The 988,389-nt window shown below is 45.8% G+C and overlaps 1 protein-coding gene and 1 pseudogene across 1 annotated transcript; both read right to left on the bottom strand.

The window, feature by feature from the left end:
- Window positions 1–329,090: 329,090 nt before the first annotated feature.
- On the bottom strand, window positions 329,091–329,320 carry LOC139260586 (U2 spliceosomal RNA; annotated as a pseudogene).
- A 142,088-nt stretch (window positions 329,321–471,408) lies between these two features.
- dntt (deoxynucleotidyltransferase, terminal) lies at window positions 471,409–963,851 on the bottom strand. The gene is given in 13 exon segments (XM_070875033.1): window positions 471,409–471,495; window positions 681,153–681,236; window positions 707,021–707,320; window positions 715,032–715,134; window positions 829,267–829,399; window positions 835,817–835,940; window positions 837,208–837,279; window positions 846,477–846,647; window positions 876,637–876,713; window positions 917,999–918,011; window positions 925,194–925,214; window positions 933,140–933,314; window positions 963,640–963,851. Coding segments are annotated over 13 exon segments (1,572 nt in total).
- Between the last annotated feature and the right edge of the window lie 24,538 nt (window positions 963,852–988,389).

A 988,389-nucleotide genomic window follows, 5' to 3' on the forward strand; every position in this document is an offset into this window, starting at 1 on the left:
ATTTACACTGTAGACTAGGTGTAGCAAAATTATAAATGTGTTCTTTATTAAGGGATTTATAATTTCGATTTACACAGTGGTACTCCTATAGTTTTGCTCCATATCACACACCATCCTGGCTTGGACAAAAACTGCTGTTCCTTCATTGTTACTAGGTCGATATCTTGGAATTCCCTACCTAACACCATTATGAGAATATTATCACCACACGGACTACAAGAAGGTGGCCCACTACCTTATCAAGGCAACTAGGGGCAAGCACAGATCCTGAGAGAAAATATTTTTTTAAATGGATCCATCATACATACAGTATTCAGCCCAGGGCTATTACCATCCACAGATCACGTTTCACCATTCACTCACCTCAGTGACAGAAGATCACCAGGGAGAATTTTAACTAGGGTGAGCGCATGGGTTTGGGTGCAGGTGGGGGGTGAAATCCAGGAAAAATGAAAGAGCATCAGAAAGCAGGCTCGAACCCGCCAACTTCCGCATTTCACTCCAGCACATTGGGCTGCGTGCGAGCAACCCCGTCAGGCGAGGTAGGCTCAATTAGGAGCAATATTAACGTGGGTTTTGCAGTTTAACTTTGACTCCAGTGGTTTCCCAGGCTTCCTGGAACTCGCCAGTACAAGCAAGGTGAGAAAACAACAGCAATTGAGGGGGATGAAGCCATGATGGGGAAATATGCTTCATAGCTGCTTTCTTACCTACTTGTTTTAAAGTGTTCGTTCACAGCACAGGGGCTGAGAGATTACTTTACACACTTTGGAGGTGTCATCTACACTTGAGGTTTGATCAGCATGATGGAGCTCGGATCTCAGATCAGCATGGGAGCTGCTTGTGCTGAGTTACTTTGGACCTCAGAAGAGGACCAAGATTACCAACAGCAGCAGCAGGACCTGCACAGGCAACAGCCGGCTGCTCAGAGATCTGCAGCTCCACAGGAGAGAGGGGATTAGCAAAGGGGTGCAGCTCCCAGGAGTCCACACCCGACACACAGGGTCCACAGGCAGAGGCTAAGCCTCCTTGACATGTCGGAACACCAATGCCTCAGGAGGCTCAGGATGTCACATCAGGTGATAACAGCAATTTGCAGCCTGCTGGAACAAAACTGCTGCCAACTGGACCTGGTGGTCATGCTTTACCAGTGTCTGTCAAAGGCGGCACCACCACCCTCAACTTTTTTATCTCTGGATTCTTCCAGGACTCATCTGGAGACATAGGGGCCAAAATTGTCCCTCCTGATAAGGCCTCTGGCCGCCTGATTGCGGCAGCCACGGGGCGGCGCGGAATGGCCGCCAACTCTCCGTGGCGGTGCCGCCATTTTGGCCGGAGCAGTATAGGGGACCCCTCTGCCTGTTTTCCTGCTGCGATGTGCACGCGCCAACCCTTTACTGACTAGCAGCAACTGCTTCTTGAAATTGCCCCGTGGGAAATATCCCTTTTGCGGAATTGCCCCGTTGGAGCGGCGGCTCCGTTGGCCCATAGAATCATCGAAATTTACAGCATGGAAGGAAACCATTTCGGACTATTGTGTCCATGCTGGCTGACAAAGAGCTAGCCAGCCTAATCCCACTTTCCAGCACTTGGTCCGGCGGTTACAGCACTTCAAGTGCACATCCACGTACTTTTTAAAATGTGATGAGAGTTTCTAACTCTACCACCCTTTCAGGCAGTGAGTTCCAGAACCCAACCACTCTCTGGGTGAAAAAAAATCCCCTCTAAACCTCCTACCAATTATTTTAAATCTATACCCCCTGGTTGTTGGCCTCTCTGCTAAGGGAACTAGGTCCTTCTTATCCACTCTATCTAGACCCCTCACAATTTTACACACCTCAATAAGGTTTCCCCTCAGCCTCCTCTGTTCCAAAGAAAACAACCCAAGCCTATCCAATCTTTCCTCATAGCTAAATTTCTCCAGTCCAGGCAACATCCTCTGTACCCTCTCTAGTGCAATCACATATTTCCTGTAATGTGGTGACCAGAATTGCATGCAGTACTCCACCTGTGCCCTAACTAGTGTTTTATGCAGTTCCAGCATAACCTCTCTGCTCTTGTATTCTATGCCTCGCCTAATAAAGGTAAGTATTCCGTATGCCTTCTTAACCACCTTATCTTGCTACCTTCAAGGATCTGTGGATATGCACTCCAAGGTCCCTTTGTTCCTCTACACTTCTCAGTGTCCTACCATTCAATGTGCATTCCCTTGCCTTGTTAGCCCTCCCCAAATGCATTATATCACACTTCTCCAGATTGAATTCCATTTGCCATTGTTCTGTCCATCTGACCAGTTCATTGATATCTTCCTGCAGTCTACCGCTTTCTTCTTCATTATCAACTATTCAGCCAATTTTTGCACCATCTGCAAACTTCTTAATCAATACCCCTTACATTCAAGTCTCAATCATTGCTATATACCACAAAAGCAAGGTACCTAGTATTGAGCCCTACGGAACAGCCTTCCAGTCACAAAAGCACCCATCAACCATTACCCTTTGCTTCCTGCCTCTGAGCTAAGTTTGGATCTAACTTGCCACTTTCCCTTGGATCCCATGGGCTTTTACTTTCGTGACCAGTCTGCCATGTGGGATCTTATCAAAAGCCTTGCTAAAATTCATATACACTACATCAAAGGCATTACCCTCGTCGACCCTCCTTGCTACCTCCCCAAAAAATTCAAACAAGTTAGTCAGACACGACCTTCCCTTAACAAATCCATGCTGACTGTCCTTGATTAATCCATGTCTTTCTAAGTGAAGATTTATCCAGTCCCTCAGACTTTACTCCAATAATTTTCCCACCACTGTTATGCTGACTGGCCTGTAATTACTCGGTCTATCCCTTTCTTCCTTTTTAAACAAAGGTACAACGTTAGCTGTCCTCCAGACCTCTGGCACCACACCTGAAGCCAGAGAAGATGGAAAATGATGGTCAGAGTCTCTGCTATTTCCTCTTTTGCTTCTCTTAACAGCCTGGGATACATTTCATCAGGGCCCTGGGGCTTTATCCACTTTCAAAGCTGCTAAACCCCTTAATACTTCCTCTCTCACTATGTTTATTTCAATCTAATATTTCACACTCCTCCTCTCTGATTGCAATGTCTGCATTGCCCCTCTCTTTTGTGAAAACAGATGCAAAAAATTAATTAAGAACCATACCCAAGTCTTTCTGCCTCCACACACAAATTATCTTCATGGTCTCTAATAGGCCCTACTCTTTCTTTAGTTATCCTCTTGCTCTTAATGTATTTATAAAACATCTTTGGGTTTCCTTGATTTTGCTTACCAAAATGGTTTCATGTTCTCTCTTTGCTTTCCTAATTTCCTTTATTATTTCATCCTTGCAATTTCTATACTCCTCTAGAGTTTCTGCATTTTGAGCCCTTGGTATCTGTCATAAGCCTCCCTTTTTTTCTTTATCCTACTCTGTATGCTCCTTGATATCCAGGGGGCTCTAAATTTGTTAGTCCCACCCTTTTTCTTTCAGGGAACATACTTGATCTGAATGCTCAGGATCTCCTCCTTGAAAGCCTCCCACTGCTCCACTGATTGACCTTCAAAGTAACTGTTTCCAGTCCACTTTGGCTAAAGTACATCTCAGCTTAGAAAAATTGGCTTTTCCCCCCAATTGAGAACTTTTATTCCTGATCTACCTTTGTCTTTTTCCATAACTGCCCTAAATCTAACTGAATTATGATCACTAGCACCAAAATGCTCTCCCACTGATACCCCTTCTACCTGCCCAGCTTCATTCCCTAAAACGAAGTCCAGAAATTGCAGGATCTCAGTCAGCAGCACACAAATGCATAAAACAGGTGACTGCTTCTTTGCCTGGGTCGGCAATTATGTCAACTTTGCCTACGATGGCATAGTCGGAATGAGCGGGCACTCGGGTTTGCGGCTCTGGCTGGCTTCCCATAGCTGCAGGGCGTCATCGACTGCACATGTGGCAATTAAGCCACCCATAGATCACCCAGGATTGTTCATGAACTGCAAGGGCTTCCACTCCATCAATGGGCAGCTGGTGTGCAACCCCAAAAAGATCTGTGTGCGCAAGATTCCAGGGCAGCTGCCATGGTGCTTTCATCCTGTGGCAGGGTGGCAGTTCACCCTCCCTGATGTCTTCACATCTCAAAGCAGAGTTACCGATGGGATGCTCGGAGACAACGGGTAACCACTTAAAACATGGCTGTTGACTGCTCTCGAAACCCGAGGAATGAGGCACAGGAACAATACAATGAATGAGATATGACCATCAGGTGCCTGGATAGATATTGAGATGCTCTTCAGAACGCACCAGCCAGGGTCTCCAGAATGGTCGTGGTGTGCTGTCCTCTACACAACATTGCACAGCAGTGAGGTTCGGACCTGCAGGAGGAGATTTTGAGATCAAAGGCATACCTACATAGTATACCACTGGTATCTGAATAGAAAACACACTTACTTGATGGGCACCCTCCTTCGCAACTGTTCTGTTTGACGCTGTGTACTGGAGGGCAGTGTAATGGCCCTCGGATCCTAGGGGCGCAGCATGTGTGGAAGCACACTTGGGGTCACGTGGGCCCGGTGCTCCAATCATCATAGATCACCACCCTCACTCATGACTCAACTTCATTAATTAAACATACATTCATTTAAACCCTCATTACTAGAGTTTTCCAGGATTTAAATGTGCATAAACATCTATACAATACATTTTTGTAACAATTATTTTGTGTATGTTTAATTAACGAAGTTGAGTTATGAATTGGGATGAAGATCTATGGATCAATTCAAACATCTCGAACGATACACTCGAACCACAGAAAATTAAACAGACTGGCTGCTGAGAATATATTCACGTATGGCCCTGACACCTCTTATTTAATCATGGTCCCTTTCAGTAGCCATAGATTTCCGTACAAAATCTTCAACATTTTATGGAATGCAATTGGGGAAAAAATATAATTTCACTAGTTTCCTCCTAGATAACCAAACGATCCAAGAAGAAAATGATGTTAAAACATGCTGAACAAAGCTTTGGATCATTTGAGGTATCCCCTCATGTAATTGCTGGGCAATTAGTCCAACTCTGCGCCAGCAATGAGGATTTCAATGGGTGAGAAGTGGAAGCTATTTGAGCCAACTCCCCACTTTCATGTCCCCTTTCATCATCATCCCTCTCATGGTCCAGTCACACTTACCTGCCAGCAATGTGCTGGAGAACACTTTGCTGCAGATCAGTGGGACGATGAATGGCCAAAGCTAGAATATCAGTCATCCTATTTAAGGTTGCATTCATTGTGTGCAAGCCATTGGTGAAGACCTGCATGCACTTGTGTGATTGCCACGTTTGATGCTCCATGCAGATGGCCACTCTTTCCATGGACAAAGACATCATCGCAAAGGCCCGTGACATTGTGTCACTCATGCTTGAGACGGACTCCTCCAATCTCTCTGCGAGCGTGCACAGTGCGGCTGGAACACCTGCCGGTACATCGTGCATTCTCTGCTGCTGTTCCAGAAATATCCGGTTCGTCGAGGTGCCTCGAGGTACAACAGCTACATCCAGCTGAGCAGAGGTTGGAGCGCCTTGTGCGCTCTGCACAGATTCTCCACTGCTGTCCCTGTGATGTGTGAATCACCAGCTGAAAACCCAACTATCTGCCTTACTGGTCCCACCAAGGTGTGAGTATCTGAGCTGGTGCATGGTCTGCATAATTCCTGTGACGGTGCACCCTCAGAGGGAATGATTGTTGTGTATGGAGAAAGAGTCAGACTGAACACTGAGCTTAAAGTAAAGTGTGACCGTAGTCTTTTATTGCAGGTCTCCAGAGAGCCTCTCCAACCTGTGAAGTCTTCTTAAATACCTGTGCTCCCAAGAGATTATGGGATCCCTTGGGACTCCGGAGAATGAGCCCTCTGGTGGCTGGACAGAGTAAATTCAAGTCCACATATATAATAGGGACCTCCTCTGAGGAGGTGGCAGTGGTGGCCAGCTGGACCACCTCCTGTGGGATGCGTGAAGGCCCCATGGGAGATAAAAGACATGAATGAGTTTTGTCAAGATAAGAATGTTAGATGTTATCATTATGCACGTGATCAAATTGCACTTGATTCAAGTCAATATGAGCGAGTGTTGTATGCCATGTGGCCTTCTAATAATTAATTCTGTCACCAGGTAACTGGTACGCCCCCAGCCAGGCATGCTGAGATTCCACTGATTTCCAGTGCCTGCTCCTCTGCACTTGTTAGCTGTGAAAAGGCTGGAGGGCCACCTCCATTTCTCTGCCCCTCCCTCGTGTTCTGTGCTCTCATCTCCTGCAAGTAGGGAAAGAAGAGACCTATGAGTGAGAGTACTGGCATGTGTTGAATGGATGGATGGAGAACATTTGTTGAGAGTGATTTTGAGGGAGAGGCATGACATTGCATCAGGACGAGAGCAAGTGCCAGTGGTGGATCAACAGATGGGGTGTGAGGAAATGCATAGGCAGAGAGGGATGGGTGCACCTGCAAGGTGAGTGGGTGTGACGAGTGATGTGCTAGAGTAGGCTTGAGAAGGAAGAGCGAGGGGTTAAGGTGATACACACATTAGGATGTAGGTGAATGTACCATTCCACTCCCCTTTCCTGCCCTGTCATTCAACCATTTCCTCCCTTGTATCCAGGAGCGTGACAACACGCTCCTACTGCTGATCTCCACCACCTTCTTGGTGTCCCCAGCCAGCTTCTTCCTCCTGCCACTAGGGAACAGTTTAGCCTTCCAGGTCCTCACAGCCACCAGCAGCACATCCAGGGAGGCGTCACAGAACCGAGTGCAGCCTTTGATTGTCTGGATTCCATTCTGGCTTTTCCTTCTTTCTGCTGCCCAACTCCAAACTCCTTCAAATTGCATGTTTGGAGTGGCTCTTTATATACTGGTGTTGAAATCAAGTCATTGAGGTTCTCACCATGCCCGCTTACACTAATTGGTTGGGATCATATAAATCATATAGTAATGCACTGGCTGGGGTAAAATTCACTGACAGGCACACCGCACTGACTTCCATGTTTCCCGCGCACTACTGCTCCCAGTGTGCCGCGATCTTAAATTCCAGCCCATTATGTCTGATGGAGTATTTTATCGTCTCAGTCTGCAACTATCCATATTCCAATTCCAATTCCATTCCAAGCCATCTTGGAATGTTAAACCAAGACCCTATCTCCCTGTTCAGGTGGATGTAAAAGACGCCATTGTCATGTTTGTAATTACAATGTAACACCACTGTATTACTGTATGCACTCAACTTAAATGTACACCTTGACCACAGGGGGTGAACTTGTGGGAGACACTCCTCACCTGATCACACAGGTATATAAAGGGAGGTCCCACGCAGGGTCATCACTTCTGGAGGCCTGTAATAAAGAGCTAAGGTCACAGAGTGGCCTTGTCCCTGGAATGTGCCTAGTGTGGTTTCATGCTGTAGAGTAAGGGCTTTACATTGGCGACGAGAAACAGGAATTCACGACCCACGAGAATGGCCACCGGTAGCACAGAGGAATGGTACTGTGTTGGGGAAGACTGGGACGATTTTGTTGAGAGGCTTTAGCAAAGCTTCATTACTAAAGACTGGCTGGGGGATGCAGCGGCCGACAAGCGACGAGCTCATCTCCTGACCAGCTGCGGGCCAAAGACTTATGCGCTCATGAAGGACTTACTGGCACCCGAAAAGCCGTCGGACAAACCTTTGAAGAGCTCAGCAAATTAATCGGGGAGCACCTCAAACTGGCGAGCAGCATACATATGGCTCGACACAGATTCTACACCCACTGACGTCGTGAAGGACAGAGCATACCAGACTTTGTAGCGGACCTCCGGCGTTTGGCCAACCTCTAAGTTTAGAGACGCCTGCAGGGGGGAGATGCTAAGGGACTTCTTCATCGAGGGTATCGGTCACGTGGGAATTTTTCACAAGTTAATTGAGACCAAGGACTTGACCTTGGAAGCGGCAACGTTGTTAGCTCAAACTTTCATGGCGAGGGAGGAAGAGACGAAAGTAATTTACGTGCGCAATTCTGCCTCTAACGTGGCGATGGATCAGGGAGTCAACATCATCAATGCTACTCAGAGCCCCGCAGGCAGGCAGGGGCAATCCAACATTTACCAGGCAGCAATAGATCCCAGAGCACGATCTCAACAGAGATAATGGCAGGGTGAACGGACGTTCACGTCATCACAGTAGACAATGCGGCCTGGGATGGGGCCATTGACACCCACTAATAGGGTACTTAAGAGCAGTCAAAGGGACAGTCGGCGCGGAATTCAATGGAAACTTTAACTCATGCTGGAGGTGTGGGGGAAAACACTAAGCCAGATCTTGCAGATTCCAACATTTTGTCTGCAGAAACTGCAATCTCAGTGGCCATTTAGCTCAAATGTGTAGAAAACCTGCAACCAGACTAATATATGAGACGGATGGACCAGAAGAGGGTCCTTTGAGGCAGGATGACTTTTGGGGCAAATCGATGGAAGCCGAGGTTCAGCGGGTCCACGCGGCGAATATTCACAGTTCATACACCAAAACGCCACCAATGATGATGAGGGTTTTGTTGAATGGAATCCCAGTACGGATGGAGCTGGACACTGGGGCCAGCCAGTCACTCATGGGTGTTCAGCAATTCGAGAAGCTATGGCCACTCAAAGCCAGTAGATCCAAATTAGAACGTATTGAGACACAATTACGGACTTACACCAAGGAAATCATTCCAATGCTAGGCAGTGCAATGATGGCTGTCACACACAATGGGTTAGTGAACCGGCTGCCACTCTGGATTGTCCCGGGCAATGGTCCCGCACTATTGGGGAGGAGTTGGTTAGCAGAGATGAACTGGAAATGGGGGGGATGTTCACGCAATGTCCTGGGTGGAGCGAAGTTCGTGCTCACAAGTCCGACAACAATTCGAGTCACTATTTCAACCAGGCATCGGGACTTTCAAACACTAAAGTAGTGATACACATCACCCAGGACGCCAGGCCAGTGCACCACAAAGCCAGAGCGGTGCCGTATGTGATGCGGGAAAAAATCGAGAGCGAATTGGACTGGCTGTTGAGAGAGGGCATCATCTCGCCTGTTGACTTCAGCGACTGGGCGAGCCCCATCGTCCCCATTCTAAAAGCGGATGGCTCTGTCAAGATCTGTGGTGACTACAAGGCCACCATCAATCGGGTGTCCATACAAGACCAATACCTACTCCCAAGAGCGGAGGACCTCCTCGCCACGCTGGCAGGCGGCAAGCTGTTCACCAAGTTGGACCTCACTTCAGCTTATATGACCCAGGAACTGGCCGACGAATCTAAACTACTGACCACCATCACCACGCACAAGGAACTGTTTGCGTATAACAGGTGCCCGTTCGGCATTCGATCAGCGGCTGCGATTTTTCAACGTAACATTGAAAGCCTACTTAAATCCATTCCGGGAACGATCGTATTCCAGGACGACATCCTCATCACGGGTCGTGATACCGAGGAACACCTCCACAACCTGGAGGTACTACGCTGACTGGACCGGGTAGGCCTGCGACTCAAGAAGCCCAAATGTGTGTTTTTAGCTCCTGAGGTTGAGTTTCTGGGTAGAGGATTGCTGCAGATGGGATTCGGCCCACTGAATCCAAAACAGAGGCAATTCGATGAGCAGCCAGGTCCTGCAACACATCGGAGCTGTGTTCATTCCTGGGACTGTTGAATTATTTCGGGAACTTTCTGCCGAACTTGAGCACGTTGTTGGAGCCGCTACACGTGCTCTTGCGTAAGGGTTGCGATTGGTTTTGGGGGGACTGTCAGGAACGGGCTTTTGATCGGGTGCGAAACGTACTTTGTTCAAACAAGTTGTTGACCCTGTACGATCCCTGTAAACGTTTAGTTCGGACTTGTGATGCATCGTCCTATGGGGTTGGGTGCGTGTTGCAGCAGGGTAATGCTGAGGGTCAGCTACAACCTGTGGCTTATGCCTTCAGGTCGCGCTCTCACAGCGCTTGCATGTGTCTATGGTGTAAAAAAAAAATGCATCAGTACCTATTTGGTAGGAAGTTTGAATTAGAGATGGACCACAAGCCACTCACATCCCTGTTGTCAGACAGCAAGACTGTCAATGCCAACGCATCAGCTCGCATACAGCAGTGTGCTCTCACGCTGCCTGCCTATGACTACTCCATCCGGCACCAGCCCGGCACTGAAAACTGCACTGACGCACTCAGCAGGCTCCCACTGGCCACCACCGAGGGGACAGCTGAGCAAAGCGCTGAGATGGTCATGGCTGTCGATGCCTTTGACAGTGCAGGCACCCCCATCACAGCCCGCCAGATCAAAATCTTGACAAACAGAGATTCTCTCCTATCCCTGATTAAGAAATGTGTCCTGACTGGGGATTGGGTGCCCGCACACGGAGCATGCCCTGAGGAGGTCCGACATTCCACAGACGGATGGATGAGCTCTCCATCCAAGCTGACTGCCTACTATGGGGCAGCCGTGTAGTTATGCCCCAGAAGGGCAGGGAGGCATTCATCAGGGAACTCCACAGCAAGCACCCAGGCATTGTGATGATGAAGGCCATTGCCCGGTCACACATTTGGTGGCCTGGAATGGATTCAGACCTGGAACACTGTGTTCGCAGGTGCACAACGTGTGCCCAGCTGGGTAATGCACCCAGGGAGGCCCCGCTCAGCCCGTGGCCCTGGCCCACCAAGTCATGGTCATGCATTCACGTTGACTACACAGGCCCGTTCATGGGGAAGATGTTCCTCATTGTAGTAGATGTGTACTCGAAATGGATCAAGTGCATCATCCTGAATTCATGCACGTCATCCACCACTATGGAAAGCCTACGTGTGATCTTTGCAACCCATGGCTTGCCGGACATCCTGGTTAGTGATAATGGCCCGTTTTTCATGAGCTATGAATTCCGGGAGTTTATGTCGGGCAATGGCATCAACCACGTCAGGACTGCGCCATTGAAGCCGGGCCAGGCGGAACGGGAAGTCCAAATCATTAAGCAAGGTATGTTCAGGATTCAAGGACACTCCCTACAATGCCGCCTATCGCGCCTTCTGCTGGCCTATAGATCCCGCCTGCAGAGCTACTCATGAAACGGACACTCAAAACTCGGTTGTCCTTCATCCACCCAGTCCTGACCGACATAGTTGAGGGCAAGCGCAAGTCACAAAATGAGAACCATGACCGTAATTCAAGGGGGAGATGTATAGAAATAAATGATCCTGTATTCGTCCTCAATCATGCCATGGGCCCCAAATGGCTTGAGGGTACTGTAATTGGCAAAGAGGGGAATAGGATCATTGTGGTAAAACTCAACAATGGCCAGATATGCCGTAAGCATCTGGACCAAGTAAAAAAAAGGTTCAGCATCGACACGGAGGAACCTGAAGAAGACCATGAGATGGAGCTCACACTACCGCCAGTGAATGTGCAACAAGAGCATTCGAAAGAATGCACAGTCCCTGAGGTCAGCCCGGACAGGCTGGAATCACCACAGGTGACAGACACTCACATCAGCATCCAACAACCAGAGCCCCAACTGTGGCACTCCACGAGTGAGCGTAGACCACCCGAAAGACTGAACCTATGATCCCAGTAAGACTTTTGGGGGGCGGGGGGGAGCGGGGGAAGGTGATGTCATGTTTGTAACTACAATGTAACACCACTGTATTACTGTATGCACTCAACTTAGATGCACACCTTGACCACAGGGGGTGAACTTGTGGGAGACACTCCTTACCTGATCACACAGGTATCTAAAGGGAGGTCCCACGCAGGGTCATCACTTCTGGAGTCCTGTAATAAAGAGCAAAGGTCACAGAGTGGCCTTGTCCCTGGAATGTGCCTCGTGTGGTTTCATGCTGTACAGTAAGGACTTTACAGCCATGACACTATTTGAAAAAGCGTTCTGGTATTTTGGGCAACATTCATTCTCAACAGCACCAACAAAGCAGATTATTTAGTCATTTATCTCATTTATTGTTTGTAGGACCTTGCTGTGTGCAAGCTAACTCATGCATTTACCAACTTAACAACAGCAGCTACACTTTAAAAGTAAGTCATTGGCGCTGAAGCGTTTTGGACATCCTGAGTATGTAAAAGGCGATATATAAATACAAGTTTTGTTTTTCAAACCAGATATTTGTCCAACTCTTGCTTTTGCTGAGAATTGATTTTAACTTTGTGAGGAAAACACTTGCTCTAATCTCTAGTCTCACTAATGTTTAAGAAGGAAGGCATATGTTAACAAAACTATTGCATCTATCAAAGGGTCTGGCCGTACAAATCAACATATTTCTATAGCATTGTTAAATAAATATTATAAATATATATAATATATATATATATACCACTAGTTAAATATATATACTGACGATACATTTTTAATTACTGTGTATGATGCTGTATTTAATACATACTTTGGTTAGAGGTAATAACTGTAATTTACATAATAATGGGATTAAATTATATATTCAGCTCACGTTCAGTTCTCCTGATGTGCACAGAATGTTAATATCCAGATTATCATTTCACTTCTGAATCTTCTTTTAAATTCATTCCAGGAAGTATATACATAAGTAGATTGGGAAACTTTTTCTACGCAGCGAGTGGTTAGGATCTGGAATGCACTGTCTGAGAGGGTGGTGGAGGCTGACTCAATTTTATAATTCAAAAGGGAGTTGAATAAGTTTCTGAAGGAAAAATATTTGCAGGGCTACGGAGAAAGGGTTGGGGAGCGGGACGAGCTGAGAGCCGGCATGTGCTCGACGGGCTGAATGGCCTTTTTTCATGCTGTAACCATTCTATGATTCTAAAGGTGAATCTTGTTTTCAGTATGGCATGAACCCACAATATGGAGATGAGAGAGGGAGTAAAATGTTGTTAAATGTGGGTACAAAGTGCAATGTGCTCTGTGTAATTCGTAGGCTAGCACCAGAAAATAATGAAAATGAAACCAGTTGTTAAAAACCCAACTGGTTCCTTCAGGGAAGAGGGCCTACCAACACTATCCAGTAAGATCTGCACAGGATTCCTGTCCCACAGTACGTGGCTGATTCTTAAAGCCGAGCAAGCCACTCTGTAGTCCACACAATCACTAAAAGGAAGGCCCAGTACCTCCACCTTCTCAGGATATCTAGGGATGGGCAAAAAATTTGTGGCCTTGCCAGTGTTGGCCATATCCCTGTGGCAACAATTTAAAAAAGTTAAGAAATGTTATCATTCAGTCTGGCACATGTACGAAACAAATTGTGCGAGTGCCCCATCTATTTCCCGATAAGTCACACAATGCAACCAAAACTCCTGTCTGTAAAAGGAAAATTTGCCAACAGATTTTCCAGCGTCTGACAGCACTGTAAAACGATCTTTCACAATGTGCTCCTTTGGGTGATAACAGTGTTTTGATACTGTTGCCATTAAAACATATCTGATGGCCCAGTCAATAAAAGTATTGTCCTCAGTCTGTCATCCGAGGCATGCTGAAATCTGACAGATGATTTCAAATGGTAGGCACTGTACAAGTCAACACAAGACATTCACTCAGAGTGACTATCAGAGGTCTGCAATTAGTTTGAGCTTGGATCGCAATAAAAGCAGAGAAAAAACAAATACAGCAAATGCATTTAGAAATACCAAAACAATTTACATTAATGAAGAACTGTGAAATGTTCCTTTTAACTGCAAGCTGCACAGTCTAATCCGGAGAAGGACATTCTGTACAAAATAAAACCAATCCTGCTCTAAGATAATAGGTTCCCAAATGTTACTTTATAATCATCATCATAGGCAGTCCCTCGGAATCGAGGAAGACTTGCTTCCACTACTAAAGTGCGTTCTTTGGTGGCTGAACAGTCCAATACGAGAGCCACAGACCCTGTCACAGGTGGGTCAGACATTCGTCGGGGGGAGGGGGGGGTGACACTGATTTGCCGCACGCTCCTTCCGCTGCCTGTGCCTGACCTCTTCACGCTCGCAGCGTTGAGATTCGGCGAGCTCAACGCTCTCCCGGATGCACTTTCACCACCTAGGGCGATCTTCAGCCAGGGTCTTCCAGGTGTCAGTGGTGATGTCACACTTCACCAGGGAGGCTTTGAGGGTGTCCTTGTAATGTTTCCGCTGCCCACCGTTGGCTCATTTGCTATGAAGGAGCTCCGTGTAGAGCAATTGCTGAGGGAGTCTCGTGTCTGGTACGCGAACTAAGTGGCCTGCCCAGCGAAACTGATCGATTGTGGTTAGTGCTTCAATGCTGGGAATGTTAGCCTGGGCGAGGACACTGATGTTGGTGCGTCTGTCCTCCCAGGGGATTTGCAGGATCTTGCAGAGACATCGTTGGTGATATATCTCCAGCGACTTGATGTGTCTTCTGTACATCGTCCATGCCTCTGATCCATACAGGAGGGTGGGTATTATTACAGCCCTGTAGACCATGAGCTTGGTGGTAGGTTTGAGGGCCTGGTCTTCAAACACTCTTTTCTTCAGGCGGCCGAAGGCTGCACTGGTGCACTGGAGGCGATGTTGAATCTCCGCATCAATGTCTGCCTTTGTTGACAAGAGCCTCCCGAGGTATGGGAAGTGGTCCACGTTCTCAAGGGCTGTGCTGTGAATCTTGATGATTGGGGGGCAGTGATGTGCAGCGAGGACAGGCTGGTGGAGGATCTTTGTCTTACGGATGTTAAGCATAAGGTCCATGCTTTCATATGCCTCGGTGAATACATCAACTATATCCTGGAGTTCAGCCTCAGAATGTGCGCAGACACAGGCATCGTCTGCGTACTGCAGCTCAACGACAGAGGTTGGGGTAATCTTGGACCTGGCCTGGAGGTGGTGTAGGTTAAACAGCTTCCCACTGGTTCTGTAATTTAGTTCCACTCCAGCGGGGAGCTTGTTGACAGTGAGGTGGAGCATGGCAGCGAGGAAAATTGAGAAGACGGTTAGAGCGATGATGCAGCTGTGTTTGACCCTGGTTCGGACATGGAATGGGTCTGTAATGTATCTGCTGGTAAGGATCATGGCCTGCATGTTGTCGTGGAGCAGGCGAAGGATGTTGACAAACTTTTGGGGGGTACCCAAAACGGAGGAGGATGCTCCACAAGCCCTCACGGTCAACAGTGTCAAAGGCCTTTGTAAGATTGAAAAAGGCCATGATTAAGGGCTGGCGCAGCTCCCTGCATTTTTCCTGCAGTTGTCGTGCTGCAAAGATCATGTCCGTTGTTCCCCGTAGGGGACGAAATCCACAATGCGACTCTGGGAGGAGCTCCTCGGCCACAGGGAGAAGACGGTTGAGGAGAACTCTAGCAACAACCTTCCCAGTGGTTGATAGCAGGGAGATTCCCCTGCAGTTGCCGCAGTCAGATTTGTTCCCTTTTAAAAATGGACAAGATCACTACATCCCTGAGATCTCCCGGCATGCTCTCTTCCCTCCAAATGAGCGATGAGGTCATGTATCCACGCCAACAGCGCCTCTCCGCCATATTTTAGCGTCTCAGCAGGAATTCCATCCGCACCCGTAGCCTTGTTATTCTTGAGCCTACCTCGTGCAGCGTTGGGATTTCACTGAGGTGGTGGTGTTACTTTATAATGAAATGGTACTTTATAATGAAATGGCATTCAAAGTCATCAGAAATCTTTGCAAGAAAAATACTTTTCTGTGCCTCCTACACAGCACTGCAGAATTGTATTTTAGAAAATAACAGAAAGAAACACCATACAAATACCACCAAATGCAACAATGAGCTTTGTTTCAGTTACTTGTCAACTATAAATTGTTTAGTGTGTCAAAGAATATAGAAATTAGTCCAAGAGAGAGTGCAGTGTGAGCTACTGCAGCACGTGATAATTGCAGGAGAAAAACTGTGAAATGCTAAACAACAACAACAGAAAATCAACGCTGCCTGATTGAGCTGGTTTATGGCAGATTTTGCATACAGTACTGGAGTATAGGTAAAGGGGTAGAGTTTCCACTGTATTGCACTGTTTTTTTCAACGTAATTCATCTGAAATCGGCGTAACCGGCTCAAAGGCTTGGGGAATTTTAGGCACAAATTGAGTTTCTGCGATCTTTTGCGCTAGTTTAAAAGACATTGCAATAGAAGCCAGTCACACCCACAAAACTGGCCAAGACACCAGGATGAATTAATCACCATAGAACTTTCTGCTAATTGTTTGCAAGCCTTTGAGGAGGATCTAAATATTAAGATGGTTCTTTTGGGTGCAACACTAGGCTTGTTTTAAAAGCTTTTGAAATTAATTTTTAAGAAACTGACTACTGTACTGTAACTACAAATGCTTCTACATATATTTTTAAGTCATTTTCAGTAAAATTGGGTTACTCACAGGTGATGGATTGTTACTGTAATTAAAAATGCTTATTTTTTTCTGATAAATTTATTTTCAGCTGTATTAATCAAATTCTATCCGCTTACTTAGAGCAAGAAATGATTTTTGAAGCAAAATTTTTATTTAAAAAAAATTACATTTTAGAACACTGCCCAATTGAGCTGGTTTATGGTAGATTTTGCATTTAGGTGATCTGCACATCAGTTTCAGCAGAAACCCAGAAAAAGAAGCACTTTTCAAAACGGGCGCAATTTTGGGCACAATTTGCACCCAGATTGACGATTTCGCTCAAAGCGGAAATTCTTGGCCAAAGTGCCTGGGGTTTCAGAAATAAACTGCAGGAGGAAACATGCTGGAACAGCAGCAAACGAAGCCAACACAATCAAACAATCAGGAAATGAGGCACTAACTTTATCAACGCCGCACTTTCTGGAATGAAGCTCCTCCTTACTCTCAGACCTGCTGCTAAGCTCCGAGGCAGGCTGGTCACTACCCCCAACAACTACTGATGCATGATCAGGAGAGCCCTTTTTGTAAGCTGGTTAAAAAGGGCAATAAACATGGGAGAGAAATTTGCGTCATTTGTGCCTCCCGTTAGCGTCCCCGGGAAGGGGGCTAATAGGGCGCAAATGATTTATCGCCCGGGGCACGGGGCCACTATTGCCTCCCGTGAAATTCCGTGGGAGTTATTGGAGGTACAGACCGGCAGTGCCCCGCTCCTGTCGGTATTGCTCCGGGCCGCTGTACCGGCGATGATGATGTCATCACCGTGCACAGCGACCCAGTTTTCACCCAGGAGTTAAAATTCAGTAGCGCTCCCGCTAGTCGCGAACCAGGCCACACTCCACTCACGGGGCAAAAATTAAAGGGGAGGTTCTGCACGCACTTTTAAAATAGCCAACTTACCGGTCACAGCCTTGCCTTGTCAAATTCACGGGGTCTGTGCTGGAATGTTGCAGCCCAGCACTTCGTCATGGTTGGCAGCGTGCCCCCTCCCCTTTAACAGAAGGGGAGGGCCCAGTGCACCCGCCAGCATGACGCTCCATTTGCATAGCGTTGGAAAATTCCCGCGACTAGCGCCCCAGTCCCGCCCCCAAGAGGAAGTGGAGCACGTGACATTGCACTCCACTTCCTCTCGGGGGCGGTGGTACATTTAAGTAGCCATTTATTCAAATTTGTCTCTTTACACCTAAACAGCTGTTCTGAGTAGAGCTCTATAATCAACAATATATGACTATTGACGTGAATCACATGAAGCGGCAACAGCCTTATTACAAGCTGTGCAATTACATTGTACAAATCTGAAAACCTGCTGCTTAATGCAACAACTGGGAATTATTGAGATACTGAAGGAAAAAAAATCCTTCTTGTTTTTTTAGCACACCAATTCTCTTGTAAAGGTGACACAAGTTCATTCTTGTCGATACTTGCTAGTGATGGTTGGCGAATGTACATTCTTCCTGATGATGTATTTCCTAATTAGCTGTGACACAAGTCTTTGAGGGCAGAAATGTTCAGTAACTAAGCTGCAGTAACAATTGCTCAAAAACAATTCTACACCCACTTAGTGAATTCACTCTTTAAGTAAACTAATACATTGAACATAATTTGATTTTGCAAATTGCTTAATGACAAGTATGATTGGAAATGTCTAATACTGCAATCATTATTGAACCGTGTGCATTAATGAATTTTTATTAAGTTTAATTATTCTTACTGATTCGCTTCAATCACTTCATAATTCAGACAAACTAGTTAAAGCATAGGGTTTAATACCTTAGTAAGAAGTCCTGGTAAGCTCAAAACATAGTGGGCTAAATTTTCAGGCGTCCCACCCAGCAGAAACAGGAACGTTCAGCCCGAAAAACAGCAGGGAAAGACTCACTGGCTCAGTTATATTGACTGGCTGCCAATGCCAATTTCCTGAGATCCTTACAACTCTTTTTAGTTGAAGACAATTAAGCAATTAAATCAAGGCATGGACACTCCAAACATTTTTCAAGGCCCTTTTTTGTTTTTTTCCTTTTTTTTTGTTTTTTTAAATTTTGGGGGGGAAGGCTGGGGTCCTTACAACTCTTTTTGGGGGCAAACATAAACATTAAATCAAGTGCCCCCCGATCTGGGGGACACTCCAAACATTCTTCAGGCCCTTTTTTGTGTTTTTTTGTATTTTCTTTGTATTTTTTGGTAGTTTTTTTGTGTTTTTTTGGGGCTTTAAAATCATAAATTTTACAAGTGCCCCCGATAAAAGGGGAGGGGGACACTAAAACCCAGCAATTAAAACAAATGAAACTTTAAAACATATAAAATCAAATTAAAATTTGTTTGCCGGGGGTGATGATGCACTCCAATCCCTCCGGCGCCCACCTCTCGCGGAAGGCCGCGTGTCTGGGGTACTTACAACTCTTTTGGGGAAAACATAATAAATTAAATCAAGTGCCCCCCGATCTGGGGGATACTCCAAACACTTTTCACGTGCCCTTTTTTTGGGTATTTTTGGGTTTTTTTGGTGATTTTTGTGGGGGGGTTTTTTTGTAGTTTTTTTGGTGGTTTTTTTTGTTTTTTTGGGCACTAAAATCATAATTTTTCAAGTGCCCCCTATAAAAGGGGAGGTGGGACACTAAAACCGGCATTTAAAATAAATTAGACTTTAGAACATATAAAATCAAATTAAAATTTGGTTGCCGGGGGTGATAATGCACTTAAGTCCCTCCGGCGCCCACCTCTCGCGGAAGGCCGCGTGCCTGGGGTCCTTACAACTCTTTTGGGGGGTACAAAATAAACATTAGATCGAGTGCCCCGCGATATGGGGGACACTCCAGGCACCTTTAACTGCCCTCTTTTTTCATATTTTTTGTTTTTTTGGGGTTTTTGTTTTGTGTTTTTAAAAATGTTTTGGGGGGCATTAAAATTATATATATTACAAGTGCCCCCTATAAAAGGGGAGGGGGGCACTAAAAACCTAGCAATTAAAACAAATTAAACTTTAAAACATGTAAAATCAAATTAAAATTTGGTTGCCAGGGGTGATAATGCACTCCAGTCCCTCCGGCGCCCATCTCTCGCGGAAGGCCGTGCCTGGGGTCCTTACAACTCTTTTGGAGGGTGTACAAAATAAACATTAGATTGCGTGCCCCCCGATCTGGGGTACACTCCAGACACTTATAACTGTCCTCTTTAAAAACATTTTTTTTTGTTGTTGTTTTTTTTGGTGTTTTTTTTTCTTTTGTGATTTTTTTTTGGGCATTAAAATCATATAATTTACAAGTGCACCCTATAAAAGGGGAGGGGGACACTAAAACCTGGCAATTAAAACAAATTAAACTTTAAAACAAAAAATCAAATTAAAATTTGGTTGCCGGGGGTGATGATGCACTCCAGTCCCTCTGGCGCCCACCTCTCGCGGAAGGCCACGAGCGTACTGGTGGACACCGCATGCTCCATCTCTAGGGACACCACCCAGGAACTGTTCTTTCTCACCTCCTCTCCCTCTGGATGGATGGATATGTAGCAAGCCCCTTCCTCCTCTTCCTGGGCTGGTCTCAGAGTTTTCCAGGCCTCAAGCAGTAGCTAAAGCAGGGAGCTACCCAGGAACTGTTTTTGGTTTTTTTGTGTTTTTTTTTCATTTTTTGGGGCATTAAAACCATATATTTTACAAGTTCCCCCTATAAAAGGGAGGGGGACACCAAAAATCTGGCAATTAAAGCAAATTAAACTTTAAAACATGTAAAATCAAATTAAAATTTGGTTGCCGGGGGTGATAATGCACTCCAGTCCCTCCGGCGCCCACCTCTCGCGGAAGGCCGCATGCCTGGGGTCCTTACAAACTCTTTTAGAGTCTACCTGCAAAAACATAAAACATTAAATCGTGCCACCCGACCTGGGTGGCACACCAGACATTTACAAGGCCCTTTTTTTTTGAGTTTTTCTTTTTTTTTTTGTTTTTTTTTGGGCACTAAAATCACAATTTTCCAGTGCCCCCTATAAAAGGGAAGGGGACACTAAAAGCACCGGCATTTAAAACAAATTAAACTTTAAAACGTAAAATCAAATTAAAATTTGGTTGCCGGGCGTGATGATGCACTCCAGTCCCTCCGGTGCCCACCTCTCGCGGAAGGCCGCGAGCGTACCGGTGGACACCGCGTGGGGTCCTTACATTAGGTGTCCTGGGTGTCCACCTGAACCCAACTGTAGCCTAATTATAGTCTGATAATTGGAGTCTAATTCAGATCCTGGTGTTATTTATAGCTGACAAAATGGAAGTAGCACTGAGGAGTCGTAATCCTTGGAATTCCTTCACGGTGAAGGCCATTCGGGGCATTATTTTTGCCGCTTTGATGCACACATGGTGGACACAGGTTCATTGGGTGGAATGGGAGAGAGGGCAGCATGTGCCAGTTCCATTGAACCAGTTCCTATGTGACTGCAGGGCCTCACTCCCAGAGATCTGCAGGAGAGAAGATTGTTGGAAAGAAATGGTTTGGATGTCCATAGCAATGTATTCCACTAGCCTTTCAAAGCTAGTGGAGACTGAGAACCCAGACCCCTTCTGGTACTAGACTGAGCTTCCATCAAAACTGTTAGAGCTGGTGACATAGACTTCTGTGCAGAGGTCCTTTCTGCAGAGGTAAATACACACTCCATGTTTTTTGGGGGGCTGTCAAGGGATATGGGAATAGTGCAGGAAAGTGGACTTGAGGTGGAAGATCAGCCACAATCTTATTGAATGGCAGAGCAGGCTAGAGTGGCCGAATGGCCTACACCTGCTCCTATTTCTTATGTTCTAATGTTCGTCTGGTAGACTGCAGATGGCACTGGCCAGCATGCTGCTCATGCTGGAATGAAACTTCTTACTCTCAGACATGCTGCAGAACTCCTAGACAGGCTGTTCATTACCCCCAACAACTGCTGGTGCATGACCAGGAGAGTCCTTTTGTGGGCTGGGCCTCTGAGGTCTGTATCTCGATCCTCTATAGCAGAGCTGGGACTCTGGGTTGCCTTCCAGCAAGCCAGATTCTGGGCTTCCCATTCCACTGCCCCCTGCTCTTGAGTGCTGTTTGAATCACGTTGTGCATCCGCCTCTAACTCATTCTCTATCCCAACCTGGGTGCCGATCTCTGAGCTGGTGCTGGGAAAAGATTGAGCGAGTGATAATGCTTCTTCAGGAGGCTTCCTCCTCCATCTGACTGAAGCACTGGATCCAGGCAGGCAACATCCAACCCCGCACCCCCCACAAACCCCCGACCCCCGGGTTCGGGTCCACTCCCTACTGTTGTGGGCCATCGTCACCCGCAGAATGTTAGTATTTCTTTATTATAAAATGCTGTTCAGCTGTGTGAGGCTTCTTCATCTAGAGAGCACACCAAAAGGAAAAATAGCAAGTTTATAGAGGGATGAGTTGGGGCTTTTGTGCACGAGAGTGGCCGAAGTAAAGGTGGAAGTAGTTAGCAGAAGAGTGAAAGGCCTTCCAGTCATGAACAATTGAACCCAGACTGCTGCTTGGCCCTGTTGTGAGGGCATCAGCAGCAAGTGAGTGCATGTTTGTAATGATGTGTGCTGCTGCAGTGACTTGCTGCCAGTGGAGAATGGCAGCTGGTCATTATTCCGCCATTTACACCCTATCTAGATTAACCTTTCTCTAACCCTGGCCATCACCACTTCAATTTGGGCCATCATCCCTTTTGTCTCTCTAATCTCTTCTGCCTTCCACCCTATCACAGACCTTCTCTTTTGTTCTTTCTTCCGCTCCCCTTCTCAGTGCATCTGAAGAATGTGTTCTTTTTGAACATTCGCCAGTTCTGACGAAGGTTCATCAACCCAAAACGTTAACTCTGTTTTTCTCTCTACAGATGCTGCCTGACCCGCTGAGATTTCCAGCATTTTCTGTTCTTATTATATATGGTAGCAATACGGTGGAGGAGGATTTCCTGGAGCGTATAAGGGATGGTTTTCTAGACCAATATGTTGAGGAACCAACGAGAGAGCTGGCCATTCTAGACTGGGTGTTGTGTAATGAGAGAGGATTAATTAGCAATCTTGTTATGCGAGGCCCCTTGGGGAAGAGTGACCATAATATGGTAGAATTTTTCATTAAGATAGAGAGTGACACAGTTAATTCAGAGACTAGCATCCTGAACTTAAAGAAAGGTAACTTCGATATTATGAGACGTGAATTGGCTAGGATAGACTGGCAAATGATACCAAGGAAGAGACATATAAATTGGCCAGAAAAAGCAGCAAACCTGAGGACTGGGAGAAATTTAGAATTCAGCAGAGGAGGACAAAGGGTTTAATTAGGAGGGGGAAAATAGAGTATGAGAATAAGTTTGCAGGGAACATAAAAACTGATTGCAAAAGCTTATATAGATATGTGAAGAGAAAAAGATTAGTGAAGACAAATGTAGGTCAGAATCAGGTGAATTTATAATGGGGAACAAAGAAATGGCAGACTAATTGAACAAATACTTTGGTTCTGTCTTCACTAAGGAAGGTACAAATAACCTTTCAGAAATACTAGGGGACCGAAGGTCAAGTGAGAAGGAGGAATTGAAGGAAATTCTTATTAGTCAGGAAATTGTGTTAGGGAAATTAATGGGATTGAAGTCCGATAAATCCCCAGGGCCTGATAGTCTGCATCCCAGAGTACTTAAGGAAGTGGCTCTAGAAATAGTGGATGCATTGGTGGTCATTTTCCAACATTCTTTTGACTCTGGATCAATTCCTATGGATTGGAGCGTAGCTAATGTGAACCCACTTTTTAAAAAAGGAGGGAGAGAAAAAACAGGGAATTATAGACCGGTTAGCCTGACATCGTTAGTGGGGAAAATGTTGGAATCAATTATTAAAGCTGTAATAGCAGCGCATTTGGAAAGCAGTGACAGGATCGGTCCAAGTCAGCATGGATTTATGAAAAGGAAATCATGCTTGACAAATCTTCTAGAATTTTTTGAGGATGTAACTAGTAGAGTGGACAAGGGAGAACCAGTGGATGTGGTGTATTTGGACTTTCAAAAGGCTTTTGACAAGGTCCCACACAAGAAATTAGTATGCAAAATTAAAGCACATGGTATTGGGGGTAATGTATTGATGTGGATAGAGAACTGGTTGGCAGACAGGAAGCAAAGAGTAGGAATAAACGGGTCCTTTTCAGAATGGCAGGCAGTGACTAATGGGGTACCGCAAAGTTCAGTGCTGGGACCCCAGTTATTTACAATATACATTAATGATTTGGACAAAGGAATTGAATGTAATATCTCCAAGTTTGCAGATGACAGTAAGCTGGGTGGCAGTGTGAGCTGTGAGGAGGATGCTAAGAAGCTGAAGGGTGACTTGGACAGGTCAGGTGAGTGGGCAAATGCATGGCAGATGCAGTATAATGTAGATAAATGTGAGGTTATCCACTTTGGTGGCAAAAACAGGGAAGCAGAATATTATCTGAATGGTGACAGATTAGGAAAAGGGGAGGTGCAACGAGACCTGGGTGTCATGATAAATCAGTCATTGAAAGTTGGCATGCAGGTACAGCAGGCGGTGAAGAAGGCAAATGGCATGTTGGCAAGAGGATTTGAGTACAGGAGCAGTTGTACAGGGCCTTGGTGAGGCCACACCTTGAATATTGTGTACAGTTTTGGTCTCCTAATCTGAGGAAGGACATTCTTGCTATTGAGGGAGTACAGCGAAAGTTCACCAGATTGATTCCCGGGATGGCAGGACTGACATATGAAGAAAGACAGGAGCGACTCAGCTTATATTCACTAGAAGAATGAGAGGGGATATCATCGAAACATATAAAATTCTAATAGGATTGGACAGGTTAGATGTAGGAAGAATGTTCCCGATGTTGGGGAAATCCAGAACCAGGGGTCACAGTCTAAGGATAAGGGGTAAGCCATTTAAGACCGAGATGAGGAGAACCTTTTTCACTCAGAGAATTGTGAACCTGTGGAATTCTCTAGCTGAGAAATTTGTTGAGGCCAGTTCGTTAGATATATTCAAATGGGAGTTAAATATGGCCCTTATGGCTAAAGGGATCAAGGGGTATGGAGAGAAAGCAGGAATGGGGTACTGAAGTTGCATGATCAGCCACGATCATATTGAATGGTGGTGCAGGCTCGAAGAGCCGATTGGCCTACTCCTGCACCTATTTTCTATGTTTCTATGTTTCTATGAGAAGAAGCATGTGGAGGGGAAGAAGAGTGAAGAGTATATAAGGGGGCGGTGTGCCAAAATGCAATAGAATGCTGTGACTCATATAAATGGAGACAAGAAGACCTGCATCTCAACTTTGCTGTACTGGTCAGGTCATTAAATCTCTTCCTGCATCGAACCTATGTTCTTGGGGTAATGCTGCAAGAGCTGTCCATCTCCTTCCAGGATTGATGTAGTGTGTGTTTTGGGACGCTGGTGCAACCTTTAGAGAAGAGGACCTGCCTCTGTTTCTGCCCCTGCTCCAGCAGGATCTCTACCGTAACGCCACGGAATCTTGGAGTTCTCGCCCTCGACATTTTGCCAATGCTGCACGGAAGTGGAGACACAGCAGAACTTTCTCTTCTCAGGGCCACTGACCTAATACCAACTGCACAGGAATCGATTCAAGTCAAAATTGGAGCGTTAGAATAATTTGACATCTCTCTTGTATGGGGTGATGTCAAATTTTGCATCAGGGAGTTCTGGATGGAGATAGAAGAAAAAAAGAGGTTCATTCTTCCTTAAAAAGTGCAGGTCTCAGGCAGAAATCCCACCTCCCGATTGAGCGGGCTGCCTGTCAGCAAGTCCCAACTTTCTGGAAGCCCATCAATGCCACAAAAATAAGATTCAGCCGTCAAATCAGCTGGTACTTCCTATCATGTGATCAGGCGGCTGGAACCATCACTTCACTAACAAAATGTCCACTAAATATCCAAACCCCACTTGGGGAGAGTCTGCCCCAGGCTTCTTAATTATTTTTTAATCATCCGTTTCCAAACAATTTAAAATGTCAAATAATTGTGTTAGGTTTACCTGTACTTTGCTGACTATCATCACAATATTGCAGGAGTCTATTATTAGAATGATGCCTCGGACAAGTATTTCTACATAAATCCATCTGTGGCTTTAAAATCACTTTGCTGCAAAACTGAAATGCTCAGAGGTATAATTAAGAGCCATGGATTCAAGTGTGACTCCAACTGAAATTTCCATTAGTCCCCAGAGGCATAGAAACTGCTAAATTATCCCTAAGTCAATAAAAGATAATCTCTGGAGCTAAAGCTTCTCAGCAGCGTAGTGTGTACCTTTGACACCTCTCCCTTCCTTTGCAAGTCAAATAAGCAGTGACAGGAGTGTTGTGGTGGATTAGGCAGATAACCAAGTGTAGGCAGCGTCGAAGATTCACAGTCTCAGCTTTAATCACTGTACAGAAGAAGACAGGCAACACACAGGATAAGCCTTTGTAACTAAAAGATAAAAGTATTTAGCCTAATTTATATGAGTAACTACACTGCGTCAACTCACATTGCTCGAGACACCAGCTAAAATAACATTCAGTTTTCCCATTTATGTTGCAGCATTCAAATGGAGGGCAGTGGAGTAAAACGCATCAATATTAAATGAATTCACACGTAAATACATCAGAAGAATAACAAATCTCTTCATTATTACCAAAAATTGTAGTTTGTATTATTCGACTAAAACATCCTAAATTGGAGGAGGAAATGGATGAGCTGCATCCAAAACCTCATTGGGGGGGTCATTTTCACTTTCCCTGCCTGGGTGTTGAAGCCAGTCAATGGGATGAAAATCAAGTTTGCTTTACAGCAGGAGCGGGGTGGAGCCAAGTTTTATATTAATGATTTAGACTTGGGAATCAAAAACACAATTTCTAAAGTTGCAGGCGACACCAAATTGGGAGAGATTTTCAACACCAAGGAGGACTGCAAAACACTACAAGATATTACAAGATATTAATAAACTTGCCGAATGGGCGAATTGGAAAATGAATTTCAATGTAGATAAGTGTGAGATATTTAAATTTTGGTTAGAAAACTAAGGAGGTCATATATTACTTGGAGAATAAGAATCTAAATGGGATAGAGGAGTACAAATATACAGATCACTGAAAGTTGTGATGCAGGTTAATAAGGCCATAACAAAAAGCAAACCAATCACTAGGGTTCATTTCTAGAGGGATAGAATTGAAAAGTAGAGAAGTTATGCTAAATTTGTATCGAACCTTGGTTAGACCACACTTGGAGTACAGTTCTGGTTGCCATATTATCAAAAGGATATAGAGGCACTGGAGAGGTTGCAGAGAAGATTTATAAGGATGATATCAGAACTGCGAGTATATACCTAACAGGAAAGGATGAACAGCCTGGGTCTCTTTTCTCTTGAAAAGAGAAGGCTAAGGGGTGATCTATTACAGGTCTTTAAAATTATGAAAGTTTTTGATAGAGTAGACACAGATAGAGACTTTCTACTTGTGGGGAAGGGCAAAACTAGAGGTGATCAATATAAGATAGTCACCAAGAAATCCAATCGGGAAATGAGGAGAAACTTCTTTACCCAGAGTGGGTAAAGTACAAAAATAAAGATTTGCCTTTATATAATATTCGATCACATTCTCAAAAAACACCTCAAAGCAATTAGCATACAATGAGTTACTTTTAAATGCAGCGACTGCTGCTATACAGGCAAATGCAACAACCATTTCTGCACAGTACGATCCCACTAACATTAGTGACATGGATAAGTAATTAACCTATTTTTGGTGGTATTGATTGAAAGAGGTACATTAGTGAGGACTAGTTGGCGACCTCCCTGTTCTTTTTTGAATAGTGCTGGGAACCGTTAATGTCCAACCAAAACTGAACAGGCAAACTTGTTTGAAAATTTAATCCAAAGGACAGCCACTCTGACAATGCATCACTTTGGCAGTATGGATACATTGATGTCAAATCTTCATTAGTTTCAAAGCACCAAAATACTTAAATATTGAGGCAAAAAAAATTGTTCATTTGTCACTAAATGCTACTTCAATAGATTTTTCTCACTAATTTGCTCCATCAAGTTTTCTCCCCTCTTCACTCCTCTCTTTACACTCTGTTTAGGATAGGTTCTGTCAGCACTGGATACCCCGCACTACCTGACTCACGAGGCATTATTCACGTGAGAGCTCTGGCAGTGAGTGTCGACAGACTATTTAATGGTTGGGGGATGGGGGAGGGAAGACATCACAGCTACCCTAACCCTTTACCCATCATTTACCCATCACCCTAGTGAACAGGAATGAGAACCTTGATTAATTTCTCCCCTCCCCCAATCCAAGCACACTGAGTCCAACTGTTTCATTCTTACCACCACCCTTAGCTAAGATCAGCTCCCCCAACACAGGCCATACCTAGAACTTTCCTGGTCTGTATAGCTCAGTTATTTATTGGCTACATTCACTGAGGTATTGGAGGGCTGCTGATAGGTCTGATTAACTGACTGTGGAATGTATTAAGCTCGCTTCAATTCTTTGAGTGATCTTAGGAATCTCAATGCATACAGCTGAAACTTCTAAGCCGGCATTTGAGGACGATGTATTGGTGGTGAGAATGCTCACCTGCTACCTGTGCGTGCTCTGCCCATGATGTTCCAATAAGAGCTGGGGCCAGAAGAGCTTCCACTCCACGTGAAAAAATACACTCCTGATGTAATAAAAGGAGCCAAAGAATGGGATCTTAATTGTTGGTAATGGGAAATATAAAACATTCATCTATTTTATTATACTCTATAATATGTTCCCAACTTTGCAGCTAATCTCTGTTTGAATCCTGCCCATCTGGATTCCACTTTGCTCATGGTACTGAGATCGTGCTGATCTCTTGGCAGAGAGTTGCGAGTCAGGCTACTGAATTGCCTATGTAAATAGGGTCTTTGTTATGGGTGTCAAATTTATTTGTTTTGTCTTATAACACTCCTGTGAAGTGCCTTGGCATGTTTTACTATGTTAAACGTGCTATATAAATACAAGTTGTTGTTGAAATGATCCGGAATGCTGGATGAAAAGCAGTGGAAGAAATAGATTACCTCATGTTCTGCTAGGCATGGAAGAGAAGATGAAGATACTTGCAATAAGTTCCATTAGATAGCAGTACAGTCCCCACTGCTTATAGTGGGTGTGGTCCTGTGAACACAAATTGCTTGCTATAAACGAGGGTTGGTAAATCCATCTGACTCCCTAATGACCCTGTAGCATAAGAACAAATATCACTGACAAGCATTTGCTTATCCTAGCTGTTATATATGTAAACCTGTAAATACCTTGTGTAGCCACCAGAGGGCTCAGCCCCTGGAGTCCCAAGGGATCCCACAATCCCTTGGGAGCACCTGTACTTAAGGAGGCCTCACAGGCTGGAGAGGCACTCTGGAAACCTGCAAAAAAAGACTAAGGTCACACTTTACTTTGAGCTCACAGTATCTGGTCAGACTCTTTATTTATACATAACAACTGGCGACGAGATACAGATGACGAACCCAACGATGCAGAGAATAGTGGGCATCCTGGAGAAAATTTCGGAGGGAAATGATTGGGAAATCTTGGTAGAACAACTCGACCAATACTTTGTGGCCAATGAGCTGGAAGGAGAAGCGAACGCTGCCAAACGAAGGGTGATTCTCCTCACCTTTTGCGGGGCACCAATGTATGGTCTCATGAAAAATCTGCTTGCTCCAGCAAAACCCACAGAGAAATTGTACGATGATTTGTGCACACTGGTCTGGGAGTATCTGCACCTGAAGGAAAGCGTTCTGATGGTGAGGTACTGGTTCTACATGTACAAAAGGTCTGAAGGCCAGGAAGTGGCGAGCTATGTCGCCGAGCTAAGATGCCTTGCACGACATTGCGAATTTGAAGGACATTTGGAGCACATGCTCAGGGACTTCTTTGTACTTGGCATTGGCCATGAAGTAATACTTCACAAACTTTTGATTGTAGAGACTCCAACCTCGAGTAAAGCCATAGCGATAGCCGAGGCGTTCATTGTCACCAGTGACAATACCAAGCAAATCTCTCAGCACACGAGTGCTGCTACAAGTACTGTGAACAAAGTAATGTTGTTTTCGAATCACAACGTACAGGGCAGGCCTCACATGCCTCCAGCTGCACGTCCGTAGATGTCTCAGAGTCCACCATCAAGGGTGATGAATGCTAGGCCATTAACACCTTGTTTGCGCTGCGGGGGTGATCATCATTTCCATTCATGCCGCTTCAAAGGATACGTTTGCAAGGGCTGTGGAACAATGGGACATCTCCAACGTATGTGCAGGTGAGCTGCAAACCCTGCTAATCTTGCAAAGCACCATGTTGCAGAGGAGGACAGATCCACGGAGGATCATGATGAACCAGAGCCTCAGACCGAGGAGGCAGAGGTATATGGGGTGTACACATTTACCACAAAGTTTCCCCTGATAAAGCTGAAGGTTGACTTAAATGGACTCCCGGTGTCAATGGAGCGGGACACGGGTGCGAGCCAGTCCATTATGAGCAAAAAGACTTTCGATAAATTGTGATGCAGCAAGGCCTCAACACCAGTCCTGACTCCCATTCGCACTAAGCTGAGAACTTACACAAAGGAACTGATTCCCATAATTGGCAGTGCTACTGTAAAGGTCTCCTATGATTGAGCGGTGCACAAGTTACCACTCTGGGTGGTAACGGGTGATGGTCCCACACTGCTCGGCAGGAGCTGGCTGGGAAAGATACGCTGGAACTGGGACGATGTTCGAGCGCTCTCGTCCATCGACAACACTTCATGTGCCCAGGTCTTAAAAAAGTTCACCTCGCTGTTCGAACCAGGCATCGGGAAGTTCCAAGGAGCAAAAGTGCAGATCCATCACAAGGCGAGAGCAGTACCATACATGATGAGAGAGAGAGAGTGGAGATTGAGCTAAACCGGCTGCAACGAGAGGGCATCATTTTGCCGATCGAATTCAACGACTAGGCTAGTCCGATTGTTCCAGTCCTCAAGGAGGCGGTACCATCAGAATCTGTGGTGATTACAAAGTAACTATCAATCGTTTCTCCCTGCAGGATCAATACCCACTACCAAAGGCAGACGACCTTTCTGCGACATTGGCGGGAGGAAAGACGTTCACAAAGCTGGACTTGACCTCGGCCTACATGACACAGGAACTGGAGGAATCATCGAAGGACCTCACCTGCATCAACACGCACAAAGGTCTCTTCATTTACAACAGATGCCCATTTGGGATTCGATCAGCCATGGCAATATTCCAGAGAAACATGGAAAGCTTACTGAGGTCGGTCCCGCGCACCTTGGTCTTTCAGGATGACATCTTGGTTACAGGTCGGGAAACAGTCGAGCATCTGCAGAACATGGAGGAGGTTCTTAGTCGGCTCAACCGCATGGGGCTCAGGTTAAAATGCTCGAAATACGTTTTACTGGCGCATGAAGTGGAGTTCCTGGGGAGATGAATCACGGCGGACGACATCAGGCCCACCGATTCGAAGACGGAGGCAATCGAGAACGCACCGAGACCACAGAACGTGACAGAGCTGCGGTCGTTTCTAGGACTCCTGAACTACTCTGGTAACTTCTTACCGGGTCTCAGCACATTGTTAGAACCACTTAATGCATAAAGGAGACGAATGGGTATGGGGTAAAAGCCAAGAAAATGCCTTTGTAAAAGCTAGAAAACTGTTATGCTCAAACAAATTGCTTGTGTTGTATAATCCATGTAAGCGTTTGGTACTAGCATGTGATGCGCCGTCATACGGTGTTGGGCATGTATTGCAACAAGCTAATGAATCTGGGAAATTGCAACCGATTGTTTATGCATCCAGAAGTCTGTCTAAGGCTGAGAGAGCCTACAGCATGATTAAAAAAGAAGCATTAGCATGTGTTTTAATGGGGTAAAGAAAATGCGTCAATATCTGTTTGGACTCAAATTTGAATTGGAAACTGACCATAAGCCACTTATATCCCTCTTTTCTGAAAGTAAGGGGATAAATACGAATGCATCGGCCCGCATCCAGAGATGGGCGCTCATGTTGTCCGCATACAACTATGCCATCCGCCACAGGCCAGGCACAGAAAACTGTGCCGATGCTCTCAGTAGGTTGCCATTGCCCACCACGGAGGTGGAAATGGCACAGCCCACAGATTTAGTCATGGTAATGGAAACATTCGAGAGTGAGCAATCACCCATTACTGCCCGACAGAACCTGGACGAGCCAAGACCCCTTACTGTCCTTAATAAAAAACTGTATGCTTCACGGGAGCTGGTCCAGTGCCCATTCGAAATGCAGGAAGAGATAAAGCCGTACCAGCGGCGCAAAGATGAAACGTCTATACAGGCAGACTGCCATCTGTGGGGTATCGGGTAGTGGTACCCAAAAAGGGCAGGGACACTTTCATTAGTGATCTCCACAGTACCCACCCAGACATTGTAATGATGAAAGCGATAGCCAGATCCCACGTGATGTGGCCCAATATCGATGCGGACTTAGAGTCCTGCGTGCACAAATGAAACACATGTTTACAGTTAAGCAATGCACCCAGGGAAGCGCCACTAAGTTTATGGTCTTGGCCCTCCAAACCGTGGTCTAGGGTCCATGACGACCATGCGGGCCCATTCTTGGGTAAAATGTTCCTAGTGGTTGTAGATGCGTACTCCAAATGGCTTGAATGTGAGATAATGTCGGCAAGCACGTTCGCTGCCATCACTGAAAGCCTGCGGGCCATGTTTGCCACGCATGGTCTGCCTGATGTCCCTGTGGGCGACATCGGGCCGTGTTTCACCAGTGCCGAGTTCAAAGAGTTCATGACCCGCAATGGGATCAAATATGTCACATCTGCCCCGTTCAAACCAGCATCCAACAGTCAGGCAGAGAGCAGTGCAAACAATCAAGCAGAGCTTGAAGAGCGTAACTGAAGGCTCACTGCAGACTTGCCTATCCCGAGTTCTGCTTAGTTACCGCACGAGACCCCACTCACTCACTGGGATTCCACCCGTTGAACTGCTCATGAAAAGGGCACTCAAAACAAAGCTCTCGTTAGTCCACACTGATCTACACGAACAGGTAGAGAACAGGTGGCTTCAACAAAGTACATATCATGATTGTGCAAATGTGTCACGCGAAATTGTAATTAATCAACCTGTATTTGTGTTGAACTATGGACAAGGTCCCAAGTGGCTTTCCGGCACTGTCACAGCCAAAGAGGGGAGTAGGATGTTTCGGGTCAAACTTTCAAATGGACTCATCTGCAGGAAACACTTGGACCAAACCAAACTCAGATTCATGGACTATCCAGAGCAACCCACATTAGACCCTACCTTTTTTGACCCTCCAACACACACACCAGTGGCAACCGACACAGCGGTTGACCACGAAGCAGAACCCATCACCCGCAGCAGCCCAGCAGGACTCACCAGACCAGGCAGCCCAGCAAGGCCAGCTGCGCAGCAACCCAGCGAGGGCCCAACAAACGACTCACCAAAACCAGCATTTGCACCGAGACAATTAACCAGGGAAAGAAAGGCCCCAGATCGACTCACCTTGTAATTAGTTACACTATTGACTTGCGGGGGAATGTTGTTATTTATGTAAACCGGTAAATACCTTGTGTAACCACCAGGGGGCGCATTCCCTGGAGTTCCAAGGATCTCACAATCCCTTGGGAGCACCTGTACTCACAGGCTGGAGAGGCACTCTGGAGACCTGCAATAAAAGACTACGGTCACACTTTACTTTGAGCTCACAGTATCTGGTCAGAATCTTTATTTATACATAACACTAGCCATCTGCAAATAATTTATTCCAACAGTGATGAGGGGGCCTTGTGCCAGCAGTCAGTGCACGGGTGAATCAGTCAACGTTGCTGAGGTTAAAGCAGTTGAACCATTTAAGAGGCAGTTAGACTGTGACAGGGTCTATGGCAGCAGACCCTGAATCTGTAACAAACGGTACCATGAGCAGTTATATTCTCCCAAACCTCCCATTTGAAATCATCTTTCAAGAACTCTTACATGTTGGATATCAATAGTTATTGGACGGGGAAACTGCCCGCAATAGCTGGCTTAACCTATGTCGTTGTAATTGACGACTATGGTAATGGGAACTTGTTAGTGCCATTTGCCCCATATAGGAATGTTGGGCCCAATTTTGGCCGTGACTTGCATCAATTTTTTTGGAGTAAGTTGTTTTTTCTGGCGTAAGTTTAAAAACTGCCATTTTCCCCCCAAAATTTGCTCCAGAGTAAGTCAGTTAGGTACGATTTTTTTAGTTCAGTTTTTTTTTTCAAAAGTGGGTGTTCCCAGACACTTACACCAGTTTTGGCCATTTATGCCACTTTGGCCAGCTAAAACTCACTCCAAATCGACTTATATCAGCGTGTGTGGCCAGCTCTGAAAAACATTGCGGGCAGTTAAGAATTCGGCGCAGGTTAGTACATTTATAGCACCAAGGCTTACAAAACACTAAACAACCACAAAAATAAGCATTCAATAACAAATAAAAAATACAAGGAAGCTGAGAGGACCTGCACCAAGACTTACAAAGCACTAAACAAACCACAAAAAGTAATAAGCAATCAATCAATAACAAATAAAAAATAGAAGCCCTACCTTTATGCCAGAATCAAGTTTTTTTTAAAGTCCCCCCTCCCAATCAAAACACTCTTTCTCCCCCACCCCCCGCACCCCCATCAAAACTCTCCTCCTCCCCCCCTCCCACCCCCACCCCCAATCAAAGCTCTCCTCACTAAACAAAGCACAACCATCAATAAATAAAAAATAAAACTGAAGTCCTACTTCGGCCCGGGAAGTCAGTGGGCCGGTGGCCGGTGCAAGAGGCCGCTAGGCCGCGGATAGGGTGCGGTGAGATCGGGGCATCCCTTCGGCCGGGGATAGGGGCTGCGAGCATCGGGTCCTGCTCACAGCCCGCAGGACATGCTGGGAGGGCAGGAGCATGCACGCAGACTTCACTGCGCATGCGCGCAGCTACCGGCACTGCTTTCTGCGCTGGGCTGTTGCTCCGCCCCCCACTTCACTATCTACGCCACACTGGGACACCGGAGACTCGGCAGAGCGGGCTGGATGGGACCACTTTTCTTCGGCGCCGTTTCCAGGACTCAAAGTCACCGCATTTAAGGTAAGTGCACCGAAAAAAGGGGTTGGGAAAAATTGGGCCCATAGGAACAGGAGTAAGCCATTCAGCCCTTAAGCCTGTTCTGATATAAACAGCTGTCCAGGATAAACAGGGATAATGTAGCTGGTGGGAACTGTACTTTAATAAGGTGATTTTAATAGATCTCTTTATCAAGAGGTTTGCTTATTGTTTTGGTAAATTATGATGTGTTAAAGATAAATTAGTCATAACATATTTAATATTGCTCAATAACCAGTGACTGTAGTGTACTCAATACCCAATTTTTTATGTGCCTGGAATTTGAAGCGTTTTGTTGGACGTTCATTGATGGCTGCACATAAGCTTTGTGTCAGGAGCTGCTACTGTGAGTTGAATAGGTATTTCATTGTTATTTTGCATACCAGGTATATTCCCAGAAGTGTTGCAGTGTCGAGAGGTACTGCATGGAGTTTCATGAATCAGTTACCAGAAAATTGCGGCCTCTGCGGGTGTGTACGGTGTACACGCACCCAAAGAGGCCTCGCAAATGCCGGTTCCCGCCGCACGATGCACATGCACCAAAACCAGCCTTTGCGATCTGACAGATCGCACGGATCCCTGGGAGAAGGGCCTTCGCGGGCAGAGATTTGGGCTATTTGCCCAACTCTTGCCCTGTGAATGTCCTTCAAACTCTTACGCCTGGTAAAAGCAGGTGTCTAGCCTACTTTTACAAGCATTAGAGTTTTAAAACATAGAAAAATGTAATTTCCTCATTCATTTTTATATTAAAAACCCTGTCCATTAAGGTAAGTTTATTTTTAATCCTATTAAAACATATTTAAAAAAAAAATTCTAAAGCATTTAATTAAATTCAACTTCAATTAATTTTAAATATGTAAAGTGTTTTTTAAAATTTATTATGTTGTGTTTCTGTGTTTTTGGATATATTCTCATTGATAGTAATGGCAGCTCATACAAACGGTGCATCGATTATTATCAATGAGAATATTACATTTTGATTGGTGGTCCAGGCCCACGTGGTCCCAGGTTGCGCTTATGTTCCTGGAATGCGTGAGCCCATATGCTGGGCTGTGCATCTAGGCCTCGGACCGCATGTCTAAGTTCCTCCGGGACCACCAGGTACTTTCGGAAACATTTTTCGGTCGGCGGCGTCTGCCCGTAGGAAGTTTCCGATTGCCATTTTCAGGCCAATGTTATGAATGCAATCTACACAAGAAATGTATGAGTTTTAACAGGATAGTTAGAAGGTTGTAAGTGACTTTGGGAATAATGACAGTTAGTAGACTAGGCAGTTAGATGTCAGACGAAATTTGTTGCAGAGAAATGAGAGGAAATACATTTTGGGAGGAGGAATAAGGAGAGAACAAATAGACTAAACATACAACTTTAAAAGTAGAAGAGCAGAGAGTCTTTTTGGGTTCAGGTACAGTCCTCACTGCAAATTGTCAGCAATCAGCAGTGGATGGTAAACCCATCGGACTCCTAGCGCAAAACAACACTGGTTATTGAGTCTTGCATGTTTGGATCTCTGTTAGTGTCAATGGCCATGCAGTTCATATCATTCTGAGCAAAATACAGGACAGAAACAGAATTCATTTAACATTCCCAGGCAGTCAGAATCAGGTGAATTTATAATGGGGAACAAAGAAATGGCAGACCAATTGAACAAATACTTTGGTTCTGTCTTCACTAAGGAAGACACAAATAACCTTCCGGAAATCCTTATTAGTCAGGAAATTGTGTTAAGGAAATTGATGGGATTGAAGGCTGATAAATCCCCAGGGCCTGATAGTCCGCACCCAGAGTACTTAAAGAAATGGCCCTACAAATAGTGGATGCATTGGTGGTCATTTTCCAACATTCTATCGACTCTGGATCAGTTCCTATGGATTGGAGGGTAGCTAATGTAACCCCACGTTTTAAAAAAGGAGGGAGAGAGAAAACAGGGAATTATAGATCGGTCAGCCTGATATCAGTGGGGGAGAAAATGTTGGAATCAATTAATAAAAATGTAATAGCAGCGCATTTGGAAAGCAGTGACAGGATCAGTCCAAGTCAGCATGGATTTATGAAAGGGAAATCATGCTTGACAAATCTTCTAGAATTTTTTGAGGATGTAACTAGTAGAGTGGACAAGGGAGAACCAATGGATGTGGTGGATTTGGACTTTCAAAAAGCCTTTGAAAATAGATTACTGTGCAAAATTAAAGCACATGGTATTGGGGGTAATGTATTGACGTGGATAGAGAACTGGTTGGCAGACAGGTAGCAAAGAGTAGGAATAAACGGGTCATTTTCGGAATGGCAGGCAGTGACCAGTGCAGTACCAGCTATTTACAATATACATTAATGATTTGGATGAAAGAATTGAATGTAATATCTCCAAGTTTGCAGATGACTCTAAGCTGAGTGGCAGTGTGAGCTGTGACGAGGATGCTAAGAGGCTGCAGGGTGACTTGGACAGTTTAGTGGAGTGGGCAAATGCATGGCAGATGCAGTATAATGTAGATAAATGTGAGGTTATTCACTTTGGTGGCAGAAACAGGGAGGTAGAATATTATCTGAATGGTTACAGATTAGGAAAAGGGGAGGTGCAACGAGACCTGGGTGTCATGGTACATCAGTCATTGAAAGTTGGCATGCAGGTACAGCGGGCGGTGAAGAAGGCAAATGGCATGCTGGCCTTCATAGCGAGAAGATTTGAGTATAGGAGCAGGGAGGTCTTGCTGCAGTTGTACAGGGCCTTGATGAGACCACACCTTGAGTATTGTGTGCAGTTTTGGTCTCCTAATCTGAGGAAGGACGTTCTTGCTATTGAGGGAGTGCAACGAAGGTTCACCAGACTGATTCCCGGGATGGCAGGACTGACATATGAAGAAAGACTGGATCAACTAGGCTTATATTCACTGAAATTTAGAAGAATGAGAGAGGATCTCATCGAAACATATAAAATTCTGACGTGATTGGATAGGTTAGATGCAGGAAGAATGTTCCCCATGTTTTGGAAGCCCAGAACCAGGGGTCACAGTCTAAGGATAAGGGGTAAGCCATTTAGGACCGAGATGAGGAGAAACTTCTTCACTCAGAGAATTGTGAACCTGTGGGATTCTCTACCACAGAAAGTTGTTGAGGCCAGTTCGTTAGATATATTGAAAAGGGAGTTCGATGTGGCCCTTACGGCTAAAGAGATCAAAGGGTATGGAGAGAAAACAGGAATGGGGTACTGAAGTTGCATGATCGGCCATGATCATATTGAATGGTGATGCAGGCTCGAAGGGCCGAATGGCCTACTCCTGCACCTATTTTCTATGTCTCTATGTTTTATGTTTCCCATAATCTAACTTTGTTTTACAGCTTATGCTTTATTTTGACGTGTGATTTTTGAATACAGTCTGTTGTATTTATGCAGTCTGACATTGCAGTTTATACATTTTGATCATAATGTTATCAACTTCAAAGGGTGACTGTTCAATCTGTAACAGAACAAGGCCGAGGATTCACTTCACCTTATATATAAAAATCAACCGTAATAACCCCATAGCATGGATCAGCCTGAATAGCAAGAAGGTCATGTTGGTTTGTGAAAGTAGAATCCTTCTGGTTATAGACAGGCGAATTATACATAATCTACTACCACATACTGATTGAGTATCCTTATTGTTAAAATGTACTGATTCTTCGGTCCCTCTCTCTCAGATAAGGATAATGATATATTTAACTGGAAACCAACAGATTGTCTATATTTAGCGAATGGCTGATTGAAGCTGCCTGATGTCTCCATCAGCTGTTCGTACTGTTAACAACTACAGGAGGCAGTCAGAGAGTGGAGGCTTCGGACAGCTTCAATAGCTGTTCCTGGGGCATTAACCACTGATAAAAGGGGTGGACAGCGCTTTCAATAGACAACATTTGTAACAAATGGATTTGTTTTTGCTAAACCATTTTGCATTACAGTGGCACTACGGTACTGAGGCACCCCATTCCTTAGGTGAATAGTTAACAGTATACAATCGCACTTCAACAGGGTGTGAAAAGCTTACTTAATTGCCCTATATAGGCGTCTGCCCGGGATAAGTGTGGACGATGTAAGTGGGGGAGTCTGTACTTACAGTTTTAAAATTGGGAGGATGAGTTAATATAGCTGTAAAATAACAACCACGGGATCCTTGCTGTATAAATAGGGGCAAAGAAGTAATGCTAAACCTACAGAAATAATTGGAAAGACTTCAGTTAAAATATTCTGTCCAGTTTTAGGCATTTAATTTAAGAAGCATGTCAAAGCCATCGAGAGGGTGCAGAAGAGATTCTTTAAAAAGGTACCAGGGATGAGAGACATTGGTTATCAAAACACATTGCATTAAGACAGCAGAATTTACAACATTAGTCAAATGTAGAAATATTTATTAAGATTAATTAGCCTGTTAGAGATTCATGTAGCTTCTTCAAAATTCTTACTCTGGCAGTATTGAGAATGTTCTCGAATTTCAAAAATACAGACACAACAGATCTCTTTGTACTTTGTGGATGACAGCTCCTCTAACTCCCATGGTGACTACACAGCAGTCAGTTCTTAATCTCAAATCTCCCATGATGTAGAATTTACTAATGTGCACAATACCCATTTATTTTGAGCCGGTCAACACTTTTGCCAAAAGTACAGACAGAGAAATGTCATCCAAACGCATTAGCCATTAATCTGCTATTATTATCACTGGCAATTTCTACTCTCAGTGAATACTAATATTGGTTTCTCAGGATCACAACAGCAAGAACACCCAATTGTATGCTCAGCTGCAACCCACAACACCATTCCAGCCAAATTCTATCAGTTGTATGTCACTATTAATATGCAATGATCACCAGTTAGTCTAAAAACCTGGATCCACTGTCTGTGGCATCAGATGCAGAAATATATCACCAACTGATTCTCGCACATATCAAAGAGGCAGCTCAGTGTTAATCTAAACAGGCTGGTGCCTGCTGCCATCTTGGATTTAAAAAGCGATAACAATATATATTTTGCTCAGTCACTATATGTTGTGGTATATTCTTTATGATATCACTAAGCACACTATACATCAGATTGGCTCTGCAGGAACTTGTCATGTGACCTTGTCACATGATCCTTTTATTTTATTTACATCAGCAGTTGCATTACCTCAGTAGTCCACTAGCTGGAGCAGTAGTCCACTAGGGGGAGCTCTATGGTACACTTCTTCCTCCTTAATGAAAAAGTAATCATAACAAAATAATCATTATACATAACATGCATGGTTATACACAACAAAAGATATGGATTCATTTTTCCATATTTACAAATCAAACTTAAACATTGGTTTTCTGTTTTGAAGAGGATATCTTTGCTCTTGAGCAGAAATTTTCAAACCTGGTGTCGAAATTAGACTCATTCTAGGCTGAGCCTGAGGAGAGTTTTTCTCCAAGGGATGCCCTTGATCTACATTTGAACTTGCTACAACTTCAGACTGTTTGTCTGCCTGACTCGGACTCAGACGTAAATTCTGACTTTCTCTTGGACTTGATTCTAGTACATCTGATGTAGGGTTTACTACTGGTACTCTACTTGTAACAAGAGTATCTGACTCATCAGAAATAATCAAATCATTCCAACTTTCAACTCCTTCCACATCTGTCGGTAAAATATAATCAATGTGAACAACGTTTCCATGATCAAACATCTTGACCAAATATGTGCAAAAGCCACATATCCACTATTCTTCCTGGTAACCACTTTAACTATTTATGGTGATGGTTCTTCACTCTCGCCTTCTGATTCAATTTCACAATTCTCTCTTTTACTCTACATCTATCATGATTCTCTTTCTGTCTTAATTGTTTCTCTTCTACTGACTGTGCCAAGTTTGGCTTTAACAACGGAAACCTGGTTCATGGTTGTCATTTGAGAAACAACTCTGCTGGTGTTTGACCAATAGAAATGACAACTGCTATTTCTTTGAATTTGGATGCAATATTTGCTTAATGAGGGCATGTTTTACAATTTGTACCATGCGCTTTGCTGCACCATTTGATGCAGGGTTGTATGGTGGAACTTTAGTATGTTTCATACCATTTCTCTTCGTGAACTGTGCAAATTTTTCTGAACAAAATTGGGTCCCATTATCAGACATAATTTCTTCTGAGAGACCATATGCAGAAAACAATCCTCGCAAATTGTCCAATGTTTTACTTGTTATTTTCTGCATCAGAAACATCTCTATCCACTTCGAATAGCTATCAATCTCAATGAACAATTGTTGTCTTTCTAGCTCAGCAAAACCTATATGTAACCTTTGCCATACCCTGGGAGGCCATTTCCAAGGTTGTAATGGTACTGATGGTGGTTTCTTGCTTAGCGATTGACATGTTGAACACTGACTTACGATGTACATTATATCTTTATCAAGACCTGGCCACCATAAGTAACTGCATGCAAAACTCTTGGTCAAGCAGATTCCCAGGTGCTGGTCATGAAGATCTCCTAACAATTTGAACCTAAACATTTGGAATAACCACTCTTGCACCCCACATGAAACAATCGTTATCCACTGATAATTCATTCCTACGAACGAAATATGGATGAGTATCTTTTTCCGATACCTGTTTTGGCCAGCCATTTGCTATGTAATCATATACCTTTGACATAACTGGGTCACATTTGGTTGCTCTACCACTCTCTTCAGCTGTGACTGGCAGTTCATCAATGTATGAAAAATAGAACACTTCTTCCCTATTGGGTGTAACTTGTGATGGGGATGGCAACTTGGACATAGCATAGCTATGATTAACATTACTTAGATCTATCTTAAAGATAATATTCTCAGTTTCTAGTCTTTTGAGTCTTGCTCAACTTTCTCCTTGAGTGTGTATGGTACGGGACATGGCTTGCTGTAAACTGGTCTAGAGTCCTTCTGTACTAAGACACTTGCCTTGTTGACACCATCCTTAAATGCATATCTCATTTCAACACGAAAAATCTCATTCCAATCTAGCTTCAGTGATCCCAAACAATTTCTACCTATTAAGACAGAATTGTCTCCTGCCACTACAAAGAGAGGCAAGTTCTGAAACTGATCCTTGTATTTCACCGGTACAATGTCAACAAGGGCAAACATCGATGACGAAGTCCAACACCACCTTCAGTGTGCCAGCACATCTGAGGAAGAGACTGAAGACCAGTACCTCAAACCCTGCACCAAGCTCATGGTCTACAGAGCAGTAGTGATACCCGTCCTCCTATATGCTTCAGAGACATAAGAACATAAGAAATAGGAGCAGGAGTAGGTCATTTGGCCCCTTGAGTCTGCGTCACCATTTAATAAGATCATGGCTGATCTGATAATGGACTCAGCTTCACTTCCCTGCCTGCTCCCTATAACCCTTTATTCCCTTATCACTCAAAAATTTGTCCATCTCCGCTTCAAGTGTATTCAATGATCCAGCCTCCACAGCTCTCGAGGGCAGGGAATTCCACAGATTTACAACCCGCTGCGAGAAGAAATTCCTCCTCATCTCAGTTTTGAATGGACGGCCCCTTATTCTGAGAGTATGTCCCCTAGTTTTAGTTTCACCTATGAGTGGAAATATCCTCTCTGCATCCACCTTGTCGAGCCCCCTCATTATCTTATATGTTTCGATAAGATCACCTCTCATTCTTCTGAATTCCAATGTATAGGCCCAATCTACTCAACCTACCTAAGTCAACCCCCTCATCTCCGGAACCTTCCCAATGCAAGTATATCCTTCCTTAAATATGGAGACCAAAACTTTATGAAGATCTCTAGGTGGCCTCACCAATACCCTATACAGTTGTAGCGGGACTTCTCTGCTTTTATACTCTATCCCCCTTGCAATAAAGGCCAACATTTCATTTGCTTCCTGATTACTTGCTGTACCTGCATACTAACTTTTTGTGTTTCATGCACAAGGACCCCCAGGTCCCTATGTACTGCAGCACTTTGCAATTTTTCTCCATTTAGATTATAATTTGCTTTTCTATTTTTTCTGCCAAAGTGGATAACCTCACATTTTCCCACATTGTACTCCATCCACCAATTTTTTGCCCACTCACTTAGCCTGTCTATATCCCTTTGCAGATTTTTGGCGTTCTCCTCACAATTTGTTTTCCCACCCATCTTTGCATCTTTAGCAAACTTGACTACATTACGCTCGGTCCCTTCATCCAAATCATTAATATAGATTGTAAGTAGTTGAGGACCCAGCACCAATCCCTGCGGCACCCCACTAGTTACTGTTTGCCAACCGGAAAATGACCCATTTATCCCGATTCTCTGTTTTTTGTTAGTTAGCCAATCCTCTATCCATGCTAATATATTACCCCCAACCCTGTGAACTTTCATCTTGTGCCATAACCTTTTATGTGGCACCTTATTGAATGCCTTCTGGAAATCCAAATACACCTCATCCACTGGTTCCCCCTTATCCACCCTGCTCGTTACATCCTCAAAGAACTCCAGTAAATTTGTCAAATGTGATTTCCCTTTCATAAAACCATGCTGACTCAGCTTGATTGAATTATGCTTTTCCAAATGTCCTGCTACTGCTTCCTTATTAATGGATTCCAGCATTTTCCCAACGACAGATGTTAGGCTAACTGGTCTATAGTTTCCTGTTTTCTGTCTGCCTCCTTTTTTAAACAGGGGCGTTACATTTGTCCTTTTCCAATCTGCTGAGACCTCCCCAGAATCCAGAGAATTTGGTAGATTGCAACCAATGCATCTACTATCTCTGTAGCCACTTCTTTTAAGACCCTAGGATGCAAGCCATCAGGTCCAGGAGACTTGTCCGCCTTTAGTCCCATTATTTTACCGAGTACTACTTCTTTAATGACATTGATTGTATTAACCTCCTCCCTCCCTATAGCCCCTTGATTATCCACTATTGGGATGTTTTTAGTGTCTTCTACCGTGAAGACCGATTCAAAATATTTGTTCAAAGTCTCTGCCATTTCCCTGTTCCCCATTATTAATTCTCCAGTCTCATCCTCTAAGGGACCAACATTTACTTTAGCCACTCTTTTCCATGTACCTAGAAACTCTTGTTATCTGTTTTGATATTTCGTGCTAGTTTACTTTCATAATCTATCTTCCCTCTCTTTATTTTTTTTTAGTCGTTCTTTGCTGGCTTTTAAAAGTTTCCCAATCCTCTGGCCTCCCACTAGTCTTGGCCATATTGTATGCCCATGTTTTCAATTTGATACCAGCCCTTATTATCTTAGTTAGCCAAGGATGGTTATCCCTTCTCTTACAGTCTTTGCTAATCATTGGGATATATTTTTGTTGAGAGTTATGAAATATCTCCTTAAATGTCTGTCATTGCTCATCAACCATCCCACACTTTAATCTATTTTCCTAGTCCACTTTAGCCAACTCTGCCTTCATACCTTTATAGTCTCCTTTATTTAAACTCAGGACGCTGGTTTGACATCCAACTTGCTCACACTCCAACTGAATTTGAAATTCAACCATGTTATGGTCACTCATTCCTAGAAGGTCCTTTACTAGGAGATTGTTTATTAATCCTGTCTCATTACACAGTACCAGATCTAAGATAGCCTGCTCCCTGGTTGGTTCCACAACGTACTGTTCAAGGAAACTGTCTCGGATACACTCTATGAATTCTTCCTCAAGGCTACCCTGGCTAATTTGCTTTGTCCAATCAATATGAAGGTTAAAATAGCCAATGATTATTGCCGTTCCTTTTTTACAAGCCTCCATTATTTCTTGATTTATACTCCGTCCAACAGTGTAGCTACTTTTAGGGAGCCTATAGACTACACCCACCAGTGACTTTTTCCCCTTATTATTTATCTCCACCCAAACTGATTCAGCATCTTGATCTTCTGAGCTAATATAGTTTCTCACGAATGCATTGATCTCATCCTTTATTTACAGAGCAACCCCACCTCCTTTTCCTTTCTGTCTATCCTTCCAAATTGTCAAATACCCCTGAATATGTATTTCCCAGCCTTGGTCACCATGCAACCAAGTCTCTGTTATGACTATCAGATCACACCTATTTTTATCTATTTATGCCACCAACTCATCTATTTGGATGACTTGATGGCACAATTCAGACATGGACCATGTACAGCAAGCACCTCAAAGCACTGGAGAAGTACCAACCACGCTGCCTCCGCAAGATCCTGCAAATCCATTGGCAGGATAGGTGCACCAATGCCAGTGTTCTTGCTCAGGCCAACATCCCCAGCATCGAAGCATTGACCACGCTAGATCAGCTTCGATGGACGGGCCATATTGTCCACATGCCCGATACTAGACTCCCAAAACATGCACTCTACTCGGACCTCTGACATGGCAAATGGGTCCCAAGTGGGCAGAAGAAACGCTTCAAGGACACCCGCAAAGCCTCCTTGAACAAGTGCAATATCCTCACCGACACCTGGGAATTCCTGGCCCAAGACCATTCAAAGTGGAGGAAAAGCATCCGCGAAGACGCCGAACACCTCGAGTGTCATCGCCAGGAGCAAACGGAAGCCAATCGCCAACAGCAGAAGGAGCACATGACAACCCAAGCACACCACCCACCTGTCCCTTCAACCACCATGTGCCCCACCTGTGACAGACACTGTAGGTCCTGCATTGGACTCGTCAGTCACCTGAGAACTCATACTAGTGTGGAGAGAGAGATATGTCCTAAAACAGGAATTTGCTCTCCTGAGTAGCCTTGCAGCTTTATCTTCGCCTTCTCCTTTAAAAAATCAAGTAACTTGTCAAGATATGGCAATTCCGGTATTACGCTCAAGGATGCACCAGTGTTGATTTCCATGGGTATCCTGGTTCCTGCAATGTCTACTTGGATGACGATACTTCGCGAATTGTTGTAGATTCCCTCGTGCTCCTGATGACGTGTATCTCCAGAACCTCCTCATCCTGTTGCTTCTCTTCAATGCTATGTAGTCTCTGGTGATTTCTACTTATAGCCTTGAAAGTCGCTTTACTCTTCAGTTGGCACGCCTTCACAAGATGCCCAGTTTTCTTGCATTGGGAACACTCTGCGTTCACATATGGACAGCTTTGAGCAATGTGTTGCCCCAGGCACCGATAGCATAACATTATTACCGTGGCCAGTTGCTGAGGCCTTGGGGCCCAACTGCCTTTTACTTTTAACCTGCAGGCAATTCACCTCGGTTGGCTGACAACTGGAAATGGTGCGAATTTCTCGGGAGTATTAGTCGGCCATATCCATCAACATAGCTGTCTGACAAGCTAAATCAAAAGTCAAGTTGGGGGATTGTCAACATCTTTCTGCTGATTGTTTCATCTTTCATCCCACAAACAAAGCGGTCAGAATGCTCGATCCTGAAAGTTTCCAAAATGACAGTGAATGGATAGCTTTTTTAAAGCTACAATGTACTCACTGATACTCTCGTCAGTTAATTAATTTCCTGTTCCAAACGATAACTTTCAGCAATTTCCAGGACTCAGGACTGTAGTGCTTTCTAACTTGTTTAGAGTCTTTGTCAGTGGTGTGTTCTTTGGCTTGACTGGAACAAGCACATTTTTCAGAGTTTCATGCACCTCGGGGTCTGGTTTAGTCAGCAAAATAGCCTGTTTTCTTTCGAACACCACCTGGTTATGGTTTTCATCATCTGGGACTTTGACGTTACAATTTGTGGTGAAAAACATTTCTAGCCACTCCACATACACTCCCAAAGTCTCTCAGCCATGATGGAACTCACCCAAGCAACCTATTATTCACATAGGCACAGCCATCTGGACTCTTCAGTTCAGCCAAGTGTGCTTGTAATTTACCTTGGATTTTTAGCTATTCTGCAAAACAAAGAATCTCTCCAAGTCTCTCTGTTGATTGGCTGGATTGATCACTAACAAAAGTTTCGGCTAGGGAATCCAGAAATCCCATCCCACAATGTTGAGAGGATTCCGATTTCTGTAGGTTCCTACTTTCAGTTCTAATGGCATATGCTCTCTGGCTGCACATATGTTGAAATCAAGGGGGCACATCTGGAATTTACCAACATTTCATGGAGGACTACAGCACAAACTTGGAAATTTACCCCCGAGAATTAGAAATTGGTGTTTGATTGAACCTTGTTTTTTTCAATGCGTTATCTTTTGGTGTTTCCTAATGGACCAGTCTCAGTTAGTGTGAGATCTGTGTGGGTTTATTAGTTGCATCTGGGTTTTGGGGAAGCTGTAGCCCATCTATCAAGGTTAGCACAAACAATGAGGGGTGGATTTATTTTTTACCTATCTTGAGCAACCCGTTGGCTCAGAAATTGCGTAGCACGTGTTTGGGGCGATAACTTTTGTGGGAGCACAAAAGTATCGCTGGGTGGTAAAGATTTAATTCTGCCGGGAACTTCTGCTTTAGTGCTCCAAGAGGGAAGTGAAGAGCTAAATCAAGCGCTATCACTTCCCGTAGAATGCTAAAGGGAGTGAGAGGGTCGGTATCGGCAGAGCGCTGAGCAATATTCGGGACAGCGCTGTGAGTTTTACAGGCTCCTTCCCTCCTGCAGCTGCTAATGTTGACGTTCGGTGATGCTGCAGAGGGCGGAAGCGAATATTGCCTCTGGGGCAATAACGAGGCGCAACGCACCGGATAACGTCGCCATCTCCGGGATGCAAGAGATTGAGGCGGTAGGCTTTAGCATCAGTACAAGTTCACGGGCGTCGATGATTTCACCGTGCCCACACAGTAAGCCCTTAGCGCCCTGTTACTGCCACCCCAGAGGCGCTAATGAGAGGCACAAACCAAGCCAATTTCTCCCCCTTTATGTTTGAGCGGTAAATGCGAATGATAGGTGCCCAACAACTATCTAGGGCAGAAATTCAGCCTCCTGAAAAGGCCTCTTACCATTGGAAAGCAGCGGCCAAGCGGCGGAGTCGAATGGCCGCTGCCAGCAAAATTTACCTAGTTCATTTTTCTGGTGGTCCCCACTTCCACCCCACTGCTGCCGACCCCTCTTACGTGCGTCATCAAAGAGCGCACCGCCGATCTCCTGCACATCCATAGAAATTCAGCTAAAAAATCCTCGGGCCGCCGAGTAATGCCCCTGACAGCTTTTTCTGTCGGTGCACTGTGTTTTCAGTGTGTGCGGCAGCCATTCAAGGGGAGGGCGCACTGCTGCGGCCGCCATTTAACATTTTTTTGTCAGCCGACTGCCAGGTCGCCCCGACAATCATACCCCCGGGTTCGGCCGGGCCGCCAACAGGCAGCCTTGCACCCCTCTTGGGTGTCAGGCCGCTGGCCCGGCCGAAACCCTCCCTGGTGGCCCAGTGGACCAAATTAAAATAATCGCAGAGCTCACAGCGGCTCTCCTCTTTAAGTCCCACCTTCACTTCCGCCCCTCCAGAGTGCTCACCGCCGCACTTCCGCCCTCATTATGACCGACTTCTGGACCGCTTCAAAAAAATGCCAAAGAGCTGAATTTCACGCAGGAGGCCACCTTATCCACAGCGGCTGTGAAAACACATCAGAAGCGGTTGGTGCGACCCGTTTCGGACAGCGCTGAATTTCTACCCCTCTGTCCTTTCTGCCAATGACAGGGAATATATGATCCCACCGTATGGAAATAGGCACCGAGGAAGCATCATTCCTTTTTGTACACATATCCTTTGAAATTGACAGAAATCATGGTATTTTTCTGTTAAGTGTACAAGAAAGGCCAAAGCGTCAGGTATCCCTCTAACGAGCAAGTTCAAACTGTTGTTGTGCCACTTATCTTTTCCTCTCTGTTTTTTGTTAGTGCTATTGGTATTGGGTCCTGGGGAGTGTTCACATCCATTGCTCGTGACAGGGGTGCTTTCCTTTTTGACTTTGGTGCCTCCTTTTCTTTTTTTCTATGGACACCATTTTCTGCATCATTATAATTTTGTTATGCTGGACATATATTATTATTAATTAGTATATCATGTGGCATTGGTATAACTCATGCTTCCTCTCACTCACACACAGAGATATGATCTTATGTACTTTCAGTTAGTCCATTACTGTTTATTTTGTAACTCAAAGGCTTGCTAGGGATCTTTTTCAATATGCTTTAAAACAAAATGGTGCATTTTGCAACTGAAAATTCTGTGTCTGTGGCAAAGGGAAAGGATTACCATAGAAATAAATCACAGAGAGGTGGTTTGCTCTGCATGAAGTATAATAATCGTTATTCTATCAACAAAGGTGACCTTCCATGTAGTTATCGTAAAATATGCAAAATCAGGGGGATTCCTGACCCTTCAAGGGTTTTCAAGCAGAAACAACATAATCTTCTTTATTTATATCTACTTGCTGAATCAGTCAATTACTTTAACCAGAGGAGGCAACTCAGCCTAAGGACCTGTGAAAAATCCACAAATCCTATTTCTTTTAAAAGGTTTAGTTCTGATCAGATGCTAACTGTTATTACATATTTATTTTGTATACTTTTCCCTCTTCATTATCATAGGCAGTCCCTTGGAATCAAGGAGGACTTGCTTCCACTCCCAAAGTGAGTTCTTTGATGGCTGAACAGTCCGATACGAGAGCCACAGACCCTGTTACAGGTCGGACAGACATTCGTCGAGGGAAGGGGTCGGTGGGGCTGGTTTGCCGCGCGCTCCTTCCGCTGCCTGCGCTTGGCCTCGTCATGCGTTGAGACTTGAAGAGCTCAACGCCCTCCCGGATTTCTCCACCTCGGGCGGTCTGCAGCCAGGGTCTCCCAGGTATCAGTGGTGATGTCGCACTTTACCAGGGAGGCTTTGAGGGTGTCCTTATAACGTGTCCGCTGTCCTCCTTTGGCTCGTTTACCATGAAGGAGCTCTGCATAAAGCATTTGCTTAGGGAGTCTTGTATCTGGCATGTAAACTATGTGGCCTGCCCAACGAAGTTGATCAAGTGTGGTCAGTGCTTCAATACTGGGGATGTTAGCCTGGTCGAGGACACCGATGTTGGTCTGCCTGTCTTCTCAGGGGATTTGCAGGATCTTGCGGAGACATCGTTGGTGATATATCTCCAGCGACTTGATGTGCCCTCTATACATCGTCCATGCCTCAGATCCATACAGGAGGGCGGGTATTACTACAGCCCTGTAGACAATGAGTTTGGTGGTAGATTTGAGGACCTGGTCTTCAAACACCCTTTTCCGCAGATGGCCGAAGGCTGCACTGGCGCACTGGAGGCGATGCTGAATCTCTGCATCAATGTCTGCCTTTGTTGATAAGAGGCTCCCGAGATATGGGAAATGGTCCACATTGTCCAGGGCTGTAGTAATTGGAGGGCAGTGCTGAGCAGCGATGACAGGCTGGTGGAGGACCTTTGTCTTACAGATGTTAAGCATAAGGCCCATGCCTTCATATACCTCAGTGAATACAATGGAGTTCAGCCTCTGAATGTGCACAGATGCAGGCGTCGTCCACATACTGCAGCTCAACGACAGAGGTTGGGGTGATCTTGGACCTGGCCTGGAGGCGGCGTAGGTTAAACAGCTTCCCACTGGTTCTGTAGTTTAATTCCACTCCGACGGGGAGCTTGCTGATTGTGAGATGGAGCATGGCAGCGAGGAAGATTGTGAAGAGGGTTGGAGCGATAACGCAGCCCTGTTTGACCCCGGTCCGGACGTGGATTGGGTCTGTAATGGATCCGTTGGTAAGGATCACGGCCTGTATGTTGTCGTGAAACAGGTGAAGGATGTTGACAAACTTTTGTGGGAATCCGAAATGGAGGAGGACGCTCCATAGACCCTCATGGTTGACAGTGTCAAAGCCTTTGTAAGATCAAAAAAGGCCATTTATAAGGGCTGGCGCTGCTCCCTGCATTTTTCCTGCAACTGTCGTGCTGCAAAGATCATGTCTGTTGTGCCCCATAGGGGACGAAATCCGCATAGTGATGCCGGGAGGAGCTCCTCGGCCACAGGGAGAAGATGATTGAGGAGAACTCGAGCGACAGCTTTCCCAGTGGCTGAAAGCAGGGAGATTCCCCTGTAGTTGCCACAGTGGACTTGTCCCCTTTTTAAAAAATGGTCACAATCACTGCATCTCTCAGATCTCCCGGCATGCTCTCCTCCCTCCAGATGAGAGAGATGAGGTCATGTATCCACGCCAACAGCGCCTCTCCGCCATATTTTAGCTCCACACCCATAGCCATATTATTCTTAAGCTGTTTTATGGCTTTGCCTACCTCGTACAACATTGGAGTTTCACTGAATTGGTGGCGGGTCGCATGCTATGGGATGGAGTCGAGAACTCACGAGTCAAAGGCAGAGTCTCGATTGAGGAGATCTTCAAAGTGCTCCTTCCATCAGGCCCTGACAGCCTCGGTGTCCTTGATGAGTTTCCCCTTTCTTGGCCAGGAGTGGGGTGGGGCCTTGGGAGTTTGGACCGTAGGTGGCCTTGACTGCAGCGAAGAATCCTCGCATATCGTGGCTGTCGGCCAGTTGTTGTATCTCCTGTGCTTTCTCCATCCACCACCTGTTCTTTAGGTCCCGGGTTTTTTGTTGGACCTGAGCCTTGAGCCATCTGTAATGTTGTTTTGCAGCTCCCGAGTTGGGTGGTTGCTTGAGGCTCAGAAATGCTTTGCGCTTGCCATCTATTAGTTCTTCGATCTCCTGATCATTTTCATCAAACCAGTCCTGATGTTTTCTGGTTGAGTGACCAAGTGTCTCTTCACAGGTTCTGGTTATAGAGGCCTGGAGGGCAGACCAAGCGCTATGGGGATTCAGCATCTCAGGGTCATCAAGGCACACCAGATTGGCTGTGAGGCTCTGGCTGTATAGGGCTCTCTTAGCTGGGTCTCTAAGTGCCCTGGCATTAACTTTTTGGTGGAATTGCTTCTGCTGTCCCTTCTGCTTTGGGGCAATGTTAATGTTGATGATGGATCGGATTAGGTAGTGGTCCGTCCAGCAGTTGTCAGCTTCTGTCATGGCGCGGGTGATGCGCACATCCTTGTGATCCCTGGCTCGGACGATGACATAGTCAAGCAGGTGCCAGTGTTTGAAACGAGGGTGTTGCCACGATGCCTTGTATTTGTCCCTCTGGCGGAACAGGGTGTTGGTGATGAGGAGTTCATGTTTTGACATTTTGTCAGGAGTATGAGTAGGGGGCTTTTCCTATCCCCTCTCTGCCAATCATGCCGACCCTGGCATTAAAATCACCCAGGAGGATCAATTTGTCTCCCGTGGGGACACGGAACAAGGATGTCTCGTGGTTGGAATAAAAACCCTCTTTAGCTTCAACCGTTGCATCGAGTGTAGGGGCATATGCACTGATGACTGTGGCACATTGGTTCCGAGATAGGCTAATATGAAGAGTCATGAGGCATTCATTAACCCCACAGGGGGAGTCTTTGAGGCGGTCAACCAACTCATTCTTGATGGCAAAGCCGACTCCATGAAGGCGGCGTTCTGCCTCTGGTTTCCCTTTCCAGAAGAAGGTGTATCCTCCACCATGTTCCTTCAACTGGCCTTTCCTTGCCCGCCAGGTCTCGCTTAGGGCAGCGATGTCAATGTTGAAATATCTGAGTTCCCGGTCAACTATGGCGGTGCGGCGTTCCGGCCTGTTGCTGTTGGGATTGTCCATAAGGGTCCTGACGTTCCAGGTCTTGAACTTCATACTGACGAAGTGGAAGATGCCTGTGCGCGAGTTCTTTTAACGTGGGGTGGCCGCTGCACACCGGCAACCACACGGGCTTCGCTGAACAAGGTCTTGGTCCAGTGGCAAGGGGTCCAAGACAACTGGAGACCAGGCGCAGCTCTATAAGCCTCATTGCCTACGGCGAAGTGTTGGCCACAAGCTCGGCGCCGAGTAGCACCATTGATGGTAGATGGCCCAAAGGTTGGTAGGGGGGCAGGTATTAGGACTTCCAAAGTTATTTTAAAAGTTAAACATTGATAAAAATTCCCAATTTATTACAAAAGTTTCTAAGAGTTGTTAAAAAGTCTAAGATGTAAACCAATAATAGGTTATAAAAGTTTCCCCAGTTTAAAAAGTTTCGAAAGATTGTTAAAAAGTCAAGGATGTAGATCAATAATAGATGTTTAAAAGTATTTCGATTAAAAGTATAAAATGTAAGTTTTAAAAGTTATCCCAACTTGTATAAAAAATTTAAAGGTTGATTAAAAGTTGAGAAATTAATTAAAAGTTGTTCAGGAGTTTAAGACGTTGGGTTGAACGCCGCCGCCGTGGTCACTTCGGCTAGTTCGACGTCCTCGGAGTCCCTTCGGCTGGTTCAACGTCCCCGGAGTCCCTTCGGCTGGTTCCACGTTCCCCCAATCTGTCAGCACAATGAACACCTGGTGTGCGACCACAGGAACAGGCGTGGGCAGGTGTGGAGTCCTTTCGGCCGGGATAGCCCGGGACCGGTGTGGTGTCCTGTCAGCCGGCGCGGGATTCCTTCGGTCCGGGACAGAAGCGGCCGGCGCAGGGTCCCTTCAGCAACTGCAAGGTAACGTTTGTTGTCCCGCAGGGGCTGTTCAGGGCCCGCTGTGTGTTGTCCCGCTGAGGCCGGAACCGATGTGGAGTCCTTTCGGCCCGGGACAGGGACCCCGCACCAGCCGCTTCAGACCCGGGCCGAAGGGACCCCGTGCCAGCCGCCTCTGTCCCGGGCCGAAAGGACTTTTCCTTCTTAACAGCAAGGAGAAAACCCATTCTGGAGCAAAATGAATGTACCAACATCAGGATTTTACATATATGCTCATCATTGATAAAGAAAAGGAAGTAAAACATGCATTTATCAAACAATCACGATCTTATCAGCCAATTAAGTACATTTTGAAGTGTAGTCACGATTCTAAGAAATATTTGATTCAGACATATTAATCAGATTATTGCAACAGAGTAAAATTTAGGGCTCAATTTTCCCCAAGCCCGTTTTCTGGCATATTGCCAGAGTTATGCCAGGTTTTCTAGGCCAGAAATGCGGCAGAAATATTTTGCCAAAGTTTCCCCGATGTATAATTCGAATTTGGTGCCACGCAGTGTGTCCAGTCGCCTCGGGGGGTGGAGCCAGCTATCTGCGTGAAAAAACATTCTGTGCATGCGCGGGAAAAAAAGCTTTGTTTTTGATGCCGTTCCAATGGACGTGCATGCTCAGTACAGCTCGGATTTGGCAATCCGACATTTTTAACAATCCAGTTGTGTGTGTGAGAATGACTACGATGAGAACATTGGAAAAATCACAGCTGGAGCAGTACAAGATGCAACGCGCAGCAAGGACCAAGAATTTCTTACAGGAAGAAGTGGAGAAACATAGAAACAAAGAAACATAGAAAACAGGTGCAGGAGTAGGCCATTCGGCCCTTTGAGCCTGCACCACCATTCAATAAGATCATGGCTGATCATTCCCTCAGTACACCTTTCCTACTTTATCACCATACCCCTTGATATCTTTAGCCGTAAGGGCCATATCTAACTCCCTCTTGAATATATCCAATGAACTGGCATCAACAACTCTCTGCAGTAGGGAATTCCACAGGTTAACAACTCTCTGAGTGAAGAAGTTTCTCCTCATCTCAGTCCGAAATGGCTTACCCCTTATCCTTAGACTGTGCCCCCTGGTTCTGGACTTCCCCAACATCGGGAACATTCTTCCTGCATCTAACCTGTCCCGTCGCGTCAGAATTTTATATGTTTCTATGAGATCCCCTCTCATCCTTCTAAACTCCAGTGAATAAAGGCCCAGTCGATCCAGTCTCTCCTTATATGTCAGTCCAGCTATCCCGGGAATCAGTCTGGTGAACCTTCGCTGCACTCCCTCAATAGCAAGAATGTCCTTCTTCAGATTAGGAGACCAAAACTGAACACAATATTCCAGGTCTCACCAAGGCCCTGTATGACTGCAATAAGACCTCCCTGCTCCGATACTCAAAACCCCTAGCTATGAAGGCCAACATGCCATTTGCCTTCGACACCGCCTGCTGTACCTGCATGCCAACTTTCAACGACTGATGTACCATGACACCCAGGTCTCGTTGCACCTCCCCTTTTCCTAGTCTGCCAACATTCAGAAAATATTCTGCCTTCTAGTTTTTGTCCCCAAAGTGGATAACCTCACATTTATCCACATTATACTGCATCTGCCATGCATTTGCCCACTCACCTAACCTGTCCAAGTCATCCTGCAGCCTCTTAGCATCCTCCTCACAGCTCACACCACCACCCAGTTTAGTGTCATCTGCAAACTTGGAGATATTATGCTCAATTCTTTCATCCAAATCATTAATGTATATTGTAAATAGCTGGGGTCCGAGCACTGAGCCCTGCGGCACCCCACTAGTCACTGCCTGCCAGTGCCACGTGCTAGTCAGAGTAGGAATCATGGATAGCTCAGATGAATATGTGGCTTGAGCAGTGGTGCAGCAGGGAGGGATTCAAATTCCTGGGGCATTGGAACCGGTTCTGGGGGAGGTGGGACCAGTACAAACCAGACGGTCTGCACCTGGGCAGGACCGGAACCAATCCCTAGGGGGAGTGTTTGCTAGTGCTGTTGGGGAGGAGTTAAACTAATATGGCAGGGGGATGGGAACCAGTGCAGGGAGACAGAGGGAAACAAAATGGAGACAGAAGCAAAAGACAGAAAGGAGATGAGTAAAAGTGGAGGGCAGAGAAACACAAGGCAAAAAACAAAAAGGGCCACTGTACAGCAAAATTCTAAAGAATCAAAGTGTAATAAAAAGGCAAGCATGAAAGCTTGGTGCCTCAATGCGAGAAGTATTCGGAACCCAGGAGAGGACTCTGAGCTAGTTAGAGTGGGTGAGAACTCAGATGAACAGGACCCCAAGAAAGAATGCAAAAGGCAGGAGGCAACAGAGCAGAGTAGCACTGGGGTTATTGAAAACCACAAGGTGATAGGAAGGGACAATATGTATGAATATAAGGGGGCTGCAGGAGGGGTCAAAACTAAAAATCATGGTTTAAAAACTAGTATTAAAACACTCTACCTAAACGCACGCAGCATTCGAAATAAAGTAAATGAGTTGATGGCACAAATCATTACAAATGGGTATGATTTGGTGGCCATTACAGAAACGTGGTCGCAGGGTGGCCAAGACTGGGAATTAAACATACAGGGGTATCTTACAATTCGGAAAGATAGTCAAGAAGGGAAAGGAGGTGGGGTAGCTCTGCTAATAAAGGATGATATCAGGGCAGTTGTGAGAGATGATATTGGCTCTAATGAACAAAATGTTGAATCATTGTGGGTGGAGATTAAAGATAGTAAGGGGAAAAAGTCACTGGTGGGCGTAGTATATAGGCCCCCAAATAGTAACTTCACGGTGGGGCTAATCGGACTCAAGGTAGACAAGTCCCCTGGTCCTGATGAAATGCATCCCAGGGTATTAAAAGAGATGGCGGAAATTATAGCAGATGCATTCATTATAATCTACCAAAATTCTCTGGACTCTGGGGAGGTACCAGCGGATTGGAAAACAGCTAATGTAACGCCTCTGTTTAAAAAAGGGGGCAGACAAAAGGCAGGTAACTATAGGCCGGTTAGTTTAACATCTGTAGTGGGGAAAATGCTTGAAGCTATCATTAAGGAAGAAATAGCGGGACATCTAGATAGGAATAGTGCAATTAAGCAGACGCAACATGGATTCATGAAGGTAAAATCATGTTTAACTAATTTACTGGAATTCATTGAGGATATAACGAGCATGGTGGATAGAGGTGTACCGATGGATGTGGTGTATTTAGATTTCCAAAAGGCATTCGATAAGGTGCCACACAAGAGGACACAGAGAGGCTGCAAAGAGATTTAGATAGGTTAAGCGAATGGGCTAAGGTTTGGTAGATGGATTACAATGTCGGAAAGTGTGAGGTCATCCACTTTGGAAAAAAAAACAGTAAAAGGGAATATTATTTGAATGGGGAGAAATTACAACATGCTGCGGTGCAGAGGGACCTGGGGGTCCTTGTGCATGAATCCCAAAAAGTTAGTTTGCAGGTGCAGCAGGTAATCAGGAAGGCGAATGGAATATTAGCCTTCATTGCGAGAGGGATAGAGTAAAAAGCAGGGAGGTCCTGCTGCAACTGTACAGGGTATTGGTGAGGCCGCACCTGGAGTACTGCGTGCAGTTTTGGTCACCTTACTTAAGGAAGGATATACTAGCTTTGGAGGGGGTACAGAGACGATTCACTAGACTGATTCCGGAGATGAGGGGGTTACCTTATGATGATAGATTGAGTAGACTGGGTCTTTACTCGTTGGAGTTCAGAAGGATGAGGGGTGATCTTAAAGAAACATTTAAAATAATGAAAGGGATAGGCAAGATAGAGGCAGAGAGGTTGTTTCCACTGGTTGGGGAGACTAGAACTCGGGGGCACAGCCTCAAAATACGGGGGAGCCAATTTAAAACCGAGTTGAGAAGGAATTTCTTCTCCCAGAGGGTTGTGAATCTGTGGAATTCTCTGCCCAAGGAAGCAGTTGAGGCTAGCTCATTGAATGTATTCAAATCACAGATAGATAGATTTTTAACCAAGAAGGGAATTAAGGGTTATGGGGAGCGGGCCGGTAAATGGAGCTGAGTCCACGGCCAGATCAGCCATGATCTTGTTGAATGGCGGAGCAGGCTCGAGGGGCTAGATGGCCTACTCCTGTCCTAATTCTTATGTTCTTATGTTCTTATGTTCTGAAAAGGACCCGTTTATCCCGACTCTCTGCTTCCTGTCTGCCAACCAGTTCTCTATCCACATCAGTACATTACCCCCAATACCATGTGCTTTAATTTTGCACAACAATCTCTTGTGTGGAACCTTGTCAAAAGCCTTTTGAAAGTCCAAATACACCACATCCACTGGTTCTCCCTTGTCCACTCTACTCGTTACATCCTTAAAAAATTCCAGAAGATTTGTCAAGCATGATTTCCCTTTCATAAATCCATGTTGACTTTGAACGATCCTGTCACTGCTTTCTAAATGCGCTATTATTTCATCTTTAATAATTGATTCCAACATTTTCCTCACTACTGATGTCAGGCTAACCGGTCTATAATTACCCGTTTTCTCTCTCCCTCCTTTTTTAAAAAGTGGTGTTACATTAGCTACCCTCCAGTCCATAGGAACTGATCCAGAGTCGACAGACTGTTGGAAAATGACCACCAATGCATCCACTATTTCTAGGGCCACTTTCTTAAGTACTCTGGGATGCAGACTATCAAGCTCCAGGGATTTATCGACCTTCAATCCCATCAATTTCCCTAACACAATTTTCCGCCTAATAAGGATATCCTTCAGTTTCTCCTTCTCACTTAACCGTCGGTCCCCTAGTACTGAGGCACTAGTTACTGTGATTGAGAACAGATGGCAGGAGCTGAATACCAGCAGAGATCACATAAAAGTTCCACCAAAAGAAATGAAGAAACGCTGGAACCAAGTTGCAGAAGATTACTGCGCAGTGGTGAACACCACGAGATCTGGAAGCCAGTGTAAAAAGAAATGGCAGGACCTTGGTCAAGTAGTTAGTGTAAGTAATATTTTCATTTATTCAATGCAATTGTTAATGTGACCAGCTGTATATGTACCACCCAGCAGAAAGACAGCCTCTCTAAAAAGCTGCATTTTCATCTTTGCAAAGGAAAGTGACACACAACAAAAGGGAAAGAACTCAAACATAAGGAGGCCCGGCAAATCTTCACCCACTGATACCCTTGGGCTGCTTTGATGGGTCCTGCCTGGAAAAAAGCAATCAGTACTGTACAAGCTGGGTCCACACTCGAGGAAAAGGGTAAGTCCTGCAAATTCATCGTGGCCCTTCAAATCAACCTGCTGCCTGGCCTGTGATGTGTGAGCCTACTCATGCCACCCATCCTGCCCCCTCCTTTTTTTGCTAACCATTTGACTGTTCTGTTATATTTTGCAGAACTTGAGGCCAACCCTGACAATGCAGAAGAAGATTCAGATGAGGATGAGCCTGAAGAGGAGAACATCTTCCAATCCCACCCTCCAGACCAAGAACATGGTGGGGGGGGAGTGGGAGGGGATGGAGCTGGATGAAGCTTCCACTGTTGTACTGAATATGAAGGAGGTGCTGCTCATGGAGGTGCCAGCCCCTTCCGTGACTAATGATTTTACTGTTGGTAGGACATTCCGTGGCTTCACACCTTCCGAGGCTGCGGGTCCCAGTGGTGTGGTGCAGCGAGGCACACCCAGGGCCACACCATCCCAGGCTGCAGGTTCCAGTGGTGTGGTGTGAGCCACACCCATGGGGAGGAGGGGAAGGAGAGCTCGACCACGCTCTCCTGAGATGCAGGATGTAACAGATGTGATTCAGATGATGTCATTGAGTGCGGAGAGCATTGACCTTACCCGATCACTCCTGGACACCATCAGTGGGGTGAGTGATGAGATAGCGGGACTGTCGGAAGGGGTAACAACACTCGCACGAGAAATGGGAACGATATCTGGGACCATAAGTAAGGGAAAATTGGCCATGAGGGAGGGAATGTTAGATGTAGTGCAAACCACGTCACTGGCCATAAGGGAGGGAATGTTGCAGGCCGCTGAGACACTGTCAGGGTGCATGAGGGACGGCATGTTGGAGTTAACTGCTGCAATAAGTGAACACGCACAGACCCTGCGCCCATTAACAGAATCAACTGCCACTCCCACTGCAATCCCCACACCAGCCTCTGAAGAGCCCAAAGCTGGGCCCTCTAACTTGCCGCCTGACACTGACGCCCCCCCCCGCACCACCCTCAAGAGTTGCGCAGTACCCGAGTTGTTGGAACGAATAAGCTTTGTACCAAGCCCAAAAACACTCCGCCACCGCCTGTGGGCAGGAGTGGTGGAGAGTCTAAGACCAAGCACAATGGGCGGTGTTAGAATAAGAGGGATGAGAGATGGGTGCAGCCTTTCTTTGCTGTTGTTGTTGTTATTATTGTTACTGTTGTAACTGTTCTCAAATTAAAAGTTTTTTGGAAGTTATGTAAATTTACTAGTTTATAAGTGATCTTAAAGTTTTTAAGTGATCTCAAAGTGAAGTTTGATACAAGAATAATTTTATTAAAGTTAAGATATTGTAGACGTTTGAATAAAATATATTTTACATTAAAACTGAACTATGTTCCATTCACACAGTACAATATTACGGAACAGTTCCAAACAGTAAACATGTCCATGTGGAATAGTTGTCGCTGAGCCCTCAGGGTCTCCTCTCTCCCCCACCCACCCACCTTGAGACTTGTGACCTCTCTCTCCCTCCCCTTCCCCGGGCTACAAGCCAAGGAAGTGGCATACAAATTGGCCAGAAATAGCAGCGAACCTGGGGACTGGGAGAAATTTAGAACTCAGCAGAGGAGGACAAAGGGTTTGATTAGGGCAGGGAAAATGGAGTATGAGAAGAAGCTTGCAGGGAACATTAAGACGGATTGCAAAAGTTTCTATAGATATGTAAAGAGAAAAAGGTTAGTTAAGACAAACGTAGGTCCCCTGCAGTCAGAATCAGGGGAAGTCATAACGGGGAACAAAGAAATGGCGGACCAATTGAACAAGTACTTTGGTTCGGTATTCACGAAGGAGGACACAAACAACCTTCCGGTTATAAAAGGGGTCGGGGGGTCTAGTAAGGAGGAGGAACTGAAGGAAATCCTTATTAGCCGGGAAATTGTGTTGGGGAAATTGATGGGATTGAAGGCCAATAAATCCCCAGGGCCTGAAGGACTGCATCCCAGAGTACTTAAGGAGGTGGCCTTGGAAATAGTGGATGCATTTACAGTCATTTTCCAACATTCCATTGACTCTGGATCAGTTCCTATAGAGTGGAGGGTAGCCAATGTAACCCCACTTTTTAAAAAAGGAGGGAGAGAGAAAACAGGGAATTATAGACCGGTCAGCCTGACATCGGTAGTGGGTAAAATGATGGAATCAATTATTAAGGATGTCATAGCAGTGCATTTGGAAAGAGTTGACATGATAGGTCCAAGTCAGCATGGATTTGTGAAAGGGAAATCATGCTTGACAAATCTTCTGGAATTTTTTGAGGATGTTTCCAGTAGAGTGGACAAGGGAGAACCAGTTGATGTGGTATATTTGGACTTTCAGAAGGCATTCGACAAGGTCCCACACAAGAGATTGATGTGCAAAGTTAGAGCATATGGGATTGGGGTAGTGTACTGACATGGATTGAGAACTGGTTGTCAGACAGGAAGCAAAGAGTAGGAGTAAATGGGTACTCTTCAGAATGGCAGGCAGTGACTAGTGGGGTGCCGCAAGGTTCTGTGCTGGGGCCCCAGCTGTTTACACTGTACATTAATGATTTAGATGAGGGGATTAAATGTAGTATCTCCAAATTTGCGGATGACACTAAGTTGGGTGGCAGTGTGAGCTGCGAGGAGGATGCTGTGAGGCTGCAGAGCGACTTGGATAGGTTAGGTGAGTGGGCAAATGCATGGCAGATGAAGTATAATGTGGATAAATGTGAGGTTATCCACTTTGGTGGTAAAAACAGAGAGACAGACTATTATCTGAATGGTGACAGATTAGGAAAAGGGGAGGTGTCATGGTACATCAGTCACTGAAGGTTGGCATGCAGGTGCAGCAGGCGGTTAAGAAAGCAAATGGCATATTGGCCATCATAGCAAGGGGATTTGAGTACAGGGGCAGGGAGGTGTTGCTACAGTTGTACAGGGCATTGGTGAGGCCACACCTGGAGTATTGTGTACAGTTTTGGTCTCCTAACCTGAGGAAGGACATTCTTGCTATTGAGGGAGTGCAGCGAAGGTTCACCAGACTGATTCCCGGGATGGTGGGACTGACCTATCAAGAAAGACTGGATCAACTGGGCTTGTATTCACTGGAGTTCAGAAGAATGAGAGGGGACCTCATAGAAACATTTAAAATTCTGACGGGGTTAGACAGGTTAGATGCAGGAAGAATGTTCCCAATGTTGGGGAAGTCCAGAACCAGAGGTCACAGTCTAAGGATAAGGGGTAAGCCATTTAGGACCGAGATGCGGAGGAACTTCTTCACCCAGAGAGTGGTGAACCTGTGGAATTCTCTACCACAGAAAGTTGTTGAGGCCAATTCACTAAATATATTCAAAAAGGAGTTAGATGAGGTCATTACTACTAGGGGGATCAAGGGGTATGGCGAGAAAGCAGGAATGGGGTACTGAAGTTGAATGTTCAGCCATGAACTCATTGAATGGCGGTGCAGGCTAGAAGGGCCGAATGGCCTACTCCTGCACCTATTTTCTATGTTTCTATGTTTCTATGTAAGATCAGCTCTCTCTCTCCCTCCCCTTCCCCGGGCTACAAGCCGTAAGATCGGCTCTCTCACTCCCTCCCCTTCCCCGGGCTACAAGCCGTAAGATCGGCTCTCTCTCCCCCTCCCCTTCCCCGGGCTGCAAGCCGTAAGATCGGCTCTCTCACCCTCCTCTCCTCGCTCCCTTCACCCGCCCCCCAACACTGCCCCCCGCCCCACAGCGCGAGCCACTGTGTCCAGACGCGAGGCCGATTCTGCCGGCCAAACCTACAACCCTCCAGGCCTTCTTCAAGACGTTCGCTGGTGGCGTGTGAGTGAGTAAAAAAATGAGAAAACTTGTGAAATCCAACAAATTTACACTTCTACGTTAATAGGTAAAATAAAGTTGAACTTTATTATTGATTTTGACAGTATTCTTGACTCCCTCCAAAATCTTTGATTTAAAAACAATAGCGTCTTTCAGCGCAGATTTGTGAATGTGCGCTGGTTTTCTTAACTCACCAGAAGGTTTTTCATGAGTGGCCAGATACGCCAACGTTGGCCAAAATGCAAACAATTGATAAAACCGGCGCAGACATGAGGGAACGTCAAAAAAACTGGCCTAGAAAAATTGGAATTGTCAGTTACGCCAGCGCAGATCACAGGGGGAAAGTTTGAAAAAAATAATACGCCAAAAACTTGACTCAATACCCCAAAAAAAGCAGCCTACTCCAAACAAATGGCGCAAATCTCTGGGCAAAATTGAGCCAATATGAGGAGGTTTGAAAAACAGAGACATGTCATCAATAATAACAGCATTAAATGAAGTAAGATGCATAAATAATACATATTAATACAGATCGATTCCTCTAAGAGTAAAGTACTTGTTAATATAAGCATGCCTGTAAATAAAATATATGGGGAAAGAAAATATGTGGGGGTGAGATTGGTTCTGGGCGATAAGGCAAAATGGGCACCAGCACTCGCTTTACACCCATTTGTTTTTTACATTGACTTCAATAGTTAAATAACTGGACAGCTTATACTACAACCATCAAAAGTTTAAGAAATAGGACCATGTCAAAAAAATTTCAAAAATTCCTGTGTATTACATGTGGCACTTCATGCATACTACACAGGCGTATAGATGTTAACTCAATTAGCTTGCATTTTATGAACTGTAATCAGATCACTTAATACCATTTCAAGTAAATATTAGATCCAAACAGCCCCAGCCCAAATAGTAAGTACGCTTTCATTAACATTTTCTCTATTAACATCACCAGGCTTTCATATATTCTTCTCCCCTGAGAAAAACATATTTCAAAAAATGATAATGATTTTTTAAAATATGTTTGAATTTGGGCAGAATACAAAATTTAGGGGTAGAAATTGCCCCCTTGACGAAAGCGGTGGTTTTTACTGCAGCTGCGGTGCAGGTCGCCTCTTGAGCGACATTTGGGCTCTTTGTTTTTTTTGCTTTGATACAGAAGTCACTCTTAATGGGGACGATGACTACACCTGAGGGGCAAAGAAGCAGCAGTGACAGCAGCTGAGGGGCAGCAGTTGGATGCGGAGTGGAGGCACCACTGCGATGACGTCTTCCCGACAGTGAGTCACCACAGCTCTCCCCTCCATTTAAAGGGGAGAGCCTTCACAATTTCAAAACTTTGGTCTACTGGGCCACCAGGGAGAGTTTCGGCCAGGCCAGCGGCCTGGCGCATAAGAGGGGGGGGGTCAGGCTGCCTGTTGGCAGCCCGGCCGAACCTGGAGGCATAATTGTCAGCCCGACATGGCAGTCGGCTGACCAAAAAAAAACATGGCGGCAGCGGCAGTGCATCCTCCCCATTAAGGCAAGTCGCATCGCCGCTGCAGAAGGCCAGAGCCTCCCGGGACCATCGGGGTAAAGCTTGTTTTGGCACTGGCGGGCGGGCCGAAGATTTTCCAAGGGCTATGTTGCCATAGCGGGGTTAGATCGGCGGTGCGCACGGTGATGACATGCTTAAGATGGATTGGCTGCAGCGGAGCGGTTGGTGGTGGGGCGGGACGGGTAGGATCGGGGCACCGCTGGGAAAACTCAGAAGGGCAATTGGATTAGCAGCAGCAATTCCTCCAAACGTCGCCGGCCACTCCACTCCGCAGCATGGCCGCGATTTGCGGTGGTAACAGGCCTTAAGGAAAGGGCCAATTTCAGCCCCTGGGTGTCTAATCAATGCACTCAGAATATCTCCATTCATATTAAAATAAAATTGAAGAGGAAGGAAAGTCTAGGATGATAAAGTGGGAATGTACTTTGAAAAAAAAATACTTCCCCCAGAATTTCCTTAGCCTTTGGAAACATAGAAACATAGAAAATAGGTGCAGGAGTAGACCATTCGGCCCTTCGAACTTGCACCACCATTCAATATCATCATGGCTGGTCATGCAACTTCAGTACCCCATTCCTGCTTTCTCTCCATACCCGCTGATCCCTTTAGCTGTAAGGGCCACATCTAACTCCTTTTTGAATATATCCAACGAACTGGCCTCAACAACTTTCTGTGGTAGAGAATTCCACAGGTTCACAATTCTCTGAGTGAAGAAGTTTCTCCTCATCTCGGTCCTAAATGGCTTACCCCTTATCCTTCGACTGTGACCCCTGGTTCTGGACTTCCCCAACATCGGGAACATTTTTCCTGCATCTAACCTATCCAATCCCGTGAGAATTTTATTTGTTTCTATGAGATCCCCTCTCATTCTTCTAAATTCCAGTGAATATAAGCCTAGTTGATCCAGTCTGTCTTCATATATCAGTCATGCCATTCCGGGAATCAGTCTGGTGAACCTTTGCTGCACTCCCTCAATAGCAAGAAAGTCCTTCCTCAGATTAGGAGACCAAAACTGTATACAATATTCAAGATGTGGCATCACCAAGGCCCTGTACAACTGCAGTTAAACCTCCCTGCTCCTATACTCAAATCCTCTCACTATGAAGGCCAACATGTCATTTGCCTTCTTCACCGCCTGCTGTACCTGCATGCCAACCTTCAATGACTGATATACCATGACACCCAGGTCTCGTTGCACCTCCCCTTTTCCTAATCTGTCACCATTCAGATAATATTCTGCCTCCCTGTTTTTGCCCCCAAAGTGGATAACCTCACATTTATTTACATTATACTGCATCTGTCATGCATTTGCCCACTCACCTAACCTATCCAAGTCACCCTGCAGCCTCTTAGCATCCTCCTCACAGCTCACGCCATTACCCAGCTTAGTGTCATCTGCAAACTTGGAGATATTACATTCAATTCCTTTGTCTAAATCATTAATGTATATTGTAAATAGCTGGGGTCCTAGCAATGAACCTTGTGGTACCCCACTAGTCACTGCCTGCCATTCTGAAAAGGACACATTTATTCCACTCTTTGCTTCCTGTCTGCCAACCAGTTCTCTATCCACGTCAATACACTACCCCCAATACCATGTGCTTTAATTTTGCACACTAATCTCTTGTGTGGGACCTTATCAAAAGCCGTTTGAAAGTCCAAATCCACCACATCCACTGGTTCTCCCTTGTCCACTCTATTAGTTACATCCTCAAACAATTCTAGAAGATTTGTCAAGCATGAGTTCCCTTTCATAAATCCATGCTGACTTGGACCGATCCTGTCACTGCTTTCCAAATGCGCTGCTATTACATCTTTAATAATTGATTCCAACATTTCCCTCCTTTTTTAAAAAGTGGGGTTTTATTAGCTACCCTCCAATCCATAGGAATTGATCCAGAGTCAATGACCACCAATGCATGCACTATTTCTAGGGCCACTTCCTTAAGTACTCTGGGATGCAGACTATCAGGCCCTGGGGATTTATCGGCCTTCATTCCCAATAAATTTCCCTAACACAATTTCCTGACTAATAAGGATTTCCTTCAGTTCCTCCTTCTCGCTAGACCCTCGGTCCCCTAGTATTTCCGGAAGGTTATTTGTGTCTTCCTTCGTGACGATAGAACCAAAGTATTTGTTCAATTGGTCTGCCATTTCTTTGACCCCTATTAGAAATTCACCTGATTCTGACTGTAAGGGGCCTACATTTGTCTTCACTAATCTTTTTCTCTTCACATATCTATAGAAGCTATTGCAGTCAGTTTTTATGTTCCCTGCAAGCTTACTCTCATACTCTATTTTCCCCTCATAATTAAACCCCTTGTCCTCCTCTGCTGAATTCTAAATTTCCCCCAGTCCTCAGGTTTGCTGCTTTTTCTGGCCAATTTATATGCCTCTTCCTTGGATTTAACACTATCGCTAATTTCCCTTGTTAGCCACGGTTGAGCCACCTTCCCCGTTTTATTTTTACGCCAGACAGGGATGTACAATTGTTAAAGTTCATTCATGTGATCTTTCGGTATTCAGTATCACCCAGTAAATTTGGGTTGTGCTCCCGGAAGGAAGCGATCGACTTCCTTCATGGGGCGGTAACGGGGTGCACGACTCAACAGCACTACGTAATTGGCCGTGTAGCGCTGCCGCTTCCGAGGGGCTCTTCCCTCAATTATAGGGAAAGGTTCACGCTGCATTCACTGCAAAAGAAGAAGGCACCTACCTGGACCACCGGGGAGCGGGGGTGCCACGTGATCAGTCCGGCACTCAAGCAGATTGCCAGGCTGAGCGGTCCCAGCTCCGACCCCGCGAAGAAACCGCATCAAGAGCGGCAACGAAAAGGTGAGGTTTTTTTCTGCAGCAGTCGGCAAACTCCCCTTTAATTTTCGCTCAGCAAGTGGCCAACCGCCCGATACACATTCCCTGAAGCTGTGACTGTTATCGCCCGGCGCAGCTGCAGAGGGGGCAAAACCCAATTTAGGGGCCGGGTCGCTAACGGGACGATGCGCACAGCAATAACATTACGATCTCCAGGCACAGAAGATTGGGGCGCAATGCCATAGCGCCGTGGTTAAACTCTCGCTGAATTTAGCGGGAGTCGCTAACAGTGGCACCCCGGTCGCAAACTTATTTGCGCCCCGTTAGTGCCCCCGGGGGCACTTACAGGAGTTGCAAATTAGCCCAATTGCCCCCCATAACTTTAATATGGATGAAAATTTTTTTTATTGATTATTTGTGCTCTTTAAATTTTACACTGTAAAAGCAGCTATTTAAAAATCACTACTTTCTCAAAGGACAAGAATATCTAAAAGTTTAGTCTCATTGGATATATAAACATCTTGGGCTGGACTTTCCACTTTCCACTTAGATTGCTAGGGCCCAAAAAATGGGCGATGTTCCAGCCTGAGCGATGTTTCAGCTCTCAGGATCGCTGGAAGATCGCCCATTTTTCAGATCGCAACTTTGGCTTTTTTTTCCCAGCGATAGCCCAGTGATAGCTCAGTGATGTGGATTGGGCCTTCGCGATGCGAAATGGGCACTAGTGATGTAGAAGGCAAGGTGTTCCTAGCAACGGCCTATCTGCGCACGCGTTTTTTTTTTGCAAAGAAGTTTTCCCGCGACTCGGAAGGTCAGGGGTCATCCAGGCATGCGTAGAAGGCAAAGCGGGAGAGAGAGAGAGAGAGAGAGAGAGAGAGTGGCGAGAGGGGAGAAGAGAGGAGAGTCAGAAAGAAAGAGAGAGAGAGAGAGAGAGAAAGAGATAATATTGCAGAAAATGTCAGCTCACAAGTCAGATCAGAGTGTGCAAGATGTGGAGGGGGGGAGGGAGGAGGGCAAAGCCCTTTTCAGATGAGGCGAACGAGGCCCTGGTCAGCGAGGTGCACTCAAGGTGCGCTCGAGGTGGGGCCAATTAACCTGGAGTGGGCGTGGGAAACCTCCACCCCGGACCTACCATAAGATTTGGGGCGAGATCGCCGACATGGTCCCATCAGCATCCCATGAGGCGAGGGGATCGAACCAGTGCCGCAAGTGCTGAAACATCCTGGTTGTTTCGGCAAGAGTAAGTATGAAATATATTTTAGATTGTAATGATCCACATAATATGTAAATCTCCCGGATTGAAATTATGCTGGTTATTCTTGTATATAATCCTTGCTAAGATCTGGGCAGAGCTCGGAACCTGAGCCCTTAAGTCTTTTTAAGTCTAATTTTGGCACGACTTCCTTTTGGGTTACGTTGGTGGATGGGGCATGACTGAGCAATGACAGGTCCGGTGACCTTTACCCAGACTGTATCAGTCTCTCCGGCCGCTGTCACTTACACAACGAGCCAGCCTGGACTGGGCGAGAGCTGTCCTGGCTCACTGTCTGCCCTGGGACACTTTCGGACATTAGCTCCTGTCATGTGCGAGCGTTCCTGATTAAGGGTTTTTATTCAAGCATACTCGGGAAGGGTTCCGATGAGCACTTCCCCGATTAGAGGTTTTACAATTACAACCCCCCCTGGGGACCCACATGGAGATTGTAGTCCAGCTGTTTTGTGTCCAGCATTAGATCCTAAACACAGTCTTATGAAGTATTTTATCCAAGTGTTGATGTTATAACCATGCATCAATTGTGGATACAAACCGTATGAGCATATAACGTTGAAACCTGTTGTCTTTCCATGATAGTACCGAATCAACTAGCTAATGCTATTCTCTTGTCACGTTTGCAGAGGAAGATATCTAACAATCACTCGCAGCAGAGGCGCACCGGAGGAGTCCCTGCTCATCTTATCCTGCTCACTGTCCTCGAGGAACATGTGGTGGCACTTGTGACAACCCACAGTCGCTCGGTCACCACCTGTGGTGTTGCGGAACCCTCCCTTGTGTCACGTGGGTAATTGTAAAGCAGTGTTGGGGTAGAAGGAAAACTTCTCTTCCTCAAGCTGGACTCCCTGATATAAGGAGTCGACACCCGTCCTCTCGTATAGCGATCACGGAATCACTCAGACGAAAACTTCAGTTCAATCGGTTTTTATTCAAACATGCTCGGGAAGGTTTCCGATGAACACTTCCCCAATCAGAGGTTTTACAATCAGAGGCACAAAGGGAGGCCACACCTGCACCTGCCCTGCACCTGGCAACTTGCAGGTGGTCATCACCACGGGTGCTGAGGAGGAGGAGGACACCACCGAGCCAGAGGAGGATGCTATGGAAATGAATGAAGATGCCCCTTGCATCCCTGTTGTAGTTGCACCTGCGGCCACTTTGTTGTCTTCAACGGAAGAAGTAGCGGGACCAGGCGGCTTGCAGCAGGTGACTCCCAGGCGTACAGTGCCCATGCCGACCCCACAGAGGTTGAGTCAGCGAGGTCGGCACACGCAGTGTCAGGCAGATCGAATTGAGGGCATGTACAGACTGTGCATGGAGAGCGTCGCGATAAGTTGCGAGCCCAGGCGTTTGATGGGTTTAGGGGGAACATTGCCCGGATGTCTGCTAGCATATCGGAGGATATGCAGCAGATGATCAGGGAGATGCATGAGCAGGCCACCGCCATCCTCGCCTTGCAGCATGCGAGACTGGTGGGATGTGGCACAGCACCCCAAAGTGCCGTTACACCAACCGCCAGCAAAGATGCGAGTCAGGTAGAAGCACGTCCTCCTGGCTCGGAAGTCGCATCTTCTCCTCCATCACCCCCTGAGAGGATCCTCCCCCACCCACCGCCCCCCCCCCCGCGCCCCCCCCCACCTCCCGCACAGCAGGAAGTCTTGATCTCACCTGCTTCAAGTCGTCCTCGCCCGCTACCCGGGGATTCAAACAGGGGGCTAAGACCTGGGGGGGTCGAGGATCTGGAGGGAAGCGTGGCTGCAGGTCGGGAGGGGGGTGTTATTGTTATTGTTGTTATATTATTGTGCTTAATGTTATTTTTTAAATTTATTTTTGGGGGATGGGGGAGCAGTGTTACAGTTCAAAAAAAGATAGTTACTATGTTAAATTATTAAAATTTTTTATTGAATTTTACAATTGTTGTGCATTGTCTTCTAATAACGTAAGGTAAGGTAAAACATGAGTACAATTGTTGGAAAAACACTGGCCAGGCCAGGACAGGCAAGGATGTAATGTAACGCAACTACAACTGTTGTCTTTCTGTAACTGTAACTGTAACCAATGTAAGTTCATGCAAAGTGTTCATATATGAGCTGCTGACGCAAGAGTTTTGCAGCTGCATAACTCCCACGAGGCTTTTCCAGTCTTGGGGGGGGGGGGGGGGGGAGGGGTGCGTGGGAGCATGGGTTCATCGCCAGGCTGATTGTCCTCCCCGAGGTCCTCATCATCATCCTCCTCCTCCTCGTCTGCCTCTTCCGCTTCCACACTCTCCTGAGGTGGACCGGCAGCCCCATCTGGCAATTGTTGTCCTCTCCTTATAGCTAGGTTATTCAACATGCAACACACTACAATAAACTCAGCGACCTGCTCAGGGTGGTACTGTAGGCTGCCTCCAGCGTGCTCCAGGCATCTGAAGCGCTGCTTTAGCACTCCAATTGTCTTTTCGACGATATTGCATGTAGATATATGGCTTTCATTGTAGCGCTTCTCAGCTTCCATCTGGGGATTACGCAGGGGGGTCAAGAGCCAGCTGGCAAGGCCATATCCTTTATCCCCCAGCTTCCAACCGTGACCTTGTGGCTGACCTTTAAACAGGTCAGAGACAGTGCTCTCATACAGGATGTGCGCATCATGGATGCTGCCTGGAAAATTAGCATTTACTGCCATGATTATTTGGTTGTGGTCGACAACGAGCTGCACATTCAGGGAATGGAATCCCTTTCAGTTATGAAACATCTCTGCATCCTGTAAAGGTGCTCTCAGGGCGATGTGCGTACAGTCTATTGCTCCCTGCACCTTGGTAAAGTTTTCTATTCTCGAGAAACCCAAAGCCCTCTCGGTCTGTGCCTCCCTGGTCATAGAGAAGCTTATAAAGTCCATCCTGTGGGCATAAAGGGCTTCAGTCACCTGTCGAATGGAGCAGTGTGTGGCGTGCTGAAGAGCTTGAAAGGAGCTTGATGCATAGAAGGAAAGTGCTGCAGTAACCTTTACCTCAACAGGCAGTGCAGTAGGCTGCAGATTTCCCTTAATTAGCTGGCATATCTCAGCGATGACCTCCTTTCGGAAGCGCAGCCTCCTAAGGCACGTGTTATCACACAAGTTCAGGTATGATCGCTTTTCCCTGTAAGTTCATCAGGTGTATGGTCTCCTCCTCCGCATCAGTCTGCCATCTCTTTGATTGGGCTCTTCATTAAACCCATCTTCAGTCTCCAGCATGTGATTATTCACCAATAATGGTAGCGAAGTTACAGACCCCATCACTGTTGCTATAAATGCCCTTTGTTCTCAATAAATAGAAATGTGAGCAGGTGAGTCAGTAAGGCCCTTAAAATAACTCACAAATGAATTATCCTGATAAGCCCCTTCTTCAAACAGCCTCTCACTTCTTCCGATGTTCAACATGGCATCTGTAGTGCCGAGTCCTGCTAAACAGTGCCCACTGGGAGCAGCTTTTCTCCAGCGATCTCCAGCGATCTTGTTGGTGAGTGATCAGCCCGGCGATGTGTGGGCGATGTGCTGAAAGTTGCGGTGGGCGATCACCTCAGTGATGTGAAATTCTTCTGTACCAAAAGTTGGGCCGGCGATCTTTGGGTGATGTTCAGCGCCAACTTTCCACTTTTTAAGTAAAATAGGCGATAGCCTGCCTATTTGGGCAATAGGTGAACAATAGCCCAGTGAAAATCAGTGGAAAGTCCAGCCCCTAGTCTTGTTGGATATATAAACGTCTAGTCTAGTCTTGCTGAAGAAGTTAAAAATAATATAATAAAGCAAGAGCATGTTCCTAATTTTTCTATGAATGACTGCAGGTGAGATTGAATACACATAGGACACACTGGGCGTTAGATCTCTGACAGCACTAGTGTCCTGACAAGGGTTAACTTCTAAAAAAATTAATTTCTGTTTTTATGACTATATTTCCTGAAGATTGCATACATCTCCCCGACACCTGTGTAGGTGTGCTCACTACCATAACTGACTATCTGAAACTAGTCACCTTGCTTTTCCATGTTCCACTGACAAAGTGGCATTTCATTGTAGTAGACCTCGCAGTATATATACTGTTACTCAGCCCCTGCTTCTGTCTGCAAACATTCCTCTAAATCAACAGTTGTTGTTGTTTGCTGAAGAAGTAGGCCTTCAACAGGTGGCACTGCGCCAGGACTGGGTAATGGCACACAGCAAATAGAACTCTACCAGCTTTGAGGAGCTCATTGTAGACATCATTAGCTGGGATGCTCCACCGGGTTTGGGAGAAAATGAAATTTGTGTAGAATACAATGCTTCTTGTTTGCTCAATGAGAATCAGTTTCAAAGCAGTGTTTGTGCTCGATCACAAACAGCACGTACATGCAACAACAATATGCTCTACTAAAATTGCTGAGGTCTTGAGATTAATAAGCAACAGAGGCTGCTTTGGGCATGTTTGGAAAGCACCAGTGATATCTATCAGACAGGAATTCAGAAACAACGCAGCAGTAAAACATCTGCAGTCAGGAGCTGGCCACCATTAGCATAAGCTCAGGAACAGGCAGCTGGCTCTCAAAATTGGCATTAGTCCCTTTCCAGCAACTACTTCTGAGCAAGATATTAAAAAAAGTGCCCCAAAGCGTGCAGGAATGGGCAGCTGCAGTATTACAACAGGTCCTCCGGGAACTACTCGGGAATTCTCTGCTCTTGCTCCTTCCAACAGGGCATTGGAAAAGGAGCATGGTACACCACTATCCATGAAGTACAAGGGGACAACATAATAGCAGAGCACATTAAGCACACAGTGCACATGCACACTTGCAACAACAATAGCAAGTATTCAAACAGTAAGTATTGCAGTCAGTACTTTTTTATACAAAATTGAGGGGAAAATTGGTTTGTAGATTACAAAGGAAAGGAAAAGAAATAAAAAGTGCCTAGTCTGGTGCCAAAAAACACAGCTGGCAACTTTAGCTTGCAGTACCTAACATCTAAATTGGCTTTATGAGGACAAATCAACCATGGCCTCCTATCACTTTCAGAATCAGTTTTTTACTGCTCACTGTTTGAAGCTAAAATGTGTTGCTATTTTAAATTCTAAATTCATACCCACTGGGTGCTTTAAAGTCTTTATAAATATTCAGACTATTCCGTGATTGATTCTCTGATTCATCTTGGAGAATAGTTATATTGTGTGACACTTTGAATAATATATGTGCTGTTTTTCAGCATGACAAGCAATAGGGCATCCCACACTTACCTAACTCTAAGGACTAGTAAAGCTCAGGCGACCCAAAGCGTGCTTGGAGATAGTCCTGGAGTTTAACTAGCTAACACTGTGGGCAGGAGCTTCCGCTCGGATGCGCTGTTTTGTTCAGCGCAATTTGCCCGAGATCGGCCAAACCAGCGCAAAAGATTGTGGAATTTTAAGCGCAAATTACGTTCAAATCAAATCAAGTTTCCGCAATCTTTTGCGCTAGTTTAAAAAACATCGTGTTAGAAGCTGGCCCTGCCCACAAAACTGGCCAGACCCTCAGATTGAATTATTCAGTTTCCACGAATTGCACTCATTTGCGCGCCTTCGAGGAGGCTCTAAAAATTAAGCTTTACTTAAGCACAAGAACATAAGAACATAAGAATTAGGAGCTAGAGTAGGTCATTTGGCCCTTCTAGCCTGCTCCGCCATTCAACAAGATCATGGCTGATCTTCTATCTCAAATCCACTTTCCCACATTATCCCCATATCCCTTAATTCCCTTCATTCCCTAGTCATCCACAGCTCTCTGGGGTAGAGAATTCCAAAGATTTACAATCCTTTGAGTGAAGAAATTTCTCCTGATCTCAGTACTAAATGGCCAATCACTTAATCTGAGACTGTGACCCCGTGTTCTAGATTCTCTAGATAGGGGAAACATTTTCTCAGCATTAACCCTGTCAAGCCTCTTAAGAGTTATGCATGTTTCAGTTAGATCACCTCTCATTCTTCTAAACTCGAGGGAATATAGACCTTGTCTACTCAATCCCTCCTCATAGGACAATCCTCTCATCCCAGCAACTTGTCTAGTGAGCCTTCGTTGCACTCCCTCTAAGGCAAGTATATTTTTCCTTAGGTAAGGAGACCAGAGGTCACTCATCGGCATGATTTAAAAGCTTTTGAATATAATTTGTTTTTAATTTACTAAAAAACTGATTACTGTACCATAATATAACTAGCAAATAGCTCTATATAGTTTTAAAAATCATTTTGAGCTATTTAAAAGCGGGTTACTTATAGGTGACTCATAGACACTGATTAAAAATGCTTATTTTTTTTGTGATAATCTCATTTTTAGCTGTGTTAATCAAACCGCACCAAGTTACCACTCTTCAATGTATCACCGAATATTTTCTGAAGCAAATTAAAAAAAAAATACATTCTAAATCCATGCGCCCAATTGCACTAGTGCATGGCACATTTTACCTTTGACAATATGCAAATGTGTTTGAGCGGAAACTTCAGGCAAAAAATTATTTTCAAAACTAGCGCAATTTTAGGTGTAATTTGCACCTGGTTCGCAATGTGCCCAAAGTGGAAACTCCAGCATTGGTGACTTTCTCATTGCTGTTCATCGAGGGCCAATCTGCCTGGAGGGCATTGCCCACTACAATTATCTTGATCTGAGGAGGAAGATTCTAGGTCCCAGTGACTGATCTGCCTCCTTCGGATCCATGAATGAACCAGACTAGCTGGTCACTCATCGTCAGTACCTTGGAGTACTGTCGACCTGTCTGTTTCAGTTCTTGGAATACAAACTCTGCCGGGGGGTGGGTGGTTCAATGATGCTTGGTTTCTGAAAATCCAGTGATTTATTTTAAAGAGTGGTGCTGACTATAGTACTACTGCTTATCTACCATTGACAGCACTCATCAAGATAAAACTGCCTTGCATTCCTAATCCCCCATGTTAGCCAATGCAAATGCATTAGTCACTCCTTAATACTAAATTCAATCTCTATGGATTTGAAGAGTATAATTATTCCATTCTGAGCGATAAATATAGACTTGGATCACAATAAATATATCTAATTTACTTAGGCAAGTCGGTTTACTTATTAATAGACTCTCCCCATAACTCAAAAGCATTTTTAAGAGTACCATCATATTAGATTTAATGGATTATGGGTGATAGTAGCCTCACTCATCGGGTGAGAATCAGCTGCCTGTTTTGCACCTGATCAATATTACTTTTTATTGACTTCAATGGAGAGTAAATTAGGGGGTGGGTGTTTACAAATAGGTTTGCGATTGGAGCCTATCAGTTTTCTGCCAGGGTGGGTTAGATTATAATTTCCCCCCATTAATTAAATTAGATTCTATTGACATATGTAAATTGGGCTAATTAAGAAATTAAGTTATTCTATAATTCATTGTGTGAAGCTGTTTGAGACATTTTGTGGTGATAACGTGTTATTTAATTGCAAGGCATTTTTGATGTACAGCAAAAAAAATCTTACATTTTGCAAAATTAGAACATTTAATTTTTAAATATATGAATGCTTGTCACAGCAAATGATCTGTTATTATGTGAATGGTATTACCAAGGCAACAAATCATGCTTAACACCACAAGTGTACAAGTAGGCAGAATTTGTCAACACTAAATCACTAGCCCCAGTTATTAGGGATAACATAATTCATAACTTGTTCAAGTTAAGCCTCCTTTATGTGTGTAAATTACAGAAATGCTACGCTCCTGCATGAAAACAAACACTTAAGTCCCTATTTTAACCCTGCCTGCCTAGGGAGAATGATGCGGGCAGGGATTAAAATGGTGGTCGGGTGCTACCCGATAAATTTTCACAGCTATTTTAACTCCAGGGTTTTACAGAGAATGAGGCGCCTGCTGCAGATAGGAGGGGGCTCATTATACTGTAATATCAAGGTCCGAAGTGAATCATACCCTGAAACAATCTTAACCGAATCTCGGCTGTGACATCCAGTCCTGAATCCGACAGGAAAGTTGGTGACAGACAGGATCTAAGGACAGATGTGGCCCAGGTAAGTTATTTTTAATTATTTTTTTCAAGGCTTAATTTTGATAAGGAGGAGAGGAGTGGGAGGAGTGCTCCTCCGGGTCCCACAAGGAATACACGGGCCTACCCTGCCCTGGGCTTCTCTTCGAGTTGCCATGACCATGACCACCTTGCCCCCCCCACTAATCACTTAACTTGCCAGGGACTGTTTCCTTGTGCACCTCTCGAAAGGTGATTTCCTGCTCACGACTCCAAGCCATCGCGTCGTTCCCGCAGGCTCGGGGGGAGGGGTGGTTGGGGTCAGTGTAGGTCGGGGCAGGGGGTAGGGGGGGTGGGCGGTGGGGGATTTGGGTGTCCATTTTCAGAAATGAAAATGAGGCCCAGGCGTTAAAAGGCTCGGACGTCAGTCTGGCGTCGTCAAGGACACATCCCTTCCGCCCCGGACCCCGCATGTGGCACTACCGCCCCAGAATAAAATTGAGCCTATATATATATATATTTTGTAGAGACAAAGCACAGGCATCGGGCTTTATTTTAGCCACCATTGGGTTCTGTTTCTTTGGCGTCCGCTGATTTTTTTTTGAGCAATCTTGATTTTGCAACTTTCCTCAAACTTTGTATGCCAGCGGCAACTGTCAGCACCGGATTTTAGTATGCCAGATTTGTTGGCGCAGTTCTGGTTGAAAACTGATTTCCGTGCCATTTTTGGCCCCTTTTGGACATATAACCGATTTTCGGCAAAACTAATTTTTTTCAGGATGGTGCACAGTGGCTTTAAGTACCGATCAGGAAAACCCTTCGTTAACGTAAGGAAATTGGCACTGAGTATATTTCTGAGTTTTTGGAGCGAGGGAAGAAGACAATTTAAAACACAAATTCATGATGATTGCTGCAGTGGGAACTCGGAAAATAACTCGGACAGTTAATTTTTCCCACAGATTGCTAGAAGTTTAATTTTTGCCATGTTATGCGAGAAGGCAAATTGTGACTCCACCCAACCACAGAATCTCTGATCACGGGGCTCCAGGCACGGGTTGGAGAGTGCCGGCCGGCCAGTGGCAGGATCGCTCCCTCGACTGGACACAAGCTCAGGAGCTCGGCGCTTGGATTCCACCCCCCCTCCCCACCCCCACTCCTCCCGAGCTCAGCTTATAAAGAAGCCCGGGGAGGGAAGGTGGAATACAAGTGCCGAGCTGATGTGTTTCTGTCCGGCCGAGGGAGCAATCCTGCTGGCATGCATTCTAAATTGTGAATCCAAGATGGCACAACACAGCAGCAAACATACGCATTTCGGCAAAAGCTCTTAGGGCTAGATTTTACACTTTTGTGCAGATCGCCCAAAAATGTGCGTTATTTCCGGTGTGGGCGGTAAAAATGGGTTTTCAGATCGCCGGCTTCTCGCCCATTCTCAAAGTCCCTAGTCTCTATTTTTGAAATTGGGCATTACCATGAGCGATATGAAATGGGCGTTAACGTTAAATCTCTCTGACCTTCTGCCACAAAGTGTCGCCGTCCTTAGCAATGGCATGGCAACGCTCGTTTCCCGCGATTCAGGAGGTTAGGGGTCATCATTACATGCGCAGAAGAGGAGACAGAGAGAGAGGGAGCAAAGAGGGTCTGAAAGCGTGGGTGTGGCGTGGTATGTGCTTGTTTGGCTGTTATGGGAGGAACGACGGAGATTCACCAGCAGCAAAAAGCCTACTAAGCACCCAGAACATAGTTGGCACCAAGTTTTTGTCCAACAAATAATATATAACGTGGAAGGGATGGTGGAGACCCTGCAGCTGGTAGCCAGCAACACTGGTGGCAGAGGGCTCCCAGTGGTCCCAAGGTGCCGCACCCCCATTGCCAACAACATATGAGAGCCAGGAGCAATATCTTGCTTCTGGCTCGGAGCACGTTCCCATCTCGGGACCATCCTCTCCCATATCCATCCAACCAGCGGTTCTGCCGTCACACCCCCCCTCTCCCACAATGAAGCAGCGCTTGCGGAGTTCCTCGGCCAGGCGGTTTGGAGTCAGGAGGGGAAGGGGGAAGGGGTAGAGTTGGGGATGAGAAGTGGGGGGAAGGGTTGTTTTTTTTACAGATAAACTTATGATTTCAGACAAATGTTCGGTTTAAATGTTTTTTATTTAACAAAACCTTGTTGCGCATTGGCTCAGATAGCTGCACCGTTACACACTGGTGATTCCTTAACATCAAAGGATATAATTACACTTAACTTGAATTAAATTAAACTTTAACTGTCACCAAGGTGATGCCCACCATTGATGTATGACCTGCACACCCAGCAGTGTGTTAGCCTTGTAAATAACACCAACGTTCTTTCAGGCAAAGCGATCATTGATGAGCTCCTGACATAAGAGGCTTGCAGCTATGATGCCACCACGGGCCCTTTCATGCGGTCTACAGCGGGGCGGGGGAATGGCTTCAGCTTCAGCCTGATTGTGTGGCCGAGGTCAGCGTCCGCCTCCTCGTCCTCCTCTCCCTCTCTCCTGAGGTGAACCGTCACACCTTTCTGGTAATTCTTGTCCCCTCCTGAAAGCCAAGTTGTGCAGCATGGAGCACGCTACCACGAATTGAGCTACCTGCTCAGGGTGATATTGGAGCTCGCCTCTTGAGTGGTCCAGGCATCTAAAGCATTGCTTAAGCATGCCAATGGTTTTCTCCACAATATTGTGAGTAGCTCTGTGGCTCTCGTTGTATCACTTCTCGGCTTTGGTGTGGGTGTCACGCTGGGGCAGTCATCAGCCAGGTGGCGAGGCCATATCTTTTGTCACTAAGCATCCAGCATTGACCTTATGGCTGATTGTTAAACAAGTCAGATACAATGTTCTCACGCAGGATGTGAGCATCATGGATGCTGCCCAGAAATTTAGCATTCACTGCCATAATAATTTGTTGGTGGTCGATAACGAGTTGCACATGCAGGAAATGGAATCTTTTGCGGTTCCTGAAAACCTCTGCATCCTGAAAAGATGCCCACATCATGATGTGCGTACAGTCTATTGCTCCCTGCACCTTGGGGAAGTTAGCAATTCGGTCGAATCCTAAAGCCCTCTCAGTCTGAGCCTCCCTGGTCATAGGGAAGCTGATCAAGTCCATCCTGCGTGTGTATAGGGCTTCAGTGACCTGTCTAATGCAACAATGTGTGGCATGCTGAGACATACTGCAAATGTCGCCAGCTGAGGCCTGAAAATAACTCGACGCATAGAACGACAGTGCTGCGGTGACTTTGATCTCAACAGACAGTGCAGTCCTGATGGTGCTGGCAGGCTGCTGATCTCCCCTTATAAGCTGATAACCTCCTTGTGGAAGCGCAGTCTCCAAAGGCAGGTGATGTCGGGCAAGTTGAGGTAAGAATGCTTCTCCCTGTACTTGTGGGTGGTGTAACGTCTGGTCCTCCTCATCAGTCTCACACATCTTACATTGGGCACATGATGCTGTCGGGTGTACCTTCTGCTATCTCGAGTCTGCAGCATGTAATTGGTCAAGAGAGGGTGAGAAAGGACAGGCCCCATTGCAATAGCTATCTGTTTACCACCGATTGGTCACAAAGAATGAATGTCCCGACGAAGACACCTATTAAATTCTAATCGTCCACATTATGGTAAAGATGTTTGTACAGATGTTCACATTACCTCCAAAGACCTCCAGAGCACATCTGAACTCCCCCGAAGTTGAAGCAGAGCAGCCTTTTAAATGATGCGACAAATGGCGTCCATACCGCCGTGAGTAGTTCTGGTTCGTTCCACTTTTTCCCAGCGGTTTTTTGGGCAAGTGATATTGTGGGCGAGATGTGTGTGAGGTGGTGAAAGTGACGCTGGGCGATCCCCTGGGCGTTAGTTTCGGCAAATATGATCTTTACGACAAAATAAAATGGGTGGTCGGTATATTGAATCTCGGCGTTAATTATTTGCTGAAAGTAATGCTGGGCGATATTATGGGTGTTGGTTTTACCCATTCTGATGATTCCACCCAAAAAAAGTGGACGGGTGGTATTAATTTTTCCCGGCGTTTTGTACATGGGGAAAGTAACGCTCAGCGGTAGGCTTCTGAAAAATGGTTTCCATTTTGTGGCTAAATGGGCGATATCTTGGCATTATACCTCATTTCAGCAGTAAAATGGATGTTAAGTGAGCGTTATGCATGCAAAAAAGTGTAAAATCTAACCCCTTAGAGCCATAAATCTTTGTGCATTGCGCCTCCATAGAGACAGAGCCTAGTGTTGCACTTGCACAGATCAGGGTGTGGTCCGTTCTGCTCGGGCATCACCCAGCAAAGGTGTGTGTGCTTCAGTAAGTATTGTCTCACAATAACAAGAATAACAAAATTAAGAATAATAATTATGGGTGCAAATATTACTATGCCTCATGTAGTAAGGTTGGTTTACATGCATGCCTTGAAGAGGCTACAGATAATATGATACCACCATCGCAGAAACCAGATTGCTCGGGCATTAATGAGGAGGGGGCCATACCCTGATCAAATCCACAGGGACAGGTGCTCATACCTACACCTGAGTGAGGCAGACTGCATTTGCAGGCTTTTATTTAGAAAGGAGGTCATCAGCGAGAACTGCCAGCTAGTCAGGTCAGACATACAACTAAGAAGTGACATGAGGACTGCTTTACCTTTGGAAGTGAAGGTCATTACAGCACTTGCCTTCTATGTTTCTGACTTATTTCAAGCAGCAACTGGGGATATGTGCTGCGACCACATTGCTACATTCGACAGGTTGCTGCACTGTATGCCAAAAGGGACCAGTTCATCAATTTCCCTGTGACTATGCAGCCAATGTGAGACAGGGCTGTGGAGTGCTCCAAAATTGCTGGCTTCCCAAAGCTATAGAGTGCTATTGACTGTACCCACATCGCCTTGAGAGCACCCTTGGACGACTCCAAGGTTTATCGCAACAGGAAAGGGTTCTAGCCCAGCTTGTCTGTGATGATCTGCATCGGATCATGGCAGTGGATGCCAAATATCCAGATAGCGTCCATGATGCTTTCATCCTACACGAGAGCGTTATATCTACCATGTTTCAGGAGCTGCCAGAAGGGCACAGCAGGTTGCTTGGGGACAAAGGGTACAGGCTCGCCACCTGGCTTATGAACCCCTACACAATTCCTGCACTGAGCCAGAGCGTTGGTACAACATGTCGCACATAATGTCATGGAGCATCATAGAGCGGACAATTGGCATACTGAAGCAGCGTTTCCAATGCCTGGACCACTCTGGAGGCTATCTGCAATACGCTCCTCACCACGTCGGTCAGTTCACTGTCGTTTGCTGCATGCTACACAACTTGATCATCATGAGGGGCCAGGCATTGGACATTGAAAATCCTCCTGAGGGAAGAAGGAAGGGGAGAAGTGGAGGACAAGGGGGCTGACAATGAGGACAAGGAGGAGGAGGAGCAGCAGCAAAAGCAGGAGGACGAGGAGGACCAGCAGCAGGAGGAGGACAACGACGAACCCATGCTATCACCTAACCCACAGGATGACGGCGGAGGAGGCAGCCTTATTGACCTATAGCCATAGCTAGAGACTTGCATCAGCAGCTAATCCATGCTCACTTTGGTGCCTGAAGGCTAAACGGCCCGACAGTGTTGACTCTTTGCACCTGTTAGTGTGAAAAAATAATGTACATCATTTGTACGTAATGTTGTGTTGGTTTATGTTGCTTTAATTCAAAAAGTAATGTGCAGGGTTCTGCTTCAATTTATAAAATAATTAGGTTTATTAAACATTTGTACAGTTTAACTTAACTTTAATTAAAAATTTTGTCTCCAACTTTAAACTTTTCAATGAAGAAAACATCAAGTAGCAGCAACAAACAAACCAACAAACCCTAGCTGCAGCTATCTCTCCTCCCTCTTATTCAAAGACCTTAGCGCTGAGTGCCCCTCTTGCCCCTCTTGCTGCCTCTACCCCTACCCATGTCCGTTGTTGCAGACTTCTGCTTCCTCACCCCGACCCCAAAGTTTTTTCTGCTTTCTGTGCTAAAGGTACGTTTGTTGTTGATGGTTTTGGCCAGGGACAGATCTAGCAGACAGTATTGTGGAAGGCCTGGGTTCCTCTTCAGACTCTTCTTCAGCCTGTGGATCAACCCTCGGCACACTACCTGAGGTTGGTCTGGGGATTGGAAAGTGAGTGTCAGCAGTTGATGCTGCCAATTGCTGTTGGGAAATGACAGCCTGGGTGTGTCCAGTTATTGTAGCAGCTATCTCCGACATTCCCTCCCTAATCTGTCCCGACATTGCATCAGCTGCCTCCGACATTCCCTCCCTAATCTCTGACATTCCCTCCCTAATCTCTGACATTCCCTTCCCCATCTGTCCCAACAATGCTCCCATTCCTCCAGACATTGTTGCTACTTCTACTGACAGTCGCGTTAATTCTACCCTCACCCCACCCATGGTGTCAATGCTCTCCCTACCCATTCCCATAATCTGCCCTGTGTCCCCTGCATCCTGCATTTCAGGTTGAGCTCTCCTTCTCACACTCCTCGGCCGTCTCCCAGGTGTGACTTGCTGCAACCCTTGGGACCCACAGCCTCAGACTGTACCCCATGAAATGTCACATCGGTTGTATCACTCAGGAAACGGCTTGGCATCCTCAGGGGGTTCACTGGCTCCAATTCCAATGTAACCATCTCATTATTGGGGTCTTCCTGCTGCCCTTCATTGTCCAGCTCATCCTCGTCCTGATGTTGATGAAGAATATCTGGACTGACGGCTTCCTGATCTTCTGCTTCAGCTTCTGTCTCTTCCTGATGTGCAATATCTGCAAAACATAACAGAGCAGATGTTTGGTTAGCAGCGGGGGAGGGGGCAGAGGGGGCAGGGTAACATGAGTATGCGGGTCACTCAGCGCAGGCGCTTTTCAAAGACCACGATGCCAACCCAGACTGTGCAATTTGCAGGGCTTACCCTCTTTCGGTAACCTGTGCCCAGAGTCCAAATTGGTGGTTGATCTTTTCTTGTGAGATTTAATCATATCAGCGATCCTCTGTTCCACGGCTGTTAGTTGCAGCGTACTTGGCGCACCTCCTCCAGTTTTTGACCTTTCTTGGTTGATCTGTGACACCTTCCTCTGCAAAGATGAAAATAAAACTTTTTAAGAGAGGGTCCTTCTGCTGTGGTGGCCGCACACACACACACACATATTAGTCACATTTACAACTATAATTACAGTGCATAAATAAAAATATTACTTACAGTAACTGCTTGGCCTAGGTCCTGCCACTGCTTTTTGATCTGCGTGCCGCTTCTCGGGGTCATGGCCACTGCATTGAACTCTTCTGCAACTTGGTCCCAAAGTTTTGCTAGTAGAGAGAGTTTCAGTTTCTTTTGTCGCATTCTTCCTTTGTTCTCAAACACATCTCATCTCCTTTCAATGATGTCTACCAGGGGCTCAATTTCTCCTGCTCGAAATCTCTTGGCTCTTCCCCCTTCCCCTTCCCCTTCTCCTTCTCCTTGTCCTTCTCCTTCCCACTTCCCTTGGATCCATCATTTGCAGCTAAAGTTTAAATGTCCAGATCCAGCTCCGATCCCAATGTGTTCTCACAAGCTCTTGATCCAGACCAGGAAGTTCACCGTGGATGCGCGGACACACCCGACACGTGGAAAAAAAATTTCACCGCACACTTGAAGCTCCATCCCCAGATTTATCTTCGGGTACCACAGCACCAAAATTAAATTTTACTTTGGCGAAAGTTGTATTTCTCGTTTCGGCGCAATCGGGCTCAAAAAATTCGGCCGTACTTTCTCCTAGGCACCAAAAATCGGCAAAGAGGAAAATAGAGCCCCATAGTATCACTGCATTGATGTAACTAAGTAAAGAAAACTGGGAAATGTTTACAGCAAAAAACACTCTAAGGGTAAACCCTCATTGAATAACCAATGCAGTCTGTTGTAATTTAATTAAACTTTTGTCTCAGCTAATTTATTTATCATTAGGTTCTAATGCAATATAATCAGTCTCCAATGTTCCAGAGAATCAGCACAGTAATTGGTATATCAAGCATTCATTTGATTGGAAAAGACAGATATAAACTCAAACCTCCATTTCCTGTTTTATACCGCCTATAATGTAATTAAAACCACCTGTATAAATCCAGCATGCAGAGTAGCTCTGAGTAAAAAAAACATACTCTGGGTATATCTATAAGGTCAGAGGAAAACAATGAATTTTCATGAAAGGAAACAGTGCAGCTTCCACAGATTTGGAAGTGATGGCTTGAGATAAATTGCTCTTTGACTTTAAAAAAAATCATTCTTGGGAAGTGCGAGTTGCTGCCAATTTGTTTATTGCCCATCTCGAGTTGGCCTGAGAAGGTGCTGGTGGGCCATTTTCTTGAACCACAGATAGTGATTTGATGCCACCAAGTGGCTTGCTCGATCACTTCAGAGGACAGTTAAGAGTCAACCACGTCGGTATGGGATTGGAGTCACATATAGGCCAGACCAAGTAAGGACAGCAGGATTCCTTCCCGAAAGGACATTAGTGAAACAGTTGGGTTTTCACGGCAAGCCAACAGCTTCATGGTCACTTTTACTGGTACCACCTTTTTATTTCCAGATTTACAGATTTCACTACTATTGTGTTCCTAACACAGATGAGACTGCACACAGGGACATTAAAGTAACAGTGACCTCAGTCTTTAATAAGACACTCCAGAGTGAGGAACAGGCCTTAGGGGCCGGCTTATACACAGTGCTCCCAAGGGATGCTGGGATCCCTTGGGACTTCAGGGAATGAGCTCCCTGGTGGTGGAACGTGGGAGTGTATGCTTTACAAATACACAACATCACTTCCCCCCAAAGTCAAAGTGAAAACTATTTACAAGGTGAGGCGGTCGGGAACCTTTCTTTCCCTGGTGGACCGCCTTGGTACAAATGTCTGTTCTGGTGTGTTGGCTGTGCCCTCGCTGGGCTGGTGTGTTGTTGGCCCTGCAGGGCTGCCAGGTGAGCCTGGCTATGCTGGGCTGTTGGGCGTGATGGGTTTGATTTCCTGGTCCGGCGTGGTGTCGTTGATCCTTTGGGTGTGTATTGTGGGCTCGAAAAAGGTGGTGTCTGCTGTGGGTTGTTCAGGGCAGTCTGTGAACCGCAGCATCGTTTGGTCGAGGTGCTTTCTGCAAATTTGTCCATTGTCTAGTTTGACTAAAAACACCCAATTCCCTTCTTTAGCTATCACCATGCCCGCGATCCACTTGGGACCATGTCCATAGTTAAGCACATACACAGGGTCATTCAGATCAATTTCCCATGGCACAGTGGCGCGAGCATCGTTTACATTTTGTTGCTGCCGCCTGCTCTCTACCTGATCATGCAGGTTGGGGTGAACCAGCGAGAGTCTGGTTTTAAGTGTCCTTTTCATGAGTAGCTCAGCTGGGGGCACCCCTGTGAGCGAGTGGGGTCTCGTGTGGTAGCTGAGCAGTACTCGGAACAGGCGGGTTTGGAGTGAGCCTTCTGTGACTCCTTTAAGGCTCTGTTTGATGGTTTGTACTGCCCGCTCTGCCTGCCCATTGGAGGCTGGTTTAAACGGGGCTGAGGTGACATGTTTGATCCCATTGTGGGTCATGAATTCTTTAAATTCGACACTGGTGAAACATGACCCGTTGTCACTGACCAGTATGTCAGGCAGGCCGTGGGTGGCAAACATGGCCCTCAGGCTTTCAATGGTGGCGGTGGTGGTGCTTCCTGACATTATTTCACATTCAATCCATTTTGAAAAAGCATCCACCACCACCAGGAACATTTTACCGAGAAACGGGCCCGCATAGTCGACATGGATCCTCGACCATGGTCTGGAGGACCAGGACCACAAACTTAGTGGTGCCTCTCTGGGCGTGTTGCTCAACTGAGCACATATGTTGCATTGCCGTACACAGGACTCGTGGGATCTGGCTATCACTTTCATCATTACTAGACCCGGCTGTGTGCTGTGGCGATCCGAGATGAACGTCTCCCTGCCCTTTTTTGGTAGCACTACGCGGTTACCCCACAACAGGCAGTCTGCCTGAATGGACAGCTCGTCCTTTCGACACTGGAGCGGCTTGATTGGTTCTTGCATTTCAACGGGGATGCTGGCCTAGCTCCCATGCAGTACACAGTTTTTTACGAGGGACAGCAGAGGATCTTGGCTGGTCCAAGTCCTAATCTGGTGATTTATCATTTTCAAACGCTTCTATGACCATCAACAAGTCTGCGGGCTGTGCCACCATCAACAAGTTTGCAGGCTGCGCCATTTCCACCCCCGTGGTGGGCAATGGTAGCCGACTGAGAGCATCCGCACAGTTCTCGGTGCCTGGCCAGTGGCGGATGGTATAGTTATACACTGATAGCGCGAGTGCCCACCTTTGTATGCAGACTGAAGCATTCGTATTTATCCCCTTGTTTTCAGCGAACAGGGATGTGAGGGGCTTGTGATCAGTTTCCAGCTCAAATTTGAGGCCAAACAGGTACTGATGCATTTTCTTTACCCCAAACACACACGCTAATGCCTCTTTCTCAATCATGCTGTCGGCCCCCTCGGCCTTAGACAAGCTCCTGGAAGCATAGGCGACAGGTTGCAACTTCCCAGTAACGTTAGCTTGTTGTAATGCACACCCGACTCCGTATGACGACGCGTCACATGCTAGCACAAGTCTTTTACATGGATTATACAATACAAGCATCTTGTTGGAGCATAAAATGTTTCTGGCTTTCTCAAAAGCAATTACTTGTTTTTTTCCACATACCCAGTTCTCAATTTTGCACAATAACACATGTAGGGACTCTAAGAGGGTGCTTAACCCCAGTAGGAAGTTACCACAATCCTTGAGGAGTCCCAGGAACGACCGCAGCTCCATGACGTTCTGTGGCCTGGACGCGTTCCTGATAGCCTCTGTCTTGGTATCTGTGGGCCGAATGCCGTCCGCCGCGATCTTTCTCTCCAAAAACTCCACTTCTGTTGCCATGCAGACACATTTCGACCTCTTCAGCCACAGCCCTATGCGATCCAGTCGCTGGAGGACCTCCTCCAGGTTTTGTAGGTGCTCGGCGGTGTTCCGACCCATGACCAATATGTCGTCCTGAAAGACCACCATGTGTGGGACCGACTTGAGTAGGCTCTCCATGTTTCTCTGGAAGATCGCTGCAGCTGACCGAATTTCAAATAGGCATCTGTTGTAGATGAACAGTCCCTTGTGCGTGTTGATGTAGGTGAGGCCCTTCGAAGACTCCTCCAGCTCCTGCGTCATGTAGGCCGAAGTCAGGTCAAGCTTGGTAAACGTCTTGCCTCCTGCCAGCGTCGCAAATAGGTTGGCTGCCTTAGGTAGTGGGTATTGGTCCTGTAGCGAGAAACGATTAATAGTTACTTTATAATCGGCGCAAATTCTGACCGTGCCTTCACTTTTGAGTACAAGAATAATCGGGCTGGCCCACTCGCTGAATTCCACTGGGGAGATGATGCCCTCGCATTGCAGCCTATCCAGCTCGATTTCCACTCTCTCCCTCATCATGTGAGGTACCGCTCGTGCCTTGTGGTGAATGGGTCGTGCCTCTGGGACCAAGTGAATCCGCACCTTCGCCCCGGAAATGTTTCCAATGCCTGGCTCAAAAAGGGAAGGAAATTTGTTTCGAGCCTAGGTACATGAAGTCTCATCGACATGTGATAGCGCCCAGATGTCCTCCCAGTTCCAGCGGATTTTGCCCAGCCAGCTCCTTCCAAGCAGTGTGGGGCCATCGCCCGGGACAATCCAGAGTGGCAGTTTGTACACCGTGCCCTCGTAGGTGACATTGACCATGGCGCTGACCAGGACAGTGATAAGCTCTTTGGTGTATGTTCTCAGTTTCATGTGGATGGAGCTCAGGGCTGGTCTGAATGCCTTGTTGCACCACAGTCTCTCAAACATCTTTTTACTCATGATGGATTGGCTAGCGCCAGTGTCCAGTTCCATGGCTATGGGTAAGCCATTCAATTTTATGTTTAGCATTATAGGTGGACATTTCGTCGAAAATGTGTGCACCCCGTGTACTTCAGCATCTGTCTCCTCTCTCTGTGGCTCAAAATTGCTTTGATCCACCATGGACCGATCTTCCTCTGCCACGTAGTGGTTAGCAGGTTTTGCAGAGCTTGCAGCTCGTTTGCAAGCTCGTTGGAGCTGCCCCATTGTTCTACAGCTCTTGCAAACATACCCTTTGAAGCGGCATGAATAGGCTGAATGGAAGCCTCCACAACGCCAACAAGATGTGAATTGCCTTGCATTCATCCTTTGTTGGGGACTCTGAGTCATCTGGGTCACCTGAGGCCTGCTGGCAGTTGCAGACTCGTGGGTCTGCCCTGTACATTTCTGCTCGCAAACACAGTTCCAGTTAATTTATGAACATTGCTAGCACTTGTGTGCTGAGATTTGTTTGGTGTTATCACTGGTGGACGTAAACGCCTGTGCTATCGCAATGGCTTTACTGAGGGTCGGTGTCTCTACAGTCAAAGGTTTTCGTAGGATGGTCTCGTGGCCAATGCCCAGTTCAAAAAAGTCTCTGAGCATTTGCTCCAGGTAGCCATCAAACTCACATTGTCCTGCAAGTCGCCTTAGCTCGGCGACGTAGCTCGCCACTTCCTGACCTTCAGATTGCTGGCACGTGTAGAACCGATACCTCGCCATCAGCACGCTCTCCCTCGGGTTAAGATGCTCCCGAACCAGTGTACACAGCTCCTCATATGACTTATCTGTGGTTTTCACTGGAGCCAGAAGATTCTTCATGAGGCTGTAGGTCGATGCCCCGCAGACTGTGAGGAGGACCGCTCTCCTTTTTGCAGCGGTTCCTTCTCCGTCCAGCTCGTTGGCTACAAAGTATTGGTCTAGCCGTTCGACATAGGCTTCCCAATCCTCACCCTCTGAGAACTTCTCCAGGATGCCCACAGTTTGCTGCATCTTTGCATTGGATTCGTATTCTCGTCGCCAGTTATTGTGTTCCTAACACAGATGAGACTGCACACAGGGAGGGTTAAGTAACAGTGACTTCAGTCTTTAATAAGACACTCCAGAGTGAGGAACAGGCCTTAGGGGCCGGCTTATATACAGTGCTCCCAAGAAATGCTGGGATCCCTTGGGACTTCAGGGGATGAGCTCCCTGGTGGCGGAACATGGGAGTGCATGCTTTACCGATTCACAACAACTAGCATACCCAGTTACATTTTATGCACATTATAAGTTAATAATAGAGATTTAGAAAGCTTAGTACAGATAAAGGACAGGAGCTTTTTAAATTTATTGTAAGCAACATCTTAGTCTTGTAAAAATTTGCATCTGATCTGGCCCCTTGTACCATCAAGACAGACTGGCTTTTAAGTCTTGCTAATATGATTTATATTGTTCTTTGAAACAGTGACCGCATACATACAAGTCTGAATGTTTTCTGTTTTATACACCTCTATTCATATCTGGCCCTCGGTGAAGAGATAGATATCTCTTAAGCATTTAGATCATAAATGCTTAACTGTTCTGACAACATTGCCAGTGGCAGTAAAGTCCATTCTAACTGTCTATGACTCATGCTGATATTCAATCTGGATATATGTTCGGAACATTGGAATGTACAGGACTAGAGGAAACCACTACAGGACATCTGGCCAGTCCAAATATTTGAAAATATCATATGCTATCCTATTCTCATATCATATCATATCCTACTCTTGCTTGCTTTCTTTTTGTCAAATATCAATACAGTATATATGGATTTAGAAATTGTCATGTAGGAGGCTTGGTGTAAACATTCAGGCATATGTATAAAAAGAAATGCAACAGAACAGAAAGTTGTCCAATGGACAGTAAAGGATTAAAGGCATGCCTCAGGTTGCAGGGGTCCATTTGTGTGCTCCATGCTGACAGATATTTGACATTCTATTAGGGCGCCCAAATGAAAATTTATCGACGATACAAATGTATGGGGTTTGGCAAATAGACCATGAAAGAGGACATAGGCAGGTTACCAGAATGGGCAGACAGATGATAGATGCAATTTAATGCAGAGAGGTGTGAGGTAATACATTTTGCGAAGAACAACAAAGACTGGGATCAAACACTCAATGGAACAATACTGTGTGGATGAATAGAGAGACCCAAAGATTCAAATACAAAATTCCCTGAAAATGCTGTCCTTGCTGGTCTTCCATTCTCCACCCTCCATAAACACATTGGGATGCAAATTCGTCAGCGCCCATTTTAGGAGCACAGGCGGAATGCAGCCGCAAAGCACGCTTGAATCTGAGGGTGGCCTGAAATTGGGATTTGGGCCTTGTCTAAGTATTGTAGGCGAGCTGTTGGCACCTTTCACACCCCCAAAGGCAGTTAACCCTTATGCTGGTTAAAATTTCAAACCACCCGTCTCCCCGACTGCTGCCCTAAGGTAAGTATGTTGGTGGGGGAACAAGTGTCGGAGTGGGGCTAATCGTGGGCTGGCAGTGACCTCAGGAGGGCTGTGGGGCCGAGCAGGCCTAACTCCTGACCCGCTCATCACAGTCTGATTTCGGAGAGAGGGCCAAAAAGAGGTGTTAGGCCCCTCATTTACATATGTAAGGGATCAAAGGTGTCCTCAGGGCACAGGACATTTGTCCCCAAAATTGTGCCTTGTGTATAAAGGACTAAATAAGGTTGAATTTCTTTCCTGTCATGTTTTAATCCCTTAATGGCCTCCCCCTTCCTATCTTTATAAACTCCTCCAGCCCTACAAACCTTCAAGACCACATTCCTCTGATTCTGGTCTCGTCTGCATCTCCCACTCCCTTCATGCCACCATCAGCCATCTAGGTGCTATGCTCTAGAATTGTCTCTTTAAACCTCTCTGCCTCTCTACCTCTTCTCCTCTAAGAGCATTCCTAAAACCCACTTCTTTGTTAAAGCTTTTAGTCATGCCTCCTAATATCTCCTTTGGCTTGGCATCCATTTTTGTCTCATTACGCTTGTTTGAAGCACCTTGGGATGTGTTTCTATGATAAAGGTGTTTATATAAATGCTAGTTGTTGTTTTTAATAGCATAATGACAGGTGTCACTTTTAGTGTTGTTTGAGTTCCCCAGCATTCCTTGTTTGTTGTAACTCATCTGCTTCAATGAAATCCAGTGAGAGGGGTGCACTGAAACCAATTACTATAGCAACAAAAAGAAAGGAGCAGTCTAGCTTAATAAAACCTTCCCAAAAGGTAACCACTTCACGACCCTTTACAAGCCATTTCAAATGGTCAAGACGAGTGCATTGCAGTTGTACTGCAATCATTCAGTAATTTTACTGGCTGGCTCTTTATACATTCATTTTAGATTGCTAATGAAGCTCTCACACATTCTCTGTATGAGACAGCAGTGCCAGATAGCAGATCAATTATTCTGTGTGCAGCGTGAAACTGGCGCATTTGTGAAGTCACAATTTACCAGCCCCTGCTCACTCAATTCCCCCAAGGAAAGCACTTTCTTCTCTATGGAGTACAATGGCAGTGATCCATGGCACTCAGAGAAAAATACAACGGGCCCAAGTTTATCCCCCTGATTAAAACGGTGTACCTCCGTGAGGTGCGGCGACTTTTTACACTAAAAACAGCGCCGAAAACTAACCTAGGTATTCTCCCCACTCTGCTGTGTGTCCCGGGTCCTGGAGTGGGGGGCAGAGCTACAGCCCTGCACCGAAAAAAGTGCCGGCAGCTGCGTGCATGCGCAGTAGAGCGGTCGTGCATGTTCCTCCCATGATTGTAATGATGATGACTGCAGAACACGTCCCGCCCCTATCCCAGGCCGAATGGCCTGCCACGCAGGCCAGCTGCTGAGGGCTGCAAGAAACAGGTTGGTGCAGGGAGACTGAGTTTTGATCTGGGGGGGAGGAGTATTGTGAATGGTAACTTTTATGTGTAGAAAGTGAAGGAGAAATCACATTAATTTCAAGTGATGAATCAGGAAATTTGAAGTTGCAAGCCTGTGTTTTATTTTAATGACTAAAATTCTAGATGCAATCATGTCAATATATGCTTGTATTTTAAAATGAATATTTTAATGATAAGGTAGTTAAAGCAGCTGTATATTAACACTTAAATAATTTGAACAACCTGTCGATTTTTCCCCCCGCTTTTCTCCTTTACCTTTCCCCCATCCCAAAGTGGGAAACCTTCAAACTCAGGCCCGGTAAAGCGGCCGAATCCGATCTCATCGGACTTCCAGAAATGGGGAATTTGACTCTCCCGGCTATGGCTGGCCTCAACCCGGCCTCAACCTTCAGCCCTGGTCGTCTGTCTCTCCAGTGACTTCTGGTTAATGATTTCTCCAGCCTGGCACTTAGTTTCTCCAGTGACGAAGTCTCGACTTTTGGTTAATGATTTGACCCGCCCCCAACCTCCCCCAACCTCCCCCAGGGCTGAACTTGAGCGTGTCGGCCGATCTCCAAACTCCTTTCGGGGCTAAATGGAGTGGTCTCTCACGCGAGGGAGCTGCAGCCCCATGCCGCTGCCAGGTTTCAGGCTGCCGTTTTTAAAGCCCGACCAAAAACCCGAAAAATGGGCAAAAAGGGAAAAAATTCCCTCCTGAAAAGGGTTGAAAGTGGGTGAGGCTGCAGCCCTGGTCGGACTCTGCAGACCGTAGTTTCTGCTGCTCTTTCGTAAGGAAAGAAGAGGGAACAATGTTTAAACTTATCGCTAACAAATCTCTCAATTGGTGCTTTAGGTGCAGGGTTCCTTCTATTTTTTATTTGTTAATTAATTGCTTATTACTTTTTCTGCTTTGTTTTGTGCTTTGTGAGTCTTGGTGCTTTAAATGTACTTACCTGCGCTGATTTCTTAGCTCACCACAAGGTTTTTCTGTGCGGCCACAAGTGGCCACATACGCTAGCCTAAGTTAGTTTGGAGTAACCTTTAGCTGTCTAAACTTGCTTAAATGGCCAAAACCGGCGTAAGTGGCTAGTAACGCCCCCTTTTGAAAAAAAAACTAAATGAAAAAAAACCTAACTAACTCACTTACACTGGAGCAAATTAAAAGGGTAGAATTGCGATTTTTAAGATATTCAAAAAAAATCTAATTGCTTCAAAAAAAACGGAGCAACTCCTGGGCAAACTTGGGCCCAATAAAACTAACCCATGAGCTCTGTGATATAATTTATTCATGTGGTTTATTGCACCTTCTTTGGCAGCACCTCCTAAACATGCAACCTCCACACCCAGAATGACAAGGGCAACAAGTGCGTGGGAACACCACCACCTCCAAGCTCCCCTGCAAATAACACACCATCCTGACTGGAACATATAGTACTGTTCCTTCATCGTCACTGGGTCAAAATCCTGGAACTCCCTCCCTACAGCTCTGTGGGAGCACCTTCACCACACGGACTGCAGCAGTTCAGGAAGGCGGCTCAACACCACCTTCTCAAGGGAATTTAGGGATGGGCAATAAATATCGGCCTTGCCAGCGACGCCCACATTCCAGGAATGAAATTTTTATAAATCATCCAAATTCCTTAATGAAATAAAGCTTTTGATGACCACCAAGTATCCATTCAACTTCATACAATTGATAAAAATATTTGATCTATGGTTAAATCTGGAGCTTGTCTTTTAACATTAATCTACATATGATTCATATCTAGTTAAGCAGCAGGGTTCTAAACACTGTAAGAGTGACCAGCACTAATAGTACAATATAAGCAGGTTAAAGCTGTCAGCTCTGAATGAATTGTGGTTTTGAATCCCACTCACTTTCACAACATAACATTCACAACATAACATTCAGTAATTATCTTCATGAGCTTTTTTAAGATGGGATATTCCAAAATAGATTGATACAAATGTTTGCCATTATATTAATGGGTTTATAGGGTATATTTTATGCTCTTCTAGGTGAAGGATGGTAGCACTCAGGAGTGGAACACTTTTGCCACCCAGTGTCAGCATCAAGCACAGCCAGTTACACTGCAAAGCTCCCTTTACTCTGTCTCAATCTTAAAAGAGCATCCTCAAGCTACAGCAATGTGAATTTTTCCACTTACCACAACAGTCATCCTTTTGGCCTCCCTAAGTGAAGCTACAAACTTTGTAGCGAATAGATTGAGACAGCTCAAACCCATCACATACAAGACCCAGTATACAGAGAGCATTTAATTCCATCAACTTGGGTAGCTTCAAACCCAGGCCGTAGATTTGGAAAGGCCAGTATCTAATCCATTGCACCAATTAAACCGCCAAGCATTATAGGGATCGATTTTATGATTTATGCTCCTATCCTGAAGTGTCACACACCAGGACCAGAAATTCATAACATCTACCGTTATGTTTGTTAAGTCATTGTAAGTTTTAGTTCATCATTAAATTGCTTTTCTTCTTCAGTAGCAAATTAATCCTGCAGTACTCAAACAACTAATACAAGCTCTTTCTAAATCATTGTGATAATTCCAAGCCCTTAACCTCATCAATGTCATTTGGAACTAGAATACATATTTGAGTGGTATATAAATGGAGTTTGATCTCCAGGAAAATGTATCTTCTTACCTCAGATTGCCTAGTCAAGAATGATGAAACTCAGCCTCTACAGAAGGCCTTTTAGGAAATAGTCTCCCTTCCTATATCAATCAAGTGGACATGGGCAGATCACAGATCAAGCACTGACTGGTGTTAATGGAGATGTCGGCAAGCTAAACCATTTCTCCCTTTGACTAAAAGGCCTGGCAGAAGAAATTGAGATTGGGGCAGGGATGGGAAGGTTTGAAAGAGTTCAAATAGAAAGAGTTCAAAGACTACATTTATTAGGATTTAAGATTTATTTTAATATATTGAAAAATGTTGCAATGTATTTGATCTGATTCACTGCACTGAACAAAATGGTGTCTAGTTGGAACAAATTTCTAACAGACCTGTTCATGGTAGGGACAGAAGCCCATCAACATGGGGTAGAATGATAAGAGGAATTCCTCCACTGTCATTATTGCAAACTGGGTTTGTTTTTGGAAAAAATGTTTTCGTAAACATGGGGGTGGAGGGGTGGGAAATTGTGGTCGGAGGCTTCCTTCGGGCGAACGCCTCCGACCGGAATCTTTTTAATGAAAATACCTGGTGGTCACAAAGGAACATAGGATTGTATTCGGAGGCCTAGGTTCGCAGACCAACATATAGGAACATGTCTTCCAGGCACGTATTCGTATCCTGGGACCACGTGGGCCTGGACCACCAATGAACATCTAGTATTTTCATTGATAATAATGGGAATTCCGTTTGTACGAGCTCCCATTACTATCAATCAGAATACACCCAGAAAACAAGAAACACAACACAATAAATAAAAATTACATATTTAAAATTTATTGAAATTGAATGTAATTAAATGTTTTTGAAAACAAAATGTTGAATTTTTTTTAATGTGATTTAATAGGGTTAAAAATAAATGTATCTTAATGGACAGGATTTTTAATATAAAATTATTGATTAAATTTAATTTTTTTTATGTTTTAAAACTCTTACGCTGGTAAAAGTAGGCGATACGCCTGCTTTTACTAGGCGTGAGTTTGAAGGACATTCGCTGGGCAAGAGTTGGGCAAATAGCCCAATTTTCCCCCGTGGATGTCCTTCATGCAGGGATGCATGCGATCTGTCAAAAGAAATTTTGACAGATCACAAAAAACGTTTTTTGGTGCACGTGCATTGCGCGCCGAGAACCGACATTTGCAAGGCCTCTTCGGGTGAGTGTGCACGTCGTATGGACCTGGAGAGGCCGCAATTTTCAGCCCATGAACTTTCAATTTGTGCAATTTCCAAGCAGAATTATGATTTGAATAAAATTGTTTCAAATTTTATGTTACAGTCCGAATCACTGATGCTGTGATATCCTGCATCAATTAGATCCATCCATGCAATGCTGATATATTTCAAAGCAAACTTAACTAATCTCATGAATTTTAAACTTACACTTATATTGCGCTCCTCAGAAAGTATGAAGCATTTAAAGGTAATAAAGGAATTGAGAGGGGGAGACCAAAAGGTTTTTTAGGAGGTAAGGCCAGATGAAGCAAAACATTGTGGTTTGGGAAGAGATCCTGATGTTATCGGAATAATGGTTGAAAGATCAGTCTCCAATAGTGGAGCAGGGGAAATGGAGGGAAAACAATAATCCAGAGTCAAAGAAATGAAGGTGAAGTTTGGGAAGCACGGTTGGAGAATATCCAAATATTGTGGGATGAAGTCTGGAGCAGTAGTCAATCAATGAGAAGGATCTTGAATTCAATTTGCTGAGACACAGAGGTCAGGAGTTGTATAGCTGGATGAGGAAAAACTGATCTTATGTTTAATAAATCATGAATTAAAAGGTTATGAGAAAAGATTTAACAAAAAAACATTTAAGTGACCCATGACTATATTCTATGTTTACCTTAAGCATATGTTTTATAAATGTATTTCACTATATACATACAATTTCTATTAATTTCTCCATAGATATCTCAGTAGTTTTACGTCTGTCTGGTGAGATGGATTACAGTAATCAAATGGAAAGCGAAACAGTGTTTTGTCTATTTTCACAATTAGTTTCAAAGAATGTGATCTCACCCACTGCAAACTCTCTATGATAATTAATAACATTCAAAAAAATTATTTTAAATACCTCAGATTTGCTTTAATGGTAATACTGGGGCTTAAGCCCAATATGTGTGGGATTGAGGGGTCTACTAAAAATACTTTCCTCCTCAATTTTTCAGTGTTCACTGTTGATCAGCAGTGTGAATAAAAAAAAACACAAGTTCAATTTGTTTCCTTTAGCCAGGCTGTAGAAAGCAGCACATAGTTAAAGACCCACAACAGATTCACAAGAATGACAGGTGGATACGTGCTGACTCAAATGGCAGCAGTTATCAGAAACAGACACAAAGAAATGAGAACATAAATATACAAGTGGGAGTGAAAAAGGCCATTAAACATATCCAGCTTGCTCCCTCATCCAAGCCCTGTTTTAGGATCTAATCGGACTGTTTTTCATCATTTTACAGCAGACTCTATGGGGGGATTTTAACTCCCAAATACGGTGGGTTTGGATCGGGTGGTATGTAAAAAATCTAAAACCCGACCTCAACCCGCCTCCAACTTGCCCACTTCCTGTTTTAACGGCAGCGGGAAGGGGGTGGGGGTGGGGGTGGGGCAGGTGGGCGATTTGCTCCCAGGAGGCTACAGTTCATTTAAATATTATAATGAGGCTGCGTGCCTCAGAATTAACCAGCATTTTAAATTTAACCCTGACAAGCTGGGATTCCCAGGCCTCGGGAAACCCGATAGCTAAAGAGAGGTGAAGACTGTTGGATCCAGTAGGTAAGTGCCTTTCCACTTACCTACTGGATCCAGTTTACCTGCTTCACCCACCTTACCCCCCCCCCCCACCACTCACCGCGATCGGACAGCCCCCCCCCCGACCCTTCTGATCTCCTCCCCACCACCCTTCCGATGTCCCCCACCCTTCCGATCTCCCCCCGACCTTTCCGATCTCCCCCCCAATCCTTCCGATCTCCCCCCGACCTTTCCGATCTTCCCCCAACGCTTCCGATCTCCCCTACAGACCTTTCTGATCTCCGCCACAGACCTTTCCGATATCCCCCACAGACCTTTCTGATCTCCCCCACAGACCTTTCCGATCTCCACAACAGACCTTTCCGATCTCCCCCCCCGACCTTTCCGATCTTCCCCCCGCCACCCTTCTGATCTCCTCCCGACCTTTCCGATCTCCCCCTGAACTTTTGATCTCCCCCCAACCCTTCCGATCACCCCCCCCGACCGTTCCGATCTCCCCCCCCCCCCAACCCTTCCGATCTCCCCCGACCGTTCCGATCTCCCCACCCCCAACCCTTCCGATCACCCCCCCGACCGTTCCGATCTCCCCCCTCCCAACCCTTCCGATCTCCCCCGACCGTTCCGATCTCCCCCCCCAACCCTTCCGATCTCCCCCGACCGTTCCGATCTCCCCCCCCCAACCCTTCCGATCTCCCCCGACCGTTCCGATCTCCCCCCCCAACCCTTCCGATCTCCCCCGACCGTTCCGATCTCCCCCCCCAACCCTTCCGATCTCCCCCGACCGTTCCGATCTCCCCCCCCAACCCTTCCGATCTCCCCCGACATTTCCGATCTCCCCCCGATCTTTCCGATCACCCCATCCCGACCGTTCCGATCCCCCCCCGACCCTTCCGATCTCCCCCCGATCTTTCCGATCACCCCCACCGACCGTTCCGATCTCCCCCCCCCCGATCTTTCCGATCTCCCCCCGATCTTTCCGATCACCCCCCCCCCGACCGTTCCGATCCCCCCCCGACCCTTCCGATCTCCCCCCGATCTTTCCGATCACCCCCCCCCGACCGTTCCGATCCCCCGCCCCGACCTTTCCGATCTCCCCCCGATCATTCCGATCCCCCCCCGACCTTTCCGATCTCCCCCCCCGACCCTTCCGATCTCCCCCCGACCCTTCAGATCTCACCCGACCCCGACCTTTCTGATCTCCCCCACGACCCTTCCGAGCTCCCTCCTGAGGGCCTTCCGATCACCCCTACGACCTTTCTGACCTGCCCCTAACCCTTCCGATCATCCCCCTCTGAAGCCCTTCCGATCATTTCCCTTCCAACTGAAGCCCTTCCAATTTCCCACCAATACCTACCCTTCCAATCTCCCCCCCGAGGTCCCCGATCTTGTACCCCCACCACATGGCTTCCGATCTCCTCCACTACCAACCTTCCTGCTCTCCCTCCCACACCCCCTCCCCCAGGCTTCCGATCTCCCCCCAACTCAGTCCCTTCCGATCTTCCACCAGCCTTCCCGATCTCCCGCTGACCTTTCTGATCACCCACCCCCCGAAGCCCTACTGATCTCCCTCTGACTGAGGCCCTTCCGATCTTTCCCCCTGATATCTACCCTTCCAATCACCCTTCCCCCACGGTCCTCAATCTCCCCCCACCCCACACGAAGCCTCCGATCACCCCAACCACCGAGGCCCTTCCGATCTTTCCCCCCGATACTTACTTTCCCGAACTTCCCACTGAGGTCCATGATCTCCCACCCCCCCCCCCAACCCACTAAACCTTCAATTTCCTTCACCACCAAGGCCCTTCTGATTTCCCTTCGAGTCTACCGATCCTTCCTTCCCTCCTCTCCGCTCCCCAGCTGCAGCCTGCTGCCCTAGGCCTACCCGCCCGACAGTCAGCCAGCCTTTCAATAAAGCTGTCTGCAGTCGCAAAATGCAGACAGAAAATGATAATCAGGTCCTGCCATTAAATTCGGTAGGTTCTGAGGGTAGCCCATTCTTCCGGATTTCCTGACCTCAAAATAGCATTCCCGCCTCTGAGGTAATATCGGGGCCTATCTCTTTACCCTTTGTTAAATCTCGAATTTATCCAGTTCCCCATTTTAATACATTTACAGAGTCAAAACTCGCTGTACTAATTGGCAGTGTATTCTGTAATTCAGCAATTCTAAATGTGAAAAAGTTACTTCTCAAGTTAAGGGGAAGGAAAGTCTGGGGAATTTTTTGTTCAAACTACTTCGTCATTTTATGAGGAAATATTAACCCAGGGGAATTTAGATTTTTTTTTGTATGCGAGGTGATACCGGTGATGAAGAACATCCCAGAGTGGTTGTATGGTAAATTATATTCAAACTAGTCTGAGGCATACTCTGAAGCCACCCAGTCCTTGGAAACCATGTTACAGACTGGGAATTCTGCAATCCTAGCCTGTCCTGGGGTTTTGTGGGGTTAGGGTGTTACAGAGTGGTTCTCGGGATTCCTTGAAGTTGTGCTCACACTGTTTCCCACAGCGGGTCTCTTGGTTGTTTGGGGGTGCTTCCCTTCATTGACACCACTGGAGTAGTCTAACAGGGAAGGTTGGAGAGGTGTCCTGACTCAAACATACTGATAAGAAAATGAACGGTTAAAAAAACATATATTGCCAAAATTTTCCATGAGATGGTTTTTATCTTCTATGGGAATAAGGGAAGTAGTTCAAACAAAATGTACTACCCCTGCATATCTTACTCCCTTTACATTTAGCTCGTGGCTGCTTTACTCTGTTGTATCTTCTGTCCTCGTTTTGCACAATATCCACATCCACATGATCAAATACTTTCATTAAATTAAAAACTTGGATTATGTCCACCTTTAATCTGTTTCATAATTAGAATACATTTAGCTTTTATGACCTCTCTTCATAGCTCAGTGATCGAAAGCTTGCAATGGTTTTTGATGCTTAACTCTAATTCCTTTCATTATATACTTTTGTAAATACAGTGACCATCATTTATACTCAGGATCTCACAAGTGCTTTGTAAAGTTACATTTTTTCCTTCTCCTGAAGCTAGTAATTCATGATTGGTTACTGGTCCCTAGACAATTGAGACCTCAGTACCTCACCGAATGGTTAATCTTTATCTTCAAACCTATACAAGGAGTGTCAACTGTCTTAATGATCATGGTTGGATCCTCTCTTCACCAAATCTATGCACGACTAGCAGTGGTCACTGGCTAGTAATCAAAAGTTGACTTTTTCCCATCATAGCCCAGCAAGACAGTTCAATTCTAGTGTTAGCCTGACAATTTAGCATACACCAGGATTGAGCTGCGAACCTTACTTACCCATTGAACCATCAATAAAGCAGATTGAAATAAATCTTGGTTCCGTTGCCCAACACTGGCAAGTGTACTTTGCAATGCATGAATTGGCCCACACAGGGCACAGAAACACATGAGTCCTTACTTATTAATTTATTTTTGTACTCATGTAGTTCATTTAATTTACAGGCGAAAGACCGGTTTTAGAATCCCTCTTCTAAATTGGATGCTGAGTGCAGCAGGTGCCAGGCTTGCTTTGGATCCACTCAGTGATCGCTGATGTCAAGTAATGGCCGCCAACAAAAAAGTAAATTTTTTTAAAGTTTCATATTGAGCCAGGAGGAGCATGAGGGTTGCAGGCCTGTGATCAGCCTCCCTCCCATTGTCCTCTAACTCTCTCCCTTAACCCCTAGAACTTTCCTACAGGCCTCTGCCTCTGAAAAAATGAGCCTGCAGCAATCATAGCCAAAGAAACCCATGTGATTGATATACATGCATTAGGATTAGTCACAGATAAGGAAGGCCAGGCTTTCTGTCTCTCCTACCATTTGTCAGTTGGCTATTCAGCCATCTACCAGTGTATACCCCCTCAACTATGGGAGCATTTATTTGTGGAGTACATAGAAAAACAAAACAACACAGAAGGGACAAAAATGGACACAAAACATGTACACCACAATAAAATGTAATAACATGACTATAATTCATCTTTAGTCTTGTAGTCTTTCATTTGTCAGTTGTTTAAAAGACAACGGGGTAGAAATTGTCCTCCTCCGGAAATGGGGCGCATCGACCGTTTTTGAAGTGTTATGGATGCGGCGGCCTATCCAGCGAAATTCAGCTCCTCGGGGTTTTTTTCCAGCGGGGCGGAAGTGGATCATCATGGGGGTGGAAGTGGGAGTGGAGCAGGATGGCTGTCACTAGCGGGGCGGAAGTGGGGACTGGACGACTGGCTGTAGCTGTCAGTCATCAGCACTGCGCTGATGACATCATCGCACTGGCACATCACAACGTCACTCCTCTTCAGTTAAAGGGGAGAGCCGTTGCGAACTCTGCGTTCATTTTAGTTCGGTCCACTGGGCCACCAGGGTTTCAGCCGGGCATCCAAGAGGGGGTGCCAGGCTGTCTGTTGGCGGCCCGGCCGAACCCAGGGGCATAATTGCCAGCCCAACCTGACAGTCGGTCGACAAAAAAAAAATAACATGGTGGCCGCGGCAGTGCACCCTCCCATTTAAGAGTGGCCGTGCTGCCATTTCACAGAGTGTGCACCGAAAGAAAAAGCTGTCGGGGGCACCAGCCGATGGCGGGGCCGTTCCCACAGGGCAATTTCAGGTAAGGGTAAAGCTTGGTAGGACAATTTCACAAGGGGGTCCCCGCCAGACAGTAAGGGGTCGCTGCATGCACGCCACGGCGGGAAAACAGGCGGAAAGGTCCTGGACACCACTCCGCTCCTGAGGAAGGCAATTTACAAAATAGCAGCTCCTCCACTGAGAGTCGGCGCCCCATGGCCACCGTTTTCTGGCAGTCAGAGGCCTTATCGAAATAGAAAAACATTAAACCAAGGCCCTGTCTGCCTGTTTATAAAGATCCTGTGAGATTTTTCAAAGAAGAGCAGAGTTCTCCTGATACCCTGGCCAATATTTCTCCCTCAACCAACACTATCAAAATTGCTTCTGTGCGCAACAATAGTTACTGCACTTCAAAAGAAGTAATTCATATGAAGCACTTGGAGGCATTTCTCAGTGACATGAGATGGAGCCCTGTAAATAGAGATCTGATAGGTGGACGATAGTGATCTTTTCCAATCCCATACACACCTACATAAATGTGAGTATTTCTTTGTTTCTTTCTTTTCCCTTTTAGTAAACTTGCTTAACCCAGGAATAAAATATAAACATTAACTGCAGCTGCAGAATGCAACATGAGTTAATCGTTTTGACTGTACAAAGCAAAAAAGGGATTTTGTCTCTCCTTTTTGACTAGTCTTTTTTGGAGAGGTGAAAATCCTCAGAGCAGTGATCAATAAATCTGATGGCATTTTCTTTTGACACATCCATTTTTACTCCGAACTACAGATTTCCCAAACTTAGCAACAATAGGAATGTTAAGCTGGTAATTAACAAAGGGTTGACTCAGTCCAGTTGCATGTCTACTTACTCTGTCAATCTATATTGGATTGGACTCTGATAGCACTCAACTCCTGTCTAGACAGAGCCTCATAGAACATTAAAAGCACTCGAGAAGGAGCCCTGAAACAATGGCTGGAAGATTCCTTGCTTCTTGACCAAATCAGAGAGAAGAATTTCAAACCTGCCCTTCCAGACGTTCGAGCAATGGGAAAGGAAAGGATCAGTCAATGTAGCTCAAAGATTTTGAAACAGTAGGAGATTCCTTTACCATAAATCTGCTGTTGAAGATTGTGCCATTTTTGAAATGTTCTTCCTGTGCTAAGAATGTTATGACATTAACATTTTTCCGTGCATTCCTAACGCCTCATTCACATACTTCTTATTTACATCATGTGTTTTTATTGGTACATACAAATTCCATCCTTTATACCAAACCAGAAGGTGAAGACAGGAATTAGAAATTTATGCCATGGCAGAAATTCAGTGAAAGCACTAATGGTTTGTATTTGCACCAAGGGAGGGGAACAAAATAAGTTCACTGTTTGCGGATTTGGTTAATATAATGCATAAAGATATGAAGTAAAATCATATTTTTGATGATGGCGATCCTTATATTTTTGAAATAGTGAACAAGTATTCAAAAATATTTCCTTTTTCGCATAAGTCACCAGTACATACATATTCTTTCACATTTGATAGAAACTAGTATGTTATATGAGATGAAAATAATTTTATGATTGTTATATCTTACAATCGGAATTGAACCACACAAAGAGTTTTGATTTAATCAGTGCCTTCATCTGGCATGTGATTGTCTACATTATAAATTATCTGTTAACCAAGACTCAGACCTTGGCAGAACAATAATCCGAGTTGCATCATGGAAGTGTACCTGACATTACTAAGGAACTGCAAAGAAAAGAAAGACTTGCATTTATACAGCACCTCTCACAACCTTAGGACCTCCCAAAGTGCTTTCTGCCAATGAAGTACTTTTGACATGCAGTCACGGTAATAAATGTAGGGAAGTTCTCTTCATTTTTGAGATAGAGTAACTGGATTTTATTTGCATGCTCAATTCAGCCTGAGCTAACTGAGACCGGAAGTGAACCAAATCTCTGTAATCTCAATGCTGTACATTGAAATAAAGAAAAAGACTTGTATTTATACAGCATCTTTTATGACCTCAGGATGTCCCAAAGCATTTTACACCCAATGAAGAACTTTAGAAGTGTGGCCACTGTTGTAATGTAGGAAACTCGGCAGCCAATTAGCACACAGCAAGGTCCTACAAATAGCAAGGTGATAATGGCCAAATAATCTGTTTTTGTAATGTTGTTTGAGGGATAAATATTGGCCAGAACACCAGGGACAACTCCCCTGCTCTTCTTCAAATTAGTGCCATGGAATCTCTTACATCTACCTGAGAAAGCCAACTTGAGGCCAACTTGATGCAGATGTTGTTGGCAGATGCACAGGAAACTATTTTTTTTCTCATGGCATGTCAGTACATTGCTCTAGGAGACCAAGGTAGGAACTAGCGATTAAATGGAAATTTTACACCATCAAAAACAATAGAGATCTAAAAATAATGGTTTAGTATAAACAATCATATTAAATGACTGTCAAAGTGTGACAAACAGTTCACACTTACAACTTTATTTTTCTTAAGTAGCCTTTTAAAAGGGTGGGACACTATTAACACAACGTAAAAAAATTACATGCTTCAAAAGAATTATTATTGACTTAACATTGTTTCATTTTTTTCAGTTAATTGCTCTTGATCTATTTTTAATAGTCCATCAAGGGAACAGGCTAGCCAATGTTAGTGAGTCAGAGAACGGGAAGGAGTTTATTACCATAGACAGCTGAAATGACAAAATCGCTGAATCACTCTGTTTTTAACTGATTTTAAATGTTTAACCATAGTAGCTTCTCCCAATGAGGTCCCAAGATGATCTCATCAGCGCTCACTGCTATTTTTTTATTAAAGAAAGATATAGATGAAAAAATGGAAGCAAGTTTAAACTAATAATAATTTTATTGGTTGCATTATTAACTGTACTCATCATGACAATTGTCCTTTAAATATAAGTCTGAAATATCTTGCAAATGGATTTTATTATGCAAGCTTTTTTTTACTGACTGAACAAAGCTGTATTTATATTTGTTTTGTGCGGGGAATTTAATTTTTTTCCTTAAGAATACATTGATATATTTGTGGAGTTGATATATAGTTTTGTCTTAGAGGAGAATGTATTGGCACTTTGAGGCAGTTGGCACAACTGCCATGTACATCCTGAGAATTTTATGCCATCAAAAACAATAGAGATCTAAAAATAATGGCTTAGTATAAACAATCATATTAAATGACTGTCAAAGTGTGACAAACAGTTCACACTTACAACTTTATTTTTCTTAAGTAGCCTTTTAAAAGGGTGGGACACTATTAAAACAACGTAAAAAAATTACATGCTTCAAAAGAATTATTATTGACTTAACATTGTTTCATTTTTTTCAATTAGTTGCTCTTGATCTATTTTTAGTCAGAGGTTGAGGTCACTTGATGATGATCCTGGGGTTTAGCTGGATGCGGAAGACATCAAAAGTGAGCGTAGGATCTTGCAGGATTGATTAATTACCCTTTGTGGGGCACTGGCAAGGATTTGCTAGATTTTGGCCCCATTCTGACCTGCGTGTATGTGAGATAAATCTGGGTTGTGCGACCTTGGAGAAGAGGCTCCAGATTGTCTGATTCCTCCCAGATACTCAGCTAAACCCCTACGTTATCTGTTCCAATTGACATATCTCCCATATGATTCACTCATATGTTTTGTGTGGGAAGGGTTACACTTCACCAGAGCAGGAGATAATGCATCTTCTTGCAGGTATCAGTGACAGTTGCACTAGCTTGTGTATTGAGGGTGGAGACTTGCATTGCAATGGATAGACCCACCATGCATTAGCTTGATCTACAGGGACTATAAAGTCAACAGAAAGAAAAATTGGACGAGGATGTTTAATGGGCAGCCAATCTGATATCGCTGTTTTACTCCATCACCGCAAGTTACAATTACCCCCACTGTCTATGCTGGTGTTAACTCTTCAGTGGGAGCTATCTACTATTATCCCATTTTCCTGCCTTTTTTTCATATCATATATTCTTCCTTTTCACGCACTTGTCCAGTGTGTATTTGGGTCTATTAAGGAAAGATTAAACGTCGTATTGTACATACTGTTGTTTTATTGGCTAAACCTGCTGCAATGCTACTCACAGACTGGAGAATATTTCACCGCAAAATTTGATTTTTATTTCCCATCTCCCTTTCTTCCAGCTTTCTTTTCCCTTAAAATGTACACATGCTAAAAGAATGCTAATGTTTATTCTCAGATTGTGTTGATCAGTACCTCGGATCAGCAGTGGATAGGACAGGTGTGGAATCGTATGGGGAAGTCAAACATTTATTTCAATGTAAGTGCAAAAAAGATCGAATGGATTTACCTTTTCTTTCTGTGCTCGACAAGCCTGACCCACATCCTGTGAAAATCGCTGTTACTGTGACCACAGGCATCTAGCTGGGTATCTGCTTGATTTGATCAATGCGTCATAATAGATATACAACAGTGATTCAAACCTTTTGCCTGCTCCCTATTTATAATGATGAGATATTTCTTGCTGCTACATTACATGACCTCATGCAAGCTGAATGTGCAAAGCAAATTCACGGGGCTTTGGATTTTGGTGCAGAAAGTCACACCAATTTTCTTTCACTTTTGTCTGTACTTGGTGAAGCAGGAAAGAAAGAAAAAAGACTTGTATTTTATATAATGCCTTTCACGCCCACCGGATACCACAAAGCACTTTACAGCCAATGAAGTACTTCTTGGAGTGTAGTCACTGTTATAATGCAGGAAACACCGCAGCCAATTTGCACACAAGCAAGCTCTCACAAACAGCAATGTGATAATGACCATATCATCTGTTTTTGTTATGTTGTTTGAGGAATAAATATTGGCATGGACAAAGGGGATAACTCCCCTGCTCGTCTTTGAAATAGTGCCATGAGATCTTTTACATCCACTTGAGGGAGTAGATGGGGCCTCAGTTTAAAATCTTATCCAAAAGACGGCACCTCTGACAGTGCAGCACTCCCTCAGTATTGCACTGGAATGTCAGCCTAGGTTTATGTGCTCAAGTCCCTGGAATGGAACTTGAACCCACAACCTTCTGACTCAGAGGCAAGGGTTCTATCCACTGCGCCACAGCTGATATGAAGATAGAGGAAATGACTTCTAGGACTCTCCCATACAATTACAATCTATGCAAATTAAAGTTTTGCATTTGGCACACTTTCAACATGTCCGATGTGTCTGTAGGGCACAAACCATGCTGCTAGTTGCTTTTTAGAGAATATTAAATTTGAGCCAATCAAGATAAATTAAACATTTATTCATTGCCTTTCATAAAAATCCCATTCACAAGAAAAGGACTAATCGTATCCCTGATGTCTTTTCAGCAGCTATGTTGACCACCTCGCCATTTCACTGCCTATCTTAAAAATTAAATTTCTAATATAATAAATACATAAAAGTCAACAACTCTGAAACAAAATGACAAAACATACCCATCCCAGCTCATAATGGGGATTATTGTGACTTTGTGCGATAGTGTAAAATGAGAGATAGCAAATCGACAGACCGTTTTGCATCCCTTCCACTGACTTCAATGAATATAACAATTAGGAGAGATGTTAAACAGCCTACCAATTTGCTATCTCCCATTTTACACTATTGCACAAAGTTAAAATTATTCTCAATAACTCCAAAAACATTCTCCCACACAGGACATGTAAATGTCATTTAGCAATGGCAATGCATCTATAACTTCAGCAGTGGAACATCCAATTCTCCTTCCCCCAAACCATAATCTCACTTATTTATCAACTTTTCCACGTCCTGTTTTTAAGATGCCCTTGGGTCCCAGACTTTCCTTCTTCCTGGACCTAGATTCTACTATTCTCTTCTGGATCCAGATTATATCACACCCAGGCCTGGACTTTGCCAGATCCTTCCAGACTCTGTTGGTCCCTCCTACTCACGAACGGGTGTCAGACACTAAGATCATCAACTTCCGCCCGAATTCGGCGTGAAATCAGCAGAGTGGTCACACTGCCCAACTAAAGCTCAAAATGTTAAATTTCCTTGACCGTTTTCTGAACAGCCTCCAGCGGTTCCTTTAAGAACTACATTAGGCTGCTCAATTCCTGGTAGAAATTGGCAGAATGTGTACCATGCAGCCTCCGCCCGTTTGTAACCCTAAAAATTGCAACCAGGGTTCTCCAACCAGTGTACGACCCAGATTTGCATACTGAATAAGCTTCCACCCAGAAACTAGCAGGTGTACTGCTCACGCATTTACTGGCCCATCTGAAAATGACATCAGGTGGGCCTTGGGCATCAATGGGGCGGCCAAGATGCCTTGCCCCCTCAGGCAAGAAATTAATGTCCGAGAATTGAAAATCACCCCTTAATCAGGAGATAACAAGGAGATAGAGAGGAGCAATTGGAATGTAGAGAAAGTAAGTGGAATGCAATGAGAAAGTAAAACAGTAAGAGAAACGGAGCAAGAGATCAAGAAAGCGATAATGAAAAGACTAAAAGAATCAGAGACAAACCAAATGCATTATTGGGTGAAATGGCAGGAAAGAAAGATGGAAAATTAATGGATGAGTCAAGGTGAAAGAAGCAGTGAGAAAATGAAGCAGACAAGTGGATGTGTGAGAGGCATACAAAGGGACAAAGAAGGAAGAGTGAAATATAAACAGAAAACAGAGAGAGGGAAACATATCGAATTACAGAGTGGGAGAGAGGCAGAGAAAGAATTACAGCAGAGAGAGACATACAGGAGTAGATTTTAACCAATAGAGCCGGTGGCTGGCCCGCTCCTTTTTAACCTCTGTAATATATATGTAGTGGGTCTGTGGGTGTCCCGAGGCAGCTTACTGGCTTGAGGTTGGCACAATATAGGGTGGTCCAGAGACTGATCCAACTAGGAAGGGGGCAGCTGGGTGGGGGATGCCATGATCATTGAGGGGGGGCGGGGGGGGGAATGGGAAGTCGAGGGTGGCAGCGGCCCACATTATTCTTTATGTAGCTCAGTCGAGCAGTCCTACTCCTGACCCCGCATAAATAATTTCAACACTTGCCTTTCTGGGCCTCTTCTGTTGTTCCACCGGTTTTACTGAGTGAAGCGCCCATGGCGGTCATACCGTGCAGTGGGCAGTTAAAATGGCATCGGGGTCCTCTGGGCAACACAGGACTCCAATTTGCAGAGATTAATGAGGCCGGCATCTCAGCCACACTAGCGGAAGGCCATGAGAAAAATGTTGGTGGAGTGGTATTTTTTATTTCTCTTTATAGGCAATGCCACAGGGATCAACTATATCACACAATGTTGCACTGACCGTGTTACTGAGCAGCAAACATAAAAAAATTCCAGCATCTAAGCCTATCCCTTTTCATGATGACACACTAAACATTGGCCACCAGCTGCAGTGGGCAGAGTTGAGCTATATAAATTCTTCAGCAACACCACCGAAATCCACTAGTGTAAATTGAAAATCAGCTCAAGCATCAGGTGGGTCATTTTATTCAAAGCCATAAATTGAGTCAGGACAGTTCTGACTGAAAACATGTGGGGGCAGTGATGATGTATACATTCAATCAGTTTCATGAACGTTCATAAGATTACACAGATGAGGAAGGCCATTTATCCGTGCTGGCTCTTTCGTTTAGGGAAAAAAATCTAGCCCACCATTTCAGCAGTTGAATAAGAATTTTGCCTCCACTGCTCTATCTGGAAATCCATTACAAGTGTTGATTACTCATTCTATGAAGAAATTCTTCCAAACATCAATCTCAAACTTGCCTTTCACCAGTTTGAACCTGTGCCCCTACCATCATATCTTAACTTCAAGTTGTATTCTAGATGAACTTTCCTATACTGTTTGTCATATATTATCTACTTTATCAGATTTTTCTCAGTTGCCATGTTTCAAAGACCACATTTGTCCAGTCTACCCTCATAACTCAATGATTTCATGTTGGGGAGCAAGATCGTGGCTCTTCTCTGTCCCAGGGCTAGTGTATTTCTCTTGCGATCAGGTGACCAATACCAGACACAGTACTGACCAAAGCATGGTACCGTTTCAATCTGTCAGGCTGTGACATATGCTCTACTGATTTCGCAATATGTAGTTCAGCATTCTGTTTTATTAATTCCTGCCCCAAAGTAGCTTGACACAGTAAATGCCAAATTAACTAACATGCCTGGACTGCTTTCCACCTCACCCTTAGCTAGTTCTACACCATTCAGATAGCATGTATGTCACTACATTTCTGTTCCACTGTGCAAGTAATTTACACTTACATCTGTATTGAATTTCATCAGTCACTGTTTTACCTATTTACAGATTTTATCTAATTCCTCATGTATGTCCTAACTGCTCTGTCCAATTTGACTTCCCCTTCGAGCTTGGTATCATCTACAAACTTGATGTGACCTCAAGGAGGCTTTAAAGTATCAAAGGTCATAACCCTGGGATGAGTAAAGCTTGAGTGTCTCACTGGTACATATTTAAATACAAACTATTAGAACCCCAATGCACAAACATTGAAAAATTCCCATATATATACTTGTACCTGTGTATATATAGCCTCCTGCACAATAACCTGTAATTTAACAGATAGTATTATTACAGATATGTAATAAAATCTGTATTATGAAAATGGTATAAAACATATAAAGTAGATTTGGAGAATTCTGAATTAATTTTCCTAATATAAATTGCCAACTTAAAGAATAGCTAATTAAAAAAATTCAAAAAGTGGTAAATTAGACCAAAGGTTACATCAATTAGCGAACAGTTCAACATTATGCTCAGTTTCTGTACTGAAATAATTGCTACAAGGAAGTATTGCTGACATCTCTCATAGGATTAAAATTAAAACTTGTTTCCTCTTCCTGCTTTAGGAGTTGTTGTCTATTTGCTTCGATGCATCTGCCTCATTAATGAAATATTATATTCCTTAAAGAATATAACAAAGGGTTTTCTAGAACTAGTCTCACTTACCAATTGAAAGAGCTAGCCAGATACGGTCACATGGCATGAATGAAATGACGGCTGTGGTCCAAAAATGTTCAGTTAAACTTCGATGAGATCGCTGACTGAATAAATGATCTCACAGGGCATTAATCAGGTCACAGTCTGTTTTCATCACCTGCTTAAATGGCTTATTAGATTTAATCAAGATATTTAACTTTAATTTTACATCATTTATCACAAAAGTCGAAGCAGTTCAGTCAGAGCAGTAGAGTATGAAAATAATGGGCTTTCTCTCACTTGATTCATTCTCCACTGCACATGTCAAATTTTGAATCTTTCAACTTCACAGGCACTCAGTTAAAGGAAGCTACATATGGAAGCAAAAGGCCTGATGATCCAATTTACATGAACTGAAAGGCTGGTTTCTAGTCAGGAAGTAGCAGCTAGTTAAACCCCTGTGATGTACATGGCTCCAAGTCTTGGTGTCCTATACATTTTAGACAACTAATCTATAAAAAACTGTTTGCTTTTCTCTGATGCATTTTGCTGAAAAAAAATAGGCATATCTTCAGTGTAAGCAAACAATTCTCCTGGGAATAGCAAAATATAATCCTATCAGCAATCCCATTCTGATGTGTAAAGTTGATGAAAAATCATGTATAAATCTCATTAATGCATGTACATGGTGCAAAATATTTATAGTGAATTTCTTCCAGATAACATACATTTATACATTCAGTTATCATTCAAGCTCCCAGTATGTTATTCATGAAATACCTGGATTAAAGATTAGTATACAAAGCTTAGTACAACTATGTATTTTATAAATACACTAATGTCTATAATACAGAATGCAGCGTAAAATTTAGATGTAGAATACTGCATGACTTCATTGAATACTTGCAAAACAAAAAGCTAATTGAAACCTTTAACTAGTAACCTTTAAGACCACGGGTTAGTCAATATTAAATTTCATTTTTATGTTCTAACATATCAAAGTAAACACTGTTCATATTTCAGTTTAGATTTAAGCCATTTATGGAATGCAAACATATAATTTAGAAACGCACATGCACACTGTTAAAACTTGAATCTTAAAGAACATAAGGATAATATTCTGATACCATGATACAACACAAAAGGAGAATACATAGATTACACCTGGATATTGAATGAAAACAACTGACTTTATTCTCCTTAATTCCGAACTCCGTCCCAATGCTCTGCACTCTAAGTTACAAGATATAACGTAGTTTTTTTGTCTTTTTACCTTGAAGTGAACAATTAGGTGTGTTGCAATTGGTCCTTCAGCATTCCCCCAAAAACAGAAAGGATTCAGGTGTAGTGCACTCCTCAGCTTTAATACCATTCACTTTCACTGCAAGCAGCAGCTTATGGCACTGTCTGTTCCAAACAAAAGCATCAATACGAACCACTTCATTATCAATTAATCATTTCCAGTGACCGTTCAGTGATCCAGCAAGAGATGCCTATTAAAGTGGAACTCGGTTAAGCTGTATAGCTTTCTGAGCTCAATGCAGCTTACATTTCCCCGTCTGCTTCCGAGGTGGAATGCTTGTCATTTCAGGAATAGCAAGCTAATAAAACCCTGGCAGAGGAACCACCAGCACAGGCTCAGCTTCACATTATGCACTGGGAGGAGTTTTGTCAGGTGACAACACCGATTCAAACACTGGCGTCTGTGTGAGAACATTCTGGGAGATGGTATTGGTTACTCATCCTGGTACCTTTCAGTAACACAGCGTTATTCTGTCTTTCTGTTAACAATTAATTTGTTTGAGTCTTGGTAGACAAGAATAGGTACCACAGAAAGCCTATGCATTACACTCCATATACAATATTTGAATACCTGTACTAGTTTCATTTTAAAATATAAATTGATATATGAACTCGATTATGAATTATACTTCAAAAGGAAAATATTGTTTTAAAAAGGCTTAAATACCCTGAGCTAGAGTTTCCACTTTGAGCGCAATCACAAATTGCGTTCAAAATTTCACTAGTTGTTCAAATTGAAGATTTTGCTCAAGTTTCCGCTCAAACTCATTTGCATATCGCCGAATGTACCATCTTCCATGAATCAGCATAATTGGGCAGAGATTTAGAACATAATTGTTTTTTTTTCTTGCATCAAAAAATATTCCTTGATATAATTAAGAGTGGTAACCTGGTGTGGTTTTATTAATACAGCTGAAAATGGATTTATCTAAAAAAAAAGCATGTCTAGTCCACTACCTGTGAGTAACCTGATTTTAAATAACTAAAAATGACGTTAATAACTATACAGAACCATTTAATAGTTTCATTTGTGTACAGTCGGCAGTTTCTTAGGGCTAGAATTTCCTAACCCACTAATGCCCGATTGCTGCCCAAAAGACCGCTAAAAATTCCCAAGATTATCGCCGGTGAGAACTCCCCCCCCACCTCCTGCAAAAAAAAATCCGCCCGGCGAAAAAAATGGGCATTGCACCCCGATTCTCGGTGAAAAAGTGGAGTTTAGGGTCGATTGGGCGGTTCTTAAAGAAAATGGGCGACAATTCACTAAAAATTTACCCCGAGGCTGCAGGTTGGGCCTACGAGGAGAAAAACACAAAAATATTTTTTCAAAAAACAGAACATAAAAAATCATAAAAACATTCTCAGGACCCTTTTAACTTAAATCACCACAACAGAATTTTAAAATAATGAGTGAAAAAACAATTACTAATCTTTTTCTTGCAGAGTTACTCACCTACTGCCCAGCTCCGCTGATTCTGGTGGGAGTTTTTTTTTATACTTACCTACGGGTCACCGCTGAGCCAAATATCACGCCATGGTGATCTGAGGACAGTGCACGCCGGTGGTCCGCTCCGCAGCGGTACCTCGAAACCGCCGGCGCGACTCAGCTGGGCAATTTCTCACTGACCCAGTTATCGCCCAAAATGGCAAATACCGCCGAGAAACCGGATGGTGAGCCACTGCAATTTCTAGCCCTTAGTAAATTAAATATTTTTTAATATTTAAAAGCTTTTAAAAAGTGCCTATTGGTGTCCTTGTGCCTAAAAAACCCAGCTTAATTTTAAGAGCCTCCATGAAGGCCTGCAAAGGGGTGCAATTAGTGAAAACTGGGGGCGTGGTGAGTTTTGTGGGCGGGGCTAGCTTATGCAATGTTTTTTAAACCAGCACAAAAGATTACGGAAACTTGATTTGCACAGGACATAGCTTGTGCTTGAAATTCCTCAATCTTTTGCACTGGTTTTGCCAATTTGGGGCAAATTGCCCTGAAAAAACATGCGCAACGTAGCAGAAACTCCAGGCCTCGTTTTTCATAGATTTGATGATCCTTCCAATAAAACTAAGGGATGGGAATGGCTTTGCTGCAGACAATATTGTTAAATAAGATTTCATCAGCGGGGATGCTCAAAAATTAATCACAATTACCCTGTAATAATGCATCTTTTAACATGTCTGAGGAAGGGGCATTTCCACTAAATAGCATTAAAAGCCAAAACGTTGAGTAACTGAGCTGTGGAATGTACAAAACTGGATAATCACTCCAAAAAAAATCTAGAAAATCCCAATCTATCCTCAATCATAAATCTTCTACAAAACATGGGTCTTTAATATTCTAAACAAAATGTTTTATTTAAATTTTAATTATACCATGATAATATCTGTGCATATTGTTACTTCATTCTTGAAACAGCTGATTGCAAACCACAATTTATTCAAATTAACTCCTTCTGAGTTGTTATAATGTTGGGTTGAATGCTTGATGTGTATGTCTTGAATTAGGACTTATCAGTGCCTCCCTTGATATCAAAGCCTTAAAGTTAAGTCAACTGCCTTATGAATCCAGGGTTAAAAGGGAGAGAGGAAAAAAAGTGTTTTTTTTGGTCCTTCTAAGCAATGATTTTTCCAGAAACATTGCATATACATAAAAGATGTAAAACATGAAAGCATTTCTGTTTCTATTCATTTTCTTTTCAACATCTTAGGGCTTGAGTTAAAAAAGTGATAAAATCTGCTGTCGTGGGGGAAATAGTTGTGCACAAATGCACATTTGAAAATGGTAAGGACATTTTTTTATTTTCTATTCACTAATAGTAACATAAGAACATGGGAATTGCTAGGTGAATACAGATCAAGGTCCATTTAGTTTGCTTTCGATCATCCTGGTAATCACATTGTACGGCAATAAGGAGTTGACTAATCACAGTCATCAATCTCTATGACTTAACTTACAACAGACACAGACATGAGGCGAGGAAAACCCCAGTGGTGGAAAACTTTGGGAACCATAGGTCCAAAGTCACGTTTTCCTCCCAAGCATGCTACACTTACCACATGATCTGTCTCAAATTACTCACGTAGCTTCTCCAATAGTTCAAAGATGCTTTTGATGAGCTCTGATTCCTGTGTATCGTTTTAAACTTTAAAAAAAAAATGAATTGCTTACAAGAACACTATGAAAAACATGTAGTGTAATAAGAGAGAGGCCCCGGGGGGGTGAGGGGGCTGGGTAAACCTTCACAAAAAACCACAAAAGCATTGCCAAAACATTGCCCAAGCCACCACAACACAAATCGCTAAAACAATTAGAAAACAAACACTCACACTTACCTTTACAGCACTCTATCTTCCTCACTGCCGCCGGCATGGCTAGACCGCTCTGATTTCCCAGGCGGTCATGGCGAGGCGCGATTCCGGTGTACGGGTTGGGTTCGAGTCAAAACTCGAACAGTGTCGCAAGGAGAGGTGTTGCACATCTGGTACAGTTTAGCAGCGCTGCTGCAAAAGCAGACCGAAAAATCTAAAAGAGGCACAGGAGAGCTGAACGCCGCCTTTCACACCGCTCCGGGGCGAAACCTGGAGCGCAAAGAACCGGAAAATTGGTCACTTATCTTTCCTCTGTCACAAACCATCACATTGTCCTTTTTCCCACAATGCAAAAATAAAAGCCAACCCAAAATACACATTCCAATCCAAATTTATAATTGAATTCATGCTATAGAGAATCTAAAATTAAACAAATCACCCTTGTGCATATCTTTAGTGCCTCTTCTGTGTGCCTTTGCCTGTCCCAGTGCCCCTACTTTGAGTGGAGAAAGCTGTAGATGGCTTTGGAGGGCAACTGCGAGCAACCTAGAAGTCCCGGCTGCAGACCACACCATATCGGCCTGGGCTGCAAAAGTCTGGGCTGGCTGGCTGAAAGGTAACATCAAGTGCACTGGCGGAGTGGCTTGGGTGGGAGCACGAATACTTTCATCCTGAGAAAGGAAAGCAGGTTGTACGCCATGAGCCACTGCCACGTTCCTGGGCGGTGCCTCAGCAATCCGAATATTCTATTGGAAAACAGATTGCTGGAGTTCTATGATGATCTGAAATCCCCTTTGCACACTGGTATCCAGAGCCATAGTGGTAGCAGTCTGAGCTTCCATGCTAACAAGCTGAGATTACATGACAGCAGTCTAAGATTCCATAGCAGCACTCAGATGTTGGGTGGATGCTGTGTGTGCTGCAATAGAAACATAGAAATTAGGTGCCGGAGTAGGCCATTCGGTCCTTCGAGCCTGCACCACCATTCAATAAGATCATGGCTGATCATTCCCTCAGTAACCCTTTCCTGCTTTCTCTCCATATCCCTTGATCCCTTTAGCCGCAAGGGCCACATCTAACTCCCTCTTGAATATATCCAATGAACTGGCAGCTGAGTAATCGACCATCAGACGCTGCATCATGGTTGGTTCCATAGGTGTGTTGATGGAGGTGGCCACCTGTTCCATGTTGGAAAGGATGGGCTCCAAGCTCTTCGTAAAGCCCTGTGACATGTTGGTGCTGGCTCCTCCATACTCCTTAACGTTGAACGCAGGATTTCCAGCAGGCTTCTCAGTGCACCAAGCATTCGGGTGTGTACAGCCATCACCCTTCTTCTGTAGCCTGGACCATCAAAGTTCTCTGCAGCAGGACGAGTGTGCAACCTCACCCTTCGGTGAGCTGCCACGTGTGCTATCCTTGCCTCCACCGCCAACTCCAGCGCACTTGTGCCCAGTGTCTCACTACGTGCAGATCCCGCCTCGATGTTATTCTCTAAATTACGTGCAGTCAGTATCTGAGCTGGTGGCTGCGAGTGTAAAATTGAGTGACTGTAAAATTGAGTGACTGTGTCCCAGCTTCTTCATTTTCTTCTGACTCTTCCTCCACTGCCCGGGCTGGTTCCAGTTCTTGAGTATCTGAAATGAAAAAGGGTCAGGGGTTGGGTTTTGGTGGGGGAGAGGAGAAGTAAGAAGTGCATGCTTATCTGCAGTTTGTAAGTCAGAACAAATTGAGAGATGAGGGGGAAGTGGGTTGAGAGAAGGAGGCTTAGGTATGCGGATACCCTTATCTGCTGTTGGGCACAGCCTCTGCAATGGCCCTTCCCATGATGGCCAGCACCGTCCCCTCCAAGAGGGTTAAAACATGCCCCTCTCCCCCTCCCATTAATTTCTGTTTTGCACCACCTTCTTCTGCAAGACAGTGGGAAGTGTGTCAGGGAGTGTTGTGCAATAGGTTTGGGTAATTTTGCTGCCATGGTTGAACAGTTGCCAGTGTGTGTAAGCCTTGAGATGGGGGTGCGAGGATTGCAATAGTGCTAAGTGTGTGAGGATGAGATAAAGCATATAAATGTTGGGTATGAGTCCTGCTTGCTAGAGATTGTAGGTAGGTCATTGATGGGCGTGTAGTGATTGAGAAGTGGATGAGGCTAGTGGTGCAGTTGGTAAGATATAGCATTCAAAATATATTTGCTGACCTTGACAACTCATGTGAGATCATTAAACTTCTTCTTGCACTCCTCCGTCACTATTTCTTGCCATTGCCTTCTGAGCATGTGTTTGGAGGACCTCGGGCCTCCCTGAGGTTACAGGACATCTCTCCTTCTTTCCATCTCTTCCACCAAGACCTCCAGTACAATGTCTGAAAACTTTGGTACAAGCTCTTTCCTTTGGTCAGCCATTGTTGATTTTTCCGCAGCACAATATTCAGGATGATCACAGCACCACCACCAGCGACAATGTACCTCCTCTTTAAAAGGTGCAAGCTAGCTTTAAGTAGGCGTTAACGATATGGAAATGAACGGGTAGCATGAAGTTGGCATCCTACCTACAGTGAATTCAATGGGCAGGGGTTAATTATGTATCGTGAACCTATGTCCGTTTTCAGGGGTTATCTAATTTAGCCCCCAGAATTTTCTGGGCTCCATGACCACTACCAGGCTGGCCACTACATTCTGCTCTGAATGTGTCCAGAACCAGTTGCCCAATTTTGAGTTGTACCACCTGGTCTGAGTACCTTCAGGGCTCAAGCCTACCTGCCCTGAATGCTCCCAGGCTTCAAGCTGACCCATCCAAATACTGCCAGGCCCAAGCATAAGTGACCTTGCATAGATCAAGTCCACACATGCTTTCCCTCAGTGATCCTAGGCTTGCCTCTTCTGTGTGATCCCAGAAATAACTATTTCCTGAATGCACCCAGGCCAGATATCATGTGCAAGATTAACAACAATAACTTATTTATATAGCACCTTTAACGTAGTGACAGGTCCCAAGGCTCTTCACAGGAGTATTATCAGATTAAAAAACTTGACACCGAGCTGCATAAGCAGAAATAGGAGGGGACCAAGGATAGATCCTTGGGGGACACCAGAGGGGTGGGAAGAGAAGCCGTTGCAGGTGATTCTCTGGCTGCGATTAGATAGATAAGAATGGAGCCAGGCAAGTGCAGTCCCACCCAGCTGGAGAGGCGTCAACCATGTCAAAGGCTGCAGACAAATCAAGAAGGACAAGGAGGGATAGCTTGCCTTTGTCACAGTCACAAAGGATGTCATTTGTGACTTTGATGAGAGCCGTTTCGGTACTGTGGCAGGGGCGGAAACCGGATTGGAGGGATTCAAACATGGAATTGCGGGAAAGATAGGCACGGATTTGGGAGGCGACAACACATTCAAGGACTTTGGAGAGGAAAGGGAGGTTGGAGATGGGGTGGTAGTTTATCAGGTTGGAGGGGTTGAGGGTTGTTTTTTTGAGGAGAGGGGTGATGATGGCAGAATTGAGGAGAGAGAACCGTTAACAATGTCAGCTAACATGGGAGCCAGAAAAGGAAGTTGGGTGGTCAGCATTTTGGTGGGAATAGGGTCAAGGGAGCAGGAGGTGGGTCTCATAGACTGGATGAGCTCGGAAAGGTCATGAGGGGAGATCGAAGAGAAACTGGAGAAAGATGTGATGTCAGGGCTAGGGTAGGGGGCTTCCATAGAGGAAGTTTGGCCTGGTGGGCTAGGGGAATAAAGGGAAGAGACAGAGGCGGCCTAATGGATGGTCTCAATTTTACAGAAGTCCATGAGCTCCTCACACTTATTGTCGGATGTGAGGGTGGAGACTGGGTAGAGGGGTTTTAAAAGACAGGTAGCAGTGGAGAATAGAAGTTGGGGTTTATCTTTACATTCAAAAATGATTCTGGAATAGTGAGCGATTTTGGCAGACAAGAGCAGGACCCAAAAATGCTTTATGCGGTCCAGCCAGATCGGGCAGTGAATGGCCAAACCAGTTATCCACCATATCCGTTCAAGTCTGCGTCCCTTGGACTTAAGGAGTGAAGATCAGGGCTGTACCAGGGGGAATGGCCAGGGTGAGAGAGAGTCATTGTTTTAACAGGGACTTGGGCATCAAATTTGGTGGCGAGGGTGTGATTGAGGAGATCGGTAGTTGCAGAATATCATGGTGAACGGAGGGCCAAAGGCTGGATCAGTTGGGAGTTCATAAGTGAAGTCGGGAGAGAGTTTTTCCAATGCTAGTACTCATTAAACTGGAACAGTATGTGACTTGTTAAAAATTAATACTAGAAATGTTCTTATATGAAATTTGCACATTTCTTCACATGGGTTTGACTGTATTAATACATTTCTATTTGTAAGAATTAGAGAGTGGCAGACTAGCAGACTGACGGTAATGGAGTAATATAATATAAATGCTGTATTTTTATCTGAAACAAGTCACTGGAGATAGCAATTAATATTGTAAAATATTACATAGCAACACCATTACTGTGTCAACACCATTTTCCTGCCTTTGCTCCAAATCCCTTGATACCATCACCTGACAAAATATATCTATCTCAGTCGTGACAGCTCCTCAAATTCAACCCTGATTCTTTCCCATTATTGATAGCACTGAGTCCAGAATGGCCTGGAATTCTGAACGTATTTTTCATTTATATCCCCACGCACACCCTGCTGCACAATTCTGCTCCAGTTTCTCAGAATTGGCATTTAAAGAGGCCTTAACAGTCCTGAGCAAACAAATTTCTGTCGACACATTTTAGGGTAGAAGCAAGACTCAATTCAGAGTAGAAGATTGTCTTAGTTAGTGTCACTCTTGTGTCTAAGTCAGGAGGTTTAACTTCCACTTCCAGACTTGAGCACATAATCTAGAATGCAGTATTTTGATGAGACATCAAACTAAGATCCCATATCCCTGTTGCCATGGTTTTCAGATGGACGTTAAAGATTTAATGAAAAACTTTAAAGAACAGCAGGGAGTTCTCATAGTGCCCTAGTCAAAATTCCTTCCTCATCCAACAGCACCAAAAAAAGAGAATGGGGCTAAAATTCTGGCCTCACCGGGACCATACGAAGTGGGGCCTTGCAAAAGTCTGCATCCCCGGAGAAAGGACATCCGCGTGGGAGATTTGCCCAACTCATGCCCAGTGAATGTCCTTCAAACTCTTACGCCTGGTAAGAGCAGGTGCATAGCTTACTTTCACTAGCGTAAGAGTTTGAAAACATATAAAAATTTAATTTAAAAACACATTTTTATATTAAAAACCCTGTCCGTTAAGGTAAGTTTATTTTAAATCGTATTAAAACACATTAAAAAATTTTTTTTTTTTCTTAAACATTTAATTAACTTTAATTTCAATTAATTTTAAATATGTGAGGCGTTTTATTTATTTATTATGTTGTGTTTCTTGTTTTAGGGGGTTATTCTCATTGATAATGATGGAAAGTTGGAGGAACGGAGTTCCCATTATTACCAATGAGAATACTGCAGAGTGATTGGTGGTCCAGGCCCATGTGACTCCAGCTTTTTCACACGTACGGGGAAGTCCTCTCCTCGTACGCTGCGCATGGAATGAAGGCTCCGACCGCAATCGAAGGCGCCTCCGGGGCCACCAGGTACTTTCGCAAAAACCTTTGGGTCGGAGGCGTTCGTCCGAAGGAAGCCTCCGACTGGAATTTTAGCCCCATTAACTACTCATTCATCCAGTTGCTATTTCTGGGATCTTGCTGTGCAAAATTTGGCTATCGTGTTTACTGCCATAATAACATTCACTCAACTTCAAAGTCATTTACTATCATTGAAGCACATTGTGAGTTTCTGAGAGGAATAATAAGGTGCTATATAAATGCAATTAATATTTTTTAGTGGTTATAAACAGATCTCCTACTGGTATTCCTCCACTGTTTATCGAAGTCTATTTTTTCATTAAGTTTAACACACAGATGAAAATATGACCCATAGTGCCACGGTACCAAAAATGGAAAGAACCGTTATTCCTGAGACAAGATTTCTATGTTATGTATAGTATATGCTCGTGTGTTATATAACGACTGTCTTTCCGGAGTGCTATCAGTATTCATGTACAGTATTAGGCTAATGCCCTAATATCACAATAGTTTATTATTTAAATGCTCAAAGTATTGTTGTTATCTTATTTTAATTGCTCTTGCTATTTTTGGCTGGAGTCCTACTATCCTGTGGGACTATAAACAGCTACAATTTCATAATGATGGTAGAATCACAACTATCTAGCCAAAATTAAACATTGTCATACTTATCTTGCATCTCCAACCAACACTTGTGCACATTATGTATTATAACCTTGTCTAACCCCTGTTCAATAGCCTTCACCTGGGCGCTCCCAATGCTATTAGTCACTGATACAGCCGTAGCTCTAGATGGCTCAACCCTGTTTGGGAATAAACAGCAATACCAATTACATGCTCAGCATGAGAACCATTACTTATAGCCATATTGTATTTTGCAGTGACATTTTATTATCATGTTATACAGTGAACTTCACAAACAAGTGAGGTATGTAGAGTCTAGTTTCTTTCTGTAAACCAGGCTGCGGTTGAATTGCATCAATACACAGCCACAATGTGCTCCTTTTCCTGTAATAAAATGCTTAATGGTGCGATGCTATATCACGGCATTAAATTCACATGGGGGAAGATTTCCTGTGTGCTACATATAATGAAATTGTAAACCTGCTTATAAGGAGCAGGTTGCAACACAGCTGAATTCTTCCCAAAATAGTCCAACTAACAGCAAGCATACTCACTGCACTCTCAAGTCTCACATGTAATTTATTGTTAATCTTCCCTTCCTTCTAGTGAAAGAAAAAATAATCTATGAATGGTATTGAGTCAGAGGTACACAAAGGAATGAACAGAGCTTCAGAAGAAAAGGTGATCAACTGTAATGCCATGTGACATTCAGAAACTGTCCTGTACAACTTGCCAGACAAAGAGTCCCATGGCACGCTGAAATGCTTTCAGTTACAGAATGGACTGTCGGGCTCCCCAGAGAACATGTCACATGAATTCTTCTTGTGCACTATTAATTTAAAGGCCCTCCTAGAGACAGCACAACTGACAAGTGGCAGAAAATCAAGGAGTAACTATGCAACAGGGACTTGTATAAAAAGGGCTGGCTGGCAGGACAATAATAACTGCAAAACTAGAGCTTCCTCGCAGAATAGAAAAGGGCAGCTTTTTCCAAAGCTGTAGCCTGAAAACTTCAGACTGATCATTTTACATTTATTGAAGACTTCAAAAACTATTTCTGCAGGCTGTTCGTTACCTGTTAGTTACTACAAGCATGATAGCTTCTAGACAACATTTTATGATTTTGAATTAATTCTGTGTGGATATCATTTGTCACAATATTTATTGCACTACAAACTGGAACCACTTGGTGGCTCAACTGGAATGATTATTTACATGAAAAGAATTTTGGGATGGCCATTCATAATTTGAGGAAATTATCCCAGGTATTCAAAATTATCAGCTAGAACCTGTTCAATATTTAATGAGCTTCTTTAAGCATCTAAGTCATAGTAAAGTAATAATAAAGTAATAAATAGTAATACTTGCTTAGGAAAGTATTGATGGAAATAAAATAATTACTCCTATAAGTAGGACATAATATGATAACAATGCAAAGCAGCTTCAACTGATCGCCCAGATCTATAAAATATTACATAAACACTTTTAAATTAATTTTTAATACAATTGATATCTCCTTTTATCTGGTTGTTGATCTTCAATGTCATTTACTCATGGACAAATAGTTACAAAAATAATTTAAAAATATTAATGTGTCGCCTATGACATTTATTTGATGAGTTTTATTTGAATTGTTCTTGTATCTGGCATGACTGGCAAACAATGCACTTCCATGAGGTGGAGCAGGTGGATTGTAAGCTTTTCTCTCATCTTGGAGCACCTCTATCTAGCAATCTGATTAAGATATTGGCAGACACATTGAAACATTAGCCTCTGTCAGTACTGGAATTTATTTCCCATTGACAACAACAACAACAACTTGTATTTATATAGCGACTTTAATGTAGTAAAACATCCCAAATCACTTCACAGGAGTGTTATAAGACAAAAATTTGACACCATGCCACATAAGAAGAAATTCGGGGAGATGACCAAAAGTTTGGTTAAAGAGGTAGGTTTTAAGAACCGTCTTAAAGGAGGAAAGAGAGGTAGAAAGGCGGAGAGCTTTAGGAAGGAAGTTCCAGAGCTTATGGTCTACGCAGCTGAAGGCATGGCCACAGATGGTTGAGCATTATAATCAGCGATGTCAAGAGGGCAGAATTTGAGGAGCACAGGAAGAGGTTGTGAGGCTGAAGGAGATTACAGAAATAGGGAGAGGTGAGGCCAGGGAGGGATGTGAAAACAAGGATGAGAATTTTGAAATCGAGGCATTGCTTAACCAGGAGCCAATGTAGGTTAGTGAGCACAGGGGTGATGGGTGAACGGGACTTGGTGAAAGTTAGGACACGGGCAGCTGAGTTTTGGATGACTTCACGTTTACATATGGTAGAATGTGGGAGGCCAGCCAGTAGCGCATTAGAATAGTCAAGTCTGGAAGTAACAAAGGTATAGATGAGGGTTTCAGCAGCAGATGAGCTGAGGCAGGGGCAGAGACGGGTGATGTTATGGAGGTGGAAATAGGTGGTCTTAGTTATGTCACGCATATGTTGTCGGAAGCTTATTTCATGGTCAAATAGGGTGAACAGTCTGGTTCAGCCTCAGACAGATGCTAGGGAGAGGGATGGAGATGATGGCTAGGGAATACAGTTTGTGATGTGGACCGAAGACAATGGCTTCGGACTTCCTGATATTTAATTGGAGAAAATTTCTGCTCATTCAGTACTGGATGTCGGACAACAAGTCTGATAATTTAAATACTGTGGAGGGGTCAAGAGAATTGGTGGTGAGGTAGAGCTGGGTGTTTTATTTGTTTCTCTTTGTCCAAGCTTCTCAAAAGAGCATTGATAAAAACATTTGTGCTAAGTTCAAGATATATAGCCATTTCTGATACATAACACTTCAAAAGTACTTTATTGGCTTTAAAGCTCTTTGGGACATCCTGAGGTTGTGAAAGGCACTATATAAATGCAAGTTTTTCTTTTTTTCTTAAATATATGCATTAAGCTGTGGACAGTCCAGTGTTTGGTTGTTTAATAGCACAGTTGAGATTTTCCAGGTTTATCTGTGCCTCCAGCAGCCAGCAAGAAATTGCAACAAAGACAAAAGTAACATCAATCTGAATGATTTAATCGATTTTCTGTAAATTCTGAGATTCACAGGGGGCAAAATTGCATCTTGTTTTGCCTGTTTGTCAGGCACGGATTGGGGCAAAAGATTCACTTTCAGGGGGCTGTGCCCCAAGGGCACCTGAAATATGCCATATTGGCTCGTGTGACAAGGGAAGAAGAGTGTGAAATATTAGATGAAATAAACATAGTGAGAGAGGAAGTATTAAGGGGCTTAGCAGCTTTGAAAGTGGATAAGTCCCCAGGCCCGGATGAAATGTATTCCAGGCTGTTAAGAGGTAATAGCAGAGGCTCTGACCATCATTTTCCAATCCTCTCTGGCTACAGTTGTGGTGCCAGAGGCCTGGAGGACTACTAACATTGTACCTTTGTTTAAAAAGGGAGAAAGGGATAGACCAAGTAATTACAAGCCAGTCAGCCTAGCCCTGGTGTTGGGAAAATTGTTGGAAAAAATTCTGAGGGACAGGATAACTCTTCATTTAGAAAGACATGGATTAATCAAGGACAGTCAGCACGGATTTGTAAGGGAAGGTCGTGTCTGACTAATTTAATTGAATTCTTTGAGGAGGTAACAAGGAGGGTCGATGAGGGTAATGCGTTTGATGTAGTATATATGGATTTTGGCAAGACTTTTGATAAGGTCTCACATGGCAGACTGGTCATGAAAGTAAAAACCCATGGGATCCAGGGCAAAGTGGCAAGTTGGATCCAAAATTGGCTCAGAGGCAGGAAGCAAAGGGTAATGGTTGATGGATGTTTTTGTGACTGGAAGGCTGTATCCAGTGGGGTTCCGCAGGACTCAGTACTATGTCCCTTGTTTTTTGTTGTATATGTCAATGATTTACACTTGAATGTAGGGGATATGATTAAGAAGTTTGCAGATGATACTACAATCGGCTGTGTGGTTGATAATGACAAAGAAAAATGTAGACTGCAGGAAGATATCAATGAACTGGTCAGGTGGGTAGAACATAATTTTATACACCTCAATAAGGCAAATGGAATTCAATCTGGAGAAATGTGAGGTAATGCATTTGGGGAGGGCTAACAAGGCAAGGGACTATACATTAAATGGTAAGACACAGAAGTGTAAAGGAATAAAGGGACCTTGGAGTGCAGGTTCACAGATCCCTGAAGGTAGCAGGCCAGGTTGATAAGGTGGTTAAGAAGGCATACGGAATACTTCCCTTTACTAGCCGAGGCATAGAATACAAGAGCAGGGACGTTATGCTTAAACTGTGTAAAACACTAGTTAGGCCACAGCTAGAGTACTATGTGCAGTTCTGGTCACCACATTACAGAAAAGATGTGTTTGCACTAGAGAGAGTGCAAAGGAGCTTTACGAGGATGTTGCCTGGACTGGGGAACTTTAGCTATGAGGAAGGATTGGATAGGCTGGGTTTGTTTTCTTTGGAACAGAGGAGGTTGAGGGGAGGCCTTATTGAGGTGTATAAAATTATGTGGGACCTAGATTGAATGGATAGAAAGGATCTACTTCCCTTTGCAGAGGGGTCAACAACCAGTTGGCATAGATTTAAAGTAATTGGTAGGAGGTTTAGAGGGGATTTGTGGGTAAATTTATTCATCTAGAGGTGGTGGTGGTCTGGAACTCACTGCCTAAAAGGGTGGTAGAGGCAGAAACCCTCATCACATTTAAAAAGTGCTGAGATGAGCACTTGAAGTGCCGTAACCTACAAGGCTACAGACCAAGAGCTGGAAATTGGGATTAGGCTGGATAGCTCTTTATCGGCCGGCGTAGACACGATGGGCCGAAATGGCCTCCTTCCGTGCTGTAAGTTTCTATTCTATGATTCTAATATCTTGGGCTATATTCAATCATCTCTGGCAACCACATTAAACAGATGTTAGGCCCCTTGCATATGCCAATGAAGGCCATGATGCCTCTTTAAGGAGTCAGCTCTGATACTGGTCAAACACTAGGCACTGCTTGCGCTTACCTTACCTTAAAGTGGAGCCAGGTAGAGCAGGAGTACTCCTATTGGCTCACAGCAATACTGCGGTCTGCTGCCAACTATTCCCCCCCAACCCGCCCCCACCCCCGCCAGCCCCCGTTCACCTAACTCACCAGCTGATCCAATCTCGCTCTGGATTTGTCAGTAAGCTATGTCGGAATCATGTGATTGGCACCTGCAACTCGCCATTTTCATATTAATGAGGCTTATTGACCAATTGCGGGCGATCCTTGGGCCAACCACTTCTGGCGTGCCTTGCAATCGCCCCGCCCTTTCCATGCTCGTAGTCAGGTGCTGACAAATTTCTCCCACCCCCAAGGTTTCTATATGAACCCTACAATTCACAGTTTGATAATCTCACACCCAACTCTTTTGCTCTTTTACCATAAGGGCAATCTCCTCAATATTGATGACACAGTGAAACTCTCATGTATATAATGGATCAGACTGGATAAGAAAATGTATACGACCAAGTGAGGGATAGACATACATTACTGAAAGGAGTCAGGCATGGGAAAACATTTCTATAACAGTGATTTGCATACATCAGTTATATACAGGTGGGCATCACTGTGTGTCCACATTAGCACTTTGCAATGAAGCTCATAATACATTTAGCTACAGGTTGACATTAAGCTATTGATCTTGCAAAAAAATTATGCAATCTGACAAGAACAATGGAACAACAAGTTTCAAGTACCCAGGGCCGGATTAAGGGCCTGATGGGTCTGGGGCAAACTGATCCAAATGGGCCTATAGTTATGTTTGTTCATGTCAATTACATTACGTATATAATTCTGATTCTGAGTATGAAAACATAGGCCAGTATATTCAACAATGAAAACATATATTTTGTATCAAGTAGGTATATATTCTGGTTCTGATAACATTGCAATACTAGATTCCTATACATATATGCAAATAACATGTGAAATAAAGCAGGCTAGTACATATTCTGTTCTGTATATAGGTACATTAGTGCGTATAAGTACTTCTGTATATAGGTATAAACAAGTGAGTCTATTTTTCTCGGTCTTGTTTTTCCTCTCTTATTGTCTATTCTATTCAGCCTATTTGGGAGGTAATTTCCACGTGAAAGTTTGTTTTCTGATCTCCAGTTGTTGTGTCCTTAGATGCTCTAACAATGATTCCATGAGGCAGTGTGTTGTACTTGAACTGTAGTGATCTTCGTCCTTTATTAGTTAACTCCAGAGTGAGGATCACACCTGGTGGCCTGCCTTTTATACTAGACCAGGCACACCTGAACAGGTAACATACGAGTCTCCCACTGCTGTGCCCTCTGGTGGCACACCTTGATATAGTACCAACAGTGGCCATGTAAGATACATGACACTTCCTACATTTATTTGGTGGCCCGGTGTTCTTTGGTGGGCCTGGGGCTGCAGCCCCATCCGCCCCATGGTTAATCCACCCTGCAACTACTTCTTCAACACCATTAGAAATGCCAGATATTCAGTGACGAGTTATCATTTCATCTTTCTGGATACAGAGTTGACAGAACTGTGGAATACATGGAACTCTAAAGTCAAGAAAGAATAGGAATGTCCACTGGCTCAAATGGTGTTCTCTGCACCATAGATAACAAAACCAGCCATGGGTTAAAATAGGGGCGGAGTAATTACCTCCCCGTTTGAGCGACACTCCCGCCCGTCACCATATTAACTCCCAGGTTTCGGGAAGCATGTGATGTGAGGGCCTCATAAATATTCGAAAGTTGTGGTCCGATGACCTAATTCGGACCCTGGCTCGATTTTAAATGCGCAGTCACATGACTCTCGCTGTGCTGGCCCCACCGAAGAAAGCTGGCGGCAGGCAGGACTGGGGAACAGAAGATGTACAGGTAACCTATGAGTAAGGTAAGCTTTTAAAAGGCCAGCATGAGCGCTGCTGTGTCTTTCAAGGGTATAAAGGGGGGGAATTTCCCAGGAAAATTTAGGAACTCCCACTGACATGCTCCCTTGATGTTGTGGAAGGGCAGGTGGAAAATCTGGATTGGCTGAATCACGGTTGTTCCCAGGCCTCCCACATCCCCACTGGGCCCTCTTCAGCCTCAGGAATTTGAGGGGCTTGGAATCTCCTTGAGCCAGACATTCAGATATAATCTAGGAATACTCTGCCAGTGGTAGTCACTGTGGCCACAGACTTGAACCTTTATGCTACTGGATCCTTTCAAGCAACAACTGGAGTTTTATACCAAGTTTCATAATTAGTAGTGTACCAATCCATAAAACAAGAGAAAGTTACCTTATTTGTCAATGTGAACTCCTTCATTATTTTCTTTTTGAAAAGCAGCAGCAACGTGAGAGAGCACTGCATTTTTTCTCAGTGGGAGGATTCCCCTAATGGCTGTACAGTATTGATAGCATGCATGCGATCATGCAGGTTAATATCACCATTCCTGTAGCTTCCATGAATGGATGAGGCTTTCACTCCATTAATGTGCAGCTGGCCTGTGACTAAAGGCACAAAATTAAACATATCAATAGCGGCTGTCCTGGTAGCAGTCATGACCAGCTCATTTCATGGAAATCGATGACACCACTATTTTAATATGCAGGAAGACTAAGCAGATAACTCCTTGAGGACCGAGGATAAACTCTTCAGCCCTGGTGGATGGTCCCCTTGAGACAGTTATGAACAGGAGTTGAGAAGCAACGTAACATGGCACTAGAGACACCAAGATCCTCGTCATAAATGCCAAGTGAATGTTGGCGCAAAGGTTCAAACCCTTGAACAGATGGCTGGGTACAAATACTTTGCTGGAGTTGGCTCTGTGCTCATCACCGTTTGACACTTGTGCTAGAAATTTGGGAAATAGTGTTATGACTGGTTTTTGGACGGTAATCGATGATTTAGATTTTTTTTACCGCTGGAATACCGCTATGGTTGAAGGCTGCAAAATTCACCAAACAGTAGCGGTGGTGGTAAAATCTGGCCTTGCACAATGCAATTTGTGCGCCAGAGCCGAATTCAGTGATCGGGGAAAAAATAGACAATCTGTACACACGCAATTTTTTGTTGCTGTTTTTTATCCCGATTAATTTTTTTTCCCTGCGATTCTGCTGGGGGTTGGAGGGGGTCGTGGGGGTGCTGGGAGTGGTGGGAGTAGTGGGGGTGGTGGGGGTGGAGGGAGTGGTGGGGGTGCTGGGGCTGGAGGGGGTGGTGAGGGTGCTGGGAGTGGTGGGAGTGGTGGGGGTGGTGGGGGTGGAGGGAGTGGTGGGGGTGCTGGGGGTGGTGGGAGTAGTGGGGGTGGTGGGGGTGGAGGGAGTGGTGGGGGTGCTGGGGCTGGAGGGGGTGGTGGGGGTGCTGGGAGTGGTGGGGGTGGTGGGGGTGGTGGGGGTGGAGGGAGTGGTGGGGGTGCTGGGGGTGGTGGGGGTGGTGGGAGTGCTGGGGCTGGAGGGGGTGCTGGGGGTGGTGGGGGTGGTGGGGGTTGTGGGGGTTGTGGTGTGGAGGGGGTGAAGGGGGTGCTGGGGGTTGTGGGGGTGCTGGGGGTAGAGAGGGTGTTGGGGGTGGTGCGGGTAGAGGGGGTGGAGGGGGTATAGGATGCAGTCATCACGTCTTTTAGCTGCAGCCAAAAGTTCCTCAGAGGAAGCCACATTTACAGGCTTTGTCCCATCCGAGGCAGTGGTTCCAAGTCGTGTGCAGCAATGCACGCAGGATGACGGTACCCCCAGGGTTGAACCCCGTATGCTGTCTCTTCAGAGGTTGAGTCGGCAAAGCAGGTCTGCTGAAAGACAGGCAAACGCACACCTGGATATGGTGGGGCTGTCAAGAGAGAGTGTCGAACTCAGTCGAGAGCTCCTCCACGCCCTGATGGCATTTCCGGCAACATCGCAGCACAATATGCGACACAATCTGTGGACATGTCGCAGATGGTTGCTGCGATCCGGGACAACGGCTGTCAATGCCCAGCAGCAATTGATGGCCTTGACTTTTGGCACTACAGTCCCCAGTGTCATACCACCCAAACCGACAGCATCCGTGAGTGGGGAGGCTGAGCAAGAGTACTCCGACTCAGAAGCCGGGCCTTTCATATCCCGAGCTTCTCCAGGGGGTCCAATGGGGTCTCCATTGTCTCTCCCCCAAGAACAGCACACCCTGCGTGCCTCGCTGCACACTGTCTTGGTCCCAACGCAGGTAGGGGCAAGAAGTGATGAGGAGGGGGGGGCGTTATAATGGGAGGCGGGGGGGAAGGTGGCCGCAGTTAAAAGACATTCGGTGCAGGGGTTGTTGTTGTTTTGTTGCTGTTTTGCAGCAGTTTTCATTTTTCCATTATTTTATTAACATTTTAAAAGTTTTACAAATTGTGTTCAAGTTAAACATTTATTTAAGTTTCAAAATTAAAGTTTACGAAGTTTCAACAATGTATAAATATTTCATAAATTTACAAATGTTTTATAAATTATTTTTTCACCTTAACCATTCTTGGGCAGTGTCTCATTTGTAGAATAATAGGGAAATAGTCAACATGGTGGGATGGAGTGGGCAGGCAACGGTGAAACATGCCGTTCACTGTTCAAGCAAAGTGTTGATTTATGAGCTGCTGATGTAAGACTTTTGCAGTGGCGAAAGCTCCACGATGCCTCCCCTGTGGTGGTGCTGGGGGTGGTGGCATGGGTTCAATGCCAGGCCCATCATCCATCTCCTCGTCCTCCTCATTGTCCTCCTCCTCCCACTCCTACTCCCCTCTCTCCTGAGGTGGTCCTGCAGTTGCCAGTGGCAAATCTCGTCCCCTCATGATGGTTAAGTTGTGTAGCATGCAGCACACCACAATGAATTCAGCGACCTGCTGAGGGGAGTATTGTAGGCAGCCTCCAGAGTGATTCAAGCATGGGATGAGCTGCTTGAGCTCTCCAATTGTCTTTTCGAAGATGTTGCATGTGGCTATATGGCTGCTTTGTAACGATGCTTGGCTTGTGTCTCAGGATTCCGGAGCCAGGTGGCGAGGCTGTAACCTTTGTCCCCCAGCATCCAGCTCTGGCCTTGCGCCTGATGCTCAAACAAGTCTGAGACAGTGCTCTCATGCAAGATGAAAACATCATGGATGCTCCCTTGAAACTGAGCATTGACGGCCATGATGCGCTGAGTATGGTCGCAGACCATCTGTATGTTCAGGGAGTGGAATCCCTTTCGGTTTCGGTAAAATTCTGGCTCCTCTAAAGGTGCTCGCTCACAGGGCAATGTATGTACAGTCAATGGCACCTTGAACCTTGGGGAAGCCAGAAATTCATGCCCTCTCATTCTGTGCCTCCCTGGTAATTGGGAACTTTATAAAGTCCACCCTTCGTGCGTACAATGCAGTCATCATCATCATAGGCAGTCCCTCGGAATTGAGGAAGACTTGCTTCCAGTCTTAACATGAGTTCTTAGGTGTCTGTACAGTCTAATACGAGAACCAAAGTCTCTGTCACAGGTTGGACAGATAGTTGTTGAGGAAAGGGGTGGATGGGACTGGTTTGCTGCACGCTCTTTCTGCTGCCTGCACTTGATTTCTGCATGCTCTCGGCGATGAGACTCGAGGTGCTCAGCGCCCTCTCGGGTGCACTTCCTCCACTTAGGGCGGCCTTTGGCCAGGGATTCCCAGGTGTCAGTGGAGCTGTTGCACTTTATCAGGGAGGCTTTGAGGGTGTCCTTGTAACATTTCCGCTGCCCACCTTTGGCTCGCTTGCCGTGAAGGAGTTCCGAGGAGGGTGCTTGCTTTGGGAGTCTCGTGTCAGGCATGCAAACTATGTGGCCTGCCCAATGGAGCTGATCAAGTGTGGTCAGTGCTTCAATGCTGGGGATGTTGGCCTGGTCGAGGACGCTGATGTTGGTGCATCTGTCCTCCCAGGGGATTTGTAGGATCTTGTGGAGACATCGTTGGTGGTATTTCTCCAGCGACTTGTGGTGTCTACTGTACATGGTCCATGTGTCTGAGCCATACAGGCAGGGTGGGTATTACTACAGCCCTGTAGACCATGAACTTGGTCCACCCTGCTGGAGTGGAACTAAACTACAGAACCAGTGGGATACCTGTTCAACCTTTGCCGTCTCCAGGCCAGGTCCAAGACCACCCCAACCTCTGTTGTCAATCTACAGTACGCGGACGAAGCCTGCGTCTGCGCACATACAGAGGTTGAACTCCAGGACATGGACGTCGTATTTAATGAGGTGTACGAAAGCATGGACCTTACACTAAGTGCCATGTATGCAAACTCTTTGTATTCATTATGTAACTATGTACGATGTACCAACTGAGGGCGCTGCTGTTGTTGTTGCTAAATTAAGTTAATCTAAGGGTTAACTCATGGCAGGAGAGCTTGGCCATGTGTCATGCTCCTCCTGCTCTATGTGGGAAGTCAGGGACGCTTCCAGTGTCTCTGACAACTACATGCGCGGGAAGTGTATCCTGCTGCAGATCCTGAAAAACCGCATTGCGACACTGGAGCTGCGGGTGGATTCACTCTGGAGCATGCGCGATGCTGAGGATGCCGTGAATAGCATGTATAGTGAGTTGATCATACCGCAGGTAAAGGGTACACAGATAGATAGGGAATGGATGATCAACAGGAAGAGCAGTGGAAGGGCCCCCTGCACTACCTTTGGGTACTGTTGCGGGGGATGACTCATCAGGGCTCTGCTACGCTTGAGGGCAGGAAAAAAGTGGGAGAGCTATAGTGGCAGGGGATTCTATTTTGAGGGGAATAGATAGACATTTCTACAGCCACAATCAAGACTCCAAGATGGTATGTTGCCTCCCTGGTGCAAGGGTCAAGGATGTCTTGGAGCGGTTGCAGGACATTTTGAAGGGGGAGAGTGAACAGCCAGTTGGTGCATATAGGTACCAACGATTATAGGTAAAAATTGGGATGAGGTCCTATGAGATGAATTTAGGGAGCTAGGAGTTAAATTAAAAAGTAAGACCTCAAAAGTAGTAATCTCAGGATTGCTAACAGTGCCACATGCTAGTCAGAGTAGGAATCGCAGGATAGCTCAGCTGAATACGTGGCTTGAGGAGTGGTGCAGAAGGGAGGGATTCAAATTCATGGGATATTGGACTGATTCTGGGCATGGTGGGACGACTACAAACCAGACGGTCTGCACCTGGGCAGGACAGGAATCAATGTCCGAGGGGGTGTGTTTAATGGTGCTTTTGGGGAGGGCTTAAACTAATATGGTAGGGGGATGGGAACCTATGCAGGGAGACAGAGGGAAGTAGAATGGGGGCAGAAGCAAAAGATAGAAAGAAGAAAAGTAAAAGTGAAAGGCAGAGAAACGCAAGGCAAAAATCAAAAAGGGCCATGTTGCAGTAAAATTCTAAAAGGACGAAGTATGTTAAAAAGACAAGCCTGAAGGCTCTGTGCATCAATGCGAGGAGTATTCGTAATAAGGTGGACGAATTAACTGCACAGGTAGCAATGAATGAATATGATATAATTGGCATCACGGAGACATGGCTCCAGGGTGACCAAGGCTGGGAACTCATCATCCAGGGGTATTCAACATTTAGGAAGGATAGACAGAAAGGAAAAGGAGGTGGGGTAGCGTTGCTGGTTAAAGAGGAAATTAACGCAATAGTAAGGAAGGACATTAGCTTGGATGATGTGGAATCTGTATAGGTGGAGCTGTGGAATGCCAAAGGGCAGAAAACGCTAGTGGGAGTTGTGTACAGTCCACCAAACAGTAGGAGTGAGATTGGGGACAGCATCAAACAAGAAATTAGGGATGCATGCATTAAAGGTACAGCAATCATCATGGGCGACTTTAATCTACATATAGATTGGGCTAACCAAACTGGGAGCAATACGGTGGAGGAGGATTTCCTGAAGTGTATTAGGGATGGCTTTCTAGACCAATATGTCGAGGAACCAACTAGAGGGCTGGCCATCCTAGACTGGGTGATGAGTAATGAGAAAGGATTAATTAGCAATCTTGTTGTGTGAGGCCCCTTGGGGAAGAGTGACCATAATATGGTAGAATTCTTTATTAAGATGAAGAGTGACACAGTTAATTCAGAGACAAGGGTCCTAAACTTTAGGAAAGCTAACTTCGATGGTATGAGATGTGAATTGGCTAGAATAAACTGGCAAGTGATACTTAAAGGGTAGACGGTGCATAGGCAATGGCAAACATTTAAAGATCACATGGATGAACTTCAACAATTGTACATCCCTGTCTGGAGTAAAAATAAAATGGGGAAGGTGGCTCAACCATGGCTAACAAGGGAAATTAAGGATAGTGCTAAATCCAAGGAAGAGGCATGTAAATTGGCCAGAAAAAGCAGCGGACCTGAGGACTGGGAGAAATTTAGAATTCAGCAGAGGAGGACAAAGGGTTTAATTAGGAGGGGGAAAATAGAGTATGAGAGGAAGCTTGCCGGGAACATAAAAACTGACTGCAAAAGCTTCTACAGAAACATAGAAACATAGAATATAGGTGCAGGAGTAGGGCATTTGGCCCTTCGTGCCTGCACCGCCATTAAGTAAGATCATGGCTGATCATTCCCCAGTACCCCTTTCCTGCTTTCTCTACATACCCCTTGATTCCCTTAACCATAAGGGCCATATCTAACTCCCTCTTGAATATATCCAATGAACTGGCATCAACAATTCTCTGCGGTAGGAAATTCCACAGGTTAACAACTCTCTGAGTGAAGAAGTTTCTCCTCATCTCAGTCCCAAATGGCCTACCCCTTATCCTAAGACTATGTCCCCTGGTTCTGGACTTCCCCAACATCGGGAACATTCTTCTCGCATCTAACCTGTCCAGTCCCGTCAGAATCTTATACGTTTCTATGAGAGTATAGCTATGTGAAGAGAAAAAGATTAGTGAAGACAAACGTAGGTCCCTTGCAGTCAGATTCAGGTGAATTTATAATGGGGAACAAAGAAATGGCGGACCAGTTAAACAAATACTTTGGTTCTGTCTTCATGAAGGAAGACACAAATAACCTACCAGAAATACTGGGGGACCAAGGGTTTTGTGAGAAGGAGGAACTGAAGGATATCCTTATTAGGTGGGAAATTGTGTTAGGGAAATTGATGGGATTGAAGGCTGATAAATTCCCAGGGCCTGATAGTCTGCATCCCAGAGTACTTTAGGAAGTAGCCTTAGAAATAGTGGATGCATTGGTGAACATTTTCCAACAGTCTATCGACACTGAATCAGTTTCTATGGACTGGAGGGTGGTTAAACACCACATTTTAAGATAGGAGGGAGAGAGAAAATGGGTAATTATAGACTGGTTAGCCTGACATCAGTAGTGCGGAAAATGTTGGAATCAATTATCAAAGATGAAATAGCAGGGCATTTGGAAAGCAGTGACAGGATTGGTCCAAGTCAGCATGGATTTATGAAAGGGAAATCATGCCTGACAAATCTTGTAGAATTTTTTGAGGTTGTAACTAGTAGAGTAATCAAGGGAGACCCAGTGGATATGGTGTATTTGGATTTTCAAAAGGCTTTTGACAAGGTCCCACACAAGAGATTAGTGTGCAAAATTAAAGCACATGGTATTGGGGGTAATGTATTGATGTGGATTGAGAACTGGTTGGCAGACAGGAAGCAAAGAGTAGGAATAAACGGGTCCTTTTCAGAATGGCAGGCAGTGACTAGTGGGGTGCCGCAGGGCTCAGTGCTGGGATCCCAGCTATTTATAATATACATTAACGATTTGGATGAAGGAATTGAGTGTAATATCTCCAAGTTTGCAGATGACACTAAGCTGGGTGGTAGTGTGAGCTGTGAGGAGGATGCTAAGAGGCTGCAGGGTGACTTGGACAGGTTAGATGAGTGGGCAAATGCATGGCAGATGCAGTATAATGTGGATAAATGTGAGGTTATCCACTTTGGTGGCAAAAACACGAAGGCAGAATATTATCTGAATGCCGGCAGATTAGGAAAAGGGCAGCTGCAATGAGACCTGGGTGTCATGGTACATCAGTCATTGAAAGTTGGCATTGCAGGTACAGCAGGTGGTGAAGAAGGCAAATGGTATGTTGGCCTTCATAGCTAGGGGATTTGAGTATTGGAGCAGGGAGGTCTTACTGCAGTTGTACAGGGCCTTAGTGAGGCCTCACCCAGAATATTGTGTTCAGTTTTGGTCTCCTAATCTGAGGAAGGCGTTCTTGCTATTCAGGGAGTGCAGCGAAGTTTCACCAGACTGATTCCAGGGATGTCTGGACTGACATATGAGGAGAGACTGGATCGATTGGGCCTGTATTCACTGGAGTTCAGAAGAATGAGACGGGATCTCATAGAAACATATAAAATTCTGATGGGACTGGACAGGTTAGGTGCAAGAAGAATGTTCCCGATGTTGGGGAAGTCCAGAACCAGGGGACATAGTCTAAGGATAAGGGGTACGCCATTTAGGACTGAGATGAGGAGAAACTTCTTCACTCAGAGAGTTGTTAACCTGTGGTATTCCCTACTGCAGAGAGTTGTTGATGCCAGTTCATTGGATATATTCAAGAGGGAGTTCGATGTGGCCCTTATGGCTAAAGGGATCAAGGGGTATGGAGAGAAAGCAGGAAAGGGGTACTGAGGTGAATGATCAGCCATGATCTTATTGAATGGTGGTGCAGGCTCGAAGGGCCCAATGGTCTACTCCTGCACCTATTTTCTATGTTTCTATGTTTATATGTTGGAGGCCCCAGGGGTTATTTGCCCAGGTGTGCAGGGGCATATAAAAGGCGGACAGCCATGCTGCCCTCACGTTACAGTCGTATTAAATTGAGTGAAGTCACACAGCTCTTATTCACAGTACAAGGCCTCGTGGAGTTATTCGATGGTAATTGCAGACATACCACAAAGCATTCGTAAGACAAAGGTCCTCCACCAGCCTGCCCTCGCCGCAAAACACTGCTCACCAGTCATCAAGGTCCACGGCGCGGCCCTGGCAACGTGGACCACTTGCCATATCTCGGGAGCCTCTTGTCAACAAGAGCAAGCATTGACGATGAGATCCAACATCGCCTCCAGTGCGCCAAGTGCAGCCTTTGGCCTCCTGAGGAAATGAGTGTTTGAAGACCAGGTCCTCAAAACTACCGTCAACAGTGCAGTAGTCACATGGTGAATGCAGCTATGTGTAACGAACTGCCAGATGCAGCATATGTCCCCCGCTGATGCCTGAAAGGAGCCGGAGGCATAGAAGGTAAGTGCCGCGCAGTCCAGTTGCCGTTGATAGGCTGTAGGTCTGCCTTAATGACCTGGCATATCTCTGTGACCACCTCTTTTCAGAAGCGCAGCCTTCGAATGCACTGTGCCTCAGAGAGCTGCAGGTATGAGCGCTGTACCCTGTAAATTTGTGGGGGGTAAGGTCTCCTCCCCATATGTCTCCGAGCTCTTTGATTATGCTCAAAATGCTCTTGAATAAGCCTTCTTCCAGCTCAATGCTGCATAGAAAAAGCAGCCAGCAATAATTCTTTTAAATATCCTCCAATGTCCTCAAATAGCCTTAAAAAGGAACTATAAAATCACAAAAACCTGACTTTGTGAAACGCAGCCTTTCCTCCAAATACTTTTATGAACTGAACTTCTGCTCTGTTTTTCAAGATGGCATCATTAGTGCTGGGTGCGTCATGAGTCCAATCAGGTAAAAGTTGAGTTTTCCCGGTGGGATTTTGGGTGGCCGGTAAAAATAGGGCATTGCACGCCGATTGACATCATAAAAATGGTGGAAAAAGTGGGTGGGCGGTATGTTTTATCGCTGCCGCAAAACTACAGGTGAATTTCCTACCTGGGCGCTAAATCTTGTGCGCCGTGTTTACCGCGCCTCCCAAAAGAAATCACTTTTTCCGCCCCCCCACAGCGGTAACGAGGCATTAATTAGGTGCAAAACTGCTGAATTTGTAGCCCTAATGTAGCAAATACTACCAGAACCTCTTCTATAAAAGAATTTGGGGCCGATTTTTATCAAGGCCTCTGCCCATCCAAAGTGCCGCCAATGACCGCTGAGGTACTTTGGGCGGGATATTCATCGCTGAGGTCACTCGAAGGTCAGCGGGTGGCAAATATACAACCTACGTCGCAAATCTGGACGGCAGCAGGCGGGAGGTCTCATTCCCGGCGACAGAGGCGCTTTCCACCCAAGTGCCACCGAGAATAGAGTCAGGCCCACGGAGGGTCGAAGACCTGAAAAAAAGTCAACAGTAAAAAATTAAAAAACTGTCGGAAGACCTTCAGGGAACCCCATCCAGGTAAATCGCTGTGGAATTTTTTTTTTTAAATGTTCACTTACATTTTTTTCAGGTTCTTCCTACTTATCGTCATGGACAGACTCCTCCTCGCAGTGGTCCACGCCCGTTCGCTACTGACTCCCGCCGACTCCTGCTTGCAGGAATATGGGAGCTCGGTGGGCAGGAGGTCAGTTGCGGCACTCGCCTCCCGCTGATGTCAGTGGACGGTTCCCGGCGGCTCTCCCCTCCCGCCCGCTCCAGGCCTCCTCCAAAGTGGCATTGGGCATGTTATGTCTCAAATAAAGCAATGTGACTGAGTACTGTAGACTTGAGTAAGTGTGACCTTAGTCTCTTTATTCTGACTCCAGACTGCTGACACAGCATGGGAGGCCTGCTTATATGCAGTGCTCCCAAGGGATGCTGGGATCCCTTGGGACTCCAACAGACATGCCCTCTGGTGGCGGTAGAATTCTGGTTACAAGGTGTTGCATACATAACATCACTCCCCCCCCAAAGTCAATAGTACACTTATTTACAGGGTGAGACGATCTGAGGCTTTTCACTCCCTAGCCGATCGTCTCGGTACAGATGCAGGTGTAGGTGAGTTGGTTGGGCCTTCGCTAGGCTGCTGCTCAGCTGGCCTTGCTGGGCTGCTGGGGATGATGAGTTCAGCTTCGTGGTCAACCGTGATGTCGGTTGCCACTTGTTTGTGTATCGGAGGGTAGAAGTTGGTGGTGTCCTCTTCAGGTTGCTCCTGGCTGTCTGTGAATCGCAGTTTGGTTTGGTCCAAATGCTTTCTGCAAGTTAGTCCATTTGCAAGTTTGACCTCAAACACCCTACTCCCTTCTTTGGCTCCAACAGTGCCAGCAAGCCATTCGGGGCCATGTCCATATTTGAGTATAAATACAGGGTCATTGACTTCAATATCGCGTGACAAATTTGCGCGATCATGGTACATGCTTTGTTGATGCCGCCTACCCTCGACATGATCATGGAGATCAGGGTGGACTAGAGAGAGTCTAGTTTTGAGTGCCCTTTTCATGAGCAGTTCAGCTGGGGGAACCCCAGTGAGCGAATGGGGTCTTGTGTGGTAGCTGAGCAGGACTCTGCAGGGAGCCTTCCGAAATGTGTTTCAAGCTTTGCTTGATGGTTTGGACTGCCCATTCTGCCTGGCCGTTAGATGCGGGCTTGAACGGGGCAGACGTGTCGTGCTTGATTCCATTGCGGGTCATGAATTCCATTGAAAAATAGCCGCGGCCGATTTAATCCCAAACGGATATCTATTGTAGATGAACAGACCTTTGTGCATGTTGATGCAGGTGAGGCCTTTCGAAGATTCCGCCAGCTCCTGCGTCATGTAGGCTGAGGTCAGGTCTAACTTGGTGAACGTCTTCCCTCCTGCCAGCATCGCAAATAGGTCGTCAGCCTTGGGTAGCGGGTACTGGTCCTGCAGCGAAAAACGGTTAATCATTACTTTATAGTCCCCACAAATTCTGACCGTGCCATCGCCCTTGAGAACCGGAATAATTGGACTGGCCCACTCGTTGAACTCAACCGGTACGATGATGCCCTGTTGTTGCAGCCTGTCCAGATCAATCTCCACTTTCGCTCGCATCATGTATGGCACCACACGTGCCTTGTGGTGGATGGGTTGTGTACCGGGAGCCAAGTGGATCTGCATCTTCGCCCCAGAGAAACTTCCGATGCCTGGCTCAAACAACGACGGGAACTTGCTCAAAACCTGGGCACATGAGGAGTCGTCGACGGACGAAAGCGCTCGGATATCGTCCCAGTTCCAGCGGATTTTTCCCAGCCAGCTTCTGCCGAACTGTGTGGGGCCATCTCCTGGTACAATCCATAGTGGTAGTTCGTGCACCGCTCCATCATAGGAGACTTTTACTGCTGCACTGCCAATTACAGGGATGAGCTCTTTAGTATAAGTTCTCAGCTTGGTTTGAATAGGGCTCAGCTTGGGCCTTTGTGCCTTGTTGCACCACAGCCTCTCGAAGGCCTTTTTGCTCATGATAGACTGACTCGCACCCGTGTCCAATTCCATGTATACTGGAATTCCGTTCAGTTCAACTTTTAACATGATCAGTGGACATTTCGTGGTGAAGGTGTGTAGTCCGTACACTTCTGCCTCCTTGGTTCAAATCTCTAGTTCAGCTTGATCCACCATGGATCGGTCTTCCTCTGCAACTTGGTGGTTTGCAGGGTTTGCAGCTCGTCTGCGCATTCACCGGAGGTGTCCCATTGTTCCAAAGCCTTTGCACGCATAGTGTTTGAAGTGGCATTGATGGGCTCGATGATCACTTCCGCAGTGCCAACAAGGTGTTAATTGCCTCACATTCACACTTGATGGCGGACTCTGAGTCATCTGAGGTCATGCAGCTGCAGGCGTGTACGTTCTGTCATATGCATTCCTGCCTGAATACGACGTTACTTTGTGTACAGTACTTGCCGATGCATCTTTATGCTGCAAATTTTGTTTGGTGTTATCGCAGGTGGACATAAATGCCTGGGCTATCGTTATGGCTTTGCTCAGGTTCCGTGTTTCAACAGTCAATAGTTTGCGAAGAATAACCTCATGGCCAATGCCAAGCACAAAAAATTTCTGAGCATTTGCTCCAGGAATCCACCGAATTCGCAATGTCCTGCAAAGCGCCTTAGTTCGGCAATGTAGCTCGTCATTTCCAGGCCTTTAGACCGTTGACATGTATAAAATCGATACCTTGCCATCAGAATGCTCTCCTTCAGATTTCGGTGCTCCCAGACCAGCGCACACAGTTCTTCATACGATTTAGTTGTTGGTTTCACCAGAGCAAGAAGATTCTTCATGAGGCCATAGGTTGTTGCCCGGCAGACAGTGAGGAGGATCGCTCTTCGTTTGGCAGCGTTCTCCTTCCCTTCCAGCCCGTTGGCCAAGAAGTATTGGTCAAGTCGCTCCTCGAAGGCTTCCCAATTGTCACGGGATATTGGTGTCGTTGGCAAGACCGGCATTTATTGCCCATCCCTACCTGCCCTCAAGAAGGTGGTGGTGAGCTGCGTTATACAACTGAGTGGCTTGCTAGGCCAGTTCAGAGGGAAGCTAATGGCCAACCACCTTAATGTGGGTCTGGAGTGACATATAGGCCAGACCGGGTATGACAATCCAGTAGTTTCATGATCACCATTACTGATACTAGCTTTTTATAACAGATTCATTTAATTAACTGAATTTTAATTCCCCTGCTGCCATGGTGACATTTGAACTCATGACTCTGGATCATTAGACCAGGCCTCTGGATTACTAGTCCAGTAATATAACCACTATGCTACCATTCCTCAAAATATTGGAAAGCCAGCAGTGACACACCAAAGGTAGTTAGCAGACCTTGAATGTGGAGTCATGGGTCAGATTTTGCGGGAGCGGGTATCAAAACTAAAGTGTGTCACATTAGTTAGACTTGTTCATGCATGTTTGGGTTTTAAAAAATTTAGCCCACAAAGTTGCTGGAAGTGCAAGCTGACAACAGCACAGTGAAAGCAACAGGGTATCTAGGAGCTTGGTGGGTGGGACAAATAGTTGTTGAGGGTAAGGGACAGATTTGCCACACTCGCTTTCCGCTGCCTGCGCTTGATTTCTGCATGCTCTCGGCGATGAGACTCGAGGTGCTCAGCGCCCTCCCAGATGCACTTCCTCCACTTCGGGTGGTCTTTGGCCAGGGACTCCCAGGTGTCAGTGGGGATGTTGCACTTTATCAGAGAGGCTTTGAGGGTGTCCTTGTAATGTTTCCTCTGCCCACCTTTGGCTTGTTTGCCGTGAAAGAGTTCCGAGTAGAACGCTTGCTTTGGGAGTCTTGTATCTGGCATGCGGACAATGTGGCCTGCCCAGCGGAGCTGATCAAGTGTGGTCAGTGCTTCAGTGCTGCTGATGTTGGTCTGATCGAGGACGCTAATGTTGGTACGTCTGTCCTCCCAGGGGATTTGTAGGATCTTGCGGAGACATCGTTGGTGGTATTTCCCCAGCGACTTGAAGTGTCTACTGCACATGGTCCATGTTTCTGAGCCATACAGGAGAGTGGGTATTACTACAGCCCTGTAGACCATGAGCTTGGTGACAGATTTGTGGGCCTGGTCTTCGAACACTTTTCCTCAGATGGCCGAAGGCTGCACTGGAGGCGGTGTTGAATATCGTCATCGATGTCTGCTCTTACATCCGTAAGACAAAGGTCCTCACCAGCCTGTCCACGTCGCACAGCACTGCCCGCCAGTCATCAAGATCCATGGTGCAGCCCTGGACAATGTGGACCATTTCACATACCTCGGGAGCCTCTTATCAACAAGAGCAGACATTGATGAAGAGATTCAACACCGCCTCCAACACCCTCAAAGCCTCCCTGATAAAGTGCAACATCCCCACTGACACCTGGGAGTCCCTGGGCAAAGACCACCCTAAGTAGAGAAAGTGCATCCGGGAGGGCGCTGAGCACCTCGAGTCTTTTCGCCGAGAGCATGCAGAAATCAACTGCAGGCAACAGAAAGAGCGTGTGGCAAACCTGTCCCACCCACCCCTTCCCTCAACGACTATCTGTCCCACCTGTGACAGGGACTGTGGTTCTCATATTGGACTGTTCAGTCACCTAACGCCTCATGCTAAGAGTGGAAGCAAGTCTTCCTCAATTCCAAGGGACTGCCTATGATGATGATGATGGGTGGGACAAATAGTTTGGGGCCAAAATTCAGGCCTACCGCCTTTCTCGCGCCATTACCGCCGCTATTTTTGTGGCGGCCACTCAATCCATATTCACTGGATTTTTGAAAAAATGGTTCCTGCCACAGGAGTTTGCAGTGGTGTGGGTGGGTTGATTGGAGCGGTATAACGATCGAGAAATTCAGCATGGAGCAAATGTGCAGATAATGAGCCAGCTGCTCCCTGGCCTTCTTAAAGGTCAGGGTTTGCAGCTAGACACTGAGGGGGGAAGTAGTTGAGTTACAGGATGGCTGGTGCTGGTGGACCAAGAAGGCCAAGCCGATTTTCTGAAGCAGAGCTGGAGACCCTGATGCAGGCTGTCGAGGGCAGGAGAGTCTTTTATGCAGACACGGGGAGACCTACTCGTGAAGTGTTGACGAATGTATGGAGGGAGATTGGTGTGGAGGTTTCAGGCATCTCCATTCATAACCAGACTGCGAAGCAGTGCAGAAAACGTTTGAATGACATCATCCACCTGATGAAAGTGAGTACCTGTTCCACCAACTGCTGACCTTGCATCTGCGAGCCTCTCCTTCATCCTTCTCTTTTTTCCCATTTTTACTGTTTAGTCACTGAAGCAGCATCTTAATGTTGATGCCGCTATGTGTGTTTTTGCAATGGAGGCTCCCTTTCATCTCACACTTATATCTGCATGTCAGAGACACACACTTGTGCTCTCATTTCTAATGCATCATCACAGTGTAACTCACCAACAATTCTTTGTTTTGCAGGTCAAACTGGCTCACAATAGAATGGAGCAGAGGAGGACTGGTGGTGGCGAGGCACATATACAGGTCCTCACACCCTTGGAGGTGAGGGTCGAGGCGCTCGTGGGCAATCATGGTGCTGTCCCTGTGGGCCAAGGTACTGCTGATGCCGATGTGGGTAAGTGAGGGCCCGCCTTTAATGCTCTCTCTCTCTGAATGCTCCAGCATACAGTGCCTTTCCGTCTGGAAGTCTGCTAGTTGCAGCCTCCATGTGTCAATTCCCCACCTCCCCCTGATGGCAGCCCTTCTCCCATTTATACTTGCAGATGAGATGCCCCTGTGGCCTGCTGTTTTGACGATGCCAATGTGGGCAGCACGGGTATGCGAGGCCGTCTTTTAATGCTCTCTCTCCCTGAATGTGCCAGCTCCTACAGTGCCTTTCCTTCTGGAAGTCTGCTAGTTGCAACCTCCATGTGTCAATCCCCTACCTCCCCCTCACAGCAGCCCTTATGCTTGCAGATGAGAGACCGAGTGGCAGCACAGGCAGCACTGGAGAGAGTGAGGCAACACCTGGCACACCAGTGCTAGGCCTCGACGAAATCAGCACAGAGATGTCTAATAAGAGCATTGAGGATATTGAGGGATCCAGACTTGCTGATACCTTGGAGCGCATTCCATCTTTTGGGGATCTCAGTGATGAGGAAGAGGAAGAGGAGGACACTGCCAGCAACACCGCTTCATTGCTTCCATCCACATGCACCAGCTCAGATACTGGGAGTGCGCGGTCTGATCTAGTTCAGATAGTACAGGGGCCTGCACTGGGTGTTATACCGGGGCCTAGCGGGCTGCAGCATGATGACGGGGCTAGGCAACCTCAGGTGCCATCTCTCCGGGGGAGGCGAGTCCGCACCGGAGTTCTGATGAAGAGGACTCAGACGAGACCATCGATGTTGCAGCTGACGAGAGAAGGGTGGAGGCCATGCACTCCCAGATGTTGGGGGCACTGGCAAGGGTGCCAGAGAGGCTGTTGGAAGTGGTCAGGAGTGTGGAAGAGTCTGCCTCGTGCATTGTCGACAGCTCTGCTCACTCCACGGAGCCAATCATTGCCAGTGTACAGGCGATGGTGGATCTCAGACTATCCGTGTGGATCCAGCTGTGATGCTGTAACCTGCAGGTGGTGTGGCAGCTGCCATTTCAGCACAGGCGCGAGGGAACGAGAGCAGCAGTGCTGGATTGGAGAGGATGGCTGCGGCCCTGGAAGCGCAGAATGTTCGTATGCACTCTGGGCAACAGGCCACGGAGTATCAAACTGCTGCCACAGAGTATCAAACTGCTGCCACTGAGCTTCTTACTGCTGCCACGGAATATCAAACTGCTGCCACGGAGCATCAAACTGCTGCCACGGAGCATCAAACTGCTGCCACGGAGCATCAAACTGCTGCCACAGAGCATCAAACTGCTGCCACGGAGCATCTTACTGCTGCCACAGAGCATCAAACTGCTGCCACGGAGCATCTTACTGCTGCCACGGAGCATCAAACTGCTGCCACGGAGCATCAAACTGCTGCCACGGAGCATCAAACTGCTGCCAATCGGAGCATCTTACTGCTGCCACGGAGTATCAAACTGCTGCCACGGAGCATCAAACTGCTGCCAATCGGAGCATCTTACTGCTGCCACGGAGTATCAAACTGCAGCCTCCTAGCATCCCCCTAACAACTCTCACCACCACCCAATTAGTGTCATCTGCAAACTTGGAGATATTACACTCAACTCCTTCATCTAAATCGTTAATGTATATTGTAAAGAGCTGGGGTTCCACCACTAAGCCTGCTGCACCCCACTAGTCACTGCCTGCCATTCTGAAAAGGACCCGTTTATCCCGACTCTCTGCTTCCTGTCTGCCAACCAGTTCTCTATCCACGCCAGTATATTACCCCCAAAACCATGTGCTTTGATTTTGCACACCAATCTCTTGTGTGGGACCTTGTCAAAAGCCTTTTGAAAGTCCAAATACACCACATCCACTGGTTCTCCTTTGTCCACTCTACTAGTTACATCCTCAAAAAATTCTAGAAGATTTGCCAAGCATGATTTCCCCTTCATAAATCCATGCTGATTTGGAACGATCCTATCACTGCTTTCCAAATGCGTTGCTATTTCATCCTTAATAATTGATTCCAACATTTTCCCCACTATTGATGTCAGGCTAACTGGTCTATAATTCCCTGTTTTCTCTCTCCCTCTCTTTTTAAAAAAGTGGTGTTACATTAGCTACCCTCCAGTCCATAGGAACTGATCCCGAGTCGATAGACTGTTGGAAAATGAGCACCAATGTATCCACTATTTCTAGGACCACTTCCTTAAGTACTCTGGGATGCAGACCATCAAGCCCTGGGGATTTATCGGCCTTCAATCCCATCAATTTCCCGAACACAATTTCCCGCCTAATAAGGATATCCTTCAGTTCCTCCTTCTCACGAGACCCTCGGTCCCCTAGTACTTCCAGAAGGTTATTTGTGTCTTCCTTCGTGAAGACAGAACCAAAGTATTTGTTCAATTGGCCTGCCATTTCTTTGTTCCCCATTATAAATTAATCTGAATCTGACTGCAAGGGACCTACGTTTGTCTTCACTAATCTTTTTCACTTCACATATCTATAGAAGCTTTTGCAGTCAATTTTTATGTTCCCAGCAAGCTTCCTCTCATAGTCTATTTTCCCCCTCTTAATTAAACCCTTTGTCCTCCTCTGCTGAATTCTAAATTTCTCCCAGTCCTCAGGTTTGTTGCTTTTTTTGGCCAATTTATATGCCTCTTCCTTGGATTTAACATGATCCTTAAGTTCCCTTGTTTGCCATGGTTGAGCCACCTTCCCCATTTTATTTTTACTCCAGAGAGGGATGCACAATTGCTGATTTTCATCCATGTGATCTTTAAATGTTTGCCATTGCCTATCCACCATCAACTCTTTTAAGTATCATTTTCCAGTCTATTCTAGCCAATTGACGCCTCAAACCATCAAAGTTACCTTTCCTTTAGTTCACTACCCTAGTTTCTGAATTAACTGTGTCACTCTCCATCTTAATAAAGAATTCTACCATGTTATGGTCACTCTTCCCCAAGGGGCCTCGCACAACAAGATTGCTAATTAGTCCTTTCTGATTGCACATCACCTAGTCTAGGATGGCCAGCCCTCTAGTTGGTTCCTCGACATATTGGTCTAGAAAACCATCCTTAATACACTCCAGGAAATCCTCCTCCACCGCATTGCTACCAGTTTGGTTAGCCCAATCAATATGTAGATTAAAGTCACCCATGATAACTGCTGTATCTTTATTGCATGCATCCCTAATTTCTTGTTTGATGCTGTGCCCAACCTCACTACTACTGTTTGGTGGTCTGTACACAACTCCCACTAGCGTTTTTTTGCCCCTTCGTATTCTGTAGCTCCACCCATATCGATTCCACATCATCCAAGCTAATGTCCTTTCTTACTATTGCATTAACTTCCTCTTTAACCAGCAATGCCACCCTGCCTTCTTTTCCTTTCTGTCTATTTTTCCTAAATGTTGAATATCCCTGGATGTTGAGTTCCCAGCTTTGGTCACCCTGTAGCCATGTCTCCGTGATGCCAATTACATCATACCCGTTAACTGCTCTCTGTGCAGTTAATTCATCCACCTTATTCCGAATACTCCTCGCATTGAGGCACAGAGCCTGCAGGCTTGTCTTTCTAACATACTTTGCCCCTTTAGAATTTTGCTGTAATGTGGCCCTTTTTGCTTTTTGCCTTAGGTTTCTCTGCCCTCCACTTTTACTTTTCTTCTTTCTATCTTTTGCTTCTGCCCCCATTCTACTTCCCCCTGTCTCCCTGCATAGCTTCCCATCCCCCTGCCATATTCTTTAACTCCTCCCCAACAGCACTAGCAAACACTCCCCCTCGGACATTGGTTCCGGTCCTGCCCAGGTGCTGACCGTCCGGTTTGTACTGGTCCCACCTCCCCCAGAACCGGTTCCAATGTCCCAGGAATTTGAATCCCTCCCTTCTGCACCACTCCTCAAGCCACGTATTCATCTGAGCTATCCTGCAATTCCTACTCTGACTTGCACGTGGCACTGGTAGCAATCCTGAGATTACTACTTTTGAGGTCCTACTTTTTAATTTAGCTCCTAGCTCCCTAAATTTGTCTTGTAGGACCTCATCCCGTTTTTTGCCTATATCGTTGGTACCTATATGCACCACGACAACTGGCTGTTCACCCTCCCTTTTCAGAATGCCCTGCACCCGCTCCGAGACATCCTTGACCCTTGCACCAGGGAGGCAACATACCAGCCTGGAGTCTCGGTTGCGGCCGCAGAAACGTCTATCTATTCCTCTTACAATTGAATCACTATAGCTCTCCCATTCTTTTTCCTGCCCTCCTGTGCAACAGAGCCACCCACAGTGCCATGAACTTGGCTGCTGCTGCCCTCCCATGATGAGTCACCCCCTCAACAGTACCCAAAGTGGTGTATCTGTTTTGCAGGGGAATGACCGCAGGGGACCCCTGCACTACCTTCCTTGCGCTGCTCTTCCTGTTGGTCATCCATTCCCTATCTGGCTGTGTACCCTTTACCTGCAGTAAGACCAACTCACTAAACGTGCTATTCCCGTCATTCTCAGCATCGTGGATGCTCCAGACTTTATCCACCCGCAGCTCCAGTGCCGCAACATGGTCCGTCAGGAGCTGCAGGCGGATGCGCTTCCCGCATGTATAGTCGTCAGGGACACCGGAAGCGTCCCTGACTTCCCACATAGTACAGGAGGAGCATAACACGTGTCCAAGCTGTCCTGCCATGACTTAACCCTCCGCTGGTGCTTTACTTAGCTGCATGCAAGAGTTGCACTGATGCACACATGATTCCAGATCAGAGTCAATTCCAGGCCACCATACATGAGACCTTGCAGTGGCTTTCATCATGACAATACCGGGATGAGTGCTATGTAGATCATGTAAAAATTTCTCTCTGCCTTTCTTAGGCATAACAACACGATTATCCCACAGTAACCAATCTGACTGAATGGATAGTTCATCTTTATGATGGTTTAAGGTTTGGTCTCATCACCCATTTGCTTGGGTATGGCAGACTAATCACCACTAAGGACACAACGTTTTGCAACCGATTATATTGGGTCCTGGCTAGTCCAGGTCTTGACTTGTTGAGCTGTGACAGGGGTTCCTTCACTTTCAAAAGCATCCATAACTAACAGTAGATCTGCAGGTTGTGGAATCTCCATCTCCGGTGTGGGCAATGGCAGATGGCTCAGTGCATTGGCACAATTCTTGGTGCCAGGTCTATGGCGAATGACATAATCATAGGCAGATAATGTCAGCGTCCACCTCTGGATGCGGAACGATGAATTGGTATTTATACCATTGTTTTCCGAAAACAATGAAATGAGTGGCTTGTGATCTGTTTCCCGTTCAAACCGAAGACCAAAAAGGTACTGATGCACCTTTTTAACCCCACTACACGCAGGCCAATGCTTATTTTATAACCATGCTGTAGGCTCTTTCCACCTTTGATAAACTTTTAGAAGCATACGCAACAGGTTGTAGTTTACCCAAATCATTAGCTTATTGGAGCACGCAACCAACTCCATATGACGAAGCATCACAGGCCAATACTAGACGCTTAAATGGATCATAACGCCAGCAGCTTGTTAGAGCAAAGCAGATTAGTAGCTTTCTCAAAAGCTCTATCTTGAGACCCACCCCAAACCCAGTTGTTGCCTTTTGTTAGCAGCATGTGCAGTGGCTCTAAAAAGGTGCTCAATCTAGGTAGGAAATTACCGAAGTAGTTGAGTAGACCAAGGAATGAACGCAGCTCCATCACATTCTGAGGCTTGGGTGCATTTTTGATGGCCTTGGTTTTCGAGTCCGTTGGCCTGATGCCGTAGGCAGCAATTTTCCTCCCCAGAAATTCGACTTCGAACGTTTCCAGACGATGTAGAACCTCTTCCAGGTTGTTCAGATGTTCGGCGGTGTCACGACCTGTGACCAGGATGTCATCTTGGAACATGACGGTTCTAGGGATGGACTTCAGTAGACTCTCCATGTTCCTCTGAAATATGGCTGCAGGCGAGAAAATTCCGAAAGGACACCTGTAGTAGATAAACAGTCCTTTATGAGTGTTGATGCACGTAAGTTTCTTCGACGTCTCAACCAGCTTCTGCAGGCCGACGTCAGATCCAGTTTAGTGAATGACTTCCCTCCAGCTAGCGTTGCAAATGGGTCATCAGTCTTTGGTAACAGGTATTGATCCTGTTTCGAAACTCGGTAACCTTGTAGTCTCCACAAATCCTGACAGTGCCATCACTCTTCAATACAGGAACAATGGTGCTGACCCATTCGTTAAATTCGACTGATGATATGACCCCTTCATGCTGGAGTCTGTCCCGTTCGATTTCGACTTTCTCTCTCATCATGTACGGAACCGCCCGAGCTTTATGATGGACAGGTCTTGCATCCGGGTTCACGTGGATCTGCACCTTGGCTCCCGTGAAATTGCCGATGCCTGGTTCAAACAGCGAGGGGAACTTGCTCAGCACTTGAACACATGGAGTATCATTCTCCGACGCTATCGTTCCAATTCCATTTGATTTTTTTCTGGACAATTCCTGCCAAACAGCGTTGGACCATTGCCTGGGACAATCCATAACGGTAAATCATGAACCACACCATCATACGACACCTTGACTACTGCACTGCCATTCACCGTTATGAGTTCTTTAGTGTATGTACGCAACTTGGCATTGACTGGACTTAGCTTAGGCCTCACAGCCTTAGTATCCCACAGCTTGTCGAATGTCCCCTGGCTCATTATTGATTGACTCGTACCCGTGTCCAATTCCATCGGCACCGGCACATCGTTAAGTTTCACATTAATCATTATCAGTTGGCTCTTTGTCCATACACTTCCTCCTCTGGTATCTCGGATTATATATCCAAATCCGTGCTATACTGGTCATCATCTTCCACGTGGTGTGTCGCAGCACACTTGCTCAGTTGCAGACACATGCACTGGAGATGCCCCAGTTTCGAACAGCCTTTACAAATATACCGTTTGAACCGACACTGATGAGGCCGATGATTGCCCCCACAGCGCCAACACGGTGAAATCGGATTCATTTCCGTTGACGGATTTTGGGCAGCCACAGGTTTTGCATTCGCAGTCGAATAGGCCCTTCCATATGCAGCTCTGCCAAACGACGATACAATCTTGTTTACAGTGTTTTAGATCGATAATAATAGACCCAGGTTCTGGATCTGGATGAATGTTTAATAAGAGACAAGACAAATGAAGTAAAGAATAAAACACTGTTTACTGAGAGAAAAGAAACCTAATAATACAATTTATGAAGAAAAGAGAAGTATGATAAGATGCAACAATGCTCACGGCCTTCAGCCCGTCGGGAACTCCACAACAACGGCTGGTCTGGAGCCTTGGGGGTCCAGGTACCACTCGCGAATCACGGTCCAAGGTAAGTTCAAAGAGCTATGGGACAGTGCCGCTACTTTATACTATTAAACAAACATACTATTGAACAAAACATGGGTGCATGTGGCTTATGGCCAACTCCTAATCTGTAAGGCCCCAGCTGCTTGTCCACAAAGCATGAGAGCTTGAGGCGCCGACTGTCTCATAAAGAGCTGGTATGTGGCCCAAGGTCGCTTCCCTCTCTCTATAGCAACAACATTCTATGGGACATGGGACAGAGACACACTGTAAATGTCTAAATATCATAATTAACAGTATGTGATTAACCCCATACAATACAATCCACTCTTGATAGTTAGATATTCTCAGTAATATAATCAAGTTGAAGGCGTAATGCATCAGTTACATGTTGAGTATGTGCAAGCAACGCCCGCAATCTACACCTAAGAATACATACAAGCAGTAATAACGTGACGAGTAAAACAGCGATAGGATGTATTAACAGCTTCAAAGCAGCGGATGTTTTTGGGGATCATCCGTAAAAGATGTCCCACCAATACAATCCACCCTTGATTGTCTTGCGTACGATCAGTGTTTGCTAACTGCCAACCTATACGGCCATTCCATGCTGTGTTTGAGGATGGAAGTAGCACAGTCACAGATAACGAGACACAGAGACTTGCCAGCTGTAGGAGGAAGCATAAGTATATTAATTTTAGCCTTGTTTAGTCAATTTACCCTTGTCAACACAGAGAGGAATATCTTGACCAGTCAGGAGCACCCAATAAGTGTTTCCTTCTCCTTTTGCTAAGATTTCCCCTGCTTGTAAGGGTTTCTGGGGGTACTGCACCCACACTCTTCCTCCTTCACAAACTGTGTCCTGAGTCTGATTTTCTTTTTCAATAGTAGGGACACTAACTTTGCCTAACATGTGGCTTATGGGAGATCCCCCCCGCAATGGTTGGTGAATCAGATTGTGCACTGCTTGTGGTAAGACCTTTAACCACCCTTGCAATGTGTTAGTGGGAGTTAATATTTGAATCTGTTGCTTAAGTAGTCCATTCATGCGTTCTATTAACCCTGTAGCTTGCGGATAGTAAGGCATGTGAAACATCCAATAGATCCCGTTGTCGACTGCCCACTGTTGCACTGTTTGACCTGTGAAGTGCGACTCATTATCGGACTGTACTTTTGCTGGCTCACCGTAGTATGTGATTCAATTCTCCAGTCCTTTAATCGTACTTTGTTGATTCGCTTTAGTCACTGGATAAGCTATCAAAAGTACAGAATAGGTATCAACAGCAGTGAGCAAATATTGGAACCATTGATGCAATAGTAAAGGTCCTACATAATCAACTTGCCATATTTGTGCTGGTTGAGTCCTTCTTAATATGGGCACCGGGTTGTCATTGTAGGGGAAAATGTTTCACCTTTTGACAAATTTCACAGGTGTTTATGATCTGTTTAACACCGTCCGTAGTCAAATGTAACCCCCTATTTCCTGCCCATTGTATCGTACCCTGAATGCCCAAATGTCCAGATTTGTGGTGGGCCCACTTGCCTATGCCATATTCTTCCTCTTCCGCCTCTTTGATAGCCCGTACCCGGGCTATATTATCAACGGTGTTATTATATTCAGAGGTCTTTGAAGTGTTTTTCATGTGAGCGTCCACATGATATACAGTTATTTTCATCTTCTGGGCTTTGGACCATATTTGTTCCCATAGGTGCTTTCCCCACAAGTCTTTCCCAGTTGTTTGCTAGTTATGTTCATGCCAGTTTTGCATCCAGATCAGTTTGTGTCCCCCAGGTATTCGGTACTGTTTCATAGTCACTATACGCAATGGCCATGGTATTACCACTGGTTCCCACTTTGCTTCCCCTGCAATCACAGTGATCGCCCGTATCCCAAATGAGAATCGCCCGAACGAGGTGTTGTGTGTGGTTCCCTTTAAAAGGTCCATCCCAATAATATGTTCCTTTACTGCCGATATTAAGACCATTATCCAGCACGGAGGCCCACTTCCCAACGCCATTCTGATAGTTGTTTGGACAGCGGGCGTTTCTGCCCCTCTGAACCCATTAATCATCATACGGGTCCCTGTGTGTTTCCTAGGATTTCCATGGATAATAGTAACTTCTGCCCCTGTGTCTAGTAAAGCCACATCTCTTTGTATGTTCCCCCCCAGCCAATGTATTGTAATTGGAATGTGTGGCCTCAGGTCCCCGGGAGCTTGGGTTGATGTGGTTCTAACGGGAGGTATTCCCGGATCCCGGCCACACCCCTAGTAGAGGGGATAACTAGCCTTCCGCAGCTCTTCTATGTTGGGGTATAGGCTAGCGGGAGGTGGTTTCTCCGCATCCGCAGACTTATCGCTATCCGACTTAGTCTCTCTTACCTCCCTCCTTTCACCCTTCTCTGCTCCCGGGATGCAGTGTTGCTTCCACATAGAATACATCGCTCCTGTTGGGATTCCATCAATTTTTCCCATGGGGACCCCTGGCTTCAGTAAAGCCGCGAACATGTCCCTCCGCGTAATTCTTTTTTTTGTCTTTCCTGACCCTGTACCTTTCCCAGAGGTCGAACCTTGTTGCTGGTCCCGATCCCCCCCTACATTAGCCATTCTCAACTCTCGCACACTATCTTCTGCATCCTATAACTGTCCTAACAATAGGCAAGCGTGCCCCACTCGCTGCCCTTGGGTTGGTTCCAATAATGCGAGTAGCGCACCCCTCATCATAGGAGGGCCACTCTTCATCAGCCTGCTCCGCATTCCAGCCGTAAAGAGCTCCTGATCTGGCCCCCCATATGATTGGTGATATATTCCTCCCTGTGTTGCCATATTGCGCAACTGTATCGCACCCTTCGCCATAGTATTCCAAGGTTTTACCTCCCCTTCCCAATCAACGGCAGAGGGATATTTTTGCCGGACCCCTATAGTAATCATGTCCCATAGTGAACTTGTGCCCTGGACATTCCATAGCACTGCTGTGATATGGTGGTCCGTAGTCATAGACCCCATTTTTGTTAACTCTTCAGGGCTAAGTATTACGCCTGATGCTCCCTGGTCCCAAATCCGGGTTAGCCATTCTGACAATGATTCCCCGGGTTTTTGATGAAATCGAGACCCTATTTCTTGTAACTCACTAGTGGTGAAGTCACGGACCCCTCTAGTGGTTACCGGCTGTTCCCCATCTTGCTGTTTCGTTTTATTTCTCATAAAGGGTCTAGCTTCCGTGCCCGAAGCGAATGGGGGAGGGTCTTTAGTTTCCTCCCGTTTCTCCCCCTCTCCATCTGTCCACTCATATTCTGAGTCAGCGGAGTACCAGATATTTTTGGTGCACCACCCACAATTTTTTCCAGCTTGTATACATTCCCCACATGGTTCTGCATTGGCTTTTAAACACTCACTGGGATCTGACTGAGCAAGTCTATACCACGTGCAGCAGCAAAGGATATATTTCAAATCCATCTGTAATTTCGTGGTCTGGCTTTCTTTTTATTTTGTACTGTCGCCAGACAGCATAGTAAAGTTTCTGATTGTTCATTGACTTTGTCTGCCTGTTCTTGTGCAGTGCGGACCACTTCAGTCAGGGTCGAGTTTTGACTTTCCAAAACCTTAACAGCTGTTTGTAACTGTAGGTTTTCTGCCTCACTTTCCTTAAGTTGTTTACACATCGCCCTTAAGGCTGTCAACAAAATCCATCCCATTTGTGGGGACTATTTTTCTCCTGTGGGAAGCCCACTTCCTCCAGGAGAGACAGTACCGCGTGGGGTACGGTTCTATCTTTGTTCTGTTCCAATAACTGCGTATCCCTATGTTGCGGGGGTCCAAACCGGGCTAGCACATTGGCAAGAGAGCCAAAACCCTCATCCCTCGTGCTCCACCCTGGTATTCTATACTTCTCTCCCGCAGGAGGAGACTGCTTCTTGTCTTTTCTCTTAAACATTTTACCAGATCCTGTTCGTGACGCCAAAATGTTTTGGATCGATAATAATAGATCCAGGTTCGGGATCTGGATGGATGTTAAATAAGAGACAAGACAAATGAAGTAAAGAATAAAACACTGTTTACTGAGAGAAAAGAAACCTAATAATACAATTTACGAAGAAAAGAGAAGTATGATAAGATGCAACAATGCTCACGGCATCAGCCCATCGGGAACTCCACAACAACGGCTGGTCTGGAGCCTTGGGGTTCCAGGCACCACTCGCGAATCACAGTCCAAGGCGAAGTTCAAAGAGCTACAGGACAGTGTGGTTCCTTTATACCATTAAACAAACATACTATTGAACAAAACATGGGTGCATGTGGCTTATGGCCAACTCCTAATCTGTAAGGCCCCAGCTGCTTGTCCACAAAGTATGAGATCTTGAAGCGCCAACCGTCTCATAACAAACTGGTGTGTGTCCCAAGGTCGCTTCCCTCTCTCTCTATAGCAACAACATTCTATGGGGCATGGGACAGTAAATGTCTAAATATCATAATTAACAGTATGTGATTAACCCCATACAATACATACAGTACTTGCCGAGTTCCGATTTTTCGATGATATCTGCTTTAAGTTTTTGTCCGTCGTCATGCATGCCTGGGCAATCGTGATGGCCTTGCTCAAATCTAGCGTCTCCACCACCAGTAGCTTACACAGGATCACCTCCTGGTTGATGCTGATTACAAAGAAGTTCCGCAGCATGTTTACCAACGTGTTTTCAAACTTACACGGTCCAGCTAGACGTCTTAGTTTGGCAACGAATTCCGAAACATCCTGGCCCTCAGAACGAATGTGCTTGTAGAATCGATATCGTGAGATGATGATGCCTTCTTCTGGTTTGAGATGGTCACGTACCAGAGCACACAATTCCTCATAGTCCTTGTCTGTTGGACTTACAGGTGAGAGAAGATTCTTTATGAGTCCTTAGATTTTCAGACCGCAAACCGTGAGGAAGACCGCCCTGCGCCTAACTGCATCAGTGGATTCCTCCATTTTGTTGGTCACGAAGTACTGGTCCAGGCGAGCTACAAAATCTGCCTCCACAAATCTCTCCAGAATTCCAATTGTGCTCATTTTTGCATGCGAAGGTTCTTAAGTTACCTTGTCGCCAAATGTTATGTATGTAATAACTCGATAGACTGAGTACTGTAAACTCACACAGGTACAAACCTGGCTCTGCTTTAGTAGGACCCAAAATGATTACATTACATGATGGCTTGCCTTTTATACCTGGGCCACACACACGTGCTTACAGCCCAATGACCTCCGACAGTGGTGCCACCTGGTGGCTAGTAACCCGAAGCATACATACATGACAGCCTTCATCCCCCAGGTCTGTGCTGGACACCTTTGATGCCCAGCTGATCACCTTCTTCCTGTTCCTCTTCATGTTCAGGAGCCTCTGCAAGCTGCTGTTGGCAGAGTGTACCTGACCCTCCTCCTCACGTCATCTCCCTCCTGGCCACCCTCTCCACGTTGAGGTCTGCGGCCTTCTGCAGGCCCATATCCATGTTGGGCAGCCTTGGCTGCTGCATCCCTTGCCCGCTGCCTTTATACCCATTGCTAATGGCTCCGCCTTCTCCTGCATGCCACCCTGACTCTCACAAGGTGCACAAGGTGTTCCCCTGCCAACACTGAGCCCTTTCTGTCTGAAGGTTGGACCCTCACAGGGCCTCTGTGGAGCAGAGAATGAGGCCTACAGGCCTTCACTAATCAATGAGAGTGAAAAAGTTTTCTACACGCATAAAAAGTTCTGAAAAATCCGCTGCAAGTGTAGCAAATCCCCACTGCGAAATCCAGAAAAAGTTTGGACAAATGTTACCCGATCACGTAAAACCTTCGTTCTCCTCCTCTAGCTGTTTAGAACAGCCCGGCAAAGTGCACCGACCCAAACAGCTGGCGGGGGCACTGTCAACAAAAAAGCCGTCATTTTTATACCAAATATAGGTGGCATGGCTGCATAGCAGCGGTGCGCACTCTAATGATGTCATGACGGCCGCAAGCACTGCACCGCAGTGGAAGTCGGTGATTTGGGGTGGAAGTCGACACCGCCCAAAAAACCTCCGTGCTGAAAATGGGTCACGACGGCCACTCGATTCCGCCGCATGGCCGCTGCAAACCCACGGTAATGGGCCTTATCAGGATCCTGAATTTTGGCCCCTTTATCTGCTTAACCAGTCAAGATTAAACAAAGGAAGGACTGAGAAGGAGCATGAATTAGAGTGGATGAATTCAATATCAAATCAGGTGCAGAAAGAGAAATAAAGAGAGGGAAAGAAAGATTGGATTGAAAGAGAAAGAGAAAAAAGAGACCGAAAGGAAAAGTAAGAAAAAAGGTAAAAATTTAAAAATTACATTTTTCAAATCTCCTAAAACAATTTGCAACCTGAAGAAATGAGACTGCACACTTATAATTGTTTATTCTATAAACAATTGGCAGTCATTAACAATGTTCACTTCATTAAAAGGGAACTTACACTATTAACTAATAAACCTTTCTGTGGTGAGTTTAATGGGCAATTAATGTGCAAACGCAGCAACTTGATGAAAATCACCGGAGGTTAAGGACGAGATGCCGTTTTTGCGAAACTAATGGGGCAGTGGCGCAAATTGGCCAGCAACTTGTGACGATTCGCAATTCATTGGCATTAATGAGTGGAGGGCATCATATGCTTGAACTGTATAAAAATCTGGTTTGGACACAGCTGGAGTACTGCATGCAGTTCTGGTCACCACATTACAGGAAAGTTGTGATTGCACTGGAAAAGGTGCAGAAGAGATTTACAAGAATGTTGCTTGGACTGGAGAATTTTGGCTATGAGAAAAGATTGGAGATGCTGAGTCTGTTTTCTTTGGAACAGAGGAGGCTGAGGGGAGAACTGATTGAGGTGTATAAAATTATGAGGAGCCTGGATAGAGTGGATAGAAAGCACCTGTTTCCCTTGGCAGAGGGATCAACAACCAGTGAACATAGATGTAAAGTAATTGGGGGAGGTTTAGAGGAGATATGAGGGGAAATTTCTTCACCCAGAGGATGGCGGGTGTTTGTAATTCACTGAAAGAGTGGTCGAGTCAGAAACCCTCACCACATTTAAAAAATACTTGGATGTGCATTTAAAGTGCTGTAACCTGCAGGGCTATGGACCAAGAGCTGGAAAGTGGGATTAGGCTGGATAGCTCTTGGTCGGCCGGCGTGGACATGATGGGCTGAAATTACCTCCTTCCGTGCTGTGAATTTCTATGATTCTATGATATCAAAGAAAAATGAAGCGACTTTGAAGGTGGAGTTTGTGAGAATAATGTAAGGTACCAAAAAAATGGAAGGTTGTCTCACAGAGTTCATCAACAGACTCCTTAAACTTGCCATAGGCGATTGAACTAGCATTTTCTTCCAGACCAGAAATCTCAGAATAAGCACTGGGGAATCCTGCCATCTGTAAAAAGAAATGCAGCGCCTACTCATTCTGCTACCGAGAGTCAACAGGGAAAGTGATGAAATTGTTTGCCGTGATTAACGATGCATCAGTCACCTGCTTGACATCTCTATGAATTGCAGATTAACCGAAGTTGCTGATGTCCCATGTGGCAGTTTGGAATAAGCCAGAAGCATAAAAGTAATCAGGCTGTGGTGACCTTGATAGCAACCGATTAAGTAAACATTGGAGATGCTAAAGCAAAGTTTCAGATGCTTGGACTAATCTTGGGTGGAGGCGGGGGCGCAGAGGGAGAGAGGCGAGGGGAAGGCCTCACATAATGCCCTAAACCAGAAAACTGCATACTGCATGAACTTGGGACTTGGATAGGGAAGTAGTAGCAAGGCAGGAAGATTAGGAAGGTAATGGAGCACAGCAGCCAGTCGGAGCAGACAGGCTACTGCAACCACCGAGATGAAGTTAGGAGACTCTCACTGCCCAGAGCTACCAATCAGCCCTGCAATTGGGAACTATTCCTTTCTATTCAACATATTTACAACCAGGGAACTGCCAGTTGCTTTCCTGGATTAATTTTGTTTATGTGCTATACACATCCCAATTGGTTTAATTCCACTGGGTCACCAGCGCAATTGCCCCGATTTATTCTACATTCTGGCATGGCATGCCATGGATCCACCAAGGTTATTTTGCATACTGCAAACAGTGCTCACATCACGCACTGCGAGCATGTAGGCTTGGGGAGGGGAGAAGAGACAGGTTTCCTGGTGGGGACCACAAATGTGCAGCTGCTGCTCCTTAAAGTGGCACCTACACTTCCTGTTTCTGTTAGTTGAAAGCTGCTGCTTCTGGTTATTTTGTGGAGGTGAGCTCAGGCTGTGCCAGTTCCCAGTAGGGAGAGACAACAGGTTCTTTGGTTGAGACAGCCTTGGAGGTCATGGAGGGAGTTGCTGACAAGGAGGATTGTAATTTTTGACGTGAAGAGAACAACAGTCGGGGCTGCCAGGCAGAAGATAGCAGAGCAGGTGAATGAAGTGTCTGCAATAATGATGACATCAAGGCAGAGACTGATAGATCTTTGGGAGCTGAAATTCAGGGTCTCCGAAAGACCCGTTACTGCCTGTTTGCGGCAGCCATGCAGTGGAATCCTGTGGCCGCTGCTTTATGGTCAACTGGCCGCCCCGACCCAAATTCAGGTCGGGGATTTTTCGGCCTGGCCCCGATTCCGCCCCAATGTTGATGACTGCCGCAAGCGTGTCATCAGAACACGCACCACCGCTCTCCCTCACATGAAAAAGATACCAACAGAAATTCAACTCACAAAATCGTAACCCCCCCGCGCGGTGCCCCCGACAGCTTTTTCTGTCAATGCACCTTCTCCTCACTGTTTGCGGCCTGGCAGCACAGCGGCCCTTCAAGGGGAGGGCCCACATGGCCGCCATGTATTTAGTTTTGCCAGCCGACTTCTTGATCGACAGACAAAATAATGCCCACGGGTTCAGCCAGGCCGCCAATGTGCAGCCTGGCACCCCCTCTTGGGTGCCAGGCCACTGGCCCAGCCAAAACCCTCCCTGGTGGCCCAGTAGCCGAAAATTTAAAATGACTGATTCTCTCCCCTTTAACGGAGGGGAGAGAGCATGGTGACGCACATGCGTTGTGCCGTCACCACCACTCCACCACTGAGTAACAGCGGTGATGTCCTGGTCCTGACCTAAATTCAACCCCTTGGCCTGCCTTTCTGTCAATCTCCCGCCCCCACTATGACTGACTTCCGGTCAGACTTTGCAAAGTCCTGAAAATCGATCGGAAGGTTGCCTCATGGATCCCAGGTGTAAAACCAAATAAAAAGTCATAGGTGCTCCAGCTTTCTGGCATACGTGTATTTCGGCCCCTTGGTCTCTAAGGTAATCAAGGCATATGGGGACCAAAGGGAAAGTGGAGTTGAATAGAAGATCAGTCATGATCTTATTGAATGGCAGAGCAGGCTCTAGAGGCTTAACGGCCTACTCTTGTTTCTATTTCTTATGTTCTTATCCACACAGATGAGGAAAACATTTGGAGGTAAGCGACTGTTGTGCTGGCCTGAGACCTGAGCCAAATTTGGCATCAGTCCTCATGTAAATAGAGATAGAGAGCTGGGACACCAATGGGCATCCCAATGCAGCTTGCTGGTTGGGGCCTGCCAAATCATATCTGGCTCCGAGGTGGAGATGTGCTACAGGCAGGTTCTGGGGGTGTGGTGGTGGGGGAGGTGAAGCCGAAGAGGACCCAGGCAGTCAGTAGGTGACAGTATTTTGGATCTGCGTGTGACCTACTTGCTAGCAAAGACATGAGAAGCTAGGGACTAAATGAGTAACCTGGAACATGTAGGTGGCACCACTGAATTCTACTGACATATGTGTCACTCAGTTGGGCAATGGAATTGAGCATATATGAGATGGTATTTTTGACACTATAGTTCAATTTTCAATTTATAGTCTCTGTCTGCAGTTATGCATCTTTTCAGAGAATGATACAGCACAGAATGAGGTCATTCAGCTCATCTAGCCTTTAGCTTTGGTAGAGCTATCCAATTAATAATAATACAGTCAAGCAGAGTCAGCATGGTTTTATGAAAGTGAAATCATGTTTGACAAATTTGCTAGAGTTCTTTGCGGATGTAACGAGAAAGGTGGATGAAGGGAAACCAGTAGATGTAATCTATTTGGAGTTCCAGAAGGCATTCGACAAGGTGCCACATAAAAGGTTACTGCACAAGATAAGAGGGTTGGGGGTAATATATTAGCATGGATAGAGGATTGGTTAACTAACAGGAAACAGAGAGTTGGGATAAATGGGTCATTTTGAGGTTGGCAAACTGTAACTAGTGGGGTGCCACAGGGATCAGTGCTGGGGCCTCAACTATTTACAATCTATATTAATGATTTAGATGAAGGGACCGTGTGCAAGGTGGGCAAATTGGCTGATGATAAAAAGATAGGTGGGAAAGCAAGTTGTGAAGAGGACACAAATAATCTGCAATGGGATATAGATAGGTTAAGTGAGTAGGTATAAAGTTTGCAGATGGACTATAATGTGGGCAAATGTGAAGTTATCTACTTTGGTAAGAAGAATAAAAAGCAAATTAATATTAAAATGGAGAGAGACTACAAAATACCGCAGTACGGAGGGACATTGGGATAGAAACATAGGGCCCAAGTTTCCACATGATTCGCGCCTGATTTTTAGGAGCAACTGGTGGAGAACGGACTATTTTAGAAATCGCAATTCTCCACATTTTTTTTTCTGCAGTTCTAGTCAGGTAGAACAGTTCTACTTTAGAACAGAATTTTTTCTTCAAAAGGGGGCGTGTCCGGCCACTGACTCCTGATTTGAAAGTTTCCACAGTGAAAATGTACTCCAAACTAAAGTAGAATGGAGCCAGTGAAGATTTTTGTAGAACTGAAAAAACCTGTTCTACACATTAAAAAATCAGGCGCAGGTTACAAATTAGGCGTCCAGAACGAGGTGGGAGGTCATTAAATTCGACAATAAATCCTTATTTATACTTCTACAAATATTATACAAATAAATCCAACCTGAATAAACATTTATAAGCCAAGAAAAGATTAAATAAACCATCTTCCTACCTGTGTGAAAGTGCTTCAGCCAGGGAGAATTCTGCAGCCGTTCGTGCCACTGAGCGGGAGGGGGGGAGAGAGAGAGAGAGAGAGGGAGGGAGGGGGAGAGAGAGAGAGAGAGGGAGGGAGGGGGAGAGAGAGAGAGAGAGAGAGAGAGAGGGGGAGGAAGGGAGAGAGAGAGGGGGAGGGAGGGAGAGAGAGAGGGAGAGGGAGGGAGAGAGAGGGAGGGGGAGGGAGAGAGAGAGAGGGGGAGGGAGAGAGAGAGAGGGGGAGGGAGAGAGGGGGGGGGGAGCGGGTGTCGGGTCTGGTCCGGAGGCAGGGGGGAGCGGGTTTCGGGCGCCTGGAGCTACTGCACTTGCGTGCCCACTGTGGCGCGCATGTTTTCAGCGCAGGGACCTGGCTCTGCCCCCTACAGCTCCTGCTGTGCTGCACCGAGCGCCAGAGGACCTGCAGGGAGGTGGAGAATACGGAGGTTTTTTTTAGGCACATTTTGTGGCGCGAGAAACAGGTGTCCAGGTCGGGACTGCGCCGTTCTAGGCGCGGCTCGAAACTTGGGCCCAATGCTTCCTGTCTGCCAACCAGTTCTCTATCCACGTCAATACATTACCCCCAATACCATGTGCTTTAATTTTGCACATTAATCTCTTGTGTGGGATCTTGTCAAAAGCCTTTTGAAAGTGGAAATACACCACATCCACTGGTTCTCCCTTGCCCACTCTACTAGATACATCCTCAAAAATTTTTAGAACATTTGTCAAGCATGATTTCCCTTTCATAAATCCATGCTGACTTGGATCGATCCTGTCACTGCTTTCCAAGTGCGCTGCTATTACATCTTTAATAATTGATTCCAACATTTTCCCCACTACCGATGTCAGGCTAACTGGTCTATAATTCCCTGTTTTCTCTCTTCCTCTTTTTTTAAAAAGTTGGATTACATTAGCTACTCTCCATATGAACTGATCCAGTGTCAATAGAATGTTGGAAAATGACCACCAATGCATCCACTATTTCTAGGGCCACTTCCTTAAGTACTCTGGGATGCAGACTATCAGGTCCTGGGGATTTATCAGCTTTCAATCCCATCAATTGCCCAAACACGATTTCCTGACTAATAAAGATTTCCTTCAGTTCCTCCTTCTCGCTAGACACTCGGTCCCCTCGTATATCCAGAAGGTTATTTGTGTCTTCCTTAGTGAGGAAAAAATGCAAATATTTGTTCAGTTGGTCTGCCATTTCTTTGTTCCCCATTATAAATTCACCTGATTCTGACTGCAAGGCACCTACATTTGTCTTCACTAATCTTTTTCTCGTCACATATCTATAGAAGTTTTTGCAGTTAGTTTTTATGTTCCCTGCAAGCTTACTCTCATAATCTATTTTCTCCCTCCTAATTATACCCTTTGTCCTCCTCTGTTGATTTGTAAATTTCTCCCAGTCCTCAGGTTTGCTGCTTTTTCTGGCCAATTTATATGCCTCTTCCTTGGATTTAACACTATCCCCAATTTCCCTTGTTAGCCACGGTTGAGCCGCCTTCCCCGTTTTATTTTTACGCCAGACAGGGATGTATAATTGTTGAAGTTCATCCATATGATCTTTAAATGTCTGCCATTGCCTATCCCCATCAACCCTTTAAGTATAATTCGCCAATCTATCCGAGCTAATTCATGAGAGGCGGGAGTCCAGAGAGGCAGCGGCCTATAAAAGGCTCAGCAGTCCGGGGAGCGTCGAGAGAGGCGGGAGTCCAGAGAGGCAGCGGCCTATAAAAGGCTCAGCAGTCCGGGGAGCGTCGAGAGAGGCGGGAGTCCAGAGAGGCAGCGGCCTATAAAAGGCTCAGCAGTCCGGGGAGCGTCGAGCGAGGCGGGAGTCCAGAGAGGCAGCGGCCTATAAAAGGCTCAGCAGTCCGGGGAGCGTCGAGAGAGGCGGGAGTCCAGAGAGGCAGCGGCCTATAAAAGGCTCAGCAGTCCGGGGAGCGTCGAGAGAGGCGGGAGTCCAGAGAGGCGTACTTGTGCAGCTCCAGCTGAGAGAAGTCAAAAAAGAAGTAGAAAGAAATCAAAAGGTGACGTCACAGTCAACGTGGTAAGTGATTGGCTGCTGATTGGTGAGTAGTTTTTCTTTTTCTTTATTAGTCAGTAACTTTTAACATTGTTGTCGGCAATTTAAGTGTATCTAAGGGTTAAGTCATGGCAGGACAGCTCGGTCACGTGATATGCTCCTCCTGTACCATGTGGGAACACGGGGACAACACCAGTGTCCCTGACGACTACATGTGCGGGAAGTGTGTCCACCTCCGGCTCCTGACGGTCCGCATTGCGGAGTTGGAGCTGAGGGTGGATTCACTCTGGAGCATCCACGATGCTGAGAATGACATGAGTATCACGTGTAGCGAGTTGGTCTTACCGCAGGAGAAGGGTCCACAGCCAGCGAGGGAATGGAAGACCAGCAGGAAGAGTAGTGCAAGGAAGGTAGTGCAGGGGTCCCCTGTGGTCATCCCACTGCAAAACAGATACACTGCTTTGAGTGCTGTTGAGGGGGATGACTCATCAGGGGAGGGCAGCAGCAGCCAAGTTCATGGCACCGTGGCTGGCTCTGTTGCACAGGAGGGCAGGAAAAAGAGTGGGCGAGCGATAGTGATAGGGGATTCAATTGTAAGGGGAATAGATAGACGTTTCTGCGGCCACAACCGAGACTCCAGGATGGTATGTTGCCTCCCTGGTGCAAGGGTCAAGGATGTCTCGGAGCGGGTGCAGGACATTTTAAAAAGGGAGGGAGAACAGCCAGTTGTCGTGGTGCACGTTGGTACCAATGACATAGGCAAAAAAAGGGATGAGGTCCTACGAAATGAATTTAAGGAGCTAGGAGCTAAATTAAAAAGTAGGACCTCAAAAGTAGTAATCTCGGGATTGCTACCAGTGCCACGTGCTAGTCAGAGTAGGAATCGCAGGATAGCTCAGATGAATACGTGGCTTGAGCAATGGTGCAGCAGGGAGGGATTCAAATTCCTGGGGCATTGGAACCGGTTCTGGGAGAGGTGGGACCAGTACAATCCGGACGGTCTGCACCTGGGCAGAATCGGAACCAATGTCCTCGGGGTGTGTTTGCTAGTGCTGTTGGGGAGGAGTTAAACTAATATGGCAGGGGGATGGGAACCAATGCAGGGAGATAGAGGGAAACAAAAAGGAGGCAAAAACAAAAGACAGAAAGGAGATGAGGAAAAGTGGAGGGCAGAGAAGCCCAAGGCAAAGAACAAAAAGGGCCATTGTACAGCAAAATTCTAAAAGGACAGAAGGTGTTAAAAAAACAAGCCTAAAGGCTTTGTGTCTTAATGCAAGGAGTATCCGCAATAAGGTGGATGAATTAACTGTGCAAATAGATGTTAACAAATATGATGTGATTGGGATTACGGAGACGTGGCTCCAGGATGATCAGGGCTGGGAACTCAACATCCAGGGGTATTCAACATTCAGGAAGGATAGAATAAAAGGAAAAGGAGGTGGGGTAGCATTGCTGGTTAAGGAGGAGATTAAGGCAATAGTTAGGAAGGACATTAGCTTGGATGATGTGGAATCTATATGGGTAAAGCTGCAGAACACCAAAGGGCAAAAAACGTTAGTGGGAGTTGTGTACAGACCTCCAAACAGTAGTAGTGATGTTGGGGAGGGCATCAAACATGAAATTAGGGGTGCGTGCAATAAAGGTGCAGCAGTTATAATGGGTGACTTTAATATGCACATAGATTGGGCTAACCAAACTGGAAGCAATACGGTGGAGGAGGATTTCCTGGAGTGCATAAGGGATGGTTTTTTAGACCAATATGTCGAGGAACCAACTAGGGGGGAGGCCATCTTAGACTGGGTGTTATGTAATGAGAGAGGATTAATTAGCAATCTCGTTGTGCGAGGCCCCTTGGGGAAGAGTGACCATAATATGGTGGAATTCTGCATTGGGATGGAGAATGAAACAGTTAATTCAGAGACCATGGTCCAGAACTTAAAGAAAGCTAACTTTGAAGGTATGAGGCGTGAATTGGCTGGGATGGATTGGCGAATGATACTTAAGGGGTTGACTGTGGATGGGCAATGGCAGACATTTAGAGACCGCATGGATGAACTACAACAATTGTACATTCCTGTCTGGCATAAAAATAAAAAAGGGAAGGTGGCTCAACCGTGGCTATCAAGGGAAATCAGGGATAGTATTAAAACCAAGGAAGTGGCATACAAATTGGCCAGAAATAGCAGCGAACCCGGGGACTGGGAGAAATTTAGAACTCAGCAGAGGAGGACAAAGGGTTTGATTAGGGCAGGGAAAATGGAGTATGAGAAGAAGCTTACAGGGAACATTAAGACGGATTGCAAAAGTTTCTATAGATATGTAAAGAGAAAAAGGTTAGTAAAGACAAACGTAGGTCCCCTGCAGTCAGAATCAGGGGAAGTCATAACGGGGAACAAAGAAATGGCGGACCAATTGAACAAGTACTTTGGTTCGGTATTCACTAAGGAGAACACGAACAACCTTCCGGTTATAAAAGGGGTCGGGGGGTCTAGTAAGGAGGAGGAACTGACGGAAATCCTTATTAGCCGGGAAATTGTGTTGGGGAAATTGATGGGATTGAAGGCCGATAAATCCCCAGGGCCTGATGGACTGCATCCCAGAGTACTTAAGGAGGTGTCCTTGGAAATAGTGGATGCGTTGACAGTCATTTTCCAACATTCCATTGACTCTGGATCAGTTCCTATGGAGTGGAGGGTAGCCAATGTAACCCCACTTTTTAAAAAAGGAGGGAGAGAGAAAACAGGGAATTATAGACCGGTCAGCCTGACATCGGTAGTGGGTAAAATGATGGAATCAATTATTAAGGATGTCATAGCAGTGCATTTGGAAAGAGGTGACATGATAGGTCCAAGTCAGCATGGATTTGTGAAAGGGAAATCATGCTTGACAAATCTTCTGGAATTTTTTGAGGATGTTTCCAGTAGAGTGGACAAGGGAGAACCAGTTGATGTGGTATATTTGGACTTTCAGAAGGCGTTCGACAAGGTCCCACACAAGAGATTGATGTGCAAAGTTAGAGCACATGGGATTGGGGGTAGTGTACTGACATGGATTGAGAACTGGTTGTCAGACAGGAAGCAAAGAGTAGGAGTAAATGGATACTTTTCAGAATGGCAGGCAGTGACTAGTGGGGTACCGCAAGGTTCTGTGCTGGGGCCCCAGCTGTTTACACTGTACATTAATGATTTAGATGAGGGGATTAAATGTAGTATCTCCAAATTTGCGGATGACACTAAGTTGGGTGGCAGTGTGAGCTGCGAGGAGGATGCTGTGAGGCTGCAGAACGACTTGGATAGGTTAGGTGAGTGGGCAAATGCATGGCAGATGAAGTATAATGTGGATAAATGTGAGGTTATCCACTTTGGTGGTAAAAACAGAGAGACAGACGATTATCTGAATGGTGACAGATTAGGAAAAGGGGAGGTGCAAAGAGACCTGGGTGTCATGGTACATCAGTCATTGAAGGTTGGCATGCAGGTGCAGCAGGTGGTTAAGAAAGCAAATGGCATGTTGGCCTTCATAGCGAGGGGATTTGAGTACAGGGGCAGGGAGGTGTTGCTACAGTTGTACAGGGCATTGGTGAGGCCACACCTGGAGTATTGTGTACAGTTTTGGTCTCCTAACCTGAGGAAGGACATTCTTGCTATTGAGGGAGTGCAGCGAAGGTTCACCAGACTGATTCCCGGGATGGCGGGACTGACCTATCAAGAAAGACTGGATCAACTGGGCTTGTATTCACTGGAGTTCAGAAGAATGAGAGGGGACCTCATAGAAATATTTAAAATTCTGACGGGGTTAGACAGGTTAGATGCAGGAAGAATGTTCCCAATGTTGGGGAAGTCCAGAACCAGAGGTCACAGTCTAAGGATAAGGGGTAAGCCATTTAGGACCGAGATGCGGAGGAACTTCTTCACCCAGAGAGTGGTGAACCTGTGGAATTCTCTACCACAGAAAGTTGTTGAGGCCAATTCACTAAATATATTCAAAAAGGAGTTAGATGAGGTCCTTACTACTAGGGGGATCAAGGGGTATGGCGAGAAAGCAGGAATGGGGTACTGAAGTTTAATGTTCAGCCATGAACTCATTGAATGGCGGTGCAGGCTAGAAGGGCCGAATGGCCTACTCCTGCACCTATTTTTCTATGTTTCTATGTTTCTATGTTTCTACGTCTCATACCATCGAAGTTACCTTTCTTTATGTTCAGGACCCAAGTCTCTGAATTAACTGAGTCACTCTACATCTAAATGGTTACTCTTTCCCAAGGGGCCTCACACAATAAGGTTGCTAATTAATCCTCTCTCATTACACAACACCCAGTTTAGGAAGGCCAGCTCTCTAGTTAGTTCCTCGACATATTGGTCTTCAAAACCATCCCTAATACACACCACGAAATCCTCCTCCACCGTATTGCTAACAGTTTGGTTAGCCCAATCTATATAGAGATTAAAGTCACCCATGATAACTTCTGTACCTTTATTGCACACATCCCTTGTCATGTATTCAACCAGCATTGTAACCCATGTATAATCTGACCTAAGTTGTACACTGTGAGAACACTGACCACTAGGTGGTGAATTTGTGGGAGACACTCCTAACCTAGACCTTCAGATACAAAAGGGGAAGCTCCACCCACTTCCATCACTTGAATGCTATGAAATAAAGGACAGGTCACAGACTGACCTTCTCTCAAGCATGGGCCTTGTGTGCATTTATACTGTATAGTAAGAACCTATCAATGGCGACGAGAAACTAGGATTTAAACCACGCGAGCATGGCCACTAGCAGAACAGACGAGAGGTACTGTGTTAAGGAATGGTTGGGACAGAGATTCAACATTGTTAAAGCAGCACACAATTCTCCAGGCAGACAAGGGCAGTCGGGCATGCCCCAACATGTAGTCGAACCCAAAGTAGGAGTTCGACAGAGACAATGGCAAGCTGAACGGCGATTCACGCATTGCAAGGGACAATGCGGCCAGTAATGGGGCCATCAACACCTGTTAATTGCGCACTCAAGGGCAATAACAGGGGTAGACAGGGACGATCAACTGGCAAGGGACCTTTTGTTTCAAACAGCAGCTCATGCTGGAGGCATGGAGGCACACACTCAGCCGGAGTTTGCAGAGGTGAGCAAAATACCTGCAGAAATTGCAGAAATTAACGCTAAGAGAAATCGCTGGAAGCTGAAGTTCAGCGAGTTCATGTGGATCACGTATATAATTCATACACCAGGACACCACCGATAATGATGAAAGTGCTCCTCAATGGCATCCCAGTATCAATGGAGCTAGACACGGGGGCCAGCCAGTCCCTGATGGGTATCTAACAGTTCGAAAAGTTGTGGGTGTCCAAGGCCAGGAGGCCAAAATTATCGCCGATTGACGCACAGCTACGGACTTACACAAAGCAGATCATTCCGATGCTAGGCAGTGCCACGGTAGTCGTGACCCACAAAGATTCGGAGAACAGACTGCCACTCTGGATTGTCCCAGGGGATGGTCCCGCACTACTGGGGAGGAGCTGGCTTGCTGTCGTGAACTGGAAATGGAGCGATCTCAATGCAATTTCCTCTGTGGAGCGAGTATCATGCTCACAGATCCTGGACAAACTTGACTCATTATTTCAACCCGGCATTGGCACTTTCATGGGGGCCAAGATAGTGATTCACATAAACCCGTACGCCACAAGGCCAGAGCGGTGCCGTAAGTGATGCGGGAAAAAATAGAAGGCGAATTGGACCGCCTGCTGAGGGAAGTCATCATCTCGCCAGTTGAATTCAGTGACTGGGCGAGCCCGATTGTGTCAGTGCTCAAGGCGGATGGGTCGGTCAGGATATGTGGCGATTACAAGGCCACCATCAATCGGGTGTCACTCCAAGACCAGTACCTGCTACCGAGAGCGGAGGACCTCTTTGCGACGCTATCCGGTGGAAAGTTTTTTTCAAAATTGGACCTGACCTCAGCTTACATGACCCAGGAACTGGCGAGTGAGTCGAAGAAGCTGACCACCATCACGACACACAAGGGGTTGTCTGAGTACAACAGATGTCTGTTCGGGATTCGCTCGGCCGCCGCGATCTTCCAACGAAATATGGAAAACCTGCTCAAGTCGATTCCAGGGACGGTGGTTTTTCAGGACGACATCCTCATTACGGGTTACGATACTGAAGAACACCTCCACAACCTGGAGGAGGTGCTACGCAGACTGGACCGGGTAGGGCTGCGACTGAAAAAGGCGACATGTGTCTTCCTAGCTCCAGAGGTAGAATTCCTGGGGATGAGGGTAGCAGCTGACGGGATCAGCTCCACTGCGTCCAAGATGGAAGCGATCCAGAGAGCACCCAGACCCCGTAACACGATGGAGCTGCATTCATTCCTGGGGCTCCTGAACTATTTCGGTAATTTTCTTCCCAAATTGAGCACGCTGCTAGAGCCGCTACACGTGCTCCTACGCAAAGGTCGCGAATGGGTCTGGGGGGACAGCCAGGAAAGGGCTTTTAATAAAGCACGCAATTTGTTATGTTCCAACAATCTGTTAACGCTATATGACCCATGTAAGGAACTTGTGTTAACGTGCGATGCGTCGTCCTATGGGGTCGGGTGTGTGTTGCAGCATGTCAATGCCAAGGGTCAGTTACAGCCGGTAGTTATGCCTCCAGAAGTCTGTCCCAGGCAGAAAGGGGCTACGAGATGGTAGAAAAGGAGGCGCTCGCATGTGTATATGCGGTAAAGAAAATGCACCAGTACCTGTTTGGCAGGAAATTTGAGCTGGAGACAGATCACAAACCCCTAACGTCCCTTTTGGCCGACAACAAGGCCATAAATGCAAACGCATCGGCCCGCATACAGCGGTGGGCACTCACATTAGCTGCCTATGACTACACAATTTGGCACAGACCGGGCACCGAAAACTGCACCGATGCACTCAGCAGGCTCCCACGAGCCACCACTGAGGGGGCTACCGAGCACGCTGCTGAGATGGTCATGGCTGTTGAAGCTTTCGGAAGCGAAGGCTCACCCGTGACAGCCCGTCAGATTAAAGTCTGGACAAATAGAGACCCGCTATTGTCTCTAGTCAAGAAATGTGTCCTGAATGGGGACTGGGCAGCCACATACGGGGCATGCCCTGAGGAATTTAAACCATTTCACAGGCGCAGGGACGAACTCTCGATTCAGGCCGATTGCCTACTGTGGGGAAACCGCGTAGTCATGCCCCAGATGGGCAGAGAGGTGTTAATCAGAGAACTCCACAATGAGCACCCGGGCATTTTCACGATGAAGGCAATTGCCAGGTCACACGTTTGGTGGCCAGGGATAGATGTAGATCTGGAACTTTGTGTTCGCAGGTGCAACACGTGTGCACAGCTGGGCAATGCGTCCAGGGAAGCCCCCCTTAGCCCCTGGCCATGGCCCGCCAAGCCTTGGTCACGCATCCATGTGGACTACACGGGTCCTTTCATGGGAAAAATGTTTTTGGTTGTAGTAGACGCCTACTCCAAATGGATCGAGTGTGACATTTTAAATTCAAGCACATCCTCTGCCACGGTAGAAAGTCTACGGGCAATGTTCGCCGCCCACGGTCTACCGGACATCTTGGTCAGCGACAATGGCCCGTGCTTCACAAGCACTGAATTCCAGGACTTCATGGCAGGCAATGGAATTAACCATGTTAGAACGGCACCGTTCAAGCCGGCCTCAAACGGCCAGGAATAACGAGCAGTGCAGATAATCAAACAGGGGATGCTCAGAATCCAAGGGGGTTCCCTACAATGCCACTTATCACACCTCCTGTTGGCCTACAGATCCCGACCACATTCGCTCACAGGGGTTCCACCCGCAGAGCTGCTAAAGAAAAGGATGCTCAAAACCAGGTTATCCCTTATACTCCCCACCATGAAAGAAATTGTCGAGAGCAGGCGCCAGTCACAATATGACTACCATGACAGGAATGCGAGGGCGCGATGTATTGATGTAAATTACCCTGTTTTTGTCCTCAATTGCGCTGCAGGGCCCAAATGGCTCACAGGCACTGTGGTTGCCAAAGAGGGAAATAGGATTCTGGTAGTTAAACTTACCAATGGACAAATCTGCCGCAAACATGTGGATCAAACAAAAAGGGAGGTTCAGCAACCCCATAGAAGAAGCAAAGGAAGAACACGATGTAGAGTTCACTCCACCACAGATGACCGAACACAGTAACCAAAGGGAGGAGAGCCCAGTCATTGTGGGCAGTCCGGACAGGCCTGAGGCACCGCAAACAGCAGACACTCAGGCCAGCGCCCAACAACCGGAGCCCCAACTCAGGCACTCTACAAGAGAGCGTAAACCACCAGAGAGACTCAACCTGTGATCCCAATAAGACTCTGGGGGGGGGGAGGTGATGTCATGTATTCAACCAGCATTGTAACCCATGTAAAATCTGACCTAAGTTGTACACTGTGAGAACACTGACCACTAGGTGGTGAACTTGTGGGAGACACTCCTATCCTAGACCTTCAGATATAAAAGGGGAAGCTCCACCCACTTCCACCACTTGAGTGCTATGAAATAAAGGACAGGTCACAGACTTACCTTCTCTCAAGCATGGGCCTCGTGTGCATTTATACTGTATAGTAAGGACGTATCATCCCTAATTTCCTGTTTGATGCCATCCCTAACCTCACTATTACTGTTTGGTGGTCTGTACACAACTCCCACCAGCGTTTTCTTCCCTTGGTGTTCCGCAGCTCTACCCATATAGATACCACATCATCCAAGCTTATGTCCTTCCTTACTATTGCATTAATCTCCACTTTAACCAGCAACGCTACCCTATCTCCTTTTCCTTTCTGTCTATCCTTCCTGAATATTGAATATCCCTGGATATTGTGTTCCCAGCCTTGGTCATCCTGGAGCCATGTCTCCGTAATCCTAATTACATCATATCCGTTAACAGCTATCTGCGCAGTTAATTCATCCATCTTAATACGAATGCTCCTCTCATTGAGACACAGAGCCTTCAGGCTTGTTTTTTTTAACACACTTTGTCCTTTTAGAATTATGTTGTACTGTGGCCATTTTTGATTTTTGCTTTTGATTTCTCTGCCCTCCACTTTTACTTATCTCCTTTCTACCTTTTGCTTCTGCCCCATTTTACTTCCCTCTGCCTCCCTGCATAGATTCCCTACCCCCTGTCATATTAGTTTAACCCCTCCCCAACAGCACTAGCAAACACTCCCCCTAGGACATCGGTTCCGGTCCTGCCCAGGTGTAGACCGTCCGGTTTACATAAGAACATAAGAATTAGGAACAGGTGTAGGCCATCTAGCCCCTCGAGCCTGCTCCGCCATTCAACAAGATCATGGCTGATCTGGCAGTGGACTCAGCTCCACTTATCCGCCCGCTCACCATAACCCTTAATTCCCTTCTTGGTTAAAAATCTATCTATCTATGACTTGAATACATTCAATGAGCTAGCTTCAACTGCTTCCTTGGGCAGAGAATTCCACAAATTCACAACCCTCTGGGAGAAGAAATTCCTTCTCAACTCGGTTTTAAATTGGCTCCCCCGTATTTTGAGGCTGTGCCCCCTAGTTCTAGTCTCCCCAGTGGAAACAACCTCTCTGCCTCTATCTTGTCTATCCCTTTCATTATTTTAAATGTTTCTATAAGATCACCCCTCATCCTTCTGAACTCCAACGAGTAAAGACCCAGTCTACTCAATCTATCATCATAAGGTAACCGCCTCATCTCCGGAATCAGCATAGTGAATCGTCTCTGTACCCCCTCCAAAGCTAGTATATCCTTCCTTAAGTAAGATGGCCAAAACTGCACGCAGTACTCCAGGTGCGGCCTTACCAATACTCTATACAGTTGCAGAAGGACCTCCCTGCTTTTGTACTCCATCCCTCTCGCAATGAAGGCCAACATTCCATTCGCCTTCCTGATTACCTGCTGCACCTGCAAACTAACTTTTTGGGATTCATGCACAAGGACCTCTAGGTCCCTCTGCACCTCAGCATGTTGTAATTTCTCCCCATTCAAATAATATTCCCTTTTATTGTTTTTTTTCCCAAGGTGGATGACCTCACACTTTCCGACATTGTATTCCATCTGCCAAACCTTAGCCCATTCGCTTAACCTATCTAAATCTCTTTGCAGCCTCTCTGTGTCCTCTACACAATCCGCTTTCCCACTAATCTTTGTGTCATCTGCAAATTTTGTTACACTACCCTCTGTCCCCTCTTCCAGGTCATCTATGTATATTGTAAACAGTTGTGGTCCCAGCACTGATCCCTGTGGCACACCAGTAACCACCGATTTCCATCTCAAAAAGGACCCATTTATCCCGACTCTCTGCTTTCTGTTCGCCAGCCAATTCTCGATCCATGCTAATACATTTCCACTGACTCCGCGTACCTTTATCTTCTGCAGTAACCTTTTGTGTGGCATCTTATCGAATGCCTTTTGAAAATCTAAATACACCACATCCATCGATACACCTCTATCCACCATGTTCGTTATATCCTCAAAGAATTCCAGTAAATTGGTTAAACATGATTTCCCCTTCATGAATCCATGCTGCATCTGCTTGATTGCACTATTCCTATCTAGATGTCCTGCTATTTCTTCCTTAATGATAGTTTCAAGCATTTTCCCCACTACAGATGTTAAATTAACCGGCCTATAGTTACCTGCCTTTTGTCTGCCCCCCTTTTTAAACAGAGGCGTTACATTAGCTGCTTTCCAATCCGCTGGTACCTCCCCAGAGTCCAGAGAATTTTGGTAGATTATAACGAATGCATCTGCTATAACTTCCGCCATCTCTTTTAATACCCTGGGATGCATTTCATCAGGACCAGGGGACTTGTCTACCTTGAGTCCCATTAGCCTGTCCAGCACTACCCCCCTAGTGATAGTGATTGTCTCAAGGTCCTCCCTTCCCACATTCATGTGACCAGCAATTTCTGGCATGGTTTCTGTGTCTTCCACTGTGAAGACCGAAGCAAAATAATTGTTTAATGTCTCAGCCATTTCCACATTTCCCATTATTAAATCCCCCTTCTCAACTTCTAAGGGACCAACATTTACTTTAGTCACTCTTTTTCGTTTTATATATCGGTATAAGCTTTTACTATCCGTTTTTATGTTTTGCGCAAGTTTACCTTCGTAATCTATCTTTCCTTTCTTTATTGCTTTCTTAGTCATTCTGTTTGTACTGGTCCCACCTCCCCCAGAACCAGTTCCAATGTCTCAAGAATTTGAATCCGTCCCTCTTGCACCATTCCTCAAGCCACGTATTCATAGAAACATAGAAAATAGGTGCAGGAGTAGGCCATTCGGCCCTTCGAGCCTGCACCGCCATTCAATAAGATCATGGCTGATCATTCCTTCAGGACCCCTTTCCTGCTTTCTCTCCATACCCCTTGATCCCCTTAACCATAAGGGCCATATCTAACTCCCTCTTGAATATATCCAATGAACTGGCATCAACAACACTCTGCGGCAGGGAATTCCACAGGTCAACAACTCTCTGATTGAAGAAATTTCTCCTCATCTCAGTCCTAAATGGTCTACCCCTTATCCTTCGACTATGTCCCCTTGTTCTGGACATCCCCAACATCGAGAACATTCTTCCCGCATCTAACCTGTCCAGTCCCGTCAGAATCTTATATGTTTCTATGAGAAACATATTAACTATCCTGCTATTTCTACTCTGAGTAGCACATGGCACTGGTAGCAATCCTGAGATTATTACCTTTGAGGTCCTAATTTTTAATTTAACTCCTAGCTCCCTAAATTCAGCTTGTCGAACCTCATCCTGTTATTTACCTATATTGTTGGTACCTATATGCACCATGACAACTGGTTGTTCACCCTCACCCTCCAAAATGCTCTGCAGCCACTCTGAGACATCCTTGACCCTTGCAGCAGGGAGGCAACATACATTCTAGAGTCTCGATTGCAGCCGCAGAAACGCCTATCTGTTCCCCTTACAATAGAATCCCCTACCACTATAGCTCTCTCACTCTTTTACCTGCCCTTCTGTGCAGCAGAGCCACCCATGGTGCCATGAACTTGGCTGCTGCAGCCTTCCCCTGATGAGCCATCTCCCCTAACAGTATCCAAAGTGGTATATCTGTTTTGGAGGGAGATGACTACAGGGGACTCCTGCACTACCTTCCTACTCCTGCTCTGCCTGATGGTCACCGATCCCCTATCTGCCTTTGTAACCTTTACCTGCGGTGTGACCAACTCACGAAACTTGCTATTCATGACATCCTCAGCATCGCAGATGCTCCAGAGTGAATCCATGCGCAGTTCCATTGTCGTCATGCAGTCTGACAGGGGCTGCAGCTGGATACACTTCCTGCCCACATAGTAGTCAAGGACGTGTCCCTGATTTCCCACATAGCACAGGAGGGGCATGACATGGGTCTGTGCTCTCCTGCCATGACTTAACCCTTAAATTAACTTAATTTGGCAACAATGCGAAAGGTTTCTTACTGATAAGACAAAGAAAAAAGATAAAGAAAAATGAAAAACTACTCACCAATCAACCAGCCAATCACTTACCCTCTTGGCTGTGGTGTCACACTTTGATTTCTTTTTACTTTTTAAATTAACTTTTGACCCTACTGCAGCCGCTGGCTGCTCCCCGACTGCCACTGCTCCTCGCTGCCACTGGGCCTTTTATAGGCCTCGCCACTCCTCCCCGACTGCCACTGCTCCTCGCTGCCACTGGGCCTGATATAGGCCTCGCCACTCCTCCCCGACTGCCACTGCTCCTCGCTGCCACTGGGCCTTTTATAGGCCTCGCCACTCCTCCCCGACTTCCACTGCTCCTCGCTGCCGCTGGGCCTGATATAGGCCTCGCCGCTCCTCCCTGATCCTTGTATATGAAACACAAAAAGTAAGCATGCAGGTTCAGAAAGTAAATAGGAAGGCAAATGGAATGTTGGCCTTTATTGCAAGGGGGATGGAATATAAAAGTAGGGAAGTCTTGCTACAACTATACACGGGGGTGAGACCACACCTGGAGTACTGCGTACAGTTTTGGTCTCCTTATCTAAGGTGGGATATACTTACATTGGAGGCAGTTCAGAGAAGCTTCACTAGGTTGATTCCTGAGATGAAGGGGTTGTCTTATGAAGAAAGGTTGAGCAGGCTGGGCTTATACTCATTGGACTTTAGAAGAATGAGAGGCGATCTTATTGAAATATATCAGATTCTGAGGGGTTTTGACAGGGTAGATGCAGAGAGGATGTTTCCCCTTGTGGGGGAATCTAGAACTCGAGGGAATAGATTCAGAATAAGGGGTTGCCGATTTAAAATGGAGATGAGGAGGAATTTCTTTTCTCAGAGGGTTGTGAGTTCTTGAAATTCTCCACCCCAAAGAGCTGTGCAGGCTGGGTCATTGAATATATTTAAGGTGGAGATAGACAGATTTTTGAATGACACGGGTGTCAAGGGTTATGGGGAGCGGGCAGGAAAGAGGAGTAAGGCCAAGACCAAATCAGCCATGATCTTACTGAATGGCAGAGCAGGTTCGAGGGGCCAAGTGAGCTAATCCTGCTCCTATTTCTTATGTTCTTACGTTATGTTCTAATCCCACTCCTTTGCCCTTTCCCCATAGCACTGCAAATGTTTTCCCTTCGGGTATTTATCCAATTCCCTTTTAAATGGTACTATTGAATCTGCTTCCACCACCCTTTCAGGCAGTGGATTCCAGATCACAACAACTCACTGTGTAAAAAACTGTTTTCTCATATCGTTTCTGAGTCTTCTGCCAATCACCATAAATCTGTGTCCTCTGGTTACCGACCTTTCTGCCACTGGATATGATTTCTGCTTATTTACTCTATCAAAACCCTTCATGATTTTGAACACCTCTATCAAATCTCCTCTCAACCTGCTCTGCTCTAAAGAGAACAACCCCAGCTTCTCCAGTCTATCCACGTAACTGAAGTCCCTCATCCCTGGAATCATTTTTTAAAATATTTTCTGCACCTTCCCCACGGCTTTCACATCCTTCCTATAGCCTGGTACCCAGAATTGAACACAGTATTCCAGATGAGGTTTATAAAAGTTTAGCACAACTTCCTTGCTTTTGTCCTTAGTTCTTAGTTGTGGTTCTTTTATTTATCTGTGTAGTAGAAGGTGTAGGAGTTTTGTGTCTAGTATATGTAGAAGGATGTCATTGTAAAATCAGAAAATTCATTTCTGACAGGAAGAGAGAAAGGTTATGAATGTTAAAATTGTATGGCCATACCAGCCAGACAGAGACAGACATAATGTCACTTTGATTCCCTGAGATCAAGGTAGCCTAAACATCCATGCTCAACTTGATTTTAATTTAGCTTTGAACTCTTTGATATCTGTATTAGTGGCCACACTGATGAATGTAACTAATATTTGAGACCACACTCCAGTATAGATGAGCCAGTCTTGGGCTTGCTCAGAAGTCACTTCAAATCTAAAAAATTGCTTTTACAGAACCGAGAGGTTTGTAAGCCTTTGGATAATGTTACTTGTCAATACAGTAAAATTAAGAGTTTGAGTTGTAGATCAAACCTATATGGAGATGGAAACTAATTGCTTCTGTAACACACAAAGCTAAATCAATAAGAAAAGCAGTGTAGAATTTGGAAAGTGAAATTAAACATCTGGAGAGACGGCCTAGCTCTAAATTTGACTTCACATTGGTAACGAGTTATAAAAAACAAGGAGTAAATGAAACTTAGTGGTAAGTGACACATTAGCCTCCACCGCATGAATCTGAAGAAAGGGTCACTAAGCTGTTAGCACGTACTCTAAAGACACAACAGACAGAAAGATTGATTGGTTACAAATTGAGTTACATTTGACTGGTGATGTAATTTACTCTATACACAAACAACCAAGTTACCCAATGACCTGTTTTTTTTAGATTGGTAGAGCAACTATTTAGGGCAATATTCAATACCTGTCTTCCCCTGGCTGAGTTGAAATATGGCTAGCAGCATTATTCTAAATAAAAGGGAAAGTTGTGAAGTGGGATGCGATGGTTAAAGGATTGCACTGAAAGCCTGGAAATTCCTGGGTCCCTGCCATGCAGGTGTAAGTACATGGAGTAGAACTAACCACTCCTCCTGTACCTCACCATACCCACATCCACCCTCGCCCAATGTCGGAGACCCCATCCCAAGTTCTTGTAGCAGGATCATTTGCATAGCAGGGCTGGGCCATGGTGGCTGTAAGGGTGCATCAACAGCAGCTGCCCTGACCTGAGCTGATCCACCCTTTTGGGGCTGAACTGACTTCTCCCGAAGCCCAACTGGGCTAAAAAGTTTTTTTTAAACTCGCATTGGAGCAATTCTGATTAGAAAAGATAATTATACTCTGAATGGGGGGAATATAGGAAGAGCACAAGGATTTGGAGATTCAGATTCAGGTAAAAGTAGCACCTCAAGCGGAGAAGTCCATAATAAAGCTAATGGAATACTGGTTGGGAGGTAATGGTGAAGAATATATAATCATAATAAGACCACACTTGGAGTAATGTGTGCAGTTTTGAGCTCCACATTATACGAAGGTTTTGAGGCAATAAGAGGGTATTAATTCACTAGGATGTTGCGTGGTATGAGGAAATACAAATACGAAGAAAACCTTGAATAATTTGGATTTTTGTTAAAACGGAGGAGATTATGGGGTGATTTGACAGAGGTGTTAGGAATAAATTGGACACAGTGGATAGAAACTAGACCGGCACAGAGACAATGGCATGAAAGATCTCCTTCTGTGCTCTATGATTCTTTAATACAGACTTATTCCAGTGGTTGAGGGGTCTACTACGAGGGAACATAGAAATAAGATTAAGTGTGAGAAATCTAAGAAAGAGAAGAGAAGAAACCTTTTTAACACGGGCGTTGTGAGGCTGTGGAATTGCCTGCCAGAGTTAGTGATTGAAGCAGAGACTATTCTGCTAATTTGTGCCTTCCTGAAGTCTTTTACACTTGCACTTTGCCAAGCCTCCTAATTTTGTGTTCTGATAAAGGGTCTTCGACCTGAAATGTTAACTCTGTTTCTCTCTCCTCAGATGCTGCCTGACCTGTTGAGTATTTGCAGCATTTACTTTTTCCATTTCAGATTCCAGCATCTGCAGTACTTTGCTTATATTTTGTTCTACTTTTGTGTCATCAGCAAATTTAGAGATTTAGGGGCTAAATTTGTTATGGCTTGTTTTTGGGCGCATAAATACAGGTGTGTTTCCGGGCGCGCACCTGAAATGGGAGGCCCAAGGACCATCCTTGTAATAGTCTCATTGTAATAGCCTCCAGAGAGCTGCCTGTGCCTGTCACACCTTCAGAGGCAGCTTGCTCCTGTGGCCCGATCCAATTTGGGTTCCTTGCCTCGCTGAGACTGGCTCTCTGGGAAGTGCTGGGAGGTGGGGAGGAGAATGGGAGGGTGGTCAAAGGGGCACCAGGCCCCAGTAGTGTTGTGGATCTGGAAAGAGCATTCCTGCTCCATCCAGCCACACACCAAGGTAAGTATGAGAGAAAAATAAATTTTTGCTGGTGGCCTCCAGCAGTCCCTTTAATGGCCGTTGGTTGGGCCACTTGTCGTCCAGGAGTTGCTGAGCGGTATAGGCTTGGTATTTAATCCCAAGCATTCACAATTATATTTTTGTTAAAATATGGGGTCTTCCAAGCTCTGGAGTTCTCATTGGTAAATGGAGATACATTAACACATCCGATTAGATGATAATTGATAATGCAAGACTAACAGAGAATAATATTTTCATTGAGATGCATATGTCCTCCAGCAGGTCACAGTGAAAAAAGTGCTCCCCTCACTGAATTGTTGGTGATGTAATGAAGATGAAAGGGCCCTTTTAGATATTGTTACCAGTGCCTCAGGACGATGCAGTGTTTGAGAGCATTGTTAAGCTGCCTATTGACAGTTTTGCATTTACAGATTCCCACTTTACCTGCACTTCACATGCAGAGTGAGTCCACCTGTATATATAGCTCAGATCAAAACTGTCCTTCTCCATCCTTGTCCTTTTTAACTGTTTGAAATCAATAATAAGAATGTGCTGTACTCAAATGAATAAATGGTTAACAGAATTCTAGCAGATTCGTTTTAGCAACTGCTCCCTAAATATAAAATTGGTTACCATGAGAACTTTTTATCTTGTACTTCATGGGTCAGAATCTATGGAAAGGTGAAGACAAAGTAATGAAGGTGCTGTATGAACTGATGCTGGCTCTTTCTCTGGGGCATTTGTATGTAGGTGGTTCTGATGGCACTACATTCGGGTTTCCTACTGTGAATCCACTTGTACTGATCTATGGTAGTATTAAGTGATTTAAGCACATCTGCATTTTTTACTGGTTCATATTGCAGCTTGCTTTTCTGTTAATAAAACAAATTTGGAGAAACTTTGCATTAGGAACTGAAACAACTTGTGTTAATGCTTAAAATGAGATTATAATTGCATCATATGCCTCCTAATGGAGACCGGAACATGCATAACTTAAACAGGGAAAAACCTTCTTGCAGTTGAAAATGTATTGAATTATCATAAGCAGTCCCTCGAAATCGAGGAAGACTTGCTTGCACTCTAAAAGTGAGTTCTTAGGTGACTGTACAGTTCAATACGGGAATTACAGTCTCTGTCACAGGTGGGGCAGACAGTCATTGAAGGAAAGGATGGGTAGGGAGTCTGGTTTGTCGCACGCTCCTTCCGCTGTCAGTACTTGTTTTCTGCATGCTCTCGGTGATGAGACTCAAGGTGCTCAGCGCAATCCCAGATGGTCTTCCTCCACTTAGGGCCAGGGACTCCCAGATGTCGGTGAGGATGTTGCACTTTATCAAGGAGGCTTTGAGAATGTCCTTGAAACGTTTCCTCTGCCCACGCGGGGCTCGCTTGCCATGTAGGAGTTCTGTGTAGAGTGCTTGCTTTGGGAGTCTTGTGTCGGGCATGCGGACAATGTGGTGCACCCAGCGGAGCTGTTCAAGTGTGGTCAGTGCTTCAATGCTGGGGTTGTTGGCCTGGTCGTAGACGCTAACGTTGGTGCATCTATCCTCCCAGGGGAGTTGCAGGATCTTGCAGAGACATCGTTGATGGTATTTCTCCAGTCATTTGAGGTGTCTACTGTGCATGGTCCACATTTCTGAGCCATACAGGAGGACAGGTATCACTACAGCCCTGTAGGCCATAAGCTTGGTGCCAGGTTTGAGGGCCTGATCTTCAAACACTCTCTTCTTCAGGCAGCCGAATACGCATGAACTGGGATCAGTTTTCGTCTTTGGTGCAGTTGGTGCAGAGCTTTGCATGCTGGGAATCTGTGGGGAATTGAGGCATGTCCTCAATTTGTGAGCCCACAATGGCATCGTAAATCTAAGCAGGGATCGTTCACAACAAAAATGTGATTTTTCAGGGTATTTCCTTTCAATAACTAGGGGAATCAAAGGAGATGGGGATAGGGCGAGAAAGTGGAGTTGATGTAGAAGTTCAGCCATGATCTTAGTGAATGGAGGAGCAGACTCAATGGGCCATATGGCCGACTCCTGTTCCTACTTTTTATGTTATTGTAACCACATGCAGATTCAATTGTGTCACTTTCTGTGTTGATTTCAATCACCTTTGTATGAGCGGAGAGAACATATAGCACATCCAACCAACTTGCTAATAATTGTCAAACCAGCACAAAACTCACCAAGAAGTTTCATTCATTCCGTGGACATCGCACTTCAGAAACAGGGCTCCCATATGGATTCTCATTTTGAACATTGAATTAGTGGAAATTTTAAATTATATTTTGTTTCATCCATTTTTTTTTCCAGTCTTTTTTAAAATAATTTATTTCAAATCATAATACTATATCCCATACAACAAATAATTTGGAATACTCCCATTAGATCTCCCTTAGTTTTCTCTGCTCCAGCAAATACAGCCATTATGTTGAAAGCCGCTTACCATAATGATTGGGTAGTGTTTCCACGATGTGCGTGGATGTGACTGGCACACGATAATGTGAGTTTTGTGCCCAGCGATATCTGAAAATAAGCCAGCGACACATGAGTTCAAAGTGGCGGTGACTTTGACATGGGCAGTGCTGCGGTGGAGATCATCAGGAATTCAGTGTGCAGCACTGATGTGAACCTCAGCCTGTGATGCCAGCTCTTTAGACATTCCCAGGTAGATTCGTATGGTTCTGTAAACACGGCTGGATGAGTAATGATGGGTACAGACAGTCCATCTCTGGCATTACTCACTCTCATGCCATCCATTCTTTCAGTTTTCCTCTTCCACCACCAAAAAAAATAATTGGAGTAGAGAGCACTCAATGCTATGCACATTTTCACAATTTTGGTTAAAGCAGTATTTCAATAATTCAACATTAAGGAACAACTTGCTGAAAGGCCAGCACACAACTGTCTTTGCCCATTTTATGAGTTGACAAATGGCACAGCGCGATCCATGCATAAAACCTGGGAAGTTGAACAACAGCTCATTATCATTAAATTGATTATAGAATAGAATCATTCATGAGAGAACATTTTACATCGGTCTGTAGGTCTGCTGTAAAATAATGCACTCTGCAAGACCAGTGGGTCCAGTGGGGAACCAGCAAAATTGTAATTTTCATCATTTCTCATCACCCATATGCCCAAATCATGCTACAGCAACAATCGTGCTGGTTTGAAAATTGGCCTTTATATTCTTTCATACCTAGTATATACTGAACCTATTTTGCAATCATTGCATGATAACCTTTCTATAATGATGTGCCCACAACTGCAATCAGTACGCGAACTGTGGCCCAACCAATGTTTTGTACAGATGCATCACCACTGGCTTGCTTTTGTTTGAAAGCCCAATTATGATCAAGGAGACCTAAGGTTCTATGATCCATAGTGAGAGCCGTTTTCTAACATTAGGTAAAAATCACACATATGTAATATAAATGCATACTTCAGCATCTCTGCAAAACAAAACAATTGATTTCAGAAATAAATATTCAAGAATTTTCATATCATAGTGGAACCTATGATATTTGTTGAGAACTGTAGACTAATTAATTGTCTACGCCTGGAGTGACATGCTCAGATTAAAACTCCCAGCATGCATAGCAGAGTCACGAAGCAATTAGAGGAGTACAGGAGCACATTAGTGCAATAACCCTGCAGTCACCTGCTGTTCATCCATAGTCGCCAAAAATACTATCTTATTAATGGGTAATAAAACTAAACTGCTGTAATATGAATGTTGTACATTGAAAAGGCTGTACCATAGGAGGTTTTAAAACCCTGTGATTTCTAAGCATGAGATGCCCTATTCTAAATGTAAGGCGGTAACACGTTATTTTTGTGAGACACAAACAGATACACAAAGTGGGTGCAATTGTCACAAACCTCTTCAGATGTGGCACTCAAGAAAAGAGTTTGATGAAAATATGGTTGAGCAACAAAAGGCTTCAGTCCACTGGATGAAAAAAAAATCTAATTAAAAATGACTAATCAAATCTACATGACATTTGTTGCACTATTCCAACTGCTTGAGTTCAACACTGTGATCAGGTTGAGGACCATTGAAAGGAATGGCTTTATGTTATCTTCAGTGCAGCATTTGTTCAAACCAAAGCAACATTTTATTTTAATTGACTTTTTTCTCTTTAATTCTCTTTCCAATAATTACTCTGCTCATGAACTGTGAGCATTGTGTGTGATAGCACTCACAGATTAATCACTACCACGGAGGTGACATCCTCATGCTCAAAGCCGATTTTAGTAGGATGTATTTAAATACATTAAGCCTCCGTGTTGGCTGTGGGAGGCCCTATTAGCAATATCAGCAAAACTCAAATGAATTGAAACTGAAAATTAATTTGGGGAGAAAATGAATAAAGAAATCTAGATCCAACAATTAAAGGGGTAAAGCAATTTCAAAGTTTATTTAGAGGAAAACAGATACTCGGGTGTGATTACAAGGCAATAATCTTATTTAAATAAACATACAACATTGTAAAAATGAAGTTTGAGTGCTTTCTTTTAATTGAAACTTGGATAAACATAGAAACATAGAAAATAGGTGCAGGAGTAGGCCATTTGGCCCTTCGAGCCTGCACCGCCATTCAATAAGATCATGGCTGATCATTCCCTCAGTACCCCTTTCCCGCTTTCTCTCCATACCCCTTGATCTCTTTAGCCGTAAGGGCCATATCAAACTCCCTCTTCAATATATCCAATGAACTGGCATCATCAATTCTCTGCGGCAGGGAATTCCACAGGTTAACAACTCTCTGAGTGAAGAAATTTTTCCTCATCTCAGTCCTAAATGGCCTACCCCTTATCCTAAGACTATGTCCCCTGGTTCTGGACTTTCCCAACATCGGGAACATTCTTATCGCATCTAACCTGTCCAGTCCCGTCAGAATCTTATACGTTTCTATGAGATCCCCTCTCATCCTTCTAAACTCAAGTGAATAAAGGTCCAGTTGATCCAGTCTCTCCTGATATGACAGTCCAGCCATCCCTAGAATCAGTCTGGTGAACCTTCGCTGCACTCCCTCAATAGCAAGAATGTCCTTCCTAGATTAGGAGACCAAAACTGAACACAATATTCCAGGTGAGGCCTCACTAAGACCCTGTGCAACTGCAGTAAGACCTCCCTGCTCCTATACTCAAATCCCCTAGCTATGAAGGCCAACATACCATTTGCCTTCTTCACCACCTGCTGTACCTGCATGCCAACTTTCAATGACTGATGAACCATGACACCCAGGTCTCGTTTGCACCTCCCTTTTCCTAATCTGCTGCCATTCAGATAATATTCTGCCTTCGTGTTTTTGCCCCCAAAATGGATAACCTCACATTTATCCACATTATACTGCATCTGCCATGCATTTGCCCACTCACTTAACCTGTCCAAGTCACCCTGCTGCCTCTTAGCATCCTCCTCACAGCTCACACCACCACCCAGTTTAGTGTCGTCTGCAAACTTGGAGATATTACACTCAATTTCTTCATCTAAATCGTTAATGTATATTGTAAAGAGCTGGGGTCCCAACACTGAGCCCTGCGGCACCCCACTAGTCACTGCCTGCCATTCTGAAAAGGACCCGTTTATCCTGACTCTCTGCTTCCTGTCTGCCAACCAATTCTCTATTCACGTCAGTACATTACCCCCAACACCATGCGCTTTGATTTTACACACCAATCTCTTGTGCGGGATAAATAATTGAAGCAGACGAACATACAGGGCTATGAGGAGGCAGAGAAAGCAAGGCAGGGGGCGGGGCAGATTAACCATGGGGTAGATTGGGCTGCAGCCCCAGGACCACCAAAGAACATAGGCCCACCAAATAAATTTAGTATAAAAAATATAAGGCCTCCCAAATAGGCTGAATAAAATAGACAATAAGAGAGGAAAAACAGGGTCGACGAAAATATTGTTTATTGGCCTAATGTGTACATACCTATTTTTGCAGAGACAAGGGGCTAGAAATTTGACAGGTTTGTGCCCGTTTTACTGCTAGGGCGAAGCAATTTCTTTTCCTTTTTGGCGATAAACGAGTTGCACAACATTTTGCACACAGCGGAAAATTCGGCAGTGGTTTTGCACTGGCGCTAAAAGTTATCGCCCGCCCGATTTTTAAAGCGTTTTTATGACATCAACCAGCGTGCAACGCAGCGCTCTTGTCGCGGATGGTAAATTCAGCGTATCGCCCGTTTTATCGCCTGCCCGAAAATCCGCCTGGAAAAAACAGTCAGACCAACATCAGACCCAGGGGGCACCCAGCGCTAACAGTGCCATTTTGAAATCACAGCACAAGTTCAGCGCAGAAAATGATTTGGCGAAGGAAGGCTGCGTTTTATACAGTGAAGTTTTATGTGAGTTAAGTTCATTTTAAAGGACATTTAAGGACATTTTAAAAAATGGGGGCTATACCATGTTAGCCATTATTCTTGGCTGCTTTTTGTATGCAGCGTCAAGCTGAAGAAGGCTTATTTATGAGCATTTTGAGCGTAATCGTATAGTTCACAGACGTATGGGAAGGAGGCCTTACCCCCCACGAGTTTACAGGGAATAGCGCTCATACCTGCAGCTGTCTGAGGTACAGTGCATTCGAAGGCTGCACTTCCGAAAAGAGGTGGTCACAGAGATATGCTAGCTCATAAAGGCAGACCTACAGCCTACCAGCAGCAACAGGACTGCACTGCCCGTCGAGGTGAAGGTGACTGTGGCACTTGCCTTCTATGCCTCTGGCTCCTTTCAGGCGTCAGCAGGGGACATATGCTCTATCTCGCAGCACGCTACACATTGCTGCATTCACCAGGTGACTACTGCACTGTATGCACACAGGATGGACTTCATAAAGTTCCCAATGACCAAGGAGGCCCAGAATGAGAGGGCTGTAGGTTTTGGACGATTTGCTGGCTTCCCCAAGGTTCAGGGTGCCCTTGACTGTAAGCACATTGTCCTGCGAACATCTTTCCTCAATCCAGAGGTTTACCAAAACCGAAAGGGATTCCACTCCATGAATGTACAAATCGTTTGCAGCCACACTCAGCGCATCATAGCAGTAAATGTCCAATTTGCATGACAGCAGTGTCTCATGCCTGTTCAAGCGTCAGCCACAAGGCCAGAGCTGGATGCTGCAGGACAAAGGTTACGGCCATGACTCCCCTCCAGAACCCTCAGGCAGAAGCCGAGCATCGCTATAATGACAGCCATATAGCCACACGCGACATCGTCGAAAAGACAATTGGAGTATTCAAGCAGCGCTTCCGATGCCTGGACCACTCTGGAGACTCCTGCAGTACGCTCCTTGGCAGGTCTCTGAGTTCATTGAGGTGTGCTGCATGCTACACAATGTAGCCATCATGAGGGAACAAGATTTGCCACTGTGGACTGCAGGACCACCTCAGGAGAGAGGGGAGGAGGGGAAGTAGAGGGAGGAGGAGGATGAGGAGGAGGAGGATGAGGAGGAGGAGGACAAGGAGGAGAATGAGGAGCCTGGCGATGAACGCTTGCCACCACCACCACCAGCACAGAGAAGGCCTTGTGGAGCTTTTGCCATTGCAAAAGCCTTATGCCAGCAGCTCATAACTCAATGCTTTGCTTGAAGAGTTTGACCATTGTCTGGCCACTCTATCCCACCATGTTGACTTTTCCCCCTCTTATTCTGCAAATGAGACGCTACACAGGAATGGTTAATGTGAACAGAAGAATTTATTAAACATACAGAAACTATTTACAATCTGGATGAATGACTTGGAAGAAGGGACTGAGTGTAACGTAACCAAGTTTGCTGACACTACAAAGATGGGAGGAAAAGCAATGTGTGAGGAGGACACAAAAAATCTGCAAAAGGACATAGACAGGCTAAGTGAGTGGGCAAAAATTTGGCAGATGGAGTATAATGTTGGAAAGTGTGAGGGCATGCACTTTGGCAGAAAAATCAAAGAGCAGGTGATTATTTAAATGGAGAGCGATTGAAAAGTGCTGCAGTACAGCAGGACCTGGGGGTACTTGTGCAAGGGGTAAGCCATTTAGGACCGAGATGAGGAGAAACTTCTTCACCCAGAGAGTGGTGAACCTGTGGAATTCTCTGCCACAGAAAGTTGTTGAGGCCAATTCACTAAATATATTGAAAAAGGCGTTAGGTGAAGTCCTTACTACTAGGGGGTTCAAGGGGTATGGCGAGAAAGCAGGAAAGGGGTACTGAAGTTGCATGTTCAGCCATGGCCTACTTCTGCACCTATTTTCTATGTTTCTATGTTTCGAAACACAAAAGATTAGTATGCAGATACAGCAAGTGATAGAAACATAAGAAATATAGAAACATAGAAAATAGGTGCAGGAGTAGGCCATTCGGCCCTTCAAGCCTGCACCACCATACAATAAGATCATGGCTGATCATTCCCTCAATACCCCTTTCCAGCTTTCTCTCCATAGCCCATGTTCCCTTTAGCCATAAGGGCCATATCTAACTCCGTCTTGAATATATCCAATGAACTGGCATCAACAACTCTCTGCGGTAGAGAATTCCACAGGTTAACAACTCTCTGAGTGGAAGTTTCACCTCATCTCAGTCCTAAATGGCCTACCCCTTAACCTAAGATTGTGTCCCCTGGTTCTGGATTTTCCCACATCGGGAACATTCTTCCCTGCATCTAACTTGTCCAGTCCCATCAGAATCTTATAAGTTTCTATGAGATCCCCTCTCATCCTTCTAAACTCCAGTTGATCCAGTCTCTCCTCATATGTCAGTCCCGCCATCCCAGGAATCAGTCTGGTGAACCTTCGCTGCACTCCCTCAAATATCAAGAACATCCTTCCTCAGATAAGGAGACCAAAACTAAACACAATATTCCAGGTGAGGCCTCACCAAGGCCCTGTACAACTGCAGTAAGACCTCCCTGTTCCTTTACTCAAATCCCCTAGCTATGAAGGCCAACATACCATTTATCTTCTTCACCGCCTGCTGTACCTGCATGCCAACTTTCAATGACTGATGAACCATGACACCCAGGTCTCGTTGCACCTCCCCCTTTCCTAATCTGCTGCCATTCAGATAATATTCTGCCTTTGTGTTTTTGCCCCCAAAGTGGATAACCTCACATTTATCCACATTATACTGCATCTGCCATGCATTTGCCCACTCACCTAACCTGTCCAAGTCACCCTGCTGTCTTTTAGCATCCTCCTCACAGCTCACACCGCCACCCAGCTTAGTGTCATCTCCAAACTTCGAGATATTACATTCAATTCCTTAATGTATATTGTAAAGAGCTGGGATCCCAGCACTGAGCCCTGCGGCACTCCACTAGTCACTGCCTGCCATTCTGAAAAGGACCCGTTTATCCCAACTCTCTGCTTCCTGTCTGCCAACCAGTTCTCTATCCACGTCAGTACATTACCCCCAATACCACGTGCTTTAATTTTGCACACCAATCTCTTGTGTGGAACCTAGTCAAAAGCCTTTTGAAAGTCCAAATACACCACATCCACTGGTTCTCCCTTGTCCACTCTACTAGTTACATCCTCAAAAAATTTCAGAAGATTTGTCAAGCATTATTTCACTTTCATAAATCCATGCTGACTTGGACCAATCCTGTCACTGTTTTCCAAAAGCGGTACTATTTCATCTTTAATAATTGATTCCAACTTTTCCCCCACTACTGATGACAGGCGAACCAGTCTATAATTACCCCTTTTCTCCCTCCCTCCTTTTTTAAACAGTGGTGTTACATTAACTATGCTCCAGTCCATAGGAACTGATCCAGAGTTGATAGACTATTGGAAAATGATCACCAATGCATCCACTATTTCTAGGGCCACTTCCTTAAGTACTCTGGGATGCAGACTACCAGACTGGGGATTTATTGGCCTTCAATCCCATCAATTTCCCTAAAACAATTTCCCGCTTTATAAGGATATCCTTCAGTTCCTCCTACTCACTAGACCCTCGGTCCCCTAGTATTTCCGGAAGGTTATTTGTGTCTTCCTTCGTGAAAACAGAACCAAAGTATTTGTTTAACTGGTCCTCCATTTCTTTGTTCTCCATTATAAATTCACCTGAATCCGACTGCAAGGGACTACGTTTGTCTTCACTAATCGTTTTCTCTTCCCATATCTGTAGAACCTTTTGCAGTCAGTTTTTATGTTCTCAGCAAGCTTCCTCTCATATTCTATTTTCCCCCTCCTAATTAAACCTTTTTTCCTCCAATTTATATGCGTCTTCCTTGGATTTAACACTATTCTTAATTTCCCTTGTTAGCAACGGTTGAGCCACCTTCCCCGTTTTGTTTTTACTCTGGACAGGGATGTACAATTGTTGAAGTTCATCCATATGATCTTTAAATGTTTGCCATTGCCTATCCACTGTCAACCCTTTAAGTATCACTTGCCAGTCTATTCTAGGCAATTCACATCTCATACCATCAAAGTTACCTTTCCTTAAGTTTCCTTAAGATTGTTAATTAGTCCTTTCTCATTACACATCACTCAGTCTAGGATGGCTAGCCCTCTAGTTGGTTCTTCGAAATATTGGTCTAGAAAACCATCCCTAATACACTGCAGGAAATCCTCCTCCACCACATTGCTACCAGTTTGGTTAGCCCAGTCAATATGTGGATTAAAGTCGCCCATGATAACTGCTGTAACTTTATTGCATGCATCCCTAATTTCTTGTTTGATGCTGTCCCCATCCTCACTACTACTGTTTGCTGGTCTGAACACAACTCCCACTAGCGTTTGCTGCCCTTTGGTATTCCGTAGCTCCACCCAGACAGATTCCACATCATCCAAGCTAATGTCCTTCCTTACTATTGCATTAATTTCCTCTTTAACCAGCAACACCACCCCACCTCCTTTCCCTTTCTGTCTATACTTCATGAATGTTGAATACCCCTGGATGTTGAGTTCCCAGCCTTGGTCACCCTGGAGTCATCTCTCCGTTATGCCAATTACATCATATCCGATAACTGCTATCTGCGCAGTTAATTTGTCCACCTTATTCCGAATACTCCTCACATTGAGGCACAGAGCCTTCAGGCTTGTCTATTTAACACCCTTTGCCCCTTCAGGATTTTACTCTAATGTGGCCCTTTTTGCTTTTTGCCTTGGGTTTCTCTGCCCTCCACTTTTACTTTTCTTCTTTCTATCTTTTGCTTCTGCCCCCATTCTACTTTCCTCTGTCTCCCTACATAGGTTCCCATCCCCCTGCCATATTAGTTTAACCCCTCCCCAACAGCACTAGCAAACACTCCCCCTCGGACATCAGTTCCGGTCCTGCCCAGGTGCAGACCATCTGGTTTGTCCTGGCCCTACCTCCCCCAGAACCGGTTCCAATGTCCCAGGAATTTGAATCCCTTCCTTCTGCATCACCTCTCAAACCATGTATTCATCTGAGCTATCCTGCGATTCCTACTCTGATTCACATGTGGCACTGATACCAATCCTGAGATTACTACTTTTGAGGTCCTACTTTTTAATTTAGCTCCTAGCTCCCTAAATTCGTCTTGTAGAACCTCATCCTGTTTTTTTTACCTATATTGTTGGTACCTATATGCACCACGACGACTGGCTGTTTACCCTCCCCCTTCAAAATGTCCTGCACCTGCTCCGAGACATCCTTGACCCTTGCACCAGGGAGGCAACATACCATCCTGGAGTCTCGGTTGCGGCCGCAGAAATGTCTATTTATTCCCCTTACAATAGAATCCCCTATCACTATAGCTCTCCCACTCTTTTTCCTGCCCTCCTGTGCAGCAGATCCAGCCACGTTGCCATGGAGTTGGCTGCTGCTGCCCTCCCCTGAAGAGTCATCCCCCCCAACAGTACCCAAAGCGGTGTATCTGTTTTGTAGGGGGATGACTACAGGGGGCCCCTGCACTACCTTTCTTCCACTGCTCTTCCTGTTGGTCACCCATCCCCTATCTGTCTGTAAACTTTACCTGTGGTAAGACCAACTTACTAAACGTGTATTCACATCATTCTCAGCATCGTGGATGCTCCAGAGTGAATCCACCTGCAACTCCAGTGCCGCAATGCGGTCCGTCAGGAGCTACAGCTGGATACACTTCCCGCAAATGTCGTCGTCAGGGACACCGGAAGCATCCCTGACTTCCCACATAGTTCAGGAGGAGCATAACACATGTCCGAGCTCTCCTGCCATGACTTAACCCCTAGATTAACTTAATTTGGCAACAATAATGCTAAAGGTTACTTACTGATAAAGAAAAGAAAAAGAAAAACTACTCACCAATCACTAGCCAATCACTTACCCCCTTGGATGTGACATCACCTTCCAATTTCTTTCTACTTTTTTGCCTTCTCTCCCTGCTGCAGCTGCACCAGCTGGCCTTTATAGGTCTCTCCGACATCCCCGAACCTCTTGCTGTGACGTCACACTTAGTTTTCTTTTCCTTCCAGGTCGGGTATTCAGCATTGTTGGTGAAAACAAGACAAAGCAACAGCTCCTACTCCCACTTGCCCGAACTCTCCCACATACCAAACTCTTACCTTTGCACTCCGACCTGCTGCCACACTCCCAGCAAGACTGCACCAAGCCCCCTCATTTTATACTGTTCCTAGCTGACTCACCACTGGCCTCATCAGGAAGGCCAATGGAATCTTGGCCTTTATCGCAAAGGGGATAGAGTATAAAAGCAGGGAAGTGTTGCTACACTTGTACAGGATATTGGTGAGGCCACACCTGGAATACTGCGTGCAGTTTTGGTTTCCATATTTATGAAAGGATATACTTGCTTTGGAGTCAGTTCAGAGAAGGTTCACAAGGTTGATTCTGGAGATGAGGGATTTGACTTTAGAGGAAAGGTTGAGTAGGTTGGGCCTCTGCTCATTGGAATTCAGAAGAATGAGAGGTGATCTTATCGAAACGTATAAGATTATGAGGGGGCTTCACAAGGTGGATGCAGAGAGAATGTTTCCACTGATAGGGAAGACTAGAACTAGAGGGCAAAATATTAAAACTGAGATGAGGAGAAATTTCTTCTCTCAGAGGGTTGTAAATCTGTCGAATTCGCTGCCTCAGAGAGCTGTGGAAGCTGGGACATTGAGTAAATTTAAGGCAGAAATAGACAGTTTCTTAAACGATAAGGGAATAAGGGGTTATGGGGAGCGGGCAGGGAGGTGGACCTGAATCCATGATCAGATCAGCCATGATCTTATTGAATGGTGGAGCAGGTTCGAGGGGCCGTATGGCCTACTCTTGCTCCTATTTCTTATGTTCTTATGTTCTTAGTAACTTGAATAAGATTTAGTAATCATTATAACTTGAATAAGATATGACTTGAATAAAATTTAAACATCTCAAAAGTGGAACAAAATTTATTAAACATTATTGTGAATTGACAAACTTTTATAAAATATCAACAAAACAGCAACAAAACGACTAAAGAACAACGAAAGCACAACCCCTGCACCGAACGTTTTTTACCTGCTCCCTCCCTTCCCCCCTCCCACCCCTCATCCTAACCCATATTCCCTCACGTCATGACCCGACCCAAGGTGGTACAAAGATATCGTGCAGAAGGGCGGCCAGAGTCCTGCTGTAAAAGGGGGAGACACCATTTGTGGATCCACTGGAGAAGCTCGGGGTATGGAAGGCTCGGCTTCTGAGTGGCAAGGTTGTTGCTCGGCCTCGCCACTCATAGGTGATGTGGGTCTGGGTGTGACACTGGGGATTGTAGTGTCAAAGATCGTGATCATCAATTGCGCATGGACAGTGACAGCCTCGGTGGTTTTGCGGTTCGCACCAACAATCTCTGACATGCTCTCCCTCATGTCCGCGGATAATGCCGCATTGCTTGCGAGAATACTACCCAAGACCTCCAGGAGCTGTCGGGTGAGCTGGACGCTCTCCCTGGACAGTCCCACCATGTCCAGTTGTGCGTCTGCCTGTCTGTCAGCAGACCGGCTTTGCCAACTCCCCGTCTGGAGAGATGGCATACGGAATTCAACCCCAATTGTGCAATGCTGCATGCTACTTGTACCCGGGGCCTCGGATGGCTCAAAGCCCGAGAATGTTTCTTCCTCGGACGAGCTAGTGGCCGCAGCAAGAAGAGGTGTCGAGTGCATTGGTCCCCCCCCCCTCACCCACACCCCCCCCCCCCTCCGGAATACGTTGCTCTGCTTGGTCCTCCCGTGGAGGTTCCTCATCATCGACGTCACCCTCATCCCCCTCCTCGACCCCCACATGACGGACTGAGGTGGAGGCTTCCATTCGAGGATGTGGCACATGCAACTCCTCATCTGGAAATAGAAAACAACAGACGAGTAGGTAGCAACAGGGGAGGGAGCAGGGTGACATGAATAAGGTCACATAGCACAGGCTCATTTGAAGGACCGCCCCTGCTGCATTATATGTAATCAAGAGACTCTGCATTACATTGCCTGAACCCTAGCCCATCATCATCATAGGCAGTTCCTCAGAGTCGAGGATGACTTCCACATTAAAAATGAGTTCTCAGATGACTGATAGGTCTGATGCAGGAACTACAGTCTCTGTCGCAGGTTGGACACACGATGGTTGAACGGATGTTGGCTGAAATGCCGGTTTGTTGAACCGCTTGGGTTGTCGTGCGCTCCTTCCGCTGTTTGCGCTTGGTGTCTGCTTGCTCCCGGCACAGAGACTCGAGGTGTTCGGCACCTTCCCGGATTATTCTCTTCCAATTTGAGCGATCTTGCGCCAAGGATTCCCAGGTGTCGGTGGGGATGTTGAACTTCTTCAAGGAGACCTTGAGGGTGTCCTTGAAGCATTTCCTCTGCCCACCTGGGGCTCGTTTGCCGTGTAGGAGCTCTGAGTAGAGCGCTTGCTTTGGGAGTCTCGTATCGGGCATACAGATGATGTGGGCTGTCCATCGGAGCTGATCAAACATTGTCAGTGCTTCGATGCTGGAGATGTTGGCCTGGGTGAGAACACTGACTGTCCTGCCAATGGATTTGCAGGATCTTCCAGAGGCAGCGTTGGTGGTACTTCTCCAGTGCTTTGATGTGCCTGCTGTAAATAGTCCATGTCTCAGAAGCATATATGAGGGCGGGTATCACTACAGCTCTGTAGACCATGAGCTTCGTGTCAGTTTTAAGGTTCTGGTCCTCAAACGCCCTCTTCCTTATGCGACCGAAGGCTGCACAGGTACATTGAAGGCAGTGTTGGATCTCATCATCGATGTCTGCCCTTGTTGACAATAGGCTCCCAAGGTATGGAAAATGGTTCACATTGTCCAAGGCCTTATCATGGATTTTGATAATCGGGGGACGGTGCTGTGTGGCGGGGGCAGGTTGATAGAGCACCTTTGTTTTACAGATGTTTAGTGTAAGGCACATGCTCTCGTACGCTACGGTGAATGTGTTAATGATGGTTTGGAGTTCTTCCTCAGAGTGAGCGCAGACGCAAGCATCATCTGCATATTGTAATTCGATGACAGAGCATGGCACGACCTTGGATCTGGTTTGAAGGCGACGGAGGTTGAACAGTTTCCCATTTGTTCTGTCAATTATCTCCACTCCAGCGGGAAGCTTACTGACGGTGAGATGTAGCATTGCAGCAAGGGAGATCGAGAAGAGCGTTGGTACAATGACATAGCCTTGCTTCACCTCAGTTCGTATATGAATTGTTCTGTGGTGGATCCATTGGTCAGGAGCACGGCTTGCATGTTATCATGAAGCAAGTGGAGGATGGTGCCAAATTTTTGAGGACAGCCAGATTTGAAGAGTACGCTCCATAATTCCTCACGGTTGACAGTGTCAAAGGCCTTTGTCAGGTCAAAGAGGGCCATGTACAGAGGTTGGTGTTGTTCCCTGCATTTCTCTGGAATTTGTCGCGTGGTGAAGATCATGTCCATTGTGCCCTTCAATGAGCAAAATCCGCATTGCGACTCTGGGAGGAGCTCTTCTGCCACAGGGAGAAGGCGGTTACGGAGGATTCTTGCGATGACTTTCCCTGTGGCAGCTAGCAGGGAAATTCCTCTGTAGTTACTGCAATCGGACTTATCCCCTTTCTTGAATATGATCACAATTACGTATCTCTGAGATCCCCTGGCATGCTCTCCTCCTTCCAAATAAGAGAAATGAGATCATGTATTCGCGCCAATAGTGCTTCTCCACTATGTTTTAGTGCTTCGGTGGGGATTCCATCTGCTCCTGATGCCTCTTTGTTCTTCAGTTGTCAGATGGCCTTTTCTACCTCATGCCAGGCTGGGGTTGTGCTGACATGGTGGCGGGTGTCATGCTTCGGGATGGAATTGAGAACACTTACATCAAAGACAAAGTCTCGGTGAAGGAGATCTTCAAAGTTCTCCTTCTAGCGAGCACTGACTGCCTCTCTGTCCTTGATGAGAACTTCTCCATTCTGCGACCACAGTGGGGTAGGACTTTAGGTGTTTGGGCCATAGGTGGTCTTTACTGCACTGAAGAATCCACAAACGTCGTGGTTGTCGGCTACTTGCTGGATCTCCTGCGCTTTCTCCACCCACCATCTGTTCTTTAGGTCGCGAGTTTTTTGTTGGACCTCGGCCTTCAGACGTCTGTAGAGCTGCTTTCTTGCACTCGAGTTGTCTTGCTGTTCCAATTCAAGAATGCCCTGCGCTTGCAGCTTATTAACTCCTGAATCTCCTGGTCAGTCTCGTCGAATCAATCTTGGTGCTTCCTGGTCGAGTGACCGAGCGTCTCCTCACGGGTCTTAATTATGGAGGCCTTGAGGGCAGACCAGGCACCATGAGCACCTTGCGTCTCTGGATCACTTTGAGTTGCCAGGTTGGTAGTGAGGCACTGGCTGGATAGAAGTTTCTTAGCATGGTCTCTGAGTGCTCCAGCATTGATTTTACTGCAGCATTGTTTCTGTTGCCGGCGTTGTTTTTGGGCAACATTGATGGACATCACCGAGCGGATTAGGCAGTGGTCCGTCCAGCAGTCGTCAGCTCCTGTTATGGCACAGGTGATGCGCACGTCCTTGCAGTCCCTCGCTCGGATGATGACGTAGTCGAGCAGCTGCCAGTGCTTGGAGCGAGGGTGTTGCCATGAAGACTTGTACTTGTCTTTCTGATGGAACAAGATGTTAGTTATGACAAAGCCATGTTCTAAGCATTTCGTCAGCAGGAGGTTACCGTTGGAGTTGGTTTTCCCTACCCGCTCTCTGCCGATCACATTTCCCCAGATGTCTGTGTCCTTTCTAACTGTGGCATTAAAGTCGCCCAGGAGGATCAGCTTGTCGCCCATTGGGACTTGGGACAAGGGATTGTTCGAGGCTGGAGTAGAATTTCTCTTTGATCTCGTCAGTAGCTTCCAGTGTTGGGGCGCACGCACTGATGACTGTAGCGCACTGGTTCCGGGCTAGGGTGAGCCAGAGTCATGAGGCATTTGTTTATCCTGCAAGGGGAGTCTCTGACACGGCCAACTAGCTCATTTTTTATGGTGAAGCCTACCCCATAGAGACATCACTCTTCTTCTAGTTTACCTCTCCAGAAGAACGTGTAACCACCACTTTGTTCCCTGAGCTGGCCTTCCCCTTCCCATCGAGTCTCGCTTAGGGCGGCAATATCTACGTCAAAGCATCTGAATTCCCGGGCAACGATGGAAATAAGACGTTCCAGTCTGTTGCTGTTGGGATTTTCCATGAGGGTTCTGACGTTCCAAGTCCAGAACTTCATTTTAAGCGGTGGAAGATGCTTGTGCGTGTATTCCTTTCATTTGGGATGCCCGTTGCACATGAGCTACCACAGTGGCAAGGGGATCCGAGACAACTGGAGACCAGGCTCCGCTGCATTAGCCTAGTGCATACATACAAACAGAAACAAAATACTACTGTCCACCGTCCTCTCTCCCCGGAATTCATAGGACACTCCTCGTTGGTCCCTTTCTCCGCCGCTCGCTGCTTCCAAACTCCGCCCCTCGCCGCTTCCGAACTCCGCTCTTCGCCGGTCCTGACCTCCACTCCTCGCTGCTTCCAACCTCCGCCTCTCCCGCTCCTGCTCCTGGGACCCGACCGCTCCACTGGGCGCCACCATCTTCCAAGATATGCAGCCATTCAGCTACTTGGTCCACAGACACTATATCACATTGCCCCAACCCAAGTCCACAGACACTGCATCACATTGCCCCAACCCAAGTCCACAGACACTGCATCACATTGCCCCAACCCAGTCCGAGTATTTAGCAGGGCTTACCCTCAGTTTCGAACGGGGGCTCAGCACCCCCATGGATAGTTGAGGCACCAATCAGACCTACCATGCACTCCTCCAGGTCTGTCAGAGGCATTGATCTGGGTGGACCGCCACCTGTCCGGTTGCTGCTCCCGGCAGTTGTGGGACATCTTTCCCTGCAAAGATGACAATGGAAATGGTTACTGTAATGTATGTACATAAGGTCTGCCCACCACCAGGAGCACTACCATCGGAGGTCCTAGGGTCATAGGTACACTCGTGCTGGGCCCGGTATATAATCTGAACTTCACCTTTGTATCTTCACTTCTGGAAGCCATTAAAGACTGACCAGGTTACATCTGGTCATTGGCTCACAGTACGGAGTTCATTGCATCATTTCATACACTATAACTGGCAACGAAGCAAATACGAACCCACGCAAAAGTATGGCGAGCACAGCACGATCGAGTACTGTTGGAATTCTCAAGAGATTCAATGAGAGAGAGGATTGGGGAGATTTCACAGATTGTCTAGACCATTATTTCGTGGCAAATGACCCAAACAAAGACAAGGATGCAGGGAAGCGCAGGGCAGTTCTTCTCACCGTCTGTGGCCCCATGATCTATGCACTCATCAAGAATCTGCTCTCACCCACGCTTCCTACAGAAAAGGATTGCAAAGAACTGTGTGTTCTAGTTTGGGAATACCTTAAACCCACGGAACGAATCCTCATATCCAGATATCGCTTCTAGACGCACGTTCGTCCAGAAGGCCAGGATGTAGCTGCATTTGTTGCTGACCTGAGACGTCTTGCAGGACCTTGCAAATTTGGGCCTGCATTCGAAGACATGCTGCTTGACTTTTTCATGATCGGGGTCAACCACGAGGCAATTTTAAGCAAGCTGCTGGCTGCTGAGACGCCGGACCTCAGCAAGGTCATCGCCATCGCCCAGGCTTGCATGTCCACGCAGAAGAGCATGAAGCAGATATCGTGATGAAACAGGAACTCCATGGCAAGTACTGTGCACAAAATTGTATCGACGACTGGCAGAGCTGTACATAGTAAGGCCTACTCGACTGCATCTTCAAGACTGGGAGCCGCTCAAAGTTCGCCATTGAGGGCCTACTCGACTGCATATGCGAGAACGGGAGCCGCTCAAAGACCGCCATCGGGCACAAATCCGAGCTTAACATGTTGGTGTTGCGGGAGCAATCATCTACCCCATCAGTGCCGCTTCAGGCAGAGGGTGTGCGAAGACGGGGCATCTTCAACGACCGTGTCTGCAGCAGAGCAAGCGAGCTGCGACACACCACGTGGATGATGATCAATTCAGTGTGGATCTGGCGATTCAGCCCAAGGCATTTGAGAGCTCCGAGGAGGAAATGTATAGCGTACGTGCGTTCCTAACAAAGAGCCAACCGATAATGATGGAGGTAAAATTAAACGGCATGCCGGTATCTATGGAATTAGACACGGGTGCGAGTCAATCGATAATGATCCAGAGGACTTTCGAGAAGTTGTGGGGTACCAAGGCAGAGAGATCCAAGCTGAGTTGCGTACCTACACCAAAGAGCTCATACCAGTGATCGCTAGTGCAGCAGTAAGTGTGTCGTACGAGGGAGCGGTTCATGATCTACCGTTATGGATTATCCCGGGCAACGGCCCATCGTTATTCGGCAGGAGTTGGTTCAAGAAAACAAAATGGAAATGGTACGATATCAAAGCTTTATCATCAGCGGATGATGATTTGTGTGCTCAAGTGCTGAGCAAATTTCCCTCACTGTTTGAACCGTGAATTGGCAGTTTCAAGGGAGCCAAGGTGTAGATTCATCTAGGCCCAGACGCAAGGCCCATCCATCACAAAGCCAGGGCGGTCCCGCACATGATGAGAGAAAAGGTCGAGCTCGAATTGGACAGGCTACAAATCGAGGGGGGGTCATCTCACCGGTCGAATTTAATGAATGGGCCAGCCCCATTGTTCCGGTATTAAAGAGCGATAGCACGGTCAGAATTTGTGGAGACTACAAGGTCACGATCAACCGAGTTTCGAAACAAGATCAGTACCCGCTACCAAAAGCTGATGACCTATTTGCAATGCTAGCCGAGGGAAAAGCGTTCACCAAATTGGATCTAATGTCGGCCTACACGACATAGGAACTGGTTGAATCATCAAAGAAACTTATGTGCATCAACACGCACAAAGGACTGTTTATTTACAACAATGCCTTTTGGCATTCATTCAGCGGCAGCCATATTTCAAAGAAACATGGAGACCCTATTGAAATCCGTCCCCAGGACCGTGGTAGTCCAAGATGACATCCTAGTCACAGGTCGTGACACCGCCGAGCACCTGCACAATCTGGAAGAGATTATGCGTCGTCTGGACAAAGTGGGACTCAAGCTGAAACGTTCGAAGTGCGTTTTCATGGCACAGAGGTCGAAGTCCTTGGACGAAAGATTGCTGCAGATGGAATCAGGCTTACAGACACGAAAACAGAGGCCATCAAAAATGCACCCAGGCCCCAGAATGTAACAGAGCTGCGTTCGTTCCTGGGTCTTCTCAACTACTACGGTAAATTCTTACCCAAATTGAGCACAGTATCAGAGCCTTTGCACAAGCTGTTCAGGAAAGGAGACGACTGGGTGTGGGGTGAACTTCAGTAAGAGTTAGAAACAGATTTCTAACCTTTGAGCAGGCTAGAAATCTGTTGTATTCCCACAAGCTACTGGTACTGTATGACCCATGCAAGCATCTAGTTTTGACCTGTGATGCATCGTCCAATGGGGTCAGCTGCGTACTCCAGCAAGCCAATGAGTCAGGCAAACTACAACCACTTGCATACACATCTCGAAGTCTGTCCAAGGCGGAAAGAGCCTACGGCATGGTAGAGAAAAAGGCTTTAGCATGTGTTTATGTGGTAAAAAATAATGCACAAGTACCTGTTTGGGCTTCGCTTTGAGCCGGAAACCGATCTCGGAACATAAAGGTATCAATACCAATGCGTTGTCCCGCATGCAGAGGCGGGCGCTGACATTATCTGCCTATGATTATGTCATTCGCCATAGACCAGGCACCGACAACTGTGCTGATGCATTGAGCCGGTTACCGTTGCCCACACTGGAGGTGGAAACACAATGCCTGCAGACCTATTCATGGTCATGGATGCCTTTGAGAGCGAAAGGTTGCCCAACACTGCTCAGCAAGTTAAGACCTGGACCAACCAGGGTCCGATCCGATCGGTTGTAAAATGTTGTGTTCTTAACGGGAACTGGTCGACCATCCCGAAGGAAATGTGCGATAAAACCAAACCGTACAGCCGTCGCAAAGATGAGCTTTCCATCCAGTCTGACTGTTTACTGTGGGGTAATTGCGTTGTAATGCCCAAGAAAGGCAGGGAGAGATTTGTATGGGAGTTACATAGTATGCACCCCGCTATTGTCATGATGAAGGCCATTGCCAGGTCCCATGTTTGGTGGCCTGGCATTGACTCAGAAATGCATCAGTGCAGCACTTGCATGCAGTTAAGCAATGCCCCAAAGGAAGCTCCGCTTAGTCTGTGGTCATGGCCATCCAAACCGTGGTCTAGAATCCACATCGACTTTGCGGGCCCCTTCCTCGGTAAAATGTTTTTTGTGGTGGTGGATGCATACTCCAAATGGATAGAATGTGTGCCACTTCCACTGCCACCATTGAGAACCTGAGAGCCATGTTTGCCACACATGTTCTGCCAGACATCGTTGTCAGCAACAACGGACCATATTTCACGAGCCTGGAGTTTCAAAAGTTCATGAAATGCAATGGCATAAAACACGTGAGGTCAGCCCCGTTCAAACTTGCGTCCAATGGTCAAGCGGAGCGGGCAGTTCAAACCATCAAGCAGAGCCTGAAACGCATAACTCACGGTTCCTTGCAGACATGCCTGTCATGCATAATGCTCAGTTACAGGACAAAGCCACACACGCCCACCAGGGTTCCTCCTGCGGAACTATTGATGAAGAGAGGCCTCAAAACCAGGCTCTCTCTAGTCCATCCTGACCTTAACGATCATGTCAAAATCCGACGTCAACGCTAGCAGTGGTATCACGACTGCACCACAGTATCACGCGACATATCTGTAAATGAACCAGTGTATGTATTTAGCCATGGTCAAAGACCCAAGTGGCTCCTGGACAATGTTACAGATAAGGAGGGTAACCGGATGTATATGGTTAAGCTCAAGAATGGGCAGATGTGCAGGAAACACATTGATCAAATCAAGCTAAGACACACTGATGAACCGGAACAGTTGGAAGAAGACACCGCGAGCTTAGACGATCAACCAACTCATGTCCAGCCATAAGAAGAACCCACTGTGGTCAACGCCCAGCCCCAAGACGTGAGAGATTCGGAAAGCACTGGGATTGTACTGAGACGGTCAACCAGGGAGCGAAGGCCTCCGAACTGTCTGAACTTCTAATATGGACTTGTGCCAAAAACAGGCAGGGAATGATATAATGTAGGTACATAAGGTCTGCCCACCACCAGAGGGCACTACCATCGGAGGTCCGAGGGTCATCAGTACAATCGTGCTGGACCCGGTATATAACCTGAACTTCACCTTTGTATCTTCACTTGTGGAAGCCATTAAAGACTGACCAGGTTTCACCTAGTCACTGGCTCACAGTACGGAGTTCATTGTATCATTTCATACACTGCAGTTACCAGAGGGCCCATCTGCTCTTGTGGCACACACAGATAGCCATACTTATACCATAATATGTGAATTTAATACTGTCCTCTATTAAATGGCCTGGAAGTTGCACGTGGTTCATGAGGAAGACATCGAAGTACAGAAATATCTCAGAAAACAGTCTTAATAATGTGCAACGATCATTCATGGCAAATAAGGTACAACACTAAGTCTACCTATACCAGCAGGTGTCAGATTTATAATTTAAGTAATGAAGGAGTGCATCAATAAATTACTTACTCTGACGATACGATCCTGCAATGGTCATTGAATCTCTTGCGGCACATAAGACAAGCCTAAAGGCTCTGTGCCTCAATGCAAGGAGTATTCATAATAAGGTGGACGAATTAACTGCACAGGCAGCAATTAATGACAATGATATAATTGGCATCACGGAGACATGGCTCCAGGGTGACCAAGGCTGGGAACTCAACATCCAGGGGTATTCAACATTCAGGAAGGATAGACAGAAAGGAAAATGAGGTGGAGTAGCATTGCTTGTTAAAGAGGAAATTAATGCAATAGTAAGGAAGGACATTAGCTTGGATGATGTGGAATCTGCATCGATGGAGCTGCGGAATACCAAAGGGCAGAAAACGCAAGTGGGAGTTGTGTACAGACCACCAAACAGTAGTAGTGAGGTTGGGGACAGCATCAAACAAGAAATTAGGGATGCGTGCAATAAAGGTACAGCAGTTATCATGGGCGACGTTAATCTACATATAGATTGGACTAACCAAACTGGTAGCAATACGGTGGTGGAGGATTTCTAGGAGTGTATTAGGGATGGTTTTCGAGACAAATATGTCGAGGAACCAACTAGAGGGCTGGCCATCCTAGACTGGGTGATGTGTAATGAGAAAGGACTAATTAGCATTCTTGTTGTGCGAGGCCCCTTGAGGAAGAGTGACCATAATATGGTAGAATTCTTTATTAAGATGGAGAGTGACACAGTTAATTCAGAGATTGGGGTCCTGAACTTAAGGAAAGGTAACTTCGATAGTATGAGACGTGAATTGGCTAGAATAGACTGGCAAATGATACTTAAAGGGTTGACGGTGGATAGGCAATGGCAAACATTTAAAGATCGCATGGATGAACTTCAACAATTGTACATCCCTGTCTGCAGTAAATATAAAATGGGGGAGGTGGCTCAACCGTGGCTAACAAGGGAAATTAAGGATCGTGTTAAATCCAAGGAAGAGGCATATAAATTCGCCCGAAAAAGTAGCAAACCTGAGGACTGGGAGAAATCTAGAATTCAGCAGAGGAGGACAAAGGGTTTAATTAGGAGGGGAAAAATAGAGTATGAGATGAAGCTTGCCGAGAACATAAAAACTGACTGCAAAAGCTTCTATAGATATGTGAAGAGAAAAAAGCTTAGTGAAGACAAATGTAGGTCCCTTGCAGTCAGATTCAGGTGAATTTATAATGGGGTACAAAGAAATGGCAGACCAGTTGAACAAATACTTTGATTCTGTCTTCACAAAGGAAAACACAAATAATCTTCTGGAAATACTAAGGGACCGAGGGTCTAGTGAGAAGGAGGAACTGAAGGAAATCATTATTAGGTGGGAAATTGTGTTGGGAAATTGATGGGATTTAAGGCCGATAAATGCCCGGGGCCTGATAGTCTGCATGCCAGAGTACTTAAGGAAGTGGCTCTAGAAATAGTGGATGCATTGGTGGTCATTTTCCAACAGCCTATCGACTCTGGATCTGTTCCTATGGACTGGAAGGTAGCTAATGTCACACCAGTTTTTAAAAAAGGAGGGAGAGAGAAAACGGATAATTATAGACTGGTTAGCCTGACCTTCAGCCTCATGAAGAATCTTCTGGCTCCGGTGAAACCCACAGATAAGTCATATGAGGAGCTGTGTACACTGGTTCGGGAGCATCTTAACCCGAGGGAAAGCATGCTGATGGCGAGGTATCGGTTCTACACGTGCCAGCGATTGGAAGGTCAGGAAGTGGCGAATTACGTCGCCGAGCTAAGGCGACTTGCAGGACAATGTGAGTTTGATGGCTACCTGGAGCAAATGTTCAGAGACTTTTTTGAACTGGGCATTGGCCACGAGACCATCCTATGAAAACTTTTGACTGTAGAGACACCGACCCTCAGTAAGGCCATTGCGATAACAAAGGCGTTTATGTCCACCAGTAATAGCGCCAAACAAATCTCTCAGCACACAAGTGCTACCAATGTTCATAAATTAACTATAACTGTGTTTGCGAGCAGAAATGTACAGGGCAGAACCCACGAGTCTGCAACTGCCAGCAGGCCTCAGGTGACTCAGAGTTCCCAATAAAGGATGAATGCAAGGCAATTCACACCTTGTTGGCGTTGTGGAGGCTTCCATTCAGCCAACTTATGCCGCTTTAAAGGGTATGTTTGCAAGAGCTGTAGAACAATGGGGCACGCCCAACGAGCGTGCAGATGAGCTGCAAGCTCTGCAAAACCTGCTACCCACCACGTGGCAGAGGAAGATCGGTCCATGTGGATCAAAGCAATTTCGAGCCTCAGAGAGAGGAGGCAGATGCTGAAGTACATGGGGTGCACACATTTTCGACGAAATGTCCACCTATAATGCTAAATGTAAAATCGAATGGCTTACCCGTAGCCATGGAACTGGACACTGGCGCTAGCCAATCCATCATGAGTAAAGAGATGTTTGAGAGACTGTGGTGCAACAAGGCACTCAGACCAGCCCTGAGCCCCATCCACACGAAACTGAGAACATACACCAAAGAGCTCATCACTGTCCTGGGCAGTGCCATGGTCAAGGTCACCTACGGGGGCACGGTTCACGAACTGCCACTCTGGATTGTCCCGGGCGATGGCCCCACACTGCTTGGAAGGAGCTGGCTGGGCAAAATCCGCTGGAACTGGAATGACATCCGAGCGCTATCACATGTCGATGAGGCCTCATGTACCCAGGTTCTGAACAAATTTCCTTCCCTTTGTGACTTTTCCGGGGCGAATGTGCGGACCCACTTGGTCCCAGAGGTATGACCCATTCACCACAAGGTGCGAGCGGTAGCTCACATGATGAGGGAGAGAGTGGAAATCGAGCTGGACAGGCTGCATGTGAGGGCATCACCTCCCCAGTGGAATTCAGCGAGTGGGCCAGCCCGATTGTTCCAGCACTCAAAAGTGATGGCACGGTCAGGATTTGCGGCGATTATAAAGTAACTATTAATCGTTTCTTGCTACAGGACCAATACCCACTACCACTACAAATAAGACATATTTGTGATGCTGGCAGGTAGCAAGACGTTCACCAAGCTCAACCTGACTTCGGCCTACATTACGCAGGAGCTGGAGGATTCTTCGAAGGGCCTCACCTGCATCAACACGCACAAGGGACTGTTCATCTGCAACAGATGCTTGTTTGGAATTCAGTCAGCTGCAGCAATCTTCCAGAGAAACATGGAGAGCCTATTCAAGTCGGTACCATGCACGGTGGTCTTTCAGGACGACATATTGGTCACGGGTCGGGACACTGCCGAGTACCTACAAAACCTGGAGGAGGTCCTCCAGCGACTGGATCGCGTAGGGCTGCGGCTGAAGAGGTCGAAATGCGTCTTCATGGCCACAGAAGTGGAGTTTTCGGGGAGAAAGATCACGGCAGACGTCATTTGGCCCACAGACGCCAAGACAGAGGCTATCAGCAACGCGCCCAGGCCACAGAACGTCACGGAGCTGCGGTCGTTCCTGGGACTCTTCAACTATTTTGGTAACTTCCTACAGGGGTTAAGCACCCTTTTAGAGCCCCTACATGTGTTATTGCGCAAAGGTGAGAACTGGAATGGGGAAAAAAACAAGTAATTGCTTTTGAGAAAGCCAGAAACATTTTACGCTCCAACAAGCTGCTTGTATTGTATAACCTGTGTAAAAGACTTGTGCTAGCATGTGACGCGTCGTTGTACAGAGTCGGGTGTGTATTACAACAAGCTAATGTTGCTGGGAAGTTGCAACCTGTTGCCTATGCTTCCAGGAGCTTGTCTAAAGCTGGGAGAGCCTACAGCATGATTGAGAAAGAGGCATTCGCGTGTGTGTTCGGGGGAAAGAAAATGCATCAGTAACTGTTTGGCCTCAAATTTGAGCTGGAAACCGATCTAAGCCCCTCACATCCCTGTTCGCTGAAAACAAAGAGATAAATACTAATGCCTCAGCCCTCATACAAAGGTGGGCACTCGCGTTATCAGCGTATAACTATACCATCCGCCAGGCACCAAGAACTGTGCAGATGCTCTCAGTCGGCTACCATTGCCCACCACGGGGGTGGAAATGGCGCAGCCTGCAAACTTGTTGATGGTGACACAGCCCGCAGACTTGTTGATGGTCATGGAAGGGTTTGAAAATGATAAATCACCTGTCACGGCCCACCAAAAACTGTGTACTGCATGGGAGCTGGGCCACCATCCCTGTTGAAATGCAAGAGCCAATCAAGCCATTCCAGCGGCGAAAAGACGAGCTGTCCATTCAGGCAGACTGCCTGTTGTGAGATAACCGCATAGTGCTACCAAAAAAAGGCAGGGAGAAGTTCATCTCGGATCTCCACAGCATACACCCGGGTATAGTAATGATGAAAGCGATAGCCAGATCCCATGTGTGGTGTAAGGGGTTTTCACAGGCTTGTTGTTGTGCCTTGGGTGTCTCTCTCTGGGCTTCTGCCCTCACAGCTTATGCCTGGCCTGTGAGGTACCCTGAGTGCTGCAAGAGCATCCCTGGAGAGACTGTGTCCACAGCTTATGAAGGGGGTTTTGAGACTCTTGCGCCCCCACAGCTTATGCCTAGCCTGTGAGGCACCTGTGAGTGTCAAACACTCCTAACCCCTTCTTCCCTAGCCTGTGACACACAGTTGAGCATTTTTGAGGCGCTCCTAGCTTCCCTTACACTGTTCTGACATAAGAGTCATGATCAGGAGATGTAATACAATAGAACTGAGACAAGGTGATTCCAAGAGGAACTTTAGGCTTCCAATTTATTTGACAAGGTGTAACTCAACAAACAGCAATACACCAACAAAACAATCCCCCTAAATCCCACTAAAATGGACCCAACGAAAATCTTTACACCAGTTTAGCAGTACAATGCCCAACCTCCCACCTTTCCTGGCCTAACTGAGTTGGGAGTTCTGGGGACCAGAGGTTATACTCACTACTGTGCCTTCCGCAGTCTGGTGGTTTGTTTCTTCTATCTTCGGTGTCTTCGGACACTGGTTTTCCTTCAGTGTCGAGAGGCTTGCTGGTTGTGGTTGTTGAATCACGAGGGCAGGGAAAATCATCACTTCTTTTTCACTACGTCAGAAACCCTTTTTTTTATAGCCAGATTATCCAGTCCGCCTCTCCTGCTGAAGTCGATTCTTCTCATTGATGGACTTTTTGATTTTGAAAAATGCAGCAGTTTTAGGTTTTTAGGTTTTTTTCCCACTGATCTTAACCTACTCAAGGTTTGAGTGGGTGTTGATTGCATTGGCCTCCTGTAGCCATTGTGCTAGTCTGGCCTGAGCCAGATATTTCTATGCCTGATAAAAAAGGTGTTGGAATATGTATGTGGCATTGTTTAAATGCTAATGTTTTCAAGGGGCGAGTTTCGAGGGTATACAGTTCCCAGACAATTTGATTAGTTCCAATGTCCAAACTGGCCCTTTTGATATTGACTCCACCCCTTTTCTTGCAGTCCTTTTAAAAAATCCCAAATTCGATTAAAGTTCGTAGTTTCTTCCATGTGCACTTTAGGATTTCAAACTTTCTGGTAGATAGTTGCAAATTAAATTCCCTTTCCTATGAGTCCAAACACTGGGGGGGGGGGGTCTCCATGAATGCACCCCCTTTTATCCCCTGCAGGCCTTGTCTGCTCTTTTAAAATTCATTTGTGTCCCAAAGTTTTCCTTCCATCGGTTTCAATTCACAGCACAGACTGATCCCACAGCCCTTTTCCTTCTGGTGGCCCGGTATCGACTCTGACTTGGAGTCCTGTGTACAGCAATGCAGTGTATGTGCTCAGTTGAGCAACGCGCCCAGAGAGGCACCACGAAGTTTGTAGTTCTGGCCCTCCAGACCATGGTCGAGGATCCATGTCGACTATGCGAGCCTGTTTCTCGGTAAAATGTTCCTGTGGTGGTGGATGCTTTTTCAAAATGGATTGAATGTGAAATAATGTCAGGAAGCACCGCCACCGCCGCCATTGAAAGCCTGAGGGCCATGTTTGCCACCCACGGCCTGCCTGACATACTGGTCAGTGACAACGGACCACGTTTCACCAGTGCCGAATTTAAAGAATTCAGGACCCGCAATGGGATCAAACATGTCACCTCAGCCCCGTTTAAACCAGCCTCCAATGGGCAGGCAGAGCGGGCAGTACAAACCATCAAACAGAGCCTTAAACGAGTCACAGAAAGCTCACACCAAACCCGCCTGTCCTGAGTACTGCTCAATTTCCGCACGAGACCCCACTCGCTCACAGGGGTGCCCCCAGCTGAGCTACTCATGAAAAAGTCACTTAAAACCAGACTCTCGCTGGTTCACCCCAACCTGCATGATCAGGTAGAGTGCAGGCGGCAGCCACAAAATGTAAACGATGGTCGCGCCACTGTGTCACAGGAAATTGTTCTGAATGACCCTGTGTATGTGCTAAACTATGGACATGGTCCCAAGTGGATCGCAGGCACGGTGATAGCTAAAGAAGGGAATAGGGTGTTTGTCGTCAAACTAGACAATGGACAAATTTGCAGAAAGCACCTGGACCAAACAAGGCTGCGGTTCACAGACGGCCCTTAACAACCCACAGCAGACACCACCTTTTTCGAGCCCACAACACACTCCCAAAGGATCAACGACACCACCCCGGACCAGGAAGTCAACCCCATCACGCCCAACAGTCCAGCAAGGCCAGGCTCAACTAGCAGCCCTGCAGGGCCAACAACACGCCAGCCCAGCGAGGGCACAGCCAACACACCAGAACAGACAATTGTACCGAGGCGGTCCACCAGGGAAAGAAAGGCTCCCGACCACCTCACCTTGTAAATAGTTTTTACTTTGACTTTGGGGGGGGAGTGATGTTGTGTATCTATAAAGCATGCACTCCTATGTTCTGCCACCAGGGAGCGCATCCCCTGAAGTCTCAAGGGATCCCAGCATCCCTTGGGAGCACTGTATATAAGCCGACCCCTTAGGCCTGTTCCTCACTCTGGAATGTCTTATTAAAGACTGAGGTCACTGTTACTTTAACCTCCCTGTGTGCAGCCTCATCTGTGTTAGGAACACAATAGCGTGTTTGGGCACTTTTGCCTCAGAAATGAAGGGAGGCGGTATCTGAGGCACTAATGGCCTCAGTGAGGCATTGCACGGGCACTATTACCAGAGCTGCTCCTAATTTCAGCTGACTTTCATTCAGCGATAATCAGCCTCCTACTCATTCCAGTTCTTAAAGGGATGTCGTTTCAGGCAGCACCTGGTCATTTTCCTCGTTGCTGGAGTTGACTGAGAGCTGGAAAGAAGGTCCCTGATGGCTACTCCAATACCTCCGAGAGGGGCTACTCAGTTCAAAGACCTGCCATTAGAGACATTGGTGGAGGCAGTGGAGAGAAGGAGGGATGCACTGTTCCCTCCATCTGGGGAGAAGGCCAACGTGGCAGGTTTTTAGGACCATGTGGGCAGAGGCGGCCACGGAGGTGTCGGTCAGTACCATGGCCGACAGAAGCCCAACTCAGTGCAGGAAGAAATTCAACGAGCTCAGTCGAGTGGTCTGAGCCTCTGTCTGTGCACTCTCTGCAAACCAGCATTTAACGGCAGGCAACGATCAACCATCTGTACCTACTCACAGTCACATCCTCATTTCACGCCTAGCCTACATTCACAGCTATTTACCCACCATATATAACTGGACTCTTACTCACACAGGTTCCTTTCTTTTGAAGACCAAGGCGGCACAGAACGAGGAAGCAGCAGTTGACTGGAGTGGGAGGAGCTGAACTGCGCCAGCTGACTGACTTGGAGAAGCGAGTGCTGCGGCTCATTGGCCCGCAGTTGGTGAGCGCTGTGGTCCTGAGTCATCAAGCCTGCTGGGGGCAACAATGGTATCTTCATCCTCTCTTCTCATTTCACTTCCCCGCTAAACTAGAAGGCCTTTTCACTTTCCAGCTCCTCAAATTGTATGTCTTCCTTGCTCCATTAATGCCTCCCTGCATTCACCTTAACACGGCTCTTGTGCCATTTATACTTTCAGATAACTAAGCAGCAGATGATCAGCCTGTGCATGAGCCACCCCTAACTGAGTCACGAGGGAGAAGAAGAGTGGGACAAGGATGAGGAGGGGCAGGAGGAGGAGGAGCTAAGCACTGCGTCACTGCTTCTCTGATCCGCAGGCACCAGCTCAGATACTGGCACTATAAAGTTAGCTTCGTACAGGGGTCTGAACAGGGTGATGCACTGGAGCCTAGCGGGCTGCAGCACAGTGAAGGGAAAGGAAAGCTTGGGAGCCATCTCCTCGGAGGGCGAGATCGCATGCGAGTTCTGCTGCACAGGACTCAGATGAGGACCGCGATGGGGAGGCGTTCACTTAAAGGGTGATGGCCATGCACTCCGACATGATAAGTGCAATGGCAAGGGTTCCCAAAAGCATGTTGGAAATGGTGCGGAGTGTGGAGAACATAAGAACATAAGAATTAGGAACAGGAGTAGGCCATCTAGCCCCTCGAGCCTGCTCCGCCATTTAACAAGATCATGGCTGATCTGGCCGTGGACTCAGCTCCACTTACCCGCCCGCTCCCCATAACCCTTAATTCCCTCATTGGTTAAAAATCTATCTATCTGTGATTTGAATACATTCAATGAGCTAGCCTCAACTGCTTCCTTGGGCAGAGAATTCCACAGATTCACAACCCTCTGGGAGAAGAAATTCCTTCTCAACTCGGTTTTAAATTGGCTCCCCCGTATTTTGAGGCTGTACCCCCTAGTTCTAGTCTCCCGACCAGTGGAAAGAACCTCTCTGCCTCTATCTTGTCTATCCCTTTCATTATTTTAAATGTTTCTATAAGATCACCCCTCATCCTTTTGAACTCCAACGAGTAAAGACCCAGTCTACTCAATCTATCATCATAAGGTAACCGCCTCATCTCCGGAATCAGCCTAGTGAATCGTCTCTGTACCCCCTCCAAAGCTAGTATATCCTTCCTTAAGTAAGGTGACCAAAACTGCACGCAGTACTCCAGGTGCGGCCTCACCAATACCCTGTACGGTTGCAGCAGGACCTCCCTGCTTTTGTACTCCATCCCTCTCGCATTCCATTCGCCTTCCTGATTACCTGCTGCAACTGCAAACTAACTTTTTGGGATTCATGCACAAGGACCCCCAGGTCCCTCTGCAGCGCAGCATGTTGTAATTTCTCCCCATTCAAATAATATTCCCTTTTCCTGTTTTTTTTTCCAAGGTGGATGACCTCACACTTTCTGACATTGTATTCCATCTGCCAAACCTTAGCCCATTCGCTTAACCTATCTAAATATCTTTGCAGCCTCTCTGTGTCCTCTACATAACCCACTTTCCCACTAATCTTTGTGTCATCTGCAAATTTTGTTACACTAAACTCTGTCCCCTCTTCCAGGTCATCTATGTATATTGTAAACAGTTGTGGTCCCAGCACCGATCCCTGTGGCACACCACTAACCACCGATTTCCAACCCAAAAAGGACCCATTTATCCCGACTCTCTGCTTTCTGTTAGCCAGCCAATTCTCTATCCATGTGAATACATTTCCTCTGACTTCGCGTACCTTTATCTTCTGCAGTAACCTTTTGTGTGGCACCTTATCGAATGCGTTTTGGAAATCTAAATACACCACATCCATCAGTGCACCTCTATCCACCATGCGAGTCCGCCTCCTGCATTGTACACAGCTCTGCGCACACAATGGAGCTCATCATTGCCAGTGAGCAGACAATGGTTCACCTCCAGAGAGACCATGCAGATCCAGACCATATGATGCGTGTAATGGGCGATGTGGCAGCTTCCATTGCGACACAGGCGAAAGTAACGGAATGTCTTAGTGCTGTAATGGAGTCAATGGTTGCTCTCATGCAATCTCAACTTGATGCCACGCAATGTCTTGGCGTTGTCATGCAGTCTCAGCCGCATGCCACACAAGCTCCGACAGCTGCCATCACTGCTGGGTCCACCACAGTCGACCAAGGATCTCATAGCATCGCAGCAGCCCAGCAATCTGTCCTGCAGCAGGTTGGAAGAGTTGCTGAGCTGCCACCCCAGGGGACTGGCAGTGGATCAGTGGAGCAGGAACCTGCTGTCCTCTCTCAGGACGACAGCATTCCTGATCCTACCATTGCCATTCCACCATTGCACTTGTCGCTTCCTGTCAGCCAGCCAGGCCAGACTGCCGCCGCCCAGCCTGAGGTGGTGCAGTCTACAGCTGGGCCTTCCAGACCCAGAGCTGGTCAAGGGCATCCTGCAAAGCCATCTGTAGTCTCTGTCCCTGACACACAGTAGGTTTCCACCACAGACAGGCGTTTCTGTGGCAGTAGACGTGACTCCCAAATAGTTTGGTGCCTCCCTGGTGTCAGGGTCAAGGATGGCACAGAGCGGACGCAGGGCATTCTGGGGGGGCGTGGGGGGAGGGTAAACAGCTCGAGGTCGTGGTCCATATCGGGACCGACCACATAGGTAAAATGAGGGATGAGGTCCTACAGGCAGAATTCAGGGAGCTAGGAAGAAAATTAAAGGGTAGGACCTCAAAGATAGTAATCTCCGGGTTACTACCGGTGCCACGTGCTAATGAGTTTCAGAACAGAGGGATAGAGAGGATGAACACGTGGCTGGAAAGTTGGTGTAGGAGGAAGGGCTTTAAATTCTTGAGGCATTGGGACCACTTCTGGGGGAGATGGGACCTGTATAAATCGGACGAGTTGCACCTCAACAGCGCCGGGACCAATAGCCTCGTGGGGAGTTTTGCTAGTGCTGTTGGGGAGAGCTTAAACTAGCTTGGCAGGGGGATGGGAACCCGAGAACAAATTGAAAAGGGAAGGAAGTAAAGCAGAAATTGGATAGCAAGAATCTAGAAAGCGAATCTGTAAGACAGAGGAAACAAGGCTTAGTAAGTAGTAAGCAAGGAGGTCTTCCTGTGCTAAATGGTATCTACTTTAATGCAAGGAGTATAGCGAATAAGACGGATGAGCTAAGAGAACAGGTAGACACTTGGGAGAATGACATTATAGCCATTACAGAAACATGGCTGAAAGAGGGGCAGGTTTGGCAGATCAATATTCCTGGCTACAGGATTTTTAGACAAGATAGAGAGGGGAGGGGGGAAAGGGGGCGGGGGTCGCGGTACTGATTAAAGAAACTATTACAGCAGTGAGGAAGGATGATATGTTAGAGAAATAATCAAATGAGGCTATATGGGTCAAATTGAAAAATAAAAAAGGGGCAATCACACTGCTGGGCATGGATTATAGTCCCCCAAACAGTGGGAGGGAGATAGAGGAGCAAATATATAGGCAAATTGCTGTGAAGTCCAAAAACCTTGGGGTAGTAATAGTAGGGGATTTTAACTATCCAAATATTGATTGGGACAAATTTAGTGTGAAGGGTACAGAGGGTGCAGAATTCTTGAAATGCAGCCAAGATTACTTTTTTAGTCTGTATGTATTGTACATTAATGATTTAGACGAGGGGATTAAATGTAGTATCTCCAAATTTGCGGATGACACTAAGTTGGGTGGCAGTGTGAGCTGCGAGGAGGATGCTATGAGGCTGCAGAGTGACTTGGATAGGTTAGGTGAGTGGGCAAATGCATGGCAGATGTGGATAAATGTGAGGTTATCCACTTTGGTGGTAAAAACAGAGAGACAGACTATTATCTGAATGGTGACAGATTAGGAAAAGGGGAGGTGCAACGAGACCTGGGTGTCATGGTACATCAGTCATTGAAGGTTGGCATGCAGGTACAGCAGGCAGTTAAGAAAGCAAATGGCATGTTGGCCTTCATAGCGAGGGGATTTGAGTACAGGAGCAGGGAGGTGTTGCCACAGTTGTACAGGGCCTTGGTGAGGCCACACCTGGAGTATTGTGTACAGTTTTGGTCTCCTAACTTGAGGAAGGACATTCTTGCTATTGAGGGAGTGCAGCGAAGATTCACCAGACTGATTCCCGGGATGGTGGGACTGACCTATCAAGAAAGACTGGATCAACTGGGCTTATATTCACTAGAGTTCAGAAGAATGAGAGGGGACCTCATAGAAACGTTTAAAATTCTGACGGGTTTAGACAGGTTTGATGCAGGAAGAATGTTCCCAATGTTGGGGAAGTCCAGAACCAGGGGTCACAGTCTGAGGATAAGGGGTAAGCCATTTAGGACCGAGATGAGGAGAAACCTCTTCACTCAGAGAGTGGTGAACCTGTGGAATTCTCTACCACAGAAAGTAGTTGAGGCCAATTCACTAAATATAAAAAAAAAGGGAGTTAGATGAAGTCCTTACTACTCGGGGGATCAAGGGGTATGGCGAGAAAGCAGGAAGGGGGTACTGAAGTTTAATGTTCAGCCATGAACTCATTGAATGGTGGTGCAGGCTAGAAGGGCTGAATGGCCTGCTCCTGCACCTATTTTCTATGTTTCTATGTTAAGAGAGGGGACGGTCTTGGATTTAGTTTTGGGGAATGTAGCTGGGCAGTTTGAAGAGCTATTAGTGGGAGAGCACTTGGTTGCCAGTGACCATAATTCAGTCAGATTTAAATTGGTTATGGATAAGGACAGGGATAGGCCTGGGATAAAAGTTCTGAATTGGGGAAAAGCTAATTTTGCTAAGGAAAGGAGTGATTTGGCCATAGTGGACTGGAAACAGCTACTTGTGGGTAAATCAGTATCGGAACAGTGGGAGGCATTCAAGGATGAGATCAGGAAGGCTCAGGCCAAACATGTGCCCTTAAAGAAAAAGGTTGGGAATAATAATTCTAAAACGCCCTGGATGTCTAGGGACTTACAGGGGAGGATAAAGAAAAAAAGGGATGCTTATGTCATATACCAACGGCTACTAACTGTAGAATCTTTAGAGGAATATAGAAAATTAATAAGGATATTAGGAATACTAAGAGAGAGCACGAGAAATTCTTGGCTAGTAAAATTAAGGAAAACCCTAAGATGTTCTATAAATATATTAAGAGTAAGAGGGTAACTAAAGAAAGGGTAGGGCCTATTAGAGACCATGAGGGTAATTTTTGTGTTGAGGCGGAAAATGTTGGTAAGGTTCTTAACGAATACTTTACATCTGTTTTCACAAAGGAAAGGGGCAATGCAGATTCTGCTATCGAGGAGGTGTGATATTCAGGATGAAATAAGCATAGTGAGAGAGGAAGTATTAGGGGGTTTGGCAGCTTTGAAAGTAGATAAGTCCCCAGGCCCGGATGAAATGCATTCCAGGCTGCTGAGCAAAGTAAAAGAGAAAATAGCAGAGGCCTTGACCATCATTTTCCAGTCCTCTTTGGATTTGGACATGGTGCTGGAGGATTGGAGGACTGCTAATGTAGTACCCTTGTTTAAGAAGGGAGAAAGGGATAGGCCGAGTAATTACAGGCCTGTCAGCCTAACCTCAGTGGTGGGAAAATTATTGGAAAAAATCCTGAAAGACAGGATAAATCTACATTTGGAAAGACAAGGAATAATTAGGGACAGTCAGCACAGATTTGTTAAGGGAAGATCGTGTTTGACTCACCTTTTTTTGAGGAGGTAACGAAGAGGGTCGATGAGGGTTGTGAGTATAATGTAGTGTTTATGGACTTTAGAAAAGCTTTTGATGAGGTCCCACATGGTAGACTGGTCATGAAGGTTAAAGCCCGTGGGATCCAGGGCAAAGTGGCAAGTTGGATCCAAAATTGGCTTGGAGATAGGAAGCAAAGAGTAATGATTGATGGATGTTTTTGTGACTGGAAGGATGTTTCCAGTGGGGTTCCGCAGGGCTCAGTACTGGGTCCCTTGCTTTTTGAGATAGATATCAATGATTTAGATTTGAATATAGGGAGTATGATTAAGAAGTTTGCAGACGACACTAAAATTGGTGTGGTTGATAATGAAGAGGAAAGTCATGGGCTGCAGAAGGATATCAATCTACTGGTCAGGTGGGCAGAGCAGTGGCAAATGGAATTTAATTCAGAGAAGTGTGAGGTGATGCACTTGGGAGGGCTAATAAGGAAAGGGTATACACATTAAGTGGTAGGCCACTTAATAGTGTAGATAAACAAAGGGACCTTGGAGTGTTTGTCCACAGATCCCTGAAAGTAGCAGGCCAGGTGGATAAGGTGGTTAAGAAGGCTTATGGAATGCTTGCCTTTATTGACCGAGGCATAGAATATAAGAGCAGGGAGGTTATGCTTAAATTGTATAATACTTTGGTTAGGCCACAGCTGGAGTATTGCGTGCAGTTCTGGTCGCCGTATTATAGGAAGGACGTGATTGCACTAGAGAGGGTGCAGAGGAAATTTACTAGACTGCTGCCTGGAATGGAGAATTCTAGTTATGAGGACAGATTGGATAGGCTGGGTTTGTTCTCATTGGAACAGAGGCGGTTGAGAGGAAACCTCATTGAGGTGTACAAAATATTGAGGGGCCTGGACATAGTGGATAGTAATGGCCTATTTCCATTGGTGGAGGGGTCTATTACGAGGGGGCATAGTGTTAAGGTGATTGGTGGAAGGTTTAGAGGGGATTTGACGGGAGGGGGCTTCTTTACGCAGAGGGTTGTGGGGATCTGGAACTCGCTGCCTGGACGAGTGGTGGATGCAGAAACCCTCACCACTTTTAAGAGATGGTTGGATGGGCACTTAAAGTACAGTAACCTGCAGGGTTACGGACCTAGAGCTGGTAATTGGGATTAGACTGGATGACCTTTTGTTGGACGGCGCAGATATAATGGTAAGTACTGCAGGGAATCGAATACGGCCAGGGTGGTCTCCTGGACTAGTTTTGATCGCCTGGATGGGTTGGAGAGGAATTTTCCCAGATATTTTCTCCCTAAATTGGCCTGGGTTTTTATCTGGTTTTTGCCTCTCCCAGGAGATCACATGGCTCCGGTTGGGGTGGACTGTAGAATGTTTCAGTATAAGGGGTGTCGCAGTTGTGTGAGGCGGACTGATTGGGCTGGATGCTTTTTGCCTTTCTGTCATTGTTCATAGTTTATATGTAACCTTTAGGACTACTGACCAAGGGCCGTGCAGCTCTTTGTCGGCCGGCGTGGACACGATGGGCCGAAATGGCCTCCTTCTGCGCTGTAAATTTCTATGTTTTATGTTTCTATGCTGCAGCCACAGAGGACACACTGTGGAGGAGCTCTAGAATAGGTCAAAGAAAAAGGGGATATAAGGAAATGCACAAGGGTGATGAATAATTACACATTTATACATTTTATTGTTGTTTGATAAATGTTGATTGGAATGGTTAATGTTTGCTGTTGTCTCTTATTTCAGTTTTGGGCCTTTGGTATGGAAGAGCAAATTGATGTGGTGATGGGGATGTCTAGAGGAATTAGGAAGTGGGATGGAAATCAGTGGAAACGAGTTCCAATGAGACGCTCGCGGGCCTCCCTTGCAGGATCGCGATGGAGTCGCTACCTCCTCCATCGTGGCTGTTGCTGCTCCTCTCCTCCTTGTCCTCCTGCTGTTGCTCCTCCTCCGAGTCCTCTTCCTGGTCATCCTCCTCTTCCTGAAGTGGTGCAGCTATGCCTGGTGGTAATAGCTGTGCCCTCCTGAAGGCCGGGTTGTGCAGCATGCAGCAGACGATGACGAATAGGGACACCCACTCTGGCGACTACTAGAGGACTCCTCCCTTGCAGTCAAGGCAGTGTAACTGTTGCTTCAGCACTCCGATGGTCTGCTCCATGATGTTCCTGGTGGCGGCATGGCTGTCATTGTATGAATGCTGGGCACGAGTGATGGGGTTGCGGAATGGAGTTAGGAGCAAGGTGATAGCGGATAGCCCTTGTCTCTGAGCAGCCAGCCGCCAGCTTCATTTGGTGGCTGGAACAGAGCTGGCACACCGGTCTGGCACAGAATGAAGACATCATGGCTGCTGCCAGAATAGTGGGCATTCACAGCGAATATTCTGCATGTATGGTTGCACACCAACTGGACATTCATTAAGTGGCAGCGTTTGCGTTTAAGGAAGACCACAGGATTGTGATGCGATGCCCTCAAAGCAACGTGGGTGCAGTCAATCGCATCCTGCACCATGGGGAATCCCGCTATCTTCATAAAGCCACATACATGCTCGTGCTGCTTCTCTCAGCTCACGGGGAAGGAGATGTAGTCCCTCCTCTTTCTGTACAGAGCATCTATGATCTCTTAGATGGAGCAATGGATGGCAAACTGGGAGATGTTGGAGTTGTCTCCTGTTTCTCCCTGGAAAGATCTATTGGTGTAGAACTTGAGTGCGATGGTGACCTTGACCTGCCACTGAGAGAGCCGTCCTCACCCTGGTCTAAGGCTCGAGGTCTGGTTGCAGCAGGTGGCAGAGCTCTGTGACCACATCCTTGCTGAAATGCAGCCTTCGAACACACTGCCTCTCAGTGAAATTGATGTCAGAGAACGGCTGCTAGAATACCTGGGGAGAGTAAGGCCTCCTGTTGCCAGCCCTGTGGTGGCTTCTTCCTCTGGCAACATGTTGTTGTTGTTCTTGTTGTCCTGCTGCCTCTGGTTCTCCCTGTGCTGTTGCCTCTGGTTCTCCATGTCCTGCTGCCTGTCTATGTCTGTGCCTCTCCCTTTGCCTCTCCCTGTGCCCTGCTCCATGGGCCTCTCCATGGGCCTCTCCCTGTGGTGCTCCTTCTTTTTGTCTTTGCCTTTCTCTCTCCCTCTATCTATGCCTTTCTCTCTATAATTGTCGCTGCCTTTGTCTTTGTCTATGTATCCATCAGAGCTGGGGATCAAGAACCAGCACAGCCCCCATGTGTAAGGTTACACATTTTCACAATCGAGGCACAGCAAGAGGCCATGAACCAAAATGGTTTAAAAGGAACCTTTGGGACTGTTGGGCAGGAGAAAAGAGTGCCAGCCTGGGGCAGGTGTGACTCATCACTGATTAATGCAATTTCTGCGGTCAGGAGCGAGACCTGATTAACCATCAAGACAAAGGGTTTGATACAATCAAGCAGAGGAGCCCCTCGATTAATTGGCTGGAAGGGGAAAACCAGTTCCCTATGGTGACTACAAGTCTGCGAAAACCCAGGACAACAAAGGATCCCACAAGACGTGCATTTTTGGATAATGGGGCACAAAAGATAAGGAGTTATCTTTTGCTCTGTCGATTCCGTGTGCAAATTGTGGCCATCCAAACAGATCCAGACCCATCATCACAGCCATCAAGATTCATCCAGATGCATTAACTGAAAAGCAACCCAGCAGGAGATGTATTCATCAAATGGATATATATGTAAGGGCTGAGAACAACAGCTCAGAACGAGAAGGAGAACATCGGAGAGAAACATCAGAGAGGAATAACCAGTTGAAGAAACACCTCAGTACAGTTGGTCAAAGGAACAACAACCATGAAACAGCAGTGGGAACCCAACACCTTCCCTAGCTCCACGAACTGACAATTGACGACAGCAGCAACTGGCTGGATGGGTGATTGTATGTTTTCGATCAATCTCTAAGAAGTCTTGTTCTGTAATATTTAGTTGGTTTTTGTGTAATAAACTAACAATTGGGATTAAGGCTAAACTTTGCATTACATGGAGTCCTTCCTGTAATTCCTGAGGTCTATGAATCAAAGTAGAGTGGGAAACGAACACCCTGCACATGAAGCGACATAAATGTTTTAACTTACAAACTGTCATGAATTATACAGGGGAAAAGTTAGGAGGCAGAAGACACTTTGAGGTAAAAATCATTGCTATCGGTCCACCAGTCACTCTGCCTATCTGTTGGAAGCAGAAAAAAGTAATGGCCGACAGAAAATAGTTTACAAGATGGCGCCTTTAAATAGCACTGCTCCATCCGGTTCCCGACTGCAACTTGACTGCTGAAGCTGTCATTGTTATCAACAAGCACTAAGGTTGGTTGCGCGGGGCAATTTACCTTCCTGGGCGCATGGTGGTGATGTTATCATTGTTGCGTGCAGCCCAGCAGTTTGCTCCCAGCAAGAGCGGGGTGCTACCTCGTAGCGCCTCTGCAAAACCCCTGCCCAATTCCGCATGGGATGATTTTTGCACCGCGCCATGGCGAAAACCATTTTGCGCCTGGCGCTAACTGCCATTGATAAAAGGGGCAATTTCATCCCCTTTATTTTTCGCTGGTAGTGCGTGTCACTGTAGATGCGGACAGTCAGTGGGTTCTGTCTAATTGATGTGCGAGTGTGCACACTAAAGCAGCAATATAATGTAATCACTGCAAACTTATTATACCAGTGATGCTAGAACTTATCATAATGCAACCCTTTTTTCTGTGGCTTGTGATCTCACTCCACAAAGGCCTTTTATGTACTACCAGTCTAATAACACAGGGCTGCAACAAAAGAAACACTCAGCACAGATATTTATGAAAGATCATTCTCTCAATGGACCACTGAAGTGGAACATTTGCAGTTTGCATTTGGCCAGCCAACTAGATATGAAAAGATTAATAATCCATTTTATTGCAAACCCCTTTGGTCTGGATACACAATTTGAACATGGAAGGTAAGTTTTGTATGATTATAGATGTATCATCATCTAGATTTGTGTTTACTTTCTAACAGCTACATAGAATTGGCGACACTTCATTAAACAATGACCTCTCCATATCAGTACAATTAACTCCAAAATGTTTCTGCAAAGTAAAGATTGAACTCTGCAGACAGGAAGTCAGATGACCCTCCATGAACTCAGTAAATTGAAGTTGAAAAGGGCTCAGCTCCTGGTGGTTTGTCATATGTGCTTCACAACACTTCCCAATTAAGAAGGAATAACAGCAAAATATATTTAGAGGGAGGCTCTGACAGTCGACTATTTGCAGTGCTATAACAGCAGATTTTGCTACCTTTTTCTGTGCTTGGGTTATGAGGTAATCATCAAAATATTATTTACTGTTTTTAAATATGATATTACATTAAACATTTACACTACACATAATGCTGTGTTGGAGATTGTTGGCTACAAGTCTAAATGTTTGTTTAGTTAAGGTGCTTCTAAATAATCTTCCCATGTTCTGCTTTGCTATCTCAGTGATCTGCTCTTTTCCATCTCCTGTCTCTGTTTTGTGATCTAGACGCATTACGTAGGATTACATAGCATTATATAGGATATACAGCACAGAAACAAGTCATTTGGCCCAACCAGTCCCTGCCGGCATTTATGCTACACTCGAGCCTCCTCCCGTCTTTCCTCATCTACCTCTATCAGCATAACCCTCTATTCTCTTCTCCCTCAAATGCTTATCTAGCCTCCCCTTAAATGCATCTGAACTATTTGTTTCAACCACTCCCTGTGGTAGCGAGTTCCACATTCTCAGCACTCTCTGGGTAAATAAGTTCCTTCTAAATTCCCTATTTGCTTTCTTGATAACTATCTTATATTGATGGCCTCAAGTTTTGCTTTTCCCCACAAGTGGAAACACTGTCTCTATATATACTCTATCGAAACCTTTCATAATGTTATTGACTTCCATTATGTCACCCCTCAGCCTTTTCTTTTCAGAGAAAAAAGAGACCCAGCCTGTTTATCCATTCCTGATAGGTATACCCTCGCATTTCTGTTATCATCCTTGTAAATCTTTTTTGCACTCTCTCCAATGCCTCTATATCCTTTTTTATAATATGGCAGTACTCCAAGTGTGATCTAACCAAGGTTCTGTACAAGTTTACTTCTCTACTTTTCAATGCAATCCTTCGAGAAATAAACCCTAGTTCTTGGTTTGCTTTTTTATGGTCTTGTTAACCTGTGTCGCTACTTTCAATGATTTGTGCATTTGTATTCCGAGGTCCCTCTCCTCTTTTACCCCATTTAGATTTGTATTTTCCAAGTAATATGTGACCTCCCTATTTTTCTTACCAAAATGTTATACCTCACATTTATCTATGTTGAATTTCATTTGACAATTATATGTCCATTCTTCAAGTTTATTAATGTCTTCTTGTAATTTGTTGCAGTCCTTCTCACTATCTCACCGCCCCTGACCCAAGCACAATTTGGTGTCATCTGGAAATTTAGAATTAGTGTTTTTGATTCCAAAGTCTAAATCGTTAATATAAATTGTGAACAACAGTGGTCCCAGCACTGATCCTTGTGGAACACACTCCCCACTTTCTGCTACTCTGAATAGCTACTCTTTACCTCTACTCTCTGCTTTCTGTCTTGAAGCCAGCTAGTTATCCATTCTGCTACTTGTCCCCTGACTCTGCATGCCCTATCCTTATTCATTATGGAATAGAAATATAGAAACATAGAAAATAGGTGCAGGAGTAGGCCATTCAGCCCTTTGAGCCTGTACCACCATTCAATATGACCATGGCATGATCATGCAACTTCAGTACCCCATTCCTGCTTTCTCTCCATATCCCTTGATCCCTTTAGCCATAAGGGCCACATCTAACTCCCTCTTGAATACATCCAATGAACTGGCCTCAATAACTTTCTGTGGTAGAGAATTCCACAGGTTCACAATTCTCTGAGTTTCTCCTCATTTCAGTCCTAAATGGCTTACCCCTTATCCTTAGACTGTGACCCCTGGTTCTGGACTTCTCCAACATCGGGAACATTCTTCCTGTATCTAACCTGTCCAGTCCTGTCAGAATTTTATATGTTTCGCTGAGATCCCCTTTCATTCTTCTAAATTCCAGTGAATCATCATAGGCAGTCCCTCGAACCGAGGATGACTTGTTTCCATGTCAAAAAGTTCACAGGTGTTTCAAAGATGTTCCAGGTCCGAATTAAATCTTGAAGTGTGGAAGATGCCTGTGCTTAGAGTTTACCAGTCACCACACCGGCTTGACAGAGCTAGGTCTTGGCCCAGTAGCAAGGATTAACCAAGACGACTGGAGACCTGCTCTGATGCATGGACCTAGTGCGCACACATATCGCAGTGTGGGCTGGCCCGTGCTGCCCTTGGGCCCTCATCTCTTCTAGGCCCCGAACTCGTGCCTCTCCTGGGCCCCGATCATGTCCCTCTACAATCTCTCGCCGCTCCTTCGCCCCGATCTCGCTGCTCCTGATGTACCTGTCCACGTTCCAATCACCGATCTGGACTTTGGTGACGTCCCTTTTCACTGCCGTTGCTCTCCTGCTCCAGCTCGTGCTGCTCCCTGGAGTGGTATGCTGCCATGCTGCTCCTTCCACTCCCCGGCCTGCTCCGATGGTGCTCACAGGCCGGGGGCCACACAGACTGCTGGGCTAGGCTGTCACGCTGCTCCATCCACTCCCCGGCCTGCTCCGATGGTGCTCACAGGCTGGGGGCCACACAGACTGCTGGGCTAGGCTGTCACGCTGCTCCATCCACTCCCCGGCCTGCCCAGCAGTCCGTGCGGCCCCCGGCCTGCGAGCACCATCAGAGGAGGCCGGGGAGCGGAAGGAGCAGCGTGGCAGCCTAGTCCAGTGAATATAAGCCTAGTTGATCCAGTCTTTCTTCATATGTCAGTCCTGCCATCCCGGGAACCAGTCTGGTGAACCTTCGCTGCACTCCCTCAACAGCAAGAATGTCCTTCCTCAGATTAGGAGACCAAAACTGTACACAATATTCAAGGTATGGCCTCACCAAGACCCTGTACAACTGCAGTAACACCTCCCTGCTCCTATATTCAAATCCTCTCGCTATGCAGACCAACATGCTATTTGCCTTCCTCACCACCTGCTGTACCTGCATGCCAACTTTCATGACTGATGTACCATGAATCCCAGGTCTCATTGCACCTCCCCTTTTCACAATTCAGATAATATTCCGCCTCCCTGTTTTTGCCACCAAAGTGAATAACCTCACACTTATCTACATTATACTGCATCTGCCATGCATTTGCCCACTCACCTAACCTGTCCAAGTCACCCTGCAGCCTCTTAGCATCCTCCTCACAGCTCACACTGCCACTCAGCTTAGTGTCAATCTGCAAACTTGGAGATATTACATTCAATTCCTTCACCTAAATCATTAATGTATATTGTAAATAGCTAGGATCCCAGCACTGAACCTTGCAGTACCCCATTAGTCACTGCCTGCCATTCTGAAAAGAACCCGTTTATTCCTACTCTTTGCTTCCTGTCTGCCAACCAGTTCTCAATCCACGTCAATACATTACCCCCAATACCATGTGATTTATTTTGCACACAAATCTCTTGTGTGGGACCTTGTCAAAAGCCTTTTGAAACTCCAAATACACCACATCCACTGGGTCTCCCTTGTCCACTCTACTAGTTACAACCTCAAAAAATTCTACAAGATTTGTCAAGCATGATTTCCCTTTCATAAATCCATGCTGACTTGGACCGATCCTGTCACTGCTTTCCAAATGTGCTGCTATTATGTCATTAATAATTAATTCCAACATTTTCCCCAATACCGATGTCAGGCTAACTGGTCTATAAACCCCTGTTTTTTCTCACCCTCCTTTTTTAAAAAGTGGTGTTACATTAGCTACCCTCCAATCCAGAGGAACTGATCCTGAATCTATAGAATGTTGGAAAATGACCACCACTGCGTCCACAATTTCGAGGGCCACTTCTTTAAGTCCTCTGGAATGCAGACTATCAAGCCCTGGGGATTTAGCGGTCTTCAATCCCTTCAATTTCCCTAACACAATTTCCTGACTAATAAGGATTTCCTTCAGTTCCTCCTTCTCACTAGACTCTCGGTCCCCTAGTATTTCCGGAAGGTTATTTGTGTCTTCCTTCGTGAAGACAGAACCAAAGTATTTGTTCAACTGGTCTGCCATTTCTTTATTCCCCATTATAAATTCACCTGATTCTGGCTGCAAGGGACCGACATTTGTCTTCACTAATCGTTTTCTCTTCACATATCTATAGAAGCTTTTGCAGTCAGTTTTTATGTTGCCAACAAGCTTACTCTCAAACGCTATTTTCTCTCTCCTAAATAAACCCTTTGTCCTCCTCTGTTGAATTCTAAATTTCTCCCAGTCCTCAGGTTTGCTGCTTTTTCTGGCCAATTTATATGCCTCTTCCTTGGATTTAACACTATCCCTAATTTTCCATGTTAGCCACGGTTGAGCCACCTTCCCCGTTTTATTTTTATGCCAGACAGGGATGTACAATTGTTGAAGTGCATCCATGTGATTTTTAAATGTCTGCCATTGCCTATCCACCATTAACCCTTTGAGTATCGTTCGCCAGTCTATTCTAGCCAATTCATGTCTCATATCATCGAAGTTACCTTTCTTTAAGTTCAGGACTCTAGTCTCTGAATTAACTGTGTCACTCTCCATCTTAATGAAGAATTCTACCATATTATGAGCACTTGCCCCCAAGGGACCTCACACAACAAGATTGCTAATTAATCCTCTCTCATTACACAAGACCCAGTCTAGGATGGCCAGCTCTCTAGTTGGTTCCTCGACATATTGGTCGAGAAAACCATCCTTTATACACTCCAGGAAATCCTCCTCCACCGTATTGCTACCAGTTTGGTTAGCCCAATCTATATGCAGATTAAAGTCACCCATGATAACTGCTGTACCTTTATTGCACGCATCCCTAATTTCCTGTTCGATGCCAGCCCCAACCTTACTACTACTGTTTGGTGGTCTGTACACAACTCCCACCAGCGTTTTCTGCCCTTTGGTGTTCCGCAGCTCTACCCATACAGATTCCACAGCATCCAAGCTAATGTCCTTCCTTACTATTGCGTTAATTTCCTCTTTAACCAGCAACGCCACCCCATCTTCTTTTCCTTTCTGTCTATCCTTCCTGAATATTGAATACCCCTGGATGTTGAGTTCCCAGCCTTGGTCACCCTGGAGTCATGTCTCTGTAATTCCAATTATATCATATCCGTTAACAGCTGTCTGCGCAGTTAATCCCCCATGATTACTGCCGTTCCTTTTTCACATGCCTCCATTATTCCCTTGATTATTGTCCGCCCCACCGTGAAGTTATTATTTGGGGGCCTATAAACTACGCCCACCATTGACTTTTTCCCCTTACTATCTCTAATCTCCACCCACAATGATTCAACATTTTGTTCATTGGAGCCAATATCGTCTCTCACAACTGCCCTGATATCATCCTTTATTAACAGAGCTACCCCACCTCCTTTCCCTTCTTGTCTATCTTTCCGAATTGTCAGATACCCCTGTATGTTTAATTCCCAGTCTTGGCCACCCTGCAACCACGTTTCAGTAATGGCCACCAAATCATACCCATTTGTAATGATTTGTGCCGTCAACTCATTTACTTTGTTTCGAACGCTGCGTGCATTTAGGTAAAGTGTTTTAATACCAGTTTTTAAACCATGATTTTTAGTTTTGGCCCCTCTTGCAGCCCCTTTATATTCATACATATTGTCCCTTCCTATCACCTTGTGGTTTACACTTACCCCAGTGCTACTTTGCTCTGTTGCCTCCTGCCTCTTGCAATGGTAGTGAACAGCTCTAAAGGGACAAATAAATTAAATTATTAAGGAACATCAAACAACATAGTAAAATATTTTACAGACACATAAAGAAAAAAAAGAAAGTCAAGATGGGAATGGGGCCACTAAGGGATGGACAAGATAATATCAGAGGCACGATTGAGAGATGGCAGAAATACTAAATAATTTGCTTCAGTATTTACCAGGGGGACAGAACAGGTGGACATGGCATCGAATGATGAGATTAGAAATGAGATAACTGCATTTAAAATAAAAAGAGAAGTAATATTAAATAAACTAATCAAACTCAGAAGATAAAACCCCTGTTATGGACGGATTACATCCGGGCATTTTTAAAATAATCTCGGGAAGCGACTACTGAAGCATTACTTCCCATAATTCATTCGAACAAGGTGTAGTGTGAGAGGACTGGTGGATAGCTAATGTAATACCTACATTAAAGAAGGGGATAGAACATGTCCAACTATAGACCAGTCAGCTTCACATTGGTGGCAGGAAAAGTAATGGAATCCCTACTAAATGAGAAAATAGAAGTCTAGAAACCAAAAATATAATCATGAACAGTCAGCATGGATTTCAAAAGGGAAAGTCTTGTGACCAATCTCATGAATTTCTCGAAGAGGTAACAGAGAGAAGACAAGGGTTAATGTAATAGATGTAATATATCTAGATTTTGAAAAGACCTTCGATAAGGTGCCACGTAATAGACTAATAAGAACATAAAAACATAAGAAATAGGAGCAAGAGTAGGTCATACGGTCCCTCGAGCCTGCTCCACCATTCAATAAGATCATGGCTGATCTGATCATGGACTCAGCTCCACTTCCCTGCCCGCTCCCCATAACCCCTTATCCCCGTTATCATTTAAGAAACTGTCTATTTCTGTCTTAAATTTATTCAATGTCCCAGCTTCCACAGCTCTCTGAGGCAGCGAATTCCACAGATTTACAACCCCCTGAGAGAAGAAGTTCCTCCTCATCTCAGTTTTAAATGGCCGGCCGCTTATTCTAAGATCATGCCCCCTAGTTCTAGTCTCCCCCATCAGTGGAAACATCCTCTCTGCATCCTTCTTGTCAAGCCCCCTCAGAATCTTATACGTTTCAATAAGATCATCTCTTATTCTTCTGAATTCCAATGAGTAGAGGCCCAACCTACACAACCTTTCCTCATAAGTCAACCATGTCATCTCTGGAATCAACCTAGTGAACCTTCTCTGAACTGCCTCCAAAGCAAGTATATCCTTTCATAAATATAGAAACCAAAACTGCATGTAGTATTGCAGGTTTGGGCTCACCAATACCCTGTATAGCTGTAGCAAGACTTCCTTGCTTTTATACTCCATCCCCTTTGCGATAAAGGCCAAGTTTCTCTCTAATTCACCCATGATCCTGGTCATATACAGTCGAGGAGGCCACCATTGCGAGAGGATTACAAAGGGCGTCGGCAGCGAGTGGGAGCGGCGGCAGTCGAGGAGGCTAGCATCGCGAGAGGAACGGGATCGGGACTACAAAGGGCGGCGGCAGCGAGTGGGAGCGACGGCAGTTCGGGAGGCCAGCTGGTATAGAGGCCGAAGGTAAAACCTACATATCGATTGGTCAAATCAAATCGTACGGGGTAGCCTTGAGGAAGAATTCATAGAATGCATACGGGATTGTTTCTTAGAACAGTATGTTACAGAACCTACAAGGGAGCAAGCTATCTTAGATTTGGTCCTGTGTAATGAGACAGGAATAGTAAACGATCTCCAAGTAAAAGATCCTCTCGGAATGAGTGATCACAGTATGGTTGAATTTGTAATACAGATTGAGGGTGAGGAAGTAGTGTCTCAAACGAGCATACTATGCTTAAACAAAGGGGACTACAGTGGGATGAGGGCAGAGTTGGCTAAAATAGACTGGGAACACAGACTAAATGGTGGCACAATTGAGGAACAGTGGAGGACTTTTAAGGAGCTCTTTCATAGTGCTTAACAAAAATATATTCCAGTGAAAAGGAAGGGCGGTAAGAGAAGGGATAACCAGCCGTGGATAACCAAGGAAATAAAGGAGAGTATCAAATTAAAAACCAATGCGTATAAGGTGGCCAAGGTTAGTGGGAATCTAGAAGATAGGGAAAATTTTAAACGACAGCAAAGAATGACGAAGAAAGCAATAAAGAAAGGAAAGATGGATTACGAAAGTAAACTTGCACAAAACATAAAAACAGATAGTAAAAGCTTATACCAATATATAAAACGAAAAAGAGTGACTAAAGTAAATGTTGGTCCCTTAGAAGATGAGAAGGGGATTTAATAATGGGAAATGTGGAAATGGCTGAGACCTTAAACAATTATTTTGCTTCGGTCTTCACAGTGGAAGACACAAAAACCATGCCAAAAATTGCTGGTCACGGGAATGTGGGAAGAGAGGACCTTGAGATAATCACTATCAGTAGAGGGGTAGTGCTGGACAGGCTAATGGGACTCAAGGTAGACAAGTCCGCTGGTCCTGATGAAATGCATCTCAGGGTATTAAAAGAGATGGCGGAAGTTATAGCAGATGCATTCGTTAAATTCTACCAAAATTCTCTGGACTCTGGGGAGGTACCATTGGATTGGAAAGCAGCTAATGTAACGCCTCTGTTTAAAAAAGGGGGCAGACAAAAGGCAGGTAACTATAGGCCGGTTAGTTTAACATCTATTGTGGGGAAAATGCTTGAAGCTATCATTAAGGAAGAAATAGCGGGACATCTAGAAATGAATAGTGCAATGAAATAGACGCAACATGGATTCATGAAGGGGAAATCATGTTTAACTAATTTACTGAAATTCTTTGAGGATATAACGAGCATGGTGGATAGAGGTGTACCGATGGATGTGGTGTATTTAGATTTCCAAAAGGCATTCGATAAGGTGCCACACAAAAGATTACTGCAGAAGATAAAGGTACGCGGAGTCAGAGGAAATGTATTAGCATGGATAGAGAATTGGCTGGCTGACAGAAAGCAGAGAGTCGGGATAAATGGGTCCTTTTCGGGTTGGAAATCGGTGGTTAGTGGTGTGCCACAGGGATTGGTGCTGGGACCACAACTGTTTACAATATACATAGATGACCTGGAAGAGGGGACAGAGTGTAGTGTAACAAAATTTGCAGATGACACAAAGATTAGTGGGAAAGCAGATTGCATAGAGGACACAGAGAGGCTGCAAAGAGATTTAGATAGGTTAAGCGAATGGGCTAAGATTTGGCAGATGGAATACAATGTCGGAAAGTATGAGGTCATCCACCTTGGAAAAAAAAAACAGTAAAAGGGAATATTATTTGAATGGGGAGAAATTACAACATGCTGCGCTACAGAGGGACCTGGGGGTCCTTGTGCATGAATCCCAAAAAGTTAGTTTGCAGGTGCAGCAGGTAATCAGGAAGGCGAATGAAATGTTGGCCTTCATTGCGAGAGGGATGGAGTACAAAAGCAGGGAGGTCCTGCTGTAACTGTACAGGGTATTGGTGAGGCCGCACCTGGAGTACTGCGTGCAGTTTTTGTCACCTTGTTTAAGGAAGGATATACTAGCTTTGGAGGGGGTACAGAGACGATTCACTAGGCTGATTCCGGAGATGAGGCGGTTACCTTATGCTGATAGATTGAGTAGACTGGGTCTTTACTCATTGGAGTTCAGAAGGATGAGGGGTGATCTTATAGAAACATTTAAAATAATGAAAGGGATAGATAAGATAGAGGCAGAGAGGTTGTTTCCACTGGTCGGGGAGACTAGACCTCGGGGGCACAGCCTCAAAATATGAGGGAGCCGATTTAAAACCGAGTTGAGAAGGAATTTCTTCTCCCAGAGGGTTGTGAATCTGTGGAAGTCTCTGCCCAGGGAAGCAGTTGAGGCTAGCTCATTGAATGTATTCAAATCACAGATAGATAGATTTTTAACCAATAAGGGAATTAAGGGTTACGGGGAAAGGGCGGGTAAGTGGAGCTGAGTCCACGGCCAGATCAGCCATGATCTTGTTGAGTGGCTGAGCAGACTTGAGGGGCTAGATGGCCTACTCCTGTTCCTAATTCTTATGTTCTTATGTTCTGTTCTCTTCTCCACAACTACCATACTATTGAATATAGAGTTTAAAATATATTTTTTTTAAATTACTGAAGCAATTCATGACATAGATCAAGTTCTGAGTGCAAGACCAGGTCAGGCAGCAGAGGACCAGGAACAAAGCACAAGGGTTACAGAGTTAATGGCAGAGGACGAGATATAGGAAAGATGCATTACAGAGAGGTCACATCTGACAAGAGAGATTGATTGAAGTGTGAGCATCACATCTTTTGGGAAGAGCTAGGGGTGGATACGTTTCATCCTGTTGCAGCAATATCCTACAGCTCTAAAGCAATTTTTTTTTCCAATTTTTTAAAGTTGCTGGTTGCTCATTCATACAACATCTCCATCTTTGACAATAAATATCACCAAAAACTATTTAGCTTACTAATTCTCAAACGTTTTTGGGTCAAGCACGACTAGAAAGCTCTCTGCTCTTGTCTCTTCTGACCTAAGGATATTGATATTAGTAAGTCTAAAGAAAGTCTCTCTTTTTCTCCTTTATTTATTTCCTTCTTTTCCTCCACTTCTGTCTTTCGCCCATAACATTTCTATCTGTCCTTCAATTTCCACTCTTCACCTTCAGTTCACGTTCTCCTGCTTCACCTCTCATTCACTTCTGTATTCTTCACTTCTCTCTCTCTTGTTCTTCCCCTTCAGTTCTCATACTTACTCTGCTCTTCACATTGCTGTGTCTCACTCTCCAAATCTGCTTCTCACCGCCCTGCTCTCTTCCATGCCTCTTACTTTCTTTCATTCTCACTTCTTCCCTTTTGCTCTGTTCCTTCACTTCTTGCTCTCCTCTTTAAACTATCATCGGACCAGGAAGCACTCAGGTAGATGGGCTGGGTAAATTTGCCAGAAAGCACTTGGAGTGGGTGGGCTCGGAATACTCAAGCCAGACAGGTTAATGAACAGGCAGACTGGCAAGAACTTAGGAAGGTGGTTGACCAGGTGACGAGAAAAGTAAGCAACTACATGGCCTGGGAAACACTTGGCACTGGGCAGGATGGAAAACTAACTGGCCAAGAAGCATCTGGGGGGATTAGACCGGCTGCTTGAGAATCGCTGCCGTGACTTATCCCTGCCCAGTCCTGTAACCACACTCAGCAAATACAGTTGAAGAACTCAATGGCTAAAGCCAGCTTCAGGCAGGAATGGGTTAGGATAGGCTGGGAATAGGCAGGATGAGTGAGGAACAGGCTGGATGGGTTGGGATAGGCTGGGAATAGGCAGGATGAGTGAGGAACAGGCTGGATGGATTTCACCTCTGATGGGAGAAAAGTTTTACAAGTGTCCTCATATATATCCGATATGGGCTGGCAGCAGGCAAAATTCCCTGCCAGCCCAAATTTGGAAAAGGACCCCTTTAATATGCAATCAAGCTACTCCCTGTGATTTTTACGGAACCATATTATTTCAACATGTTTTTCCTTGGCTCTTTAATATTGTAAGACCATTTGTGGCAAGCTTTCCAGGTGCTCTTTGTTTAATTGCTTGAGCTGCCAGGATATCTGACTTCATTGTCAGTGAAATATTCCTTCCTCAGCTGACCTTTAGTTCCCAACATGGATTCAGCATTTTCACTTTTACTCCGCATGGACAATGATGCAATTCTTTCACATGCCATACACATCCCCATTAGAATATTATTAACAACATTATGCCATGATTTGCAGTCTTTTTGATTGCTGTTTACAACAATGTCCCTGTGCAATTTGCCCACAAATGCATTGAAAAATAGCAATCCATTTCCCCACAGATTAGTGCTTCCACACAGTAAGAGGAAATGGAATTTATAAAGGTTTACTTTGAATTCAATTTGTAGTGTTGAAATGTAATTTTCCCCAAAGATTTTAGTCTGTGCATTTTCACATTTGAAACAACTGTGGTTGGACATGTGGTTATTTCTTTTTTGAATTTTCTGCTGATACAATATTGGCTGAATCTGGGGCAGCCAGATCATAACAACAATGCTGTTGGTCACGATAGCGGCAGTTCTTCGGCAGAGCGGGGCATTGGCCCACCTCTTATTGAGCTTCTGGTTCATTTCCCAGGGTCAGTGTGATTTGAATATGTTGGATGGGCCTCAGGACCAATTGCAATGCTCCTGCAGCACCCGATCCGATGGCTATGCCTGTAGCAGGGCCAGCGGGTGCCGGCTGAAGATAGTAAGCTTTTTTTCCAACTTGAATTTTGAATTTGTTGCTTTGACTAATGGAAGTTGATCACTCTGCAACACAGGACTCCTTGCACACAGTCCTCCAGCTGCAGTGTTGTTTCTGCCAATCTAAGATCTAACCATTCAGTTTTTTGGTTTGCCAATGCCCGTCATAGATGGGCTGAAATGGCCTCCTTCCGTGCTGTAAATTTCTATGTATGATTCTAAATTTCTATGAAGGTGTTCAGGCAGAGAGCAGAAACCATGCATGCTTGTGCCTCTGGCATCTAGCGCACATTCCGTTTAGACCCAGGAACCACATTGAACACCTACTTGGCCATATCCGAGGAGACCTGTCTTCACCATCTCTGCTTCAGTCTGTGGTCAAAGATCTCGCACGGTGACAGCATGCCCATTACCGTGAAAGTCACCAGATCATTGAACCTTTATGCCACTACATCTTTTCAAGCCACGAGTTGCATTTGTAACATTAGTCAGACTTTATTCCATTAATGCATCAAGCCTTGTTTACCAGAGGATGAATACAGAGCATGGAATCACTTTGAAGAGCCATCGTGACTTGTCAACAGCACATGCGGCAGTTATGTGAGCCAAACCTTTCTGTTTCGCATTCACCAAGTTTGCAGACAAGATTGTTAGGACCAAGGGAATACGAGTTTGCCTTGGCAAAGATTGGACCTGTGATCTGCTTGATGCAAGAGTGCATTGCAAATTGATTAACATAGCTTACATAAACATGTTGCAGCCTGGAAAATGTCTGAGGCATAGAAAATCACGGTCACCATCAGAACCACTAGCAATATGTAACCCAGGGGCGGATTAACCATGGGGAAGATGGGGCTGCAGCCCCAGGACCACTAAAGAACATAGGCCCACCAAATAAATAGTTCAGACCAGCTATCACAGTCATAACCAGCCCAAGACACATCGCACGATGAAACACCGGAATGGATGGGAAAACATAGAAATATAGAAACATAGAAAATATGTGCAGGAGTAGGCCATTCAGCCCTTCGAGCCTGCATTACCATTCAATAAGATCATGGCTGATGATTCAACTCAGTACCCCTTTCCTGCTTTCTCTCCATACCCCTTGATCCCTTTAGCTGTAAGAGCCATATCTAACTCCCTCTTGAATATATCCAACAACTCTCTGCTGTAGGGAATTCCACAGGTTAACAACTCTCTGAGTGAAGAAGTTTCTCCTCATCTCAGTTCTAAATGGCTTACCCCTTATCCTTAGACTATGTCCCCTGGTTCTGGACTTCCCCAACATCGGGAACATTCTTCCTGCATCTAACCTGCCCAGTCCCGTCAGAATTTTATATGTTTCTGTCGAGGAAATTTTACCTTAAATTAACTCAGGCGGAGACTTTCAGAGTCGCACTTCGAGAGAATTTTATTTTCTAACAAGATATCTTGGAGAGTCCGCTCAGTCCGCACTGAGGCAAAACTCTGAGTTTTGCAAGCAAACCCGCTCTATATTTATACAGTCAAAGCAGGAACTTTATCTAAAACACCACACATGAACATTAATCATACATCCTGTAAATACAAAGGTCACTCCAGGATGCACACTTTATCTGTTCTTGCATAGTTTCTCCCTGTCCGTATCCTGATAAGCAGGGTATCTGGAAACTCATACACATACCAGATAGTCATGTATTTACAACATTCTTTGTTTCAAAGCAGAGAAGTGTGGGTGTTTTTTCTAGCTCCACTAATTCTACAAAATCAGCAAAAAGTGAACGTAACCCTTTCCTTTAAAATAGGACATAGATCGTTTTCTTCCACAATTCCCTCCTTGTTGATCTTCTACTAGATCAACACAGTGTTTTATATTTTCCTTCTATGCGACTTAACCTTCCTTTCACGAACACACTTTTCCTTTCTACTTGGGATACCAGGCCCATTACTTGACTAATTAATTTTTTCAACTTTATCCACATTCCACAAATGATTATTAACAATATAAGCATAACCACACCTAAGATTACTATGGGGTGTATGACAAGCTTCAGTACTGCTGAAGCTTTTGGGGACCATCCAAAAAACACATCCCACCAGTGGTGTACTGTCAAAGAGGTGACTTCATCTGCGATTCTTACTAATTGCCCCTTCTTGTAACTCATTTCGACTCTAAATTGGTGGATGTCTCTGCCTCGTTTTGACAGAGCTTTCTCAATTTGCTTGTCATTCTGTATCAAATTATGCAGTCTGGTCAAATTAATTACAGGGGGTAGGGGTTCAATCTTGTGCATAGACAGATATTTTCTCCATTTTCCCATTGCCCAAAGGTATAAGTTATTTTTACTTCTGCGTCATACAGGGTGTAGACTTCTCTCACGCATTTATTAATGGGGGGCCTATACAAAATTCCATTCAGATAGACAGGTTTATTTCCTGTCACACAGACCTCATTCTGTCCTATTTCCGTAATATCAGTGTCACTTGTTGGCTTTAATTCCCATTTATATACTCCAATGGAGTGCTGTAGTGAGCATGGTTCGTATATGGCAGTCTGATAAGGACATACCATTCCGAATGGCCACCTAGCACATCCCCTATTCTTTTCTTGTTCACACAATGTTCCATTGGTCTCCCGACTCTCACCCTGGTCCGTGCTGGTCAGGCAAGTCATGTCCACCTTCCAGTTCAGGGATATATTAAATCCTTCCTCACTGGTCACTTTCACTTCTCCTGATCGCTGATCTATTCCTACTCTGCAAGCTTTACACATCACTGTGAAATTCCCTATCTTACAATTTTGGCCTGCTGGGCATGTGAAATTGTCTTGTTGGGTTATCTTACTACTTCTTTCCCACGTCATGTCTCCCTTCCATATTTTCTTTCCTTCAAGCAACTCTTCTTCCTGTCTAACTTGCCCTACTGCTAAAATGATCAGAATGCCCAATGTCTGCTTATAGTTTTTCCCAGAGTCCCGCCGCATCTTCCCTTTTCTGTTTATTTCTATAACACTCTTGAACTAATTCGTTACAATAACAACACGCAAGCACGATAGTAACAGTGACGCAAATAATAAAGGCCCAAACTGGCATACAAATGAGTTTTGACATTCGTCTCTGGACTTTTGGGTAACTATAGATACTTTTAAGTCCAAAATACACAAGGAGTGAACACAAAATAAGAGCAGGTACAGTTCTTCAGCGAGAAGATGGCTGTTTTCTTAGTCGGGCAACCGTAGCTCGTCCTGGTTCAATGCCTTTTCTTTCGGCTGTAATTCGTCGGGGAAATAATATTTACAGCAGGTTGCATGCACCCAGTTTGGATGCTTTTCCAACTTCAAAGCGGTTCGTGTTGTGAGAATTATCTGATACGGTCCTTTCCACCAAGGAGAAAAGGATTCTTTATTTAATGTTTTTACTAACACTTGATCTCCAGGCCTGAAAGGGTGCATATTTCCTTCCAACGGGGGCACCTGTGTCTGCTTTATTTGTTCGTGCAGACTCCTCGCTATTTCACACATGGCTTGAGCATACTTTAGTGATTTTTCATCATTCCAAATTAATACTATTTTTTCAGCCACCAGTGGTGGTTTTACACCGGTAGGCAATGGTCTTCCCAACAAGGCTTCATGTGGTGTCAAACCAGTGTTTCGGTTTTTTTGGTTTCTAATTGTATACAGTACCAATGGTAAGGCATCTGGCCACTTTAGTACTGTCTCCTGACATACCTTGGTGAGGGTAGATTTTATTATCCCATTTACTCTCTCTACCATTCCCGAGGACTGTGGTTGATATGGTATATGTAACTTCCACTGGAAACCTAATGCTTCTGCAAGATTTTGCACTATTTTTCCTGTGACGTGTGTTCCCCTGTCACTGTTGATTCCCATAGGTATCCCATATCTTGGTACTATTTCTTTAAATAGAATTTTTACTACTGTTCGGGCATCGTCTCTCCTAGTGGCGTACGCTTCTACCCACCTTGTGAACATATCTACTATGACTAATAGGTACTTAAGACCTAATACTGGAGGCATGTGGACAAAATCAATTTGCAAATTTTCAAAGGGCATACTTGGCTGGGATAGATGATCATATTCAGCAGGTGTATTACCTCTGTTATTTTGTTGACAAATTTGGCATGTTCTAGCAACTTTTTCAATTACTACTGTTATTCCTGGTGCATACCACTGTGCATTAATAGTATCATCCCTCCTTTGCCCATGTGAGCCTGATCGTGTGCTAGGTGAGACAGGGGCAAAAATAGAGGCCTCGGACAAACAGTTCGCCCATCAGGGTGACACCAAATGTCGTTTTTGAGAAAACAACCCTGGTTTTCCCAAGTTCTTTTTTCTTGTATAGTAACTTGTTGGGCTGTTTTAAGTTGTTGGATGTCTAGTATCTGTGGAGGGGAGACTGCGACTGCTTGAAGGCAGTCTACTTGCGCCGAAGCGGCCTGTTTGGCTGCCTCGTCAGCCCTCCTATTTCCTACTGATACCTCATCCTCACCAGTTGTGTGAGCTGCACATTTGATAACGGCTACCTTACTTGGCAACTGAATGGCTTCTAATAGATTAAGCACCAGTTGAGAGTGCTTAATATGCTTTCCACCAGAGGTGATAAAGCCTCTGTTTTTCCACAATTGCCCAAAATTAGCAGTTTGATCTTTAGCTATTATACAAGCTCTAGTGAGGGCAAACAATTCAGCAGCCTGAGCCGAGGTTCCGGGAGGCAGGGCAAATGCTTCAACAGTTTCGTGGGGGTTTACAATAGCATAGCCTGCCAAAAGCAAATCATCCGACGGCCTGTACGATGATCCATCCGTATAGAGAATAAGATCAGGATTGTCCATTGGCTCTGTGAGCAAATCTGGTCTTGGTAAGGTAGCTATTTCCACTGTTAAAGACAATCATGCTGGTCTGGATCCTCTACTTCTCTAGTAGGAAGAAAGGTGGCTGGGTTTACTACCGGTGCGCGTCGAAAGGTATAGTTAGGGTGTGACAGCAGTAATACTTCATAACCTGTTCTTCTAGACGCTGTAAAGTGTTGTGTGGCAGCTGAATTCAAAAGTAATAACACAGCATGGGCTGTAATGACAGTACATGGATAGTCCAAAACAATAGATACCGACTTCTCCACCATGACCGCAGTAGCAGCTACAGCACGTAGACATGCTGGCATTCCCCTTACTACTGGAGGCAGCAAAACCGAATAATAAGCAACTGGTCTATTTCCCCCACCATGTTCTTGGGTTAGTACTGCTGTTGCAAATCCTTCTTTCTCATTCACATACATCTGAAAAGGTTTACCATAATTCGGAAGTACCAATGCCGGAGCATTAGTAATGGCTTTCTTTAACTGTTTAAATGCCTCCTCTCTCTCTGGGGTCCACTCCACCTTGGGTGGGGCATCATTTAGGGCAGCTGATCTTAGGACTGCATCCCATTCTCGATAATTGTAACTTTTGTAACGACACTCGGTGCCCTCTTTCACATAGGTGCTGTAACAGTTTCAGGGAATCTTGCATGCACCTGTATCCGTGGCTGGAAGCCACAAGCAAATCGTCCGCATAATGCAACAGCACAGACTGGTCTGATAATGAACAGTCTTCGAGGTCTCTTTTTACTGCTGCTGCATATACTGCGGGGCTTTCGGTGTATCCTTGGGGCAACCTGGTCCATGTGTACTGCTACTTCTTGTGGGTGAAAGCAAACAGATACTGACTTTCTTGATTTAACGGGATGGAGAAAAAAGCTGAACACAGGTCTATCACAGTAAAGACAGTTGCTGTTGGTGGTATAGCAGATAGTATAATGTTGGTGTCCGGTACCATAGGGGTGATAGGGACTACTATCTTATTAATAGCTCTCAGATCTTGCACAAATCTCCACTCATTCAGCCTATTAACCTTTGGTATGGGCAGTATCGGAGTGTTACACGGGCTCTGTGTCTTTTCTAAAACTCCTTGTTCCAACAATGCAGAAATGACTGGCTCTATCCCATTTTCTGCCTCTGGAGGCAGTCTGTACTGCCTAATGCTTGGTAACACGGCGTTCTTTATCAATCGTACCCGATGGGGTACTGCAGAATGTACTTGCCCAACATGATTCTTATGCTTTGCCCAAAGTTCAGAAGATACTTGATTCAATGCCATTGGCAGCTTAGGGCTTGGTTGTTCCGGGGTTGCTGTTTTTCAAAAGTGGAGGCATGATTTTTACCTTTCCACTGGAGAATCCACCTGTTGTGGGTGATAAATTCTATCTGAGCATTTTGCAATTTTATTACTGCCCAAGGTTGATAGCCTTGTTGCTGTTTTTCTTTTTCTATTCCTACAATCATCGGACCCATATCTTTAGGTTTCGCTGGCGGTTTTACAGCCAATGTCAGATCCTTCTGGTCCAAAGTAAATGCGGGGCGTAGCTTCTACTATTTCTTCTTTTTTTTTTAAAAAGGATTGTACCAGACACTGGTAAGTTTCAGCTTTTTGTCGAGTGTACCAGGCTGTACAGTGAAGCTGAACTGCCTCAAAGCTTGTCAAAATTATATACATCCATTCTTCAGTATTAGGGTCGATTTTAGCTTTTAAATTTTGTATAACTTCATGTATCAAAGGGGAGTAGAAGTTACCATTCAATTGCCAACAATAGAGGGCAGCCTTTTCTTTGTTACCCTCCCTTTTCTCTTCTTCAATCCCATTAAAGAACTGATGGATTTTATTTGGAGGGAGCTCCATGAACATCCCTTCCTTTGTGCAATAAATTGTGGCTCCTAGTTTGCACAAAGTCTGTCTTCCTAATAAAGGGAGAGGTGTTGTTTTAGAGACTATCAAAGTCTCATTATTAACTTGTTGTCTTTATAGGTGAATAGTCCCTCCCTATCCGTATTGGCCAGTACTGTAATTGTCTCTTTCCAACCTTTTCCTTGCCAGTCCAAAACCTTTATCTTGTATGTTCTGGCTTGTTGTGGCAACATACAATTTATCAAGGTTTGTACTGCCAAAGGTTCATTTTGATCCATCGGTATTCCTGCATGTTCGTCCCAACTATTTTTCCATCTACCTGCAAAATCTATCATTGATTCTTCTGCTTTCTGCAAGCAGCGGGTGACTTCCCCTATATCCCCATGCTTTTTAGCCCCTTGCAGAATTGCGTTCTTTCCTCGGTGTTTCAGCCAATGGGTTAACCAGCAAGTCATCATTAACTCTCCAGTCTCCATTTTCCCCTAGTGGGATGGGGAACATATCTTTTACTCCCTGCCAGGAAGATCCATAGGCCACTTGCAATAATAATTTAACATCTCCTGGGAGTGGATTGTAAATTGTACACGTTTGCTCAAGCCAGTTGTGAAATGCTATCGGTTTCTTTACCGGATTTGGGGCGGCTGAGATCATATCTCTGGCTTTTCCAGGGGACCAGGGTTTCAGAACTGCCGTAGTTCCTATCATTACCCTAGGATTTTGGTGGACGGTAGAGTCGGCTGCTTCTCTTGCCGTTTGTTGCCTTGTTTGGTGAGGACCTCTCCTCCCTGTGTCCTGGTTTGCTACCCCTCCCTCTATTGCTTCGGCTTCCCCTGATCCTGATGCTCCCGGATCTCCTCCACCGGCTCCTCCATTAGGTTGCTGATCCGGAGGGGCTGCTAGTTCCCTCGGAACTTGATTTCTATTTCCTGCCAACTATCTTGTTTTAGGGGTTCTACACGGGGATAGAGTCCTACTGTTGGTGCTGAGGGGATAGGAAGGCCCGGAGGACTATCAAAGATAACTTAAAACTTCCTCCATATGGCCAATGCCCATCAGACCAACCGTACAAATCGCTACTAAATGTTACCGCGTATCTGTCGTCTCCTGTTTCTTTAATTACAGTGTCCGCCGGCGAGCCGGGCGGCACAATGGGATCTCCTACCTTCTCTCGTTGCTTTACTACCTTACGGATTCTTTTCTCAGTCTTAGGATGTACTTTCATTCTTTCAGTCAAGAGGTCGTCTTTCTTTCCTTTTCTAGGAGCTGGGCGCGAGCGCCCTGCTCGACTAGAGCCGTTTCCCATTCTTCCGGGTGCAACGTCTAGCGATCTTTTCTGAAATGAGAGTTAGGACAATCCTACAAAATATATGGTAATTTACAAAGCGCTCACCGGTGTTCTCTTTTCCGCTCAGCTCGGGGTCTCCTTTTGTCTTTTTGTTACTTTAGCTTCTTTGCGGTAGCTACCTTATGCCTCACCCCCTCCAGGGGATCTCGGCGGCTCGTCCCCCTTTCAGCTAGGATGGTCTAGGCACCTTCCTCCTTTCAGCTAGGAAGGTCCTTAAAATTCCTCTTTTCTCTTTAAAAGTTAAATTTAGTTCTTTTGGATCTCGTTTTTTAGAGATCCTGCCTGACTACGCCAGAATCTGTCGAGGAAATTTTAGCTTAAATTAACTCAGGCGGAGACTTTCAGAGTCTCACTTCGAGAGAATTTTATTTTCTAACAAGATATCTCGGAGAGTCCGCTCAGTCCGCACTGAGGCAAAACTCTGAGTTTTACAAGCAAACCCGCTCTATATTTATACAGTCAAAGCAGGAACTTTATCTAAAACACACCACACATGAACATTAATCATACATTCTGTAAATGCAATCAAAGCAGGAACTTTATCTAAAACACCGCACATGAACATTAATCATACATCCTGTAAATACAAAGGTCATTCCAGGATGCACACTTTATCTGTTCTTGCATAGTTTCTCCCTGTCCGTATCCTGATAAGCAGGGTATCTGGAAACTCATACACATACCAGATAGTCATGTATTTACAACATTCTTTGTTTCAAGGCAGAGAAGTGTGGGTGTTTTTTCTAGCTCCACTAATTCTACAAAATCAGCAAAAAGTGAACTTAACCCTTTCCTTTAAAATAGGACATAGATCGTTTTCTTCCACAGTTTCTATGAGATCCCCTCTCATCCTTCTAAACTCCAGTGAATACAGGCCCAGTCGATCCAGTCTCTCCTCATATGTCAGTCCTGTCATCCCGGGAATCAGTCTGGTGAACCTTCACTGCACTCCCTCAATAGCAAGAACGTCCTTCCTCAGACTAGGAGACCAAAACTGAACACAATATTCCAGGTGAGGCCTCACTAAGGCCCTGTACAACTGCAGTAAGACTTCCCTGCTCCTATATTCAAATCTCGGAGCTATGAAGGCCAACATACCATTTGCCTTCTTCACCGCCTGCTGTACCTGCATGCCAACTTTCAATGACTGATGTACATGACACCCAGGTCTCGTTGCACTTCCCCTTTTCCTAATCTGCCGCCATTCAGATAATATTCTGCCTGCATGTTTTTGCCACCAAAGTGGATAACCTCACATTTATCCACATTATACTGCATCTGTCACGTGTTTTCCCACTCACCTAACCTGTGCAAGTCACCCTGCAACCTTTTAGCATCCCACTCACAGCTCACACCGCCACCCAGCTTAGTGTCATCTGCAAACTTGGAGATATTACACTCAATTCCTTCATCTAAATCATTAATGTATATTACAAATAGCTGGGGTCCCAGCACTGAGCCCTGCGGCACCCCACTAGTCACTGTCTGCCATTCTGAAAAGGACCTGTTTATCCCAACTCTCTACTTCCTGTCTGCCAACCAGTTCGCTATCCACATCAGTACATTACCCCAGTACCATGTGCTATAAGTTTGCACACCAATCTCTTGTGTGGGACCTGCTCAAAGCCTTTTAAAAGTCCAAATACACCACATCCACTGGTTCTCCCTTGTCCACTCTACCAGTTACATCCTCAAAATATTCGAGAAGGTTTGTCAAGCAGGATTTCCCTTTCATAAATCCATGCTGACTTGGACTGATCTCATCACTGCTTTCCAAATGTGCTGCTATTTCATCTTTAATAATTGATTCCAACATTTTCCCCACTACTGATGTCAGGCTAACTGGTCTATAATTACCCGTTTTCTCTCTCCCTCCTTTCTTAAAAAGTGGTGTTACATTAGCTACCCTCCAGTCCATAGGAACTGACCCAGAGTCGATAGATTGTTGGAAAATGATCACCAATGCATCCACTATTTCTAGGGCCACTTCCTTAAGTACTCTGGGATGCAGACTATTAGGCCCCGGGGATTTATCGGCCTTCAATCCCTTCAATTTCCCTAACACAATTTCCCACCTAATAAGGATTTCCATCAGTTCCTCCTTCCCACTAGCCCTTCGGTCCCCTAGTATTTCCGAAAGGTTATTCGTGTCTTCCTTCGTGAAGACAGAACCAAAGTATTTGTTTAAGTGGTCCGCCATTTCTTTGTTCCCCATTAGAAATTCACCTGAATCTGACTGCAAGGGACCTATGTTTGTTTTCACTAATCTTTTTCTCTTCACATATCTATAGAAGTTTTTGCAGTCAGTTTTTATGTTGCCAGCAAGCTTCCTCTCATACTCTATTTTCCCCCTCCGAATTAAACCCTTAGTCCACCTCTGTATTACAAAATTCTCCCAGTCCTCAGGTTTGCTGCTTTTTCTGGCCAATTTATATGCCGCTTCCTTGGATTTAACACGATCCTTAATTTCCCTTGTTAGCCACGGTTGAACCACCTTCCCCATTTTATTTTTATTCCAGACAGGGATGTAAAATTGTTCAAGTTCATCCATGTGATCTTTAAATGTTTGCCATTGCCTATCCGCCGTCAACACTTTAAGTATCACATGCCAGTCTATTCTAGGCAATTCATATCTCATGCCATCAAAGTTCCCTTTCCTTAAGTTCAGGACCCTCGTCTCTGAATTAACTCTGTCACTCTCCATCTTTATAAAGAATTCTACCCTATTATGGTCACTCTTCCCCAAGGGGCCTCGCACAACAAGATTGTCAATTAGTACTTTCTCATTACACATCACCCAGTCTTGGATGGCCAGCCCTCTAGTTGGTTCCTCGACATATTGGTCTAGAAAACCATTCCTAATAAACTCCAGGAAATCCTCCTCCATCGCATTGCTACCAGTTTGGTTAGCCCAATCAATATGTAGATTAAAGTCGCCCATGATAACTGCTGTACCTTTATTGCATGTATCCCTAATTTCTTGTTTGATGCTGTCCCCAACCTCACTATTACTGTTTGGTGGTCTGTGCACAACTGCCACTAGCGTTTTCTGCCCCTTGGTATTCCGTAGCTCCACCCATACCGATTCCACATCATGCAAGCTAATGTCCTTCTTACTATTGCATTAATTTCCTTTTTAACCAGCAACGCCACCCCACTTCCCACTTCCTTTTCCTTTCTGTCTGTCCTTCCTAAATGTTGAATACCCCTGTATGTTGAGTTCCCAGCCTTGGAAACCCTGATGCCATGTCTCCGTGATGCCAATTACATCAAATCCGTTAACTGCTATCTGTGCAGTTAATTCGTCCACCTTATTCCGAATACTTCTCGCATTGAGGCACAGAGCCTTCAGGCTTGTCTTATTAACACCCTTTGCCCCCTTAGAATTTTGCTGTAATATGGCCCTTTTTGCTTTTTGCCTTGGGTTTCTCTGCCCTCCACTTTTAATTTTCTTCTTTCTATCTTTTGCTTCTGCCCCCATTCTACTTCTCTCTGTCTCCCTGCATAGGTTCCCATCCTTTTGCCATATTAGTTTAACCCCTCCCCGACAGGAGAAAGCAGAAAGCAAGAAAGAAAGATTAGGCAAAAAGACAGCAAGATGTAACTACCTCAAGAAAATTGACTGAGCTTTTCCAATGCAGGATCTATACTTGCTTATACAGGCTAGATTCACTTGTTTATATCTATATACAGAAGTACCTGTATATACAAATGTACCTATATACAAAACAGAATATGCACTAGCCTGTATTATTTCACGTTATTGAGAGAAGTTAGCATATATGTACAGGAATCTCATATTGCAATGTTACCAGAATCAGAATATATATCTACTTGATACAGAATATATGCTTTTATTGTTGAATATACTGGCCTATATGTTCATAATCTGAATCATATACGTAATGTAATGAATATGAGCAAACATAATTATCGGCCCATTTGGATCAGTTTGCCCCTGGCCCATCTGGCCCTGGTGTGACCTGGCCCAGGGCTGCAAGCCAACACAGCCAGAAACAGGCATAAAAGATCACCAGCGGTCTAAAATGAATAATCAGATATATATCTAAATGCAGCTGCAGATCCATTTAAACAATGCTAGGACAGCCTCGCTCCTGATTGTTCCCGCCCAGGAGTCCAGTGCTCAGGAAGTTGAATATGGCAGAAGGGTCCCATATTCATTCTGCCCCCCCACAGGTTTCAGGCAGATGCCCGAGATGACTAACGCACAACCAACTCAACATGGCATCAAGCGCAAGAGATCACCACATGAAATTCAGAAGCCTAACGTCCATTTTACGGGTACAAAACGGACGGTCGTTAGTTGAATTTCTCCACCTCTCACATCACAACAGTGAAGGTGGAATCAGATATCACTGATTTCTTTGCAGATTAATATTTTATTGATTTTCTCTCTTGCATAAATCCCAGCAGTCCAAGTGTATACAACCCGGCTCTGTCAAACGGAAATATTGTCTAAATATGTACAGATCATACATAAATCTAGTGGTTGCGTTAGGATAAAATGAAAGGCCTGCAGAAAGTGCGGCTTTTTATTTACAGTGACATTATGCAAATAAAGTATGCCATTACCCAACAGGTAGTGGGCTGGAATTTCCTATCAGCCTGCCAGCACCCGATCGCCGCCCAAAAGACCGCTAAGACTGCGAAGATTATCGCCGGCGAAAACTTCCCCCCAAAAAATAAAAGAATCCGCCAAGCGAAAAACATGGGCCTTGCAGCCCCCATTCTGGGCGAAAAAGTGAAATTTAGGGTCAATTGGGCAGTTCGTAAACAAAATGGGCAAAAATTTTTAAAAATCGATAAAAATTTACACCGAGGCTGCAGATTGGGCCTAACATCAGAAAAACAATAAAAATAATTTTTCAAAAAACATCAACTAAAAAATCAAAAATACATTCCCAAGACACTTTAAAACTAAATTACCACAACACATTTTTAAAATAATCAGTTAAAAAAACAATTACTAACCTTTTTCTTGCAGAGCTATTCACCTTCTGCCCAGCTCCACTGATCCTCGTGGGCGTTTAAAAAAAAAACTCAGCTACAGGTCACCGCTTAGCCAAAAATCGCGCCAGGGCGGTCTCAGGATGGTGCACATTAGTGGTCTGCTCTTTAGCGGTACCTCGAAACCGCCGACGTAACTCAGGTAAGGAATTTTTCGCTTACCCGATTACCACCCACAATGGCCAATACCGCCCAGAAACCAGGCGGTAAGTCATAGGAAATTCTAGCCCAGCATCTCATATATTATATTTCCGATTTATTTATGAGAGAATGTTGAAACAGTCAAAGATTAGGGGCTCAATTTTCCCCAATATTTGCTCTGTTTTTTTGGAGTAGGCTGCTTTTTCTGGCCTAACTTAAAAACCCCAGTTTCCCCAATCAGTTTGCACCAGCGTAACTAACTTAGTTACGTTTTTTTTAGGTACGTTTTTTTTTTCAAAAGGGTCGTTACCAGCCACCTACGCCAATTCTGGCCATTTAGGCAACTTTGGCCAGCTAATCGTTTCTCCAGTTCTACTTAGGCCAGCATATGTGGCCACTCAAGAAAACCCTTGCGGACAGTTAAAGAAATTGGCGCAGGTAAGGAAATCGGCGCAGGTAAGTGCAACAGATGCCCGGACAGCAGCAGCAGGAAAGGTAAGACAGAGGGAGAGAGAGAGGTGGGGGAGGAAGAGAGAGGTGGAGGGAGGGAGAGGGGATGGGGGGAAGCCTTTGCATGGGAGGGAGGAAGACCACTTAGCCTGGGCTAGGGGTGGAGAACTTACCGGCAAGGGGCGGGGGAGCAGACTGGGAGGCTGAAGACAGGGCAGGTAGGTGGGGGGGGTGGTGGGTCATTTCGGCCCGGGATAGGTGCGGGCCGGCCCAGTGCAATCCCGGGCCGAAAGGACCCCGCATCGGCCCGCTGCCTTCCCCCAAATCTCTTACTTGAAAGACATGCTTGTTCCCTCTGTTTCAGGTTCCCCACTCAACTGAGAACCGCTCGACTGAGGCAACTCCAGTCCCGGGAATGCTCCTTCAACATAACTGATCGGTGCCCCTGCGACGACTGAATTTATCGGGTCAGTAGCTCAGATTAAGATGGGGGCAGGGACAACTGCTGGTCTTTGCTGAGTTATCAATCGGAGTTGGGTTGGCCTCAGTGCCACTGGTTTAGGATAGGCCGGGGAACCGGAATGGCACTACTGTCTGAAAATTTGAGGCCTAATCACAAACCCCAGCCATTGAAGGTTGCTAGTTCGCTTGCTGAAATGTGCCATGGAGTTAGATTCAACGTCTGACTCCTGACACTTGGATTCAGCTTAGAGATTGAGCAATTGGACGAGTGACCCAGAGGTCAAGAGTTCAAATCGCGGGAAGGCAACGGGTCAGTGCGGGGTCCACTGGCAGCGGATCAGTGCGGGGTCCACTGGCAGCGGGCCAGTGCGGGGTCCACTGGCAGCGGACCAGTGCGGGGTTCACTGGCAGCGGACCAGTGCGGGGTCCACTGGCAGCGGACCAGTGCGGGGTCCACTGGCAGCGGACCAGTGCGGGGTCCACTGGCAGCGGGCCAGTGCGGGGTCCACTGGCAGCGGACCAGTGCGGGGTTCACTGGCAGCGGGCCAGTGCGGGGTCCACTGGCAGCGGACCAGTGCGGGGTCCACTGGCAGCGGGCCAGTGCGGGGTCCACTGGCAGCGGGCCAGTGCGGGGTTCACTGGCAGCGGACCAGTGCGGGGTCCACTGGCAGCGGACCAGTGCGGGGTCCACTGGCAGCGGACCAGTGCGGGGTCCACTGGCAGCGGGCCAGTGCGGGGTCCACTGGCAGCGGGCCAGTGCGGGGTCCCTTTTGGCCCGGGAAGGCAGCGGCTTCAGTTTCCAGCCCAGCCTCAGCCCTTTTTCAGTTTCTAATCTCAGCCCTTCTGAGCGTCCCTCGTTACCCTAGCAACATCAGTTTTTGGCGCAAGCCTTAAGCTCCACCCACAAAGCTTAAGGCCAATCTGCGATGCTCCAAATTCAAAGTTAATTCCGATGAAACTTGGATTTTTTTCTTGCGCATTTGGGCCACTAAAATATCGTACGTACCTCTTCAACTGTGCCAAAAATCACCCATGAGGAAAATTGAGCCCAATAGGTGGAAAGGATCAAAGTTCTCAGCATTTGAAAATCCACGTCGTGTTACACTGGAGCCTCACATCTGTTCAAAGAGTTAAGAATTTCTCAGCCATCTGTAAACAATCTCTTCACATTTGCAGTATCTATTTACCAGGGTAACCACTCCAATCTCTTCACATTAACAATATCTTACGCTCCTTTGATTTTATCTACATGTAATAGTATCAGCTGTGGTTCTGAGTCAGAAGGTTATGGGTTTAAATTCAAATTGAGCACAAAGTCTAGGCCGACTCCAATGCAGTGCTGAGGGAGTGCTGCACTGTCGGAAGCACTGTTTTTTGAATGCGACGTTAAACCGAGGCCCTGTTTTCTCTCTCAGGTGGATGTAAAAGATCCCATGGCACTCTTTTGAAGAAGATCAGGGGGGTTGTCCCGGTGTCCTGGCTGATATTTATCACTCAACCGACACCTAAAAACAGATTGGGTTGGATTTTCAGCTCATTTGTGCCCCGTTTAGCACCAGGGCGGGGCGCAAAAATTATTTTTTTTTGGTGTGAAACAAGGCGCACAAGATTTTGCACCCGGGCGTAACTTTCAGCAATGGTTTTGCGGAGGCGCTAAAACTTACCGTTGGGATGACATAAATTGACGTGCATCGCTGCGCCAGCGCCCCAGGCGGAACTTTCAAGCATTTCACCTGATTTAGCGTCCGCTCGGGAACCCGCCCAGAAAAACCAGATGGGCCCAGGGCGCACCAGGCACTAACGACGCCATCTTGGAAACGGTGGAGAAAGTCAGAGTTCTGTATGATTAAAAGCATTGGAAGAAGAACGCTGTGTTACTGCATAATTTTCATTGTGAAGTTTATGTGAGTTTATAGTTTGTTTTAAAGAACATTTAATGACATTTTAAAAAATGGGGGCTATACTATGTCAGCCATTAATCCTGGCTGCTATATTTATATGGCATTGAGCTAGAAGAAGGCTTATTGATGATCATTTGCAACGTAATCGAAGAGGTTGCTCATACCTGCAGCTCTCTGAGGCACAGTGCTTCAAAAGGCTGCGCTTCCGAAAAGAAGTGCTGACAGAGATAAGCCAGCTCATACAGGCAGATCTACAGCCTACCAGCAGCAACAGGACTGCGCTGCCCGTCGAGGTGAAGGTGATTGTGGTACTTGCCATCTATACCGCCGGCTCCTTTCAGGCATCAGCGGGGGACATATGCTCCATCTCACAGCACACTACACATTGCTGCATTCGCCAGGTGAATAATGCACTGTATGCACGCAGGATGGACTTCATAAACTTTCCAATGACCAAGGAAACCCAAATGAGAGGGTTGTAGGTTTTGGACGATTTGCTGGTTTCCCCAAGTTCAGGGTGCCCTTGACTACGTACATCACCCTGCGAGCACCTTTACTCAATCCAGAGGTTTACCAAAACCGAAAAGGATTCCACTCCATGAACGTACAGATCGTCTGTGACCATACTCAGAGCATCATGGAAGTCAATGCCTAATATCTAGGGAGCACCCATGATGCTTTCATCTTGCATGAAAGCACTGTCTCACGCATGTTCCAGCGTCAAGCACAAGGCCAGAGCTGGATGCTTGGGGACAAAGTTTACAGCCTCGCCACCTGACTCATGACCCCCTCCGGAACCCTCAGACAGAAGCCGAGCATCGCTATAATGACAGCCATGCAGCCACATGCAACATCATCGAACAGACAATTGGAGTGCTCAAGCAGTGCTGCCGATGCCTGGACCACTCTGGAAGCTGCCTACAATACTCCCCTCAGCAGGTCTCTGAGTTCATTGTGGTGTGCTGCATGCTACACAACTTAATCATCATGAGGGGACAGGATTTGCCAATGGGGATTTCAGGACCACCTCAGGAGAGAGGGGATGGGAGGAGGAGGAGGAGGAAGACGAGAAAGAGGAGCCTGGCAAGGAATCCATGCCACCACCACCCCCACCCTAACCACAGGGGAGGCCTCGTGGAGCTCTCGTCACTGCAAAAGCCTTACGTCAGCAACTCATAATTCAATGCTTTGATTGAAGCGTGAACGGCACGTTTGACCTTTGCCTAGCCACTCTATCTCACCATGTTGACTATTCCCCCTCTTATTCTGCAAATGAAACAATACACAGGAATGGTTAAGGTGATCAAAATAATTTATCAAACATTGTAAACTTTTATAACTTTGTTAACATAATTTTCAAACTTTTAAACTTTAATAAAATAACATAACTTATCTGCATCCAGCAGTGTGATTAAATGACAACATCAACAACAATATTATAACCAACAAAATGCAGAACATAATGCAGCAACCCCTGCCCACTGTCTTTTACCATCGGCTTTTCCCTCCTCCTTATCCTATCCCCCTCCCTTGCCTGTTGCTCCTACCCAAAGTGGCACCACGATGGCGTGATGCAAAGTTACCAGAGTGCTGCTGTGTTGGAGGGGAGAGACATAGAAACATAGAAACATAGAAAATAGGTGCAGGAGCAGGCCATTCGGCCCTTCTAGCCTGCACCGCCATTCAATGAGTTCATGGCTGAACATTCAACTTCAGTACCCCATTCCTGCTTTCTCGCCATACTCCTTGATCCCCCTAGCAGTAAGGACCTCATCTAACTCCTTTTTGAATATATTTAGTGAATTGGCCTCAACAACTTTCTGTGGTAGAGAATTCCACAGGTTCACCACTCTCTGGGTGAAGAAGTTCCTCCGCATCTCGGTCCTAAATGGCTTACCCCTTATCCTTAGACTGTGACCCCTGGTTCTGGACTTCCCCAACATTGGGAACATTCTTCCTGCATCTAACCTGTCTAACCCCGTCAGAATTTTATATGTTTCTATGAGGTCCCCTCTCATTCTTCTGAACTCCAGTGAATACAAGCCCAGTTGATCCAGTCTTTCTTGATAGGTCAGTCCCGCCATCCCGGGAATCAGTCTGGTGAACCTTCGCTGCACTCCCTCAATAGCAAGAATGTCCTTCCTCAGGTTAGGAGACCAAAACTGTACACAATACTCCAGGTGTGGCCTCACCAATGCCCTGTACAACTGTAGCAACACCTCCCTGCCCCTGTACTCAAATCCCCTTGCTATGAAGGCCAACATGCCATTTGCTTTCTTAACCGCCTGCTGCACCTGCATGCCAACCTTCAATGACTGATGTACCATGACACCCAGGTCTCTTTGCACCTCCCCTTTTCCTAATCTGTCACCATTCAGATAATAGTCTGTCTCTCTGTTTTTACCACCAAAGTGGATAACCTCACATTTATCCACATTATACTTCATCTGCCATGCATTTGCCCACTCACCTAACCTATCCAAGTCGCTCTGCAGCCTCACAGCATCCTCCTCGCAGCTCACACTGCCACCAACTTAGTGTCATCCGCAAATTTGGAGATACTACATTTAATCCCCTCATCTAAATCATTAATGTACAGTGTAAACAGCTGGGGCCCCAGCACAGAACCTTGCGGTACCCCACTAGTCACTGCCTGCCATTCTGAAAAGTACCCATTTACTCCTACTCTTTGCTTCCTGTCTGACAACCAGTTCTCAATCCATGTCAGTACACTACCCCCAATCCCATGTGCTCTAACTTTGCACATCAATCTCTTGTGTGGGACCTTGTCGAACGCCTTCTGAAAGTCCAAATATACCACATCAACTGGTTCTCCCTTATCCACTCTACTGGAAACATCCTCAAAAAATTCCAGAAGATTTGTCAAGCATGATTTCCCTTTCACAAATCCATGCTGACTTGGACCTATCATGTCACCTCTTTCCAAATGCACTGCTATGACATCCTTAATAATTGATTCCATCATTTTACCCACTACCGATGTCAGGCTGACCGGTCTATAATTCCCTGTTTTCTCTCTCCCTCCTTTTTTAAAAAGTGGGGTTACATTGGCTACCCTCCACTCCATAGGAACTGATCCAGAGTCAATGGAATGTTGGAAAATGACTGTCAACGCATCCACTATTTCCAAGGCCACCTCCTTAAGTACTCTGGGATGCAGTCCATCAGGCCCTGGGGATTTATCGGCCTTCAATCCCATCAATTTCCCCAACACAATTTCCCGGCTAATAAGGATTTCCCTCAGTTCCTCCTCCTTACTAGACCCCCCGACCCCTTTTATAACCGGAAGGTTGTTCGTGTCCTCCTTCGTGAATACCGAACCAAAGTACTTGTTCAATTGGTCCGCCATTTCTTTGTTCCCCGTTATGACTTCCCCTGATTCTGACTGCAGGGGACCTACGTTTGTCTTTACTAACCTTTTTCTCTTTACATATCTATAGAAACTTTTGCAATCCGTCTTAATGTTCCCTGCAAGCTTCTTCTCATACTCCATTTTCCCTGCCCTAATCAAACCCTTTGTCCTCCTCTGCTGAGTTCTAAATTTCTCCCAGTCCCCAGGTTCGCTGCTATTTCTGGCCAATTTGTATGCCACTTCCTTGGCTTTAATACTATCCCTGATTTCCCTTGATAGCCACGGTTGAGCCACCTTCCCTTTTTTATTTCTATGCCAGACAGGAATGTACAATTGTTGTAGTTCATCCATGCGGTCTCTAAATATCTGCCATTGCCCATCCACAGTCAACCCCTTAAATATCATTCGCCAATCCATCTCAGCCAATTCACGCCTCATACCTTCAAAGTTAGCCTTCTTTAAGTTCTGGACCATGGTCTCTGAATTAACTGTTTCATTCTCCATCCTAATGCATCCCCTCCCCCACCACCCCTCAGAGCCTGTTTCCTTTTTTTCTCCTTGTCTCTAATGGCAGTTGGTCATTATCCCACCATTCACACCCTATCGACTAATGTTTTTCTAACTCCTGGCATTACCATTTCAATTTGGGCCATCATCCCTTTTGTCTCTCTAATCTCTCCTGTTTTCCAACCTATCACAGACCGTCCCTTTTGTTCTTTCATCCCTCCCGCTTTCAGTGCTTGTTAAGAGTCTGTTCTCTCCGAACAATCTCCAAGTCTGACAAAGGGCCATCGACCCAAAACGCTAACTCTGCTTCCTCTCCACAGATGCTGCCTGACCTGCAGAAACTTCGCGCCACACTCTCCGGGACTCCAGCGTCACTGGTGGAGGCCACCAGCTTCACATGGGCACTGATGGCCTCGCAGGTTTCATGGCTCGCACCGACAATCTGCGACCCTACTTCCGGAAGGGTCGCAGTGAGATTCTCGATGGCCCTGGGAATCCTACCCAAGACATCAAGGAGCTGATGGGTGAGGTGGATGCTCTCCCTGGACAATCCCACCATGTCCAGTTTTGCGTCTGCCTGTCTGTCTCACCCTCCGGAGAGACGGCATACGGGATTCGACCCCAGAACTGCGTTGCTGCACGCCACTAGTTCCAGGAGCCTCGGAGGTGGCAAACCCCGAGAAAGTTACATCATCCTCAGATGAGGTGTTTGCCGGGGCAAATGAGGGGTAGATAGCATCTGCTCCAGAGTCGGCTAATCTCTGAATTCATCCTCTTCCTCTTCCTCCTCCTCCACATGATGGCTTGACATGGAGGGTTGATCTGAGGAATGATGCGGCTCTGACTCGTCATCTGGAAAAAGAAAGCAACAGACGTGTGGTTAGCAGCAGGGGAGGGGGCAGAGTGACCTGAGGAAGGTCACATAGCACAGGCTCATTTAAAGGACTGCCGCAACTCCATTATATCTAGTCCACAGACACTGCATCACATTACCCCAACCCGAGTCCACAGACACTGCATCATAGTACCCCAACCCTAGTACACAGACCCTGCATCATAGTACCCCATTCCTAGCCCACAGACCCTGCATCATAGTACCCCAACCCTAGTCCACAGACACGGCATCATAGTACCCCAACCCTAGTCCACAGACCCTGCATCATAGTACCCCAATCCTAGTCCACAGACCCTGCATCATAGTACCCCAACCCGAGTCCACAGACCCTGCATCATAGTCCCCATTCCTAGTCCACAGACACTGCATCACATTGCCCCAACCCTAGTCCACAGACACTGCATCACATTACCCCAATCCTAGTCCACAGACCCTGCATCATAGTACCCCAACCCTAGTCCACAGACCCAGCATCATAGTACCCCATTCCTAGTCCACAGACCCTGCATCATAGTACCCCAATCCTAGTCCACAGACCCTGCATCATAGTACCCCAACCCTAGTCCACAGACCCTGCATCATAGTCCCCCAACCCTAGTCCACAGACACTGCATCACATTGCCCCAACCCTAGTCCACAGACACTGCATCACATTACCCCATTCCGAGTCCACAGACCCTGCATCACATTGCCCCAACCCTAGTCCACAGACCCTGCATCATAGTACCCCAACCCTAGTCCACAGACACTGCATCACATTACCCCAACCCTAGTCCAGCGACACTACATCACATTGCCCCAACACTAGTCCACAGACCCTGCATCACATTACCCCAATCCTAGTCCACAGACCCTGCATCATAGTACCCCAACCCTAGTCCACAGACACTGCATCATAGTACCCCAACCCTAGTCCACAGACCCTGCATCACATTACCCCAATCCTAGTCCACAGACCCTGCATCATAGTACCCCAACCCTAGTCCACAGACACTGCATCACATTACCCCAACCCTAGTCCAGAGACATTACATCACATTGCCCCTACCCTAGTCCACAGACCCTGCATCACATTACCCCAATCCTAGTCCACAGACCCTGCATCATAGTACCCCAACCCTAGTCCACAGACACTGCATCATAGTACCCCAACCCTAGTCCACAGACACTGCATCACATTACCCCAACCCTAGTCCACAGACACTGCATCACATTACCCCAATCCTAGTCCACAGACACTGCATCACATTACCCCAATCCTAGTCCAGAAACACTGCATCATAGTACCCCAACCCTAGTCCACAAACACTGCATCACATTACCCCAACCCTAGTCCAGAAACACTGCATCACATTACCTCAACCTGAGTCCACAGACACTGCATCATAGTACCCCAACCCTAATCCACAGACACTGCATCATAGTACCCCAACCCTAGTCCACAGACACTGCATCATAGTACCCCAATTCTAGTCCACAGACATTGCATCACATTACCCCAACCCTAGTCCACAGACCCTGCATCATAGTACCCCAACCCTAGTCCACAGACATTGCATCACATTACCCCAACCCTAGTCCACAGACACTGCATCATAGTACCCCAATTCTAGTCCACAGACACGGCATCACATTACCCCAACCCTAGTCCACAGACATTGCATCACATTACCCCAACCCTAGTCCACAGACCCTGCATCATAGTACCCCAACCCTAGTCCACAGACATTGCATCACATTACCCCAAACCTAGTCCACAGATCTTGCATCACATTACTCCAACCCTAGTCCAGAGACACTGCATCACATTACTCCAACCCTAGTCCAGAGACACTGCATCACATTACTCCAACCCTAGTCCACAGACACTGCATCACATTACCCCAACCCTAGTCCACAGACACGGCATCATAGTACCCCAACCCGAGTCCACAGACACGGCATCATAGTACCCCAACCCTAGTCCACAGACATTGCATCACATTACCCCAACCCTAGTCCACAGACACTGCATCATAGTACCCCAACCCTAGTCCACAGACACTGCATCTTGTACCCCAACCCTAGTCCACAGACACTGCATCTTGTACCCCAATCCTAGTCCACAGACACTACATCACATTACCCCAACCCTAGTCCACAGACACTGCATCACATTACTCCAACCCTAGTCCACAGACATTGCATCACATTACCACAACCCTAGTCCACAGACATTGCATCACATCACCCCAACCCTAGTCCACAGACATTGCATCACATTACCACAACCCTAGTCCACAGACATTGCATCACATCACCCCAACCCTAGTCCACAGACATTGCATCACATTACCCCAACCCTAGTCCACAGACATTGCATCACATTACCCCAACCCTAGTCCACAGACATTGCATCACATTACCCCAACCCTAGTCCACAGACACTGCATCACATTGCTCCAACCCGAGTCCACAGACACTGCATCACATTACCCCAACCCTAGTCCACAGACACGGCATCATAGTACCCCAACCCGAGTACACAGACACGGCATCACATTACTCCAACCCTAGTCCACAGACACTACATCACATTACCCCAACCCTAGTCCACAGACACTGCATCACAGTACCCCAACCCTAGTCCACAGACATTGCATCACATCACCCCAACCCTAGTCCACAGACATTGCATCACATTACCACAACCCTAGTCCACAGACATTGCATCACATCACCCCAACCCTAGTCCACAGACATTGCATCACATTACCCCAACCCTAGTCCACAGACATTGCATCACATCACCCCAACCCTAGTCCACAGACATTGCATCACATCACCCCAACCCTAGTCCACAGACATTGCATCACATTACCCTAACCCTAGTCCACAGACACTGCATCACATTGCTCCAACCCGAGTCCACAGACACTGCATCACATTACCCCAACCCTAGTCCACAGACACGGCATCATAGTACCCCAACCCGAGTACACAGACACGGCATCATAGTACCCCAACCATAGTCCACAGACATTGCATCACATTACCCCAACCCTAGTCCACAGACACTGCATCATAGTACCCCAACCCTAGTCCACAGACACTGCATCATAGTACCCCAACCCGAGTCCACAGACACGGCATCATAGTACCCCAACCCTAGTCCACAGACATTGCATCACATTACCCCAACCCTAGTCCACAGACACTGCATCATAGTACTCCAACCCTAGTCCACAGACATTGCATCACATTACCCCAACCCTAGTCCACAGACACTGCATCATAGTACTCCAACCCTAGTCCACAGACATTGCATCACATCACCCCAACCCTAGTCCACAGACATTGCATCACATTACCCTAACCCTAGTCCACAGACACTGCATCATAGTACCCCAACCCTAGTCCACAGACACGGCATCATAGTACCTCAACCCGAATACACAGACACGGCATCATAGTACCCCAACCCTAGTCCACAGACATTGCATCATATTACCCCAACCCTAGTCCACAGACACTGCATCATAGTACCCCAACCCTAGTCCACAGACACGGCATCATAGTACCCCAACCCGAGTCCACAGACACGGCATCATAGTACCCCAACCCTAGTCCACAGACATTGCATCACATTATCCCAACCCTAGTCCACAGACACTGCATCATAGTACCCCAACCCTAGTCCACAGACATTGCATCACATTACCCCAACCCTAGTCCACAGACATTGCATCACATTACCCCAACCCTAGTCCACAGACATTGCATCACATTACCCCAACCCTAGTCCACAGACACTGCATCACATTACCCCAACCCTAGTCCACAGACACTGCATCACATTACCCCAACCCTAGTCCACAGACACTGCATCACATTACCCCAATCCTAGTCCACAGACACTGCATCATAGTACCCCAACCCTAGTCCACAGACACTGCATCACATTACCCCAATCCTAGTCCACAGACACTGCATCATAGTACCCCAACCCTAGTCTTCAGACACTGCATCACATTACCCCAACCCTAGTCCACAGACACTGCATCACATTACCCCAATCCTAGTCCACAGACACTGCATCACATTACTCCAACTCTAGTCCACAGACACTGCATCACATTACCCCAATCCTAGTCCACAGACACTGCATCACATTACCCCAATCCTAGTCCACAGACACTGCATCACATTACCCTAACCCTAGTCCACAGACACTGCATCACATTACCCCAATCCTTGTCCACAGACACTGCATCACATTACTCCAACCCTAGTCCACAGACACTGCATCACATTACCCCAATCCTAGTCCACAGACACTGCATCATAGTACCCCAACCCTAGTCCACAGACACTGCATCACATTACTCCAACCCTAGTCCACGGACACTGCATCACATTACTCCAACCCTAGTCCACAGACATGCATCACATTACTCCAACCCTAGTCCACAGACATTGCATCACATTGCCCCAACCCAGCCCAGTGAGTGTGCAGGACTTATCCTCAGTATCCAAGCGGGGGTCAGCACCCCTAGTGGTAATTCCCTGACCTAGGATGCCAAAGAGGCCCGCCACTCGCTCCTCGAGGTCAGTTAGTGGCAGGCTCTGAGGCGGACCGCCGCCTGCCCGCAGCTGTTCGTGGCGGTTATGGGAATTCTTTCCCTGCAAAGATGAAAATGGGAATGGTTCCATCTGCTCTTGTGCCACATACAGATAGCCACCAAAGCACTTATACCATACTGTCTGAATGTAATAGATTCCTCTATTTAATGGCCTTGAAAGTTGCACGTGGTTCATCAGGGGACATCGAAGTGCGGAAACATCTTGTGAGATCTCAGAAAGCAATCTTAATAAAGTGTAAAGATCATTCATGGCAAATAGGGTGCCAAACTAAGCCTACCTATATGTCATGCATTTTAGGAGGCAGCCCACAGAGTTCTGAGAGATAGCATCAGCATAAGAACAAATAGTGTGTCAGATTTATAATTGCAGTAATAAAGGAGTGCATCAATAAAAATTATATTCACTCTAACGACCCTCGAAAGATCATTCAACTTTTTTTGGCACTGTGTGCCACTCCTGACCACAATGTCTGAGGTCGAGACCTCCTCAGCGATTTCATAGAAACATAGAAACATAGAAAATAGGAGCAGTATTAGGCCATTCGGCCTTTCGAGTCTGCACCGCCATTCAATATGATCATGGTTGATCCTCTATCTGAACACTATATTCCTGTTTTTTCCCCATACTCCTTGATGTGTTTTGTTTCTAGAAATCTATCTATCTCCCTCTTAAATATATTCAGTGACTTGACCTCCACAGCCTTCTGTTGTAGAGAATTCCACAGGTTCACCACCCTCTGAGTGAAAAAATTTCTCCTCATCTCGGTCCTAAATTTCCTACCCCGTATCCTGAGACTGTGACTCCTTGTTCTAGACTTCCCAGCCAGGGGAAACATCCTCCCCGCTTCCAGTCTATCCAACCCAGTCAGAATTTCATACGTTTCAATTAGATCCTCTCTCATTCTCCTAAACTCTAGTGAATACAGGCCTAGTCGACCCAATCGATAACGATGACGATACAAAGATGGGAGGAAAAGCAATGTGTTAGGAGGACCAAAAAAACATTTGCAAAAGGACATAGACATGCTAAGTGAGTGGGCAAAAATTTGGCAGATGGAGTATAATGTCGGAAAATGTGAGGTCATGCACTTTGGCAGAAAAAAGTCAAACAGCAAGTTATTATTTAAATGGAGAAAGATTGCAAAGTGTGCAGCACAGCGGGACCTGGGGGTACTTGTGCATGAAACACAAAAGGATAGTATGCAGGTATAGCAAGTGATCAAGAAGGCCAATGGTATCTTGGCCTTTATTGCAAAGGAGATGGAGTATAAACGCAGGGAAGTCTTGCTATAGCTATACAAGGTACTGGTTTGGCCACACCTGGAATACTGCGTGCAGTTTTGGTTTCCATATTTATGAAAGGATATACTTGCTTTGGAAGCAGTTCAGAGAAGGTTCACTCGGTTGATTCCGGGGATGAGGGGGTTGACATATGAGGAAAGGTTGAGTAGTTTGGGCCTTTACTCATTGGAATTCAGAAGAATGAGAGGTGATCTTATCGAAATGTATAAGATTATGAGGGGGCTTGACAAGATGGATGCAGTGAGGATGTTTCCACTGAAGGGGGAGACTAGAACTAGAGGGCATGATCTTAGAATAAGGGGCCGCCGATTTAAAACAGAGATGAGGAGAAATTTCTTCTCTCAGGGTTGTAAATCTGTGGAATTCGCTGCCTCAGAGAGCTGTGGAAGCTGGGACATTGAATAAAGTTAAGACAGAAATAGACAGTTTCTTAAATGATAAGGGGATAAGGGGTTATGGGGAGTGGGCAGGGAAACATAGAAACATAGAAACATAGAAAATAGGTGCAGGAGTAGGCCATTCGGCCCTTCAAGCCTGCACCACCGTTCAATGAGTTCATGGCTGAACATGCAACTTCAGTACCTCATTCCTGCTTTCTCGCCATACCCCTTGATTCCCCCTAGTAATAAGGACTACATCTAACTCCTTTTTGAATATATTTAGTGAATTGGCCTCAACAACTTCCTGTGGTAGAGAATTCCACAGGTTCACCACTCTCTGGGTGAAGAAGTTTCTCCTCATCTCGGTCCTAAATGGCTTACCCCTTATCCTTAGACTGTGACCCCTGGTTCTGGACTTCCCCAACATTGGGAACATTCTTCCTGCATCTAACCTGTCTAAACCCATCAGAATTTTAAACGTTTCTGTGAGATCCCCTCTCATTCTTCTGAACTCCAGTGAATGCAAGCCCAGTTGATCCAGTCTTTCTTGATATGTCAGTCCCGCCATCCTGGGAATCAGTCTGCACTCTCTCAATAGCAAGAATGTTCTTCCTCAAGTTAGGAGACCAAAACTGTACATAATACTCCAGGTGTGGCCTCACCAAAGCCCTGTACAACTGTAGTAACACCTCCCTGCCCCTGTACTCAAATCCCCTCGCTATGAAGGCCAACATGCCATTTGCTTTCTTAACCGCCTGCTGTACCTGCATGCCAACCTTCAATGACTGATGCACCATGACACCCAGGTCTCATTGCACCTCCCCTTTTCCTAATCTGTCATCATTCAGATAATAGTCTGTCTCTCTGTTTTTACCACAAAAGTGGATAGCCTCACATTTATCCACATTATACTTCACCTGCCATGCATTTGCCCACTCACCTAACCTATCCAAGTCACTCTGCAGCCTCATAGCATCCTCCTCGCAGCTCACACTGCCACCCAACTTAGTGTCATCCGCAAATTTGGAGATACTAATTTAATCCCCTCGTCTAAATCATTAATGTACAATGTAAACAGCTGGGGCCCCAGCACAGAACCTTGCGGTACCCCACTAGTCACTGCCTGCCATTCTGAAAAGTAACCATTTACTCCTACTCTTTGCTTCCTATCTGCCAACCAGTGGAGTGGAGCTGAGTCTATGATCAGATCAGACATGATCTTATTGAATGGCGGAGCAGGCTCAAGGGGCCGCATGGCCTACTCCTGTTCCTATTTCTTATGTTCTTATGTAATCTCTCCTTATATGACAGTCCTGCCATCCATGGAATCAATCTGATGAACCTTTGCTGCACTCCCTCTATGGCAAGTATATCCTTTCTTAGCTAAGGAGACCAAAACTGCACACAATACTCCAGGTGCGGTCTCACCAAGACCGTGTATGACTGTAGTAAGACATCCTTGCTCCTATACTCAAATCCTCTTGCAATGAAGGCCAACATACCATTTGCCTTCCTAACTGCTTGCTGCACCTGCATGTTTGCTTTCAATGACTGGTGTACAAGGACACCCAGGTCCCTCTGTACATTGACACTTCCCAAGCTATCACTGTAGAGTTCTCAACTCTAGAACATATTCACACGAGGCTTATACTGCGGACAAGGTCACTCATGACCTGCACCTTTATTCCCCGGACCAAGGAGTGCTGAGCCTGCGTGGAACCTCCCTTTAAGTACCTGGCTGACCAGGTAAGGAGTGTCCCCCACAAGTTCACCCCCTGTGGTCAAGGTGTGTATTTCATAGTTGTATACAGTGTACAGTGTTGTTATATATTGGTTACAGTTATGTGAAGGTTACAAACATGACATCACCTCCCCCCAATGTCTTTGGGTCAAAGATTGAGTCTTTCAAGTGGTCGACGCTCTCTCGTGGAGCGCCGCAGTTGTGGCTCTGGTAGTTGAGCCGTGGTCTGCGTCTCTGTCGCCTGAGTTGGTTCCGGCCTGTCCGGGCTGGCCGCAGGGACTGTGCATGCTGTTTGACTGTCCTTGTTGCTCGTTCACTGGCAGTGGTGTGGTTGACATCCCATGGTCTATTTCAGGTTCCTCAGTGTCCATGCTGAACCTTATCTTTACCTGGTCCAGATGTTTGCGGCATATCTGCCCATTGTTTAGTCTGACCAGTATGACCTATTTCCCTCTTTACCAATTACGGTGCCCTCAAGCCACTTGGGTCCTAGTGCATGGTTAAGCACAAATACCGGGTCATCCATTTCTATACACCTCCCCCTTGAGTTTCGATCATGGCACTCGGTTTGGGACTGCCGCTTGCCCTCAACAATGTCTACCAGACTTGGGTGAATGAGGGACAGCCGCGTTTTGAGCGTGCGTTTCATGAGGAGTTCTGCTGGCGGGATTCCCATGAGCGAGTGCGGGCAGGACCTATAGGCCAGCAGGAGGCGCGATAGGCAGTACTGAAGAGAGGGTCCCTGGATACGGAGCATGCCTTGTTTTATGACTTGGACCGCACGTTCCGCCTGGCCATTGGAAGCCGGCTTGAACGGTGCCGTCTGGAAGTTTTTAATGCCATTACCCGACATAAACTCCTGGAATTCATGGCTGGTGAAACACGGGCCAGTTTCGCTGACCAGAATGCCTGGCAAGCCGTGGGTTGCGAAAACCGTGCGCAGACTCTCCACGGTGATGGATGTCATGCACGAGTTTAATATGATGCACTCGATCCATTTCGAGTATGCATCGACTATAATCAAGAACATTTTTCCCATGAACGGCCCCGCATAGTCCACGTGGCTGCATGACATGGCCTAGTGGGCCAGGGCCACGGGCTGAGCGGGGCCTCCCTGGGGGCATTTCCCAGCTGGGCACACGTCGTGCACCTGCGAACCCAGTGTTCTAGGTCTGAGTCAATCCCCGGCCACCATACATGTGACCGGGCAATGGCCTTCATTAGCACGATGCCTGGGTGCTCGCTGTGGAGTTCCCTGATGAATGCTTCCCTTCCTTTTTGGGGCATGACCACCCAGCTGCCCCATAGTAGGCAGTCAGCTTGGATGGAGAGCTCATCTATCCGTCTCTGAAACGGTCTGACCTCCTCGGGCCACGCTCTGTGTGCGGCCGCCAAATCCCCAGTCAGGACACATTTCTTTATCATGGATAGTAGGGGGTCTCTGTTGGTCCAGAGTTTGATCTGGCGGGCTGTGGTGGGGGAGCCTGCGGTGTCAAAAACCTCAACGGCCATGACCATCTCAGCGCTTTGCTCCGCTGCCCCCTTGGTGTTGGCCAGCAGAATCCTGCTGAGCGCGTCAGTGCAATTTTCAGTGTCTGGCCGGTGCCGTATGGTGTAGTCATATGCAGCCAGCGTGAGAGCCCATCGCTGTATGCAAGCTGACGCATTGGCATTGTCAGCCTTGCTGTCGGACAACAGGGATGTTAACGGCTTGTGATCCATTTCTAACTCGAACGGTCTGCCGAAAAGATACTGGTGCATCTTTTTCACACCATAAACGCAAGCGAGTGCTTCCTTTTTGACCATGCCGTACCCACGCTCTGCCTGGGAGGGCGACCTGGAGGCATAAGCCATCGGTTGTAGTCGGCCATCGTCATTTCCCTGCTGCAACACACACCCAACCCCGTATGATGATGCATCGCATGTTAAAACTAGTTTTTTACAGGGGTCATACAAAGTCAACAGTTTGTTAGAACAAAGCAGGTTCCGTGCCCTGTTGACAGTCCTCCCAGAATCAGTCACAACCCTTACGGAGGAACACATGTAACGGCTCCAACAACGTGCTTAAGTTAGGCAGGAAGTTCCCAAAATAGTTCAAAAGTCCCAGGAACGATCGCAACTCCGATGTGTTGCCGGGCCAGGGCGCACAACGGATCGCCTCCGTTTTGGATTCGGTAGGCCAGATCCCGTCTGCAGCAACCCTCCTGCCCAAAAACTCGAGCTCTGGGGCCAAAAACACACACTTGGCCTTTTTCAGCCGCAGGCCTACCCGGTCCAGTCGGTGTAGCAGTTCCTCCAGGTTGTGGAGGTGTTCCTCGGTGTCTCGACCCGTTATTAGGATGTCGTCTTGGAATACGATTGTGCCGGAAATGGATTTGAGCAAGCTTTCCATGTTCCTCTGGAAGATTGCGGCCGCTGAATGAATGCCAAACGGACACCTGTTGTAGATGAATAGTTCCTTGTGCGTCGTGATGGTCGTCAGAAGCTTAGACGCTTCAGCCAGTTCCTGAGTCATGTAGGCCAAAGTGAGGTCTAACTTAGTGAACAGCTTGCCACCTACCAATGTGGCAAAAAGGTCCTCCGCTCTCGGGAGCGGGTATTGGTCCTGCAGCGACACTCGGTTGATGGTGGCTTTGTAGTCGCCGCAGATCCTGACCGAGCCATCCGCTTTAAGGACAGGAATGATGGGACTTGCCCAGTCACTGAATTCAACGGGTGAAATTATGCCCTCTCTGAGCAGCCTGTCCAATTTGCTCTCAATTTTCTCACACATCACATACAGCACCGCTCTGGCTTTGTAGTGCACTGGTCTGGCGTCCGGAGTGATGCGTATCACTACTTTGGTGCCCTTGAACGTTCCGACAACGGGTTGAAACAGTGATCCGAATTTTTGTAGGACCTGCGAGCATGAACTTTGCTCCACAGACGAAATGGCGTGCACATCTCCCCATTTCCAGTTCATCTCGGCTAGCCAGCTCCTTCCCAAAAGCGCGGGGCCATTTCCCGGAACAATCCAGAGTGGCAGGCGTTTCTGTGATCCATTGTGTGTTACCACCAGGTTTGCACTGCCCAGCACTGGGATGATTTCTTTGGCGTACATGCATAGCTGCGTGTCAATGCGTTCCATTTTGGGCCTGCTAGCTCTGTGTGGCCGTAGTCTCTCAAATTGTTGGACGCTCATGAGGGACTGGCTGGCTCCCATATCCAGCTCCTTGTGCACCGGGATGCCATTCAATAAAACTTTCATCATCATGGGTGGCGTTTTAGTGTATGAGCTGCGGACGTCAGCCACATGAACTCTCTGAACCTCAGCATTCATGGCTTGGCCCCAGGCATCATCCTGCATTGCAGACCCCTCGTTTGATTCCTCTGTTTTATAGATTAGCCTCGCTGCAGCCTTTTTGCACATTCTAGCCAAATGTCCTCTGGCATTACAATTCCTGCAGGTGAACTGCTGGAACTTGCAGCTTTTAGCTGTATGTCTACCCCCGCATCTCCAGCATTGGCTGAGATTGTTGTTCACAAAGGGGCTATTACCAGGCATTCCTCTCTTATTGTCCCCTTGGTTATTTCTAAGCACTCTGGTGGTGGGTGTCAATTGTCCCATCACGGGACGCATTGTTCCTCTTGATGGCATGAACTGCCGATCCTCCTGCCTTTGTCTCTGTTGCTGTCCCACCCTAGAACCTGTTGCTGCCTGGGTGGTGTCGAATTGCCCTTGCCTGCCTGCCTGGGCGGTGTCAAATTGCCCTTGCCTGCCTGCAGGGTTCTGTATCACTTTTACAACATTAACTCCCTGGTTCATTGCAACGTTAAAACCAGGGCTGCTTGCGTAAATTATCTTGGTCTCCTCTTCCCCCGCCAAGAAGTTCTGAGCTATCAAAGTTGCCCTTTCCAAAGTCAAGTCCTTGTCCTCAATAAGCTTCCTGAAAATACCGGCATGACTAATGCCTTCAATGAAAAAATCCCTTAACATCTCCCCCCTGCAGGCATCTGTGAACTTACAGAAGTTGGCCAAGCGCCTCAGGTCTGCAACGAAGTCCGAGATGTTTTGCCCTTCCCAACGCCGGTGTGTGTAGAACCGGTGCTGGGCCATGTGTATGCTGCTTGCCGGTTTCAGATGTTTGCTGATCAGCTGGCTGAGCTCTTCGAAGGACTTGTTGGCTGGCTTGAGAGGTGCAAGCACGTCTTTCATCAGCGGGTACGTTTTTGTCCCGCAGCTTGTCAGTAGATGCGCCCTCCGCTTGTCAGCCACTTCCACTCCCAGCCAGTCCTTTGTGACAAAGGTCCGCTGGAGTCGCTCCACAAAATCGTCCCAGTCCTCACCCACACAGTAACGTTCCTCTGTGCTACCGGTGGCCATCCTTGTGGTTCAGTGATTCTCGTTTCTCGTCGCCAGATGTAGAGTTATCAACTCTAGAATATATTCACACGAGGCATATACTGCAGATAAGGTCACTCATGACCTGCATCTTTATTCCCCAGACCAAGGAGTGCTGAGCCTGCGTGGAACCTCCCTTTAAGTACCTGGCTGACCACAAGTTCACCCCTGTGGTCAAGGTGTGTATTTCATAGTTGTATACAGTGTACAGTGTTGTTACATATTGGTTACAGTTATGTGAAGGTTACAAACATGACAATCACCATTTAAATAATACTTTGTCCTTATGTTTTTCCTACCAAAGTGGATAACTTCACATTTATCCACGTTATACTGCATCTGCCATGCGTTTACCCACTCATTCAACCTATCTAAATCGCCTTGCAGCATCTTTACATCCTCCTCACAACTCACAATCCCACCTAGTTTTGTGTTGTCAGCAAACTTGAAAATATTACATTTGGTTCCCGCATCCAAATCATTTATATATATAGTGAATAGCTGGGGGCCAAGCACTGATCCCTCTGGTACCCCACTAGTCACTGCCCACCACCCCGAAAAAGACCTGTTTATTCCTACTCTCTGTTTCTTGTCAGTTAATCAATTTTCACTCCATGCCAATACATTACTCCCAATCCAATGTGCTTTCATTTTGCACACTAACCTCTTATGTGGGACTTTATCAAAGGCCTTCTGAAAATCCAAATATACTACATCCAGTGGTTCTCCCTTATCCATTCTATCAGTTACATCCTCAAAAAAGTCCAGTAGGTTTGTGAAACATGATTTTCCTTTCATAAATCCATGTTCACTTTGTTTAATCCCGTTGATATTATCTAAGTGTGCCGTTATCACATCCTTTATAATAGACTCCAGCATTTTTCCCACTACTGATGTTAGGCTAACTGGTCTATGGTTCCCTGTTTTCTCCCTCCCTCCTTTTTTAATTCGTGGGGTTATATTTTCCACCCTCCAATCTGCAGGAACTGGTCCATAATCTGTAGAATTTTGGAAGATGACAACCAATGCATCTACAATTTCCATGGCTACCTCTTTTAATACTCTGGGATGCAGATCATCAGGCCCTGGGGATTTATCGGCTTTCAGTCCCATTAGTTTCTCCAGTACTATTTTCTTACTAATAATCACTTCCTTTAATTCTTCTTGGTCACTAGACCCTTGGTTCCCGAGAATTTCTGGGACGTTATTTGTGTCCTCTTCCATGAAGACAGAACCGAAGTATTTATTTAATTGTTCTGCCATTTCCTTGTTCCCCATTACAAATTCTCCCCCTTTTCTCTGTAAAGGACCTACATTAGCCTCTTGAGTAAATCATCTGGCACGCTGTCTGCTATCCTCCTCCTCCATGATCAAGATCGAATTATAAAATGGCTGATTCAGCCCTTGGTGTACTGCGCATGCGCGTGGCTGTGCCCTGCATTAGCATTTGCGCTCGGACAGCAATCAGAAGCGTGGGAAGAAAAAAAAACTCGCACATGTGTAGAGCGGACACATTTTTTGGCGGCGGAACTTTCAGCTCTGACGCACAAATTGTGTGGTGCAACGCCAGAGATAGCACTAACGCTCATCGTGAACTTTCATTTGGCTAACGCTAACCCGGCACTAAAATTTTGATTTTGCCGTGATTTGCGCCCGAAAACGGGCGAAATTGCAAAAAGCCAAAAATTGCTGTTTGAGGGAGCTGGCTATAAACAAATTGGTTGCTGCGTTTCCTACCTTGCAACGATGACTAGAGTTCAAAGGTACTTCATTGGCTGTAAAGCGCTTTGGGACGTCCTGAGGTCATGAAAGAAAGATATAACAGCAAGTCTTTCTTTTATTCTTGATATGACACAGTTCTGAGAAATATTGATGAAGCCAATTTATAGTTTTACATACTTCAGCATTTGATATCATTCTTTTACAAAGGACACAACTGTTTCTTCAGTGATTTTACATTAGCTTTACCAATAAATTCAACAGGTATTAACTGTGAGTACTGATAGTTAGAAACATTCTGACTGCAGGTCAACTTAATTGCTTTTGCACATTACTTAAAGATGAAAAAAAATCTTGTCATAATATGATGAGAATCAGTATAGAAATTAAGCTTGTATGCCCAGATGCAGATCTGGCTTATTCAAATGGTCAGTGTTGTGCTTCAAATAGAATGAGTCCAGGTCATCTAATCAATCATCTAATACATCAACATCCTGCATTTATATAGCAATCTTCACTTAATGAGACATTCCAAGGTATCTTATAAATGGATTGGAGGACACTGAGCTGGAAGTAGAAGATACATTTACTGTGTACTGTATACAGTTCTAGTCTCCCTAGCAAAGGAAAGACATACTTGTTTTAGAGGAAGTGTAATTGAAGTTCACTAGACTGCTTCCTGGGATGAGGAGATTACCCTATGAGGAGAGATTGAGTAAACTAGGCCTATATTCCCTCGAGTTTAGAAGAATGAGAGGTGATCTAATTGAATCATATAAAATTCTTAAGGAGCTTGACAGGGTTAATGCTGAAAAAATGTTTTCCCTGGCTGGGGAATCGAAGAACACGGGGTCACAGTCTCAGAATAAGGGGTCAGCTATTTAGGATTGAGATGAGGAGAAATTTTTTCACTCTATGGGCCCAAGTTTCGGCCTCAGTTGCTCCTGATATTTTGGAGCAACTGGTGTAGAACGGAGTATCTTAGAAATTCAAATTCTCGTCATTTAGTTTGCTCCAGTTCTAGTCAGTTAGAACAGTTTCACTTTGGAACAGAATTTTTTTTCCAAAAGGGGGCGTGTCCGGCCACTTACGCCTGTTTTCAAAGTTTCGTCAGTGAAAACTTACTCCAAACTAACTTAGAATGGAGTAAGTGAAGATTTTTGTACGCTCGAAAAAAACCTTGTCTACATTTTAGAAAATCAGGCATAGGTTACAAATCAGGCGTAGGGAATGGGGGGAGGGGTTTAAAGGGAAGTTTACAAACATTAAACACTTCAGTTTTACAAATAAAGAGCCATCATCAATAATAAATGATAAAAACATCAATAAATCAACTAATAAATCAATCAAAAAAAATTACTAAGAAATAATTTTCTTAAAAAATCAATAAATAAAACATTTTCTACTTACCGACTGCAGCATCGGGAGCCCTCCAACAGCGTGCTGGGATGCCCCCCCCCACCCCCCAGTGTGTCTCTGTCAGTGTCTCTATCTTTCTGTCTGTCTGTGTGTGTGTCTCTCACTCTCTGTCTGTCAGTGTCTGTGTTTCTGACAGTGAGGGGAGGGGGAGGAGGGGGGTAGAGGGAGAGAGGGGGGGCAGGGGGAGGGGAGGGAGGGAAGGGGGAGGAATGGGGAGAAGGGGGAGGGAAGGGGAGGGGCGGAGAGAAGGGGGGGAAAGAAGGGGAAGGGGGGAAGGAGGAGAAGGGGAAGGGGGGAGGAGAAGGGGAAGGCGGGGGAAGAGGTGAAGGGGAAGGGGGGAGGAAAAGGGGAAGGGGGGAGGAGGAGAAGGGGAAAGAGAAGAGGGGAAAGAGAAGGGGGGAGAAGGGGTAGGAGAGGGGGGGAAGGAAAGGAGAAGGGGGGAGAAAGGAGAAGGGGGGAGAAAGGAGAAGGGGGAAAGGAGAAGGGGGAGGGGAAAGGAGAAGCGGGGGAAAGGAGAAATGGGGGGGAAGAAGAAGGGGGAGGGAAGGGGAGGTGCGGAGAGAAGGGGGGGAAGAAGGGGAAAGGGGGAAGGAGGAGAAGGGGAAGGGGGAGGAGAAGGGGAATGGGGGAAAGAGGTGAAGGGGAAGGGGGGAGGAAAAGGGGAAGGGGGGAGGAGGAGAAGGGGAAAGAGAAGAGGGGAAAGAGAAGGGGGGAGAAGGGGAAGGAGAGGGGGGGAAGGAAAGGAGAAGGGGGGGAGAAAGGAGAAGGGGGGAGAAAGGAGAAGGGGGGGGAAAGGAGAAGGGGAGGGGAAAGGAGAAGGGGGGAAAGGAGAAAGGGGGGGAAGGAGAAGGGGAGGGAGGCTGAATGGGCTGGGCCCGGCCGGGCCCAAGACTTTGGACAGGGCCCGTCCCCAGCATCAGATTTACAGGTAGGTGGCGTAGGGTCGGGTCGGGTCCGGGGTCCGGGGTCGGGAGCACGGGTCGGGTCAGGAGGGCGGAGGGAGGTCGGGTTGGGTCGGGTCGGGTCCGGTACGGGGTGGGGGGCGGTCGGGAGCACGGGTCGGGTCGGGCGGGAGAGGAAGGAGGTTGGGTTGGTTCGGGTAGTGTGGGGGTGAGCGCGGGTCAGGTCCAGTCCTTTCGCAAAACATAAAAACAGATAGCAAAAGCTTTTACAGATATATAAAATGGAAAAGAGTGACTAAAGTAAATGTTGGTCGGGTCTGGTCCGGGGGCGGGGGGGGAGGGGGGGGAGCGGGAGTTGGGTCGGTGTCGGGGTCGGGGTCGGGTCCGGTCCGGAGGCGGTGGGAGGGGCGGGGGAAGCGGGAGTTGGGTCGGTGTCGGGAGGAAGCAGGAGCTGGGCGTGGGAGGAGCCCCAGTGAGGCCATTCGGCCAGGGCTCAGGGCTGTGTGCTTCGGGCCCCTCCCACACAGTTTTGGGCGCCTGGAGCTACTGCACATGCGCGCCCACTGTAGCGCGCATGTGCAGAGATTCCGGCACTGTTTTCTGCGCAGGGATCTGGCTCCGCCCCCAACAGCTCGTGCTGTGCCGCGCCCGACTCCAGAGGACCAGCAGGGAGCCGGAGAATCAGTAAGTTTTTTTAGGCACACTTTGTGGCGCGAAAAACGGGCGTCCAGATCGGGGCTGCGCCGTTCTAGGCGCGGCCCGAAACTTGGGCCCAAAGAGTGGTGAATTTTTGGAATTCTCTCCCCCAGAGAGCTATGGATGCTCAGGCTTGAGTATATTCAAGACAGAGGTCAATAATATTTTGTGAACTAAGGGAATTAAGGGATATAGGGATAGTGAGGGAAGGTGGAGTGAGGTAAAAGATCAGCCATGTACTGACTAAACTAGAACAGGCAGGAATAGACCATTATAAGGCTATGCCTTGGAGATGGACTGCATAGAAGACGTAGTAGAGGTGGATGGAGTGATTGAGTGTGGTGAAAGGCATAGAATGGGCAAGGAGGGATCGCAGACTGTGGATACAGTCATACATATCATTGGTGACTTGAGTGGGGCAGAAATGGACCATGTTCAAGGACCTGCAGGAGCAAAAAAAGGTTAGAGATGAAGTAGTAGTAACATAGAAACATAGAAACATAGAAAATAGGTGCAGGAGTAGGCCATTCGGCCCTTCTAGCCTGCACCGCCATTCAATGAGTTCATGGCTGAACATTCAACTTCAGTACCCCATTCCTGCTTTCTCGCCATACCCCTTGATCCCCCTAGCAGTAAGGACCTCATCTAACTCCTTTTTGAATATATTTAGTGAATTGGCCTCAACAACTTTCTGTGGTAGAGAATTCCACAGGTTCACCACTCTCTGGGTGAAGAAGTTCCTCCGCATCTCGGTCCTAAATGGCTTACCCCTTATCCTTAGACTGTGACCCCTGGTTCTGGACTTCCCCAACATTGGGAACATTCTTCCTGCATCTAACCTGTCTAACCCCGTCAGAATTTTATATGTTTCTATGAGGTCCCCTCTCATTCTTCTGAACTCCAGTGAATACAAGCCCAGTTGATCCAGTCTTTCTTGATAGGTCAGTCCCGCCATCCCGGGAATCAGTCTGGTGAACCTTCGCTGCACTCCCTCAATAGCAAGAATGTCCTTCCTCAGGTTAGGAGACCAAAACTGTACACAATACTCCAGGTGTGGCCTCACCAATGCCCTGTACAACTGTAGCAACACCTCCCTGCCCCTGTACTCAAATCCCCTTGCTATGAAGGCCAACATGCCATTTGCTTTCTTAACCGCCTGCTGCACCTGCATGCCAACCTTCAATGACTGATGTACCATGACACCCAGGTCTCTTTGCACCTCCCCTTTTCCTAATCTGTCACCATTCAGATAATAGTCTGTCTCTCTGTTTTTACCACCAAAGTGGATAACCTCACATTTATCCACATTATACTTCATCTGCCATGCATTTGCCCACTCACCTAACCTATCCAAGTCGCTCTGCAGCCTCACAGCATCCTCCTCGCAGCTCACACTGCCACCCAACTTAGTGTCATCCGCAAATTTGGAGATACTACATTTAATCCCCTCATCTAAATCATTAATGTACAGTGTAAACAGCTGGGGCCCCAGCAGAGAACCTTGCGGTACCCCACTAGTCACTGCCTGCCATTCTGAAAAGTACCCATTTACTCCTACTCTTTGCTTCCTGTCTGACAACCAGTTCTCAATCCATGTCAGTACACTACCCCCAATCCCATGTGCTCTAACTTTGCACATCAATCTCTTGTGTGGGACCTTGTCGAACGCCTTCTGAAAGTCCAAATATACCACATCAACTGGTTCTCCCTTATCCACTCTACTGGAAACATCCTCAAAAAATTCCAGAAGATTTGTCAAGCATGATTTCCCTTTCACAAATCCATGCTGACTTGGACCTATCATGTCACCTCTTTCCAAATGCACTGCTATGACATCCTTAATAATTGATTCCATCATTTTACCCACTACCGATGTCAGGCTGACCGGTCTATAATTCCCTGTTTTCTCTCTCCCTCCTTTTTTAAAAAGTGGGGTTACATTGGCTACCCTCCACTCCATAGGAACTGATCCAGAGTCAATGGAATGTTGGAAAATGACTGTCAACGCATCCACTATTTCCAAGGCCACCTCCTTAAGTACTCTGGGATGCAGTCCATCAGACCCTGGGGATTTATCGGCCTTCAATCCCATCAATTTCCCCAACACAATTTCCCGGCTAATAAGGATTTCCCTCAGTTCCTCCTCCTTACTAGACCCCCCGACCCCTTTTATAACCGGAAGGTTGTTCGTGTCCTCCTTCGTGAATACCGAACCAAAGTACTTGTTCAATTGGTCCGCCATTTCTTTGTTCCCCGTTATGACTTCCCCTGATTCTGACTGCAGGGGACCTACGTTTGTCTTTACTAACCTTTTTCTCTTTACATATCTATAGAAACTTTTGCAATCCGTCTTAATGTTCCCTGCAAGCTTCTTCTCATACTCCATTTTCCCTGCCCTAATCAAACCCTTTGTCCTCCTCTGCTGAGTTCTAAATTTCTCCCAGTCCCCAGGTTCGCTGCTATTTCTGGCCAATTTGTATGCCACTTCCTTGGCTTTAATACTATCCCTGATTTCCCTTGATAGCCACGGTTGAGCCACCTTCCCTTTTTTATTTCTATGCCAGACAGGAATGTACAATTGTTGTAGTTCATCCACGCGGTCTCTAAATGTCTGCCATTGCCCATCCACAGTCAATCTCTTAAGTATCATTCGCCAATCCATCTCAGCCAATTCACGCCTCATACCTTCAAAGTTAGCCTTCTTTAAGTTCTGGACCATGGTCTCTGAATTAACTGTTTCATTCTCCATCCTAATGCAGAATTCCACCATATTATGGTCACTCTTCCCCAAGGGGCCTCGCACAACGAGATTGCTAATTAATCCTCTCTCATTACACAACACCCAGTCTAAGATGGCCTCCCCCCTAGTTGGTTCCTCGACATATTGGTCTAAAAAACCATCCCTTATGCACTCCAGAAAATCCTCCTCCACCGTATTGCTTCCAGTTTGGTTAGCCCAATCTATGTGCATATTAAAGTCACCCATTATAACTGCTGCACCTTTATTGCACGCACCCCTAATTTCCTGTTTGATGCCCTCCCCAACATCACTACTACTGTTTGGAGGTCTGTACACAACTCCCACTAACGTTTTTTGCCCTTTGGTGTTCTGCAGCTCTACCCATATAGATTCCACATCATCCAAGCTAATGTCCTTCCTAACTATTGCCTTAATCTCCTCCTTAACCAGCAATGCTACCCCACCTCCTTTTCCTTTTATTCTATCCTTCCTGAATGTTGAATACCCCTGGATGTTGAGTTCCCAGCCCTGCTCATCCTGGAGCCACGTCTCCGTAATCCCAATCACATCATATTTGTTAACATCTATTTGCACAGTTAATTCATCCACCTTATTGCAGATACTCCTTGCATTAAGACACAAAGCCTTTAGGCTTGTTTTTTTAACACCCTCTGTCCTTTTAGAATTTTGCTGTACAATGGCCCTTTTTGTTCTTTGCCTTGGGTTTCTCTGCCCTCCACTTTTCCTCATCTCCTTTCTGTCTTTTGTTTTTGCCTCCTTTTTGTTTCCCTCTATCTCCCTGCATTGGTTCCCATCCCCCTGCCATATTAGTTTAACTCCTCCCCAACAGCACTAGCAAACACTCCCCCGAGGACATTGGTTCCGATTCTGCCCAGGTGCAGACCGTCCGGATTGTACTGGTCCCACCTCCCCCAGAACCGGTTCCAATGCCCCAGGAATTTGAATCCCTCCCTGCTGCACCATTGCTCAAGCCACGTATTCATCTGAGCTATCCTGCGATTCCTACTCTGACTAGCACGTGGCACTGGTAGCAATCCCGAGATTACTACTTTTGAGGTCCTACTTTTTAATTTAGCTCCTAGCTCCTTAAATTCATTTCGTAGGAACTCATCCCTTTTTTTACCTATGTCATTGGTACCAACGTGCACCACGACAACTGGCTGTTCTCCCTCCCTTTTTAGAATGTCCTCCACCCGCTCCGAGACATCCTTGACCCTTGCACCAGGGAGGCAACATGCCATCCTGGAGTCTCGGTTGCGGCCGCAGAAACGCCTATCTATTCCCCTTACAATTGAATCCCCTATCACTATCGCTCTTCCACTCTTTTTCCTGCCCTCCTGTGCAACAGAGCCAGCCACGGTGCCATGAACTTGGCTGCTGCTGCCCTCCCCTGATGAGTCATCCCCCTCAACAGTACTCAAAGCGGTGTATCTGTTTTGCAGGGGGATGACCACAGGGGACCCCTGCACTACCTTCCTTGCACTACTCTTCCTGCTGGTCTTCCATTCCCTCGCTGGCTGTGGACCCTTCTCCTGCAGTAAGACCAACTCGCTACACGTGATACTCACGTCATTCTCAGCATCGTGGATGCTCCAGAGTGAATCCACCTTCAGCTCCAACTCCGCAACGCGGACCGTCAGTAGCCGGAGGTGGACACACTTCCCGCACATGTAGTCGTCAGGGACACTGGTGTTGTCCCTGTGTTCCCACATGGTACAGGAGGAGCATATCACGTGACCGAGCTGTCCTGCCATGACTTAACCCTTAGATACACTTAAATTGCCGACAACAATGTTAAAAGTTACTGACTAATAAAGAAAAAGAAAAACTACTCACCAATCAGCAGCCAATCACTTACCACGTTGGCTGTGACGTCACCTTTTGATTTCTTTCTACTTCTTTTTTGCCTTCTCTCCCAGCTGGAGCTGCACCGGTACCCGGACTGCTGAGCCTTTTATAGGCCGCTGCCTCTCTGGACTCCCGCCTCTCTCGACGCTCCCCGGACTGCTGAGCCTTTTATAGGCCGCTGCCTCTCTGGACTCCCGCCTCTCTCGACGCTCCCCGGACTGCTGAGCCTTTTATAGGCCGCTGTCTCTCTCGACTCCCGCCTCTCTCGACGCTCCCCGGACTGCTGAGCCTTTTATAGGCCGCTGCCTCTCTGGACTCCCGCCTCTCTCGACGCTCCCCGGACTGCTGAGCCTTTTATAGGCCGCTGCCTCTCTCGACTCCCGCCTCTCTCGACGCTCCCCGGACTGCTGAGCCTTTTATAGGCCGCTGCCTCTCTCGACTCCCGCCTTATGAGGATGGAGGGATTGAGATTCTTTTTTAAAAAACAATGCCTGGGGAATAGTAAAGGAGGGGCAACATTTTGATTTTTTTAATGGACTTAATTGAAATATTTGTTCCAAACAGGTGCTTAGCATCTGGAGTAGTGCTCAAGTGTTTCAGCTGTATTATGGGAGGGCCCCTAACCTTAGTAGAATCTGGGGTCTTGGTAAGCCTTGTGTACAGTTTGTGCATGATTGCTGCCCCAGTGTATAGCTTCTGCGCCTGATTTTCGTACCTGAAGTACTGCAGCATCACAGGCACTTAACATCGGATTATCAACCCAGATGCATAATATAAAAATGGTCTAATGTATTTTGTGTGGCAAATTTGATATCGAGTGGTTTCATCCACACTAAAAGGGTGCTTTGTGCATAAGTCAAAACCGAATATTATTTACACTAATGACATAAAATTTCATTCTGCAGTGGTGCTCAAAGTATAAAATTGTCCAAAATATTAATAGACAGAATTCACTGAATTCGATTAGACATATTGGTCCCTTATTTCAAGTGTTTATTGATCTACTTACCTACTCTCAAAATCCTTAATTTGCAGCCATTTAAATACAATGGAATGTGGCTACTCCACCATGTTTGTTAATATAGGTGAAGCTGCTCTGTGGACCTAATGGGACTTTTTACCTTCACAAAGAAGTGTGCGGCCTGTGCAAAGCAATGACACATATCCCCTATATTGGCAAAACCACTCTATCTTTCCGATGGAATGATTTTGCCTATGTTAAAGGTCAGTGATGAGAAAGACTGCCATTAGTGCAAGGGGGATGAAGGAAGATAAAGAGGCTGTGAAGATATTTCTTGTTTTATGCAGTTTCTCAAAATGATAGAAGCACAGACCTTGAAATGATGCTCTGGGATAATATATATGAATGTTTAATATATTTGTTTGAAACTCCTCTCTCCACTATGTGTTTGATATGCTGCTGCATGAAGTGAGTGAGGACACTTTCCACACAAGATGGTGGGATAATATGCCTGGCAGTAGGCTGTGGACAGGAAGATTGTTAGGTATAGTACCTGCAGGACCCAGGAATAGATGTGGGAGAGGGCGACATAATGTAAGAAACGTGGCAAGGCTACCTCATTAGTACCATGGGAGTAGTTTTGCCTGTTAACACGGATACTGGGGAGCCTTACCTTACCTTGAGATTTGGGCATGTACTGCCCTTGATTTTCTAACTGCTGGTATTGTGGACTCATAAAATGATTTGCATGTATGAAGTAGTTGGTGCAAGATTACTTGTCACAAAATGCCCCTTTTCCATCCACACCTCACAAAACCTTCCATCTCCCTTATTGCACTTCATGCATAAGTATACTTCTGCAGGGCACACAGTTTCAAGCTGCAAGTTTCACACATCAAGACATTACAGACACCCAGGATCAGCCTCAAGTTGGGTCGATGGCAGCCATCTTGTAATTTGGCAAGTGCAACAGGGAGAAAACATTGGGCAATTGGGTAGCTGTATCATGTTAATCAGTAAGATAGGAGATGAAACTGTAAGACATGCTAATGGATGCATCAGTGTGTTCTGTAAACAGCACATTAGATAATATTGCTGAACTAGCCGGCTATGAGCTATAAACATAACAGTTGACGGCAGTGCCATCTCTATGTTGTAATTTGCTTGCATGTGGCAAAGCTTTGCAACTGGCACACGTTATACGGAGGTGGTTGTTTTATCTAAATACAAGTTGTTGCTGTTGTTATTTTCTGTCATTGGCAAGTCACTGTGCCAAGGTCTGCAATTATGGTCTGGGCCTTGCTAATCACTTTGACATACTTATTTCATCTTTCACCACCTAAACTTTGAAAAATGCTGCATTTCAGATGCCTTATAAACAAACTTACCTAAAGGAGCTTAACAAAATAGGGTCCCCAACTTTTCTGAAATAAATTTTTTTAATTGTTCTGTCAGGAAAAAGGTTTCAAAAAAAATCTGTAATAACAGTAGGATTGTACTACAAATGCACTGTAAACATTGACTTAATAAAAGACTGTAAAGTTTTTGCCACTTTAACAAGCTTTGCACCCATGGAGCTTCTCTTTCCAAATGGGCGCTAAAGAAAAAAAGTATATAGCAGGCACAAATACCTCATTATATTGCTATCTGCTCTTTTAAATATTATTGCTAGAAATGTGGGACCTTAATGAGGCTTGCTCTGACTGGTGTGGCAGCACACCCCACTACAAAACACTTCCTCACTATATTATTCTGCTCTGTGGGTTACAGGAACAGAGTAGGCCTCAGGCTTCTGCCCCACATAATGTGGAGCGCCAGCACAGTGCTGGAGCAGTAGTAATGAAACATACAAGTATATTATTGGCCACAGAATTCCAATTGCAAACCCTAACTCCCCAGAGTTAAGAATTCCCACTGAGGGTGTTTAAAGTTAATAGCTTTGGATCTCTATTCCATTGTTTTTCATTTTAGGCATTTCATTACCATATTCTGGTGGCAGAGTGAAGGTAGCAATCTACACCAAGGCCACTCAGTACGGACCATTGTCAAACCAAGGCTCATTTATAATGTGCCCAGCCGCTAATGAATAATATATGTAATGCGATATGCCAATTCTGCATGTGCCAGAGAAAGCTAATAAGCTATAAATATCCCTGTTAAATAAATATACAATCGTACTAACAAATTTTAGCTGAGTTATCAATGAACTTTCATCCATTAAAAAAAATGGAAAGCAACTGGAGACATATAATGATGTGAGCCGGCTTCATGTTTTTACAGCAGTTGATTAGAATGGGTCAGCTATTATTAGTTTGGGCAGGCTCAGCTCATCTGCTGTTATCGAACATTCAGAAACACAGCAAAATATGCAATTCAAGTGAGCACAACTTTACCTAACTGTTTATATTCATAAGTGAAATGATTCAAATTAATTCATAAAATAACATTCCCCGAGAACAATAATAATTATAATGCATGAAACATGCAAGCACACCTATTCTGATTAGTTGAGTTAAATTTAGTTGCTGTTAATTAATTTTCAGTTTCTCCCTGCTCCTAATTGCTATTTAATGAAGACACCTGATTTTTCAGGTGCTTATAAGGACTCATTAAAATTGACCTCCGAGCATCATGACAGAGATGAAAGAAGCAAAGCTAAGTTCTGCAGTTGCTATGTTTGACTTCCTGTATGCTAGAAATTAAATAATTGGTAGCTGCATAAATCCCAAACCAAAGATTTCATACAGGCAACGCATAAATAAATTGTATCAAATCCCCCACAGAGGAAACCTGAACTGATATTTTAAACTTGCTATGCAATATTATGAAGAAAATGTAATAGAAAATTAGTCAATCATGAATTATGAATGACTACACTTTGCTCTTTTAACTGCAATAATGAGTCAGTGTGAGGATAAAGGTACAATCAAACTTGAATCTTACCATAACTCATTGTGCTCTATGACAGGACCCTGTCAAGACCAGATCAAAATTGCTCTAATGTAAAAGATAATGTTACAGATTATCAGTACTTTGACTCGGATAAAGCAAGGCAAAAAACGCAATTGCTTCTATTCATTTACAGGATGTAGGCATCGCTGGCAAAAGGCCAGCATTGATTGCCCATCCCTAATTGCACTTGAGTGAGATCATTTCAGAAGGCAGTTAAGAGTCAACCACATTGCTGTTGATCTGGAGTCACATATAGTCCAGACTAGGTAAGGGTTGCAGATTTCCTTCCCTAAAGGACACTAGTGAACCAAATGGGCTTTTACGACCATCCGGTAGTTTCATGGGGCCCAAGTTTCGGGCCGTGCCTAGAACGGCGCAGCCCCGACCTGGACGCCCGTTTTTCGCGCAACAAAGTGCGCCTAAAAAAACTTCCAGATTCTCCGGCTCCCTGCAGGTCGTTTGCAGCTCGGCGCGGTGCAGCACGAGCTATAGGGGGCGGAGCCAGGTCCCTGTGCTGAAAACAGTGCCGGGACCTCTGCACATGCGCGTTACAGTGGGCGCGCATGTGCAGTAGCTCCAGGCGCCCAAAACTGTGTGGGAGGGGCCCGAAGCACGCAGCCCCTAGCCCTGGCCCAATGGCCTCACACGCCCAGCTTCCTCCCGACCCGACCCGACTTGACTTCCGCTCTCACCTCCCTCCCCCTCCGTTCCCGACCGCTCTCCGACCGACCTCCGCTCCGACCTCTCCCACCCACCCCCAACCGACCTCCGCTTCCGACCGATCTCCGCCCCCCCCCACCCCCGACCGATCTCCCCCCCCCACCGATCTCCGACGAACCGACCTCCCTCCCCTCCGCCCCGACCCACGCTCCCCCCGAACCGCGCTCCCGACCCGACGCCACCTACCTGTCAATCCAGTAAGTCTAAGCTCGAAGTCTTGGGCCCGGCCCGGCCCGTTCAGCCTCCCTCTCCTTTCTTTCTTTCTCTCTCTCTCTCCCTCTCTCTCTCTCTCTCTCTTCCCCTCTTCTCTCCCCCCTTCCCCTCCCTCCCTTCTCTTCCACCCTCCCCTCCCTCTCTCCCTTCTCTACCCCCCCTCCCTTCCCCTCCCTCCCTTCTCTTCCCCCCCTCCCCTCCCTCCTTCTACCTCTCCTCCCCCCTTCCTTTCTCACCCCCCCTCCCCCTCCCTTCTCACCCCCCTCCCCTCCCTCCCTTCTCACCCCACTCCATCCCCTCCCTCCCTTCTCACCCCCTCCCCTCCCTCCCTTCTCACCCCCTCCCCTCCCTCCCTTCTCACCCCCTCCCCTCCCTCCCTTCTCACCCCCTCCCCTCCCTCCCTTCTCACCCCCTCCCCTCCCTCCCTTCTCACCCCCTCCCCTCCCTCCCTTCTCACCCCCTCCCCTCCCTCCCTTCTCACCCCCTCCCCTCCCTCCCTTCTCACCCCCTCCCCTCCCTCCCTTCTCACCGCCCCCTCCCCTCCCTCCCTTGTCATCGCCCCCTCCCCCCCACCCCCTCTCCCCCACTCCCTCTCCCCCACTCCTCCTCCCCCACCCCCTCTCCCCCACTCCTCCTTCCCCACACCTCCATCCCCCCCTCCCCATCCTCCTCCACCCCTTGCTGTCAGAAACACAGACACTGACAGACAGAGAGTGAGAGACACATACAGACAGACAGACAGAGTGATAGAGACACTGACAGAGACACACTGGGGGGGGGGCATCCCAGCACGCTGTTGGAGGGCTCCCGGTGCTGCAGTCGGTAAGTAGAAATTTTTTTATTTATTGATTTAAAAAAAAATGTATTTCTTATTAATTTTTTTTGATTGATTTATTGGTTGATTTATTGATGTTGTTATAATTTATTATTGATGATGGCTCTTTATTTGTAAAACTGAAGTGTTTAATGTTTGTAATCTTGCCTTTAAACCCCTCTCCCCCCATTCCCTGCCCCTGATTTGTAACCTACGCCTGATTTTCTAAAGTGTAGACAAGGTTTTTTCGAGCGTACAAAAATCTTCACTTACTCCATTCTAAGTTAGTTTGGAGTAAGTTTTCACTGCCGAAACTTTGAAAACAGGCGTAAGTGGCCGGACACGCCCTCTTTTGAAAAAAAAATTCTGTTCCAAAGTGAAACTGTTCTAACTGACTAGAACTGGAGCAAACTAAATGTCGAGAATTTGAATTTCTAAGATACTCCATTCTACACCAGTTGCTCCAAAAAAATCAGGAGCAACTGAGGTCGAAACTTGGGCCCATTATACGAGCCCTTTATCCCAGATTTATTTAATTAACTGAATTAACATTCCCCAGCTGCTGTGGTGGGATTTGAACTCTTGTCTCTGGACTACTAGTCCAGTAACATTACCACTAGTCTCTGAAAGAGAAAGAACATTTATTAAAGGGAGCAAATGAAAGAACAAAGTATTTGTATCCAATGGATTATCTTATTTACCGTGAAGATAATTCTATTATTGACCCCTCTCCAGATATTATAGCAAAGTGCTGTGGAACGGATCACAGTTGCGGAGAAAACAGATGTCACCAGTAAAATGAGCATTAAGAAGCTGCAGTACCTAAAGGTTTATTTTAAAAAACACATGGAATACACATAAAATAATTAAAAATGGGTATAAGTAAGAGATTCATTGGTGGAAAATATATTAAACTCATTGGACAAAGAGTGATATTGGAAGAATGAAAGATAGCAAATATAGCTCCAATCTTTAATGAACAATAGATGCATGATCCTTGGAATTATCAGTTGTTAGCTTAACATTTATATTAAGAAAATAAATGAAATCTACTCAAAGAGCATCTGGGAAACAATAATCTTATGCAGTAATTGTTTTTGTGAGGCAGATATGACATTTTCCTCTTTTGCTGAAAAGTATGATAAATTGAGCCAAAAATTGCAGTCGGAGGCTTTGATGAAAGTACCTGGTCATCCCGGAGGAACTAACATTTCGGCTCCGAGACCTAGCTGCGCAGTCCAGCACAGAGGCCCATGCATCCCAGGAACGTAAGCGCTTCCTGAGATCATGTGGGCCTGGACCACCAATCACAATGGGAGCTCTTTGCTCCCATTACTATCAATGAGAATACCCCTAAAAAGAAATAAAATATAAGCATAAATAAAAAGAACACTTCACTTTTTTAAAAGTAATGGAAATTAATTTAAATTCATTGGGCCAAAAATACCACTTTCACTCTGCTACCGCTACGAGGCATAAAATTCGGGCTTCAATTTGCGCAGCGGTAAAATCAGCATTGCATGAGGATTCATGGTGCAACTTTACTCCGAGGCCAATACCGCTATGAGAGAAGCCTTGGAGGGGTCGGGGGGGTGGGGGGGGGGGGTCGGGGGGTGGGGGGTCGGGGGGTGGGGGGTGGGAAACACCAAGATGAAAATTGCAAAATACAAAAAATAAAAAAATCACAAAACTTTCGCAAGACACATAACTAGCAAATCGCTGCAAAAGAATGAAAAAATAAAAACTTTAACTTACCTTTTTTGCAGGTCTTCATACTTATCACTGCTCCAAGGGCTGCAACACAGCTTTTTACCTGCCGTTTTTTTCATCCTAAATATGGGTGCACTGTGAGCCACATTTTTGGCGAGTGCACTATTTCGAGTCTTGCACAGTGGCGATCCGCTCCTCAGCAGTACTTAAAAACTGTCGCCTCAAGACTTCTCCAAATTTCATGGCTCACCGTTTTTCACCAAAAACGGCGAAATATCGATGAAAAACTGGGTGCAAGGTTGCCGAGTTTTTATTTAAAAAATTATTTAAAAAATGTTTTTAACAATGTTTTAATAATGTTAAACATAAACTTATCATCATGGACAGGGCTTTAATATAAAGTAAGTAATAAAAATGATTTTTTCTATCTTTTAAAATACTTGCGGTGGTAAAAGCAGGCCTTATGCTTGCTTTTCCTAGGCGTAAGAGTTTGAAGGACATTTGTTGGCAAGAGTTGGGCAAAGAGCCCAAATTTCTGCCCACGAAGGGCCTTCTCCTGGACAGGCATGCGATCTGTCAAAAGGAACTTGCGGGGCCTCTTTGGGCACATCGGAGAGGGAGCAGAGGAGATTTACTAGAATGGTACCAGAGATGAGGGACTTACATGTAGAGACTGGAGAAGTTAGGATTATTCTCCAAAGAGCAGAGACGTTTATGGGAAGATTTAATAAAGGCATTCAAAATCATGAAATGTTTTGATAGAGTAAATAAGAAGAAATTGTTTACACAGGCAGAAGTGTTGGTTACTAGAGTACACAGATTTAAGATAGGATTTAAGATGAGGAGAAATGTTTTGACACAGCTGTTATGTATGTATGTAAACCTCACCAATATGTAAGACTTGCCACTAGGGGGAACACCTGTGGGAGACCTAAGGGTCACCTGTGCACCCTGGGACAAGCAGGTATAAAAGGTGATCCACCATGCTGCTTCCCCACTCAGCAGTCTGAATAAAGAGACCAAGGTCACAACAGTTTGAGCTTACAATACAGTCTTGTGGATTTATTCTGAACGTAACAAATTAGCAACGAGTAACGGATCACAAACTTTCACGCGGTAATGGCTGCCGTTGGTATTCTTGAGAGATTTGTTGAGGGTGATGATTGGGAAGCCTTCGTTGAGCGCCTTGACCAATACTTTGTGGTCAACGAACTGGACAAGGCTGAGATGGCGAGCAAGCGCAGGGCGATTCTCCTCACCGTATGTGGGTCTTCGATATATGGCCTCCTCAAAAATCTGCTGGCACCGGTCAAACCAACGGACAAGACTTATTTAGAGATGTGCAAGCTGGTTCGGGAACACCTCAAACCGAAGGAGAGCATCTTAATGGTCAGGTTTCGCTTTTACACGCACGGTCGCTCCGAGGGCCAGAACGTGGCGAGTTTTGTCGCCGACCTAAGACGCCTTGCGGGACAGTGCAAATTTGCAAGATCTTTGGGAGAAATGTTGCGGGACATTTTTGTGCTTGGAATCGGCCACAAGGTCATTCTTCGCAAACTGCTGTCTGCCGAATCCCTAGGCCTGAGCAAGGCCATCACGATAGCCCAAGCCTTCATATCCACGAGCGATAACACGAAACAGATATTTTCACAGAATCGAAGCTCACTGGCAAGTACTGTGCATAAAATAATGTTTTCAGCAGGCAGAACTGTACAGGGCAGGGCCGACATGACCGCAGAGGCCAGACCTAGGCCTAGAGTGACTCAGAGTCCATGGGGTGTGAAAGTGTATCCATTAACACCATGTTGGCGCTGCGGGGACAGTCATAGACATCAATGTCCATTCAAGCCCTACGTGTGCAAGGGCTGTGGAACAATGGGGCACCTCCAGCGAATGTGCAAACGACTTGTGACTCACCACGTGGTAGAGTCAGGAGAGGACGACCGATCCAGCAAGGAACACACTGAATGAGCAGGAGAGTCAACTCAACCTGAGGATGACGAGGAAGTATGTGGGATACACACCTTCACCATCAAAAGTCCTCCGATAATGTTAAAAGTTAAACTCAACGGCACTCCAGAATTGGACACGGGGGCGAGTCAATCAGTAATGAGCCAGAAAGCATTCGAGAGGCTGTGGGGGTGACAGAGCACAATGATCCAAGCTGATCCCGATTCAGGCAAAGCTGCGCACCTACATCAAGGAACGGATACCAGTTATTGGTAGTGTGGACATAAAAGTATCCCATGAGGGAGTGGTGCAGGCTTTACCACTGTGGATTGTTTCAGGTGATGGGCCAACGCTACTTGGTAGAAGGTGGATGGGGAAGATTCGATGGAACTGGGAAACCTCTGCGTACCTTCTCCAGCGAACGATGTCTCCTTTACTCAAAGGCCGAGCAAACTCCCACCTTCAGCTGAACCAGACATCAAAGTGCAGATCCATTTGCAGATCCCCGAGGCACAGGCCGCTCATCACGACCACGAGGAGGTAAAGCTCAACCGAGCAGCGGTACAAGCACGGTACCCACCACCCAAAGCCGACGACCTCTTTGCGACGATGGAAGAGGCTCCATGTCGACCAAGCAGATTGGGACTCCGGCCAAAATGATCCGAATGCGTCTTCCTGACGCCAGAGGCAAAATCTCTGGGGAGGAAGATCGTGGCAGTTGACATCACAGACACGGACGAGAGTGCGTCCAGACCATGGGACGAAAGTGCATCCAGTCCACGGGACGGGAGAGCGTCCAGACCACGGGATGTCACTGCAACGAAACAGAGGCAGGTGTTGCTCAGCAAGGAAGACGACTGGGCTTGGGGCAAAGGTAAAGGGGCGGCCGCTGAGAAGGCCAGGAACCCACTACGTTCTAATAAGTCGTTTGCACTGTGTAACCCACGTGAGCATTCTTTCATGGCCAATGATGTACTATCATAAGGGGTCGGGGGTACCTTACAACAAGCCAAAATAGCGGGCGAACACCAACCAGTCGTATATGTATCTGACAAAGTACTTGTAGCTAGTGACGTGTTATCACACGGGTTCGGGCGTGTTGTGCAGCAAGCCAAAGTAGTGAGCGAGCCCCAACCAGTTGTACATGTATCCAATAAGTTAGCCAAGGCAGTAGCCTGGGTTCATAGGACAAAAGAGACGTACCAAAGAGTGTCCCAATATTTGCTCGAGTCAGAAAGCTGCCCATCCCACAGTTTTGGAGAGCCGAGGCACTATTATCGATGCTTTGTTTTGAGAATGTCTAACACTGTCTGTGCACTGTTACATGATCCGCCATGGGCCAGGCAGTAAGAATGGCACTAATGCCCTCAGTTGGCTACCGTTGCCCACCACCGAGGTGGAAACGGTGCAGCCTGCAGACCTGCTCGTTGTCGTGAAATTGCTAGAAAGCGAGAGGTCAACCGTAACGGCTCCCCCAGTTTAGGACCTGGACCAGCCGGGATCCCACGTTACCGCCTGCTAACGGCGAACCGCTAGACGGGATGTTGCAGCTTATCCGTCGCAAAGACGAAAGGCTCATCCCATCAGATTGCCCCCTATGGAGCAACCCTGCAACGTTGCAAAGAAAGGCAGGGAGGCTGCACAAAGTTGGTGATCCAGGGCCTCCATACCATGGCCCAGGATCCACGGGGACCACACGGCCTCCCGCCACTACTGAAAGTCTCAAGGCCATATCGACCATCCTGGGCTTGCCAGACCTTAGGGCCAGCGGCAATAGTTGGAGCGGGCAGCCCAAATCATAAAGCTAAGCACCACACGTGTCACGGTACACTCCCTACAGATCCGGCTATCCCGGGTGCTACGCAGTCACCAGCCAGAATCACTCAGAATCGAGCCTTCCGTATGCTATCAGCAGAGAATGTACCATGATCGCACGGCTCCTCCACGCGACATCAGAGTAAGTGATGTAGCCCATGTTCAGGGCCCCAGATGGGCTGCTAGCACTGTGTTCCAAAGAGGGGAATGGAGTGTTTGTGATGAAAATGGAGCGTTTGTTGTGAAACCATGTAATGGGCAAATGCAGAAAGCATTTGGACCAGACCAAACTGTGAACTACAGATAACCAGGAACTACTGTGAAAGGACCTGGCCCCCAGTGACCCACTAATACAATCAAACTCGCCGTCAACCACGAGGATGAACCCCCCATGCCCGTCAGTCCGATCAGACCAGCCACGCGGCAGGCAGCAATGATCCGACCAACTCACCCATGCCAGGACTTCAACTCAGGCGATTGACCCGGGGACGTAGGGCGCCAGATCGCCTCAACTTACAAATAATTTTGGGGGGGGGAGTGATGTTATGTATGTATGTAAACCTTAGCAAAATGTAAAACTTGCCACTAGGGGGAACACCTGTGGGAGACTTAAGGTCACCTGTGCACCCTGGGGCAACCAGGTATAAAAATAATCCACCATGCTGCTTCCTCACTCTGGAGACTGAATAAAGAGACCAAGGTCACAACAGTTTGAGCTTACAATAGTCTTGTGGATTTATTCTGAACATAATAAAAGCAAGTTATTACGATCTGGAATGGACTGCCTGAAAGGGTAGTGGAATTCAATAGTAACTTTCAATAGAGAAGTGGAGAAAATTGCAGGGACTGTAGGGAAAGAACAGAGGAATGGGACTAATTGGAAAACTCTTTCACAGAGCCAGCTCTACAACAATCGGCCAAAAGGCCTCCTTCAAGTGCTGTAAGATTCCATGGGCCCGAAATTTGTGGACTTACCGTCTGCTGCCGCCAAGTTTTCTCGGTGGTCTCCCTGGATTCTGGCCGCTCTCCCTTCTGAACGACTTTGGTGGAGTTCTCCCGCCGGCGGCGACAGAAGACTGCATGACGTCTGCTGGCATGTGCCGGCATGCTACGCCCACAAGAGTCCTCCCGCCGCTGCGTTGCCAGTTTGGTCCAGGCAGTCCCATTGGGTGCGGGGGGATTGTTCCCGGTGTTGGGTGGGTCTGGAGCCGAGGGGTGGCACGCTCTTGGGGTGGGGGGTGGTCTGTTTGGGGCTGGGATTGGGAGACTTCTTCACTCGGGGAGTTGTTGGCCTGTGGGGTTTCCTGCCGCGGAGAGTTGTTGATGCCAGTTCATTGGATGTGTTCGGGAGGGAGTTGGATGTAGTCCTTGCAGCTGGGGGGGTCGGGGATGTGTGGAGGGGGCGTGGGGGGGAGGTGCTGGGTTGGGTCATGATCTTGTTGAATGGCGGTGCAGGCTCGAAGGGCCGAATGGCCTACTCCTGCACCTATTTTCTATGTTTCTATGTTTCTATGTCCTTTGCTCCAGCAGGGGAAAAGCCCGCCATGTGGAGGCAGGTCTTATCGCAACGGTAAGAATGAAGATCTGCAAAAAAAAAGGTTGACCCACTTTATTTTTTTTGCAGGGATTTAGGTGGATGGGGTCCCCTGGAGGATTTCTGGTGGGTTTTTTTTGTTTTGAAAATTTGTTATTTTATCAGCTCCCCCCTTCCTGGGCCTGACTCAATCCTCAGCGGCACCTTGCCAAGGATTGCATTTGCCGCCCAGAATGGGAGCTTCCACCTGCTGCTGCCTAGAAACGATGTGCAAGGCCCATTTTTGCCGCCGGACGTTCTTTCCCATATTTTTCCATGAAACGTCCGCCCAAAATATCATCAGGATCTTAGCGGCCCTTTGGATGGTACTTGGGCGGATCTTAGCTTTCACCAATTCCGAGCCCTATGATTCTATGATTCTACTATGCAGAGAAGGCTCTTGGTGGGATCTCTGCTCCTAAAATGGAGCCTCCCACTGTTGGGAGAACAAGATGTGAAGTTGCTGCAGTGGAACTGTCACTCCAGCACCAGTAAAGGAGGCCAAATTTAAAACTGGCAAAAGAAGCCTAAGATCAGCCAGCAACTTCAATATTAGGACTCAGACTGGACAGAGACCTAACATAGGTGAGGTTTTGGGACTCGAAAAGGAGGAAGAGATACCCATTATGTGGCCCTCTGCCTCCAAATGGCAGCCCTCTGCTACAATTCAGGGGCTACGAACTCTGCTTTCCTGGCTAGTCCCTGGGGTGAACAGGACCAGTGATAGAAGGGAAGGAAATAGTGCAGGTCGTTAGGTCCTGCCTCCATGCATGCATTTGCATATGGCAGGGCCATGAGGTTGGAGCAGTTTAATGGAAGAAAATATAGGGCTAAATTTTCCGCTCTCTTGCACTTCTGGGGGTGCCCCAGAGGAGCGTTAAGGGGTGTTTCTAGGCGTTACGGTGGACGTCCAGTTTTTACCGCCCGGTTGGCAAATTTAGCTCAGGGTTTGCGGCGGCAACACAAAACTTACTGCCCCTCCCTTTAGTTTCACTGAGATCATGACGTCAATCATCGTGCAACACTCCGCTAGCGCCTCGGATGCAAAAGTAGGCCCTAACGCCGCATTATACGCCCGCCCCAGGAAACGCTTGTAATATCAGGTGTTCCAGGGTGCAGCTGCCAGTATTTGCGGCGTAATTAAATGGAGGGAGGAGGATCCTAAATCACAGGTCACATTGACTGTAACGGTTGCGCACAGCACGCTGCGTGTAGCTCTGATTTGAAAGCTGCAGTTTTATCTGCCATTACAGTGTCTTTCCAACTGCAGTTAGAGAATTTAATGAAGGCATTGCTAAGTCGCCAGCATATCATGGTCCCTGTTATTGCTAGGTGGCATCAAGATAGAAGAAGGGCTCTTGGCCATGTCAGGCCACGGATGAGGAGAGGCCAAAGACTTCTGGGAAAGATACCTTACCCACCACAGGTTTACAGGCACCAACGCTCATACCTCCAGCTCTCTGAAGAGCAGTGTGTGAGAAGGCCACGCTTCCGAAAGGAAGTGCTGACAGAGATATGCCATCTCCTACAGGCAGACCTACAGCCTTACAGCGCCAACAGCCCGTAGCATTGAAGGTGACTGTGGCGCTGGCCTTGTATGCATCTGGCTCCTTCCAGGCTGCAGTCGGGGACATAGGCAGCATCTCTCAATACTCCACATCACAAAGGCGCTGTACGCCTGAAAAATGGACTTCATAAAGTTCCCAATGAGCTGGGACAGCCAGAATAAGTGGGCATGTGGGTTTGGCAGAATTGCGGGTTTCCCGAGGCTTCAAGGAGCCATTAACTGCACACACGTGGCCTTGCGAGCACCATTATACAATGCAGAGATATTCAGAAATCGAAAGGGATACCACTCCCTAAACATGTAGCTGGTGTGTGACCATACACTGTGCATCCTCGCACTATCCAGGGAGTACACATGATGCTTTCATCTTGCATGAGAGCAGTGTCTCACGATTGTTTCAACGGCAAAGGGTAGGGCATGGCTGGCTGCTCAGGGATAAAGGATACGGCCTAGCCATCTGGCTCATGGCCGCCCTTCACAACCACACCACAGAAGCTGAGCAGCCACCCGCAACATCATTGATCAGACACTTGGAGTGCTCAAGCAGCGCTTCCGATGCCTGGACCGCTCTGGAGACAGCCTACAATATTTTCCTCAACAGATCTCTGAAGTCATCATGGTGTGCTGCATGCTGCACAACTTGGCCATCACGAGGGGCCAGGCATTGCCAGTGTGAATTGCAAGCCTACCTTAGGAGGAGGAGGAGGACGACAAAGAGGAGCCTGGCGAGTCCCCGATTGGACGGCCACCACACTCCCGGGGGCGGTCACGTGGAGATGCTGCTGAATGAAGAGCTGCACGCTGCTAGCTCATAATGGACCAGATTGCTTGAAGGGAGGAAGCTGAGGGATTCAGCTAATACTGGCCATGTTATGTGCCACCATAAAGGCACATCTCCGATGAACTTTGGAATGAGACACACAACACCAATGGCAATGGGTCAAAGTGACATTTTATTCCAACAAAATAACAAACAGTCCCCTCCCCACCAAAACAAAACCATATTATAAACAGTGTTCTGCTGCAAGACACTCAAGAACAATGAAGTGGATTAATTCAACTCAACTATTTACATGCATCATAACAGTACATCAGAGCATCTCCACAATATATATATATTTTTTTACATTTTTCGTAGCCAATCTTTCCAATTCTTTGTCAGATCACAAACGCCAGAGGTCACCTTGCACACATCAAGGATCACTCTGCGCCAATGCTCTTAGCCAAAAGGCCTAGAGCCACTGCACCATTCCTGGAAGTACTGCAATACCAGGTTCGTGCCATGGAGGTGGATGGGTCAGGCCCCCCACACACCTCCGTGGAGGTGGATGGGTCAAACCATCCCACCCACCTCCTATTTCACAATATTGTCCCACCCCTTAATGGGACTTGCCCTGAACTTTCCTCCTCCCTTTCCTTAATCCCCCTCCCATGCCTGCTACTCCTCAATAAGGCCTCAGTGCCTACAGCGAGGTTGCTTGAGGGCTGCTGTGTAGGCGGGCCAGACAGTGCAGATGCCCTAGGAAGACGCCCTGGACCTGCTCTGGGCCTGGAAGGACTGCTGCGCCTCAGCTTCAGTGGCAACAGTCTCTGATTGCTTGGGTGTGGACCGCGTAAGATGCATGGTGGGAGAGTCAGTGATGGGAGCGGAATGTTGTTATGTTGAGGAAGAACAGCACCTTCCATTTCCTGGGAACCAATGACACTCACACGGAGCTGGGCCTCAGTATCCAGAGCACGATGTGTCACCACAACTTGCTGGCCTACTTCGGCACCGTCACTTCCCCATTGGAAAGTGGGGAAGACGGAGAGGATGGCAACAGTCAGCGACCGCATGACATCACCAAACTGGAGCGTAGGTTGTGCCTGCGATGAGATCGCTGCTGCAACCTCACCCATGGAACGAGCCACACACTCTGGAACGCGACTGTCGCTGCTGGTGCCCATCTGCCTCTGTGAGCGGGCAATGATGGGCTCGCTGGTGTCCTCAGATGCACGTGCAATGCGTGAGGCAGCCTCCACCACACTCATAGCATGTGCGTCTATGCTCTGGGGGACCCTACCTAATGCACCCATGAGCTCGCGGTGCATTTCTGTTTTCTCCCTGGACATTGCCAACAAGTCCAGGTCCACGTCTGCCTGTTCCTGAGCAGGACTACTGTGCAGACTCACCCTCTGGGGAGCTGTCCTCTGAGCTTCCCCTCCCACTCGGCATTGCTGTAGGCCACTGGGACCAGGAGCCTCAGAGTCCTCAAACCTCTCGAGTTTGCCTTCGTCCCCCGATGTTGTATCCCCACATGGTGCGACTTGTGGGCTCTGATGCTCAGGCAGCAGACCATCATCCCCTCCGTCATCATCTCCCATGTGGCCAGATGTCGATGGCTCATGGGAAGGCTGGCGCGCTTCTAGCTGGTCATCGATAAGCACAAAACAACAGAGGTGTGGTTAGCAGCAAGAGAAGGGGCAGGGTGATAACAGGAAGGTGGCATTGGATATGTATATGTAAAGGGGCTAGGCCACTTGATATTAGGGGTCAAGGAAATCACAACAATCGCATGTACCATTCACATACCGTCACTACCCGAAGAGGGCTCGGGCGTTCACTGCGCGAACTGAGGTGCCCATGAAGGCCGACACTCGTTGCTCGACCTCGGTGAACTCCAGCAGCTCCGGTTGTCCATCTCTGGTATGACGTTGCTCCCTTCTATTATGGAAGAGCTTGGCATGCAATAAGAGCAAGAAGAAGGATTCAGTAAGGGTCCACCTCCTCTTGTGCCACATGTGCCTTCCATAGTGCAATAGTTGGCACTGTGTGCATGTGCAAATGTGTTCAGTTCAATCTGTGTGGCTGGTGACTGAGGTTTTTCAAAGGCTGGGGGGAGGTGAGAGGTTGGTGGCATAGAGGCTCAGGGTGATGTTTGGACAAAGCATATCAACGGTGGGAGTGGAGTGCGAGGAGGGTTGACAATGATTAGTCGACAAGAGGGTCCGTGCATCCTGAATGCAGAGGGAATGAATGGCTGGAGAAGTGAGCCTCCAGCTTTCTGCTGGATTCAACAACCCACACCATGGCCCGTAACACATTGAGAAGGGCCAGCTCCATCAAAGAAATTGGGCTAGATTTTCCACTCTTTTTGCATGCATAACGCCCACTTAACATCCATTTTGCCATTGAAATGAGGTATAACGCCCAGATAGCGCCCATTTAGCCACAAAATGGAAACTGACGCCCATTTTTCGGACATTTATCGGCAAGCGTCACCTTCCCCATGTGTGTAATGCCGGGAAAAAATAATACCGCCTGCCCACTTTTTTGGGGCGGAATCATCAGAATGGGCGAAACCAACGGCCATAATATACCCCGGCATTACTTTCCGCATGTAATTAACGCCGGGATTCAATAATACCAACCGCACACTTTATTTTGTCGTAAAGATCACAATTGCCAAAACTAACACCCAGGAGATCGCCCAGCATCACTTTCACCACCTCGCACATATCTCGCTCACAATATCGCTCGCCCAAAAATACACCGGGACAAAGTGGAACTAACTGCAACTACTCACAGTGTTATGGACGCCGTCTTCTAAATCACATGTCGCATCATTTAAAAGGCTGCTCTGCTTCAATCTCGGGGGAGTTCGGATGTACTCTGGAGGTCTTTGGAGGTGATGTGAACATCTGAACAAACATTTTTATCATACAGTGAACGATTGGAATTTAATAGGTATCTTCGTCAGGACATTCATTCTTTGTGACCAATCGATGGAAAACAGATAGCTATTGCAATGGGGTCTGTCCTTTCTCACCCTCTCTTGGGGTGCATGCAATAAAGGTGCAGCAGTTATCATGGGTGACTTTAATATGCATATAGATTGGGCTAACCAAACTGAAAGCAATACGGTGGAGGAGGATTTCCTGGAGTGCATAAGGGATGATTTTCTGGACCAATATGTCGAGCAACCAACTTGGGGGGAGGCCATCTTAGACTGGGTGTTGTGTAATGAGAGAGGATTAATTAGCAATCTCGTTATGCGAGGCCCCTTGGGGAAGAGTGACCATAATATGGTGGAATTCTACAGTAGGATGGAGAATGAAACAGTTAATTCAGAGACCATGGTCCAGAACTTAAAGAAGGGTAACTTTGAAGGTATGGGGCGTGAATTGGCTAGGATAGATTGGCGAATGATACTTTAGGGGTTGACAGTGGATGGGCAATGGCAGACATTTAGAGACCGCATGGATGAACGACAACAATTGTACATCCCTGTCTGGCGTAAAAATAAAAAAGGGAAGGTGGCTCAACCGTAGCTATCAAGGGAAATCAGGGATAGTATTAAAGCCAAGGAAATGGCATACAAATTGGCCAGAAATAGCAGCGAACCCGGGGACTGGGAGAAATTTAGAACTCAGCAGAGGAGGACAAAGGGTTTGATTAGGGCAGGGAAAATAGAGTACGAGAGGAAGCTTGCAGGGAACATTAAAATGGACTGCAAAAGCTTCTATAGATATATAAAGAGAAAAAGGTTAGCAAAGACAAACGTAGGTCCCCTGCAGTCAGAATCAGGGAAAGTCATAATGGGGAACAAAGAAATGGCAGACCAATTGAACAAGTACTTTGGTTCGGTATTCACTAAGGAGGACACAAACAACCTTCTGGATATAAAAGGGGTCAGTGGGTCTAGTAAGAAGGAGGAACTGAAGGAAATCCTTATTAGTCGGGAAATTGTGTTGGGGAAATTTATGGGATTGAAGGCTGATAAATCCCCAGGGCCTGATGGTCTGCATCCCAGAGTACTTAAGGAGATGGCCTTGGAAATAGCGAATACATTGATAGTCATTTTCCAACATTCCATAGACTCTGGATCAGTTCCTATGGAGTGGAGGGTAGCCAATGTAACCCCACTTTTTAAAAAAGGAGGGAGAGAGAAAACAGGAAATTATAGACCGGTCAGCCTGACATCGGCAGTGGGTAAAATGATGGAATCAATTATTAAGGATGTCATAGCAGCACATTTGGAAAGAGGTGACATGATAGGTCCAAGTCAGCATGGATTTGTGAAAGGGAAATCATGCTTGACAAATCTTCTGGAATTTTTTGAGGATGTTTCCAGTAGAGTGGACAAGGGAGAACCAGTTGATGTGGTGTATTTGGACTTTCAGAAGGCTTTCGACAAGGTCCCACACAAGCAATTAATGTGCAAAGTTAAAGCACATGGGATTGGGGGTAGTGTGCTGACGTGGATTGAGAACTGGTTGGCAGACAGGAAGCAAAGAGTCGGAGTAAATGGGTACTTTTAAGAATGGCAGGCAGTGACTAGTGGGGTACCGCAAGGTTCTGCGCTGGGGCCCCAGCTGTTTACATTGTACATTAATGATTTAGACGAGGGGATTAAATGTAGTATCTCCAAATTTACAGATGACACTAAGTTGGGTGGCAGTGTGAGCTGTGAGGAGGATGCTATGAGGCTGCAGAGTGACTTGGATAGGTTAGGTGAGTGGGCAAATGCTTGGCAGATGAAGTATAATGTGGATAAATGTGAGGTTATCCACTTTGGTGGTAAAAACAGAGAGACAGACTATTATCTGAATAGTGACAGATTAGGAAAAGGGGAGGTGCAATGAGACCTGGGTGTCATGGTACATCAGTCATTGAAGGTTGGCATGCAGGTACAGCAGGCGGTTAAAAAAGCAAATGTCATGTTGGCCTTCATAGCGAGAGGATTTGAGTACGGGGGCATGGAGGTGTTACTACAGTTGTACAGGGCCTTGGTGAGGCCACACCTGGAGTATTGTGTACAGTTTTGGTCTCCTACCTTGAGGAAGGACATTCTTGCTATTGAGGGAGTGCAGCGAAGGTTCACCAGACTGATTCTCGGGATGGCGGGACTGACATATCAAGAAAGATTGGATCAACTGGGCTTGTATTCACTGGAGTTCAGAAGAATGAGAGGGGATCTCATAGAAACGTTTAAAATTCTGACGGGTTTAGACAGGTTAGATGCAGGAAGAATTTTCCCGATGTTGGGCAAGTCCAGAACCAGGGGCCACAGTCTAAGGATAAGGGATAAGCCATTTAGGACCGAGATGAGGAGAAACTTCTTCACCCAGAGAGTGGTGAACCTGTGAAATTCTCTACCACAGAAAGTTGTTGAGGCCAATTCACTAAATATATTCAAAAAGGAGTTAGATGTAGTCCTTACTACTAGGGGGATCAAGGGGTATGGCGAGAAAGCAGGAATGGGGTACTGAAGTTACATGTTCAGCCATGAACTCATTGAATGGCGGTGCAGACTCGAAGGGCCGAATGGCCTACTCCTGCACCTATTTTCTATGTTTCTATGTTTCTATAACCAATTACATGCTGCAGACTCGAGATGGCCGAAGGTATGCTCCACAGCATTATGTGCCCAATGTAAGACGTGCCAGACTGATGAGGAGGACAAGATGTTACATCCCCCACAAGTACAGGGAGAAGCAATCTTACCTCAACTTATCTGATAATACCTGCCTTGGGAGACTGCGCTTCCACAAAGAGGTTATCACTGAGGTATGCCAGCTCATAACGGGAGATCTGCAGCCTACCAGCACCATCAGTACTACACTGTCCGTCGAGGTCAAAATCACTGCGTCACTGTCATTCTATGCATCGGGTCTTTTCAGGCCTCAGCTGGCGACATTTGCAGTATGTCTCAGCATGCCACACATTGTTGCATTAGACAGGTCACTGAAGCCCTGTACACATGCAGGATGGACTTGATCAGCTTCCGTATGACCAGGGAGGCTCAGACTGAGAAGGCTTTAGGATTCTATCGAATTGCTAACTTCCCCAAGGTGCAGGGAGCAATAGACTGTATACACATCACCATGCGGGCACCTTTTCAGGATGCAGAGGTTTTCAGGAACTGCAAGGGATTCCACTCGCTGAATATGCAACTTGTTGTCGACCACCAGCAAGTTATTATGGCAGTGAATGCTCAATTTCCGGGCAGCATCCATGATGCTCACATCCTGCATGAGAGCACTGTATCTGACTTGTTTAACACTCAGCCACAAGGTCAATGCTAGATGCTTCGTGACAAAGGATATGGCCTCGCCACCTGGCTGATGACCCCCCTGCATGACACCCACACCAAAGCCGAGAGGTGATACAACGAGAGCCACAGAGCCACTCGCAATATCGTGGAGAAAACCATTGGCGTGCTTAAGCAGCTCCAATACTACCTTGAGCAGGTAGCTCAATTCATGGTGGTGTGCTCCATGCTGCACAACTTGGCAATCAGGAGGGGACAAGAATTGGCAGAAGAGTCTGACAGTCCACCTCAGCAGAGAGAGGAAGAGGAGGACGAGGAGGTGGATGCTGACATCGGGCCAGACAATCAGGCTGATGCTGAAGCCATGCCCCCACACTCCTGTAGACCACATGAAAGGGCCCATGGTGGCATGATAGCTGCAAGAGCCTTATGTCAGGAGCTCATCAATGAGCGCTTTGCCTGAAAGAATGTTGGCATTATTTACAAGGCTGACACACTGCTGGGTGTGCAGGTCATACATCAATGGTGGGCATCACCTTGGTGACAGTTAAAGTTTAAGTTGATTGAAGTTAAGTGTCATTATACCCTTTGATATTAAGGAATCACCAGCGTGTAATGGTGCAGCTATCTGAGCCAATGCGCAACAAGGTTTTGTTAAATAAAAAACATTTAAATCAAACATTTGTCTGAAATCATAAGTATTTCTATAAAAATCAACACTCTCCCCCCACCCCCCCAGCTTCTCCTCCCCACCTCTACCCCTTCCCCTTCCCCTCCTGACTCAAGCCGCCTGTCCGAGGAGGCCCTCAAGCGATGCTTCATTGGGGGGTGGGATGGGGATGACGGCCGAACCGCTGCTTGGACGGATACGGGAGACGATGGGAATTTGCTCCGAGCCAGGAGCAAGATATTACTTCTGGCTCTCATGTGTGGTTGGCAATAGGGGTGCGGCACCTTGGGGTGCAGTGCCACACTCTGGGACCACTGGGAGCTCTCTGCCACCAGTGTTCCTGGCTACCAGTTGCAGGGCCTCCTCCATCCCTTCCATGTTATATATTATTTGTTGGACAAATAATCAGTGCCAGCTATGTTCTGGGTGCTTAGCAGGCTTTTCGCTGCTGGTGAATCTCCCTCATGCCTCCCACAACAGCCAGACAAGCACACACCACAGCCACACATGCTTTCAGTCCCTTTCTCTCCCTCTCTCTCTGTCTCCTCTTCTGCACATATAATGACGACCCCTGACCTCTTGAATCATGGGAAATGAGTATTGCCATGCCGTTGTTAAGGATGGCGACACTTTACAGCAGAAGGTCAGAGAGATTTAATGCTAACGCCCATTTTATATCGCTCGTGGTAACGGCCAATTTCAAAAATGGAGACTAGGGGCTTTGAGAATGGGCGACAAGCCGGCGATCTGAAAACCCATTATTACCACCCACGCCGGAAATAACACCCATTTTTGGGCGATCTGCACAAAAGTGTAAAATCTAGCCCATTGTGTGGGACAGTGATCTTGCTAGCATGGCAGGCCTACATATATGTGAAGGGTACTCACCCTGATGATTCTCGTGAGGTCACTGAACTTCTTGCGGCATTGCATGCCAGTTCTGGCCAGCGTGTCTGCCACTGACACATCCTGGGCAATCTCACTCCATATTTTTTTAAAGATGCTGGCAGTGTCCTCCTTCCACCAACCAGATGGAGTGCAGGCCATCTCCTCTCAATGACCTGCACTGACGCCTCAACAGCCACTGGAGAGAATTGGCGTGTACGCTGCCTGCCCTCTTGCTGCCCCCATCTCTCACACTGTGTCTAAGTGGCTGGGTCATCTGCACATGTGCGAATTAAACCGCCGCGCCCTTAAGTACCACCTGCGCCCGGGAAAATTTAAACACGTCTGCGCATGTGCAAAATGTAGAACTTTTTTAGCGCCATGATTTTTGACCAGGGCACAAAAAATTCCTTGTGTAACGCCTGATTTTGCATCCTCGATCATGGAACATTTTTTTTAAAGAATTTTGCAGACGAGGGTGCAAATTTTTCCCAGGCAGTATCAGGACCGCCCTGTCGCCATTAACGCCCCAAAATCACAAAGCTGAAAATTCAGCCCATAATATTGTGTTATTTGTTCTGTTCATAGAGCATGGAGAATCCAATGGTCCACAAAAAACATACCTAGCACCAAAGTAACCATCTACATTAAACTCAGGCATCAGTTTAGATACAGATACTTGGGAAGAAGTCAGATTAAGAAAGAGAACATGGAGAGCCACAGAGCATTAGCAAGGATGGTTGTCCCATGATGGGGCTTGATGAAGGGCCAGCCTGCACAGGGCTAAAGTCAAAGGTGAAGATTTCCCCTCTTGACTTGTCTGGACATTCACACCTTAGTGGTCCTGCTTTCCAGCAGAGGATGTTTGAACACATGGGCCATGTTGAATTATTCCTTGTCTCCATACACATGCAGAGGAAAATGGTATGGTTAGGTTGAATGAACAGTTGTATTCAATGCAGTCTGCCATTGAGGACATGGAAACCATGGTGGCATCTGCAGTAGTGGCTCAATGGCAATATCTCTCATAAATACTCCTGATCTTACTTTGGCTACTGGCATCCAAACTCCAATAAGCAGTCATTACTGCCTTCATCTTTTTTGAGGAGTGATTACAAGCTACAAAAATAGATGATCTCAACAAACAAGGGCACCATAACAACATCCACACCTTTCACATCCCCACATCAAGGAGGAAAATTGGTCAATTAGTCCCACAAACAGTGAATGATTTGTTATTTTTTTTGTGGTGTTGACCAGGACACTTTTTTTATTGAACCATACCATGAAATCTTTGACATTCGGCTGAACAGGCCAAGGAAGCACCATTGTCAGAGATACCATCATTCATCTCAGTTAAACACAGCAATCATCTAATAGTGCCAGCCTAGATTAGGAGCCCACGTCCTGGAGTAGGGCTTGAATGCACAACCTTCTGGCCCAGTAAGAAGAGATCTATCAAATGAGCCTAGCACACTGAAGCAAGGTATCCCAGGAAAAGAGAATGACTCCATCCAGATCAAGTAGCAGGGGAGCCAGTTACATGGTTGAAGTATCTAATTTCCAAATACAGATCCACAATTCCTGTTGCTGTATTCTTAACAATCCCCATCTCCTATTCCTGCCCCCCAGCACATAAATGGCATAGTGATAGCAGGAAAAGATCTGAACTGTGTCCTATTCATATGTCTCAACAGGCTCCTTGTTTCATTGCCGCTGGGTCAAAATCTTGGAACTCCCAACCTAACAGCATTGTGGGATTACCTTTACCACACAGACTGTAGAGGTTTAGGAAACCCTGACATCTCCCTGTGGAACAGCGCAGAGTATCCCTCAGAGGCCACATTGATTTTTGGAGAAAATTATCATGCAGAGAGAAATGTGGACCTTTTTTGGCCTCACAAGATTTATCAGTATTTGTTCTGAATGTAACACAATAGCTGAGGTTATGGTTGGGATGATTATATGATGTCTATTGACAAAACCATCATATTTTATCAATAGACATTGTAAAATCATTTGAATCATTTAGCAGTTTAGTCTGTCCAGATGTGGCTGTAAAGTTCCTGCCAATTTCTTTAGAGTTTTTAGTTGTTGCTGTGCTTGAAATCAAAGGTCACAGATATGTTACATTGGAAGCCGATAAATATGCTACAAAACATTAAATTATCTTGAGGTGCAGTGAATCACATCATCACAGTAACCTGTCATCTGATCGTCAATTTGGCTGCAGATAAACTGCTCAAATTGCGACGCTTTTAATCTCATAGTCTAGAGATAGAACAATTCTTTCAAAAATCATAGCAGCAAATCTCAGGAGAGGATGGAAATGCCAGGTGATGATAAATGAACATTAATCCCATTACAGTGCCAATGTCGAGATCTCTCAGGAGTTACATCTTGGCCTCACTTTTCCTTATCTTTCTCAGTGACACAATATAATCAAAAGTGTTCTTTTTTTGGTGATGACACCATATTCTATAGAAGATTGAATTCCTCACTTGAATGTATCTATCATCTGCAGTCTCGGAACGATGTGGTCAGCCGCTGTACAAGATTAAAACTGGAACAACACCACTGCGTTGCTTCGTTCAGGACTTCAGGTTTATGTCAGGAGCGTAAGACCTGCTGAAGCTTTAATGGGCAGAATGTCCATTTAGTTTCCTCGACATTGCTTATGTTTTTTATCCTTTTATTAGTAAAGATAGATAGATAGATTAGATCGACAGGCGTTTAGAGGTATTACAATTAGGGAACAAAGAAACATTGGGGCAGATTGTCATTACCAGCTGGACAGTAAGCATCGCCTGAGCAGAGCACAGAGAGGAAAATCACAGAAACAGTGATTTTCATTTGACAGATCACAGATTCATAATGGAGCCCATCCGATTTCCCTTTCATTTATTTGAATGGGAAGAAAATTGAGCAATTTTCTTCTTCAGGCTCTGGCCAGGTGATGATTAACACCCAGGCTGTAAAGGTAAAAATTGATCCCATTATTACAGAATGAAAGAACTTGCATTTATATAGCGCCTTTCACATCCTCAGGCAAACACAGAAGCCAATTATACACACAGCAAGATCACACAAACAGCATTAAGATAAATGACCAGTTCATCTGTTCTAATGGCATTGTTTGAGGGATAAATGTTGGTCAGTACTTTGGGAAAAATCCCCTGATCATCTTCAAATAGAGTATGGGAACATGAGCAGGAACATCTCATCCAAAAGATGGCACTTCTGACAGTACATCATTCGCCCAGTATAGCACTGAAGTGTCAGCCGAGATTAAATGCTCATTAGTCCAACAATTTTCTAATAATTTAAAATAACCTCTTTCATCATCTTTATAGTGTAATTCACACTATTTGCTCTGCTCAGCATATGGAGTTCCTGTGCAGTCAGTAGAGTAAGGGTTAAGATTGTGAATTTCATTTTAAATAACCTAGTACTATATTTTGCGATTGTTGCATTTTACGTGGTTTCTCTGTTAAACTCAAATAATATTTTGTCCTAATCTGATAATGATTTTTGAACTGAAAAACAAAACAGACAATAATATCTCCTTTCACAACCACAAAAGGATGCTTTTCTTTTGAATTATTATTATTGCTTAAATATCCTATAACACTTCTAATAAGTTTACGATAGTAAAAAAACTGAATATCGTTAGTGTTTTTATTTTACTATCAAATTATATATTGTAATATCATGACACTCCTCTCAAAATAATCAGATTTCTCCACTCTTTTATTGGTTTTATTTTGGAAGCAATGCTTTCTAGCGCTGAAACTGTGAATTCAATTGCTGAGAGGTCACATGCCACACAGGTTCTAAATTTCATATTTTAAGTTTCACTTTTTCTTGAAAGATGTTCAGAAAAAGACTCTTTAAGATATCTTGATTGGTGCTGTCCTAATTTAAGGGATTATTGATGGGTTTTCTAGAAGGTTTCATTGTTGATTATATGATTCCTCCAGTGTACATAGTATCAAGAATCTATGTAAGGCATATATAAATATATAACTATACATATGAGACTGAAATATGAAATATGAGCATGACCTTAGGTGGAAATACTTTTCTCTTCCTTCATGCTCATATTTCATGGTTAATTCTGATATGCAATGATTGTTTCAATGTATTGCAAATTTATAATTTTGAACAGAGACTGATCGCTTTCTCTTCAAATACTGATCTTAAATCACTGAAGACAGCAGCAGTTTGTTCAATCGTGTGGTTGAGCTCTCCACAGTAATGACATTTCCCAGATTGGCAAAATGCTCGGCAAATTCCAACTGACCTTAATCTCCTAAGTGTTATGTTGAGTCAAGTTGCATCTCATCTTATTTTCAAGTTTCCCAGACAAATTAGTTGGCGGCCAAAGCTATTGACCAAATATGCACAACTTACAGATAAACAAATCATGCCAATGGTTTTAAACACAAATTGTAAAATGTATTTTGAAACGGCAAAAACCTGTCTAACTTAATTGAATTTTTTGAGGAGGCAACAAGGAGGGTCGATGAGGGTAATGCATTTGATGAAGTGTATATGGATTTTAGCAAGACTTTTGATAAGGTCCCTCATGGCAGACTAGTCACAAAAGTAAAAGCCCACGGAATCCAGGGCAAAGTGGCAAGTTGGATCCAAAATTGGCTCAGAGGCAGGAAACAATGGGTGATAGTCGATGGGTATTTTTGTGACTGAAAGGTTGTCGAGTGGGGTTCTGCAGGGCTCAGTACTAGGTCCCTTGCTTTTTGTAGTATATATCAATGATTTAGACTTAAATGTAGGGGGTATGATTAAGAAGTTTGCAGATGTTACTAAAATTGGTTGTGTGATTGATAGTGAAGAAGAAAGCTGTAGACTGCAGGAAGATACAATCGATATTAACGACTTGGAAGAAGGGACTGAGTGTAATGTAGCCAAGTTTGCTGACGATACAAATATGAGAGGAAAAGCAATGTGTGAGGAGGACACAAAAAATCTGCAAAAGGACATAGACAGGCTAAGTGAGTGGGCAAAAATTTGGCAGATGGAGTAGAATGTTGGAAAGTGTGAGGTCATGAACTTTGGCAGAAAAAAAAAATCAAAGAGTAAGTTATTATTTAAATGGAGAAAGATTGCAAAGTGCCGCAGTACAGCGGGACCTGGGAGTACTTGTGCAGGAAACACAAAAAGTTAGTATGCAGGTACAGCAAGTGATCAGGAAGGACAATGAAATCTTGGCCTTTATTGCAAGGGGGATGGAGTATAAAAGCAGGGAAGTCTTGCTACAGTTATACAGGGTATTGGTGAGGCCACACCTGGAATACTGCGTGCATATTTACGAAAGGATTTACTTGCTTTGGAGGCAGTTCAGAGAAGGTTCACTAGGTTGATTCCGGGGATGAGGAGGTTGACTTAAGAGGAAAGGTTGAGTAGGTTGGGCCTCCATGCATTGGAATTCAGAAGAATGAGAGGTGATCTTATCGAAATGTATAAGATTATGAGGAGGCTTGACAGGGTGGATGCAGAGAGGATGTTTCCACTGATAGGGGTGATTAGAATTAGAGGGCATAATCTTAGAATAAGGGGCCACTCATTTAAAACTGAGATGAGGGGAAATGTCTTCTCTCAGAGGGTTGTAAATCTGTGGAATTCGCTGCCTCAGAGAGCTGTGGAAGCTGGGACATTGAATAAATTTAAGACAGAAATAGGCAGTTTCTTAAACAATAAGGGAATAAGGGGTTATGGAGAGTGAGTCGTGAAGTGGACCTGAGTCCATGATCGGATCAGCCATGATCGTGTTAAATGGCGGAGCAGGCTCGAGTTGCCGTATGGTTTACTCCTGCTCCTATTTCTTATGTTCTTATGTTCAATATCAATGAACTGGTCAGGTTGGCAGAACAGTGGTAAATGGCATTGAATCAGAGAAGTGTGAAATAATGCATTTGGGGAGGACTAATAAGGCAAGAGCATATACATTAAATGGTAGAACACTGAGTAGAGTAGAGGAACAAAGGGACCTTGGAGTGCATGTTTACAGATCCATGAAGTTAGCTGGCCAGGTAGATAAGCTAGTTAAGAAGGCATACAAAATACTTGCCTTTATTAGCCGAGGCATAGAATACAAGAGCAGGGAGGTTATGCTTGAACTATATAAAATATTGGTTAGGCCACAGCTAGAGTGCGGCGTGCAGTTCTGGTCACCACATTACAGGAAAGATGTGATTGCACTAGAGAGGAGATTTACAAGGATGTTGCCTGGACTGCAGAATTTTAGCTGAGAAAAGATTGGATAGGCTGGGTTTGTTTTCTTTGAAATAGAGGAGGCTGAAGGAGACCTTATTGAGGTGTATAAAATTATGAGGGGCCTAGATCGAGTGGATAGAAAGGACCTTTGCCTTAGCAGAAGGGCCAACAACCAGGGGGCATAGATTTAAAGTAATTTAAAGTAGAGGGGATTTGATGGGAAATTTCTTCACCCAGAGGATGTTGGGGGTCTGGAACTCACTGCCTGAAAGGGTGGCAGAGGCAGAAACCCTCACCACATTTAAACAATACTTGGATATGAACTTGAAGTGTCATAACCTACAGGGCTATGGACCAAAAGCTGGAAATTCAGATTAGGCTGGATAGCTCTTTGTTGGCTGGCGCGGACATGATGGGCCAAAATGGCCTCCTTCCGTGCTGTAAATTTCTATGATTCTATGAAAAAGGATCAAAATTTGTAGCTGCACTCAATATAGTCTCAGATTCAAAAACAAACACAACACTTATAATGTGGTTACTACTGTTGTTATTATCAACACTTGTGCTTGTGTGCCAACATGTGACGTGTGCAAATGTAAAAGGTTCATTCAGGTGTACTTTGGGTATGTTGGGTGTTAGAAGGTTATTCTCAGAATCAGTTGAGGGGTAAATATAACAACAACTTATATATAAAAAGCAGCTTTAATGTAGTAAAACGTCTCAAGGTGCTTCACAGGTCTATTACAAGACAAGAAAATTTGACACCGAGCCACGTAAGAAGAAATTAGGGCAGATGACCAAAGATTTATTCAAAGAGGTAGGTTTTAAGGATCATCTTAAAGGAGGAAAGAGAGGTAGGGAGGTGGCGAGGTTTAGGGAGGGATTTCCAGAGCTTAGGGCTTAGGCAACAGAAGGCACGGCCACCAATGGTTGAGCGATTAAAATCAGGGATGCTCAAGAAGGTAGAATTAGAGGAGCGCAGATATCTCAGGGGGTTGGGTTGTGGAGCTGGAACTCGGGCAGACGAGTTTTGGATGACCTCAAGTTTACATAGGAGGCCGTCCAGGAGTGCATTTTAATAGTCAAGTCTAGAGGTAACAAACGTATGGATGAGGAATTCAACAGCAGAGATAATGATATGGGGGCAGGAAGAAAAGCCATTGCACGTGATTCTCTAGCTACAATTAGATAAATAAGAATGGAACTAGGCAAGTGCAGTCCCACAATCTGGATGGTGGTGGTGAGGCATAGGAGGAAGATGGAGTGGTCAACCATGTCAAAGGCTGCAGACAGGTTTAGAAGGACGAAGAGGGATAGTTTACCTTTGTCACAGTGACAAAGAATGTCATTTGTGACTTTGATGAGAGACGTTTCGGTACTGCGGCAGGGGTGGAAACCTGATTGGAGGGATTCAAACATGGAGTTGCGGGAAAGATGGGCATGGATTTGGGAGGCGACAACACACTCAAGTACTTTTGAGAGGAAAGGGAGGTTGGGGATGGGGCAGTCGTTTGCAAGGACGGAAAGGTCATGGTTTCATCTATGCTCCTCTTCGTTACCAATCTAAGTCACAAGAATGGAGAGACAGTGCTACAGACAATGCTTATCTCTTCATTGAAGTGGGCTGCAGATCTTCAGTGACCAGCTTCCAGAATTCCCCTCTAGTCTTCAGGGAGAAATGTGGCTTTCTGATGTACTAATGGTTAGAGAATGGTAATTAAAACCTTCTAGGTTTGTTGAGTGGGTATCAAGGTATTGCTGTATTGCAAACAAACATCTTCTGTGATACCTCACTCAAACAGCCTTCGATCTAGCCTCTTCCATATCCGTATTGTCCATTTCATAACACAGGAAGACTCTATTCTAAAGTATAATTTCCTCCAGTATTTACTATAACTGGCAGACAAAGTCTTCAGAGAAGCTTCAGAGCAGCAATTGTTATTCAGGTAAAGTTTCATAAAGCTTCAAATATATCAACCAAGATGGCCTTCTTTATGTGATATCTACCTCATGTGCTGTTCATAAGAAATGCTCTTAGAGATTGGGTTTGGGGCAACAATTAAGGGAAAGTGTTTGGAGATCTTAGCCTCCCCCACCTGCCACAGGGTGGGTCTGGGTGAACGGCACTGCAAATTTTACCAAATATAATTTTGGTGGAATTTTTTGGGCCCTACCGCCCCATTTTACTGGTTTTAATGCCACAACACTGGCCAAAATCAGTAAACCGAGAGGAAAACTCAACCTTGATCCCTGCAGGTTTCCTCTTTAACAATTAACAAATACCCTTTTACTTCTTTCATTTCCTTTTGATGAAGTCATGGCTTACGTACCTGTAATGTGGTTCATTAGATTTCTGTCAAGCTGAAAAACTGAGAGTGATACCAGGTGATAACCTGCCACTATATCGGTCACGGCCCACAGAGACATATCACAGCAGTTCATTTACAGAGCGCCATTCATGATCAAAAAACCTGAGGAGGGATGGAGCCTGATAATCTGCTTGGGCACAACAAACTGCATGCAAGAAAGCAATGTGGGGAAAATTAATCAAATAAATAAGTTTGCTGTCAATCTCCTTCAATACTTGCACAAAATTACCCCGTAGAGGTGCCCAAAGCAAATGATTTCAAATTTTTCAAAATTCTACAGCATGTATTTTGGTAGATCACTGGAACACTATCATATATGTGATGCGGGCGAAGCTGGCAAAGCCCACATTCATTGCCCATCCCTAATTGCCTTTGAGAAGGTGGTGGTGAGTTGCCTTCTTGAACCGCTGCAGTCCTTGTGGTGAAGGTACTCCCACAGTGCTGTTCGGGAAGGAGGTCCAGAATTTTGACCCAGCAACAATGAAGAAACGGTGATATAGTTCCAAGTCAGGGTGGTGTGTAACTTGGAGGGGAACTTGGAGGTGGTGGTTTTCCCATGCGCCTGCTGCCCTGGTCTTTCTAGGTGGTCGAAGAAGACTAGTCTGATGGACAGCTCTTTCAATTTTGGCACATGACCCTCGATGTTTGGTGAGGAGGACTTTGCAGGGTCGACTTGGCTGGGTGTACCATTGTCACGTCCGTAGCCGGTGCAGAGGTCGATGCCGGGTGATCCGTCCAGTTTTATTCTTCTTATTGTTTCTCGTAGCGGCCTTCTAGGCCATTTCAAAGGGCAGTTAAGAATCAACCACATTGCTGTGGGTCTGAAGTCACATATAGCCCAGATCAGGTTTGGATGGCAGATTTCCTTCCCTAAAGCACATTATTGAATCAGATTGGTTTTTACGGCAATCCGTATCATGATCACCTTTACTGATTCTAGCTTTTTATTCCAGATTTATTTAATTAACTATATTTAAATTTCCCAGCCGTCATCATTGGCAGTCCCTCGAAATCAAGGAAGACTTGCTTCCACTCTAAAAGTGAGTTCTTCGGTGACTGAACAGTCCAATATGGGAATTACAGTCTCTGCCACAGGTGGGACAGACAGTCGTTGAATGAAAAGGTGGGTGGGAAGACTTGTTTGCCGCACGCTGCTTCCGTTGCCTGCGCTTGCTTTCTTCACCGCAGTCAAGGCCACCTACGGCCCAAGCACCCAAGGCCCCACCCCACTGCTGGCCAAGAATGGGGAGACACTCATCAAGGACACCGAGGCAGTCAGGACTCACTGGAAGGAGCACTTCGAAGATCTCTTTAACCGAGACTCTGCCTTTGACTCAAGTGTCCTCAACTCCATCCCGCAGCATGCTACCCACCACCATCTCAGCAAATCCCCAGCCATGCACAAGGTAGAAAAAACCATCCACCAGCTCATGAACAAAAAGGCAATGGGAGCGGATGGAATCACCGCTGAGGCACTAAAGTATGGCGGAGAGGCACTATTGGCACGAATGCATGACCTCATCTCTCTCATCTGGAGGGAGGAGAGCATGCCAGGAGATCTCAGAGATGCAGTAATCGTGGCCATCTTTAAAAAAGGGGACAAGTCCGACTGCGTCAATTACAGCGGAATCTCCCTGTTATTAGCCAATGGGAAAGTCATCGCTAGAATCCTCCTCAACCGTCTTTTCCCTGTGGCTGAGGAGCTCCTCCCGGAGTCACATAGCAGATTTTGTCCACTATGGGGTATAACAGATATGATCTTTACGGCGTGACAACTGCAAGAAACAGCACCAACTCTTGCATATGGCCTTTTTTGGCCTTACAAAAGCCTTTGACACTGTCAACCGCGAGGGACTATGGAGTGTCCTCCTCCGTTTCATCTGCCCCCAAAGGTTTGTCGCCATCCTCCGCCTGCTCCACAATGACATGCAAGCCCAGCTACCGTGGTTGGATTTGAACTCACGTCTCTGGATCATTAGTCCAAGCCTCTGGATTACTAGTCCAGTAACATAACCACTATGCTATTCTTTCTAGTATCTCACTGCATAAAGACTGTGTATTTTACACTTATTACCTTCATGACTTCAAATCATTTTATACATACCAAAAATGAGATTTAATTCAGTTTGTTTCCTTTATATAAAGACATGAATTTAACTTTCTTTATGGATTCAGATTAGCCTTTCATTGTTGAGTTTCTAATTTTTGAGCATCCATGAAGCTAAAGGCTTGAACCTAATCGCACTGGAAGGTCAAATGCCTTTCTATGAAACTGGCAAACAATTAAGTGAGTCATTAATACACTCTTTTATATATTGCCAAAGATCTGATGCAGCCATGTACTTCAGACCATTCATAGAATCATAGAATCATAGAAATTTTACAGCACGGAAGGAGGCCATTTCGGCCCATTGTGTTCGCAACGGCCGACCAAGAGCTATCCAGCCTAATCCCACTTTCCAGCTCTTGGTCCATAGCCCTGTAGGTTACTGCACTTTAAATGCACATCCAAGTATCTTTCAAATGTGATGAGGCTGTCTGCCTCTGCCATCCTTTCATGCAGTGAGTTCCAGGCCCCCACCACCCTCTGGGTAAAAACATTCCCCTTCACATTCCCTCTATACCACCCCACAATTACTTTAAATCTATGCCACCTAGTTGTTAACCCATCTGTCAAGGGAAATAGATCCTTCCTATCCACTCTATTCAAGACACTCATAATTTTATACACCTCAATCAGGTCTCCCCTCATCCTCCTCTGTTCCAAAGAAAACAGATCTAGAATCTCCAATCTTTCCTCATAGCCAAAATTCTCCAGTCCAGGCAACATTCTTGTAAATCTCCTCTGCACCCTTTCCAGTGCAATCACATTTTTCCTGTAATGTGGTGACCAGAACTGCACACAATACTCCAGCTGTGGCCTAACCAGTGTTTTATACAATTCAAGCATAACGTCCTTGCTCTTGTATTATATACCTCGACTAATAAAAGCAAGTATTCAATGTGCCTTCTTAACCACCTTATCTACCTGGCCTGCTACCTTCAGGGATCTGTGGACCTGCACTCCAAGGTCCCTTTGTTCCTCTACACTTTTCAGTGTCGTAGCATTTAATGTGTATTCCCTTGCCTTGTTAGACCTCCCCAAAGACCTTACCTCACACTTATCCAGATTGAATACCATTTGCCACTGTCCTGCCCACCTGACCAGTACATTGATATCTTTCAGTACATTGATATCTTCCTGCAGTCTACAACTTTCTTCTTCATTATCAACCACACAGCTTATTTTAGTGTCATCTGCAAATTTCTAAATCATACCCCCAACATTCCAGTCCAAGTCATTGATATATACCACAAAAAGCAATGGAGCCAGCACTGAGCCCTGTGGAACTCTACTGGATACAGCCTTCCAGTCACAAAAACATCCATAAACCATTACCTTTTGTTTCCTGCCAATTTTGGATCCAACTTGCTACTTTGCCCTGGATCACATAGGCTTTTACTTTCATTACCAGGCTGCCATGTGGGGCCTTATCAAAAGCTTTGCTAATATCCATATACACTACATCAAACGCACTGCCCTCATTGACCCTCCTGGTTACCGCCTCGAAAAATTCAAGTTAGTCAGACATGATCTTCCCTTAACAATCCATGCTGACTGTCCTGGATTAATCCATATCTTTCCAAATGAAGATTTATCCTGTCTTTCAGGATTTTTTCCAATAATTTTCCTACCACTGAGGTTCGGCTAACTGGCCTGTAAAGGTCTATCCCTTTCTCCTTTTTTAAACAAAGGTACAACATTAGCAGTCCTCCAGTCCTCTAGCACCACACCTGTAACCAGAGAGGACTGGAAAATGATGGTCAGAGCCTTTGCTATTTCCTCTTTTGCTTCTGGGATACATTCCATCCGGGCCTGAGGATTCATCCACTTTCAAAGCTGCTAAGCCCCTTAATACTTCCTCTCTCACTATGTTTATCTCATCAAATATTTCACACTCCTCCTCTCTCATTTGAAAGTCTGCATCGCCCCCCTCTTTTGTGAAAACAGATGCAAAGTATTCAGTAAGAATCATACCCACGACTTCTGCCTCCACACACAGATTTCCTCTATTATCTATAATAATCCTCATTCTTTCTCTAATTATCCTCTTGCTCTTAATGTATTTATAAAACATCTTTGGATTTTTCCTGATTTTACTTGCCAACATTCTTTCATGCTCTCTCTTTGCTTTCCTGATATCTTTTTTAATTGCACCCCTGCACTTTTTATACTCCTCTAGAGTTTCTGCAGTTTTGAGTTCTCGGTATCTGTCATAAGCTTCTCTTTTTTTCATTAGACTAACACTACCAGTGAACACAGATACCTACTCATTACCGGACTGCAGGGAATGGACTCTCCCACTGGACTGCAAGAAATTAGATACATGCAAACATACATACAGATGCACACACACACACAAGTATTCCAGGAGGTTTCATCACCTGACCGCCCCAGCCTACCCCCACGTTCCAGCCGTTGGTCACCTAACATGTCCACCTTTGAGGCGCATTGTCTTGCCATGGCAACTAGAAAATGAAGAGATCTTTGTTACCAATTAGTTGATTCTTGACTGTTAATCAAACAGCCTTTATCCCACATCCAATGTTTTTTTAACTAATAAATGAAAGTGATCAAAGAAAATGAAAAAAACATACAATTTTTTTTTACTGCCCCTCTATGGCTTTTCTCCTTGGTTACTTGCAGCAGTGTCCTGAAGACTCCTTTTTAATTTCTGGAGACTCCAGGAGAATGCTGGAGGATTGGCAGCCCAGACATACAGTAAGAAGGATACCTTGTCCTCGTGTATACTACCATCTTTTAACGGATTAGGTCCTTCAAAATGTTGTATAAGCCAAATTATGCAAAATGTAATTACTTGTGTATCAATTCCAAATTTTCAAGTTTAATTTGGTTCACATCCATAAACCCCAGTATGTTTATTGTACAGTACCTGCTTGAATGCATTTGAAACATATTAGGGATGGACTTTGCTACAGGCTCAGTCCGGGACTAGTAAATTAGGAAAGAACTGTTCCTCCAGCTTACTTGCTGCAGGTTATTTACTTGACAGAAGAAATAGGAACATAGGCCCAATGGGCCTGCACCAACGTTTTGGTAGCCATGATAATCTTTTTAATCCCAGTTCCCTGTTTTTTTTTCCAAATGGCTTAATACTTTTAGAAATTTCATTTCACTTTGCATTGGACAGTGCATTCACATTCTCAGAAATCTTTGTGTGCAGATTTTGCTGGATTCATTTTTAACCAGCTTAGTTCAAATGCTAAGATTATGTCCCCTTGTTCTGGATTTTCCGACTAGAGAGTAGAGTCCCTGTAAATTACTTCATTATTTTAAACCAATCAGATCACCTCTTACATCACTAAATAGTTGGGATCCCAGCAGGGATCAGTGCTGGGACCCCAACTATTTACAATCTATATTAACCACTTGGAAGAAGGGTCTGAGTGTAACGTAGCCAAGTTTGCTGATGATACAAAGATGGGAGGAAAAGCAATGTGTGAGGACACAAAAAATCTGCAAAGGGACATAGACAGGCTAAGTGAGTGGGCAAAGATTTGGCAGATTGAGTAGAATGTTGGAAAGTGTGAGGTCATGCACTTTGGCAGAAAAAAAATCAAAGAGTAAGTTTTTATTTAAATGGAGAAAGATTGCAAAGTGCCGTAGTACAGCTGGACCTGGGGGTGCTTGAGCAGGAAACACAAAAGGTTAGTATGTAGGTACAGCAAGTGATCAGGAAGGCCTATGGTATCTTGGCCTTTATTGCAAAGGGGATGGAGTATAAAAGCAGGGAAGTCTTGCTACAGTTATATAGGGTATTGATGAGGCCACACCTGGAATACTGCATGCAGTTTTGGTTTCTATATTTACGAAAGGATATACTTGCTTTGGAGGCAGTTCAGAAAAGGTTCACAAGGTTGATTCCAGAGATGAAGGGGTTAACTTATGAGGAAAGGTTGGTTAGGTTGGGGCTCTACTCATTGGAATTCAGAAGAATGAGAGGTGATCTTATCGAAACGTATAAGATTCTGAAGGGGGCTTGACAAGGTGGATGCAGAGAGGATGTTTCCACTGATGAGGAGAGACTAGAACTAGAGGGCATGATCTTAGAATAAGGGGCCGCCCATTTAAAACAGAGATGAGGAGAAATTTCTTCTCTCAGAGAGTTGTAAATCTGTGGAATTCGCTGCCTCAGAGAGCTGTGGAAGCTGGGACATTGAATAAATTTAAGACAGAAATAGACAGTTTCTTAAACGACAAGGGGATAAGGGGATAAGGGGTTATGGAGAGCGGGCAGGGAAGTGGAGCTGATTCCATGATCAGATCAGCCATGATCTTATTGAATGGCAGAGCAGGCTCGAGGGGCCATATGGCCTACTCCTGTTCCTATTTCTTATGTTCTTATCACTCATTTACAGGCCCCTAGTTTACCCTCTTATGATAGCTGAAATCCAATATATCATTCTGGTGAAGTAGCGCTGTGTTTTCTCCAAGTTCGGTATATTCCTTTCCAAAGGTGGGACATCTAAAACTGAACACAGTAGGGATCATTTTCGAAGTTTTAACTCTGCAACGTGCGTCCTTTGTCAGGTTCCCCGCCGAAAAGTCAGCCTGATTGAAAGGCTTGGCTTCCAGTCGGGTGGAGAGCACTCTGCAGGACCAGGTAGGTTTGATCCATGACCCCAGAGGGGTGGTCCGGCCCCCAACCATGGGGGTCTTTGTATTTGGGGGGATCTGATAGAGGGGGAGAGGGTGGTAGACCGTGGCGGCCATGGGAAGCGCTATTACTCCTTCTGGCCCACAGGCAGTGCTGTGAAGATACTTTCTCACTGAAGCTGTTCTCACCTCACCAGCTTCCCGAGGCCCAGGAAAGCTGACTGCCCACTGTAAAACCCGCAAAACATGTTAAATCAGAGGCTGCCAGCCTCATTAAAATATTTAAATTGCCAACCTGCCTCCTGGGAGCGAATTGCCTGCCCGTGCTTTGTCCCGCCTCCGTAAAACCCATAAGTGGGCAGGTTGAGGTTCAGATTTTTATAATTTCAATCCCCTCAACCACTCTCAACCCACCTGTTTTTGTATGCTAAAATTCCCCCTATGTTTCTTAGAGTCGCAATCAGAACTCATCGTTATCTTTGAGGTGGACAACAACACTGATAATGACAACAATGACACATCGGAAAGCTGGAGCACACCAGAGGCTCACAAGAAAGAAAATCATTGTCTAGGTCTTATATTGTGCTATCAAATAGCAGGAGTGGTGCATACCGATGGCAGTATCCTACACAGAGCCATCTCCGGATTCTGTCATTCAACTTACAGCCTATAAAAACTACCTTTGAAGACTGTGGGGCACATCAGTTGAGGGTGACAGATGCTGGTCCTTCAATGCTACTGCCACTTAACAAGCACGTACTGAAGGACGTCATTTACAGAAATGCATAATTCATATCAGACTAAGTAGCAGTGATGAAAAATAAACTGTATTGTTTTATGATCTATCCTAATGCAGCAGTGAGGTTTAAATAATCATTTTATATCAGAAATTCTGTCCAGGATATAATAAGCCATATCTTTAGCTCTATTAGCTGTAACAAAACCTTGTTCAAACCTGGTGAAGTAAAGGTTTTATAATATTGGAATATGCAGCACTATTTAGATTAATTAGGTCACCAATTGGCTGAATTGGTAATTTTAGTTCACTGGCAGCAATCGTTTAGTGCAATGTTAAACACATAATAGAATGTGCTGAGTGCTGTGAACAGCACTAAAAACACCCTTAATGCTTGAACTGCACTTTTTATATAGGGTAATTGGGAGATAAAATTACCAACAATGAACATCTTCCCACATCTCCTTTGAAGACTCGCCTCTGCATCCCACAGTTGAAGCTCCTCTTGTTTCTGTTGTAGTCCCCACTGTATGGCTAAGATGGGATCGCCTTAAACCCCCACCACTTTCTGTTACATACATCAGTGATCAGCAGCATCCATCAAGTAAAGACCACCTACTAATCAGATATCCATTACCGAACAATGGCCCTGACTTACACATCCATTTAGTCATTAAAACTAATGGAATGCTGATTAGTTTTAAATATACTGCTAAATTTCTCCTTACTTTAATTTAAGATTATGACAAATGTCCTTTTATCTGTTATAATAAGTACAGAAACTACATTCTTCAGCATGTGCCTGTATTGTGATATAGTTTGGGTACAAAAATGTGACTACATATCAAAAAGGAAAATTAAGCACCATTTCATAGGTTCATTACAGTCTGAGGAGCAAAAATACCACCAAATTGATATCAAATTTATAAGTGCAGGATATATGATTCTTTAATCATTAAGAGATGCATGAACTCTTTCTGTCAGCACTAATATTCCTCAAAAGGTATATATGCAGAACCTTACAGAAGCACATCATTTAATTATTTTTGTTGTGGATCGTGTGTGCCACTAAATGTGTCAGTTGCTGAATCTCACATCCTGCAGCTCCAGTTCAAAATCTCATTACTACATTCTCCAGAGAGGAAGTCGAGAGTTTCACACTGAGCCATCACTACTCCCTCTCGTACTCTTTACATGATCCGTTGCTGCACTTCAGACCAGTGCCTAATTAATTATGAATTGCTCAAAATTTGGCCTGAGGCGCAGGATGACCATAAAGATGGAGTTTTTAAGTTAAGTTAGTGATTTACTTGCAAACAATTAGCATAAAAATATAGTTTTATATTGTTATTGTACAAGTACTAAGATGTAACTACTGTAGAAATTGCTCTCTAAAATTGGTGCATTGTGTGCAATTAAAATATAAATTGTTGCTTGTAGGCTATATCCCTCACTTGGAGACATTATCCGCGTGCTTTGGCTTGGGGCTTTCTTAATTTACTTTGGCTATGGCAGCTGTTTGCACCATTGAATTAATAAACCTTGCCAACTGTAAAAATATAATTGCACATTTTGCCTTTTTACCACAATATATAATCAGTTTTGTTCATGCTGCATCTAAATGACAGTCATGCACATTTCTATAAAATTAAAAATTCAAGACAAAGGAAAATAGTTAAATGAACGGTATTGACTACATGCAATGTGAATGAGATTGAATAGACTTATGGCTGTATTTAAAACTTTGGATTGAATTTTAAGAATCTAATTAAAGTTATATGCAGCATTTATGTAGTTTTATCTGCTTCAGAAATAAAAGTAGTTTGTTACTGCAACATTATTGTAGTATACATTTTGAAATGTTTGTTAGATTAATGACATTGCAGATCTCTTTCACAACTATATGGTGTAGACCTAATTATTTTAATCTAAATTGATTTTGAACTGTAAATGGAGTCACAATTTCTTTTAGACAAGCTGATAACCTCACTGATTCCCCTTGTGTAGAATATTGGTATTACCCTACTCTTAAACTTGTTTTCTTTTGTCCTCAAACTATATCAGCTGACCTTCTTAAAATTAAAAGGCTAGCTGCTGAAATGTTTAATAATTATTGTATGTTTTACTGAAGCTCATTAACCACATGAATTTGGAATGGTTCTTGCTGCTGTGGACTCATGTTAGCTTACCGCATTACAGAAACTTCCATCAGTACATTGTCATGTTGGATCTAACAAAAATACACTCAAAGAAAGAAAAGAAAAAGAAAGACTTGCATTTATATAACGCCTTTCATGACCACCAGACATCTCAAACCACTTTATAGCCAATGAAATACTACTCAAGGCAATAATACCCAACTAAGACCAGTCCTCACATTGCTGCTTTACCTCGGAAGTAGTTTCGTAGTGGGCAGGGTAGCAGCATAAGTATCAATCTGTCATGGCATGCAAGTACAGTAGGCAGTAAAGAAAGCAAATGGCATGCTGGCCTTCATAGTGAGGGGATTTGAGTATAGGAGCAGGGAGGTCTTGCTGCAGTTGTACAGGGCCTTGGTGAGACCACACCTTGAGTATTGTGAGCAGTTTTGGTCTCCTAATCTGAGGAAGGATGTGTTTGCTTGAGGGAGTGCAGCGAAGGTTCACCAGATTGATTCCCGGGATGGCAGGACTGACATATGAGGAAAGACTGGATCAGCTAGGCTTATACTCACTGGAATTTAGAAGAATGAGAGAGGATCTCATTGAAACATATAAAATTCTGACTGGATTGGACAGGTTAGATGCAGGAAGAATGTTCCCGATGTTGGGGAAGTCCAGAACCAGGGGCCACAGTCTATGAATAAGGGATAAGCCATATAGGACCGAGATGAGGAGAAACTTTTTCACCCAGAGAGTTGTGAACCTGTGGAATTCTCTGCCACAAAAAGTTGTTGAGTCCAGTTCGTTGAACATATACAAGAGGGAGTTAGATGTGGCCCTTACGGCTAAAGGGATCAGGGGGTATGGAGAGAAGGCTGGGATGGGGTACTGAGGTTGAATGATCAGCCATGATCATATTGAATGGCGGTGCAGGCTCGAAGGGGCAAATGGCCTACTCCTGCACCTATTTTCCATGTTTCTATGGTTCAGTTGCTTCAGCAAATCCACAGTTTTAGAATTTTTGCAGATAAGGATGGTCTCACAGTATTCAGAAACACTTTTTTTGTATTCTTAAGTTGTACATAGCATGGCATTGGAAGTCTGAAGTGGATGATTATAAGCAATAATACTTTGTACCTGATTATTACAATTAAAATTGAACAAAAGTAAAATGTTGGCAGTTTCGCCACGCACATTACTGTCTGACTGAATACTGTAATCTGGATGTTGAAGATTTTTCCTCTTACATTCTTGATAGTCCCTCTGGCTTGTGCAGTGCTGTTCAGTGTTGGCCTTTTAGAAGATTTTGCCACAAGTGTGAAGTCCTAGGAGCACTCTTCAGCCTTTTCTGAGACAGCCATGAGATGTGAATGTGTCAGAATCATCTGTGGAGATATGAAATAAAATGACATTAACTGACTTTGACCTTTGCGTGAACCAGTTGGTTTTAGAATAAAATGCTTTCATTAGACAACGAAGCAATATATATAATTAAAAATTTTGCATGCAGCAAATGTTCAGCGTGAGAGAGAGTACATATCCAACTTCAAACTGTCAGACATAAAAAGGGAGCAATTTTAACCTTCAAAAAATGGTGGCTTTGGGCCGGGTAGGATGTTAAAATGTTAAAAATTTCAACCCCAACCCACTCACTTCCGGTTTTAGCGGAGGTAGGACGGAGATGGGCAACCAACCCACTCCCAGGAGGTGAGTCGCTCATTTAAATATTTTAATGAGGCTGCAGCCTCAAATTTTACCTCCATTTTAAATTTAACGCTGGCCGGATGGATTTCCTGGACCTCGGGAAACCCGACAGCTGAAGGGAGACAAGGACAACTGGATCCAGCAGGAAAGTGCCTTTCCAGCATTGCTCATGTGTATAGAGGAGCAGGAGTGGTTTCCTCGGCCCACCAAGCAAACCTGTTTCCCTTCCCCCATCCTCACCTGCGTAATCGACTGATCCCACATCATGGTCTGCCGACCTCCCCCCCACCAGCAATTGGACCCTCCCCCCCGAACTATGATGCCCTGCCACCACCACCAGGGTTTCAAATTCCTCTCATCCTCCTCTGCATACCCCGCCCGTGGCCTTGGATCTCCCCTGACCCTTCTGATCCCTACCCGACCCTTTCAATGCCCCCCCGAACCTTCCAATCAGCCCCCGACTCATCTGATTTCTCCACATCCCTACCGATTCCCCCGATCCTTACGAACAGCCCCTGACCCTTCCAATTCCCCCTGCCGATCCTTCTCATTTTGCTCTGACTCTCCGATCTATCCCTGATTCTTCCGATCAGCCCCCGATCCTTACGATCTCTGTCCCAATCCATATAATCGCTCACCCACATCTCCCTCACTGTCTCTGGCCTCTGATCACCCACCCGCCCCATCCCACCCTGGCTCTACTGCCCTCCTCCACTCTGGTCTCCAATCTTCCTCCACAACCATTCTGATTTCACTCCCTGCCAGTCTTTCCGATCACTCATTTTCTTCTCTGCACTCCATGGTTACAGCCTCCAATCTCCCCATCCCTTCCAATCTCTCCCCTCTCCAGCCTTTGATCTCACCCCCCCCAACCCCCAGCCCCCGATCTCCCCTGACACTGGCACCTAAACTTCCCCTCCCTCCGGCCTCCGATCTTCCCTGACACCGGCCTCCCATTTCCCCATCCCCTCCGACCTCTGATCTCCTTCCCCCCTGCAGTCTTCGAGCTTCCTCAGCACCGGCCTCATATCTCATCCCCCCACCCCTGGCATTGCCGATCATTCTCTCTCTGCTCTCCGCTCTTCAGCTGTGGCCTGGTGCTAAAGGCCTACATGTCCGACAGCCAGGCAGCCTCTCAATCTGACTGGATGCGGCCGGAAAACAGAGGAAAAATTGTTAATGAGGTCCTTCAGTTAAATTCGCTAGAAACTGAGGGAAACCTGTGCTTCCGGGTGTCTCGAACGCAAAACTGCAGCCCCCCCGCTCCCTCCCCACTTCCTTGTAAATATTGGGGCCAAAGTGTCTGTTATATTGGCTGAAGTATTGGTCCAAAAATCGTGGTCTCTATGGGCGCGTACGATGTGCGCATGCACCCATAGAGAGCCCGCAGGTGCCGGTACTTGGTACGCAATGTGCCTGCACTTCGAAATCCCGCACTTGCGATCTGTCAAAATTTCTTTTGACAGTTCCAACACATCCTCGGGAGAAGGGCCTTCGTGGGCAGAGATTTGGGCTATTTGCTCAACTCTTTCCAGCAAATGTCCTTCAAACTCTTACGCCTGGTAAAAGCTGGTGTAAGGACTGCTTTACTAGCAGAAGAGTTTTAAAAGATAGAAAAATAAAATGTTTTCAATAATTTTTATATTAAAAACCCTGTTCATTAAGGTAATTATATATTGTTACCCCTATTAAAACATATTGGGCTAGAATTTCCAGTGTTTTGCCGCCCGGTTTCTCGGCGGTATTGGCCGTTTTGGGCGAGAACCGGGCCAGCGAAAAATTCCCCAGCTGAGGCGCGCCAGCAGTTTCGAAGTATCGCTGGCGTGCACTGTCCACAGATCGCCCTGGCACAATCTTTGGCTGAGCGGGGACCTGTAGGTAAGTATAAAAACATTTTTTTTAACCATCCACAAGGATCAGCAGAGCTGGGCGGTAGGGAAGTAGGTCTGCAAGAAAAAGGTAAGTGATTGGTTTTTTACTATTTATTTTCAAAATCTGTCGGGAGATTTAATTTAAAAATGTCTTGAGAATGTTTTGGGGATATTTTAGTTAGGTTTTTTGAAAAATTATTTTTATTCTTTTTTTGGTGTTCGGCCCAACCCACGATGTAAATTTTTATAGATTTTTTATTGTTCGCCCATTTTCTTGAGGCATTGCCCAATCTGGATAAAATTGCACTTTTCAATCCAGATTGGGGGTGTAAGGCCCATATTTTTCGCTGGGCGGATTTTAATTTTTTTTTTCATGAAGTTTTCGCCAGTGATAATCTTCCCAGCCTTAGCAGATTTTTGGGCGGCAATTGGGCGCTGGCGGGCTGATAGGAAATTCTAGCCCATTAAAAAAATTCAAACAAAAAATTTTTATCTAGCATTTAATTACATTCAATTTCAATTAATATTAAATATGTGAAGTGTTTTTCTTATTTATTTTAAATGTTTATGTTTTTGGGGGTTATCCCCATTCATAGAAATGGTGATCTCTGGGTCATCATTACTGTGAATAGGAATACGCCATGTTCATTGATTGGTCCAGCCCATGTGATCCCAGGCTGCATAATCGTTCCTGGAATACGTGGGCCCCTGCGCTGGACTGCGCAACTAGGCTTCAGTATGCAAGTCTACGTTCCTCCGGGACAACCAGGTACATGAGTAAAACATTTTTCGGTTGGAGGCATCCGCCTGCAGGAAGCTTCCGACCGCAATTTCTTGGCCAATGACTATCTGTTAAGCAACTGATATGTAGGAAAAGCCATCAGTCCCACACAAACCCAATCAGCACAATTCTTTTTGCACCAAATGCCACAAAATAAACAAATCAAATTGCTCAATTTTTCAAATTGTTTTTCTTGCCTATTTGTTTCTGAGTCAGAAGGTTGTGGTTTCAAGCCCCCCTTCCAGAACTTGAGCACAATCTAAGCTGACACTTTAGACCAGAACTGCGGCAATGCTGCATTTCAGAGGTACTGTCTTTGATGAGACATTAAAATCGGGTCCTGCCTGCCTGTAAGCAGTAAAAGATACCATTGTATTATTTAAAGAAGAGCAAGGATTTCTCCTGGTATCCCGCCAAACATTCATCCCTTAACCAACACCACCAAAATTGATTAACTGATCACTCATGTCATTGCTGTTTGTGAAACTATTGGTTGCATACTTGTTGTTATGGTTGCCTGTAAAAGAACAGTGACTATATTTCAAAAATAATTCATTGGTTGTGAAGTACTTTGAGACATCCTGAGAATGTAAAAAGCCTTAATCAATGGAATGTCTTTCTTCTCTGAGTCCAGAGTAGAGCTGTATGAAAGGTAATAGCAGCTCAACGCCACAGAGAAAACTGGAGAATCTAAACAAATTCAGAATGTTTGGCAGCTTGCAAAAAGGAGAGAGCATGAAATCAAATGGACTTGCATGAAGAAATTATAGGGAAATGTGTTCTCCTGAGCAGGTGGGAGATGCAAGACTTTAAACTATATAGTTCGCTTCTTCGTCTTGAGGAACAGTTTTCTGCTTACGAACAGTTGGTCTATGCAAAGTTGAAAATCAGTTAATGTCATGTTATTTAAATGGATGCGTCTACCCGAACAGGCAGTTTAATATCTCATCCAAAATTCTGCTCCTTCCATAGTGCAGCACTCCCTCAGTAATGTACTGATAGCCTAGATTATAATGTGGAGTGGGGCTAAATTTGGGTGTAATCACAGTCAACATGAGATCTCAGGGGGGCAACCTAATCGCAGTGTCCTGTCCAGTCCTGTCCTGTCAGATCCAGAAATGGCTGTTGTTGCCAAAAACACTAAGCGCACCACCATCTGTTGAAAGTGGCATTGTGCCACTAACCTCCTTAATCCACAGTGCTACATGTCGCTTTGGTTTTGAGCATGAAATATAATGGTAGTATTTCAAACTAATCTAGAGCTACGCACAAAAAAGTAAACTCCCTCCTGCAATATGAAAATGGTGAATATAATTTTAAAGTGCTCCTGCTCCCAATCAATGAAGAACATATCCTATCAGCTGCAGTATATATGATGCAGGACAAAACAATACAGACACATTTTAGGCAAATAAATATCACTTCCTGAGCTGCTGGGAGAATCCCAGCTTTCAGAGGAATCAGGTTTTTAAAAATTCATTCACAGGATGTGGGCATCGCTGGTAAAGCCAGCATTTATTGCCCTTTCCTAATTGATCTTGAGAAAGTGGTAATGAGCTGCCTTCTTAAACCGCTGCAGTCCGTGTGGTGATGGTACTCCCACAGTGCTGTTAGGGAGGGATTTCAAGGATTTTCATCCAGCGACGATGAAGGAATGGCGAAATACTTCCAAGTCGGGATGGTGTGTGACTTGGAGGGGAAATTGGAGGTGGTGGTGTTCCTATGCGCCTGCTCCCCTTGTCCTTCTAGGGGCTAGAGGTCGCGGGTTTGGGAGGTGCTGTCGAAGAAGCCTTGGCAAGTTGCTGCAGTATATCTTATAGATGGTACACACTGCAGCCACGGTGCGCCAGTGGTGGACGGAGTGAATGCTTAAGGTGGTAGATGGAGTGCCAATTCAGTGAGCTTCTTTGTCCTGGATGGTGTCGAGCTTCTTGAGTGTTGTTGGAGCTGCACTCATCCAGGCAAGTGGAGAGTATTCCATCACACTCCTGACTTGTGCCTTGTAGATGATGGAAAGGGTTTGGGGAGTCAGCAGATGAGATACTCGCCACAGAATACCCTGCCTCTGACCTGCTCTTGTTGCCACAGTATTTATGTGGCTGGTCCAGTTAAGTTTCTGGTCAATGGTGATACCCAGGATTTGAAGTTGAGGGATTCGATGATGGTAATTGTTAGAAATGTAAACTTGTATTTACTCTGTACAGCCAACAGAGGGCTCACATAAGAACAGAAGAACATAAGAATTAGGAACAGGAGTAGGCCATCTAGCCCCTCGAGCCTGCTCCACCATTCAAAAAGATCATGGCTGATCTGGCCGTGGACTCAGCTCCACTTACCCACCCGCTCCCCATAACCCTTAATTACCTTATTGGTTAAAAATCTATCTATCTGTGATTTGAATACATTCAATGAGCTAGCCTCAACTGCCTCCTTGGGCAGAGAATTCCACAGATTCACAACCCTCTGGGAGAAGAAATTCCTTCTCAACTCGGTTTTAAATTGGCTCCCCCATATTTTGAGGCTGTGTCCCCTAGTTCTAGTCTCCCCGACCAGTGGAAACAACCTCTCTGCCTCTATCTTGTCTATCCCTTTCATTATTTTAAATGTTTCTATAAGATCACCCCTCATCCTTCTGAACTCCGAGTAAAGACCCAGTCTACTCAATCTATCATCATAAGGTAACCCCCTCATCTCCGGAATCAGCCTAGTGAATCGTCTCTGTACCCCCTCTAAAGCTAGTATATCCTTCCTTAAGTAAGGTGACCAAAACTGCACGCAGTACTCCAGGTGCGACCTCACCAATACCCTGTACAGTTGCAGCAGGACCTCCCTGCTTTTGTACTCCATCCCTCTCGCAATGAATGCCAACATTCCATTCACCTTCCTGATTACCTGCTACACCTGCAAACAAACTTTTTTGGATTCATGCACAAGGACCCCCAGGTCCCTCTGCACCGCAGCATGTTGTAATTTCTCCCCATTCAAATAATATTCCCTTTTACTGTTTTTATTCCCAAGGTGGATGACCTCACATTTTACAACATTGTATTCCATCTGCCAAACCTTAGCCCATTCGCTTAACCTATCTCTTTGCAGCCTCTCTGTGTCCTCTACACAACCTGCTTTCCCACTAATCTTTGTGTCATCTGCAAATTTTGTTACACTACACTCTGTCCCCTCTTCCAGGTCATCGATGTATATTGTAAACAGTCCCAGCACCGATCCCTGTGGCACACCACTAACCACCGATTTCCAACCCGAAAAGGACCCATTTATCCCGACTCTCTGCTTTCTGTTAGCCAGCCAATTCTCGATCCATGCTAATACATTTCCTCTGACTCCACGTACCTTTATCCTCTGCAGTAACCTTTTGTGTGGCACCTTATCGAATGCCTTTTGGAAATCTAAATACACCACATCCATCGGTACACCTCTATCTACCATGCTCGTTATATCCTCAAAGAATTCCAGTAAATTAGTTAAACATGATTTCCCCTTCATGAATCCATGTTGCGTCTGCTTGATTGTACTGTTCCATCTAGATGTCCCGCTATTTCTTCCTTAATGATAGCTTCAAGCATTTTCCTCACAACAGATGTTAAACTAACTGGCCTATAGTTACCTGCCTTTTGTCTGCCCTGTACAGGGCAGGTCACACATACCTGCAGCTACAGGTCCGCAGATGTCTCAGAGTCCACCATCAAGGGTGATGAATGCAAGGCCATTAATACCTTGTTGGCGCTGCAGGGGTGATCATCGTTTCCATTCATGCCGATTCAAGGAGAACGTTTGCAAGGGCGGTGGAACAATGGGACACCTCCAACAAGTGTGCAGGCGAGCTGCAAAGCCTGCTAAACCTGCAAACCACCATGTTGCAGAGGAGGACAGATCCACGGAGGATCATGACGAACCAGAGCCTCAGATCGAGAAGGCAGAGGTGCATGGGGTGCACACATTCACCACGAATTGTCCCCCGATAATGCTGAATGTTGAACTAAATGGATTCCCGGTGTCAATGGAGCTGGACACGGGCGCGAGCCAGTCCATCATGGGCAAAAAGACTTTCGAAAGGTTGTGGTGCAACAAGGCCTCAAGGCCAGTATTAACATCAGTTCGCATGAAACTAACAACTTACACAAAAGAACTGATTCCTGTAATCGGCAGTGCTACTGTAAAGGTCTCCTACGATGGAGCGGTGCACAAGCTACCACTCTGGGTGGTACCAGACGATGGTCCCATGCTGCTCGGCAGGGGTTGGCTGGGAAAGATACGCTGGAACAGGGACGACGTCCGAGTGCTATCGCCCGATGACGACACTTCATGTGACCAGCTCTTAAACAAATTTCGTTCGCTGTTCGAACCAGACGTCGTCCAAGGAGCAAAAGTGCCGATCCACCTAATTCGGGAGGCGCGACTCATCCATCACAAGGCCAGAACACTATCGTACATGATGAGAGAAAGGGTAGAGATCGAGCTAGACCGGCTGCAAAGCGAGGGCATCATTTCCCCGATCGAGTTCAGCGAGTGGGCCAGTCCTATCGTCCCAGTCCTCAAGGGATACGGCACCATCAGAATCTGTGGTGATTACAAAATAACTATCAATCGTTTCTCCCTGCAGGACCAATAAAAGCTGGTGGGAGGAATGACGTCCACGAAGCTGTATCTGACTTCAGCCTACATGACGCAGGATCTGGAGGAATCATCGAGGGCCCTCACCTGCATCAACATGCACAAAGGTCTTTTTGTTTTTAACAGATGCCGATTTGGAATCCGATCGGCGGAGGCGATATTCCAGAGAAACATGGAAAGCTTACTGAAGTCGGTCCCGCACACCGTGGTCTTCGAGGATGACATCTTGGTCACAGGTCGGAACACAGTCGAGCATCTGCAAAACCTGGAGGAGTTTCTTAGTTGACTCAACCGCGTGGGGCTCAGGTTGAAATGCTCGAAGTGCATTTTCCTGGTGCCTGAAGTGGAGTTTCTGAGAAGGAGGATTGTGGCGGATGGCAGCAGGCCCATCAACGTGAAGATGGAAGCAATCGAGAATGCACCAAGGCCACAGAACGTGACGGAGCTGCGGTCGTTTCTGCGACTTCTGAACTACTTTGGTAACTTCTTACCGGGTCTCAGCACACTGTTAGAACCACTGCATGTATTACTATGAAAAGGGGATGAATGGGTTTGGGGCAAAAGCCAAGAAAATGCCTTTGTAAAAGTGAGAAAATTGTTATGCTCAAACTAATTGCTTGTGTTGTATGATCCATGTAAGCGTTTGATGCTAGCATGTGATGCGTCGTCATATGGCGTCGGGTGTGTATTGCAACAAGCTAATGATTTCAGGAAACTGCAACTTGTTGCTTATGCATCCCGGTGTCTTTCTAAGGCTGAGAAAGCCCACAGCATGATTGAGAAAGAAGCATTAGCGTGTGTCTATGGGGTAACTGTTTGTGTTTGTGCACCTGTTTGTGCTAAAATTCGAATTGGAAACTGACTATAAGACACTTATATCCCTGTTCTCCGAGAGTAAAGGGATAAATACCAACGCATTGGCCCACATCCAGAGATGGGTGCTCACATTTTTTTTTTTTTTTGAAATTCTTGGCCAATCGTTCCAATTCTTTGTCAAATCACAAACGCCAGAGGTCACCTTGGGCCCATTCAAGGATCACTCTGCGCCAATGCTCTTAGCCAAAAGGCCTAGAGCCACTGCACCGTTCCTGGAAGTACTGCAATACCAGGTTCGTGCCATGGAGGTGGATGGGTCAGGTCCCCCACACACCTCCGTGGAGGTGGATGGGTCAAGCCACCCCACCCACCTCCTATTTCCAAAAATGCAAGCATATACCTTCCTGATCCAGGGAGAACCACCTTGGGGTTATGGTGGTTACTCCCCTGTCAGGTCAGTTACGCATGATCTTAGCCAAAAGGTGAGATGGGTGCTCACATTTTTTTTTTTTTTTTTTTTTTTAAATTCATGTCCAATCGTTATCCAATCGTTACAATTCTTTGTCAAACGCCAGAGGTCACCCTGCACCAGTCAAGGATCACTCTGCGCCAATGCTCTTAGCCAAAAGGCCTAGAGCCACTGCACCGTTCCTGGAAGTACTGCAATACCAGGTTCGTGCCATGGAGGTGGATGGGTCAGGTCCCCCACACACCTCCGTGGAGGTGGATGGGTCAAGCCACCCCACCCACCTCCTATTTCCAAAAATGCAAGCATATACCTTCCTGATCCAGGGAGAACCACCTTGGGGTTATGGTGGTTACTCCCCTGTCAGGTCAGTTACGCATGATCTTAGCCAAAAGGTGAGATGGGTGCTCACATATTTTTTTTTTTTTTTTTTTTTTTTTAAATTCATGTCCAATCGTTATCCAATCGTTACAATTCTTTGTCAAACGCCAGAGGTCACCCTGCACCAGTCAAGGATCACTCTGCGCCAATGCTCTTAGCCAAAAGGCCTAGAGCCACTGCACCGTTCCTGGAAGTACTGCAATACCAGGTTCGTGCCATGGAGGTGGATGGGTCAGGTCCCCCACACACCTCCATGGAGGTGGATGGGTCACCAATCCCACCCACCTCCTGTTTACAAAAATGTAAGCATATACCTTCCTGACCAGGGAGAAACCACCCGGAAGTCATGGTGGCTGGTCAGGTTAGTTATGCAGATCTTAGCCAAAAGGCCGAGAAGCGATTTGTCCACATACAACTACGCCATCGCCACAGGCCAGGCACAGAAAACTGCGCCGATGCTCTCATTAGGCTGCCATTGCCCACCACAGAGGTGGCAATGGTGCAGCCCGCAGATCTAGACATGGTTGTGGAAGCATTTGAGAGTGAGCAATCACCTGTCACTGCCCGACAGATCAAAACCTGGACAAGCCAGGACCCCTTATTATCTCTCGTCAAAAGCTGTGTGCTTCACGGGAGCTGGTCCAGTGTCCCAGTAGAAATGCAGGAAGAGATAAAGCCGTTCCAGCGGCGCAAAGATGAAATGTCTATACAGGCAGACTGCCTTCTGTGGGGCAATTGCGTAATGGTCCCCAAGAAGGGCAGAGACACCTTCATCAATGACCTCCACAGTACCCATGGTCTTGGCCCTCCAAACAGTGGTCTAGGGTACACATCGACTATGCAGGCTCGTTCTTGGGTACAATGTTCCTTGTGTTTGTATGCGCGTATTCCAAGTGGATTGAATGTGAGATAATGTCGGCTCGCACATCCGCTGCCACTACTGAAAGCCTGCAAACCATGTTTGCCACACACGGCCTACCCATTGTCCTGGTGAGCGACAATGGGCCATGTTTGACCAGTGCTGAGTTCAAAGAATTCATGACCCATAACGGGATCAAACATGTCACATCTGCCCCATTTAAACTAGCGTTCAATAGTCAGGCAGAGAGAGCAGTGCAAACCATCAAGCAAGGCTTGAAGAGGGTAACTGAAGGCTCACTGCACACTTGCCTATCCCGAGTCCCGCTCGGCTACCGCACGAGACCCCACTCACTCACTGGGATCTCACCTGGTGAACTGCTCGTGAAAAGAGCACTTAAGACAAGGCTCTCGTTAGTTCACCCTGATCTACATGAACAGGTAGAGAGCAGGCAGCTTCAACAAAGTGCATACCATGATAGCTCAAATGTGTCACATGAGATTGAAATCAATGATCCTGTATTTGTATTAAATTATGGACAAGGTCCCAAGTGGCTTCCCGGCACTGTAGTGGCCAAAGAGGGGAGCATGGTGTTTCAGGTCAAACTTTCAAATGGACTCATTCACCGGAAGCACTTGGACCAAATCAAACTCAGATTCACGGACTATCCTGAACAACCCACCTTGGACCCTACCTTTTTTGATCCCCCAACATACACACCAGTGGCAACCAGCACCACGGTTGACCACGAAGCAGAACCCATCATCCACAGCAGCCCAGCAGTGCTCAACACACCAGGCAGCCCAGCAAGGCCAGCTACACAGCAGCCCAGCGAGGGCCCCACAAGTGATTCAACAACACCAGTTTTCACACCATGACAATCAACCAGGGCAAGAAGGGCCCCAGATCGACTCACATTGTAAATAGTTACACTATTGACTTTGGAGGGGAGTGTTGTTATATATGTTATCTTGTATTTACTCTGTACAGCCACCAGAGGGCTCATCCCCTGGAGTCCCAAGGGATCCCATAATCCCCTGGGAGCACCGGTATTTAAGAAGGCTTCACAGGTTGGAGAGGCACTCTGGAGACCTGAAATAAAAGACTACGGTCACACTTTACTTTGAGCTCAGTGTTCAGTCTGACTCTTTCTCCATACACAACAGTAATAACATTGAATGTCAAGGGCCGGTGGTTAGACTCTCTCTTATTGGAGATCGTCATTGCCTGGCACTTGTGTGGTGAGAATGTTATTTGAAACGTATCAGCCCAATGCTGTTCAGGTCTTGCTGCATGTGGGCACGGATTGCTTCATTATCTGTGAAGTTGCAAATGAAACTGATCACTGTGCAATCATTGGTGAACAGCCCTCTTCTAACCTTATGATGGACGGAAGGTCATTGATGAAGCAGCTGAAGATGGTTGGGCCTAGGACACTGCCCTGAGGAACTCCGGCAGTAATGTCCTGGGGCTGTGATGATTGGCCTCCAACCATCTAATTTTGTTCTAGGTATGACTCCAGCCAGTGGAGAGCTTTCCCCCTGATTCCTATTGACTTAAATTTTACTAAGGCTCCTTGATGCCACACTCGGTCAAATACTGCCTTGATGTCAAGGGCAATCATTCTCACCTCACCTTTGGAATTTAGCTCTTTTGTCCATGTTTGCAGCAAGACTGTAATGAGGTCTGGATCCAAGTGGTCCTGGCAGAACCCAAACTGAGCATTGGTGAGCAGTTTATTGGTGAGTAAATGCCGTTTGATAGTACTGTCGATGACACCTTCCATCACTTTGCTGATGATTGATGATGGGGTGGTAATTAGCCAGATTGGATTTGTCCTGCTTTTTGTGGACAGGGCATACTTGGGTAATTCTCCACATTGTCAGGTAAATGCCGGTTTTGTAGCTGTATTGGAGTAGCTTGACTAGAAGCACAGCTAGTTCTGGAGCACATGTCTTTAGCACTACAGCCGGGATGTTGTCGGGCCCATAGCCTTTGGTGTAAGCAATGCACTCAGCCGTTTCTTGATATCACGTGGAGTGAGGATGGGGATATTCAAGAAGCCTTTTCCTCCCAGTACTTGTTTAATTGACCACCACCATTCACAACTGGTTGCGACAGGACTGCAGAGCTTTGATCTGATCTGTTGGTTGTGGGGTTGCTTAGCTCTATCTCATCATCATAGGCAGTCCCTCCACTCTTAGCATGAGTTCTTAGGTGGCTGAACAGTCCAATACGAGAGCTACAGTCACTGTCACAGGTGGGACAAATAGTCATTGAGGGAAGGGGTGGGTGGGACTAGTTTGCCGCATGCTCTTTTTGCTGCCTGCGCTTGATTTCTGCATGCTCTTGGCGATGAGACTCGAGGTGCTCAGCACCCTCCCGGATGTACTTCCTCGACTTCAGGCGGTCTTTGGCCAGGGACTCCCAGGTGTCAATGGGGATGTTGCACTTTATCAGGGAGGCTTTGATGGTGTCCTTGTAACGTTTCTGATGCCCACCTTTGGCTTGTTTGCCGTGAAGGAGTTCTGAGAAGAGCGCTTGCTTTGGGAGTCTCGTTTCTGGCATGCGGACAATGTGACCTGCCCAGCGAAGCTGATAAAGTGTGGTCAGTGCTGGGGATGTTGGCCTGGACGAGGACACCAACGTTGGTGTGTCTGCTCTATCTATAGTATGCTGCTCCATTGCTTAGCATGCATGTAGTCCTGTGTTGCAGCTTCACCAATTTGGTACTTTATTTGTTGGTATGCCTGGCACTGCTCTTGGCTTACTGTTCTGCATCCTTATTGAACCAAAGTTGGTCCCCTGGTTTGATAGTGATGGTAGAGTGAGAGATATGCTGGGCCATGAGGTTACAGATTGCGGTGGAAGACAATTCTGCTGCTGCTGATGGCCCACAGCACCTCATGGATGTCCACTTTTGAGCTGCTTGATCTGTTCTGAATCTAACCCATTTAGCACGTGGTAGTGCCAGAAAACAAGATGGAGAGTGTCCTCAGTGTGAAGATGGGACTTCGTCTCCACAATGACTGTGGAGGGTGATCACACCTACCAATATTGTCTTGGACAGATGTATCTGCAACAGGTAGATTGGTGAGGACAAGGTCAAGGAGGTTTTTCCCTCATGTAGGTTCTCTCACCTCCTGCCGCAGGCCCAGTCTGGCAGATATCTCCTTCAGGACTTGGCCAACTTGGTCAGTAGGTGATGGACATTGAAGTCAAGATCAAATTGAGATAAACTAAATTTAAAGAAACAGTTTTTTAAAAGCAACAGGATTAACAAAGCCTTATATCTCAAACAGCAAAAAGATGAAAGAACTGACAATTCACTGTGAAATAATCCCTAAAAACATACAACTCCTGTCCTGTGATCCCATTTAGCTTCAGGACATAGCATAAAGTTAATAAAGCTCTTATTCCTGTTAGATAACTATACTTTTACCATAAAAGAACAGCAGAAGATCACCATATCAAAGAAAGGATTACTGTGATGGCATCAAGAAAGACTGGATCAACTGGGCTTGTATTCACTGGAGTTCAGAAGAATGAGAGGGGACCTCATAGAAACGTTTAAAATTCTGATGGGTTTAGACAGGTTAGATGCAGGAAGAATGTTCCCAATGTTGGGGAAGTCCAGAACCAGGGGTCACAGTCTAAGGATAAGGGGTAAGCCATTTAGGACCGAGATGAGGAGAGACTTCTTCACCCAGAAAGTGGTGAACCTGTGGAATTCTCTGCCACAGAAAGTGGTTGGGGCCAATTCATTAAATATATTCAAAAGGGAGTTAGATGAAGTCCTTACTACTCGGGGGATCAAGGGGTATGGCGAGAAAGCAGGAAGGGGGTACTGAAGTTTCATGTTCAGCCATGAACTCATTGAATGGCGGTGCAGGCTAGAAGGGCTGAATGGCCTGCTCCTGCACCTATTTTCTATGTTTCTATGTTTCTAACACAATGGGCCGTAAATTGCAGCCTTTCCAGGAGTGTACAATTTGCGCATGCACCCGAAGAGGCCCCACAAGTTCCGAGTTTAGGCGTGCACTGCGCTTGTGCTTAAACCCAACATTTGCGATCTGTCAAAAGTTCTTTTGACAGATCGTATGAATGCAACCTCCGCGGACGGAAGGTTGGGCTATTTGCCCAACTCCTGCCCAGCGAATGTCCTTAAAAATCTTATGCCTGGCAAAAGTAGGCGTGCCTGCTATTACCACCATAAGAGTTTTAAAAGATAGAAAAAATAAATGTTATCACTAATTTTTAAATTAAAAACCCTGTCGATTAAGGTAAGTTTATTTTTAACACTATTAAAATGTATTGGGCCTGAAATTCGGGTCGGAGGCTTCCTTCGGACAAATGCCTCTGACCCGAGACATTTTTCCGAAAGTACCTGGTGGTCCCAGAGGTAGCTGCGATTGCAGTGGGAGGCCATCGCTTCCTGAGCTTCAGAGCATGCCCCCGTCCTTGAGGTTCACACGAAGAAGGTGGTTTCACGTGTGACTGGACAACCAATCACAGTATAGTATTCTCATTGATAGCAATGAGAATTCCGTATCCCCGAGTTCTTATTGCTATCAATGAGAATAAAAAACAAAACACAACATAAAAAATTTAAAAAACACCTCACATAATTAAAATTAATTGAAATGAAAGTTAATTAAATGTTTTAGAAAAAATATAGATTTTAAAGTGTTTGAATAGGGTTTAAAATAAACTTACCTTCGTGGTCAGGATTTTTAACATAAAAATACGTATTTAAATTTTATTTTTATATGTTTTAAAAGTCTTACGCTGGTAAAAGTAGGCTATGTGCCTGCTTTTACCAGGCGCAAGAGTTTTAAGGACATTTGCTGGGCAAGAGTTGGGCAAATAGCCCAATCTCGCCCGCACGGCTGTCCTGGCTGTGGGGATGTGGAGGATCTGCCAAGCCAAAACTTGATAGATCGGAAAAGCTGGTTTTCAGTGCATGCACATTGCACACTGAAAACCGGCTTTTGCAGGGCCTTGCCGGGTCCATACATATTCCATACAGACCCAGCAAGGCCGGAATTTTAGCCCCATTAAAGAAATTTCAAAAAATATTTTTTTTTCTAAAATATTTAATTTAATTCAATTTCTATTAATTTGAGTGAGTTTTTTTTTTATACAAAGTGTTTTCTTTGTTTCTGGGAGTATTCCCATTCATAGTAATGGCAGCTCCATACAACAAGATTGTGGAGTTAAACATATTAAAATTAACTTTTTTGACATGTCTTGTACTCGGTATTATTTTCCGAACGAAGGCACAGGTTTTGCGCGCGTAGTGTTTCTAGATAGAGTTGTCCAGGACTCTGCCGGTTCAAAACAGAATTCTCCATGTGCGCAGGGACTTCAGGTAGGTGCACATTGTAATCGGTGGTTGCAGTCTTGCGTCTGCAGGAAGCCTCTGACCGCTAGGGTGTTCAGGGATGTTGTCAGGAAATGTTTCTTCACACAAAGCGTAGTGCAATTCTGGAAATCTCCAATAAAGCTGGTCAATTGAAAATTTCAAAAGTAAGATTGCTAGATTTTTGTTAGGCAAGGGTATTAAGGGCTTCAGAACTGTGGCGGGTAGATGGAGTTAAGATACAGATCAGCCATGATCTAACTGAATGGTGGAACAGGCTTGAGGGGTTGTTCCTATGTTCCTATTAAGCTTTCTTTCCCAATACAGTCTTCTGGTCCCACTGGAAAATGAGATTAGGAAGGGATTACATCAAAATTGCATTTTAATATATTTTTATTCAAATAATTTGAAAAGAAATGACAGTTAACTGCTGGTTTCCACTGCAGCAATCCTTCTGTTTCTAAAGGCGCATTTATAGTGTATCTTTAGTGTCAGCAGGAAGGGCAAAAACCAAGCTTTGGAGCCGGGGGGGAAACTAGGCTTTGGAGCCAAGTTGAAACCTAACTTCAGAGTCCAATGGTGCGAGAGGATGTCTCATAGTGCTTGAGTATCAGAGGGGAGATGTCCTGGACCTGTGTACAGGTGCACTGGATTCCCTGGGAACAGCAAATACTGGAAGATTGGGGAGGTCGGAGTGTATGCCTGCAATGGAACCTATCCCAACTTTGCTTTCCTAATGGGAAAATCTCCCTTTGCATGTTAAACTGCAAAGTACTTTTTAAACTTACCTGAAATGATTTAACTATTTAGAGAGTGAGGATACTTCCTTGTATAAGTGATTGGAATTCTCCCTGACTGATACATGGAGCCTGGCATAGAGAGAACAGGGAATAGGAAAGGTGACAAATATCTAAGAAAATGGCATTTACCCACCACAACATAAATACAATGCCAATTTTGCATTGTGTACAAATCAATATATTGGGCATGACTTTGACTAAGTTGCACTCTTGGTTACAACAAAGCAAAGTAAAATTAGACCTTTTGTGCCATTGATTCCTGCAAACTCCAGCACAGAGCCCACTGTCAAGAATGTTGACAATTTTTATTCAATATATTTCAGACTAAAATGCAAATAAATAATGCTATATTAGAAAGTACTTCATTGGCTTTGAAGTAATTTGGGACCTCCTGAAGTCCAATGGGAGATTACACATATATGACTGCAAGTTATTTCTTTCTTTGACAATTCAGGATTTATTTGGTGCAATACCTATAAATGTCGGGCTCGATTTTCAGAAGTAAGTATTAAAAAGACATAATCAGGCCGATTTCAGTTTAGGTAGATATCAGGCGACTAGTGAGCAGATCTCACAAAAATAATTCAAAAACCTTACCCATTATGTTTTTGGAATGGCGTCCTGTGGTCCCTTTACAGGTACACTGCCACTGAGTGGAGCTTGGCTCACATGGAGGCCCTCACCAAAATGGTGGCTTCTCAGACTTTGGAGCGAGCGGGGCAGTAAGTGTTGTGCCACGATTTTTAGAACACTACTGGCCCATTTCTGCCAGGCAGAGGAGATGAAAATTGACCCCAGTGATACAACAGTTATGTTGGACAGGTCTTGCTCAATCATTGGCCTGACTACACATCCATAGGATAAAACCATTGACCTTAAGCCTCAGGACATTCAACAAGCTTTAGGTGTGTGGCAAGGTTTCAGCCAGATGCACAGTGACTTAACAATATTGCAGATTAACTGCGTGCAGCTTGCAGAGCAGATTGGCTCAGTTGTAAATTTGCTCCACCATTTTGGTCAGCGACCAGGAAGCCTCCCCCTTGCAGTTCCAAATTGTTGCCAATGAGTCCTCTGAAGGCTAGTGTGTGGGGGTTGTTGGGTTAGCACCAAGTTCCTGTGTTGCTGCTGTGTCACTTCTTCTGTGAAGGATCAATTGGCTAATGGATCTTTTACATTCTCAGTTACTTGCAGTAGACAAAGAGTAAAAATGTATTTCATTCTTTACAAATGCCCCTTTTACTGTTTAGTCTTTTAAAATTCAAATTTGAAACAAATGCAGTGAGGTTAACTACCCTTTATAAATGTTTTAAATAATTTGAAATTAAAAAATATTTATTTGCCTCCAATTTTGAATGGTCTTTTAACAAACCAGTTTATTTTAATCATTCATTTGTACAGTGCTGGTTTTGATCTCCTCTGCATCAATTGTCTCTTAGCATTTCAGATACAGGAATAGAAAGCCTGCATATGGTCCCTCTTGACCTCCTGTGTGCTTCTCTTACAGTTTGGTACAATATTGCAGAATTATCCATCACAGGGTGTGTTCTTTTATCCTCTAGCTCCTGCTGTCATTGTAGGAAATACCTTGGCTTGTGCTCGTGACAATGCCTAACTGCATACAAAGTAAGTAAATGTAAACCTGTGCCATTAACATTAATCTAGTGAACATTTTAAATAAATTATTTTGTTGCTAATGCAAGATTAGTAAAGAATACTCAAACTAATAACAAAAAAGTGGATTATTTTTGTGTTTATAGTCAAATTATGGTCAATAGACCAAAAAATACATGAACATATGTCAATAATTAATCAGTGTTATATAATTTGTGCTCTAATCGTACTCTAGTATTACCATGGTAAACACAATGACATTAAACTGGTAAGGTGGCACTATTGATAATGAAAATATGCTTACCTGGAAGTGTGTTCCAGGAGAGTAACACAATTAAATGCTTTAATTATTTCTCCAATCTGTTTATAAATGTCATCTAAACTTCGGAAACACACTCCAGTATATATATTTTTTTTCATACAAAAGATACTGAATAAATCACTGTCAAACTCTTCACATAAAGGTGTTTATTTCTGCATTATGAGTTACATGCAATTGTACTACTTAAGTAAGAATATCATAACATAGTGACAGCCAGTCCAACCCCAGGCTATCTTATTGCAGTGACTGTCAACTCGCACTGCCTCCTCAGCCAGATTCTCTGCCAATGACATTCAAAAAAAAAATCATCAGACTGCATTTCCAATATCTTGGATTATGTGGTGATACAATTATATTGTTACCACAACGAGAAATTGCAAAAGTGTATAACTGTGACTTGTGCAATGGTAAAACTCACTGTATTATCAGCTTGATACTATTCTGCACCCGATGATGCTGTTGCACGCACCTTATTTCTTAACAGGACAAGTTGAACACGACAACACATCACCTTTAAATGACCTATTCACAAAACACATGGGAATAATTGGTATTTTGAACCACTGAAGCTTCTGAAAAATCCTATGATTTGAAAGGAGATCTAATATTCTTTAGTTTGCCACAGTATTTTGGATCAGTCAATAATATCCATAATCTACCTATACTTTTAAATAAAACAGAATCCATGGTAGGATTCTGGCTTCATCAGTGCCGTTGTTTCAATGCATTCTATGTTGTAGATGGAAAAATAATTGGTTACACAGAATAAATTCACAGAAATAATAATAGTGCTCTCACAGGAGGTTGACAGAAAATTCCCGAAGGTACTTTGTCCATCAGCACTGAGAGCAGGCTCTGAAGGATTTTGTTTAAAGTCAGAGACATATTAATGACTGACATCATTGCTTTGAAGCCTGCTGCCTTCTAATAGCTATTTTCTGTCAAAACAACAGTAAGTGAGTTGATTGATTTAGTGGTACAACTAATTAGGGTCTATGCCTTAATCTCAATAGCAATGTTCTGCAATTAAATCTATCACAACAGGAAGTAATACTGAGGATACCATTGGAACTCCATAATTCAATTCCACAAATGTTAATAAAAACACATGGTGTGAAATCATACTGTGTGATATTAGTATACAACTGCATTAACATGTTTGTATGACATTTCTTTGTGCACCATTTAACCTATTTATTTTAGATGAGTTAACACCAACCTTGAAATAACACATAAAGGAATTTCATACAAACACATTAACACAAAGGAGAACTGCCTGTTTCTGTGGATGGCCTTTTGCTGTAGATCATTTTTGAAGCTGTCAATGTCACACCTGACAGGTCAGAGTGCTCAGCACTCAGTATCCAGAATGTCCATCGGCAATGACAAATCTGTGTGCTGTCATTATTTGTTACTATCACAAGTAACCAATAGTGATTTTTAGTAAACGTGAAGTCCTGCCTCAGGGAAGAGCAGGACAGGTCATCATAGAAAATTGATTGAGACATGCTTGCAGCACTACAAGGCTCCCGATGTGCCAGGTCCCCACCGTTTCTGGAATTTTCCAGGTGGTCTTGTAATGGGTGGGGACGGAGTTAGTGGTAGGGGTGTCTATACAATGGGAGTCTCCGTTTCCCTGGCCCAGTATGCTGAACGATGTGATGTATTTGCTTCCATATGGGTGCAAGTGGGCACAGAGAGGGGAAGGGGGAGTGGGGCAAGAGTGTCTTGGTCAAGGAATCCACCTGGATCCCAGAGCCTGTAATTTAACTTTAAAAGGAAACATTTGCAAGAGCCCTTTATACTGAGGGGCTACTCAATGGGTTTGTAGGGATAATGGGGGGGGATGGGGGCAGGGGGTGGGGGTAATGGTTAGGGGTGTACCTGGGTAACCTTCCTCAAAGGTGAACAGCACTGGAACTTTTATGCAATGAGATAATTCACGCAGACATTGAGAACATCAGACACACTAGCCAATGAGGTATGCACATATGCCGAAAGTCACAGGTGCATTGTTTGCTCAGACAAGGCAGTTCTTCCACTACCCTATTGAGAATCGGCACCTGTATGACAGGGCACTCCAATTTCACAATGTAGCAGTATTCTCTGTTGTCAAAGGAATCATGGATTCCATCCATATAGCTTTAAATATACCCTTGGTCAATCCCAATCTCTTGGTGTACAACTTGTTTGCAACCAGCAGCACACTGTCATGCAAGTGAATGCTCACTTTCCTGGCAGTTGTCATAGAATCTTCTTTTTAATGTAGTCCACCGTGCCACTACTCATAGGCCCCAAGTTTCCACATGATTTGCTCCTGATTTTTAGGAGCAACTGGTGTAGAACGGAGTATCTTAGAAATCGGAATTCTCGTCATTTAGTTTGCTCCAGTTCTCGTCAGTTAGAACAGTTTCACTTTGGAACAGAATTATTTTTTCAAAAGGGGGCGTGTCCAGCCACTTACGCCTATTTTCAAAGTTTCGTCAGTGAAAACTTACTCCAAACTAACTTAGAATGGAGTAAGTGAAGATTTTTGCACGCTCAAAAAAACCTTGTCTACACTTTAGAAAATCAGGCGTAGGTTACAAATCAGGCGTAGGGAATGGGGGAGGGGGGGTTTAAAGGGAAGTTTACAAACATTAAACACTTCAGTTTTACAAATAAAGAGCCATCATCAATAATAAATGATAAATACATCAATAAATCAACCAATAAATCAATCAAAAAAAATTAATAAGAAATAATTTATTTTTTAAATTAATAAGAATTTTTTTTTTTAAATCAATAAATAAAACATTTTCTACTTACCGACTGCAGCACCCGGAGCCCTCCAACAGCGTGCTGGGATGCCCCCGCCCCCAGTGTGTATCTGTCAGTGTCTCTATCTCTCTGTCTGTCTGTGTGTGTCTCTCATTCTCTGTCTGTCAGTGTCTGTGTTTCTGACAGCGAGGGGAGGGGGAGGAGGGGGGTAGAGGGAGAGAGGGGGGGAGCAGAGGGAGGGAAGGGGGAGGGATGGGGAGAAGGGGGAGGGGGGAGAAGGGAGGGAGAAGGGGGGGAGAAGGGGGAGGGAGAAGGGGGAGGGGGGAGAAGGGGATAAAGGGGAGAAGGGGGAGAAAGGAGATGGGGAGGAGGAAAGGAGATGGGGGAAAAGGAGATGGGGGGAAAGGAGATGGGGGGAAAGGAGGTGGGGGGGGAAAGGAGATGGGGAGGAAAGGGGGGGAGGAGATGGGGAGAAGGAGATGGGGGGGGGAAGGAGAAGGGGGGGGAAAGGAGAAGGGGGAGGGAGGCTGAACGGGCCGGGCCCGAGACTTCGGGCAGGGCCCGTCCCCAGCACCAGATTTACAGGTAGGTGGCGTTGGGTCGGGTCGGGGAGGTGGTGGGAGGGAGGTCGGTTCGGTTCGGGTCAGGGGGAGGGAGGGAGAGGGAGGTCAGGTCGGGGGGAGGGAGGTCAGGTCGGATCCAGTCCGGGGGGGGGGGGGGGGAAGCGGGAGTCGGGTCAGGTCCGGTCTGGGGGCGGGGGGGGAAAGCGGGAGTCGAGTCGGGTCTGGTCCGGGGGCGGGGGGGGGAAAGCGGGAGTCGAGTCGGGTCTGGTCCGGGGGCGGGGGGGGGGAAGTGGGAGTCGGGTCGGGAGGTGGGGGGGGGCGGGGGGGGGAAGTGGGAGTCGGGTCCGGTCGGGGGGGGGAAGCGGGAGTTGGGTCCGGTCCGGGGGCGGGGGGGGGGGGTGGGGAAGCGGGAGTCGGGTCGGGGTCGGATCCGGTCTGGAGGCAGGGGGCGGGAAGCGGGAGTCGGTGTCGGGTTGGGAGGAAGCAGGAGCTGGGCGTGGGAGGAGCCTTATTCATGCAGCCCCAGTGAGGCCATTCGGCCAGGGCTAGGGGCTGCGTGCTTCGGGCCCCTCCCACACAGTTTCGGGCGCCTGGAGCTACTGCACTTGCGCGCCCACTATAACGCGCATGTGCAGAGGTCCCGGCACTGTTTTCAGCGCAGGGACCTGGCTCCGCCCCCTACAGCTCCTGCTGCACTGCGCCGAGGGCCAGAGGACCTGCAGGGAGGTGGAGAATCTGGAGGGTTTTTTTAGGCGCGGCTCGAAACTTGGACCCTTAGATACAAAAATACAAATCTCTGGGTGGCTACTGGGAGATCATGGGCTACCCTCTATACACTCTATGGTTGATGACACTTTCTTACAACACCAACTAAGCACTGCTATAGTGAGGTCCATTTGTTCACTCGAATCGTTACACATTAAAATTGTGAAGGTGCACTTTGAGCACCTGGATCATTCTGGGTGTACTTTGCAATATAGAATTACAACCAGTTCATGTTTGTGTTTAACCTCCACAGTCCTCATCCCATGTGCCTGCCCGGTTCCCATATCCCTTTATCTTCCTTTCCTTCAAACTCTTATCTAACCTACTCTTAAATCTACTCATGATCTCTGTTTCAATCAATAACTCTGGTAGTGGATGCCACAGCTTCAAAGCCCTCTGTTAAAAAAAAAATCCTGCTCTGTCTTAAATCTCATGCATTCAAACTTATATCTATATCTCCTTGTTCTACCAATGGAAAAATATGTTGCTATTTATTCTGTTTAATTCCTTCATAATTTTAAATGCCACTATTAAATCACCCTCTTTTCTAACGAAAACTGTCTCAATTTTTCAAGTCTTTTTTCATATTTGTATTTACTCATTCCTGGAAGCATGTTAGTAAATCTGTGCTGTATCTTCTCTATTGCCTCAACATCCTTCCTATAGTGTGTCACCCAGTGAAATCGCCCCCACTCAAAGTACATGTATTTGTTTTTAACCAGCTAAGGTCTCAAGGACCTTTGCAATGTGCTGCTTGCTGCACAACCTTGTCTTACAAAGAGGCCTCATTATGGAGACGTGATGGGGAAGGCTCCAAAGGGCAGTGGTGGATTTGCCAGAGGAGCAACAACAGAAGGAAGAGCATGCACCGGACAATCCATCATCACTTACAAGGGACATTCATGCCATTTTGATAGAGGAGACCTTTGGAGTAATTTTCCTCAGGGCTTCTCCCTCTCTGCAGAGACCCCATTTAAGCTGAACTTCTCCTGAAATTACAGTGGTGGAGCAGATCAAGGCCTGAGGACATTTCTGGCCCTTGTTTTGACTATAACATCAGCAGCACCACGTTGATAGCAGGAAGCAGATTTTTTTTACTAAGTTCCAGTCTATACCTGTTTCTGGCTTCACAGGTATAGCAGAAGAAGCGGCAGCCTGGCATCCCAAAAGCAGGCTGTGGGAGTTATTGGGAGATTAGCCTGTGAACTTCCAGCAAGTGGTGACAACTATGGGGGAGGGGGGAGGTCTAGCAACCACACGTGAGGTGCTCGGACATGGAATGGAGAGCATTCATTCAGGCTTGGAGTGCATGAAAGCTCCAAGGACAGTGCAGACCCTCACAGCAGAGGCCCTTAAGAATGCTGTGATGGCATTGTGATATACTCATTGGCCAGGTTGCTGGTGAGCTTAGCTGCGTGAGGCAGAAGATAGGGACAGGCTTTGTGAAATTGTTGCAGTGATCGGGTCTGCTCACCCACAAACCAGCGAGCATAGAGACATGGAGGCCTGCAGAAGGGGCAGGCTGGACCTGGCCAAGGATGAGGGTGCTTCTGGATAGCAGCTAAGAGATCGCCATCCCGGAGATGTTTGTATACCTGTGAAAAATATTTATCTTTTTTTCCTGGCTCCATCGTCTTGCTGCTTGCCCCTCTTCAGATCTCCCGATTTGATTGAGGTTGGGCACTAGGTTGAAGGCTCAGTGATCCTCAGTGCCATTGGGAATGATGAGCATTCAGCATGGTGTGAGTAAAATGAAGCAGGAGGCATTATTAATGATATGTCCTTACTATACAGTATAAATCCACATGAGGCCCATGCTTGAGAGAAAGTCACTCTGTGACCAGTTACCTTTATTACCAAGAACTCAAGAGACAGACTTTCCCCTTTTATACCGGAAAAGTCCAGGTTAGGAGTGTCTCCCACAAGTTCGCCCTCTATGGTCAGTGTTCTCAAGGAGTACAACTTAGGTCAGCTTATACATGGGTTACAATGACAGTTGAATACATGACATCACCCCCCCCCCCCAAAGTCTTATTGAGATCACAGGTTAAGTCTCTCTGGTGATTTATGCTCCCTTGTAGAGCGTCTGAGTTGGGGCTCCAGTTGTTGGGCACTGGCCTGAGTGTCTGCTGTTTGCGGTGCCTCAGGCCTGTCCGGACTGCCCATAGTGACTGGGCTCTCCTCCACTTGGTTCCGGTGTTCGGTCACCTGTGGTGGAGTAAACTCTACGTCGTGTTCTTCCTCTGCTTCTTCTATGGAGTTGCTGAACCACCTTTTAGTTTGATCCACGTGTTTGTGGCAGATTTGTCCATTGGTAAGTTTAACTACCAAAACCCTATTCCCCTCTTTGGCAATCACAGTGCCTACAAGCCATTTGGGCCCTGCAGCGTAATTAAGGCCAAAAACAGGGTCATTGACATCAATACATCGCTCCCTTGCATTCCTGTCATGGTAGTCACATTGTGACTGATGCCTGCTCTCAACAATTTCTTTCATAGTAGGGTGTATAATGCATAACCTGGTTTTGAGCATCCTTTTCATTAGCAGCTCTGCGGGTGGAACCTCTGTGAGCGAGTGTGGTCGGGATCTATTGGCCAACAGGAGGTGTGATAAGCGGCATTGTAGGGAACCCCCTTGGATTCTAAGCATCTCCTGTTTGATTATCTGCACTGCTCGTTCTGCCTGGCCGTTTGAGGCCGGCTTGAACGGTGCCATTCTAACATGGTTAATTCCATTGCCTGCCATGAAGTCCTGGAATTCAGTGACCGCTGACGTTGCAGTTTCTGCAGGTATATTGCTGATACCTGCAAGCTCTGGCTGGGTGTTTGCCTCCACACCTCCAGCATGAGCTGAAGGCCCCATTGTTGGAAACAAATGGTCCATTATCAGTCGATCGTCTCTGACTGTCTCTGTAACTGTCCTTCAGCGCACCATTAACAGGTGTTGATGGCCCCATTATTGGCCGCATTGTCCATTGCGAAGGCATGAATTGCCATTCAGCTAGCCATTGTCTCTGTTGAATTCCCCCTTTGGGTTCGACTACGTGCTGGGGCATGTCCGATTGCCCTTGTCTGCCTAGAGAACTGTGTGCCGCGTTAACAATGTTGACTCCCTGGTCGTTTGCCGCTTTTGAGCCAAGATTTTTGCCATAAATCATTCTGGTCTCTTCCTCCCCTGAGATAATTGTCTGGGCTATCAGAGCCGCCACTTCCAAGGTCAAGTCTTTGGTCTCAATCAGTTTCCTGAAAACCCCAGCGTGCCCGATGCCCTCAATAAAAAAGTCTCGCAGCATCTCCACTCTGCATGCATCTGGGAACTTACATAGGCTCGACAGTCGCCGGAGATCTGCCACGAAGTCTGGAACGCTTTGCCCTTCTCGCCGCCGGTGCTTGTAAAACCGGTGTCTCGCCATATGCATGTTGCTCGCCAGTTTAAGGTGTTCCCCAATCAACTTACTGAGCTCTTCGAACGTCTTGTCTGCCAGCTTCTCTGGCACTAGAAGGTCCTTCATCAGGGAGTATGTTCTGGATCCACAAACCGTCAGGAGATGAGCCCTGCGTTTGTCGGCCGAATCCTGTTCCAACCATTCCGTAGTGACAAAACTTTGCTGTCGTCTCTCAATAAAGTCGTCCCAATCATCACCAACACAATACCTCTCTTCTGTGCTGCTAGTGGCCATGCTCGCATGGTTTAAATCCCAGTTTCTCGTCGTCAATGATATGTCCTTACTATACAGTATAAATGCACACGAGGCCCATACTTGAGAGAAAGTCACTCTGTGACCAGTTACCTTTATTACCAAGGCCTCAAGAGACAGATGGTGGATGGACCTTCCCCTTTTATACCGGAAAAGTCCAGGTTAGGAGTGTCTCCCACAAGTTCGCCCCCTATGGTCAGTGTTCTCAAGGTGTACAACTTAGGTCAGCTTATACATGGGTTACAATGACAATTGAATACATGACAATTAAGTCGCCTGCTTCATTTGCATAGAATTTCCATGGTTTTACCTGCTATAGGTGCAAACATTCCACCCCCGCCCCAGGAAACCCAGAAAATACCAGCACAATGTAAAGAGGGTGGTGACCTGCTGTCACACGTCTCTACCCTCCACTTTTCTTCTGCTTGTGCCTGTGACGAAAACCAGAAGTAAATGTTCACGGGTAACTCAGGAAAAGGTTAATCAAAAACCAACTCCAGATGGAATCCACTTAGGATAATTAAAAATTAGTATAAGTAAGAGAATTTATGAACTCATTGGACAAAAATGGTGCTATTAGAATAAAAAAAAGATAGCAAATATAGCTCCAATCGTCAGTTATTAGATTGACATTTATAGAAGGGAAATAAGTACTATTCACTCAAAGAGCATCTAGGAAGAATAACAGCACTAAATACAACCCAGCGATTGTTTATGAAAGGCAAATCACTGAATGGGCAAAGAATCTAGAGGAACAGCCTACACACTTCCTGTGGGCGAAGTAAATAAAAGATTAAAAAACATCTTCAAGGTCTGTCAGTTCAGTTAAGTCTGGGAAATGAGCCAAGTCTAGCGAGGGAAAAGATGCTTATCATAAGCTCAGAGTCAGAAGGCTGACCAAAAAAGTTAAGTTAGACCACTGATGTGACGTGGTTTATTAATTTTCTTATTCATGAGGAGAGGTCTGAAGTTAAGTGAAATACGTGGGGCTTTTGATTATGACTGTTACTCTATATTCATTTGCTACCGGTAAAATAAAGCAACTTAACAATTCATATCTGACCTCATCTCACTCAAGTGTTTTCAATCCACTTATTTGAAAGGCACAGAAAGTGAAATTGGTCTGGGTGGACACAAGTGCAAAATGGACAATAGCGAATCGGCAGCTCATTTTGTACCCCGGCCAAAGTCAATGGAAAAGAAAATCAGGTGGGGTATAAAACAGGCTACCCATTTGTGTTGGTCGTTTTGCACTGTATCCCAGTATCAATTTCATCCCAACATTTCAAATTACAAGGGGGTCCTATTGTTTTGCCCCCGAGTTATGGTGTCGTAAAATTAGATACTGATTACTCTTGAACATATGAATGGGGATCATTTGCAGGAATGACCAGCACTGCTGAAGCTGAAAAGATATCTAAGGCAGACCCAGAAATTGTAACAACCAACTACAAGAACCTGAGGGAAGAACCAAAACAGATTTACTGGGGAAATGATTTATTAACATTTCAGTCTAGGACAAAGGGTACACCTGCAGAGGCATAAAGAGGAACATGTAGAAAAAATATATCCCTGAGATTAGCAACTGTCAGCTCAAAACACTTGACACTAAATGGGTCATAAAGACAAGCAGAAGTAAAATCGGAAAGAAAAACGAGCTTGATAAAGCCCACAGAGAAAAGTGAGAAGGGATGGGCTGGAAAGGTTGCAAAAGCATGTCAAAAGCATGATCAGAAGGGCAAAAAGGGAACTGGAAAGATATATAAGGGCAGAAGCTAAATGCAACAGCAAGAAATTGTCACATTACCATAATAGCAAGAGTTGAATCAGAAAAGAGGTGAGGAGCATGAAGGATTCCAATGAGGATAAAACTGAGGATGAGCAGAGAATAGTTAATATACTTAATGAATACTATACTTTCTTGAAGTATTCATTGGACAAAACTACAGTCCTGTATCAGCAGAATTAATCCATGCAGACTTATGATTAGAGTATAAATAGCTAAAGGTGAAGTGGAAAGGGATCTGGGTGCACTCAACATGTCAACTCACTGTGGAGCAACAATGTGTAAAGTGAACCGAATGCAAAATTATATTTCTAGCTCAGTTTATTATAAGTTAAAAGATTTCATACTAAAAATGTCATGATCACCACAAAAACTGAGTCCGGTGTCCACTTTTAGACATAAGGGAAATATTCATGTTGAGGTTTGATCCCAGTGTCAAAGGATTGAATTAGAATGACAGACTGGAGAAGCCTGGAGCTCTTTCGCCTTCAAAGGAGATGCCCGATAAGGAATCTTGTCGAAGTATACAAGGTACTGAATTCATAGATAAGGTAATCTGCAGCACCACTTCCAGATGTGCCATAACACTAGAACAAAGGGGCACAGATTAAAACTGATGAAAGGGAAATTTAAGACGGATGTCAGGAAGAACCTCTTTATACAAATAGCGATCAGCACTTGCAGTGGTCTTCCAGGTAGGGCAGTGGAGGCGAAAACATGAGATTCATTTCATTTTCTGATCTTTTTGAATTACGATGGGCCAAATGGCTTCCATCACCTGAGTTCATCTTTTTGTGATGCACCAGCTAGCCTGGCTCATAAATGGGACCTGGTCAAGTTGACACGCAGATCTGTCACTGGCAATGGGCTAAGATTCTTCTCACTTGGTTCCAGATAATATTACAAGCTTATGCCCGAATGGGTGGATCCTTGCAAGATAAGCAGGAAGCTTATCAATGTTTCGTGTTGGTAAACTGTATGGTTTTAGCTGGTTAAGCTCCAGCAGTACCTTGTGCACATTGGCATGGGGAGGGGGTCCCTAAGTCTTCTTTGTTGCAAACCTTCATCCAACCCATTTGGGCTTATTACTGCGATGTAATCCTTTCGGAAGAAAGTGTAAAATCTGTATCAACCTGTATAGAGACTTGTAAGCACAGTGATGGAGTTTCTGCATGTATTCCACTTATTTTGGTCTTCTGTTAGTCCACGAGGTTCTTGAATGATGTTTGAGAATGCTTCTGCTGCTGAAGAAATTCCAAAGTTGCATCCTTTAAAACCTGGTGGACTGTTGTTATTACATCTGTATCTAGAGGCTAATTCTAATTGATGCTAACTTTCATTTTGAAAAGACCTTGTGGGTGGTTGAATAGCGCTGGCCTGTGCTTGAGGGTTTCTGGAGTTGCAGGGGAGGGAAAAGAGCCCACTGTTGGGAATGGATGCTTGCGTTTGGATAGGAAGGAATGGTATTTGTAACTGTTGTAATTGTTCTCAAATTAAAAGTTTTTTGTAAGTTATGTAAATTTGCAAGTTTAAAAGTTTGTAAGTGATCTTAAAGTTTGTAAGTGATCTTAACTGAAAACTTTAAAGTTTGATACAAGAATATTATATTTAAAATTATAACTGAATCATTTCCATTATTTGTTCCATTAACACAACACAACATTACGGAACAGGTCCAAACAGTAAACATGGCCCATTTGAAATATTTGCCGCTGAGCCTTCAGGCAGCAAAGGGTTCACAGATGAGCTGCTATCGCAAGGCTCGAGCAATCATTAAGGGGGCACGACGGCCCGCCCTCCTCCGCCATTGTGCTCTGAGTTCAGGTAATGCATGGCTTCCTTCTCCTCATCATCATCTGCATCTTCCTCCTCATCATTAGCCACTCTCACCTCAGGTGGGTCTTCTACTACCAGCTGCTGCTGCCTCATGATGGTTAAGTTATGCAGCATGCAGCACACAACAGTGAACTGATCAACAATCTCAGGGGAGTATTTCAAATAGCCTCCTGAATGGTCTGGGCAATAGAAATGCTGCTTCAAGATCCCAATGGTCCTCTCTATTATGCTGCGCGTCGTAGTGTGCGGCATGTTTTATTCCGGTCTGCTTCCGTCTGGGTTACGCATAGGGACTTCATGAGCCAGGAGGCGAGGCTGTACCCTTTGGCTCCCAGCAACCAGCTCTGCCCTTCTGGATGCTGCTGAAACATGGCAGATATAGCACTCTCACGTAGGATGAAGGCTTCATGGGTGTTCCCAGGGTATCTCGCATCAACTGACGTGATGCGATGCATGTCATCACAGACGAGTTGCATATTCACGGAGTGGAAGCCTTTTCTGTTCCTGTACATCTCGGAATCCTCCAAAGGTGCTCACAAGGCGATGTGGGTACAATCAATGCAGCCCTGTACCTTTGGGAAGCCAGCAATCCTGGAGAAGCCCACAGCCCTGTCACACATTGTCTGGGAGGTCATGGGGAACTTTATGTAGTAATTCCTCCTGGCATATAGTGCAGCAGTCATCTGCCAAATGCAGATATGTGTTGCATGTTGAGAAATGGAGCACACATCCCCAGTTGTGGTCTGGAATGATCCAGATGCATAAAATGTAGGTGCAGTTGTAACCTTTACTTCAACTGACAAAGCAGTCCTCCTGACACTTCTAGATTGCAGGTCTGCTTTTACTAAGTCACAGATCTCAGTTACAACTTCTTTGCAGAAACGCAGCCTTCTCACACAGTCTGCCTCACTCAGGTGCAGGTATTGTTATGTATGTAACTATGAAATACTTGCCACCAGAGGGCGCAACAGTTGGAGTCCTAATGATCACCTGCACACACGTGCAGGGCCAGTATAAAAGGTTGGTTGCCATGTTGTTTAGGCACTCTGGAGTTGTAATAAAGAAGACTAAGGGCACACTAAGTTTAGCTCACAGTACTCAGCTTCGTGGAGTTCTTCTATAAACAACAACATGTGACGAATAATAGAATACGAACATTCACGCAACCATGGCTGCTGTTGGAATATTAGAGAGATTCATAGAAGCTAATGATTGGGAAGCCTTCGTCGAGCATCTCGACCAGTACATCGTAGCCAACGAGCTGGAAGGAGACACTAACGCGGCCAAGCGCAGGGCGGTTCTCCTCACCGTCTGTGGGCCTAAAATATACGGCCTCATCAAGAATCTGCTCGCACTGACAAAACCAATGGAGAAGGAATATACAGAGTTGTGCACATTGGTTTGGGACCACCTCAAGCTGAAGGAGAGTATTCTCATGGCCAGATATCGTTTTTACACGCACCATCGCTTCAGGTCGTGGAAGATTAGGTCGATGACCTGAGACTCCTTGCGGGACCTTGTGATTTTGGAGCTGCATTGGGACAAATGCTGCGGGACCTTTTCATGTTGGACATCAGCCACGAGGTCATTCTTCGAAAGCTGCTGGCTGCCGAAACGCTAGACCTGAGCAAGGCCATCGCGATCGCCCAGGCATGCATGGCCACAGATTCAAAGATCGACGCCATCAAGAATGCACCCAGACCACAGAAGCTGCGTTCGTTCCTGGGACTCCTCAACTATTTCGGTAACTTTCTACCCGCGTTGAGCACGTTGTTAGTGCCTTTGCACGTGTTGCTCCATAAGATTGACAACTGGGTTTGGAGTAAATCTCAAAACACAGCCTTTGAGAAGGCCAGGAACCTGCTATGTTCAAATTAGTTACTTGTACACCATGACGGTTTGGTGGTAAAAACAGAGAGACAGACTATTATCTGAATGGTGACAGATTAGGAAAAGGGGAGGTGCAACGAGACCTGGGTGTCATGGTACATCAGTCATTGAAGGTTGGCATGCAGGTACAGCAGGCGGTTAAGAAAGCAAATGGCATGTTGGCCTTCATAGCGAGGGGATTTGAGTACAAGGGCAGGGAGGTATTACTACAGTTGTACAGGGCCTTGGTGAGGCCACACGTGGAGTATTGTGTACAATTTTGGTCTCCTAACTTGAGAAAGGACATTCTTGCTATTGAGGGAGTGCAGCGAAGGTTCACCACACTGATTCCCGGGATGGCGGGACTGACATATCAAGAAAGACTGGATCAACTGGGCTTGTATTCACTGGAGTTCAGAAGAATGAGAGGGGATCTCATAGAAACGTTTAAAATTCTGATGGGTTTAGACAGGTTAGATGCAGGAAGAATGTTCCCAATGTTGGGGAAGTCCAGAACCAGGGGTCACAGTCTAAGGATAAGGGGTAAGCCATTTAGGACCGAGATGAGGAGAAACTTCTTCACCCAGAGAGTGGTGAACCTGTGGAATTCTCTACCACAGAAAGTTGTTGAAGCCAATTCACTAAATATATTCAAAAAGGAGTTAGATGTAGTCCTTACTACTAGGGGGATCAAGGAGTATGGCGAGAAAGCAGGAATGGGATACTGAGGTTGCATGTTCAGCCATGAACTCATTGAATAGCAGTGCAGGCTCGAAGGGCCAAATGGCCTGCTCCTGCACCTATTTTCTATGTTTCTATGACCCATGTAAATGTTTAGTGCTAGCTTGTGTCACCTCATCGTACAGGGTCGGCTGTGTTTTACAGCAAGCTAATGTATCGGGCAACCTCTAACCGGTTGCATTTGCATCTAGAAGTCTGTCTAAGGCTGAGAGAGCCTACAGTATGATCGAGAAAGAGGCGTTAGCATGTGTATATTGGGTGAAGAAAATGCACCAAAAACTATTTGGACTTCGGTTTGAACTTGAAACTGACCACAAGCCACTCATTTTGCTGTTTTCAGAGAGCAAAAGTATAAATAACAATGCTTCGACCCGCATCTAAAGATGGGCACTGACATTATCCGCTTATGACTATGTTATCCGTCATAGACCAGGCACGATGCTCTCAACCGGCTACCATTGCCCACCACTGGGTTTGAAATGGCGCAGCCCGCAGACTTGCTACTGGTCATGGATATTTTTGAGAGCGAGGGGTCACCCGCCACAGCTCGCCAGATCAGGACCTGGACCACCCAGGATCATAGAAAATAGAAACACAGAAAATAGGTGCAGCAGTAGGCCATTTGGCCCTTCGAGCCTGCACCACCATTCAACATGATCATGGTTGATCATCCAACTTCAGTACCACATTCCTGCTTTCTCTCCATATGCCTTGATCCCTTTAGCATTAAGGGCCATATCTAACTCCCTTTTGAATATATCTAACAAACTGGCCTCAACAACTTTCTGTGGTAGAGAATTCCACAGGTTCACAATTCTCTGAGTGAAGAAGTTTCTCCTCATAAGAACATAACATCATAAGAACATAAGAATTAGGAACAGGAGTAGGCCATTTAGCCCCTCGAGCCTGCTCCGCCATTCAACAAGATCATGGCTGATCTGGCCGTGGACTCAGCTCCACTTACCCACCCGCTCCCCATAACCCTTAATTCCCTTATTGGTTAAAAATCTATCTATCTGTGACTTGAATACATTCAATGAGCTAGCCTCAACTGCTTCCTTGGGCAGAGAATTCCACAGATTCACAAGCCTCTGGAAGAAGAAATTCCTTCTCAACTCGGTTTTAAATTGTCTTCCCCGTATTTTGAGGCTGTGCCCCCTAGTTCTAGTCTCCCCGACCAGTGGAAACAACCTCTCTGCCTCTATCTTGTCTGTCCCTTTCATTATTTTAAATGTTTCTATAAGATCACCCCTCATCCTTCTGAACTCCAATGAGTAAAGACCCAGTCTACTCAATCTATCATTATAAGGTAACCCCCTCATCTCCGGAATCAGCCCAGTGAATCGTCTCTATACCACATCCAAAGCTAGTATATCCTTCCTTACGCAAGGTGACCAAAACTGTACGCAGTACTCCAGGTGCGGCCTCACCAATACCCTGTACAGTTGCAGCAGGATCTCCCTGCTTTTGTACTCCATCCCTCTCGCAATGAAGGCCAACATTCCATTCGCCTTCCTGATTACCTGCTACACCTGCAAACTAACTTTTTGGGATTCATGTACAAGGACCCCCAGGTCCCTCTGCACCGCAGCATGTTGTAATTTCTCCCCATTCAAATAATATTCCCTTTTACTGTTTTTTTTCCCAAGGTGGATGACCTCACATTTTCCGACATTGTATTCCATCTGCCAAACCTTAGCCCATTCGCTTAACCTATCTAAATCTCTTTGCAGCCTTTACACAACCCACTTTCCCACTAATCTTTGTGTCATCTGCAAATTTTGTTGCACTACACTCTGTCCCCTCTTCCAGATCATCTATGTATATTGTAAACAGTTGTGGTCCCAGCACCGATCCCTGTGGCACGCCACTAACCACTGATTTCCAACCCAAAAAGGACCCATTTATCCCGACTCTCTGCTTTCTGTGAGTCAGCCAATTCTCGATCCATGCTAATACATTTCCTCTGACTCCGCGTACCTTTATCTTCTGCAGTAACCTTTTGTGTGGCACCTTATCGAATGCCTTTTGGAAATCTAAATACACCACATCCATCGGTACACCTCTATCCACCATGCTCGTTATATCCTCAAAAAATTCCAGTAAATTAGTTAAACATGATTTCCCCTTCATGAATCTATGTTGCGTCTGCTTGATTGCACTATTCCTATCTAGATGTCCCGCTATTTCTTCCTTAATGATAGCTTCAAGCATTTTCCCCAATGCAGATGTTAAACTAACCGGCCTTTTGTCTGCCCCCTTTTTTAAACAGAGGCGTTACATTAGCTGCTTTCCAATCCGCTGGTACCTCCCCAGAGTCCAGAGAATTTTGGTAGATTATAACGAATGCATCTGCTATAACTTCCGCCATCTCTTTTAATACCCTGGGATGCATTTCATCAGGACTAGGGGACTTGTCTACCCATTAGCCTGTCCAGCACTACCCACCTATTGATAGTGATTATCTCAAGCTCCTCCCTTCCCACATTCCCGTGACCAGCAATTTTTGGCATGGTTTTTGTGTCTTCCAGTGTAAAGACCGAAGCAAAATAATTGTTTAAGGTCTCAGCCATTTCCACATTTCCCATCTTCTAAAGGACCAACATTTACTTTAGTCACTCTTTTCCGTTTTATATATCGGTAAAAGCTTTTACTATTTTTTTTAATGTTTGCGCAAGTTTACTTTCGTAATCTATCTTTCCTTTCTTTATTGCTTTCTTAGTCATTCTTTGCTGTCGTTTAAAATTTTCCCAATCTTCTAGTTTCCCACTAACCTTGGCCACCTTATTGGTTTTTAATTTGATACTCTCCTTTATTTCCTTGGTTATCCACGGCTGGTTATCCCTTCTCTTACCGCCCTTCTTTTTCACTGGAATATATTTTTGTTGAGCACTATGAAAGAGCTCCTGAAAAGTACTCCACTGTTCCTCAATTGTGCCACCATTTAGTCTGTGTTCTCAGTCTACTTTAGCCAACTCTGCCCTCATCCCACTGTAGTCCCCTTTTTTAAGCATAGTAAGCTTGTTTGAGACACTACTTCCTCACCCTCAATCTGTATTACAAATTCAACCATACTGTGATCACTCATTCCGAGAGGATCTTTTACTAGGAGATCATTTATTATTCCTGTCTCATTACACAGGACCAGATCTAAGATAGCTTGCTCACTTGTAGGTTCTGTAACATACTGTTCTAAGAAACAATCCCATTTGCATTCTATGAATTCCTCCTCAAGGCTACCCCGTGCGATTTGATTTGACCAATCGATATGTAGGTTAAAATCCCCCATGATTACTGCCGTTCCTTTTTCACATGCCTCCATTATTCCCTTGATTATTGCCTGCCCCACCGTGAAGTTAGTATTTGGGGGCCTATAAACTATGCCCACCAGTGACTTTTTACCCTTACTATCTCTGATCTCCACCCACAATGATTCAACATTTTGTTCATTAGAGCCAGTATCGTCTCTCACAATTGCCCTGATATCATCCTTTATTAACAGAGCTACCCTACCTCCTTTCCCTTCTTGTCTATCTTTCCGAATTGTCAGATACCTCTGTATGTTTAATTCCCAGTCTTGGCCACCCTGCAACCACGTTTCTGTAATGGCCACCAAATCATACCCATTTGTAATGATTTGTGCCGTCAACTCATTTACTTTATTTCGAATGCTGCGTGCGTTTAGGTATAGTGTTTTAATACTCATTTTTAAACCATGATTTTTAGTTTTGACCCCTCTTGCAGCCCCTTTATATTCATACATATTGTCCCTTCCTATCACCTTGTGGTTTACACTTACCCCAGTGCTACTCTGCTCTGTTGCCTCCTGCCTTTAGCATTCTTTCTTGGAGTCCTGTTCATCTGAGCTCTCACCCACTTGAACTAGCTCAGAGCCCTCTCCTGGGTTCCGAATACTCCTCGCATTGAGACACAGAGCTTTCAGGCTTGCCTTTTTATTACACTTTGACCCTTTAGAATTTTGCTGCACAGTGGCCCTTTTTGTTTTTGCCTTGGGTTTCTCTGTCCTCCACTTTTCCTCATCTTCTTTCTGTCTTTTGCTTCTGTCTCCATTTTGTTTCCCTCTGTCTCCCTGCAGTGGTTCCCATCCCCCTGCCATATTAGTTTAACTCCTCCCCAACAGCACTATCAAACACTCCACACAGGACAGTGGTTCCGGTCCTACATAGGTGCAGACCGTCCGGTTTGTACGGGTCCCACCTCCGCCAGAACGGTTCCAATGCCCCAACAATTTGAATCCCTCCATGCTGCACCACTGCTCAAGCCACGTATTCATTTGAGCTATCCTGCGATCCCTACTCTGACTAGCACGTGGCACTGGTAGCTATCCCGAGATTACTACTTTTGAGGGGTCCTACTTTTTAATTTAGCTCCTAGCTTCTTAAATTCGTCTCGTAGTACCTCATCCTTTTTTTTACCTATATCGTTGGTACCAATGTGCACCACGACAACTGGCTGTTCACCTTCCCTTTTCAGAATGTCCTGCACCCGCTCCGAGACATCCTTGACCCTTGCACCAGGGAGGCAACATACCATCCTGGAGTCTCGGTTGCGGCCGCAGAAACGCCTATCTATTCCTCTTACAATTGAATCCCCTATCACTATCGCTCCCCCACTCTTTTTCATGCCCTCCTGTGCAGCAGAGTCAGCTATGGTGCCATGAACTTGGCTGCTGCTGCCCTCCCCTGATGAGTCATCCCCCTCAACAGTACTCAAAGCGGTGTATCTGTTTTGCAGGGGGATGACCGCAGGGGACCCCTGCACTACCTTCCTTGCACTGCTCTTCCTGCTGGTCTTCCATTCCCTATCTGGCTGTGGACCCTTCACCTACGGTAAGATCAACTCGCTACACGTGCTATTCACGTCATTCTCAGCATCGTGGATTCTCCAGAGTGAATCCACCATCAGCTCCAATTCTGCAACGCGGTCTGTCAGGAGCTGGATACACTTCCTGCACACGTAGTCGTCAGGGACACCGGAAGTGTCACTGAGTTCCCACATGGTACAGGAGGAGCATATCATGTGACCGAGCTCTCCTGCCATGACTTAACTCTTAATTTGGTGACAACACTGTTAACAGGTTACTTACTGATATAAAAAAGAAAAAGAAAAGCTACTCACCAATCACCAGCCAATCACTTATCCCTTTGGCTGTGACATCACCTTTTGATTTCTTTCTACTTCTTTTTTGCTTTTTCTCCCAGCTGGAGCTGCACAAGCTGGGCATTTATAGGCCTCACCAATGCCACAAACTCCCGCCTCTGACTGCTGCCGCCTCTCGCTGCCGCTGGGGCTTTTGTAGGCCTCACCAACGCCACGAACTCCCGCCTCTGACTGCCTAAATGGCTTACCCCTTATCCTTAGACTGTGACCCCTGGTTCTGGACTTCCCCAACATTGAGAACATTTTTCCTGCGTCCAATCCTGTAAGAATTTTATATGTTTCTTTGAGATCCCCTTTCATTCTTCTAAATTTCAGTGGCTATAAGTCTAGCCGATCCAGTCTTTCGTCATATGTCAGTCCTGCCATCCCGGGAATCAGTCTGGTGAACCTTCGCTGTGCTCACTCAATAGCAATAATGTCCTTCCTCAGATTCAGAGACCAAAACTGGACACAATATTCAAGGTGTGGCCTCACTATGGCCCTGTACAACTGGAGTAAGACCTCCCTGCTCATCTACTCAAATCCTCTTGCTATGAAGGCCAACATGCCATTTGCCTTCTTCACCGCCTGCTGTATCTGCATGCCAACTTTCAATGAATGATGCACCATGACATCCAGATCTCGTTGCACCTCCCATTTTACTAATCTGTCACCATTCAGATAATATTCTGCCTTCCTGTTTTTGCCACTGAAGTGGATAACCTCACATTTATCCACATTATACTGCATCTGCCATGCATTTGCCCACTCATCTAACCTGTCCAAGTCACCCTGCAGCCTCTTAGCATCCTCCTCACAGCTCACACTGCCACCCAGCTTCGTGTCATATGCAAATTTGGAGATATTACACACAATTCCTTCGTCTAAATCATTAATATATATTGTAAATAGCTGCGGCCCCAGCACTGAAGCTTGCAGTACCCCATTAGTCCCTGCCTGCCATTCTGAAAAGAACACGTTTATTCTTAGCTTGGATGATGTGGAATCTATATGGGTAGAGCTGCAGAACACCAAAGGGCAAAAAACGTTAGTGGGAGTTGTGTACAGACCTCCAAACAGTAGTAGTGATGTTGGGAAGGGCATCAAACAGGAAATTAGGGGTGCATGCAATAAAGGTGCAGCAGTTATCATGGGTGACTTTAATATGCATATAGATTGGGCTAACCAAACTGGAAGCAATATGGTGGAGGAGGATTTCCTGGAGTGCACAAGGGATGGTTTTCTAGACCAATATGTCGAGGAACCAACTAGGGGGGAGGCCATCTTAGACTGGGTGTTGTGTAATGAGAGAGGATTAATTAGCAATCTCGTTGAGCGAGGCCCCTTGGGGAGGAGTGACCATAATATGGTGGAATTCTACATTAGGATGGAGAATGAAACAGTTAATTCAGAGACCATGGTCCAGAACTTAAAGAAGGGCAACTTTGAATTGAGGCGTGAATTGGCTAGGATAGATTGGCGAATGATACTTAAGGGGTTGACAGTGGATGGGCAATGGCAGACATTTAGAGACCGCATGGATGAACTACAACAATTGTACATCCCTCTCTGGCGTAAAAATAAAAAAGGGAAGGTGGCTCAACCGTGGCTATCAAGGGAAATCAGGGATAGTATTAAAGCCAAGGAAATGGCACACAAATTGGCCAGAAATAGCAGCGAACCTGGGGACTGGGAGAAATTTAGAACTCAGCAGAGGAGGACAAAGGCTTTGATTAGGGCAGGGAAAATAGAGTACGAGAGGAAGCTTGCAGGGAACATTAAGATGGATTGCAAAAGCTTCTACAGATATGTAAAGAGAAAAAGGTTAGTAAAGACAAACGTAGGTCCCCTGCAGTCAGAATCAGGGGAAGTCATAACGGGGAACAAAGAAATGGCAGACCAATTGAACAAGTACTTTGGTTCGGTATTCACTAAAGAGGACACAAACATCCTTCCAGATATAAAAGGGTTCAGAGGGTCTAGTAAGAAGGAGGAACTGAGGGAAATCCTTATTAGTCGGGAAATTGTGTTGGGGAAATTGATGGGATTGAAGGCCGATAAATCCCCAGGGCCTAATGGTCTGCATCCCAGAGTACTTAAGGAGGTGGCCTTGGAAATAGCGGATGCATTGACAGTCATTTTCCAACATTCCATAGACTCTGGATCAGTTCCTATGAAGTGGAGGGTAGCCAATGTAACCCCACTTTTTAAAAAAGGAGGGAGAGAGAAAACAGGGAATTATAGACCGGTCAGCCTGACATTGGTAGTGGGTAAAATGATGGAATCAATTATTAAGGATGTCATAGCAGCGCATTTGGAAAGAGGTGACATGATAGGTCCAAGTCAGCATGGATTTGTGAAAGGGAGATCATGCTTGACAAATCTTCTGGAATTTTTTGAGGATGTCTCCAGTAGAGAGGACAAGGGATAACCAATTGATGTGGTGTATTTGGACTTTCAGAAGGCTTTCGACAAGGTCCCACACAAGAGATTAATGTGCAAAGTTAAAGCACATGGGATTGGGGGTAGTGTGCTGACGTGGATTGAGAACTGGTTGGCAGACAGGAAGCAAAGAGTAGGAGTAAATGGGTACTTTCCAGAAAGGCAGGCAGTGACTAGTGGGGTACTGCAAGGTTCTGTGCTGGGGCCCCAGCTGTTTACATTGTACATTAATGATTTAGACGAGGGGATTAAATGTAGTATCTCCAAATTTGCAGATGACACTAAGTTGGGTGGCAGTGTGAGCTGCGAGGAGGATGCTATGAGGCTGCAGAGTGACTTGGATAGGTTAGGTGAGTGGGCATGGCAGATGAAGTATGATGTGGATAAATGTGAGGTTATCCACTTTGGTGGTAAAAACAGAGAGACAGACTATTATCTGAATGGTGACAGATTAGGAAAAGCAGAGGTGCAACGAGACCTGGGTGTCACGGTACATCAGTCATTGAAGGTAGGCATGCAGGTACAGCAGGCGGTTAAGAATGCAAATGGCATGTTGGCCTTCATAGCAAGGGGATTTGAGTACAGGGGCAGGGAGGTGTTACTACTGTTGTACAGGGCCTTGGTGAGGCCATACGTGGAGTATTGTGTACAGTTTGGTCTCCTAACTTGAGGAAGGACATTCTTGCTATTGAGGGAGTGCAGCGAAGATTCACCAGACTGATTCCCGGGATGGCGGGACTGACATATCAAGAAAGACTGGATCAACTGGGCTTGTATTCACTGGAGTTCAGAAGAATGAGAGGGGTCCTCATAGAAACGTTTAAAATTCTGATGGGTTTCGACAGGTTAGATGCAGGAAGAATGTTCCTAATGTTGGGGAAGTCTAGAACCAGGGGTCACAGTCTAAGGATAAGGGGTAAGCCATTTAGGACCGAGATTCGGAAAGATAGACAAGAAGGGAAAGGAAGTGGGGTAGCTCTGTTAATAAAGGATGATATCAGGGCAGTTGTGAGAGATGATATTGGCTCTAATGAACAAAATGTTGAATCATTGTGGGTGGAGATTAGAGATAGTCAGGGGAAAAAGTCAATGGTGGGCGTAATTTATAGGCCCCCAAATAATAACTTCACGGTGGGATGGGCAATAATCAAAGGAATAATGGAGGCATGTGAAAAAGGAACGGCAGTAATCATGGGGGATTTTAACCTACATATCGATTGGTCAAATGAAATCGCATGGGGTAGCCTGGAGGAGGAATTCATAGAATGCATACGGGATTGTTTCTTAGAACAGTATGTTGCAGAACCTACAAGGGAGCAAGCTATCTTTGATCTGGTCCTGTGTTATGAGACAGGAATAATAAACGATCTCCGAGTAAAAAATCTTCTCGGAATGAGTGATCACAGTATGGTTGAATTTGTAATACAGATTGAGGGTGAGGAAGTAGTGTCTCAAACGAGCGTACTATGCTTAAACAAAGGGGACTACAGTGGGATGAGGGCAGAGTTGGCTAAAGTAGACTGGAAACACAGACTAAACGGTGGCACAATTGAAGAACAGTGGAGGACTTTTAAGGAGCTCTTTCATAGTGCTCAACAAAAATATATTCCAGTGAAAAAGAAGGGCGGTAAGAGAAGGGATAACCAGCCGTGGATAACCAAGGAAATAAAGGAGAGTATTAAATTAAAAACCAATGCGTATAAGGTGGCCAAGGTTAGTGGGAAACTAGAAGATTGGGAAAATTTTAAACGACAGCAAAGAATGACTAAGAAAGCAATAAAGAAAGGAAAGATAGATTACGAAGGTAAACTTGCGCAAAACATAAAAACGGATAGTAAAAGCTTTTACAGAGATATAAAATGGAAAAGAGTGACTTAAGTAAATGTTGGTCCCTTGGAAGATGAGAAGGGGGATTTAATAATGGGAAATGTGGAAATGGCTGAGACCTTAAACAATTATTTTGCTTCGGTCTTCACAGTGGAAGACACAAAAAGCATGCCAAAAATTGCTGGTCACAGAAATGTGGGAAGGGAGGACCTTGAGACAATCACTATCACTAGGAGGGTAGTGCTGGACAGGCTAATGGGACTCAAGGTAGACAAGTCCCCTGGTCCTGATGAAATGCATCCCAGGGTATTAGAAGAGATGGCGGAAGTTATAGCAGATGCAGTCGTTATAATCTACCAAAATTCTCTGGACTCTGGGGAGGTACCAGCGGATTGGAAAGCAGCTAATGTAACGCCTCTGTTTAAAAACGGGGGCAGACAAAAGGCAGGTAACTATAGGCCGGTTAGTTTAACATCTGTAGTGGGGAAAATGCTTGAAACTATCATTAAGAAATAAATAGCGGGACATCTAGATAGGAATAGTGCAATCAAGCAGACGCAGCATGGATTCATGAAGGGGAAATCTTGTTTATCTAATTTACTGGAATTCTTTGAGGATATAACGAGCATGATGGATAGAGGTGTACCGATGGATGTGGTGTATTTAAATTTTCAAAATGCATTCAATAAGGTGCCACACAAAAGGTTACTGCAGAAGATAGAAGTACGCGGAGTCAGAGGAAATGTATTAGCATGGATCGAGAATTGGCTGGCTAACAGAAAGCAGAGAGTCGGGATAAATGGGTCCTTTTCAGGTTGGAAATCGGTGGTTACTGGTGTGCCACAAGGATCTGTGGACCACAACTGTTTACAATATACATAGATGACCCTGAAGAGGGGACAGAGTGTAGTGCAGCAAAATTTGCAGATGACACAAAGATTAGTGGGAAAGCAGGTTGTGTCGAGGACACAGAAAGGCTGCAAAGAGATTTAGATAGGTTAAGCGAATGGGCTTAGGTTTGGCAGATGTAATACAATGTCGGAAAGTGTGAGATTATCCACCTTGGGAAGAAAAACAGTAAAAGGGAATATTATTTGAATGGGGAGAAATTACAACATGCTGCGGTGCAGAGGGACCTGGGAGTCCTTGTGCATGAATTCCAAAAAGTTAGTTTGCAGGTGCAGCAGGAAGACGAATGGAATGTTGGCCTTCATTGCGAGAGGGATGGAGTACAAAAGCAGGGAGCTCCTTCTGCAACTGTATAGGGTATTGGTGAGGCCGCACCTGGAGTACTGCGTGCAGTTTTGGTCACCTTACTTAAGGAAGGATATACTGGCTTTGGAGGGGGTACAGAGACGATTCACTAGGCTGATTCCGGAGATGAGGGGGTTATCTGATGATGATAGATTGAGTAGACTGGGTCTTTACTCGTTGGAGTTCAGAAGGATGAGGGGTGATCTTATAGAAACATTTAAAATCATGAAAGGGATAGACAAGATAGAGGCAGAGAGGTTGTTTCCACTGGTCGTGGAGACTAGAATTAGGGGGCACAGCCTCAAAATACGGGGGAGCTAATTTAAAACCGAGTTGAGAAGGAATTTCTTCTCCCAGAGGGTTGTGAATCTGTGGAATTCTCTGCCCAAGGAAGCAGTTGAGGCTAGCTCATTGAATGTATTCAAGTCACAGATAGATAGATTTTTAACCAATAAGGGAATTAAGGGTTACGGGGAGCGGGTGGGTAAGTGGAGCTGAGTCCACGGCCAGATCAGCCATTATCTTGTTGAATGGCGGAGCAGGCTCGAGGGGCTAGATGGCCTACTCCTGTTCCTAATTCTTATGTTCTTATGTTCTATGTTCTTATGAGGAGAAACTTCTTCACCCAGAGAGTGGTGAACCTGTGGAATTCTCTACCACAGGAAGTTGTTGAGGCCAATTCACTAAATATATTCAAAAAGGAGTTCGATGTAGTCCTTATTACTAGGGGATCAAGGGGTATGGCGAGAAAGCAGGAATAGGGTACTGAAGTTGCATGTTCAGCCATGAACTCATTGAATGGCAGTGCAGGCTCGAAGGGCCGAATGGCCTACTCCTGCAACTATTTTTTATGTTTCTATGTTTCTATGTTACTCTTTGCTTCCTGTCTGCCAACCAGTTCTCTATCCATGTCACTATATTACCCCCAATACCATGTGCTTTAATTTAGCACACTAATCTCTTGTGTGGGACCTAGTCAAAAGTATTTTGAAAGTCCAAATACACCACATCCACTGGTTCTCCCTTGTCCACTCTACTAGTTACATCCTCAAAACATTCTAGAAGATTTGTCAATCATGATTTCCCTTTCATAAATCCATGCTGATTTGGACCGATCCTGTCACTGCTTTCCAAATGTACTGCTATTACATCTTTAATAATTGATTCCAACATTTTCCCCACTACCGATGTCAGGCTAACTGGTCTATAATCCCCTGTTTTCTCTCTCCCTCCGTTTTTAAAAAGTGAGGTTACATTAGCTACCCTCCAATCCATAGGAACTGATCCAAAGTCTATAGAATGTTGGAAAATGACCACCAATGTGTCCACTATTTCTAGGGCCACTTCCTTAAGTACTCTAGAATGCCGATTATCAGGCCCTGGGGATTTATCGGCCTTCAATCCCATCAATGTCCTAACACAATTTCCTGACTAATAAGGATTTCCTTTAGTTCCTCCTTCTCGCTAGACCCTTGGTCCCCTAGTATTTCCGGAAGGTTATCTGTGTCTTCGTTAGTGAAGACAGAACCAAAGTATTTGTTCAATTTGTCTGCCATTCCTTTGTTCCCCATTATAAATTCACCTGATTCTGACTGCAAGGGACCTACATTTGTCTTCACTAATCTTTTTCTCTTCACATATCTACGGAAGCTTTTGCAGTCAGTTTTTATGTTCCCTTCAAGCTTCCTCTCATACTCTATTTTCCCCCTCCTAATTAAACCCTTTGTCCGCCTCTGCTGAATTCTAAATTTCTCCCAGTGCTCAGGTTTGCTGCTTTTTCTGGCCAATTTATATGCCTCTTTCTTGGATTTAACACTATCCCTAATTTCCCTTTTTAGCCACTGTTGAGCCACCTTCCCCGTTTTATTTTTATGCCAGTCAGATCCTGTGCTATCATTAGTAAATGGGAACTGGTCCTAAATGGAAACTGGTCGGCTGTTCCCAGGGAAATGCAAAATGAAATTAAGCCGTTTCACCGACGCAAAGGTGAAATGTCCATCCATTCGGGTTGTCTCTTATGGGGTAATCGCGTGGTTTTGCCAAAAAAAGGCAGGGAAACATTTATACACGACCTACACAGTGCCCACCCAGGCATTGTCATGATGAAGGCAATTGCCAGGTCGCATGTTTGATGGCCCGGCATTGACTCAGATTTGGAGTCATGCGTGCATCTGTGCAACATTTGCTCGCAACTGAGCAATGCACCAAGGGAGGCTCCACTGAGTCTGTGGTCATGACTTTCCAAACCATAGTCCAGGATCCATGTAGATTTTGCCGGCCCCTTTCTAGGAAAGATGTTTTCAGTAGTCGTGGACGCTTACTCCAAATGGATTGAATGTGTAATCATGTCATCCAGAACTTCCACAAGCACCACTGAAAGCCTCCGGGCCATGTTCGCCACCCATGGCTTGCCCGGCGTCCTTGTCAGCGACAATGGACCGTGTTTCACCAGCTTGGAATTCAATGAGTTTATGATCAGCAATTGCATCAAGCATGTCAGGTCTGCTCCGTGTAAGCCCGTGTCTACGGTCAAGCGGAGTGGGCAGTCCAAACAATCAAGCAGAGCATGAAATGCGTGACGGACGGCTCCCTGCAGACCCACTTGTCTCGCATTCTGCTCAGTTACTGGACGCGACCCCACTCGCTTTCCGAACCCCGGCAGAATTGTTAATGAAGAGAGCCCTCAAAACCAGACTCTCCCTAGTCCACCCGGATCTTAATGATCACGTGGAAACCCAGCAACACCGGTAGAACATGTACCATGATCATGCGGCTGTTTCACATGACATTGATGTTAACGACCCTGCGTTTGTCCTGAATTACTGTCATGGTCCCAAGTGGGTTGCTGGCACTGTTTTGGCCAAGGAAGGGAATAAGGTGTTTATAATCAAACTGTTAAATAGCCAAACGTGCAGAAAGCATTTAGATCAGACCAAATTGCAATTTACTGACAACCAGGAATGACTTGAAGAGGACATCATCATCGACGATCCACCAACACACACCCAACCAGCAATCAACCTCGCTGTCAATCACGAGGATGAACCCACCATTCCTGACAGTCCGGTCAGACCAGCCGCGGTGCAGTGCAGCAATGGTCCGGCCAACTCACACACGCCAGGGTTTGAACTTAGACAATCTACCAGGGAGCGAAGGGCTCCAGATCACCTCAACTTGTAAATAACTTGTACCGAAGACTTTGGCGGGGGAATGATGTTATGTATGTAACTATGTAATACTTGCTACCAGAGGGCGCGACAGTTGGAGTCCTAATGATCACCTGCACACACGTGCAGGGCCAGTATAAAAGGTTGGCTGCCATGTTGTTTAGGCACTCTGGAGTAATAAAGAAGACTAAGGTTACACTAAGTTTAGCTCACAGTACTCAGTCTCATGGAATTCTTCTATATACAACAGGTATGAACGCCTGTCTCAATATATCTGATGTGTGTAAAGCTTCCTGCCCATCATCCTACGTGCTCTGAGGTTCCTCATGCGATGATGTCTAGTCAATCATCTTCTCCTCAGCACCATCATGCAGAAGGCTTGCATGAGGCATGGCATTGTCAATATTGTCCCCATAATTAAATTGTAGCTTTGCAAAAAGCTCAAAACAGCAGGACAAAGAACTCAAACCTTCTTTCCTCTCGCTCTCTCTCCGCAATATCAACGCCCTACTATGGATCACACCCTAGTCTGCGCATGCGCAATAGGCTTGCTTAGAACGGGAAGCTAAGCATTCAATGAGCACATTTGGGACAACAAAGTCGAATGCAATTCTTTAATTTTAGATTTTTTTCAAAGTACCACCCCACCATCGACTGAACGCCTCCTCACCGGGCTCAAGGGCTGGCAGGTAGAATCTTTCCCTTGCCCGGATACAGGGGCTCAGCCCATCACGCCCCCCCCGCCCCCCAGGCTTCTTTTGAAACTGCTGTATGTCTCAGGGTTCTCATCCCTTCAGTCCAGCTTCCACCTCCCACCAAACCCCCTGGGCTTCTTTTGAAACTGAGCCCCAAGCTGGGCACAGGAGCGATTCTGCCGACCGACGCTCCGACCCTCGAGACTGGTGAGGAGACGTTCAATGGCGTGGTACTTTGAAAAAAATAAAAAATTAAAGAATTGCATTTGACTTCCATTTTCTGCCTTTTGACTTTGAAAAAAATTAAGCTTCATGATGCATATTCTTCATCTTCTTGACTCCTTCCAAAACTTTGCCTAAAAACAATGGTGTCTTTCTGTGCCGATTTTTTTATGTGCCCTGGTTTTTCTGAAGTGGCCAGAAGGTTTTTTGGGAGTGGTCACATACGGCGTCCTAGGAGAAATGTAAGTTGGCCAAACTTGCTTAAATGTGAAAAACTGGCGCAGACATCAGGTTACGCCCCCTTGACGCAAAAAAATACTAACCTAAAAAAATCATACCTTACTGAGCTACGTTGGCGCAGAAACTTTGGGGAAATTTGGATATTTTAATGTACGCCAAAAAAAGCGACGCACGCCAAAAATACGGTGCAGATAACAGGGGAAAATTGACCCCAAAGATTCTGGCCATGGTGCCAGAGCATGAATAGCTCAGAGTAAATTCCAGGCTCTGTTGTCCTTGTGTTATTGCTCTCTTTGTCTTTTCTCCTCTGCTTCTGTCTATCGCGTTCACTTCTCTCTCCCTGACTCTTCCTTTTGGTTCCCTCTCTGTAATTTTCTTCTATGTTTCCAGCTGAGTGGCATAGCAGAGAAAGGAGCGAGCCATAACTGAAAAATACATTTGGGATCAGAGTTATTGCAAAATTGTGGCCATCAACAGCTGCCTTGAAAGAAAACAGTTTACCTTAATAAAGATTTTGAAATTTGTTCTCTAACGTTCCTTCAAAAAAAATTGCAAAATCTTTGAGCAGAAACTGCTAGAAAGTAAACCAAAATATTCCATCCGTTCATTTGACTCAGTGGTACTAAGGCATCCTAGGGATTTAGGTTCATTCTCAGACTGCGCAATCTACATTCACAATGCAAAATCATAGCTCTGGGCAAAAATATCAAGTCCAAGTCTAGGCTTTTGGGAACGGCTGAGGTCTTCAAGTAAAGCTTTTAATGAAGTAATTGCATGACCCAAAAAACAGTTCAATGGATACATTTTGTCATGTTATTGCAAAAATGTAATTTTAAAAAAATGTTTAAAACCCGATTTTGAACATAAAAAATTTCAATTGCTGAAAACAAATGGCAAATGAGTTTTCTTCAGAAAACATTTTGAGCGGTTTGTGGGGAAAAGATAGAAACGAGCACCCTGCAGAATACTGTGTGTGATATGACATGCAAGATGACAACTCAGCAGTTAATATTTGAAACTCCTATTACATTTTCTCTTCGTGCCATCACAGCCAAGGGTTCTCGCAATGTGCCATTACTAACAGGAAATGCTGACATTGGACTTTTGAAAAGAATGTGTGACACATTTAATTTAATATAATATATATTGGTACTAAGCAATTTTTTTCTATGTTTTTGCTTTCTAATCTGATTGCTGAATAACTATCTTCATTCAGTTCATGTTGTTAAATGTAGTATTTGTGTACGTAAGTCAACATTTAAATACGCTTTGGTGTTATAAGAAGCACGTAATTAAAATATTTTAATACATAACACGATTAATTTTGAAGCTTATTCAGAACTAAATAGTGTTTCTAAATTAGTTGCAGTAAAGGGTCAGCTGTTAATGTGGGTGTGAATTTTATATACTTTGAAAAAGAATCGTACAAAATCTACTGTAATATTAAGACATTTGCTTTGGTTTTTAAAATTTTAGCAGTGATTTTGGTTACATTTGTTTATTTATTTTATTTGAAATTATGTTTCACATTCTCTTATATCCTAACTCAATACAGCTAATATACAGATTTTCATTCTCATATCATCTCTTACATTTTCAAGATCATTTCTAAGATTTTATGCTCCAAAAATAGACGTGCTTCTTTGCTGTCCTCACTTTCCGCTGCATGCTCTGTCCTCATTTTACCTGATGTGCTCAGTCTCTGCTCTACCCAACTATCCTTGATCAGCTTCCTCACTATTTACAATATATTGTCTCTGGTTTTCTGTTGTTGGCCTCACCGATCTCCCCATTTGTAGATCCCTTGCTGCTCAATGCACTGCCCATGCTCTCACACGCTCTGATGTGCTGCTTCATTCTCCACAATGTGCTGTCCCCTCGCCATCACTGACATGATGCCTTCCCAATGTGCTGGCTCGACGCTCCCAGACCTGCTGCTCCTGTTCTCTCTCCACTGTGCCTGAAGTTCTGTGCCCATTGTGCAGTCCCTATTCTCCCAGACCTGCTGCTCTTGCTGTCTCTGCTATCCCTGAAGTTCTGTGCTCAGTGTTCTTTCCCCACTGTGCTGGTCATGCTGTCCCCATTATTGTTTCTGATATTTTGAATGTTTCTAAACTTGCCTTTTTGAATTTTGTGGGCAGGCGTTATGGAAAGATCAGTTCTGATTTGAGGAGCAGCAAGGACAACATACCTTGCCAAATCTCCAGTCACATGAATTTAACGAGGCAAATCCAGGTTGCAAAATATAAGCACTGCGACATCAGGGGCCAGATAGCTGAAGCGTTAGGGCAGCTTATAATCTGCAGCAGTTTAAACAGCCAAGCTTAGAAATCATGACTACCACACGGGCACAGTTTAGACAGATAAAATGATTGTACTCAAAATGTATTCAGTAAGATGTTGCTCCAATATAGCAAAGAGGAAAAGATACATCAGCGTGTGTCCATAGCATTAAATGTCCTTAATTTGACACTTAATTTCAACAGTTTGAAAAGGCTTACTGCTGAGTATCTGTAGAATGGTAATATCAGTGAGCTCTCCACTTGACTCAAGTGGCCTACTACTGTGGCTGCATGCAAAGCAGAAAAATAGTTCATCTTGCACTGGTGCTGTCAACTCACACTTTAATGAGCACCAGATAAATGCTACATCACTACAGCTTTGAATTTGCCACACAAATAGAATCCTTCAGTACAGAAAAGCAGCCATAGCGGAGCAGTGCTGAACAAAAAATAAAACGTCAACTAGATTACGTAAAGTTGTGCTGCTAATTAGAGGATTTGCTTCTAAAATTCTCAATGATTATATTAACCAATCTGATAGCTCAAGGTTCAAACTATGGTCACATTCAGATCATTTACCTTACTTTTACACAGCTCTGATATAAACATGAATTACAAGGCACCAAACCACCTCGATTCACTCTTGTCATCTAAAATTCCTGACCGGCTGAAAATATTTAAGTTTTCCTAGTAAAATAATCTTAATCCAATTTGGGGGATATTACATATTTGCAAACTAAAGGGACTAAATCACTAGCATATCAAAGACAATGGAAAAGAAAATCAGGTGGGATGTAAAGTTTTGCACCAACCCCCCCAAACCCCCAAGACCAATTTCACCCTTTGATTGAGAAGGCTCCACTTCATAAAGGAAGCCACATGCTTCAAACAGAATTACCTTCCAATTCCCCCCACAGTGCTCTGAAATTTATACTCTATGGCCATTCCAGTCTGCCACTAAGACATCAGTAAAATTAGCAAATCCACTATGCGCAGAGACATAAACCAAAGCACAGATGCATTGTTCACTGGAGCCAGCAGTTCATTCCTTTCCCATGGACAACTGGCAGCTGCATGACTGGGCACTACAATCCCCAGGGTGGTAGGGTTCCCCAAGTTCCAAGGAGTCATGGATTGCACCCAAGAGATCTTACGTGGTCCCTTCATCAATCTCATCACCTACATCAACAGAAAGGGATTTCACCTCTCAAAGTGCAGTTCATGAAGGAGAAGTCATGTTTGACAAATTTGCTGGAATTCTTTGAGGATGTAACGAACAGGGTGGATAAAGGGAAACCAGTGGATGTGGTGTATTTGGACTTCCAGAAGGCATTTGACAAGGTGCCACATTAAAGGTTACTGCACAAGATAAAAGTTCAGTATTGGGGGTAATATATTAGTATGGATAGAGGATTGGCTAACTAACAGAAAACAGAGAGTTGGGATAAATGGTTCATTCTCGGGTTGGCAATCAGTAACTAGTGGGGTGCCGCAAGGCTCAGTGCTGGGACCCCAAGTAGTTACAATCTATATCAACGACTTGGAAGAAGGGACTGAGTGTAACATAGCCAAGTTTGCTGATGATACAAAGATGGGAGGAAAAGCAATGTGTGAGGAGGACACAAAAAATCTGCAAAAGGACATAGACAGGCTAAGTGAGTGGGCAAAAATTTGGCAGATGGTGTATAATGTTGGAAAGTGTGAGTTATACACTTTGGCAGAAAAAAAGTCGAAGAGCAAGTTATTATTTAAATGGAGAAAAATTGCAAAGTGCTGCAGTACAGCAGGACTTGGGGATTCTGGTGCATGAAATATGCAGGTCCAGCAAGTGATCAGGAAGGCCAATGGAATCTCGGCCTTTATTGCAAAGGGGATGGAGTATAAAAGCAGGGAAGTCTTGCTACAGTTATACAGGGTATTGGTGAGGTCACACCTGGAATACTGCGTGCAGTTTTGGTTCCCATATTTAAGAAAGGATATACTTCCTTTGGAGGCAGTTCAGAGAAGATTCACTAGGTTGATTCCGGAGATGAGGGGGTTAACTTATGAGGAAAGGTTGAGAAGGTTGGGCCTCTACTCATTGGAATTCAGAAGAATGAGAGGTGATCTTATCGAAATGTATAAGATTATCAGGTAGCGTGACAAGGTGGACGCAGAGAGGATGTTTCCATTGATAGAGGAGACTAGAACTAGAGGGCATGATCTCAGAATAAGGGGCCGCCCATTTAAAACTGAGATGAGAAGGAATTTATTCTTCAGAGAATTGTAATCTGTAGAATTCGCTGCCTCAGAGAGCTGTGGAAGCTGGGACATCAAATAAATTTAAGACAGAGATAGATAGTTTCTTAACCAATAAGGGAATAGGGGGTTATGGGGAGCGGGCAGGGAAATGGACCTGAGTTCATGATCGGATCAGCCATGATCTTATTAAATGCGACTCAAGGGGCCGTATAGCCTACTCTTGCTTCTATTTCTTATGTTCTTATGTGACCAGCAGCACCAATGCATCAGGCAACGAAATGTTCACTTTCATGGTAGCTGCCCTCCAACTTCGCTATATCAGACTCCATATATGTTCTTCTTACCTTAGAAGTGCAAGGATTTCCTCCTTCATTATGGATTGGAGGGTGGAGATTCTGAGGCTTCTATCTGTAGCAGATAGATACCCTGCATATTCTGTTGGGGTCAGTGCTGGAGGGCAGGACATTGACTGATAATGCAGAGGATGCCTAACCTAGGCTGGAAGGCAGCAGCAAAAAATGTCATTGCATAGGCGACCTTGTCATCTACTGTCAACCCTATTGTGGGCAGCTTGGTACAGGTGTCTTTGTAGCAGTTGGCACAGCACACTATCTGGCTTCCTGCTGAGCCAGAGCCAGTAAAACTGGTTTTCGCTCAGTATTGAGGTCCCAGTCAGTGTTTCTAATGGAGACGGTGCACCCTAGCCCGAACTGTCATTCCCGACCCGATTCTCCTGAGTACAGTGTCTAATGCTGGATAGGAACCCTCCTCTTTATATACTTCCAGCTCTGTTAGGTTGTGATTCCTACCTCAGCATACTGGAGGTAGCAAGTATCATGTGAATGCACAAAGTGAAAGGGCAGGACTTGCCTAGGTCATTAACCACAGAAAACAATTAGGAGCAAATCAAGGAGAAGTGGCTACAACAGGAAGGGGTGAGAAAGTATAGCAAAAAAAGGGGCAGAATGAATGGCAAGGTGATGGAAATGGGGTGCAAGGCATGGGGAGGGGAGCAGAAAGCACGGCAAAGGGAGAGGAAGGAACAGGAAGCACGGCAATGGGAGGGAAGTGGGCAAGGTGAAGGGAGGGAAGGGGTAGATTGCTTGGCGAAGGAGAAATGAATGGGGTTAGGTAGCGAAAGGAGGGGCATAGTTGATAGCAGTGAAAAAGGACGAGGGTACTGGGCGAGAAAAGAGAGGGGAAGAAAATGAGAAATAGAAGTCAATGAAAGGGGAGGTAAATGGATGCAATAGAGAAAGGAGAAAATGGATGGTAATGAAGGGAAGGGGGCAGAAGCTGGGAATAGTTCTTTGGGGGAAAGAGGAGCACGTGTGAGCGATGTTTGAGTGGTGGAGGAAGGAACGTGTTAACGTGAACTGAGACAGCATGGAAAGGGAGAGTGTCAGCATGAACTGGGGCTGGGGAAAAAGTGCCAGCTTGAACTCTAGTGGGGAGAGGAGAGTACAGATTTGAAGAGTGGAAGAAGGATACCAGTTTAATTGGGTTGGAGGGTGAGGAGAGCATCAAGTGGAATTGATGAGGGGGGAGGGACAAGTGTGTCTCTGTGAAAGATTGGGGAGTTGAGCAGGTGTCATTGTAAACTGGATCCGGAATGGGAAGAGTGAATCAGGTGGATGTAGCTCAGTGACTGTTGAAGTAACTTTTGAGTAAGTGATGAGCTGGTTGGTCTATATAAAATATAAAATATAAAATTTTTTTCCTTTTAAAAAAAATTGGAGATCTATTTTAATTGTAAAAATCTTCACTCCGGACAACTAGTTTAACCATACACCGCCAGATCTGGCAGGACCACATAAAGCATTATCAGGTCCTGCTCTCATCAGCCAAAATCGCTCACTATTCCAGAATCATTCTGGAATGCAAAGATAAAGCCCGGCTACTATTCTCCACTGCTAACCATCTTTTTAAACCCTCTCCCTTGTCACCTCCGACAATAAGTGTGAAGAGCTCATGGACTTCTTTGTTTCTAAGATTGAGACCATTCCGTTCAGCTGCCTCTGCCACTTCCCATCTTTCCCCTAGCCCACCGGGCCAAACTTCCCCAAGGTTCCTCCCTGCCCTAGCCCTGAACTCCCATCTTTCTCCAGTTTCTGTCCATTCTCCTTTCTCCTCTCATGACCTCTCCACAAGGTGGTCATCTTGTGCATGAGACCCGCTTCCTGCTCCCTCGACTCTATTCCCACCAAACTACTAACCACCCAACTTCCTTTTCTGGCTCCCATGTTAGCTGACATTGGTAACGGTTCTCTCTCCTCAGGTACTGTCCCCCTCTCCCTCAAATTTGCTGTCATCACCCCTCTCCTCAAAAAAACAACCCTTGACCCCTCCATCCTTGTAAACTACCACTCAATCGCCAACCTCCCTTTCCTCTCCAAAATCCTTGAACGTGTTGTCGTCTCCCAAATCCGTGCCCATCTTTCCTGCAACTCCATGTTTGAATTCCTCCAATCAGGTTTCCATCCCTGCCACAGTACCGAAACGGCTCTCATCTGTAGGGCTTGAAAACAAAGTGTAAGACTCAGGAAATCGAACTCTGTGAATAACCTTTTTAAACATCCTGTATAAAATCCTTAATATAAAATATGAAAGCTGTAAATACTGACTTCCAGTAATATGTAAGAACTCCTGGAAACTTCTGTTTAAAATGCTTAATGTTAATCTGTGCTAATGAGGAGAAACCTCTGTCGCGAAACCTTTTGTTGAAATGTAAAACCACACAAACTGTAATCAGAAGAGAAACCCCAACACAATGGAGATGTTATTTCTGTAAGAAATCTTTTGTAGACATGTATACACCGATACTGACCAAACCTTTGTAGAAATGTAAACACCGATACTGAACACAGTGAGGTCCATGATAGTGCTAGACTTGACAATAGATCAGTTTCCGAAGTGCTAAATGCATGCTCAAAGAAGATAGGCCATTGATGGATCAAAGGAAGGATTCGATGGGTGGCAGGTAGCCATAGAAATAACAACTAAGAAAAGGTAGGGACAAATCTCACAGACGATAGAACAGCAGCCCGCAGTTGTCAGAGAGGGGTGATGTTGTCAGTCATCAGAAGTTCTGACGAACCCGTCAGATCATGAGTGTGCAGGGAAACTGAGGGAGAGACTCAGCAAAGACAAGTGGGAAAATGGATGCCATCAAGGAAGGGTGACCCGGTCAGTCATCAGAAGATGCACATCATGAAACGTCAGTGGACCACTGGGACGATCGTGAGCAGGCAGGAAACTGAGGAACTGGTAACTATAATGTAGCTTAGCAGCTCAAGGGACAGCCTGATAGGTGTAATGATTACAGGTTGATCAGTACTCAGTAAAGACGCCACGCACAGTGGGAAATATACTTATTGGTGTCTTGTCATTATTTTCCAGTGTGGAACTCTGAGAAGTAGCCAGTAGTGTTAAGTAATTGTTCTTGCCCGCTACAAATTAATCCGGGACGAAACCATCGTCTTACATATCAAAGTCACAAATGACATCCTCTGTGACTGTAACAAAGGCAAATTATCCCTCCTCTTTCTTCTTGACTTGTCTGCAGCTTTTGATAAGGTTGACTACTCTATCCTTTTCCAATTCCTCTCCACCATCGTCCAGCTGGGATGGACTGCACTCGCCTTGTTCCATTCTTATCTGTTTAATCATAGCCAGAGAATCACCTGCAATGGCTTCTCTTACTGCTCCCGCATCGTTATCTCTGCTCTCCCCCAAGGATCTATCCTTGCCCCCACTCCTATTTCTCATCTACATGTTAACCCTTGGTGACATCAGCCAAAAACACAGCATCAGTTTCCACATGTACACTGATGACACCCAGCTCTACCTCACTACCACTTCTCGCGTTCCTTCACAGTCTCTAAATTGTCAGACTACTTGTCCGACATCCAATTCTGGATAAGCAGAAAATTTTTCCAATTGAATATTGGGATGACCAAAGCCATTGTTTTCGGTCCCCGCCACAAACTGCTTTCCCAAGCGACTGACTCCATCCCTCTCTCCAACTTATGCCTGTCAACCTAGATGACATATTTCATAAATGAGCTTCTGACCACATATCCACGGCATAACTAAGACCACCTATTTCCACCTCCGTAACATCGCCCGTCTCTGCCCTTGCCTCAGTTTATCCGCTGCTGAATCTCTCTCATCCATATCTTTGTTACCTCTAGACTTGACGATTTCAATGCAGTCCTGGCTGGCCTCCCACGTTCTACCCTACATAAACTTGAGGTCATCCAAAACTCGGCTGCCCGTGTCCTAACTCGCACCAAGTCCCGTTCAACCTTCACCCCACTGCTCACTGACCTGCATTGGCTTCCGGTTAAGCAATGTCTCGATTTCAAAATTCTCATCCTTGTTTTGAAATCGCTCCATGATCTCGCCCCTCCTTATCTCTGTAATCTCCTCCAGCCCCATAATCCCCCGAGATATCTGCGCTCCTCTAATTCTGCTCTCTTGAGCATCGCTGATTATAATCGCTCATGCATTGGTGACTGTGCCTTCTGTTGCCTAGGCCTGAAGCTCTGGAATTTCCTGCCTAAACCTCTCCACCTCTCTACCTCTATTCCCTCCTTTAAGACGCTCCTTAAAACCTACCTCTTTGACCAAGGTTTTGGTCACCTGCCCTAGAGGCTTGGTGCCATATTTTTTGTCTTATATTACTCCTGTGAAGCACCTTGGGACGTTTTATTATGTGAAAGGCGCTATATAAATATCAGTTGTTGTTGAAGTAAAAAGTACTTTAAACAAACAAGAATGCATAACTTTAAAATATAAATTCACGATTTTCTGACCTGGACCCCCTTAGAAATGTGTCTTCATAATTTGGATTTCCATCAGGCTTTCATGTACTTATGTTTTTTCTCCCTCCAATACAGCTAAAGAAATATTCTGTTATCTACAGCTTAAAGTATAAAGCCCCTATAACTACTTGTTTTCCCACTTCAGGGACATTCTTGAGTTGTCAGCTTTGTTGACGCTGTTTCTCAGCTTTTGTCAGTTTTGTAGGTTGGCATGTATGATTGAGACAAGCTGATGTTATTACAGAAAATGGCATAGAATGTAGAGCACAGAAACAGGCCATTCAGCACAACTGGCCCATGCTGGTATTATGCTCCACATGAGCCACCTTCCACCCTTCTTCATCTAACCCAGCAGCATAACATTCTATTCCTTTCTCCCTCGTGTTTTTATCTTGATTCTCCTTGAATGCATTCTCTGCTCCCAGTGATTGGAAGTTTACCGCCATATATGCTATGTTTCTATAAGGAGCAGAAACATGGCAGAAACATTCCAAAGGGGATCTGCCAAATTATTTCACACTTCTGTCGTCAAGCAGCAATATGTATTACCACATAAGCAAGAACAAATAAAATATCTTATTTCGGTGCACAAGACGATGCAAGGAAGGATTTGCAGATTCTACCTGTCAGTTTGGTACTACAGTGCAGAAAGGACTTGTCTGGTTCGTGCACTACCATTAAGAAAACTAGACCATCAATGGCCGCAGAAAGTCAGGATAAGCACAGTAATTGTAACTTTCAGGCATGTGTTTACTGATGGAAGTTAGGTATTGACGTCCAAACGTCATGAAATAATAACTGCTAGCTTCAGCACATTTGAAGACTGAATATAAGGGATTCACAGATGTTACTGAAGTACATCAGCCTGTGCTTGGTTAGGGCAGTGCCAAACTGAAGAATTAACCTCCATATGGAGCATACATGAAAAAGCAGTGACAGGCCAATTGATCTGAAGCCACTGTCAATCCCAATGTCAGCACTTGCCTCTATGAAAATAATGGGAGAATATGAAGCAAGTAGAGAGTTTTCCCACAGCTGGAATAGGGCTGAAATGCAATGTTCCTAGCTCAGAGGCAGGGCTGTCTGGATTCACATCAAGGCAGGTAGGCAACAGAATTGCAAGGATGTCTTCAAGGATTTCAATGATGCTATAGCTAAGAATCACCCTTATTTGACAGCAAATTAAATAGGAGTATGGGAAACATAGGTAACATACGCCTCCTTTTGCAAAACAAAATCAGAAGACCTCAATGGAAAAAAAAATTGTTGATATTCTGTCTCACCAGCAACTTTTCACCAATTCCTGATCCTCTTCGGTGGGGTCAGTTTTTTCCTCATCCTCTTTCTGGGGCTTGTCTTGTTTTTGCTGTTTCCCATGTCTACCAAGCATCTGTATATCTTTTTCAGGTGCATTGGTGTTCAGCATCTAGCAAACCAGCTATGATTCTACATAATGTTCTGACTGTTACCGCAAGGTACATCCTGAGCCATCTGAATGTCAGAAACATTGCTTTAATAGTCCAAATATACACACAATTGGCACAGATGTTGCTGCCAAAATAACAGTGAGTTCAATGGTGCTTGTCGTTATTAATGCGTAAATCGTCAGCAACTTCTGGTGAGGAAGAGATATCGCACAAATTGCGAGTCGCTACAAGTTACTGGGCAATTTGTGCCACTCCACTGTTAGCCTCGCAAAAACAGCAGCTCGCCATCAATCTTCCGGTGAGTTTCAAGAAATTACTATATTTGCACATTAATTATCAATTAAACTCGCCACAAAGTTAGAGCTGGTACTTAACAACAAGTAATTAGGAAGGCAAATGGTATGTTAACCTTTATTGCAAGGGAGTTGAGTATAAGAGTCTGAAAGTCTTGCTGCAATTGTACAGGTCTTTGGTGAGACCACACCTGGAGTACTGTGCATAGTTTTGGTCTCCTTACCTAAGGAAGGATATACTTGGAAGGGGATCAACAAAGTTTCATTAGCTTGATTCCTTGGATAAGAGGGTTGTTCTATGAGGAGAGATTGCATAGAATGAGCTTATATTCTCTGGAGTTTATAAGCTCTGGAGATGTGATCTCATAGAAACATATAAAATTCTTAGAGGGCTTGATGGGGTGGATGCTGAGAGGTTGTTTCCCCTGGTTGGAGAATCTAGAACTAGGGGTCATAGTCTCAGGGTAAGGACTGAGATGAGGAGAAATTACGTCACTCAGAATGTTGTAAATCTTTGGAATTCTCTACCCCAAAGGGCTGTCGATGCTCAGTTGTTTAGTATATTCAATAGATTTTTGGCCGCTAAGGGAGAATCAAGGAATATGGGGATAGGGTGGGAAAGTGGAGTTGAGGTAGAAGATGATGGCCTACTCCTGCTCTTATTTCTTAAGTTCTTAATAAGTACCTGTTTAATGACAAGATTTATTTTCCTGCAATGACAATCAATCTCGGAGGCCCAGAAAGTGAACAATTGAAACTATGCAGTCTCATTCCTACAGGTAGTAAATTGTGCTTAGGGATTAAAAAAAATTTTAAATGTTAAATTTAAAATTTAATATCTAACTAACTGGGTACACCATGAGATGCCCTGCTCCAGCAAAATCTGGGCCATTACATTTCTTCTGTACAATGTGCCTTATTATAGGCACTTCTGAGGAGCATGGGGATCTGCAAAGGTGTCAGCAACATTGTTTTGAGCAAGTAACCCAAGTATCCTGGGAACCTATTTTGCAGCTTGTTTTTCCTCTATAATATTTGTGGAACCGTTGATGTGTGTGATCTTAAATGGGTTAGTGCCTCTTAAAATAGGACAAAGGAATTTGATATATTTGGAGCACTAATATTACACAAAGGGGCCGATTGTAAAACGAGCGGGTTGAGTGCATCCGTCTCCCGCCAATTGTTGATGCTGTGAGGCCTGAGCCATTTTGAATCATTTACACATTTGATGATATATGAATATCAAACATCTCTTTCCACATGAGCCACGTTAAGTGTGAAATGATTTTAACTAGAAATAAATACTTAAAGCAAAGTTCTCTATAGTATCAATTGTGGCTCAGTGGTAGCACTCTCGCCTCGTGTAGACTGTAAATCCTATGGTAAACGGCAAGTCTAAAAGAAAGAAGAAAGCGCGTCCAGCTTAGATGTTCAAGTTCCATGCTTGCTGCCCATTTCTGGCCCCAAAATGGGTCAAAATAAATTTCAAACCCCATTGTGTCTTGTGCTTTATAACTAAAGTCATCTCTCCATCACTGGCAGCATGCTGAAGGTTTTAGTAAGCTGGATATAGGAAAAAAAAAATAGGAACTGAAAACGAGTCTTCAGCAGCAAAGATTAACCGAGTAAACTATCCTAAGAAGGTAGCCTTTATTTTCTCCCATCTAATGCTGCTTCTTTTATACAGGTGCTACATTTTTGAGGCACGTTACTAGTGGGCAGGAGGAAAATCGAACATTGATATCAATACAATGGGCAAGATTACCTACCATACTCCCCCAATATAGGTGGATGAAAATCAGCGTGGGATCTTCTACTTAGCGGGAGTCTGTGCTCGCCTTCCCTGCTCCATTTTCTCCAGGGTTGACCACAAAATAGGCAGTAAACCAGAGGGAAATTTATGGGTGACTTTCCAGCAGAATTCTCCCATTGGTCTGTCGTAACTTCAGGGCAAGAATCACAGAATAGCCAGAAAAACGGTGCAAGTCGCGTCTGTGCCATTTTTCCGGAGTTTCCGCAGCTCTTCTGCTGAGGTTAAGGTGGACAAGCGGGACAGCCCCTTACGGGAACTCACCCTTATGTGTTCCAATTTTCCAAAGGTTTTTGAAAAACGATCTCGTAAGAATTGGAAATAAATCTGGAGACTGCATGTTTAGAATAGAAGTAGCAAATTAGATTGAATATTGGTTCAGCAGTAGGAAACAAATTGCTGACAAATGGATGTTATATACTTGGAATTTGAGGAAGCTTTTTACAATGTTTCACATTGATGATTGATAGCTAGAGATCTGGAGGAAATTGATATTCTGGGTAGAAAATTGAATTGAAAACAAAGAACAAAAGCCAGAGTGTAGCCACGAATGGAAACTTTTCAGCGATTGCATGCAGCATCTCTCAGGGTACATAATAGGACTCTTGTTATTAGTGAATATCCCATGGTATTGCTTACAAATGAGGACATACATTTTTATATCACAACAGGATTATTATACCATGTAAAGCCAATGTGTAATATATATATATTATATATATATGTAATATATATATATATGAGGGTTGCAGTGTTGTAGCCCTGTCTCTGACCTGTGCTCTAGCTGGGAATGTGAGACTGGTGAGTTTACCTGTGTATCTATATATTATTAAAAATTTTACCCCAGAAAGTCCACGGGGAATTCTTCCAGTAAGTCACTGGATCTCCAGCCCGAATCAGCGCAACTGACCTGAAAATAACCTTTTATCTTGTTTCACTGGTGTGGGGGTGGGGCGGGGGCGGGAGTTTCCAGCAATCAACCATCAGATTTATGGGGTGAGATTTGGAGAAGCCTGGTGGCATTTCAGGGCCCCTCTGTAAAATTGTCACACTGTAAATACACCTTCCTGCCAGTGGTGGTGCTGTAGGCTCTTCAATCATTCATCTCCCAGTTCCACATCCTGTACATCAGAGAAACACCTGTGATCCGACCAATTCTACTTTTCGACACAAATCTTGTAGCCATGGCGTTCCACATGTATGTTGAATGTGTGAGGTTGCAGCCCCTTTTCCAATATTTGAAGAGGCTGCTCCTCAAATTTTGGGGCACTTTAGTCCCACATTCCTGATCTTTGGACACCCTGTGCGGAAGGGAGAGGGCAGGTCGGAAGGCCTCCTTGTAGGACTGCTCCTGGGCATGGCCAAGGGGGCCATCACCTGGTCCAGGCAGCGGGCAGTCGAGGGAGTCGTTCAGCCTGACTGCCTGCCTCTCTTCTGCGGTTACATCCGAGCCAGGGTGTCTCTGGAGATGGAGCACGCGGTGTCCACCGGTACGCTCGCGGCCTTCTGCGCGAGGTGTGCGCCGGAGTGACTGGCGTGCATCATCACCCCCAGCAACCAAAATTTGATTTGAACCATATGTCTAAAGTTTAATTTGTTTAAGTTTGTCGGTTTTAATGCTACCCCGCCGCCTCCCCACCCTGCTTTTAGCCAAGGGGCACTTGTATAATTTGTGTTTTTGATGCTCTCAAAAAAAAACAAGGGGGCACTTGATTGAAAGTTTTTGGAGTGTGACCCCTCCCCTTTAACCAGGGGGCACTTGATTGTTGCTTCTACAAAAATAGTTGAAGCCATGGCATTGATACGGTGTTGGAGTATTCCTGCTCGTCCAGGCCCACAAGGAAACCTTCAAAAAAATGAGGAAATTGTTTTGGCCACAATCCTGCCTCCTGCCAGGAAATACTCCGCACTATCTCAAATCAATCGATTGCTCCTGAAAACACACACCATTATTTGTGGATGGTGCCCTTGAGGTGCTCAGGCATGCAGAGAGGCAAAAAAGAGGGGTCCTCACTGGCACTCCAAGGTACCCACATAGAGAAGACTCATCTAAAATATGTGGCAGGAGACAGCGAGCCAGGAGACCGGTCTCTGCAGCACCCTGTGGACCTGGCTGAAAATGTGAGTAAAGACATGAAATTTGGAACGATGACAAAGTAATTGATATAATTGCGTTGCGGTCTTGAATGATGTTTTTGGAACCTGACATTTAAATATTGATGAGGTCCTTGCCCACCAGCAGTGGACAGCCCTACTGTTGCTGGAAACCTGGCAGTTAAAAGATTGTCAGGCGTGAATGACATCAATGACATCAATCGGACTCCGATACAATCTGCTGCCTAGCAGATTCCCAAAGCGGTTTTCTGTCCCACTTATGAATGCCACCAAGTGTGTCCTCAGTACCTCCTACTCTTACCCTGCTCACCCATCCAAAGCAGCAAAAGAGTGTAAGGTACTGAGAACACAACGCTGGCTCTCCGGCAGCATGGCATGCATACAAAATTCAAGTTTGAAAGTGTTATCGCTCTGAACTCTTAAATGTGCATTACACTGCAAATCCTGACAACACATAGGCCGGGATTTTGCTCACCTCGGCAGGTCCGTGGCGGGTGACGTCGTGGTGGGTCCAGACTCCACTGCTGATTCCATCCTACTCTGTAACGTGATTTTCTCCTGATTGGCCTTGTTAAGTTCGCCCAGTGAGTTTCCAAGTCAATTAGAGGAAGCGGGTCTGGTGGCGTCTTTTTATGGCAGTTTCCTTAAAAGGACCATGGCCAACTTTATTTTGACATTTGTGCTGTCAGTGTTCTGTAGCATTGAAGTACTACAAACACTGACAATGACTACACAAAGGCACAGGGCTGCACCCAGGCTCTCCCATGACTCCCTCTATATGCTTATGGAGGGAGTCAGAGCACGCAGGGAGGTCCTCTTTTCTTCCAATGAGCAGAAGAGATCTCCCCAGGAGACCAAAAACAGCCTGGTTGTACATTTCAGAGGAGGGCACAAGCAGGGATATCGTTAGGAGGACCTGGGTGCCGTGATGCAAAGCTTTCAATAATCTCAGCAGATCTCGAAACATTACTGCAAAGCCACACTCACCTTCATCCTTCTGTGCCTCTCATTACACCCCCATCACTCTGCCTTCCCTACCCTACTCCTGCACATTCTTACTCACACCAACTTACTTTGGACCTCCACCCAGCCCTCTCTATCTATATTATCATGTCCTCATCTCACTAGCCACTCCTCATACTCATCCGTTGCAATCATAGCAACTAACAACACACAAGGTTAGCCACTTGGGTATTTTATCCAATGTTCATGTAAAGTTTCTGTTACTATGGTGTCAAACATTGAAAGCTTTATTTTCAACACTTTCCGTTCTTGGACAGATTTGCGTGCACCTTTGGAAGTGGCTTAGTGAGTTGCGGTGAATGGTGAGACATAACAGTACCCTACACAATGGTGATGAGTGTGAAAGGAATGACTTGGGCATTGTAGCGATACTTTATGGAGTTGGTGTGGGGTGGTGCCAACCTGGCACATCATGTGGCAGGCAGGGTATACAGTGAAGTAAATCTGGTCATGGTGAGGCCATCCCTGGCCTCCAGGCAGCAATATGGTCGGGTGCTGTTGCCCTGTGTCCTGTGTAGCATCAGTTGATTGTGGAGAAGGTTAGTGTTGTTGTTGGTGCTGCTGGTGTTGGGGCTGATCATGGTGGGATTCTGAGGACCAAGGTGAGAGAGTATAAAGGGCACCCATGTTGATGGAATAGATGGCAGGTGAAGTTGAGATGACAGAAGCATTCTGTCAATGGTGAGAGAGGTTGTTCCTGCATAAAGCTCAATCTGTGTTCCAAATGTAGTAAGCAGCAGCTTCTGAGCTTGGAAAGTGAAGAGCTGTGAGATGGGAGCTTTTATAGCACATTTCAAGCTGTCAAGTAATCAGCTGATTCAATGGCCATTCATCTCTCGCCGAGCAGTGAGGATCCAATAGGCAAGCAAGTAAAGTCAAAAGGTAAGATGAAATCTATACTTAATGATGTCTAAACAAGGTCATAATGAGCTTAATTGGGTCCCCCCACTGCTGCATGTCAGGCCTGCTCAGCGCTGAGATCCGACGTTGGGAAAGGTGTGTGGCGGTGGTTTCACACCGGGCCACTGATCCCGCCCACTGACACCCCCCAGACAATTCCGGCTATATTAGCTGAATGATACTTGTTCAGTTAATGAGCAGAATCGGTTGCAAGGTGGCCACACGGATGCCATCAATGATCCTCTTCACTTTGAGAAATGCAACACTGTGTGAATTTAGGCAGCCATGGCACGCTGCTGTTTGTATTGAGTTTGAACGTGGATGAAAGTGCTGACTTTGTATACACTGCATCAGTTACTCATTTGATACTTCTTTAGGACATCACTCACTTTATATGATAGCTCACCTTGGACTGGAGCAATTTGAACATTTTCTTTCTCCTAAACAAAGATTCTAAAAGCTGCCTTTCAGCAGTTTCAGGCAGGAAAATCTTTTTTCTGCAACCATTCTGGACTGAGCCCTCACCATGGGCCTCGTCATGGACAGTCCCATATATGTTCTTAGGATCGGGGGAGAATAGCAGCAGGATTTGGGGGAAATGAGAGAGGGATGCAGAAAAAGGCTGCATCAGACAGCCAATTAGGAGGTACCTTTCCACCAGAGTTTGTAGATCATGCTGCTGACTTGATGTCTCAGAAGAGGTCCGCTTATGGAAATAACAGTTCAGTGGAAGGAACGGTGACTCCCATTACAAACTGACCTCCAAACGTTCTATTAAACACAAACCTAAACATAGAACAGATGTACTTCAAAACACTGGGCTTAATTTCACAAAACGTTGCTACCATGCACCTGGATATCATCAACAAATGATTCTGTTTTAAATTTGCACATTAATATTAACAACTATTGTTTCCACTCTCACCATGCTTCCTCCTAGTATTGCTCGGTACAATTTTTAAACCAATCCTGGTGCTCATTCTGAGGGCCAGAGACATCAGAGGAGCTTGGCTGCACTGTGGCATCTCTTTTGGGTTTTGCCTTTTGTACCGAACATCTCCCTCCCTTTCTCCAGGGCTACAAAGAGCCACAACTCCACCTTTCCGCAGCTCAGTCCTTGAGGATCCTTACACAAGTAATGGAGCCTTAAATGACAAGGGACATGAGCAAGGAACCCTTCCACTTCTGCACATGCCGCCACATGGAGTTTCCTGCCATTAAAATGAATCATGGAGGTGGAGAGGGGATTGCAGGCTGGTGCCCACATCTGGGAAACCTGGTCCACTGGATGTAAATAATGTTTATTGTATACAATCACTCGCTCTTCAATTAATTTTTGCTCCAAATATTTACAGGGCAATTTTAACTCTTCCTGAATGATGGGAAAGGAAGGGGAGGCAGTTAAAATGGAGCGTCTCCATTTCCGCCCATCTGCGATTTTAACAGCACTGTTTTTGGCAGCAGATCGCAAATTGATGTGTGAGCAGTACCCCACCATTTTTCAATTCTTTTTAGGTAAAAAATAAAGGTAAACTTTGTCTGCATTCCATAATGTCTGCTCCACATATCATGATGATTACAACTATACAGTAGAATGGGGGCAGAAGCAAAAGATAGAAAGAAGAAAAGTAAAAGTGGAGGGCAGAGAAACCTAAGGCAAAAAGCAAAAAGGGCCACATTACAGCAAAATTCTAAAGGGTCAAAGTGTGTTAAAAAGAGAAGCCTGAAGGCTCTGTGCCTCAATGCGAGGAGTATTTGGAATAAGGTGGACAAATTAACTGCGCAGATAGCAGTTAACAGGTATGATGTAATTGGCATCACGGAGACATGTCTCCAGGGTGACCAAGGCTGGGAACTCAACATCCAGGGGTATTCAACATTTAGGAAGGATAGACAGAAATGAAAAGGAGGCGGGGTGTCATTGTTGGTTAAAGAGGAAATTAATGCAATTGTAAGGAAGGACATTAGCTTGGATGATGTGGGATCGGTATGGGTGGAGCTGTGGAATACCAAGGGGCAGAAAACGCTAGTGGGAGTTGTGTACAGACCACCAAACAGTAGTAGTAAATTTGGTGACAGCATCAAACAAGAAATTAGGGATGCATGCAATAAAGGTACAGCAGTTATCATGGGTGACTTTAATCTACACATTGATTGGGCTAACCAAACTGGTAGCAATGCAGTGAAGAAGGATTTCCTGGAGTGTATTAGAGATGGTTTTCGAGACCAATATGTCGAACCAACCAGGGAGCTGGCCATCATAGACTGAGTGATGTGTAATGAGAAAGGACTAATTAGTAATCTTGTTGTGCGAGACCCCTTGGGGAAGAATGACCATAACATGGTAGAATTCTTTATTAGGATGGAGAGTTAACACAGTTAATTCAGAAACTAGGGTCCTGAACTTAAGAAAAGGTAACTTCGATGGTTTGAGGCATGAATTGGCTCGAATAGAATGGCAAATGATACTTAAAGGGTTGACGGTGGATAGGCAATGGCAAACATTTAAAGATCACATGGATGAACTTCAGCAATTGTACATCCCTGTCTGGAGTAAAAATAAAACGGGGAAGGTGGCTCAACCGTGGCTAACAAAGGAAATTAAGGATAGTGTTAAATCCAAGGAAGAGGCATATAACTTGGCCAGAAAAAGCAGTAAACCTGAGGACTGGGAGAAATTTAGAATTCAGCAGAGGAGGACAAAGGATTTAATTAAGAGGGGAAAAATAGAGTACGAGAAGAAGCTTGCCGCGAACATAAAAACTGACTGCAAAAGCTTCTATAGATATGTGAAGAGAAAAAGATTAGTAAAGACAAATGTAGGTCCCTTGCAGTCAGATTCAGGTGAATCTAGAACGGTGCAGCCCCGACCTGGACACCCATTTTTCATGCCACAAAGTGCGCCTAAAAAATACTTATAGATTCTCCGGCTCCCTGCAGGTCGTTTGCAGCTCGGCGCAGTGCAGCACGAGCTGTGGGGGGCGGAGCTAGGTCCCTGCGCTGAAAACAGTGCCGGGACCTCTGCACATGCGCGCTACAGTAGCTCCAGGCGCTCAAAACTGTGTGGGAGGGACCCGAAGCATGCAGCCCCTAGCCCTGGCCAAATGGCCTCACTGGGGCTGTGTGCATAAGGCTCCTCCCACGCCCAGCTCCTGTTACCTCCCGACCCGACTCGACTCCCGCTCCCCCCCCCCCTCGCCCCCAGACTGGACCCGACCCGCGCTCCCGACCGCCCCCCCGCCCCCCGAACCCGGACCGGACCCAACCTGACCTCCCTCCCCCCTGCCCCCGACACAAACCGACCCGAACCGACCTCCCTCCTCCCCACCCCGACCCGACCCGTGCTCCCGACCGCCCCCGCCTCCCCGGACCGGACCCGACCCAATCCGATCCGACCCGTGCTCCTGACCCTGACCCGTGCTCCCCCCGACCCGACCCGCGCTCCCGACCCCGGACCCGACCCGACCCAACGCCACCTACCTGTAAATCTGGTGCTGGGGACGGGCCCTGCCCGAAGTCTTGGGCCGAGCCCGGCCTGTTCAGCCTCCCTCCCCCTTCTCCTTTCCCGCCACCCCCGCTTCTCCTTTCCCCCCCTTCTCCTTTCCCCACTTCTCCTTTCCCCCACTTCCCCTTATCCTCTCCCCCCTTCCCCTTCTCCTCCTCCCCCCTTCCCCTTCTCCTTTCCCCCACTTCCCCTTATCCTCTCCCCCTTCTCCTCCTCCCCCGCTTCCCCTTCTCCTTTCCCCCCCTTCTCCTCCTCCCCCCTTCCCCTTCTCCTCCTCCCCCCTTCCCCTTCTCCTCCTCCCCCCTTCCCCTTCTCCTCCTCCCCCCTTCCCCTTCTCCTCCTCCCCCCTTCCCCTTCTCCTCCTCCCCCCTTTCCCCTTCTCCTCCTCCCCCCTTTCCCCTTCTCCTCCTCCCCCCTTTCCCCTTCTCCTCCTCCCCCATTCCCCTTCTCCTCCTCCCCCCTTCCCCTTCTCCTCCTCCCCCCCTTCCCCTTCTCCTCCTCCCCCCCTTTCCCCTTCTCCTCCTCCCCCCTTTCCCCTTCTCCTCCTCCCCCCTTTCCCCTTCTCCTCCTCCCCCTTTTCCCCTTCTCCTCCTCCCCCCTTCCCCTTCTCCTCCTCCCCCCTTCCCCTTCTCCTCCTCCCCCTTTCCCCTTCTCCTCCTCCCCCCTTTCCCCTTCTCCTCCTCCCCCCTTCCCCTTCTCCTCCTCCCCCCTTCCCCTTCTCCTCCTCCCCCCTTCCCCTTCTCCTCCTCCCCCCCTTTCCCCTTCTCCTCCTCCCCCCTTCCCCTTCTCCTCCTCCCCCCTTCCCCTTCTCCTCCTCCCCCTTTTCCCCTTCTCCTCCTCCCCCCTTCCCCTTCTCCTCCTCCCCCCTTCCCCTTCTCCTCCTCCCCCCTTTCCCCTTCTCCTCCTCCCCCCTTTCCCCTTCTCCTCCTCCCCCTTTTCCCCTTCTCCTCCTCCCCCCTTCCCCTTCTCCTCCTCCCCCCTTCCCCTTCTCCTCCTCCCCCCTTTCCCCTTCTCCTCCTCCCCCCTTTCCCCTTCTCCTCCTCCCCCCTTTCCCCTTCTCCTCCTCCCCCCTTCCCCTTCTCCTCCTCCCCCCTTCCCTTTCTCCTCCTCCCCCCTTTCCCCTTCTCCTCCTCCCCTCTTTCCCTTCTCCTCCTCCCCCCCTTCCCTCCCCCCTCCCCTCCCCCCTCCCCCTCTGCCTCCCTCCCTCCCCTCCCACTGCCCCCCCCTCTCTCCCTCTACCCCCCTCCTCCCCCTCCCCTCACTGTCAGAAACACAGACACTGACAGACAGAGAGTGAGAGACACAGGCAGACAGAGATAGAGACACTGACAGAGACACATTGTAGGGGGGGGGCATCCCAGCACGGTGTTGGAGGGCTCCCGGTGCTGCAGTTGGGAAGTAGAAAATGTTTTATTTATTGATTTAAAAAAAATATATATTTCTTATTAATTTTTTTGGGTTGATTTATTGGTTGATTTATTGATGTTTTTATCATTTATTATTTATGATGGCTCTTTATTTGTAAAAGTGAAGTGTTTAATGTTTGTAAACTTCCCTTTAAACCTCCCTCCCCCCCGCCATTTCCTATCCCTGATTTGTAACCTACGCCTGATTTTCTAAAGTGTAGACAAGGTTTTTTCGAGCGTACAAAAATCTTCACTTACTCCATTCTAAGTTAGTTTGGAGTAAGTTTTCACTACCGAAACTTTGAAAACAGGCGTAAGTGGCCGGACACGCCCTCTTTTGAAAAAATAATTCTGTTCCAAAGTGAAACTGTTCTAACTGACTAGAACTGGAGCAAACTAAATGCCGAAAATTTGAATTTCTAAGATACTCCGTTCTACACCAGTTGCTCCAAAATATCAGGAGCAACTGAGGCCGAAACTTGGGCCCTTTAATGGGGAACCAAGAAATGGCAGACCAATTGAACAAATAATTTGATTCTGTCTTCACGAAGGAAGGCACAAATAACCTTCCGGAAGTACTAGGGGACCGAGGGTCTAGTGAGAAGGAGGAACTGAAGGAAATCCTTATTAGTCAGGAAATTGTGTTAGGGAAATTGATGGGATTGAAGGCCGATAAATCCCCATGGCGTGATACGCTGCATCCCAGAGTACTTAATTGCATCCCCGTTGAAATACAAAAGCTAATCAAGCCGTTCCTGCGGCGAAAGGACGAGCTGTCCATTCAGGCAGACTGCCTGTTGTAGGGTAACCACGTAGTGTTACCCAAAAAGGGCAGGGAGACGTTCATCTTGGATCTCCACAGCACACACCCGGGTATAGTAATGATGAAAGTGATAGCCAGATCCCATGTGTGGTGGCCCGGTAGCGACTTGGAATTGGAGTCCTGTGTACAGCAATGCAGCGTGTGTGCTCAGTTGAGCAATGTGCCCAGAGAGGCACCACTAAGTTTGTGATCCTGGCCCTCCAGACCATTGTCGAGGATCCATGTCGACTATGCGGGCCCGTTTCTCGGTAAAATGTTCCTGGTGGTGGTGGATGCTTTTTCAAAATGGATTGAATGTGAAATAATGTCGGGAAGCACCGTCACCGCCACCTGAGGGCCATGTTTGCCACCCACGGCCTGTCTGACATACTGGTCAGTGACAACGGGCCATGTTTCACCAGTGCCGAATTTAAAGAATTCATTACCCGCAATGGGATCAAACATGTCACCTTGGCCCCTTTTAAACCAGCCTCAATAGGCAGGCAGAGCGGGCAGTACAAGCAATCAAACAGAGCTTCGAATGAGTCACAGAAGGCTCACTCCAAACCCGCCTGTCCCGAGTACTGCTCAGCTACTGCACGAGACCCCACTTGCTCACAGGGCTGAGCTACTCATGAAAAGGACACTTAAAACCCGACTCTCGTTGGTTCACCCCAACCTGCATGATCAGGTAGAGAGCAGGCAGCAACAACAAAATGTAAACGATGGTCGTGCCACTGTTTCACGGGAAATTGATCTGAATGACCCTGTGTATGTGTTAAACTATGGACATGATTCCAAGTGGATCGCGGGCACGGTGATAGCTAAAGAAGGGAGTAGGGTGTTTGTAGTCAAACTAGACAATGGACAAATTTGCAGAAAGCACCTGGACCAAACGAGGTTGCAGTTCACAGACTGCCCTGAACAACCCACAGCAGACACCACCTTTTTCGAGCCCACAACACACACCCAAAGGATCAACGACACCACCCCGGACCACGAAATCGAACCCATCATGCCCAACAGCCCAGCAAGGTCAGGCTCACCCAGCAGCCCTGCAGGGCCAACAACATGCCAGCCCAGCTAGGGCACAGCCAACACACCAGAACAGACATTTGTACCGAGGCGATCCACTAGGGAAAGAAAGGCTCCCGACCACCTCACCTTGTAAATAGTTTTCACTTTGACTTTGGGGGGAGTGATGTTGTTTATCTGTAAAGCACGCACTCCAATGTTCCACCACCAGGGGGCTCATCCCCTGAAGTCCCAAGAGATCCCAGCATCCCTTGGGAGCACTGTATATAAGCAGGCCCCTAAGGCCTGTTCGTCACTCTGGAGTGTCTTAATAAAGACTGAGGTCAATGTTACTTTGACCTCCGTGTGCAGTCTCATCTATGTTAGGAACACAATAGTAATAATAATAGTTTTAAAGCTGGTGATTAAAAATGTGCAATATTCTTGGTTTTATCATGTTTTGCTGATGATTAGATATATTATGTATGCAAACCTGTAAATACCATGTCTAACCACCAGAGGGCTTAGCCCTGAAATCCCAAGGAATCCCACAATCCCTTGGGAGCACCTGTATATAAGGAGGCCTCACAGGCTGGAGAGGCACTCTGAAATCTGTAATAAAGGACTATGGTCACACCTTACTTTGCGCTTGCAGTATCTAGCCTGATTCTTTATTCAAGACACAACAACTGGCGATGAGATACAGATGATGAACCCCACCGCAACAATGCAGAGAATCGTGGGCATCCTCGAGAAATTTTCGGAGGGAGATGATTGGGAAGCCTTCGTGGAGCGACTCAACCAATACTTCGTGGCCAACGAGCTGGAAGGAGAAGCGAACGCTGCCAAACAAAGAACGATCCTCCTCACCGTTTGCGGGGCACCAACGTATGGCCTCTTGAAAAATCTGCTCGCTCCAGCAAAACCCACAGACAAGCCGTATGATGACTCGTGCACACTGGTCTGGGAGCATCTAAACCCGAAAGAAAGCGTTCTGATGGCGAGGAATCGGTTCTACACGTACAAGAGATCTGAAGGCCAGGAAGTGTCAAACTACATCGCCGAGCTAAGGCCCCTTGCAGGACATTGCGAATTTGAAGGACACTTGGAGCAGATGCTCAGGGACTTCTTTGTACTTGGCATTGACCATGAAGTAATACTTCGCAAACTTTTGTATGTAGAGACCACAACTTTGAGAAAAGCCATTGCAATAGCCCAGGCGTTTATCATCACCAGTGACAAAACGAAACAAATTTCTCAGCACACGAGTGCTGCTGCAAGCACTGTGAACAAAGTAACGTTGTTTTCGAATGGAAATGTACAGGGCAGGACTTACACGCCTGTAGCTGCACGTGCGCAGATGACTCAAGAGTCCACCATCAAGGGTAAAGAATACAAGGCCATTAACACCTTGTTGGCACTGCGGGGGTGATCATCATTTCCATTCATGCGCTTCAAAGGATACGTTTGCAACCGCTGTGTAACAATGGGACACCTCCAACAAATGTGCAGGCGAGCTGCAAACCCTGCTAATCCTGCAAACCACCATGTTGCAGAGGAGGACAGATCCACGGTGGATCATGACAAACCAGAGCCTCAGACTGAGGAGGCAGAGGTATATGGGGTGCACACATTTACCACAAAGTGCCCCCCGATAATGCTGAAGGTTGAATTAAATGGACTCCCGGTCCATGGAGCTGGACACGGGCGCAAGCCAGTCCATAATGAGCAAAAAGACTTTCGATACATTGTGGTGCAGCAAGGCCTCAAAGCCAGTCCTGACTCCCATTCGTACTAAACTGAAAACGTACACAAAGGAACTGATTCCCGTAATTGGCAGTGCTACCATAAAGGTCTCCTACGATGGAGCGGTGCACGAGTTACCATTCTGGCTAGTACCGGGCGATGGCCCCACGCTGTTCGGCAGGAGCTGGCTGGGAAAGATATGCTGGAACTGGGACGACGTCCGAGCGCTTTCATCCGTTGACCACACCTCATGTGCCCAGATCCTAAACAAGTTCTCCTCGTTGATCGATCCAGGCATCAGGAAGTTCCAAGGATCATTCCATCACAAGGCGAGAGCGGTACATTACATGATGAGAGAGAGGGTGGAGATCGAGCTGGACAGGCTGCAATGAGAGGGCATCATCTCGCCGATCGAATTCAATGAGTGGGCCAGTCCGATTGTTCCAGTCCTCAAGGGAGATGGCACCGTCAGAATCTGTGGTGATTACAAAGTAATTATCAATCGTTTCTCACTGTAGGATCAATACCCGCTACTGAAGACAGACGACCTATTTGCGACGCTGTCGGGAGGGAAAACGTTCACCAAGCTGGACTTGACCTCAGCCTACATGATGCAGGAGCTGGAGGAATCATCGAAAGGCCTCACCTGCATCAACACGCACAATGGTCTCTTCATTTACAACAGATGCATGTTTGGGATTCGATCGGCCGCGGCGATATTCCAGAGGAACATGGAAAGCTTGCTGAAGTCAGTCCCGCGCACCGTGGTCTTCCAGGATGACATCTTGGTTACAGGTCGGGACACTGCCGAGCATCTGCAGAACCTGGAGGAGGTTCTTAGTCGGCTTAATCGTGTGGGGCTCAGGATAAAATGCTCGAAGTGCATTTTCCTGGTGCCTGAAGTGAAGTTCCAGGGGAGAAAAATCGTGGCGGACGGCATCAGGCCCACCGATTCGAAGACGGAGGCAATCAAGAATGCACCGAGACAACAGAACGTGACGGAGCTATGGTCATTTCTTGGACACCTGAACTATTTTGGTAACTTCTTACCGGGTCTTAGAACATTGTTAGAACCCCTGCACTCTTTACTGCGTAAAGGAGATGAATGGGTATGGGGTAAAAGCCAAGAAAATGCCTTTGAGAAAGCTAGAAAGCTGTTATGTTCAAACAAATTTCTTGTGTTGGATGATTCATGTAAGCGTTTGGTACTAGCATGTGATGAGTCGTCGTACGGGGTCGGGTGTGTATTGGAGCAAGCAATGAATCTGGGAAATTGCAACCGGTTGCTTATGCATCCAGAAGTCTGTCTAAGGCTGAGAGAGCCTACAGCATGATCGAAAAAGAAGCGTTAGCGTGTGTTTATGGGGTAAAAAAAATGCATCAATATCTGTTTGGGCTCAAATTTGAATTGGAAACCGACCCTAAGCCGTTTATATCCCTTTTCTGAAAGCAAGGGGATAAATACGAATGCATTGGCCCACAACCAGAGATGGCGCTCACGTTGTCCGCATACAATTACGCCATCCGCCACAGGCCAGGCACAGAAAACTGTGCCGATGCTCTCAGTAAGCTGCCATTGCCCTCCACAGGGGTGGAGATGACACAGCCCTCAGATTTCGTTATGGTAATGGAAGCATTCAACAGTGAGCAATCACCTGTTACCGCCCGACAGATTAGAACCTGGACAATCCAGGACCCTTACTGTCCTTAGTAAAAAACTGTGCTCCACGGGAGTTGGTCTAGTGTCCCATTAGAGATGCAGGAAGAAATAAAGCCGTACCAGTGGCGCAGAGATGAAATGTCTATACAGGCAGACTGCCTCCTATGGGGTAATCGGGTAGTGGTGTCACAAAAGGGCAGGGACACCTTCATTAGTGATCTCCACAGTACCCACCCAGGCATCGTAATGATGAAAGCGATAGCCAGATCCCACGTGTGGTGGCCCGGTTTCGATGCAGACTTTGAGTCCTGCGTGCACAAATGTAATATATGTTCATAGTTAAGCAATGCACCCAGGGAGGTGCCACTAAGTTTATGGTCTTGGCCCTCCAAACCATGGTCCAGGGTCCATGTCGAATATGCAGGCCCATTCTTGGGAAAAATGTTCTTAGTGGTTGTAGATGCATACTCCAAATGGATTGAATGTGTGGTAATGTCGGCAAGCATGTCCGCTGACACCATTGAAAGCCTAAGGGCCATGTTTGCCACGCACGGTCTGCTGGATGTCCTTGTATGCGACAATGGACCGTGCTTTACCAGTGCCGAGTTTGAGGAGTTCATGACCCGCAATGGGATTAAACATGTCACATCTGCCCCGTTTAAACCAGTGTCCAATGGTCAGGCAGAATGAGCAGTTCAAACAACCAAGCAGAGCTTGAAAAGGGTCACTAAAGGCTTACTGCAGACTCGCTTATTCCGAGTCCTGCTTAGTTTCCCCACAGGACCCTACTTGCTCACTGGGGTCCCTCCCGCTGGACTGCTCATGAAAAGGGCACTTAAGATAAGGTTCTCGTTAGTCCACCCTGATCTACAAAACAGGTAGAGAGCAGGTGGCTTCAACAGAATACATAGCATGTTCGCACAAATGTCTCACGCGAAATTGAGATAAATGATCCTGTATTTGTGTTGAACTATGGACAAAGCCCCAAGTGACTTCCTGGCACTGTTGTTGCCAAAGATGGGAGTAGGGTGTTTGTGGTCAAATTCTCAAATGGACTCACCTGTAGGAAACACTTGGACCAAACCAAACTCAGATTTACGGACTATCCAGAACAACCCACAATAGACTCTACCTTTTTCGATCCCCCAACACACACACAAGTGGCAACCGAACCAGCGGTTGCCCACGAAGCAGAACCCATCACCCCCAGCAGCCCAGCAGGACTCACCACCCCCAGCAGGCCAGCTGTGCAGCAGCCCAGCAAAGGCCCAACAAATGACTCACCAAAACCAGCATTTGCACCGAGACAATCAACCAGGGAAAGGAAGGCCCCATATCAACTCACATTGTAAATAGTTACACTGTTGACTTTGGCGGGGGGGAGTGTTGTTATGTATGTAAACCTGTAAATACCATATCTAACCACCAGAGGGCTTATCCCCTGGAGTCCCAAGGTATCCCACAATCCCTTGGGCGCACCTGTATATAAGGAGGCCTCACAGGCTGGAGAGGCACTCTGAGATCTGTAATAAAGGACTACGGTCACACTTACTTTGAACTCTTTATTCAAGACACAATAAGATGCCTCTCTGCTTTTAATTGGTCCCAGATCAGCAGCTGGTCAGCTATCTCTGTTGATGAATGAATTGCTGTGAAATGTCAGAAATCCTCAAGTGATCTTCACTGAGTATTTTATAGTTGACAATTTCCATTTTGCCAATGTGTTGACACTGTTACAGTTGCATTTTTAAAGTAATTCTCCACCTTCTTATTAAATTAGAGATCAATATTAATTTATTTGTGATAAGTTCCAGACATTATTCTTCCCTAGGAGCTGCAAATGTGATGTTAGTTCCAAAACTCCCCTTTTCTACTTCAGAATTCTTCAATAAAAGTCCAACTCATGACCTTTGGAGTATTCTTTCCACAAGCTACGTGCCTGTGTGGGGTTTTCTCCGCACCACATTTGTTATTCACTTTAGCAAGGAGAGTGTGTGTCAGGTTTAACCCCTATCAGTCTAATTAATGCTCTATGGATCATGTAATTCATTTACATGGTTTGCACAAAACACTGCTGTTTAATATGTGCCAAATTGTGAGGTAAAATAGCTACTCCGTGAAATGATGGAAATCCAGTGTTAATGGGCTGAATTTTAATGGGGAAGGCGGGTGTGGGGTGCGGTGGGGGGCTCTGAAGTGGTTGGGAAACCCAGGAGAACGGATTTCCCATAGGCCCTGCCGACTTTAATGGTAGGGCCTGATTTGTATGAGAAGCCTCTGTTTCCCAATCAGAGCCGGCCAGATGGAGAGACTGGCTGGCTATGGGCGGGTAGGCTCGCAGCACTCGGCCGCAGAGGGAAGGGAGGGAAGGATCAGGTCGAGGCTGGGTCAGCTGGAGGAGGATCAGTGGGGAGGCAGGGAGAGAGGAGGGGAGAGGAAAAATGGATCAGGGCCAGACTCCTGAGCATTGGGTTGGGGCTGGTGGTGGGGAGCGAGGTGGTGAGAGATGATGGGGGCTGGAGGATCGGAGGGTGGGAGAGACGATTGGGGCTGAACTGCAGTTAATCACAAAATGGAAGTTAAAGAAGAGGCTTCCAGCCTCATTATAATATTTAAATAGACCACCTGCTTCCTGGCAGCGATTGGCTGCCCACCACCATCCTGCCTCCCGCCCTGCCTCCATTAAAACTGGAAGTGGGTGGATTTGAGGTATTCATATTTTTTACAAATCCCACCCTTTTTATTCAGTTAAAATTCCCCCCCAATGTTATTGTATTTGTGCTAAGATGAAAGAGAGGAGGAAAATCAAGCTCAATGTCTCTTAAACAACATGTACAGATGATGTCTTACAACTCTTCTAGTCATTTTCAGCACTAGAAAGTGGTAAATGGGAATGAATAGCAATGAGCCTCTTATTCTAGGCGTGTGATTTAACTCCTGCTGTGTCAATCCATTGGCTGTGAGATCAAAGCAACAATAGTGGCTTGAAACAGCGACTGCCAGGAGCTTTGCACATATGTAGAAATGTCACTTTCACTAGCAGCACCGTACGCACTATCTGCAAAGCAAGTCAATCATCAACAATGGACCCGCAGCACCGCAGAAGCTGCTCAGCATGTTTAGAACATTTTAGTCTGAATTAAATTAGCAATTATGATGAGATTTCTGGCAGCCATTTAAATGCTTCAGACATAAATTCGATTAAGATGAATTCTATTCAAGCAAGCAACTTTGGGGGTTTAGAAGTAATTTCCTTTCAGCTCATTGGTTGCAGGCTGACTTGAAAGCCCAGAGGCAGGACGTGCAGTGTTGCTCAAGTTTTTACAATCGTATGTGTGATCTTCTGGGAAAAGCAATTTGTAACATTTTTTTTGGTCTATACTGTTATAATGGCCCTGAAATTCCAGTCAGAGGCTTCCTTAGGATAATGCCTCCGACCCGAAATTTCTCTACGAATGTACCTGGTGGTCCCGGAGACGCCTTGGATTCCGGTCGGAGACCTTCTTTCCAAGCGCGTCCACGTCTTCTAGATAGGACTGAGAAGCTGGAGTCACGTGGGCCTGGACAACCAATCACTGTGCAGTATTCTCATTGATAGTAATGGGATTTTATGAGTTCCCATTACTATCAAAGAAAATAACCCCCAAAACACCCAAACACAACATAATAAATAAAAAAAGCACCACACATATTTAAAATTAATTGAAATTAAAGATAATTAAATATTTTAGAAAAAAAATATTTGGGGGATTTAAAAAAAATGTGCTTTAATAGGTTTAAAATAAACTTACTTTAATGGACAGGGATTTTAGTATAAAAATGTACATTTAAATTTTATTTTTATATGTTTTAAAACACTTACACTGTTAAAAGTAGGCTATGCGCCTGCTCTTACCAGGCGTAAGAGTTTGAAGGACATTCGCTGGGCAAGAGATGGGCCAATAGCCCAATCTCACCTGCGCAGATGTCCTTCTCCCGGGCATGCGTCGGATCTGTCAAGAGATATCGGAAAAGCCGGTTTTCGGCGCATGCGCATTGCGCGCCAACAACTGGCTTTTTGCGAGGCCTCGCCGGGTCTGTACGTATTCCGTGCGGACCCGGCAAGGCCGGAATTTCAGGGCCACTATCATGTCATAACTGTGGTGTTTTAAATGCTATCTAATGCGGTATAAATGAGCTAAAGCATTTAAATTTTCAGTTATATCTGAAGGCATTTTTGTTGCCATCTAATATTACTCACAATTCTATTAAAATCTATTCTTTAGAAGTGAATTGAATGTAGATTGTTTGCTGGTAAGTGCTTTGGCTTTCAATTGGTTTGAATGAACAAAAAGAGTTTAGGAAATTACAGCATTCCTTTATCAGCTTCACGATGGCCAAGAAAGGTTAGCTTTTAGAAATTGTCAACAAATCTGCAACAAATAAAGAAACCATTACCATGCTATTTTACTGAAGAAACAGAAATGCTGATGAAAAAAAATGTTATGTGCCATATGTTCATGATTGGAAAAATAGAATACATTATGCATCTTGAAGTTTAGTCCAAGTAAAATCATCGTGTCGCTCGTAATCATAAAAAATAAATTATAATAGTTGGTACTCACATAAAAGAGCAATGCTATTATGGAAACATGTCTTAAAAGGCACTCTGTCAGCTTTAAAAATGGAGCAAGGCACAACACAGCACATTGGTACTTTTATGTTGGCATCATGGTTTGTGTTACGATGTATTATTTTGAATCTTTGTTTTGTTTAACCCAAGATATAAATATGAAAACTCATTTGTAAAATGTTGCAGCTTTGGAATGTGTGCTGCAGCACAAAGCTGGTCCAGAATTCAGCAAAGTGCTTCAACAGAGAAACTTCCCCGAATTGGGTCTGTCTGGAAAGTCTCTAATACCCCAATCCTGCCACTTTGAGCTATTTTTCAAGAATAGTTCTTTTAACCTTCAGAGGACTCTAGAAGAATTTCTCCACCCCCACCCCAACAATAAAAACATAAGACCATTTTGTTTATTGAGAGAATGCTGTGTTATCATAATGCATATCAACGTTGGAAAAAACAGTCTTGACAGTTTTTCATGATTTAGTTTTGTAAACTTACTTAAGTGAACTTTTCATTCAACAAAAATTGTTATTTCAACTTCAGCTGGAGGAAAATGGCCCCAAAGACAAACCAGTAAGAAACTAGTGTCTCTTGTATTCAGCATTGCATTGGTGGTAATGACAGGAAATACGTTGAATGATATAATTGCTGCCACTGTGAATATATCCACCCATATGTGGATAGACGTATTCAGTGGTCATCTTCACTTCCAGTGGGAAATCCTAGCAGTGGCAGCGATTGGCAGAAAGTTAGAAAAATGGCTCCCAGGCAGAACTTATGTCTCAGATACACTCAAAATCAGAGAGACTTGAGTGGAAGATGAACCCTATGGTATCAGCCTCCTGCTTTCTACAGATGTGAGCTGTATCGTGGCTTATCTGGCGCATGCCCTTTTTGGTGGCTTGGAAGGATTCTCTTGCATAGAAGGTTAATGCTGGTGTGACTTTCGCAGCTGTGGGAAAAGCAGTCCCAGTCCTTGGGGTTGTCAGTAAGTCTTCCCACACCAGATTGTATAGCTCAGACAATACTCCTGTAGTGAGATGGCAGCAGGAAACACAGATATATTCTGACATAACCAGCTAGGAGCGTTGTGGTCTGTACACATACCTCCTGTGGTGTCAATGGACCTGTAGATGTTGTGCCCTTATCAATTGGTCCTTGTCATCCAATTCATGCACAACTGTGGGAACAACCTGTTCTCCCAATATTGTTAGGAGCATTTCAGACTGCAGCAGCAGTTAGGAGTGGCTTAGCAAACTGAAGGCTTCAGCAAAAATATAGAAAAGTATAAGTATGTAGGAATACAGAAGAAGAAAGATTCTCCTGGCCAAAAAGGTACACTTCAACAACAGCAACTTTGCTTTAAGAACTCCAAATATGACCAGGCCCATTATGCAGCCCATGTGCCTCACTCATAGCTGTGACGATTGATTTACACTCATTTTAATAATTATACACTGCTAATGAGGCTTGTACATAACTGCAGTGTGGTCTCAAAGCATAGCATTTATGGCTCATATTCGCTTCTTTGTGTCTGTTAGACTGCAAAACTAATAAACATGTAAAATTTTAAAAGAATCATTTGCAGTGATACTTGTATAAAGCACAAATAGGAGTGGATGACACCTTTAATCATTATGTTCTGTGTCGGTGCTGGAGGTTAAGAAGTCACCCCACATATTAATAAACTACACAACTGGATTGAACTATTTCTCAGAAACAGCTGAGGTAGAATGCTTTTTGTGAAGCAGAAATAAAGCAGTTGTCAATAGAAGCTACTGAGTAAGTTGTGTATAGGAGACATCATGGGGGCGATTTTTAACTGCCACTCGCCCAATTATTGCCTGAAAAATGAGAGACTGGCAGAGAAAAATCATGGACAACCTTTTGACGCTCAAGAACCGCTTGATTCAATTTTAGGACAGGCCTTTTAATGGACGCCCAGCTTTCTCGCCCAAAACAGGCGGGAAACTGTTTAAATATGCAGATTTGGTTCCTATATTGTTTTAGGGCCCTGATTTTCATTTCCGTGTATAAATGAGTAGAGGGAGCACCGTTCACGCTTGGCCCAGTTGTACCAGATGGGAAGTTTTGTGAGGTCCAGAGGAGAAAGAGTGCTCCTTCAGGCTCCACAAAACTGCAGCGGCCCGTGCTGGCTCATTCTTGTCCACTCACTAAAAGTCCTGACCTGCTGGCCGGCTCCATGTAGAAGATGTCCAATTTTGCAGACTCCCAGAACTGTCAAGCTGCAACACAGCGCCTATTTGGCAAATTCAAATGAGGCCTGAAACGGAAAATGAATCAGGCCTTCCGAGGTGACTTTGGGCGGGTACCATCGACAGTGCCAACTTCCTGCCCATTTTGGGCTGAAGTTAAAAATTACTCCCTATTACATGATTAGAGATGTGTCCAGAGTGCGTACAGTTTTAATATTCCACATCCAAGAGGTAGATATTTTACCAATGTCATGAGACAGTTTTTCCTGTAATTGATCATGCATATATTGGATCATCTGCATGCAGCACATACAGGAAAATCGGGCTGAGGCAACCCAAAGACAATCCAACACATCCAGGCACAATAGCAGGAAAATCTACCCCAAAAACTGTTAATAAATATGAACCATTTTGTGAGTAGTGCCAGTCAGTATTCATCGCCAATTATGTTAAAGATGTAAGATTTCAGAAAGACATAAATTGAGAGTGACCTAATTAGACTGAGGCATGGAGCAATTAGAATCTCATCATCTTCCAGGGTAACCTTCATTTTTGTGGAGCTTTCTAGGTCAGAAGATCACTGGTGTAAGAAAGTGAAAGTATTAGATTGATTAGCGTGTCAATGATACTGTAATCAGGTAATAGCAATTTCAAAACCCTTAGGGCCAGGATCTGTCAGGACTTGCTGTTTGTTTAAACTACTTGTACCATCTGCACTATCAGCAAATATAGGGTATGGTCTCACATGCACATCAAAAGTACCGAAGACAACAACAGTACGAAGGTGATTATTCCTGATTAATTCCCTTGGTACCTGAGCTAAAACTACAATTATTGAATGTGCTTAGGTAATTTACCTCTCTTAAATGCTGAGCTATGTTGGTACTGACAGAATTCCGATGCCTTCAGGGACATTAATGTTGCATCGTGTTATGCAATATCCTTTTCACAAGGTGCAGCACAACACTTAGTCTGTGTAATTGCTATATGACTTGTACTGTGTCTGAGACAGATACGGGTATAATTGACATATTTTGTAAACACTAATAGCCATTAGCCATTTCCTCATGAGGAAAACTGTTATGATGAATTGGTTCTGGCACTCTTTTCTACATCGTCGGAAATCTCTTGATAGAGATATTTATACCGGGAAGATCAGTGTTTAACCATCACTCATGGAACAAAAAAAGCAACTTTTTTGCAATAAGTGGAGGTTTTTGGACAGCACCCAATATGGCAAAGTCTTACTTTTCACAAAAATAGTTTGAAATGTAATTAGCATTGCTGCATAATGGAAATTAAAATATTATCAGGGCCAGCAGCTGGTAGGCAGGCTGATGTGCAGCATTAATCATGTGCAGTATTATGGTGCTCTGAGTAATTTCTCTTCCTCAGCGTTTAACTGAGTGGGTGCCAGTCTATGACCTGTATCAGTTCTGCTCAGGGTGATACCTGCTGTGGCACAGCATCATTTACATAGCAGCAGGAGTAGGCCATTCAGCACCGCGAGCTTGTTCTGCTATTCAATGAGATCATGTTCAATTTGTACCTCCCATTTACCCGCCTGTGACCCATAATCCCTCAATACCCTTACCTCATAAAAAAACTGTTGATCCAATTTACTTAGCCGTTTTCCTAGTTACACTAATTTAACAGAAGGATTGCAGAACCTATTGGTAAGGAAATGAATGTGCCTGAAGAAGTTTTTTACACCAAAAATCTTATCATATATATTACAGCATAGATGTTTGCACAACAGTGATGTAACAGAATGGTCCTGATATTTCTTCGACCTGCCCCTACCACAAAGCTGCATCCACTCGTCGGTCATGCAGAGAAAACCTGAATGTGGTCTACTTGACAAAACCGTCTTGGGTATCTGCCCCTTAATCCTTTCCTTTGCCTCTAGGAAATGCTGAGAGGAAATTCTGCCCGAATGTTTCCAGAGTATAGTCCTAAACTGTTCCTTTTGCTGTGTCATAAACTACAGGGGCGCCTTCCTGTATCTACAACACTGTTTTTATTGATATTTTGATATGAATTTCACACAGGTATTCCTAAATCGATAAGAATTCTAACAAGTCAGTTTTAAACCTAACTTGTAGGAGGAAAGAAAGGAATAAATTACTGAAAAATGGGGTAAATTTTTTAAAAACTTTTCATATATATGTAGACGAACTGTTTTTATCAATGTAACCTCAGAACAGAGCCAACTGAATCATGACAGTAAGTGTTGTTGGGTTGTTGGGTCAAAAACTGAGAGAAGCTAGCTATATTGCTTCTTATTTGTAGTCTATCAGGAAACAGCAGATGCTTATTAGCAGTTTAAGCACCTACCATCAGAGAACTTCATTCTCTTATACTTATAGGAATACACTAGGCTTTAAAACACAACATTTCAAATAACTCATTTTTTTCCAAAACCTTCCTGTAGAGAAATGGTCAAATGATCCGAATAGGTGCTGGAACTTCCTTGTTTCCTCTGACCGTGAAATATTTGTACAATTGACAGCCAACAGTTGTATACTAAGATGGCAGATGAATACAGAGCATGGGGTGAAAATAACCATAGCTCTTTGAGGGCTCTCCTGCCCTAATTCCTGCAGGAAGGTAACAGAAGGGCTAAGAATGAGATTAGAACCTGGATGCACCGGGTTCTGGTCTTCCATGGGAATTTATGTAGAGTGTCTGGCTGCTCCAAGGACAGCAGTGTTGGGGTGTGGCCAGGGGTTGGGTCTGCCAGGCATGGGATTCCCAGACCCCTGGTCTGGTGGAGCATGGGTGGGCTGGTATGCCGAGTGAAACCAGCCCATTGAATGGTGAGGTGGAGCCCATCTGAGATTCTAGATGGGGATTATGGCCTGGAACCTTGCAGTTGGCATATTAAAAAAAACTTCTCCCCCCCGCCCCTTAGAAGGGGATATTAGGGGGCATTTCTAGCTTCTTTCTATCAGGGATTGTGGACTGAGTCCATTCTGTTACATTTTGCGGCCTCCTTGGATGGTAAGACCCCATAATGCACACTCTAGTGGTGTGGGCACCTGGCTGGGATATTTAAATTCAATAGCCTCACCATGATCCTGCAAACTTTGCTGTGGTCAGCATCAGTAGGTCGCAGGTAGGCACATCCCGGCATTTATGCCACGATGGTGGGCCCATAGATTTTCAGCCCCACGTGTGTTGAAGACCTGCAGTCTTTCCTCATTTGTTATAAACTGAACACAACACCAAATGCCACAAGGTGTCAGAATGGAAGTAATTCAGTCTTAATCTACCAGAACATTTTAAAAGGAGACACAGAGGAACTCAGAAAAACAGCTTCCTACAGTAACTTGTGCTTTGAGCTATCTGTCCAACCTTATTCTAACCCAATTAAGACGCAGATCTGATATTATTTTGCTTGAATGTGCCCTGTTCTGTGTGACTGCATCAATGGAATAGTCATTTTAAAACAGAACATTAAAATGTTAAGCACTGTGAATACTGTTCAGTTCCAAGAGCCTATTATTCAAAATGCACCAATCCTCGCGAAACTAAAGTTGGCAGGTAATCTTAGCTAGCAATTGGAAAAGCTTTAAAAGAATGTGGGAAAATGAAAAGATTGCATCAGGTTTCATTAAGTAATCAAAAGATGTCAGAATCTCCACAGTAATTACCTTTATGGGCAGAGAGGCATTGAAAATACTTAATGGATTTCAGTTCGAGGCAGATAAAGATAAGAGGTTGTTCTCAGTAATAAGGAACAATTTTGTGGTCATAAGCCTAGAGAAACCTATAAACAATTCTGCAAAGTTCCTGTGGACGGTAAATGCAATGGGAAATACCATGGCAGAAAGAAGGAAGTGTGTCCAGCTTGGGTTCAGAAGTGCAATGCACTGATCACTAATGATAGAGGGTTCATCAAAGCTCACAAAGCAACTTGCAACAGTCAAGTACCAGGATATCTTCAAAGGAGAGGGGAAGGTGGAAGATACTCCGCCCTTTTAAATTGATCCCAATACCTCCACAGTTGCCACCCAAAGAACTAATTTTGCTGTAAAAGACTTTTAACCCCAAAATGCTACGGCAATTATGCTGGAATTGGTGCCCTCTAGTGCTGATGTCACTGGGGTGCCGGTCCCAGTAAAGGGGCATCTCTGGCGCATGACGGCCCCATTCAGCCAGAACGCACCTTCCAAAAAACCATTACTGCTACCACCAAGAATGACAAGGGCAGTAGGCACATGCGAACACCATTACCTCCGAGTTCCCCTCTAAGTTACAAACCATTTTAACTTGGAATGGTATGGGATGGAGTGGGGCTCTAGGAATATCAGGTCTGTACAGGTTTTGACGGTATGCAGTCTTTCCTAGTGTAATATAGAGCTCCACCTAGTGGACTACTGCTCCACCTAGTAAACTGTGTTAATGCAACTGCTGATATAAATACAATAAAAGCATTATGTTACAAAGTCACCTGACAAGTTCCTGTAGTAGAGCCATCTTGAGTATGTGTGTGTTTGTGATGTCGTAAAGAATCTCTCACATTTGGCGACATAGGATCAGACTTCTGGATTCCCTAGCTGAAATATTTGATGGTGGATGATTCAGCCAACCGAAAGAGATACTTTGAGAGGTTCTTTGTTTTGCAGAACAGCTAAAAATCCAAGGTAAATTACAAGCATACCTAGCTGCACTGTCAGAGTCCAAATGGCCACACATATGGGAATAATAGGGCACTTGGATGAGTTCCATCATGACCGAGAGACTTTCGGAGCATATGTGGAGTGGCTAGAAATGTTTTTCACAGAGAATAGATTCATCAAAGTCCCCGATGATGAAAACCGTAACCGGGTGGTGTTAGAAAGAAAATGGGTTATTTTCCTGACTGGTGCAGGTCCTGAGGTGTATAAAACCCTGAAAAATTAGCTTGTTCCCATCAAGCCGAAGGACACATCATTGACGGAGAGTCTAACCAAGTTGGAACAACACTACAGTCCTGAGCCCTTGGAAATTGCTGAAAGTTATCATTTTGGAATATAAGATCAATTAATTGACGAGAGTATCAGTAAGTACATTGCAGTATTAAAAAAGTTATCCATTCACTGTCATTTCGGAAACTTTCAGGACTGAACATTGCGTGACCGCTTTGTTTGTGGAATGAAAAATGAAGCAATCAGAAGAAAGTTGTTGAAAACTTGCCTTTTGATTCAGCTTGTCCGACTACCATGTCAATGGATATGGCCAACCAATACTCCCGAGAATTTCGCGCCTTTTCTAGTCATCAAACAAACGCGATGAATCACCTGCAAGTTAAATGTAAAAGGCAATTGGGCCCCAAGGCCTCAGCAACTGGCCAAGGTAATAGCACATTGAAGTCATGCTATCGGTACCTGGGACAACACATTGCTCACAGCTATCCATATGTGAAGACAGAGTGTTTCTTCTGCAGGAAAACTGGGCATCTTGCAAAGGCATGCCGACTAAAGAGTAAACCAACTATGCTATAAGTAGAAATCGCCAGAGACTACATAGCATTGAAGAGAAGCAACAGGATGAGGAAGTTCTGGAGATAATCATCATCAGGAGCACGAGGGTATCTCACAGCGATTCACGAAGTATCGTCATCCAAGTAGACATTGCAGGAACCAGGATACCCATGGAAATCGACACTGGTGCATCTGTGAGCGTAATACCAGAATCGCTATATCTCGACAAGTTGAGTGATTTTCCAATGGAGAAGTTGAAGATAGAGCTGCGAGGCTACTCAGGAGAGCAAATCCCTGTGGTAGGATGTATCACCATACCGCTGAAGTATAAGGATCAGTTTCAGAGCTTGCCTCTCTTAGTAGTGTTAGAAGACAAGCCTGCCTTAATAGGTAGAAATTTGTTGGGATCACTGAAGCTGGATTGGAATTAGATTTTTCGTGTGGAAACAAAATTTGCATCAAAAGATGATGTCATCAAGCAGTATCCGAAGGTGTTCCATGAAACAGGCAGTCTGATCCAAGGTTTCAAGGTGAATGTCAGGGTACAGAAGGATACTAGAACAGTTTACTGCAAGCCACATCCCGTACCATATGCATTCAAGGAGAAAGTTGAGCAAGAACTCTGGGAACATTGGGCTCACATTTCCCCAGGAGTTGCCCCGCTTTTTTTTGAGCAAGTAGCTTTTATTGGAGTAACTTAAAAATCGCAAATTTCCCCATTTAACTTGCTCCAGTGTAAATTAGTTAGTTTTTCTCCAAAAGGGGGCGTTACCAGCCACTTACACCTCTTTTGGCCATAGAAGCAAATTTGGCCAGCTAAAAGTTACTCCAAACTAACTTAGGCCAGTGTATGTGGCCACTTTTGTAGGCTTAGAAAAATCTTACCTACATTTAAGAAATCAGCGCAGTTAGCCAGAGGTGGGGGGTGGGGGGGATGGAGGTGAGGTGAGTTAGAGGATTCTAAAGCACTAAACACCTTCACAGCATCAGCACAACATCACAACATCTTCAGCACAACATCTTCACAACATCATCAAAAATAAAGGAAAGATAATTCAGCTACTGAAAATAGAGCAGTCCTGACTTGCAGACTGCAGAACTCACTGCTAGCCCTTCAGCTAGGGCTCGGGGCAGCAGGCACCCCATAACTGTAGGAGTGAGGGATGTTATTTTCCAGTTGTTCCGAAATGTTGTGTGGTGATAATGGAACATGATTCAGTTTAATGCAAAATATCTTTTATTGGAAAGTTTACAATGCACTTCAACAACAACAACAGCAACAACAGCAAAGAAAGGCTGCACCCATCCCTGACCCACATCTCGGGGAATGTGAAACTTCCTCATAGGGTCGGTGGTGGTGGTGGTGGGGGTTGGGGGCCCGGCTTGGGTCTCACCGGTGGTTGGTGCGTGGATTGAAGTGGGAGTGACTGGCTTTTGTGCCCTCATTGCAGCAGCTAGCTCCCTCATGTCATCTGCCATCATTTGCACACCCTCTGAAGTGCCCGCCCTCAGTTCCCTACTCAGTACTGATATTTCTCCCAACAGTGTCGCTTATCATGCACCCCACTGACAGTCGCCACGAGTGATCTTGTAAGGTGATTGGTCTCCTCACCCAATGACATAACCTGATTAACATCTGATGAAGGCTGCCTCTCAGGAAACACTGGTCGGCTTCTCCTTCCCCTCAGCGTGGGCCTGCCTAATGGTACCCCTCCAGTGCGAGGCGCAGGCTGGGACGGTGGGGCACTGGGTGTTCCAACATGCATTTCATCACCGCCACTGGGACCCGCAAACTCGGAAGGTGTGAAACCATGGAATGTCGCCACGAAGCTCATGGAGGTTTCTGGCAGTGTGATGCCCTGTACTATGGACTGATCGATATCACGATCAGCATTCTCCCGTGAACACATTTCCATGGACCCCTCCTCCCCCCACCCGCCTTGGTCTGGAGCACACACATCTGGATTTTCTGGTGGATCTTCAGAATGTTCAGGATTGTCTTCTTCTTCTGCAAAATACAACAGAACAGTCAAATGGTTAGCAGCACAGGAGGCAGCAGGATGGGTGGCATAAGTAGTCTTATGCGTAGCAGGCCAGTCAGCAGGTTGATTTAAAGGGCGACGATGCATTTTAATGACTCACCTTCACCCTCGAGTGTCGGTTCAGCTTGTGCAGAGCTGATTCTTTTTCTGCCGGTGCGACTCAGCAAGGCAGCAACCTTCTGTTCCAGGGGTGATAGTTGGTGCAGATTTGGTGGCCCTCCTCCTGTTCTAAGTCTTTCCCTTTTGTTGTGGGCCAATTTCTTCTGCAAAGATGAAAATATAACTTTTCACACATGGTGCGCTTCTGATGGGTGGGACACATACAGATGGTCACATTTACAATTGCAATTCCATTTAAAGATAAAGATATTACTTACACTCACTACTTGACCAACGTCCCGCCATTTCTTTTTGCACTGGCTTCCAGATCTTGCGGTATTCACCCCTGCGGAGTATTCTTCTGAAACTTGGTTCCATTGTCTTCTCATTTCTTTGGGTGGAACTTTTGTGGGACCACTCTTACTGATATTCAGCTCCAGCCATTTGTCCTCAATGACAGTGACTAGTTTCTCCACTTCCTTATGGAGGAAATTCTTTGTTCTTGTTGCACGCTCTTGCGTCATTGGTGTATTGGACTTACACTCAGGTTATCTTGAAAAATCACAGTTCTCACCTTTCTTCCATCTTTCCACTCCTCAGGCACCCAAAAATCACTATTCACACCTTACCTTTATATATGGTCCATTGCCAATGTTACTGAGGCCGTTCTCCCTTTAATTGGCCGATTGCCAAGCTTCCTGTTCCATTGCGCATGTGCACACGCTGAAACGCGCAGTGCGTGTGCTGAAACGGACATGCGTCCCCCTGTCGGCACTCGAGGAGATGCTGGGTGGCAGTGTGAGCTGTGAGGAGGATGCTAAGAGGCTGCAGGGTGACGTGGACAGTTTAGGTGAATGGGCAAATGCATGGCAGATGCAGTATAATGTGGATAAATGTGAGGTTATCCACTTTGGTGGCAAAAACACAAAGGCAGATTATGATCTGAATGGTGACAGATTAGTAAAAGGGGAGGTGCCAAGAGACCTGGGTGTCATGGCACATCAGTCACTGAAGGTAGGCATTCAGGTACAGCAGGCAGTAAAGAAAGCAAATGGCATGCTGGCCTTCATAGTTAGAGGATTTGAGTATAGGAGCAGGGAGGTCTTACTGCAGTTGTACAGGGCCTTGGTGAGACCACACCTTGAGTATTGTCTGCAGTTTTTGTCTCCTAATCTGAGGAAGGACGTGCTTGCTATTGAGGGAGTGCAGCGAAGGTTCACCAGACTAATTCCCAGGATGGCAGGACTGACATATGAAGAAAGACTGGATCAGCTAAGCTTATACTCACTGGAATTTAGAAAAATGAGAGGGGGCCTCATAGAAACATATAAAATTATGATGGGACTGGACAGGTTAGATGCAGGAAGAATGTTCCCGATGTTGGGGAAGTCAGAACCAGGGGTCACAGTCTAAGGATAAGGGGTAAGCCATATAGGACTGAGATGAGGAGAAACTTTGTCACCCAGAGAGTGGTGAACTTGTGGAATTCTCTGCCGCAGAAAGTTGTGGAGTCCAGTCCATTGGATATATTCAAGAGGGAGTTAGATGTGGCCTTTATGGCTAAGGGGATCAGAGGGTATGGAGAGAAAGCGGGAGTGGGGTACTGAAGTTGCATGATCAGCCATGATCAAATTGAATGGCGGTGCAGGCTTAAAGGGCCGAATGGCCTGCTTCTGCACCTATTTTCTATGTTTCTAAGTTTCTAAGCCCCGCCCCCTGCTGGCTGCACTGAGCGAGCGTGGCCGAAGCTCCGCCCCCCCCCCGCAGGCTCCGCAGCGCCATGCCACAGGACCAGAACGATGAAGGAGCAGCCAAAGTAGGAGGTAAATTTTCGGCAGGTTTTTTGCCCCACAAAGTTGGCGTACCACGGCTAACTACACCGCTCTCGGCGGCTGGGGAAATTTGGACCCATTATCTCTGAGGTAGATCTAAGTAATTGGGCTACACCCATTGTTGTTGTACCTAAGTCAGATGGTAAGGTCAGGTTGTGTGGTCATTATAAAATAACAGTAAACCAAGTTCTAGAGGTTAATCTCCCCAATACGTTGCCAAACGTAGAAGACTTGTTCACAATGCTGACAGGTGGCTAGATCTTCTCAAAGTTAGATCTTACAAATGCCTACTTACACTTGAGCTAGATGAGGAGTCCAAGTCATGCTTGACTATAAATATTCATTTAGGCCTATATCAATTTAATAGGCTGCCCCCGCCATATTCCAAGGGGCGATGAACCAGATTTTGCAAGGCATTAAAGAGATAGTATGTTATTTCGATGACATACTCATTTCAGCACCAAACAGGAAAATCCATTATAAAGTATTGAATGAAGTGCTCAAATGGCTGGAGAAGTACAGAGTACGAGTGATTGCTCAGAAGTGTGAGTTATTTCAAAGCTCAGCGCTTAGGGCACAGAATAGACAAAGATGGTTTACATCCAACCAAAGAAAAGCTGGATGCAATTAGAAATGCACCCATTCCCAAGAATGTCACTGAACTTTGATCATCTTTGGGTCTTTTGAACTATTATGGGAAGTTCCTTCCAAATTTGGCTACTGTGTTACAACCACTGAATGAGCTGTTGCAAAAACAGGTCCATTGGAAGTGGTCAGAAGATGCTATGCAGCATTCAAAGAGTGTAAAAGCTAATTGGTAGAGAGTACCATGTTAGTTCACTATGACGTATCTAAGAAAATCAAGCTAGCATGTGACGCCTCTCCATATGGAGTTGGAGCAGTGATCTCTCATGTACTACATAGTGGGGAGGAGAGACCAATTGCTTTTGCTTCATGCACTCTCAGTGCCAGTAAGCGTAATTATGAGCGGATTGATAGGGAAGCTTTCCCGTTGATTTTTGGGGTCAAGAAATTCCACAAGTACTTGTATGGTCATAAATTTACCATAATTATGGGCCATAAGCCTCTGACAGCAATCCTCCATCCACAGTTCCAACATTAGAATACAGAGATTGGCTCTGATTTTGTCAGCATATACATATGACATTGAGTACAGATGGTCAGCTGATCACAGCAATGCTGATGCTATGTCCAGGTTGCCATCCCCATCACAAGTTACACCTAATAGGGAAGAAGTGTTCTATTTTTCATACAACTCTTTTGCAGAGGCGGGGGGGAAACAAAATAAACATTAGATCAAGTGCCTCTGGGGGACACTCCAGACACTTTTAACTGCACTCTTTTTTTTATATTTTTTGTTTTTTGGGGGGTTTTTTGTGATTTTTTTGGGGGCATTAAAATTATATATTTTACAAGTGCCCCCTATAAAAGGGAAGGGGGATACTAAAAACCCAGCAATTAAAACAAATTCAACTTTAAAACATGTAAAATCAAATAAAAATTTGGTTGCCGGGGGTGATAATGCACTCCAGTCTCTATTTTTCATACAACTCTTTTGGGGGGGAACAAAATAAACATGAGGTCAAGTGCCCCCCCACTCTCCCCCGATCTGGGGGACACTCCAGATACTTTTATCTGCCCTCTTTTTTGATATTTTTTGTTTTTTTGTTTTTTTTATTTATTTTTATTTTTTGGGGGGCATTAAAATTATATATTTTACAAGTGCCCCCTATAAAAGGGGAGGGGGACACTAAAAACCCAGCAATTAAAACAAATTCAACTTTAAAACATGTAAAATCAAATTAAAATTTGGTTGCCGGGGGTGATAATGCACTCCAGTCTCTATTTTTCATACAACTCTTTTTGGGGGAGACAAAATAAACATTAGATCGAGTACCCCCCGATGTGGGGGACAATCCAGACACTTTTAAATGCCTTCTTTTTTTTTGTTTTTTTTGTTTTTTTGGGGTTTTTTGTGGGTTTTTTTGTGATTTTTTTTTGGGTATTAAAATCATATAATTTACAAGTGCCCCCTATAAAAGGGGAGGGGGACACTAAAAACCCGGCAATTAAAACAAATTAAACTTTAAAACATGTAAAATCAAATTAAAATTTGGTTGCCAGGGGTGATAATGCACTCCAGTCTCTGTGAATTGCCAGTCACAGCTGAAGAGATTAGTGGCGTAACCAAGCGTGACCCAGTGATGTTAAAGGTGTATGATTACATAGCAAATGGCAAACCAGGTATCAGAGGAATATATCACAGTTTGTTACTAACTGAACTTAATAACCTAAAACTTAATAACATTGATGATAAGAAAGTCCTATATGATCTGAAATATGTGTGCCTTAGTTGTTTTTAAGTTTTAAATCAAACACTGGGTATTATATTTATATTTTACTATCACTGTAATTTTTCCCAAGAGGAACGGTTTGTTGAAAATAACATTAAAGTTAATATTAAAGCCCCAGCATTTAAAAGTAATGGAGGCAAAAGTCCTCCTTCAAAGATGATTTCCTCTGTTTAAAGGGACATGGAGATATGTCTTGAGGGGCTAATAACAGGAAATTAGTTTGCTGGTGTCTGTATTTTTAATAAGCCTTTCTGTCTAAACTAGCAAATGAACAAAACTATTAAATTGGTCTTCATTTCATAGAGACAAATTTCTGGCTAGAACATTTTCTGATTATATGACATGTGGTCATTGAAACTATCTTTATCCCTAATGAACTATTAAGTAAATACAAAAAAACACAAGCACATCATATCTCTGTGCAGTATATGCAATACATATTCATAAAGCCTGTCACACAAAATAAGCTGTCCTCTCTCTTACCAGAAATTGAATTTCTGTGCAATTCTATGATTCTATAAATTATGCTGTGTGATATTAGCCAACTGTTACAGGTTAACGGCTGTGCCTTGGATATTCTTCTAGTACTGAGGTACTAGTCAATCCTGTAAGTGGTAGAGTATCTTATGTTTAGGGGTGTGCCCGTATATAACTATAGTGTAACACAGAAATATAACAATAGTACTCCCTTGTGATTTGAAAGGGATGCTTGTCTTTTTGTACATGTCCCCATATATGCCTCTCCAATATTTTCAACTGTGGACAGAGAAAATGTTTGGTAAGCTGAGGCCTGATAGGAATTGTTAAGCTGATTTATTTCACAATAATTGAACATACAATTGTGATCAAATTCACTTAAACAAAATAGCTTCGAACTTCCCCCAGCTCCGCCCCACGTTCTAACTTTCTGAGCTTGGCAAAAGCTTGCCCATGCAGATTTCTGTTTAAAGGCCTGGCTGTCAGTGAATGTTTCTGTCTCTCTTTTATGTCCAATTATTCACAACCAGAGAGGAGATCTATGTCAGATAACCTCTACCACGTGTGCAGGAAGAACAGGAAGCTCCCAACACAGTGGGTGAGAGGTGGTTATCAATTACCGAGACAAGTTAAAAATTGTCTTGGTAACTTCAATGCCTAGCCCATGAGCATTTTCACCATGTTACATCTGTTTTATTTTGAAACATGTGTAAACACAAATTGCTTTAAAAACACAATATAAATGATATTATTTAAATATAACACTTTTCCAAATCTTTTCTGTAGAAAAATGGTCAAAAAATCCCAAATGTGACACCTATCAACACTTAATATTTTTATAAGAATTTACTTTGTTGTTTTTTTAATACACCAACTGGAAGGTAATTTGGCCAAATTCTATTTATGTCCTAATATTGTGCAATGTAATTTCTAGTCTATGATATAGAATTCATTTATTTTCCTTATGTGTCACAAATAATCCCAAAACAAAAATTTATCTATATGAATTAGCTACTAGATTTATTTTAACAACATGTGCCTAATTCATAGTCATTTTGGAACTGACTCACTGTCAGGAGGCAAATAGCAGATATTTAAATATATCAGTTCACAAATTCCAACATAAATTTAACATGCTAATAAATCTTTTACACAGTGAAGTAAAAATATGAATCTAATTATTGGGGTGAGGAACTGATCTAACTAACGTAATTAAAGCTGCAAATGCTCAATAATAATGGTGTACGTTTCTAGAGTTATGAGTCACATTTGAACCAGGCCTTTAACAGTGTCTGTGGAGTCAGCACAGCTGCAATTATTTTTAATACCTTTCAGAATATATTAGTTAAAGTGAGTCCGCATGCCAATCTGATTATGTCGAGGCATCGAGAATTAAGACTGATGCATTGTCCCCATGCTGGTCCACACTGCAGTATGTGCAACAAACACCATTTCCGTCACATTGCGTTAGTGCATTATTCTGAAAGCACAATCTGAAATAGTGTAACATTTCTGTGGTGGAAAAAATAGTTTCCCTGCTGCTTCTGCCACAAGTCAAGACATCCTCCATATGAATATATTAATGATAACAGGAGTCTCAAGATAAAAGCGCATCGCATGTGACTGAACATTCCAGAAAGTTACATATCCACGTAGAAGTGTGAACATCCAACACAACAAAGGGTTCATCCTGAATGTAAAGTGGAATTGATGAACTGGCAAGGATGGGAAATTACAGTGGAGACATAGATGAGAAAAATAAAGATATTCTACTTCACTAACTGGAAAAATATGAATGTTTCCCCCTCACCACCACTACCTTCAGACAGAGGTGAACATACTTCATTTGGCAAATGAGTAGAAAATGTGGAGACTCCAAGGGGGAAAAATTCCTCAGCGCCCCATTTGGGATGATAACCGAGTAAGGGCGGGACTTCGCACATTCGGGAAGCAAAATTGGGGTTCCCTCACAGAAGGTAGAGTGCAATTTTGTGCACTGCATTTCCTGTTGAGGCGGTATCCGGGGTGCTACTCGAGCGGGATTGGCGTCAGCATTATGTGGCGCTGACACATTTCAACGCCCCTCCCCTTCCGTTAAAGAGGAGGGCCACTGTGCACTCTGCTGGGCCACCCGGGTGGCGTGATGCCATGGCCGCAGCCCGGTACCAAATAGAGTGCCGGGCTGCACGATGGTGGCCTGGACCATGCCACAGAGCAGGAAGATGGGCTGAGCGGTGAATCGGCCAAAATGGCGGCGTGCAGCGTAGTGCATCTCCCCTTTAACTTCCGCCCCAGGAGTGCTGATGCTGATGCCGCTCGCAGTAGCCTCGCGGGCTGCTGGCCAATTTCCAAGGGCGGAAAGGGGTCACCGCAGAACGTTAAGGGTTGCGTGATGGCCAGGGGCGCAATAGCCGGACGCAGTGCTACGGTGTTAGTGCTTCCGCTAAATCCCGTACAATTTTGTGGGAACCGGTAGCATTCCCCCCTCCCCCCACCCCCGACCCAGGGAAAAATAGGTTCGCACCCCGTCAGCATCCCCCGGAGGTGCTAACAGGAGGCATACAACCAGGGAATGTCGCCCCCCAATTCTTTAACTAAGTTGTGACAGTAGGTCTGATAGCATAAGTAAATTTAAAGTGTCTAACCAACTGTATGCTGTCAACAACTATGAGACAACTATGGAACAACCCAGATTCCAGGCCAGCAAAGAACCAGATGCAGAGCTGCACCATCTACTAAAGGACACCTGCTGCTAATATGCACCAAAGGGGGTCCTTTCCCTTCACATCACTTCTTAATCATCTTCTCATTCAGCTTTGACAATCTCTCTCTCTCTGTCTCTCTCTCTCTCTGTCTCTCTCTCTATGTGTATCTCTCCCTCTCTCTCTCTCTCTTTCTCTATGTGTGTGTATCTCTCTCTCTCTCTCTCTCTCTCCCTCTCTGTTCAGATATTTTTGAGCCTTTCTAAAGCCTTGCAGATATTTAGTCACCCTATTCTGATTCTTCCTTTTAATTGTTTTAATTTCTTTAAATTTCATTTATCTGTAATTTTCTGGTTCCGCCACTAGTTTGCTTCCTAATCCAGCCCAAATCTACACGAATCTGCGAATAACTATACAAATGGGCTGGCATAATTGAGATCTGTTAGTACATTACCATCATGCCGCAATTAGCAGCAGTTCTGAATCATTTAGAATTGACTTACAGCAATGGATTAAAATTGGCTCTGATGCCTTAATAAACTGCTATTATAGAATCATAGAATGGTTCCAACACAGAAAGAGGCCATTTGGTCCATCATGCCCGTGCCGGCTCTCTGCAAGAGCACTTCAGCTAGTCCCACTCCCCCACCCTTTCCCCGTAGCCGTGCAAATTTTTTTCCTTCAAACATTTATCTAATTCCCTTTAGAAAGCCACATTTGAATCTGCCTCCACCATCCTTTCAGGCAGTGCATTCCAGATCATAACCACTCACTGTGTGAAATTTTTTCCTCATTTTGCCTTTGGTTCTCTTGTCAATCACCTTAATTCTGTGTCCTCTGGTTCTCAACCCTACTGCCAATGGGAACAGTTTCTCTCTATCTACTCTGTCCAGACCCCTCATGATTTTGAACACCTCTATTAAATCTCCTCTCTAAAGAGAACAAATCCAACTTCTCCAGTCTATCCATGTAACTGAAGTCCCTCATCCCTGGAATCATTCTCGTAAATCTTTTCTGCACCATGTCTAAGACCGTCATATCCTTCCTAAAGTGTGGTGCACAGAATTGTACACAATACTCCAATTGAGGCTGAGCCAGTGTTTTATAAAGGTTCATCATAACTTCCTTGCTTTTGTACTGTATGCCTCTATTTATGAAGCCCAGGATCCCATACACTTTTTTAACGGCTTTCTCAACCTGCTCTGCCACCTTTAACAATTTGTAGATATATACCCGCAAGTCTCTCTGTTCCTGTCCCCCTTTAGTTTATATTGCCTCTCCTCGTTATTCCTACCAAAATGTATCATTTTACAAATTTCTGCGTTAAATTTCATCTGCCATGTGTCCGCCCATTCCACCAGCCTGTCTATGTCTTCTTGAAGTCTATCACTATGCTCTTCATTGTTCACTATACTTCCAAGTTTTGTGTCATCTGCAAATCTTGAAATTGTGTCCTGTACACCCAAGTCCAAGTCATAAATATTTATCTAGAATAACAGTGGTTCAAGGACCGACCCCTGGGGAACACTACTGTACACCTACCAAAGTCCAAAAAACAGTCGTTCATCACTACTCTCTGTTTCATGTTACTTAGCTAATTTCGTATCCATGCTGCCACTGTCCCTTTTATTCCATGGGCTTCAACTTTGCTGGCAAGCCTATTATGTGGCACTTTAATCAAAGGTATTTTGGAAGCCCATGTACATCACATCAACCCTTTCTGTTACCTCATCAAAAAACTTAATCAAGTTTATTAAGCATAATTTGCCTTTAACAAATCTGTACTGGCTTTCCTTAATTAATCCACACTTGTCGAAGTGACTACTAATTTTGTCCTTGATTATCGTTTCTAAAAGCTTACCCACTATCGAGGTTAAATTGACTGGTCTGTAGTTGCTGGGTTTACCCATACATACATTTTTGAACAATTTGCAATTCTACAGTCCTTTGGCACTACCACTGTATCTAAGGATGATTGAAAGATTATGGCCAGTGCCTCTGCAATTTCTACCCTTATCTCCCTCAGCATCCGAGGATGCATCCAATCCGGTCCTGGTGACTTATCTACTTTAAGTACAGCCAGTCTTTCTAGTACCTAATCTTCAGCAATTTTTATCCCATTAAGTATCTCAACTACCTCCTGTTTCGCTATGACTTTGGCAGCATCTTCTTCTTTCGTAAAGACAGATGCAAAGTATTTATTTAGTACCTCAGTCATACCCTCTGCCTCCATGGGTAGGTCTCCTTTTTGGTCCCTAATCAGCTCCACCCCTCCTCTTGCTACCCGTTTACTATTTATATGCCTATTGAAGATTTTTGGATTCCCTTTTATGTTAACTGCCAGTCTATTCTCATACTCTCTCTTTGCCTCTCTTATTTTGCTTCTCATTTCCCCTCTGAACTTTCTCTATTCAGCCTGGTTCTCACTTGTATTCTCAACCTGACATCTGTCATACGCCCCTTTTTCTGCTTCATCTTACTGTCTATCTCTTTCTTCATCCAAGGAGCTCAGGCTTTGGTTGCCCTACCTTTCCCCCTCATGGCAATGTACCTCGCCTGTACCTGAACCATCTCCTCTTGAAAGGCAGCCCATTGTTCGATTAGTGTTGCCTGACATCTTCAATTTACCCGAGCCAGATCCATTCTCAACCCATTGAAATTGGCCTTCCTCCAATTAAATATTTTTACTCTAGATTGCTCCATGTCCTTTTCTATAGCTAATCTAAACCTTGATACTATGATCACTGTTCCCTAAATGTTCCTCTACTGACAGTTGCTCCACTTGACCCACCTCATCAAAACCTTTCATAATTTTTAAAGACCTCTATTAGGTCACCCCTCAGCCTTCTTTTTTCAAGAGAAAAGAGACTCAGCCTGTTCATCCTTTCCTGATATGTATACATTCACATTTCTGGTATCATCCTTGTAAATCTTCTCTGCACCCTCTCCAGTACCTCTATATCCTTTTTATAATATGGCGACCAGAACTGTACTCTAAGTGTGGTCTTAGCCTCTAGAAATAAACCCTAGTGCTTGGTTTGCTTTTTTTATAGCCTTGCTAACCTGTGTCGCAACTTTTAGCGATTTGTGTATCTGAGATCCCTTTGTTCCTCTACCCCACCTAGACTCGCACACTCCGAGTAATAAGTGACCTCCCTATTCTTCCTACCAAATGTAATATCTGTGTTGAACTTCATTTGCCAATTATATACCCATCCTGCAAGTTTATTAATGTGCACCTGTAATTTGTTGCAGTCCTCCTCAGTATTGACTATTGCCCCCAATTTGATGTCATCCGCAAATTTAGAAATTGTGTTTTTGATTTCAAAGTCTTAAATCATTAATATAAATTGTGAACAACAGTGGTCCCAGCACTGATCCTTGTGGAACACCACCTTCTGCCACTGTTAATAGCTACCTTTTACCACTACTCTCTGCTTTCTGTCTTGAGGCCAGCTAACTATCCATTCTGCTACCTGTCCCCTGACTCCGCATTCTCTGACCTTGTTCATCAGTCTATTATGGGGTACCTTATCGCAGGCCTTTTGAAAATCTACATAAATTACATCGACTGCTTTATCATTGTCCACTCTCTCTGTTACCTCTTCAAAAAATTCAGTGAGGTTGGTCAAGCAAGTCTTTCCCTGCTGTCTATGTACTTAATGTATGTCCCTTTCCTTACCCTCACTTGTTCCCTTATGGCTTTATTCATCCATGGAGTCTCATTAGTGTCTCTGTAATTTCCCTGAAAATTTGCTTCTCTATATCCTTCCCACTGGTTGCTGGCCTGTAGAATACACCTTGTAGTGTAATGGAACCTCTATTGTTTCTTAACTCCTCTATTGTTTCTTAACTCTAACCAAATAGATTCTGCCCTTGACCCCTCCAGCACTGTAATATTCTCCTTAATCAATACTGCCACCTCACCTCCTCTCTTTCCTTCCCTATCTTTCCTGAACACCTTACAACCAGAAATATTTAGTACCCAATCCTGCCCTTTTTTGAGCCAGGTCTCCGTTATTGCCACACATCATATTCTCATGTGGCTATTTGAGCCTGCAGCTTGCCAACCTTATTCACCACGTTTCGTGCGTTTACACACATACACTGTAAACCTATCTTAGACTTTCTTGTATTCTCTCCTAGTCTAAACCCACCTAATACCATACTATTTCTTACTCTAGTGCTATTTGTCTCTCCAAATCTTCTGTGTACCTTGTTTCTCCTTCCTAATGCTACATTTTGGTGCCCACCCTGCTGCCAAATTAGTTTAAACTCTCCCAACAGCATTAGCAAATACCCCGGTGGAGGATATTGGTACCGGCTCTGTTGAGGTGCAACCCATCTGGCCTCTACAGGTCCCAGCTCCCCAGCACCGATCCCAATGTGCCAGGAATCTAAACCCCTCCTTCCTCCACCATCTCTGCAGCAATGAATTCATCTGCTCTATCTTCCTATTTTTATATTCACTAGCTCATGGCACTGGGAGTAATCCAGAGATTACATAGAAATATAGAAACATAGAAAATAGGTGCAGGAGTAGGCCATTCGGCTCTTCGAGCCTGCACCACCATTCAATGAGTTCATGGCTGAACATGCAACTTCAGTAACTCATTCCTGCTTTCTCGCCATACCCCTTGATCCCCCTAGTAGTAAGGACTACATCTAACTCCTTTTTGAATATATTTAGTGAATTGGCCTCAACAACTTTCTGTGGTAGAGAATTCCACAGGTTCACCACTCACTGGGTGAAGTAGTTTCTCCTCATCTCGGTCCTAAATGGCTTACCCCTTATCCTTAGACTGTGACCCCTGGTTCTGGACTTCCCCAACATCGGGAACATTCTTCCTGCATCTAACCTGTCTAAACCCGTCAGAATTTTAAACGTTTCTATGGGATCCCTCTCATTCTTCTGAACTCCTGTGATTACAAGCCCAGTTGATCCAGTCTATCTTGATAGGTCAGTCCTGCCATCCCGGGAATCAGTCTGGTGAACCTTCGCTGCACTCCCTCAATAGCAAGAATGCCCTTCCTCAAGTTAGGAGACCAAAACTGTACACAATACTCCACGTGTGGCCTCACCAAGGCCCTGTACAACTGTAGTAACACCTCCCTGCCCCTGTACTTAAATCCCCTCACTCTGAAGGCCAACATGCCATTTGCTTTCTTAACCGCCTGCTGCACCTGCATGCCAATCTTGACTGATGTACCGTGGCACCCAGGTCTCGTTGCATCTCCCCTTTTCCTAATCTGTCACCATTAAGATAATAGTCTGTCTCTTTGTTTTTACCACCAAAGTGGATAACCTCACATTTATCCACATCATACTTCATCTGCCATGCATTTGCCCACTCACCTAACCTATCCAAGTCACTCTGCAGCCTCATAACATCCTCCTCGCAGCTCACACAGCCACCCAACTTAGTGTCATCCGCAAATTTGGAGATACTATATTTAATCCCCTCATCTAAATCATTAATGTACAATGTAAACAGCTGGGGCCCCAGCACATAACCTTGCGGTAGCCCACTAGTCACTGCCTGTCATTTTGAAAAGTACCCATTTACTCCGACTCTTTGCTTCCTGTCTGCCAACCAGTTCTCAATCCACGTCAGCACACTACCTCCAATCCCATGTGCTTTAACTTTGCACATTAATCTCTTCTGTGGGACCTTGTCGAAAGCCTTCTGAAAGTTCAAATACACCACATCAACTGGTTCTCCCTTGTCCACTCGACTGGAAACATCCTCAAAAAATTCTAGAAGATTTGTCAAGCATGATTTCCCTTTCACAAATCCATGCTGACTTGGACCTATCATGTCACCTCTTTCCAAATGTGCTGCTATGACATCCTTAATAATTTATTCCATCATTTTACCCACTACCGATGTCAGGCTGACCGGTCTGTAATTCCCTTTGAGGTGTTGCTTTTTAATCTCTTTACTAGCTCCCGAAAATCTGCCTGTCGGACCTCATCCCTCTTTCTACCTATGTAATGGTACCATTATGAGCCACATCTCTGCTTGTTCGCTCTCCCCCCTCAGAACGTCCTGCAGCAGCTCAGTAAGATCCTTGACCCTGGCACCAGGGAGACAACATTCATTCCTGGATTCATGTCTGCGGCTGCAGAAACGCCAGTCTGTTCCCCTAAATATTGATTCTCCTATCACGATTGCTTTCCCGATTTTCCTCCTCGCCCCACCCTGTATAGCTGTGTGATAACGTGGACTTGGCTCTGACTACAGAATAAAACCGGAAAGACCATTGGGCATCGACCTCTGCACTGACTATGGACACAACAATGGCACACCCAGCCCAGTCAACCCTGCAAAGTCCTCCTCACCAACATCTGGGGACTTGTTCTAAAATTGGGAGAGCTGTCCCACAGACTAGTCAGTCAACAGCCTGACATATTCATACTCACAGAAGCATACCTTTCAGCCAATGTCCCAAACTCCACCATCACGATCCCTGGGTATGTCCTGTCCCACCAGCAGGATAGACCCACCAGAGGTGGTGGCTCAGAGGTATACAATTGGGAGGGAGTGGCCCTGGGAGAACTCAACATTGACTCCGGACCCCATGAAGTCTCATGGCTTCAGGTCAAGCATGGACAAGTAAACCGCCTGCTGATTACCACCTACTGCCCTCCTTCAGCTGTTGAATCAGTACTCCTCCATGTTGAACACTAGTTGGAAGAAGCACTGAGAATAGCAAGGGCACAGAATGTACTCTGGGTGGGGGATTCAATGTTCATCACCAAGAGTGGCTCGGTAGCACCACTACTGACCGAGCTGGCCGATTCCTGGAGGACATAGCTGCCAGACTGGGCCTGCAACAGGTGGTGAGAGAACCAACACGAGGGAGAAGCCTACTTGACCTCGTCCTCAACAATCTACCTGTCGCAGATGCATCTGTCCATGACAGTATTGATAGCAGTGACCACCACACAGTCATTCACACTGAGGACAGTCTCCATCATGTTGTGCGGCATCACAGTGCTAAATGGGATAGATTCAGAACAGATATAGCAGCTCAAAACTGAGCATCCATCAGGAGCTGTGGGCCATCAGCAGCAGAATTGTATTCTACTACAATATGTAACCTCATGGCCTGGCATATCACTCACTCTACCATTACCATCAAGCCAGGGGTCCAACCTTGGTTAAATGAAGAGTGCAGAAGAGTATGCCAATTCGATTCATAGAATCATAGAAATCATAGAAATTTACAACACAGAAGGAGGCCATTCAGCCCATTGTGTCCACGCCGGCCAACAAAGAGCTATCCAGCCGAATCCCATTTTACAGTTCTTGGTCTGCAGCCTTGTAGGTTATGGCACTTCAAATGTATATCCAAGTACATTTTAAATGCTATGAGGGTTTCTGCCTCTACCACACTTTCAGGCAGTGAATTCCAGACCCTCAACACCTGCTAGGTGAAAAAATATCTCCTCAAATCCCCTCGGAACTTCCTACCAATTACATTAAATCTATCCTCCCTGGTTATTGACCCCTCTGCTAAGGGGTCCCCTAAGCAGCGTGAGTCCATTGGAGAGGCCTATAAAAGGCCGCGAGGTCGGGAGGTGCGTCGCTGAGCCGGGAGCAGCGTGAGTCCATTGGAGAGGCCTATAAAAGGCCGCGAGGTCGGGAGGTGCATCGCTGAGCCGGGAGCAGTGTGAGTCCATTGGAGAGGCCTATAAAAGGCTATGAGGTCGGGAGGTGCATCGCTGAGCCGGGAGCAGCATGAGTCCTTTGGAGAGGCCTATAAAAGGCAGCGAGGTTGGGAGGTGCGTCGCTGAGTCGGGAGCAGCGTGAGTCCATTGGAGAGGCCTATAAAAGGCGTGGCTTGTGCAGCTACAGGGGGAAGGCAAAAAAGAAGTAGAAAGAAACAGAAAGATGACTTCACAGCCAAGGGGGTAAGTGATTGGCTGGTGATTGGTGAGTAGTTTTTCTTTTTTCTCTTCTATAACATTGAGTAAACTTTAGCATTATTGTTGCCAATTTAAGTGTATCTAAGGGTTAAGTCATGGCAGGAGAGCTCGGTCACGTGATATGCTCCTCCTGTACCATGTGGGAACTCAGGGACACTTTCGGTGTCCCTGACGACTATGTGTGCGGGAAGTGTATCCACCTCCAGCTTCTGACGGTCCACGATGCGGAATTGGAGCTGAGGGTGGATTCACTCTGGAGCATCCACGATGCTGAGAACGATGTGAGTAGCACGTGTAGCGAGTTGGTCTTACCGCAGGTGAAGGGTCCACAGCCAGCTAAGGAAAGGAAGACCAGCAGGAAGAGCAGTGCAAGGAAGGTAGTGCAGGGGTCCCCTGCGGTCATCCCCCTGCAAAACAGATACACGGTTTTGAGTACTGTTGAGGGGGATGACTCATCAGGGGAGGGCAGCAGCAGCCAAGTTCATGGCACCGTGGCTGGCTCTGCTGCACAGGAGGGCAGGAAAAAGAGTGGGAGAGCGATAGTGATAGGGGATTCGCTTGTAAGGAGAATAGATAGGCGTTTCTGCGGCCGCAACCGAGAATCCAGGGTGGTATGTTGCCTCCCTGGTGCAAGGGTCAAGTTTGTCTCGGAGCGGGTGCAGGACATCCTGAAAAGGTAGGGTGAACAGCCAGTTGTCGTGGTGCACATTGGTACCAACGATATAGGTAAAAAAAGGTATGAGGTCCTACGAGACGAATTTAAGGAGCTAGGAGCTAAATTAAAACGTAGGGCCTCAAAAGTAGTAATCTCGGGATTGCTACCAGTGTCACATGCTAGTTAGAGTAGGAATCGCAGGATAGCTCAGATGAATACGTGGCTTGAGCAGTGGTGCAGCAGGGAGGGATTCAAATTCCTGGGGCATTGGAACCGGTTCTGGGGGAGGTGGGACCAGTACAAACTGAACAGTCTGCACCTAGGCAGGACCGGAACCAATGTCCTCGGGGGAGTGTTTGTTAGTGCTGTTGGGGAGGAGTTAAACTAATATGGCAGGGGGATGGGAACCAATGCAAGGAGACAGAGGGAAACAAAAAGGAGACAAAAGCAAAGGACCGAAAGGAGATGAGTAAAAGTGGAGGGCAGAGAAACCCAAGGCAAAAAACAAAAAGGGCCACTGTACAGCAAAATTCTAAAGGGTCAAAGTGTCATAAAAAGGCAAGCATGAAAGCTCGGTGCCTCAATGCAAGGAGTATCCGGAACACAGGAGAGGGCTCTGAGCTAGTTAGAATGGGTGAGAGCTCAGATGAACAGGATCCCGAGAAAGAATACAAAAGGCAGGAGGCAACAGAGCAGAGTAGCACTGGGGTAAGTGTAAACCACAAGGTGATAGGAAGGGACAATATAAAGAGGCTGCAGGAGGCGTCAAAACTAAAAATCATGGTTTAAAAACTAGTATTAAAACACTCTACCTAAACGCACGCATCATTCGAAATAAAGTAAATGAGTTGACAGCACAAATCATTACAAATGGGTATGATTTGGTGCCCATTGCAGAAACGTGGTTGTAGGGTGGCCAAGACTGGGAATTAAACATACAGGGGTATCTGACAATTTGGAAAGATAGACAAGAAGGGAAAGGTGGTGGGGTAGCTCTATTAATAAAGGATGACATCAGGGCAGTTGTGAGAGACGATATTGGCTCTAATTGATAAAATGTTGAATCATTGTGGGTGGAGATTAGAGATAGTAAAGGGAAAAAGTCACTGGTGGGCGGAGTTTATCGGCCCCCAAATATTAACTTCACGGTGGGGCGGGCAATAATCAAGGGAATAATGGAGGCATGTGAAAAAGGAATGGCAGTAATCATGGGGGATTTTAACCTACATATCGATTGGTCAAATCAAATCGCACGGAGAAGCCTGGAGGAGGAATTCATAGAATGCATATGGGATTGTTTCTTAGAACAGTATGTTACAGAACCTACAAGGGAGCAAGCTATCTTAGATCTTGTCCTCTGTAATGAGACAGCAATAATAAACGATCTCCTAGTAAAAGATCCTCTCGGAATGAGTGATCACAGTATGGTTGAATTTGTAATACAGATTGAGGATGAGGAAGTAGTGTCTCAAACGAGTGTACTATGCTTAAACAAAGGGGACTACAGTGGGATGAGGGCAGAGTTGGCTAAAGTAGACTGGGAACGTAGACTAAACAGTGGCACAATTGAGGAACAGTGGAGGACTTATAAGGAGCTCTTTCATAGTGCTCAACAAAAATATATTCCAGTGAAAAAGAAGGGCGGTAAGAGAAGGGATAACCAGCCGTGGATAACCAAGGAAATAAAGGAGAGTATCAAATTAAAAACCAATGCGTATAAGGTGGCCAAGGTTAGTGGGAAACTAGAGGATTGGGAGAGTTTTAAACGACAGCAAAGAATGACTAAGAAAGCAACAAAGAAAGGAAAGATAGATTACGAAAGTAAACTTGCGCAAAACATAAAAACAGATAGTAAAAGCTTTTACAGATATATAAAACGGAAAAGAGTGACTAAAGTAAATGTTGGTCCCTTAGAAGATGAGAAGGGGGATTTAATAATGGAAAATGTGGAAATGGCTGAGACCTTAAACAATTATTTTGCTTCGGTCTTCACTGTGGAAGACACAAAAACCATGCCAAAAATTGATGGTCACAGGAATGTGGGAAGGGAGGAGCTTGAGACAATCACTATCACTAGGGGGGTAGTGCTGGACAGGCTAATGGGACTCAAGGTAGACAAGTCTCCTGGTCCTGATGAAATGCATCCCAGGGTATTAAAAGAGATGGCGGAAGTTATAGCAGATGCATTCGTTATAATCTACCAATATTCTCTGGACTCTGGGGATTGGAAAGCAGCTAATGTAACGTCGCTGTTTAAAAAAGAGGGCAGACAAAAAGCAGATAACTATAGGCCGGTTAGTTTAACATTTGTAGTGGGGAAAATGCTTGAAACTATCATTAAGGAAGAAATAGCGGGACATCTAGATAGGAATAGTGCAATCAAGCAGACGCAGCATGGATTCATGAAGGGGAAATCATGTTTAACTAATTTACTGGAATTCTTTGAGGATATAACGAGCATGGTGGATCGAGGTGTACCGATGGATGTGGTGTATTTAGATTTCCAAAAGGCATTCGATAAGATGCCACACAAAAGGTTACTGCAGAAGATAAAGGAAATGTATTAGCATGGATCGAGAATTGGCTGGCTAACAGAAAGCAGAGAGACGGGATAAATGGGTCCTTTTCGGTTTGGAAATCGGTGGTTAGTGGTGTGCCACAGGGATTGGTGCTGGGACCACAACTGTTTACAATATACATAGATGACCTGGAAGAGGGGACAGAGTGTAGTGTAACAAAATTTGCAGATGACACAAAGATTAGTGGGAAAGCAGGTTGTGTAGAGGACACAGAGAGGTCGCAAAGAGATTCAGATAGGTTAAGTGAATGGGCTAAGGTTTGGCAGATGGAATACAATGTCGGAAAGTGTGAGGTCATCCACCTTGGAAAAAAAAACAGTAAAAGGGAATATTATTTGAATGGGGAGAAATTACAACATACTGCGGTGCAGAGGGACCTGGGGGTCCTTGTGCATGAAACTCTTTTTGGAGTTTATCTGGAAAACATAAAACATTAATCGGTGCCACCTGACCTGGATGACACACCAGACATTTACAAGGCCCCTTTGTTTCTTCTGGTTTTTTTTCGTGTTTTTCTTTTTTTTTGGGCACTAAAATCAAATTTTTTCCTCCAGTGCCCCCTATAAAAGGGGAGGGGGACACTAAAAGCACCGGCAATTAAAACAAATTAAACTTTAAAACGTAAAATTAAATTAAAATTTGGTTGCTGGGCGTGATGATGCACTCCAGTTCCTTCGGTGCCCACCTCTCGCGGAAGGCCGCGAGCGTACCGGTGGACACCGCGTGCTCCATCTCCAAGGACACCCTGGACCGGATGTAAGAACGGAAGAGAGGCAGGCAGTCAGTTTGAACGACCCCCTCGACCGCCCGCTGCCTGGACCGGCTGATGGCACCCTTGGCCGTGCCCAGGAGGCCCTCGGACCTACCCGCTCCCCTCCGCACAGGGTGCCCAAAGATCAGGAGAGTGGGACTGAAGTGCAGCCAGAATTTCAGGAGCAGCCCCTTTAAATAATGGAACAGGGGCTGCAACCTTGTGCACTCAATAAAAACATGGAACACGGACTCCTCCAGACTCCTTGTGCATGAATCCCAAAAAAGTTAGTTTGCAGGTGCAGCAGGTAATCAGGAAGGCGAATGGAATGTTGGCCTTCATTGCGAGAGGGATGGAGTACAAAACCAGGGAGGTCCTGCTGCAACTGTATAGGGTATTGGTGAGGCCACACCTGGAGTACTGCGTGCAGTTTTGGTCACCTTACTTAAGGAAAGATATGGAGGGGGTACAGAGACGATTCACTCGGCTAATTCCGGAGATGAGGGGGTTACCTTATGATGATAGATTGAGTAGACTGGGTCTTTACTCGTTGGAGTTCAGAAGGATGAGGGGTGATCTTATAGAAACATTTAAAATAATGAAAGGGATAGACAAGATAGAGGCAGAGAGGTTGTTTCCACTGGTCGGGGAGACTAGAACTAAGAGGCACAGCCTCAAAATACGGTGGAGCCAATTTAAAACCGAGTTGAGAAGGAATTTCTTCTCCCAGAGGTTTGTGAATCTGTGGAATTCTCTGCCCAAGGAAGCAGTTGAGGCTAGCTCATTGAATGTATTCAAATCACAGGTAGATAGATTTTTAACCAATAAGGGAATTAAGGGTTACGGGGAGCGGGCGAGTAAGTGGAGCTGAGTCCACGGCCAGATCAGCCATGATCTAATTGAATGACGGAGCAGGCTCGAGGGGCTAGCTGGCCTACTCCTGTTCCTAATTCTTATGTTCTTATGTTCTTATGAAATGGGTCCTTCCTATTCACTCTATCTAGGCCCCTCATAATTTTACGCACCTCAATTAGGTCACTCCTCAGCCTCCTCTGTTCCAAAGAAAACAGCCCCAGCCTACCCTGATAGTCTGCATCCCAGAGTACTTAAGGAAGTTGCCCTAGAAATAGTAGATGCATTGGTGGTCATTTTCCAACATTCCATGGACTCCAGATCAGTTCCTATGGATTGGAGGGTAGCTAATGTGACCCCACTTTTTAAAAATGGAGGGAGAGAGAAAACAGGGAATTATAAAACGGTTAGCCTGGCATTGGTAGTGGGGAAAATGCTGGAATCAATGATTAAAGATGTAGTAGCAGTGCATTTGGAAAGCAGTGACAGGATCGGTCCAAGTCAGCATGGATTTATGAAAGGGAAATCATGCTTGACAAATCTTCTAGAATTTTTTGAGGATGTAACTAGTAGAGTGGATAAGGGAGAACCAGTGGATGTGGTGTATTTGGACTTTCAAAAGGTCTCACACAAGAGATTAGTGCGCAAAATTAAGGCACATGGTATTGGGGGTAATGTATTGACGTGGATAGAGAACTGGTTGGCAGACAGGAAGCAAAGAGTGGGAATAAATGGGTCCTTTTCAGAATGGCAGGCAGTGACTAGTGGGGTACCGCAAGGTTCAGTGCTGGGACCCCAGCTATTTACAATATATATTAATGATTTAGATGAAGGAATTGAATGTAATATCTCCAAATTTGCAGATGACACTAAGCTGGGTGGCAGTGTGAGCTGTGAGGAGGATGCTCAGAGGCTGCAGGGTGACTTGGATAGTTTAGGTGAGTGGGCAAATGCATGGCAGATGCAGTATAATGTGGATAAATGTGAGGTTATCCACTTTGGTGGCAAAAACAGGAAGGCAGATTATTATCTGAATGGTGACAGATTCGTAAAAGGGGAGGTGCAACGAGACCTGGGTGTCATGGTACATCAGTCATTGAAAGTTGGTATGCAGGTACAGCTGGCAGCAAAGAAAGCAAATGGCATGTTGGCCTTCATAGCGAGAGGATTTGAGTATAGGAGCAGGGAGGTCTTATTGCAGTTGTACAGGGCCTTGGTGAGACCACACCTTGAGTATTGTGTACAGTTTTGGTCTCCTAATCTGAGGAAGGACATTCTTGCTATTGAGGGAGTGCAGCGAAAGTTCACCAGACTGATTCCCGGGATGGCAGGACTGACATATGAAGAAAGATTGGATCGACTAGGCTTATATTTACCGGAATTTAGAAGAATGGGAGGGGATCTCATGGAATCATATAAAATTCTGCCGGGATTGGACAGGTTAGATGCAGGAAGAATGTTCCTGATGTTGGGGAAGTCCAGAACCAGGGGTCACAGTCTAAGGATAAGAGGTAAGCCATTTAGGACCGAGATGAGGAAAAACTTTTTCCACCCAGAGAATTGTGAACCTGTGGAATTCTCTACCACAGAAAGTTGTTGAGTCCAGTTCATTGGATATATTCAAAAGGGAGTTAGATGTGGCCCCTACGGCTAAAATGATCTGGGGGTATGGAGAGAAGGCAGGAGTGGGGTACTGAAGTTGCATGATCAGCCATGATCATGTTGAATGGTGGTGCAGGCTCAAAAGGCCGAATGGCCTGCTCCTGCACCTATTTTCTATTTTTCTATTTTTCTATCCAATCTTTCCTCAAAGCTAAAATTCTCCAGTCTTGGCAACATCCTCGTAAATCTCCTCTGTAACCCGTTCTAGTGCAATCGCATCTTTCCTGTAATGTGGTGACCAGAACTAACTGTGGCCTAACTAGTGTTTTATACAGTTCAAGCATAACCTTCCTGCACTTATAATCTTCACTCACACCTTCTGATTTAATTTCACACTTCTCTCTTTTACTCTACCTCTATCATGATTATCTTTCTGTCTTAATTGTATCTCTTCTACGGAATGTGCAAAATGTGGTTTTAACAACGAGAATCTGGTTTGTGGCTGTCGTTTGAGAAACAACTCTGCGTGTGTGGAGTATTACGATACATAATTAGAAAATTAGCCAATTTGTGATTCAATGAAACTGTCGTTTCTTTGGATTTGGATCTAACATTTGTTTTATGAGAGCACGTTTTACAATTTGTACATGCGCTCTGCTGTACCATTCAAAGCAGGGTGGTACAGTGGAACCTTGTATGTTTCACACCATTTTTGCTCGTGAACTGTGCAAATTCTTCTGAATGAAATTGTGGTCCATTATCCGAAACAATTTCTTCTGGGAGGCCAAATGAAGAACATAAACTCCACAACATGTCTAATGTTTTACTTGTTATTTTCCACATTGGAAACACCTCGACCCACTTTGAATGGCTATCAATCACAATGAACAATTGTTGTCCTTCCAGCTCAGCAAAATCAATATGTAGCCTTTGCCACGCCCTGGGAGGCCATTTCCATGGCTGTAATTGGTATGTATGTAAACCTGTAAATACCATGTCTAACCACCAGAGAGTTTAACCCCTGGAGTCCCAAGGGATCCCACAATCCCTTGGGAGGACCTGTATTTAAGAAGGCCTCACAGGCTGGAGAGGCACTCTGAGACCTGTAATAAAGGACTACGGTCACACCTTACTTTGAGCTTGCAGTATCTAGTCTGACTCTTTATTCAAGACATAACAGTAATGGTACTGATGGCGGTTGCTTGCTTACCGATTGACATGTCATACACTGACTCACAATGTATTCTATATCTTTATCAAGACCTGGCCAACATAAATAACTGCGTGCAAAACTCTTGGTCAAGCACATTCCCAGGTGCTGGTCATAGAGGTCCCCTAATAATTTGGACCTGACTTTATTTGGTATAACCACTCTTGCATGATACAATCTTTATTGACTGATTATTCATTCCTACGAATGAAGAATGGATGAATATCTTTGTCTGTTACATGGTTTGGCCATCCATTTGCAATATAACCATACACCTTGGACATCACTCGGTCACATTTGGTTGCTCTGCCAATCTCTTCAGCTGTTACTGGCAGTTCATCAATGTATGAAAAATAGAACACTTCTTCCCTATCGGGTGTAACTTATGATGGGGAAGGCAATCTAGACATTTCATCAGCATTAGTGATCAGCTGATCGTCTGTATTCAATATCATATGTATATGCTGATAAAATCAAAGCCCATCTCTGCATTCGGGCTGCAGCTAATGTTGGAACTGTGGACTTTGTATGGGGGATTGGTGTTAGGGGCTTATGGTCCGTAACAATGGTAAACTTAAACAGTAAAAGGGAATATTATTTGAATGGGGAGAAATTACAAAATGCTGCTGTGCAGAGGGACCTGGGGGTCCTTGTGCATGAAACTCTTTTGAGTTTACCGGAAAATAACCATAAACATTAAAACCATGCCACCCGCCTGGGTGACACAGCAGACATTTTCAAGGCCCCTTTTTTTTTTCCTTTTTTTTTTGGGGCGCTAAAATCAAATTTTTCTAGTGCCCCCTATAAAAGGGGAGGGGGACACTAAAAGCACCGGCAATGAAAACAAATTAAACTTTAAAACGTAAAATCAAATTAAAATTTGGTTGCCGGGCGTGATGATGCACTCCAGTCCCTCCGGTGCCCACCTCTCGCGGAAGGCCGCGAGCGTACCGGTGGGCACCGCGTGCTCCATCTCCAAGGACACCCTGGACCGGATGTAAGAGCGGAAGAGAGGCAGGCAGTCAGGTTGAACGACCCCCTCGACCGCCCGCTGCCTGGACCGGCTGATGGCACCCTTGGCCGTGCCCAGCAGCAGTCCTACGAGGAGGCCTTCGGACCTACCCGCTCCCCTCCGCACAGGGTGCCCAAAGATCAGGAGAGTGGGACTGAAGTGCAGCCAGAATTTCAGGAGCAGCCCCTTCAAATAATGGAACAGGGGCTGCAACCTCGTGCACTCGATAAAAACATGGAACACGGACTCCTCCAGACCGCAGAAATTGCAGGCGGCCTGGGAGTCCGTGAACCGGCTTAAAAATTTATTGCACGGCACTGCTCCGTGCACCACCCTCCAGGCCAAGTCCCCGATGAATAGTGGGAGGACCCCTGCGTAGAGTGCCCTCCATCGGGGACCCCCGCCTCCTCCGGACGGCAAGATGGTACGCCATGGCGTGTCCGGACGGCGGGCGAGGATGGCAAAGTTGAGGGTGTGCAGGAGCAGCCCGTACAGGAAACCCCTCCACGCAGAACTGAAAGGCACGGAGGGGATTTCCCCGAGGCGGCTCAAGTTGTGAGGCGCCGGCCCCCGAGGGAGGTTCCGGGGTTTGGCGCCGATTTGGAATTCCGTCCGGACGGGGGTCAGTTCGGACGGGATCTCCCCACGTGCTTGAGCCTCCTCGATGCACCTAACGGAGTCAGGGCCCAGAGCTGTTTTTAGCGACTCGATGGCATCGGCCGCGTGGCGGACGTTGGCAGAGTTTAGGCGCCGTGCCAGCGTGTCTGGCGCCATCCAGCCCGCTCCTCCGCCATCGAGCAGGTCCCTGACCCTGGTCACCTCACCAGCCACAGCCCTCTCTTCCGACCGCCACATGAAACCTCGGCCGTGGAGGTACGGATTCCCGAGCAGCGGCTCCTGCAGGACGGCCGCCACTCCAGCCGGCGGAGAGCTGCGCTTGGTGGAGACTTTGTTCCAGACCCTGATGAGTTCCCTGTAAAAGACAGGCAGCTCCCGGAGGGCGGTCCTGGCACCCCCCAAGTTCACAAACAGGAGCTGCGTGTCATAATTGAGGTCGCGCTGCTGGCGGAAGAAATACCTCGCCAGAGCACACCACCTAGGAGGGGGCTCGACGTAAAGGTATCTCTGCAGGGTCTGAAGACGGAAAGTCGCGAGCTGGGCGCTGACGCACACCAACGACTGACCGCCCTCCTCAAGCGGGAGACTCAGGACCGCAGCAGAGACCCAGTGCTTCCTGTTGTTCCAGAAGAAGTCCACCAGCTTCTTCTGTATCTTGGCGACAAACGCAGGGGGAGGGGTCAAAGTGACCAGCCGGTACCACAACATTGCGGCCACCAGCTGGTTTATGACTAGCGCTCGACCCCTGTAGGACAGCACTCGGAGCAGTCCTGTCCAGCGCCCTAGGCGAGCGGCGACCTTGGCCTCCAGCTCCTGCCAGTTCGCCGGCCAGGCTCCCTCGTCGGGGCTAAGGTAGACTCCCAGATAGAGGAGATGGGTCGTGCTCCAGGCAAAAGGCCTGAGCTCCTCCGGCAGGGAGTCCACCCGCCACTGACCCACCAGGAGTCCGGAACATTTCTCCCAGTTGATCCTGGCGGAGGACGCGGCCGAGTAAATCTCCTGGCACTCACGCATCCTCCGCAGGTCAGCGGGATCCTCTACCGCGAGGAGCACGTCATCGGCGTAAGCCGAGAGGACGACCTCCACGCCTGGCCCTTGCAGAGCCAGTCCCGTCAACCTCGTCCGCAAGAGGCGCAGGAACGGCTCCACGCAAACGGCGTATAACTGGCCGGACATGGGGCATCCCTGGCGCACCCCTCTCCTAAAGCGAAGGGGCGCCATCAAGGACCCGTTAACCTTAATCAGACACTCCGCGGCGGCGTACAAAAGTCGGATCCGGGCGACGAAATGCGTCCCGAACCCGAAAGCGCGCAGAGTTCCGAACAGATAGTCGTGATCCACCCTGTCGAACGCCTTCTCTTGGTCGAGGGATAGGAAGGCGACCGACAGACCAGCCTCCTGGGAACAATGGATGAGGTCCCGGACCAGATGGATGTTATCGTGGATTGTCCGGCCCGGGACCGTGTAGGACTGGTCGGGGTGGATCATGTGGTCCAGCACGGCACCAAGGCGAGCAGACATCGCCCTGGCGAAGATTTTGTAGTCCGTGCTGAGGAGGGAGACCGGGCGCCAGTTCTTAAGGAGGCGGAGATCGCCCTTCTTAGGCAGCAGGACGATGACTGCCCTGCGCCAAGAGAGGGGCATCTCCCCGGTCGCCAGACTTTCCCCCAGGACTCGCGCGTAGTCGCTCCCCAGGACGTCCCAGAACGCCCTGTGGAACTCCACGGTCAGCCCGTCCAGCCCCGGGGATTTTCCCCTCGAGAGCCGGTCGAGGGCACCGGTCAGCTCCGCCAGGCTTAGCGGAGCTTCCAGATTTTCGGCGCCCTCCGGGCTGACCTTCGGCAGGTCCTCCCACAAAACTCTACACACTTCCTCGCTGGACGGATCCGGAGAGAACAGAGCCCCGTAATATTCACGGGCCCTGTTGTTGACGCCCTCCGGATCCGAGACGAGACAGCCGTCATCGGCCAGCAGCGTCAAGAGCTGCTTACGGACACTCTGCCTTTTTTCCAGCGAGTAGAAGAAGGGGGAGCCGCGGTCCAGATCCCGCAGGAACCGGATCCGCGACCTCACGAACGCGCCTCGGGACCCGACGAGCTGCAGGTCCTTCTTCGCTTCGTACACCGTCCGCAGGGCCGGGTCCTGGACGACTTGACCGAGACGGGCTTCTAGGTCGAGCACCTCTTTTTCTAGGCGCCCGACTCTGGCCGCCCGCCTCTTGGTCGACCCCCTCGCGTACTCTTGACAGAAGACGCGGACGTGAGCCTTGCCCACGTCCCACCATAGCCTCAAGGAGGAGAAGCCCCCCTGCTTCCTTCTCCAGTCGGCCCAGAATCGACGGAACGAGTCCTGGAACCGCACGTCCTCCAGCAGCCGGTTGTTAAAGTGCCAGTACGCGGACCCCGTCCTCGCGCGGAGCGAAGCTCCGCCCACACCAGGTGGTGGTCCGAACACGGCACCGGCCGCATGGAGGCCGCCGGGACGCAGGAAACGTACGCCCGAGACACGTAAAGGCGGTCGACTCTAGACCATCCAACTCCAGGCCTCACCCAAGTAAAGGCGCTGGAGTCGGGGTGGAGATTTCGCCAGACGTCCACCAAGTCGAAGGACCCGACCAGGTCCCTCAACTTCTCCATCGCCGTCATGCACTGCGGGGCACCGGAGCGGACCCTCGCCTCGAGGGTGCAGTTAAAATCCCCCCCGAGGACAATGCAGTCGCCGACGTCGACAGAGCCAAGAAGGGCGGACACCTCTTCAAAGAAGCGCGTTTGCTGCGGGCCGGGCTGAGGGGCGTACATGTTCACGAGATGGAGCGGCACGTCCCCCAGGCGAACCGTTACGTGCAGCAAGCGGCCTGGCACGGGCTCCTCGACCCCCAAGATCTCCGGCTGAAAATGCGGGCCCAGCAAGATGGCCACCCCACTAGAAATGGCGGTGAGGTGGCTCATGCGGACCTCTCCTTGCCATTCCAGGAGCCACGTGGCTTCGTCTCCCGGAACGGTGTGGGTTTCTTGCAGGAAGCACACCGCATATTTCCCCTCCCGCAGGAGCGAAAAATTGTCAAATCTACGGCGTGCCCCTCTGCCGCCGTTGATGTTGAGGCTGGCTATGGTTATCTTCATGGCAAAAGCATAGTGCAACCTCTACCTTAACCTATTGTGGGGGGGGGAGCGGAGTCTTTTGTTGAACTCCGATCCCTCCGCAGCCCAGCGAGGAGTCCCTCGAGCTCGCGCAGCTCAAGGTGTTGCGCCTTTGTCAAGGGCCCGCCCGCGGCCAAGGTTTTAACGGCGGCGCGGACGGACCCCTTGATCAGCTCTGGCTTGGACCATTTTTCCAGGGCCAGTCGGGCTTGGTTGCAGTGACCCCGGCTCTGGGCCAAAAAGTCCCGGAGTTCCTTTGCAGGAATGAGGATGGTCTCGGCGACGGCCGCGAGCAGATCCACCGCCTCGCTGGCGGTGGTCTCTAGGTCTTCACCCGCGTCCCCCACCGAGTCCCCGTCCTCCTCCGGGAGGTGGCCGCCAGCAGCCGGCCCATCGACCGCACAAGGTACGGCAAATGAACCGGCCGCTCCAACCGGCCCTGGCTCTGCCCCGATCCCACCCCCAGGATCGTCGGCAGAGGAGTCCCCACTGGGCTCTTTTAAAAATGGTGCTGGGTCGGGAAATGACAGCGGAAGGGGTTCCCCCTCCGCCCCAGGAACCGGGGAACAAGGAGAGACCCGGCCATAGGAAATCCCCAGGCTCTCCAAGTGCTCCAGCTCCACAGCAAGAGGCGAGGGTGGGTGTTCCTCCCCCTCCCCGCTGCCACCCCCCGGCCCAGCATCTACAGTTTCATTAAAATCACTCATTTGTGTTTCTGCCGGGTCGAGCGACTCCCGGGGGCAGTTGATTAATAGCTGGGCGGGCTCAGGTTCGGCCTTTTCGGCCCCGCCCGCCTCAGTCCCCGGGACGCCCGGCCCGGCGGCAATGCATTCCTCCGCGATCCCCACACCCCCCGCGACAGGCAGATCTTCCACGCCATCCCCGGGAGGCAGAGGCTGGGCAGCCTCGACTGTCTCACCCTCCCCGGGGACAGACTCCTCTCGCCTACAGCGCAGCTTGGGGGCGCTGGTTGGGGACGCGGGACACGGAGCGGGCACCGACTTCTCCGCGGAGGGATGTTGTTCCCCCTCCGCCTCATCGGAGCCGTGCCTCCTTTTGTTCCTGGGGGCGCGCGGAGGCAGGGAGACCTCCATGTCTGCCGAGGCCTCCCGCTCCGCCCCCCCCTTTTCCTTTTCTTGCCCGCGCCCGGGCCCCTCTGCGGTGTTGTTCAAGGGCTCGGGCACGGGCTCGGGGCACCCCGCGCTCGCCGGTGACTGGGTTGGGCCGAGCGCGGTAAACAAATTGTCTGGCGCACCGAGGGGACCCGCCTCTAGATGTTTCTCCTTGTTCCGCGCCTTCTTTCCGCTCGGACGCTCTCCCTCCCCCCCGCCGGAGGCCCCGAAAACAAAGGCCTCCGATGATGCCCGCGCACCTATGGCTCCTGGCACGCGGACGCAACTAGGGGGAGGGGTGGCGGCGGCGCCAGCCTTGGCCGCCTTCGGTGGTTTGGCGGCCTTGGAGGCGGGGCAGTTCTTGCGAACGTGCCCCACCTCCCTGCAGGCATGGCACCGCACGCCGTCCGACGTCCAAAAGACGCGGTAGGCAGTCCCCTCGTGCACCACATTAAAGTTCCCCTCCGTCGTCTCCTCCCACGCCAGCCGGACAAAGAGCTGGCGGCGGAAGGAGAACACGTGGCGCAGGCTGTTCTCCCTGAGGCCGAGCGGTATGGGGTTGATCCCTGACCTTACCTCCCCCAGTTGGTGTAGGTGAGGGAGGAGGAGCTCAGCGGGAACAAAGGGCGGGACGTTTGAAACGATGACCCTCTGCGCGGTGGCCTCGAGAGGGTCCACCGGCAGGAACGTCCCGCCCACCGTGAGCCCCTTTTCGAGGGCCAGGGACACCGCCCGCTCCGACCCCAGGAAGAAAACAGCCTTCCCAGACATCTTGGAGGCTGCGACAATGGCCGAGGGGCCGACTACCCCAGCCATCGCCCGCACGCACTCCTCGATGCTCATTGTGGGGTGAGTGTAGCTCTTGACCCCGTGTTTCTTCGTAATGAGTCTGAATGGTGGCAGGGCAGCGGGTGGCGCAGGAGGTGCCGTGGAAGCGGTTGCTACCTGCGCATATGTCCTTGCTGACCCTGCCACCGGCGTGGATGGAGTCGCCATCACGGGGTCCCTTTAAGGGCTACACCCACCCCAAAGTCACAGGCCTTAATGGTCTTTATTAGCCTCGTTGGTGTTTGAACAGAGGGAGCTCTGAAAGAGGCACACCTCTCCCCTAGTTAATGATTGGGGAGGGGCCTTGTTCCCTCTGCTCAGTGTCTTAATTGTTTTTTTTTAAATTAGGAGGAAGGGCTCTCAGAGAGAGAGGGGAGAGACAGAGCGAGAGAGGTAGAGATAGAGAGAGGGGTATGGGAAAGAGGGAGGCTGCGAGGGCAGGTCTCCCCTCACAGCAATGGGTGGGTGCACTCCCCAGATGACAAAAAAAAAAAAAAAAAAACAAAGCACAGTCTTTGGGGTGGTCTTCAGGTGGGGGGAGAAGATGTCTTCACCTGGGGCAGCTAGAGCCACCCAGGCACACACTCCTAACAATGTTCAATAGGTGATTAAATATTCTTCAGCCAGGTAGCTCCAGCTATCCCAGGCTAGGCAATGGGGGGGGGAGGGGTGTTTCAATTGTGTGTGGGGCCTAGTTGTAAGCAAAGCCCCCACACACACTTCCACACACACACACCCCCCGCGATGTTCCGGCCCTCAAGTTATCTTCTTTCCTCCCCCCACCGATACAACAAAGTCTGTTGGGGAATGCACCAAAACACACCCACCGGTCGAAGATGTGGAAATGACTCTCCCTCCTTCCACACTGGATGGTGTTTCCTCAGGTTGTTCTTTCCCCCTCTCTCCAACTCTCTGTAGTTGTAATAAATGATAATTGTTCAGCTCTCCTCCTCTCCCTCCGGATGTTGAATGGGTAGCAAGCTAGCCCTTTCCTCCTATTCCTGGGCTGGTCTCAGGGCTCTCAAGGCCTTCCAAAACAGGAGCAAAAGTTGATAGCTCCTTCTCTCACTGCTCACTCAGCCAACTGAGCAGGACACGCCTCCACTGCTCCACGATTGGTTCCTTGTGCATGAAAAATTCTTTTTGGAGTTCACCTGCAAAACATAAAACATTAAACGGTGCCACCCGACCTGGATGACACTCCAGACATTTACAAGGCCCTTTTTTTTTTTCCCCCCTTTTTTTTTTGTGTTTTTCTTTTTTTTTTTGGGCACTAAAATCACAATTTTCCCCAGTGCCCCCTATAAAAGGGAAGGGGGACACTAAAAGCACCGGCAATTAAAACAAATTAAACTTAAAAACGTAAAATCAAATTAAAATTTGGTTGCCGGGCGTGATGATGCACTCCAGTCCCTCCGGTGCCCACCTCTCGCGGAAGGCCGCGAGCGTACCGGTGGACACCGCGTGCTCCATCTCCAAGGACACCCTGGACCGGATGTAAGAGCGGAAGAGAGGCAGGCAGTCAGGTTGAACGACCCCCTCGACCGCCCGCTGCCTGGACCGGCTGATGGCACCCTTGGCCGCGCCCAGGAGCAGTCCTACGAGGTCCTTGTGCATGAATCCCAAAAAAAAGTTAGTTTGCAGGTGCAGCAGGTAATCAGGAAGGCGAATGGAATGTTGGCCTTCATTGCGAGAGGGATGGAGTACAAAACCAGGGAGGTCCTGCTGCAACTGTCCAGGGTATTGATGAGGCCGCACCTGGAGTACTGCGTGCAGTTTTGATCCCCTTATTTAAGGAAGGATATACTAGCTTTGGAGAGGGTACAAAGACGATTCACTAGGCTGATTCCGGAGATGAGAGGGTTATCTTATGATGATAGATTGAGTAGACTGGGTCTTTACTCGTTGGAGTTCAGAAGGATGAGGGGTGATCTTATAGAAACATTTAAAATAATGAAAGGGATAGACAATAGAGGCAGAGAGGTTGTTTCCACTGGTTGGGGAGACTAGAACTAGGGGGCACAGCCTCAAAATACGGGGGAGCCAATTTAAAACCGAGTTGAGAAGGAATTTCTTCTCCCAGAGGGTTGTGAATCTGTGGAATTCTCTGCCCAAGGAAGCAGTTGAGGCTAGCTCATTGAATGTATTCAAATCACAGATAGATAGATTTTTAACCAATAAGGGAATTAAGGGTTATGGGGAGCGGGCGGGTAAGTGGAGCTGAGTCCACGGCCAGATCAGCCATGATCTTTTTGAATGGCGGAGCAGGCTCGAGGGGCTAGATGGCCTACTCCTGTTCCTAATTCTTATGTTCTTATGTTCTTATGTTCTTATTTGTGAAACTTCTTGACCCCAAAAATTAATGCCAAAGCTTCCCTTTCAATTTGTGCATAATTACTCTCACTGGCACTGAGAGTGCGTGAAGCAAAAGCAATTGGTCTCTCCTCCCCACTCCGTGATGCATGAGAGATTACTGCCCCAACTCCATACCGAGAGACATCACATGCTAGCTTAATCTCCTTAGGTATGCCATCGTGAACTAATATGGTCTCTCTACCAATTTGCTTTTACACTCTTTGAATGCTGCATCACATTCTTTTGACCACTTCCAATTGACCTGTTTTTTCAATAGTTCATTCAGTGGATGCAATACTGTAGCCAAATTTGGTAGGAACTTCCCATAATAGTTCAAAAGACCCAAGAATGAATGAAGTTCAGTGACATTCCTAGGAGTGGGTGTTTTCTCATGGTTGGATGTAAACCATCTTTGCCAACTCTGTACCCTAAGTACGCCAAAGACTGAGAAGCTTCCAAAGTCTCTCTGTTGGCTGGCTAAATCCTTCAACAAAATTTCAGCTTTAAATCATCTGAAAAATCCCATCTCGTCGCCAGATGTGATATATTTATAGAGCACAGCACACATAGGTCTTTCTAAAATGGATGCAGCTGCAGATGTCTCCGGAACTTCCTGGTTCTTGGAAGCTGGCTGTTTATTCCCTTTAGTTGCAGTAACACAATACATCCACATCCACAGTGTGGAGCTACAGACATTATACCCACTAATTCTATCCCAGTTAATATTAGGTTAGTTGAAATCCCCTACTATTACTGCCCTACTGTTTTGTACTTCTCAGAAATTTGCCTCCATATTTGCTCTTCTATCTCCCTCTATCTGTTTTCCGATCTAGAGTACACTCCCAGCAGTGTGATTGCCCCTTTTTGTTCTTCAGTACAATCCATATGGCCTCATTTCATAATCCTTCAAACATATCATTCCTTCTCACAGCTGTAATTGTTTCTTTAATCAATATTGTGACAACCCCCACCCCCCCCCCCCATCCTTTTTTTATATCCTTCTCTATCTCTTCGGAAAACCCTGTAACCAGGAATGCTGAGCTACCATTCCTGCCCCTCTTTCAGCCATGTCTCAGTAATATCATACTCCCACGTGCCTATTTGTGTCCTTAGCTCATCTGACTTATTCCCTAGACACCTTGCATTAAAGTATATACCATTTAGCACTGCCAAACACTTTTGTTTCCTTTGTTTCCTTTGCCTTCCAAACTCGCTTACAAATTTTCTGCATTTCATTTCTAGCTTTGCTTCTCTCCCTTCTGAATCTAATTTCAGGTTCCCATCCCCCTGCCAAGCTACTTTAAACCCTCCCGAGCAGTACTAGCAACCCCCACCCATGCCCCACCCCCCCAATCCCCCATGAGGATATTGGCCCTGGCCCTAGAACATAAGAACATCAGAAATAGGAGCAGGAGTAGGCCATTTGACCCTGAGCCTGCTCTGCCATTCAGTAAGATCATGGCTGAACTGATTTTGGCCTCAACTCAACTTTTCTGCCCGCTCCCCATAACCCTTGTCTCCCCTATAGTTAAAAAATCTGTCTATCTCCACCTTAAATATATTCAATGACCCAGCCTCCACAGCTCTCTAGGGTAGAGAAATACCAAAAAGATTCACAACCCTCTGAGAGAAGAAATTGCTCCTCATCTCCGTTTTAAATGGGGCACCCTTATTCTGAGACTTAGTTCTAGATTCCCCCATGAGGGGAAACATCTTCTCTGGATCTACCCTGTCAAGCCCCCTCAGAATCTTATAGGTTTCAATAAGATCACCTCTCATTCTTCTAAATTCTAATGAGTATAGGCCCAAAGTGCTCAACCTTTCTTCATAAGACAACCCCTTCATCTCAGGAATCAACCTAGTGAACCTTCTCTGAACTGTCACTGTTAGCGCGATTGTTTTCCTGGAAAAATCACTCGCCACTCTGGGTTGCTTCCAATTTCAAAATGGTCTTTATTATGCTGGCGGGGAGGAAGCCTTTGGGTTACTCCAGGCACTTCTCACCGCTGAACAAAGAAATTCATCGCTACTTATACGTTTTACAACACTTGGCTAAAATTACTCAACCCATCTCGGCTGGACACAATCCAATCACAATGATTATAGATTACATACAGGTTTCTTTTGGGCCAATGGAATTGATCTCTAAGCATCAAGGGGCTGCATGATCAGTTCATGTTTTTGCTAAGAGTTTCTCATAGTCTCGTGATGTGGTCAGGCCCACCCTTATCTCTATTGTCCTTGGGTTCTGCCTGAGCCTAGCTTTCTTATCTTAATACATTTACAGAGTTCCATTCTGTACCATTGGGCAGAGACATCTGGTTTGGGCTTCGGAATATGCTGATTTGGACTTAATTGTGTGTGCCTGTGTGAGAAACACAGTTGTATCAGTTACCTAGGAATGTGGTCAAATCAGCCAGTTGATTCCCCTGATGCTTTGCAAAATATCTGGCAGCCATTTTATATCTAGCAGCCATTTTATACACACATATAAACATATGCCCTGCCTTTGGAAGTGCCCTACAGCAATTCCCCCCTTTCGGTAAGAGAGCAGTCCTAGTCCCCTTTAACCGACACCATTGGTTATAATTTATTACCCCATTTATATCTTTACGTACCACCTGGTACTCCCTGCCTCAGCATGCTGGCCAGTCCTGACTCCCCAAAGCCTTTCCACTATCTACAAGGCACATGTCAGGAGTGTGATGGAATACTCTCCACTTGCCTAGGTGAGCGAAGCTCCAACAACACTCAAAAAGCTTGACACCATCCAGGACAAAGCAGCCCGTTTGATTGGCACCGCACTTTAAACATTCACTCCCTCCACCACCAGCATACTGTGGTTGCAGTGTGTACCATCTACAAGATGCACTGCAGCAACTTGCCAAGGCTTCTTCGGCAGCACCTCTCAAACCCACGACTGCTATCACCTAGAAGAACAATTGCAGCAGGCGCATGGGAATACCATCACCTCCAAGTTTCCCTCCAAGTCACACACCATCCTGACCTGGAAATATATCACCGTTCCTTCATCCCCGCTGGGTCAAAACCTTGGTTCTCCCTTCCTTACAGCACTGTGAGAGTACCTTCACCATGCGGACTGCAGTGGTTCAAGAAGGCGGCTCACTACCACCTTCTCAAGGGCAATTATGGATGGGCAATAAATGCTGGCCTTGCCAGCGATGCCCACATCCCATGAATGAATAAAAAGAAGAATTCCCCAGAGGAACCCTCGCCCTCACTTGTATTCAGTACTGAATACCAGATGAAGGTTGAAGTTATTAAAGGTACATTTAAGTGACATTAACTGTATGGGAAATGTTATTTTGAAGAAGAAACCAATGAATTTTATGCTCACTGGACTACTATGCCCTGGGGAACTACTTTATTTCTTCCTTGTGGAATAGCTGGAACTACTTGGCCAACAAAACTCAAGCTAATTAAATTCCTGTGATGGAATTCTGCTTATTGTAGTCTTTTTCACTGTTTGACGGTCATTAATCTAATTCCAGATACTCCTGTGGCATTTGTGAAATTTGGGAAACTGTTTATTTTATTTGTATGTTTTAAGTATAAGTTTTGGGTATATTTTTTAGCACAGCTTCCAATTTTAAATTCATTCCAAAGCATCCAGCTTTTCTAGCAGTCTTAGAGAGACCCGACTAGTAGTAAAATACTCTGCTGACAATCATTAAAATTAAGCCCTCTGCAGCATTTGCACAACACAGGGGGCTCAATTTTCCCCACTGACTTGTGCTGGTTTTTTTGAGCAGGCTGCTATGTTTGGCCTAAGTTAAAAAAACAGTTTCCCCGATCAATTTGCACCAACGTAACTCAGTTAGTTATGATTTTTTGGGGTAAGTTTTTTTTTCAGCCAAAGGGGGCGTAAACTGCCACCCGTACCAATTCTGGCCATTTAGGCAAGTTTGGCCAGCCAAGAGTTACTCCAGTTCTACTTAGCCCAGCGTATTTGGCCTCTGCAGAAAAACCTTCTGGAGAGTTAAGGAATACAGCGCAGGTAAGGAAATCGGCGCAGGTAAGTGCAGCAGATGCCCAGACTGTAGCATCAGGAGAGGTAAGAGAGAGGGGGAGAGAGGGGAGGGAAGCCTTTCGGTATAGTTAGGTGCAGGGACCGGAAGGGAGGAGGCCATTCGACCTGGGATAGGGGCGGGAGAGTGAACTGGGAGGCCACCGGGCCTGGGATAGATGCAGGGGAGCAGACTGGGAGGCCACTCGAGGTCAGGGTCGGGTAGGGGTGCGGACCGGCAAGCCCTTTGGTCATGGCTAGGGGTGGGGGAGCGGGACCAGCAAGGCACTCGGGGTTCGGGGCAGACTAGGGAAGCAGACCGGCAAGCCCTTCGGCCTGGGATAAGGGCAGGGATCGGCACCAGCATCAGGAGGGGTGGGGAGGAGACTTTAATAAATTGGAGGTAAGTTGCTGCAATGTGTTTTAATGTGTTGCGAGCTGGCTGTATGTTTCACTTTGCAGCCTCAGCCCGCATTGTGCCCCTGGTTAACGTGGCAACCCAATCTTTTTGGCGCAGATCAAGGCTCCACCCCTGAAACTAAAGGACAGGTTAGGCCACGCCAAAATGAAGAAATCCAACGGGGAAACTTAGAACATTTTTTGGGGCATACTTGGGCCCTAAAAAACAGGTGCAACTCTTCAAGTACGCCAAAAAACAGCTTTGGGGAAAATTGAGCCCCTGGTTCCTAATTACAATGTTTGATGAAATAGTTTGATTCTTCAGAAGCTGTATTTAATTAATTTAAATTTTTTGTGTCATTTGCATGTGATATCTTCACAGAGCACAAGCACACACAGCTTCCAACATGGCAGGCAGCTCTCTCGGAAGCCTCTGGAAATCTGCCTGATTCTGTTTATTGTTAACTATGCAATTGCAGTACACAATACGTCCACATCCATAGTGTGGCACTACAAACATTACAGGCATATAGAAATTACATTGCACATGATTATGGATGAGGAGAAAATATTCGTGCAGATTCTCCAATCAGCTATTCTTGGTGAGGAACAGAACTCACAAGGAAGTGCTGGTCAGGAAATCCACCTAAATTATTGGATGGCAAGTCACAGATGGAGGAGGGAGCAGGACTTCTGCAGCTGAGCTTGAGTGGATTATGTTGGCAGAATAATCAGTTTTTATTGCTGCAATTAATGCCTATCTCCGCAGCGATCAGGCATGAATATTTTTAGGTACTTGAGCCAGACAACTATTTTGTTGCAAACAATAATCAAGTGCCCCCTGATTAAAGAGGGGCACTAAAAGCTACAAATTAAACAAATCAACCTTTTAACAGTAAACTTGGATCAAATTAAAATTTGGTTGCCGGGGGTGATGATGCACTCCAGTCCCTCCGGTGCCCACCTCTCGCGGAAGGCCGTGAGCGTACCGGTGGACACCGCGTGCTCCATCTCTAAGGACACCCTGGCGCGGATGTACGCACAGAAGAGAGGCAGGCAATCAGGCTGAATTACCCCCTCGACCGCCCGTTGCCTGGACCGGCTGATGGCACCCTTGGCCGTGCCCAGGAGCAGTCCAACAAGGAGGCCTTCGGACCTACCCGCTCCCCTCCGCACATGGTGCCCAAAGATCAGGAGTGTGGGACTGAAGTGCAGCCAGAATTTCAGGAGCAGCCCCTTTAAATAGTGGAACAGGGGCTGCAACTTCGCACATTCCATAAAAACATGGAACACGGACTCTTCCAGACCGCAGAAATTGCAGGCGGCCTGGGAGCCCGTGAACCGGCTTAAAAATTTATTGCACGGGACTGCTCCGTGCACCACCCTCCAGGCCAAGTCCTCGATAAATAGTGGGAGGACTCTCGCGTAGAGTGCACTCCATCAGGGACCCCCGCCTCCTCCGGACGGCAAGATGGTACGCCATGGCATGTCCGGACGGCAGACGAGGATGGCAAGGTTGAGAGTGTGCAGGAGCAGCCCGTACAGGAAACCCCTCCGCGCAGAACTGAAAGACACGGAGGGAATATCCCCGAGGCAGCTCAAGCTGTGAGGCGCCGGCTCCCGAGGAAGGTTTCGAGGCTTGGCGCCGATGAGGAATTCCGTCCGGACGGGGGTCAGTTCGGACGGGATCTCCCCAGGTGCTTGAGCCTCCTCGATACACCTAACGGAGCCAGGGCCCAGAGCTGTTTTTAGCGACTCGATGGCATCAGCCGCGCGGCGGACATGGCCCAGTTTAGGCGCCATGTCAGCGTGTCTGGCACCATCCAACCCCCTTAAGCCAGACAACTCTTTTAAAGGAGACAAAATAAAACATTTAAATCAAGTGCCCCCGATCTGTGGGACACTCCAAACACTTTTCACATGCCCTTTTTTTTGTGTTTTTTGGTTTTTTTTTTGGTGCTTTTTGTGTTTGTTTTTGGGCAGTAAAACCATAAATTTTACAAGTACCCCCTATAAAATGGGAGGGGGACACTAAAACCGGTAATTAAAACAAATTAAACTTTAAAACATATAAAATCAAATTAAAATTTGGTTGCCGGGGGTAATAATGTACTCCAGTCCCTCCGGCGCCCACCTCTCTCAGAAGACCGCGAGCATTCCTCACATGGCGTGTCCGGACGGCAGACGAGGATGGCAAGGTTGAGAGTGTGCAGGAGCAGCCCATACAGGAAACCCCTCTGCGCAGAACTGAAAGGCATGGAGGGGATTTCCCCGAGGCGGCTCAAGTTGTGAGGCGCCGGCTCCCGAGGGAGGTTTCGGGGTTTGGCGCCGATGAGGAATTCCGTCCGGACGGGGGTCAGTTCTTATGAATTAGTTGCGACGGCACACAGCATCACTTAGAAGCGCACACATTACAGCAAGGCATCACCGTAGACAACTGAACACATAACAAATTCACACCAATGTGAATTAATAAGTAAAATGTGTTCACTTTTGAACCACTGGTAATTCTGCACTTCGGTAGTTGTCTACTGTGAGCAGCAAAACTTATAAAGTACCCATAATTGGAAGTTGAAATGTTGTTCAGGCCAATAAAACCACAGGTAACGGTGACGTTATTTTATAATTTGTACATAAATGTTTTATGAATTAGTTGTGACAAATGCCAAAGCTTCCTGGAAGAAATGGCAATGAAAATCATTAATTGTGAAGTTCAAAAAACTAAATCAAAAATGGGAAGTCAGCAATAGCCTTTTGAAAGATTGTTTCTTACCCTGACTCAACCTCCATCCCAACTTTGGTGTCATTGGCAAACTTGACCAATCTGTGTTGCCTTTCCAAGTCTAAATCATTGATGCCAATTACATAGAATTACATAGCATATATGGCACAGAAACAGGTCATTCGGTCTAACTAGTCTGTGCTAGTGTTTATATTACACACGCATCTCCTCCCATTCCATCTACCTCATTTCCGCCTTTCAGCATACCTTTCTATTCCCTTTTTTCTCAAATATTCATCTAATTTCCTTTTGAAAGCATCTAAGCTATTTGCCTGAACCACTTCCTGTGGTAGTGAGTTTCACATTCTAACCACTTTCTGAGTAAAGAGAGTTCTCCTTATTTCCCTATTGGATGTATTAGTAACTATCTTGTATTGATGGCCCCTAGTTTTGGATTCTCCCACAAGTGGAAACATTCTCTTCACATCTACCCTATCCAAAGCATTCATCATTTTAAAGAATCTCTATCAAATCTCCTCTCAGTCATCTCTTTTCTAAAGAAAACAACCCCAACCTGTTCAATTTTCCTGATAGCTGTAAACTCTCAATTCTGGTACCATCCTTGAAAATCTTTTTCGCACTTTCTCCAATGCTTCCATGTCCTTTTTATAGTATGGAGACCAGAACTATGTACAGTACTTGAAGTGTGGCCTGACCAGGGTCCTATACAAGTTTAACATGGGTTCACTACTTTGGAATTCTATACCCCTAGAAATAAAGCCCAAAGCTTTGTTAGCATTTTTAAATGTTTCGCTGACCCAGACACACTCCACTCATTTGTTTGCCCTGCACTCCACCATTACTCCCTTAACAAGTACTTACTGCTTTTTTCTCTTTCTCACAGCCAGTTTCACATCAATTTCCAAGTTTTTAACCTTTGCATTGAACTTATGAATCAGTTTTTTATGGTGACCGTCTGTGTCAATTCAGACTCTATGTGTGCAAAGACTGCGGCCAAAAGGGCCACCCACAACGAATGTGCAGAAGAACTGGACTCAAAATGTGGCAGAGGAGTCGGCAGGAGGTTTCCGATCCAGCAAGGATCATAAAGTACAAGCTAGAGAGGCGACTCAGCCCCAGGAAGCTTGTACTACCAAAAGTCCCCCCATGATGATGAAAGTCAAGATAAATAGTATTCCTGCTTCCATGGAGTTAGACACGGGGGCGAGTCAGTCACTTATTAGCCAGAAGGCATTTGAGAGGCTGTGGGGCGACAAAGAACAAAGACCCAAGCTGAGCCCGATTCAGACAAAGCTGCGCACTTACAGCAAGGAACTGATCTCAGTTATCGGCGGTGCGAACGTAAAGGTATCCTATGATGGAGATATACATGAATTGCCACTGTGGGTTGTACCAGGCGACGGGCCAACGCTGCTTGGCAGAAGCTGGATGGGGAAGATTCAGTGGAACTGGGAAGACGTCAAAGCACTATCTTCAGTGGACGATGCTTCCTGTGCTCAAGTGCTGAGCAAGTTCCCATCCCTATTTGAGCCAGGCATCAGCAACTTCACAGGCACCAAAGTGCAGATCCACTTGTCCCCAAGGCACGGCCTGTTCATCACAAGGCTCGAGTGGTCTCTTACATGATGAGGGAGAAAGTGGAGATCGAATTGGACAGACTTCAACGCGAGGGAATCATCATCAGTCAAATTCAACAAGTGGGCCGGCCCGATTGTTCCGGTATATAAGAGCGATGGCACGGTCAGAATCTGCGGCGACTACAAGGTAACGATAAACCAAGTTTCATTACAGGACCAGTACCCACTACCCAAAGCCGGTGATCTCTTTGCAACATTAGCAGGGGGAAAGGCATTCACCAAGCTGGATTTAACCTCCACTTACATGATCCAGGAGCTGGCTGAGTCGTCAAAAAAATTTAACGTGCAATAACATAAACAAGGCACTGTTTTTGTATCACAGGAGTCCATTCGGGATCCGTTTGGCTGCAGCCATCTTCCAAAGGAACATGGAGAGTCTGTTGAAATCGGTTCTGTTATATATGCAAACTTGTATTTACTCTGTACAGCCACCAGAGGGCTCATCCCCTGGAGTATCAAGCTGTCCCAAAATCCCTTGGGAGCACAAGTATTTAAGGAGGTCTCACAGATTGAAGAGGCACTCTTAAGACCTGCAATAAAAGATTGTCGAATTTTACTTTGAGCTCACAATGTTCAGTCTGACTCTTTCTCCATACATAACAACTGGCGACGAGATACAGATAGCGAACCCAAAGATGCCGAGAACAGTGGACATCCTGGAGAAATTCTTGGAGAGAGATGATTGGGAAACTTTTGTGGAGCGGCTCGACCAATTCTTCGTGGCCAATGAGCTAGATGAGAAAGAGAACGCTGCCAAATGAAGGGCGATCCTCCTCACCATCTGTGGGGTACCAACATATGGCCTCATGAAGAATCTGCTCACTCCAACGAAACCCACGGGGAAATCGTACTACGATTTGTGCACACTGGTCCGAGAGCATTTGAACCCAAAGGAAAGCATTCTGATGGCAAGGTACCGGTTCGACATCTACAAAAGGTCTGAAGACCAAGAAGTGCTGAGTTATGTCGCCGAGCTAAGACGCCTTGCAGGACATTGCGAATTTGAAGGACATTTGGAGCACATGCTCAGAGACTTTTTCATACTTGGCATTGGCCACAAAACTATACTTCGCAAACTTTTCACTGTAGAGACCCCAACCTTGAGTAAGGTCATAGCGATAGCCCAGGCATTCATTGCCACCAGTGACAATACGAAGCAAATCTTTCAGCACACAAGTGCTGCTACAAGGAATGTGAACAAAGTGATATTGTTTTCAAATCGTAACATACAGGGCAGGTCACACATACCTGCAGCTGCACGTCCACAGATGTCTGAGTCCACCATCAAGGGTGATGAATGCAACACCTTGTTGGCACTGCGGGGGTGATCATCGTTTCCATTCATGCCGATTCAAAGAGTACGCTTGCAAGGGCTGTGGAACAATGGGACACCTCCAATGAGTGTGCAGGCGAACTGCTAATCCTGTTAAACCTGCAAACCACCATGTTGCAGAGGAGGACAGATCCGTGGAGGATCACGATGAACCAGAGCCTCAGACCAAGGAGGCAGAGATACATGGGGTGCACACGCTCACCACGAATTGTACCCCGATAATGCTGAATGTTGAACTAAATGGACTCCAGGTGTCAATGGAGCTGGAAACGGGTGTGAGCCAGTCCATCATGGGCAAAAAGACTTTCGAAAGATTGTGGTGCAACAAGGCATCAAGGCCGGTCTTAACACCAGTTCGCATGAAACTAAGAACTTACACAAAAGAATTGATTCCTGTAATCGGCAGTGCTACCATAAAGGTCTCCTACGATGGAACGGTGCACAAGCTACCACTCTGGGTGATACTGGGCGATGGTCCTACGCTGCTCGGCAGGAGCTGGCTGGGAAAGATACGCTGGAACTGGGACGACGTCCGAGCGCTATCGCCTGCTGATGATACTTCATGTGCCCAGGTCTTAAACAAATTTCCTTCGCTGTTTGAACCAGGAATCAGGAAATTCCAAGGAGCAAAAGTGCAGATCCATCTAATTCCGGGGGCGCGACCCATCCATCACAAGGCGAGAGCAGTACCGTACATGATGAGAGAAAGGGTAGAGATCGAGTTAGACCGGCTGCAAAGAGAGGGCATCATTTCACCGATCGAGTTCAATGAGTGGGCCAGTCCTATCGTTCCAGTTATCAAGGGAGACGGCACCGTTAGAATCTGTGACGATTACAAAGTAACAATCAATCGCTTCTCCCTGCAGGACCAAAGGCCAACGACCTCTTTGCAACGCTGGCGGGAGGAAAAATGTTCACGAAGCTGGATCTGACTTCAGCCTACATGACACAGGAACTGCAGGAATCATCGAAGGCCCTCACCTGCATCAACATGCACAAAGATGCCCGTTTGGAATCCGATCAACGGCGGCAATATTCCAGAGAAACATGGAAAGTTTACTGAAGTCGGTCCCCCACACCGTGGTCTTCCAGGACGATATCAGGTCGGCACACAGTCGAGCATCTGCAGAACCTGGAGGAGGTTCTTAGTCGACTCAACCGCATGGGGCTCAGGTTAGAACGTTTGAAGTGCGTTTTCCTGGCGCCCGAGGTGGAGTTCTTGGGAAGTAGGATTGCAGCGGAAGGCATCAGGCCCACCAACGCGAAGATGGAGGTAATCGAGAACGCACCGAGGCCACAGAACGTGACGGAGCTGTGGTCATTTCTGGGACTCCTGAACTACTTTGATAACTTCTTACCAGGTCTCAGCACACTGTTAGAACCACTGCATGTCTTACTACGAAAAGCGGATGAATGGGTTTGGGGCAAAAGCCAAGAAAATGCCTTTGTAAAAGCGAGAAAATTGTTATGCTCAAACAAATTGCTTGTGTTGTATGATCCATGTAAGCGTTTGGTACTTGCATGTGATGCGTCATCATATGGCGTCGGGTGTGTATTGCAACAAGGTAATGATTTCTGGAAACTGCAACCAATTGCTTATACATCCAAGAGTCTGTATAAGGCTGAGAGAGCCTACAGCATGATTGAGAAAGAAGCGTTAGCGTGTGTCTATCAGGTAAAGAAAATGCATCAATACCTGTTTGGGTTAAAATTCGAATTGGAAACTGACCATAAGACACTTATATCCCTGTTACCCGAGAGTAAAAGGATAAATACCAACGCATCAGCCCGCATCCAGAGATGGACACTCACGTTGTCCGCATACAACTACGCCCTCTGCCACAGGCCATTGGGATGGAAATGGCGCAGCCCGCAGATCTAGCCATGGTTATGGAAGTATTTGAGAGTGAGCAATCACCCGTCACTGCCCGGCAGATCAAAACCTGGACAAGCCATGACCCCTTATTATCTCTAGTCAAAAGCTGTGTGCTTCACGGGAGCTGGTCCAGTGTCCCAGTGGAAATGCAGGAAGAGATAAAAGCTGTTCCAGCGGCACAAAGATGAAATGTCTATTCAGGCAGACTGCCTTCTGTGGGACAATCGAGTAGTGGTTCCCAAGAAGGTCAGAGATACCTTCATCAACGACCTCCACAGTACCCACCCAGGCATCGTAATGATGAAAGCGATAGCCAGATCCCACATGTGGTGGCCCGGTATCGATGCGGATTTAGAGTCCTGCATTCACAGATGTAATACATGCTCGCTGTTAAGCAATCTACCTAGGGAGGCGCCGCTAAGTTTATGGTCTTGGCCCTCCAAACTGTGGTCCAGGGTACACGTTGACTATGCAGGCCCGTTCTGGGGTAAAATGTTCCTTGTGGTTGTAGACGCGTACTCCAAGTGGATTGAATGTGAGATAATGTCAGCTAGCACGTCTGCTGCCACTACTGAAAGCCTTCGGGCCATGTTTGCCACTCATGGCTTACCTGATGTCCTGGTGAGCGACAATGGGCCATGTTTTACCAGTGCTGAGTTCAAAGAATTCATAACCCGCAATGGGATCAAACAAGTTACATCTGCCCCTTTTAAACCAGCGTCTAATAGTCAGGCAGAGAGAGCAGTGCAAACCATCAAGCAAGGCTTGAAGAGGGTAACTGAAGGCTCACTGCAGACTCGCCTATCCCAAATCCTGCTTAGCTACCGCACGAGACCACACTCGCTCACTGGGATCCAACCTGCTGAACTGCTCATGAAAAGAGCACTTAAGCCAAGGCTTTCGTTCGTTCACCCTGATCTACATGAACAGGTAGAGAGCGGGCGGCTTCAACAAAGTGCATACCATGATAGCGCAAATGTGTCACGCGAGATTGAAATCAATGATCCTGTATTTGTATTGAATTATGGATAAGGTCCCAAGTGGCTTCCCAGCACTGTCGTGGCCAAAGAGGGGAGCAGAGTGTTTCGGGTCAAACTTTCAAAATGACTCATTCACCGGAAACACTTGGACCAAATCAAACTCAGATTTATGGACTATCCTGAGCAACCCACCTTGGATCCTACCTTTTTTGATCCCCCAACATACACACCAGTGGCAACCGGCACCACGGAAGCAGAACCCATCATCTACAGCAGCCCAGCAGGGCGCAACACACCAGGCAGCCCAACAAGGCCAGCTGCACAGCAGCCCAGTGAGGGCTCAACAAATGATTCAACAACACCAGCTTTCACACCGAGACGATCAACCAGGGCAAGAAGGGCCCCAGATCGACTCACATTGTAAATAGTTACACTATTGACTTTGGGCGGGTGCGGGGGGGGGGGGGGAGTGTTGTTATATATGTAAACTTGTATTTACTTTGTACAGCCACCAGAGGGCTCATCCCCTGGAGTCCCAAGGGATCCCATAATCCCTTGGGAGCACAGGTATTTAAGGAGGCCTCACAGGTTGGAGAGGCACTCTGGAGACCTGCAATAAAAGCCGAAGGTCACACTTTACTTTGAGCTCACAGTGTTCAGATTGACTCTTTCTCCATACATAACAGGTTCCACACACCGTTGTATTTCAGGATGACACTGGTCGAGACACCACCAAACACCTGCACAACCTGCAAGAGGTTTTAGTCGACTAAACAGAGGTGGACTCTGGTTGAAATGATCCAAGTGTGTCTTCCTGGCGCCAGAGGTAGAATTCCTGGGGAGGAAGATTGCGGCAGATGGCATCAGGTCCATGGACTCGAAGACAGACGCCATCAAGAATGCACCCAGACCACTTAATGTAACGGAGCTGCGCTTGTTCCTGGGACTCCTCAATTATGTCGGTAACTTTCTTCCAGGGTTGAGCACCTTGCTTGAACCATTGCACAAGTTGCTACATAAGCCAGACAATTGGATTTGGGGTCAAAATCAAGAGGCCGCCTTCAAAAAGGCCAGAAACTTACTATGTTCGAACAAGTTGCTTCTATTGTATGACCCAAGCAAACATCTAGTTTTAGCATGTGACGCGTCGTCATACGGTGTCGGGTGTGTTTTACAGCAAGCAAATGTAGCGGGCAAACTTCAACCGATTGCATATGCATCTAGAAGTCTATCCAAGGCCAAAAGAGCCTACAGTATGGTCGAGAAGGAGGCTTTGGCCTGTGTCTATGGGGTAAATAAAATGCACCAGCATTTGTTTGGACTCAGGTTCGAGTTAGAAGCTGACCATAAGCACCTAATCTCACTCTTTTCAGAAAGCAAAGGCATAAACACCAAAGCTTCATCGCGAATCCAAAGATGGGCACTAACACTGTCGGCCTACGATTATACAGTCCGCTACAGGCCAGGCACTGAGAACTGAGCCGATGCCCTCAGCCGGATACCATTGCCCACCACCGGGGTGGAAATGGCACGGCCCGCAGACGTATGCCTGGTCATAGATGTCTTCGAAAGCAAAGGGTCACCCGTAACGGCCCACAAGATCAGGACCTGGACCAACCAGGACCCCGTGTTATCTCTTGTAAAAAGTTGTGTCCTCAATGGGGGCTGGTCAGCGGTCCCAAGAGAAATGCAAGACGAGATAAAGCCGTTTCACCGTCGTAAAGACAAAATGTCCATCCAATTGGATTGCCTCTTATGGGGCAACCACGGCATCCCGCCCAAAAAGGCAGGACAACCTTCATACGCGACCTATACAGTGCCCACCCAGGCATAGTCATAATGAAGGCTATGGCCCAGCATTGACTCGGACTTGGAGTCATACGTGCACCAGCGTAACACTTGCTCACAATTGAACAATGCCCCCAGGGAGGCTCCACTTAGTCTGTGGTCCTGGCCCTCAAAGCCATGGTCCAGGATCCATGTAGATTATGCGGGCCCCTTTCAAGGAAAAATGTTCTTCATTGTAGTGGAAGCCTACTCTAAGTTGATCGAATGTGTAATAATGGCATCCAGCACGTCCACCGCCACCATTGAAAGCCTCAGGGCCATGTTCTCCTCCATGGCTTGCCTGACATTCTGGTCAGCGACAATGGTCTGTGTTTCACCAGCTCGGAATTCAATGAATTCATGACGCGCAATGACATCAAGCATGTCAGGTCTGCCCCGTTCAAGCCCGCATCCAATGGCCAAGTGGAGCGGGCAGTCCAAACCATAAAGCAGAGCTTGAAACAGGTCATGGAAGGCTCCTTACAAACCCGCCTATCCCGGGTGCTGATCAATTACAGGACACGACCCCACTCGCTTACCGGGATCCCCCCTGTGGAGTTAATGATGAAATGTGCACTCAAAACCAGGCTCTCCTTAGTCCACCTTGACCTCAATGATCAGGTGGAAACCAGGCGTTATCGGCAAAACATGTACCATGATCGCGCAGCCGTTTCACGCGACATCACTGTAAACGACCCAGTGTTTGTGCTGAATCATGGTCATGGCCCCAAATGGGTCGCTGGCACATTTTTAGCCAAGGAGGGGAACTGAGTGTTTTTTGTCAAACTGCTTAACGGACAAACGTGCAGAAAGCATTTGGACCAGACCAACGTGCAATTTATAGGTAACAAGGAACTACCAAGAGAGGACCTTACCTTCAGCGATCCACCCAATCAGCAACAGACCTAGCTGCCAACCACGAGGATGATCCCACCATCTCCAACAGTCCAGTCAGACCAACAGTGCTACAAGACAGCAGTGGCCCGTGCCAGAAGTGACACTCAGACGATCAACCAGGGAGCGCAGAGTTTCGGATCGCCTCAACCTGTAACTAACTTGCATTAAAGACTTTGGGGGGGAATGTTGTCATATATGTATACTCTGTGTATATACTATGTTGGTACGACTAAAGGGTGCAATTGTGGGAGGCCCAGGCAGGAGCAGTATAAAAGGCTGGTCACCACATTGCTGCCTCACTCTGATTTACAATAAAGAGACTAAGGTCACAGCAGTTCAAGCACAGCACTAGGCCTCATAGAGTTATTCTACAGATAAGTAGAGACATATTAATGACTGCCAGCACTTTACAAAATACATGCCAAGTCTCTCTTAGCACTTGGGGATAAATGCCATCCATACCTGCAAAATTTTTCATTTTGTTTCTTTTAAGGAGCCTAGAACCTTGTTAATGTCAAAATCCCTAAGTATACCAGTTGAGGGTATTATATTATAGTCCTCTATAATGAATACTTCAAGGAAATAATCATTGCAAATGTAACTATTTGACCTTTGCCATTGTTTTCCCCTTTTGTAATCTACGTTTGCCCCAACAGTCCATTCGCTATTATAGTATTGAAATAATTTCTTGCTGTTCTGGTTAGTATCTTTGCATTTCCAGATCCTCCTTTTCCCTTCAGAGTGTTGCTGTATCCTCTCCGTGTAACTTTTAACCTGAGTCTTTACAGGTTTTGTAGTTAATTGTTGTTTCTTATTGAATTTCCGACGGTATTTGTTTTGGAGCTTCCTTGCAAAATTGGGTTATTTCAGTCATTTGAGAACCCACAACCTATATTAAATTGGAGATGATACATTGTCTGTCATGATTGACAATGATGGACAGACCATCATCATTGTTTAACCTACACTTACTGTTCTTGGTATAAATGGCGCTAAATTTCCACTATTTCTGAGAGCTTCCTTGTTGGCTTGCAACAGTTGAGTGGGTGGAGGCAAGAGTCCTGCAAATGTTTTCCTTACAACTAGCCTAATTTATTTGAGTTTATCTTTCCAAACATCAACAACATTAACATAGTAAAACTATTCACTGTTTCTGCAATCAATGTAATCAGACTAACACACAAAAGGACAATTAATTTACTGCAGAGTATCCTAACAGATTACTTTATTGGCATTTAAAGACTGAAAGTGTATCATAGTTTGATAGATAGGTATGGCAGATATCGTGGGATCTGATATTTTGTGATACTGGGATCAACCAGTTGGACCTGAAATATATTTACTGCTCCTGTAACCTTTCTACATTCTTATCTACTATTTTGGAGACCTGGCCACACGGTGAATAGATTTTCAACTTGCCACCCGGGCATAAAACTGGTTTGCGGATTGGTCATCCATGATAGAAATCTTCCAATTTTCAATTCCATTGATTACTGTTTTACATCCGAGTGGCACGTTGAAACTGTACCTGTACAACCTGTAGCAACAGAATTATAATTTCACACTGAATTATAACTTCTACCAGAGATCACGAGAATGTCTGATGTCAGGAATGGAAAGTGGATATCTTTATAGGAAGGAAAAGGGTTGAGATCCTGCAGTCAGAGTATCTGTAGTTTGGGATATCGGCACAGTCCTGGCCTGCAAGACCATCAGCAGGCCGGGGCCATTAGAGGGAGCAATGTGCAGTGGCATACCACTGCAGGGAGCAGCGCGTGCTGCTGCAGGAGGGTGATGGCTGTGAAGCCAGGTCACTGATTGCCGTGTGGGCAGGTACAGCAGGAGGGGTGAGGTCGGGGCGAAGGAACGGCAAAAGTTTGTAGAGGGAAGTGACCGGGGCCCAGGAGAGGCGTGAGTTTGGGGCTCAGAAGATGCGAGGGCCCAGGGGCAGCAGGGGCCAGCTCACACTGCAATATGTGTGCACACTAGGCCCGTGCAGCAGAGCTGATCGCCAGTCGTTTTGGGTAATCCTTGCCACTGGACCAAGCTCATGTGGTGGCTGGTGTGCATCTTCCACCCTTCAAGGTGTAGTTTGGGATCTGGAACATTAGGTCCTTCATTGAAACACCTGTGAACTCATCCCTTTTTGGCAAGGAAGCAAGTCATCCTCATCCTCAAGGGACTGCCTATGATGATGATGATGAGTTTGGGATGAAATTAAAGAGCAGGACCTCAAAGATCTTACTCCCAGTGCCATGAGCAAGTATGACCTTAGCTCCTTTATTAAGACTCCAGAGTGCAGCTACCTCGTTGGTGGCCTGCTTATATACTTGCTCCCAAGGAATGCTGGGATCCCTTGGGACTCCAACAAGTAGGCCCTCTGGTGGTCAGGTGTGATTACAAGAGGTTAAATAAATAACAATTCTCAGAGAGCAAAGGGATTAATACCAATGCCTCTGCCCGCATCCAAAGATGGGTGCTCACGCTGTCTGCATACAACTATGTACTCCACCACAGACCAGGCAGAGAGAACTGCGCTGATGCCCTCAGTTGGCTACCATTGCCCACCACCGGGGTGGAAATGGCACATCCTGCAAACTTGCTCTTGTTGATGGATACATTCGAAAACGAAAAGTCACCTGTTATGGCCCACCAGATCAGGACCTGGATCAGCCAGGATCCTGTACTGTCCCTGGTAAAAAAACAACGGTGTCCTCCATGGGAGCTGGTCCAGTGACCAAGCGGAGATGCAGGAAGAGATCAAGCCATTCCAGAGCCGCAAAGACAAAATGTCCATTCAGGCGGACTGTCTTTACTGAGGTAATCACGTGGTTTTGCCTAAGAAAGGCAGGGAAAAGTTGATACGCAACCTACACAGTATCCACCCAGGCATAGTAATGATAAAAGCCATAGCCAGATCCCATGGGTGGTGGCCCGGCATCGACTCAGACTTGGAGTCTTGCGTGCGCCAATGCAACACTTGCTCTCAACTGAGCAATTCACCCAGAGAGACACCGCTAAGTTTGTGGTCATGGCCCTCCAAACCGTGGTCTAGGATCCACGTTGACTTTGCGGGCCCATTCCTCGGCAAAATGTTCTTGGTTGTTGTGGATGCTTAATCAAAATGGATTGAATGTGTAATAATGTCTGTAAGCACGCCCACTGCCACCATCGAAAGCCTACGAGCCATGTTTGCGACACACAACCTGCCGGATGTCCTTGCCGGTGACAATGGGCCGTGCTTCACCAGTGCTGAATTCAAGGAATTCATGACTCGCAATGGGATCAAGCGCGTCACATCTGCCCCGTTCAAGCCCATATCTAATGGCCAGGCAGAACGGGCAGTCCAAAAGGAAAGCTTCAAACATGTGTCGGAAGGCTCCCTGCAGACCCGCCTGTCCCGTGTCCTGCTCAGCTACCGCACCAGACCCCACTCGCTCACCGGGGTTCCCCCAGCCAAACTGCTCATGAAAAGGCCGCTCAAAACAAGGCTCTCTCTTGTCCACCCTGATCTCCATGAGCACGTCAAGGGCAGGCGGCATCAACAAAGCATGTACCATGATCGCGCAAACTTGTCACGTGATATTGAAGTCAATGACCCTGTATTAGTACTCAACTATGGACATAGTCCCAAATGGCTTGCTGGCACGGTCATATCCAAAGAAGGGAATAGGGTGTTTCAGGTCAAATTGGCCAATGGACTAATGTGCAGAAAGCATTTGAATCAAACCAAATTGCGATTCACAAACAGCCACGAGCAACCCGAAGAGTACACCACCAACTTCGACCCTCCAACACACACAAATGTCAACCAACATCACGGTTGACCACGAAGCTGAACTCACCATCCCCAGCAGCCCAGCAAGCCAGCTGCCCAGCAGCCCAGCGAAGAACCAATCAACTCACCCACACCTACATTTGAACCAAGACGATCGACAAGGGAGCGAAAAGCCCCAGATCGTCTCACCCTGTAAATAAGTATACACTTGACTTTGGGAGGGAGTGATGTTATTTATGTAACCCTTGGCAACCTGTATCATACCACCACCAGAGGGCCTACCTGTTGAAGTCCCAAGGGATCCCAGCATCCCTTGGGAGCACTGTATATAAGCAGTCCTCCCATGCTGTACCAGCACTCTGGAGTTTAATTAAAGGAGCTAAGGTCACACTTACTCATTGCATACAGTACTCAGTTGCATCACTTTATTATGAGCATACCACAAGCCATTCAGCTTAACCACTCCATGTCGGCATTTATGCTCCTCAAACCTCCTCCCGTCTTTCTTCATTTAAATCTATCAGCATAACCTATTATTCCTTTCTCCCTCAAATGCTTCTCTTAACTGCATCTATACTATTCATTCAACCACTCCCTATGGTAGCAAGTTCCACATTCTCACCACTCTTTGGGTAAAGAAGTTTCTTCTGAATTCCCTATTAGATTTCTTGGTGACTATCTTATAGTAATTGCTTCTAGTTACTGGATATTTACTATATGTCACCAAGTATGGGAAAGCGATACAGTAACAACCTTGCAGGCAAATTATAGAAAAATGCAAGACTACAGTGTAGTGATATACACTGGGATAGTAACCATGTAAAGAGAGGGAGAAAAATTCCTGAAATGTATACAAGAGAGCTTTCTAGGTCAGTGTAAATCCAGTCCAATGGATCTAGTTCTGAGGAATGAATTGGGGCAAGTGGAGCATGTTTCAGTGGGGGAGCATTTGGGGAACAATGATCATAATATCATCAGGTTTAGAATAGTTAGGGAAAAGGACAAAGAATAATCAAGTATAAACATACTTAACTGGAGGAGGGCTAACTTCAGTGAGTTCAAATGGAATCTGACCTAGATGGATTGGAATCAAAAATTTGTAGGTAAAACAATAATTGAACAATGAGGGACATTCAAGGAGGAACTGGTTCGGAAACAGAATAGACACATTCCCACGAAGGGGAAAGGAAGGGCATCCAAAGCTAGAGCTCACTGGATGAAAAAAGATATAAAGATTAAAATGAGACAGAAAAAGGAGGCTTATGACAAATGTAAGGTTCATAATACAGCAGAGAACCAAGATGAATATAGAAAGAATGTAATAAAGGGAATAAGAGGGTCAAAGAGAGAATATGAAAATAGAATAGTGGCCAACATAAAAGCGAACCCAAAAGTCTTTTATAAACATATAAGTCGTAAAAGGGTAATTATAGGAAGGGTATGACTGATTACATTCCAAAAAGGAGATATTCTTTTGGAGGCAGAGGGTATGGCGAAGGTACTAAATTAACATTTTGCATCTGTCTTCACTAGAGAATGTAGCAGTAAAGGAGGAGGCAGAAAGCAATATTGTAGAGTATAAAAATAGATAAAGAGAAGGTACTTAAAAGGTTAGCAGTGCTCAAAGTAGAAAAGTCATCCAGACCAGATGGGATGCATCCTAGGTTGCTGAGGGAAGTAAGGGTGCAGATTGCAGAGGCTCTGGCCACAATCTTCCAATCGTCCTTGGATATGGGGGTGGTGCCAGAGGGTTGGAGGATTGCAAATGTTACACCTCTGTTTAAGAAAGGGGAGTGAGATAAACCCGGCAACTACTGGCACAATGGGCCGAATGGCCTTTTTCTGTGCTGTTTCTTTCTATGATGTATGATTCTATGGTTGAGTTTAAGTTACATTGCAGGGAGATTACCTCTGTGTGCATGTGCAACAAAAGCACAAGTCCGTTTACAAAGAATGTCTTTTTAATTTTGTTATCCACAGCACACAGAGGAAATCTTCTCCAGTCTTGGTGTAAAAAAGCTACACTCAACAACTGACCCACACAATATCGAACCGTGGCGTACTTGATGGTGATTTTTTGTACATCATCAAAGCACTAATTCCTGATTCATCTTGTATTGTCTTTTAATCTCCAACCATGATGATGCTTGTATTACAGGCTTTCCCCTTCACCATGGCTTCGTTGTATATAAAAAAATAGGAAAGTGCTCCTTTCCCCACCACTGACACTACTCCACTTCATCAACACAAAATGTCACCAAGGTGGCTGGCATAATAATTATCTACAAAAGGTTGAATCCAAATTGTGAGGTGCATTTGTGCTATTTTACCTTTTGTAAATGTTAGCTTTTTGAATACAAGACAGAAAATCAAACTGAAAGCTGACATTGGCAGTTGGTTAAAGCTGTTGTACGCAAGTATGGAATTTTAACTAAATACTTGCTTTTCATTACCTAATTTTTAAAAATTGCATTGCAGACATGCAGTTAATTAGGGCTCAATTTTGGCCAGGAGTTGCTCCGTTTTTTTTGGAGTAACTTAGTTTTTCTGGCGTAACTTAAAAATCCCCATTTTTCCCAATCAATTTGCACCAGTGTAACTGAATTAGTTATGATTTTTTTAATTAATTTTTTTTTTCTCAAGCCACTACGCCAGTTCTGCCCATTTAGGCAACTTTGGCCAGCTAATAGTTACTCCAAATCTACTTAGGCCAGCGTATGTGGCCACTTCACAAAACCCTTGTGGAGAGTTAAAGAAATTAGTGCAGGTAGGTATGTCGGAGGCCATTCTGCCTGGGATAGGGGTGGGAAGCGGAGAGGACCTGCCTGCACCTAAACCACCAAGCCTTACAAACCACCAAACCTTGCAAACAAAAAGTAATAAAAATTCAATAAGAAATAAAAAAGTGAAGTCCTACCTTCATCTTCAAACATGGCCTGGGAAGGCATCGGGCCAGCCGATGTGGGAGGCCACTCGGCTAGGGCTAGAGGCGGGCAGGCAGGAGAACTGATAGAAATCATCGGCAGGCAGGAGCACTATCAGTTCTGCTGTCCGCCCGCCCCTAGCCCTGGCTGAGTGGCCTCCCGGGGAGATTTATAAGAGATCGATCGCACTGGGAGGCCTCTCGGCCAGGGCTAGGGGTGGGCGTGCAGGAGAACTGATAGAAATCATCAGCAGGCAGGAGCTCTATCAGTTCTCCTGCACGCCCACCCCGAGCCCTGGCCGAGAGGCCTCCTGGTGCGATCGATCTCTTAGAAATTGTATCGGGAGGCCACCCAGCCAGGGCTAGGAGTGGGACGACAACTCACCGGGAGACCATTCGGCCTGGGCTAGGGCCGGGAGCGATTCAACTGACCGGCAACGGGGCCCACAGAGTGGCTGCAGCAAGCAAATCACCGAAGAGGCTGCAGCAAGCAAACTGAGAGGCTGGGGGCGAGGAGCTACTCTGTAAGCGCGGACACTCTACTGCACATGTGCAGACGTCCCGGTAGTTTTCGACGCAGAACGCAGGCTCCGCCCCCGACTCAACTGGCCACACTGCACGACTACAGGGAAGAGGCCGGCCAGCTACCAAAGTGGGAAGGAAATTTTTCGGCGCACTTCGGAAGGGAGAAAACCGGCGCAACTCCTGTAAGTGCGCCGAAAAACAGGCTGGGCCAAAATTGAGGCCATAGTTTTGATTTATATCTTGTGAGAGCAGCGAAGGTTCACCAGACTGATTCCTGGGATGGCTGGATTGACATATGAGGAGAGATTGGATCAACTGGGCCGTTATACATTGGAGTTTAGAAGTATGAGAAGGGATCTCATAGAAACATATAAGATTTTGACGGGATGGGCCAGGTTAGATGCGGGTACAATGTTCCCGATGTTGGGAAAGTCCAGAACCAAGGGACACAGTCTTAGGATAAGGGGTAGGCCATATAGGACTGAGTTGAGGAGAAACATCTTCATTCAGAGAGTTGTTAACCTGTGGAATTCCCTGCCGCAGAGAGTTGTTGATGCCAGTTCATTGGATATATTCAAGAGGGAGTTACATATAGCCCTTACGGCTAAGGGGATCAAGGGGTATGGAGAGAAAGCAGGAAAGGGGTACTGAGGGAATAATCAGCCATGATCTTATTGAATGGTGGTGCAGGCTCGAAGGGCCGAATGGCCTACTCCTGCACCTATTTTTTATGTTTCTATGTTTCTATGAATCTAAAAACAGCTGGTGCATTCAGCTGTCTGTGTGTGGCTTTAATTTTAATGCGAGTTGTGGAACAGCGATGTGAATGGCATGAGTGTATCCTTGCTGTCATTGTTACTCTCATCAGCGATTTTTTTTAGTTTGGCCTCAACACTGAAATCAAAAGTTAAGAATTGAAAAAATATGTATTGGATCTGATGGTTGGATAACTGAGGAGAAACAGCAGGGAATTGAATTAATTTTCCTACATTTGTATTAATTTCAAAAGTTGCTGTTATTTCATATGTGCTTTGTAACACTGGATGATAAATACAGGAAAGTGCTATATGACCACTAGGAAATATTCTTTTATTGTTCTGATTCTTCAAGTTCAGAACCATGTTCACCTGATAGGAAAAATAACAGAACTAAGTTAAAGGGAAATGTATAACTTGTGAGGAATCCCACCTCGTAGCTCAAGTAATACACCCCTCGCATCAGATTAAAAGAAGTGGCTCATTTTATTTGAAAGTGTTAACCAAGTTTTGACACAGTTTAAATTTTCTACCTTCGTCCTCTTAGCGTGAAACCACGCTTGTTAGGATTGGATATCAGGAAAGCCAATGTCAACAGCTCTTGATTTTCCATCCCTTAAAATGAATAGATGGAAGCGGAGAGGCTGCAAGTGCATGATTCATGATACGCATTCCGGTGGTTAAGGCCCCATGCTGGGAGCTCAAAAGTGGAAAATTCATGCTCATTTCATCATCCTCTGAGAAAATTATTTTTGGCAATTTTGAACAAAATCTCAAACAGTAATTCTGTTTACATCTTAGTCATGAAGTGCTACCCGATTCCAGCTCCTGGGTTAACTTTCTCCATGAATTTCCGTTCTCTAGTCTGTTTCCAACTGCTTTTTAATTTAAAAAGCCCTTTGACGTATTTGTACCTGGAAAAACATTTGCATATACTCCTTATAGACCTAAATTCTGAATAAGTCTTTCAAATAGTGCATAATGTCTCAACTAAAGAAACACAAAAGTATTTATTTTATCTTTTTTATTGAGTCAGCAATTTTTAAAAATCGGCAATATTTTTCAGATTACAGCAGTAAAAATATCTCTCAGCGCATTGCGACTGAAGCCTCTCTACAAGCATTTCCCACACAATAATGGTTTGTTACTTGATAAGACAGATAGCAAGATGCGAGATAGGTTCATTGAGCCTGACTCTTTCATAATGTACTTGGCTGAACAAAGAAGTTATGTAACATTTCTCAGGAGAGTTCAACAATTCAACCTAAAATTGCAAAGAATTAAATGTGGCCCTTCTATCGAATAGTTGATAAATCTAGTAACTCTCACAACCAAGCTGATGGTGTACCTGGGTCAAGTGGAAATCATTGAATAGCAACTCTAGCAGGCATCTTTGCAAGTATTCTTTCTACCTCCTTAGCTTGGAATCAACAAAACTAATTGTTATCTTCCCAACCACCAATTGTCATCGTAGAATCATAGCAGAAACGAGGAGGCCATTCGGCCCATCGTGCCCGTTTCCAACTGAGAACAGCACAGATCAAGAATCAAACCTGAAGAATTCTTGTTCTTTATTATTCACTGCAAATACTGACTGAGCTGGTGGAAGGGGCGGTGCTTCTTTTGAAAATGGAAATCAATAAAATTATTTTGAGTTAGATACTATTACTGTAACATTGGTGTTTTCAAAGAATATTTGTCCGAAAGAGATTCACTCAACATCAGAATGAATACAAAAACGTTTGCAACATTGTGGGCTGGACTTTCGGTCCATTGCCAGCTCTGTTTTCGCCCCAGAGGGGCGGTAATGGCAGCGGGAAGTATTTCTGGGTGGGCGGCCAGCTTCCAGCACCCCGCCAGGACATTCAATGCCTGGTTTGCGGGGGCGCGGAGCAGAACCACCCGGGAGAGGCGAGCCGATGTGCAATGCCCCTGGTTGCGACACCGGCTCAAAACTTGAAGCTCACCCGATCCGAAGCGCCCCGCAGCGCACCCTAGTGGGACCGCCTGTGAAAGCTGGGGGTTCCAGCTGTAGCGCCCGCAGTGAGGGAAGGAATGTCTACCTAAGGTAAGTGTGATTGTTTTTTATTTTTGCGATTCATGTGGATGTGGTGTCAGGAAAGTATTGGGAATGTTTGCGGTGGGATTTTTTTCACGGAAGCCTCTCTTAGGGCGCTCGGAGGCCGGCTGTTTATCTCGGGATTTTCATTTGCTCAGCCGGCCTAGTGCCCTAAAAGAAGTGTGGAATGCCTCCCTTAGCATGCGCTCCACACTCAGGGTCCAGCTGGTAAATTTTGTAGCTGGAGACGCAAACCATTTCCCGGTGCAAAATTTATCACTCCACCCAGGTTAACGCCACAACAGAGACGCAACCGAATTTCCACCCCTGAATGTTTTATTACCAAACATTTGTTCAAGAAATGCAACAGTTTGTTGTATCTGTCTTCACAAAAGAAGAGGATGCTGCCAATGTCACAATAAAGGAGGGTAAAAATAGATAAGGAAGAGGGACTTAAAAGGTTGTCAGTGCTCAATGTAGAAAAAACACCCGGTCCGGATGGGACGCCTCCTAGGTTACTGAATCCATTTGGATACGGCAGTGGCACCAGAGGACTGTAGGGTCACAAATGTTACACCCCTGTTCAAAAAAGAGGAGCGGGATAAACCCGTTAACTACAGGCCAGTCAGCCTAATGTGGACAAAGTACTATAGATCATAAGCTGGGACAAAATTAATTGTTATGGAAGAACATGGGTCAATAACTGACAGCCAACATAGATTTGTTAATTGTCAGGAGTCATTCATCAAGAGTAGGCACTTGTATGAGATATCAGAACGTATCAATACCTGTACAGATACGCCAGATTCTTAGCTGTGATGTTCTTGCCTATCCTTCTACAGAATATCAACATACTGTGCCAGGGAATGGTCAACAGGAATTTATAACCACAATATCTGACAAGCCTGACTGTGTTCTTCTATGAAATAACAGAGGTTGCGGTGGTGGTGGGGGATGGGATCAGGGCAGCGCAATTGATATATTGGGAGTCCCTGGCCAAAGACCGCCTAAGTGGAGGAAGTGTATCTGGGAGGGCGCTGAGCTTCTCAAGTCTCGTTGCCGAGAGCATGCAGAAATCAAGTGCAGGCAGCGGAAAGAGCGTGCGGCAAACCAGTCCCACCCACCTGACTTCAACCACTCTCTGTCCCACCTGCGACAGAGACTGTGGTTCTCGTATTGGACTGTACAGCCACCTAAGAACTCATGCTAAGAGTGGAAGCAAGTCTTCCTCGATTCTGAGGGACTGCCTATGTTGATGATTGGATATATATAGACTTTCAAAGGGTGTTTCATAAAGTTCCACATAATAGATGTTAGCAAAATTGAAACCCATGGGATTAAAGGGGCAGTGGCAGCATGCATACAAAATTGGCTAAGAGACAGAAAACAGAGAGTAGTGGTGAACGGTTGGTTATCAGACTGGAGGGGTCAGTATTGTGGCAACTGCTCTTTTTGAAGTATATTAATGAACTTTTGGAGACAGGGAACAATGTTGCAGTATCTTTCTTCAGGAGATTAAATGAGTTGTAGAATCTTGATGGGCCAAATTGCTGTTTGCGTTTAATTATACTGTTCTACTTAAAGGCTTTTCATTCACCACCCTCCTTCCTTAAAACTATTACAAAAACAGTTCATATTAATTATAGTTTGGATAATTTATGGGAACTGGAGATTGAGGTGTCCAAAATCTCTTCTGACTGACTTTGCTCCATAGATTTATTGTTACCAAGATGAGGCTACGTAGCGCATCTTGAATTAGGACTCTAACAGTAATCCAAATAAATAATTAATTGCCAACTGCGAATAAAGAATATTTCTCATCTAGTTTTAAAATTCTTAGATTACTTGATAAAAATCATACATGAAGTATTGTTACAGTCACAAACATTGTAACAATTGAAAAAAGTCATGCAAAAGTTAAATAATATGTAGATTTTGAAAATGTGAATAATGTTCCTTTGTGTCAGTCTGTATAGCTTTTCCACCATAAATTCATATCCTCTTAACTATTTGAAAGTTATACTGCTTATTTAGATTGTTATTTCAGTTATAGTATTCGGCACAGATATACAATGTATCCATCAAGAACTGACTTAATTTATGGAAATTATGGATATATATTCAAAAATATTAGTAGCTTTAAAATTCAGATTTTGGCCCATATCTTTACTTTCATAACCTGTTACACCATAATACTGAGAAAAGTAATTTAAAACAACATAAGAAACATTATTAAGAGATCTGCATGTTGTGTAGTTCCATAATATTTATGATATGTGGCAGATAATTATGGGGAGAAAAATCTAAATTTTGAATTGTATGTACCATTTCTAGAAGAACTAGAAGCAACTAGGAGAAAGCACTAAATTATTATTTACTGTGTAATTTGAGGCTTTCCATCAAGTCCCGTCCCCATAAAGTGTGGAACACACTCTCCCAAAAGGCTGTGGATGGTGGGTCAATTGAAATTTTCAAGCCTAAGATCGATAGATTTTTGTTAAGTAGGCGCGTCGAGGGATATGGATCAAAGGTGGATAAATGGAGATGATGTGCAGATCAGCCATGATCTAATTGAATGGTGGAATGGACTTGAGGGGCTGAACAGCCGACACCTATGTTCCTAAGTCTCAATCAGTTTCATGATCTATTGTTTAGGGGCTAAGTAAATTAAGGTCCCTTGCCACAAAATAGTATCATTTGCAGTTTATGTACTGTCATTTTTCTGCCGCTGAACTTCTGTATATACTTCACAATCTCAGTGGTCACAACAACTTGAATTTATATAACGCATTTAACGTAGTAAACTGTCCCAAGGCATTTCACAGGAGTGTTATAAGACAAAACATTTTTACACCAATCCGCATAAGAAGAAATTAAGGCAGATAACCAAAAACTTGGTCAAAGAGATATGTTTTAAGAAGCATCTTAAAGGAGGAAAGAGAGATAGAGAGGTGGATAGGTTTAGGGAGGAAATTCCAGAGCTTAGGGCCTAGGCAGCTGAAGGCACGGCCACTGATGGTTGAATGATTATAATCAGGAATGCTCAAGAGAGCAGAATTTGAGGAACGCAGATCTCTCGGGGGGTTGTGGGGCTGAAGGAGATAGAGAGGGGCGAGGCCATGGAGGGATTTGTAAACAAGGATGAGAATTTTGGAATCGAGACGTTGCTTAACCGGGAGCTAATGTAGGTCAGTGAGCACAGGGGTGATGGGTGAGCGGGACTTGATGCGAGTTAGGACATGGGCTGCCGAATTTATGTATTGTAGAATGTGGGAGGCCAGCCAGGTGTGCGTTGGAATAGTCAAGTCTAGAGGTAACAAAGGCATGAATGAGGGTTTCAGCAGCAGATAAGCTGAGGCAAGGGCGGAGACAGGCAATGTTATGGAGGTGGAAATAGGCGGTCTTAGTTATGCCACGGATATGTGGTTGGAGGCTCATTTCTGGGTCAAATATGACATCGAGCTTGCGAACAGTCTGGTTCAGCCTCAGACAGATGCTAGGGAAAGGGATGGAGTTGGTGGCTAGGGGATGGAGTTTGTGGCGGGGACCAAAGACAATGGCTTTGGTCTTCCCAATATTTAATTGGAGAAAATTTCTGCTCATCCAAAACTGGATGTCGGTCAAGCAGTCTGACAATTTAGAGATAGTGGAGGGGTCAAAAGAAATTGTGGTGAGGTTGAGCTGGGTGTCGTCAGCATACATGTGGAAACTGATGCTGTGTTTTCGGATGGTGTTGCCAAGGGGCAGCATATAGATGAGGAATATGAGGGGGCCAAAGATAGATCCTTGGGGGACACCAGAGGTAATGATGTGGGAGTGGGAAGAGAAGCCATTACAGGTGATTTTCTGTCTCCGATTAGATAGATAAGAATGCAATCATGCGAGTGTTGTCCCAACCACCATAGTGGAGAGGCATTGGAGAAGGATAAAGTGGTCTACCGTATCAAAGGCTGAAGACAGATCGAGGAGGATGAGGAGGGATGGTTTACCTTTGTTACAGTCACAAAGGATATCATTTGTAATTTTGATGAGAGCTGTTTCGGTTAATTTCCAGGGGTGGAAACCTGATTGGAGGGATTCAAACATGGAGTTCCAGAAAAGATGGGGAAGGATTTGGGAGACAACAACATGTTCAAGGACTTTGGAGAAGAAAGGGAGGTTGGAGATGGGGCGGTAGTTTTCAAGGACAGAGGGGTCAAGGGTTGTTTTTTTGAGGAGAGGGGTGATAACGGCAGATTTGAAGAAGAGTGGGACAGTACCTGAGGAGAGAGAACCGCGAACAATGTCAGCTAACATGGGAACCAGAAAAGGAAGTTGCATGGTCAGCAGCTTAGTGGGAATAGGTCGAGGGAGCAGGAAGTGAGTCTCATGGACAAGATGAGCATGGAGAGATCATGAGGGGAGAGCGGAGAGAAACTGGAGAAAGATGCGAGTTCAGCACTAGGGCAGGGGGGAACCTAGAGAAAGTTTGGCCCAGGGGATTTGGGGAAGGAAGATTAAGTGGCAGAGACAGCTGATCGGATGGTCTCAATCTTAGAGACAAAGAAGTCCATGAGCTCCTCACACTTATTGTTGAAGGTGAGGATATGGAGGAAACAGGGGGAGAAGGGTTTAAGAAGATGTTTAGCAGTAGAGAATAGTAGCCGGGGGTTATCTTTGCATTCCAGAATGATCCTAGAATAGTGAGCAGTTTTGGCAGACAAGAGTAGGACCTGATAATGCTTTATGCAGTCCAGCCAGATCTGGCAGTGAATGGCAAAATCAGTTGTCCGCCATATTCATTCACGTCTGCGTCCCTTGGACTTGGGAGTGCAAAGATGAGGGCTGTACCAGTGGGAATGGCCAGGGTGAGAGAGAGAGTAATGGTTTTAATAGGGATTGCAGCATCAAAGGTGGTGGTGAGGGTACAGTTGAGCAGATCGGTAGCTGCAGAAATGTTGTGGTGAACGGAGGGCCAAAGGCTGGACAGTTGGGAGTTCATAAGTGCAGTTGTAAGAGAGTCGGGAGAGAGTAGGGTTCGGTGGGGGAAGGGGCATGTGGGTGGAGAGCGATACAAGGAAGTGGTCAGAGATGGCCTTATCTGCGACTGACACGGTGGGAGTAGGGACAACTAAAGTTGCGCTAGCTTTTTTACAAACAATGTGCTTTAAAAAATGTTAAATTCTGCATGAAAAACATAAATTTGGCAGAGGAAAGTTAAGTGAATTCTATTGAATAAGCACTTTACACTTCCGTAGTTTATGCATTTCTTTCCCATGGCTGAATGTATTCCAAGTCCAGGTGAGCAAAGATTTCTTCCTCAGTCTTAGCTTTAAGAAATACCTTCTGTAAAAGAGAAAGCAGAAGAATTTAATCAATGCTATATGACATGCTGCATCAGCCATGCAGATTATGCTGTTTTTAATAATGGTTACCATGAAAAGCAAATCATTTCTGTTGCTAGTAAATACATGGAAAGAATGTGTCTGTTAATTCACGTTAAATTTTAGGGCCTCTATTGGCCATTTGATACAGAAATAATTGTGCTCTGTTTTGGTATAAATAATAAGAGTAATTTTGTGAATCCGTACCCCCTGTGTGGAGCCTTGTCCATCGGCAGAATATCTGGAAATTTATCTGTGCACTGCCCAAGGGTTTCTGACCATTAAATTCATGCTTGAACTTCTGATATGCGAGGCCGGCCATGAGGCTCCTTACCACCAGTGCAGACTTGTAAAATTATCTCCACTATGTTTATATTATTCCAACATCCTCGATTCAACATAGAAATACCACAACATGTATCTAGCACCTATAACGCAGCAAAATGTCCAAAGGTGTTTAACAGCTTATGTAACAGACTGAATAACCAAATATATCGCTGCAAACAACAGGCAACATCATTTAATGCATCATTTGATTATGTTGTAATACTAGTGGTATGTGGCAAGTAACATTCGCGCCACACAAGTGATAGGCAATGACTATCTCCAACAAGCGAGAGTCTAACCTCAGCCCCTTGCCATTCAGCGGCATTACCATCGCCGAATCCCCCACCATCAACATCCTGGGGTCACCATTGACTGAAATGACATCTGTAAACATTCGCAATGGATTTTCTACAGAGGATGTGAACAAACACTGAATATCAATGAATCTAAGGCTGTTCAATCGCCGGACAAAAAAAACTATAATTATAGAAAATAATTGGTACAATGTAATTAAAGACAGCGACATCATTTGTAATTCTTCAAACACAGTTTTTGATATCATTCCACCCATCAGTTATGTTGCTGTCAACATACCCATTTCTATATTACAGCAGTCACCTGACCAACAGGAGAATTGCATATAAAGTACAATATTATTACTATACTTAGACTATGTAGCAAACATTTCCTGTGTTTACAGATATTGGGGGAAGTTTTGAAACAGATTCAAAATGGAATGTTTGCAGGATAGACTCACAGATCAGATACGGTTTTAACTCCATGTCTCAATTAGAGACATGTAAGCATACCTTGTGTAATAAACTGCTGTGTTTTAATAGAATGTAATGAACAAGAGTTTGATTGCTGTGACTTTAATGATCATTTGCTTATAACGGCAGACTTTTACAAACTTTTTTTGTTTGTTTTCATAATCTAGTAATAAACTTCAGATCTCATCTAACCTTCACCAATGAATGTCCAACATGTTCCATTTTAGGGCTAGTTTTAAGTTCTTATCCACATTAAGGAATTTTCAAGAGGTCAGCCACTCAGAGGAATGTTTCTTGCTTTTAAAAATTGAAGGGTCTCCAACATTAACTTACATTATCTCTTTGCAAATGCTGCATATTTGGAGCCCTTTCGATTTCATTTCAAATTTTCAATATTTGCAACCACTATCTTTTTATTTGTGAGGTGTAATCAAACAAGAACGCAGTCTCAGCATGGCTCAGTAATAGCACTCTTACTTGTGAGTCATAATCTAGGCTAATGCTTTGCGTAGCATTGAGGGAATGCTGCAGTGTCAGAAGTGCAGTTTTTTGGATAAGAAGTTTAATCAAGGTGGATGTGCCCCCAGCTCTGAATTGCCCCTGTCATCTTCCCACTTCTTCCCCCCACTCCCCCCAGCACTGCTCTTTGCTGCAGCCATGAGCGCAACCCCTGCTCCCAATATGACCCTCTCTGCCGATACCACACACGTTCCTCCTGCCCCGCTAGCCCCAACTCCTGGTATGTTGACCCCTCCCACAGCTAACTCTTATAAATGTAAGTGGGAAATGTGTACATAACATTCACACAAACAAATCTTTGAAGGTGACAGGACAAGTCAAACGGGCTGTTAAAAAAGCATACGTGATCCTGGGGCATGGAGTACAAAAGCAAGGAAGTTACGCTAAACCTTTATAAATCACTGGTTAGGCCTCAGCTGGAGCACTTTAGCAAGAATGTCAAGATCTTAGAGAGGGTGCAGAGGAGGTTTACTAGAATGGTACCAGGGATGTGGGATTTCAGTTATGTGGAGAGACTGGAGAAATTGGGGTTATTCTTCTCAGAGCAGAGAAGCTTAAGGGGAGATTTAATAGAGGTGTTCAAAATCATAAGATGTTTTGAACAGTAAATAGGGAGAAAGTGTTTCCAGTGGCAGAAGTGTAGGGAACCAAAGGACACAGATTTAAGGTCATCGGCAAAAGAAACCAGGAGGAGATGAGTAGAGTTATTTTTTTAAACGCAGCCCCGAGTTGTTATAATCTGGAATACACTGCCTGAAAGGGTGGTGAAACAGAGTTAATAACTTTCAAAAGGGAATTGAATATATACTTGAAAATGAAAGATTTGAGCACTATTGGGAAAGAGTAGAGGCGTGGGACTTATTAGATAGTACTTTCAAAGAGCTGCCACAGGCACGATGGGCCAAATGACCTTCTTGTGTGCTGTAAGTGTCTATGGGCTAGAGTTTCTACTTTTTTTGCATGCTTAACGCCCACTTAACATCCGTTTTTCCGCTGAAATGATGTATAACGCCCAGATAGCGCCCATTTAGCCACAAAATGGAAACGGACGGGCATTTTTCAGAAACTTATCGGCAAGCGTTACTTTCCCCATGTGTGTAACGCCGGGAAAAAATAATACCGCCTGCCCACTTTTTTTAGGCAAAATCATCAGAATGGGCAAAATCAACGCCCATAATATCAGCCAGCGTTATTTTTCCGCACGGAATTAATGCCGAGATTCAATAATACCGCCCGCCCACTTTTTTTTGTTGTAAAGATCACAGTCACCGAAACTAACGGCCATGAGGTTGCCCAGCATCACTTTCACCATCTCGCACACATATCGCCCACAATATCACTCGCCCAAAAAAACGCCCAGAAAAAGTGGAACTAACCAGAACTAATCACGGCGTTATGGACACCACGTTCTACAGCACATGTCGCATCTTTTAAAAGGCTGCTGTGCTTCAACCTCGGGGGAGTTCGAATGTACTCTGGAGGTCATTGGAGTTGATGTGAACATCTGTACAAACATCTTGACCATACTGTGAATGATTGGAATTTAATAGGTGTCTTCGTCGGGACATTCATTGTTTGTGACCAATTGATGGAAAACAGAGAGCTACTGCAATGAGGCCTGTCCTTTCTCACCCTCGCTTGATGACCAATTACATGCTGCAGGCTCGAGATGGCCGAAGGTATGCTCCACAGCATTATGTGCTCAATGTAAAATGTGACAGACTGATGAGGAGGACCAAACGTTACACCCCTCACAAGTACAGGGTGAAGCAGTCTTACCTCAACTTGCCAGACATCACCTGCCTTCAGAGACTTTGCTTCCAAAAAGAGGTTTCACTGAGATATGCCAGCTGATAAAAGCAGATCTGCAGCCTGCCAGCACCATCACAACTGCACTGTCCGTCGAGGTCAAAGTCACTGCGGCACTGTTGTTCTACACGTCGGGTTCTTTTTAGGCATCAGCTGGTGACATTTGCGGTCTGTCTCAGCATGCCACACGTTGCTGCATTAGACAGGTCACTGAAGCCCTGTACACACGCAGGAGAGACTTGATCAGCTTCCCTATGACCAGGGAGGCACAGAGTGAGAGGGCTCCAGGATTCTCCAGAATTGAAAACTTCCCCAAGGTGTAAGGAGCAATAGACTGTACGCACATCGCGTTGCAGGCACCTTTTAAGGATGCAGAGGTTTTCAGGAACCATAAGGGATTCCACTCCCTGAATGTCCAACTCGTTGACCACCAGCAAATTATAACGGCCGTGTATGTTCAATTTCCGGGCAGCATCCATGATGCTCACATCCTACGTGAGAGCACTGTATCTGACTTGTTTAACAGTCAGCCACAAGGTCAATGCTGGACGCTTGGTGACAAAGGATATGGCCTTCATAGCGAGGGGATTTGAGTACAGGGGCAGGGAGGTGTTACTACAGTTCTACAGGGCCTTGGTGAGGCCACACTCGGAGTAATGTGTACAGTTTTGGTCTCCTAATTTGAGGAAGGACTTTCTTGCTATTGAGGGAGTGCAGTGAAGGTTCACCAGACTGATTCCCGGGATGGCGGGACTGACATATCAAGAAAGACTGGATCAACTGGGCTTGTATTCACTGGAGTTCAGAAGAATGAGAGGGGATCTCATAGAAACGTTAAAAATTCTGACGGGTTTAGACAGGTTAGATGCAGGAAGAATGTTCACAATGTTGGGGAAGTCCAGAACCAGGGGTCACAGTCTAAGGATAAGGGGTAAGCCATTTAGGACCGAGATGAGGAGAAACTTCTTCACCCAGAGAGTGGTGAACCTGTGAAATTCTCTACCATAGAAAGTTGTTGAGGCCAATTCACTAAATATATTCAAAAAGGAGTTAGATGTAGTCCTTACTACTAGGGGGACCAAGGGGTATGGTGAGAAAGCAGGAATGGGGTACTGAAGTTGCATGTTCAGCCATGAATTCATTGAATGACGGTGCAGGCTCGAAGGGCCGAATGGCCTACTCCTGCACCTATTTTCTATGTTTCTATGTTTCTATGTCTCACCACCTGGCTGATAACCTTCCTGCATGACACCCACACCGAAGCCGAGAGGCGATAGGAGAGCCACTCGCAATATCATGGAGAAAACCATTGGAGTGCTTAAGCAACACTTTAGATGCCTGGACCACTCAGAAGGCAAGCTCCAATATCACCTGAGCAGGTAGCTCAATTCGTGGTGTGCTCCATGCTGCACAACTTGGCTATCAGGAGGGAACAAGAATTGCCTGATGAGTCTGACAGTCCACCTCACCAGAGAGAGAAAGAGGAGGACGAAGAGGTGGACACTGACATCAGCCCAGACAATCAGGCAGACACTGAAGCCATGCCCCTGCCCCCCTGTAGACCACATGAAAGGGCCCATGGTGGCATGATAGCTGCAAAAGCCTGACATCAGGAGCTCATCAATGATCGCTTTGCCTGAAAGAACATTGGTGTTATTTACAAGGCTGACACACTGCTGGGTGTGCAGGTCATACATCAATGGTGGGCATCACCTTGATCACAGTTAAAGTTTAAGTTGATTGATGTTAAGTGTCATTATACCCTTTGATGTTAAGGAATCACAAGTGTGTAACAGTGCAGCTATCTGAGCCAATGCACAACAAGGTCTTGTTAAATAAAAAGCATTTAAACCGAACATTTGTCTGAAATCATCAATATTCCTGTAAAAATCAACCCTTCCATCCCCCTGCTTCTCCTCCCCACCTCTACCCCTTCCCCTTCCCCTCCTGACTCCAAGCTGCCTGGCCGAGGAGCTCCTCAGGTGATGCTTCATTGAGGGGAGGGGGGAATGACGGCTGAACCGCTGCTTGGATGAATACGGGAGAGGACGGTCCTGAGGTGGGAATGTGCTCGAACCAAAAGCAAGATGTTGCTCCTGGCTCTCATGTATGGTTGGCAATGGGGGTGCGGCACCTTGAGGTGCAATGCTGTGCTCCGGGACCACTGGGAGCCCTCTGCCACCAGTGTTCCTGGCTACCAGCTCCAGGGTCTCCACCATCCCTTCCATGTTATATATTATTTATTGGACAAAAACTCGGTGCCAACTACGTTCTTGGTGCTTAGTAGGCTTTTTGCTGCTGGTGAATCTCCCTTGTGCCTCCCACAACAGCCAAACAAGCACACACCACACCACACCCACGCTTTCAGACCCTCTCTGCTCCCTCTCTCTCTGTCTCTTCTTCTGCACATGTCATGATGCCCTTTAACCTCCTGAATTGCGGGAATTGAGCGTTGCCATGCCATTGCTAAAGGGTGGCGACACTTTATGGCAGAAAGTCAGCGAGATTTAACGCTACCGCCCATTTCATATCGCGCGCGGTAACGCCCAATTTCAAAAATGGAGACTAGGTGCTTTGAGAATGGGCAAGAAGCCGGCGATCTGAAAATCTATATTTACCACCCACGTCGGAAATAACGCCCATTTTTGGGCGATATGCACAAAAGTGTAAAATCTAGCCCTCTGATTCTATAAAATCCATATATTACATATAGAATTAATTTAAATAAATAAAATGTATATAACTGTTGTTACTTTTAATTATGTGGGTGACGTCCTTAACATCAGGAATTCCCCATCCAACCCTGCTCTACATTCCTCTCCCAGCCTTTTACCCTACTCTGCCCCAGCTCCACCCGATTCTGCCTTCCCTTACACCCCACACTGCTCTAACTTCCTCTTCTAACTTCTAGATTTCTGCATTACAGTCCTCTGTCACCACCAGTCCAACTATTCCCCACCCTGCTGGAATATCCCTTGTGCTTGCTCATACGTTTGGCAGAGAGGCGGCTAGCCGTAATTCTACCAGAAGCGGGAGGAAATTGGCAGTGCCTGCAGCAGCCGGTCTTGCTTGGCTTATTGCCATGAGCTGGCAGGAACAGGATGTCCCATACCTCGTGGAGGAACCAATTGATGAGGAGGGCATGGTCTCCAGATCTGAAGACAAGTTCAACAATGATGAATTTGCAAGAGAAGTATTAGATTCTCAGGTTACCAATACAACAGAATATGCATTGCCACCCTTAAGCTTCAAGTTAGCACCATCATACTCAGATCAGTTGTTTAAAATTATAGCCTTCAATGGTATTTATTGGCACTCTCAGCATAGCACAGATATCGCCATCAAGTAAATGCAATAACATTTGCAGACTGCAGTGCATGTCATGTGACCATATGTCATGTGACTGAACCTCCAGAATTGGCAACCTTACACTTAAGCAATTATTGTAAAAATTGTAGCCAAATCCTTGTTGAATAAATAATGAGCCAAAGAGTTTATCTGTTCTATTGTTGAATTAACTCCAGCTAATTTCAATCTGGTCATCTTAATTTCCCCTAGCAGCAAGCAACCACATTGTTCTCTAAAAGTTCATTAACAAAGCTTTAACAGCAGTATCAGGTTTTTTACAAAATCATTTCTTTATTGAGTGTGGGGTGGGGGGCTGATGAGGCAGAACATTGAGAGTAGTGTAGAAAAGACAAATAAAAGTTCCAGTTTTAGCATAGTTCCTGGTTTCTGCTAGTTTAATGTCCATCTTTGCCTTCCTTGCCATAAAATGATGGTCAAAACAGATCCTCGGTTATGAAGATACACACAAATTTACTGCTCGGAAGAAGGCCATTTTGGCTATTATGTATGCAACCCTATGTACCCAGTATTATACTGCCACTAGAGGGCGTATCTGTTGGAGTCCCAAGGGATTCCAGCATCCCTTGGAGCACTGTATATAAGCAGGCCTCCCATGCTGTACCAGCACTCTGGAGTTAGAATAAAGGAAATAAGGTCACACTTACTCACATCTATAGTATTCAATTATGTTAATTTATTATGGACGTAACAAGTGGCGACGAGATAATGAACCATCACGCGAAAATGCAGAGAACTGTTGGTATCCTGGAGAAATTCTCAGAAGGAGACGATTGGGAGGCCTTCATGGAGCGACTCGACCAATACTTCGTGGCCAATGAGCTGAAAGGGGACGAGAACGCTGCCAAACGAAGGGTGATCGTCCCCACCGTTTGCAGGGCAACAACCTACAGCCTCATGAAGAATCTTCTTGCTCCGGTGAAACCAACAACCAAATCGTATGAAGAACTGTGTACGCTGGCCCGGGAGCACCTAAATCCGAAGGAGAGCGTTCTGATGGCAAGGTATCAATTTTATACATGTCAACGGTCTGAAGGCCAGGAAGTGGCGAGCTATATCGTTGAACTATGGCGCCTTGCAGGACATTGCGAATTTGATGGATTCCTGGAGCAAATGCTCAGAGACATTTTTGTGCTTGGCATTGGTCATGGGGTTATCCTTCCCAAACTATTGACTGTTGAAACACCGAACCTGAGCAAAGCCATAACGATAACTCAGGCATTTATGTTCACCAGCGATAACACCAAACAAATTTCGCAGCATAAAGATGTTTCGGCAAGTACTGTACACAAAGTAACATTGTTTCCAGGCAGGAATGCATGTGGCAGAACGTACACGTCTGCAGCTGCATGACCTCAGATGACCCAGAGTCCGCCATCAAACGTTAATGTAAGGCAGTTAACACCTTGTTGGCCCTGCGGAGGTGATCATCGGGCCCATCAATGCTGCTTTAAACACTATGCGTGCAAAGGCTGTGGAACAATGGGACACCTCCAGCGAATGTGTAGATGAGCTGCAAACCCTGCAAACCACCACATTGCAGAGGAAGATCGATCCATGGTGGATCAGGCTGAACTAGAGACTCGAACCGAGGAGGCAGAAGTGTACGGGGTACACACCTTCACCACGAAATGTCCACCAATCATGTTAAAAGTCGAACTGAACGGAATTCCAGTATCCATGCAACTGGATACGGGTGCGAGTCAGTCCATCATAAGCAAAAAGGCCTTCGACAGGCTGTGGTGCAAAAAGGCACACAGGCCCAAGCTGAGCCCCATTCACACCAAGCTGAGAACTTACACCAAAGAGCTGATCCCTGTAATTGGCAGCGCAGCAGTAAAAGTCTCCTATAATGGAGCGATGCACGAACTCCCACTATGGATTGTACCAGGAGATGGCCCCACACTGTTCGGCAGAAGCTGGCTGGGGAAAATCTGCTGGAACTGGGACGACATCCGAGCGCTCTCGTCCGTCGACGACACCTCATGTGCCCAGGTTCTGAGCAAGTTTCCATCGTTGCTTTAGCAAGGCATCTGAAGTTTCTCGGGAGCGAAGGTGCAGATCAACTTGGTTCCCGGTACACGACCCATCCACCACAAGGCGCAGGCGGTGCCATATATGATGCGAGGGAAAGTGGAGATCGAGCTGGACAGGCTGCAGCGAGAAGGCATCATCATGCCGGAAGAGTTCAACGAGTGAGTCAGTCCAATTGTTCCGGTCCTCAAGGGCGATGGCACAATCAGAATTTGTGGGGACTATAAAGTAATGATTAACTGTTTTTCGCTGCAGGACCAGTGCCCTCTACCCAAGGCAGACGACCTATTTGCAACCCTGGCAAGAGGAAAGACGTTCACCAAGTTGGACTTGACTTCGGCCTACATGACGCAGGAGCTGGTGGAATCTTCGAAAGGCCTCACCTGCATCAACACGCACAAAGGTCTGTTCATCTACAATAGATACCTGTTTGGGATTCGATCGGCCGCGGCTATTTTTCGAAGGAACATGGAGAGTCTGCTAAAATCGGTTCCGCGCACCGTGGTTTTCCAGGACGACATATTGATCACAGGTCGGGACACCATCGAACACCACCATCGAACACTTGAAGAACCTGGAAGAGGTTCTAAGTTGGCTAGATCATGTGGGACTCAGGTTGAAATCCTCGAAGTGTGTTTTCCTGGTGCCCGAGGTCGAGTTCTTAGGGAGAAGAATCGCGGCAGACGGCATCAGACCCACCGATGCCAAGACAGAGGCCATCAATAACCCGCCGAGCCCACTGAACGTGATGGAGCTGCAGTCGTTCCTGGGACTCCTCAATTATTTTGGTAATTTTCTACCCGGGTTAAGAACCTTGCTAGAACCTCTACATGTGTTGCTACACAAGGGGGATGACTGGGTATGGGGGAAATCACAAGAGGCTGCTTTTGAGAAAGCCAGAAATCTGTTATGTTCCAACAAACTGCTTGTTCTGCATGACCCATGTAAACATTTAGTGCTAGCTTGCGATGTGTCTTTGTACGGAGTCGGGTATGTGTTACAACAAGCAAACAAATCGGGAACATTGCAACCGGTCGCGTATGTGTCCAGCAGTTTGTCCAAGGCCGAAAGGGCCTACAGCATTATTGAAAAAGAAGCTCTGGCATGCGTCTACAGGGTAAAAAAAATGCACCAGTATCTGTTTGGGCTTAAGGTCGATTTAGAAACTGACCACAAGCCGCTCATATCGCTATTCTCAGAGAGCAAAGGAATTAATACCAATGCCTCTGCTCGCATCCAAAGATGGGCGCTCACGCTATCTGCATATAACTATGTAATCCACCAGGCACAGAGAACTGCGCTGATGCTCTCAGTCGGTTACTATTGCCCACCACCGGGGTGGAAATGGCACAGCTGGGACTTGCTCTTGGTGATGGATGCATTTGAAAACGAAAAGTCACCTGTTACGGCCCGCCAGATCAGGACCTGGACCAGCCAGGATTCTTTACTGTCCCTTGTTAAAAACTGTGTCCTCCATGGGAGCTGGTCCTGCTTGAAGAGATCAAGCCATTCCAGCGGTACAAAGACAAAATGTCCATACAGGCGGACTGTCTTTTCTGGGGTAATCGTGTGGTTTTGCCTAAGAAAGGCAGGGAAACTTTCATACACGGCCTACACAGTACCCATCCAGGCATAGTAATGGTGAAAGCTATAGTCAGATCCCGTGTGTGGTGGCCCGGCATCAACTCAGATTTGGAGTCTTGCGTGTGCCAATGCAACACTTGCTCTCAACTGAGCAATGCACCTAAGGAGGCACTGCTAAGTTTGTGGTCATGGTGCTCCAAACCATGGTCTAAGATCCACGTTGACTTTGCTGGCCCGTTTCTAGGCAAAATGTTTTTGGTTGTTGTGAATGCTTATTCGAAATGGATTGAGTGTGTAATAATGTCTGTAAGCACGTCCACTGCCACCATCGAAAGCCTACGAGCCATGTTTGCCACGTACTGCCTGCCTGATGTCCTTGTCAGCGACAATGAGCCGTGCTTCACCAGCGCTGATTTCAAGAATTTCATGACCCGCAATGGCATCAAGCATGTCACATCTGCCCCATTCAAGCCCGTGTCCAATGGTCAGGCAGAATGGACAGTCCAAACCATCAAGCAAAGCTTGAAACGAGTGTCAGAAGGCTCCCTGCAGACCTGCCTGTCCCGAGTCCTGCTCAGTTACCACACCAGACCCCACTCGCTCACCGGGGTTCCCCCAGCCGAGCTGCTCATGAAAAGGGCACTCAAAACAAAGCTCTCTCTTGTCCACCCTGATCTCCATGATCAAGTCGAGGACAGGCAGCATCAACAAAGCATGTACCATGATCGCGCAAATTTGTCACACGATATTGAAGTCAATAACCTTGTATTTCTACTCAACTATGGACATGGGCATGATGCCAAATGGCTTGCTGGCACTGTCATAGCCAAAAACTCGCAAATGGACTAACTTGCAAAAAGCATTTGGACCAAACCAAACTGCGATTCACAGACAGCCACGAGCAACCCAAAGAGGATACCACCAACTTCGATTCTCCAACACACACACAAGTGGCAACCGACATCATGGTTGACCACAAAGCTGAACTCACCATCGCAGCAGCCCAGCAAGGCCAGCTGCCCAGCAGCCCAGCGAAGAACCAACCAACTCATCCACACCTGCATTTATACCGAGACGATCGACTAGGGAGCGAAAGGCCCCAGATTGTCTCACCCTGTAAATAAGTGTACTATTGACTTTGGGAGGGAGTGATGTTATGTGTGCAACCCTATGCCATCAGAGGGTGTACCTGTTGGAGTCTCAGGGATCCCAGCACTGTATATAAGCAAGCCTCCCATGCTGTAGTTAGAATAAAGGAACTAAGGTCACACTTACTCACGTCTACAGTACTCAGTTACATTACCTTTATTATGGATGTAACAGTGGCCGTGCCGGCCAACAAGAGGCTATCCGGCCTAATCGCACTTTCCAGCTCTCGGTTTGTAGCCCTGCAGGTTACAGCACTTCAAATACACATCCAAGTACTTTTTAAATGTGGTGCGGGTTTCTGCCTCTACCACCCTTTCAGGCAGTAAGTTCCAAACACCCACAACCTTCTGCACAAGAAATTTCCCCTCAAATCATCCACCAATTACTTTAAATTTATGCCCCTTGGTTGCTGACCCCTCTGCTGAAGGAAATAGGTCCTTTCTATCCATTATATCTCGACCCCTCATAATCTTATACACCTCAATGAGATCTCACCTCCGCCTCCTCTGTTCGAAGGAAAACAAACTCAGCCTATCCAATCTGTCCTCATAGCTAAGATGCTCCACTCCTGGCAACATCCTCGTAAATGTCCCACAGTACATGGCAGATGAAGTATAATGTGGATAAATGTGAGGTTATCCACTTTGGTGGTAAAAACAGAGAGACAGACTATTATCTGAATGGTGACAGATTAGGAAAAGGGGAGGTGCAAAGAGACCTGGGTGTCATGGTACATCAGTCATTGAAGGTTGGCATGCAGGTACAGCAGGCGGTTAAGAAAGCAAATGGCATGTTGGCCTTCATAGCGAGGGGATTTGAGTACAGGGGCAGGGAGGTGTTGCTACAATTGTACAGGGCCTTGGTGAGGCCACACCTGGAGTATTGTGTACAGTTTTGGTCTCCTAACCTGAGGAAGGACATTCTTGCTATTGAGGGAGTGCAGCGAAGGTTCACCAGACTGATTCCCGGGATGGCGGGACTGACCTATCAAGAAAGACTTGATCAACTGGGCTTGTATTCACTGGAGTTCAGAAGAATGAGAGGGGACCTCATAGAAACGTTTAAAATTCTGACGGGTTTAGACAGGTTAGATGCAGGAAGAATGTTCCCAATGTTGGGGAAGTCCAGAACCAGGGGACACAGTCTAAAGATAAGGGGGAAGCCATTTAGGACTGACATGAGGAGGAATATCTTCACCCAGAGAGTGATGAACCTGTGTTGAGGCCAATTCACTAAATATATTCAAAAAGGAGTTAGATGAAGTCCTTACTACTAGGGGAATCAAGGGGTATGGTGAGAAAGCAGGAATGGGGTACTGAAGTTGCATGTTCAGCCATGAACTCATTGAATGGCGGTGCAGGCTAGAAGGGCCGAATGGCCTACTCCTGCACCTATTTTCTATGTTTCTATGTTTCTATGTTTACCCTCTCCAGTCAATCACATCCTTCCTATAATCCGGTGACCAGAACTGCACACAGTACTCCAGCTGTGATCTAACCAGTGTTTTATACAGTTCAAGCATAACCCCCCCGCTCTTCTATTCTATGTCTCGTCTAATAAAGGTTAGTGTTCCATATGCTTTCTTAACCACCTTATCTATCTAGCCTGCTACCTTCAGGGAACTGTGGACAAGCACTCCAAGATCCCTTTGTTCCTCTACACTTCTCAGTGTCCTATCGTGTAATGTGTATTCCCTTTCCTGTTTAGACATTACCTCATATTTCCCCGGATTACCTCATACTTCTCTGGATTAAAGATAGGAAAGAGGCATTCCACATTATCTGCTCGCTCATGTATATCAAAGCACTTTCCATGGCTCAATGTTCTCATTGTAAATACATTTTAAAATTTAAATATTTAAATACACTTTGAAAACTAATTCTTACCCACTTTTGTTTCTCATACATCACATGCTACTCTGTGTCCAAGGACAGGTGGGCAGTTTGCTAGACCTCTGCTACTAATTAACTGGTTAACAGGAAGTGCAAGAGTTACCCAAGGTACCTTCTCATTTTTCCTCTATCCCTTGGGGGAGACCTTTGCCTCTGCTTGGCACATCCCAGATGGCACAGCTAACGTTCGGAACTTACCAAGTGATGAATTACAGAACAAAACTGCATTTCAATATTATGCGACACAGCACACCGACAAGCTAATATACTTTTCTACCTGTTCCTATTTAAAAATAAACCTGTTTTGCATATAAATAGAATACTCCGCGGTAAACTGTGGAATATAGAATGTATTCCAAAAGTCAATGCAATCTTAAAGATTCATAAATGTTGCCACACACAATCTAGGCGGTCTTCCTTATTGTGGAATAGTTCCCCAGTCAGTACCCTAAAAATTGCTGGAAATGTTAAACACCAGAATTTTTTAAACTAATATAGTGTGCAAACAAGCTCACATTCAGTATATCATCCAGATCCAAAAGATACCCTGGAAGCTTGTTTTTGCCTCGAGTCTAGTTTGCTGCTTTTTCCTCTGTACTGACGTAAATCATAATTCATTATGGTGCCACTTTTTCAGAACACACTAATGGAAAGGTTCAGACTTAACGATGGCACTCTGCAGGATTCTTTATTTCTTGCTCAAAGGAAGAGTGGATAATGAACAACCTGCCTTCTTTTTCACCTTGGCAGTCTTTATTTATTCTAGACTGGTGCACCCAGGATAGAAACACATTATCTGTCAATCAATTTTAATAAATGCTGCAAGGTCTGTCATGCTGTCATTGCAATCCAACAGTTAGTCACACCCCCATCTCAAAATCATAATTTTCTCTTGTTTTTCATGGCTCGAAATAATTACATTCGTGGCTTGAAACATGATCATTATCACTGCTTAGCAAAAAAACAGCTGAAAAATGTGATCCGTGACTTTTTGTGTGCATCCTTGTGTACATCTAGGTAAACTTTGTGTGGAGGCGGAAGATGTTGGTAGGGTTCTTAACAAATACTTTGCATCTGTTTTCACAAAGGAAAGGGGTAATGCAGATACTGGTATTGTGGAGGAGTGTGATATTCTGGATGAAATAAATATAGTGAGAGAGGAAGTATTAAGGGGTTTAGCAGCTTTGAAAGTAGATAAGTCCCCAGGCCCGGATGAAATGCATTCCAGGCTGTTGAGCGAAGTAAAGGAGGAAATAGCAGAGGCCTTGACCATCATTTTCCAGTCCTCTTTGGATCTGGGCATGGTGCCGGAGGATTGGAGGACTGCTAATGTGGTACCCTTGTTTAAGAAGGGAGAAAGGGATAGGCCGAGTAATTACAGGCCTGTCAGCCTAACCTCAGTGGTGGAAAAATTATTGGAAAAAATCCTGAAAGACAGGATAAATCTGCATTTGGAAAGGCAAGGATTAATTAGGGACAGTCAGCACGGATTTGTTAAGGGAAGGTCGTGTTTGACTAACCTGATTGAATTTTTTGAGGAGGTAACTAAGAGGGTCGATGAGGGTAGTGCGTACGATGTAATATATATGGACTTTAGCAAGGCTTTTCATAAGGTCCCACATGGTAGACTGGTCATGAAAGTTAAAGCCCATGGGATCCAGGGCAAAGTGGCAAGTTGGATCCAAAATTGGCTTAGAGGTAGGAAGCAAAGGGTAATGGTTGAAGGATGTTTTCAGGAGATTTACTAGGATGATGCCTGGAATGGAGAATCTTAGTTATGAGGACAGATTGGATAGGCTGGGTTTGTTCTCATTGGAACGGAGGAGGTTGAGAGGAGACCTCATCGATGTGTACAAACTATTGAGGGGCCTGGACATTGTGGATAGTAAGGGTCTATTTCCATTGGTGGAGGAGTCTATTACTAGGGGGCATAGTTTTAAGATGGTTGGAGGAAGGTTTAGAGGGTATTTGATGGGAGGGCTTCTTTACATAGAGGGTTGTGGGGATCTGGAACTCGCTGCCCTGAAGAGTGGTGGATGCAGAAAGCCTCAACACTTTTAAGAGATGGTTGGATGGGCACTTAAAGTGCAGTAACCTGCAGGGTTACGGACCTAGAGCTGGTAATTGGGATTAGACTGGATGACCTTTTGTTGGATGGCGCAGATATAATGGTAAGTACTGCAGGTATTTGAATACGGCCAGGGTGATCTCCTGGACTAGTTTTGATCGCCTGGATGGGTTGGAGAGGAATTTTCCCAGATTTTTTCTCCCTAAATTGGCTTGGGTTTTTATCTGGTTTTTGCCTCTCCCAGGAGATCACATGGCTCCGGTTGGGGTCGAGTGTAGATGTTTTCAGTATAAGGGGTGTCGCAGTTGTGGTTGGGTTGGGTGCTCTTTGCCTTTCTGTCATTGTTCATAAGTTTATATGTAACATGCAGGGTTGCTGACCGAGGGCCATGCGGCTCTTTGTCGGCCGGCGTGGACACGATGGGCCGAAATGGTCTCCTTCTGCGCTGTAAATTTCTATGTTTCTATCTTGTTTGTCAAATTGCCATTCATGATCAATAACTATAATAAAAGAGTAAAAGGTGCCAGTTGATGTTTTGCCAGTAAAAACATTAGCATTTTTCATGGTGGTAAATGAATCCATTATTGATGTCACCAATCTGCTATATTATCGCTTTGCAAATGCTGCAATCCCAAAGAAACGGCTTTTTAATCTCACATTTCATTGTCACCTTGATGTAATGAATTCCATGTACTGGTCTTTGTGCAGTACCATTTGCGTATCACTAGGTGTTCTAAAAAACATAATGTTGATCACCTGCAATCCCTGATTAAATATAATGGGGACAAAATTGGATCAGGCCCGAAAACAAGCGCTGGGATCGCGATGCGCAATCTGCTCACACCCGCTGAAAGTAGTGCAGTCACAACACAAAACTTGTGCTGCCTGCTCATTAGCATGATTACAGTGCTGTGCCCAGTGTTAAACACACTGCTGGTTGGCTCAGCACTCAACAGGGGGCCCAATATGGAGGACAATTTGCTCTCCAATTGAAGTTTACCTGCAGAGTGAAAGGCTGTCTGAAATTATTGAAGGGGAGGTGCTTCTTTGCAGAAGTTCCTCATTATCACTGTAGTCGCAACAATGGCACAACAGGGGAGAGAAAGGGCACCTCGTTTCTCTGATGCAGCAGTGGAGGCCGTGGTCCGGGGGTCTATAGAAGGAGAAATATCCTCTACACGCAAGGGTGGGGGCGGGGGGGGAGGGTTGCAGGTGCGGCGGTGCAGGAAGCCTTTGAGACACACCATTACAAAGCAGTGGGAGGAGATTGTGCAAGCCGTCAGTGCCACCAGTGTTGTTACCAGGACCTGGATCCAGTACCGGAAGACGGTTATTGACCTCACACGAGTGGTCACGGTGAGTGACGGCATCTTCAAATGCCATATCCCACCAACTGCACCATTAGCCTCACACATTGCTCAATGCACCACATCCCCATCACTCTACTACTGACAAACTCTAGCAATCACGACTCATACCTCACAATCATAGCTTCACCTTACCCTCACACATTTACCAATGCTGTAAGCCTTATACCCACATCTCACTCCTTACACACAATGTCAGCTATTTAAGACAGTTTCTTAACCAATAAGGGAATAAGGGGTTATGGGGAGCGGGCAGGGAAGTGGACCTGAGTCCATGATCGGATCAGCCGTGATCGTATTAAATGGCGGAGCAGGCTCGAGAGGCCGTATGGCTACTCATGCTCCTATTTCTTATGTTCTTATCTGATAGCCATTACAGAGACATGGTTGCAAGGTGACCAAGGCTGGGAACTGAATATTCAGGGGTATTTGACATTTTGGAAGGATAGGTAGAAAGGAAAAGGAGGTGGATAGCTCTGCTAATAAAGGATGAGATCAGTATAGTAGTGAGAAATGATCTTGGCTAGGAAGATCAAGATGTAGAACCACTTTGGGTGGAGATAAGAAACAGTAAGGGAAAAAGTCACTGGTGGGAGTAGTCTATAGGGCCCCTAACAATAGCTACACTGTAGGACAGAGTATAAATCAAGAAATAATGGGGGCTTGTAAGAAAGGTACTGGAATAATCATGGGCGATTTTAATTTTCGTATAGATTAGACAAATTACATTGGAAAGGGTAGCCTTGAGAACAAGTTCATAGAGTGTACTCAGGATGGTTTTTAGAACAATGTGTTACGGAACCAATCAGGGAGCAGGCTATTTTAGATCTGGTAATGTATAATGAGACAGGATTGATTAAGGATCTCATACTAAAGGATCCTCCAGAGAAGAATGATCATAACATGATAGAATTTCACATTCAGTTTGAGGGTGAGAAACTTGGGTCTGAAACTAGTGTCTTAAACTTAAATAAAGGAAATTACAACAGTATGAAGACAAAGTTGGCTAAAGTGGACTGGGAAAATAGATTAAAAGGTAAGATGATAGATAAACAATGGCAGACATTTAAGGAGATATTTCATAACTCGCAACAAAGATATATTCCAGTGAGAAAGAAAGAGTCTACTAGGATGAACCATCCGTGGCTAACAATGGAAGTTAAGCATGGTATCAAATTGAAAGAAAAGGCATACAATATTGCAAAGATTAGTGGTAGGCCAGAAGATTGAAATTTTTTTCAAAACCAGCAAAGGATGAAAAAAAAATTATAAAGAGGGATCAAATAGATTATGAGAGTAAACTAGCAAGAAATATAAAAACAGACAGTAAGAGCTTCCACATGTATATAACTAGGAAGAGAGTAACTTAAGTAAATGTTGATCCCTTAGAGGATGAGACTGAGGAACTAATAATGGAAAACAAGGAAATGGCAAAGACTTTGAACAAATATTTTGTATCTGTCTTCATGGTAGAAGACACTAAGAACATCCTAATAATAATTTAAATGGAGAGAGACTACAGAATGCTGCATACAAAGGGATCTTCGTATCCTTGTACATGAAACACAAAATGTTAATATGCAGGTACAGCAAGTAATCAGGAAGGCAAATGGAATGTTGGCCTTTATTGCAAGGGGAGGGGTGGAGTATAAAAGCAGAGAAGTCCTGCTACAACTGTACAGGGTATTGGTGAGACCACACCTAGAGTGCTGCATACAGTTTTGGTCTTCTTATTTAAGGAGGGATATACTTGCATTGGAGGTAGTTCAGAGAAGATTCATTAGGTTAATTCCTGAGATGACGGGGTTGTCTTATGAGGAAAGGTTGAGCAGGTTGGGCCGATACTCATTGGAGTTCAGAAGAATGTGAGGTGATCTTATTGAAACATGTAAGATTCTGAGGGGGCTTGACAGGGTAGATGCAGAGAGGATGTTTCCTCTAATGGGGGAATATAGAACTAGAGGGCATAGTTTCAGAAAAAAGGGTTGCCCATTTAAGAACATAAGAACATAAGAAATAGGAACAGGAGTAGGCCATACAGCCCCTCGAGCCTGCTCCGCCATTCAATAAGATCATGGCTGATCTGATCATGGACTCAGCTCCACTTCCCCGCCCGCTCCCCATAGCCCCTTATCCCCTTATCGTTTAAGAAACTGTCTATTTCTGTCTTAATTTGATTCAATGTCCCAGTTTCCACAGCTCTCTGAGGCAGCGAATTCCACAGATTTACAACCCTCTGAGAGAAGAAATTTCTCCTCATCTCTGTTTTAAATGGGCGGATCCTTATTCTAAGATCATGCCCTCTAGTTCTAGTCTCCCCTATCAGTGGAAACATCCTCTCTGCATCCACCTTGTCAAGCTCCCTCATAATCTTATACGTTTCAATAAGATCACCTCTCATTCTTCTGAATTCCAATGAGTAGAGGCCCAACCTCCTCAACCTTTCCTCATAAGTCAACCCCCTCATCCCCGGAATCAACCTAGTGAACCTTCTCTGAACTGCTTCCAAAGCAAGTATATCCTTTCGTAAATATGGAAACCAAAACTGCACGCAGTATTCCAGGTGTGGCCTCACCAATACCTTGTATAGCTGTAGCAAGACTTCCCTGCTTTTATACTCCATCCCCTTTGCAATAAAGGCCAATATACCATTGGCCTTCCTGATCACCTGCTGTACCTGCATACCATCCTTTCGTGTTTTATGCAAAAGTACCCCTAGGTCCTGCTGTACTGTGGCACTTTGCAATCTTTCTCCATTTAAATAATAACTTGCTCTTTGATTCTTTCTGCCAAAGTGCATGACCTCACACTTTCCAGCATTATACTCCAGCTGCCAAATTTTTGCCACTCACTTAGCCTGTCTATGTCCTTTTGCAGATTTTTTTGTGTCCTCCTCACACATTGCTTTTCCTCCCATCTTTGTATCGTCAGCAAACTTGGCTACATTACACTCAGTCCCTTCTTCCAAGTCGTTAATATCGATTGTAAATAGTTGGGGTCCCAGCACTGATCCCTGCGGCACCCCACTAGTTACTGGTTACAACCAGAGAAAGAACCATTTATCCTAACTCTCTGTTCTCTGTTAGTTAGCCAATCCTCTATCCATGCTAATATATTATCCCCAACCCCATGAACTTTTCTCTTGTGCAGTAACCTTTTGTGTGGCACCTTGTCAAATGCCTTCTGGAAATCCAAATACACCACATCCACTGGTTCCCCTTTATCCACCCTGTTCGTTACATTCTCAAAGAACGGCAGCAAATTTGTCAAATATGACTTCCTCTTTATAAATCCATGCTGACTCTGCCTGACCGAATTTTGCTTTTCCAAATGTTCTGCTACTGCTTCTTTAATAATAGATGCCAACACTTTCCCAAGCACAGATGTTTGGCTACCATTGGCCTTCCTGATGGAGATGAGGAGGAATTTCATTTCTCAGAGGGTCGTGAATTTTTGGAATTCTCTATCCCAGAAAGCTGTGGAGGCTGAGTCATTGAATATATTCAAGGTGGAGATAGACAGATTTTTAAACTATAGAGGAGTCAAGGGTTACATGGAGCGGGCAGGGAAGTGGCGTTGAGGCCAAGATCAGATCAGCCATGATCTTATTGAATGGCGGAGCAGGCTTGAGGGGCCTAATGGTCTACTCCTGCTCCTATTTCTTAAGTTCTTATGACAGACGCATCACCCAAATACATTGAACTATGCTCACTGACACACATCCCTTTCTCTTTCAAACCAATGTCACTTACAGCCGGAATGAACAGCCACAGACAGGTGGGGGGCGGGGGCAAACACGGCTGCTGAACCTGACTCAGCTGGAGGAGACTGCTGCAAATAATTGCAGGGGCCATCACCAAGGCTGTGGAGAGCAGTGAGGTTGAAAACATTGATGATGATGGTGTACTCAAACCTAATCCTTCTTCTCACATCCCACTTACCCCTCATGGCACAATCTCTTCTCACTTACAAGCTACTGATGGTGTAGGCATGCACATCTTGCTTTCCCCAGCTCCCCTCACCACAACCCGACCCTTGTGTCTTTCTCCTTTCAGATGCCGAAGAACTGCCAGCAGCTCAGCCAGTGCAGGAAGAAGTGAAGGAGGAGAGTAAAGGAGAAGAGGCACCGTCACTCAATCTGACACTCCCAGGCACCAACTCAGAAAATGGCATTACGCGAACTTTAGAGGGTAATATAGAGGCGGGATCTGCACGTGGTGAGTCACCGGGCACGAGTGGGCTGCAGCTAGGCTGGGGGGAAATGTTAGTGCAGGTGTCAGCTCCTCAGAAGGAGAGTTCGCACTAGGGTTCTGCTGCACAGGGATCAGATGAGGACTTCGATGGGACCACCTTCAGAAGAAGGGTGATGGACATACACACAGAATGGCTTGGTGCAATGGCAGGCCTGCCAGAGAGCCTCTTGTCACTGCCAATGAGCATGGAGGAGTCCGGCTCGAACATTGCATGGGGCTTTGTGTGGAGCTTAGAGCCCATGATTTCCAAGATAGAGAACTTGTGGGCCCGAACATGAAGCTGGGTGTGATGGGTGATGTTGCAGTGGAAGCTCAGATTTTGTCATTTAGGCTCAGCTTGCTGTCACACAGGCTCAGACTGCTGCCATTGTGGCTGGGTCTACAAATGTGGAAAGGGGCTTGCAGGGTCTCACAGCAGTCTAGCAATCTGTCCTCCAACAGACGGCTAAGATTGCTGAGGTGCCTCCCCGGGGGAGTGGCTATGGCTCCATGGAGCAAGAACCTCCAGTCCTCTCTCAGGATGAGAGTATTCGTACTCCCAGCCCTGCCATTCCGCCAGTGCCACTGCAGTTGCCTGTCAGCCAATCAGCCCAGATTGCTGCCACCCACGCCAAGGTGATGTAGTCTACAGCCGGGCCTTCTAGGCCTAGAGCTGCTCGAGGTCATCCTGCATGGCCATCTGCAATGCCCCTGCTGAAAGTCAACAGCCTTCTGCCAGTCATGGACGATGGATGGCAAACTGGGAGAGATGTTAGCTGTGCTGCCTGCTCCAGCCTTGAAGGATCCAGTGGTGAAAATATTCAGGCCCATGGTTACGTTGAGGGCCACTGGCAGTGCCGTCGTTACTCTGCTCTGAGGCTGCAGGTCTGGTGGTTTGTTTCCAAGAGGTTGCAGAGTTCTGTGACCACCTCTTTGGTGAAGCGGAGCCTCTGAATACACTGCTCCTGGCTTAAGTGCAGTTAGGAAAAGTGCTCCCTGAAGACCCGAGTTGGGTAAGGCTTCCGGCTGAGAGCCTTCCTGCCCCTCCTCCTCTTTCCTCTGCGAGCAGCTTGTCTTTGCTGCCTCTGCTCCATCTCCCTGTCAGGCTGCAGCGTGAGAATGACTCTAAGTAGATCCCCCATGACTGGAAGCAAGTGGCCTTCCTTCAAGAGCCAATGCCTGCCCAGCATCCAGCTGCACTCCTACGTTCTCTGCACATTTTCTCAACTTTTTAAATGTCTTACACCAAGGCACTACTCAAATAAACTGTACAGGAACCATTAGAGAACCACAAAGCAACTCCCTCATGCAGCTGGATGTATGTTCCACAGTGTATGTTTAGGAGAGGCCGTACACTGGAGCGGCGATGTTCAAAATGTGGCAGGCAATTTGCACACAGCAAGGCCCTACGCTGATTGATGTTGCGAACTGCCTCATTTGCATTCTTCCGCCACACGCAGGCAACAGCCGCGCTACTGACCTGCCCGAAATGCTGTCCGTCACGGTCCACGCTGGAAGTGGGCGGAAGCAATGCGGTCGCCATTTTATTTGCCAAAACTGACCTTAACTGCCAGCGCTAAGGTACCAAATTTCACGGGCAATTTCTTTCATGGCCAATTTCTTTCCTGATCCTAAATCAACAAAGTCGGATTCAGTATTAACTTTTACTTAAGTTTCTTCACTTTTCTCTGGAAAACACCTTGAATATTTATACGGTAAGTCTACTTTTATTACTTTTTCAAGCAATGGGAAGCTACACAACATTCATGCAATCATATGGACATGAAATTATTGCGGTTCATTGAAGACTTCAAATAATACAAAAAAGCAAACTTCAAACTTAGTTTCATGACAGGTTGGACCCCACGCTGTCAGAAGAAATTTATGATTTTAAAAAATAAACAAAATGTGCCAGGGAAGGGGTTATTTAAATGTAAAGGTTCTCAAGCACACTTGTTCAGGAAATAACTACAGTGAATTCAGTCTAAAGGGTGATGCGTTTGTGTAATTCTCTCAATGATGTTGTGGGTGGCTCGTAAAAGAACCGTTGTGTTTGGGGTTTGTTCTGTCAGGTCAGCGTGAAGTTTTACTTGGAGCTGGTGTAGAATATCTCCAAGGAGTAACTGATATCAAAAATGAACAAATGTTTAAATGTTGTCCTCAGATTCTGAGGGTCAATCTTTAAAACATCAGAATTGAAATCCAAAGGCTAAGAACTGGAGCCAAAGTACAGGTAAGAGAGCCTTGCAAGTCAGCCAGGGTTTTGCACATTCACTACACAGACACTGAACATTCCCCTGGACTACCAGTGATTCAAATACGTGTCAACCATGGCTTGGTCGGGATCAGCTTCTAACAGCTGCTGGACTACTGAGGATAGGAAGACATTTATCTACCTATCCCAATACACTGTCAAGACTTTTGACAGGCATACTGTGAAATTATCACGAAAAATGGACACAAATCATTCTAAAATAAAAAATGGAAGATCAGGGGCTGGCTGCCTGTGATTTTCTGACGTGTGTTGATATCAGTGAGATTTCCTGCCACCAGTTTGTACTCAGTAAGTTACGCCTCAGTCAGCACCACAAAATTCGGAGCTGACTTGTTGTGTACCAGTTAGTTATATTTTGAGATTCAATGCTCATCACTAATGGATAGAGTTACCTTTCCTCTCAACTTGTAAATTATTCTGATAGAGAATTCAAGCTCTGCAGCCCGGCTGCAGTTTTGAAAATACACAGACCACATTGCATTAAGTCATCAATCAATTTGACATTTTAGGACCTTGGGTAGCGAGCCAATTAAAGGTTAACAGACTATCAAATGAGCCAATAAGGTCAAAGAAGGCGAGTTCTTTTCTGTAAATTGAACCAGGTATAAGCACAGCCATTTTGGCCATGTGGTCTCAGAAGAACAAAGGCCTGGCTTAAAGCCAAGAGCTTGTTGCTGCTGCCAGAATAAAGTTACATTAAAACTACAATCGGAGTTCGTATTTCATTGGAAATTAAGAGATCTAACAGATTCTCTCAACACCTTTAAGTTCTGCAACTCATAAACCTGGGCAACCATTCTGTCCGGCAGTGGCAAACAGCTGTCAGATTTTTTGGTTGTATGGGGCAGGTGTGTGCTGAAGATATGCCCACAGTGATGCAAGAATCCACTTGCCAAATGCAAATTAGGCGTCCTCCCACTGACCTCGCAAAGTTTGACGGAGTGAGTGCTACAGGCCAGAATACCCGCTAGGATCATGGCCTCGTATTTTTCTATCCATTTCATTGTGCCGGGTGCACTCTGTATTGATCTTACAATGTTTTCCTCCATGGCTCAGTGGGTAGCACTCTTGCCTCTCAGTCAGAAAGTTTTGGGTTCAAGTCACACTCCAGAGACTTGAGCACAAATTCTAGGCTGACACTCCAGTGGAGTTCTGAAGGAGTGCTGCACTGTCTTTTAGAGGAGAGGTTAAACTGAAGCTCTGTCTGCCTTACTAGGTGGACATAAAAGATCCTCCGACACTATTTCAAAAAAATGCAGAGAAGTTCTCCCCAGTGTCCTGGCCAATATTTAGCTCTCAACCAACAATACTAAAACAGATGACCTGGTTATTGCTGTTTATGGCTGCCACATAACCTACATTACAACTGTGCCTGCAATTCAAATGTATTGGCTGTAAAGCACTTTGAGAGATCGTCGGAGGCGGAGCGGCAGTCAGGAGTTCGTTGCTGAGGCCTACAAAAGGCCCAGCAGGGAGTCCGGGGAGCAGCGTCGTCGGAGATGGAGCGGCAGTCGGGAGTTCGTTGCTGAGGCCTACCAGTGCAGCTGCAGCAGGGAGGCAAAAAAGAAGTAAAAAGAAATCGAAAGGTGACTTCACAGCCAAGGGGGTAAGTGATTGGCTGGTGATTGATAAGTAGTTTCTCTTTTCCTTGATCAGTAAGTAATATTTATCATTGTTCTTGCCAATTTAAGTGTATCTAAGAGTTAAGTCATGGCAGGAGAGCTCGGACACGTGTTATGCTCCTCCTGTACCATGTAGGAAATCAGGGTCGCCTCCGGTGTCCCTGACGAATACATATGCGGGAAGTGTATCCGCCTCCAGCTCCTGATGAACCGCGTTGCGGAACTGGTGCTGCGGATGGATTCACTCTGGAGCATGCACGATGCTGAGAATGATGTGAACAGCACATTTCGTGAGTTGGTCTTACCGCAGGTGAAGGGTCCACAGCCAGATAGGGAATGGAACACCAACAGGAAGAGCAGTGGAAGGAAGGTAGTGCAGGAGTCCACTGCGGTCATCCCCCTGCAAAACAGATACACCGCTTTGGGTATTGTTGAGGGGGATGACTCATCAGGGGAGAGCAGCAGCAGCCAGGTTCATGGCACCATGACTGGCTCTGCTGCATAGGAGGGCAGGAAAAAGAGTGGGAGAGCAATAGTGATAGGGGATTCGATTGTAAGTGGAATAGATAGGCATTTCTGCGGCCGCAACCGAGACTCCAGGATGGTATGTTGCCTCCCTGGTGCAAGAATCAAGGATGTCTCGGAGCGGGTGCAGGACATTCTGAAAAGGGAGGGTGAGCAGCCAGTTGTTGTGGTGCATATAGGTACCAACGATACAGATAAAACACGGGATGAGGTCCTACGAGACGAATTTAGGGAGCTAGGAGTTAAATTAAAAAGAAGGACCTCAAAAGGAGTAATCTCAGGATTGCTACCAGTGCCAATTGCTAGTCAGAGTAGGAATCGCAGGATAGCTCAGATAAATACGTGGCTTGAGCAGTGGTGCAGAAGGGAAGGAATCAAATTCCTGGGATATTGGAACCGGTTCTGGGGGTGGTGGGACCAGTACAAACCGGATGGTCTGCACCTGGGCAGGGCCGGAATCAATGTCCTAGGGGGTGTGTTTGCTAGTGCTGTTTGGGAGGAGTTAAACTAATATGGCAGGGGGATGGGAACCTATGCAGGGAGACAGAGGAGAATAAAATGGAGACAGAAGCAAAAGATAGAAAGGAGAATAGTAAAAGTGGAGGGCAGAGAAACTCAAGGCAAAAATCAAAAAGGGCCACTTTACAGCAGAATTCTAAAGGGGCAAAGTGTGTTAAAAAGACAAGCCTGAAGGCTCTGTGCCTCAATACAAGGAGTATCCAGAATAAGGTGGACGAATTAACTGCGCAGTTAGCAGTTAACGGGTATGATGTGATTGGCATCATGGAGACATGGCTCCAGGGTGACCAAGGCTGGGAACTCAACATCCAGGGATATTCAGCATTTAGGAAGGATAGACAGGAATGAAAGGGAGGCGGGGTGGCGTTGCTGGTTAAAGAGGAAATTAATGCAATTGTAAGGAAGGAAATTAGCTTGGGTGATGTGGAAATGGTATGGGTGGAGCTACGGAATACCAAAGGGCAGAAAACGCTAGTGGGAGTTGTGTACAGGCCACCAAATAGTAGTAGTGAGGTTGGGGACAGCATCAAAGAAGAAATAAGGGATGTGTGCAATAAAGGTGTACCAGTAATCATGGGCGACTTTAATCTACATATTGATTGGGCTAACCAAACTGGTAGCAATGCGGTGGAGGAGGATTTCCTGAAGTGTATTAGGGATGGTTTTCTAGACCAATATGTCGAGGAACCAACCAGAGAGCTGGGCATCCTAGACTGGGTGATGTGTAATGAGAAGGGACTGATTAGCAATCTTGTTGTACGAGGCCCCTTGGGGAAGAGTGACCATAATATGGTAGAATTCTTTATTAAGATGGAGAGTGACAAAGTTAATTCAGAAACTAGGGTCCTGAACTTAGGGAAAGGTAACTTTGATGGTATGAGGTGCGAATTGGCTAGAATAGACTGGCAAATGATACTTAAAGGGTTGACAGTGGATAGGCAATGGCAAACCTGTAAAGATCATATGGACGAACTTCAACAATTGTACATCCCTGTCTGGACTAAAAATAAAACGGGGAAGGTGGCTCAACTGTGGCTAACAAGCGAAATTAAACAAGGTGTTAAATCCAAGGAAGAGGCATACAAATTAGCCAGAAAAAGTAGCAAGCCGGAGGACTGGGAGAAATTTAAAATACAGCAGAGGAGGACAAAGGGATTAATTAAGAGGGGGAAAATAGAGTACGAGAGGAAGCTTGCCGGAAACATATAAAATGACTGCAAAAGCTTCTATAGATATGTGAAGAGAAAAAGATTAGTGAAGACAAACGTAGGTCCCTTGCAGTCGGATTCGGGTGAATTTATAATGGGGAACAAAGAAATGACAGACCAATTGAATAAGTACTTTGGTTCTGTCTTCACAAAGGAAGACACAAATAACTTTCCGGATGTACTTGGGGTCCGAAGGTCTAGTGAGAAGGAGGAACTGAAGGATATCCTTATTAGGCGGGAAATTGTGTTCGGGATATTGACAGGATTGAAGGCCGATAAATCCCCAGGGCCTGATAGTCTACATCCCAGAGTACTTAAGGAAGTGGCCCTAGAAATAGTGAATGCATTGGTGATAATTTTCCAACAGTCTATCGACTCTGGATCAGTTCCTATGGACTGGAGGGTTGCTAATGTAACACCACTTTTTAAAAAAGAAGGGAGAGAGAAAACAAGGAATTATGGACCAGTTAGCCTGACATCAGTAGTGGGGAAAATGTTGGAATCAATCATTAAGGATGAAATAGCAGCACATTTGGAAAGCTGTGATAGGATTAGTCCAAGTCAGCATGGATTTATGAAGGGTAAATCATGCTTGACAAATCTTCTGTAATTTTTTAAGGATGTAACTAGTAGAGTGGACAGGGGAGAACCAGTGGATGTGGTGTATTTGGACTTTCAAAAGCCTTTTGACAAGGTCCCACACAAGAGATTGTTGTGCAAAATCAAAGCACATGGTATTGGGGGTAATGTACTGACGTGGATAGAGAACTGGTTGGCAGAGGAAGCAGAGAGTCGGGATTAACGGGACCTTTTCAGAATGGCAGGCAGTGACTAGTGGAGTGCCGCAGAGCTCGGTGCTGGGACCCCAGCTCTTTACAATATATATTAATGATTTGGATGATGGAATTGAGTGTAATATCTCCAAGTTTACAGATGACATTAAACTGGGTGGCGGTGTGAGCTGCGACGAGGACGCTAAGAGGCTGCAGGATGATTTGGACAGGTTAGGTGAGTGGGCAAATGCATGGCAGATGCAGTATAATGTGGATAAATGTGAGGTTCTCCACTTTGGGGGCAAAAACACGAAGGCAGAATATTATCTGAATGGAGGCAGATTAGGAAAAGGGGAGGTGCAGCGAGACCTGGGTGTCATGATTCATCACCATTGAAGGTTGGCATGTAGGTACAGCAGGTGGTGAAGAAGGCAAATGGTATGTTGCCCTTCATAGCAAGGGGATTTGAGTATAGGAGCAGGGAAGTCTTACTGCAGTTGTACAAGGCCTTGGTGAGGCCCCACCTGGAATATTGTGTTCAGTTTTGGTCTCCTAATCGGAGGAAGGACGTTCTTGCTATTGAGGGAGTGCAGCGAAGGTTCACCAGACTGATTCCTGGGATGGCAGGACTGACATATGAGGAGAGACTGGATCGACTGGGCCTGTATTCACTGGAGTTTAGAAGGATGAGAGGGGATCTCATAGAAACATATAAAATTCTGACGGGACTGGACAGGTTAGATGCAGGAAGAATATTCCCGATGTTGGGGAAGTCCAGAACCAGGGGACATAGTCTTAGGATAAGGGGTAAGCCATTTAGGATTGAGATGAGGAGAAACTTCTTCACTCAGAGAGTTGTTAACCTGTGGAATTCCCTACCGCAGAGAGTTGTTGATGCCAGTTCATTAGATATATTCAAGAGGGAGTTAGATCTGGCCCTTGCGGCGAAAGGGATCAAGGGGTATGAAGAGAAAGCAGGAAAGGGGTACTGAAGGAATGATCAGCCATGATCTTATTGAATGGTGGTGCAGGCTCGAAGGGCCGGATGGCCTACTCCTGCACCTATTTTCTATGTTTCTATGATCCTGTGGTCATGAAAGGCGCCATATAAATGCAAGTTCCTTCTTACATTCTGTTATACTGTAGCTGACAAATTCTGCAGGCACCAATCTGAAACAAAATGTAGAATTTGGTTTAGCCCTTTATGTGTCGATTTCCCTTCAGCACTTCCAAACGCTGCAGGTTTTTCATTCGATGTCAAACTGATTTTGAAGCATCTTCAAAGCTCAGAACGTGAAAGTAGAATTGCACAAGTGTATGAACTACCTGTATAGTACTCTTTTATGTATTGTTTGATGAAGCTAGAAGAACTAATGCAATTATGTATTTTTTGAGCAAATTCTATATTTTTAACCATTTTCAGATCTTTGAGGGTAGAAGGCCTGAGGCTCCCCGAATATACAGGTGGGAAGGCATGCCTTTAAGTACAATTCTGGAAAGTGACACATCAAAATTTACATTTCCCCGCATCTTGCTCCAATCTTTTCTGAGCTTCAACGTCCTAGATTTGGTTGGCCCGATATTGTGAGAATGGTAAAATCAAGGTGGCAGCGACAGGCTCAGCGAGTTAAATTGTGAGGGGCATGCCCCAACCACTAATTTCAAGATTCTCCCTGCACATTAAAAACATGAACAGGCAAGCAGGCATGTAGCACAGTTGTCTGCGGTGCAAAATTGGGTAAGACAGCAGCTCTTGAAGGGCTACTGCTCATATGCAAGGGGAGTAGATTGGTTTTGTCAATTAAGTATTGAGAAAGTATCATCATTGTGAGGAGGTTTGCATATCCTGAGAAATTATGTGCGATGAAGATAGTGAAGTCACGTCTGGCAAATTGTTAAGAGGTGCTGATGCAGGAGATGCAGTTAAGGATGACATTCCACCTTGCAGCTGAAAGGGCAGCCAGCACATACAGTATGAAATGTCCATGTACAAGAGAAGGAGATGGATTGGACAAAGGATGTGTTTGAGGTAAACGGGAAGTTGCTAACATGTTCGTAAATTTTGAAGCAGCAGTCCCAATATGAGGAAATGGCCAAGTTATATCTGTGTCAGGAATGGCTGAAGTTGAGTTCCGAGGTAAGTATCTTCTTTTTATTGTTTAACCTTCCTGCACTGACTCAATTGCTTAATCATCACAGCAGGGACAAACATTGTTCAGCATATGTGCAATGCACAAAAGGGCTGATATTCAACCTCGCTGGGGGCATAAAATTGGCTGTAGTTGAACCCGTTTACACTGTGGCTCAGTGAGGGAATCTCAGGAGCATGTGTGGCATTCCTTATAGGCATAGCCATCGGAACAGAGTGAGTAAGTCCAGTTTTCTGCCAGGCCGGGGCAAGGTAAAATTGACCTCGCAGACTTTAACCTTCTCGGGAGGAGGCCAGCATTGTGAGAGCGGAGCGGGCACGGGATTACAAATGGCGACGGCAGCTTGGAGCAGCGGCAGTCGGGAGGAGACCAGCTGCAGCAGGGGAAGAAAGTAAACAAAGTAGTAAAAAGAAATCAAAGTGTGACATCACAGTCAAGCGGGTAAGTGATTGGCTGGTGGATTGGTGAATATTTTATCTTTTTCTTTTTCTTTTCTTATCAGTAGGTAACCTTTGGCATTGTTGCCAAATTAAGTTGATTTAAGGGTTAAGTCACGGCAGGAGAACCCAAACCTGTGTCATGCTCCTCCTGTGCTATGTGGGAAATCAGGGCCACTTCCAGTGTCTCTGACTACTACGTGTGCAGGAAGTGCATCCAGCTGCAGCTCCTGACAGACCACATTGTGGCACTGGAGCTGCGCATGGATTCACTTTGGAGCATCCGCGATGCTGAGGATGTCATGAATATCACATTTAATGAGCTGGCCACACCGCAGGTAAAGGTTACAAAGGCAGATGGGAAATGGGTGACCATTAGGCAGAGTAGGAGTAGGAAGGTAGTGCAGGGGTCCCCTGTGGTCATCTCTCTCCAAACCAGATATACCACTTTGGAAACTGATGGGGGAGATGGCTCATCAGGGGAAGGCAGCAGCAACCAAGTTCATGGCACCATGGATGGCTCTGCTGCACAGGAGGGCAGGAAAAAGAGTGGGAGAGCTATAATGGTAGGGGATTCTATTGTTCGGGGAATAGATAGGCGTTTCTGTGGCCACAATCGACACTCCAGGATGGTATGTTGCCTCCCTGGTGCAAGGGTCAAGGATGTCACGGAGCGGCTACAGGGCATTCTGGAGGGGGAGAATGAACAGCCAGTTGTCGTGGTGTATATAGGTACCAACGATATAGGTAAAAAACGGGATGAAGTCCTACAAGCTGAAATTAGGGAGCTAGGAGTTAAATTAAAAAGTAGGACCTCAAAGGTAGTAATCTCAGGATTGCTACCAGTGCCACATGCTAGTCAGAGTAGAAATAGCAAAATAGTTAAGATGAATACATGGCTGGAGGAATGGTGCAAAAGGGAAGGATTCAAATTCCTGGGACATTGGAAACGGTTCTGGGGGAGGTGTGACCAGTACAAACCGGACTGGTCTGCACCTGGGCCGGGCCGGAACTGATGTCCTAGAGAGAGTGTTTGCTCGTGTTGTTGGGGAGGGTTGAAACGAATATGGCAGGGGGATGGGAATCTATGCAGGGAGACAGAGAGAAGTAAAATGGGGACAGAAGCAAAAGGTAGAAAGGAGATAAGGAAAAGTGGAGGGCAGAGAAATCAAAGGCAAAAATCAAAAAGGGCCACAGTACAACATAATTCTAAAAGGACAAAGAGTGTTAAAAAAACAAGCCTGAAGGCTCTGTATCTCAATGCGAGGAACATTCGGAATAAGGTGGATGAATTAACTGCACAGATAGTTGTTAACAGATATGATATAATTGGGAGTATGGAGACATGGCTCCAGGGTGACCAAGGCTGGGAACTCAACATCCAGGGGTATTCAATATTCAGGAAGGATAGACAGAAAGAAAAAGGAGGTGAGGTAGCGTTGCTGGTTAAAGAGGAGATTAACACAATAGTAAGGAAGGACATTAGCTTGGATGATGTGGAATCTGTATGGGTAGAGCTGTGGATCAGCAAAGAGCAGAAAATGCTAGCGGGAGTTGTGTACAGACCACCAAACAGTAGTAGTGAGGTTGGGGATGGCATCAAACAGGAAATTAGGGATGCGTGCAATAAAGGTACAGCAGTTATCATGGGTGACTTTAATCTACATATAGATTGGGCTAACCAAACTGGTAGTTATACTGGTGGAGGAGGATTTCCTGGAGTGTGTATGGGATGGTTTTCTAAACCAATATGTTGAGGAACCAACTAGAGAGCTGGCCATCCTAGACTGGGTGTTGTGTGATGAGAGAGGATAAATTAGCAATTTTGTTGTGCGAGGACCCTTGGGGAAGAGTGACCATAATATGGTAGAATTCTTAATTAAGATGGAGAGTGACTCAGTTAACTCAGAGACTTGGGTCCTGAACTTAAAGAAAGGTAACTTCGATGGTACAAGACGTGAATGATAATTTAAAGAGTTGACGGTGAATAGGCAATGGCAGACATTTAAAGATCACATGGATGAACTTCAACAATTGTACATCCCTGTCTGGCATAAAAATAAAACGGGGAAGGTGGCCCAACCGTGGCTAACAAGGGAAATTAGGGATTGTGTGAAAACGAGGAAGAGGCACATAAATTGGCCAGAAAAAGCAGCAAACCTGAGGACTGGGAGAAATTTAGAATTCAGCAGAGGCAAAAGCTTCAATTAGGAACGGGAAAATAGAATATAAGAGGAAGCTTGCAGGGAACATAAAAACTGACTGCAAAAGCTTCTATAGATATGTGAAGATAAAAAGATTAGTGAAGACTTGCAGTCAGAATCAGGTGAATTTATAATGGGGAACAAAGAAATGGCAGACCAATTGAACAAATACTTTGGATCTGTCTTCACTAAGGAAGCACAAATAACCTTCCAGAAATACTAGGGGACTGAGGGTCTCGCGAGAAGGAGGAACTGAAGGAAATCCTTATTAGTCAGGCAATTGTATTAGGGAAATTGATGGGATTGAAGGCTGATAAATCCCCAGGGCCTGATAGTCTGCGTCCCAGAGTACTTAAGGAAGTGGCCCTCAAAATTGTGGATGCATTGGTGGTCATTTTCCAACATTCTATAGACTCTGGATCAGTTCCTATGGATTGGAGGGTAGCTAATGTAACCCCACTTCTTAATAAAAGAGGGAGAGAGAAAACAGGGAATTATAGATCGGTTAGCCTGACATCGGTAGTGGGGAAAATGTTGGAATCAATTATTAAAGATGTAATAGCAGCGCATTTGGAAAGCAGTGACAGGATTGGTCCAAGTCAGCATGGATTTATGAAAGGGAAATCATGCTTGACAAATCTTCTAGAATTTTGTGCAGATGTAACTAGTAGAGTGGACAAGGGAGAACCAGTGGATGTGGTGTATTTGGACTTTCAAAAGCCTTTTGACAAGGTCCCACACAAGAGATTAGTGTGCAAAATTAAAACACATGGTATTGGGGGTAATGTATTGATGTGGATAGAGAACTGGTTGGCAGACAGGAAGCAAAGAGTAGGAATAAACGGGTCCTTTTCAGAATGGCAGGCAGTGACTAGTGGGGTACCGCAAGGTTCAGTGCTGGGACCCCAGCTATTTACAATATACATTAATGATTTGGACGAAGGAATTGAATGTAATATCTCCAAGTTTGCAGATGACACTAAGCTGGGTGGCAGTGTGAGCTATGAGAAGGATGCTAAGAGACTGCAGGGTGACTTGGACAGGTTAGGTAAGTGGGCAAATGCATGGCAGATGCAGTGTAATGTAGATAAATGTGAGGCTATCCACTTTGGTGGCAAAAACAGGAAGGCATAATATTAGCTGAATGGTGACAGATTAGTAAAAGGGGAGGTGCAACGAGACTTGGGTGTCATGGTACATCAGTCATTGAAAGTTGGCATGCAGGAACAGCAGGCGGTGAAGAAGGCAAATGACATGTTGGCCTTCATAGCGAGAGAATTTGAGTATAGGAGCAGGGAGGTCTTACTGCAGCTGTACAGGGCCTTGGTGAGGCCACACCTTGAATATTGTTTACAATTTTGGTTTCCTAATCTGAGGAAGGACATTCTTGCTATTGAGGGTGTGCAGCAAGGATTTACCAGACTGATTCCTGGGATGGCAGGACTGACATATGAAGAAAGACTAGATCGACTAGGCTTATATTCACTGGAATTTAGAAAAATGAGAGGGGATCTCATAGAAACATATAAAATTCTGATGGGATTGGACAGGTTAGATGCAGGAAGAGTATTCCCGATGTTGGGGAAGTCCAGAACCAGGGCTCACAGTCTAAGGATAAGGGTTAAGCCATTTCGGACCGAGATGAGGAGAAACTTCTTCACTCAGAGAATTGTGAACCTGTGGAATTCTCGACCACAGAAAGTTGTTGAGGCCAGTTCGTTAGATATGTTCAAAAGGGAGTTAGATGTGGCCCTTACGGCTAAAGGGATCAAGGGGTATGGAGAGAAAGCAGGAATAGAGTACTGAAGTTGCATGATCAGGCACGATCTTATTGAATGGTGGTTCAGGCTCGAAGGGCCGAATGGCCTACTCCTGCACCTATTTTGTATGTTTCTATGTTTCTTCAGCTGTGGCACATCTGTAGGGACCTGGAAATCCTGAGACCTTTGATCCTGGCATAAGTGCTGGGACCTCTGATCCTGATCCCCAAGGTCATGGTAGGTTCCTTAATTTAATAATCTGGGCAGGTGCATGCAGCTCACTCAGGTGCCCACCTGAAGGGTAGGATAGTAAATCGATGCTCGGCAGTCACTTGCCAAGCTGATGGTGCTATTCTATAGTCCTTACTACTAGGGGGATCAAGGGGTATAGCGAGAAAGCAGGAAGGGGGTACTGAAGTTACATGTTCAGCCATGAACTCATTGAATGGCAGTGCAGGCTAGAAGGACTGAATGGTCTACTCCTGCACCTATTTTCTATGTTTCTATATTTCTATTCGCCCAAGAATTTTTTTTTTTGATGAGTCACCAGCCACCTTTACATGGAGGCCAATTTTCTGCAGATGATGGTCCAGGTCAGAACCTAGACCTGAGAGCTCCCATTCCCGAGTCAAAGTGTTGTCTGACATGGGTGATCTAGTTTGGGACATGTGAAAGTTCTCAAACAAGACCCTGTGGAAACTGGCAAAGAAGACTGGGACCTGGTGTATTTGGGTCCTGGCCCAATTAATGTGTGCACTGTCATTATCTTTCTGACACATGCAATACCCCATTCAATGCTCATTCCACCTGTCAGAAGTCCAAAGTTACAACCCAATCCAGTTATGCACTGAACCCTAGATATACGAGTCTGTATTCACACTCCAAAGCCTCCAGTTGATGCCTTCTAGCAATCGTCATCCTAAGCCTCAGTTTCTTCAGCTGCGTTCAGCATGTTGTAAGGATAGTCTAGACTCTAAGTCCAATGACAAGTACTAGAATTACCTGCCACGAGACTATCCAGTTATATATCATTATAGATAGGTAGATACAGAGGTGTAGGAATGCATATATAATAAATATCCAACATTTTACAGTACTGTAAAACTCAATATAGAAGTTATATTTATGACTCTTACTGTGAAACGTAGCAATATGTGCACCAGTGTATAAGTCACACTCATACTCCCAGGTCATGAAAACCTGTAAGAAGATGTGATTTATGCTCCAGGTTTTACAACACTTCAAAGTTTTGTTTTGCATGATGTCTCTCCCGGGTAGAATTCAAAAATCCAATTGTTTTTGCATGATACATATCTCTCAGGATGAAAACTTCAACATTTATTTGATATTTTTCACAATATCCATTGCTATTTTTGAAATTTCTCATGGTGCATATGGGTTGTGTTATGAATTCTTTGAAGTTTCTGATGGTGCATATGTGTTGTGCTGCGTTTTACACTGCCCTATGCTGTTTCTGAGCAGCTCGAGTTATTTTTTGTACTTTTTTGAATTTTTCGAAGTTTCTCACGGTGCATGTGGGTTGTGTTATGAGTTTTTCGAAGTTTTTCATGGTGCACATGGGTTGTGCTGCGTTTTACACTGCCCTACCCTCTTTTTGAGATTTCTGTTGTTTTTTGAGTTTATTTTTACTTTTTTGAGCATTTCGTAGTTTCTCATGGTGCATATGTGTTGTGCTGCGTTTTACCGTGCCCTGCGCTGTTTCTGAGCAGCTCGAGTTATTTTTTGTACTTTTTTGAGCATTTTGAAGTTTCTCATGGTGCAAGTGGTTTGTGTTATGAGTTTTTCGAAGTTTCTCATGCTGCATATGGGCTGTGATGTGTTTTACACTGCCCCACGCTGTTTCTGAAATGTTCATTGTTTTTCAAGTTATTCTTTTACTTTTTTGAGTTTTTCGAAGTTTCTCACGGTGCATATGGGTTGTGCTGCGTTTTATAATGCCCTACGTTGTTTCTGACGTTTCTTTGCTTAGCGTGCTTTTTATTACTTTTTTGATGTTGTTCACAGTTTATCGTGGTGCATATGGATTCTGCTGCACTTTACAGTGCCCTATGCTCTTTCTGAGGTTTCCGTTGTGTTTCGAGTTTTTAAAAAACGTTTTTGAGTATTTCGAAGTTTCTCATGGTGCGTTTAGATTGTGCTGCATTCTAGACTGCCCTACGCAGTTTCTGAGCATTTAGGGTTATTCTTGTACTTTAAAATTTTTTTTGTAGTTTCTTATGGTGCATCTGGGTTGTGCTGCGTTCTACCCTGCCCTAAGCTGTTTGAGCATTTCGGGTTATTCTTGTACTTTTTTGAATTTTTCCAAGTTTCTCATCGTGCATATCGGTTGTGTTATGAGTTTTTCGAAGTTTTTTATGGTGCATATGGGTTATGCTGCGTTTTACTCTGCCCTATGCTTTTTCTGAGATTTACGTTGTTTAAAACTTTTTTGAGTATTTCGAAGTTTCTTGTGGAGCATATGGGCTGTGTTATGAGTTTTGCGAAGTTTCTCATAGTGCATATGGGTTGTGCTGCATTTTACAATGCCCAACGCTGTTTCTGAGGTTTTGAAGTTATTTTTTTACTTTTTTGAGTTTTTCGAAGTTTCTCATGGTGCATATGGGTTGTGCTGCGTTTTACTCTGCCCTATGCTTTTTCTGAGATTTTTGTTGTTTAACAAGTTATTTTTGTACTTTGAGTTTTTCAAAGTTTCTCATGGTGCTGATGGATTGTGGGGTGTTTTTCACAGTCCTATGCTGTTTCTGAGGTTTGCGTTGTTTTTCGAGTTATTTTTTAACTTTTTGGGGTTTTTCATTGTTTCTCATGGTGCATATGCTCCCACATGTTAATTCGCGTCTGTGCAATTGTCAAAATCTTTTTTGGTATTTCAATTAAACTTGCCTACTGACCTACATTTCCATTCCCAGAACATAGCCCTTAGCCTCTGTCAGTCCATAATTTTAATTTCTTAAACTGACACATAACCTCGTAAGACAGGGGGAAAAATTTATGTTTGTCAGCAAAGTTGCTGGTGACAGTTAACGTCCATTGGAAATGGCCGCAACGCTAACCGAGTCTAATTGGAATTCAGTGCAAGGGTCAAAGTTCGCTTTGGTGACATTATGTCAGCGTTGCATGCCAATTGACGTCAGCATGCCGCCAATTTCATTCCAGGGCACTGCCAGTTACCGACAGCACAAAGGGGAAGAGGAATATGGCGGCTCTCATGGGAATCTCTACCAGCTGGTAAAAGAGCGGCAGCCACCATTTCATGGCACTACGGAGTATCGGTACGGAGATGAATTTCAAACCCGAGTACATTTTCTGCTCGTAGTGCTGAGGCACAGTGAGGTCCTGGCCTGAATTGCGCCTGGCACTGAGCTCACTCAAGGAGACACAGGAATTTCAGTGCACCATCAGCCCTTGAAAGGCTGCAAGGTAGATTTAAAGGGATGCAAACATTTAAAAGATAATTGACAACATGTGGGGATAATTTTCCCCTCAGCCTTTCTGGAAACTGCATGACAAAAGAAAAGTGGCTGGTAAAAGCCAATGGCTAGCAAAATTAATGTGGAAACATGGAATGGAGTTTGTGGGCAACTGATGGAATTTTGCAACAATCGAATCCCCTGTTTAATTCTGCCAAAGTAGAGGTATTACAGCACGAGGTAGTGTGAGGAGGATTGCTGTGTATGGCACACAAGGTACTCTCCCTGGAGGACTGCAATGCAGCATGCCTGGCAGGAGATGACAGACGGGGTCAATGCTTTGTGCACGACTTGCAGCATCTGGGAATAGATACAGAAGATGACACATCTTAAGGTACCCAACAGTACTACTTACCATGCTATTAGCTTAAGTATGCAACCACAAAGTATTGCCTGTCAATCTGTTGTACATTTAATGCTGCCCCATGGCAAGCGTTCATATAGCCTTTTGGCTCTTTTATTACTTATCATGCATATCTATACTCCAGCAGGACACACATACACACTGCAATTTAAAGCCTGGGCACAATGACATCTTCAAAGGTTTCAGATATAAATGGATTGCAGTATAATCAATCTAGATGCTCCACGATCACTACAGGTATACAAGGTTGGCTACAGATTGAGCAAATGTATGTCACTGTGTATGTGCTCCTTCAACTTCAGTTTCTTAAGACTATTTTCTTGGTTGCATGACAAGATGGAACATTAAAAAAGGAAGCACACAATAACTGAAGGTGGGCTCAGAATCTACAGGCCCTGACTTCTTTGCATGAGGCCACCTTGGACCATGTGCATATAAGAGCTTGGAAGGAGTAGCCTCCAACAAGCTAGTACCACCCTGCTCATGTCTCGTCTCCTTCCAAAGATTCTCAGTGCCAATTTGACATGATGGGTTGCCTAACTATTCATAAAAGAACAAGATCTCTTATCTAAATATACACAACCATAAAAGGTCAGGGTCAGGTAGAAAGAAAAAGTTAAGAAATGTGAAAAAAAAATACACTGGGGAAAGAATAGACAAAGGAGAATTAAAAAAAAAACAAATGGTTCTCCAGCAAAGAGATGGGGCAAGCAAAAAGATGAATGAGGAAAACAGAGACAGAGAACAAAAAAGCAGAGAGGCAGGTGGAACAGCAAGGAAAAAGGAGGGTAAAAAGAGATAGTTGTGAAACAGGGGTAAAAGGTAAAACAACTTTAAAAAGGGAAAAGATAAAAATGGAACAAAGATAGAGAGGAAAAAAGCAAAGAGCAAAAAAAGACCTAAATAGAGAAAAAAGTGTGATAGAGAAATAGAATGATGGCCCTGTTGGTTGGTAGCAGTCACAGATAGTGGTCACAGGTAGTGAACAAAGGTACTGGTCACAGGTAGTGGACACAGGTAGTGGTCACAGGTAGTGGACACAGGTAGTGGTCATTGGTAGTGGTCACAGGTAGTGGACACAGGTAGTGGACACAGGTAGTGGTCATAGGCAGTGGACACAGGTAGTGGTCACAGGTAGTGGTCACAGGTAGTGGACAAAGGTAGTGGACACAGGTAGTGGTCATAGGTAGTAGTCACATGTAGTGGTCACAGGTAGTGGTCACAGGTAATGGACACATGTAATGGTCATAGGTAGTGGTCACAGAGAGTGGTCACATGTAGTGGTCACAGGTAGTGGACACAGGTAGTGATCATAGGTAGTGGACACAGGTAGTGGTCACAGGTAGTGGACAGGTAGTGGTCACAGGTAGTGATCATAGGTAGTGGACACAAGTATTGGTCATAGATAGTGGCCACAGTTAGTGGTCACAGGTAGTGGACATAGGTAATGGACACAGATAGTGGACAAAGGTAGTGGTCACAGGTAGTGGTCACAGGTAGTGGTCATAGGTAGTGGACACAGGCAGTGGTCACAGGCAGTGGACACAGGTAGTGGACAAGGTAGTGGTGACAGGTAGCGGTGACAGGTAGGGGTGACAGATAGTGGTCACAGAGAGTGGACACAGAGAGTGGTCACAGAGAATGGACAAAGGTAGTGGTCACAGGTAGCAGTCACAGGTATCGGACACAGGTAATGGTCACAGAGAGTGGTCACAGGTAGTGAACAAAGGTAGTGGTCACAGGTAGTGGTCACAGATAGTGGTCACAGATAGTGGTGATAGGTGGTGGTCACAGGTAGTGGACAAAGGTCGTGGACACAGGTAGTGGTCACAGATAGTGGACACAGGTAGTGGACACAGGTAGTGGACACAGGTAGTGGACACAGGAAGTGGTCACAGGTAGTGTACACACAGGTAGTGGTCACAGGTAGTGGTCACAGGTAGTGGTCATATGTAATGGACACAGATAGTGGAAAAAGGTAGTGGACACAGTTAGTGGTCACAGGTAGTGGTCACAGGTAGTGGTCACAGGTAGTGGTCACCGAGAGTGGCCACAGGTAGTGGTCACAGGTAGTGGTCACAGGTAGTGGTCACAGGTAGTGGACACAGGTAGTGGACACAGGTAGTGGTCACAGATAGTGGTCACAGAGAGTGGACAAAAGTAGTGTTCCCAGGCAGTGGACACAGAGAGTGGTCACAGAGAGTGGTCACAGAGAGTGGACAAAGGTAGTGGTCACAGGTAGCGGTCATAGGTTGCGGTCACAGGTAGTGGTCACAGGTAGTGGTCACAGAGAGTGGTCACAGGTAATGGACACAGGTCGTGGACAGGCAGTGGTCACAGGTAGTGGTCATAGGTAGTGGACACAGGTAGTGGTCACAGGTAGTAGACACAGGTAGTGGTCGCAGGTAGTGGTCATAGGTACTGGACACAGGTAGTGGTCAAGGGTAATGGACACAGGTAGTGGTCATGGGTAATGGACACAAGTAGCTGTCATAGGTAGCGGACACAGGTAGTGGACACAGGTCGTGAACAGGCAGTGGTCACAGGTAGTGGTCATAGGTAGTGGACACAGGTAGTGGTCACAGGTAGTGGTCACAGATAGTGGTCATAGGTAGTGGACAAAGGTCGTGGACAGGCAGTGGTGACAGGTAGTGGTCATAGGTAGTGGACACAGGTAGTGGACACAGGTAGTGGTCACAGGTAGTGGACACAGGTAGTGGATACAGATAGTTGTCACAGGTAGTGGACACAGGTAGTGGTCACAGATAGTGGTCACAGGCAGTTGTCACAGGTAATGGACACAGGTAGTGGTCACAGGTAGTGGACACAGGTAGTGGACACAGGTAGTGGATACAGATAGTTGTCACAGGTAGTGGACACAGGTAGTGGTCACAGATAGTGGTCACAGGCAGTTGTCACAGGTAATGGACACAGGTAGTGGTCATAGGTAATGGACACAGGTAGTGGTCATAGGTCGTGGTCATAGGTAGTGGACACAGAGAGTGCTCACAGGGAGTGGACAGAGGTAGTGGTCACAGGTAATGGTCATAGGTAATGGACAAAGGTAGTTGTCATAGGTAATGGACACAGGTAGTGGTCATAGGTAATGGACACAGGTAGTTGTCATAGGTCGTGGACACAGGTAGTGGACACAGGTCATGGTCACAGGTACTGGTCACAGGTACTGGTCACAGTTAATGGACACAGGTAGTGGACACAGGTAGTGGACACAGGTAGTGATCATAGGTAGTGGACACAGGTAGTGGTCACAGGTAGTGGACAGGTAGTGGTCACAGGTAGTGGAAACAGGTAGTGATCATAGGTAGTGGACACAAGTATTGGTCATAGATAGTGGCCACAGTTAGTGGTCACAGGTAGTGGACATAGGTAATGGACACAGATAGTGGACAAAGGTAGTGGTCACAGGTAGTGGTCACAGGTAGTGGTCATAGGTAGTGGACACAGGCAGTGGTCACAGGCAGTGGACACAGGTAGTGGACAAGGTAGTGGTGACAGGTAGCGGTGACAGGTAGGGGTGACAGATAGTGGTCACAGAGAGTGGACACAGAGAGTGGTCACAGAGAATGGACAAAGGTAGTGGTCACAGGTAGCAGTCACAGGTAGCGGACACAGGTAATGGTCACAGAGAGTGGTCACAGGTAGTGAACAAAGGTAGTGGTCACAGGTAGTGGTCACAGATAGTGGTCACAGATAGTGGTGATAGGTGGTGGTCACAGGTAGTGGACAAAGGTCGTGGACACAGGTAGTGGTCACAGATAGTGGACACAGGTAGTGGACACAGGTAGTGGACACAGGTAGTGGACACAGGAAGTGGTCACAGGTAGTGTACACACAGGTAGTGGTCACAGGTAGTGGTCACAGGTAGTGGTCATATGTAATGGACACAGATAGTGGAAAAAGGTAGTGGACACAGTTAGTGGTCACAGGTAGTGGTCACAGGTAGTGGTCACCGAGAGTGGCCACAGGTAGTGGTCACAGGTAGTGGTCACAGGTAGTGGTCACAGGTAGTGGACACAGGTAGTGGTCACAGATAGTGGTCACAGAGAGTGGACAAAAGTAGTGTTCCCAGGCAGTGGACACAGAGAGTGGTCACAGAGAGTGGTCACAGAGAGTGGACAAAGGTAGTGGTCACAGGTAGCGGTCATAGGTTGCGGTCACAGGTAGTGGTCACAGGTAGTGGTCACAGAGAGTGGTCACAGGTAATGGACACAGGTCGTGGACAGGCAGTGGTCACAGGTAGTGGTCATAGGTAGTGGACACAGGTAGTGGTCACAGGTAGTAGACACAGGTAGTGGTCGCAGGTAGTGGTCATAGGTACTGGACACAGGTAGTGGTCAAGGGTAATGGACACAGGTAGTGGTCATGGGTAATGGACACAGGTAGCTGTCATAGGTAGCGGACACAGGTAGTGGACACAGGTCGTGAACAGGCAGTGGTCACAGGTAGTGGTCATAGGTAGTGGACACAGGTAGTGGTCACAGGTAGTGGTCACAGATAGTGGTCATAGGTAGTGGACAAAGGTCGTGGACAGGCAGTGGTGACAGGTAGTGGTCATAGGTAGTGGACACAGGTAGTGGACACAGGTAGTGGTCACAGGTAGTGGACACAGGTAGTGGATACAGATAGTTGTCACAGGTAGTGGACACAGGTAGTGGTCACAGATAGTGGTCACAGGCAGTTGTCACAGGTAATGGACACAGGTAGTGGTCACAGGTAGTGGTCACAGGTAGTGGACACAGAGAGTGGTCACAGAGAGTGGTCACAGGTAGTGGACACAGGTAGTTGTCATAGGTAATGGACACAGGTAGTGGTCACAGGTAGTGGACACAGGTAGTGGACACATGTAGTGGACACAGGTAGTGGTCACAGATAGTGGTCACAGGCAGTTGTCACAGGTAATGGACACAGGTAGTAGTCATAGGTAATGGACACAGGTAGTGGTCATAGGTAGTGGTCAAAGGTAGTGGTCATAGGTAATGGACACAGGTAGTGGTCATAGGTAATGGACACAGGTAGTTGTCATAGGTCGTGGACACAGGTAGTGGACACAGGTCATGGTCACAGGTACTGGTCACAGGTACTGGTCACAGTTAATGGACACAGGTAGTGGACACAGGTAGTGGACACAGGTAGTGATCATAGGTAGTGGACACAGGTAGTGGTCACAGGTAGTGGACAGGTAGTGGTCACAGGTAGTGGAAACAGGTAGTGATCATAGGTAGTGGACACAAGTATTGGTCATAGATAGTGGCCACAGTTAGTGGTCACAGGTAGTGGACATAGGTAATGGACACAGATAGTGGACAAAGGTAGTGGTCACAGGTAGTGGTCACAGGTAGTGGTCATAGGTAGTGGACACAGGCAGTGGTCACAGGCAGTGGACACAGGTAGTGGACAAGGTAGTGGTGACAGGTAGCGGTGACAGGTAGGGGTGACAGATAGTGGTCACAGAGAGTGGACACAGAGAGTGGTCACAGAGAATGGACAAAGGTAGTGGTCACAGGTAGCAGTCACAGGTAGCGGACACAGGTAATGGTCACAGAGAGTGGTCACATGTAGTGAACAAAGGTAGTGGTCACAGGTAGTGGTCACAGATAGTGGTCACAGATAGTGGTGATAGGTGGTGGTCACAGGTAGTGGACAAAGGTCGTGGACACAGGTAGTGGTCACAGATAGTGGACACAGGTAGTGGACACAGGTAGTGGACACAGGTAGTGGACACAGGAAGTGGTCACAGGTAGTGTACACACAGGTAGTGGTCACAGGTAGTGGTCACAGGTAGTGGTCATATGTAATGGACACAGATAGTGGAAAAAGGTAGTGGACACAGTTAGTGGTCACAGGTAGTGGTCACAGGTAGTGGTCACCGAGAGTGGCCACAGGTAGTGGTCACAGGTAGTGGTCACAGGTAGTGGTCACAGGTAGTGGACACAGGTAGTGGTCACAAATAGTGGTCACAGAGAGTGGACAAAAGTAGTGTTCCCAGGCAGTGGACACAGAGAGTGGTCACAGAGAGTGGTCACAGAGAGTGGACAAAGGTAGTGGTCACAGGTAGCGGTCATAGGTTGCGGTCACAGGTAGTGGTCACAGGTAGTGGTCACAGGTAGTGGTCACAGGTAATGGACACAGGTCGTGGACAGGCAGTGGTCACAGGTAGTGGTCATAGGTAGTGGACACAGGTAGTGGTCACAGGTAGTAGACACAGGTAGTGGTCGCAGGTAGTGGTCATAGGTACTGGACACAGGTAGTGGTCAAGGGTAATGGACACAGGTAGTGGTCATGGGTAATGGACACAGGTAGCTGTCATAGGTAGCGGACACAGGTAGTGGACACAGGTCGTGAACAGGCAGTGGTCACAGGTAGTGGTCATAGGTAGTGGACACAGGTAGTGGTCACAGGTAGTGGTCACAGATAGTGGTCATAGGTAGTGGACAAAGGTCGTGGACAGGCAGTGGTGACAGGTAGTGGTCATAGGTAGTGGACACAGGTAGTGGACACAGGTAGTGGTCACAGGTAGTGGACACAGGTAGTGGACACAGGTAGTGGATACAGATAGTTGTCACAGGTAGTGGACACAGGTAGTGGTCACAGATAGTGGTCACAGGCAGTTGTCACAGGTAATGGACACAGGTAGTGGTCACAGGTAGTGGACACAGGTAGTGGACACAGGTAGTGGACACAGGTAGTGGATACAGATAGTTGTCACAGGTAGTGGACACAGGTAGTGGTCACAGATAGTGGTCACAGGTAATGGACACAGGTAGTGGTCATAGGTAATGGACACAGGTAGTGGTCATAGGTCGTGGTCATAGGTAGTGGACACAGAGAGTGCTCACAGGGAGTGGACAGAGGTAGTGGTCACAGGTAATGGTCATAGGTAATGGACAAAGGTAGTTGTCATAGGTAATGGACACAGGTAGTGGTCATAGGTAATGGACACAGGTAGTTGTCATAGGTCGTGGACACAGGTAGTGGACACAGGTCATGGTCACAGGTACTGGTCACAGGTACTGGTCACAGTTAATGGACACAGGTAGTTGTCATAGGTAATGGACACAGGTCGTGGTCATAGGTAGTGGACGCAGGTAGTTGTCATAGATAGTAGTCATAGGTAGTAAATACAGGTAGTGGACAGAGGTAGTGGTCATAGATAGTGGACACAGGTCGTGGTCATGAGTAATGGACACAGGTAGTGGTCATTGGTAATGGACACAGGTAGTGGTCATGGGTAATGGACACAGGTAGTTGTCATAGGTAGTAGACATAGCAGTGGGCACAGGTAGTGGTCACAGGTAGTGGTCACAGGTAGTGGACACAGAGAGTGGTCACAGAGAGTGGTCACAGGTAGTGGACACAGGTAGTTGTCATAGGTAATGGACACAGGTAGTGGTCACAGGTAGTGGACACAGGTAGTGGACACATGTAGTGGACACAGGTAGTGGTCACAGATAGTGGTCACAGGCAGTTGTCACAGGTAATGGACACAGGTAGTAGTCATAGGTAATGGACACAGGTAGTGGTCATAGGTAGTGGTCAAAGGTAGTGGTCATAGGTAATGGACACAGGTAGTGGTCATAGGTAATGGACACAGGTAGTTGTCATAGGTCGTGGACACAGGTAGTGGACACAGGTCGTGGTCACAGGTACTGGTCATAGATAGTGGACACAGGTCGTGGTCATGGGTAATGGACACAGGTAGTGGTCATGGGTAATGGACACAGGTAGTTGTCATAGGTAGTAGACATAGCAGTGGGCACAGGTAGTGGTCACAGGTAGTGGTCACAGGTAGTGGACACAGAGAGTGGTCACAGATAGTGGACACAGGTAGTTGTCATGGGTACTGGACACAGGTAGTGGTCATGGGTAATGGACACAGGTAGTTGTCATAGATAATAGACATAGCAGTGGGCACAGGTAGTGGTCACAGGTAATGAACAGAGGTAGTAGTCATAGATAGTGGACACAGGTAGTGGACACAAGTAGTGGACACAGGTATTGGTCATAGATAATCGACACAGGTAGTTGTCATAGGTTATGGACACAGGTAGTGGTCATAGGTAATGGACACAGGTAGTGGTCATAGGTAGTGGTCATAGGTAGTGGACACAGTTAGTGGTCACAGGTCGTGGTCACAGGTCGTGGTCACAGGTAGTGGACACAGGTAGTTGTCATAGGTACAGGACACAAGTAGTGGTCATAAGTATTGGATACAAGTAGTGGTCATAGGTAATGGACACAGGTAGTTGTCATAGGTCGTGGACACAGGTAGTGGACACAGGTCATGGTCACAGGTACTGTTCACAGGTACTGGTCACAGGTAGTGGACACAGTTAGTGGACACAGGCAGTGGTCACAGGTAGTGGTCATAGATAATGGACACAGGTAGTTGTCATAGGTAGTGGACACAGGTAGTGGCCATAGGTAATGGACACAGGTAGTTGTCATAGGTAGTGGACACAGGTAGTGGTCATAGGTAATGGACACAGGTAGTTGTCATAGGTAGTGGTCACAGGTCGTGGTCACAGGTCGTGTTCACAGGTCGTGGTCACAGGTAATGGAGATGGATAGTGTTTATAGATAGTGGACACAGGTAGTGGACACAGGTCATGGTCTCAGGTATTGGTCATAGGTAGTGTTCACAGGGAGTGGTCACAGGTAATGGACAGAGGTAGTGGTCATAGATAGTGGACACAGGTAGTTGTCATAGGTACTGGACACAGGTAGTGGTCATGGATAATGGACACAGGTAGTTGTCATAGGTAGTGGTCACAGGTCGTGGTCACAGGTCGTGTTCACAGGTCGTGGTCACAGGTAATGGACACGGATAGTGTTCATAGATAGTGGACACAGGTAGTGGACACAGGTCATGGACAGAGGTAGTGGTCACAGTTAGCGGACACAGGTAGTGGACACAGGTAGTGGATACAGGTAGTGGAGGCAGGTAGTGGAGACAGGTAGTGGTCATAGATAGTGGGCACAGGTAGTGGTCACAGGTAGTGGTCACAGGTAGTGGCTATAGGTAGTGGACACAGGTAGTGGTCATAAGTAGTAGTCACAGGTAGTGGTCACAGGTAGTGGTCACAGGTGGTGGACACGGGCAGTGGTCACGGGGAGTGGTCATAGATATTGGTCTTAGGTAGTGGCCACATGTAGTGCTCACAGGTAGTGAAGACAGGTAGTGGTCATTGGAAGTGGACAGGTAGTGGACACAGGTAGTGGACACAGGTACTGAACACAGGTAGTGAATATAGGTAGTGGTCATAGATAGTGGACACAGGTCGTGGTCATAGGTAGTGGTCATAGGTAGTGGTCACAGATAGTGGTCATTGGTAGTGGACACAGGTAGTGGACACAGGTAGAGGTCACAGGTAGTGGTCATAGGTACTGGACATAGCAGTGGACACAGGTAGTGGTAACAGGTAGTGGTCAAAGGTTGTGGTTACAGGTAGTGGTCACAGGGAGTGGACACTGGCAATTGTCATAGATAGTGGACACAGGTAGTTGTCATAGATACTGGACACTGGTACTGGTCATAGTTAATGGACACAGGTAGTTGTCATAGGTAATGGACACAGGTAGTTGTCATAGGTAATGGACACAGGTAGTTGGCATCGGTAGTAGACATATCAGTGGGCACAGGTAGTGGTTACAGGTATTGGACACAGGTAGTGGTCACAGGTAATGGACAGAGGTAGTGGTCATAGATAGTGGACACAGGTAGTTGTCATAGGTACTGGACACAGGTAGTGGTCATGGTAATGGATACAGGTAGTTGTCATGGGTATTAGACATAGCAGTGGGGACAGGTAGTGATCACAGGTAGTGTTCATAGGTACTGGACACAGGTAGTGGTCATGGATAATGGACACAGGTAGTGGACACAGTTAGCGGACACAGGTAGTGGTACCAGGTAGTGGTCACAGGTAATGGACATGGTAGTTGCCATAGGTAGTGGTCACAGGGAGTGGACACAGGTAGTGGTCATAGGTAATGGACACAGGTAGTTGTCATAGGTCATGGACACAGGTCGTGGTCACACATGGACACAGGTCGTGGTCACAGGTCGTGGTCACAGGGAGTGGTCACAGGGAGTGGACACAGGGAGTGGGCACAGGGAGTGGGCACAAGGAGTGGTCATATGTAGTGGACACAGGTAGTGGTCATAGGTAATGGTCATAGGCAATGGTCACATGTAGTGGTCATAGATAGTGAACACAGGTAGTGGACACAGGTCGAGGTCACAGGCAGTTGTCACAGGTAATGGACACAGGTAGTGGTCACAGGTAATGGACACGGGTAGAGGTCATAGATAGTGCACACAGGTAGTGAACACAGGTAATGGTCATAGTTAATCTGCACAGGTAGTTGTCATAGGTTATGGACACAGGTAGTGGTCATAGGTAGTGGTCACAGGTAGTGGACACAGGTAGTGGTCATAGATAGTGAACACAGGTAGTGGACACAGGTAGTGGTCATAGGTAATGGACACAGATAGTTGTCATAGGCAATGGTCACAGGTAGTGGTCACAGGTAGTGGCCATAGGTCATGGACACAGGTAATGGTCATAGGTAATGGACACAGGTAGTTGTCATAGGTAGTAGACATAGCAGTGGGCACAGTTAGTGATCACAGGTAGTGGTCACAGGTCATGGACAGAGGTAGTGGTCATAGATAGTGGACACAGGTAGTTGTCATAGGTATTGGACACAGGTAGTGGTCATGGGTAATGTACACAGGTAGTGGTCATAGGCAATGGTCACAGGTAGTGGTCATAGATAGTGAACACAGGTAGTGGACACAGGTATTGGACACAGGTCGTGGTCACAGGTAGTGGTCACAGGCAGTTGTCACAGGTAATGGACACAGGTAGTGGTCACAGGTAATGGACACGAGTAGTGGTCATAGATAGTGGACACAGGTCGTGGTCACAGGTACTGTTCACAGGTAGTGTACACAGTTAGTGGACACAGGCAGTGGTCATAGGTAATGGACACATGTAGTTGTCAAAGGTAATGGACACAGGTAGTTGTCATAGGTAGTGGTCACAGTTCGTAGTCACAGGTCCTGTTCACAGGTAATGGACACGGATAGTGTTCATAGATAGTGACACAAGTAGTTGTCATAGGTGCTGGACACAGGTAGTGGTCATGGGTAATGGACACAGGTAGTGGTCATGGGTAATGGACACAGGTATTTGTCAGAGGTAGTGGTCACAATTAGCGGACACAGGTAGTGGACTCAAGTAGTGGAGACAGGTAGTGGTCATATATAGTGGGCAACGGTAGTGGTCACACGTAGTGGTCACAAGTAGTGGTCACAAGTAGTGGTCACAAGTAGTGGTCACAGGTCATGGACAGAGGTAGTGGTCATAGATAGTGGACACAGGTAGTTGTCATAGGTAATGACACAGGTAGTTGTCATAGGTAGTAGACATAGCAGTGGGCACAGGTAGTGGTCACAGGTAGTGGTCACAGGTCATGGACAGAGGTAGTGGTCATAGATAGTGGACACAAGTAGTTGTCATAGGTATTGGACACAGGTAGTGGTCATGGGTAATGGACACAGGTAGTTGTCATAGGTAGCGGACACAGTTAGCGGACACAGGTAGTGGTCACAGATAGTGGTCATAGGTATTGGACACAGGTCGTGGACAGGCAGTGGCCACAGGTAGTGGACACAGGTAGTGATCACAGGTAGTGGTCACAGGTCGTTGTCACAGGTAGTGGTCACAGGCAGTTGTCACAGGTAATGGGCACAGGTAATGGGCACAGGTAATGGGCACAGGTAGTGGTCATAGATAGTGAACACAGGTAGTGGACACAGGTCGAGGTCACAGGCAGTTGTCACAGGTAATGGACACAGGTAGTGGTCACAGGTAATGGACACGGGTAGAGGTCATAGATAGTGCACACAGGTAGTGAACACAGGTAATGGTCATAGTTAATCTGCACAGGTAGTTGTCATAGGTTATGGACACAGGTAGTGGTCATAGGTAGTGGTCACAGGTAGTGGACACAGGTAGTGGTCATAGATAGTGAACACAGGTAGTGGACACAGGTAGTGGTCATAGGTAATGGATACAGATAGTTGTCATAGGCAATGGTCACAGGTAGTGGTCACAGGTAGTGGCCATAGGTCATGGACACAGGTAATGGTCATAGGTAATGGACACAGGTAGTTGTCATAGGTAGTAGACATAGCAGTGGGCACAGTTAGTGATCACAGGTAGTGGTCACAGGTCATGGACAGAGGTAGTGGTCATAGATAGTGGACACAGGTAGTTGTCATAGGTATTGGACACAGGTAGTGGTCATGGGTAATGTACACAGGTAGTGGTCATAGGCAATGGTCACAGGTAGTGGTCATAGATAGTGAACACAGGTAGTGGACACAGGTATTGGACACAGGTAGTGGTCACAGGTAGTGGTCACAGGCAGTTGTCACAGGTAATGGACACAGGTAGTGGTCACAGGTAATGGACACGAGTAGTGGTCATAGATAGTGGACACAGGTCGTGGTCACAGGTACTGTTCACAGGTAGTGTACACAGTTAGTGGACACAGGCAGTGGTCATAGGTAATGGACACAGGTAGTTGTCAAAGGTAATGGACACAGGTAGTTGTCATAGGTAGTGGTCACAGTTCGTGGTCACAGGTCCTGTTCACAGGTAATGGACACGGATAGTGTTCATAGATAGTGACACAGGTAGTTGTCATAGGTGCTGGACACAGGTAGTGGTCATGGGTAATGGACACAGGTAGTGGTCATGGGTAATGGACACAGGTAATTGTCAGAGGTAGTGGTCACAATTAGCGGACACAGGTAGTGGACTCAGGTAGTGGAGACAGGTAGTGGTCATAGACAGTGGGCAACGGTAGTGGTCACACGTAGTGGTCACAAGTAGTGGTCACAAGTAGTGGTCACAAGTAGTGGTCACAGGTCATGGACAGAGGTAGTGGTCATAGATAGTGGACACAGGTAGTTGTCATAGGTAATGACACAGGTAGTTGTCATAGGTAGTAGACATAGCAGTGGGCACAGGTATTGGTCACAGGTAGTGGTCACAGGTCATGGACAGAGGTAGTGGTCATAGATAGTGGACACAAGTAGTTGTCATAGGTATTGGACACAGGTAGTGGTCATGGGTAATGGACACAGGTAGTTGTCATAGGTAGCGGACACAGTTAGCGGACACAGGTAGTGGTCACAGATAGTGGTCATAGGTAGTGGACACAGGTCGTGGACAGGCAGTGGCCACAGGTAGTGGTCATAGGTAGTGGACACAGGTAGTGATCACAGGTAGTGGTCACAGGTAGTTGTCACAGGTAGTGGTCACAGGTAGTGGTCACAGGCAGTTGTCACAGGTAATGGGCACAGGTAATGGGCACAGGTAGTGGTCATAGATAATGGACACAGGTAGTGGTCATAGGTAATGGGCACGGGTAGTGGTCATAGATAGTGGACACAGGTAGTGGACACAGGTACTGGACACAGATATTGGTCATAGGTAGTGGACACAGGTAGTTGTCATAGGTTATGGACACAGGTAATGGTCATAGTTAATGGACACAGGTAGTGGTCATAGGTAGTGGTCATAGGTAGTGGACACAGGTAGTGGTCATAGGTAGTGGTCACAGGTAGTGGACACAGGTAGTGGACACAGATAGTTGTCATAGATACAGGACACAGGTAGTGGTCATAAGTACTGGACACAGGTAGTGGTCATAGGTAATGGACACAGGTAGTTGTCATAGGTCGTGGACACAGGTAGTGGACACAGGTCGTGGTCACAGGTACTGTTCACAGGTACTGGTCACAGGTAGTGGACACAGTTAGTGGACACAGGCAGTGGTCACAGGTGGTGGTCATAGGTAATGGACACAGGTAGTTGTCATAGGTAGTGGACACAGGTAGTGGCCATAGGTAATGGACACAGGTAGTTGTCATAGGTAGTGGTCATAGGTAATGGACACAGGTAGTTGTCATAGGTAGTGGTCACAGGTCGTGGTCACAGGTCGTGTTCACAGGTCTTGGTCACAGGTAATGGACATGGATAGTGTTCATAGATAGCGGATACAGGTAGTGGACACAGGTCATGGACTCAGGTATTGGTCATAGGTAGTGTTCACAGGTAGTGGGCACAGGTAATGGACAGAGGTAGTGGTCATAGATAGTGGACACAGGTAGTTGTCATAGGTGCTGGACACAGGTAGTTGTCATAGGTGCTGGACACAGGTAATGGTCATGGGTAATGGACACAGGTAGTGGTCATGGGTAATGGACACAGGTAGTTGTCAGAGGTAGTGGTCACAGTTAGCGGACACAGGTAGTGGACACAGGTAGTGGATACAGGTAGTGGAGACAGGTAGTGGAGACATGTAGTGGTCATAGATAGTGGGCACCGGTAGTGGTCACAGGTAGTGGTCACAAGTAGTGGTCACAGGTAGTGGTCACAGGTAGTGGCTATAGGTAGTGGACACAGGTGGTGGACACAGGTAGTGGTCACAGGTAGTGGTCATAGATAGTGGACACAGGTAGTGGTCACAGGTAGTGGTCATAGTGGTCATAGGTAGTGGTCACATGTAGTGGTCACAGGTAGTGAAGACAGGTCGTGGTCATTGGAAGTGGACACAGGTAGTGGACACAGGTAGTGGTCACAGGTAGAGGTCACAGGTAGTGGTCATAGGTAGTGTACATAGCAGTGGACACAGGTAGTGGTCAAAGGTTGTGGTCACAGGTAGTGGTCACAGGTAGTGGCTATAGGTAGTGGACACAGGTGGTGGACACAGGTAGTGGTCACAGGTAGTGGCTATAGGTAGTGGACACAGGTAGTGGTCACAGGTAGTGGTCATAGATAGTGGACACAGGTAGTGGTCACAGGTAGTGGTCATAGTGGTCATAGGTAGTGGTCACATGTAGTGGTCACAGGTAGTGAAGACAGGTCGTGGTCATTGGAAGTGGACACAGGTAGTGGACACAAGTAGTGGACACAGGTAGTGGTCAGTGGTAGTGGTCAGTGGTAGTGGACACAGGTAGTGGACACAGGTAGAGGTCACAGGTAGTGGTCATAGGTAGTGGACATAGCAGTGGACACAGGTAGTGGTCACAGGTAGTGGTCAAAGGTTGTGGTCACAGGTAGTGGTCACAGGAAGTGAACACAGCCAGTTGTCATAGATAGTGGACACAGGTAGTTGTCATAGATACTGGACACAGGTAGTGGTCATAGTTAATGGACACAGGTAGTTGTCATAGGTAATGGTCACAGGTAGTTGGCATCGGTCGTAGACATAGCAGTGGGCACAGGTAGTGGTCACAGGTAGTGGTCACAGGTAATGGACAGAGGTAATGGTCAAATAGTGGGAACAGGTGGTTGTCATAGGTACTGGACACAGGTAGTGTTCATGGGTAATGGACACAGGTAGTTGTCATAGGTAGCGGACACAGTTAGCAGACACAGGTAGTCGTCACAGGTAGTGGTCACAGGTAGTGGTCACAGGTAGTGCTCACAGGTAGTGGTCACAGGTAGTGGTCACAGGTAATGGACACAGGTAATGGACACAGGTAATGGACACAGGTAATGGACACAGGTAGTGGTCACAGGGAGTGGACACAGGCAGTTGTCATAGATAGTGGGCACAGGTAGTGGTCACAGCTAGTGGTCACAGGTAGTGGTCATAGGTACTGGACACAGGTAGTGGTCATGGGTAATGGATACAGGTAGTTATCATGGGTATTAGACATAGCAGTGGGCACAGGTAGTGGTCACAGGTAGTGGTCATAGGTACTGGACACAGGTAGTGGTCATGGATAATGGACACAGGTAGTGGTCATTGGTAATGGACACAGGTAGTGGTCATAGGTAATGGACATGGTAGTTGCCATAGGTAGTGGTCACAGGGAGTGGACACAGGTAGTGGTCATAGGTAATGGACACAGGTACTGGTCATAGGTAGTGGTCACAGGTAGTGGACACAGGTAGTGGGCACAGGGAGTGGGCACAAGGAATGGTCATATGTAGTAGACACAGGTAATGGACACAGGTAGTGGTCATAGGTAATGGACACAGGTAGTGGTCATAGATAATGGACACAGGTAGTGGTCATAGATAGTGAACACAGGTAGTGGACTCAGGTAGTGGACACAGGTAGTGGTCATCGGTAATGGACACAGATAGTGGTCATAGGCAATGGTCACAGGTAGTGGTCATAGATAATGGACACAGGTAGTGGTCATAGATAGTGAACACAGGTAGTGGACACAGGTAGTGGACACAGGTAGTGGTCATAGGTAATGGACACAGGTAGTGGTCACAGGTAGTGGGCACAGGGAGTGGGCACAAGGAGTGGTCATATGTAGTGGACACAGGTAGTGGACACAGGTAGTGGTCATAGGTAATGGACACAGGTAGTGGTCATAGGTAATGGACACAGGTAGTGGTCATAGATAGTGAACACAGGTAGTGGACACAGGTAGTGGACACAGGTAGTGGTCACAAATAATGGACACAGGTAGTGGTCATAGGTAATGGACACGGGTAGTGGTCATAGATAGTGGACACAGGTAATGGACACAGGTAATGGACACAGGTAATGGACACAGGTAGTGGTCACAGGGAGTGGACACAGGCAGTTGTCATAGATAGTGGACACAGGTAGTTGTCATAGCTACTGGACACAGGTAGTGGTCATAGTTAATGGACACAGGTAGTTGTCATAGGTAATGGACACAGGTAATTGTCATAGGTAGTAGACATAGAGTGGGCACAGGTAGTGGTCACAGCTAGTGGTCACAGGTAGTGGTCATAGGTACTGGACACAGGTAGTGGCCATGGGTAATGGATACAGGTAGTTATCATGGGTATTAGTCATAGCAGTGGGCACAGGTAGTGGTCACAGGTAGTGGTCATAGGTACTGGACACAGGTAGTGGTCATGGATAATGGACACAGGTAGTGGTCATTGGTAATGGACACAGGTAGTGGTCATAGGTAATGGACATGGTAGTTGCCATAGGTAGTGGTCACAGGGAGTGGACACAGGTAGTGGTCATAGGTAATGGACACAGGTACTGGTCATAGGTAGTGGTCACAGGTAGTGGACACAGGTAGTGGGCACAGGGAGTGGGCACAAGGAGTGGTCATATGTAGTAGACACAGGTAATGGACACAGGTAGTGGTCATAGGTAATGGACACAGGTAGTGGTCATAGATAATGGACACAGGTAGTGGTCATAGATAGTGAACACAGGTAGTGGACTCAGGTAGTGGACACAGGTAGTGGTCATCGGTAATGGACACAGATAGTGGTCATAGGCAATGGTCACAGGTAGTGGTCATAGATAATGGACACAGGTAGTGGTCATAGATAGTGAACACAGGTAGTGGACACAGGTAGTGGACACAGGTAGTGGACACAGGTAGTGGTCATAGGTAATGGACACAGGTAGTGGTCACAGGTAGTGGTCACAGGTAGTGGGCACAGGGAGTGGGCACAAGGAGTGGTCATATGTAGTGGACACAGGTAGTGGACACAGGTAGTGGTCATAGGTAATGGACACAGGTAGTGGTCATAGGTAATGGACACAGGTAGTGGTCATAGATAGTGAACACAGGTAGTGGACACAGGTAGTGGACACAGGTAGTGGTCACAGATAATGGACACAGGTAGTGGTCATAGGTAATGGACACGGGTAGTGGTCATAGATAGTGGACACAGGTAGTGGACACAGGTATTGGTCATAGGTAGTGTTCACAGGTAATGGTCATTGTTAATCGACACAGGTAGTTGTCATAGGTTATGGACAAAGGTAGTGGTCATAGGTAGTGGTCATAGGTAGTGGTCATAGGTAGTGGACACAGGTAGTGGTCATAGATAGTGAACACAGGTAGTGGACTCAGGTAGTGGACACAGGTAGTGGTCATCGGTAATGGACACAGATAGTGGTCATAGGCAATGGTCACAGGTAGTGGTCACAGGTTGTGGCCATATGTAGTTGTCATAGGTAGCGGACACAGTTAGCGGACGCAGGTAGTGGTAACAGGTAGTGGTCATAGGTAGTGGACACAGGTAATGGTCACAGGTAGTGGACACAGGTAGTGGACACAGGTAGTAGTCACAGGTAGTGGACACAGCTACTGGTCACAGGTAGTGGACACAGGTAGTGGACACAGGCAGTGGTCGCAGGCAGTGGTCATAGATAATGGGCACAGATAGTGGTCACAGGTAGTGGATACAGGTAGTGGATACAGGTAGTGGTCACAGGTAGTGGTCACAGGTAGTGGTCACAGGTAATGGTCACAGGTAGTGGTCACAGGTAATGGACAGAGGTAGTGGTCATAGATAGTGGACACAGGTAGTTGTCATAGTTACTGGACACAGGTAGTGGTCATGGGTAATGGACACAGGTAGTTGTCATAGGTAGCGGACACAGTTAGCGGACACAGGTAGTGGTCACAGATAGCGGACACAGTCAGTGGTCACAGGTATTGGTCATAGGTAGTGGTCATAGGTAATGGACAAAGGTAGTGGACAAAGGTAGTGGTCACAGGTAATGGACATGGTAGTCGTCATAGGTAGTGGACACAGGTAGTTGTCATAGGTAGTAGACATAGCAGTGAGCACAGGTATTGGTCATAGGTAGTGTTCACAGGTAGTGCACACAGGTAGTGGTCACAGGTAATGGTCATAGTTAATCGACACAGGTAGTGGTCATAGGTAATGGACACAGGTAGTGGTCATAGGTAGTGGTCACAGGTAGTGGTCATTGCTAGTGGACACAGGTAGTGGACACAAGTTGTGGTCATAGATAGTGGACACAGGTAGTTGTCATAGGTATTGGACACAGGTAGGGGTCATAGATACTGGACACAGGTAGTGGTCATCGGTAATGGACACAGGTAATTGTCATAGGTCGTGGACACAGGTAGTGGACACAGGTCGTGGTCACAGGTAGTAGTCACAGGTAGTGGTCACAGGTAGTGGTCACAGGTACTGGTCACAGGTACTGGTCACAGCTACTGGTCATAGGTAGTGGACACAGGTAGTGGACACAGATAGTGGACACAGGCAGTGGTCACAGGCAGTCATCATTGGTAATGGACACAGGTAGTTGTCATAGGTAGTGGACACAGGTAGTGGTCATAGGTAATGGACGCAGGTAGTTGTAATAGGTAGCGGACACAGTTAGCGGACACAGATATTGGTAACAGGTAGTGGTCATAGGTAGTGGACACAGGTAGTGGACACAGGTAATAGACAGAGGTAGTAGTCACAGGTAATGGACATGGCAATTGTCATAGGTACTGGTCACAGAGAGTGGACACAGGTAGTGGTCACAGGTAGTGGTCACAAATAATGGACACAGGTAGTGGTCATAGGTAATGGACACGGGTAGTGGTCATAGATAGTGGACACAGGTAATGGACACAGGTAATGGACACAGGTAATGGACACAGGTAGTGGTCACAGGGAGTGGACACAGGCAGTTGTCATAGATAGTGGACACAGGTAGTTGTCATAGCTACTGGACACAGGTAGTGGTCATAGTTAATGGACACAGGTAGTTGTCATAGGTAATGGACACAGGTAATTGTCATAGGTAGTAGACATAGAGTGGGCACAGGTAGTGGTCACAGCTAGTGGTCACAGGTAGTGGTCATAGGTACTGGACACAGGTAGTGGCCATGGGTAATGGATACAGGTAGTTATCATGGGTATTAGTCATAGCAGTGGGCACAGGTAGTGGTCACAGGTAGTGGTCATAGGTACTGGACACAGGTAGTGGTCATGGATAATGGACACAGGTAGTGGTCATTGGTAATGGACACAGGTAGTGGTCATAGGTAATGGACATGGTAGTTGCCATAGGTAGTGGTCACAGGGAGTGGACACAGGTAGTGGTCATAGGTAATGGACACAGGTACTGGTCATAGGTAGTGGTCACAGGTAGTGGACACAGGTAGTGGGCACAGGGAGTGGGCACAAGGAGTGGTCATATGTAGTAGACACAGGTAATGGACACAGGTAGTGGTCATAGGTAATGGACACAGGTAGTGGTCATAGATAATGGACACAGGTAGTGGTCATAGATAGTGAACACAGGTAGTGGACTCAGGTAGTGGACACAGGTAGTGGTCATCGGTAATGGACACAGATAGTGGTCATAGGCAATGGTCACAGGTAGTGGTCATAGATAATGGACACAGGTAGTGGTCATAGATCGTGAACACAGGTAGTGGACACAGGTAGTGGACACAGGTAGTGGACACAGGTAGTGGTCATAGGTAATGGACACAGGTAGTGGTCACAGGTAGTGGTCACAGGTAGTGGGCACAAGGAGTGGTCATATGTAGTGGACACAGGTAGTGGACACAGGTAGTGGTCATAGGTAATGGACACAGGTAGTGGTCATAGGTAATGGACACAGGTAGTGGTCATAGATAGTGAACACAGGTAGTGGACACAGGTAGTGGACACAGGTAGTGGTCACAGATAATGGACACAGGTAGTGGTCATAGGTAATGGACACGGGTAGTGGTCATAGATAGTGGACACAGGTAGTGGACACAGGTATTGGTCATAGGTAGTGTTCACAGGTAATGGTCATTGTTAATCGACACAGGTAGTTGTCATAGGTTATGGACAAAGGTAGTGGTCATAGGTAGTGGTCATAGGTAGTGGTCATAGGTAGTGGACACAGGTAGTGGTCATAGATAGTGAACACAGGTAGTGGACTCAGGTAGTGGACACAGGTAGTGGTCATCGGTAATGGACACAGATAGTGGTCATAGGCAATGGTCACAGGTAGTGGTCACAGGTTGTGGCCATATGTAGTTGTCATAGGTAGCGGACACAGTTAGCGGACGCAGGTAGTGGTAACAGGTAGTGGTCATAGGTAGTGGACACAGGTAATGGTCACAGGTAGTGGACACAGGTAGTGGACACAGGTAGTAGTCACAGGTAGTGGACACAGCTACTGGTCACAGGTAGTGGACACAGGTAGTGGACACAGGCAGTGGTCGCAGGCAGTGGTCATAGATAATGGGCACAGATAGTGGTCACAGGTAGTGGATACAGGTAGTGGATACAGGTAGTGGTCACAGGTAGTGGTCACAGGTAATGGTCACAGGTAGTGGTCACAGGTAATGGACAGAGGTAGTGGTCATAGATAGTGGACACAGGTAGTTGTCATAGTTACTGGACACAGGTAGTGGTCATGGGTAATGGACACAGGTAGTTGTCATAGGTAGCGGACACAGTTAGCGGACACAGGTAGTGGTCACAGATAGCGGACACAGTCAGTGGTCACAGGTATTGGTCATAGGTAGTGGTCATAGGTAATGGACAAAGGTAGTGGACAAAGGTAGTGGTCACAGGTAATGGACATGGTAGTCGTCATAGGTAGTGGACACAGGTAGTTGTCATAGGTAGTAGACATAGCAGTGAGCACAGGTATTGGTCATAGGTAGTGTTCACAGGTAGTGCACACAGGTAGTGGTCACAGGTAATGGTCATAGTTAATCGACACAGGTAGTGGTCATAGGTAATGGACACAGGTAGTGGTCATAGGTAGTGGTCACAGGTAGTGGTCATTGCTAGTGGACACAGGTAGTGGACACAAGTTGTGGTCATAGATAGTGGACACAGGTAGTTGTCATAGGTATTGGACACAGGTAGGGGTCATAGATACTGGACACAGGTAGTGGTCATCGGTAATGGACACAGGTAATTGTCATAGGTCGTGGACACAGGTAGTGGACACAGGTCGTGGTCACAGGTAGTAGTCACAGGTAGTGGTCACAGGTAGTGGTCACAGGTAGTGGTCACAGGTACTGGTCACAGGTACTGGTCACAGCTACTGGTCATAGGTAGTGGACACAGGTAGTGGACACAGATAGTGGACACAGGCAGTGGTCACAGGCAGTCATCATTGGTAATGGACACAGGTAGTTGTCATAGGTAGTGGACACAGGTAGTGGTCATAGGTAATGGACGCAGGTAGTTGTAATAGGTAGCGGACACAGTTAGCGGACACAGATATTGGTAACAGGTAGTGGTCATAGGTAGTGGACACAGGTAGTGGACACAGGTAATAGACAGAGGTAGTAGTCACAGGTAATGGACATGGCAATTGTCATAGGTACTGGTCACAGAGAGTGGACACAGGTAGTGGTCACAGGTAGTGGACACAGAGTGGGCACAGGGAGTGGGCACAGGGAGTGGGCACAGGGAGTGGTCACAGGGAGTGGTCACAGGTAGTGGCCAGAGGACATGGACACAGTTAGTGGTCATAGGTAATTGACACAGGTAGCTGTCATAGGTAGTGGGCACTTGTAGTTGTCATAGGTAGTGGACACAGGTAGTGGACACAGGTAGTGTTCACAGGTAGTGCACACAGGTAGTGGACACAGGTCGTGCACATAGTTAATGGACATAGTTAATGGACACAGGTAGTTGTCATAGGTAATGGACACAGGTAGCGGTCATAGGTAATGGACACAGGTAGTGGTCATAGGTAATGGACACAGGTAGATGTCATAGGTAGTGGACACAGGTAGTGGTCATAGGTAATGAACACAGGTAGTTGTCATAGGTAGTGGTCACAGGTAGTGGACAGAGGTAGTGGTCACAGATAGTGGACACAGGTAATGGTCATAGGTAGTGGTCACAGGTAGTGGTCACAGGTAGTGGTCACAGGTAGTGGACAGAGGTAGTGGTCACAGATAGTGGACACAGGTAATGGTCATAGGTAGTGGTCATAGGTAGTGGTCATTGGTAGTGGTCATTGGTAGTGGACAAGGTAGTGGACACAAGTAGTAGTCATAGGTACTGGACACATGTAGTGGTCATAGGTAATGGACACAGGTAATTGTCATAGATCATGGACACAGGTAGTGGACACAGGTCATGGTCACAGGTAGTGGTCACAGGTAGTGGTCACAGGTACTGGTCACAGCTGCTGGTCATAGATAGTGGTCACAGGTCGGGGGATCAAGATTTATGTCGAGAAAGCAGGAAGGGGGTACTGAAGTTTCATGTTCAGCCATGAACTCATTGAATGGCGGTGCAGGCTAGAAGGGCTGAATGGCCTGCTCCTGCACCTATTTTCTATGTTTCTATGTTTCTATGTCGTGGTCACAGGTAGTAGTCATAGGTAATGGACACAGGTAATGGTCATAGGTAGTGGTCATAGGTAGTGGTCATAGGTAGTGGTCATAGGTAATGGACACTGACAGTGGACAAAGGTCGTGACACAGGTAGTGGTCATAGGTAGTGGTCATAGGTAATGGACACTGACAGTGGACAAAGATCGTGACACAGGTAGTGGTCATACATAGTGGACACAGGTAGTGGTCATAGGTAATGGACACTGACAGTGGACAAAGGTCGTGACACAGGTAGTGGACACACATAATGGTCATGGGTATTGGATACATGTAGAGGTCATACGTATTGAACACAGGTAGTGGTTATAGGTAGTGGTCACAGGTAGTGGACACAGGTAGTGGTAACAGGTAGCGGACACAGGCAGTGGTCACAGGTAGTGGTAACAGTTAGAGGTAACAGGTAGTGGACACAGGTAGTGGACACAGCTGGTGGTCATAGGTTGTGGACACATGTATTGGTCATAGGTAGTGGGCACAGGTAGTAGGCACAGATAGTGGTCATAGGTAGTGGAAAGAGGTAGTAGTCATAGGTAGTGGACAAAGGTAGTGTTCATAGGTAGTGGACACAGGTAGTAGTCATAGGTAGTGAACACAGGTAGTGGGCACAGGTAGTGGTCATAGGTAGTGGTCATAGGCAGTGGACACAAGTAGTGGACACAGGCAGTCGTCATAGGTAGTGGGCACAGGGAGTGGGCATAGGGAGTGGGCACAGGGAGTGGTCACAAGGAGTGGCCATAGGCAATGGTTACAGGTAGTGGTCATAGGCAATGGACACAGGTAGTGGTCATAGGTAATGGACACAGGTAGTTGTCATAGGTCGTGAACACAGGTAGTGGTCACAGGTAGTGGTCACAGGTAGTGGCCATAGGACATGGACACAGTTAGTGGTCATAGGTAATGGACACAGATAGTGCACACAGGTAGTGGACACAGGTAGTGGACATAGTTAATGGACACAGGTAGTTGTCATAGGTAATGGACACAGGTAGATGTCATAGGTAGTGGACACAGGTAGTGGTCATAGGTAATGGACACAGGTAGTTGTCATAGGTAGTGGTCACAGGTAGTGGACACAGGTAGTGGTCATAGGTAATGGACACAGGTAATTGTCATAGATCGTGGACACAGGTAGTGGACACAGGTCATGGTCACAGGTAGTGGTCACAGGTAGTGGTCACAGGTACTGGTCACAGATACTGGTCACAGCTACTGGTCACAGCTACTGGTCACAGTTAGTGGAAACAGGCAGTGGTCACAGGCAGTGGTCATTGGTAATGGACACAGGTAATTGTCATAGATAGTGGAGATAGGTAGTGGTCATAGGTAGTGGTCACAGGTCGTGGTCACAGGTAGTAGTCATAGGTTATGGACACAGGTAGTGGTCATAGGTAATGGACACAGGTAGTGGTCATAGGTAGTGGTCATAGGTAGTGGTCATAGGTAATGGACACTGACAATGGACAAAGGTCGTGTCACAGGTAGTGGTCATAGGTAGTGGACACAGGTAGTGGACATACGTAGTGGTCATAGGTCGTGGACACAGATCATGGACACAGGTCATGGACACAGGTAATGGACAGAGGTAGTGGTCAGAGATAGTGGACACAGGTAGTGCACACAGGTAGTGGACAGAAGTAGTGGTCATAGGTAGTTGTAAAAAATAATGGACACAGGTAGTGCTCATAGGTATTGGACACATGTAGAGGTCATACGTATTGAACACAGGTAGTTGTCATAGGTAGCGGACACAGTTAGCGGACACAGGTAGTGGTCACAGATAGTGGTCATAGGTAGTGGACACAGGCAGTGGTCACAGGTAGTGGTAACAGGTAGTGGACACAGGTAGTGGACACAGGTAGTGGACACAGGTAGTGGTCATAGGTTGTGGACACAGGTATTGGTCATAGGTAGTGGGCACAGGTAGTAGGCACAGGTAGTGGTCATAGGTAGTGGAAACGGGTAGTAGTCATAGGTAGTGGACAAAGGTAGTGTTCATAGGTAGTGGACACAGGTAGTCGTCATAGGTAGTGGACACAGGTAGTGGACACAGGTAGTGGGCACAGGTAGTGGTCATAGGTAGTGGTCATAGGCAATGGACACAGGAAGTGGACACAAGAAGTGGACACAGGTAGTGGTCATAGGTTGTGGACACAGGTATTGGTCATAGGTAGTGGGCACAGGTAGTGGGCACAGGTAGTGGACACAGGTAGTGGACACAGATAGTGGTCATGGGTAATGGGCACAGGTAGTTGTCATATGTAGTGGACACAGGTAGTGGTCACAGATCATGGTCGTAGGTAGTGGTCATAGGTCGTGGACACAGGTCGTGGACACAGGTAATGGACAGAGGTAGTGGTCATAGGTAATGGACACAGGTAGTAGTCATAGGTAATGGACACAGGTAGTGTTCATAGATAGTGGACACAGGTAGTGGACACAGGTCATGGACAGAGGTATTGGTCATAGGTAGTGTTCACAGGTAGTGCACACAGGTAGTGGACACAGTTAATGTACACATGTAGTGGTCATAGGTAGTGGTCATAGGTAGTGGTCATAGGTCATGGACACAGGTCATGGACACAGGTCATGGACACAGGTCATGGACAGAGGTAGTGGTCAGAGATAGTGGACACAGGTAGTGGACACAGGTAGTGGACATACGTAGTGGTCATAGGTCGTGGATACAGGTCATGGACACAGGTAATGGACAGAGGTAGTGGTCAGAGATAGTGGACACAGGTAGTGGACACAGGTAGTGCACACAGGTAGTGGACAGAAGTAGTGGTCATAGGTAGTTGTCACAGGTAGTGGTAAAAAATAATGGACACATTAGTGCTCATAGGTATTGGACACATGTAGAGGTCATACGTATTGAACACAGGTAGTTGTCATAGGTAGCGGACACAGTTAGCGGACACAGGTAGTGGTCACAGATAGTGGTCATAGGTAGTCGACACAGGCAGTGGTCACAGGTAGTTGTAACAGTTAGTGGTAACAGGTAGTGGACACAGGTAGTGGACACAGGTAGTGGTCATAGGTTGTGGACACAGGTATTGGTCATAGGTAGTGGGCACAGGTAGTAGGCACAGGTAGTGGTCATAGGTAGTGGAAACAGGTAGTAGTCATAGGTAGTGGACAAAGATAGTGTTCATAGGTAGTGGGCACAGGTAGTGGTCATAGGTAGTGGTCATAGGCAATGGACGCAGAAAGTGGACACAAGAAGTGGACACAGGTAGTGGTCATAGGTTGTGGACACAGGTATTGGTCATAGGTAGTGGGCACAGGTAGTGGGCACAGGTAGTGGGCACAGGTAGTGGGCACAGGTAGTGGACACAGGTAGTGGACACAGATAGTGGTCATGGGTAATGGGCACAGGTAGTTGTCATATGTAGCGGACACAGGTAGTGGTCACAGATCATGGTCGTAGGTAGTGGTCATAGGTCGTGGACACAGGTAGTAGTCATAGGTAATGGACACAGGTAGTGTTCATAGATAGTGGACACAGGTAGTGGACACAGGTCATGGACAGAGGTATTGGTCATAGGTAGTGTTCACAGGTAGTGCACACAGGTAGTGGACACAGTTAATGGACACAGGTAGTGGTCATAGGTAATGGACACAGGTAGTGGACACAGGTAGTGGACACAGGTAGTGGTCACAGGTAATGGACAGAGGTAGTGGTCACAGGTAATGGACACAGGTAATGGACACAGATGTTTGTCATAGGTACTGGACACAGGTAGTGGTCATGGGAAATGGACACAGGTAGTGGTCATGGGTAATGGACACAGGTTGTTGTCATAGGTAGTGGATACAGTTAGCGGACACAGGTAGTGGTCACAGGTAGTGGTCATAGATAGTGGACACAGGTACTTGTCATAGGTACCGGACACAGGTAGTGGACATAGGTACTGGACATAGGTAGTGGACATAGGTACTGGACATAGGTAGTGGAGACAGGTAGTAGGCACAGGTAGTGCACACAGGTAGTGGTCACAGGTAGTGGACACAGGTAGTGGTCATGGGTAGTGGACACAGGTAGTGGTCATAGGTAATTGACACAGGTAGTGGTCACAGGTAGTGGACACAGGTTGTGGTCATAGGTAATGGACACAGGTAGTGGTCACAGGTAGTGGATACAGGTAGTGGTCATAAGTAATGGACACAGGTAGTTGTCATAGGGAGTGGTCATATGTAGTGGTCACAGGTAGTGGCCATAGGTCATGGACACAGGTAGTGGCCATAGGTAATGGACACAGGTACTTGTCATAGGTAGTGGACACAGGTATTTGTCATAGGTAGTGGACACAGGGAGTGGGCACAGGGAGTGGTCATATGTAGTGGTCACAGGTAGTGGTCATAGGTAATGGACACAGGTAGTTGTCATAGGTAGTGGATGCAGTTATTTGTCATTGGTAGTGGACACAGGTAGTGGACACAGGTAGTGGTCATAGATAGTGGACACAGGTAGTGGACAGAGGTAGTGGTCATAGGTAATGGACACAGGTAGTGGTCATAGGTAATGGACACAGGTAGTTGTCATAGGTAGTGGACACAGGTATTTGTCATTGGTAGTGGACACAGGTAGTGGACACAGTTAGTGGTCATAGATAGTGGACACAGGTAGTGGACACAGGTAGTGGTCATAGGTAGTGGACACAGGTAATTGTCATAGATCGTGGACACAGGTAGTGGACACAGGTCATGGTCACAGGTAGTGGTCACAGGTAGTGGTCACAGGTACTGGTCACAGGTACTGGTCACAGGTAGTGGACACAGTTAGCGGACACAGGCAGTGATCACAGGCAGTGGTCACAGGTAATGTACACAGGTAGTGGACACAGGTAGTGGTTATAGGTAATGGACACAAGTAGTGGTTATAGGTAGTGGACACTGGTAGTGGACACTGGTAGTGGACACAGATAATGGACACAGATAGTGGTCATAGGTAATGGACACAGGTAGTGGTCATGGGTAATGAACACAGGTAGTTGTCATAGGTAGCGGACACAGTTAGCGGACACAGGTAGTGGTCACAGATCGTGGTCGTAGGTAGTGGTCATCAGTAGTGGACACAGGTCATGGTCACAGGTAATGGACAGAGGTAGTGGTCAGAGATAGTGGACACAAGTAGTTGTCATAGGTACTGGACACAGGTAGTTGTCATAGGTAGTCGTCATAGGTAATGGACACAGGTAGTTGTCATAGGTAGTGGTCATAGGTAATGGACACAGGTAGTTGTCATAGGTAGTGGTCACAGGTAGTGGTCATAGGTAGTGGACACAGGTAGTGGACATGAATTGGGCAGAGGGAGTGGTCATATGTAGTGGTCACAGGTAGTGGCCATAGGTCATGGACACAGGTAGTGGTCATAGGTAATGGACACAGGTAGTTGTCATTGGTAGTGGACACAGGTAGTGGACACATGTACTGGTCATAGATAGTGGACACAGGTAGTGGACACAGGTAGTGGTCATAGGTAATGGACACAGGTAGTGGTCACAGGTAATGGACACAGGTAGTTGTCATAGGTAGTGGACACAGGTATTTGTCATTGGTAGTGGACACGGGTAGTGGACACAGGTAGTGGTCATAGATAGTGGACACAGGTAGTGGTCATAGGTACTGGACACAAGTCGTGGTCATAGCTAATGGACACAGGTAATTGTCATAGATCGTGGACACAGGTAGTGGACACAGGTCATGGTCACAGGTAGTGGTCACAGGTACTGGTCACAGCTACTGGTCACAGGTAGTGGACACAGTTAGCGGACACAGGCAGCGGTCACAGGCAGTGGTCACAGGCAGTGGTCATAGATAATGGACACAGGTAGTGGTCATGGATAATGGACACAGGTAGTTGTCATAGGTAGCGGACAGAGTTAGCGGACACAGGTAGTGGTCACAGATCGTGGTCGTAGGTAGTGGTCATAGGTAGTGGACATAGGTAGTGGTCATAGGTTGTGGACACAGGTATTGGTCATAGGTAGTGGGCACAGGTAGTGGACACAGGTAGTGGTCACAGGTAGTGGATACAGGTAGTGGTCATAAGTAATGGACACAGGTAGTTGTCATAGGGAGTGGTCATACGTAGTGGTCACAGGTAGTGGCCATAGGTCATGGACACAGGTAGTGGCCATAGGTAATGGACACAGGTACTTGTCATAGGTAGTGGACACAGGTATTTGTCATAGGTAGTGGACACAGGGAGTGGGCACAGGGAGTGGTCATATGTAGTGGTCACAGGTAGTGGTCATAGGTAATCGACACAGGTAGTTGTCATAGGTAGTGGATGCAGTTATTTGTCATTGGTAGTGGACACAGGTAGTGGACACAGGTAGTGGTCATAGATAGTGGACACAGGTAGTGGACAGAGGTAGTGGTCATAGGTAATGGACACAGGTAGTGGTCATAGGTAATGGACACAGGTAGTTGTCATAGGTAGTGGACACAGGTATTTGTCATTGGTAGTGGACACAGGTAGTGGACACAGTTAGTGGTCATAGATAGTGGACACAGGTAGTGGACACAGGTAGTGGTCATAGGTAGTGGACACAGGTAATTGTCATAGATCGTGGACACAGGTAGTGGACACAGGTCATGGTCACAGGTAGTGGTCACAGGTACTGGTCACAGGTACTGGTCACAGGTAGTGGACACAGGCAGTGATCACAGGCAGTGGTCACAGGTAATGTACACAGGTAGTGGACACAGGTAGTGGTTATAGGTAATGGACACAAGTAGTGGTTATAGGTAGTGGACACTGGTAGTGGACACTGGTAGTGGACACAGATAATGGACACAGATAGTGGTCATAGGTAATGGACACAGGTAGTGGTCATGGGTAATGAACACAGGTAGTTGTCATAGGTAGCGGACACAGTTAGCGGACACAGGTAGTGGTCACAGATCGTGGTCGTAGGTAGTGGTCATCAGTAGTGGACACAGGTCATGGTCACAGGTAATGGACAGAGGTAGTGGTCAGAGATAGTGGACACAAGTAGTTGTCATAGGTACTGGACACAGGTAGTTGTCATAGGTAGTCGTCATAGGTAATGGACACAGGTAGTTGTCATAGGTAGTGGTCATAGGTAATGGACACAGGTAGTTGTCATAGGTAGTGGTCACAGGTAGTGGTCATAGGTAGTGGACACAGGTAGTGGACATGAATTGGGCAGAGGGAGTGGTCATATGTAGTGGTCACAGGTAGTGGCCATAGGTCATGGACACAGGTAGTGGTCATAGGTAATGGACACAGGTAGTTGTCATTGGTAGTGGACACAGGTAGTGGACACATGTACTGGTCATAGATAGTGGACACAGGTAGTGGACACAGGTAGTGGTCATAGGTAATGGACACAGGTAGTGGTCACAGGTAATGGACACAGGTAGTTGTCATAGGTAGTGGACACAGGTATTTGTCATTGGTAGTGGACACGGGTAGTGGACACAGGTAGTGGTCATAGATAGTGGACACAGGTAGTGGTCATAGGTACTGGACACAAGTCGTGGTCATAGCTAATGGACACAGGTAATTGTCATAGATCGTGGACACAGGTAGTGGACACAGGTCATGGTCACAGGTAGTGGTCACAGGTACTGGTCACAGCTACTGGTCACAGGTAGTGGACACAGTTAGCGGACACAGGCAGCGGTCACAGGCAGTGGTCACAGGCAGTGGTCATAGATAATGGACACAGGTAGTGGTCATGGATAATGGACACAGGTAGTTGTCATAGGTAGCGGACAGAGTTAGCGGACACAGGTAGTGGTCACAGATCGTGGTCGTAGGTAGTGGTCATAGGTAGTGGACATAGGTAGTGGTCATAGGTTGTGGACACAGGTATTGGTCATAGGTAGTGGGCACAGGTAGTGGGCACAGGTAGTGGTCATAGGTAGTGGAAAAAGGTAGTAGTCATAGGTAGTAGACACAGGTAGTGGTCATAGGTAGTGGACACAGGCAGTAGTCATAGGTAGTGGATACATGTAGTGGGCACAGGTAGTGGGCACAGGTAGTAGTCATAAATAGTGGACACAGGTAGTGGACACAGGTAGTGGTCATAGGTAGTGGACACAGGTAGTAGTCATAGGTAATGGACACAGGTAGTGAAAACAGGTAGTAGTCATAGGTATGGACACAAGTAGTGGACACAGGTAGTGGTCATAGGTTGTGGACACAGGTATTGGTCATAGGTAGTGGGCACAGGTAGTGGGTACAGGTAATGGGCACAGGTAGTGGAAATAGGTCGTGGTCATAGGTAATGGACACAGGTAGTGGTCATAGGTAATGGACACAGGTAGTTGTCATAGGTAGCGGACACAGGTAGTGGTCACAGAACATGGTCGTATGTAGTGGTCATAGGTAGTGGACATAGGTCGTGGACACAGGTCGTGGACACAAGTAATGGACAGAGGTAATGGACAGAGGTAGTGGTCAGAGATAGTGGACACAGGTAGTTGTCATAGGTACTGGACACAGGTAGTGGTCATGGGTCATGGACACATGTAGTTGTCATAGGTAGCGGACACAGTTAGCCGACACAGGTAGTGGACACAGCCAGTGGTCACAGGCAGTGGACACAGGTAGTGATCACAGGTAGTGGTCACAGGTAATGGGCATGGTAGTGGTCACAGGGAGTGGACACAGGTAGTGGTCATAGGTAATGGACACAGGTAGTGGTCATAGGTTGTGGACACAGGTATTGGTCATAAGTAGTGGGCACAGGTAGTGGGTACAGGTAATGGGCACAGGTAGTGGTCATAGGTAGTGGACACAGGTAGTGGACACAGGTAGTGGACACAGGTAGTGGTCATAGGTAATGGACACAGGTAGTGGTCACAGGTAGTGGACACAGGGAGTGGGCACAGGGAGTGGGCACAGAGAGTGGGCATAGGGAGTGGGCATAGGTAATGGACACAGGTAGTGGTCATAGATAGTAGACACAGGTAGTAGTCATAGGTAATGGACACAGGTAGTGTTCATAGATAGTGGACACAGGTAGTGGACACAGGTCATAGACAGAGATATTGGTCATAGGTAGTGTTCACAGATAGTGCACACAGGTCGTGGTCACAGGTAGTGGACACAGGTAGTGGACACAGTTAATGGACACAGGTAGTCATAGGTAATGGAGACAGGTAGTGGTCATAGGTAATGGACAAAGGTAGTGGTCACAGGTAGTGGTCACAGATAGTGGTCACAGGTAATGGACAGAGGTAGTGGTCACAGGTAGTTGTCATAGGTACTGGACACAGGTAGTGGTCATGAGTAATGGACACAGGTAGTGGTCATGGGTAATGGACACAGGTAGTTGTCATAGGTAATGGACACAGTTAGTGGACTCAGGTAGTGGTCACAGGTAGCGGACACAGGTAGTGGTCATAGATAGTGGACACATGTACTTGTCATAGGTACTGGACACAGGTAGTTGTCATAGGTAGTGGACATAGGTACTGGACATAGGTAGTGGAGACAGGTAGTGGTCACAGGTAGTGGTCAAAGGTAGTGGACACAGGTAGTGGACACAGGTAGTGGTCACAGGTAATGGACACAGGTAGTGGTCACAGGTAGTGGTCATAGGTAATGGACACAATAGTGGTCATAGGTAGTGGACACTGGTAGTGGACACAGGTAGTGGACACAGGTAGTTGTCATAAGTACTGGTCACAGGTAGTGGTCATGGGTACTGGACACAGGTAGTGGTCATAGGTAATGGACACAGGTAGATGTCTAGGTAGTGTACACAGGTAGTTGTCATAGGTAGTGGACACAGGTAGTGGACACAGGTAGTGGACACAGGTAGTGGACACAGGTAGTTGTCATAGGTACTGGACATAGGTAGTGGAGACAGGTAGTGGTCACAGGTAGTGGGCACAGGTAGCGATCATAGGTAATTGAGACAGGTAGTGGACACAGGTAGTGGACACAGGTTGTGGTCATAGGTAATGGACACAGGTAGTGGTCATAGGTAGTGGACAAATTATTGGTCACAGCTACTGGACACAGGTAGTGGACACAGGTAGTGGTCAGAGGTAGTGGTCACAGGTAGTGGTCATAGGGAGTGGGCACAGGGAGTGGGCACAGGGAGTGGGCATAAGGAGTGGGCATAGGGAGTGGGCATAGGTAATGGACACAGGTAGTGGTCATAGATAGTGGACACAGGTAGTAGTCATAGGTAATGGACACAGGTAGTGTTCATAGATAGTGGACACAGGTAGTGGACACAGGTCATAGACAGAGATATTGGTCATAGGTAGTGTTCACAGATAGTGCACACAGGTCGTGGTCACAGGTAGTGGACACAGGTAGTGGACACAGTTAATGGACACAGTTAATGGACACAGGTAGTCATAGGTAATGGAGACAGGTAGTGGTCATAGGTAATGGACACAGGTAGTGGTCACAGGTAGTGGTCACAGATAGTGGTCACAGGTAATGGACAGAGGTAGTGGTCACAGGTAGTTGTCATAGGTACTGGACACAGGTAGTGGTCATGAGTAATGGACACAGGTAGTGGTCATGGGTAATGGACACAGGTAGTTGTCATAGGTAATGGACACAGTTAGTGGACTCAGGTAGTGGTCACAGGTAGCGGACACAGGTAGTGGTCATAGATAGTGGACACATGTACTTGTCATAGGTACTGGACACAGGTAGTTGTCATAGGTAGTGGACATAGGTACTGGACATAGGTAGTGGAGACAGGTAGTGGTCACAGGTAGTGGTCAAAGGTAGTGGACACAGGTAGTGGACACAGGTAGTGGACACAGGTAGTGGTCATAGGTAATGGACACAATAGTGGTCTTAGGTAGTGGACACTGGTAGTGGACACAGGTAGTGGACACAGATAGTTGTCATAAGTACTGGTCACAGGTAGTGGTCATGGGTAATGGACACAGGTAGTGGTCATGGGTACTGGACACAGGTAGTGGTCATAGGTAATGGACACAGGTAGTTGTCATAGGTAGTGTACACAGGTAGTTGTCATAGGTCGTGGACACAGGTAGTGGACACAGGTAGTGGACACAGGTAGTTGTCATAGGTACTGGACATAGGTAGTGGAGACAGGTTGTGGTCACAGGTAGTGGGCACAGGTAGTGATCATAGGTAATTGAGACAGGTAGTGGACACAGGTAGTGGACACAGGTAGTGGACACAGGTTGTGGTCATAGGTAATGGACACAGATAGTGGTCATAGGTAGTGGACAAATTATTGGTCACAGGTACTGGACACAGGTAGTGGACACAGGTAGTGGTCACAGGTAGTGGTCACAGGTAGTGGACACAGTGGTCACAGGTAGTGGTCATAGGTAATTGACACAGGTAGTGGACACAGGTAGTGGACACAGGTAGTGGTCATAGGTAATGGACACAGGTAGTGGGCATAGGTAGTGGACACAGGTAGTGGTCATAGGCAATGGACACAGGTCGTGGTCACAGGTAATCTACACAGGTAGTGGACACATGTAGTGGTCATAGGTAACGTACACAAGTAGTGGTTATAGGTAGTGGACACTGGTAGTGGACACCAGTAGTGGACACAGATAGTGGACACAGATAGTGGACACAGATAGTGGTCATAGGTAATGGACACAGGTAATGGACACAGGTAGTTGTCATGGGTAATGAACACATGTCGTTGTCATAGGTACTGGACACAGGTAGTGGTCATGGGTCATGGCCACATGTAGTTGTCATAGGTAGTGGACACAGTTAGCCGACACAGGTAGTGGACACAGGCAATGGTCACAGGCAGTGGACACAGGTAGTGGTCACAGGTAGTGGTCACAGGGAGTGGACACAGGTAGTGGTCATAGGTAATGGACACAGGTAGTGGTCACAGGGAGTGGGCACAGGGAGTGGTCATAAGTAGTGGACACAGGTAGTGGTCATAGATAGTGGACACAGGTAGTAGTCATAGGTCATAGACAGAGATATTGGTCATAGGTAGTGTTCACAGATAGTGCACACAGGTCATGGTCACAGGTAGTGGACACAGATAGTGGACACAGTTAATGGACACAGGTTGTGGTCATAGGTAATGGACACAGGTAGTGGACACAGGCAGTGGTCACAGGAAGTGGACACAGGCTGTGGTCACAGGTAGTGGAGACAGGTAGTGCACACAGGTAGTGGTCACAGGTAATGGGCACAGGTAGTGGTCACAGGTAATGGACACAGGTAGTGGTCATAGGTAATGGACACAAGTAGTGGTCATAGGTAGTGGACACTGGTAGTAGACACAGGTAGTTGTCATAGGTACTGGTTACAGGTAGTAGTCATAGGTAATGGACACAGGTAGTTGTCATAGGTAGTGGACACAGGTAGTTGTCATAGGTGGTTGACACAGGTAGTGGACACAGGTAGTGGACACAGGTAGTTGTCATAGGTACTGGACATAGGTAGTGGTCACAGGTAGTGGGCACAGGTAGTGATCATAGGTAATTGACACAGGTAGTGGACACAGGTAGTGGACACAAGTTGTGGTCATAGGTAATGGACACAGGTAGTGGTCATAGGTAGTGGACAAATTATTGGTCACAGGTAGTGGACATAGGTAGTGGTCACAGGTAGTGGTCACAGGTTGTGGACAAAGGTAGTGGACAAAGGTAGTGGACACAGTGGTCACAGGTAGTGGTCATAGGTAATTGACACAGGTAGTGGACACAGTTAGTGGTCATAGGTAATGGACACAGGTAGTGGTCATAGGTAATGGACACAGGTAGTGGTCACAGGTTGTGGACACAGGTAGTGGTCATAGGTAGTGGACAAATTATTGGTCACAGGTAGTGGTCATAGGTAGTGGGCACAGGTAGTGGACACAGTTAATGGACACAGGTAGTCATAGGTAATGGAGACAGGTAGTGGTCATAGGTAATGGACACAGGTAGTGGCCACAGGTAGTGGTCACAGGTAATGGACAGAGGTAGTGGTCACAGGTAGTTGTCATAGGTACTGGACACAGGTAGTGGTCATGAGCAATGGACACAGGTAGTGGTCATGGGTAATGGACACAGGTAGTTGTCATAGGTAATGGACACAGTTAGCGGACACAGGTAGTGGTCACAGGTAGCGGACACAGGTAGTGGTCATAGATAGTGGACACATGTACTTGTCATAGGTACTGGACACAGGTAGTTGTCATAGGTAGTGGACATAGGTACTGCACATAGGTTGTGGAGACAGGTAGTGGTCACAGGTAGTGGTCAAAGGTAGTGGACACAGGTAGTGGACACAGGTAGTCGACACAGGTAATGGGCACAGGTAATGGGCACAGGTAGTGGTCACAGGTAGTGGTCATAGGTAATGGACACAATAGTGGTCATAGGTAGTGGACACTGGTAGTGGATACAGGTAGTGGACACAGGTAGTTGTCATAGGTACTGGTCACAGGTAGTGGTCATGGGTAATGGACACAGGTAGTGGTCATGGGTACTGGACACAGGTAGTGGTCATAGGCAATGGACACAGGTAGTTGTCATAGGTAGTGGACACAGGTAGTTGTCATAGGTAGTGGACACAGGTAATGGACACAGGTAGTGGACACAGGTAGTTGTCATAGGTACTGGACATAGGTAGTGGAGACAGGTAGTGGTCACAGGTAGTGGTCACAGGTAGTGGGCACAGGTAGTGATCATAGGTAATTGAGACAGGTAGTGGACACAGGTAGTGGACACAGGTTGTGGTCATAGGTAATGGACACAGGTAGTGGTCATAGGTAGTGGACAAATTATTGGTCACAGGTACTGGACACAGGTAGTGGACACAGGTAGTGGTCACAGGTAGTGGTCACAGGTAGTGGTCACAGGTAGTGGATACAGTGGTCACAGGTAGTGGTCATAGGTAAATGACACAGGTAGTGGACACAGGTAGTGGACACAGGTTGTGGTCATAGGTAATGGACACAGGTAGTGGTCACAGGTAGTGGTCATAGGTAATGGACACAGGTAGTGGACATAGGTAGTGGACAAATTATTGGTCACAGGTAGTGGTCATAGGTAGTGGACACAGGTAGTGGTCATAGGCAATGGACACAGGTCGTGGTCACAGGTAATCTACACAGGTAGTGGACACATGTAGTGGTCATAGGTAATGGACACAAGTAATGGCTATAGGTAGTGGACACTGGTAGTGGACACCAGTAGTGGACACAGATAGTGGACACAGATAGTGGACACAGATAGTGGTCATAGGTAATGGACACAGGTAATGGACACAGGTAGTTGTCATGGGTAATGAACACAGGTAGTTGTCATAGGTAGTGGACACAGTTAGCTGACACAGGTAGTGGACACAGGCAGTGGTCACAGGCAGTGGACACAGGTAGTGGTCACAGGTAGTGGTCACAGGGAGTGGTCACAGGTAGTGGTCATAGGTAATGGACACAGATAGTGGTCACAGGGAGTGGGCACAGGGAGTGGTCATAAGTAATGGACACAGGTAGTTGTCATAGGTAGTGGACACAGGTAGTTGTCATAGGTACTAGACACAGGTAATGGACACAGGTAGTGGACACAGGTAGTTGTCATAGGTACTGGACATAGGTAGTGGAGACAGGTAGTGGTCACAGGTAGTGGTCACAGGTAGTGGGCACAGGTAGTGATCATAGGTAATTGAGACAGGTAGTGGACACAGGTAGTGGACACAGGTTGTGGTCATAGGTAATGGACACAGGTAGTGGTCATAGGTAGTGGACAAATTATTGGTCACAGGTACTGGACACAGGTAGTGGACACAGGTAGTGGTCACAGGTAGTGGACAAAGGTAGTGGATACAGTGGTCACAGGTAGTGGTCATAGGTAAATGACACAGGTAGTGGACACAGGTAGTGGACACAGGTTGTGGTCATAGGTAATGGACACAGGTAGTGGTCACAGGTAGTGCACACAGGTCGTGGTCACAGGTAGTGGACACAGGTAGTGGACACAGTTAATGGACACAGGTAGTGGTCATAGGTAATGGACACAGGTAGTGGTCACAGGTAGTGGTCACAGGTAATGGACAGAGGTAGTGGTCACAGGTAATGGACACAGGTAGTTGTCATAGGTACTGGACACAGGTAGTGGTCATGGGTAATGGACACAGGTAGTGGTCATGGGTAATGGACACAGGTAGTTGTCATAGGTAATGGACACAGTTAATGGACACAGGTAGTGGTCACAGGTAGCGGAAACAGGTAGTGGTCATAGATAGTGGACATATGTACTTGTCATAGGTACTGGACGCAGGTAGTTGTCATAGGTAGTGGACATAGGTACGGGACATAGGTAGTGGAGACAGGTAGTGCACACAGGTAGTGGTCACAGGTAGTGGTCACAGGTAATGGATACAGATAATGGTCACAGGTATTGGACACAGGTAGTGGTCATAGGTAATGGACACAAGTAGTGGTCATAGGTAGTTGTCATAGGTACTGGTCACAGATAGTGGTCATGGGTAATGGACACAGGTAGTGGTCATGGGTACTGGACAGAGGTAGTAGTCATAGGTAGTGGACACAGGTAGTTGTCATAGGTAGTGGACACAGGTAGTGGACACAGGTAGTGGACACAGTAGTTGTCATAGGTACTGGACATAGGTAGTGGTCACAGGTAGTGGTCACAGGTAGTGGGCACAGGTAGTGATCATAGGTAATTGACACTGGTAGTGGACACAGGTAATGGACACAGGTATTGGTCATAGGTAGTGGACAAGTTATTGGTCACAGGTAGTGGACACAGGTAGTGGTCACAGGTAGTGGTCACAGGTAGTGGTCACAGGTAGTTGTCATAGGTACTGGACATAGGTAGTGGAGACAGGTAGTGGTCACAGGTAGTGGTCACAGGTAGTGGGCACAGGTAGTGGGCACAGGTAGTGATCATAGGTAATTGAGACAGGTAGTGGACACAGGTAGTGGACACAGGTTGTGGTCATAGGTAATGGACACAGGTAGTGGTCATAGGTAGTGGACAAATTATTGGTCACAGGTACTGGACACAGGTAGTGGACACAGGTAGTGGTCACAGGTAGTGGTCACAGGTAGTGGTCACAGGTAGTGGATACAGTGGTCACAGGTAGTGGTCATAGGTAAATGACACAGGTAGTGGACACAGGTAGTGGACACAGGTTGTGGTCATAGGTAATGGACACAGGTAGTGGTCACAGGTAGTGGTCATAGGTAATGGACACAGGTAGTGGACATAGGTAGTGGACAAATTATTGGTCACGGGTAGTGGTCATAGGTAGTGGACACAGGTAGTGGTCATAGGCAATGGACACAGGTCATGGTCACAGGTAATCTACACAGGTAGTGGACACATGTAGTGGTCATAGGTAATGGACACAAGTAGTGGCTATAGGTAGTGGACACTGGTAGTGGACACCAGTAGTGGACACAGATAGTGGACACAGATAGTGGACACAGATAGTGGTCATAGGTAATGGACACAGGTAATGGACACAGGTAGTTGTCATGGGTAATGAACACAGGTAGTTGTCATAGGTAGTGGACACAGTTAGCTGACACAGGTAGTGGACACAGGCAGTGGTCACAGGCAGTGGACACAGGTAGTGGTCACAGGTAGTGGTCACAGGGAGTGGACACAGGTAGTGGTCATAGGTAATGGACACAGATAGTGGTCACAGGGAGTGGGCACAGGGAGTGGTCATAAGTAATGGACACAGGTAGTTGTCATAGGTAGTGGACACAGGTAATGGACACAGGTAGTTGTCATAGGTACTGGACATAGGTAGTGGAGACAGATAGTGGTCACAGGTAGTGGTCACAGGTAGTGGGCACAGGTAGTGATCATAGGTAATTGAGACAGGTAGTGGACACAGGTAGTGGACACAGGTTGTGGTCATAGGTAATGGACACAGGTAGTGGTCATAGGTAGTGGACAAATTATTGGTCACAGGTACTGGACACAGGTAGTGGACACAGGTAGTGGTCACAGGTAGTGGTCACAGGTAGTGGACAAAGGTAGTGGATACAGTGGTCACAGGTAGTGGTCATAGGTAAATGACACAGGTAGTGGACACAGGTAGTGGACACAGGTTGTGGTCATAGGTAATGGACACAGGTAGTGGTCACAGGTAGTGCACACAGGTCGTGGTCACAGGTAGTGGACACAGGTAGTGGACACAGTTAATGGACACAGGTAGTGGTCATAGGTAATGGACACAGGTAGTGGTCACAGGTAGTGGTCACAGGTAATGGACAGAGGTAGTGGTCACAGGTAATGGACACAGGTAGTTGTCATAGGTACTGGACACAGGTAGTGGTCATGGGTAATGGACACAGGTAGTGGTCATGGGTAATGGACACAGGTAGTTGTCATAGGTAATGGACACAGTTAATGGACACAGGTAGTGGTCACAGGTAGCGGAAACAGGTAGTGGTCATAGATAGTGGACACATGTACTTGTCATAGGTACTGGACGCAGGTAGTTGTCATAGGTAGTGGACATAGGTACGGGACATAGGTAGTGGAGACAGGTAGTGCACACAGGTAGTGGTCACAGGTAGTGGTCACAGGTAATGGATACAGATAATGGTCACAGGTATTGGACACAGGTAGTGGTCATAGGTAATGGACACAAGTAGTGGTCATAGGTAGTTGTCATAGGTACTGGTCACAGATAGTGGTCATGGGTAATGGACACAGGTAGTGGTCATGGGTACTGGACAGAGGTAGTAGTCATAGGTAGTGGACACAGGTAGTTGTCATAGGTAGTGGACACAGGTAGTGGACACAGGTAGTGGACACGGTAGTTGTCATAGGTACTGGACATAGGTAGTGGTCACAGGTAGTGGTCACAGGTAGTGGGCACAGGTAGTGATCATAGGTAATTGACACTGGTAGTGGACACAGGTAGTGGACACAGGTTGTGGTCATAGGTAATGGACACAGGTATTGGTCATAGGTAGTGGACAAGTTATTGGTCACAGGTAGTGGACACAGGTAGTGGTCACAGGTAGTGGTCACAGGTTGTGGACAAAGGTAGTGGACAAAGGTAGTGGACACAGTGGTCACAGGTAGTGGTCATAGGTAATTGACACAGGTAGTGGACACAGGTAGTGGTCATAGGTAATGGACACAGGTAGTGGTCCTAGGTAATGGACACAGGTAGTGATCACAGGTTGTGGACACAGGTTGTGGTCATAGGTAATGATCACAGGTAGTGGTCATAGGCAATGGACACAGGTCATGGTCACAGGTAATCTACACATGTAGTGGACACAAGTAGTGGTTATAGGTGGTGGACACTGGTAGTGGACACTGGTAGTGGACACAGATAGTGGACACAGATAGTGATCATAGGTAATGGACACAGGTAGTGGTCATGGGTAATGAACACAGGTAGTTGTCATAGATAGCGGACACAGTTAGCGGACACAGGTAGTGGTCACAGATCGTGGTCATAGGTAGTGGTCATCGGTAGTGGACACAGGTAGTTGTCATAGGTAGTGGATACAGTGGTCACAGGTAGTGGTCATAGGTAAATGACACAGGTAGTGGACACAGGTAGTGGACACAGGTTGTGGTCATAGGTAATGGACACAGGTAGTGGTCACAGGTAGTGGTCATAGGTAATGGACACAGGTAGTGGACATAGGTAGTGGACAAATTATTGGTCACGGGTAGTGGTCATAGGTAGTGGACACAGGTAGTGGTCATAGGCAATGGACACAGGTCATGGTCACAGGTAATCTACACAGGTAGTGGACACATGTAGTGGTCATAGGTAATGGACACAAGTAGTGGCTATAGGTAGTGGACACTGGTAGTGGACACCAGTAGTGGACACAGATAGTGGACACAGATAGTGGACACAGATAGTGGTCATAGGTAATGGACACAGGTAATGGACACAGGTAGTTGTCATGGGTAATGAACACAGGTAGTTGTCATAGGTAGTGGACACAGTTAGCTGACACAGGTAGTGGACACAGGCAGTGGTCACAGGCAGTGGACACAGGTAGTGGTCACAGGTAGTGGTCACAGGGAGTGGACACAGGTAGTGGTCATAGGTAATGGACACAGATAGTGGTCACAGGGAGTGGGCACAGGGAGTGGTCATAAGTAATGGACACAGGTAGTTGTCATAGGTAGTGGACACAGGTAATGGACACAGGTAGTTGTCATAGGTACTGGACATAGGTAGTGGAGACAGATAGTGGTCACAGGTAGTGGTCACAGGTAGTGGGCACAGGTAGTGATCATAGGTAATTGAGACAGGTAGTGGACACAGGTAGTGGACACAGGTTGTGGTCATAGGTAATGGACACAGGTAGTGGTCATAGGTAGTGGACAAATTATTGGTCACAGGTACTGGACACAGGTAGTGGACACAGGTAGTGGTCACAGGTAGTGGTCACAGGTAGTGGACAAAGGTAGTGGATACAGTGGTCACAGGTAGTGGTCATAGGTAAATGACACAGGTAGTGGACACAGGTAGTGGACACAGGTTGTGGTCATAGGTAATGGACACAGGTAGTGGTCACAGGTAGTGCACACAGGTCGTGGTCACAGGTAGTGGACACAGGTAGTGGACACAGTTAATGGACACAGGTAGTGGTCATAGGTAATGGACACAGGTAGTGGTCACAGGTAGTGGTCACAGGTAATGGACAGAGGTAGTGGTCACAGGTAATGGACACAGGTAGTTGTCATAGGTACTGGACACAGGTAGTGGTCATGGGTAATGGACACAGGTAGTGGTCATGGGTAATGGACACAGGTAGTTGTCATAGGTAATGGACACAGTTAATGGACACAGGTAGTGGTCACAGGTAGCGGAAACAGGTAGTGGTCATAGATAGTGGACACATGTACTTGTCATAGGTACTGGACGCAGGTAGTTGTCATAGGTAGTGGACATAGGTACGGGACATAGGTAGTGGAGACAGGTAGTGCACACAGGTAGTGGTCACAGGTAGTGGTCACAGGTAATGGATACAGATAATGGTCACAGGTATTGGACACAGGTAGTGGTCATAGGTAATGGACACAAGTAGTGGTCATAGGTAGTTGTCATAGGTACTGGTCACAGATAGTGGTCATGGGTAATGGACACAGGTAGTGGTCATGGGTACTGGACAGAGGTAGTAGTCATAGGTAGTGGACACAGGTAGTTGTCATAGGTAGTGGACACAGGTAGTGGACACAGGTAGTGGACACGGTAGTTGTCATAGGTACTGGACATAGGTAGTGGTCACAGGTAGTGGTCACAGGTAGTGGGCACAGGTAGTGATCATAGGTAATTGACACTGGTAGTGGACACAGGTAGTGGACACAGGTTGTGGTCATAGGTAATGGACACAGGTATTGGTCATAGGTAGTGGACAAGTTATTGGTCACAGGTAGTGGACACAGGTAGTGGTCACAGGTAGTGGTCACAGGTTGTGGACAAAGGTAGTGGACAAAGGTAGTGGACACAGTGGTCACAGGTAGTGGTCATAGGTAATTGACACAGGTAGTGGACACAGGTAGTGGTCATAGGTAATGGACACAGGTAGTGGTCCTAGGTAATGGACACAGGTAGTGATCACAGGTTGTGGACACAGGTTGTGGTCATAGGTAATGATCACAGGTAGTGGTCATAGGCAATGGACACAGGTCATGGTCACAGGTAATCTACACATGTAGTGGACACAAGTAGTGGTTATAGGTGGTGGACACTGGTAGTGGACACTGGTAGTGGACACAGATAGTGGACACAGATAGTGATCATAGGTAATGGACACAGGTAGTGGTCATGGGTAATGAACACAGGTAGTTGTCATAGATAGCGGACACAGTTAGCGGACACAGGTAGTGGTCACAGATCGTGGTCATAGGTAGTGGTCATCGGTAGTGGACACAGGTAGTTGTCATAGGTAGTGGACATGGTATTTGTCATAGGTAGTGGTCACAGGGAGTGGACACAGGTAGTGGTCATAGTTAATGGACACAGGTAGTTGTCATAGGTAGTGGACACAGGTCGTGGTCATAGGTACTGGTCACAGGTAGTGGTCACATGTAGTGGTCATAGGTAGTGGACACAGGTAGTGGACACGGAGTGGGCACAGGGATTGGTTATATGTAGTGGTCACAGGTAGTGGCCATCGGTCATGGACACAGGTAGTGGTCATAGTTAATGGACACAGGTAATTGTCATAGGTAGTGGACACAGGTATTTGTCATAGGTAGTGGACACAGGTAATGGACACAGGTAGTTGTCATAGGTCGTGGACACAGGTATTTGTCAAAGGTAGTGGACACAGGGAGTGGGCACAGGGAGTGGTCATATGTTGTGGTCACAGGTAGTGGCCATAGGTCATGGACACAGGTAGTGGTCATAGGTAGTGGACAAATTATTGGTCACAGGTAGTGGACACAGGTAGTGGTCACAGGTTGTGGACAAAGGTAGTGGACAAAGGTAGTGGACACAGTGGTCACAGGTAGTCGTCATAGGTAATTGACACAGGTAGTGGACACAGGTAGTGGACACAAGTTGTGGTCATAGGTAATGGACACAGGTAGTGGTCATAGTTAATGGACACAGGTAGTGGTCACAGGTTGAGGTCACAGGTAATGGACACAGGTAGTGGTCATAGGTAGTGGACAAATTATTGGTCACAGGTAGTGGTCATAGGTAGTGGACACAAGTTGTGGTCATAGGTAATGGACACAGGTAGTTGTCAGAGGTACTGGACACAGGTAGTTGTCATGGGGAATGGACACAGGTAGTGGTCATGGGTAATGGACACAGGTAGTTGTCATAGGTAATGGACACAGTTAGCGGACACAGGTAGTGCTCACAGGTAGCGGACACAGGTAGTGGTCATAGATAGTGGACACATGTACTTGTCATAGGTACTGGACACAGGTAGTTGTCATAGGTAGTGGACATAGGTAGTGGACGTAGGTAGTGGAGACAGGTAGTGGTCACAGGTAGTGGACACAGGTAGTGGTCACAGGTAGTGGACACAGGTAGTGGACACAGGCCGTGGTCACAGGTAATCTACACAGGTAGTGGACACAGGTAGTGGTCATAGGTAATGGACACAAGTAGTGGTTGTAGGTAGTGGACACTGTAGTGGACACAGAAAGTGGACACAGATAGTGGACACAGATAGTGGTCATAGGTAATGGACACAGGTAGTGGTCATGGGTAATGAACACAGGTAGTTGTCATAGGTACTGGACACAGGTAGTGGTCATGGGTCATGGACACATGTAGTTGTCATTGGTAGCGGACACAGTTAGCCGACACAGGTAGTGGACATAGGCAGTGGTCACAGGCAGTGGACACAGGTAGTGGTCACAGGTAGTGGTCACAGGTAGTGGGCATGATAGTGGTCACAGGGAGTGGACACAGGTAGTGGACACAGGTAGTGGTCACAGGTAGTGGACACAGGGAGTGGGCACAGGCAGTGGGCACAGGGAATGGGCATAGGGAGTGGTCATAGGTAATGGACACAGGTAGTTGTCATAGGTAGTGGACAGAGGTAGTTGTCATAGGTAGTGGACACAGGTAGTGGACACAGGTAGTTGTCATAGGTACTGGACATAGGTAGTGGAGACAGGTAGTGGTCACAGGTAGTGGGCACAGGTAGTGATCATAGGTAATTGACACAGGTAGTGGACACAGGTAGTGGACACAGGTTGTGGTCAGAGGTAATGGACACAGGTAGTGGTCATAGGTAGTGGACAAATTATTGGTCACAGGTAGTGGACACAGGTAGTGGTCACAGGTAGTGGTCACAGGTTGTGGACAAAGGTAGTGGACACAGTGGTCACAGGTAGTGGTCATAGTTAATTGACACAGGTAGTGGACACAGGTTATGGTCATAGGTAATGGACACAGGTAGTGGTCATAGGTAATGGACACAGGTAGTGGTCACAGGTAGTGGACACAGGTAGTGGTCATAGGTAATGGACACAGGTAGTGGTCATAGGTAGTGGACAAATTATTGGTCACAGGTAGTGGTCATAGGTAGTGGACACAGGTAGTGGTCATAGGCAATGGACACAGGTCGTGGTCACAGGTAATCTACACAGGTAGTGGACACAGGTAGTGGTCATAGGTAATGGACACAAGTAGTGGTTATAGGTAGTGGACACTGGTAGTGGACACAGATAGTGGTCATAGGTAATGGACACAGGTAGTGGTCATGGGTAATGAACACAGGTAGTTGTCATAGGTAGAGGACACAGTTAGCGGACATAGGTTGTGGTCACAGATCGTGGTCATAGGTAGTGGACACAGGTAGTTGTCATAGGTACTGGACACAGGTAGTTGTCATAGGTAGTGTACATGGTATTTGTCATAGGTAGTGGTCATAGGGAGTGGACACAGGTAGTGGTCATAGTTAATGGACACAGGTAGTTGTCATAGGTGGTAGACACAGGTAGTGGTCATAGGTAATGGAGACAGGTAGTTGTCATAGGTAGTGGATACAGGTCGTGCTCATAGGTACTGGACATAGGTAGTGGTCACAGGTCGTGGTCATAGGTAGTGGACACGGAGTGGACACAGGGAGTGGTCATATGTAGTGGTCACAGGTAGTGGCCATCGGTCATGGACACAGGTCGTGGTCATAGCTGATGGACACAGGTAGTTGTCATAGGTAGTGGACACAGGTATTTGTCATAGGTAGTAGACACAGGTAGTGGACACAGGTAGTTGTCATAGGTAGTGGACACAGGTAGTGGAGACAGGTAGTGGTCACAGGTAGTGGTTACAGGTAGTGCACACAGGTAGTGCACACAGGTAGTGCACACAGGTAGTGGTCACAAGTAGTGGACACAGGTAGTGGTCACAGGTTGTGGACACACGTTGTGGACACAGGTAGTGGTCACATGTAGTAGACACAGGTAGTGGTCACATGTAGTGGTCACAGGTAGTGCACACAGGTAGTGCACACAGGTAGTGGTCACAAGTAGTGGACACAGGTTGTGGACACAGGTAGTGGTCACATGTAGTAGACACAGGTAGTGGTCACATGTAGTGGTCACCTGTAGTGGTCACAGGTAGTGAAGACAGGTAGTGGTCATTGGTAGTGGACACAGGTAGTGGAGACAGGTAGTGGTCACAGGTAGTGGTTACAGGTAGTGCACACAGGTAGTGCACACAGGTAGTGCACACAGGTAGTGCACACAGGTAGTGGACACAGGTAGTGGTCACAGGTTGTGGACACACGTTGTGGACACAGGTAGTGGTCACATGTAGTAGACACAGGTAGTGGTCACATGTAGTGGTCACATGTAGTGGTCACAGGTAGTGAAGACAGGTAGTGGTCATTGGTAGTGGACACAGGTAGTGGAGACAGGTAGTGGTCACAGGTAGTGGTTACAGGTAGTGCACACAGGTAGTGCACACAGGTAGTGCACACAGGTAGTGCACACAGGTAGTGGTCACATGTAGTAGACACAGGTAGTGGTCACATGTAGTGGTCACCTGTAGTGGTCACAGGTAGTGAAGACAGGTAGTGGTCATTGGTAGTGGACACAGGTAGTGGACACAGGTAGTGGTCATGGCTAGTGGTCACGGGTAATGGACAGAGGAAGTGGTCATAGGTAATAGACACAGGTAGTGCTCACAGGTAGTGGACACAGGTAGTGGTCATAGATAGTGGACACAGGTACTTGTCATAGGTACTGGACACAGGTAGTGGTCATAGATAGTGGATACAGGTAATGGACACAGGTTGTGGACACAAGAAATGGACAGAGGTAGTGGTCAGAGATAGTGGACACAGGTAGTTGTCATAGGTACTGGACACAGGTAGTGGTCATGGGTAATGGACACAGGTTGTGGTCATGGGTAATGGACACAGGTAGTTGTCATAGGTAGCGGACACAGTTAGCGGACACAGATAGCGGTCACAGGTAGTGGTCACAGGTAGTGGTCATAGATAGTGGACACAGGTACTTGTCATAGGTACTGGACACAGGTAGTGGTCTCAGGTAGTGGTCACGGATCATGGACACAGGTTGTGGACACAAGAAATGGTCAGAGATAGTGGACACAGGTAGTTGTCATAGGTACTGGACACAGGTAGTGGACACAGGTAGTGGGCACAGGTAGTGGGCACAGGTAGTGGTCAAAGGTAGTGGTCACAGGTAGTGGAGACAGGTAGTGGACACAGGTAGTGGCCATAGGTAGTGGTCACATGTAGTGGACACATGTAGTGGTCACAGGTAGTGAAGACAGGTAGTGGTCATTGGTAGTGGACACAAGCAGTGGACACAGGTAGTGGTCATAGGTGATGGACACAGGTAGTTGTCATAGGTAGTGGACACAGGTATTTGTCATAGGAAGTGGACACAGGTAGTGGACACAGGTTGTGGTCATAGGTAATGGACACAGGTAGCGGTCAAAGGTAGTGGACAAATTATTGGTCACAGGTAGTGGACACAGGTAGTGGTCACAGGTAGTGGTCACAGGTAGTGGTCACAGGTAGTGGACACAGGTAGTGGTCACAGGTAGTGGTCACAGGTAGTGGACAAAGATAGTGGACACAGTGGTCACAGGTAGTGGTCATAGGGAATTGACACAGGTAGTGGACACAAGTAGTGGACACAGGTTGTGGTCATAGGTAATGGACACAGGTAGTGGTCATAGGTAATGGACACAGGTAGTGGTCACAGGTAGTGGACACAGGTTGTGGTCATAGGTAATGGACACAGGTAGTGGTCATAGGTAGTGGACAAATTATTGGTCACAGGTAGTGGTCATAGGTAGTGGACACAGGTAGTGGACAAAGATAGTGGACACAGTGGTCACAGGTAGTGGTCATAGGGAATTGACACAGGTAGTGGACACAAGTAGTGGACACAAGTAGTGGACACAGGTTGTGGTCATAGGTAATGGACACAGGTAGTGGTCATAGGTAATGGACACAGGTAGTGGTCACAGGTAGTGGACACAGGTTGTGGTCATAGTTAATGGACACAGGTAGTGGTCATAGGTAGTGGACAAATTATTGGTCACAGGTAGTGGTCATAGGTAGTGGACACAGGTAGTGGTCATAGGCAATGGACACAGGTCGTGGTCACAGGTAATCTACACAGGTAGTGGACACAGGTAGTGGTCATAGGTAATGGACACAAGTAGTGGTTGTAGGTAGTGGACACTGGTAGTGGACACAGATAGTGGACACAGATAGTGGACACAGATAGTGGTCATAGGTAATGGACACAGGTAGTGGTCATGGGTAATGGACACAGGTAGTGGTCACAGGTAGTGGACACAGGGAGTGGGCACAGGGAGTGGGCACAGAGAGTGGGCATAGGGAGTGGGCATAGGGAGTGGGCATAGGTAATGGACACAGGTAGTGGTCATAGATAGTAGACACAGGTAGTAGTCATAGGTAATGGACACAGGTAGTGTTCATAGATAGTGGACACAGGTAGTGGACACAGGTCATAGACAGAGATATTGGTCATAGGTAGTGTTCACAGATAGTGCACACAGGTCGTGGTCACAGGTAGTGGACACAGGTAGTGGACACAGTTAATGGACACAGGTAGTCATAGGTAATGGAGACAGGTAGTGGTCATAGGTAATGGACAAAGGTAGTGGTCACAGGTAGTGGTCACAGATAGTGGTCACAGGTAATGGACAGAGGTAGTGGTCACAGGTAGTTGTCATAGGTACTGGACACAGGTAGTGGTCATGAGTAATGGACACAGGTAGTGGTCATGGGTAATGGACACAGGTAGTTGTCATAGGTAATGGACACAGTTAGTGGACTCAGGTAGTGGTCACAGGTAGCGGACACAGGTAGTGGTCATAGATAGTGGACACATGTACTTGTCATAGGTACTGGACACAGGTAGTTGTCATAGGTAGTGGACATAGGTACTTGACATAGGTAGTGGAGACAGGTAGTGGTCACAGGTAGTGGTCAAAGGTAGTGGACACAGGTAGTGGACACAGGTAGTGGTCACAGGTAATGGACACAGGTAGTGGTCATAGGTAATGGACACAATAGTGGTCATAGGTAGTGGACACTGGTAGTGGACACAGGTAGTGGACACAGGTAGTTGTCATAAGTACTGGTCACAGGTAGTGGTCATGGGTACTGGACACAGGTAGTGGTCATAGGTAATGGACACAGGTAGATGTCATAGGTAGTGTACACAGGTAGTTGTCATAGGTAGTGGACACAGGTAGTGGACACAGGTAGTGGACACAGGTAGTTGTCATAGGTACTGGACATAGGTAGTGGAGACAGGTAGTGGTCACAGGTAGTGGGCACAGGTAGCGATCATAGGTAATTGAGACAGGTAGTGGACACAGGTAGTGGACACAGGTTGTGGTCATAGGTAATGGACACAGGTAGTGGTCATAGGTAGTGGACAAATTATTGGTCACAGCTACTGGACACAGGTAGTGGACACAGGTAGTGGTCAGAGGTAGTGGTCACAGGTAGTGGTCATAGGGAGTGGGCACAGGGAGTGGGCACAGGGAGTGGGCATAAGGAGTGGGCATAGGGAGTGGGCATAGGTAATGGACACAGGTAGTGGTCATAGATAGTGGACACAGGTAGTAGTCATAGGTAATGGACACAGGTAGTGTTCATAGATAGTGGACACAGGTAGTGGACACAGGTCATAGACAGAGATATTGGTCATAGGTAGTGTTCACAGATAGTGCACACAGGTCGTGGTCACAGGTAGTGGACACAGGTAGTGGACACAGTTAATGGACACAGTTAATGGACACAGGTAGTCATAGGTAATGGAGACAGGTAGTGGTCATAGGTAATGGACACAGGTAGTGGTCACAGGTAGTGGTCACAGATAGTGGTCACAGGTAATGGACAGAGGTAGTGGTCACAGGTACTGGACACAGGTAGTGGTCATGAGTAATGGACACAGGTAGTGGTCATGGGTAATGGACACAGGTAGTTGTCATAGGTAATGGACACAGTTAGTGGACTCAGGTAGTGGTCACAGGTAGCGGACACAGGTAGTGGTCATAGATAGTGGACACATGTACTTGTCATAGGTACTGGACACAGGTAGTTGTCATAGGTAGTGGACATAGGTACTGGACATAGGTAGTGGAGACAGGTAGTGGTCACAGGTAGTGGTCAAAGGTAGTGGACACAGGTAGTGGACACAGGTAGTGGACACAGGTAGTGGTCATAGGTAATGGACACAATAGTGGTCTTAGGTAGTGGACACTGGTAGTGGACACAGGTAGTGGACACAGGTAGTTGTCATAAGTACTGGTCACAGGTAGTGGTCATGGGTAATGGACACAGGTAGTGGTCATGGGTACTGGACACAGGTAGTGGTCATAGGTAATGGACACAGGTAGTTGTCATAGGTAGTGTACACAGGTAGTTGTCATAGGTCGTGGACACAGGTAGTGGACACAGGTAGTGGACACAGGTAGTTGTCATAGGTACTGGACATAGGTAGTGGAGACAGGTTGTGGTCACAGGTAGTGGGCACAGGTAGTGATCATAGGTAATTGAGACAGGTAGTGGACACAGGTAGTGGACACAGGTAGTGGACACAGGTTGTGGTCATAGGTAATGGACACAGATAGTGGTCATAGGTAGTGGACAAATTATTGGTCACAGGTACTGGACACAGGTAGTGGACACAGGTAGTGGTCACAGGTAGTGGTCACAGGTAGTGGACACAGTGGTCACAGGTAGTGGTCATAGGTAATTGACACAGGTAGTGGACACAGGTAGTGGACACAGGTTGTGGTCATAGGTAATGGACACAGGTAGTGGGCATAGGTAGTGGACACAGGTAGTGGTCATAGGCAATGGACACAGGTCGTGGTCACAGGTAATCTACACAGGTAGTGGACACATGTAGTGGTCATAGGTAACGTACACAAGTAGTGGTTATAGGTAGTGGACACTGGTAGTGGACACCAGTAGTGGACACAGATAGTGGACACAGATAGTGGACACAGATAGTGGTCATAGGTAATGGACACAGGTAATGGACACAGGTAGTTGTCATGGGTAATGAACACATGTCGTTGTCATAGGTACTGGACACAGGTAGTGGTCATGGGTCATGGCCACATGTAGTTATCATAGGTAGTGGACACAGTTAGCCGACACAGGTAGTGGACACAGGCAATGGTCACAGGCAGTGGACACAGGTAGTGGTCACAGGTAGTGGTCACAGGGAGTGGACACAGGTAGTGGTCATAGGTAATGGACACAGGTAGTGGTCACAGGGAGTGGGCACAGGGAGTGGTCATAAGTAGTGGACACAGGTAGTGGTCATAGATAGTGGACACAGGTAGTAGTCATAGGTCATAGACAGAGATATTGGTCATAGGTAGTGTTCACAGATAGTGCACACAGGTCATGGTCACAGGTAGTGGACACAGAAAGTGGACACAGGCTGTGGTCACAGGTAGTGGAGACAGGTAGTGCACACAGGTAGTGGTCACAGGTAATGGGCACAGGTAGTGGTCACAGGTAGTGAAGACAGGTAGTGGTCATTGGTAGTGGACACAAGCAGTGGACACAGGTAGTGGTCATAGGTGATGGACACAGGTAGTTGTCATAGGTAGTGGACACAGGTATTTGTCATAGGAAGTGGACACAGGTAGTGGACACAGGTTGTGGTCATAGGTAATGGACACAGGTAGCGGTCAAAGGTAGTGGACAAATTATTGGTCACAGGTAGTGGACACAGGTAGTGGTCACAGGTAGTGGTCACAGGTAGTGGACACAGGTAGTGGACACAGGTAGTGGTCACAGGTAGTGGACAAAGATAGTGGACACAGTGGTCACAGGTAGTGGTCATAGGGAATTGACACAGGTAGTGGACACAAGTAGTGGACACAGGTTGTGGTCATAGGTAATGGACACAGGTAGTGGTCATAGGTAATGGACACAGGTAGTGGTCACAGGTAGTGGACACAGGTTGTGGTCATAGGTAATGGACACAGGTAGTGGTCATAGGTAGTGGACAAATTATTGGTCACAGGTAGTGGTCATAGGTAGTGGACACAGGTAGTGGACAAAGATAGTGGACACAGTGGTCACAGGTAGTGGTCATAGGGAATTGACACAGGTAGTGGACACAAGTAGTGGACACAAGTAGTGGACACAGGTTGTGGTCATAGGTAATGGACACAGGTAGTGGTCATAGGTAATGGACACAGGTAGTGGTCACAGGTAGTGGACACAGGTTGTGGTCATAGTTAATGGACACAGGTAGTGGTCATAGGTAGTGGACAAATTATTGGTCACAGGTAGTGGTCATAGGTAGTGGACACAGGTAGTGGTCATAGGCAATGGACACAGGTCGTGGTCACAGGTAATCTACACAGGTAGTGGACACAGGTAGTGGTCATAGGTAATGGACACAAGTAGTGGTTGTAGGTAGTGGACACTGGTAGTGGACACAGATAGTGGACACAGATAGTGGACACAGATAGTGGTCATAGGTAATGGACACAGGTAGTGGTCATGGGTAATGGACACAGGTAGTGGTCACAGGTAGTGGACACAGGGAGTGGGCACAGGGAGTGGGCACAGAGAGTGGGCATAGGGAGTGGGCATAGGTAATGGACACAGGTAGTGGTCATAGATAGTAGACACAGGTAGTAGTCATAGGTAATGGACACAGGTAGTGTTCATAGATAGTGGACACAGGTAGTGGACACAGGTCATAGACAGAGATATTGGTCATAGGTAGTGTTCACAGATAGTGCACACAGGTCGTGGTCACAGGTAGTGGACACAGGTAGTGGACACAGTTAATGGACACAGGTAGTCATAGGTAATGGAGACAGGTAGTGGTCATAGGTAATGGACAAAGGTAGTGGTCACAGGTAGTGGTCACAGATAGTGGTCACAGGTAATGGACAGAGGTAGTGGTCACAGGTAGTTGTCATAGGTACTGGACACAGGTAGTGGTCATGAGTAATGGACACAGGTAGTGGTCATGGGTAATGGACACAGGTAGTTGTCATAGGTAATGGACACAGTTAGTGGACTCAGGTAGTGGTCACAGGTAGCGGACACAGGTAGTGGTCATAGATAGTGGACACATGTACTTGTCATAGGTACTGGACACAGGTAGTTGTCATAGGTAGTGGACATAGGTACTTGACATAGGTAGTGGAGACAGGTAGTGGTCACAGGTAGTGGTCAAAGGTAGTGGACACAGGTAGTGGACACAGGTAGTGGTCACAGGTAATGGACACAGGTAGTGGTCATAGGTAATGGACACAATAGTGGTCATAGGTAGTGGACACTGGTAGTGGACACAGGTAGTGGACACAGGTAGTTGTCATAAGTACTGGTCACAGGTAGTGGTCATGGGTACTGGACACAGGTAGTGGTCATAGGTAATGGACACAGGTAGATGTCATAGGTAGTGTACACAGGTAGTTGTCATAGGTAGTGGACACAGGTAGTGGACACAGGTAGTGGACACAGGTAGTTGTCATAGGTACTGGACATAGGTAGTGGAGACAGGTAGTGGTCACAGGTAGTGGGCACAGGTAGCGATCATAGGTAATTGAGACAGGTAGTGGACACAGGTAGTGGACACAGGTTGTGGTCATAGGTAATGGACACAGGTAGTGGTCATAGGTAGTGGACAAATTATTGGTCACAGCTACTGGACACAGGTAGTGGACACAGGTAGTGGTCAGAGGTAGTGGTCACAGGTAGTGGTCATAGGGAGTGGGCACAGGGAGTGGGCACAGGGAGTGGGCATAAGGAGTGGGCATAGGGAGTGGGCATAGGTAATGGACACAGGTAGTGGTCATAGATAGTGGACACAGGTAGTAGTCATAGGTAATGGACACAGGTAGTGTTCATAGATAGTGGACACAGGTAGTGGACACAGGTCATAGACAGAGATATTGGTCATAGGTAGTGTTCACAGATAGTGCACACAGGTCGTGGTCACAGGTAGTGGACACAGGTAGTGGACACAGGTAGTGGACACAGTTAATGGACACAGGTAGTCATAGGTAATGGAGACAGGTAGTGGTCATAGGTAATGGACACAGGTAGTGGTCACAGGTAGTGGTCACAGATAGTGGTCACAGGTAATGGACAGAGGTAGTGGTCACAGGTAGTTGTCATAGGTACTGGACACAGGTAGTGGTCATGAGTAATGGACACAGGTAGTGGTCATGGGTAATGGACACAGGTAGTTGTCATAGGTAATGGACACAGTTAGTGGACTCAGGTAGTGGTCACAGGTAGCGGACACAGGTAGTGGTCATAGATAGTGGACACATGTACTTGTCATAGGTACTGGACACAGGTAGTTGTCATAGGTAGTGGACATAGGTACTTGACATAGGTAGTGGAGACAGGTAGTGGTCACAGGTAGTGGTCAAAGGTAGTGGACACAGGTAGTGGACACAGGTAGTGGACACAGGTAGTGGTCATAGGTAATGGACACAATAGTGGTCTTAGGTAGTGGACACTGGTAGTGGACACAGGTAGTGGACACAGGTAGTTGTCATAAGTACTGGTCACAGGTAGTGGTCATGGGTAATGGACACAGGTAGTGGTCATGGGTACTGGACACAGGTAGTGGTCATAGGTAATGGACACAGGTAGTTGTCATAGGTAGTGTACACAGGTAGTTGTCATAGGTCGTGGACACAGGTAGTGGACACAGGTAGTGGACACAGGTAGTTGTCATAGGTACTGGACATAGGTAGTGGAGACAGGTTGTGGTCACAGGTAGTGGGCACAGGTAGTGATCATAGGTAATTGAGACAGGTAGTGGACACAGGTAGTGGACACAGGTAGTGGACACAGGTTGTGGTCATAGGTAGTGGACAAATTATTGGTCACAGGTACTGGACACAGGTAGTGGACACAGGTAGTGGTCACAGGTAGTGGTCACAGGTAGTGGACACAGTGGTCACAGGTAGTGGTCATAGGTAATTGACACAGGTAGTGGACACAGGTAGTGGACACAGGTTGTGGTCATAGGTAATGGACACAGGTAGTGGGCATAGGTAGTGGACACAGGTAGTGGTCATAGGCAATGGACACAGGTCGTGGTCACAGGTAATCTACACAGGTAGTGGACACATGTAGTGGTCATAGGTAACGTACACAAGTAGTGGTTATAGGTAGTGGACACTGGTAGTGGACACCAGTAGTGGACACAGATAGTGGACACAGATAGTGGACACAGATAGTGGTCATAGGTAATGGACACAGGTAATGGACACAGGTAGTTGTCATGGGTAATGAACACATGTCGTTGTCATAGGTACTGGACACAGGTAGTGGTCATGGGTCATGGCCACATGTAGTTATCATAGGTAGTGGACACAGTTAGCCGACACAGGTAGTGGACACAGGCAATGGTCACAGGCAGTGGACACAGGTAGTGGTCACAGGTAGTGGTCACAGGGAGTGGACACAGGTAGTGGTCATAGGTAATGGACACAGGTAGTGGTCACAGGGAGTGGGCACAGGGAGTGGTCATAAGTAGTGGACACAGGTAGTGGTCATAGATAGTGGACACAGTTGGTAGTCATAGGTCATAGACAGAGATATTGGTCATAGGTAGTGTTCACAGATAGTGCACACAGGTCATGGTCACAGGTAGTGGACACAGAAAGTGGACACAGGCTGTGGTCACAGGTAGTGGAGACAGGTAGTGCACACAGGTAGTGGTCACAGGTAATGGGCACAGGTAGTGGTCACAGGTAATGGACACAGGTAGTGGTCATAGGTAATGGACACAAGTAGTGGTCATAGGTAGTGGACACTGGTAGTAGACACAGGTAGTTGTCATAGGTACTGGTTACAGGTAGTAGTCATAGGTAATGGACACAGGTAGTTGTCATAGGTAGTGGACACAGGTAGTTGTCATAGGTGGTTGACACAGGTAGTGGACACAGGTAGTTGTCATAGGTACTGGACATAGGTAGTGGTCACAGGTAGTGGTCACAGGTAGTGGGCACAGGTAGTGATCATAGGTAATTGACACAGGTAGTGGACACAGGTAGTGGACACAAGTTGTGGTCATAGGTAATGGACACAGGTAGTGGTCATAGGTAGTGGACAAATTATTGGTCACAGGTAGTGGACATAGGTAGTGGTCACAGGTAGTGGTCACAGGTTGTGGACAAAGGTAGTGGACAAAGGTAGTGGACACAGTGGTCACAGGTAGTGGTCATAGGTAATTGACACAGGTAGTGGACACAGTTAGTGGTCATAGGTAATGGACACAGGTAGTGGTCATAGGTAATGGACACAGGTAGTGGTCACAGGTTGTGGACACAGGTAGTGGTCATAGGTAGTGGACAAATTATTGGTCACAGGTAGTGGTCATAGGTAGTGGGCACAGGTAGTGGACACAGTTAATGGACACAGGTAGTCATAGGTAATGGAGACAGGTAGTGGTCATAGGTAATGGACACAGGTAGTGGCCACAGGTAGTGGTCACAGGTAATGGACAGAGGTAGTGGTCACAGGTAGTTGTCATAGGTACTGGACACAGGTAGTGGTCATGAGCAATGGACACAGGTAGTGGTCATGGGTAATGGACACAGGTAGTTGTCATAGGTAATGGACACAGTTAGCGGACACAGGTAGTGGTCACAGGTAGCGGACACAGGTAGTGGTCATAGATAGTGGACACATGTACTTGTCATAGGTACTGGACACAGGTAGTTGTCATAGGTAGTGGACATAGGTACTGCACATAGGTTGTGGAGACAGGTAGTGGTCACAGGTAGTGGTCAAAGGTAGTGGACACAGGTAGTGGACACAGGTAGTCGACACAGGTAATGGGCACAGGTAATGGGCACAGGTAGTGGTCACAGGTAGTGGTCATAGGTAATGGACACAATAGTGGTCATAGGTAGTGGACACTGGTAGTGGATACAGGTAGTGGACACAGGTAGTTGTCATAGGTACTGGTCACAGGTAGTGGTCATGGGTAATGGACACAGGTAGTGGTCATGGGTACTGGACACAGGTAGTGGTCATAGGCAATGGACACAGGTAGTTGTCATAGGTAGTGGACACAGGTAGTTGTCATAGGTAGTGGACACAGGTAATGGACACAGGTAGTGGACACAGGTAGTTGTCATAGGTACTGGACATAGGTAGTGGAGACAGGTAGTGGTCACAGGTAGTGGTCACAGGTAGTGGGCACAGGTAGTGATCGTAGGTAATTGAGACAGGTAGTGGACACAGGTAGTGGACACAGGTTGTGGTCATAGGTAATGGACACAGGTAGTGGTCATAGGTAGTGGACAAATTATTGGTCACAGGTACTGGACACAGGTAGTGGACACAGGTAGTGGTCACAGGTAGTGGTCACAGGTAGTGGACAAAGGTAGTGGATACAGTGGTCACAGGTAGTGGTCATAGGTAAATGACACAGGTAGTGGACACAGGTAGTGGACACAGGTTGTGGTCATAGGTAATGGACACAGGTAGTGGTCACAGGTAGTGGTCATAGGTAATGGACACAGGTAGTGGACATAGGTAGTGGACAAATTATTGGTCACAGGTAGTGGTCATAGGTAGTGGACACAGGTAGTGGTCATAGGCAATGGACACAGGTCGTGGTCACAGGTAATCTACACAGGTAGTGGACACATGTAGTGGTCATAGGTAATGGACACAAGTAGTGGCTATAGGTAGTGGACACTGGTAGTGGACACAGATAGTGGACACAGATAGTGGACACAGATAGTGGACACAGATAGTGGTCATAGGTAATGGACACAGGTAATGGACACAGGTAGTTGTCATGGGTAATGAACACAGGTAGTTGTCATAGGTAGTGGACACAGTTAGCTGACACAGGTAGTGGACACAGGCAGTGGTCACAGGCAGTGGACACAGGTAGTGGTCACAGGTAGTGGTCACAGGGAGTGGACACAGGTAGTGGTCATAGGTAATGGACACAGATAGTGGTCACAGGGAGTGGGCACAGGGAGTGGTCATAAGTAATGGACACAGGTAGTTGTCATAGGTAGTGGACACAGGTAGTTGTCATAGGTAGTGGACACAGGTAATGGACACAGGTAGTGGACACAGGTAGTTGTCATAGGTACTGGACATAGGTAGTGGAGACAGGTAGTGGTCACAGGTAGTGGTCACAGGTAGTGGGCACAGGTAGTGATCATAGGTAATTGAGACAGGTAGTGGACACAGGTAGTGGACACAGGTTGTGGTCATAGGTAATGGACACAGGTAGTGGTCATAGGTAGTGGACAAATTATTGGTCACAGGTACTGGACACAGGTAGTGGACACAGGTAGTGGTCACAGGTAGTGGTCACAGGTAGTGGACAAAGGTAGTGGATACAGTGGTCACAGGTAGTGGTCATAGGTAAATGACACAGGTAGTGGACACAGGTAGTGGACACAGGTTGTGGTCATAGGTAATGGACACAGGTAGTGGTCACAGGTAGTGCACACAGGTCGTGGTCACAGGTAGTGGACACAGGTAGTGGACACAGTTAATGGACACAGGTAGTGGTCATAGGTAATGGACACAGGTAGTGGTCACAGGTAGTGGTCACAGGTAATGGACAGAGGTAGTGGTCACAGGTAATGGACACAGGTAGTTGTCATAGGTACTGGACACAGGTAGTGGTCATGGGTAATGGACACAGGTAGTGGTCATGGGTAATGGACACAGGTAGTTGTCATAGGTAATGGACACAGTTAATGGACACAGGTAGTGGTCACAGGTAGCGGAAACAGGTAGTGGTCATAGATAGTGGACATATGTACTTGTCATAGGTACTGGACGCAGGTAGTTGTCATAGGTAGTGGACATAGGTACGGGACATAGGTAGTGGAGACAGGTAGTGCACACAGGTAGTGGTCACAGGTAGTGGTCACAGGTAATGGATACAGATAATGGTCACAGGTATTGGACACAGGTAGTGGTCATAGGTAATGGACACAAGTAGTGGTCATAGGTAGTTGTCATAGGTACTGGTCACAGATAGTGGTCATGGGTAATGGACACAGGTAGTGGTCATGGGTACTGGACAGAGGTAGTAGTCATAGGTAGTGGACACAGGTAGTTGTCATAGGTAGTGGACACAGGTAGTGGACACAGGTAGTGGACACAGTAGTTGTCATAGGTACTGGACATAGGTAGTGGTCACAGGTAGTGGTCACAGGTAGTGGGCACAGGTAGTGATCATAGGTAATTGACACTGGTAGTGGACACAGGTAATGGACACAGGTATTGGTCATAGGTAGTGGACAAGTTATTGGTCACAGGTAGTGGACACAGGTAGTGGTCACAGGTAGTGGTCACAGGTAGTGGTAACAGGTAGTTGTCATAGGTACTGGACATAGGTAGTGGAGACAGGTAGTGGTCACAGGTAGTGGTCACAGGTAGTGGGCACAGGTAGTGATCATAGGTAATTGAGACAGGTAGTGGACACAGGTAGTGGACACAGGTTGTGGTCATAGGTAATGGACACAGGTAGTGGTCATAGGTAGTGGACAAATTATTGGTCACAGGTACTGGACACAGGTAGTGGACACAGGTAGTGGTCACAGGTAGTGGTCACAGGTAGTGGTCACAGGTAGTGGATACAGTGGTCACAGGTAGTGGTCATAGGTAAATGACACAGGTAGTGGACACAGGTAGTGGACACAGGTTGTGGTCATAGGTAATGGACACAGGTAGTGGTCACAGGTAGTGGTCATAGGTAATGGACACAGGTAGTGGACATAGGTAGTGGACAAATTATTGGTCACGGGTAGTGGTCATAGGTAGTGGACACAGGTAGTGGTCATAGGCAATGGACACAAGTAGTGGCTATAGGTAGTGGACACTGGTAGTGGACACCAGTAGTGGACACAGATAGTGGACACAGATAGTGGACACAGATAGTGGTCATAGGTAATGGACACAGGTAATGGACACAGGTAGTTGTCATGGGTAATGAACACAGGTAGTTGTCATAGGTAGTGGACACAGTTAGCTGACACAGGTAGTGGACACAGGCAGTGGTCACAGGCAGTGGACACAGGTAGTGGTCACAGGGAGTGGACACAGGTAGTGGTCATAGGTAATGGACACAGATAGTGGTCACAGGGAGTGGGCACAGGGAGTGGTCATAAGTAATGGACACAGGTAGTTGTCATAGGTAGTGGACACAGGTAATGGACACAGGTAGTTGTCATAGGTACTGGACATAGGTAGTGGAGACAGGTAGTGGTCACAGGTAGTGGTCACAGGTAGTGGGCACAGGTAGTGATCATAGGTAATTGAGACAGGTAGTGGACACAGGTAGTGGACACAGGTAGTGGTCATAGGTAGTGGACAAATTATTGGTCACAGGTACTGGACACAGGTAGTGGACACAGGTAGTGGTCACAGGTAGTGGTCACAGGTAGTGGACAAAGGTAGTGGATACAGTGGTCACAGGTAGTGGTCATAGGTAAATGACACAGGTAGTGGACACAGGTAGTGGACACAGGTTGTGGTCATAGGTAATGGACACAGGTAGTGGTCACAGGTAGTGCACACAGGTCGTGGTCACAGGTAGTGGACACAGGTAGTGGACACAGTTAATGGACACAGGTAGTGGTCATAGGTAATGGACACAGGTAGTGGTCACAGGTAGTGGTCACAGGTAATGGACAGAGGTAGTGGTCACAGGTAATGGACACAGGTAGTTGTCATAGGTACTGGACACAGGTAGTGGTCATGGGTAATGGACACAGGTAGTGGTCATGGGTAATGGACACAGGTAGTTGTCATAGGTAATGGACACAGTTAATGGACACAGGTAGTGGTCACAGGTAGCGGAAACAGGTAGTGGTCATAGATAGTGGACACATGTACTTGTCATAGGTACTGGACGCAGGTAGTTGTCATAGGTAGTGGACATAGGTACGGGACATAGGTAGTGGAGACAGGTAGTGCACACAGGTAGTGGTCACAGGTAGTGGTCACAGGTAATGGATACAGATAATGGTCACAGGTATTGGACACAGGTAGTGGTCATAGGTAATGGACACAAGTAGTGGTCATAGGTAGTTGTCATAGGTACTGGTCACAGATAGTGGTCATGGGTAATGGACACAGGTAGTGGTCATGGGTACTGGACAGAGGTAGTAGTCATAGGTAGTGGACACAGGTAGTTGTCATAGGTAGTGGACACAGGTAGTGGACACAGGTAGTGGACACGGTAGTTGTCATAGGTACTGGACATAGGTAGTGGTCACAGGTAGTGGTCACAGGTAGTGGGCACAGGTAGTGATCATAGGTAATTGACACTGGTAGTGGACACAGGTAGTGGACACAGGTTGTGGTCATAGGTAATGGACACAGGTATTGGTCATAGGTAGTGGACAAGTTATTGGTCACAGGTAGTGGACACAGGTAGTGGTCACAGGTAGTGGTCACAGGTTGTGGACAAAGGTAGTGGACAAAGGTAGTGGACACAGTGGTCACAGGTAGTGGTCCTAGGTAATGGACACAGGTAGTGATCACAGGTTGTGGACACAGGTTGTGGTCATAGGTAATGATCACAGGTAGTGGTCATAGGCAATGGACACAGGTCATGGTCACAGGTAATCTACACATGTAGTGGACACAAGTAGTGGTTATAGGTGGTGGACACTGGTAGTGGACACTGGTAGTGGACACAGATAGTGGACACAGATAGTGATCATAGGTAATGGACACAGGTAGTGGTCATGGGTAATGAACACAGGTAGTTGTCATAGATAGCGGACACAGTTAGCGGACACAGGTAGTGGTCACAGATCGTGGTCATAGGTAGTGGTCATCGGTAGTGGACACAGGTAGTTGTCATAGGTAGTGGACATGGTATTTGTCATAGGTAGTGGTCACAGGGAGTGGACACAGGTAGTGGTCATAGTTAATGGACACAGGTAGTTGTCATAGGTAGTGGACACAGGTCGTGGTCATAGGTACTGGTCACAGGTAGTGGTCACATGTAGTGGTCATAGGTAGTGGACACAGGTAGTGGACACGGAGTGGGCACAGGGATTGGTTATATGTAGTGGTCACAGGTAGTGGCCATCGGTCATGGACACAGGTAGTGGTCATAGTTAATGGACACAGGTAATTGTCATAGGTAGTGGACACAGGTATTTGTCATAGGTAGTGGACACAGGTAATGGACACAGGTAGTTGTCATAGGTCGTGGACACAGGTATTTGTCAAAGGTAGTGGACACAGGGAGTGGGCACAGGGAGTGGTCATATGTTGTGGTCACAGGTAGTGGCCATAGGTCATGGACACAGGTAGTGGTCATAGGTAGTGGACAAATTATTGGTCACAGGTAGTGGACACAGGTAATGGTCACAGGTTGTGGACAAAGGTAGTGGACAAAGGTAGTGGACACAGTGGTCACAGGTAGTCGTCATAGGTAATTGACACAGGTAGTGGACACAGGTAGTGGACACAAGTTGTGGTCATAGGTAATGGACACAGGTAGTGGTCATAGTTAATGGACACAGGTAGTGGTCACAGGTTGAGGTCACAGGTAATGGACACAGGTAGTGGTCATAGGTAGTGGACAAATTATTGGTCACAGGTAGTGGTCATAGGTAGTGGACACAAGTTGTGGTCATAGGTAATGGACACAGGTAGTTGTCAGAGGTACTGGACACAGGTAGTTGTCATGGGGAATGGACACAGGTAGTGGTCATGGGTAATGGACACAGGTAGTTGTCATAGGTAATGGACACAGTTAGCGGACACAGGTAGTGCTCACAGGTAGCGGACACAGGTAGTGGTCATAGATAGTGGACACATGTACTTGTCATAGGTACTGGACACAGGTAGTTGTCATAGGTAGTGGACATAGGTAGTGGACGTAGGTAGTGGAGACAGGTAGTGGTCACAGGTAGTGGTCACAGGTAGTGGTCACAGGTAGTGGACACAGGTAGTGGACACAGGCCGTGGTCACAGGTAATCTACACAGGTAGTGGACACAGGTAGTGGTCATAGGTAATGGACACAAGTAGTGGTTGTAGGTAGTGGACACTGTAGTGGACACAGAAAGTGGACACAGATAGTGGACACAGATAGTGGTCATAGGTAATGGACACAGGTAGTGGTCATGGGTAATGAACACAGGTAGTTGTCATAGGTACTGGACACAGGTAGTGGTCATGGGTCATGGACACATGTAGTTGTCATTGGTAGCGGACACAGTTAGCCGACACAGGTAGTGGACATAGGCAGTGGTCACAGGCAGTGGACACAGGTAGTGGTCACAGGTAGTGGTCACAGGTAGTGGGCATGATAGTGGTCACAGGGAGTGGACACAGGTAGTGGACACAGGTAGTGGTCACAGGTAGTGGACACAGGGAGTGGGCACAGGCAGTGGGCACAGGGAATGGGCATAGGGAGTGGTCATAGGTAATGGACACAGGTAGTTGTCATAGGTAGTGGACAGAGGTAGTTGTCATAGGTAGTGGACACAGGTAGTGGACACAGGTAGTTGTCATAGGTACTGGACATAGGTAGTGGAGACAGGTAGTGGTCACAGGTAGTGGGCACAGGTAGTGATCATAGGTAATTGACACAGGTAGTGGACACAGGTAGTGGACACAGGTTGTGGTCAGAGGTAATGGACACAGGTAGTGGTCATAGGTAGTGGACAAATTATTGGTCACAGGTAGTGGTCATAGGTAGTGGACACAGGTAGTGGTCACAGGTAGTAGACAAAGATAGTGGACACAGTGGTCACAGGTAGTGGTCATAGGGAATTGACACAGGTAGTGGACACAAGTAGTGGACACAAGTAGTGGACACAGGTTGTGGTCATAGGTAATGGACACAGGTAGTGGTCATAGGTAATGGACAAAGGTAGTGGTCACAGGTAGTGGACACAGGTTGTGGTCATAGTTAATGGACACAGGTAGTGGTCATAGGTAGTGGACAAATTATTGGTCACAGGTAGTGGTCATAGGTAGTGGACACAGGTAGTGGTCATAGGCAATGGACACAGGTCGTGGTCACAGGTAATCTACACAGGTAGTGGACACAGGTAGTGGTCATAGGTAATGGACACAAGTAGTGGTTGTAGGTAGTGGACACTGGTAGTGGACACAGATAGTGGACACAGATAGTGGACACAGATAGTGGTCATAGGTAATGGACACAGGTAGTGGTCATGGGTAATGAACACAGGTAGTTGTCATAGGTACTGGACACAGATAGTGGTCATGGGTCATGGACACATGTAGTTGTCATAGGTAGCGGACACAGTTAGCCGACACAGGTAGTGGACACAGGCAGTGGTCACAGGCAATGGACACAGGTAGTGTTCACAGGTAATGGGCATGGTAGTGGTCACAGGGAGTGGACACAGGGAGTGGTCATAGGTAATGGACACAGGTAGTTGTCATAGGTAGTGGACACAGGTAGTTGTCATAGGTAGTGGACACAGGTAGTGGACACAGGTAGTTGTCATAGGTACTGGACATAGGTAGTGGAGACAGGTAGTGGTCACAGGTAGTGGGCACAGGTAGTGGGTACAGGTAGTGATCATAGGTAATTGACACAGGCAGTGGACACAGGTAGTGGACACAAGTTGTGGTCATAGGTAATGGACACAGGTAGTGGTCATAGGTAGTGGACACATTATTGGTCACAGGTAGTGGACACAGGTAGTGGTCACAGGTAGTGGTCACAGGTTGTGGACAAAGGTAGTGGACACAGTGGTCACAGGTAGTGGTCATAGGTAATTGACACAGGTAGTGGACACAGGTTGTGGACACAGGTTATGGTCATAGGTAATGGACACAGGTAGTGGTCATAGGTAATGGACACAGGTAGTGGTCACAGGTAGTGGACACAGGTAGTGGTCATAGGTAATGGACATAGGTAGTGTCATAGGTAGTGGACAAATTATTGGTCACAGGTAGTGGCCATAGGCAATGGACACAGGTCGTGGTCACAGGTAATCTACACAGGTAGTGGACACAGGTTATGGTCATAGGTAATGGACACAGGTAGTGGTCATAGGTAATTGACACAGGTAGTGGACACAGGTAGTGGACACAGGTAGTGGTCATAGGTAATGGACACAAGTAGTGGTTATAGATAGTGGACACTGGTAGTGGACACAGATAGTGGTCATAGGTAATGGACACAGGAAGTGGTCATGGGTAATGAACACAGGTAGTTGTCATAGGTAGAGGACACAGTTAGCGGACACAGGTTGTGGTCACAGATCGTGGTCATAGGTAGTGGACATAGGTAGTTGTCATAGGTACTGGACACAGGTAGTTGTCATAGGTAGTGGACATGGTATTTGTCATAGGTAGTGGTCATAGTTAATGGGCACAGGTAGTTGTCATAGGTAGCAGACACAGGTAGTGGTCATAGGTAATGGACACAGGTAGTTGTCATAGGTAGTGGACACAGGTCGTGGTCATAGGTAGTGGTCACTGGTAGTGGTCATAGGTAGTGGACACAGGTAGTGGACACAGGTAGTGGACACGGAGTGGGCACAGGGAGTGGTCATATGTAGTGGCCATCGGTCATGGACACAGGTAGTGGTTATAGGTGATGGACACAGGTAGTTGTCATAGGTAGTGGACACAGGTATTTGTCATAGGTAGTGGACACAGGTAGTGGACACAGGTAGTTGTCATAGGTAGTGGACACAGGTAGTGGAGACAGGTAGTGGTCACAGGTAGTGGTCACCTGTAGTGGTCACAGGTAGTGAAGACAGGTCGTGGTCATTGGTAGTGGACACAGGTAGTGGTCACAGATAGTGGTCGCAGGTAGTGGTCACATGTAGTGGTCACAGGTAGTGAAGACAGGTAGTGGTCATTGGTAGTGGACACAGGTAGTGGACACAGGTAGTGGTCATAGGTAGTGGTCACAGGTAGTGGTCACAGGTAATGGACAGAGGAAGTGGTCATAGGTAATAGACACAGGTAGTGCTCACAGGTAGTGGACACAGGTAGTGGTCATTGGTAGTGGACACAAGTAGTGGACACAGGTAGTGGTCATAGGTAGTGGACATAGCAATGGACACAGGTAGTGGTCACAGGTAGTGGTCACAGGTAGTGGTCACGGATCATGGACACAGGTTGTGGACACAAGAAATGGACAGAGGTAGTGGTCAGAGATAGTGGACACAGGTAGTTGTCATAGGTACTGGACACAGGTAGTGGTCATGGGTAATGGACACAGGTTGTGGTCATGGGTAATGGACACAGGTAGTTGTCATAGGTAGCGGACACAGTTAGCGGACACAGATAGCGGTCACAGGTAGTGGTCACAGGTAGTGGTCACAGGTAATGGACATGGTAGTTGTCATAGGTAGTGGTCACAGGTACTGGTCACGGGTAGTGGTCATATGTAATGAACACAGGTAGTGGACACAGGTAGTGGACACGGAGTGGGTACAGGGAGTGGTCATATGTAGTGGACACAGGGAGTGGACACATGTAGTGGTCAAAGGTAGTGGTCACAGGTAGTGGACACAGGTAGTGGCCATAGGTAGTGGTCACATGTAGTGGACACATGTAGTGGTCACAGGTAGTGAAGACAGGTAGTGGTCATTGGTAGTGGACACAAGTAGTGGACACAGGTAGTGGTCATAGATAGTGGACACAGATACTTGTCATAGGTACTGGACACAGGTAGTGGTCATAGATAGTGGACACAGGTAATGGACACAGGTAGTTGTCACAGGTAGTGGACATAGCAGTGGACACAGGTAGTGGTCACAGGTAGTGGTCACAGGTAGTGTTCACGGGTCATGGACACAGGTTGTGGACACAAGAAATGGACAGAGGTAGTGGTCAGAGATAGTGGACACAGGTAGTTGTCATAGGTACTGGACACAGGTAGTGGTCATGGGTAATGGACACAGGTTGTGGTCATGCGTAATGGACACAGGTAGTTGTCATAGGTAGCGGACACAGTTAGCGGACACAGATAGCGGTCACAGGTATTCGTCACAGGTAGTGGTCACAGGTAATGGACATGGTAGTTGTCATAGGTAGTGGTCACAGGTACTGGTCACGGGTAGTGGTCATATGTAGTGGACACAGGTAGTGGATACAGGTAGTGGACACAGGTAGTGGACACGGAGTGGACACAGGGAGTGATCATATGTAGTGGACACAGGGAGTGGACACAGGTAGTGGTCACAGGTAGTGGACACAGGTAGTGGACACAGGTAGTGGTCACAGGTAGTGGTCACATGTAGTGGTCACAGGTAGTGAAGACACGTAGTGGTCATTGGTAGTGGACACAGGTAGTGGTCATAGGTAGTGGTCATAGGTAGTGGTCACAGGTAGTGGTCACAGGTAATGGACAGAGGAAGTGGTCATAGGTAATAGACACAGGTAGTGCTCACAGGTAGTGGACACAGGTAGTGGACACAGGTAGTGGTCATAGATAGTGGACACAGGTAATGGACAGAGGTAGTTGTCATAGGTAGTGGACATAGCAGTGGACACAGGTAGTGGTCACAGGTAGTGGTCACAGGTAGTGGTCACGGGTCATGAACACAGGTTGTGGACACAAGAAATGGACAGAGGTAGTGGTCAGAGATAGTGGACACAGATAGTTGTCATAGGTACTGGACACAGGTAGTGGTCATGGGTAATGGACACAGGTTGTGGTCATGGGTAATGGGCACAGGTAGTTGTCATAGGTAGCGGACACGGTTAGCGGACACAGATAGTGGTCACAGGTAGTGGTCACAGGTAGTGGTCACAGGTAATGGACATGGTAGTTGTCATAGGTAGTGGTCACAGGTACTGGTCACGGGTAGTGGTCATATGTAGTGGACACAGGTAGTGGACACAGGTAGTGGACACAGGTAGTGGACACGGAGTGGACACAGGGAGTGGTCATATGTAGTGGACACAGGGAATGGACACAGGTAGTGGTCATAGGTAATGGACAGAGGTAGTGGTCATAGGCAATGGACACAAGTAGTGGACACAGGTAGTGGGCACAAGTAGTGGGCACAGGTAGTGGTCAAAGGTAGTGGTCACAGGTAGTGGACACAGGTAGTGGACACAGGTAGATGCCATAGGTAGTGGACACAGGTAGTGGTCACGGGTAGTGGTCACGGGTAGTGGTCATAGGTAGTGGTCATAGATAGTGGTCACAGGTAGTGGTCATAGGTAGTGGTCATAGATAGTGGACACAGGTAGTGGTCATAGGTAGTGGTCATAGGTAGTGGTCATAGGTAGTGGTCATAGATAGTGGACACAGGTAGTGGTCATAGGTAGTGGTCATAGGTAGTGGTCATAGGTAGTGGTCATAGATAGTGGACACTGGTAGTGAAGATAAGTAGTGGTCATTGGTAGTGGACACAGGTATTGGACACAGGAAGTGGACACAGGTAGTGGTCATAGGTCATGGTCATAGGTCGTGGTCACAGGTAGTGAACACAGGTAGTGGACATAGGTATTGGTCATAGGTAGTGTTCACAGGTAGTGCACACAGGTAGTGGTCACAGGTAGTGGACACAGGTAGTGGTCATAGGTTGTGGACACAGGTAGTGGTCATAGGTAGTGGACATAGCAGTGGACACAGGTAGTGGTCACAGGTCGTGGTCACAGGTAGTGGTCACAGGTAGTGGACAGAGGTAGTGGTCACAGGTAGTGGACAGAGGTAGTGGGCACAGATACTGGACACAGGTAGTGGTCACAGGTACTGGACACAGGTAGTGGTCACAGGTACTGGACACAGCTCGTGGTCATCTGTAGAGGTCACAGGTCGTGGTCATAGGTAATGGACACTGGTAGTGGACACAGCTAGTGGTCATAGGTAGAGGTCACAGGCAGTGGTCATAGGTAATGGACACAGGTAGTGGTCATAGGTAGTGGACACATGTAGTGGTCATAGGTAGTGGACACATGTAGTGAACACAGGCAGTGGTCACAGGTAGTGGTCACAGGTAGTGAACACATGTAGTGAACACAGGTAGTGGACTCAGGTAGTGGACACAGGTAGTGGACACAGGTAGTGGTCACAGGTAGTGGTCCCAGGTAGTTGTCATTGCTAGTGGTCACAGATGATTTGATGCACATCCATACTTGAAAATGGAAAAATTTTAGTTGGAAATAATGTTGGGAACATTGAAGGAATATCTTACATCTATTTTTAAAATCTTTCATTTACTTGCATCTGCTATCTAAAAAAAATTAACTGTGTTAAATGGTTTTTCGACACATATTTTATCAACTTTTTCCATTATAGATTTCTAACTCCACATTTATAATGGAAACTACGTAAACTTGTTGCACTAATTACACCCTCCTTCCAGTTTTGGCACTGAAGTGTCATAGTTTTGCTTCTCTCAGTATCTCAGACTGTACGGCAGAGAAATATAAGAAAATAAGAACATAAAAAATAGGAACAGGAGTAGGCCATTTGGCCCCTCAAGCCTGCTCCACCATTCAAGAAGATCATGGCTCATCTGATCTTGGCCTCAACTCCACTTCCCTGCCCGCTCCCCATAACCCTTGACTTCCTGATCATTCAAAAATCTGTTTATCTCCATCTTAAATATATTCAATGACATAGCCATCACAGGTCTCTGGGGCAGAGAATTCCAAAGATTCACAACCCTCTGAGAGAAGAAATTCCTCATCATTTCCGTTTTAAATTGGCGAACCCTTATTTTGAAACTTTGCCCCCTAGTTCTAGATCCCTCACGAGGGGAACCATTCTCTCAGCATCTACCCTGTCAAGCCCACTCAGAATCTTCCACGTTTCAGTAAGATCACCTCATTCTTCTAAACTCTAATGAGTATAGGCCCAACATGCTCAACCTTACTTTATAAGACAAACCCCTTCATCTCAGGAATCAACCTAGTGAACCTTCTCTAAACTGCCTCCAATGCAAGTATATCACTCCTTAAATGAGGAGACCAAAACTGTACGCAGTACTCCAGGTATGGTCTCACCAACACCCAGTTGTACCATCCCCCTTGCAATAAAGGCCAACATTCCATTTGCCTTCCTAATTGCTGTACCTGCATACTAACTTTTTGTGTTTTATGTGCAAGGACCCCCAGATCCCTCTGTACCTCAGCATTTTGTAATCTCTCCCCATTTAAATAATAATTTGCTTTTTTATTTTTCCTACCAAAGTGGATAACCTCACATTTTCCCACATTGTACTCCATCTGCCAATGTTTTGCCCTCTCACTTAGCCTATCTATATCCCTTTGCAGATTTTCCTCACAACTTGCTTTCCCACCTATCTTTGTATCATCAACAAATTTGGCTACTTTACACTCGGTCCCTTCATCCAAGTCATTAATATAGATTGTAAATAGTTGAGGCCCCAGCACTGATCCTTGTGGCACCCCACTAGTTACTGTTTGCCAACCTGAAACTTTCCCATTTACCCCAACTCTCTGTTTTCTGATAATTAGCCAATCCTCTCTCCATGCTAACTATATTACCTGCAAACCCGTGAGCTCTGATCTTGTGCAGTAACTTTTTATGTGGCATCTTATGCTGAACTTTATGCGGTTCCAATGGTCCAACTAATTCTACTTCTCTGTTTCCCAAATTGCATATGTTTTGCGCTTTAATCTATCATCAGAGACAGGTGGGGGAGAAATTCAGCTGCTTTATGCCTCCTGTTAGCACCTACGGGGGTGGTAATGGGTGGCTAAGGGGTTACCGACCAGATGTGGTGAATTCACCGACACCGCAAACTTCCCTAGCGGTTTTGTGCTGGTGCTAACACTTACCACCTCGGTTTCTTGCACCCCATAGATTGAGAAGTCATCAATTCTGCAGAGCCCTGTTACTGCCCTGTTACCGCCCCGGCTGTGATATTCGCTCCCGCCCCCTGCTACATTGCCGGACATCAACAACGGCAGCAACAGGAGGTGTTGTCACCTCGGCTGGCTGCTTGAGGAGCAGTAATTAAAGGCAGTGGTGGTCAGGTAGGGCAAACTTTATTCTTCCCATCATTCTGTTGCCTGCAGACTGATTCTGCTGGCTCATTGCTACGTGACGCCTCAGCCCTCCGCTCTCTAACAGTGACTGGGGCTGTAATGGAAGTTGCGCAGGTCCCCTGTTCCAACTGAAGTAAGAAGAATGTTGCAAAACATCATTGGCCCTTTCCTTTAAGGAGGGATGGAGCCTTTGATGCCAGCAACACTGCACTGAACATTATTCAGTGCTCTGTAGCTACCACCCCTCTCACACACTTTAGCGCTCTAAGAGATGTGGTAGCACTTAGCACCCCACTTCACTCTTGGAGCGCAAAAGCTGAACTTTTCAGGATGAAAAAAGGAGTATTGCCACTTTTCTCACTTTTCAAAAACATCGTCCCAAATGGGACACAACAGAATTTTTAGCCCAGGGTGACTGAGCATTTGGACAAGTGTCAGCTGATCAATAGGAGTCAGGAGGGATTAATGAAGGGTAGGTCATGTCTGACTAATCTAGTTGTATTTTTTGGTGGATAGGGGAGTGTCTATAGATGTTGTCTATATGGATTTCCAGAAGGCTTTTGATAAGGTTCAGCACAAGGAATTATTACATTAATGAGAACGCACAGAATTGGAGTAACCTTGTGACATGGGTCAGTAATTGGTTGGGAGGTAGTAGATAAGGATGAAGGAAAAAGGCTTTGTTCTTGTAACGAGATAATGTGTACCATCCTCCAGCTAGGAGGTATCGATATTGTTATATATGTAAACTTGTATTTACTCTGTACAGCCACCTGGAGTCCCAAGGGATCCCATAATCGCTTGGGCGCACAGGTATTTAAGGAAGCTTCACAGGTTGGAGAGGCACTCCGGAGACCTGCAATAAAAGACTAAGGTCACACTTTACTTTGAACTCACAACGTTCAGTCTGACTCTTTCTCCATACACAACAACTGGCGATGAGATACAGATAGCGAACCCAAAGATGCAGAGAACAGTGGGCATCCTGGAGAAATTGTCGGAGGGAGATGATTGGGAAACCTTTGTGGAGCGACTCGACCAATACTTTGTGACCAACGAGCTAGATGGAGAAGAGAGCGCTGCCAAACGAAGGGCGATCCTCCTCACCGTCTGCAGGACACCAACGTATGGCCTCATGAAGCATCTGCTCACTCCAGCGAAACCCACAGAGAAATCGTACGACAATTTGTGCATACTGGTCCAAGAGCATCTGAACCCGAAGGAAAGTGTTCTGATGGCGAGCTACCGGTTCTACACTTACAAAAGGTCTGAAGGCCAGGAAGTGCCGAGTTATATCACCGAGCTAAGATGCCTTGCAGGACATTGCGAATTTGAAGGACATTTCGAGCACATGCTCAGAGACTTTTTCGTACTTGGCATTGGCCACAAAACCATACCTTGTAAACTTATGACTGTAGAGACCCCAACCTTGAGTAAGGCCACAGCGAGAGCCCAGGCGTTCATTGCCACCAGTGACAATACGAAGCAAATCTCTCAGCACACAAGTGCTGCTACAAGTACTGTGAACAAAGTGATGTTGTTTTCGAATCATAACGTACAGGACAGATCACACATACCTGCAGCTACACGTCCGCAGATGTCTCAGAGTCCACCATCAAGGGTGATGAATGCTGGGCCATTAACACCTTGTTGGCGCTGCGGGGGTGATCATCGTTTCCATTCATGTTGATTCAAAGAGTACGTTTGCAAGGGCTGTGGAACAATGGGACACCACCAACGAGTGTGCAGGCAAGCTGCAAAGTCTGTTAAACCTGCAAACCGCCATGTTGCAGAGGAGGACAGATCCACGGAGGATCACGAACCAGAGCCTCAGATCAAGGAGGCAGAGGTACATGGGTGCACACATTCACCACGAGTTGTCCCCTGATAATGCTGAATGTTGAACTAAATGGACTCCCGGTGTCAATGGAGCTGGACACGGGCGCGAGCCAGTCCATCATGAGCAAAAAGACTTTTGAAAGGTTGTGGTGCAACAAGGCCAGTCTTAACTCCAGTTCACTCAAAACTAAAAACTTACACGAAAGGACTGATACTTGTAATCAGCAGTGCTACCGTAAAGGTCTCCTATGATGGAGCGGTGCACAAGCTACCACTCTGGGTGGTACCGGGCGATGGTCCCATGCTGCTCGGCAGGAGCTGGCTGGGAAACATATGCTGGAACAGGGACGACATCCAAGCGCCATCACCCGCTGACAACACTTCGTGTGCCCAGATCTTAAACAAATTTCCTTCGCTGTTCGAACCAGACATCGGGAAATTCCAAGGAGCAAAAGATCAGATCCATCTAATTCTGGGGGCGTGACCCATCCATCACAAGGCGAGAGCAGTACCGTACATGATGAGAAAAAGGGTAGAGATCAAGCTAGACTGGCTGCAAAGAGAGGGCATCATTTCCCCGATCAAGTTCAACGAGTGGGCCAGTCCTATCGTCCCAGGCCTCAAGGGAGACGGCACCGTCAGAATCTGTGGCGATTACAAAGTAAATATCAATCATTTCTCCCTGCAGGACCAATACCCACGACGAAAGCCCGACGACCTCTTAGCAATGCTGGCAGGAGGAAAGACGTTCACGAAGCTGGATCTGACTTCAGCCTACATGACACAGGAACAGGAGGAATCATCGAAGGCACTCACTTGCATCAACACGCACAGAGGTCTTTTTGGTTACAAAAGATGCCATTTGGAATCCGATCGGCGGTGGCGATATTCCAGAGAAACATGGAAAGCTTACTGAAGTTGGTCCCGCACACCGTGGTCTTCCAGGACGACATCTTGGTCACAGGTCGGAACACAGTCAAGCATCTGCAGAACCTGGAGGAGGTTCTTAGTCGACTCAACCGTAGGGGGCTCAGGTTAAAATGCTCGAAGTACATTTTCCTGGCGCCTGAAGTGGAGTTCCTGGGAAGGAGGATTGCGGCAGAGAGCATCAGGCCCACCAACGCGAAGACGAAGACAATCAAGAATGCACCGAGGCCACAGAACGTGACGGAGCTGCGGCCGTTTCTGGGACTCCTGAACTACTTTGGTAACTTCTTACCGGGTCTCAGCACACTGTTAGAACCACTGAATGTCTTACTACGAAAAGGGGACAAATGACTTTGTGGCAAAAGCCAAGAAAATGCCTTTGTGAAAGTGAGAAAATTGTTATGCTCAAACAAATTGCTTGTGTTGTATGATCCATGTAAGCATTTGGTACTAGCATGTGATGCGTCGTCATATGGCATCGTGTGTGTATTGCAACAAGCTAATGATTTCGGGAAACTGCAACCGGTTGCTTATGCATCCAGGAGTCTGTCTAAGGCTGAGAGAGCCTACAGAATGTTTGAGAAAGAAGCGTTAGCGTGTGTTTATGGGCTAAAGAAAATGCATTAATACCTGTTTGGGCTAAAATTTGAATTGGAAACTGACCATAAGCCACTTATATCCCTGTTCTCCGAGAGTAAAGGGATCAATACCAACGCATTAGCCCGCATCCAGAGATGGGCGCTCATGTTGTCCGCATACATCTACGCCATCCGCTACAGGCCAGACACAGAAAACTGCGCCGATGCTCTCGGTAGGCTGCCATTGCCCACCACGGGGGTGGAAATGGCACAGCCCGCAGATCTAGCCATGGTTATGGAAGCATTTGAGAGTGAGCAAACACCCATCACTGCCCGGCAGATCAAAACCTGGAGAAGCCAGGACCCATTATTATCTCCAGTCAAAAGCTGTGTGGTTCACGGGAGCTGGTCCAGTGTCCCACTGGAAATGCAGGAAGAGATAAAGCCGTTCCAACGGCACAAAGAGGGAATGCCTATACAGGCAGACTGCCTTCTGTGGGGCAATCGAGTAGTGGTCCCCAAGAAGGGCAGAGACACCTTCATCAATGAACTCCAAAGTACCCAACCAGGCATTGTAATGATGAAAGCGACAGCCAGATCCCATATGTGGTGGCCCGGTATCGATGCAGACTTAGAGTCCTGCTTTCACAGATGTAATACATGCTCGCAGTTAACCAATGTACCCAGGGAGGCATCGCTAACTTTATGGTCTTGGCCCGCCAAACCGTGGTCCAGGGTACACGTCGATTATGCAGGCCCGTTCTTGGGTAAAATGTTCCTCGTGGTTGTAGACGCGTACTCCAAGTGGATTGAATGTGAGATAATGTCAGCTAGCACGTCCGCTGCCATTACTGAAAGCCTGTGGACCATGTTTGCCTCACACGGCCTACCCGATGTCCTGGTGAGCGATAATGGGCCATGTTTTACCAGTGCTGTGTTCAAAGAATTCATGACCCGTAACGGGATCAAACATGTCACATCTGCCCAGTTTAAACCAGCGTCCAATGGTCAGGCAGAGAGAGCAATGCAAACCTTCAAGCAAGGCTTGAAGAGGGTAACTGAAGGCTCACTGCAGACTCGCCTATCCCGAGTCCTGCTTAGCTACCGCACGAGATCCCACTCACTCACTGGGATCTCACCTGCTGAACTGCTCATGAAAAGAGCACTTAAGACAAGGCTCTCGTTCGTTCCCCCTGATCTACATGAACAGGTAGAGAGCAGGCGGCTTCAACAAAGTGCATACCATGATAGCGCAAATGTGTCATGCGAGATTGAAACCAATGATCCTTTACTTGTATTAAATTATGGACAAGGTCCCAAGTGGTTTCCTGGCACTGTCATGGCCAAAGAGGGCAGCAGGGTGTTTCGGGTCAAACTTTCAAATGGACTCATTCACCCAAAACACTTGGGCCAAATCAAACTCAGACTCACGGACTATCCTAAGCAACACACCTTAGACCCTACCTTTTTTGATCCCCCAACATACACACCAGTGGCAACCGGCACCGCGATTGACCACGAAGCAGAACTCATCATCCACAGCAGCCCAGCAGGGCCCAACAAGTGATTCAATAACACCAGCCGAGACAATCAACCAAGTCAAGAAGGGCCCCAGATCGGCTCACCTTGTAAATAGTTACGCGATTGACTTTGGTGGGGAGTGTTGTTATGTCTGCAAACTTGTATTTACTCTGTACAGCCACAAGAGAGCTCATCCTCTGGAGTTCCAAGGGATCCCATAATCCCTTGGGAGCACAGGTATTTAAGGAGGCTTCACAGGTTGGAGAGGCACTCTGGAGACCTGCAATCAAAGACTAAGGTCACACTGTACTTTGAGCTTGCAGTGTTCAGTATGACTCTTTCTCCATACACAACAGATATAGCACCCTCTTGGTAGGAGGTATAGGGAACTGTATTGAGAGAGAGGGTCTGTGAAACTACACCATTTTAAAGCTCCATGTGGCTGACTGAGATCTCCCAAATAAATGGAGTTAAGTTGAACTAAGAGTGTTTAAAAGACTGTGGTATGTGACGTGGTTTTCCACAGCAATCTGTACTGGGGCCTCAGCTAATATATTTTAATGATCTGATGAAGGAATGGAGAGATTTGTATCCAAGTTTGCAGATGACATTAAGCTAGGAGGCACAGTAAGTTGTGTGGATGTGAGCAGGAAGTTATAAAGGAACACAGACAAATTAAGTGAGTGGGCAAAGCTATGACAGATGGAATTCAGTGTGGGAAAGTATGAGGTAATCCACTTTGGATATGAGAAAGAAAATGGGGGCGAAATTTCTCATTTTTATATCCCATTAGCACCCCCGGGGGGCAAAACAGTTACCATCTTCTGGGCAATTGTCCGGGAGATTGTGGAGGTGACAGCATGGCAATGTCGCACCCCGTGGTTAGTGCCCCGGGCTACCGCGCAACTGGCAGTGACATCATAGCTGTGCGCAGCGATCCCCTCACTTTCCCTTGCTGAACCCTTAACACCCCACGGGTCATGAGGCGGCGCGGGAGGATGTAAAAGCCAGCTTCGTGGGGCGGTGATTAAAGGGGAGGGCGCCAGCTTCCAGGGCTACCATCTGTTTTTTTCGGCCGACTGTTGGGTCAGCTCAACGATGGTCCGGGCCATCATCGTGCAGCCCGGCACTCTATTTTGGGTGCCAGGCTTCTGGCCTGGTTGCATGCTCCCCTGGTGGCCTAGTGGTGGCCATTAGGGGCCATGCAGAGTGCACAGCGGCCTCGAAGGTTATCCCCCCCCAACCAAGGCATGGGGCAATTTCGCCCTCAATATTTTCTTAATGGTGAGAGCCTAGGATCTGTGGAAGGGCAAAGGAATGGGCTAGAAATTCAATTTAACCAAGAAATGGGCAGTGTTTAGACTAAAAATGGTTAAGTAGCACCAGTTGAAAATTGTTTAGGCTGCCGCAAAATTCGTCCTCACTCCTCATTAAAATGATTGCAGTCATGATTCTAGTCCAAAAGCTCAAGCTCATTGGCATTACGCTGAAAGGATGGACCAATATCTGGGGCAGTCTATGCACAAGTAATGATTACCACAGTCTTTTTTCACTACTTACTACTAATTAGATTCATTAATGCTGCAGCACCTCATTCTCAGTGATAGGTCCTTACTACACAGTATAAATGCACACGAGGCCCATGCTTGAGAGAAGGTCAGTCTGTGACCTGTCCTTTATTCCTTAGCACTCAAGTGATGAAGGTGGGTGGAGCTTCCCCTTTTATACCTGAAGGTCCAGGTTCAGAGTGTCTCCCACCTAGTGGTCATTGTTCTCACAGTGTACAACTTAGGTCAGATTATACATGGGTTACAATGCTGGTTGAATACATGACACTCAGCATTGTTGGGTGTGCAGCTGCCTCAACAACCATAAGAAGAAGGACAAAGAGAAAGAGCACTTATTTACAAATCCTGATGACAGATCGCCACCCCAGGGTGAGAGCCTGGAGGTTTTCCCATGAAGCTTTTGAGTCATTGGTTTTAGTGGTGGAGAGAAGCCGGGCAGTTCAGTACCCTGCAACTGGCAGGATGCCCTCGCCACAAGTCTGCTAGATATGTGGAGGGAGGTGGCACACCACATCACGAGCAGCACTGTGGTCCCCAGGACCCACAGCCAGTGCAGGAGGAAGTTTAACGAGCACACACAGGTGGTCAAGGTGAGTGAAGGCTTCAAGAAATGTTACATACCACCATCTGTACCACAAGCTTCACAGACTGCTCAATGTACCACACCCCAGCACTCACCCACCAACAATCCCTACCTAGCAACACTCACACCCACATCTCACACCTTGACAGCTATTCAACTACAGCAGGCACAAAGGTCATTAGTTATTCGTGTTCATTAGAATTCATGTGATATGTGTGAAATATTTATAGATAAATTTATTGTGTGTTTGGAATATTTTGTAGTCTCTCATTTCACCTTTTTGCCCAGGACAACGCTGTGATATGAATGAGACAGGGATTGTATGATGGGGATATGGTGAGTTACGGAGATCTGGGGTTTCATTGATGCGTTTCCCACATTACAACAGTGACTACACTCCAAAAGTACTTCATTGACTGTAAAATGCTTTGAGACATTCGGTGGTCGTGAAAGCCGCTATATAAATGTAAATCTTTCTTTTTTTTCTTTTATGTGAATTGAAGTCTGACAAGCCAGTCACAGACATCCCGTCCAAAAGGCTGATCGTCTCGCTGCCTCTGCCCTCCCTCCTGTTCCTCCTCCTCCTCCTCCGCCTTGTCGTCTTTCTGAGGCAATCCCGCAATCCCGCAATCCTGCAATCCCGCAGCCCCCATGACTGTGAGGAAGTGTTGTGGGCAGAAGTCTTTAACAAATAACGAGTGACTTCTGCACTTGAATGAACAATCCCTGTCACCAAAAAAACTTGAAATAGCTAAAGAGAGCTGTTTCAGTTGCAGAACGTAGCAAACAGGCACTGAAACTGCAAAACGCTGTCAGGTACAACTGATTGGGGATGGTGTCTTTAAATATCGCTGCTGCAGCATGCTTTCTGCATGTAGATGTCAGCTCTCCCCGTCATTGTTCTGCGCTGCCGTTAAGGTAAGTGGCTAAATCCAATGTTGGAGATTGGGCGTCCAGTGAGCGTTGCACACTCACTGACATAACAATCTCCAGGATGGCGAGGTGCCTGGCGATTGAGGTTACCGCCAGCGCTACCGGCAACACCAATATGACATGCAGTGCCAGAACCGGTTTCAGCTGTTGTTACTGCTGTCAACTACATTTTAGCACCATCTCCTGCCGCTTGCACTACATGAATTGTCCATATACACAAATCACTAAAAGCTAAGGCATTGGTATAAAATATAAGCAATAAGGCTAATGGAATGTCTGAAGGGGTTGGAATTCAAAAGTGAGGTAGCTATGCTTCAGCTATACAGTTCCTTAGTCAGACTCCATCTGTTCAGTTTTAGCCACCAAAACTCAGGAAAGATATGTTAGCCTTGGAAAGGGTGCAGCACGGATGCATCAGAATAATACTAGGGCTTAAAACATTGAATTATGAGGACAGATTGCATAAACATGGTTGGGAGTGATCTAATCGAGGTATTTAAAATAATAAAGGTGATTCGGTAGGGTAGATACAGAGAAACTATTCCCTCTGGTGGGGAATCCAGAACAAAAGTACATAATCTTAAAATTCGAGCTAGGCCATTTAAGAGTGAAATCAGAAAGCGCTTCTTTCACACAAAAGGTGAATGAAATCTTGAACTTGCTCCCGAAGAGGCTGTGGATGCTGGGTCAATTGAAATTTTCAAGACTGAAATCAATAGATTTTTGTAAGGTAAGGGTATTAAGGGAAATGGAGCAAAAATGGGTAAATGGAGTTGGGGTACCAATCAGGCATGAACAAATTGAATGGTGGAACATGCTCAATGGAACTGAATGGCCTACCCCTGTTCCCATGTTGACTATAAATAATAATGTTTCAGATTTAGTGGTCAGTGGTAAAGAAATGGTGCTCACTGTTCATTACGCTTACAACAGCCCATATATTTTTCATGGGTTTTTGAGCGGCAACTTACGATTACTACAACAACAATAAATTGTATTTTTATAGCATCTTTTACATAGTAAAACATCCCAAGGCGCTTCACAAGAGTGTTATAAAACAAAAATTTGGTGCCAAGTGATATAAAAAGAAATTACAGCACATAACCAAAAGCTTGGTAAAAGAGGTAGATTTTAAACGGCATTTTAAAGGAGGACAGATAGGTAGAGAGGTGGAGAGGTTTAGGGAGGGCGTTCCAGAGCTTAGGGCCTAGGCAGCTGAAGGCATGGTCACCAATGATTGAGCAATTATAGTCAGGGATGCTCAAGAGGGCAGAATTCGAAGAGCAGATATCTCGGGAGATGTGAGGCTAAAGGAGACCACACTGATAGGGAGGGGCGAGGCCATGGAGGGATTTGTAAACAAGGATGAGAATTTTGAAATCGAGGCGTTGTTTAACCGGGAGCCAATGTAGGTCAGTGAGCATAGGGGTGATGGGTGAACGGGACTTGATGCGAGTTAGGACATGGGCTGCCGAATTTTGGATGACCTCAGGTTTACGTAGTGTAGAATGTGGGAGGCCAACCAAGAGTGCATTGGAGTAGTCAAGTCTAGAGGTACAAAGGCATGGATGAGGGTTTCAGCACCAGATGAGCTGAGGCAGGGGCGGAGATGGGCAATGTTACGGAGGTGGAAATAGGCGGTTTTAGTTATGTTGCGGATATGTGGTCGGAAGCTCAATTCAGGGTCAAATATGACACCAAGGTTGCAGTGACCAAAGACAATGACTTCGATCTTCTCAATATTTAATTGGAGAAAATTTCTACTAATCCAGTGCTGGATGTCAGACAAGTAGTCTGACAATTTAGAGACCGTGGAGGGGTCGACAGAAGGTGAGGTAGAGCTGGATGTTGTCAGTGTACATGTGGAAACTGACGCCTTATTTTTGGATGATGTTGCCAAGGGGCAGCATATAGATGAGAAACAGGAGGGGGCCAAGGATAGATCCTTGGGGGACACCAGAGGTAATGATGCAGGAGTGGGAAGAGAAGCCATTGCAGGAGATTTTCTGGCTACGATTAGATAGATAAGAATGGAACCAGGTGAGTGCAGTCCCACCCAGCTGGACATTGGTGGAGAGGCGTTGGAGGAGGATGGAGTGATCAACCGTGTCAAACACTGCAGACAAGCCAAGAAGGATAAGGAGGGATAGTTTACCTTTGTCACAATCACAAAGTATGTCATTTGTGCCTTTGATGAGAGCCATTTCAGTACTGTGGCAGGGGCGGAAACCGGATTGAAAGGAATCAAACACAGGGTTCCGGGAAAGGTGGGCATGGATTTGGGAGGTGACAACATGTTCAAGGATTTTGGAGAGGAAAGGGATGTTGGTGAGGGGCGGTCGCTTGCAAGCACAGTGGGGTCAAAGGTTGTTTTTTTTGAGGAGAGGGGTGTTGATGGCAGATTTAAAGGAGAGGGGGACAGTACCTGAGGAGAGAGAACCGTTGTAGAATTTACCAATATCTCGCAAAGATTCCAGGTACCTTTCCCCTACCGAGGAGAAGAATCCCTTTCTGGGCTTTTAAAATGAGTTTAAAAGGGCAGACGAAGCCTGCGGGGGATAAAAGGGGATGCATTCATGGAGATACCCCCCCCCCCCCCCAGTGTTTGGACTCATAGGAAAGGGAATTCAAAATGGACCTAAATTACAGAAGCTTGAGATCCCCTAAACATCTATGGGAAGGAGCATATCAATTTTAAGATTCTACAACATTTTGGCTGCGAAAAAGAGTTACCAAATACAGGAGGTGGGGCCAAATTTGTGTATTAAGGATCCCAGACTGTCTGGGGGAACTATTCACCCCCGAAGAGATAATCGAATTACCCAATCAAGCACAATGGAAATCATGGTCAGAAAAACTGGACAATCCTAAAACAATGCAAAACCAGTGATAGCACATTCTCACACCCTAATCGAGTTACTGCTGACAAAGGAGACATTTGAAAATCAATGGACAGACAGTTTAAACAGAGCCCAAGCGATTTGATGGGAGATAACGGAGCCTTTTTTTGGGGGATATATCTATCCCCCAGTTTCACAAGGAAAGAGTAGCAGAACACAGGAAAACTAGCAGAACTCAAAGCTAGCAGAACACAGAGACTGGAACTCACATAGACTTGAACACAGACAGAAACAAGTAGCTGGAGCTGGGGAGTGAAGAAATGGAGTAGTGAAGGAAACTACAAGAAATCGTCAAGGACTGACCGAGCACGAGGTGCACGAAATGGAAGGTTGTCAGGAACCAAATTGACAACCACTCTACAATCTACTTCTGAACGACCCAATGGGGGAGACATTACCAAAAAGGGCTAACTAAAACTATTCCTAACCAAAGAAAGTGGGTATTTACCCCATACATCCAAAACGCAACTTACCCCATCAATGGATGCACCCCAACCGAAGACTACGCAGTCCGAAGTCCTCTCCTCCATCCGGGGTATGGCTCGCCTAGAAGGCCAAGTGCAGCGAACCCCCGAAACCGTGATTCACCGGCAACTGTCTAAAGGGATTGGTGAGCATAGCCCCTGAACCCTCAGAGCTATAACTTAGTTAGTTAGGGGAATTGGGAGGGGGGAGGCTGGGATAACTTGTGTAAATGTATCTGCATTCGCCTCTTTACCCCATTTAGAGTTTAAGCTGTATTATTTTCCCCACAGACTGTAATTGGACAATTTATTCAATGTGTTGTACCCTTCAGTGTGTATTGGTCTGTGTGTGTTATTAAAGGTGTGCCTTTTATTTATTTTTAAACACAATAAAGCCATGCCTGCTTCCTACCTTGAAACCGATTGTCTGTCCAAGTCTGTCACAGTCCCTTTATAATTCCAGTGTCTAGAACCAAGGGTGTGGGAGCGATTCAGAACTGCTCATATTAGGTCAGAAGGGAAAGCTGACCCCTGAAAATCACCCCTTACACTGTTAACAATGTCAGCTAACATGGGATCCAGAAAAGGAAGTTGGGTGGTCAGCAGTTTAGTGGGAATGGGGTCAAGGGAGCAGGAAGCGGGTCTCATGAACAAGATGAGCGTGGAGAGATCAAGAGGGGTGATCAGAGAGAAACTGGAGAAAGATGAGTGTTCAGGGCTACGGCAGGGGGGAACTAGAGATCATTTCCAGCAGGGTGGCATCTACAGAGGATCTGTGGCGTATGTGAGAAGGGCAAGTAACAGCATGTTTCTTTAACCAACGCATGTGCAGACTCGGGAAGTTTCTGTCGGATTTATTCCAATTTAAAGGTGAGCTTGTTAGCCTCACCATTATTCTTAACACAAAATCCGGGCCAATAAAAAAATCAGATAAATATAAATATAAAGAAAGAAGAGAAAGACTTGAATTTATATAGCACCTTTCACGACCACCGGACATCTCAAGGCACTTTACAGTCAATTAAGTACTTTTTTTAGTGTAGTCACTGTTGTAATATGGGAAACATATGAAAACAGACATATATGAAAATAAGGACTTATAACTTTAAAATAAGGACTGAATTAGGTCTGTATACTGTGACCCAATTAATCCCCCGGCAGGAGATAGACTAGTGTTATATAATATTTAAAAATATTTTAAATAGTTGCATTTTTAATATTTTATTTAGTGTTTTCACAATTATCAAGGTGATGCAGAAAAAAATTATAATGTTCAAGTAAAAGTTAAGGCCTGATCTGAGAATGCTGAGGCAGGAGAAGCTGACTAATTTCTTTCAACAAGGACTGTTTCTAGAAGTATTTCCTCACATCCTCATGCAACCAACATAAGTGGACAACAAAAAAAACAAATAGTACTTTCGCCATAGTTTCTGCAGAAGGCTTTGGTTTTGTGCAAGAATCATGATTTTTTTTTGTGAACATGGGAAAAAGTTATAGGCTCCCTGTGGACAGGAGCCAAGTTGAAAACTACTGTTGAATATTAGCATAGATCTCAAAGAGACATCTTTTGTAGAATTGTCTATTCATTTTGAAGAACAGTTATACAGTGATATAGTATGTGACGTCATCATAGACCAGCCAAAAGAACCAATCATTGTGTGGCTAAGACTGGATAAGCGGACTATCATTCGCGCATTCCATGAGAGTTGTCAGAATATGTCCACCTTCAAAACTAATAAGGCTCCCTCATGGCTGTTCATTTTTATAAACTGCTACAATCATTACATCCTTACTGTCATAATGACTCATTATGGTTCTGGATTATTTATAGAATGGCAAGCTAAAATAAATACAACAACTACTTTATAATGAACACGTACAAAATAAATATTTTTATGGCTATTTTAATGATGCAAGAAATCTGGTCAAAGAAAACTGCATCTTATAAACTAGTAAAAGTACCTTACAGTGACTGGAATTGTGAACAGCAACTGTTTCAAAATGGCAATATTACAATCTTCTAAGAGCAATATTTAATTACTTTGTGAAATCATATGCACACAGTTTGCAACTTCCTCTTCAGCCTGCCTCAGCTTCTCAACAAAGCTTCCATTTCTCATAAATGATCAAGGAGATAACACTGATATTGCTACACACACAAAAAGCTTTAATAGTAGTGATTCAATATTATAGAAATTCAACACTCTATGAGAAGCAGACAATATGCAAAATGTTTAACCATTACCTCACCTTCGCTGTGTTTTAGTTTGCAGCACATTTTATTTTATTTTAGCAACTGTTCATCCTTTATCCACTAAACAAAATCAATAGAAATGTAAAGATCAAAAAGTTTCACAGCTAATGAATCTGTTAAAGATTACAGTCATATTTCTGTGCAAATAGAAAAATTCAAATGACGCTAAGCAGCCAACACTAAAGTCTCGTCACTTGTCTTCCCAGTCTAACTCACACTCCCTGTCCCTTACATGCATCCTCCGTCTCTCACACATAGAGGCTGGAATTTTCCCATAAAAGAAAGGCAATTAAATTGTTAAAAATGTGAATCCAGACCTGATCCTGCCTCCAACCGCGCACTTCTGATTTTCCCCAGAGGGGACGGGGGGTGGGGGATGGGCAGCCAATCCACTGTCAGGGGATGTTATCGTTGTAAAGTCCTGACCCTGCAGTACAAACTTACACGAGGCACATGCTGAAGTCAAGGTCACTCTGAACCTGCACCTTTATTTCACAGCTCTCGAGTGCCACACTTGCCTGAGACCTGCCTTTATATACCTGTGTGGAACAGGTATGCAGTGTCTCCTGCAAGTTCACCCCTGGTGGTAAAGTATGCTTGTGGTTACAGGTCATATCTAGTTACAGTCATGTACAGCATGGTAAGATACAGTTATATACAGTAGTGTGAGATACATGACATCACCCTCCCCCAAGGTCTTATTGTCTTTATAGATTCAGTCTCTCAGGTGGTCTACGCTCTCGCGTGGAGTGTCTTAGTTGTGGTTCAGTTGTTTGCCTTGGTGCCTGTTTTTCTTTCGGTGTGATTGCTGATATCTCGCCTGGGCTGTCTGTTGAGACTGCCCTTTCCTCAGGTTGTTCCCGCTGTCTGTCCACCAGGTGTGGTGTGAGTTCCACATTGTAGTCTGCCTCTGGTTCTGCAGTGTTGTTGGTGAATCTACTTTTTACTTGGTCTACATGCCTCCGGCAGGTTTGGCCATTGTCCATTTGTACAAGCAGTAGCCTGTTTCTTTCCTTGCCTGTTACTGTCCCTGCAAGCCATTTGGGACCCCTGCCATAGTTTAGCACAAACACTTTGTCCTCTATCTCATTCCACCTCCCCCTCAAATTTCGGTCATGGTACTCAGTTAGCTTCCGGCGCTTTGCCTCATCAATCTCATGCATGTCTGGGAGGATTAACGAGAGCCTAGTCTTTAAGGTCCGTTTCATCAATAGTTGCGCAGGGGGAACCCCAGTCAACGAATGCAGATGAGATCTGTATGCCAGCAGCAGTCACGACAGGCGGCTCTGCAGCGTGGGACCTTGGATAGCAGGGACGTGAGGGGTTTGTGGTCGGTTTCTAACGTGAACTTGGGTCCGAAAAGGTATCGGTGCATCTTTTTGACAGTGTACACGCATGCGAGCGCCTCCTTCTCAACCATACCGTACCCGCGCTTCGCCCGCGAAGGTGACCTGGAGACATAAGCTATGGGTTATAATTTACCCGCATCATTGACATGCTGTAAAATGCACCTGACCCCGTACGCTGACGCATCACATGTAAGAACTAGCTTTTTACCTGGGTCAAAAAAGACTAAAACACTGTTGGAACACAGAAGGTTGCATGCCTTATTGAAGGCGCGTTCTTGGGTGTCCCCCCAAAACCAATCGCACCCCTTTCTGAGTAACATGTGGAGAGGCTCCAGCAGCGTGCTCAAGTTCTGCATAAAGTTCCCAAAGTAATTGAGTAGCCCAAGAAAGGCGCGCAGTTCCGAGACATTCCGGGGCCTGGGTGCCAGACGAATTGCTTCGGTTTTGGATTCTGTTGGGCGGATTCCATCAGCAACAATCCTTCTGCCCAAAAATTCAACCTCGGGCGCGAGAAACAGACACTTGGATTTCTTAACTCTTCGGCCTACCCGATCCAATTGACTTAGTACTTCCTCCAAATTGCCGAAATGGGAGTCGGTGTCTCTGCCCGTTATGCGAATGTCATCTTGAAACACAACCGTCCCCGGGATGGACTTGAGCAGACTCTCCATGTTGCGCTGGAATATAGCAGCTGCTAACCTGATGCCAAATGGCATCGATTGTACATAAAAAGGCCTCGATGTGTGTTGATGGTGGTGAGTAGCTTAGACTCAGTCAGTTCTTGCGTCATATACGCAGATGTGAGATCTAGTTTCGAGAAAAGTTTTCCTCCAGCCAATGTGGCAAATAGGTCCTCCGCTCTGGGCAGCGGGTATTGGTCCTGTAGGAAGACTCTGTTTATGGTAGACTTGTAATCCCCACAGATTCGTACAGATCCATCAGGCTTCATGACGGGGATGATGGGACTGGCCCAGTCACTAAATTCCACGGGTAAGATAATGCCTTCCCGCAGAAGCCGGTCCAGTTCATATTCAATCTTTTCCTTCATCACATAAGGCACAGCTCTAGCCTTGTGATGGACCGGTCTGGCATCCTGTGTGATGTAGATTTTAACTTTAGCCCCTTTGAAGGTGCCCACACCTGGCTGAAAGAGATGTTCAAAACGACTTAGAACTGTTGAGCAGGAGGCCCGTTCCTCTGACGACATGGCGTGAACATCATCCCATTTCCAATTTAATTTTGCCAGCCAGCTTCTCCCCAACAGTGCTGGGAGATCTCCGGGGACAATCCACAGGGGAAGTCGGTTCACCGTCCCTTTGTGTGTGACTGACAGCATGGCGCTGCCAAGGACTGGGACGATTTCTTTGGTATAGGTCCTTAGTTTGGTGTTGATCTTTGTGAGTTTTGATCTGTTGCTTTTGTGCGGCCACAGCTGTTCAAATTGTTGGACGCTCATGAGAGATTGACTAGCTCCCGTGTCCAGTTTCATGTTGACGGTATCCCATTGAGTAGGACCCTCATCATTATTGGAGGCGTCTTGTTGTAAGAACAGTGGACATTGATCATGTTGACCCACTGTACCCCAGCGTCCCGGGCACTGTCCCTACTGTCTTCTGGTCCGCTTTCCGACCCTTCCGATTCGTATACCAGCCGAGCTGCTGTTTTTCTGCACATGCGAGCCAGATGCCCTGTATAGTTGCAGTTTCTGCAAACAGCATGCTGAAATCGACACACCTGGTTGAGTGCCTTCCCCCACATCTCCAGCACAGACCGCTTCCATTGTTTCCGAAGGATGAGCTGCGTCTGGCTGATCTCTCGAGCTTCTCTCAGTCTGTAGTCGATTGCTCGCATTGTGGGTTGATGAGGTGTGAACGGCCGTTCATGTGGCCCTTGATGGCTTCTGGCGCCACTGCCTGCTGTTGAAGGCCTGCTCTCCTGCCTTTGTCTGTGTGTGGAGGTAGCGGCTCGTTTCACGCTGTGAACCCCTTGTTCCGATGTTTCGTTAGTTGTCGTACCCGCAGTATAGATCAACCTCGTTTCTTCTTCTCCTGCCAAGAATTTCTGTGCGACCAGTGCTGCTGCCTCTAGGGTCAAGTTCTTGGTCTCTATAAGCTTTCGGAATATGCCTGCGTGGCCTATTCCTTCAATAAAAAAGTCTCTCAGTACTTCTCTCCTTAGTTCATCGGAGAACTCACATAAACTAGCCCACACAGCGTCTGTAGTCGTAGAACCTGTGTCTGACCATGTGTAGGCTGCTCGCTGGCTTCAGGTGGTCTCTCGCCAGTGTGCTCAACTCCTCAAACAACTTGCTTGCTGGTTTCTCGGGTGCCAGCAGGTCCTTCATTAAGGCGCATGTTTTCGAGCCACAGCTGGTCAAGAGATGGACTCTTCTCTTGTCTGCCTTATCGTCGCCTAACCAGTCTTTGGTTACAAAGCTTTGCTGGGGCCTTTCTATAAAGTCCTCCCAATTGTCTCCAGCATTGTATTTCTCATCTGAGCCGTTGGTCGCCATTCTGTGGATTTTGTGATCCCGTAATTCGTCACCACTGTAAAGTCCTGACCCTGCAGTACAGACTTACACAAGGCACATGCTGAAGTCAAGGTCACTCTCGACCTGCACCTTTATTTCACAGCTCTCGAGTGCCACACTTGCCTGAGACCTGCCTTTATATACCTGTGTGGAACAGGTATGCAGTGTTCCCTGCAAGTGCACCCCTGGTGGTAAAGTATGCTTGTGGTTACCGGTCATATCTAGTTACAGTCATGTATAGCATGGTAAGATACAGTTATATACAGTAGTGTGAGATACATGACAATCGTAATTTAAATATTGTAATGAAGCTGGAAGGCTATATTATCCCCTCCATTTTGTTTTTAACTGCCTTTGGATAGATTGCACACAATTCATGAAACACGGCAGTTGAGAGAGGCGGGGACTGCTGCATCCTGGAGGAAAGTGGCTACCTCCTGGAACTAGGGTCCCTAATAAAACCACCCTCCGCGATCTGAGAGCTGCCACGAGGCCTCCGATCATATTCCCAGGAAAATGCAGGAAACAGCATCAACCCTTATACATGGCATTCTTTGACCTTACAAAGCCTTTGACACCGTCAACCACGAGGGACTATGGAGCGTCCTCCTCTGTTTCGGCTGCCCGCAAAATTCGTCACCATCCTCCGCCTGCTCCACGACGACATGCAAGCCGTGATCCTGACCAATGGATCCACCACAGACCCAATCCAGGTCCAGACCGGGGTCAAGCAGGGCTGCGTCATCGCGGCAATCCTCTTCTCAATCTTCCTCGCACCCATGCTCCACCTCACACTCAACAAGTTCCCCGCTGGAGTGGAACTAAACTACAGAACCACTGGGAAGCTGTTTAACCAACACCGCCTGCAGGCCAGGTCCAAGATCACCCAAACCTCTGTCGTTAAACTGCGTCTGCTCACATTCTGAGGCTGAGCTCCAAGTCATAGTTAGCATCTTCAGTGAGGCGTATGAAAGCATGGGCCTTAAGCTAAACATCCATAAGACAAAGGTCCTCCACCAACCTGACTCCGCCACACAGCACTGCCCCCCAGTCATCAAGATCCACGGTGCGGCCCTGGACAACGTTGGCCACTTTCCATACCTCGGGAGCCTATTATCAGCAAGGGCAGACATCAAAGACAAGATTCAACACCGCCTCCAGTGCGCCAGCGCAGCCTTCGGCTGCCTGAGGTAAAGAGTGTTCGAAAATCAGGCCCTCAAATCTGCCACCAAGCTCATGTTCTACAGGGCTGTAGTGATACCCGCCCTCCTGTATGGCTCAGAGCCATGGACCATAGTAGACACCTCAAATCATGGAGAAATACCACCAATGATGTCTCCACAAGATCGTGCAAATCCTCTGGGAGGACAGATGCACCAACGTTAGTGTTATGTTCATAATAAAGTAATATAATGGAGTACTGTAAACATGAGTACGTGTGACCTTAGCTCCTTTATTCAAACTCGAGTGTTGGTACAGCATGGGAGGCCTGCTTATATACAGTGCTCCCAAGGGATGCTGGGATTTCTTGGGAGTCCAACAGGTATGCCCTCTGGTGGCGGTATGATACAGGTTGCATAGGATTGCATACATAACATCACTCCCTCCCAAAGTCAATAGTACACTTATTTACAGGGTGAGTGATCTGGGGCTTTTCGCTCCCTTGTCGATTGTCTCAGTACAAATGCAGGTGTGGGTGAGTTGGTTGGTTGTTTGCTGGGCTGCTGGGCAGCTGGTCTTGCCGGGCTGCTGGGGATGGTGAGTTCAGCTTTGTGGTCAACCATGATGTCGGTTGCCACTTGTGTGTGTGTTGGAGGATCGAAGTTGGTGGTGTCCTCTTCGGGTTGCTCGTGGCTATTTATGAATCACAGTTTGGTTTGGTCCAAATGCTTTCTGCAAGTTAGTCCATTGGCAAGTTTGACCTGAAACACCCTACTCCCTTCTTTGGCTATGACCATGCCAGCAAGCCATTTGGGACCATGTGCATAGTTTAGTACAAAAACAGGGTCATTGAGTTCAATATCGCATGACAAGTTTGCGCGATCATGGTACATGCTTTGTTGATGCCGCCTGTCCTCGACGGGATCATGGAGATCAGGATGGACAAGAGGGAGCCTTGTTTTGAGTGGCCTTTTCATGAGCAGCTCAGCCGAGGGAACCCTGGTGAGCAAATGGGGTCTGGTGCGGTAGCTGAGCAGGACTTGGGACAGGCGGATCTGCAAGGAGCCTTCCGACACACATTTCAAGCTTTGCTTGATGGTTTGGACTGCCTGTTCTGCCTGGCCATTGGGTGCGGGCTTGAACGGGGCAGATGTGACGTGCTTGATCCCATTGCGGGTCATGAATTCCTTGAATTCAGCACTGGTGAAGCATGGCCCATTGTTGCTGACAAGGGCATCAGGCAGGATGTGCGTGGCGAAAATGGCTATAGACTTTCAATGGTGTCAGTGGATGTGCTTACAGGCATTATTACACACTCAATCTATTTTGAATAAGTATCCACAACAACCAAAAACATTTTGCCTAGAAACAGGCCCACAAAGTCAACGTGGATCCTAGACCATGGCTTGGAGGGCCATGACTTCAAACTTAGCGGTGCCTCCCTGGGTGCATTGCTCAGTTGGGAGCAAGTGTTGCATTGGCGCACGAATGATTCCAAATCTGAGTCAATGCCGGGCCACCACACATGGGATCTGGCTATAGCTTTCATCATTACTATGCCTGGATGGGTACTGTGTAGGTCACGTATGAACGTTTCTATGTCTTTCTTAGGCAAAACCATGCGATTGCGCCACAAAAGACAGTATGGACATTTCGTCTTTGCGCCTTTGGAACGGCTTGATCTCTTCATGCATCTCCGCTGGGATGCTGGACCAGCTCCCATGGAGGACACAGTTTTTTTTTTTTTACAGGGGACAGTAAAGGATCCTGGCTGATCCAGGTCCTGATCTGGCGGGCTGTAACGGGTGACTTTTCGTTTTCAAATGCAACCATCACCAAGAGCAAGTCTGCAGGCTGTGCCATTTCCACCCCGGTGGTGGGCAATGGTAGCCGACTGAGAGCATCAGCACAGTTCTCTGTGCCTGGTCTATGGCGGATTACATAGTTATATGCAGACAGCGTAAGCGCCTATCTTTGGATGCGGGCAGAGGCATTGCTATTAATCTCTTTGCTCTCTGAGAATAGCGATGTGAGTGGCTTACGGTCAGTTTCTAACTCAAACTAGAGACCAAACAGAGAGTGGTGCATTTTTTTCACCTCGTAAACGCATGCCAGAGCTTCTTTTTCAATCATGCTGTAGGCCCTTTCGGACTTGGACAAACTCCTGGACGCATAGGCGACCGGTTGCAATGTTCCCAAATTGTTTCTTGTTGTAACACACAATGACCCCGTACAAAGACGCATCGCAAGCTAGCACTAAACATTTAAATGGGTTATACAGACCAAGCAGTTTGTTGGAACGTAACAGATTTCTGGCTTTCTCAAAAGCAGCCTCTTGTGATTTCCCCCATACCCAGTCATCTCCCTTGCATAGCAGCACATGTGGGGGTTCTAGCAAGGTGCTTAATCCGGGTAGGAAATTACCAATAGTTGAGGAATCCCAGGTATGATCGCAGCTCTGTCACATTCTGTGGTCTTGACGCGTTCTTGATGGCCTCTGTCTTGACGTCGGTGGGTCTGATTCCATCTGCTGTAATTCTTCTCCCTAAGAACTCGACCTCTGGCACCACCAAGAGCATTTCAACCTGAGTCCCCGCGACCTAGCTGACTTAGAACCACTTCCAAGTTCTTCAAGTGTTTGATGGTATCCCAACCTGTGACCAGTATGTCGTCCTGGAAAACCACGGTGCGCGGAAGCGACTTTAGCAGGATCTCCATGTTCCTTTGAAAGATTGCCGCGTCCGATCGAATCCCAAACAGGCTTCTATTGTAGATGAACAGACCTTTGTGTGTGTTGATGCAGGTGAGGCCTTGCGAAGATTCTTCCAGCTCCTGCATCATGTAGGCCGAGGTCAGGTCCAACTTGGTGAATGTCTTTCCTCCAGCCAGGGTCGCAAATAGGTCGTCTGCCTTGGGTGGCGGGTACTGGTCCTGTAGAGAAAAATGGTTAATTATTACTTTATAGTCCCCACAATTTCTCACCGTGCCATCGCCTTTGAGAACCAGAACAATCAGACTGGCCCACCAGCGCGATGATGCCTTCTCGCTGCAGCCTGTCCAGCTCAATTTCCATTTTCTCTCGCATCATATATGGCACCGTCCATGCCTTGTGGCGGATGGGTCTTGTACTGGGAACCAAGTGGATCTGCACCTTCACCGCCGAGATAATTCCGATGCCTGGCTCAAACATCAATGGGAACTTGCTCAGAACCTGGGCACATGAGACATCGTCGACGGACGAAAGCGCTCGGATGTCATCCCAGTTCCAGCGGATTTTTCCCAGCCAGCTTCTGCCGAACAGTGTGGGGCCATCTCCTGGTATAATCCATAGTGGGAGTTCGTGCACTGCTCCATCATAGGAGACTTTTACTGCTGTGCCACCAATTACAGGGATCAGCTCTTTAGTGTAAGTTCTTAGTTTGGTATGAATGGGGCTAAGCTTGGGCCTGTGTGCCTTGTTGCACCACAGCTTGTCGAAGGCCTTTTTTGCTCATGATAGACTGACTCGCACCAGTGTCCAGTTCCATGGATATTGGAGTTCCGTCCAGTTTGACTTTTAACGTGATCGGTGGACACTTCGTGGTGAAGGTGTGTACCCCGTACAATTCTGCCTCCTCGGTTCGAGTCTCTAGTTCAGCCTGATCCACCATGGATCAATCCTCCTCTGCAACATGGTGGTTTGCAGGATTTGCAGCTTGTCTGAGCATTTGCTAGATGTGTCCCATTGTCCCACATCCTTTGCACACATAGTGTTTGAAGCGGCATTGATGGGCTCGATGATCACCTCCGCAGCGCCAACAAGGTGTTAACTGCCTCGCATTAACGCTTGATGGCGGACTCTGGGTCATCTGAGGTCGTGCAGCTGCCGGCGTGTACGTTCTGCCAAATGCATTCCTGCCTGAAAACGACATTACTTTGTGTACAGTACTTGCCGAAACCTCTTTATGCTGCAAAATTGTTTGATGTTATCGTTGGTGGACATAAATGCCTGGGCTATCGTTATGGCTTTGCTCAGGTTCTGTGTTTCAATAGTCAATGGTTTGCAAAGGATAACGTCATGGCCAATGCCAAGCACAAAGAAGTCTCTTAGCATTTGCTCAATGAATCCATCGAATTTGCAATGTCCTGCAAGGTGCCTTAGTTCGGCGATGTAGCTCGCCACTTCCTGGCCTTCAGACATTGACATGTGTAAAATCGATACCTTGCCATCAGAATGCTTGCCTTCGGGTTTAGGTGCTCCCGAACCAGCGTACATAGTTCTTCATATGATTTGGTTGTTGGTTTCACCGGAGCTAGAAGATTCTTCATGAGGCCATAGGTCGTTGCCCCACAGACGGTGAGGAGGATCGCCACGAAGTTCCCTTTTGAGAACTTCTCCAGGACACCAACAGTTCTCTGCATTTTCGAGAGATTGTTTGTTATCTCGTAGCCAGCTGTTATGTTCATAATAAAGTAATGTAACGGAGTACTATAGGCATGAGTAAGTGTAACCTTAGCTCCTTTATTCAAACTCCAGAGTGTTGGTATAGCATGGGAGGCCTGCTTGTTAACAGTGCTCCCAAGGGATCCTGGGATCCCTTGGAACTCCGACAGGTATGCCCGCTGGTGGCGGTATGATACAGGTTACATAGGGTTGCATACATAACAGTAAGCGTCCTCGATCAGGCCAACATCCCCAGCATCGAAGCACTGACCAACTCGAACAGCTCCGCTGGATGGGCCACATTGTTCGCATGCCTGACACAAGACTCCCAAAGCAAGCGCTCTACTCGGAACTCCTACATGACAAGCAAGCCCAAGGTGGGCAGAGGAAATGTTTCAAGGACACCCTCAAAGTCTCCTTGATAAAATGCAACATCCCCACCGACACCTGGGAGTCCCTGGCCAAAGACCGCCCTAAGTGGAGGAAGTGCATCCGGGAGGGCACTGAGCACTTCGAGTGTCGTCGCTGAGAGCATGCAGAAACCAAGCGCAGGCAGCGGAAGGAGCGTGCAGCAAACCAGTCCCACCCACCCTCTCTTTCAATGACTGTCTGTCCCACCTGTGACAGAGACTGTAATTCCCGTATTGGACTGTTCAGTCACCTTAGAGTGGAAGCAAGTCTTCCTCGATTTCGAGGGACTGCCTATGATGATGATGTATTCTCAGGAAAAAATAATTGAAAATTTAATTTTTATTATAATGGACAAATTGCATACTACAGAAAATTAAAATTAGTTTTCCAGGCCCTAAACATTTGTTTATAAGTGATAACGCTGTTAAAACCCCAGTTACACCTCAGCTCTTTGGATCTAACTTTTAGTGGGGAATTTGACAGTGTACTTACTACAGAAGAGCTGAAGTTTTTGCCAGTTTTTATTTGGCTGATTACAAGGATTGTTGGCTCTGTGGGTGGGATGGGGTGAGGGAAACAGTGCAGCTTGTTTCAGAGTTATCAATGACTGACCACAACCTGGGAGATGTCCGCACACTCCTGCACAAGCGCCAAATCCCAAGGTTGCAGTCATTTTCAAAGACAAAATAACGGCGAACACTGCCAGTGTGTGTCATCCCTATTGTGCATCTGTAAAGCATGCACTCCCATGTTCCGCCACCAGGGAGCTCATCCCCTGAAGTCCCAAGGGATTCCAGTATCCCTTGGGAGCACTGTATATAATCCAGCCCCTAAGGCCTGTTCCTCACTCTGGAGTGACTTATTAAAGACTGAGGTCACTGTTACTTTAACCTCCCTGTGTGCAGCCTCATCTGTGTTAGGAACACAATAACCGGCGACGAGTATACGAATCCAACACAAAGATGCAGCAAACTTTGGGCATCCTGGCGAAGTTCTTGGAGGGTGAGGACTGGGAAGCCCTATGTCAAACGGCTAGACCAGTACTTTGTAGCCAACGAGCTGGACGGAGAAGGAAGCGCTGCAAAAAGGAGAGCGGTCCTCCTCACAGTCTGCGGGGCACCAACCTTCAGCCTCATGAAGAATCTTCTGGCTCCGGTGAAACCCACAGATAAGTCATATGAGGAGCTGTGTACACTGGTTTGGGAGCATCTTAACCCGAGGGAGAGCGTGCTGATGGCGAGGTGTCGGTTCTACAAGTGCCAGCGATCTGAAGATCAGGAAGTGGCGAACTATGTCACCGAGCTAAGGCGACTTGCAGGACAATGTGAGTTTGATAGCTACATGGAGCAAATGCTCAGAGACTTTTTTTGTACTGGGCATTGGCCATCTTACGAAAACTTTTGACTGTAGAGACATCGACCCTCAGTAAGGCGATTGCAATAGCACAGACGTTTATGCCCACCAGTGATAACACCAAACAAATCCCTCAGCACACAAGTGCGAGCAATGTTCATAAATTAACTGGAACTGTGTTTGCGAGCAGAAATGTACAGGGCAGAACCCATGAGTCTGCAACTGCCAGCAGGCCTCAGGTGACCCAGATGACTCAGAGTCCCCAACAAAGGATGAATGCAAGGCAATTCACACCTTGTTGGCATTGTGGAGGCTTCCATTCAGCCTATTCATGCCGCTTCAAAGGGTGTGTTTGCAAGAGCTGTGGAACAATGGGGCACCTCCAACGAGCTTGCAAATGAGCTGCAGGCTCTGCAAAACCTGCTAACCACCACGTGGCAGAGGAAGAACGGTCCATGGTAGATCAAAGCAATTTCAAACCTGAGAGAGAGGAGGCAGATGCTGAAGTACACGGGGTGCACACATTTTCGATGAAATGTCCACCTATAATGCTAAACGTAAAATTGAATGGTTTACCCATAGCCATGGAACTGGACACTGGCGCTAGCCAATCCATCATGAGTAAAAAGATGTTTGAGAGACTGTGGTGCAACAAGGCATTCAGACCAGCTCTGAGCCCCATCCACACGAAACTGAGAATGTACACCAAGGAGCTTATCACTGTCCTGGACAGCGCCATGGTCAAGGTCACCTCCGAGGGCACGGTGCACGAACTGCCACTCTGAATTGTCCCGGGCGATGGCCCCACACTGCTTGGAAGGAGCTGGCTGGGCAAAATCCGCTGGAACTGGGATGACATCCGAGCGCTATCACATGTCAATGAGGCTTCATGTACCCAGGTTCTTAACAAATTTCCTTCCCTTTTTGAGCCAGGCATTGGAAACTTTTCCGGGGCGAAGGTGCGGATCCACTTGGTCCCAGATGCACGACCCATTCACCACAAGGCACGAGCGGTACCTCACATGACGAGGGAGAGAGTGGAAATAGAGCTGGACAGGCTGCAATGCGAGGGCATCATCTCCCCAGTGGAATTCAGCGAGTGGGCCAGCCCGATTGTTCCAGTGCTCAAAAGTGATGGCAGTCAGGATTTGTGGCGATTATAAAGTAACTATTAATTGTTTCTCGCTACACAACCAATACCCGCTACTTAAGGCAGATGACCTATTTGCGACGCTGGCAGGAAGCAAGACTTTCGACCTGACTTCGGCCTACATGACGCAGGAGTTGGAGGAGTCTTCAAAGGGCCTCACCAGCATCAACATGCACAGGGGACTGTTCATCTACAACAGATGCCGGTTTGGAATTCGGTCGGCTGCAGTGATCTTCTAGAGAAACATGGAGAGCCTACTCAAGTCGGTACCACACATGGTGGTCTTTCAGGACGACATATTGGTCATGGGTCGGGACATCGCCAAGCACTTACAAAACCTGGAGGAGGTCCTCCAGCGACTGGCCCGCATAGGGCTGCGGCTGAAGAGGTTGAAATGCATCTTCATGGCAACAGAAGTGGAGTTTTTGGGGAGAAAGATCGCGACGGATGACATTTGGCCCACAGACGCCAAGACAGAGGCTATCAGGAATGCGCCCAGGCCATAGAACGTCACAGAGCTGCGGTCGTTCCTGGGACTCCTCAACTATTTTGGTAACTTTCTACCAGGGTTAAGCACCCTTTTAGAGCCCCTACATGTGTTATTGCGCAAAGGTGAGAACTGGGTATGTGGAAAAAAAACAAGTAATTGCTTTTGAGAAAGCCAGAAACATTTTATGGTCCACCAAGCTGCTTGTATTGTATAACCCGTGTAAAAGACTTGTGCTAGCATGTGACGCGTCGTCGTACGGAGTCGGGTGTGTATTACAACAAGCTAGCGTTGTGGGAAAGTTGCAACCTGTCACCTATGCTTCCAGGAGCTTGTCTAAAGCCGAGGGGGCCTACAGCATGATTGAGAAAGAGGCATTAGTGTGTGTATTCAAGGTAAAGAAAATGCATCGTGCCTGTTTGGCCTCAAATTTGAGCTGGAAACTGATCACAAGCCCCTCACATCCCTGTTCGCTGAAAACAAGGGGATAAATACTAATGCCTCAGCCCGCATACAAAGGTGGGCACTCGTGCTATCAGCGTATAACTATACCATCCGCCACAGGCCAGGCACCGAGAACTGTGCGGATGCTCTCAGTCGGCTACCATTGCCCACCACGGGGGTGGAAATGGCGCAGCCTGCAAACTTGTTGATGGTGGCGCAGCCCGCAGACTTGTTGATGGTCATGGAAGCGTTTGAAAATGATAAATCACTTGTCACGGCCCGCCAGATGAGGACTTGGACCAGCCAAGATGCCCTGCTGTCCCTAGTAACAAACTGTGTACTGCATGGGAGCTGGGCCAGCATCCTCGTTGAAAAGCAACAGCCAATCAAGCTGTTCCAGCAGCGAAAGGATGAGCTGTCCATTCAGGCAGACTGCTTGTTGTGGGGTAACTGCGTAGTGCTACCCAAAAAGGACAGGGAGAAGTTCATCTCGGATCTCCACAGCACGCACCCGGGTACAGTAATGATGAAAGCGATAGCCAGATCTGTGTGGTGGCCTGGTATCGACACTGACTTCGAGTCCCGTGTACTGCAATACAGCGTATGTGCTCAGTTGAGCAACGCGCCCAGAGAGGCACCACTAAGTTTGTGGTCCTGGCCCTCCGGACCATGGCCGAGGATCCATGTCGACTATGCGGGCCCGTTTCTCGGTAAAATGTTCCTGGTGGTGGTGCATGCTTTTTCAAAATGGATTGAATGTGAAATAATATCGGGAAGCACCGCCACCGCCACCATTGAAAGCCTGAGGGCCATGTTTGCCACCCACGGCCTGCCTGACATACTGGTCAGTGACAACGGGCCATGTTTCACCAGTGCCGAATTTAAAGAATTCATGACCCGCAATGGGATCAAACATGTCACCTCGGCCCCGTTTAAACCAGCCTCCAGTGGCAGGCAGAGCGAGCAGTACAAACCATCAAACAGAGCCTTAAACGAGTCACAGAAGGCTCACTCCAAACCCGCCTGACCCGAGTACTGCTCAGCTACCGCACGAGACCCCACTCGCTCACAGGGATGTCCCCAGCTGAGCTATTCATGAAAAGGGCACTTAAAACCAGACTCTTGCTGGTTCACCCCAATTTGCATGATCAGGTAGAGAGCAGGTGGCAGCAACAAAATGTAAACGCCACTGTGTCACGGGAAATTGATCTGAATGACCCTGTGTATGTGCTAAACTATGGACATTGTCCCAAGTGGATCGCGGGCACGGTGATAGCTAAAGAAGGGAGTAGGGTGTTTGTAGTCAAACTAGACAATGGACAAATTTCCAGAAAGCACCTGGACCAAACGAGGCTACGGTTCACAGACTGCCCTCAACAACCCACAGCAGACACCACCTTTTTCGAGCCCACAACACACACTCAAAGGATCAACAACACCACGCCGGACCAGGAAATCGAACCCATCACACCCAACAGCCCAGCAAGGCCAGGCTCACCTAGCAACCCTGCAGGGCCAACAACACGCCAGCCCAGCGAGGGCACAGCCAACACACCAGAACAGACATTTGTACCGAGGCGGTCCACCAGGGGAAGAAAGGCTCCCGACCGCCTCACCTTGTAAATAAATTTCTCTTTGACTTTGGTGGGGTAGTGATATTGTGTATCTGTAAAGCATGCACTCCCATGTTCCACCACCAGGGAGCTCATCCCCTGAAGTCCCAAGGGATCCCGGCATCCCTTGGGAGCACTGTATACAAGCCTAAGGTCTGTTCCTCACTCTGGAGTGTCTTATTAAAGACTGAGGTCACTGTTACTTTAACCTCATTGTGTGCAGCCTCATTTGTGTTAGGAACACAATAATCCCCACCGCAAAATCCGGGCCATTCTCTGTGCATCTTTTTCACAAATTATGGATGGGGAGTAAATAAATGCGCAAACACATCTACCACATAGTGCATTGCTAATGGATGCTGCAATGCCAAGGGAGATAACATAGTCAATAAGGAGAAGCATTACAAAATAAAGGTGAAAAAAAACATTAATTTGAAAAAAAATGAATACAAATCTTCAAACACCTTCCAGTTGGTGACTTGTAATGTAGCATATGATTATGCCCAAATTGCATTACAAAGCTCTGACACCAGGTAAAAAGCAGATGCATAAGCTGGACAGTTAAGACAAACATATGTTTTTTCTCTTTTTCTTTTTAATTGGATTTTAAACTAGATAAGTCTAACTAGAGGGATGGCAGGGCAGCTCAGTCCTGTGGAGTGCACATCCTGCGGCATGTGGGAAGTCTGGACGCTTCGCGCAGCCTAGACAACCATGTGTGCAGATGGTGTCTCCCGCTTCAACTACTCGAGCTCCGCGTTTCGGAGCTTATGCGGCAGCTGGAGTCAATCCGGTGCATCCGCCAGGCTGAGAGCTACGTGGATAGCACGTTTCAGGAGGTGGTCACCACGGAGTTTAAACGCATGCAGGCAGAGCGGAAGTGGGTGATTACCAGATGAAGTAAGAATGCTAGGCAGGTAGTGCAGGAGTCCCCCCATGAGTCCATCTCGCTTTCAAACTGATATTCACTTCTGAGTATCGGTGAGGGCGATGGTGCCTTTGGGGAGTGCAGCCAGAGCCAATTCCAAGGCACCACGGGTGGCTCAGCTGCACAGAGGGGAAGGCTGAAGAATAAAAGAGCTCTAGTGATAGGGAATTCTATAGTTAGTGGAACAGACAGGCATCTCTGCGGCCGTAGAATGGTATGGTGCCTCCCTGGTGCCAGGGTCAAGGATATCACAGAGCGGACGCAGGGCATTATACGGGGGGAAGGTAAACAGCTAGAGTTCGTGGTCCGTAGCGGAACCAACGACATAGGTAAAAAGAGGGATGAGGTCCTACAGGCAGAATTCAGGGAGGTAGGAAGAAAGTTAAAGGGTAGGACCTCAAAGGTAATAATCTTCGTGTTACTACCAGTGCCACGTGCTAATGAGTACAAGAATAGAAGGATAGAGAGGATGAATACATGGCTGAAGAATTGATGTGGGAGGGAGGGCTTTAAAGTTTTGAGGCATTGGGACCGTTTCTGGGGGAGATGGGACCTGTACAAACTGGACGGGTTGCACCACAACAGTGCCGGGACTAATATCCGCGTTGTTGGGGAGAGTTTAAACTAGCTTGGCAGCGGATTGGGAACCTGAGAACAAATTCAATAGGGAAGGAAGTAAAGCAGGAATTGGATAGCAAGAACTTAGAAAGCGAGTCTGTACGACAGAGGAAACAAGGATTAGTAAGTAGTAATCAAGGTGGCCTTCCTATGTTAAATTTTATATACTTTAACGCAAGGAGTATAGCGAATAAGGCGGATGAGCTAAGAGCACAGGTAGATACTTGGGTGTATGATATTATAGCCATTACAGAAACATGGCTGAAACAGGGGCAGGTTTGGCAGATCAATATTCCTGGTTACAGGATTTTTAGACAAGACATAGAGGGGGGTAAAAAGGGCGGCGGGGGGGGCGTCGCAGTACTGATTAAAGAAACTATGACAGCGGTGAGGAGGGATGATATAGAAACATAAAAAATAGATGCAGGAGTAGACCACTCGGCCCTTGAGCCCGCACCACCATTCAACATGATCATGGCTCATCATACAACTTTAGTACCCCATTCCTGCTTTCTCTCCATACCCCTTGATCCCTTTAGTCGTAAGGGCCACATCTAACTCCCTTTTGAATATATCTAACGGACTGGCCTCAACAACTTTCTGTGGTAGAGAATTCCACATGCTCACAACATTCTGAGTGAAGAAGTTTCTCCTTATCTTGATCATAAATGGCTTACCCCTTATCCTTAGACTGTGATCCCCGGTTCTGGACATCCCCAACATCTAACCTGTCCAATCCCGTCAGAATTTGATATGCTTCTATGAGATCCTCTCTCATTCTTCTAAATTTCATTAAATATAAGCCTAGTCGATCCAGTCTTTCTTCATATGTCAGTCCTGTCATCCCGGGTAGCAGTCTGGTGAACCTTCAATAGCAAAAATGTCCTTCCTCAGATTAGGAGACCAAAACTGTACACAATATTCAAGGTGTGGCCTCACCAAGGCCCTGTACAACTGCAGTAAGATCGTCCTGCTCCTATACTCAAATCCTCTCGCTATGAAGGCCCACATGCCATTTGCCTTCTCCACCGCCTGCTGTACCTGTATGCCAACTTTCAATGACTGATGTACCATGACACCCAGGTCTTGTTGGAACTTCCTATTTTGCTAATCAATCACCATTCAGATAATAATCTGCCTTCCTTTTTTTACCACCAAAGTGGATAACCTCACATTTATCTATATTATACCGCATCTGCCATGTATTTGCCCATGCACCTAACCTGTCCAAGTCACCCTGCAGCCTCTTAGCATCCTCCTCACAGCTCACACTGCCATCTGGCTTAGTGTCATCTGCAAACTTGGAGATATTACATTTAATTCCTTCATCTAAATCATTAATGTATATTGTAAATAGCTGGTGACCCAGCACTGAACCATGCGGTTGCCCAATAGTCACTGCCTGCCATTCTGAAAAGGACCCATTCATTCCTACTCTTTGCTTCCTGTCTGCCAACCAGTTCTCTATCCACGTCAATACGTTACTCCCAATACCATGTGTTTTAATTTTTCATAGTAATCTCTTGTGTGGGACCTTGTCAAAAGCCTTTTGAAAGTCTAAATACACCACATCCACTGGTTCTCCCTTGTCCACTCTAGTAGTTATATCCTCAAAAAATTCTACAAGATTTGTCAAGCATGATTTCCCTTTCATAAATCCATGCTGACTTGGACCGATCCTGTCACTGCTTTCCAAATGCGCTGCTATTACATCTTTAATAATTGATTCCAACATTTTCTCCCCCACCGATGTCAGGCTGACCGGTCTATAATTCCCTGTTTTCTCCCTCCCTCCTTTTTTAAAAAGTGGGATTACCTTATCTACTCTCCAGTCCATAGGAACTGATCCAGAGTCTATAGAATGTTGGAAAATGACCACCAATGCATCCACTATTTCTAGGGCCACTGCCTTACGTACTCTGGGATGCAGACTATCAGGCCCTGGAGATTTTCGGCCTTCAATCCCATCAATTTTCCTAATACAATTTGCTGCCGAATAAGGATTTCCTTTAGTTCCTCCTTCTCGCTAGACCCTCAGTCCCCTAGTATTTCCGAAAGGTTATTTGTGTCTTCCTTAGTGAAGACAGAACCAAAGTATTTGTTCAATTGGGATGCCATTTCTTTGTTCCCCATTATAAATTCACCTGATTCTGACTGTAAGGGACCTACATTTGTCTTCACTAATCTTTTTTTCTTCACGTATCTGTAGAAGCTTTTGCAGTCAGTTTTTATGTTCCCTGCAAGCTTACTCTCATATTCTATTTTTCCCCTCCTAATTAAACCCTTAGTCCTCCTCTGCTAAATTCTAAATTTCTCCTAGTCCTCAGGTTTGCTGCTTTTTTTGGCCAAATTATATGCATCTTCCTTGGATTTAACACTATCCCTAATTTCCCTTGCAAGCCACGGTTGAGCCACCTTCCCCGTTTTATTTTTTACGCCAGACAAGGATGTACAATTGTTGAAGTTCATCCATTTGATCTTTAAATGTCTGCCATTGCCTATCCGCCATCAACCCTTTAAATATCATTCGCCAGTCCATCCCAGCCAATTCACGTCTCATACCATCGAAGTTACCTTTCTTTAAGTTCAGGACTCTCGTCTCTGAATCAACTGTGTCACTCTCCATATTATAGTCACTCTTCCCCAAGGGGCCTCGCACAACAAGATTGCTAATTAATCCTCTCTCATTACACAATACCCAGTCTAGGATGGCCTGCTCTCTAGTTAGTTCCTCGACATATTGGTCAAGAAAACCATCCCTTATACACTCCAGGAAATCCTCCTCCACCGTATTATCAGTTTGGTTAGCCCAATCTCTATGTAGATTAAAGTCACTCATGATGACTACTGTACCTTTATTGCACGCATCCCTAATTTCCTTTTTGATGCCATCCCCAAACTCACTATGATTGTTTGGTGGTCTCTACACAACTCCCACTACCGTTTTCTGCCCTTTGGTGTTCCGCAGCTCTACCCATACAGATTCAACCTCATCCGCGCTAATGTTCTTCCTTACTATTGTATTAATCTCCTCTTTAACCAGCAATGCTACCCCACCTCATTTTCCTTTCAGTCTATCTTTCCTGAATATTGAATACCCTTGGATGTTGAGTTCCCAGCCTTGGTCACCCTGGAGCTGTGTCTCCATAATCCCAATTACATCATATCCATTAATAGCTATTGTGCAGTTAATTCATCCACCTTATTACGAATGCTCCTTGCATTGAGACACAGAGCCGTCAGGCTTGTTTTTTTAACACTCTTTGTCCTTTTAGAATTATGTTGTAATGTGGCCCTCTTTGATTTTTTCCTTTTTGATATGTTAGAGGGATCATCAAATGAGGCCATATGGATTGAATTGAAAAATAAAAAAGGAGCGTGTACTATAGATCCCCAAACAGTGGGAGGGAGATAGAGGGGCAAATATGAAGGCGAATTGCTGTGGTCCAAAAACCATAGGGTAGTAATGGTAAGGGGTTTTAACTATCCAAATATTGATTGGGACAAATATAGTGTGAAGGGTATGGAGGGTACGGAATTCTTAAAATGCATTCAAGAGAACTATTTTAGTCAGTATGTAACAACACAAGAGGGGGCAGTCTTGGATTTAGTTTTGTGGAATGAAGCTGGGCAGTTTGAAGGACTATTAGTGGGAGAGCACTTGGGTGCCAGTGACCATAATTCAGTCAGATTCAAGGTAGTTATGGATAAGGACAAGGATAGGCCTGGAATAAAAGTCCCAAATTGGGGAAAAGCTAATTTTTCTAAGTTAAGGAGTGATTTGGCCACAATGGACTGGAAACACCTACTTGTGGGTAAATCAGTGTCGGAACAGTGGGATGCAGTCAAGGAGGAGATCTGGAAGGCTCAGGCAAAACATGTGCCCTTCAAGAAAAAGGGTGGGAATAACAATTTTAGAGCCCTCTGGACGTCTAGGGACTTACAGGGGAGGATAAAAAGAAAAAGGGAAGCTTATGTCATATACCAATGGCTAAATACTATCGAATCTTTAGAGGAATATAGAATGGTAAAAAGGATATTAGGAATGCTAAGAGAGAGCATGAAAAATTCTTGGCTACTAAAATTAAGGAAAACCCAAATATGTTCTATTAATATATTAAGAGTAAGAGGGTAACTAAAAAAAGGGTAGGGCCTATTAGAGACCATGAGGGTAATCTTCGTATGGAGGCGGAAGATATTGGTAAGGTTCTTAATGAATACTTTGCATCTATTTTCACAAAGGAAAGGGGTAATGCAGATACTGCTATCGAGGAGGAGTGTGATATTGTGGATGAAATAAATATAGTGAGAGAGGAAGTATTAAGGGGTTTAGCAGCTTTGAAAGTAGATAAGTCTCCAGGTCTGGATGAAATGCATCCCAGGCTGTTGAGCAAAGTAAAAAAGAGTACATAGCAGAGGCCTTGACCATCATTTTCCAGTCCTCTTTGGATTTGGGCATGGTGCCAAAGGATTGGAGGACTGCTAATGTGGTACCCTTGTTTAAGAAGGGAGAAAGGGATAGGCCGAGTAATTACAAGCCTGTCAGCCTGACCTCAGTGATGGGAAAATTATTGGGAAAAATCCTGAAAGCAGGATAAATCTACATTTGGAAAGGCAAGGATTAATTAGGGACAGTCAGCACGGATTTGTTAAGGGAAGATCATGTTTGACTAACCTGATTGAATTTTTTGAGGAGGTAACCAGGAGGGTCTATGAGAGTAGTGTGTACGATGTAGCGTATATGGGCTTTAACAAAGCTTTTGATAAGGTCCCACATGGTAGACTGATCATGAAGGCTAAAGCCCATGGGATCCAGGGCAAAGTGGCAAGTTGGATCCAAAATTGGCTTAGAGGTAGGAAGCAAAGGGTAATGGTTGATGGATGTTTTCGTGACTGGAAGGATGTTTCCAGTGGGGTTCCGCAGGGCTCAGTACTGGATCCCTTGCTTTTAGTGGTATACATCAACAATTTAGATTTGAATATAGGGAATATGATTAAGAAGTTTGCAGACAACACTAAAATTGGCTGTGTGGTTGATAATGAAGAGGAAAGTTATGGGCTGCAGGAGGATAGCAATCTACTGGTCAGGTGGGCAGAGCAGTGGCAAATGGAATTTAATTCAGAGAAGTGTGAGGTAATGCACTTTGGGAGGGCTAATAAGGAAAGGGTATACACATTAAGCGGTAGGCCACTTAATAGTGTAGATGAACAAAGGGATCTTGGAGTGCTTGTCCACAGGTTCCTGAAAGTTGCAGGCCAGGTGGATAAGGTTGGTAAGAAGGCATATGGAATGCTTGCCTTTATTGACCAAGGCATAGAATATAAGAGCAGGGAGGTTATGCTTAAATTGTATAATACTTTGGTTAGGCCACAGCTGGAGTACTGCGTGCAGTTCTGGTCGCTGTATTATAGGAAGGGCGTGATTGCACTAGAGAGGGTGCAGAGGAGATTTACTAAGATGCTGCCTGGAATGGAGAATCTTAGTTATGAGGACAGATTGGATAGACTGGGTTTGTTCTCATTGGAACAGAGGAGTCTGAGGGAAGACCTCATTGAGATGTATAAAATTTTGAAAAGCCTGGATATAGTAGATAGCAAGGGCCTATTTCCATTGGCGGAGGAGTCTATTACAAGGGGGCATAGTTTTAAGGTGGTTGGTGGAAGGTTTAGAGGGGATTTGGGGGGGAGGATTTCTTTACGCAGAGGGTTGTGGGGACCAGGAACACTTTGACTGGAAGAGTGGTGCATGCAGAAACCCTCACCACATTTAAAAGATGATTGGATGGGCACTTAAAGTGCCGTAACCTGCAGGGTTACAGACCTAGAGCTGGTAATTGGGATTAGACTGGATAACCTCTTATTGGCCGGTACAGATATGATGGTAAGTATTGTAGGGAATTGAATGTGGCCAGGGTGATCGCCTGGACTAGTTTTGATTGCCTGGATGGGTGGAAGTGGAATTTTCCCAGATTTTTTTTCCTAAATTGGCCTGGGTTTTTATCTGGTTTTTGCCTCACCCGGGAGATCACATGGCCCCGATTGGGGTAGAGTGTAGACTGTTTCAGTGTAAGGGGTGTCGCAGTTCTGTGGGGTGGCCTGGTTGGGCTGGGTGCTCTTTACCTTTCCGCCATTGTTCATTGTTCATAGGTTTATATATAACCTTTAGGTATGCTGACCGAGGGCCGTGCGGCTCTTTGTCGGCTGGAACGGACACGATGGTCCAAAATGGCCTCATTCTGCGCTATAAATTTCTATGTTTCTACATATCTACTTTGAGATACATCACAATGAATTTGAAAGGCATCAAAGAATTAAAGTAGTTTGCTATCTTGTTGCGAATATTCTTATCATAAGTGAGTTTTGATTTTTTTTAAACTATATTGGTATAATTCAAGTTTAACAGTTCTTCACAGGTTGTCAGTTCCTGCAGATGTGCCTCTTATAAGCTAAGTAGTCACTGTGAATAAAATTTGCTCGGCACACTATTTCAGGCAGTAGGGCACCCCTCTGAAACAGACAGCGTGCCCCTTGTATATGCTAATGTGTAGGTCTAACACCTTTTTTTTACAAAAATTGGGTTGCTCTGAGTGTCAGACTTACATTAGTTTTTCAGGACGTGGATGTGGTATAATTTATAAACTTTAAAACGAGACCGAAGACTGAAAGGCAATTTAACTTTAAGCTGTAAACAGTGGACCATTTTTATAATGCTGTGTTTGGGAAAACACATTACAAATGGGGCATTTTGTAAATTGGGTGCTTTTATGGGTTAATGATTAGTGGTGAACTATAAACATAGGTCACGGTGCAGCAAAATTGCAGGGATCTCTTCTGCAATTCATGCCTAATCAACAAGCTATAAATCAGAATTTGGAGAGTTTAATTTCTCATTACCATTCAAAATAAATAGCCCAATTAGGAGATGCCCTGAGCAAAATAAAAGTCTTCTCTTACAAAAAATTAATTTGCTATTTTCTTCAATATGCAGGTTATTACTGAAAGTACCATATTATTGTGCAGGAAAATGGTGAATTTCCAATGAAGATAAAGATTTTCTATTAAATGTATCAAGGTTTCATAATTTGATATTAGTATAAAATGTATAATGGCAGACACATTGCCCAACTGTTGTAAAATACAATGAATTCATCTGTACCTAGTTACAGTTCCATAATAAATCATAGATAACATATTATATGCTATTTATAAGAGTACATGTCTCCCTGAAATGTCATTATTGCAGCATGTAATTTCAATGCCAAGTAATAGCAGAAGCATTATCCATTAAATCAATGCCCTGAGGCACAAAACGCATGTACAAGCATTACAAGAGAAGCTACAGATTGTGTAATGAAGCTCTCGATAATATTTCTAAGCATGAATACATCTGAGGTCTGTTAAATATCATAAATCACCTATTCTTAGATTCCTGAGCAGTTTTTAGATTGCACATTTTCAGAAGTCAAGAGTGTAATAAGTCAAAAACACTGTTTACATTTAGTAACAAAGAAAGTTATATAAAAAATACATTAAAGCATACTTAAGAAAAGAGTTTGCAGTGCAAGGTGTCTTTCTATTGCATACCTAATATGTTTGTAGAACTAGTAGTTGCAAATTCAATGTTAAAATTTGACTAGTAATGCGCACATTCTCTATAATCTGCTATTTATGATCTTTTTCTTAAAGGTGTTAACGAGACATGATGGGAGCAATTTTCCATGGTACTTTAGGTGCTAAGAGCCTCCGAGATGGTCAAGATGGTGTCTTGAACTGCAATGTCTTTAGCGCAAAAGGTCATCTTGGTAAAAGAATTGAAGCATGTGTTAGGAATGGCCGCCCCGAGGTTGATTAAGGCTCTGATGACCAAGTAAAGTGGCTTCTAACACTCATTGAAGAATCTGCATGCCATTTTGTTGACTTGCACTACAATTAATGACCTCTCCTAACAGCAACCAGAACAGGAGTAAAGAAATTATTGGTGAGGATTGCAAGCATTACTTAAAGCCATGCTTATTCTCACTGTTTACTTGCTGATTGAGATCGACTGATTTACACTGCATTTGAAGCGCAATTTTGATACACATTGGGTGACTTCTGAAGCACTTTGTCAAGACTTCACCAACACTTCATCAACATTTATTCTGGAAATTCTCTGAGGATCTCACCTAAAGAGAGCGAGTGCTGAGCTACTGTACGTTATCGGAGACCTTATTGGAGTCATCAGAAAGGGAGTGCTTATTCATGGGGATCTTGCTAGGGATCCCCCTTGTTCTGGAGGAGGAATGGGAGGAAGAGATGAGGCCAGGCAGAGCAGCATTAGCTGCTGGAGGACAGAGGGAAAGGATGGATAGGAGGATGAGCAGACTCATGGTGATTTGTTGCATGTTCCACGATCTGGCGTTCATGAGAGACCAGCCATTACCACCCATTGTGCCAGAGGCTCAAGCTCAAGAGCCACAAGAGGAGGATGAAGAGGAGAGGAGGAGAGGAGGAGGAGGATTAAGGGGACTAGGGAGAGCAGCCTAGGGTTCTAGGTAGCCAGCCTGCACCCGGGAGGGAAACTCGACACCATCTAAATTGAAAACCGCTTTTCAGAGACGTCCTCAACCGTAAAGCTTCAGAGCACTGTGGCCACATGCCTTACCTTCCACGACTGAGGTTCCATTAAGAAATCCACCATGTTCACTCAATCCTATCAATCCCTTCCCCATGAAGAACACAATAAAAAAGGCCATCAATTCCACCACTACCCAATTAGCATAATCACTCTTTATCTAGAGCAAAAACAAACAATAAAAATATGACACAATGAACAGCATTTACAAATATGAAACTATTTGCCCTGGTGCTTACCATGAGTGGCTATCTAAAAGTGCTCTTGCCTAATCTGGTGTTTCCACGAAGTGCAACTTGAGTGGCAGCGGCAGGTGAGGTGGATGGCTGCTGAGAATCTGAAGAGGGAAGTTCAGATGTCCTCCTATGACTCCCTCAAGAGGCTGTGGGCCATCATGTTCCCCCCTCAGACTGCACCATCTCAGCATTGCTTCAGCAGTCTGGGCCACCTGGCTGAAAGGCAACTGTAAGGGCAATGGTGGAGTGGCAGGGGAGGGAGCAGGAATGCTGCCATCCAGAGAGAGGCCAGTCGGTTCCTACTCCATGATTCCCACATCACTACCTAGGAATGTCAGCCCGGTGATCTGCTGGAGGACAGATCTCTGGGTAGCTGAGATATTCTGCAAGCCCCTTTCAACCAAGGAGCCCAGAGTGACCATGGCAGCTCGCTGAGCTTCCATTGCAGCACTTTGCCATTCTATGGAAGATGCTAGCACTGCAATGGAAGCTGTTAGGGCTTCCATTACAGCATTTTGTCGTTCCATGCAAGCTGTTTGTCGTTCCATGGAAGCTGCCATGACTGCAGGAGAAGCTACAACCAAGTGTCATCAGATGCTGCATGATGTTGGGCTCCACAGGTCACTGGATGGAATTGGCCAACTTCTCCATGCGAGAGAGAATGGGTTCCAGGCCCTGCGACAAGCCAGGGCCCAAGCTGGAGGTGGATTCCTCCATCACCCCAGCCACAACCCGTAAGCTTTCAGGCAAGCTGTCCATTGCACCAAGCATTTGGTTTGTCAGAACCATCAGCCTTCTTCTGAAGCTTGGCCCTGTGAGGTCCTCATCTGGCTACAGCAGAACGAGTATGCAATATTCCCCACTGGTAAGCTGGTACCTGTGGTGTCCCTTTCACCCAGTGTGACTGCTGCGCATGAGTGGTCAGTGCATGTGACTTTGAGGATTCATGTTCTACCCTAGCCTCCAAGTTACGCATGATACTTGTCTCTGAGCTGGTGCCTGCTATAGTGGTAGTGATTGATGCAGTGCCACCTTCTTCGCTCCCCTCCTCCTCTTCCTCTGAGGGGCCGAGGTGGTCTTCCTCCTCTTTCAGTTCCTTCGGGGTGGCAAGATGGTGAATGAAGTGTGTTGAGGTTGTGATGCTGGTGATGCTTGTTCAGAAGTGTGTTTGTGAGATGGGATCTTACCTTGACCATGCATGTCAAATCGTTAAACTTCTTGCAGCGCTGCCGCCGTGTCCTGTAGGCAGGGCTCCTGCCTGTGACCTCTTTGCTGATCTCCTCCCACATGTGTCACATTATTTGTCACTATGTCCTCTTACCCTCTGCGGGTACAGGATATTCCTCCTCCTCCGTACCTCCTCCATCAGGACCTTCAGTGCTGTGTCCGAGAACCTTTGACTGTCCATTGGTCCCTGAGCCACCCTGTCAGCCAGTGCACAGTACTCCACACCTTCAGTGGAAGTGCGTGCATGGAGGCTACAGATAATGCTCCATGAAAATTGCTCCTAATCAGTGCTTGAGAGCTAAATGTGCAGGTGTCCATTTTAACTCCTCCATGCTCAGTTAAACCATGGAATCATCAATTAGCCTCAAAATTGTAGGCTGAAACCAAACTTTTAAACATGTGTGTCTTATGAGCACAGAACCCATTTAGCGTCTGTTTTCACCCATCTCCATAATAACCCACGATGTAAAAATAGCAAAAATGAAAGATCTAAGGACAAAATTGCCCTGCGCTGGGTTTGTGTTGTAGGAGGTAGGCACCTTTAGAATATAGCAGAATACTAGGCATTAGGCACCTGCTAGATATATCAAACCTCACATAAGCTTAAAATGGACACACACATAAAATGGCTGCCCAGGCATGATGGGAAATCAGGTAGTCAAGCTGTGAACTGTTGAACGTTCAATGACCAAGCAATAACCCTGTGAGGCCCACTGTAGGAATGCCTGGGATGCGGGAAGACAGAGATAAGAAGGAAACCATCTCCTGTGAACAAGGTCATAAACCAATTAATTCCCCAGGAAGAAAGATAAGAGGGAAACCATCTCCTGTAAACAAGGTTATAAACCAATTATTTCTCCCAGATGAAAGAACTAGGGAGAGAACCTATAAAGTCATCGATCAGCCCAAGCTGACAATAACCGAACATATGGTTCCCTGGATACTAGGGGAATTCTTTAGGTTAAAAGAACCTATATGTAATCTATAATCATTGTGATTGGCTTGTGTCCAGCCGTGATGGGCTGTGTAGCTGTAGTAAACTGTTTTGTAACTGTTGTGAAACATATAAAGGTGCATGTAACCCTTTGTTCTGTGGAGAGAAACCTGGATACGGTCCTGAGTGTTTCCTCCCCGCTGAGCGTAATAAAAGCTGCATCAGCATTGGAACCGACTCTGAGTGTTGAGTGATTCTTCTAAGAAAACACTAACGCTAACAATGGCGTAGTCGACGGGATTTCCCGGAGTCGCTGGACGCCCTTGGAAAAAACCCGGGTGAGTATAAAAAACAATTTTTAAGTATAAAGGGTGCGGAAGGTGGAAGCTGGTTGATCGACATGAGGAGACGGTCTAATATCTCAAACGCCTAGCCTGAGCCTGAATTAAGAGGACTTTTGTCCCACGTGACGGCCAGGAACCAAGTAGGCGTAGGGAACACACTTAGACCGTGGGATCGTGATACCGAGAGACATCTTCCGGACCCAGTAGTGTAATTTGAAATACCCCGGGATAGAACCAAACGGTGTACAGCGGCTAACGGAATCCAAACCTGTGAACAGGATCGGACCAACGGGCTGAGCGGTGGTAGGTAGTCGTTAAGGATACGTAGAGCACTGCGGGAATTGCTTAAACGCGTTTTTAAGAATTGTATAAGTTTGTGTAACAGCAGAACTTGTGACCTGACAGTAGCCAAGAGACAGTTTACTACAAGTCGCGCTAGAAAGAAAGCGGACCTCTGAGAGTAGATTCCTAACGGTACTAGTCCTACCCAGGAATGGCCATGAAAACAAGTAAACTCGAGTGGGGACCAGAAGGGTCGCTTACCCGCCACCTGGCGGAAAAACAAAAGAAGCTAATTGAAAAAATGATTAAAGCAGGGTGGAATCCTCAAGAATTAGTTATGTGAGGAATTATTTAGATAAAACTACGAATTCCCTGAAAGGTCATGGATCCAAAAATAGAGCCGGCCAAAACAAGAAGAGAGACTGTTGTAAATGTCTGATCATTGAGTGAGAAGTGTCTGTGTGATTTTTGACTGCAGAATGAATTTTTTTATGTTTTCATGTTCCGAAAGCCTGGTTGGAAGAGGAATGCAAGTGTCTGTTTATTTTAGAAACAGAGTGAAAGTCTTTTTTTAACCCTTTGTAATGTTGTCCTGTATGTGGGAAGTTTTAAGAAATTTAAGTTAGAAACGCAGGTGTGGATTTATTCGGATGATAAGTTACGGAGCTAGGAAAATAAACAAATAAAGAATAGGTTTGTTGAGCAAAATATTTATTTGACATGCTCACTTACTTGCCGAAAGAAAACATGCAATGATTGATTGGGTTGAAAGACATAAATTTAGTCTCGGAATGAGATAAAGAATGCTTTAAAAAAAAAGAGCTTCTAAAAAAAAGTTTTAAATAAAGATTGAAATTACAAAGTTTGAATTGGGATTTTGAGATATTCAGAGAAGGCACAGGAAATACTGAGGTGGATTTAAAAAAAAAGAAAAAGATTAAATTAAATCTGATCAGGTCAAACTCCTGGGCAAGTGGCGAGCTATCTGCGAAGGTGTAAAAGGAACTTTTGGAAAATGTTAAAAAACAGCAAGCTTTAGTAACGACTTTGAAACTGGAGCATTTTGAGATAACGAAAGGCAGCACTCAAACTCTCAAAGCTGGACTCCATTCCAGTTATGGAGAAAAAGAAAAAGATAAAGACGCCACTTTGAAAGTAAACAAATGATTTTAAATTAACAACTTTATGGAGTTACGAACCCTCCGTGTAAAATACAAAACCTAATTTGAAGAAAGGAAAAAAAAGATGTAACGGACTAAATGGAAAAAGACATAACTTACTAAATACTAGTTGATGTTTGCTGTGAAAAAGATATTGGTTTAATTAGAAGAGAAAAAAAAAAAAATTGGAAGTAAAAAACACTACATGGATTCGAATTTTCAATTATGAAAAAGTTTCAATGCAGTTTGAAAAGATTTCCAAAATGGACAGTGTTTATCAAAAATGTCCCGAACAGTCTAAACAAGCAGGAGGGTTTTGAAGATAACGAGGAGAAAGAGAGAAATAAACAAAAACAGAATTGAATTTCAGTAAACAAAATTGCTATTGTATGTGTGGTCTTGTTTTAAAACAATTAAAAAAAAAATTCTTTGGCAAGTACTTGAATTAGAAGTTAAGAAAACATTGGAGTTTACTCTAATGATTTATGCTGTTTTTAACGGATTCCTAATTTCGAAGCCAGTTTTGAAAGCACAAAGACTTTTTTTTTCAGATGATTACGTGAAGTCACGTAATGACATCAGGTCTTCTTACAAACCTGGAAAGGAGTTAACCCTTTCCATTGACAGCCGTTTTATACTGAACATTATTAATTTGGATTTCTTAATAGGAAAAAAAAAGACTCACCTAACAGAGGAAACAAAAATAAAAACAGAACTAGCTTATGTAATAATACTTGCCTGATACAATAAAGAAATAGATATTCAATAAAACAAATTGAAGAGTTAAAAGCTAAGATAAACAGGCTGGAAGAGATAACAGGACTAGACGGATAGTGCAGTGCGCAGCCATAGCACCATCACCTCTGGCAATAGAGCCAATGTACCCCACGGTGGGTAGGTGTAGTCCACAAACCCAACCTAACGGTAAAGCAGACAGCGATGTTTGGAGGAATAGCTTTGGCCTTGGTCATAGGAGTTTGGGTAATATTTAAGTGGGTAAAGACACGGGCGCACGCCCTACAGATTCAGCTCGAAATGGTTCGATTATAACCTTGTCCTTCTGATTTTGCAGGGTGACAGGGACACTCGTAGAGCAAAAAACTTAACCCCTGGTGACGACCAGGCCGTCTGTTTAAAATTACAGATAATACTTACCGGAATGGGAATACGAACGGCGCTACTCGTAATATGGATAGCCCTGCGACATGCACGTACCCTGGGCAACACCGACGGACAGCAGAGCACGCTGGAAATAAACAACTATATGAACTATGGAGTCTTGTTTAATTTAACGGACGGAATGTGCATCCCAGCAGCCAAGGACTGGAGCAAGGACAGGACTTATTTTAATGCATGGTTACAAGTGAATCCTAATAAGAATCCTAATAAGAATAAGAGTATGTGTACAGTGCTCCACGGGTATAAGGAGCAGATGCATTAAACGGAGGGATGTCAAAGGGCCTGATGAATGTACTTTCGGCATAATTTGCGCGCCTCCGGGACAATCCCAGCAATCAGTCATCCGCAAGAAGGGAATGGGGCTGTGTGGGTATTACGAGGAGGCGGGGGCGGCTGAAATATCATTGTATGTATGTTTCTCACCCCCTCCGACACCGCGCCCCATAAGAATCACTACATTGCCCGAGGAACTGCCTTACCCCATAACTACGAAGGGACCAGAGAATGGGATTGTAATGTACAGCGAGGGGGAACTGTTGTATGATAATGTTAGACATGAAATTGTGCCTGTTCTGATCAATATTTCAGGCATCCAGATGCCGGAATACTGTACTGAACAGTCAAGGAAGATGTACAATGTATTAAGTAAAGTTGTAATGCAGCAGGCTGCCGATGCAATGGGTGCCAGTAGGTTCCGGGGACAGGGGTTAGCCCCCAGGATGAAGAGGGAAATAGTTAATGATGTTGCTACCGTTTTCAATACAGGGACCTCCGTAGTGAACTCGATAGACATACAAGGATTAAATGAGAGGGTGGAACAGCTTAGAGGGGTGATGAAGGGGTTATTGGAGAGGGTGGAGCAAAACCAGGAAGACCAAGCCAACCTAGGAAAGGAGGGTGCCAAAATTCAGCTGGATGGCATCTCAGTCCTGGAAGCTCACGCCAGAACCATCAATCACCTCATTGATAGAGAACAGGAAGATTTAGCTCAGTTGGCTAACCAAAGGGGGACACTGGATAATTGTACTCTGAAGGGACTGACCAGAGTCCACCCAGCAATTCCAGATTGCCAGACGGGTAGGACTACCGGGATAGGGACAGTCCTGATGATCCCTATAGTCATGCCGGACTCAGGGCAGTTCCCCCTATACCAATGAGAGAATATCGGAATAATACGGGAAAATGTCTCCATTGGCTACTACCTGACCACCACCTCTGCCGTTTGTCGAAACAACATACTTACCGGGATTTCCCTAGCAGATTGCAAGCAAAAGGGGGAAATCACAGTATGTCCTCACCCGGTGGGCAGAGGGGAGCGAGACGAGTGCGGGTTTAACCGAACCGACGGGTGTGTACTAGAAATAGTGCCCGCACACAAGCACTTCGCGAGGGCAGGCTACGGAGGGAGGGGAAGATACTGCGTCTCTACCACAGAGCGTTCATACCGGTATAATGACCTGCAGTGCCCTATACCGCAGCCAAACTTTTGCTTTACACAACTACGACCTGTCGCGATCGGGCAAGCGCATATCACCCAGGTTAGGCACCGGAAGTCCGAAGTTATCGAGGTAACCGATCAGCTCCATGATCATTTACAGGATTATGACGAGCCAGAGCAGGTCCCTATCCCACATCTAACCGAAGTATTACGAGAGTTGAGGCTCAGAGTGGGTCAATCTGTAAAACTATATCACCAACTGCAAACTAAAATCAAAGTACTGGAAGAAGATACCGAGGTAGACTTACAAAGTCAGAGTTGGTGGAGAAAGGTCTGGGACTGGGGAATAAATGTGAACATCCACCCATGGATTCGAATAATTTCACATATACTGGTCGGGATACAATTGATCTTAGCAATAACATGGGGCGGAATGGCCTGCCAGGCATGCAGACACCACGCACAACGAAGACGGACAAATCACCGTTCCCCGGATACTAAACAAGCCTGTTTTATAAGGGGGCAGGAGGATTTGGCCTTTGTCAATTCGATTTAAGCAACCGGGACTCCTGAAACCGCGTGACTGGCCAGCACGTTGAGGCAGGGAGTACCGGGCCGTGCACAAAATCTAATAAAGGTCGAATGGTCGGTTAAAAGGGGACTAGGACTAGTCCCTTTACCGAAAGGGGGAGTTGTTGTAGGAGGTAGGCACCTTTAGAATATAGCAGAATACTAGGCATTAGGCACCTGCTAGATATATCAAACCTCACATAAGCTTAAAATGGACACACACATAAAATGGCTGCCCAGGCATGATGGGAAATCAGGTAGTCAAGCTGTGAACTGTTGAACGTTCAATGACCAAGCAATAACCCTGTGAGGCCCACTGTAGGAATGCCTGGGATGCGGGAAGACAAAGATAAGAAGGAAACCATCTCCTGTGAACAAGGTCATAAACCAATTAATTCCCCAGGAAGAAAGATAAGAGGGAAACCATCTCCTGTAAACAAGGTTATAAACCAATTATTTCTCCCAGATGAAAGAACTAGGGAGAGAACCTATAAAGTCATCGATCAGCCCAAGCTGACAATAACCGAACATATGGTTCCCTGGATACTAGGGGAATTCTTTGGGTTAAAAGAACCTATATGTAATCTATAATCATTGTGATTGGCTTGTGTCCAGCCGTGATGGGCTGTGTAGCTGTAGTAAACTGTTTTGTAACTGTTGTGAAACATATAAAGGTGCATGTAACCCTTTGTTCTGTGGAGAGAAACCTGGATACGGTCCTGAGTGTTTCCTCCCCGCTGAGCGTAATAAAAGCTGCATCAGCATTGGAACCGACTCTGAGTGTTGAGTGATTCTTCTAAGAAAACACTAACGCTAACAGTTTGGGACAGACATTTTGCTAAAAAAGTGATTTTTTTTTTCCCCCCTGTGCAGGAACTGCCGACCCTATCACGTATTTGGGCTCATTGATAAAAAGAAAATGTTGCCTGCGGTAATGGAGCGTTCCCCCGACGCTCGCGGGGCATGCCACTCAGTGCCGTGCTCAATATATCAGCACCGCAGTGATGTGCCACATCATGCTGATGCCTCACAATGTTCCTTCCCTTCTTTTAAAGGGGAGGGCAGCTGCGAACTCTATACCCACTTTAGTGGTGCCCACTGGGCCATCAGGGAGGGTGTCGGCCGGGCCAGCGGCCTGGCACCCAAGAGGGGGTGCTGGTCTGCATGTTGGCGGCCTGGCTGCAGCAGTGGCCGACAGAAGAAAGATGGCAGCCGCCGCACTACCACATCCCATTTAAGGGAGGCTGGGGCGCCACAGCCACCATGACTTCTCGTAACCAAAAACTGCCGGTGGCATCGCCACTCGCCGACCTCGCGTCCCGAGGGGCGCAAAGGGGTCAGTGCGGGGCGATAAGGGGTCATGGCGCAAACTACTTTTTGCTGGCAGAGTCCCGGGGGCAATTCCGCACGGGTCGATGTGGCCGCACTGTCCGCACGCTAACTCATTAGCTCTCCGTTAGTGCCAGCCAGCTGCGCCATTTGTAAAAGGGGCAATTTCGGCCGCCAAGTAGCTAATGCATCACACACATGAGTATAATTTATTGCATGTTATCTCCTGTACATATGTTTTTTTACTGGTACTATTGGAAAAAATTGAGCCATTAATTCAATGAGGCTTTGGTGTCATTTCTAAGCCGTGTAGACTAATGCTAAATCCATTTTTTGAGCATATAAAAAAAGGAAATATTGGCTACAATTATAATGTTTAGTTTAGTGACATTTTGCTTAATTTAAAGTAGAAATTTAAAATTCTATAGGATAAACCTATGTTAAGTTTTAGTTAGTATGTTTCGTCCATTGACTTTATAAGGAGGACAGAAAGGATTTAGAAAGATATGTTTTTAGCAGCATTATATAAAATGTGACAGTATAATGATTATATTTCTGGTGTGTTTAGTACTATCAACATGGCTTAATAAAAAGAATCAATCCACACACATTAGTCTAGAAGCACTGATCAGACCATCGTACAAGTGGCCTAATGAAGGCACTATGTTAATGTGTCTCATGTTTGTTTTAACAAAAGAAAACACAAGGCACTGGTCCTCCAAGAGGCAGAAATTGAGCCAGACAGTTTTCTCATCTTTTAGAGGCTCGAAACTGTCCAATAAGAACGTTTAACAAACCTTTTCATTGGTGTTTGTACACGAGATGTAAATGACTTTATCCATGATGCAGTTACATAATTTGTATCGGAGCATGTCTCCACAATTTAAAACACATAAAAAATGGAACAAGTCCCAACAACAGCTGCATTGTGAAAGCTCACTCTGCCGTAGATAACCTATCTGCAAATGTTCATAGCAGTTCAGTACAGTGGCTCCAAAATATAATGGCCAGAACAATCTGGGGTCAATTTTAACCCCAAGAAGGAGACGGTCAGTGTAATAGTCTCGTCAGATGTCCTCGGCCCGAGGCCAGATCCATGTTGAAGGCTGGGCTTTGGCAACATTTGATCGCTAGGCAGCTTGCTGATCGAGGTGCTCAGGAAATTCAAAGGCTCCTCCACAGAGCTGAGCTGGTGTAATGAGTGAAGAGGGCTTGAGGGAGTCAATCATGGGGAGGGGATGCCAGGAGGAGCATTCATAGAGTGATTTATGCCTGGTACCAATGAGAGCCACACTCGCTCTGCCCATTCATACTTCAAAATTGCATTGGGGATCTATGTACAATATAGGACCCCAATTAGCATATCGAAAGTAGGCTTCCACCTGAAGCAATATGGTGTTGGTCCACCCATGTGAATACTCTAATGAAAATGACAGCAGCTATACTGGGAGTGGCAATGGCGCAATAGGTGGTGCACCGCAACTTTCAAAAATTTTTATAAAAGTGTTCTTCCAGTTATGTAATATACAATGGTCATATTGTCCATCCAAAGGTCCATTGTTTGGCTATGGGTCCATTCCTGAAAATAAACGTGCACCAGTCCTTGACTCAAGGTTCAACTTGATTATGTGCGATATGGCTTGTAATTTGTTCATTCTGGATTGGGTATATTATATTGAGAGAAGTGTAACTTAGATTTTGAGTGTGGCATCTGTTATCATGGGAAGAAAAGGTGATGGAGATATAATACATATTGGCCAGAACACGTGGCATCCAACATAACTGTTTTGAAGTATAGGTTTTACTCAGGGTAACCAGAGTCCTTTTCGCCAGAGACTTTGAAGCAAATGCCCTGACATTAAGAGGTGTTTTTAGCACATTCTGACGCTAAGATTTTACTTAAAAGGTTGGTGAAAGACTTCAGCTCACAGAAAAACCTGATAGTTTCATCTCAATTATATTGAAGGATGTAGCAAAATCATAAACCCATTCTTTATAACCAGCTTTACAACTTCACTCCAGCTAGCACACAGAGGAACTCTTCCCTTATTATTTAACTAAATTAGCCTCCCTGCTGACTGCAGCGCTCTCCTAAGCTCAGCTTAGTTCCTCGCAGTCCTGATGAATTTATATTCAACTGATTTTTACCTATATCCAATTAGGAAGGTCATATGCGGTAAGAGGAGACACATTGGATGAACACTTTAATTGTGCAAGGATTATTTTTTTAGTGCTTAAGCAGTGTTTGATGATTCTCGTTCAACAGGAAAGAAATCAAGAGACCATAATTGATTTCACTTGGCGGAAATGGAAAAAGCCAAGAAATTCCTCCAGAAAGCACGGCAAACTTACTGATGGTTAGAGGAGACATTGCCATAAAGGCAACAAAACTTGAAGGTACAAACCTATCTAACAATTGATTCAATTGATTAGAAAAAATCTGGAATAAGATGCTGCTGGCAATTATGGAACATAAAATCTGAAAAGTGATGAAAAGCTAAGATTATGTATAATATGGGAACAGGGAATATAATTTGGATCTTCTGAAGATACCTAGATTGAAGCAGGGATGATGCAGACATTGCAATTAGGGCAGAGGAGTGTAAAATATTAGATGAAATAAACATAGTGAGAGAGGAAGTATTAAGGGGTTTAGCATCGTTGAAAGTGGATAAATTCCCAGGCCCAGATGAAATGTATCCCAGGCTGTTCAGAGAAGCAAGAGAGGATATAGCAGAGGCTCTAGCCATCATTTTCCAATCCTCTCTCGCTACAGATGTGGTGCCAGAGGACTGGAGGACTGCTAAAGTTGTACCGTTGTTTAAAAAGGGAGGAAGAGATAGACCGAGTAATTACAGGCCAGTCAGGTGGTGGTAAATTATTGGAAAAAATTCAGAGGGAGGAAGCAAAGGTTAATGGTCGATTGATGTTTTTGTGACTGGAAGGCTGCTTCCAGTGGGGTTCCACAGGGGCTCAGTACTCGGTCCCTTGCTTTTTGTGGTATATATCAATGATTTGGACTTGAGTCGGGCAGCGTCGGTGAGAGGCGACAGTCCGGGGTGCGTGGAGGCCTACAAAAGGCCACGAGACAAGGAGTCGGGCAGCATCGGCGAGAGGCTTCTGCAGCTACAGGAAGAAGGCAAAAAAAGTAGAAAAAAATAGAAAAATGACATCATAGCCAAGGGGGTAAGTAATTGGCTGGTGACTGGTAAGTAGTTTTTCTTTTTCTCTTTTGGATCAGTGAGTAACTTTTAGCATTGTTGTTGCCAATTTAAGTTAATCTAAGGGTTAAGTCATGGCAGGAGAGCTCGGACACGTGTTATGCTCCTCCTGTACTATGAGGGAACTCAGGGACACTTCCGGTGTCCCTGACAACTACATCTGCGGGAAGTGTATACGCCTCCAACTCCTGACAGACCGCGTTGCAGAATTGGAGCGGAGGGTGGATTCACTCTGGAGCATCCATGATGCTGAGAATGACGTGAATAGCACGTTTAGTGAGTTGGTCTTACCGCAGGTAAAGGGTCCACAGCCAGATAGGGAATGGAAGACCAACAGGAAGAGCAGTGAAAGGAAGGTAGTGCAGGGATCCCCTGCAATCATCCCCCTACAAAACAGATACACCGCTTTGAGTACTGTTGAGGGGGATGACTCATCAGGGGGGAGCAGCAACAGCCAAGTTCATGGCACCGTGGCTGTCTCTGCTGCACAGGAGGGCAGGAAAAAGAGTGGGAGAGCGATAGTGATAGGGGATTCAATTGTAAGGGGAATAGATAGGTGTTTCTGCGGCCGCAACCGAGACTCCAGGATGGTATGTTGCCTCCCTGGTGCAAGGGTCAAGGATGTCTCAGAGCAGGTGCAGGAGATTCTGAAAAGGGAGGGCGAACAGCCAGTCACTGTGGTGCACATTGGTACTAACGATATAGGTAAAAAACGGGATGAGGTCCTACGAGACGAATTTAAGGAGCTAGGAGCTAAATTAAAAAGTAGGACCTCAAAAGTAGTAATCTCGGGATTGCTACCAGTGCCACATGCTAGTCAGAGTAGGAATCGCAGGATAGCTCAGATGAATACATGGCTTGAGCAGTGGTGCAGCAGGGAGGGATTCAAATTCCTGGGGCATTGGAACCGGTACTGGGGGAGGCGGGACCAGTACAAAATGGACGGTCTGCACCTAGGCAGGACTGGAACCAATGTCCGAGGAGAAGTGTTTGCTAGTGCTGTTGGGGAGGAGTTAAACTAATATGGCAGGGGGATGGGAACCAATGCAGGGAGACAAAGGGAAACAAAATGGAGACAGAAGCAAAAGACAGAAAGGAGATGAGTAAAAGTGGAGGACAGAGAAACCAAAGGCAAAAAACAAAAAGAGCCACTTTGCAGCAAAATTCTAAAAGGTCAAAGTGGGTTAAAAAGGCAAGCCTGAAGGTTCTGTACCTCAATGCGAGGAGTATTCGGAATAAGGTGGACGAATTAACTGTGCAGATAGCAGTTAATGGATACGATGTGGTTGGCATCACGGAGACATGGCTCCAGGGTGACCAAGGCTGGGAGTTCAACATCCAAGGGTATTCAACATTTAGGAAGGATAGACAGAAAGGAAAAGGAGACAGGGTGGCGTTGCTGGTTAAAGAGGAAATTAATGCAATTGTAAGGAAAGACATTAGCTTGGATGATGTGGAATCGGTGTGGGTGGAGCTACGGAATACCAAGGGGCAGAAAACGCTAGTGGGAGTTGTGTACAGACCTCCAAACAGTTGTTGTGTCGTTGGGGAGGGCATCAAACAGGAAATTAGGGGTGCATGCAATAAAGGTTCAGCAGTTACCATGGGTGACATTAATATGCATATAGATTGGGCTAACCAAACTGGAAACAATACGGTGGAGGAGGATTTCCTGGAGTGAATAAGGGATGGTTTTCTAGACCAATATGTCGAGGAACCAACTAGGGGGGAGACCATCTTAGACTGGGTGTTGTGTAATGAGAGAGGATTAATTAGCAATCTCGTTGTGCGAGACCCCATGGGGAACAGTGACCATAATATGGTGGAATTCTACATTAGGATGCAGAAGGAAACAGTTAATTCAGAGACCATGGTCCAGAACTTAAAGAAGGGTAACTTTGAAGGTATGAGGCGTGAATTGGCTAGGATAGATTGGCGAATGATACTTAAGGGGTTGACAGTGGATGGGCAATGGCAGACATTTGTACATCCCTGAATGGCGTAAAAATAAAAAAGGGAAGGTGGCTCAACCATGGCAATGAAGGGAAATCAGGGATAGTATTAAAGCCAACGAAGTGGCATATAAATTGGCCAGAAATAGCAGCGAACCCGGGGACTGGGAGAAATTTAGAACTCAGCAGAGGAGGACAAAGGATTTGATTGGGGCAGGGAAAATAGAGTACGAGAGGAAGCTTGCAGGGAACATTAAAATGGACTGCAAAAGCGTCTCTAGATATGTAAAGAGAAAAGGGTTAGTAAAGACAAACGTAGGTCCCCTGCAGTCAGAATCATGGGAAGTCATAACTGGGAACAAAGAAATGGCAGACCAAGTGAACAAGTACTTTGGTTCGGTATTCACTAAGGAGGACACAAACAACCTTCCGGATACAAAAGGGGTCAGAGGGTCGATTAAGAAGGAGGAACTGAGGGAAATCCTTATTAGTCGGGAAATTGTGTTGGGGAAATTGATGGGATTGAAGGCCGATAAATCCCCAGGGCCTGATGGTCTGCATCCCAGAGTACTTAAGGAGATGGCCTTGGAAATAACGGATGAATTGCCAGTCATTTTCCAACATTCCATAGACTCTGCATCAGTTCCTATGGAGTGGAAGGTAGCCAATGTAACCCCACTTTTTAAAAAAAGGAGAGAGAAAACGGAATTATAGACCGGTCAGCCTGACATCAGTAGTGGGGAAATTGATGGAATCAATTATTAAGGATGTCATAGCAGCGCATTTGGAAATAGGTGACATGATAGGTCCAAGTCAGCATGGATTTGTGAAAGGGAAATCATGTTTGACAAATCTTCTGGAATTTTTTGAGGATGTTTCCAGTAGAGTGGACAAGGGAGAACCAGTTGATGTGGTGTATTTGGACTTTTAGAAGGCTTTCGACAAAGTCCCACACAAGAGATTAATGTGCAAAGTTAAAGCACATGGAACTGGGGGTAGTGTGCTGATGTGGATTGAAAACTGGTTGGCAGACAGGAAGCAAAGAGTAGGAGTAAATGGGTACTTTTCAGAATGGCAGGCAGTGACTAGTGGGGTACTGCAAGGTTCTGTGCTGGGGCCCCAGCTGTTTACATTGTACATTAATGATTTAGACGAGGGGATTAAATGTAGTATCTCCAAATTTGTGGATGACACTAAGTTGGGTGGCAGTGTGAACTGCAAGGAGGATGCTGTGAGGCTGCAGAGTGACTTGGATATGTTAGGTGAGTGGGCAAATGCATGGCAGATGAAGTATACTGTGGATAAATGTGAGGTTATCCACTTTGGTGGTAAAAACAGAGAGACAGACTATTATCTGAATGGTGACAGATTAGGAAAAGGGGAGGTGCAACGAGACCTGGGTGTCATGGTACATCAATCATTGAAGGTTGGCATGCAGGTACAGCAGGCAGTTAAGAAAGCAAATGGCATGTTGGCCTTCATAGCGAGGGGATTTGAGTACAGGGGCAGGAAGGTGTTACTACAGTTGTACAGGGCCTTGGTGAGGCCACACCTGGAGTATTGTGTACAGTTTTGGTCTCCTGACTTGAGGAAGGACATTCTTGCTATTGAGGGAGTGCAGCGAAGGTTCACCAGACTGATTCCCGGGATGGCGGGACTGACATATCAAGAAAGGCTGGATCAACTGGGCTTGTATTCACTGGAGTTCAGAAGAATGAGAGGGGTTCTCATAGAAACGTTTAAAATTCTGACGGGTTTAGACAGGTTAGATGCAGGAAGAATTTTTCCAATGTTGGGGAAGTCCAGAACCAGGGACACAGTCTAAGGATAAGGGGTAAGCCATTTAGGACCGAGATGAGGAGAAACTTCTTCACCCAGAGAGTGGTGAACCTGTGGAATTCTCTACCACAGGAAGTTGTTGAAGTCAATTCACTAAATATATTCAAAATGGAGTTAGATGAAGTCCTTACTACTAGGGGGATCAAGGGGTATGGCGAGAAAGCAGGAATGGGGTACTGAAGTTGAATGTTCAGCCATGAACTCATTGAATGGCGGTGCAGGCTTGAAGGGCTGAATGGCCTACTCCTGCACCCATTTTCTATATTTCTATGTTTTTATGAATGTAGGGAGTATGATTAAGAAGTTTTCAGATGATACAGAAATTGGCTGTGTGGTTGATAATGAAGAATAAAGCTGAAGATCTCAAGAAGATATCAATGGACTGGTCAGATGGGCAGAACAGTGGCAAATGGAATTGAATCTGGAGAAGTGTCAGCTAAGGCATTTGGGGAGTGCCAACAAGGAAAGGGAATATACAATAACTGGTAGCACACTGAAAAGTGTAGAGGAACAGAGGGACCTTGAAGTGCATGTCCACAGATCCCTGTAGGTAGCAGGACAGGTCGATAAAGTAGTTAAGAAAGCATATTAAATACTTGCCTTTATTAGCCAAGGCATAGAATACAAGAGCAGGGAGGCTATGCTTGAACTGTATAAAACACTAGTTAAGCCACAGCTAGAGTACTGTATGCAGTTCTGGTCACCACATTACAGGAACGATGTGAATGCACTAGAGAGGGTACATAGGAGCTTTACGAGGATGTTGCCTGGATTGGAAAATTTTAGCTATGAGGAAAGATTGGATAGGCTGGGGTTGTTTTCTTTGGAACAGAGGAGGCTGAAGGGAGATTTAATTGAGGTGTATAACATTATGAGGGGCCTAGATAGATTGTATAGGACCTATTTCCCTTAGTAGAGGGGTCAATAACCAGGGAGCATAGACTTAAAGTAATTAGTCGGAGGTTTAGAGGAGATTTGAGGAGACATTTTTTCACCCAGAGGGTGGTTGGAGTCTGGAACTCACTGCCTGAAAGGATGGTAGAGGCAGAAATCCTCATAGCATTTAAAAAGTACTTGGATATGCACTTGAAGTGCCATAACCTACAAAACTATGGACCAAGAGCTGGAAAGTGGAATTAGGCTGAATAGCTCTTTGTCAGCCGGCAGGGACACAATGAGCCAAATGGCCTCCTTCTGTGCTGTAAATTTCTATGATTCTATGATTGTTAGGGAAATGATTGTTCCATGCTGGATAAAGTTGTCTCTTGATAAATGACGTGGATAAAATAAATAAGGTCAGTGTTGAAAAGGCAGACTTTACAATCCATAGCCCACAATTACAATCAGAAAGCCAAAAGATTTGATTTATTTATGTGATGACAGTATTCTTTCAAGATCAAACATTTTTTATCAATACACTTTCTATAAGTTACTTATCCAACATCACTTTTCAGTACAGCAGCATATTGCATCAGAGTGCTTGTTGTGCTGAATAATGAGATGAGACCGAATAGCTGTGTAACATTTAGGGAGTGAGTGCAAAATGAAAGACATTAAGCAAGACAAAATCTGGCAGTAGTGCTTTGGTTTCCTCTGTCATACTTCTAAGCCACAGTCTGTGGCTCACTTCACTCAGTGACACATACAATCTATTTACTAACACAAAGGAACTGACCACAGGACAGCTTGATGCACTTTGATTACTGGGATACAGCTGGCTTCAGCTGTTGTATGAAAACCAGCATTTGAACCAGATTTCTCAGTGAATGCAAAAATAATGACTGAAGAAGTGATTTGGCTGTTCTATACTGGATTTTGGAATGAAATTCATTGTGCTACCATTGTACGCTCAGTGTGAAAATCCTGGTGTATTAAAGCATAAATCCTAACATATTTTTCATAGTTTATAAATAATGGTGGAAGTGGCAAACAGCACAGAGTACCATAAAAGACTTCAGGAGCAAGAAAGAGGAATCTAATGGGCAGGCAGATGGCAGATGCAATTTGGTGTGAGGTGTCCGTTAACACTGCATAGAGGAAAAAAATAGGAATAGATTACACAATCAATGGAAAAATGCTATAAAGTGTGAATTCAGGTAGATAAAGCCATTAAAAAGGTAAATAGCATTTAGGTTTTATAAATGGAGCAGAGAGTACAAGAGCAAGGATAAGTGCAAATGATTTTGGAGAGGCATAGGGTACAACCAGAATTAATGTTTGAACCAATAACATAAGAAGGAATAGAACTGAATGCTTGCAAAGTGAATTTCACAAATGAAACAGCAGACACTTAAGAGTAACAATCTCAGGATTGCTCCCATTGCGATGCTCTAGTAGATACATGAATAATACAATGAGAGGTAAATGATTGGCGAGTGAACATTGGAACCAGTTGTAGAACAACAATGACCTGTACAGGGTGGATGGGCTTCACCTGAATATGGTTGAAGCCAAACCATCGGTAGGGGAGTAGCTAATGCAAGTGATTTAAACGAGAATGGCAGGAGACAGGAAAACACAAGAAGCAGCAGAAAGGAAAGCAAAATGTATAATGGGTGTAGGAATGGTAGAATAGAAAAATCTGAAAGTAATAAAAACAGATCAGAATGAAAAGGAATTAAGAAAAAGTAAGATTATCAAAATGATGGAGTCAGGATTAAGTGGTATGTATGTGCATTCAAAATAAAATTGGGCAATTAGAAGCATCAAGAACAAGTGATATGATATAGTAGCTAAATGGAGCCTTAGGTTTGGAAACGATGAGGGGTTCGAATTTGATGAAGGTCCCTGTCCGCCCAAGTGTTGCCCAAAGGACCGCCAATGGCCGCCGAGGTCCCTGATGGTTCTTTGTGCGGAGTTTTCATCACTTAGGTCCTTCGAAGGTCGGCGGACGGAAAATCTGTGATGTACGCCGCCTATCTGGACGGCAGCTGTCATTCTCGGCGGCAGAGGCGCTTGCCGCCCAAGTGCCGCCGAGGATGGAGTCGGGCCCACGGAGGGTCGAAGAGCTGGAAATGAAAATCATCAGAAAAAAAAAATCCATCGGAGGTCCTTCAGGGGACAAGATTGAGGTAAGTCGCTGTGAAAATGTTTTTTTAAGTTTACTCGCCTTTTTTTCAGGATCTTCATGCCTACTATCGGGGACAGACCAGCTTCCTCGCAGCAGTCTGCCGCCGACTCCCGCCCACATGAATACGGCATCTCGGCGGGCGGGAGTCCACTTTCGCCAATCGGTAGTCTGCTGACATCAGCGGATGGGTCCCGGTGGCTCTCCCCTCCCGCCCGCTCCAGCCCAAATGAAAAGTGGCACTGGGTGGAACCCAAAGAGAAATGTCGGCGGCGGTGAGTCCATCAAATTCAGGCCCTAGGAACTTATTTCCTGGTTATAACATTTTCAGAAGAAATAGGGTAAAAGGGAATGGGGTGGTAGAACTAATAAAGGATTCTAACAAAACACTGGAATGTAAAGATGTTCCAGAGAACAAAAGACAGAATCAAAGGCAGGGAGTTTATGACTGGGATGAGAAATGGTACAAATTGGAACATGTCTTATAGACCACCAAGCAGTGGAGATAAGATATAAAAAAGATTTGTAGGCAGCTCAGAGAAATATACAAGACCAGCAAGAAAACAATATGACATAAATATCTCAGAATATACTGATGAAAAGATAATGCATGTGGTTAAAGTGAGAAAAAACATTTTAAAATGCATCCACGATTGCCTCCTGGATTGGTAGGTTTCTAATCCAATGCAGTAAAAAGCATTGTTTAACTGGATGCGTCTCCATATTAGCTGCGGGAGGGGAACCAGAAAATTAGACGGAACCAAGTTCTACTTGTAGAGAGAAGTCTGAGAAATTCTGGTGAAGGACAAATATTTTGCCCACAACTGCCATCTTGCCTGTTGGGAAAATTCATAGTCTTCTGCAGGATATTTTGCCCTGTATGCCATTTGAGGGAATTAATTATCTTGGAGGGATGGCTCAATACCTCCTTTGGAAACTGAAGACTGAAGGAGCTTTTTTCCTGTTTGAACTTATCTTGGGCCTCCTCTGTTTCATTTGAGCATCCTTGCACTGCTCTGATATTGCAGTACTGTATCAGGTCAGGTGCCATTGCTTGCACCCCTACAGGCCCACAATTTGGGACAAGGTTAGTATCTCTCACAGTCAGTGGACTTCTGCCGGTGGAGTGGGCCCATTGGAATTTCAGCCCCAATGAAGAGACAAAGATAAGGATGCCGAACTGGAAAAAGGCAAAGTTCAGTGAAAGTGGGTGGGATCTGGCCCAACTTAACTGGGCAGAAAAATTAGCAAATAGGACAAAAGATCAGCAGTGGCAGAACTTCAAATATGAGATGGATGTCCACCGGTGCCATGCCATCCAATCCCATGGGTCAATCTCCTTGATGGCAATGCATCAAAAGCTATGCTGCGATCTAAATTAACAACATTCACGGAGTTCACCCTGCCCACAAGGTTTGTTATCTCCTCATTTGTTATCGCTGACATTTATCAGCATGATCTCCCTCCCATAAACCATGCTGGCTCTCTTAAAGGTCCATATTGCTGTAGGTGATTCATCATGGAAAAAGTACAGCATAGATGCAGCAGCCTGATGCCAACGATTGGAAATTACATAATGAGAGATTGAACGACTGGAACTATTTCTACTTGAGCAGAGAAGGCTATGAAGTGCTTTAATACAGGTTTTTAAATTATGAAAAGTCTTGTTAAAATAAATAGGGAAAGATATTTTCCCTGGTTGGGGATTAGTGATGAGAGATCCTCAATTTAAAATTATTAAGTCAGCGAGGAGGTAGGTCAGGAGAAATTTCTCAATGCTGGGGGTTGTTGCAGTATGGAATGCTTTGCTGCAGGGAGTAGTTGAGGAAGAAACTACTGCCGGGTGGATATTTCAGTCTTTTGTACTCCATTATTCGCCCCAGAGGGGCGGCAATGGCGGTGGTGAGGACATCTGGGCAGGCGGTCAGACTCCAGCGCCCCCCGGGGGGATTCGGGGTCGGTTTTGCGACACTGCGGAGAGTGTGCAACGCCCATCGAAATCATCAAAGCTGAAAATTCAGCCCGCAGCAGCACCTTTTAAGGGAAAGGTCGATAAATATTTGAAGCAGAGAAAGATACAGGGATATAAGGAGCGAGCTGGGTAGTCGGAATTGTTTAGGATTGCTCTAGCGAAGAATGGGCTGAAATATCTCTTTCTATGCAATACATTTTAGGGGTTGCAATTCCTGGGATGGGAGGAAGATGGAAAATGGGATTTTGCCTGGGAGAGACAAGCATTTGGAAAGGAAGCTGGGCTGGATTTTTGGTTCTGCTCATTTCGGGACGGTAATGGCAGCGAGGCGGTAACTTTTGCACCCGGGAACAGCTTGCGCCTCAGTCAACAAAATTCATCAGCTGGACTCCGAGTGTGGGGCGGGGCGCTCAGAGAGACGTTACACACCTCTCTTAGGGCGCTAGGCCAGCTGAACAAGTGAAAATCCTGAGCCAAACAGCTGGCCTTGGAGCGCTCCAAGAGAGGCCTGGGGGGTAAATAACTGGAAAAAAAGCATCAAACACACTCCCAATAAATAACTCATGCCACCACAACATAAATTGCAATAAACAATCACATTTACCCGAGGTCAACATGACTTACCTCACTGCGGCCGTTACAGCTCAGATCGCCCACTTTCACAGGCGGTCCCAACAGGGCATGCTAAGGAGCGCTAGAGATCGGACGACAGCCAAAAGTCGAGCCGGTGTCGCAACCAGGGGCGTTGCCCACCTGCTCGCCTCTTCCGGGCAGTAATACTCCGCGCCCCGTCGGAACCGGCACTGAATGTCCTGGCGGGGCACTGGAAGCCGCCCGTTTGCCTGGAAGTGCTTACCGCTGTCATTGCCACCCCTCCAGGGCACTAACAGGGGCAGCAGAAGACTGATAATCCAGCCCCAGTTTTTCCAGGATTCCACCCCAGCCGGGGCATTGCCTTAAATTCCAGTGGGGGCGGGGCAGGGAGAAAAGAAGTTCAGTCTTTAAAGTCTTTAACAGTTTGCCCCAATGTCAAGAAGACATGTCTAGGGGAGCTCCCAGGCTACTTGGGTAATTTTTCCCATTACATCATTAAATGGCTTCAAGGGAACTCTCGCGAGCTGAGAGCTGATGTGAGTCCACTAAGGCCTGAAAAAGCTCCAGGCCTTTCCCAGGCTTAGGTAATCGATCCTGTAGGGGATGGATGGTCTTTCCTTTAAATGCCGAATGGCTATCCTTATATTTTCTTTGTCCGTGGGCCTCTCTGCTTTCCATCGGCGGATTGGGGCAGGTGCCTCTGATATGCCATTACAGCATGGGCTGGCCATCTCAATCATAATAATGATCCGGTCCCCAAAATTTGAGAAGCGGTCAGGAGTCACTATCAAGGGTGGATGATAGTTCCATTCTGCTGCACTTGCGCTGGTGTACTGAGACTCCTGGATTTTCAAGCCCTGTGGTTCCATAATTAAACAATTAGCCTTTGGGGTAATTTGAAGTCAAGCTTTCGTATTTTATAATTGCAACCCAATGAATAGTGCATCTTTATGTAATACATGCCTGGCAGTGTACCCTGTACAGCAATTCCAATGAAAATGCGTTTTTACCCTCAATATGAACCCAAACCAACCGTGGCATCATATCCGGAATCCTTGATTCACTTTTACTAAACCATCAGTGCACTTTAGTCTCAACCTTGAAAGAAAGCTTTTCTTTCCTCAAGAGGATCTGAATGAAATTTCCATTCTCCAGTTAATTTTTTCTTTGACATCATAGAAACTGCCAAGTTAAATATTACATTTGTAGCAGTTTTGCAAAAATAGGTTTTGGCTGCTGGAATTCACTTCAATTGCAATTTTAAAAGACATATTCATCAGAGAAGAAACTGTCATCTCTTTCTTTGGGCTTTATTTACCAACAGATGAAAAGGCAGCCTTTAAAACACTTTTTAAGACTTAAAGAATTGAGTGGTGCAGTGTGTTAGAACACTGAGCTAGAAATTTACCTCAGATCACTGGAGTCGGATCCTTAGCAACATTCCGGCGGTTGCATCTTTTGAACCGCCAGAATACCACTGGTCTTTTCATCTCTGGGATCTGGGCTCAAACAGTGCCTAGCATGAATGGATGAAAATCTTCACTTTCTAACAGTTGTTAAGGCCCCCAAGATAAATGAGTTTGGGCAGTCTCAACTTACTCAGCTCCCAGTGGACCTTAGCCCAAAGCACAAGACTGACCATAATTCAGAACTAATTGGCATGATTTGAGCAATCTCACTCTGCGATGCGATAAGGACGACTGGTGTGGGAAATACAAACTGTGCAGTTAGGGATGGTTTTCTGACTGACTTCAAGATAAATTGTTTGGAGCAGTGTCGACAGATCTCTAAATTGTATCTAACACATACTGTACGTGGAGAATAATAGCCAGAAAGTTCCATTCCCAAACACACTCCTTCATCAACTTGAAAAGCACATAAATTTAAAAATACAGTAAATTTTAAGACTCTGGACTATCTAATCCCTTGTGCCAATATGCTTTTATATCTTATGCTTTCTTATGTCTTTAATTAAATGCAAAAAATCTGACACAATTGTGAAAACAATTGGTTTATAAAAAGGAAGCGAGTAGCTAAAGTAAACGTTGGTCCCTTAGAGAATAAGACTGGGGAATTAATAATTTGAACAAATATTTTGTATCGGTCTTCATGGTAGAATACACAAAGCATTGCAATAATTGATAAACAAGGGGCTATTGGGGAGCGGGGGGGACTTAAAACAATCACTATCACTAGAGAAAAAGTACTCAGCAAACTAATGGGACTAAAGGTGGACAAGTCCCCTTGACCTGATAACCTGCATCTTAGGGTCTTAAAAGAGGTGGCTGCAGAGATAGTGGATGCATTGGTTGTAATCACCAAAATTCCCTGCATTCTGGAGAGGTCCCAGCGGATTGAAAAACAGAAAATGTAACGCCCCTATTTAAGAAAGGATGGAGACAGAAAGCAGGAAACTATAAATCAGTTAGCCTATCATCTGTCATTGGGAAAATGCCTGAGACCATCATTAAGGAAGTAATAGCAGGACATTTAGAAAATTATAATGCAGTCAAGCAGAGTCAGCATGGTTTTATGAAAGGGAAATCATGTTTGACAAATTTGCTGAAGTTCTTTGAGGATGTAACGAGCAGGGTAGATAAAGGAGAACAGTAGATGTCGTGTATTTGGATTTCCAGAAAACATTTGATAAGGTACCACATAAAAGGTTACTGCACAAGATAAGAGCTCACGGCATTGTGGGTAATATATCAGTATGGATCGAGGCCTGGCTAACTAACAGAAAACAGAGAGTCGGGATAAATGTGTAATTTTCAGGTTGGCAAACAGTGACTAGTGGGGTGCCGCAGGGATCAGTGCTGGGGCCTCATATATATTTACAATTTATATTAATGACTTGGATGAAGGGACCAAATGTAATGTAGACAAATTTGCTGATGGTACAAAGATAGGTGGGAAAGCAAATTGTGAGGAGGATGCAAAGAATCTAAAAGGGATTTAGACAGGCTAAGTGAGTGGCAAAAATTTGGCAGATGGAGTATAATGTGGGAAAATGTGAGGTTATCCACTTTGGTAGGAAAAATAAAAAAGCAAATTATTATTGAAATGTGAGGAGATTACAAAATGCTGATGTACAGAGGGATCTGGGGTCCTTGTACATGAAACACAAAAAGTTAGCATGCAGGTACAACAAGTAATTAGGAAGGCAAATGCATTGTTGGCCTTTATTGCAAGGGGGATGGAGTATAAAAGTAGGGAAGTCCTGCTACAACTGTACAGGGTGTTGGTAAGACCACACCTGGAGCAATGTGTATAGTTTTGATCTCCTTATTTAAGGAAGGATATACTTGCATTGGAGGCAGTTCAGAGAAGGTTCATGAGGTTGATTCCTGAGATGAAGGGGTTGTCATATGAAGAAAGCTTGAGCAGGTTGGGCCTACACTCATTGGAGTTTAGAAGACTGAGAGATGATGCAAGGTAGATGCAAAGAGGATGTTTCCACTCGTGGGGGAATCGAGAACTAGGGGGCATAGTTTCAGAATAAAGGGTCGCACATTTAGAACTGAGATGAGGAGGAATTTCTTCTCTCAGAGGATTGTAAATCTGTGGAATTCTCTGCCCCTGAGAGCTGTGGAGGCTGGGTCATTGAATAAAATTAAGGTGGCGATAGATAGATTTTTTAGCCGTGAGGGACTGAAGGGTTATGGGGAGCGGGCAGGGAAGTGGAGCTGAGCCCAAGATCAGATCAACCATGATCTTATTAAATGGATGAGCAGGCTCGAGGGGCCAAATGGCCTACTCCCGCTCCTATTTATTAACTTCTTATGTTCATATGATCTTATTGAAATGTATAAGATTCTGAGGGGCCTTGACAGTGTAGATGCAGAGAGGATGTTTTCCCTCGAGGGGGAATCTAGAACTAGGGGGTATAGTTTCAGAATAAGGGGTCGCACATTTAAAATGGAAATGAGGAGGGATTTCTTCTCTCAGAAAGTTGTGAATCTTTGGAATACTCTGCCCCAGAGAGCTGTGGAAGCTGGGTCATCGAATATATTTAAGGTGGACGTAGACAGATTTTTGAACGATAAGGGAGTCAAGGGTTATGGGGAGCAGACAGGGAAATGGAATTGAGGCCAGGATCAGATCAGCCATGATCTTATTGAATGGCGGAGCAGGCTCGATGGTCCAAATGGCCTACACCTGCTCCTATTTCTTTTGTTCTTATGTTTACTTAGCAGTTCAACATAACAGGAAAGAAACAATAATTTATAGCTGGAAAAGTAATCACTCGTCATGGTACATCCCTCATTATTACTTAGAATGAAGCAATAAGGAACATCGGAACATGAGCAGGCCATTTAGCCGCACGAGCCTGTTCCGTCATACAATGAGATCATGGTTAACCTGTGACCTAACTCCATGGGCTAGAACCTCCACTTTTGTGGTTATTGCCCAAAAATGGGCGATATATCTGGCATGGCCATTAAAAAAGGGTTTTCAGATCGCTGGCTTCTCGCCCATTCGCAAACACCGAGTCACCACTTTCGAAAATGGGCGTTACCGCGAGCGATATAAAATGGGCGGTAGTGTTACATTTTTTTGACCTTCTGCCGTAAAGTGTGGCCATCCTTAGCAATGGTATGGCAACGCTCGATTCCCACGATTCTGGACGTCAAGGGTCATCATGACATGCGCAGAAGAGGAGACAGAGAGAGAGGGAGCTCAGAGGGACTGAAGGTGTGTCTGGGTGTGGTGTGGCTGCTTTGGGAGGAAGGAGGGAGACTTTAGAGCTTCACAGCAAGTAGGCACACAAAAAGTAGCTGTTACCAGCCACATATTTGCCCGAATTTGGCCTATAATGGAGAGAGAGGAAGAGGCATCAGAGCACGCTGTGGAGACTGACGCTGGAGAGAGCAGTGAGGTGGGAGAGGAGCACATTGGAGGACTCAAAAGAGCCAGGAGTTTCTCGGACGAGGCAAATGCCTCCCTCCTGCAGGAGGTCGAGTTAAGCTGGGGTGATTTAACACAGGGAGAGCGTGGAAAACCCATTCCAATGGTATACCAGAAGATATGGACCGAGATAGCAGAGGTGGGCCCGTCAGCGACCAACGAGGTGCTTGAGGGAAACCAATGCTGCAAATGATGGAACGACCTTGTGGGATCCGCAAGAGTAAGTATGACATTGATTTACATGTACTTATGTATTTATATAATTTGATTTGTAACAGTCATGAGTGACTATCATCAGACGTGAGGTCTTTCACTTTTACCGGAAATGTTTTACTCAAAGCCTGCGGTCACGGTGCACGTCCTTAGGTAAAGAAGAATAATTTTCATATTAATGATGATTACATCTGTCGATTACGTGTGATATCAGTGTCAGTGACAGTACGTAGCAATGATATCATGCAATGATCTCATGCCATGTCGTCCTGTCACCTTTTACAGAAGAAGCTATTGACAATGAGGTCCGTGCAGAGGCAAACGGGAGGGGGGCCACCAGTCCCCAGCGACATCACTGAGATGGAGGAGCGAGTGCTCGCACTCGTGGGGAAGCACCGCCGGACAGCCACAGACGCATCTGCAGACTCTGAAGTGATGCCACGTGAGTAAAGCTTACACCATTGCGTGATGTAAAGTCAATAGATGCCACACCCACTCATATCCGAACAATCCGATATGATCGATGATTTTTAAAATTGTCATAGAAATAATGATGGCCTAATGAAAATCATTGGAATGCAAATGTGTTGATGGTCATGAAATGTGATATCTGCGATGGTTTTGAGAGTGGTGGTGCTTTTGTCGTGCATATGCTGTGTGTAGAGCTGGACTCACCTTGTGACCCGAGCACCCACTTCTCCTCTAACAACCAAATTTGTGTTTTTCGGCTCAGCCTGCAGCGTGTCCCAAGGCAAGACCACAGAGGCCAGAAGGTGGGGGCGCGGGGCAGGAGTCGGCAAACGATCCTACATCTGCTGCTGAAGAGCTCCGATTCTCACCCGTCAATCCACTGGGTCTGTTCTCCACGGATGAGAGCGCGGATTTCGAGGAACCTGCATTGCCATGCTCCAGAAGCCATTTCACCCCAAGGCCAACTAGTGGTCCTCCAGTCATTCCCACCTCCACTCAGGAGGTACCGGCCCCAAGCACCTCGCCACAGGGCAGCCCATTTGTCCCCAGGACGGCGCCGACCCGCGGAGGTCCCGTGGACGCAGCAGGTCTGTTCCACAAACGCCACATGACAGCAGAGAGATGGTGCAGTTGTCCAGGAGGACTATAGACATGGGTGACCAGCTCATCGAAGCATTGGGGGGCATGTCCCGAAAGCTGGCCACCATGACCAAGTACATTCCGCCGATGGCGGAGGCCCTGGATGCAATAGCCAACAACACTGCTGGCACAGGCCTCCCAGTGGTCCCTGAACGCGGCACTCCACCCCTAGGTTCCGCACCACCACTGCGAATAACAGATGAGAGCAAGGACCAAGATCCTGTTCTGCATCAGAAAATGTTGCCCCCTCGACATCCCCCACTCCCATACCAGTGCAACAACTGCATCTACCTTCATCTCCCCCAATGAGGCACCGCCTGAGGAGCTCGGCCAGGCATCGAGGAGCGAGGGGGGTAAGGGGTAGAGGTGGGGAGAAGAAGGGGAGGGGGAAGGAAAGTGAGGTGCATGTCCGCAGCTGATGGCAGTGTTATATTCTAAAGGGTCAAAGTGTAATAAAAAGGCAAGCATGAAAGCTCTGTGCCTCAATGCAAGGAGTATTCGGAACCCAGGAGAGGGCTCTGAGCTAGTTAGTGGGTGAGAGCTCAGATGAACAGGACCCCAAGAAAGAATGCAAAAGGCAGGAGGCAACAGAGCAGAATAGCACTGGGGTAAGTGTAAACCACAAGGTGATAGGAAGAGACAATATGTATGAATATAAAGGGGCTGCAGGAGGGGTCAAAACTAAAAATCATGGTTTAAAAACTAGTATTAAAACACTATACCTAAACGCACGCAGCATTCGAAATAAAGTAAATGAGTTGATGGCACAAATCATTACAAATGGGTATGATTTGGTGGCCATTACAGAAACATGGTTGCAAGGTGGCCAAGACTGGGAATTAAACATACAGGGGTATCTGACAATTCGGAAAGATAGACAAGAAGCGAAAGGAGGTGGGGTAGCTCTGTTAATAAAGGATGATATCAGGGCAGTTGTGAGAGACGATATTGGCTCGAATGACCAAAATGTTGAATCATTGTGGGTGGAGGTTAGAGATAGTAAGGGGAAAAAGTCACTGGTGGGCGTAGTTTATAGGCCCCCAAATAATAACTTCATGGTGGGACGGGCAATAATCAAGGGGAATAATGGAGGCAAGTGAAAAAGGAACGGCAGTAATCATTGGGGATTTTATCCTACATATCGATTGGTCAAATCAAATCGCACAGGGTAGCCTTGAGGAGGAATTCATAGAATGCATACGGGATTGTTTCTTAGAACAGTATGTCACAGAACCTACAAGGGAGCAAGCTATCTTAGATCTGGTCCTGTGTAATGAGACAGGAATAATAACTAAGAAAGCAATAAAGAAAGGAAAGATAGATTATGAAAGTAAACTTGCGCAAAACATAAAAACAGATAGTAAAAGCTTTTACCGATATAGAAAACGGAAAAGAGTGACTAAAGTAAATGTTGGTCCCTTAGAAGATAAGAAGGGGGATTTAATAATGGGAAATGTGGAAATGGCTGAGACCTTAAACAATTATTTTGCTTCAGTCTTCACAGTGGAAGACACAAAAACCATGCCAAAAATTGCTGGTCACGGGAATGTGGGAAGGGAGGACCTTGAGGTAATCACTATCACTAGGGGGGTAGTGCTGGACAGGCTAATGGGACTCAAGGTAGACAAGTCCCCTGGTCCTGATGAAATGCATCCCAGGGTATTAAAAGAGATGGTGGAAGTTATAGCAGATGCATTCGTTATAATCTACCAAAATTCTCTGGACTCTGGGGAGGTACCAACGGATTGGACAGCAGCTAATGTAATGCCTCTGTTTAAAAAAGGGAGCAGACAAAAGGCAGGTAACTATAGGCCGGTTAGTTTAACATCTGTAGTGGGGAAAATGCTTGAAGCTATCATTTAAGGAAGAAATAGCGGGACATCTAGATAGGAATAGTGCAATCAAACAGACGCAAAATGGATTCATGAAGGGGAAATCATGTTTAACTAATTTACTGGAATTCTTTGAGGATATAACGAGCATGGTGGATAGAGGTGTACCGATGGATGTGGTGCATTTAGATTTCCAAAAGGCATTCGATAAGGTGCCACACAAAAGGTTACTGCAGAAGATAAAGGTATGCGGAGTCAGAGGAAATGTATTAGCATGGATCGAGAATTGGCTGGCTAACAGAAAGCAGAGAGTCGGGATAAATGGGTCCTTTTCGGGTTGGAAATCGATGGTTAGTGGTGTGCCACAGGGACCGGTGCTGGGACCACAACTGTTTACAATATACATACATGACCTGGAAGAGGGGACAGAGTGTAGTGTAACAAAATTTGCAGATGACACAAAGATTAGTGGGAAAGCGGGTTGTGTAGAGGACACAGAGAGGCTGCAAAGAGATTTAGATAGGTTAAGCGAATGGGCTAAGGTTTGGCAGATGGAATACAATGTCGGAAAATGTGAGGTCATCCACCTTGGAAAATAAAACAGTGAAAGGGAATATTATTTGAATGGGGAGAAATTACAACATGCTGAGGTGCAGAGGGACCTGGGGGTCCTTGTGCATGAATCCCAAAAAGTTAGTTTGCAGGTAATCAGGAAGGCGAATGGAATGTTGGCCTTCATTGCGAGAGGGATGGAGTACAAAAGCAGGGTGGTCCTGCTGCAACTGTACAGGGTATTTGTGAGGCCGCGCCTGGAGTACTGAGTGCAGTTTTGTTCACCTTTCTTAAGGAAGGATATACTGGCTTTGGAGGGGGTACAGAGACGATTCACTAGGGTGATTCCGGAGATGAGAGGGTTACCTTATGATGATAGATTGAGTAGACTGGGTCTTTACTCGTTGGAGTTCAGAAGGATGAGGGGTGATCTTATAGAAACATTTAAAATAATGAAAGGGATAGACAAGATAGAGGCGGAGAGGTTGTTTCCACTGGTCGGGGAGACTAGAACTAGAGGGCACAGCCTCAAAATACGGGGGAGCCAATTTAAAACCGAGTTGAGAAGGAATTTCTTCTCCCAGAGGGTTGTGAATCTGTGGAATTCTCTGCCCAAGGAAGCAGTTGAGGCTAGCTCATTGAATGTATTCAAATCACAGATAGATAGATTTTTAACCAATAAGGGAATTATGGGTTATGGGGAGCGAGCGGGTAAGTGGAGCTGAGTCTACGGCCAGATCAGCCATGATCTTGTTGAATGGCGGAGCAGGCTCGAGGGGTTAGATGGCCTACTCCTGTTCCTAATTCTTATGTTCTTATGTTCTTATATCTCCATCTGGGTGTATGCAATTTGTTGCAATGTATGGGGGCTGGGGACCATGCTCCTGCTTTGCCTTTGTATTCTATGTTGCTGGACATGTTGAACATGTGATTGATGTCAATGGTGGAAAAAGTGGGGTGTGGGTGGGGGTTGGGTGTTATTGCCTGTGATACTTATGATTTCAGACCAATGTTGGTATAAAATTTTTGTTCTTGAACATAACCTTGTTGCGCATTGTCTCAGATAGCTGAACTGTTAAACACTGTCGATTCTTAACATGAAAGGATTAAATACAACTTAACATCAATCAACATAAACTTTAAATGGGCACCATTGATGTCTGAGCTGCACACACAGTGTGTCAGCGTTGTCACTCACGTCAATGCTCTTTCAGGTAAATCATTCAGATTTCAGCTCCTCATGTAAGAGTGGGATTTGAAAAATGCCAGCCACACTGCTGCCGTTCATTCAGAACAGTTCCACTTTTTGTGGGTGAGCGTTTTTTTGGGTGAGCGATATTGTCAGTGCTATGTGTGCGAGGTGGGAAAAATGACGGTGGGTGATCTGCTGGGCGTTAGTTTCGCCAAATGTGCTCTTTACGACAAAAAAAAAGTGGCCGGGCGGTATTAAATTTCGTCATTAATTCCGTGCTTGTGATATTATGCACGTTGATTTCGCCCATTCTGATGATTCTGCCCAAAAAAGTGGGCGGGCGGTAATATTTTTTCCCGGCGTTAAAAATGCCCGTCAGTTTCCATTTTGTGCCAAAATGGGCGATTTTATGGGCGTTATACGTCATTTCAGCAGTTAAGTGGGCGTTAAGTGGGCGTTAAGCATGCAAAAAAAGTGGAGGTTCTAGCCCCATATCCCTTAATACCTTTGGTTAACAAAGAGTTATCAATCTGAGATTTAAAATTAACAATTGATCTAACATCAACTGCCACTTGCAGAAGAGAATTCCAACCTTCTACCACTCTGTTTGTAGAAGCGTTTCCTAACTTCATTCCTGAAAGACATTACTTTAATTTTTTAGGCTAGATTTATGAGAATGACTCCAGGGATGAGGGACTTCAGTTACAGAGATAGACTGGAGAAGCTGGGGGTGTTCTCCTTAGAACAGAGAAGGTTGAGAGGAGATTTGATAGAGGTTTCAATATCATGAGGGGTCTGGACAGAGTAGATAAGAGAAACTATTCCCATTGGCAGAACAGATTTAAGATGATTGGCAAAAGAACCAAAGCTGACTTAAGAAAAAACTGTTTTACACAGAGAGTAGTTAGGTTCTGGAACACAATGCCTGAAATGGTGGTGGAGACAGACTCAATCATGGCTTTCAAAAGGAAGTTGGATAAGTATCTGAAATTTAAAAAATTTGCAGGGCTACGGGGAAAGGGCGGGGAAGTGGGATTAGGTGAGCTGCTTTTGCAGAGAGCTGGCATGGGCTCGTCGGATGTCCTTCTTCCTTGCTGTAACCATTCTATGTCCCCTAGTCGTCGACTGCCCAACCAGCGGAAATAGTTTCTCCCTATCTACCCTATCAATTCCCCTTAATAGCTTGTAAACTTTGATCAAATCATCCCTTATCCTTCCAGTGTAAGTAATCTCTCCTCGTAATTTAATACATGAAGTCCAGGTATCATTCTAGTAATTCTATGCTGCAGTCCCTCCAAGGCTAATATATCCTTCTTACAGTATGGTGCCCAGAACTGAACATTGCACTCCAGGAGTGATCTAACTAGAGCTGTAGCATAACTTCTACCCCTTTGTATTCTAGGCCTCTAGATATAAAGGCCCGCATTCCATTAGCTTTTTCCATTATTTTCTGTACCGTGACATTTTAATTATCTATATAGATTGATCCCCAAGTCTCTTTGGACTTTCACTAGTTTTAGCTTTTCACCATTTAGAAAGTACTCTGATCTATCCTTTTTACATCCAAAGTGGATGACGTGCTCACTTGCCTACACTGAAATCCATTTGTCACAGTTTTGCCCATTCACTTAAGCTATTAATATCTCTGTAATTTTATGCTTCCATCTACACTGCTTACAATGCCGCTTATCTTTGTGTCATCGACAAATTTGGATATGTGGCTCACTATCCCATTATCTAAGTCATTAATAAATACGGTGAATAGTTGAGGCCCCAACACAGATCCCTCTGGGACACCACTAGTCATATCCAGCCAATTAGAGTACCTGCCCATGATCTCTACTCTCTGTCTCCTGCCGCTCAGCCAATCTCCTAACCAGGTCAATAATTTGCCTTCAATTCCATGGGGTGGAAATTCGGTCTTCTGCCGCCCCTCTTAGCATCACGGAGGGGTGGCAATGGCAATGGAAAGCACTTGTGCCCGGGCGGCCAGCGTCCACCGCCCCACCAGGAGATTCGCTGCCGGTATCAATGGGGCGTGGAGCATTACCACCCGGAAGTGCAACGCCCCTGGTTGCGACATCGGCTCGATGTTTGGTTGCCGCCCGACACTTAGCACTCCGTAGTGTGTCCTGGTGGGAATGCCTATGACAGCTGGTATTCCAAGCTGTAGCGGCCGCTATGAGGTAAGTAATGCTGACCTCACGTAAGTGTGATTGTTTAAAAATGTTTTTTGCGATTTATGTTGTGGTGGCATGAGCTATACAATGGGAATGTTTTTGGTGGATTTTTTTCAGGTTTTTTCTTTCCCTTCAGGCCTCTGTTATGGTGCTCCGAGGCCAGCTGTTTAGCTCGGGGTTTTCCCTTGCTCAGCCGGCCTAGTGCCCTAAAAGAAGTGTGCAATGTCTACCTTAGCACCCCGCTCCAAACTCTGGGCCCAGCTGATGCATTTTGCGGCAGCAGACGCAAACCATTTGCCGGCGCAAAATTTACCATTCCGCTCGGGACACCATCCCCATGAACTTCAACTTCAGCTAACAATCTCTTATGAGGGACTTTATTGACTGCCTTTTAGAAATCAATATAAATAATATCCAAAGCCATTCTCTGTCCACTACTTTAGTCCTTCTTCAAAAAATTCAATCAGGTTTGTCAGGTATCCTTTACAAATCCATACTGGCTCTCTGATTAGCTGAAAACCTTCAATCACTCCATCCTTAATTATAGACTCTAGGGGCACAATTTTCACTGAATACTTTAGGTGCTAAAGAGGTAAAGAGGTGGCTAAGATGGGGGTCTTAATCTGAAGCGCCAGTTTAGCCCGTGTTTAGCACAAGATGCCATCTTGTTTAAGGAGTTGAAGCACCGCTTGGAATAGTTGCCCGGATGCTAGTTAGACAGCTGATTGCCATTTAAAATGCCTGCTAGCATTCATTAAAGAGGCTGCATGGTAATTCTATGGTTAGCACTTCAACTAATGCCCTCTCCTAACAGTGACCAGCTGTTTCGGAGTAAACTCAAGGAAAAAATCCATAATTTCTCAAAACTAGCGCAATTTTGGACGAAGCTTGCACCCGGATCGTCGACTGTGCCCAAAGTAGAAACTCTACCCCCGGTCTAGGTTAGTTCATCTCAGTTCGGGAGCCGATGGGGCATGAAAGTTCAGTGTGCCTGGGCATGGAAAAGGAACAAAAATCAGTCTGATTTTCCACTCCTCATTGCTATCCTGCTGTAAAGCACACATGCGCAGACACAAGGTGAGGTTGGGATCAGCTATGATATCCTGCATGGCTGAATAATCAGCAGATACCTACTGTCTGGGCTGAAAAATGAAGGAATGCCACTTGGGTGATGTATAGGATATTTGATGGAAACCATAGGGCGACTGAAATCTAGGAGTGAACGCGTTGAGGAGAAAGTTAGCAAAAAAATAGCATGTTGGTGACAGGTGCACAATGTTGTTTACAATAACTTCACTAAAATAACTGCATCAGTATAAAAATAGCACAAGCCCCAAGAAAGATCTATAACTTTGTCTTTCTCCAAATTACTAGGTTTTACAGAACTGCCCAAATATTTTTCTACAGGTTTATTTTCAGTCCGTAACAGCCTGCTACAGGTTCATTCAAATGATCTAATCAAATTCCCTAAAGACGTTATTCCAAGGATTGTGTTTCTCACCTTTTATTACACATTGGAACAACATTAGTTGTCGTTCCTTAATTAACTAGTACTACCCTGTTGTTTAATAAGCTATGAAAAATTCCAATCACCACTTCCCATCTCTTGCTATCATTTCCTGAAGTGTTCTGGACTGTTTTTCCTTCTGGTTCTTTGATTTTCTCATTACAAGTTCTTATTTTCTTCATCTCATTCTCTGGCAGCATGAAAGGACCTTGCACAGTTTACAAGTGACAAGGTTCTGCAAAGTGCAGGAATCAGAAATGGTATAAATTATGCACGTGAATGCCCACTATGCTGGTGGAAGCCAATAATGTCTTCTGTTTACAGCAATCCACTATCCCTGCATTTTTTGAAGAAATAGGAAGATTGAACAGATGTCTCCTATGTGACCAAAGACCAGGACACTGAGTTTGATACACTTGTTAAATTTCTCCTCAGAGGAGGGTAGTACATCATGCCGGAAAAGAAGGGCTAGCTTGTCTCAATTCTGTCTACAGTCTCTTCAGGACATGGAACTGATTGGGAGAACATGGCACACTTTAAGGAATCTACAAACATATCCATGTACCAGGGAGATATCCCAAAATTCCATGCTACAAAAAGCTGCCAGTCAATCTGTTCCATATTTACTGCTTGACTATATCAAGCATTCACACAACTTTACAGCCCTGTCATTGCATCTCATGCATACTTATATCTCAGCAGGGCACACTTTTCATGATGCAACGTACAGTTGAAAGCCTCTTCCAAGTATTTCAAATGTGAAATCATTGTAACAAAATTGAAGTGCATGATGCACAGTCACTCACTGACGCTCAGCTTGACTTATAAGTCTTTCACTGTCAGCTTATAGCATTTGCTCTTTTTTCTGGCAGGACAAGTTAGCACAAAATTTGAAGGAACAGGTTCCAGCCACAAAAAGACTCAAGTCAAAAGTTCTTGACTCCTGGGAGAAACTACCCTGGATAACGTGGCTTATCATAGTATGGAGGAAGTAACAAAAAGGTGAAGCAACAGGTCTTCCCCGAGCTCAAACTTAGTACCATCCTGCTGTTATGAAATCATGCTTGACAAATCTTCTGGAATTTTTTGAGGATGTTTCCAGTAGAGTGGACAAGGGAGAACCAGTTGATGTGGTATATTTGGACTTTCAGAAGGCTTTCGACAAGGTCCCACACAAGAGATTAATGTGCAAAGTTAAAACACATGGGATTGGGGGTAGTGTGCTGACATGGATTGAAAACTGGTTGTCAGACAGGAAGCAAAGAGTAGGAGTAAATGGGTACTTTTCAGAATGGCAGGCATTGACTAGTGGGGTACTGCAAGGTACCCCAGCTGTTTACATAGTACATTAATGATTTCGACGAGGGGATTAAATGTAGTATCTCCAAATTTGCGGATGACACTAAGTTGGGTGACAGTGTGAGCTGCGAGGAGGATGCTATAAGACTGCAGAGTGACTTGGATAGGTTAGGTGATTGGGCAAATGCATGGCAGATGAAGTATAATGTGGATAAATGTGAGGTTATCCACTTTGGTGATAAAAACAGAGAGACAGACTATTATCTGAATGGTGATAGATTAGGAAAAGGGGAGGTGCAACGAGACCTGGGTGTCATGGTACATCAGTCATTGAAGGTTGGCATGCAAGTACAGCAGGCGGTTAAGAAAGCAAATGGCATGTTGGCCTTCATAGCGAGGGGATTTGAGTACAGGGGCAGGGAGGTGTTGCTACAGTTGTACAGGGCCTTGGTGAGGCCACACCTGGAGTATTGTGTACAGTTTTGGTCTCCTAACCTGAGGAAGGACATTCTTGCTATTGAGGGAGTGCAGCGAAGGTTCACCAGACTGATTCCCGGGATGGCGGGACTGACCTATCAAGAAAGACTGGATCAACTGGGCTTGTATTCACTGGAGTTCAGATGAATGAGAGGGGACCTCATAGAAACGTTTAAAATTCTGATGGGTTTAGACAGGTTGGATGCAGGAAGAATGTTCCCAATGTTGGGGAAGTCCAGAACCAGGGGTCACAGTCTAAGGATAAGGGGTAAGCCATTTAGGACCGAGATGAGGAGAAACTTCTTCACCCAGAAAGTGGTGAACCTGTGGAATTCTCTACCACAGAAAGTTGTTGAGGCCAATTCACTAAATATATTCAAAAAGGAGTTAGATGAAGTCCTTACTACTAGGGGGATCAAGAGGTATGGCGAGAAAGCAGGAATGGGGTACTGAAGTTGCATGTTCAGCCATGAACTCATTGAATGGCAGTGCAGGCTAGAAGGGCCGAATGGCCTACTCCTGCACCTATTTTCTATGTTTCTATGTTTCTATGTCTTGTCCCCATTCTCACTACTCCTCTACAGGCATACACACAACCACACAAACATCACACACAATATTGTGCAATTCAAACTCTGTTGGAAAGAGTGCTGGGGAGCCAGCTGTCTCATTTCATTGTAGGCCTGGAACAGCAGCTTGTTAACACTGTCAGTGAACCTGGAGCAAAGCAGAGACACAGAGCATTAACATCCTTCGCATCAAGGTTTGCGAGCACCAAGACAGCTACACAGATCCTGGAAGGTGCATTTAATGAACATGAGAAAGCCAGCACGGCTGAGGCAGATTGCATAGATGAGGAAAAGTAAGAGGTTATGCTAAAGGAGGAGCAGGAATCTATTGGCTGCATGGATGTTATCTATAATGTTGTAGAACTATAGAAATGTACAAAGTATAAGGAGTACATTTGGCTCCTAGTGGCTGTGCCAGCACTTTGCTAGAACAATCCATCTTCCCATTCATCAAACATTTATCCATCTGTGCCTTAAAAAGTGCTCTCTGCTTCAATTACTCCCTGTTCTGTGCTCCAACAGTGCTCTGTAATATGACACATTCCACATGTACGCTGGCGAAACCCAGTTGTACCTCACCACCACCTCTCGACTCCTCCACTGCCTTTGATTTGTCATGCTACTTGTCCGGCATCCAGTATTGGATGAGCAAAAGTTTTCTCCAATTATATACCGGGAATGCCGGGAATGGAGACTGAAGCCATTGCCTTCGGTCTCCATTCCTTAGCCACAGACTCCATCCCCTACCCTGACTACTGTCTGAGATTGAACCAGACTGGTTGCAACCTTGGGGCTGGAATTTCGGCTTACTTGCCCCCCATTTAGCGCTTCAGCGGGGCACAAGACTGATTTTTTGCGCATGAAATGAGGCGCACAAGATTTTGCGCCCAGGCAGAATTTTTGGCAATGGTTATGCAGCGGCGCTAAAACTTAGCGCCCCATCACTGTTTTGACCGTTTGAATGATGTAAATCGCCGTGCATCGCTGCTCTAGCGCCCCGGGTATAACTTTTGAGCATTTCACCCGATTTGGCGTCTGCCTGAGAACCCGCCAAGAAAAAACAGTCGGACCCAGGGCGCACCAGGCGTTAACGGTGCCATCTTGAAAACGGAGGTTAAAGTCGCGGTTGTGAGTGATTAAAAGGATTGGGAGAAGAACGCAGCGTTACCGTATACTTTAGATTGTGAAGTTTATATGAATTTTTAGTCTTTTTTTAAAGGACATTAAGAACATAAGAACATAAGAAATAGGAGCAGGAGTAGACCATATGGCCCCTTGAGCCTGCTTCGCCATTTAATACGATCATGGCTGATCCGATCATGGACTCACGTCCACTTCCCTGCCCACTCCCCATAACCCCTTATTCCTTTATCGGTTAAGAAGCTGTCCATCTCTGTCTTAAATTTATTCAATGTCCTGGCTTCCACTGCTCTCTGAGGCAGTGAATTCCACAGATTTATAACCGTCTGAGAGAAGAAATTCCTCCTCATCTCAGTTTTAAATAGATGGTCCCTTATTCTAAGATTATGCCCCAAGTTCTAATCTCCCCAATCAGTGGAAACATCCTCTCTGCATCCACCCTGTCAAGCCCCCTCATAATTTTATATGTTTTGATAAGATCACCTCTCATTCTTCTGAATTCCAGTGAGTAGAGGCCCAACCTCCTCAACCTTTCCTCATAAGTCAACCCCCTCATCTCCGAAATCAACCTTATGAACCTTCTCTGAACTGCCTCCAAAGCAAGTATATCCTTTCGTAAATATGGAAACCAAACTGTACACAATATTCCAGGTGTGGCCTCACCAATACCCTGTATAACTGCAGCAAGACTTCCCTGCTTTTATACTCCACCCCCTTTGCAATAAAGGCCAAGATTCCATTGGCCTTCCTGATCATTTGCTATACCTGCATACTAACCTTTTGTGTTTCATGCACAAGTACCCCCAGGTCCTGCTGTACTGCAGCACTTTGCAATCTTTCTCCATTTAAATAATAACTTGCTCTTTCATTTTTTTCTGCCAAAGAGCATGATCCCACACTTTCTAACATTATAGTCCATCTGCCAAATTTTTGCCACTCACTGAGCCTGTCTATGTCCTTTTGCAGATTTTTTGTGTTCTCCTCACACATTGCTTTTCCTCCCATCTTTGTATCGTCAGCAAACTTGGCTACGTTACACTCGGTCCCTTCCTCCAAGTCGTTAATATCAATTGTAAATAGTTGGGGTCCCAGCACGGATCCTTGCCACTGAGCCCACTAGTTATTGATTGCCAACCCGAGAATGAACCATTTATCCTGACTCTTTGTTTTCGGTTAGTAAGCCAATTCTCTATCCATGCTAATATATTAGCCCCAATCCCGTGAACTTTTATCTTGTTCAGTAATCTTTTATGTGGCACCTTGTCAAATGCCTTCTGGAAGTCCAAATACACTATATCCACTGGTTCCCCTTTATCCACTCTGTTCGTCACATCCTCAAATAATTCCAGCAAATCTGTCAAACATGACTTCCCCTTCATAAGTGAGGTTGGGGACAGCATCAAACAAGAAATAAGGGATACGGGCAATAAAGGTACAGCAGTTATCATGGATGACTTTAATCTCCATATTGATTGGGCCTAACTAAACTGGTAGCAATGCGGTGGAGGAAGATTTCTTGGAGTGTATTAGGGATAGTTTTCTAGACCAATATGTTGAGGAACCAACTAGAGAGCTGGCCATCCTAGACTGGTTAATGTGTAATGAGAAAGGACTAATTAGCAATCTTGTTGTGCGAGGCCCCTTGGGGAAGAGTGACCAGAATATGGTAGAATTCTTTATTATGATGGAGAGTGACACAGTTAATTCAGAGACTAGGGTCCTGGACTTAAGGAAAGATAACTTCGCTGGTTTGAGGCGTGAATTGGCTGGAATAGACTGGCAAATGATACTTAAAGGGTTGACGGTGGATAGGCAATGGCAAACATTTAAAGATTACATGGATGAACTTCAGCAATTGTACATCCCTGTCTGGAATAAAAATAAAACAAGGAAGGTGGCTTAACCTTGGCTAACAAGGGAAATTAAGGATAATGTTAAATCCAAGGAAGATGCATATAAATTGGCCAGAAAAAGCAGCAAACCTGAGGACTGGGAGAAATTTAGAATTCAGCAGAGAAGGACAAAGGGTTTAATTAAGAGGGGGGAAATAGAGTATGAGAAGAAGCTTGCCAGGAACATAAAAGCTGACTGCAAAAGCTTCTATAGATGTGTGAAGAGAAAAAGATTAGTGAAGACAAACATAGGTCCCTTGCAGTCGGATTCAGGTGAATTTATAATGGGGAACAAAGAAATGGCAGACCAATTGAACAAATACTTTGGTTCTGTCTTCACGAAGGAAGACACAAATAACCTTGCGGAAGTACTAGGGGACCGAGGGTCTAGTAAGGAGGAGGAACTGAAGGATATCCTTATTAGGCGGGAAATTGTGTTAGGGAAATTGATGAGATTGAAGGCAGATAAATCCCCGGGGCCTGATAGTCTGCATCCCAGAGTACTTAAGGAAGTGGCCCTAGAAATAGTGGATGCATTGGTGATCATTTTCCAACAATCTATCGACTCTGGATCAGTTCCTATGGACTGGAGGGTAGCTAATATAACACCACTTTTTAAAAAAGTAGGGAGAGAGAAAATGGGTAATTATAGACCAGTTAGCCTGACATCAGTAGTGGGGAAAATGTTGGAATCAATTATTAAGGATGAAATAGCAACACATTTGGAAAGCATTGGAAGAATCGGTCCAAGTCAGCATGGATTTATGAAAGGGAAATCATGCTTGACAAATCTTCTGGAATTTTTTGAGGATGCAACTAGTAGAGTGGACAAGGGAGAACCAGTGGATGTGGTGTATTTGGAATTTCAAAAGGCTTTTGACAAGGTCCCACACAAGAGATTGGTGTGCAAAATCAAAGCACATGGTATTGGGGGTAATGAACTGACGTGGATAGAGAACTGGTTGGCAGAGAGGAAGCAGAGAGTCGGGATAAACGGGTCCTTTTCAGAATGGCAGGCAGTGACTAGTGGAGTGTCGCAGGGCTCAGTGCTGGGACCCCAGCTCTTTACAATATACATTAATTATTTAGATGAAGGAATTGAGTGTAGTATCTCCAAGTTTGCAGATGACACTAAAGTGGGTGGCAGTGTGAACTGCAAGGAGGATGCTAAGAGGCTGCGGGGTGACTTGGACAGGTTAAGTGAGTGGGCAAATGCATGGCAGATGCAGTATAATGTGGATAAATGCGAGGTTATCCATTTTGGTGGCAAAAAGACAAAGGCAGAATATTATCTGAATGGCAGCAGACTAGGAAAAGGGAAGGTGCAATGGGACCTGGGTGTCATGGTTCATCTGTCATTGAAAAATGGCATGCAGGTACAGCAGGTGGTAAAGAAGGCAAATGGTATGTTGGCCTTCATAGCTAGGGGATTTGAATATAGGAGCAGGGAGGTCTTACTGCAGTTGTACAGGGTCTTGGTGAGGCCTCACCTGGAATATTATGTTCAGTTTTGGTCTCCTAATCTGAGGAAGGACATTCTTGCTATTGAGGGAGTGCAGCGAAGGTTCAACAGATTGATTCCCGGGATGGCTGGTCTGACATATGAGGAGAGACTGGATCAACTGAGTCTTTATACACTGGAGTTTCGAAGGATGAGAGGGGATCTCATAGAAACATGTAAGATTCTGACGTGACTGGACAGGTTAAATGCGGGAAGAATGTTCCCGATGTTGGGGAAGTCCAGAACCAGGAGATACAGTCTTCGGATAAGGGGTAGGCCATTTAGGACTGAGATGAGGAGAAACTTCTTCACTCAGAGTTGTTAACCTGTGGAATTCCCTGCCGCAGAGAGTTGTTGATGCCAGTTCATTGGATATATTCAAGAGGGAGTCAGATATGGCCCTTACGGTTAAAGGGATCAAGGGGTATGGAGAGAAAGCAGGAAAGGGGGACTGAGGGAATGATCAGCCATGATCTTATTGAATGGTGGTCCAGGCTCGAAGGCCCGAACGGCCTATTCCTGCAACTATTTTCTATGTTTCTATGTTTCTATGTAAATCCATGCTGACTCTGCCTGACCGAATTATGCTTTTCCAAATGTCCTGCTACTGCTTCTTTAATAATGGACTCCAACATTTTCCCAACCACAGATGTTACGCTAACTGGTCTATAGTTTCCTGCTTTTTGTCTGCCTCCTTTTTTAAATAGAGGTGTTACATTCCAATCTGCTGGTTCCTCCCCAGAATCCAGGAAATGTTAGTAAATTACAACCAATGCATCCACTATCCCTGCCGCTACTTTCTTAAAACCCTAAGATGCAAGCCATCAGGTTCACGGGATTTATCCGCCTTTAGTCCCATTATCTTACTGAGTACCACCTCCTTAGTGATTGTCATTGTGTTAATTTCCTCCCCCCCTATAGCCCCTTGACTATCCATTGTTGGGATATTGTTAGTGTCCTATACTGTAAAGACTAATACAAAATATTTGTTCAGACTTTCTGCCATCTCCATTGTTATGTATGTACGTAAACCTCACCAATATGTAAGACTTACCACTAGGGGGCACACCTGCAGGAGACCTAAGGGTCACTTGTGCACCCTGGGCTGCTTCCTCACTCTGGAGTCACATTAAAGAGACCAAAGATGTGTTGAGGGCAATGATTGGGAAGCCTTCGTTGAGCATCTCAATCAGTACTTCGGGACCAATGAACTGGACAAGGCTGAGACGGCGGTCAAGCGCAGGGCGATTCTCCTCACCGTATGTGGGTCTTCGATATATGGCCTCCTCAAAAATCTGCTGGCACCAGTCAAACCAACTGTCAAGTCTTACACAGAGCTGTGCATGCTGGTTCGGGAACACCTCAAGCCGAAGGAGAGCATCTTAATGGCCAGGTATCACTTTTACAGCTTTGTCGCCGACCTAAGACGCCTCGCGGGACAGTGCGAATTTGCTGGATCTTTGGGGGAAATGTTGCGAGACTTTTTCGTGCTTGGAATCAGCCACGAGGTCATTCCTCACAAACTGTCGTCTGCCGAATCCCTAGATCTGAGCAAGGCCATCACGATAGCCCAGGCTTTCATATCCATGAACGACAACACGAAACAGATATCTTCACAGAATTGAAGCTAACCGACAAGTACTGTGCATAAAATAATGCTTTCAGCAGGCAGAACTGTACATGCAGGACCTACACGACCACAGAGGCCAGACCTAGGGTGACTCAGAGTCCACCGTGGGGCATGAATGCGTATCTATTAACACTATGTTGGCGCTGCAGAGGCAGTCATAGAGCCCATCAATGTCAATTCAAGCACTACGTGTGCAAGGGCTGTGAAACAATGGGGCACCTCCAGCGAATGTATAAATGACCTGTGACTCACCACGTGGCCGAGTTAGGAGAAGCCGACCGATCCAGTGAGGATCACACTGAACGAGCAGGAGAGACAACTCAACCTGAGGATGAAGCGGAAGTATATGAGATACACACCTTCACCACCAAAAGTCCTCTGATAATGTTAAAAATTAAACTCAACGGCACTCCAGTCTCCATGGAATTGGACACGGGGGCGAGTAAATCAATAATGAGCCAGAAGGCATTCGAGAGGCTGTGGGGTGACAGAGCACAACGACCCAAGCTGATCCCGATTCAGGCAAAGCTGCGCACCTACACCAAGGAACTGATACCAGTTATTGGTAGTGCGGACATAAGAGTATCCCATGAGGGAGCGGTGCACGATTTACCACTGTGGATTGTTTCAGGTGATGGGCCAATGCTGCTTGGTAGAAGGTGGATGGGGAAGTTTCGATGCAACTGGGAAGACCTCTGTGTACCTTCTCCGGCGAATGAAGTCTTACTTGCTCAAAGGCTGAGCAAGCCCCGACCTTCAGCTGAACCAGGCATCGAAGTGCAGATCCATTTGCAGATCCCCGAGGCACAGGCTGCTCATCACGACCACGAGGAGGTAAAGATCAACCAAGCAGCAATACAGGCACGGTACTTACCACCCAAAGCCGATGACCTCTTCGCGACGATGGGAGAGGCTTCAGGTCAACCAGGCAGAATGGGACTCTGGCCGATCCGAATGCATCTTCCCGATGCCAGAGGCAAAATCCCTGGGGAGGAAGATCGCAGCAGTCGGCATCATGGTCACAGACGAGAGTGCGTCCGGACCACGGGCTGAGAGTGCGTCCGGACCACGGGCTGAGAGTGCGTCCGGACCACGGGCTGAGAGTGCGTCCGGACCACGGGCTGAGAGTGCGTCCGGACCACGGGCTGAGAGTGCGTCCGGACCACGGGCTGAGAGTGCGTCCGGACCACGGGCTGAGAGTGCGTCCAGACCACGGGCTGAGAGTGCGTCCAGACCACGGGCTGAGAGTGCGTCCAGACCACGGGCTGAGAGTGCGTCCAGACCACGGGCTGAGAGTGCGTCCAGACCACGGGCTGAGAGTGCGTCCAGACCACGGGATGAGAGTCCGTCCAGACCACTGAGCGAAAGTGCATCCAGACCACAGGATGAGAGAGCGTCCAGACCACGGGATGTCGCCACAATGAAACAGAGGCATGTATTGCCCAGCAAGGAAGACGACTGAGCTTGGGGCAAAAGTAAAGGGGCGGCCGCTGAGAAGGCCAGGAACCCACTACGTTCCAATAAGTTGTTTGCACTGTATAACCCATGTGAGCGTTCTTTCGCGGCTAATGATGTATTATCATATGGGGTCGGGGGTACCTTACAAAAAGTAGCGGGCGAACATCATATACGGTCGTATATGTATCTAACAAAATATTTGTAGCAAGTGATGTGTTATCACACTGGGTCGGGCATGTTGTGCAGCAAGCTAAAGAAGCGGGCGAGCCCCAACCGGTTGTACATGTATCCAATAAGTTAACCAAGGCATTAGCCTGGTTCATGGGACAAAAGAGACTTACCAAAGAGTGTCCCAATATTTGCTCGAGTCAGACAAGCTGCCCATCTCACAGTTTTTGGAGAGCAGAGGCACTATTATCAATGCTTTGTTTCGAATATGTCTAACACTGTCTGTGCACTGTAAGCATTTTGATGACATCACCCAGTCGTCCATCTCAAAAACGTCGCACACTTGGAGCAGCTCGCGCTGGAGGTTGAAGTGTTACGCTGCTCCAGCTCTTTTATAGCCCGACCTGCAGAGCTGTTATCTCGCAGGGCTGGGGGGCCACGACCATATTATTTACTATAAGGAAACTGTGATAGACAATGACAAACCTCAACATATGATTTAGGAACACAGGATGCCATTCAGCCCCTCAAACCTGTCCCTCCAGTCAACTGGACCATGGCTGATCCGTATCTGAACTCCATCTACCTGCCTTAGTTCCGTAACCCTTAATACACCTGCCTAACAAAAATCTATCACTCAGTTTTGAAATTTTAAATTTGACCTAGTCTCAGCTGCTTTTTGGGGGAGAGTTTTCCAGATTTCCAATAACCTTTGTGTGAAGAAGTTCTTTCTGTATTCATCCCTGAATGGCCAAGCTCTAACTTTAAGGATATGCCTCCGAGTTCTGGACTTCTGCTCCTCTACGGGAAATATTTTCTCTCTATCAACTCATTTGATTATCTTAAACACCTCAATTAGATCACCCCTTAATAATCAAGGGTTTATAAGTCTAGTCTATGCAGCCTGTCCTCATAATTTAGGTTAATCCTTGCCACTGGACCAAGACCTAGCTCTGCCAAGCCCATGTGATGACTGGTGTGCAACAGTCGTCACACGTTTAAAAAAGAAAATTCATGCACAGGCATCTTCCACCCCCTCAATTGGAGTTCAGGACTGGAACATCGGGTCCTTCATTGAAACATCTGTGAACTCTTGTGGAAGCAAGTCATCTTCGTTTGAGGGACCACCTATGATGACTGTAACATGATCCACTACGGGCCAGGCACTGAGAATGGCGCTGATGCCCTCAGTTGGTTACCGTTGCCCACCACTGGGGTGGAAACGGTGCAGCCCGCAGACCTGCTCATTGTTATGGAAGTGCTAGAAAGCGAGGGGCCAACCGTAACGACTCCTCAGTTTAGGACCTGGACCAGCCGGGATCCCACGTTACCGCCTGCTAACGGCGAACCGCTAGACGGGATGTTGCAGCTTATCGTCGCAAAGACGAAAGGCTCATCCCATCAGATTGCTCCCTATGGAGCAACCCTGCAACGTTGCAAAGAAAGGCAGGGAGGCTACACACAGTCGGTGGTCCGGGGCCTCCATACCATGGCCCAGGATCCACGGGGACCACACGGCCTCCCGCCACTACTGAAAGTCTCAAGGCCATATCGACCATCCTTGGCTTGCCAGACCTTAGGGTCAGCGACAACAGTCTGCAGCCCAAATCATAAGCCAAGCACCACACATGTCACGGTAGACTCCCTACAGATCCGGCTATCCCGGGTGCTATGCAGTCACCGGACAGAATCACTCAGAATCGAGCCTTCCTTATGCTATCAGCAGAGAATGTACCATGATTGCACGGCTCCTCCGCACGACATCAGAGTAAGTGATGTAGATGGGCTGCTAGCACTGTATTAGCCAAAGAGGGGAATGGAGTGTTTGTGATGAAAATGGAGTGTTTGTTGTGAAACCATGTAATGGGCAAATGCAGAAAGCATTTGGACCAGACCAAACTGCGAACTACAGATAACCAGGAACTACTGTGAAAGGACCTGGCCCTCAGCGACCCACTAACACAATCGACCTCGCTGTCAACCACGAGGATGAACCCATCATGCCCGTCAGTCCGATCAGACCAGCTGCGCGGCCGTGCAGCAATGATCCGACCAACTCACCCAGGCCAGGACTTCAACTCAGGCGATTGACCCGGGAACGCGGAGCGCCAGATCGCCTCAACCTGTAAATAACTTGTACATAAGACTTTGGGGGGGTGAGGGGGGAGTGGTGTTATGTATATATGTAAACCTCACCAATATGTAAGACTTGCCACCACGGGAGACCTAAGGATCACCTGTGCACCCTGGGCAAGCAGGTATAAAAGAGAATCTACCATGCTGCTTCCTCACTCTGGAGTCACATTAAAGAGACCAAGGTCACAACAGTTTGAGCTTACAATACAGTCTTGTGGAGTTATTCTGAACATAACATCCATGTTCCCCATTACTAATTTCCCAGTCTCGTCCTTTAAGGGACCAAAATTTACTTTAGCCACTCTTTTCCTTTTTATATACTTATAGAAACTCTTGCTATCTGTTTTATATTTCGTGCTAGTTTACTTTCATAGTCTATCTTCCCTTTCTTAATCATTTTTTTAGTCATTCTTTGCTAGCTTTTAAAAGCTTCCCAATCTTCTGTCCTCCAACTAATTTTGCCCACTTTGGACATTTAAAAAGATGGGGACCATGCTATGTCAGGAGTCAGTAATCCTGGCTGCTATATTCATATGGCGTCGAGCTGGAAGAAGGCTTCTTGATGATTATTTGCAACGTAATTGAAGAGGTCACAGACATATGGGGAGAAGGCCTTATCCCCCACGAGTTTACAGGGAACATTGCTCATACCTGCAGCTCTCTGAGGCACAATGCATTAGAAGGCTGCACTTCCGAAAAGAGGTTGGCATAGAGATAGGCCAGCTCATAAAGGCAGACCTACAGCCTACCAGCGGCAACAGGACTGTACTGCCCGTCGAGGTGAAGGTGACTGAGGCACTTGCCTTCTATGCCTCTGGGTCCTTTCAGGAATCAGCGGGGGACATATTCTCCATCTCGCAGCGCACTACACGTTGTTGCATTCGCCAGATGACTAATGCACTGTATACATGCAGGATGGACTTCATAAAATTTCCAAGGAGATCCAAAATGAGAGGGCTGCGGGTTTTGGATGATTTGCTGGCTTCCCCAAGGTTCAGGGTGCCCTTGACTGTACGCACATCACCCTGTGAGCACCTTTAGAGAATCTAGAGGTTTTCCAAAATGGAAAGGGATTCAATGCCATGAAATACAGATCGTCTGCAACCATACTCAGCACATCATGGCAGTCAATGCCCAATATCCAGGGAGCATCCATGATGCTTTCATCTTGCGTGAGAGCACTGTCTCACGCATGTTTCAGCATCAATCCCAAGGTCAGAGCTGGATGCTCAGCGACAAAGGTTATAGCCTCGCCACCTGGCTCATGAACCTCCCGCTCCGGAACCCTCAGACAGAAGCCGAGCATCGCTATAAAAACAGCCATGCAGCCACATGCAACATCATCGAACAGACAATTGGACTGCTCAAGCAGTACCTTCGATGCCTGGACCACTCTGGAGCTGCCTTCAATACTCCCCTCAGCAGGTCTCTGAGTTCATTGTGGTGTGCTGCATGCTACACAACTTAGCCATCATTAGGGGATAGGAATTGCCAATGGTGATTGCAGGACCACTTCAGGAGAGAGGGGTGGGAAGAGGAGGAGGAGGAGGAACACAAGGAAGAGGAGCCTGGCGAGGAACCCTTGCCACCACCACCACGTTGGCAGCTCATAATTCAATGTTTTGCTTGAAGAGTGAACGGCACGTTTGACCGTTGCCTGATCATTCTATCCCACCATGTTGACTATTCCCCCACTTATCCTGCAAATGAGACACCACACAGGAATGGTTAATGTGAACAAAAGAATGTATTAAACATTGTAAACTTTGTCAACTTTGTAAACTTAATTGTGAAACTTTAATAAAATAACATAAATTAGCTTCATCCAGCAGTGTGATCATTCAATAACAACATTATCAACAACATAATAATAATGCAACATTAAACATGGGATGCATCCAGCATCAACAACATAATGCAGCAACCCTGCCCTACTACTTTTTACCGCCAGCTTTTGCAGCCCTTCCTCTTATCACCTTCCCTTGCCTTGTTGCTCCTAACCAAAGTGGCACCAAGATGGCATGTAGCAAGGTTGCCAGAGCGCTGCTGTGTTGGGGGGAAAGACATTGGAGATGCTGTCTGAGGACGTACTGGACCAGCTCGTGGCATGGAAGGCCTGGCTTCTGACTGGCGAGCCTCTTCATTGGCATCGCCAGTCACAGGTGGTGTGGGTCTAGATGTGACACTGGGGAACACAGAGAGTATGGAAGAAGGGTTGATGGACTGCATCACCTGTCCAAGCTGAAGTAGAGCTTGTGCCTGTGATGCGCCATATTCCACAAGGCTTCATGCCACACTCTCCGGGACTCCACTGTCACTGCTGGAGGCCACCAGCCTCGTGTGGGCATTGATGGCCTTGCAGGTTTCATGGCTCGCACCGACAGTGAGACTGTCGATGCTCACGGGAATCCTACTCAAGACATCAAGGAGTTAGACGAGTGAGGTGGATGCTCTCCCTGGAAATTTCCTACCATGTCCAGTTCCATGTCTGCCTGTCTGTCAGCAGACCAACTTTGCCGACTCACCCAGAGATGGCATATGGGATTCGACCCCAGAACTGCGTTGCTGCACGCCACTAGTCCCAGGAGCCTCGGAGGTGGCAAACCCCGAGAAAGTTACATCATCCTCAGACAAGGTGTTTGCCGGGGTAAATAAGGGGTAGATAGCATCTGCTCCAGAGTCGGCTAATCTCTGAATTCATCCTCTTCCTCTTCCTCCTCCTCCACATGATGGCCTGACATGGAGGGTTGATCTGAGGAATGATGCGACTGTGACTGGTCATCTGGAAGTAGAAAGCAACAGACGTGTGGTTAGCAGCAGGGGAGGGGGCAGGGTGATATGAGAAAGGTCACATAGCACAGGCTCATTTGAAAGACTGCTGCTACTCCATTATACATAGTCCAGAGACACTGTATGATATTGCCCCAACCCAGCCCAGGGAGTGTACAGGACATTGCCCCAACCTTAGTCCACAAACACTGCATGACATTTCCCCAACCTAGCCCAGGGAGTGTGCAGGACATAACCTCAGTTTCCGAGCAGGAGTCAGTGCCCCCACTGGCAGCTGTCCAACCTTAGACGCTGATGAGGCCTGCCATCGTTTTTCAATGTTCGTGAGTGGCAGGGTCTGAGGCAGACCATGCTTCTCCACACCTGCTCGTGCCGATTATGTGACTTCTTAACCTGCAAAGATGAAAATGGGAATGGTTACAAGAGGGTCTATCTGCTCTTGTGGCACAGATAGCCACCAAAGCATTTATACCATACTGTCTGAATGTAATACTGTCCTCTGTTTAATGGCCTGGGAAGTTGCACGTAGTTCATCAGGAGGACATTGAAGTGCAGGGACATCTTCTGAGATCTCAGAAAGCAATCTCAATAATGTGTAAAGATCATTCATGGCAAATAGGGTGCCAAACTAAGCCTACCTATGTGTCATGCATTTTAGAAGGCAACCCACAGAGTGCTGAGAGACAGCAACAGCACGAGAACAAATAGTGTGTCAAATTTATAATTGAATTAATAAAGGAGTGCGTGAATTAAGATTGTACTCACTCTAAAGACCCTTGACAGATCATTGAACTTCTTTCAGCATTGTGTGCCAGTCCTGACCACAATGTCTGAGGCAGAGACCTCCTCAGCGATTTCCCTCCAAATCCGCTTGAAAATTGATGGCAGTGATCTAGATCCACCCCTTTGATGTAACTCCTGCCATCTTCTCTCCACAGCCCCCACTAGATCGTTAGGCTCCGGGCTGAATTGCCTGGCACGCTGTCTTGAATCGACGTCCTCCATCATGAAAATCCAAATTTAAAATGGCTGATTCAGCCCCGGGTGTACTGCGCATGCGTGCGACCGCGCCCTGCATTAACGTTTGCGATCGGACAGCAGACCAGAAGCGTGGGAAGAAAAAAATATTTACGCAAAACATTTTTTTTGCACCGGAACTTTTTGTTCCGGCCCACAAATTGTGTGGTACAATGCCGGAGTTAACACTAACGCTCCTCGTGAACTTTCATTTGGCAAAAGTTGCTCGTTCTGGCGCTAACATTAACCCGGCGCTAAATTTTTGAATCCGCCACGAATAGCGCCGAAAAACGGGCGAAAATACAAAAAGCCAAAAATTGGTATTCTATTAGATCTTGAGCTGAGCTTCCAACCCCATGTCCTCCCCATCACCAAGACTGTCTACTTCAAACTCTGTAAAATCGCTCGTCTCCACCCCTGCCTCAGCTCATCTGCTTCTGAAACCCTCATCCATGCCTTTGCTACCTCTAGACTTGATTGTACCAATGCTATCCTGTCCAGCCTCCCACTCTCTGTAAACTTGAGAACATCCAAAATTCTGTTACACATATCCTAAGTCGTACCAAGTCACGTTCACACATCACCCCTGGGCTCGCTGCTTGGCTCCTGGTCTGGCAACGCCTCGATTTAAAAATTCTCATCCTTCTTTTCAAATCATTCCATGGCCTCGGCCTCAGCCTCACTATCCCTGTAACCTGGTCCAGCCCTAAAACCCTCCGAAATCTCCGCTCCTCCAATTCTGGCCTCTTGTCCATCCCCAATTTACTTTGCTCCACCATTGGCGGCCATGCCTTCAACTGCCTAGGGCCTAAGCTCAGGAATTCACTTGCTAAACACTTCTGCCTCTCTACCTGTCTCTCCTCCCTTAATATGCTTCTTAAAACCTACCTCTTTGACCAAACATTTGGTCACCTATCCTAATATCTCCTTATTTTCTTTGATAATCATTCCTGTGAAGCGTTGGTACGTTTTACTGTGTTAAAGGTGCTATATAAATGCAAGTTGTTGTTGTTATAAAGAAATTGCTCCTGACCTCTCTCCTCAGTGATAATTTTAAGTTGATAACCCCTTGTTATTGGCTCCCAACCAGTTTTTCCCAATTTACTATCAAAACCCTTCATTATTGTAAAAACATCCATTAAATCTCATTTTAGACTTCTCTGCTCCATTCCAGGCTGGAAGTTCCTGATTAATTTGTAAATGGGTTGACCTCAGAAGATTGTAAAAGGCAGGTCCTTTCTAATCAGCGGCAAGTGCAACACTTGCCGTGATCCAGTGCTACCAGCTCAGCGAAAGGATTTGCTGAATTAGCTCAATCTATGAGGATAGTGAGATATGCAATTCTCTCACATCTCCACAAGTGACAACAGCTTGTCCACTTTTGTAAGAACTTCTTAGAATTTTATGTCTACTTGTCTTTAAACTACTGGGGGGAGAAATTCAACATTGTAGCGCTCGTTTTATGGTCATAAAATGGGTGCAACAATAATGAATTTAGCAATGAGACAACCCGATCTGCACATGTGTTCAGGCTACTAAATTTGCCAGGGTATTATTTTTAGGCAGCCCTGGTGGCCACCTGAAACAAATGCGAGCCTTATTTCAATATTGAAATGGGGGTTCTGCACCCATTTCAGGACCCACTTCTGAAATTCAGCAACACTAGATGGAGAATGCAGCCTGTGTGCTGAGACTAGCATTTATGGATCTACAGCGGCCAAACCAGCCTTCTTTAAAGGGACCAGAGGAGGGTGCAGAAATAAAGGTAAGTACAATTTTTTAACTTACCTTCATGTGGAACCGGGAAGTGGTGGTGGCAGGTGGGTTGCAGGAGGGGAACCGGCAAGGCAAGTGGCCCATATTTGATCCGGCCACACAGGTGAGCTGTCATTTGGAGATGCGATAGCCATTACAATCTGGCCCAAGGCCCACTTTCTGTCACATCTCGAGCCTCCCGATTCAGCTATGCTCAGCATCACACCATCAGTTATATGCCTCAACACAGCCCATAACACATTGTTGACACTCTTCTTTTTCCCAATCATTTTCAAAGCCTATCTGGAGTACTCTCACTACAATTTCCTTCCTCAAAAGTGAAACATCTTTGCCTGCCCTCTTATAGCAGCAAACCTGTTTGCAGTTACTCTTTTGGAGGTTTTATTGAACATTTTCGTATTGATTGTGGTTGGAGTAAATTGCCGACTATAAGTGCTAGATTCTTAGGGCTAGAAATTCTGTAGTGCCACTAACTTTTGAACAGTAGAAAAAGTAGCGGCAGGCGCTAATGATTCTTTCCTGCCGGGAAAGTCAGCTTTAACTCTCCAAGAGGGAAGACGAGCGCTAAATCAAGTGCTAACCACTTCTCTTTGGGTACTAAAGTCCGAGAGCGGGGAGGTAGTGGCAGAGCGCTGGACAATGTGGAGCGCATTGCTAACTGCACCAGAGGCTGCTTCTCTCGCTGTAAGGGAAGGGCAAATGATGGGGCATAACCTATTTCTCGGCAATTCTGTATTCCAAGGCGACCTGTGTGACGGCTGTGACAGCCCCAAGCACTCTCAGAAAGTGGAGAGCTTGGACCTCTTGCAGCAATGAAACAGCAAAAACTTTGAGCAGGCACCAGACTGGTGCAAACAGTAAAGGTTGGACTATCTGAAAACCAACCCCTTTAATTAGCACTACCCAAGCGACCAGCCGAGTTGACAATGCCTTCTCTTCCTGCCTTTGTTCACGTCTGGTGATATAGCAGGTGGCGGGAGGCAATTTCACATCTGGTAACAGAGCGCTGTGCACTTTATGACGTCAAGATCTGTGAGGCGCTAGAGGCCCAGCGGTAAGTGTTAGCACCAGCGCTAAACCAGCACTGAATTTCGCTGAATTTGCTGTGCCCAGTCATTGACCCCTTAGCGCCCTGTTAGGGCCAACGCCCCACCCCCAGGCGCTAACAGGAGGTGCTAAGCAGCCGAATTTCTCCCTCTCAGTTCTTAGTAGAGTCTGAGTTCTTCTGTGTATAAAGCTTTGTACTGGATTACTTTCCATTCCTGTGCAGGTGTCTTGCTATAGTCCAAGATTAGTTAGTCATTACCACAAACCACGAACAACTTAATTGTAACTTTTAACCTATCGGATAGTTTATGAGTTATCAATCTCTCCTCCTGCTAACTAGCTTCTATGGATAGACAGATCTCACATTTCTCAATTTGACTTTTCAAACTGCATTAATTCTTGAGCAACAGATTTGTATGGTCTTATCAAGCCACTTCTATTCAATCAATTCGCTCAAAGGTTGCTTCACGAGGAATTCAGATCTCACAGGGCCTGTGGCATCAGCATTTCATGAAGTCATTTGAGAATATGCCAAAAAGCTTGGAAAATTTATGGAGGCGGCCACATCTCACAACTGACCAGTGCTGCATGACTGTTTGATGGAGCTGTTCACCACCACAGAGAGACTGATCATTCCATGCACTGGAGACCCTTCCCCTCTCGCCTGAGGTCCTAAGCACAGGCATCATTTCCATAACAAGGGCTTCAATTTGTTTAAACTTTTGGACTGAGTCAGGGACCTTTCTTACAATTGTTCGATAAATGTAATACTCTTAGTTACATGTGTTATATTTACTAATGGCTTCTGACTATTCCTCCCCATGTGTGCTTTACTTCAGGCATAACTGAGCTTGTTTGGAGAAAATCTCATTCAGCATAGGAGATCACTCGTGCTTGGTTCAGTGTATCTTTATCATCATCATTATCACCATCAAGAATCAACCTTTCAAAATCTTGGGCAGACACGTACATATCCTTCGGCAAATATTTTGACTGAACACTTAGATTAGTGTTGCAGCTAGCGAATTGTTCTACTTTCATTTTTTTTAAATCAACAATCTGAGACATGCAAACCCCCATCATAAAGTCTCGTCCTCACTTATACTCCTCAAGATAGATTAAAGTATAGCTTTGGACAATGCACAATCACTCAAATCTTAACCAAGAATTTGTACCCTGAAGCTAAAATGCTCAATTTATCTGAGGAGCTCTTCAATGAACGTCAGATTGCTTCTACTCAATTAAATTATTTTTTCAAATGTCATCTATTTGTAGATCTATATGTTAAAGAAACATATGAACGGCTTACATCTGTCATGTATCTGTAGGGCAAAAACTGTCCCGAGGGCATGGGAAAATCTTTGATGTCCTTGTAGGGTGTGAATAACATTGTCGGCTTAAATCTCGCTGAAAACACGAGCTCCAAAATTCCTCAGGGGATTCTGCTGATTTCCCAGTGTAACTCCACAAAAATAGCAGATTCTCGTTTGAGCTGTGTCCCTGTTGTTTCCAAAAGATCACTACTTACCTTGTAAGAAGTATAATGCTGCGACCCACTCAATATTTTTAATGTATAACAGATATGGGATTTTAAAAGATATTCGGGTGTCACAAAGGTGAACAATGGGCTGTAAATTACGGCCTCTCCGGGTGCATACGATGTGCGCATGAAGAGGCCCCGCATGTTCCGGGTTTAGCTTTAAAGGCAGGAAGCAGAGGGTAATACTGGATGAGTGTTTTGTGACTGGAAGGCTGTTTCCAGTGGGGTTCCGCAGGGCTCAGTGCTCGGTCCCTTGCTTTTTGTGGTATACATCAATGATCTAGACTTGAATATAGGGGGTATGATTAAGAAATTTATAGATGATGCTAAAATTGGCCGTGTGGTTGATAATGAAGAAGAAATCTGTAGACTGCAGGAAGATATTAATTAACTAGTCAGATGGGCAGAACAGTGGCAAATAGAATTTAATCCGGTAATGCATTTGAGGAGGGTTAACAAGGAAAGGGAATACACATTAAGGGCTCAATTTTCCCCAAAGCTTTTTTTTGGCGTACTTTAAGAGTTACGCCCATTTTGTTGGGGCCTAAGTATGCCAAAAAAAAAGTTCTTAAGTTTCCCCATTGGATTTCTTCATTTTGGCACAGCCTAACCTGTACTTTAGTTTTGGGGGTGGATCTGCGCCAAAAAGATCAGACTGCCACGGTAACCAGGGACACAATGCGGGCTGAGGCTGCAAAGTGAAACATACAGCCAGCTCGCAATACATTAAAACATTAAAACACATTGCATCAATTTAAAAACACATTGAAATATATTGCAGCAACTTACCTACCGGTCCGCTCCCCCGCCCAACATCCCAAAAAATGGCTGCCCGGTCTCGGTCTCTCTCTCTCTCGCTCTCTTTCTCTCTCTCGTGTGTCCGGGCATCTGCTGCACTTACCTGCGCCGATTTCCTTGCCTACGCCAATTTCTTTAACTCTCCAAAAAGTTTTTCTGCAGAGGCCACATATGCTGGCTGGCCAAACTTGCCTAAATGGCCAGAATTGACACAGGTGGCAAGTTACGCCCCCTTTGGCTGAAAAAAAAACTTAACGAACAAAATCGTAACTAACTGAGTTACGCTGGTGCAAATTGATTGGGGAAACTGTGGTTTTTTTAACTTAAGCCAAAAAAAGCAGCCTGCTCCAAAAAAATGGTGCTAATCACTGGGGAAAATTAAGCCCTAAATGGTAGGACACTGAGAAGTGTAGAGGAACAAAGGGACTTTGGAGGGTATGTCCACAGATCCCTGAAGGTAGCAGGCCAGGTGGATAAGGTGGTTAAGAAGGCAAATGGAATGCTTGTCTTTATTAGCTGAGGCATAGAATACAAGAGCTGGGGGCTATGCTTGAACTGTATAAAACACTGGTTAGGCCACAGCTAGAGTACTGCGGCAGTTCTGGTCACCGCATTACAGGAAGGATGTGATTGCACTGGAGAGGGTACAGAGGAGAGTTACGAGGATGATGCTGGGAGTGGGGAATCTTAGCTATGAGGACAGATTGGATAGGCTGAGTTTGTTTTCCTTGGAACAGTGGAGGTGTTGAGACCTCATTGAGTTGTATAAAATTATGAGGGGCCTAGCTATAGTAGATAGAAAGAGCTTATTTCTCTTAGCAGAGGGGCCAACAACCAGGGGGCATAAATTTAAAGTAATTGGTAGAAGGTTTAGAGGGGATTTGAGGGGGAACTTCTTCACCAGAGGATTGTGGGGGTCTGGAACTCACTGCCTGAAATGATGGTACTGGCAGAAACCCTCACCACATTTAAAAAGTACTTGGATGTGCACTTGAAGTGCTACAACCTGCAGGGCTACGGACCTAGAACTGGAAACTGGGATTAGGCTGGATAGCCTCTTGTTGGCCGGCACGGACACGATGGGCCGAAATGGCCTCCTTTCGTGCTGTAAATTTCTATGATTCTATGATTCTATGAACTTGCAATCTGTCAAAATTTCAAAGGGCCTTCGCAGGCAGAGATTTGGGCTATTTGCCCAACTCTTGACCAGCGAATGTCCTTAAAAGGCCTGCTTTTACCAGCGTAAAAGTTTTAAAAGATTGAAAAAACACATTTTATGACTCATTTTTAGATTAAAACTCTGTCCATTAAGGTAAGTTTATTTTTTAACACTATTAAAACATATTAAAAAAAAATGTTTTTTCTAAAACATTTATTAAGGGCTGAAAATTCAGTTGAAGGTTTTTTAAGGTACTAATGACATACGGTCATTAAATTTAGCGCCGTAAAATCGTTTGCGATGGCAGCCAAAAATTCAGTGGTTGAGCTGTGAGAGTGAAGTGGAAGGCTAAGGGAAGCGTTTCACACCTCTCTTAGGGCACTAGGCCGGGTGAGCAACTGAATATCCGTTGCTAAAGAGCCGGCTTCATAGCACCCTGAGAGAGGCCTCCTGGGAAAAAAGAATCGGAACAAAAAAACACAGAAAACATTCCCTATACGTTACTCAGCACAAATAAAGTTAAATCGTAAAAAAAAAAATCACTCACACTTTCCTCATGGAGTCATTCCTTCCCTTAGCGCCCTGGGACAACTCTGAACGCCAGCTTTCTCTGGCGGTGTCACTACAGGACGCTAACTACAGGGAGCAGCACAAACCAAATTTTCCATCCGTGTCGATACCGGGGACGTTGCACATCAGCGCTACGGTCCTGGGCGATACTCCAGTGTGCCGGGACAGGCACACTGAATGCCGGCGCTCGTGGCTGCAAACACTTTAGCGTCCCTGTTCCGACCCTCGCGAGGGGCGCTATCCAAACAAATTTCTAGCCCTTAATTTAATTCGATTTCTATTCATTTTTAAAAAAGTGAGGTGTTTTTAAAATTTATTTGTTATGTTTCTGTGCTTTTGGGGGTATTCCCATTCATAGTAATGGGAGCTCCGTATAAATGGAACTCACCATTATTATCATTGGGAATATTTCATTTTCATTGGTGGTCCAGGCTCGCGTGATCCCAGGACACACTTACTCTCCTGGAATGCATGGGCCTCTGCGCTGGTCTGCGTATCTAGGCCTCGGAGTGGAAGTGTTGGTTCCTCCAGGACCACAAGGTATTTTCGTAATTTTTTGGGGGGTCGGAGGCAGCGCCCATGGGAAGCCTCTGACTGCAACTTTTGAACCATAGTTAAGGATGTTACAACAACAACAATTTGTATTTATATAGCGCCTTTAACATAGTAAAACATCCCAAGGCACTTCACAAGAGTATTAAAAGATAAAACAAAATTTGACACCGAGCCACATAAAGAAAGAAGAATGAATTGCATTTATATAGCGCCTTTCACAACTAATGGCCGTCTCAAAATGCTTTACAGCGAATTAAATTGGGCAGGTGACCAAAAGCTGGTCAAAGAGGTAGGTTTTAAAGAGCGTCTTAAAGGAGGACAGAGAGGTAGAGAGGTAGAGAGGCAGAGAGGTTTAGGCAGGGAATTCCAGAGTTTAGGGCCTAGGCAACAGAAGGCACGGCCACCAATGGTTGAGCAATTATAATCAGGGATGCTCAAGAGGGCAGAATTAGAGGGGCGCAGATATCTCAGGGGGGTGAGGCTGGAGGAGATTACAGAGATAGGAAGGGATGAGGCCATGGAGGGATTTGAAAACAAGGATGAGAATTTTGAAATCGAGGCATTGCTTAACCAGGAGCCAATGTAGGTCAGTGAGCACAGGGATGATGGGTGAAGGGGACTTGGTGCGAGTTAGGACATGGGCAGCAACATTTTAGATGAGCTCAAGTTTACATAGGGTAGACTGTGGGAGGCCAGCCAGGAGTGCGTTGGAATGTTAGCATGAAAATAAGGTATTTTTTCAATATCACAATAGAAACCATGTCTGAAGGAGACAGTTAGAACTATAAAGGATAAAAGTCAGGGGGTAATTGAAAATAACGGAAAATAGTGATGTTGCTAAGGGTGGAATTTTCAACTTTGGCAGGAACGTAAGATGGGCCATAGTGGATCGACTGCCCATTATGCGCCCCGCCCATTGACTTCAAATGGAAAGAAAAATCAGGTGTGGTGTATAATGGGCAGCGATCAGCTACCACTCATTTTACACCTCGGCCGAAGTTGATAGTTCCAAATTTAATGATTACCTTCCACAAGTATTCACTAGGAAGGAAAATATTAGTTTAATTTCCCATAATTATAGTACAATGAATATCAGAATTTTAAAATCAATGTGAAAGAATTACTTAATAGGTTAAATGGTCTGGTTTAACAAAACCCTTGACAAATGGTATATATCCTAGAGTGCTGAAGGGGACTAGGGAGGAAATGTGTGTGGCACTTGCTATAGTCATTGGAAAAACATTAGTTTCTGGAGAGATTCTGTGGAGTTATAGGTATAGAAATACAACGTTGATATTTATAAAGAGGGTCAAAACTGACTTCAGGAACTACAAGCCCATTAGTCTAACATCAATATCAGGGAATTTAATGGAAACATCACTTCGGACCAGGCTGCTGTACTACCAACTTAATAATAAACAGCCATCACCAAGTTACATAGGGAAGATCCTGTTTGACAAATATCCTCATTAAGTGTATTATAAGTGGAATTTCATAAGTTTACTTGGGCTTCCGGAATACCCTTGACAAGATAATACATGTCAGTTACTAATAAAACTAAAATCCATGGGTAGCCAAGTGGAACTGGATAAGAAACTGGACAAGAAAAATAGGGAGAAGAGAATACTCATGAGAGGTGTCGTGTCAGACTAGAGAGAAGCCGAGTGGAATGTATTTCTTATTTACATGCATGACCTAGTGGCAGAAAATAATTGATACTGAAATAGAGAGTGCAGAAAGGATAGATGATGCAGTTAACATTTTGCAGATAGATTCAGATCTGTTGCAATTGGGAAGACAAATGCAGAACTAGAATTCATCATAGAATTCATGGCAAAGTATTACTCCTTGGGAGGAATGAATGATGTAGGTTTACAATGAAGTTAATAGAATTACCACAGAGAGATTTACAAAGAGATAGTAGACTAATCAGTTTTAATATTCAGGCAATGTGAAGTATCAATTAAAGAAACATTTTGGGATACATAGCTCGAAAGTGGTAAATGTCCTTTAGCCTATCCACAATATAATGTAGCCAGAGTCTCCTTAAAACACATCTATTTAAACAAAAAATGTAATCTGCTGTGTTTCATTGTACCTTATTTTTGTCATATAGTCCATGGTTGTCCAGCATCATCTTTTTCTCATGGTTGGCATATCTTCTTAAGTCACGTTCAAACTGCTATATAAATAATAAATAATATAAATAATATAAATAATAAGACAGAAACAAAAGTTATTATAACACATTAATAATATGATACTAAAGCTTGTAATGTCATTGAGATAACGGAAGGGTTGATCTTATGAATATAATGGTTTCCCAGAGAAAATCTTAATAAGGCTTTTCTGGTGGTTCAGCAACAACTTGCTAACAAAGGATTGGCAGGATGTGGCATGATATGTGTCCAGAAATACCCACTGAATAACGGGAGGTCCTCTCCTCCACTACGGAGGGAGATAAAAGGAGAGGCAAGTCACACTGAACCTCTCATTTGCAACATATTGCATGATGTACAGGAGTAGGAAATGGTGAGTTACAAAATATGGGGAAGGGATGGGGGGGGGAGAAGATTTTCTGCATTACAATAGTTTTTAAAGAGGGTTATGAGCAATTATTGTGAAAACCTTTTTTATTTGCTGGAGAGATGATCGGTAATTTTGGTTTCAATATGATTTACATTATCCCAATGTGTCTTGTAAACAAACAAAAACTGATTTGCCAACCATGAAGTGCCCTTTAAATATATCAATACTGGTACCTTGATGATAATAACTGTTGTATATTCAACGGTTGACCCATATAATTTGGAGTTGGACCATCATGCTTAGACAAATAATCATTGTAAACCACACAGTAAAATACCATTCAGCACAGAGTAGTAATTATTATTACTCGCTGAAATCCCAAGTCTCCCAGAAGCCATTCATCGAGGGCTGTCAGTCTCTGAAACCCACTTAAACTAAATGGGTTAGTGTCTCCACAGAATAGTAGAGATGTTTCAAACACGTTAAGCATTCGGAGCAGGTATTCCATGGTGTAATTTCAGGGTTTGTTGTCTAATCGATAAAAGTAGCGCATTTAATACATTTAATGATATTTTGAGGATATCTTTGCAGTGCATCCATTATGAACTTAGTTGAAACTAGTTAATATTCCTAAAGAGCAATGTTACCGCATTGATTCATTTTTGGATGAAGTTCTTGGAACGGGCAGAATGAATGTGTTTCAAAAGCTCTGCTGCAATTATAAGTTCAAATTGCAGCAGATGTTTACAGATAAGGTAGCATAATAATGGTGTGCAACAAAACACAACTGGAACAAGAACAGATGTCTCATTAAATCAATGCTGCTGCATACTCGAAAAACAGGGAATCTGGGAAAATTTGGACTGGGCTACCAATGGGCAAATGACAGATTCCACATATGCAAAGGAATGCTCCATTAACCTGCTTCAGCAAATGATGATCAACTCTGCATCTGAACTTCCGAAAAAAAGGGACATAATAACAGGAGCAGCTTTGTATGGATGAGAGTTCATAGGTACGGAAACTTGTATGAAGTTTTGCTGCTGCTATGATCATTTGGACTGATGCCCAATGCGTTGTCAGGGAGGGGGGTGATTAGCGGTGATCGTGGGGGGATGAAGATCTCGGGGTTTTTGGGAGAGATCGGAGAGGAATTGGAGATTGGGACGCGAGTTGGGGAGGGGGGGGTTTGGGGGAAGAGTTGGAGATCATGGGGGAAATAAGGGTCAGTGAGGGATCAGTAATCGCACGTGGGTTCGCAGGGAGAAATTGGTATGGGGGCTGTTATGTATTTAACCCCTTGTAACCTGTATGACACCTAACCACCAGAGGACCCACCTGTTGGAGTCCCAAGGGATTCCAGCATCCCTTGGGAGCACGGTATATAAGCAGGCCACCCACGAGGTACCTGCACTCTGGAGTCTTATTAAAGGAGGTAAGGTCACACTTGCTCATTGTACACAGTGCTCAGTTTCATCCTTTATTGTGAGTGTACCAATTGGCGACGAGCAAATGAACAACCACACGAAAGTGCAAAGAACAGTCGGTATCCTGGAGAAGTTCTCAGAAAAGGACGATTGGGAGGCCTTCGTAGAGAGACTCAACCAACACTTCGTGGCCAACGAGCTGGAGGGATACGAGAATGCTACCAAACGAAGGGCGATCCTCCTAACTGTCTGTGGGGCAACAACCTATGGCCTCATGAAGAATCTCCTGACTCCGGCAAAACCAACAGAGAAATCCTACGAAGAATTCTGCATGCTGGTCCGGGAGTACATAAATCCTCAGGAAAGTGTTTTGATGGCGAGACATCGGTTCTACACGTGTCAACGATCGGAGGGCCAGGAAGTGGCGAGCTATGTCGCCCAACTAATGCGCCTTGCAGGACATTGTGAGCTTGAAGGAGTGTCTCATGTCCAATACTGGGCATTGGACATGAGACAATCCTTCGCAAACTGTTGACTGTAGAAACTCCGAATCTAAGCAAAGCCATAACGATAGCCCAGGCATTTATGTCCACCAGTGACAACACTAAACAGATTTCACAGAGTAAAGAAGTTTCGGCCAGTACTGTGCATAAAGTAACGTCGGTTGAGAGTAGAAATGTACATGGCAGAATGTACACGCCAGCTGCTGCTGCCCGACCTCAGTTGACCCAGAGTTCGCCATCAATCGTTAATGCGAGGCAGTTAATACCTTGTTGGCGTTGTGGAGGTGACCATCGGCCCCATCAATGCCGCTTCAAGCACTATGCATGTAATGGTTACAGAACAATGAGACACCTCCAGCGAATGTGCAGGCAAGCTGCAAACCCTGCAAACCACTACGTTGCAGAGGAAGATCAATCCACTGTGGATCAGGCTGAATTGGAGACTCGTACTGAGGAGGCAGAAGTGTACGGGGTACACACATTCACCACGAAATGTCCACCAATAATGTTGAAAGTTGAATTGAACGGTCTTCCAGTATCTATGGAACTGGATACGGGTGCAAGTCAGTTCATAATGAGTAAAAACACCTTCGACTGGCTGTGGGGCAAAAAGGCACACAGGCCCAAGCTCAGCCCCATTCACACCAAACTAAGGACTTACACCAAGGAATTAATCCCTGTAATTGGCAGTGCAGAAGTCAAAGTCTCCTATGACAGAGCAGTACACAAACTCCCGCTGTGGATTCTGCCAGGGGATGGCCCCACGTTGTTTGGCAGAAGCTGGCTGGGAAAAATCCGCTGGAACTGGGACGGCATCCGAGCGCTTTCGTCTGTCAATGACGCCTCATGTGCCCAGGTTCTAAGCAAGTTCCCATCGTTGTTCAAGCCAGGCATTGGAAGCTTCTTGGGGGCGAAAGTGCAGATCCATTTGGTTCCTGGTACGCGACCCATCCACCACAAGGCTCGGGCGGTACCGTACATGATGCGTGAAAAAGTGGAAATTGAGCTGGACAGGCTGCAGCGAGAAGGCATTATCGCGCTGGTGGAATTCAACGACTGGGCCAGTCCGGTTGTCCCGGTACTTAGTGAGGATGGCACGGTTAGAATTTTGGGGACTATAAAGTAACGATTAACCATTTTTCACTGCAGAACCAGTACCCGCTACCCAAGGTAGACAACCTATTTGCGACCCTGGCTAGAGGGAAGACGTTTACCAAGCTGGACCTGACCGCGGCCTACATGACGCAAGAGCTGGAGGAGTCTTCAAAAGGACTCACCTGTATCAACATGCAGAAAAGTCTGTTCATCTATAACCGGTATCCATTCGGGATTCGGTCAGCCACGGCTATCTTCCAGCAGAATGTGGAGAGCCTGCTAAAGTCGGTTCCTTGCACGGTGGTTTTCCAGGACGACATACTGGTTATAGGTCAGGACACCATTGAGCACTTGAAGAATCTGGAAGAGGTTCTTAGTCGGTTGGATCACGTGGGGCTCAGGTTGAAATGCTCGAAGTGTGTTTTCCTGGTGCAGGACATCGACTTCTTGGGAAGAAGAATCGCGGCAGACGGCATCAGACCCACCGACGCAAAGACGGAGGCCATCAGAACATGACGGAGCTGTGGTCGTTCCTGGGACTTCTTAACTATTTTGGTAATTTCCTACCTGGGTTAAGCACCCTGCTAGAACCCCTACATGCGCTACTGCGCAAGGGAGACGACTGGATATGGGGGAATTCACAAGAGGCTGCCTTTAAGAGAACCAGAAATCTTTTTTGTTCCAACAAACTGCTTGTCTTGTATAATCCTTGTAAACGATTAGTGCTAGCTTGCGATGCGTCGTCATACGGGGTCGGGTGTATGTTACAACAGGCTAACGAATTGGGGATTTTGCAACTCGTCGCTTATGCGTCCAGGAGTTTGTCCAAGACCAAAGGGCCTACAGCATGATTGAAAAAGAGGCTCTGGCGTGCATTTATGGGGTGAAAAATATACACCAGTACTTATTTGGCCTCAAGTTTGAGCTTGAAACTGACCACAAGCCGCTCATATCGCTGTTCTCTGAGAGCAAAGGGATTAATACCAATGCCTCTGCCCGCATCCAAAAACGGGCACTCACGCTGTCGGCATACAACTATGTAATCCGCCACAGACCAGGCACAGAGAACTGCACAGATGCGCTCAAGTCAGCTGCCATTGCCCACCACCGGGGTGGAAATGGCACAGCCAGCGGACTTGCTCATGGTCATGGAGGCATTCGAGAACAAGAAGTCCCCGTTATGGCCCGCCAGATCTTGACCTGGACCAGCCAGGATCCTTTACTATCCTTGGTAAAAAAAACTGTGTCCTCCATGGGAGCTGGTCCAGTGTCCCAGCGGAGATGCAGGAGGCGATTAAGCCGTTCCACAGTCGCAAAGACGAGTTGTCCCTGCAGGAGGACTGTCTATTGTGGGGCAATCACATGGTCTTGCCCAAGAAAGGCAGAGATACGTTCATATGTGAACTGCACAGCACCCACCCAGGCATAGTAATGATGAAAGCCATAGCCAGATCCCATGTGTGGTAGCCCAGATTTTCAGATTTTTAACATTTTTAACCTTCTATCTGCTTGAAAGCCATGAGGAATTGCAGGGCTTCAATGTTAAAAGGAAATAGCACTGCCAGGCGACAGATATGATCAATGACACAATAACCTCATCTTACTGCTGATTGTATAATCAGCTTTTTGTATTTATTAATCCAGTAAATCTCCCTGCAGAATACTTTATTAAAGGTTATTTTCCTTTAACAATTAGATGAATTTATTAGAACCCCTTCCGTTTTGATATGGAAAAATGCATCTGGTCGCATCATGATCTCTCAATGTTCACTCTTATGTCTTCTGATCGTTTACAAAATTGGCCTTTGGAGCAGGTTTTAGGCCAAACAAACTCCACTTTTCAAACTTACTCCCTTCATTAAAATGGACAATGGAGAACAACAGGAAAAAAAAAATAAGTAAAGGGATTTAAAATAAGTTTTCTAGAGAATTAAAAAGGCTAATTTTACAAGTGGGAATCTTGCCCAACAGCCACCCATATTGGGAATCCTGGGCACATTGCTTATGCTTTCCCTTTGAGTGAGGCTACCGACGAGACACCCTCATTCGTATAATCCACCATTAAGTATATATTAGGTACAGAAGAAGTAAAATTAAAGATAAAAATTGTACAGAGAGTGATAAAGGAAAGAAAATGGGAAAAGGGAAACATAATTAAAGTTATAATCAGGGATCCTCAAATTCTACCTTCTTGAGCATCCCTGATTATAATCGCTCAACCATTGGTGGCCGTGCCTTCAGTTGCCTGGGCCCCAAGCTCTGGAACTCCCTCCCTAAACCTCTCCGCCTCGCTACCTCTCTTTCCTCCTTTAAGACTCTCCTTAAAACCTACCCCTTTAAAAAGGCTTTTGGTCATCTGCCGTAATTTCTTATGTGATTCGGTGTCAAATTTATTTGTTTTGTCTTATAACACTCCTGTGAAGCTTCTTCGGACATTTTGCTACATTAAAGATGCTATATAAATACAAGTTGTGTTGTTATAGTTTTCTTTTTTGTTTTTATAAATATATTTCTAATGTAGGGTTAATATTAGAAAGAAAGAACTTGCACTTTTCGGGCGCCTTTCATGACCTCAGGGCGGCCCAATGCGCTTTACAGCCAATGAAGTACTTTAGAAGTGTAGTCCCTGTTGTAATGTAGGAAACATGGCAGCCAACTTGCACGCAGCACGCTCCCACAAACAGCAATGTGATAATGACCAGATTATATAGGGCTCAATTTTCTCCGTTCACTTGTGCTTTTTTTTTGGCGCGCGCGTGTTTTTTGGCGTATTTATTTTTTTCAAACTTTCCTCCTGCGATCTGCACCGATGTAACTGACTTAGTTACGATTGTTCTAGGCCAACTTTTTTCAATGTCATGGAGGCGTTCCCTCATGTCTGCTCCATTTTTTTCAATTGTTCGCAGTTTGGCTAACATTTTTTTCTCTGAGGTCAGCGTATCTGGCCACTCCTGAAAAGCCTTCTGGTGAGTTAAGAAAACCAGCGCACATTCACAATTTGGAGGGAGTCAAGAACACTGTAAACATCAATAATAAAGTTCAACTTTTTTTTACCTGTCAACATAGAAGTGTAAATTTGTTGGATTTCAGAAGTTCTCTCATTTTGTAACTCACTCACACGCCACCAGCCTTGAAGCAGGGCTGGAGGGTCGTAGGTTTAGCCGGCAGAATCGGCCTCACGCCCAGACACAGGGGCTCGGGGCTCGGCTATAAAACAAGCTGTGGGGGGAGGGGGGGGGGAAGGAGAGAGAGAGAGAGCGAGGTGCCGATCAGAAGGCTTGGAGCCAGTGGAGGGGCTGGGAGAGAGAGAAGTCACAAGGCTCCAATTAGTAAAGGCGCGGTGGGGGGTGGGGTGGAGAGGAAAGAGAGAGAGAGAGGTCCCGATTGGAAGGCTTGGAGCCCGGGGAGGGAGAGAGAGAAGTCACAAGACTACAATTAAGCAGGGTGGGGGGGGGAAGAGAGGAGAAGTCACAAGATCTTTGGGTGTGGTCCATCCATGCAGACCTGGAGAGATACAACTGTGAACCTGTGCTGCCTGCTTTCCTGCCATTTTGAGCTTCTTTCAAAGGTTAAATTTAAGTATGGGGGCAATACTGACAATGCCATACCTTGTGCGAGCCTTCTGCATCATGGTGCTACATAGGAGACAATTGATTTGATTTCATCGCTTCAGGAACATCAAAGCTCGTAGGGTGCTGGGCAGGAGGCCTTACCCACTTCAGGTATATCGAGACAGGCATTCATACTTCCACCTGAGTGATGAAGACTATGTCACAAAGCTGTGTTTCCGCAAATAAGTTGTAAGAGAGATCTGTGAGTTAGTCAAAGCAGACCTGCAACCTAGAAGCATCAGGAGGGCTGCTTTGTCAGTTGCAGTGATGGTTATAGATGCACTTTCATTCTATGCCTCCGCATCATTTCAAGCTACAACTGGAGATGTGTGTGCCATCTCTCAACATGCAACACATGCCTCCATTCGCCAGGTCACGGCTGCACTGTATGCGCGTAGGAATGACTTCATAAAGTTCCCCATGACCGCCTAAGCATTCCATGACAGGATTGCTAGCTTCCCAAAGGCACAGGACTGCATTGATTGTACCCACATTGCCTTGCAAGCACCTTTGAAGGATTCCAAGATGTACAGGAATAGAAATGGTTTCCACTCCATTAATGTGCAGCTCATGTGTGACGACATGCAACGCATCATGTCAGTCGATGCAAGATACCCTGGCAGCACCCATGATGCATTCATTCTACGCGACAGCATTATATCTGCCACGTTTCAGGAGCAGCCAGAAGGGCACAGCTGGCTACTGGGAGACAAAGGGTATAGCCTCGCCACCTGGCTCGTGACGCCCCTATGCGTTACCTGGACGGAAGCTGACCGTCAATACAACATGCCGCACATTGTGATGTGCAGCATCATTGAGAGGCCCATTGGCATATCGAAACAGCGTTTCCGATGCCTGCACCATTCTGGAGGCTATTTGCTATACTCCCCTGAGATTGTCGGTCAGTTCACTGTTGTGTGCTGCATGCTGCATAACTTAGCCATCATGAGGCAGCAGCACCTGCTAGTGGAAGACCCACCTGTGGTGAGAGTGGCTGAGGATAATGATGTGGAAGATGTAGGTGACAAGCAGGAGGAGGAGGAGGAGGAGGACGACGAGGATGAGGAAGCCATGCAAGTGCCTGAGGCCGGAGCACGATGGCGGAGGAGGGCGGGCCATCGTGCCCCTTTAACCATTGCTCGAGTCTTGCACCAGCAGCTCATCCGTGAACGCTTTACTAATGCCTGAGAGTTCAGCGACAACTATTCCACATGGACATGTTTACTGTTTGCAGCTGTTCCGTAATGTTGTGTTGTGTTAATGGAACATGATTCAATTTTAATGTAAAATATATTTTATTCAAAAGTTTACAATGTACTTAACTTAACTTTAATAAAATTATTCTAAAATCAAACTAAAATGAAAATGGGCGTGGGTTCTGGGCGTGTTCCTTATTGCAGCAGCTGACTCCAACATGCCGTCCCTCATGCGCCCTGACAGTGTCTCAACGACCTGCAACATTCCCTCCCTCATGTTGAGCAAAACTGTCTGAACTACCTGCAACATTCTTTTCCTCAAGGTCAGTGACATGGTTTGCACTACCTCTGACACTCCCTCCCTCATGGCCACTATTCCCTCACTGATGGTCCCGGATATCGTTCCCATTTCTCATGTTATTGCTGTTACTTCTCCCGACAGTCCCGCTAAATCATCACTCACCGCACTGTTGGTGTCCAGGAGTGATCGGGTATGGTCAATGACATCATCTGAACTACATTTGTTAAATCCTGCACCTCAAGAGAGCGCGGTCGAGCTCTCCTTCCCCTTCTCCCCAAGGGTGTGGCTCGCACCCCACCACTGGGACCCGCAACCTCGGAAGGTGGGAAACCATGGAATGTCCCACCAACACTCAAACCACTAGTCACGGAAGGGGCTGTCACCTCCATGAGCGGCACCTCCTCCAAAGTCAGTACAACAGTGCGAGCTTCATCCAGTTCCATCCCCTCCCCCTCACCCATGCTCTTGGTCTGGAGGGTTGGATTGGAAGATGTTCTCCTCTTTGGGCTCATCCTCATCTGAATCGTCTGCATCGTCAGGATTGGACTCAAGTTCTGCAAAATATAACAGAACAGTCAAATGGTTAGCAGCAGAGAAGGGGGCAGGGTGGGTGGCATGAGTAGGCTCACACAGCACAGGCCAGGCAGCAGGCTGATTTGAAGGACCGCAATGAATTTGCAGGACTTACCCTCTCCCTCGAGTGTGGGCCCAGCTTGTGCAGTGATGGTTGCTTTTCTCCAGGCAGGACCCATCAAAGCAGCGACCCTCAGATTTGCCGGGCCTTCTCTTATTTGAGTTTATTCCCTTTTATTATATGCCACCTTCCTCTGCAAAGATGAAAATGCAACTTTTTAGAGAGGGTATCTTTCTTTCTGCTGGGTGGGACATATACAGCTGGTCATATTTACAATTGCAATTGCAATTCCATTGAATAAATGAAAATATTACTTACACTAACTACTTGACCAAGGTCCTGCCATTTCTTTTTACACTGGCTTCCAGATCTCGTGGTGTTCACCACTGCGCAGTAATCTTCTGCAAGTTGGTTCCAGCGTTTCTTCATTTCTTTGGGTGGAACTTTTATGTGACCTCTGCTGGTGTCCAGCTCCTGCCATCTGTTCTCAATCACAGTAACTAGTGCCTCCACTTCTTCCTGTAAGAAATTCTTGGTCCTTGCACTGCGTTGCATCTTGTATTGCTGCAGCTGTGATTTTCCCAATGCTCTCACACAGCACTCAATGTTGTCACACACACACACACTCAACTGGCTCTTTAAAAATGATCGATTGCCAAATCCGAGCTGTACTGAGCATGCGCACCCGTTGGAACGGCGTCAAAAACGTAACTTTTTTTTCCTGCGCATGCGCAGACGGTGTGGCTTCATTTTTCGGCGCAGACAGCAGGCTCCACCCTCCGAGGCGAGTGGACACGCTGCGCGGCAACAAATTCAAGTTATACATCGGGGAAACTTTGGCAAAATATTTCTGGCACATTTCTGGCCTAGAAAAACGGGCGTAACTTTGGCAATACGCCAGAAAACGGGGTTGGGGAAAATTGAGCCCAATCTGCTTTCGCAAAGTTTATTGAGGGATACATTTTGGCTGGGACACCCTGCTCTTCTTCAAAATAGTGCATTAGGATATTATGCGTCCACCTGATAGGGCAGATGGGTCTCAGTTTAATATCTCATCCAAAAGACGCATCTCCGACAGTGTAGCACGTCCTAGGTACTTAATATTGCAACAATAAAGATACTCTAGCATCTGACTAGCTTTATTATGGAATAACAGTAGCCAGATAGTTCCTCGGAGGTGCTCCCACTTTGCCTTGCTGGTAGTGCGGCAGAATCCGTGTTTACACGAGTAGCACCAACGGGAGCAGTTCCAAAGAACTTCCTGGGCAATGTTTGCTTCAGCCAAAAGGTTAGAAACTGATCAACCTAGGGAGATAGCAATCTGAGCATTAACACAACTTGTAGATTTGATGTAGGGAAATGTGTCTTCACTGTTTTATCACCCGAGCTCAGCCAATATTCAGTGTTGCCTGACTAGTTCTTTTTAAGTATTCTCAAACAAGAAACCAACCAGGTTGTTTTACATAATAAGAACATAATAATTAGGAGCAGGAGTAGGTCATTCAGCCCCTCAAGCCTGCTCCATCATTCAATGAGATCATGGCTGATCTTCTACCTCAACTCCACTTTCCTGCACTATCCCCATGTCCCCTGATTCCCTTAATATCTAAAAATCTATCGATCTCTGTCTTGAATATACTCAAAGACTGAGTCCATGATCAGATCAGCCATGATCTTATTAAATGGCAGAGCAGGCTCGAGGGGCCATATGGCCTACTCCTGTTCCTATTTCTTATGTTCTTATGTTCTTATGTAAAGGCCGAGCCTCCACGGCATTCCGGGGTAGAGAATTCCAAAGATTGTCCCCCCTCTGAGTGAAGAAGTTTCTCCTCATCTCAATGGCCGACCCCTTAGTCTGAGTTTTGCCATCTGTGATGTGATTGCTACTTGGAACATGATGCGTGACATTCTGATAGTAGTACATATTTAGATCATGTATAGATTCATAATTTTATATATTCAGATTTATGTTTATGTTCTTTAAAATTAAATTTTAATTTTTTTTTTGCAGTTCTACATTTGTGACAATGTTTATACAAAGAGTTAATATTTATTGCCTAAATTACTCTGGCGTGTTAATCTGAAAGCAGAAGATTCTCTCACGTCCATCCAGCCAAGTTAAAGTCTGCATAATTAACGATCTACAGCTGCTTGTACCTCCTGCCATAGAAGCTTCATTGACACTCGAGAGGTGCCTGGAATGGTATATTGGGAATTTAACATTAAAATAAGCAGTTCCACAGCTCAGAATTTTCAAAAGCAGCATTTCACAATTTCACACTTACAGTATTGTAAAATGCAGCTACCTTAATTTCTGGCATTAATTTGCATAAGATTATCTAGGAATTTTTGGTGGGATTATTCTTTGCAACCTGAAAATGATAAAATATTGAAAATCGGTGCATTAAAAATAAGCCCCAATCTGTTTTAATCAAAAGATGATTCCCGATGTCTTGCTCATGGGGTTTACATCCCTCAACCCAGCACCTCCCCCTCCTCCACCCCACTCCGAGCACACACGCCCTGCTGAGTCAGGCATGTAGGTCCGAGTGCACTTGGTGCTGAACTCCCAGTTCCACAGGAGATGTTATTTTTTCAGACCATGCTTCAAGTCATGTCAGGTCACTACTGTTATATATGTAAACTTGTATTTACTCTGTACAGCCACCAGAGGGCTCATTCCCTGGAGACCCAAAGCATCCCATAATCCCTTGGGAGCACAGGTATTTAAGGAGGCCACACAGGTTGGAGAGGCACTCTGGAGACCTGCAATAAAAGACTAAGGTCACACTTTGCTTTGAGCTCACAATGTTCAGTCTGACTCTTTCTCCATACATAACAATTGGTGACGAGATACACATAGTAAACCCAAAGATGCAGAGAACAGTGGGTATTCTGGAGAAATTCTCGGTGGGAGATGATTGGGAAACTTTTGTGGAGTGACTCGACCAATACTTCGTGGCCAACGAGCTAGATGGGAAAGAGAATGTGGCCAAACAAAGGGCGATCCTCCTCACCGTCTGTGGAGCACCAACATATGACCTCATGAAGAATCTGCTCACTCCAGCGAAACCCACGAAGAAATCGTATGACGATTTGTGCACTGGTCCGAGAACATTTGATCCCGAACGAAAGCGTTCTGATAGAGAGGTATCTACATCTACAAAAAGTCTGAAGGTCAAGAAGTGGCGAGTTATGTCGCCGAGCTAAGACGCCTTGCAGGACATTGTGAATTTGAAGGACATTTAGAGCACATGCTCAGAGACATTTTCGTACTTGGCATTGGCCACGAAACCATACTTCGCAAACTTTTCACTGCAGAGACCCCAACCTTGAGTAAGGCCATAGCAATAGACCAGTGACAATATGAAGCAAATCTCTCAGCACCCAAGTGCTGCTTCAACATTCCATAGAATCTGGATCAGTTCCTATCGAGTGGAGGGTAACCAATGTAACCCCACTTTTTAAAAAAGGAGGGAGAGAGAAAACAGGGAATTATAGACTGGTCAGCCTGACCTCAGTAGTGGGTAAAATGATGGAATCAATTATTAAGGATGTCATAGCAGCGCATTTTGAAAGAGGTGACATGATATGTCCAAGTTAGCATGGATTTGTGAAAGGGAAATCATGCTTGACAAATCTTCTGGAATTTTTTGAGGATGTTTCCAGTAGAGTGGACAAGGGAGAACCAGTTGATGTGGTATATTTGGACTTTCAGAAGGCTTTCGACAAGGGCCCACACAAGAGATTAATGTGCAAAGTTAAAGCACATGGGATTGGGGGTAGTGTGCTGACATGGATTGAGAACTGGTTGTCAGACAGAAAGCAAAGAGTAGGAGTAAATGGGTACTTTTCAGAATGGCAGGCAGTGACTAGTGGGGTACCGCAAGGTTCTGTGCTGGGGCCCCAGCTGTTTACATTGTACATTAATGATTTAGACGGGGGGATTAAAAGTAGTATCTCCAAATTTGCGGATGACACTAAGTTGGGTGGCAGTGTGAGCTGCAAGGAGGATGCTATGAGGCTGCAGAGTGACTTGGATAGTTTAGGTGAGTGGGCAAATGCAAGGCAGATGAAGTATAATGTGGATAAATGTGAGGTTATCCACTTTGGTGGTAAAAACAGAGAGACAGACTATTATCTGAATGGTGACAGATTAGGAAAAGGGGAGGTGCAACGAGAGCTGGGTGTCATGGTACATCAGTCATTGAAGGTTAGCATGCAGGTACAGCAGGCGGTTAAGAAAGCAAATTGCATGTTGGCCTTCATAGCGAGGGGATTTGAGTACAGGGGCAGGGAGGTGTTACTACAGTTGTACAGGGCCTTGGTGAGGCCACACCTGGAGTATTGGTCTCCTAACTTGAGGAAGGAAATTCTTGCTATTGAGGAAGTGCAGTGGAGGTTCACCAGACTGATTTCCGGGATGGCGGGACTGACATATCAAGAAAGACTGGATCAACTGGAGTTCAGAAGAATGAGAGGGGATCTCATAGAAACGTTTAAAATTCTGATGGGTTTAGACAGGTTAGATGCAGGAAGAATGTTCCCAATGTTGGGGAAGTCCAGAACCAGGGGTCACAGTCTAAGGATAAGGGGTAAGCCATTTAGGACTGAGATGAGGAGAAACTTCTTCACCCAGAGAGTGGTGAACCTGTGGAATTCTCTACCGCAGAAAGTTGTTGAGGCCAATTCACTAAATATATTCAAAAAGGAGTTAGATGTAGTCCTTACTACTCGGGGGATCAAGGGGTATGGTGAGAAAGCAGGAATGGGGTACTGAAGTTGCATGTTCAGCCATGAACTCATTGAATGGCGGTGCAGGCTCGAAGGGCTGAATGGCCTACTCCTGCACCTATTTTCTATATTTCTATGTTTCTATGTTACGTACTGTGAACAAAGTGATGTTGTTTTCGAATCGTAACGTATGGGGGTGATTATCATTTCCATTCATGCCAATTCAAAAGGTACGTTTTCAAGGACTGTGGAACAATGGGGCACCTCAAACGAGTGTGCAGGCGAGCTGCTAATCCTGTTAAACCTGCAACCCACCATGTTGCAGAGGAGGACAGATCCACGGAGGATCACGACGAACCAGAGCCTCAGACCAAGGAGGCAGAGGTACATGGGATGCACACATTCATCACGAATTGTCGCCCGATAATGCTGAATGTTAAACTAAATGGACTCCTGCCACAAGCCAGTCCATCATGGGCAAAAAGACTTTTGAAAGACTGTGGTACAACAAGGCCTCAAGGCCAGTCTTAACTCCAGTTCGCATGAAACTAAGAACTTACATAAAAGAACTGATTCCTGTAATCGGCAGTGCTACCGTAAAGGTCACCTACGATGGAGCGGTGCACAAGCTACCACTCTAGGTGGCAGCGGGCGATAGTCCCACGCTGCTCGGCAGGAGCTGGCTGGAAAAGATACGCTGGAACTGGGACGATGTCCAAGTGTTATCGCCCGCTGACAACACCTCGTGTGCCCAGGTCTGAAACAAATTTCCTTCGCTGTTCGAACCAGGCATCAGGAAATTCCAAGGAGCAAAATTGCAGATCCACCTAATTCCAGGGGCGCGACCCATCCATCACAAGTCGAGAGCAGTACCATACATGATGAGAGAAAGGGTAGAGATCGAGCTAGACCGGCTGCAAAGAGAGGGCATCATCTCACCGATCGAGTTCAGCGAGTGGGCCAGTCATATTGTCCCAGTCCTCAAGGGAGACGGCACCGTCAGAATCTGTGGCGATTACAAAGTAACTATCAATCATTTATCCTTGCAGGACCACTACCCACCACCAAAGGCCGATGATCCCTTTGCAACGCTGGCGGGAGGAAAGACGTTCACGAAGCTGGATCTGACTTCAGCCTACATGACGCAGGAACTGGAGGAATCATCGAAGACCCTCACCTGCATCAACACGCACAAAGGTCTTTTTGTTTATAACAGATGCCCGTTTGGAATCCGATCAGCGGCGGCGATATTCCAGAGAAACATGGAAAGCTTACTGAAGTTGGTCCCGCAGGTATTTAAGGAGGCCAGGATGTTCTTCCAGGATGACATCTTCGTCACAGGTCAGGACACAGTCAAGCATCTGCAGCACCTGGAGGAGGTTCTGAATCGACTCAACCACGTGGGGCTCAGGTTAAAACGCTCAAAGTGCGTTTTCCTGGTGCCTGAAGTGGAGTTCCTGGGAAGGAGGATTGCGTCGGACGGCAACAGGCCCACCAACGCGAAGACGGACGCAATTGAGAACGCACCGAGGCCACAGAACGTGACAGAGCTGCGCTCATTTCTGGGACTCCTGAACTACTTTGCTAACTTCTTACTGGGTCTTAGTACACTGTTAGAACCACTGCATGTCTTACTACGAAAAGGGGACAAATGGGCATGAGGCAAAAGCCAGGAAAATGTCTTTGTAAAAGCGAGAAAATTGTTATGCTCAAACAAATTGCTTGTGTTGTATGATCCATGTAAGCGTTTGGTACTAGCATGTGATGCGTCGTCATATGGCGTCGGGTGTGTACTGCAACCAGCTAATGATTTCGGGAAACTGCAACTGGTTGCTTGTGCATCCAGGAGTCTGTCTAAGGCTGAGAGAGCTTACAATATGATTGAGAAAGAAGCGTTAGCGTGTGTCTATGGGGTAAAGAAAATGCATCAATACCTGCTTGGGCTAAAATTCGAATTGGAAACTGACCATAAGCCACTTATATCCCTGTTCTCCGAGAGTAAAGGGATGAATACCAATGCATCGGCCCGCATCCAGAGATGGGCGCTCACGTTGTCCGCATATAACTACGCCATCCATCACAGGCCAGGCACAGAAAACTGCGCTGATGCTCTCAGTAGGCTGCCATTGCCACCACGGGGGTGGAAATGGCGCAGCCCGCAGATCTAGCCATGGTTATGGAAGCATTTGAGAGTGAGCAATCACCCGTCACTGCCTGGCAGATCAAAACCTGGACAAGCCATGACCCCTTATTATCTCTAGTCAAAAGCTGTGTGCTTCACGGGAGCTGGTCCAGTGTCCCAGTGGAAATGCAGGAAGAGATAAAGCCGTTCCAGCGGTGCAAAGATGAAATGTCTTTACAAGCAGACTGCCTTCTGTGGAGCAATTGAGTAGTGGTCCCCAAGAAGGCCAGAAATACCTTCATCAATGACCTCCACAGTACCAACCCAGGCGTCGTAATGATGAAAGTGATAGCCAGATCCCACGTGTGGTGGCCCGGTATCGAAGTGGACTTAGAGTCCTGCGTTCATAGATGTAATACATGCTCGCAGTTAAGCAATATACCCAGGGAGGTGTCGCTAAGTTTATGGTCTTGGCCCTCCAAACCGTGGTCTAGGGTACACATCGACTATGCAGGCCCTTTCTTGGGAAAAATATTCCTTGTGGTTGTCGACGCGTATTCCAAGTGGATTGAATGTGAGATAATGTCGGCTAGCACGTCCGCTGCCACTACTGAAAGCCTGCGGGCCATGTTTGCCACTCACGGCTTACCCGATGTCCTGGTGAGCGACAACGGGCCATGTTTTACCAGTGCTGACTTCAAGGAATTCATGACTCGTAACGGGATCAAACATGTCACATCTGCCCCATTTAAACCAACGTCCAATGGTCAGGCAGAGAGAGCAGTGCAAACCATCAAGCAAGGCTTGAAGAGGGTAACTGAAGGCTCACTGCAGACTCGCCTATCCCGAGTCCTGCTTAGCTACCGCACGAGACACCACTCGCTCACTGGGATCCCACCTGCTGAACTGCTCATGAAAAGTGCACTTAAGACAAGGCTCTCGTTAGTTCACCCTGATCGATATGAACAGGTAGAGAGCAGGCGGCTTCAACAAAGTGCATACCATGATAGCGCAAATGTGTCATGCGAGATTGAAACCAAGATCCTGTATTTGTATTGAATTATGGACAAGGTCCCAAATGGCTTCCCGGCACTGTCATGGCCAAAGAGGGGAGCAGGGTGTTACGGGTCAAACTTTCAAATGGACTCATTCACCGGAAACACTTGGACCAAATCAAACTCAGATTTACAGACTATCCTGAGCAACCCACCTTGGACCTACCTTTTTTGATCCCCCATCATACACACCAGTGGCAACCGGCACCACGGTTGACCACAAAGCAGAACCCATCATCCACCGTAGCCCAGTAGGACCCAACTCACCAGGCAGCCCAGCAAGGCCAGCTGCACAGCAACCCAGCGAGGGCCCAACAAATGATTCAACAATACCAGCTTTCACACCGAGATGATCAACCAGGGCAAGAAGGGCCCAGATCGACTCACATTGTAAATAGTTACACTATTGACTTTGGTGGGGGGAAGTGTTGTTATATATGTAAACTTGTATTTACTCTGTACAGCCACCCATAATCCCATAATCCCTTGGGAGCACAGGTATTTAAGGAGGCCTCACAGGTTGGAGAGGCACTCTGGAGGCCTGCAATAAAAGACTACGGTCACACTTTACTTTGAGCTCACAGTGTTCAGTCTGACTCTTTCTCCATACATAACAATTACTGCCCCCAAAATGATTATAATTATGTAAATTGGTCCACCAATAATGTGTCTCCCTGTGGTCTTTTGCAGCACAGCTTTTCATTTGCTGAGTGTCCATTTAAAAGGGCAGTGGGAGGCTTCCATGCTGTTTCTTGCAGAACAATACTACTTAAAGCTAGGTTGTCTGATTGTGATACTTCAATTCTTCCTGCTATTTATGGCAAACTGAACTTTGTGCATTATAGCTGATACAATATTTTTTTCTGCTTGTTGCTGTTTTCTGTGTTTACCACTCCATTGTTTCACACCTCCAGCAACAGCATTTTTGTTGCCTCTAGTTGAAAGTCATGACTAGAAGCTCAGCATGGATATCCCCATAGGCTTCAAGTCCCTCAAAAGGAAAGGCACAATGACTTGGCTATGTCTGAAGCCACCTGTATTCATCATCTGTTTACCAGAGCCTGATCTGCAGGCTAGAACTAGACATCTAGAGACTAGAGATGGCCTTGCACATTGCAGTGAAAGTCACTACTGCATTAAACTTTTATGGCTCATTTCAAACGACTGCTGGTGACACTTGCCAAATCAGTCGCTCTTTGGTCCATTGATGCATCAAACAGTTCCTGAAGCCTCCATAGAAGGGTGGCAACAACTCGAGAGGTTGTAGCACTTCTACCAGGTGATTGGATTCTCTAAAGTGCAGGGCCTCATTGATGACACCCATGTAGCCATCTTTGCCTAACAACACCTCATGACATATATGAATCACAATGGTTACCATTTCTTTACAGACCAAATGGTCTTGAAATCTATGGAAATAAAAGTCAGGAGAGATGTAAAACAGGCTGCCGACTTGCTAACATCCATTTTACACTTTTGGACAAAGTCAAAATTTACCGCATATTGTTTTAATCAAGGGAGTTATCATAAACAGGCTTTATTCTTTTTATTTTAAAGTGTTAAAATTGCAGACAAAAGGCTGTCAATATGAACTCATTAAGCAACATTTCACCAAGAGTCATTTCTAGTTGTATTTATTTAACCTGTTATTAATCACCAATCTTTTTTAATTTTTATTGTTTGTTAGAAAATTGATTAAAAAATCTGTGTCCTAAAATGTATTATGATAATGTTATTCCAGCAGTTGGTATTTTGCTCACCATGATGGTCATTTAAGATTGCAACTGTTATTGCTTGTCTGATAGCTATGGTTTTTGTTGATCCTCCGTGGTTGAGGTCATAACAAATCTTTAGAATCTTTTTGACATGTTGCAGAATGCTTCTGGCATCGTTTTTTTTAAAAACTTAAATGAATCCCATTTTCCCTATTGTGTGAAATATCTGCTTTTGAAGCTGGCAATGATTTGTTTGCATCAGGTGGCAAAGATCAGAATTTCAAAGGAATTATGGCTATCTTTACCTTATATCAGTATTATGTGACGGAATGTGTTTTAATCTGGTTTAATGAGCTTTTTGGTGAGTTCTGAGCAAAAATAGGAGGTGGAGAGCTGATTAAAACTTAAGCCTAGCTAACTGCTTTAATATGCTCATGGGCATCCGGCCTAGCAAGACAGACTGCAACGTTCATTAGAAATGCCAGCAAAGAGATAGATCGGCTCTTAAATAAATTATAGTTTTATTAAATAGCTGTTGAATTTTGTCTTTTCATGCTCACCATTTATCTTATTGGTAATATAGAAAGTACCATTCTATAGATTAGAATAGCAAATAGGCTTAGTTGTTTCAGATGCAAACGTGATGAATTTGTCTTTTTTATACTTTCCTTTCTATTGTTCAATCCAGTCAACAAATTCAATCTATAATAATAACAGTCTGTTTTTGTCTGCCCTGGGGCAAGGGTAGGGCTGTGGGCTGGGAGTATGTGGTCCGGACTGAGTGACACTTGCACTGACCAATGAGCAATCAGGGCCGCTCCGGCCTCGCAACCAGGGTGGGGAGTGATGGCGCGAATTTTAAAAGTTTGATTGATGACACTGGGTCTGCTCCAATGAAGGGACAGCAGTGGATGCAGTGGGGCCAATGGGCCTGGGCAATGGGGGGGCCTCCCCAGGCATTGCTGCATAGCCAAGAGGAGCACGTGGCAGGAGTGGCGAGTGAGAGAAGGAGGGGGAGAGAGAGGAAGCGGGAGGGGGAGAGAGAGGGACAGGAAGAGAGGGAGAAGGGGAGAGAGGGAGGGGGTGAGAAAGAGATCGGAGAGAGAAAGAGAGAGAGGGAGGGGGAGAGAGAGAGCGAGAAGGGGAGAGAGAGGGAGGGGGAGAGAGCGAGAAGGGGAGAGCGAGGGGGCGGAGAGAGAGAGAGAGAGCGAGCGAGAGGGGGGAGGGGAGTGAGAGGAAGGGAGAAAGAGAGAGAGAGGGGGAGGGGGAGGGAGAGATGGAGGGGAGAGGGAGGGAGGGGGAGAGAGAGGGGGAAGGAAGGAGGGGGGAGAGAGAGAGGGATGGAGGGAGGCGAGAGAGAGGGAGGGATGGAAGGAGGGGAGAGAGAGGGAGAGGGAGGGAGGGGGAGAGAGACACAGGGAGGGGAGGAGAAAGCGAGAAGGAGGCTGAGAGAGAGAAAGGGAAGGGGAGAGATGGAGGGAGGTGGAGAGGGAGAGAGAGAGGGAGTGGGAGAGAGGGAGAGGCTAGGAGGTAGAGGGTGGGAGGGAGAAGGATGGTGGGAGGGAGGGGGAGAGACAATGGGAGGGAGGGAGAGGGAGGGTAGGGGGAGAGGGAGATTGAGAGACAGAGAAAGACAGAGGGTAGGGAAAGAGAGGGTAGGAGGGAGAAGTTGCGAGGGAGGGAGAGAGGGAGGGAGGGTGAGAGGGAGAGAGGGTAGAGAGGGAAGGGAGAATGAGAGAGAAAGGGCACAAGAAGGAGAGGCTGAGAGACTGGGGAGGCATAGAGGGAGAAAGGACCTCAGCATTGATTCTATAGATGAAGACGATGATAACAGTCTAAACAAGTACTGTTGCAATAAAGATACTAATTTGACAGCAAATGTTTTGCGGTTCTCTGCTAGTTGATGCTATTTCTCAGTTAGTAAATTCACAAGGATTCAGCATCCCAGCTACTAATGAAAAATAAACTCCATTTTAATGGATAATATGTTACCTTTTATAGATTATAGCTAGAATAAGGCTGAAAGGCGGATTACAGAAGTGTATACCATGTCATCACTCAAGGACTACAAGTCCCAAAGCAATCAAGGACCTGAACATGTCTGTACTTCATCCCTTGACCATCTGTTATGTCGTATAATAGGTACCTTCTCCTTTGTTGCCTTTGTAAAATAAAAGTGAGCCAAAAATAGGATGTCAAGGTGAGCTGACTGGACAATTTGTATAGCTGGCAAATGTCCCAATTTTCGCAGCAATCTCCCAATTTATTGAACTACCCCCTGAAGTCCTATGTGCTTTTAAAAAAAGACTCAGTTTAGCAAGTTCTAGAATGTCTGCTTGGAGGAACTTAAGCTGTTAATGGAGGCTGCATCTAACTGGCCACTGAGAGTTTCCTTAAATACCTCACGCATTCTCAGATTGCAGTGCAACATCATATGTAACCGTGACGTTTGTCATGCACTTAAACACAACTTGCATGTATTGGCCAACTGATTGAGAATGAAACATACAGAGAAGTAAGCAGAAATGGGAAAGCAAAGAGAAAGGGAAGAAATATTTATAAAGACTGCAACAACATGGAGAAAGAAAACTATAGACAGAATTAATGTAAAATCAATAGAGACATTTTGAGAAAAAGCCAACTGAGTAGATTGCAAACAGAAATAAATCTACCAAAAGGGAGTTTGAAGACAGAGATTGCAAAAACAATAGGAAGAGATCTAGAGAGAGAAAACAAGAACTGAGAGGGAGATTATTGAGAAGCAGTGCAATCAGAGAGTGAAAGATTGCAAACAAAGACTGCAAGGATAGCGTGGAGAGAGATAAGCATAGCTAAAGAATTGAATAGGACAACATTAGCAAGCAAAGTAAGAAAAATAAGCACGAAGATATAAATATTTGCCTTTACAAATTATATTTGAGATTTTTTTCTCAATCTGCCTTTTATTTGAATTCTCCACATCCTGCACATGCACCTGCCAAGTTTGTAAGCAGGTGACCCACTCCCAGGTCTTTTCTTGTTACTCCATATCTAGTCATTTGGACGTATTTGTGGGCAATCCTGCAGGTTTTGATTTTTACCAGGGTTGGTTTTAACCCTAGCCGCTCGGCGGAAACTGGGCAGGTGAACAAATAAAAACAAGCATGTTACATACCCGCTGAGACACTGACCATTTCCGACCATTTGCAAGGTTGACCTGCAGGGTTTTATGGACGGATTAGCCTAAAGCAGGCAGGTGCCTCAAAAATTTATGCAAATTACAGTCTTATTACATCAATAGGAGCTCGATGCAATTTGAACTGGAGCTGAGGCTTGCTTGGCTTCCCCACTAGGCAGAAGCAGGGCTGCAGTCAGTCTGAAGAGGCTCATCTGGTAAGTCGTAAATTCTCCATTGTGTGGCCAAGAGGAGCAGGATTGTCCTCGGAGTCCTACAAGGAAAGTCACAGCCACATCTGCCTCAAACTCTCCCTCTTCTCACACACGAAAACCCCTGAAACCCCCTCCCTGCTATTTACCTTGAAGCAGACAGCGGCTCTTTGCCTGCCGGTAGCCGCTCCGTGCCCTCTTCGGGCTGGAAGTGAACTAGCGGCACTTAAATGAGGCCCGGTGGTTAAAGTCCCCGTGGCCTCCCACTGCCACTGCTGGGTCAGAAGTCACTCACTGGAGCGGTTTCCTGCCCGAAATCAGCTCCGTCTTAAAGTCCATCACTCTGTCTCTGTGACCAAGTGCCTGTTGTCTGCTTGGCTTCTGCTCACAATGGTACAGATGAGATTAGTAACTCCCAACATGTAGAACTACAGCACAATCCTGTAACTTGGGGGGTATTTATTTGTCTATATAAAAGGTATTGAAAATCAATAAGTGTCTGATCTTAGATAAAGGAAAATCATAGAATCCTAGAATCATAGAAGTTTACAGCACGGAAGGAGGCCATTTCGGCCCATCGTGTCCATGCCGGCCAACAAGAGGCTATCCAGCCTAATCCCACTTTCCAGCTCTCGGTCCGTAGCCCTGCAGGTTATGGCACTTCAAGTGCATATCCAAGTACTTTTTAAATGTGGTGAGGGTTTCTGCCTCTACCACCCTTTCAGGCAGTGAGTTCCAGACCCTCACAACCCTCTGCGTGAAGAAATTTCCCCTCAAATCTCCTGTAAAGCTTCTACCAATTACTTTAAATTTATGCCGTTGGTTGTTGACCCCTCTGCTGAGGGAAATAGGTCCTTTCTATCCACTATATCTAGGCCCCTCATAATTTTATACACCTCAATGAGGTCTCTCATCAGCCTCCTCTGTTCCAAAGAGAACAAACCCAGCCTATCCAATCTGTCCTCATAGCTCCCGGCAATATCCTCGCAAATCTCCTCTGTACCCTCTTCAGTGCAATCACATCCTTCCTGTAATGCGGTGACCAGAACTTCAAGCAGTAGTCTAGCTGTGGCCGAACTAGTGTTTTATACAGTTCAAACATAACCCCCGCTGCTCTTTAATTCTATGCCTCGGCTAATAAAGGCAAGCATTCCGTATGCCTTCTGAACCACCTTATCTATCTGGCCTGCTACCTTCAGGGAACTGTGGACATGCACTCCAAGGTCTCTTTGTTCCTCTACACTTCTCAATGTCCTACCATTTAATGTGTATTCCCTTTCCTTGTTAGTCCTCCCCAAATGCATTACTTCACACTTCTCTGGATTATAATGTTGGAAAGTGTGAGGTCATGCACTTTGGCAGAAAAAAATCAAAAAGCAAGTTATTATTTAAATGCAGAAAGATTGCAAAGTGCCGCAGTACAGCGGGACCTGGGGGTACTTGAGCATGAAACACAAAAGGATAGTATGCAGGTACAGCAAGTAATCAGGAAGGCCAATGGTATCTTGGCCTTTATTGAAAAGGGGATGGAGTATAAAAGCAGGGAAGTCTTGCTACAGCTATATAAGGTATTGGTGAGGCCACACCTGGAATACTGCGTGCAGTTTTGGTTTCCATATTTAACGAAAGGATATACTTGCTTTGGAGGCAGTTCAGAGAAGGTTCACTAAGTTGATTCCGGAGATGAGGGGTTGACTTATGAGGAAAGGTTGAGTAGGTTGAGCCTCTACTCATTGGAATTCAGAAGAATGAGAGGTGATTCTTATCGAAACATATAAGATTATGAGGGGGCTTGACAAGGTGGATGCAGAGAGAATGTTTCCACTGATGGGGGAGACTAGAACTAGAGGGCATGATCTTAGAATAAGGGGTTGCCCATTTAAAACAGAGATGAGGAGAAATTTCTTCTCTCAGAGGGTTGTAAATCTGTGGAATTTGCTGCCTCAGAGAGCTGTGGAAGCTGAGACATTGAATAAATTTAAGACAGAAATAGACAGTTTCTTAAACGATAAGGGAATAAGGGGCTATGGGGAGTGGGCGGGGAAGTGGAGCTGAGTCCATGATCAGATCAGCCATGATCTTCTTGAATGGCGGAGCAGGCTCGAGGGGCCATATGGCCTACTCCTGTTCCTATTTCTTATGTTCTTATGTTCTTATGAATTCCATTTGCCACTGTTCTGCCCACCTGACCAGTTGATTGATATCTTCCTGCAGTCTACAGCTTTCTTCTTTATTATCAAGCACACAGCCGATTTTAGTATCATCTGCAAACTTCTTAATTATATCCCTATATTCAAGTCTAGTTCATTGATGTATAATTACAAAAAGCAAGGGACCTAGTACTGAGCCCTGTGGAACCCCACTGGAAACAGTCTTCCAGTCACAAAAACACCCATCAACCATTACCCTCTGCTTCCTGCCTTTGAGCCAATTTTGGATCCAACTTGCCACTTTGCCCTGAATCCCATGAGCTTTTACTTTCATGATCAGTCTGCCATGTGGGACCTTTAGCCTTGCTAAAATCCATATACACTACATCAAATGCACTACCCTCATCGACCCGCCTTGTTACCTCCTCAAAAAATTCATCAAGTTAGTCAAACACGACCTTCCCTTAACAAATCCGTGCTGACTGTCCTTGATTAATCCATGTCTTTCTAAATGAAGATTTATCCTGTCCTTCAGAATTCTTTCCAATAATTTTCCCACCACTGAGGTTAAGTTGACTGGCCTGTAATTACTCGGTCTATCCCTTTCTGCCTTCTTAAACAAAGGTGCCACATTAGCAGCCCTCCAGTCCTCTGGCACCACACCTGAAGCCAGAGAGGATTGGAAAATGATGGTCAGAGTCTCCGCTATTTCCTATTTTGCTTCACTTAACAGCCTGGGATATATTTCATCCAGGCCTGGGGACTTATCCACTTTCAAAGCTGCTAAACCCCTTAATACTTCCTCTCTCACAATGTTTATTTCATCTAATATTTCACACTCCTCTTCCCTGATAGCAATGTCTGCATCTTCCCCTCTTTTGTGAGAGCAGTGCATGATTGGAGCAGGAGTGCAACATTTCGAGAAACGTCATCTGCATATACTGAGGTTCTGTAATGCAGATTGCCATGACACTGTTCCTGATAATGTTAGCTGAATAAAATAGTGTCAGAAAAATAAGCTTTCTGTCTTTATTTTATATAATTTAAATTTGTTAGGACAGGACTATTAAAAAAGCCTGTCAGCCAGTTGTGCCTTTGTAAGATTTATTTTGGTCTGTGGCAAAATTAGCATATAGGTGTTCAATAGATGTGGCTGGCTGCATTGCAATTATTTGCATCAAATTATTCAATGTGACTGTCTATCCTAAATGGATTTTCACTGTTCTTTCAATCTATATCTAGCTGGCAAAAATACAAATTTACTTGGGATTGTTACTTTTGTAAATTCGTCGTGGTGTTGGCAGTCTGAAAATGTCATTTACTCTGGTGTCGGGAGAAAGAACCGGGTGAGCTGGAATGATGTAAACACTATCGAAAAGATATATATTTCCTGAGCCATTAGTGCATTTATTGACTGTGATGTGAGTCTGCTTGGGTCCTATTGGTTAAAGACAATTTCCAAAGAGAGAGATATATCTATTTCACTATTTACTGATTTTTAATACAATTTTAAAAGAAATTTACTCACTCTCGATCCGCTCCATCCTAAGAGTGCGTAGGCAAACTGCTGAGCAGGCGCAATAACGAGATCCACACGGATAGCCTTCCAGTCTTTAATCTTAGTCTTTTCTTCGGGTTCTGCTCCCTTGTCAGTTTGCCTCACCGCAGACACAGAGGACACACTGAGGTCTCTGTTGTTCACAAGTGTTTTGTTTAATTTTATAATTATAAAGCACTTCTGAAAATGATCCATGGCATCATATTTTTTGCTGGGTAATTTTCTCTTTTCCAAAGTGGCCTCCACAATATCGCAGTACAGGAGCAAACCCTGAGAAAAGGGGAAATCATCTGTGAATGAATCATTGACTGAACTCATAAGCAGAGTTGTCCAATGTAAAATTGTCAAATTTACAAAATAGTACATCACAAATACGAAGAAAGTTATACCTGTCCATGACCTTTAGTTCAACATTTTTATAGCATCTGTCAAGCCAGTAAAATTCATTTTTTTCCCTTCATACTTGTGACAGCTCACATATTATTTGACAAAATAGTAAAAAAAGAAATGGGTTTTGTAAGGGCATTCCATATGACAAATCTCATCCTCCACATAGAAGGCCAGAGCTGTAGTATCGGGCCACCCTAATTGCTAATGCTAAACCCTTTCAAGATGTTATTTCTTGTGACAAGGTTACAATGCAAAAGTCAACCTGTGCTTCCTTCACTTTATCATTGGTTTCCAGGGCTCCAGAGGACTGTCACACTCTGAGCTGGCTACAAAAGGCATTGTTTTTCAAGGCAATGCAGTTGTGCAAAGTGCACAGTGGTTAGAGTTCTGCAGATCAAATATAATATATATAAAATAAAATGCACTATTTTAACCTAACTTTATAATAATCTAACATAACGTAATGAGGGAATCGTATGGTGGACACTGGATTCTCTGTAATTAAATGCAAGTCATTTTTCAATAAACCTTCATGAATGATATCCACGTTATTAATACCTTGTGTATGGGGAGCGAGCGTGGAGTTGGGATTACAGTAGATTAGATTAGAGTTTGTTTTTCCTCATACCTCTGTAAAGCACTTTCGGTTGTTTTTCTACATCAAGGTGCATATAAACACAAATTGTTGTTGTAGACCTAGCACAGGCATAAGAATTAAGGGCCAAATGGATTTCTTCTGCGATATAAATTCTATGTTCTGGGATTCTCATATTCTTAGTTAGTATCACAAACAAGAATGACTTAGAGTGCACTGACAGTCAGAGTGAACATGGACAACTCCAGAGGGAAAAAAAATAAAAATTGAAAAAAATTCTGACATGCAATTTATAAAATATATACTGCTAAAAAAGAACACATAAAATGGTGTTCATGGCTTTAATTTGATGATAGTTATAAATGACCAGGTCTTTGTTTTCATAATCTATGGCCCGATTTTAACCCAACAGGAATGGGGCAGTAGGCCAATTTTACACAATTTTAACTGCTCATCCACCCCATTCCTGCCAGAAAGCCACTATCTGCCCTTTTTACTGTGGGGCTGACTCAGGTCACAAATGCAGTCGTCAGAAAGCAACATGTGCCTCATGAATAAATTCAAATAGGAGTCTGATGACATCATTTGGACTCCAGCATGATTTTTACTTAGCAGGTCAGAAGCCCTGCCCAGCGACAACCCCGTTAAGTAAAAGCTAGTGGCTTCACAAATGGACATGCCTGAAAGCTGAGTTTAAAAAGACCTGCTCATTAGCTCATTAGCTCTTTAGGACCTGTGTGCCATTGTGAGTAATGCATTTCCAAAGCAGTTCTGAGCTTCCAGTTTGCTTCTTTCTGATTCTTTTCCCCCTTATCTGCCCTCATTAAGCACTCATTGCTTAAGGTGGTTGCAGTTTCTGCTTCACTTTTTTGGATGGATGAACAGTCAGAAGAAGAGGAGCAGCAGCAGCCTCAACATTCAGCACAAGCAGCAGGCGGGCCTGTTCGAAGACAGCAGGCAAGGGGAGCTGCTCACAATCCTTACCCAGCCCGCAGGGTCTATAGGCCAAGAGTTTGTTTCTTGGATATTTCTGAGGAGCAGTGCTTCACGAGGCAAGCTGGCTGTTGCCGACCTATGTAGCCTGTCGCAGCAGGAGCTGCTGCCTACTGGACTAGGGGGCTGTGACAGTGGCTGTCAAAGTCACCACCGCCCTTAAGTTTTTCACAACCGGCTCCTTCCGGGCTGTTATGGGAGATATCACCTGTATCTCCCAGTCTATAGTGTACAACTGCACCCAGTAGGTCACCATTGCCCTCCTTGCCAGAGTAAAGCAGCACATTGCCTTGGCCATGGGTGCCAACAGCCAGAAGGGGACAGCTCTGGGATTTGCAGCAGTGTCTGGCTTCCCTCATGTCCAGGGCATAATAGATTGATGATAGTAATCATTAAGGCACCAGAAGATGAGCAAGCAGCTTATGTGAACAGGAAATATTTTCACTTCATCGGTGTTCAACTGATGAGTGATCTCCGCCAAAAGGGTAATGTAAGTCTGCTGCAGTTTCGCTGGCAATTGCCACAATGCCTTCATTCTGTGACATTCAACATCCCCCCACTTTTCTGCTGTCAGGAACATCAAAGGTTGGCTGTATCTCTACTTGATGGTGTTCACCATCTTTGAAACTAGTCATCCAGCCTCGATATCAATGATATTATGACAATGCAGACACACAAGCTGCAACAAAAAGAGACCACAGACCAAAGAGAAAATGTGCTAAAGATGAGAATTTTAATTCCAAACACAATATTGTGAAGAATTCTTTGTCACCAAGTGATCAACCTATAGGGCTAGATTTTACACTTTTTTTGCATGCATAACGCCCACTTAATGCCCATTTTACTGCTGAAATGAGGTATAACACCCAGATATCGCCCATTTAGCCACAAAATGGAAACTGAGGCCCATTTTTCGGCCACTTATCGCCGAGCGTCACTTTCCCCAAGTGCATAACGCCGGGAAAAACTAATACCGCATGCTCACTTTTTTGGGACGGAATCATCAGAACGGGTGAAAGCAACATCCATAATATCGCCCAGCGTTAGTTTCCGCATGGAATTAACGTCGAGATTTAATAATGCCGACCGCCCACTTTATTTTGTCATAAAGATCACATTTGCCAAAACTAATGTCCAGGAGATCGCCCAGCATCACTTTCACCACCTTACACACATATCACCCACAATATTGCTCGCCCAAAAAACCGCCCGGAAAAAGTGGAATTAACCTGAACTACTTATCGACGCCATGTTCTAAATCACATGTCCCATCATTTAAAAGGCTGCTCTGCTTCAATCTCAGGGCGTTCGGATGTACTCTGGAGGTCTTTGGAGGTGATGTGAACATCTGAACAAACATCTTTATCATACTGTGAATGATTGGAATTTAATAAGTGTCTTCGTCGGGACATTCATTCTTTGTGAGCAAGCGTTGGAAACCAGATAGCTATTGCAATGGGGCCTGTCCTTTCTCACCTTCTCTTGATGACCAATTACATGCTGCAGACTCGAGATGGCAGAAGGTATGCTCCACAACATTATGTGCCCAATATAAAACATGCCAGACTGATGAGGAGGACCAGATGGTACACCCACCCCCCGCAAGTACAGGGAGAAGCAGTCTTACCTCGACTTGCCCAACACCACCCGCTTTCGGAGACTGTGATTCCACAAAGAGGTTATCACTGAGGTTTGCCAGCTCATAAGGGGAGATCTGCAGCCTGCCAGCACCATAAGGACTGCACTGTCCATCGAGGTCACAGTCACCGCGGCACTGTCGTTCTACGCGTCGGGTTCTTTTCAGGCCTCAGCTGGCGACATTTGCGGTCTGTCTCAGCATGCCACACATTGCTGCATTATACAGGTCACTGAAGTCCTGTATGCACACAGGATGGACTTGATCAGCTTGACAAGGGAGGCTCAGACTGAAAGGGCTTTAAGATTCTACCGAATAGACTGTATGCATATCGCGATGAAGGTATCTTTTCAGGATGAAGAGGTTTTCAGAAACCACAAGGGATTCCACTCCCTGAATGTACAACTCATTGTCGACCATCAGCAAATTATTATGGCAGTGAATGTTAAATTTCCGAGCAGCATCCATGATGCTCACATCCTGCGTGAGAGCACTGTATCTGACTTGTTTAACAATCAGCCACAAGGTCAATGCTGGATGCTTGGTGACAAAGGATATAGCTTCACCACCTGGCTGATGACCCCCCTGCATGACACCCACACCGAAGCCGAGAGGCAATACAACAAGAGCCACAGTGCCACTCGCAATATCATGGAGAAAACCACTGGAGTGCTTAAACAGCGCTTTAGATGTCTGGACCACTAAGGAGGTGAGCTTCAATATCACTCTGAGCAGGTAGCTCAATTCATGGTGGTTTGCTCCATGCTGCACAACTTGGCTATCGGGAGGGGACAAGAATTGCCTGAAGAGTCTGACAGTCCACCTCACCAGAGAAAGGAGGAGGAGGATGAGGAAGGGGACGCTGACATCGGGCCAGACAATCAGGTTGATGCTGAAGCCATGCCCCTGCCCCCCTGTAGACCACATAAAAGGGCCCATGGTGGCATGATAGCTGCAAGACTCTTACATCAGGAGCTCATCAATGAGCGCTTTGCCTGAAAGAATGTTGGTGGTATTTACAAAGCTGACAGACTGCTGGGTGTGCAGGTCACATACTTCAATGGTGGGCATCACCTTGGTGACAGTTAAAGTTTAAGTTGATTGAAGTTAAGTGTAATTATACCTTTTGATGTTAAGGAATCACCAATGTGTAACGGTGCAGCTATCTGAGCCAATGCCCAACAAGGTTTTGTTAAATAAAAAACATTTAAACCGAACATTTGTCTGAAATCATAAGTATTTCTGTAAAAACCAACCCTTCCCCCCCCCCCCCCCCCACCCCCAGCTTCTCCTCCCCACCTCTACACCTTTCCCTTCCCCTCCTGACTCCAAGCTGCCTGGCCAAGGAGCTCCTCCGGCGATGCTTCAATGGCGGCGGGGTGGGGGGGGGGGGGATGACGGCCGAACTGCTTCTTGGACGGATATGGGAGAGGACGGTCCCGAGGTGGAACGTGCTCAGAACCAGAAGATGTTGCTCCTGACTCTCATGTGTCATTGGCAATAGGGATGCGGCACCTTGGGGTGCAGTGCCATGCTCCGGAACCACTGGGATCCCTCTGCCACCAGTGTTCCTGGCTACCAGCTCCAGGGTCTCCTCCATCCCTTCCATGTTATATATTATTTGTTGGATAAAAACTCGGTGACAACTATGTTCTTAATGCTTAGTAGGCTTTTTGCTGCTGGTGAATCTCCCTCGTGTCTCCCATAACAGCCAAACAAGCACACACCACAGCCACACACACTTTCAGCCCCTCTCAGCTCCCTCTCTCTCTGTCTCCTCTTCTGCGCATGTCATGATGACTCTTGACCTCCTGAATCACTGGAATCGAGCGTTGCCATGCCGTTGCGAATGATGGCGTCACTTTATGGCAGAAGGTCAGAGAGATTTAACGTTACTGCCCATTTCATATCGCTCGCAGTAATGCCCAATTTCAAAAATGGAGACTAAGGGTTTTGAGAATAGGCGACAAGCCGGCGATCTGAAAACCCATTTTTATCGCCTGTGCCGGAAATAACGCCCATTTTTGGGCGATCTGCACAAAAGTGTAAAATATAGCCCATAGTGTTTCTCATCAAAGAAAATTTACTAATTCTACTACAGCTACGAAATGTTCCCCCAGTGGCTATAGCAGAGATGGTGAAAGGCTGGGGCTGCTCATGTTGGGACCCTTGAGGTGTTTGTGGCTGGTGACTTCTGGGAAATCGAGCCTCAGAGGACCTGGGTGCAAATTGCATCACTTCAGCTTCTGCCAGGGCAGTCTGACAAAGTATTGACATTCTAAAATAATGGGCATAATGTGCTGCTCACTGCGCCACTGCCACACTGAGGCTCATCAGTTTTACTGATCCTGGGGAGAACCGACTGCAGAAGGTGAGTGACACCTTGAAAATTCCTAACTACTTGCTTTACCAATCTTGCCAAGGCAGATATCTACTTCTTCAATACCGAACATAGATGTGAGCCCGGAGTCTGCATGGCAGCTGTTGACATTCCACCAAAGCTGCAAAGGCTACAAAAATTGACTCGTGCCTTGAGGGCCTGACTGCAGCATCTTGGAGGTGTCCACATTCTCCAAGGTAGACACAGAGTATTAATGTCATGTGAGATCACACCACACAGGCTGGAAGTGGATTCCTCCATACTTTCAGCCATGGTGCTGAAACTCCTTGCCAGGCCTTCCAATACCTGGTATAACTGCTTGTGTGGAGCAAACAGTTTTCTTCTCTTTGCTGGGCCCCTGTAGTCCAGACCTCTGCCTCCTCAGCATGGCTGGGAGATGACCTTGTCCTTTGGCCAGCTTTCTCTTGGGTTGCCCTGTGATGGTGCTTCCTTCTTCTGAGACTGAAGCTGCCAGGATGGCCCTCGAGGAAAGAGAAAAGGGATAAAAGCTGGCATGACACTGAGAGGCTGGACAGAGGCTGACAGGCATTAAAATGCAGCTTGATGTAGTCAATTTACGTGATTATTCATTTTTCAGATGTTCATGAAGGTAATACCCAGTTGAAAAAAGCCCCCGGCCTCGAAATGTCCCATTCTGACAGCTCTCAAGAGGCCACTGATTGTCAGTGCTTGCTGCTTCAGTTTAGAAAGGTTCATGATGTTGACTGATCCTTCCCAGACTTACCCTTCTCCCTTGTGTTGCACGCTGTCTTGTCCTGCAGAGAGAGAGAGAGAAAGGCTGAGAGTCAGTGATTATCTCCTGAAAAGGAGACTGAAACTTTGTGGGGCTTTTACTTGTAGTGCAGATGTTAAGAGGGAGAAAAAGCAGGATGGGGAGGTGTTGGATGGACAGCAAGTGTGTGGAGTGTGAAGTGAGGAAGGAGCCTGAGAGAAGTTGGTGATTCTACAAAGGCTACCATAGGAGAAGAGAACGCTGCTCGTGACTGCCGTGAAGAGAGCAAGGAAGAGTAAGTATGTGTTTCTAATGAGAATGAGAGCCCTTGTGTGCCCTTGTGCTGGTGGTGAAGGATATGATGGAGGGGAAGGAATTGTTGAGAGTGCTGAGGGAGGGGGAAGGACTGTTGCCAGGTGTTAATGACAGACATGGAGAAAAGAAGAACTGTACTCACTTGTGCTACTTTTGAAAGATCATTGAAGTGCTTCCTGCATTGCATCCAGGTCATGGGAGTGATGCTCCTGCAGCTGGAAATCTCTGTAATGTCCCTCCATGCCTGGTAGTATTTTGGGATAGTCCTTCCATTGGCTGGAAAGAGAACTTCCCTCCTCACCCTAGCTTCTTCCAGCAGGACCCCGAGAGAGGCTTTAGAGAACCTGGGAACTGGGGAACTCATCTTGAAATTCTTTATTCCAGCAGCATTTCACAGCGACCTCGGGCAATAGCAATGTAACCTTGCTTTAAGAGGAAGATTGTTTTATTAACCATGCCTTTGGCTGTCCTGCCAGAAATTGCACTCTGAAAGTGAGCAGGTTTCCCACTGCATCAGCGAATTGGATGGGAAACCCGCCCAATGCAATTCTAATGAGGGCTGGGTGTTAAATAACGCAGGTGAGTTTTGAACTTACGCTGCTACCCACCCACCCAAAAACCAGCCCGGAGTTAAAATCAGGGCCTATATTATCATCAGCTCTTCTTCCCCTTTCCCAATTAGATTCCAGTCTTGAAACTCAGAACCAATGGTCTTTTATTCTTTATATAATTGTCTCATAAAGCCATTCTAACTGGAATCTGGTGAACAAAATTTCCAGACCAGGCACTACTCATTGGTTGATTCTTGGCTCATTTTTAACTTGTAGTGGTTCTTGCTTTTTCATAAATTGTTGCTATTTGCACAACTAAATGACATAGAGATAATAATATGAATGTATTTGTTTATTCTTAAGGCACGGTAACATAGATGACATCTACCTGACTGTTCAGCTTACTGACTGCTCTATGGAGAAGACCTTCTTCCTTTCCTTCCTCGAGGCAGGTTATCAAAAAGTCCACATCATGGCCAATCTCTTTACCTCTGTAATAACAAAAAGACCAAACTAAGAGCTGTGAGAAATTGAGTTATATCATTTTAACATAAATAATCTTAGATAATGAATGCATAATCTTCTTCTTATGCAGTCCCCCGGAGTCAAGGATGACTTGCTTCCACATTAAAATGAGTTTGAAGGTGACTGATGAGACCAATGCGTGATCTACAGTCTCTGTCACAGGTGGGACAGATGGTGTTTGGAGGGACGGGTGGATGGGGTGCTTCATTTGTCATATGCTCCTTGCACTTCTTATGCTTGGCTTCCGCATACTTCCAGCAAAGAGACTCGAAGTGCTCGGCGCCTTCTTGGATGCTGTGACGTAGCTCAGAGTAGAGTGCTTGTTTTTGCAGTCTAGCATCAGACATGCAGACAATATGGTCCGCCCACCAGAGCTTGTCGAGCGTGGTCAATGCCTCGATGCTGGGGATGTTGACCTGAGAGAGAACGTTGACGTTGGTGTACCTATCCTGCCAATGAATTTGTAAGATTTTGTGGAGGCAGAGTTGTTGGAACCTCTCCAGTGCTTTGAGATGCCGACTGTGCATAATTCATGTCTCTGAAGCATATTGGAGGGCGGGTATCACTACTGACTAGGCAGTAGTCCTCAGGAAGCTGAAGGCTGCGCTGGCATACTGAAAGCGGTGTTGGACTTCATCATCAATGTCTGCCGTTGCTGATAGTAGGCTCCCAAGGTATGGGAAGTGGTCCACATTGTCCAAGGTCTCATCGCGGATCGTGATAACCAGGTAGCATTACTGTGTGGCGGGGGCAGGTTGGTAGAGGACCTTTGTCTTATGGATGTTTAATGTGAGGCCCAGGCTCTCATACGCTTCAGTAATGGTGTCAACGATGGTTTGGAGTTCAGGCTCCGAGTGTGCACAAACGTAAGCGTCATCTGCATATTGTAATTCAATGAAAAGGTTGGAGCAACCTTGGATGTGGATTGGAGGCATCAGAGGTTGAACAATTTCCCACTTGTCCTGTAGATTAACTCCACTCCAGCGGGGAGCTTGTTTAAGGCGAGATGAAGCATTGCAGCGAGGAAGATTGAGAAGAGCATTGGTGCGATGACACAGCCTTGCTTGACCCTACTCTGCACTTGCATTGGGTCTATGGTGAATCCGTTGGTAAGGATCACGGCTTGCATGTCAGCGTGAAGCAGGCGTAGGAAGGTGACGAATTTTTGAGGACAGCCAAATTTGAGAAGGACTCTCTATAATCCCTTGCCGTTGACAGAGTCGAAGGCCTTAGTGAGGTCAAAGAAAGCCATGTTGCTGCTGCTCCCTACATGCATAATAAAATAGTCTTAAATAATCATGGATATTAATTCTGGTCCCTATTAGGCTGAAATTCTTCCTATTCAGGAGGCTGAAATGTAATTCCTTTCTGAAATGATAATCACATTTTATAACTATCCATGAGTGGGTCACTAAATGGAAAGCTTTATGGTACTGAAACACAGGAATGGGGAGAAGAATTAATTAGCATAAAGACCTATCCCACCCCATTAAATCTCCCTATGTTGGCCAACGCAGAGCTGCATTAACAATTATGGACAAGTTCTGAGATGTAACCATTCAATTTTCTTAGCTTTAGGACTCAATGGAGGACATACAAAGCAGAGTATTTATGTAGCACAACATTACTATTTGAACCCACGTTTTCTAATGCATAAACAACAAATGGAGCAACATTAAATTCACAACTCAGAAGAATGAAGGAAGAGATACTATGGCATTGCTGAAACAGTGAAAAATTGTGGAACAAAACTGCAAGGAAAGATTCAGTCTTTCATTGAAACTGAATGCAGTCTAAACATTACAGCTGATGTGAGATGAGTAATATTACTTGCCATGAATCTGATTCTGTTATCTCTTTAAACATCAGCAACATACCAAAGATTAACAAGCTGTGCTGCCTGCTTTTCCATAAGCTATGTCACAACTCTGAAATGATTAAATAATAGAATGCTGCACACTTCAATGTTTCGGACTACCCAAAATTGATAAGGACAGCATTATCAAAAGAGAAACAAAATCAATAACATCACATCCACAACATCGTGTCCCCAGCTCGGCAATATATTTACAACCAAATGGCAAGGCAGAGAATGCAGTTTCTCCGAATTGGTTGTAAATACATTGGCGAGTTGGGGACATGATTCACATTCTCTATTTTTCCAAGACTTTGAAATTAACTTAATTTATTTGGACTGTCGGTTGAATGGATGGGAATTGAAACCACCCATCTGCTATTATTTAACTCTTATTTTTCCAATTGATAAGCCTGTAAATGTATGCATTGAATTACAAAGTTACAAAGTATTATGAAGTATTTACAGCATAGAAACAGGATATTCACCCAACAGGTCCATGCGGGTGTTTATGCGCTACACCTTTTCCCACCCTTCTTCAGCTAACCGCATCAACATATCTTTCTATTCCTTTCTCCCTCATGTGTTTATCTAGCTTCCCCTTAAATGCATCTATGCTATTCACCTTAACTACTCCTACTTCCACATTCTTATATTGTACACTGACTAAAATCTCTTGAGTGAATGATTTTGACCATTGCAAGCGACTGGGACACCCAGCTCACCCAATTTCAAACTGGAATCATCGTTGTACGCCAGAGACCAAAAAATAAACTCAACAAGAACACAATATCCAGCCACCCTTACAAAATGAGTTTGCCTTCATGAAGTTTTTGAAAAAATAGACAAACATATATTGAAATCAAAAACTAATGGAAAACAATGGGGATAAAATTCTTCTTGGGTGGTAAATGAACTTTGCACCTCTTCATGCCAGTGAGGAAGAATGAGGTAGGATGCCAGATTCATGTGATTTTACTAGGACTGCCTCTGTAATTTTAACATTCTCTGCCACTTGATTGCGAGCTGGGGACATGATTCATACTGTTGTGCAAACTGTTAGAATCCCCTCTCGTTAAGTAGTAGAATACCACAGCATGCAAAATGAGCTTTCACATTAGCTATGACTCTGTCCCTTTTCAAAAAAAAATCAGACCAACTATTTCAAAGAATTCAGAGTAACAGTGAGTTTCTTTCATCCATTTCAAATAGTTAACACTTATTTTTCTCCCAGGGCCTTTCTGGTATTTGTTGGTTAATAAGTGGTTCCTTTTGCTGTTTGGCTTGAAACTGCTGGCATACATCATGTCTAAATGAATATGTCTGCATGTCCTTGTTCATCAGAAGCCAGTAAATCACATCTCCAGCTCTCCTTAGACAATCTTGCATTCCGATGTATCTCGAGTGAACTCAGTACTTCATTTCTTCCCTCACCCAGAGTGGTATATAATCACTCGATTGCCCTTGAGCATTAGTCCATCTTGTATGCCAAGTTCCTCTCCAATATTAAAATGCACAGCTATCTGGAGTGGCACATCTTCTCATGTCAGAGTATCATTTGCTAATTGTGATTTCAGATCTTCATATATTGCATTAGCTTGCTTACTCTAGGTCAATTCATCCTCAGATAGGTGTAAATATAAATATTGCAGCACTTTAATGGTCTTGATGTCAATCTCTGTATCAGTAGCCATGACTTTCTCATTGTCAACCTTTCTATCTTTTAAGATCAAACCACTCTGGTCAAACTATCAGTAGGAAACATTTCCTTGCCTCTCTTGCACATAACATAAAATTCATCCTTTTGACCTTTTGGGTGAACAACAAGGATTTTTTTTTCAAAATGGCTTCCAGTTTGTGATCGTGGTCCTATTCATCTGTACTGTAGTTTAAAATGTCATCTGTAAACCACCTGTATTTTCCAAATGGTGTTGGAAGAGCAGCCAGGAGACTTTCTTTATCTAATGCAACCTGCCAAAACCCATTATTTGCATTCACAGCTACGAATATTTTTGTTTTTGCTAGTTAAGCAGGACATCACTTATGGTTCACAAATTGTGTACTGATTATGTTTAAGGGTTTTGTTAGTGGGTTTGCATCAATACACAAGAGCACTTTATCAGCCCCCTTCACTACCAGTACCATTGGGACACTGATTGGTGCAAGAACTATCACCAAGCTTATTAATGTCTGTCCTGACAAGTTCTTTTACAGCTCAAAGTAGCTTTATGGCTGACAACTGCGGCTTAATTAGATTCCGGACATAACAGAAATTTCACAGAGCTTTATTTTTCTATAGGTTTTCTATGGTTCTTCAATTTCCTTAAGAGACTGAAAGGAAATTGGGCAGAGACTGTGATGCTTATTTGAAGGAGAGAGCTTGATGTGTGGAATATGTTTTGCTTGTTCCATACATTGTTACATATGCTGTTTTATTGAACAACATAAAGCACAACCAACTACCCTGTACATAATACACAATAACTATAGACTTAATAACACAGTGAAAATACACCATTATATTGCCTTATAAACATGAACTGAAAAAATGGACCAATCACACCAAATAATTATTAGCAAAATTTCTACTCAGAAATGTTATAAAACACAAAACAGACTGAAAAGCCAGCGAACACCTTATACAAGCACCCAATGACAAATCATACAGATATCAGGACACAGGAGTGCATAGAGCATAAGCAAAAAAAGACTTTGAAGTTATTATATTCGGCTCTTGATGTGGCAAAAGCACACTCAATGAAAAACAGCACAATCACAAATTAGAGATGCTAATTCATATCAAACCTAAAAACCCTACTTCTACTTTCCACCCACATGGAATACAAAAAAAAAATCAATAATAAATCAATGCATTAGCTTTACACCTGTTTTTTTTACCAATCTGCGGATTGCAACAGCAGCTATTTATAACTACAACACAAACCCAATAGTAACAAAGAAGGAAACAAATAATTTATATGATAAATAATTTCAGGGAAGATAATCCATAACCTGCCAGCACATTATAACTTATGAAAATAAATACATCACTAACTTTTCTTCCTTTAACAAAGAAACAAAAATAAACAGAAAAATTGTCCAAAAATCAGATCTTCCTTTTTGAAGAGGTATTCCACAGTATATCAAATACTTACAATTGCCAGCAACAGGACAGGGGAATTCTAAATTACAGCCTCAGGGTCTAGGCCTCTTCTGCTTGACAAACACCACACGTACCACAAGAACTTATTGCAAACTTATTAATAAAAATTCGATCTACCTGTGTCCACATTCATTCACACTATTTCAACTACTGTCAGTTATCCATTATATAAAACAGTTCATCATACAGTTCCTGGTGTGATAAGAAATGTATACAGCTAATGTTGTCTAATGGACAAACTTCTGCTGGTTATGTGGTTGATTTTATGCAAATAAAATGGGACATGGACTACATTTTTGTTCAATACATTGTTAATATTTTTCTTCTCCATTTATTTCATTCCTTCTCTCCAGGATATTAAAGACCCAACTGGGTCAATTCTGTTTGAATCAATGGCAGCTGGGAAGCCGATAGTCAAATTGAAATCCCAGAGAAGCATCCAGCTAGTTTAAAATCTACCTTACAGCCTTCATCGAGTTCAACAATTTCAGACCATAACCTCTGCCCGTAATTGGCTCTCTTCTCTCCTTTTTTTAAAGCAACCCCCCCTCCCCCCCACCTCCCTCCCGATCTTATGTAATTTTTTTCTCTCTGTTTCTCATGGCAGCTGGTAATTATTCTGCCATTCACACTCTATCTAAACTAATCTTTTTCTAACTTCTGCCATTCTGTCTTCCACTCATCTCAGACCTTCCCTTTTGTTCTTTCTTCCCCTCCTCCTTTCAGTGCTCCTTAAGAATCTGTTAATTTCAAAAATTTGCCGGTTCTAACGAAGGGTCATCGACCTGAAACGTTATCTCTGTTTTTCTCTCCACAGACGCTGCCTAACCCACTGAGATTTCCAGCATTTTCTGTTTTTATTATAGTTTAAAATCTCAATGAGGCAGCAAGACAGTTTGACGTTTCTGGAAGAAATGAGGAATACTGTATGTGTTGAAAAGTTATCTACAAAGGTTCATCTCAGTTCTCAGAGTTGCAATCTTTTTATTATTTTGTCTAGTAGAAGAGTTATTTGCAAGGTTGTCCACTGTAAATATATAACTGTATTACAGCACTGTTTCTTTTGTGCTTGTTCATCATTGTAAAATAAATTGATCATTTAAGCCCAAAACGGGGTCTGATGTTATGCTCTATTAACTTCAAGGACCAAAGTGGGATCTTATAAAGGCATAAATTCAATACTAAAAGCAATTACCAGACAAGTTTGCTGTCAGTATCCCAGGCACATCACTGAAAGCTGAACTAAATCTCACAGCAAGGTTAGACACTTCTGAATGTAAAGGGAGTTGGGACACCCATGAGAGCTGAATAAGCTAGGGTAAGGAGGGAAATGACTCAGATTTCATGGGTCCTGCTATGAGAAAAAGGATGTTTGATTAACATCACATCTGTGTGCAAGCTCTGAGGTCATTCTCCAAGATGTGACATGACAGAATCTTAGTTTGGTCCATTGGCCTCTATGCTGCAACATCAGAGAAGCTTTTTCCTCATTATGGGGATCAGTGGAGAATGTGGAGTTTCACTGGAGTCTGCGGTCATGTCCCTCTTCCTTGCAGTGGCATCCCATTATGTATTGGTGCCTCCTGCTTATCAGAAGCACAGACTGCAGTCCTGGAGGACAGGCTCGGGAGAGCCCTGTATTCCAGCTTTCTGACACCTGGGGCCCAGTTATAGTAGACACTGTCTCAGGGTTTTCAGGATCTGATGAGAGCCATTAGATTTGCTATCCCAGTGATCATTAGCATTCCGAAAGAGCCCAATGCCAGTGGTATGTCTGGCGGCTACTGAAAGAGCTCATAGGAGGTAGTGCCACGTTGCCCAGGCAGCACGCAAGAGATGAAGCCCACATATGTTCCTTCTAAGCTCTCCTGAGATGATGCCACCTCAGTCCCAAGAGGATCTTGTATCAGAGCAGCAGCCAATTACCTCTCATAACACTGGCCCTCAGATGACACCCAGAGGCAACACCAGAATAGATATTTGAAAAGCAAGTCTCAGCAGCTGGGGAAACACGGTGATATGAAATGGGTTAAATAACTATAATGCTGCATTTTGATTTGAATTAATTACTCAGTGAGATCATGAGCACCCATTAGTTGATCTGTCATTTTTGTTAATGGAGGCCAGAAAGACTGATGGTCATGTATGAAATGTTTGGAGTTGGCTGGAAAGTTGGGGAGATGTGCCGAATGTTGTTAAGTGTACCACTTTAATCTGAGGTCTAATTATAGTGTCAGTTGTGGTTCAGTGCGTAGCACAATCATCTCTGAGTCAGAAGGCTGTGGGTTCAAGACTCACTCCAGAGACTTAAGCACTCTCTGGTGGATGTAAAAGATACCATGCACTATTTTGCAGAAGAGCAGGGGAGTTATCCCTGGTGTCCTGGTCAATATTTATCCCTCAATCAATATAACAAAAACAGATTATTTGGTCATTATCACATTGCTGTTTGTGGAAGCTTGCTGTGCACAAATTAGCTGCTGCATTTCCCACATTACAGCAGTGATTACACTCCAAAAGTACTTCATTAGCTGTAAAGCACTTTGAAATGTCCAATGGTCATGAAAGGCGCTGTATAAATGTAAATCTTTCTTGCTTCCTTCTTTGTGAGGAAAATGTTCTAATAATGTTCTCTCTACAAAGGTCTCTGGTAGCTCACATGGAAGAATCCTCTGAGAACTGATCCACCTGACACCTCCAGGTTCCTCAGCAACCTCAGCATGGGGCCCACCTCCTCCTGCCATTCCATGTCCAGTCCTTTTTGAATCGTTAGGTTGTGAAGGGCACAACAAGCAATCACAATGAAAGAGACCCATTTAGAATCAGACTGCAGTGCCCCAGGTAATTTAGGCAGTGAAGTCTTGCCTTCAGATGCCTATAGTTCTCTTCATGACCAGTCTGATGGATGCATAGGGGTTGTTTTAGCAGTGTTCCGCTGGTGAATTTGGCAATCCAAATGGGATAATGAGGTATGGAAGCAAAAGTTACTCCTTGTCTTGCAGAAGCCATCCTGACTTCACTATCTTCCCTGAATAGAGCTGGGAGACTTGAGTTTCTCATGGCGAATATATTGGCTGGAAGTTTGGGTGCAGTGTCGCAAATGTTTCAATTATCTCATTAGATCAGGAAACGTGAGCACAAAACCACACCCAACTTATCCTGCTATGCCTCTCATCACATCCCCATCATTCTGCCTTCCCAACCTTATTCCTGCACATCCTTACTCATACCAACATACCTTGCACATCCAACCATCCCTCTCTCTCTCTCTACATTATCACATCACCATCTTATTAGCCACCCCTCACACTGAGCCTCATCCTAATGCAATCATACCAACTAACAGCAGGCAAGGAGGCCACTTGGCATTGTCACCCCACTCCATCATAGCCTCCCTCTGAAGATGTAACTCATCCATTCCTTACACTCATTGCATCACTCGTACTCAATCTTTCCCTCTTTGCAGGAAAAGAAATCCCACAATAAGAGGGAGAGAGAGAGAACTAGAGGTGGGCCTCCACCACTTGCAACCCTCACAACAGCAGAGAAGGCTGCGTTGGAAGTATCGGGAGTGTCCAATCAGCTGGAAGTGGGAGATGGAGAGAGGGGGACATCTCAGCAACCTGGTAACAGAATTACATATCATATAGCTACATGGCATACATCAGTCACTCATATAGGGACTGATGTCATCAGCCACTAAATGGTCATCATGTGCATAATGGTATCTATCCATTCTTCATATGGCATGCAAACTCATCTCTTTTCTCTCTGACAGGTTCATCAAGAGTCCTCCCCTCTACTGTCCAGGTGGAAGAACAAGACGAATCTTCAGAGGAGCTTCCAGCCTCAGAGGACGCATCGTCACCAGACATGTGCGCACCCAGCATCAATGCAGAGACGCATACCTCGGTGGGTCCAACATGAGATAGACTAGTGTTGTCACCGAGTTCATCACAAGTCACAAGTGAGCAAGAGCAGATAGTGGAGACCGGCACAGCAGTGGAGACTCCTCGCCAGAGGGCGCATGACACACCCTGCTCTGCTCAGCCTCATGCAGATGCTGAGCCTCAGGGGCCATCCAGAAAGAGGGCGACCCTGGAGGTGCAGCAAGAAGTGCAGGAGGCCCAGACAGGTTTTGAGTGCGATGTCTGCAAATATTCAGAGAATGAAGGAGTCCATCTCCAACATAAGCACCACCATGTCGCAGGTGATGGTGACTGTAGGCTTTTCCATGTATAGGATGGCCACCTACATGGAGCAGCTAATGCGCCACTCACAGTTGCACATGGTCTCTATAGAAAATAGATGGCTATCTATGGAGAGTAGATGGCAGAGGCTCATAAACCTCCTCTCTACAAGGGATGTCAGCGTGGACGAGGATCCTCATGGCCCCACTGATGTGCAGCAAGATGCTCTTCAGCCCATGAGAGGGATGGTGGTGAGAGGATGGAGGGAAGTGTGAGCTCCCACTTCTGTCTGTTGCCACCACCACCGCCCCCACCCTTAGTCAGAGCCCCAGATGCCTTCTCAGATCACGAAGGCTGAGCCTGCCCCTGTACAGTCGCAGGAAGAGCAGACTTTGGCGGGGCCATCACAGGCTCCAAAACCCCAAGGACATCCGTAAGAGTGTCTAAACAGTCGCAGCAGGGAAATGAGCAGGCTCCTGAAGCCATGCAGAAGAGAAAGATGACAAACAAGTGGATTCACAAGGGTAGCCACTTGGGAGTTTTAATCAATGTTAATGGCAAGTTTCCGTTAATGGATTGTCAACCATTAAAATCTTTATTTTCACCACTTTCCTGTCTTGAACACATTTGCGTGCACCTTTGGAAGTGGCTTAGTGAGTTGGAGTGAATGGTGAGACATAACGGTACCTCCAGCAATGGTGGTCAGTGTGAAAGGAATGGCTTGGTTATTGTCGGGGGGCTTTACGATATTGCTGTGGAGTGGTGCCAACATGGTGCAGCATGTGGCAACCGTATGCATGTACTGTGTAAAGTTTAGTAAATCTGGAAATGATGAGGCCACCCCTGGCCTCCCAGGCAGCAATGTGCTCGGGTGCTGATGCCATGTGTCCCGTGCAGCATCAGGTGGAGAAAAAATAAAAGGATGACTTGCAGTTATATATCGCCTTTCACAACCACTGAACGTCTCAAATTGCTGTATACCCAATAAAGTACTTTTTGAAGTGTAGTCACTGTTGTAATGTAGGAAACGTGGCAGCCAATTTGCGCACAGCATGCTCCCACAATGTGATAATGACTAGAAAATCTGTTTTTGTTATGTCGTATGAGGGATACATATTGGCCAGAACACCGGGGATAACTTCCCTGGTCTTCTTCGAAATAGTGCCATGGGATCTTTTACGTCCACTTGAGAGAGCAGACGGGGCCTTGGTTTAACGTCTCATCCAAAAGACGGCACCTCCGGCAGTGCAGCACTCCCTCAGCATTGCACTGGAGTGTCAGCCTAGATTGGTTGGTGGTGTTGTTGGTGCTGCTGGTGTGCCTGGTGCTGCTGGTGATGGGGCCCATCGTGGTCAGATTCTCAGGACCAAGGTGAGTATAAATGGCAACCATACTGATGGAATAGATCTTTGGTCAAGTAGAGTTGACAGAACCAATCTGTCAACAGTGAGAGAGGTTCTTTCAATGAGGTGACACTGGATGGAGACTTTGCTGGAAACACTTGCAGCCTGCAGAAAGTTAAGTCTGTGCTGGCACTGCAGTCAGCAACAGCCTCTGCCTCAGGAGAGTGATCTGTTGTAAGCTCGGGGCTTTTATAGGACCTTTCATGCTATCAAGTAATCAGCTGGATTAATGGCCACTCAACTCCCACCTTAGGCAAACATGGTTTCTGAGCTGCGTGAATCCTGCGGCCATGCAAGGAAATTTGAAAAGTCGGGGGAAAAAGGCTCTTAAGGGTCTGACAAAAAGCTGATAATGATTTGAATTAGGTCACCCTCCTCTGCCGGCCGAGTCACTGCCACACCTGCAAACGCACCTGAGGGAAAGGTGCATGGGGGCGGGATCCCGACCCACTCCAACATTTTTCAAATTTCTCACCCGATTGCGCCCACATGGAGCCCAGAAAATTCCAGCCATTGTGAAAACTCCCTGCAAATTTGGCATCGATACACACAATTTGTTGCAGCTGGTCCACATTATTTGAACATAAAGGGATTAGAAACCAAATTTTAATTTGATTTTACGTTTTAAAGTTTAATTTGTTTTCATTGCCAGTGCTTTTAGTGTCCCCCTCCCCTTTTATAGGGGGCACTGGAAAAATTTGATTTTAGCGGCCCAAAAAAAAACCAAAAAAAGGAAAAAAAGGAAAAAAAAAAAAAGGGGCCTTGAAAATGTCTGCTGTGTCACCCAGGCGGGTGGCATGGTTTTAATGTTTATGTTTATTTTCAGGTAAACTCAAAAGAGTTAAAGGGATTAGACCCTTTCTATTCAGGAAATTCAATGTATCCAAAGTAGGAGACCACAATCCAATGTGGTGTCTTCTGTTGCCTCCTGAACTTTGAGAAAACTTGCACCATCATCATCATCATAGGCAGTCCCTCGCACCGAGGATGACTTGCTGCCATGTCAAAAAGTTCACAGGTGTTTCAATGATCGACCTAAAATTCCAGGTCCGAACTAAATCTTGAAGGGTGGAATATGCCTGTGCTTGGATTTTTTTAACGTGTGATGACCGTTGCACACCAGCCACCACACGGGCTTGACAGAGCTAGGTCTTGGTCCAGTAGCAAGGATTAACCAAGACACCTAGTGCGCACACATATCGCAGTGTGAGATGGCCCATGCTGCCCCTGGGCCCTCACCTCTGCTGGGTCCCATACTCTCGCCTCTCCTGGGCCTCGATCACGTCCCTCTACAATCTCTCATTGCAACTTCGCCCGACCTCGCCGCTCCTTCAGTACCTGCCCACGCTCCAATCAGCGACCTGGATCTTGCTGACGTCACTCTTCACTGCCGTTGCTCTCCTGCTCCAGCACGTGCTGCTCCCTGGAGTGGTAGGCCGCCACACTGCTCCTTCCACTGCCCGGCCTGCTCCGATGGTGCTCGCAGGCCAGGGGCTGCTCAGACTGCTGGGCTAGGCCACCATGGTGCTCCTTCCGATGCCCGGCCTGCTCCAATGGTGCTCACAGGCCAGGGGCCGCTCAGACTGCTGGGCTAGGCCGCCACACTGCTCCTTCCACTGTCCGGCCTGCTCCGATGGTGCTCGCAGGCCAGGGGCTGCTCAGACTGCTGGGCTAGGCCACCATGGTGCTCCTTCCGCTGCCCGGCCTGCTCCGATGGTGCTCGCAGGCCAGGGGCCGCTCAGACTGCTGGGCTAGGCCGCCATGCTGCTCCCTGTGTGCACTGTAAAGGGCCGTTGAATTTTAAAGATAATAAAGCTGAATAAGCCTGTCATGCTGTTGCCAAGGAGTTGCCAACATGAAATACCCAGCTCCCTGAAAGATGCTATTGGTGACCTGGCGCATGCAGAGCTGGACAGCGGATGCTACATGGATTGCTCATTGTAGCTTGAAAGGTGCACGTGGTATGAATTTTGAGAGGTGCTGACTTTGACAGCCATTGACAGAGCTGTTGTGTTACTTGATTGGGGCTACGGGTAAAGTTCACGTTTAGCTGCGCGATCTGAATCTCCCGTTCAGGCCGCTTGCCGGTTTCTCAATGGAAAAACAATGCAAGCAGGGAAGTTTGAATGGGCTGCTCAGCACCTTAAAGGGGCCATGCACCCAAGAAAAATTACAGGGACCATTGACTGTGGATCAACATGAAGAAGGTGACATAGTTCATCCAGGGCTTCCCTCGTAAAACAAAGTCACCAAAGTCGGAGCTCCTCACTCAGTTCTTCATAAGATCTGCGGGGCCTGTATACTCATGGGAGAGTATAACAGGTTAGCCTAATTCTTCTTTGTGCACAGTGTACAATCCTGGTCTCCATATTTCAAAAGGATACAGAGGCACTGGAGAATGTGCAAAAAAGATTTACAAGGGCGATATCAGAAATGTGAGGTTATAGCTAGCAGAAAAAGATGAACATGATTTGGCTCATTTCTCTCGAAAAAGAAGGCTGAGGGTTGACCTAATAGAGATCTTTAAAGTTATGAAGGGGTTTGATAGGGTAGATGTAGAGAAGATATTACCACTTGTGGGGGAGTCAAAAACTAGGGGCCATAAATATAAGATAGTCACCACTATATCCAATAAGGAATTCAAGAGAAACCTCTTTACCCAGAGAGTGGTTATAATGTGGAACTCGCTACCACATGGAGTGGTTGAGGCGAATAGCATAGATGCATTTAAGGGGAAGCTAGATAAGTACATGAAGGAGAGGGGAGTACAAGATTATGCTGATAGATTTAGATGAAGTAGGATGGGGTGAGAGCCATGTAGAGCATAAATACATAGTTGGATGAGTTGGGCCAAATGGCCTGTTTCTGTACTGTAGATTCTATGTAATTCTTTGATGCTATCCAAATCTCCTTTGCTCCCTTTTGTTTACTTTCCTTCAAAATAACAAAAAGGTTTAAATGTGGCATCATCAGATCCAACCGTTTAATCCTTGACTCCTGTACACAAGTTGCTGATCTGTTAGAGTAGAAACCTGAACATTTATGAGCTTGATGAATCCTAGAATCAAGATTGCCTGTATCTGTTCTCTAAGGAAATTGAAGTTGCCAAAGAGTGCAACTCAGAGGTTAGGGGCCCGAAATTGATGCACTCACCGCCCACTGCTGCCAACATTCCTCCTCGGGTTCCGCCCAGTGCCCGTTTCGATTTGGTCTGGAGCGGGCGGGAGGGGAGAGCTGCCGGGAACCGCCTGCTGATATCAGCGGACAACCGAGTGGGGTAAGTGGACTCCCGAACACCGAGATGCCAGATTGGTGTGGGCGGGAGTCAATGGGAATCGGCGCCAGAACGGGGGTGGACCGCTGCGAGGAGGCTGGTCTGTCCTCGATGGGAGGTATGAGGAACTGAAAAAAAAGGTGAGTAAACATTGTTGTATTTTTTTCTTTACAGTGACTTACCTGGATGGGGGTCCCCTGAAGGTGTTCCAATGTGTTTTTAATGCTTTTTCTTTGCAAGTCTTCGACCCTCTGTGGGCCCGACTCCATCCTCGGCGGCACTTGGGCGGCAAGTGCCTTTGTCGCCGATATTGGGTGCTCCGCCGGCTGCCACCCAGATTGGCAGCATAAGTCCCTCATTTGCTACCCTTTGAAGGACCTTTTTGACGAAAACCCCGCCCAAAGTACCGTCAAATACTTCAACGGCCATCGGCGGTCCATTGGGCAGCACTTGGGTTGGCGGGGCCCTTCACCAAATTCGGGCCCTAGATCCCGAGGCCTCGAAAGCAGCAGTGTGAGTATCTATGAGAGGTACTTCTAAAGTCCCTATGTAAGAATAAAAGTGTTTATTAATGATAAAATTGATTCTATAAAATGTTAAAAGTGTAGATTATATTAAAAGTTTGAAGAGACAAAATGTCCATTACCCCTGATTAACTTTGAGACCCATCCTGTGCAGAAAAAGCCCATACAGGGTGCCCCAATGTCTACATCGATGGGTCCTCATATCACATTGAGGGATCCACCAGGTATGCTGTGGTATTGCCAGAAAGAACCATCCAGCAAAGATGCAACAGATAGTCTTCACAATATGCAGAAATTGCCACATTTCAAACCACTGTGAAGGAAAGCTCAGGTAGACCCGTGAATATTTTGTCAGATAGTGCCTATGCTACAAACACCATGCTCTGCTTTCCCCTATACCACAAAAATGACTATCGTATGGTAGACGGTAAGGCCCTAGTCCATGGGCCCTGGTTACACCTGCTCTGGTCATACCTTAAACAGTGATCTTAGCCCTGCTTCATAGGAAAGGTAGCAGCCAAAGGGGTCCACATAGTGAGGGAAATTCCAGAGTAGCCAAGGACGCTCTGATTGATGGGGAGATAGAGGATGTAGTAGTTGAGCCCTGCAGTGCTGTTAGCAAGGCCTCTCCAACAGATCACCTAGCTTTAAAATCCCTGCAGCAGCAATACTGGCCATATGCTGTTGTAAGCGCCTGGCACAAGGAAGACAGACCCCTTCCTCAACCAACAGCCTGGGCTCCCAATACCATACTAGCCATTGCAGCTGACTCAGATGAGCAGTTGCTGATGTTCAAAAGAAAGCTAAACGCCTGCCCGGTGGTGTGTATTCCACCAGAGGTGGGTCAGGAACTGCAGGAAATACCCACCTGCAGGAATTGTTGGGGATAAAACACAAATTACATATTGCTCACCACCCCCAGTCATCCGGAGGGGTCAAAAGGGGGAACAGGACTCTCAAATTAATGTTAAAAAAATTGCGCGAGGACCACCCCATTCAATGGGCTAACATGCTGCCAATGTGCTTAATGGCAATGAGGTCCACACCTCATAGAACAACAGGGGTCTCCCCATATCAGGCCATGACGGGGAGGCTCATGAGAACACCAGGCCAGCTAACACTAACAGGGATGAGTCTCCTGACAATGAAAACATATAGTTCCAAGTGGCTGGAACAAGTGGTAGATCACACTGATCAGATGACTCAATTTGTAGCCACGAAATTGGGGAAGTCAAAAAAACAAATTAAAAGGTACTTTGATAAGAAAGTACGTCCCTTTGAATATCAGTTGGGAGACTCAGTAATGATTCCAAACTTTAGGAAAAAGAAGCTGCCTCTGAGCCCAGGTGGTGGGGATCGCATAAGATTGAACACCGCGGTTTATTTGATTCAGTTACCGGGGAAAAAGGGCGTTAAGTACAAGAAATGGTTTCACATTTGATGTGTCCTTACTACACAGTATAAATGCACACGAGGCCCATGCTTGAGAGGTCAGTCTGTGACCTGTCCTTTATTCCTTAGCACTCAAGTGATGAAGGTGGGTGGAGCTTCCCCTTTTATACCTGAAGGCCCAGGTTAGGAGTGTCTCCCACCTAGTGGTCAGTGTTCTCACGGTGTACAAATTAGGTCAGTTTATACATGGGTTACAATGCTGGTTGAATACATGACATCACCTCCCCCCCCCCTCAAAGTCTTATTGGGATCACAGGTTGAGTCTCTCTGGTGGTTTACGCTCCCTTGTAGAGTGCCTGAGTTGGGGCTCCGGTTGTTGGGCGCTGGCCTGAGTGTCTGCTTTTTGCAGTTCCTCAGGCCTGTTCGGACTGCCCACAGTGACTGGGCTCTCCTCCACTTGGTTCCAGTGTTCGGTCACCTGTGGTGGAGTGAACTCTATATCGTGTTCTTCCTCTGCTTCTTCTATGGGGTTGCTGAACCTCCTTTTTGTTTGATCCACATGTTTGCGGCAGATTTGTCCATGGGTAAGTTTAACTACCAGAATCCTATTTCCCTCTTTGGCAACCACAGTGCCTGCGAGCCATTTGGGCCCTGCAGCGTAGTTGAGGACAAAAACAGGATAATTTACATCAATACATCGCGCCCTCGCATTCCTGTCATGGTAGTGATATTGTGACTGGCGCCTGCTCTCGACAATTTCTTTCATGGTGGGGTGTATAAGGGATAATCAGGTTTTAAGCGTCCTTTTCATTAGTAGCTCTGTGGGTGGAACCCCTGTGAGCGAGTGTGGTCGGGATCTATAGGCCAACAGGAGGTGTGATAAGCGGGTTTGTAGGGAACCCCCTTGGAATCTGAGCATCCCCTGTTTGATTATCTGCACTGTTCGTTCTGCCTGGCCGTTTGAGGCCGGCTTGAACGGTGCCGTTCTAACATGGTTAATTCCATTGCCTGCCATAAAGTCCTGGAATTCAGTGCTTGTGAAGCACGGGCCATTGTCGCTGACCAAGATGTCCGGTAGACCGTGGGCGGCGAACATTGCCCGTAGACTTTCTACCGTGGCAGAGGATGTGCTTGAATTTAAAATGTCACACTCGATCCATTTGGAGTAGGCATCTACTACAACCAAAAACATTTTCCCCATGAAAGGACCTGCATAGTCCACATGGATGCGTGACCAAGGCTTGGCGGGCCATGGCCAGGGGCTAAGGGGGGCTTCCTTGGGCGCATGGCCCAGCTGGGCACACGTGTTGCACCTGCGAACACAAAGTTCCAGATCTGCGTCTATCCCTGGCCACCAAACGTGTGACCTGGCAATTGCCTTCATCGTGACAATGCCCGGGTGCCCATTGTGGAGTTCTCTGATGAACACCTCTCTGCGCATCTGGGGCATGACTACGCGGTTTCCCCAGAGTAGGCAATCGGCCTGAATCGAGAGTTCATCCTTGCGCCTGTGAAATGGTTTAAATTTCTCAGGGCATGCCCTGCACGTGGCTGCCCAGTCCCCATTCAGGACACATTTCTTGACTAGAGACAATAGCGGGTCTCTATTTGTCCAGACTTTAATCTGACGGGCTGTCACGGGTGAGCCTTCGCTTCCGAAAGCTTCAACAGCCATGACCATCTCAGCACCATGCTCGGTAGCCCCCTCAGTGGTGGCTAGTGGGAGCCTGCTGAGTGCATCGGCGCAGTTTTCGGTGCCCGGTCTGTGCCGAATTGTGTAGTCATAGGCAGCTAACGTGAGTGCCCACCTCTGTATGCGGGCCGATGCATTTGCATTTATGGCCTTGGTGTCGGCCAAAAGGGACGTTAGGGATTTGTGATCTGTCTCCAGCTCAAATTTCCTGCCAAACAGGTACTGGTGCATTTTCTTTACCGCATATACACATGCGAGCGCCTCCTTTTCTACCATCCCGTAGCCCCTTTCTGCCTGGGACAGACTCCTGGAGCCATAAGCTACCGGCTGTAACTGACCCTTGGCATTGACATGCTGCAACACACACCCGACACCATAGGACGACGCATCGCACGTTAACACAAGTTTCTTACATGGGTCATATAGCATTAACAGATTGTTGGAACATAACAAATTGCGTGCTCTATTAAAAGCCCTTTCCTGGCTGTCCCCCCAGACCCATTCGCGACCTTTGCGTTGGAGCACGTGTAGCGGCTCTAGCAGCATGCTCAATTTGGGAAGAAAGTTACCAAAATAGTTCAGGAGCCCCAGGAACAAACGCAGCTCCGTCGTGTTACGGGGTCTGGGTGCTCTCTGGATCGCTTCCGTCTTAGATGCAGTAGGGCCGATCCCGTCTGCTGCTACCCTCATCCCCAGGAATTCTACCTCTGGAGCTAGGAAGACGCACTTCGCCTTTTTCAGTCGCAGACCTACCCAGTCCAGTCTGCGTAGCACCTCCTCCAGGTTGTGGAGGTGTTCTTCAGTATCGTAACCTGTAATGAGGATGTCGTCCTGAAAAACTACCGTCCCTGGAATCGACTTGAGGAGGCTTTCCATATTTCGTTGGAAGATCGCGGCGGCCGAGCGAATCCCGAACGGACATCTGTTGTACTCAAACAACCCCTTGTGTGTCGTGCTGGTGGTCAGCTTCTTCGACTCACTCGCCAGCTCCTGGGTCATGTAAGCTGAGGTCAGGTCCAATTTTGAAAAAAGTTTGCCACCGGATAGCGTCGCAAAGAGGTCCTCCGCTCTTGGTAGTGGGTACTAGTCTTGGAGTGACACCCGATTGATGGTGGCCTTGTAATCGCCACATATCCTGACCGACCCATCCACCTTGAGCACCGGCACAATCGGGCTCGCCCAGTCACTGAATTCGACTGGCGAGATGATGCCTTCCCTCAACAGGCGGTCCAATTCGCCTTCTATCTTTTCCCGCATCATGTACGGCACCGCTCTGGCCTTGTGGTGTACTGGTCTGGCGTCCGGGTTTATGTGAATCACTACCTTGGCCCCCATGAAAGTGCCAATGCCGGGTTGAAATAATGAGTCAAATTTGTCCAGGACCTGTGAGCATGATACTCGCTCCACAGAGGAAATTGCATTGACATCGCCCCATTTCCAGTTCATGACAGCAAGCCAACTCCTCCCCAGTAGTGCGGGACCGTCCCCTGGGACAATCCAGAGTGGCAACCTGTTCTCCGAATCTTTGTGGGTCACGACTACCATGGCGCTGCCTAGCACCGGAATGATCTGCTTTGTGTAAGTCCGTAGCTGTGCGTCAATCGGCGATAATTTTGGCCTCCTGGCCTTGGATGCCCAAAACTTTTCGAACTGTTTGATACCCATCAGGGACTGGCTGGCACCCGTGTCTAACTCCATTGATACTGGGATGCCATTGAGGAGCACTTTCATCATTATCGGTGGCGTCCTGGTGTACGAACTGTATACGTGCTCCACATGAACTCGCTGAACTTCAGCTTCCAGCGATTTCCCCCAGTATCCATTTCTGCAATTTCTGCAGGTATTTTGCTCATCTCTGCAAACTCCGGCTGAATGTATGCCTCCACGCCTCCAGCATGAGTTGCGGTTTGAAACAAAAGGTCCCTTGCCAGTCGATCGTCCCTGACTGCCCCTGTTATTGTCCTTGAGTGCACCATTAACAGGTGTTGATGGCCCCATTACTGGCCGCATTGTCCCTTGCAATGGCGTGAATTGCTGTTCAGCTTGCCATTGTCTCTGTCGAACTCCCCCTCTGGGTTCGACTACATGTTGGGGCATGCCTGACTGCCCTTGTCTGCCTGGAGAACTGTGTGCTGCTTTAACAATGTTGAATCTCTGTCCCAACCATTCCTTAACACAGTACCTCTCGTCTGTTCTGCTAGTGGCCATGCTCGCGTGGTTTAAATCCCAGTTTCTTGTCGCCATTGATACGTCCTTACTACACAGTATAAATGCACACGAGGCCCATGCTTGAGAGGTCAGTCTGTGACCTGTCCTTTATTCCTTAGCACTCAAGTGATGAAGGTGGGTGGAGCTTCCCCTTTTATACCTGAAGGTCCAGGTTAGGAGTGTCTCCCACCTAGTGGTCAGTGTTCTCACGGAGTGCAACTTAGGTCAGTTTATACATGGGTTACAATTCTGGTTGAATACATGACAACATTAATCAGTTAAAAACTGCCAAAGAGTAAATACTACACTGATCTTGTTTCCCACAGACCATGATATGGATCCTTATGATTATCGGGACAACACCAGCCACGACTGAAGCCGAAGGATGATGGAGAAGCGAGAGCTGCAGCATGACTTACGAACATCATCAATGTGCTTCGAGAAGCAATGGCACGCTGCAGATACGGGAAGGGGAGGGTCTCCGATGGAGATGTTATTTGTGACATTATTTGTGACGTATTCACAGAGCACAAGCGCACACAGCTTTCTAACATGGCAGGCAGCTCTCGGAAGTCTCCGAAGCCTGCTGCTTCTGTTTAATTATTAACTCTGCAGTTGCAGTACACAATACATCCATATCCATAGTGTAGAGCTACAAACATTACAAGCTTACAGACAGTACACTTCTCCCTCCTTAATGAAGAATTTATTATATCATACGTAACTTGCATGCTTATACATAACACAGGATATAGACTTATTTTTTCCATATTTACAAATTTAACTTAACCACTTGTTTTCTGTTTTGAAGAGGATACCTTCACTCTTGAACAGAACCTTCCAAACATGATGTCAAATTTACACTCATTCAAGGCTCATCCTGAGGAACGTTTTCCTCCACGGAATTTCCTTGATTTTCATTTGAACTCACTCTAACTTCAGACTGTTTGTTTTCCTGACTCGGACTCAGAGTTAAATTCTGCTTTTCTCTTGGATTTGTTTCCAGTATACTGAATGTAGGATTCGCTACTCGTGTATCAAAACTATCTAATGAGTCAGAAATAATTGAATCATTCCCAATTTCAACTCCTTTCATGTCCGTAGGTAAAATATGATCAATATGAACAAACCTAACCTGTCCATTATGAAATATGTGCGAGGACCACATATCTTCACCACTCTTCCTGGTAACCACTTTAACCATTTATGGTGATGGTTCTTCACTCTCACCTTCTGATTTAATTTCACACTTCTCTCTTTTACTTTACCTCTGTCATGATTCTCTTTGTCTTAATTGTGACTCTTCTACAGACTGTGCCAAATTTGGTTTAAACAACAAGAATCTGGTACGTTGCTGTCGTTTGAGAAACAACTCTGCTGGTATTCTACCAGTAGTTGTATGAGAAGTATTACGATACATTATTAGAAAATTAGCCAATTTGTGATCCAATGACAACTGGCGTTTCTTTGGATTTGGATCTAACATTTGTTTTATGAGGGCACATTTTACAATTTGTACAGTGCGCTCTGCTGCACCATTTGAAGCATGGTGGTACAATGGAACCTTGGTATGTTTCACCCCATTTTTGCTCGTGAACTGTGCAAATTCTTCATAAAAAAATTGTGGTCCATTATCCGAAACAATTTATTTTGGGAGGCCAAATGAAGAAAATAAACTTCGCAAAATGTCTAATGTTTTACTTGTTGTTATTTTCCACATTGGAAACACCTCAACCCACTTCGAATGGCTATCAATCACAATGAACAATTGTTGTCCTTCTAGCTCAGCAAAATCAATATTTGTCTTTGCCACACCCTGGGAGGCCATTTCCATGGCTGTAATGGTACTGATGATGGTTGCTTGCTCACCGATTGACATGTCGTACACTGACTCACAATATACTCCATATCTTCATCAAGACCTGGCCACCATAAGTAACTGCGTGCAAAACTCTTGGTCAATCACATTCCCAGGTGCTGGTCATGGAGGTCTCCTAATAATTTGAACCTGAATTTATTTGGTATAACCACTCTTGCACCTGACATGATACAATCTTTATCGACTGATAATTCATTCCTACAAATGAAGAATGGATCAGTTTCTTTGTCTGTTACCTGGTTTGGCCAGCCATTTGCAATATAATCATATACCTTTGACATCACTGGGTCACGTTCGGTTGCTCTACCAATCTTTTCAGCTGCGACTGGCAGTTCATCAATGTATGAAAAATAGAACACTTCTTCCCTATTGGGTGTAACGTGTGATGGGGCAGGCAATCTAGACATTGCATCAGCATTACTGTGATCAGCTGATCATCTGCATTCAATATCACATGTATATGCTGACAAAATCAAAGCCCATCTCTGCATTCGGGCTGCAGCTAATGTTGGAATTGGGGACTTCAGATGGAGGATTGCTGTTAGGGGCTTATGGTCCGTAACGATGGTAAACTTACGACTATACAAGTATTTGTGGAACTTCTTGACCCCAAAAATTAATACCAAAGCTTCCATTTCAATTTGCGCATAATTACTCTCACTGGCACTGAGTGCGTGAAGCAAAGGCAATTGGTCTCTCCTCCCCACTACGTGATATATGGGAGATCACTGCCCCAACTCCACATGGAGAGGCATCACATGCTAGCTTAATCTCCTTAGATATGTCATAGTGAACTAACATGGTGATCTCTACCAATTTGCTTTTACACTCTTTGACTGCTGTATCGCAATCTTTTGACCACTTCCAATGGACCTGTTTTTTCAATAGTTCATTCAATGGATGTAATACTGTAGCCAAATTTGGTAGGAACTTCCCATAATAGTTCAAAGGACCCAAGAATGAACGAAGTTCAGTGACATTCCTGGGAGTGGGTGCATTTCTGATTGCATCCAGCTTTCCCATGGTTGGATGTAAACCATCTTTGTCTACTCTGTACCCTAATTATTGCACTGAGTTTTGAAATAACTCACACTTATGAGCAGACACTCGTACTCTGTGCTTCTCTAGCCGTTTGAGAACTTAATTCAATATGTTATTATGAATTTGCCTATTTGGTGCTGAAATTAGTATATCATCCAAATTAGATACCACCCTCTTTAATACCTTGCAAAATCTGGTTCATCACCCCTTGGAATATGGCAGGGTCGGAAGACACTCCAAACGGTAGCCTATTAAATTGATTAAGGCCTAGATGAGTATTTGTAGTCAAGCATGACTAGGACTACTTATCTAGTTCAAGCTGTAAGTAGACATTCGTAAGATCCAGTTTTGAGAAAATCTGACCACCTGTCAGTGTTGTGAACAAATCTTCTATATTTGGCAATGTATTGGGGACATTACTCTCTAGAACCTGGTTTATGGTTACTTTATAATCTTACCTTACCATTGGATTTAGGTACAACAACAATGGGTGTAGCCCAATTACATCGATCTATCTTACAAGTAATGTTCTCAGTCTCTAGTCTTTTGTGTTCTGTCTCAACTTTCTCCTTGAATGCATATGGTACGGAACATGGCTTGCAGTAAGCCGATCTAGCATCCTTCTGTACCCTGACACTCACCTTGAAGCCTTGTATCGGACTGCCCGTTTCACAGAACACCTTCGGATAACTCTTGATAACATCATCCGTTGATGCAAATCTCGTTTCAACATGAAAAATCTCACTGAAATCTAGCTTCAGTGATCTCATCTTCTTAGTAAGACAGGCTTGTCTCCTTTCACTACTATTAGAGGCAAGTTCTGAAATTGATTCTTGTATTTCACCGGTACGGTGATACGACCTACCACAGGAATTTTCTCTCCTGAGTAGCCTCGCAGCTCCATCTTGGTTTTCTCCAATGGGAAATCACACAATTTGTCGAGGTATAGTGGCTTCAGTAGTACACTCACGGATGCACCCGTGTTGATTTCCATTGATATCTTGAATTCCGCAACATCTATGTGGATTTTGATACTTTTCGAATCGCTGTCCGTTAACTTCGGACTCCTGATGACGTGTAACTCTAACATCTCCTCGTCCTGTTGTTGTTCTTCCATGCTATGTAGTCTCTGGGGATTTCTACTCATAGCTTTGAATGCTGATTTACCCTTCAGTCGGCATGCCTTCGCAAGATACCCAGTCTTTCTGCAGAAGAAACACTTTGCCTTTACATATGGACAACTTTGAGCAATGTGTTGTCCCAGGCACCTATAGCACAACTTCGATTCTCTGTTAGAATTTCCAGTTTCTGAGACTTTGGGCCCCCACTTACTTTTACTTTGAACCTGCAGGCAATTTACCTCAGTTGACTGACGACTGTAATTATTATGAAATTCTCGGGAATATTGATCGGCCATGCCCATCGACCTTGTTGTCTGACAAGCAATCTCAAAAGTCAAGTCATCCGTCGTCAATAACTTTCTTCTGATCGCATCATTTTTCACCCCACAAACAAAACGGTCCCGCAATGCTCGGTTTTGAAAGTTTCCGAAATTACAGTGAATAGATAATGCTACAATGTAATCACTGATATAATCATCAGTCTTTAGATTTTGTATACCGAAACGATAGCTTTCAGTAATTTCTAACGGTTTGGGTTTATGATGCTGCTCCAGCTTCGTTAAAATCTCTTTAAGCATTGTGTCCTTTGGCTCATCAGGCACAAGCAGATTTATCAGTGTTTCATACAATTCAGGTCCAGCTGCAGATAAGAAGGTAGCTCACTTCCGTTCTAACACAGCCCGGTTCTGATCTGCATCTCTGGAACTTCGATTATGATATTTGCAGTGAAATACCTTTCTAGCCGGTCCACATACGCTTTAAAATGTTCCCGGTCGATTCTATATTCACCAAAATGTCCCATTACACCTGCGGGTGCTGCCATTTTGTCTCTGCAGACAGTGCTCGTTTTTTACCTCGGATTTTATAGCTTTTTCCAAAGACGGAGAAACTTCCAAAGTCTCTCTGTCAGCTGGCTGAATCCTTCACCAACAAAATTTCAGCTTTAAATCATCCGAAAAATCCCATCCTTGTCGTCAAATGCGATATATTCACAGAGCACAAGCATACACAGCTTTCTAACATGGCAGGCAGCTCTCGGAAGTTTCCGGAACCTGCTGCTTCTGTTTAATTATTAACTCTGTAGTTGCAGTACACAATATGTCCACATCCACAGTGTGGAGCTACAAACATTACAAGCTTACAGACATTACATTATTGTACTATAGTAAATCCCTTACGTGTGGGGACCGAGTCAGGCCATCCACTTTTCTCTCTCTCTCTCTCTAAGTTTAAAACCCATTGTACAGTGATCATCCACCTCACAGAAACATAAACAGCAGAGCTATCAGAACCCTCACAATGTTTATAATATGTTAACCCTGAGGAGATAAACTATATGAGGAGTCAATAAGGATATTTCCCCTTCAAGGTGGGGAGGCTGTAAGAATAAAAGTGTTTCGTAATAATAAAATTGATTCTGTATATATATATAAATGTTGAAAGTGTAAATTATACAAAAAGACAAGTTTGAAGAGACAAAATGGATACCTTCCCCAAGATCTTGTCTCCTGGCTGGGTAGAACTCAAGTTACAACAGAAGCATTGCTTTGAAATTCACCAAACTATAAAAGATGTTCATTGGAAAGCCATTAAACTAATCAAGGAATGGCACTGACCCTCCAGACAGACACATGTATGAGGAGAAGCCAATCTGGAACGGCCCTGGAAATAATACCCAAACCTGAGGCTTTCTGAGAAACTATGGCCTTAAGAGTAATAAAAACTCAAGCTAAAGATTGCTTTGTCTCTTTTTTAAGCACACAGCAAAAAGCAAGACCTTCCTTTACAGACAAAGGAGCAGGCCATGTGCTTTGCCAGTATATCTTTTAACCTTTTGTATTGTAACATCATTGTGTCTATTGTAATTAAGTGGAGTCCGCAGGAGCCTGTTGTGTTTGACAGGCTATTTGCATGTATGTGTTTAACAAACTTATTCCGAATTGTTTTAAAATAATTGGTCTTGCTATCAATTTAATGCCAGAGATTTAGAAATCTTACAACGGCCCTAGATCCCTAGGCCTCTATAGCAGCAGTATGAGTATGTATGAGAGGTACTTCTAAAGTCCCTATGACCTACATCCTTAAATCTTCCACTGCAGATGCCATTTGTGCTCCATGGCAGACTGCAGCATAAATTGCCTTTTTTCCATTACTGTGTAGACTGAGCTGGTAGACTTCTCCACACTTGGCCCCAGAGCTTAGATATTAAGTCAAATTTAGTTAACTTGGGATTTAAAATCCCCACAGCAGCCATGGGCTGGGGTATGTCATTTGAATCCAGATAAATCAATTTGTGAAATGATATGCCTTGCATGCCATTTCAACCTGAGAAAATGGAAGTCCATTGAGACATTGCAGTGAAAGTGTTTACCCATTATTTCAGGATGATACTGTTTACAAATCACATCAGGTTGAGACAATATGATTCAGTAACCCATCCTGGACAGGTGATTGGGTGATTACGCTGCTATGACTTCTTTACTTTGAGCTCAAGAAGGAATGTTGCAGGAGAAGTTCCTACCAGGAGGAGATGCAGTTACCAGTTTAATTTGCTGCTCTACTGACCAATCCCTAAAATTGGAAAGCTGGAAAAGAGCCAGGTGTCAAGTTACTAGCTTCTTGTCCAGCCAGGAACAAAGGACAAGTAAGCACATGGTCTTGTTCAGTTGAGAAGATCTGTTGATAGAGAAAGATATGGAGGGAGCAAATCCTTTTAACATACAGGTGGTCAAGGTTAGAGGAATAGTTGCCAGAAAAATTAATATTTAGCCTATTTGGCATATTTGTTCATTTCTGTTATTAGACAGGTTACTGAATTAAATTGAGGTAAGGTAAAATGTATTATAAATATTATTCTGTTCATTCACTTATGGCCTGTAAAATAAAGCAACTTGATGATAGTATCTGCCTTCACCTCACTAAAGTGTTAATCAGTCCATATTATAGTATTCAGTTCATATAATGAGAGATTTCATTGTTACGGTTCCTTGGGTCATACTATTGGGCAGTGAAGTAAAGTTCTGATTGTAAGGCACATGGTATCCACTTATGGGAAAGGCCAATAAGACTGAACCTGGGAGAATACCTAGCGCTGTAACAATAGGACAATGTCAAATGGCGTGAAGATTATGGTTCTAGCTGTGAGCTTGGGAATGCCTCCATCTCCACTATCCTCTATGTTTTCTCTATCAAGGATATTCAAATAAGTTAACGGATCAGTCCTGCAAATAGAAGAGCAGATTTTATAAATGGAAATTACATATAGCACTGAGAATTTAAGGCAGTGTAGCCTGTATGATGCACTGGATGTTTTCATTGAATTAGGATCACCTTGGTAGTTCCTTTCCTTGTAGACAGCACAAACTGTCTACGATGCCTTTTTCATTTCTTGTTGTACACGCGGTTTTCCAAGTGTTCAGCATTCTCGCATCCATTCAGGTATACCATTTATCCTCCAATCTTCCCTGGCAGCATTTTCCAAGTGGACTTCCTCATGCTGGATTTCATGAAGATGCACTTCAGGGTGATCATTTTGTTAGGGTTGATTTTCTTTCATATATATTTATGGTAGGTGAGTTTGATGCATTCACTTGCTGGCTGATTTCTTTCTATGGCTTGGGAACTTGGCACTTTAGGGCAAAGAGACTTCTGTCTTACAGATTCCTTCCATTCTCTAATTCCTTACAGCAGTGCACCAAGTACGTGGACATGGAAATGGGACTTTCTGTGCCCTTGATGCACCATTCCAATGAAATAGTTGTTCCAACAAACAGCTGCATTGTGGTGACATGTTTTATTGAAAGTCTTAAGTGGCTGCTTACCTTTTTAAACAAATACAAACAGGATTACTACAGCTAGCGTTTCATTGTCTGTCCTAGTGCCTGATGTTATAGTAGACACATACTCGTGCTGGATGAATAGAGCATTTTGAAGTATGTTGTATAACACTGAAAGAGCATAAGTAAGGCTGTGTTCACTCTTCATTACCACGAAACAAGTCATTTGTAATTTATAATTTCAGATCAGAAGTTAAGTTCAGTTACCATGTTCAGCAAATTGTAGCTTTTATCATAAATTTTACAAGTAAGCTAGTGTGGGACGTGTTCAGAAAGATGCCTATTTATGTTTGCAGTTGGGATTACTAATGGCATGGTGCACTAAACTGATTTTCAGGAAGACATGTAACCCGGCTGTACTGAGTGATAACCGACATATTCCTTATGTATTATCAACTACTTCTGCCAAACAATCCACTCAAATTGGACAAGAAAATTGGGTCAGGTTGTGCCCCATTGCTTATAAATTAAAATAAGCCCCAAAACTTTCCTGAGAGCATTTATTCTCTGCCGACGGGTAAAATGCTCCTAAACTAAAGAGCGCCTGCCTGGAAGCTGGTGCAGATGGAACTCTCTATCATTTATGTTTCTGAGATAGCCTATTAGCCAGTGACATTGATAAACACATGAAGACAGTCTAGCATTAAATTATTTAAAGAGTAATTCAAAGAACAGTTTGTCAACTTCACATAAAATACAAAGTAAAAATAATGAAAGAAGAAGGAAATAAAAGTTAGAGGGAACATTGAGAAAAGTGAAAACTCAGGTTCAAATTTGTTCACAATGAGAACTTCTCGACTAAGGCAGAAAATAGAACATAAACATAAACTAAAGAAAGTTAAAGAATTAAGTAAAATGAAACAATGTGATGCAGCTAAAAGGAACATAATTTAATGAAAAACAAGAGGGAGAGACTCAGACAGGAGAACAATTTAGCCATGAGCTTTTGAACTTTACAGGATAGAATACATCCTTTTTAGGCGAGTGTTTTTTTTTTAATACCTCCTGCCATGAGATGGAACAGAATATATTATGTACTAAGCCAAAAAGGATGCATGCCATCATGTAATCTCATTGCAGGAGGTGAGTATTAATGGAAAAGCCAACTCACCCTTTGGGCATCAACATATCCTGGTCAAGATGCTGTACTTGCATGCCATCATCATTCTATTTTTTTTAAGTCTTTTACTGCCATGCTTTCTTTTCTTTTTTCATACATTAGGCATAACAACAGGGTACACAGAGCTGCAAATGTTATAAAGATAGATGTGTCATGAATTTTAACCTGGTAGTTGAATGATGTAGGTTAATCATGTACTGCAAAAGACCTTGGAGAAAGTGGATTAGATTCAATTCATGTGCCAGGAACAGCAGTCCACAAGTTATTGGTTTTTCAAGCTTCTACGTACAGGGAACATAGTTTCTGGCAGTGTCTGCAAGAGAGTTTCATGGGCTGTTGTAGTGACGTATGAAATGTAATCATTGGTATTCTGTGCAGGCTCCTTCGACCTGTACAGAATGCTGTAAATGTAGCTGCTTTAACTCCTATTTTGTTTTTAACAAAAGTGGAGTTGTGACAAAAGGGCCAGTAACTCTCATGGGGGCTGAAATTGCCCCTCCCAACAAGGCTTCTGACTGCCAGAAAGCAGCGGCCACGGGGCAGCGCGGAATGGCCGCCGATCTCCAATTTTAGAAATTGCCTTTCCTCAGGAGTGGAGCAGTGCCTGGGACCGCTCCATCCGTTTTCCCACCACAGCGTGCACACGCCGGCCCCTTACCATCTGGCGGGGACTCCCTCGAGAAATTGCTCCTTACCCGAAATTGCCCCGCAGGAATGGCCCTGCCACCGACCTGCGCCCGACAGCTTTTGCTCTCAGTGCACTCTGTGTGAAATAGCGGCACGGCCGCCCTTAAAGGCGAAGGCGCACTGCCGCGGCCGCCATTTTTTTTGCCACGTCGGGCCGACAATTATGCCCCGGGTTCGGCCGGGCTACCAATAGGCAACCTGGCACTCCCTCTTGGCCCGGCCAAAATCCTCCCTGGTGGCCCAGTGGACCTAATTAAAATGACTGCAGAGTTCGCAGCTTCTCTCCCCTTTAACTGAAGGGGAGAGACGTGTGACGCGTCAGAGCAATGACGTCATCAGCGCGTCACTGGTGACTGACAGCTGCGGATACTCCGTCCCGCCCCCACTTCTGCCCCACTCCCACATCCGGCCCAATGATCCAATTCTGCCCCACTGGAAAAAAAGCCCCCAAGGAGCTGACTTTCGCCGGATAACACTTCAAAAACAGTAGGTGCGTCCCATTTCTGGTGGAGGACAATTTCTACCCCATGGACTCACTGCCTGGCCACATCTCGTAATGTCAAAGTGTGTAGGCTTTGGCATGGAGTTGCCCATTCTTATCTATCTTCACAGATTTCTACTGTTTTGGACTTTACTATTGCCATCAGCAATTGACAGGTTTTCTCAATATCTGCCAAACAGAACTACAGTACAAGCTTTGTGAACACTCAAGTTGCCAATATTGACAAGTTACAAATCCTCTACTAGCTTTTTCACCAATGTTACCAAGCCAAGGTGTCAAATGTTTGTAAATGAAGCAATTTTAATATCATTTTAGCACCATACTCAATTTTTTTTGACAAGTGGGCATAGAAATTGACTAACCCCCGAAAACGGGCATGGAGATCGCAGTACACAATTAACCTGCATCTGTTCATTGTGTTGCAAGCAGCATGGTCTATTCGTGCTGCCCGTTCCTTTAAGTCATTGCTGCATGCAGCCAACACTGCCTACACTGTTCATTGGCTGCACGCATCAGCAGGGGACGTGATATCGCAAGTGGCTAGTGCTAATTAAAGGCAGCCTGCACCTCTTAAAGGAGAGGTGCATTGTGGCAGCAAGAAATGATGGGAGTTTTTAGAAAACTGAATCTGGGCTCTGATACTTTGAGCAATGGCTGAACATGGGAGAGAGCGAGCACCATGGTTTTCAGACAATGCACTGGAGGTCTTGATGGAAGAAGTGGAAAGAAGGAGAGATGTCCTGTAACCACAGCGTGTAAGCTGGGGGGTTGCAGGAAGCCCTCCAGACAGATGCTGAGGGGCAGTGGGAAGAAGTAGCAATGGAGGTCAATGCCAGGAGTGTTGCTTTAAAAACATGGATACGGTGCAGGAAGAAGTTTAACAATCTCACATTAGTTGTCAATGTGAGTGAGTTCATCTTCAAATGTCATATCCTACTAACTGTACCACTAGCCTCATCCACTATTCAATTCACTACATCTCCATCGCGCATCTATCATAGAAACATAGAAACATAGAAAATAGGTGCAGGAATAGGCCATTCGGCCCTTCTAGCCTGCACCGCCATTCAATGAGTTCATGGCTGAACATGCAACTTCAGGACCCCATTCCTGCTTTCTCGCCATACCCCTTGATCCCCCTAGTAGTAAGGACTACATCTAACTCTTTTTTGAATATATTTAGTGAATTGGCCTCAACAACTTTCCGTGGTAGAAAATTCCACAGGTTCACCTCTCTCTGGGTGAAGAAGTTCCTCCTCATCTCGGTCCTAAATGGCTTACCCCTTATCCTTAGATTGTGACCCCTGGTTCTGGACTTCCCCAACATTGGGAACATTCTTCCTGCATCTAAACTGTCTAAACCCATCATAATTTTAAACGTTTCTATGAGGTCCCCTCTCATTCTTCTGAACGCCAGTGAATACAAGCCCAGTTGATCCAGTCTTTCTTGATAGGTCAGTCCCGCCATCCCGGGAATCAGTCTGGTGAACCTTCGCTGCACTCCCTCAATAGCAAGAATGTCCTTCCTCAGGTTAGGAGACCAAAACTGTACACAATACTCCAGGTGTGGCCTCACCAATGCCCTGTAGAACTGTAGCAACACCTCCCTCCCCCTGTACTCAAATCCCCTCGCTAAGAAGGCCAACATGCCATTTGCTTTCTTAACTGCCGACTGTACCTGCATGCCAACCTTCAATGACTGATGTACCATGACACCCAGGTCTCGTTGCACCTCCCCTTTTCCTCATCTGTCACCATTCAGATAATAGTCTGTCTCTCTGTTTTTACCACCAAAGTGGATAACCTCACATTTATCCACATTATACTTCATCTGCCATGCATTTGCCCACTCACCTAACCTATCCAAGTCGCTCTGCAGCCTCATAGCATCCTCCTCGCAGCTCACACTGCCACCTAACTTAGTGTCATCCGCAAATTTGGAGGTACTACATTTAATTCCCTCGTCTAAATCATTAATGTACAGTGTAAACAGCTGGGGCCCCAGCACAGAACCTTGCGGTACCCCACTAGTCACCGCCTGCCATTCTGAAAAGTACCCATTTACTCCTACTCTTTGCTTCCTGTCTGACAACCAGTTCTCAATCCATGTCAGCACACTACCCCCAATCCCATGTGCTTTAACTTTGCACATTAATCTTTTGTGTGGGACCTTGTCGAAAGCCTTCTGAAAGTCCAAATATACCACATCAACTGGTTCTCCCTTGTCCACTCTACTGGAAACATCCTCAAAAAATTCTAGAAGATTTGTCAAGCATGATTTCCCTTTCACAAATCCATGTTGACTTGGACCTATCATGTCACCTCTTTCCAAATGCGCTGCTATGACATCCTTAATAATTGATTCCATCATCTTACCCACTACCGATGTCAGGCTTACCAGTCTATAATTCCCTGTTTTCTCTCTCCCTCCTTTTTTAAAAAGTGGGGTTACATTGGCTACCCTCCACTCGATAGGAACTGATCCAGAGTCAATGGAATGTTGGAAAATGACTGTCAATGCATCCGCTATTTCCAAGGCCACCTCCTTCAGTACTCTGGGATGCAGTCCATCAGGCCCTGGGGATTTATCGGCCTTCAATTCCATTAATTTCCCCAACACAATTTCCCGGCTAATAAGGATTTCCCTCAGTTTCTCCTCCTTACTAGACCCTCTGACCCCTTTTATATCCGGAAGGTTGTTTGTGTCCTCCTTAGTGAATACCGAACCAAAGTACTTGTTCAATTGGTCCGCCATTTCTTTGTTCCCTGTTATGACTTCCCCTGATTCTGACTGCAGGGGACCTACGTTTGTCTTTACTAACCTTTTTCTCTTTACATATCTATAGAAACTTTTGCAATCCGTCTTAATGTTCCCTGCAAGCTTCTTCTCATACTCCATTTTCCCTGCCCTAATCAAACCCTTTGTCCTCCTCTGCTGAGTTCTAAATTTCTCCCAGTCTCCGGGTTCACTGTTATTTCTGGCCAATTTGTATGCCACTTCCTTGGCTTTAATACTATCCCTGATTTCCCTTGATAGCCACGGTTGATCCACCTTCCCTTTTTTATTTTTACGACAGACAGGAATGTACAATTGTTGTAGTTCATCCATGCGGTCTCTAAATGTCTGCCATTGCCCATCCACAGTCAACCCCTTAAGTATCATTCGCCAATCAATCCTAGCTAATTCACGCCTCATACCTTCAAAGTTACCCTTCTTTAAGTTCTGGACCATGGTCTCTGAATTAACTTTTTCATTCTCCATCCTAATGCAGAATTCCACCATATTATGGTCACTCTTCCCCAAGGGGCCTCACACAATGGTATTGCTAATTAATCCTCTCTCATTACACAACACCTAGTCTAAGATGGCCTCCCCCCTAGTTGGTTCCTCGATATATTGGTCTAGAAAACCATCCCTTATGCACTCCAGGAAATCCTCCTCCACCGTATTGCTTCCAGTTTGGTTAGCCCAATCTATGTGCATATTAAAGTCACCCATTATAACTGCTGCACCCTTATTGCATGCACCCCTAATTTCCTGTTTGATGCCCTCCCCAACATTACTACTACTGTTTGGAGGTCTGTACACAACTCCCACTAACGTTTTTTGCCCTTTGGTGTTCTGTAGTTCTACCCATATAGATTTCACATCATCCAAGCTAATGTCCATTCTAACTATTGCATTAATCTCTTCTTTAACCAGCAATGCTACCCCACCTCCTTTTCCTTTTATTCTATCCTTCCTGAATGCTGAATACCCCTGGATATTGAGTTCCCAGCCCTGATCATCCTGGAGCCACGTCTCCGTAATCCCAATCACATCATATTTGTTAACATCTATTTGCACAGTTAATTCATCCACCTTATTACGGATACTCCTTGCATTAAGACACAAAGCCTTCAGGCTTGTTTTTTTAACACCGTTTTCCTTTTAGAATTTTGCTGTACAGTGGCCCTTTTTGTTTTTTGTCTTGGGTTTCTCTGCCCTCCACTTTTCCTCATCTCCTTTCTGTCTTTTGCTTTTGTCTCCTTTTTGTTTCCCTCTGTCTCCCTGCATTGATTCCCATCCCCCTGCCATATTAGTTTAACTCCTCCCCAACAGCACTAGCAAATACTCCCCCTAGGACATTGGTTCCGGTCCTGCCCAGGTGCACACCGTCCGCTTTGTACTGGTCCTACCTCCCCCAGAACCGGTTCCAATGCCCCAGGAATTTGAATCCCTCCCTGCTGCACCACTGCTCAAGCCATTATTCATCTGCGCTGTCCTGCGATTCCTACTCTGACTAGCATGTGGCACTGGTAGCAATCCCGAGATTACTATTTTTGATGTCCTACTTTTTAATTTAGCTCCTAGCTCCTTAAATTCTTTTCGTAGGACCTCATCCCTTTTTTTACCTATGTCGTTGGTACCAATGTGCACCAGGATAACTGGCTGTTCTCCCTCTTTTTTTAAAATGTCCTGCACCCGCTCAGAGACATCCTTGACCCTTGCACCAGGGAGGCAACATACCATCCTGGAGTCTCGGTTGCGGCCGCAGAAACGCCTATCTATTCCCCTTACAATTGAATCCTCTATCACTATCGCTCTCCCGCTCTTTTTCCTCCCCTCCTGTTCAACAGAGCCAGCCACGGTGCCATGAACTTGGCTGCTGCTGCCCTCCCCTGATGAGTCATCCCCTCAACAGTACTCAAAGCAGTGCATCTGTTTTGCAGGGAGATGACCACAGGGGACCCTTGCATTACCTTCCTTGCACTGTTCTTCCTGCTGGTCTTCCATTCCCTATCTGGCTGTGGACCCTTCACCTGCGGTAAGACCAACTCGCTACACGTGCTACTCACGTCATTCTCAGCATCGTGGATGCTCCAGAGTGAATCCACCCTCAGCTCCAACTCCGCAACGCGGTCCGTTAGGAGCTGGAGGCGGATACACTTCCCGCACACGTAGTCATCAGGAACACTGGAGTCGTCCCTGAGTTCCCACATGGTACAGGAGGAGCATAACACGCGACCGAGCTGTCCTGTCATGACTTAACCCTTAGATAAGCAACAACAATCCTAAAGTTTACTCACTGTTATAGAAGAGAAAAAAGAAAAACTACTCACCAATCACCAGCCAATCACTTACCCCCTTGGCTGTGACGTCACCTTTCTGTTTCTTTCTACTTTCTATCAACAATCTCTATCAATCAGTACTCAACCTTCAATCCATATGCTTTACCTCAGCCTCACACATTTAGCACAGTTGCAAGCTTTGCACCCACAACTCACAACTCACACACACTGACTACTATCCATCCATGACAGCCACATCACCCAAACATATTGCAGGACACTCAGTGAGGCACGTCCTTTTTTCTTGCAGGAGCAGATGGCACATAACAGCAGGCAACAGCAAAGAACTGGAGGAGGACAAGCGCGCCTGCATGTTTTAGCTCCCATGGAGGACACAGTGCTGGCCATCTTGGGAAGGGACATCGCTGAGACCGTGGCCACTGACTGGGCTGAAGCAATCATTGATGAGGGCAGCTGCATACCTAATCATCCTTCTCTCATCCCATTTCTCCCTCATCCCTCAATCTCTTCTGACTTACAAGCTGCAGATGGTGCAAGCACGCACTTCTTACTTTCATCTCTCCCCTCACCACAACCCAACCCTTGTCTCTTTTACATTTCAGATACCAAAGAATTGGAGCCTTCCCGGTCAGAGGAGGAAAAGCAAACAGGCAGTGAAGAAACACCATCACACGATTTTATACTCACAGCCATCAGCTGAGAGCCTGACACTGTACATATTTTAGAAGCTAGGCTAGAGGAGGGATCTGCATGTGGTGAGACACTGGGTACGTGCGCAAGAGCCAGACTGGGGGGAAAGGATAGTGCAGGTGTCAGCTCGCCGGAGGGTGAAGTTGTACACTGGTTTTACTGCAGAGAACTCAGATGAGGACTTCGATGAGCCAAGCTGTAGAAAAAAGCTGATGTGTGTACATAACCAAATGCTTGCTGCACTGGATAGCCTGCCTGAAACCCTGAACTCAATGTCAAGGAGAATGGTGGTGACCAGCATCAACATGGCATAGGGCTTTGTGCAGAACATGGAACAGGTGGTCACCTCCATCAACACACCTGTGGAACCCACCATGATACAGCGTTTGATTGCCGATGTCACAGCTTCTATTGCAGCACAAACAGCTTCCATCAAAGTCTGAGTGCTGCAATGGAAGCTCAGACTGCTGCCACCATGGCTCTGGATACCACTGTTCAAAGAGGCTTCCAGGGCATCACAGCAGTCCATTAGTCTGTTCTCCAACTGATCAGGAGAATTACTGAGGAGCTACCCCAGGAGAGTGACAGAGACTCTATGGAGCACTAACCTGTTTTCCTTTCTCGGGATGACAGCATTCCTGCTCCCACCCCTGCCACTCCATCGGTGCACTTGCCATTGCTTGTCTGTCAGCCAGCCAGCCCAGACTGCTGCTGCCCAGACTGAAATGGTACAATTTGAAGCTGGGCTTGAAAGGCCCAAAGCTGCTTGAGGTCGCCCTCCAAGGCCATCTGCAGTCTCTTCAATTGGAGGTCAGCAGCCTTCCACCACCCATGCTGCAGCTACTAGGAAAGCACCTCAGCACCTCGTAGGGGTACTAGGGAAGGCAAAGACATGGAAGTCAGGCACTAAGAGAATTCACAAGGTTGATTAGTTGATTGTTGCATGCATTATGTCATGATTGAAGTTATAAAATTGGATTTGAGTGTGCTTTTTCTGGTGGTTTTTACTTTTGTGCTATTGGAAAGAGGACGATGCGATGCTCAGTGATAGAGGAAAGATAAGCGTTGGTAAATGGGGAGGTGTGTTTGAGGGTACAGGTATCACTCATTAATCATTTCATCACAGAGAACTCGGGCAGAAAGGAGCTATTTATGTTGTAGCCTCCCTTCCTCTTCCTGTTCTTCCATTTCCTGTTTCACTTCCTCTTCCTCCTCCTCCTTCTCCTCTTCTAGAAACATAGAAACATAGAAAGTAGGTGCAGGAGTAGGCCATTCGGCCCTTCGAGCCTGCACCACCATTCAATAAGATCATGGCTGATCATTCACCTTAGTACCCCTTTCCTGCTTTCTCTCCATACCCTTTGATCCCTTTAGCCGTAAGGGCCATATCTAACTCCCTCTTGAATATATCCAATGAACTGGCATCAACAACTCTCTGCGGGAGGGAATTCCACAAGTTAACAACTCTCTGAGTGAAGAAGTTTCTCCTCATCTCAATCCTAAATGGCTTACCCCTTATCCTTAGGCTGTGACCCCTGGTTCTGGACTCCCCCAACATCGGGAACATTCTTCCCGCATCTAACCTGTCCAGTCCCTTCACAACGTTATATGTTTCTGTGAGATCCCCTCTCATTCTTCTAAAGATGAAATAGCAGCGCATTTGGAAAGCAGTGACAGGATCGGTCCAAGTCATCATGGATTTATCAAAGGGAAATCATGCTTGACAAATCTTCTAGAATGTTTTGAGGATGTAACTAGTAGAGTGGACAAGGGAGAACCAGTGGATGTGGTGTATTGGACTTTCAAAAGGCTTTTGACAAGGTCCCACACAAGAGATTGGTGTGCAAAATTAAAGCACAAGATATTGGGGTAATGTATTGGCATGGATAGAGAACTAGTTTGCAGGCAGGAAGCAGAGAGTCGGAATAAACGGGTCCTTTTCACTGCTGGGACCCCAGCTATTTACAATATTCATCAATGACTAGTGATCCAGTCTGTCCTCATATGTCAGTCCTGCCATCCCGGAAATCAGTCTAGTGAAACTTTGCTGCACTCACTCAATGGCAAGAACATCCTTCCTCAGATTAGAAGACCAAAACTGAACACAATAATCCAGGTGAGGCCTCACCAAGGCCCTGTATAGCTGCAGCAAGACCTCCCTGCTCCTATACTCAAATCCTCTAGCTATGAAGGCCAACATGCCATTTGCCTTCTTCACCGCATGCCAAACTTCAATGACTGATGTACCATGACACCCAGGTCTCGATCCACTTCCCCTTTTCCTAATCTGTCGCCATTCAGATAATATTCTGCCTTCATGTTTTTGCCACCAAAGTGGATAACCTCACATTTATCCACATTATACTGCATCTGCCATGCATTTGCCCACACACCTAATCTGTCCAAATCATCCTGCAGCCTCTTAGCATCCTCCTCACAGTTCACACCGCCACCCAGCTTAGTGTCATCTGCAAACTTGGAGATATTACTCCCAATTCCTTCATCTAAATCATTGATGTATATTGTAAATAGCTGGGGTCCCAGCAGTGAGCCCTGCGACACCCCACTAGTCACTGCCTGCCATTCTGAAAAGGACCCGTTTATTCTGACATTTTCCCCACTACTATAATTACCCATTTTCTCTCTCCCTCCTTTTTTAAACAGTGGGTTCACATTAGCCACCCTCCAGTCCATAGGAACTGATCCAGAATCGATAGACTATTGGAAAATGATCACCAATGCATCCACTATTTCTCGGGCCACTTCCTTAAGTACTCTGGGATGCAGACTATCAGGCCCTGGGGATTTATCGGCCTTCAATCCCATCAATTGCCCTAACACAATTTCCTGATGAACAAGGATTTCCTTCAGTTCCTCCTTCTCGCTAGACGCTAGGTCCCCAAGTATTTCCGGAAGGTTATTTGTGTCTTCCTTCGTGAAGACAGAACCAAAGTATTTGTTCAATTGGTCTGCCAATTCACCTGATTCTGACTGTAAGGGACCTATGTTTGTCTTCATTACTCTTTTTCTCTTCACATATATACGGAAGCTTTTGCAGTCAGTTTTTATGTTCCCAGCAAGCTTCCTCTTATACTCTCTTTTCACCCTCCTAATTAAACCCTTTGTCCTCCTCTGCCGAATTCTAAATTTCTCCCAGTCCTCAGGTTTGCTGCTTTTTCTGGCCAATTTATATGCATCTTCCTTGGATTTCTATCCCTAATTTCCCTTTTTAGCCACGGTTGAGCCACCTTCCCCGTTTTATTTTTACTCCAGACAGGGATGTACAATTGCTGAAGTTCATCCATGTGATCTTTAAATGTTTGCCATTGCCTATCCACCGTCAACCCTTTAAATATCATTCGCCAGTCTATTCTAGCCAATTCACGTCTCATACCATCAAAGTTACCTTTCCTTAAGTTCAGGACCCCAGTCTCTGAATTAACTGTGTCACTCTTCATCTTAATAAAAAATTCTACCATATTATGGCCACTCTTCCCCAAGGGGCCTCGCACAACAAGAATGCTAATTAGTCCTTTCTCATTACACATCACCCAGTCTAGGATGGCCAGCCCTCTAGTTGGTTCCTCGACATATTGGTCTAGAAAACCATCCCTAATACACTCCAGGAAATCCTCCTCCACCGTACTGCTACCAGTTTGGTTAGCCCAATTTATATGTAGATGAAAGTCACCCATGATAACTGCTGTACCTTTATTGCACGCATCCCTAATTTCTTGTTTGATGCTGTCCCCAACCTCACTACTACTGTTTGGTGGTCTGTACACAACTCCCACTAGCGTTTTCTGCCCTTTGGTATTCCGCAGCTCTACCCATACAGTTTCCACATCATCCAAGCTAATATCCTTCTTTACTATTGCGTTAATTTCTTCTTTAACCAGCAACGCTACCCACCTCCTTTTCCTTTCTATCGTTCCTGAATGTTGAATACCCAGTCTTGGTCACCCTGGAGCCATGTCTCCGTAATCCCAATTATATCACATTCGTTAATAGCTGCCTGCGCAGTTAATTCGTCCACCTTATTACGAATATGCCTCGCATTGAGGCACACAGCCTTCAGGCTTGTCTTTTTAATACACTTTGTCCCTTTCGACTTTTGCTGTAATGTGGCCCTTTTTGATTTTTGCCTTGGGTTTCTCTGCCCTCCACTTTTACTTTTCTCCTTTCTATCTTTTGCTTCTGCCCCCACTTTACTTCCCTCTGTCTCCCTGCATAGCTTCCCATCCCCCTGCCATATTCGTTTAACCCCTCCCCAACAGCACTAGCAAACATTCCCCTTAGGACATTGGTTCCGGTCCTGCCCAGGTGCAGACCGTCCGGTTTGTACTGGTCCAACCTCCCCCAGAACCGGTTCCAATGTCCCAGGAATTTGAATCCCTCCTTCCTGCACCACTTCTCAAGCCATGTATTCATCTGAGCTATCCTGCGATTCCTACTCTGACTAGCACGCGGCATTGGTAGCAATCCTGAGATTACTACCTTTGAGGTCCTGCTTTTTAATTTAAATCCTAGCTCCCTAAATTCAGCTTGTAGGACCTCATCCCATTTTTTACCTATATCGTTGGTACCTATATGCATCACGACAACTGGCTGTTCACCCTCCCCCTCCAAAATGTCCTGCAGCCGTACCGAGACATCCTTGATCCTAGCACCAGGGAGGCAACATACCATCCTGGAGTCTCGATTGCGGCCACAGAAATGCCTACCTATTCCCCTTACAATAGAATCCCCTACCACTATAGCTCTCCCACTCTTCTTTCTGCCCGCCTGTGCAGCAGAGCCACCCATGGTGCCATAAACTTAGCTGCTGCTGCCTTCCCCTGATGAGTCATCTCCCCCAACAATACCCAAAGCGGTGTATCTGTTTTGGAGGGGGATGACCACAGGAGACCCCTGCACTACCTTCCTTCCACTGCTCTGCCTGATGGTCACCATTCCTTATCTGCCTGAGTAACGTTTGCCTGTGGTGTGACCAACTCACTAAACGTGCTATTCACGATATCCTCAGCATCGCGGATGTTCCGGAGTGAATCCATGCTCCTTCCTCTCAGCATCTCGCTGGATAGGTGGTGACAAGGACTGTTCCCTCATAATAGCCAGGTTATGCAGCATGCAGCAGACTACCATAAATCCTGATACCCGCTCATCTGAGTACTGGAGGGCTCCTCCACAGCAGTCAAGACAGTGGAAGCTTTGCTTGAGGACGCTGATAGTCCTTGTATTCTTTATAATATGATATAATATTCCTTGTGGCAACATGGCTCTCATGGCCTGCGTGGGTTCTGGACCGGAGTCATGAGCCATGTTATCAGTGAATAATCCTTGTCGCCCAGTAGCCAGCTTTTGAGTTAACATGGTGGTTCAAATACAGGTGGCATAGAAGACTGCGACAGAATGAAGGAATTGTGACTGCTGCCAGGATAATGGTCATCACCTGCATGATAGGCTGCCTGTGGTCACACACTAGCTGCACATTGAGGGAATGGAATTCCTTTCGGTTCATGAAAATGGCAGAGTTCATATGAGGCTCACGCAAGGGATTGTGCATCCATTCAATGGCACCTTGCACCATGCGGAAGCCTGCAATCTTGCAAACTCTTATGTTCGCTCCGCCTGCTTATCTCTGACAAGAGGAATGAGATGAAGCTGTCTCTCTGTTTATAGAGAACCTCAGTAACCTCCCTTATGCAGCAATGTATTATAACTGCGAGATGTTGCATATATCTCCAGCAGCATCCTCAAAGATGCCAAATGCATAGAAGTTAAGAGCATCAGTCACCTAGACAGCCACAAGCTACTTTCCTGCTTTGAGGTTGCCATTGTGGCTGCAGCATTTGGCAGATTTCAGTCACAACCCCTTTAGTGAAGCAAAGAAATCTCAAGCATTGGTCCTGGCTGAAGTTGAGGTACGAGAATTGCTCCCTAAAGGCCATCTGGAGATATGCCTTCCTGCTGAGAGTCCTCCTCCTCCCTCTTCTAGCAGTTTGTCCTGCTCTGTGTGGCCTCTCTTCATTCTCCCAGTCATGCTCAATACCCAGAGGAAGCCCTACCAGGTCACCCATATCTGGAAGCAATTTGTTTCAGCACAAGGCTTCAAATCAATATAAAAGTACTTCGGCACCAGCCAGACCACTCCCTGTATCCCATTCAAACTTTAGGCAACTATAGGAAAGCTCTAAAAATGCATACAATTGCACCAGCAACAAACCTGTAAGCAGTTCATGATCTCTTTAAATAACACTGGTGGGGGTCCTTCATTTCGCTTAACGTGTTCAGCCATGCAAGGTTAAGACAGGGTGTAGGCTGCAATATGGTATTTGAAAATGGCAGCACTAGCATCAAGTTAGTGTTGCACATGGATTGATATCACAATTTGCCTGCTCCACATGCTGCCGGGAGTCATTAGGTGCGCGAGGGACCGTATGGCCTACTCCTGCTTGCATTTCTTATGTTCTTATGTCACATGACAATCTGATAGAAAATTTATAAGTAACAGCAGACACAAATGGCAAAAAGCAGACTTATTTTTAGAGTTTTAAACTACGAAGCAAAAGTCTGAGCAAATGTTGTTGCTTGGGCTGAGGTTTTGTGTGTTATTTTACATCTGGTTTCAGGAGCTGCTCGTGAGGCACTTTGATGCTCAGGCAGTTGATTAGGCTCAGACCATGGCAATTAATCATGTTTGATGTACGGGTCATTGGAGACTCAAAGGTGGGGGTAAAAACCTGCCTCTGAAGCACTTACGCTACTGTAATAATAGAATAAAAGATTTGTCGGGGGAAGGAGGGAAAAATAAATAAATAAATAAAAGATCTTACATCTTAAGCAAATACTGCAAATTCAATATGTGAATTAGAATTGATGTATCATGCAAATAACTGAGAATAAGAGGCTTTGGAAGGGGAAGAACAAATACTGTAAAGTGGTAGGTAAATAGTGCTACAAGTATCGGTGTAGTCTGTCCTTCAGAATCTGTACGGTGTGTAATATGTTTACCTTGTGATTGTCATGTGATATATTGCTTCAGTGTAAGTTGCAGGACTGTGGTATGCCTGTGTGAAATGTTGTATGTCTAAATTTCACAAAGCATTATTTTTGAAGACATTATGAAAATGTATTTATATTGTAGAAAGTGAAATTGGAATTTCAGTACAGAAGGGGTTAAAAGAAAATATAAAACAACAAACTTCACTCTCTGCCCTTTCCAGACAGAATTTATTGTAGTAGGAGACAACTCATCTATAGTGTAGATTAATGACCTTGTTTACTTCCTTCCAAAGCACTATCAAAAGATTATTCAATTGAAAGTCCAAAGATAGAGTAGAAGCCATTGTAAGACAGATGTGTCTAGAAATATCTGCAGTAAAATGGACATTCCACTGCAATTTATAACAGGACCTGTAACACTTTTAATTCTGAAAGGAATATAGAGTTCATTCACCTTCAGAGCAAATGTTTAAAAATAAAGACTTCCATTTATATAGTGCTTCACCACATTTCTCAGAAACATCTCAAAGCACTTCACATACAGGTAATTAATTTTGAAGTGAAATCATTGCCATTCTTTATGTTTTTGATGATGTTGCTTGAGGAAGAAATGCTAGCCAGTACACAGGAAGAAATCCCTATTTGTTTTCAAGTAGTGCCATGGGATTTTAATGACCACCTGAACCACTGGAACAGGAACATAAGAATATAAGAAATAGGCCATACAGCCCCTCGAGCCTGCTCCGCTATTTAATACGATCATGGCTGATCTGATCATGGGCTCAGGTCCACTTCCCTGCCCCTTCCTCATAACCCCTTATTCCCTTATCGTTTAAGAAACCGTCTATTTCTGTTATAAATTTATTCAATGTCTCAGCTTCCACAGCTCTCTGAGGCAGCGAATTCTACAAATCCACAACCCTCTGAGAGAAGAAATTTCTCCTCATCTCAGTTTTAAATGGGCGGCCCCTTATTCTAAGATTATGCCCCCTAGTTTTAGTCTCCCCCACCAGCGGAAACTCCTGTTTCACCTGAAGAACAGAACTCCCAACAATCAGTACTCTCTGAGGGCCCAAGTTTGCCCAGGAGTTGCTGCGTTTTTTTTGGAGCAACTAGATTTTTTTGGAGTATCTTAAAAATTACAATTCTGCCCATTTAATTTGCTCCAGTGTAAGTGAGTTAGTTAGGTTTTTTATTATTTACTTTTTTTTTCAAAAGGGGGCGTTACCAGCCACTTCTGCCTGTTTTGGCCACTTAATTAAGTTTGGACAGCTAAAAGTTACTCCAAACTAACTTAGGCCAGCGTATGTGTCCACTTGTGGCCGCACAGAAAAACCTTGCGGTGAGCTAAGAAATCAGCGCAGGTAGCCAGAGATAGGGAGGGGGGAAGGGAAGTGAAACGACCTTGTAAAACACTAAACACCTTCATAACAACATTAAAGAAGCATAAAAACCATAATCAATAATAAATGAAAAATAAATAAATTACTAAAAAATAAAAAGTTCTACCTCGCCGACTGCAACATGCACCGGCAAGCCCTTCGGCCAGGGCTAGGGGCTGAATGCGCGAACGCTCCAACGCACATGCGCAACATTGGCGGCACTCACACACATGCTGGGCCCTAGCCCCGCACCCCCTGCCGGCTCTGTTTATCCAGCACGGCCCGAGCTCTGCTCCTCACTGCTTATGCTGCGCCACGCCAAGGCCTATGACGTTCCAAGGAGCGAGGAGAATACCGAGGTAAGTTTTCGGTGCCGGTTTTTGTGTACAAAGTCGGAGGACCTCAGGGAGGTGTGCCATTTTAACCGGAGGGGCAAACTTGGGCCCTAAGTGTGGCACTGGATCATCAATCCAGAGGATGTTGCCAATATCTACACTGCAAAGTAATTCACCAATAAAAGTGCTCAAAGAGAAAGCCTTTGTAAATTAATCTAAAGTCACTGTCATCTTAACATTTACCCAGACACATTTTAGAATTTATTTCTGAATTCCACTTACAGGGACGAGAAATTCTATTCACCCAGTCAGGGCAAGTTACTTTCCAGCTTTGGTGAACTGAGAAACAAAGTAACTTGCTAGTTTGGAAGTAACATTATCGTGTTTGTCCCTTAATTTTTTCCCTTCTTGCTCATTGATCTTCTATGAATCCTTGAAGCATTTCCTTACCCTACTAATAAGCTCGCTGCTTATGTCAAAGCTATATTTTATTCATTTCAAAGACTAATTAATCTCCTCTGGTCAAAGTTCAAAATGCATTATTCATAACTCAAAAGTTAAGTTGAACAAGTTCAAAAATCATCATCATCATAGGCAGTCTCTCGGAATCGAGGAAGACTTGCTTCCACTCTTAAAATGAGTCCTTAGGTGGCTGAACAGTCCAATACGAGAACCGCAGTCCCTGTCACAGGTGGGACAGATAGTCGTTGAGGGAAGGGGTGGGTGGGACAGGTTTGCCGCACACTCTTTCCGCTGCCTGCGCTTGATTTCTGCATACTCTCGGCGATGAGACTTGAGGTGCTCAGCGCCCTCCCAGATGCACTTCCTCCACTTAGGGAGGTCTTTGGCCAGGGACTTTACAGATAACGGGGCAAAAATTGTCCTTTCCTTTAAGTTCTGTTACTACCGCCACGCTGCAGAGTGCAATGGCCGCCGGAGACCCACTTCCCCCACTACCGCTCCATTGCTGCCAATCCATCCTTAGTGCGTCATCAGAGCGCGCACCACCAATGCTCCCCACCGATGGCGAAATTCCGGCGAAAAAAATCTTGCTCCCACCACACGGTGCCAAAAGCAGTTTTTTGTACCGGCGCACTGAGCTTGGAGTCCTTCTAAAATGGCGGTGCGGTTCCCATTAAACGGGAGGACCTACTGCCACTGCCGCCATGTTTTTTTTTGTCAGCCGACTGCCATGTCAGGCTGACAATTATGCCCCGGGTTCAGTCGGGCCGCCAACTTGGGTGCCAGGCCACTGGCCCGGCCGAAACCCTCACTGGTGGCCCAGTGGACCGAACTCAAAGAAATCACGCAGGCTCTCCCCTATAAGTGAAGGAGAGAGCCGTGGTGACATGGCGCTGTGATTACATCATCAGCGCTACGCTGATGACTGGCAGCGACAAACACTATACCCGCCCCCAAATTCCACTCCTCTAGACTGCGAACTTCCACTTACCACCGCACATCCGCCCCCATTATCACCAACTTTCGGTTCGCTGACAAAAAAAGCCAAAGAGCAGAATTTCACTCAAGAGGCCACCGCATCCACCACGCCGGTAAAAACAACAGAAACAGGGTAGGTGCGCCCCGTTTCCAGCGGTGGGTAATTTCGGCCCCAACAACTTTTAAAACATCTATTACTATCTGTCCGGTGAAAGGATGACATCATTGCACTAATACCCTGTGTAACTGTGTGGCATCGGACATTCTTCAGAGCTGACCATGATATAAATGTAGCAAAAACTATTCTTGTTTTATGCTCAACGAGGAATTTTTAAAGCTGATGTACGTCATTTCAGATGGACATTCTTTTCAATGTTATACATTAAAACATCAGTCACGATGGTTCTCTTTGAATGTGTATTAGCCAGAAGTACCAAACAATTAGCAGTTTCTAGACTTGAAGAGAGTGATTCTGGAATCTCACCCTCCGAGCAAACAAAGTAAATCAACCTCAGGTAATTTGTTTCTGGTTTGTTGACACTATAAATCTCGTGAATTTAGAAATCAATATGAACAAATTCAGTTTAACTTGGCTGCTTAAAAATAAGAGTTCCCACATCATAACATCTGGTATAAGACCAGAAAGGTGCCCTCCTTTTCTTATGATGCCTCACCTCCCTGGCATCCAAAAGTGCTCCTGCTTGTCCTCCTCTTCTCCCTCAAATAGGTCATGCGGAAAGCACCCACATAGTGCTGAGGACTTCCCATGCTCCTGCTGCAATATGGGCCTACAATGCACCACTAGTACAACAGCCAACTAATGGCAGGAACACAAACAATGGTGCTAAAACTCACTTTAAAATTTGAAGCTGGCAGTCCAAACTGTTTCTTGACCCATCATCATCATCATAGGCAATCGCTCGGAATCAAGGAAGACTTGCTTCCACTACTAAAGTGGCTGAACAGTCCAACACGAGAGCCACAGACCCTGTCACAGGTGGGACAGATATTCGTCGGGGGAAGGGGGTGGGTGGCACTGATTTACCACATGCTCCCTCTGCTGCCTGCGCCTGATCTCTTCACGCTCGCAGCGTTGAGATTCGAAGAGCTCAACGCCCTCCTGGATGAACTTTCTCCACCTAGGACGGTCTTCGGCCAGCGTCTCCCAGGCATCAGTGATGATGTCGCACTTCACCAGGGAGGCTTTGAGGTGTCCTTGTAACGCTTCCGCTGCCCACCTTTGGCTCGTTTGCCATGAAGGAGCTCCGCATAGAGCAATTGCTTAGAGAATCTTGTATCTGGCATGCGAACTAACTGGCCAGCCCAGCGAAGCTGATCGCGTGTGGTCAGTGCTTCAATGCTGGGAATGTTAGCCTGGGCTAGGACACTGATGTTGCTGCGTCTGTCCTCCCAGGGGATTTACAGGATCTTGCGGAGACATCGTTGGTGATATATCTCCAGCAACTTGATGTGTCAGTTGTGACTCAGTGCGTAGCACAATCATCTCTGAGTCAGAAGGCTGTGGGTTCAAGACTCACTCCAGAGACTTAAGCACTCTCCGGTGGATGTAAAAGATACCATGCACTATTTTGCAGAAGAGCAGGGGAGTTATCCCTGGTGTCCTGGTCAATATTTATCCCTCAATCAAAAAACATAACAAAAACAGATTATTTGGTCATTATCCGAAGGTTCACCAGACTGATTCCCGGGATGGCGGGACTGACCTATCAAGAAAGACTGGATCAACTGGGCTTGTATTCACTGGAGTTCAGAAGAATGAGAGGGGACCTCATAGAAATGTTTAAAATTCTGATGGGTTTAGACAGGTTAGATGCAGGAAGAATGTTCCCAATGTTGGGGAAGTCCAGAACCAGGGGTCACAGTCTAAGGATAAGGGGTAAGCCATTTAGGACCAAGATGAGGAGGAACTTCTTCACCCAGAGAGTGGTGAACCTGTGGAATTCTCTACCACAGAAAGTTGTTGAGGCCAATTCACTAAATATATTCAAAAAGGAGTTAGATGTAGTCCTTACTACTAGGGGGATCAAGGGGTATGGCGAGAAAGCAGGAATGGGGTACTGAAGTTGCATGTTCAGCCATGAACTCATTGAATGGCGGTGCAGGCTAGAAGGGCCGAATGGCCTACTCCTGCACCTATTTTCTATGTTTCTATGTTTCTATGTGTCTTCTGTAAGTCGTCCATGCCTCTGATCCATACAGAAGGGCGGGTATTACTACAGCCCTGTAGACCATGAGCTTGGTGGTAGGTTTGAGGGCCTGGTCTTTAAACACTCTTTGCCTCAGTCGGCCGAAGGCTGCACTGGCGCACTGGAGGCGATGTTGAATCTCCACATCGATGTCTGCCTTTGTTGACAAGAGGCTCCCGAGGTATGGGAAGTGGTCCACGTTGTCAAGGGCCGCGCCGTGAATCTTGATGACTGGGGGGCAGTGCTGTATGGCGAGGACAGGCTGGTGGAGGATCTTTGTCTTATGGATGTTAAGCATAAGTCCCATGTTTTCATATGCATCGGTGAATACATCGATTATATCCTGGAGTTCAGCCTCAGAATGTGCGCAGACGTAGGCGTCGTCAGCGTACTGCAGTTCAACGACAGAGGTTTGGGTGATCTTGGACCTGGCCTGGAGGTGGTGTAGGTTAAACAGCTTCCCACTGGTTCTGTAGTTTAGTTCCACTCCAGCGGGAAGCTTGTTGACAGTGAGGTGGAGCATGGCAGCGAGGAAGATTGAGAAGACGGTTGGAGCGATGATGCAGCTGTGTTTGACCCCGGTTCGGACATGGATTGGGTCTGTAATGGATCTGCTGGTAAGGATCATGGCCTGCATGTTGTCGTGGAGCAGGCGAAGGATGTTGACAAACTTTTGGGGGTACCCAAAACGGAGGAGGATGCTCCATAAGCCCTCACGGTCGACAGTGTCAAAGGCCTTTGTAAGATCGAAAAAGGCCATGTATAAGGGCTGGCGCTGCTCCCTGCATTTTTCCTGCAGTTGTCGTGCTGCAAAGATCATGTCCGTTGTTCCCAGTAGGGGACGAAATCCGCACTGTGACTCCGGGAGGAGCTCCTCGGCCACAGGGAGAAGACGGTTGAGGAGGACTCTATCGACAACCTTCCCAGTGGTTGATAGCAGGGAGATTCCCCTGTAGTTGCCGCAGTCGGAATTATTCCCCTTTTTAAAAATGGACATGATCACTGCATCTCTGAGATCTCCCGGCATGCTCTCCTCCCTCCAGATGAGAGAGGATGAGGTCATGTATCCGCACCAACAGCGCCTCTCTGCCATATTTTAGCGTCTCAGCAGGAATTCCATCCGCACCCCAACGCAGAATTTGAATACACTTGACCAGCAACCAGCAGAAATGGAGAAATGCTGCTCACAGGCACAAGTGACAACATTCGACATGCATCTAAATTCGATTTGCATAGCAGCGCCTCTTTCAGTTGCACGGAATCAAATGCCGCCCAAACCTCCAAGAGGCGGTCAATGAGCAGTGCGGTTGGGATGGAGATCTGGCGCATTGGGTTTCTCCACATTTTTAGTGAGGCTATTTTTGGAGCACAGTGCAGAGGTAAATTGGCTCTTTTATTTTCATGTTTAAAAAACAAAATGCGTATACTTACTTTTGGGTTAAATAACCACCTATCAATTGAAAAATGTCCATTGCTGTGTAGAATAGTTCTTTCGCCCCTGGGACCTGAGCTCCAATCTAGTCCAAACTCAGGCAATAAAATTCTCCTTTTTCTGACAACTATAAGGTCCCCAAGTGAAATAAGTTTGTCTATTCCTTAATGGGTATGAATTCACTGCAAAAGCTGCCCATATTTCAGCACTAATTGGTAAGGATGCCTGACATGCGAAATGGAATTGAAAATTGTTATCCTTTACCTTAATAAGCACAAAATTTTATCCAAAATTTAAAACCTAGAGAGCTGAAAAGTCTCTTCTGATGCATTTATATTGCAACTTCAGCATCACTGTGAAGTGGTCTGACAGTCATATGAAAGTTACAACAGAACATCAGGTTTGAGGCTCCCTTTAACTCCAGAGGAAAGGAATGAGAGATTTCTGGAGTGAGAAGTCTCACCCTGCTTGGGGTTGATACTACATGAAGTATAATTCCAATGCAGTGTCAAACCAGTTCCACAAAATACTCAGGGTACCCCTTGGAATTCTTGAATATTTTGCAAACTTACTCAAAGCTTATTGAAATATACAGATCGAGTATAATGTTGGAAAGTGTGAGGTTATACACTTTGGCAAAAAAAAATCAAAGAGCAAGTTGTTATTTAAATGGAGAAAAATTGCAAAGTGCTACAAGTACATCAAGTGATCAGGAAGGCCAATGGAATCTTGGCCTTTATTGCAAAGGGGATGGAGTATAAAAGCAGGGAAGTCTTGCTACAGTTATACAGGGTATTGATGAGGCCACGCCTGGAATACTGCAGCAGTTTTGGTTTCCATATTTAAGAAAGGATATATATAGAAGATTAAGAGTGGGCTTGACAAGGTGGATGCAGAGAGGATGTTGCCACTAATAGGGGAGACTAGAACTAGGGGGCAGTATCTTAGAATAAGGGGCCACCCATTTAAAACTGAGATGAGGAGGAATTTTTTCTCTCCGAGGGTTAAAAATCTGTGGAATTCGCTGCCTCAGAGAGCTGTGGAAGCTGGGTCATTGAATAACTTTAAGACAGAGATAGACAGTTTCTTAACCGATAAGGGGATAAGGAGTTATGGGGAGCGGGTGGGGAAGTGGAGCTGAGTCCATGATCAGATCAGCCATGAGCTTATTAAATGGTGGAGCAGGATCAAGGGGCCATATGGCCTACTCCTGCTCCTATTTCTTATTTTCTTCTTATTATGCTCATAATAAAGGATGAAACTGAATACTGTATGCAATAAGTAAGTGTGACCTTAGCTCCTTTAATTAGACTCCAGAGTGCAGGTATAGCGTGGGAGGCCTGCTTATATACAGTGCTCCCAAGGGATGCTGGGATCCTTTGGGACTCCAATAGGTAGGCCCTCTGGTGGTGGTGTGATACAGGTTGCCAAGGGTTAAATACATAACACTTATGTATTAGAGAGTGCAACTGCTTCTGCCCCTGCTCTCAAGACATATTAAAATAAATGACCTGAGGTTGGTTGCCACAGTATCCATTGCCTATTAATAGATACAAGAAATGTAGGGGCCAATTTTCTTCTCTTCTGTGCCCAGCTGCAGAACGCAAAGGACAAATGGGTGGGGACCAGAAATGAGTGCCCACCCTGACTGCGCTGCACCCCAAATTCCTCTCAAGTTTTAGGCAGGGTGCACTTCAGTGAGACAGAAGGAAGCACAGCAACAGTTAAAGTCAATGGGGGTCATTATGACTTTAACAATAGTGTTAAATGGGTGATATTAATTCAGCCGCCGGGGAATGGTAGCATACTGGTAATGTTACAGGACTAGTAATCCAGAGGCCTGCTTTAATAATCCAGTGACAAGACTTCAAATCCCACCATGACAGTTGGGGGATTTAAATTCAATTAATAAAATACATCTGGAATAAAAGGCTAGTATCAGTAATAATGACCATGAAACCAGCAGATGGTCGTAAAAATCCATTTGGTTCATTAATGTCCTTTAGAGAAGGAAATCTGCCATCTTACCCGGCCTGACCTATGTGTGACTCCAGATCTACAGCAATATGGTTGACTCTTAACTAGCCTCTGAAATTGGCTCGCAAGCCACTCAAGGGCAATTAGGGATGGGCAATAAATGCTGGCCTGCCAGCGACACCCACATCTCATGGACAAATTAAAATTAAAATACACATCTCCCAATTTCAATTGACTTCATTTGCAATCCATGATTGGAATAGCAGACTTTCCTGGAAAAAGTGCATCAACTTTAAAGCTGTGCAGAAGCATCACCATTGAAAACTTTTACACCGCTGGAGGCACTGCCAGAGCTAAAATTACAAGCAAAGCAACTAAAGCAAGTCTTTTTGTCTCAATGCACGATCCTGAATTTGTAATATATGTACATAAGGTCTGCCCACCAACAAGGGGCGCTACCATCGGAGGTCCGAGGGTCATAGGTACACTCATGCTGGGCCCGGTATATAACCTGAACTTCACCTTTGTATCTTCACTTCTGGAAGCCATTAAAGACTGACCAGGTTACATCTGGTCATTGGCTCACAGTACGGAGTTCATTGTATCATTTCATACACTATAACTGGCGACGAGGCAAATACGAACCCACGCAAAAGTATGGCGAGCACAGCACGATCGAGTATTGTTGGAATTCTCAAGAGATTCAATGAGGGAGAGGATTGGGGAGATTTCACGGATCGTTTTGACCAGTATTTTGTGGCAAACAACCTAAACAAAGACGAGGATGCAGGGAAGCGCAGGGCAGTTCTTCTCACCGTCTGTGGCCCCATGATCTATGCACTCATCAAGAATCTGCTCTCACCCACTCTTCCTACAGAAAAGGATTAAAAGAACTGTGTGCTCTACTTCTGGAATACCTTAAACCCACGGAAGGAATCCTCATATCCAGATATCGCTTCTATATGCATATTGGTCCAGAAGGCCAGGACATAGCGGCATTTGTTGCCGACCTGAGATCTGAGACATCTTGCAGGGCCTTGCAAATTTGGGCCTGCGTTGGAAGACATGCTGCGTGACTTTTTCATGATCGGGGTCAACCAGGAGGCGATCTTAAGTAAGCTGCTGGCTGCGGAGATGCCGGATCTCAGCAAGGTCATCACCATCGCCCGGGCTTGCATGTCCACGCAGAAAAGCACGAAGCAGATATCGTGACAAAGCAGGAACTCCACGGCAAGTACTGTGTGCAAAATTGTATCAACGGCCGGCAGAACTGCACATGGCAGGGCCTACTCAACTGCATCTGCAAGACCGGGAGCTGCTCAAAGTTCGTCATCAAGGCTTACTCGACTGCATATGCGAGAATGAGAGCCGCTCAAAGTTCGCCATCGAGGGCCTACTCGACTGCTTATGCAAGAACGGGAGCCGCTCAAAGCCCACCATCGGGCACAAATCCGAGCTCAACGTGTTGGCGTTGCGGGGGCAATCACCGACCTCACCAGTGCCGCTTCAGGCAGTATGTATGCAGAGGGTGTGCGAAGACGGGGCATTTTCAGGTGACGTGTCCACAGCAGAGCAATCGAACTGCGACACACCACATGGACGATGATCAATTCAGTGTGGATCTGGCGATGCAGCCCAAGGCATTTCAGAGCTCCGAGGAGGAAGTGTGTTGCGTACGTGCATTCCTAACAAAGAGCCAACCGATAATGATGGAGGTAAAATTAAATGGCATGCCGGTATCCATGGAATTAGACACGGGTGCGAGTCAATCGATAATGAGCCAGAGGACTTTCGAAAACCTGTGGAAGACCAAGGCAGAGAGACCCAAGCTGAGTCCGATAAATGCAAAATTGCGTACCTACACCTACACCAAAGAGCTCATACCAGTGATCGGTAGTGCAGTAGTAAGAGTGTTGTACGAGGGAGCACTTCATGATCTACCATTATGGATTGTCCCGGGCAACGGCCCATCGTTATTCGGCAGGAGTTGGCTCGAGAAAATAAAATGGAAATGGTGCAATATCAAAGCTTTGTCATCAGCAGATAATGATTTGTGTGCTCAAGTGCAGAGCAAATTTCCCTCACTGTTTGAACCAGGAATTGGCAGCTTCAAGGGAGCCAAGGTGCAGATTCACTTAGGCCCAGACGCAAGGCCCATCCATCACAAAGCCAGGATGGTCCCGCACATGATGAGAGAAAAGGTCGAGCTCGAATTGGACAGGCTACAACGCGAGGGGGTCATCTCACCGGTCGAATTTAATGAATGGGCCAGTCCCAGGTGTTAAAGAGCAACGACACGGTCAGGATTTGTGGAGACTAAAAGGTCATGATCAACCAAGTTTCGAAACAAGATCAGTACCCGCTACCGAAAGCTGATGACCTGTTTGCAACCTCAGCCAGGGGAAAATCATTCACCAAATTGGATTTAACGTCAGTCTACATGACACAGGAACTGGTTGAATCATCAAAGAAACTTACGTGCATCAACACGCACAAAGAACTGTTTATTTACAACAGGCGCCTTTTTGGCATTCGTTCGGCGGCAGCCATATTTCAGAGAAACATGGCGAGCCTATTGAAATCCGTCCCCAGGACTGTGGTATTCCAAGACGACATCCTAGTCACAGGCTGTGACACCGCCGAGTACCTGCACAATCTGGAAGAGGTTCTTCTGGACAAAGTGGGACTCAGGCTGAAACGTTCGAAGTGCGTTTACATGGCACCAGAGGTAGAATTCCTTGGACGAAAGATTGCTGCAGATGGAATCAGGCCGACGGACATGAAAACAGAGGCCATCAAAAATGTGCGCAGGCCCCAGAATGTGATGGAGCTGCATTCGTTCCTCAGTCTTCTCAACTACTTCGGTAACTTCTTAATCAAATTGAGCACAGTATTAGAGCCTTTGCACAAGCTGCTCAGGAAAGGAGACTGGGTGTGAGATGAACTTCAAGACAGAGCCTTTGAGAAAGCTAAAAATCTGTTGTGTTCCCACAAGCTACTGGTACTGTATGACCCATGCAAGCGTCTAGTTTTGACCTGTGATGTGTCGTCCTATGGGGTCGGCTGCGTACTCCGGCAAGCCGATGAGTCAGGTAAACTACAACCAGTTGCATTCTCATCTCGAAGCCTGTCCAAGGCGGAAAGAGCCTACGGCATGGTAGAGAAAGAGACTTTAGCATGTGTTTATGGGGTAAAAAAATGCACCAGTACCTGTTTGGGCTTCACTTTGAGCTGGAAACCGATCACAAGCCGCTTATATCGTTGTTCTCGGAACATAAAGGTATCAATATCAATGCGTCGATCCGCATCCAGAGATGGGCGCTGACATTATCTACCTATGATTATGTCATTTGCCATAGACCAGGCACCGACAACTGTGCTGATTCATTGAGCCGGTTACCGTTGTCCACACAGGAGGTGGAAATGCCAATGCCCGCTGTTATGCACGAAGAAAGAGTCAGACTGAATACTGTGAGCTCAAAGTAAAGTGTGACATTAGACTTTTAATGCAGGACTCCAGAGTGCCTCTCCAATCTGTGAAGCCTCCTTAAATACCTGTGCTCTCAAGGGATTATAGGATCCCTTGCGACTCCAGGGGATGAGCCCTCTGGTGGTTGTACAGAATATATACAAATCTACATATATAACAACACTTCCCCTAAATTCAACAGTGTAACTATATACAAGGTGAGTCAATCTGAGGCCCTTCTTGATTGTCTCGGGGCAAATGCTGGTATTGGTGAATCGTCTGTTGGGCCCTCGCTGGGCTGCTGTGCAGCTGGCCTTGCTGGACTGCCTGGTGTGGTGAGTCCTGCTGGGCTGCTGTGGATGATGGGTTCTGCTTCGTGGTCAACCGCTGTGTCAGTTGCCACTGGTGTGTGTGTTGGGGGTCAAAGAAGGTGGGGTCCAAAGTGGATTGCTCAGGATAGTCCGTGAATCTGAGTTTGATTTGGTCCAAGTGTTTCCGGCGAATGAGTCCATTTGAAAGTTTGACCCGAAACACCCTGCTCCCCTCTTTGGCCATGACAGTGCCGGGAAGCCACTTGGGACCTTGTCAATAATTCAATACAAATACAGGATCGTTGATTTCAATCTCGAGTGACACATTTGCGCTATCATGTATTGACTTTGTTGGCGCTGCCTGCTCTCTATCTGTATTCATGTAGATCAGGGTGAACTAACGAGAGCCTTGTCTTAAGTGCTCTTTTTATGAGCAGTTCAGCAGGTGGGATCCTGGTGAGCGAATGGGGTCATGTGCGTTAGCTCAGCAGGACTTGGGATAGGCGAGTCTGCAGTAAGCCTTCCGTGACCCACTTCAAGCCCTGCTTGATGGTTTGCACTGCTCTCTCTGCCTGACCATTGGATGCTAGTTTAAACGGGGCAGATGTAACATGTTTGATCCCGTTACGGGTCATGAATTCTTTGAACTCAGCATTGGTAAAACATGGCCCATTGCCGCTCACCAGGACATCGGGCAGGCCATGCGTGGCAAACATGGCCCGCAGGCTATCAGTGGTGGCAGCAGACATGCTTGCCGACATTATCTCACATTCAATCCATTTGGAGTAAGCATCTACAACCACAAGGAACATTTTACCCAAGAACGGGCCTTCATAGTCGACATGTACCCTAGACCACGGTTTGGTGGGCCAAGACCATAAACTTAGTGGCGCCTCCCTGGGTACATTGTTTAACTGCGAGCATGTATTACAGCTGTGAACGCAGGACTCTAAGTCCGCATCGATACTGGGCCATCACACATGGGATCTGGCTATCGCTTTCATCATTAGATGCCTGGGTGGGTACTGTGGAGGTCACTGATGAAGGTGTCTCTGCCCTTCTTGGGAACCACTACCCAATTACCCCACAGAAGGCAATCTGCCTGTATAGACATTTCATTTTTGCGCCGCTGGAAAGGCTTTATCTTTCCCTGCACTTCCACTGGGACACTGGACCAGCTCCCGTGAAGCACACAGCTTTTGACTAGAGATAATAAGGGGTCCTGGCTTGTCCAGGATTTGATCTGCCGGGGCAATGACGGGTGAGTGCTCACTCTCAAATGCTTCCATAACCATGACTAAATCTGTGGACTGCGCCATTTCCACCCCCGTGGTGGGCAATGGCAGCCTACTGAGAGCATCGGCGCAGTTTTCTGTGCCTGGCCTGTGGCGGATGGCGTAGTTGTATGCGGACAATATGAGCGCCCATCTCTGGATACGGGCCGATGCATTAGTATTTATCAACTTACTCTCAGAAAACAGGGATATAAGTGGCTTATGGTCAGTTTCCAATTCAAATTTTAGCCCAAACAGATATTGATGCATTTTCTTTAACCCATAGACACACGCAACGCTTCTTTTTCAATCATGCTGTATGCTCTCTCAGCCTTAGACAAACTCTTGGATGCATAAGCAACCAGTTGCAATTTCCCAAAATCAATAGCTTGTTGCAATGCACACCCGACACATATGACGATGCATCACATGCTAGTACCAAACGCTTACATGGATCATACAACACAAGCAATTTGTTTGATCACAACAATTTTCTAGCTTTTACAAAGGCATTTTCTTGGCTTTTGCCCCATGCCCATTCCCTTTACGCAGTAAGGTGTGCAGTGGTTCGAACAGTGTGCTGAGACCCAGTAAGAAGTTACCAAAGTAGTTCAGGAGTCCCAGAAATGACCACAGCTCCGTCACGTTCTGTGGCCTCGGTGCGTTCTCAATTGCCTTGGTCTTCGAATCGCTGAGCCTGATGCCGTCTGCCCGATCCTTCTCCCCAGGAACTCCACTTCAGGCGCCAGAAAAATGCAGTTTGAGCATTTTAACCTGACTGAATGCTGTGAGCTCAAAGTAATGTGTGATCTTAGTCTTTTATTGCAGGTCTCCAGAGTGCCTCTCCAACCTCCTTAAATACCTGTGCTCCCAAGGGATAATGGAATCCCTTGGGACTCCAGGGGATGAGCCCTCTGGTGGCTATACAGAGCATATACTAGTTTACATATATAACACCCGCAGAGCTACTCATGGTCATGGATGCCTTTGAGAGTGAAAGGTTGCCCGTCACTGCTCAACAAGTCCTGGACCTGGACCAACCAGGATCGACCCTATCAGTTGTAAAACGTTGTGTTCTTAATGTGGACTGGTTGACCATCCCCAAGGAAATGGGTGATGAAACCAAACCATACAGCCGTCGCAAAGATGAGCTTTCCATCTAGTCCGACTGTTTACTGTGGGGTAATCGTGTTATAATGCCCAAGAAAGGCAGGGAGAGATTTGTACGAGAGTTACATAGTACGCATCCCGGTATTGTCATGATGAAGGCCATCACCAGGTCCCATGTTTGGTGGCCTGGCATTGGCTCAGACTTAGAGTCATGCATGCATCAGTGGAGCACTTGCATGAATTTAAGCAATAAACCAAAGGAAGCTCCGCTCAGTCTGTGGTCATGGCCATCCAAACCGTGGTCTAGAATCCACATCGACTTTGCGGGCCCCTTACTTGGTAAAATGTTTTTTGTGGTGGTGGATGCATACTCCAAATGGATAGATATGTGATCATGTCATCCAGCACTTCTACTGCCACCATTGAGAACCTGAGAGCCATGTTTGCCACACATGGTCTGCCAGGCATCGTTGTCAGCGACAACGGACCGTGTTTCACGAGCCTGGAGTTTCAAGAGTTCATGAAATTCAACGGCATAAAACACGTGATGTCAGCCCCGTTCAAACCCACATCCAATGGTCAAGCAGAGCCTGAAATGCGCAACTCACGGTTCCTGCAGGCACGCCTGTCATGCATACTGCTCAGTTACAGGACAAGGTCACACACGCTCACCGGGGTCCCACCTACGGAACTATTGATGAAGAGAGGCCTCAAAACCAGGCTCTCTCTAATCCATCCTGACCTTAACGATCATGTCAAAATCCGACGTCAACGCCAGCAGTGGTATCAGAACTGTATCACAGTGTCACACGACATATCTGTAAATTACCCAGTGTATGTACTTAACCATGGTCAAGGGCCCAAGTGGCTCCTGGGTAATGTTATGGATAAGGAGGGTAACTGGGTATATATGGTTAAGCTCAAGAATGGGCAGATCTGCAGGAAACACATTGATCAAATCAAGCTAAGACACACTGACGAACCGGAACAGTTGGAAGAAAACACTGCAAGCTTAGGCGACCAACCAACTCACATCCAGCCATCAGAAGAATCCACTGTGGTCAACGCCCAGCCCCAAGTCATGAGAGACTCAGAAAGTACTGGGATTGTACTGAGATGGTCAACCAAGGAGCGAAAGGCTCCGGACCGTCTGAACTTGTAATATGGACTTGTACCAAGAACTGGGGGAGGAATGATGTAATGTATGTACATAAGGTCTGCCCACCAACAGGGGGCACTACCATCAGAGGTCTTAGGATCATCGGTACACTCGTGCTGGGCCCGGTATATAACCTGAACTTCGCCTTTGTATCTTCACTTCTGGAAGCCATTAAATACTGACCTTGTCCCTGGCTCACAGTGTGGAGTTCATTGCATCATTTCATACACTGCAGTTAATATTTGATAGTAACCGATCTTGGCACTGATTAATGTTTGACAACAAATACTGATATTCTGCAGACCACTGAAGCAAGAACTGAAGCTCTGCAGCATGTCCACAGCTTCTGTGTTAGAGGTCCAAAAATTAAAACGTGACAAGGATCTGTAAACATTAAGATGCTCTCTGTTCCTTATAATATTCAACTGTCAAAAGCCACAGCATATTAGTTTTGTTGCGTATGATAGAAGCTCAATGGTCTGGATTTTGCTCCCACTGGTGGGTTGGCGGTGGAGTGTAAACACCACCTACCCACGTGATTCTGCCATGAAACTGACACTTTCCTCCAGGGGCCTTCACTTGCTATGGAGCGGTAATACCACTCCGGATAGGTTTACCACTGCTGGGAGGGGGGAATAGTGTTCTGCAGCCAGCTGAAGGGGAGCATTGCTTTTCTGCAAGATTGCTGAAGGAGTAGCCTCGGGAGTGCCATCAGCTAGAAGGGCTCCCTGATTCTCGGCTGCATCCCTGGATTTACTTTTGGTTGAAACCAGGGACAGAGTAGCAAGATTGTTGGACACTGAAGGCAGAAATGCCCATCAAAGCATGGTGCAGGCTATCTGGAGGGAGGTGGCAGAGGCAGTCAATGCCAGAAGAGGTAACTCAGCTAGATAGCTTAAAACAAATCCAGGCACTCACACCAAAACACAGGCTCCACCACTCAAATGGCTCAACCACTCAACTCCTCACCTCCTGTACTCTTTCTCTCTCATCATCACGATTGCAGTGCACAGTCAGAAAATTTGGGCAGTGAGGCCTATTATTAGGTCCTCAGCGAATTTCTCTCCTTTCCGTTGCTGTTACTGCCACTTACCAGAGCTGCCATAAGGAAGCTGGCGGTAGGCATTGGAAAGCAATAATAAAGGTGCTGACTTCCTCCATTGTAGGGAGAGGGACTTCTAGCGGCCTCATCTCCTTCCCGTTAACCCCAGACGCTTACTTGTGAGGTTCAGTGGAAGCCTTCCATCTAATCTTTGGAGCACTTCTGCCCTTTTATGTCTCTTCTGGTGTTGCAGTACCATCCCCGAAGCAGCACCATCGGAATTTCCTCGTTCACACTGGTGGGCTCTCTGTTGACGTCACGAATCCCTCCAGGAGCACGCCCTATGTAGGCGATGGGAAAAATCACCTACAACCAGTGTCAATCAGAGTTGCTGATAACCTTGAGTGCACAGGAAGAGGAGGCGTATACAGTAAAACCTGTGGGAGAGTGCAAGGTTGGAGGAATAGTGGGAACAGAAGGTTGATAAAAGCTGGGAAAAGCTCATTTTCAGCTTTGTGTGCTTTCTCAAAACATTGTAATTCCCTTATACTCAGCATCTATTTCTTCAGGTGAGACAGTACTGTATGCACAGCTTTGTTTTCCATGTTTCACATCCATTGGGGTGCCTTGCAAGAAAAGGCTGACCACAATGATCACCACCAGGTACTTCCACCGGGCAAGTAGCTGCCAGAACCAGAGTCTCAACTGCTGTCACTTCCTTACCAGTTGTATTGTGCTAGCTTACCAGCTCAAGCACCAGTGCAGGGACACCCACTCGGAAGGAAGTAACTCGTGAATCAGAAGGCTTTCACTGGCTGAAGTACTGAGCACTGGTGAGTATGAGGGATTAGGAGTGTAAGAGAGAGAGAGAGAGATAGAATGCCATTGTTCCATGGAGGGTGGAGAAATTACCACACTTGGCTGAGGGGTCAAGACTTCAAAAGAACAATGATTAGGGAGCATTGACATGATTTGCACACATATGGTGGAGATGATAGACAAATGAAAGGAGTCCCATGATCTGAAGAACACCTTGGAGACAACAACAGCGCATAAGATCTCCGTGCCATCAACAGAACAGGAACAGCTTCTGAGGACATTGGCAGCTCGTGGAGTGGCAGCGAACACTGACGGAATAGACGTTTTGAACAGAAGACTTTCACAGGGCTAATCAGTCTGTACTGACACTGAGAAGTAGCTCTTCTGAGCCTATGCCAAGCACCAGAGGGCTGCAAGGAGTGGGCGCAGATATCACTGTCTCCCTGGAGAGTGGCCTGAAGGCCCCCTCCAATGCCTACACACGAGGAAGCTTCAGACATGGGTCTAGCACTTCTGCCACTGCAAGAGAAAGGCTGCCAGAAACCACATCCCTGAGACAAGAGTAACCTCTAAAACTGCAGGGGTACTATCTCAGCCACCCACCTCTCAACCTCATTGTACCCAGGGGGAACCTCAGAGGAGTCGGAGACTAGAAGTATGAGCGAGTAAGTTCGCTGACACCATGTTAAGAAGGGGTTGTGGATAGGGTGATTAAAATTAGAATCATAGAATCATAGAATGGTCACAGCATAGAAGGAAACTCAGGAGGAGGAGGCTCGGGAGATCGGAGGAGAGGCCTATAAAAGGCCCATCAGTCAATTGGGGAGCGGAAGCGTCGAGGAGGCCAGCCGGTGCAGTTGCAGCAGGGAGGCAAAAAAGAAGTAAAAAGAAATCGAAAGGTGATGTCACAGCCAAGGGGGTAAGTGATTGGCTGGTGATTGGTAAGTAGTTTTTCTTTTTCTTTTCTTTATCAGTAAGTAACCTTTTAGCATTGTTGTTGCCAAATTAAGTTTATCTAAGGGTTAAGATAGAGGTGTACCGATGGATGTGGTGTATTTAGATTTCCAAAAGGCATTCGATAAGGTGCCACACAAAAGGTTACTGCAGAAGATAAAGGTACGCGGAGTCAGAGAAAATGTATTAGAATGGATCGAGAATTGGCTGGCTAACAGAAAGCAGAGAGTCGGGATAAATGGGTCCTTTTCGGGTTGGAAATCGGTGGTTAGTGGTGTGCCACAGGGATCGGTGCTGGGACCATAACTGTTTACAATATACATAGATGACCTGAAAGAGGGGACAGAGTGTAGTGTAACAAAATTTGCAGGTGACACAAAGATTAGTGGGAAAGCGGGTTGTGTAGAGGACACAGAGAGGCTGCAAAGAGATTTAGATAGGTTAAGCGAATGGGCTAAGGTTTGGCAGATGGAATACAATGTTGGAAAGTGTGAGGTCATCCACCTTGGAAAAAAAAACAGTAAAAGGGAATATTATTTGAATGGGGAGAAATTACAACATGCTGCGGTGCAGAGGGACCTGGGGGTCCTTGTGCATGAATCCCAAAAAGTTAGTTTGCAGGTGCAGCAGGTAATCAGGAAGGCGAAAGGAATGTTGGCCTTCATTGCAAGAGGGATGGAGTACAAAAGCAGGGAGGTCCTGCTGCAATTGTAACTAATGTGAGGCCGCACCTGGAGTACCGCGTGCAGTTTTGGTCACCTCACTTAAGGAAGGATATACTAACTTTAGAGGGGGTACAGAGACGATTCACTAGGATGATTCCGGAGATGAGAGGGTTACCTTATGATGATAGATTGAGCAGACTGGGTCTTTACTCGTTGGAGTTCAAAAGGATGAGGGGTGATCTTATAGAAACATTTAAAATCATGAAAGGGATAGACAAGATAGAGGCAGAGAGGTTGTTTCCACTGGTCGGGGAGACTAGAACTAGGGGGCACAGCCTCAAAATACGGGGGAGCCAATTTAAAACCGAGTTGAGAAGGAATTTCTTCTCCCAGAGGGTTGTGAATCTGTGGAATTCTCTGCCCAAGGAAGCAGTTGAGGCTAGCTCATTGAATGTATTCAAATCACAGATAGATAGATTTTTAACCAATAAGGGAATTAAGGCTTACGGGGAGCAGGTGTGTAAGTGGAGCTGAGTCCACGGCCAGATCAGCCATGATCTTGTTGAATGGCAGAGCAGGCTCGAGGGGCTAGATGGCCTACTCCTGTTCCTAATTTTTATGTTATGTTCTTATGTAAGTCATGGCAGGAGAGCTCAGGTACATGTGATACTCCTCTTGTACTATGTGGGAAGTCAGGGACGCTTCCGGTGTCCCTGACGACTACGTGTGCGGGAAGTGCATCCACCCGTAGTTCCTGACGGACCGCATTGCGGCACTGGAGATTTGGGTGGATTTACTCTGGAGCATCCATGATGCTGAGAATAACGTGAATAGCACGTTTAGCGAGTTGCTCTTACCGCAGGTAAAGGGTACACAGCCAGATAGGGAATGGGTGAACAACAGAAAGAGCAGTGCAAGGAAGGTAGTGCAGGGGTTCCCTGAGGTCATCCCCCTGCAAAACAGATACACTGCTTTGGGTACTGTTGAGGGAGATGACTCATCACGGGAGGGCAGCAGCAGCGAAGTTCATGGCACCGTGGGTGGCTCTGCTGCACAGGAGGGCAGGAAAAAAAGTGGGAGAGCTACAGTGGTGGGGGAGTTAATTGTAAGGTCAAAAGATAAACGTTTCTGCGGCCGCAACCGAGACTCCAGGATTGTATGTTGCCTCCCTGTGCAAGGGTCAAGGATGTCTCGGAGCGGGTGCAAGGCATTCTGAAAAGCGAGGGTGAACAGCCAGTTGTCGTGGTGCATATAGATACCAACGATTTCGGTAAAAATGGGGATGAGGTCCTATGAGACGAATTTAGGGAGCTAGGAGCTAAATCAAAAAGTAGGACCTCAAAAGTAGTAATCTCAGGATTGCTAGCAGTGCCACGTGCTAGTCAGAGTAGGAAACGCAGGATAGCTCAGATGAATATGTGGCTTAAGGAGTGGTACAGAAGGGAGGGATTCAAATTCCTGGGACATTGGAACCGGTTCTAGGGGAGGTGGGACCAGTACAAACCGGACGGTCTGCACCTGGGCAGGACTGGAACAAATGTCCTAGGGGGAGTGTTTGCTAGTGCTGTTGGGGAGGAGTTAAACTAATATGGCAGGGGGATGGGAACCTATGCAGGGAGGCAGAGGGAAGTAGAATGGGGGCAGAAGCAAAAGAAAGAAAAAAGAAAAGTAAAAGTGGAGGGCAGAGAAACCTAAGGCAAAAGGCAAAAAGGGCCACATAACAGCAAAATTCTAAAGGGGCAAAGTGTGTAAGAAAGACAAGCCTAAAGGCTCTGTGCCTCAATGCGAGGAGTATTCGGAATAAGGTCGACGAATTAACTGCGTAGATAGCAGTTAACGGGTATGATGTAATTGGCATCACGGAGACATGACTCCAGGGTGACCAAGGCTGGGACCTCAACATCCAGAGGTATTCAACATTTAGGAAGGAGAGACAGAAAGGAAAAGAAGGTGGGGTGGCATTGTTGGTTAAAGAGGAAATTAATGCAATAGTAAGGAAGGACATTAGCTTGGATGATGTGGAATCGGTATGGGTGGAGCTACGGAATACCAAAGGGCAGAAAACCCTAGTGGGAGTTGTGTACAGACCACCAAACAGTAGTAGTGGGTTTACGGACAGCATCAAACAAGAAATTAGGGATGCATGCAATAAAGGTACAGCAGTTATCATGGGTGACTTTAATTTACATATTGATTGGACTAACCAAGCTGGTAGCAATGCGGTGGAGGAGGATTTCCTGGCGTGTATTATGGATGGTTTTCTAGACCAATATGTCGAGGAACCAACTAGGGAGCTGGCCATCCTAGACAGGGTGATGTGTAATGAGAAAGGAATAATTAGCAATCTTGTTGTGCGAGGCCCCTTGGGGAAGAGTGACCATAACATGGTAGAATTCTTTATTAAGATGGAGAGTGACACAGTTAATTCAGAAACTAGGGTCCTGAACTTAAGGAAAGGTAACTTTGATGGTTTGAGGCGTCAATTGGCTAGAATAGACTGACAAATGATACTTAAAGGGTTGATGGTGGATAGGCAATTGCAAACATTTAAAGATCACATGGATGAACTTCAGTAATTGTACATCCCTGTCTGGAGTAAAAATAAAATGGGGAAGGTGGCTCAACCGTGGCTAACAAGGGAAATTAAGGATAGTGTTAAATCCAAGGAAGAGGCATATAAATTGGCCAGAAAAAGCAGCAAACCTGAGGACTGCGAGAAATTTAGAATTCAGCACAGGAGGACAAAGGGTTTAATTAAGAGGGGGAAAATAGAGTACGAGAAGAAGCTTACCGGGAACATAAAAACTGACTGCAAAAGCTTCTATAGATATGTGAAGAGAAAAAGATTAGTGAAGACAAACATAGGTCCATTGCAGTCGGATTCAGGTGAATTTATAATGGGGAACAAAGAAATGGCAGACCAGTTGAACAAATACTTTGGTTCTGTCTTCACGAAGGAAGACACAAATAAACTTCCGGAAGTACTAGGGGAGCGATGGTCTAGTGAGAAGGAGGAACTGTCTAGTGAGAAGGAGGAACTGAAGGATATCCTTATTAGGCGGGAAATTGTGTTAGGGAAATTGATGGGATTGAAGGCCGCTAAATCCCCGGAGCCTGATAATCTGCATCCCAGAGAACTTAAGGAAGTGGCCCTAGAAATAGTGGATGTATTGGTGATCATTTTCCAACAGTCTATCGACTCTGGATCAGTTCCTATGGACTGGAGGGTAGCTAATGTAACACCACTTTTTAAAAAGGGAGGGAGAGAGAAACGGGTAATTATAGACCGATTAGCCTGACATCAGTAGTGGGGAAAATGGTGGATTCAATTATTAAGGACGAAATAGCAGCGCATTTGGAAAGCAGTAACAGGATTGGTCCAAGTCAGCATGGATTTATGAAAGGGAAATCATGCTTGACGAATCTTCTGGAATTTTTTGAGGATGTAACTCGTAGAGTGGACAAGGGAGAACCAGTGGATGTGGTGTATTTGGACTTTCAAAAGGCTTTTGACAAGGTCCCACACAAGAGATTGGTGTGCAAAATCAAAGCGCATGGTATTGGGGGTAATATACTGACATGGATAGAGAACTGGTTGGCAGACAGGAAGCAGAGATTCGGGATAAATAGTTCCTTTTCAGAATGGCAGTCAGTGACTAGTGGAGTGCCGCAGGGCTCAGTGCTGGGACCCCAGCTCTTTACAATATACATTAATGATTTAGATGAAGGAATTGAGTGTAATATCTCCACGTTTGCAGATGACACTAAACTGGGTGGTGGTGTGAGCTGTGAGGGGGATGCTAAGAGGCTGCTGGGTGACTTGGACAGGTTAGGAGAGTGGGCAAATGCATGGCAGATGCAGTATAATGTGGATAAATGTGAGGTTATCCATTTTGGGGGCAAAAAAGCGAAGACAGAATATTATCTGAATGGCAGCAGATTAGGAAAAGAGGAGGTGCAACGAGACCTGGGTGTCATGGCTCATCAGTCATTGAAAGTTGGCATACAGGTACAGCAGGCGGTGAAGAAGCCTTCATAGACAGGGGATTTGAGTATAGGAGCAGGGAGGTCTTACTGCAGTTGTTCAGGGCCTTGGTGAGGCCTCACCTGGAATATTGTGTTCAGTTTTGGTCTCCTAATCTGAGGAAGGACGCTCTTGCTATTGAGGAAGTGCAGCGAAGGTTCACCAGACTGATTCCCGGGATGGCAGGACTGACATATGAGGAGAGACTGGATCAACTGGACCTTTATACATTGGAGTTTAGAAGGATGAGAGGAGATCTCATAGAAACATATAAGATTCTGACGGGACTGGACAGGTTGGGGAAGTCCAGAACCAGGGAACATAGTCTTAGGATAAGGGAAAGGCCATTTAGGACTGAGACGAGGATAAACTTCTTCACTCAGAGAGTTGTTAACCTGTGGAATTCCCTGCTGCAGAGAGTTGTTGATGCCAGTTCATTGGATATTTTCAAGAGGGAGTTAGATATGGCCCTTACGGTTAAATAGATCAAGGGGTATGGAGAGAAAGCAGGAAAGGGGCACTGAGGGAATGATCAGCCATGATCTTATTGAACGGTGGTGCAGACTTGAAGGGCCGAATGGCCTACTCCTGCACCTATTTTCTATGTTTCTATGTTTCTATGAGACTATTCAGCCCGTTGAGCCCATGCTGGCTCTCTGCAAGAGCACTTCAGCTAGTCCCACTCCACCGCCCTTCCTCCATAGCCCGGCAGAAAAATTTCCTTCAGGTACTTATCCAATTACCTTTTGAAAGCCACGATTGAATGTGCCTCCACCAGCCTATCAGACAGTGCATTCCGGATCATAACCACTAGCTGCGTAAAAAAGTTTGTCCTCATGTCACCTTTGGTTCTTCTGCTAATCACCTTGAATCTGTGTCCTCTGGTTCTCGACCCTTCCGTCAATGAGAACAGTTTCTCTATCTACTCTGTCCAAGCCGCTCATGATGTTGAACACCTCTATCAAATCTCCTCTAAATCTTCTCTGCTCTGAGGAGAACAACCCCAGCTTCGCCAATCTACCCACATAATTGCACTGTGATATTATAGAGTGCCCTTGTACTGCCAGTGTGAGCTCGTACTGCCAGTGTGCCCATAGTAGTTTCTGAATCCCTGGAACCATTCTGGTAAATCTTTTCTGCAACCTCTCTAAAGCCTTCACCTCCTTCCTAAGGTGTGGTGCCCAGAATTGGACACAATACTCCAGTTGAGGCCGAACCAGTGTTTTATAAAGATTCATCATAACTTCCTTGCTTTTGTACTTTATGAAGCCTAGAAAGCTTTTTTAACCAATTGGTTAACTCAGCCTGCCTTGCCATCCTCAATGATTTGTGCACATTTCCGAGGTCCGTCTGTTGATGCACCCCCTTTAGAATTGTACCCTTCAGGTAATATTTCCTCTCCTCATTCTTCCTATCAAAATGTATCAATTTACACTTTTCTGCATTAAATTTCAACTGTCACATGTCTGCCCATTCCACCAGCGTGTCTAGGTCCTTTTGAAGTCTATCACTAACCTCTGCACTGTTCACTATACTTCCAAATTTTGTGACATCTGCAAATTTTGAAATTGTGCCTTGTACACCCACATCCACATCATTAATATATATCAAGAAAAGCAGGAGTCAGAGTACTAACCCCGTACTCTGTGTACATTCCTCCAGTCCAAAAAACAACCGTTCACCACTACTCTCTGTCTCCTGTCACTTAGCCAATTTCGTATCCATGCTGCCACTGTCCCTTTTATACCATGGGCTTCAACTTTGCTGGCAAGCCTATTATGTGGCACTTTATCAAACACCTGTCAGAAGTCCATATACACCACATCAACCGCAGCGTCCTCATCAACTCTCTCTGTAACCTCAAAAAACTCAATTAAGTTAGTTAAACACTATTTTCCTTTAACAAACCTGTGAAGGCTTCCCTTAGTCAATCCACTCTTCTCCAAGTGACTGTTAATTTTGTCCCGGATTATCGTTTTTTGGAACATTTTGAGAATATGTTGTTATGTGAACTAACACAGCTTGTGCACATAGAGTTCTGAGTTCCTTTCCATATATGCTTTCAGCTTTTGGATGATGGCAGGGGAAATGTAACCTTCTGTCTTATGAAAGACATTGGCAGGAGTATTTTGCAGTGAGAGACTATGTGACGACATGAGGGGAGAACAGGCAGGAATGAAATGCCTCTTTTTGGAGAGTGAAAGCTTTGACTATCAATTGCATCTCCTTTGTCTGCCTGTTGATTTTCCTGTCATCCACTTCATCCTTATCACCCTCCCTCTTCATCAGCATCGGCTTCAGCAAGACTTTCTGGGGCCGAAACTGCCCACCGCCCAAAATGAGGCGCACCGACTGTTGTTGATGTGTTTGGGCCGCCCATGCATTGGGGCGGCTGTTCTGTCGAAATTCAGCACTTCGGGGATTTTTTTTCAGTAGGGTGGAAGTTGCCTTATCATGGGGGCAGAAGTGGGGGTGGGGCGGAGAAGCCGAGGCTCTCAGTCACCGCACTGCCATATCATTCAAAGGGAAGAGCTACCTCAAACTCTGCGACCACTTCAGTGGCAAACACTAGGCCACCAGGGAGGGTTTCGGCCGGGCCAGCGGCCTGGCACCCAAGAGGGGGTACCAGGCTGCCTGTTGGCGGCCTGGCCGAACCCAGGGGCATAATTGTTGGCCCGACCTGGTATTCAGCCGACAAAAAAAAAATAACATGGCGGCCACAGCAGTGCGCCCTCCGCTTTAAGGGCGGCCGGGCCGCCTTGCTACAGAGAGTGCACCGACACAAAAAGCTGTTGGGGGCACCGATCAGTGGCGAAGCCGCTACCGCGGGGCAATAGCAGGAAAGGGCCCATTTCCTGAGGGGCAATTTCGTGAGGGGGTCCCTGCCAGTCGGTAAGGGGTCAGCACCTGCACACCGCGTCGGGAAAACGGGCAGAGCGGCCCTGGGAACCGCTCCAAAACTCATGAAAGTCAATTTACAAAATGGCGGCCCCTCCGCGGAGAGTCGGCAGCCATTCCGCACCGCCCCATGGCTGCTGCTTTCAGGCGGCCAGAGTCCTTATCAGGAGGGGCAATTTCAGCCCCTCTGCATTGTGATATTATAGTGTGCCCTTGTACTGCCGGTGTGAGCTGGTACTGCCAGTGTGCCCATAGTAGTTTCTGCCCCCGATTACATTACTCAGTCGATACGGTGCACAACATTGTCTTCAACTGACAGAATGAGATAAAACATTCATTAATTGCAAAATTCAATTGAATTTATTTTGTCAGCAGGTTAGAAGGCAATAGAAGCAGTTACATCGATCAGGACCACAGTCTGTGAAATCAAAGTGATTTCAGCCTAAAATAGATGAAAAATAAAATCACAATCCACATTTTGGTTGGTACAAAAAAATGTATCTTTGTTAAATTAAAGCCTTAGCTCGTTTGACAGAAGGCATGTGGACCTCCTGATAACACTATTAGCACTGCCGGTTACATAGTGGACTCCAGTTCAAGCTTTGCAGTCTGTGATTGATATTGTGAACGGCAAGAATGTGATTAGAAGGAATGGGAATCACTCCTATAAGGTCAGAACTGCTGGGCCTGCACTACTGAGAAGGGGCTGGGTGGAAAATAAAACAAATAGAAATACTGGAAATATTTTCAAAAATCACTCATCTGAAAACAAGGACAGATAGATGGTAAGAAAAAATAAAACGAAGAAGACCGCAAATGAAACAGACTGGAGCAGCTACGGAATTCTCAGTTAGAATTGAGAATATCAATACCAACAAGTATTGAGCTTATTTGCCCCTATTTTTATCCCAATTTTATTCCCTCCTCTACTGTAGGTTTTTGGGTATATTTGGGCTCAGTGGGGGGGCCGGGTTTTGCGCCTGGTGAATTTGTCCCTGATGTTGGGAACTCCCATTGAGCTGGTGGCGGGGGAAGAGTAGGGCACTTAAATGGTTGCTGACAAAGAATGATGGGAACATTCAAAGAAATGATTGCACATGGTAACAAAAATTGTGTTACTCTTCAAAACGACTAGGGTCTGGAAATTCCTGGGGTTGGAGAGGTCACTTCCAAAAGGAGTGGGAGTAATTGTCATAAATATATAACCCAGAGGAATAACTCTTCCCACAAATTCCTGATTGCCACTCACCCGAACCCTATCAGCGGCAATGATTTTCCTCAGCGCTAAATTCATCCTGATGACTCTCAGTGGTGTTTCACCAGTTGGTCATCAAAGCGATAGGTGGGAGTAAATTGGGAAGGAGTTGGGGAAGAGAACTGCAATGACGAATCCTAACCCACAAAATTGAGTAATAGGCATCACCATTGTGTCCTGAACTGCTCGCCAAAAGAAGTGTGGTGGGCAAATGTAATCGAAGATGAAATAAGGAAAAAAAATTTAAACGTATGGACAATCAAAACATTGATTGATTGAAGGAAATGTAAGTAAGCAGAAATATCATAGATTCAGTTATAAAGCACCGTGCGTAGAGATTGCACTTTGGGCACAATCGGCAATCTGGGCCCAAATTGCGCTTGATATTGCACAGGTTTTCCAAAGTGAAGTTAAGGTTCAAGTTTTCATCTAAACTTATTTGCATAAACACAAACGCAAAATCTTCCATGAACCAGTGCAACCAGGCAGCGTAATAGAATGTAATTGGGTTTGTTTTCCTTGCATTAAAATATATTCTTTGATATATTTAAGAGAGGCAACCTGGTGTGGTTTTAATATTACAGCTGAAAATGAGTTTATCACAAAAATACGCATGTTGTCCAGGTCTTGCCGTATGCGGGCTTGGACTGCTTCATTATCTGGGGTGTTGCGAATGGAACTGGACACTCGGCAATCATCAGCAAACATCGCCACTTCTGACCTTAAGATGGAGGGAAGGTCATTGATGAAGCAACTGAAGATGGTTGGGCCCAGGACACTGCCCTGAGAAACTTCTGCAGTGATGTCCTGGGGCTGTGATGATTGACCTCCAACCATCACAACCATCTTCCTTTGTGCTAGGTATGACTCGAGCCAGTGGAGAGTTTTTAACCCTGATTCCCATTGATTTCAATTTTACTAGGGCTCCTTGATGCCACACTCGGTCAATACTGCCTTGATGTCAAGGGCAGTCACTCTCACCTCACCTCTGGAATTCAGCTCTTTTGTTCATGTTTGGACCAAGGTTGTAATGAGGTCTGGAGCCAAGCGGTTCTGGTGGAACCCAAATTGGGCATCGGTGAGCAGATTATTGGTGAGTAAGTGCCGCTTGATAGCACTGTCGTCGATAATTCCATCACTTTGCTGATGATTGAGAGCAGACAGCTATGGCAGTAATTGGCTGGATTGAATTTGTCCTGCTTTTTGTGGACAGGACATACCTGGGCAGTTTCCCACATTGTCAGGTAGATGCTATACTATGCTGAACCATTTACTAGTTTCATTGGTGAACACAAAACGTTTAAAACGTGCCTACTAGTGCCTTTGGACCTAAAAAAACCAAATCTAATTTGAAGGGCCACCTCAAACGGTTAAAAATGGGCGCAATTGGTGGATACTTGGCAGGCTCATTATTTTGATCTGGGGACGAGGCCAGTTTAATTGGCGGGGCAGCTTCCAGTACAATGCTTTAATTCCCGTATTGGACTGTACAGCCACCCGAGGACTCACTTTTAAAGTGGAAGCAAGTCTTCCTCAACTTCATAGGACTGCCTATGATTTGATGATGATGTGATTTTAAACCAGCGTTAAAGATTGCGGAAACTCAATTTACACTTGATGCAATTTGCGCTTAAAATTCCTCGACCTTTTAGGCAAATTGCCGAAACTCTAAGGCCACATGTGTACACTATGTCTACATCAGTCCTTAAGTTAACAGTTGAAAACCGATATACATTTTGCATTCATATTTAAATTATCAACAATTTTTATGGGGCTGAATGCCACGAGAATCGGGTTTTTCTCCAAATTCCAGCCCCCATTGGATGAAGGGCATGTTCTCTGTCTGGTGTCCAATCGGAATTTTGGGCCCAATATTAATGTGCTACAAACCTGTCATTTAATTAATCATAATCTTTAATCAGGCACCACTTTTATTTTAACTTGAGGGAGAAAACTATAATAAATTCTTGTTAATCTGTGCTCTGCTAATGTTCAGGATATTCATAGTTTCAAGATAATTTGCAAACCAGTATGTTAATCGCTTCCGTTTTAACTTCCTAAAATTTTTGCACATGCAATAAATCTGAGATGGCCATGTCCTCCTTACTGCATCAGCACAGTTTAAACATAAACTTCCAATAATATAATTATTTATAATATAATTCACACTAATTAAAAACTTTGTGTGAGAGCAGATGGATCTGTTTGATAATACACCAATGAAAGAGCTCCATCTGCTACAGCAGACACCTGTACACAAGGAAGTGAATATGAAAGCAACAGTGCATTGACAATTATCTTACATAATGTGAAAAGGTCATTTTTGCCTGTTCCTATGAAGAACACCTTTTTGTGGCTAATACATCTGTTATGTATTGTCCATGTACATTAAATGTATAGTTACAATGGTGCGCCACAAGGGGCATTGTGGTGGGAAACCCGAAAGTACCTGCGAGACAGAGTATAAAAGGCTGCCCACCACACCTGAGGAGCCGAGCCCTCTGGTGTTACACAATAAAGGACTAGGTCACAGCGGTTACTACAACACCAGACTGTGTGGTGTCAGTGATTTGAGTGCTACATACATCACAAATTGGTGACGAGGACACGGACGAGCTCTTCACACAACCATGGCTACTTTGGGCACGCTAAAGGATTTCACAGAGGGTAATGACTGGGATGTCTTTACGGAAAGGCTCGAGTACTATTTCATAGCAAACGACCTGACAGGGAACTCGAACGCACTGATAGAGAAGCGTAAGGCGATATTGCTGTCCAGTTATGGCGATGAGGTTTACTGTCTCGTCAGGGATTTGCTGGCACCCACGAGCGCCAAGGACAAGTCATATGAGGAGCTGATTGAACTCATTCGTAACCAACTGAAACCGAAGGAGAGCATCCTCACAGTCAGGCACAAATTCTACCATCACTGCAGACCTGAGGGCCAGGATGTCACCAAATATGCTGCGGACATCAGGAGACTTGTGGCGCCGTGAGATTTTGGCACATACCTTGACGAGGCGTTGCGAGATGTCTTTGCTATGGGGATTGGCCATGAGGGTCTCCTTCACAAGCTGCTATCCACTGAACCTACAGTCAGCCTACAGCAAGCCATCACCATCAGCCGGGCATTTATGACCTCGACTTGCAGCACCAAGCAGATGATCCACACGGACTCGAACCCGGCAGGTACTATTCACAGGATAGCGCCCGTCACGGACAAAACTGCAGAACGTGGCTCTGCCCAGGGCAGAGAGCACGGACCTCAGGGTCCTGGAACTCAGAGTCTGCCGAGGGGGGCTAATCGAGTAGCACCATGCTGGCGCTGCGGAGGAAGCCATGGGGCTCACGGTTTGCGGAGTATACGTGCAATACCTGCCACACGAAAGGCCACCTTCAGCGTATGTGTAAAAGACACCTGACTCACCGTGTGGCTGAGGAGACAGTAGATGATCTGCTATCCAGCGAGGAACGTTGCGGTTTGGCTCGACGGGCATCCCAACCCCAGCTAGAAGAAGATGATGCGTTTGGACTGTACACGTGTACCGACGATTCGGCCCCAGTGATTATGGAAGTCAAGATTAACGGAGTCCCAGTGAGTATGGAAGTGGACACGGGGTCGGGTCAGTCACTGGTGAGTCAGGAAACTTTTGATAAACTGTGGATCAACCCAGCTGCACGACCCAAGCTGGTCCCGGTCACGGCGAAGCTGCGCACCTACACCAAGGAACTGATACCTGTTCTTGGCAGAGCGGATGTGCAGGTATCTCACGGGGGCGAGACACACGGTTTACCTTTCTGGATCATTGCAGGTGATGGGCCGACGCTACTCGGCAGGAGATGGATGGGGAAGGTCCTTGGGAGCTGGGAAGACTTCATTCCTCCACAGACCGCTGTCCCCCGTGTTCACAGGCAGAGCAGGCCTCCACCTTCTGATCGGATGGCAGCGAAGGAAGCGTGTGTGGGGTTGGGCAGAGCAGCGGCGGCCATTGACTCTTTCATGCAAAGTCTGAGAGTGAGAAAGAGGCGCTGGAACCAGCAGCAGCGGCGACCGAGGTGGAGAAGGGAGAAGGGCTTCGACGGGCTGCTCCAGCAGGCACCATCGGCCCGCAGGCAGAGGTGACCGTTCACGGGGCTTGCAGCAGGAGGATCGGTGAATCGGCAGTTCCGGGAGCGGGACTCGCTCGGCGACGTCGTGAGGGCCGGTGCTCCGAGGAGCGAGGCTCGTCCAGGATCGGCTGCGGCAGTGAGGAGGTCGGCTCCGGAGAACGTGTGTGTGTGTGGCGGCTCCCGGGGTGCTCCGGAGGATGCGGCGGTGCGGGGGCCGGTGTGTTGCGGCTCCCGAGTGCGTTCAGAGTGTGGCAGCTCTCGAGAAAGAGAGAGAGGGAGAGCAGGCAGCAGCACAGCGAGCTGAAGATGGCGGCGAGCCTCGTGGCAGCAGAGTTCTGCAGAGAGAGGCAGGCACCAGCAGAGCACCTAAAATGGCGCCCAGTAGAAACCATGTGGGAGAAAAAAAATGGTATCTTAAAAGGGAAATGTACCCGGGAGTCTTAAAGGGGCCTTACACCGTAGGCGGTCCCCACACAAAGAGACTTTTGTAAGGGCAAGAGTGAGTCAAATGATTACTGTGATTTGTATGATGACGTGATTTATGACAAGAGTTAATATTTTGATGCTAAAATGATTACTGTGATTAAAATGATTGAGATGATTGGTGAAAAGAGTTAATATCACAATGCGCAGTTAAAAGGGTTAATGGATCTGTGCCTAACATGACTAATGGATTAACGCGATTCCTGATTTTATGTGATTTATGCAATTGTTCAGCGGCTGCAGACAAACCGCAAAAGGCAACTATTTTCTGAGAACAGAGGCAACGCACCAGTTGCCATACCCTGTCTCAGCACAGCCCATTACCTCAGGCAAAAAGGGGCAGTATGTCGTCACCACACCTCACCCAGTGGAGCTGGGATTTAATAATTGTTCAGTGCACCTGCAACCTTTTGATATAACTCTTCAACGCATCTATATGTATCATACAAATGTACTGTCCATGTGTACCTGCTTTCTACTGGAGATTATGTTTGTGTACTTGTATCATCCATGTAAATACTGCAAATACCACATGCTTGCACCGGATCGCAAGCATAATCTCTACATGGGGGGGGAAGAGGGAAGTGGATGGTCATGGACTGACAGACACAAATCAACCGGGACGAACCAGGTCGAGGTTACCGGCAATTTGCTTTTGGAACTGGGGCGGGGGGAGTGAGATTTATGTATTGTTCATGTACATTAAATGTATAGTTACAATGGTGCACCTCAAGGGGCACTGTGGTGGGAGACCCAAAAGTACCTGCGAGACAGAGTATAAAAGGCTGCCCACCACACCTGAGGGGCACTCTGGAGCTACTCAATAAAGGACCAAGGTCACAGCAGTTACTACAACACCAGGCTGTGTGGAGTCAGTGATTTGAGTGCTACATACATCACAACATCAGTTGTACTTCCATACATATTTCCGATAACAAGTCTCGTGGGAAGAAAAACAAAACTAAAAATAGCAACCGAGTTCACAGAAAACAGAAGACAGTAAAACACTGGCAAGAAAATGATAAATGCAACATAAAATCAAAATAAATAGAAACATGATAGAGGTATAGCAGGGAGCTAAATAATGAGCAAAAATGGATGAGGTATACAGAGCAAAAAGATGGACGGGAACAATTGTCAAATGTACACATAGGGGCCGAATTTGGTGCAAATTGTGCCCACAGCCACCGGGGATCCACTGGAAATGTCTGTTTTTTGGGCGATTCCTCCGGAACCGCCTATCTACAGTCCAGGTTCCGCCTGGCGCGAGATTGGTCGCGGAGGGTGACGTCATGCCGCCTGCCCATGCCGAATGCTGAAAATCGGCCATTTTGGTGAGGGATGCTGGTCTCAGATCGACCTGCCGCCAGCCAGAAGGACTGCTCGCAAAAAGCCAGTCCGACCTAGCCGTGAGTCGGGCGGCAGGGAGAAGGGCTCCGAGTGCTGCAGCGCTGCATATCGCGGGTATCGTGCAGATGAGTGGGACTGTTGCTTTACTTTATTGATGATGGCCATGTTTAATTTGGATGTGATAAAAGCCACTGAAATGTGTCTCGGCTGATGGAAACTTTCATCTTTCACCTTGCTGAAAGACCTTCATTGAGAAGTCCAATGGCGAAGGCAAAATAATTATGAACAGGTGAAAAGTCACATTTTGTCCATCCAAGCTGATTAATTAATTCTGTGATACAGAAGTTCTCAGGGAAGCACTACAACTCACATAGAGAGTGAGATGGTTAGGGTTAGAATGATCTATTGTAAGCCTGAGACAGCTGCAGATTCTGACAACATTTGTATGGGAGAAAAAGGGTATAAAGTTACAACTATTCAACTTTAGGGGCAGCATGATTACAGACCAAACTGAGGAAGGACTACGGCCAATAGAACACAGCAAGAGACAAGCGCCGTGGTGACTCAGTGGCCTACTGTTGAGGTTTCAACGAGTAGACTGTCATTATCGCCTTGGTAATGTGTCTTTCTTTGTCCTGCAAGGAAACTACTTCATAAAATCTGCTCTGGTTAATCACAAAAGACCTGTACCCAGCGTGCCATGCTGTGGTGGCAGACATAAGTCTATTCTGAGAGACGTAACTAATCTGACACATCGAATAACCCTCACAGCACATAAAGCCTGTTGCGATGGCCTGTTGACCCTACCCAAATAGTGCAGTCATTTGTGGATGGGACAATATTCCTGCTAAAGCAGATGACCTGAGGGACAGATGTGTGTTTCTCACAAGGCACCACACATGACATTAAAATCAGACACTCACCAAGAGAGGGTCAACAATGTGAGTGTATTTACAAGTGTACAATAACAAAGGTCACATAACATTATTACATTTACATCACCAACACCCACCCCTCTACCCAGCACCACCACCTCTCTTCCCCCCCTTGAAGCCATGCCCAAGCTCCTCTTCCTCGCCCTGCCTACACCACGGCATCCCGTTCCCCTGCCCCTCACTGCCTCTGGTTGATGAGCTTGTGTAGAATGGCAGCAGGATGTCTGCAGACGTGTGCGTCTTGGTGAGAAGGCAGTGGGCATGACCGAAGGCACCGGGATCTCCTGCTCCTCTGGACCTGTCTGCCTTGAGGTTGTGGGCTCTGGGGCTTGCACTACGCATCCAGAAGCCATCTCTTGCCTCATTGCCTCAATGCTCTCGGTTGTGTGCTCCAACACAGTGATGAGCCAGTCCATCTTGTCATCGTGCTGCTGGGTGGCCATGATGCCAGCTACCCCAGTCATGGTCTGGAGCATATCGCGACCTATCTGGATGCTTGTTCGTGATAGCTGGACCATCTCTAGAATTGCAGAGAGCCATGGTGGATCCTTAGGTGCATGGTCGCTGCTGGTGGGTTCTGGCGCCTTGCTTGACTTCATGCCACGGCCTCTGTGCTTGGTTGAGCTTGCCAATGTGGAATCCATTCCAAACCCCAGGAACTCGGAGGTCGATGCCGAGGTTCTGCTGACACCTGGCTCACATGGCAGGAGGCTGCTGTCATCCTGTTCCTGCTCCTGGAGACCTCCTCTCTCTCCTCTTCTTCATGGCTCAGGGTGGCAGAGGTGGGAGCCGTGGAAATGGGTGATCTGTGTGGCAGAGGGCGCTGTGGGGGGGGGGGTTGGAGGAGGGAACCACTGACTTGAGTTGGGGGTGACATCGGCGTGGGAGACATTGGGGTCTGACGGCTTTTCTGAAGGCCAGAGGTAGATTGTGTGCCTTGATCCGTGCTGTCCGAGCCAACATCTGCAAGTAGAGGACAACATTTAAATCTGTAAGGGGGGGCGGGGGGAGGGGAGGTTAGTGGTGCTGGTCAAGCTGAGATGTGAGCCGGGAATCTCACATTCTGCCAGCAAGGAGTTCCATCTCTACATGTCCACACCAATACTCGGCAGCAAATTGTACAGTAAACCGTGAGTATCTTAACATTGCATGACCTTTCATGCCATGAGCGTGGCTCAGACCGCAGATTAGTATATCCTTACTCTGCGGTAGCACCAGATCTGCATCAACCGTTGCGGTCACCCACCAATACCAGCACACGCTCCTGCAGCCTGCTCAATTCGACCACCTCTGTTGGTCCCCCTCCCGTCCCATGCAGGCATGTGTTTTTCTTCTGCACAAAGAAACGTGCCAGTCTTTAACCCCTTTGCTGATGCCCCACACACACACTCCCACACACACACACAACCCTTTTGGTGTTGGACAGGAGGGGACGAATACATTTTTACTCACTCTGGCTGCAGTCACCAAATCGATCCAACGTTTCCGGCATTGGTCCCCACCCCACTCAATGTTTCCCATTGCGGACAGAATCTCAGTGATCTCCCTCCAAATGCGCGTATTGTGGTGGTGGAGGCTTGCCACGACCATCCCGGGCAAAGTCTATGTACCTGCCCACCTCCGATACTAGCTCCTCCAATTCCTGTTCATTAAACCATGGAGCTTTGGGCCTGGTTTGCCAGTCTTCATTGCTGATTTCTGGCCACTCATCATCAATGATGAAACGAATGGGCGCTCAACAGTTTGTCTCAATTTCTCCGACTGCCCCCTCTACATCCTCCAACTCTCTCCTCGCCAACCTCCAACTCTCTCCTCTACATCCTCCAACTCTCTCCTCGCCAACCTCCAACTCTCTCCTCTACAACCTCCAACTCTTTCCACTCAAATGCCAACTCTCTCCCCTCCCCTCTTACACTCACAGGTGGAATAAAGTGGTGCGCATGCGCAGTACAACAATCAGCCTCAAACAGCCCGAAATGACGGAACGTCCAAAGAGAAAAACTACCCCAAAAAATCGCGAAGTCTTGCGCATGCGCATTTGAGGCCCTCCGAAGATCCCCAAGTGGAGAGGCATCCAACTGCTGCACACTGATAATGCCAGCTGCTCACTCCCGCTCACTCCCGCTCCCGCCCAATGACTGGCGCTGCCTGCCGCTGATGCTGCCGCCCACTCAACGGAGCTGAAAGTGGCTCCTGTCAGGACCCAGCAGCAACGGGCGGCAAAAAGGTAGGTGTCGCCGAAAAATGGGCAGTGACCAAATTTGGCCTCATAGAGAGGTACACTTTCCAATGGTGAAGATATACCTATATTGCAAAAAATCTTACTGAAACATATTGGATTGTATTTTACTTGCAGTTGTCAAATTTTTTGTGTCAGCATTTTCAATTATAAATTCCTATGTCCACTTATAATGGAAATGCCCATGTAAACTCAACACACTTTTGCACAATCTGACCCAGGATTGCACGCTCTGGCTACTGGTTTCCCAATTTTCTCAAAATGCTTCCTGAAAATTGTATTCATCCATCACTTTTTCTCTTAGTAACTGAAATTTCCATGTCCAAAATAAGGATATAGCCAAACTCAAAAAATTACATATTTCAAAATAACATAATTAAATTTAGCCATTGAATTATCTTTTGTGTTCTTTAATGTCTGCATTAAAAATATTACTTGAAGGCCTCAGCTTCTCCTAAAAGCCTGGGCATGGAGTTGATGGTCCTGAATTTCTGCAGGGTTGTCAACGGGAAATGGGCAGAATTACTGAAAAATCTATAAGAAACAGAAGAAAAGGTAACTTCAGCCTATATTGCCATTTCTATAAGGGTTCCACCAACCTTCCATCGAAATTATGGCAGGAGATTGGAAAATCCCCTACAGAACTACAGCAACAATGTTGTTGCTCAGAGCTGTGAACTGAATGTGGATTGTGTGAGCTGTGCGTTGATCGTGCAGTTTCTAGAATGCATCACTTTAGTACAGTTAGCTATAATGAGAAACCCTTTTTCTTCAGCTTCAAAAAGTTTTCAAAATTGTTTGAAAAAACACTAACAGCCAAATTTCAAAAACCATTTCTGAGGTAGTATTCATAAGAAACAGAAGAAAAGGTAACTTCAGCCTATAATGTTTAAGAAAGAAACAGAGAGGCTATGCGTTTCTGTGTGAGACTGCGAGAGCAAGAGAGAAAAAAATGAGAGTCTTCTGATTCAGCATCTATTGTAACCTTTACTTTGTGTTCTATAAACTTTAGAAAATGAAAAAAAAAGACACTGTTGTCAAAGAAGAGAGGGAGAAGGGGTTAGGGTCAGAGAGAGGGAGATGTGTGTGGGAGAGAAAGATGTGGGAGAACGAGTGTACCTTTCTTCATGTAATGTTGCTCCAATTATTAAAAAAACAACTAAAATTTGAAGCCTGTTAATTATCTCACTTGCGTTTTATTGACAGTTAGAAAAGATCTATGCTAGTGAATTATACCTGTGAGACAAAGATTCTAATTTCTAACACCAAGAAGACACAAATCAAAAGACAAACAGGCAGATATTTCTTCATTCTAGTTTATATTTTGTTACACTGAATTTTGAAAGTAAACTAAAGTCTCTTTGAGGGAAGCAAATAGGAAGTGAGGTTGGAGTGGAATTGGGGGTGGGGGGGTGGGTAGGATTGAAGCTGAGGAGGTCTTCGCATTACCAAGGAGATTGTTACCTACAACTGCAGCTTGAAACCAGGGCTCGGACAGCATTGCTTGTGGCTGACAAGGTCACCATCATACTTACCGCAGGCTTCTTTAAGGTTGCATGTTCAGCAACATCTCACAGTTTGCAGTACACCAGTGTATCAGAGAGGCCACTAAGGCTGTCTACACCAAAAGAAGCACATGCATCTCGTTCTCTATTGACAGAGACAAGCAGGATGCGAGAGCACGCGGTTTCGCCCACATGGCAGACATCCCCATGGGGTAAGATGTCATTGACTGCTCGCACATTGTCTTGCGTGCTCCACATCAGCACGCTGGAATATTTATTAATCACCAGGGATTCCACTCCCTCACAGTACAACTGGTTTGTGACCACAGGCAGCATATCATGCAGGTCCTGGCAGAAATCACAATTCTTTCATTCTGCGCCAGTTCTCTGTGCTGCCTTTATTCAAACCAGATCTCCAAGTTACAGGCTGGCTATTGAGCAACAAGGAATATCCCCTCCGGGCATGGCTCATGATTCCAGTTAGGAATCCGAGGCCGACAATGAGAGCAAGGGTGCCACAAGGAACATCATCAAGCAAACAATCGGGGCACTCAAACAATGCTTCTGCTGCCTGGACCGTTCCAGAGGAGCTTTGCAATACACCACTCAGCGGGTTTCTAGATTTGTGGAAACTGATCACGCCACCAGCCTGGTGCTGATAAGTGGCCTCCGAGCCACTCAATTTTCCACCAATTCCTGCCCGATGGGATTTAAATGAGGCCAGGCCATTAAAATCCCAGCAGAAACCCACTGGCAATTAAAATGCAGTCCTGGGTTTTGCTCTGATCGGTTGTTTAGAATATAATTTTCCTCCGTATAAAGCATACCGATTTTGGTAATCATCATGCAGGTTATATATCTACAATATCTGAAAGCAGATTGATGGCATGAATCCCAAGGGCTTTATAATTCAACATTTAATACTTAAGACAGGACAAATATGTAACCCAACAGAAACACTTAAAAGTAATCCTGATTGTTTACTTCTACAATTGAAATCAAGAGTACAGTAAAACCTAACAATGGCACGCCCTCAAGAGGAGACTCCCTCAAAAAGCGTATGCTAATGAAAAGGATAGCATCGGTTCCAAGGCTCTCAGTAAAGATTCGTTAAAAGAGTGACTATAATAGAAGAAAGTACAGTGGTAAACTCAGGGCAAGCTTGTGGAATGGGAGCGAGCACAATGCAGACACAGAACACAGTGTGGAAAGAAAGCGCAGAAACAAAAATAGACAAAAAACACTGAGCCAGCCAGCAGAAAGGGAAGAAAGTATATCTGAAACTATAGCAATGATCAAACAGGAAATGGAAGTGGGAATTTCTCCACTAGAATTTATAAGGTATGATTTTTACAAACATGTTAAAGGGATTACATTGTATAATATACTTAATGCAATAGTAACAAATAATGCATAGATGTAAATTGGACTCCAAGGACTTTCCTTCCATTTATTGTCAGTTTTGTGGCAGATTCTGGGAGGACAGTAGAAGAAAATGGGGTAGAGAGGCCAAGTGCCAAAGCAAGTACATTGCCCCATTGCAACTTTGCTTTACCCCCGGTGGCGGCCACAGGAACTGCCACAATCAATGTTGCATGCAAATCAGATCAAATTTGGAGTTCCCTCCTCTACCATCTATGTACTAGCTCAAAAAAAAATCAAGCCTATAGAAGAGATACTACTGGTTGATTGGTAGCAGTAGGCAGGTGATAGTACTGTTAAAGTTTCATTGGCATAGTGTGCTTGGTCAAAGTTTATAATTAAAGATTCATTTGTGGGGTGACTTTTTCGAGCTGCCATTTCTACATTACTGTGGAGATTTTTTTGCATGTTTACCCATGAAGCACAGGAGAAAATTATGTTTCCATTAGGCAATTCCCTGTACTTGTGTTTTGAAGAGGGGGACGAGGGTAGTGAGGAAGAGCAGTGGAATCAGTAGGCAGCCAAGGGCCCATTTCAGGCCGAGGTTGCTGAGGAGAACCCATTACCGACAGTTTATAAAGGAACTCTTGGTCTAAATAAGAACGTTATTAATGCTCAAATCGGCCAGCAAGGTCAGGGGAGGAAGAGATACGTCATCAGTAGTGAATCTCCGGAATTTGCCGGTCGATTTACTGTCCTCGCACAGATGGCAGCTCACCATCAACCTCCCCGTTATTTTAAAGAACTTGCTGGATTTGCACATTAATTGCCCATTAACCTGGCTGCAGAAAGTTAGGGCCCATATGTAACAGGGTAAGTATGCTTTTAACAATTTGATCATTGTTAATGCAATGCCAATCAACCCCTCCATCCCAGAAATGGGAACAATTGAAACTGTGGAGTCTCGTTCCTGCAGGTAGCAAATTATTCTTAGAGATTTTTTAAATAGAAAATTGAACACTTTAATTGTTTTTCCTACTTTTCCTTTCTATCTCCTTTTTTTCTCTCCCAATCCAATCATCCTTTTTCTATTCTTCTCTATTTCTCTTTCTGTACCTGATTTGACTCGAATTCATCCTCCTTCTCCGTTATTCCTGTTACTTTCTCAATCCTAAAATCTCATTGGTTAAGGAAATACACTGTTGGTCCTGTCATTTACTAAGGTCCCAGATGCCCCGATGCACTCACTGTACTGTTTTATCAGATCGCATTCCAGCAAATTATGGTGCAAATTATATTCAAGCTGAAGGGTGCAGGAAAAAGTCTAACTAACAACGATGCCACATGATGCCCTGCTTCAGCATGATTTGGCCCATTAAGTTCGGCCATCATGGTCCTGCTTTGGCAATGGATCAACTCAAACATTTGCTGGCATGTAGCTCCTCTCTACAACTGTCAACATTTTCATTTAGAAAACATCTTGCTACTTTTTTTTGCAGACGTGCCCTCACCTTGCTCTGCACATGTCCCATCAGTGCTAAAAACATTACAAAACAAACAAATCTGTATGCCTTCTATTGTTTTTTTAACCACTGTGCCACACCTGAGGGTCCACATATGAATGGATAGGAAGGACCACTTTCACTTAGAAGAGGGGTCAATAACCAGGGGATATAGATTTAAAGTAATTGATAGAAGGTTTAGAGGTGATTTGAGAAGAAATGTTTTCACCCAGAGGGTGGTGAGGGTCTGGAACACACGGCCTGAAAGGGTGCTCGAGGCAGAAACCCTCATAGCATTTAAAAAGTATTTGGATATGCACTAGAAATGCCGTAACCTACAAGGCTACGGACCAAGAGCTAGAAAGTGGGATTAGGCTGGATAGCTCTTTGTTGGCCGGCACGGACACAATGGACTGAATGGTCTCCCTCTGTGCTGTAAATTTATATGAGTCTATGACCTTGGTGCCTACAATTGTGTGAAAATCTTAACCTCCTATTTCTCCTCGGCGTTCCCTCCAAGGCAGGAGATTCTGAGTAGTTGACCGATGCTTTTCAGCAGGACTCCTGAGAGGAATAAGGTGGCAGTTCCTTGTCATAGATTGTAGTCTGATTTCCTCTTTCACAAGAAGGTAAAGAGTGTGAAGGCAATCTGCTTGCCATTATATGGAATGCAACTCAGATCAAAAAGCATTCGTTAATGGAGCGATCACAGGTGTGAGAAATAAGATAATACATATCATGCAAGTCTTCCACTGTGACCCTATATGTTCACCTGGACTGAAGAAACAATTGCAGGGGAAGGAAGAGGGTATGAAGCAAGCAGTTAGGAAGGCAAATTGTATGTTGGCCTTCATTGCAAGAGGATTTGAGTACAAGAGCAAGGATGTCTTACTACAATTATACAGGGCCTTGGTGAGACCACACCTGGAGTATTGTGTACAGTTTTGGTCTACTTACCCAAGGATATACTTGCCATAGAGGGAGTGCAGCAAAGGTTCACCAGGGATGGCAGGACTGTCGTATGAGGAGAGATTGGGTGGACTAGACCTGTATTCACTAGAGTTTAGAAGAATGATAGGGGATCTCATTGAAACGTATAAAATTCTGACTGGGTTGGATAGACTGGATGCGGGGAGGATGTTTCCCCTGGCTGGGAAGTCTAGAACAAGGGATCACAGTCTCAGAATATGGTGTAGGAAATTTAGGACCGAGATGAGGAGAAACTTTTCACTCAGAAGGTGGTGAACCATGGAATTCTCTACCACAGAAGTCCGTGGAGGCCAAGTCACTGAATATATTTAAAAAAGGAGATAGATAGATTTCTAGACACAAAAGACATCAAGGGGTATAGGGAAAAAGCGGGAATATGGTGTTGGGATAGAGGATCAGCCATGATCATATTGATTGGCGGTGCAGGCTCGAAGGGCCAAATGGCCTACTACTGCTCCTATTTTCTATTCTGGTATCTCCTGCACAGTGCTGGTAAGTTGTAGATGGTGATCAATGGATTAAGGGGGAAGTGACTGGAAGAAGGAAACCTGCTTATTACAGTGTACTGTTATAGGGCATCTCTGCTCCAGTTTGCTTGGCATCCCTGGAGAAGTAATTGAACATCTTCCAACATGAAGTAGCTATGCAGGGGGTTGCAGAGGTGGTATTCACTGCCAAGGCCACTGTTATGTATGGAGAAAGAGTCAGACTGAACACTGCGAGCTCAAAGTAAAGTGTGACCATAGTCTTTTATTGCAGGTCTCCAGAGTGCTTCTCCAACCTGTGAGGTCTCCTTAAATATCTGTGCTCCCAAGGGATTATGGGATCCCTTGGGACTCCAGGGGATGAGCCCTCTGGTGGCTGTACAGAGTAAATACAAGTTTACATATATAACAACACCGCCCCGCACCTCCCCCCCCCCCCCCCCCCGCCCACCAAAGTCAATAGTGTAACTATTTACAATGTGAGTCGATCTGGGGCCCTTCTTGCCCTGATTGATTGTCTTGGTATGAAAGCTGGTATTGTTGGATCATTTGTTGGGCCCTCGCTGGGCTGCTGTGCAGCTGGCCTTGCTGGGCTGCCTGTTATGTTGGATCCTGCTGGGCTGCTGTGGATGATGGGTTCTGCTTCGTGGTCAACCGTGGTGTCAGTTGCCATTGGTGTGTATGTTGGTGGATCAAAAAGGTAGGGTCCAAGGTGGGTTGCTCAGGATAGTCTGTGAATCTGAGTTTGATTTGGTCCAAGTGTTTCCGGTGAAAGGGTCCATTTGAAAGTTTGACCCGAAACACCCTGCTCCCCTTTTTGGCCATTGACAGTGCCAGGAAGCCATAATTCCTTGTCCATAATTCAATACAAATACAGGATCATTGATTTCAATCTCGCGTGACACATTTGCGCTATCATGGTATGTATTTTGTTGAAACCGCCTGCTATCTACCTGTTCATGTAGATCAGGCTGAACTAAGGAGAGCCTTGTTTTAAGTGCTCTTATCTTGAGCAGTTCGGCAAGTGGGATCCCAGTGAGCGAGTGGGGTCTCGTGCGGTAGCTAAGCAGGACTCGGGATAGGCGAGTCTGCAGAGAGCCTTAAGTTACCCTCTTCAAGCCCTGCTTGATGGTTTGCACTGCTCTCTCTGCCTGACCATTGGATGCTGGTTTGAATGGGGCACATTTGATCCCGTTACGGGTCATGAATTCTTTGAACTCAGCATTGGTAAAGCATGGCCCGTTGTCGCTCACCAGGACATCGGGTAGGCCGTGTGTGACAAACATGGCCCGCAGGCTTTCAGTAGTGGCAGCGGATGTGCTAGCTGACATTATCACACATTCAATATACTTGGAGTACGCGTCTACAACCACAAGGAATATTTTACCCAAGAACGGGCCTGCATAGTCGACGTGTACGCTAGACCACGGTTTGGAGGGCCAAGACCATAAACTTAGCAGCGCCTACCTGAGTACATTGCTTAACTGTGAGCATGTATTACATCTGTGAACACAGGCCTCGAAGTCCGCATCGATATCGGGCCACCACATGTGAGATCTGGCTATCGCTTTCATCATTATGATACCTGGGTGGGTACTGTGGAGGTCATTGATGAAAGTTTCTCTGCCCTTCTTGGGAACTACTACACAATTGCCCCACAGAAGGCAGTCTGCCTGTATAGACATTTCATCTTTGGGCCGCTGGAACAGTTTTATCTCTTCCTGCATTTCCACTGGGACACTGGACCAGCTCCCGTGAAGCACACAGCTTTTTAGCAGAGATAATAAGGGGTCATGGCTTGTCCAGGTTTTGATCTGCCAGGCAGTGACGGGTGATTGCTCACTCTAAAATGCTTCCATAACCATGGTTAAATCTGCAGGCTGTGCCATTTCCACCCCCATGGTGGGCAATGGCAGCCTACTGAGAGCATCAGCGCAGTTTTCTGTGCCTGGCCTGTATGCGGACAACGTGAGCGCCCATCTCTGGATGCGGGTCGATGCGTTAATATTTTATCTCGTTACTCTCGGAAAATAGGGATATGAGTGTCTTATGGTCAGTTTCCAATTCAAATTTTACCCCAAACAGGTATTGATGCATTTTCTTTACACCACAGACACACGCTAACACTTCTTTCTTAATCATGCTGTATGCTCTCTCAGCCTTAGACAGACTCCCGGATGCATAAGCAACCAGTTGCAGTTTCCCGAGGTCACTAGCTTGTTGCAATACACACCCGACGACGCATCACATGCTAGTACCAAACGCTTACATGGATCATACAGCACAAGCAATTTGTTTGAGCATAATAATTTTCTCACTTTTACAGAGGCATTTTCTTGGTTTTTGCCCCAAACCCATTCATCCCCTTTTCATAGTAAGACATGCAGTGGCTCTAATAGTGTGCTGAGACCCAGTAAGAAGTTATGAGAAACGACCGCAGCTCCATCATGTTCTGTGGCCTCGGTGCGTTCTCGATTGCCTTCGTCTTCGCGTCGGTGGGCCTGATGCCGTCCGCCACAATCCTCCTTCCCAAGAACCCCACGTCAGGCGCCAGGAAAATGCACTTCGAGTGTTTTAACCTGAGCCCCATGCGGTTGAGTCGACTAAGAACCTCCTCCAGGTTCTGCAGGTGCTTGACTGTGTTCTGACCTTTGACCAAGATGTCGTCCTGGAAGACTACGGTGTGTGGGACTGTTTTCAGTAAGCTTTCCATGTTTCTCTGCAATATTGCCGCCACTGATCGAATTCCAAACGGGCATCTGTTATAAATAAAAAGACCTTTGTGCGTGTTGATGCAGGTGAGGCCCTTCGATGATTCTTTCAGTTCCTACGTCATGTAGGCTGAAGTCAGATCCAGCTTCGTGAATGTCTTTCCTCCCGCCAGCGTTGCGAAGAGGTTGTCGGCCTTTGTTAGTGGGTATTGGCCCTGCAGGGAGAAACAATTGATAGTTACTTTGTAATCGCTACAAATTCTGACGGTGCCATCTCCCTTGAGGATAGGAACGATCGGGCTGGCCCACTCGTTGAACTCGATCGGTGAAATGATGCCCTCTCGTTGCAGCCGGTCTAGCTCGATCTCTACCCTTTCTCTCATCATGTACAGTACTGCTCTCGCCTTGTGATGGATGGGTTGCACCCCCGGAATTAGGTGGATCTTTATTTTTGCTACTTGGAATTTCCCGATGCCTGGTTCGAACAGCGAAGGGAACTTGTTTAAGATTTGGACATACGAAGTATCTTTCCCAGCTAGCTCCTGCCGAGCAGCGTGGGACCATCGCCCGGTACCACTCCATTGTAGGAGACCTTTACGGTAGCACTGCCGATTACAGGAATCAGTTCTTTCATGTAAGTTCTTAGTTTCATACAAATTGGAGTTAAGACTGGCCTTGAGGCCTTGTTGCAGCACAATCTTTTGAAAGTCTTTTTGCCCATGATGGACTGGCTCGTGCCTGTGTCTAGTTCCATTGACATCGGGAGTCCATTTAGTTCAACATTCAGCATTATCGTGGGACAATTCGTGGTGAATGTGTGCACCCCATGTACCTCTGCCTCCTCGGTCTGAGGCTATGGTGCGTCGCGATCCTCCATGGATCTGTCCTCCTCTGCAACATGGTGGTTTGCAGGTTTAACAGGATTAGCAGCTCGCCTGCACACTCGTTGGAAGTGTCCCATTGTTCCACAGCCCTTGCAAACGTATCCTTTGAATTGGCATGAATGGAAACGATGATCACCCCCGCAGCGCCAACAAGGTGTTAATGGCCTTGCATTCATCACCCTTGATGGTGGACTCTGAGACATCTGCGGACGTGCAGCTGCAGGTATGTGTGACCTGCCCTGTACATTGCGATTCAAACAACATCACTTTGTTCACAGTACTTGTAGCATCACTTGTGTGCTGAGAGATTTGCTTAGTATTGTCACTGGTGGCAATGAATGCCTGGGCTATCACTATGGCCTTACTCAAGGTTGGGGTCTCTGCAGTCAATAGTTTGTGAAGTATGGTTTCGTGGCCAATGACAAGTACAAAAAAGTCTTTGGGCATGTGCTCCAAATGTCCTTCAAATTCGCAATATCCTGCAAGGCATCTTAGCTCATCGACATAACTCGCCACTTTCTGGCCTTCAAACCTTTTGTAGGTGTAGAACCAGTACCTCACCATCAGAACACTTTCCTTCGGGTTCAAATGCTCTCGGACCAGTGTGCACAAATCATCGTGCGATTACTCCGTGGGTTTCGCTGGAGTGAGCAGATTCTTCGTGAGGCCATACGTTGGTGCCCCGCAGACGGTGAGGTGGATCATAAGAACATAAGAACATAAGAATTAGGAACAGGAGGAGGCCATCTAGCCCCTCGAGCCTGCTCCGCCATTCAACAAGATCATGGCTGATCTGGCCGTGGACTCAGCTCCACTTACCCACCCGCTCCCCATAACCCTTAATTCCCTTATTGGTTAAAAATCTATCTATCTGTGACTTGAATACATTCAATGAGCTAGCCTCAACTGCTTCCTTGGGCAGAGAATTCCACAGATTCACAACCCTCTGGGAGAAGAAATTCCTTCTCAACTCAGTTTTAAATTGGTTCCCCCGTATTTTGAGGTTGTGCCCCCTAGTTCTAGTCTCCCCGACAGTGGAAACAGCCTCTCTGCCTCTATCTTGTCTATCCCTTTCATTATTTTAAATGTTTCTATAAGATCACCCCTCATCCTTCTGAACTCCAACGAGTAAAGACCCAGTCTACTCAATCTATCATCATAAGGTAACCCCCTCATCTCCGGAATCAGCCTAGTGAATCGTCTCTGTACCCCCTCCAAAGCTAGTATATCCTTCCTTAAGTAAGGTGACCAAAACTGCATGCAGTACTCCAGGTGCAGCCTCAGCAATACCCTATACAGTTGCAGAAGGACCTCCCTGCTTTTGTACTCCATCTCTCTCGCAATGAAGGCCAACATTCCATTCGCCTTCCTGATTACCTGCTGCACCTGCAAACTAACTTTTTGGGATTCATGCACAAGGACCCCCAGGTCCCTCTGCACCGCAGCATGTTGTAATTTCTCCCCTTTCAAATAATATTCCCTTTTACTGTTTTTTTTCCCAAGGTGGATGACCTCACACTTTCCGACATTGTATTCCATCTGCCAAACCTTAGCCCATTCGCTTAACCTATCTAAATCTCTTTGCAGCCTTTCTGTGTCCTCTACACAACCCGCTTTCCCACTAATCTTTGTGTCCTCTGCAAATTTTGTTACACTACACTCTGTCCCCTCTTTCAGGTCATCTATGTATATTGTAAACAGTTGTGGTCCCAGCACCGATCCCTATGGCATACCACTAACCACCAATTTCCAACCCGAAAAGGACCCATTTATCCCGACTCTCTGCTTTCTGTTCGCCAGCCAATTCTCTATCCATGCTAATACATTTCCTCTGACTCCGCGTACCTTTATCTTCTGCAGTAACCTTTTGTGTGGCACCTTATCGAATGCCTTTTGAAAATCTAAATACACCACATCCATCGGTACACCTCTATCCACCATGCTCTTTATACCCTCAAAGAATTCCAGTAAATTAGTTAAACATGATTTCCCCTTCATGAATCCATGCTGCGTCTGCTTGATTGCACTATTCCTATCTAGATGTCCCGCTATTTCTTCCTTAATGATAGTTTCAAGCATTTTTCCCACTACAGATGTTAAACTAACCGGCCTATAGTTACCTGCCTTTTGTCTGCCCCCTTTTTTAAACAGAGACATTACATTAGCTGCTTTCCAATCCGCTGGTACCTCCCCAGAGTCCAGAGACTTTTGGTAGATTATAACGAATGCATCTACTATAACTTCCACCATCTCTTTTAATACCCTGGGATGCATTTCATCAGGACCAGGGGACTTGTCTACCTTGAGTCCCATTAGCCTGTCCAGCACTACCCCCCTAATGATAGTGATTGTCTCAAGGTCCTCCCTTCCCACATTCCTATGACCAGCAATTTTTGGCATGGTTTTTGTGACTTCCATTGTGAAGACCGAAGCAAAATAATTGTTTAAGGTCTCAGCTATTTCCACATTTCCCATTATTAAATCCCCCTTCTCATCTTCTAAAGGACCAACATTGACTTTAGTCACTCTTTTCCGTTTTATATATCGGTATAAGCTTTTACTATCCGTTTTTATGTTTTGCGCAAGTTTACCTTCGTAATCTATCTTTCCTTTCTTTATTGCTTTCTTAGTCATTCTTTGCTGTCGTTTAAAATTTTCCCAATCTTCTATTTTCCCACTAACCTTGGCCACCTTATACGCATTGGTTTTTAATTTGATACTCTCCTTTATTTCCTTGGTTATCCACGGCTGGTTATCCCTTCTCTTACCGCCCTTCTTTTTCACTGGAATATATTTTTGTTGAGCACTATGAAAGAGCTCCTTAAAAGTCCTCCACTGTTCCTCAATTGTGTCACCGTTTAGTCTGTGTTTCCAGTCTACTTTAGCCAACTCTGCCCTCATCCCACTGTAGTCCCCTTTGTTTAAGCATAGTACGCTCGTTTGAGACACTACTTCCTCACCCTCAATCTGTATTACAAATTCAACCATACTGTGATCACTCATTCTGAGAGGATCTTTTACAAGGAGGTCATTTATTATTCCTGTCTCATTACACAGGACCAGATCTAAGATAGCTTGCTCCCTTGTAGGTTCTGTAACATATTGTTCTAAGAAACAATCCCGTATGCATTCTATGAATTCCTCCTCCAGGTTACCCCGTGCGATTTGATTTGACCAATCGATATGTAGGTTAAAATCCCCCATGATTACTGCCGTTCCTTTTTCACATGCCTCCATTATTCCCTTGATTATTGCCCGCCCCACCGTGAAGTTATTATTTGGGGGCCTATAAACTATACCCACCAGTGACTTTTTCCCCTTACTATCTCTAATCTCCACCCACAATGATTCAACATTTTGTTCATTAGAGCCAATATCGTCTCTCACAACTGCCCTGATATCATCCTTTATTAACAGAGCTACCCCACCTCCTTTCCCTTGTCTATCTTTCCGAATCGTCAGATACCCCTGTATGTTTAATTCCCAGTCTTGGCCACCCTACAACCACGTTTCTGTAATGGCCACCAAATCATACCCATTTGTAATGATTTGTGCCGTCAACTCGTTTACTTTATTTAGAATGCTGCGTGCGTTTCGGTAAAGTGTTTTAATACTAGTTTTTAAACCATGATTTTTAATTTTGACCCCTCCTGCAGCCCCTTTATATTCAGTGGCCCTTTTTGTTTTTTGCCTTGGGTTTCTCTGCCCTCCACTTTTACTCATCACCTTTCTGTCTTTTGCTTTTGTCTCCTTTTTGTTTGGCAGCGTTCTCTTCCCCATCTAGCTCGTTGGCCACGAAGTATTGGTCGAGTCACTCCACAAAAGTTTCCCAATCATCTCCCTCTGAGAATTTCTCCAGGATGCCCACTGTTCTCTGCATCTTTGGTTTCGCTTATCTGTATCTCGTCACCAGTTGTTTTGTATGGAGAAAGAGTCAAACTGAACGCTGTGAGCTCAAAGTAAAGTGTGACCTTGGTCTTTTATTGCAGGTCTCCAGAGTGCCTCTCCAACCTGTGAGGCCTCCTTAAGTACCTGTGCTCCCAAGGTATTATGAGATTCCCTTGGGACTCCAGGGGATGAGCCCTCTGGTGGCTGTACAGAGTAAATACAAGTTTACATATATAACAGCCACCACCTTCCATGGGTCATTGATCATGCCCTTTGAGGGCCTGGTTCACTCAGGGCCAAAAAGATGTGACTCCTTTGCTGGATTTCAGACAATATTTCAATTAAAGAGTTAAGTTAGGGCTCAGTGCCTTGAAGAACTATTGGTCTTCGACATTGCAGTAAGTCAAATTGTTTCTGATACGAAATAGCAGCCATTGTCCAGAGGTGGGTTCCCAATAGCAAGTGGGCCTACTCAGGTAAATCCAACTGGGTCAATGTGGGGTCACACTGGTGGGCAGAAGTGCAAGCAAGTGTATTTCTGGTGGGAAAACTCAGCAAGGAGGAAAATCTAGCCCTAAATATTTTGGTGGTGCAGTTCTATCCTTGTCCTTGCTTTGCAAAGTTTTATTGTGAGCTATCTTTACCTTTGTAAACCCTTGGAAGTCATTAAGCCACTTCCTTTTTGGCGGGAATTTATCACCAACAATTCCAATGCCTACTTTCAATGAACACAATTTTGAGCCACAAATTGCCTTTTTCCTACTAATAAATTATTTCATTGCAATGTTGAGTTTATGCTCCCTGAAATGGTGCTTACATCTTAGTGGGGTTTTTTGCATGTCATTTTGTTTCTGTTTTAATCAGTGGAAGTTAATTTTAACTTATTCGAGGTCAAATGGTTAATTTCTGATTGGTAACCCATTTAATTTGCATGATTCCAACTAATGTCCCATTGAATAGATTAATTTACTCCCAGCAGTAAATTAAAATGCAAAAAAACCCAGTAAATCAATCAACACTTGAATAGAGTGTGCATAATTGCCCTGCATTTACTTTCTAAATACCTTCACTAGCCAAATACATTACTTACCAGTTTCCTCATTTGTTGAATTAAATATTTAAAGTTGTAAGGGTGAAGTAAAAATTCATGTAATAATATGGAACAAAAACAAACTTCTGTAACATAATAGACTTTTAATAGTTTGATAATTAAATTTTGTGAGGGTAAAAAGTCATATTGTTTAGGCATTTCTCATCCTTTCTCCTTTCTAGACACAAGACTGCTTCCAGCTGAGACAAATGCTGTCAGGCTTCCATCAAAACTGTCTTCAAATTAGACTTACTTTCTTTCTCTGCTTGTGAAGTGACTGGCCTCTTCTTTAACCGCTATCTCTAGCAGCAATGCTGAGATCACAATCCCAGCGTGTGAGAGATTCATGGATGCAAACTTGAATTCTACCATCCTTCTGCTACAACACCGCACTGCTATGAGCTATTTTTAGATTTCATTAAGTGCTATTGTAATATGCAATTCAGGATATCTTTTCACAGAAAACACATTTTTAAAGAGAGAAAGGCTCTGTAGTTTACAGCAGCACTTACATCGTTGGCAGCACAGCATAACATATTATCTGCTGTCTCAATCATGAATCCAAGAAGATAACAATTTTTATTTGATACTGACGTCTCTGATGCTGTGCTTGCAAATCAAGCATATGTGTTTCTGGTCACGCTGTTTGAATATTATGACAACAGGCTGCATTCATTAGTTCTATTTTTTGCTGTCATGCAACACTTAAATAAAAGTTGAATCCATTTCTAGAAGTTGCATGGAAGAATAGAAAGCTATGACATTTTTTTTTTAAGATTGATGTTCTTGTTGATGATATTATATGCTGGCAAATAAATGGTTTCAATACACAATGCATTTTTACCACCTATAAGTAGATGCTGTGACAAAATGTCCAGAGTATCCTCAATGGCATCAAAAGTTTCCAAACTGTTGTGATTCACTTTGACAGCATTAGTTATTTTACACTATCCTGCATGAATATATTGATAAAAAATATGTCGAATTATCAATAAACTAGGAAACCAAATTTAAAATCTACCCAAGCTCCATGGATACTTAGTAGCATCAATGTGCAGAGTTGCAGTTATCGTTTTTGGTCTGCAGGCTTGCCAACATTATTCTTAAGTTGCTATTGATCTTTGAAGGGTAGTATGTCATTTTCCCCCATAGTATTCCAAATTTACAATGAAGTGTTTCGGTATGAACATTATTAAGCCTCAGGTAATCCGGAACTTTAAACCAAAAATAAAATGTTGGAAATCTGAAATCAAACCAGAAAATGCTGGGAAACGCTCAGCAGGTCAGACAGCACCTGTAGAAAGACAGAAACAGCTGATGTTTCAGGTCGATGACCTTTCATCAGAACTGAAAGATGTTCAAAGTACTTCTAAATCCTGAGACATCTTCCAGTTCTGATGAAACATCATCGACCTGAAACGTTAACTGTTTCTCTCGCGTGACCTGCTGAGTCTGTTCTAGTATTTTCTATCTTTATTCCAGAATTTTATTGCCCTTTGTATTCAAGCAGTAGAAATGAACACTTAACCTAAGCGCAAACATGAGGTAATGTGGATTTAAACCAGTTTAGATTTATGTGCCAATGTCCAAAATTTGCCTGTCCCTTAAGAAGATAGCAATGTGGATGCACAGGATCAAAATGTTCTTCTCTGCATATTTGTGATATTATTTTCTATATATATGTTCCTATCTGTGGGGACAGTTGTAAACATCTGTCAGCTATGGTTGAAACCAAACAATTGAAAAAAAATGTTTTATTTAAAAGAACAATCCAGTGACGACCCCTACCTCTGATTTATGATGGATGTTCATTCACACATTGCAGACAGTCCCTATTGCTCCAGTGTTGAGTAGTTATCTGCATTTGCTGACAATCTAAGGAATGGTGTCTGCGTTCCATGGTGATCTAACAAGACTTTCTTACCAGCAGTTATTGGAACTGTAATTGCATTTGGACTTCAGTAGTGAAGCCGCAAACTCTGAAATCCCTTAAAAGTCTTAAAGTTCCTTCATATCAGAAAGGTGATACAGCGTATTTTGAAAACTAAATTTCCCTTAAGCTGCATATTTCTGGGCTTTTCAACGTTAATTGTGCATAGGTCCATAATTTTATGATGTTGATTAATATTCGTTGAGGAAGTAATTCAAACTGACATGGCTCACTTATGATGATTAACAATTAGAGGGAGAAAGATAAATAGACCATATTTCCCCGCGTGTGTTAGCTTTGACAAAAAAAGTCACTGTGAATAAACAAGTGAGCAAGACCCATAGAAAGCAGTAATGAACTTTTCTTCTGATTGTGCCGCTAGTCTTCATTTTGTTGCCATAATAAAATGAGTTTACAACAATTAACAAGAAAAACATATTGATTGTCTTTCATTACTGTCTATAACTTGGAGTTAATACGATTCGTATAAAATACAGTTATCGAAATCTTGCCATTTCTTGATCTGGACAGGAAAATAGGCAGGTTTAATTAATGGCACGCACTTTGAGCTGCACTCTGACCTGCCTGGGCACAGACCAAGGGAAATCTCCCTTTAATTGTTCTTTTCCAGGTAGTGATTGCCATCTATTGGCACAATGTCATGTAGATCAGTCACTCTCTTTCTACTTAGTTGCAACATTTTAGTGTCAGCCGAGACTCAGTGGTACCATTCTTGCATCGAGTCAGAAGGTTGCGGGTTCACAGTCCCACAAGCGACTTAAGCACAAGATCTGAGGGAGTGTTGTACTGTTGGAGTGCTGCACTGTCGGAGGTGCCTTCTTTTGAATGAGATGTTAAACTGAGGCCTGTTAGCCCTCTCTGGTGGGCGTAAAAGATTCCACGGCATTACTTCGAAGAAGATGAGGGGAGTTCTCCCCAGTGACATGACCAATCTTATCCCTCAGGCAACATCACTATAAAAAAGATTACATAAGAACATAAGAACATAAGAAATAGGAGCAGGAGTAGGCCATACGGCCCCTTGAGCCTGCTCCGCCATTTAATATGATCATGGCTGATCTGATCATGGATTCAGGTCCACTTCCGCGCCTACTCCCCATAATCCCTTATTCCCTTATCGGTTAAGAAATTATCTATCTCTGTCTTAAATTTATTCAATGACCCAGCTTCCACAGCGCTCTGAGGCAGCGAATTCCACAGATTTACAACCCTCTGAGAGAAGAAATTCCTCCTCATCTCAGTTTTAAATAGATGGCCCCTTATTCTAAGATTATGCCCCCTAGTTCTAGTCTTCCCTATCAGTGGAAACATCCTCTCTGCATCCCCCTCATAATCTTATACATTTTGATAAGATCACCTCTCATTCTTCAGAATTCCAATGAGTAGAGGCCAAACCTACTCAACCTTTCCTCATAAGTCAACCCCCTCATCTCCGGAATTAACCTAGTGAACCTTCTCTGAACTGCCTTCAAAGTAAGTATATCTTTTCGTAAATATGGAAGCCAAAACTGCACGCAGTTTTCCAGGTATAGCCTCACCCATAACCTGCTTTTATACTCCATCCCCTTTGCAATAAAGGCCAAGATTCGATTGGCCTTCCTGATCACTTGCTGCACCTGGTAATTTATTACATTGCTGTGTATGGAGCTTGCTGTGTGAAAATTAGCTGCTGCATTTTCTACATTACAACAATAGCTACACTTCAATGGATGTAAAGTGTTTTGTGGTGTCCTGCTATTGTGAATGGTGCTATATAAATGTAAGTCTTTCTTTTTTTCTTTCTTTGTGCTCTTTACTTCTTGGAGGAGAAATTTAAGATTAAAGATCACATGGATGAACTTCAGCAATTGTACATCCCTGTCTGCAGTAAAAATAAAATGGGGAATGTGGCTCAACCATGGCTAACAAGGGAAATTAAGGATAGTGTTAAAACCAAGGAAGAGGCATATAAATTGGCCAGAAAAAGCAGCAAACCTGAGGACTGGGAGAAATTTAGAATTCAACAGAGGAGGACTAAGGGTTTAATTAAGAGGAGGAAAATAAAGTACGAGAGGAAGCTTGCAGGGAACATAAAAATTGACTGCAAAAACTTCTATAAATATGTGAAGAGAAAAAGATTAGTGAAGACAAACATAGGTCCCTTGCAGTCGGATTCAGGTGAATTTATAATGAGGAACAAAGAAATGGCGGACCAATTGAACAAATATTTTGGTTCTGTCTTCACGAAGGGAGACACAAATAACCTTCCGAATGTACTAGGGGATAGTGGGTCTAGTGAGAAGGATGAACTAAAGGATATCCTTATTAGGTGGGAAATTGTGTTAGGGAAATTGATGGGATTGAAGGCCGATAAATCCCCAGGGCCTGATAGTCTGCATCCCAGAGTACTTAAGGAAGTGGCCCTAGAAATAGTGGATGCATTGGTGATCATTTTCCAACAGCCTATCGACTCTGGATCAGTTCCTATGGACTGGAGGGTAGCTAATGTAACACCACTTTTTAAAAAAGGAGGCAGAGAGAAAACAGGTAATTATAGACCAGTTAGCCTGACATCAGTAGTGGGGAAAATGTTGGAATCAATCATGAAGGATGAAATAGCAGCGCATTTGGAAAGCAGTGACAGGATCGGTCCAAGTCAGCATGGATTTATGAAAGGGAAATCATGCTTGACGAATCTTCTGGAATTTTTTGAGGATGTAACTAGTAGAGTGGACAAGGGAGAACCAGTGAATGTGGTGTATTTGGACTTTCAAAATGCTTTTGACAAGGTCCCGCTCAAGACATTGTTGTGCAAAATCAAAGCACATGGTATTAGGGGTAATGTACTGACGTGGATAGAGAACTGGTTGCAGAGAGGAAGCAGAGAGTCGGGATAAACGGGTCCTTTTCAGAATGGCAGGCAGTGACTAGTGGAGTGCCGCAGGGCTCAGTGCTGGGACCGCAACTCTTTACAATATACATTAACGATTTAGATGAAGAAATTGAGTGTAATAAGTTTGCAGATGACACTAAACTGGGTGGCGTTGTGAGCTGTGAGGAGGACGCTAAGAGGCTACAGAGTGACTTGGACAGATTAGGTGAGTGGGCAAATGCATGCCAGATGCAGTATAATGTGGATAAATGTGAGGTTATCCATTTTGGGGGCAAAAACACGAAGACAGAATATTACCTGAATGGCGGAAGATTAGGAAAAGGGGAGGTGCTATGAGACCTGGGTGTCATGGATCATCAGTCATTGAAAGTTGGCATGCAGGTACAGCAGGCAGTGAAGAAGGCAAATGGTATGTTGGCCTTCATAGCTAGGGGATTTGAGTATAGGAGCAGGGAGGTCTTACTGCAGTTGTACAGGGCCTTGGTGAGGCCTCACCTGGAATATTGTGTTCAGTTTTGGTCTCCTAATCTGAGGAAGGACATTGTTGCTATTGAGGGAGTGCAGCGAAGGTTCACCAAACTGATTCCAGGGATGGCTGGACTGACATATAAGGAGATACTGGATTAACTGGGCCTTTATTCACTGGAGTTTAGAAGGATGAGAGGGGATCTCATAGAAACGAATAAAATTCTGACAGGACTGGACAGGTTAGATGCGGGAAGAATGTTCCCGATGTTGGGGAAGTCCAGAACCGGGGACATAGTCTTAGGATAAGGGGTAGGCCATTTAGGACTGAGATGAAGAGAAACTGCTTCACTCAGAGAGTTGTTAACCTGTGGAATTCCCTGCCGCAGAGAGTTGTTGATGCCAGTTCATTGGATGCATTCAAGAGGGAGTTAGATATGGCCCTTACGGCTAAAGAGATCAAGGGGTATGGAGAGAAAGCAGGAAAGGGGTACTGATAGAATGATCAGCCATGATCATATTGAATGGTGGTGCAGGTTCGAAGGGCCGAATGGCCTACTCCTGCACCTGTTTTCTATGTTTCTCTGTTTCTATGTTTTAGCGCATTTGTGCCTCCCATTAAAGGGGTACAAACAACTTTTCACCTGGGCGTGGCGCCGCTACCAAATCCCAGCAAAATTCCACAGGTGTTTAGCAGCGGTGGTAACCAGTAGCGTCCCGCTCCGCTGTGCCGGCGCTGACAACGTAATCAGTGTGCGCAGTGACCCATTTTTGCCCCGCAGCAAATTTCAGTAGCATCCCCTGAAACTGCCGTGAGCAATGCTGCAGGCTGCTCACAGGGCGATAATTAAAGGAGAGATCGGGAAGGCGAAAAAAAAATGGCCAACTTAGGGTCGTGACCTTCTTGGTATTGAATCCTGCGGTTTGAACTGCGATCTTGCTGCCACGGCACCCCGCTCCCTGGTGGTCCAGGGATGGTCCCATTTTCTGCCCGCGGAGTCGGTAGCTTGGTCCTCCTCTTCATGAAGAGGAGGACCCTGTCTACGTGCCAGCACTACGTGTCCCGCCGCATAACGCTGCGATCTTCACAGAGGCTTTGTGCCCCACTCTCGCCCCCAAGAGGAAGTGCAGCGCGATATTTTGACTGTAGATCCTCTCGGAGGCGGTAACCTGAATATAGGTCACAGGGCGGGACTTCCATTGGTGCTGAATTTTGCAGCCCAAGCATAAGCGTGAATTTTCTACTCGTTGTAGTTGATGAATAGGAAAGCATGGGCTGAGAGCATGTGAGTCCTTGATATACATTCCCAGCAAGCAGCCGGAATACACTATTAGTAGCCCAGTTTTAACTCGGGCAGCAGTTGTGCGGGTGGGGGCAGATGCAGGTGGCAAACCATCCTGATGTTGGCACCAGTTTTTAAGTATTTGGTACAATAAATCACAAAGTCTCAAAATGGTTCAGCGGACAATTTTAGCCCATGTACAATCAAAAGTGATAATTGACTTAAAGAAATCTATTCTCTATAAACAATTAGTTTTCCTTTCCAAACATCAACAAAGAAAAAGCTATGAGTAGCTGTTGTTATTCACAGTCATGTTTCTCATATGACAGCTTTTCTATATTTTTGTAAGGTGTTTATAATAGAAAATTGTAATATATTTATATCAATTCATCACTTGTCTGCAATAAAAGCTTTGAAAATTCAATCTCTGTTTCTTTCAAAGTATGTTGGAAAAAGCAAAGAAACTGTCACATCCTCACAGGATGAGAGGACACACAATTCTTGCCAATTCCTGTTGATGCACAGATTGCATGCTGCAAAATGCACAGGCTCACAGCACATAAATGGGATTGCACACTGAGGCCTTCAAGTAAAAACTATAATGTAGGCACAACTGCCAATTCAATGGATAAACTTAAATCATGTTATTGTGAAACTGATAATTTTTAGAATTTTTTGTTTTGTTTAATCACTTATTTTGGACTTTGAAAATTTAAGACTAAGTCAAAGTCAATACTAATATGATTGACATAAGCATAAAAATGACTAAAATTACCCATATAATTAGTTAATTAATGTTATAGCCTGGCCCCTTCTGTCTGAAGTGTGGGTCATGAGTTAAAACTTTCACTTGTCTCCGAGTGCTGGAAATGTTTTGCTGCTGTTGCCAGATTCAGTATGCATGTGGAACACTTCAGATGTTTTTTTTCTTGTGTTGCACCGATGTTTGCACCTCAATTAGAAGTGAATGTTTATGAGGCGATTTGATACTGATGGCACACATTACAGCCCGAATCAGTCAGACATTTAATAGGAGAGCGAGGACATGGTAGGTAAGGAGGTGAGTCATGCCTCTGTCATTCTTATTAGGTTGTGAATGGGGACTCGTGTCTTCATTAACTTTGGTCAACATTGTGAGGTCATTAAATCTGTGTGGTAATCTGTGGGGTACTGGAGGTTTCACTAATTGCCTCGGCAACCTGCCACCATAATGTCTGCACCACCCTCTTATGGGACTTCCTGTTCTCAGTCCCCCAGCAGTCCTTTCTCTATAGCTCTCACTTCTGGAAGTAAAACAGCCATGGATGCCAAAAGAAAGCCTGTGAGCATTACCTGCTGCTGATCCCTCCCCCTCTGAGACTACTGCTACTTCACACATTCTGGCTGACTTCCCTTTCTTCTATATATTTCCAGAATTCCCACAAGTGTTTGCTCCTTTATCCAGCTGCAGCATTTTTAATTACTTAATTTCCCTGCCTCCCAGTGGTGATAATCCAACGAGCAATGGTTTTACCACAGTAAACCCACCATGAATACTTAATGAGAGCCACTTCAGGTAAAAGAAGCAGTTCAGAAATTAGCACACAGAGGCACAGAGCCATTTGAATCGCAATTAGCTCCCACTTAAACCTTGAAGCGCGACAGCACACATATTCTTTTCATTGGCTACCCGCAGGTTAGAGATTACCCAGTGCACAACACGAAGAGAGAACACTGATGTCATCCAGACATGACACAAAGTAAGGGCATTATATTTGTCCAAAGAGTTTGCTTCAGATTGTGTAGAATAAGGTAACAGAACAGCAAATGGTAGATATTAGTGATAGTTAAGGAAGTGCAGTGGGCAATGTTGCAGAAGTTGTTTAAAGACACTTTCTGGGTTACACAGGGTCCCTTAAACAGAAGCTCAGGCTGAATGTATCTTGGATGAATACTTAGAGGAGCAGTATTCCTGGCTGCGCTGCTGTATTTGCAGCTGCATCCTCTTAGTCAGTATCTGTGTCCTGCTCTACCTTTGATTTCAGATCTCTGAATAGCAAATTTGTGTAGCATGTATCAAATAATGATGATCCTGGAAGGCTGTACTAGAAGGTGCTCCTGATGTGCTCACACATCTGAAATACTGCCCCAAGGTGCCAATGGCATACACAATAATGATCCTGGTAGTTCCATGGGCTTTGTTACATCTGACATCTGCCAGTGTCTGTAGCTTCTGCCAGGCATCATTAGCTAGGATTGGCTAGTTTTCTTTGGGTCCCACAAAATCATCAGCCATAAAACTGTGTAAACCCAGTATTTTGACATCAGCATCAGTAACCTCTTATTATCAAAAAGAGGAAAATATACCTATACATTTTTAAAAGAACATTTTCATCCAATTTAGCAAGATTTTTACCACAGGCTCAATTCCTCCAACAGCTAGGGGTGCAAACTTTGCAGTAACAGAATACTCAATTGTTGAGAATGTTATATCTGTGGAAGTTCACGCCTTTTTCAAACCAGTTCAGGAAATACATATTTGAATGTTAGTTGCTGTATTTTAAAGAACATGCAATCAGTGACAGGAATAGTGATGTAAATGCAAACGAGCAAAGTCATTGTACAGTGTTCACAACGTAGTCGTGTATCTTTTAAGCCATTTTACCAAAATTGTAATAGTAATAATGTAACAAACCTACTGATGTTGCACAAAGAGTTTATGAACTAAAAGTAAGCTGTTATTCTCTATTTGCTCCGCTCTTCCCCTAGAGGAAAAGATTACTTCTGGAATACAGTTTCACATTTCTTTAATACCTTGCCCATGTGGCCATCCTTCCCGTACGAGCCACATCGTCTGCACGCCCGACACGAGACTCCCTAACCAAGCACTCTACTCGGAACTCTGACATGGCAAGTGAGCCCCAGGTGAGCAGAGGAAATGTTTCAAGGACAACCTCAAAGCCTCCTTGATAAAGTGCATCATCCCCACCGACACCTGGGAGTCCCTGGCCAAAGACCGCCTTAAGTGGAGGAAGAGCATCCGGGAGGGCGCTGAGCACCTCGAGTCTCGTCGCCGAGAGCATGCAGAATGCAAGCGCAGGCAGTGGAAGGAGTGTGCGGCAAACCAGTTCCAACCCACCCTTTCCTTCAACCACTGTCTGCCCTACCTGTGACAGAGATTGTAGTTCCCGCATTGGACTGTTCAGCCATCTGAGAACTCACTTATAGAGTGGAAGCAAGTATACTCAGCCTGTCACGTTGGTTTTTGTAGCATTAACAATGTCACCAGCAAGAAAGCATAGTTTTATGAATGTTGTTGCACATATGTACATGACATAGGTCTTTTCTCCTCTCAAGAGAATGGTACAAGTAGGCTATTTAACTCAACGCTGCCAGCTCACAACTCCCTTTGATGAGGCACCAGTCCAGGCAGAGTATCTGGTATATTGGTCTGATATTTCAGCTGTTTCAATGTTTGCTCCCTCCACAGTATTCCTCATGAGTTATATAAATTTGGGGACAACAGTTGTATTATCTATGATTAATAATGAAAAATCCAATAAAATGCACAAAATTATAATGTCTTGGTCAGTTTACATAATGTCACTGTTGGATGCTGCATCCAAATGGTAGAGGTTGAAATAAAACTGCTAAATAATTTACAACATTATAAACTAGCAATAAAAGATTCAATATTGAGTGTTGCATTATTCACGTTGCAGGATTCAGCTTATCTGATTTCTCATATCTACAACCCTAACAAACTTTGCCCACTAAAAATTTGTGAAGTCCAAAAGATATTACAAAATATGAGCAAAATCCCTCAAAATATGCTCACTATTACACAAATAAACAATATTTATTGAATCAATTGTTAATAACTTGAATATTGATTTTTTTAAAAAGATTTTTAAAAGTTGTTTCAGGATGTGGGTGTCGCTGGCAAGGCCAGCATTTATTTTTTTTTTTAATTCGTTGCCAATCTTTCCAATTCTTTGTCAAATCACAAACGCCAGAGGTCACCTTGCACACATCAAGGATCACTCTGCGCCAATGCTCTAAGCCAAAAGGCCTAGAGCCACTGCACCGTTCCTGGAAGTACTGCAATACCAGGTTCGTGCCATGGAGGTGGATGGGTCAGGCCCCCCACACACCTCCATGGAGGTGGATGGGTCAAGCCACCCCACCCACCTCCATTTATTGCCCATCCCTAATTGCCCTTGAGAAAGTGGTCGTGAGCTGCCTTCTTGAACCGTTGCACAGTGTGGTGAAGGAACTCCCACCGTGCTGTTAGGGAGGGAGTTCCAGGATTTTGCCCCAGCGACAATGAAGGAATGCCAATATATTTTCAAGTCAGGATGAAAATGTTGAGAGAGAAACTTGCAGGTGATGGTGCTCCCATGCGTCTGCTGCCCTTGGCCTTCTAGGTGGTAGAGTTCACGGGTTTGGGAGGTGCTGCCGAAGAAGCTGTGGCAAGTTGCTGCAGTGCATCTTATAGATGGTACACACTGCAGCCACACTGCGCCAGTGGTGGTGGGAGTGAATGTTTAAGGTGGTGGATGGGGTGCCAATCAAGCGGGCTGCTTTGTTCTGGATGGTGTCAAGCCTCTTGAGTGTCGTTGGAGCTGCACTCAGACAAGCAAGTGAAGAGAATTCCATCATACTCCTAACTTGTGCCTTGTGGATGGTGGAAAGGCTTTGGGGAGTCAGGAGGTGAGACACTCACCACAGACTACCCCACTTCTGATCCACTCTTGTAACCACAGTATTTATGTGGCTGGTCCAGTTAAATTACTGGTCAATGGTGACCCCACGATGTTGATGGTGGGAGATTTGGCGATAGTAATGCCGTTGAATGTCAAGAGGAGGTGGTTAGACTCCTGCTTGTTGGAGATGGTCATTGCCTGGCACTTGCGTGGCGCAAATGTTACTTACCACTTATCAGCCCAAGTCTGAATGTCATCCAGGTCGTGTTGTATGTGGGCATGGACTGCTTCATTTTCTGAGGAGTTGCGAATGGAAGTGAACACTGCAATCATCAGCGAACATCTCCACTTCTGACCTTATAATGGAGTGAAGGTCATTGTGTCTTAATGCAAGGAGTATCCGCAATAAGGTGGATGAATTAATTGTGCAAATAGATGTTAACAAATATGATGTGATTGGGATTACGGAGACGTGGCTCCAGGATGATCAGGGCTGGGAACTCAACATTCAGGGGTATTCAACATTCAGGAAGGATAGAATAAAAGGAAAAGGAGGTGGGGTAGCATTGCTGGTTAAAGAGGAGATTAATGCAATAGTTAGGAAAGACATTAGCTTGGATGATGTGGAATCTATATGGGTAGAGCTGCAGAACACCAAAGGGCAAAAAACGTTAGTAGGAGTTGTGTACAGACCTCCAAACAGTAATAGGGATGTTGGGGAGGGCATCAAACAGGAAATTAGGGGTGCATGCAATAAAGGTGTAGCAGTTATAATGGGTGACTTTAATATGCACATAGATTGGGCTAGCCAAACTGGAAGCAATACGGTGGAGGAGGATTTCCTGGAGTGCATAAGGGATGGTTTTCTAGACCAATATGTTGAGGAGCCAACTAGGGGGGAGGCCATCTTAGACTGGTTGTTGTGTAATGAGAGAGGATTAATTAGCAATCTCATTGTGCGAGGCCCCTTGGGGAAGAGTGACCATAATATGGTGGAATTCTGCATTAGGATGGAGAATGAAACAGTAAATTCAGAGACCATGGTCCAGAACTTAAAGAAGGGTAACTTTGAAGGTATGAGGCGTGAATTGGCTAGGATAGATTGGCGAATGATACTTAGGGGGTTGACTGTGGATGGGCAATGGCAGACATTTAGAGACCGCATGGATGAATTACAACAATTGTACATTCCTGTCTGGCGTAAAAATAAAAAAGGGAAGGTGGCTCAACCGTGGCTATCTAGGGAAATCAGGGATAGTATTAAAGCCAAGGAAGTGGCATACAAATTGGCCAGAAATAGCAGCGAACCTGGGGACTGGGAGAAATTTAGAACTCAGCAGAGGAGGACAAAGGGTTTGATTAGGGCAGGGAAAATGGAGTACGAGAAGAAGCTTGCAGGGAACATTAAGGCGGATTGCAAAAGTTTCTATAGGTATGTAAAGAGAAAAAGGTTAGTAAAGACAAACGTAGGTCCCCTGCAGTCAGAATCAGGGGAAGTCATAACGGGGAACAAAGAAATGGCAGACCAATTGAACAAGTACTTTGGTTCGGTATTCACGAGGATACAAACAACCTTCCGGATATAAAAGGGGTCAGAGGGTCTAGTAAGGAGGGGGAACTGAGGGAAATCTTTATTAGTCGGGAAATTGTGTTGGGGAAATTGATGGAATTGAAGGCCGATAAATCCCCAGGGCCTGATGGACTGCATCCCAGAGTACTTAAGGAGGTGGTCTTGGAAATAGCGGATGCATTGACAGTCATTTTCCAACATTCCATTGACTCTGGATCAGTTCCTATGGAGTGGAGGGTAGCCAATGTAACCCCACTTTTTAAAAAAGGAGGGAGAGAGAAAACAGGGAATTATAGACCGATCAGCCTGACCTCAGTTGTGGGTAAAATGATGGAATCAATTATTAAGGATGTCATAGCAGTGCATCTGGAAAATGGTGACATGATAGGTCCAAGTCAGCATGGATTTGTGAAAGGGAAATCATGCTTGACAAATCTTCTGGAATTTTTTGAGGATGTTTCCAGTAAAGTGGACAAAGGAGAACCAGTTGATGTGGTATATTTGGACTTTCAGAAGGCTTTCGACAAGGTCCCACACAAGAGATTAATGTGCAAAGTTAAAGCACATGGGATTGGGGGTAGTGTGCTGACGTGGATTGAGAACTGGTTGTCAGACAGGAAGCAAAGAGTAGGAGTAAACGGGTACTTTTCAGAATGGCAGGCAGTGACTAGTGGGGTGCCGCAAGGTTCTGTGCTGGGGCCCCAGCTGTTTACATTGTACATTAATGATTTAGACGAGGGGATTAAATGCAGTATCTCCAAATTTGCGGATGACACTAAGTTGGGTGGCAGTGTGAGCTGCGAGGAGGATGCTATTAGGCTGCAGAGTGACTTGGATAGGTTAGGTGAGTGGGCAAATGCATGGCAGATGAAGTATAATGTGGATAAATGTGAGGTTATCCACTTTGGTGGTAAAAACAGAGAGACAGACTATTATCTGAATGGTGACAGATTAGGAAAAGGGAAGGTGCAACGAGACCTGGGTGACATGGTACATCAGTCATTGAAGGTTAGCATGCAGGTACAGCCGGCGGTTAAGAAAGCAAATGGAATGTTGGCCTTCATAGTGAGGGGATTTGAATACAGGGGCAGGGAGGTGTTGCTACAGTTGTACAGGGCCTTGGTGAGGCCACACCTGGAGTATTGTGTACAGTTTTGGTCTCCTAACTTGAGGAAGGACATTCTTGCTATTGAGGGAGTGCAGCGAAGATTCACCAGACTGATTCCCGGGATGGCGGGACTGACCTATCAAGAAAGACTGGATCAACTGGGCTTGTATTCACTGGAGTTCAGAAGAATGAGAGGGGACCTCATGGAAACGTTTAAAATTCTGACGGGTTTAGACAGGTTAGATGCAGGAAGAATGTTCCCAATGTTGGGGAAGTCCAGAACCAGGGGTCACAGTCTGAGGATAAGGGGTAAGCCATTTAGGACCGAGATGAGGAGAAACTTCTTCACCCAGAGAGTGGTGAACCTGTGGAATTCTCTACCACAGAAAGTAGTTGAGGCCAATTCACTAAATATATTCAAAAGGGAGTTAGATGAAGTCCTTACTACTCGGGGGATCAAGGGTTATGGCGAGAAAGCAGGAAGGGGGTACTGAAGTTTCATGTTCAGCCATGAACTCATTGAATGGCGGTGCAGGCTAGAAGGGCTGAATGGCCTGCTCCTGCACCTATTTTCTATGTTTCTATGTTTCTATGAAGCAGCTGAAGATGGTTGGGCCTAGGACACTGCCCTGAGGAACTCCTGCAGCGATGTCCTAGGGCTAGGATGATTGACCTTGAACAACCACAACCATCTTCCTTTGTGCTAGGTATGACTCCAGCCAGTGGAGAGTTCTCCCCCTGAATTCAATTTTACTAGGGTTCCTTGATGCCACACTCAGTCAAATGCTGCCTTGATGTCAAGGGCAGTCACTCTCACCTCACCTCTAGAATTCAGCTTTTCTGTCCATGTTTGGAACAAGGCTGTAATGAGGTCTGGAGCCAAATGGTCCTTGTGGAATCCAAACTGAGCATTTGTGAGCAGGTTATTGGTGAGTAAGTGCCACTTGATAGCACTGTCGACGACACCTTCCATTAATTTGCTGAGGATTGAGAGTAAAGTGATGGGGCGGTAATTGGCCGGATTGGATTTGTCTTGCTTTTTGTGGACAGGACATACCTGGGCAGTTTTCCACATTGTTGGGTAGATGCCAGTGTTGTAGCTGTACTGGAACAGCTTGGCTAAAGACGCGGCTAGTTCTAGAGCACAAGTCATCAGCACTACAGCCTGGATGTTGTCAGGGCCCAAAGCCTTTGCTGTACCCAGTGCGCTCAGCCATTTCTTGATATCACGTGGAGTGAATCGGATTGGCTGAGGACTGGATTTTGTGATGGTGGGAACCTCAGGAGGAGGCCGATATGGATCATCCACTCGGCACTTCTGGCTGAAGATGGTTGCAAATACTTCAGCCTTGTCTTTTGCACCCATATGCTGGGCTCCGCCATCATTGAGGATGGGAATATTCATGGAGCCTCCTCCTCCCATTAGTTGTTTAATTCACGACTGGATGTGGCAGGACTGCAGAGCTTTGATCTGATCCGTTGATTGTAGAATTGCTTAGCTCTGTTTATAGCATGCTGCTTCCGCTGTTTAACATGCATGCAGTCCTGTGTTGCAGCTTCCCCAGGTTGGTACCTCCTTTTTAGATACACCTGGTGCTGTATGTTTTAATTGGTGTGAGGGGCACACTATTAAAGTATGAATATATTTTCCTCTTACACCATGTAAAATATAATACTGTTATGTACTGAAAATTATACAAGAGACCATTGGGCTGGATTTTTGGTTGCCTAACGTCTCAGTTAGCAGGCGGAGGGGACGTTAATGTGAGTGTAAGAGGTTACTGACCAGGAGCGCGGCGTTTGGCATCCTGACAGAAAATTCATTGGAGGCTCATCGGGGGCGCAGATCAGTAGCACTTGGCTGCTGATAATCACTCCGATCTTGACGTGTTCCTGGTGTAACACCCATGCTTGCGTCCCGGTCGTAAAATTAGGTGCAGCCGCCTCATTTAGCGGCTGCCAAGTACAACGTCTGGGAAAACAGTCGGTCAGGCTTGCAGAGTCGTTAACAGGTGGCTAGTTAAGGGGATGAGGAGGCACTTTCCTCAGAGGGCACATTCAGTGCAACGTTTACACAGCACGGTGGTGAGCCTCCGCGTTTGCAGCAGTAGACAGACATACCAGTTCAGCTGGAGAGAAACTTCTTTGTGAAACTTTAATGGGGCATTACTTGTTCACAAGCGTCGCATTCTATATGCTCCAGCAAGGTATCGGCAACAGAGAAGGGCTGTTGGGCATGTTGGCAGCCGAAGGAGGAGAGCCCTTAGATGTTGGACCAGGAGGCCTTACTCACCTTCTAAGCCTTCGGGTCCTTCCAGGCTGCATCAAGGGACATATACAGCGTCTCACAATTGTCAGCACATCGCTTCATCTGTTCCATATCACACAGGCACTCTACACATGCAGAATGGACTTCATTACCTTCCCAATGACCAGGGAGAAAGAGAATGAGCACGCATGTGGGTTTGCCAGGAGCGCAGACTTCAAAAGGTGCAAGGAGCAATTAACTGCACGCACGTGGCCTTGCGAGCACCATTCAAGAATGCAGAGGTCTAAACGTGCAACTGGTGTGCGACCACACATAGCGCATCCTCGCACTGATTGCTTGCTATCCTGGAAGCGCACATGATGCCTTTATCCTGCGGGAGAGCACTGTTCCTCGACTGTTTCAGCCACCACAGCAAGGCCGAGGCTGGCTGCTCAGGAACAAGGGATATGGCCTGGCCGCCTGGCTAATGACCTTCCTCCGCAACCCCACCATAGAGCCAGAGGAACGCTACAATGAGAGCCATGCCGCCACCCACAACATCATAGAGCAGACAATAGGGGTGCTGAAGTAGCAATTCCGATGCCTGGACTGCTTCAGGCAGCCTTCAATACTCCCCTCACCAGGTCTTACTATTCATCGTGGTGTGCTGCATTCTGCACAATTTGGCCATCATTAGGGCCCAGGCCTTGCCAGTGGGGATCGCAGGCCCACCTCAGGAGGAGGAGGAGGAGGAGGAGGAAGAGCAACAGGAGCCTGGCGACGCCCTGAATCTGCAGCAACACGACGAGGAACAGCAGCAGCCACGGAGGAGGCAGCCTGCCAATGTTGGTGGTGCCATGACTCTTCGGCGGAGGCTCATAAGAGAGCACTTTGTTTAAATAGAGATAGCTGAGGGATGCAGCTCAAAATGACTGTGCTTTGTGCCACGATAATGCCACATCTCCATCACAACTGAACAGTCGCACACCAGACACTGAAGGAAACGGTTCAACCCCAAAAACCCCACACCCTCCAATAAAACAACATGGAGCTCCTGCCCCTTCAAAAAACATAACAGATGGTGAAAGTTCCCAACATATATACATAGGTCCCATAGGGACACATTTATTCAGTGTGTCTTCCACTGACATTTCCCACTCCTCTGCCTCATCTCTTCCATCACCTATTGCTTCTCCTCAATGGGTCCTCAGTGTCTGCAGCAAGGCTGCTTGAGGGCTGTTGTGTGTCTGAGGGAGGCAGGACAAATGACCTAGTATGACGCCCTGGACCAGCTGTGGGCCTAGACGGCCCGGCTGCTGACAGCACCACCTGAGAATGGGTGGCACCAGTCTTGAATTCCAGGGGTGCAGACCGAGCAGGTACAAAGGCAGAATGGCAGTGGTGGGAGCTGGAATGATGTGCTGCTGAGAGAGGACATCAGATTCAATCTTGTCCGACTGGCTGCTACAACCCCGGGGCACAGCCTCAACATCCGGAGCAATCTATTGGAGCGCAGATTGCTGGCCCGCTGTGGCACTGTTAGCTCCCTGTTGGACTGATGGGGACCCAGACTCCATGGCAGCAATCAGTGCTTGCCTGGCATCAATTTGATTCTGCATCAGAGCACACAGCGCATTGATGCCACCACACACTAACAACATGGCAGAATGTAGGTATAGCATGGTCTTGGCCTGCCCTTCAATGGCTACTGCCACATCAGCCATCATGTCTGGGACCCTTATCATCACTTCTGCCGTCCATCATCCATTAGAATCTACCAAGGATGGGCTCGACGGACTGCTGAGATGTAAATGCAAGCATTGAGGCATCCTCCACCACACTCCAAGCAAGAGCATCCATGCTCAGCGGGATCCTCGCCAATGCACCTATTAGCTCGCGGTGCATCTGCATTGACTCCCTGGACATAGTCTCCAAATCCAGGTCCTCATCTGCTTGCCTGTGAGCAGGACTTCATGGGCCGACTTACCCTCCGGAGAGCTGGCCCCCGAGCTTCCCCTCACGCTGGGCCAGTAGCCTCAGCTTCATGCAACCTCGGGAAGACGTCCTCTTCCACCAAGCTGCCTCCCCACTTGCTCCCAATGAGGATGTCTCACCCTGGGCTGGCACACTGCTCTCCACCAGCTCCTCATCTTGCTCATCGTCTACAGATATCTGCTCGTGGGCAGGCTGCCGCTCTTCCGGCTCATCATCTGTAAGCAAAAAGCAACAGAAGTGCAGTTATCAGCTGAGGAGGGAGCAGGAAGACAAGAAGTAGGGGTGTATGGTTATTTTGGTCGCAACATGTTGTAAGGCATGTGGCCTCAAGGCTAAGCGGACTCACACAAAACGCCCATTTCATTCACAAACCGTCACTGCCGAGTGGGGGCTCTGCCTCTCTGCCCTCCACTTTGCAATGCCTACCTCTTCTACATGTCTACCAGGCCACGACTGCGACACCTATGAGGGTGCATACTTGCTCCTCCATCTCGCTGATGTCCTGGAGTTGGAGCTGGCCCTCTCCCTGACAATGCAGCTCATGCAAATTGTGCGCGAATTTGACCTGCAATGACAAAAACAAAAACTTGTTAGTGGCTGTGTAGCTGCTGGTGTGGCACCTGTGTCTGCGGTAGGTACGCGTGAGCAATATAATGAAGTGTGCATTTCATCCTGCATGGCATCGCACAGTGGATGTGTGAACGGTAAGTCTGGGGCACAAGCAACTACCAGTAAGTATGACGCTTAGGCCTGTGACCGTATATAAAGAGTTAAAAGGTGCTGCTAGGTGGGCTCAGGCTGAGTAAGGAGCTAGAGGGTTAGAGAGCCTTGGATGGGCAGGGCATGTCTCGTGAGGTGATGGAGAGGTCTCAGACTGGCTTCAGCAAGGAGGAGCATGGCCTGGTAGACATAGGCACTGAAAAATATTTATATTGTGTGAGAAAGTGAGATTCACATGAGACATTGGAAGGTGAATGGAAGGGGTACTCACCCTGACGATCCTTTTGAATTTATCCCGACATTGCGTCGCTGTTGTGCCCACCATGTTCCAGGCTGAAACGTGGCATTCCACCTCCTTCCACAGCATCGTCAAAACCCTAGGCAGCGGCCTTTGTCCCCCTCCAGCAAATCTCCACTACCTACGGCAAGGCGTCAAGGGCGGTGGGCGAGAAGCGGGCACATAGCTGACATCCTCTTTCCCCCTCCATTTTGGCACACTGAAGACACTGTGGAGTTGGAGCTGCTCATGTGCTAATTTACCTTGCCACGCCTTTAAGACTCAGCTGTTCCCGGGATGGGAATCGGAGTTTGGCACATGCGTAATGGGTCCGCTAAATTTACCGACCAAACTTTCATTATGGCCCCCTCCCCAGCTCTGGTGTGCAATGGCTGATTTCTGTCAGCTCATCGCCCAATTCTGACGAATTTCTGGGCGGAGGGTGCAAACTTTTTTAAGGCGATAAAATTACCGCTCTGTTTGGGTTACCGCCCCAAATGAGGCGCGACCAAATTTCTCCGCCAATGATTTCGAATGCAACCTTGCAAATAGTCTGATTGTGTTTTGTATAGCTAGCAATTTGCCTTTGAAAAGCATCACACCTCATAAATGTCACACTTCAAAGCATCATACATCCGAAGGGTAAAAATTAGTGATTGGCGGGAAAATAAATTTAGCTCATAAGCCAACAATCAAATATCCATTCAAAAATAGATATGAACAAATCAAAAAGACAAGTACCAAACAACCCCAGCAGAAAACTGAGCATTCAAAGCCCTAGCTTTTTTCAAAGTTACCATTCACAAACTAACATGTACTAAACACCAGCCTATCAAATTGCTCAGATAACTTTACATTACTTTCAGCTGCCATGTTCCTTCTTCACTCAGGTCAGTCTCTACAGCTAGAAATAATATTTATAACTGAAACACATAAAAATAATATGTTTGGAGCATGTTATAATTTCTCCATTTTACTCACCTTCTAAAACCCCCGGTTAAGGTCACACTGGCATGAGGTGTGCATTTATGAACAATATCCTCTATTATTTGACCCACAGCATCTGCCTCTGCTTTCATTACGCCACGATTGATGTCTTCATAGTACAAAAACCCTAAAGAGAGAAAAGCTTCATTAAGCACTTTGATGTGTGGCTGCATCCTGATAGTTAAACTCTGGTTGCACACCAACCCTCACGTTTTACACCCTGAATAGCTATTTTTCGCATCACAACAGCAGAAAACACTCTTATACAAATTAAAATGCATAGCGAAGCAAGTCTGTAAGTTAAGTTTGAACGCATTGGTTTATAATAAGGACAGAGATCCCAAGAATTCCTAGTTGCTCCCACAAATCTAGAAATTCATGTCACGACATGTATTAAAATCACTGTAGTCTATCAGCCTTGGAGGAGATTGGGCTCATGCCAGTAATAGATTTAATGCATGACCGACTAGTTCCAATAAACCACACAGATCAGCTTGTTCAATTTCTTCCAAACTTCAAAGCATAATTGTAATCTGGCCTGCATGAGTAAAGCAGTGTTGTTTCATGCATTGCCCTTGTACTTCCAAGGAAACAGCGCCAAGGGCAAAAGACAAACAATACCCGACACATGTTGGCAAAGTTTGACCTCAAACTCTTAGGTTAAAGGGTGTTATTACATGTCTACTGGAATCATAGGCCCTGAGAATTCATAAGCCGGTGAGCCAGGTAATTACGCCAATTGGGAACTCCCCAGCTGATCCCAATGGATTATGTGGGGTCAGGGGGAGTCTCCCTACTTTTAATTGCATTAATTTGTGTCCATGCCACTAGGGGCACATCTAGGGTAACCGCGATATCAGGAAGGCTGGGAGGTTAGGCAGAGGAGTGCAGAGTCATGAGTGCCGGGTTCCCCCCAGAAAGAATTGTAGAACTTGTAGATGCCCCCTCTGCACATCCCCCTTTAAAGATTAAAATGGGCTAAATTTGGGGTGGGGTTCGCCTGGACCTCCAGCTGGTCCTCACATTCCGCCAGTCATCAGAGAGATTCGCCACATCGAACCGCTCATACTTCTGCCGACCATACATTGGGTCTCTCTGAGGGTTTGAATTATGGCAACTTGGACACAAAGCCAGGATCTGCCATATATTTACCAGGCATAAAGCACCTTTTGTTTTGCCATCACCATTCTGGTGTTTCCCTCCGGTGCCTACTCTTGCAGCATGCACGAGCAATCAAAATCCATGAAAATGAAGCAGACTACATCTCTAACCTCATTCTTTTGGGTCATTACTTGGCAGAAAGCCAAGTGTAGTGACATCTACAATTAATAGGCCTTAATATTTCCCCCTGCCTTCCTCAGAATGGAGGATTGAGAGGGGCTGGCAGCAAGGCCATGGATGACAAAGAAAATTAAATGCCACATTTGAGGACCAGCAGCAAGACTACTGGGGCTGGAGGTCTTCTGATGGCTGTCTGTTGATGGCAATCAGAAGGCCCCGAAGCTGGCAGATATTACTGTTGCTGCAACTGAAGCAGCTGTTGGTTTTCTACCCCCATTTCCAGATATAAGCCTCTGCCAAGGAGTAGGCCTGGTCCTGGGGCACATAAGGATGTTAAAATGACCTCAACCTGGAAATAAAGGGAGGTTCAGGCCAGGTTAGGTGGACTGTGCTTCAGGTCAATTGGCTTGTGCCCAGGCGGACTGAGGAGAGGAAATCAGAACTACAATTTCCGACTCAGGCTGATTTATTTACACATAAGCGTGCTGGAATACAGATTGAAGCAGTACCACGAAACAGGGTTACATTGGATCTTGTTTCAGTGTAGACCAATTACTCTAGTTCAGCTGTTTCATTTATTTCTGGATTCAAATTAATGGCGTACTGCACACATGCTGCTTCTTTAATACATCCCCAGCCCATGTGCCCTACATGACCATTCTGATTCCTGATATGTCCTTACTATATAGTATAAATGCACACGAGGCCCATACTTGAGAGAAGGTCACTCTGTGACCAGTTACCTTTATTACCAAGACCTCAAGTGATGAAGGTGGGTGGAGCTTCCCCTTTTATACCTGAAAGTCCAGGTTAGGAGTGTCTCCCACAAGTTCACCCCGTTGTGGTCAATGTTCTCAAGGTGTACAACTTAGGTCAGCTTATACATGGGTTACAATGATAGTTGAATACATGACATTACCTCCCCCCCCCAAAGTCTTATTGGGATCACAGGTTAAGTCTCTCTGGTGGTTTACATGCCCTTGTAGAGCGCCTGAGTTGGGGCTCCGGTTGTTGGACGCTGGCCTGAGTGTCTGCTGTTTGCGGTGCCTCAGGCCTGTCTGGAATGCCCACATTGACTGGACTCTCCCCCACTTGGTTCCGATGTTCGGTCACCTGTGGTGGAGTAAACTCTACGTCATGTTCTTCCTCCGCTTCTTCTATGGGGTTGCTGAACTTCCTTTTAGTTTGATCCACGTGTTTGCAGCAGATTTGTCCATTGGTAAGCTTAACTACCAAAACCCTATTCCCCTCTTTGGCAATCTCAGTGCCTGCAAGCCATTTGGGCCCTGCAGCATAATTAAGGACAAAAACAGGGTCATTGACATCAATACATCACGCCCTCGCATTCCTGTCATGGTGATCACATTGTGACTGATGCCTGCTCTCAACGATTTCTTTCATGGTGGGGTGTATAAGGGATAACCTGGTTTTAAGCGTCCTTTTCATTAGCAGCTCTGCGGGTGGAACCCCTGCAAGCGAGTGTGGTCAGAATCTATTGGCCAACAGAAGGCGTCATAAGCGGCTTTGTAGGGAACCCCCTTGGATTCTGAGCATCCCCTGTTTGATTATCTGCACTGCTCGTTCCGCCTGGCCGTTTGAGGTGGGTGGAGCTTCCCTTTTTATACCTGAAAGTCCAGGTTAGGAGTGTCTCCCATAAGTGCGCCCCTTGTGGTCAATGTTCTCAAGGTGTACAACTTAGGTCAGCTTATACATGGGTTACAATGATAGTTGAATACATGACAATTCCCAGCCAGTTTGTTAGATCCAGATTGTCTCCACCGATTACTGGATGGAACTCCTTTGTCCAAAAGCAATCATCTAGTTATTGACTTGTTCAGCTTTAATACAACATGAAGATGGCCATTTCTGTTCCTGTCTCCTTTTCCCTCTTGAATAGCTGGAACAAAGCTAGAACTTACCACTTCCTATCGTGGGCCATGACTTAGGTTAACATGTTCCACTCTGCTTTGCTTGTACCATGTCTCTCTGTTATAATCAAAGTCTACTTAGCCTTCGCAGTTCTAATGAAAGGTCCTGGACCTGAAACGTTAACTCTGTTTCTCTCTCCACAGGTGCTGCCTGACCTGTTGAGTATTTCCAGCATTTTCTGTTTCTATTTTAGCCTTCTCAGGTCCCTGTTACTGAGCCCACTAACGTTTAGAAGCAAAACTACTTCAGCTGCTATATATTCAGTCAATGCTGCAAATAATAAACATCAATGAGCAGACCCTAACCAATCATTTGACTCCCACTTGGCCCTTTAAGAGGTGACATCTTTGAAGGTTTTAAGAATGAAAGCATTTAGTAATGATAAAATTGATTTTGTATATATATATATAAATGTTAAAAGTGTAGATTATATGGAAAGGCTGCAGTGTTAAAAGAAACAAAATGGATGACTTCCCCAAGTTCATGTCAGCATGGCTTTGAAACTCACCAAACTAGAAAATACGTTAATTGGAAAGCCATTAACCTAATCAAGGAATGGCACCAGCCCTCCAGACATGTACGAGGAGAAGTCAATCAGGAACGGCCCTGAAAATAATACCCAATCCTAAGGCTTTCTGAGAAACAATGGCCGTAAGGGGTATAATAATCCAAGCAAAGATTGCTGAGTCTCTTCTCCTTAGCACACGGCAAAAGCAGGAACCTCCCTCCACAGCAGAAGCAAGGACAAACTTCATGTGCTTGTGCTTTGCCAGAGGGAAGTAAAGTATACCTTTTTATAAATCATCATTGTATCGGTTGCAACTAAGTAGATCCATAGGATAGCTGATGACTGCTGATGTGCATGTGTGTGTGTGTTTAATAAACTATTCCAAATTGTTTTAAAAGAATCGGTCTTGCTGTCAATTTAATGCCAGAGATTTAGAAATCTTACAAGGTGTAGGTAACTGCTAAAATTTCCGATATCATTAACTCTACACCTTACTATAATGATACCTCATCAGAATATCTGAGGAAATGTTTATAACCGTCGATGGTTTTCTTTTGATTCTGTCAGTAAGGGTTTCTGACATTGTGAGAGTATTGCTAATTTATGCATAAAATAATAGCCCTGAAATTCCGGCCTCCCCTGGTCCATACTGAGTTCCTACGGACCCGGGAAGGCATCGGAAATGTCGGTTTCCAGCGCACAATGCGCATGCGTTGGAAACCAGCATTTCCGATCTGTCAAATTTCTGGCCTGACAAATGGCCGCATCTCGGGAGCGAGGACATTTGTAAATGGAAATTTCTGATATTTACGCTTACAAATGTCCTCAAAAATCTTGTGCCTGAAAAAGCAGGTGTTTTAAAAAACACAAAAACATATAAAAAATAAAGTTATTAAAACATATTTTATCATTTAAAAACCCTCCCCACGACGGTAAGTTTATTTTTTAAACTTTTTAAAAAATTGGGAAATTATTTTTTTAAGACATTAATAACTTTAATTTAAATGAATGTAGTGTAATTATTTTCTATTTTTTATTAGTGTTTTGGGTGTTTGGGGCTGTGTTTTGGATATTTCGGGCTCTATCACAATCATAGTAATAGGAGTTTAGGACCCTGCGGAACTCCTATTATTATGATACTTTACCTGATTGGTTGCCCAGAGCCATGTGACTCCAGCTCGAAGCCTATGCACACATCGACATGCACATGCTACGAATCGCAGTTGAAGGAGGCCTCAGCATCGGAAAGTCAATCGTGGGCAGCAGCTTAGTTTTTTATGCGTATTTTTTCTCTAAAATGCCCGCAGAAAGGCCAAACCGGAATTTCAGGGTCATTACTTTTTTGTGATATTTTCATAGGTTTATTTTTCTTTGGAGGACCTCATGTGAAGAAGATAACTAATCAAAATATCAGAAAGCCATGTTATTTTAGTGAAATATATCAAATAACTACTAAGATCAAAAATAAAACATCAAAGGCTTTTTCCTGAAGGCCCTAATCAAATCTGAATGATATTCTTATCCTAAATAATGGAGTCGGTTGTAGTTTGGTAAGAACATGATTAACATGATTAGCAATATTTTAATCTATTATCATTCTACAAAATATGTCAAAATATATTTGGTATGCTACAAGATAAAAGAGAACTTCAGCAATTAGAAGATTCCTGATTATAATCACTTAACCATTGATGGGTATGCCTTCTATTGCCCCAAGCTCTGGAATTCCCTGCCTACACCTCTTCACGTCTCCACCTCACTTTAACACGCTCCTTAAAACCTATCTCTTTGACCAAACTTTTGGTCAGCTGCCCTAATTTCTCCTTATGTGGCTCTGTGTCAATTTTTTGTCTCATAATACTCCTGTGATGCGCCTTGGGTCGTTTTACTATGTTAAAGGCGCTATATAAATACACGTTGCTGTTGTTGTTTTACTACGTTAACGATGCTATATAAATACAAGTTGCTGTTGTTGTTGATTAAACCACCAAATTAATTCAGAGATAACAGACCGATTCTTCTCTTTGTGGCAATGTTCAAGTGACTTCTACTCACATCTCCTGTACCACCTCAACCCTGACCCAGTTTCCCATTTCAAAAACAGGATTTCAACCACTGAGAGGTAGCCCACCAATTTAACAAAGGTAAATCATGGCACCGCAGCATTGCGTACACCATTACATCATCCAAAGAGGCGCCAAAGGACCTTAAAGGGGCAGAAGCACCCACAAGACAAAATGGAACATTTATTTTTAGGCCTCTGTGGATGTCAGGGTCTGCACAGGTGAAGATTTGGGGCAGAAGTGGACAGAGCTGGGCTTCTACTAGACCCTCTTCTTTAATTTAAAGAATTTAGGGACCTTTTTGCCGCTGTGTTGGCCTAATGCCACCTTCCACCAGGCAATCGTGGCAAGCTATGGTAACTGGGGTGGCTGACAGGGAAATAGGCTTGGAGCTGAGGCACCCTAGCATTAATGGCCAGGAAGGAGTGGCCAGTGATGGTCCTGGCCAGGATAGGGGAAGGAAATCAAGGTCAAGTGATGGTAGGCCCCATGGCATGATTTTCTTCAATTATGGGCAAGATCATGGAGGAAAGTCCAGCCCAACCTGTCAACTAATGCCCCACAAAGCTCATCACATGAATGTATACCACGAACAGTTTTGAACAGAACTTTGCTTTTCCTTCACAATGTAATGTAGACCTATTGTGGAGCAGGGGGTAATGAAGAGAAAATAGAGATAAACAGAATTATAATAGTGCTTATTTTTGACCAGTATTTTATTACTGTACAGAATAATTGGACAACGCACAGTTCGAAACAATACCTGCTTTCTGCATTTTGGTAAATTTCAGATCCTTGGCTGCTTTTATTTCCTCTAATGTCCGAAACCCTTGTGCATACCACTTGTCCGCCGTCTTTACTCCCACGCCAAAGACACTGGTGAACAGCTACAGTAAAATAAATGACATTAACTGGCTACTGTTACTCTGTCAAGGGTCATTGCTGCACCATGCACTCATTGTTAACATTCTTGCGTTGTTTTCAACAAATGCATCAAGATTTTTAAGATTTTTAAAAATTCATTCCTGGGATGTGGCATCACTGGCAAGGCCAGCATTTATTGCCCATCCCTAATTGCCCTTGAGAAGGTGGTGGTGAGTTGCCTTCTTAAATCGCTGCAGTTCTTGTGGCGTAAGTGCTGTTAGGGAGGTAGTTCCAGAACTTTGACCCAGCGACGATGAAGGAACGTCCCTATTATAGGGAGACGAAGTGCTGTGGATATATACGCAGGGGCCCAAATTATATACCGCCCTGTTTGGGGGCTTTAACGGTCGAGAGGCGAGAGTTCCTGTGACAGGCATGGAAATCCCGCCCCGCGACCTACATTCAGCTTAACTCCCGAGATATCGTGCTCCACTTTCTCTGTGGGCCATGAGCAGGGCGGGAGCGGGGCAGAAGGACTCCGTGAAGTGCGCACCACGTAGAGAGGACCCTCCTTTTATTAAAGGGGAGGCCAAGCTGCCAACTCTGCGTGTGGGAAACGGGGCCATCCCTGGACCATCAGGGAGCAGGGTGCCATGGCAGCAGCCCTGCACACAAGCTGAGTGCCGGGCTGCAAGATCACGGCACAGACCCAGCGATCAAAGAGGAAGAAGGCCATGAACAGTAAGTCAGCCATTTTTTTTATTTTGAACTCGGCACCTCCCCTTTAACTTTCACCCCGGGAGTGGCCTACAGCCCGGTATGCGTCCCCTGAAGCTGTCGCGGGTGAAAACGGGTCACTGCGCACGGTGATTACATCATCGCCAGCGCAGCAGAGCGGGTTGCCACCTGTTGAAGAGGGGCGGGACCGGTTACCGCCACCACTAAACGCCTGCAGAATTTCGTACACACCGTCACACTTCGCATCACACACCCGTCACACACCCCCCTCGCTCCCATCTCACAGTCCCACATCACCCCCCCCCCCCAGTCACCCCCCCCATCACATACCCACGTCACAGCCCCCCCCACCTCCATCACTCCAGCTCACATCCCTGTCATAGCCTCTCGTCACACACCCCCAGCCTCGCACTCACCTCGTCCCCCACCCGCCTGATTTTCCTTCCCATTACCAGGTTGCTGATCTGCAATTTATCAAAGTTGAACATTTCCCCATAAAGTTTCTATAAGAACTGTATACCAGTTGTGCTGTCACCCAATGTATCTGCTTACCTTTCTTGCTTTGTATCTCTCATCACATAACAAACTCTCAATCTTAGAGCAAATACCATCTTCCAGAATTTCCTGTGTGAAAGTATGAAATAGATTTCAATGTACAGCAAGCTATAACACTTTTTCCCACATTTTAATACAATGTCCCATTTGGAAAATTGCTCCCAGAACTAATGCCTTGGAGAAAGGATGGATGTGACATGGGTGGTCAGTTGGGGCAAAGAAAGGTGGGACAGGATCGCTCAGCTGCTGGGGGAAGGTATATCTGTTCTTTATCTCCTCTTCCCCATCATCGTCATGGTCATATGGAATGAGCAACAATAACTCCCCAGCTCTTCCTCCTCAATCTCATCATCATCATCTTCCTCCTCCTATGACCCTCCACCATTGGAGTGGTGGATCTTCAGGAAAGGAGGATAGCCTAAGAATAGGCGAGCAATACCTCCTTGGGATTAAGGAGACAGATTAAGAAGGGGTGGAAGTTGCCCGTGTGGTGCTTTACATGGATTCCAAAGTAACAGTGCAGGTGCTCAGTCATGAACCTGGGTGCTGGCAAGATGCACCAACCTCACTGTCTTGCACAAGCAAAAACAAGTGCGTGCCCACTAGCTCCATGGTGTTCTCCAGGCGAGTGAGGGGTTTGAAGATGGGGATGTCCCCTCAGATGTCCTGTCTTTGATGGGCATTGGGTACTAACGTGTCCAACAAGAAAATAGAGTAAATGAGGGTAAAGCCAGCAGTGCTAAACGGTATGGGAGAGGTGGATTAAGAGATGTAGAGGTATAAGGCTGTTAAAGTGGAGCAAGGGTTTTTTCAGGTGTGCATGCAAGTAATTGATGTTAGGAGACCTGTATACTCACAGGGCAGGATATTGAGTTAGAGCTGCCCTTCTTCAGAGTACAGTGTGAAGGGTTAATGTGAAAGTGTTGCCTTATGAGGTTGAAGAGAATGCTGGTGCCCAAAGAAGAAAGGGAAAGCGTCCATGTGTGTTAACTTGTCAGACCTGGTGAGGTCATTAAAGTGGACTGCAGTCCTATGGGTGAGGGAGTTGGCACTCAGTGCCAGTGCTACCTCCCTCCAGGCAGCATGAGTTACATTTCTGATAGAATTGGTGGCACCCACATCCGGGACAGAATTCATCCTGCCATCAATGCCCTCCAGAAGGACTTGGAGGTCTGAATAAGTGGAAGTTGTGCGTCCTTTTTCTTTGGCTTGGTGCCATACCCTACAAAAGAGAGCAGAGAACTGGAGGTGGCCCGCCACAAATTGTGCAGCTTACAAATGCAGAGGAGGATGCCATGGAGATAATTGGCACACCTCCATCCCTGTCAATCGGAGATGGAAAGGCAGGGAGCCCACATTTAGCTGGTGTAAGGGGTTTTCTCAGGGAGTGTTGTTGTGCCTTAGGTGTCTCTCTCTGGGCTTCTGCCCTCACAGCTTATGCCTGGCCTGTGAGGTACCCTGAGTGCTGCAAGAGCACCCCTGGAGAGACTGTGTCCACAGCTTATGAAGGGGGTTTTGAGACTCGTGTGCCCCCACAGCTTATGCCTAGCCTGTGAGGCACCTGTGAGTGTCAAACACTCCTAACCCCTTTCTTCCCTAGCCTGTGACACACAGTTGAGCATTTTCGAGGCGCTCCTAGCTTCCCTTACAATGTTCTGACATAAGACTCACGATCAGGAGATGTAATACAATAGAATTGAGACAAGGTGATTCCAAGAGGAACTTTAGGCTTCCAATTTATTTGACAAGGTGTATCTCAACGAACAGCAATACACCAACAAAACAATCCCTCTAAATCCCACTAAACGGACACAACGAAAATCTTTACACAAGTTTAGCAGTACAATGCCCAACCTCCCACCTTTCCTGGCCTAACTGAGTTGGGAGTTCTGGGGACCAGAGGTTATACTCACTACTGTGCCTTCTGAAGTCTGGTGGTTTGTTTCTTCTATCTTCGGTGTCTTCGGACACTGGTTTTCCTTCAGTGTCGAGAATCTTGCTGGTTGTGGTTGTTGGATGACGAGGGAGGGAAAACCACCCACACTGCGTCAGAAACCCCTTTTTATAGCCAGATTATCCAGTCCGCCTCTCCTGCTGAATTCGATTCTTCTCATTGATGGACTTTGTGATTTTGAAAAATGCAGCAGTTTTAGATTATTGCGGGGTTTTTTCCACTGATGTTAACCTACTCAAGGTTTGAGTGGGTGTTGATTGCATTGGCCTCCTGTAGCCATTGTATAGGCCCTTGGGTTGTTTTGGGTTCCCTGGTTTCTAAGGTCTGCATAATTTTCCTCCAATTCAATTTTCTCTAACCTACTCAAGGTTTGAGTAGGGGTTGATTGTGTTGGCTTCCTGTAGCCATTGTGTAGGCTCTTGGTTTGTTTTGGGTTCCCTAGTTTTCTGAAGATCTGCATAATTTCCTTCCATAGTGTAAACATGGGGAAGACAATAGTCCGATAATGGCTGTGAGTCAGTCCCAGTTTTCGAGCAAGTGCTCTCCCATTGGCTTGAAAGCCCCATGCTTCGGGCTGACTCTGTCTCACCATTGGCCCTCCGGTGTCCTCCCCGTCCAATCACTGCTCTGTCAAGGTCAAACTGTTATCGGTTTCAATTCACAGCACAGACTGCTCCCACAGCCCTTTTCCTTCTGGGTAAAATGAGGGGGTTTTCGTCCTCCCCTACACTGGTGACAGAATCGAAAATATCTCTGACGCACATGCTCACTTTATTTCATTAATGACTGAACTATGAGAAGTCTGAGTATGGTGAGTGTCAAGATTGTTACTTTGCCATGACAGGTACTTCATGCCTAGAGCAAGAGTCGCAGGAGATGCATGAAGATAATTCCTCAGAAAACCTCATTCCTACTGAGGGTGCACCATCACAGAACAGACAGCCATGCACCAGCGCAGATACTCACACTTCGTTGGGTACACTTATACAGTTAGTTGGGGTTTCACCTGGTAATTCATGCCTCACAAGTGAGCACGTGCAGACAGTGGTGGCAGGGATAGATGTGGAGAGTCCATGTTGGGAGGTGTAGTCCTCTCCAAGCTCTGCTCTGCTGGACACAAATGCTGAACCATCATTGAGAAGGGGCATGCTAGAGGGTCATCAGCAAATTTGCAAGCTACTGACAGATATGCCACACACACACACACACACACACACACACACACACACACACACACTCTACAATAGCGGAGAATGGAGGTGATTGATGGCGCAGGTAATTGCGAGATTGTCTGCCATGGAAAGAGTGGCCGTCTCCATGAAACTTCAAGCCTGGCTCCCAAATGAATGCATGCAGGCCATGACCATGGCCAAGCAGACTTTGGCTGCAAACATGTCCGGCATCTTAAACAGGATGACAGATACCTTATCCTTATAATATGACATTAATCTTCAGCAAGCTGCTCTGCAGCAGAGTGGTAGGAGGGATGTGGCCCTGGATCATGAGAGGGATGGTAGTGAAAGGGGACATTAAGTAGGAACTCCACTTAAAGTGCTCCCACATGTTACCTGTTGCCCCCATCCCTCCCCCACCCAATCAGTAATCTACAAGCTTCCTTGTCTCCCGGTGGTCAAGCCTGCCCCTGCACAGGCAGGTACAACAATCTTTAGCGGGGCCCTCAGGGGCTCCAAGACCCTGAGGTCATAGGCCAAAAACATCTCAGCAGTCAGGATAAGGATCTGGGCAGTCTGCTGCTACTTTTACTGAAGCCACACGAGATGCACCATGTAGAAGCACTAGGAAGCGTAAGGTTAGGAAATTGTAATTTACCAAGAATATGCGCATGGGTGTTTGACACAATGTTATTTTGTTACTTTTTTTTCTAAGGCCACTTAAACTGTATTGATTAGCATCACTTGCACCCATTGCCCATTATTGTAGTCCAAGTGCCAACTCGCCCTTTCACTTGTTTCATGATGAATGTCAATACATGACAGGACCCACTGGGCAGATGTCCAATGTATGGATGAATGTTTAAAGGACTGATTTGTACAAAGTGAGGGGGTGGTGAGTTGGTCGTGGTGGGAACTTTCATTTGTTATTTATTCCAGTCGGAATAATTAACTGAACCTTCGAGCTATTAGGGCACCCCTGGCATTCGGGGCAGCAATGTATGCGGCTGGTCTGGCGATGGGTGCCCATTTACACATTCCTACTCCTCCTCCTCTTCAATATTCTCCTCATGGTGATGCCTGATGAGTGTTGTGTTCGACCTCCACCTGTAATCCTCTCTGCTGTGCAATATTCTGCAGAACCCAGCATGTCACTACAGTTATGGACACCTTCACTGATGAGCAATGATGATCCCCTCCAAACCTTTCCAGGCACCTGAAGCGCATCTTCAACTTGCCGCTGGCTTGCTCAATGACGTGCCTGCTGGTCATGTGGCTCTCGTTGCAGCGCTCCTGAGACTCATTTTTGGGATTCTTCACAGGTATCATGAGCCAAGTTTGAAGGAAGTATCCCTCATTTCCTACGAGCTAGCCCTTAAGTCTGATTCCTGGAACAAAAAGGTCTGGAATATTGGACTGCTCCAGTATGAAAGCATCATGCAGCTCCCAGGGAAACTGGCGCACACCTCTTCTTGTAGTTGCATACCAACTGTGCATTGATGGAATAAAATCCCTCGCAGTTGATAAAAACTCCTGGTTGAAGTGGTGGCCCTCAGATTGTGACATTTGTGCAATCGATGGCACCCTGTACCTGTGGGAAGCCAGCCGGAGAGGTGAATGCGATTGCCCACTCATTTTGACTATTGTCGTCACTGGGGAAATTGACATAAGTTAATGTCATGGCAAACAACCCATCCTTGAACTGCTTATACATTTATGGGTAGCCAACTAAGAAACCCCTGAGATGTCTCCAATAGCGCACTGAAAGGAGCCAGAGGTAAAGAAATTGAGGGCGGTGGTGACTTTGACAGAGGCGGGCAATCCATGGCCACTGGGTCCAGCAGGGAGCAGCTCTTCTTGAAGGAGGCTGCTGATGTCTGCGACCACCTACACTGTCAATCTGTGCATGTGGAACCACTTCAACACATTACGACCATGAATGCTGACTGTCTTCCTTGTTTGATGTAGTGTCGAAAACATCCATAGTACCTCCTATCCTGCTGGTGTCCATTTGAAAGCCTCCAAAATTCTCAAAAACCTACATGCTGACAAGAACTCTCTGCAAAATATTTGCCAGAGTGAACTGACAAAGCAGCTGAAAGGACTGAGCCTTTATGGAGGTCAGGCAATCTGAACTTTATAGACCTCCATGAAATACCCCTCAATCTCACCTCCTTTTCACTTCCGAGCTTCCTGAGCTCCAGGAAATCCATGCTGGAGGCATTAAATTCAAATGCCTCTTTAATTCAATTTAAAGTCCCCTTATTACCATGTGCCAATGATGTTAACGGCTGTGGTAAATACTGACCCGCCTGCCCTAATGGTCGGCGAACAGGTTACTCGCGCACAGCCAAATGTGCCGCCATTAATTTACGGAAGTGAGTGCGTTGGAGCCGGGTTGCAGTCGCACTTCAATTTTCTTCAATGTTTACTTCCCACCCGACCTCAACCCAACCGTTCTTGGGGGTTAAAATTCCCGCCAGTGTATCTCCCTCTAGAGGCCATCAGCAAATTAAACACATTTTATTTAAAAAGGTGAAGCAGCAGTGAAAATCACAACAAGGAAATTCCTCAGATTCTGTCATATTATGGACACCTAGCTAACAGTGACCATAATATGATAGAAATCGACATTAGGTTTGAGAGAGAGAAGGGCGAGTCACGCACCAAAGTTTTACATTTAGGGAAGGCTGACATTGGAGAGATGAGGCAGGAATTGACTACAATAGACTGGGCAGAATTATTAATGGATAAAACTACCAATGAACAGTGGGAAGTGTTCAAAAAGGTATTTCGGAGGATACAAGACCTGTACATACCCTTAAATGGCAAGTGTTCTACTTGTGTAATTAAACAACCTTGGTCAATAAGGGAAGTGAGAGATAGTATAAAACTTCAAGAAAGGGATTCTAAAAAGGCAAAGAACAGTAGCATCCCATGGTCTGGGAGAGATATAAGGAACAGTAAAGATATACAAAGAAGGTAGTTAGAACAGAAAAGAGGGAATACAAGAAAAAACTTGCAACGGATAGCAAGGACAACACGAAAGGTTTTAACAAATATATTAAAAGAAAGAGGGTGGCTAAGAGTAATGTGGGCCCCTTAATAACAGATGAAGGTTATATTGTAATTAGAAATCAGGAAATGGCAGACTTACTAAATAACTACTTTGTATCGTTCTTCATAGTAGAGGATGAAGCTAAAGTACCAAGGATACAAGAAAAATTAAAAATAAGTCAAACAAGGGGAGGAACTGACCAGATTCAATATAAGTAATACAAATAGTGATGGAGAAACTAATGAGATTAAAAATAGACACATTTCCAGGACCCGGTGGTTTCCATCCCAGGTTATTAAAAGAAATAGCTGAGGAAATTGTTGATGTGTTAGTTACGATCTTCCAAAACTCTCAATTCAGGTATTGTGCCCTTGGATTGGAAAACTGCCAATGTCACTCCATTATTTAAGAAGGTAGGAGAGATAAACTAGTAATTATAAGTCTATTAATCTAATGTCAGTTGTGGGTGAGTTACTAGAATTATTAGGGACAGGCATGTGGACAAATATGAGCTAATCAGAGAGAGCCGGTGTAGATTTGGATGGGCAAATAATGTTTAATGAACCGAGTTGAATGTTATTGAGGTGGTAGCAAATGTGGTAGATAAGGGAGTGTCTATAGATGTTCTTTATATGGACTTCCAGAATGCATTCGACAAGGTTTCACAAGAGACTTAACAAAATGGGAGAGCATGGAATTGGAGAAACCCATTGGCTTGGATAGGGAATTGGTTAGGAGGAAGGCGATAGAGAGTAGGGATAATGGGTATGTATTCAAATTGGCAGGATGTGACTAGTGGTGTTCCCCAGGGATCTGTATCAGGGTCACAGCTTTTCACTACATTTATAAATTAACTAGATGAAGAAATAGAGAGCCTTATATCTAAATTTGCTGACAACACTCGGTGGCACAATAAATAGTGTAGACGGGAGCAGAAAGTTGCCAAAGGACATTGATAGATTAAGTGAGTGGACAGAACTGTGGCAGATGGCGTTCAATGTGGGAAAGTGTGAGGTCATCCACCTTGGACCCAAAAAAGATAGATCCGACTATTTTTTAAATGTTGAAGTGTGCATGAGCAGAGAGATTTAGGGGTCCAAGTACAGAACTCACTAAAAGCTACTGAACAGGTATAAAAAATAACTAAAAAGGCAAATAGAACATTGGCCATTATTTCAAGAAGCTGGAATGCAAAGGGGTGGAATTATGTTACAAATGTACAGAACCCTGGTTACACCCCATTACTGTATCCAGTTCTGGGTATTGCAACTTAGGAAGGGGATGCAGTGCAGATCACCAGAATGATACCAGGGCTAAAAAGTTTAAATTATAAGGATAGAGTGAATAGCAATTCCAAAAGCAAAATACTGCGGATGCTGGAAATCTGAAATAAAAACATAAAATGTTGGAAATACTCAGCAGGTCAGGCAGTAGCTTTGGAGAGAAAAACAGGATTAATGTTTCAAGTCGACGGCCTTTTGTTAGAACTGCAAAAAGTTACTAATGTAACAGGTTTTAAGCAAGTACAAAGGCAGGGAAAGAGGGGAGGGGAGGAAAGAATAAAAAGTAAGTCTGTGACAAGATGGAAGGCAAGAGAGATTAAATGACAAAAGGATGATGATACAAGGCGAAAGGAGATGGTAATGAGACAAGTAACGAAACAAAAGAAGGGTCTAGAGAAGGCGTAAATGGGAATAGCAGAATCATCAGCAACAGGTACTGTCTGAAAAATGAGGTTATAATCTGAAATTGTTGAACACAATGTTGAGTCCAGAAGGCTGTAAAGTGCCTAATCGAAAGATAAGGCGCTGTTCTTCCAGTTTACGTTGAGCTTCATTGGAACAGTGTAGGAGGACAAGGACAGAGCGGCCAGACTGGGAGTGGGGCAGGGAATCAAAATAACAGGTGACCGGAAGCTCAGGGCTTGCGGACTGAACGGAAGTGCTCTGCAAAGCGATCACCCAATCTGTGTTTGGTCTCCCCAATGTAGCAGAGACCGCGTCGTGTGCAGTGAACATAGTACACTAAATTGAAAGAAGTATAAGTAAATCACTGTTTCAGCTGGAAGAAGCATTTGGGCCCCTGGACAGAGGGAAGCGAGGAGGTAAAAGGGCAGGTGTTGCATCTCCAGTGCTTGTACGGATAGGTGCCGTGGGAAGGGAAGTGCGTGTTGGGAGTGGACCAGGGTGTTGCAGAGGGAATGGTCCCTTTAGAATGCTGAAAGGGGAGCGGAGGGGAACATGTGTTTGGTGGTGGGATCATGTCGGAGGTGGCAGAAATGGTGGGATTGAAGGTGAGGACAAGGGAAACCCTATCGTGGTTCTGGGAGGGAGGGGGTGAGAGCAGAAGTGCGGGAATTGGAACAGACACAGTCGAGGGCCATGTCAACCATGGTGGAGGGGAATCCTCAGTTGAGGAAAAAGAAAGACATATCACTTGCATATAGAAGATGAAAGGGTGATCTATTTGAGGTGTTGAAAATGATCAAAGGAATTGATAGGTAGATAGAGATAAACTAGTTCCTCTGGTGGGGGAGGCCAGAATAAGGGGGAATAGCCTTAAAAATTAGAGCTGCTATTCCAGGGTTATGTCAGAAAGCACTTCTTCACACAAAGGGTAGTCGAAATCTGGACCTCTCTCCCCCAAAAAGCTGTTGAGGCTAGGTCAATTGAAAATTTCAAAACTGAGATTGATGGACTAGGCAGGGGTACCAAGGGTTAAAGAACCAAGGCGGTTAGTTGGTGTTAAGATACAGATCAGCCATTATCTAATTGAATGGTGGAACAGGCTCGAGGGGCTGAACGGCCTACTCCTGTTCCTACTTTCCGCTGTCATAACTTCAGCAGAAACCCTATTTACATGATTTCACTTAACCTCCAGCAGCAAAACCCCGAGGAAATTCCGACACTGGTTTTCGTGCTCAACCTTTTGCCCTATCTAGGTTTGCAGAGAGAAATGCATATTAACAAAGGAAATATAAGATGGGTTAAAAACCAGTCATCTCCATTTTATGCATTGACTTCAAGATATGTATAACATACAATAGTCATCATCTTGTAATATCTTTTTCATAATCTTGTACCTCAATTATGGCTCTTGTTTCGTCTCCAATACAGGGTAATCCCTCCAGGTCGTTCATCTGACTTATTGTGTAAGGAAGGGATTTTAGCAACGATGTTGCTCTTGAATATGCAACATAGGGGCCGTCGGTTTCATTGAACTCACAGTTCTCTGCCAAAATGTCCAATGCATCCTGCAGAAAAAATAGCTAGAACATTAGCAATGCTAATATGCAACATATGAAATCTCAGAGATTATAAGCAGTGTACTATGACCAGTAAATCACATTGAAGTTCGCTGACTTTGATTTCTGTGGTGATCTATCAAAGCCATTGATTGCAGTTCATTTTCCTCAAAAAATCCAGAGACTTGAGCTTTGGTCTTCAAACCATAAAAAACATAAGAATTTTTTGTGCTATGTAGAACCCACCCACGGGTAGATACATGCAGAATATCAATGTGAAATTTCAATTGCATATTAATAGCGGCAAAAATAGATTAAAGCACAGGACAGGATGAAATTGTCCTCTAAAGCAATTTGGAACCTGATCAATGTTATCATATTTCACCACCCCAATGCTGCTACTAGTATGAGTTGCCACAGTGTTAAATCTCAATCAATTTGGGAGCTAAATATTCCAGGCTATAAGATTTTTAGTAATTGCCTTTTGGGAAAACTATTATGTGCACTAGAAGTAGTTGCAAATGGTTAATTTGGATAATGGTTAATAGTAAATGTTAAAAGTACAAGTAGTTTGTATATTGACCCTAATAGATGTAATTTTCCAACTCCATGCTTCCAATTGTCAGTCCCGCTCACTGGCAGCACATATCAACAACAGCAACTTGCATTTATATACCGTCTTTAACATAGTAAAACATCCCAAGGCATTTCACGGGAGCGTTATCGAACAAAATTTGAGACAAATAAGGAACGATTAGGACAGGTGGTCAAAGACATAGATTTTAAGAAGCATCTTAAAGGAGAAGAGAGCGTGGGAGAGGAGGAGCAACAATTCCAGGGCCTAAGGCATGGCAGTTGAAGGTAAGGCCTGCAATGGTGGAACGATTGAAATCGGAGAAAAGAACATAAGAAATAGGAACCGGAGTTGGCCATACGGCCCCTCGAGCCTGCTCTGCCATTTAATACGATCATTGCTGATCCGATCATGGACTCAGCTCCTCTTCCCTGCCCGCTCCCCATAACCCCTTATCTCCTTATCGTTTAAGAAACTGTCTATTTCTGTCTTAAATTTATTCAATGTCCCAGCTTCCACAACTCTCTGAGGCAGCGAATTCCACAGATTTACAACCCTCTGAGGGAAGAAATTTCTCCTCATCTCTGTTTTAAATGGGTGGCCCCTTATTCTAAGATCATGCCCTCTAGTTCTAGTCTCCCCCATCAGTGGAAACATCCTCTCTGCATCCACCTTGTCAAGCCCCCTCATAATTTTACATGTTTCGATAAGATCACCTCTCATTCTTCTGAATTCCAATAAGTAAAGGCCCAACCTACTCAACCTTCCCTCATTAGTCAACCCCCTCATCCCCGGAATCAACCTAGTGAACCTTCTCTGAACTGCCTCCAAAGCAAGTATATCCTTTCGTAAATATGAAAACCAAAACTGCCGCAGTATTCCAGGTATTATATATGTATACTTGTATTTACTCGGTACAGCCACATAATCCCTTGGGAGCAGAGGTATTTAAGGAGGCTTCACAGGTTGAAGAGGCACTCTGGAGACCTGCAATAAAAGACCAAGGTCACACTTTACTTTGAGCTCACAGTGTTCAGTCTGACTCTTTCTCCATACACAACAACTGGCAACGAGCTATAGATAGCGAATCCAAAGATGCAGAGAACAGTGGGCATCCTGGAGAAATTCTCAGAGGGAGATGATTGGGAAACTTTTGTGGAGCGACTCGACCAATATACCATGGCCAACGAGCTAGATGGGGAAGAGAGCGCTGCCAAACGAAGAGTGATCCATCTCACTGTCTGTGGGGCACCAATGTGTGGCCTCATGAAGAATCTGCTCACTCCAGCTAAACCCACAGAGAAATCTTACGACGATTTGTGCACACTGGTCCGGGAGCATTTGAACCCGAAGGAAAGCATTCTGATGGCGAGGTATCGGTTCTCCACCTATAAAAGGTCTGAAGGCCAGGAAGTGGCGAGTTATGTCGCCGAGCTAAGACGCCTTGCAGGACATTGTGAATTTGAAGGATATTTGGAGCATATGCTCAGAGACTTTTTCGTACTTGGCATTGGCCACGAAACCATACCTTGCAAACTTTTGACTGTAGAGACCCCAACCTTGAGTAAGGCCATAGCGATAGCCCAGGCGTTCATTGCCACCAGTGACAATACTAAGCAAATCTCTCAGCACACAAGTGCTGCTACAAGTACTGTGAACAAAGTGATATTGTTTTTGAATCGTAATGTACAGGGCAGGTCACACATACCTGCAGCTACAAGTCCTCAGATTTCCCAGAGTCCACCATCAAAGGTGATGAATGCAAGGCCATTAACACCTTGTTAGCGCTGCGGGAGTGATCATCTTCTCCATTCATGCCCATACAAAGAGTACGTTTGCAAGGGCTGTGGAACAATGGGACACCTCCAACGAGTGTGTAGGCGAGCTGCAAAGCCTGTTAAAGCTGCAAACCACCATGTTGCAGAGGAGGACAGATCCACGGAGGATCACAATGAACCAGAGCCTCAGATCGAGGAGGCAGAGGTACATGGGGTGCAAACATTCACCACGAATTGTCCCCCGATAATGCTGAATGTTGAACTAAATGGACTCCTGGTGTCAATGGAGCTGGATATGGGCGCGAGCCAGTCCATCATGGGCAAAAAGACTTTCAAAAGGTTGTGGTGCAACAAGGCCTCAAGGCCAGTCTTAACTCCAGTTTGCACAAAACTAAGAACTTACACAAAAGAACTGATTCCTGTAATCGGCAGTGCTACCGTAAAGGTCTCCTACATTAGAGCGGTGCATAAGCTACCACTCTGGGTGGTACCGGGCGATGGTCCCACGCTGCTTGGCAGGAGCTGGCTGGGAAAGATACGCTGGACCTGGGACGACGTCCGAGCACCATCACCCGCTGACGAGACTTCGTGTGCCCAGGTCTTAAACAAATTTCCTTCGCTGTTCAGACCAGGCATCGGAAATTTCCAAGGAGCAAAATTGTAGATCCACCTAATTCCAGGGGCGCGACCCATCCATCACAAGGCGAGAGCAGTACCGTACATGATGAAAGAAAGGGTAGAGATCGAGCAAGACCAGCTGCAAAGAGAGGGCATCATTTCCCCGATCAAGTTCAACGAGTGGGCCAGTCCTATCGTCCCAGTCCTCAAGGGAGACGACACCATCAGAATCTGTGGTGATTACAAAGTAACTATCAATCGTTTCTCCCTGCAGGACCAATACCCACCACCAAAGACCCACGACCTTTTTTGCAACACTGGCGGGAGGAAAGACGTTCACGAAGCTGGATCTGACTTCAGCCTACATGACGCAGGAACTAGAGGAATCATCAAAGGTCCTCACCTGCATCAACATGCACAAAGATCTTTTTGTTTATAACAGATGCCCGTTTGGAATCCGATCAGCGGCAGTGATATTCCAGAGAAACATGGAAAGCTTACTGCAGTCGGTCCCACACACCGTGGTCTTCCAGGACGACATCTTGTTCACAGGTCGTAACACAGTTGAGCATCTGCAGAACCTGGAGGAGGTTCTTAGTCGACTCAACCGTGTGGGGCTCGAATTGCGCTCGAAGGGTGCCTGAAGTGGAGTTCCTGGAAAGGAGGATTGCGGTGGACGGCATCAGGCCCACCAATGCGAAGACGGAGGCAATCGAGAATACACCGAGGCCACAGAACGCGACGGAACTGCAGTCATTTCTGGGACTCCTGAACTACATTTGTAACTTCTTACCAGGTCTCAGCACACTGTTAGAACCACTGCATGTCTTACTATGAAAAGGGGATGAATGGGTTTGGGGCAAAAGCCAAGAAAATGCCTTTGTAAAAGCGAGAAAATTGTTATGCTCAAACAAATTGCTTGTGTTGTATGATCCATGTAAGCGTTTGGTACTAGCATGTGATGCGTCATCATATGGTGTCGGGTTGTATTGCAACAAGTTAATGATTTCGGGAAACTGCAACCGGTTGCTTATGCATCCAGGAGTATGCCTAAGACTGAGCGAGCCTACAGCATGATTGAGAAAGGCGCATTAGTGTGTGTCTATGGGGTAAAGAAAATGCATCAATACCTGTTTGGGCTAAAATTCGAATTGGAAACTGACTATAAGCCAATTATATCCCTGTTCTCCAAGAGTAAAGGGATAAATACCAACGCATCAGCCCACATCCAGAGATGGGCGCTCACGTTGTTCGCATACATCTACGCTATCCGCCAAAGGCCAGGCACAGAAAACTGCGCCAATGCTCTCAGTAGACTGCCACTGCCCACCACGGGGGTGGAAATGGTGCAGCCCGCAGATCTAGCCATGGTTATGGAAGCATTTGAGAGTGAGCAAATCACCCGTCACTGCCCAGCAGATCAAAACCTGGACAAGCCAGGACCTCTTATTATTCTAGTCAAAAGCTGTGTGCTTCACAGGAGATGGTCCAGTGTCCCAGTGGAAATGCAGGAAGAGATAAAGCCGTTCCAGTGGCGCAAAGATGAAATATCTATACAGGCAGACTGCCTTTTGTGGGGCAATCGAGTAGTGGTCCCCAAGAAGGGCAGAGACACCTTCATTCAATGACTTCCACAGTACCCACCCAGGCATCATAATGATGAAAGCGACAGCCAGATCCCATGTGTGGTGGCCCGGTATCGATGCAGACTTAGAGTCCTGCGTTCACAGATGTAATACATGCTCGCAATTAAGCAATGTACCCAGGGAGCCGCGCTGCTAAGTTTATGGTCTTGGCCCCCCAAACCGTGGTCTAGGGTACACGTCGACTATGCAGGCCCATTCTTGGGTAAAATTTTCCTTGTGGTTGTAGACGCATACTCCAAGTGGATTGAACGTGAGATAATGTCAGCTAGCACGTCCGCTGCCACTACTGAAAGCCTGCGGGCCATGTTTGCCACACACAGCATAGCTGATGTCCTGGTGAGCGACAACGGGCCACGTTTTACCAATGCTGAGTTCAAAGAATTCATGACCCGTAACGGGATCAAACATGTCACATCTGCCCCATTTAAACCAGCGTCCAAATGGTCAGGCAAAGAGAGCAGTGCAAACCATCAAGCAAGGCTTGAGAGGTAACTGAAGGCTCACTGCAGACTCGCCTATCCCGAGTCCTGCTTAGCTACCACACGAGACCCCACTCATTCACTGGGATCCCACCTGCTGAACTGCTCATGAAAAGAGCACTTAAGAGAAGGCTCTCGTTAGTTCACCCTGATCTACATGAACAGTGGCTTCAACAAAGTACAGACCATGATAGCGCAAATGTGTCACACGACATTGAAATCAATTATCCTGTATTTGTATTAAATTATGGACAAGGTCCCAAGTGGCTTCCCGGCACTGTTGTGGCCAAAGAGGGGAGCAGGGTGTTTTGGGTCAACCTTTCAAATGGACTCATTCACTGGAAACACTTGGACCAAATCAAACTCAGATGCACGGACTATCTTGAGCAACCCACCTTGGACCCTACCTTTTTTGATCCCCCAACACACACACCAGTGGCAACCAGCACCACGGTTGACCACGAAGCAGAACCCATCATCCACAGCAGCCCAGCAGGGCCCAACACACCAGGCAGCCAAGCAAGGCCAGCTGCACTGCAGCCCAGCGAGGGCCCAACAAGTGATTCAACAACATCAGCTTTCACACCGAGATGATCAACCAGGGCAAGAAGGGCCCCAGATCAACTCACATTGTAAATAGTTACACTATTGACATTGGGGGGGAGTGTTGTTGTATATGTAAACTTGTATCTACTCTGTATAGCCACTAGAGGGCTCATCCCCTGGAGTCCCAAGGGATCCCATAATCCCTTGGGAGCACAGGTATTTAAGGAGGCTTCACAGGTTGGAGAGGCACTCTGGAGACCTGCAATGAAAGACCAAGGTCACACTTTACTTTGAGCTCACAGTGTTCAGTCTGACTCTTTCTCCGTACACAACACCAGGTGTGGCCTCACCAATACCGTGTATAAATGTAGCAAGACTTCCTTGCTTTTATACTTCATCCCCTTTGCAGTAAAGACCAAGATTCCATTAGGTTGAAGGTTCACTAGGTTGATTCCAGAGATGAGGGAGTTGATTTATGAGGAAAGGTTGAGTAGGTTGGGCCTCTACTCATTGGAATTCAGAAGAATGAGAGGTGATCTTATCGAAACATATAAGATTATTAGGGGGCTTGACAAGATGGATGCAGAGAGGATGTTTCCACTGATAAGGGAGACTAGAACTCGAGGGCTTAATCTTAGAATAAGGGACCGCCCATTTAAAACTGAGATGAGGAGGAATTTCTTCTCTCAGAGGGTTGTAAATCTGTGGAATTCGCTCCCTCAGAGAGCTGTGGAAGCTGGGACATTGATTAAATTTAAGACAGAAATGGACAGTTTCTAAAACGATAAGGGAATAAGGGGTTATGGGGAGCAGCCAGGGAAGTGGATCTGAGTCCATGATCGGATCAACCATGATCGGATTAAATGGCAGAGCAGGCACAAATTCAGCTTGAAGGGTATCATAGAGAGACCTGGCTACAAGCTGGGCATGATTGAGAGCTAAATATTGGCCTACTCCTGCTCCTATTTCTTATGTTCTTATGTTCTTATGTTATTTTCCTCTGATGTGCTCGAATGCATGAATAAGAAATAAAATAAATGAGTTTGAAACACAAATTCAGCTTGAAGGGTATCATAGAGAGACCTGGCTACAAGCTGGGCATGATTGAGAGCTAAGTATTCTAGGCTATAGGATCATTAGAAAGGATGCAGAAATTGAGGAGAAGTAGCAATATTGATAAAATACACAATTACCACAGTAGAAAGAAGGGAATTCAGTGAAGGCTATGGAAACAGCATGGGTTGATTTAAAGTACAGCAAAAGATGCAAGACTCTTTTGAGAGTTATTGTAAGAATAAAAGTGTATATTAATGATAAAATTGATTCAGTGTGTATGTATCAATATTAAAAGTGAAGATTACACAGACAGGCTGCAGTTTGAACTCAAAAGCATAAAATGGACACATCAAGTTCAAGCCTCTTCTGGGCGGAGCTTAAGGAATAAAAGCAGCATGACTTTGAAACCCATCAAAACTAAAAGGTTTTAATTGGAAAACAATTAACCTAATCAAGGAATGGCACCAATTACTCCAGATGGTCACACGTGTGAGGAAAACCAATAAAGAACAGCCCTGAAACTAAAACCCAATCCTGGGGCTTTCTAAGAAACAATGGACTTAAGAGATATTAAAAGGCAAGCCTCTTTTTGGATGACCACGTGGCAAAGCAGGAAACCTCCCTCTCCACAAGACCAGACCAAGAAGCAAGGAAGAAGGCTGCATGCTTTGTTTGACTCCCAGGGAAGTATATGTCTGTGCATATCTGTAACTCATGACCTTACCTAATTAAGTAGAGTCAATAGGATACTAGTCGACTGCTGTTTGTCCGATAGGCTACGTGCATGTGTGTGTGTTTAATAAACTTATTCCAAATTGTTTTAAAATAATTGGTCTTGCTGTCAATTTAATGCCAGAAAGAGTCAGAAAACTTGCATTGTCTATAGACCTAGTGATGTATTGGATAAATACAGAGATTGGGAAAGCATGTCTCAGAAACAATGTGGTTATAATATGAGATTTTAATTTTCATGTCGACTGGGAGAAGCAGGACAGCTCAAGTAGTAAAGTCAATGAATTTCTAGAATTTCCCTGTTCTCTAGAACAATATTTTTTTGGAGCCAACAAGGGAACAAGGTCATATTAGCTTTAGTGATGAGTAACAAACCAGAATAAGTTAACAATCTGATGGTCATGGATCATATTGTGAATAGCATCCGTAATATGATTGAACTTGATAGTAGGTTTGAGAGGGAAAAGGGACAGTCACAGGCAAATTTTGAAGGGATGAGAAATAAATTGGCTACAGTAAAGTGGGCTAAACTGATAATGGGCACACCTACAGACAAACAGTGGGAAGTATTCAAAGAAGTATTTGGTGCAATACCAAAAGGCAATGCTCAACAAATGATATTGGAGACAGAACCAAGTTAAAAGAAAAGGCATACACAAATGCAAGGAAAAATGGGAATTGGTGGACTGGGAGAACTGTAGAAAATAACAAAGGCATACAAAGAAAGTAATAAGAGGTGCAAAAGGGAATATGAATAAACTTGCAAGCTAGAATTAAAATGTTTTATTATATTAAGAAAAAGAGGGGACAAGAACAAGAGGGAATGTGGACCCAGAAAAGAGTATAATGGAGAATTTGGAAATAATAGAATTGTTTCATGAATACTTTGTAACCGTTTTCACAGTTGAGGAAAAGGACAAAACACCAGCAGTCGAAACCAACCTAAAAGCAAGGGGAGGAAATTATTGGATTTAGTATCCGTTAAAAAAGTAGTAATAGATAAATCTCCAGGACCTGATGGTTTCCACCTCAGGGTAAAAGAAATAAATAAGGAAATTACAGCTGCATTAGTCATAATTTTCCACATTTCACACAAAGGGTAGTGGAAATCTGAAACTCTCTCCCTAATAGGCTGTGGATACTGGGTCGATTGGAATTATCAAGACTGAGATCGATAGATATTTGTTAAGTAAGGGTATCAAGGAATATGGTAAATGGAATTGAGGTATTGATGAGGCATGATCTAATTGAATGGTGCAACATGCTTGAGGGGCTGAATGGCCTACTCCTGTTCCTATTTTGTCTTTGAGTCAAACTGCCAAATGTTGGTTAGTTTTGTGTAGTAGACCGTATTTGAGATTTTACTTTGGGTCTTGCAGCCATCAGGCATAGGAAAGTTCTATCTCTTCAAATTGCCCATTTCTAGACCTGCGTTAAATGACACTTCAGCATTCCTCTTTAAATTTGAAATGCAAAGCAATTTTCAGGATAGATCTGATCTTACGATCTATTGACCCAGAATTTGCGGTCAGATGCTTCCTGCAGGGAAATGCCTCTGATATGCAAATAAAATGCCCACGTACGTGGTGGTCCAGAAGGTACGGAGATTTGTGATCCTGGGACTCTCCGGGTTAGAGGCCCACATTTCTCAGGGACGCATGCGGATTGCAAGCGCCCCTGAGATCATATGGGCCAGCCAAACAAAAGACAGAAGGGGGATCCCCATTCATATTTATGGCGATTCCATATGTACGGAAACCCCATAAGCATGACTGGGAATACCCCTAAAATACCTCTACACGCCAAATCGATTTTTTTTAAATCACATATTTTAAATGAATTAAAATGGCATTTAATTAAATATTTAAAACAAAAATTTAATTTTTTGATAAATTTACATGTTTTAAAGGGGCTAAAAATAACTTTATTTCACAGGTTTTTAAATGTATAACTAATTGATAACATATTTTATTTTTCTGTTTTTTAAAACTCTTGCCTAGGTAAAATCAGGCCTGCTTTTACCAGATGTAAGAATTTCACAGACATTCGCTGGGTAAATAGCCCAACTCTCTGCCCGTGAATGCCCTTTCCCCGGAAATGTGGATAATCTGTCAAGAAAATTCTTGGCAGATTGTAACTTCTGGTTTTAGGCATGCACAGCTCATGCCCCAAGGGCACATGCACACCTCGTACACACCCCTGGGGGCCGCAAATTATGGCCCAATTTTTTTAAATTTGGATTTCAACCACACATTTGAATTAAAATATAATATCAACATAGAAAATAGGTGCAGGAGTAGGCTATTTGGCCCTTCGAGCCTTCAGCGCCATTCAATAAGATCATGGCTGATCATTCCTTCAGTACCCCTTTCCTGCTTTCTCTCCATATCCCTTGATCCCCTTCACCGTAAGAGCCATATCTAACTCCCTCTTGAATATATCCAGTGAACTGGCATCAACAACTCTCTGCGGCAGGGAATTCCACAGGTTAACAACTCTGAGTGAAAATGTTTCTCCTCGTCTCAGTCCTAAATGGCCTACTCCTTATCCTCAGACTATGTCCCCTGGTTCTGGACTTCCCCAACATGGGGAACATTCTTCCTGCATCTAACCTGTCCAGTCCCGTCAGAATCTTATAGGTTTCTATGAGATCCCCTCTCATACTTCTAAACTCCAGTGAATAAAGGCCCAGTTGATCCAGTATCTCCTCATATGTCAGTCCAGCCATCCCTGGAATCAGTCTGGTGAACCTTCGCTGCACTCCCTCAATAGCAAGAATGTCCTTCCTCAGACTAGGAGACTAAAACTGAACACAATATTCCAGGTGAGGCCTCACGAAGGCCCTGTACAACTGCAGTAAGACCTCCGTGCTTCCAAATTCAAATCCCCTAGCTATGAAGGCCAACATACCATTTGCCTTCTTCACCGCCTGCTGTACCTGCGTGCCCACTTTCAGTGACTGATGAACCATGACATCCAGGTCTCGTTGCACCTCCCCTTTTCCTAATCTGCCGCCATTCAGATAATATTCTGCCTTTGTGTTTTTGCCCCCAAAATGGATAACCTCACATTTATCCACATTAAACTGCATCTGCCATGCATTTCCCCACTCACCTAACCTGTCCAAGTCACCCTTCAGCCTCTTAGCGTCCTCCTCACAGCTCACACCGCCACCCAGTTTAATGTCATCTGCAAACTTGGAGATATTACACTCTATTCCTTCATCCAAATCGTTAATGTATATTGTAAAGAGCTGGGCTCCCAGCACTGAGCCCTGCGGCACTCCACTAGTCACTGCCTGCCATTCTGAAAAGGACCCGTTTATCCCGACTCTCTGCTTCCTGTCTGCCTACCAGTTCCCTATCCACGTCAGTATATTACCCCCAATACCATGTGCTTTGACTTTGCACACCAATCTCTTGTGCGGGACCTTGTCAAAAGCCTTCTGAAAGTCCAAATACACCACATCCACTGGTTCTCCCTTGTCCACTCTGCTAGTTACATCCTCAAAAAATTCCAGAAGTTCGTCAAGTTGATTTCCAATTCATAAATCCATACTGACCTGTCACCGCTTTCCAAATGCGCTGCTATTTCGTCCTTCATGATCGATTCCAACACCTTCCCCCACCACCGATGTCAAGCTAACCGGTCTATAATTACCCATTTTCTCTCTCCCTCCTTTTTAAAAAAAAAAAAAAGTTATGTTACATTAGCTACCCTCCAGTCCATGGGAACCGATTAAGAGTCGATAGACTGTTGGAAAATGATCACCAATGCATCCACTATTTCTAGGGCCACTTCGTTGAGCATTCTGGAATGCAGACTATCAGGCCCCAGGGATTTATCGGCCTTCAATCCCATCAATTTCCCTAACTCAATTTCCTGCCTAATAAGGATATCCTTCAGTTCCTCCTTCTCACTAGACCCACTGTCCCCTAGTATCTTTGGAAGGTTATTTGTATCTTCCTTCGTGAAGACAGAACCGAAGTATTGGTTCAATTGGTCTGCCATTTCTTTGTTCCCCATTATAATTTCACCTGAATCCAACTTCAAGGGACCTACATTTGTCTTCACTATTATTTTTCTCTTCACATATTTATAGAAGCTTTTGCAGTCAGTTTTTACATTCCCTGCAAGCTTCCGCTCGTACTCTATTTTCCCCCTCTTAATTAAACCCTTAGTCCTTCTCTGTTGAATTCTAAATTTCTCCCAGTCCTCAGGTTTGTTGCTTTTTCTAGCCAATTTATATGCTTCTTCCTTGGCTTTAAAACTATCCTTTAATTTCCTTTGTTAGCCATGGTTGAGCCACCTTCCCAGTTTTATTTTTACTCCAGACGGGGATGTATATTTGCAGAAGTTCATCCATGTGATCTTTAAATGTTTGCCATTGCTTATCCACCGTCAACCCTTTTAGTATCGTTTGCCAGTCTATTCTAGCCAATTCACGCCTCATACCATCGAAGTTACCTTTCCCTAAGTTCAGGACCTTAGTCTCTGAATTAACTGTGTCACTCTCCATCTTAATAAAGAATCCTACCATATTATGGTCACTCTTCCCCAAGGGGCCTCGCACATCAAGATTGCTAATTAGTCCTTTCTCATTACACAATGCCCAGTCTAGGATGGCCAGCTCCCTGGTTGGTTCCTCGCTATATTGGTCTAGAAAACCATCCCTCATACACTCCAGGAAATTCTCCTCTACCGCATTGCTACCAGTTAGGTTAGCCCAATCAATGTGTAGATTAAAGTCGCCCATGTTTACTGCTGTACCTTTATTGCACACATCCCTTATTTCTTGCTTGATGCTGTCCCCAACCTCACTACTACTATTTAGCCATCTATACATAACACCCACTAGCGTTTTCAGCCCTTTGGTATTCTGCAGCTCCACCCATACCAATTCCACATCATCCAGGCTAATGTCCTTCCTTACAATTGCATTGATTTCATCTTTAAGTAGCAACGCCACCCCACCTCCTTTTTCTTTCTGTCTATCCTTCCTAAATGCTGAATATCCTTGGATGTTGAGTTCCCAGCCTTGGTCCCCCTGGAGCCATGTCTCCGTGATGCCAATCACATCGTATCCATTAACTGCTATCTGCTCAGTTTTTTAACACACTTTGCCCCTTTAGAATTTTGCTGTAATGTGGCCCTTTTTGTTTTTTGCCTTGGGTTTCTCTGCCCTCCACTTTTACTATTCTCCTTTCTATATTTTGCTTCTGCCTCCTTTTTATTTCCCTCTATCTCCCTGCATAGGTTCCCATCCCCCTGCCACATTAGTATTAGCAAACACTCCCCCTAGGACATTAGTTCCAGTCCTGCCCAGGTGGAGACCGTTCGGTTTGTACTGGTCCTACCTCCCCCAGAACCGGTTCCAATGTCACAGGAATTTGAATCGCTCCCTTCTGCACCACTCCTCAAGCCACGTATTCATCTGAGCTATCCTGTGATTCCTACTCTGACTAGCCCGTGGCACTGGTAGCAATCCTGAGATTATTACTTTTGAGGTCCTACTTTTTAATTTGGCTCCTAGCTCTCTAAATTTGCCTCGTAGGACCTCATCCCGTTTTTTACCTATGTCATTGGTACCTATATGCACCACAACAACTGGCTGTTCACCCTCCCTTTTCAGAATGTCCTGCACCCACTCCGTGACATCCTTGACCCTTGCACCAGGGAGGCAACATACCATCCTGGAGTCTCGGTTGCGGCCGCAGAAACGCCTATCTATTCCCCTTACAATTGAATCCCCTATCACTATCGCTCTCCCACTCTTTTTTTTTCCTGCCCTCCTGTGCAGCAGAGCCAGCCACGGTGCCATGAACTTGGCTGCTGCTGCTCCCCCCTGATGAGTCATCCCCCTCAACAGTACTCAAAGCGGTGTATCTGTTTTGTAGGGGGATGACCGCAGGGGATCCCTGCACTATCTTCCTTGCACTGCTCTTCCTGTTGGTCTTCCATTCCCTATCTGGCTGTGGACCCTTTACCTGCGGTAAGACCAACTCACTAAACGTGCTATTCACATCATTCTCAGCATCGTGGATGCTCCAGAGTGAATCCACCTTCAGCTCCAATTCCGCAATGCGGTCCATCAGGAGCTGGAGGCGGACACACTTCCCGCACACTTAGTCGTCAAGGACACCAGAGGGGCCCCTGATTTCCCACATAGTACAGAAGGAGCATAACACTTGTCCGAGCTCTCCTGCCATGACTTAACCCTTAGATACACTTAAATTGGCAACAACCGTGCTGAAAGTTACTGATATAGAAGAGAAAAAAGAAAAACTACTTGCCAATTACCAGCCAATCACTTACCCTCTTGGCTGTGACATCACCTTTCTATTTCTTTCTACTTCTTTTTTGCCTTCTCCCTATAGCTGCACAAGCTGGGCCTTTATAGGCCTCTGTTGATCCCCGGACTCACCCCTCAGCGACCACGAACTCCCGCTGCCTCTCGCGGCCTTTGTAGGCCACACCGATCCCTGGACTCACGCCTCAGCGCCCACGGACTCCCGCTGCCTCTCGCGGCCTTTGTAGGCCTCTGCTGATCCCCGGGCTCACCCCTCAGCGACCACAAACTCCTGCTGCCTCTCGCGGCCTTTATAGGCCTCTGCCGATCCCCGGACTCACGCCTCAGCGACCACGAACTCCCGCTGCCTCTCGCGGCCTTTATAGGCCTCTGCCGATAATGTTCCTGCTACAGGAAAATGCGTATCAAACTCCACTTTGTTCCTGATTTAATCAGTATCACTATGTCACAGCAATATGTGTCATGTGCATGTCTGGTTATATACAATGATTTTGTTTATCCCAAACTATTCAGGTGATGTATGTTTAAATGACAGTATGTTACATATTTTATGTTTAAGAAATGAATACATCCCTTCTGGGAATATTTTCTTTCAACTTATTCTCTATGAAAAGAAATACAATTTTTATAAATCAAAGATAATATGTTCTTATTCAAAATGGTCCTGCCAGCCTTCCTGCTTTCCTCAGGTAAGGTGCAGAAGTAGATTTAACAATGATGTTCTCATGTCAATCATTGTATAATACACTGTCTTGGAAATTGAGCCAGATTGGATGGAAACGAACAAATGCAGTTCTCTTCATCTGCCAAATTGAAAATGTTTTTCCTGCTGGAGTAATAAGAGCCTTCTCACTTCTTTATTCTCTTTTGATGAAACAAGCAGAGAATTGATTTTTACAAAAATGCATGTAATTTTATATGGCAGATAATGGTAGAGTAGGTTACAGGTAAATTATAGAAATAAGTAGTCTGTGTGAGACATACTGCTCTTTTAAGCACAAATGACTAGCATCTTGCTCTCTTGCTAAAGTAACACTTTGCTATTCTGATGATAAGATGGTTATTTTAATAATAATTTTTCTACTGCTACTAAAGCCTGACCTAGTGAACAGCACTAAATTAAAGAATAGGGAGAAAATGTTGATCTAACAGCAGGTGCAAATGATAAAGCACACATTTATTTTCAATCCAACCCTTTTGCCATAAAACCACAAGCTGGGGTCCTGGATTGTTGAGGTCATGACTCCAGCTGTGTCCAGAATGAAAATATTGTTCAAAAATATTTTCCAAATAATAAAATTAATTTCCCCTGGGATAGGTGCTCTTTGTTCACAAATGGATTTTGCATAGTTTAATGATTGGTGTGTTCCTTCCACTACAAATCCTTCATGGTGCACATTAGCCTGCTTTAAAATAGATAACCATGAATAACACCTAGGGTCTCCATCAGATCTATATCTATAGCAGTTGTTGCATATTGGAGATCGCCTTGTGATTCAATTCTCAGTAATCAATATGTAGCCTCAAGCTTCCATCCTTCTTTATGGAGAACTGCTACTGGACATAAACAATAACATCTGGGTTTAACCAATTGCCATGCCAATAACTCTTGTATATATCTACTTGTATAAGGCTTTGTTTTAGATATTTCTACTGTATAGGGATATCAGTTCCCAAGTTAATTCTCAGCCTTAAGCTTTAAATACAGTCTATGTCATCGTGAGAAAATGCTGCTGCTTCATTTTTGAAACCTGACCATTTCTTAGCAGCCCTATTTCTTCACCGGGTATCTGATTCATATAAAGTCTGTCACCAGCTTCCTTATTGTCTCTAACATTATCCAATGGCTACAATAAAAAGAAAAACTTGCATTTTTTTTAAGAGCATCATTCACAACTTCAGGACATCTCAAAGCACTGCACAGCCAATTAAGTACTTTAGAAGTGTAGTCACTGTTGTAATGTAGGAAACGCGGCAGTCAATTTGCATACAGCAAGTCCCCACAAACAACAACATGATAATGACCAGATAAACTGATTTTTAGTGATGTTGGTTGAAGGATAAACATTGGTCAGTACAACGGTGAGAATTCTTCTAAATAGTGCCATGGGATCTTTTACATCCACCTGAGAGGGCATGTCTGGTCTTGGTTTAATGTCTCATCCAAAAGACGATATCTTCGACAGTGCAGCACTCCCTCAGCACTGCACTGGAGTGTCAGCCCAGATTATGTGCTCAAGTCTCTGGAGTGGGACTCGAGTCCATAACCTTTTGAATCAAAGCAGAGATGCTGCCACTGAGCACTTAAAACTTTATTTTCCTCAGGAGAATTTTATGGGGCTTTCATAACTTGTCTTGTATGAAGGTTTATCATCTTCAATTCTGGTCTCAGCTACTTTTTTCAGATAAGGCAGCTGATCCTTAACTTCCACATCTGCAGAAAAATGTGACAATTAGGGCGTGCAAAGATTCCTCTTCCCAAAGGAAACTGGGACAGCCGACCCAGTGGTACCACTAAGGTATGTGAATGTCTGACTACCTAATACTGGATGCACCCCAATCACAGTGGGGGGGATTTCCATGTGCTTACTGCCCTGTCCACACTGAAAAATAAAGCAGTAGGCAGACAAAAATTACCAAAAATAAACCGACTGCATCCTGATTTTCAAGCCAGCCTCGAAATAGGCATCCAGCACTCCTGCCCATAAGAGGCAGGAGCCTTACTGAAATATATAAATCAGGATCTTATGCCAGTCATAGGACCCTGAAGTACTGGTATTGCATATAGAACATAAGAAATAGAAGCAGGAGTAGGCCATACGGCCCCTCGAGCCTGCACCACCATTTAATACGATCATGGCTGATCCGATCATGGATTCTGGTCCACTTCCCTGCCCGCTCCCCATAACTCCTTATTGGTCCACTTCCCTGCCCGCTCCCCATAACTCCTTATTCCCTTATCAGTTAAGAAACTGTCTATTTCTGTCTTAAATTTATTCAATGACCCAACTTCCACAGCTCTCTGAGGCAGCGAATTCTACAGATTTACAACCCTTTGAGAGAAGAAATTCCTCCTCATCTCAGTTTTAAATGGGCGGCCCCTTATTCTAAGATTATGCCCCCTTGTTCTAGTCTCCCCTATCAGTGGAAACATCCTCTCTGCATCCACCTTGTCAAACCCCCTCATAATCTTATACATTTCGATAGAATCACCTCTCATTCTTCTGAATTCCAATGAGTAGAGGCCCAACCTACTCAACCTTTCCTCATAAATCAACCCCCTCATCTCCAGAATCAATCTTGTGAACCTTCTCCGAACTGCCTTCAAAGCAAGTATATCCTTTCTTAAATATCGAAACCAAAACTGAACGCAGTATTCCAGGTGTGGCCTCACCAATACCCTGTATAACTGTAGCAAGACTTCCCTGCTTTTATACTTCATCCCCTTTGCAATAAAGGCCAAGATTGCATTGGCCTTCCTGATCACCTGCTGTACCTGCATACTAACCTTTTGTGTTTCATGCACCAGCACCCCCAGGTCCCGCTGAACTGCAGCACTTTGCAATTTTTCTCCATTTAAATAATAACTAGCTCCTCGATGTTTTTTTTTAATTCCAAAGTGCATAACCTCACACTTTCCAACATTGTACTCCATCTGCCAAATTTTTGCCCACTCACTGAAGAATTGGTGTAAATGGTTGTTTTACACCATTTTTTTTACAAAGTATTACAAAGTAATTACAGCACAGGAGCAGACCATTCGGCCCAACACTTCCATGCCACTGATAATGCTGCACATAAACCTCCTCCCACCCTTCTTGTAACCCCATGAACATATCCTTCTATTACTTTCTCCCTCATGTGTTTATCCAGCTTTCTCTTGAATGCATCTTTGCTACTTGCCTCAACCACTCCCTGTGGTAGCAAGTTCCACATTCTAACCACTCTCTGGGTAAAGAAGTTGCATTTGAATTTCTTATTGGATCTGTTAGTGATTGATGGCCCTTAGTTCTTTTCTCACCCGCAAGTGGAAACATCTTCTCTATGTCTATCCTATCAAACCCTTTCACAATCTTGAAGACCTCTTTCAGGTCACCATTCAGTCTTCTCTTTTCTACAGAAAAGAGCCCCAACCCTGCAGGCATAAACTCTCAGTTCTGGAATCATTCCAGTAAATATTTTTTGCACCACCTTCAGTGCCTCTATATCCTTTTTATAATATGGAGAACAGAACTGTACACAGTACTCCAAGTGTGGTCTAACCAAGGTTATATAGAAGTTGAACATAACTTCTCTGCTTTTCAATTCTATCTCTCTAGAAATGAACCCCAGTGCTTGTTTGCCTTTTTTCTGCCTTATTAACCTGTGTCACTACCTTTAGTGATCCGTGTATCTGTATGCCCAGATCCTTCTGCTTCTCTAACCAATGTAGACAGTTATTTTCTGTTGGAAATGCAGACTATGGATGTACTCTGTGTAGTCACTGTGTAGTTGCATATGATGGAAACTTGTTTACCTGATGTACTATCAATAAGTGTTAAACTGTGTATATACATGCTGACACCATAGAGGGTGCAACTGGTGGAGACTGGGGTTTCCTGCCCTGGTGGCAGGGCCCAGTATAAAAGGCTGCATACCATGTTTGTGCCTCACTCTGGAGTTTGGAATAAAGGACCAAGGTCACTACAGTTTGAGTACAACATATTGCCTCGTGGAGTCATTCATAAGTACATTGCAGACATAACAACTGGCGACAAGAATAATGGCTATCTTTGGTACACTAAAAGACTTTGCAGAGGGTGGTGATTGGGATGCCTTCATGGAAAGGCTCGAGCAAACGACCTGGCAGGGAGATGGACACATTGGCCGAGAAGCGCAAGGCTATACTGCTGACCAGTTGTGGGCCCGAGGTCTACCGCCTCGTCAGGGATTTTCTGGCACCCATGAAGGCCAAGCATAAGACATATGATGAGCTGACTGAACTAATTCGTGACTAACTAAAACCAAAAGAGAGCATCCTCACCGCCAGGTACAGATTCTACACTCACCGCAGACCTGAGGGCCAGGAGATTGCAAAATATGCTGCCGACCTCAGGAGACTTGCGGCACCATGTGATTTTGGCACGCATCTCAACGAAGCATTGCGAGACATCTTCATTATGGGAATCAGCCACAAGGGCCTCCTTCATAAATTATTATCTGCCGACACCACAGTCAACCTGCAGAAGGCCATCAGCATCAGTCAGGCGTTCATGACCTCGACCTGCAGCACCAAGCAAATCATTCATCCTGTAGACTCAAACCCGGCAAGTACTGTACACAGAATGTGCCTTTCACAGGCAGGACTGTAGAACGTGGCTCTGCCCAGGGCAGAGTGCACAGACCTCAGGGTTCCAGAATTCAAAGTCCGCCGAGGGGTGCTAATCGAGTAGCACCATGCTGGCATTGCGGAGGAAACCATAGGACTCACCAGTGTCGGTTTGCTGAGTACGTATGCAAAGCCTGTAACACGAAGGGCCACCTCCAGCGTATGTGTAAAAGAAATACGACTCACCATCTAGCGGAGGAGTCGGTAGATGACTTTGAATCCATGAATGATGATTTGGCAAGAGGGGCAGCTCAGCTCCAAGAAGAATTGTATGGAGTGTATACCTGCACTACCGATTGTCCTCCAGTGAAGATGGAAGTCGAGATAAACGGCGTTCCAGTCTTCATGGAAGTGGACATGGGAGTGAGCCAGGATGACTTAGAGAGGCTATGGAACGAAAAACGACCCGAGCTGGTTCCAGTACAGGAAAAGTTGAGCACCTACACCAAGGAGCTGATCCCAGTCCTTGGTAGTGCGGATGTAAGTGTAATCCATAATGGCGTGGTGCACAAGTTACCTCTGTGGATTGTTGCAGGTGATGGTCCAATGCGATTTGGAAGAAGGTGGATGGGGAAGATCCAGTGGAAATGGGAAGACCTCTTCACTCCAGCAATCGATGTCCCCCGTGCTCAGAGGCAGAGCAAAACCACACCTTCGCTTGGGCTAAGCACAAGAGAACAGACCAGCGCAGCACCTGAGGCACAGACCATCCATCACGACTGCGTGGCAATGATCCAACCAGAACGACCTAAAAGTACCTTCCTGGCTCCAGTGGCAGGACTCCTGGGGAGGAAGATCGAATTCACAGGCACTCTTCCAGCTTTTGTGGCAGAATTGTAGGAGAGAAAGATCAAGGCAGTCGACCTTGAGGACAGAGGCAAGATGGCGTCCCTGCTGCAGTGAGGGGCAGCGTGATTGGAAAAAAAAGATGGCCACAGCCATATCACATGCAATGCTGAGGGACCAACACGTGGTGTCTAACAAAGGAATTGACTGGGGTAAAGCCAGCAGGGTTCTCTTAAAGAAGACCGACAACCAACTGAACTTAAAGACATTGTATGCATGGCAATCAATGTAACGAACTGATTAAGATTGTGAACAAAATGTTGTTGCAAATTGTCGGTACTATTGCTAATGTAAAGAACAAAGTTTTTGCAAGATGTCAGGAATCGAGTGTCCCCAAAAGTAGCAAGCGAGCGACCTCAGGAGGGTGACGGCACTGATCCTGATACCCTGCCCCAGGTCTATCCCACGCTGCAGGCACCTGATGGCACTACTCGCCACGGACCGGGAAACAAAAATGATGCCAATACGCGCAGTCGGCCGCCATTGCCCACCACCCGGGTGGAGACGGTGCAGCTCCCAGACCCAGTCGCTACCTCGGCCATGTCCGGGAGCGAAAGGTCAGAACCAACGAGTTCCCCAAACGGGACCTGAAACAGCCAGGTTCCCAACACCGTGAGAGAGCAGGCAGAAGATTTTGCAGCCCTCAAAAGAGGACAGGGAGGCCACACATCTGTGGCTCTGCCCACCACTAGGCAATGGCAAAAGCCCCGAATACTGGCTAGGTGAGTGAACCAAGTCCACCCCGCTAGCAGGGGGCGCAGCGCCATCAGACGACTAGGACTCCGTCCGGTTGCTCTGGAACTAGCGTCCTCGCATACCTGTACTGCTACCTCAGTACTGACCATGAATGCAATCTACCCAATCCTGGCGCATGACCTTTAAAATGTAATGAATGTAAGTCACTGAACCAAGGTGTCACGATACAAACGGTTAAAAAAATGTTTTTTTTCTTCCTTTCTTTTACTTGCACTGTGTCCAATCCTGTATGTTAATGTAATGGGCCAGCTGCATGATCTCGCTTTTGGGGGAGGGGAGGTGGGGAATGGATGTATGTAGTCATGGACACACACATGGATCATACCCAGAACCCACTGGAACCTCCACTGCATCATCGAACCATCCAATCTGGTAACCACTATCCAACGTTGTGGCAAAAGGACTTGGGGCTTAACAGGGAGAGAGCCAAGCCAAAGCACAGCCAAGGTCCAAGGGCTATTGGCACTTAAGTCTGGGGAGAGCTAAGCCAGAGCACATAGTGCAAAGGTAATTGGCACAAAGGACTTTGGGGAGAGTGATGTTGTATATGCAGACTATGGATGTACTCTCTGTGTAGTCACTGTGTGGTTGCATAAGATGGAGACTTGTTTACCTGATGTACTATCAATAAGGTTTACACTGTGTATAGACATGCTGGCACCACTAGAGGGTGCAACTGGTGGAGACTGGGGGTTTCCTGCCCTGGTGGGCAGGGCCCAGTATAAAAGGCTGCACACCATGCTTGTGCCTCACTCTGGAGTTTGATATAAAGGACCAAGGTCACTACAGTTTGAGTACAACACATTGCCTCGTGGAGTCATTCATGAGTACATTCCAGACATAATATTTTCTAAGGGCTATTTGGCCAGGGTTTCCACCGATCTTCTCTGAGGTTATCCTCCATGGAAATTTTACCTCATTATTTTTGAAGAAGAAATGGAGCTAGCTTTTCATCTTTACTACCTGGGTTTAAAGCATCACCTGTCTGAAAAGCAGAGTAGAAAATGAGGTGTACAAGATTGCACGCATGTTACAGCTGATTTTTGTTTAATTTCTGTTCAGGGTGTGCAATCTGGTGGGGGGGGGGAGAAGGGGGTCTGTGATCGCGGCCTGGGTCTGATCACGTAGTGCGGGAAACAGGTTTGCTTTGAGGTTCAGGAGGGAAGCACTCCTCCTCCTGGCCCACAAGCAGTGCTGGAAAAGCACTTACTACTTCCATGCAGCAGTCCTCACCTACATTTAGCTCCCAGCTGGCCAGCAATAAAGTTGGAAGAGACGAAATCTGAGGCACACAGCCTCATTATAATATTTAAATGAGTGACCCGTTTCCTGAGAGTGCATTGGTTGCCCACCTCTATTAAAACCTGGAAGTGGATGGGTTCGGTTTGGGTTTTAAATTTTTTACATTTTAACATTCCACCCGACCCTAAACCCACCTGTTTTGGGGGGGGGTTAATATTATCCCCATTCCTCCTCATCATGACAAGGCACACTGCAGCTGATCCATGATGTAATATGTCTACCACTGAAAATTCTTAATATTTAACAAGAGCTTCAGCGTATGAGAGGTTTGAGGAACGTTATGCAAGATATGTACTCACTCGGAAACATAGAAAATAGGTGCAGGAGTAGGCCATTCGACCCTTCGAGCCTGCACCACCATTCAATAACATCATGGCTGATCATCACCTCAGTACCACTTTCCTGCTTTCTCTCCATATCCCTTGATCCCTTTAGCCATAAGGGCCATATCTAACTCCCTCTTGAATATATCCAATGAACTGGCATCAACAACTTTCTGTGGTAGAGAATTCCACAGGTTAACAACTGAGTGAATAAGTTTCTCCTCATCTCGGTCCTAAATGGCCTACCCCTTATCCTTAGATTGTGTCCTCTGGTTCGGGGCTTCCTAACATCGGGAACATTCTTCTTGCATCTAACTTGTCCAGTCCCATCAGAATTTTATATGTTTCTATGAGATCCTCTCTCATCCTTCTAAACTCCAGTGCATACAGGCCCAGTTGATCCAGTCTCTCCTCATGTCAGTCCTGCCATCCCGGGATTCAGTCTGGTGAACCTTCGCTGCACTCCCTCAATAGCAAGAACGTCCTTCCTCAAACTAGGAGACCAAAACTGAACACAATATTCCAGGTGAGGCCTCAGCAAAGCCCTGTACAACTGCAGTAAGACCTCCCTGCTCCTATACTCAAATCCCCTAGCTATAAAGGCCAACATACCCTTTGCCTTCGTCACCGCCTGCTGTACCTGCATGCCAACTTTCAATCACTGATGTACCATGACACCCAGGTCTCGTTGCACCTTCCCTTTTCGTAATCTGCCGCCATTCAGATAATATTCTGCCTTCGTGTTTTTGCCACCGAAGTGGATAACCTCACATTTATCCACATTATACTGCATCTGCCATGCATTTGCCCACTCACCTAACCTGTCCAAGTCACCCTGCAGCCTCTTAGCATCCTCCTCACAGCTCACACCGCCACCCAGCTTAGTGTCATCTGCAAACTTGGAGATATTACACTCAATTCCTTCATCTAAATCATTGATGTATATTTAAATAGCTGGGGTCCCAGCACTGAGCCCTGCAGCATCCCACTAGTCACTGCCTGCCATTCTGAAAAGGATCCGTTTATCCCGACTCTCTGCTTCCTGTCTGCCAACCAGTTCTCTATCCACGTCAATACATTACCCCCAATACCATGTGCTTTAATTTTGCACACCAATCTCTTGTGTGGGACCTTGTCAAAAGTCTCTTGAAAGTCCAAATACACCACATCCACTGGTTCTCCCTTGTCCACTCTACTAGTTATATCCTCAAAAAATTCTATAAGATTTGTCAAGCATGATTTCCCTTTCAAAAATCCATGCTGACTTGGATCGATCCTGTTACTGATTTCCAAATATGCTGCTATTTCATCCTTAATGATTGATTCTAACATTTTCCCCACTACTGATGTCTATAATTACCCGTTTTCTCTCTCCCTCCTTTCTTAAAAAGTGGCGTTACATTAGCTACCCTACAGTCCATAGGAACTGATCCAGAGTCGATAGACTGCTGGAAAATGATCACCAATGCATCCACTATTTCTTGGGCCACTTCCTTAAGTACTCTGGGATGCAGACTTTCAGGCCCTGGGATTTATCGGCCTTCAATCCCATCAATATCCCGAACACAATTTCCTGACTAATAAGGATTTCTTTCAGTTCCTCCTTCTCACTAGACCCTTGGTCCCCTAGTATTTACATAAGAACATAAGAATTAGGAACAGGAGTTGGCCATCTAGCCCCTCGAGCCTGCTCCGCCATTCAACAAGATCATGGCTGATCTGGCCGTGGATTCAGCTCCACTTACCCGCCCGCTCCCCATAACCCTTAATTCCCTTATTGGTTAAAAATCTATCTGTTATTTGAATACATTCAATGAGCTAGCCTCAACTGCTTCCTTGGGCAGAGAATTCCACAGATTCACAACCCTCTGGGAGAAGAAATTCCTTCTCAACTCGGTTTTAAATTGGCTCCCCCGTATTTTGAGGCTGTGCCCTCTAGTTCTAGTCTCCCCGACCAGTGGAAACAACCTCTCTGCCTCTATCTTGTCTATCCCTTTCATTATTTTAAATGTTTCTATAAGATCACCCCTCATCCTTCTGAACTCCGAGTAAAGACCCAGTCTACTCAATCTATCATCATAAGGTAACCCCCTCATCTCCGGAATCAGCCTAGTGAACCGTCTCTGTACCCCCTCCAAGGCTAGTATATCCTTAAGTAAGGTGACCAAAACTGCATGCAGTACTCCAGGTGCAGTCTCACCAATACCCTATACAGTTGCAGCAGGACCTCCCTGCTTTTGTACTCCATCCCTCTCGCAATGAAGGCCAACATTCCATTCGCCTTCCTGATTACCTGCTGCACCTGCAAACTAACTTTTTGGGATTCATGCACAAAGACCCCCAGGTCCCTCTGCACCGCAGCATGTTGTAATTTCTCCCCATTCAAATAACATTCCCTTTTACTGTTTTTTTTTTTTTTCCCAAGGTGGATGACCTCACATTTTCCGACATTGTATTCCATCTGTCAAACCTTAGCCCATTCGCTTAACCTATCTAAATCTCTTTGCAGCCTCTCTGTGTCCTCTACACAACCTGCTTTCCCACTAATTTTTGTGTCATCTGCAAATTTTGTTACACTACACTCTGTCCCCTCTTCCAGGTCATCTATGTATATTGTAAACAGTTGTGGTCCCAGCACCGATCCCTGTGGCACACCACTAACCACCGATTGCCAATCTGAAAAGGTTAATTGTATGTTCCTTAGTAAAGACAGAACCAAAATATTTGTTCAATTGGTCTGCCATTTCTTTGTTCCCCATTATAAATTCACCTGATTCTGACTGCAAGGGACCTATGTTTGTCTTCACTAATCTTTTTCTGTTCACATATCTATAGAAGCTTTTGCAGTCCGTTTTTATGTTCCCAGCTAGCTTCATATTCTATTTTCCCCCTCCTAATTAAACCCTTTGTCCTCCTCTGCTGAATTCTAAATTTCTCCCAGTCCTCAGATTTGTTGCTTTTTCTGGCCAATTTATATGCCTCTTCCTTGGATTTAACACTATCCCTAATTTCCCGTGTTAGCCACAGTTGTGGCACCTTCCCTGTTTTATTTTTACTCCAGACCGGGATGTACAATTGTTGAAATTCATCCATGTGATCTTTAAATATTTGCTATTGCCTATCCACTGTCAACCCTTTAAGTAACGTTCGCCAGTTTATTCTAGCCAATTTACGCCTCATACCATCGAAGTTACCTTTCCCGAAGTTCAGGACCTTAGTCTCTGAATTAACTGTGTCACTCTCCATCTTAATAAAGAACCCTACCATATTATGGTCACTCTTCCCCAAGGGGCCTCGCACATCAAGATTGCTAATTAGTCCTTTCTCATTACACATCACCCAGTCTAGGATGTCCAGCCCTCTAGTTGGTTCCTCGACATATTGGTCTAGAAAACCATCCCTAATACACTCCAGGAAATCCTCCTCCACCGTACTGCTACCAGTTTGGTTAGCCCAATCTATATGTAGATTAAAGTCGGCCATAATAACTGTTGTACCCTTATTGCATGCGTCCCTAATTTCTTGTTTGATGCTGTCCCTAACCTCACTACTACTGTTTGGTGGTCTGTACACAACTCCCACTAGCGTTTTCTGCCCTTTGGTATTTCGCAGCTCTACCCATATAGATTCTACATCATCCAAGCTAATGTCCTTCCTTACTATTGCGTTAATTTCCTCTTTAACCAGCAACGCTACCCCACCTCCTTTTCCTTTCTGTCTATCCTTTCTGAATGTTGAGTTCTCAGCCTTGGTCACCCTGAAGCCATGTCTCCGTAATCCCAATTATATCATATTCGTTAATAGCTGCCTGCGCAGTTAATTCATCCACCTTATTACGAATACTTCTCGCATTGAGGCACAGAGCCTTCCGGCTTGTCTTTTTAACACACTTTGTCCCTTTAGAATTTTGCCCCTTTAGAAATTAAACCTAAGAATTTTTGTTCCTCATTATTTTAGTATAATTAGAATTTTGGGGTTCCCAGGGGAAATCCTGCTTTCGCATATACACGCCAACTGCAATGTTCACTCGATGTCGAAACAATGACAGCTGATTTTTGATCCGGTAATTGTTTGCCATATTTTATAACTGCAGGATCTTATAGCACCTCTTCTTGGCATGTGTAGGTGATACTAAATGTATTCTGAAATGTAACCCAGTATGCAGATTACAGAGAAAAAAGGGGAAATAAATATATTGCAGCACGGCACATGCTGTGAGTGCGAAAATGCTGCATCTTACACTCTGCATTTGCAAAAAAGTAATATATTCACGACATTAATCACAGTTACATTTCTCACTTTGCATCTGGTTAATTCAATTTCACATTTGTGTAAACATTTCATAAAACTGACAATGTGAAACTTCCTGCATTGTAAAATAAGACATTATCACACATGATGGGAGTAAATGGAATGACCTTTAAAGTTCCTATGATCTATGTGTGACCATTTCTGCATGTTGCTCCAACATACTGACTTAATCATTCATCTGGCAATAAATAACAGTAACAAATTTCCATCTACGTCAGCAATAATGACAGCATTAATTGGACCAAATATTATCTGAACAGTAAAACTGTTTCTAAAACTAATTAGGAGGGCAAATCACCTGGTGGGAGGCGTTGACTGGCCAGAAGAGGCCAAGGTAACATTGCTGTGACGTCCTTCTGCTCCTCCTGGTCCACAAGTGCCCTCCACCGCCCACTCCTCTCACACCCCAGGTCCCACAAGGAGTCCTTGGATCTCCCCAACCCCATCCTTGTCTCTCCCTCTCTGCGCCGGCACCGGTTGCCAAAGCCCTTGCCCAGCGCTAACTTTATGCCAAACACAGTTTCCTTGGTTCACTGGCATCCTAAGGCGCCCGACCCGATCTCCAGCTCCCCCCGCTGGCCCTGACGTCAGTCTAGTTGGGTCTAGGAGGGAGACCGCCCTGCATTATTTAAATGAGGCTCAAAAGGTTCATTGCCCCATGCCCCATGCTGAGATCCCATGGGGGTTTTCCTCCCGCTTACACCCCCGCCCATCCCGAACGCACAGCCGAGTTAAAATCAAAGTTTCTGTATCAGTCTCTCCTCCTCTCAGTTTCCTCTCTATTCTGTATGTCTCCTTCATTTCTGTGTGGCCCCTTTACTGATTTACTCAATATGTATTCCTTGTCTTTTTAATGCCATGAGTGTGCATATACCAGGTTACAGCTGAGGGCAGGGAGATGCAATGAAAGGTGTTGCAATATGGGTGATTTAGAAAGAATGTGGAACTGAGAGTCAGCCTATGGCGGGGAACAGCAGGTGGTAGGAAACAACAGATTGGGGTTGAAGCATGGAAGGAACAGGTAGAGGGAATGGGGGAGGGCTTGAGTCGACTAATCTTGGAAAATAGTGGGGGTTAAATTGGATAACCCCTGAAAACAGGCGCAGGATCACGATGTGCGATTAACGCGCGCCCATTGAATGCACTGCAGGCAGGATTTCTGTGAGCAACCAACGCTCCTGCGCTATTCATTGGCTGCATACATCAGCAGGGGCCCAATATCGTAAGTGCCTAGCACTACTTAAAGCTAGCCTGCACCTCTTAAAGGGGAGGTGCATTGTGGCTGCTGGTAATGCAGACATCAGGAAGGCCAATGGTATCTTGACCTTTATTGCAAAGGGGATGGAGTATAAAAGCAGGGAAGTCTTGCTACAGTTATATAAGGTATTGGTGAGGCCACACCTGGAATACTGCGTGCAGTTTTGGTTTCCATATTTACAAAAGGATATACTTGCTTTGGAGGCAGTTCAGAGAAGGTTCACTAGGTTGATTCCGGGGATGAGGGTGTTGACTTTTGAGGAAAGGTTAAGTAGGTTGGGCCTCTACTCATTGGAATTCAGAAGAATGAGAGGTGATCTTATCGAAAGGTATAAGATTATGAGGGGGTTTGACAAGGTGGATGCAGAGAGGCTGTTTCCACTGATGGGGGAGACTAGAATAAGTAGCCACTTAAAACTTGGATGAGGAGGAATTTCTTCTCTGAGGGTTGTAAACCTGTGGAATTCACTGCCTCAGAGAGCTGTGGAAGCTGGAACATTGAATAAATTTAAGACAGAAATAGACAGTTTTAAACGATAGGGGTTATGGGGAGTGGGGGAGGGGGGAGGGGGGAGGGGGGAGGTGGAGCTGAGTCCATGATCAGATCAGCCATGAGTTTATTGAATGGTGGAGCAGGCTCAAGGGGCCATATGGCCGACTCTTGTTCCTATTTCTTATGTTCTTATGAATATTGTGCTGTGGAAGAATCAATAATGGCTGACCATGGGAGAAAGCGTGTATGAATGTTTTTAGACTCTGCGCTGAAGGTCTTGGTGGAAAGAGGGAGAGAGGTCCTGCTTCCTCAGGTGGGCCAGAGGCCCTCCAGATACATACTCAGCAGGCAGTGGCAAGAGATAGCAGAGGAGGTCAATGCCAAGAGTGTAGCCGCAAGGATCTGGATGCAGTGCAAGAAAAGGTTTAATGATCTCACGTGAGTTGTTACTGTCAGTGAATGCATCTTCAAATGTTATATTCTACCAACTGCACCACTAGCCACAGCGACTGCTCAATTCACCACACCCCCATCAATCACCTACCAACAACCTCTATTAATCAGGACTCATACCCAACATTCATATGCTTTACCTCACACTCACATCTCACATCTTGCACATGCTACCAGCTATTCAACCGTGACAGCCACATCACTCAAACATTGCACGACACTCACTGACACACTTCGCTCTTTCTTGCAGGAAAAGGTGGCACACAACAGGAGGCAACAGGAATTAATGGGAGGTGGAAGGCACATGCATGTTTTAATCTCCATGGAGAAGACAGTGCTGGCCATTGTGGGAAGGACTGGTGCTGAAGCCATTGAAGACGAGGGTATCAGCATACCTAATCCTTCATCTATCACTGCACATCTCCCTCATCCCTCAATCTCTTCTGACTTACAAGCCGCAGATTGTGTAAGCATGCAGTTCTTACTTTCTCCTCTCCCTTCACCACAACCTTACCCTTGTCCCTTTTCCCTTTCAGATATTCAACAACTGCAGCCTGCCCAGGAAGTGGAGGAAGAGCAAGAAGACAGTGATGAGAAAAACGCACCATCACTCGATTTCATACACTCAGCCACCAGCTCAGATACTGACTCTGCGCATATCTTAGAGGATAGCATAGAGGTGGTATCTGCACATGGTGAGACACTGGACACAAGTGTGCTGCAGCCAGGGAAGGGGGCAAGAATAGCGCAGGTGCGCAAATCCCTTTGCAAAAATGGATCGGTGCACAACCCATTGGAAGTGGGCACACGCATCACAGACGCTATTTTGTTTGTTTAAGAGACCTCATAGCAGCCATAAAACGGGTGCTACAGAGCCCAATTTCTCCCCCAGAGTAAGTAGGCAATGGAGCCTGGGTCTGGCAGATCTTTGGGATGGCTGGGCTTCTCACAGACCTATCCCACCTGAGGTGTGTTGCGGCAGTCAAGGGTCCAATTGTATACCTGTAGAGGAATCTCTCTCCATATATCTCATGTAGCACCAGTCCACTAAAAAGAAAACACAGCCTCTAAATTCTTACACAAGTTGCTAATGCATACTAAAGTTAAAAATAAACTAAAGGAAACCTAATTGTTCTTTGATAAGCTTTACCGTGAATATCTTGTTTCTATTATTGAGGGTTGAACTCCTCTGACATGCATACTGAGAAATAGTTATCTCTGGTGAAGCTGGTGGCAGACAGGCCTTCTGCACCTAAGGAAAGAAACAGAGCAGAATCAATTTCATTGCTAGCTCAGGTTAGAGTTATCGGCTTTTTGTTGGGCCTGCTTATGTTATCTATTCTATGCAAAATGAACACACATGATATTGTTAGCAGCCAGTAATTATAGGTTTAAAATTTGTTAACTCAACTAATGAGTACTGAAAAGTCTGTTTGCTGCTTAGTGCACTAATTAAAGAAGATTCTTTGTAATTTAGAAACAAATAAATTCATATAGGGTGAATTCTAACAAATCTTTCCCTATTGTTATAGGTTGTGATTTCTCTCATCTTCATGGTGAAAGAATCAGTCCCAAATAAAGGGTACGAAGCAGCTGAAGACTGGAATTTTAACTTACATTGTTTTAACTGGCTAGGCTACATAAGGAGATGAAGGAGTTATATTGACCTTTATGTGTAACAGATGACAAACTGCACAGGTCACAACATGTCAGAGCCTTTATAAGAACAAGGGTGTTATTGCCAACTAATATTATTGGTGTGATATCTACTTATGACATCACTAAGAAGCACACTACACACAAGATTGCTCTTAACACAGAAACTGTCATCATGTGACCATAACACATGATCCTTTATTATTTACATAATTAGTTGCAGTACCACCGTATTCCACTAGATGGAACAGTCGTCCACTAGGGGGAGCTCTATTACATTTCTCCCTCCTTATTGAAGTAATCATAACAAAATACTCATTATACATAACTTGCATGGTTATACACAACAAAAGATATTGACGTATTTTTCCATATTTACAAATTAAACTTAAACACTGGTTTTCCATTTCAAAGAGGATACCTTTGCTCTTGAACAGAAATTTCCAAACTTCTTGTAGTACATAAATTCATTCTAGACTGATCCTGAGGAGAATTTTCTTTCAAGGGCAACCCTTGATTCACGTTTAGACTCTCTACAACTTCAGACTGTTTGTCTGCCTGACTCAGACTCACACTTAAATTATGACTTTCTCTTGGACTTGTTTCTAGTACATCTGATATAGGATTTGCTACTAGTACTCTACTTGCAACAAAACTATCTGAGTTAGAAATAATCGAATCATTCCAACTTTCAACTCCTTCCACATCTGTAGGTAAAATATGATCAATGTGAACAAACCTAACCTTTCCATGATTAAACATCTTGACCAAATATGTGTGAGGGCCAGATCTTCACCACTCTTCCTGGTAACCACTTTAACCATTTATGGTGATGGTTCTTCACTCTAACCCCTGATTTAATTTCACACTTCTCTCTCTTACTCAACTTCTATCATGATTCTCTTTCTGTCTTAATTGTTTCTCTTCTACTGACTGTGCCAGGTTTGGCTTTAGCAACGAGAGCCTGGTTTGATGCTGTTGTTTGAGAAACAACTCTGTTGTTGTTCTACCCATAGTTGTATGAGCAGTATTATGATAAGTAACCAGAAAATTTGCCAATTTGTGGTCCAACGCCAACTGCCGTTTCTTTGGATTTGAATTCAACATTTGCTTGATGAAAGTACATTTTACAATTTATACTGTGCACTCTGCTGCACCATTTGAAGCAGGTTGATATGGTGGTACTTTGGTATGTTTCACACCATTTCTGCTCATGAACAAAATTGTGGCCCATTATCAGACACCATTTCTTCTGGGAGGCCATATGAAGAAAACAATCTTCGCAAATTGTCTCGTGTTTAACTTGTTATTTTCTTCATCGGGAACACCTCTACCCACTTCGAATGACTATCAATCACAATGAACAATCGTTGTCCTTCTAGCTCAGCAAAATCTACATGTAACCTTTACCACACCCTGGAAGGCCATTTCCATGTCTGCAATGGTACTGATGGTAGTTTCTTGCTTACCAATTGACATGTTGTACACTGACTAACGATGTACTCTATCTTTATCTAACCCTGGCTACCATAAGTAACTGCACAAAACTCTTGGTCAAGCACATTCCCAGGTGTTGGTCATGCAGATCTCCTAACAATTTGGACCTGAACTTATTTGGGATAACTACTCTTGCACTTCACATGATACAATCTTTATCCATTGATAATTAATTCCTACAAACAAAGTATGGATTTATATATTCCACTGATACCTGGTTTGGCCAGCCATTTGCTATGTGATCACACACCTTTGACATAACTGGGTCACATTTGGTTGCTCTACCAATCTCTTCAACTGTGACTGGCAACACATCAATGTTTGAAAAATAGAACACTTCTACCTTAGAGATCATGTTCTCAGTTTCTAGTCTTTTGAGTTCTTGCTCAACTTTCTCCTCGAGTGCATTTGGTACAGGATGTGGCTTGCAGTAAACTGGTCTAGCATCCTTCTGCATTGACACTCAACTTGAAGTCTTGGATCGGATTGCCTGTTTCACAGAACACCTTCGGATATTGCTTGATGACGTCATCTTTTGATGCAAATTTCATTTCCACACACACAAATCTAATACCAATCCAGCTTCAGTGATCCCAACCAATTTCTACCTATCAAGGCAGGCTTGTCTCCTGCCACTTCTATGAGAGGCAAGCTCTGAAACTGATCCTTGCATTTCACCGGTATGGCGACACATCCTACAACAGGAATTTACTCTCCTGAGTAGCCTCGCAGCGCTATCTTCGATTTCTCCAGTCAAAAATCACTCAACTTGTCGAGATATAACGATTCCGGTACTATGCTTATGGATGCACCAGTGTCAATTTCCATGGGTATCCTGGTTCCTGTAACATCTACTTGGATGACGATACTTCACGAATCGCTGTTAGATACCCTTATGCTCCTGATGATGTGTATCTCTAGAACCTCCTCGTCCTGTTCTCTTCAATGTTATGTAGTCTCTGGCGATTTCTACTTATAGCATTGAAAATTGGTTTACTCTTTAGTTGGCATACCTTTGCAAGGTGCCCTGTTTTCTTGCAGAAGAAACACTCTGCCTTCACATATGGACAACTTTGAGCAATGTGTTGTCCCAGGTACCGACAGCATGACTTCAGTATACTGTTACATTGGCGGGTTGCTGAGGCCTTGGGGCCCAACTACCTTTTATTTTTAACCTGCAGGCAATTCACCTCGGTTGTCTGATGACCGGAAATGGTGCAAAATTCTCGGGAGTATTGGTTGGCCATATCCATCGACATAGCTGTCTGACAAGCCAGATCAAAAGTCAAGTAACGGGTTGTCAACAACTTCCTTCTGATTGTTTGTGGGATGAAAAATGAAGCAAAGTGGTCACAGAATGCTCGGTCCTGAAAGTTTCCGAAATGACAGTGAATGGATAACTTTTTTAAAGCTACAATGTACTCACTGATACCCTCATCATGTAACTGATTTTGTGTTCCAAAACAATAACTTGCAGAAATTTCCAGGGGCTCAGGACTGTCGTGCTAATCTCCGTCAGTGGCCTGCCCTTCGGCTTGATGGGAACAAGCATATCTTTCAGGGTTTCATACATCTCGGGGCCTGCTTCCATCAAGAAAATAACCTGGTTGCTTTCTAAAGCCATCCAGTTATGGTTTTCATCATCGGGGACTTCGACGTTACTATTCGTGGTGAAAATCATTTCTAGCCACTCCACATATGCTCTGAAAGTCTCTCGGTCATGATGGAACTCACCCAAGCCCACTATTATTCCCATAGGTGCGGCCATCTGGACACTGGCAACGTCAACAGTTCAGCCAAGTTTGCTTAAAATTTACCTTGGATTTTTTAGCTGTTCTGCAAAACCTCTCAACCTCTCAAAGTCTCTGTCAGTTGGCTGGATCATCCACCAACAAAAATTTCAGCTAGGGAATCCAGAAATCCTATCCTCATTGCCAATATGATATATTCTTATGACATCAATAAGAAGCACATTAAAAACAAAATGGCTCTTAACACAAATACTGTCATGATCCTTTATTATTTACATCAGTTGTTGCAGTGCCACTGTAGTCCACTAGGTGGAGCAGTAGTTCACTAGGGGGAGCTCTATTGCAACTCGGGACACTGATTTACCACCACTGGGGAGATTTGGGAGCATTGGAAGTTAATCTTGAGTCTGACAGTACACTGGAATGAGGTCTCAGCATTGAGCAGTATATTGAAGTTCATCGTAGGGTGACTGGAGCACTGCAGTGGAGGCTTCTCGGAACACTGGGAGTATCTAGGAACAATGGAGCAGGAGCCGCAATCACTGGCGAGGGAGGTTCCAGGAGCTGGGAATGTGGTCTCGGCTTTTTGTGACCACTGAGACTTCTCGAATCTGGGAATGTGATAGAAGTCCAGGGAAAGGAATCATAGAGTGAAGCAGCACTGAAGAAGGTTTTTTGGAGCATTTGGGTGAAGGATTAGGGCAAGAGTCTGGCAATATTGCTGGGATCTTGCAGAATTGGCAGAATAATGCTCAGCAGCCGAGATAAAAGGAGCAGAGATCCCCAAAAGGGGTGCAGAGCGGTCAAGCTCTGGCAGAGATCTCCCGCCTCATCTTCCTCCAGGTATACCGGTGTCCATTTGGAGGAATATCCCAAAGAATTTTGTGGTAGTCCTTGCAGGTGGTCTCCCACGCATTAGGCCTGGAGGCTTTCTTACTGCTGTTTCTGTCAAAAGGCGGGCCTGTGCCTAATGTGTTTTGGGCTTTTGCAGATGATCAGAACCTGCAAGTTCAGGAAGCTTCATTGTTATGTCAGTGCTTCAAACTCCTTTGATTGTAAAGCACTTTGGGATGCCCTGAGGACATGGAATGCACTATATAAGTGCAAGAAGTTGTTCTTAACAAATCTCTCTCCATTATTGGGAAACAGCATACTGCCACATAGTATCAAACTAAAGCATACTAATTTGTGGTGATGGAGAAGCAAAATTACAGAAGCAGGAAGTCAGCAGATAAACACAACAAGCATTGTACTTATCTTTATATTTTCAGTTTCAATGCAATAATAGTTCTGAGCTCTTAATCAGTTATCTTAAATAACTTTTAACCACAAGTGTATCCTGGGAAGGTTTATATGAGAAATGAATGTAAGGTGATCTATCATTAGGCACACAATCCATATAATGGCACAGTTAAATAGAAAATTGAGGAACAAGCCTGGCTACTAGTCATCGGAAAGGTCATCAACCTGAAACGTTAACTTTGCTTCTCTTTACAGATGTTGCCTGACCACCTGAGTATTTCCAGCATTTTCTGTTTTTATCCGCGGTATTTTGCTTTTGTATTAGTGTGACTATAAGTCTCTCTTTATTTTTGTTATCCAAACTGGTACAAAAGACATTTTTTTAAAAATCTTCACAATGAATCAACAATATCAAAATGGATTTCAATGGTATCAGGGTAACATCTCGGCTGTCAATCAAAATCAGCATGAAAAACCACGGTACTAAATGAATTAAATACCAATCAACACCTCAATCGAGTTTCACATATCCAATTAATGCTTGACAAGGTACAAACCAATAGCTGGTTGGCGTGCCAAACAAAGCATTTGGCCTGCATCCTGCAGACAGTATATGACTTTGACATCATATTATAAACAATCGCACTTCCATCCAGTACAGTTCAAAGTTATAGACATTTTTCCAATGTAATTTGAGTTGTCAGAGGAGAAAACCATTGGCGGTTAATTAGATAGCCCTCAAAAACGGGTGCGGGCAATGCAATGCGCAATTACCCCACACCCGTTAAGTGTAATGCAGGCAGTTCACCAACTTCATGCTGCCTGCTCACTATAATGATTTCTGCATGCAACCAGCACTAGCCATGCTGTTCATTGGCTGGATGCATCAAGAGGGGGACCAATATCGTTACTTCCTAGCACTACTTATGTTATGTCCTGAATAAAGTAATGTGATTGAGTACTGTAGATATGAGTAAGTGTGACCTTAAATCTCTTTATTCCAACTCCAGAGTTCTGGTCCAGCATGGGAGGCCTGCTTATATACAGTGCTCCCAAGGGATGCTGGGATCCCTTGGGACTCCAACAGATACGTCCTCTGGTGGCGGTAGAATGCTGGTTACATAGGATTGCATACATAACATCACTCCCCCCCCCCCCCCAAAGTCAATAGTACACTTATTTACAGGGTGAGACGATCTGAGGCTAGTCAATCATCTCGGTACAAATGCAGGTGTGAGTGAGTTGGTTGGTTTTTCACTGGGCTGCTGCACAGCTGGCCTTGCTGGGCTGCTGGGGATGATAAATTCAGCTTCATGGTGAACCGTGATGTCGGTTGCCACTTCTGTGTGTGTCGGAGAGTCGAAGTTGGTGGTGTCCTCTTCAGGTTGCTCGTGGCTGTCTGTGTATCACAGTTTGGTTTGGTCCAAATGCATTCTGCAAGTTAGTCCATTTGCGAGTTTGACCTGAAACACCCTACTCCCTTCTTTGGCTATGACATTGCCAGCAAACCATTTTGGACCATGTCCATAGTTGAGTAAAAATACAGGGTCATTGATCTCAATATCGCGTGACCAATTTGCTCGATGTTGGTACATGCTTTGTTGATGCCGCCTGCCCTCGACGTGATTGTGGAGATCAGGGTGGATGAGCGACAGCCTTGTTTTGAGTGCCCTTTTCATGAGCAGCTCGGCAGGGGAAACTCCAGTGAGCGAGTGGGGTCTGGTGCAGTAGCTGAGCAGGACTCTGGACAAGCGAGTCTGCAGGGAGCCTTCCAACATGCATTTCAAGCTTTGCTTGATGGTTTGGACTGCCCGTTTTGCCTGGCCGTTGGATGCGAGCTTGAATGGGGCAGATTTGATGTGCTTGATCCCATTGCAGGTCATGAATTCCTTGAATTCATCGCTGGTGAAGCACAGCCCTTTGTCGCTGACAAGGACATCAGGCAGGCCGTGCATGACAAACATGTGTCGTAGGTTTTCTAGGGTGGCAGTAGACGTGCTTACAGACATTATTACTCAATCAACTTTGAATAAGCATCCACAACAACCAAAAACATTTTGCCTAGAAACAGGCCAGCGAAGTCAACGTGGATCCTAGACCTCGGTTTGGAGGGCCATGACCACAAACTTAGCAGTGCCTCTCTGGGTGTATTGCTCAGTTGAGAGCAAGTGTTGCATTGGCGCATGCAAGACTCCAAATCTGTGTCGATGTCAGACCACCACACATGGGATCTGGCTATAGCTTTCATCATTACTATGCCTGGGTGGGTACTGTGTAGGTTGCGTATGAACGTTTCCCTGCCTTTTTTGGGCAAAACCACATGATTACCTTACAAAAGACAGTCCGCGGGATTGGACATTTCGTCTTTACACCGCTGGAACGGCTTGACCTCTTCATTCATCTCCGCTGGGACGCTGGACCAGCTCCCATGGAGGACACAGTTTTTTCCAAGGGACAGTAAAGAATCCTGGCTGGTCCAGGTCCTGATCTGGCGGGCCGTAACGGGTGACTTTTCATTTTCAAATGCATTCATCACCAAGAGCAAGTCTGCAGGCTGTGCAATTTCCACCCAGTGGTGGGCAATGGTAGCCAACTGAGGGCATTAGCGCAGTTCTCTGTGCCTGGCCTGTGGCGAATTACATAGTTATATTCAGACAGCGTGAGCGCACATCTTTGGATGCGAGCAGAGGCATTGGTATTGATACCTTTGCTCTCTGAGGATAGCGCTATGAGCAGCTTATGGTCAGTTTCTAACTCAAACTTAAGCCCAAACTGATACTGATGCATTTTTTTTTAACCCCTTAAACGCATGCCAGAGCTTCTTTTTCAATCATGCTGTAGGCCCTTTTGGCCTTGGACAAACTCTTGGATGCATAAGTGACCGGTTGCAATGGTTCTTGATTCGTTTGCTTGTTGTAACACACCTGACCCCGTACGAAGACGCATCACAAGCTAGCACTAAACATTTACAAGGATCATACAGGACAAGCAGTTTGTTGGAACATAACAGATTTCAGGCTTTCTCAAAAGCTGCCTCTTGTGATTTCCCCCATACCTAATCATCTCCCTTGTGTAGCAACATGTGTAGAGGTTCTAGCCAGATGCTTAACCCAGGTAGGAAATTACCAAAATAATTGAGGAGTCCCAGGAACGACCACAGTTCCATCACGTTCTGTGGTCTCGGCACATTCTTGATGGCCTCCATCTTGGCGTCGGTGGGTCTGATGCCATCTGCCGCGATTCTTCTCCCTAAGAACTCGACCTCTAGCGCTAAGAAAACACACTTCGAATGTTTCAACCTGAGTCGGCCCAATCTAGCCAACTTAGGACCTCTTCCAGGTTCTGCAAGTGTTCGATGTTGTCCCGACCTGTGACCAGAATGTCGTCCTGGAAAACCACGGTTAACGGAACCAACTTTAGCAGACTCTCCATGTTCCTTTGAAAAATTGCCGTGACTAATCGAATCCCAAACGGGCATCTATTGTAGAGGAACAGACCTTTGTGCATGTTGATGCAGGTGAGGCCTTTCGAAAATTCCGCCAGCTCCTGCGTCATGTAGGCCGAGGTCAGGTCCAACTTGGTGAACGTCTTTCCTCCTGCCAGCATCGCAAATAGGTCGTCTGCCTTGGGTAGCGGGTACTGATCCTACAGCGAAAAATGGTTAATCGTTACTTATTAGTCCCCGCAAATTCTGACCGTACCATCGCCCTTGGGACCCGGAACAATCGGACTGGCCCACTCATTGAACTCCACCGGCGCGATGATGCCCTCTCGTTGCAGATGTCTAGCTCGATCTCCACTTTCTCTCGCATCATATATGGCACCGCCCGTGCCTTGAGGTGGATGGGTCGTGTACCGGGAATCAAGTGGATCTACACTTTCGCCCCCGAGAAACTTCCAATGCCTGGCTCAAATAATGACAGAAACTTGCTCAGAACCTGGGCACATGGGGCATCATCGACAGAGAAAGCGCTCGGATGTCGTCCCAGTTCCAGCGGATTTTTCCCAGCTAGCTTCTGCCAAACAGTGTGGGGCCATCTCCTGATACTATCCATAGTGGTAGTTCATGCACTGTTCCATCATAGGAGACTTTTATTGCTGTGCTGCCAATTACAGGGATCAGCTCTTTAGTGTAAGTTTTCAGTTTGGTATGAATGGGGCTAAGCTTGGGCCTGTGTGCCTTGTTGCACCACAGCCTGTCGAAGGCCTTTTTGCTCATGATGGACTGACTCGCACCCGTGTCCAATTCCATGAATACTGGAATTCCGTTCAGTTCAACTTTTAACATGATCGGTGGACATTTCGTAGTGAAGGTGTGTACCCCATACACTTCTGCCTCCTTGGTCTGAGTTTCTAGTTTAGTTTGATCCGCCATGGATTGGTCTTCCTCTGCAATGTGGTGGTTTGCAGGGTTTGCAGCTCATCTGCACATTCGCTGGAGGTGTCCCATTGTTCCACAGCCTTTGTACGCATAGTGTTTGAAGCGGCATTGATGGGCTCGATGATCACCTCCGCAGCATCAAAAAGGTATCAATTGCCTCGCATTAACGATTGATGACGGACTCTGAGTCATCTGAGGTTGTGCAGCTGCAGGCGTGTACGTTCTGCCATATGCATTCCTGCCTGAAAACAACATTACTTTGTGTACAGTACTTGCCGAAACATCGTTATACTGCAAAATTTGTTTGGTGTTATCGCTGGTGGGCATAAATGCCTGGGCTATCTTTATGACTTTGCTCAGGTTCGGTGTTTCAACAGTCAATAGTTTGTGAAGGATAACCTCATGGCCAATGCCGAGCACAAAAAATTTTCTTAGCATTTGCTCCAGGAATCCATCAAATTCGCATGTCCTGCAAGGCGCCTTAGTTCGGCGACGTAGCTCGCCACTTCTTGGCCTTCAGACCATTGACATGTGTAAAATCGATACCTTGCCATCAGAACGCTCTCCTTCAGATTTAGGTGCTCCAGGACCAACGTACACAGTTCTTCATATGATTTGGTTGTTGGTTTCACTGGAGGTGAGGAGGATCGCCCTTCGTTTGGCAGCATTCACACTCCCTTCCAGCTCATTGGCCACGAAATATTGGTCGAGTCGCTCCACGAAGGCCTCCCAATCGTCCCCTTCTGAGAATTTCTCCAGGATATCAACAGTTCTCTGCATTTTCGCATGATGGTTCGTTATCTCATCGTTGTTATGTCCCGAATAAAGTAATGTGATTGAGTACTGTAGACGTGAGTCAGTGTGACCTTCGTCTCTTTATTCTAACTCCAGGGTGCTGGTACAGCATGGGAGGCCTGCTTATGTACAGTGCTGCCAAGGGTTACTGGGATCCCTTGGGACTCCAAAAGATATGCCCTCTGGTGGTGGTAGAATGCAGGTTACATAGCGTTGCATACATAACAACTTAAAGCTAGCTTGCACTGCTTAAAGGGAAGGTGCATTGTGGCTGCTGAAGGTGCTGAGATCATTGGGAATAGTGCATTGTGCAGCAATCAACAATGGCTGAGCATGGAAGACAACGTTCACCAAGATTTTCTGACGCTGCACTGGAGGTCTTGATGGAGGAAGTGGAAAGGAGCAGAGATGTCCAGTATCTGCTGCGGATAAGGAGGCCCTCCAGACACACAATGAGAAGGCAGTGGGAGCAGATAGTTGCTTGAGGTTTAGACCCAAAGACCTGGATGCAGTGTTGCAGGAAGTTTAATGTCCTCCGACAAGAGGTCAAGATCAGTGAATGCATCTTCAAATGCATTATTCCACCAATTGAACCAGCCACTGCTCAATTCACCACATCCCATTACTCACCTACGCACAATCTCTATTAATCAAGACTCATACCTAACATTCATATGCTTCACCTCACACACTTAGCACTGTTGCAAGCCTCACACCCACACCTCACACCTTGCTATTCAATCATGACTGCCGAATCACCCAAACCTATTGCACCACACTCACTGACACACATCCCTCTCTCTTGCAGGATAAGGTGGCGCACAACTGGAGGCAGCAGGAACTAACCGGAGGGGGAAGGCATGCCTGCGTGTTCTAACCTCCATGGAGGAGACAGTGGTGGCCATTATGGGAAGGGCCAGTGCTGAGGCTGTAGCCACCAGCAGGGCTGAATCCATTGAAGATGGCAATATTCTCATACTTAATGCTGCTTCTCACATCCCACTTCCCCCTCATCCCATAATCTCTTCCTTACAACTGCAGATGGTGTAAGCATGCACTTTTTACTTTCTCCTCTGCCCTCACCACAACATTACCCTTTCAGATACCCAAGAACTGCAACCCATGTACAGACAGTGGAGGAAGACCAAGAAGAGCGTGATGATGAAGACACAGCATTACTAGATTTCGCACTCGCAGACACCAGCCCACATATTGACACTGCGTGTGTCTTAGAGGATAACATAGAGACGGGATCTGCACATGGTGAGACACCTGGCACAAGTGCACTGCAGCCAGGGTGGGGGGAAAGGATAGCGCGGGTGCTAGTTCACCGGAGGGCAAAGTAGCATACGGGTTTTCTTGCAGAGGACTCGGGTGAGAACTTCGATGGGCCAGGCTACAGAAGAAGTCTGATGGGTGTACACAATAAAATGCTTGGTGAATTGGGAAGCCTCCCATAAAGGCTGTGTTCAATGTCAAGGAGCATAGAGGAGTCTGGCACCAACTTGACACTGGGCTTTGTACAGAGCTTGGATCTCATCCTTTCCAGTATGGAACGGGTGGCCAACTCCATCAACACACTAGTGGAACCAACCATGATGCAACGTCTGTTGGCCAATGTCTCAGCTTCCATTGCAGCACAATCAGCATCTACCCAATGTCAAGTTTGGTGACAATACAAAGATGGGAGGAAAAACAATGTGTGAGGAGGACACAAAAAATCTGCAAAAGGACAAGTCAGGCTAAGTGAGTGGGCAAAAATTTAGTCGATGGAGTATAATGTTGAAAAGTGTGAGGTCATGCACTTTGGCAGAAAAAATCAAAGAGCAAGTTATTATTTAAATGGAGAAAGATTGCAAAGTGCCGCAGTACAGCGGGACCTGGGGGTACTTGTACATGAAACACAAAAGGTTAGTATGGAGGTACAGCAAGTGATCAGGAAGGCCAATGATATCTTGGCCTTTATTGCAAAGGGGATGGAATATAAAAGCAGGGAAGTCTTGCTACAGTTATATAAGGTATTGGCGAGGCCACACCTGGCATATTGGTTTTGGTTTCTATATTTACAAAAGGATATATTTGCTTTGGAGGCAGTTCAGAGAAGGTTCACTAGGTTGATTCTGGGGATGAGGGTTGTTGAGGAAAGGCCTCTACTCATTGGAATTCAGAAGAATGAGAGGTGATCTTATCGAAAGGTATAAGATTATGAGGGGGCTTGACAAGGTGGATGCAGAGAGGATGTTTCCACTGATGGGGGAGACTAGAACTAGAGGGCATGATCTTAGGATAAGGGGTTGCCCATTTAAAACAAAGATGAGGAGAAATTTCTTCTCTCAGAGGGTTGTAAATCTGTGGAAATCGCTGCCTCAGAGAGCTGTGGAAGCTCGGACATTGAATAAATTTAAGTCAGAAATAGACAGTTTCTTAAACGATAAGGGGTTATGGGGAATGGATAGGGAAGTGGAGCTGAGTCCATGATAAGATCAGCCATGATAAGATCAGGCGGAGCAGGCTCGAGGGGCCGTATGGCCTACTCCTGTTCCTATTTCTTATTTTCTTATGTTCTTATGTCTCAGTGCTGCAGTGGAAGCTCAGATGCTGTTATCATGGCTGTGGATGCCAGTGTTCAATGGGGCTTCCAGGATGTCACAGCAGTCCAGTAATCTGTCCTCCAGCAGATTGCTAGGATTGCTGAGACACCACCCCAGGGGAGTGGTAGTGGCTCCATGGGGCACAAATCTGTTGTCCTCCCTCAGGATTACAGCATTCGGGATCCCACCACTGCCACTCTGCCTGTGCCTTGCTGTTGCCGGTCAGCCAGACAGCCAGCCCAGACTGTTGCCGCGCATGCTGAGATGGCATCTAGGCCCAGAATTGCTCAAAGTCATATTCCAAGGCCATCTGCCATCTCCTCCACTGAAAATCGGCAGCCTTCCACCAGCCATGCTGCAGCCCCTGGAGGAGTACTTCGTAGCAGCACTAGGACAGGCAAAGGCTCACAGAAGACAGGCACAAAGGGAATGCACAAGAGCGATTAGTTTAATTTTGTATGCAATATGGCATGATTTAATTTATAAATTTGATTTGGAATGTGTATTTTGTGTTGCTTTTATTTTTGTATTGTGGCTAAGAGGACGATGTGATGGTCAGTGACAGAGAGAAGAGAAAGGAGTGAAGGACTGTTGGTGAATGGGGAATTAAGGTTGAGGTTACTGGTATCGCACTTGAATTAGTTCTTCACGTACATCCCAGACAGAAAGGAGCTGACTCGTTTGCAACCTCCCTTCCTCTTCCTCCTCCTCCTCTTCCTCATCATTCTTTTCCTCCTCCTGCTCCTGCTCCTCAGCTTCTCACCTGATAGGTGGTGGCAAGGTTGTGCAGCATGCAGTATTCCACCATAAGTCTTGAGACCTAACTAGCCGAGTACTACAAGGCGGTCCAGGCAGCAGAATCTTTGCTTCAGCACACCATTGGTCTGCTTTATCAGATTTCTTGTGGCAGCATGGCTCTCATTGTATGCATGCTGTGCACATGTGCGTGGGTTGTGAACCAAAGTCATGAGTCATGGCATCAGCGAATAGCCCTTGTCACCCAGTAGCCAGCCTTTAGTTTGCTGTGGTGGCTGAAATACAGCTGGCACAGCGGACTGCCGCAGAATGAACACATCATGACTGCTACCAGGATACTGGGTATTGACCTACATAATGTGCTGCCTGTGGTCACACACCAGCTACAAGTCGAGGGAATGGAATCACTTTTGGTTCAGGTACATGACAGAGTTGACATAAGGCGCACGCAAAGCAGTGCAGTGCGTACACTCAATGACACCCTGCACCATGGGGAAGCTCACTCCTCCAGCTGCTCTTGGCAAGAGGAAATGAAATGAAGTTTTCTCTCTTTCAATAGTCATCATCATCATAGGCGGTCCCTCGAAACGAGGATGACTTGCTTCCAAGCCAAAAAAGGATGAGTTCACAGGTGTTTCAATGAAGGATCCGAACTATATCCTCAACTATGGGCTCAGTATTCCAACACACACACACATAGACCGCCGTCATTTACCCACCTCGCAGCAGAGTTATAAGGGAGATCACTCGATGCTCCTGGAACAACTGGTCCAGCTTATGCTCAATGTAATTGTCTGAATATGCTTCAAGCATGTTCTTGAAGAGAATCCGTCCGCCCATTAACAAGTGATGCAGCCAGTCTGGTATGTGAAACACAACGCGGCCCACGTACATCAGGGGAGAGCTTCAGTGACCTCCCTTATGCAGCGGTGTACTGCAACCTGTGAGAATAATATCTTCAGCACCAGCCTGGAAGGAGCCAGACCCATAAAAGCTTATAGCCGTGGTCACCTTCACAACCACTGGCAATGCTGTCCTTGCCCTGCTCTGAGGTTAGAGTTGTGGCTGCAGCACGTGGCAGATTTCAGTGACAACCTCCTTAGTGAAGTGCAAACAGCTCAAACATTGGCCGTGGCTGAGGTTCAGGTAGGGGGATTGCTCCCTGAACATCTTGGGCAGATGTGGCCTCCTGCTGTGAGCCCTTCTCCGCCTCCTCCTCCTCCCTCTTCTAGCAGCTTGTCCTGCTTGTTGTGGCCTCTGCTCATTCTCCTAATCATGCTCCATTCCAAAAGCAAGGCCTACTTGTGCACCCATGTCTGGTAGCAATTGGTTTGTGCAGTAGCCTTGAAGTCAGCAAAAAGTACTTCAGCACTTGCCACACCTTCCCTGTAGACTTTTTCCAACTTGAAATAACTATGGAAAGCACCAAAACATGTAAAATTGTAGCAACAGACAGAAGAAATAAACCAGCAACTAACCTGTAAGTAGTTGATGATCCCTTTAAATAGCGCTGGTGGGAGGGACCTTCATGCTGCTTAACCTCGCATAGCTAAACACAATGTTAAGAGAGGGCATCAGTTGGAGTGTGGGGCTCCACAATGGCAGCATTGGTGTCAAATCATCATTACACATTGATTGACATCATGATCTGCCAGCTCTACATACCCCGGCGGAAATTAAGTGCGTGTGCACTATCCCTTTACCAAGATGGCGTCTGGCAGAATTGTGCACGCACACGCCATTTTGGAACCCCATCATCATCATCATCATCATAGGCAGTCTCTCGGAATCGAGGAAGACTTGCTTCCACTCCTGAAATGAGTTCTTTGGTGGTTAAACAGTCCAAGACGAGAGCCATAGACTCTGTCACAGGTGGGACAGATAGTCGTTGGGGGAAGGGGTGGGTAGGATTGGTTTGCCGCACGCTCTTTCCGCTGTTTGCATTTGATTTCTGCATGCTCTCGGCGTTGAGACTCAAGGTGCTCAGCGCCCTCTCGGATGCACTTCCTCCACTTAGGGCGGTCTTGGGCCAGGGACTCCAAGGTGTTAGTGCGGATGTTGCACTTTATCAGGGAGGCTTTGAGGGTGTCCTTGTAGCATTTCCGCTGACCACCTTTGGCTCGTTTGCCATGAAGGAGCTCCGAGTAGACCACTTGCTTTGGAGTCGTGTGTCCGGCATGCGAACTATGTGGCCTGCCCAGTGGAGCTGATCGAGTGTGGTCAGTGCTTCAATGCTGGGGATGTTAGCCTGGATGAGGACACTGATGTTGGTGCGCTTGTCTTCCCAGGGGATTTGTAGGATCTTGCGGCGAAATCGTTAGTGATATTTCTCCAGCAACTTGAGGTGTCTGCTGTACATCGTCCAGCATGTACAGCAGACTTAGCAATACAGGAGAGCAGGTATTACTACAGCCCTGTAGACCATGAGCTTGCTGACAGTTTTGAGGGCCTGGTCTTCAAACACTCTTTTCATCATACGGCCGAAGGCTGCACTGGCACACTGGAGGCGGTTTGGATCTCATCGTCGATTCATGCTCTTGTTGATAGGAGGCTCCCGAGATATGGGAAGTGGTTCACGGTGTCCAGGGCCGCGCCATGGATCTTGATGACTGGGGGGCAGTGCTGTGTAGTGAGGACAGACTGGTGGAGGAACTTTGTCTTACGGATGTTAAGCCTAAGGCCCATGCTTTCGTACGCCTCAGTAAATACGTCGACTATGTCCTGGAGTTCAGCCTCTGTATATGCGCAGACTCAGGCGTTGTCCACGTACTGTAGCTCGACGACAGAGGTTGGGTGGTCTTGGACCTGGCCTGGAGATGGCGCAGGTTGAACAGGTTCCCACTGGTTCTGTAGTTTAGTTCCTCTCCAGTGGGGAGCTTGTTGACTGTGAGGTGGAGCATGGCGGCGAGAAAGATTGAGAAGCGGGTTGGGGCGATGACGCAGCCCTGTTTGACCACGGTCCAGACGTGGATTGGGTCTGTGATGGATCTGTTGGTAAGGATCACGGCCTGCATGTCGTCGTGGAGCAGGCGGAGGATGGTGACGAACTTTTGGGGGCATCCGAAATGGAGGAGGATGCTCCATTGACCTTCGTACTTGACAGCCCCCAAGGGGGCTTGTAGCACCCAAAAAATGGGTGCTACCAAGCCCAATTTCACCCAATTATCTTTTTAAAAATTACATTATTTAAATAGTCATGGGTTAGAAAGTTATAAAAGCAATTTTACAGACAGAATTAACGCACAGAAATCCCTTCTCAATGAGCATAATGGAACCCATTATGGGGCTAGCTAAAATGCATATAGAAAGATAACTGTAGAATTTATAATCAGAAACAGAACAGAGCCTCAGGTCCATCGCAATACTATCAATGTCCTCAAATCATTCTCAATTGCTCTGTCAGAATTCTCACTCAAAGTGGTACCAATTACATATGAAATAGCAAGTAGTAAATCCCACTCCTCATGTGTACCAACAAAAATAAAGAAAGTGAACCACCGTTCAACATTAGGTTAGCAGTCACAGGCTTTATACAAAGAAAAAAGTGAATTTGGAATTTAAGCATTTTTCACTAAATGAATTTACGTGGTTTTACTAGCGGGTAACATATTTTTAAATTGCGTCCTATACTTACATTATAATTCTTTAATTTATTATTCAGTCAGAAGGTAATATTTTCAACATTTTTGGCTTGCTCTCATTAATAATGTTTTTTTCTCTGCTTTGTCCTTCATCTTTTCCATTATATTTAAAACATGATATTGTTGTCTTGTGATGCATGACACCAGATGGTTTGTGCAGTGAGCTAGATTAGAGTTGATCGCAGTTGTCTGTGATATATTTTTAGCATGAAGACAGGTTGCCACTTGCATGAAGATATCAGCTCACATGTTTTTCAGGTGTACTGATTTCAGAAAAAGTTACCAGCAATTCTCCAAAAAATTGCTGAAGATATTTCATATTGCAAACTTGATTTTCCACATGGCAAAAGGCTTCCGAAAATGCTACTACAATTCAACTAGACTGTGGCATTCATCTCCACGTTTATGATAAGATTAATTAAAAACATAATAATAAAATGTTGTTGCAGGTGTGATGATCAGCAGATTCGGGCTCTTGCGGCATATGATATATTTTTACCATTCTTGGGCAGAAGCCGAAGTAAAACTGCCAGCACAGGCTCGTCAGGCCAAATGGCCTTCTTCTCTGCCGTAATCATTCTATGATTCTAAACAAGAGTGCCATCTTCCACTTGGGTAGAAATGTGATTACTGGTGCTTCAACCCTGCTTGAACAGGAAGCAACAGAGGAATCAGAAGTTATGGAGTGGGCTACCCCACCTGCCTGTTCTCCTGCTCAGCAACAACAAAAATGAGAAGCTGGATGAACGCCAGACCATAATGTGGTCTGTACAGTTCTACTGTGTATGCAATTATGTCAACTTAACCATTGCCAGTAATTGGAAGTGATAAGCTCAATTATGTGGCTTTCAACCCTTTTAGCGTTCCTGATTATTGAGCAGCCTCAAAATGCAGTACTAGAATTACTCTTATGTTGGGTTAACGCTTTGCAGTCTTCATTTGTGCTCGAGATATAATTTCACTCACTTGCTACAATCAAGTTACTTGGAAGGGTTACCACCAAGACACAGTCCAAATGTTTCACCGTTTCTCACAAATAAAATATATAAATTGGAATCACACTCAATAGTAATAGTAATACCATTTGCTCTAGACTTTCAGCTGAAGATTTAATGATGTATACAGCAGAAATAGGACACAATAGGGCTGATTTTCCTCCCTCCCATTCTGACGGGCGCAAATCAGGTGTAGTGCACACAAAATGTTCTCTGCCAGCCCTGGATTAAATCTTTCTGTATTTATGGGTTTAGGCTATTACCCTCAGTACAATGTATCCCTGCCAGAGGCAGGGCCTTGTGCCTGGAATAGGGGAGAGGCCAGATTTGGGGCCTTCTATAGGAAAACAGCAGCCAGAAATCCTTCAGCCTCACAGTTGTTGTCAGGTAGCATCAAGAAAAGCTTTGTGCCTTTATCCTGACTCTATCTTCTTTCTTCCTGCCTCACCTTAGATGCTTCAACCTAAGTGAGGCTAGGCCTATGGGCCAGTTGTCCTTGGCATCGCTGGCAATGGACATCCAACCAGCATCCTGAGAACAAAGATAAGAGGTGCCATTATGTCACTCCCACCAAGTTGAATGCTTGCACCTGCTCCAGCTCCTTCTCTGTGGAAATCCTGGAAATTCCAAGATCTCCACCCCTTTTTCCTCTGTTTTATATCTGGGAAATTTCCCAGACACAAAGCAAAGTAAAATATGTTTAAAGACACAAAGAAAAAATCAGTCTAGATTATAGATAAGAACGCAGAAAAGTCTAGGCCAGAATCCTCCCATCATAACGTTATCATTTCACTGAGTCTGAGAGCCATTCTGTGACCTCCATCAGAACTAATGCTGTGAAATTCAGGGAGTCAATAATAACAAATGTTAAAAACGATGTTAAAAATAAACACAAAAACATATGCGCATGAACTAATTACAATAGCCTCAATGATGAGGCTTTGTCTCGATCGTACACAAAGGTTTGTTTCAATATTTGACTTTGACTTGCAACAGAGTGAGCCCTGCCATATTAAAATTCACAATCAACATACTTGAAGCCTTTGTATCATTTATTCGTTTTAAACTATGAGAGAATTCAACAGAAGATGTAGGGTTTAAAATTATTACTGTAACTTGTATGATGGTTATCTCAGTTTGTTGATTTTACAACAGAGGTAGCTCAGATCAACATGATCATACAAGCAAGGATTCCTAACTATAATCAATAATTTTTTCACTTCAAATATTTGATAGAGGTGTTTAAAGTCATGAAGTGTTTAGATAGAGTAAATAAAGAGACACTGCTTTCAATAGCTGAAGAGTCGATAACCAGACAGCACAGATTTAAGGTGATTGGCAAAAGAACCAGAGGCGACATAGAATCATGGAATGGTTACAGCACAGAAGGAGGCCATTCGCCCCATCGAGCCCATGCCGGCTCTCTGCAAGAGCACTTCAGCTAGTCCCACTCCCCCATCCTTTCCCCATAGCCCTGCAAATATTTTTCCTTCAGGTACTTATCCAATTCTCTTTTGAAAGCCACGATTGAATCTGCCTCCACCATCCTTTCAGGCAGTGCATTCCAGATCCTAACCACTCGCTGCATAAAAAAGCTTTTCCTCATGTGGAATAAAATTTTTATGCATCGAGTGGTTAGGATTTGGAATGCATGGTCTGATAGGATAGTAGATACAAATTCAATAGTAGCCTTCAAAAAGGAATTGGATAAATATTTGAAGTGAAAAAATTGCAAGGATAGTGGGAAAGAACAGGATGTGGGATGAACTGGATTGCTCTTCAAAAGAACCAGCGCAAACTCGATGGGCCAAATGGCCTCCTTCTGTGCTGTACTAATCTATGATTTTAAATCATCTTTCTTGGCAAGTTTTTTTCAGAAATATTTTGGTGAATTTTAAATCCTATTGGGATACATGAAATAAATGGTGATGTCATTCAAATGGTCTTTTTCTCTCTCTCTCTCCCTCCCTCTCTCACACACACACACACACACATACACACATGCACATTTTTGTCTTTAATTGCTTCCCATTCAGTATCATCACATGGTTGTATTTATAGGCAACATATCATTTATTTCACAGCATAGAAATGATCTTGAATAACATTGGGCCTGAATTTGATGAAGGCCTCCACCTGCCCAAATGTCGCCCAAAGGACCGCCGAGGTACCTGACGGTACTTCGGGCTGGGTTTTCATCAACAAGGTCCCTCGAAGGTCGGCGGGCGGTAAAAGAGGGACTTACGCCGCCAATCTGGGCGGCAGCCGGCGGGAGCTCCCAATCTCGGCAACAAAAGCGCTTGCCGTCCAAGTGCTGCCGAGGATGGAGTCGGGCCCATGGAGGGTCGAAGACTTGCAAAGAAAAAGCATTAAAAAAAAAGCATCGGAACACCTTCAGGGGACCCCATACAGATAAGTCCCTGTAAAGAAAAAACATTTAAAAATGTTTACTCACCTTTTTTATCAGCTCTTCATACTCACCGCCGGGGACAGACCAGCCTCCTCGCAGCAGTCCACCCCCGTTCTGGCGCTGACTCCCGCCTGCACCAATCTGACACCTCGGCCGTCCGCTGACGTCATCGGGCGGTTCCCGGCGTCTCTCCCCTCCCGAATCGAAACTGGCACTGGGCGGAACCCGAGGAGGAATGTCGATGGCAGTCGGCGGCAGTGGCCGGTGAGTGCCTCAATTTCGGGCCCAAGGTTTTTTAATATCTTTATTTTGCAAAATGTTATATTTATTCAAAGTAGCATCAAGGCCCATAAATGAATAGAGGCACTGGTGTGCTTAAATATGTATATTGGTTATCCCTTTGTCTCTGGAAATATACACAAAGAGTTGCATAATGAGGGTGCATTATGAAGAGTGTCTTTTATTGGGATTTGTTATTAGAAAAGACTTGTTAATTCAGGAAGGATGGTACATCATAGTCTTATTGGGCCCAATTTTGGCCAACCCATTTTTTTGGCGCACTGACCCTGTATGTGCCGACTTTGTGCGCTGGAAAGGGCACCAAAAAACTTTCTTAGTATCCTGGTCCCTCTGCCGAGTGTCCCAGGTCCTGGTGCTGTATCCATGGTGGAGTGGGGGGGGCAGAGCTGCAGCCCTGCGCTGAAAACACCTTCCCAGTGTGTCCTGCAAGCTGTCAGCAGGACCCGATGTTCGCCGCCCCTAGCCGTGGCCGAATGATCGCCTGCATCTGAGTGTAGCCCAGACTGTCAGAACCCTACTCGAGATGTCGTAGAGTCCAGCCTTTCCTTTCCCCCCCCTCCCGATGCCATCGGCCCAGCCTTTCCTCTCCCCCCCTCCCGATGCCGTCGGCCCAGCCTTTCCTTTCCCCCCCCTCCCGATGCCGTGGAGCCCAGCCTTTCCTCTCCCCCCCTCCCGATGCCGTGGAGCCCAGCCTTTCCTCTCCCCCCCTCCCGATGCCGTGGAGCCCAGCCTTTCCTCTCCCCCCCTCCCGATGCCGTGGAGCCCAGCCTTTCCTCTCCCTCCCTCCCGATGCCATGGAGCCCAGCCTTTCCTCTCCCTCCCTCCCGATGCTGTGGAGCCCTGCCTTTCCTCTCCCTCCCTCCCGATGCTGTGGAGCCCTGCCTTTCCTCTCCCTCCCTCCCGATGCTGTGGAGCCCTGCCTTTCCTCTCCCCCCCTCCCGATGCTGTGGAGCCCAGCCTTTCCTCTCCCTCCCTCCCGATGCCATGGAGCCCAGCCTTTCCTCTCCCTCCCTCCCGATGCTGTGGAGCCCTGCCTTTCCTCTCCCTCCCTCCTGATGCTGTGGAGCCCTGCCTTTCCTCTCCCTCCCTCCCGATGCTGTGGAGCCCTGCCTTTCCTCTCCCTCCCTCCCGATGCTGTGGAGCCCAGCCTTTCCTCTCCCCCCCTCCCTATGCCGTGGAGCCCAGCCTTTCCTCTCCCCCCCCTCCCGACGCCGTGGAGCCCAGCCTTTCCTCTCCCCCCCTCCCGATGCCGTGGAGCCCAGCCTTTCCTCTCCCCCACTCCCGATGCCGTCGAGCCCAGCCTTTCCTCTCCCTCCCTCCCTTCCGCCACCCCCCCTCCCACACCCCAGCCTCCCGATGCATTTTGTCGACCGCCCCTCTCCCATGCCGAATGGTTTCCCGTACAGGCTGGCCCGCTGCCTTCCCTGGCCCAAAGTAGGATTTACTTAAAATATTTAATTGTTAAAATGAAGACCAGCAGGAAGAGTAGTGCAAGGAAGGTAGTGCAGGGGTCCCCTGTGGTCATCCCACTGCAAAACAGATACACTGCTTTGAGTGCTGTTGAGGGGGATGACTCATCAGGAGAGGGCAGCAGCAACCAAGTTCATGGCACCATGGCTGGCTCTGTTGCACAGGAGGGCAGGAAAAAGAGTGGGCGAGCGATAGTGATAGGGGATTCAATTGTAAGGGGAATAGATAGGCGTTTCTGCGGCCGCAACCGAGACTCCAGGATGGTATGTTGCCTCCCTGGTGCAAGGGTCAAGGATGTCTCGGAGCGGGTGCAGGACATTCTAAAAAGGGAGGGAGAACAGCCAGTTGTTGTGGTGCATGTTGGTACCAATGACATAGGTAAAAAAAGGGATGAGTTCCTATGAAATGAATTTAAGGAGCTAGGAGCTAAATTAAAAAGTAGGACCTCAAAAGTAGTAATCTCGGGATTGCTACCAGTGCCACGTGCTAGTCGGAGTAGGAATCGCAGGATAGCTCAGATGAATACGTGGCTTGAGCAATGGTGCAGCAGGGAGGGATTCAAATTCCTGGGGCATTGGAACCGGTTCTGGGGGAGGTGGGACCAGTACAATCCGGACGGTCTGCACCTGGGCAGAATCGGAACCAATGTCCTTGGGGGAGTGTTTGCTAGTGCTGTTGGGGAAGAGTTAAACTAATATGGCAGGGGGATGGGAATCAATGCAGGGAGATAGAGGGAAACAAAAAGGAGGCAAAAACAAAAGACAGAAAGGAGATGAGGAAAAGTGGAGGGCAGAGAAACCCAAGGCAAAGAACAAAAAGGGCCATTGTACAGCAAAATTCTAAAAGGACAGAGGGTGTTAAAAAAACAAGCCTAAAGGCTTTGTGTCTTAATGCAAGGAGTATCCGCAATAAGGTGGATGAATTAACTGTGCAAATAGATGTTAACAAATATGATGTGATTGGGATTACGGAGACGTGGCTCCAGGATGATCAGGGCTGGGAACTCAACATCCAGGGGTATTCAACATTCAGGAAGGATAGAATAAAAGGAAAAGGAGGTGGGGTAGCATTGCTGGTTAAGGAGGAGATTAAGGCAATAGTTAGGAAGGACATTAGCTTGGATGATGTGGAATCTATATGGGTAGAGCTGCAGAACACCAAAGGGCAAAAAACGTTAGTGGGAGTTGTGTACAGACCTCCAAACAGTAGTAGTGATGTTGGGGAGGGCATCAAACATGAAATTAGGGGTGCGTGCAATAAAGGTGCAGCAGTTATAATGGGTGACTTTAATATGCACATAGATTGGGCTAACCAAACTGGAAGCAATACGGTGGAGGAGGATTTCCTGGAGTGCATAAGGGATGGTTTTTTAGACCAATATGTCGAGGAACCAACTAGGGGGGAGGCCATCTTAGACTGGGTGTTATGTAATGAGAGAGGATTAATTAGCAATCTCGTTGTGCGAGGCCCCTTGGGGAAGAGTGACCATAATATGGTGGAATTCTGCATTGGGATGGAGAATGAAACAGTTAATACAGAGACCATGGTCCAGAACTTAAAGAAGGCTAACTTTGAAGGTATGAGGCGTGAATTGGCTGGGATGGATTGGCGAATGATACTTAAGGGGTTGACTGTGGATGGGCAATGGCAGACATTTAGAGACCGCATGGATGAAGTACAACAATTGTACATTCCTGTCTGGCATAAAAATAAAAAAGGGAAGGTGGCTCAACCGTGGCTATCAAGGGAAATCAGGGATAGTATTAAAGCCAAGGAAGTGGCATACAAATTGGCCAGAAATAGCAGCGAACCTGGGGACTGGGAGAAATTTAGAACTCAGCAGAGGAGGACAAAGGGTTTGATTAGGGCAGGGAAAATGGAGTATGAGAAGAAGCTTGCAGGGAACATTAAGACGGATTGCAAAAGTTTCTATAGATATGTAAAGAGAAAAAGGTTAGTAAAGACAAACGTAGGTCCCCTGCAGTCAGAATCAGGGGAAGTCATAACAGGGAACAAAGAAATGGCGGACCAATTGAACAAGTACTTTGGTTCGGTATTCACGAAGGAGGACACGAACAACCTTCCGGGTATAAAAGGGGTCGGGGGGTCTAGTAAGGAGGAGGAACTGAGGGAAATCCTTATTAGCCGGGAAATTGTGTTGGGGAAATTGATGGGATTGAAGGCCGATAAATCCCCAGGGCCTGATGGACTGCATCCCAGAGTACTTAAGGAGGTGGCCTTGGAAATAGTGGATGCATTGACAGTCATTTTCCAACATTCCATTGACTCTGGATTAGTTCCTATGGAGTGGAGGGTAGCCAATGTAACCCCACTTTTTAAAAAAGGAGGGAGAGAGAAAACAGGGAATTATAGACCGGTCAGCCTGACATCGGTAGTGGGTAAAATGATGGAATCAATTATTAAGGATGTCATAGCAGTGCATTTGGAAAGAGGTGACATGATAGGTCCAAGTCAGCATGGATTTGTGAAAGCGAAATCATGCTTGACAAATCTTCTGGAATTTTTTGAGGATGTTTCCAGTAGAGTGGATAAAGGAGAACCAGTTGATGTGGTATATTTGGACTTTCAGAAGGCGTTCGACAAGGTCCCACACAAGAGATTGATGTGCAAAGTTAGAGCACATGGGATTGGGGGTAGTGTGCTGACATGGATTGAGAACTGGTTGTCAGACAGGAAGCAAAGAGTAGGAGTAAATGGGTACTTTTCAGAATGGCAGGCAGTGACTAGTGGGGTACCGCAAGGTTCTGTGCTGAGGCCCCAGCTGTTTGCACTGTACATTAATGATTTAGATGAGGGGATTAAATGTAGTATCTCCAAATTTGCGGATGACACTAAGTTGGGTGGCAGTGTGAGCTGTGAGGAGGATGCTGTGAGGCTGCAGAGCGACTTGGATAGGTTAGGTGAGTGGGCAAATGCATGGCAGATGAAGTATAATGTGGATAAATGTGAGGTTATCCACTTTGGTGGTAAAAACAGAGAGACAGACTATTATCTGAATGGTGACAGATTAGGAAAAGGGGAGGTGCAAAGAGACCTGGGTGTCATGGTACATCAGTCATTAAAGGTTGGCATGCAGGTGCAGCAGGCGGTTAAGAAAGCAAATGGCATGTTGGCCTTCATAGCAAGGGGATTTGAGTACAGGGGCAGGGAGGTGTTGCTACAGTTGTACAGGGCATTGGTGAGGCCACACCTGGAGTATTGTGTACAGTTTTGGTCTCCTAACCTGAGGAAGGACATTCTTGCTATTGAGGGAGTGCAGCGAAGGTTCACCAGACTGATTCCCGGGATGGCGGGACTGACCTATCAAGAAAGACTGGATCAACTAGGCTTGTATTCACTGGAGTTCAGAAGAATGAGAGGGGACCTCATAGAAACATTTAAAATTCTGACGGGGTTAGACAGGTTAGATGCAGGAAGAATGTTCCCAATGTTGGGGAAATCCAGAACCAGAGGTCACAGTCTAAGGATAAGGGGTAAGCCATTTAGGACCGAGATGCGGAGGAACTTCTTCACCCAGAGAGTGGTGAACCTGTGGAATTCTCTACCACAGAAAGTTGTTGAGGCCAATTCACTAAATATATTCAAAAAGGAGTTAGATGAGGTCCTTACTACTAGGGGGATCAAGGGGTATGGCGAGAAAGCAGGAATGGGGTACTGAAGTTGAATGTTCAACCATGAACTCATTGAATGGCGGTGCAGGCTAGAAGGGCCGAATGGCCTACTCCTGCACCTATTTTCTATGTTTCTATGTTTCTATGTTTCTATGTTAATCAATTGTTTACCTACGTTCTTTATTTTTATTTCGTTATTTTAACTTTTATTTGGAATGTTTGGTGCTTGGGTACAGGTCCTTACTTACTTACCTGCGCCGATTTCTTAACTGCCCGCAACGTTTTTCCGAGCTGGCCACATACACTGAACTATGTCGATTTGGAGTAAGATTTTGCTGGCCACAGTGGCATAAATGGCCAAAACTGGCGTAAGTGTTTGAAAAATAAAAGTGAACTAAAAAAAATCGTACCTAACTAACTTACTTTGAAGCAAATTTTGGGGGGAAAATGGCATTTTTTAACTTACGCCAGATAAAACAACTTACTCCAAAAAAATTGATGCAAGTCATGGCCAGAATTGGGCCCATAAATAAGGTGTACTGTACATGGAATAAGTACGCAAGGGTGTTGCAACGTAATGTAAAATCCAGCTAATAACCTCAAGACAATGGTCAGATTTCATGCTCATTGGCAAATGAACGACGCCAGCTGTTCGTTGCACTTGCACTTACCTATAGACTTTCTATGGGCTATTGCACTGGAAGTTTCTCTCAGCCAACCATCGAAACAGCGCAGTGCCCTCTGCAGGGCATCAGGGACCTTTGCAAACAGGACAAGCAACTGTGTATCTCCTTAACCAATCAGACTGAAGAATCGTCTAAGAGCAATGCAGTGCCTGAACCAGGAAGTGCCAGTTAGAAATGTAATTCAATGTCAAATCAGGTACAGTAATGGAAATAAAAAGAGGGAAAGAAACATTGAATTAAGGGAGAGAGATAAAAGAGACAGAAGGAAAAAGTTTAAAAAGTTTAATTTTTAAAAATGTCTCCAACAATAATTAAAATCTGAAGGAATGAGACTCCACAACAACAACTTGTATTGAATTAGCACTTTTGACATAATAAAACGTCCCAAGGCACTTCACAGGAGCGTCATTAAACAAAATTTGACACCAAGCCACATAAGGAGCTATTAGGGCAGATGAAAGAATGGGTTTTAAGGATTATCCTAAAGGAGGAAAGAGAAATAGAGAAGCAAAGAGGTTTGGGGAGGAATTTCCAGAGCTTAGTGCCTTCAATGGCAAAGCGATTAAAATTCAGGATGCTCAAGAGGCCAGAATTGGGGAAGCACAGACATCTAGGAGGGTGCAGGCCTGGAGGAGTTTACAGAGATAGGGAGGAGAAAGGCCATGGAGGGATTTGAAAGCAAGGATGAGAATTTTAATATCAAGGCGTTGTTGAACCGGGAGTCAATTTAGGTCAGCAAGCACAGGGGTGATGGGTAAATGGTACTTGGTATGAGTTAAGATATGGGCAGCAGAGTTTTAGATTACCTCAAGTTTACGGAGGGTAGAACATAGGGCTTGACCAGGAGTGCATTGGAATAGTCAAGTCTAGAGGGGTAACAAAGGCTTGGATGAGCTGAGGCAGGGGCGGAGTCGGGCGATGTTACGGAGGTGGAAATAGACGGTCTTCGTGATGCTACGGATATGTGGTTGGAAGCTTATCTGGGGTCAAATATGGCACCAATATTGCGAATAGTCTGGTTCAGCCTCATACAGTTGCCAGGGAGAGGGATGGAGTCAGTGGCTAGTGAACGAGTTTGTGGCAGGGACTGAAAACAATGGCTTCAATCTTCCCAATATTAAGTTGGAGGAAATTTCTGTTCATGCATACTGGATGTCAGACAACCAGTCTGACAATTTAGATACGGTGGAGGGGTCAAGAGAGCTGGTGGTGAGGTACAGCTAGGTGTCGTCAGTATACATGTGGAAACTGACACTGTGTTTTTGGATGATGTCACTGAGGGGCAACATCCAGATGAGAAATAGGAGGGGGCCAAGGATAAATCCTTGGGGGACACCAGAAGTAACATTGCAGAAGTGGGAAGAGAAGCCACGCAGGTAATTCTCTGGCTAGGACTGGATAGATAAGAATAGAATCAGGCCAATGCAGTCCCATCCAGCTGGATGACGATGGAGTGGTGTTGGTGGTGGATGATCTGATCAACCGTGTCAAAGTCTGCAGACAGATCGAGAAGGACAAGGAGGGATAGTTTACTTTTATCACAGTCTTAAAGGATATAATTTGGTGTTGAATAACTAAACCAGTTGCCCCACCATACCCGTTCAAGACCGCGTCCCGTGGACTTAAGGGAGCGGTGATGACGGTTGTACCATGGTTAATGACCAGGGTAAGGGAGAGCAATGGCTTTAATGGGGATTAGGGCATCAAATCTGAAGAGGACACAAAGACCCCGGAAAACGATATAGACAGGTTAAGTGAGTGAGCAATAAGGTGGCAAATGGAGTATAATGTGGGGAAATGTGAGGCTATTCGCTTTGATAGGAAGAATAGAAAAACAAAATATTTTTTAAATGATGAGGAACTATTAAATAGTGTTCTTCAGAGAGATTTAGGTGTCCTCGTACAGGAAACACAGAAAATTTAAATGCAGGTACAGCAATTAGGAAGGCAAATGGCATGTTGGTCTTTATTGCAAGGGGGTTGAAGTCTTACTACAATTATACAGGGCTTTGGTGAGACCACACCTGGAGTATTGTGCAGTTTTAGTCTCCTTATCTGAGGAAGGATATTCAGGTACTTGCCTTAGAGACAGTGCAACAAAGGTCCACTAGATTGATCCCTGGGATGAGAGGGTTGTCCTTTGAGGAGAGATTGAACAGATTGGACCATACTCTCTGGAGTTTAGAAGAATGAGAGGTGATCTCATTGAAACATATAGGATTCTGAGGGGGATTGAAAGGGTAGATGCTGAGAGATTGTTTCACCTGACTGGAGAGTCAAGAACTAGGGGGCATAACCTCAGGATAAGGGGTCAGCCATTTAAGACTGAAATGAGGAGGTATTTCTTCACTCAGAGAGTTGTGAATCTTTGGAATTCTCTACCCCAAAAGGGCTGTGAATGCTGAGTCATTGAGTATATTCAAGGCTGAGATAGATAGATTCTTGGACTCTACGGGAATCAAAGGATATGGGGAATGGGAGGGAAAGTGGAGTTGAGGTCGAAGATCAGCCATGATCTTATTGAATGGAGGAGGAGGCTCGAAAGGTCATGTGTCATACTCCATCTCCAATTCTTATGTTCTTAGACTCTTATGTTCTTAAAGGTGAAGGTGAGCGTGCAGTTGAATAGATTAGTAGCTGCAGAAATGCCATGGTGAACGGAGGGCCAAATGTTGGACAGTTGGGATTTTGAAAGTGAATTGGGAGAGGTTTTTTCCAAGGGCAGATACAGATGAAAGTAGGGTTGGGAGGGGGAAGGGGGATGTAGATGGAGTGTGATACAAGGAAGTGATCAAAGATGGCCTTATCTGTGATTGACACGATGGGAGTAGCGAGACTATGTGAGATGGCAAGGTCAAGAGGGTAGTCGTGAATATGGCTCGCGGAGATTATATGGAGGGAGAATAGGAGAGCAGTGAACTCAGATGAGAGAGAGCATGATGGATTGAGATGGAGGTTGAAATCACCGAGGATGAGAAGTCGCTCGGTGCAGAGGCTGAGGGAGGAAAGCAGTGAAGATATCTTGGTGAGAAAATCTTTACCGTACTTGGTTGGATGGTCGGGAATGAGGATTTTAAATGAGAGGCGAGAGGGGTGGAACAATGTGAGATGCTCAAAGGAGGAGAAAGTGCCAGAGCAGAAGGAGGGTGCAGACCAAGTTGTGATTTGGTGATAAGGCCAACAACACCACCGTGACGGTCTGGACGGGGCAAGTGGTGGGAAGTATATCCAGGTGGGGAGGCTTCAGTTAGGGAGACAGGGTCATCATCCCGCAGGCAGGTTTCTGTCAGGGCCATGGAGTCGATGCAATTATCAACAATAAGCTCATGGATGGCAAGGACCTTATTCACAAGTAATCGGAAATTCTGGAGGAAGATGCAAAGGGAGGCAGAATCCACAAGGTCAGCACTGGGAGCGATGATTCAGACGGGAAAGGGATTGGCAAGATTAGCCCCCCAGCGTGTGTGCTGGACAGGAACGTCAGCGAGAGAGCAGGATGGGGCAGTTCGGGTTGCTGCTCGTAAGGAGGTAAAGAGAAATGCCTTTGGAGGATGCTATGAGAGGCACAGAGGGAAGCTGTAGGTTTATCGAAGAGGGAGTCAAGCTTGGGATGGCAGCAGGAGAGTAGGAAGGCCGAGGAATGCTGAAGGGTTGGGGTAATGATTTGCGGTGGGGGGGCAGGATACCCTAGAGGGAAGAAATGAAAGGAGGCATGATGATAGGAGAGAGAGGTCAAGAAAGGGTAAAGAGAAAAGAAGTAAAAAAGAGGGAGAAAAAAATGGAATAGATGGGCTTGGGTCTGTTGCGGCAGCCAAAACAGCCTAGTTACTGCTATGTATATAAACATTGTAACTGTGTAAGACTTGCCACCAGAGGGTGAAACTGTTGGAGGCCCAAGGGTCACCTGCACACCCCGTGCAAGGGGTTGTCTGCCATGCTGCTTAAGCACTCTGGAGTTGTATTAAAGAGACTAAGGTCACATCAGTTTTAACTCACAGTACTCAGTCTTGTGGAGTTCTTCCATACTTAACAATTGGCGACGAGTAACAGATTAGGAACTTTCAGGCGGTCTTGGCTGCCGTTGGTATTTTAGAGAGATTTGTAGAGGGTGATGATTGGGAACTCTTCGTTGAGCATCTCGACCAGTACTTCGTGGCCAACGAGCTAGATGGGGACGATAAAGCGATCAAGCGCAGGGCGATTCTCCTCACTGTGTGTGGGTCCACAATATACGGCCTCATCAAAAATCTGCTAGCACCGGAGAAACCAGCGGAGAAGACATGTACAGAGTTGTGTACGCTGGTTTGGAACCACCTCAAGCCGTAGGAAAGCGTCTCAATGGTCAGGTATCGCTTCTACACGCACCACCGCTCCGAGGGCCAGGACGTGGCAAGTAATGTCGCCGACCTGAGACGCCTTGCGGGAACTTGCGAACTTGCTGGATTTTTGGGGGAAATGCTGCAGGACATTTTTGTGCATGGCATCGGCCATGAGGTCATTCTTCGTAAGCTGCTGTCCGCCAAATCCCTAGACCTGAGCAAGGCCATCACGATAGCCCTGGAATTCATATCCACGAGCGATAATACCAGACAGATATTGTCCCAGCATCGAAGCTCACCGGCAAGTACTGTGCATAAAATAACGTCGCTAGCTGGCAGAACTGCATATGGCAGGGCCTACACGTCTGCAGCTGCAAGACCAAGGATGACTCAGAGTCCGCCATCGGGCGTGAATGCAAATCCATTAGCACCATGTTGGCACTGCGGGCATAATCATCGAGCTCATCAATGTTGATTCAAGCACTACACATGCAAAGGCTGCGAAACAATGGGGCACCTCCGGCGAATGTGCAAGAGTGCTGCGACTCACCACGTGGCAGAGTCGGCAGAGGATGATCGATCCGGCGCGGATCACGCAGAACAAACAAGAGAGGCAACTCAACCCGAGGAACACACCTTCACCACCAAGAGCCCTCCTATCATGCTGAAAGTCAAATTGAAAGGTATTCTGGTATCAATGGAGTTGGACACGGGGGCAAATCAGTCAATTATGAGCCAGAAGGCTTTTGAGAAACTGTGGGGCAACAAGGCACAAAGGCCCAAACTGAGCCTGATTCAGACAAAGCTGCGCACCTACATCAAAGAGCTCATACCAATCATTGGCAGTGTGGCAGTTAAGGTATTGTACGATGGAGCTGTGCATGATTTATCACTGTGGATTGTAGCAGGTGATGGCCCAACGCTATTCGGCAGAAGCTGGCTGGAAATGATTCGATGGAACTGGGACGACATCAAAGCACTATCTTCAGTGGATGATGCCTCGTGCGCCCAAGTGCTGAGCAAGTTTCCGTCGCTATTTGAACCAGGCATCGGCAACTTCACAGGCGCCAAGGTGCAGATCCATCTAATCCCTGATGCAAGGACCGCTCATAACAAGGCCCGAGCGGTTCCATATATGACGAGGGAGAAAGTCGAGATCAAACTGGACAGACTTCAACGAGAAGTAGTCATATCACTAGTTGAGTTCAACGAGTGGGCCAGTCCGATTGTTCCAGTGTTGAAAAGCGATGGCACGGTCACAATCTGCAGAGACTACAAGGTAACGATAAACCGAGTCTCGTTACAAGACCAGTACCCGCTACCCAAGGCGGTTGACCTGTTCGCAACGTTAGCAGGGGGGAAGTCGTTTACCAAGTTGGACCTAACCTCCACCTACATGACACAGGAGCTGGCTGAATCTTCGAAAGGATTGACGTGCATCAACATACACAAAGGGCTGTTTATATATCACAGGTGCCCTTTTGGGATTCGCTCAGCTGCTGCTATCTTCCATAGGAACATGGAATGTTCCTAGCCTGGTGATGTGGAATGAGAAAGAACTAATTAGCAATCTTGTTGTGAGAGGCCCCTTCGGGAAGAGTGACCATAATATGGTAGAATTCTTTATTAAGATGGAGAGTGACACAGTTAATTCAGAGACTAGGGTCCTGAACGTAAGGAAAGGTAACTTCGATGGTATGAGACGTGAATTGGCAAGAACAGACTGGCGAGTGATACTTAAAAGGTTGACGGTGGATAGACAATGGCAAACATTTAAAGATCACATGGATGAACTTCAACAATTGTACATCCCTGTCTGGAGTAAAAATAAAACGGGGAAGGTGGCTCAACCGTGGCAAACAAGGGAAATTAAAGATTGTATTAAATCCAAGGAAGAGGCATATAAATTGGCCAGAAAAAGCAGCAAACCTGAGGACTGGGAGAATTTTATAATTCAGCAGAGGAGGACAAAGAACTTAATTAGGAGGGGGAAAATAGAGTATTGAGAGGAAGCTTGCTGGGAACATAAAAACTGACTGCAAAAGCTTCTATAGATATGTGAAGAGAAAAAGATTAGTGAAGACAAAAATAGGTCCCTTGCAGTTAGATTTAGGTGAATTTATAATGTGGAACAAAGAAATGGCGGACCAGTTAAACAAATACTTTGGTTCTGTCTTCACGAAGGAAGATACAAATAACCTTCTGGAAGTACTAGGGGACCGAGGGTCTAGTGAGAAGGAGGAACTGAAGTAAATCCTTATTAGGCAGGAAATTGTGTTAGGGAAATTGATTGGATTGAAGGCTGCTAAATCCCCGGGGCTTGATGGTCTGCATCCCAGAGTACTTAAGGAAGTGGCCCAAGAAATAGTGGATGCATTTTCCAACAGTCTATCGACTCTGGATCAGTTCCTATGGACTGGAGGGTAGCTTATGTAACACCACTTTTTAAGAAAGGAGGAAGAGAGAAAATGGGGAATTATAGATCGGTTAGCCTGACATCAGTAATGGGAAAATGTTGGAATCAATTATTAAAGATGAAATAGCAGCTCATTTGGAAAGCAGTGTCAGGATCGGTCCAAGTTAGCATGGATTTATGAACGGAAAATCATGCTTGACAAAACTTCTAGAATTTTTTGAGGATGTAACTGGTAGAGTGGACAAGGGAGAACCAGTGGATGTGGTGTATTTGGACTTTCAAAAGGCTATTGAAAAGGTCCCACACAAGAGATTGGTGTGCAAAATTAAAGCACATGGTATTGGGGGTAATGTACTGACATGGATAGAGAACTGGTTGGCAGATGGGAAGCAGAGAGTCGGGATAAATGGGTCCTTTTCAGAATGGATGGCAGGTGCCGCAGGGCTCAGTGCTGGGACCCCAGCTATTTACAATATACATTAATGATTTAGATGAAGGAGTTGAGTGTAATATCTCCAAATTTGCAGATGACACTAAACTGGGTGGCGGTGTGAACTGTGAGGAGGAGGCTAACAGGCTGCAGGGTGAATTAAACAGGTTAGGTGAGTGGACAAATGCATGGCAGATGCAGTATAATGTGGATAAATGTGAAGTTATCCACTTTGGTGGCAAAAACACGAAGGCAGAATATTATCTGAATGGCGGCAGATTAGGAAAAGGGGAAGTGCAACGAGACCTGGGTGTCATGGTACATGAGTCATTGAAAGTTGCCATGCAGGTACAGCAGGTGGTGAAGAAGGCAAATGGTATGCTCACCTTCATAGCTAGGGGATTTGAGTATAGGAGCAGGGAGGTCTTATTGCAGTTGCACAGGGCCTTAGTGAGGCCTCACCTGGAATATTATGTTCAATTTTGGTCTCGTAATCTGAGGAAGGACGTTCTTGCTATTGAGGGAGTGCAGCGAAGGTTCACCAGACTGATTCCCGCAATGGCAGGACTGACATAGGAGAGATTGGATCGACTGGGCCTGTATTCTCTGGAGTTTAGAAGAATGAGAGGGGATCTCATAGAAACATATAAAATTCTGACGGGACTGGACAGGTTAGATGCAGGAAGAATGTTCCCGATGTTGGGAAAATCCAGAACCAGGGGACACATTCTAAGGATAAGGGGTAGCCATTTAGGACTGAGATGAGGAGAAACTTCTTCACTCATAGAAACATAGAAACATAGAACCTAGGTGCAGGAGCAGGCCATTCGGCCCTTCGAACCTGCACCGCCATTCAATAAGATCATGGCTGATCAATCAACCTCAGTACCCATTTCCCGCTTTCTCTCTATACCCCTTGATCCCCTTAGCCGTAAGGGCCATATCTAACTCCCTTTTGAATATATCTAATGAACTGGCCTCAACAACTTTCTGCGGTAGAGAATTCCACAGGTTAACCACTCTCTGAGTGAAGAAGTTTCTCCTCATCTCGGTCCTAAATGGCTTACCCCTTATTCTTAGACTGTGACCCCTGCTTCTGGAACTCCCCAGCCACAGGAACATTCTTCCTGCCTCTAACCTGTCCAATCCCATCAGAATTTTATATGTTTCTATGAGATCCCCTCTCATTCTTCTAAACTCCAGTGAATACAGGCCCAGTCGATCCAGTCTCTCCGATGTCAGTCCTGCCATCGCGGGAATCAGTCTGGTGAACCTTTGCTGTACATCCTAAATAGCAAGAACGTCCTTCCTCAGATTAGAAGTCAAAACTGAACACACTATTCCAGGTGAGGCCTCACCAAAGCTCTGTACAACTGCAGTAAGACCTCCCTGCTCTTATACTCAAATCCTCTAGCTATGAAGGCCAACATGCCATTTGCCTTCTTCACCGCCTGCTGTACCTGTATGCCAATCTTCAATGACTGATGTACCTTGCCGCCCAGGTCTTGTTGCACTTCCCCTTTTCCTAATCTGTCACCATTCAGATAATATTCTGTCTTCCTGTTTTTGCCACCAAAGTGGATAACCTCACATTTATCCACATTATACTGCATCTGCCATGCATTTGCCCACTCACCTAACCTGTCCAAGTCACTCTGCAGCCTCTTAGCGTCCTCCTCACAGCTCATACCGCCACCCAGCTTAGTGTCATCTGCAAACTTGGAGATATTACATTCAATTCCTTCATCTAAATTATTGATGTATATTGTAAATAGCTGGGGTCCCAGCACTGAAGCCTGCGGCACCCCACTGGTCACTGCCTGCCATTCTGACAAGGACTCGTTTATTCCGACTCTCTGCTTCCTGTCTGCCAACCGGTTTCTATCTATGTCAATACATTACCCCCAATACCATGTGCTTTAATTTTGCACACTAATCTCTTGTGTGGAACCTTGTCAAAAGCCTTTTGAAAGTCCAAATACACCATATCCACTGGTTCTCCCTTGTCCACTCTACTAGTTACATCCTCAAAAAATTCTAGAAGATTTGTCAAGCATGATTTCCCATTTATAAATCCATGCTGACTTGGACCGATCCTGTCACTGCTTTCCAAATGTGCTGCTATTTCATCTTTAATAATTGATTCCAACATTTTCCCCACCACAGATGTCAGGCTAACCGGTGTATAACTACCCGTTTTCTCACTCCCTCCTTTTTAAAAAAGTGATGTTACATTAGCTACCCTCCAGTCCATAGGAACTGATCCAGAGTCAATAGAATGTTGGAAAATGACCACCAATGCATCCACTATTTCTAGGACCACTTCCTTAAGTACTCTGGAATGCAGTCCATCAGGCCCTGGGGATTTATCGGCCTTCAATCTCATCAATTTCCGGAACACAATTTCCTGACTAATAAGGATTTCCTTCAGTTCTTCCTTTTCGCTAGACCCTTGAACCTCTAGTATTTCTGGAAGGTTATTTTATCTTCTTTATTGAAGACAGATCCAAAGTATTTGTTCAATTGGTCTGCCATTTCTTTGTTCCCCACTATAAATTTACCTGATTCTGACTGCAAAGACCTACGTTGGTCTTCACTAATCTTTTTCTCTTCACATATCTATAGAAGCTTTTGCAGTCAGTTTTTATGTTCCCTGCAAGCTTCCACTCATACTCTATTTTCCCCCTCCTAATTAGACCCTTTGTCCTCCTCTGCTGAATTCTAAATTTCTCCCAGTCCTCAAGTTTGCTGCTTTTTCTGGAAAATTTATATGCCTCTTCCTTGGATTTAATACTATCCCTAATTTCCCTTGTTCGCCATGGTTGAGCTACCTTCCCCATTTTATTTTTACTCCAGACCGGGATGTACAATTGTTGAAGTTCATCCATGTAATCTATAAATGTCTGCCATTGCCTATCCACTGTCAACCCTTTAACAATCATTTGCCAGTCTATCCTAGCCAATTTACGTCTCATACCATCGAAGTTACCTTTCCTTAAGTTCAGGACCCTATCTCTGAATTAACACTGTCACTCTCCAACTTATTAAACAATTCTACCATATTATGGTCACTCTTCCCCAGGGGGCCTCGCACAACAAGATTGCTAATTAGTTCTCTCTCATTGCACAACAGCCAGTCTAGGATGGCCAGCCCTCTAGTTGGTTCCTCGACATATTGGCCATCCCTAATACACTCCAGGAAATCCTCCTCCACCGCATTGCTATCAGCTTGGTTAGCCCAATCGAAATGTATATTAAAGTCGTCCACGCTAACTGCTGTACCTTTATTGCACGCATCCCTAATTTCTTGTTTGATGCCATCCCCAACATCACTACTACTGTTTGGTGGTCTGTACACAACTCCCACTAGCGTTTTCTGCCCTTTGGTATTCCGCAGCTCTACCCATACAGATTCCACATCATCCAAGCTAATGTCCTTCCTTACAATTGCGTTAATTTCCTCTTTAACTGGCAACGCTACCCCACCTCCTTTTCCTTTCAGTCTATCCTTCCTGAATGTTGCATAACCCTGGATGTTGAGTTCCCAGCCTTGGTCACCCTGGAGCCATGTCTCCGCAATCCCAATTATATCATAATCGTTAATAGCTGCCTGCGCAGTTAATTCATCCACCTTATTATGAATACTCCTTGCATTGAGGCACAGAACTTGTCATAAGAACATAAGAACATACATAAGAATTAGGAATAGGAGTAGGCCATCTAGCCCCTTGAGCCTGCTCTGCCATTCAACAAGATCATGGCTGATCTGGCCGTGGACTCAGCTCCACTTATCCGCCCGTTCCCCGTAACCCTTAATTTCCTTATTGGTTAAAAATCTATCTATCTGTGACTTGAATACATTCAATGAGCTAGCCTCAACTGCTTCCTTGGGCAGAGAATTCCACAGATTCACAACCCTCTGGGAGAAGAAATTCCTTCTCAACTCGGTTTTAAATTGGCTCCCCCATATTTTGAGGTTGTGCCCCCTAGTTCTAGTCTCCCCTACCAGTGGAAACAACCTCTCTCCCTCTATCTTGTCTATCCCCTTCATTATTTTAAATGTTTCGATAAGATCCCCCCTCATCCTTCTAAACTCCAACGAGTAAAGACCCAGTCTACTCAATCTATCATCATAAGGTAACCGCCTCATCTCCGGAATCAGCCTCGTGAATCGTCTCTGTACCCCCTCCAAAGCCAGTATATCCTTCCTTAAGTAAGGTGACCAAAACTGTACACAGTACTCCAGGTGCGGCCTCACCAATACCCTATACAGTTGCAGCAGGACCTCCCTGCTTTTGTACTCCATCCCTCTCGCAATGAAGGCCAACATTCCATTCGCCTTCCTGATTACCTGCTGCACCTGCAAACTAACTTTTTGGGATTCATGCACAAGGACCCCCAGGTCCCTCTGCACCGCAGCATGTTGTAATTTTTCCCCATTCAAATAATATTCCCTTTTACTGTTTTTTTTCCCAAGGTGGATGACCTCAAATTTCCGACATTGTATTCCATCTGCCAAACCTTAGCCCATTCACTTAACCTATCTAAATCTCTTTGCAGCATCTCTGTGTCCTCTACACAACCTGCTTTCCCACTAATCTTTGTGTCCTCTGCAAATTTTGTTAAACTACACTCTGTCCCCTCTTCCAGGTCATCTATGTATATTGTAAACAGTTGTGGTCCCAGCACCGATCCCTGTGGCACACCACTAACCACTGATTTCCAACCCGAAAAGGACCCATTTATTCCGACTCTCTGCTTTCTGTTAGCCAGCCAATTCTCTATCCATGCTAATACATTTCCTCTGACTCCGCGTACCCTTATCTTCTGCAGTAACCTTTTGTGTGGCACCTTATCGAATGCCTTTTGAAAATCTAAATACACCACATCCATTGGTACACCTCTATCCACCATGCTCGTTATATCCTCAAAGAATTCCAGTAAATTAGTTAAACATGATTTCCCCTTCATGAATCCATGCTGCGTCTGCTTGATTGCACTAATCCTATCTAGATGTCCCGCTATTTATTCCTTAATGATAGTTTCAAGCATTTTCCCCACTACAGATGTTAAACTAACTGGTCTATAATTACCTGCCTTTTGTCTGCCCCCTTTTTTAAACAGAGGCGTTACATTAGCTGCTTTCTAATCCGCTGGTGCCTCCCCAGAGTCCAGAGACTTTTGGTAGATTATAACGAATGCATCTGCTATAACTTCCGCCATCTCTTTTAATACCCTGGGATGCATTTCATCAGGACCAGGGGACTTGTCTACCTTGAGTCCCATTAGCCTGTCCAGCACAACCCCCCTAGTGATAGTGATTGTCTCAAGGTCCTCCCTTCCCATATTCCTGTGACCATCAATTTTTGGCATGGTTTTTGTGTCTTCCACTGTGAAGACCGAAGCAAAATCATTGTTTAAGGTCTCAGCCATTTCCACATTTCCCATTATTAAATCCCCCTTCTCATCTTCTAAGGGACCAACATTTACTTTAGTCACTCTTTTCCGTTTTATATATCTGTAAAAGCTTTTACTATCCGTTTTTATGTTTTGCGCAAGTTTACCTTCGTAATCTATCTTTCCTTTCTTTATTGCTTTCTTAGTCATTCTTTGCTGTCGTTTAAAATTTTCCCAATCTTCTATTTTCCCACTAACCTTGGCCACCTTATACACATTGGTTTTTAATTTGATACTCTCCTTTATTTCCTTGGTTATCCACGGCTGGTTATCCCTTCTCTTACCGCCCTTCTTTTTCACTGGAATATATTTTTGTCGAGCACTATAAAAGAGCTCCTTAAAAGTCCTCCACTGTTCCTCAATTGTGCCACCGCTTAGTCGGTGTTTCCAGTCTACTTTGGCCAACTCTGCCCTCATCCCACTGTAGTCCCCTTTGTTTAAGCATAGTATGCTCATTTGAGACACTACTTCCTCATCCTCAATCTGTATTACAAATTCAACCATACTGTGATCACTCATTCCGAGAGGATCTTTTACTAGGAGATCATTTATTATTCCTGCCTCATTACACAGGACCAGATCTAAGATAGCTTGCTCCCTTGTAGGTTCTGTAACATACTGTTCTAAAAACAATCCCGTATGCATTCTATGAATTCCTCCTCCAGGCTACCCCGTGCGATTTGATTTGACCAATCGATATGTAGGTTAAAATCCCTCATGGTTACTGCCATTCCTTTTTCACATGCCTCCATTATTCCCTTGATTATTGCCCTCCCCACCGTGAATTTATTATTTGGGGGCCTATAAACTACACCCACCAGTGACTTTTTCCCCTTACTATCTCTAATCTCCACCCACAATGATTCAACATTTTGTTCATTCGAGCCAATATCGTCTCTCACAACTGCCCTGATATCATCCTTTATTAACAGAGCTACCCCACCTCCTTTCCCTTCTTGTCTATCTTTCTGAAGCGTCAAATACCCCTGTATGTTTAGTTCCCAGTCTTGGCCACCCTGCAACCACATTTCTGTAATGGCCACCAAATCATACCCATTTGTAATGATTTGTGCCATCAACTCATTTACTTTATTTAGAATGATGCGTGCGTTTAGGTAGAGTGTTTTAATACTAGTTTTTAATACTAGTTTTTAAACCATGATTTTTAGTTTTGACCCTTTCTGCAGCCCTTTATATTCAGTGGCCCTTTTTGTTTTTTGCCTTGGGTTTCTCTGCCTTCCACTTTTACTCATCTCCTTTCTGTCTTTTGCTTTTGTCTCCTTTTTGTTTCCCTCTGTCTCCCTGCATTGGTTCCCATCCCCCTGCCATATTAGTTTAATTCCTCCCCAACAGCACTAGCAAACACTTCCCCTAGGACATTGGTTCCGGTCCTGCCCAGCAGCAGACCGTCCAGTTTGTACTGGTCCCACCTCCCCCAGAACTGGTTCCAATGCCCCAGGAATTTGAATACTTCCCTTTTGCACCACTCCAGGGAGTTGTTAACCTGTGAAATTCCCCACCACAGAGAGTTGTTGATGCCAGTTCATTGGATATATTCAAGAGGGAGTTAGATTTGGCCCTTACGGCTAAAGAGATCAAGGGGTATGGAGAGAAAGCAGGAAAGGGGTACTGAGGTGAATGATTAGTCATGATCTTATTGAATGGTGGTGCAGGCTCGAGGGGCCAAATGGTCTACTCCTACATCTATTTTCTATGTTTCTGTGTTTCTATGAGTCTGCTGAAATCGGTTCCGCGCACCGTTGTGTTTCTAGACGACATCCTGATCACCGGTCGTGACATCACCGAACACTTGCACAACCTGGAAGAGGTTCGAAGTTGACTAGATAGAGTGGGACTCAGGCTAAAACGCTCCAAGTGTGTTTTCCTGGCGCCAGAGGTCGAATTTCTGGGGAGAAAGATTGCGGCAGACGGCATCAGACCCACGGACTCAAAGACAGAGGCCATCAAGAATGCACCCAGACCACAGAATGGGACAGAGCTGAATTCAATCCTGGGACTCCTCACCTATTTTGGTAACTTTCTACCCGTGTTAAGCACTTTGCTGGAACCATTGCACATGTTGCTACGTAAGGGTGATGACTGGGTTTGGGGTAAATCTCAAGAGACAGCCTTTGAGTAGGCTAGAAACCTACTTTGTTCTAATAAATTACTTGTACTGTATGACCCGTGTAAGCGATTAGTACTAGCTTGTGATGCATCTTCGTACGGGATTGGCTGTGTGTTACAGCAAACCAATATATCGGGCAAACTTCAACCGATTGCATACGCATCTAGAAGGCTGTCTAAGGCTGAAAGAGCTTACAGTATGGTCGAGAAAGAGGCGTTAGCATGTGTATGTGGGGTTAAGAGAATGCACCAATACCTATTTGGACATTGGTTTGAGCTTGAAACCGACCCAAACCGCTCATTTCGCTGTTTTCAGAAAGCAAAGGTATAAACACCAATGCTTTGTCCTGCATCCAAAGATGGGCACTAACATTGTCCGCCTATGACTATGTTATCCGCCACAGACCAGGCACGGAGAACTGTGCTGATGCCCTCAGTTGGTTACCATTGCCCACTACTGGGGTGGAAATGGCACAGCCCGCAGACTTGCTTCTGATCATGGATCCCTTTGAGAGTGAGGGGGTCACCTGTCACTGCTCACCAGATCAGGACCTGGACCAGCCAGGATCCTGTACTATCACTTGTAAAAAGCTGTGTCCTCAATGGGAGCTGGTCAGCCATTCCCGGGGAAATGCAAGATGAAATTAAGCAGTTTCATCGACGCAAAGATGAAATGTCCATCCAGTCGGATTGTCTCTTATGGGTTAATCATGTGGTTTTTGCCAAAAAAAGGCAGGGAAACGTTTATACGCGACCTACACAGTACCCCCACAGGCATAATCATGATGAAGGCTATAGCCAGGTCACATGTTTGATGGCCTGACATTGACTCGGACTTAGAGTCATGTGTAAGCCAGTGCAACACGTGCTCACAATTGAGCAATGCACCAAGGGAGGCTCCATTGAGTCTATGGTCATGGCCCTCCAAACCATGATCTAGGATACACGTAGATTTTGCTGGCCCCTTTCTTGGAAAGATGCTTTTAGTTGTAGTGGACGCTTACTCTAAATGGATTGAATGCGTAGTCATGTAATCCAGCACATCCACTGCCACCGTTGAAAGCCTCCGGGCTATGTTCGCCAACCATGGCTTGCTCGACGTCCTTGTCCATTGATCGTGTTTCACCAGCTCGGAATTCAACGAGTTATGACCTGCAATGGCATCAAGCATGTCAGGTCTGCTCCGTTTAAGCCTGCATCCAACGGTCAAGCAGAACGGGCAGCCCAAACTATCAAGCAGAGCTTAAAACGCTTGACGGAGGGTTCCTTGCAGACCCACTTATCTCGGGTTCTGCTCAGTTACCGGACGCAACCCCACTCGTTCACTGGGGTTCCCCCTGCAGAATTGTTAATGAAGAGAGCACTCAAAACCAGACTCTCCCTAGTCCACCCGGATCTAAATGATCATGTGGAAACCGGGCATCACCGGCATAATGTGTACCACGATCGCGTGGCTGTATCACGTGACATTGATATTAACAACCCTGTGTTTGTCCTTAATTACGGTCATGCTCCTAAATAGGTCGCTGGCACTGTCTTGTCAAGGAGGGGAATAGAGTGTTTATAGTCAAACTAATGAATGGACAAACATGCAGAAAGTATTTTGATCAGACTAAACTGCGGTTCACCGACAACCAGTAACAACCTGAAGAGGACATCACCATCATCGATCCACCAACACACACCCAACCAGCAATCGACCTCGCTGTCAATCAAGAGGATGAAGCCACCATTCCCAACAGTCCTGTCAGACCAGCCGCGCCGCAGTGCAGCAATGGTCCGACCAACTCACCCATGCCAGAGTTTGAAGTCAGACGATCAACCAGGGAGCGTAGGGCCCTGGATCGTCTCAACTTGTAAATAATTTGTATCAAAGACTTTGGGGGAAGTGATGTTATGTATGTAAACATTGTAACTGTGTAAGACTTGCCACCAGAGGGTGCAACTGCTGGAGGCCCAAGGGTCACCTGCACACCTCGTACAAGGGAGTATAAAAAGTTGTCTGCCATGCTGCTCAGGCACTCTAGAGTTGTATTAAAGAGACTAAGGTCACATCAATTTTAGCTCACAGTACTCAGTCTTGTGGTGTTCTTCCATACTTAACATTACGTAGCAATCATTAGGATACATATTTCCTGGTAGTAAATGGGGAATAGAGATCAGACAATAGGAGTGAGTTCAGGGTTAAAGTCAGAAGTCCCATGGTGGGATAGAGATGATGTATGTTGGGTGGAGTCGGCATGGAGCATCGATGAACTTTTGTCGAAGTTCGGAGACAGGTGTGGCAGGCGAATGAAATCCAGAAGCTATCTGAAGAGTAGAGTATAGGTGGATGCACTTGTTAAGGTTAATTTTTCGTGCCTGAGACGTTGTTTGGAAGTAGTTAAGACTTATCGCGTGGTTAAAAGCATACTTACACTGGAATAGAAAAGCCCTAACTTTTTCTGGCGCATTTACCACGAATATATCAGGTAGAAACATAGAAATATAGAAACATAGAAACATAGAAAATAGGTGCAGGAGTAGGCCATTCAGCCCTTCAAGCCTGCACCACCATTCAATGAGTTCATGGCTGAACATGCAACTTCAGTACCCCATTCCTGCTTCCTCGCCATACCCCTTGATCCCCCTAGTAGTAAGGACTACATCTAACTCCTTTTTGAATATATGTAGTGAATTGGCCTCAACAACTTTCTGTGGTAGAGAATTCCACAGGTTCACCACTCTCTGGGTAAAGAAGTTTCTCCTCATCGCGGTCCTAAATGGCTTACCCCTTATCCTTAGTCTGTGACTGGTTCTGGACTTCCCCAACATTGGGAATAATGTTCCTGCATCTAACCTGTCTAAACCCGTCAGAATTTTAAACGTTTCTATGAGATCACCTCTCATTCTTCTGAACTCCAGTGAATACAAGCCCAGTTGATCCAGTCTTTCTTGATATGTCAGTCCCGCCATCCCGGGAATCAGTCTGGTGAACTTTCGCTGCACTCCCTCAATAGCAAGAATGTCCTTCCTCAAGTTAGGAGAGCAAAACTGTACACAATACTCCAGGTGTGGCCTCACCAAGGCCCTGTAGTAATACCTCCCTGCCCCTGTATTCAAATCCCCTCGCTATGAAGGCCAACATGCCATTTGCCTTCTTAACCGCCTGCTGTACCTGCATGCCAACCTTCAATGAATGATGTACCATGACACCCATGTCTTGTTTCCTAATCTGTCAACATTCAGATAATAGTCTGTCTCTCTGTTTTTACAACTAAAGTGGACAACCTCACATTTATCCACATTATACTTCATCTGCCATGCATTTGCCCACTCACCTAACCTATCCAAGTCACTCTGCAGCCTCATAGCATCCTCCTCGCAGCTCACACTGCCACCTAACTTCGTGTCATCCGCAAATTTGGAGATACTACATTTAATCCCCTCGTCTAAATCATTAATGTACAGTGCAAACAGCTGGGGCCCCAGCACTGAACCTTGCGGTACACCATTCGTCACTGCCTGCCTACTGAAAAGTACCCATTTATTCCTACTCTTTGCTTCCTGTCTGCCAACCAGTTCTCAGTCCACGTCAGCACACTACCCCCAATCCCATGTGCTTTAATTTTGCACATTAATCTCTTGTGTGTGACTTTGTCGAAAGCCTTCTGAAAGTTCAAATACACCACATCAACTGGTTCTCCCTTGTCCACTCTACTGGAAACATCCTCAAAAAATTCCAGAAGATTTGTCAAGCATGATTTCCCTTTCACAAATCCATGCTGACTTGGACCTATCATGTCACCTCTTTCCAAATGTGCTGCTATGGCATCCTTAATAATTGATTGCATCATTTTACCCACTACCGATATCAGGCTGACCGGTCTATAATTCCCTGTTTTCTCTCTCACTCCTTTTTTAAAAAGTGGGGTTACATTGGCTACCCTCCACTCCATAGGAACTGATCCAGAGTCTAAGGAATGTTGGAAAATGACTGTCAATGCATCCGCTATTTCCAAGGCCACCTCCTTTAGTACTCTGGGATGCAGACCATCAGGCCCTGGGGATTTATCGGCCTTCAATCCCATCAAATTCCCCAACACAATTTCCCGACGAATAAGGATTTCCCTCTGTTCCTCCTTCTTACTAGACCCTCTGACCCCTTTTATATTCAGAAGGTTGTTAGTGTCCTCCTTAGTGAATACCGAACCAAAGTACTTGTTCAATTGGTCTGCCATTTCTTTGTTCCCAGTTATGACTTCCCCTAATTCTGACTGCAGGGGACCTACGTTTGTCTTTACTAACCTATTTCTCTTTACATATCTATAGAAGCTTTTGCAGTCCGTCTTAATGTTCCCTGCAAGCTTCCTCTCGTACTCTATTTTCCCTGCTCTAATCAAACGCTTTGTCCTCCTCTGCTGAGTTCTAAATTTCTCCCAGTCCCCGGGTTCGCTGCTATTTCTGGCCAATTTGCATGCCACTTCCTTGGCTTTAATATTATCCCTGATTTCCCTTGATAGCCACGGTTGAGCCACCTTCCCTTTTTTATTTTTACACCAGACAGGGATATACAATTGTTGTTGTTCATCCATGCGGTCTCTAAATGTCTGCTATTGCCCATCCACTGTCAACCCCTTAAATAACATTCACCAATCTATCCTAGCCAATTCACGCCTCATACCTTCAAAGTTAGCCTTCTTTAAGTTCTGGACCATGGTCTCTGAATTAACTGTTTCCTTCTCCATCCTAATGTAGAATTCCACCATATTATGGTCACTCTTCCCCAAGGGGCCTCGCACAACGAGATTGTTAATTAATCCTCTCTCATTACACAACACCCAGTCTAAGATGGCCTCCCCCCTAGTTGGTTCCTTGACATATTGGTCTAGAAAACCATCCCTTATGCACTCCAGGAAATCCTCCTCCCCCTCTACCGTATTGTTTCCAGTTTGGTTAGCCCAATCTATATGCATAATAAAGTCACCCATGATAACTGCTGCACCTTTATTGCATGCACCCCTAATTTCCTGTTTGATGCCCTCCCCAACATCATTACTACTGTTTGGAGGTCTGTACACAACTCCCACTAGCGTTTTCTGCCCTTTGGTATTCCGTAGCTCCACCCATACCGATTCCACATCATCCAAGCTAATGTCTTTCCTTACAATTGCATTAATTTCCTCTTTAACCAGCAAGCCACCCCGCCTCCTTTTCCTTTCTGTCTATCTTTCCTAAATGTTGAATACCCTTGGATGTTGCGTTCCCAGCCTTGGTCACCCTAGAGCCATGTCTCCGTGATACCAACCACATCGTATCTGTTAACTGCTATCTGCACAGTTAATTCGTCCACCTTATTCCGAATACTCCTCGCATTGAAGCACAGAGCTTTCAAGCTTGCCCTTTTATTACACTTTGACCCTTTAGAATTTTGCTGTAAAGGTAAGTACAGCAACTTCACACTGTTCCATCTATTTCAATAAAGAGTCTCTTGGTGAGATCCTGATGCACAGCTTCTGGAGGAGCAGGACATCTCAGATAGCAACTTCCTGATTCACACATTTAACTGTTGCTGGAAGTTGAGGTCCAATTTATAAGTTAATAAAGGTGACTGCTGTTTGCCTCACCATTATTTTTACTGCAAAATCCAGCTCTTGAGTTTGTAAATGCAATTTGAATCCTGAGATTGGATTCAAATTTCTTAATTTATTTCTTAATTTAGACAACTGATATTTTCACAATGCAACATAAAATCAAAATTTTGTAACCATTACATATTAAGTGTATTGAGCAAAACTACAAAGTTGAGGTTACATAATATAGGAGAAAAAGTAGAACAATTGACAATGATGTTCAATTTGAAGGGTTATAAAATTGTGCCAGGATTATCCTCCCACCATTTAACACCAAGCTGTCTCACCAAACCAAGTGAGACAATTAGGTCTTATGAGGCAGCTAAATATATATATATTTTTTAAAATGCCAGTTCTTACAACATTGTTTCACCTTGTATGATGACGAATAAAGCCAAGATTTAACACTATTGCTCAAACTGAGTTTTCACCTCTGCCAAGCAAGCTGATAGCCATGTGTTAGATGTAGCCTATACATTTCACACTCTTGAGTGCTTCAACAACAGGAGCACTGGGAGCCATGGGTGTAGCACTGCCAAATGCAACACAACTCTTCCTCTAGTCAGCTCCAAAAATATATCTTCAATCCCTATGCTGCATCAGCATAAATTTATTGACTTCCCACAGAAAGCTGTCTTACGGCCTTTCTGAGTGAGGGTGTCAATTAAATGTAAATTTGTGTAAAATTCTAGGATATTGTTTTGTGGGGCTACCCCTTCTGAGAACTGGGTCAAGAACACCCAAGCTCATTTTAATGTGGTCCTTATAGCCAACCAAGAGATGAAATATAATTCTATCCCGAGCTGTATGGAAACACATCTTCTAGCGATGACTCTCATAGCCAATATCATCAAATATGATTGTGACATTTTAGTAATTTTTAATCATTTTTTTCTTCACGACAATGATTGTGTAATTGAGTTATGTTTAAGGATAGTATTTAAAATAAAATAAATTTGCACAGATCTAAAAACAAAGGCCATAGGCTGTTGGTATTGAATATGTGTGCTGAAGCCAGAAGGCCCAGTGTCGTGGAAATCACAACTGATGCAATGAGGACCATTTGGCTTATCCCAGAGCCATTTATCAGGGTGGCTCCGAATCATCTGGAGAACAGCATAATATGTCCTTCAAATTCTTATGATTGATAAGACTTTTAAAATACAGAAAACTAATTTTTTTTAAATAGTTTTAACATTTAAAATCCTTTTAAATACAAAAAGTTTATTTTTAGACCCTTTAAAATATGTAAATTTATTTTCAAAAATTTGTTTTAAATAATTAATGACATTCCATTTGAATTAATTTGAAATATTTGATGGTTTTTTTTAAAGTTATTTTCAGTGTTTATGTGTTTATGGGGATATTCCCATTAATACTTATGGTGGCTCTGTATATACAGAACTCACATAAGTATGAATGGGGATCCCCCTACTCCGATAGGTTGGTCCGGCCCATGTGATCCCAGTGATGCGTATGAAGCCCACAGCGAAAAGGCAAACCTGAAATAAAGATGAACAAACTTTAAAAAAAATGTTTTAACTTATTTTAAAAGTTTCTGACACTGCACAAAATTAAAATTAGTTTTTCAGGCCCATAACCTTTGTTTAGCAGTCAGTATGTTGTTAAAACCCTAGTTACACCTAATCCCTTTGGGTCTAACCTTTAGTGGGGAATTTAACTGTACCATCTACAAGATGTACAGCAGCAAATCGCAAAGGGTTCCTTGAAAGCACCTCACAAACCCACGACCTCTACCACCTAAAAGGACAAGGGCAGCAGGCGTATGGGAACAACACCATCTCCAAGTTCCCCTCCAAGTCACACACCATCCAGATTTGGAAATATAGCGCTGAGTCAAAATCCTGGAACGCCCTCCCTAACAGCTGTGGGAGCAACTTCACCAGGCGGACTGCAGTGGTTCAAGAAGGCGGCTCATCACCACCTTCTCAAGGGCACTTAGGGATGGGCAATAAATGCTGGCCTTGCTAGCAACACCCACATCTCAGGAACTAATAAAAAAAACAGTGCAATTACTGCAGAAGAGCTGAAGTTTTCATCAGTTTCCATGATTTGAGAGATTTCACTGATTGCCGGCTCTGGGGGGGGGGGGCGCAGGGCACAGTGCAGCCTGTGGGGGAGCAGTGAATGACAGACCTCAACTTGAAGGTTTCTGCATTAGGCTGCGCATGCACTAAATCCTGAAGTTGCAGTCAGTTTCAAAGGCGAAAGGACACTGAATGCTGCCAGTTCACCATCATCAGGACCACAAATTCCAGACCAGGATGCTCAAACTGTTGACTGGAGCGTTCAGCACTGTAGATAATATTTAAGGTAGATCCTAAACTTGGAGCATAGTGATACTTTTCTCTTTGTTAACGATGCCACCCACAGCAGAGTGGTTCCCAACTGAAAGACAACAATGACCAATTTATTGTAAACTATTATGTCTGTAATGTACCTATGAATGACTCCATGAGGCAATGTGCTGTAATCAAACTGTCGTGACCTTGATCCTTTGTGCCAATTACCTTTGCACTATGTGCTCTGGCTTAGCTCTCCACAGACTTAAGTGCTAATAACCCTTGCACCTTGGCTGTGCTTTGGCTTGGCCCTCTCCCTGTTAACCCCCAAGTCCTTTTGCCACAACGTTGGGTGGTGGTTACCAGATTGGATGGTTCGATGATGCAGTGTAGGTTCCAGTGGGTTCTGGGTGTGATGCATGTGTGTGTCCATGGCTACATACAATCATTTCCGCCGCCCCCCCCTCCCCTCACAGCGAGATCATGCAGCTGACCCGTTACATTAACATATAGGATCAACACAGTGCAAGTACAAAGAAAGGAAGAAAAAAACATTTTTTAACAGTTTGTATCGTGACACCTTGGTTCAGTGACTTACATTCGTTACGTTTTATGGTCGTGCGCCTGGATTGGGTAGATTGCATTCATGGTTCAGTCATGGTCAGCACTGAGGTAGCAGTATAGGTATGTGAGGACGCTAGTTCCAGAGCAACCGGACGGGGTCCTAGTCGTCTGATGGCGCTGCTGCACCCACTGCTAGCGGGGTGGGCTTGGTTCGCTCACCTAGCCAGGACTCAGGCCTTTGCCGTTGCCTAGTGGTGGGCAGAGCCACAGATGTGTGTGGCCTCCCTGTCCTCCTTTGAGGGCAGCAGAGTCTTCTGCCTGCTCTCTCATGGTGTTGGGAACCTGGCTGTTCCAGGTCCCGTTTGGGGAACTTGTTGGTTCTGACCTTTCGCTCCCGGACATGGCTGCGGTAGCGACTGGGTCTGGGGGCTGCACCGTCTCCACCCGGGTGGTGGGCAATGGCGACCGACTGCGCGTATTGGTGCCGTTTTCGTTTCCAGGTCCGTGGCGAATAGTGCCACCGGGTGCCTGCAGCGTGGGATAGACCTGGGGCAGGGTATCAGGATTCACCCTCCTGAGGTCGCTGGCTTTCTACTTTTGGGGACACTCTATTCCCGACATCTTGCAACATTTTGTTCTTTACATTCTTACTCGGTTCATTACTTTGCCATTCATACAATGTCTCTTTAAGTTCAATTGGTTGCAGGTCTCCTTTAAGGGAACCCTGTCACGCCACTCTGCACCTCGCTGCAGCAGGGATGCCATCTTACCTCTGTCCTCGAGGTCGACTGCCTTGATCCTTCTCTCCCGCGATTCTGCCACAAAAGCTGGAAGAGTGCCTGTGAATTCGATCTTCCTCTCCAGGAGTCCTGCCACTGGAGCCGGGAAGGTACTTTTAGGTCGTTCCGTATGGATCACTGTCACGCAGTCATGATGGATGGTCTGTGCCTCAGGTGCTGCGCTGGTCTGTTCTCTGGTGCCTGGTCCAAGCGAAGGTGAGGTTTTGCTCTGCCTCTGAGCATGGGGGACATCGATTGCTGGAGTGAAGAGGTCTTCCCATTTCCACTGGATCTTCCCCATCCACCTTCTTCCAAGTAGCATTGGACCATCACCTGCAACAATCCACAGAGGTAACTTGTGCACCATGCTATTATGGATTCCACTTACATCCGCACTACCAAGGACTGGGATCAGCTCCTTGATGTAGGTGCACAACTTTTCCTGTACTGGAACCAGCTCGGGTCATTTTTTGTTCCATAGCCTCTCAAAGGCATCCTGGCTCATCATTGACTGACTCGCTCCCGTATCCACTTCCATTAAGACTGGAATGCCGTTTATCTCGACTTCTATCTTCACTGGAGGACAATCGGTGGGGCAGGTATACACTCCATACACTTCTTCTTGGGGCTGAGCTACCTCTGTGGCCAAATCATCATACTCCACCCTGGATTCAAAGTCATCTACCGACTCCTCTGCTAGATGGTGAGTCGTATTTCTTTTACACATACGCTGGAGGTGGCCCTTCGTGTTACAGGCTTTGCATACGTACTCAGCAAACTGACACTGGTGAGCCCTATGGTTTCCTCCGCAACGCCAGCATGGTGCTACTCGATTAGCGGACTCTGAGTTCTGGAACCCTGAGGTTTGTGCTCTCTGCTTCTGGGCAGAGCCATGTTCTACTGTCTTGCCTATGAAAAGCACCATTCTGTGTACAGAACTTGCTGGGTTTGAGTCCACAGGATGAATAATTTGCTTGGTGTTGCAGGTCGAGGTCATGAACGCCTGACTGATGCTGATGGCCTTCTGCAGGTTGACTGTGGTGTCGGCAGATAATAGCTTGTGAAGGAGGTCCTCGTGGCCAATTCCTATAACGAAGATGTCTCACAATGCTTCATTTAGGTGCATGCCAAAGTCACACAGTGCTGCAAGTCTCCTGAGGTCAGCAGCAAATTTTGCAATCTCCTGGCCTTCAGGTCTGCGGTGAGTGTAGAATCTGTGCCTGGCCATGAGGATGCTCTCTTTTGGTTTTAGTTGGTCGCGAATTCGTTCAGTCAACTCATCATATGTCTTATACTTGGCCTTCGTGGGTGCCAGCAAGTCCCTGACGAGGCAGCAGACTTCAGGCCCACAACTGCTCAGCAGTATAGCCTTGCGCTTCTCCACCAATGTGTCTGTCTCCCCTGCCAGGTTGTTTACCACAAAATATATCTCAAGCCTTTCCGTGAAGGCATCCCATTCATCACCCTCTGCGAAGTCTGTTAAAATTCCAAAGGTAGCCATAATCGTGTGAAAGTCTGTATTCTCGTCGCCAGTTATTATGTCTATAATGTACCTATGAATGACTCCATGAGGCAATGTGTTGTACTCAAACTGTAGTGACCTTGGTCCTTTATTCGGAACTCCAGAGTGAGGCAGCCACATGGTGGCTCCCCTTTTATACAGCCCCTGCCACCAGGGCAGGAAACCCCGGTCTTCACCAGTTGCACCCTCTAGTGGTGCCAGCATGTATATACACAGTGTAAACCTTACTGATAGTACATCAAGTGAACAAGTCTCCATCTTATGCAACTATAGAGTAACTACACAGAGAGTATATCTATAGTCTGCATATATAACATAAACAACAATAGATAGAGTTGGATAAAGGGTGGACAAATGAGAAGATCCATTTAACAATCCTGCCCAGAAACAGTAGCTGTATGTTACTCCGTTCTCCTTTATAAGCATAATTATTCAGCTACTCGCCTTGGTGACAATATACAAGCATTCTGGCAAAACAAGTAGCAGCATAGATAGCTGGTGGAAGAATACTCAACTCTGTCACCTACAGTAACTTTTGAGTTCTTCAAAACCTCGGCCAATCCTTTTCTTGCTTCCAGACTCAGTGCAATCCAAATCTAAGTGAACTAAATGGATTAAATAATTGTCTTCTTTAACAAAAGAGGGGTAAGCCTGATTGTTAGTCAGCGTATGATCCGATGCAACCACAAGAACTGCCAGCGTGCAAGTCTGACTTCTGTGTCTGTGCCAGGAACACAGTGACTATTGCAGCTGCACCTCCATGTTCTGCATTAATCCAAGATCTCGTTTACGAGCAGCGATGGTGCACTTGGCACCTGTTTTGCCACTGAACCTCTCTCCCAGCAGAATCGTTGCCTTTGATAAAGAAGTTCAAATGCAGGATGAGCCATAACTTGTTGAACCAGGATTATTAAACATACATTAAGCTTCACTCAATTGTCTTCAGCCTAGTATAATATCTCTAGGCTACCATAGTAACCATCAGGGTCAAATTTGCTTTATAAAGTTAGCCAGGGCTATGAAATTGATCTCCATGTTTAAGAATCTCCAAACTGGTACTGAGAAATACGATAGAGTTTCTGGCAGTGACTTTTGTCTGCTGAAAAATCTGGCAGCAGGTAGACAATTAAAAAAAAACATACCACCCACTGACCACCTGAGGCTTGCCTGATTCAATTTTGGAGTGGGCCGTGAAATGAACAGCCAGTGTTCCTGCTCGAAGCAGGAGGAAACTTTATTACAATTTTTAAATCAGGATCCTATGCAGTTTCAGGACCCTAATGCAATTTTCAGGTACCAATTGCCAACAATAACAATAATAACTTGCATTTATATAGCACCTTTAGCATAATAAAAGGTCCCAAGGCGCTTCACCTAAGAAAGAAAGAGAGAGCAGAGAATTTTCTAAATGGTGAGAAGCTAGGAACTGTGGATGAGCAGAGAGGTTTAGGGGTCCAAGTACAGAAATCACTAAAAACTAGCAGACAGGTTCAAAAAATATTTCAAAAGGCGAATGGAATATTCGCCTTTATCTCAAGAGGGCTGGAATACAAAGGGATGGAAGTTATATTACAATTATATAAAGCTCTGGTTGGACCCTATCTGGATACTGGGTTCAGGTCTGAGCACTGTACCTTAGGAAGGATTCATCAGCGTGATACCGGGGTTAAAAGGGTTAAATTATGAGGACAGATTGCATGGATTAGGCTTCTATTCCCTTGTGTATTGATACACTTGAGGTGTTTAAGATGATCAAAGGAATTGATGGGGTAGACAGTGAGAAATGATTTCCTCTGGTGGGGGAGGCCAGAACAAGGGGGCAGAACCTTAAAATTAGAATTAGGCCGTTCAAGAGTGATGTCAGGACGCACTTCTTCACACAAAGGCTAGTTTAAATCTGGAACTCTCATCCTCAAATTGCTGTTGAGGCTTAGTCAATTGAAAATTTCAAAATTGAGATTGATAGATTATTGTTAGGCAAGGGTAGTAAGTGTTATGGGTGGATGGGCAGGTAGGTGGAGTTGAGATGCAGACCAGCCATGATTTAATTGAATGATGGATCAGGCTTGAGGAGCTGAATGGCCTACTCCTGTTCCTATCTTCCTTCCTATTCCTATGTTTATAGGAGCGAAATGACAAAAATTGATACCGAGCCAAAGAATTAGATATTAAAATAGGTGAGCAAAAGCTTGGTCAAAGTAGTAGGTTTTAAGGATCATCCTAAAGGAAGAGAGTGAGTTAGAGAGGTAGAGAGGATTAGGGAGGAATTCCAGAGCTTAGGGCTTAGACAACTGAAGGCATGGCCATCAATGTTGGAGCGAAGAAAATTGGGATGCGCAAGAAGCCAGAATTGGAGGAACACAGAAATCTCGGAGGATTGTAGGGCTGCAGGTTACAGAGATTGGGAGGGATTTGAAAACAAGGATGAGAATTTTTAAATCGAGGCATTGCCGGTCAGCACAGGAGTGATGGGTGAACGGGATTTGGTGTGAGTTAAGATACGAGCAGAAGAGTTTTGATTGAGTTCAAGTTTACGGAGGGTGCAAGGTGGGAGGCCAGCCAGGAGAGCATTGGTATAATTGGGTTTGGAGATAAAAAAGGCTTGATGAAGGTTTCAGCAGCAGATGAGCTGAGACAGGGGTGGAGATGGGTTATGTTACGGAGGGTTTCAGCAGCAGTAAGCAGTCTTGGTGATGGAGGGGCTATGGGATTGAAAGCTCAACTGAGTGTCAACTCGGACACCAAAGTTGCAAACAGTTTGGTTTTGCCTCAGACAGGGGCCAGGGAGAGGAATGGAATCAGTGGCTAGGGAATGGAGTTTGTGGTGGGGACCGAAGACAATGGCTTTGGTTTTCCCAATATTTTATTGGAGAAAATTTCTGCTTATCCAATATTGGATGTCAGACAAGCAGCGTGGCACATTAGAGGCAGAATAGGGGTCGTGAGAGGTGGTGGTGAGGTACAGCTAGGTGACGACAGAGACATGTAGAACCTGACATTGCGTTTCTGAATAATGTTAATACGGGGCCACATGTAAATGAGAAATAGGAGAGGGGCCAAGGATCGATTCTTGGAGCCTCTAAGGTAATGGTGTGGGAGCAGGAAGAGAAGCCATTGCAGGTGATTCTCTGGCTACGAATGGATAGATTGGAATGGAACCAGGCGAGGGAATTTGCACTCAGCTGAACAATGATGAAGAGGTGTTGCAGGAGGATGGTGTGGTCAGCTTTATCAAAGGCTTTAGTTACAGTTTCAGAGTATCAGTTGCCTGGAACTGCAATATATTTATTGATGTCAGCCTTGTCATATGCATATTATTTGCACATTAATTTTGTATTGTTCATTGCTACCAGTGTTTTTGAAACTCCTAGCTGACTATGCGAGAATCTAACAGAAACTAGTTTCCCAAGAGTTAATAATTTTCCAGGAATTATTACACCTCAAAAATACAATGGCCCTGAAATTACAGAGGTTCCTGGTTTCCGCATGCGCGGGCATATGCATGAAATCCAGAACTTCGATCTGTCAAGGTACGCCTTGACAGATCGTCTGAACCATCTGAAAAAATGCATATCGCTGGTGCAGAGTTCGGCTATTTGCCCAACAACTGCCCAACAATTTCCCACGCAACTCTTACGGCTGGTAAAAGCAGGCGTAGGGCCTGCTTTCATCAGTGCAAGGGTAAATATAAGGCTTAAAAATCCAAAATTACACACATACGTTTAAATGAGTTTATGCAAATATTGGCACGGATTAAGATGTTGAAAATTATTTATCAAAAAATAAAATTTTTATTGAGGTTGGTACAGTGAAGGAAGTTATGAATAAAATTGCAATTAAGTACATTTATATTTATTAGAATGCTGTACATTGTATAATTATTTGGGGATTCCATTGCATATCATTAGGGATTCCCTTTGCAAATTATTGCAATGGAATCCTCATTTGTCATTGGAGAACCGGGCCCATCTGATCCCAGGGATGAACCACCTGCGTCCCTGGGATCTGTGGGCCTTTACGCTGCTGTATGCCCGAAGGCCCGAGACTGTAACTCTTCGCAGCCCGAATGCCTGGAGGTAATTTTGTAAATATTTCACGGGTCAGAGATGTACTCTGGGGGTACGCCTCCGACCACAATTTCTAGGCCAATAAGATGTCAATTTTGTTCAGTTTGTGCAGCAAATATTTGACTGATGTATACCGGTTATCTTTAATCTTCTTTGCTACAGAAACAAACTGACCTCATGCGCTGGGAAATAGTGGCAAGCCTATCATACACGATACTGTGCATCACAAATTATTCATGGGAAATAAAATGTACCTGCAGTTTATGGCGTTCTTCTATATCCACAGGTTTTCCAGCACCCATGCTGTCTGTGAACCAGGAGATATCAAGCACCTTAAGCTTGTCGGCATTTGACAGCTTCTGGTTTTGAATCCAGTCCCAAATTTCATTCCAGGAATTATTCTCTGTCACAATATGTGTGACTGAATCACTATAAGAAAGAAAAAGGGTAACAGTTAGAATATTATTTTTTATTTGGTGATCAGCAGTGAGTGGCATTACATCTTTGCAAGATATTGAGGTGATCCTTCGAAGTAAAAAGTACAGTTTCTTATTACTGGAGTTAAATAAAGTTAGTGAAACATCACAACCACTAAGGATAGCTGCCCTGCAGTCTACACTCTGCACATAAGTCATGATTCTAATTAAGATGCGGCTGCTATTTTCGGACTGCAAAAAAATGATTGGGTAATGTTACAATTTAATTCTCAGCGAAGATCCAAAACACCGGCAATGGATTAAAAAATATATAAATTCAAATTAGAGGCATGTATGCAGAGTCAAATCAGCTCGTTGGACAAAAATTACATGGGGAAATACAGAAAAATGGCAGGCCAAGATTAAGGATTATAAAACTCGATAATTTTCTTGTACATCAAGCTGAACTGTGCAGCACCACAATTTAATTTTAGTAATTCAAACACTATCAGACAGGAAACAGAATAGGGGTGTTTATTTTCAGTCTTTACTTGGCTGTATACAACCCAAATTACTCTTACTGGTGCAAAATATACTGACTTTCTCTTTGCACGATAATACTAGCTTAACTCCCTTCACATTTCTCACAGAAAGTAAAACTCTCTCACTGTCTGTAACTGTCTCTCTGCTTGTCTTCCATTCTTACTGCATTCTCACACACAGGGCTAGAAATTCGTCTTAAGCACTGTGTACAATGGGCGGTATCAGGTCAGCCGCCCGATATACGCTACACCCGTTTTGCGCTACAAATTTCTAGCCTTTCATCTTATCTTCATCGTTGAAACTCTATTCGTTTTTGGTATTCGGCACTCTCTCCCAAATACATATTGCACATTTTCACTACTTTCCCCCATATGTCCGTGTGTTTCACTTTTTCCATTGATGTATTTTACTCTTTGCTTACTCAATTGACATCTTCTTAAAAAAAATCTAATCGCAGTGTCTCAGATCACCAAATAGCAGCACCATATTGATTTTATAATGACAAAAATTGCTGCTAAAATGGTTTCTAAAAATGAATAATATAAGAATGCCACAGATCCAAGAAACAAGTGACTGAGTAAGAGCACCAAGTTTTATCAAAGATAATAACAAAATAAAGTGGATCTCCCTTGTCGTTGCACAGGGGTATGAAAAGAAATTAATTACAAGCCTACCACTTCTTACCTACCACAAGTATTTAAATAGAGAAATGTTAGTGTCCCTCACCTATTGTCACTACGTAAGTAAATGCATCACATTTACCTAAATAAATGTGTATATAACGGGGTGGAAATTCCCATTTAAGGCAGTGACACTGCCTGGTTGCTAACTTTAGTGCCAAGCGATGCTTATTACCTCCAAATGGCGCATTCTGTTTTAGCGCCCCAAGAGGGGAGTGCGGCGCTAAGGGAAACGTTCCACACTCCTCTTAGGGTGCTAACCCATAATTCTGGGCAGGTAGCGCAGCATTGCAACTGAAGTTTGGCCCTAGGAAAAATGGACCGGTGCTCATTTGAAGACTGTTGCACACCAATTAAGTTGAAATAAGTGCACAATAACTAAAGACAACTTATGGTCAGCCGTCTCCTCATTGCTCCGTGAGGTTGGGAAATCCTGCTTTCCCTGTCGCAATTAGCGGCAGATACTAAGGCAGGTGAATTCAATGAAGTTTATCACCATCGCGCTAACGGGGCATTGCACCCGCATTTACGTCACCAAGTGGATGGCACTGGAGTGAGCGGCGTTAACTATTAGCACCGCCAGTGACCCTCTACTGAAGTCCCCGGGAGGCACTGCCAATGCGGCGCTCAGTTGGTAGGAGCTTAGCGGCCCATTAGAGTCTCGGGCATTAACGGGTGGTGCTAGGCAACCGAATTTTGGCCCCGAACAAGTCTTAGTTACCTCGATAATTGTGCTGTTCACACATCACAGTTTCACAAATAAAAATTTCTCAACTGCATCGCACTCTCATTGCGTAACAATTAAAAATAGAAGCTATGAGCATGAAAAATACATCCAATACGGAATAATGTTCCGAATCCACACCGACAGCGGGGAGCTTTGACAGCTACAGGACCATGGAAGTTTAGAAGTTCACAGCACAGAAGGAGGCCATTTGGCATATTGTGTCTGTGCCAGCTCTTTGCTAGAGCAATCCACACAAAGAAGAAAATGAAGTGCTGCATGCTTCTGATTTCTTTACATGCACAGCTGGCAAGCAAGGCTCCCTGTTGACAGCACAATCTTGAAAAATCAACCCTTCTATATCATGTAAAAATAGAATATATTTATCTCTATAATTAAAAGTCTGAGTCCGGTACATGTTCCTAGTTTCACACATTTTAAAGGCATCACAGCTGAAAAATGTCAGGACGTCATATTTTCAATGTCACAAATCTAGACAGCAAAAAATGATGATTAGCTCAAATAACCGCTTTTCCATGAAATTATCAAGTATCCATTGAACTAAATGTGAATGTACAGTGAAGAACAAGCAAATATGAAAATCCCTTCATTTATTTTCAAAGCTGCCATTCACAAACCAACCAAACCAACTAATCAAACAGTTTATGCAAATTCCTTCAGCTGAATTGTTTTGACCCAACCCACTATATAAACTTAAAATATACAATAAGAAGCACACAACAATCATAGCAAAATCATTAAACTTACCCATATATTGGCTCTGAAATCCTTCCAGCTTCTCCGGGCCTACTGCCGTAACTCCAAAACACTCAGAGAAATGGCAAGGACCTGATGTAAGTCAGGGGGGAAGCCCTGTGGAAAATCTGGGGCACCGTCTCCACAGTGTTGTAAATCTGTGTCACACTTTCTGTCAGCGATTCATCTTAACTTTGAGGCTTGAGGCCTGACCTTCGGTGCATCCCATACCGTCAGTTACTTAGCTGGGCTGTGCTCTCCATTTATGATCCTTGGCCAGGGCCTGGGCCTCCAATTGTGAGAAGGCAAAAAACTGTTGGGGGCTGAAGCAGTCGTCTTTGTAAAGGGGCCACTTGGGCATTTGGAATGTTACTCCGGGGGAGGGGGAGGGGGGTGCCTGGCACCACCCCAGGCAGGCCAGCTACTGCTGGCACCTCTTCTGTCTTCGGGAAGGGGAATTCCAGCCATGGCACCACACCACTGAATTCTCACTCCTGCAGCCCTGGCAGCCCGACCACACCAACTCTGGCGGGGTCAGTGGTGGAGTTCCGTGATGTAGCTTTAACAGCTGGGATCGTGCCTCTTGTGTATTTGCCAGGTCAAAGGAGCGTACAAGAAAAGATAGATGAAGATCAGCTGGTCCATCAAGACTGTCCTAATGGGATGGTGTAGCTTTGACACACCCTCACCCCCATCTTCGCCCCTCCCACGCAGCCACACAATTTCCTGGGCAAGGCAATAAAGTAAGAGAATTTTTTTTTTTAGACTTGTTAGTGAAGTCAATGGAAATAAAAATCGGGAGAGATGTAAAACAGGCTGCCGATTCGCTATCACCTGTTTTGCACTATCGCAACAAAGTCAAAATCACCACCTTTGTCACAAATTTCTGAAAGCCATTCCAGGTGATTCAAGAGCCTGGTTACTTGACCAGGAATGTAAAGCATTCAAGCAGCTAGGCAAACATGCAGATCTTTTTATGCCATTGCGAGTGACTGTAAACTGTGGCATGAACATAAGAACATAAGAACATAAGAACATAAGAATTAGGAACAGGAGTAGGCCATCTAGTCCCTCGAGCCTGCTCCGCCATTCAATAAGATCATGGCTGATCTGGTCGTGGACTCAGCTCCACTTACCCGCCCTCTCCCCGTAACCCTTAATTCCCTTATTGCTTAAAAATCTATCTATCTTTGACTTGAAAACATTCAATGAGCTAGCCTCAACTGCATGGAAGTGAGGCCAGGTGCCTCATGCCACTCCATTGATGAGATGGTCAGAGAGCCAGCTGCACTGCTCACAAGCAATGACCCTGGGTCAGTGCAGCCAAACAAAACACAGAAGGGTCAGGACAGGGAAATTAAAGGCTTTATATGTGGGTCACAAGGACAACAACTGATAGACTTTTTGAGGTCCTGTGACAGATTCCAGGATATCACATGAGCTCCACTGATAGGAGATTACTAGTTTTGCAATTTAGATTTAGAAAACATTCAGACAAAATGGCCTGGAAATTGGATCATACCTGAACACCGGTGCGCAGGAGGCAGGGTGCACCCTGCAGGCACCTGTTCACATAGTTCCAGAGACCACGTGAAATTGGTGCTGGCAGCTCATTATAATGATTCAGGCATGCAGCCATCCAAACCCACACTATTCATGGGCTGCACCACTTATAGGCAGCCAGTGCCTCTTAAAGGGGAGGTGCACTGGTTGCAGACACACAGGAAAACTTTCAACATTTGAAAGATGGTTGAAAGAGGTACAGACAGGGCATCCAGGTTACACCTTCCTGTGAGATGCAACACCTGCCCTTTTACCTCCTCCCTTCCCACTGTCCAGGGTCGCAAACACTCCTTCAAGGTGAAACAGCAATTTATTTGTACTTCTTTCAATTTAGTATACTGTATTCACTGCTCACGATGCATTCGCCTCTACATTGGGGAGACCAAATGCAGACTGGGTGATCGCTTTGCAAAACACCTCCGTTCAGTCCGTAAGCGTGACCCCGAGCTTCTGGTTGCCTGGCACTTTAATTCTTTGCTCTATTCCTACTCTGATCTCTCCGTCCTCGGCCTCTTATACTGTTCCAATGAAGCTCAATGTAAGCTCGAGGAACAGCACCTCATCTTCGTTGAGGTTTTTTTACTGCCTCCTCAGCTCAACATCGAATTCAACAATTTCAGACTGTAACCCCTGCCCTTATTTTTTTAAATCATTTGTTCTGTTTTTTCCTCTCTTTCCCATGACAGCTGTTGATGTTTCTTCCATTTACATCCTATCTTTTCTTTCTTAACTTGTCCATTACCATCCCCTTTTGCCTTGCACCATCATCCCTTTTGTCACTTAGAGGGCGAAAATGCCCTGCACCCCGATTGGGGGCGGTAACCATCTGGGACTGGGACTTTCTGCGCCTGACACAGAAATCCCGTCCCGCCTCTGAATTCAGCTAACCGCCCCTCAAAGGAAGTGGAGCTCAATCTTGCGCGCTGCACTTCCTTTGGGGGCAGTTACTGGCGCTACTGGGTCGAGATGTTGAGCATTACGTAGATGCTCTGTGTTGCGCTGTCGTGCTTCAATGCCCCTCCCCCTTCGCTTAAAGTGGAGAGCCGCTGTGCATTCTGCAAGGCCTCTGATGGCCTCCACTATGCCACCAGGACAGCGTGTGACCAGGCCTGCAGCCTAGCACCCAAAATGGAGTGCCAGGCTGCATGATGACAGCCCGTACCTCGCTGGGGCTGACATCGTAGAGTCAGCTGGCATTGACATCCACTTGCGCCATCCTCGCGGTCTGTGGGGGAAAAGGGGCAATAAGGGGTCGGTGGGGGGGCGATGAGGGGTCGGCACGCACGGCGATGATGTCATCGGCAGTTGCACACAAGCCTGGGGTATTAATCACGAGGCTTGGTGCAGCCATGGCAGCACCTCCGCAAACTCCGGGGCAATTTCCGAGCAGGTGGTAGCGCCCCCTCCACTGGGCGAAAAGTCTCCGCCGTGCCTTTAGCGCCCCCCCAGAGGCGTGAATGGGGCTGTAAAAGGGGCAATTTTGCCCCTTAATCTCTTCTGCCTTCCACCTTATCACAGACCTTCCCTTTTATTCTTTCCTCCCCTCCAACCCCCCGTCCTTTCCCTGCCCCTACACTTGTTTAAAAACCTGTTACATTACTAGCTTTTTCCAGTTCAGACGAAGGGTCATCGATCTGAAACATTAACTCTGTTTCTCTCTCCACAGATGCTGCCTGACCCGCTGAATATTTCCAGCATTTTCTGTTTTTATTCCAGTATCTGCAGTATTTTGCTTATGTACTAGGACATCCAGGTTCTCTGATGTCACATTGGAGGCCCTGGTCCAGGTGGTGGAATAGAGGAGGGAGATCCTGTTATGTCCTGAGGGATGGAAAGCTCTCCACTGCCAGTGGGAAAAGGTTCCAGAGGAGGTCAATGGCAGCAGCTTAGCGACCAGGACATGGCTACAATGGCGAAAGAAGCTGAATGTCCTCATCAGAGATATTACGGTAAGGATATTGCTCTCTTATTCTCTGTTCACACTTCCACCATCTCCAACCTCACTACTCACAATACTACCCTCCCTCACTTCCCTTTCTTCCCTGCAATCTCTGCACAACACTTCGGTCCTCATACTCGCACACTCACCACTATTGCAACCTTTACATCCCTACACTACATATGAACTATTCTACCATGGCAGTCATATTCTATAAACACCTCACATGTATGTACTAACATGCTCCCTTCTTTCTTGCATGAGAAGGTCACACACAACTTGTAACAAGAGGCTGCCACCGGAGGAAACCGAACCCACTGGAACACCCTGACCCTTCTGGAAGAAAATGTGCTGGCCATCACGGGCAGGGGGAGATTCATAGCCCTAGTGAGTGGCAATGCTGGAGGACACCTCACATTGGGTTTCTTCACACCTTATCCTTTCTCCCCTTCTCACTTCTATCTCACCCTACACACTCTGCATGACAAACTGCTGTGGCTTTCACCAGCCACTCATCTCTCTCTGCTGTCCCTTCACAATGAAAGCTAAGCTAGAGAAGAGACCTTCATGTGGTGAATCACTGGCCAGGGAAATAGGATGCCACCGGTGGCAGCATGCCAGAGTGCGACATCACAGAGGACTCAGAAGAAGACTTTGAGTGCCCAGGCTACCTATGAAGCCTGACAGGCATATGCCAGCTAATGTTAGGTACAATGGGCAGCCTGCCAGAGAGCTGGTTGACAATGGCTCAGAGCATGGAGGAGTCCAATGTCTCAATACCTACACCCAAGTCCAGCAAATGGAACTCGGACAAAGGGGCTGCAGGACACTGAATGTTCATGCACACAAGAGATATGCAGGATCATGACAAGTTATGCACCAAATAATTTTAGGAATTTGAATGAAAATACTATTAACTTTCCACGAATCAATCACAAAAAACTTATTTCACTGTTTCTGAAGAGATCCTTTGCAAACTCTTTTCTAAATTCTTTCAGTGGAACTGTGCCCCCCTCCCCAACTTCTACATCCCAGCATCTCCTCTTGCACTGGCAAATCCTCTAACTAACTGCGAACAATGCTATGTAACAGTTTCTAGCATAATATAAAGTTAGAAGAAAATAGCTCCATGCATGTACTTTTTAATACTGCTGCCAATGGCAGTCCTGTCTTTGACAGCAGTGTTGTAAGGTAAATGTTGCTGTGTGAGTGGAGAAACTTATAGATATAGTTGTTTTATGTATTGAGGATGACTAGAACATCAGGGGGTTTCTCAAGTTCTCCAGTGTCACTGATGATCCTTGTGTGCAAATCAATGATTTGTCTCCCACTGGTCATTATGTAGAATAGTCTGAGTGGAGTCAGCCAATGACTGCTGCCAATATGTGGTTTTGCAGTTTTCTCAATATCTACTCATAGTTATTTTCAAAGTATACAAACAAACATACAAGCAATGATAGACAGGAAAAGACCCTCTGATACATCCAGCCTATCCAACACAATTGTGATACCTTGTGTATCAGATTATATACACTCTCCATCTCACCCAAAAACCATGTGATCTCCTGGGAGAGGTGAAAACCAGATAAAAACCGAGGCCAATTTGGGAGAAAAAAATCGAGGAAATTCCGCTCCAACCCCACCATGTCAAAACTAGCCCAGGAGATCCCTCTGGCCCTGAATTCCTTGCGCTACCTACCTTTTGTAAGAAATGATCTCTGCCCCAGCCAGAAACAGATCCAGCTTTGGTTGAAGGAGTTTGGTGAATCACTGTCCATCACAGGAGCCAGCAGCCTGTTCCAGAGGTCCACTATTCTCCGAAAAAAGAACCATCTCCTGACATCTAAACTAGATCTGGCCTTAGATAACTTAAAATTGTGACCCCTTGTCCTCTCTAAACTATTTAATTGGACCAAATTGTCAACTCAAACACAATCTATTGCCTTCATCATCTTATAAAGCGTGATCAGATCACCCTTAATTCTATGCTCTAAATTGTAGAGTCCCAGCTCTTTTAGCCTATTTTGATAACTAAGATGCTTTAAACTGAGAATTAGTCTAGTGGTCCACCTCTGCACCCTTTCCAAAGCCTCAATATCACCCACCATATGAGGGAATCAAAACTGGACACAGTATTCCAAGTGAGGCCTGACCAAGGTCTTGTATAAGGACAAACTAATATGACTTGTTTTTTAATCAATTGTCCTATGCATGCACCCCAACACCCTATTCATTCTAGCTATAGCTTCACGGCATTGCTCATGAACCTTTAGAGATCTATGTACTAGTACGCCCAAATCTCTTCCTTCAAGTTCTTTAATGCTTTTTCCTGAAGGATATATGAATGTTGAGCATTCACCCTGCCCACATGTACAATATTGCACTTTTCAAAATTAAATTTTATTTGCCAGTCATGAGCTCAATCCCCCAACACATCAAGAACCCCCTGAAGCAGTAGAGCATCGTCTACAGTCCTAAAACTCACACAGAGATCTTAGTATCATCTGTAAATTTGCAAATTGTGCCCCCAATACCGAGATCTAGATCATTAATAAAAACAGTAAAGAACAATGGTCCCAACACCAATCCCTGCGAGACGCAACTGGTGACCAGTCTCCAAATAAAATCCAAATCCACCTATAACTATTTTCTGCCTACATCCTTCAAGCTAGTTCTAAATTCAGCTCAATATATTACCATTAATACCAGAGGCTTTGGTCTTGTAGAAAAGCCTCTTGTGCAGTACCGTATGAAATACTAGCAACTAGGACAGCACACCATTACAGCCTTCTCGTGTCATGTCCTCTGTCAGTGAGGACATTGCACACAAGCATGTTTTTGTATTGCTTCTTCTGCACCTGCCACCTCTACCCCACCCTCCCCCTCTCTCCCCTCAAAGGAGCACATGCCAATTTTTATCTCACAGAAGCACACTTGTTTCACAAGCCACTGCCTGGCATCTGAATGATGTGACTAGTCCAAATGATGTTTGAATTTGTTGAGAATCACTGATGATAGATATACGGGTTATATTGTGCAGTCCCTTATTGCAAGTGATGTATATGGAATTTGGCAAGTTCCTTCACAAAGCACCTGTAGCATGTCCATACCTCACAGATGAACAAAAAGCTGGAAATATTTTTGCATTATAGACATTCAATTTGGTCTTCCAGGATAATGTTATGCAGATTTCACACGTGTTCCTGTAAATACCCATATATTGAAATTGCATCCTTAATATATGCTTGTACTTGATCAATGCATGGATCATTAGAGAGAACACTGCTCAAATAGGCTACCTGAGTCACAGTGGTTGGCCTCATACAATAAGAACTAAGGATGGAATATAAGGTGCCAGCGGCTACTTGGCCTCTATTTTCTCCAGCTAATGGTGAGGCCATTAGCTCTTTGCTACTGCTGAGGTTCGGTAAGTGATCAGCTGGATGTCTTCCTTGATGTACGCCTTCCGTTCACTTTGATGCAGCAATATAGGGATGTCGTCAGCAGTGAAAATGTATCTCCTTTGCTCCTCTCTTATTCTATTTTCTCTCCTCTTTACTATCTGCTGTGAAATTTGCATGAGCCATTTTTCTTTTTCTTTCCATCAAGGCAAAGCAAGAAAACACTTCAGAGGCAGGGCTATCTCAGCGTCCAAGGCACAACTCAAAGGCCTCTATTAAAACTACAATGTCGATTGTTCAAACAGCTGGCTTTCACTTGCATTATGGATGCTCAGATAATCCTATCACTACAATGGTCTCTTGCATTTTGTCACTGGAGAATTTCCACTGAATATTACACACATGTTACATAAGAGACATAAGAACATAAGAAATAGGAGCAAGATTAGACCAAACGGCCACTCAAGCCTGCTTCGCTATTTAATAAGATCATGGCTGAACTTCTACAATAGCTCTACCTTCCCATACTATCTCCATATCCCTTGATCCTGTAGTACCTAAAAATCTATTGATCTCAGTCTAGAATATATTCAATGACTGAGCATACACAGCCTTCTGCTGCAGAGAATTCCAAACATTCACAATACTCTTGAGTGAAGAAATGTCTCCTCATCTCAGTCCTAAATGGCCAACCCTTATCCTGAGAGAATGACCCCCAGTTCTGGACTCTCCAGCCAGCAGAAACAGCCTCTCAGTATCTACTCTGTCAAGCCCTCTAACAATTTTATACATTTCAATGCGATCTCCTCTCATTCTTCTAAACTCCAGAGACTATAGGCCCATTCTACTTGATAGGACAGCCCTCTCATCCTAGGAATCAATCAAGTGAAACTTCATTGCACATCCTCTAAGGCAAGGTATGGAGACCAAAAATGTACATTATACTCCAGGTGGGATCTCACCAAAGCCCTACATAATTGCTTACTATTATACTCCAACCCCCTTCATCATCATCATCATCATAAGCAGTCCCACAAAATCGAGGAAGACTTGCTTCCACTCTAAAAGTGAGTTCTTAGTCCAATACGGGAATTACAGTCTCTGTCACAGGTGGGACAGACTGTCATTGAGGGAAGGTAGATGAGACTGATTTGCCGCATGCTCCTTCCGCTGCCTGCGCTTGGTTTCTGCATGCTCTTGGAGATGAGACTTGAGGTGCTCAGCGCCCTCCCGGATGCACTTCCTCCACTTAGGGTGGTCTTTGGCCAGGGACTCCCAGGTGTAGGTAGGGATGTTGCATTTTATCAAGGAGACTTTGAGGTTGTCCTTGAAACATTTCCACTGCCCACCTTGGGCCTGCTTGCTGTGTAAGAGTTCCGAGTAGAGCAATTGGTTTGGGAGTCTTGTGTCAGGCATTCGAACAATGTGGCCCGGCCAACGGAGCTGGTCGAGTGTGGTCAGTGCTTCGATGCTGGGGATGTTGGCCTGATCAAGGACACAAACTGTTCTGTATCTGTAAAGCATGCACTCCCATATTCCGCCACCAGGGAGCTCGTCCCCTGAAGTCCCAAGGGATCCCAGCATCCCTTGGGAGCACTGTATATAAGCCGGCCCTGAAGGCCTGTTCCTCACTCTGGAGTGTCTTATTAAAGACTGAGGTCATTATTAATTTAACCTCCCTGTGTGCAGCCTCATCTGTGTTCGGAACATAATAACTGGCGACGAGAATACAAATTCAATGCAAAGATGTAGCAAACTGTGTGCATCCTGGAGAAGTTTTCGAAGGGTGAGGACTGGGAAGCCTATGTCGAACGGCTAGACCAGTACTTTGTAGCCAACGAGCTGGACGGAGAAGGAAGCGCTGCAAAAAGGAGAGCGGTCCTCCTCAGCCTGCGGGGCACCGACCTACAGCCTCATGAATAATCTTCTGGCTCCAGTGAAACCCACAGATAAGTCGTATGAGGAGCTGTGTACACTGGTTCAGGAGCATCTTAACCCGAGGGAGAGTGTGCTGATGGCGAGGTATCGGTTCTACACGTGCCAGCAATCTGAAGGTCAGGAAGTGGCGAGCTACGTCGCCGAGCTAAGGCGACTTGCAGGACAATGTGAGTTTGATGGCTACCTGGAGCAAATGCTCAGAGACTTTTTTGTACTGGGCATTGGCCACGAGACCATTCTACGAAAACTTTTGACTGCAGAGACAACGACCCTCAGTAAGGCCATTGTGATAGCACAGGCTTTTATGTCCACAAGTGACAACACCAAACAAATCTCTCAGCACAAGTGCTAGCAATGTTCATAAATTAACTGGAACTGTGTTTGCGAGCAGAAATGTACAGGGCAGAACCCACGAGTCTGCAACTGCCAGCAGGCCTCAGGTGACCCAGATGACTCATAGTCCCCAACAAATGATGAATGCAAGGCAATTCATACCTTGTTGGCGTTGTGGAGGCTTCCATTCAGCCTATTCATGTCACTTCAAAGGGTATGTTTGCAAGAGCTGTGGAACAATAGGGCACCTCCAACAAGCTTGCAAATGAGCTGCAAGCTCTGCAAAACCTGCTAACCACCACGTGGCAGAGGAAGATCGATCCATGGTGGATCAAAACAATTTCGAGCCTCAGAGAGAGGAGGTAGATGCTGAAGTACACGGGGTGCACACATTTTCGATGAAATGTCCACCTATAATGCTAAACGTAAACTTGAATGGCTTACCCATAGCCATGGAACTGGACACTGGTGCTAGCCAATCCATCATGAATAAAAAGATGTTTGAGAGACTGTGGTGCAACAATGCATTCAGACCAGCCCTGAGCTCCATCCACACGAAACTGAGAATGTACACCAAAGAACTTATCACTGTACTGGGCAGCGCCATAGTCAAGGTCACCTACGAGGGCACGGTGCATGAACTGCAACTCTGAATTGTCCCGGGCAATGGCCCCACACTGCTTGGAAGGAGCTGGCTGGGCAAAATCCACTGGAACTGGGATGACATCCGAGCGCTATCACATGTCGATGAGGCCTAATGTACCAGGTTCTTAACAAATTTCCGTCCCTTTTTGAGCCAGGCATTGGAAACTTTTCTGGGGCGAAGGTGCGGATCCACTTGGTCCCAGAGGCACGACCCATTCACCACAAGGCACGAGCGGTACCTCACATGATGACGGAGAGAGTGGAAATCGAGCTGGACAGGCTGCAACGCGAGGGCATCATCTCCCCAGTGGAATTCAGCGAGTGGGCCAGCCCGATTGTTCCAGTACTCAAAAGTGATTTGCGGCAATTATAAAGTAACTATTAATCGTTTCTCGCTACAGGACAAATACCCGCTACCTAAGGCAGACGACCTATTTGCGACGCTGGCAGGAGGCAAGATGTTCACCAAGCTCGACCTGACTTCGGCCTACATGATGCAGGAGCTGGAGGAGTCGTCGAAGGTCTTCACCTGCATCAACACGCACAAGGGGCTGTTCATTTACAACAGATGCCAGTTTAGAATTCGATCGGCTGCAGCGATCTTCGAGAGAAACATAGAGAGCCTACTCAAGTCGGTACCACACATGATGGTCTTTCAGGATGACATATTGGTCATTGGTCAGGACACTGCCGAGCCCCTCCAAAACCTGGAGGAGGTCCTCCAGCGACTGGATCACGTAGGTCTGCGCCTGAAGAGGTCGCAATGCGTCTTCATGGCAACAGAAGTGGAGTTTTTGGGGAGAAAGATCGCTGCGGACGGCATTCGGCCCACAGACGCCAAGACAGAGGCTATCAGGAACGCACCCAGGCCACAGAACGTCACGGAGCTGCAGTCGTTCCTGGGACTCCTCAACAATTTTGGTAACTTCCTACCATGGTTAAACACCCTTTTAGAGCCCCTACATGAGTTATTGCGCAAAGTTGAGAATTGGGTATGGGGAAAAAAACCAAGTAATTGCTTTTGAGAAGCCAGAAACATTTTATGCTCCAACAAGCTGCTTGTATTGTATAACCCGTGTAAAAGACTTGTGCTAGCATGTAACGCGTCGTTGTACAGAGTCGGGTGTGTATTACAACAAGCTAATGTTGCTGGGAAGTTGCAACCTGTTGCCTATGCTTCCAGGAGCTTATCTAAGGCCGAGAGGGCCTACAGATTGATTGAGAAAGTGACATTAGCGTGTGTGTTCGGGGTAAAGAAAATGCATCAGTACCTGTTTGGCCTCAAATTTGAGCTGGAAACTGATCACAAGCCCCTCACATCCCTGTTCGCTGAAAATAAGGGGATAAATACTAATGCCTCAGCCCGCAGACAAAGGTGGCACTCGCGCTATCAGTGTATAACTATACCGTCCACCACAGGCCAGACACCGAGAACTGTGCGGATGCTCTCAGTCGGCTATCATTGCCCACCACGGGGGTGGAAATGGCGCAGCCTGCAAACTTGTTGATGGTGGCGCAGCTCGCAGACTTGTTGATGGTCATGGATGCAGTTGAAAATGATAAATCACCTGTCATGGCCCGCCAGATTGGGACTTGGACCAGCCAAGATCCTCTGCTGTCCCTAGTAAAATACTGTATACTTCATGGGAGCTGGGCCAGCATTCCCGTTGAAATGCAAGAGCCAATCAAGCTGTTCCAGCGGTGAAAGGACGAGCTGTCCATTCAGGCAGACTGCCTGTTGTGGGGTAATGGCGTAGTGCTGCCAAAAAAGGGCAGGGAGACGTTCATCTCAGATCTCCACAGCACACACCCGGGTATAGTAATGATGAAAGTGATAGCCAGATCCTACGTGTGGTGGCCCGGTATCGACTCTGACTTAGAGTCCTGTGTACGGCAATGCAGCTTGTGTGCTCAGTTGAGCAACGCGCCCAGAGAGGCACCACTAAGTTTGTGGTTCTGGCCCTCCAGACCATGGTCGAGGATCCATGTCGACTATGCGGGCCCGTTTCTCGGTAAAATGTTCCTGGTGGTGGCGGATGCTTTTTCAAAATGGATTGAATGTGAAATAATGTCGGGAAGCACTGCCACCGCCACCATTGAAAGCCTGAGGGCCATGTTTGCCACCCACAGCCTGCCTGACATACTGGTCAGTGACAACGGGCCATGTTTCACCAGTGTCGAATTTAAAGAATTCATGACCCGCAATGGGATCAAACTTGTCACCTCGGCCCCGTTTAAACCAGCCTCCCATTGGAGGGCTTAGGGGCCGCCTTATATACAGTACTCCCAAGGGATGCTGGGATCCCTTGGGACTTCAGGGGATGAGCTCCCTGGTGGCAGAACATGGGAGTGCAGGCAGTATAAACCATCAAAGAGAGCCTTCAACGAGTCAAAGAAGGCTCACTCCAAACCCGCCTGTCTCGAGTACTGCTCAGCTACCGCACGAGACCCCACTCGCTCACAGGGGTGCTCCCAGCTGAGCTACTCATGAAAAAGTCACTTAAAACCAGACTCTCGCTGGTTCACCCCAACCTGCATGATCAGGTAGAGAGCAGGCGGCAGCAACAAAATGTAAACGATGGTCGCGCCACTGTGTCACGGGAAATTGATCTGAATGACCCTGTGTATGTGCTAAACTATGGACATGGTCCCAAGTGGATCGCGGGCACGGTGATAGCTAAAGCAGGGAGTAGGGTGGTTGTAGTCAAACTAGACAATGGACAAATTTGCAGAAAGCACCTGGACCAAACGAGGCTGCAGTTCACAGACTGCCCTGAACAATCCACAGCAGACACCACCTTTCTCGAGCCCACAACACACACCCAAAGGATCAACGACACCATGCCGGATCAGGAAATCGAACCCATCACGCCCAACAGCCCAGCAAGGCCAGGCTCACCCAGCAGTCCTGCAGGGCCAACAACACGCCAGCCCAGCGAGGGCACAGCCAACACACCAGAACAGACATTTGTACCGAGGCAGTCCACCAGAGAAAGAAAGGCTCCTGACCGCCTCACCTTGTAAATAGTTTTCACTTTGACTTTGAGGTGGGAGTGATGTTGTGTATCTATAAAGCATGCACTCCCATGTTCCGCCACCAGGGAGCTCATCCCCTGAAGTCCCAAGGGATCCCAGCATCCCTTAGGAGTACTGTATATAAGGCGGCCCCTAAGGCCTGTTCCTCACTCTGGAGTGTCTTATTAAAGACTGAGGTCACTGTTACTTTAACCTCCCTGTGTGCAGCCTCACCTGTGTTAGGAACACAATGCTAACGTTGGTGCGTCTATGCTCCCAGGGGATTTGCAGGATCTTGCGGAGACATCGTTGGTGGTATTTCTCCAGTGATTTGAGGTGTCTACTGTATATGGTCCACGTCTTTGAGCCATACAGGAGGGTGGGTATCACTACAGTCCTGTAGACCATGAGCTTGGTGGCAGTTTTGAGGGCCTGATTTTCGAACACTCTTTTCCTCAGGTGGCCGAAGGCTGCGCTGGCGCTCTGGAGGCGGTGTTGAACCTCGTTGTCGATGTCTGTCCTTGCTGATAATAGGCTCCCGAGGGATGGAAAGTGGTCCACGTTGTCCAGAGCCGTGCCGTGGATCTTGATGACTGGGGGCGCAGTGCTGTGTGGTGGAGTCAGGTTGGTGGAGGACCTTTGTCTTATGGATGTTTAGTGTAAGGCCCATGCTTTCGTACGCCTCAGTGAAGATGTTGACTTTGACTTGGAGTTCAGTCTCTGAATGTGTGCAGACGCAAGCGTCGTCTGCGTACTGTAGTTTGACGACAGAGGATGGGATGGTCTTGGATCTAGCCTGGAGACGATGAAAGTTGAACTGATTCCCACTGGTTCTGTAGTTTAGTTCCACTCCAGCGGGGAGCTTGTTGACTGTGAGGTGGAGCATTGCAGCGAGGAAGATTGAGAAGAGGGTTGGCACGATGACGCAGCCCTGCCTGACCCCCGGTCCAGATGTTGACTAGGTTTGTGATGGATCCGTTGGTCAGGATCACAGCTTGCATGTTGCCGTGGAGCAGGTGGAGGATGGTGACAAATATTTGGGGGCAACCGAAATGGAGGAGGACGCTCCATAGTTCCTCGTGGTTGACAGTGTCAAAGGCCTTTGTAAGGTCAAAGAAGGCCATGTACAAGGGTTGGTGCTGTTCCCTGCATTTCTCTTGCAGTTGTCGCGCCATAAAAATCATGTCCATTGTACCCCGTAGTGGACAAAATCCACAATGTGACTCCGGGAGGAGCTTCTCAGCCACAGGGAGAAGACATAGAAACATAGAAACATAGAAAATAGGTGCAGGAGTAGGCCATTCGGCCCTTCTAGCCTGCACCGCCATTCAATGAGTTCATGGCTGAACATTCAACTTCAGTACCCCATTCCTGCTTTCTCGCCATACCCTTTGATCCCCCTAGTAGTAAGGACCTCATCTAACTCCTTTTTGAATATATTTAGTGAATTGGCCTCAACAACTTTCTGTGGTAGAGAATTCCACAGGTTCACCACTCTCTGGGTGAAGAAGTTCCTCCGCATCTCGGTCCTAAATGGCTTACCCCTTATCCTTAGACTGTGACCTCTGGTTCTGGACTTCCCCAACATTGGGAACATTCTTCCTGCATCTAACCTGTCTAACCCCGTCAGAATTTTAAATGTTTCTATGAGGTCCCCTCTCATTCTTCTGAACTCCAGTGAATACAAGCCCAGTTGATCCAGTCTTTCTTGATAGGTCAGTCCCGCCATCCCGGGAATCAGTCTGGTGAACCTTCGCTGCACTCCCTCAATAGCAAGAATGTCCTTCCTCAGGTTAGGAGACCAAAACTGTACACAATACTCCAGGTGTGGCCTCACCAATGCCCTGTACAACTGTAGCAACACCTCCCTGCCCCTGTACTCAAATCCCCTTGCTATGAAGGCCAACATGCCATTTGCTTTCTTAACCGCCTGCTGCACCTGCATGCCAACCTTCAATGACTGATGTACCACGACACCCAGGTCTCTTTGCACCTCCCCTTTTCCTAATCTGTCACCATTCAGATAATAGTCTGTCTCTCTGTTTTTACCACCAAAGTGGATAACCTCACATTTATCCACATTATACTTCATCTGCCATGCATTTGCCCACTCACCTAACCTATCCAAGTCGCTCTGCAGCCTCACAGCATCCTCCTCGCAGCTCACACTGCCACCCAACTTAGTGTCATCCGCAAATTTGGAGATACTACATTTAATCCCCTCATCTAAATCATTAATGTACAGTGTAAACAGCTGGGGCCCCAGCACAGAACCTTGCGGTACCCCACTAGTCACTGCCTGCCATTCTGAAAAGTACCCATTTACTCCTACTCTTTGCTTCCTGTCTGACAACCAGTTCTCAATCCATGTCAGCACACTACCCGCAATCCCATGTGCTCTAACTTTGCACATCAATCTCTTGTGTGGGACCTTGTCGAACGCCTTCTGAAAGTCCAAATATACCACATCAACTGGTTCTCCCTTGTCCACTCTACTGGAAACATCCTCAAAAAATTCCAGAAGATTTGTCAAGCATGATTTCCCCTTCACAAATCCATGCTGACTTGGACCTATCATGTCACCTCTTTCCAAATGCACTGCTATGACATCCTTAATAATTGATTCCATCATTTTACCCACTACCGATGTCAGGCTGACCGGTCTATAATTCCCTGTTTTCTCTCTCCCTCCTTTTTTAAAAAGTGGGGTTACATTGGCTACCCTCCACTCGATAGGAACTGATCCAGAGTCAATGGAATGTTGGAAAATGACTGTCAATGCATCCACTATTTCCAAGGCCACCTCCTTAAGTACTCTGGGATGCAGTCCATCAGGCCCTGGGAATTTATCAGCCTTCAGTCCCATCAATTTCCCCAACACAATTTCCCGGCTAATAAGGATTTCCCTCAGTTCCTCCTCCTTACTAGACCCCCCGACCCCTTTTATAACCGGAAGATTGTTTGTGTCCTCCTTCGTGAATACCGAACCAAAGTACTTGTTCAATTGGTCTGCCATTTCTTTGTTCCCCGTTATGACTTCCCCTGATTCTGACTGCAGGGGACCTTGTCTTTACTAACCTTTTTCTCTTTACATATCTATAGAAAGTTTTGCAATCCGTCTTAATGTTCCCTGCAAGCTTCTTCTCATACTCCATTTTCCCTGCCCTAATCAAACCCTTTGTCCTCCTCTGCTGAGTTCTAAATTTCTCCCAGTCCCCAGGTTCGCTGCTATTTCTGGCCAATTTGTATGCCACTTCCTTGACTTTAATACTATCCCTGATTTCCCTTGATAGCCACGGTTGAGCCACCTTCCCTTTTTTATTTTTATGCCAGACAGGAATGTACAATTGTTGTACTTCATCCATGCGGTCTCTAAATGTCTGCCATTGCCCATCCACAGTCAACCCCTTAAGTATCATTCGCCAATCCATCCCAGCCAATTCACGCCTCATACCTTCAAAGTTAGCCTTCTTTAAGTTCTGGACCATGGTCTCTGAATTAACTGTTTCATTCTCCATCCTAATGCAGAATTCCACCATATTATGGTCACTCTTCCCCAAGGGGCCTCACACAACGAGATTGCTAATTAATCCTCTCTCATTACATAACACCCAGTCTAAGATGGCCTCCCCCCTAGTTGGTTCCTCGACATATTGGTCTAAAAAACCATTCCTTATGCACTCCAGGAAATCCTCCTCCACCGTATTGCTTCCAGTTTGGTTAGCCCAATCTATGTGCATATTAAAGTCACCCATTATAACTGCTGCACCTTTATTGCATGCATCCCTAATTTCCTGTTTGATGCTCTCCCGAACATCACTACTACTGTTTGGAGGTCTGTACACAACTCCCACTAACGTTTTTTGCCCTTTGGTGTTCTGTAGCTCTACCCATATAGATTCCACATCATCCAAGCTAATGTCTTTCCTAACTATTGCCTTAATCTCCTCCTTAACCAGCAATGCTACCCCACCTCCTTTTCCTTTCATTCTATCCTTCCTGAATGTTGAATACCCCTGGATGTTGAGTTCCCAGCCCTGATCATCCTGGAGCCACGTCTCCGTAATCCCAATCACATCATATTTGTTAACATCTATTTGCACAGTTAATTCATCCACCTTATTGCGGATACTCCTTGCATTAAGACACAAAGCCTTTAGGCTTGTTTTTTTAACACCCTCTGTCCTTTTAGAATTTTGCTGTACAATGGTCCTTTTTGTTCTTTGCCTTGGATTGCTCTGCCCTCCACTTTTCCTCATCTCCTTTCTGTCTTTTGCTTTTGCCTCCTTTTTGTTTCCCTCTATCTCCCTGCATTGGTTCCCATCCCCCTGCCATATTAGTTTAACTCCTCCACAACAGCACTAGCAAACACTCTCCCGAGGACATTGGTTCCAATTCTGCCCAGGTGCAGACCGTCCGGATTGTACTGGTCCCACCTCCCCCAGAACCGGTTCCAATGCCCCAGGAATTTGAATCCCTCCCTGCTGCACCATTGCTCAAGCCACGTATTCATCTGAGCTATCCTGCGATTCCTACTCCGACTAGCACGTGGCACTGGTAGCAATCCCGAGATTACTACTTTTGAGGTCCTACTTTTTAATTTAGCTCCTAGCTCCTTAAATTCATTTCGTAGGACCTCATCCCTTTTTTTACTTATGTCGTTGGTACCAACGTGCACCACGACAACTGGCTGTTCTCCCTCCCTTTTTAGAATGTCCTGCACCCGCTCCGAGACATCCTTGACCCTTGCACCAGGGAGGCAACATACCATCCTGGAGTCTCGGTTACGGCCGCAGAAATGCCTATCTATTCCCCTTACAATTGAATCCCCTATCACTATCGCTCGCCCACTCTTTTTCCTGCCCTCCTGTGCAACAGAGCCAGCCACGGTGCCATGAACTTGGCTGCTGCTGCCCTCTCCTGATGAGTCATCCCCCTCAACAGTACTCAAAGCAGTGTATCTGTTTTGCAGTGGGATGACCACAGGGGACCCCTGCACTACCTTCCTTGCACTACTCTTCCTGCTGGTCTTCCATTCCCTCGCTGGCTGTGGACCCTTCTCCTGCGGTAAGACCAACTCGCTCCACGTGCTACTCACGTCATTCTCAGCATCGTGGGTGCTCCAGAGTGAATCCACCCTCAGCTCCAACTCCGCAACGCGGACCGTCAGGAGCCGGAGGTGGATACACTTCCCGCACATGTAGTCGTCAGGGACACTGGTGTTGTCCCCGAGTTCCCACATGGTACAGGAGGAGCATATCACGTGACCGAGCTGTCCTGCCATGACTTAACCCTTAGATACACTTAAATTGGCAACAACAATGTTAAAAGTTACTGACTAATAAAGAAAAAGAAAAACTACTCACCAATCAGCAGCCAATCACTTACCACGTTGGCTGTGACGTCACCTTTTGATTTCTTTCTGCTAGACGGTTGAGGAAAATTCTAGCGATGACCTTCCCGGTGGCTGATAACAGGGAGATTCCCCTGTAGTTGCCGCAGTCGGACTTGTCTCCTTTTTTAAAGATGGTCACAATTACTGCATCTCTGAGATCTCCCGACATGCTCTCCTCCTTCCAGATGAGAGAGGTGAGGTCATGCATTCGTGCCAATAATGCCTCTACACTATACTTTTGTGCCTCAGCGGGGATTCCATCCACTCCTGTTTCCTTGTTATTCTTGAGCTGGCAGATGGCCTTTTCTGCTTCGTGCAGGGTTGGTGTTTGCTGAGATGGTGGCAGGCAGCATGCTGCGGGATGGAGTCGAGGACACTCAAGTCAAAGGCAGAGTCTTGGTTAAGGAGATCTTCGAAGTGCTCCTTCCAGCCGGTCCTAACTGCCTCGGTGTCCTTGATGAGTGTCTCCCCATTCTTGGCCAACAGTGGGGTGGGCCCTTGGGTGCTTGGGCCGTAGGTGGACTTGACTGCGGTGAAGAATCCTCGCACATCATGGCTGTCGGCCAGCTGCTGAATCTCCTGTGCTTTCTCCACCCACCATCTATTCTTTAGGTCACGGGTTTTTTGTTGGACCTCGGCCTTAAGCCATCTGTAATGCTGTTTTGCTGCTCCCGAGTTGGGTTGTTGTTTTAAATTCAGAAATGCCCTGTGTTTGCGATTTATTAGCTCTTCGATCTTCTGGTCATTCTCATCAAACCAGTTCTGGTGTTTCCTGGTTGAGTGACCGAGCGTCTCTTCACTGATTATGGTGGCCTGGAGGGCAGACCAAGTGCTGTGGGCATGTTGCGTCTCAGGGTCATCAAGGATCATCAGGTTAACAGTGAGGCGCTGTTTGTACAGGGCTCTCTTAGCTGGGTCTTTGAGTGCCCTGGCATTGATTTTTTTACAGCACTGCTTCTGTTGCCGTCACCGCTTTGGGGCTATGTTGATGTTAATGATGGAAAGGATTAGGCGGTGGTCCGTCCAGCAGTCATCAGCTCCTGTCATGGCGAGGGTGATATGCACACATCCTTGCGATCCCTGGCTCGGACGAGACATAGTCGAGCAGGTGCCAGTGTTTGGAGCGAGGGTGTTGCCACGATGTCTTGTATTTGTTCCTCTGGCGGAACAAGGTGTTAGTGATGACAAGGTCATGCTCTAGGTGTTGTATATGTAGACTATGGATGTACTCTCTGTGTAGTCACTGTGTGATTGCATAAGATGGAGACTTGTTTACCTGATTTACTTTCAACAAGGTTTACGCTGTGTATATACATGCTGGCACCACTAGAAACCGGGGGTTTCCTGCCCTGGTGGCAGGGCCCAGTATAAAAGGCTGCACACCATGCTTGTGCCTCACTCTGGAGTTTGGAATAAAGAACCAAGATCACTACAGTTTGAGTACAACACATTGCCTTGTGGAGTCATTCATAAGCACATCCCGGATATACTAGGCATTTGTCAGGAGCAGGGAACCGCTGGAATTGGTTTTCCCTACTCCCTCTCTGCCGATCACGCCTCCCCAGAGGTCTGTGTTATTGCCGACTCTGGCGTTGAAGTTACCGAGGAGGATCAGTATGTCATCCGTAGGGATGCGGGACAGGGATTTTTCGAGGCTGGAGTATAAACCCTCTTTAGTCTCATCTGTCGCATCGAGTGTTGGGCATACGCACTGATGACTGTGGCGCACTGGTTTCGGAATAGGGTGAGTCGGAGAGTCATGGGGCTAGATTTTCCATTATTTTTGCATGCATAACGTCTACTTAACGTCCATTTTACCACTGAAATGAGGTATAACGACCAAATATCGCCAATTTAATAGAAAATAGAAACTGACGCCCATTTTTCGTACACTTATCACCGAGCGTTACTTTCGCAATGTACATAACGGCAGGAAAAAAATAATACCGCCCGCCCACTTTTTTGGGGCGGAATCATCAGAATGGGCGAAACCAACACCCATAATATCACCCCGCATTACTTTCCACACGGAATTAATGCCGAGATTCAATAATACCCACCGCCCACTTTTTTTTGTCGTAAAGAGCACATTTGACGAAACTAATGCCCAGGAGATCGCCCACCGTAACTTTCACCACCTCGACACATCGCACCCACAATATCACTCACCCAAAACACCGCTCAGAAAAAGTGGAACTGTTCTGAACGAATCACAGCGGTGTGGCTACCATTTATCAAAACACAGGTCGCTTCATTGAAAAGGCTGCTTCAACTTCGGGGTAGTTTGGATTGACTCTGGAGTTCTTCTCAGGTGAAGTGACCGTCTCAACAGACATCTTTTCAGACTCTGGACGATTGGGGTCTACTATAGGTGTATTTCAGTGTGGAAATTATTGCTTCTGATCAATCGCTATTATACTTTCATTGGAATGGGGCCAGCCATTTCTCAGCCTGCATCGATTAATACGCAGATGCTGCAGAGTGCAAATGACTCATGTGCCCAATCTAAGACATGCCAGAATGAGGAGGAGGTCCAGACCATACACACCCCGCACGTACAGGGAGAAGAGGTCTTACCTCGACGTGTCCGAGTACACCTGCCTTCGGAGACTGTGCTTCCATAAGGTGGTGATCACTGAAATATGCGAGCTCATCAGGCCAGATATGCAGCTTGCCATCAGACATCACTGTCGGTCGAGCTCAAGGTTACCGCAGCACGGTCTTTCTACGCGTCCGGTTCCTTTCGGGCCTCGTGGTCGAGATTTCCCCTCTGTCTCACCATGCCACACATCGCTGCATTAGATAGGTCACGGAGGCCCTGTACGCTTGTAGGATGGATATTGTCAGCTTCCCCATGACCATGGAGGCTCAGACTGACAGGGCTGGAGCATTCTACCGCATTGCTATGTTCCCCAGGGTGCAGGGAGCAATACAGTGTACTCACATCGCCATGCAGGCACCTGCTCAGGACCCAAAACTAGTTATCGACCACAACCAGATAATAATGGCAGTGCATGCCAAATGTCCGGGCAGCTTCGATGAGGCTCACATTCTGCGTGACATGTTTAAGAGTCAGCCACAAGGACAATGTTGGATGCTTGGTGACAACCAATATGGCCTAGCCACCTGGCCGATGATCCCCCTGCGTGACACCCACATAGAGGCCGAGAAGCGATACAACCAGAGCCACAGAGACACACGCAATGTGGTCCAGAAAACAATAACTGTGCTTAAGCAGCATTTTAGATGCATGGAGCACTCAGGAGGGGAGCTACAATACAACCCTGATCAGGTAGCTCAATTCATGGTCGTGTGCTCCATGCTGCACAACCTGGCTATCAGGAGGTGACAAGAATTGCCAGAAGGGACTGGTGCTCCACCTCAGGAGAGAGAGGAAGAGGAGGACGAGGGGCTGGACGCTGAGCTAGGGCCAGACAATCAGGCTGACTATGCAACAATGCCCAAGCCCCCCTCCAGACCGCAGGAAAGGGCCCATGGTGGCTACATAGCTGCAAGACTCTTACGTCAGGAGCTCATAAATGAACGATTTGCCTGAAAGAACGTTGCTGTGATTGACAACGCTGACACACTGCTGGTTGTGTGCAGCTCAGACATCAATGGTTGGCATCACCTTGGTGCCAGTTAAAGTTTAAATTGATTCAAGTTAAGTTTTATTTAACCCTCTCATGTTAAGGAATCACCAGTGTGTAACGGTCCAGCTATGTGAGACAATGCGCAACAATGTTATGTTGAATAAAAAACATTTTATATGACCATTGGTCTGAAATCATAAGTATCACGGGCAAAAACACCCCACCCACATCCCCATCCCACTTTTTCCACCATTGACATCAATCAAATCGTCAACATGTCCAGCAACACAGAATACAAATGCAAAGCAGGAGGGTGGCTCCCTCCCCCCCACATTGCAACAAATTGCATACACCGAGATGAAGATATAACACAGCCATCACCTGCGGACATGCATCTCACTTTCCTTCTCCCCTCCCCTTCTCCCCACCTCTACCCCTTCCCCTCCTCGCTCCATGCCGCCTGGCCGAAGAGCTCCTAAGGCGGTGCCTCATTGCGGGGGATGAAGGCAGAGGCGGTGGTTGCACGGGTACGGGAATGGGGATGCCGAGGGGGAAACATTCTCTGATCCAGAAGTAGGATCTTGGTCCTGCCTCTCTTGTGTCATTGGCACTGGTGGCACGGAACCTAGGGGTGGAGTGCCGTGCTCCGGGACCACTGGGAGGCCTGTGCCAGCAGTGTTCCTGGCTATTGCTTCCAGGGCCTTCGCCATCCGCGGAATGTACTCAGTCATGGTGGCCAGCTGTCGGGATATGCCCCCCAATACATCGAGGATCTGGTCACCAATGTCTACAGTCCTCCTGGACAACTGTACCATCTCTCTGCTCTCATGTGGCACTCATGGACCAGACCTGCCGCGTCCCCGAAACCTCCGCGGGGTCGGCGGTGTCCTGGAGACAAATGGTGTGCCCTGTGGCAAGGTGCTTGGGCCCGGTACCTCCAGAGTGGAGGCGGGAATGACCGGAGGAGCACTAGATGGCCTTGGGGCGGAATGCCTTCTGGAGCCTGGCAATGCAGGTTCCTCGAAGTCCGCGCTCTCATCCATAGAGAACAGACCCAGCAGATTGATGGGCGAGAATCGGAGCTCCTCAGCACCAGATGTTGGAACGTCCGGCGAGTCTGGCCCCGCGCCCCCACCTTCTGGCCTCTGTGGCCTTGCCTAGGGACGTTCTGCTGGCTGAGCTACAAAACACAAATGAGGATATTAGAGGAGGAAATGGTGCTACGGTCACAAGGTGAGTCCAGCGCTACACACAGCATATGCACGACAAAAGCATCACAGCTATCAAAATCATCACAGACATCACATTTCATGAGCATCAACACATTCTGCATTGCAATGATTTTCATTAGGCCGGCATTATTTATAGGATAATTTTAGAAATCATCTATCATATATTATTGTTCAGATATGAGTGGGTGTGACTTTACATCACGCAGTGGTGTATACTTTACTCATGTGGCATCACTTCAGGGTTTCCAGCTGCTTGCGTGGCCATCCGGGTGTGCTTCCCCATGAGTGTGAGCACTCGCTCCTCCATGTCAGTGATGTCGATGATGACTGGTGGCCCCCCACCTGTTTGCCTCTGCACGGACCTCATCATCGATAGCTTCTTCTATAAAAGGTAACAGGACAACATGGCATGAGATCATTGCGTGATATTATTGATAGGTGCTGTCACAGAGACTGATACAATACACAACCGACAGATGTAATCATGATTATTATGATAATTATCATTCTTCACCTAAAGACATACACCATGACCGCAGACTTTGACTACAATATTGTCAGAAAAAGTGAAAGACCTCACATCTGCTGATAGTCACTCATGATTCTTACAAATCAAATTATATAAATACATAAGTACATGTAAATAAATGCTATACTTACTCTTGCGGATCCGACAAGGTCGTTCCATCGTTTACGGCATTGGTTGCCCTTACGCTCCTTGTTGGTCGCCGACGAGACCATCTCTTCTATCTCAGCCCATATCTTCTGGTGGGCCTTTGAGGTGGGCTTCCCACACCCTCCTTGGGTCAAATCACCCCAGTGTAGCTCGAGCTCCTGCAGGAGGGAGGCATTTACTTCGTCCGAGAACCTCCTCACTCTTTTGCGCCCTCCAATGTGCTCCACTCCCAGCTCACTGCTCTCACCAACGTCAGTCTCCACAACATGCTATGTCACCTCTTCCTCTCCCTCTATTATAGACAACAAATTCGGGCAAATATCTGGCTGGTAGCAGCTAATTTGTTTTTCCTAATTTGCTCTAAAGCTCTAAACGCTCCCTCCTTCCTCCCAAAGCAGCCACACCACACCCACACATGCCTTCACTCCCTCTCAGCTCCCTCTCTCTCGCTCTGTACTCTTATGCGCACGTCATGATGATCCTTGGCCTCCTGAATCGTGGGAATCGACCGTTGCCATGCCGTTGCTAAGGACGGCGAGACTTTACAGCAGAAGGTCAGAGAGATTTAATGCTAGCACCCATTTCATATCGCTCGCGGTAACGCCCAATTTCAAAAATGAAGACGAGGAGCTTTGAGAATGGGCGACAAGCCGACGATCTGAAAACCCATTTTTACCACCCACGCCGGAAATAACACCCATTTTTGGGCAATCTGCACAAAAGTATAAAATCTAGCCCCTGAGATGTTCTTTAATACCACAGGGGAAGTCTCTGAGGTGGTCGAACCAGTTCGTTCTTGATGGCGAAACCCACTCCATGGAGGTGGCGTTTTTCCTCTGGTTTGCCTTTCCAGAAGAAGGTGTAACTTCCACCTTGTTCCTTGAGCTGGCCTTCCCCTGCCCGCCGGGTCTCACTTAGGGCGGCAATGTCGATATCGAAGTGACTAAGTTCCCGGTAACTATGGCAGTGCGGCATTCCGGACTGTCACTGTTGGAGTTGTCCATGAGGGTCCTGATGTTCCAGGTCCCGAACTTCATATTGAAAGGTGGAAGATGCCTGTGCATGAGTTCTTTTAACGTGGGGTGGCCATTGCACACCGGCTACCACATGGGCTTAGCTGAGCAAGATCTTGGTCCAGTGGCAAGGGGGTCCAAGACGACTGGAGATCAGGCACTGCTGTCTGAGCCTAATTGCCTACAGCGAGACGCGGGCTGTAAGCTCGGCACTGAGCAGTGCCCTTCGGTGAAGTGCTAAGTGATCCAAGGCCTAGCTGGGTGCAGGCACTGGGGAGGTCAGAGGTCCATTTTGTGGAAGGAGGAGAAGTCAGAGTGTTCAGAATGGAAGGAGGAGAGGTCAGAGAGGTCAGCAATTGTGCTCCCCGTGTGCTGGAGGAAGAGAGGCCAGGTCATCGCTGAAGGAAGAGAGGCTCGGTTGTCGCTGAAGGAAGAGAGGCTCAGTTGTCGCTGGAGGAAGAGAGGCTCGGTTGTCGCTGGAGGAAGAGAGGCCCGGTTATCGTTTGGAGAAGGGAGGCCAGGTCGTTGCTGGAGGCAGAGAGGTCAGGTCGTCGCTGTAGGAAGAGAGGACCGGTCATTGATGGATGAAGGCCCAGAGGAAAGGTTCGCATGTGAGGTGGCCCAAATCTGTTTTTGAAGCTTGTCCCAGACTCACCACCGTTGAGATCGCCAAGGGTTGCTTGGAGCAGCTGAGTCATCCATGGGGAGCAAGAAACGAGGGTCCAGCTGGAGGAACTTGGCAGCGAGGAGGTCAGCCTGGAAGGTAGGCCGCAGTTGGGGGGTGGGGGATGAGCAGTGGACCCTTGCAGCACGGTTTAAGGGGTAGGTAGAATACTTTGAGGGTCGGAGTTAGGACCAAAGAGGGCTTAGACAGTGAGGGGGGTGGGATGTTTGAGGGAGAGAGAGGTGGAAGATGGCATCAGATGGTCAGATGAAGGCTTGTTTGGGGAGAGCTCCCAAGGGAGCTGCTATCCCATCCGCCATCTTGAAATCCCCTTGATATAAAGGCTGACATACCATTTGCTTTCCTAATTGCTTACTGTACCTGCATCTTAACTTTCTGTGAATCATGTACAAGGACCCCCACATCCCTCTGAATGCCAACATTTACTAGTCTCTCACCTTTTAAAAATATTCTGCTTTTCCCTTCTTCCTACCAAAGTGGATAAATTCACACTTGCCCACATTATACTCCATCTGGCACCTTCTTGCCCAATCACTTAACCGGTCTATATCTCTTTGCAGTCTATTTACTGCATTCTCACAGCTTACTTTCCTACCTAGCTTTGTATCGTCAGCAAACTTGGATATATTACACTCAGTCCCCTCATCTAAGTCATTGATATCGATTGTAAATAGCTGAAGCCCAAGCGGCACTCCACTAGTTACACACTGCCAACCGGAAAATGACCCATTTATCGCTACTCTCTGTTTTCTGTCCATTAACTAATCCTCAATATATTACCCCCAATCCCTTTAGCCCTGTTGTTGTGCTACAGGAGAGTTAGTAAACTTGGTTATAAACAATGCAACGTATTAAACGATGAAGATATTGCATTCCCCCACCGCTAATATTTTTCAACTTTACAGGCACTCCAAATAAATAAAGTATCATTTTTAGAAAAACTGAAATGAACAGTTATAATATTCACAGTCTGCTTTTTTCCCCACACATTTTAACATTCACAAAGTGATGCAAGTGAGTACTTAAAATATTTTAAATTTTAAAGATCATATTTGTTTGGATTATCTTGATGCCAGATGGTAAAAGTTACAGTAAGAAAAATAATTATTTCAGTTTGAAATAATACTTCATGTGTAAAGTTACAGTTTGAAATGTCATAGTTCTTCTTCCTGTGGTTTTATTTGGAGAAAAATAATTTACAATTATTAAGCCCCTATCTTCCTGTCACATACACTCTGGCTATACCACTGGGGATTTTGACATCTGGCTTGATCCATCATTTCTCTGTGATACTCATGTCTGTGGTTGTATTTGGCACAAAATGTAGCATTGCAGCAGCATTTTAAACCGTATAGAAGAAACCCCAAAAAGGCACTGAATAACTGCAAGTGTTTCTTTCATGCTCATAATTCTAGACAACAAAAGCAGGGCAGCTTAGGTATCATCACACTAACTGGTCTACTGATCATACCAACCATGCTTGGGTTGATAAAATGTTTTATTACTTTGTACAAAACGAGTGTGTAAAATCAAACTGCCATTGTTTGTACTTTTCATCCATGTATTGTGTAATAATTCCTTGGAGGTAAATCTGTAGTTCATTTTCCAGATAAATTATAATTCTCCTTTGAAAAATGATAGATACCTGGGTTCAAATGATGCCTTAATCTAATCAAAGGATTCACAAACTATGAGAACAAGACTTGAATGGTACTTGTACTTTGAGTATATCTTCTCTTTTAGAAAGACCTTAAAATCTACTTGTGCTTGTGAGAAAAAGTATTTTTTGATCATAAAGGAATGCTGATAGCACCATCAATCTACTGGACATATACTAATATATCTCTTTTCTTAAGGGACTTAGCAAAAACATTGCTAACATTATTATTTTCTATGGGTTCATTACCATTTATAGAACTGGCAATGGACCATACAACAAAGCCACAATGAACAACATTTAAGACATATATAAAGTATTTTACAATTAAACTGTAGTCATGCTTAACCTGCTACGTATCATTTTCTGCTGTGCATTTATATAGATTTTCAGAATGTCACCTGGCTAAAGGTTAAAAACTTTAGAAATGCAATTGATTAATATTCTTTGCCGTGTCCATTTGTGTGAATTCTCTCACATAATCTGAGGTAAGCACTTTACGAAAATGACAGGTAAGTTAGTATATCAACCACAGTGTAGAATGACATACCTCAGAACATCATCAACTCTGAATCCTTTCTTACGTGCTAAATCCATCAGAAACATTCTTCTGCTTGATCCCATTTTTCTTTCCACAATAAATATGATCAGATCTTGAAATCTGACTTCATGTTTACTGTGTGACTTGCAGAGTTCTGCCACTTTCTGCCTTCTCCTTTTAGGTATGATTCCCATTCCACCCAGTTTTTCTGCTGAACTCATTTTTTTGGATCACTTTGTTGTAAATGTTACACTATCTGCTACGTACTGTGCACCAAACCTCTGTCACCTGCACTTTCTCTGCACTCAGTTCTACGCCCATCAGTGATGTCACCTCCCTTCATTTTCTTAATACTGTAAACCAGTTAAAGAATGGGGTCATTGAATTTCTGCACAAGCATAAGAAAGTTTGTTGATTTTAACCCTTTGGGGACTGCAGTAGCATTTCCCCACAACAATAAAAAAAGCAACAACTTCCTTATATTTAAGCTTCATTCCATACATATAATCCTGTTCCATAACATTTTTTAAAAACTTAGAAATGTGAACAAAAGTACAAAATAAAACTCATTTTTTCCCCTCACTCTCTTGAAGAGAAATGACCCATGAGATACATTTAGATTATCCATGTGCTTATCTCTTACTGTTCAGAAATATTCACCTTAAGTCAACTATCAAGCTTGTTTTTTTAATATAAAAATATTAAATATTAAATGTTAAATTAAAAATATAAAACAGAATTGAACTTTTTGTGCTAATGTTCCTCTTCTCCTCTCCTGATGACATTGGGGCTGATTTTCATCAAGGCCTCTGCCCGTCCAAGTGCCGCCCAAAGTGCCGCCGATGGCCGCCGAGGTACCGGCCGGCACTTTGGGCGGGATATTAATGGCCGAGGTCCCTGGAAGGTCGGCGGGCGGCAAATGGATGACGTACGCCACCAATCTGGGCGGCAGCGGGCGGGAAGTCTCATTCGCGGCGGCAGAGGCGCTTGCCGCCCAAGTGCCGCCGAGGATGGAATCGGGCCCATGGAGGGTCAAAGAGGTAAAAAAACAACAACAGTAAAACATTTTAAAAGTATCCGAAGACCTTCAGGGGAGCCCATCCAGGTAAGTCGCTGTTGAAAAAAAAAATTAAAATGTTCACTTACCTTTTTTTCAGGTTCTTCATACTCACCGCCGGGGACAGACCAGCCTCCAGCCAGCGGTCCACCCCCGATCTGCCGCCGAGTCCTGCCGACTCCTGTCCACAGGAATCTGGCATCTCAGTGGGCGGGAGCTCAGTTACGCCACTCGGCCGTCCGCTGCTGTCACCGCGGGCGGTTCCCGGTGGCTCACCCCTCCTGCCCGCTCCAGGCTCAGGCTCCAGAAAGTGGCAGTGGGCAGATCTTCAGGAGGAATGTCGGCGGCAGTGGGCGGCAGACAGCGGCAGCGGGCAGTGAGTGATGAAGTTCGGACCCATTGACTTTTCAGTGAGATATGCACTCTCTTTTTAAAATCTCAGTCATGTGGCTATTATTCATGTGTGAGCCTTGCGGTAATATTAAGCTACTTGACTGCAGAGAGCATCATAACTGAGCACAAGGGAACTAAATAACAATCAGGAGAGGAACCTTACCCAAATTTACACTCTCTAAGCTCAGGGTTCTGAGGCCAACTGTAGCTTTAATACTGCCCGTCTTACTTAAATTAGTGAACTCAGCACAGACTAAGGATCAAACCAGTCTATATTTTTGATACCCACCATTCAGAGAGCATTGTTCTAATACTTTATCAATTATAATCATCGATCTCGAAAGATGTATATTTGATACTAAAAAATTACTAAGATAGTTTTGATGGAATGATTTAATTTATACCGTTAAAAAATCACTAAGTACAGTAGTGCAGAATTTGTGGTTGGTATGACGGCGTACTTACTACCTTTAAAATGGACAGCAAGTTTGGAATTTCCGCACACACTTGCACATACGCTAAATCACGAACTTGTGGTCTGTCAAGTTCCGACTTGATAAGATATCTGCTCGGTCTGTGAAATCCTTATTGCTGGTACAGAGTTGGGCTAATTGCCCACCAACTGGCCAGCAATTATGCAGTCAAATTTTACTGTTGGTGCAAACAGGCACAGGAGCCTGTGTGCACAGCATAAGGGGAGGGAGGATATGCAGCATCTTGAAATATACACCCATCATGATAAAACAAATCTTCAAAATAATATTTATATACACCTAACTATTTCCTGATCTCAACACAACTCTACCAAGAATGATAGCCTGATTTATTTATTATTTTACCATGGTGAATGAGATAAAAAATGCATGAATGGGCATTGGAGATTTCTGTTTCCTGATTAGAGCACCGCCACACGTGATCCCAGGTATGTTTACGCACACGGTGCACCCCTGGGATCTGTGGGCCACTACGCTGCACTTAACTCTGCAGCGAAACAACACAAGTTTTCGAAGAAGGCCTCACACCAGGTAAGTGTGGACTTCTTTCGGAGATCAACGGTGTAATACTTAATTACTCCACCGACCGCAATTTCACGGCCAATAAAAAAAGGTCATGCCATCGCAAAATTACATTGCAAATTTTACACCGAACCAGGTATCTCATGGATATAGCATGATACTTCCAGAAGGAAGGGATCAATATAGTTGTTCTTCAGTAGAATGTTCAGAGAAAGCAGTTTCTGAGCCTATTCAAAATCTAGTCGAAGAGTGACACTTTTGCTTTAAATTATTTATTGAATATTTGAAATCATTCCTCTTTAAGACCTCTGCCCCATTCCCAGCCCTCTGCCTTTGCTTACTTTCAAAGCTCTGATTTCCAATTATTTCCTTCTTTCTATGCCTTCTATGCTTCCATCTGAATCAGGTCTCTGAATTGCAATTCTTCACTCAAAGGCTCTCACTAATTACTGCCCCTGATTTTGAATCACAATTATCTTCCTCATTCCAAAAACTCAGGTTTGTTGCATCACTTTTCAGTTTCTAATGACTGATAAGAAACTGACTGTTCTATCAACTATTTTCTATAATTAGAAATGTCACTGACAGTCAGAGACCATACAATTCAGAGCTCAGCCTTCCCTGAACAGTGATAAAGCAGTGTATCTATAATGTTGCATTCATATTTCTATTTAAATACAGTACTACTCAGTTTAATTGGGCGCAACCATACAATTTGCTGTGTTGGTTAAGTTGTTTTTTTGATGATTGTTCTTCTACAGATGCTTAACTAAAAACCAGTTTCAATGCTTATTTCCTGTTTCTTCATTTATTGCGACTCATCACCTTTTATGAGCTACCTTGAAAGTCAGTTTGTCGGATGTTCAGTATGTTGAGTTCACTATTACTTTCCTAGGTTACTAGGGAAGTTTCTCTCTTTCAAGTTTTTCTCTCAGGGTCAATTAGGGATGGGCAATAAATTCTGGCTTTGCCAACAATGCCCACATCCCCGAACGAATAAAAAAAAGCTATCATATGCCTCTGACCAAACGAACTCTTCTATTACTTATAAGAACATAAGAACATAAGAAATAGGAGCAGGAGTAGGCCATTTGGCCCCTCGAGTCTGCTCCGCCATTCAATAAGATCATGGCTGATCTGATCCTGGCCTTAGCTCCACTTCCCCGCCTGCTCCCCATAACCCTTGACTCCCTTATCATTCAAAAATCTGTCTATCTCCACCTTAAATATATTCAATGACCCAGCCTCCACAGCTCACCGGGGTAGAGAATTCCAAAGATTCATGATCCTCTGAGAGAAGAAATTCCTCCTCATTTCCGTTTTAAATGGGTGACCCCTTATTCTGAAACTATGCCACCTAATTCTAGATTCCCCCATGAGGGGAAACATCCTCTCTGCATCTACCCTGTCAAGCCCCCTCAGAATCTTATACATTTCAATAAAATTATCTCTCAGTTTTCTAAACTCCAATGAGTATAGGCCCAGCCTGTTTGTTTAACCTTTCTTCATATGACAACCCCTTCAACTCAGGAAACAACCTCGTGAACCTTCTCTGAACTGCCCCCAAAATAAATATATCCTTCCTTAAATAAGGAGACTAAAACTGTACGCAGTACTCCAGGTGTGGTCTTACCAATGTTCTTTAAAGATTTCACTGCTACCCAAAAGAGTGGTGGAATTAAAAATACATTAACCCAAGCTCAGCAGAGAGAGGAAATAAGACAAGAGCATTTTGCAAAGTGAAAAAACACAGCTTTTGCCAAGGCTGTCAGTATTTTAGGGCCCGAATTTGGTGGCTTTACCGCCCACTGTCACCGGCTGCCGCTGAGTTTTTTCACTGCTCTCCCCTCGGTTACAGATTCCTCCAGGTCTGCCATATTGGTGTCGGCAGCAGAGGGAAGGACCGTTGCATAGAGGCAGGTCTAACCCTGACGGCAAGTAAGAAGACCTGCAAAAAAAGGTTAGTGAACATCTTTTAAATTTTATTTTGCCAGCGATTCATCTGTATGGAGTCCCCTGAAGGTGTTCCAGTGTTTTTTCTTTAAGATTTTTATTATTAGGTCATTCCCCCTCCCTGCGCCTGACTCAATCCTCGGCAGCACTTTGGCGAGGATCGCATTTCCCGCCCGCTGCCACCCAGATTGACAGCGTAAGCCGTTATTTTACCTCCAGGCGGTACTGCCATCACTTTTAGAGGAATCTTCCTGGCAAAGTACTGCCCGTTCTCTTGGCAGCCATCGGCAGTCCTTTGGGTGGCACTTGGGCGGGCCTTGGCTCCAACATGTATTGCAGCATGTGAAATTTTACAAGGAATATAATTATACAGAAGTTGATACACAGTTAAATAATTTGTGTGAAAGCTTGTATTTGCATCAGCTTGCATGCTATATCGCTGGTGTCACCTGTTGCAGTCTGGAAGGAGCCCATTCCATAAAAATCATGGGCTACAGTGACCTTGACAGCCATAACCAGTGCTGTCCATGCCCTGGTTTGAGGCTCCAGTTATGGCTGCTGTAGGTGACGTAGCTCAGTGATAGCCTCTTTGGTGAAATAAAATCGCCTGACACATTCCTCCTCAGTGAAGTTGATATACGAGAAGTGCTCCCTGAAGGTCTGCTGTGGGTATGCCGATCTATGCAGTGCCTTCCTCCTCCCTCTTCTCCCAGTTCTCCCCTGTCTCCTTCGCTGCTCCCCAATGTCCTCCAGCCCCAAAGGCAGACTTACCACACCACCCATGGCTGCAATACAACCATTTGGAAGGCAGCCAAAACCAGTCCAGCACCAGCAAAAACTTGTTGGGCGAAGTCATAATTCAGTTTTAGAATGCAGAATATAGGCCAAAAAGCACCCAAAAGTTAACCAACTGCTTAAAAGGACAAACCAATAACTAATCTGTATGGAGGGGGTGAGCCCTGCTGAAGGTCCACCTTTGCTCTCTCATGTCCTATTCAATTGAATATCTATTATCCTTTCAAAGTTAGTCCTATTTACCTCTATATCCTTGCTTTTAAGATCATTCTTTCTTCCCTTCAAGCCTGAGAATAAACTCAATCATTATTATAATCACTATTCACAAGACGTTCACTCAGATTGCTAGCGATCTCTGCTTTGTTACAACTAAATTCGATGACACAGCTCAATCAAGCATCATTTGTTGTCTTGTTGGGTTAAAATCATGCTGCTTTAGGGCATGGGCTTTACATTATCAGTTTGATGTTTTAAGCAAGTCTGTATTTTAAATATTAATATATTTACGCTCCTGTGATTGAATTCACGTGTTCCTATGATCTCTCAATGCAGGTTCATTTCTGGCTAATTAAAGGCACAGCTCCAGAAAAAAGTGATTAACAGACCAATGTTCATTAGCTTAGGATCATATAATAGAGTGATGTAAAGCATATCTGGGCCTGTTTTCCTGAGGTCCATGGAAATAGTCCTGTGCCTAACATCAATACGTTGTGCCCAGTTATTGCTTCCCGTTTTCTGCAAGCTGCAGTTTGGTTAATAATGGCCCAGAAATCCCAGTTTCTTCTTCCTGTGGATGTTCAAATAGATTTTAGAAAAAAGATGCCCACCTACCTGAAGCTGCTGCAGCTACATGAGATCCCGGTCCTGAGGTCTCTCCTGACCTCCTGACTGTGTGTCGCAGCGCGTGCACATCACGACGTGCACAGGCCTGGAGCTGGAGTCACATGGCTCTGGGCAGCCAATCAGGTCCAGTATATTCTCATTCATAATAATGGGAACTCGGTAAGTTGGAGTTCCCATTATTATGAATGAGAACCCTCCCCCCAAACATGAATAACCAATAATAAAAGATAGAAAAAATGCACAACATATTTTTATTAATTTAAATTAAAGTTATTTATGTATTTTAAAAAACAAGTTCTGATTTTTTTTTTTAATTTTTTAATTATGGTTTAAAATAAACTTAACATAGTGGAGAGGGTTTTTAACAATAACGTGTTTTTTAAATGTTATTTAACAATGTTTTTGTGTGTTTTAAAACTCTTATGCCTGTAAAAGTAGGCAATGCACCTGCTTTTATCAGGCGCAAGAGTTTTGAGGACATTTGTTGGGGAAGATATGCGTAATTCCTGCAATCTTGCCCTGCAAATGTCCTCGCTCCCGATATGTGGAGGATCTATCAAGCCAGAAACTTGACAGATCGAAACAGCCGGTTTTCAGCGCATGCACATTGTGCGCTGAAAACCGGCTTTTACGATGCCTTCCCGGGTCCGTAGAAATTCCGTACGGACCTGGGGAAGCCGGGATTTCCAGGCCACTCATTCCTCGGGGGAAAGGCACATGCTTGTCCTGGTTTAATGATTCACATTATACCTGGATGCTCAAAATATTTGGCACAGAACTACAAATGAAAACATTTCATTCAATTCCAAAAAATCTAATTGTTTGACAAGCTAGGATAGTGACTTTCATTGACAGTTTTATCCATGTGAAGAAGAGGGTCAGATTTGTCTGGCTGGGCTGGGTCAATGATTTTCTTTTTTGCAGTTCCTTTGATGGACAGCTCTGATGTTGTTAGACTGAATGCTGTACTGAGCCCATAGAACCTACTTCAAATCCATGATCAGAAGACTAATATTGATATTTAAAGATGCTCTGTTTTCAGATGCCGACCTTCTGTTTGTGAGTTATACCAGGCTGTCTGGATTCAGCTCAGTAGTCAGTATAAGGCCTGCAGGGCCACGAATGACCTCATAGCATTATATTGGGACGTAATGCAGGAGAAGCATCTTTGTTATTCTGACATTTCGAGAAGGATAGCAAAATTTGAAAATACTGTAAATACAATATTTGTATTGAACACTGTTCATTTATCTGTTTAGAGTTAAATAAATGTGTCTGTCAATGTATAGCCTGAGCCACAGTCAGATAAGAGTGTATGGGCTTGATTTTCCGCTTCATGCTGCCTCCATTTTCGCCCCACTACTACTATAAGGAAGTCGTACTCGTTAAAATAATGGGACTAAAGACGGACAAGTCCCCTGGACCTGATGGCTTGCATCCTAGGGTCCTAAAAGAAGTGGCTGCAGAGATAGTCGATGCATTAGTTGTAATCTAACAAAATTCCCTGGATTCTGGGTAGGTCCCAGCGGATTGTAAAACCGCAAATGTAACGCCCCAATTTAAAAAAGGAGTCAGACAGAAAGCAGGAAACTATAGACCAGTTAGCCTAACATCGGTAGTTGGGAAAATGCTGGAGTCCATTATTAAGGAAGCAGTAGCAGGACATTTGGAAAAGCATAATTCAATCAAGCAGAGTCAACATGGTTTTATGAAAAGGAAATCATGTTTGACAAATTTGCTGGAGTTCTTTGAGCAGGGTGGATAAGGGGGAACCAGTGGATGTGGTGTATTTGGATTTCCAGAAGGCACTTGATAAGGTGCCACATAAAAGGCTACTGCACAAGATAAAAGTTCATGGAGTTGGGGGCAATAGAGGATTGGCTAACTAACTGAAAACAGAGAGATGGGATAAATGGCCCATTTTCCAGTTGGAAAACAGTAGTGGGGTTTCGTAGGGATTGGTGCTGGGGCATCAACTATTTACAATCTATATTAATGACTTGATGAAAGGACCGAGTGTAATGTAACCAAGTTTGCTGATGATACAAAGATGGATGGGAAAGCAAATTGTGAGGAGGACATAAATAATCTGCAAAGGGATATAGACTGGTCAAGTGAGTGGGCAAAAATTTGGTAGGTGGATTATAATGTGGGAAAATGTGAGGTTATCCACTTCGGCAGAAAAAATAGAAAAGCAAATTATAATTTAAATGGAGAAAAATTGCAAAGTGTTTCAGTACAGAGGGACCTGGGGGTCCTAGTGGATGAAACACAAAAAGTTAGTATGCAGGTACAGCAAGTAATCAGGAAGGCAATGGAATGTTGGCCTTTATTGCAAGGGGGATAGAGTATAAAAGCAGAGAAATCCTGCTACAACTGTGCAGGGTATTGGTGAGGCCACACCTAGAGTACTGTGTACAGTTTTGGTCTCCATATTTAAGGAAGGATATACTTGCATTGGAGGCTGTTCAGAGAAGGTTCATTAGGTTGATTCCAGAGATGAGGGGGTTGACTTATGAAGATAGGTTGAATAGGTTGGGACAGTTATGTATTTAACCCCTTTTAATCTGCATCACACCTGTCGACCAGAGGGCCTACCTGATGGAGTCCCAAGGGATCCCAGCATCCCTTGGGAGCACAGTATATAAGCAGGACACCCACGAGGTACCTGCACTCTGGAACTACAATAAAGGAGTTAAGGTCACACTTGCTCATTACACACAGTACTCGGTCTGACTATTTATTTTGAGTATAACAATTGGCGACGAGGTAACAAACTGCGTGAAAATGCAAAGAACAGTCGGCATCCTGGAGAAGTTCTCAGGGGGGGATGATTGGGAGGCCTTCGTGGAGAGACTTGACCAATACTTCGTAGAAAACGAGCGGGAAGGGGACGAAAACGCGACCAAACGAAGGGCGATCCTCCTTACTGTCTGTGGGGCAATGACCTATGGCCTCATGAAGAATCTCCTGGCCCCGGCTAAACCAACAGAGAAATCCTACGAAGAACTGTGTAAGCTGGTCCGGGAGCACCTAAATCCTAAGGAAAATGTTTTAATGCAAGATATTGGTTCTACACATGTCAATGATCAGAGGGCCAGGAAATGGCGAGCTATATCGCTTTGCAGGACATTGTGAGTTTGAGGGATTCCTAGAACAAATGCTCAGAGACTTTTTTGTACTGGGCACCAGACATGAGACAATCCTTTGCAAACTGTTGACTGTAAAAACTCCAAATCTGAGTAAAGCCATAACGATAGCCCAGGCATTTATGTCCACCAGCGACAACAGCAGCAGATTTCGTAGAACAAAGACGTTTCGGCCAGTACTGTGCATAAAGTAACGTCGGTTTTGAGCAGAAATGTACAGGGCAGAATGTACACGCCAGCTGCTGTGGCCCAACCTCAATTGACCCAGAGTCCGCCATCATCTGTTAATGCGAGACAGTTAACACCCTGTTGGCGCTGCGGGGGTGATCATCGGCCCCATCAATGCCGCTTTAAACACTATGCGTGCAATGGCTGCAGAACAATGGGACACCTCCAACAAATGTGCAGGCGAGCTGCAAACCCTGCAAACCCTGCAAACCACCACGTTGCAGAGGAAGATCGGTCCACAGTGGATCAGATGGAATTGTAAACTTGTACAGAGAAGGCAATCATGTACGTGGTACACATGTTCACGATGAAATGCCCACCAATAATGTTGAAAGTTGAACTGAATGGTATTCCAGTGTCTATGGAGCTGGGCACAGGGGCAAGCCAGTCCATAATGAGTAAAACGGCTTTCGACAGGCTGTGGGGGAAGAAGGCACACAGGCCCAAGCTCAGCCCCAATCACACCAAACTAAGGACTTATATAAAGCAACTAATCCCTGTAATTGGCAGTCAAAGTCTCCTATGATGGAGCAGTACACGAGCTCCCGCTTGGATTGTGCTAGGGGATAACCCCATGTTGTTTGGCAGAAGCTGGCTGGGGAAAATCCGTTGGAACTGGGATGACATCCAAGCACTCTCGTCTGTCGATGCCACCACATGTACCCAGGTTCTAAGCAAATTCCCTTCGTTGTTTGAGCGAGGCATTGGAAGTTTCTCGGAGGCGAAAGTGCAGATCCATTTGGTTCCCGGGACGTGACCCATCCACCACAAGGCTCGGGCGGTACCGTACATGATGCGTGAAATAGTGGAAATCGAGCTGGACAGGCTGCAACGTGAAGGCATCATCGCGCCAGTGGAATTCAACGACTGGGCCAATCCAATTGTTCCGGTACTCAAGAAGGATGATACGGTTAGAATTTGCGGGGACTATAAAATAACGATTAACCTATTTTTCACTGCAGGACCAGTACCCGCTACCCAACGACCTATTCGCGACCCTGGCTGGAGGGAAGACGTTCACCAAGCTGGACCTGACCTCAGCCTACATGACACAGGAGCTGGAGGAGTCTTCGAAAGGCCTCATCTGCATTAACACGCACAAAGGTCTATTTATTTACAACTGGTGCCTCTTTGGATTTCGGTCGGCTGCAGCGATCTTCCAGCAGAACATGGAAAGCCTGCTAAAGTTGGTTCCTTGCACAGTGGTCTCCCAGGACGACATATTGGTTACAGGTCAGGACTCCATGGAGCACTTGAAGAATCTGGAGGAGGTTCTTAGCAGGTTGGATCACTTGGGGCTCAGGTTGAAACGCTCAAAGTGTGTTTTCCTGGCACAGGACGTCGAATTCTTAGGAAGGAGAATCGCTGCAGACGGCATCAGACCCACCGACGCCAAGACGGAGGCCATCAAGAACACGCCGAAACCACAGAACATGACTGAGCTGCGGTCATTCGTGGGACTCCTTAACTATTTCGCTAATTTCCTACCTGGGTTAAGCACCCTGCTAGAACCCCTGCATGCGCTACTGCGCAAGTGAGAAGACTGGGTATGGGGGAATTCACAAGAAGCTGCCTTTAAGAAAACCAGAAATTTATTGTGTTCCAACAAACTGCTTGTTCTGTATAACCATGTAAATGACTACTGTTAGCTTGCGATGCGTCGTCATACGGGGTCGGGTGTGTGTTACAACAGGCTAATGAATCGGGAAGTTTACAACCGGTTGCGTATGCATCCAGGAGTTTGTCCAAGGCCGAAAGGGCCGACAGCATGGTTGAAAAAGAGGGTCTGGCGTACGTTTACAGGGTAAAAAAAATGCACCAGTACTTTTTTGGTCTCAAGTTCGAGCTTGAAACTGACCACAAGCCGCCCATATCGCGATTCTCGGCGAGCAAAAGGATTAATGCCAATGCCTCTGCCCGCATCCAAAGATGGACCCTCACGCTGTCGGCATACAATTATGTAATTCACCACAGACCTGGCACAGAGAACTGCGCAGATGCTCTAATTCGGCTACCATTGCCCGCCACCGGGGTGGACTTGCTCATAGTTATGGAGGCATTTGAGAATGAAAAATCCCCGCTACGGCCCGCCAGATCAGGACCTGGACCAGCCAGCATCCTTTACTGTCTCTGGTAAAAAAACTGTGTCACCCATGGGAGCTGGTCCAGTGTCCCAGTGGAGATGCAGGAAGCGATTAAGCCATTCCACAGACGCAAAGGTGAGCTGTCCCTGCAGGCGGACTGTCTCCTGTGGGGCAATTGTGTGGTCTTGTCCAAGAAAAGCAGAGACACACTTTTTTGTGAACTACACAGCACCCACCCAGGCATCGAAATGAAGAAAGCCATAGCCAGATGCCATGTGTGGTGGCCAGGCATCAACTCAGATTTAGAGTCATGTGTGCAAGACTTGCTCTCAGTTGAGCAATGCACCCAGAGAGGCACCGTTAAGTTTATGGTCCTGGCCATCCAAACCATGGTAGAGGATCCACGTAGACTAAGCGGGCCATTCCTCGGCAAAATGTTTTTGGTTGTCGTGGATTGAATGTGCAATAATGTCTGTAAGCATGTCCACAGCCACCATTGAAAGTCTACGAGCTATGTTTACCACGCACGGCCTGTCCGATGTCCTAGTCAGCGACAATGGGCCGTGCTTCACCAGTGCCAAATTCAAAGAGTTCATGACTCGCAACGGGATCAAACATGTCACATCTGCGCTGTTCAAGCCCGCATCCAATGGCCAGGCAGAATGGGCAGTTCAGACTATCAAGTAAAGCTTGAAATGTCTGTCGGAAGGCTCCCTGCAGATCCGGTTGTCCTGAGTACTGCTCAGCTACTGCACCAGACCCCACTCACTCACACGGATTCCCCCAGCCAAGCTGCTCATGAAAAGGGTGCTTAAAACAAGGCTCACTCTGGTCCACCCTGATCTACATGATCATGTGGAAGACAAGTAGCATCAACAAAGTGTGTACCATGACCGCGCAAACTTGTCACGCAATGTTGAGATCAATGATCCTGTATTTGTGCTCAATTATGGACATGGTCCCAAATGGCTCGCTGGCACGGTCACAGCCAAAGAGGGGAGTAGGGTATTTCAGGTCAAACTGACCAATGGACAAACGCACAGAAAACACTTGGACCAAATTAAACTGCGGTTCATCAACAGCTATGCGCAACCCGAAGAGGACACCACCAACCTTGACCTTCCAACACACACACAAGTGGCAACTGACATCATAGTTGAACACGAAATAGAACTCATCATCCCCAGCAGTCCGGCAAGGCCGGCTGCCCAACAGCCCAATGAAGAACTGACCAACCCAACCACACTAGCATTTGTACCGAGACGATCGACAAGGGAGCGCAAAGCCCCAGATCGTCTCACCTTGTAAATAAATGTATTGTTGACGTCACGGGAGAGTGATGTTATGTATTTAACCCCTTGTAACCTGCATCAGACCTGTCCACCAGAGGGTCTACCTGTTGGAGTCCCAAGGGATCCCAGCATCCCTTGGGAGCACAGTATATATAAACAGGCCACCCACGAGGTACCTGCACTCTGGAACTACAATAAAGGAGTTAAGGTCACACTTGCTCATTACACACAGTACTCGGTCTGACCATTTATTATGAGTATAACAGGAACTGTACTCCTTGGAGTTCAGAAGAATGAGAGGTGATCTTATCGAAACATATAAGTTAATGAGGGGGCTCGACAAGGTGGATGCAGAGAGGATATTTCCACTCATAGGGGAAACTAAAACTAGAGGGCATAGTCTCAGAATAAGGAGCCGCCCATTTAAAACTGAGATGAGGAAAAATTTCTTCTCTCAGAGAGTTGTAAATCTATGGAATTCTCTGCCCCAGAGAGCTGTGGAGGCTGGGTCATTGAATATATTTAAGGCGGAGATAGACAGATTTTTGAGCAATAAGGGAGTAAAGGGTTATGGGGAGCAGGCAGGGAAGTGGAACTGAGTCCATGATCAGATCAGCCATGATCTTATTGAATGCCGGCGAAGGCCCGAGGGGTCAAATGGCCTACTCCTGCTCCTATTTCTTATGTTCTTATGTTCTTATGGTGGCGGTAAGCTCTTACGGACAGGCGGCCAGCTTCCAACAGCCCGCCAAGGTTTTCGGGGCTGGTTTCGGCGGGGCATGGACCATTACTGCCCGGAAGAGGCAGACAGCTGTGCAAATCCCCTGGTTGCGACAACGACTCTATTTTTGGCTCCCACCCGATCTGTAGCATTCCGTAGATCACCGTGCTGGTACCGCCTGTGAAAGCTGGCAGTACGAGCTGTAGCGGCAGCAGTGAGGTAACTAATGTCGACCTCATGTAAGTGTGACAGTTTTTTTGTTGCGATTCATGTTGTGGTGGTGTGGGTTACTTATTGGGAATGTTTTTGGTGGGGTTTTTTCAGGTTTTTATTTTCGCCCCAGGCCTCTCAGAGCACTCCGAGGCCGACTGCTTAGCTCAAGATTTCCACATGCTCAGCCGGCCTAGTGCCCTAAGAGAAGTGTGCAACAGCTCCCTTAGCGCTCCGCCCCACACTCGGGGCCCAACTGCTCAATTTTGCTGACTGAAGTGTAAACTATTCCTGGCGCAAACTTTACCGCCCCACCGCCATTACCGCCCCGAAATGAGCAAAACTGAAAATCCAGCCCCTTTACTCTTATACTCAAATCCTCTTGTAATATACCATTTGCTTTCTTTTTTGCTTACTGTACGTGCATGTTAATTTTAATGATTCGTGTACAAGGACACCCAGATCCCTCTGAATACCAACATTTCCCAATCTCTCTCCATTTAAAAAATACTCTGCTTTTCTATTTTTCCGACCAAAGTGGATAACTTCACATTTTTCCACGTTATATTCCATCTGCCATGTTCTTGCCCACTCTCTAAATCCCCTTGAAGCCTCTTTGCATCCTCCTCACAACTTAGATTCCCACCTAGCTTTTTATCATCAGCAAACTTGGATATATTACATTTGGTCCTTTCATCCAAATTATTGACATAGATTACAGGATACCACAGATCTGTCCACAGGAGTGGCCATTGAACTGAAACCAAGTAGTAACTCGAATGCAAAAATGTAAGTCACGTTGAAATAATACAATGTTTTACATTGATAAACTGATTTACACTGATAATTTTTAAAGTTTTTTTTTCTTGATGATAACATCTGTTATGTATGCAACCCTATGTAACCTGCACATTACCGCCACCAGGGGGCGTATCTGTTGGAGTCCCAAGGGATCCCAGCATCCCTTGGGAGCACTGTATATAAGCAGGCCTCCCATGCTGTACCAGCACTCTGGAGTTAGAATAAAGAGACTAAGATCATACTTGCTCACGTCCACAGTACTCAGTTACATTGCTTCATTCAAGACATAACAACTGGTGACGAGATAACGAACCATCATGCGAAAATGCAGAGAACAGTTGGCATCCTGGATAAATTCTCAGAAGGGGACGATTGGGAGGCCTTTGTGGAGCGACTCGACCAATACTTCGTGGCCAATGAGCTGGAAGGGAGTGTGAACGCTGCCAAACGAAGGGTGATCCTCCTCACCGTCTGCGGGACAACAAACTATGGCCTCATGAAGAATCTTCTTGCTCCGGTGAAACCAACAACAAAATCTTATGAAGAACTGTGTGCGCTGGTCCGGGAGCACCTAAATCCGAAGGAGAGTGTTCTGATGGCAAGGTATCGATTTTACACATGTCAACGGTCTGAAGGCCAGGAAGTGGTGAGCTACGTCGCCGAACTAAGGCGCCTTGCAGGACATTGCAATTTCGATGGATTCCTGGAGCAAATGCTGAGAGACTTTTTTGTGCTTGGCATTGGCCGTGAGATTATCCTTCGCAAACTATTGACTGTGAAACATCTAACCTGAGTAAAGCCATAACTATAGCCCGGGCATTCATGTTCACCAGCGATAACACCAGACAAATATTGCAGCATAAAGATGTTTCGGCAAGTACTGTACACAAAGTAACGTTGTTTTCAGGCAGAAATGCATATGGCAGATCGTGCATGCCTGCAGCTGCACGATCTCAGATGACCCAGAGTCCGCCATCAAGCGTTAATGCGAGGCAATTGACACCTTGTTGGCGCTGTGGAGGTGATCATCGAGCCCATCAATGCTGCTTCAAACACTATGTGTGTAAAGGCTGTGGAACAATGGGACACCTCCAGCGAATGCGCAAACAAGCTGCAAACCCTGCAGACCACCATGTTGCAGAGGAAGACCGATCCATGGTGGATCCAACTGAACTAGAGAATCAAACCAAGGAGGCAGAAGTGTACGGGATACAAACTTTCACCACGAAATGTCCACTGATCATGTAAAAGTTGAACTGAACGGAATTCCAGTATCCATGGAATTGGACACGGGTGCGAGTCAGTCTATCATGAACAAAAAGGCCTTCGACAGGCTGTGGTGCAACAAGGCACACAGGCCCAAGCTGAGCCCTATTCATACTAAGCTGAGAACTTACACTAAAGAGCTGATCCCTGTAATTGGCAGCGCAGCAATAAAATCCTCCTACGATGGAGCGGTGCACGAACTACCACTATGGATTGTACCAGGAAATGGCCCCACATTGTTCGGCAGAAGCTGGCTGGGAAAAATCCGCTGGAACTGGGACGACATCCGAGCGCTTTCATCCGTCGAAGATTCCTCATGTGCCCAGGTTCTGAGCAAGTTTCCGTCGTAGTTTGAGCCAGGCATCGGAAGTTTCTCGGGGGCAAAGGTGCAGATCCACTTGGTTCCCGGCACACGACCCATCTACCACAAGGCACGGGCAGTGCCATACATGATGTTAGAGAAAATGGAGATCGAGCTAGACATCTGCAATGAGAGTTCAACGAGTGGGCCAGTCCGATTGTTCTAGTCCTCAAGGGCGATGGCACAGTCAGAATTTGTGTGGACGATAAAGTAACGATTAACCGTTTTTCGCTGCACGACCTGCTACCCAAGGCAGACGACCTATTTGTGACGCTGGCAGGAGGGAAGACGTTCACCAAGTTGGACCTGACCCCGGCCTACATGATGCAGGAGCTGGCGGAATCTTTGAAAGGCCTCACCTGCATCAACACGCACAAAGATCTGTTCATCTATAACAGATGCCCGTTTGGAATTCGGTGGGCTGCAGCAATTTTCCAACGGAACATGGAGAGCCTGCTAAAGTCGGTTCCACGCACCGTGGTTTTCCAGGACAACATATTAATCACAGGTCGGGACACCATCGAACACTTGAAGAATCTGGAAGAGGTTCTAAATCGTCCAAATTGCGTGGGACTCAGGTTGAAATGCTCGAAGTGTGTTTTCCTGGCACCAGAGGTCGAGTTCTTGGGAAGAAGAATCGCAGCAGACGGCATCAGACCCATCGACGCCAAGACGGAGGCCATCAAGAACATGCCGAGACCACAGAACGTGACGGAGCTGTGGTCGTTCTTGGGACTCCTCAACTATTTCAGTAATTTCCTACCCAGGTTAAGTACCTTGCTTAAACCCCTACATGTGCTACTGCGCAAGGAAGATGATTGGGTATGGGGGAATTCACAAGAGGATGCTTTTAAGAAAGCCAGAAATCTGTTTTGGTAATTTCCTACCTAGGTTATGATAAAAGCTATAGCCAGATCACACGTGTGGTGGCCCGGCATCGACTCAGATTTGGAGTCTTGCGTGCGCCAATGCAACACTTGCTCTCAACTGAGCAATGCACCCAGGGAAGCACCGGTAAGTTTGTGGTCACGGGCCTCCAAACCATGGTATACGATCCATGTTGACTTCGCTGGCCCATTTCTCGGCAAAATGTTTTTGGTTTTGTGGATGCTTATTCAAAATGGATTGAGTGTGTAATAATGTCTGTAAACACGTCCACTGCCACCATCGAAGGCCTACGAGCCATGTTTGCCACGCACGGCCTGCCTGATGTCCTTGTCAGCGACAATGGGCCGTGCTTCAACAGCGCTGAATTCAAGGCTCCCTGCAAACCCGGCTGTCCTGAGTCCTGCTCAGCTACCGCTCAAGACCCCACTCGCTCACCGAGGTTCCCCCAACCAAGCTACTCATGAAAAGGGCGCTCAAAACAAGGCTCTCTCTAGTTCACTCTGATCTCCATGATTACGTCGAGGGCAGGCGGGATCAATAAATCATGTACCATGATCGCGCAAATTTGTCACGCGATATTGAAGTCAATGACCCTGTATTTCTAATCAATTATGGACATGGCTTGCTGGCAGTGTCATAGCCAAAGAAGGGAGTAGGGTGTTTCAGGTCAAATTCACAAATGGACTAATTTGCAGAAAGCATTTGGACCAAACCAAACTGCGATTCACAGACAACCACAAGCAATCTGAAGAGGACACGACTAACTTCGACCCTCCGACACACACACAAATGGTAACCGACATCGCAGTTGACCACGAAGCTGAACTGGTCACCCCCAGCAGCCCAGCAAGGCCAGCTTTGCAGCAGCCCAGCGAAGACTCAACCAACTCACCTGCACCTGCAGTTGCAGCGAGACGATCAACTAGGGAGCAGAAAGCCTCAGATCGTCTCACCTTGTAAATAATACCATTGACTTTGGGAGGGAGTGATGTTATGTATGCAACCCTATGTAACCTGCACACTACTGCCACCAGAGGGCATATCTGTTGGAGTCCCAAGGGATCCCAGCATCCCTTGGGAGCACTGTATATAAGCAGGCCTCCATGCTGTACCAGCACTCTGGAGTTAGAATAAAGAGACTAAGGTCACACTTACTCACGTCTATAGTACTCAGTTACATTGCTTCATTCAAGCATAACAACACCTTTGCACTATTATTCCTGTTTTGGTAAGACATGCCAATGACCAATAAAGTTATTGGCCTGGAGTTTCATCCATGGGCGCAACCTGGAGGTTAGAGTGAAAATTCCAGCCGACGTTGCATCCAGTTTGCTGATGTCAAGAATCCTCTCAATCTAATTTAAATGTGACGGAACTTACAGATAGGCATAAATCCGCATTATGTTCCAGCATGGTTAAAATGTGCAAGTTTCAATAGAGCCTCAAATTTCTGAAGTGGAGGACTATAAATGAAGAAGAAAAAAAGTTTTTCCTTCAAAATGAGGCTGGGGAGTGCAAGGTAGGCAGTCTGCTCTGCCCTGTAGATTTTGTAATTCATTCATTGAAATTGCCTTGAGAATCCAAGTGTTTCAAATTACTCCACTCTTACAGATAACTGATTCATGAGAGAAGGCCAGGAAGAGAGCATTCAATTTCTCAGATGAGGAACTGCATCCCTCTTGGATGAGGTAGAGGGAAGGCACGACCAGCTCCCCCACATATCAGCACTAACATCCAGTTAGGAAGCGGAGGTTAATAGAGGAGGCAGAGGCACAGAGTGCCACATCCATTGTCCCTGGTTCAGCAGGAGCAGTGTTGCAACAATTTCAATGACCTGACCGGAACAGGGAAGGTAAGATACTGATGAAGTCTCAACTTTCTCCCCCATTCACTGTGATCACTACATTCAAGTGAAACAATCTGATTAGTGATGTTATGTTCAGAATAAATCCACAGGACTATATCGCAAGCTCAAACTGTTGTGACCTTGGTCTCTTTATTCAGACTCTAGAGCGAGGAAGCAGCATGGCGAATCACATTTTATACCTGCTTGCCCCAGGGTGCACAGGTGACACTTCGGTCTCCCACAGGTGTGCCCCCTAGTGGCAAGTCTTACATTTGGGTAAGGGCTGCATACATACATAACATCACTCCCCCCCAAAGTCTTATTGTGCAAGTTATTTGCAAGTTGAGGTGATCTGGTACCCTGCTCCCCCAGGTCGATCGCCTGGGTTGAAGTCCTGACATGGTGGGTTCATCCTCGTGGCTGACAGCAAAGTTGATCATGTTAGGATCGCTGAGAGCCAGGTCCTTTCACAGTGGTTCCTGGTTATTATGCTCATAATAAAGGATGAAACTGAGTACTGAATGTGTTGAGTAAGTGTGACCTTAGCTCCTTTAATTAGACTCCAGAGTACAGGTACAGTGTGGGAAGCCTGCTTATATACAGTGCTCCCAAGGGATGCTGGAATCCCTTGGGACTCCAACAGGTAGGCCCTCTGGTGGTGGTGTGATACAGGTTGCCAAGGGTTAAATACATAACATCACTCTCTCGTAAATTCAACAGTACCCTTATTTACAGGGTGAGATGATCTGGGGCTTTTCGCTCCCTTGTCGATCGTCTCAGTACAAATGCAGGTGTGGGTGAGTTGGTTGGTTCTTCACTGGGCTGCTGGACAGCTAGCCTTGCCGGGCTGCTGGGGATGGTGAGTTCAGCTTCGTGGTCAACCATGATGTCGGTTGCCATTTGTGTGTGTGTCGGAGGGTTGAAGTTGGTCGTGTACTCTTCGGGTTGCTCGTAGCTGTTAGTGAACCGCAATTTAGTTTGGTCCAAATGCTTTCTGCACATTAGTCCATTGGCCAATTTGACCTGAAACACCATACTCACTTCTTTGGCTATGACCGTGCCAACAAGCCATTTGGGACCATGTCCATAATTGAGTACAAACACAGGGTCATTGACCTCAATATCACATGACAAGTTTGCGCAATCATGGTACATGCTTTGTTGATGCTGCCTGCCCTCGATGTGATCATGAGTTCAGGGTGGACAAGAGAGAGCCTTGTTTTTAGCACCCTTTTCATGAGCAGCTCAGCTGGGCGAACCCCGGTGAGCGAGTGGGGTCTGGTGCGGGAGCGGAGCAGAACTCTCGACAGTTGGGTCTGCAGGGAGCCTTCCGACACACGTTTCAAGCTTTGCTTAATGGTTTGAACTGCCCGTTCGGCCTGGTCGTTGGATGCGGGCTTGAACGGGGCAGATGTGATGTGTTTGATTCCATTGCGGGTCATGAATTCCTTGAATTCAGCACTGGTGAAACACGGCCCATTGTCGCTGACTAGGACAACAGGCAGGCCATGTGTGGCAAACATGGCTCGTAGGCTTTCAATGGTGGCGGTGGACGTACTTACAGACATTATTACACATTCAATCCATTTTGAATAAGCATCCACAACAACCAAGAACATTTTGCCTAGAAATGGGCCCGCAAAGTCAACGTGGATCGTATACCATGGTTTGGAGGGCCAAGACCACAAACTTAGCGGTGCCTCTCTGGGTGCATTGCTCAGTTGAGAGCAAGTGTTGCACTGGCACACGCATGACTCTAAATGAGACTCTAAATGGAGAGGCCACCACACATGGGATCTGGCTATGGCTTTCATCATTACAATGCCTGGGTGGGTGCTGTGTATGTCGCGTATGAACGTTTCTCTGCCTTTCTTGGGCAAGACCATGCAATTACCCCACAAAAGACAGTCCGCCTGTAAGGACATTTCGTCTTTGCGCCTGTGGAAAGGCTTAATCTCTTCCTGCATCTCCGCTAGGACGCTGGACCAGCTCCCATGGAGGACACAGTTTTTTTTACCAGAAACAGTAAAGGATCCTGGCTGGACAAGGTCCTGATCTGGCAGGCCGTAATGGGTGATTTTTCGTTTTCGAATGCATCCATCACCATGAGCAAGTCTGCAGGCTGTGCCATTTCCACCCCGGTGGTGGGCAATGGTAGCCGACTGAGAGCATCAGCGCAGTTCTCTGTGCCCGGTCTGTGGCGGATTACATAGTTGTATGCTGACAGCGTCAGCGCCCATCTTTGGATGCGGGCAGAGGCATTGATGTTAATCCCTTTGCTCTCTGAGAATAGCGATATTAGCGGCTTATGGTCAATTTCTAGCTCAAACTTGAGACCAAACAAATACTGGTGCATTTTTTTCAGCCCGTAAACGCACACCAGAGCTTCTTTTTCAATCATGCTGTAGGCCCTTTCAGCCTTGGACAGACTCCTGGACGCATAGGTGACCGGTTGCAAAATCCCCGATTCGTTAGCCTGTTGTAACACACACCCGACCCTGTATGACGACGCATCGCAAGCTAGCACTAATCATTTACATGGGTTACACAGAACAAACAGTTTGTTTGAACATAACTGATTTCTGGCTTTCTCAAAGGCAGCCTCTTGTGAATTCCCCCATACCCAGTCGTCTCCCTTGTGCAGTAGCACATGTAAGGGTTTTAGCAAGGTACTTAACCTTGGTAGGAAATTACTGAAATAGTTGAGGAATCCCAGGAACGACCGCAGCTCAATCACGTTTTGTGGTCTCGGCGGGTTATTGATGGCCTCCGTCTTGGCGTCGGTGGGTCTGATGCCGTCTGCTGCGATTCTTCTTCCCAAGAGCTCGACCTCGGGCGCCAGAAAAACAAACTTCGAGCATTTTAACCTGAGTCCCACGTGATCTAGCCGACTTAGAAACTCTTCCAGATTCTTCAAGTGTTCGATGGTGTCCCGACCTGTGATTAATATGTCGTCCTGGAAAACCATGGTGCGTGGAACTGACTTTAGCAGGCTCTCCATGTTCCGTTGGAAAATTGCCGTGGCCCACCGAATCCCGAACGGGCATCTGTAATAGATCATCAGACCTTTGTGTGTGTTGATGCAGGTGAGACCTTTCGAAGATTCCTCCAGCTCCTGCATCATGTAGGCCGAGGTCAGGTCCAACTTGGTGAACGTCTTTCCTCCAGCCAGGGTCACAAATAGGTCAGCTGCCTTGGGTAGCGGATACTGGTCCTGCTGGAAAACGGTTAATCTCTACTTTATAGTCCCCACAAATTCTGACCGTGCCGTCACCTTTGAGAGCCGGGACAATCAGATTGGCCCACTCGTTGAACTCCACTGGCGTGATGATGACTTCTCGCTGCAGCCTGTCCAGCTCAATTTCCACTTTCTCTTGCATCATATACAGTACCGCCTGTGCCTTGTAGTGGATGGGTCGTGTACCGGGAACCAAGTGGATCTGCACTTTCGCCCCTGAGAAACTTCCAATGCCTGGCTCGAACAACGATGGAAATCTGCTCAGAACCTGGGCACATGAGGCGTTGTCGACGGACGAAAGCGCTTGGATGTCGTCCCAGTTCCAGCGGATTTTTCCCAGCCAGCTTCTGCCAAACAATGTGGAGCTATTCCCTGGCACAATCCACAGTGAGAGTTCGTGCACTGTTCCATCATAAGAGAGATTGACTTCTGCACTGCCAATTACAGGGATCAGTTCTTTGGTGTAACTTCTTAGCTTGGTGTGAATGGGGCTAAGCTTGGGCCTGTGTGCCTTGTTGCACCACAGCCTGTCGAAGGCCTTTTTGCTCATTATGGACTGACTCGCACCCGTGTCCAATTCCATGGACACAGGAATTCCGTTCAGTTCAACTTTTAACATTATTGCTGGACATTTCATGGTGAAGGTGTGTACCCCATACACTTCTGCCTCCTCGGTTCGAGTCTCTAGTTCAGCCTGATCCATCGTCCTCTGCAACGTGGTGGTTTGCAGGGTTTGCAGGGTTTGCAGCTCGCCTGCACATTCGCTGGAGGTGTCCCATTGTTCTGCAGCTATTGCACGAAAAGTGCTTGAAGCGGCATTGATGGGCCCGATGATCACCTCCACAATGCCAACAAGGTGTTAATTGCCTTGCATTAATGATTGATGGCGGACTCTGGGTCATCTGAGGTTATGCAGCAGCCGGCGTTTACGTTCTGCCATGTATATTCATGCTCGAAAATGACGTTACTTTGTGCACAGTAGTAGCTGAAACCTCTTTATGCTGCAAAATTTGTTTGATGTTATCACTGGTGGACATAAATGCCTGGGCTATCATTATGGCTTTTCTCAGATTCGGTGTTTCAACAGTCAATAGTTTGCGAAGGATAACCTCATGGCCAATGCCAAGCACAAAAAAGTCTCCTAGCATTTGTTCAAGGACTCCATCAGGTTCGCAATGTCCTGCAAGGCGCCTTAGTTCGGCGACGTAGCTCACCACTTCTGGGCCCTCCGACCGTTGACACGTGTAAAACCAGTACCTCGCCATCAAAACACTTTCCTTCGGATTTAGGTGCTCCCGGACCAGCGTACACAATTCTTCATAGGATTTGGTTGTTGGTTTTACCAGAGCTAGGAGATTCTTCATGAGGCCATAGGTTGTTGCCCCACAGATGGTGAGGAGGATCGCCCTTCATTTGGCAGCATTCTCGTCCCCTTCCAGCTCATTGGCCACGAAGTATTGGTTGAGTCTCTCCACGAAGGCCTCTCAATCATCCCCTTCTGAGAACTTCTCCAGGATACCAACAGTTCTTTGCATTTTTGCGTGGTTTGTTCGTTACCTCGTCGCCAATTATTATTCTCATAATAAAGGATGAAACTGAATACTGTATGCAATGAGTAAGTGTGACCTTAGCTCCTTTAATTAGACTCCAGAGTGTAGGTACAGCATGGGAGGCCTGCTTATATACAGTGCTCCCAAGGGATGCTGGGATCCCTTGGGACTCCAACAGGTAGGCCCTCTTGTGGTGTGATACAGGTTGCCAATAGTTAAATACATAACACTGGTTATCCGTAGTTCGCGGTTTGGTCTTATCCAAATGCTTTACTCGTTAGCCCGGTACATGGTTTCCCAATCAAATGCTCCGTTTTCATCACATACACTCAATTCCCCTCCTTGGCTAATGCGGTGCTAGCGGCCCAATTAGGGCCCTGAAGATGGTCTACATCACTTATTCTGATGTCGCGTGGAGGGGCCGTGCAATTGTGGTGCATTCTCTGCTGATGGCATACGGAAGGCTCAGTTCTGTGTGATTCTGTCTGGTGACAGCGTAGCACCCAGGATAGCCGGGTCTGTGGGGAGTCTACCGTGACACGCTTGATGCTAGGTTTAGTGATTTGTGCTACTGTCGCTGACCCTGAGGTCTGGAAAACCCAGGATGGCCGCAATGGCCTTGAGACTTTCAGTAGTGGCGAGAGACCTAGTGGTCCCCGTGGACTTTGGGCCGTGGTATGGAGGCCCCAGACCACCGACTGTGTGCAGCCGCCCTGCCTTACTTTGCAACATTGGGATGGGTCTATCGTCTCTGCAACGGATAGGTTGCCACATCCCATCTAGCAGTTCACTTTTGGCAGGTGGTAACGTGGGATCCTGGCTGTTCCACCCCGGTGGTGGGCAACGGTGGCCAACTGAGAGCATTAGAGCCGCTCTCAGTACCTGGCCCGTGGCGGATTATGTTACAGTGCACACAGTGTTAGACATTCTTGAAACAACACATCAATAATGGTGCCTCTGCTCTCCTAAGCTTGTGGGATGAGCAGCTTGTCTGACTCGAGCACATATTGGGACACTCTTTGGTACGTCTCTTTAGTCCCATGAACACAGGCTGTTGCTTTGTTTAAC

The sequence above is a fragment of the Pristiophorus japonicus genome, chromosome 3 (genome assembly GCF_044704955.1).
Source record: "Pristiophorus japonicus isolate sPriJap1 chromosome 3, sPriJap1.hap1, whole genome shotgun sequence".
NCBI lineage: Eukaryota > Metazoa > Chordata > Chondrichthyes > Pristiophoridae > Pristiophorus > Pristiophorus japonicus.